Here is a 1,144,451-nt window from a genome sequence, read left to right on the forward strand (position 1 = left end):
AATAAGCCCTTTCCTCCCCCAAGAAGGCTTGCTAATTACTGCATGTTATCTTAAGCTGATTTAACAGTCATTTTGCCAACTCTTCGCAGCTGCTGCTACTGCTGAATTGATTCATTTTGCACTTGACATCTTGCAGGCAAATGTGAAGCAAAGTTTACTTGACCAATAATCCTCCCCCCAACTGAAGGAAGGATGTGATTTGAACAAGGACTTGTTCAAAATGTGGACAGAGGTTTTTGTTTTTTTTTTCCTAAACCTGCTTACTGTAGACACCAAGGTTATTTGCTTCTTATCTGTTAAATTCTTATCTAGAAAGTGAAAAATGTCTTAGCCCAAAATAGTAACCAAGGAATTAATTTTTTTCCTGGTGCAATAAGTCAATCTATGGAGGCTTTTTTTGATGGATTATGAGTTCCTAAGAGGTGTTGTGTCTGTCTTGGAGTGCTTCCAGAAACTGTTGCTCAGCCTATAAACTGATGATATTTCACAGACTCACAGAGCAGCCAAGGCTGGAAGATGCCTCTGGAGATCATCTACTCTAATTACCTGCTCAGAGCAGGGTCAGTGAGAGCAGGTTGCTCAGGGTAATGTCAACTTGGGTCTTAAATATCTCCAAGGATGGAGACTCCACAGCCTGTCCCAGCAACTGACTATGTTCACAAAAATCTATTTCTCTTCTTAAGTAGCTATGGAATTTCCTCTATTTCAGTTTATGCCTATTGTCTCTCGTTCTGCCAGTGAGCACTAAAGAGAAGAGTCTGACTCTGTCTGCTCTGCTCCCTCCCATCAAATATTTAGTTACTGATAAAATCCCTCAGCTCCCAGCTGAGCAGTCCCAGTTTGCTCAGCCTTTGCTCATCTGAAAGTTGGTCCAATCACTTCATCATTTCTTTGTGGCCTTTCGATGGACCCGCTCCATACTGGGGAGCCCAGCACTGGAGTCAGGGTTCCAGTTTTGTCTGATCAAGGTTCAGCAGAGAGGAAGGATCATCTCCCTTATCCTGCTGGAAACAGTCTGCCTGATGCAGCCCAGGATAACATTTGCCTTCCCTGCTGCAAGGGCACATTGCTGGCTCATGCCCAACTTTGTGTCCAGCAGAACCATTTTTGGAAAGCTGTTTTCCAGCTGTTAGGTCCCCAGTTTCTACTAGTTCATGCAGTGGTTCCTCCCTTTGTGCAGGACTTTGTACTTCCCCTTCCTGAGCTGCACAAGGCTCCTGTCAGATTCTTGGACAGACTTTTTACAACCAGCTCCAAAACTGAGCACAGCAGTTCAGCTAGTTTTCAATATACCCCACTGGCCACTTAGTCCACTACTAACCCCCAAACCAGGTTTTTTTAAATGAAAATGTTATAGGAGACAGTGATAAATTCTTACTGAAGTCAGGATAAACAGCATCAAGTGCTGTCCACCCCTCACTGAGCCAGTCATCTCTTCACTTTCCTTTGTAAAACCATGCTGTCTGCACTCCCACTCAGCTCCTTTTCTTTTCTTTCATATGTTAGGACACGACTTCAAGGATGATTTGCAGGATTTTCAGAGGATTTGCTTAGTTGCTTTCCCAGGTTCCCCAAATATTCTTTGCTTTATTTGGAAATTAATGCCATTTACTTTCTTCCCCTTCCTCCAGAGCCTCCCACAATCACAAAGGACTCTCTCAAATAATCAATAGTCACCTTGCAGTGACTCTGACTAGCTCTTTCAGTGCTTTTGTCTGCCAGCAGCCTGTCTGACTAGTGTGGAACAAGATTTGGGATCTCTCATGTTCCATTGATGCCAGGTTTTTGCAGGGTGTACACACAAGCATCAAAACTGTCCATATTTGCCTGTGTCCCCATATTATAAACTAGCTGCAAATCAGTTTAGTCTTTCAGGATGTATTCATCTGAATTCTAGCTTATCAGAACATCCCTTTACTGGAAAGCCCATATAGTTAAATTAATATGTAATATAGAATCTCCATTATTTTTTAAAGTTATTCAAGTTAAAAACTCCTTAAATATATGCAGCAAACACCTGCAGTAATATCAACATATTTTTGAAAGTTATTTAAAAATTAGAAGTTAGCAAAGTGTCTAAGATAGTACTTTAATTTGATTCTGTGAAAATTTTGGATTCTGTGAAAATAGGGTTATTATTTTGAAGACTTGTTGCAAATTTACTCTGAGTGCAAAAATTTTTTTAAAAGCCTGAGAGAGCTTTAGTTTATATGGATTTAAACATGTTGAGATTTTATTTTTTTATGTCTTTAATTCAAAATCAAAGGAATAAAAGTAAGCCCTTTAAAATATTTGTTGCCTTCTTAATGAATGCTGTTATTGAGTGTACAGTGTGTCTCTCATAAAAGTACTGTGGTTAACTTTGCCACTTTAATCCTTTAGGTGAATATAAATTCTGTTCCATCTTTCTCTGTATCTCTTATTTTAGGGTCATTTTTATTACAATTTTCTATTATTATAGCAATTTCAGTATGCTTCCTAATTATTTTCTAGTAACAAGAAACCATCAGTGTTTTTAATAACTAATAAGAGTTGCTAATTATTTTTCCAGGCTATATTCACTTATGTCACATGAGTTATAAGCCCTATTTTTAATGTTATTTTCATTTGTTAAAGTGCAGCAAAGAAACAATTAGCTGCTTTTTGAATTGTTAAGCATCATATCCTGTTCCATTCTAATGGGAAAGGCTCCCAGTTGGAAACCTATTAGAAACTGAGAACTCTTTTTGGAAACGTGTAAGATGTACTTTTATATAAGTTTTTCATTAAGACAGAATATTTTTGAGCCAGAAAGAAAATGTATTGTGCATGTCACAGTTTCCAGGATTCCTGAAATCAATATCACTTCTTTGAAAGTTATATTCGTTTTCAGTTTTACATCATAGAAATTTGCATCCTCTCTATTTTGTTTTCTTGTAATGCTTTGTATTTTAACTTGCATCCACTGAAGCCTGTTTTTTGGTCTACAGCTAAACCTACAGCTGTGACCAGACATAGGAAGTTACTTTTGGAAATCCACTATTTCTTTCTCACATAGAAGCAGCACACCTCTCTGCAATTGCCTGAGTCCTTTTCCAAAGAAATACCAGGCACTACATTTTATCTATGATGATTTAATTTTGTGTTTTCTACACAGTAAAAAAAAAAATGGATTTTTTTTCCAAGGATCTTTTTGTTTTAATTTTTTTTATTGTTGTGGAAGTTTTTTTTTGGTTTTATGGTGTTTTTTGGTTGTTTGTCTGGTTGTTTTGGTGAGAATGTGTTTCCTGGGGAGTTGTTGTACCTGAGTCTGGAATACTTTAATGTACTCCGTGTACCATATAGCCTGCAGTGTGCTGTGAAATATAAATGAATGTGTCAGCAGCCTGCTTTGTAGATATGTAATACAATCAGTGGGTCTACAAGCATTAATTGGATATTAATTGCCAATGTGCTGTGCAAAATTCTGAGGCCCAGATGGGATTATGAATTTGTAATCACTGTAAACAAAAACCTGGTTAGTTTTTAGTCAATGAATTTGAATACTGAAATTAGGTTGGCAGAAGAGAGAGCAAGAATGTATTTTCTGTATGAAAAGAGAAGTTGTCATGGTGTAGCCAGGGCTGCAATCATAGCTGAAAATGATCAAAGATGTTGCAGGAAAGAATCCTAGAGGTGAGTTTATGAAGCTTCAAGCACCTCATGTGATGGTAGTGACAGTTATTAGCTATTTCAGCTGTTGTTGAAAGATCTAGTTATTCTGAAGCATATCACACATGATCTGAGTGGAATGAATGTATAAATCATTCTAATTATTATTGATATGGTATAACAGCTGAAAGTAGTATTTGTGGGAAATCGTATGCACACTTCAATTAAGCTATAATATAAATGCAATTTAAAATGTAACTGCAGATTAAGTGTAACACTCAAGCCTGACTTCACGCAGAGTAACCCTCTTATGGGGCCCTGACTGTTAACAATATCATCATTTTTAACAGACAAAAATGTCAGTTCTGCAACCCAGTCAAAATTGCACCAGAAAATCAGTGAATCCCTTTGTTTCTGTGACTAATGTAGTCAGTACCCAAGGTTTCCTTATGCACAGAGCCTTCCTGCCTCAAGATTTCTTTATGGAGGCCAGGAGGACAGAGCTGGCTTTCAATGCAATTCAAACACTGGTGAGGCACCTTGCACCTCCAGTTCATATGGTTATTTATTCATGCATTCATGTCTTCTCATATTTGCAATAAAATAAATGCATTTATATATTTACAAAACATTTATGAGGTTTTCCTTTGATGATACAAATATTGTGGTAAGTGTAGCCTTCCTGAGGAGTAGGGAATGTTAGGGACAGTAGGAACTGATAAAAAAAGCAGAATCAAGAGGGCTGTTTGAAGCTGCACTAGGATGTGGGGCAAAGGGAGAGAAGAAGTCATCCAGAACACAGCCAGAGAGGTTTGGAGGAAAGATCTGAGATGCATGTCAGCCACAGAGGTCTGCCATGATAATGCATGCCAGTGAAGAGTTTGCATGAGAATGTAAGGTGAAGAAAGCCCTACAGAAATACAAGCAGGAGTAGCAGATCTGGGATTTTAACTCTCTTTACTTCTCATTTGCATCCTTGTGTCACCATGTCTTCTCAGGCTGGTTGGCAGGTAGATTTGCAAGACCATGCTGCTGGAATTACAGCTTTCACAAAAGGGAGTATGGTAACAAGGATGAGGAAGCACAGGTCTCTCACTCAGAGCCCTTTCTAGTTCTCCTCCCTTTCCCTCCCTCACAGGTCTGCTGTATGTTGCTTCACCACGTCCCTTATAATCTAAATCATCTTGTTCTTTGTGTACAATAAACCACATGCTTGCTTGATGCAGCATGGTATAAATTACAGATTATGCATAAATTGTGATGGGTTCGGTTAATCACAGACTAAGTTAATTTACACCTCACACTGGAATATCTGTATTATACATCTTCAACTTGAGCCTCATTTGTGGTCAGGAAGGACTTGCTATGGTCTCATTTGTTCTCACTGAAGCTCAGTCTCCAGCACTGGTGCTCTTCCAGGTGCTGCCTTTGGGTCTCTGTGGAGTTGGACACGTCCACCTTGAGCACCAAAGGCTGAAAACCACAGAGGGAAGGCTGCTGCTGAGGCTGGGGCTGGGGCCAAAGCCTGACAGGCCCACACACTTCTGAAACAGAGATCTATTCACTGGAGGCTTGAGGGAGGGAGAAGGAATGTCTCAGCTCTGTGGGGCCAGGGCTGCTGGAGGTGCTTCAGGACTGCTCCCATTATCCATTGTTTGAGCAGTCTTGCCCATAAACTGCTTTTCCAACTTCAGGGCACTGGCCCTCTTTTGCCAATTGTTTTGTCATGATTGTCCTTTTGCCCTCCTCCTCCCACTTCCCTGTAAAAAAATCAGATTCAATTTTTACATATTTTGAATAAAAATGTTACGGAGCCTGTTATGGCTTGGCACAAAAAATGGGCAAATTGAACTAGACTTGGTTTCCTTTGCCCACAGGTAGTGGGACTGCTGTTAAATGCCCTGCTAAGTGTCTTTCTTCTATCTTTATTGTCAGGAAGTGGAGCTTTAGAAGTAGTAACATGGTTTACTGTGACTACTGATATTGAATCCCTCCCTTCCTTTTTCAGACAGCCTCCTCATTACTGTTAAGAAATGTCCCAGCAGTTACAATGCCAGTTTTGATCCCGAATCACCAGCATGATACACTAGTCCCTTCACCCTGTCTGAAAAGATCTTATTCCCTTTCTGCTTTCAAAAAACTAATACCACAAGAGACCAAAACAGAAAAAGATCCTCTCTGATGGACTCTTAGTCATCAGGCAACAAACAGAAGTTACTGTTGATTTTATTTCCATAGTGTTGATAATATTGCCTCTTGATCTGCTAAAATGACTGTTGTCATCTATATTACTTTACCATTTATCTCATAAGAACACAAACCTCATGGTATGGCTCATTCTTTGAGCCAAGAAAAATACTCAAAGTGTTTCTCATAATGGGGTGGGAAAGTCTGATCGCTCCTCAGTATTGGCTTTGCAGACTTTCCAGTGTCTTCAACTGTGAGCCAATTTTGTTTTACCATAAATCTCTTCCCACAGAATAATTCCTTAACTGACCATATAGATTTAATCCCCTTTTGATCCTTGACAAAAACTCCTATCTCTTTTCCTTAGGGATCTTCAATTTCTTTTACTGTGTTTTCAGTGCTCCTTTTTGCTATTTACTTGGATACTGAAGAAACAGGTGAAAGAGAAAAATAGAAATTTCTCCTGTGTACCCAATGCACATTCTCAAGTGTGAGAAGATATTAGGGAAAAAGTGCTTGGATTTCCCAGAGTTTTGAAAGCATTATATGGTGTATTTTCCTAGAGAAAGTGGGAAATTCAGTATGGCTTTCATTTTTAATGTATACTACTTCTAGTGTTAAAATGCTATGAAGTATTTATAAGCTTACAAGCCTTTTCACTTGGCCATTTACTGTTAAACTTCATTGAGTGCAGCTTCTCTGGTTTATTCATGCCTAAGCTGAGTACAACAATCCTGTGTTCATAGACCTTTGATAACAACTTTGACTTAAATCATACTGTGGAGAGTGTCTGTGATGATTCTCTCTCCTTGTCTTGAAGCTTGTGGAGGAAGTGATCTCACTGCCTGTTCAAAATTGCTGTTATTTGCCTCCTGTTAGGTCCTTAAAACTGTACTGTAGTTCCTTTATACTCTTGAGAGCCCACAAGTCTGCTGGGAACAAGATGTTGTGGTAATTTACAAATTTATCCTTGGCTGATAATTTTTCCATTCAATATAGCTGCTAGAGCATGAGGCTTACTGGCCTTTCCAGCCCACTTCAGAGTTTGCCATGCTTTGAAGAGCTATCCACACTCAGGTCTTTAGACATGACTTCTGGAGGCATCTCAGCCAACAAAGTAATTATTTTTTGATTTCTCCTTGTTCTGTGCAATTTGACTCTGCAATATCCATGGTATATAATTTCTTTTGCCATTTTTCCTCTCACTAATCCATTTTCTATTATGTATTTTGATAATATAGAGCATTCTGAATCTAAGATAAAAACCCTTTTCCCTTCTTTCTAGCTGCTCTACAAACGACTCAAAAGGTATTTGCACGCTTAACAATCTTCCTGATTTAGAACATCAAACTTGCAGAAGATTTGCACTGAGGTTGTGTGTAGCTCAATCAGGAACTGATTCAAATATGCATTTGATAATCATGGATTCGCCCTTTTCCTGTTAACACAGACAGGCTTCATTCAAAATTTGAGGAATGGTTGCAAGAACTATGTCACAAATGTATTATTCTCAATATTGTATAAGCATGCTACTTAACTCAGTTTTTGTATAAGCATTCTATCTACTTAACTCAGCTTAACTTTGCCTCTCATGATTTCCCTGACCAGTACTGGAGTTTGTTTCAGGCAAATTGTGCTCAGAGCTCTGCATAGCTGTTTGTTTCAATCTATGGGCACTGCTCAGAACTTTTCAAAATAGTTTCCACTGCACAGAAGTAAAACAGCTTTGACCTGGATTAAGTGGAGCATAGACTCCTAATGAGCCAGATGGATCAACATTCCTGTTCTGCAGAAATGGTAGTTACAATGTTTTCTACAATAACCCAGCAGTTGCCGTGGTTTTATCCTCAATAAAAGAAACAATGTTAATCTTGGTCCATAATGGTTAAGCAGTGACTGCTGGGAGGCATTTCCTTTGTAAAAACCTTATCTTACATCATTACAAATTTCCCAGGGAGGGTCCAAAGCTGGAATGCTGAATGAGGTTTCTCCCTGTGACTCTGACTGAGGACAATATCTGCCAGCTAGCTCTAAACTGGGTAAAGCATCTAAAGAAGAACACTGCCACATCATCTTTTGATGTAGGGGGTATAGAAGGTTTTATTTTGTCCACATCCCTTGTGCAGAAAGCTGGCAAAGGTCAGAGAAACTGCTCTTGGGAGTACATCAGTTGTAGAGTTCAACACTGAAGATCCCAACAGTTCAGTGTCCAAGTTTAGGGAAACTTTCTTTGTGGACATATCTGATCTGCAGGCTCCTCTGGCTGGGCAGAAGGGAAGTGCAGAAGTCCCTGCCGAGCCAGCACAGTGAAACAGAATCTCAGTGATGTGCTTCAGACAAAATGTCCAAGCTTTGAGTGCAGCCTAAATTGATAACATTCCCAGTGCAGCCCTTTTGTCACCGCCCCTCCCACCATCTCATTCAGCCTCAGAGCTTTCCCAGGGACTGACAGCGATGTCGCAAAACACGAAAGGATTGGAACGGCCACTGCTCGCCAGCTGCCCTAACCCAACTCTTCTGTGAGCCTGCACTTGTGCCAGCTCCTGCCTTGCAAAAGGAGCAGGGAAGTGCTTATGAAATAGGCTTGTGTTCATTTTGAATAGGTACAGAAATGTTAAAGAGCAAGGAAATATGCTGGAAAGATTGTGTGTGTTGGGAGGGAGAGTTATACACCAAAGGGATTGGGTTCTCCTTCTTAAATGCTAAAAGGGAACAAGGCCTATCTCTGTTCTCCAACATAGAATTTCCTGTAATTTCACTGACAAACTGTGAACTATACATAAAGATCATGTAACTTAATAGCTGGTCTTCCATATTCTCTTTTGACCTTTCAGCTACAAAAGACAATTCCTTAGAGTTTCCAAAAGTACAGTTCATTGCTCTTTGGTTTAGTGTTACAGAGCAAGTATAGTAAGTAACAGACCTTATTACAGTGACTTTTTTAGTCTCTTTGCAAAACTATTATGCACCTCTTTGACCTTTAAAAGAAAAAGTGCAAATATGGTTCAGCAAATGTTTCCAGCATTAATTTCTGTTTTTCAGAATTACAAATATGTGGGTCTTAATCCATATGGACTGTATAAAGCCTGTTTTATTTCTTTTTGCTTTACTCATGTTTTGATAGTTTTACTCAGTCCCCTTCATCCAATATCCTCTTCTCTAAGTCCTTTTCTCAGATTGTCCTGTATTTGTGACTAGAGAGCAGAAAATCAGAAATTTTTTTTTTTTTTTTTTTTTTAATTGTAGAATATGGGATTATTTGTCAAGAAAACCCAACGCTGTAAATCACAATAAGATAACCATGTAAAATTGATAAGATATTTTCAGTTTTCTACTGCCCTGGGCAACATATTATCTTTTCCTTTCACTCACAAACTTAAAACCTGAAGGTTTTTTTTTTTTTTTTTGTTAAGCCTTTTTCCACTGTTTGATACTGTTTGTTTAGAAATGAACTTATTACTATGCAGCACATGTATATGAAGACCAAAGCATTGCCAAATTAATAATGGCAGCAGAAGGAATAATTTTTTTTTTTTTTTTTTTTTCATTTTTAAGGAAATTAAATAATTTTCTCCTCAGGGCTATGACCTTAGTAAAACATCACTTAGCTATTTTCCTGTTTTTAGCTTTAAAAAAAAAAAAACAAACCAAACCAATATTTTCCAAGATACTCAAATATCTTGTCCCAAACCCATAGAAATTGCTAACCACAAATGTTGCATATTACTGTACTCTCATGCACAGGTTTTTTGTTGCTTGTGGGGATAAATAGATTGATTTTAAAGGTGGGAGCAGGTTACACATGGCTGTCATTGTCTATTAATTGTGAAGTTTCATTTTTCTGAAGCCAAAAAGAGCATACATTTTATAAGCAAGTTAGATGACACATAAAATCAATGTCATGGGTTGTTTTTTAGTGTTTTGTTCAACTCAGTTCTTGAATTTGGACAAGAACAGTTAGAATTACAGTCACACCACTAGTGGTTTGTCATTTAACTCTTGCTCTGATACAAAGTTTTCTGCTCTCTGTAAAACATCCTCTGCTGGCATGCATGAATATAACTCATTTGACTTTAATTGAGGATCTGGCCCAAGCTTTGATCTCTATTTAGAACTTGTCCAACTTTTCCCTTTATGGCCAACAATGTAGTACCAGATTTCTGCTAGCTGAATACATGCACTATATATATATATAAAGTAACTAATGACCTTTAAATAGCTACCAGTGGACAATTTTTAACTTGTTATAATAGTTTGAAGCTATTTGGATGCCCTGTCCTCACTGCAGAATGCAGCATATTAACATTCCAGAGCCTACAAGAACATTTACTATGAATTGTGGCAGTGTTTTCCTCTGTGTCAGCTTTCAAGCCTTTCACGTAGTAGCTGAGTCCTGGTCTGAGGAACTCCAATGCACAGTGACAGTAAGGAACATTGGCAAAGTATTTCTGTGGGCCAGATACCACCAGAAATCACATTTCAGCCCCTCTCCACAGAAAAAAAGCCCAAAGCACCTTGGCATCTATGAATTCCCATTGTCAGCTGGTGAAATACTCTGTAAATGGCAACAGCTGCCTTAAATTTTGCCACTTATACATAAAAATACGAAATAAAGTCTACAGATAAATACAAAATAAAGGTTACAGACTAACATTTGGGAGAATGGGAGGGGGAAGCCCATTTCCTGGCATTAGAGTGTTGAAAACAGCATCATGCAGAATGGAAATTTTGTTCTACAAATACAAAGTTGTTAAACCATTGTGAGGAATGACAGGCTTGTTAAGTGGGAGTCTAAAAAAAAGCAGGGTAGAAATTGAGCATTGTGGTGTATAGGTTTTGTGTGTACACATTTTGCTGAGCCTGTGGAATGGCAGAGCGGTGAATATGTTTCTTCTTTCCAGTTTTAGTTATGTCTTTATTTTCTGCATACATTAGAGCACAAATGGAGCTATATTCTAGAATACAGCATAAAAAGAGGCATCTTGAATAAGGAATAAAGGAATAAATAGTTACTCCCCTCAAAATGACCAATATCTAACCTAAAATTTCCAGAGACAAAGTTGTTCTAAAACTTGCTTGAATTTATTGAGGAAATATATCAATAGGAGGCCATAATTCTAGAGTTTGATATTATTAAGAAAAAACAAGAAAAAACCAAGCCTCCCAAAACCCCATTCCTCCAAATCAACTAACTGCTAGTTAATTATTTTGTTAGTCTTTTAAGAAGATTTGTTAAGAAAGAGAAGGGTTTATTTTGTGAAAGGGATTCATTTTGTTTCATTTGTTGAACTGTACATTTTAAGTTTGGATTTCAAATACTTCTCAGCTCTGAAAAGCAGTGTTGGCTTTCACCAGCAAGTGACTGCATGTTGGGGGATGATAGAAAAAAATTTACTCGAAGTGATGGTGTAAGAACATCTGAACTTGAAATTGAAATAAATATTTCATATATCAGCTTCTCTAGCAGGATGAAATTTTAAAGATTTCAGGATTGATATTTCTGGTTGAACAAATGCTGTGGATACTTGTGAGCCTGTATGACATGGCCTGGATTGATCAGGGAGATGACCTTTTCCATGTGAGCTTTTGCAGGTATCAAGACTAAATTGCCCCTGATTCCTTCTGTCTAATATTTCTTTCTGTCTGGTTCTGGTACCTCAGAGATGCTTTTGACAGGTGCTGTGATGCTCAGTAAATGTGACAGAATTGAGAAGATTTCAATATGTCCCTTTAGACTTGAGACCAGACACTTGGTGATGACTGAAGACCGTGAGATCTCCTTTCCCTCGTCAGGGGCAATCTGGGAGTGGGTGCTGGCTCTGTGACAGTGTCATCTCTTCCTATGATATGCAGCACTGCAGCCACTCTATTTTTTTTGTTGAAAGTTGGGATTGTTTACAGAAAATGTGAAATGGCTGTAAGCTATAGTAGGGCTTTTAAAAAAATCTCTAAATCAGGAAGTGGCTTATTGTATTTCCTCCTGTGTGCTGACTGTGCAGTGTGCAGGTGAAACTGCTCTTAATGCTGCTTAGTGCATATGCCAGGCTCTTGTTCACAAGGAAAGGCAAACTTGTGTGAGCTCCTTTGCCAGGGATGGTTCATGTAACTCTTGTGGCCCTGGGAGACACAGATCAGCAGTAGCTGAAACTGCAGCAGAGAAACCTGCTCACAGACATTATCTGAACAAATGCATGACTATTTGAGGGTTAGTTTGGGCTTTAACATGTGCTTAAAACAGTGCTTCTCTAGAGAGTCCAAGCCAAAATTGAAGCTGATGACCAAGTCTAGTGAATTGTATTGCAGTGTTATTGCTGTTTTGCAATGTGTAAAAATAGACACAAGGATCAGAGAGCCTGGTTCCCTGTAGATGAAAGATTAGCCCACTGACAGAGTAATTTAGTTCATAGAATCACATGTGGCCCCTTTGTGTTGCTTTCATATTAGAGTGATTTCTCCCTTAAAAGCTTTCTGTGTAGCACTGAAAGAGAATGAAGTTGAGTAATTTTTTTGTATCCCTTTCTTGTCAAAAAGGGCGACTGGAGAAGTGACCTTTTAACAGGGCAGAATAGAAGAACTGTATTTTGTATGAATTTTTTTGTTGTTGCTAATAAAGCAGTCCTGTCCTGTAGGAGACACAATAAAGCAAATGCTGTTGAGAACACTGCAGCACAGAAGGAAATTTCACCAAAATGATGTTTTTATATACGCTTCTAGGAATACATTGATTTGGGTTTTTTAAGTACTAAAGGTAGATTGCTCCTCTTCAGATTATTACTTAATAGGCATGTTATGATGAGCTTGTGTATTTGACCTACTTGGGGGTTTATTAATGGAGTAGAGAACCACAGATTTGTGGAAATGTTTGTAATGTATGTTTTGGTGGAAACTATGCAAAACTGATATCAGGGAAAGCTTGACTGTTTCCATTTAGATCAGGTGAGTTTTTTTTCTCTTTTCACATAAGAACACTTACAAACACTCAAAGCCCACCTGGTTCAAAATCCAAATTTGATGCCAACTGCTCATGGAGTTAGGGACGAACAATGGACCAAGCTGAATTCATACAGTTCTCTCAAGTTTAATTTCCCAGTCTCTAAAAATTTAAGGAATCCCTCCTTTGGGGTTTTGTTTATTTGTTTTTTCTTGGAATAAACCTGCAAACCTTAATGAACCCTCTTATCAAATTGCTTACAGTAGAACTCAAGCTGTAAATGTGATTATGCTTTGGTATTATCTCATATGCCTAGTTTAATATACACAGAAGTGATGAAAAATCCATAAGACTATGTAATAATTGTATCACGTATAAAATTGGCTTGAGCAATGACATTGCACCAGTGGCAACATGACATTGAAACCTAATAATTTGGTCTATATTGCTATAACTTTAGTTTTTTTAGAGTTGAGATCAGTTTCTTAGTGGTTAATGATTTTTTTCATTAAAAAAAAAAAAGTTTTGCACAAAGCAGTGATTAGTTTGTTAGTAATACTGTCATTTACATTTCAATATTCATCTATTAGCTGTTTTAAGTAGTGCGTAAAAATTAAGCCATGTTATTTCCTCTGAAAATCTATTATTTACCTAATATTTGAACTTTACTAAGAAAAATAATTTTAAAAATCAAGCTGATCAATGTGGTCTTGGAAATCTGAAAAACCCACAAAGACAACAACAGTTCATAGTAAAATCTTGATCTTCATTGTTCTCACCTTTTTTGTCATATGCACAAAATTGACTAATTTGAATGTTTCTGAGCAGCATTGCTGTATAGCTTGAAAACTGTGTGAAGGATGAATAAAAAAGCTTAATGAAAAATTAGCTTCATAACAGTTTTTATTAGGATTATTGTTGCTTTCTGTGTTGAAGTCAGTAAGGATTTAAGTCACGTTAAAGCTTCAATTGAACAAAAAAATCTGGTTTAGAATAGAATACTAGGGAGGAAACTTAAATGAAATTGTAATCTTGAGTTATGATTGATAGCAAACTAGAGTTAGAATCTCTGCAGCTTTCAGGATGACAGTAGCTGACTTTCCTTTGAGTTAAGTCTGTTATGAAGGATTTCTGTTGACACTGCTCTGAGGCTTTCTTGTATCTGACATGTACCTAATAGATGATTTCTTTCCCTCCAAGAAATAACCTGCACCAGGGATAAAGTCCTAAGTAAACAGAACAACACAATGTTTTCCTGGTGTGAATTCTGTCCTATCTGTTCTTCACAACTGTCTTGTACAGGTGTGTGGAACACAGAGGTACAGGCTTCCAGATGTGAGCAAAAAATTAAAGCACCATTAGCTTGACATTAAAAAGAGATATAGAAAAGCATGAATAGAAAAGATCATCAATGAGCTTGTTTGACAAGTGCAAAGGTGTTGCTTTCCAGGATACAAAGATTGAATGTTCCAAACCTTACAGTTGTTCAGCGGGGGGGAGAAAATCTAGCACAACTGATAGATTTTAAAAATCTAACCAAAAAAGTACATACAAATAAAACCCCTGAATATATATAATCAAAAGCTATAGAGGGTTTTTCCCTCAAAATTAGCATTCAGTAATATTTCAATGTATGTGTGTGAGGTCTGGTTCGTGAACAATCAGTTAAGTTTAATTATAAAAATAATAGACTTGGGTGAGCTAATAAATATTTTTCACCTGTGTGGTTTGTCATTTACTTTTATCTGTTGCTGATAAGGAGAGCTTGGCCTAAGGACTTGGGAATTGACCGAGGTGGGAGGGTTCATGGGATGCTACATCATGTTGTCTGTTAGACAAGTGTAAATCCAGGACTTGAGGGTAAATGAGAACAGAACCTGTCTGCTCTCCCCATCTCTTTCTTTCTTTCTCCCTTATAATCAGTTTCTCTGACCTGTTTTAATTTATTCATTTTTACCATTTTTTTTTCTTTCTGGTCATTCCCTTTGCCTTTCTTTTGCTTTGGTTGGGAAGATAATTTATAGATAGCCTGCTTCGTTACCAGCTTCCACATTACACAGATCTGGATTGCTTTACTTCCTCCTGAATCCTGAAAGTTAAGCAGATACACAGGGAAGGCAGAATAATACCTTAGTCTGTCAAAACCCACTCTGTCATCTTTTGAGATCACCTCTGTGTACATGTGCTTTCATTGTTCATAGTAATTTTGGACAGTTGCTCCTGATTGACAGTAACCGCAAGGAAGAGGTGCCAGGATTTTATCACGATAGTCAGTTGAAGTCTGTCATGCTGTCTTGGAACTTTGACCTGTGGCAAGTGAGAGGAAGTGGGAGACAAAGATTGATCTCCTTCCCTGGGCATCCTGTGTTGTTGGGTTTTTCATAACATTCCTCGTTTGCTTTTTTCAGGTTTTCTGTTCTTAAGGTACCTGCTCTTCCATCTTTTCCTTTATGTGCACTACTTTAGGAAAAAAAATCCTGCTCTCACCGATCTCTTTTGCACTTTCTTTTCTTGTACTTGGTTTTCCTTAGGCTATGGTTTTCTCTGCCTCCACAGCTACATCTGAGAAAGGTGTTTTGGAAAGTCACATACTGTCCCTTTATGACCCTTAAGCAGAATAGCAGTGAAAACTTCTGTTTTGTCCTTCTTTCTTCTATGTCTGCACACCTGTTCTTGAATCGTCCCCGACATGCACACAGACAGGCTGTGGGGACCAGGACATGGGCAGGTGCTCCTGTCCAAGAGCCTGCCAGAGCCTGGTGGTCCCAGGTCAGTTGCCACAGTAGTCAAGCACCAAGGGAAAGCTGGCACCTCTGCCCTTGGTGAACTCAAGGTCCCAACTCTAGTGTCCCTTGAAGAGAGTGAATAAATGTTTTGCTCTAATCTAGGAACTTCATTTAATGGTTTAACTATTCTTTTAGCTTTTTGTAAATAGGGTAAGGAACGAAAATAAGACCTTCAGTGCAAGTGCCTTGCACACTAATGAGATCTGCAAGGTGACAGTACAGTAGTTCCTCAGTACTTTGTAAAATACCCAAAGGTTCTACCTAAGCAATAAATTAAATTTATCTGTTAAATCAAAGTCTTTTTTAAAAATTAAATGTAAAGAACATTTTTAGTATCTGTTTTATTATCACAGAGATATTTTTACAGTGCTCTGTGAATGATTTTTTTTCTTTTTCTTCAATGTCACTGAAACTTCATTTGATTCAAACTAGATTTGGTAAAATTTAGTTCTTTTTCAGATGGACATACTGTACACTGAGATCTAGCTTTAAGTTATTTCAAGCTAGATATTTTGTATGAGTACAGTAAGAACAATTTCACCCATCTTTGTCTACCAAAAAAAAAAAAAAAAAATTTGCATTTCTGCTGTAGTCAGAGGAAGAAGAATGGCAAGTCTGAAGGGTGATCCTCATCACCTATATCTTAAATTCCAAGGAAGACACAACTCCTCTAAAGACACCTTTCCTCTTTGCATTACAGGAGGCTTAAACAACTATTTTTAACATACAGTTATAATTTTGAGCTGGCTAATTTATCCCTAAGTGCTCATGTCTGGCACATTCTGTAAGGTGTGAGGAGAAGGGCAAGGTCTGTGGTAGACAGGGGAGCGGTGGAGAGACGCCCAAAGGGCAGGGTCACACCAAAGCCCAGGGTCAGACTCAGTAAACTCAGGTGTGCTGACTTTTCCTCATCTCTAAGACCATTCCTGTTGCACAATTTTAAGTGATTGCTAAGAACGGTATGTTACAAGATGGTGAAATTCACGTGATTGATTTTTGCCATTACTAAAGTTTTTTCAATGTCTTTATCTTGTTTGGCTTCCATAATGTGTGTGGGAAAAAATGCCAACTCATTTTTATTATTAATGCAGAGAGTGTAGGTAGAGTGTAGCTATATTTTTGTGAGAGGCAGTTAGTCTCTATTACACATAATTGACCAATTACTGTGTCAACACACAAAGTAAAAACATGACCCACGCTGATATTTCCTATTGGTATGACACACATTTATTACATGTGCTAAATGAATTACTTATTTTCCATCAGGGCAGTAGACTAGAGAGGATGAAAGATTCTCATTTAGCTTAGAAAATCTTGTGTGCATGTATATTTATAAAGGTGAAATACAGACACTTTAGTATATTTGTCTTTCCTATTTTTGGCAAATTTAAAATTTTATTTTCTTAGGGATGGATTTCTTAACCTTAGACAACTATGTTTTTGCCACTTGTTTTACATTATCCAGGACCATAAGTAGAAGGAGGGTTAATGAAGCATTTGTTTTTTTCATATTCCATGTAAAATCTAAGAGAAATGTCATCTCAACACATTTTTGCAGGCTGACATTCCACCTTATCTGAGAATCCCATGTTTCAAATGATAATTTTATTTTAATGGACAGTTTTGAACTAACACCACTTTAGGGTATTGTTTCTCTGTAATTAAAACATTTTCTCATCTTTTATTTTAAAGAATCAGTAGGTGAACAGAAACATGAATTCAGCCATAGGAGTGGCTTTGATTTTTTGATTGAACTTAAAAATGTAAGTTCTGACATCATTTGACATAGTGCCTCAATAACTACACTTGTATGAACATTTCTACTATTTTGGTTGGATGATTTTATTAGAATAAAACATAAGCAAATATATAAATAGAACCCTGAGTTAATAAATTACAAGATACCTTATTTCACAGACAGAATACAATGTGTAAAAGGAAATGTAATTACTTAGCATTGCAATAGATTATAGATGATTTTTCTTATATATGAGAATAAACTCTACACTTATCATCCAAGATCCATCCCTTTATGTGACAATTCAAGTCCAGTTATTTGTTATTTTTCTATGGATCCAAATATGTAAATTCAGGTTTTGCTCATGAGAATGACATATCTGGCCAACTGCAGTGACAAAGATCTTGTTTTGAGGTTGGATAGACTTATCCCTCTCTTGGGATGTTTGGCTTCAGGAAAATCCATTGCATATCAAAGTTTTGGCTGAATGATGCATTGGTTAGAGTTGGTGCTCAGTCTAGGGTGTACAAAACATATCAATTACATTTCTAAAAATCCTCAATATTAGTGGAAAGAAAATGTGTCAACTTTTTTTTCTCCTTTAAGTGCTGTTCATAAATATTCTTATTTTAAGATAAAACTGTGTTTTTTCCCGTTCTCCTGTATGAGGAACTAGTAACATTTTTTGCATATGGCAAGAAGGACAAAGAACTGTTCTGACTACATTTGCTCATAAATATTAATTTATTAATATTAAATTAATAAAATTTTTATTAAAAACAACATTTGTGATGTAAAATGTTGTAGAAATCTGTAGGACATACAGATAATGGGAATCATTGTACCTAGTCTACAATCAGACACAAATGAGGAATTTGACTTTGTTTTCACCCTGTTAACTCTAAAAGCCAGAGTGGAAAAACAAGTCCTCAGAGTCCTGCACTCAACTCTGGCATCTGAGAGCATCCATGACTGCCTCAGTTTCCTTCACATGGCAGTGTACGTAGCAGCATTCAGACACATTGTCCAGGAACATCACCAGTTCTCTGGGGGTTTTGGAAGAGATCCTCCCAGAAATGTTCTTTGTGCCATTATGGTGAGTGGACCATAAACAGCAGGTTTTGTGGTGACCTGAAGCAATGGACCACCACGCACTGCTTTCCACCTCCTATTCCAAGTCTCTCAATTTACCTGAAACACGTCACCTGGGTTTAACAAGGGCTTGTAAACTTTCTGCAAGAGTTTGTTGTTTGTGTCTTATTTTCTTACAAACATCTCTGATGTTGAGTGGCTGTGGTACTCAGATGGCCTCCCCTAATAGGAGCATGTGCATTTTGCAGGTGTTCCTCTTTCATTAAACTCCACAAAATATACCTGGCACAGTATGAACTTGTTATGCTTTCAATCTAAACTATTGCTTTTCTTGAACCGAGGTTTATATGTAGTAAAAATCTCCATTTTCCCAGTTTGTGTAACTAAACCTCTGTTTCCTACTGGCATTATCCAGGGTGCTTTCTGACAGTGAAGGGTAGCATGAGGATGGAGCCAGAGCTTTCCTTGTCCTTACAGGTGCCATGCTGAGCTCAGGCTTGGCAGAAATTGGACACCAGTGTAGGGGACTCACATGGCCTCTGTATTTGGTTGCTGTCATTGACCTGGTATTTCTTCTAAAGACAATTTTACCCAGACAAGACACTGGCTTCCTTTCAGATGATACTGCAAAATATTTGGTAACTATATTTGCATGAAGCTGATTTCGCACATGTCTTTTAAAATCTGGCTCAGGCTGCATGTGACTACAGTTTCCTGGATCAGAGAAAGGATTGCAGCACTGAATCTGTGAAGTACCAGCAAAAACTATCAAAAATAGCTCTCCCTGAAGTCAGTTTCAAATATTAGGAAGTTAGCAGAGAGGTAGTCACTATATTGCCAAGTTTGCATTATTTTTAATAAAATAAAACAGCCGGACAAGCCCTCTTTTAAATTCAAATTTTTTATTTTATTAATCTGATACCAATGCAATCTTTTAAGCATTTATCAAAATGAATCATTTGCCTAACTCCAAATGGGAAAAGAGAGTAAATACATGTACTGGAAGAATATTTTTTTACTTTAAAAAAGTTTCCTGAAGTGCCTATTACTTACAGTCACTTCCTGTAGTTTAGTTTCAGTTTCCACATTAACAACAAATGTGCAGGTCTAAAGAACTTCATTAGGAAAATATTTTAGAAATACTTAGTAAACAATTTAAATATATTTTTTAAAACAAAGCAGAACTCTCTACAATGTGTAAATGTCACATTAAGCTCATGTTTTATTGATATATAGGGAAGCATCATTTTCCATTGCTAGATAATGTGAAATACTTAGGTGCTAGCAATTGAAGCAGTATGATATAATAAACTCAATGATAAGTATTTCTTTTAAGTAGTAGGTTCTTTGAGTAAGATATTATTTTGATATTGCAACTCTCTTTGGATTATTTTGAATTTTAGGATGCAATTTAGGTAGCAGGAGGTCACAATAAGGACAAAGAAACCTTTAAGCATTGTGTTCATCTGACCTAGCATTGCCTTCTGCTCCCTGCAGTAATAATGACAAACAGATATTCTTTTTATTCTAAATAAAGCAAACCACGTCACTTAATAAATTTTTCATGCACAAACATTTAGGTCAAATGGGAACTCCCTCTTGAGAGAGAATTAGAGGAGCAGAATTGAACTTTTATGGAGTGTATTTTTAATAAAGTGGGATGAAAATAATTTGCTTTTTTATTACTTTTTTTATTACTTTTTGGATGATGATTGGGTATTTTTCTTTTTGCTTTTGTACTTTCGGACCATTAGCTTATTTGCCATAATTATTGTGTATAACTACTTTCTGTACACTTTGGGAACCAGAACACAAATTAAAGTAAATGGGAAGTGATTTTTTGGTAATGATCTCTTCTGTTGATGGCTTTTATATAATGGACACTGAGCCTGTATGTGATAGCTATCCTTGCTTGCTGTATAAGATTTCTTTGTACACAAAACCCTGTGCAGGATGAAGATGCCTGTGCAGGATTCAGTGTGGCACCTCCGGCGGTCTTGGTTGCAATTCTGTACGCGGGCGCTGCGGTCGATGAGGCTGATGGACAATAACTGCATGTGCAAGTGTTCCAGGGACTGCAGAATGTCTGCACAATTCACACTCCCGTGCTCTGTGTGGAAACTTGACTCTCAAATTACAGCTAATGAGCAGCAATGGGTGCATTTGTGGGAATGAATAAAGGGATCAGAGAGGAATTTACATCACCCAGCTTCAAACATTATTTGAATGCCAGGATCGGGATACTGGGCTCTGTGTGCAGTTAATGGAGGGACTTTTTATCCCAAGCTGGTATCTAGAAGTTGCAACACATTTGTGAGGTGGGTGACACAGTAGGAGATGATCTTTGGAGTCCCAACTGTGCAGGCCAGGGATCCAGTTGCCTTGTGTGCATGGTGGTCCCTACAAGGTCAGGTATCTTGGCTCTTTCCTCCTGCAAGGATGGAGGTGTTGCAGGGAAGAGAGAGGTAAAATGCTCTTGGGTCTTACAGCTAGAGTTGAGATACTGGAAATGCTCAGAAGGACTCCAGTCTTGGGAAATATTTCTTAATCCCCATGGCTGAGATATAGTTTCAATTATAGCCATTATACTCTATTTAGTATGGAGCTGAGTTCAGCTTCTAATCTATTTGTCCAGGCTGGACAACAGGATTATTCTCAGAAAAGTCATATGTGGCAATCATAAACTGCAACTGAATAAAAATATAATCTAGAGTAGTGTGATATATTCCTGAAAATTATTTTTGATACTTAGTTTTCTAAGCAGTGTGTATAAAAAAGGCTTGTCACTCAGCTTCTGTGTATCTTCAGAGAAGGAGATCCTTGTACCAGTGCTTGATTACCTTCACACTGAAAAGATAAGCTGGAATCCTATGGATTCCAATGTGTGCCTACTGGCTCTTAATTACAGATTTTTTGGTATGCAACTCCTTTCTCCTTTCTTCTTCTTTTGGCCAAGTAAAGCATGTTGATCAATGTCATACAGAGTAATTTTCAAACAGAACGGTTGCTAAAACTGAAGGGGAAGTGGGCAGCCAGGAAAGTAAAATCTATAGTTATAAAAATATAATTTATATTGTATTCATAATTTTGATGCACTTTTGGCAACAGATCTCCCAATATTCATACACCTCTAATACTCACACTGTTGTCTTTCAGGAAATTTTAACTGTCAATTTTGTATAATGGCATTATTTTAAATCACAGACATGCAAGTTTAACTTCCACAACACCCCATGACATTGTGTCAGTAGGCTTATGGAGGAGCTAAGGCAGCATGAGCCTGGTCATCCATCCCTGTTTTGCCATTCCTTAGGAAAAGGTTTGTCTGGGTGGGACAGACCCCAGTTTGGGGCCAGAGCTGACTGAGGCCATTGGGTTTCTGCTCAACAGAGTCCCCCAGCTGAGAGCAAATCATGCAGGCAACCACAGAACAAAGTGGAAAAGTGGTTTTGGCACATGCACAAATGCCTGTACAGTCTCTGCTTGATGGGGTGGTGATAAGAAAGAAGGTGTTCCAGCCAGGTAGCCCTACCCAGGTAGGTGGTGAGCAGGGTCACTGGGCACACAGCAGAGACAAAAGGTCATGTATTTTAGTTGTCTTCTGGCTTGGTGCAAGAAACAGGACTTGGGTTACAACACATAGCAATGTCTGATCAGACTTAATTGATAAATGGAGCAATGGAAATAGCTAATTTTTAATAAATCTGAGCATTCATCACTAGTTATAAAGATGTCTTTAGCTGTAAATCTGAAAAGACGATTGGTTCAGAGCAGATTTTATAGACATCTGTTCTTTCAAGTTTAATTAGGTCAAAATGGTCAAAAGGCCAGTTGACATAATATTGTTACTTAAATATTACTAAAAATTGACTAATTAAAATAATAGCAAAGAGTTTGGGGATTTTTAGTTTGTATATATATGTATGTCTGTTTATTTATGTGCTTGTGTATAAAGAATGTATGTCTGTAATATATCTAATCACATCAACCATATAAATCCATGAGTGAGCAATTTACTTGAATTAGTGCTTTTTTCCTGCTATTTCTTATGTGCCTTTTTGCAAGAGTTGGATTTTTTGTGTCTTCAAGTCTCCAGAAGCATCAAGTTTTGAGTGGAATCTAAAGCATGTCCATTTGTTTCAACTAGTTAGGCTGTAAAATACCTCATGCAATGCCGCGTCTCATCCCCACTTCGCAAGAGCAGATCCCTTGCTAGCCCCAGCTAGCTCTCCATGGGGCGATAGGGCAGCGAGAGGCACTCCCTGCTGAACCCAGCTGGGCTTTAGAGAGTGCCTGCGTGGGTCCGAGGACACTGCTGATCCCACCGGCAAGGAAGGAGGCGACACTCTTCTGGGGGTATGTCCAAGATTTACTGTGACTCCGAGGAGAGCCCCAGAGCCCAACAGCACTCAAAGAGGTCCCAGAAGAAAGTGAGCTCTGGGCCTCGAGCAGGCCCTGATATAGGGTGGGCGGGAAACCCGATCAGGCAATGGGAGAAGACATGGGAGTGGCCCCCCGAGGGAAGGACAGCCGGGGTATCCACTGAGCAGGGAGCAGGGGAGGGACCCCAGGCCATTGTCCGGTCACCCAGCGACCCCGGCAGGAGCTTCCAGACAGAGGGGAAGGATGGACAAGTCACCTGGGAGGGGTCAGGGGCCTGAGTCAGGGTTTTGGGATTGATGGACACACAGGTGCTGACGGGAAAACCCAGGATGACCCAAAAAGGCACAAGGGGGGGGTACAGAGGGATAAACCATCTTGAACATACATACAGTGGAACCTAAAAACACAACTCCACAATGCAGTGCTTGAAATTATACAGAAAATTATTAGACAAGAAACAGGCATTTATGTGTAGGAAAAAAAAAAAACCCTCCCAACCCCCCAAAAGTTGTATTGGAAATTCACAGTAATAATTACACATTCTCCTATCCTCAGACCTAATTTACAGACAGAATCTGCTTTCATACTAAAGTGTTAGTTTTGTTCATTTTAAGGGCTTGGCATATGCTGTACTAATGCTAGAATATTTCCAAGCATAAAAATGTCTTCAAAGAGATGAAAATGAGTCCTGTTACCTGTGAAGTTCAGCTTCTTCTCTGGCTAATGTGCTCGGGAGCTGGCAAAACCAGGAGCTATTGTAGAGAGGCAAGTAGGAGGGAAGGGGAAATCATCCAGGGTGGACGCCCTAACAGAGGCTGAACGCTGGGCAGGTTCAAGACTTCACATTTGACTCTGTTGTGTGACTGTTACCTCAGAACTGCAGAGTTGGGGTACAACCTGCAAGGCGCAGATCTATTTTGAGCTTTACACCTGGCTGTCAGATGTATCACCTGAAACATATTATGGCATGTTAATATTTTCTCATTAAAAGTGATCTTGGAATCTCTGTAAGATTCAGTTGCATTATTTTCAATAGGAACCAAATTTAGACTTAAACCCTGATGATGAGGAACAGAAACTAAGCAATGCAGCAAAGATGATTTTCCTGATAAAAGATTTACAACCACACTTTTGAACAATATGTCACTGAAGGTACATATCAGGGAGGGAAAGGGGGAGCACATGTAGTGAGATACACAAAATTGAAGAGGCAAGAGTGGTTATGATTTAGGATGTTTTTTTATTTCTAACCAACAAAGTCAATTCTAATATATGCTGGAGCCAGGGAGCATTTTCTATTCTGTGAATGTTTAAGGCATTTTATTAGCTAGTCCCCTTCTCTGGGCTTTTCATCCTTTCAATGTTAAAACAGGAACACATCTTTTGGAAGCCAGTTCACAGTGTGTCTTGGTGGGATGGAGATGAGCTGTGCTTCTCTCCAGCAGATTTACACTGTGCTCATGTCACTGCACTTGACAGGAGCACACCTGGATACCTCGTTTTCCTGGGATCATCTGTCTCTTGTGTGCTTCAGAAGCCATGAATTATTCATGTCCTCTTAGAATATTCCTCTGGATTTCCTGTGCTAGATCCTCAATATTGTGGCTTTTAAATTTGAAATGTAATTTTAGGGATTTTATCATGTCATGTCTACAAATATTTTTCTGTGGTATAGTTTAACCCTTTGAATGCATGAACTGATTTTTTGTTTTCCCAGGAATCTCTCCTTCATTTACTATCATTTCAGTTTAATTTATTTGAAGGATGTTGATTGAGAACAGTGGGATCATTTAGAATTTAGTCTACATAAAAACATCTGCTTATCATTTGTGCAACATCTGTGCTGTATGAGTGTGATGGGATTTTATGACGACTTTTGAAGAATTCTTACTTTTTATTTGTGCTTTGCTATTTTTCCACTATTCATACATTTCCCAGGAAGTCAATTTTTAGAGTTTCTGTGTGATAAGATCTGTAATATTACAAAATCTCTCTGAAAGATAGCCCTTAATCTCATGTCCCTTTATTCCAAAGCTATATGTATTACTGTAACTTAGCAGTAAGTACAATTCAGCTGACCTAGTGTCCAGCTACTGCTGTCAGTCTCAAATCCCCCTGCCTCACATGACACTAAGCTGTCATTTTAATCCCTGTTGTAATGAATCCCACACATACAGAGTGAATTGCATGATATTATAAAAGTGGTTTGAACAGTTTCAGCAGAACAGTTTTCTGCTGAAAATGGCTTGGGCCCCTTGAAAGTTTCACAGAAAGTTTTCAGTCTTTAATGGAGGACTTGCTTGTAACAATTTCTGTTATGAAGGAGTTTCTCTGGAGTATTTTGCTGGATATTGTATTAGACTGGAAACCTGTCTATCCAAGCAGTGCAAAAAGGCTGAGTTTCATCTGACCACACAAACTCAGGGGAAGTGGGGAAGCCAAAACTTCTGTATCCTGAAAAAAAATCCCATGAAACAAGAATATAGTCACTGACTGACTGTGCTGAAGGAATACATGTATCATACACATCATATTCTCACCCCTTGACTGAGTTGTGGGGACATGATCAGAATGTTCATTTAATGAAGTGTGAGTAATGGAGGTAATTTTTATAATTTAGCTGGGGAAATTCTGTCTGGTTTAGGCCATCTTTTATCCTATTTATTTCTATCTTTCACTTTTCATCCAATTTTATATGCTTTCAGGTGCTGCTGCCTTCAGGACATAGTGACTCAATACCACAAATTAGGTGTTTAACAAGAGAACCTAATTTACAGTGTAGAGCAGCATTTAATGGAGAATTCCCAAATTAAATTTCATTATCATTCTGCACAGAGACCTGATGAAGTATTCCTACCTCTGGGAATGGAAAGCAGCAGAGTGTGTGCACACAGAGAATGCTGGGAGAAGCCTTCCCTGCCTTTAGAGCACAAGGATTTGTGGAGTCTGCTTTTCCCATCGCACTAGAATGGCAAGACTCTTAAAAGCAATAATTGAGCAACAGGTTGAGAACAGTGGGAACTGAGTATTTGCTTTTTCATCTCCCTGTCTCTGCCCTACATGACTAAAGTGTGGGATTTATTGCTGTGGAAGGCTTCAGAAGAGAAATTATAGAAGATTTAAAAAGTATTAAAGAGAGGAGTCACATAGACAACACAAAGGTTATTGGTACACAGTGCTAAGGGCACAAGAAGTCCTTTCACTGCAGGCACTGGAAGCATTTGGATGGAAGAGGGAGGTTGCTTGAGCACACTCTGCTCTAAATCCTTTTGGTAATCTTTGCTGCTATCCAATACATGAGGTGGAATGGACTTTGCCTAACTGTAGATGTGTGTAATAAATATCCATATCTCCAAGGTAGATGCATTAGGCCCCCATTTATTGGAGAGAAATAAGCCTTTCAAAGACAGTTCCAGGAAATTATTCATTTTATGTCTGACCATTCACGTAAGAGATGGGCTGGATGATCCCTGTGGGTCCTTTCCAACTCAGAATGTGCTGCAATCCTGTGATATTCTGTGCTGCTTGGCTGAAATTATGAAGGCTTGTTTGTAAAGGCAACCCAGATGACCACGTCAAACACAGAGTTACAAAGTGTGATTAGTCCTGAGCTAGCTGTGCTTGTTCCTCTCCACTGGCTAAAAATGGAGCCTGGAGTGACTAGTCAGAAATAAAATGGATGCTGGCCTGCATCCATTTTGGTCACATCGCTCCCACTGTTTGTGTGGCTCTGTATTTGAAAGAGTTTGGATTGTGATTTATTTCCAACTAGACCTTGTTTTCCATTATTAAAAAAAAAAAAGCAAAACACAACAAAGTCTTTGGTCAAAAGAAATCGAAGAACAGGAAAAAAAAATCTGCTTATCATTTGCTCTCAAGAATGAAAGATGACATTTGAAGTTTAAAAGAAAGAAATTAAGTACACCAATCTCAGTATCCAAAGTTTGCAAATTCATTTCTTAGTGGTGTGGTTACCTAAATCCCAAGTTGTTACTGGGGAAAGCAGATTATGAGAGACTCCCTAAATCTGAAGTCAGATTAAGCCATTTATGATGGTGTGTGATGTTATGCTTATTTCAACTGTCAAAATTCAACATGCAAAAGGAAAAGGCTCAAGGACATACAGACTATGTGTGATACTCCTTGGAGGATATTGTGTTCATAAAGCAATAAATGGTTTGCATTCAGACTCACAAATGTATATAATCCAGGCTTTTTTGTCTCTTTATATGATGTATCTAAGCATTGAAGAGAGGCTACTGAACATAAACAGTTCTTCCAGTAGAAACTCTTACATACAGCACATTTCACTGCATCCAAAATAGGTGGAGGATCTTTAAAACATTGTTTGTGAGGGAAAGGACTGTAGCAAATAGGGATGATTCAGAGCATTCAGTTTCAGCAATGTTAGGAAGCCTAACATTCAACTTATAACAGCAGATTGATTAAGCAAGAAAGCAAGGATGGTAAAAGCAAACATTGTTAGCAGTTTATGTAGCAGTGAAGACAAACCTCATGAACTTCACTGTTAATGTCACCAGATTGCAGTAAGATAGGGAAAAAAGTATTTAAAGACTTCATAAAATGTGTTGACAAATTTTAAGCAATAAAGTAGTGATTCTGTCTTAGATTTAAAATAGTAACACTTGCCAAAAAGAGAGGGAAAAAATCAAAGTATTTATAGAACCAAAGAGCATATATGAAAACAGTAAAAATATTTTCAATTTATACTTAAATTAAACATACCACACAGAATAGCAAGTTAATGCACTCATTCCACAGAAATTGACATAAATGGCAAGCAACTTTAGAACTCACCCAAATCTAAAGGATATAAGGTGGCTATCATCCTCAGGCAAGGAAATTAATTCCTTTTTTCTGGTCTCATGTCAGTCCTCCCTAGTATGAACTTAGACCAGCAAAAAATACTGTCCTAGTCTCACAAAAACCCTAACTCCTAGAATTTCAGGCATAAATTTTAACCAAGCATAAGCAATTTTAAGGCAGCATCATTAATTTTTATTTTCCTTAAACCAAATTCCAAAGTTAGCTGAAACTAGCAGTTAATGTTTATGTATTTATGCTGAATGAAAAAAAAAAAAAAAAAAAAAAAAAAAAAAAAAAACAACAAAAAACCAGCCCAATATATAATGGGGAAAGAGACAGGCAGACAGGCATTGAATAGAAATCTAGCCATTTTCATAATACAATTAGTCTTGGAAGTAGTATATAATAAATCACAGGAGAAAATCAATGCAAGAGAGACAAATGGGCAAAAGCATACAGTATGCTTTGAAATAAATCCAGTTTTATGATATTTATTATCTGGGGAAATGCTGCATTCTGAAGTATCAAAAAATTAATTAGAAGTAATCCTTTCAGTCATGTGTAAACTACAATATGACCTTTAGCAATGGCTATAACTGATCCACACCTGAGTTTGCTTAAGCCAAAGAAAAGAGTTTTGCTGACTTGAATCAGCTCTGGGCCAGGCTCAGCTGCTTCTGAGAACAGCTCTGTGCCACAGGTGGAGGCAAACAGGGAAAAGTTAGCTCTTGATGGGACTTTCTGTGGCTGAAGCTCAGACTGAATCCCACGTTAAACTTCATTTACAGATTTTATTTTCTGAACCAGAGCTCAAGCTGCATAAATCAGTTTTTCATTCTGCAAATAGGAAACCTTGTTGCCAAAAATTAAGTTGACTACAGAGTATTAGGTTTTGCAACTGGATTGGACAACTGACCAAGCACAGAACTGGAAGAACTTCACAATTTATGAACTATTTTGTTCTTTCCAATTCCAGCTTTTTACATAATTGTATTCCTCCTGATTCAGAGCTCCAGGATGGCAGTGAAATGTGGGATTTCTTCATACTTTATTTTTAAACCAAATCTTTATTTTAAAAAGTGAATGCTGACTGTCCTAAGAAGAATGACTTCAACAGTGTGGAGACTGATTGCTTTACCAGCTTTTGTCAATTTTTATTTAATTTCATTCTTGCTACCATATGCAATCCTTAACTAATGTTAGTTTTTGATACTGTAACAAGGAAAATAATGGGTTTTACTTGAAGTGATAAATAAATATTAGGATATCAAAGGAAATGTAAGCTTTGTGGTTTTAAATTATAACTTAAGAAATTATTTCATATTTTATTTATTTTTCATAGTTGTAATAAATTGCTATATATTTTTTTAGCAGTAAGGACCAAATTAAAAGGAAATACTTATGTTGAATTTCAAGAAAAAGAATGAAAGTCTGAGGGAAAAAAAAGGAAAAACCCCTTATGATTAATTATTGGCTGTATAGTGGAAGAGAAAGCAGGTATAGCTTTATATATTTCAGTGGTATAGAACATGTTGTGACAGACTTTTTTTTGCATGGGTAAAGGTTTGACAGCACTCTGTAGACAGCCTTTCTTGTTTTTGCACTGCAAGAAGCTGATCATGCAGCCTTTGTAGAGTGTTTCCCATAACAGCAAGGGGAGTTGTGCCTGGATAAAAATGGAATGATCAGTTTTTGTGCTGGGAGATAAGAGGTATATTTTAAACTGAGTTATCCTCAACACTTTTTTAAGCACAAAGTTTTAAATCTTTTGTGCTCAAGAGGTGAAGTAACTGATGTAAGAAGTTGCTCTACGTAGCTGCCTTTCAAAGAGAGTCAATGTTACTTGTGAATGTTTTATGGAACCTTATTTCACTACTAATAAAAATGCCTTGTGGAGATTAATTTCCAGATGTATCTGAAAGGACTGGGTGAACTTAGCAGTTACCACCAAAAAAAAGTCTGATTATTGAAAGAGTCTTATAGGTTTGGCTGTTAGGTAATCACATTTGTGGTATAATACAGCTATCCCAGGTATGTTCTAGGAAGGAGGAACAAAGTGAAAAATTGAAAAAAAAATTAAAACTAAACTTTAAACTTTTGGTGATCTCCTTACTCTCTTTGTGTGTCTATTGGATTGCAATGAATATCTTTGTCACTCCTGTGTGTATCTCACCCTTGGAGGTGAAGGTTTTACTTAATGAAATTGACAACAGGGCAAAAAGTTCACTTTCCCAAAATTTTTAAAAACCAGTTGATTAAGTAAATAAAAAAAATAAAAAATCAAACCAGTTAAATGAAATTGAATCCAACTTTTTTACCAACTTTTTAATCTTTCATAAAATCAATTGAAGTAATTGGACTAAGCAATAATAACACATTTAATTTGAAATATTTTTAGATTGCCCATAATTGATTTCTAGACATTGACTGATTGCTTGTAAAAGCTTGGTTTTTAGCAGCTGACAAGCTGATGACAAGCATTAATGGATTTTGCAATAAAGAATTTGAATTGGGGTAGGAATTTTGTGAGAAGAAAATGCATGTTTCAGTTATAAAAATGCATGACAGAGAAAATGGATGCTACATCACTGAAAACACTCTGAAAACTAAGTTTGAAACTTTTTGGTAGAAAGTATAAGGGCCTATAAATGCAACCATTTTTTCTTGGCATATTTTTCTCAGGCCTGACTTCCATTAAATTTGCCTTTTCTGTAGCTGCCTTCAACCAGTGAATTCCAGGCAGATGGGGCTTAGGCACTTGAGGAACTGTCAAATGCTGACATTCAGAGAGACTAAATCCATTTCACTTCTTTGTCTAGAAGTTCAGTTATCCTCTCAGAGGTGGATAACAGGTTAATCTAGTGCAATCTTCTTTTCACATACTCATGATTCGTTTTGTTCCATTTTCCATTTACCTCTATATTTGAAAGCCTCTGACTGAGGCTATATAACAAAACAAATTCCATGAGAAAAATGAAGTGGAGAAATAACTTCAGGTAGTACTGGATCTGCAATGGATATATTATATAATCAGCTGTTGTAAATTCAGGCTTTTTTTAGATGTATGTCACATCTGATATGCACTTCAATGTAATAGTTTAAGATATAACTTTAATCTCACATGTGCTACAATTGCTGTGATACACAGAACAGGTAGACAAGCTGAGTTCACAGAATCACAGAATTGCTGGAGTTGTAAGGGATCTGGAGATCACCAGTCCAATCCCCCTGCAAAGGCAGGGTGAACTAGAACAGGTGGCACAGGAATGCATCCAGGTGGGTTTGGAATGTCTCTAGAGAGGGACACTCAAGGACCTTCCTGGGCAGCCTATTCCAGTGGCCTGCTACCATCAATACAAAGAGGTTCTTCCTCATGTTGAGGTAGAACTCCTTGTGTTTTGGTTTATGGCCATTGCTCCTTTTCAAGATGAGTCTGGCACATCCTCTTGGCATCTGCTTTTGAGATATATATATGTACTGATGAAGTCCACTCTCAGTCTTCTCCTCTCAAGACGGAACATGCCCAGCTCCCGCAGTCTTTCCTCACAAGAGAGATGCTCCAGAACCCTCTTCATCCTTGTGGCCTCTGCTGGGCCATCTCCAATAGCTCCTTGTCTCTCCTGTACTGAGGAGCCCAGACCTGCACACAGCATTCCAGGTGTGGCTTCTCCAGGGCTGAGCAGAGGGAAAGGATCCCCTCCCTGACCTGCTGCCCACACTCTTCCCAGTGCACCCCATAATCCCACTGGCTCTCCTGGCCACAAGGACACACTGGCAGCTTATGGGCAACTTGTCACTCACCAAGGCTTGCTGGTCCTTCTCTGCAGGGCTGCTTTCGAGCAGGTCAGCCCCCAACCTGTTCTGGTACTTGGGGCTGTTCCTCCCCAGGTGCAGGACCCTACACTTGTTGAATCTCATTAGGTTTCTGTCCTATGAAGATCCCACTGAACAGCAGCACAGTTAATGCTGTCCTCTTTCTCCTCTCAGTAGGTAGGATGTGAGGGGTGTTAAAGATTTTGCCTTAGTTTCTGTCTCAAGCAGGCAAATCTGCTATATAATGACTTGTCCATCTTTATTTTTTTCACTCACACAGTGCTGGTAAGAATTTTCTTATCAGTAAGTGTAGTCTTAGAATATTTGTCATACCACTGATCAGTAAGTCACTCCTAACTATCAAGTGGATATCAAGCAAATATAATGAAATATGAAATATTAAGAATGTTTAGAAAGATAAAAGTTAAGCAATCAAAAAATGCTTCACAGATTTTTAACAGTGATGCAAATCACAAAATCATTTAGGCTGGAAAACACCCTGTTCTGGCTTTGGCTGGGGTAAAGTCAATTTTCATCACAGTGGCTCATATGAGGATGTGGTTGGGATTAATACTGAAAATAGAGCTGATAATAGAGAGATGTTTTTATTATGGGCCTCTCACTTCAAGAAAGACATTGAGTTGCTGGATCATGTCCAGAGAATGGCAATGAAGCTGGTGAAAGGTCTAGACAGTAAGTCACCTGAGGAGCAGCTGAGGAAAGTGGGGGTTTTCAGCTAGAGGAGACCCAAGAGAGACCACGGGTGTCCGTCCATGACTCCGAGGTGACTCCATTCCTCGGTCCTTCCAGGACTGCCTCACCCTTCAGGACTGCCTCCCAAGGCACTCTGTCAACCAGCCTCCTAAACAACTGAAATCTGCTCTCTCTAAGGTATCAGTTCTGCTGACTAAACTTTCCTGTTTGCTGTTTCCAAAACAACCACCACACCGTCCCTCTCTGTTCCCAAATAACATGTCCAGTGGAACATCTTCCCTAGGAAGATGTTTCCCTGGCTGGAAATTCTCTTCCATGCAGCCCAAGAAGCTCCTGCACTGCTTCCTCTCTGCTGTATTTCTGTATTTTAATCAGATGGATAACATGAGAACAAAGGTTAGAGATTCTGAGACTTCTCTCAGCTGCTTATAGTATAGTTCATCTGCCTATTCATCCCATGTGGGTGGTCTATAACAGACTCACACCAGGATATCTGCCTTGGTGGCCTTCTAATTCTTACCCATAAACACTCAACCCTGTTGTCACCATCGTCAAGCAAAAGGCAGTGACAACACTGTCAGTTTTGTTTAAAAAATATTGATGCTGAGATCTGCTGATTAAAAAAAAAAAAAGACACTATGGCAACATTAGCCCAAGGAAAGTGATTTGTGGGGGGAAAAAACCCAAACAAAACAAAAACCAACACCAAAATTTGTCAATGTGCACCTGTTTCAACAAGACTTGAGAGATAGGACAGCTTCCAAGTTCTAAGGGGATCCCGCCTCTATCTGCAAGGAGAAAGCAAACTATGTTTGAACTAACTGAACCTTTTTGTTTCGTTATTTCTGCATATTGTTGTTTTGCAAAAATCAATTAGGAAGAGAATAGTTTAATTCCAAGGAAAATGTAAATGCTACCCCTCTGTTTTCTTCAGCACTAAGCAGTCAGGTTATACAGGGAAGAAGAGGAGGTTTTCCCCCTGCCTTGTTCTTTAAGGCAAGTTAGTGAAAGTCAGTTAATGCTCAGAGTCTGCAAAAGGTATCTAAGAAACCAGTGTGCCTTAGTTATGATGAAGAAAGTGAGCTGTAAGTGCTTTTTTTTTTTTTTTTTTTTTTTTCTTCTTTTGTCATTTTCTTCCCTGGTCAATACTTGATAGCTCTTGGGAAAAGAGAAGCTCTTAGATGCTAATGTTCTTTAATGCCTGGTGTATTTATTTCAGTAAGAGCTGTCTTGAAATGGGTGGGATTTTTGACAGTTACAGTACAGTAAGCATTGATCTACTTAAAAGGGCATCATTTGGTATTCTCAGAGATCTTTGAGGAAGTTTGTTTCTAGTTAAAATGACATTCTCCCTTCCATTTGCCATTCAGTATAAGGGTAGCGCAAAGCGCTGTGTACAGAGTACAAGTACATAACTTTTGTTTTAATGAGAGTGATAACCTGCAGTTCATGTACAAGTCAGAAGGCAAGGGATATACTGAAATAGGTAGGAGAGACCAAAAAAATCCTATTTCTTTAATGAGAGGAAGCTGTGCAATTATGCAAATCATTAGTTTGCCTGGGTGCTCTGATGCTGTTATAATTTAGGTAACAAAACAAGTGTGTGAGAGAATGTGAGTGCAGTAATGATCAGTTCCTGTCCCCACTGAATTGGAACATTTCCCCATTTCCCTGAAGTCACCAACATCTACACTGCCTGTGCCAGCAGAGCACAGGTATGAAATAGGGAAACATGGAATGGTTCACAGCTGGGAGGGCCATGGACTTACCCCCTGCTCCCAGGTCACTCCTCCTCTCCACAGCACCTGCCTGCTGAGTGGGCAGCCATGGGCAGCCAAATGCCATCCCTCCCCAGCAAGGGAAAAAAGAGCTGCTCAAGAATGGAATGGCGAAAAGGAAGAGAAGAGAAAGAACTCTATTTTATTAATTCTCAGTGCAGTTTTCAAGCAGAAAGTTCAACCTAAAGAGCTGGTTGAAGCATTCTGTCAGCATTGCAGCAGTTGTGATTGGAAACTTTCTTCACACCTTTTGACCTACTTACTAGTGAAGATTTATGTGTCCATTCACAGCTACAATCTCATCTTGCTTTTAAAAAATAAAATGCAAGATTGCCCTCTTTACTTTTAGACATTCTTGTTACTGTTGATCAATGAAAAAGCTAAAAAAAAAAGAAGTTCTGAAATATTTGTGTATGATTAACAATTTATCAAGTTGTCATATATCTACCTCTGTTTGTTTTCTACTTGCTTAAGTGTTTGAAGAACTGCCTGTAGGTCTGGAGAGGCAAGTATTAACAGTTCTTACCTTCAAAAAAACTCCACTAAAAAAAACCCAGCTGTAGGCATATCTTAAATCCCAATAGTATAATTATGTGCACATATATTCTAGTTTAAGCTCAAAATGGCTATGAAACTGAAGTTCCTTCTGTTTTTTGTTTATTTTGCTGTATCTTAATTGTACTGTATGTGCAGAAGTTATCTCAGAATTCACATTTGGTGAGACATTACCACATTTCATAGAGGATTAATAAAGATACTTCCAAGAGTAGATATATTTGACAATTACAGTATTGTCAGAAAACTTCCATAAGAAAAAGAATGTCTCATAACAATGTTTTAGGCTCATGATGTTTGGCTGTCTATTTTCAAATGTGCTTACTCCAGTTGATCAACTTCAAAATGCTACTTCTCAGTCTAGATCTGTGTCAAAAAAAGCGATACAGTTAATTAGAGTAAAATTCAACTTAGATTAAATGGAGATTAAATGGACCTCTATCTATCTTAGGCTATTTAGAAATTATATAACAACTATTCTGTTAATTCATTGAATATGCAGAGGAGTAAAGACAAGAACCAAGGTCAAGTGAAAACTGCAATGGAGCTGATTCCTCAGGGTTCAAAGGGACCATTAAGATTAGACTGACTTTTCTCTTAACACTTCCTGTAGCTCTGGTACCACACACATAGTTTTGAGTTACAACTTATCTTTCAGGAATCAGTTGGATCATGACTTAAAGATCTGGGGAGAACACCAGAAACAGAAATATTTCTTTGGAATTATTCACACTTAAAAATGTATAGTTGTTACTCTGAACAAGTCCCACTTCCTCTTGCTATCATGTACTTTCTTTTGCTGTATTGATAGCTGCCCATTATTACTAAGTTCTTTCCACATGGATCTTTTCAGAAAGTAATTTCCTGTTAACTCTGTCTTAGTCTGGATAAAATAGCAAGCAATCAGAAATGGTCAAAATAAGACATGTTTCCAACTTAGTCTTATGCTATTGAGGAGGTCCAGCTAAACCAGAGGAGTCACAGCATAGGATCAAAGTCTCAATGATTGTGAAAATGATAGAATTCATTACTATATGCATAATTCCATAGATTTAATTTATTTTTAAAGATAACTAGTATTCAACAAATTGGAAGTAATCATTCCTAGAATCATAGAATGGTTAAGGCTGGAAAAGATCTTCAAGATTACCAAGTCCAAACTCAATCCTCAAACTCAATCCTCAAACTAGGACCACCACCATGCTTACCATTAAACCATGTCCATAAGTGCCATATCCACACATTTTTTGAAGGTTCCATGGATGGTGACTCTATCACTCCCCTGGGCAGTCAAATCCAATGCTTTAAAAACCTTTCTGTGAAGAAATTTTTCCTAACATCCAATCTAAATCCTCCCTGGCATAGATTGAGGCTGTTTCTTCTTGTCCTGTCACTTGTTGCCTGAGAGAAAAGACCAGTCCCACCTCACTACTACCCCCGAACCTCCTTTCCTCCTTTCCTCCTGAGCAACCTCAGTTGCTCTTTATCAGACGTGTGCTTCAGATCTTTGCCCAGTTCCTTTGCCATTCTTTGGACAGGCTGCAGTGCCTCAATGTCTTCTTGTAGGGAGAGGCCCAAAATTGAGCACAGTATTGAAGTTGCAGCTTCTGCAGTATAAAAATAGCTGCTTCTATCCTTTGGACAGAAAAAAACCCCAAAAAAACCCAAAAAACCAAACCAAAACCACAAACAAAAGCAAAAGCAAGAAGAAAAAAATCCTTCATAATTCAGATGACCTTCTGGTTGTGTTCTTTCATGAACTCTTCTGAGCATGGATTCAGGTCCAGTGTCTGCATTACTTTTTATGTAATTGCAACTGAAGTGATGAATGTTTCGTGTATTTTTCAGTCCATGCCTTAGATGTTATGTCAGTTTGTGTTATCATTCTGAACATTTGCTACTTTCTTTCTGCATGCAGACTCAGGAATGTTTAATTAATTGAGATCAAAACAACAGATCTCTGACAAGTATTCTAGAGAAAATTATTGTGTAATTCCTGTGACATTTTGAAGGTTGAGAGTAAGGGAGGGGAGAAGTAAGTAGGGACAGTATTGAGCACCATAACTCATTCTGTTTGGAAACCCCATATTTATTGGTCTATCAAGCAATTACCAGCAAGTCCAAGAGAGCAATTCAATTTACACTGATCTTAATGGTCAGTTTAATTGAATTAGGCCTTATCAGTGAGATGTATGTTAAGAAGGTTTTGGTTTACTGCAGACTAGAGCTATTGCTGCAAATGTGACCATATAAGGTTTCACAAGACGAGCAATCCTCATACCTGAGAGAGACAAAAGGGGAAAAATGGTCAAGACAAACTGTGATTTAGTACCAAAAGAGTGCTCCAGAATAGGTCAGTAATGTGCTGCTGGAGACGTCCTACTCACTACTTTTTGTGTGTCTGTAATTTAGTTTTTGGGGATATTTTTTTGTTTTGGTTTGGTTTTTATGTTCTGGTTATGGTTTCATTTTTCTTTTTTACGCTTTTGGCACAGTTGTGGGACCAATCATGGCACTAGTCAAAGGAATCAGGAATATATACCGAAGCAAACATACATTTCCTGGATGCAAATCTTATTTTCTGTTACAGTAGTATCTTTTCCTTTCTTTAATAAGTAAGTTTGACCGAATAAGCCTTACTAAAAACAGAATATAAATGTTAGCTCTAATTGTCTTGTAGACATGATAGTTTTTATTAAGGTAAAAGCACACCATAGAATGAGAATATAAAATAAACAGGATGTTCAGGCAAATGAATACGGTCAGAAGACTAGGGGAAGAAAAAAAGTCCAAAAATCAGGAAGGAAATTAAGGGCTCTGTATTTCCAAAGATATACAGGGGAAAAAAAAGTTATATGCTGAATTTTAGGGGGTAAATAGTGTGCTTTTCTTGATTCAATTGTACTGGATTTACAGCTTGCTTCTCTTTCCTGAAAGATGTGGGGAGTTCTGGAAAAGGAGTCCCTGCCATCAAGGCTTCCCAAGGATGTGTGCAGCACAAGCCCATCTTCATCTGGCTTAACACTTACCTTGCCAAAGGCATTTAGTTGAAAACAAACCCTGACATAGTCTGAGAGTGCTCAAAAACCCTGTTCCTGATTGCTGCCACAAGACACTGGACACTGGAAAGCAGTGGAGGGGCAGCGTGTCAAGGATGGAGCGGTGCAGATCCCTTGAGGTGTGCAGAGACCAAGGTGTTGGCTTAGCTTGGAAGCTGCCCCAGGTGCTTCCCTACAGTGCTGAGAGGGAAAAATAATTGTAACTGGATCCAAAGTTAAGGAAGGAAATGAGATGCAGGAGAAGAGAGTGACAATAGGGACTGCCCTGCAGAAGTCTGGGGATCTCTGCCCGATGTGGGAACAGAAAAGCCTCACAAGAGAAAGCAAGGGCTGGAATACTTTGTGTAATTTTTACTGTATAGTTTGCCTAATTATGACATTATCCAAACTCCACAGAAACGTAATTTTCCAGAAAATTGTGATTACAAATCTCAGTGAAACTGCAGTTTATAAAATTATCAGAAATCATTACATCCAGCAAACAACATTTGGATCTCAAGATTTTCTGACAGTTTTCTGTAGATAAGGTTGACTTCTTTGGTAGTTCAGTACCCTGGGAAGTCTGATTGGTCTTTGAGAGAGGGTTTGCATGAAGATAAGGATTTAATAATGTTTCTTTTACTTTATCACAATGCTGGCTGAAAATTGGACAAGCTTCAGTACGTTATGCTATATCTGATAATATCTTCAGTGCCTATGTGTGCAGTTTAAATTCTGTATATATAGTCTTCCAGGGCAGAAACTGGTTTTTATCTCCATTCAAGCAAGTAGTCATCATACTGCTACAGTAACAGCAGTCCTTGAATAATTCTGAGAAACTGAGTCAGAATGCATATAATTATAATGGTGAAATAATTTTGGAAGGAATTAGCATCTAACACATCCTTATTGTACCTTAAATTTTAGGTGTATTACTTGAGGAAACATCCCTCATTCAGATGCATTTGTCATGTATCTATACATTACTTTTCAGACAGATTGCAGTGGGCAGCACAGTAATGGCTCACTGACACATAACACCTGCCATCATCCAACTCAGGACGGATAAAAACCTTTCTACCAGATAGGTTGTCATTTTATGCTTTATTAAAACTGTGTGGCAAAACTTACACCTTTGATTTCCTTACCTAATGAGGCAGTCCTTTACTATCTCAAACAAGACATTAGACTGAATAGACACATTTGAGTTAGTCTTACATAGAGTATCATCAGGTAGTCCAAGCTGTGAATGTATAAAGGAATTGAAAATGGAAAAATTACTGCCACTTGATGTAAGGAGATATATATTTTTGCCTCATTTGAGATGTTTTCAGGCCTGCAAGTATGACATAGCTGTAATGATCTTCTTCTTCTCCTCTCATACCTTCCTTTTTGGAAAAAAAAGTCAAAATATCATTATTAGCTTTTAAGAAAACACTTTAAAAATCTGCGTGATTGCTTGGTAGGCTGTTATGACTTGATAGCACAGGCAAGAAAAAGGGTGAGACAGAAGTACAAAAATGGGGGAGCAGGTTGATGAAAAATTTGTGGGTCAAAAATATATATACACCCATTCCAAACCTTGAAATATAAGAATACATTAAAATTCTGTATACTCACACACACAATCTATATATATATTTAAAGCATACAAAATTGTGAGAAAATATAGGATCATATCTGCATGATAGGTTTATGTGTCTACATTTATAAGAAAATAAAGGGACATGCTCTGAATGTTCACTAAGGCCTCTTGAGCCCAGCACAAATGAACAGCTATGTCCCTCCATAATGTGACACTAAATAGAGCAGATGCTGACTTTAGATATTGAAGCAAAATAAATTTCCAGTGAAGTTTTGCCTTTGACCTCAGCAAAATGAGGATTTTGTTTGTTGTTTTATGAAATTATTTTTTCTGAAAGCCTTTTTGGTTTTGTTTGAGGGTTTTTGGTATTTTTTTCTTGTTTGTTTGTTTTCCCCACTAGCTATTATTTTTCTAATCCCAGATTATCAAATATCATTCCAGTGAGGAAAATGTATCTCTCTGCATAAAGCTCATTCAGTAGTAACAGCTCTCAGCTGCAGAAGAGCATAGCAGGTTTCCTCAGAGAAGTCTCCTTCTCAACAAGCAGTTTGTAAGGACTACTTATACTCTGTGTATAAACTGGAGTTTTTTTGGTCTTTCAAAAACATGAAAGTATCTTTCTTGTGTTCTAAATTATTTAGGCAGACAAAGATAAACAAGGTCTCTGCTCTGATATCAAACCACCCAAATGGCATTTACTTTTCATTGGCTGAATTCCCAGCTTCTGGTTCCTCGGTGGATATATAGCACAGCTGCTCCATATAACACTCTCGTCCCCATGTCAACCCCTTTTGGTAGTGGTGGATATAGAAACTTCAGCAACGTGGGAAGAAGGAAGAGGCTGTGGTGGGCAAGGTGAGAAGCTGGTGAAGGCATTTGGATAGGGTCGGAGGGATGGTCCTTGAGAGCTCTGGGCAGTTCTTCCAGCCCCTGAGGTGGATGGATGTTGGAGAATGAGAGTTGGTGTCTTAAGCTATGACTCTCCATACTGACCTGTCACTAGTGGGTTCTGCAGGGCTCCATCCTCAGCCCTGTGCTCTTCAACATCTTCATAAATGACCTGGATGCAGGACTGGAAGGGATACTGAGCAAGTTTGCAGGAGATACACAACTGGGAGGAGCTGTTGACTCCCTCAGAGGCAGGGAGGCCCTGCAGAGAGACCTGGACAAATGAGAGGCCAGGGCAGTCACCAACCATGTGAAATTCAACAAGGGAAAGTGCTGGATTCTGCACCTGGGATGGGGCAACCCTGGATGTACAGACTGGGAAATGAGAGACTGGGAAATGAGAGCACCAGGGAAAGGGACCTGGAGGTCCTGGTTGATGGAAAGTTGGATGTGAGCCAGCAGGGCCCTGGCAGCCAGGAGGGACATCCCTGTCCTGGGGGCATCAGGCCCAGCATGGCCAGCTGGGCAGGGGAGGGGATTGTCCTGCTCTGCTCTGCCCTGGTGTGGTGTCACCTCGAGTGCTGAGGGTAGTTCTGGGTGCCATGATACAAAAAAGACATGAAGCTGTCAGAGAACATCCAAAGGAGGGCAGTGAAGATGGAGAAGGGCCTTGAGGGGAAGCCATCCAAGGAGGGGCTGGGGGCACTTGGTCTGTTCAGCCTGGAGGAAACTGAGGGGAGACCTCACTGCAGTCACAACTTCCTTGTGAGGGGAACAGGAGGAGCAGGCACTGATCTCTGCTCTGTGACCAGTGACAGGACCCGAGGGAATGGCCTGGAGTTGTATCAGGGGAGGTTTATGTTGGGTATCAGGAAAAAGTTCTTCCCCCAGAGGGTGGTTGGGCACTGGAACAGGCTCCCCATGGCAGTGGTCACAGCACCAAACCTGACAGAGCTCAAAGAGCATTTGAACAATGCTCTCAGGCACATGGTGTAATTCTTGGGGCTTACCCGTGCTGGGCCAGGATTTGGAATCAATGAATCTTGTGGGTCTCTTGTAACTCAGAACATTCTGTGATTCTAGGAGTCCTATATCAGGGAAGAGTCTGAATTGTGGGGTATGATTTTAGACTTGTCTCACCAGATGAGGAACATTTCACGTGTGACATGAAGGGTTGTGTGTGACTGAGTATTTTTATACTCTGTTTGGATGAGATTAAAAAGAAACTTGTGGACTTTCTTGCCATTAGTCCACGCAGAGTTACAATCTATAAGCAATCCTTAAAAATAAATTACCTCCTTTCACAGAAAGCACTTAAGTTTTGAATAGTAATAATTTTGTCTAGGTTTAAGGGTACCTAAGCAGTGGTGCTTGGACATTTAGAGGTATTTTTGCTCATATGACCTAATAATATCTCTCCTGTGGAGCTTAGGAAAAAAAGAACAGAAATTATTTTGATAGATGGCAAACAAACATAAAAGATGAAAAATAGCTGCTTCTATTGAACTGGTATTTTGACCAGGTCTTTGCTCCCTGAGGCCTGTCCTTATGTGGCTGTGGGGCAGACACACAGAGGAGAGTGGAGGCAGCTGCCCTTTGCACTGCACACCTGCCCTAATGCAGAAGGATGGAATACAATTAGGAAATAAAGCAATGTTTTCTGGCTCATGCTAAAGTCCTCTATGCTCTCTTACCATTATTTTGTTGTTACTTATTAATTTATGTAACTGAGTGTGTTTGCTGGTGTTTTACTATCTTTTATTTCTTGATTGCTTTTCATGCGTATGTCACATTTGTGACATACGCACATTTTTCACATTTTATATCACATTTATATCACATTTTTAAGGTCTTGGGAACAGACATTGTGGTCCTGTCTTTCTAGACTACCTGTTTCTCCAAAACATGGTTGCAACAGAGGTTTCCCTGTTATCAGAGGTACAATGAGTAAATAGCTATATTGTGGAGATGTTTCTAGCCACCCTAATTCCTTATTACCTTTACTGTGTCATCCTAGTGCTTGCTGTCATATACATGTTCAGTCATGCACAGTTTCTGCTGAATTTTGTTTGAATAACAGGAGAAAGAGAAAGAAAACACGTGACCTGTTTTGATCATAAAGGAGGCTTGAAATAGCATTTCTGAACCTTCCAGAAGTGTGGCAACTCCATATGCTGGTGTGAGGTGTGCTCAGCTCTGCTGTAGGCATTGAGGCATTCCCCATGCTGTAAATGTTCTAGGCTAGAACATGCCTAGATGCTCTATTATCTTGTGCATTCAATTAAAATGTTTTAGCTGTCCCATAACTGTTTTAGAGTCCTATAACTGACTCAGTAGTTCTAGAGGTTTAATCTAACAAGTTTAACTGAAAATTACTTTCAAGTAACCTTCTAGACTGTTGTCATAGAAGATGGTAAGTCTTGATTTAGTGTTCAACCCTGAATAGGATGGAAATGACCTTAAGTTTCAGTTGAATGGATTGTTACAGTGAATGAAGAGATGCTGTTTCTTTGGATGACAAATACAAAGCTTTAGCTTTTGTTAGGAGACTGCTGTATAGTTTGTGATAATTTGTTTTAAATTTGGTCTGATGTCAGAGGAATACTAATTCATATTATTTTTTTGAATACAGATTCCAAGGTGTGTCTATTTACACTGCCTACAAAAGACACTTTTGCTTAGCTATTAAATCACCAGACTTTAGAGATATTCACAATGTTTAAATATGTGCCACTGTCCTGAAATGGCATGGTCCTATGCATTTCCTGTCTTCACATCTCCTGCCTCTTTGCTGTCATGGTTTCACGTGGCTGTGTCTGACAGACCACAGCGTAACTGTGCTCTACAGCCTGCTTAAAATTCTGCTGTAAATTGTCCCTTGATCCATGTTTTGCCCGTTGCTTTCTCTCCACAAATGTTTTTAGACTATCCTGTTAACTACTAAAGGGAGTTTTTAATTAATTCTGATATAGTCTCTAAACTGGGATTAGAAGAGATTTACAGGAGAATAACAGTTAATAACACAATAATCAGGTTAACTGGAATAATCAGGACAAAAAGAAGAAGATTCTTTGTCTGTACCATCCTCCCTACTTATTAAAATAAGAAAAAAAAAAAAATCAACAAACAAACAAAGCCCAAAGGACCCTTACAGGCTTACAGCAAGCATGCTTGTTGAAAGACAGGTTATGTTGAAGTTGGTTGTGGTAATATGTGTTATCCTTCCTGTCTTTTAGTTTACAAAAGAAGAAACAGGAGGGGAAGGAAATTGTACCTTTTCTACTTTATTTGCTGACTGAAGCTAGAGAAGAATGTACTGCAGATGCATATATACTGTTACATTTGAAAGAGATACAAGCTGGTTTTAAGGAAAGGACACACACACACGGGAAAAAAAAAAAAAAAAAAAAAAAAAAAGACTGCATTGAAAAGTAGTTCCTGCTTGATGTAGTAGGTAGCCTTTTTTTCTTAGGGACTTTAAGCTTATTTGAGTAGGATTGTAAAGCAGGAAGCATAATCTCTCTCTCAGACAGGCAAACGCTGAACTCCAGTGTTCAAACAAAAAGCAGCCAGAAACACAAGTGCTTCCAAAATGTTGCTACCTTGCCCTGTGTCCCCGGAGTGCTGCTGCCCTGCTTCTGCAGCTCGCCCTCCAGAAATCCTGGGTGAACGAGGAGGGCCGCTACTGCTGGGGAAACTAAGATTACTGATTAGGAGAGAACATAATCAGGTAGATTGAGCCTGTGGAGGGAGAAACCATTTCAGCGAGGAGGGAGGGAGCGCAGCACACGCTGGCTGTGTACCTTGGGAGAGTACCTCGCTGCTGTTTAAGAAAACAAAATTGGCTGTAATTCTCCCGTCGACTTCTGCGAAGGGGGTGCTCTTTTTGTGCCTGTGAAACTGGAGGGTGATTGCAGGCGTGCCTTACCTGCACCTGGCAATGAGTCTCCCTCCAGGTTTCTCCTACTTTGGAGAATGTGTTAGAGAGAAGTACCCACGGGGAAATCCACTGACCGCTTCCCCACGAAGGTAGCAAGACACCGCAGTGCCGGCAATGCCTGGGGATGCCTCGGGTGAGTACCGGTTGTAAATGAATGCAAGGACTATTCAAAAGAGTGAAGAGCAGCAGGAACGCAACCCTAAGGACGGCATTTAGGTCAGTCGGCTGCCTCCCGGGATTCTGGGGCTGCTGCGCAGGGGGCTCGGGCAAGTTCCTCTGCCGGGGCTCCGCAGGGCAAATGGGGCTCGTGGGAGGCGACTGACCCCGACCCCGTCGGAGCATCCGCTCCCTTCTGCCAGGTAGCCGTGCCTTGCATAACTTTTATTTTTAAATCTGGTCCAAACCTGGGTGGAGAGTATCAACAGGGTGTTAATAAAGAAAGGGAAACAAACAAACTTTTGTATGTAGTAAGTCTCTGATTAGGTTAAACAGATTTATTTATTTTTTTTTCCCCCGCCGATGGGAGGATGACAATACAAGGGGGTTGGCACAGTTATGGATAATAGATGTTAGCTGATCGAAGAGGATTTGTTTTCCTAAATGACCATAACATTTTAAAGACAGTAGAAAGATGCAAAGCTTACTGCATACAAATTTGGACATGGTCAAATGAATTACTCAAATGATGATACAGAAATAGCTTGGAAACTGGGCCATCGGGCGAAAACAACCTTGCATACAGTCTAGGATAATTGCATGGACATGTCTACAGAGGATTGCTACTGAAAAGTAGATAAAGTAACTTCATAACTTTCAAGACTTTTGGAAATAGATCTTGAGAGAATATTTGGCTGTATATATGTAATATAATGCTCCACTTGAGTGAAAAAAATAATCGGGTTTTCTGTTATAAATAGGTACCTTGATGCATTGTAACAAGTTTTATTCTATTCTTCCTCCTAAAAATGAAGGGAAAATATGTATTTTCTCTGAAGCAAACAATATTCTATGTCTCATGCAGGAAAAACCAGATTTTTGCGATGGTTCAAAGTTGAACTATCTTCAGGGTATTTCAAAATTAGTTTTGTTTTCTATTTCTATGTTTTCTATCCTTTCCTAACTTGAAGGCACAAAATAATAGTTGCTCCATTATAAAAATGTGTAGCATTTACATAATGTCTGTTGTTATAAATCTGTCTTCATTGGGGTGATGAAAATACCACTTTCTGTTATTAAATAGCTTTAACTAATCTTGTCTCTTAAAGAAAAAAAAAGTTTTGTTTCTATGTCTATTTCAACATTTGTGCTTTATTCATAACACACATTTCTGTGGAAACTATAGAGGCCAGTTAATGGTTTATGAGTTCAAGCTGAGCTGAATATAGCTAAGCTCTGCCTTGCTTGACATTTCATCAAAAGCTTTGTTGATTTGCAATGTTTACAGACCTATTTATTGAACCTTCACAGCTTGAACTATGCCACTGAGCTTGTTGACATTGCTGAGTTTATCTCTTGGTACTTTCACAATCTCAGAAGAAAAGTTTAGAGTAAATGAGTTATAACAAACTTGTCACAGTTCATAAAATATGCAGTTAGGACAATTAAGTTGATCTTCTTGTTCATTGATCATGATACATTAGAGAAATCTGAGTAGGAAAACAATCTTATCTGGGTAGGTGAGTGTGTCCCTTTTTCCTTTATACTAAGATTTGACTGTAACCTCTTAAGAGCTTTAAAAAATAGCTCATAAAAGAACAAATATTTTCTGTCCATGAGAGTACTTGTATTTCAAAACGAAATCTGGCTGTTTTGCAGCATGAAATAACATGTTTATTGTTCTTCCATATAGCTTTTACTTTGTGAGGAGTGATGTATCAAATGAGCAAACAGCAAATTGAATCAGGGGCTCATAAATACCATAAAAATCATTCAGCTTTTAACAGTGAGAGCATCCCATGCTCTGTGCTACTCTTCAGAACATCTTGTCTGCACAACCTCTATTTTTAGCCAATAAGATATATCTTGCTATGTAATCTACTACTGTTCCTGGATCAACAGTGCACATTATCATTGTTTCAGACACTTCTCTATGTAACTTGAACAGAAATAGATCAAAGGTAATGCGGCTGCCTGGCATCTCAGCAAAAGCAACACAAAACTATGCACTATTTATTCAGCAACAGTGAAATAATGGCTTAAGAAGCTATGGATTGCTTTTTACTTTTCTTTTTTGGCTGCATGGGAAGTATTTTTCCCACGTGAATATTTCCATAGCTGCCATTAACTGGGTTGACAGTTCATTCTCCTTTTAGAACTCTGGGTATGCAACCAGTTATAAACATCCAAAAGGGAAACTGGGTATTAAAAAATAAGATAATTTTTCCATGTAGTTGGATGGACTTTGATTGGGCTCTTGGTTCCTTTTTAGCAATGAATGCATAAAGACTATGTTTTTAAAATAAAAAATAATTGCTTATTGATTTTTGAATGCAAATTGTATTCTAAGGTTTCAATAAGTAAAAAAAAAAGAAATACAGAAATATGCTTGGGAGAATATTTGCTTTGCTTAACTACTGCTGTGCTATATAGCCTGCTGATATTACCTGGGTAGACTTACTAGGCTCAAATATCTAGGCAATAGAGGGTAATAAGCTCTTTCAGCCAGCAAGCACAAACAAGAAATCAGCATCGATATCTTGTTTCCTGAACTGGAGGTGCATTAGTAGATTGCCTCCTAACTTAAGTAATTGAATTGTGAAGGTGAGAAAGGCCCCCATATATTTACTAGAATATTTGTATGAATAAATTTGAGGTGTTTCCATCTGATTGAAACACACTTATATAAGTAGTTGCAGAAAATACCAATCAGCAGTTATAGTCGCATACAACTCCTTAACTCTGTGGAAAATGAAACATACTTTGTAGAGAGCCTTTAAATTAGTGAGACTTCTCTAAGGTTGATTGTGTGCTCTGTGCATGGAAGGGTCAGTCAGGAGAATCTACAGAATCCCAGAACTGCATGAAATAGCTAGAAGTATTTGAATATATGTTGTAGGATTTTATCTTTTATAATGGTATTTCTTATTTACTTTCTATTTATCAGGCTGCTCTATTCTTATGCCATTTGTCAGCCTGACTTGTGGATTTTTTTTTTAGAGTAGCAGCATCTTTTGGGCTATTTTCCTTTCCATGTAAGAATTCACCAAGCAGAAAGTCAAGCACTTACTCTGTGTTGTCTGAGCTGACTCTTGTACACTACACTGGCCAATGTTGTCTATGTAAAAGGTTCCTAGTTTGGGACTTGTGTAGACTGTAGGACCAGTCTTTCCTACCTGAAGTTGTCTTGTGATCACACTGGAAAATATTGGGATTAAGGGCAATATCAGATTCCTAATAAAATATCCAACACTCTTCTGTAAAACTATACTGTTAAGCACTCATGTATATCATATGTGAAACATTGGACACAGTAAGTCTTAAATCTAGATAGCCTTGAGAGGTAATTTAAAAGGACAAAAAAAATCTACATTAGTTTTATTAAGCCAATCTTAAGCAATTAGTCTTTAAATTATCATGAATATATAATTCTCAAATGCACTGTTCAGATTTGCTCTCAACTGAGCCCTGAATTTTAAGGTACTTGATGTGTTCAACAGCCACTTATTTTGTGGCAGATGGAGAGTATCCCTTTGAATACTCATCACAGGAATAACTGTTCCTACCAAATGAAAGGGAATTTGCTCTAAGCATTCCAAGATGTGTTTTACTCTGGTTTAATAGTTAAATATAGCGATGTGAGATGCAAGCAGAGTTTCAGGAGAAAATACTGTGTGTTTTGAAGTTTAAACATCATGTAGAGAGTAGTATGTCCATTCCAAGAGGAAAATTTTAAAAGATGATATGGCATTGTTAGATCAGTTCAGATAATCATGTCATAAAGACAAGCACAGTCAGTGCAGAGCTTGGGTGAAAGGCTATTGTATCACCGCTGAACTATATTCTTCAAGATTGTGATGGAAAGGTCAAAATTTTATAATTGAAAAGTAAGAGAAAGTCAAGGATATACTTCAGCACTTGTTTTCTTTTCTTCCTCTTGAAATTTTTTATACACACAGAAACATATTTAAGAAATTCACTTCCATTTTAAAAAAAGAAGTGTCCTTTTATGGACATATTTAGGGGAATATCGAGTGATGCTGAGAATGGATAATGACTTTAGTCTTAGTCAAGGGAAATAAAGGCACTTTCTGCAATCTTTTATTTCTTGCAGATTAAAATTAACCAGCCTAACAGAGTCAGTGAAGTATTGTCTGCCTTTTTCAGAGGAAGTTATGGGATAAGGGGGAGTAAGCAAGATTCTTGAGGCAAATGTGCAATAAAATTATCAAAATAAATAACTGGAGTTTGATTTTATTCAATCTTCTCCATCTTACAGAAAGCAGAGAAAGGACAAGAAACCTCAAGACTAAATTAATAGTTTCTCTAACTTTTTTGACAGAGATAACTATATTCAGTCAATTTACCATGATGCCAGTTTTATACCGTTGTAGTAAATAAAGGTACAAGTTCTGGTTTGTGCAGTATTTAAAATATAAACACTTCAGGCAGAGGCTATTCTTTCTGCTTGTTTTGTGCTGTGTAGATCAGGAGACATCAAGCTCCCTAAGTGCTAGGAGGGAGTGAAAACATTATGAATAATACAATATACAATTTGAAAAAGAATAGGGTCTCAAAATCCTGCTTCAGGTAAGCTGACAAGGATACAATGGGCTATGAAAGCTTGACTATAATAGGTAAAATGAGTGTATCACTTACTAGGGTGGTAATAAGACAACTTGGTTGTGAATCTGCTGCTGACTAGTCCAAGCATTTATTTGCTATTAAGATTAATTTATTTGCTTAACGAGAATTTTTATGAAACTTTTTTTTTTGTTTTTTTAATCATTACCTTTTTCTAACCTTTGTCATGTATGCCCTTAAGTAAAGACTTTCTTCTCCTTAAAACATTCCGGTTGTAGACTTTACATAACTGTGCTATATTGGTGTCATAGGTTTGAGATTTTTTTTTTCAGTGCTAAGAGCCATGGCTGATGGAAGATTTCTTGTACTTCAAGCAGAGACTTTATTCCAAGATACAGCATAGAAGTATGCTATTAAATAAAAAAAAAAAAAAAAAAGTAGTATCTGTTTTTTTGGGGTTTTTTTTGGTGTTTTTTTTTTTGGGGGGGGGGGTTGCCAGGTCTGGCAAAACCTGTTGATTTTGCGTACACAAACATAAAACCTTTCTGTTCATTCAGGATTTTGTTCTGAGGTAGTACTAGGTCACAGGATACTATGTTTAGAGGCAGGCTTCAGGGTTAATCTCTACATTTATCATATCAGTTAGTTTTGTTTATCTTTTTTTATGCATGCTTCTGGACTGAACCAAACCCACAGGAAAAGATCTATACATCAGTGAAGAGATAGGATTTTTTTTTCCAATGTAGGGTTGTCCAAAGATATTAACAAATATGTAAAGTGCTCATAAATAAGTAAAATGCTCCTTGGTAGAATTGTGTTCTGACTAAGACTGAAGGTCCTCACATGTTTTAGGAAGAGGGTCTGTGTTTGCTTGATGAAGTGTTTGATTGATGAAGTGTTGCCTGTAGAGAGGAGTATCAGTAATTAGTGGAGGTAAAAATCAAGCCCCTTGGCCCTGATCACTGATGACTTGCATCCATGGTTAGAATTCCTGTCTTTTTGAATTATTCAAATAATTCAGATACTTTGATTTTACCATTTGCCTATGCACAACATATTGCATATTCACTGGCTCTTCTAGATTCAAAGTTTTAAGCAAAAATATTGATCTGCTGAATTCCTAGTTAAAATAGTCTGTGTGATGCCCCTAATCAGACTGTGATCTCCTCTGACATTTCTTCAGCCCAGGACTCAGGCAGACTTCAGCAGCTGCTCTGAACAGCTGTAAACTGGATCATCATGTCAGTGGCTGGTCCAGCTTTTTCCTCTCTTCCCTGTCCTCCCCCTGTCTCTTGCCTCAACAAGGGTTTGCACTGGGCAGTGATGTCTGAGGATGCTCCTCCATTGCTGGCCAGTTACAGCTGCCTGCATCCCTCCAGTCTATGGTTTGGGACAGGATTTTGCTGCCCGACATGATTGAACTGAAGTGGTGAGAGTGGCTGTTTGCCAGACTAAGAACTTCTCAGAAGTTCCTTGGAGTCATTTGAGTACTCCCAACTTTTTCACTGTTGGCCACAAAGCCTGATGATCCTCTCATATTCTCCAGGAGCAAAATTAAATTTTGTATAAGTATGGGGAGAAAATAATTTACTTTATCCTTCACCTTCTGAAAGGGGAAACTAAATCTTGGTTGTAATTCTGAGAATTGTTTCAGTCAGCTTGATCAGCTCTCAGAGCATTGAAGACTTTGAAGCCATATCTAGTTACTTTATTTCTTGTGGCTTTTCCTTTGCCTACAGGGTTGATTTTTCTGAGCAGTGAGTTCCCTAACTTAGTGGAGTCATATTTTATCATCTTGATGAAATTTCCACAATCTTTGAGAGCTTTACTGCATACTTAATTCAAACCTTGTTAGTGTGCTGCATTGCACTTAGATCTATGAGTGTCAGCAGAGGTCTGTGATGAAAGGAGATCCAAGGAACAGTGTTCTCAAAGATGTCATTGAGATTGCTGTGGGATATGTTTGCAGTACAGTGACAATACAGTCCTTTTACATTTTAATTCTTAACTATTTATGAAGTTCAGTTGGCAAAATTTTGTAACATTTTGTACTGGAGCAATGTAACTTGAAATATAATCCTGGGAAATTCTGAGCAAGCTCTTCAGGGTCAAACAACTGAAGTTGTCTAGATTTCCAGCTTGTTTTCTCTTTCAAATAGATTTACACAATTGATTCTCTTTTTTTGCCTCATAGCAAAAGGAAACAGGGAGAGAAATGCCATTTGTGGTAAACATCCATTTGAGATAATTGGAATTATTAATATACTTGTCAATACTAATCCTTCTTAAGTAGAAGGCTTCATCTCCCTTTAACAACACAGTAGATGTTCTGGTGATCTGAAGTGAGAGCTGTCAAGTCATCAGATGTATTTTACAGAAGCAGTTAGGAGTACTTTAAAAATGGTTAAATATTTTTTGGCTATAAGTGATATTTTTTCATCATTATTTGGAAATTAATAAAAAGAATTTGTTGACAGATTTAAGAAAAAAAAAATGGATAAAATTTCATTTGAGTAGTGTGGCAGAATTTTGTTATGAACCTGGATACACAGCACACCATCAGAAAGTGATGCCTCCTGTCAAATTAGCTCTCCTGAGAGCCCCCCAGGGATGCAGTCTCTACTTTTGGGTTTCCACTTGGACTCAGATGTACTGGAATAAGTGCAGGGCAGGTCTCCCTGAGGCTTGGGTGCTGCAGGACATGGCATGGAGGAGCTGGGTTTACTCACTCATCAGAATAAGGATGAGAGGGATTGCCATCTACAAGTATCTGGCCAGAGGTTTGTGGAGAAGAGAGGCTTCGCAGAGGTGCACAGCAATAGGACAAGAGGCAAAGGATGTGGGCTGGAAGGAGGGAAGTTCAGGTCTGGTATAATGAAAACTTGTCCTCAGTTGTTGGTCTTTGGAATGGATTGTACAGAGACGCTGTGGGATCTCCGTTGCTGGAGATGGTCAAAACTCAACTGAACACAGGATTAAAAAATCTGCCCTTGCCTGACCCTCCTGTGGTGGTGGAACTTGGACTTTAGGAGGTCCCTGCCAGATTCAGCTGTTCTATAGTTCTACCTACAGTGCTTATATTGAGACTTCAACATTGCACAGGACTCTTTAAATGACAGTTGGTTTGGGTTTTGCTTTTCTTCTTTTATGAATGCAGATTCTTAGAAAAAGAATTGTCTTTTTAGGAATCAGATCTATTCCTGGACTGAATAAAGAAAATTATGATAGAAAAATGACAGAAAATTAAATTTGAGTATTCCTGACTAAATCATCTTATGATAGTGTAATGATTGTTAATTGATTTGCTTGCTTGTTTATTTTTTAAAGAAGTCAATGACACTTACATTAATGATGAATTTTGAAGCAAAGCTTTTAGAGCTGTTGAAAAGTGGAGAAATAGTTATGAATTATTTTTCAAATTCCATGGTTGCCTACTATGGCCACTTTGCACAGGTAGCAAATCTAAATTTCATCAGAGTTTATGTAACAGAGGACTGAGCATGTGGAGGTGTGTAGTAAATCTTTATGTGCAGGGTCAGACATCGTTAATCTGTTTTATGTTGAACCTTGCAAGGGTGCTTAATCCAGGTCAGTATCCTGAGCAGAGCAAAATGCAAACATTTTTGTAAGAAACATGCTTTGAAAGAAATCTATTACTAAAATCTTAATCTTTTAGTTTCTTAGCAGCTGCTCCTTAGTCTACCTAATTGCAGTATAATGGCTTTATGCTGCGCCAGATGCGAAAGGGATAACATTTTGTCTTTCTTGGATAGCAATGCAGTCTCTACGTTTGGAATTCTGTTTTGTGGTTATGTTGGTATCAGTCTATGGCACAAGCAAACTTCAGGTACTGGTTTCTGATTTTGTATTAAATGAAACCAAATCAACTTAAACTTCCTCAAGACATAAAAAATAAAAGATGTCTCTCTAACTGACAGAATTTTGGAAGCCACTTAATATATAAGTATTTCAGTCTTTGTTCTAAGACCAGGAATAATGATTTATGTCCCATTATTACCAATTTTTACAAAAATGCATGAGCTTGTTTCCTTTCCTGTTTATTAGTTTTTATTACACTGTTCTTTCTATGTGCCTGGCTAGACCTGTGTAGTGGTATAATTTGTTATGTTGTGTGGAACAAGGGCTTTATGAAAAGGAAACAATTTGTCTTTATGCCTAATTGCAGGGGCAGTCATCACTTATGGAGGCTACAATCAAATTGTGAGTTTCTACAGTAATTTTTGCCAGGATCTTATTTAAAAGGAAAAAAAAAAAAAAAAGAAAAGAAAAAGAATTTAGAGAGCTGTTGTACTTTCAGGAAATGCAGATTTACTCTTGTTTAAGAAGGTTTCTTCCTTTCATATGCCATTGTTCTGAATGCCCTGTTTGGGAACAAAGTAACATCAAAGCAGCTCACTTGAAAAGATTGAAAGCAATCCTTAAATTTGAAAATGAAAAACTAATTTTTGCTGAATGGAATTCTTAGATTAATAACCACCTACTATTAAAATACTTTCAGTAGATAGCATCTCGGCCATCTAATTATTTTATAACTTATTACATAGATCATACAAAATCTAATTTATTATTATTGTATTGCTTTCTTTGGTGTATAAAGAGTGTATTAGAATAATTTCTAATTAAATATGTCTGTATTACATGGAAAAAAGAAACACATTACTACTGAAGTATTTTTGTCTGTTCCCTGATAGGCTAATTTTGCACTATCAGCCTCAATATTACATAGAATTTTAACTCATTCCTGTAATCCTAAAGTTTTGAAGGGCACCATGTATTTCTGTAAAATATTGTGGGGTTTTTTTTAATGTTTTCTTTTAAAATACTTGCTTACTAAAGTGAATATGGGTTTTTGGGGGGTATTTTTGAGACTAGTGGGTCCTAAAAGCATCTTGGACATTTATAGAATATACTTTCTGGCTGTGGAGAAGAAGAGGGTAGAAAAGGCAAGGAATGAACAAGTGAACAAGATAGATCAATGTGGTAATACAATTTTTTTTGGGAAAAAAAATCTCCCTGGAAAGATAGACTTTTCATAACCTGTAAAACAAAAATTTCAATATGCCTCATGGCTTACCTTTCTTGTGATCAGTAAAATGGTCATGGCTTACCTTTCTTGTGATCAGTAAAATGGTTTAATTATCATTTCTCCCCATGAAGTGACTAGCCTACAGTTAAATGCTGTGAATAGTCCTCATCCTTCATGACTGAGAATTCCCACCTGCTATTAGTAACTGTCAGCATGCATGATTGTTTCTGCTCTGAAAATCTGGGTAGAGTTCCTCATTAATTAGTTTGTGTACAAACATGACTACCTCTGCCAGTGGGAATAATGAGATGCCATTAAAGGTAAAGCCAGAGAAAATCTGACTAAAGTAGATGAATCTTCATTACAGTCTCACCATATGACCTTTATCAACATCTCAAGCTTCATTACACACACAAGGTTGTTGCATCAGCTTGGTGGTGATAGTTTCAAATGTTCATTTTTTAGTTTTATGGATATGCAGATCATTTTGTTCCTCTTGGATTTTGCTTTTCACCAGTATTTATTCTATGTGTTTTAAAGGTTCTTTGCATAAACAAGGAGTAAGAAGTAGCACTGATACATAAATGTGGGTGATAATGTGCACATAATCTTTCTAAATTCCAAGTGGACAAATAATGTAATAACCAATTTTTTTATAATCAGTTTTTAAATTTTAAACATACCGTACCTTTTCATTATATGGACTCTGAGAGACATTTTCCTTGGTGCAATATAAAAGAGAAAGAAAACTATTTCCTTCAGGAACTGTAAACAGTGTGACAGAGGCAAGTGTCAATGTAATGTCATGGTTGTTATGTTGGTTTTTACTTCAAGTAATGGGTGTCCATCATTGCTATTTAAAAGGTTACCCTGATAACCCCAAGGAGAAGTTGTCTGGTAGGTTTTGGCTGACCTGTATTAAGCTGTAAGGGTCACCAAGAAATTGGATTCCACTCAGACCTGAGAGTGTCTGTTCCTATGTGATTTTTCCAAAAGTCAATTTCTACCCAGATTGCAACATGGGTGACTTCTGTACCATGTCACCTGAAAAGTCTTGGCTTCTGGATGTTTTTAGCTTAGCAGCATAGCCCATGTTGTTTCACTGATGATAGACTTTGAGTAATTATTTTAACTGAGTTTTTCCTGTATCTGAGGTAACGACCTGAGTGTCAGTTCATTTGATCTTTCTTCGAACTGGAGCTATGACAGGACTGAACCTTTCTCTGTTTCCTGGTCCTATGAGATGCACTTTTGTTGACCACAGAGTTACCTCCCACTTCTCTTTCCTTGTGTTGTAGTTGTTGCAGCCTGATACCTACGGCTTCCAGTGACCTGCCCCATGCACATTCTGAGCTAATTCTTTTGTTGATCTCCATTGCAATAATACTTGTATTATTCTGGGGGTCACATAAGTGCTTGTCCTAATTAACTGCAGTTTTGGAATAAGGAAGTAGCTCAGAATAAATCCCAGATGGATTGAGGCAGAGGAACTATGTCTGGGAATTTCCAGGTTGGTTCAAATTCCTAAAGTCAGGCATCCTTAGATCCTGCTCAGTTAGGGACTGGGGGTGGCAATTTACACCAAAGGAAAGGATCTGTTAAAAAGAATGGATCATACTGGAGTGGGAAAGAGGTTCTTGGTTTGTTTTGTGTGTGTGGTTTCTGTTTGATCTTTTATAGGGGTGAAGTGTGTGTTCTTTAGTGTGGTAGGTTTTTTGTGTATGCAACTGGAAGGGAAAGAGGAATGCTGAAATGTATCACTTCTTGCAGGAGAACTCTGCTTCTTTCTTTTGTGGGAGGGTTGGCAGATTGCTGCTTCTGAGTGGCAATGAAATTCTGAGCATTGCTGAGCTGACATCCCTGGTTCCTTGAGGCTGAGGTTCAGACACCCCTGGACTGGTTAACTTCTGAAAGAAGCAACCAAAATGTGTGGGTAAGGAGGCTCCTGATAGTTCTGGAGAAGTAACTGTAACACAGTGGTCACAGAATGGGTCATACTGCCCTCTGTTAGGATTGCAGCAGTGTCATCCATGCTGTACAATGAGAACCAGCAGTTCAGTGACCCACAGCTGCAGGGATGCCACACTCTTCTCTGCTGAATTTGGCAATGCGAGTGTCAAGGCATGCAAAGAAGATTAGAGCCCCACAGGTTCTTGCCAGGATATTTGTGCTTGTGGTCAGGAAGAGCCCAGGGATCTGGGATCACAAACACTCTTCTTTCATTTTAGAGCAAGAGTTTGTAATCTACTAAATGGTCCTAGAAAAAGCTAATGGGCAATATTTAGTGGGAAACTCTTCTGTTAAACTGAATAGCTCTACACAATTCCTTTTGTTAGTCCCTTCAAGGGTTTCTCTTCATTCAAGTATTGGACAAGCTGAAAGGACTGGTCTTCAGTCAAATCTCCTTGTAAGAATCGTGTGTTTCAGAATACACAGACTTGTACAAAAGTGTTATGAGAAGCTCAGTAAAAGCATCCTGCTCTTCACAGTGGAGTTATGCCATCATGCTCTCACCATGCTTTGAGCATCAGTTCCTTACTGGGAGCAAATAATTCAACATAATTTAATTTTATCTTGTTGCTAGCTCTTTTTTGTTGTTGTTTTTTGTTGGTTTTGTTTTTTTGCTTATGGGGACACTGTAAAGGAGAGCTATGAAGAGTTGGTCTTTTGCTGGACTGGTTATTTCTTTGACTGAAGGCTTAGTTGCAATGTTTAAAAATTTATAATTCCATTAATAACCAGCCAGTTTATTTTAACACCTCAAATTATCATGACTTATCTATTGAAATGGATAAATTTACATTCAAATGCATTTCCATTCTACAGCTGTATTCATCTGCATTGTATTAGAAGCTTCACTCTGTTAAGGAACCCTTTTAGTGTTTGAAGAAATAACTATTAAAATGGGTTAGCAACTTTTCAGTGACATTTTCAGGAAGTGTTAACTCATTGATTCTTTTTCTCAAATTGTTATTTCATTAGGAAAAACTGTTAAGGTCTCTTATTTTTGTTATTTTCAAAATAGCAATATTTCCTGGGCTTTTCTCCCTTTGGATTTTGGAATCATCTTAGTAAATAGTGTCTTAAATTCGCAAATTAAAAAAAAAACAAAAAACAAAACAAAAAAAAAAAAAAAAAAAAAAAAAAAAAAAAAAAAAAAAAAAAAAAAAAACCAAAAACAAAAAAACCAAAAAACCACCAAACCAACATTGCAGCCCACATTTTACCCTAATTTGGAAAGAAAAAAGAGCACTTACAAATTCCATAATATGGGATACTAGGTTTTCTTTCCTAACTGATATCAATTTGTGTGTTCCTCTGTTTTTTCCAGTTATGCACACGAGTTTCCTTCATCTTACTTTTCTTATGTCTTACTGCAATAAACAGTTAACCTTATTGCTTTTTTTTTTTTTTAGAAATGCCCCTACTCTAATAGTTTGATCCCTCAAAGATGTTGTGAAATAATATTGAAAGATATGCTATGAAGGCCTTGTAAGAAGTTGTAGTTAGTGGTTGTTAATTAGATTCCTCAAGTGTTATCTAGTTAATATGCAGAAGTTGGTTCATGAGCAGTAGAGCTTCTGAGCTTGACCATAAGGAGTTTAGCATGTGAAGCACTTTTGTGCAGATTGCAAATTGGCTGTTGCTAATTCTCCTGTCTTCACCAGTTGATGTAGTATCAATTAGCAAATATAGGTTTTAATGCTGCTTTTAATATTCATGATTCTTAATTGTCTTTGTTAATTGAGAAGAAACACTCTGGTGCACAATACTTGACAGGTAAGAATTATGATCTGCTGCTTGTGTTGGCAGTTGTCCAGAGAAAAGTAGGTTATTGATACACAGGTATGTGCAAGCATCTTACCCACACATTTGTTCTTTTGACAGTGAATTTCCCTGCTTGTGATAGACCATCTGAGTAAGGGAACAGCTGATGGTCAGAGGTAGAACATGTGAATAACCTGTTTTGAGGAATCAGTTTGCAGGTTCATTTACAATAGAGAGCAGGCACAAAAGAGAGATGGTTTTAGGAACTGTTATCTGAAATAATTATAAGTGTTGAAGAAATCATTGAGACTGAAACATTGGAGTTTTATACATGGTGAAATTATCTGGTCAAATTTTATTATTTTTTCCCAAATATGTCAGGTTTGATTTGAATAAGTTTGTCTTTATATTTAATATACTTTCTTTATGGTATTATATGATTGGGTTTGTTTGGAATATTCTTACAACAAGTAAACTATATTAATTTATATTGTATATTAATTTATACATTTCCAAAGGCCATTTTTTTTTTTTACTTTCAAACACTTAGAACTAGATGACTCTAAAGGCTAGGAAAGAGATAAACTAACACAAAAATGCAATTGAAAAAAAAAAGGTAGAAACACTTGAAGTTCACCTAGAAAAGTAACTTAGAGGTGCTCACTAAAACTAATTTTATTTAAGGTTGTGTTTGCTTTTGAAAGAGACTTAAGAGCTTGGCTTATTTAAATGCTTTCCAAAATTTTGGCTCAGCTCAATAATGCTAAAAATTCAAGGAAACAAATCATATAGCAGGTCTGGTAAGGTATGACTGATGCTTTCTATAAGAAATGCTTCTAAATGAGGCTTTCAGTCATTTATATTCAAAGGATAGATTCTTAACTGGAAAAAGTGGTCATTCTCTGTTCCGTTAGGAACAGAAATTGCTTGATTTTTAAATGTTAATTAAAATTAAAACCTTAATTTTTCATGAGAGCTGTAAAATAAATTGAACTGGAAGCGGCTTACACAGAAAATGAGACTTATCAGTTAATTTTATTATCTAAGATTTGGCATCTTTGCTGACGCCAAAAGTGAGTCTCACTTACAATTTCACTTTTGCTTTTGTCAGGGTTAACCTGTAGAAATTACAACAGCATTGTGTGGTGTGAGCGGCTCTGTACCAGATGGACTTCTGAGAGATAATGGAAGCAATATTGCTCCGGGCTTGGCAAGTGCTGCGTGGTCTAAGCTGCCTAGCTGTACACCATGGGCTTCTGTGGAGGATATTGGAGTAGGAATCTCATGCTTTGGAGGGTTCAGGGATTGCTGCTGTGAGAGAGGGGGTAAGAGTTTTCTTCTCTTCCCCTGCACAGCAACTTTTCGTAAGGTACAGAGGACCCTGTTGCTGGCTGGGGCTGCTGCTTTAGCTGATGTTTTGTTGTTACGGCACTTTGCACTTTTGTAGTTGTGCAACAATTCTATTGTATTCTCAAATCAGAAGAGTTAAAAGCATCCAGAATGAAGGATTGTTTGAAAAATAAACTTAGAATAAGAGATGCTAGTTAATAAAGATGAATAGGAGCAGGAATGCTTCCCCACAGGCTCTCCAAATGTAACTGCGCTCAGATTTGCTGGTAGCAGTAGCCCAATTATTAAGGGGCTACCTGTCCACCAGTGTTAGAAGGACATTTGGAAAGGTTTGGGTTCATGGCTGCTCCTTCTGACATATCCGTGACTGCACAATAAAGCAGCCAATCTGGAGATCCTGTATAAGGAAAATGACTGGGGAGGGGAATGGAGGAGGGAGGTTGGTTTAAGGCATGGCATTATGAATTTAGTATGGACAAAATACAGGAAGGTTGGAGGGTTGAACAGTAGTTACAAGCCTGGAGTTATATCAAAGTGTTAGTTTCTTATGGTTATTTTTAATTTTTGTTGCAGGACTGTGTACATTTCTTTGTTGAAGCTCACCTGTTTTGTTAGTGTTCGTGCTGTGTGAAATGATATATCAGCCTAGGGAGATTATGGTTGTACTTCCAGTAGAAGATTGCCCTGTGTATGTAGAAATATCAGACTGCCAGCTCTACAGCATATGTATTCTCAGCTGGTTACAGTGTTTTAGATCATGAGTAATTGAAAATATGTGACTGCTACAGAAATGGGCTATCAAGGGCATCACAGTATCTGGCTTACATGGAAACACTTCAACCTTTGAGAACAGGCCTGGTCTTCACCATCTTGAGAATTTCTGTGTATCCTGAGTTTTTCCAAAATCAGTGTTGTTTTGTCCATTTCCAGTGCCAGAATATAATGAATACATATATAGCAAAATAGCCCCAACATCCCTCATGGAGTTGTTGTATGAAATCTGCTGAACTCTTCCTCCTTATTTAGGGAAGAGAGAAATTACTCTTGGGTTAATGTACTGAGAATTCAGATATTCTGGTTGGTATATATAATCTGATTGTGTCAGAAGGAGAGATTTTTCTTTTTTTTGTTGTTTTGGTTTTGTTTGATTGGGGGGGCTTGTTTGTTTGTTTGTTTTGTTTGTTTGATTTTTGTATTGGCAAAGGTTTTTATATTTATTAATACTGTTTTCTGGGAGATTACAAATCAGAGGCCATTTTTTTTTCCATTGCATCTTTGATGAGCTGAAAACTATCAAACCCAGCTGCACTTCAAAATTTCTATCAGTGAGCCGGATAGGCCATGACTGTTTCATCTAAACCTTTTCTTTAAGGTACAGGTTTTTAACAGTGCTTTGGCCATGCATTGATACACTATGTAACAATGTGTGGTACATTTGGAAACAGCTTATTAGAGATATTTCTTCACTTTATATTAATTGTAATTGAAAGGCAATGATTCCTGAAGGGGCATATTTTTTAATATGGTAGTAAGCATATAGCTAAATTGTGAGAGATAAGTTTTACAATACCATTTAAAAAATGTCCTTAGTTTCTCAAGGATTCTTTTAATCTCCTTAATACCTTCAATATGTTCAAATTTGTATATTAATCATATGATTAGGCTGAAATTATCGTGGTTCTTTTAACACTTGCTGCTTCTGTGAGCTTGAATTGATGTAAAAGAAATGTGAAGTCAGAAGTTACCTTAGCAGGAGCCCAGAGGTGACATTTCTCCTAAACTGTGAAAGTAAAGTCTTGTTAGTAATCTGCTATCACTTTAATCATTGCAACTTCGTGTCTTGGCGAGATGTGATGACTCAGGGTTATTATGGTTGTCAGTTCAGTACTAGAGCAGAACAGCTTCAAAAATGTCCTATTAACCTATCTCATAACCCAGTGCCAAAACACTTCCATCATCTAGTCTATTCCAACACGTTAATACAGCTAAAGATTTATTATTTTATTACTCAGTGCACAAAAGTCAAATAACTTCCTTGGTGTCAAAATAAATTTCCCAGAAATCATTACCCAAATCATCTCTTCCTGTTTCTGTGCATCTTACTAACTTGAGTTTCTAACCAGTCTGATTTTGGAAGGGTTCTGTGCCTTTTTATTGACATATGTACAATTTCCAGTAGCCTTTCTGTGGTCAATAATATTTTTTTTTTATTCTAATGACATATTGAAAGTTTAATGGTTTCCCATGGGCCTCTTCCGGGTAATTATTCTTACGTGTTTCTATAATTTCTGTAATACTATGATATTAAAAAGAAGTAGAGCTAATCTTTCTTCTTTTCCTATAGGTAAATTAATATAAATTTTAGAAAATTTAGTTTAATTCTCAGTTTTCACCAAATACATTAAAAAAAGCCACGTGGTGAGGCATAAAGATATTCCTGTTTATAACTTGTGGTTGCTATTTCACTTGGAAGTAAAGACAGACCAGCTTATACTAGAGCTACTAATCAAAAAACAGTCATGAATGTAGAACACAGATAAGTAATAAGATGTCACAGAAGGTGGTTAGATTTAAAGGTGACCTTAAATGGCCAGGTAAAATAGGCAGATTGCTTTATTTGGATGCCAATTGCTTTTGTCTTCTCACTCTGCCCCCAAACACTGGCTGATTAGGAGCATGCATATAGAAGAAATTTCAATAATGATTTAATAAATTTAGCATTACTTATATACTGTACCTCTAGTTTGAGATGGAATTGAATTACTAAAATAATGGAGCATGAACTGATACTACAACATCTGTTACTGCTGTTCACAACACATTTACAGTCAAAGTAAAAATTACTCTTTGTTTTCTAAAACCAGAAATAGTTAACTATGTATACTTTATAATGATTCATTGTCTTAAAAACATTCCATATGGAATGTTGGTATTTTTCTTATTTAAGCAATAATGCTTCTGAATACATGTATTATTTTTGCATTGAATCACATTGGGATGCATTAATTAGAATGAATGGGAATTCTTTTCTTTATAGTAACGACTATTTGATACATGTTTTATGAAATGGCATGAATTAAGAAATTCAGACTGGGGAAGTCCCCTAAATGAGAATGCATAAGAATTTGGATATAGCAATGGTCGGAATGTAATTCCTTTATCTCACAAAAAGTTATTAAAATTTGTATTTTGTTCATTTCTCATAAGGATCGAGCTAAGGATTTCTGGAACTTTATTTGATAACTGAGAGGGAGCTCTACTTTGTGCAGACTTCCTGGTAGTTCACCCAGCTTCACTTCCCAGCTTTGCCTCATCTGAACCATGGTGCCATGCCTCAACCTTGTCTGGCCAATTGGGAGCGTTATCTCCTAGGAAAAGAAACAAATATTTTCTCAGTCAGAGAGAGAGACAGACAGACTGTCTTGCCCAAAGCTGAAGAATCTCTTGAGAGACAAGGCTGGCTGAGGTTCAGGTGCCTGCCCAGAAGAACTTAGAGGACAGTCTTGATGGCCCTGTCCTCAAGCACAATTCAAGCAAGAATTACCTTCTTGCAAGAGAAATGCTGTCAAAACCATCTAGCCCTAGAGCATTTCTGTAAGTGAGTAAATGGTTATGGTCTGACATGCAAACATCAAAACTGTGGGCTTAGGTTTCTAATTGGCTTCAGACAGGGATCACAGTGAATCAGCAATTAAACACAAGCTGTCAGTGCAGTCCTGTAGGTTGAAAGCATAATCCCCGTTTGTACAGATGGGGAAATTGTCAGAAGAGGCTGGGAGATGGCTGCTGCTGTGAATAACAGGGATGAGGGAAATCACCCATCATCTGCTCTGCCAGTACAGCTCGTCCTGGTCCTCGGTGAGGCTGGCACGGAGCACACACTGCCTGTCAGGTTTCCAAGGGATGTTAAGGAAGGCAAGTGGCAAAATAACGAACTGAAGAAACTTCAGACGAGGTCCCTGGTTACTTTCATTTCAGTGGAGGAGAGGCTCTAGATAGTTCATACAACACAGAGGAACAATAATTGGATTTTTTCCTTCAAAAAGTTAAACGTAAAAGGAAGGACAGGAATTAATTTTAAACATTGGATATGTAAAAGATTTTTATTTCACTATGCATCAAAAAAGAGAATTAACCACTGAAAAAATTATGAAGAGTTGTTTTAAATTTTTTACCTTTATTAACTGTTAATTTTTTTAACGGCCCTTTTCTGAATGTTGTATTTTAGCTAAGCATGAATTATTTGGCTCATTTGGTGGATAAGTTGTTGAAACCTAACAACATGTGTGCAGGTTGCATTAAATGATCAAATGGTCACATCTGGCTTATATCTCTCAGTCCACTTAATGAATGAATGACATAGTTATACCAACAGTTGGATGTTGGTTCTTTTGAGAAGAGCTATTTATGTTTTGGATGGAAGGTGGCACCCCACCTTCTCATCTGTGTTTCTCCCCTCTTTAACATTATTTTAGTGTCATATATTAACTTTAATACTGCTCCTCGTGCCATTGGTTGGACAATTACCACATTTGTGTCAGATTCTAATTCCTTTTCTTATATTGATAAGTACACTTTCACCTTGGTTGGTTGTATTGATTTCTAATTTTTATGTTGATGTTTGCAAAACAGCGCCAGTCAAGGCAACAGTTTCTAGATTGTTTGACTGCTTCAGGCTGATTACTTTTGCTTGCTTATTTTCAAGTGTCTAAAGTTCTGCATCTAAAACATCTGAGCCATTTCACAGAATGTTGTGATGAAGAAACATTTATTTATATTTTTATGCCCTCCCTTTCCCTTAGTGACAAAAAGTCTTTCCAGTCAAGTTCCAGCACTCCCTTAGAAAAAGTACTGCTCTGGAGAATAGGTTTGGTGTTGAAAGTCTGTATCTGCTTGGTAAGGATTTGTTAGTATTCACCAATGATTTGTGTTGCAGGAGTCAGTCTATGCTTTCCTTGTCACTTTTTCATAGCAGCAGGCACTGCTGTGGGGTTGTCTCTAGGTAGAAAATTAGGGTTTCTTCCACAAATCCCTCAGCTGCAGTCCGTGTGATAGGAGGAGTGACAGATGTTTTGGTGGAAAACACATGAGGTGGGATGCAAGTGGGAGCTGGTGACTGCTGAGAAAGGAAAGGTTTATTGGGCGAAAGGGATCACCAAAGCACAGCCTTTCCTTTCCTGAAGAGCAGGATCCTACAGTGAAAATACAGACATAGGAATTGCTGTTCACTTTTGACACAGCTTAGCTTTTTCATGTCTTAATACTAAATCCTGCTTCAGTGTGACCTTTATAACACATATCTATCAGTGGTTTGAATTTCAATTAGCAGAAGAGAACTGCTGCTTTAAAGCAGCAAATCAGAACAAGACTGTTACAATAAACATCACTCACTCTCAGGGGTACCTGGAGTAGGTGCCTATATTTTATTAGCCATACAGGGAGTGGTTGAGGGCACTTGGTCTGTTCAGCCTGGAGGAGACTGAGGGGAGACCTCACTGCACTGATCTCTGCTCTGTGGTGACAGTGACAGGACCCAAGGGAATGGCTTGAAGCTGTGTCAGGGGAGATTTAGGCTGGATATTAGGAGAAAAGAGTCTTCATCTAAAGGGTGGTTGGGCACTGAACAGGCTCCCAGGACAGTGATCGCAGCACAAAACCTGACACAGTTCAAGAAGCGTTTAGACAATGCTCTCAGGCACAGGATGTGATTCTTGGGCTTGCGTTCAGGGTCGGGAGTTGAACTCAATGATCTTTGTGGGTCCCTTCCACTGCAGAATATTCCATGATCCTGATTTCCATGCAATGTCTGTTCTGCATGTTCTAGTGGTGGCGTGATATGGTAGCACCAGTGTGGGGAAGTGGTAGATTCTGTCAGTCCCCTAAAACAAGAAGGTGTTTGATACCTCTGACCCTGAGGCAGTAAGGGAAGAAAGGAAATGTAGGAGGAAATTATGTGAGACATGAGAAGACTTTATACATGTTGAAGTGGAGGAGGCTGGAGCATTTTTTCATGTTATCTACTTTATTTCTTTATCAGGAAAGCCAATGGGCAGTCAGAGGGGTGAGGTGTGTGTATTGCCTGGCTGTACATTATCTCTGATTGGGAAAATCACTTATGCACCAGAAAATGAACTTTAAACATAGATCAATTAGCTGTGTTTATTGGCTCTTTCAGAAGAATGGTTGACATTATTCAGCAGCATGTACTAGAAGAATAAGTTACTTTTGAATAAATACTTTCTTAAGTTACTTTTGAATAAATACTTTCTTTTATATTGGTTTAGGTCTTGTAATTAGCTGTAAAGGAGTCAGGCAGTGTGGCAAGGCCTAAGTCTTTAACATTTATTTGGTTTACACCTAGTGATAGATTTGACAGCTTTTGCTTCCAAGATACAAATTGCAAGCTATTTTATGGGAAGAAAACTTATCTCCTAGTTTTGTTGTGGGGTCTGCATGTGTCAGTTTTGGATTTTTTTGTTTGATCAAATTTATGAAGATGCTGCTAACTAGAGATTGAATTTATGCAGTTTCTGATCCCTTCACTATTGCCATATTTCTCTCTGAAAGTAAGAGTTTATGTAAAGTGGAATTTCTGCCTGACTTAGGAGTCTGAGGGTGAAAAATATGGAGGATCAATTAATAATGTGAGTATTTCAGGGTAGCATAAAAACATCATGCTTAAATCCACCTTGATTGTAAAAAGCATAAGGATGTGTGTTATATTTCAGTAGTTGCAGTAGTCTGTTCCCCTTTCCATCCTGATTTTCTGTCTTAAATTATAAGAGGAAAATGGTGTGACACCACTTTCCTTAATATTTTTTACCTACATTTCATATTAATTGAGGCAGGCTAGAAATTTGACTGTAAACATAATCCATCTACAATGTTCCTCAGCTTTATCTCTTTGTATTGCTGATAAAGCTGTAGTTGGGAATAAAAATCATTATTTTAGTGGCTTCTCAGTCATTTACATATGGCATTGCAACCAAATTCTAGTATTTATATTATTCAAATTATCTCTGCTCTTTTATCCTTGATGACTCTGAACAGATTAAATTAACTTTAAGGATTTATTTTCAAAATGGAAGCAGATGTAAAGTCACTGAACACACATGTACATGCAAATATTAATAATCTATATAGTCAGCAGTTTATACTTGTAAACATTAGATACATGCTGAATATCCAATGTTAAATTTTATTACATCATTTAGAATAAGAAATTGCTAGAATATAACCAAGATTGCTTCCTGCCTTCAAATGTTCTGTGGCTTTTTGGCAGGAGTTAGGGGCGTTAACCTCAATTGCCTGGCAAAAAAATCCTGCTGTGGTAACTGTACTGTCTGTTTAAATCTTCTCTACAGGATTTTACCCAAGTTTCTCAAATCTTTGTAGAATTATAACGTTATTGGCCCAGAATAAAGTTCAGTCCCAATGGGGTCTAAGTTGCAGTGGTGGGCGAGAGATCTCTTTATCAGATTACTTTGAAGAATTTGTGATTGAGAAGGCTGTATAAATACAAGCTGTTGGTACCAAAAATAAATCAGTAATTAGAACTGACAGGAGTGAGGCAAAGCCATGTGAAATTCAAAATTTAATTTGATACATGAATATTTTAAGGCAGATTTGAACATGTGCTTACTTTGGAAGGCATTAGCTCTGGGCAGCAATTTGTTGTTGTGGTAGAGGAAAAGAAGGGTTTATAAGGAGCTGTCAAGACCATTTTTGTTTAAAATATCCCTGCACTTTCCACTGTACACCACGGAAGAGTATGATATAGGTTGCTTTATACAAAGCTGTATATTGAAGTTGGCCCAATTATTTTCCTGGAACAAGATTAAGGAGAGTTCTGTTTTACTTTTTGTTTAAAAAGTGTATAACAACTTAATGGGAAATTTCTGTCCTTTGTGCTGGATATTTCAAGCTGACAAGGATGCAAGGGAAGAACTGAGATAGGCCCACTGTAGCTCCAAAGGAGGCTTTGTGGGCTGCTGTTGGCGCGACAGCTTCCTATTCCTTGCCCTAAATGCATCGACTGCTTCTGTGCCAGCCACACAGAATGCTACTTATTCATCTGATTTACTGTGGTGTGTTTTTCTTACATTATCTAAAAATGTATTTAGCATGTGCCAAAACTCCATTGATTACATTATAGTGTGTTTTGGGGTGGGGGAGTAATTTTAGCCACAAACTGAACCTATTTTTCTTTTTGCTTTAAATTCCATTGTCTGCCTAAATGGGGTATTTTGTTTTTATTTTTAGCAGGCAGATGTGAATGGCAGCGGTTTACTGTGAGAACATCAGGGTATTTCAGGAAATCTTTAAAGAAAGAAAATGAGCTGTTTAATCATAGATCCTTTTGTTTGCCAACAGTAACTATTAGCTTGAGGTGTAATTTTGTGTGGGGACAGGTAAGGAAGCAAAGTTGAGTAGTTTTGTGGGTTTTTTTTTTCTGGAAATGAGTCTATAGGAACATAAGTAGATGCATTTTGTATGTAACTGGCAAGCTGTTCACGTTGAGATTTTAGAATTATGATTTCCATTATGCTTGATTTCTTTAATGGCATGGTTTTGAGTAGGCAAAATCATGCCTGTTTAAAATGGAATTTTTATTTTTTTGTGGGTTACTTGATAAAAAACTACTTTGTGGTGGACTTCCCATCCGTAGAAAGAATCAAGGTCAGGTTGGATGTGGCTCTAAGCAACCTGATCTAGTTTGAACTGTCTTTTTTTATTGCCTGGGGATTGGATTAGATGGCCTTTAAGGGTCCCTTCAACCTAAACTGTGCTGTGATTCCAGCAATGATTCCTAGCCATATAAGGAGCAACGCTGCAGAGCTCTGTTGCAGATTAGATAACCTGTATTCTGCTTCATCCTTTGCAATGCATTAATAGTTTTTACAGAAATCTGGATTTGGGATCAGATTGATGTTCAAGATGGAAATATTCCTTTCCTATTTTTAATACAGGTGATGCTTCTGCCTTCAGGTGGGACAGTTAATGCTTTTGTGTCTCCATTCTTTTAACCAAACGTACATCTTTTCATTCTGCTTCTCATTTCTGCTTTACTACAAAAATTCAGGCTCAACACACACAATATAAACTGTATCCAACCCTGTGTGTGTGCAACCTGTCAAGGTGTTAATTGCAGCTGATCATTTTGATGCACATCCTTTCTAGAGTTAAGAGCTGGGGACACATTACAGGTGTTCTCAATACAGCATTTCTGTTAAAACATTCTGATCTAGAAATGCATTCTGCAGGTAGGAAATGCTCACTGAGAAGAGTGAGACAGCCATTCTTAGAATGAGAAGAACAAGGACAAGTACATAGCTTTGGCTCATTTATTATTGAAGTTTTTTGTTATGTGGAGCCATGGGCTGGAGACAGACAAACGACACAACACTGAGAGTCATCAGCAAACAGCTGCAAGTTTATTATGACTGCCCTTTTCATAGGGCCTTAGGATTTCCCAGGCTCAAATAGTTGATTGGAGGGGACCCCTCTGGCCAGCTCTCTGGCCAGCTCTCTGGTGTATCTGCATCTCAGCTAGAACAGGGTTGGCTGAGGTCTTTGTTTGGGTTTGAATCCAACCTATCCCTACCTTATCTGGGGACTCATTTTCTTCTAGGTTTGTTGAGTTTAGGGGGCAGCTTCAGATCAGCTGCAATGTGACAACTCACCCTTTTGGTTATATTAAAAAATGCAAAGTGTTCTCTTATATCCTACCTGCATGGCCTCTTTGCAGACGGGGTGATAAAAGAGGGCATGGGTCTAATTTGAATGAGGTTTTCTACCTAATTTGACAAACCCAGCTCTCCTCAGCTAGCAATGTGTCTCATGTACCACTGGAGTTCCAGCACTTGCTTCTTGGAGCTGTTAGGCAAGATCACAATCTTTTAGGCTAACATGCCACAGGTTAACTACTTATAGGTACAAGGTACAACTTAACTTTAAAAACAAGAAGCCATTTAACCCTTAAATCATTTAACCCTTAGAACTGTTACAGAAAACCCAACTACTAGAAAAACAATTTTAAACAGAGTTATAAGTTACATCTTAACTCTAAACTAAAATTATGAAAAGAAGCAGTGGATTGTACCAATTCTGTCACTTGTAGGAATGGTTATACAAGACATGTTAAAATACACGGTACAAAACTCTACATTCTGGAATTGTACAGATTTATGTATTGCAGACATCTAGAAAAAGGAATTCTTTTGTATGAAATAAGAAAGAATTAGAAATCAAAATGTCCTGAAATCTAGAGGCAGTAGTTAATAGTTGTTTCAGGGCCAAAGACTCTTGGCTTAGCCTTAACAGAGTTCTCTGGTGTCTGAAAAGCTGAAGTATTGTAGGGCTTGAAGAAATTTATCAAGAGAATGTACACGTGTTTAAAAAGCAGGTAAATGCCTCTATTTGGGATTTCAGGCAGGCAAGACTCCCACATTACCCAAGTCTTGAGATGGGTGGTTGCTTAGCTTCAGGTGAAAGTTTCAGCAGTGGGTCTTACTTCTATTGTATGACTTACACGGGATTTTGTTGTGCATACCAGACAGACGTCCTTCTCCTGCATATCCTGTGGATGTAGTATACAAGGCCACAGTACAAAATATTGATTACAAAGATTTGACAAGAAGTTCTTATTCTCAAGCTGATGCAAACCTGTTGCACAGCTGAGTGATGTTGGGATGTCTCGAGGTCTGTGGGAGCAGCCACAGGCAGTCTGATGTGGAGACCAGATCCCTGCTGTGTGCTGCCAAAAGGGAGTTGACACCTGTACCAGATTTGCTGGGAGACTAGTCTGACTTGCAGACCGTGTAGTGAGGAAATCAAGATGTTGTAGGAATAATCCATCTTGGAAGAAGCTGTCGCTGTCTCCCGTGAAATTGCTGTGCGTGCAGCTGCCCGTGATGTATTTTGCTGTGCAAGGGCTATCGGAGCCATCATTCACTATTGTGCTGACACATCTGTATTTGAAGTCTGCAATGTCTCAACTGACTTGGACTTAAAACATCATAGAATTGTCCAGCTCAAAATGATTTGGGTTTTTTTCACTTGCTTGTCTTTGCCCTTTCTCTTCCCTGTTTTTAGTGGAAATTCTTGTAAGGACAAGGATATTACACTTGAGCATAAGGCAAATGACCATTCTGAGCACTGGATTGGTGCTGTGCCCACCTATTTTAACCAGCTTTTAATTGCAGTCAAGGTAGTGTAAAGAAAATATGCAGATGTGGCACTTAGGTACATGGTTTAGTGGTGGACCTGTCAGTGTTAGGCGAGTGGTTGGGCTCAGTGATCTTAAAGATCTTTTCCAGCATGAATAGATTTGTAATTCTGTAACATTATTAAAATAGTTCTATCACTTTATGTGAGAAGCATTCTGGGTTAGACCTCTGTCAAGTTAACCTTTTGGAAATAAAGCTATAGATTAAATTAAACCCAAAAGAATATAAACATACAGACATATAATGGAAAAAATCCCAAATGTTTGAATCCAGCAAAAGAAATGGCAACATCCACAGTGACCTTTTCTTTTGAAAATAATCTGCTTGTTAGGAGGAGCAATTTGTAGTCTCCAAGAAGATAGTAAAATCCAAATTCTAATTCCAAAGAAAGCAAATGCAAGGCTTCAGACACTGCTGTTTATGCTTGAAAATAGGCTTGACTTTATATAGCTGGCTTTAAGGAACCTCTCTCAACAGGCACCCTATCATTGTGACTTAAGAGCTAAGCAAATATCTCACCTTTGCTGCTGCAGTCTTTCATTTGTCACAGAAACCAACAGTTAGTGTAATGCAAGATAAGTCACCATTTCTGAAATAGTTTACATGCCATGTATACTGTTTACAAAACTTTTTTTTTTTTTTTTTTTTTAAGGGTAACTGTATCATAAAGTATTGGCACAATTGCCTTGGTCCCCTGATACAGGCAAGGAGGTGTTTTGACCTGTCTTTCCATGAGCAGATTATAAATCGTGCTTTGCTTCTGGTGAAAATCAGCATTTTTGTTGCTGAAACCCTGATGGTGGAAAAAAAAATCGTTCAATGTTTACATTCATATTAAAAATATGGGATGTGAAACAATCCTGGAAATCAAGGAAAAACTATCTCCTGAAGCTATCATAATTTCAGTTCCTTTTGCACCAGAAGCCAAAGTAAAAGTACCTGTGAACTACCTGATCAATAATTCCTTTTTTATTTATTTTTTTTTTTTTTGGTTACAAAGTGAATTAAGCTGCTTTTCTCATCAGCATCTTTGCAGTTTACAGTGTTAATTAGCATTAAATCCACCCCATGTCACCAGAATATGATTGGCATTCTTAAAGGTAAACATTTAATGGTCTTTTTAAATCCAAATGATGTTGTTATATGCAGAAAGATGTTTCTCCTAGAGGGAATAATGGCTTGTATGAATGTCAGTTCAAGAAGAGAAGGCTACTACACAACAGAAGTGACTTCTCTAAGCAAAAATTCATTTACACAGAGCAATTAAAAGCTTTGACTTTCCGGAATAACATGGTAGTAATTTACTGTCAAACAGATTTATTTGGAGGGAAAATGTGTGGAAAATAATGGCCAGTGATTTTTATTTTTCAAATGAATAAAACCTGAACATCTACTAAATAAGTGCTTCTAAATCTTTGTCAATGTTCTTCCTTGAAATTCCCCAGATAAATCAACATCTGCTTATAAATCAAATACATTGTCTCCCAAAATTAATATGAATATTGAAAATCAAAGGGAATTATATTTCCAAGCTATAATGGATATTGTTGAAAACTCCAGATGGAGTTTTTAATATCATGACCTTATTTCCCACACATATTTGCAGCAGCATGAGTAAATTTTTGTGGAAGCATACTGCTGGGAAGTCTAGTAGAGTGTCTTGATCCATACCTGACCCTGTGAAATAAAACTGAGTGTTCAAAAATGCTTATTCATCATGTAAAATCTTTTAAAATTTGGCCTTTCCAACTAACAAGTCCATAATTCTATAGGACCTTTAATATGCCTAATTGCAAGACAGGTCAGTATAGGTACTACAGACAGTCAATTATTTAGGACACCTAAGTACTGCTTACGCTTTTAATGAGTTTCCTCAGGTGGACTTCTGTAGCCTTAAAAGACTATATTGACTATTAGCAAGGATTCTGCAATTTATTTTAAATATACCTTAATAGAAATATTTTCTTGGGGTTTTCGGTTGTATTTTAGCCTTTGTTCTTCCCCATCAATTTAAAAGAAATTAACTAAATTTTGAAAAATAAAAACGATTTTTCTTTGAAGATAACCAGTTCAAAGTGAAAGCTGTAGTTTGACACTGTCCTTTCTCTTTCCAGCTTGCCAGTGGCTTTTCACATTTGAGTCTTTCAGTGCATGATACTTGTTTAAATTGCATTGTTGGTTTTATAGATGGTCTTCAAATTTTTAGAGGCCTTATTTGTAGTCACTGGTAGAGCAATAAAAGTAGAAATTTATGCCATGTATTATGGAATAAGGTAATAATTGTTGCTCACTGTTGAACTTTTTTGGTGTTTTATTACAGCCATAGTGAGAATAGACAAGCGAGTTGATAAAATGGAGGTGTTCAGATGGCAGTCACTGCCCAAATCTGCTGCACATCCTGGCAATGCTTATTCTGGTTTCCTTGCTGATAGCAGCTTCTCCATGTCCTGTGTGTCTTCTCACTTTTCAAACTGTTGTTACATACAAGGTTTGAAACTGTGGTATGGCTTTTCTTTTATTTTAATTTTTTTTTTGGGTGTTTTTTTTTTTTTTTTTTTTTTTTTTGGTTTTTTTTTGTTTTTTGTTTTTTTTTGGTTTTTTTTGTTAAATGTTTGCCAAATTAAATTTTAAGCTGCTATATAAGATAGAGACTACACAGTCCCTTTTGAAGTATTTTCATATTCAACAATTTAAACCCATTTGGAGAAGAGGCACCAGGATTTATGTGGGAATGTCATAAGTGACAAGCTTTCCTTAATGAATTGCTTCAAAGGAAAAGTACCACCTGTCTGACATTATTCCAGACTTAATCACCCTGTATCACTTCTGACAACTGCAGAAAAAGCACACTGATATTTCTGACCTCTAATTTGAAGAGATCTTACCATCTTGATGTTGTTTTAATCAAATAGCACAAGGTCTCAGTATTGCCAAGCCACAGCTGCCAGTCAAGAGGATTGCATTCTGCATGACAGCTCCAGATTCTCTTAATCAGTATTTTGTTGCTTTCACTCCCATTAAGAAGTGCTGCAATATTAGTCTTTACTTTTATATTATCTCTTAAAAAGAAATTAGTATAATCATTCAGTAAGCATACATGTGAACCACCACAGGGTCTTGTTCCGTGTAGACATTCAAAGTAAATGACAAACAACTCCTTTTCTTCCAAAACCTTCTGCATCTGTGAGAGTGATAAGGACATAGCAATTTTTCTGGAAAGGAGCCCTAACTGCTTGATATTTTACCTAATTTTTGAACAGAATTATTTCTGTTCATGATTTTGACTTCTTTTTTTTCCTCAAGCCATTTACTACTATTTGAAGTTCTTTTTTAACAGACTTGAAAAATATCTCTCACCCTGGAATATTTCATATAAAAGTATAAATGTTCTATGGTGAACTGAATAATTAATTGTGTCTAACTATATTTGAGATGATTGGAAAGGAGTGTATGCATCTCTATGGCAACTTTATCTTCTGTAAAATCTCTTCTTAATGTGAAAATTCAAGAAAATCTGTACTTGAATAGTTGAGGTTAAATTAGGAAGATACTCCAAATGTAAAGTCTATTATGTATTGTGAGACATCTGGTATTTCTTGTAGAAATGAGCATGAAATTATCTCAAACTTGTGATGTCAACAACTAGGAAATGCTACATTTGATGATACTCATGCAACTGTTTCTTTTTCCCATTGCTGTTGTGCCTTTCTGTGTGGCTTTTAAGTGCACAGTGACATCCTGGTTCTCATTGCCATGTAATCTCAGAGTTTCACAAACGTAGGGCAGCCTGTTTTTCATGCTGCCTACAAGGCATTAACATCTCCATTTGACAAATAAGAAGCCAGAGCACAGAACTACCAAAGTTAGAAATGCATGTTAAATTTAAGTTCCATCTGAAAGGCAGCTGTAATCAGTTTTTCAGACCAATTACTGCTGTGACTTTGAATGTTTTTAGGGCATAATTTTGTGGTAGTTGTGGTGCGGGTGTGTGTCTTTGTGTGTTATCATTAGTGCATGTAATCTTAGCCAGTGGGGTTAAATTCATAGAAATTTGGCATTCTTCCAGTAGACTAATGGGCTCAAGATAGCCCCGAGGGTGATTTTTTTGCAGACATTTGACAATGCAGGAACAGTGAAGTTTGGGCCATAAGGAGATCTGTGATCTATGCCTGACCTTGCTTCTCTCTTTGATTTTGCTTTGCTTCCCCATTCCATCCTCAAGCCCCTCCTGGTGGTCTGTCTTCATGTCCAACAGCTCACCAGTCTGGGTTCTGCTCTTCAGGTTCTTGCTCTAGGATATCTAGTTTCTCCTCCATGGATTTTCACCAAATATAAATTAAATCAATTCTCATGAAAACTTCTGGGAAAGATTTTTGGGGCTTTTTGTTGGTGTTTTGGTTTTTTTTTTTTTTTTTTTTTTTTTTGTGTGTGTGTGTGGCAGGGAGGGTGGGCTGGGCTCTGTCATGAGCCATTTGTTCTTCAGTTCTTCACTGGTTTTCATGGTATCTTTATTTTTAGCTCACCTTTCAGTACCATTCTTACTTCTTATTCCACACTTACTGAAGGAAGTGCTGGGTAAGGGACATAGCACAAGAAAAGGGGCTTCACTTTTTGTGCTTACTGCAAAAGAAGCCAGTAAAAGTTCAGAAAAACGGAAAAGTTCTTTTCTGACCTCTCCCTGGTGCGCTGCCACATGCATAGTACTGAAATACAGTTGTCAGCTTCTTCTAATGACTGCAGCTTCTCCCATTACAGATATTTTCTTTCTCTCACTCCTCTCACAGGGACTAGAATGGATATGTTCCAAACCAGGAAAACTGAATTTGCCTGCAACTCCAAGGACACATTGAGATACCTCCCAGGAAAAGAGCTATACTATTAATATTTCTGATAGGAGAAAATCTTTTTTCTAGCCTAAGTCTCAAAGCTATTCTTACCTATAATTTTTAATAGTAGCTGTAAAAACACAATTATAGAAATTTTAGCCTGACTGGACTGTGTTTGATAAAAGGGTAGAATGGAAACCTCATGACAGTGTCACTGACTTCAAAATAGGTCTTATATAATCAACCCTGTTCAAATCAGTCATAATTTGGATGCCTTTATGGCTTTACAAAGGAGAATTTTAATCTCCTTCATAATGACTAATAAATCAAGACTAAAGCCATTGGCTTTGGGTTGGATACAGCAGCTAAAATGCAGAAATTAAATGGCTTAACTTGTACTCTATTGTGGCAGAAAGAATTCAGATGTTATGACCTCTTTTTCTCAGTTTTTATCATATAATAATATTCTATTACAGTTATTCTTAGTTTCACACCAGTTGGGAGGTTTTTTGTAAGCCATCCTTTAGGCTGCCTTTGGGTGCAAATTATTATAGCCATACTTTTGGTCTTTTTAGTCATTTGCATCACTCTTTATCGCCCCATGATAATTTCCAGCATGAGAAGTGCATTGAAGAGGGTGAGTGCAAAAAGATATTTGAACTGGAGACATCTGTTATATCTCATGCAGTGGGATGGGTAGATAGTATTTGTATCTTTGTAGTCAAGCTTGCTGATAGATGTTAAAACATGAGTTGTAAACAGCTGCTTTATCTGAAATATTGCAAGCACTTTCAGCCTCATCTTTCTTTATATTTTATGTATTCTTTGACAAAAATTACTTGTATGTGGTGAACCTACTTTATACAGCTAAGACATCTGGTGTTAGTAAGGCATCTTGCTGGTGACATAATCCTAGGCTTTCCAGTGTTGTGTGACTTTGCTCTGCATCCCTCCCTGTTCTTCAGTCTGTTGTTTTCAAGAAACCAACTTTGTTCAGACTGGTTTTATGGTTAGTGTTACTTTATCCTGAGCAAAACTTACTGGAAATAAAAGTTTATTAAATCAATAGCCTACAGAAAGACTCTGTGTTGGGTTTTGTCTTAGTTTCTTTCCAAGTGTGTCTATTAGCATACAGAGAATAAGAATTTTGAGAGAATCTTTAGGCTGGGCATATTCTGGATAACCAGAGGGAAGAGATGCTGGAACTGCTACTTGTAAAAACTACACAAAGTTGAATTTCAGGCATCTTTCCATAGATGGCAAAACGATCATTCCTATTTCCCTGACTTCTATGGCTGGCCCAGGAAAAGGCTTCCTGTGGGTTATCTGGCTTGGTGAAGTGGCTACTCAGCTATTCCTTATTTCTCAGAAAACATTAAAGTGGCTGTTCTTCAAATTAAGTATTAACGAGTTCCTCCTCCCAACAGCAGGTGTGGAGCTGTAATTGGCCATTAGGATGTCATGTTTTGGTTGGAGACTTTGAGTGGATAACAAAGCTAATTTCTATCGCTACAAGTTCTCTTTTATTACAAGGGAGAACTCCAAACCAGGTCAGGCTGGTCACAGAGGTAGTGGCTTATTTTCATCAGTGAAACCAATTAACTTTCTCAACTTCAGAGCTCATATTTCAGTGTAAAAGTCTCAGTTGTGTAAAGGTACTGGAAATTTGATTAGCACATAAATAAATTAAATTTGCCCTAACAATTAAAAAAAAAAAAGACAAGCCAAAAACTCTAAAGCTCTTTTTCTTTTTTCAATAATTTGAAAAAAATAAAGTCAAACCTATTAACTTTTTTTTTCCATTATAAGTAATTTGATGTTATCCTTGAAGTCTGACACATGCAGCTTTTTTATTTATTTACTTATATAGGAATATGTGACTTTACACAAATGAATGCCTTTATTGTGACCTCATATCTGCTGTTTTACTCTCTTGGAAAATTTGGATCTTACAGGCCTTTAACCTAGCTTTTTGGGGGCATTTTCCCCTTTTCCAATAGAAATAAATTAGATTGAATTTTATTCCACCTGGTTGTTTAATTTTATGGTATTTTAATTTTTAGAAATAGCTTTGAAAAACTTCAAATATGTTGTTGACATTTAACCATCAGTCAATTTTTTTCCCTGATATAAACTGATAAGAAGCTGTCGAACAACCTTTTTTTTATAGAAAATTTCTAAATTCAACTAATTACATTGAATATCAGAACTAATTAGGCCTGGAAAAGGAAGTACTTTGGAAATGGTGTAAAAAAAAGAGAGGATAATTATTTAGCATACTCTGATAGAGCCCTGCAAAAGAAAGCTGAAAACCAGAAAGAGGATGCTATGGCAATACACATGCTAAGCATGCATAATATTAGTGTGTATAGTCATGAATTGGTGGAAAAAAAGGTGACAGCAAAAGCAATCTGGTTTTCAATGCTTGTTTTCCTCTCCTTTTAAATAATTTCCATTTCTTGACCTATGAGATATGAGCATTCTAAGTTTTAGTGTAATGAGCAACAGAAGACATCTGTGAAATCTTCCTGCCTGGTTGCTCTTCATTTTCAGGGGTTCCCTTTGTGCTTATCTATTGGGGGATAACACAAAGTGGGCAATTGTGATATTGCAAATAACAGATTTATGAAATTATGTTAAATTGTGTGTGAAAATATAGCTACCCCTAATTTTGGTTAGTCCCAAGCCACGCTTTTGACAAATCGTGGTGTTGCCCTGGAGGAGATTTTAAGAAAGAATTTATGAGAATGTAGAAAAACATCCTTGCAGGAATATGGAGGGTGTACATGGGCTCATGTTCTGCCTGAGCAAACACACATTTTATTAGGAAGCAGTTCTTTAAAAACTGGCTTTGCTTTGAGGAGTCAGCTGACTCAGGGTCATCTTCTGTGTCTGGAGTGCGGTGCTTGTGGGCTGATCTGGAGGCACTTGTGTCCTGGCTGAGCTCCAGCTTTCCCTTTGGCCCCTCCAGCTTCCTTCTGTAGAGGAGCACTATTGATTTGAAGTGAACAGAGAGCATTCACTGGCTCCTATAATGATCATCAGATCTGAGTATCTCATGTGTATTTGTATAGTACAAGTAACACCAAGATGAAGCCACAGTAAACCTGGGCCCTTTTTGCTGTTGAGCTTTTTATTTTTCTGTGTTTGGATTCCTGCACACACCCGGAGCTTGAGGCCAGCTGAGAGCTCTCAGAATAGCTCTCCCTATGTATTTTCTAAGGAACTCCTAAAGTCCATACAATAAACTATTTCTACTGTAATTTTAAAACAGTGATAAGAAATACATGTCATCAAGACCTAGTCTAACAAGTTGTCTGAATTACAATCATTAAGTGGGAAAAAAAACTTCTGAGGAATTTAAATCTTCCTGGAAATATGTCCAGAAAAATATGATTTTCAAAGAGATGCCACTGACATTAAAAAATTTTCTATTTTATTTTTTTTAATACTCTAAATTATTAATTCAATTTTAACTGCAGATTTTTATTTGAAAAGTTATCTAAACCCTGACATTCTATCAGATAAACTGATTCATAAGTATTTATTGAAATTATATGAAGAAAGTTTAACCCTAATTCTTACCTTTTAATGCTAATAATAATAATAATCTCAGTTATGAAAAGAGACTAAATAGACACAGAAATTTAACTAGGTTCAAATTCTTGAAGTTGAAAGCCGAATATATGCTGATGGGGAATACAAGCCTGCTCAATAAATTAGAAGTTTCAAGAGATGCTCCAACTAAGATTCTGTTCCAAGCATTTCCCTTTCAGTGTTTATCTTATATGTAAACTTAGATTACTTTGGTAAAATGGTTTAATTTTGTATATGTAATTTAGTAGAATAGCTGCTTCTCATGCAACAACTTTAATAAAATAACATACTTTAGTCAAAGAAACCCCTCAAGCACCACTTCTCATTATATATAGGAATGTGTATTAACTAGCCTGTTTTAAATATTGCTGAAAGCCTGCAGTCCTAACAGCACAGATGGCTGAGTAACTTCATAATTTTCAGTCTATTTTTTTTTAATGTCATTTTGCTTATTGATGATGCAGTGTGTAAGTGATACTGGCAGATTATATCTGCATATTTGCATAGCAAATTAATCACCATAATAGCTCTTAATTTTTGAAGGTATTGTATGACAGGTTTTAACATGGAAAGCCAAATTCTGTTGTTTTTCTGTACAGGTATGAACTAAATTTCTTCTCTTAGGTTCACTGAGATGGTTTCAGATGTGTTGAAAACAAAGTTAGACAAAATAAGGCCACAGTAAAGTCTGTATCCACTTAAAAAATGAGGTTTATATAGGCTGAAGTAATGAGATTGCTTTATGTTTAGGAAAAGTAGCTACTTAGTAAGTGATTAGTTAAAAAGTTACTATTTCTGGCACTGTTAAATTGTATACATCTTTTTAAAATGCTGTACTTAGCTTTTGGAGGCCTTTGTTTATGAGCAGATTACAAAATTTTTCAACACAGTCATCATCCACAATTACTGAAATTTCAGTGAATAGTTATTAACTTATTGAGGATTTACAAATATTTGTAGTTCTCAATTCATATTTTGAAATTGTGAGTACTAGTTCTTCATCTCAAAGTAAATTTTGAGTTATTCAACATTAATATGTATTTCCAATTATGTTTTCAGGGCTACATTTTAAGCTGTAGAATTCAGTTGGAGCTTTACACACACAGAATAAACAAAACCAAAGAGGGGTTTACCTTATTCTTCATCAGGAGCATTTGCAACGGTAAAGCTTGAGTACCTAAATACTAACAGTACAAATATTTCATCAAATTGTAGTTTTGAAATGGAATGAATAATGACAGGACTTGTTTTCAAATGACAGATACCTTAGCAATTAGCATTCACATCTTGATTGATAAATTATCTAGTGGCATTTCAGAGTAGTATTAGGTCACTTAGGGATCTTGGGCAGGTTTCTGTTTGTTGATTGATTATGAAAGACTTACTTTTCTTTGCCACTGATTACAAGCAAAACAAACTGTTGTGAACCAAAGACAGAGTTATACCTAGTTGCTTAGGGAATGCTGTCTTTCTTCCACCCACCTCAAGGGAAAAAAAAAAAAAAAAAAATCCTTGGAGAGCAAAGCAAAAGCTAGGTCACGGCTTTTGTCCCCCTGCTCCCATTGCTTATGTCTTGGCTGTGCTGCAGGAAAATCCTCCCGTGAGCAGAGTTTTGTCTCACTGGCACCCTTAATGCATACAGGGATAAACTGGACTAAGCTGGACTGAAGTGAAGTCTGGCACACACAGCTTAGAGAGGGTCTAGTTGGTGATATTAATGGATTAAACCATGAGCTCTGCTTTCTATCTGTCCCGAAACATGCATACGCATAATACACACACACAAAAAAAAAGCTTTCTTGCACATCTCATCAGTGAGTAAATCAGTGCATTTTAAGTAGGTGAAGTTTTGATACGATTTCATCATGTAGAATTTGAGGAACGTGCCTTTCACAGTAGTAATATGTAATTTTTCATTTAGTAATAGGTAATACATATGTACATATTCTTAACATACATAAGTTATTTTTGTTCTGTTGGGTAGCGACTCTTGAGTCTTACCAGTTTGCACTTCTTGCAGAGAAAGAGTGCTCATATCTCATTAGAAAATCTTTTATGTGTTTATTAGTAGGGAGACTAGAACAGTGATATTGGAAGTTTAGTTGTGTCTGTTTTAATGGGATCAAGAAATAATAATTGTTGCCTTTGGTAACTATTAGTATATGAGGTAAATCAGAATTAAGTATGTTGCTTCTCTGCTAGTTAGGAAGGGAAATATTACAGAAAAATGAAGTTTTTAAAATAAATGAAAAAATGCTTTGTGATGTCAAGAAATGTCACTACTGCTCAGTTTTAGTTTAAAAATTTTTAAGGAGTTAAAGCACTTATTTAACTTCATTCTAACTGTATTAAACAACTAAGAGAATAGACTGGGAAATTTCATTGTATTAATTAATTGTAACAATTGTACTCTATCCAGTAGAGAGATAACATTTGAATCAATATATGGTTTTCTTACTTGTTATAAAAGAACAAATTGTATTTTCAGCAATTCTTCTCCTTGATAGCAATTCTATAGATGGATTTGCCCTTTGACTCAGGATGTTTCTATCTATTTAATTATTGAACAACCACAGCCTTAGTTTTTAAACAACTCTGTTAATAACTCTTCATGTAAATTAAGGATAAAATGTCCTTTGTTTGCCTATTATTATAAGTTATAAAAACCAAACCCAAAAGGACAGCAAAAAGGGGCCACAAATATAAAACTTAATTTATGTACGTCTCCCATCAATACAAAAGCACCTTTCATTTCTTCAGATGGGAATAAGTGGCCGTGATGAAGCTCTGGGGCTGATAGCCAGGCTGCTCCTTGCTTCATCTGCAGTAGTAAGGGGGAAGACTTTACTAATTTTAATTTAGGAGGAGGGGCATCATATCTAATCTGGAGTCTAGGCCTTCCTCAAGCATTTCAGTTAGTTCAACTTGCATGTAAATGCATTCTGAAGAGTGCTTAGCATATTTCTGTCCACATTAACTTCATTTAATTGCTTGCTTGTAAATCTCCATGCCAATTGGCGCAATTTTGGAGCCCTCTATATTCTATTGGCATCTTTTCTGGGTAGGTGTAGGGTTATGGGAGCTGGGCAGCAGAGAGATCAGCACGCCAGCTGACCTTGTAGAGGAAAAATCGGGTGGACTTGTTTTGGGTACTTGAGTATTAGCTGTGCTGCAGAATATATCTGGAACAACTTTTGGCTGGTGAGACTTTTTGAACCACTGTGTTTGCAGACAGAGGTAGCAGTGCTTACCTGGCTTCTTGCAGGAACAGTGGAATTTTAGTAACGTGCAAAATACAGCGCAAGAGGTACTGTCTTGAAGTGTTAAAGGTAGTGGAGTTTGAATACATAAAATGTGTATATATAACACAATATATGCTTAACATTCAGGCATTTTCTGTGTTCAGATAAATGGTCAGGTTTTTCAAAGAATTTCTACTGTAATTACATTTGCAAAGTAACCCAAACATTCCGATTGGTTGGATTTGTTACTTTAAATATTTGTTGGGAGATGACTGTTTTATTACAAGGTCTCCTATATCTTGTGTTTACATCTTGCAGAGAAATGTAGAGGCAATACTTAATGGTCGAGGATAGTAGTTTGCCAAAAAATAGTCAGGGATAGGAAGAACACACACAGTCTATGGTCTTTGTTACATACAGCAGCTCTCAGAAATGTAGTTAATGCATTTTAATCACCAGGCCTAATTGCAGTTTGTAAAGTGAAGATGACAGCTATTAATAGCATTGGAAAAAAAAACCTCCAAAACCCAGCTGCAGTCAAACACACATTACAGAAGTTAAAAAGAGCTGCTTACACATATAGGTTAAAGTTTATGTTCCTGGAATAAATAACAAATTAAGGAACAAGAACCAGATTTAATGCTCACTTTGGTGCCATTAGAACTGAAAATGATCTCCGGGATTACTTAAATGAGGTGAACACTTGCTTGAACAGTTTAATAAATGTCATCAAACATCACTGGATGTGTGTGCCATCTTTCAGAATATTTTGGAAAACTGTGTTAATGTACCAGTGCTGTAGAGGTATGGCTGCTTGAACACTTGCACAAGTGAACATCATGTGGGTGAATATTTTGCTTCTATCACAGCCAAGCAGTTTCAGACCTCTGATTTATTTGAAGGTCAGAACCCACTGTAAAATCTCCAGTACTTTAACCATGTGTACCCTTGCATATATATGCACACTCTTTAATTTCTGTAGTGTGTGCTTGAATTGGTGCTTTGGGTAGTCTTAAGATATATTTCACTTCAATACAAATACTGCAAAATTAGAATATGGATGCATTTGAAAAGTACCTCATGATGGTTTTTTTAATTGTTTAAAAGTTGCTACTGAATTACCCCATTGATGTCTTTGTTTTTATAGTCCTCTGTATGTGGAAAGTCTACTGATCAGATTTCTAGCTAAATTTCAATATTCTAGAATAAATATTAATTAATCTTGTTATAACTGTACATTGTAAGTGCGCAGAATTTTAATACCTTAAAATTTTTTGCAGCATTAATTAATTCTCTAAAGCAGCATTTAATATAAAAATAATTAATTCTGAAAAGTAATATCTAATCTCAACTCTTAAACTTGTAAAATGCTTACGTTTCTGACAAGGCCTGTAGGAAAAATCAAAGCCAACTTTTGAGGGTTTTAATCTGCTACTTTCACTGCAATCATAGTAACTGTGTGTTCCTTAGAATAGAAACATTTTCAAAGATGTGAAGTTCTATGGAAAATATAATTTAAAATAATAGCTTGGGAAAACTATTAAGCTTTACAGACTGATAAAGGACTATAATTCCATAATTTACTTATTTCTTAATGTTGGCATTATACTTGTTGCAGTTATTTCAATCTACATTGCTTAGACTGCCAAGGCTGTAATCCTCACTAATGAGAATAATCCAGTAACATGAATCATTTCAGGCAATGACACTAATGACACTGATTTTTCACCTCCTTCCAGCCAGATGGAGACTTATCTACCCAGTGTCTGTGAAATAGGAAAGTACTTTCTATTTTTCTCTTTTTTTTTTTTTTTCTGTATATGCAGTATTATTTTATTTATATTTTTCCAAGTTGAAATATAAAGTAGGTTCCTCTCTGTTCTAGCAGAGTCCTGAACTACAAGGATGCTGTGGGGAATGCCCTGACAGTACAGTAGATTGAAAAGTAGGTGTACATCTGTTCCATTTTAAAATAAAAACCAGCAGACCTTAAATGCTCACCTTAAATCAAGTGCATTTAAATAAATCAACAACCAAAAGGAAGATGACTTAATTGTTTTTGTTTCTCAGACTATAACCTTTTTCAGTTTTTTAAATATATAAGTCCTCTTGGCTGGTTGAATGTTACATATTTTGTGTGAGGTTTATCTTGTACAAGCCAAAGATGACAGAAGAAAATATCCAAAAAATAAAGCAAAGAGTGTGCTTTTCTCTGACTGGTATCCATCTAAAATAATTACAGCTCTCTTACAGTGTGAATGCAATTCTATAGAAAGAAGTGCATGTTGTCCTTCTATAATGTCCTATTTCCATTTATTAATGTAAGTTTTTTACTGTGTAAATACTTGATTCTTCTTGAAGATAACTTAGCCCACATTGTAGTTTTAAAACTTTGTCTTCATATTGCTTCTTTATCGTGCTTCTTTCCTGATGTCACTGAATAGTTCTTTCAAAATATTTGCGGTTAGCACTGAAAATTGTTTTCTCATGACCACACTTAGCTTCATGGTGAAATAGGAAATGTTAATTGAATTCTCTGTGTTTAAGTTTGTAGTCAGGCTAACTTTGTCTAGTCCAAAAAGCCAGTGTCCAATCTGTGTTTTGGGTAGTTTCTTACCATGCGTAAAACCTAGCAGGGGGAAAATATCTGCATGATATTCTATTAAATACTACCTGCATGCCTGATTATATAAACAGAGTTTAGAAGCTATCTTAAGCTTTCTTCATGTCCTTGAGTATCACATTTGACTACAGTTGGAACAAAAATAATTTAAAAATAATTACTTTTTTTAATGCATAGTGATCTCCTTAGCTGTTAAACAATTTAATATGGAGAATTGTGTATTAGCAACGTTATTTTCTATTCAAGACTTAATTGTCAATAGAGGAAACACGTCGAAGACCTGAAAATCATTCAATTTCTTTATTACTGGGACTGTAAAATAGAAGCATGGAAAATTTTAAGACTTCCATTGCTTGAAATATCACAGTCATGCGAATTTGACATTTGTAAGTTGTTTTGCCGTAATTGTAAATCATTTCCATGTTACTTTTATTAATGTAGCTGCCTGCTGCACGATTTTTAAGTTCTTTCATTGTAAGAATGGCAGTATTTTTAATTTCCAATACTGGTATTTGGTTGCAAACCCTCTGGGTCCTGCTGTGGTGTTAGGTGGAGCCTGAATGTCATAGAATCATTGTTTCTGACAGCTAATCAGATATCCAAATGATTTAACCTCTGTATGTCATTGTCATCAAGCTGATGACGCTGATGAAGAATGCCTGACAATTAACGATGTAGAAATACCAAAATAACATAGACACTATTTATGTGGTTGCTAAGTTAGTTGTGAGGTGTTGCAAATATTGGAGGAGTAGCCAACTCATTCCTTACTTCTCAGAATTCTTGGAAATAACTTTCTTTTTTGTTCTTTGTGTTGGCCAAAGAATATTTGTTTTGTGAGCTGAGTAAAAGGAGCAGAACACTGTGGTCATTCTAGTCATGCTCACTGAATTAGCCTAAAGATCCATTGCATGGCAGATAGTAGATGCCAACATGAGATTCATACAGTATTCTGAGTTGGAAGGGGCCCACAAGGATCACTGAGTCCATCTCTTAAGGAAATGCTCCACACAGAGACTGAACCCACAATGTTGGATATTATTAGCACCATGCTCTGACCAACTGAGCTCCTCTCAGCATCTGCATATCAGTAATTAGTCATTACTGAAGCTAAACACTGCCTCAGGATACTTGTGCTCAGATTCATCGGAATACCTTCTCACCATTAATCTTTATGAATCCCCTTTTATCTTTTACACATCTGTCCTAAGGATTTATATGTTCAGGAATTCTACAGTGTAACTGTGAACCAGAGAGTGAGGAGGTAACCAGATTAAAATTTTGGTGTGAAAACATTTAAGAAGCTAAAGAGTGTGCAAAGAAGATGGATTACTAATAAATTAAAGGAGATGTATGAAGAAAATAGGAATTATACCTGATTTAAGCAGGGAAAGAGGGTTCTCTATTGAGTTCACATTGAACTGTTTTGTAGAGTGCTATCTGAACTTCCCGAGAATTAATGGGTATAACATTTTCTGATTCATTCTAAACCATCATGCTCTAATTTCAGTGAATTTCCCTTGGTTCATGTGCAGGTTTTTAGTAGCTGTCAAAGCCACAGTGTAATAGTTTCAGCTTTGTTGGGTGAGATTTTATCAATAGTCTTTTTAGCTGAATCCTCATTTCTTCTCTTTCCCAGTAAGTTATCCATACATTTTAACATTCATTTTAACGTATTTTTCCTTCTTTCCCTTCCTCTGCTGGCTTATGAGTTTTCTACACGGCATATTTTCAATTGGTCTTTTGTACATCCTCCAAAAGAGAAGCCCAAACTGAAATTCCAATATCTATTCACTCTGTTTCTCTATTAGGATGAATGTGATCAAAATATCTGTGCAGATTGATTAAGGTGCCTCTAAAAAGCATTAGGCTACAAAGAAAATTACTCTTTACTGTTGCAAAAACATCGGAATAGAATGACAATATGTTTCTTCAATGTAGTTTATGATCTTGTGAAATGTCACACTTGCCTTGAGTTGTCTAGACTGGAAAGGAACAGCTGTAAAAAGAATGACAAATAGATGTTTTTCTTCTTTTTCTGTACTGAATCTATATTAAGGAAACACAGCTTCTCTCAGTAGAGCTGATGAGTTGGCACTGAGTTGAAATAAAAATCGATGTTTATAATAGGTAACTGTCCTAGCATCAATACTAATATTTCTTAATCTTCACTTAATGTTATAGATATGAAATCCTTCATTGCAAGCAGTTCTGAATTATGTAGGCAATGAAAAAAAAAAACCAAAAAACACCCACTGATCAATGCATAGAATACATACAGGCAGCAAATGTATTAGTTATCTAAAACGTTAATGTCTGGTACAGCCAGAAAATCCTGCTTTCAGTTGGGAGGGCATGAAATCTGCCAGGATTCAAATACAATTTGTTATGGCAAATATTCTTGTAACTTTCTCAGACAATGCACACTTAATGAGAAGATGAATAGTACTCATTAAAACAAATTTTAATAAATATTTCACTAGTGCTTCAAATATTCTGAAGTGGAGTAAGAATTTCAGAGACATGTTATAAAATGTAATGATGTTATCATTCTAAAAATTGCTCCTCCCTTTACTTTCCCCCTTACCCCAGAATGGAAAAAGTACCTCAAAATAAGGATAAGGGAATTATGTATATCCTCCTTCTTCCTTGCTATCCTAGTGTCCCTGTCTCTTTTATTTTTACCAATTCTTTTTACTCCACTCTCCCAAGATAAATTGGAGATATAAATGTTGAGCTTTGTCGCCATGTGTGGATGAAAAATGTGTTCAGCCCCAAACTGAATATTCAGTTTTAACAAATGCCAGTGCTCTAATGTCAGGCAGATGAATTTTGGACAGAATTTCTACCTAATTTCAGTTAGTTCTGTAAACAACTTAAAAATAATCTGAGAACCTTATGCAAAGTTGTAAACATATGTTTAACAACACATAGCAAAGTATGTTGTTTTAGTGTTACCAGAGATAATAAACCAATGTTCATAAGCAGGACCAATGCCTGAGTGCTTAAGAAGCACATCCTGCACTCTGTGTGTCTCAGGCTGCCCCCTCCCAGTGTGGTAGTGGAGAGACAGAGACTGCACCAGAAGCCACTGCTGTTGTCTGTATTTGTGTATGCTGTGTATGTTTATGTTCCTGTTGCTGTAATTTGACAGACAAGGGTGGTACCTCACCTTAAATGATTCTCTTGTCTTCAGCAATGTGATTTCTACAGCTTATAATGCCTGTTCTCTATAATGATAGTTTTTTTCCCCACTGGTTTCTGGGTAAAACATGGTTTTAACTATTGGTGGCTTTGGGCACATTGCTGAGTTCTAACTATAATACATTTTGTCTTAAAAATTCTTAAAAATGCATATTCTTTGTAACAGTTGTTGCCATCTCTGTGGTTAAGTGTAAAATTCATTTCTAGTGTGCTCTCATTTTTCACCATCTTAGAGGCAAATGAGACAAACACCTCCCCCATTCTTCCAACTTGAATGTTTTTGCTTTGTGTGAGAACTGAACAGTCACTTTCCAAATAAAGCTGTTAAATGAAAAATAGAAGAAAGATGCTGAAGGAAGAACAGTCTGCAATAAACATTGTGGTTGCTTGCAAGGTGTTGCTTATCAGCTGTCTAGAAATTAATTTTTTTTCTTTTTCTTTTCAGGAATGTTTGACATTATAGGGTATAAGGGATACACATTTAACATTCTTTGTAATCCAAATTTTATGTGAAGTGCTGGTATTTAGACTTGCATCTAATTTGTATTAGCCTTCACCTGTACAGTTGGAGTTTTTCCAAATATGGGGTAGTGCTGGACAATCGTGTTCAGTATGCCAAACACTCAGATCCTAACGTGTGTATTTCTCAAAATTTAAGATCCTTCAGTCACTTGTACAATTGAACCACTACAAACAGAACAGAGTAGCTGTAAAATGGGAAAGGGTATAAGAGAATTAAATCCTATTCTATTGGCTTCTCCCCCACAATTATCACTATCAACAAGGGCATTACTCTTTGACTGTCCTTTCTTTCCTACCCTTGGAAAGTGGAGGTTGCTTGGGAGTGGTGAAAGGATGCCAAGAGACTTGACAACATGAAATCTGCAACAGTTCTTTCTGAATTAAATAAATCACAGCTATAGTTTAAATACATTCATCATTACTTTATCTGCTTCAGGTGAGGTGAAACAGGAGTGGAAAACACAGTTCACTTACCTTTCATTTACACAGCTGTTCTTAGAGGCTTGTGTTCTTTTCTTTCAAAGTTTCTCAAATGTTGTATAATAAGATTAATTCTAACTGTGGACTAGTTGATGCTGTCAGCTTTATAATGACAGTATATTTACCCTAAGAACAGGGTGTGTGTATTGTAAACAATTGCATATTAACACCTTGGTCTCATTAATTGCTAACTTCTCTCATACTCCAGTGGCAGCTCCTCCTAATTAACTCAGACACTAACTGGGTCAGATGAAATAAAGTAGACAGCAGTCAGTCAAGCAGACTAGAACAGCCTGTTCTCTAACTGCTTTTGACAGAGGAACAAAAAAAGAACTTGAAATATTACAGAATAATGCTAGCTACTACTATGTACTTAGCATAGTTGTTTGCAATTAATATTTTAATACAAACTGTAACAAGTGCTGGTCCTTCACATGTGGTTAACCCATCCTCCTCTGTGTTCTGCATGTGTGTAACATTAATTTTGGGAGTCTGTAAAGCATTTACCTGATTTTTTTCCATAGGAGCAAATCAGAAAATCTGGGGCAATACACATAAAAATCAAAGTGGTTCAAAGCTTTGCAAGTATGCATCACTAGGTGGCATTTTCTGAAAACAGAACAGCAATTTCACTTTCACATCAGAAGGTTGTATGAAACACTAGACACTAATGTCACATTTTAGACTCTGATTACCTATTTTAAATCCTGATGGTTCTTTCAGCTTCATTTGTTATTAGCTGAAAATCTATAATTCAGAAAGCTTGTGGGCTCCTATTTCCTATTTTTGATGTGTTCTGCTCTGGCTGGCTCATGAGTTAATGTCCCTGTCCTTAGTCTCATGTCCTCTATTGCTCATATATGAACAAAAATAATAACCTAGGGGGTAAAAATCTCCACCTAAATAAGGACACAGTCTAACCATAAGCATTTATCTGTTTTTTTTCTGAACAAAATAATACCTCTGTAGTTTTCATAAACGTGATAAATATGAAATTTGGGTAATTTTATCTAGTTACATAATGTTGACTTTTTTATTTCTAGTAATTAATCTTTGTTCTAGTAATATTTCCCATGCAGTGCCTCTGTCACAGCTTCCTCTGAGATGGCATGCTGATCAGCTAAATGCTGACCTCTCTTCCAAGGTTTAAAAAACACAAATAAAAACCCCAAGAACCTAAACCCCTCTGTCCTGACAAGCCACCTTCAGTGTTGGCCACAGCTCCTTTATCACAGTTTTTCTCCTCCCAGTGCATGGAACTCTACTGGTGAAAATCATAAAGTCTAGAGCTGTTTAAATTTTTTTTTTCAGAGCACGTTTCTTATTATGGGGGATATATTTTTTTTTGTTGTTGGGTGTCTTTTGTTGTTTTTTTGGTTGTGGGATTTTTTGGGTTTTTTTTTTTTTGGTGACTGCTGAAATACAGGAGCTGCCAGTGCTGCTCATTTCTGGTCTGTAACTTTTCCCACAGTGGTGACAGGGACATTTGTAGTGCTGGGTTCTCTTTGAGCTGGCTGGTTAAACAGCAGCCGAGGTGGGAGCGCTGGCTTTCACTTTGAGTTAGTTTCAGCAGTTCTCAGGTCCTTGGTGCAGAGCAGTAACAATGCTTATTACAGGTTGTCACTGAGGGTGCAGTGCACACAAACCAATTTTATTAGTGTCTAACTGAGGAGGATTTTCTGCTGCTGGCTTTTCAATAGGGCTCACAGAGGGATGGCTGCTGCCAGGCCACAGCTGGGCCTGTCCATCTGTCCTAATGCCACTGTCCTTCCTGTGCAGAGTGTGAGAACACCCATCAGCTCAGAAGGGAGAAAAAGGGTTGATACTGATTCTCTCTGGCTTCAGTTAATAATTCCCATTTTCTCTGGGAAAGAACAAAAATAGGTTAAAAGTAAGAAACTTTGAAACCAGAGTAACTACAGTCAGATGTATTTAATCTGTTTACTAGGTCTATACTCTGAGCACATTGTAATTCCTGCTAATCAACCTTACAAGTTATTAGTTGTTTTTGTAAGATGAAAGGAGCAACATATCTCTCAGCAGCTGTGGTAACAATTGCAGGTTTGAACTGCGGAGTTGCGATAGATTTTATATATAGCAATAATAATAGCAGGAGCAAATCTATGTGGCAAAAAGTGTTTCTGTCGCTTTTATATAATATTACAGGTGTATTAGCAGTATTTAACTTGTGCTTCTCTAATCTGTAAACAAGAAAAAAATGTCCTGTTCAAATGAATCCATCGAGAAATATTAAGTATTTTCCCCATACTCATTTGACAAGGTGAAGTTAGTATTCACTAACTCCTACTTTTCTTTCACATTTTGGTTTTACCTGTATCCCATCCCATTAATTTAGTCCACTTTGTAGCACTAAGAAGACTTATCGTGCAAGTGAATTTTGTTGCTTTCAACAACAACAAACAAACAAAAACCACCCGAAAACACAAACCAACCAACCAACCAAAAAACCCAAATAACTCCAAAGCCAAACAAAAACTGACAAAACAAACAAACAAACCACAAAACCAAAAAGCTTTTAAATCATCATTGGTGTTTTTTCGAGGTACTTGGATGTACTGGCAACATGATTTCTTTGGTGTCTGACTGCAAAAAAATTGATAATGCAATTAAATCAAACAATATTCTGCAAGTTCCAGAAAGCGGCAGTGGTGCTAGCTGATACAGCCCTTCTAACTAGCATGGGACTTTAAGTAAAGACAAATCTATTACCTAATCTAAAGGTATAATATATGTTCTACAATATTCATAACAGTGGTATGATGCTAAAATAGCATGGGCTTCTATTGAAATGTTAACAAGGATTCTTTTCATTTCTCAATATACGTATATGACATTAAAATAGATAAAAGAGGGGACACTGCTTATATACATTTGAATATCCAAATGAGTAATTATATATTTCTAGGTAAAGATAAGGCATAAACTGAACTCCTTTTGAAGGACCAACCTCTCCGGTAGAGATAGGCTAGTTGTTTAAGTTTGAGCAGTTATTTATCTTGTGCAGAGAAATCTGATATACTGAAGCACTGGGGCTTTTTTACTGGTGATTTCCCTTTGGGAAAAATTTACTGGATCCAAACTAATTGCTGGCTAGAACATAATAAAAAGCCCCAATGGACAAAACCAGTTAAGCTTGTGTTTACAAAGCTGTTAATAGCTAGAACAGGGTATTTTTGGTAGAGTGTGGTTCAGAACTCTTACAAGTCCTTATCCTTGAAAGGCTAAGGCAGGGTTGAGTCACCAGCACTTGAGGCAGATGTCCTGACAGTCAAGTGTTTTGTTACAGGTTCTCAGGTCAAATCCATGGACATGGAAAAGTAGGATCAGTTCCCAAAGTGTATTTGTCTGTGGTGGACCAGAGGAGGACTAGGTCAACAGCTGGGAATACAATTACAAGTGTATGAACTAGAGCTGAACACCCCATGTTGTGTATACTTAAAATGTTCTGGAAATGTGAGCTGACATTCTGTTTCTTTTCTTTCTAAGTTTCATTGGAATTGTGATCTTGTTTTTGTCTTGAGAGTTGTATATGCTACAATTTATTTAGGGAAAAGGGTTGAGAAATGGTGGAGGGGAAGAAGGGCAGAGGGGCGGTTAACAAACATGAACAAATTACATGAATTTGTTCAAACATAGATCTATATGTACATTTCACAGCTGCCCATTATTGTTTTAGGAGTCATATGTAGCTTGTTTGCATTATTCTGGTGCTTCTGGATCCTAGTCAAATCTTTTTGACTAAGCTACACATGCTTCAGTAGTTCTTTTGTTCAAATTTACTGCATATGATCTTTTAGCTACCAGATATCCTTTTTTTCTTTCCAGAAAGGAGGTGTTTATCTTTGCTTTTCCCCATCCCTTTCCTTTTTTTCCATATGTCTTTTTCCTTTTTTTTCCCCCCAAGCCAGGGTAAATGTGTTTACTTCCCCTTCTGTCTTCTCCTCACGCCTTCCTCATTTTTCTCTCTTTTTTTTTTTCTTCTTGTTCTTTTTGTAGTCCTTGTTGTTTCTTTCCTTTTTTTGTCTTTCCTCTGTTCCACACTAGCAGGCTGTCATGTTCTCTATCCTTTGTGTTGCTCCTGCTCCTTTTTTACACATGATGTCCATACTGGTCCTCAAAAGCACTCAGTTTTTCTCTAAATAGCTAATTAGTTAAAGTAAGATTTGAAGTGTGAGACCTAATATAAACACTTGCACTGTCTTAAAGAATTAAAAAAATAGGAAAAGTCAGGAAGCAGTTTCCCTAAAACATTTATAATGAGAGAACATTTCCAACTAGCATTACAAAATGAGAAAAATAAAAGGTTTCATCAGCCTGACATGCAGTCTAGGCAAGGTAGTTCAGTAGTTCAATCTGCTACACCAATCTGTCAGTAGAAATCTTGTAGGTTGGGTCTTACAGATATCCTGTTTTTTGTCCTCTGATCAGTAAATAGCATCCCTCTTTCTGAGTTCCTCTATTTGAAGGAAACAGGGGGAGCAAAGTCCTTTTTGTTAGGAACACAAAATTTCCTAAATTTACCTTGACTCTTACCATATCTTTTTCAGAAAATTTTAGTATTCTATTTTTCGTGGAGTTTAGTTGTGCTTTTTTTTTTTTTTTCTAAATCTATATTAACTAGGACTTTCAGTGTTCCATTTCTGCTGAGCATTTGAATAGGTTCATCAGTGTTTTGAAAAGCCTGAGATGGTTTGATTATGGTGATTTGACTCTGGTTCCACAGTAAAGTCTCAAGAGCATAGCACAGGGAACAGGGAGTTTTAACAATATTCATATTAAGTCAACACACTGCTCATCAGTGTATTTATAGAAGACGGACAAAGAATTGCATGTTCTGTATTGCCTTACATGAGCAATAGACTTAAATTCCTTGTCTGTCTGTCAAAGCAGCCTATTGTATTTCCTGTCAGCTTGTGAATATCTTGGATGACCTCAATGACTAAAAATCAAAGCTAGTCCACTCAAATATCATTCAGGCATTGTATTGCATTGATTTCTTCTTCCCCCCTCAGATAAGCAAGAATGGGAAGGGAACATTTCTCAGCAGCTGTAGTTACTGGCAGAGTATTGTAACAATGTGCTGAAAACCTCTTAGAATAGTGAGTCAATGGAGCCAGAGTATCAATAATGTGACTATCTGTGGCCTCTTTTGTTCCTAGTACTCCCACCATTGCTGGTACTCACTCCCACTCACTGAAGAAAATTCTGACCTTTTCTCAATCTGCATTGTTTGGCTGCTAGAAAATCAAATAGCAATTTTGATGGTTTTATTCTCTAAAGTGCAGTGTTCCAATGAACCTGCAGCTGCCATGAATGAAGGAATTGACACTGCCTTAACACAATTGTTTCAAAGTTTTCACCACTATATGGGAATTCTTTTCTTTCTTTTCTTCCTTTTTCTTTGGTTTTCCTCCTTTCTTGTTTATAGGTTCTGGTTCTAGACAAAATATAACTATTCAATTATTGTTTACCTAACTCAGGGCAACACTGGGTAACAGAATAATATGTTGTTTTCTTCCCTGTGTGTGCTCCTGCACCTGTGATGGAATTGCTTGCTGAAAGCTGCATCAAATCTATCACACAACTGAGCTTCCTATCATTGCCTATCTCTGAGTGATTCAAACACTCTATAAATGTCACATCTTCATTGACATGATAATGACAATGTTTTTTTTTTTGCTTGTTTAAAATTGAAATTTATAATCCGACGACATGGTTCCATATTCCTTGTGTGTTGCTTTTCATTCTTTTCTCCTCTCTCCGACTTCCTTGTTTTCACCCGGTTACCGTTTCCCGGAGCGCTGGCCAGGCGCTTCCGGGAGCCGCCGGAGAGAGAGAAGCAACAAACACCTTTGTGGGTTCGTCTGATACGGACAGAGCTGTTTAGAGAGCGCGAGCAAGACCGGGATAAAGAGACTCAAGAGGTTGGACACTTGTTGTGCAGTCCAAAGTAGGTTGTATTTGCCTGATCACCGCACGTACAAGTGACCGCGATCAGGGGTCCAGACAAAGGTTTTATAGGGGAAAATAAGAGATAAGGTGAGACCAATAGAACAATGCCCAGTGTGAATACATTATAGGTAAAATCCAATGGGAATAACTCCAGGGGGAAGGATGAATACACGTAAAAATACAGAATAGAAACTCCAGCTTTAGGTTTAGGAAACAGAAACTCCCATCTCAAATTCACAAAGCCCTTTTGCTCCGTTTGCGTAGCTGCACACTGCAACACTTGTGTACCAGTACAATTTTGTTGAATGTCTTCTAATTTTAGAAATTGGGGTGTACTTACTCTAGAGAAGAATTTTCTAAGCCACTTGTGCTGGAAAACACAACCCAGATCTGTGGAAGGCCGAAGATGCAGTCTTCATGTGGTAATAGTAAGAGACACTGTGGGGTCTCCATCCTTGGCGACTCAATAAAAAACCACACTCAACAGGATCCTGTAAAATTTATTCTAGATGGCCCTACTTGACTGGGGTAGTTGAACCAGATGATGTCCAGAGGTGCCTTACAGCCTCAGCCATTCTGTGAGTTAGTGAAAGAAATATTTATTCAGTTGTGTCAAGAGTTGACAGGTTAAAGATCTTCTAGGAAAAAAGGCAAGGATGCAACAAAGTGCAAATTTCCTTCTCCCTAGTACATGTTTTCTGTGGGAAAGTGGCTTTTATTATATAAATGGAATGATGTAATGACATACATAGTGTATGCTTCTGAACCTTGGTTCATTTTGCAATCTTCTTGGTATTTGCCAACTCAAATTTTTTAAAAGTATTATTTTTTAGTGATTTGTTAACACTTCTGTATGCTTTCAGAATAGCATCTAGAGTACATTGGTATTTAATTTTTTTTTCCTGCTACTATTTTTTTATTTAATATGTTTGGTAGCATTTGAGGGAGTAGGGTGGTGTGGAAAAATAAGAGTAGTAAAAAGTGTAGTTTCCTAAGAGATGACAACATAGTATTGGAAGTTTTCAGAAGACAGATTGGAATTGCATTGGAGTGGTAGGTTGCAAACCTACCTGTGAGCTGTTAAGTATCTAGGAAAGTTGTATGGTGACCAATTGCCATTATTAATAACATCTTTATTCTGTTGAATCATGATTGTTCCTAAACATCTTTCAGTGTGCCACTTATCTCTATTAGCCTTGCTGCCTGATTGTCAGAACTGTCCTTTGTCAGATGATTAGCTTTATTACTACTGCACTTTCTCTCTGGGTCATAATTTATTATGAGGCCTAACCTGGACTAATACTTCAAAAGTCAAATGTGCAGTTAACTAATCTGAGAGGTTTGCATTCACAGTTTCAAAGCTGGGTGCTCATCAGAACAAATCTGTGAATGCATTTAGTTAAAACAAGATCTGTTCATGGTACTAGAGGCTCTAGGGCATGAAAATCAGGTGAATTTTACTGCTCAGTATCTCTGTTTTCTGGAAGGGTTTTTGTAGACCTCAGGGAGTTCATTTTCTGAGTTGATAACCTACAGAAAATGAGATTTAGCCTATTCCATTCAATGTCCATCAACTTGAGAAAAGCATTTTTGCTGTGGGAAGGCATCCCATTGTTATTGCAATAAAGGAATTCAGGATCCATGCAGCGTTTAAATCTAACCTGAAGACAGTACACTATTCTGCAATTCTTTCAGCTTGAAAGCAAAGAAATAAACATACCCATATTAGTCTTTGAACAGGTGAAGGAATTACCTGCCTGGCCATTTGATTATTCTTGTCTCGCAGTAAAAGCACCTCCTAGGACATTCACTGGCTCACTGCTGAAGGATCTCTTATAAACACAGCATTATGAAAGTGGCAGAGGAGTGTTCTTGGCACATTTCTGCAGCACCTAGATAAATGTCATTCAGCTTCCACATCTAGCATTCAATCCATAAATCTGGGCTAAGAGAACATATCTTTGTAAAAATCGTGTTTACTATGGGGAAATCATGCCATGCATAACCAAAAGATTGATTCATTTTTAGGTTAGGAGGCTGTCACTAACAAATTGTTGTGGTATAAACTTGTCAGAGCAAGCACCTAGAGATAAAAGTGCTGTCAATGATCTCTGTGTAAAGATAACAGCAGTGGAATAGATGTGTGTTTACAGAGTAGCAGAGCATTGCCTGGACTTGGAATAAGTTTCAAACATTCAAATTGTGGGGTTAACTCTAATTTTTCTCAGGAGACCCTGGTTTTTATTAGCACAGTGGACATGAATTAATTGGTGACTAGCAGTTAAACTTCCATATGTCTTTGTGGGGAAAAAAACAACCAACCAACCAACCAAAAAAAAAAAAAAAAAACAAAACCAAAACAAACAAAAAAACCAAACAAAAAAAAAAAAAAAACAAAAAAAAACAACAACAACAAAAAAAAAAAAAACAAAACAAAACAAAACAAAAAAAAAAAAAAAACAAAAAAAAACCAAAAAAAACCCACCAAAACCTAAACTAAACAACCTACTCTGTTACCAAATATGCTATTACAGCTGCCTGGGGTGGAAGAGAAGAATTTTGAACAGTTTAAAGAGGTGGTTTTGTCTCTTTCCTTTTCCCTGCTAAATATCACATAATACTGTTTGAACAGTTTGAAAAAGGTGATTTTGTCTCTTTTTCCTTTCCCTTGCTAAATGCCACATTATTCTTCACACACATTTGCATTTGGCAGTTTTAGCAGAGATGATTAAACAGAAGCAGCTATTTATATGTAATATTTTATGTGAAGTTGCTGAAGAAGTTTGTAATATAACATCAGATTTAATATTTATTTTCTACCAGCAAAATGTATCTTTCTTCTCTCATCTTCTGTGTACTGCACATGGCTGGAATTAAACAAAACTCATATGCTAAACAACTTACAGTCAACACAGACAGAAGTGTTGTGGGGAAAAATAAAATTTTTAATAGCTTTAGCATCATGTATTACCAAAATCAGCATCTCCTTTACACGCTGTTGCTTTTAGATGAGTCTCTTAACTATTCAAGTATTACTTTCAGCCATAGGATGAATCTGACAGTGTTATTTGGGATAGATAGCAATAGAATTCTAGAAAATTTATTGTAGCAAATACTCATATATATATATTAGTGACAGAGTGTTTAAAATACATGTCTTCTGTGAGAAGTTTCCAGTTGTACTATTGTGTTGTCATTTTTTTATTGCTCAAGATCATCTGAACTCAGAATATCCTTCTTCAAGTATACAGTACTTCTTTATAATGCTATAGTAACTTTGCAAACTAGTATTTTTTTATGAGTATATTTTATCTTTGAAACTGGAAAATATTCTGGTGGGAAAGGTATATTTAAAGCAATATTGAGGTTTTAAGAACAAAAGATACCTTTGTATCGAAAAGATTTGTCTTGTCTTGGGTCCTTGGACAGGTGGAGGGAGGGAAAGCAAAGTACATTATTAATGCCATGCACTTCTCTTCTAGCTTGTCTACACCTACCATTCAAATTTAGCTGAATCCATTAATGTTTTTAGTTGCTATACATTTCACAAGGGAATTTAATATCCCTTTATTTAAAGAACTGTAGAGAATTTTACTGCAAACGAAAAGGCTGCGTTGAGTGAACTTTATTTTAGTGTAAGCATTCTGCCCCCTTTTCCACATATGCCCTTCAGTTCTAGTTGAGGTTGATTTTATTTTGCCAAGCAAAGAAATTTGGTCTTTATATTTCAGGGATGATGCCTAATAGATCTTTTTGAGCAAATGCTTACAAAGTTCTAGTTTGAAATAATGTTTTTCTTTCAACCTATATAAAATACAGCAGAATTTTACCTTTGTTTGTCCAGTTCCATTCAGTATCAAGACTGTACTTATAACTTAGATACAGAAATCAAGGCCTAAGATAAATCACTTCCCTCTACAAAGATTTAATATTAAAGAATTGAAAAAGAATTTAATGTGTGGCTGAACAAATATGTGTGTGGGTTTGTTTTCTTTTCTTTTTCTGCTGGAGGAGAAATAGATAACAATTTGTGACAGGTAAATAGTTGCAAGTAAAAAAGGAATAAAGTGCATCAGAGGCTGCCAATGGAGAACTATTGTTGGGGTGCAGGAGGTTTCACTTCCTCAAGCAATTTGAGGAGGCCTGTATAATGTTATTTGAAGTACTTTTCTATTGTAGAAGAGTTTCCTGATGCCAAGACCATCAGATGACATGTTTGGTGTTTTTTATACCTATATGAAATTAAAAATTAGAATGGGGTATTTCAGATGCTGAAATCTGCAACATGTTCTTTTCCAGAAGAAAAGAAATCTCAGGATATGTCAGTTGAACTAGGGATATAGACCATGACTATGAAGGGGACCTATAGACCTTCAAAATGTGTTGATGCAATTTTCAGAGAAAATTTCCTGCCTGTGTTTGAAGTATCATTAGTAGTTTACAATAAACCAAAACTGGAACATTAATCAATAATATTGCATTATTTTGTTGAACAATTCTGATGAAGTGCTTTTCTTTTGTCTGGCAGATGAACGGGAAGATGTTCAAAAGAAAACTTTCACAAAATGGATAAATGCACAGTTTGCTAAGGTAATACATTTCTTTACTTATTGATGAAAATAGATTTTGTGTATATATATATATATATATATAAACATAAACAGAACAAAAAAAACCTAAAAAAAACAAAACCAAAACCTGATATTCTTACAGTGAAGCTTACTTTTCAAGATAACAGTTCCAAGTCTCAGATATTGCTGAAAGGAGTTGATGGATTTATTAGAAAAAGTGTTCTAGTTTTATTTCTTTGATTTCATCAGTTATTGAAAAGTAAGAAGCCATCCTTCTCTTAAGATGTTCTCTGCCTCAATTTGCTTCACCTTTTCTCAAACTAGTGATGCGCCTGTATTACTTTTTGTTGAATTTCTTTGTTATGTTTCTAATGTACAAAGGAGTTTCCTCTATTAGACTTGTCTTTTCTTGTTTCTAATTGCAATTGCATCTTTAATAAAACTGGATGAATTGGAGAAGAGCAAGGTCAGAGAAAAGAGGTGTGATCCAGTTAACAAATTATGAAAGTAAATTATAATATGTTTTGATATAGTTACTTTTGAGAATGGTAGATCATAAATGGAGTGGGGAAAAATAAGACCAAATAACGAATTTATTTAAACCATGCCCTTCTGGCAGTGCATAATGGTTTTATCTTTAATATTCAGGAAAAATTCTGCCTGAGCTATTAATTTGCTGAAACTTGTTTTTAATTCCTGGAGGATAATGACTCAAATTTATTTGCCAGTAATAATAAAACAAATCGGCCCTATCATTTTTCATTTTACCAGGCAATAGACAGCAATGAAATAGTAGCTGTTTAGTCTGGTTTTTGACTGTGTCCCATCTGATTCTACTCATTAAAAAATGTGAGTAAGATAATCTGAATACAACCATCATAATGTTAAAAAACCTGCTTAGCAGTGGTTTAGTCCATCAGGGGAGTCCCATAGGCTTTTTCCATTGTCTAGAGCATTTTCTAATACTGATTCAAGTGATTTAGACAGCACACATTTGTGCTCAGCATCTTTACAGCAGAGATGTCCAGCCATTTGAAGCACTGGATCAGGATGAAATATTGTCTTGAAGAATGATGAATTAGAAGACAATTGTGAAGTATTATGTTTAGGACATATGCATACAGAAGAGGGGAATAGCTGGACTGGCAATAATGAAGCAAAGGAAAGCTCTGAGTACTGTATTTAATCACAAACAAAATGAATCCACAACATGGTACTATTGCAGAAAAAAAGGGCAACTTTAATATCTTTGTAGTAATGGAAGTGTTTCACAGAGGGTGAAAGATGTAATTATTATATTTTTCTTGGCAATAGTGAGATTTTAGCTTGAATAATTTGTAATCTTGCTTTTCCATGTATGAATAAGTAGCCACAGCAACCATCATCTGATATAGCTAATTTGAAATATATTACCAGTTAGGCCTTTTCATGGTCACAGAAATAGTTGTGGAAAATGAAGAGTAACTGTTTTGCCTCTATATCTAAAGAAAATGTAATACTCCTAGAGCATTGTTTTCTCAGAAATGATTGTTTTATGGAATAGCAAAGCTGCAGTTACTGAGGAAACTTGGACTGAGTCTGCAGAAGAATAACAAGAATTATGAAAGGTTTAGAAAATACCTATCAGCACAGGCTTTTAATGTTAGGTTTGACTCATTCATCTGAATGATCTAGAGGCCTTTCCTCCAATTCTAGTTTTATTAAGTGTAGTTTAATGGTGTTTAGGTACTTTTTGCTTGAGTTTTATAGCATTGTTTTTAGTTGCATGTGAAAATGCATTTGCAAACATATATTTGTAAAAGTATTAATCTCCCTCTACTTCATTTGGGCTCTGAGAAAAACCTAAACATTGATTTAAGTTTTTATTTGCCTGAAGCATGACCTGGGTGTTTTGGACAGGGTGCTCTTATTTCAGCTATCAAAACACTACTGATCTTTAAACCTTGAAGAAATTACTTCTTTCTTGTGTTTCTAGGACAGAAATACTGGAGGTCTTGCTGTATAGACCCAGGACAGTGTTTCTCCCTCTTCTAACAGCTCAGAGAGGTGGTCTTCAAAACATGAAAGTGGATTTCCATGTGAAATCTACAATTTGTCCCTCTTCTCCTGACTTGTTTACAGTGCTTCAAATCCGTCTCTGTTTCTAGCTGTGGAATTGATTTCAGTTAGCAGGCTACTCCTTGTTAGTGATTTCTCATCATTGTCAGATTTGTGAAAGTGCTAAATGAATTACTTTCATTGGAGAATTGCTTTTTATTCAATCCTATGTAGTTCTAGGGGTTTTGTCTTGAGTAGATTAGCCTGCAGGGTTGGAATTAAGACAGAGAAATGTATGACATCATTCATTTCACTTCTTTGTGAAAAGTGAAATCCAGGTCACTAATTAACTGTGAAATATTTAGGGTTAAATGAAATTATGTTAGATAATTCTCTCCCATCCACTACCTTCCATATGCAAAACCCCCCATTTTTATAGTCAAAATAAAACCCACTTCTAAATATTCTAAATCATCTTTTGTGTTGGGTGTATAGTGCATTTCTTCCCAAAGAGTTGTATTACTTTCCTAAAAATTCAGTGTCAGTCTCAGTGCATTTATTCTTAGACTGAACTTTCAAAAACACTCAGATTTGCAAGTTGTCTCACATGACGTGTGATGTAAATACAAATAATGCTTTTAAATGTGAGAAACTGTAAAGAATTGAAAAAAAAATCTAATTTATGTGCCATCAGCATAACTTGAGAACCCACATATAATTTTTACCTGTGGGGGAGGAGAGTTGTCCTTACTCTGGCCATGCCCACAGTGACATTTCAGTTGGATCATGTGTAGCTGCTTCACTCAGATGCCTCAAGTTTAGCAGTGAAGTCTGATACCTCTTAGCTGTGGAGTCAAATCCCTTACATGAAATCCATAACAAACTTTCAGCCACACAATCTTGATGGTTTTCTGTCTGAGATGTGCAGAACCTAAAACCTCTGGAGTGTTACGAAGAAATCTGTGAAAGGGTATCTAGAAAAAGATAGCAGAAATGGCAACAATATTTCAATTGCTATGGGTGAGGCTTTGTCGACTTTTTTTAGCAAGTTGGGTAGGGTGCTGTAAATCAAAAAAGTGAGGAAATTAAATTTTGCAGATCCCTCTTACTGTTGCTCAAAAGGGCAGATTTCTCTCTAATTCTTACTTCTTTTGCTAGCCAGAAAATGGATTATGCAGAAAATCTAGGCCTTGAAAGTTATAGTATGTGATTTATCTATAAGAAAATCAAAATTTCAGTAGGAAGGGCCAAAAGTTAGCTTTCAGTGTTTCTGAGATAAAATAGTACATCTAAAGTATAAGAGAAATGGGAGAAGGTAATCCAAGAGATGTCTCTTTTGCCTGTTGCAATCATAGATATGAGGTGTGACTTTGAGTGATACCTTCTTGGTTCACCATCTAAATGGTATGCAATAAGTTAAAGCTTAAAGCATTTTTAAAATGTGGAACATAATAATTTAATATCATTTTATTCAGAAAGAACTTTTTTTTTTGACCTCAGATGAAGTTTATTTATAAAATAATGAAATTCTGCAGGGCCTACATAATGATATTAAAGGAAAGTATTATAATCTAGTTTTTAATAATAGAACTGTAATTAGAGCTCCCACTAGAGATATGTCTGGTCCTGGGTATAACAGTTTTTTTCTCAGATACCAGCTTTTAAAATTTGATATAACTGAAATGCTGGACTATGTGTTTTGGGAGAACGCAAATCTGTCACAGTCCTGCAAGTGTAGCAGCTCTCAGCGGGGACTTGGAAACAAACACAACAATTACCTTAACAGTGCCTGTACCCCCATTAAAATATGAATTTATACCCCATATAAATGATTTCATGTTGCTTCACTGGTTAAACATTCTGTCTCATTCACCGCATAATAGGCTTCAAAACAGAAAGTGCTACTGAAGATGGGAATACTCTCTACTTGCATACAGGAAAAAACTTGCATATGCCAATTCTATAAGGAAACATGAACATTCCAGAAAAAAAAAAAAAAAAAAAGGTGAAAAATAAAAAAGAAACTCCCAGCCCTAAAAAGGAAAGAGTAAATGTCTTTGACTAAAGAAATATGGACAAATTTTTGTTCCCTCATTATAGAGAGAGTATCTCCATATTCTGACAATTTTAATGCCAGCAGTAGAAATATCTATTGTTAGTACAGAGGAGAACATGAGCTAATAATTGTAAATTTTGGCAGCTTGAATTTTAGGGTATATCCTTATGGCTAGCTTGAAGTCAAAGCTTAACCTATAGGTGGGTTTCATAATAGTTTGTGAAGGAGCTTTCAGTGTTTTAATCTATGATAGCAAATAACAGATGTTGATAAAATCACTTGCAAATTTAGAGGTTTATGTAGGTTTTCCAAGTTTCTGCTGCAAAAGAATAGAAAGTTCCATTACAGAGTCAAGAAGACATAATATATGACAGTGGATTTTTTCATGTAAACATTGTAATGATTACTCTCTAACTGAGTAGGAACAAATCTCAGAAAATAAAGCACATTAGGTTTGAGGAGGGAAAAAAGTGGATAATTTTTTATGGTGACTTTACCTCATGCTTGGATTTTCTTCCTTTTGTTATTGAAGAATCAGCATATGAAAATATATGAATAGGATACCAAATGTTACATTACTTAGCTTTATGGAAAACAAAAATAATTTGATAGTTCTCCTCATTATGGAGAATTTAAGTTCTGAAAAATGGCACCTTTTTATGGGCAGAGGGAAACATTATGATGCAGTTCTTTGTGTGGTGACTGTGGAATTAAATTCCATTCTTGTGTGATCATGTGAAGAAACACAGTAATGATGCAACCTGTGCCAAAGAAAATAAGGTTGACAATTTCATTTAAAATATATGTAGCTAGTAAATAACAGTCAACAAAATTAAATACACCTCTTACTAATGAAATTGTTTGGAATAGCATCTAAATTGCTCAGTCAAGTGTTATATGCAGGGATAAAGGGAACACACAAGAGGGCATTGCTTACAGGTTTAATCAAACTGCACAGCAGTTAAAACAACTTAATTACTATGGGTTTGTATGTGGCTTATATCATGGCAGGGGTGGTGATGGTCTCAGTTCTTTTCACCTTCTTGAGCTCATACACTGTAATTATTCAAGACTCTTTAGTGTTCTCTTGTTATTGTAGATTAAGTGCCTTCTGCATAGCCAACGGGAATGACTGACACCCATGCACAGTTTACTGGTCTTTTGAGGAAGTGTGTCAAATAGTTGAGGTCCAGAGAGACAGCACTGCCATAAGTCTGACATCCAATAGAGAAATTTGCAGTGCTGCATTTGCTGACACACTTGCTCAGTTTTCCATGCTATCACTCACAATGACTTTGAATTAAAATAAATTTTAAAAGCGGCTCACAGAAAAGTGATTTCAGTGTGCTGACTCTGGGATGGGAGTAATTGGGTGAAGTTCTGTGGAGAAGACAAGAATAGTCTAATTTGTCAACTTTTATTTTAAGATTCTGCTTCCATTGAAATGTTTTTACACCTGTGAATAATCTGTCTTTAGCCATACTTCTGAACAACAGTTAATAACCAAGAAGAGGAGGGATGGAGTTTGGCAACAAATCACAAAAACATAGATTAAAATGTTCAATATTAGCTCTCTCCAAACTGCCTTCTTGACAGCTAACTTATATGTCAAATGAAGACAGCTGCTTAGATGAGTGGGTGACTGGTAGGAAAATTAGAATTAAAACCTATATTTTGAGATTCTGATCAGGGTGCTCAAGCTACACTGATGTCTGCTGGTATGTTGTATTTTCTGAAATCAGAACAGTAGTTGCATATGCATGTCTATGAGACCACAAAAGATTCCTGGTTGTTTCAGGTAATAAAAGCTATCAGTAAGTAAGTAAGTGCAGGTGTTATAGGATTTCAAGTTTAGAATTGAATTCCAGAGGGTACATCAGTGCTGGCTTTGCAGAACAAAACTTTAGTGTCATTGGAGACAAGTTCAGAGAAGTTTGTTTGGATAGCTGTGGTGCTTCAGCTATTTACGGAAAATTTAGTGCCTGCACAAAAGCCTGTTGGAGAAACAAGATAAATAAAAGTTTGCTGAGCTCCAGGTTGCCGTTAGATTATTAGAGTTCTGCTGAATTTCACCAGAAAGAAACCTGTGCTCTGTTCATCTAAGGAGCACTTACTTGGAGATACATATAAAGGAGGATCAGGGTATCACATGTAAGAACATTGATTTCAGAGCAAACAAAAGATGGACTCTTTGTAAAATTTTGAAATTGTGTCTGTGCTAAAACTTCGATCAGTTCTTTAAAGTCCACACATTAAAAATTAGTATGGTAGATGTTAGCTCAGTTCATTAATTAAACATGAAAAATACCTTGTGAGCAGCCTTGGATTTTTTTTTTTTTTCTTTTGAAAGAAAACTCTCAGAAAACCTGATAGACTCTAATAACTTGTGATAAATCTGAAAAAAAAAAAAAAGTTATTTGTTGGTATTATTTGTTGTTGGTTAGAGACCATGATTGATATTTATTCATCCTAACCACCTAATTACTCTGTTTGATGTCTGTTGCCAGCCTTTCTAAGTGCTACAGTAAAAGTGATGAGGAAGAACATCTTCCTAATGTGGGAGTCCAGTTATTTGCTGCAGCGTGGCAAATAACCAAAACTCTCATGGAAATTTAATAGTTCTTAATTTTGAGTTGCAGCTCTGTGTGATCAACACTACCCTTGGGATACATACTGTTTTAAAATCCCAGACTTTCTTGTGACAGTAACCTTTTTATAATGCATCTTGCAAGAACACACCAAAGGCCCATCATTTCCATTCTGTATCATTAAAGAAAAAGCTTTTGAAACCAAATGATGTTTAAACCTGGTGTAGAAAACACATTTGCATTGCTAAGTGTTAAGAAATTTTTATTTTTTGGATATCTCCAGAATACATAAGGAAGTATCAGGCAATACACATGATCAGAATTATTCACATTGATCTATATCTATAGCATAACCTATTAGTGTTCTATATTCTGCATATTTTGTTATGATGCAGTAAAACATCAAATTGCTATTTAAATATTTATTATACTTCAATTAAATTACCTTTGGAAAAAATTACTAAAAAATATTTTCACTGTACCCATTAAGATAATATCAATGGCAATATTGCTATTTATTTTACTTAGAATTTTATTCTGGAATTTGTACTATCTATTAATATATTTTTATAGCTTTTTTTATATGACCAAGTAATTTGTCATGAACAGAACATTACTAAGAACAGAAACAGGCACAGCTAAAAGACAGCAAAGATCCTCATGCATTGAATTTTGCACATAGCATCAACACTGCCTGCAAACTTTCAGCTTTACTAACCTGTTGACTTTTTATAATGTTTTTAAAAAAACATTTTTTAGCTTACTCATGGTAAATTGCCTAGAAAGTATCTCCCTAAATAATTTATTATTTATTTTTAATAAATAATTAATAATTAATTATTTTAAAAGAATAAATATTTTATTAGTATTTAATTTTGCCCAGTGTAGGGGCCTGAGCACTCGAGATGGAGATTTCCTGTTATCACTTCCTGTGAGAGCAAGGAGCAACAGAAGGTGTGTGGTGTCACAATGCAGCATGACAAAACGAAAGCAGTGTTTAAGAGGGAGGATTTATCTTTTTTTCTGGTTCTTGATAACATCAGAAGCCTGAGCCTCATGACCCACTGTGGCTGTCACACAGCTGGAGATTGTGACAAATTGTTAGTACAGAAAAGAATCCTTTCACCGAAAACCTAGAGAGGAGAAAAATTGTTTCTGGTTTGGTTCCAAGGTCAAAAAGATGGACGTTTGACATTAACAAAAAAGCAAATCAAAATGTCTCTATATTGGTTGTGGTTGCATTTTAGGGTTTTATTTAAATTAATGTTCAGGCAGTGAAGATTTTTTTCTGTGTGCCTGAAGGGAAGGGATTTTTCTAATATTTCTCCTCCAGAACATTCTCCGATTACCAGGAGACTTCACAATTTTGCCTGTTGCAGGCTTTTTTTTTCCCAAAAAAAAAAGTATCTAAATGATTGCAGTTTAACAAGACAGCTTTTGGAGAGCAGATTAATTTTCACTTTGATGATAAGTGAAACTTCTCCTTCCACCTCATTATCTACAAATCTTTTGGTGGAGCTGAGGCTGCTGGCTGTGTATCTCAAAAGACCTTTTTCTTGCAAGTGAGGCTGGCTTCTGTCTGCTCCCATGACTGTGTAAGCACTGACATGTTTCCTCTGCTTTGCCTTAGTGGGCATAAATTCAAAACTAGCTACAGTTCAGGAGTAGCTTCTCCATGGGGAAAATGGGTTCTTTCTCCAGCAGAACTATACCCATCTCCAAGCCTGATCCCATTCCCTAGCTCTGGTGCCACAGACATCCTGCCTGTGAGTGCAGCAGCCCTTGGGGGAAATCCCCATTAATCAGAGATAATTAAATCTGTCACTGCTGCAGTAGGGCCTCTGAATATTGTGAAGATAGTCTCTTTTGGTTTTTTGCATGTGCAATGGTTATGCTACTTCTCCAAATTAAATATTAAGGCTTAAATTGTTTTCCATGAAAATGACTCCCCTTCTAACACCTGTGCAAGTGTATTATCTGAAACAACGAGCATCTGCATGACAAAACACTTTCACCATTAGAAGTGTCTAAGTGAATACAGGCTACGTTTTAAAGACTTCTAAGATGATGCAGTATCGCATCATGAAATCTGGAATTTCTGAGTGAATTAGTAAAATTATGAGGACTAAAATACATGCATTTTTATTATGTTAAAATTATTTGGCTTTGTGTTCTTGTTTTTATGGACTCTTGTAGAATAACAAGAGCTTTCCTGAAATGTGTCAGACATGCCAAGTAAGCAAAGTAATCACTACTGCTGGCAATAGAGGGCAGTGGACTTTCATTTATAAGATGTTTTACTAAGCGAAAAAATAATCAAGTTATGTTTATTGAGACCTTTCACCTTTTCCTCCTCACATTTGGCCTTGTACCTCCTACATTTCTATTCAAACTGTCATCCTTCTTTGTTGCAGTTTAAGTAAAATACATTAATCTAAATAAAATTTTTCACTAGAAGTTATTCTTTTATATGTCTCTTGAGAGAGGAATAGGAACAAGCTAAATATAGCACTACAATATTGGTCTCAGTGGTGCATATGTCAGCTTGTGCATTTGTAAACATTTACAAATTTGCATGACTGTTGCTGGCAGTAGACATCATCATTTCCGTGCTCAGAATTCATTACTATAACATCTAATCATCTTCAGAATCTCCAAAGCAAAACTCTTCATGCAGACAAATAAGACTTTAGTGAATTCACATTATACTTTGAAAGTTCAAAAATAAAACCAGGAGAAATAAATTATTTTTGAGCTATTATCCACATTTGTCTGAATGTTATGGAAACTTAGTGATGCTTAAATAAACAATATTGACCATTCTCCCTATCTGAAAAGGATTAATCACATCTTTCAGGATCAATGAAGAGAGTAGAAGAGCAGGTGCAAGCTTGTACATTTAGGACTGGTGGATCTCTCTCCCCTGATCTTTCTATATCACTTAAACAGATCCAGCATCTGTCCTTGTGTAAGTGCCACATCCTGTTAGTCAGTGAAGCTGAAAACTAGGGAGAAACTTTTCACCAGCCCAGCTCCTCACCTGCACCTCCAGTGGGGTTCTGCCCTCACCTGCTGCATTGTACCATCCCTAAACCTCCTCTGCCTGAGACAGTGGGTGAAATTTGTGCCTCTCACACATATATCCTTTTTTATAGTCTGTCTTTGACATCAGGAGGTTTGGCAATTCCTCCCATGTGTTTAAATGCATAAAACATTTTTTAAAAGTATGCCTTAGGGGTAATGAAACTGCCAGGCAACACAAAACTAAGAAAACTCTTCAAACCACAAAGTATTTAGTTTTGGGCAGACCACATCATTGTTACAGATTGCATTTTTGGGTGTTGATGTATCAGTGTTGGTGATAATGAGATTACCCACCCCAGTCCAGTAAGCAGTTGTATTTTTGTGCATTACTTTTAAAATTATGCTTTGAGGTATCTGTATTGTGTACAAAGACTTTCGTTTCCTTCAAAGGGTCTGCTGATGGATGTGATATTACAACTGGATCAAATGCAACTTCTATTGATGTTAATTTCTTTAAACCATTACCTATATTTTAGGTCCTACTTGCCATGAAGAAGTAACATTATGAAAGATGATCTCGCTAGTAAACAATATTCTTATTTTTAAGTGGCTGCAAATAACTGTATTTGCACAGGACCTTTCATATCTGCCTTTTACATAGGAAGTGACTCCATCAGATTTTGGGAATGTTTCTGGACCAACACTTCAAGAATATCTATTATTCTTATTGCTGCTTTCCTCTGTTGTTTCTCTGATCTTTTGTTTGAGAGTTCTGAAGGGAAAAAAACTGTCATCCTGGACATGATAGCTGCAGTTATTTATCAACAGCAGTGGCAAAATTGACATAGACACCCTATTAGGTTTTTGCTTAGAGAATTATTAAAGCAGCTTTATTATGATTAAAGTTGTTTTAAAAAAATCCTTTCCCCCCCCGCTCTGGTACCTTTTTCCCCCCATGTTTTTATATCCAAGTCTTATTAAATATTGATGCTCATATCAATGACTTTGGTATACTTCCACTTTTTTCAGTGATGTACATGACAGGTGTTATTACATAGGATAGCCATTTTTCTCTTCTATTTGCTTTTCATAGTGTGTTTGATTGATTTGCCAGTTTAAGCCCATCACATTTAAATCCTGCCAATATTAGTGTGAGATCATATATTCCTGACTTAAAAACAGGACGCTTTTTGTGTACTTGGTGTTGGTTCTATTGAAACTGATTTTACGGGAAAAGAATGAAACAAGCAATTTCTTCTGTTCAGTCTGGTACAGTTTTAAATATATATAAAATAAGTTTATAGAAAATATACATATGTATATATATGTGTGTGTGTGTGTGTTTACTTTATATCCTAAACTATTGGTAACAATAAGAACCTTTACATTAAAAAAATATCCCAACAAGCAAACCCTGACATGACGCCCTGAGAATAATAATAATAATAATAATAAATTGTAATTAGTTTTAATTCCATTTGGAATTCTGTTGAAAGCTATAAGTATTGACATTATAGACACAGGTAAGCATTGTTCTAAAAAAATATATTAAATGAAATTGTTCTTTGTTGTTGTTGTTGTTTTTTTGGCCTATTCTTTGGCTGCAGGATGAAGCAATCTATGAGGCTGTGTCTGTGCATGAAACAAGCTATGGATGTTCTGTATATTCTATCTAATAACAGAGTTACTGAGTCCTGACTTGGAAAAAATATATTATAGCAATTTTCAAATGTGTTGTTTTTTTCTTTTTTTTCCTTTTCTCTGTAGTTAACAATCATATGAAAATTGGCATTTTAAGTCAAGAACTGGTTTTCTTTGGGGAAAAAAATAATCTAAAGGCCCATTTGGCATTTTGTACAAGGAACTCAGGCATGAAACACATAATGCAATCAGGTATAAGCAACACAGTTTATCACCACAGGTAGAAAGAGGGTTCCATTACAGGATTGTATTCCATTACTGCATGAAACATTAAAAATCCCTGCTTAAAAAGATGGAGTGTTATCTTGCCACCCTGATACCAATGACTCTAAAGTACTGAGAAAGTTCAGGCAAAATGTACTGAAAAATCTCAATCACTTTCTCACAGAATTTTTAAAGGCTGTATTTGCATAAGATACAAAACCTAAAGGGAGCAATTCTTAAGGCAAATGGTCAGAGTGCACAGAGGGAGGAAAGGCAAGTCTTGATTCAGTTATGGGCAATACACAGGGCTTGTAGACAGCAAGTTTTTCTATAATTCTGACAAATATGCATTCAAAAGTGGTGTCCTCTTAGAACAAATCAAGACAAATTGAATCCAAATTATAATATTTAAGGTCAGAAACAGGAGCTATGCTGAAAAGATGAGGAAGGAACTCAAAAGAAGTGAATACATTTATCAAGGTGAATCAAAATCTCCTTAAATAAGGTTATCACTTATGCTGTTTACCATCTCAACTCCTGCTTTTGAATAGTGAAGCAGCATCCAAACAGTTCCTTCTTGTATTTTTACCTATGGGAAAGAACCCAGTACGTATTTCTTTTGACATTTTTTTATCTTTTAATTTCTACTTAAATCAGCAAGGAATTGAGTTGGTCTATGCAGTCTGTACTGATTATTCAGTTATTCACTCAGGGTAAGTTAGTATTTGTATTCTTACCTGACTATTTCTGTAAGAAATCATAGAATCATTAAGGCTGAAAAAGCCCAACTTTTGGTCTTTTTGACACCACCATGTCAGCTAAACCATAGTACTTAGTGCCACATCCAGTCATTTCCTGAACACTTCCAGGGATGGTGACTCCACCACCTCCTCGGGCAGCTTGTTACAATGCTTGACAACTCATTCAATGAAAAAAAGTTGCAAAGAGAAATAAGGTCTTCCCTGAGTGTCCTTTTCTCTAGGATGAACACCCACAGCTCCCTCAGACCCTTCCTCATTTCTGTTACCCTTCTCTGGGCCCCAACACCTGAATGCCTTTCTTGTAGTGAGAAGCCCAGAACTGGACGTGGGACTTTAGAAGTGGCCTCAGCAGTGTCAAGTACAGAGGGGTCATCACTGTACTGGTTCTGCTGGCCACACTATTTTTGGTATATAAAATGTCAGATATTATTTTAGTATACTATACTAAGAGAGTGTACTGTATTATATCCTGTAGTATACCATATGTATATTTACTTCCATATTAAAAAAGTAGTATATCATATTAAAAGAGTAAAGTTTAAGTGATGCATCTCCTAGGAGCAGTTAGAACTGAAGAATATGCTCATAAAGTGAGAATTATATAAAAATATGGAAAACAGGAAAAACTGTCCCTATGAAGTTGCAATTAAAGCAATCAGTGAAGCATTTTTTTCCCTAGGTCACAAGCAGGAAATATGTTGGGGATCTAATGATAGCTGGCTGCTAGATGATCAGGTTGTAAAGGGTGTGTATTGTAGGGCAATAAAACCATGCACCTTTAACTACTGTTAGGAATGAGACGCTTGACTCAGCCAATATATCAAGCAGCAATTCAATTTATTAATTAATATGGTAACGTATGACCAAAGACAGCGCTGGGTACAGTGGTGGGGGTTTTCCCCTCCGACTGCACACCAGTGTTGGGCTTGCTGGTATTTATTGATCATATTCATACATATTCATAATCTTTTCCCAGTTTCTACGTGAGCTTTAGACAGTTTCCATTTCTACCTTTAACATCACAGTTCTATACTCCAGGATCATAAATCTATGATGGTGATGTTTGGTTCCTTTCCAATGTCTATACCCTATTGTGTATATCCCAGGATGTGTGTCCAGATGGTGGGGTCCAACTTCTATTTTCTGGGACCATTAATCTATGGTAGTGATGTCCAACTTCCCCTTTTGAAGTCACTAATCAGCAATCTTGATGTCCATCTTCCTTCTCCAGGAGCTTGAGATTGGGTCACTTCCCTTTCTGTTTAAATCCTTTGTACATTCTAAAGCTACAGTTTAAAATCCTTAGCACTAAGCAACTATAACATTATAACTAAGGTTATAATTCAAAAGTCATAAGTACAAACCAGCTTAACACTTATACATTCTAGAACTACAGTTTAATATCCTTAATACTAAGCAACATTCTAAAGTTATAATTCAAAAGTTCTTATTACAGAAGAACTTAAGACTTATAATTGCTATTTGCACATGAAAGATTGGTTCAAAAGCCTTCTTTCATGCTTTCCTTGGTTGTTTATTAGAACTCATCTTTATAGCTGTCCCATGGCTGTGTTCCACACATTTCATAATCACAACTACACAGGTTGCCTTTATTTACCTGACACAAAACACAACTTTGTATTTCACACTACTTTGCAGGGAAGCTGATGGATTAATTGCATAATAACTAATAAAAGCCATCTGGAGTTACACTATCCTTTATCACATTGAACAATATTCCAGTTTTTGTCATATATCTTACTACTAATGTCTTAATCATACAAAACATTCATCTTGCCTAATATGATGACTGCCTTCATTGTCATGGAAACACAAATCACACTGGCATATTCACGTGCTGACCTGCTACCACAGACCCACAGCATGTTCAGCCACCAGGGACAGTGAGCAGTCAGGGCTTTAGGGTCTCCCATGGGGCCCAAGAGAATGGGATGAGGGTGCTGATGTGAGTGGTGTTTGGAGAATTGCTGATCCCAAGGTCTTACCAAGCCAGACTGGGCTCTGTGTATGCAGCATTTCACTTTGGAGGCTGTCTCCACCTGTGATCTCCTCTCCAAATGATCTGCCACATCTAGTCCTCACTGTGATGATCTCTGGTCTAGGGATGGCAAGGATCTCTCAACCAAATGTTTCCTCTTTCATATTTTTTTTTCAAGTTGTCATTGGTTTTCACCAGACAGTGTGTTTCTGAAATAAACAGATCACCTCAAAAGCCAACAGCAGTTTTTGTTTTGTCTCTTGCCATCAAGCTCTGGTTTGCACAATTGTCTGGGGCAAAGTGGAAGTGGAAAGGGAAGGCTGTGCATGCTCTCCACAGCAGCATTCATGGAAATTTAGGCAATGGCTTACTAGCTAACCAATTTTTTCCTGGTTTGCTTTCTGCCAGGGAACTTAGGAAGCCTTCTGCATTAATACCTCTCTTCACACAGTGTGATTCTGAGCATCTCTCTTGATTTCAGTGGCACTAGAAATCACCTCTTATAATAGAAATAATTTTGCAGTAAGCAATGTTTCAGAAGAGACTTAACTATAAACTTTAAGCCATCAATTGTTTTGTACTCTGTGATTTCAACCTTGTATCCAGAGGAGGATGCTAATATTGGTAATACTTTAAACTACTTTGTCTATTTCTCTTTCTGCCAGAAATGGTTCAAATTACTAGACATGTGGATCCATCTGATATAACGGAGAAGAGTCAATATAGTTTTCAAAGACGACATGTCTCATAATTGCATTGCTTCTTCAAAAGAATCTGTATGAATACAAAAAAGTGTGTATCTGTAAATATTTTTTTTCTTTCAAACAGACAAAATGAAAAAGATCTTATGCTTCACAAAGCTGCTATAAGACAAGAAACAAAAGGACAGAAATGAAGTCATTTCACACAACAGAGGGGAGCTGGCAGTGGGGTTGCATGCAAATTTCTATTGAGCTGATGATTATCAGGTAAAGGGATGTGGCAACATTACTGATGGTTCAGAATCATTCAGGTCACATAGAAACAACCAAAAGCTTGAAGAGGAATTTCATTATACTGAATGGCAAGGTGATTGAATGACAGTTGATATTTAATATCTGTTTGTATGAAGAAAAAACACTTTAATAGATAAAGCTTATATTACTTCTTCTGAGACTTTACCACACAGATCTGTTTATAGTGACTCTCATATATGTCTCCATTGCTTTCTTTTGGATTCAGATCACATCAGTAAAAATCTAAGTCCAGCCTGAATTTTCTGAACATTAAGGAACAGAACCTTTCTTGGGAAATTTCTAACCATAATTTCATAGAAATTAGGGCATTATTCAGAAGCACCATGTGATTTTGCACTTGTGCTATGCTTATACTCTTTTCTTAAGGAGAACAGTCTACTATCTGAGTTGTATGAACGTAGAAGAGCCCTTGGTTTGCCCAGAATAGCAATTCTTATTTTACTCTCTTATAATAATTTCATGCTAATTATGCATTAGAATATTCAAGATTATTTTTTTCCAGGAAATGACAATCACTTCCCATAGTGAGATATTAATGGTGCCACATTTAGCATAACATAAAAATGGCCCTCATAGGCACAGAAATAGTAATCCAAAAGCTGGAGGCTGTGTTGAGACTCCATCTGTGACAGAGGAATGAACACACCCACCCAGCACATTTTTGGGCTGTCAGGGAATTCAGTGTGTTAGGAGGGAGGAGAGCCCAGAGGACAGATACATTTATCTCTACAAAATGTCCAGCTACCAAGTGGCTGGGCCAGCAACTGGTGTGTGGTGATTTATTTCCTACAACTGGCCCAGCCCCAAAGCCATTTGCACACCACCTCGTTTCTGGCAATCTCCCCACTCTTTGATATCCAACCCAAATATCTGTGAAACTCATTGTCTCCTTCAGAGAAATGGAAGATGGATAAACTGTATAAACTTTGACTAAATATGCCAAGGACTGATTGTAGGGAGTAAAGTTAAACCATAAAAGTAGAAATTATTTTCTGCATGAAATTGCACCAAACTGTTTTCCTTGAGAATCTGGGATGGTGAAGTTGTCTTTTTGAAATTAGTTTTCTCATAAAAATCCCATGTTGAATGTGATTTAAAATGAAAAAAAAAAGTTGACTGTGAGACACTGTGACTGTTACATTTTGTTTGTTGTTACAGTAGATGCTTTTTATTAATACCTCACAAAATAATGGAAATACACTTGAGAACCTCCACATTTCAGAGCCCTAAGCTATATTATGACCTTCTATACCACACAAAGCCACTCAGTTAGTTTTCCCCATTAGCAAAAGGGAGGAAACTAGTGTTAAAAAACTTTATTTTTAACATTATGTTCTTATAGTTAATTGAAGATATATAATCCAGTTTGTGGATTGGCAAGAAATGTGTAGAAGGTCAAGCAGATTACAAATATCTTTTAAATCTTATGTTTTCCAGTTCTATAAGATTATGAACAAAATTACTTAATAGAAGAAATGCATTCTCTTTATGCTATTCCTTTGCCTCTGAAAAAGAAAAACATTTAATAGCTCTCTACCCCCTTTCACTTAGCTGCAATATCCTTTTCAAATTATCTAGGTCACTTAGCCCCACTTATCATTTAGCTATTTTTAGCTTGCTAGTTGTCTCCTACTTCTGGAGAATTATCCTGTTGGCAATTAAATTTCCTGACACTTTTTTTTTTCCTTTCTCTCTGTAGACTGTGCATATTTGAGGTGTACCAGCATAAAGTAATGTTGGTCACTGAAAGAGCCATATTTACAGCAATCTGTAATTTTTCTAGAGAATTTTTCTTTAGTGAGGGTTTTTTTTTTTTTGCCTTTTTTTTTTTTTAATTTTTTTTTTTTTTTCTGGAAGAAGAATTTGAGAGCACAGCATCTGATAAGGAAAGTAAGCCTGTCTTGGTGTGAAATACAGGTACGCAGGTGTCCCCTGGTGAACATTTAGACAAATTATGACGAACCTGTGTGTATGTATTTTTCCTTTCTAACAACATGTTTGCTTTCTACATGAGTTGCAAAGACAACTCTGCTGTCTCCAAGTGTGGACTTTGATGAATTGATCAGTGGGGCACAATTAAAAAACCTCTGAGCTTGGGTTGGTCCTAGTAAAGATGGAAATCAAAGCTTTTTAGATTTTTCATGTGCAATCGAGTCCTGAGGCACCATATGGCTTAACACAACTGTGCCCAAATCTGCACTGCTGGAACGTGGCATTGCCTGGCTGTAATGCCATTTTCTAGTTTCACAGACAGAGCCAAACACAACCAGCACTGAGGTTGGTTATGATTTTGGATATGGCTTTCATGTCTGTGTGGAGCACATGCATAGCACCCAGCCCTGGGTGTGTGACATTGCCTAGGAAGGCAGAAATGAGCAAGCTGGTCTGCCTCATATTTCCATACAGACGAACAGAGGAGTTAGATGAATGTAATGTTTCAGAGGGAATTGGTTATTCTGAAAGTTTATGGTAATTACGGCAATATAAGGAAATTAAAGTAGGAATCTTCTCTTCTGCTACTAACTGCCAGTGAAGAATGCATTATTATGTAATTATCTAAATGTTTGGATTGCTGATGAACACACTGGTGGCAGAATATGATCTTGTGCATCCATGAATTTGCCTTTAATTATAAACAGACTGAATGTATGAGCAGTCTAATTTCACATTATTTTCTCTATAAAAATGTTCCATAAATGTTAATACTTTCACTGGCATCACCTGCCTCATCTAAATGCAAAACTGTCATTTGTTGTTACATCTCTTATCTACAAATGATAGTGGGACAATTTGTGAAAGTAATTGCAATTTTAACAATAAGCATATATGAAATTTTATGCCTTTTAAAAAGCTATACCATAATCTGAAATCCCACTTAGAAAATATAGGAAGAGAAAGGATGTATTGCATAAATGGTTTGCTCTGCAACTGATGCATGGGAGACCTATCTATCTATCTATAGATGTAGATACATATAACTATATATATATATATATATATATATATATATAAAACTATATATATATATATATATGAATTATATATAAACCTCTCAAAATAAGTGGAAATCTGTGAAAAGTAGCCTCTATATTTACTAGTTTCTCCCATAATAATGTTAAATAACTTTTTTTCCCCTCTGTAGTATCAATAAATTCTGATGATCATGGCAGAGTTCACATTTTGGGAAAAAAAAAAAAAAGAGGATGATTTAGTATTTTGTGATGCTACAATTTGCTTTTAGGTTGACATATTCTGTTCCAAACAATTTTAAAATGCTTGATATACTTCAAGGTACAAAGCAGCTCATGAATCTTAAAATACAGTGGGTCACTGTTTCAAACAGTTGTTGCATATAACCTTATTATGTGAGTTATAATATAGTAGAGATAAATTTATGGTGAAAAGTAATCCCAACATATAAATAGTCAGATTTTGTTATCTTATTTTAGGTTAAATATTCATAAATATATTAAATAACTTCAGCTACTGAAAGGAGAAAAAGGAAAATTTTTTTAGGAGAAAAAGGGAAAAGCCAAGAAGACTATAACCAGATATACCTTGATTTAATACTGATCCTGCAAGCATACTTGCTTTGTAAGAGGTCTTTGCAGGTAATAAAAGGCAGAACACATGTGGTTTAGAATTTTAAAGTGTATTACAATATTTATTTTTATTTTTCCCTTTAATTCCATTAATTAGGTCTCTCAGGTTATATTCTCTCTCACATGTGCAAATGCATCTCAGTTATATTGATAGTGATTTGCCTATCATGAGCCTGTACGTTGAGACCTGCAGTTCATTGTGAAACTTATTGATGAGGTATTCTGAACTTCCCTATAAAATAACAGTAGTTGCTGAACTTAATTTCTCTTCAGGCTATAAGAAAACAATTTAGATGCTCATCAGAAAGATGTGAAAAATTGTATTTGAAAGTGTTCAAGAATTGACACAAAAGAGGAAAGCTTAAGTGGTCTTGAATGCACAGAACTACCTTCTAATGCAAAAAAATGAAAAATCACAGAGTGAAAATTTCTTGGCATATACATTAAATATGGAAACATATGTGTGTCCCTAAACCCTGGTTGAAATACTGGAGAAGCTGAGAAGTCTTGGTGATAAATATAATCTAAAAATGTGGTTTAATATTGTGTCTGACTCTTTTGTATCCAGTTTATAAAACATCTCAAATGAACTTAACCCCTGTTTCCCTAGGACAGAACTTCAGTGGTGACTGAGGCACCACTAATGCCTCTAGACCCCTAGAGAGCCTTAACAGATGTGTTTTGTTCTGGCTTTTTTGGTTTTTTTCCTTTTTTTGAGGAACATGGGATTGGAATGTTAAATTAGCTGTCTCATGCTCAGAGGATGTGAGCAAAGTCAGGTGTATATTTCTGCCAGTTACAAAAGCAGTCAATATTTGGGTCCCAACAGCACTGCAGTTAGAACAAAACATGACATATGATCAGAATAAAAGAATGAAGTAATGAGAAATGATGTGAAGCAAAAAAGAATAAAAAATTGATGAACAGTCTAGTCTTGTGCAAAATTAGATGTTTCCTAATTATTTGAAGGCTCTGTGTACATTTTTAGCGATTCCTCTTCCTATCTGCATCAGATACAATATAAATGCAGGTCTTTGCTTGCAAGGTCCTTTTCACCTTCTCATTGCCCTTTCTCGACTCTAAATAATAAGACTGATATAGAGTGAACCTCTTATAAGGTGGTTTTACTAGCAATTTAGTAAATTTATGTTCTCTGTCTGTTATGCCTCTTACATCAGAAAAGCTCCACACACATTTTTTCAAATCAACTTGTCTGTCATACATTAAATTCTTTCTTAAGAACATCTTCCAGTGTTTGGGAATTTGATATTTGCTTTTTTTTCTTTAAGCATAATTCTTTTCAGGTATGCATTCCAAAGCTATGGGATATGTTGTTGCTCATCTTCTGCTCATCTTATTTTCACCTTTTGCTCTATTGCATCTTTGTGCACTGTTCTGTCTTTATTTGTACTCAGGTAGTGAGCTCTATAGGTCAGCAACCCCCTGGTGGATTTTTATGTTTATCCAGTGCCTATCCCAGTGGGCTTCTGGTTCAAGATTGATTCTTAAGTACTGTGGTAATGCAAATTATAATTTTTAATTGGGTATGAGTTGCTAATATTCATATAACTAAAGGGTATGAGTTATATGACTTGCAGTAGATGTTATAAATATTGACCTTAGTATCCTGCTCGAATTTGTCTCAACTAATATTCTTCTCACTAATCTATGAAAATATGGGTTAGGTGAAGCAAGAATAAGCCCAGCTGAGTGGTAGAGTTGGGCTGGAAAAGATGTACTGAATGAGAATTTTATGATTTTTTCCATTATTTTCATCAGCATTTTGAACAGTGGAAATAGAGAATACCAATATTAAATGACACCAAATACATGGAGATTGTGGCAACTAGCAATTTGGAATGGAGGATAAGATTTTGAAGGACATAGATTTTTGCCAGTTAAAGCAATGACCAAAAATAAAATAGATTGAATAGAAACTAATATAAAATACCACAATTAACTAGGAATAACTGAACACAGGGTGTGGAATGTATGACAATTTTGTTTGCAGCTGGTATCACAAAACAAACACAGGGCAACATTGCTCCACACATGCAAGTAAGGCTGTCACTGGAACCTGTATTGAGAGCTCTCTGTAAGAGCAGTCAGTGCAAACACATTATCCTGGTCTCTGACACCTTGGCAGCTGTGTTCTGTGCGAGGGAGGGACAGTGGGGTTCAAACAGTGGTTGCAGCTGCTCCCAGGACCTCTTGAGGAATGGCTGTGGGCCTGTGTCCCTGTCATAAGGTGGGAGAGGATGGTGGAAAATAAGCATCCTGGATTGTCTTGGAGGGCTGTACCAGTCCTTCCCAATGAGCTGTGGCATTCCTGGTGAGAGGGAAGCTGTGCCACAACGCACAGCAAGAGGATCTGCAAGGTCAGGTTGGGAATGGGGAGCTGTGTTTTGTGTAAGTATCAATGGTATCAGTGTTGATCCTCAACAGGGAGGATTATAGATACTGATAATTTATACATGTTTATAGACACTGTTCAGTCACTGTGAATAAAATTAGGCTGCAAATACATGGCTAGGCACTTCCCTCCTATTTTTTAATTTGTGGTAATAATTTCCTCCTTGTAATGCCCTTCCAGCCTTGAATGTGGTGTGAAAAATACTTTGTAAAGCTGTGTTTGTTCCAACATGCTGTATGTCTTGCTGTATATACCAGTGATAGGATTTCTGTGCTTTCCTGTACATATTTAGTTAAAAGGAGATGACAAAAGGTCCAAAATAATTTGCCAAACTTTCCTGGGACATGCATACAGGTGCAATATGGAAATCATACTTTCTGATGTGGACTGAAAGTGACAGATGAGATGCCACATTTCAGATAAAACACACATTTGTTAGGTTTTTTTGTGAGGCATAAGTAAGATTATTATCTCTGGAGAGCCAGTTACAAAGCTAGCATTGTTAAAGCAGCTCATGTACTGTAAGCAAAGCCCTGAAGTGGTCCTGGCAGCCAGGAGGGCCAAGTGTGTCCTGGGGGCAGCAGGCCCAGCATGGCCAGCCAGGCAAGGAGGGAATTGTCCTGCTCTGGTCTGCTCTGCTCTGCGGGGCAGTTTTGGGCATCACAATATAAAAAAGACATTCAGTTATTAGAGGGCATTGAAAAGAGGACAAAGATGGTGAAGGGTCTGGAGAGGAAGCCATGTGAAGAGGGGCTGAGGTCCCTTGGTCTGTTCAGCCTGGAGAAGAGGCGACTGAGGGGAGACCTCACTGCAGTCACAACTTCCTCGTGAGGGGAAGAGCAGGGGCAGGCACTGATCTCTGCTCTGTGGTGACAGTGACAGGACCCGAGGGAATGGCCTGGAGTTGTGTCAGGGGAGGTTTAGGTTGGGTATCTGGAAAAAGTTCTTCCCCCAGAGGGTGGCTGGGCACTGGAACAGGCTCCCCATGGCAGTGGTCACAGCACCAAACCTGACAGAGCTCAAGAAATATTGGGACAGTGCTCTCAGGCACATGCTGTGACACTTGGGGATGGTGCTGTGCAGGGCCAGGAACTGGACTTGGTGATCCTTGAAGGTCCCTTCCAACTCAGTTTATTCTGTGTGATTCTGTGGTTCTGTGTGTGCTTGAACACGGGGCTGGGCTGTACGTCTGTGTTTGGCCAGAGGGTGCTTCGCTGGCAGCTTTCCCATGTGACAGGAGTGTTCTGCCTGCTCAGCATGCAGCAGGGTGCCCCCAGCACAGAATTAGTGGGTGGTTTCCTCTTGGCCTTCTCTCACGAGCTCTTGGTACATGTGAAAAATGAAGTGTGTGCATGGTGAGTGATGCCCTTTTGGTTTTTTTTGTATCTTCAGAAATCTGTTGTCTTGGGAACCAAATTCTTTCATATTTTCTTCAGAGAATTGACCTAATTGAGGAAAGGACATCCTAAATAAGCCTTGTCCCAACCAACTGTTTTGGTTAGGTATTTGAAAGGGAAAGGACAGATATATAGAACAGCAGCATGGAATACTGCTGTGAAAAGTAAGTTACTTGTGTAAAAACTTAGCAACTTGATGCATCAAAAGTAAATAAAAACATGATTTATCAGTCTGTTTAAACTTCCTACAGGAGCACTCCAGTAAGAGAGGTTCATTTGAATTTTTTCAAGTTCTTTTAGCAAATTAGGTACTATACTTTTTGCAGCAGAGATTGTTTCATTATTCTACTGCAGAAACCTAAGTGTTTGGTATTTACTGTTTACCTATTCTGACAGGGATGTGTCAAAAATAGGTATATCTCTGTTCAAAATTATGATTATCTTTTAGACTGCATTTTTTTGTCAGTGATGAAAGGCTGGACCTGGGGCATCCAGTGCTTCAGTCATACTTACTGTGTATGTATTAAAGAGTAAATTTGTAGTTACTTTTAAAAGTTCCTGGTTTTCTTTCTATTGATTAATGTTGTCTTCATTTTCATTCTCCTGAATTGCAATTTTCCAGGAGTTTCCATGCTCCAGAGACCACCTTGATGCTTGCATTAGGAAAAAAAAAAACCAACAAAACAGGTGGGAGCCTAAAAAAGAGGCTTTGTATTCCAGTGTGCTTCTAAACCCTTTCTTCCACATTTTTCTGTCACAAGAAGGTGGTGGGGGGGAATGGAGGTGTAACACTGGTTTCTAATAGACACCAAAGAGACTAGAAAAGTGGCTATGAAGAAACTGTAGAAGTTGTATAATTACTTGAAATAAAAAAATCACATTATCTCCAGATGTGAAGGCTTAACTGTGTTACAGTTTTGACTAAAAATCAATGTCGTCACTCATAAACCTGATGACATCTACTTTGTTATGAATGGATGAAATATGTGGATAGAAGTAATGTTACATTTTACAGCTAATGGCTTCCAGTGACAAGTACAACTATTTTGCCTTTATCACAGCCATTTGTCTTGCAGGCTAATCTCTCTCATTTTTAAACAGTATTTCCCCATGGCATGTGCACCCTTCAGTCAGCCAGGTGTTCTCCTGCTGTGTCATCCAGCAGGACTCTGTGAAAGCTCTGACAGACATGTCTCCCTTTGTTTTAGTTCCATGGGGATGGGCAGCTTCCCAGTTTGTCACTGACCATTATTTCTGCTAACAGATCTCCTGTTTCAGCAATTTTGCTTCAGATTAATTTCTTGCCTAAGTTCAGTTCTATTGCCATGATCTCAGGATGACTTCTGTGAGTGAGTGTGTAGGGGAGTGTGTTTAGGAGGGGTCTCCAGGGGGAGATTTTGCTTGGGGTGAATTGTTTCTCTACAGAAGACAGTGTGCAGAGGCCACACTTTCTGTTTCATTCAAGCATCTTCTGCTGGGACTCTGCAAAACACAATATACACAGGTTTTAACACATTAAAAACTTGTGCATTGCTCAGCACACAAGATTCATTCAGCTAAGCAGAAGCATCACTGGAAAGGCCCCAAAGAGTCTGGCCTGGCCTGGCAGACACATTTAGGGGAGAAAGAGTCCTCCCCAGTGGCTCCCAGAGGTGGCTTCTTAAATTGGCTGAGTTTCTGTCTTTCCCTGAAGATGAGTGACAGTGACAGCTGGACTTGAGCAGTTCTGACCATCCCTGGCCACTGCCAGCCTGCCTCCAGCAGGCTGTGGGATTTTGTGCCTTTCTCTGACAGAGGTTTCGTTTCCCTTTTAAGTCCTTCAGCTACTAAATCCTCGATGAGCAGAGACTGTCCATCTGTGGTGGGGCTGTGCAGAGCCTTAAGGCAGAGGGGACACAGAATGGGGGTGTGAAAGGGATTAGTTCACTGCTCTTTGGTTTGGTTTTGAGTGATTTCCAGAATTTTCTGTATCATGACAAGATCCTTCTGAAGCACAAGTATGTCCAGAGACATTGCTGAATGTTGGTAAAAAAGGTCTGTGATGCTGTTCCTGAACAGTGTGCTTCCCTTTCTTATCCATAAGTTTCAGTCTTAAGGTAGACTTAAAGAACATCCTGTACACAAAAGATCTTTCTTCTTGGCTCTTACAATAAATTTTTTTTCTAAATATGCTGCATGAAATGCTCAGGTCAGAGCTTGTTCCTCATTCTGATGAAAAAATACTTGTGCAGCACAACTTGGTCTTGTCCCAAAGAGATCCTGAATCCCATTCTTTTATTTTCTTGCTTTCCTAATTTAAATCAGAACTCCAGGCAGAATTTGAAGGGTGTGAATTTCAGCAATATAAATATCTATCTATTATTTTTGTCTTTTTATTGTCTATAGCTTGCTGCTACTCAGAAAGTTGATGTTCGGGTATTTTAATTTTTAATGATTGTTTGGGGTATTTTTCTGTCTGAGAAATGCAAATGCACTGACATGAAAGAAATAATCTTTAATTTTTAATTGCATGAGAATCAAAATCATCATGAAATATATCCTACCATTTTCTCTCTTCTTGTAGGAGATACTGGAAAGAGAACCTAGGGTGGTTCTTTGTGATGGAAATGAGTCATATAATGTGAGAAAAAATTGTTTTGTAAAACCAGTACGGTTATGGGTTATTTTCATACAGCATTGCAACGTATAATTGTAAAGAAAGTACCGGCAAAATCTCCCAATTTGTTGGGTTTTGTCTTATGGTAATGTCATTTCATTCTGCAGAAATTCCAAGGTAAATGAGTAGGCAAAAGCTGCTTTATGAGATTGATTCCCACTCTGCCTTCGTAATAGCTGGTTTTAGTGAGTGTTGTTTTCATACTGGCTTAGAACACTTTCTCATTGAAATATTTGCATTAAAAGCGTTGCCTATTCATTTTTTCTTTAATCATAAGTATCTTTGAAATAACATTTAAACTGTGACTAACATTTTTTATTTACACCTAATGTTACTTTGGAATTGTTTAAATCAGTATTTTAAATTGAACAAGGCCCTTGAGCCACTCTGGAGGGCTGTGTCATTAACCTATAATTGTATATTGCATGAAGTACTTTGTTTTCATTACTTTGGAAAAAGAAGTAATGACCTTGCAATTGACTCTTCTATTTAACATTTTCATCTGAGCTTTAACACCATTAGAAGTAACTGCTTGCATTGACCAGAGAAGGAGCCAAAGAAGCAATGTTCTGCAGTCAACCTAATTCAGTTTCAGGCTAACAAAGTTAATATTAATTGGCAATTTACCAAGTCAAGGGCCTCAGTTAAATAAAAGTCAAGAATTCCAAACTGCTTTTTCTTTTTGTCGATTGCCAGCCCTGAGTTTTAAAATACACTGTGTGTTTTCCCATCAGGATACCTAACAATTGACTAGCCAGTAGATCTGTGCTGCCTGATACATTAACCTAAACTGTTTAAGGTGAGTAATGAGTACAGAAAGTTCTTGTTATGAGAAAGACCCATTTCATGCAGAAGTTACCTGGGAAATATGCTAAATATATCATTTAGTATATATAATATATATAGTAATATAATATATAATTAGTAATATACTAAAAATATCATTTTTGTCTGGAGCACATTTCTCTCCAGACCAAAACTGTCAGTACTAAATAATCATCAGGCCCTACAGTGTTTACTCACGTTGATAGGCAGCTCTAACAGCCAGGAGTGCCTCCCATTCATCTGTTCCCAGTATCATCAGACACAGGGAAGGCAGAGCAGACTGTCCAAACTGGCTGTCATTTCAAGAAGGCTGGGGCACATAAAAGCAATAAGTAATAATGACTTAGCTGGGGGACTGAGCGTTCTGAAACAAATGAAAAATGTGCTTTGTTTAAAACCATTAAACTTGGCAGGTAGGCGTAGGATTTGCTAAAGCACAGAACAAAAGCAAATATGGTGCTTTCTGATTGCCCACTATAGAAAACTGAGCTCTTCAGCAGAAACTTTTGTTTTCAATTTTCCACAGGTTCTTAAACGTGGTAGGAAGAAAGTTTTAGCAATGTTATACAGATGGCAAATGTCAGCATTTGTTTGGTTTTTTTCCCCTTCTTCTAAAAAGTAAAGCAGGATTTTTTTGTCCTAGTCTCAGTTTCTAGAAAATCAAATGGCTAGAATGGCTTTTTACATCTTATGGTCTTAGAAGGAAGAAAAAAGATAAAAAATTGTGGAGATGAAGGGGCAAAGGGGTAGAGGTGTTTTTGGTAGACCTTCAAGATTCAGCTTGAATAACTGTCCTACAGATATATCTTCCAGGAAGAACAGCACCTGAAAAATCTATAGACTTCTTAGTTATTTTTCTGTAGTATATACATGTATTTAATCAAAATGGTCAGGGGATTGGGTAGAAGTAAGTCTTAACGCTGATTGTTCGTGAAAAAATGAAAAAGACCAGTAACCACTCTGTCTTACAGTGAAAACCTTTGTAAACACTTGGTATTTGCTTGCATTAGTAAAGTGAAAGATAACTTTCAGATCTTGACTGGGGAAATCTAAGCCAAGTTGCTTTCCTTAGAGGTGGCTTATGGCACAGCTTGCTTCCCTAGTCTGGTCTAGCTTTTCTCAGTCATCTTGAGAAACTTCAGGAAGGGTTTCAGGGCTGTCAGCTGGGCTTAGGTGTGCTCAGGAGGGTAAGAGCAAGTACTGACTTCTGCCTTCTGAACTGGTTTAGAAGAGAAAGTACATGAAAATTTCTTTGTATCCTTTCAGTAATTTGAAATAGGCTTGTGCCTGTGCAGTGAGCTAGAGCAAATTTGGATCATCAATATTCCAGGTACAAGGAGAGGATACTTCCATTTTGCACATCTTTAGAAACAGCATGCTGCCTTGCTCCCTGTTGTTCATATTTTTAACTGTTAATTAAATTCACTGACATTGCAGCTGTTTAGATTATTAATAGTATCCCTTATATTTGAAAATAATTAGATTGCTAATATTTTTATGATCTCACTAAATACTTTTTAAAATGGACTAAAATATGTTCTGCTTAAATGGCAAGATGGCATAGTCAAGTCAAGAATGTTTACTGTAATTAAAACATGTCCATTACAGTTAAAATTTGAATTTTCAAATAATGTAAGGTGTAAAAGATTTCAGACTCGGTGATTTTTGTTGTTGATGCTCCACATAGTTCCAAGATGGCCAATTCATAGAGATCCCCAAATGTCATTAACAGCCCAAGGGCAGGAGCTTTGAAATCAGTGATCGTACACAAATACATCACCATGGAATTGAATAGAGGATATATTGAGGAAATGCTGGCCAGCTTGAACATAAGACAATCATACACTTAGAGAGTGTTTAGGAATCTCTGTCTTGATCTGACAGATGATGAAAGTGCTCTTTTGAAATGTCTTTTAAAAATATTTGTAGTGGTACTTGCAATTGCATAGTTTCTTTGAAGGGTAGGATTGTTTGTTTAATTTATTGCTTCTGACAAATATATTTTCTTTTTTTTTTTTTTTTTTTTGTAAGTAGCCTTCTTCTCCAGCACTGTCATTTCCTAATAAGCTGCTTCTGTGGTGCCTCAGCCTAATATTTAGGTTGTTCCATTTGAAAGGCAAAGAAAGCTAGTATTGTCATAAGCATTATGCAGTAAGCAAATGCATGAAATTGGCATAGCTGCTACATGTACACAATTTTCTTTCCTGTCTCTTCATGTCTTTCCTAATAACAAATGAATGTTAACAAATGAATGTTAGAAATGCTGTTACTAGTCTGCTAATCTAGCACAGAATGCTTATAAAAAGATTTAAAAATAACTTAATAATTTAATACATTTATTCAAGCTTGAAATGGAATCTTGCAGTTCTGAATGAATTCTAATATTTGGCAAAGGCCAGATTTTGGAATCAGTTAATATCAATATTATATCTCTATTTTTGGGAGAAGTAGTAGATAATTGTCATGTAATTAGAGAGATGAGAGCACTTATACCTGTTTCACTTCACAAGGCTTATTCTTGTGATTCTTGCAATACTTGAAACAAGGTTGTAACAGTCTGGCCAGCAAGATACCTTTAAAGCAAGACATCATCAGGATGTTGAGACTACTTTTAAGGAGAGTTCTGAGTCTTCCTCCAGCAATTACACTGAGGCAAACAAGTGCAGTACTCTCTGTTATTTGGGTATTGTGTTTCTTGTCTCTGAGAGTTTTACATAGTACTTTAAGAGGAACTCACCTAAGTGCAAGTTCCTATGCAGACTCTCAGTTCTAAAAACACAAGAGGAATTGTTTGTGCCAACAGCTGAACATGTGTAGATTGTGTGCTGGGAAACAATAGGGCTTTATCGTGATACTATATTTTTTATTGTTGTTTTGCACAGCACCTCACCTCTGCAATTCAAAAAACACTCCTAAGATTAAACTAAGAAAAGTTAGGCTGAAGCTAATAGAGGAATAAAACATTCAGCTTGGGAGGAAAAGCTTGGCATGTTATTCTAAGATGCTCATTTCTTTGAGTAACTTGATGTGAATAGCAATTAGCTTTGTGTTAGTATTCAAATACAGATGCTTTACTTGCAGTTACTATTGGAAAAGATCCAAAGGAGAAGCCATAATGCAGAAAAGAAAAAAGTTTCATGAGCTGACTATAATGACTGTAGATAACTTTATGTAATGAATTTTCAATATATAGAACTAACAGCATTATATAAATGAGCATCATCTGATGTAACGACCATAAACTCTGCAGAACAAGCTATAGAGTAACGTCTTAAATAATTTAATGAACCTTGTGTAAACAAGCTGCAGTGAGGAAGGCCCTAATGGCTCTACAAACATGAGGTTTTGAGTAAAATTCTACAGAACCTGAAACTGGTTTAATGTGTAGATTTAGAGAACTGACTCATCTTTAATCTGAAACTTTAGCTAACACTGTATTTCAGTTACTTTATATGAATGTTACTGTGTTTCTGTAATATGCTAAGATGCTACATAAAGGTAAATAAATATAAAAAATAAAGATAATTAGTCTTTTGATGTAAAGGAAAAACTCTCTAGTTTACCATATGTGTAGAATTATATGAATTACCTTTGTGATGAGAAGAACCAACTAATATTAAAATAACACGTCTCTCTTTAGCCTGTTTATATGAAAATATTTTTTTTATATACACTGATTTGGAAAGTCCTGAGAAAGACAAAAATCTTGATTCTGGAGAGTCACAGGCAGTCTTCTTTAAATAAATGCATTTTAATATTTTAAACAGACTGCTTTAATGGAGAAAGATATTCCTGTAATTTAATGTCCTTGCTCCTATGCATTTTTATTCTTGCAGATTCTAGTTCACTATAGAGAGTTACAGAATTTGCAGTGGTGAAAATCCAATTTACTGCTCTTTGCTTAGGAAGGTCAAACACCCCTACCACCAAAACACAAATAAGAAACTCATCTTTCTACATCTCCTACATTTAATTGCTATAATACCAGTTTATCACTTGTATTGTTTATAATAAAAAAGAATTTTCTTTTCTTAGATGTAACATGCAAACAAACTGTGTCACAGGATTAAACTGTTTTTTAATTTCTGATTTTATTATTGTCTGTTTTATTTTTGGGGCTGTTTTCATGTGTATGTTTCTAAATTACATCTGAAAAGCTTAAGAGTTCCGTTAAAGTAAAGAAATGAAGGGCTTAAAAGCTGTGGAATTTAAGAACCAGAGTTGTTTGTATATCTTAATTTTGTCTTCCCTAAGCTTGGGAAGATGTTATAACTGCGCACAATGGCACAGTTCTTAATTAGAAAGCCATTTACTGGATTTCCCCCCCCCCGCCTTGGAGTCAATCTTCATTCCATGCATGGGAGGGGTAATGATTACTTGATGATTTCTGCCTTCATCGTTTTCATACTCACTGTTCTGTGTGTAGCCATAGGCTTTATTTACTGCATCCTAATCAAAGCACACTCTGATGACAAAATTTTTGCATTTTTTAGTGGTTTTACCACTTTATATTTGAGTAGTTCCCAAATATTATTAGTCATCATCTTTACAGTCCCCAGTTTTCATTGTGGAAGTAGTATTTCTGGTGAGAAACTGAAGTACTAAAAAGCAAACACAAAATGTGTTTGCTGATTCTGGGTTCTGTAGCTGTCATGCATAGCTCAGAGGATTTTTTATGACACAGCACTTTATCTGTTCAGACAGAAATCCTCTTTGATTCTAATAGAAGCAATGAGTTTTCAACACTTTTTCAAATTCAGTACCCAGAAGATCAAGAGTACATAGTAGTAATCCTCAGGGGGCTGGTTTAAATGATATAATATGCAGAAGTGAAGAGACAGAAGCCAGACCCTCATGGCAGCACTATGTGTAGAATTATTGTTTCATTTCACATTTGCCACATGGTTTCCACTCTCAGCAATAATTCAGGCAAGGGTACTATGGAAAACAGCTTTGCTCTGTAACCCGAGTTCCGTGTTCAGCTAGATGCCAAGAGATCTATTCTGTTTACTGACTGGGGAAATGGCATGGGGTAAAAAATAAATTCAGTTTAGGGTTGTATCATGATGCATGACTGCTCTGACAGCTTGCAGCAGTAAACATTCTTCTCTGAGTGCAGAGTGGGAAAAAAATCACACAAGGGAGAGAGCTAAAGCCTGAAAAGCCTGACTAAAGTCTCATTTGAAAGTGGGAAGAAGAAGGTGGGACTTTGTGTGAGGGAAAGCAGACTTGCAGTATTTAAGCAGAAAAGTTACATGAGACTGAAGATACTGGAGTGATCTCTGATTGTCTGTACCTATCAGCAATCCCAAGAAGTCCCATCTTCCAAACACTCCCTGGTCTACTGACTCTTTTCTGTTCTCTCTGAAACAACAGTCAGTTCTTTCCACTTGTTCTAAATTTTGTGTTTCACCATGTCCCTCAACCACCTCTCACTTCCCTGCTGTCTTTGTCTACATGCCCAGTTGAAACAGAATGTCCTTCTCAGTTTGGCCTGGGTGTTGGAAGATGGGTGGGAAGCACACTTTCTGCTCACAGCTTTCCACCTAGTTCTAGTCTAGCTCAGAGCTGCCAGGAAGGACACAAAATGCTAAGAAAAGCCTTGTTAAGCTAATGGAGTTTTGGGGCAATAAGCATTTATTTTCTTTATGTTGCTGGATGGTAGGGTGTTAATGAGGTTTTGAGAAGTTTAGCTGTTTGTCTTTTCTTGTCTTGTCTTAAAAATGTGATAACCCTTTAAAATTTATAATTTTGAAACTCTGTTTTGGAAATTCAAACAATATTCATAGGTATGTGAAAAGCTACATCTGCTATACAAAGGTGTGCAACTCCCTCCTGCCTAATCTCCCTGCTCCAGATCATTGAAATAGCAGAGCAGTTTGCCAAACACTTTTTAACACATGCCAGATATTTCTCAAGACCAGCAAAGCTGTTTGGCAGAATAACCACCCTTTCATTTTGCCCTGTTCAAATGAAGTCCTATACTGTAAAAAACCCAAACAAATAAAATCATAAAACTCTACATATTTTCCACCTTGGATGTCAAAGATAGGGGAAAAAAAAAGATTAGCTGTAGTTAAAGGCAGTTAAAAATATGTTAAGATGTAAAATGTAAAAAAAATCTTTAAAAAATAACCATTTCTCTCTATATATAGTACTAATGTGGTTTTTATCTAAGATAATGTTAACCATATATGGTGTAATAACACATGAGATACTGAGGCATTACAAGATATATACTTTCCCCCTTGAAAAAAAAAAAACAAAACAACAAAAACATAGCTCCAGTGGGTACAGTAGTGTTTCCATGCAGCTTTATAGAAGTGCTTCTTCTTGCTGTAACTCATTCTTAAAATAAATTCACCATATCAGAGTGCCTGGAGTTGGCAGAGGCTGAAGGGGAAAGGGAAAGTGTGTCCTTATGCATCAAATCCAAGGAGTGCAGGAAATACAAATAGAAAATTTGTCACTGTTTTGTGTAATTGGTCTCTCTATATACTCTTAATATTGCAGTGAACATAGTACAGTGCAAATGATTTCAGGTTTGGGTATTGGTTTGAGTTGTTTTCTTTTTTTTGTTTGTTTGTTTTTTTTTTTTTTTGTAAAACATTTGAAACAAAATTGTAGAGTACACTTCAGAGGTCCTTGTCTGTCCCATTGCACATTGTAGTTACGGTGATGCACAACCATTTCAACAGGGTGGGAAAGCATATTGCTCTTTTTTTTTTCTGCTTCTGTTTAAGCTAAAGAACTGATGTAAATTGTTTTTCCTTAGTTTTCTTCCTTTGCTTTTAGTACCTGTAAAGCATTTCTTGTATTATTGAAATGCATTTAACTATACCTTGAAATGCTTTAGGATTTAAAAATTAGTTTTATATCAACCAAAGCACATTTGGATTAAGATTTACCAGGGATTCAGTAAAAACACATTTGCTTTGAATTTATCTAATTTTTAGGAGTTGACTGCCTGGGAATTAGAAGAAAAAGACAGAAGACCTGAACACAAACCCTAAGGGTTCAGCTGACCTAATGTCTGGGTTTCAATTTTATGACATCTTTATGTTTTGAAATTTGAACTTCAGCTGAGTTAGTTTAGCTTTTAACTGCAGCCCTTATCCCATAGCTATGGAATCCATTTCCAAATTATTGAAAGTCTATCTGTAAAGAGCTAATGTGTTCTCTAGTTAGGAAATTACGAAAAAAGGTGAAAACAGTTGAAAGATCCATAGCAGCAGATTTCCTCTTGCAGCTGGCCAAAACACAATCTAACTAATGATCTGAGAAAAACAGTTTTTCTCTTTTTTTTTTTCCCCTTTTTTTTTTTTTTTTTTTTTACATGTAGTTCATTGGCAAGCTTCCTGCAGTAGCTGCTTTGACAGATATAAAATTGCCTTTTTCTTTATTGCATGGTCTGGCCACTGCCAGATTTCCTGGCCTTTCTTGTTCCAGTGGACACCATGGTGCTTTACTGAGATGTGAGGATGTAAAATTCAGTGAAGTGGACATAGCTGAAACTAGGTATGAATGTTGCCAAATATTCACTAGGCAGTGAACAGTGAAGTTCTCAGATTATTTTCAATTTATTCCTTTTAAATAATTTGTATTTCTGTCTTATAATAATTATGGTTGCCAAGGAGCTATCTCTACATGTCCTTTGCACATCATGCTTTGCCATTGGAGTTCCAATAGGATGCAGGAAGCTACAAAGGTTTTGTTGATGTTCCCTATTGAAATGCAACTTATAGTGAGAATCCCATGAAAAATGAGCAGATTCCCAACTGAAAACTAAAACTGCTGAACTCTCTCTGGAATAGGGATAAGAGAGAGAAAGGCAGGTTGTGGTCTTTGTCAGGTGCACTGTGAAGGATGGGAATGCAGCTGGTTTCTACATGGGGTTCAGAATGAACGTAGGGCAGAGTTAGCAGCTCAGCTAATTAGGTGGCAACTCGACACCGCTTGCTGCTTGTAACCATCATTAAAATGCTTGCACACGCAGTCATCTGGCTGGACTGCCTCACTTATCTAACCAACAGCTTGTTTATGAGGACAGAAAATGATTAGGGGAATGGAAAATTGGCCAAAAAAAAAAAAAAAAAAAGTCAGGAAAGTTGTGTCTGTAGTGCAGTGTTGAAAAAATTTACAAAAGGACTCCATAGCCAGAAAAACGACATCACTTATTCTTATGGAATTGATAGTTATGGAAATCTATGAACAGAACATTCTTTGAGGTAGTTAAAGTGAGTGTTTTTATTGTTTTAGCACCTGAAATAATAGAGAATAGGTTTGCAAAAACTGTGGTGGCAAAAACATTTTTTTCCAGGTACAAAAGACATTTTCTTCTTTGTTTTGTTGTTGGTCTTTTTTTTTTTTTTTTTTCTCTTGTTGTTCATTTATTTTTTTTTCTTTTTCAGTAGCTGTTAGCTTGTGATAACAGCTCTCTACTGCTGCAAACTGTCAATGTGTGCATATATCTTTTCTGTGCTTACGTTGAATCCAACCATCATCTTAAAAAATAACTGTTTGTTTCTGTTAGTTAAAAAAAAATGGAGATGGACCAGAAGGTGCAGTAACAAAGGCAGTCGGAGGATTGGGATGCCAGCTGAAATACTGTTGAGGTAGACTGGGACTGGGATTTAGGGAGGAATTGTAAAGTGACTTCCTCAGTTGTAGGAAATCTGAGTTGATAGCTCAGCAGATTGTGGCACAGAGATGTGAAGTCATCTCTTACCAGCATGATGAAGAGACTGGGAAGATGGGTGGGGGAGAGGAGTTGAGGGAAGGTGTGTTGTGTGAGAAACTGATCCACAGAGAGGAAATTAACACTGTAAATCAGTGTCACAGCACCCAAGGTAGCCCCTGCCTAAGAGTGATGGGAATTCTGTGACAGTAAGCTTTGCTTTCAGAGTTAATGAAGATGGGGAAATGCTTTGGAGTGATCAGCTGGGATCTAGAGAATATACTGGAAGGTTGTTCCATGGTCAACAAAGTACCTAGAATTTATGTCCTCTGCTGGTGCATCTTCTATAGCAGCCTCTTCTTGTGACTCCCTCCACTTCTCTTCCAAATTGAAGTCAGCTTTTTAGGGATATGTTCTTTTGTTATCAGTGGCTTAATTCAGAGCCCATACTAGCTGGAGCATGAATTGATTTCCAGAAAACTTACATTTCTCTTAAGACTGGTTTTCAGTACTGACATACAAAATTGCTATATGTTCATACAAATTTTACTGTTTCTATTTGCTAAATTATTTGTTTCTATTTGCTAAATTATTTATTTATGTTTTTTTAAACATTTTAGTATCCATGAAACTGTTTTGTAAGATCTTTTTCTCTCCCTTCACCCTGCTGATGTGCCTTCCAGATGTGATTTCCATGTCCCTCTCAGCTGCAAGTTGACATCATCTCTTGAAGTTCCTTGTTTGATGCCCATTCAAACACATTCAGGTGAAATGGAAGTTACCAGCAACGGCAGTCGTATTTTGTTGCATTCTCATGCTGAATTCTGCTCATGATAAAGAATGGCCAATAAAGTGGGCCAATACAGCAGTTTCAGGCTAATTCACTAACAGCTCTACATGAAAGGACTAAACTTCCCATTTGAGAACTAGAGATGTCCACTGTAACCCACTGAAACAAAAAGACTACTCCAAAGAAATGCAAAGTTAGATGGATATAGAACACAATTTTTTAAAAAATTAAAGATTTTCGGGACATAATCACTCTTTAATGATATCTTTTATTATATCTTACGTAAAATTAAAAAGACTAGTACAATACAATCTAAATTATTCAATTCTAGTTAAAAGTTAAGATTCATTCACAGCATCATAATGGTTTGAGATACTGTAGTTGGAAGTCAGTTTTTATTTTTCTCTTTTAAGTGGGCTTAATGAAAAATTGACTCAATGTTTTAAGAGCTTGATTTCAAGAGAAGTACCAGCTTTCCAGCTTGTTGACTAATTAATTAATTAATGTTCAATATGCTCTGCTGAGTTGCCACTCTGTTCAAAATCGTACAAAGATACTAAAGCAGATAACATATGAATAAGTTGTGTTAAATAGTGATCAGCATGGATTCCTGTTTTCACTTCTGTGACCTTGATAAAGTCTGTATATTTTCTCTGGGTGCTTAGCACTTGTGGAGGGTTTAGCAGGTTTGTGGGTACAGTAAGATTTGTGGTCTTTCTGCCATTACCTCAGACATGACTTAGTGATTGTCACCAGATTTTTTTAAGACTAAAAAAATGTTAGCAATACTAATTCACAATTCTAAGAAAAATACAATACTCGGGATACTCACCATAATTCTGAATTGTGAGACCTCATAAAAATATCAGAGAGTGTAAGGCTATAATATATTTTAGAGAGTGTACTATAATCCTGAGATTGCAGAGCTGCTTTCTTCTGCAACCTTGATATCTACTGAGTATTTTCTGAAAACAATCCATTTAATTTAGCTTTTTACAAGGCACATTATTTCATTTTAATCTTGAATGTTATCATATTGATTTATTGTGTTCATTTTCCCTTAAACAATAATCAAACACAAATAAATTGAGCGTGTGCCCCCCCCAATCTTTTAACAATCAACTTTTTTTTTATTAGACTTTTTTTAAACTGTGGGATTTATAAATTTAGGTTTTTTGGAGTTTACAATATTAAACAGTGCAATAAACCTTTGAGCTGCACAGAGGGGTTTTGTGTGTGGAAATTAACTACTATGGAGTAGTTATGTGAAGTAATTATAGTTTCATAGTAACAAGTGTTCATAAATTACATATATAACATAAGTCATCTGCAAACTGAAGACTTAGGTGAGGTTTGAATGAAGAAGGGATGGTCAGCTTAGAATTAAATAAATGTGTTTTCTCCACTACAGTGATGTCATGTAGCAGAATGTGCAGTTGGTACATAATCTGAATATCAAGTTTATGAAGGTGTCAGACTGGTGTCACTGAGTGACCTGGAAACCAAATCATACCTGGCCTAACACAGTCATAGGTTTCTGAAAAACACCTGCCATGTTCTGCTTGTGAGCTCTTGCTCTTATGGAAAGAAGTAGCTCTGGGTCTTAGGAGTATTTTGATGTGCTGATTAAAGTGCTATGATAGTTGATAACAATAACATTAAAGTGATGTATCTGCAAGTGTAGTAGCTGAGATCTGAAAAACCCTCTGGCATCTCATGTTTGAAAAGTTTAAAACTGAACCCCTGCTATTCTTGATAATGCTTACAAGAACAACAGAAAGTTGATATGAGTTTAGGGATCATACTTCCCCAATATACTTTTTGTAGATTAACATATGAGATGTAAATACTCACCAGCATGACCTCCAGAAGAGAAATAAAATCCCTATACAGAACACAAACCCTCATATATGTTGTCAAAGTGACTGTGAGATTACTATGTTATGTTACTGTTTTGACCTATAATGAGTCCTGAGACTATGACAAACTCATGTCTCAAAATGTAATCACAATAGATGTGACAGATTATTAATTACAGAGCTTTTTCTCACTAACTCTCATGTAACCATTGAAGAGTATATGAACATGTCACTTTTAAGCACTGAGATGTAAGTACCCCAAGGAATACAAGCAGAAAATATTTGTGTATCAAAGCAATAACCTCTGCTTTTGAAGGTACACAAGGCCACAAGACAATATTTTATGTTTCATAGGTGTAACACCAATTTCTTAATCTTCTCCTACAAGCAGGGCTTGTATCTGAGCTCTGTTTCCACCAAAATATCCCCTGACAACAGCAACAGATGGGAGAGAGATTTTCACTTCATGAGCATCATTAAAGGAATGGTTTGTTACTAGTTTGAAATAACTATTAAGACTTCTGGATAGCCCTCTATGTCTTTAAGTGAGACAGAATTCAGTGTCTTTGATCAAATTTTCTTTTTATTCCAAGTGGCTATGCCAGTCCTACTAAATTAGGTTCCCATTAAAAATTTGTGGTTTGCAAATGAAACTCAGCAAGTGGCAAAATAATAGGAATCTTACTGAAAAAAATTCAGTCACTAAGGGGAGCAGCTCTGGTGCTGACAATCCATAGCAGAGCACCCTGGTGATTGCTCCACCTCCTGAGGTGCCCTGCCATAATCATCATGAGGCTCTGCAAATGGAGGTGAGTGATTGCCAGGACAATGCTTCATCTAGCTTGGAGGTGTCATTGAGGTTAAGTCAGTCTATCCTGTGTCCAAACTGCTTCCATAAAGGAAAAAGCAGGGGTACTTGTCATTGGAAACTCACTTCTGATGGGGAGGAGAGGATCCAAAATGCAGACATTGCCTACTTTGTAGGGGAATCTGTTGCCTTTCTAGGGCTGGGATGCACATGAGAAGAACAATCCTACCCTGGAACAGGCCTTAGATTACCATCCATTATTGATGGTTCAGGTAGGCAGTGATAAAACTGCAACAAAAAGTCCAAAGGCAATCAAAAGACACTTCAGGTCTTTGAGATTACTAAGTAGAGCATCAGGGGCACAAGAAATGTTTCCCTCTATCCTTTCAGGCACAGGGAATGAGGGAAGAAACAGCAGATCAATACCTGGCTCCAAGCCAGGTGTCACCAGCAGAATTTTGGATTTTTGATCATGTGTCAGTTTATACAACACTGAGCCTGCTGGTGACAGATGGGTACACCTGTCTCAAATGGGAAAAAGGATCTTTGTGCAGAAGTTGGCAGTACTCAATGAAAGAGCTTTAAATGGGTTTTGAATGGGGAAAAGGATAAACCAGGCTCACTAGAGAAAAGCCTGGGAGCAGCACAACAGTGTTTGTGGTGTACAGGTGAGGTGCTTTGATCTGCCTGCTCTGTGGAGGTAGGGGATAGAGAGTCATCCAGCAGCAGAGATGGAAGGGTTACTGATGTGTTAGAAACTGTGGAAAAGCCCAAAATGATCAAATGGGAATTAAGGCTTCTCCCCTAAAAAAGGGGCATATTTGCCAGAATCTGCTGTTCTAAGAGGAGGAACTAAGTTGGTTTAAATAATTTAAATTCAACCCAGCTGTAATACCTGAGATTATTCACTAAGGTTTTTGAGGATACAAGGAAAACAAAGCAGTGTGTTATCACTCAATAATGAGAGCTAAAACAGCAAAAAGGGCTCTTTCACCATGTATTATAGTCTGATGAACTGGAGTAGGAAGCATTGCCTTTGTAGTACTGACTTTGAATTATTATTATTAGGAACCTTGTCTGTATAAAGGACATCAGTTATAATCATTACAATGCTGACTAGCATTTTCATGAACAGGAGATCACTAATTTGAAAATAAACCATTCTTATCCCTACTAAGATGTTTCTGTGACTATTATGGAATAAAAGCAAAGTACTTCTATTATTTTACTAATGGTTGGGAAAAGCAGTAAGTTACGTGATTCATGTGCGCAGAACAAGCTACACATAAACCCTCTTTATAGAAAAGCTATGACAAAAGCACTCCACTATTTCAGGTTTTGGTGAATTTTTGCAACTCAAGTGTAGTTGTGTCATGCTTAAAGGCTTTTTGCAAACCATGCCTGAAGAGAACAAAAATTAAATGAATCAATATTATGACTCTTACAACACACAAGAATATCCTGAACATCCAGTCTTTATCCTGTGATAAACAACTTCCTCTACAATTGAAATGAGTATTTTCTATTGTAATCAGTAGAGACCTTTTTCATGTTGACTAAAGCAGTTGAATTCCAAAATTGAATTACTTAATTGTAAAAGTTTTCCAATGTAATAACATTAAGGATTTATCTACTTTATTCAACATTCTTGCAGGCTTTAAAATATTTTTACAGCATTTGGATAAATTTTTATAATGTAAACTTGCTGCAAGTTGTATTGTTTTAAAATATTCTTTTTTTTTTTTACTCTACATTTCAAGTTTTTATTGAATTTTTTTCTTGCATTTTAATTAAATCTACAGTAAGCAGCAGTGGTTAGATGTTTGAGCTCTCAGTTTGAGTTTTCTCCATTTTCATCATGTCAAAGTGATTTCCATTTCACAGGACTTTGCTTCCTCTCTGCATGTGTAAAAATTTTAAGTCAACCATTTTGACAGAAATACTCTAGCTGTAAGTAAAAATAAAAACATGACCCAGGCAAGGACTCATGACCCAGTGATCTTTATTCAGCCTGGACAGATTTTTATCAGTCATACATTACAGAAAAGAGCTTGACAATAGAATGTGATAAGCTTGATATTAAGAAATCTATATTGAATAGGAAATATTGTTGAAAATTAATTTCTAACATCAATCTCTTTAAGCCCATGGTATGTAAATTTCTTTCCTATTTCCCTGAAATTGATACAGATTTGTGTTATATTCTGGTAGAAAGCTTAAAGCTTAATAGGGCTATAGGGATACACTTGCTCTTCTAAATTAGTTCTACTTTTTTTTTTTCTCCTTCATTTTTTCCCTGTGTACTCTTATTGAAGTCTAGAATCAGAATAATTTAGGTTGGAAACTTCCTCTGGAGGTCAGCCTGGCCAACCTCCTGCTCACAGCAGGGCCTACCTCAAAGTTGGATCTAACTTCAAAGTTGGATCATGATGCTTGGGGTCATATCCATCAAAGTTTTGAATAGGATTTTTAGTGGAATTTTCTCCTTTACTTTCCAAGGATGAGTTTTGTTTTAGTTTAGAACAATACTTTTTATTGTATTTTATTTTTATTTTAGTTTATTTTATTTTTTGTGGAAATTTTTGTGAGTTTTTGGATAGATAATTTCTTAGGACAGCCAAGTCTGCAAGAAGGTATTTTTTTATTCTATAGTTTATAGTGAAATCACCCTAGGCAAAGGTTTGATTAGATTTATTTTGGTGACTGCAAGTGAAACAAAAAATATGGAAGCAATGAGCTCCAGTTACTGCAATTGTGGTCGTTTCTTCTATAAAAGCTAGAAGCGGAATCATCTCTGCTTCAACATGTTGGACAGTATAATTTTTGCAGTCAGCTAAAATAGCAGCAAAAGGCCTTAACTTGTAGTTAAAAGTTTCATAGAAAATGCATTTACTGATTTATTGTTTAATTCCATGAACAATTAATAAAATGCTGAGACTGAATAAAATTAATGAATCTGCTGAATATCAGCTGTGTTTTAAAGCAGAGGATGTACTAATTTATTATCAAAACCAGTAATGAAAAAAGTTTAGTTTTGCCTTCCTATTTTTCTAAACCACAGCAATTGAGCAGCAGGTAGTTTAATGACAATTATAGGTATTAATTTAGCTTAGTTATCATCATACACTATTTATTAATTTACTGAAGAGAAAAGATTTCAACACTTTAACTTAATTTCCCAATAAATATCACTGGCCTCTTAAAAGATGATCTATTTTTTGTCTAATTATCTTTTGAAATTTTTGTTTCTAATTCCAGGGATGTTGTCTCCTACACTTGGTTTTATCAGTTAAAAAATCTATGAGTAAAACACTTGATACTTAGCAAGAAGGACAAAGGATTTTTAAGTCTTCACTATGTCATGACTGGCTTTAATACTGGGATTTCTGAGACTCCAGCATGTTTTGCTGCCAAGATGTCTTTTATTCAAAATACAGATAGCTCATGACCTTGCACTTACACTGCAGTGTCTGAGCATGTATTTCCATTCACCACAAAACTATATGCTAAGCTCATGGATTTAAAATAAAGTCTAAAGATTACTTCTTGACATCTTCACAGTCTTGAATAGATTTATTCTATGTATGTGATACACTTCTCCTATTGTATTTTTATTGCTATTCATCTTAAAAGTCTGGGTAAAATTACATTGTCCAAAACATTAAATGCTCTCAAAATTGTTTTTAGGAATTCTTCTTCCTAGTGAGTTTTCATGTAATTTTTTATCTGCTTTTTTTTCACTCTGTGTGTTGAAGTCTAAGATTATTAAACTGGTTAATGAATCCATATTATAGTAACAAAAATTGGAGTGGTAAATAGAACTTATTTTAACTTTTAGCAAGATTTTTGGCATAGATTGCACTGTAAAAATAGACTGGTGATATAGGGGCTGGAAAAACTGACTAGAAGGTGAGTGGGAAACTAATATGGCTAGGCCTAAGTATTGAGATTAATGAAGATTAACAAAGAGTGTCTTTGAACCAAAGGCAAATGTTGAAAGAAAGTTTTATTTATTTTCTTCAGTTTTGAGCCTTAACATTTAATAATTTCTGATTAGAAGTATAAAAATAGTGTCTTGACCACTCTCATGCTGAATACTTCAGTTAGCATGTGCATCAATTACAGAAGTTTTGACAAAATTGTTTTGGAAGGAATATTTAGGCAGTCAGACAAACTACAATGCGAGTTTTAGATTGGTTTTCTTTGGGTTTTTTTATTTTCCTCACAAAAACCATAGTAAATTTGACTTGGCATACTGAATATATGTGGAGTCATGTAGAAGTTCTAATAGCGTTTAGTATGTTTTTCTTTTTGCAGTCTCTCTAGAGACGTAAAATTTTCATACTTCCTTTTAGCCCCTTTCCTCCTCCTGAATAACTTGAGAAGTTTCTTGATGAGTCAAGAACTTGAAAACCAAATTCTACTCTTTACTGAGGGAAAACTTCAGCAGTTGTTTTCATGCACTCATGTTTGAAAATTTTCTTGGGAGGCATAAGACCTACACTTGAAAATTCTAAATAATTACTTCTTTCTACTCCCTCCTTCATTGATTATTTATCCACAGTTTTCTGAAGAAATGTTTGAAAATCTGTGAGTGGCAGTGAATTAGAGCAAAATACCTGTCATTTCTGTTCTGTTGCAAAAATTAAAATAATTGAATATTTGAGGTGCTTATCCATGTAATAATCTTCTTTACCAAGGACAAAAGATTCAATTTTCAAAGTAGCCCTAAATTATTATTCAACAGTTTTTCATGTGAAAAGTCCAGCATTATTTGGAGTAGGATCATAGGAGACTGTAATATATTTCATAACAAAAGTAAAGGTTATTGTGATGATGTAGTTACGCACTGTTTGATTAAAGCTTTTATTCTGTGAAATTTGGTAAGCAACAGGTTGGGGTTTTTCTGAAGAGTTTCTTCAGCTTAACTGGAAATAAATAACCAGGTCATATAAAGCATAAATATTTTTTTGCCACATTTATGTCCTATGTCTGTTTTATCTCTGCACTGCAAAATGCGTCCTTTAATACTTTCTGATAAAATTCAGAAGACATTGTAAGTCAATGGTAAATTGGCTGCAGTGGTAAGTTTTGGCAAAATGGAAAAGAGTCATTTAAAGGTTTACAATGAGTCATTGTTAAAATTGGCAGTAATTTTACTGGCAACCCTTGCTAGGAAATGCTAAACAGTTGGGTAAAGACGTCAACATTTGAAACAAGTAGTGAGAGTAAAGCATAAGCAACTGACCTATGCTTGAAATAAAACATTTCTAACAGAAAAATATGCATGTTTGAGGTATGAATGTATAAGGTTATTTGATAATTTATGTGCAACCAAAAGTCTGGTCAGAAGTAACATCCAATTAGTGCTTTACAAAAGAAATACATCTCCAGTTACATTAGTAATAAGCAATACCTTAAAGTGTAGTCAGAGGAACAGATTTTATTATGCTGAATGCTGATACATCAAGGAGAATAGATGTAGGTCTCCTGGATATTTATATATATTTTTTTAAATTTCTAAATGAAAGTTTGTATTTTATGCCAAATGACTGTAAGTGCATAGATACACATAGTCGAGGATGAGGTGGGGAGGATGTGATAACCAGGCAATACACAGCATCTGGGCCAACAGAGAATATGGGGATCCAAAATAAAATAACTGGGTTTTAGCAGATATTGATTCCAGAGTAGCTGTATGTATATCTTACCTTTGATCCATTCATTACCTTTAGGGTGAAATAATTTCCATTGCATTCCCCTAAAACACGTTGTCAGTATCTGTGCAATGCTGACACAAATAAATATTTTTTTTATTAAAAATGTGCTATATGCAATAAGACTTTTCACTAAACAAGCAGACTAGGTTGATCTCTCTTGATTTTGTTTTCAAATTACTTTGAGATACAAACAAATTAGAGCAGTTTGAAATTCACTGTTCCCCAGTCGGCAGTAAAGAAAACAACACAAATTAAATTAACCTGATGATAGGTCTGAGTCTCGAGTTGAGATGGAATCTGTTTTTCAGTCAGTTTGGTCCCAGATAGCTTTCTTAGCATCCACAGTCACTTTTGAGGACTTTTAAAGGGTGTTTTTCAACAGGAATATCTGACTTGTATCTAATTACAAGTAATATGGAGTTCAAAGGAACACACTGTCAATTAGTGCTCAGTCTCAGCAAGTGAGACTTTATTATCAACATCATTGTACACCACCATTAAGGGCAGATGTTGCATGCAATTAATTGGCAACTTTCCAATTACTTTGGTTTTGTGTGTGGCATGGAAATGTTACATTCCACTCAAAAGAACTTCAGCTTCTCTAAAGCTGCTCTCAGAAGAAAATTTTTCATGTGTGAGGATGATAAAAGAATATTCTTTGACTCAGATGTGTGTCAGAGTATGTGTGATGACTTCTATGGTTCAGATTACTATTTAAATATTAATGACTTATAGGAAATCTATATGTTTTTTTAAAAAATATATAAAACCCATGGGTTTTGGTTTTGCATGCCTCTGCACTCCAGGGTGGAATGGCACAGTTTTCAGGTTAAGGATGTGAGCTCCTAGTGGCTATTGGCATAAATAAGGAACAACTCAACCCCTTACCCTCTATTTCATCTTACTTTTCTATTTGTAGCATGACTATTTCTTTTCATGTTTCTTTGCTTTCCAGGCATAGTTTCTAGGACCCTTTTTAAGCAGAATTCAGATAGCTAAATGCCAGGAATGTAGGAGGTAAACATTTCACAGGAAATTAACATAAAGTAATCCGTGATTACGCTGACAAAAATGGGGATTAATAGCACTGGAATTATTTTTAGATGTGGGGTTTTTTTTGTTTAGTTGGGTTTTGGTTTTTGGGTTTTTTTAAAATCGTTTACCTAAGTAGGATTAATAGTGAAGTGTCAGCTTAAAAAAAGTGATAATTTACTGGTATATATAAAGACCTAGGCAACCAATCTGCAGATGTCGATTTCAAAAAGAGTCAGAGGTGCATATTTGAGTATTATCTATATAATATTTTATGTTTAATTGAATAAGTGTGCAGAATACATTATTTCCATTTCATACTTCTGCTTTATCTGATTCTTTCAAGGTATGGTCATTGGTAACCTCTCCTGATTTAAGAAGATTGTAAAATTGCATTTTCTTTGCAAAAATACAGCATCAAGAAAAAGAAAAAAAAAAAAACTGCCTTAGGGTACTGAGTTTTACATAGAATCTCTAGTTTATTGTAGTTTATTAGAATAAAATATTACTTGCTGTGAATTTTTGTGGGAAGTCTCAGTAAAAATAAGATCTCTGATTTTTCTCTATTGAGGAAAAGTTGGAGTAAGATTTACTTCTTACACAAACTCTAGATAGGTCCTTCTAGAAGCAGTAACATTAAGTAATTATGGAACATGACCTTGTGATCTGAAGCAAAGACAGCTTTGTACTCTGTCTGCTCCCATAAATTTGTACAATTTATCTTATGAAGTAGGAAATAATTGAAAATAATGTGAATTGGAAATTGCACAGAGACTGTCAGAACAAAATCCATCAATTCTATCTAGCCACTTTTATCACCTCTCACTATGCTAAACATGGAAATTATAGCTTGCAACCTTTTACAGTCTCAAAATAGCAGTTTTCAGAAATGATGGTGCCTTCTGTAATCTGTAGGCAGATGTTACAGAGTCAATGTTTTTTCTGTTTCTCTGTGCAAGGACTGCACAGCTGATGTACTCTGCTTCATTGCAGAGGAGTGTCATTCCTAGAAAAAAAACATCAAAGGAGAACTTTTAGGGGATTTCAACATTCATCAGTTATAGTTTGACATGGCTATTCTGACTAATATATCTTTCAAAGAGTTTTTATGCTACTGTTCTGAAAAGCCAAAAGTAACAGTCTTTAAAACAGGTTTTCAGGCAGACAAGTTTTATTTTTATTTTTTTTTTTTCCTTTTTGGAAATTAGTCATAAAGATGAAGGTATGACACCATCAATGCTTCCATCCAGAGATGGATGTGGTATTACAACAGAAATCTCCCTGCTAGAGGACTGAGATAGACAGCAACAGAGGTGAAAAAAGTGTGAATGAATATCTGTAATACTATAAAGATATCACAAGTACAGTAAACTTTCAATAGCTTGATAACTCTTGTTAGAGTTTAATAAAATGGCTTACCAATTCATCTGTCAGGATCCATTACTGACCAAGAACTGGCTTCTTGGTGGGATTGCAGGAGTCCTTTATCTCTTTTTCTTTATTTTCTAGCAGACATTTATGCAGTCTGGGTGTCTTTGTCTATGGAGACTTTTTATGCTCCAGGGGTCTATAGGAAAGATTTTCTTTTGGATTTTTCCTCTTGGGGTTTTCAGTTTTCACAGCATTGGGTGTAACCTTGGTGCTTTTGAAGAGTCAAGGAAAGGCTATACATAAACCAGAGGTGTAGACATAAATTTGGATACACATAATAAAGTAGAATAAAATTTGCAGTAACACTGAAATACTTCCCTGAAGCAACGGAATTCTCTGCTTCCTCCTGAGCACTTCTCTCATTACATTATACCAATCTACACATGCATATACATATACTCACATATATTTATAGCAATTTCTGGCTCATTTGTATTGTTACTTCTGTGCTTAATATGTGTATAATCAGTGTGGATCTATTGAGTACTGGTTTAGTTCAGAGTAATGACCACAGCACTTGACATCAGAGGTCATAAATCAAACACTATCACCTTACACTTCTGGCAACCACTGTATTCTGAGTTAGTGCTGTGGTATGCATCACTATCCCATGTAGAGAAAAGGCTGGGACAGAAAACCCCCAGGTGTACACAGATCCGTGTTCTGAAAGTTTATTTCACTCACTGCAGTATATAAATTTTAATACTGTATCATGTGATTGCTGAGAAATCTTTTAGATTGCTTTTTTGATGGAAGTGTTCATTTAGCCTAAACCTTGGAATGTGGCTGTTTGCTCTGACGTCATTGTGCCACTGAGGTTGAGGTCAGGAGTTTCTCATGTGCAATGTGTTGCCAGGCTACAACCTCAGTTATTGCTCAAGTAGTTGCAGCATTTAATTTGTAATATTGTTGCTAAGGAAACTAGCTTATTACAAATTTCTGTTTGCATTTCTAGATGGAAGGAGCTGATAATTTGCATTTCTTAGTCTCTCAGCCCTGTTCCAGAACTGTCTTTAGGTTTGCTAGCTCTCTTTTAAATGCTAAGTTTAACTGACATCTATAAGATTTTTTCACTATACCTGAGCTCTCTTCTGACCTCTTCTGTGAGATCCTATCAAGCTTTTCTTTACATTCTTTTTTGATCATGCAGGAGGAATCTATACATTGTATTCTTTTGAAATTGTGGAAAAGCTTCAAGGTGTTTTGTGTGAACTTATTTTATCCAGTTATAAGTTTTCTGTCTCTGTCTTACAGTTCCAAACTTGAGTCATTTTTATTAGGAACCTTGTGCAGCCTGGCCTGTAACAAATTCACTAATGTTATATTTTGTGTGAACAATCTCCAGACATACACAGCAATGATTTTGATTGACTGTTCCTTACTGCAGTTTGTGATTACTTGCAGAGAGTCACCCTTGATAGAATTGGATACTTTATCTACTCATTCTTCCTCAGTTGTTCCCTGAGTTGCAATAACATCACAACTGACAGCAAAATTAATATCTTTCCTTGTCAACAGAGATGCCTCTTTCCTCATGCTTTGTCTTCCAGAGTTCACACAAGCTACTTTACATTTTATGTTGGTTTTTATTTGTGCAATTTGCTTTGTCATCACCCCAGAATTCTCAAGTTCTTCTTTCCTGGCACAAGGAAAGAAGGCACAGTTATTACTTTGCCTTTTAAGCATGAATTCTGTCCATTTGTTGTCAAATATTGTACTATTAGATTCTGGAAACCTGAGTAGTAATTAGCTCCACAGTTCCCTTCCACTTATATCAACATTAGACCAAATGGATAATAATATAATAAATATATAATGACCTAGGAAAGGAATTTTTTTTCATTAATTACTTTATATTGGAATTGCAAACAGATGTCTAGTAATAATAGAGAGTTGCCATGGCAGTCCTAAGATATCACAAATGTTTCCCACCTGTTCTTCAGTATTTGTTAAATTAGTTTTGCCTTTAAAGAACATTAGTATATACAGAGGAATAAGTGCAAGGCCTTTGCAGACTTGCTACTTCCCTACTTAATATGACTTTTGTGTATTCATGAACCAGATAATTTGATGGAGTGAACCAGCCTAAATGCTTCCTATTTTATGAAACTTTAAGACATTTAATGAAATTTCATTTTCATTAATACATGAAAATGACTAAATTTTATAAAAAGGATGGGAAAGTTAATTTGCGATTCTTCAGGCCTGTAACTGAATGAATTTACTACAAGTTCTGAAAACTAATGGAAGATACAGCAAAAGTTGTCAGATAAAGGTTGCAATAATGAATAATAAGATTTTTCAAATTATCTAGGAATCTTATTAATAAAACAGACTGTCATGAAGTATTTAGGAGGTTCCCCTTAGGGGGAAAATGAAATGGCAGTTTTCTCTGGAGAATGTTAAAAGAGGAATCAGCTTACTTTCAGTTTAAGACCTCTGCCAGTGTTTTAGGCAGGCTTAAAGACCTTTCTGGTAAAGCACAGAGTAAATGCACAGGATGCAACATCTCCTACAGTGTATTTGTCCATTATTCCTTAATATGACCTGGAGGAAGCAGTAGAAGGAATACATGACTCCACTTTTATTTTCTCTTTGACAGTATTTACTCATACATGTTACCAGTCTTTCAATTGTCCTTTGTGCACACAACAGTGTCTGTTTGTGCACACAACAGTGGAGACAGAATTGTTGTGGTTTAACCTCAGCCAGCAGCTAGATACCACATAGCCACTGGTTCATACCTGCTCTCCCTGGGTGAAATGGAGAGAAGAATCAGAAAACAAAAAAGGTAAAAGTAGAAGGTTGAGATAAGAACAGTTTAATATTTGAAAACAAATAAAATTTAATAGTAGTAGTTGTTTTAATAATAATGATTTTAATAAATTATTATTATCGCAAAAGGGGAGAGAGAGAGAGTGAGAGAGAGGAAGCTCAAGAAAGACAAGTGATGCACAATACCCATCTGTTCCAAGCAGTGATCTGCCTCTTCCTGTCAACTCCCCCCAGCTTATATATGGGGCATTGTATTCTGTGGTATGGAATATCCCTTTGGGCAGTCTGGGTCAGCTGTCCTGGCTAAGCTCCCTCCTACTTTATCTTCTTGTACACTTGCTCACTGGTAGAACATGGGAAAGTGAAAAGTCCTTGGCTTAACAGAAATGCTACTTAGCAACAACTAAAACATCAGTGTTATCAACATTATTCTCACCTTAAATTGAAAACATTCTTGGTCAGAGAGGAAGAACCATGTTGTACCATCTGTGCTTTGTGTTTACAGGAGTGTTAGCTGTGTGTGTGTGCTGGAAAAAGTTCTGCTCTTTGTCTTGTCAGATCTGGGTGCCAGACACATGAAAACTCATGGGCTTATGTATGTGTTCATCCCCATGCCCATCAAGAATGTGTATTCACACATTCTGAAACTGGGAATGGAAAACAACCACTCCTGGGATTTGGAGTCTTACCTCTTGCAGTCTTAGGTCTTTTTAGCCTCCCCAGGAGAAAGGGAAAAGTGACTTTGGATGGTATTGATAATAGGAGAGAAAAGAACTGGTATTGTTTTGAGTACATTTTTCTGGTAATGGATTGTTTCTTAAGGAAAGTTTATCTGTCTTTGAAGGCCATTACTTGGATGCAAAATGACATTGTAGTTGCTATGTCTTCATTTCTTGGCAGTGGATACTGCTTATCCCTTAAAACACCCTATTAAAAAAAGTCTTTATTTAATGATCTACAATTCTGAAAAACATCACAGAAGGAAATAAAGCTCCAGTGATTTTCTAGAAATACAAGACAGCTGATGTGTGTAGGCTGGCAAGAACAGAAATTTTGTCCAAGTTAATGAGATAAAATGGTCAAAACATTTTCTAAAACCATCCAATTAGTCTTTAGTACCTCCTGTCCACCCATTCATTTGTTCTTTCAATAGCAAGGGTTTTTTTTCACTATTTCTGAAACTCTGCAATAATATCAGAATAAAGACTTGACAAACTATAAGGAACATATGTTTTAGTTTTAGTTGACTTTTAGCCATAAAACACAAGTGGTAGAACTTAGAATAAGAAATTATTTAAAGTACATTTTTCCCTGGACCTTAAAAATTGGGAGTATGTCCTTCAAATTGTATATTATTATCATAAGTATCATAAGATGCCATTTAATTTTTTAGAATGTAGCTCTTCTTGATATTCCATGTGGAAAGCTGTAGTATTTGCTAAAAGAGAATTGGCTTTAGAAGATAAAGTAAATTAATTAGCAGTAGGACAGGTAACACATATCTGAAAATGCTTGTTAAATATTTATTTATATGTTTGAACTTTCTTAAAAATAACATCTGTATTTCTGGAAATATATTTCAGCAATTTGACATCAAAACAGTGGCTCAACATTGGCGAGTTCAGTTTGGTTTTTATTATTTCCAGTAATTATTCAGTTCCAGTAGTGCCTGTGGTTGACAAAATAAGGGCAAAATGAATTAATCACTCACATATGCTTTATTTTTTAATTTTTGCAACCCAGTTGAGGTGGAAGTGTGCCCTGGCAGCCAGGAGGGTCAAGCATGTCCTGGGGGGCATCAGGACCAGCATCTCCAGCCGGGCAGGGGAGGGGATTGTCCTGCTCTGCTCTGCCCTGGGGTGGCCTCACCTCCAGTGCTGGGGGCAGTTCTGGGTGGCACGATACAAAAAAGACATTAAGCTGTTAAAGAATGTCCAGAGGAGAGCAACAAAGATGGAGAAGGGCCTTGAAGGGAAGACATGTGAGGAGGGGCTCAGGGCACTTGGAGAAGAGGAGACTGAGAGGAGACCTCACTGCAGTTACAACTTCTGCATGGCAGGAAGAGAAGGGGCAAGTGGTCAGTGACAGGACTCGAGGTAATGGCATGAAAGGGAGATTTGGGTTGAATATCAGTAGAAGGCTCTTCCCCCAGAGGGTGGTTGGGCACTGGAACAGGCTCCCCAGGGCAGTGCTCAACAAGCTGGACAGAGCTCCAGAGGTGTTGGGACAACACTCTCAGACACATGTTGTGACTCTTGGGGTGTCCTATTCATGACCAGGAGTTTGAGTTGTTCATCCTGATGGGTCTGTTCCAACTCAGAATATTCTATGATTCTATAACAGCTAAACCACCAGGTCATAATTTTTAACAAGTTCAGTAGAGGTTGTTCTTTCAACTCTCTCAGCTGTGAAGAAATGACCAGAAATTATCTCCTTGCTATGGGCGATTCACTTAAGTAGTATCACAGTTGCTAGTGAAAATATACTGATGTAGAAAATGTAATGGAAGAAAAGTAGTAAGTAAATGTAATTACATTATTCTAACCTTCATGCTGTAAACTGATCACCTACACGAATCATCTTTTCAAATATTTAACCATTGGCTTAAAAACAATTTTATGCAAATGCATACCATACTCAGTTTAGACTAGAGCAATCTAAACATTGAGTACAAAATTATATTTCAAGTTTTCTATACTAATGATAAAACCAGACTGGAGTATGCTGCACTAAAAGAGACATAAGGCACTCTGGTATGCTGCTGACTAATGAATACCCAAAGGAGGTAAGAAAAAAACAAGACAAAAACCCCATCCTACTCTCATCACCCTCCCCCCACAATAAAAAAAAAAAAAAAAATTAAAAAAACCCAACTTTTAAAGTGCATAGTTTTAAGCCTCAGGCAAATAGGACTTATGAAGCTTTTCTTTTCCTGCTCTTTGGCTTTAGTCTTACAATGAAAACCACTTGCAAGTAAAATTACTTTAATTTTAGTGTTTTTTTTTTTTTTTTCATTTTCTCCCAGGAATTCTAGAACTGGATTTCTCACTTCCAGGGCACAACAGAGGGTTAACTTATCCAGGTCAAAGAGTGTATTATGACAAATTTATTTCTGTAAGAATATATAGGTTCCTATCCTGAGCAAAAAAAAATAAATTAAATATAAAATTTTTATTCTCTGTACTCATGTAGGGGGACAGACTCACGTTGTGGGGTATATACCTGGAAACTGCTGGCAAAATTTACAGAAAATTATTCCAGTGGAGCAGACAATTTTTTTTCCAGGGTGTTTTATTAATCCATCTGTTGTACCATGTTTTATTGATGAAAATGGTCATAGTAATACATATTTTGACATTTTATTTAGCAATTTAAGATAATCAGTATTTACCATAGAAAATAAGGGGTTTTTTCAACATATTTTGCACATAAATATATTTTTTTACTCTTATCTTTCTGTATTTCTCTAAGCAAATTGTTTTAAAAAATATTTCTATATTTCTTCTTTCACATCTTGCAGCTAGTGAATAATTTGAAAATTTTATTTTGTGTATTTTTCTTAAAAAATTGTGAAAATATTATGAATCTGGATATCAATATCAATATCAAATATCAAATCCCATATCAATGATATATTTCCTTGCTGAAACTCTAGCTGACATGGGAATTCTGATTACTCTCTCTTCTGCCTTGTGTTGCTCTTCATTTTATAGCTGCAACAGATCGCTCATATAAAATACATAAATCCAAAATATAATTATTCAATCCAGTGTCATCATCATTACCAAGAAATTCCTGTGATTAACTACTTTTCTAATGCATTTCCATTGTGTCGGCTTTGCCACTCCTGGTCACTAAGTTTTGACTTCACTGTGCATATACATTTCAGATTTGTGATTTGTTTCCTAGACTTTGCAAGGATTCAACAAATGTTTGTAAAAGTCTTGTTGCTTATCTATACATGCCCCTAATTGCACTAAGCAACCTTTCAAGTTTGTACCATTTTAGTTTCCCCAGTAAAGAGAGGAGAGCTGGTGGGAATTATGGCTCACCTGCACCCTTCAGTGTACTGCCCTCACTAGGGCTAATGTCTAACACCTGTAAGGTGTGATCCAGGGGAGTAAATAATATAAAAAGTGAGATAATAGAATGATGGCCACTCCATCTACTTCCCAAGTCTGGAATACTTATGTGCATATGGTGGGTTGGAATATGGAAGGGTATAAAAATCCAGTCATATTCAGGTTTTTTCTCAAGCCACATGACAGGAGATCTGAATGTTTTTCAGTTTTGCAGCGAGTTGTTCATTTCATGACCATGTTGATGACAGAAATGGGAATCCTACACTTCCATTGCTCTTGAAAAGAATTTTTGAAAGGGATGATAAGAATGCAAGAACAAAAGGACAAAGATCTCTTTTGTGTCCTACTGTACTTCTAGTCTGTGATTTGTACCAAAAGTTTGTTTAAAGTATTTACTATTGTTCTTTTTTTTAAGAGTAATTAAAATTTTGTAGATATTTGAGTGATGGTGAATACATAGCCACTTCTGATGAGCTGTTTAAATGTTTGCTTAAATATTTCACTTGTGACATACTTTGAAAAAATTGTGATAAGTGAAGCTACAAAACCAGGTATTTTCTCTTTATTTAGAAGGAGTAAATTTTATTCCTTCTTCTAAGGGATTTAAGTCCTTATGAATACATCTCTGTTTACTTGAAAGTGGAGCAAGAAGAGAAGTAAACTCTGTGAAAGGTAAAAGTGTGATTCAGACTGGATAGGCCAGTGTGGCTGAGGCTGGAAAGGACTCCAAAGGTCATCTTGGTGCATGTGCAATAGTATCTTTTCAGGGCTGTGTGTGCTTGTGGAGAACAATGACTGACTGGTTCATCTCACTAGGTACCAAACAAGATTTTTAGTGTTAAAAACTGTTTTGATTTTGACACATATTTCACTGATTGCAATAAGAGTAATTATGAGAAGTTGAAGTGCTTGAAATAGTCCTTTTAATGTTTTTACCTTTGCTTCACACATCAATTTGAAACGTCTTTCTGCAGTGTAATTTGATGAGAAAGGCAAAAAAAAGTAGACTCACACTCTTGGACTCCATGGGTTTCAGTTTTACTCTCAGTAGTTTATGCATTTGCTACTGCCATTGTCATTAAAAGTCATTATTGCCTTTGAACTGGTATATCTCAAAGGCCGAATTAATTGCAATTAACTGTAGATGTAAAGTGATTTTTTACTTGCTAAAAATAGTTATACTGTAACATTGAGTTTGAACTTGGAGGCTAATTGCATCATTTTAGAAATAACAAACCCCAGAACTTTAACACATTAACTATAATTTACTCCACTAACATGTACAAATTGAAATCTTTTAAGTGTATTTAAATTGACTTTTAATTTTTCTTATTTCATCTTGTATGCTTTATTAAAAAGCATTAAGGGATCTCGAGGCCAATATTGCTCTGAAGTATATCAACAGAAACACAAGGCTAATTTAAAAACATTTCATTATATTTCCTATAAGAGGATGAACTATTTATAAACTCAGTAATTCACTTGTAATGAGGATCATAAAGCTCTTTTCTATTTCTGTGAAACACCTCTTGCATTTTGTTACTACGCTTCCCTTTTTTTTCTTTTTTCTTTTTTTTCTTGTGGTTGATATCTGCTGATATAGGAAAAGTTGCTTTTCATTGCATGTTTATAGAAGTGAGAGAACTTTTCATCCTGACTGGAGGCTTTGAATATAATTGTACAGTAACTAAAAAAAAGAGAACTGAGCACCAACAGGAGGAGGAGAGGAAAGAGGGTGGGCAGATGTCAGCAAGCAGTGGTGTAGTGGCACAGAGACATGGGTTAAAGTAGTAAGAAAAAGATGAGGAAAAATAGAGAATGATCAAATGTGGATTTTTTATGAATGAGAGAAGGCATAAATTTCTTGTAATGCTGGAATTGATAGAATATCTTGTTTATTAGTGTGAATGACTTGCAGTAAAACAAGTAATTGTCTAAAGTGTGAACATATTCTGAGGCAGGAGAAATGTCAGAGCATATATTTTACTGGAGCTTAACCAGTTCCATTAACTCTACTGAGTAGGGTCCTCTGGATCAGACCTGGATGAAAAGATAGTTTTGAGATGAGAAAGGCAGAATTCCTGTGTCTCCTGCATTGTGCATGGGACGTGCCCACCTGGCCCTCAGTGAAAGGTCCTGTGCTTTGGAGTCACTGTCCATCAGGCACTACTGGGTGTCACCTCAGGGGTCCTGTGCATGAAGTCCTAGTGTGGAAGGGTGATGTGAGAGTTAAGTTTGTGCATCTCCCTGGGAGAGTACAAGAGAACATGAGAGAGGGTACACACTTTCCAACCCTGGTACTGTGACTCCCCTCCAACATATGATTGACAACACTATCAACCTCAAAAAGCACGACTGTTACATAATCACTTTGCATAAATAAGTGTATGAGTATTCTTATTAGTCAGCTGCCAGATTTTTCATGACTTTCTCTTCAACTACTGACTCACCAGCACTCATTGGTGTTGTCACTGACTAGAGTTGGCTTTTTTTCTGACACATTGTGAGTAACAACTGATGTTTTGTCAACAGAAATTATAAATTCCTCTGTTTTTTTCCTTGCTGATATTGCTAATCATAATACACGATTTTGTGGCTTTAATTTCTAAGAAAACCTTTAATCATCTCAATTCTTTGTAGATATAATCCACCTGCAAAAACAATAATGATCCTTTATATTTTGATAAATTAAGAACTCATGCATTTTTAAACCACTATGTAGTAAATTAAACATGATTTTGTATACCAGCAATATTTGGACCAGTTGTCTGCCAATCTTTAATAATAAAAGTAGAATCTCCATGCTTGCCTTTGTACTATTTAAAAGTTAGCTTGATGAAAATCTGCTTTTCATAAACTTTAATAAATGCATTAGAAAGCAGTGAAGGAAAGTCTGAGAGGAGAAGCTAAATGTACAGTGTTGGATTGAGAAAGTGATTTTGTCTGTTGTGTTTGAATCTCAAAAGTTGATTACATTTAATGAACCATTCTGCATTTTTTCCATGAAAAGCTTGATAGCACCTTTCTCAATAGGTTACACATGTGAGGATTTCTCTAATAAGAAACACCAGGATGTTTTAACATGGAATTGATAAAATTAGTAGTAATAAATCAGCAATGGTCCATCTAGTCTTCACAGTCCAGATCATTGGTATTCACCCCAAAATTCTCAAGGAACTCAATCCTGAAATTACTGACTGCTGGGTTTACTATAGAATGTTATAATGTACAACTTAAATTGACCATGGGGTGGTAAATGAGATGTTAAGTTGTTTTTTTGAAATGGCTCCTAGTGTGAATCAAAAATCAATATAAAACTTTTCAGACTGCTAAAAAACTATGAGAAACTGTATCAAAAGCTTGAGCTGGTAAATTAATGGAAATGTATGATTATAGAAGGGAATGCAGTTTTAGCAGAAGGAAGCCATACCTCATTACTCTGTTCAAATTCTTTGAAGGAATCATTAAGCATTTGAATAGCAGCATTCCAACCAGGTATGTCACTTCATTAGTGCTTTGCTTTGGAGAAGCAATATTATTTTAAAGATTTTCTCAGGGCTTTTTATTTATTGTTTCTTGGTTGAGCTCAAATAGCAGATTTGGGGAGTTTGAAGCAGATTTCTTTGTGGAACATTCTGGAAGCTCCCCTATAGGTGCCATCAGAGACACTTGCTTTCTACATTGTGAGAAGCCCTCTATGTCTAAATTCATGTCAGGTCTCTCAGACAGTTTTAAACCATATTGGTGAGCCTTTTCAGTCTGGGGGCACCAGTTTAATTTAATCTGGAATATGCTTGAGTTTCTGGCTCCATCCTTTTGCTTTTATGATCTCCCCAGATGCCAGGGCAAAGTTGTAACTTTATGGTGTTAAATACTGCACTGAACGTTTATCCCTCTGCTGATACAAGCAAATTGGTTCACACTACCTCCTTCAAAAATTGCAAGACTTGTAATCAGCAAGAGGCATTGGAATGAAAATTGGAAAGTTCTCCACCTCAGTACCTGTAACTGGAGATTTTGCAGGCATGTCTGCTTATGTTTAACATTACATGAATTCAGTGAAACTACCCGTATATGAAAATTTTAGCTTTATGTTGCAAACTGTAAGCTGGTAAGTAATATCTGGTGAGCCTGCATTATGAGGACTTAGGCACATGGGAACCACTGTCTTATAAAAGAAGATACTGAAATAAAAGCATTGGGAAAGCATTGGGTATAAACCTTTTTTTTTTTTTTTTTTTTTTTTATTTTTATTTTTTTACTTTATTACTCTGCATCATCAAATTTAAATACATTTTATATTTACAGATGTTCACAAACAAGTAAATAGTCACATTCTAATAAGTATTCTTTAATTGGTTATTTGTCTTGTGTTGTAGTTTCAGGAATTTTATTTATGTATTGTAAAAGATACTCTGTTGTGTTTGAGTTCCTTCTCTTACTGATTTTGATGCCAAAGTATTTTTCTATAAGACATTCGTTATTTTGAAATAATAATTCAGTTGACTGACTGCAAGGTGTGTGTTCAGAGAAAACAAACTTAATGAAGCAATCCAATCCACTTCAGTCCAGAATAGTAAATGCAAAAATTTAAATTTCCATGAAGGAGAAAGGGTATTTAAAAAAAAAAAAAAAAAAAAGATACTGTAACAATACTGAGGATACTGTAAACGATACTGGGGATACTGTAACAATAAAGAAACAAAAACAAAACAACAACCACAATGACATGGGTTGCTTTACTCAATTTTGTGGCTTTTCTTTGAGCTTTTATCAAGTTTGCATGCTTGAAATATTAAATCTTATGATGGTGAAATCTTTTTTGTGGAAGATTAGTTTCTTAAACTGTCAATGTAATCCTGTCCAGGAAATTGTTACTTCAAACCAATTCAGAGCAAGCACTTTTAATGATATTTAAAATACTTTTGAAGAAGGGAGGGATCCAGACTGTGCACTCACACTAAATGACCCCTCAGTTGCATCATTTATTCAGAATGAAATACAGTAGTTGAAATTTCAGAAAGCATAGCCAGAAAGCTAATGTTGGCATCTTTTTAGAGATTTACCCATTTTAATTGTATAAGAGGCTTTGCATCGTATGATGCTGCATATTACAGTTCTCCTGTGCAATTCAAGTCACTGTCTGTGCTTTAGATACCTCTGATATAGGAAGGTGATTTTCCTTCTCTGTTCTGCACTTGTGAGACCCACTTTGAGTACGGCGTCCAGCTCTGCGGCAGCACAAGGAAGATGCTGACCTGTTGGAATAAAGTCCTGAGGAGATGGAAGAAGGAAGATGATTACATGGCTGGAACACCTCCTTCTTTGTAGCCAGGCTGAGAGAGCTGGGGCTTCAGCCAGGAGAAGAGGAGGCTCCAGGGAGACCTTAGAGCTCCTTCTAGTGCCTAAAGGGGGCCTGCAAGAGAGCTGGAGAGGGAATTCTCACAAGGACATGTATTGGGAGGACATAGGAAATGGCCTGACAATGGAGCAGGATAGGTGTAGATTATGTATTAGGAAAAAATCCTCTACTGTGAGGGTGGTGAGGCACCAGAACTGGTTGATAGAGAGGTTGTGGATGCCCCATCCATGAAAGTATACAAAACCAGGCTGGATGGGGCTTTGAACATGGTCTGCTGGAAACTGTTCCTGTCCATGAAAGGGTTTTAAAACTAGATGATATTTAAGGTCCCTCTCAACCTAAAGCATGACAATGCTTCCATTATATCAGTGGCTGTGAATACATTGCTATCTGCAATCCCAAATAATGTGAAGCTGTTCATATAATAAAGGCACTGTATACAGTGGCTCCTTTGCATTTTCCATGCTCTTTTTTTGCAGAAAGAAGAAAAGTTGACAGAAATTGGTGTGTCACAGGATTCCATTACAATCCTCTACTGCTGAATGTATGACTTTTAGTCTTTCAGTTGCCTTTATTCCATTTTCACAACTACTAGATTTGTCCTTTTCCTAGAAAAATAAACTAGTTGATGTAAGGGGAAAAAAAGGTGTTAACAGGTTCTCCTAGCTGAAGTTCTTATATAAATTATTTACTTTCTCCTCCCTTTCCTTCCTCACACAAATAAATTGTAAGGAATGCAATGTGACAGCCCCCAAATTGATACATGGCATGATTTAATGGATAAGTTGGCTGCACTGGACACATCTGCCACTTTCTCATGAGATCTCATTTTCTCACTGATTCTTACTCTTTTCTATGTTCTACAGGGATCACTGAAATAGAATTCATTTTAAAACTTCCAAAATATGAAAGATATTGACATGTAGAATTTTGGGGTTTTTTTGCCTCTGATACATATATTTATCTCCTAACTGAGATTATCAGTGCTGATACAAGTCTCCTCCAGAACAGATATCTATATTCTGATCCCAAGAGCAGTGCTGATTCAAAATGTAGGGTGGGTAAAGAAAGATGGTGGGAGAGAATGAAACTAAGAGTACAAATTTTTAAATTCACAATATAAAGTATAACAGAAAAAAGGGGGATGGAACTCGAATCTCACATGTCCATGGTCGTTAATACCTGCAGAGTTACTAAATCACATGCTGTCTGTAACCAAGCATACATATATTTTGCCTTTGAGCTGCTGTTCTGAATGCAAGCAAAAGAAAATTAAAGGGTATTTATCATAAATGCTTTATTTTCAGAGCAGTAGAGATAATTCATGTATTGAAATACAGCTGTGCAACTATAGCGGAATATGTTTATTCTCTCTCAGAAAGCTTTTAAAAAAATCTCAAGTGCTTTTTACACTTGAGGACAGTTCTCTGCTGCTTTTTGATATTGGAGGCTTTGAATACAGAAAATATTACAAATAGCAGAATCAAGAATATCTGGGTTGTATTGAATAAACTAAATGGATTTATTATCTCAATCTTTCATTGTCGGATGATTTTTCAAGGTATATTGCTGTCATAAGAGTTCCTCAAGTCTTTTACAATTTGACAGTTAATTTTTTTTCCAAAAATGGAACTGAGTTTAGAACCTTAAAGATGGATGCAGCTGCAGTCCATATGTGATGTTTAAAAAGCCTCTTTTCATCTATACATCCAGGAGCGTGTAGCTGAAATAGAGAAAAGACAGTCGTGCCCTTAGCACTTCTGACAGATCTGTCTTTTTTTGTCCCGTAATAGTCTTAAGACTACCAAATGAAGATGTAATAGATTTCATTTATTCCTCAGCATTAACTCATGTACAAAGTCAGAGATCATATTTGATATCTTAGCCATGTGGGAACCACATATGTACTGTGAGTTATAAGAACTTTAAAAAGCCCGTGGATTTCTCAGTTCTCTCTTCCGTTTTCTAAGTTCAGGACCTTGCTGCCTGTGTTAAAATACACTTTTGTTAAATGAGTCCATGGTACTGGCAAACTAGACCTGGAGCCTAAAATGAAGACTAAAATTTAATGGATACTTTCAACTTTATTTTATGTTGGATTTTAACATTATATTTGAATTACCTCAGTGCTGGTTTTCACTAGATAAATAATTTGATTGATAGTGAATTTCATTTACAGTGATTTTATACTCTGCTTAAAGGCAAAATCTGTTGATATGTGAAACCATAAATAATGCTCCAAAGGGTCTTGTCTTTACAGGCATAGTACAATCAAATCACAGAATCACAGAATAATGAGGTTGGAAGAGACCTCTAAGATCATCAAGTCCAACCTATGCCTTAACACCTCAACTAGACTATAGCACCAAGTGCCATGTCCAGTCTTTTTTTAAACACATCCAGAGATGGTGACTCTACCACCTCCCTGGGAAGACAATTCCAGTGCTTTATTATTCTTTCAGTGAAAAATTTTTTCCTAATATCCAATCTCTACCTTCCCTGACGTAGCTTGAGACTGTGTCCCCTTGTTCTGTCAGTGCTGCCCGGTGGAAGAGACCAACCCCAACCTGTCTACAGCCTCCCTTCAGGAAGTTGTAGAGAGCAATAAGGTCACCTCTAAGCCTCCTCTTCTCCAGGCTAAACAACCCCAGTTCCTTCAAACGTTCCTCACAGGGCTTGTGTTCCCAGCCCCTCTCCAGCCTCGTTGCCCTCCTCTGGACATGCTCAAGCATCTCAATATCCTTCCTAAACCGAGGGGCCAGAACTGGACACAGCACTCAAGATGTGGTCTCACCAGCGCCGAGTACAGGGGAAGAATGACCTCCCTACTCCTGCTGGTCACACAATTCCTAATGCAGGCCAGGATGCCATTGGCCTTCTTGGCCACCAAGGCACATTGCTGGCTCATATCCAACCGGCTGTCGACCAGCACCCCCAGGTCCCTTTCCGCCTGAACACTGTCCAGCCAGTCTTCTCCAGCCAGCCAATAGTCTTGTTTTCCTTCCATTCTGAATTTACTAGAAGAAAATTTCTTGCAAAAAATCAAGGAGATTTGTATTTTGACTGTGCTTTACTTAAAGGTCTAGCACGTTGAGTAGAAATTGCTGTTCATGGTTCAACAAAGATTGTCTTGTTGCTGTTGTGGAATCTGGTCCCCTAAAAAACCCCTTGCTGGCTTTTCTGTGAGTAATACAGAAATTCAGCCCTGTGCATAGAGCTGCAAACATATTTAGAAGTTAGTAATTCACAGAGAGGCTATTGTCTCTTATGTGTTCAAGAACAAAAAAAAAAAAAGAAAAATTCTTCATTAGCAGGAATCTGATCAGACCATGAAAATTACTATTAAGGTTAATGTAATTAGTCTTCTATATTTGGATACTTATTCACAAACATATATTTAAATGGATGAATACATAGAAATATTTCATTATTTGAAGGTTGTTTGATGCTGTTTGTTTTATTGGTTTTTTTTTTTTTTTTTTTTAATTTACCTACTTTTGCCCCTGTGCAAAATAAAGGAAGATAATTTGCTGCAGATCTAAGAGTCAAAACTGCAGGACACACTGATGGTGTACTTGAGGATGTCACTGATGATGATATTTTTAGTGTACTTCTAAATGGACGATGGATAAAGCATTTGTGCTTACTTACACTATCTGAGTTGTATTGCAGTTATTATTACTTATCTTACAGTTGTACTGAGAAGTCATCTCAGAAAGCTCTGCAGTTTGTTGCTGAGCACTTACTTATTGGAAAATACACAAATAATGTATCATATCTCTATTTTGTTCATTAGACTCTGACAGAGGCACAAAGTTCTTTTGTGAAATAGTTTCACAATTAATTGCCTTTTCAGAGAATCTAAAATAGAAGCTTATTATTTTGTAATTTGACAAGACTAAATGTTGGCATTTTCTGGAATATGTTGTCACCTCTGCAACATTTTAGATCTCTTGCTTTGAAGTATTAAATATTAATAGCTTTGATTGTATTTCAAAGTGTTTTGTGTTTTCTGTACAGTGTTGTGCATTTTAAATGAAGGATATTAGGTAAGCGTATTATCCTGCATATATTACTGCTTGTCATACTCCAGTTAAATTCAAAATTCAATGTCTCTGTTTCCAAACACAGTCTGCTCTGTAGTGCTGCAATCAGGAAAAAATCGAAAGGCACAGTAGCTCCTAACCTGAAATAATTAACTTCCCGAAAGTTAGGCCTCTTTCAGCTTCACTGAATTCTGAGATAGAATGTTTGTCTCAAATGTCAAAGAATAAGGAAAAAAGAAGCTACATATTACATCCTGTCAGAATGTTGTGGGGGTATTTTTCACCTCGAAATTCAACTCAAACACTCAGGTCCATTCCATCTGTGTGATCTTATGTTTCCACAAATTTTGACCAGATTAAATTCAAAGACTTCTGTTTTCTAATTCCATATAATGGGTAAAAGAAATTGCTGAGGTCCCATGTAGGGTTTTAATATTCTTCAGATATTACTACCTCCCAGTGTTGGTGTAGAAAACAGTTCTTCCTGAGTTATCCTAGCAATATTTGGAAAAGTACAGTTTTGTTGGAACAACTGCTTTTGCTCTTGGTGCTTCTCTGGGCCTATCTATGAAATAAGGGTTTGTGGTCTGTGCTATGCACAGTTTATGCACCACAGAATATTATTTTCTTGCACCAATAACACATTCATGCTGAAGGCATACTGGGACTCTTGACTAGTCTCTCTGTGATGAATATGTATTCCGCGGTTGGCAGAATTTTCTGTTATCAGCAGCACGAAGTATTTGGGTGCCGACAGTAAAATTCATATTCGAGATACAGTACTATAAGTAAAGAAACCTTATAATAAATGTATATAAGAGTAATAAAATCATAAAAAACAATTAATGTAGTAATACTATAGAAATATTTTACAGACACGATTGTCTGCTTTGCATTATTTATTGCCAAGGCAGGACTCATCCCTAAGGAGCTTTTGGTATCATAGCATTTGCAAAAACTGGCACAATGACAGCCCTCCTACTATATGGTATTCTGTCACTTGCTATTTTTTTTTTCCATAGTGATTTAATTATAATCCAGAAATCTGAATTTCTGTGGGTGGAAACTTGGCAGGTGGAATATTATTGCAGGACTCTTCCAGTTTTTGAAAACCTTAGTTTACATACATTTGTTGAATTGTGGAAAGATTATCTTAGTGTGGGTTATTTTAATGAAATATTATTCAAGACATTTAATAATTAAGGGACAGTACTTAGAATGTGACCTATGTCACTGAAACCGGTGCAAAGCAGTGAGGGAGCAAAGTTTGTTGGTTCTACATGGAGTGGGATTGTCGATTAAGAGCTGACTTTACTGTAAGACTTCAGAAAAGATAATGCAAAGAATTGTTTCTATGTGTTGATCAAATCAATGATTAAGCCTAATCTGTAATTCTTACAATCTGGCACCTTCAGTGCTTTAAGGTAAGGAAGATTTTTTTTACCAGAAAAGTAATTTTTTTGTCTGGTTGTCTGGGCCAGAGGGTTCATTGCTGTAGTGAAATTACCAACAATGAAGACATGAAAGGTCTGTCCTTTTGCTGACAGATCTTCCATGGGCTTCCCAGAAGTCTTCACCAAAATATTTATGACCTGAACCCATATTCAGTATTACAGTGCCTTCAGTAAGGATTTTAGATTGAGACTCCAACATGTTTCCAGTACAGTTTTTTGAGACATACCATTGTTGCAATCCCTGGAAACAGTGACAGTGGTATGCTTGCTTGGTGATTATCTATGACCTCTACCAACACCAATGACGTGTTTTATTAAAAATAATCCTTTTGATTCCATTCTTTTGGAAGTGTTTCCATTGAGAGTTGCCCATTAAAATATGAAAGAACTTCAACATTTGAATTAATGAAACTAAGTCCTTGTATCCAAGCTGCATAGTTTTGCAAAAGCAGTTTCCAGAATCTTTGATTCATCAAGGACCTTTAAAATGTTACTTACTACCACAGTTCAATCTGAATGTCTCAGAGGCACATGAATTTCTATTAAGACTCAGCTTAAACACTTCAAACAGCTTTTCCTGCTTTCCTATGAAAAGAAATCCAACATAGATTTGAACTTAGGAAACAAAAAAATAGACAACTGAAGTTTTCAACTTTACCTCAGCTAATTCTTTGCACTCTAGGTTGAATTATGATTAGGGGATGATAATCTGCTGCTTTTCTATAGTGACTTAGTTTTTGGAAGATGTGATGTTTCCCTGATAGTGTCACAATGCATTTTGAGTGAGTGGATTTAATGTTCTATATGGCATAGAAACCCACTCAAAAACTGCCTCAAGTGTATGTGTATAAACCACACTGTTTTATTTTTAATGAAATATTAAAGGAGCCTTAAGTAAAAAAAAAAAAAAAAAAAAAAAAAAGCTGAGCATTGTGTTTTCTAAAACCTTCTCACATCTCTTGGGTTTGTTCACTAGGCTTCTGCACGCTGAGTAAAGGAGAACTGCTTCTCGTTCCATTCTCAAAAGATTTGTTGCTACTGAAACTTGTCTAGGGGGGAGAGGGAAAAAAAAGATCCTTCAGGCTGACACAAATACTCCATTCCTGCTGCAGACTTTGTACTGCTGACCAACACCACCACCACCTTGCACTTAGAAAGAACAGACTGTTGTGTTCTGTATCATTTCTGTGTCAACTGACTTTTATAATTCTATTGTCTCTCTAAAAACCTAAAAGCCTAAAAATTATCTTTGTAGATGTTTACTGTTCAGTTTACTTTTTAGGTTAAGATGTTACAAACAGGCCAATCTGACAGTAACTGCAGCATATAGGAGAAGGCTGAAAGATATCTTTATTTTTTTCTAAGAAACTTTATCATCATCACAAGCAGCATTTGATTCAGCTAGACAATAGGTAAAATGCCTTTCTCCTCACCTAGTCAAAAATATTCATAATTTCAGTTTGCTGAGTATTTTAAGGTCTGAATTTAAAGACCCAGTTACCTTCAGGTTTTGCACAGAAGGAATTTAAAGCATTTTGAATTTCTCAGAAGCAGAGTATTCATATAATGGATATTTGCTTCATAAAGTGTCATGGATGGGAACAGAGGAAGAAACACTATTCAGAGTATTAAAATATATTTATTGTCTCAGAAGTTTAAAGACATATTGGAAAAAAAACAGTCCAGAAACACTTTTAATTTTAAAAGCCCTTACAATACTCAATTTTCAATGATTTTAAAATGCAATTCTTCAGTTTATCTTTACATCATTCATTCCCTTCCCACTTTTCATGTTAACCCCTAAAATGTTTTCCTTTTATCTGCAGATCCACTGGTATTTTTTTAGTTCTTTAAAAATTATATATGATTTATATATATATATATATATATATATATATATATATATATACAAAATTTTTAGTTCTCTATTCTGCTGTGTAAAAAGAGGGTTGCCACATTAAGAGTCTGAGCTGCCCCCAACTGCTGAGGCAGCTCAATTCAAGGTCCAGGGACCAGGCTGTGTGAGGTATCTTGTGGAAGAAGACATTAGTGTGGGGCTTTTGAATCATTTGTATCCCCTGAAGGTGGGGTTTCTACAACTCAAATGCATTCCCATTTTATCAACATGGTCCTCTTCTGGAGATCCAAACACTTAGCTTTTAAACTCTTTTATGTGCATAAAAATTATATTAAGATACCCAGCCATATTAAGACTTTGCTATCTAATTTACAGATTCAGGTTATATGGACATAGTAATCTTGAAGTAAAGAAATCTGAGGGTGAAATTGGTCTTACCTTCAGAAGAGCACTCCATAGAGAATAGGGTAGGTTTCACTTGCCATTTATAAAATATATTAAATACCCTATATGAAATACATAGGGTAGGTTTCACTTTCCATTTATAACCTGAAAAGTTATTATGTTATTTTCAAGTGATATGGGAATTGACCTTAGTAAAAGAAGTGTAGTTTTGTGTGTGTTTAGTCTACTTTTCTTCTAAGTAGATATATTTTATTGCTATGAGGACTGCTTGGGATGTGTTTTAGTAGCCCTTTAATGCACACTGCAGATGTTGATGATCCAAGAAGGTTTTCTTTGCATTTGAGGAGTAGACATACATTCTTCCAAAATATACCCTGGTGGATCCTAATGCTGTTATATAAGGCATAAACAGATATTATGTGCATTTTAATGTCTTACGATAAAAATGTGAATTTAAGGTAAAGAAACATCTGTGAAATTGGGAATTCTGAATTTTTATTTAATCCATCATTGCTTTTTGAATCTGCTCTCAGTAAACTTAAGAATGGAACAAAGCTGCCTTCTTTTAGTAGCAATACTATGAAGTTGCCAAACATTTGGGAGGAAAAAAAAGACAAAAAATGTAGGCTTTATTTTCTATTTCTATTAATAATTTATATCCCATAAAAATAGTATGGACTTTTTTCAGTCAAAAAAGCAAGCAACGGACTGAAGAAAAAAAAAAAAAAAAAGCAGAATCAAGAAAGGAGGAAGGTGAATAATATTTATGTGCAGTGAATTCAATTTCTATTACATCGTTAAAGCACAATGAAGTATCTGTGGGAGAGAACTTCAGACAGAAGCAATGTACAGGCAAAACAGAAGGCTATGATTAGCCCTTACTATTGAAAATAGCATAAAACCTTGGCATTACTTCACCTACTAAGTAGAAAAATAATGTTTGTCGGGGTGTCTAGTTCTAAAGGCAGGTACAGCCTTTCCTCTACAGGAAATTATACAGTAAAACCAGTGTAGAACCTTTACAGGGTCACAACAGTTATAGGTTGTTAAGGTCTGGTTATTAAAATTATTAGGGAGATGCTTCTGGCCAAATTCAAGTGCAAAGGAGACCACATGCCAAAGCCAATAGTATGGATTGTATTTAGCAGTAAATGTGAGGTACATAGAGAGAGATAGATAGCAATAGAAGAAGAGGTAGTGAGGGGGAGAGAAAGAGAGTGACAGATTATTGTTCTGGGTATCCTGGCTTCAGCAAGGTCCAAAAGCAGAATATTAAGAAATTATTTTTCAGTAGAACTAGCATATAATTTAGTTTTTTTCCCCCATAATCACACAGGCTTTAGCAATCACACAGGCTTTGAGTGGCAACTCAAAGACTTTTTGGTCCACCACTTGTTTTTGGTGCTTAATAAGCTTCAGAGAATGTATCTTCTGTGAGCTTCTTAGTAACTCTTTGAATTCAAGTCAGTTTTAGCATCTGCAGCCTTCTGTTGGCAACAGGTTCCACAGTTTTGCTAACTCCTGGGTGAAGGAACACGTCCTTCTGCATGTGCATCTGCCACATGCTGGCTTTATCCCAGGCCTCTCCAGCTTCTTTTAGTGGATCAATGCTATTTAACATCTTCATTAATGGTACAGACAAAGGGATCGAGTGCACACTCAGCAGATTTGTGGATGACCTCAAGCTGAGTGGTGCAGTTGACACACCTGAAGATGAGGATGCCATCCAGGAAGACCTGGTCAGGCCTGAGAAATGGGACAACGGGAATCTCATGAAATTTAACAAGTCCAAGTGCAAGGTGCTGCAGCTGTGTTGGGGCAACCCCTCATGTCAATCCAGGTTGGGGAAAAAATCAAAAGCAGCCCTGCAGAGAAGGACTTGGGGGTGCTGGTGGTGAGAGGCTGGACATGAGCCAGCTGTGTGCACTTGAAGCCCAGAGAGCCAAATATGTCCTGGGCTACGCCCAAAGGGCTGTGGCCAGCAGGCCAAGAGAGGTGATGCTGCCCCTCTGCTGTGCTCAGGTGAGACCCCACTGCAGAGCTGCATCCAGCTCTGGGATCCCAGCACAGGAAGGACATCGATCTGTTGGAGGGAGTCCAGAGAAGGCCACCAAGATTATGAAAGGGCTGGAGCACTTCTCCCACAGTGAAAGGCTAAGAGAATTGTTCAGCCTGGAGAAGAGAAGGCTTTGGGATGACCTAATTGTGGCCTTCCAATATCTGAGGTGAGCCTGCAGGAAAGCTGGAGAGGGACTTTTTGCAGGAGCATGTAGTGATAGGACAAGGAGGGAATGGCCTTAAGCTGAAATAGGGAAGATTAACATTAGATAATAGGAAAAAAAAAACACTGTGAGGGTGGTGAGGCAGATCTGGAACAGATTTCCCAGAGAAGTTGTAGAGGGTCCATCCCTGCAAGTGTTCAGGGCCAAGTTGAATGGGATTCTAAGCAACGTGGTCTAGTGAAGGGTATCCTTGTCCACAGCAGGGGGATCAGAACTAGATGATCTTCAAGGTCCTTTTTTCTTGTTGGAGGAAGACTGACCAGTCCCTTGTTCTGCTGGTTTCTGGATTCTATGCTTTTACACTGCTAAGTTATCCACTCTTCTCTTTCCATGGAGTCTTACCATGTTTTCTGCATGGATGTGAAACCAGATGGACATTAAAGGCGATCTTAAGATTGTACTTGGCTGTGTAGAGAAATATCCCTTAGAGATGTAGAGTCTGAAGCACTATATAATCTCATAGCTGTCTAAATAGAAGTATACTCAGCATATTTTTTTTTTTAGCTGAGGCAGGATATATGGACCATTCAATTTTGAAAATTGTGAGCTTTGATTATAAATATTATAGTAATTTAAAGGATGACTTAATTAACAAAAGCTAGATTACTGCAAGAGATTTGGTTCCCATGCATTTAAATGTATGAGTTTTAAATTATTTACAGTCTACTCAAAATCAAGTTACTTTCCACTGGAACTTTTGTGATACAGTTTTCCTGAAATGTCAGTGAACCAAGAAATGTAGGAAGGAGAATACATATTTGAATGAATAGCAAGCTATTATTTAAAAAAAAAATTCAAAATGCATAGTTGATCTTCTCAATTTATTGTAGATTAATTTGAGCTAATTAAAAGCAAGTAAATGTGATTTTAAAATAGGAAACAATTGTGGTTCTGCTGTAGTGTTCTTTATATAATCTATTTATGCTCTTTTAATTATTGCACTTATGATCATTTTTATGCATTCTACAATTTTTTTTTCTGATTTGTTGCACAAATTTGTATTCTTTTGAGTGAAACTGAAAAGTAGTAAGTATGAAGTCTATTTTAAATATTTGTGTTCATGTTTCCACAAACTTTATTTAGAACTACAGCACATGAAACTCCAGTAAAGACCCCACCTTCCTAAAACTAGATCAACCACTCTTCTGGGTAACTCCCCCCGGTTTACCTACTGGGCATGATGGTCTGTGGTGTGGAATATCCCTTTGGTACTTCCCTTGACCTGCTGCCCACACTGCTGGGGATGCAACCCAGGACACAACTGGCTTTCTGGGTCACCTGTCCCAGCTGTGCTCCCTCCCAGTTTCTTTTGCTGACCTTTTCACTGGCGGAGCATGAGACAAAAAGTCTTTACTTAGGATAAACATGACTTAGCAAAAACCAAATCATCAGCATGTTATCAACACCATTCTCATTCCTAATCCAAAACACAGCACTGTAACAGCTACTGAGGAGAAATTAATGAACTCTGCCAGCTGAAACCAGGACACTGTCATAGCAGAACTCCCTCTAGGATGAGACTTACATTCAGGTTGTTCCAGTGCTGTAGACTCATAGAAGGATTTGGATTGGAAAGGATCTTTAAAGGTCGTCTAGTTCCCACCAGGGATATCTCCCATTAAACCATGTGTCTCAGAGCCCTGTCCAGTTTGACCTTGAATGTTTCCAGAAATGGGGCATCCATCACATAACCTGTTTTGGTGTTTTACCACTATAACTGTAATAGAAAATCTTCCTTAATAAGAATTAAATATCTAAATATTCTCTCTTTTAGTTTAAAATTATTACCCCTTATCCTATTGCTATAGACAGTATGAAAATATCTGTCCTCATACAAAAGAGATTTAAACAGAAAATACCACAATACTCAAGAAAATTAATAAAACTGCTGTAAATACTTCAGAATTTGCAAAAAATTGTTTCCATTCCAGGAAAAATGGAAATCTCAAGGTGACATTTGTCCCCAGATCATTATGTGTGTCTTTCTATGGGGCTTAAAGAATTTAATAGGAGTAAACCAGCAATGTTTCCTAGAACTTTCATGAAAAATTTCCTGACTTCTACAGTAATAGAAAATTTTGAAAGCAGTAATGAACTCCAGAAAACCAGTTATTTATTTTGTAAGTATCTTTGAATAAAGGCTCATTTAGTCCTCATTGATTTAATAGTGTGTGACACTAAACAAAGCTGGCATTACTCATAAATTTTTTGCATATTTTTGGTTTAAATTCCAACATTCAAGGGCTGATTAATGTCAGGCAGTTGCCTGAGCAAGCCTACACTCTACAGTAAATAACACTTTTTAATTAGTCCTGATGTGGATTCGAGACCGAATATCTGATTAACATTTATAGCAGCAGTTGAGTGAACATCATGAATTGTGTGAACCCATGCATTGTGTAACCCACAGTAACCTCCCAGTGTTACATACATCATGTCCACACGCTACCCATATATTGTGCTGATATTTGCATAGCTACTTCCCAAAGGCCCAGTAATTCTGAGAAGAGTGTGCTGAGTCAGACACGGTGTCCCCTTATGCATTAGTCCTGGCAGGAATGATGTGTGGGCCTGCAGGCTGTTCAGGACCAGCCACTGGAAGCTTGCCTAGGCAAATCAAAGAGGGTGCCCATGCTACAGGGGTTCCTCTTTGTGTACCCAGGGCACTTAAGGTGTGAGGATTTGCATGACTCAAAATATCGTCATTGATGCTGGGAATACTCTTCTATAGGCAGATGGCAGTGACAGGGTGGTGCCATCTGCAGTGGGGGTGTTGCCCAGAATTCTTCTAAAAAAGATGCAGGTCTAAGTCTTTTTTTAAGACTCCTTCACGTCAAAGTTTTCTTTTAAAAATTGTTGAATGAAATTTTTGAGTGGAAAAATAGATTTGTCTCATGTCTATTCTCTTTTGCTGCCTTGATTTATGCATTCAGGGATGTCCTTGGGGATACTCTTTTTTCAGTTTCAGAAAATGGTTCTGATTTGGGAAGATGGAAAGATCTGCAGTGCATATGTGGAACTCCACTGATCAAGCTTCTGGTGTATGACACAGGGAGTTCCAGGTCACACTCCAAGCCCTGATGGCTGCAGATTTGAGTCTCTGAGACTGAGCTGTGTGGGCTTCAATTCGGGAAGCCGAAACCATCTTCCCCAAACTCTGGTGTTACATATGGTTTTCTGTGGGCAGATGGGTGGTACCTCTTCAGTACTGGTTCATTCCACTGCCTTCAGGCTGCTGTTATGTATTTCCAGAATGGTGCGTAGTTTCAGGGTAAGGGCTGCTTTTTTCCACTGCACTACTTTTATAAGAGTGACATGCAAACAATTAAGATTAAATTAAACCCTACATTATCTGTTTTATGTGTGCATATATATATATATAGATAGATAGATAGATAGATAGATAGATAGATATAGATATATAGATATATAGTTAACTGATGGGCACATGTGATATAATCCAACAAAAAGATAAATAGATTTCTAAAGCCACTCATAAGTTATTAACACAGAAAATGCAACTAAAATGCAAGCTAAAATCTCATTATTTCTTCCTTATTCTCTCTGCTACAGTCAATTTTTAATGATTGCTTTTAAAGAGAAATTCATCTTATGTTGCTGTTTTTATTAATTATGAAAAGGGATCCAGATTCACAAATGCAAGTTGTTACATAATTTCCCTTGAGATTCTTTGTCATTTATTACCAGATATTCCAAAGGAAGCATATGCCAATCATTTTTGGTAGGCTACCATAATTAGTTGTGGTGATTTAAGGTGCATGTGCATGCTACCTGTTGGTAGCTTAAACACAGCAACTTACTATGTTAAACATAACAAATATGTTGAACCTGTTTACAGACAATAATGTGCAGAACTCATAGAAATATAAACTCAGAATCTAGTCAAGATGTCTTCTAATATTGTGACCAGTTATCATTTCATTTATTTTCCACATAAACAATTATTTGTGGTTTGATTAGCTGTGGAGAAACAAAAATGAAAAATTTATATTCTTTTCAATGTAAGAAAATTATGTAATATATATGTTACCTGCATACATTATTTACATTAGGAGCATTCCAAGAAAAAAAATGGAAAAAAAATATATGGAGAAGAAACAAAGATCCTTTTTCCTTTTTTTTCCCCCTTCTTACCAACATCCTGAGCATACAGATCACAGTATTGGTACCAACATGGGGGAGTTGAACCTGAGGTTTTAAAGAGTGCTAGAGTCATGGGTTTATATCATCAGATAATGTAAAACCCAACTATAACATGCTTTTGGTCATTTTTAAAATCTGAAAACAGACCTCATGACTTCTGTGAGGTTTGTAGTAGAATGGTTGTGAAATGAGAAGCAGACTGGTCTGGTGGCAGTAAGAGAATGGCTGTCACAGAGCTCAGGGTATTGCAGCCTTGAGCAATGGTGGTGTTACACTCACAGCTCATCCTGGGTGGCCTGTTGTCAGGCTAGCAGGCTGCTCTACATATAAATTTGAATTAGGAGTTTTCTACTTCTGTTCTTTTCCTGCTGTTTCACTGTGTCTTAAAATGTTCTGCTGTTCCCATGCAAATACCATCCTCTTGCTGCTTTTTCTTTCTAGGATTTCATTCTGAATTTCTTGAATTTTTACATATAGAAGATTGCTCTATAGTCGACTACTGATTTTTTTGTAGAAGTTCAAAAAATTGTTGGGTTTGTTTGGGTTTTTTTTTTTGTTTTTTCATAGGAACCAATTTCTCACATTTAGATAATGAATGATATGTGTTAATATATTAAAAAAGTTTAAGCCAAGGAATGAACTGTGTTGGAAAACTGTATCCTTTTAGCCATATAGTTTTATAGTCAGATTTCCAGTCTCTAAAGTTATGCTTGACTTCTCCACGTGGGAGAAAAAGTGGAGTAGTCTATTTTAAACTCCTGCCTGAGCTTAAGCAGAGGGGGTGAACTTGCTCTTTTAAGCATGTCATTTAAATGAATATCCCATTTACTGCAAACAAGCTTGTTGGGAATAAGAACAGTGGTTGTAGGGGAAGTGCCAGAACACCTCTTGGTTTAGTGCATGCAGTGAGTCCTCCTGCTCGGCTGGGCTTCAACACAGAACAGCAGTTAACAGAGTAACCTGCACTCTGAATAAATAAATATTGGCCTTTCTTTTTCACCAAGTGAAAATGATCACCAGCCAGCTCAGTTGTGGTGGCATAGATTTTATCATTGCTACAGATTTATCATGGTTTGACCCTGGTGCAATGCCAGTGCCCCCATGAAAATGCACCTTCCCCAAATGAGTGCTGTGAGATGCGATCAGGAACAGAGCAGAGCAGGCTCAAGCTTAAAAACAAAGGAAATAACTTTATTAAGCTACTACTATGATAAAAGACACACACACTGAATCCAGAATGAAAACCTTCCAAAACATTCCTCCTCCCCCCACCCAAACTCCAACAAACCACAGTGAGACGCAACTTGGACCCTCAATCAAGTCATCACCCTTCAGATAATCAATACTCAGTCCTTCAAGGGAGAAAGGAGTCTCTCTTGCACCACAGACCCCCAGGAAACACAGTTTCCACCTCTTGTGTTTCCATGTCACACATGTCACCACCCAGAGAAAATCTGCCAGTGTGACACTCTCCTTTCCGTGTCACAGTGCTCTCACCACTGTGCCTGGACCAAGACTGCTCATAGGGCTCCTTTAAGGATGCTTTGCCACGGACCAAAAGAAACAACAGTTCAGTTTCTCATTTTGGGACCACAGTCCCCCCATTTTGTCCTCCCCTGGGGCCAAGGGTCTCGAGATCGGAGATCTTTTCCCTGAAGACAGAGGGCACCACCACACCCTCCTCAACTTCTCTCTGTTCACTCCACTCCTGTCATTCTCAGTCGCTGACGCAGGTCACTCCCACTCCTGCACTCCCTTGGCCCAAGTCATTGCATCCCCCTAAAAATGCAGTCTCTGTGTTGCAGGAGAAATTGGTTCAGTCTATGGCTATACAAGAAAAGTCCAGCCAAAAGCCACTCCATCATCTTCTCCCACGTAGGATTCTTTCCCCATCTTCTTCTGACATCTCAGTCCCAGGCCATCTCTCTTCTCTTTCAGACCAGAGTGGGGAACATAATTATACTTGAAAAGAAAAACAGCTTCATTGCAGTCAATTATTAGGTTGCATGAAGCTGGCTGTCCTGTCAAAAGAAGAGCTCCTGTTCTTGACTGAATTGATAGCTCGCTCTTCAAACCTTGTAGGAACTTGCTGAGTGTATGTTCATTCCCACGTCCAGCGAGTTTCTTTTGATGCCATTGCTAGTCATCCATTCCTTAATGGCCTTGAATATCATATGCTTCAAAATAAGAAATGCTTCAATGACATTTTCTGGCTAGATTAAACTGGTGAATAAAGACAGCTGCCAGATTTGTTTGCTCAAAGAGAATGCAGTAGATGCCAACTTTGAACACCCACTGTTTGCCAAACAGAAATTTTGTTTCCTTTAGGATATTTAAAATTACACATTTATTACTTTTAATTTAGAGGTGAGTCTCTGGCAGCTAAGGAAACGCGGGTAGATATACTAACATAATTGTGTGTGTCAATGCATCTCTGTTTCTGTTCTGGGGATGTATGGCACTTAAAATGACATTTTCTGATTTATTTTAGAATGAAAATAAGACTGTATCCCTCAGAAACTTGGGTGTGTGCAAATGTCCTTGTCTGTAATGACACTAGAAAAATAGAATTACTGTGTTGAGGGGGAAATACACTTTTACAAGGAGGGCCTGGTATCATTCCCTAACTTGAGGGCCTGTATATGAAACCAGCTTCTACTGTGGGAGTGTGTGTCCTGTCCATGAACATGAGCTGCCTTCAGACAATTGGTAGGACCTGCCCCAGGTCCCTCTTTAAGTCAGTGTTGGGTGTTCTGGGCCTGCTGCAGGCATTGTGGTTGTTGCCCTGTTGAAAGGCACAGGAACATTTGGTTCTCTGACTGGGAGGATAAGGTGCTTCCTCTCAGTTGGTCAGTAGCAGTCATTTCTAAAATACTGTGCCCATCAGTTACTCCTCTATGTAACTCCCTGAAAAATTAGGTTAGAGAGCAAAAAAAAGAGATGTCTATCATAAAGCCTGGGAAAACGATTGGATCCCTGGCAGTAAGGAAGCAAAGTGCTTGTGCAGCGTTTGACCACCAGCTGACCAACAGAGAGTTTCAGCTGCAGCAGAAGGGGTGCATCCATGTTCTAACAGGGAAAAGAATGCCGAAGAGAGGAAGGATGGCATGGCTGGTAAGTTATTGTTTGCTGCTTCCCATGAGTCCATGAACCTAAGGCCTAATTAAGCAATGCCTGGTGCATCTTTCTTCCCTCTGGAGTGGGACAATATGCTTTTCTGCTGTGATAGTAATCCAGCTTCAATGAAAGAAAATGTCAGTCACTGATGAACTTCCCAGCAGAATTGAACAAAGCAGAAGCAAGGATGTTGGGGAGAGAAACTGAACTTTTAATATATTTAGCAGAGCAAGAACAAGTATTTATAGTCCTTCTTTTATTAAAACTGACTTAAAAGATCTGTTGAGAGTAGTTCAATATAATTTCTTTATTGTTTTGCAGTGTGAAACATCAAATATTTTGACTGCAAGAAAAGGTTGATTCTTTAAAGTCTTACTCAGGGTAACATCTGTGAGCCAACTAAGTTTTAATTTCTTTCATATTGACATCTATTCAACAAAATTTAAGAGATTTACAAACTGAACTTGAGACAATTACTTGAAAAAATTATATAAAGAATCATGGCTTATGTCCTTCTGCCATTCTGGATTGTACCTTGTCTTCAAAATTTTTAATTACCAGTCAGCTCTCTAAGGTCCTGTCCAAACTGCAGGGCACCTCTGCCTCTCTTTTCCATAGCCCTACATGCTGGGGGCACAGATGGAATGCACTGCAGCTCCCTTCCAGGCTCTGCAGTCCAGGTTTCCTGTCCCTTGTGGAGTCAGAGGTCTTGTCCCAGGGTCAAATCTCAGTTCTTTCCCCATCCTAAAAGTCTGAAAGTCTTCAGTGTCCATTGATTTTATTGTAAGCTGATCTTTCTTATGCACATCTAATATAACTTTAAACCTTTTGTCTAGTGCCATGATGAACCTTGAATTCTCTGTCTTTAGAGTGCCTTTTGTCTTTTAATTTATTCTCTGTTTCTCTCCATCTGCTGATAGTCGCTAGATTTCCAATCTAATCTTCCAATAATAAGCCAATAATGTTGTAAAATGTGTAAGAAAAACATCCAACTTGTCTTACTGTAATAATCTTCTCAGAGTCTAGTCTGCCTCAAATGAGAAGTGTAATCTAAATGCATATTTGTCTGCAAAAGAAAATGAAAAGTCAAAGATGTCTTCTTCAACCAAGTTTTTACCATTTGTAATTCCTCTTAAAAAAATGTGAAAATGTATCTGTTACATGACATTTTTAGGAAACAGTAAAAATATATGCTTATTAAAGAACTTCAAATAATAGTCGTGTTTCAATTTTCTGTTATCGTGTATTTTGCTGGAGCTGTTATTATGGACTCATTGCTTGAAATTTGGCGTGTCTATGAATCTTAGGAAATAGAAATAAATTTCTACCCTTCATGTTCGTGGGAGAAAATGTATGGCTTGTTGTGGTTTAAGCCTAGCTGGTTACAAGCACCATGCAGCTGCTTGCTCACTCCAAACTCCCTTCTCCCAGTGGAAGGGGGAAGATAATCAAAAGGAGAACTTTGTGGGTTGAGATAAAATTTAATAATTGACATTATTATTATATTAATATTAATAATAATAATAATAATAATAGTAATAATAGTAATAAATAGTATAGATTTGAAAAATAAAACCCAAAAACCCTACCAATAAATCCCAAGGAAAACAAGTGATGCACAATACAGTTGCTCACTACCCACTAACAGATGCCAAGCCCCATTCCCCTGGGCTGTGGGTGGCTGGGATGGGGGAAGTGAGTGAGCAGCTGTGTGGGGCTTAGTAGCAAACTGGCTTAAAACAGAACAGATCTTTCTGGTTCCCAGTGTGGGGCTGATGTGCCAGGCCCTCAGATCCACACAGTCCAGTAATCCTGGTTATCCCTCTCCTCCACCTGACTGGGGGCAGGGCCCTCTAATCTTCATCACAAGATTCCCCACTTCTTTCTCACAGAAGTGGACATGAACTTCTTTCCATAGAGTCAGTAATATAATCAGCCCTTCCATTCTGCCTGGGAAACTGTCCACTGAAGTTGCAGCAACAACTTTCCTTAAGAAACTCCCATTTATGATTGCTTTTCCCTGCCATTCCCACAGCCGTGCCTCTAGGGTTGAGATATGCTTTCAATCCCCTTCCTCATGTCCTCTCCATGTTCCCACTTCAACCTCAACATTTGTTCTTAGTCAACATTTGTTTCTTCCTTTCTTTTCCCCTCTCTTTCCAACTCTCCCCTTCCTGTTTCCCTTTGCTCCACTTTCCTTCAATGAAGAATTTGCCTCTGCTAATTTGTTCTAAAATATAAAACTGCTAACAGTTTTATGCTAATCAATTTTTTTTGAGCTTTAACTCCTTGGAGAGCCAATGTTCATGAACAGATATATTTCTGCCTTCTCTGGGCAAGTTGTTTTTTAATTATTTCATAATGTTCTCTGTATTTCTTTAATAATGACTGACTTGCATGTTTCTCTGAATAGAGAGCTTTTCACAGAATACCAGCTTTTCATGTAATACTTCCCACAACATTAACTTACTCCATAATGTGTCTGATGAATAAGCTGATGAAATAATTTGTTTGATAAAGTTTATTTGTAAAATTTACATAGAGACAATGAGGTCTATTACAGAGTCTTTGGAAAGAACACAGAAATAACAATGAAAGTAGACAGCAGTGAGATAAGTAGGAAGAAGCTTGATGTTTTGAGATACTTAAATGTATTCAAACCAAAAAATTTGCAACTGCAATTATATATTAACACTTGTTTCAGTCTATTTCCTGAGTTTCCTTTTTTTTTTTTTTTTTTCTTTTATCTTCTTCACCAGCTTTGTGGTTTTGAGGTAATATTCATTGGCATTACATTGTTTCATTTCCTGTTTGAGTTTGGAACACCCCAGAGATGTAATTTTAATCTTCTTAATACTGAAAGCATTCTAGAATATATATGCGCCTGGCTCTCGGCGGCCACGGGCTGGAGGTGGCCGGCTCGCTGTCCCGCTTGTGGCCGCAGGGCAGACACGCGAGCAGCCGCCCCCGGGTCTCTGCCGAGACTGCTGCGGGTGGCGGTGATCGCTGCGGCGTGGGCAGCACAGCAGAGGCACAGGGCACGAGGAAACTGAGGCAAAGGAATAATGGAGGGACACTCGTCTGAATCTCCAAACGTTTAATGTTGAAGTTGGGGCAGAGCAAGTAAACCCAATCTGAACTTGAAGGGGCTACTTTTATAGGGATGGGGGAACACGGGGAGGACACAACCTCTGACCAATAGGAGGGCATTAGGGGAGGGGTGCAGGGTAAGGGCTCCCCAGTAGAAGCCAACACGGGGAGGAAGGAAGCCCTACAACCCAATTCTGCCCTGAGGAAGGGATGAAAGACAGGGAACATTCCAGAACCAAAGCAGTGTGCTGTGTTTGAGAGACAGGGGTGAGACAAGGGAACAAGGTGGATTGACATGTGGATTGACGTACATTTTGGTGGGGAAAACTGTGGTAAACAACTCAGGACTGAACCATTAGGGAAGCCAAATGGGGTACAGAGACTGAGCCACTACAAACTTATAACAAGGAACATTAAAACATACTACAGAAGAACAAACTATAAAATAACAGACTACCACTTATATACATGCAGTTGAGTTACTACATGGAATATTCTAAGTATGCTTCACTCCCTTACAACACCTGGGGGAAGACTTTACTGCAAATTCCACATTTTCCTCACCTGTTACTTGTACAGTACCACATAGTTCTAAGACTACAGCTTATGTAGTTGACCATGGTGTGGTGTAAGGTAGTTTTGGGTAGTTTTGGGTTCTTTTCCATACCAGCTTAATTTGTGAATTCATTTCCTCAGTCATTATTTAAGTTGGAGGGTTAATTTAATCCACAATAAAATAGGAATCTTATCTTCCCATATGTATCATAGTTTTTTTTGTAATTGTCTTTTAAAATAGGCACCTTGGATTTCCTTCAGGTTCCCCTGTGTTGTGTAAAGATAAGCAGCTGCAACCAACAGCTCTATCAGTTAACCAAAAAAGTTTTGTTTTCATCTTTATTTCACTCAAAGACAGTAAATTAAAACTATATATAAAAGTGCCATATAATTAAATACCTAATCTTTCTAGTCATTCAGATTTTAACAAAGTCTTATCTTAGATTTTAATTTTGTTCTACTTCTAGAAAGGAATTTCTACTTCTGGTGAAAAGTCACCTTGTTCTACACATCAAATACATCTTGTACTCTCTCTTGTTTCCTCATCTCTCCCATCACTGTGGTGTTAAAGAAAGACAATTGAGTGAGAACCAACAATTCAGGTGGAAGCTATTCTGGTCATTCTTTAAATTTAAGTTTTTGATAAGTTTGTAATATAGGGTGAGTAATAAATCAACATGCATTACAAATGGTAGAGGAGAGTCTTCTGAACATTTTCATTTCTCTTAGGTAAAGGGCAGTAGTTCTAGGTCACAACCTAAAAAAGCTTTTAAAAAATCTTATTTTCAGCAAGAATATATAACAAATTAGGTATTTGTTTGGCAAGCCATGCTTGGTTTTTCACTGTTTTCAAAAGTTTGAGTTAACAGACACTTTCCAATGACACGATAAATTTACCTGATGCAGCTTTGAGCCCTTTGTATCTCAGGACTTACTGCAATGCTGATCCAGTTAAGACATTCAATCTGTTTGAGGAAGGAGACATAATTGCCCCATTGCCAGAAAACCAGCCTTCCTCAGGTTTAAAAATACATGTGTGGTGGTAGTGTAGGGTGCCTTAGTGTATTTTTAGTTGTGCTTAATGGAAGGTATACTTCCAAGACCCTAAAATATCAATGGAACTTTTGGTTTAAGGTTTACTTGGAATACATTTGTAATTAATATGTCCTGCTTGGGACACCAGAGTGCTGTGTCTTTATTTTCTTTCTAAAGAAAACACCCCAAAACAACATATTATTTGTTAAGCAGAATTTTTGACTGCCTAGATTGATTTCAACATAAACGTTATGAGTACCTTAAATGCTGCAAAAAGAAGGAAAGACAGATACACAGGCAGTTATGAAGGTTAGTTCTATTTTTCCTGTGTGATACAAACCAGTATAATTGTATTCTATTGTCAAAATGTCATTGTGCTCATATTCCCAGATAAATCCAGTAGCATTATGGGCACAACTCTTTCATAGTATCACAGAAGGGCCTGTTGATCACTTCAACTTTCTAAAGAATGTGAAAAAGCTCCCTTAAAGTGCATAGATCTTCTGTTCCCCCTCTGCAGAAATGACTTTTGTTCTGCAAGATTAGGGAACAAAATAAGGTCTCTGATTTAATTGCATGTTTTAATTTTAAATTTGTCCTACAGCTTAAGGAATTCTGTACATGACTTGACTCACATAATGACACATGATTGTTCATGCCATAAAGTAAAACATTTTTATAAAACCATTTCTCATACTAAATGTGAGGCAGGAAATAATAGCATTGCTGAGTATTGTTACTTAAATAGATAATTCAAGGTGTTGAGTAGTACAAGTAAATCATATGTGTATCTGTTCAGTACTGGTTTTCAGATATTTAATAAATTGGCATCGTGTGTTAAATAGAAATTAGCTTAGTTGGAATGGATTGTGCATGGTGTCAAAACTGTCTAGAAAACAAGGATTCCCACTGCTGTTGAAAATTTGTGATGTTGTGGATTTGTTTCTTCCATGAAACAGAAACAAGGCCTTACCAGAAAAAGGAGGGATTGAAAGGAGCTTTTGCTTCAGAAGAGCAATCAGAGAGAATATTGGCAGAATAGCTATTAACACTCAAGTCAGTGCTGTACCCATAACTATGTATTGATGAGAAAAAATTAATTTAGAACTGGATACTGTCCTTAATTCTGTCCTCTGTTCAAGTAACCTTCCAAAGGAATTGGTACTTCCTAATAAAATATTTTTTTTCATAAAATTCCCAGCTAGCTCTAATGAGGATTGCAGTGAATACCAGAACAACATTGCTGACAGGAAAGCAAATGTTTTCTCTATAATAGAGACTCCCAATTTTACATTGCTCTATGGTAAAAATGGAAGATGTGCAATGTAGATCATCATGGCATCAATTCTAGAAAATTAGAATACAGACACTTGCTCTCAAATCAATCAAAGCATCCATCAAACTTAGCAAATTAGAAAAAATGTGTGGTTTTTTTTTTTTTTTTTTTTTTTTTGTTTCTTTACTTGAGGTTTATTTTTCAAATTATTTTTCCTATTTTTTTTTTCTTATATTCACCTTGATTACCAAGTCTTTGTTTTCTAGATATATTAGTATTTAGTCCAGGCTTATTTGTTTGAAATAATGACATATGCCTGAAATAAAGTAAGCATCATTTTCTCTTAAACAAGAGAACCTGTTTAAGACAGACATACGTGTAGGAATCCTGTGAGCGTAAATATATTTTCCTCTTTTACTTTGTGTCCTACATTCCATATGTATTCTGACACTTGCTTTTTACAGCTTTCTGGTCTTTTTTTAATTATTATTTTTGGCATTTGAGCTAATCAGAATGATTGTTTCATTTCAGTTTGGAAAACGTTACATTGAAGACCTTTTTAATGATTTTCGAGATGGACGAAGACTTCTGGAGCTCCTGGAATGCCTTACAGGCCAAAAACTTGTATGTGCTTTGTAAGACATTTACTGTTTATTGAAGTCATAATGTTGTTATAATTGTAGTAGTTGATATTCACCAATTTCTGCCATCGATGAAGACTTGTGGAAGCTATTTTTAGGGGTCTGAATAGGTTTCAGTTTAATTTGAAATTGAGGTAACATTGTGACTGAGAGCTGTATTAGACAGTAACACTTTGCAAGGCCTGTAATTGAAATTAAAATATTCTGCTTTATTGGATACACTTACTATGTGTGGCACTAAGAAACAAGACTGAGACAGGGTTCATTTAGATATCTGGATTTTAGCTGGAATTGAATTTAATGTGTAGAATTAGAATGGTTTTCTAATGTCATACATATGGTCCATCTTGTCTGATTGTACTCGTCTGAAAAGAGAGAACTGCTAGCTCTTATTAACCTGGAAATTCAAAAGTGACACAGCCACAGGCATTTTTTAATGTCTTCTCTTGTGTTCCTGGTTGGAATTTGTAAGTACAGCATCTTCTCATAGGAAGGCTGGGAGATTGAGAATCAAAATCCAGAGATAATATACTTGTATATAAATATTAAACAAACTGATGCTTATCTGTTTAGTTGCCATAGCAATGTTCTTAAATTGTGCCATGCAGAAGACAACTAATCATTATAAAAAGAATCTGGAATGAGCTAATTTTATATGCATTTCAATGATTCCTTCACTGAAAATTACTTTCTAACTCTGGATCCAGTTTGTTTCACAATTGACTTCATTTCATGTTGGGAAGCTGCATAAGCACAGTGTATGTTAATATTCTATTCTCATAAAGCTATGAAATAGAAAACTACAGGAGTAATATAAGATTTGAGTTACATACAGTGCACTCTACATTCTGATCATGGACAGTCAAGTTGGTTTACTTTCTTTGTAGGCAAAAGAAAAGGGCTCCACAAGAGTTCATGCTCTGAACAATGTCAACAAAGCAATCCACGTTTTGCAGAGAAATAATGTAAGTATTCAGCAGACAGGCTCAGAACAACCCATAGACAGCACACAAAATGCTTTTTAGGTGTTGAATCAAACACCTTGGTCCACAGTATAAAAGTACTGGAGTCAAAGCAGCTTTATCAATGTGGATTGGATACTTTCCCATTCAGCATCAGGGTCAAATGTGTCTTAAGGAGTTTAAAATCCTCTTACAGCGAATTTTGGCTAATCTATCTATAATGGATGTTGTCTGAAGCCATATCAACCTGCATGATTTTATTCTAATGAATTGTATTTAAATTAAAATTTTAAAAGTTAAATACAAGAAGCCAAACATAGCTGGTTACAAGATGTTGCCTATCAAAATATTTACTCACAATCTCTGACAATTATGAACCCTGAAAACTCATGATTTTTCCTACAATATTTTTTATTAAGTTTCAAAGGCATCCGTCTTTCATGATTCAAAACACTAATCATATCAATATCACTTCCAATTCTACTTTGTAAAGATTGATTTTTCAAGCCAGTATCCTGTGAATCATTCTTGAGTAAATATTCTCGTATTATCTTCCTTATGCAGGCATTCTAATGGACCCATCATTTTAGCAGACATTGCCTCTGGCCAACTAATGTTATCATAACTCTTCTCAAGAATAAATTAAAAAAAAAAACAACTATAACATTTGCTTAAACTTCACTGTAAGAGGTGACAAAACAAAGATAATGTATTCTGTGCTGTATATTATATTGGATTTCTTGATAGCTGCAGGAGGTCACTAATGCTTGATTTCAAGTGCTGAATAAAGTTATTGATTTTGTAAATCTAAGGTAATCCACCTAAAGTTTTGTACATAAATGAAAGTGACCCTACAAGATTGACATAAAACCCTCCAGCTTGATTTTTCTTTTTATTGGTGGGCAATATTTGACATTATTGGGGAAAAATCATCAATACATTATTTCACACAATACAAGAAGGTTTTGATTGCATAACTTGTTACAAATAATCATAGAAAATACTTTTTGAAGTATTCAGTGCCTATCCGATAAACCCACTGGTGTGCTCTTCACTCATTTTCCAGAACACAAATCTGGAAAGTCCCTTTCAAATCTGTGAAGAAAACAGAGAGTATTCCAATTTCAGAAGATAGAAGAAATATTGTTTTGGAAAGTGAAGTGGTCATCCAGTGGCCATTATATTCATGCAATGAAAACCTTGTAAATGATATAAAAATTGGTACAGTATATATAAAGATATACTGTATCTTGTCTATATGAAGTCCAAAGACCTGCCTTTGGAATAGTTTCCTTAAGCTTCAATAATTTGACAAATGATATCTCTGGGACTTCAGGAATGCAAAATCAATGGTTCTAACATGAATTAAAGCCTGTGACTAGTCCAGATTTTTCTGCTGGTATGTTCCATCTTTGCTCTGTAGTCATCTGGGTGGTACTACTAAATAATGCTGCTGCTTCCAGTCAATCCATTTCACAGGTTTTTGGTTCCCAAAGAGAAGTGATAGTGTTGAAGAGGGAGCATGGGGGATGTGAGGGGTGGGGTGTTGCCCCAGCATAGGCTTAAACCTCCCTGTGGCAAACTGGGCAATGTTCCTCTACTTCAGTAAAACAGACGTGGGCTCCGTGCATTCAGGCTTTCACTTCCAAAAATGGATTTGGTCTGTAGAACATGCAGGCATTGCCCTAATAAACGTTGTAGGGTGTCATTGCAGCAAGGGACTCAATTTTAAATTCAACATGTAAAGTCTAAGTTCCATTTGGGAAATGTTCCAAGACATTGATGCTTAGAATAAATAGCCAGTCTCATGTGCTTTTAGTACAAAATGTGGAATTCTTAAAGAAAAGAGCTCTTTAAGCATTTTAGAGTTCTTGATAAAATATCAGATTTGTGGTTTGTAAAAATGACCTATACAAAGATGCATTGAAAAAAAACCCCAAAAATTAAAGTGAAGCAGCTTGTTTTGAGGGTGCAAAACTTTAATCAATTTGCAGATGTAACTTAATAACTTCAGAACTGCACTAGAGACTGCCGAATGTAGTTTGTGAAGGAATGGGGCAATTTGCAATCAAAAACATCAGTTCTGACCATGAAAAATTGCATCTATGAAACAGAAAAGATGCCAGTTTTAGAGTCATAATTCTATGCAAATGTGCAGGACAGCTTATAGTCTTCCATTTATAACCCTGAGTTTGGCTTCCTTATTCAAATAGTATAAAAAGCAGGGGAGGGTGAAGGATCATTTCCCATGTGGAGGAAGGAAAATTCCATGGTGGTAAATAATGATGCATTATTAAATTGCAAATGCATGATAAAATTATGGAAAACAACATTACTGGATGAGCTGTTGTGGAAAAGACTTGCTTAGATCACAATCACTGCTTTATCTGTATGCCAGAACACATCCTGTATATTTCTTTATACATTATGGAATTTAATTAAGGAAAATTAAGTTCTGTTTTGATTTAAGTATATAATGTCTTGGGTTTGTAGGTTCTTACAGTGTCTAGATGTGTGTGTGTTAACATTCAGAAAATTATATTATGTAAGGTAGTATAAAGTAGAGTATGGTAGTTTTTCTGTCTGTGTGATTTGTAATTGTAGAAGCTTAATATAGAAGATATTGAGTTATTATAACTATTGCTTTTCATTTTATGTTTCACAACATACTGTAACTGGAATAATAGGAACTCCAGATCACTGCTGTTTTTTTCCAGAACATTAATTATGCCATTTATAAAATGTGAGCTGTATGTTTATGGAATAACAGAAACCAAATGGGAGATTTATCTTAGCCTATTCCTTCATCTCCTTCCAACTTCTTATGTTTGTTATTAACATTTTACAATTATTTTCTGTTTCTATAATAGGTTGATTTGGTAAATATAGGGAGCTCAGATATTGTGGATGGAAATCATAAGCTGACCCTTGGTTTGATCTGGAATATAATCCTCCACTGGCAGGTGAGTAGCACTGCTCATTACTTCCTGTGAAATACCTTTGTTCCACTGATCTTTTTCCCATTTTTGTCCAGCAACAACCTACAAAATAAACATAAACATTGCAATGTACTATATCAGCAAATATTATGGCAGTCTGCTTTTATATCATCAAGGACAGTGACAATATTAAGAAGACAAAATAGTTTTTACAGGATTAGCAGAAACTTTTTTGACTGTTATATCACAGCCAGATATTACAGGATGATATATATGTTATCCTAACAAAAATGGATAGGCAAAGCCAGTGTGGATTTCTTTTCAGTACCTTAGAAAGAGTGACTTCCCTATTTTAATGAAATAATCACATCAGTTGCTTTTTGCTGCTGACCCGTCCTGCCAAGAATTATTTTTAGAACACTAAAAAGCTGCTAGACTGCCTATTTATTGAAGCAGATGTGGCTCATTTAGCTTCCTTTCTCTTTGGAGAGAAAGGGAGGGGGGGGGGTTGTGAAATGCATCTCATCTCATAAAAACCAGCATGGTAGATGAGGACACTTAACTAAAAAAAAATTCTGAGATGGCAGTAAAATCAAAATTCAAAAAGATTTAGCATATAGATGCTCTGAATCCATGTGTTTGTATGAATCTGGGCTAAGAGTCTGTCTGTTACTGTTGTCTATGTTCCCCAAGCAATAGTATACAAGCTTTTCATAGAATAACAAGAAAAGGTGGTGGGAAACAAAGCTTAAAAGACTTTAAGACTGAAACACACTTATCAAAAATCAGATGTGTATCATTCATCCAAGTAGGGAATGTTTTTATTCTCATTTTATGGATGTCAGCAACAGAGAAAAGCTGCAGATTGTTAACTCACTTATTCCTTTGTCTCTGTTTCAATATTCCTAGTTTAATTGAATAAAATTGTTCTAAATTGCTTATTAAGAGCAGATGGAATATGATACCTAGCTATGCAACTTTTACCAATAATCCTTGAATCACTATGTTTTAATTTGAATAAATTATGGTCTTAGATGATGAATCAAGTTCAAATTAATATTTTGTTTTCTTCATATTTTATCCTGAAACAAAACATTAAAGGTCTGCTTTAGTATTAGCTGTGTATTTACTAATTTCTTTTCAATCATTCCCACCATTCCTTTTAACATGTACTTGTACAGACACATAGAAGACACAGGTTCTGGTGTAGCCTGATGAGCTTTTTGACAGCAGCTGTGTCAAAACCAAAATCCTTTTGTTTGCAGAGTAAAAATTATTCATTTCAAGATTCATTTTGAGCCTGGTGATAACTGTGATGGCATCTGTGATGGTACCTATGGCTTCAGCTTCAACCACCAAGGTCCAAGGATCATATGGATGATCCTATCATACCAAGGTCCAAGGATGAAAGGTCCAAGGATCATATTTACAAAGCAGAGATTAAAAGTGTGACTCTTTGTCAGCATAGTCATAATTCAGTCCAAGTTTAGTCTATACTTGGAGTTCTGTGATGCCTTAAAGAAAATAAAACAGCACACTTTTGAGACAATATTAGTATAGGAGGTAATTCAAAAGCTGGTCTTTAACTGAAGCCCTCAGCTGCAAGTATGGAAAAATGCCCACCCCACATAGAGTGAATACAGTTTTATAAGTTTAGCAAATTAGCATACTTGACAAGCATTCCCAATTAGAAGCACAGGTAATGAGGTCACTCCCTCCCTTGGTTCCACCCTTTTCCAGAAGCCCCCCTTTAGATACTAACTATACTTGGTTTATGAGAAAGTATCTCAAGATGCTGTTTTAACCTTGGTTCCGAGATTAGGACTGGGGCCTTTCCCAAAATACTGGGATGTATTTTGTCTAACAGAGTAGGTGAAAAGCTAGCTACGAATCTATGTAGTTATTCAACAATAGGCTACAGAACTACAAATATATGAGAATATATAGAAGCAAAAAGGCAAAAATCAGTTTGGCATCACTGTGTTTCATTTTGTTTCTAGTCATGAAGTACTGAGTTACCTGCACCTTCTGGACTTCTCTTTTTATTTAAATTCTTGTAAATAAGATTCTAATTTGGCTAGAATTAAATTTTAGGGTTATTTTTCTAAAGAGTAGCTAAAACCTTGATTGGCAACAAGAAGCCATTATTAAATAATAACCCTGTTGCTGTTGTTTAATGATAAGCAGTTAAAAAAAAAAAAAAAAAAGAAAAAAAAGGCAGATTTATATTTTGGCTTTTCTCTTTAAAAAAACCAAACCATGCAGGAACTGTTACTTTGATACCTATTTCCCTCAAAGTATTGGAAGAGCTCAAAGTAAATTTGCTTATTTACAGCTTTGTGGAGCAAGTCTGTTCTTTTCCAGATTTTCTTTCAAATCTTGAAGTTAATTGCATGATCTTGAATATGTTTGTGATTGTTCTGTCCTGTTTATAGGTAGGTATAATCTTACATACTGACAGAACTTATGGTGAAACACAGCCGTAAGTTTCTTAATAAATTCTTCTTCCTGTTGGCTTGCCTATCACAGATTGTCCCTGGCAAGAAGCAGCTGGAAACACATTAAGTTGTTCATACAAAGTCAGGGCCACCAAACTTATCTGCCACTTGTCTCGGCTTGGTAAAATACCAAGACTAGTATATTTGTTTGTAGTCTGTGGAAGGCCTAAAGACAAATAAATAGGAGTACACAGGCTATTTGATTTAGTGCATGCTTGTACAGTTTGTGTTTGTTGGTGCAGTCTTGCTTTTGCAGACCCTGAGAACAGTCACTTAGAGGAAATTAATCTGTCTACATCTAAAACAAAAAAAACAACAAAAAAAGATCTGAGATTATTGTTTGTGTGAACATTTGTGTTGTTGTAGATGAACAGGCAAGAAGGCTTTCCAGTTTCATGTCCTGCAGCCAGGACCACATCAGGGCAAAACTGTACTTACATATGACAACATGATGGTCTCACAAAAATTTTAATCTCTTTGTATAAAAATTTTTAGAAAAGAGATGGTAGAAGAAAGGTACTTGAAAGGAATAATGCCAGTACCAATCCAAATGGATATCAGCAGTCCCATTGAGGAGAGGCAGTGGTAGAGGCAGGGCATCTGTGCAGGGGAAATGCTGTGGCTTTCTGTATTCCCTGTAGTGGTTGTGTTCTTATCTAGCCTATTTTTTCAGATTATTATTAAAAGTTTCCCTGAAATTGAACCATCATTCTGAGTTGAGCACTTCCTGCCAAAGCTCTTTATTGTACTGAATCCATCAGACTCTATTTCCTTGAAGCTGCTGCCCTCTTTCTCACAGCTCTGTGATCCCAGCCTCACTGCAGCATTAAGTAAAAACAGAGGAAAACTATTAATTTGTGAACTCTTACATTTGATGAACTCTCTTAAGAGTTGAAAAACATTCTATATGGCAGTGTTGAAATTGTTTTGTTATGTTTTTAGGAGTGAACTTATTTTCATGTAAAGCATGAAAGAAAACCCCTAGCAAAAAAATTTGGCCTAAATCTTGACTTTCTCTGGGAAAAATCATAAAATAATAGATCTATACATAAGGAAAATATTTCAGAGGGGAGCATTTCAACAGCCTGACAGCCTCATTTGGAGACTTCCTAAAAGCATCAGGGTTATTGTGCATATCAGTATTTTAATATGAATTTCAGTTTTAATTTTGATTTTTGATTATGGAAATGAAATGCTTCTGTCAATCCACCTTGAATCAATGAACAAAGAATATTCTTTACTTTGATAGGTGTCTTGAATATCTATGAAAATGTCTTTAAAAGTGTTGTATCAAATATACTTGGAAAGAGTTTAATGGTTCTAGCTATAAAAATGTAATGTATGCAGTCAGAATACCTGAAATCTAGCAAGTAAAAAATGCTAAGTAATTCTGTCAGGGAGATGTAAGGTTCCTATTTTATTAAGAAAAATGAAAAATCCTTGCTTTGAGATAGTTTTCTTTTTTAGATTATCTCTCCCCTCCCTCTTTTCTATGGTCTGGCATACTGAAGCCAAATGCCAGTCTTATAAAATGTTACATGCCAGAGTGTTGGTTTTAGGTGAATGAGATGTAGTGTGCACCTGAGATTGTGCTGTGTTCCTTTTCATCTTACACACACAGCAACACATGCCCAGATTCCAGGACATGGCCCTACAGTGGGAAGATCAAAGGTCCATTGCTGCTGTGAGCCAGGGGTGGCTGTGCTGCTTTTGGCCACTGTCTTCATGTGGTGACAAGAATAGCAGTGCTCTCAATCTGTCCACAGCTTTCCTTTTGGCAGCCTGGCATTTCAGAAGTCATCTTGCTGATGTCTGAATTGTCCTTTCCCCCGCCTTCTATCAAAATTTCATCTCTTCCTATTGCCATAGCATATGTCCATTCCCCAGGAAGAGCAAGTATATCTGTTCTCTGGAAGTCAGCGCTTCCTACATCTGAAAGCTTTGTGTCCTGCCAGGATAAACTGCATTAGAAAGGAGAGGTAAAAATGAAATGAGTACTAGAGGTCAGCTCATCACCTGACAGTATGAAGCAGAGGCACTTTGAAATAGCTGTGGTATTTGAGCCTGGATGCTGAGGGAGTTTGTCTGAAAGCTCTTCAGGCTGACATGGACACATCTCTATGTGCCACTTTTCCAGCAGTACATCTTAACTAAGAAGCCTTCAAAAAGCTTCCTTTTCACCAGAAAAGCACTTCATCAGCCAGCACTCTTGTGCTCAGGCACTGATCCTGCTTCAGGACCCAGTCATCCTGCAGAAAGTGTGGTGCTGTGCTGCAGGGCATGGCATAGTGCTGCCAAGGTGCCAGGGGGAGTGGGATGGCAGTGCCCCTCAGGACACTCAGGTGGACAAGGTGGCTCCAGCTGGAGAAGTGGAGTTATCCACCAATTATCACTGAAGAGGAAGGGGCCTCAGGATGAGGTCGACCCTTCTACTCCATTATTTTAAATGTCTGACTTATCCTAGGAGGCAACAAAAAATCATAAATTAAACAGTCTTCACTGTTGCAAAGAAATGCAGAAAAAAGAGAGCAAAACTCTATCTGTTGTAAGCATATTTAACTCAACAAGGTGAGATTGAAACTGGTTTGTATTCATTTACGGAAAAGTAAAAATAAATGCAGGGTTTGGACTTATTACCTGGATACTTCTGAAATATTGCCTTCCTGATGGCCCATTTTTTTACTATTTTTGTCTAATCATCTCTATTCATAGACATAGCTCCTTTCTCTTTGATATCACCTCAAACACATAATCAATTCTGTGTTATGAACTCTTCTGTTTCTAAATATGGTGTTCCTGCATTCATTCATTCTGCTGTCTTTTAATGCAAATGTGTGTTTTATTGTTCAAAAGTTAGAGTTTGCTTATAATATTCAGAAAATCTGCATTTGTAAATAAAAGCATATGATGAAAAACAAAATGAACAATGAACAATGAAATGTTAGCTTGGACAAGTCTCCTTAACTTTAGTATTTTATAGTCTTATTGTTTATGTTTGGTGCAGCAGATGCTAATTGCAAAAGTTTTCTTCTTTTTTAGCATCCAGATTAATGAAAAAAATGGGATTCTGTATTTTTATAGTAATGAAGATGCCTGGGAATAAAGAGGCCAAATCTCAGCTTCTTGCTACATTATGTAAATCAACTTTGGCATCTCTCAAAAATGACATTAAAAATGTCAAGAAATTCAAAACACCCACTCAGACATATGAAGCAAAAATAAAGAGTATATTTCCTAATTTTCTTACACTTTATTTTCTGTCTCCTGATGTAAAAATGGAGACAACTATAAAAACTTCTATTCTTATCTGTCAGAATTTATATTAATTTTCATTGGTGCAAATTGAAATCTAAGACTGAAGTCATGAACATATCTCATGAAATTTAGAGGATAAATTTCTCCTTCCATCTTAGAAATTAACAACATATAAAGTAAAGTTTACACCTAAGTCTCAAAAGGAAAATTAAGGGCACTGAATCTCTGGTCAATATGCATCTGAGATGTAAACCCAAAATGTTATTTCAGTAATTCATATCTTCAGAAAATCAAATTATTGAATTCATTACTGTGAAACTAGTGAGCAATTTACTGTACTCAACAATAAAAGGTTATCTCTGTTTTTTCTACAATGTCATGGTAATTAATTGTCATTGTTTTTGTTGACTGTTCTTTCAGATTACAGCTTCTGCATATTACCTTACAATTTTTACAGTTTCAAAGTGGTCCACACTTTATCATAAAGTAAATTCTGCCATAAATGTTGTTCTTTGACTGACTGATACTGGTAGCAGAGCAATTCAAGGGGAAAATGATAATGAAATGCAACATTCCCTAAGTGAATAAGCAGCAATAAGCAACTTTATAGTTAAATTGTATCTTAGGGAATAATTTAAAAGAACTGCTAGTCTAAAAGATAAATGAGGAAAGAAATTATTAAAAGGTGTTACTTTACAGGAAAATAATTCTTAATAGAAGTTTTATGTGCTCTTTTACTAGTAAGGATATTGATAGGAAATAAAAAATCTACTGCATTATGTCAAACTCCAGGATAATATTTATAAAAGCCTTTAGGCTTTTTGTAAAATAATAACTGTAGATTGGTAAACTCTCTCTATTGAAAAAGGAATATTAACTTTATTAAAATAATAAAATTGAAACATATGCAATACTCTTTTAATGCATGCAATGAAATTGCATTTTTATCCAAGTGCATGTATGCAACTATATTTTGCACCTTTAAGTCAAAAACATAATCCACTGTTTGTGCTATTCATCATGTTATCAACTTTTGCTGTAATGTATCATATTAAGGATGTATTTCCAGATCAAAGAAAACCACAAGGAGAAATACGTAGTTTGAAAGAACTCTGTTACCACACATGATGCTAACAAATGTGCCTTCTCTGTCCCTGCTTCACCTGTGGCACAGGGATGAGTGAATGTCAGTAGTTGTTGTCTTTAAGCATTCAGAATTGATTGCTGTCATTACATTGTGAAAACAAATATGTTATTTAATTACTTAGCAGTTTTTCTTTAAGGTTGAAATTTATTTAACTGAAGAAAAGAAACAGTCATCCTTTAATAAGTTCAATCATTTATCAAATTCTGTCTTTTATTGTAGGTCAAAGATGTAATGAAAAACATCATGGCTGGGCTGCAGCAGACAAACAGTGAGATGATTCTGCTGAGCTGGGTCCGTCAATCGACTCGCAGTTACCCACAGGTCAACGTCACCAATTTCACCACCAGCTGGTCTGATGGATTGGCTTTCAATGCACTCCTCCACAGCCACAGGTAGGAAAAGGATCTTTTCACTGTTTCAATAAGCTTGTGACAGTTGGCTGCACAGGGCTTGAGGATGGTCTGTCTATTATATGGGGTATAGCTGCTTCCTCTGTGGATGTTTCTGCATTCTTTTAAATGACTGACTGTTTGTTTTGACCTGGGTGCTGCGTTTTGTGTCATACTAAATCCTGTCATGGAGAGAGAGCTTTTCACAGCACAACCAAATATACACAGCTCAGATCCTTTTCTGGAATTCCAGTCTGTATACCAAGAAGATAGTCTCAAGGAGTACAGGCTTGGAAACTTTTGAGAAGAGAAAGAAGTAGATCCAAAACTCAGCCTTTGAGGTTGTCCCATAGGGAGAAGGAGATTTTCCTGTGGGTACTTAGAGGGGGAAAATGTGTTTTTTGTTGAAAGCCTCTCATAGCTGTTGAATTGAAAGTATGGATTTGCCTCACAAGGACACAGCTGGAGAAGGCAGCCTTTGCTTTCAAAACCTTTCATGTTATTCCACCAGCTGCTGTGAGTTTTTAGCCTCTCTCAGAAGTTGCCTTCTTCTAGTCTGTGCTGTATAAAACTCTACCTCTAGAGATTCAGAGTTCTCTGGGGGTTCAGTGTACATGGCTTAAGGAAGATGTGCAAGTCAATCTATCTAAAAGACCCAGTTCTTGCCATTGCTGCTTCTAAATCAGGATTGTTTTTTCCAATGTGATAAACCTCCCATTCCTTTCTCCTACTATTGATGCCTTAAGTATATACTTGTCCTTTAAAGGGGATTGTCCTGGAAGGTTGCTGATTGCTCAAGTTATTAGGGAGTTGAACTTTCTAACTGTGTAGTGGTTTAAACACCATCCAGAAATTAAACCCCAAATAAGCCACTCCCTTCCCTCTGCCCTCTCTGGTAAGGGAGGAACAAAAGCAGACTTTGGATCACAATTTATTGAAAGCAAACAGAAATGGAATAAGAAACGCACAGCAACAACAGCAATAATCATAACAAAAAGTATACAGAAAGAGAGGGTGTTTTTCTCACAAAGAGATGGTCACCCTCTTGACTTAGCTCCCCATGGCAGCTGGGACAAGAAAAAGATGACGTACGTGTGGCTTCCCCAGACAAAGACAAGATGGTGACTGTTTCCACATGCTGCTCCATGTGGCAGCTGGGAACAAAGGCAAGATGTTGAGGAGGGCTCTGAAATCCCAATACAATGGGAAACACTGACAAACAATCCCACCGTGTGAGGAATCATACTAGAACAGGTTTCAAACACATCAACCACATTCCATCCAGGGAGCCAAAACTGTATTTTTCCCTAAAAGTTTCATACCATTGTAACCTCTCTTAGGATGTGAATATAACTTCTCATTTTATTCTAATTTTACCCCTAGTCATCTTTCCACAACGTCTTTCCACCTAGAAACAATATCAGACTGTCTGTTCCATGATTAGGGTATCTAATACTCAGATATTCAGACTGCATGCTCTTCAGGACCATGTAATATCTGGTGTCTGAAATCAGTAATCAGAAATTCCTTTTTGTCCTTCTCTGTAGGAATAGCTTCAGAAATCTGAACAGAGGAATTTATTCAGGATCAGTCCCTGGCTGGGGAGTGCAGCTGCCAGTAAACCAGACTGGGATTGTCTAGACAAATTTCTGTGTCCTATGTCAGATTTTATGCACCGCTGTGTTCAGTTCAGTGCAAAGTTCACCAGATGAACATTAATTTCCTGCTTACTGGAATTTATGCACTTTATTCAGGTTTTGTAATTCAGGGCTGCAAAACTTAAGCCTGCTTTTACTCTTCTTCTGTCTGCTGCCATAAATCTTGCATAGCTTTCTGCACAGTGAGCCTATTCTCAATAGAAGTAAAGAATTACTCCACTGAAGTCTTGTGTCTTGCCCAATAGTTCCTGCATGTATCTGGGAAATGGCAAGTGTTCAGTCAGATTCCTGCAGGCAAGTCTCCAAGACTCACGAGTCATCTTCTGGACTTAAATCGCTAAGTTCTCTGCAAAAGTTCCATTTCCTCATTTCCTCCAATTCCCTGATGCAGTAATTTTTAAGATGAACCAATGATGTTTGATTTTTGTTGACTTTGCATTTCATGTTTAGTGTGTGGGAACACTGAAATGTCCTTCAAGATTCCAGATGGAATCAACTAAATAGGTACGCTAGGACATTCAGTGCTCGGGAGCTCCTAACTGTATCCTATAATAATAAAAAACCTTCTCTAAGGAGCCTAATTCAATCACTCCAAAATGCAGGTACATTAGAGACTTGGGTGTCAGACTTTCTTAGATTTAGTGCCTAAAAAAGACAGTTTTAATATACACTGAAGAAAAGTTGTCCAAGAGTGATTTACTTGAATTCTCAGGGAAACCTGGTGTCTCACACATCCTATGCTTTATAAATATTTTGTGATTTATTTACATAGGATGATAAGCACTCTGATGACAAACACCTCTGAATTTAGCTCCTCTGTTTCCCTGTTCAATTTTTCCAGTTTGTATTTTTTTCCAGGGTTCCCTATTTCTCCATAATAGGGAGAAATATTCTGCTTCTTTCTTGTCTATTTCCTTGTTCTTGATAAAGTTTTGTCCAGATGCTCTCTTCTTTTTTTCCTTTTCATCCTCTGACTTTATTCCTCTGCATTGGTAGGAATAGAAGCAGAGTCAGTCATAAGAAAGGATAGCTATAGTTTGGAAATCAGGTATGATATTTAACTCATACAGTGGACCTGGTGCCTGGTGTGTGCACTTTTTCCCAATTTTAGCTCTATTCCTGGACTTCTACAAAAACCAAACAACCTCCAAAACCCAACAGAAAACACCAAACACCAAAAATCTCTCCCAACACTGAAAGAGTGATGCTACTCAAAGTTTTTTTCCATAATATTTAGACTCTCTTAAAGTGAGGGTAGATTTTGTGGTAGCATTAAAGCTATTTATTTTTTAAACCAATCCCTTTCCTTTAGGGGTGGTGATATTTTAATTTCTCTTATATAATGTTTTCAGTGATGAACAGGTGGCTTTTTGGTTTGGTTTGTAGTTGTTTGGTCTTTTTTTAAAAGATATTCAGACAGTAATGTGAAATCTGCATCTGGATGAATTTTCTAAGTACATCTTTAAAGGGATTGAGATAAAGCAAGAGACTATCATGAAGCACTGAGCACATACTATGCTGGGAGAGAAGTGGGAAGCTTTATTTCTCATAGTCATCTAATCCACCAATCCCTAGCTTTCCGTTTACTATTTTGATTGCATCAGATTTTTCTAATGCTCTTTCTCTGTCATGTTATTAAGGGGTTACTTTAGATAGATTTTCCCATCTCTGTCATCACCATGTCTCCATGGACATTTAGGCTCTTTAGCAATTGCTTTCAATACTGAGTGCAAGAAGCAGTGGAACACAGGTCATCTGGCAGATCACCAAGGGGACATTAGTGAGCCCAGAGGGTGAATTTTCAAGATATAAGCTTGGCACATGATCCGTTGAATGGTATGTTCTGTGTTGAACTGAAAAAACAGGGCAGCAGCTGTGGAGTGGCATCATCACCCTAGGAATATACAGAAACTAAAATATTTTGCTGATGAAGAGAGGTCAGTCCTTCTACAGTTAACTCTCCCTTCTTCAGGCCCCAGATCACAAAGACCTTTCCCCATTTACTTCTTTTAATCTTTTTCCTCCAGGTGTATATCAGAAAGAGCTTTGCGATGGTTTGTTGTTTCCCCCGGCTCCGGGCAGCTCCGGCGCCTTTTGGCACCGCCTCCCTCTGGAGCTCGGTTTCCCTGCTTGTTCCTGTCAGGGCTTGCCGGGTTCTGTCACCCACGCGAGGGCCCGAGGCAAAGAGGGAAGGAATGTCCAAATCACCCTAGAGGGAAGCGGGAAGGTTTTATTGGCCATGGAGAGCTGCAGCGGAGAGGCCGCGACCCGCGCTTCCAGCGCCCGCGTGGGGGAAATGGCAACTGGGACCGGGGGAAAGCGGGATGATGATAAGGAATGATGTCCTGTGTGACAAGGAGGGCAGGCGTCGTGGCGATGACGTAAACCACAGCGACCAACGAGAACGCAGCAGGGGCGGACATGGGGCTTCGGGGCGAGTGGGATCGCGGGATCGGGGTGATAGACACAGAACTCCTGGGACTGGATGGGGGAGTGGTCACAGGAGTGGCAGGTGGATGCTCCAATAGCAGGCAGCCTGGAGCGAGCGACCGCAGGGGGGGAAACAGCGGGGTTACATGGGGGTACACAGGACTAAGCTAGCTAACACAGATTAGTACCCCTAATCTATACCCAAAATCTAACCCCTAATCTAAACCCAGGATGCAACAGAGCTTTACCTCTTTCCTCTAACTTTGTTGGGGCTCTTTTTTCTTTCCTCCCCTGGCCCTGTAATCAGGATTTTGAAGTGGGAGCAGGTGGCATTCATTATCTTCCTCCTTGCTTCTTTAAAATGCTTGAACTTAGGCCAGGTGACTGCTTTACAAATGAGCACTTCACTGCAGCTGTTTCTGCTTCAGGGTGCTAGAGTGAGAAGGGAAGGAAAATGACATCAGAAAGAGGTCCTGGATTGAAGTAAAAAAAAAATTTGTTCAGTAGTTTACACGAAAAGTAAAAGCAAAAACAATGCAATGAAGAAGTATGAAAAGAACAAATGTTTTAGCTAATCAATAGTTTATGTATCAGTTACTCTTTCCTGACCTTTCTCAATTGTGACAGTTCTGAAGACATATACAAGATTTTCTTGTATAAAGAGCTAAAGCAACAAACACTCAAGTTTTCTATTGAAATGGAGATGATAAATTTTATGGTCTAAATATGACTATTTTCTGTCTACAATAATGGAAAACTGTGGCTTGTCTTAGCCATGACTTTAATTTCTGCATAGAGGTCTGTAGGATTTGTTTGTCCATAGTATACTCCAGATTAAATTTTCTCACTCTGGTTGAACTAGTTCTGTTGTAAGTTATATAACTGGGGGTCAGAGGAGATGTAGAGAGTCTTTTTTTACTTTACTTTTCTTGGAAATATGTTTTGAAAAAATTCAGGCTTGTTTTTCCCTTTATATTTTTTATGATTTGCATTTCTGCTAGTGATAGGAAAGAACTGTTGGTATAAAAATTACCTTATGTTTAATAGAAGGTTTGATTTTTACAATGCAATCTTCTCCATTGAAGCCTTCAAACTTTTTAATTTTGGCTCTCCATGGTCTTGTCATAAACTAATACAAGACCAGTGTTGTTTGAGCTGATTGGTGAATGGCTAGATAAAGTTCAGCATGTTTTACTTAAGTGTAACATTGAAAATACATATGGTCATATTGTTCAGGAAGAGAAATGAGGAATGTTATTCATTTTTCTGTGGGATTGTGTGGCATTGTGTTGTTCTCCCCGGTCCCAGGCAGCTCTGGAGAGCCCGGATAGGGCGCTGCTTCTCGGTGGGACTGGGGCTGCCGCGTGGCCCGGGTGCTGTGGCGTTCAGCACACCAGGGTAGGGCTGGCCGTGCTCTGTGGCCTGTGCTGGGGCAAGACAAAGAGGCAAAGGAGGCATGCCCTGCCCTTGCGGTTGGCTGGAGAGCTTTTATTGTCACGTGGAGCTGCGACGGACAACAGCGACCGCTCCCTAGCGCCACGCGGACAAAATGGTGATGGGACCGAGGGCGCGTGGGGTTTTATAGGGGGCGGGCTGACAGGGGCAGAAGCCCCCCTTGCCCAATGGGGACAGACAACAGGGGAGTGACGCAGACTATGGTAACCGATGGGGACACGACAGGGGTGTGTACGGGGTTCTGGGAAGAATAGAGAATGCAGGGATGGGGTAACAGACACAGAACTCTCAGGAGTGGATGGGGGGTGGTTACAGGACTGGCATGGTGATGCTCCAATGGTAAGTGACCCGGAGCGGACCACCGCGGGGGCAACATGGGGGTACACAAAACTGGCTAACTAACATATATCAGAACCCCTAATCTGAACCCAAACCTGGGATGCAACAGGATTGCTCCATTCCAGGCAAGACCCAAGCTGCATATGTGAGACTAAATTCCAACTCCCTTGGTATTATTTGAACAACATGGAGAGGGCAAATGAAGGCAGAGAATCAGTATTCCATTTCGTATCTTTCCTTTACTGTGGCGGCTGCCTGCCACAACCTCAAGCAGTCGAGAAGCGCCGGCTGGCACTGCCTGTGTAAGGCCGCGTGGCCGACATGTGTGTGGGCACTCCAGGGTTATGGCGTCTGCCACCCTGGTAGTGCTGAGTGCAGCGTGGGTAACGCAGCCTTGGTAGCTTCACACGCTGAGAGGAGACAAAGGGACAAGAGAAGGACACTTTGTTTGTGAGCCCTAGGAACTTTTATTCCCCCATGCGTGGTCGGAACAAAATGCTCTCAGAGCAATGCAATACAAAATGCTGGAGAGCAAAGAATGACAACAGGTTAAGTAGGGGGTGGGTGGACAGGGGTGGAAACCTGGCTCGCCCAATGGGGGCAAATGATAGAGAAATGACATGAATCATAACAACCAATGGTAACATAACAGAGGTGGGTACAGAGTCCTGGGACGAATAGAAAGGCTAAGGTGGGGTGATTGATGCAGAACTTCCATGAAGAAGCTGGGGGTGGTTACAAATTGACACCCCGACAGGGAGTGACAACCGCTGACTGACAGAACCAAATGAGGAGAAAACAGGGAGAGGTGAGAAGATTGACAAGTACCTGTGGATCTGAGTAGCAGGAACTTGCGGGGTAAACAACTTGGAGCAAATCACTGTGAGGGAAAAATAGGGGAGTACAAGGAACAAACCTAACTAACATTAATAAAACTCCTGACTAAATCAACCCAACCTACAACACTTTACTATTTCATACCTTCTCACTCCTGTATTTAAAACTCCTTAGAAAGCTAATAAGAGTTGTAATTTGAAAATCAGTTTTACTGTTGTTTTGGGGATTTTCCAAAGCTATTTTCCATTTACCACAATTATTAATCTTCTAGGCTATAATATTTCCCACAATCACACTTGGCAGTATTGCCACATAAATATAGCCAGTGAAACATCCTGACACATAGCACTGAGAAGCTGCTGCTTCAAGCTGACATTATGGTGCTGTTATTCTAGTGATAGAGCTACTGAAATGTGTGTAGCAACATAATCTTTCAACAAAGTGAAAATATGGAAAGTTAAATTGTTGTTGGAGTAGAGAGAGCTTTTTGAATTTACTTTAATTTTAATTAAATTGGTGCTTATCAGAACTGAGTTGCAGTAGGTGGCCATATACTTCTAAGTTGTCTTAGAATCTGTGCTGTCTGCTTTATGTACAATACTAAAAGAATTGGTAAGAAATCTGACAGTGACATACTAAAGCTTACTAATTCTCTTCTGGCTGTGTCTCAGAGGGTTCAAATTTTTGCCGTCTGTAATGACAGAGAGATGCTGCATGTCCTCTACACAGGAAGCATGCAAATTCAACCCAGGTGTTAAGATGTGATGTTGTTTCAAACTCTTGTGAGTACTGGAGTGTTTGGTTTTTAAAAGAAAAAATAAACAAACACCACAAAAACAAACTAACATAAACTCTGTGTCTTATATTGAGAGTCCTACCTCTCCAGATGGTGTCATGATAATAATTTTAGACTATCTTGGGTAGGTTAATTTGAACATACCCTCCTGGATTGTACAACTGAAAAATTGGATGAAATGGACTATCTAAGATATTATTAATGATGGCAGAGATTTTCTCAGGAGGGGTAAGACAATATTGTGACATTCCTTAAGGAGCAATTGTAAATATTCATGTTTTTGCCCAGTGGAGTCCTGACTGATTAAAAGTATGTTTCCAGATATGAAATATTGTATCACCAAACAAGAAATGATTATGTGAAGATAATGTGCCGCTCTGAGCATTGCAGGTGTGCTTAGAATTTTAAGCCAAATTAAAAGAGAAAAACAAAAAGGAAAAAAGAAAAAACTGAGGCGGAGGTAGGCCCTTGGATACATTTCTTTCCTCTCCTTGTCCTAGCGGCTTTTCTTACCAAATAATCTTTTTACACTCTAGTCTGTGTAGTAGATACTTAACACATCCTTGCCAAGCTCTGTAAGACAGTCATAATAGACAACTTTGTGGTTACTACACTGTTCTCTTAACTAAATTTGCTGTATGAGCTTGTGCATCCTGTGCCTAGAGTTAAATTTGGAGAGAATAAGGATTTGAGTAATGTCTCTGTGCTTGCAGAATAAGGGTGTGGTGGCTTGACCCCAGCCAGCAGCTGAGCACCCAAGTCACTTGCTTGCTTCACCCCTTGTTCCCCCCAGGACAGCGAAAAGAATAGGAAAAATGAAAGCTAGAAAATTCTTGATTCAAAATAGAGACTCTTTTAATACATGGAATTAAGAAAAATAAAAAACCAAGTGATGCAAAGGCAGTAACTGATGCCCAGCCACTCTTCAAGTAGGAGACACCTTCCCAGACAAACACCCTCCAACCTCATTCCCTTTCTTTACCCAGGTATTTATGGCTAAGCAAGTTATGTGGCATGGGGCATCCCTTTTGATGGTTTGGGTCAGCTGTCCTGGCTATGTCCCCTCCCAGTTTCTTGCCCATCCATCCCCACTGGTTTGGGGAAGGTAGAGTGATGGGAAAAGAGAAGGTCTTGATTTTGTGTAATCACACTTCAGTAATACCTGGTTTTCTCTTAACACTATTTGTGTGTAAATTGAAAACACAGCATCATGTACACTGCTCTGAACAATGGTAACTCCATCCCCAGGTAAAGGACAATGGCCAAAAATATTTTTTTCTAGTTATGTACACATAGTGTGTGTTTTGCATTCCTGTGTACACAAAGCAGTCCATGGGATAATAGAATTAATCCATCCATGGGTAAGCCCGGAGATTACTACTTAAGTTTGCTCTCCCTTCTCTACCCTGTCCCCAGCCAGATTTAATATATAATTAAAATTAATTAGTATTTTGGAGTTATTCTGCATGTGGAAGGGAGAAAACTCTAATATTTAAGCATCTACGCAGAGAGGAGCAAAATAACTTGGAATAACTTAGTTGTAAATCAGTCCCCTCAGAAAAAATTAGACAGCAAAGGTGCATAACTAGAGAATACCTACTAGGTAAAGGAAGTATTTTTCTTCACTCTCTTGACATTCTTACAATATGATGTAGTGAACATTTTTCCATTTTTATAACTCAGGATACTATTTAAAATTAACTACTAAATTTAATAAAAATGTGAGTAAATCTGTCATTAATTGCAAAATTTAAATTGTGCAAATAATGTGCTTGATTTATTTGTAGTTGAAAAGATACATTTAAATATCCCCTAATTTAGAACACTGTATTGAAGTCACAAATATCATGGTTGTTTTTCTTCATATTACATGCACAGTAATCACAGGGTATTTGATTAAACTTTATTTCTCCAGAGTGCCTGATAACAAATTCTGATTTCCTAATGGATAACTCCTAGATGAAAAGCCAAAGTTTGTGCTGTACTAACATTATTTATACTGCAAATAGTGCAGCTGCTAATACAAGGTCCCAGACTGCATCTTAGATATAATTCAGCTTTGGTCATTTTGTCTTTTTTTCTGTAAGAGCATGTAAATTTTGACTTGGCAGTGTTAGGGTAAGAGTTAAAATCTATGTTCTTACAGGTGTTTCCCAACCTAAATTTTTCTATGAATTTTTTAACCTGCTGACTAATTTTAATCTGTTGTAACAGTGAGATGGTAATCTCAGAAGCAATTGCACTCTGAGGAATATTAATTGAAGTGAAAGATTGTTATCTGGGGAGAGGAGGAAGGCCCCCAGATGGCCTCAGCAGTTCTGTCCTGCTTGTCCTGCCACGTGCCAGTCCCACTTGCATGGCCAATGCACCTCATCTTTCCCACTCAAGCACTGTTTGGGACTGGAATGAAGGGACCAATGTGCTGTGGGCAGTGACAGGAATCCAGTGTTTTGGGGAGAGCAGCAGTGGTTCAGGGATGTGAGGTTATAGGTTGTTGGGACATAGTGGAGAAGAAGAAATATGGACAATGTGATTGTGGTGGACATGGATGAGAACAGATTGCAAACCCATTAGAAACTGAGCTTCATTAGTCCCAGGGCCAATTAACATGATCTTTCATTATGAGAATAAAAAATTTGATGTTGGTAGTTAGCTTTAGAAAGACATGAGTAAATATAAGACTAAAAAATAATAAACTTATTCTTGCTTTTATTTTTGCTTTAGACCAGACCTATTTGATTGGAATGCTGTTGCTTCTCAGCAGTCACCTGTACAGCGATTAGACCATGCCTTCACCATAGCCAGGCAACACCTGGGAATAGAGAAACTCCTTGATCCTGAAGGTTAGTGCAAATTATGTTCTTTGGTGTTCGGTTTTTTCTTTAAATGGAAAAACAGTTTTGCCATGCATTTGATCATAAATTAACTTGAATATTTTTTTGGCACAAGAATTTAATATTTTGTGAGATAATTTATAAATAAATTTATAATTATAATATATAAATTATTATCGAACTAAAATCCTTTACTTTTAGTCTTACCTTTGTGCTCCATTGAAATAGCGTGAAGCTGTCTATATGTACATGCTCTAAAGCAATTTTCTTTAGCTTTGGGACGAGATTTTTAATGTGCATGCACTGAATTGGATCTCAGAAAGCTGTTGATTTCTGTTTTGAAGATTTAGAGCATCTGCAGCTTTTATATCTTCTGGAAAGATCTTGATCAAATTATCTTTTAATGTATATCCAAAACATGTATTCAAACTCTAGATACTCATATTTTTAAAGATTATTTATATTTCTCTGTATATTGCAATTTTATTAGGATGACATGTCTCATATCACTGTCATTTAATCTTAGCTAGAGGATTACCTCTTTTACCTTGACTATCTTTTATACATCATTAAGTAGTCATGTTTGAAGGGTTCCTTGTTTCTCACATGTTCACTTGAATTTCGTACATTTCTATAAATTCTCTGACAGCTTCTGCTTTGCTGACAGACTAGCAATTTTCCCTCAGAGGATATTCCTAAAACATTCTTTACTCCAAGGCCATTGGAACAGCTATTGTGTTTTATTTTCATGAAATTTCCTATTAAGCCACTTATAAATGAACTTCTCTCTATGTTTATGCTGTTCTCAGTGACTCACTCATGGTGAGTTTTTCATGGGAAGAGCTAGTATTTAACAAATGCAAAAATTAATTTAAAGAGAGAATTGAGTCTCTTAATGTTTAAATATAGTTGGACGTGTCTCAGTCATTGACTAATAACCTTGTAACCCACGTATTTCCCTAGGAAAAATGTTGAAAATATATGTAGTTGAATGGCACAGCATTTCTTGTCTAGTACATGCTTTAATTTCTAAAACTCAGTTTTGGCAAACCACTGGAGGAAGAAGAGGTTTTCTACTTGCTAAAGCATGGGATTGAGCTTGTAAACTCTGAATGAGATTGGAATTGAAAACTGAGTTGTGCAACTGAATCAATGCAGTCGCAGTGTTTTCTATAATTGGTTAAACTTTCTTCTTAAAATAGATTGTGAATAAGTTATTTTCTCTATGCAAGAGTCACTTCTGATTAGACGTTTTATTCTGGCTTTGGCAAAGATACTTGCAGTTGTTTAGCCAACAACTGAAAAACTCTTAAACATTGGTGGTTTTCCAAATGTTTGCTGTAATTATTTGCTATTCAGTGTTGCAATTTACAGTGCTAGCCACCTATTTCTTTTTTCCCCTCTGTAAACATTTCCAAAGGAAAAGTACATTTTGTACCTATCAGAAAGCATGAATATGAGGAACTATAACTGTATTGTTTGTGATAGTAAATTTATTTCTAGATTGAAACCCAGAATTTCTGCTTTGCATTCAAGGGACAAATCTGATTTGAAGGTTCTAGAATACTCTTTCTATAATTTTACATTGTGTATTTATCAAGTCACCTAATTAGGTACTCAAGTATCTCCTAACACCATATTGTGTAGCAACACTCTCTTCCCTGGCTGCAAAGTGCTAATGTATTATAGTAAAAGGGAGTATGCAGTGATGAAACATTATTTTAATGTAATTTAATACCTGTCAAAACATCACCTGTGTAATTTGTGAACACTTTAAAATTTAGTTTTGTTAAATGTCTGCTGTCTCAATTTTGAAAATATTAAGTAGAAAGGAAACCACTATTCAGTAAAAGCCTACTTTTCTACAACCAGTGTAGTAGTCAGAAAAGTTTTGGGGTTATTTGTGTTTTGAAATTACTGATGATTGATACATGTTGAAGCAGATGTCTGGGGAGTCTATCTTAGCAATTTGATTTTGAAAAGTACTTATTTACACTCAGCCAAACAGGTTTTCTAGGTTATATATGAAGTTTGCTTGTTTCTGAGGTTGCTTATATTTAAAGTCTGTCCCACGAGAAATAGTCAGTTTCTTACTAAGGTTGTTGATATTTTAAGTCTATCTCATGAGCAGCTTTTAAAAAAGTTTTCAGAATTTGATCTCCATTTCAGTCATCAAAGTGGTGGAGATAATTTACGTCTAGGTATTTCTTGTAAAATCTATGTTGTGTAAGTTAAAGCTTTTGTATCTGTATTGTTTTTGGATTCATGCAGAGATGATCATTCCTGCTATTGCTCTTACTTTTACTACCTACTAGTAATTTTTTTTTTTTTTTAATCAGAGTTTAGTAAGTCCTGTAAGGAGCAGTTAATTGGGTTCAGTGATCTCTTTGAGTCCCTTCCAACTCAAAATATTTGCGGCCATTTTGATTGAATCCTGTCAGTGACTGAAATGCAAGTTTAAATATCTATCTGGTCTTCATTACTGTCATACTTTCATGCTGTAGAGTATGAAAGATGACAAGAGGAAAATACAAGATCAGGTAGAGGAAATTGGTAGATGTTAGAAGGTTTTATTTAGAAGAAATCTGTTAAAGACCTATATATTAGTGGGTAAGATTCAAAAGAAAAAAATGTGTTTGGAAATCAAATTTTTTAGGTCAAAATATCCCAATGTAGTTCCTAATGACCTCCTGTCATAAGGCATCTATGATTATGTAGGTAAGATATTTTAAATCTCAATAATGCTCTCTGTAATCCTTTCAAATAATAAATAATTATTTTGCTTTACTTGCTCAAAACTAATATTCATTGCCAAATATTATTTGCCCAAACCAGATTGTTTATACATTAATTTCTGGTCAGATTTGAATGACAAAACTAGTACTTGGCAAACTTCCACCACAGTTGTGTGCATTTTTTTAATGATATTTTCTTTTCTTTCCTTTTTTTTTTTTTTTTTTTTAATTAAAAATAAAACCACTAGTTTTGATACAACTAAAGAAAATTTCTGACTGATTTGTCACTCTTCCCTGATAACTATGGTTTTCTGGACGTAAATTTGACTTGCCCACTTTAGAAAAGATTTCGCATAATTGATTTCAGCATAAATAGTCCAGGTTGTTATTCTTTGTTCTTTTGAATTTTGAGTATTTTAGATATAAATAATATAACCTTTTAATACTTTTCCAAATTATTAACTCCCTATGTTTCACACTCATTATTTTAAGCTATTGTTATGTCTCAGCATCAATCATTGATGAAGATATTTGCCATCTTTGCTGGTATGAACTCACTTAAGACAATTTTGGCAAAATACATAAAATATCTTAAGCAAATTACCCAAATGATGAAGATATGTGTAACTTCAGCTTGTATGTGTTAAAGCTTAAATGATTGATCAAGCTGTTAAGATTAGTCTGCATCTTTTAAGAATATCTAACAACCTGGGCTTATATTTTTAAGTAGTTAAATGGTTCTTTGTAATTTTTTATCTGTACTGAATTTATGGAGGAGTATGCTTCCAGTCTTCATAAACTTTAGAAAATATACTAAAGGCTATTATGTTCCTTCTTGTATGTTCACTTTTTCTGGAACATCTTTAGAAATTTTAACCAAGCAAGGAATAGGACGAGCGAACAGCTACATGTGTTGTGGTTAAAAACACATAACAGTTACATATTACTGGCTGTATAATGGCATTTTTGCTTTACTTTGCAATAAAATACTCATGCCACATTGGAGCAGAAAGATCTTTTGGGGAAAAGTAGGGAGTGATCTCTCAGAAACTGCACCTGGGAACAGATGTGAGCTCCTCTTCCCCCTTGCAACAACTGAGTGCTGGTGTGGCAGCAGCGGAAGTTTTTGTGGGCTTCCTTCTAGCAATGAACATCTGATTCTTGGTTTAATGAACTTTTCCCTGCTGTCACTTTCCTGGGCCTTGTGCTTGCTTGTGCTAGCCTGATAATAAATAGGCTATGAAGTTATATAATTTCTGCTGTCCTTTTCAGGTAAAGTAATTATCCAGTTCCTTAGGCTTTGTGTAGCCTGATAAAAAAACCCTCATTTAATCCATCCCAGTCATGTTTTCCATACTTTTTCCTTAATTTGCACTGATGACATGAGTTTTTGGCACCATTATTAAGTGCTAATGAGACTCAGACAGTTTTTCATTTGATAATATTTCTGTTTGATCTTAACTTCCTATACTTCTTTATCTCAACAGTAATGGATTCTACCATATTGGACCACAAAGAAGAGGGGGAAAAAAACCTCTCAGCACTGTAGTTCATGATGTTGTTAACTGTGGCTTTGCTCAGTAGTTGTGTATAGTTGTAATACTGGTTTTCAGTTAATTTTAATATCCTTGCCAATGTCTTATTCCAAGGGATTATGAGAAGTTTGTTTTTTTTTTTTTTTTTTTTTCTATTGTGCCCTAAAATTTAGCAATGTCCAGTGTGAAGGTGGGGGGATATTTTTGGTTTTATAAATGCAGGAGACATACAAGTCACAAGAGATACAATTGATATCATGCTTTTGAGAATATTAAAAAAAACCCCAAGCTTTCTCAAGCCTAGAAATCATTATTTCAGTTGCACAAAAATCTTATAAAGGTTAGAAAATAAAATGAAAAAGTATTGGTTTCCTAAGACTTCTTTTGGTTATCAAAGCCAGGAAAGGTTTTGGTTAAATAAGGGGAAAGTCTACAGGATTCACAATTAGAAGTTCAGCATTGACATCACAGCCCTTTAATTACTGCTTTATTCTTTCTCAGCACAAATTTCAGCCCTGGTTCTGGACATCAGAAGTCACATCAGGAGCTTTGTCTTTAGTTTGTAGCACAGATATGAACTGCAGTATGAGAGCAGGTCTGTGGAAAAACTGACTTCAAAACTAACAGTGGAAAGGGTGAATTTTTCTATGAATGAACTTGTAATAAATACATTTTCCCAATTCTTGCTAGTTTGATCTATATTATTGTTGTAATATTTTGCTCTGCACTTTCTTTTGACAAATATTTGCCCTCAAGATTAAACTGCATTTCTTCTTTACCCACTGTTAAGGTGAAAGTTCTGCTGTTTCTTTAAGTAAATAGAAATAGTCAACAAAAGTAGTAAATTGACTATACACCACCTAACCCCACTTTATCTTCCATATTTGTGAGTAGATTTATTACTGTTTCTTTGACCTGTGAGCAACTGAGTTAACAAGAAATGACTCAACAATCAGTAACTTTTACAGATTTCAATGGAAATAAATGGCTTGAGGGGTACTGCATTAAGTGACTCAAGGACAAAATAGGCCCTTCCTCTTATTGGTGGAAAAATCTAAAATAGATGTGATTTACTTTGAAGTGGGACACATACGCTACAAAAGAAATTGTAAGACATTCTATTATGAAGGGTGTGCAGCTTATAATATAATTTGAAGTAATTTGAACTTGGAGTTATAAAGAGCTCTGTAGTAACCTTGCATTGCAGCTGGTATTGTATTAGTTCAGCAATGTTATGTATATTTATGTTATAAATGCATAGAAACGAGATCTGTGTAAAAATATGTGCAGAATCTAACAGTAGTGACACATACAAAGTGCTTCATGAATAAAAGTAGGGGTAGTATTAGTATAATGAACAGAGAATAGGTATCCTCATATTTCCAGATGATTGTCATTTTTATCTTGGATTTTTAGTGATGGTGTAATTCAGACATACTACTGCATGTTTCTGTAAAACTATGTCTGAGTTTGTAAAAATGTTATTTAAATTGATAAGCTGCACTGACTTAACTGTTGTTCTTCACATGATGCTGAGAGAATTTTGGATGAGCTACTGGAATGTCTTCTGTCATTTCTTAGCTAGAACTCCTGTCCAGCTTCTTCCAAGGTGAGAAGAAGCAGACGGGGTGTTGCAGATACTGTAAAGAATGCAGACGTCTGTGCTGTGAGACAATTTTTTGCATCTCAAAAGCTTTGGATTTAGCACACTACTACCTTGCACCCCCAAGCATAGAGAGACATCAAAAAAAGTAATATTCTAAAAACTTTTTACATCTAAATAATGCTTCTATAAGTAGCCCCCGGTCTTGCTTAAGCAGACCATTTCCCTCTTGCTGTATGGTCTTTCAGCCCTGGGAATTTACAACTCTCTTCTTTTTTAATGGGGTGGTTCTCTTTTTATTCTTTTGTTTTATAGTGGAGATTTGTTTGGTTTGTTGTTATAAAGAACTTAGTAAAATAAAATAATTTTCCTGTGTTAATATTCTACAATTACAGTGCCTCAGGATGCTGGCAAATTATAGTAGTTGGTCTACTCTGACAATCACATAGATTTCTTTACCATTACATCACAATGTGTGTAGTTTTCTGTCTGTCACTAATAATACTGTGATTTAGCTTTTCCTTTTTTTTTTCTTTGGCTAAATCTCTTATGTAAGAATGTTAAAATGTTAAAATATTGTGATTCAAATGTTAAAATATTAAGGTTCAAATACATCAAGGTTCAATCTAGTGTTTTTTCTTTGTCAAATTTCTCATGTGTGTTTTATGCTGGCACTTGATATGTCCACAATCCATGCTTTAGACTAGTATTAAGCATGCTATGCTTTTTTTAACTCTATAATTTAATGAATGAAGCCCTTGGTAGCTGTGTACGTAATAGCTCAAAATAATCAGTGATCGAAGACAACTGAGAAAAGATCAGTTATAACAGCTTTATTTTGTCTGATGCATCAACACAGAGAATGAAATTAATTTTGCCTGTCTTAAAACCACAAAGGAAGAGGAAAGATTATTTAGGTAAATGTTCAGCGTATAGTCTACTGGTGTATAGCAATGCATGTATCTTTATTGGATATTTTGTCTCATGATAATTTAAAAAGTATGTAAAAACTTTGTATTTGCCTAGGCAACAAAATTTCTGTATTAGATTTTAAATAAACTTGAGTTGAAGTGAGATTTATCTGTTAGAAGAAGTTTTAGTCTAGTTATTGTAAACAAGAGGTTCTTCAAACTAAGAAGTAGGCTCAGATCAAATTAGAATTCTTTGATCTTAAAATACCAGTTACTACAAAAATGTTCCATCATCAATACCTTCAGCTCTGTAATACATGTACAAATGTATCTATAATTAAAAAAAAAAAAAAAAAAAAAAAAAAGCTTTTTGAAAATAGAGGTGGTTTGTGTAAAGAGTTGTGGAATGTGGGAGATCGACACTTGGAGATTAATACTCTAAAAAATCCAGCGGAGAACTTTGGTTAAAATTAATAAACCATCTCCCATATTTTGTATTTTAATATAATTCAATTAATTTTTTTGTTTTTGTTAAAGAATTTCCTCTATTTAGAAATCCCATAGCCCATATTCCACTGTGAAGATACTGTTATTTGTCTGTTAGTGATTTGAAGAGCTACTAAAGGGATTACTAATTTAAGGGAAGAACTCCTACAAGTATCTTAAGACTTGTGTAGTTTTATTTGGGTCACAAATGGAAGGATGACTAAGACATTTACCTGCTAGAATTGAACCATGTTAATTGGGGACATTTGATTAAAATCTTGGATTTGAAATAGGTGATAGTAAGCATTAATGATTTATACTTGCTTTATTACTCCCACTGACCCCCTCTTATATGAAATGTTAGTCATTGTGCCCCAAGTGGAAGTGCTGGACTTTCTTCTTCCGGTTCTTGTTATCTGAAGATCATTTGAAACCTGTTTATCCAGCAGGTGGTGAATTGAAGCCCGTAGAAAATAAATGAAAGGAAGAAATTCCTATGACAATTTGGGATTTTGAAATAATGTGATTGAAATTTAATTTCTGGATCAGAATTTGATCTATGAGCTGGCTTCTTAGGACCTATAGTCACAGAAGATCCAAATTCTTGGATTTCTGAGGTTAATTTTTTTGGCTCTGACTCTGAGCACATCTAAACTAGTTTGTATGCATGCATCCAACTTTGTGAGATGTACCCTAACCTTTATCATGACTGTGCTTGAGATAAAAAAATTTATAAAGACTCTAAGAGAGATAATTTCCTCTGTAATGATTTTCATCTTCAGTTGACATTCTTCCATAACAAGGCAACATATCTAAAGCCTAAATTAATTTCCTTATCTCGGTGTGTCTGTGTTAATCCTGCAGACAAGACATTCTGGGCACTGTAATGGCTTTCCTGTACAGAAATCTGATTAGAAAAAAAATTGAGAGAAGAATTTTCTCTTTTCTGTAGAATGAGTATTATTTTCTTCTGGTTTCAAAGAGAACACAAAGTAATGCTTGAAATGATTGACTCTGGAAAGAGAAAAAAAGAATCACCTACCCTCAGGCAGTTCTTGCATTCTTAATATATTAAAATGAAAATGTATGGAGAGCAGGACTACAGAAACTTGAAGCAGATACTTGCTTACTTTTTCTCAGTTATTTAAAAAATATTCTTAGCCTTGACATTCACTGTTAAAAGATAAAAAAAGCTGTATTATCATAACCTTCATAGAGGATGTTGGGGTTATTCAGTTTTCAGTTTTTCTGGGAATTATTTGCTTTGCAAATAATGATAAAACTGTTTCTGGATTACTGTAAAACTCTAGTCTGTTGTTGTAGGTGATTTTCAGTGGCTTCATTGAAATAATATAGCTTGGATAACCTTGATTCAGCTGTAGATATTGAAGTTGAAACATGATTTATGGAAAGTTTGAATGGCAAATGGCAGTCACTGATGGGGCATTTACAAAAAGGAAAGTTAAAACTAAAAGAGCAAGGCAATAGGGAATGACACTTTTTCTGTTCTCCTCTATTTTTTTTTCCCCATTTCCATCTATTAGTTTTTAAACTACTGCCTTAATGAGCAGTGGGTTTCATGGCAGTTACTTTCTGGATGCTTGGTGTAAAGAAACAGGAAAATGAATGTCACAAGAGAATCTGGACATAAATATTATAATTTGTATTTCATTTTTGGTAGGTATAGGAAGTAACTGTTTTATAAACTGATTACAGGATAATTTCTGCCACAATTTATATCTGGAATCCAACCAAGGGGGTGACATGTTTTGTTAGAGTGAGTATGGAATTACTTTCAAAGAGCCTGCATTCCATTTTCCTTATAGTTTATTTGAATTTGTCAGGATAATTTTCTTTTGTATAGCATCTTGCAGGAAGCAGGTTGTAGATTATATTTTGCTAGTTCTGATTGCTCCCCTTATCATAAAATTTACTGATATATTATTTAGTGCAAGAGTATCAATATAGGGAAAAAACTGCTTTGAACTAATGAGGTTTGTATCTGTAAAGTGTATTTTTGAGATGTATTCCCCAGGGATTGCTCTGCTAAACAGTCTAAGTCGTTCCATAAAAAATCAGCCTAAAATAAGGGGAAGCTATGTGAGCCATAACTAAAGCAATCTTCTGAATGTGAATGGAAAGAGGGCTTAAAGAGCCAATTCAAGTGGCTTTTTAGTACCCCACAGTATGTTTTAAAGGCATACAGTGATAAGCAGAGAGAAAATAGTGTGAATCACTTGTACTGCTTGAAATAAAATTACTTTGGAGCAAAGGGACTGATGCTCTTGAAACTGCTTGTTAATCACCAAGCAGCAAGGGAATAAAGCTTGTGTGCATTGGTAGTGGGCAAGGATAATTGCTCTCTGCTATGTTTTCTGGCCATTTTTCCCCTTCATGAAAATAGTACTTGTTTGCACTCTGTAAATGTGCTTAACTGTGCTATGCTATGACTACATAGCTTTCTTTAAATAAATAGAAAACTTTCAAGAATTTTCAAAGAAGTTATAAATATTTAATATTTCTACTCTTAATATTTTGACATGATTAAGACTTCAGTATTGTAACCAAAGATGTCTCCTTTTGCAAAATCATTAAATATAATGGTGGATTTAATAAAAATAGTTGTATCAATGCCCAAAATGGAATATCATTAATCATGTTGAATTTGAGTATGTTAAGGCCATATGAAGTGGTTGTTGGTATTTTCTTTATGCAAAGCCTGCATGCAGCTCTGAACATGATGAAAAATCACTTTGGCTCTTGTGTATTTGCTGAATGCCTTCTCCAAGCATCACTGTCAAATGATGTCTAAAAATAATCAAACTTCTCCATTGCTTACTGTTATAATACTTACATAAAGTTGTTTTGCTGGGACAGCCTCCCTGACTTTTGCACAACCACAACTCCAGAGCTGCAATGGACAAAGAGCAATCTGTGATCTGCCTTCCTCCATGGCAGTATAGCATTGCTTGTGCTCATGGCAAGACAACTAAAACTACTGCAAACTGTAGTTTGCTGCCCTTTTTCCTAATTTTTCCAGTCAGAAATCACCATGGGTCCTTTGTGTTCTCCATGGTCAGATTTCACGTGTAAGTGCACACATACAGTGTTAGAGTGTGCCCAGAGTATATTCTTGGACCCAGATGCTCAAAAGCAGTCAGGATTAAAAATTTTGCAAGCAGCAATGACTCAGTTCTGGAAAATTGGAGGATTGAAAATTGCATTAAGTGCTGGAGAAGAAAAAAACAAAACACAAAACACAGGAAAATTGACCACCTTTCATCAATCAGCATGCGCAGGGACCAAACATAGACAAGACACACTCTGAGTACTTTAAATAATGCTGTTTAAAGCTATTGCTGAACAGGAATGTGTCCTAATTAGAAGAAATATCTCCGTGAAGGATAGTGTAGAAAATGACTGAAATAGTTCTTGGATTGTTTGCATGCAAATTACATTTTGTTTAAGTGATGAAACATACTAATTTTTTGGTAAAGTCTTAAGAGTGACAAAAAAGCTAGACTTCCAACTTCAACTACATAAATGAGTGTAGAAATAATATTTTTGGGCTAATATGCCTTTTGTAATAGAGTTTCTCTGTAATAGAGAAACCTAAACAAAATCTGCTGCCAGCTTAATTCTTATCAAAATTATTGTATTTGTTTGGCAGTTTCAGAACTCACACACAAAAAATCTGAAGTTTAAATTTACTTTTTTAAAAAGAACAGCTTCTAATAATTGTCAGTATTTAAATTCAGCTTTTGTTATTTGGCCAGAAATGAACTCAAGTGCCCTGAACTGAGTCTGTTTTTCCTGTAGCAGTAGCTGAGTAATTTCACTGTCTATTTTAACACATAAGTTTTCTCACTCTTGTATTTTCAGTTTTCTCTCATCCCATGGGGAGTGAATGTGCTTATGGATGAGGCTTGTTTGCCAGCCAGGTCAACCCACAACCCTCAAACACAGTAAATGTAACTAAATGCAAGTGTAATCCAAATCAAAATGGATGTTGGTTAGTGCTCTGTCATTGACTCTTCTTTTTTTAACTTTGAACTTTTGTTGTTCAGGTGATAATTCAGGATTTATTTGGCCTCTAAAAGACAAAACAATTTTGTGTTCCCCATCCCTGAAGGAAGTTGTCTTACAGGTGTGATGGCTGGCAGCACCTGGGCTATTTGTAATTGACAATGGCCTCCTAAGGTCAAGAAATATAAAATCAGCGTTGTTGCACCTGGGACCAAAGTCAGAAACACGTTTATACTTCAATTTTGTATAACTCTGAAGGTGTTTCCTTTTTCAGTGTCTGCATGACCTACAAGATCATAATAGTATAAGATCTATTTAAGTGAACTAAATTGAATATTATGAGGGAATGGTGTGTATGTGGCCTTTGTTTACCTCCTGATCTAACTTTTGTAAGTTCTTCATTCCTCTAGTTCTCCTGGGTGATTACAGACACCATTGGATTGCCTTCAGGAAGATAATTGTTCTTTAGAAAAACAAGTATCAAGATTAATATTTATAAACCGATGTATTAGATGTTCCTGCTTGTAAAGAGTGAAAGGTGATTGCTGACAGGAGCAAACTTTCAGTTGCCATATAAGCCATGGAATTCCATGAGTTGTAGTCTGAGGACACCTGAAAGACTTTTTAAAGCTCAGATGCATTGCTGATCTATGGACTCTACAGTAATTACATAGTCAATCTCCCAGTGTCACTGACTGATAGTGTTTTATTAATCAAGGGGGTTTTGCATGTTTAGTAAAAAAAAGGATTCTGCTGTGAAATGAAAAGTAGAATTTAAGAGATGTTTTTAAGGAGAAATAATGTGCAAAGGAAACACACAGCTTTAGAATATTAGCAATAATATGCATTAGTAATAATTCTACCCAGTCATAAATAGTTTTCATATGTAAAGTATATGGAATAGCACAGCAGAACTCCATCATACCTTTCCCAGCTTACACGTGCTACTTCTAGCACTGGTTTTTGTCTGTAGCTTATTCTATTATTATTTTTCATTGTATGCATAAATGCATGTTATACCTTTTCTATGCTTAATATTCTGTGGTTTTGGTTATTTTTTCTATAAATTATAGAACTGCACTTGTCTTAAAACAGTTTCTGTGAATTAAATGTTAGGAATGGAGAAATATAAGGAACATTTCTGGTATATCTATTGTGTGTTCTTAAGCACTTTGGCATTAATATTCAGAATTACTACATAAAAAGATAAAAATAAGTATTTGGTGTATTTGACCTCTGAAATCCAGATTGATCTCATCTCTTTTGACCTTCAGTGTTATGTGAACTGTATATTTGTATAGGTGAAGCCTTATTGAACAATGGCTTTAATTCAATGAGCTGAGACAAGTATTTCTTCTGCGTTAGGAATGCACAATTTACCTTTAACCTTAGAAAACAACAGTCTTTCAAATAGTGCAAGAATAACTGGGAGTGCTTGCATGAGTTACCTTTTATTTCTCTCTCTCTTGCATATGATGTGACCAAATGCAAAGAGGTACTGTTCTATTTTTAAAATTGATAGCTAGAAAATTCCTCTTTACTGACAGAACAAGAGGACACAGTCTCAAGCTATGTCAGGGAAGGTACAGGTTGGGTATTAGGAAAAAGTTTTTCACTGAAAGAATAATAAAGTACTGGAATTGTCTTCCCAGGAAGGTGGTAGAATCACCATCTCTGGATGTGTTTAAAAAAAGACTGGACATGGCACTTGGTGCTATAGTCTAGTTGAGGTGTTAGGGCATAGGTTGGACTTGATGATCTTAGAGGTCTCTTCCAACCTCATTATTCTACGATTCTTTCTAAACTGGAGCAGTCTTGGATGCTGAGTGGGTTACATGTGTGAAAAATATTTTCATCAGAGTTAATTAGCTGGTGTGAATGTTTTGTGGGGTTTTTTTATTCTTTGGCAGTGATCTTTTCCATTTAAAATTGGTAGGTTATATTAATTTTCTTTAAAAAGGAATGCTAGGAGGCTACAACTTTCATAAAATTGTGGATGGCTAATAAAAAGTTCTACTACTTGCCATAAAATAATATCCTGAAATTAAAAGCTCATGGAATTGCCTTCAGAAATATTTTGCTGGCAGAAAATCTTTTCTGAGCTGAATCTCTCCATGAATTTCATGCAACAGAAGGGTGTTCTTTTTCAAGGAGAATTCCTTTGGATCTACAAATACTTAGTATTAATCACATTTCCTTTCCGCTTCCAGCGCTTCCATTTAACAGCATTTAACTTAACTGATCACTTAAGTTAAACAATTCAGTGAAGGATTCATATAGGTTAAGTATTTACTATAGCACAGCAGGGACCTGCAAGCCTAATTTACAAGTCTGTAGTACATAAGAATCCAGGAGAGCAGCATTCCTGGTATGTTTGGTACAGCATATGCACACTTGCCTGCACATAGACAAAAAGAGTCTGTACGACGTACCTGTGAAAAGTTCTCCTCCAATTTAGTGAAATACCATCTTTGGTCTTTGCATCCTTTCAGTGGGTGTTGGGGGACATCAGCCCTGGATCCCTCACTGTTTGGTGGTTCTCCTTGGGTAGTCCTCTAGCTGTGAGAGGCGACACACTAAGAGGGTGATGCTGGTCACAATGGTCTTCAAGAATTCATGGTTGGGAAAAGCTCCTTATGACTGGAAAAATGTGAAATGTCACAGCTATCTTCAGAAAGGAGATGGAAGACGATCCAGGAATTTACAGTCTCGTCTGCCTCTATCTGTCATCAAGAAGTTTATGGAACCAGCTCTCCCAGAAGCTCTCCAGATGCATGGAGAATCAAAAAGTGATTAGGAGCACTATGCCTGGACGGTCTCCTCTGGTCAGATGGATAGTGCTGGAGATAAGAGGAAGTCAATGCATATTTTTTACTGTGATTCAAGATTTTTCAGAGTATTCTTAAAGCCAATGCAGTGAGATGTGGGTAGAAAACTGGTTAGATTCCTGGTTTAAAAAGGTTATGGTCAGTGGTGCAAAATCCAACAGGTGGCTGGTGTGGCTGTGATCTTCAGGGGTGGAGGTGAGGGGCTGATAATGTTTTTTAGTGTCTTAAGGTCATTACCTGGGTGATGGGAGGAACTGTATTGCAGCAAGTCTCAGATGATTCCTGTCTGAACGTGAGTCAGCAGGTCTCACTTGCAGCAGTGAAGTCCAATAGTATACTCACCTGTAGGACTGAGAATGTCACCTGCAGTTTGAGGGAAGTGATGGTTCACTTCTGCTCAGAGTTGGAGTCCCGTGTTCCTGTAGCTGGTCACGGTCACAGACTATTTCAATGTGGGAAACTGTACTGAATACAAATTCAATGTCACTGAGAGTCTCAGTAATTGCCTTGCTGTCTTTACATGTTCCTGCTCTGCTGATGCTTTCTTTCTGCAAAGCCTCTAGGAGGGATCTGTCTCTGGAGATGTTTAAGGGAAGATTTATTAGTAGTTTTCATATGTTTTGCTGGTTGTTCCTCCTGGGCCAGTCTTTCTTTGGTTTTTTTTTTTTTTTTTTTTTTTTTTTTTTTTACACTAAGCCTGCCAGAATTTATTATCCTTTTGGTTGTCTCCATTTGGACATGATATGAGCTTCTTGAATTATACTTTGGGTAACTGCTCTTCAGCCCTCTTGACTTGCTTTTATTTAAGTCGTCATTGCTCCCTTTCATCTGCACTTTCCAAGGTGATGCTGCTGGATCCTTTGTGATTAAAAGCTGATCTGCTCTTGGATTTTTTCTTTCAAATTTCAATCTGGCAAGTGATAAATAGACACTGTGCTGCCTGTGTGACAGGAGTTATGAGCTGGAAGGAAACTTTAAACTTCCTTTGTTTCTTTAGCATTTCTTTGTAGTCCAAATTACTGAGTCTTCTACAGTAATTTCTTTCTCTGAACTTTTGCCTCTCTGCTTGCTAGCCTAATGAGATTCATTAATTCATGTTTTACACCCTCTCAAATATTTTTAATCTGTCCCTTTTGGGGGGGAGGGGCAGGGCTGAAACATTTTTAAAGAAGTCTAATAGTAATTAGTTACCTCAAATACAGAAATTTTGTTTGTTTTTAAAATTTATGATTGAGTTTATAGATACATAAAGATGGACTGATTTTTGCTGCCTGTCTTTTCTCTTCACCTGTCTTACCTTTAACAGTCTCTGTAGAGTTAGGTTTTTTCTTTATCCCTGAGCCACTGAAAATATCAGTCATTCAAAATTGACGTAGTAGAACTAAACAGAATATCACCCGGATTAGAAAGAGCCCAAGCTCCAATTAATATGTTGGAAGATCTTCACCTTATGCTGAGAGTTAAGGAATTAAACCCATGGCAATGTCTTTACGCTTCATTGATACAAGATTTCATGCTGCCATGTGCTGATTAAGAATTTAGACAGGGGGAAATCCTCTGACTGTCATCCATTACAAGGCTGGAAGACTCAATGTCTCTCCCAGTGCTAATTCTAACATCAGTGAAAAGCTGAATCCAGCTCCAAGTAGCAGGATGCAGCATTTCAAATGACACTAACCTCATTCTTTCCTAGTGTACACCCTGCAGAGAACACAGCCATCCATCAATGTTTATCAAGGTGAAGTAGATCAGATGAGGTATTAGGTGGTGCAAGCAGATTGGAAGATCTTCCTCATGGCATGACAGTCTGATGTCAAGTGTCTCATACCAGCTTGGCAGGAAGAATTTCCCCATTTCCAAGAACTGTTGTTTCAAATCCAGTCTTCTCTTGAGGTTTATTCAGAAAAGAAGCCCTAATTTTTACCAGCCTCACTGAAGGTGATAGGTACTTTTCTGATATAGAAGGAATTGAGAGAGTGTCTTTGCTGTGAAGTCAAGAACACATTTTGTCAAGAATATGATTTTTTTATTTTGAGAAAAAAGTTTAGGATTCCAGGCTTTGGGAAAGATCCAGGACTAGGCCTTGTTATGAACAGTTTCCAGGTGTTCCCCAGAGACGCGGGCAGGGCCTTCCTAGTTCCCATGGCAACACTAAAAAAAAACTACTAACTCTAGCTAAGTACCGATATTGAAATGCTAATTAGCTAATTGTTCTGTTTGTTTTCTCTAAACTACCTGGAGATAACTGGCCTCCACCCCTCCACGCTGCCATTCTGGGACTAACACGCAAATAAAAACCCTTTAGGATCATGGGAGTATTTTTAGGAGATAAAGAGGAATATAAATCAAAAACTGAACACAACAGAGGAGTCTAGACAAATGCCCTAGCTGAGGAAGAGGGAAACACATCCCCTGATTGACTTTTAACCGTCGCCATCACCTAAGAAAGGCTCTGAGAAGCAGGGAGATAGAGACAGAGAGCCCTGGTGCTGCCACCACGGAAGGAGCGGGGACAGCTGTTGTTCTGGACTTCAATAACAGACTCTGCACACCACGCCTCCTCATCCTTGGGCCACTGGTGTGCCACAAAGAAAGAAGAAAGGACAGCTGCTGCTCTGGACTCCAGTGACAGACTCTGCACGCCTCCTTCATTTTGGTTGCCTGGGAAAGCTATGACTGCGGGGGCGAGCTCTGCGTCGAGCCCCCTGCCCAGCTGATCTTTTTAATAAAGAGCTGAACATTAATAAAGGCATTAGCCCTGTTCATTTCAGGCCTGACTACTAAATTATGCCTGAGAACTTAGGGAAAGGTGCTTTCAAACATCCAAAGTACCAAAAATGTGGAAAACAGTGGTATTTTCATTAAAATCTGCAATTTAACTATTACACAGGGTTTAAGTTTATAATTTTATAATTTTATTCCTTCTATGTAATGATATGGCAATTATTTTTTCTTGGTTTGTTTTAAGGAACTACTTTTCCTAAATTGAATGAATAGTTAGCTGTGCTCTTATTGGATGTTTAATCTACAAAACACATTAAAATATTAGTTAAACCTTGCAAAAATCCCTGTGAGGACTGTACCCAAGCATTATTATTCTTCCACAGATGGTAAATGCAGTTAATATTTCTCCAGTCGTGCTAGAGAACTTTGTATCCAGGAGTCTGTTCAGTTCTCTCAATTTCTTTTTCAGCTAAAGCCTATCATTACTGAGATAGCTGTGAAGTGGAAAAAAAAAATTCTGGATTATAATAGGCAGTTATATCTACATACCTTCAACTTTGTATCACATTTGCCTGATGTGTTGCTCTGAATTCAAGATGATTTATTTCAAACTTCAGAGGAGTTTTGTTTTCGTCATGGATGAGCTACTTGCAATCCAATTGCTAGTTTTCTGAACATGGGCTGTTGTTTAGCTGTGCAGAATCAAGCTGCTTGATACATGATTTAATAAAACAGTAGAGTGGTGGTTGATCCAGTCAGCCATCCTTTGAATTAAAATTTTAGCTTAGAATTGTTTAGAAGTAAGTATCAGAAGATGGACAACGTTTAACATTTAAAATGGAAAACATTATTTGATATGCATTCTTTAAATGTCTAAATGATTTGGAAATTAACTTTAAATTACAAAATATTTACATGAAAGTTGCCAAGAAATCTATGATCAAGCTATTTACTCTTTAATGTATTGCTTTAAATGAGGCTCTTCAGAATATTTCTTAAATGCGGACAGAAATTTAATTTGGAGATTGATTTACTTTGATTCTGATTCTATTTGCATATTATAGTAATGTGCAACTAAAGGTGCATCTTTATATGTTAATGATAAATATTGTAAAGCAGCAGTACATGAGCATATAGTTCTTGTCTGGGAATTCTAAGTTTTTAAAGGACCTAGTCCTTTAATCTGCTGCATGGCTTTCTGTGAGTGTTAAATATAGATAATAGTCATTAGTACCTGAGTTAAGTTGCTCTGTACCTATTGGGAAGAGGGAGGTATCTTATAACTAGAGCTTTGCACATTGTCTAAAGGTGCTCAGCATCACTGAAAAGCAAGCTGTTGTTTTATTTTAATTCCTACAGTTTGGGTCCTTTAGGTGTGTTTGAGTGGTGTGCAATAAGAGCTGCTCCAGGTGAGCTGCTGTTCACAGGTTGTGTCACATCTGCTCATCTCATGCTGTCCCTCTCCTGGCAGGCAGCACGAGGAGAAGGGTGGTCTCTGGCTCTGTTACCTCTGCTTAGACAGACACTTGTAGTCTCTCATCAGATCTTGTATTTCATTATCGTTGCTGCTGCAATGTGGAGCATGAGGAAACAAAGCACTCAGTCAATTGCATCCTGCTCTCAATGGGCAGATGCTCACTCAGTATCCTGAAAAGGTGTCCCTTTTTGGGAGAGACTCTAGGTTGCTCTGTAGTGTCAGGGGTAAGTGGAAAATCGATGGGTACAGGCTGCTCCCTGAAGGCACTCATCTCTCTCAGTTGTATGGGCTGTGAGCATGGCATGGAAGAACATCCATCCTGTTAAATACAGAGTGACAGTAGTAGCAAGGTTACTGTAGTTAATTTGCTACTAGATATATCAAGGTTCATGTACATTTGCTTGTGCTGTGCTTTTATATTGCAAGTATTCCACTGGGAAATGTTGGATAAAATTGGTATTGGATAGTTTGCTGTGATAAATTAAAACAAGGAACTGCAGAATTACTCTGCCATGAGCTACAGTGACTAGTGTGATTTTTAAATCTTTCCTTCACTGTGTGTTCATCACCTTTCTCCAGTACAATTTTACTGTATAATCAGCTATCACTCCCCTGACAAGTATTAGTCTGTTAGAAACTTATCACAGGCTGACAAGTGCCAGAACTCACCCTTACATTTCTGTTACTGAAACAACCAGACACTTGGCTTCAGTGGCCAACACATTTTTCTGACCTACAGCCTGGCATGAAAATTGTTTTTAATTGTTCAGTTTCAAATCAACATTTGATTGTAGTTGTAAATATGACTCTTGATGGTATTTCCTTGCATTGTTTTTTTTTGTTTAACAGTAATAGAATAATCAGATTCTGTGCTGCTAGATCCTAATTCTAAGGGAATGTACTCTGTCTGTTTTGTTTCATGCTAGAAAACACCCTGGACAAACTAAGTTAATTTAAAAAAAATGCTTAACCAGTTGTGTAAGTATGATTATAATAGGGTATGTTAATATTTTGAGAAAATGCCAACCATTAACTGTTTGAAGATTACTTTACTTAACCTATTGTGTATGTAAGACTTACATAAAAGACATACTTAAAGAAGGCTTTCGCAGATGACATTGTCAAAACATATAGGGATGGTTTCCAAATTCATTACCTATTATTTGTACCATCTGGGAGATTCTTCTACAATTTCCTTTCTAAGCCCTTTAGCTCATAGTAAAGCAAAGATGATAGCCTGGTTTAGTTTTGACTTAAGTAAAGAAAAAAATTAACATTTTTCTGCTATTTGTTAAAACTTAAGGTTTTTTAGAGTTGCTGTCAAACATTTTTTTTTTTTTTTATTTTAGATCTCTCTACTTATGTCCTAAACTGTGTTATTTAAAAAAAACGAAAGAATTTTAAGACTTAATTGTATTTTGATTTGTGCCCTTGTAATGTATGCAATGGCATGGTACTTCACAATAATGTTACTGCTTTTTTTAGTGATTAATGCAACAAACAAAAGTCTACATTCAAAATAGAAGAAAGAATTAAATTCTTAATTTTTTATTAACATTTTACACAGCTCCATGATGTGAGACTTGGACTAAAATTAGATTATAAAACTAAAAGAGAGATTAATTTCTTTAGAGTCATGGAGCAGTGTGTGCCTAGAGAGCCATAACACAGACATCTATAATGTCTTTTTGAGCAGAGCCTAATAAAGGAAGAAATTGCAGCAAGTCTCTTATGCCAGGAGCCTCCAGTTTGCTGAATATAAACAGGCATTTTACTCATTAAACTACAGCAGCAGAAATGCTCAAGTAGGAGTTTGCTTTTTTGTAAAAAAAGGCTTTTAGTCTGTGGAACCTATTCCATGTGTTGCATAGTGGCTTTGAAAGTTGGTGGGTTTCCATGTCTGAGGGCTGTTTATAAGTGCAGGATGCAACTTCTCTCTAAATAGCTGCCACCAACCTCTTTAGGACTATATTGGCTTTATTTATTTATCAAGAGACTTTCTTGTTGATTGAAAGGAAATGAAGAAAAATTAAGCTACTTGTTTCAACAGAGCAGTTAATGTACTGAATATTTTCCTCTTTTCCACAAGGCTCTTTGCCCTTCTGGTTTAGTTACCTTATTTTATTTTTCTGTATTGTAAAATTGAAAGAGAGCACTGCTTCAACAGTCAGTAGTATACTTATAGAATGCTTTATAAATCTGTAGGACGGTATAAGCTCAGAGCAATGCTGATTTTGTTGGCTATTTAACTCAGCAAATTAGCTTTAGTGCATAAATCCATAGGAGCATATACCCCTTATCAGAAGCTGGGTTTGAAGAAACAAGAACTTAGTATGGTGATTTATTTAACACAACTACTTTTCATAGAGCATGGGAAAGCTGCAGTGCTGAAATCCCTTTAGAGCAGTACTTCCACATTCCTGCTCATTATAAATAATTATGAAACAGGTCCATCAGGTGCCATTTTAAAATATCAGCATCTGCCATCATGAGTGTAATTTAACACTTCACAATGTTTAAATAATTGAATGTGCAGCAGAAAGAATTGCATTCATAGTCACTCACACACAATTGCAATAGAAATAGTGCACAATGAAAAATGGTGATGCGCTGAAGGAAGAAATAAAATCTTTGTCTGATACCCAAAAGATGAGATTATGCTCCTTTCTGGCAATTTCAGTCTGTTACAGCATTTCTATGCTATGTTTGGGGACCAGATGAACAAATAAAACTTCATTTGCATACCAGTAACTTTTATGAAATGCTTATTTTAGAGAAAATACACTTTTTTGAAAAGAAATTCGTTTGCTTTGATCAGTAGCTTAATGATAGCTGGTTTTAATTTGGTAAATTGGCATTAGACAAGTGGAATCACAAGTATAATTTTCTAGTTATAATTTGATTTGCTGTTACCCTTATTTCAGTCATTAACTGGGCAGTAGTGGTACAGCCATGGGGAAGGTTTTGCAGCATTTAAGCCAGTCAGCTCTGAAACAATCTCTTTCCTTCCTCCTGCACTGCTCCTCTCTATTATTCTACAGTGAAATGGTTCAGAGAGCTTAACTGGTTTATAAATATTTATTCTGCTTTTGGTCTGGGTTTTATTTTGCATTGGTTTTATTATGGCTTAACTTTAGAATCTCCTCTATATGAACTGAGATAAACATGCTAGTGCATTCTCAAAGCAAAGAGTTAGGATAGTGCAACATTTGAAAGGTAGGAATTGAAAAAAACTGTCCTGGCTTCCCTCCTTAAGGTAAAGATAAAGATAAAACTGTTGTGAAACTGCTTGCTAAGTTTAAAAATTCTCAACCTGTCAGTTTACTTCCCAAAAAAAGATGTACAGAATGTTTCTTACTCAGAATGAAAACTGTAGATTAAGTGAATATTTCCTTGACTTTTCCTGTTGCAGGAGGTGATATCTACTTTAAAGTCAATGCATGACTTGTTTACTCTTAATTCCTCGGATCATGGGGACAAACTGTCCACATCAGTATGCTTCATCAGTCTTTATTTTTCCTCTTAAATATATTTTAGCAAATACTTGTTAGAATATAATCAGTACTGTTAGCCACTATATCACTAAATAGTGCACAGAATAATAATATAAATGTTTTGCTATTGTCATTGATTTTAATGTTTTATGCATGTTGGCAATATGATGAAATTTTCATGTTTTATATTACTGCAGTTTTTTAGATTCACATGTTGTGTGGCCAAACTGAAATGTTATGTTAACGTGGTCTGACTCTGTGTATACTGTGGATAAAAGGACTTTATTTAGTGACTTACTAGTGAACCCATCTTTGACTGGACCTATTGCTTGGGTTTAAGGAGGCATGTACCTGTCACGTGCATAGGTATGGGCACCACTGAAACCTTACTAGAAAACTGAATGGCTAATTTTTTCTGTTAAAAACCTATGGATTAGACTGTTTCTTGGAGGCTACTGTGATTTTATGTAATGCTTCATTTTCTCAAAACATTATTCAGAATTAAACCAGATGCCATCTAACGTATGAATGAATTTTATTGTTTGTAAGGAGCATTATCAATGTACTCTTAGGTATACATTATCTGTTCAGAAAATGTTTCATAGTGTTCATCAGTATAAACTCTGCCCATGTAAGAGGGCAATTACCATTCCTTAATTATTTTTTTATTACTCTTAAAATCTTCTGAAGTTGTTTGGGTACTGCTGTGGTTCTTTTGGCTGCCTGTTTATTGTGCTCTTGCCCCCTGGTTATATCAATTCTTTCTAAGCAGTTAAGCTGGTGCTTGATGCTCCCTGATCAGCAGTTCTAGATAAGATGTTTAGGGGAAGCTGATAGCAATCAACCTCTGGCTGCTCTTTTGGATCTGACAGAACCACAAGCCTGCGGCAGAGGTTGGCACAAGCTAACCCACGCCAGCTCCCAGATGCTGTCTGGAAAAGTCATGCCCTGAAGAAGAGCCTGTGGAACAGGTGAGGAAGATAACTCTCTATCACAGGAAACATCAGAGGCAAGGAGACGTCAGCCAGGGTGAAGAAAAGGGGGGTGATATTTCCTGGAGATTGTCCTCGATGGAGGCATTCCTCTGCGAACGAACCTCTTGAGAGGTTTGTTGCTTGTCAGCCACTTGGATCCAAGAGGTTGCAGAGTCTCCCAATGTGTATCTGACCCTCTGGATGCCCCCCCCTTGTTCATTCATTTGGGCACTAATCAATGGGTAGTGCCTGGGTATCTAAAGAGTGACTGCAGACTTCTGGTGAGGATGAAGGGCATGGTGCCTGCAGGGTGCTCTCCTCTCTCCTGCTGGTAAAGAGAAAAAGCTCAAGGAGGACTGGGCATATTTTGAGATCAACTTTTGACTGTGGATCTAGTGTCACAGCTGGGGATTTTGGCTTTTTTCACTGTGGGGACCTGTTTGAGGAACAATGCCTGCTTAACAGGACTGTCAAAGTGGATAAAGAACATCTTTGGCAATGATCATTTAACCTTGTGATGAGGGCTGTAACTTAATTGTGTCAGGGAAGGGGTGCAGTAAGTTGAAGAGAAGGCCAGGAACATGGGACAATGAAGTTTTTAAAAACCACTTCTATGATGAGGTATCTCTCATCTTCCTTATGTAAAAACCAGTACAGAAATGCACATGAAATGGGAAAGATGGTCTTGTAGGTCCACCAGTTGCAAAGCTCTTATCTCACTGAGAGTCCAGCAACTGGGACTGCTTGCATGCCTGGGGTGCTGAAGGAAACACAGACCCAGAAGGTGAGGAAGAGAGGTTGTGTCCTATACAAAATAGGGACTGGAGAAAACTCTGGGGAGGGAGTTAGATCAGTCAATGTAGCATTACTGTATTTTCAACAACTGAAATAGAATATTATCATTGGGTGTGTTAATAAATTTAACTTGGTGAACTGTTCTGAAAGCCAAGACTGCCAGTTCATCTTTGGATTGTGTAGGCAACATAATTCCGGTATGTGACACTTGGGGAGGTTTTGACATTGGTGTTAATCACAGTCTCTTTTTTGTGCATGTTTTTCTGCTGAGATTCCCTCTATGAGTGATGGACTGAAACTTGAGAAGTTGTTTTTTTTTTTTATTTACTCCACTAGGAATTGAATTGATACTACAGACATACTGCATATTGGCTATTCAACAGACATGAGATGTTCAGATGATAGTGATTTTCCATTCTCATTGCTTGGGGTTTTTTAAAAGAAATGACCTAGAGGTGAAACATCTCACTGTATATCCCAGAGTTATCTGCTGTTTTCTGAAATACTTAGGATCTCCATTATGGATGCTTTTTTTGTTTGACTACTCTGGCCACATACAAGAAACAGAAAATTTACGAGCCTTTATGGATTTCTAATTCTCATTAAACTAATAACTTCCTAGTAGTCCATTCCTGACTTTCTTCTCAGTAATATGTGCTGCAATGACTTGTGCAACACTAAGAACAGAAACAATTAATACTTCAAAAAAATCAATCTCTGTCTTAAATCCATAACTCTGTCTTGGATTACTTGCTAAGGCTAGCACATTTTTATGAGGAAATATCACTGTCTATGGCATATTAACATTTTATAAAAGCAAGGCAATAAAAATACGTGTGTAAAAACTTTGTTTTAAGAGATTACCTGGAGATACTTACCTGCCTCTTCCCTGTTTTCTCTAGCAGGAGGTTCAGAAAGCTGTAACATTTGAGTTTATTTTAGGATTAATTGATAGAACACAAACATAACAAAAAGAGCCTGACTTGTAAGGTTTTTGAACATGTTTCAGTAATAATGTACTATCAATTTTTGCTATTTATTCCAAGACAGGAGCACAGATACACTATAGAAAATATGTTTTTGTAAGTATTTTATTTTGGTTCTACTGGTTTTATCCTCCTCTATTTATCCTGGTGTAGGATGTTTCATTTTTGTGTTACTTGTATACTTAGTACCTTTTTTGCAAGTTGCATTGTTAAATGGTATCCTTGTAGCCCCAAAGTTTAGATGCAAGTCGTAACAAACTACGCAGGGAACAAGGAGCTGTGCGTGCTAAGAGTTGCATCCCTTTGAACTGAAAATAATCATGTAGGTGAGGCTTAAGTTCTGGAACTTGGAACTGCTCACTATATATTCCTTACAATGTCATGAATATAGTGCATGAAGTTTAATTTAACTTACATGAGCAGTCTGATTGGAAAGAAGAATCTAATTACAGAAAGTTTTGGGAGGTTTAACTATGATGTTTGTCTTCTGGTATTCCTTGACTCAGACTTGTAGAAGAATGTGGTATGCTGTTGTAAGTACATCTGCTGTACAGCTTTGCTGGTTAGGTGGCATAAAGATTTCATACTATTATTCAAAGGTTTAAAATATAGTTCACTTCTTATCTTTGTGCTCCAGAACTGAGAAGATCCTAGCATGCTTTGTGCTCATGCTGAGGTCTCTGGTCAGGCGGAGCTCATAGTGTGGGGAAGGCACTTGGCTCCCATTGCTTCTTTATCTGTCCTTGGCAGACTGAGTGCTTCAGTCTGCATCAAATCTATTGCTCTCGATTTGGAAATGTGATATTTCTAAGTTATTAGAACTTTTCATGTTTATTAAAAATGTTTTGTGCAGACCCAGAATATATATTACTAAACCTTTGATGCTGTAAGTTAGTGAAACATGCCACTTTTCTGTCACAGGTGTCACTCACTTGTCCTATCTGAATCCTGCAGGCTCAGTTTTGATGTAATCACTATATTTTTGGTAAGATGGGCTAAATTATTAGAGTGCTGGGCCAGCTTGCACAACCTGCTTGGTGAAAACAGTTGCACAACCAGGCCCAAAGATTTTTCAGAAGTTACCCTATCAAATAAAGACCTAAAGCAAAAAGTAGCTAAGCAGAATGAGGTCCATTTTCTAATTATTTTGGGATATTAACTAATTATTTGTAGTTTAAAAAGCATTGTATATTGTTAATTTAAAGTTTGGCGAGCTGCTTAGTTTTTCCTTTAGTTTTGGAAGATTTCTCAGTTCTATGGTTTTGGTTTTTGTTGGCTTCTTTTGTTAATCTAGGGAAACAAGTCAATGAGAGGAGACACTGGCAACCTTTGTATTAAAATCTGTTTGTAGTTTTACTACAAGACTGTACACTGTTTAAATGTGAAATGAAAATTTCCCAGTGGGTTTGGACATGTATTTAATTTATTTAGGTGTTTATTAGATATTCCAGGCTCTGTTTCAAAGTCTAATCTCAGGTCTTCAGAACATTCTGAGTTCTTTGCGAAGGTGCATTTTTTTTAGATTATGTATGTTTTCTTAGCTAATAACCATTAAATTCACTCTTTATGTTTGGGCTAAAGTCAGTCCCTCTAGCACCGGGTAATTAAAGAAAGGCTTGAAGAAAATGTTGACCTCCACTGCTCTCATTTACAATCCTAAACTACTCCCATACTGTAGTCATGAATGTTAATCTCATCATGGCTCGGTTTGAGCCCTGTACCCTTTGTATTGCTTATTTGTTTAATTACTCAGCCTGGAAAAATCAATTCTAAAACCAAAAGTGGAACTTTTCAAGCACATCTTCTTATGATCCTTTTTTTTCCCTAAAAATACTAATAAAAGTTGGTATTTAAATTGTTTTGACCTTAAAAAAATATATTTTGTTTCGAAAAACATAGACTAAGGCCTGACATGACATAGCCTCTTTAGCAATTAATAATGCTAATTAATGGACAAATGTATATTCAGTTGGTGAATCTGAAGAGTATGTAATTTATTTAATTTTAAAAAGAGATAATTCAAGAAAATATAATTAGTACTTGCAAGTTAAATATCAAGGGATAATATGCTAATAGTGGAATTAGCAGTTCTATCTTTTTCCAGGAGCATATATTCTCTCAAACCTTTACATGTTTTTTATTTTTTTTTTTTTTTTTTTTTTTGTTTTTTTTTTTTTTTTTAATGTTACCCCTGCTTTGTATATACAAATCCTTCTGCTTATTAAAATATTCACCAACTAATATTTAGATTTAACCTGGTTATTTTTTGTGTTGCTTTACAGTCCTATCTAAACACATTTTTAGGGCTGTTTGCATTTTCTTCATTAGCATAATGCATGATAAATATGTAATAAAACTGGTTGTTGTTCTAATGCATTCCTAACTCCTATTTACATTATACTGACTGCACTGATTAATCTTCAACTTTCTTTCACATGCTCTGTTGATGCAGTATTAGTTGTTAAATATGTATCTGTATGCTATTAATGGAAAAGTTCTTTTGCATCTTTAGTCTAATGCTTTATCAGAGTTTCTAAGAATAGTCAGACATGACACATTATTTTTATTATAATTTTGGCCAGGTTATTGCATGGATATATTTCCCTATAATTGAACAATAATAATAAAAAAAAAAGGCAAGGGAGTGGAGTTCATAGAAAAGCATGAAACTATAGCCTGGATTAAAATAGCATTACTAAAAAAATAGTTAGCATTAACTAGAATGTAAAAAGGGGGGGAGGAACAGTACATTTAGGACCTGATTTTTCATTGAAGTCCTGTTACCTGCAATTTCAGGTAAACATCTCATTATAAAGGTTTTATAGAATAAAAGTTCTGCTGTAGTCCGTTGGATGTTTTGTTTCTGTTCCTTTGCCTTGCTCAGAACCTTGCTTTCTCAAGGCAATAAACTTTTCTGCATTTTAGGCTGTATTTCTTCAGGTTTGTTGTGTTGTCTTTTGTTCTTGTGCTAACATTGTCCTTGAGCTCGGTGGTTTTGCTCTGATTGCTTTCACCCCATGATATATTCATAAGGAGTACTCGTGTAGCTGCTTTAAGCCTTTCTTTGACCAGGCTCTCAATATGGTTTTGTTCTTCTCAACGCTGTCTACTTGTGACTAACAACTTGTTTCTGTTCCACTTTGTAGTTTATCATTCTTGGACATGTCAGACCAGAAAAGAGAATTCCAAATCAAATCTTGTTAATGCTTTGTGGAATAAAATCAATATTATGTTTCTTGAAGACAAATTTGGTTTATCTTTCAAAATTGATATTTGGATGAAAAAGGTAACAAGTCTTGCATTTCAAGGCTGTGATCTCTCTGCTCCTTGAATGCTTAGATGCATGAAGTATTTTCAGGAGGTGCTGTTGTACATAGCACTATACAAATTTTACATACTTGCGGCTATTCTGTAAAGTTTGACGAGTGTAATTTTGCAATTTTTGGTTAATGTGACAGGCTTTGGTTCTGATCTTGAATGCTTTGTCTGCATTTGCTGAACAATAGCTGGATATGCACTACTAGAGCATTAAAATGAGCTGTGCTTTGTTTAGACTGGGATTCCTATGTAATCTGAAGGGTTGTTACATTGAGAATGTCCCAAAATTTGTATCAGTTCTAAAAACTCTTGAAAAGATTAAATTACCATTTCTTAACCTTTCATCTTTGAGTCCAAGCTGACTGAAGAGGCCTGTACCGTAGCACTCATTCTTCAACTACTACAATGCTTATTCAGGTTCTAAGTGTACTGCAGTGGACTAGGGATTGGTGTATTTAAAGCATTAGAAACATAAATTTCTTTGAGTTATTTAATAAAGACATCCATGAAAATATTGTGCTCCTATACTGCATCATAAAACATTCCTGGAATTAACTGTCTAAGTACTGAAATTTTGCTATCTATTTGTTTCTATGAGTGAAGACCATGAAGACAATTCATAATTCTGAACTGAGAAAAATGTGAGAGAACCTTCTTATAGTGGAGTCAGAAACATGTCTAATAAACAAGGTGTTACTGTAATACTGATTTATGGGGTGTATCTGTCCTGTTTTAGGACAAATTTGGGGCCCATGCAGGCCCTTCTTTCACAATTTGCCCTCCTGATACAATAGTAAGAAGGATTTCCTTTTTCAGAGCACAAAGTAAAGCATTATAGCGCTACCATTATGCTGACCACTAGATGATAATTGTTGTAATGCTTTAATACTTATGGTTTTCCTTTTATGTATTAAATAAGTTTAATGTATTGTGTTTCACGTTTGAAATTTGCTATATTTATTTTAATATTGTTTGACATACACATAATATACCATTTGGCACCCCAGTCACACCTGGCTGCTATGGTTGCATATTTACAGCTCTTCCATCTTGCAGGGGACATTTGAAGTAAATATTCTAGATATGATGTCCTTAAATCCAGTCTGATTCCACCAAGCTGTAGCATTTTAACTTCTCTTTGGCCTCTCACATGCTGCTCCACACCCATCAGTGTCACACACACTTCTGTTTACTCAGTTAGGCTGAGGCTTGCATGGGATAGAAAAGGCAAAACACCTTCTTTCTGCTGCATGTTTAAATAGGATTCATTAAAATGTTGATTTCTAAATCCTTACATTATGAATTACCAGACATCCTTGCCCTTAACCTATTTCTCTGTTTCTCCACACTGGCCATATATAAAATTGTTGAAACGTAAATGGAAGCTTACATTTATGCAAAACATAAGCAGATGTTTCCAGCCTCAGAGTATGGGCTTAAGTTCTCACTGTCGAGCATGAGCAGTTCTCTTCCTCAGATAATCAGATTTAAGGGGTTTTTTTTCTTAAATTACATTACAGGTAGATTTTAAATAACTTCCTGGAAAATGGAAAGTGCATAGTAACCCTTCAGTAAAAGCTTGCATTTTTAAAAAGTATTGGCATAACACGTTTAAACTGCTTTTCCTCATGATCAGCTTAAGGAAAAAGATCAGCACGTTAATCTGTTTGCTGCATTAAAATTAGGTTTTCAGCTTTTTGAAGATGTGTATGTAATTTTTTTAAGATGTGCTTTTAAAGTGGAAATAGCCTTTTTTCATCTGCTGATATGGCTCATCAAGAAACCTCTTCTTTGAATTTAAAACTGATACATCAAATCAATTTGTACACATGAATTTCTGTCAGTGAGGGTTTTCTTTTGTTAAATATCTTATATGGAATTGAACCTTAATAGCTATGAATTGTCCCAAGCTCTCATAATGATATGGAAAATTTGTCTCCTTTTTTAGCTGAAATTAATCAAACTTGCATGCCTTGTGGAAGTATGGTCTATTGAATATAAAAAACATTGCATTATACCTGCAAATGGTACTCTGGCCTAAGTTAGTAGACAACAGGAGTTATTGTTGAAGATGCTATTATACACACTAAATTTTATATTTGTTTTAAGATATCTAGAATTAGTTTTACACCTGATCTTGACCTAAAATTTAGAAATTTTCTTGCATAGATCTTTAGCTTTGTGCCTTAAAACTTCTGCTGCATTTTTTTTTTTAATAAATCAGAACAAAGCCAAGAACAGCTTAGTTTCATTTTACAGCCAAATTAGTCCACCTTGGACACTTTCTTTTATAGGTTTCACTCTTTTTTCCATTTTGCTTTTCTCAAGTTTCATCTAAAATCAGTTGTCCATATGGTAAAAGTACCAAGAGGGGGAAAGTACAAGCTACCTGTAGTATAATTCAGCATTCTGTTTTGTTGGTTTGGGACAGAATTAACCTCATGTGATTTTAGCTTGCCTCAATGTCAGAAATAGCACTTTTCAGATTGGAATAGAAGGAAGGTACAGACACTCTAGCAGCAGAATCCCTGTTCTTGTCATCTTGTCTTTTTTTTTTTTAAATTGCACTTGTGGAAGTATTGCCTTCTCTTACTGAGTGTGCAATTACCCATCGAGCACACGGCTCTTTCCATTGTCTATTCAGAATTGGCTGTTTAGATTTCAATTGCCCTTTTCCATTTACCTTATATAATTTTACGTTTATGAAAGATTTTACAATGAAATAAAAGTAATGAATTTATCTCCATATGAAGTTATAAAATCTTTATTTACTGGATTTCAGTCTCTAATTTTCTTTTCTTTTTTTTTATAGTTACCTGTGCAGTTTCTCTAGACTAAATATTTATAAAAGCTAAGTGGAAAATGTACAATATTTTGAAATATTGTCCCATTTGCTCTCTCAAATATTAGCCTGTTTGAAAATATCTCAAATACTCTTAGCAAAATTACAGTTTCAGTGACTACTAATATTATCATTTTTGAACGCTATTCCTGATTCAGACACTGTAGCTCCCTTGATCTGTCTTCAGTTTCAGGATTCTTCATTAGGAACTAGGTGACAGGGTATATTTTAGGTTTTTTTTTCCTCTGACCCTTCCTGCCCCACCCCACCCCTCACTGCATTTCCAGGTTTTCAAAAATCAAACTGCAGCTTTCAGTAGTGTATGTCAGTTTTGTGAGTGTATTAACTGCTGACTATTATTTCTTATCTCAGCAAATTGATGAGAGCCATGCTCACTCCTACCTGATGACAAAAATATTAGAATAAAACATGATATGATGAAAAATGTATAATATCCCAAATTTTTAAAACCAGTGTTTTATTCCTTTGCTATTTTGACTTCACTTCTTGCTATCTCTATCTTTGCTGCTAAGACACATATTTTAGATATAGCATAAGGTGCAAAGGTTGTGGTGTTGCTAAATCAATGTTTAATACTATAAGGAACCTGTAAACGAATAAGCAGCACCTTTACTGTTCAGCAGAGATATTAAGTCTGATGTTGCAGGTTTAAAAATCAGACATAGCATCAAGTTCACTTAACCAGGATAGTGCTGGCATATTAGTCCAAGGCTCCTTCACACTCACACAGCAAATCAGAACAGACATTCAGACAGATTGAAGGTATGCTCTGCCACCAAATATTTTATTACCAGGTACACTTGAATTCTGCAGCACTTTAATTCCGCAAAACCTGACCAGTCTCTGTAATTTTAAAAGGCAAATACAAATGTGTTGGTCTTTTGAGGATATTTTCTTCATGCTGCTGTTATGACCTTATTTAATGCAACCTACAAAGGTCAGCATTTTGAATGTACTCTGTAGGTCTTAACCATCAGGTTTTAAATATTTATTAAGGAAATTTCTGTTTAAAAAGTAACATTTTTCTGTGGGAGTTTCATAGTGGTTTAGGTTTATGGATATTCATATCTACAGAAAAGAAGAAAAAATCAGTGCCACTATCTATGCAACTGGACTGTCTTCCAGGCTTCCACTCTCACTTAATTGTCTGTATGTAATTTGTGCCTTTCACTAGCAGTTAATTTTGTAAAATGTGAATTTTATTCAGCAATGAATAACTATGTGATCACTATGCTTATTCATGTAGGCCTTTGAATAGCCTTTGAAAAATTTTGACCTTTGCTTTAACTTTGTTTTTAAAATAAAGTTTTAAAATCATCCGTTTTAATTTCCACATTTCAATATTTACAGTTCTGCAGTATTTCATACATTGATTTTTGTTTATCTGCAAGTCCAGGGTTATTCCTTGAGATTACTTGCAAAGATTGCTTTCATTTTGAATTTAACATGCAATCTACTGGTGGAGTAAAAATCCAGGGTAGAAAATAATTACATGTTTAAAAAAGAAGCAAAACCAGTCAATAATTGTGAGTAGACACTGCAGTTACTGGCTGACCTTTCAGAGACTGTAGAGTTTATTGCTTCAAGGTCTTAGTGGCAGCCGTGAGTGTCAGTAGAGTAAACCATTTCTACTTCTGTGGTTCCTGCTGTTATCATACCATTAGTGTAAACATGGATTGCAGGAAAATGTCATTTTGAGAACTTGGGGAGACTGAGGGAGAGGTATGTATACATTTAAGCAAAACACTTTATAATCTTTGCCTGATAATCTTGCTTGTTTTTTGGTGTTTGAATAAGAATGAACTATATATAGGCTCATGTTTTCACAGGGAATTAAGTCACCAGTAAGAACAAATCTCAGACAGGACTCATGATTCTGGCATAGCTTAATGTCTGTACATGGACTTGTTAAATGACCAGAAGTATGCATTTGGAGTTGAAATTACCAAGTTTAAAAAATTTCCACTTTTTTTTTTTTTTTCCCCTTTAGTTATGGAGGCAACATTTTGGAGATACTTTGTATTCCTAAGTTTCTGATACATCCATTTGGGAATTAAATCTTACTTGTTTTTCTTGCTTTTTAAGAGTAAGCTGTTTCATTTTTACTAGTACTTTCTCATGCACTTTCAATTGCAAATTTTGGTTCATCCAAATAAAAAAAAAGATCAAAATATATACCTTGAGTTTTTTGAAAGCTCTTTCAAAATGTTTTGGTCAGCCTTGTCGGACAGATTACCACAGATTTTTGAACAGGCTTTGAAAAGTTCACCCTCATCCTTGAGGCTAAAAGGTAAAATACATAAAAGTTATGTCTGAGTTGTGGCTGCACTTTTATAAATGCTTTTCTGTACCTTCATCTTAGATCTTGTGGCTGCGGCTGGTGCACACTAGGCGTGGCCATATGAATGTGGAAATATCTCCTGTAATGAGTTTACATTGTAGAAATGTAAATTTTTAATCATTTATGTATCTGTTAGATTTCTGTTTTATCTCAGGAATGTGAGAGCTTCTGCTTTCTAAACAGATGCATTTGAAAATAACAGTAGAACCTGTAATAAGTATTAATACTGTATTCATATATTAAAAAGCCTTTAAAAAACCCCAAACTCCACTCAGATAGAAGAAATAACAACAGCCTATATTTATAGAGGAAAAAAAACAAAAAAAAAAACCACGTAATCTCTGAAAATTCAAATCAGTTTTGAAAATCTCTTTTTTTTTTTTTTTTTTTTTTTTTTTTTTTGTGGAAGGAAAGGCAATGCTTTTTTATTTACCACAGTTTTAAAAATCTCATTTGGGATAGCAGCAGGTAATATTAAAATACTGGACTTTTCTATTACTATTGTAGTAGAAGCAAATAACATTAGGTGGTGTATAGGATTTAGAAATTAGTTTTCTATGTTTTGTACTGTGTGATTCTGTGAAAATCCTAACTGCTTCTGTTGAGGACAAAGGATTTCTTGTATTTTTTTGGGTTCAAGTCTTATCTTACTTCTCAACACTATGTAAGGTAAAGTATGTTTCAGAATTTGTCTCTCAATCTAAGGAAACCAGATGAGCAATTTCTGTACAGAAATATAATCTTTCTGGCAGTGCAGCAGGCCTTTAAGCTCTCCTCTTTCAAAGTTATTTTGCCACAAATTTGATGCTAAGAGTAAACACAAATAGTAGAACCATTTAACACAAATAGTGTCAGAACTGTTAGTTGGTCAGACCTTGGCAAATGCAAAATATTATTAAAAAGGAAAAGTTATATTAGTAGCCGTGTATTTGAAAATTTTAAGAAACATTTCCATAAACATTTATAACGTACTCTGTGCACGGCTTTGTATGCATAATGTAACACTGTGTAGGAAAACGTTGGATTTTGTTTGCATTGATAGACCTGTAGTTTTTGGTATGCAACATATTTGTGTTTTATATCATCCTCATTTTCACTCATCGCTTAAAGTTAGCAGGGATTTGATCACTGACCAAACATATGGATGCAACAACCAAACCACTTGTGAACTACAAGGCTTATAAAAATCGGCTGCTGGATCACGTTTTGAAGACTTTGATGTATTTAGACAGCAATTAATTTGAGAACACTTTAGGTTTAGGTTTATTGTAGTCATCCTTAACAACCAGTCAAACTTGTAGTTATGTTCATCAGAAAACAAATAATATTTGCTAATAAAAATCCAGCTGCAGTGAACTTTTATCAGACAACTTACTTCCCAAATTAAACGTGTAATAACCCTTTTAAGGAAACTGCACTTAAACAGCAGTGAATTTGGGTTCTATTTCATTATTTTAATGTTCTAGCATGAACTCAGATTCTTTCTTCTCTTTTGGTACTTGTTACCAAATACGTGCTTTTCTAAATGAACAGAACCTTACTTTACATAAAAATTTGTGGTCAAAATTGAGCTCTTGTGTCTCCTCAGACTCAGACAGGCATTTTGCCTGTCTTATATCAAATTAAATGTTTTGTTTTGTTTTGTTTGTCTGTATTTTCTGAATTTGACTGGAGACCTTCCCTGGACAGACTAATCTCTCTAAATGGTCAGGGGTGAGTATGTTTTCAGGGGGAGCACATAAAGTTAGGGTCTTGCAAGGTAATTTTGTTTCTTTGATGATAAAGGATTCTTAAAGAAACCAAATGTCTTAATAAGTAATCCCGTGGATCGGAAAAGATGTCAAGAAGAATTGTCTGAACAATATGGTTCATGTGACATGTTTTAGTCACTGTTATTAATCTGTCAGCATAAAGCTTTGTACTGAAAGTTTCTTCAATAATTGGAACACTGATCTTGGAAACTTTTCCAGTACTTTTGTGTAACTGTATCTTATTGAAGAACTGGGATGGTTTCCAGAGCTTTCCAAAGTCTTTCAGATTCTTTATTGATAAACATGTTAATATAATTTCTGCTAACCTTATAATGCTTCTCATTTTAAACTCTTTTGACTTGTAGTCTATTTTTTTTTTTCATTTATTTTATTCTTTTCAATCCTGCTCTGGATAGTCTTTGTCAAGAAAACTGATGAAAATTTTCTGAAAGAATTGCCTCTGAGTTGAATTTGCAAAGGTAAATTAGTCTAGGAAAAAAAAATCTGGATAATATTCTCAAAACTAGTATTGGAAAAATGGCATAGTCTTAATATCTTGACTTAGTTTTATTAAAAATCTGTATTTTCCAAGAGTTTGAGATTAGTTTTTAAGAAGTATGTATTGATTTGACAGATATTTTTGTCCCACAAATGAAAATAGACATATTTACCAAGAAATAGTGAACTTCCTTGCAAGAGAATGCTTGAATTCCAGTTTATTTACTGTCTAGCTACTAAGATTTCAAATAGCTGTCAGACTCAGCAGGTGGTAAAGGTAGTACATCAGACTAGGATTCAAAAGAAGAAAATATGAAGGTAAAGTTTAGCAGAAGTCATTCCTGCTCTGATAATTCAGGAGCCCATAAAAAGACTTTTGAGAGATAGCCTGATATTCCAGGCTTTGCAACTATGGTTGTTTAGCTATTTGTTGTGATTAAATAATTAAATCCTTTCCTATTTGCCAGTGGATTTTGACAGCTGCGTATGTACTTTTTATTTGTCAGACAGAATGGGTAAACAATTTTTTGGCATGTATATTATTTTCTAGGTACTCATTTTATGTATTGTGTGAGATATTTTTATAGATAAATGGTAAGGTATTTGCCCATTTGGTTAACAGGACATTTTGAAAAGGAGATTAATGAGCAAAAAATAGAAACAATAGAAAAATCACAGCTGGTACTGACCATCCAGTGTGTACTCTTCCCTGTAGGAAGGCATGGATATTCATGTAAACATCAATTACTAGTGGACACTAAATATAACAAAATGGTGTTGGAATATTCAGAGAAGACAAGATGCTTGTAGTAAAATACATATATTATGGAAGTGGGAATGTTAGAGGGAATGTGCCATTTTTCCAGCTAATGCTAAGTAGAACTAAACCTTCAGCTGCCTCTCATAAAATACCAAGCAAAGATATGGAGATGGGTCAGAAAGCCAAACCAAAATTATTCATAGAATGTCTTTTCTTAATTTCCAGATATATATGAAGCTTTTAATGCAAGGTGCCTTCCCACATTCTGGGCAGGGAGAATGAGATGCCACGTTGTAGAATCATTGATTTATTTTATTTTTCCTGTGAGCTCAAATATCAGCTAAGACTGGATTGATCTAAGACAGTAAAAAATTCATAGTTCTTGGCTTTCTCCCAGTGCTCATGTTAAAACATTTATGGAATTAATGATAAATGTCTTGTACAAGTGTCCTTTTGCATCTTGATTCACTAGACTGAGTGTAGGAAGTAAGTGTTAATGGCAAATAACAAAGTAACTATTTCAAAGAGCTGCACATGCCTTACATTTTTACAAATCGTTATTGACTTGAATTGGTGAGTCAGGGAAAGTGCTTTTCCTGCTGCTATATAACATGGCTATGTGCAAAAGCTGAAATAGTCTTTGTGTTCATGCAAAGTTTCTTGTACTGACTGCTCAAGATTGCAGAGATTTTACAGGTTTTTTTCTTTTTTTAAGGGTTTTTCTATTATGTATTTTAATGTCTGTGAATACCATGTTCCTTTGATGTTCCACAGATTTCATGAAGAATGCAAGACTAAGTAGAATCTAAAAGCTATGTAGCTTTATTGTAGTTTGACTTCAATCATTGGTTTTTATGAACCCATTCACAAGAAAATCTGGTAATTATTTTTTCCCCCTACATCATTGTTGCTTTCAGTGGCTACATGATGTGGGGAGAATGTAAAAGGCATGACTTGGAAAATGAGGTTGTCCTTACTTTTTTATAATTGCAGTATTTATACAGCACAAGCAAATACACTTTTTCCTATGTCTAGTCCTGCTTAATGTGGATCACAGTGTTAAATTGCATTTTGACACAAGAAATATAGATGGAAAGTTCATGCTGAATGAAGTAACATTACCTGTGTAAACTTTGGCACCTTCTGATTGATATGCAAGTTTATTCTGCAATTTTGGAACTGATGGTAAGGTTCTAATTAGTCTCTAGAGTATTCATGCGGACAATAGATTGCTCATTAGCTTATCAACTTTCCATTAAGCTAATTGGCTATTTCTCATGTCAAATGTGGAAACTGAAATGACACATGTTAATTTGCCTTCCAGATGTTGCAACTGCCTATCCAGATAAAAAGTCCATCTTAATGTATGTGACTTCGCTCTTTCAAGCCCTGCCCCAGCAAGTCACCATGGAAGCCATCAGGGAGGTGGAGATGTTGCCACGGCACACAAGGATCACTAGAGAAGAGCACGTAGAAGTACACGAACAGCATTTTTCACAAGAAGTGAGTTTCACTTTTCTGCTTTCATCTTGCTGCTCTAAAGTAGTTGTTTCTCTGCCTACCCCATGAGTTTGATGTTAAATGGCCAGTGGAAGGCAAAAACCCCATGTTCATAATGGGCAAAGTCTCATCAACAAGCAAGTCAGATGTACTTCTCTGCATGTACTTTCACACTGGTTTTCATCTCACACCAGACTGTTTTAAAAATTACTATTTAGCAAGTGCTTTGTACTTCAGTTGTACAGCATTGTGCCTTTTGATGGTGGCAGGACACCTCAAGGAAAAACAAATTTGAGGAGGCTTACTTTTAAAAGGCAGAAACATCTATACCTTTTTAGAGAATAACTGTTGATGTTTCTCTATAGTCATGTACATTTTTAACTTTTTAGCATGTTATTTACAATGACTTGAATTTTAAAATAATCTCTTCTCAGTTTACTGTTGTCCTCTCAAAAAACTCATGTAATAATTGGAATTAATTTATGATTGCAATGTTGGTTTTGTTTTTACTGAAACCATCAGACAGCCTCTGCTAAAGTGTTTAGTGCATTTTAGGCCTAGTTTACGTGTCTGAATTTAATCTGTATGTTGAGTATAGGATGCACACTCTCTTTTAGAGTACTAAACAGATAAGTATTGGCTCTGTTTATTCAAGATATGACAAAAGATCACTTGCTTTTTTGAACCTCTGCTTGTAAATTATAAAGAAGCTCCACTTTAAATTGGTATTCTGCTGATGTTGAGTCCTGACAGTTTGTTGCTTTTCGAAAGGGTGTCAGATTAAATGAGAGGTTTCCTTAATACCATCCCTTTTTGCCTGCTGAATACCAACACTGACCTTGAAAAATGATCTTCCTGCTTCTCTTTCTTCAGTTGCTCTTAAAATCAATATTTGCTTCTACAATCCATGCTCCTACCCATATGTACATTCTAATTTATTCGTAGATCACAGTCAGTGTACCCCAGGGACCTTCGCCTTCTCCTAAACCGCGCTTCAAAAGTTACACATATGCACAAGCTGTGTATGTCACATCCCCTGACCAAAAAAGGAGGCAGGTTCCTCCACAGGTCTGTCACTACTGTAATTTTTTGAGAGAGTTGTTTTGTTATGCTTGTGCTTGGTGTGAAAGAGCTCATGCATTTTGCTTCTACCTCATCTTAATGACCTGCTTTTTCCAGGACTTTTTTCTATCAAATGTTTACTTTTTCCTGTGTATTTCTGCATGGCTGGCAATAGCTGTTGAGCTGATTGTAGGGGATGATTAACATTCAAGCACTGCTGTTTCAGAATCATAAATTTCTTTCTTTGTTCAGTCATTTTTTAAAATGGTACATACATTGCCTTAAAAAAGTACTAGAAGAACAAATCTAACATAAGCTAATTTGGCCTCTACTATATTACAGCCTCAGGTTTAGTTATAGAATAAAAGGAGCCATTGGCTTTCTTTTTCTAACCCTTCTTATTAAAGAAACAATAAGTGATGGCATTTCTCAGAAAGTTACTCTAGTTGGAAAAAAAGGTGAAACAAACATTAAATTTAACCCTGTATTATTAAAGTACAACAGTTGTAATTTTTATCACAAATGGCATCTTGCTGGTACTGAGCTTAAGGGGTTGTATTTGATTTTTTACTTATTTGTTTTATTTTTTGCCTTTAAATAGCTGGGGTGGTTTAATAAAACTTGTTTCAAGTAATCCTTATAATGAGAATTTCAGTAGTTGAATTTTTATAACTTTTGACAAGTATAAGACCCAAAGGTCACATTGTGTACTGCAATGTGATTTCCTTTCATTACTTCAGGGAGAAAAGATCTGTGTGTATATGGTGCTACAGTCTGAGTTTGCCTACAGGTACTTAATTCTGTCTAACATCTAAAAATCTATTGCAAAATTATACTTCTATTCAACACTGTATTCAGATCTACTGTTCAAGTGACATTATTATTGAATAATGACTTCCTTTAAATACTCCAGGACAGAAACCCTGTGCACACAAGCATGAGTCCTGCCTACATGATTCTAACATCAAATATGTTGCAGTGATGAGTCACACAGCTTTGAAACAAAATGTGTAAAGTGATCGTAATTGTTTTGTTCTTCTTAGAAACTATACAGATATTTTAGAGCAATGAAAAGTTATTATACAGGATAGATTTTTTTTTTCTTCAGGTACTTTTATTCTGATCACTTGCCGGTTTTGTCAGCACCGCCACCATCAAAAGTAACGTATAAACTGAAATAAATTAAATCATTTCTACACAAAGCATGGTTGCTGAAATTTACTAAGATATAATTTGGTTATTCAGTCCTCATCTTGCATTCCAGTTTTCAGATCTCTTCTTCTTGAATTTGGAAGCTTCATCTACTACACTTTCATGCAAGAATTAATATACAGTATAATTCTACCAATATGGCAGGAGCTGAAGACCTAACCAGAATCTGAGCCAAATTGTGATACAGCCACAACAGATATTAACAAATGGAAAGCATTCACTTAAGATTCCTTTAGGAAAACCACCAGGCAAATTCTCATTATAATCAAGATAAACTTGAATTACACATAATGGTAATTAATATCCCAAACTGATCCATGGAATTCTTAGTCAGTGTTTATGTTTTTGCCTTCAGCTATGTATTTCTCAAAGAAGAGCTGTTGTCTACCTATTAAAGCAAGTTTATAATTCTGGTTAAGTAGTGTTTCATGATTTTTTTTTCTCTGATACATGGGGCTGGTATCTATTTAAACGAAATAAAATAAATATTATTTCCTTTTAATTTCTTAGTAGCCTTTCAATTTTCTGCCAGCTATATTATGATTTTTGGATACCATTATAAATAATGCAACTGCCTTAAGCTTTTCAGTAAAATCTACTTCTTTAGGGAACTGCAATAAAGAAATTAGGAGGAATTCAACTTTATTTTTCTCTTGGATTTTGTAAAGTTTAAGAAGGTGACTCCAGTTTCCATCTACTTATCAAATAAAAGTTTATTAGATTTATTTGACTGTTGCCTGCCAATCTCCATGGTATTTTAGGTGCTGTCATAGAGAAGCAATTTTCACAAAGTATTTTCGTCTTCTGTTGAAATCATGGAAGCATTCTCTTTTTCTCAATCTCTGCAAAATTTCAGCTTATAGGACTTGAATATTATAATTTCCCTAAAGCAGTCATAATAAAATAATACCTTTTTCCAAAGATTTTGATCATGATCCTTCAAATTTGACCAAATAAGGCTTTTGATACATGGCATACATTTGCTTCATATGTCAGTTGTCAGAAATTGTAAGAGATATGAATTGTGATTCTCTGAGCTCCATATTGGCAAGAAGGAATAACATTTATTTTCGCACCATCATTTGTCAAAGTTCTTTCTCTTCTCTTGTCTACCCTTGTCTATTCTTTTATGTCACATTTCACTTCATTTCACTTTCCTCATCTTCACTCTTCCTAGTAGCTTCACAACTTGTGTGCCTTCAAATTCACCCTTTCTTTCTGAATTTTTACTCTGTCACTCAGGAGGGTACTAGCAAGACCTAGTATTTCCATTGTGCAAATTGTGGCCAGACCAATTTTGCTTTTTTTAACTGTGACATTTCTCAAATTCAAGGACAATCATTGCTCTGCAAACCTGTTTACTCAGTGCCTTCTTGTTCAGTCAGTGCTTCACCACTTCTGGTTGAACCCGTAAAACCTTTTCAAATGCCAGAGTAACATGAATAGAAAGTTTTCTGCTAAAATTCAAGAAAGGTTTTCCTCCTTTACCTTGTTTATTTAGACAGTGTTTATAAACTCATGAAGATCTTGGGACAATAATCTACTTCTCAAACCTGAATCCTTGAATTTCCTGAATGAACACTAAAAAAGCTCCAACAGAAAATATTTATGTTGACAGTTTTTAGATGGCAGTTACTGCTTGGCAATTACAGAATGCTTCCCTGAATTTGCAGGTCTGTATTTTGTCTTGTATGTGTTCTCTGTAATAAGGCTTCACTTAAAATATCCAGCTTAATGTACAGATAAAAGGATCCTCAAGTAATTTTCTAAGACGTTTCAAAATCTTCATTTAAAACTACTCATTGTCTTCTGTGTATATTTATGAAAGCACTGAAGTTTGTGTTATTGATTTATCTCATTGAACACCTGACCAAGAAGAATCCTGTGTTTACTTTCCATTTTGGTTTATCAGAGCAGTTCCTAGTATTGATCCCAGGCAAAACTCCTATCTCATTGCTTTCATTTTTACTTGCTCTACAGGTCTTTTAATTTCCTTGGGGGTGGTGACTCTACCACTTCACTAGGCAGACTGTTCCAGGGCTTGATAACCCTTACAGTGACAAATTTTTTCCCAATGTCCAATCTGAACCTCTCCTGCCACAACTTGAAGCCATTTCCTCCTCTTCTATCACTTGTTATGTGGGACAAGAGGCCAACCTCCACCTCACTACAACTTGAAATTGTTGTAGAAAGCAATAAGGTCCCCAAGTTTTTCCCCAAGCCTCCTTTTCTCCAGGCCAAATACCCCCAGTTCCCTCAGCTGCTCCTCATCAGACCTGTGTTCCAGACCCTTCCCCAGCTCTGCTGCCCTTCTCTGGACTAACTCCAGCCCCTCAACGCCTTTCTTGTAGTGAAAGGCTCAAAACTGGACACAGGATTTGAGGTGTGGCCTCATTAGTGCCGAGCACGGGGGGACAATCCCTGCCCTGGTCCTGCTGCCACATTATTGCTGATCCAGGCCAGGTGCCATTGGCCCCCCTGGCCCCCTGGGCACACCTGGCTCATGTCCAGCTGCTGTTGACCAGCACCCCCAGGTCCTTTTCTTCTGGGAAGATTGCCAGCCACTCTGTCCCAAGCCTCAAGACTTTTCCTGGGATTTTTGTGAACCAGATGCAGAACTTGGCACTTTGCCCTGTTAAACCTCATGCAATTGGCCCTATTCCTATTCCTCTATTCCTGTTGAAAAAAACAGTGCTGAAAAAATAAGCATTGAAAAAAATGGGGATGAACAAAATCTGTGAGTATTTTGAGACTGGTACTTCTGTGAATAAGCTTCTGACAAGTCCTGTCAGAAAGTTAAGTCTGTGAGATTGGCTGCCTTAAATTATCTATTCAATATCAAGCCCATTGATCTCTATGATTGTTGATTTTTGTTCTTTTGGCAGGAGTTATGTTTTCTTCATTCCACATTATGAAATACAATACAGTTTGTGTGCAGAATTACTGCTTAACCTTTAAACTGACAAGCTTCAGTATATTTGAATTGAAATAATTTGAGATGAAGCAGTGATAAATAGGGACAGTATTTGCTGGCACATAATGATGATTTGGGTCTTAAGAATTAGGGGCTTCACCTCAGGCTTCAACCTTGTCATTATTAGTTTGTGAGAAATTCCTAACCATCCAGTCATTACTTGTGTTTTACAAAAGTATTATAATGCAGTTTGCTTGTTTTCTGCATTTTTTAATCTGAATTTTACCCAGTTTCTGTATGGCACTTTGTCAGTAAGTTCATAACTATAATAATTAACCTGAAAAGTCACTAAAACCTTCTTATAAAATTAAGTTGAATTTATTCTCACAGCACAGAACCCTTCTGGCAGTCTTGGCCTTGAGAATGGTGGTTTTCTAGACCCTTAATTCGCCGCATTCTTGGTCTTCTGCCAACAATTTAACTTCTTTAAAACTGCTGTGAGACCTCCTTTTTGGGACTCTTCAGGGTTTGTCTGTGCCACAGAATTTAGTGGTACAGCATCACAGGACTGCTTTATTGCTCTCCTTTGTACTAAACCAGATACTTCTTTTACTTAGAAGCTGTGATCTAAATACTGTCCTGTTTACCTTATGGTAAAGTCCTTTTCTGGAGAGGCATCGGAAGACAGTTAAATACAGCCAAAAAGAAGTTTAGTTCCAACTTTCTGGTAGTATTTCTAATGTAAGATACTTACCTCAGAAAATATCCCATTGTGTCAGCACTGGGGGGATTTATAGCATAATTTAAAGCAGAATTTGGTAAACTTCAGAAATACTGAATTATCTGCACATTTAGTCGTTAGATCATGATGGATGTAATTTGGGCAACGAGTATAATGATAGTCCCAGGTGTTAGCCTAGGTATTCTCATTTAAATAGAAACTTTCAGAAAGCTAGGAACTGTTTCTCTAGAGCTAAGTAAAATCCCTAGTGTTTAGGCTTGGCATAACAAAATAGAAAAATTTGTCATCAGAGGTCAGAACAAGGAAAAGCAGAGATGGAAAAATCAAGCTAAATGCAAGTCTTCTGGATTTCTTAGGGAGCTCTCCTGGATGCCATTTGTTCAAGGAACAGTTTGAAAAATGATGAAGCAGACATTTTCAAGTGTGTTTTTATATGTTTTATATTTTCTATAACAATCTGGAAAATAGATGGCTTCTTGTCTGAGCCTGGAGGTCTGTCAAGATGACAGTTGTTTCCTGTCACTGCTTTGTGCATAGCCACCAGCAGCAGTTCTAACTCATTTTTTGTATGTGGTTTGTTTTTGTTTGGTTGTTTGTTGTTTTTGTGGGTTTTTTTTGTTTTGTTTTCTTTAAATGTTTACTGTAGATTCTTTTTCAAGAGTTTTTGTTGTCAAAAATGTTAGTATTCTTATGGGTAAAGTGATAACTTGTAGCAGATCTAGTTTCCAATATATCAGAGCTTTTAGTCTACTTTATTTCACACACTCATTCATTTGGTTTCCCCAGAGCTGAGATCATGAGGTCTCAACTTCCCTGCCAGGGCAGAGAGGTTGCTGCTGGTTCAGCTGTCAGGTTGAGCTCTGCCACTGCTTTGTATTTACAGCTGCTGGACATCACTGCCCAAAATTCTTAGGCATTACCTGCTTCTTGTCTCCACACATCTGTCTGTTGACCAGCAACAGCACAGGAGGAAAGGCTATGAAGTTGCATCAGGGGAAGTTCAGAGTGGACAGAGGAAAAGGCTCTTCACTGAGAGGATGGTCAGTGAGCGGAACAGGCTCCCCAGTGAAGTGGTCATAGCACCAAGCCTGTAAGAGTTTAAGCAGAGTCTGGGTGTTGCTCTTAGCCATATGATTTAAGTTTATGTAGTACTGTGAGGAGCAGGGAGATGGAACCATCCTGATTTGAGATATTCTATAATTCTCTGATCTACAGGACCTTTCTTGTAGTCAGCATCTTTTCCACCTTATTTCCAAATCCCATTCTCTTCCCTGACACAAATTCTTTTCAGGATGTTTCTCTTTGTCAGCAGGTGATCTTTGCATAGCCATGAGACCCCAGCTTTCCCAGTCTAAACAGTCTCTGGGTAAAAGCACAACTCATGGTGAGCCTCACCAGGAGTGCTTCTGTCTTCTGACTCTTCAATAATGGCAGGATTTAGAGCATGCTAAACCATGTTTAGACCATTTTTTAGCAAAACTTACAGTCAGTCCCAGCTGCTTGCAGCTGGTAAGTGGCGAGAATCAGCCCAGGAGCTCAGAAGTGCAATTTCAGGCATTCAGCTGCCTCTGCTCCAAACATCTTTGCACAGTTATCTAATCCCTGTACAAGTTCCCATTTGCATTTACTAGTGAAGTTGGGGCTTTTTCTACCTCTAATGGGTAATGACAATTCTTTAGTTTGTCATAAAAAACAATTACTTCCTGACTTTCCCATCCCTTTTTAACTTTCACTTTTAATTGACCTTAAAAAACATATGAGAGAAACCTTTATTTTTTTATGTAAGACTATATCAACTATAATTTTTTCCTTAAAATAGCTGTAAATCTAATTTAATAAGGGGCATTTGAAATGTAACATGGAATTTCCCATGTGGTCTGTTAGTGTATTCCTTACTGACTGATAAGAAAGGGAAACATGTTTTTCATGAAGTTAAAATTCCTAGATAAAATAGATCTACTGTATATTCAGATTGAATCTAGTAACTGAATAAATTGATAATTCATAATCATGAGTGTACCTATAACTGGTTGGAAATATTTAAGAAGAAAACAATTTTCTAGTAAGTAAACTTGATTTGCATTAAAGTGGAAGATTTCTGTATTTTTTTTTCCTATTAGAAACCTGGAAATGTTATATCAGTAATTTCCTGATTACATTATTGGTGAATGTATTTTTGAACAGATAACTGTACATATTTTCAAGAACACAGTTTAACCTTGACTGTTTTTTTCTTACAGGTTATTTTTAGGTGTTTTTAACAAGCTTCAGTGTTTTTTTGTTCCATTTATATTTTTTTGGAAAACACACTTAACAAGAGTTTCTTAATTTCAAATTTGAGTAGTGATACAACTGCTTCTTTTTCAGAAAAGTCTGTTTTAGAAGTTCTAACCTGTACTGAAAATCTGGTCTTGCCAAATTTAAAACCTTGTTAATATGAGTGAAAGGATTCACTTAATTTCACTGAACTTTGCAGTTTCAAGTATTTTTTGCCTCTTATTTTGGAAAGAAACCTCTTTTCTATGGTTGCTAAATAGCTTAATGTTTAAGGCCTACATTAAGATATATAAGATGTATAACATTTTAAAGTGTTCTTTTAAGTAATTTTGTGCCACTGAGTCTCTTGAACCTAAGGTATCTGTAAGATATGTTAAAGATGGATGTAGATACAGCAAATAAGGACACATATTCATTTACTGTGAACATTTTATCTTTTTTATATCCATAATATGTAAAATAGTAAATTAGTAAATTTGAATCCCCCTTCTGGCCTGTAGATTTTAGGTAACAGTGCAGAATTCCTTGTATCAGCAGTGGATTTGATGCAAAGGAAGGGCTAGATAAAACATAGGACATGATGTTAATGAAAATCCTTATTGGTAAACAGACTTCTGTTCATTTTTTCCTAACCTGAGGATTGAAATTGAAGTAATTTGAGGATTTGTACAATTTAAAGTACTTATGCATCCCCATTACAAACACTTAAGAAAGGCCTTTCACTTTATGCACACAAAAAAAGTGAATTTAGTCTGAGATTCAGAAAGCAAGCAATTAACTCTTTGCACTCTTTCATTACACCTATTAAAACCTCTGAAATGCAAAAAATAATTTATATAGAACTCATGTCTTTTGAAAAACTTCTCAAATCACCAGGACAGTTTAGCACACAAAAGAAATGTAAAGTATTTTTCTAGAGATAAAATTACAGCATCATTGCAAACAGCATTATCATTAAAATTTTGCTCATCTCTGTATAGCATGTGCGCTTCTCAACAGTATGATGAAGTCTTGCTCCATAATTTTAGATAATATTACTTTACATTTAGTTTATTAAGAATTTTAATTGCTCATTAATTTATCTAGATTTGACATTAGTAAAATCAAAAAGAAATCAAAGGTGAGACTGTCTAGTTAATCATTTATTTGTGTGTCCCATTGAGAATTATTACCAAGATGAGAAAAAACCTCAAACCCCTAATCCAAAGAAACCCTGCAATATTGATGTAGCAGCAGCAGCAGCACATTTTATTCCTGTGCTCAGGAATAGGAGAGAAAGTTTAGTTTAGAGCCTCCTCATTCTCAATGACTTTGCTGGCTCTCATCAATGAGAGAAGCTCCCTTGGCCTCAGCAGTTTCATCCTGTCTCTCTCTGACTTTCTGTGCAGTATGACAGGATACACTCACTTTAACACACAATGGCTTTCAGAGGATTACCTGCACTATGGATATGATGAAAATATTAAGGATTGTGTTTTCCACTTAAAAGTCACTGAGTTTTAATTACAATCCTTTTAAATTTCCTGTCCTTCTTACACTATCACTTGGTTGAATTCTATACAGCTAAAATAAAACTGGTGAGGATATTTAATTAATGTAGCTTTAAAAAATATGTGCAGGATATGCATTGTGCCCTTAAAATGCCTGTGGCCAAGTGTAGCTGTAACTTTGAGGAAATACCTTTGTGTTTTACTCCAGTAGAAAGTATTAAGACCTCTGTGGAGAAAACTTTTGTGCCCCCATGTGCATGTAATACTCTTCATTGTAAAATCTAAAATATTTTTGGTGTGTTGCAAATGGTTCTATTGATTTTGAGAAGTGAAGGAACATTCCCATGCAGACTCAATGAGACTTTCTGCTTCCAGATCATCCTTTTGCCCAAACCATTGCTCTGTGAGATAGTGGATAACCATTTTTCCTTTTGTCTGTTGTATTTAACAATACCATTAGAGTTGTCTGTTTTCAGGGCCTGTAGGAAGTGCTGTGATTGTTTGTTGGTTCACATTTGTATGGCAGGGAGGTCTGCATGTTTACCTGCAGCAGTGACCTTTGGAAAGGCCGGATTGCTGATCGCTACTGATCATGAAAATCCTGATACCTTTCTTCCCCTCAGTGATTTTGATGCAATAGAAGCTGTGTCTTGTAATGCTTATGTAGAAGACTCTCCCTCCAGAAAACTGCAAAGTGTATTTTTTAGTTTTGCTCTGCACGTACAGACTTTAGATCCAAGTATAGAAAAACAAAATATTCATAGATTTTACATGTTTATTTCCTACAGCAAAGGTATCTGTCTCTATTTGCAGTAGTATTAAAAAATTTTGCTTTATATTTTTCTAAGATTTATAATTATTTTAATCAGTATTATTAATACAGGTATGTTAGCCTGTGGTAATCAGTGAGCTAAGGGAAAAGGAGGAATAAATAATACCTTTTAAAAGAAAAATGCATTTGGGGTGGAGAGCAACAAGCAATTTTTTAGATGTTCAATATTTATTTTAAAATTCCACTCCTGGAAAAATGATAACACATAGCAAAAAAGATAAATATATTTTCAAAAATATAAAAATTGTATGGAACAACAATTGTACGGTGTTTGTACAGAAGGCATTTGTTTTGTTAGAACTTAATTACTTTGTGTAGCAAAGAAATAGATATATTTTGATGTAATAAATAATTCTTAAAAATTAAAAAGGAAATTTTAGTTGTTTGATAGTGATGGCATTAGAGCAGAAATAGTAGTTTATTTAAACTGAAGAGTAGTGAGGCATCAAACTTTAAAAAACAGATGTATGTTTTAAAAGAGTAACAAATGGGATTTTCCAAAAAAATCAAAGTTATTACTTGAAAACAGTAGCAATCTCTTATGGAAGTAATTATGAGAACTTTTTGCAAATAATTTGGAAAATATTTGAAAAAAAAAAATGTTTACCTCCTAAGCATGAATAAGGAAAGAATAAAGATCTGGTTTAAGTTAAAGCCTAACCCCCGTTAATATAGAAATATATGTGTTTAGAGGAAGTTGAAAACACAGAAAGAATAGACAGGTGAAAGTATGATATGCAAGTTCTATGTTTGATGTTTATGTAGGCAGTCTTCCAGGTTTATATTTTCCTACCTTCGTTATTTCTGCTGTAATCTCTCCAGATTTCTCTTTGATATTTGCATCCTATCTAATGTAACAGTATTTGCAGCTTTATATTGTTTGTATCAGCTTCTGAATTGCCAAGTCTTACATACTAAGGTTGATATTTCTTCACTCTATAAGTAAAACATTTTCCTAACTTTCCTTTTGAGAGATCTTCTGTCTGGTAGTTTGAAGCGGTTTTGGCGGACAACATATATCAATTTCAGTTCTGTATTTTTTTTTTTTTTTTTGCAAAAATAAAGCAAGTCCAATATTGATTTTTCTCTATCTTGTATTCTAATACATTGCTCCTGAAGTACCAGCAAAAGAATTTTTAAATATTTCTATTGTCTGTCAAAACAAACAAAAAACATAAACCAGGAAAGGGAGAAGGATGTGAGGAAGAAGGAGAGAGAGATAGGTTCTAAAGATTGCTTCATAAAATAAATAAAAAAAACCTCATCATAATTGTGTCAGGGGCATCATATACAGAGAGAGCAACTTCAGATCCAAGTCAAAGACTATCAGTGAGATGAGAGGACTTCCTGACTTTGAATTTAATAGTAGGATCAAATAATGAAGATTCTACAGCATTTTGTCCATTCTGAAAGGTATTGAGGTATGATAACAATAAATGTCTATATGTTTGCATAAGTTTTCTCACTTGAATTTCATTTGCCAAATGAATTACAAAGTACAATTGCACAGCACAGTATGTATTGTATGTTACTCCAGCTCCTCAATGTCATTTTGTTCAGTATGATTACCTTTATAAAAGTGTCTTCTAGTCTATTTATAATTGACTATTCCCTTCCAGAATACATTCACTTTCTGTCCAATATCTTTGGTCCTAAAAATTACCTTCAGTATTTCTCTGATCTCATTTACTTCTATTCACACTCTTAATCACAGTGCTCTTGTGTCTTCTCTATGTCACCAAGGAAATGCTTTCTCTGTTATGCCATGACATCTTTTGCTACTTCTTGTTTTTTCATGGTTCTCCTGTCCATTTTAAATTCAGTCTCAAAATCATTCTCTTCTGCAGTGAGGGCTTAAACCAAGTCTTAACTCGTTCATCTTCAGACTCCTAATTTTCTCAGTTTTAACTTCTCCTTTCATTCTTTAGCCACGATCCTGTTTTTCTCCCCTTTCTGTGAATATACATGATGGCAACTGCAATGAATACAGTATTTAATACCTACAGCTTAGAACCATGCGTTATATTTTAGTGAATATGAGTACATTTATATATTATATGGGGAAGGATAATATTGCTTGGAAAAAGTTAACCTGTAAGGCACCTATAATTCTTTTATGCCACATCAGCAATATCAGGAAAAAGTATTTGATAAAATATTTGGAGATTCTGTTTCAACATTCTGGTAATTATTTCAAGAGCAAAAATAGTTAATTTATTTCTAGAAGAATGTACTATGAGTAAATAAATAAATCTCAACAAGTGTGCAATTACAGAATTAAGAAATTGCTTTCTGCTAGATCTCAACTAGCAAACCAAAGAGGAAAAGGGGAAGATGAAAACAAGTATTGATAAAGAAAGAGTAAAGATAAGAATATTGTTTTGAAACAGCACATTTATAATGTATGTTTTAAACTGACAATTCCAGAATTTCTAATGTCTGTTAGGAGTTTTGCAGCTACAAAGCTACATATTAGTTGTACATTGTCTCTATAATGAGAATTTAGAAGCTTGTAACTCACTGGTTCATGCCCACCTTGTTATTAATTGGATCTGACTATATCTGAGTATTCTCACTCATTCTCCACTGATTTGTGGCTCAGAAATTTCTTGACTTGGAGATGGCATCTTTTTATTTAAAAGTCCTCAGTGGATTTTTATCCTGTTCTTCTATCCAGTTATTTCTCTCTGTAAGCATTTAAGAAAGTTTTATATATAGCTTTCAGTATTCCAGAGGGACTTCTTCATAGTTGCCATTTTTATATTTTGGAAATATTTAGTATTTTCTGTATTAATACCCAGTTTATAAACCTGAAGCTCTACATTCAGAAGATGAGAAAAACCCCATTGTGAGATGATTGGTTATCCTCTTGACTGATTCCCAGCTTTTTATTTATTATTCAGACCATGTAGCTACAAGGAAGGTAGTTACACTACAGAATTATAAAAAAAATAAAAAAAAAATAAAAAATCAAACATTAATCACTTGCTCCTTTTCTGTAACAGCCTTTTGGTTGGTTTTTAATTTTAAATTGAAAATATATTCATTGCAGTGGTTTCCATTGAAGAAGAAGAGCCTCTTTAATAGAAACTAAAATACATTTTGGGAGAGTTTAAATACAAAATGGATAAACTGCATAAGAGCCATGAATGGGATATTCAGCTTATTTAAGCAAATTTCACTACTGAGATATTAGATGACATTGCAAAACCACCTATTTTAATATTTTCTTCCAACTCTAATAGCACAATTCAACACATATTGTTGAATACTCTGAAATCTCCAGGACCTCAACCTCAGCTTCACAGAAACTGTGTAGTATATCCACTAATTGGCTTGTGCCTCAGAATCTTTATTTCTCAAAAGAAAATATTATCTTAGAGATGTATCTTGTTGAAGTTAATTGCTGTGGCTGTTAATGCTTTTGAAGGCATTTTGATATTGCACTATGTGAAAATATAAAAAGAGTTTTGAAGTTAAATATTTTTATTGAGAAGATGGGAGGGTCTTTTATTCTTTGGAATAACACAGATTTTGCTGACAGCAGTAGCAGAAGAGAGAGAGAATAGGGGGAAAGAAAAGGAAGAAATAACAACTGAACAAGATGCTGAAAAAACAAGGCTACTTTTTCTTCCAGAATGAAAGAACCACATTTATACATTTTTATAGTTTTTTGAACTGTAAGGCTGTAGAATTCACTATGAAGTATATGTGAAATTAGAAAAAAAAATCTATTTTTTTCCCCCTTTTTGCTTTTGGCCTGCATTTCTGTAATCTTAATCTTGAAGTCTCCATTTGTATTTTAGCAGGATACCTTTTGATGTTTGTTTCTTGATTTGTCTGTTGATAGAGAGAAATGGGGTGCAGTCTGTATGTCTATCTTCATCTCCTGTACGACATGTTAAAAAAATAATTCAGCACATTTTTGGACAATCCATTTGCATTTCTTTTGGCTAAGATAATTTACCTCTTTCCATTCAGGTTTTCTGATAATACATATAATAGTTTTTCTCCACATGGAGCTTTTGAGAATACAATTTAGAGCGCAGAACGTTTCATAGAATGGTTTAGGTTAGAAGAGGTGTTAAAGATCTTTAAAGACCTTCAAAATGTCTTTCTCAGAGCAGTCTCCTTCAAAGTGGATGTTCCTTTAGTCATTACTACACTTAGAATTTGCATTTTAAAAATTAAAATTAAATAAGCATGGCCATTGTCTATTCAATCTTGCATAGTTTTCATGCTATTGAATTATTCTGTGACCACAATTCAAATTTTAAGGTGGTCTAATCATCATTAGTGGATAAAATTACCTTTTCCTTTTTGTCTGTGTCTATGTGACAGTATGAAGCGCTCTGGGAATTTCTCAAATAAGCTGAAACTGCTGATCTGGAGTTACGTTGTTGGTAGCACCACTGCGAAAAGGCCCCAGGCTTCTTGACCTGTAATATACTTTCATCAGGACCCAGTTACCATTTACTGATGGAGAGTTCTGAAAAGAGTCATCAGTTAATACTGAAAACTTATCCTGGGGTGGAAATTTCACCTTTCTTCATGTAGAGTAGAGTCTTATTTATGTATTATGTAGAGGCCAAATGATCTCACAGTCTGCTGTGTGACATGACAGCGCCTGAAATATACTTCCCCTTAAAATGTGCCCAGGTCTTTCATTAGGAAAGGGAAAGTTTGAATAATGGTGGGTAGACTAGCTCTTTCAACAGGAAGAAATCATAATTTTATTGTAGGTTTATGGAGAAAGTAATTTCATTCAGTCACTGTCTGTCAGAGCCATGGTTCTTAATTGCTTGAATAGGAAGTGCCTTCCTTACAGAGGCAAATACTGGTGTCTTGTCATCAGCAATGCTACAAACAGCAATACATTTTATGAGCAACAAAACTCAACAAAATTAAAACCCTTAAATAAACAGAGGCTGAAAATTTTCCCTGGAGACTTTATAAATGCAGAATGTTTTGACACACTTTGAATCAAGTAGCTACTAAGCAAAACCTGATTTGATATTTTTCCAAATACAGGTGTGTTGAAGAAAGCAAGCTAAGGAGAAAATTTTTCTGCACAGCACTGACTCACTTGACCATGTATGCAAAATGAAAAAAAAAAGCTTTTAACTTTTTAGAATGTTTGATCATTCTGGGCAGCTGGCAGCCATGATTGCTGTGTCTGAAGTCTGAGCACCATCTTACCTGTCCTCACAGTTCCCAGTCTTAGTCTCTTCCCCAAGCCAGTTGATTGCAGTTTTTTTTTCACTGTCTTGAAGTTGTCTTAAGCCAACTTCTACACTTGAGTCCCCAAGGTGCAACATTTTTCTTTAATGCCAATAAGTTCTTTATCTCTTTCAGTCTTTATTTGTACCAGCTGTACCCATATAGAGTAGTTGAAGAAATTAATTTTCTTTTACCACTTTCTTGTCAATAGTTCCAACCTTCTCCTTCCTTTGTAATGAATGTACTTTCATCAATACTGCCTGGCTCTGCTTTTTCTCCTCAGCATATACATTGCCTAAGCTCCATTGATTTTTAATGACCTAATAATCTGCTGCATCTCAAAACTGCAGTTGCAAGGACAGGTCAATTCATCCAGGTGGAAACATATGCAGTAGAAATGGAGCCACAGAGAAAATCAAGTACTAAAAATGTAACTTGTCTCAATTGAGCAAGCAAAACCTGCAATTTTTCAGATTTATCATAAGGCCAAACCTGTGGGGCTTTTCAGACAAATAGAAAAAAAAAAAAAAAAGAACAAAACCAAAAAAACCCCACCACCTTTCTTACCCAAGATTCATTTACAATGATGTTTTTAAAATACTTAATAAAATGGAAGTGCTAGCCTCATTTAGAACAAGGAAATTATTAACATTATAATAACAAGTGGCCTGAAGCAATTTATCTTAGAAGTTTTATTACCAGAAATGACTGAACTATTCTGTCTGGACTCATCTGTTGAGAAAACATAATCTTGATTATTGAAGAGACCGTTTTATCATTTAACATTTTAACAGTCATAATTTTGAAATACAAAGACACATAAAATAGATTTCGTAATGAGAAAGTTGGAGGAACCAAAAGAATAAGCAGTGATTTCATTCTTAGATGACGGGAGGCATAGTTAGAGAGTGAATAATGTGAACTATTTTCTGAGGCTGTAATCCTGCAAAGGGGGTGTTCAAAATGAGAAATATACTCTGAACTGAAATTGGCCTTTAATAAAAAAATGTTTCTTTAAAATTTTATGTCTTTGAATTTAAGAGCTCTAAATGTCCAGAGCCACATTCTTTATCTTTTAGAGTGGGACAGGCAGTTTCTGAAGGAAGGAAATACATAATATAAATAAGAGTGCTGGAATGAACCCTAAAGATTTCCTGTAAAACTACTTTCTAAAGCTGTCCAACCAATTTCTAAAACTCAGAGTCAGTCTTTCTGTATTAATAGAAACAGTCTTGGAGAATTTGCTAACACACAACTAATCCTTCTCCTCCCTTTAGGATCATAATACAGTAACAGGTGAGGAACACTTTGTCCCCTCATTTTCTCACCTTGGAGGAGCTACAAGCTCATGGTTTATATTCTGTGAATTAATTCATACATTTGCCAGGAATAGCTAATTTTTCCAGGCTTCTGAAGGTCAGAGGATTTTTACTTTCACTTATTATACTTTAAATTAAATCTTCAGAGTCCCTGGGGTCTTTCAGCCCCCACACCTAAGCAGAGGATGGTGAAGTGTACAGAGATTAAACTCACATTGTTTTATCTAGGTATAATTCATCTATGTGCAACAGAAACCAAAGGAAAAAAAAATAGTCTAGAGGACAACATGGGTCCAAAGCAATTTTTTTTTTTTTCATCAGTCCATAAGAGCAACCAGGATTGTTAAATGCAAATGTGTCTGATAATTTTTCAGAACAGTTTGGGAGATGATTGCCTATCTGATTCCCAGCTACATGTGCTGCAGTGTTCATTAAACATTTTAATTTCTCATGTCATTTTCACTGGTGTTGGTCAGTGCTCTCCCAAGTATAGCAAACTTGAGAGTTCACTGGCTCTGAGAGGGCTTGCCTGCAGAGGGAGGTTGCTGTCCACATCCTGCTGTGGTCCTGGTGTGCTCAACAGGTCTCAATTTAGGACTGCTACTTCCAGGGTCGCAAAAGAATTGGCTTTAGTCATAGTAGCTTTCCATCTTGGCCACAATTTGGGTCAGTAAATTTCTTTTAAAGGTTGGATAACAAAACTGTTGTTCCGCTCAGGTTATTTCGTTAGTTTAGGCAAGAAAAATAAGTTTCCAAGACTGTTCATTAAGAAACAGTTGGCTTGTTAGCCAGTGTAAGTTCATGGGAGCAGACAATATTTGTGATGAGCTCAAGGCCAAGACTCACATGTATTTCTGAGATGATTGTACAGCCCAGGGAGGAGGGAGGGATGCACCACCACAATGAGATTTTGTTGAAGTTTTTATTCAGTAAATCACTACGTTTTGCTCCAACTCCAGATAATCAAGTTTATGTTGCATACTCATTACATACTTTATTAAGAATGGGTTTTTATTTAAGAATGATACTGTATTTATATTTAGGCAGCTTTTTTTTCCTAAGAATAGCCTTCCTAGCATTATATGGCTATAACAATTTGACTTCAGCCTGTGCTCATTGTTTTTCGTTCTCTTAAAAAAATATGGTTAGAAACAGCCATCACAACTTATATCAGATATGTATATTAATAACTGTCCTATCCATGTAGTATATGGAATACCTTAAAATTCTATGTTTCTTACTTTCTTAGGAATTTCAGAGAGATTTCATATAAATTCATAAACAAGAACACTCATAGGTTTTGCTGTTTGGTTGTCTACCAATATGATTTTTAAGAATCAGAGGTTTCCATTCTTGTTTGTCTTATGTGGATTATTTCATTTTGGGAATATTCTTAGTGCTGTCAGATCTGCACATTTAAATTGCGGGTTTATTAAGGGATGAATAATTGGTGTGATGATGTTTGATTTTGAACACTACTTTGGTTTTCGTTTTTAATACAAAGAGTGTGCCATAAATATTAGGTCAGTAGTTGTCCCCTTCTAAGTGTTTCATGTTCCATTTACAGCTAATTCCATCGATTTGATACCTGTTTTTCATTCAATATGCAGGATAAGCAAGTATGGCCAGTTATCTTTTGGAGAGAAAACAACACTGACAGTAGTAGAAATGAGATATAACAGTGTTTATATGTATTTTTTGACAAGTCAAAAAACCACAGTTGCCTCCAAGGGGTGTTTTTTATCCTTGAAGACATTTTACAGTGTTACAATTTTAGAAATTTTCTTCTAGTCTTTTTCTGTTTCCCTTATGTCAGAAAACAGGCTTTTTTTCCTTTTTTTCCCCCCTTTTTTTCTTTTGTGATTGAGAACACAATTTGAAATACCTGTCAACAAACTCTGTGTTTCTATTTTTATTAGAATCTTTTTGGGTTTTGTACTTTGAGAGTTGTTACAACAGATCTGAAATTCGTCTAGGCACCATTTTCTTTCATAGGTCATGATGACAAGATTTTTCAGTGCTCTTTTGTATTATATTTATGTTAAAATGAAAGAAAGCAAAGAAAGTGCTGATCATTAGGAAAAATTATACTTAGTAGCTGTTCCTCAGACAAAGTGTTACTGGGGGTCCTTACTTAAAGACTTGTCATACATGAGACAATTTGGTGTCTGATCTAGAGAAAGAAGGATTTTCAGATGAAGAATTTTCAAACAAATTCAGACAACATAGATTATCACAGATCTCTACAAACATGATATCCCTAGCCTCAGTCAACTGTTAAGCATTTTTTTTATGCTGCAACAGATATGGATATATACCATGAAGTATTGCTATGGAAAGAGAAAAAAAAAACCAAAAAACTATTACCTGTGAAAAGCATGGATCAAGTTATCCCTTTCCACAGTGGAAAAAAATATACCTTGGTGCAGAAACATGGTGTTGTTGGCTGCAATTTCTTATTGCATTGTATATTATTTTAAATCTAGAATTACACACAGGTCAAAAATTAATTTGTGCTGAAGGGATTTATGCTGACCATTTTCTGTGCTTCATTATTTATATTTCTATAAGATAGTACTTCCTTTTAACAAAAAATAAACAAAACAAAACAAAACAAAACAAAACAAAAAAAAAAAAAACCAACCACAACCCACACCATAAAGTTCATCAGATTTCCAAGCCTTCTTTTCCTCATGAGGATTCAGTTACTGATGTTGTGTTTCTCACACAAGTGGTGATAGTCATGACTATTACCTAGGCTAACACATATTTAGGGATCTGTATAAATTTCATGTGATTATTAGATCTATGTCATTCTGAATGAAGTTGTTGTGAAGATTTCATTTTTAATGATTACATTGCATTCATTGCACTTCCTGAAGTCAGCTCACTTGGTTGAGCTTTAATCCCATATGGGCCATTCATGTAAGAGTTGGGCTCGATGATCCTCTGTGTTCCTGCTTGTGGTTCTAGTGATAAACTTTAACTTTCAGTTTTAGACTGCAATGAAAGGCTTTATTAGTTGCTTTGAGCATTTTATTGGCACAAATTTGTCATTAGGAACAATTCTCGCCAACTATAAAATCATTAAGTGCCTTGATATATATTTTTTTTATGGAACCATAAGCATATTTATATGTATTGTTTGTTTTTAAATTAAATTCCTGACAAAGTAACTAAACATGTTCAGAACATTTTGAAAAACATATGAGATGGTATCTTATGTAGTAAGTGTATTTTTTGCTTCTCTTCTGTTCTTGTTTTCTACTGTTATACTAATCAATGAGTACTTGTTGATTTCTCTTGACTTTGAGTAGTAGATCAGAAATGGGATTTCTGTTCTCATAAGAAATTTGGCTTCTAAAAAATAAGGTTGGCCTTTGCAGAAAAGAGAAATCAACAGTAATACACTTTTGCTTGGTTTTAAAAAGTTATGATTTTGCATGAGTTTTGGAGCTTTTTCAGCTTCCTAGGACGGTTTTCACAAAATATGTGTCTGTGGATTGCTCAAGCTTAGCATTGCATGAACTGTAAAGGTTTGTTGGTTTGGGTTTTTTAAATGTCATGTTTTCCATAGATTCTTTGCAAAGTCAGAAAGTAACTTGCTACTTTTTTGCATATATCATTTTTATGAGCTTCTGTGATAAATACCTCTCTAAATATGTGTTAGATATTATTTTCATTATTCACTATTCCTAACACTTGATAAGGATTTTGAATACCAGTGTGAAATATCTAATTAAATATGAGATTTTTTTATTTCCCTCAATCTTAACTGATCTTGGTCAGTTTACTGATTTTGCATTGCAAAGTACGTCCATGTATTAGCAATCTGATTTTTTTTTTTTAATTTTCTTTTAGAATACAATGGTGTTTCATTTATTTTTTTGTAGAACTGTCTGAGCAGATGCCATTTTCATTGCTTTTACAATTTTGGTGTTGATCAGTTTTTAGAGAGTGTTGAAGAAAAGAAATTTAGCACCGTGCGGATGGGGACTGGAGATCTTGAAAACTACCAAACTGCTTTAGAAGAAGTACTCACATGGCTTCTCTCTGCTGAAGATGCATTACAAGCACAAGGAGATATATCCAATGATGTAGAAGTCGTTAAAGAACAGTTTCACACCCATGAGGTATATGTTTATACTAGTCTTTTGAAATGTATTTATTTTATTCTATTGTCTTTGATTTTTTGGGGCAATTTACTTTGTTTTTTATTAATTTTGATTCAGAGAATGTAAGCTGGAGACTTCGCCTTAGAGTCATAGAATTGTTTAGGTTGAAAAAGACCCTTAAGATCCTCAAGTCCAACCATTAACCTAGCACTGCCAAATCCACCACTAAACCATGTTCCTAAATGCTGCATCTACACATCTAAGGGTGGCAACTCAACTGCTTCCCTGGAAGTCCATTCCAAGGTTTGAGAACATTCAGTGACGATGTTTTTTTTCCCTAAAATCCAATCTAAACATCCTCTAGTACAACTTGAGGCAATTTACTCTCATCCTACCATTTGTTACTATACCCACCTCCTTGCAACCTTCTTTCAGGTAGTTGCAGAGATCATTAAGGCCACCCTGCAGCCTCTTCTTCTACAGACTAAACAACTTTTTGCCCTTTGAAGGAAATGAAAGTGTTTATTTCCAGTTTATGTTACAAGTTTTGGTGAGGGGTTGAAAAAATTAAAACCAAGTTTGAAAATCATGTTGGCAAAACAGTGCAATTCTGTTCTTTCATTCCAAATAATGCAACTGAAAACAGGAATTTTTTTTTTTTTTTAATTGTCAGGGGTTTATGATGGAGTTAACAGCTCACCAAGGACGTGTTGGTAATGTTTTGCAAGTTGGAAGTCAACTTCTATCAACTGGAAAACTTTCAGATGAGGAAGAGAATGAAATCCAAGAACAAATGAATCTACTTAATTCTCGTTGGGAAAGTCTCAGGGTAGCAAGTATGGAAAAACAAAGCAAGTAAGTAATACGTCAGGTGTAATAAAATATATTGATTTTGACTGAAACAATTCTGAACTTGACTAACAGTTGGGATTTTCCTTTACTTCACTGTGAGCAAAACTCCATCTTGTATATGTTTTAACCTGAAATTTGATGTGCAGTGTTTTTGAACCTTGCATGTTGTTTGGAGCCTGGAAGCCACCTAAAGCAACAGCTATGAACAACTTGGACAGAGACAGCACTTTAACCAAAATTTGCATAATCTACCTCACCTTTTTAACGTTGTTTCAACAAAGAACATATTGCACTATATTGAACTACAAAGGAGAGAACCTTTGCAAGTTTAAAAAGGAAAATGAAAACAAATCTTTTAAGGCCTGTAAAACTCAATTCCATTAAAAGAATAAATGAGAGCTTAGCTTTCCCGGAAATATTACCATGGTTTTATTGGAGTGCAAATTACACTATTTATAAAAGGGTAAGGCCTATAGTTTAAAGTTGAACTACAAGTAGAGACATAATCTATTACATATTCACAATAATATTTTGAGATTTTTAATATTACTGTATCTGATTTTGAAATTTTGATTTACATAGTACCATCTGGGATAAGAAATTCCATAAGTGTAAAAGCTTGTGATTGTGCCACAGGGGAGTAATTTGTTTTATGGGATACAGAGATGAAGTATATATTTTCTTACTTTCTTCATAAATACATATTCATCTTACTCCTCTTTTAAGCTTTTTCCAGTTCTACTTTACCTTTTAGAGTTGAGGGTTTGTCCATTGCATTAAAAAGTGAACTGTGATTTTCAACAATTGCATGACATAACTCTCTTTCTTCCAATATGTTCTTTGAAATTCCAAACATTTGTTTTCTTTTCATTTTGCTACTGAATACTGAGAATGTTTACTTTATTCTGTCTTCTGTTGACTGTAAAATTGTTGCTGAGTTTCAGATGTTTCAACTTAACTTCTTCCAATTCTTGTATTTCTTTTTGAGAGAAAAATCTAAGATGCTTTACTGTAGGGAATTTTTTATTTATCACACTTATTTTCATTTAAATCAACACATGCAAGTAGCTATGTCTCTGAGTGGTACTTTGTCTACTTAAAAAGTCCTTTAACACCAGTTGTTAAAGCCATCTCCCAGCTGCAGCTGTAGGTCATTGCTTGGGGAATTGAATGGCCTATTGTCTTCTAAAGCAGGTCATATTTGGGTAATATGAGTTCAGTAGGAGACATAAAATGATAAGGGCTTCACAGAGAGTGTTGTGCTACTATTTCATTTCCTATACAAAAAAATAAATGTGTCATAAATTCAATGAGATTTGGGATAGAGCAAGAGAAAATTTCTCAGGAGTGATATACTTAGATATAGTCGATTCTGGCCTTTTGGTAAAACCAGTGTGTTTCAAGAAACTGTCTGGATGATTATAAAAACCTTTCATGTCACAATATAATATATTTCTGGGTTATTATACATAACTTAAACTCTCAGGATCCATCTTCTATTTCAGCTTAAAGCAGAATCTTCTAAGCACATTGCTGTAATCTTATCCCTAAGGCAACAGTGACACGTTTAGGCAAACAGGGATGGTTTTTGTGAAGATGAGAACAGCAAAACTGTCTGACCTCTGTAATGGTAATAGGAAGTGTGAAAAAAGGTACCACACTTTGCAGCACAGGGAAAACAAAAGCAAGTAATAAACAAGAACAGGAGGAGGATACACTGATAAAGACACTATAAAAATGAAAGGGTCTTTGAAAAAGTGATTTAGGAGGTCAGAATGTCCGAGGAAATTTGGAACACAACAATGCCTTTGTGTAAAAGCAGCCCAGATTGGATTATCATGTATTCACTATGTATTGAAAGTATTTGACTCTTCTATGAAGCAGTGCAGTAGCATGCTGAAGGAAGACTGTCTCTTTTTTTTTTATTTCTTCCTCCTGGCCTTTCCCAAGCAGTATGCTCTATAGTAAAGCATCGCAGTGATAAATATGCCATTGTAGAGAAAAACAATGCAATTTACCACGTTATAGGGAGTTCTACAGCTTTTAAAACACATTCAATTAAATTAAAAGTTTTTTTTTAAACTTGAAACTTATGAGAGCCATACTATAAACAAAGGTTTTGATTATCTCCTGAGGTATATAAGTAAATACCAAACCCTCATATCGGATGTTTTAAAAGTATTTTGAAAACAAGGAAGTACCTGGTGAATGGTAAGAAAGAAGAAGCATTCTTTTGCTTAGGAATAAACTGTGGTTATGTTTTGTCAATATTTAATTTTTAAGTTTATGCTCCTTACTTCAGAATAATGTCAATATTATGTATAATACATGTTTCATCATTTTCTTAAATTCAGTTTACTGCAACAGGTTTTCTGTACGTTTATTTAATTTAATTCTAAGAGGAATATCTCCAGAATGAAGTACTGTACTTTATAATAGGTTAGTTTAGAACATCAAGACAATAAAAAAACACAATTGAAATTGAAGGACTGTGATCTGAGATCCCTAATCCCTTGTAAACCATGGGCTTTATTGAAATAGGATATCATCTTTCTGTACTCTACCTGTAATTAATAGCAAGATTAGGATGGAAACAATACGAGTCCTCTGGTGGTTTTAATAAATCTTTAAAATATGGTTTCCAGTTAAAAAAAAAAAAAAAAAAAAAAGAGAGAGAGAGAAAACCAAATCTGAAATCCTAGAATGCTGTTGATGAAGATTTTGTTTAGGAAAGTTTAGAGAATTTCTAAAGAGGCAAGTGTAAGTGGAAATCTGTAGTGGATTTTTGGGCAGATCATTTTGGATCTATCTATACATTTATAGATCCATATATCTATACTTTGATTAGGCAAAACTGAAGTATTTCCTGGTTAATTTTTCAGAGTATTTTCCATTGAATACCTGAAAATATAATATTTTTTCTATTTAATATCCTAAATTAGAGGAAACCTGGTAAGGTCAGCTGTTTGAACAGTTTTCAAAATACTTGTAGTGGATAAAACAAGCTTTAAAAACATAGAATGTAGAAATTTTGAACTCCAGCTCTAATAGAAATGTAACTGGAATACAAAGCTTTAGCAGACCAAATATTATATGATGTAGTCAGTTTCTAAAGAAAAAGCTTCAAAACAATTTGTCTAAATCAAAAGTATTTAAAAAAAATTTCAGTTACCTTCTCCATGGAACCATAGAATGGAAGGGAAGGGACCCATCGGGGTCACTGAGTCCAACTCCTGGCCCTGCACAGACACCCCAGCAGTCACCCCATGTGCCTGAGAGAATTCCCCAAACACTTCCTGAGCTCTGTCAGGCTGGTGCTGTAGCCACTGCCCTGGGGAGCCTGTTCCCCTTTCAAAGCATATATTTCTATTCTGCCTTCAAATGTAACCTTGTTAGTATACAGGGCAGATGTTTCTGACTGTTGTTTTCTTCACTTATAAATTCTAATTATTTTTTCTTTGTTTTACAGTTTACATAAAATCCTAATGGATCTGCAGAATCAGCAGCTAGCCCAGCTAGCTCATTGGCTGACAAAAACAGAGGAGAGGACAAAGAAAACTGATTTGGAGCCCTTAGGTCCAGATTTAGAGGACCTAAAGCGCCAAATAGAAGAGCATAAGGTATGCTATGATGTGCTTCCAAAGACATAAAACCCAAATTGGGTGTTTGACATTTAAAAATCTCTACTCCTGCCATTAGAGCATAGCAAAGTAATATGAAATCTTGGTTTAATATTTATTGTTCAGTACAGTTAACAAGCTTTTGTAGACTTGCTTTATCACAACTGTGAGTTTTATTCTGATATTAAAAAAAATTACTTTCTTTTTATATATAAGCAATATACTAGAATATGCAAGGCATCTGTAGCATCTTTTCAGTACATTACAATGAAAATATGTAGTTTATTTAATACCTGTGTAGTCATTTTTTTTTCATCTTGCCTTTTTCTCTTACGTGTTGTAACAGCAATGATGCAGTAGTCAGATCATATAATATTGCTAGGACTCCAGAGATCCTGAATATATATTTGCATTGAATATATATTATGCACTGTAAGATGCACTACTTTCTAACAGTAGAAAATACTTTTTGGTAATCTACTGAAACAACAACAACAACAACAACAACAAAAAACCAGCCAAACTCAGGAATAGAATATAAGATGGAATTTGGCCAATTTATTTCACATTACATAAGTGTAATTTTTGATTGGAAGAATTAGGATCTAAAAAGAGAGGATAGTTTGTGTAATAGATTGATTAAATGCAATGGATTAGATTGCCTTGCTTCATATTAATTTAGATTTTAAAATAAATTTATATGTGTGTCTGTAGCACATTATGATGATAAGGAAACACAGAAAAAAATAGAAAACAGAGGTGATTTGTGAGGTGGTGGAGATTTAATATGATGACCTGTTAATGTCTCTACATCAATGGCTCAGAGCAGTTCCTTGCCAAGGTATCTTGAGAGATTTTAACACCTGATGCTTCTTGGCTTGTGTCAGTGCTAATCCAGGTTTTAGAGGGTGGATCATCCTGAAAAACAATTCAAACTGAAATCAGCCTGTACAGTTCTTTTAAAAAGAGGTCAAAAGCTGCAAAAGACTTTTTGATGCACTTCTGTGCTAAAGATGATTTCTTTGCATTCTGATTAAGGAGTGCTACTGAAGAAGAATACAAATTCTGCAGCTCCTGCTGCTGTTAGTGCTGTCTGTGCTTGCCCTGTGAGGAGACAATGCATTTCAGTATGTGGCTTTGCTAGCTAAGGACATTTTCTGACTTTTTTTTTTTTTTTAAGACAGAAGGTAATTATGAAATGGTAATTAGAGAAAGAATCATGAAAGATTTTGAATACACCAGTACTAAGACTTGAATAACTTTACTCCTATTTCTATGCATTTTATGCTTGAATACTAACATAAAATGTAATACTTTTATTTATGCAATCTCTTTATGTGCTTCTTTCTAATACTGAGGAAAATGAGTACTTAGCTTGTATTTGAAGATTCTGAGTGAAGACATGCAGAAATCTCTTTTCCACATGCTTGTTCTTCATTGTGGTGTGTTGAGTTAGTGAACATTATTTATTTGTAATATGTCTATTACTTTTCAAATCTGTTTCATGTGCAAGAGGCAATTTAGCTAGAAATCCTGGAAATAAAATATTTTGTATTTAATTTTAATTACATTTGTATTCATTTATCCCTTGCCTTATTCAGAAGTCAAAGAACAGGGTTTTCCATTCTTTCAGTTATTGAGAGAAAGTGTCATATAATTTTATTGTATTTTACATACAACAAAGCTACCTCCTATAGCAAGGGTTAAAACAGTGGCATTTTAATAGGACATTTATTGCTTCATTACTAAACAAACAATAAAAAAAGAAAAACCCAATACCCTTCAAATTTTCTCTTAGTCTCACATGAATCTGATTGTATCAGAAAACAAAGTTTTGTAAATTCATAAGAGGAACCAAAAGTTTGAAGATATAAAAGTTAATCATCATTGCAAATGAAACAGACTTAAGCAAACATGTTAGGTTTGGGTTGTTGTCATCTTGCCTCCGTCTTCTCTTTACCATTATAATTTTGCCTTCCTCTCTTTACCTGTTCATTAGTAGGTACTTTTCACTCATTTATTTCATGTTATGTATCCCCCTTTGACTTATGATTTCCATACATCTGATTCCTTTATTCTATGTATTTTAAAATGATGTTGCAAAAATATTGATCTTGAGTTCTTGTGACTGGCACTTCAGTTTCTCTGCTAGGACATATTTAAAAAAAAAAAAAAAAAAAACAACCAAAAAACCCAAAAAAAAACCAAGCAAACAAAAAAACCCCACTAATGTGCATTGGACATGGCAACCGACAATCAGACCAGAGAAAGAGCACAACATTCTTCCCAGCATGCTGCTTACGTCCAAAATATATGAGGTTGATTTTCTGAGTGGACTGAAGTGGTGAACAAGACAATTTTGTCATTAGGAAGGTAGAGAGTTCTGATAAGAAATATGGCATAGTCAATATATTTTGGAAGAACAGTTAAACATTTCAGTATTTTTTTTTTTTTCAGTAGCGTTTTAAGTATTTTTTTCATCTGTTACAATTATCACTTCCTTATAATTTTGTAAAGGAAGCAAGCTACTTTTCAGTAAAAAACTAAGGACTATTGAGCTGTCCAAGCAGAATATTGTTTTGGAAATATTATAATTAATTTTAAAATTGTGCTTTTAATTGCACTGATTTTATCATTCCAGTTATTATACCATATGTATTATTATTATTTATTATTACTATACCATATATAGTTGATAGATTTTTATAGTTTCAATAAGTTGCTAAAAACATCTAAGCCTCTTTTAGTGCCAGGATTTTTAGTATTTCAAATTAATTTCAAAGGTAATATGAGACACTTCTTCAGTGTCCAAATATAAGGATGAATTTGTCTTTGGGTACTTGGATGACTTTGGTAGGCATTTTTTTCACTTTGATCTAGATTGTGTTTGAGTTGTGTAAGTTGTTATCTGATAGATAGGAATTAAAGGAATTGTAGAGTTTTATGAGTTTTCTCTTGGTGCTATATTTATTCATCAACATCTACATCCATTTTAAGTCCATGAAAATTTTCTATTTCTCTAATAAGCTCAGAGCAACTTGTTAGAAATTTCCATTTAAATTATTTGAGCAGAGTGTGCTCTTGCCATCATAACTGTCCATCATAAATTCCTGTTCCAACAAGATCCTGTAAACAAACAATTCTCACCAATGAATGTCATGGTAAAAATAGACACTTGGGTTATAAAGAACAGTCTTTTACTTCAAAGTAAATTGAATCTGCCAGAGGATTAGATAATGATTCAACTTTCTGGTTCATCTGTTCCATGACTTCTCAAATCTTCCACAATGTGTGAGAATCCCACCTCCAAACTGCTATCCACTCCTGCTAACTCTGGTTTTGTTCTGGGATGCCATCTGTCAGATTCCAGCTAATAAGGAAATAAAAGTCACCTTGTCCGTGGCTGTAGACTCAGGGAGCAATGAATTTGTTTTGTATGGCCTAAAGAGGGGGTTAAATGTGGGGGAAGTGAGCTGTATTATACACACTAATCCATGACCACGCTGCCTACTCTTCCCTCTTCAAGTGCTGGATCATAAAATGTTGAGAAGTCTAAATTCCAGGGATGACTCTAATAATTTAGTATACTTCACAGTCCTTGAGAATTGTTTTATAGTCTAGTTCTCTGAAGCAAATGGTACTCACAGGCATGAAAGTCAGAAAAAGGATTCTTATATTGTCTCAATATGCCCATGAAAGAAATTAACTCTGAAATGAGTGGTAAGATATTTATGCCCTAAAAACAAAGTAGTCTGTGGCTTTCCTATTGCTTATAACCACATCATGTTTTGGGTTTATTTTTTTTTTAATTTTAAATAAAAATAAGACATCTTAAATATAGTTTTAGAATGCATGAGCTTATGTTAAGGACTTAATACATGAGTGAATGACTCTACATGAAAAAACAGCAGAAAACCACAACATTGTGAAATTCAACATAGTTGGTAACACAGACAAGGTTTCTCTTGTGACAAGGCCATATTATTTTTCAGACTGTAACTATCCCACTATATATGCATTAATCCCTAGAATACACTCAGCGGAAGTATGGAGAACATAATCCAGGACTTTGGCTTCCCCAATTCTTTTGCTGGTTTGAAGCAAGTTAGAGAAACCTAAAAAGTACATCAGGCAAGATGGAGTCCTGGATACCTTGGGTTTTTTTTTCAGGGGCATGGTATGAGGTATTCTCTGTGGTTTTAATTTTCATTACCAACACCACTTTAGCTCCTTCCATTTTTGTTGTGTGTCCTCTTGCTGCACCAGAGCAAAGGAAGGAGAAAATAGGTCTAGCAGCTCAGTTCTCTGGTGCCAGAGCTGGACTGGTTTTGATTTTGTTAACTATAGCAAAGGAGAGGTTCTTTCATGAGAAGTGAGGGAAAAAAAAAAAAAAAAAAAAAAAAAAGGCAAGCAAATTTTTCATCAGACATGCAGAAAACACGAAATGCCTTTGTTTCTTGTTTAGTTTCCTGGTTTCTGCAGTGAGTGAAAGTAGGGTGCTGCATCAGTTTCCTAATGGTGGGTCACCTCCTGAGCAGTTTTCTCCTATGTGAGTAATGTTGTAGGGGTGCCTAACTGAAGTTAATAAGTGCTTGTTTAATGAAATCTATGTGATTTTTTTTGTATTATTACAATTTTGAAAAAAAAAAATATTTTCATATCTTAATATGAAGAACAAAATTGAATTCAGTGGCTATTTAAAATCTGCAGGCTATTGGTATGTATTATTGAATATCTGTATGTGAATATATATATTCACATATATTAATGTTATGTGAATATCTATAAATCAGCTACATAAACTCAATAAATTATTTATCAAGCAAAATTTTCAGTCTGGAATATTGTATAAGGTTTATGACTTAGTGAGTGAGCAACTAAGCTCTGGAGTTCTTGCAGTCAGTTATGCAAGTTAATCAGTCAATGGTTTTGGTTTGTTTGTTTTTTTTTTTTTTTCCCTTTGGAACATATTCTGTAACACATATGCTTTCATTATAGGCATTTCAAGAAGATCTGGAGCAGGAACAAGTCAAGGTGAATTCCCTAACCCATATGGTAGTGGTGGTAGATGAAAACAGCGGTGACAGAGCTACTGCTGCACTGGAAGAGCAGCTTCAGGTAATGACTAAATGGCAATGCCAGTCCCAAAAAATTGAAATGGGAAATTTTAATAAGCAAAACCAGGTAGTGAATGTGTTCGTGGTCTACAGGATCATAATTTGTAGGCAAATAATGGTGATTGAGAAATATTAGATTTTTCTGTATTTTTCTAAAGCACTTTTGAGGGAAAAGTCATAGTTTATTTCCCATTCTTTTCTCATGGCCATGTTTCTTAGGAAACAAAGGGAACTGTCACTTAATTGTATTTTCTAAATACAATCACTTGGGTATCTTCAAAAGAAGAACACATTGGAGATACATTTGTGATAGAGCTAGCAGCCAAGGTATTCTAAAATTTTTTCAAATATTAACTTGATCATAGTAAAAATACACTATTTCAATTGCATCTTTAAAATGTTGCTATTGCTGTATTATTTATATTCCAATGCTCTTACTGTAACTGCTGAATGAAATTGGATAAACTAAGGTTGATAATTAATGTTGAGATACATTGAAGGAGGGTTGTCTTGTGTTGGTGGTCAGCTCTCCAGGGACACTGCTCAAGAGGAATTGCAATATTACAGCCAAGATTCCTTCTATTTTTCTCTTTCAGAAGAGACAAACTGTTTTTCTTTAATTTTTCTTTATTACCTAAAAAAATAAGAGTTTGTGGGTTCTAAATCTTTAACATCCAAGGTTTCTCTAGAGAAGCTGTCTACATTCCAGCAGGTATAGCTGTAGCACAGACAGATACCTGTGTGCTGTCTTGAATGTAGCTAATTTGGGTACCAATATCAGTAAATCAGTAATTGGTTTGGAATTTAAAGTAGGTTTGGCTAAGATGCTGAGCCCTGCCACTTCAAATGTAATTCTGCATTTTCTCTATTGCAGCTACTTAGTCACTCAAGGAGCACAACCCAGCCAAGATAACAATACAAGCTCTACTAATCCGTAATTATTGATTCCTTTTGACTTCATCTTAAGGGTCAGAACTGTGGTGCACCTGCCCAAAATAGTCTTAACCTTCCAGAATATCTTGCCAGCCAGCTCCTTGGAATTGTTCAGTGGAATAAAGCAGATCCCTAACAAGAACATGGCTCCAAAAGCAAAACTAAACTTGTAAAATATCTTGAAGGGAAGAAGAGAGAAAATAATTAACAATACTTGATATTTACGGCACTTCATGAGTAAGAATATGTAGAAATGGAAGTTTTTAATAGTGTGAAAAACAAATGAAAGGTTGGTGGATTGTTAGACAATCTAATTTCACATCTTCAGAAAGAAGAATAAAAGAACATCAGATTACACAGCTTCATCCCATATTATTACAATGGTTGGAAAGGTACCATTAGTATCCTGTGCAACATCTGTGGCTGACCCATATTGGAATAAAGCATGAAATAGAACTCAGAAAATATAGCAATACCTTAAGGAGACATCATGAATAATTAATGTAAATTAAACACAGTGGAAATACACAATTTGTAACTGTACTAGTGCAGAACACACCAATTATTAATGTCTTGGAGAAAGTAAATTTCTTAGAAGATGCTAGATAAACAATTGCTGAGTCCCCTCACCCTGCAGCACAGGCTCTCTGAACAGAGCATGGGGTGCTGTGGAACAGAACATTTGCTCTTCTGTTATGTCCTTTAATCATAATTTCTTACAGAGGGATCTGAGAGAAAACATAATTCCATTGCTCTGAAGGTAAAAGTATGTGTAACAATATGACAGATGTTATTAAAACCCAAGTACATATATAAAGCTATAGGGTTTAGAATGTTAGGGAGCTGTGGAAACTTTTATCATTTAATGCCCAGGAGAATGGCGTTACCATAGTCCACCTGCTCTCCTAGTGAAATGTTACACCTCTTTTTTGTGTACAGGAACTGTTTGGAATTTTTTTGTTCCATATCACCTGCAGTCTGAATATAAGCACAGGAGATAAAATGTATTGACAGGCACAACCATTAGAGCATTTCACAAAAAGCACAATGGAGAAAAGTTCCAGGCTTGATTATGTATCTGTCAGTCTGACTTCTAAAAGTAGAACAAAACAAGAGCATGAACTGTCAGACAAAAGAACTTAATAAGACTGGCTCACTGAGGTGCTGGTCAGGATCAGATTAGGAAGAAAATGAACATTTATTTCCATGTAATAGTCAAATATGCATTTTCCAAGCAAGTGCAATTCAGTTTTGCCTTTCTTTTTGAGGTGGTGATTCCTGAACTATTTTGATATATATAAATATCTATGTATGTAATGTGTTTTTTTTTTTTTCAAATGTCTGTATAAGACAATTTTTTAAAGCCTAAAATTAACTTTTGGAAATTTTAGGTCTCAGGAAGGTCGACAAGAATCTATGCTGATTTTAAGTGAACAGTATAGAAATTCTTAAGTTTTATTACCTATGCAAAAACATATATATTTAAGAGGCAATTAATAGCATAGAAGCCAAAAGTGTCCCCTGAAACAAATTATTAATTGAAAATTTACTCTTGCTTGGAAAACTAAAACTAAACACAAATTCAGGCTTTTCTTAGAAACAGCTGTTCCACTAAGGTACTTTGAGAGGCTACAGCTAGACCGGGTGAGTGTGAATATTAAAACTACTTTTACATTACTTTGCTTACTTAACATATCAATGTGTGACATATTGAGAGCTCTGTTTATTCTGCTACTAAGAACCCACTATTTAGACTTAAAACTCTAAGAGCCCAATTAAGCTCAATCCACAGATTTACCAAGGCAGCTGTGGAATAAAGCTCAAATCTATATTTAGTGCTGCAAAATCAAACCACTTTAGTAGCAAAGCTGTTGCTGTACTCTGACTCGTTTTTATAGGAAAAAATGGGGGAAATTATCTTCAGCTCAGAGAAATGGCTGGATAGTATACAGAAGCCATGAATGCAGGGAGATTTTTCCCCATAATTATACCCAGCAGACAACAGGTCTCTTAAGGACTCTTGTGGGCTAGCTAAAATTAGAGGCTTCCCCAGGCTTCAAGGGTCAATGTCTGTGCTAGGAAGAAATCTGTATAAAGTGTATCAAATACTACTTGATAGCTTATTCCCCTGCTGGGGGAAAGGAGCTGAGTGTATTTTCCAGAATTATATGTTCACATTATTCAGGGTACTGTCTTTTGATTGAAGATGATATATGGGCTGTTCTTGTAAAAAAAAACCATCAAAATAAGTGGGGAATGTTAAAGAATGAATAGGCTATTTCAGTTGACTCACTGAGCACTTATGACAGAAAGTTACATCCTGCAGACTTCAGGGATTTCCAAGACCTGCTCATCATAACAATATGATATTCCTAGTTGATGCCTGGGAAGTTGAAATCTCCCATAAGGAAAAGGGTTACTGACTGAGAAATTTCTGCTAATTCTCTGTAGAATAGTTTACATCCTGAGCAGCCAGGAGTTCTCCATTGCAGATTTCCAGCCGTGGGACTCATTCCACCAAGTCTCATTAACATCACAGCTGTGGGACCTGACCAGTGCTTCCAGTTCCTCCTGTTTGTTTCTCCCACTCCATGTGTTGGTGCATAAAATGTTGAGCACTTGAGAACTGCACAGAAAACTTACTGTTGTTTGGTAGAAATTCTATGAATGGGCTAAATATCCAGTTGTAAAGAATTAATTTTGGATATAGGCAAAAACATTTTTCCACTTTTTCTCATTATTTTAAAGTGGATAGTAATACCTGATTAGAAAAACATTTCTCAAATAAGCTCTGTTAGTTGCAGGCTTGCAGTACATGATTTTAATCCAGTGTTCCCAAGAGTTATGTTTTACTCATTTTCTTCTGTTCTTGTGCTTCTTTACTTTGACCTTTTAGCAGACTAAAATATTTCACCTTCTTCTTTTGATAGTCATATAAAATATTCTTTCAGTGTCCTCTGAGTAGGGAAAAAAAATCTTTTGCATGCAGATTTCTCTAAAAATTCATGTTAGGGCTGTAAGAAAAGGCTTTTTTATTTTTTTTTTATTTTTTTAACAGGAGGGTATTTTACTTGTTGGTGAATTCAGTCAATTTCTCTGAAAATTTGTTTTCCCAGATGTTAGGAACACTTGAGCAATCTGAGTTTCTGGGCATCACACAGGCTACTGTTTGATGTGAATAAAGAGTTAAAGTTGAGCACCATATGATTTAGTATAATAACTGCTTTATAAATAATAGTCCTGACATGATATTTTGAACTTGAAATTTCATGTCTTAACTCAACCAAACAGTGTATGGTTGTTTTGGCTTCTCATGAGAAATAACGAGATTTAAGGTTGGTCACAGAATCAGCACTTTTATCACTGCAGTTAGTTGGTCATTTTGCCTACTTTATTAAAATAAAAGATCTTGTCAAATTACTGAGGAAAATAAAAGGTTTTGTGGCTCTGAAATCATATGCTGAAAATGGTGTTTTGTATTAATGTTTTGCTGGGCAAATCAATATATTTCTCAGAGTTAATGCAGAGCCAGATACTTAATCTTCTTCTCTTGAGGTTTTGGTGTTTTCTAGAGAACCAGGCAAAAAATACTTTTGATGGTGTACCACAGTGATAATAGATGGAGATGTTATTGCAGTTGTTGAGAGGAAATTATTTTTTCTCACAGTAATCATTAGGAAAAGTCAGCTGTTTGGATGTGAGATATTTAAAAGTTACTCAGGTATGAGGATTTTTATATAATAGCTATGAGGAAAGATATGCTTATGATTTTTGAACTAGTAATTAGCAAGATAAAAATATTCAATTGAATATTTTTATGGTTTTAGTGTCCACTGAATAGAAAACTGTATTTGCTGGTTTTTTACTATGTCATAAAATTGTTAAAAAAACAAATTCAGATGGCATTCTGAAATTCATCTTCCATATCCTAGGAAGTGAAACTTTTTTTTTTTTCTTCCTGGTAGAAAAGTCAGTTCTAATTTTAATCTTGGTTTTAAGAATCCAATATTTGGATGCTACATTTTCCCTAAAATTAATTTATAATCTCTATGAGGAATATGCAAATGCAAAATTTATAGCAATATAGTATCTCAAGTTATAAGGAATCCATAAGAGTAATGAAGTAAATAACTAAATAAGGAAAAAGGAATAAACTATTATCTTTTTGTCACAATATGCTTTTGAAGTGGATGAAAATAGATAGATAATAATATAGAGTATCTTTCAAACATTCATAAGAGAGTTTTGTTTTTTTTTTTTGGGAGCAGGTGAATAATTTGCATTTGATGCCCAGGGGTAGTTAAGTCACTATGAATCATTGCAATAAAAGTTTTCTATCTTCAGTTAAAAAAGGGAGAAGAGAACAGGATGGTTGGTGTTTTCTGTAATTTAAATACATACATAGCTGCATATGCTACAAACACCTGGGAAACCTCACTGGGATTTGTACTAGTGTGGTAGTTTATAAGGATGGATTTTTTTTCCAGTGCAAAATTTTAAAATTTTAAAAAGCAAGAGCTCTGACCAACTGTACTGATGATGCAACTTAAAAGCCAATTTTCTTTTTTTTTTTTTTTTTTTTGCTTTGTCCACATCTTTCGCCATCATGTTTATGTTTCAAGTAGTTCTGTTTTGGGCATCTTAAAGTTTTAAGATAGATTGGGTTTTTGAAAGTGAGACTTGCCAGAAAACTACCTGTACATTAGTATTAAAATATTCAATGTTTAGATGTATTGCTTTCCCTATTCTCTCCATTTTGATTTTATTTCAGATGGGCCTAAACTCCATTTCAGTGTGATATGCAGCATATTTTAAGGGCAAATGCCTGAGAAAAAAAGCGAATAAGGAAAATGTTCCCATAAAAATTTTGTAATGCCATAAGGAAAACAGCTTTCCTTAGTTTAGGAAGAAAAAAGTAAACAAATGCTAAACACACTTTTGTGTTTCTTTCTTTCCAGCACTTTGGAAAACGGTGGGCAGCCATCTGTAGATGGACAGAAGAACGATGGGTCCTTCTGCAAGATATTCTTCGTAAATGGCAACATTTTGCTGAAGAGCAGGTGAATAGCTTCTTTTTCTAAAGTTATAAAGTGGAATGTTCGTCAAAACATTATAAGAAATATAATAGTATATTTTATTTTATTTATATATATATATAGGAAAAGCCTGACTGAAGCTTTTTCCTTTCAATTTTATTTCAGTGCCTTTTTGACGCATGGCTTACTGAGAAAGAGGATGCTGTGAGCAAAATTCACACAACTGGCTTTGGAGATCAGAATGAAATGCTGACCAATCTGAGCAAATTGGCTGTATGTATTTTTCATTCTTCTATTTTTTTGTTCAGCTTCCTTAATCTGAGTCTGCATGCACATGGCTTTACCCTACTCTCAGACCACACAGTTTAACAGAATGTCTGTTTCATACTTTGGGAGTGGGCTTTGCCTCCTGTGGATGGAATAGGTAGGTCCATAGACTTGTTGACAAAGGAACCAATAGATAGAGATGATTTTCTTGGTTGTACCTTTGGTTAAAAGTTCATGAAATAAAATAACATTTGGATGTCTTAAAAATAAGTATACTTTAACAGTGAAAGTTTATTTGTTGATACTGTTGGTGTATATATTGCATGTGAGACTATATATATGTATGTGCAAAGGAATTTGCATATGAATGAGTTGTCTTATCCTTCAGCAAACTCTGCCATACATTCTTTGAACTTGAAAAAGCTGAAGACTCAGAAGTTATGAAAAGTTGAGATTAGTGTTACTTTACAACTGTACCTCAGCATCAAAAATAGTAGTTACATGCACAAAATGCATCCTTTTCACCGTATCCTCCACCTCACTCTTCAGCAAATTCTCCACTGTGCATGGTCTTTATGTAGGTAATGTAGGTCTGGCTGTGTCTGTAGAGGCGAAAAACTTGTGGAAGCCTAGACTTGCTAATGGCTTTACAGCAGTAGGACCTCTGTAAAAAAATGATCCACTATGTGCTATTTTTGTAATGATGACTGCCTAGCATTTAGGGGAAAGGAAACACTCATGCCCATGCTTTGGTTAAAATAGGTGAATTATTGCTTTATTAGGAAAAAAACCCTGCTAATCTTTTCAGACATGAAGATTTATTTATTAATAATTAGTTATTATTAATTATTAAGTAATAAATATGAAAGATCAATTAATTATATATTCTTCATTAAATATTTTTTACTGGATATACATAACTTGGTTATATATGTCTAAGGCTCAATCTTAAATTTTCAAGAATTAATTTAGGATTTATGTCCTTCTCATAATTATGTATTAAAAGTAGAAGCTCTGGGTCAATAAAAATACCATGATGTTTATGAGGTTTGAGTAACTGTGATGTTTTTAAAATTTACTCCATTTTATTCTCACGTATACAAACGTATAAAGCTTAAAAAAAATTAACTTACAGACTAATTGTTTAATTCCATTGTAGCTGGTCCAGAATTACTGGTAGATGTTCCTTTGATTCATAGAATGACTCAGTAGTTAATTTAAGAACCAAAAGTTTGGTTTTTAGCATAGTCTTGAGACACTAATTATTACACTGATACATATGGGTTTTTTCCTCTCTCTCCCTTCATTTTCTTTCTTTTTAGGGGTTAATAAAAATACACATTTAGAAGTACAGACTTGGATTTTGATTAAAGATTGCTTACAATTAAGTAAACTTCTTTGTAAAGGAAGTACAACATGTATTGCCTCAGTGTATATATTTCTTGGAAATTCTAGCAATCTAACGTGTGAGCAGTCTTGAAGGCAGGCTTTTAATGCAGGATGAATTAGAGACAACTTGGGATGCTTTTGAGTACCTTCATGGGGAAACATGTATTACAAGAAACTCAAAAAATGTATGCTTTTGGATTTTAGAAGGTTGCTAGAGGACATAGGCACAGAGGGTTGAAATGTTTGTCACAAATTGTGAAGTAATAGACTATTAAGGGTTTGCAAGTGTTAAGGCTATGGCTAGTTTGGGTACCTTTCAGAATTGCTTGAAAATATGATGTTAAGAAGGAAACAGTTTTGTAGTATTTTCATAAGTTTCAGTAATGAACTCTTATGAAGTTAAAATTATGTTAAAATTATACTGCCAGCTTAAATGATTAAGCATTATTGTCATGAAATAATTGTGGTCTTTCAGGAAACGGAGTGAACAACATAAAATAGTACATAAAATTATTTTTCCATAGCCCTGAACCTCGACAAGAATCATGTCATCCATCAAAGAACACGTGGAGTTTATTAATTGCAACTTACTCTCTTTTACACATGTATAACTTTGATCTTTTTAGAAACATGATTCATAACACAATAGTTTAGGCATTTAAATATTGGTGGTATGCTAGAAGAAAACTGCCTTTTTAGTGATTTGCAGCAGAACAGTAGCTTTTACTTCTGGAATTCCCTCTCTCAGGTTTTAGACCTAGTAGTAGTCAAAATTCCAGCGAGTATGTGTTTTTACACTCACACAATGCCAAATTGCTAGAAGTTTTGTGTATGACAATTTACTGTTTTAATCTTGTCTGAACCTTTGAGAATATATCAGCCACGTGATGGTTTTTTTTTGAAGGGAATATATTCTCCTCTTGGACTGGCTTTTAAAAATAGGGAAAAATGGGATCATACTGTCCTGACCCTGACAGGCACATTTTGCCTGTCTTGGCATATTTTATTTTGACATGTGTTTCAATGAAGTAGAGGAGAAGCTGTCACCAAGGATCACTCTTGTAATTAGGTCTGAATTGTAAAAGCAAGTCTGTGAGGGAATAAAAATGTATATTTTCACTTAGAATAAAGAAAAGATGTTTATATTCTTAACAATATGATATCTTGATTCCTCAGTTGTCCAGTCATTCCAGCAAGAAATTACAGATTAGTTGTTCCTGTTAGACCTTAAGAATTTTAGGTTAGATACTGTAATAAGGCATAAGAGCTTCCTGCCTCACTAATGTGCAGAACTTTTCTAGATTGTGGTTGTGTGCTTTAGCCAGTCTCTAACAGGAAGGACATTTCTGAAGGTAATTTATTAAACCATTTAGCATTGTGACTGTTGATTTGAAATTCTACAACACTCCTACAAGGCCCTCAGTATTCTAAAATAACTGATGTGAAACAGGTCTGCTGAGGTACTGTTCACAGTAGGAAAAAAACATTGGCTTTTAATTCATGGACATTTAACAGGGTCACAATTTCCTTCAGAGCACATCTGCCTGTTCTGGTATGGGGTCCTCCACAGACTGCAGTTTATTTCAAAGGATTTATTCAGTATTTTATGTGAAAATTTATCTTTGTCATCAGCTCTCTTCTGGGATCTTCCAAGTTTAAAGGTCAGGAAAACTGTTGAGCGGGTAGTCGCTCCAGTTCTTAAAATAATTCCTTAAAACAACTGGGCTTTTTGTGTTTTGTTTTCTTTTTTTTTTTTTTTTTTTTTTTTTTTTTAATTTTCCACCTACCATTTATTCACTGACTCTATAATTGACTCTTTAATTCTTACATAAGGTGTAGGGTGAAACAGAACATGGACTAGCTGGAAGATGTGATGACCTGAGAATGTAGAACTGAGGTGAAATTTTGGTGCCATGTATGGCCCAGGCTTACAGGCTTGATAGATTCTGTCCATGCCATGGATGTTATAGTCTGTAAGATGAAGTAGGCTTTTTTGTTTGTTTGTTTGTTTGTTTTTTTTTCCCCTTTGGTAACAAATACTGAGAGCTATTGGGCGTATAAGTATATAAGGTATACAAGTATATAAGTATACAAGTATATAAGATCTACCTCTGCATATTTATAGTATATATTCCATTAATACAGAGTTAAATATTTTCCTGCTTTGCTTAACATTTTTGGGGTTTTTTACATATAGAAAATAAGTTAGTATTACACTATTTTTGACTGTAATAAATTTATTTGCTGCTAAAAACTAACTTTACAGTGGTTATTGCTGGTTAGATTATTACAGTGAGCAAAGTAAGTTTTTGATCTTTAAGGAGAAGAAAACAGCAGGAATTAAAAATTTAAACCCCCAAAAATAGAACCACATTACCAAAAATAAGAAAATCACTTTATAATGTTCAAATATCAGGGTTTATAGTATGTACTTGACAGAAGTTATGACTGATTTATTTGCTAATTAATTTCATAAAGCAAACTACCATGTCTTGTCTTCCAAATGGAAAATTACATATTTTGAAGTTGCTATTATAATTTTAAATCTATTATTATACTGGAAAAAACCCAGAGCATATTTTTAGTTATTGTGGCACATTGATAGGTTTTTGATGAAGAAATGTGAAAACAGAATCTCCCAGTATAGTTTCCAAATTGACTGTAGCTGTCACAAAAGCATATTAATTTGCAGTGAGAAGTATCTTCAAAAGAAATTTTAGCATCCTTCTTTTTGTAGTGCTTCACTTCCTGCTTGTGCTCCAGGTATCTTGGATTGATGCTGAACTCACGGGTGTGTTATACAGCTGTTGTGGGCTGGGGTGACTGGAAATCAAACATTGCTCCTAAGAACTAACTAATGTTTCACAGGATATCATTTTTTATTATTCCAGTCGGTGTATGGTGGTTTCCACATGATCTTTTTCTGACGCTGTAGGCGTAAAAAAAGGTCAAATATAGCAGTGCTTGAAGCTTAACATGCTAAACTCGTTTGCATCTACTTTCCTCCATCTGTTAGGTCTCCTACTATTCTGAAAAGAGATTCTTCAATATAAAGTTAGCTTCTACTTCTCAGGGATAGATCAATTTAAATTTTGATATTAACTCTACCTACCATTAGTAATTATGATGTTTCAAATCAAATCTAATTAGAAAGAGTACTGATTACAAAGGCAATGAATCTGTCTTTTACTGAGTTGCATTTTTAATTACAATTTTGGATTATATAGATGTAGGAAAGTATATGTAGACTAAATTTTGTTGTCTAACCACTTGCTTGATTATCCTTTTCATGCCTTGGGGATTAGAATGCCATCCACAACTGCATAGAGACTTCAAAGTTTGGCCATGGTTACCAGGATTAGGGTGTAGAGAATAAATGTTTAAGGAATGGAAATCAGTGGAGTAAACCAGTTAAGGCTTTAAAAAGTAAGCTCAGGTAAGAACTGGAGCTATGGATGATCCTTGGATCTGTGAATAGCCTGTTTCATAGGCAGACTTGCATGTATATATCTCAAGAGTTTCAAAGTTCCTTGGCACAGTGTGTTTTGATTTTTTGTTCATTTGGGTTCTTTGATTGGGGGGGGCATTGTTTTTATTGTTTTTTGTTTGTTTGCTTGTTTGGTTGGTGTTTTTTTGTTTGCATGTTTTAATCCTGGTTTGGGATCAAATATTACGTTTCTAGGAAACTCTTCTTTCAATAAGCAATATATAACAACGTACATTGACACTTTAAAGAAAGATTATTTGTCATGTTGTATAGTTGTTAACATGAGTGCAATTTTAAGGTTACTCCTGTTACACAACTGTTAGCTTTTTGATTCATGTCATCACCCGAAGCCTGCTGTGAAGTTTGGAGTTGTTCCAGCTGCCATGTTATGTTGCTATGTAAGCTCTGCCAGCAGTTTTTATGGAAACAACATTGTGGAATTATAGGAGCCCTTAACCCATTTTCAGCTCTTTCTGATGCTCGCCTTGTGATTTTTCTTCTAAGTTTGTTGGTTTTCTTTTTTTGTGGGTGTTTTGGTTTGGATTGGTTTTTTGTGTATGAATGTGTGTTCTTCCTTCTGTTACTTTGTTTAACAGATCCTCAAAGGAGATCTAGAAATGAAAAGGCAAATGATGAGTAAGCTGAAGTTGCTCAGCCAAGATCTCCTTGTAGCTGTGAAAAATAAAGCAGTGGCTCAAAAGCTGGAAAGTCGTCTTGAAAATTTTGCCCAGCGCTGGGAAAGCCTTGTGCAGAAGGTGGAGAGCAATTCTAAACAGGTTTGTAAAAAACAGTTTTATCAGTTTATGACAATCAGATCCTTTGACAGTCAAGTGCTTGAAGTAGTTTTGATGCTGTTTGTCATCTTGTTTTAATTATTTCCCCTGCAGGATTTCTTAAAACATATTTTATTTTTAGGACAGTATAATACAATGATAATATAATTTTCTAGAATTTTATTAATCTCTTTAGTTTTTAATCTCTAGTTATAGTGTTGATTTCTTTCTTGGGTTGTTAACTATGTTTTCAGGGATGATACAAACCATAATGAAAATACCTTTCCAGTTAATTTATTTTTAACCTATAATAACACACTTTTTTATAGCTGTCTCTTTGAAATAGCACATAGTCTGAAATTAGTGCGAAAACTGTCTGCTAGTTTGAGTGAAATTGGTTTTTCTCCAACATGAAAAATTTATAATTGATTGCTATTTTACTTCTGTATATGATATGCTGATTTGGAGATTAAAAAGAGAGGCTACAAAAAAAGAGAAATTTATTGGAAAAATAAAGAAATCAATCTATACCTGTAACCAAAGTGCCAATGAAAAAATATAACCTGCTATTATTTTGACCTCTTTATGGTAACTGAAATATATTAAAAAAAAAAGAAATTGATTTTTTTAAACCAGGATTACAAAATTCAGTGCTCTGGTGTAGTACCCAAACCCATATGCAGTTATTTTGCCTAGACATCTTGTTAGCATCTCTTTCTTACTGGGTTTAAACCCAAACCAGTGCCCTTTTTTCCATTCTATTATCTCACTAATACTGGGTTATTTTTGAGCTATCATTGTATCACTGGTAAAATGTAAATGGATATTAAGGTTTTTTAATTAACCAGCACAGAGCAGAATGTTACAACAGGTACTTCTGTCCTGTCCATATAGGTCTCACAGTTCTGGTCAGTTTGATTCAATTCCCTAGAGCATGCTGCCCTTTTTTGTTGCTCTCTACTAATACTTCTACCAAATTATGTTTGGGTGATTAAAGAAAAGCTGCTATACTTCATGTAGTGATCTGAATCCCTCTTAAGTAACCTTGCTTTCAACTCATACCTTAATATTTTAACTTGCTCTGTAATAGTTAGAAAAAACAGTGAAGTTGGAAAAATCAGTTTGGGAGAATATAAGGGAAGAAAATGGTGGAAGGGCACAATTTCACTTGGAAAGGAAAACGATATTGTGTACACAGCATTTAGGAGGTGAAAATAAGATTTAATTACAGTATATTTGCTGTAGAAAACCTCCTGTTTCAAAGCAAAAGAAAATTCCAGAGATTAATTTTTAAATTTGGGATGTCTAGGGTCACATGATTTGAGGAAGTTAGTAAGTCACTCCAAATTGTTCAAGTCCTCTTCAGATTGGTGATGGCTCCTACATGCAGTTACTAGTTTTGAAAATGGAAATTAGATTACAGATAATAAAGTGATCAGTCCTGAGGCTGTAAACATAGATCAGCGCAGCTGGGAAATGCTTTGGATTCCCAGCACAGTGTAGCTGTCCTATCACAGCAGAATGTTTCAGCGGATAAGCTCTTGCTCCAAGGAGAAGCTACTCTGCTTGGGATAGAAGTGATGTGCTGTCATGGGAGTGTGGTATTCATATTCTCTGAACAGAGAGAGACATGATTCTCTCTCCCAGGATATTTCCTGGGAAGCTGTGAGATGCAGTGAGAAAGCTCAGAGGAAGAAGAAAACAATTCTTGTATCTGTTGGCTGCTCCTGTTTTTTGGAACATGTGGAATGTGTTATGGAGATTGTTTACTGAAGAATGATTTGTTAATTGGACACCAGTGAAGGTTGTTTGGATTGATTGGCCAATTGGGTCAAAGCTGTGTCGTGACTGTCTGGAGACAGTCATGGGTTTTTCTTTAGTATCTTTTTAGTATGATATAGTTCTAGTATAGCATAGTATTAATGTAATATAATTTAGCTTAATAAAAGCAATTTATTCAACCTTCTGCAACATGGAGTCAGAGAGCGTTATTCCCCACGCGGGGATAGCACTTCTTTGATATGGGAGTACTGCTTCATCCTCTGGAAATATTGCACAGTTAGAGCTGGCTGAAGGGCCTGTTCCTAAGGCACTGTTACACTGTTCAGACATATTTTCTGTGAAATGTTGATGGTCTACTTGTCACCATGGGTTTCTGTCTAAGCAGGGCAGGTAATTTCAGTGAGGTTTTTACATGTATTCATTACAGAGCTCATTTATGTGTTTACAGTGCAAGAAAAAATGCAAGATATCTTTATGTTGTCTAATCATGAGCTGAGGAGGAGGAGACTTTGAAGAGGGTGAAAAATAGAATATTTTCCACTAAAATCTATGAGAAAATGCACGTTTTATTCATTAAGCTTAGCTATTGCCTTCAAAATTAACTTTACATGGTTTAGTGGTGGACTTGGCAGAGCTAGGTCAATAGTTAAACTCAATGATCTTAAATGTCTTTTCCAACCTACAGGATTCTATGATTAATAATTTTCATAGGGCACTCATAATAGCATTTTTGTCCTTAGTTATTTCCCCTCTTAATAAAGTGTCACCAAATGATTAACTTGTTAACAAAATAAGAAATTAAATGGAAGAGACAACCTCAGGCTCAGTTCAAAGATGATTCTCCAACTAGACATATAAAGTAGTTATAAATCCCAAAGGAAAAGTGCAGAAAGTAGAATGTGAGTTCTCCCACATTTGGCTGAATTAATTGCTCTTGAATTCAAGCATCTAATCAGAACACATGGCTGAAGTTCCTGCTACAACTGACTGGATGGCAAGGGTGTGTGAGAGAGAGAAATATAAAAAGCAGTTTGTCCTCATCATGAAAATGTCAGCTTTCCTTCACTGACCACACAGTGGAATCAAGGACAAGGACAGCTTGTTTAGACTAGATGCAGAGCTTCCAGAAACTCTAAACCAGCTTTGCTGAGTTCATTGTGCTCCACTAAATTGTACTGAAAATCTTTCCAAACTAAAGAAAACACCATTCCTCATCCGAACTTCCCCACTCACAGAGATAAATTTCATCAAAGAACAGATGACAGCTCCAAAAGTGAGTGTAAAGGGAAATTATGAGTTTATCAGGACAGAGGGCACTTCCAAAGACAGTAATAAATGTTGGCATTAAAGGAAGGCTGCTGTATAAATGAGAAATAAAATGCCATAAAACTACTGAAGTGCTTTACACACATTGTACATATGTTTGCCTATAGATGATGAAAAAGATTTGAATTTGTCTGCTAGGAAAAGAGATGAGTTTTAACATGTTTCAAAGATGGGCTTGATGTGAAACTGCTGGCAAACATTGTGTTTTGAAACTCTTTTAATGTGCACCCTTGTGAGTCACCTTAGCCCTTTCTGTATGATTTTCTAGTGGGTTAAAGCCCTAGTGTATGTTACCCCTTCTCAGAATCACATTTGCTATTCAGGGACTGAGAGAGATGAAGAAAATATAGAGTTATTATTTGCACTGTCTTTGAATAATACATGAAACACACCACTTTTGTGATTCAAAGGGGTTTGGATTTTTTGGGGGGTGTTTTTTGGGTTTTTGGTGTTTGTATTTTGTTTTGGTTTTGTTTTTCTTTTTTCTTCTATTTTTTTACCAGGTAAGCCAATAAAAGTTAGTTTTCTTTTTTTTGTAATTCCTAATATTTTTAATGATTGTCCTTTGCACATTTGCAGTTTAAATGTGAACCAGCTTCATCTTGAACATAAGGTTGCAATCTACCTTTTAGTCTTACCCTGTCTCTAATTAGAATAATTATGGACTTCAAATTCACATATCCATTCTCCTTTTGAAACACATAGTATTTAACCTCCACTCCTGTTGATTAAGCCTGAAAAATACTTTTTTATTGTTTTTACATCCAAATCATTGCCCCCTGCAGCATCGTGCCTTGACTGCTCTGAGCAGTGATTGCACTGCCAGCTCTGGAAGTGCAGTTCCCCATCTCCAGCTGCAGCTGCTACTCCTGTAATTGGTATTGTGCTGCAGATGATTCCTACAGTGCCCTAGCTGTGGTTTATTCTGTGTTACACCTTCTTCACTAAAAACTCTGCCCTTGTATTGATTAGCAAATGAAAACATGGCAGGATATGACCCTGGGTGTCTGAAACATCATCCTAGCATTGATTTTTGGATAAAACAGAGTGTAATAAGAATTTTATGGGAAGAGGAAAGAGAGACAGAGAGACTGTACCCAAAATTAGATAATAGGCAAGAAACTCTTTCTGTTCTAGTGTATAGTCAGCTCAGGGAGAGATGACATCAGGTTCTATCCTCAAATATCATGGAACCCTAGACATCAGAAGCTTTAACTTGCTTTTCCTTCTGCCCTCTAATTAATTAAAATAAAATAGGAAAGGATGCTTTTTAGAGTTTCAATAAAAATGTATGGAAATGCTGACTTAATATTGTCATGATTTCTGTAGGAAAAGAGTATCAAAATCAATACGTCTTGTTGAGAGAGCTCAAGCAAGAATGTTACTACATAAAATTTTAGTGATTAAAAAGTCAACTGGGTGTTTTTCTCTTCCGAAGAATTTTGTAGTTCATATGTTACCTAAATCCCTGCAGGTCACAAGCAGCTTATTCAATTGTCATAATTAATCCATATATTTTTTAAAAATCTCCTCTAAATCTAAATTTTTTAGTCTTCTTAGTAGTCCAGAGTCCGTTCTAAAACAGCTGCCTGTTTCTAGAGATGGAAGCACAGCATTGGGTTAACTGGGCTATGTAAGAAATACTGCCAATTTATAGTGGTAAAGTTCTTCCCTACTCATCACTTCCACAGTCAACCTGGACAAAGAACAGGAAGACTTTTGCTTGGAAGACAATGGGAAGAATTCAGCAGTTGGCAAAAATTTGTTGGGGTATTTTTTCAGGTTTCTTGGCTTTACTGATATTGTCTGCTGGGAAAAGACTGCTTGCTAACAGTGTTTCCCTTTCCTTGTCATTACATTTTTCTTTTTCAATGCAGGGAAGCATTGTGGAAAAGGTGTTAGACCTGGTTGCTTCTTCATTGTTTATAGAATCACTTATGTCTCAATAACTAAGCTGACTCAATTCTCTTACTGAGTTTCTGATGCAAGAAGTAATAGATTATTTATGAATGGGTTTATAGTTTCCTGGACTTTTAGATACTGGCATGTCTGTTGTTGAATTGGACACTCTAATGACTGTATATTAGCAAAAGCAAAGAAGCAGGGCTTTTCAGGTGCACAACTTTTTCTTCTCCTGGTATAATTTTTTTTCTTTTATTTTCCATTTCACTGCCCTTAAACTGTGAGGTGGTCATTGGAGCTGTAACTAGAGCATTTTGACAAATGAGCCATCATCTGACAGAATCAAAAAAAAAAAGAAGTGGCCTTTTTCCCATGAGTTAAGGGATTTAAGAACAGCTGCCCATATTTGAGTTGGAAAATTTTGTGTTGAAAAAAGTACAGATGGGCAGTACAAGCTACTGCTTGTTGTACACAAACAACTATGAACAAAAATATTTCTCATCATTCTTTTTTTAATGTAGCTGAAGTATACAAAGGGGTTTTTTTAGTATTACCAGAGCAAAGCTAAATGCATTAGATAGGTAGTGTTTACAGTGTTACATACCATAGGAATTAGTATCTAGTGTGACCCCTAAATATTGTTTTTTAATTATGGAATAAAACTAATGCAAATTAACTTGCCTTCTAGTGCCTGTGTTCTAATTTAAGATTTAACTTTCCAGAAAGTTAACTGCCCTTTCATGCAAGTATGTTATGGTGGATTACATTCCATTTGAAAATTTTTATAAATGGTAGACTACTAATTGGTAATTTAGTGCCATTTTAATGCCTTTATCACCTCTCAAGGAGCAAATTTTCAGATGGGGAGCAGTCTGAAATGAATATTTAGTAATAGTAACATTTTATTTATTTGCTATCATTCAATTCCATTGCAAAATTCCACTCATTTCTTTTCTTCATTCAGCATGGATTACAGGGAGCTATAAGTTCATCAGAATCCTTTCTAGTTTTGATATTGGCTTTTGCAGATAACTTATTCACACAGCGTGAGTCAGATAAAACAATCTAGCTTGAGTTGCGTATAATGTTTTTTTCTGAAGGTCAGCCTATGATCAGATGAGAGCAGTTTCTCATTATTTTCTATTGCTCCTCCAAACAATCTTTACTGAAGTCTTTCAAATAATGTATGATCTCTGTTTTTGTACTTCTCACAGATTTCGCAGGCTGTCACTACCACTCAGACATCACTAACACAGACAACTGTAATGGAAACTGTAACTATGGTGACCACAAGAGAGCAAATCCTGGTTAAGCATGCTAAAGAGGAACTCCCACCACCTCCACCCCACAAAAAAAGGCAACTCCTTGTGGATTCAGAAATTAGGAAGAGGTGAGAATCATCAAGGGACAGAGAGAGAATACTGATAGAGTTTGGACAAAAATGCAAAAATTGTCATTTGACTGCAGTATTTTTCTGTATGCTATTTTGAACTTAAAATTATATTTCTGTTCTCTGCTAGGGAACCAGCCTGAGTTCTGGATTATGTTGTGCTTCTATTACACCTATTTAGCAGTATAGAATGTTAATGATTCCATCAATACTATTGCATAGTAATTACAGTCAATTAAAGTCCTCATGTATGGCATTGCGGGGATCCCACTTGGCTAGGGTCTTGAAACGTGATGAACAAGAAGCATTCCAAATTAACAGTAAGATTTTTGTATTCTTTAAGAAGAATTTTATAATAGTTAAAATACTAGTAATGGAGATACTGACTTTTTTCTAAAGTTCATTGTATTCTTCTGGGCTTATGGGTTAGGAGTAAAAATAGGAGTTCTCCAGAGGCAGTTATTATTTTGTGAAACATGCATTATTATTACTTTCAGATTTTTTTCATATGTAACTCAAGTACAAGTGACAAGGGATTTTTACAAGTGACTAGTGCTGAACACTAGTTAAAGTCAGGAGAAAAAATTCTGATGTGTTTAAGTAGAGTTGGCTCAAGCACTAAGATTCTAAATGAGGTGTTAAGAAGGCAGATTTCAATCATTCATTGTAATGCTTGTTTTGGAAATGTTTTTTGATATTCAGATAAACATGAATTCCAAGGTAATAGATTTGAGGACTGAAAAGGATGTGAAACTGCATTCAGTGTCTCATCTCTATGTACAATATCTTTGTTTAATTCCATGTGTTTACCAGGACAACTATTTTCTTGTGAAATAGTGTCTCACTTATTAAGAAGAAAGAAGTATAGAAAGAATAGGAGAAATCTGACTTCTTTTTAATTGAAGTTTTATGTTATTGGAAAAATAGGTACCTTTTATATGCAGGCCTCATACCTGTGTCTAACCATTCTAAAATTAAGGTTTCTAGTTAAGCACCATTATTTAGGAATGCTATATATGTGATGTAAAAAGAGTGATTTCCCCCCTTTTTGTTAAATTGGTCAATTATTTATATGGAAAGTGCTTGGTTTAAATAAGTTTGTGAGCTAAATTTCCATGATTTGATTCTATCTCCAAAGTCCTCATTTGGAATCTGTTTTTTCCCATATCCTAGGTTACCATTAGATTGTAAGTGAGAGTTGTATTTTGCTAACATATTCCCAAGCACTCAAAATGATGCAGGGCAATGACTGTCAACAGACTTGTAATTCCTGAATTTGTGGAAGGAATTTTTAGATGGCAGTATTGTTGCTTATCAGGAATTATAAGCTTTAACACCCCTGTTAATGTTTCAGTAGTAATGTGCAAAGATGTCAAAAAGAATCAAGGCCCTATTGGCTAATATATGACAGTAAACCTTTAGTGTAGCATGGTGCCTATCATGAAAATAGTGAACTGCTTTATTTAGAAATTTAAAAATTAAGAATGAAATTTTCCCTGCAATTTCAAAATATTTAAATAATTGGTATTTTAAAACTTCTTACTTTTTTTTTCTCCTGAACTGAAAGTTTTAGGAATGGTCTTACTTTATAAGGAAACAAAGTGCAGGACTACTCTTATAAAAGAAAGCATTATCTTAGTTAAAACTAAATGAAATAGGATTTTTTTTTTTAAGCCTGTTTTTTTAATTCTTCAAGAAAATTGTTGCTATATGCTCTATTATAAAACTGGAGACCAATTGGCATAGAAGTTCCTTTTTCAACTCCTACATATTTACTGTTAGCATATATTTTCCTTCTTCATATTCTTTTAATTTGCCTTAATACTGAAAATAAACTGGGTACAGCGGAACACAGACTTCATACTCATCATGTAAGGAGACTGCCTGAGGGCAGGAATTACCTGGATTATGGGAATTGTTTTTGTTCTAAACTACCTTGGTTTACAGAAACTGATAATTATGTGTTACTACAGTGCTTTAGCTGATGTCTGTTTAAAGCACTCCAAATTACAAGTTTATATAGAAACCTGATTGATCTTTGTACAGAAAATAGAATGTATTATCATTGAGACTACGATTGCTTCAAGATATATTACTGGTAGATCTGCTATCAAATTTACAGAGTGGTAATGATTTTTTACCATGTGTACTAGGTTTCAAGGGTTTTTGATTTGTTTTAATGGCATCTAAAGTACGTGCATTTACCATATAATTTCTGTTTAAGTTTTGGATAAGAGTCAAGATGGAACAATCTGTAGTTCTCAGTCTTGGCCTGGGATGATTTTTTGATAATTGAATAAGTGGTGGTTTCTTTTAGATATTTAAAATCAGAGTCCTTTTCATTTCTGTACAGGTTAGACTTTTATTTTGATCTGCTAGGAGAGAAATCTGGCTTTCACAAGGAAAAAGGGAGAGTTTTTTAATACACATGCATTTTTTAATATGCTTTAACTATTGTTTTGTGTGCCAGAATTACTAGATTTGTTTTAACAATGTAATTGCACCAGCACATAAGAACTAGTCCAGTGTGACTGTTATATCTGTGAGTGGACCTACATTTAGGGAATGTGCAAAGTAAATGTTGGAAATATCCAACATTCATCCTGTGCAGCAGGATGAATGATGGTTGTATTGTCTGAAGGCAGTGTTTCTCCATTCAGATAATATTTCTGGCATTTCTAACTGAACAGAGAAAACACCAAACCCCGCAATTTATGTACCTTTAGTCTCTAGAAAGTCCAAGTGGGTAATCTAGAGTGGGAGGAGAAGTCAATAAATAGCTTTGGAAAAACACTTTGAGAGTAAACTTTGGAGAAGACGTTTCAGCTTAGAATAACAGTTTTTCTGTTATTTTTTTTTCTGATTTTTTTTAATGAATAAGTAAAAATGCAGCCTTGGAAGCAAACATATTATATAGTATGATGTTGTCTTTCTCAAAGACAAGAAAATATAAATTTATTATAGAGATAAGCATAATAATAGAAGAAAGCTCATCTAAAAATTTTGGTGCTCAGTTAAAATATCTTTGTTCACTGGTGACTGGACACCTTTTTAATCAATGCTTTTATTTGATAGGAGAAAAAGCATTGTATTCTTAAACAGCCAGTCATTTATTTTCTGGGTTCATTGTTGGCCACAAGATCTCTCAGGGCTTTTTTTTTTTGTTTGTTTGTTTGGATAAACAAAGCCCATTGTGCTGCATGCCTTTTGATTTTTTAAAATAAGTTAAAAGAATGGTGCTCTCGACCTACCTCTCCTGCATCATTCTATATTGTGTGTGTTTACAATCAAAATTTTCCCTGAGCACTTAGTGACTAATACTGGTTGGTTATGTACTCTTTAGTTTTGGTTTGATAAAAAAGCCCTAGCAATTACTGAAGGCTTGTCAGAACCTTCCAAAGGTAAATAATCAGATTGTGTTGGCTGCTTTCTGCAGTCACAGTACAACACACTGCATGCTGTTGCTTGGTATTTTTGGGCCTGGGAGGGAAAGCCACGTTGGACCTTGAGGCTTTTTTGAGGTGGTGAATAACGCTCCCAGGTTTTGCCAGCTTCTTTCATCTGTTCTCAGACTTTAGTTGGTATTGTTTCTGTAAAAGGAGTATGCCTGAAATCAATTCATCAGGCCCCATTGCCAAAGGTTTGGAAATATTTCTGCTTCAGATTAGCTTCTCTGTGAATTAAGTATTTTAGAGATACTGGATACTATAGGAAGGAAGAGTAGTTTGGCTACTCAGTGAATATTGCATTAGTGTGCTGTGTAAGAGCACAGCCTCCAGTTACTAAGCCAAGGAGAAAAAAACAATGGATGGCTAAGATTGAAGCATCAAACTTTCTAGAATGACAGGTGTTTTATCAGGGTTGAAAGTAAAAAAAAATCTCAATTTAAACTGAAGAAATTAAGAAGAAGCAATTTTACTTGTAGACCAATATCATCCACAGGACTCAATGTCACATTTCCATTGCTCTTAGTTACTGTGGCACAAATGCATGGGAAGGAAGCTGTTGATTCTTTCGTGCTTCTTAAAGCAAGTTTTTGCCAGAAGTGGAGGAAAGAGAGATAAGAACCAGATCACTTTTTTTTTTTTTCCCCTTCCCCTTCCATTCTCCCCCCCCTCCCCTCCCCAAAATCTAAAACTGCTTCAGGACTAGTGCTTCAAAATGTCAGAATAACTTAGGTGAGCTAAGTTCTGTTACTAGTCAAAGAAAAGCTCTTTTTCCCACAGGAATCAATTTGAAACTGAGAAAGATAAAATACTTGGAGCTGTATAATACGATCTTGAAAATAATGTATTAGGCATTAGGGCTAGAGATAACTGTAACACAGCTGAGGTTACAGTATTTTAAAAACCTGTAAATGGGAGAAAGGGATGCAAGATATCATATTTATTTTCATGGTATTTACATATTCTGGGAAAAACAGGTCAGTTGCATGTCACAGAAAAATCTGAAAACTACTCTGTTCATGCTAAGTTTTTAAATAGCATACAAGTAAGAGCTAGTTAATATTTAATTTAAACATATTTATAATATTAATATGCTTCAACAACAACCAAAGATAACTTTCTTTGCAATTTAGTAAATACCTTTTTACATGCTTCCTAAGGTTTCCAAGGAAAGTCTACTTGTCATAAAATTATTATTATTAGTATAATGTTCATCTGAAGATTTGAAAGAGACTCGATGCCCTTTGAAGAGCAAGGTGTGTTAAAACAGGATAGTTGCTCCATCTAGTGTTTTTATCATTTAATAGCTGTTAAATGAACTATTTGAAAAGAGAGAAGTCCTTGCTTTTTTGAAAATTATTATATTTTGGATTTCAATCCTTCATTATTTACAAAAGTTTGGATTTTTTTTAGAAAAAAAATATCAAAGGAAAACTTATAGGGACTTTATAATGGTCTTTTTGATAGGTATTATTTCAGAGATCTCATTTCTGTGCAATGAATTATGCTAGTCAGGACTAAATGGTGATTGTTTAGTACTTTTACAGCCCCTCCATTGGGCTTTTTGACCTTTATTCTCTTACAGACATGCAGCTTGCACTCTGGTATTGTTATCTAATGATAGGTAACACATTCAAAAAGAAGAAAGTCATGTCTTTAATTTTCCTGGTGGTTTTTGATTTTGTTACATCTGTAGCTAATTCCAGAGGAAAGGAAAAGGTGACTGAGACACAAAAGAATAATTTTCTGTTGCTTAGAGGGGGACTGATTAATAAACGTTTTCATTTGGAGGGTAAGAAGTGTGGGTATGTTGAGGTTTGTATACATGGGTACTTCTTAATGCTTAGCAAGCATTTATCCTTCATAGTTTTTGTGAGGTGAGAAATGGATTAGTGACAAATAAAAAGAATTTATATTCTTTACATTTAGCACCTGAAATTACCTGCAGTATTAAGAGTATTGATTTGGTTTAAAAGTATTCTGTACTTGATGGTTCTTGTGAAGTTTCTGTTGGAGATACACACTTGGGATTGATTTGGTATTTCTTTTCGTGCCTTGGTTTGCATTACAGAAGTGCACTGGTCATAATGTTGATGAGGCTAAACTTAATAGTATCAAAAATGTAGAGGGAGGGTCAAAATGTCATTCCAAAAGGAAATAAAATCATTTGTCAACTAAACCTAAAAAATAGGAAGGTAACAATACTTGTTTGGATAAATTGTCTGTTGAATTAGAAGATAAGAACAACTCTGTTTATCAACTAATGGCTCATCAACTACAAATACAGAGGAGGAAGAAAGACAGCAGGGGATTAGATCAGAATAATTCTTCCAATGGGCACCATGTGCTATAAAGTTGTTCTTTGATATGTTCTAGGCAGTGAAGCTACAAGCTACAAGCTGAGAAACACCTCTGGTGAGCTGGGGATTTCAGTCCAGATATGGAAATGAAATAATTCAGTGAAGTAGTTCTTGGATCAAAGTTGTATCATTCCCTGCCAACTCAATATGTAGGCAAATAGTTTTATGTCTGCCCAAAATTCACAGTGGTGACAGGCCGAGTGTGATTTTTGTTTGGGGAGGGAAGGAAACAAATGAACAAAGGAAATTCTCAAGCAATTTCTGTCTGTTAAAAGAATAAAGTACTGAAACCACTGTCTCTCCATGGTAGCAGTAGCATTGTAATATAGTTTACAGATTAAATTCCTTCAGTTTAGAGATAAGATTATGTACCATGATGGCCACATGACAGGAAGATACTTCACGCCTCGTGTTCCTAAGTGAACTTGTTTAACATTGAATTTGTTTGTATATCTATTTACTCAAAGCATATTAAAAAACATTTTCACGTTTTTAATCTATGCCAGTCACATTTTCATGGAAAATTCACCACAAATTGATTTTCTGGATCATCCTAAGCCGTATGCCCATTTTATATTCCCATTCCAAACTTTCTTACTAGATCACCATGTATTTGTTCAAAATTGACTCCTTGATCTGGCTTTCCTTTTCTCTATTAAATACATGATAAGCCTCACCTTTGAGACATTTCACAACTGAATAGCATCATGTTTTTCTCTTTTTCTTAATGGAATTTCCAACCCAAATACCCACCAGAATAGGATTCTCTTTCCTACCAAAAGTCCCCTATCTAATAAAAAAACTTATGGAAATCACTAAGTAACAAGAGCTAATTTGTTTATATTTTACAATAAAAGCAAATCTCCATTTGAACTCAGTTGATGTGCTGGCATGTAAAGAGAGGGCTGTGGGACAAGTAAAAATAGTATTTCTTTTGTGGAACAGCAGAAGAAAAGACTAAGTGAAAAACAAAAGCATGACTGCTGCATGAAGAATAAATCCTCTGCTTCAAATGGAATTTCTAGATGGGGAGCATGCCAATGTACATGTTAAATTAAGGTAGTTAAGAGTAATTTCTCAAGTGATTTTTGGTTTAGTATCTTCCATTGATCTATTTTTACAAATTCTACCTGAACGGAAGTTTGTTGGGACAAAAAGGCAGTCTTGCATTATTTTATGTCTAAATTATTCTTATTCCTAGGAGATTTAAAGACTCCATTTATTCTTTGATATCAATCTAGAGCTAATATAATTTCTAACTGCAGCTGTGCTCAGAAAGGAAGTATCCAATCACTAAAGCAGAATGATTAAATGCCATTTCTACCAGTGTTTCCTCCTTTGGCATGAGATGAACATGACAGAGTGTTTTGTTTGTTTTTTGTTTTGTTTTTTTTTGTCTCACTAGGTATGATGTCTTTATCTTAAAGATATTTATGTACTGCAAAAAGCTACTTAGACTTAACCTTTATGTATTTTAATTCTTTTCTGCCTCCCACGCTATTGGCCTTTTCTGAACAGGAGGCTTTGTTTCTGAAATTCTATTTATCTCCAGAAGAAACTGCAAGTGACAAATCAATGTTATGTGAGATTAGCTTTGTCATATCACAGAATCATATCATATTATAGAATGCTTTCAGTTGGAAGGGACCTTAAAGATCTATGTCTAATACTTGCCACCATCTGTTGGCTCTCTGGGCCATGAGATGTGTTCCTAATTAGTTTCTTTTAATGTCAAAACTATCCCAAATGCTCCCATTCCTGTTCCAGGTGTTGCAAAGGCAAGGCTAAATCCTTTTTTTTGAAGAATTGATCACTGATAAACATTTTTCTGTCAATTTCTGTCTTGTACTAGGGTAAGACCAGGCTATTCTTCAGAGAGTTGGTCTCACTCATTCTACTTGCCTGCAGCTTCAGAATGGAGCAAATGCCAGAACTCATACAATTTTACCTGCATTCAAGGAACTTTAGTACTCAGGGATTGCTAAACTTAATTGCTATCAGATGTCTGGTGTTTTGTAATCATCAAATATGCAGTTGTTATTTGTAGAACAGAGGATCACATTTTATTTCAAGAATTGCCGTTGATTTAATGATCAGAAATAAAGATGAAGTAGGAAGCTCTCAACTGGCTGTGGAGTTCATGTTCAGGGATTAGAATAGCACAGACATTACTTGAACCATCTGGGAATTTTATTTTGTCTTTTGCCTTGGAATTTGTACTTCTTTTTAAAACTGAAGGTTTCTGCACCTTCCATTACTTCAACATCACATTTTTTCTCCTTGAATGAGTATTCAATTAGTATTATCAGGACATTTTTTATCAAAATTCTTCCTAAGAGTTTATAGTTTGAATGTAGAATATTGGACTGAGATTAAGGCAGTGTGCAATTATTTTTCTTTTGCTTTCATTATTTATGAATTCAAAAAATCGCAGTGGAGAAGGAAAAAAGGGAAGCATAAATATTAACTCAAGCGTGGAATTCTTCCTTGTATTCATTTTTCATTTCTGTATATGTAGATTTATGTAGCACCTGGTTTTGCCTTACATCCTTGTATTGTAGAAGTATAAATCCTTGTATAAATGAAGTGTATTTTTATAAAATAATTAATTCCTCCAGGTGTATAATTGTTGTTCAGATTACTGTTTTTAGTAGATTTTCAGTTGTATGCAAATGATACAACCTATAGTCACAAAGCAAACTGAAAGATAAAGCTTGTTATTTTTTCCCCAGGTCTTTCTGCTCTATTGTGTTCACCATATTGCTGCAGAAGGAAAGTCAGCTGCAAAAGGGATATAAATATTAGAACATACAGTGCAAAAAGGAAATGCAATCAAGCAGAGAGTGTGGTATAACTGAGAAAAAAAATTGTCTGAAGCTTCTTGCTTTAAAAACTACTGAATCACAAAGTGAAATTTCTAGACATTAGTAATTTAAATAACTGCATTTTGAGATGCTACCTGAATAGAGGTTAACACAAATTAAGATCCATTCTAAAGGAGTTGATTAAATAATCCAGAATGTAGTAAAGAGGGCTGTAGAATAAAAACTAGTTATAAATTAAGTGCAGAGAGCTGGGGATCTTAATTTTGGTTTTAAAGCTTTAACTGTGGAAAATTATACTTTACTTGTTGATTAGTGATGACATTCTACAAAAAAAAAAATTGACTTAATCAGAAAAAACTACTTTCATCAAATTTTCTGCTTGAATTTCCTTCAGAATATCATCATCACAAGGTGGGACAGTGATCTCACAGGTTTGAAGGCTGCATTTGGTCAGTCTGATAGACCTTACATTCTCAGCTCAGCCAATAGGACTTGTGGTACTCTTTCTTCACTGACAGACATTTGTTTCATATCTTCCAAAAACATTAGCTTGAAAAATTAGAATACTTACTGTGAAAATTATTGCATCTGTTCAGCTGTCAAATCAGGTCTTAAAAATGAAGTACTATTTCTACATTTCTAAATTTAAGAGTGAATAGTTTTATGAACTCTCTGATGAGATACGGGAGTTTCAAACTGTATTTTGCTGTAGAAATTGCTGTTTATTCACTTGCTTAAACAACCATGTTTGCTGCCAATCCTGTTTGCAGGAACTGTGGAAGTTGAAAATCCTGTTACACTTTTCTGTCTCTCAGGTTTGACTCAGATACCACAGAGCTCCACAGCTGGATGACCCGCTCCGAGGCACTGCTGCAGAGCCCTGAGTTTGCCATCTTCAGGAAAGAAGGGAACCTCTCAGACCTCAGAGAAAGAGTCAATGTAGGAGAAACTACTCGTGTACATGTCTGTTAGTCTGTATTTGCTTGTCAAAGTGCTTTCTGAGTCCAAGTTTAAACTATTTCAAATGTAGACTGACAAGCATTGATTGTCCAAGATAAATTTGGAAGTGTTCATTGTTTCTGTGAATTTCAGATTTTGGCACCAAAATTACTACACAGGCTGTCTGAACACATAGTTTTTTGTTGTTGTTTTTGTTCATATATATTCATATTTAATTAAGGTTTTGTAGACCCATTAAAGACTTAGGTAAAGTTATGCATATATATATATATATATATATATATATATATATATATGTAAAGTTATAAAGTTATCATTACTTAAATATGCAGTTCCATTCTATACTGGCAGCTTAATTTGATATTATCCATGCATAAACTGAAGAATCTGAAAAGTGTCACTGGAGTGGATGCAGAAGAAAATCTATATCTATTTCCTTTACAGAGCTGTAAAATATATATGACAATCACCACTTTCCACAGGGCTTTTTACTCTCTTTTAGTACCATATCAGAACCAAAATCTGTTATTTCCTGACAAAGTGAATGGTTCTGCACTGCTTAATGGTTCTGCACTGTGTCATAGACTGAATTACTGAATTTAGCCCTTGAAAACTAAACTCTTATAAATTTTCTTGTTTATTTAGTTTTTGTAGATCAATGAAAAAATGCCTATCTTTTCCAAGATGAGAAAGGGGTGTTTTTTATAATTACCTTGGATAGTAGCATAATAAGTTATGGAACATCATTAAAACTGTGTTGGTACATACTCCTAGAAGAGATGGAACAAGGTTACTGTACTGAATTTAGATTTGCTGATGGTTTTTCTCATTTTCTATTTTCCCATCATGAAACAGATATTATAAGATTGAGTAACATGGAATTTTGTGACTGTAAGTGTACATTTTTGAATTTCATGTTAAATTCCAATTTTCTTGCAATAATTTTAGTTATTTATATTGTCATGGGTGCTAGAAATTATGCATTCAAATGGAACATCATGAATTAATTCATGCCACAACTTCATGTTATGTGAAATACATATAAATATATGCAGACTGGATCAAATGCACAGAGTAGATTTGATGGGTTCACATACTTCCATACTGAGTTAATAGTATTCATCTAATACAATAATAGATATGCAATTAATTTTCCAAGCGCTCCAATCCAAATTTTAAAAGAAAGAAACAGAAAAAAAAGAAGCAAAATACCTATCTCCCCTTCATATATTCACATTTTGAGGAACATATTTATTTCAAGGATTAAAATTAGCTCATCTTGACCTACAGATTACTCAGCTATCTGCACTGTCAGGTTTCCCATTGGTTCTACCTCATATTGTCTAAGGCTTTATAAAAGCATTAAAGGATCCAGGAGCCATGGTTCACCTTCCTCCTTTTTTCCTTTCTTTGCTTTTGACGAGCTGGTGATTGCTTCAGGTGAAGGGGTGGAGGTGGGTGAACCACAGACCTCCTTTGGTCCCCACTGGAATTCCACTAGCTCTTGCCTTGCCTTTGCTGGAGCTGAGGAATAACATTGGGGCTGGGAGACCACTTCCAACCACATTTATCCAGGTCTCATTTCAGTTGCTGAAAACACACATAATACTGGAGAGGGGTGCTTGGAATTTGACCAGTGCATGAGCATTTAAAGTTTGAATTCAAGACACTAAAGATAGCAGGAGATATTCCAGATATTCCTTTGATCTTGGAAATTTAGTAAATGAATTGTTAACAAACAAATTTCCAGCTTTTTTTTTTTTCTTTTTTCAGTAAAGTAGTGCAGAAAAAGATTTGTATCAAGAGAGATCTGAGACAAACCAGTAATTCTAAATAGATATAAGAAAAATCAATACATATCCTTCCTTAGCATTGAAAATATTTTTAAGGACCAAGACCCATTTTAATTTCACAGTGTCACTGCTTTTAAAATGAACATTTTATAGAGGAAATCAAGTTACATTTAGAAGTTTCTAGTTGCTCTAAGGGAGAAAACATTCTATTGCATTTATTAATTTGAGAGTGAGAACTCTGAAAAGTGACACTTGACAAGTGCTACATGGATTGTGTGTTGAATCATTTTCAGTCAGCGTAAGTCTTTCAACACATTTTTTTAAAAAAGTAAAGAAAAATAACAAATTTTATAAATGCCAGGTCTTAAAACTTGTCCTGACCTGACTTTTCCTGGTCTTATCTCTGTCTCCATCCATTAAATGAGAGACAAAGCAGAAAGTACTGTTCAATTCATTGATTTGACCAGTTTCATTGCTGCTTGCTAACATTTTTAGTTCTTAGTTCTCTCAAAATGAACCTCAAATCAATGGAAAGCAAGATAGTATGTGTTTTATCATATTCTATAATTTCTATTAAAGTTGTAGAAAGCATATAAGAAAAAGAATGAAATGCTGAAAGGAAAACATATGTGAGAGATAATTGAAATAGATTTTGTTGTACTGTTGTGCTTTAAGCCCAGCTGGTAACTAAGCACCACACCTGCTCACATCCCCCCAACCAAGCCAGTGGAATGGGGAGAACCAAAAGTAAAACTTGTAGCTTGAGATAAGATTAGTTGAATGCAATAAAGTAGCATGTAATAATGATAGCAAATAATAATTCAGATAATAAAAATAAAACAGCAATCAACAAGCAAGTGAAGCACAATGCAATTGTTCACCATCTGCTGACCGACGCTCGACCCTCTCCCTGAACCCAAATCAACCCCTTCTGGGTAGCTCCCCCAGTTTATACACTGAGCATGTTGTTCTATGGTGTAACATATCCCCCTGGCCAGTTTGGGTCACCTGTCCTAGCTGTTCCCTCCCAGATTTTTTTTTTTTTTTTTTTTTTTTTTTTTTTTTTTTTTTTTTTTGTGTGTCACTGGCAGAGCATGAAACACATCGAAAAAAGAGTTCTTGACTTAGGAGAGACACAACTTAGAAAACCCAAAACATTAATGTTATCAATTTTATTCTCATAATAAATCCAAAACACAGCACTATCCCAGCTACTGAGAAGAAATTCACTGTATCCCAGCCAAAACCAGGACGTGCACTGACATCCACATTCATGCCCCGGTGTTGTACTCTTACGTGCATGCATGTCACCATCTACACAGGTGTGCAGGAGTCCCATCTTGCCCTTATCATTTAGGGGGTTTTGCCCATATGAAAACATAAATTGGTATAGCACAGAATGCCTGTGCTTGGCTGATGTCAAAACTGTTCTTTATTCCCTACTGTAGTCAGTGCTGAGTCTTTTTGTAGATGCCTTTTTGTGATGACTTTACTTTCTGCTGTTCTTTTGGGGACAATTTACTAGTTTCAGAGTTATTTTTTTCTTGTGGCAGCTTGCTCCTGCCCATCATTTTTCATGGATGAGGGGCCACTTCCATAAGATTTAGTGGAAGTGCATCTGCTGCATGATAGAGGGACAGAGACGTCGGCAATGAAATCCACAAGGAAATCTCTTTTGCCACCATTGGTGATTCATAAAGTGCAAAAGCTTGCTCCCTTCCCAGCTCAGAGGAGTCCTGGGGGAGACAGAGCCAAGAGCAGGCTGTATGAAATGCAGTGACTCTGTTTGCTAAGCCAGCTGCTCTTCAGATCCTGGCAGGAAATTAGCCTTTGGCAGATGTATTATGTAGCTTGAATATATTAGATATGGGCAAAAAGTCCATTCCTATGTCTGTGGAGAAGAAAAGTATTGATATCCCTTCCCTGATACAGAAGGAAATAGTTACCTTAGCTGGGCAAGGAGACTGCAAAGCCGTAAGAATTGAAGTTTCACTGTCGAACAGCCATACTCCTAAATAATGGAGACATCCAAACATTAATGTAGTAAATGTTGTTGTACTGCATTCCACCATAAATATTCTACAGTTAATGTGTGTATTTTACTAAAGTCAGACCTAAGAATGACTCCGGACTTCTATGTTTTTCTTAAGATATTATGGTGTTTCAGTATTGCAAGTTCAAATATATAAAGGTTCAGGTGCAAAAAACCTCCACAGTTTCAGGTCGTAAATGCTACTTAGCAAGTTGGATTTGAGACTGTCCAACAAGGAACTGGAAATAAAAATCCTTGAAAGAAGTTTTGGTTACCCAAGAAGAAGTACCTGGAAAATCAGAATCAAAGATAAACACAAGGAACAGATGCAAGGGAAAATGTCAGATATCCTAGACAATTAAATTTATTCTCTTGGCATTCTCAGAAACCCCATTCTCATGTGTTTGTTTTGTTTTAGTGACCTTTTCCAGGCACACTTTGTTAGGCTTGGGTATTTGAGAGCTGAATCACTGTCAGAGGTGGTGATGATAATGTTGCCCTCTCTGCCCTCAGGGGTGATGGGTCGCCATCACAGGAGGTCAGGGAGTACTGCTGCCCTGCATCCTTTCACACAGCTCTCAAAGAAAGATGTTGATTTGATATATGAATAATATCCAAATTTCTCCAGCTTTCAGTATTTTCTAGTTTATGAAGTCAATAACTGCTGACTAAAATCTCAAGGTCAGATAAAATGTTTAGATTTCTAAAAATAGCCCCTTCGCCTTTGGCTAGTATTTAGCTAAAGATGAATTTATAATTTTTTTCAATCAATTAAAACTGAGCTATAATGCATTTGCATTGCCTGTTGCAAAGTAGTCCAAAAGATAATTAATCTCTACTTGGACAAAAGCCTGTAAAGTTAACCCTCTAATATTGGTGTCTTTTTTTTTTTTTTCCCATGAAAAATCTTTTACAGAAAGCAAAAAGAGTTAAAAAATGGGGGAGGTTATATATTTGGAGATATTTTGAAGTGGCTTAGACACTATTGTCAAAAAGTGTCTATTACACAGAATAAGAATTATATTTTATTATGATTTTATTATATTATTCTGCATTATATTATTATACAGAATTTAAGTTTCAAAACTTCACAAATCCCTGAAAAATTATCCCATTCTACATAAATGAACTTGGTTCAAGAGTATGGTTCCCTTCACTAAAGAAAACAGAGCCAAAGTGATAAATGAGAGGAGTTTCCAGAACTCTTCCATTCATTTCTAGGCACTTGACACTGGGTTATGCAAATACTTCTTCTGAGGATCTTAAAAACCCAAGACACAATTTGTAGGTTTGGCAAACGATGGCAGAGTGTCCAGACTAATGGCAGGGACATGTGGTCAGTGGTTTGAGTAACTGGAGTGAATTTCCTCCTTTCCCCCAGGTCACATAATTTGTCTTTGTATGAGGAACCAAGAGTTCTGTCTCTCCTCCTTTGGTTATCACTGTGCTTCCTGTGTGTGCTTGTCCTCCTGTGGCCAGTGTCAGAGCTTCATTTGCATAATATATGCCAATTGCATAAAAATGAATGGAAAAAATAGTTGACAGAAAGTTTGATATGTTTATTTAAGGACTCTATACATAGTGCTTATATTTTCTACCATGACCTGGGAACTTGAATCTTTCAGGAGAGAGATGGACATTTCTCATGTTTTCCTGGACACAGCATATGCTGGGCAGGGAAGGGTTGACTTCCACAAGCTTTTATGTCATATCATTTTTATATTTTAAGAAGTTTTAGCATATTTTATGATGTGGTTTTGGGGTTTTTTAAATTATTTTTTTTCTGCTCACTACAGTTAAACACATGATAATTACACACCTGGTGTTACAGACGGAGCAGAATTATTTTCAGTATATTTTAATGTTTTAATGATTCCTTTGAGTTCTCAGTAGTTATTCTCATGTTAATTATACCTAGCATTATAGAAAGAGTAGTATTAATTAAGATTCTCTAAGAGATTTTGGAACTCTGCAGAGAGTTAATTTACTTTTTAAATTTGGAAAATATTTAAATTGTTCTGGGTAATCATGCAAGATGTTATTGACCTACAAAAATGAGAAATAACTCATACAGTCATCTGTAACTTATTTGGATTAAACTTCATAATATTTCAATGGTAATTTAGTTATATATTAAAATATGTTTCTAAAATACATACTATTTTATTATTCTCTAAATATATTTTCTTTGTAAATTTAATTTCTCCAAAATTGTTTTACTGACAGTGTTGAAAAGAATCTTTGAGATATTGTTAGAAAGCCTGCTGTTTAACCATTTCTGTATGCACAAATGAATAGCAGTTGTAGGTAGGCTGAGGAAATGCATGAATTTAATTAAAAAGTTCTCTTCCAAGTTTCTGTGTCTCCTCATTTATGAAGTCTTCCAGGAGCTGCTTCTTGTTAAACTGAAGATGTTTTTAAACATCACATTTTAAAAGTTATTTTAAGATAATTTCTTCAAAGGTGTTCATATTCATTTCATATGGGTGCAACAATCTATTTAAAAAATAGTATTTCCAAATTTATGTGTATAAGGTTCTTTTACTAAATGCACTCTTAGACACCTACTTGAGCTTTCTTTTCAGCTTAAGGAACCTTTTTTAACTCATGCAGCATCTACCTTTGCTGTGGAAATAAACAGGGTGATGGGGAAGCCCAGTGGGATCAGCCAGCCCGGGAAACTGCAACCAGGGCCAAGTGTTGTGTTTCCTTATGCATCATGTAGGATTTGGGGGAACATATCCTCTTGTATGTGTGCATCTGCTGCAGGAAAGCGAGGGATTTGATTTATGGGACCCTGTGTTGGTCAGGATCTCTAGGAGATACACAGTATGTTTTATTTTTGGTATCAAACTTGACTGTGGGCCCTCGTTGCATCTTTGAACTTCTAAATTACACCTAAATTATGCAACTAATTTAGTTTAAAATCAATGAAGGAACTTCATGGTGTTAATTACAAGACAGCATTAATAGGCTGTCAGATCTAAAATGAATTGACTTTCCACCAGTATTTCTACTGACCTAAAATTATATTTAAATTTAGACTCCTACTATATCTTGTAATTTTAGCAGCTGACCTTTACTAGGCCTTACTAGCTGGCCTGAACATTGGTGAGCAATTTTTGTGTACAGAAAGGTGAATCAAGAATATGAAGTTCAAAACATAATGAGAAGCCTGTATTAAATCTGCAGTTAACTCTTCTTCTTAATATCCATGTATGGGTGTCTGCTGCATGTGGCCTTACATATGCATTTTACAGTTATTTTGTTTTCAAATAAAACAGTAATATAAGCAATCAAATTTTATATGGGTTTGATACTGTAGAATGCTGTGAATCCCTGTGATTTGGTGGGAATGGTCAATTTTTTCTTTTACCATGAAAATAAGCAAATCTATTCTTCCACAAGAATAAATTAATATTAATGTTATTAATGTTATTAATGTTAAATTAATATTTTCTTTCTGAAATATTATGCTTCAAATAGCTCTTAATTTCTATGTCTTTTATGTGTCTATGAAATACTGATATATGTAATTTGTTAGCTCTGTTGTGTTCTGACTCTCAGTTTTTGTATTTGACTTTGATTCCCTTCCTGGTGGTTTATGGTACTTACCTCTTCCATTGCAAACTGGGGGGGAAGTCAGGGCAATAAAATAGGTTAAAAAATCTCAAGAAATCAGAAGACATCCCTGAGATTAATTACTGTCTTGTTTGAAATCCCTCTGTTGAAATACTCACCTTTCCTGTCATGCTGCAGGCCATCCAGCGAGAAAAGCCTGAGAAGTACAGAAAACTGCAAGATGCCAGCAGATCAGCTGAGGCCCTGGTGGAACAGATGGTGAATGGTAATTACATGGGAGTTGCTTTAGATAATCTTCTTAGGGATTTGATCAATGAACAGGTTCATATTTATCACAAGAATTATATTAGCACATATTGTCTAAATGGAATGGTAAAGTGATATTGCCTTATATATCTTTTATTATTTCTGAATGTTAAATCTGTTAATTAGAGAAGAGAAAAAAAGTATTACCACTTTAGTACCATGGAGAGAAATGTGTTAGAAACTCACTGTAATGAATTGTATATTAACAATCTGTTCTGTGCAGAGGCTTAAGTTGTAATGTTATTTTCTGAGTTTTCTAAGCTTTGAAGTACATTAACACATCTGAGTTAGACAGCTCCAGAGGCATTACTTTAACCAGTTGGGGAAAAAATGCTTCCTGACTTTTAATACACAATGTATGTTTTGTAATATACATATTTCTGTAATGTTCTGTATCACAGAAAATATAACATTTTATTGAGATTTGGAAGACATTTTCGGCACTTGGTTTTCTGAATATAATAATTGCCAATGTTTATACAAGTCTTGAACAAAGAAAAATAGGTGCAAGGGTTTTGTCTTTTTTTTTTTTTTTTAAAGAAATGATTACATTATGCCACTCTTTTGAACTTTTAAATAAGGGAAAAACAAAACCCAAGGAAAAGTTAATGAAAGTAAAACTGTAACTCATGCCATTGTTCTTAATATTAAGGAATATCTTGCCTTGCAATCAAATAATAAAAATGGGCCAACATCTGTCATACTGATATGATTACCAGAAATACAGATGCTGAATAAACTGATATTTGGAACATATATTTTCTCTTTAATTGTTACAACGAATAACCAATAATTAATTTGCTAAAAATAAAATGCTTTATGTCTGAGGTACTAATTGGCCAAGCTAAAGAAATTTGATGGAATCCTACGATTATTTTGCTTAAGTATGAAGGTGTAATATTTTAAAAAAGACCATATTTAATGTGTAGGACATATTTAATTATCATTACTGTAACAATGTCTACAATGAGTCCCTTCCCAGAGTCTGTGAATGTACTAGAAAGCAGTCTGGTAACATCTGGATCCTGTTTGGAATAATTTGGGCACTTTTCCATGGTTGATGATATTAAAACTTCAGACTTTTATTTTTTCTTCCTGGGAGAATTGACTGGACATGACTTTTAGGGGAGCATCTGAAATTTGCATGCTGACTCGTTGAGGTTCCTACTTTGGGCAGAATCTATCTAGGGCATATTTAGCCCTGCCCCACTCTTCCATTGGACAAATGCAGACCTGCACCTCAAGAATTCCAGTTTAGTTTCTTTTTATGATGACTTAATTTTGGTGTTAGTTGCCAAACTCTCTACTATCTTAAATAATGCTTACCCTGCTCTGTAGTGTCTACCATGTCATGTATCAAGTACACTAAATTCTGTCTTAATTATTCTCATAGAGTTTTAACTCAAGACTCTGTTTGTCTCTCCTTCAGTCCATGGATCCATCCTTATTCATAGTTTACATTTGGCTAGATGTGCATGTAAATATTTCCAGTATTGCTCAAATCACACCTCTTTTTTTAGGAAGCACATCCTCCAATTAGGTGGCAGGCACAGGGTAGACTAACTAAGCCAGCATGATTTTGTCAGCTTCTTCAACTTTGTCAGCTGCTCTGAGGTCTGTGTCATGCATTATATTCTGGTAGCCTTGATAGAAAAAACATCCTAGCGTGGCTGACAGATTAATTGGCTGTGAAAATGAAGATCTCTTATTGTCATGCTTTTAGGGAGGAATCAATCCCTTTGAAAAGAGAAAGAATTCCTCTGGACTTGAAACCTTGAGAATTTATCAGACTTTTAACTGCTCCTCTAATGCAAAGGCAAATTGAAGAATAGTCTTTGGAATGGTCAATTAATGCAGTAATTACCAGCAGTAGAGAGTAGAATAAATAATTAACATTAGTTTGTGAGAACTATGAGATAATTTTAACAAAGAATTGTCAAATGGAAAATATTGTGATATGCTCAAAATTACTCCTTGAGGGTAGGGGAAGTTAACTGTCATTGTAAAGTCATTGTACTTTTGTATACAATATACTCTCCATTTGACTTTTCTTCCAGTCATTATGATCTAATTGCAGTTAATGGTTGCAATTTAGTTCAACTGAAACTGAACTAAATGTTAAGTAAAAATATTAACTTTAAAAATTAATTTCAACCTATAGTAGAATTATGCAGCTTTATATTTTCCATAGTAATTCAACTAAGTTTCTATAGTGTTTGTGTCTTGTGTAAATTAATTTTATTTTTTTTTGTTGTTGTATTCACTAAGAACAAGAAGAAAAATTTGCTGAATCTCAAAAATAACATTTTTGGAGCAGCCTAACTGTTCCTTCATACCTTCCTGTTCCAGTGCTGGAACTCTTTTCCATAAAATGGGAAGGAACTGGAATTAATTCTTGTGCCTGTATGGATTTGTGGGAGACCTGCAGTTTAACATCTAGTGGAGGGAAGATGTACTATGCTATTTTAATGAGAAACCTTTCTAACTACCACAATTTACAGATTAAAAATAATGATGCTCGCATTGTTATTCTTTAGGGAAACGAGTCAGTGATTGAATTGATGATTGTCATGCATTTGAAGTATAATCTCTAATTAAAAGATCATACAAGGCAAGGAGATTTAAAGCATAGATCGGTTCACAAGTCAAGTGATGACAATTTTAATTGTATTGTTAATTTTTACTTATTGTAAGTCAATTAGATCTGGACTAATAATGATTAGATTCCTTAAGATTGCAATTATGCTGGCACTGAATATGCTGGCTTTACTTAATATTTAAAATATTCTTTCTGTTTGCTCATAAACAAGATTCTGAATGTAACAGATGAGCTTAAAAAGGTGAGACTTCTGGTGGATTATAAGAGCAAGTTTAGAATAGCTGTGAACTCCATTATTGAATCATTTATATTTATTTTCTTGCATTTTTTTTTCTGTGATAGGTAGGAGAGAGAATAAGTTAAAAAAAAAAAAAAAAAAAAAGCAGGATTCTGGAGAGAATTGGATTGCTTTATTTAGGGTTTAATTTATTTGTCCTTAGCAGAGGCAAATATTTTGAGGAAACATATTTACACAGGACGCTCTTCTAGCTTTATGTAAATGCTGTCAGAGGAAGATATTGCCCTGGCAAGATGTGCCCTCTCCCACAGCATAGCTGTTCCTGTGTTTGTAGGCAGGGTGTCTGAACATTATCATTTGAAGGGCTTTTCCCATCACAAGGGAAATCATTGATGCTTTTTGGTGGATGCTTCTTTACCCAACCACCCACATGGGCTGTGCTCTGCCTCTCCTTGCCCATGCATTCAAAGACTGATGATTGCAATCAGTGAAAACGTAGATATTCTATTTACCAGTGTTTCTAGGAAAAAAAAATCTGTATTGTTTTTCTTTAGTAAATTATATTATAAAATCAAATAAAAAATCTGTTGATGCATAAGTGAGGTAGTTTAGCAGTTGGAGCGGACACTTGGCTATTACAGGAGTTTAGAATAAAATAAATAGGATACCAAAATGAATAATCAGAGAATTTTGACAGGAAGCATTAAAGTGAATACAAATAAATTTGTTGCAATAAAACATGTAATTTTGAATTGCTACCATTCTGTGGAAGAAATACATTATCTTGTAAGTTACACAAGAGTCGAAAGCTACATAAACCAGATAATATTACATTATTCTATCACAGAACTGTGCAAATGACAGATGCACTTAACAAAATATATTTCATATTAAGTGGCAGTTCCAGAGCACTTGCATGTATGGTGCTGCACAATTAAAAATATTCAGGCACAATTTATTATGTGCATTATACAAGGTAATAAAATTAACGGATGCACTTCAGATAATGATCTGTTTCCTCTAGGTACAGTATATTTATACAATGATTATACCAGAAGCCTTTAGTATGTGAAACATTAAAAGATTATGAACCAACCACTAATCATAAAGTAATGTTTTTCCAGAAAATGGGTTTTATATTGTTTCTTTACCTGCTTGTACACTTTCGATATGTCTTGGTAAAGTTGCTTACGTTAGTCAAGAAATCAGTAGTTATCACAGAAGAAAGTTTCAAATAGGACAAGGAATAATGGAGTTTATTAAGGAGTAATAAATTAAAATGCAGGAAGTTCTACCTCAACTATAGGAAGAATTTTTTTTTTTTTAGGGGTAGCAGAGCACTGGAACCCTGTGTTGCCCAGGGAAGTCATGAAGGCTCCCTCCCTGGAGACATTCCAAACCCCACCTGGATATTTTTTGTGTGAACTGCTCTGGGTGACCCTGCCTTGTCATGGGGCTTGGTCTGAGTAATCTCCAGAAGTCCCTTCCAACCCTAGCAATTCCATTCCATGTGAAATTATTGATTTTCTCCAATTTGTCAGACTTGCCCAAATGATCTCAAGTGCAAGTAACCGTAATTTTATTACATCCTTCTGGAAATGACATGCTGACATCTGATGGACAATCTTGATTTACCTGAATGGACTGAAAAATAAGAGTTTTAAAAACACATGTTATGGAAATGTTATCTTCCTTACAGTAGGATATTCTGCCTAATGAAGGTGCATCTGTGCAATATTTTACCAAACATGACTGCATAACCCAGTTTTGTAATGTCCATTTCAGGAACATGAAGAGCAAAAGCATTTCTTTTATGTATTTATGGAATCACATTTAGACTTGAAGGTTAGATGTTAAATAAAAGAGTTAAAGAAAAATTGAATAGTGGCTATTTTCACATATTTAAATGTGTCATGCGAAGAGGGACCTATGAACAAAATAAGAAAGGAGGATCTAGTGAATCTAGATTTTCATCTGAAATACAGTCCTCTTTGAATCCTAGAAGAAAATATTGCAGTGAAAAGTATTATTATATGTGTAGAATCCATGACTGCACTTCTGGTAATCATAATCTTGCCAAAGGGTACTTGTGAGACAGTGGCAGCTGAAAAGAAGGGAAAGGAGGAATAAAGTGATCTTTTTATATCTAGTCTGCCAAACTCACAAGCAATGTCTTCCAGGTTCAGAGATAATAATGAACACAATGGCAAAGATAATCTGCTCTCTGTTATGAATTTACAACATTTTTATACCCAATTCACAACAGAAACAATTGTTAAAATACAGCATAATTAAAGTCTTATTGTCTATACGTATGTTTGTTCTTGCTGTTGTTAAGACTATCTGTGTGCCTGGTTGTCTGTGATTGCTGTTATTCAGATGTGCTGTGCCATTCAGGTTTATTCTGCCTCTTCACATGCTCATATGACATTACACTACTAGAAAATGTAGTTACGCCACTACATCTCTAGATGCGCACACACACACACTCACAGAAGACAAGATCACTTTTGAATTTTATTAAGATGTGTCAAAATCATTTTTTACCTCTTCATACTTCAAAGTTCATTTTATATCCTTGTTCAGTCCTTAAAACGTTCTCTTGAGTTTTCTGAGTATAATGTGGATGTGGAGCTGCTCCAACCACCACCATTACCATTATCTCTCAGTAGTGCTGGGCTTTTATTTGTTTTATTTTTCCAATAGTTTTGCTTTTTGAAATGCTGTACAATTTGTTTGGCTGGGGCGCCATCCCAAAAGCAAAAGCATATCCAGAGAACTGCTATCAGGTTACTGCACAGTCTGTTTCCAAGTAGGCTGTTTCCAAGCAACTCTGAATGAAATAGCCCTGAGCTGGATCCAGAACAGGATTTGCCAGAGCACTATGATGCTCCACAACAGACATGATCCCCGATTATCATTTAGTGTGGCTTACCATATAGCATGCATTATAGCAATTCCTTACAATATTTTATTATAAAAAAATTCTAGTACTTTTTATTACTTTTTATTACAGCATTTACCTCTAATCAGGACTCTATTTCCTGTGTTCTACCTTCCAAAATTGCCATGAACTTTACTAATTTTTAATCCTGATAAAGAAAATTTCCTGAAGATTTGGAGTGCAGATTGCAAACCAGAAAACCCATATTCAGTAGTGTATCAAAGATTGCAGAAGTGGAGCACAGAAGGCTTTTGTCTCATTTGCTTTTAAACTTGCTTTAACAAAAAGTACTCTTATTTTTATTTTTTTTTTTTTGATAAAAACATAGCTTCTGTTAAACTGGTTGGTTATTGTATGAGTCTATGATGATGTTATTAAAAGTATTCTTAAGCGTATAGCATTGGTTAATGATTTGAGAATTTTACTCATTTTGAAATCAATGTTGGCCCTGTTGCCATGTATATCATTACATGTCATTACAATTTAAAAAATGTTAGGAGCTACATTTAAACTTCCATTGAAAAATAAATGAGATGGTTAAGTTATTATTTTGAAGTCATCCTGAATTCAAATTACACATTGATTATGAATTATGTTAAGACAGATTTTCTTGTCTTTCGTATGTATTGCTTTACTTTCTTCACAGAAAGTGAAGAAAATTCCTTTTACCTTTTAATAATTTTAAATAATTATCTTATCCATAATAACTAAAGTCAGTTTTATTTTATGAACTTTATTATAAGCATGATTATTGAACAACAGACAGGAATAGGCAAACTACATAAGAGAAACCAATCACTTTGAAAATAACTATAGAGAAGCATCAGCTATGGTTTCTTGACTCTCTTCTTACTGTCTCCTTATGGTCATTGTTGGACATTCAGGACTGGTATAGATGGAGGTTTGATCTGGTACTTTGTTTATTCCGTAGTGTTTATGATATTTCTAAAATAATGTACAATGCAAAATATATGGGTTGGATTATCAGAAACCTCTAAATAACTGTGGCATATAGTTCCTATTAATTGTAATCAGTCTTTTTATAGAAGAAAAGCCAGCAGCAGTCTTGTACATTAAAATCTAATTACAGTTCAGGCATAGTTTTCAAAATCCAGCTGTCAGGCACTTTTTTATTTCCTACAGAAGTTTTAATTAACTTTATGTATTGTATCTCTACTTTCTGCTTTATTTCCATTCTTGTACTTTAATGTAGTTTATATTTCATTCCTATAGCAACAAAAGTACCCAGGCAGCAACTTTAAATATTTTTATATGCTTTCCCCACTAATGTGTAACATCTGTAGATTCATAACTGTTATTTGGTGATAAATCATTAACTGGATTTATGAGCTCACAAATAGAGAAACTGGATTGTTAAACTGTCCTACTTTTTTTTCCCTTTTCTTTGTAACTTGTTTATCTTTAAGCATCTTCTCTTGTTTTTCTAGAGGGTCTGAATCCTGACAACATTAGACAAGCCTCAGAGCAGCTGAAGAGCCGCTGGATTGAGTTCTGTCAGTTGCTGAGTGAAAGACTGGCATGGCTGGAGTACCAAAATAACATCATTGACTTCTACTCCCAGCTGCAGCAACTGGAGCAGACAGCAATTGCTGCAGAAAACTGGCTGAAAACACAACCCACACCAGCAACAGATCCTGCTACAGTAAAAACTCAGTTAGAAAGATGCAAGGTTAGAGTTAAAAAACTTGTTCAAGTTTTTTATTATATTGTGCTTCATAGGTGTTCCAACAGTGGGACAGATTATGACCTACAATATTTCACTATAAAAATAGTAAATAGACTCCTTGCATTTACAAAGTAATTATGGAAAATATTTGATCAAGAAAAGGAAAGACTAGTAAAGAAATAAAGAGGCAATAGAACCCAGGATATGGGTCTTTAAAAATCTGCCCCAAATATTTTGTTATTAGGATACTTAGACACTTAGTGGGATCTGTGGGCCTAAAGTCTTTTTCATATTTCTTTTCCATGTAAAAATCTGTGTCTTTGGTTCCTCTTTATGAAAATGTTGCTCATCACCTCTGTTAAGGATATGTGCCTGAACATTGTCTTCAAGTCCAAAATTATGTCATTGCAGAATATACCCCGTGTTCTGATTCAGTGTGGGTTATGTAGTCAAATGGGGAATATTCTTCTGTCACAATATGAGAGAATCACAGGAGTTTTACAAAAACTGTCACATCATTTCACTTATAATTCTGCCTAATTGTTTTTATTTGTGTGCTGCACCACCATAGAAATTTGCTTCTCTGTCTTACTGTAGACAGCTCTGCGGGTAGAGAGCTCACGGGCTAATATTGATTAACAGCAATATATTGAGGTGTTGTATTGCATTATAAATTGCATGACATACTTGTGGAAGTTTGACTTTAGGACATCTCTGACTCCAGAAGCTCTCAACCAGAAAATATTGAAACCCAAATTGAGATCTGTGCTATTACTTCAATTTTCAGGTATTTCCAAGCTGGCATTGTGCCTATTGAGGTCTCTGTTCTCGTGCAGAAAACTGCTGTTCATAGCAGAGAAATTCATGGTTTTAACTGTACATTCGGCTTACTTTGCTCATTTCTTTTATATTCTGTAGTTGCACATGTCACAACGTATACAAGGTATAATAGCACAACCCCATTGCCCTCTACAGCTTCCTGAGAAGGGCAGTGAAGAGAGAGATGCTGATCTCTTCTCCCTGGTTTCCATGCACAGGGTGCATGGGAGTGGTTGAAAGCTGTGCCAGGGGAGATTTAGACTGGAGCTGAGAGGGTGTTTGAAGAGTGTAACAAAAAGGCTGGAGAGGTGGTGACAGCCCCCAGCCTGTCAGTCTGTAGGAGTCATTTGGAAAATGTCCTTATCAATGTGCTTTAACTTGTCAGGCCATTGGGATAGATGTTCCCTGAAAGTCTCTTCCAGCTGCTCTGTTCTATCCTAATCTTAACCTCAGCCTCTAATGTGTTACTGTGAGGCTGCTAGAAATCACTGGGCATCTTCATCTCTCCTTTTCTACTTCATTTTATTTAGTCTGTACATAATCTAACAGACCTGGGTCCAGGATTATGGTACATGTGGTGTTTTTATCTTCCCGTCTTCACATGAGAAGGATGTTCCTTAGGATTGGAAATTTAATGTACAGTCGTTCTTATTTTCTTTGAGCAAAATGTCATGTGAAAGTGACTTTAAGGTGGCTTTAAGCAGCCATTTCAATCAACAATTTTATTGAGAGTAGAGGTATTGATTTGTGAGGAAAGGTTTAAAATATTGAATTAATTTGTATTGTAAATGATGTATTTGGAAGCAAAAAAGTTGTGTAATGTGTACTGAAACAGTAGTGATTTCATGGCACTAGTGGTTTCATTTCTTGTGTAGCTGTATGTTGATTTTTTTTTTGTTTTGTTTGAACTTGCAGGATGAAATCATTCGAATGTCAACCCTGCAGCCTCAGATTGAACGGCTAAAGGCTCAAAGTCAAGCACTCAAAGAGAAAGAACAAGCACCAGTGTTTCTGGATGCTGACCTTGCTGCTTTTACCGGCCATTTCAAACAAATATTTGCTGACATGCATGCCAGAGAAAAGCAGCTACAGACCAGTAAGTGTTCTTGACAAGAAGTCAATTTGCCTGACTAGCACACATAGAATAGGTGTTTATATTTTGCTTTCCCAGTTTTGTATTTGCTTTTGTGATACTTAACCAGTAGTGCAATTCAGGTGCTCTTTTTTGCAGTTGAATTAGTATTTCAAAAATTATCAGTTCATTCCATATTTTATCTTAAGAAATCAAGGGAAGGTATACTATTCAGAAGCAAAGCTTCCACTCAGTGTAGTTCTGCCATCAAAGTTCCTCTTGTTAGTATGTTTATGGACAGATTCAGTGATATTTTTTGGCACCATAAAACTGTCTTTGTTTATTTGGATTATAAGGCAAGGCAGTCCATCTCTGTCAGTCAGTAGAGAGGAAGGACAGCTTAATAACAGGAGTGAATCTACTCTAGATTTTTACAGAATAGAAATTTAACTCCATAAATCTCATCAAAGAGAGTAGCTACCTTAGCATATCTAGTTTTTCATAATGTGACCAACTCCTCCTTATTTGCAAGACAGAACACATAACTGCCAGTTGTGTGATATTGTGTGATATTTTTAGTAAAATGAATTTTTCAAAAGGGACAAAATGCTATACCAAAAGACAAAGTTAACTTTTCCTAATTAATGATATGTAGCATATCAGTAATTACTGTACACTTTCTGTATTAACTTACGAAATTAATAAAGTATCAGACAAAAATAAATACCAATTTAACTCTTCTTAACAACAAAGATATTATTTGCCCCTTAAACTACTGATATCTCTAAATTATTGTACTGATTTGAAATTTGACATAGTGCTAGCTCCTTCTAGTGGTTTTTTCTAATATTCCTCCTAAATTCTTTCGCAGAGAGTCTTGGATATTGTTTTTTCAATACTGCATTACTGCACTGCTGTAATTATTTTACATGTATTGTCCACAAATGCAAACTGAAGAGGTGATGATGCATGGGGGAACCGAAGAAATAAAATGCAAGTGTCCCATAGCAAGTGATGAAAGAATGAATTGTAGAAATTTAACATTAAGGAGTGTAAAGTTTCTTCATTATTCTAAATTCAAGATGAACAATGGGCAAGATGTAAAATTTTATATGCTGAAATCAGTTGCCATTCTTCCAACAAAAACATAGTATAAATATTGGCTTCTTTATGATTTCTTCTCTGTCTAAACTTCCATAATTATTTGGTTTGGCTCGTCAAATTTTACTGTAGTGAGAGGCCATGAATTAACCAGTTAATTGGTCCAGTAAGGTAAATACTGTTCAGTGCCTGACTTGTAATGCCATGGGCTTTAATAAAGTTCTTCCTGGGTATTCCTTCCCCAGCCTGGGCTTCAGTCAGCTCCTCCAGTGCCCTGGCCAGCTGCAGGAACAGCTGTCCTGAGGTGGAAGCATTGACAAGGCTGGGGAGATTCTCCTATAGTGCAAGAGAACAGAAGTCTTTTAATCAATATTGCATGGAGCCCTGGACAGTTGTTATTACTTTTCTTGTGTTGTATAGATGGGCCATATCTGCTGTCTTAATTCTGGCCTCACTTTAATAACATTGAAATTTTGTTAGAGTTAATTTATTTACATAAATTATTTGTAATTAATTATTTCCTACAGATGGAAAAGTCTCCTGAGGACTGAATGATGTATTGCAGATCAGTTATAATATTTGCAGTTATAATATTTGGTCTTTTTTTTTCTTTCCTGTACATAAACCCTACATGTTTTTAAAAAGATTTTTCTTTTTTGATTCATGATTAAGGTTTATTTTTGTGTTAAAAAGATATTTATTTTTGACCATCATAAAAGGTTTGTTTATCTTGTGAGCATTTTTTTGTTAATCTTCCATTGCTTCATTATCTTTTCTGATCGATAAGGATATTTAGCTGTTCTGTTTTTCAGGGAAATTTTCCCCTCATAAACAGTTTTCTCTAATTCTGGGGATTGTCTCCCTCAAGTATTTTTTGTTTGATTAGGTTTTGATTGTGGTTTTTTGAAAGTGATGGCAGCTTGGTTTTGTTGTTTTTTGGTTTTTTTTTAACATTCAGGAGTGCTTAATAGTTTCTCTCTGCTGAAGATTTGTCAATAAAATAATACTAAAGACTAACTCAGATTTTCTTACATTTTTTTCTCAATGACTTGATTAGCATTTCCAGTTATAAAACCTAATTTAAATTCTGAAACCTATTTGATTGGGTTTTTTTCATTATTTTGTGGGGTTGGTTATGAAAGAGATACAATCTCATAAAATATTGAGAAATACGACCCCATTTTTCTCACTTTATAGACTGTATGTTTATCCATATGTCATTTTGAATGTGATGTATCTAGCATTCCAGCTCTTCCTTCTCCCCAAACACATTTAGAGTAATGTCTAGAATATTGCGATATAAAAAAAAAAATAAAGGTCAGACTGAGCTTAAAACTGTTCAGTAATCTACACAAGGGAGTAAAACAGACAATCCTTTCAATGATTTGAGTATGAATAACCTGATTTTCCAAGGAGGTTCTTAGATTTTGTAATGCCCTGGTGAAAAATGAGGTTTTGTACTTTATATTTACTTGTCTTGAAATTAACTGCTGCTACATCAGAGAGATTTCTAGGCAGCAGCATGGTCAGCCTCCCATTCCCCCTGAGCCCAGGGAGAGCTGACAGTGTCAGGTAAGTGAATACTCCCTGGTTCAAACTTCCTCCTGGGTGGCAGCTCATTCATTCCAGCACTCCTCTAGTTCTGTGACTTAACTGAATTCCATTAAGGTGCTTCTGCTTTTCAGTCTTGCTGCATTGAGCTGTTATCCAGTCGTGGCCTTGATGGAGATACATGTTCTCACTGAGATACATGTTCTTCTGAGGGAAATTGGAAAATCTTTGGAGTTTTAGCAAGTAACTAAAAAAAGGCTTTTGTCACAGGTAAAATTAAAAGTAGCAAGATGGAGGTGGGAAAGAAAAAGTAATTTTAATTTCCATTTTTGTCTGCTTCATAAATTTATGCACTGTGCTTTTCTTTCAAGTTCTGATTCTACCTTTACAGAATTAGTAATTCCCAAAGGTGAAGTCATCATTGTCATCATTGCTGTTGTTATTATTAATGATAAATTATTCATCTGCATTCAAATGATGTTTCTCCTGTTTATTTCAGGAAGTTCTTTAGAAAGCCTTTGCCTTCTGCATCTTGTCAAGATTCTTTAGACTTTTTATTTACCCATGCCATGCTTAAAATTATTTTGCATGCACATTTTTATTCTCTCTAATCCATAAGTACAGTATCTTAGAGTGCTGGATTGCAGAGAGCTCATGCAATTCAAACTTGGCATAATTGTAAAAGATAATAAACTACAGTAACTGTAACAGTATGATGAACATTTAGAGTTTTAGTCTGTAATTCTTCTACTTTGGTTAAAACTTTGAACTGCTAACTTATTTTCATGCTTTAAGTGCATTGGAAATGGGTTTTAAGTGGCAGTGAAATTGTAATGATACATAAAATAATCTTTCACAAATCATTGTATACTTGAGGAAGGAAAAATTAAATCAAGTATCTTGAAAACTTCATAAGTTTTCTTTAAGACCTGAACTATGATTTAGTAGTAAAAATATTCATTGCTGTTTGATTTTGAGGGATGAAGTTTGCTTAACCTTCTTTAAATGTGTCTTTCGAGCTGAAGATACAGTTCAGATGTGTGTGAGAATTTATTGTTTTAATAAGTAGCATGCAAGCAATTTCTTTTCTTTTTTTCACCTCATCCATTTCCTCTGGTAATTATTTTTTATTTCAATCAAGATCAGAAGGACAAAGCAGCCTGTGAAATGAATGTGTATGAGATAATGTCCTCTACTCTGTAGGTGATTTTGTCCTTTTCCTCAGTGGTAAAAATGAATATTTTTAGGGATGAAAAACAAACCCACCTAAAAAATAATCATGTCTTTAAGATATACTTACTGTTACAAAAGATCCTATAGAACTGGAAAAGGGCTTCCCTGGAAGTGTTCAAAGCCAGGTTGGATGGGGCTTGAGCAACCTGATCTAGTGGAAGGTGTCCCTGCCAATGATGGGGTTTTGGGGTTTGGTGGGGATGATCTTCAAGGTTCCTTCCAACCCAAACCACATTGTGATTCTATTATTCACTTCTGTTTTTTTTCAAGAGCTTTATAACAAAGAGAATTGGAAGACTTAAATCATTTGCATAGCATTGATCAAGTATTACACAAGATTCCTTATGAGACTTTCTGGTTAAAAATTTAGAAGGGAATCTTTTATGAATAAAGACCTATTAATGAATTGGTTCAAGTATTTGTATTACAACATAAGTAAAACAAACTTGTGAAAACATCAACCTGGTTTTACTACTAAGGAGGTTTTTATTGGAAATTCATGAAGTTCAATCTTGTTAATTTATTTCAGGGAATAAGTCTTTATAAAATAGTCCCATAGATTGTATTTATTGCCTTTCACGATGGTGTGATGAACAGTGGGATTTGTAATGACTGCAGGAGCAACACATTGCAACATATCCAGTGTGATTTGATAGTTGTTGAGATAATTGTATTCTCATTTAATTTCTGATTTGGGAAACTATTTATGACTGAAAAACCTGGTCACAAAAAACATGGAAGCAGTGAGCAAAAACAAGCAAGTATTTTACTTACTTGAAAAGTTATTTTCACATGTTTACATAGTTCTATTTATTAGACATAAATCCTAACTATTTGAACATTCTGTTTCCACTTGTATGGACTTTCTCTAAAAGAAATATGCAAGTGCAAATGTATTTGCCTGTCAGTTCTCAGGGCTTACAATGTCAGTCACACCAAAATGCATTCCCTACAAGTGGAAGAGATTAATGCAAAAACATTTTTCCATTCTGGGATGGGAACTGCATTCTGATATTTCACAATAACGCATTTGTGATTTCCCTCTGTGATATTTTGTTACAGTTCTGCCATGGACCTAGTTTTGCTATATCTAAGATAGGCCCATATTGAGGACATACTAGATCTTTTTCTCTGCCAATTCTTTTTTTTTTTTTTCTTTTAGATAATACAACAGAATCCATTTTAATGAACTTTGCTTATTGTGGGGATGTACTTTAGTCCATAAATATTAGTATCACAAAGCAAATTTTAAGATAAAAAGAAACACGTCTTGAATGTGGATTTATGTTATTAGCATTGGGAATTTAGAGACTCATATTGCCCACAGAGAGGCCATAAATGATTTAGATTATTTAGACAGTTATAACTGGGTAATGTGAATCCCACTGTGGGAACGTCACTGAATTCTCACCATTTCCATCATGTGTTGCTAAAATAATAAAGGATCTTCAGTACCATCCTAATAGTTAACCTGCTTCCTTGTGGATGAAAATGGTGACACATTGTCTACCTTAAAGAATTAAACAGTGTTTCATTATTGATAATCTGTAGTAATCTGGAAAAGTTAAACAGGAAAACTAAGGTTACACTCTACTTAAAGATGCTTTCTAAAGTTAATATTTAATAACCAAATTGTAAAGACTCTAGTTTGATTAAATCAACGTTTGCCATCCCATTTGATGGGATTAGCCTTAGTAGATGGGCTAATCCAATTAGCCCATCCAATAGTAGAAAACATAACTCATTACAATTGAATGAAATATTTTGCAATGTGTGGATGGTTTTAAAATTTTTATTATTATTGGTGAAGTTGCAGGATTAGAGTTTGATGCAATTTAATGGCATTTGCTATAGCAGTCTTCATCTGTTCTGAGGTACTCTTCAGTACTACCAAAACCAGCAGTTCTTTTACTTAAGTGCATGAATTGATACATTAGTCATAAGATTTGCTTTTCATTTAAAGGGAAAAATGACTTAGAGAAGTCAAACATTACATCACAACACTAAACTCCATTTCATATTTCTAAATAAAACTGCAGTTAAGAGTTGTATAATTCTTTTACATATGTGAGCTGCTGAAATTATATCTCCATTCATTTGGAGTGAAGAGTTTAAATGTATGTTCTATTGTAAAGTAGGTATTGCTTGGATAAAATGAGTCAAAGACAATACAAATTTCATGAAGGAAAGAAAATATTTAAAATATTACTGAATGGGATGGAAAATGTTTGGGTTTGTATTTCCAAGAATATATTACTATTGATTTCTGTGTACAAAAATACCTCACAAGGGAAGAAATTCTTGTCTTTCCTGGTACCAAGTCCTATCTTTTGTAAATCCCCAGATATATGTGATAAATCACATCAGGCAAGTCTTTTATAAGGGAAGTATGCTATACAATGTGCATTCTTCACAAGAGAGATTGTCCTGATTTTGGGAAGTTGTTATAATATCTGACTGTAAATATAAGTTTTTTTCACATGACATTCTGTTGATCAACTAAAAAATTAGATTAAAATCTGAAGTACATTCTGCCAAGCGCTACTGTATGATACAAGCAAGCTTGCACTTAAAAATTTTAACTGTGTTATTTGTCAAAACTACTTTTTAGACAGCTTTATTATGTTTATGTACATTTCTTTGTGGAACACCAGAGAATATTGAGGAGGATACAGGAGATACAAATGGGTGTAACTTTTTTTTAGCTTTTATATTTTTCATTATTATGAACAAGTTGGAAATATTTAAGTTCCAACCAGCCGTGCTATTTGTCTACACAGTTTTTTGTGAGTGTAGAGGCAACTGTTGTTGATGGTAGAGGGATTGTATCTGCTAATGAGTTGCTTATGTGTGTGCCAGATGTTGTCTATTTGCTGTAATATTGATAGAATAAGCACAGTTCAATAAAATTCAACTTTATTGCAGAATTAAGATTAATTTTCTAAGCTTTTAACAGATGTCTTAAATGGAACATTTTACTTGAACAGAAACATTGAACACATAAACATAGTTCTCAAGACATTTCTGAAATATGATTGTAGGTTAAGTACAATGGTTTGTTGATCTCTGAACACACATAGTGTCTTGAAATAGTTGTCTTGACCATGTAAGTTGTCTTCTGACCTATAATAATGAGGTCAAATGGCACACATGGTAAAATGGTAGAGATATAGAAAACATTAGAAGGAATGTGTTCATTTTTCAAAATATTTTTGCTTCCAAAATTATTTTTATAGTTCTGATACACACAATCTGATACATACAATCTCTTGCAAAACAGCTGTAGACTTCAATAAGGCTTGGTCTTTTATCAAGTGTCTTCTGTCAGCAAACCAAATAGTGAAGCGAAAAATTGTTTTATTTCCTTCCTTCCTTCTTTTATTTCCCTCCCTTTTTTTTCCCCATTGAATGTAGTTTTTGACAGTTTGCCTCCTGCACACTACAAGGAGACAATGAACAATATACTTGTGTGGATGCAGCAGTCAGAAACTAAACTCTCCATGCCTCAGGTTGCAATTGCTGAATATGAAATCATGGAGCAGAGACTCAGGGAGTTCAAGGTGAGTGATCAAGCTGTGGCCAAAAATGTCTCAAATGAGAAGTTTAGAAGAACAGAACTCTTGTTTGGTACATGAAGCTGCTGAAGCCTGTGGAACTTGAGTAAATAATGCTCATTTTGATTTTAGGCCAGGGCTTCAGGAGACGTTGGTTGCTTGCTTATATTGATTCCTGAAGTTAAGGAATTTAAAATGGTGTTCACCATTGAAAGCAATTTTATAAGATATTGAAAATGTTAAGGAAAAGCCCTTGTTTGTCCCCATGGTATATAAAATATTCCTTTGATGATAATTCTGGTAATGAAACATAGGTTTAGGTAATTTCATTTTCCAGTGCTGACATGAAAACTATTCTGATTTGCAAAATGCAGCATAGTCTTTTGACAGGTTTCCTGTCAAATTTACAAGTATACAAATGTGGAACAAATTTTGCCAGTGGGTACAAACCTTCCCTGTATCTCAATGTCTGACAGAGTTTCTACTCTCGGATAGCTAATGAACATATTGTTTGATGCATATTCAGAAATAAAATGTAGAATATAGAAAAACAAAAACTAGATGAAGTAAATTTGGGCTGAGAATTCCAAAAGTTTTGAGAAGTTATAAAAAATGGTGTCTCACAGAATCAGTTCTCTAAGTTTATTCTTTTTTTCTATGTTCTGGTTCTTTTCTCTGGCTCTTTTGAAAGTGTCATTATCAGGGCCATAGCAAATTTCTATCTCAAATTAATGAAGTGTATGTAGATCACATCTATTAACAGGTATAAATACCTCTGGTTATATTCTCAGTTCAACAAAAAAAAAGTTATATTGTATGAGAAAAGCAATTTCAGATTGCTCAGTAAATTATGTCATTGCATGTTTTAGCAAAGATGACCTCTATGATTGTGAAATGAAGAGAATTGCCTAGTACATGAATTACACTTTCTTCTTATTCACAGGCTCTCCAAAGTTCTCTGCAAGAGCAGCAGAAAGGCCTGACCTATCTCAGCACAACTGTGGAAGACCTGTCCAGGAAAGCCCCTGCAGAGGTCAGCCAGAGTTACCGATCCGAGGTTGAGGTGGTCCTTGGCCGCTGGAAGAAGCTCTCGGCACAGCTGGCAGAGCATTGCCAGAAGCTGGAGGAGCGCATGACCAAACTCCAGCGATTCCAGGTTAATCACACTTTTTCAGCCTCTGCTAATACCTGATGGCTTGTTGCTGTGGGACTAAGGCAGAACACATTTAGGTTCTTCCAGGAATTAACACCAAAGTGAGATGTCAAAACATGACAAAAACTTTATTTAAATGTCTGCTTGATTTTTATGAGTACAAGATTTTACTTTGAATTCTGATTTTGTGGCTGTTTCTGACTATGTTGTTTATTTAGCAAAAAGTTCTAATTTCATTAAAAATTGCAAATACTGTTCCTCTGCTTCTTTTTCAATGTAGCTGAAGCACTTATTCATCCATCTGAAGTAGCTGTACCATATTGATTTTAATGAATTCACTTGCATAATTAAAGTCACCTTTAATATAGTAGTATCTTGTCGGCAGTTTCCAGAAAGCAGAAGTGTATTTCAGGTATTTAGAATGGCAGCATTGGAACCTCACCTGGGTGTCTGTGGGGCTGCTTCTCACTTTTTGCAGAGATGTTTATCACTTTTTTCCTTTTGTTCTCTGTCTGTCTGACATTTTTGCCCTTTCTTAACTATGTTGCCACTGAGCATCACTAGCTCATCACAGTATCAGCTGTGTCCTGTGGTGATTGTACAGGGGGAAGCTGGAACTGTCTGTGTCCAGCTCAGGACAGCACCTGTCCTCTCCTCACAGATGTCACCCTACTCCCAAAACAGTGTCACATAAAAAAAGCAGGGCACTTTGCTTAAGAAATTCAAACTTTTGTCTTTTCCCTCCCCTCTGCCTCCTAACTTCACTCTGACCCCGTCACCAAATGTAGAGCTTTTCCCACTGGTCTTAAAAAGGTCCTGAGCATCATGACCATGATGCAGTGTTCAAAGCAGCATGAGCTGTTGATGCACACAAATTTTACCCCTTATATTTATTGTTGAAAGCCCTCTGGTACACATCTAATATAAAAGTCATTCTCTTTTCAGCTCGTTGAATGACTTCTCATCCAGATTATTGTTTTAGCTGCTGTAATTTATGGAATGCGTCAGTATGGGATATGATGAAATCAGTGTTCATAAACAAAATGCATTTACAATCCGATTAAAAATGCGAGTCATACATTTGATCTTCATTGGTAGCAGGAGACTTATCTCTTTTTAAGTAAATCCCACCAGATAAATATTTTACCACATTAATGAACTAAAAGTATTCTTGTAAAGGTATTAAAGTTTCAGCATGAAATATGATTCTGAACTATTTTTGCTGTTGGATAATGGGATGCACAGTAGATATTTCAACAGTGTTTTGGTAATTGCCATTCTGGAGTATACTGATAATTTTTGTATGATTAATTTTATTAATTCAGTTCATTTTCCATAATAGCCTGTGTTTTTTTTAAGTATATCAGTCACATTAGGGAAATGTTTCCTTTGGTTACTTGTCTCATAATAGTTACTAAGGCATATTTGTATACATTTTAGGACACAGTCTCTATTCTAGCATCCTTTTTTGTGCTTTATTTCAGCTTTACATTCAGCATGTAATATTGATATGTATTTCATTAGTGATGAAAACAGTTTGATGAAAAAAATTTCTAGAGTTTTTTTCCGTATATGTATTTTATTTTAATATGTGCATCTGATTATCAAAGATGACATTTTGAGCTAATTTTAAGTGGTATTTTTTAAATTTCATTCTACTTTTCAAGTTATTAGATTACCTGTAATGTTGCCTGGACTGGTAGCATTTCCTCTTTTCAAGTATTTGATGTTCAGATTTTTTTGTTAACTGAAAGAGTTAAATAAAGGCTATGGAAATAATATTCCTATTCTAATGCTAGAAACAGTAAGTGAGAGACTCTGAAAGGACTCATTGAGTCATTTTATGATTTTAGTTTCTGAAGTGAATCTCTTTCAGTTACATTGGCTTTTTTCTTTCTGAATAGTAAAGATGTTTTTGTGTGTTGTGTTCTGGTAGAAAAATTGTCACTAAAGCATATAACTTCCAAAAGGAGTCTCAAGTTTGAATGAAAGCACAGAACATTTGATGGGTGAGCCTGAATTAAATGCCAAGTATGAGTAATCTGAAGCCATAGAAGGAACCAACGAACAAGCATGCAGTATCTAAACACAAATTATATCTAGAAGGCATAAATTTGAGAGCTATAAGGTTGTCTGCTCATAGACACATTAAACTTGGTCAGAAATGGTCAAAGTGCAGGTTAAAGTGTTGATGACGGACCCAGGTAAAATTGGTTTTACTTGTTTGCTGTGTTTGTATTTTCAGGCAGTTCAATAATGTTGAAATTACATTGCAATGAGTTTTAGTTGTAGTGTCAGGATGAATTACACTCTTGCCAGTCAGATTTTGTGTAATGCAATTAAATGTCTTTTTAATACACAGAATGACACTAGAACACTGAAGAAGTGGATGGCTGAAGTGGATGTTTTTCTGAAGGAAGAGTGGCCTGCCCTTGGAGACTCAGAAGCACTGGAAAAGCAACTTGAGCAATGTACAGTGAGTATTACCTGTCTGCTTGGCAGTTATTCACTTCTTCTCAATGAGCTGCATTTATACAGAAGTTACACAGATGATTACTCTTCCTAAAAATAAATTCATTTAGGCAGGGGATTGCCTTCTGCAGTGTATTTGAACCTTTTGCATGTCCTAGGTTTGAAGAAAAAATCAGTTAAAATAAGGAAACTTTAATACCAGAAGGAGATACACAGTGACAATTTTTTAAAAAATGTATTTATAGCAGGATTGCACCAAAAAATACAGAAAATAATATGTAACTAGCCTCTAAAGTCAACTGTTTATTTACTTTGTTGAGCTTATGAGTGTTGATTTTTTTAAAAATCTGCATAATCTGTGCCAAAAGATCTTTTTTCTGTATCTGTTACTCATGTGATTTACAAACTTTTCAAATTGTATGAAAAGAACTTGCAGGTATTGTGAGTTATATCCATTCTTTTTTCAATAAAATTACAAGTTCCAGGATGATATCCCAGCAGATTTTTAAAGCATCATGAAATATTGGTACTTCCATCACAGGGTTTACAAATTCTTCTTCCTGTCCCAACAGAGTGTGTAAGTGCAGTGAATCTTGTAATCCATAATGGCCCCTGTCTATATAACCAATGGAATTTACAAGTCCTGTAAATGTTCTGGCAGGATGTGTAAATACTATGAAGCACTGCATACACAGTGATCTTACAGAGCTGCAAGTTCTCTCATACTTTCTCTTAGCCATTATTTAAATAAGAATTATAGCTATTTTTCAGCATTATAATGGAATGTTCTTTCAGAAATGTGAATAAAAGATCTAGGTATTCCTCATATTTTCAACCAACAGCAGGGAAACATTTTAAGAGATATATGTACCATAACAATTTATATGTATATATTTATAGTTCATACATAAAATTTAAAAATTACATAAGTTTATTTGGTACACAACAGCTTGCCACATTACAGCTGCTCATTCCTTTTAAATTTCTTTTCATAGATAAGTCTGTTGATTGTGCTCATTTAACTGGAGATCTGGATCCCAGACAAGTCAGAATCTCATGCAGACATATTTTCATAGGGATACTATACCTGAAACTTTGTGTGAATTCTGCTTGCTAAACTACTGCTCTTCCTTTAGGCTTTAGTAAATGATATCCAGACAATCCAGCCCAGTTTGAACAGTGTTAATGAGACTGGGAAGAAAATGAAGAGTGAAGCAGAGCCAGAATTTGCTTCCAGAATAGAGTCAGAGCTAAAGGATCTCAATGCTCAGTGGGACCACATTTGCCAACAGGTACCAAGCCTCCTGCTGTGAATGCTTCTTTTTAAATTAATCATCAGGGTTTTCATTGGCAGAATTTGTCCTTCTATCATATGTAGTAAATATGAAACTGAATTTAGACATATTGATTCAACTAATATTATACAGAGTGTGATTTAGCCTGTAGCAGTATATGTAAAGTATATTTATTTATAGCACAATATCTTACTATTTTTATAACAAAGATATATACTAATAGAGCTAACAGCAGTATAATTTATGGCTCCTGAAAAACTAGATTTCTGAAGGTGTTGTTTAGGCATTTGCCAAAACAATCAAGTTCTGTACTTAGTTTTATGTTTTCTTGTACATTGTTCAAATTGCTTGTCATTACTCTGGATGAAAAATGACATTAAAGCAGTGAAGGGTTCATAATTGAATAACTCAGAATTAAGAGTACGTGCACATATGCATGTGTATAAATTAGTCTCCAGTAGTCACACAGATTTGAGAGAATGGGACATAACAGGGAAGGACAGTTCTTTTATTTTAGTTAAAGGCATTATTAATAAATAATTTTACAGAGTAAGGAAGCCAAAAATTACTCTTATTTCACTGATGGCATTTGGATTCTTGTTCTTTATGACAGTTCAAATAAATTTTTTTTATGTTGTATTACCTTTAAATTTTTTCTACTTTCTCTTGTCTACCTTTTTAATGTAAATTTTTGTAAAAGTGTTACCTTTTTATGAAGTATAATATTTTCTGAAATTTTTATTATTCACTTTACACGTGAAAAATATTCTCTCTATATTTTTTATAAACATAAAAAAAAGGTGATCTTTGAAATCTGTAAGACATTTCATTGATCCAGTTTTGTAGTCTTTCCCCTTTCACTACCATGGAGTATTTAATTCCTTTTTTTGTGATATTAATAAGCTGGATACCTTTGAATTTCTCTCACAGAAATTTCAAGTATTACCTTACAAGAAGTCTGTCACAGTTCTCTTCAGACTTCCCTGAAAATCTGTCTGTAATAATTTCATTCAATACGAGGCACTAATTATTCCATCCCAGTGGGCATTTCTAACACAACTTCTTCAGTAACAGCTATTAAAATACATGAATAGTAAATACACAAATCAGTTTGGTTTGTAGAGGTTTCTTAAAAGACTTGGAAAAGTCAGCTTGGGTTGATATACATGCAGTTAATATGACTGTGAGAGCTGGCAATTAGCAGTCGTCATTTGCAATTCAGATACTCTTTTCAGGTGATAGGAGATTACCTTCTCTTCTGGTGCTGGGACTGAGGAAGAGGCAATTTTGCAGAGCCACATACAATTCTGCTTTTATGCTTGCTGCTTGTTGCTCTATTTTGTTCTACAAATGTTAAACAACATTTATGTAGAACAGCATTTATGTTTAACAGCCAGTCCTCAAGGATGAGTAACAAACCAATAAATGTCAGAAATAAGACCAAATACTAAGAAAATTTCTCCTGATATTACTGAAAATAATGTTTACTGAAGCAGCACCACAGAGCAGAATATTAGAGCAATAAGCTCTGCAAGCCCAATTCTGAGAAATGGCACCAGTACAACTTACTGTTTTTGATGCAAACTTCTTAATACTGTTGAAAGATGGTAAATGCACAATTTGGAACAATTTTGAGAGGTTAATGCACAATGAATAGAATCAGAGAATGGTTTGGGATGGAGTTGATCTAAATTATTATCTAGTTCTACTTCTATACATGAGCTGGATAATACAATTATGTGACCCCCATTTAGTGATTGGCAGATGATTTAACAGTAGTATTTTCCCCTTTAAGATAAATAGTTTCTTCCACTAGGAGATTGGGCTTTTTTCCTTACCTATTTTTAAGGTATTCACCTTTCTGAGACATTCTTAAATGACGGAAGAAAGATATGCATATTGCTTTATTCTCTAGTGAGTTGCATGTGAACTAGTTAGAAGGTCATCTGACTTTATAGCTCAAGAGCCTTTTGTTTCATCCTTGAATGTGCTTTCAAAATCTCCTGTGGTTATTCTTTCTACATTTCACAGAAGATAATCCCTGGGAGACATTCTTTTCCACAGCTGTTTTCTGATGACCTCAGCATATGGTGTAGATTCTCATTCTAGTATCACAACAAACTCATTCTGCAGAGCCATGATTTGCTAAAAAAGGATGTATACAAATGTAGTACTTTTTTGATTGTTTGTTATTAATATCTACCTAATTACTAGTTAACATCTGCCTAATAACAACAATTTTATTATAGGATTTAATTTGATTCTTTTCAGGCTAAAACGTTTTCAAGTTTGTACAGTAGTTTTACTTCAAGTACTATTCAATCTTTTCTTTCCTAAAGGCCTATGCTAAGAAGGCTGCATTAAAAGGTGGTTTGGATAAGACTGTGAGTCTCAGAAAAGATTTGTCAGAGATGCACGAGTGGATAACACAAGCTGAGGAAGAATATCTGGAAAGAGATTTTGAGTATAAAACACCTGATGAGTTACAGAAAGCTGTTGAGGAACTGAAGGTAAAAGATAAACTAATTCCTTAAGCTGTGTTCAAACTTATTTTTAAAGCTCTCATTGCAAAGAAAGTCTACTCTTTCTTTTAGGAAAATGCCTTTTCAGATCTAGGTGGTTTAAAGCAATTTCTATTTGGAATATGCTAGAAGATACTTTATTTTCTTCAACACTGCATTGCTTTTTTTTCCTATTTGCTTTATTGGATATTGATTTGGATGTAGCTTCAACATTCTTTTAATTAAGGAATAATTCCTAAAATTTGGCTGTTAGCAGCAGTAGAGTGAAATCAGTTTTATGTCTTATATTTGCATTAGAATGAGCAGAAAAAAAATAGGACGTTAGGATGCATCTTGGTGTGTGCTATGTATGAATACTATATCTTAAATGTAGGAATATAGAAAAAGCATGTTTTGATCTCAATTAATAATGTTTCCTTCATGTGGAATGAACATGGCCTTTAGACAAAATGACTAATTTGTGATACATGCTTGAATACACTCTTGCTAAAGCCACTGGATGTGGGATTATTTCTTATTTCAAAGGTGAATTGTTTGGCTTGTGCTATTCTGGAAGCCAGATTATGACCTGATTGTCATCATATATATAGCTTTGACAACCTGTTGAACACTTTGTTTGCAAACTGTTCATTTTCCATGTTTTTTTCTAGTGTTTGAGAGTTTCAGACCATGCAACTGATGATCTCTTTATTTACTGACACAAATAATTTGCTGCCAGTCAGAGTACACATAATATAAGGAAATTTATGGAACAACTCAATTGTAAATGAGACAAATATCAAAATTAAATATCTGCTTTAGAGTTCTTTTTTAGTAACTAAATAGCAAAACTCAATTTTATACATTGCACTGCATATTAAAACAGGTAAAATGTATAGTTTTATATACAATCATCTTTATGGATTCCTAGTAGATATTCTGTACCCAGATGAAGTACAGCCATGTTCAGACTGTGGCACCTTGACCTAGGAAATTATCAGATCATTTGTCGTGAGGTCACAACAGAGAAAATCTGGACCAGAATTTTGTGTTCATTCTGCAGCTCATTTCTTCCCACAGCTTGAGAAGAGGAAAGTCAAGAGCAACCTTGTAAACTTCCTCTATCAATGGCAGCCTGATCACAGTTCTTCTGGTTCATGAACTTACAGACCCAGAGAGGGAAAAAATGTTGTCAGGAATATGGATTTGATTTGATGTTTTTTGGGCAGGGAGTTCTCATTGTAAATTCCTGTGAAGGCCCTTAGGCACTGATGACACTTTTTATAGCATCACTATGTTTCCAGTTGTGATATGATTCCAGTCATAGACACCAGAAAACACTCAGAGGAAACAGTACTAGGTATGAAAATCTTTTTCATGAGACCATATAACAAGGGAGGGAGGAGCAAAAGCATGGGATATACAATAGAGAAAAAATATTTTCTGTCTTTCTTTTTAAATGCAAGACAATGATAGTGACAAAAAGTATCTTTTTTTTTTTTTTGGCCATTCTTGTGATTTTACCATTAAATCTGGATAGATAAATTTGTAACACAACAGATTTTTTTTTCTTTTTTTGGTCATTTGTGGTTCATAACTTAGGATGCTAAATGTGCTTGGAGCACTTCTGGGAGGAAAAAATAAGTACTGAAAGGTTCCATTAGTCTGAGAGCTCCAGAATACTAGATTATTGTGAGATGTTAAATTGTATTGATTATTGTGTATTGGCAACAAAATTAAACCAAAGTTTTTTAGATGTATTCAAGATTATTTCAGAAAGTCTGGGAATTAAATGTCTCCTGTTGTGTTTTGTTTTGTTGTAGTGTTGTTTGTGTGTCTAGAATTCTGTCAGAGAATGCTTATACTTATTAGCAATAGCTTCCCTTCTTAAATCAGGACTACATCTTCTCTTTTCTTCCTTTCCAGAGAGCAAAGGAGGAAGCCCTGCAGAAAGAAGTGAAAGTGAAGCTTATTACAGATTCCGTGAATAACTTTATAGCAAAGGCTCCACCTGCAGCTCATGAGGCTTTGAAAAAGGAGCTTGATGTTCTAATTACCAGCTACCAGCAACTCTGCAGCAGGCTGAATGGAAAGTGGAAGACTTTAGAGGTTTGATATCTTGTCAGTCATGTATTTATAGCCCTTCTAGCTGCAGGAAGTAAGGTGGAGAGCACAGCTATATTATCAAATGGGATCGTGGGTAGCCCAGGGCTCTCCTCGCTTTATGAGCCATATACTAAATACCCCATGTTATGAGCTACACACAAAGTTATTTTGAGATATCTGCTGGAGAGCTGTATTGCAAGAGAAAACTGAGACATGGTTCTTAGGTCAGAGACAGCAATGGCTGCTCAAGGTTCTTATCCCTTCTGAGATCAAGCCAGGAATCTGGCTTTGTAGCAGCCCTGTCATGTTCCCTTCATCAGCTCCTCTAGAGTTTATTCCATGGCTAAGGTTTTTGACTGAGAGGCCCTGGAGCTGGTCAGGTGATATTATCTCAGCATGGGAATAGCACATGCTCTGCTGGCAAACTGAATATTTCTCATGCATTTTGAGTTGACCCTACCATTTTTGCCAACTCCATTGCAGATTCTTGCCATGGGACTATTTTAATTTTATACAGTACTATAGATGAATTAGGTATATTTTTTTTTTGTTAATGGTGCAAGTAATGTACCAGAGTAAAATTTATGTTGTCTAAATTTCACTGTGGAAAATTAGGTGTGTAGTCTAAACTGGTAATCTATATTTAGCCTGATCATCAGTGATGTGTTGTTGCATGTTAACATCCCTCTATAACCCTCATTTGGTGTGAGCAAAGTTGGCTGAGATTAATTGCGCTCTGGAAAGCTTGATCTGCCAAGAGTGTAATGCATTTCAATAACGTTATTTTAAATTGTACCAAAAAAAAAAAAAAAGGAACAAAAAAGATTATTTATGGATAATTTAAATGTTTTGTTTGTGTATAAAGTGCCATTTTTATCTGCTTATTTAAGTATCTTCAGGCATTGCATAAATAAAATATTAGACAATAATTTAATTTCAGGAGAATAAGAACATTTCACAACATTATGTTTAGTAGTCGAGCACTTAAAAGATCTATAAATTGCACTAAATCTGGTTTAGAATTAATTTCCATAGAGATTTCAGTCTGAATTCTTAAAAGCTGACATTTTATGGACTTGTGATTTCAGCAATTAATATATAGAATATATAAGGACTCTAAGTGCATTTTTATAATAAAGACATACATTTCTAACATGGGTCTTTAAAAATTCTGCTCACTTTTATATTTAAATAAGAAAACTTTTCAGAAAACATATAAAATGGATAATACATGAAAATGAAGATTCAAGTTGTGTTTTGCAGAAGAGTTCACTTTTTCATATTATTTTCTGTGGTTTTGCTGTGTTTAATCAAAATAATGTTTTTCTTCTATATTAATTTGGATCAGATGAGTGCTGGTAAATAAAATCAACTATACGGTCCCATAAGCTTCAGATATCAGCCATGCTGCTTTGGGGAAGAATGTTGCTTTGGGAATGAATGCTTTCAGTATTTTAATGACTAAAAATTTCCTGTGAAATTTTCAATCTAAATAAACCTTTTCTTCATCAGGAGGTATGGGCATGTTGGCGCGAATTATTGTCATATTTGGATGCAGAAAATAAATGGTTGAATGAGATTGAAATGAAACTCAAAGCAACTGAAAATGTCCAGGGAGGTGCAGAAGAGATTTCTGAGTGTTTAGATGTAAGTGCTGACTTCAATAAAAACTACATCATATGTGTTCATAAATTGTAAATTTCATGTCATTCTAAACAAACTATGAACTAACATCACCCATGAACAAGGTGCAGAATATTTAAAAACTCTTAAGTTCTTACTAGATTCAACAAATGAGGTTTTGAATTCAAATCCACCTAAATCAAACAATAATTAAATGTGTTGTGCTGGGTGTCATAGACAGTACTGGTAATGCTAAAATAAACATTCTTAAAAAAAAAAAATACTTCAGTCAGTCAAAAAGGTGTTAAATGCTTCAGAGAGGGCAAGTTTTCATCATAGCAGTGCAACTTTGTTTATTATTCTTAATTTTTATCATGGAGCTTTTAAAATTAGTAGAAATTAAATTAATGCTTGTAGTGCATCAAAATACAAAATACTGCATTGATAATCCATTTTTGCTATAGAATTTCATCCATTTAGATACTCAAGCAGGTTTTTAATATTAAGGTACAAGTTCTGTCACGGAACTCTTTAGGCATAGTCCACATCCTTGAAATTAAGCAGTAAATTTTTTGCTATATAAAAAAATCTTTGTGCTTTGTAATACATAGTACAAAACATTACTTGTCAAGGCATGGAACATAAATATTTCACATTTTTTTCTCTACTTTTATTGTATATGAAATGTGAAATTTTTGTCTTATATTTTTAAGGCAAATTGGGATTGCTTTGTAGAACCTTATTTACAAAAAGAGAAAATAAACTACTTTTTTTGACATTTTTCAGTCTTTGGAACGTTTAATGAGACATCCAGAAGATAATCGCAACCAGATTCGGGAACTGGCTCAGACTTTGACAGATGGTGGGATCTTGGATGAATTGATCAATGAGAAACTTGAGAAGTTCAATAGTCGGTGGGAAGAACTTCAGCAGGAGGTACAGTTAATGATCGTCTTGTTAAGTAAAGGACAGTCTAACACCATTTAAAAAATAAAAGAGTTATTTTGTTGGTTCTAAACAGTCACAAACACAATTTTACATTAGAAGTGGTTTCATGGGTGTGGTGGGCTAACTTCAGTAGGCAGCAAAGGACCACAAGACTTCACATCTCCTGGTACTTTGGTGAAGATTTTAGAAAAGGCAAAAGCGAGAAAACTCATGGATTGAGATTAGGATTATTTTATAAGGGAACGAAAAAAAAGGGGTAAAAGCAAGTGATGCAGAAGAAATTACCTCCAGGAGACTAATGTTCAACCAGCAGTCCCCATGCAATGACAATTTTGGAAGCGCTTTTCCCCACCTCTTTTTGTTGTTGATCATGGCCCTGTGTGGTGCTCAGGTCAGCTGTGTCCTTTCAAAGCCCAGCCTGCTTGCTGGAAAGGGGAGAGTGAGAAAGAGAAAACCTGGGTGCTGTGGAAGCCCTGCTCAGCAATGGCTGAAACATCCTTGCGTTATCAATGCTGTTTTGGCCAGCAATACAAACCACTGAACCGTACAGGCTGTTGTGGAGAAAATTAACTCAGTCCCAGCCAAAACCAGTAAAATGGGTAACCCCAAACTTTCCAAACTGGAGTGACCTTCTAGTGGATTTAATCTTTAATTGCATATTTAAGATGTTTTCTCTGACAAAACTCTTAGTGAGAAGCAAATTATTTTAAAACTAATTTTGAGTAATAGCTGTTACAGATAATTTTTTTATTAAACAATAAGTGTTTTTGTGTAAATGAAGGGGTTAAAAAGGCACTTCAGTAGAGAAATGTGTAACACAAGGAGAGCCAAATCTAGCAATATGCTATAACTATCAGCTCAGTACTTTGGTGAAGATCAGAAAGAATTATTAGGGAAAGACCTAGCAAAGGATGTAGACAGCCCCTTTATGACTGTAACCAGAACATGCTTGAAGATAAACTGTGAATACTGTCAAAAATTACTCAGTTACAATGATATAAATTATGAACAAGTTCACATTTTTGGAAAGCAGCTGTATTAGAAGGATGACAATCTACCATGAAAATGAAAAAAAAAAGGTGTTTTTTTTGTGGTGATAGAAATATACTTGCTTTTGAAATCAGTGGAAATAAAAACACCACAATAAAAATTATTGTGTGAATAACTTTATATTATTCTTTTTATATATTCTTGGCTGTTATGAGAATAAACTTGAAGGATGGGGAGGGAAAGAGCCTGGTGGTAGTTCTGGTGCAGAGCAGGCATTCACATAATTCTGTGTAGCTGGACAGTGTCTGAAAAGTCAATATAAATTTCTGTATACCTTCTCTTTTTGTAGCCCTTTATTTTTTTTAACATCTCACTTCTGTTTAAAAGCAGATGCACTCTCTGGAATTCTGCTTCTTGGTATTTGTTATGTTTTTACTGACTAGAAGACTAGGAATATACAGAAGGCTTCCAGCGTGTGAGAACAACATTTTCAAATAGTCTTTTTCAGTGGTAGTTGAATATTATTCAGTCATCACTCATAGATGTTAAATCAAAATTCATAAATCTTCAGAGATTTAGTGTCAAAAGCACATAATGAAGATGTTGTGTGAAATTCTGGAAATAATTTGGATGAGTATATAGGCAAAATATATTACAAATGTATTCAGTGATCTCCAATTTCTTTCAAAGAAAAAAATTGGGGTGGAAGTCTTCTTTAAAAGCTTCTTTGAAAGCTTGATCAGATATTGAGTAGTTAAATACTAACGGTGAGATCTGAATCTGAAGTGGAAAAACGTGGCGGTTTTTTTCATAGATTCCCGATACTGAATTTTCTGTGCTGTTTGTGTAGTCTCTTGAAATTCAGGCAGCATTCTCCTTGTATAAAAATATATTGCAAGCACATAACACAAATCAACTCATGTTCAAGGTCACTTCTTCAGACAGGCTAATTGGCAATCCTAAAGTGGTTGAGTTACTTGTTTTTATTTGAATAATTTTGCGGGTAATTACTGAGACAATAAGATCATGTGGGCAGAAACTGATATGTGAAATATTTATTCATTACTAATGGAGCAACCAAACCAACCCACTTCTATATGAATGATGCTGCAAGACAATGCAGCTTTGCTGCTGAGATAGAGATTCATTTTTAAAGGCAGATAATGGCTTCATGTCTGTGTGCCTTATCTTCTTTAGTTAACAAAGAGTGAGCATGTTTAGTTTGCTTTTGAACATTTGGGGCTGACTGATAGCAAGGTATACCGTATCCTTACTTTTCAAGGACTGATTCTCTTACAACTCTATATATGGGATTTAAGGAACACTGAAGAATTTGAAGCTAATATTGCAAGCAACTATCAATGCTTAAAGTGATTTACATCCTGTCCAGCAAGCTTTGGAAATGTCAATCAGATGTTCTTGAGACTGTTCTTGAAAAAAACTTTACAAAACATTATTGTTCACATGGGCTTTACACTAGACTGAATTGTTATTATTTGGTCCTGTCTCTTGAATTCATTTTAGGACTCCCCTGAAGATTATCTTTGGTTTCTTTCAAAGAGCACACATTCATCATTTGACATAATTTTTCTGTTTTGCTCTCCTCTCCAGAGGAGAAAGACTATTTCATGCCCCATGTCCATGTAATTACTTTGAAAGCTGCTAAGAGGGCTACTTTTACAAGTTCTGAGGCATTATCTGCTGGCAGTGATAACCTAAAGAGATAGAAAAGTCTTCTTTGGTATAGTTTGCTGTTTTGGAATTCAGTTGATCAAGGCTGAATATCACTTAATGGCTGGGAGGTGAAATATTTGTAGCCATTTACTCAATAAGCACACTGGGTAATACTCCTAGAACTTGCAGAAAATTTAGTTCTAGGTTGGAGGGCATTAAAAATTCATGGGTCGAAAAATAATATTTTGAATTTTTTTTAAAAATGTGTTTCGAATTAACCTCTAAGCACAAACATGAATCCACTCTGAGATTAAGTGGAGATTAACGTGTTTGGAATTTGATGCGAGCGGTACAGAGAAGTTCTGATATATCTCAGTCACAACCATTATATCACCAAGAGTCAGGCTAAATTTTAAAGTAATTTAAACAAGTTAGGAAGGAATTTTAAAGTTTCCTAACTTTTAAACTTTTCTTGTGGCAACAATAACAAGAGTATAACTGAGACAAAAAAAAAAAAAAAAAAAAACACCCAACAAGCTAAGATTTCTACCTTTCATAACAGACCCTTTTCCATGAGCTGTAACTCATAAGATAATTCATGAATTTATTTCTGCATTTTAAATAAATATACCCTGTAGTAAATGTGCTATAATTTTCAAAAGATTTTGTTCTGTTATTCTTCAGCAGCCCAAATACTGAGCACTGCCTCAACAACATTATTTGTTTTTAACCTTAAAACTCTAACCAACATCTTAGTAACTGCATGTGTGACTGATGTCATTAAATAGGTGAAATGTATTATTTAAGTAAAAAGTGTCAATATCTATAAATATAACATTATAACATTCAACATCAAAGAATTAACTATGGTCCTTTCCATTAAAACTGCATTTTATATGGAAAATATGCAATGTTGCTATTTCCTGCTTTTACCATTGACCTCTGGTAAATTGCAAATCTGTTTATGCAGGACATCATATCATAAAAAGTGTTATGTTTATCATCAAAACACTAAAAATCTATAAACACCCTGTAGAGACTTAAATAAAAATTTTATTCCATAGTTTTTTTTCATTTCTCTTTCATTCTGGTAGTGCCTAACAGCAGATTTTTTTCTTTGAATTAATTTTCCTTGACAGCTGTCAACATTTTGCTGGCTCAGAAATAATTAAACTGTTGTTTATTTTCCTGAGATTTTCTATTTAGCAATTAACTGTCAGCCACTTCTCTTTAGAGCCCAAAGCCTTCAGCTTTATTGAGTATGATCTGTTAGCTAAACTGGAGCTTCTTGTTATGTTCTCAGACCCATTTACACACTACATTGTTAAGCTATCTATTTTTTTTCCACAATGGAATAGAAAACCCATAATTTTTCAGGAAACAAATAAACAGATGAACCACTAATAGTGACACAGATGGATTGATAGAGAGTCTGTGTCCTGGCCAGGCTTCCAAATCAGCAGCAAGTAGTGCCAAGGTAAATGGAAGCCGTGATTTTTAAGCTCACTGCTTTGAATAGGCTGAGAAGGTTTTTATTTTAAAATCTCAAATCAGATGAAGATAAAAGTAATTTAAGTAGAAAGCCTTAATACTGCAGTAGGGTAATAATACCTTGGTGGTTTAGGTGCTCCCATTAACATTGACAGCATGAGTCTGATAGGCAAAGCTGCACAGTTCCAGAGAAGGTTCCTGGAACTTGCAGTGATACAAGATTATCTGATCAGTTGTTTTGAAATAGCACAAAGCAGCTTACAAAAACAAATATAGAAAATACTGCTTGGATTCCTATCCTTTAACTAAGTCAAACAGCTAGCAAGAATGTTCACAAGAAATCATCTTCTTCATTTGTCATAAGTGGAGCTCTGTGAGAATCTGAGCTCTGTGAAGAAGGTGCAGCTATATCAAATATTCTCACTGAATTGCTGAGAGATATTTTTGTTCAAGGCAAGAGTGTTGTAATGGGTATGAAATCAAATTAAAGTATAGCTGGATTATCAGAGAGAAAAAGTGTGATTTGACTTGAAAAATGGCAGGATACCTAGAAATGTTATTTAAAGGGTGCTTGCTTTCACCTTTGATTCATGTCAAATTAAGTTAGTCACCTTATTCTGTGGGAAGCAATATGGCTGGACTTGTACACAGAAAAACTGTGCTGCATTTGAAGTTGTTGGTAATTATTGTGTGCTTTGTATAAAGCAGAAACTCTGCTAGGCAGTAGCTGGGGTCCAAATAAAATATGAGTCTGTGGGTAGACACAATGACAGATGGAAGAATGTACCAGGTTGTTTGTTACCCATTAAATGCCTTATTAAAGTGTTGCAAATACTATTTAAAGTTGACTCATTTATGTGAAGAGTTTAATATATGTGTGTTCTAAGGACAACTTGGATGGAGAATTTATTGTCCTGATTTGTTAAACCATAAACTGAGCTCCTTTGAAAGGAAAACATCCTTCTCCAAAAAAGGATTGTGTAAAAAACCATGGTGGCACTGCTGGTAGAGTAGAAGCAAGATTCAACTTCTTAATTTTTTTTTCCCACAGGAGAAGAAAGTAGGCATTGCCTCTTCCAAACAGCTATTTATGGTTCATATAAGAGAAATCCAGCTCAACAAAGTCTTTATCCTTCTCACTTACTGAGGTGGATTGCTTTGGATAGGATTGTGATGACAGTAACCCTATTCTCAGTAAACAAAGTCTCTTGAATTATGTAACAAGATCAGGAGGACCTCTCTGCCTCAGAAAGAAAGGCAGCACTGTCAGGATGGTTTGCTTGTGCAGCTTTGCCATCTTGCACTCTGAATAGAAATCCTCAGTTTACACTTTTTTTTTTTTTTTTTTCTGGGATCCTTTGCTTTTTAGAACTTGTCTGTGCAATCTGAGTGTTGTTTGTTTCTTAAGGAGAAAACTGAATGGGTGGCAAAAAGATGCGCAATTTATCCTACAAAAAGGTGGATGGGCACAAGTCAGGAATCCCGTGTCTGATTCTTTGCCTGAACATTTTTTTGGGGGAAAAAAAAAAGTGCAGAAAAAAGTATATTATATGCTTTATTACTTTGAATGCTGATAACGTTGTCATTGTTCCTAGGCCGTGAGAAGACAGAAAAGTCTTGAGCAGAGTATTCAATCTGCACAGGAGACTGACAAAACCCTGCGCTTGATCCAAGAGTCTCTGGCTGTTATTGACAAACAGTTAACAGCCTACACTGCAGACAGAGTGGATGCAGCACAGGTCCCTCAGGAAGCACAGGTAAGTTCAACACAAGTTGAGCTTTCGTGTTTATTAGTTTTCTTAATTAACCAAAGAGTTTTTAGTTGTCCCTCAGCCTCTCATCAAAGGGGATTTGCAACATGATCAGATAGAAAGTGCAAGCAAATTTTGTATAGGATTACTTTGAGAAGTTTAAGCTACTCTCCTAGAAAAGTAATATTTTCCTTCTGATTTATATTATATAGCAGTCCAGAAGATGTAAAGGACCATAAATGTCATGGAAGACTATGCAGTAATTTTAAAAAGGCAAGGATAAACAACATGGTTCTTTAAAATCCAGTTCCCATCCTAGAAAAAGGAAACTCATCATTGTCACTACTCTTAGATGACTCTTTTGCAAAGTTGATAATGTGGCTTATTAATAAATTATTGAAACACAGACAACATTGTTAATTATTTCATAATGTGCACATCAATGTGTTTATATTTAAATTTTTACAGCTCACATAAGTTCAATAGAAAAAGATTTTCCCTATATTTACACATGGTTTATTTAGCCTTTGAAATAAAAATGTCCATCCAATTATAATTTTTGCCCTTCCTTCCTTCCTTCCTTCCTTCCTTCCTTCCTTCCTTCCTTCCTTCCTTCCTTCCTTCCTGCCTTCCTGCCTTCCTGCCTTCCTGCCTTCCTGCCTTCCTGCCTTCCGAACTGCCTTCCGAACTGCCTTCCGAACTGCCTTCCTTCCTTCCTTCCGAACTGCCTTCCTTCCTTCCTTCCGAACTGCCTTCCTTCCTTCCTTCCTTCCTTCCTTCCTTCCTTCCTTCCTTCCTTCCTTCCTTCCTTCCTTCCTTCCTTCCTTCCTTCCTTCCTTCCAAGGTCTGCTTTACTGAAGCATTAAGAGAGTAAAAATATGAATGAAATAAAACCAAACATCTCTGCTATAAAACTATCAACACTCTACAATGTTATATACATCAATTTCTCTGTTAATTCCATCTAAATTTAGGCAGTAAGATTATGAAAATAAACAGGGAAAAACAGCTACAGGGAAGTTGAAAAAGAGTGATTCTGTAATTATATTAGAAGAGATATTCAAAAATGGGTTTCTTGGCATGCCTGTAGAGTTCTAAATAATTCTAAACAATAATAATCTTGTATAGAGTACCTTAGATGATCTTAAATATATTCAGAGTTGAATATATGCACCCCTGAAAATAATTTTTAAATGTTAATATGTCTTTTGAATTAACATGTAGATGGATGTATCTTTCAGTTTCTTTTTGTGTGTGTGCTTGGAGGTACATGCAGATATTTTTATGTGTGTGTTGGGACTATAAATGCTATATTTGGAAAATAGGATCACATCTGGATTCAGTCTTATTTTGAAAATATTTTTTATCCTACTTTATTTTCTTCTAATTTATATCACTATAATATCAGACTTAGTACAAATTGTTTCAGTTTGAATCCTAAACAATATTAGCTATCTGTTGACCCTCTTGAATTACCTTTGTTCTTCCAAGAAATATGAATGATGTAAGCAATTTTTTAATGAGATAAAAAATAGCATTTTTAAAAGATCTATTACTTTAATTTCTCATCTTCTAATTATATGAAGTAAATATATAAGAAAAAAGAATATATGAAAATGTCCCTTTTTTTTTTTCTGTTGTGTTTGGACCCTTATATGTTTCACATGTCCCCTGGATCCATCTGATTTATGTGCATTGTAAGGTACCATATTGGAAATTACTACAGACCGTGTAAAAGGAAATGATTCAGAACTTCAAAAACTGAAGAAGCACAAAACCCAATCAACCTTAATTAGAACACTCTCATAAGAAGATTTCAGCTCAGTGCCTTTGTAGAACTTGTTATTTTTCTGGAGATTTTATTGTCCAATGTGTTGTTCACCTGATTGTATTATATCCACATTGGGAAAACCAGCATAGAGTCTGCTGAGTTTTTCCATTTCATGTTTTCATTTTATGGTGCCAATGAGACCTAATGAAAAAAAAATTAATTAACAACTGAACAGGTCTAAAGCAAATATTGAAGTTCTCTGAGGTTCAGTTGTGAATCTCTTTAAAATCCTTAGAGGGAAAAGGAATAAAAAATCATTTTTATGTGGGTACATAGACTGAGTCATTCCTCCAGCAAAGAGCCACCCCAGCCAGTGTCAGAATAGGCACATCCTGAATGGCCACGTCTCCTGTGGAGCTCTGCTTGCACCATTATTTTGTAGAGCTGAAAACAGTTCATTCATATAATGTACCTAGAATAGTGTCTGCACAGCTGGAATGGGAATCTTTCAGTCAGTGATGTTGCTTTCTGGGCAGGGATCAGTTTAGCCATGCTGAGGGATTTAGCAACCCATTCAGCAATATGTGCTGCATTTCTAAAAGAACATGTGGGGGAATTTATAATCAGAAAGATGCTGAGCTTGGGACCTCTGTGTGTTTGCCTTAAAAATTTCAAATCCATTTAGAGCATTGATAGGAGGAATAATCTTTGTTTCAACTGATCAGAAATTAAGCTGAGAAAACAAAATTATATTTAGCTCCTCTTTATTAAGTGAAATGATCAGTTTAGTTTATTCAGAAACTTGACAGAAGGAAAGGGGGAGTTCAGTGTGTGCTGTTCTTAGGATCACTTTTTTGATTGTAAATTCTGTGTGCTTCTTACTCCACCCTGTGGCGCTGAGACTTTAATGCTAGAAAACCAGTGTTACCTGAATTATTTGGAATACAACTAAAGATGATGTTTTCAGACAGAAAAACCTAACAGCATCTACACGGACAAATCAGTTTTGATTCCTTAAGGCCCAATTATGAATAAACCTTGAGTGAGGTAAAATTCTAGAGCAATATTGCGAAAGGAAAGATTATTTGTACAAAAATACAGAGAATGAAGTCATTATCACAATAATTTGCAGTTGGTGACTTTTTATTTAAAGTATTCTTTAACTGACAGGAGAAAAATTAATTTGTACTGAAAATATTACATTTGTATGACAAAATATTTTTCAAATAATTATTTGTAGCTTTATTATCAATGACTTTTGATGGAAGAGAGAATATCTACTTTGTATTTCTGCGTAGTCTCAGTGTCTACATGAATATTTTTACAGTATGGGAAAGAAAATCAACTTATTTCATTTCTCACCTGCTTATGACAAATCACTTTGTTGTTCTCCCCAGTCAAACTATATAAGTTATGGTGTGGAGAATAACTTAATACTGTGTTTTTGAAAAGTACAAAAATAATTTACCTTTGCAATAAAATCCTTGTATAATTTCAGTTCTGTAGAGGTAAGCATTACATGCCTGGGTATTTTCTAAGTGAAGGTGCCTAATATATTGTTTTTATAATATCTTTGTGATTTGCTCAAAACCAAAGTTAATGTTATGATTCAATGGCAGAATGGTTCAGTTGTTCAAGATGTTACTTGACAAGATGATGCCATGCTTCATTGCCTTCAGACTAATATTTTGGGACCAAGAACTCACAGTTGTCTACTTAGGAAAGTGTTAAAGTTATCTACACATACCTTTCCTCTGCTGGAAATTGTGTGGATTGTGGTTTTCAGCCATGTGTGGATCAGTGGTCAGAGGGAAGAGCTGATAAGTGTTATTCAAAAGCTTACATTTTGTTATATATTAAGTTTGAATATCTATGCAGTTTTCTGTACTGTACAGGTTGTCACCCTCCACACATCTCCATAGTATCTGAACACTGTGTTTTAACTGCATTTGTCATGTCCAGTTTGCTCAGTATTGCCTTGTCAGTCATGGTTCTACCCTATTCTACCTTTCTTTTATCATTTGGACTCTCCAGTTAATATTTCTTGAAAGTTAGTGTCCATAACAAAGCATGCAGTTTGAGTTAAGAATTACCTGTTTGTCATTTGTGCTGTATCATCTTCTATGTGTGTTACGTATGTTTATGAATAAAAGTTTTGCAAATTTCCTGAAAGATTGCCAGTGACAGCAAATGAGAATCCTTAACCTGGAAGACACAATAATTTATGCACAGTAGTATTGCTTGGTTATGTACAGTACGTTATATTCTGATGTTCCAGAAATTAAATGAAGGCAAGTTTTGCTCTTTATTAAGAAAAATAGAAAATAAATAGACAGGAACCACTGGAAAAAAATAAGAGATAGTACAAGATAATACAAGGAAAAATAGTGTTTTCTTATGGACGTTAAGAAGTTCATGCAATAAATTGGTGAGTCAGAAGGCACACAAAAGTCAAAGAGAGCATTTAAAAATTGAATTATAATGGACATTACAGGCAAGTGTTATAAATTCTTTTATATCTGTTCATGACTGATTTAATTTTTCTGCCAGTGAGCAGCAGTAGCAAATAAAAAGAAAAAGAAAAAAAAGCTTTCCTTGCTATAAGCCTTAGTAACTTTTCTTTTAATCTTTCCTCTAATGTGTTCTCTCCAATTCCACATTTTGATGTCAGAGAAGATGACACTTCATCTCTCTCCTGCAGATCAATTTAAAATAGTAAGATAGAGCAACCTCTATGCAATATCCCATAATACCTAATTACTTAAACAATACTCTTATCTGTCCAGTGTTGTTCTGACCTATTCAGATAAGAACTGTTCAATTATGTGCTTCCCAGAGTGACTCTGAGGTTGAACAAAGTAAATTGGAAAATGCAACCAAAAACCAGTTCGTTGATGAGGTGGGGAAGCAAACTGTTGAAATGCTTGGGTTTATATAGTATATTTTTTAGCATTCAGACTAGTTTCTTCCTTTCATATGCAATTCTAACATCCAAGACATTTAAAAATTATTTGGCTTCAGGTACTAACTAAATCACCACCTGTTGGGTTTGTGTGCAGCACAAAAATGGAAGATAATCCTGTTACAATTCAGGCACACTTCAGGGGGAAACTTTAAACTTAGACAAGGACAAAATAAATGCTCACCAATTAAATAAACCTTCTCCATGGAATCATTCTTTTAATTGACCATTTTTTTGTTTTCTCAAAAATTAAATATCATATTTTTAAAATTTATATTACTTTCTTCAGATGTTCCTGGCCATTCATTAAATAGCCCTGTGAAGGAGAAGTCAAAATATGAAAAATCAAAAATATATAATTATGATTATTTTAGAAGAAAAAAATCATCTACTTGGAACTTTCTACTAATTTGGAACTTTCTACTAATAATTTTTTCTTTTACAAATACTTTGCTTTAGAAAAATATTTTAATTCTCCAAATTTTACTGAATAATTTATTACTGAATAACTTAGTAAAGACTGAATGTTTTCATGTATCTTTCTTTTTATCTTAAAATTTACTTTAGTACATATTCAATATAACTTGTGAAAACCTGCTTGCAGTTAAGTGTTGAAATACATAGGACATTATAATGGTATACAAGTCATTATAACCACGTAATAGCTGTATAAAGTAGGCAGCATATGGTGTTCACAGCTTTGTACTTAATAACCTATGAAAATCTGGTTAAAAAACATGCATATTAATTTTTACTATTAAAGTTACTGTAGTGTAAGATAAATTTATGTACATATATTTCAAATTATAGCTGGTCTTCAGGGCATCTGAAAAATGCTATATGCTATTAAAAAAAGATTAAATTAAAAATCACTTTTTAATGCATGAGTAATGGCTTCAAATGCATCTCATGATGGGAACATAGCTTTATGTCCTTATTTCATAGGGTAATTCTTTTCAGTGGTGCTGTCTAGCAATTCTGCTAATAACAATTTCTTATTTTCTAACAATTTAAACATAATTATATGTGAATCTTCCTCAAGTATATTGCATCAATATATTTTCTGGGAATTCTTTTCCATTACATTGCACTAGCCAACACTGCTTAAGTTAATTTTGTCTTGTAAGGTTGATTAATGGTGAACCAAAAAAAGCTGATGTTTTTCCTTGGATCACACTGATTTTGCAGACAGACATAACAAGCAATATGTGTTAGAAAATACATGAAGTTAGTACAATAATGAATTGCTTGTCATTGTGCTTTGAGCTACAGATGACTGATATTGAACATAGATTATGGTCATTAGTACGCCAAAAATTGTGTACTGTTTTAGATATGCACAGCTCTCTAAGATTAAGGTGATGTTATACTTGCAGGATACTTTGATCTGTTTTCTCTCAACTTGCCTGGTGATAATATGGAAATTAGAAGAATTACGAATAGTGGAGCAAATAACTTTTCTATTTTTTTTTTCTATGATTAATTTTTAATATTCTTACCAAATGAAAACTGTTGTTTTCCTCCAGAAAAAAAATAAATCCACATTCAGTCCCTTAACCGTCTTTGCCACCTTCTGCTGGAGCTGCTCCAGGAGCTCTGTGTTTCTCTTGCACTGAGAAGGCCAGGGCTGGACGCAGCACTGCAGACACAGCACTGAGCAGAGGGGCAGGGTCACCTCCCTCGTGCTGCTGCCAGTGCTCTACACACTGGTCCTGCTCTTCAACGTGGTTCAAAGTCAACTGGCCCAAATAATTTGGATAGCATACCATTTTCCCTCAAACCTTGCTGATTGCTGTCTTGGTTTTCCAACAGAAAATACAATCTGAGTTAACAAGTCACGAGATTAGTTTGGAAGAAATGAAGAAAAGAAACCGGGGTAAAGATGCTGCCAAAAGAGTGCTTTCCCAAATTGATGTGGCACAGGTGGGCAAATTTTATTTCTACCATTTTTCCTTCTCATTCAAATTAGTGTGAGTGGTACTATTAGTCTACCTTGAAGTGTTCTTAAGGTATCTCTTCTGCTTTAGCTGTTTCTTTCTAGCCAGAAAATCAGAGTGGATGAAGCATACTTCTTCCTGCTCATTTTTTTATTCCAGCCTTCCTGTGTCATTGGCAGCAGTTCTAAGGTGTGCAGGACTGATGTAACCAACTGGTAGGGACACCATGTATTAGGGGGTGCTTTGAATGTGCTGAGGTTTCAAGAGGTAAAACTACAGTGGAACTTTTTTGATGCAAGTTTTGAGGTATTGGAAAATATTTACTGTCAAAAATAGGTTAAAATATTTGGAAATTCTTAGTAGAGCTACATTTGAAGTACAAATTATGCTGAGCTCTGCAAATCAGACATCAGTTTAAAATGTTAGGTAATGCATTATTTCATCTAGCTTAATGGATACAGACCTTCTTGAAAATAAAGAAGACTGAATAAACAGTGAAAAATATGCATTTTTACCCATTAATGATAGGTTCTTAACTATATTGCTGGATTGTTTTTTGTTGGTTTTTTGTTGGCTTTTTTTTGTAGGTGGCAAAATAAATTTTCATAATTCATTAGAAAGACAAATAATTTAATTATTGTCATTTTTTGATTCATCCCTGTCAAGTATTTCTAGGCACCTCAGTTTGGGTTTTAATTTTTATTATGGGTATGATTAATTGCTTTTTAGCAGTTAATTATTTGAAATTAACAAATTTACTTTTTTAATGTTTCATCTTATATACAGGACTAGATTTCTTTGCTTATTTATGAATATTTATGTTTCCTCATTTTTCAGCCTTTCTTCATACTAACTCACCTTCTGATGGTCTCCATGGCAGCTGTGAAGATGCCCATATTTCATCAGTGAAATGCAGGCATCAGATGGCTCTAAATAAATGTTTGTGAATTCAACAACATGCAAGAGAGCACAACCCTTTCTGGGTGCCTTTTTTATTAATCCACCTCTCTGCAGACATTTTTTTCTCTTTGTAAGGTTTCTCTAGCTGATTATGTGCACCAGTTTGAGTTTTGAAAAATTGATGGAGGTCATCACACTGCCTTGCCAACATTACATAAAATATAAACAAAATGTAGTCATTTACATTCATAATATAAATATCAACTACCAAAGCAGGTAGAAGCTGAACCCTTTGTTACACATATTTATAACTATATTTGATTTTAGGCCACTGAACTCTCTTGAATTCCTTTCCATCATTATATTACCTTTAGAGGTAAAATATATTTTATGAAATCAGTCTCCACTTCCTAGTGTCTGAATAGCATTCTTACTTACAAATAATTTCCTCTTTTTTATTTTTTTTTGCACTAAGTAATATTTCTAATTTGATATATTTATTCTATTATTAGTTCAATTACCTGGTCATAAAGTAAAAAAACTATGAAATTAAATAAATGCAATGAGATTTTGAAGGAACTGTGGCCAAATGTATCCTGGCTTTTTAAATTATTGTAGGCTGAGAGTTAAGTTCTGATTTTTAAACTTAAGGGGAAAACTATGAATAGGAAATAAAAATCTATTTCTGACATAGTGATATAGTACCTACTTAGTCCTAACAGACTGAGAATTGTTATATTAATGTAAAATCTTTTCTAATGAATGATTATTTTTTGAAATTCAGTACTGAATGCTTTTCTGGTCAACTTTTTGAATACATCCTCAATTGTCCCTTTTCTAGGGACAAATATGTTAAAGCATATTGAGACTTTCAGATATACATCTTTAATTTTCCTGCAATTCTTTATAAATTTTCTATTTTAAAAATGACTTTTTGGAACAAAGTAATCAGAAATTTTATTCAGGTACAAAATGGCTTTATTCAATAACTTTTATGCTGTGACAGGTACAAAACATTTTTGTTTTCTTTATGTTCCAAATTTTTTCAAATACCCACTTTGCTTATTTTGCTGCTTTTAAGTGTGGAGATAATATTATTTTAAAATGTTGGTGATAAATATAAGTATATAATATAGGTGTTACTGTTATCTGTGAGAACTTGAGTAAGAGTGCTAATAGATAATTTAGATGCCACTTGTATATCAAGTGTTTTTTTTTCCCTCCTACAGATCCTCAGTACTTTTCAATTCTTCAGTGATTCTTCACAGGTGGCTTTAGTTTTCTCTGCTATTAATATTGTCACTCTCTCTCTTTCTAACTAACTTTTAATGTATTGACCAATAGAAATGGTAACTGATATAGATGTGGCAATGCAAGATTCTCACAGGATTTGACCTTCATCAAATTGGAGAGAATTAAAAACTAATTACATACGAATTTAGTGTATGCAAACACACTGAAGAAAAATAAGGCCATTATTCCTACCCTTGTTCCCTACTTTTATTCAATTGTCCACTTATTCATAGTCAGAAAGTCTTCCTTTCTTATCTCATTGGATCTGAATTTCATAAAAAGTGTTTAAAGAGGAAAGTTGTTGGAAGGAGCTGCTGGATATTTACACACTTTTCTGTGGTACCCCAGGTTGTCTGCTGCTCATGATTTCTGCCTCCTTTTCAGAAATCTGAGAGATGTGGGAAGGGTTTTTACCAATGCCTATGCATAGACCAATTCTATGCCTTATTACAGTTTTTCCTCAAATCTATATGACACAGACCACACTGTAGTGGAATAAAGTATCCAGTTGGTGAAGATAAAAAAATCAGAAATATGTTTGCAGATGCTGAGTTCCTATTTAATTACTTAGCTATTTCTTAGTGAGATTTATTCTTGTTTTTTGTTCCCAAGACAGTTGAAAAACTTACTCAATAATACTTCACTCTGTACTTCTATAGAGAAATTAGTTCTTTTTCAAGTAGATAATTAAAATTTCTTTTCTTTATTTTTAATTATTTCCCCTTCCCCTGAGCTAGGGATCATGTAAGCAAGCAGTCTAATTAATGCACAAAGATAGAAAATTGTGAAAATGATGAAATTAGAAGCCAAGCTTGTCACAGGTTTTTTTTGTTTTTTTTTTTTTTTCCTGCCTTCAAATTGCCTTTCTTTTTACTCTAGGTTAGACTTTTTTTAAATTGAAATATAAATCAATTTTATACTCTAAATTTTGTGGTTTGTGCTAGACCTACTTACTGCCAAGCCACATTATTTAGGTTTCTTTGAAGGACTAAAAGATTCATTCCTCATACCAAGAAGCAGCAACTGATAGAGTTGAAGAGCATTCACTCTGCAATGTGAATGTGCTTATCTTCAAGTCATTAATTTTTTTTTTCCTCACACCCCCAAACATTTTGCATATTGAAAAATATAAAACTTCTCCCTTTCTTTATGTGTGTATTCAGGCTCTTTTTCCACAGGCTCTACTGCATCCAGTGCCCTGGATGATGGAAGAATTTTTATCCTCCAGTGCACACCCAAGATTCTCTGCCACTGGCATTTTCCCCAAAAGTTTTATATTCTTTTAATAAAAATTGCTGATTGACAGTGTATTCTAAATATTCTGTAACAGGACTAAGACTTGTCTTCAGCATTGATTTGATTTCACACTTTCTAGTTGTTCATGTTTCCTTTTCAGAAAAAGCTGCAGGATGTATCCGTGAAGTTTCGCTTGTTTCAGAAGCCAGCCAACTTTGAACAGCGCCTCCAAGAATGTAAAAGAATTCTAGATGAAGTGAAATTGCAGGTGCCCAAGCTGGAGATGAAGAGTGTTGAGCAGGAAGTAGTACAATCACAGCTGGATCATTGCATGGTGAATATTTAGGATGCTGTCTTTCTATTGGCTTTAGTTAGAGAAAGCTAAAAATTGGGGATTACTGTCCTTAATTCAGTTATACAAAAAAAAATCCAAAACCCAAACAAACAAACAAAACCCCCAGAAAAACAACAAAGCCCCCCTTCAGAACTCTAGGCATGCACTTTCACTATGTGAGGATACCAGTTAGGATCCCTTTCTAATTCCCAGATCCTATCCTGCAGTTGAATTTATCTCCCCATCTTGGCTCTATTTTCTATATTCTACAGTCATGGAACTCTGTGACATAACCAAAAGAGGTTTTACAGAGCACAAGTCTATTCTAGCCAGGAAACACAAAGCATAATGGAAAACCGTAGATTAAAACTTCCATGAGATGGCATGCTATGGGTTTCTCTCAGTTCAAGAACAAAAGATGACCTGAGTATGTCCTAAGGAATATGAAAAAAATCTGTACATATCTCTTTAATATCACTATAATCCTGCTCCCCTTAAATAAATAAAGCTAAACACCTCGTTCTTGATGATCATAAAAAGAAGAATGTAACAACAAAAGTAGCTGGTTTATATTTTTCCTTTTTTATTATTTTTTTTCTTTTCTTACTTTTTTTCTTTTTTTTTTTTTTTTTTTTTGGTTCGTCTTTATTCGATTTGTTTATTGGGGTTTTTTGTGTTTTTTTTTTCCCCCTGAGGCAATGGCATGCCTGAAGGTTTCCACCTCCCAACTTCTTTCAGATGTAAAAGTAGAAAGAATTTAAATTTTAAAAAAAGCATAGGACAAGTCAATGTTACTGCTTTACATCTTCCATTTTTCTTAAATGAGATTGCTCTTAAATTCAGGTTCATGTGAGAATGACATTATTATTAGAATTATGTGGTTCTTAGAAGCTCTGTACTGAATTAATATGTCTTCACTCAGCAGTGGCTTTTGCGGTCTTGATGTATTTTGTGGAAAACTTATAGTGGTTTTAGAGCATCTTTAACTACAAGGATTCTCATAATGTTCCTGTTTTTCAAAATCTAGTTATAGTATATATTCAGAATTTAGACAATGTGCATCATACAACAGCTTCCTAATTTCTTGGCTGGTTTTCAGGAATGAAGAATTTATTATCATATTAAGCACCTAGAAAGGAGCTGGACTATATACATACTACTCTAAGTAAATAAAGTAGTAATTGTAGGTCCACCTCATTTTGTTACTTTTATTAACTAAATTTTTTAGAGTATGGCACTTACTAAATGTAGGGATAATCCTCTATCCTTCCAGTCTCTAGATTCAGCAGTATGAAAAAATGACAGATTTTAAAAACTAATGGGTATTTGTAGTTCCAATACGTCCAACATTCTGCATGAGTTGACAGAAGATATCTGTTGTTGTTTTAAATACTGCATTATCTAAGCTTTAAAACAACCTCTGTCACAGCCTAAAACAATTAATAATGATGTGTACTTTCTCATGTATAACATTTCTAACACTGAAATTAGTTTAGTTATTGGTTTAGTTAATCAGGTTTTAGTGACATGTCATTGAGTTCACTGTTTGTAAATATGGACTGTTCTGAATTTGTTCATTTGGATTCTGAATACTTCCAATGGTCTTTTCTAGTTTTCATGTTGTAATGGTGGTGTTTCACTTTTTATATTTCTATTTGATTAGAAATTATATAAAAACCTGAGTGAGGTGAAGTCTGAAGTGGAAACAGTGATAAAAACTGGGAGGCAGATTGTTCAGAAGCAGCAGACAGAGAACCCAAAGGAACTGGATGAAAGGCTTACAGCTTTGAAGCTGCAGTATAATGAATTGGGTGCAAAGGTAAGTGTTTTTAATAGAAAGCCATGTACTGGCAAAGTGAAAAGTAACCTCCGTGTGGTAAGTAAATGGGATTTTCTACTGGTTCCTTTAAAGGTTCTTCCAGTGGGAGAGAAGGAGTGGAGGCAAAGGCAATCATCAGCATGGCTATTCAGTTGCTCTGAAAAAAAAAAACAACCACCTAGAAAAATAAAAATTTCCTTTATTGCAATTCAAAATTTTAGTTTCTTAATATTGTATTTGTTTTGTTTTTTTTTTTTTTTCTGCTAGTTCATTGGTTTTTAGAGTTCAGATGCGGGATGTTGTTTCTTTCTGATGCCTCAAAGAGTCACTTCAAATTAGGAAATTACTTAGATCAAGTTTTACTTCTAGGCCTGCTTCATAAAAGAGAAAAATCTACCTTTTAAATATACTGCTTCTGACTGTATAGATCTTAAAATATATAATTTGCATTTCTTGCTGTTCAAAAATATGTTGAACAAAAAAGCTCTTGCCACTGAAGCTTTCCTCGAGAGGCACTTGTGTAAAAGTCAACTATACAAAGTAGGATGCACAGGCTCCTAACCAATATTAAGTAGACTCAGAAGAGACATTGTGACATTGTCCTAAAGAAGACATCATTTAAATAATTCAGTTAACACATATCCTTCATTACTCTGTTTTGTTTCTCTTGCCCTCATTAGAACTATTCAAAGGACTTCTGGAAACTGTAAGATGAGAGTGAATTTGGTGCTGTGACTGGATGACTGAAAATTGTGAACAAGAGATAATACCTGTTTGTTTCTAAAATTTGTGCACTTGAAAAACACGAAACAGGACAGGAAGCAAATTCTTAATTTTTAGATTATAAATTATTCAAATCATAAATTATTAATAGCTAAGAAAATGAACCCATGTTAATACTGAGAGCCAGTATATGGTTTAAACAGATAATGAGAATCAAACCCTGGTGACTACAGTATGATAAAGCAGTAAGAGTTATGTTACTTTTGACAGAGATAGTACTCATTAGGGAATCTGAATTAAAACAGTTCTCTCTTGCTAGAAAGTAAAGGTATTAAGAGACATCAATCTTTTGCATGTCAGGAAAACTGGAATTTGCTTCAGTAGGTGTGGATAGCTGCCATTTGGGATTGGATAATATGTTTGAGCTCTCCATTATTTTAGAAAGAACTGTGGCATTTATTCCTGCATTATGTTTAACTTAACAGCAAACAGGTGCCATTATTGTAGGAAACCTCTCTTATCTAATGAAGGGATAAAAATGTACCATTAGGGACCCATTAGTGACTTGAAGTGAGCCATATTGCAAATTGATGTGTCTCAAAAATTTGCAGTGCTGAGCTTAGCTCTGCTGCCCTAGGTGGAATTTCTCACATTTAATTTTGTTCAGCACGGTAATTAACAGTTTGAGAGAAAGACACAGAAGCCCAGATATATAGAAATAAAGGAATTGAATAGCCATTATCAGCACTAATTGATTGCGCTGAGAAAAAGACTTTTTAAGAGAAGACTAACAATAGTTATAACTGATAGTGAGTCTCAGGACTGAAATTTATGGTCTGAGGGAAAAACACATCTTCCAGCATAGGTTCACTTGTGTGATTTTGTAGGTACTGTTTCAAGAGGCTTTTATAAATAAAGAGGGCCTTTTATAAATTATGAGGGCCTTCAAGAGGCCCTTAAAAATAAAGTAACTCACGATCACATTTTCTGACCCAGAAGGCCTTTAGAGGGCACTGTTTCCTATTTTTCTGTAGAAAATGCATCTTTACATTTGAGATACTAACAAACTAACAAAAATCAATATTCTGCAGTATGCAATGTATATGGAGATAATGTAATATTTATATAATAAACACATGTTAGAGATGTATATAGGAACGCAAATATTCTCTCTCTGTTTTGACGAGTATGAGTAACTTCATTTTATAATATACCAGGTGTTTAAAATTCTTAAACAGGCAATCAAGTTCAGGGTAGTGCATTTTGCATTGTATTGCTGCAAGGTAATGTTATTTACAATTGCTATTACACTCTTCAGAAGAAGAGGTAGAAAACCTGGCTCCATGTGTGAATAGAGCTCTAAAAAGCTGAGTTTTATGGTCCTTCCCAGGGATTTACCTCTTGGCCTGACTGTAAGTTCTGCGGTCTCATTTAATACATTTGGCATGCAAGAAAGCACATAAAGCATATTCAGTGAAAAATGTTATGAGATTTCAGTAGTAAGCCTTTACAGAGTGATAATAAATTATCAGGAGCACTTTATAGCTTATTCCATAGGCAAATCTCATCTCCTTACTCAGGGATAGCAAAAGCCATGTATATAACCTTGTAACATCCTGCTACATTTTAAAACCTCAAATTCTCCTTAGCAGTCAATCTATGAATCCATTTGATCATTGTGCCACTACTTGTTCTGAATGGCAAAGTAGAAAGGAGTTTTAGTAGGTGCAGTTTTCTACCACTGTAGAAAGTTTTTTTCTACTTAAAAATACTTAAATGCAAATCAGTGGCTACAGTGTTAAAGTGATTACTATTTGACATTCAAGCTAATTAGGATTTTCTTTTAAATATCAGTGATCTATGGGAAACTTTTAATCCTCCTTCTCTGATCGGATTTTTTTAAACTTCATCACAGCACAATTTATTAATTTTTATTTTCTGCTACCAGTTGCCTATTGTCTATTGTAGTGTAGTTTCCCATCTAAGATCTCTTAATTTACTTTTCTGCTTTCTCTACTAATTAAGTAAAACCTTTTCTTCCTCTCCCTGAAGAGTCTCAGGGTCTTGCAAGAAATGCTCTATTTGCCCTGTTCTTTCAAAATGCAGTGTGAGACAGTCAAAGCAACATAAATACTCAACCTTCCTTCCAGGTACCATATGCCAAGCTTAAAAGAACTTCAAAGCAGAGGTCATCTCTAGTACTTTACATCCAAAACATTCAGAAAATTAAAACCTTAAATGTGCTACTTTACTTCAACATTATTCAGTGACATTGTGTTTCAAGATCTGAGGCTTTCTTCGACTGATATTTCTTTTCTTCCATGTAGCTTAGCTACACAGAAAAAAAACCTTGAGGAATCCCAGTTCCTATATGGCCACCTATATTAAAATATGCCCTCTGAAGGGTTTTGGCATCTATTTTGTGTCTCAAGGAAAGCCTGTTAGTTCAGTCGCTCTAAATTAACTTGCTATGCACAACTTCAAAACAGAGGAGGTTTTTGGAGGTCTGTTAGTAGTTCAAACTCGATGCATCTTTATGCACATAATTTTCTTGTAGGCGTTTGCATTCTAGCAGCAGAATTACTGATACTGACAGAACAAATCAAGACATACCTATATTTCACCTGTGGAATCCCAAGTCTAGTTTTTATAGAAAAATGGCCTATGGAAAATGTTATATAAAAACCATCGGACCTGTTTCACTGATGGGTTAATAACCACAATTATTCTTTCTGCAGGTGACAGAAAAAAAGCAAGAGTTAGAGAAATGCTTGAAATTGTCCCGGAAACTGCGGAAAGAGATCAATGCTCTGACAGAGTGGCTCGCAGCGACAGACGCGGAACTGACAAAGAGATCGGCTGTGCAGGGGATGCCAAGCAATTTGGATGCTGAAATTGCCTGGGGCAAGGTAACAATGCAACACACACATGTGAATATTGCAGAAAGATAGATTTCTTTCATGATAAAGAAAAGTAATTAAAAATTCTGGTGTTTTAGTTAGTGGAACTTCGTGAATGTTTTGACATTATCTCACTTTAGCATTAACGCTCAGAAAAGTTTAAACCTTCTTGTCTCTGCAGAGATCAATAGCACAATTCACTTTTACGTTGCAATAATGTTGCAAAAATCTTCACTGAGATGAATTTAAAGTTAGAATTTAATTTTTTAGAGTACTATAAATCAACCACCCAGTATCCATGTAAGTAGAGATCTCTTACACCGTTCTACTCATGGTTAGAAAGGTATTAAATAGTAGATGAAAGATTAAAGATGCCAGAAGACTATATATTCTACGTGTTCAGATAGCAGCCAGGATATTTGTTTTCTTACTCTTAGATTTGTAGCTCATTCCTTTGCATTCTAGGGGCTTCCTACTTCCATGAGGCCTCACCCTGAACTCATCTTTCAGGTTAAAACTCAAAGCCTTAACCAAAGCTTTCCTCAAAATCACAGTTTAGATAAACATTTTACAGAAACTGAGGAATGCAAGACATCTGTATAAACCAGAGTTTTTCTGTGTGATGCTAAAACTTGGCATGTTATCACTCAACAGTAGCTAATCCATTTCATTTTCTGCACATGTAACAGGAATCCAATCTAGCTGAGGACATAAACAAACCAAGTCATCATTATTCACACATACCAAAATTTGCATTTTATAGCACACTATGGTCAACATTATCCAAAGTTTCACGATTTCAAATATCTGTGTGCAGCCAGCAGCATTTTGAACAAGTGTTTGTACAAAATTTCAGAAACAAACAAACAAACAAAAAAAATCTCCTTAAACGCTGTTTGGGGGTTTGTGCAAAAAAAAAACAAAACACTTCTGCTTTGTTTAATGGGAGAAATCCTCTAAACATTTTACTAGTTTTGCTATGCATTGCAGAAATAGTAATGATTTATATACAGGCAACCTTCCTAATTTTTTAATGGCAGTGAAGATTCAAGGCACTTGAGTAAAATTTGTTTTGTGGGTTGGGATTGTTTTTGTTGTTAACTAACCCTTTCAAGTTTCTGAGCTTGATAAAGTGTCTTTAGACTTAAAATGCATTGATGACTTGCAAACTAATAACAATACTAGAATAACAACAATAATGATTAAAAAACCCGCAGTCTACACATCTTTTGTTAGATTTGGAGTTCTTTTTTTTTTTTTGGAATTTAAAATAAGACAGTATTTTAAAAGTGATATCCAAAAGCATCAACTTTCTCTCTTACTAATTTACAATTACTGCTTTGACTACTGCAGTTTTCACTTTCAAATAAAAACCAAAATCCCTGCAACTGCTCCATTGTTCTTTCCTATTATTGCCTGATGTTTTCTCATTTTCACTTGCTGCTTTTCCTGCAGTAAATTTTGTGCAGTTCCTCTCATTTCTTTGGACTGATATTGTGATCTTAGAATCACAGAATCATGAAGGCTGGAAAAGACCAAGACCCTGGAGTTTTCCACCTTTGGCCAATCACCACCGTGACAATTAACCACAGCACTAAGTGCCATGTCCAGTTGTTTCTTCAAGACTTCCAGGGATGGTGACTCTGCCATTTCCCTGGACATCCCATTCCAGTGCTTAACTACCCAGTTTGAACACCCCAGCTCCCTCAGCTGATGCTACATGACTGACCCTCCAGACCCTCCCCCAGCTCTGTTGCCCTTCTCTGGACTCATTCCAGCCTCTCAATGCCTTTCCTGTAGTGAGAGGCCCAAAACTGGACACAGGATTTGAGGTGTGGCCTCACCAGTGCCGAGTACAGAGGGACAATCCCTGTCCTGGTCCTGCTGCCACACTATTGCTGATCCAGGCCAGGTGCCATTGGTCTTCTTGGCCCCCTGGGCACACCTGGCTCATGTTCATATCTGTCAAACAACACCCCCAATTTCTTTTCTGCTGTGTAGCTTTCCAGTGACTCTTTAACACCCATGACAAAGGATAAATGTCATATCTTTAAGAGACAAATTAGAAAATCTTAATGTTTTAACATCTCCAAACTAATCTGATAGGTAGTTAGGCCATTTTCCCAGTAAAATAAAAATAATCTTCAGTGGTGACTACACAGTACAGTTCTACTGAAATGGAAATAGGCACTTCATGTTCCTGTTGATCCAGATGTATGTAGTTTCTCAGAGGTTTAAAGAGAAAAAAATGTCCTTAATATCACTTTGTTGTTAGATATGAACTTTAATGATTCAGAAGTTGCATAATTAGGACCTAAAACCTGATGATTAGTGCACCTGCATAGTGGGAAGCCTTTGTTATGTCTTAAGCTTGCTACAACAAGTACAATGTCTTCTTTATCTAAAGACAATCAAAAAAGGTAACAAGAGCTAATTAAAATAAGAACAATTAACATGAAAAAAATATATCAAACAGGAACCATTCCACCTTCTAATCTTAAGTTGTGCTCTTGAGTATTGTGAATTCTCACAGGGAAATGATACATAAAGTTTTGAAGGAAAAACTGGTAAAAAGGATATTTTGGCTTCAAATATTCCCCAAAGCCTTCACTACAATCTAAATTCATGTAGTACCTCAGCTCTTCCCCTTCAGTCAGTTCATCACTGAAATAAGAACAAACAACTTTGGGTGAGAGCAGCTGCCTCTTGGCAAAATACATATGTACTGAGTGGCTTTCAAAATTCCATTTTAATATTGCCTTTTAGGAAATATAAACAAATATTCACAGATATGGAAGCAGACTTCTAATGTGGAACAATCCAACAGGTAGTATATGTGGCAAATCCTAGACTTACAAGTGTAAATATTTACAGAAATTACGTGGAATATGCTTTTTCCTAAAGAATCCCCTCCCACTAGGAGACAGTGCTACATTTTATCCTGGACAGTTTAAAGTTCTTGTGGGGACTTCATAAATAAGTACGATGCTGCTACTCCCATGTGAATTTTATTGAGGCATCACACAAAATTGTACATCAATAATTTAGTCCCCAGAACCAGAGCCTCACAGTATCTGATTAATGTCACAGCTTTGGGCTTTGGACTTCCTGGGTAAGTAGGCTGCCAAAGACAGTAACCAATCTAATGAAATGCACTGGGAGATGAATTAAGCACAGCAGATTCCCATTGTGACAAAAGTCTGCAGAAAAACAAAGATGGAAAATGGAGAGGGAGAGAGAAGAATTCAATAGTGCAAATGAACTGAAAATTGGATGTGTGCTGCTGTCGATATATCTAAGCAGAGAGCTAATAATCTTTTTTCTTTACAGGACAAGGAAGCAGTTATATTTATTAGTGCACTTATTTCTAATTCATTTTCAGCACCCAAGTCTTCTTAAAAGTGAAAATAACTCAGAGGGTTACAAAGATAATTACAGATTTGACAATAAAAGAAATCATACATCTGAATGTTGTCTTCAAGGTATAAACACCTCGAAGTAAAAAGGAATGTCCATCTTGAATAGGAAATGAAGCTAATGAAAGATACCATTAATCTGGACATCAAGGGAAATGTGTTATTTGTTCCTGTGTAGAATTTTTCAAGGAATGGAACAAAAACTTGGCTGAGTTATATGAAATGAGATGGGCAATATACTGAAGACTGTAAATCCTGCCTTTCTGCTCAGTAGAGACAAGTTAAATCTTTCCATTTGAATTCAGCTCTGTTTATAATAGATAAGAAAAATGATATGCGGGTGGAAAGATAGTCATTAAACATCGTATATTAGAAATCCATTTATAATTAGAATTCTGATTTAGTGAACATATTTATCACTGAAGACATTAACAACTGCAGGGTTTATTTGTCTTTTAATCAGGAACCAGACTGATAAGAATTATATTGCCAGGAAACCATGTTCTTAAAAAGGAAATGGCAGATGGTATTACCAGGAAAATTCTGTATCACTCCCTACTATCAGCAGTATGACTCTGCCAATGCTTTAATCTGATTTTTTAACACAGTGTGTAATACCAGTGAGCATAAAGTTGACTTGAAGTACTTAGAATTACATTTAGCAACATATTTCCTGTCAGTAATATCCATAAAAAAAGACAAACTGTAAATTGTGTCAACTGATTAATAATCACTGGCCAAAATGTAATAAAAAATAAAATATGTGCTGTAAATAAACAAATAAATATGTATAATCAACCACTGAGAAGACTATAACGTCCGCTTCTGATTAATTCTGCAATCCCACCTGTGAGAGCTGAGCCACCTAATTTCTTTTAGAAAGATTCTAATTGCAAAGAGTATTTTCAAGTAATCCACAGCTCACAGGCAGTGTAAAGGCACACAGAACTTTTCTTCACTCATTCATTGTTGTGTTTTTTAATCTATGTATGTTAATGACATGGCTAAATATAGTATCCCCTGCATTAACTTATAATTCTGGTTTGTTTGAAAAAACCTATCATTAGTTCATCTTGGTACATAGTAGTTTTCTCATTATAAAATATAACTCAGAAGCCCTTTTTGCCACATGTTCAGAAAAATGAAACAAACCAAACAAACAAAATAATGGAATAATAATAAAAAAACCAAACCAAAACAAAAAACACCAAAACACCAAAACCCTCATTTCTATGTAACTTCTGTTTTCAAACATAATTCCTAGTTGGTATTTTATGATAGGAGGGATGTACAAAAACCATCACAGTAAACCAAAACCATCAAGTAAAAAAAAAAAAAAAACAAAACAAAACAGTTGTAACTGTTCTGTAAAAATCCATGTAAGTATTTTTTAGTAAACTGAAAGATAAAGAGTATGTCACAGCACAGTGGGATCAGAGATAGGACTGTGAGCACCACTCTTAATGTAAATGTCTGCACAGGGAACTGCAATTATTTGTTCTAACATGATTCATCCTGTCATCCTATGGATCCATATGTAAAGTAGGTAAAATATTATTGTATGCAGCTACAAACCACTTATAAATTCTCAGCAAAGCTCATCCCTATGACTTTACATGCTGCAGCATGATTTCCCTTCTGCATGGATTTCAACCTACCCAAAGTTGTTTTTAAACAGAACTTTTCTTTTGTACTGCAGCTCCTTTCCTGAGATTTTGATGAATGAAACTGGCGCAAGGGAAGCTCAGATTCTCTCTTTCCCCCTTCTGATGTTTCTGGGAAGGGGATTAGAAACTAATCACCTGAGGCATGCTCTGCATGCAGAATTGAACCAGGGTCTGTGTGATTGCTTTAATTTCCTGGATGCCAGGAACCTAGATGCCATTTCTCTTGGAAATGTTCAAGTCCTGGGAGTTCCATGGTGGTGTAATCCCCCAGTTTTGATTAAAGCAGGCTACCAACATTTTTCTTATGACCAGGAGTAAGAATAACAATTCCTTAAAAAGCAAAGGAAAAATTTCAGTCAGTGAAACATGAATTAATTTTTTGGGTCAGAGAATTTCCACTGTGATATTTTGTACCAAATGACCATAACTGGTACTTCAGAAAAGGGGAAGTACAGGAGCTTCTTCCAAAGAGGCACTTCAGAATTTGGTCTAACTGAACAACTGAAATTTGAATGGGGAGAGATTCACATCATCTTAACTCTTGTATCTGCTAGTAGATGTGATCCTAAGTAGTGACATATGTAAAGAAGTGTTTATATATATATATATATATATATATATATATATATATATATATATATATCTCCTTAATATAATCTGTATAATTTGTATACATATTTTAATGGAGATATCTTTCCTGGAAGTATTTATGGAGCTTTTCTCTTCCAGTAGGTAATGCACACTTGAATAAGATTTTGTTTTATAAATAAATATACTAGTCTTAAGGGAAAAAAAAAAAAAGGGAATGTAATAACTATAATAATAAACAGCAGAATGAATATAATCTGTTTTGGAGTTGTTCAACATTACTGATAAATTTTCGCAGCTGTAAGTGAATGTTTGTTGTTAGGATGTTTAGTTCAATCTTTTGTTTACATGTTTTTGTTTCCCCAAGATGCCATGATTATATCAGAAAAATAGCTTCTTCACAACTCCTACATTTCTGTATTTTATTTATGTTACATGGTTTCACCCTGATAAGCACATAAAATCAAAATGTATAAATTGCCTAGTCCTTCTGGGAAGAGTTTCACCACTTTACTTGTTGATGTTTCATATTGTACAAATTGTGGTGGTGTTTGAGACTTGGGGGTTTGGGGTCTTTTTAAGGTACTAAGTGTTTTAAAAACCATTTTTAACTTGCAAAGCTAATTGTATTAATTGTGTAGTTTAATTCTGCAACTTTCTTATATATTTTCAAATAAACTGCACAGCTGGAATGCAATTTCACATTATGGCAACTAGAAAGGAGCTTAAATCCAGCAAGGCTGTGTGGAACTTGCTCTTTAAAAATTAGGAGAATTTAAAAGCCACACCCTGAATTTTACTGAAATTATCTTATTTAAATCCTGGCATCATGGCATATTCTTTTTTGTTTTATGTAATGTTGTTGAATTAATAGTAGTACTTTTGATTTTTTTTTCTTACAGAAAATTTACCAGTGCTGTCTGTTATATTGCAGTGAACAAAGTATGTGTAGAGTATCACTTTCTAGTAATACTGGAACGAAAAATGGGAAATTCTTAGGAATAAAATGTACAGATGCCAAATTAAAAACAAACCAAAAATATCTTATTGAAGTTGTGAAAGAAAGTTAGTTTACCTGGTGCACTTCATAACCTACAGAGGAAGTCATAGCTGATAATGCACCGTGGAATCCCACTGACTTTACAGACCCTGGTAGTTTTTCAATTGTATTCAGTGGGTCCTGTATAAGTCCTGCATAAGGACTTGTAATAATGGAGAGTTAAAGTATTGAGGAAGATGCTTTTGTCACTTCAATGTTGTGTTGAGGGCCACAATATTTTTTTAAGACAATAAGGGGATTTACTTGGTTCATGTCCCTTACTTGCAATTAAACGAGGGAGTTAAAATCCATGTTGCCCAGAGGTGCCTCTAGTGTTTAGTTTACAGTAATTCTTTACTTTGAAAGGAATAACTAGTTTCTTACACATAGGGAATGCAAATCTGGGTTTTGGGTACATTTTGTTTAATAGACATTTAATTGTTTGGCCATCTGTTTACTACTTGGGATTAACATTTATTTATGTAGCCCAAGATTGGCATTTTCATAAATGTAAAATACAAAAGAAGCCACAAGCCATGGTAAATACACTTCAGAGAGTCTTTTCCAAATGAAAGAAAATAGTTTAGAAAATGAAATAAAGCTGATCAAAATTTTCCATCCTCAGTTGAAGGGAAATTATATCCTTTGTGTTATTCTTTTTTCATGATGACACTTTGCACCTGCTGTGAAACAGATAAAACAGTACTAGAAGAGGGTGTGTTTTTCCTTTAATCTGACAGGGACCTGCTGAAATTTTAAGCTCTCCTTTTCAAATTCTATAATTATATAGTATATTGTTAATAACTTGCATCAATCATGCTTTGGATCTATTACATATCCTATGTATTTTAGAAAATTGATAGAATGGGGAAAATTTATCATACTTACATTAAATACAAGTTTAAGACCTTTTCTGTGAAAAAAACATTGCAAAATGAAATCCTGAATTCTGTTAAGCATAAGGAAGTGAGCTGCTGCTTTAAGCACGACACACTGAATAAGTTGAAGGTACTATTAAGGTTCTATTTTACAAAAAGAATAATTTTATACTGTCTTTATTGAAAAAAATGGACATTCCACTTTCACTATAAATACATTATCAACAAAATTATACTGATTTGTGACCATGAGAGATGTGATAGTGTGGAGGTCATAAAGGTGGGGCTCTACTGCATAACAGCATTCATCCTGAGATGGAAGTATTGTGTTTGCCATTTGTTTGAAGTTTTCGGGGTTTTGTTTTTTGTTTTTTTTTACTGTTTTCAAGTTTCTGTGAGACATCTGTGTCTCTGAAGACCAGTGCTTCTTCCTTTTCTACTAAGTTCTGTTTGTGTTCACTTGGAACACTTGGCTTCTGCTTGCAGTTTTGTTTTATAAGCAGAGATTTATATGCCTGGATCATTGCTATCAGGTGGCAAGGATCTCAGATAAATTTCTCTCATAAAACTGGTTATATGTGAAATTAGGTGTAAGGAGTTTCTGCCTTTCCTTGAGTATTCAGTAAGACTGCTGTAAGAGTGTTGACACATTTTTCCCTGTGTCATCTCACTGTTTCGTATTTAAACACCTGCTTTTTTTACATGTTGTCTATATATGTTGGGATTTATTCCTTTTGTTAGACTTCTTGCATGTTGCAATGAATAATAAGACATGAATGATGAGTAAATTATGTAACCTTTCATATCAGATCTGTTAAGGTAAGATAACAGTGGGAACAGGTGCTGGAAATCTGACTTTGTAACACTGCATTTGTGTAGTAGTCATTCAAGCTTAGAAATGCTATGGGCAATAGCTTATTTTTAGTATTTTGGTTTGCAGAATGATATTCCAACTGAATGTAATGAAAATATGCAGTTCTACAATTAGGAAACAAGTTTAATGGAAGAAAATAACATGATTTCTTCTGAAAAAGATTGCATTTATAAATATTAAAGTAATAAAATATTCACTAGACTATTTTTGATGGAGTTTTCTGTCTTGAGGTGTCATCATGATGGTACATTATTGTTCCATTTATTATGTAAGCTTTATGTGCTACTTGATAGCTCTCTAATTTTATTATATGAAAAGTAACTTTAAGCATCTCTATATAAATATTATAAAATGTAGATTAATTTCTAATAATTAGGTATTGAAATTATATTTTGAACACTGAAATGAAAGATAATTTTCACTTTTTTAAATTAAGCTATTGTGAGAAGATGAAGAATATATACAGTTTTATCAGAGCTCAAGAGAAACAATTTGCTTTGTATTTGCTGCACTTCACAGAATGCCTTCCCTTCCTATAGGAAGCAAGACTGTGTGTTCTAAACTTGCTGCCTGATGTAACATTTAATGTTCTTAGTGTGGATAATTTTTAATTCCCATAAATTGTATTGCTTGTCCTGCTCATGTAGGCAACACGGAAGGAGATTGAGAAACGCCAGGTCCAGCTTAAGAGTATCAGTGACTTAGGAGAGAATTTGAAGACAGTGATGAAAGGAAAGGAAAGTCTTGTGGATGATAAACTCAGCCTGCTGAACAGTAACTGGAAAGCAGTAACTTCACGTGCTGAGGAATGGTTCAATCTCTTACTGGTAAGGAAAATGCATTTCTTCACACAGAGGAAATGTTGGTTTCCAGTCGTACATGCCCGGCCTTATAGAAGTGTTTTTTCTGGTGCCTTGGATTGTGCTTATTGAATACACAGGTACACAGGCAATCAGATTGATTTTTGTGTAGTACATTGTGTATGTTTTGAAAATATTTATGACTACTGAGTGGAATTTTGATTGTTAGCAGTTTGCAATCCTGTCTGTCTCAACAGTTCTTGCATTGTTTTTGATTTGGGTTTTTTCCCCTAATAAATCAAGTGCAGTTTCAAGGACAGAGATTACTTCAGTAGTCAAGTGAAAAAATAGTCAAGTAAGCTGAGAAAGTCTTAGTATTGATACCAACAACATCAGCTGCTTTTGGCTGCTTAGCATTTCTGTTTGGAATAGTACAATTGGGAAATAAGTTCTCAGTTACAAGTTGGTTTGGCCCACAGGGTAGTTCTGGTGTGTATGGGTTTAATTCATTTCAGAGGCAACCAAATTGTAAGCTTTTCTCAGAGTGCACACATGATGTGCTGAAGGACTATGATTTGGTCTTTCAGAACTTTGTGATCCTCCTTTGCATAGTTTTAGGGCATGTTATGGTGGGGACTGGATTAAGTGTAGTAGACAGTAAAAACCCTAATACACATTTCATACAGATTCAGGAGCCTCATCCCCAGCTGCCAGAAACTATGGATAGTCACATAACTTTATTCTGCCTTCAGACTCGTTCTGTCATGAAGAGGTGACAGCTTGAACCCTTAACTACAGAAGAGTCTTAACAACTGGGCTGTCAGAATGCTTTGGGAAATCTTGCATGCTGTTTCTCTTCCTGAGAGCATGGGAATGCAGTTTTACCCCAGAGAAACAGAAGTTTTTAAAGGATGTATTGGCCTTTGTCATGACTTTTCAGGGCTTGATATGCTGGAACTCCACTATAGTCTGTATGGCTGCTTTACAAATAAATATAATATATAAATATACAATAATATACAATAAATATACAGCATCACTCAAGGGCTTCCTCAGCTGAGTAAAGTATCCAGGTGAAAGTATCTGGAAAACTTAAGAATTTCATTCAGAATCATGTAGGTACACAGATATATTGTGGAACTGATTATAAGAAGCATATAATGGACTTTACAGGTTAATATAGTGATGTATTCCTGTACATCCTCTCTTTCCCTGCTTTGGATTCTGTGGTTAATATTTGCTAAAACAGATGATAAAAAGGTCTAAGAGAGATAATTGAGAGGTTTTTACCAATTTCAGAACAGAGTAAAATAAAGGTAGGTGTATTTGGATGCCAAAAGAACTAGTAATAACTTTGATTTTGTGTGTGTGGTCTACATATGTATTGTGTGGGATATGCATAGGCCACATTCTAGTGAGCTCACCCAAAAAGGCAAAGAAGCAGAGAAATGAAGATTTATCAGAATATCAACTAGAATAGCTTTTAAAAAGAAAAAGTCTCAAAGCAGAGAAGTTAGATGAAATGTCCATAAGAGGTTTAGATACAAAGCTCCCAGTCTTAATTGTGATTTTGCAAGTGCATCCTTGTGGCCATCTGAGTTTCAGTCAATTTACTGGCTTTCCAAAATGAATTCTGTACCTGGTTCTTGGGAAGGTCCTTTGCAGCTCCTGTAGGTCTGGCTAACAGCTTCCTGTTCATCTCAGCACCTTGCTGAGCTGCCGACACCTGTGTCTTGCTGTGATTTTGTCATCCTGCTGCCTGTCACTTTGGAAGCTTCTCTCTCTCTCCTAGAATGTCTTTTTAAAGAAATCTAACATGCAAAGTGAAGGAAACAAACAGCAGATTCTATCCTTCACAAAACAAGAAGTTACTGTGTAAAATAAACAAGTTTTCATAATGTGTGCATGTTTGCCACACTTGGCATAACTACAGCTGTTATTTCAGTTCTGATTACATTTTTTGTATGCAGTATTTACCTTTTCCACATACAGGAATATCAAAAGCACATGGAGGCTTTTGATCAGAATGTAGCTAATGTCACGACTTGGATGTATCGTGCTGAAATACTGTTGGATGAATCTGACAAACAAAAACCCCAGCAAAAAGAGGAAATTCTTAAGGTAAAAAAAATCTGATTTACTGGAAAGCATGAATTTTATTCTAAAAAGTGTCAAAACTAGCATATTTCAAAAGGTATCACAAATGGATTAAAATTCTTTTTACTGTGCTAAAGCTACCCTCTAGCAACTTGTAGATTGCTTAATAAATTTGCTCTGTATTACCAAAATTAAATCCTTGCAGAAATAAAATCAGATTGTTATTATAATTCTTGGGAATTTCCTGGTTAGTAAAACAGCAGCTTATTAAACATATGTCTGCTGGAAAATACTCCTTTAACACAAGGTTTTGTTTTGTTTGAACAAAATACTTTTTTCTGTCCCCTTTATTTTTATTTGTGTTTCTGTTTTTCTGTGATACTTTTCTAATAAGTATGATATTTCTGTCATATGATTGTCTTAATTCTACAAACACTGCGGCCAGATCAGCAACACAGACAAGAATATTATATGATAAACTACTGTCGAATCAGGGGTTAGTGTATTGAGCTTGAGGTTTTAGTTGGCCAATTGCATCATTTGACCAACTGATGAAAAATTAGCTTGTAACATGGATGTGTATGTTAAAATATCTCATTTAAAATATCTTCCTTAAGAACAACATCAAATTATTATCTAAAGGGACTTCCCTTTTTCTTCTGAAGTCAATGTGAAATTTTACTTTGTAATGAACTCCATGGTCATTACATAATATTTGAGTAAGAGTTTGCAAATCAAAATCAGAATTGTATTGCTGACACTGACATAATGATGCCATTTACTGCAGCAAAATTTTACAAATTCCAGGGCAGAGCATAAATCAATCCCTCATTGATCTCAGCAGGATTATGAGACTGGCTTTTGTAGATGAATGAACAATTTTGCCACCATCAGATATAAAGTAAAATTATCAATAATTATATTTGTGTTTGCAATGCACAAAGGTAGTTCATGTAGACAGTAAAATGTAATTCTTAATGCTCAACTGTATTTCTGATTCCCAAATGCCTTGCTATCTATTTTTAGCCTCTGCCTGCAATGGGATCTACTGTTAAGATTAATATTGCAGAGGATAAAGCCTTTTTGGTTTTGTTTTTGGTTTTTTTTTTTTTTTTTTTTTAATTTGTGACAGATTTATAGAAAAATTAGGAATTAGGACTTCTTTTTTATTATTATTCTGGTCATTTTTACTTTCCTGAACTATGGCCCTGAGCAGTATTGAAAGCAACAATTGCACATCTAGTTCTATAATACATGAATTAACAGCTCTTCCTAGCTTTAGGAGCATAGAATAATTCAGTGCATCCTGAAATATGCTGCAATATTATTGCAGATAAGAATCTGCCTAGAAATAATGATCCCCATTAATTTCAGCCAGGAGATACTAAAACAGACATGTAGATACATTCCTGCTGTAAATTTGAGGGATATGAGTGGGAATGTTATCTAAGGTATTTCTACTGGATTTACACACTCATGCATAATTATCTGAATTTGCTTTGTGGTTTTGCTCCCTATTCCTTTGCACACTTTCTCTCTCTCTCTCTCTTTCTCTCTCTTTGCATTTATTACTAACTTCAAGCCCTGTCTCTTGCTCACGGACTGTAGCGCTTAAAGGCTGAGCTGAATGACATTCACCCCAAGGTGGACTCTGTGCGTGACCAGGCCAGAGACTTGATGGCAAACTGTGGGGACCACTGCAGGAAAGTGGTAGAGCCTAAACTCTCAGAGCTCAACCAGCGATTTGCAGCTATTTCACAGAGAATTAAGAGTGTAAAGGTAGGAGGACTTGCTTCTATATGGAGATGCATAAAAAATGGTGTTTGTGTAAGGTGCACAATTGCAACTACGTAGTGGGCTACAGTTCTTCAAAAAACTAAGCTTTTAGAGGAAAACAATGTAGAGCCCAAGGATTTATTGTTTTATTAAGTGTGAAAATTTGGGGTTTTTGCATTAAGGGAATGTCATGGTTTGACCCTGGTGCAATGCCAGTGTCCCCAAGAAAATACACCCTCCCCAAATGAGTGCTGTGAGATGCGATCAGGAACAGAGCAGAGCACTCATTGTTTTTTTCACTGTTTCACAATTAAAGTATTCACTGACTTTTTTTGAATGTAACAATGAATATGTCATTAACTTACAAAAAATGAACAACTGAGAATTAGTAAGTCTCTTAAATTTGCAAAGTATGAGTAGCCTTTTTTCATATAGATTTTGTTTTGAGAGCTAATTTTTCTTCAAGTACATTTAGTATTTTTCCTATGAGTCTGAGATTCACCAGTGCTGGAGATAGAAATAGATAGGTAGAGATTATATCAACTTTACTTCAGTTATTTATCTGTAGAATCAGCATGACTGCTAAATCTGAATTCATTGTGGATTCATCTGAATTCATTGTAATTTTTGGCCAAGTTGTGCCTTCTGAATTGGAATGAAGAAGGACATAAGCCACCTACTTTTTCCATTGTATTTTGCTGCCTTTATTCTGAAGAGCTATTCAGCAGATTAAATGAGGCAGCCATAAAGATTGGTATAGAGTATAATGGGAATGCACAGATCCTGATCTAAACTATTATTGCTGGTCACTGTACTAACACTGAAAATAAATGCACAGAGATCTATGGCAAAGAAGGAAATAAGCTTTGCAAAAAGCATGAGCCAAGAGACATGGTTGCCATGAGTTGTTGGGATCTGTGCAGAGCTCAGTATCCTGCCTAACCAGCATATCTCTGTGGATATTTGGGTTTATTTAGGTTTTATTTCCGAAGCAAAATAATGTATTCTGAATAAAGGTAACAATTTTTTTCCTAATGGCCATCAGTAGTATTTCAGCCATTCCGGCTTCTTACCTACTTCTTACACAAGCTGTAGACTGAGGACATCTTTGTAAGAACTGTGCTGTCTGATGTTTTTGCTCTGAACACCTGCTATCTGCACTCTAGATTTCCATCTCAGTTTTACTTTGCACTTCCATCTTATTGGAAACTTGCAGAGTTTGCAGCCTTTGGTGGGATCCTGGGAAATTGTTGCTTGTCCTAGGGAAAAATGGGACTACCTGTACATAGCTCATTAGGGGTTCAGTGTTTGCACTGCATGTTGTGGACTCAGTCAATGAAGGGACAAAAGATTCTTATCAAGATGAAGTGTCTTCAGAACACAGCCTGCAAATGTCTTCCACCTGCAGCCTTCTCTCTCAGGTTTTCTTCCATTTCTGAAGGCAAGGTGGGCGGAATTGGCAGAATCACACTAAGATTTAGAGAAGAAGTGCCCAGCAAGATGAGAGGAATTACTACAGCACACAAATTATAATGGTAAATTAGAATTTAGGGGACCTTTTCCAGGACCTTGGAAAATGCACAAGTAGAATATGATGCACAAAGGATACTTAGTATTGAATCAGATAGAGAGGTAAAAACTGGTCTGAATTATTGACTATTCTACTGACTTGCTGTATGCATTTTGATAAAGGATCAAATTACTGGGTACTTTATTTTGTCTACCTGTGTAATGTAGGCAATTGCACATTCCTTAAGATTTTGGTTTAATGAGCTGGAAAATTATTATTATTATGAGGTGATATGCTTCCTAAGTGTTTTTACTTTTTTTCCCCTGTATTTATGTAAAATTATTCACTCTGTAAAAGATTGAAACATAAATTCAAAATGATTGAAAGCTCTCATAACCTATTTTCAATAATTTCTCATCTGTCATCAAATTAGCTATATTTTTTCAAATACTAACAATAATCACTACAACAGTGAAGTACATAAGAAATTATCCATTAAGTCAGTGAATGGTAGTATATAATTGTCATGTCAAGAATTAACAAAATGTTCATAGTATACTGAAATGAGACTTACCATTTCAAGTAGTCTTTGAACATCATTCAATTGCTCGAATTCATTTGGTATTTTTCTTTCCACTTTCTTCTTTGTTATTGTTTTTAGCCTTTATCAGAGACTGTACATTTTATATTCCAATTTTATTACTTGGTTTGTCTTTTAATGACATTTAAGTACTTTAGAAAATATTCTTCAGAGCATTTGAGAAGAAATTACTGCATAGTGTTCTATTATTTCTAACTCAGCTGAAGTGTATGATGAGTGTAATTCTGAGCCTCTTAATGAAAATTTGTGAACATAGTATTATTCTCTATAAATATTGCACATTATTACATTTCCATTAATGTTTGTAAATGTGCAAAATCTTTGTTGTTAAAATAATCAACAAGAGACAATTAAGGCTTTTTTACCCAATGTCTTTCAGGTCATCTGATAACAGATTTCATTTGACATCCACTCTCATGTTTTTGCCTATTAATTTTTATTGTTGCTGTATTCATTACAAAATTTTGCACATAATAATAACTAGTTATACCAGAGGAAAGGGTAAAAGAGGACTAGGTAGAATATAATGTACTTATGTCTTTAGCAAGAAAGACAGATGCACATCCAAGAGTTCCTAGACCATCAAAAAGACCTTTAATTACCTTTAAATCTAAACTTTATGCGAGAACCACTGAGGTTTTTTTTCTTCTTCTTGTGTTTAAAGCTTTGAAGGAAGAAAAAATTTCTGTTGATCATTTGCAATGCAATTAATAAATAGACCATATATTGTACATAAAACTACTCACAGGCACTCATGTCAGACGGACAAAAGGCGGTGCATTGTTTTTAATAAGTAGCACCTGTTGGAGAGTTCAAAACTGAATACTAAAATAAAGCACCATAATTTTACTGTGATTTATTTTGGAGGAATTCAGTCTGTTTTGTTTGATTGACTTTTTATTCATCCTGAATTTTTGTTGGGGCTTTTTGAAACAAAAGCTGAACTTTTGTTGATTTTTTTCCCAAAATGTTACAAAATACTATTAGGGGAATATCTTATACAAAGATTTTCTGTCCTTTGTTTTGTAGCATTCACCTAACGCTTCTACTATTCTATATGAGAGAACAATAATTTCAAAACTGAACCAGATTAACATTACAATTTTCTCAATTATTAATAGTAGGGTTTTTTCCATCTGAATGGACTTCTTGATGCTGTATGAATAATTTTTGACAAACCAGATTTAACCAAGAAGTGTAAACATTTCTTTTTTTTAGAAAAATAGTATTTTTTGGACTTGTTCTTACACACAAATGTGAGAATGTATTTTATTTTTTCCTTTCTAATTTTCACTCACCTTAAAACTCTTTGGTTTACTTACATGGAAATTCTACATAAATTTGTATCTTTGGGTACTTTGAGTATAGTGTAGATATTTTTCAACATGATGGAAACTCTACTATTGTTTTATCAATAGGGGGTAACACAGATATCTCTTTTCATTTCTGTTTCTAATAAAACTATGAAATGTGTCCTTTAAATAAATAATCTTTGTATTTCTCCATTTTAGCCCTTCATTCCTTTGAAGGAATTGGAGCAATTTGACTTCGATATACAAAAAATGCTTGAACCACTGGAGGTTGAAATTCAGCAGGGAGTGAATCTGAAAGAGGAGGACTTCAATAAAGATATGGTAATTTGGTTGAAATGGAAGTCTGAGCAAAATAAGCAGGGAGATGAAAAAATCTGAGTGAAAATCAGAAACCCATATTTGCATAAGGATCTTCAGATATAACTTGGGCAAAATTTTTCTATGCTAATATATAATAAAATAAAAAGTCCCAAATTAGCACTAACTAAATTTTTTGTGCTAACTTAATTTTTAGTTTATCAGAGAAGTATTTCTTGTCCCTTATGAAAACGCTAAGCAGACCAGGAATGTTATCCATGGGTTCTGTACTACTACCAGCAGTATTACAGAACAAGGAATGAATATTTAAAATTTCTGTAGTAGTATAAAGACCAGGAAAAGTCAGAATGATGTAAAAAAATAGGCACTGTAGTGAAAGAATACATTCAGTAAAAATAAATGCTCATGAAAAGAAATGCCACTTGCCAATTCGTTCTTAACCAATCTTCTTATAGCATTAATGTAAATAGGTTTTGTGGCTGTGGTAGGCTTTATTACTTATGTTTTATCATTGCAAATCATAAAACCATTTATTCATATTTGCTGTGGGGAGAAAGGAAAAAGGGGAGTAAAATACTGCAGTGCTTTGCTGCTATTGCGATTGCGCTGTGTGTTCTCCAGAATGATTTTCAGAGAAATAACATTTTTTGGCTGGGCAAAAAGGGAGATTCATGTTTAGAACCCTCTCTTCTTGAGTCCTCAGCAAGATCAAATATATATTTGTTTACAACCAATATAAAGACTCAATATTATTTTACTTTTAAGGAATTCTTCAAAGGTGTCTGTTTCATATCAGTAGTGGAAGGAATCTTTACAGGATGTTTTTCCTTTTATTCAGGAAAAATAAAATTTTAGGCTCTATGTGCTGCATGCAGAATTTAGCATGTGTATGTAGACTTAAATTCAAAGTCAATCAAGTTTGACGGGGCAGTTTCCACTACCTGAGCATATTTATTTCACTTTCTTTGCATCAAATGCTTAGAGTGGTTCAAGACACTGCCAGAAGCTGTGACATAGATTCAGTTTCAAGGATTCGGAGGTTTGTAGGTGGCTTCTACATAAAAAATGCTTAGTGATAGCATGTCAGAATAGCTGATTTTCAATGTGATGATACACAGAATGGTCAGTAATTGCATGGTCTGCCAGCATACTGGCAATTTCAATCTCTACTGACAATGATTAATATTTTACATATATCTATTCTTTTTGTTTGAAAGTAAAATATATTTCAAGTTTTTGCCTCTGTTTTTATGCTGTTATCCTGGATGCTGCATAAGATCTAATACCAAAAATCTGTAGATTTGCAGATGCTGTCTTTCTTTTATCCCTCTACATATATTGTAGAAAGCAAATAAAAGTTACTTGATCATCAGTATACAACTGCAAGTAGCTTTACATGATTACTTTAACATAGTCTCTATCTACTCTCTATCTAGTACTTAAGTAATGTTTAGATTAAAATGCACATTATATTGGTTATTTTTTTAAATCAGAGTGAAGAGGATGAGAGCACAGTGAAAGAATTGCTGCAAAGGGGCGACAGGCTTCAAAAGGGAGTCACAGATGAGAAAAAACGTGAGGAAATAAAGACAAAACAACAGCTGTTGCGGACTAAACATAATGCCCTCAAGGTATAGGAGCTACAGTTATAAGCACATGCTATTAAACCCATTTTTTTCTTCATTTCAGGGCATCTTTTTTCTAAATGAATAGTTTTTATTTAGAGATGAGTAATTTGAAACTATTTGGCTACAGATGTATTTTCTTATACAGTTCTCTTGATGCCTTGCAAAAGGCATTTTACAATCTCCAGCTTGAGAAGTATTGTCTTATCCTCAGCATTACAACTGTGTGACTGCCAATTGGACAACAGTGATTTCTTTGATAATTCCTTTTTTAACATATTATGTGTGTTATATATTTCTTCAACAGCAGTCAAGACCTTAGTTATAACCAGGTCCCACAAATTTATATTCTCAGTTGAATAACACACTTCTGGCCATCAATAACTTGTTTCTCCTTCAGTAAAACTTACACACTACATTCATGTTAGAAGAGTGGCTCCTGCCTCTCTAGGATAGGATAGGTTGTAGAACCAATAGACATAGCAGCTGAGAGGCTGAAACCCGAAGTTACATATGAAAATTCTGAGTTGACACAATCCGGGAGGTAAAACTGTGATATTGTTCCTAGAAATACGCATGGTGTGTTTCCATGCCATGTGGACCAGCTAACAGATATAATTGGAAGTGTCATCTTTCTATGGCAAATAAAAGTGATGAAAGATAGAATCTTACCATTAGAGAGTCACCTTGGTCACCTACCTGGAGCTATAGGCTCTCGCTACTGCAAGAGATTTATGTTGTCAGCAAGCAGAATCTTTCTTTGGATAATTTTGACTAAGTTATCTTTGGTTTGGGGAACATGGCATGTCTACATTTTATTGTTACTTATTTTTATGCATGCTCTTTCCTTTCCTGTGGACTTCATTCTAATTCTTACAATTTTACAAGTCTGTGTGAATTCAGAAGGATAGCTATGATAAACTGTTGTTTTGTCCACGTTTAAAAGAAGCTCGAAATCTATTATGTGTATCTTTGACTGTTCCAGGCTAAATGGAAGCAATTCATAATTTTTATGTTGGAGAAACAAGAACAGTGTTTATTGCACTGTGCTATTGACCAGATCCTCCCTGGCTGTTTTTCATGGTATAGTGATAGATTTTCCTTTGGGTGACTCAGTTAAGGCATTCACTCTGGTGAAAAAAAATCAAGAATGGTTGAGGCAAATTAACTGAGTATTTTTATATAAAACATACCAGCATTTTTTTAATTTGCTTCCTAATAAGAAATTATAGTAATTAAAATATTTTCTGAATTCTGCATAAGTGAAATTAAGCAGTTAAAGCAAATGTATATTTAACAACATTTCTAAGGGAAAAAAGCAAACATTTTATACCTTCCTGATAAAGAGAAGTTTTAATTCTTTATAAAGCAGAGTTACAAACACAACACATTTGTTATGTATGTGGTATTTAATTTAGATAATGAAAACTTTTCTTGCAAACATTTCTGCATTGCAGTGATTTTCATTTGAATAGCTACAGAGTTTTCATGCAGGTTAGAAATTCACAGGAGTCCAGAAAATACAGAAGTCCCACTTTTGGATAGATCTAAGTGGGCTGTGTTTCCATCTGTCCAGTAAGTATTCTGAGCAGAAGTGTTTTATATAAAATATTGACATTTATGTAAGAGTCTTAACTTCTCTGAATATTGGCGACGGTCTCAGTGGTTTATTCACCATGTGAACAACACTGAAATAGGTAAACTCCTTTTAAACAAACAAAAATATTTGTTAAACTGATGCAAATATGTTCATTTACTCATATACTTGCTTTAAATATCAACATTTAGTTATAAAATCAGCAGCCTTGTACACTTTTTTTCCCTTCAGTTTGCACACATGCCAGTTCATATTTTATAAGCCTTTAATTCATATTCTAATAATGTCTGCACTGTGAACAGGACTTGAGAGCTCAAAGAAGAAAAAAGGCTTTAGAGATTTCTCATCAATGGTATCAGTACAAGAGGCAGGCTGATGACCTAATGACATGGCTGGATGACATTGAGAAAAAGTTAGCCGGTCTGCCAGACCACAAAGATGAGCAGAAGCTAAAGGTAATGTTGTTTTGGGTTGGCAATGATAGATCTTTTTGAGTGATAGTTAATCAGTAGAACAGACAGCAAATGCAACAAACAATCCTGTCTTACAGCTGCAGAAAATTTTATGTTCAGTTCTTTATTTCTATTTATAGTAAAGCAAACCCTAATTATCTGTGTTTAAAGTGACATTTCTTTGTTGTACTATATTTTGTATTTGTTTCCTATACAGAATGATATATAAATTATTTGAAACACACTAAATATAATGTTTTGTCAATAATACAGAAAGTGTGCAATGTATTAAGAAGCATCAAATGTTTTCTAGTAAAAATTGTAATTGATTTTATGTATCTTTGTTCCAGATGAACAAATGACTTACCAATATATGGATGACCTCTATCTCATGTTAGCACATTCATTTTCATCAGAACATATTCATATGTCACTGTCAAACTCTATAGATTTATTTACATACTGTCAAAGGTTTTCCTGGTTTATTTTACATCGTCTTTCTTTGCTTCATTCTCTGTTGAGTTTCCCACGTAGTAAAATAGGAGTTAGCTAGTACATTAAAGAGCCTAATAGTATATTTTTAAACTGTTCAAACAGTATTTGTTCTGAATATGCTGACCCTTACTGAGAAAGTAGTTTCTCCAATTGCCCATCCCAGTGTACTAGCAATAATCTGAACATGGGAACTGTTGGCCTCTGCTAACAGTTTCAGAGTGTAGTAGCTCTTAGGATCTCTACAGCCCATCTCCAAGAAGGTTCTTCAATTCCAGTTATTTTTGTTTTGTTTAAATGTAAAATAAGATATGAATAATATGAAAATAAGCTGTAAATTTTACTTGTGACAATAAAATGGAAATGGATTTTCTGACGGAAGTATTTTGCTAATTTTAAGTTGATTGATCTAGTTAGCTAACTGTCCTGGGCCCTGTATTGGTTTTGCTCACTAGGAGATTGGTGGAGAATTGGAGAAGAAGAAGGAAGATCTGAATGCGGTGCACAGGCAGGCTGAACGCCTGTCTAAGGATGGGGCTGCAAAAGCAGTGGAGCCAACCCTGATACAGCTCAGCAAGCGCTGGCAAGATTTTGAGAGCAAATTTGCTCAGTTTCGAAGACTCAACTATGCACAAATTGTGAGTTGTTACTGGCAAACCCATATGTTTGCAACTGCTACTACTAACAGCATCCTACTAACAATGAGAGCATCAGGGTCAGTGTCAACTCTTCAGATATTAATAAGAAAAGCCCTATTGTGTGCAACTGGGGGAAGCTTTATATGCTCTGATACAATAGTGATCTGCTTTGGTCTTAAAATTGCCCTCAAGTTAAATCAGTCGTTGACAAAAAACTCAGCAATGAAAAGTTTGTGTTTATTTCTGTTGCCTCATCATTTTTCCATAACATTTATCAGTTTAAAAATGTTAGTTTGCCATGCATTTTTTTTCACTGAACATGAAAAACACAAAAGTTGTCTTTTCCAAACTACCCATCCCATGCCAATTTTAATTGTTTTTTTTATTTGTCCATAATATGTTATACTCACTTTAGGAAGTGATTGGAAAAATTTTTATGACTCTATATATACATATTTTTTTCTTCAAAGTTCTGCTTGAACTCTCAAACAAGTTTTTGTAAGAAAATGTAACTTTAAATTTGACAGGATGAAAACATAAATTTACAAACCATCTTCATGTCTTCTGAATTTGAGTTGTTTAGTTGTATATAAAATACAATTATTCTTACTGGTTTATACATGCTGCAATAACTGGGTAAATAAAAGGGAAATAAACTGTCAGTATTCCAGCTTTACAAACAAGATATGTATTGAGTGTTACCCATTTAGAAGTTTACCAGAGGTTGCTTTTGCACTTAAATGAGCTTTTTCTTGCCATTCCTACTACTCTGCACATTGTCTTCTGGGTTTTTGATTTTATATGAAGAAAGATAAGATTTGCTTTTAAGGAAGTTGTTGCTTCATGTGCTCTCTGTAATCTTAAAGTGCTAGTGGTAAAAGGGTGTTTTATCAAAATGCAATTTTATTTCTTTATTTTTAAATGCACCTAGATTGCAGAGGGAACATACTGATCGGATAATGACAATTTAAATATGTGAAGTGTTATTTTTAATTGATATATGGTAAAGTATGTTTTATAAAGGAAAAAAATATCTAAAAACCAGCAATATGTATAAACTTTTGATAAATATAGTCCTCTATATAATGTACTATATTGTGTATTTTTGACTTTTCTAATACTAAGTTACATAATGTATATGTAAAACTAATACTTTGGATAGTTATGCAGTTAATGGAAGCAATCAGAGGAACATTAACTTTGGTTTGTATGTTATTAAATCTTGTTCCATCTGATTACACTATTCAGATTACTATGGTTTATATTAAACTTGATGGATGTAATCAGTCGCAAATTGTTTATATTGACATGGAGCTAGAGCGAGAGTCACTTTGTCTTGTAAATGAGTTGGCTTTTTTTAATGAATATATTTGTTCCTTTGATAATCAAGTAAGAAATCAGATTGTGCATGCAATTTATATGAAAACACTCTGCTGTTGCTGTGTTTATGTCATCCACCACCTACCATGACAGGGGATGAATATATCCATTATAAAATTTTACTAGCAGATCAATAAACTTTATTTTAGTATATTTTTCTTTCAAATATCTCAAGTGGATGTGCATCAGCATGTTTTTTGAATTGCTTATATGAATACACTCACCAGCTTTTTAAATTCATGTAACCATTACATATGTTTTTATTCCTAAAATATATAATTATATATTATATTTATAACCTTGAAAGGTTACATTTTAAATATTAAATATTTCATACATGAAGTCTACTTCTTACTATTTATCTAGGGATTAAAGTCATTCAATGAAATTTACATGTACACAGGACAATTAGTGTATCCTTCTCATCTCACATGAAAAATATCTTGCTCTGTTGACAATGACTAAGGTAATATTAATATGAAATATTTTAGAATTTATACAGAAGCTACTGAGACATGAGAGAGGCAGTACATCATCTTCATGACCCAAATCAGAGTGAGAAGTGCAACGGCCTTGTTATTGTTACTGTTTTGACTTTGCTGAATTAGTGAAACAGAGGGAATTTCTCAAGGTTTTTTTTTTCTTTTTCTTAAACAGCTTAAGTACCTACCTCACAGGGATGTTGTGAGGATGCATTAATTGTTTGTGAAAGACTTTAAAATACAAAAGAAAAATGAGAATTCTAACTATTCACTTAAACACATGCATATACCATCAAAATTAACGTCCACTGAGATTTTCTATGTTAACCAACAACTGAATAAAGCCATACAATAAAAATACAAAATTGATTTTTTCTTTAAAGCAAAAGAAATAGAAAAATGCTGCATTTACTTATAATTTATGATGCATTCCATACTAGTTATTTAACAACTGAAAGTTGTTATAAATCAATGAGAGTTTAGTTTTACTGTGTATATTGCAATTCATTACACTTCATTGAATAAACATAGCAAGACTGCACTGAAGAAAACCTTTAATTATGTTACTTAATGACAGATTTGCATTTTTTACATTTGTTGGAGCTAATATATTTTTGATATCAAAGTGTGAAATTAGATTATCATGCTCCCCTGGATTTTGCTTTTCCCCAGTATTTGTTGGGTAGACCTATCAGAAGGATATAGGAACCATGACCTTAAGAAAATTTATTCCTTCTAGAATGGTGGATCCTTGTTAAATCCTCAGTGTCTCACAAATACCTAGCAGTAAATATCCAAAAGCTAATTGACAAAAATATATTGGTGTATATTTAGAAAAAGGAATTTCCTGTCACCACTTTTGAGAATAGAGTATGTTTTACTTATATCACCTCAAACATGCATGTTCTGCTTAATAACATTTTTGAGATATTAATCAGTTTGGTATAGTGGTCCTCTATGTGAAAATTGTCAGCAAGTAATATATGATGTTCTATAAGGAAAAAGTTGGGTTTATTGCATTTACAGATTAAATATGATACACAAATACATAAATGCAACTGCACATCACCAAAAATCACATTGAGAGGAAAAAAATTGCAGAGTTCTTGTTGTCTTACAAGTTTTTTCTCTCACACATTGTTGTTTTTATTCATATGTGGCAGAATAAATAGTGGGCAAAAAATCAGTTGGTAGTAACACTAGTGGTGAAATCTAAATAACTTATAGAAAGGAGTGAAATATTTCTCTATAATATTTTAAAATTATGATTAACCACTAAATCTCACTGAAATCCATGATTAAGATACTCTTCGAAAAAACAAGCCTTTATAGTTTAATCCTAAAACAGTATGCAATTTTTGAATATTAAAATTACATGCATTAAAAAAAAAACAGTAAATAATAACATTAGTAAGGTTAAGGGACAATTATTTCTAAAGCACCTCTGCAGAACCAGATATCATTAAACCTTGGCATTCACACAGTATCTTCAGAAAAGTTGTCACATCCCCCTGCTACAGACTAAACTAAATGAATCTTCAGTTATACTGTTTTTCTGAAACAGCTTAGCCACTCTTCCAAGGTGGTGAAAATATTTATCCAGAGAAAAAGGTAGATTTCGATTGTTTCATTCAATTAACGATCAAAATCAGTTACCAATATGTTGATTAAGTTTAATTAAACTATCCTAATGTCTGTTTTCTAGAATTTTTTTCCCAATGTTATAATTTCAACAGTCTATGAGTGTATTTGTGTCATGGCTCAGCTTAGATTTTCCTGAGCTGATTGAAATTACTCCATGTGTAGAGTGCTGAAGGCCTTTATCTTTAGAAAACATCATCTAGATGAAGACAGGTATAGAGCCTACACGGTACATTCTTATTTCTTATATGTCCTATTACCATATTTTATCAAGATGCTCAACACGCTCTCTGCTATCATGGTGGTCTTTCAATTTTCCTCTCTTGGCTGAGCTATGCATGCTGGAAACCATAAAACAGAGGATCTTTAGGACAAGAGAACCTCTTGCCATCTTTCAAAATTATGTGTCTACTATTGTATATACAAGCAAAAAAAATAGGCGTACCAATTTCAGTAATTTTGTTGGTGACACCCACAAACAGTCTATTGAAATTTATGATCATTTTACTCCTGAAATAATTGGGCCTGGATTTTGGCCATACAGAATTGATCAAATGATAAACAACAGGAGAAACTGTCTTTTTCATACCAATTAGACTATGTTATGATCCAGAATGAATAAGGAATATAGTTATACAAAACTTGTATTTATTTTTATAAGGTAAGTGTTTTAGTCTGAAAAGTTTGGTTGTTACCTGCAACATGCATAATGTAACATGGATAAAAATATACCAGCACCCTTAGTACTTCATTTTCCAAATAAAAGTCATTATTCTCTTTAAGATCGTTTAAAGCATTCAGAAATTCAAAATACCTCTCCTAACTGGATAATCATTTCAGGTGAGAGCGTATGTGATCAACTCCTGGAACCAGATTAAGGACTGATCAAATTTACATTTGAAATTCAAGGCTTTGTTTATTTTCAGAATTTAGGAGCATATTGAAATCTTCAGTTAATATTTCCCCGTGGAGATCTATTTAGTTCATTTAATAAAATTTAATCATCTCTTTTTACCATTATAATTTTTTATATATAAAGATATGTTTTAAAATATAAATCAAACATTAATTTAAATAAGTATATCACCATTAGATAAACACAGGACTCGATGTCCTGATTATCTGTCTCCATCAAAATGACATGGACACTTCAATAGTGATGTGCTATCATTGTTTTCAGTTGTTGTTTTCCATTGTTTTCACAAACACTGGTGCTGGGATGAAGTGGTTTTCTTCTCTTATCCTTGCTTGAACATTCATTGGGTTAAATAAACAAGTAATGGTTGACAAGAAGAAGGGGCAAACTAATTCTTCATTATTTCTAGAATGAGTGGAGAGAGAGAGAGAAATAAAAGAGAGAAAAGACATTAGAAAAAACAGGAAAACACCTATTGGGCAGAAGAACTGTACAGTGATGGATTAGTATCCAATTCACCTGTGCACTTTGGGTCTGTTAAGAATGGGACAGAGGTGATACTGTGACACCATTTAACTTTTCTGACATTGGCAGTGGCTCCTTTTTTAAACAGGTAGCTTTACACAGCATAGCTAAAGACTGGAATTTTTTTACTGTGGTCTGAAAAAGCAGGATGAGGACAAATAAGGAGCTTTGGGAAGAGAATCACAGGTGAATGTCTACACCTATTTTCCAATATCCATCAGCCTGGAAATTCCTATTGGAAAATGTATTCCAAATAGTTTAAGTGTACTTAAAATCCTTTAATTTCTATCTTATTTAAGATAAGGGTATGGGAAATATGGGACAACATCGACTGAAGATGGATATTGTCTTTGATATAGCTCAAGAAGAGCTAACTTTATAGATGCATTTTACAATGCACTTTATCTTTCTGTCTAAAATGAATGCATGCAGTGTTGCAGTAATTTAATAGAAGATAATCCATAGCCTTTTTTGTGTAAGTGGACAAGTTTACTGTGTAATTTTGAGTTTTCCTAAAGCATAATTTTCTTCCCTCATGTTTTCATGTTAATTCTGTACAGTATTCACTCTGATCACTGCAAAGCTGTAGTATTTTAGCTGTACAATAAAGTTAAAAAATCCCATATTGTGAGTGAAAGAACTATACAGAAAAGATTTTTCTCGGCCACTTTTCATTATATATTATAAACTTTATTGAAGTGATCTAAATTGCATTCTCCTTTTCCTTGTCACATAGGAGTGAAGACTCTTGTTGCAACATGGAGTAAAGCAGGGTTAGAAATTTGTCTTTAAATTATATAGTTATACAAATATGGACTCAGCCATGCCACAGGCTTTTCTCACTGCTCACAGAATGGTTGAGATGGAAACAAGACCAAGGCTTTGATTAAAAAATCATGTACAACATAGGATCCAGTGGTCTCTGCTTTCAGACCAAACTGAGCATTATGCAACTATAATGTTGTCTTCTTTATAATTACCCAGTTATTTGGAAAACAGGGCAGCTAATTACCATCTTATTTTCTCTGCTATAGTATATTATAATTTATTAGTGTAATAAATTACATGCAGTGGATTTTGGTGTCAAAAATTACTTGGCACTATTATTGCATTAAATAATAAGGGAAAATACCTCCTGCAGAGTGATCGAGCCCTAAGTGACAGTATTTTTTTAAGAGATGTTGTTCATCTCTTGTCTACAATTCAGAATGTCAACATCAGTCATGGCTGGAGGGTTTGTTTTGGTTTGGTTAGGGTCTTTTTTTTATTTGTTTTTGTTGTTGTTGTTGCTGGGGTTTTGGGGTTTTTTTTTGTTGTTTTTTGTTGTTTTTTGTTGTTGTTTTTCATGGATGCATCTGAGTATACACACAAAGGTAGGGAAAGAAGCAAAGTTATAGATGTGCAGAGTGAGTGCTGAATTTTCTATTTGAATTTTCTATTTCTATATTTAATTAGCTTTCAGAACTGCTGGATGGACAACAATTTTGTTCACATCATTTAAAGAAACAAATTTTTGTCCTGAAGTAAAAAAATCAGCCTAAGTGACATAATTGATATTATGCATGATTGTATCTCTATAAATGTAGGTTACAGATGGAAAAATATTAGGTAACTCTTTTTAACATTTCTGGAAGGTGTAAAAGTTTAGGGTTTAGGACTTTGCTCTTTGAAGCTGCTTGCATTCATTACAGATGTGGTACTTCAATATTATTTTTACTTCATTTCCTAAATTGCATTGAAATTATCTAACAAATGTAGCTGGCATAAATATCTGGAATGTTAGCATCACAAATCAACAGTCAAATCCAAAATGGTGTAGTTAATTCAGATATCAGTAGTCTGTATTCTAACATGTCTGACCTTTATCATTAATTGGTTCTTGGTGATCACTCAGTAGTTACACACGCATACTCAAGACAGCCTTAAAGCTTCGTGCTCTTAGGCAGCATAAATGCTATCTAAGATTGTGGCATTTCTGTAGTCTTAATAAATCAGCCATTAAATAAGTTGGCATTGACCAAAATCTGTTCTTAAGTAGGCTGACTTCCAGCAAATTGTGTGATACCAGTTCTGCCACTATTATCACTGTTTCACCTCTATAGCTTATCACTGTCCAAGAAACATAATAGTGAAATTCTATTTTGAGGAAAAAATAATTTGAAATTTCTTTTATTCTTTTGGATATTTCCTTCTGTGTAGCTGAGTTTATGATACTGGTTTGACAAAGTCAATAGAGTGTGTCACAAGTGGACATTATAGCTACAGGACTGCGTACAAGAGTTTAATTTTCTGAAGTGTCAAGTAGATATTTACTGAAGTATGACATGTATAATGTCTGTGTGTCTTTTAGGTGTGAAAAATTACAAGATCAATCCAAGAAATGACTAACATCTCTAGATTTATGTATTCTATAGTTAGCATATAAAAACCTTCAAATACGTTTTGTCTACTGGAAGGTGCTGCATATAAATAAATTACAAAAGTATTTTCCAGTTAAGCCCTTATAAAATACTAGACAACATTTCAAAATGCATGTTGAAAATCAGTCTAGGATGTAGATTTTGCAGTGTTCTGGTTTTTCTCTTTCCGAAAAGCAGTGTAAGCTTTTGCTTATTTTGTGATTTCTAATACTGATAATGGCTGACTCTCATGGCTCAATGGTGCTATCTCCCCCCAGAATCCTACTGACTGTGCATGGTCTGAGCAGCGTTTGGTAAATACTTATGATATTGACTCTTTAATGGATTTAATAATTCCTTTTATAATGTTACAATTTTCTGTTTAAAGTTATGTGACAGACATGGATTTCTTTGTCAGTTTTGCTCTGCTGCATTTATTAATATTGAGATATGCCATCATTATCAGAAGCAATTAGGATTTATGCATAATTTATTTAGAACAAGAGACATTTTCTATATCCCAGTAGTTCCCATTAGTCAATAATGCCGTAATGTTACTCTATTTTGTTTTTCTTCTGGACATGGTAACATTGTAGATGTGGTATAAGACACATTACTCTATTTTTTCTTCCTTTATTTTTTGAAAAAAGTTACTTATATCACATACAGTGAATTGTATGAGAGTCTTCTGCCCCAGTCTCATCATAGTTGAAATTTATTTATTTTTCTCATTGCTTAGCAAGTAGGTGCCAGTGGAAGTTATCAGGTTAAAAATTACAGGCAGAACTGCTGGAATTTCTGAATCATCTTAGTCCCTTATTTCTTTGCAAGTTAGCAGGTCTTTAGTAAGGAGAGCTGGGTAAGTTTTCAAATAAGCTGCTTTTAGGTTCAATGTGTAGTTGTATCTCAGCTTGGGGAGAGTTCCTATCTAGAATCAATTATCTAAGCCAGAATAAAACAAAGGCATTGTTCAGCAAGTGAGAAAGGGATGTTCATTTTACTACTTGACCAAATGTATTTGGCATCTTGGAGGGCTCCAAGAGCTTGAGGGTGTGAGGAACACAAAGGGACAAAGGATTGGTTGCAGTATCAAAATGCTTTGACATAGTTTCTAAAGTATTCATTAAAAAAAAAAGGAAAAAAAAACCTAACAAAAAACAAAGAAAAAAAATCCCACAACAACTGTGAATACTGTGGATTTACTGTTTTAAATTCATTGCTACAGCTTTTGTCTGTATCTTTCTTCACCTCTTCCCCTGCTCCCACCACATCTAAATAGGAAAATAATGCACTTGTCAGACTGTAGCAGACATGTCTGAGATATTGGGAGATATTCCATAATTTAAGCCTATACATACAGGAAAGAGACATTTTCTAACAGAGAAAACTTTTACATTTCAATCAAATTATGAAGGGGACAAATAAGACAATATAAATGGAATTAAGTTCAGGCTGGTCGTTGCCTGTTGATAGGTAGTTTTCAAAATCAAAGCCTGCAATTTTCTATTGCTACTCCTAGAATTTAAAATTTACTGAAATGTTTTCTAATTAATGCCATTGTTAGGGATACCTTCATTTTGGCTGGCTTTATTTAATTTTATGTATAGATCAAGCAGAGTTGTTTTATCACAGAAGAAAAACTGTTAAAGCAGCATTTCTCGAGCAAGGTTTGCCTTAGCAGAAAAGTGTTGTGAAGGCATAAAGCACTCCCTGTCCAAGAACAGTGCTGAAAATAGTAATGTGTATTTTTAAAGCATCTTTTTTTTATATAAGTGACTGATTAAATCAGATACAAACATTAACCTATATGGTTTAAGTGTTGCAATATATAAGATTTTGTGAACTGCAACCACTCTGCAACACGAGTAGAAAAAAAAATCATATAAATGAGACAATATTTATTTTCTTACTTAAAAATATTATTTATTTTTTCTCAATATTTTAAAGATATTTAGTTGTTTCCAAGTGTCTTTTAAGGTCTTGTCTTCATAGAATTACAGAAGGAATGTATAAATTTGTAATCCTGCATCGAGGATTTAGGTCTCTCTGTACTTGAAAGAGATGCTTCTTTTTGTACTGATAACTTGTTTGTGATTGACTAAGGCCATCCAGCCTCATAGTGAAAATTCCATATAATCAGTGTAATTTTGACCTTTCTATTTCTATGCATATTAACAGGTAAGATATGCTAGGCACACTGAAGGCAGAATAAATTTCTCTGAATGTTAGCTCATCTCACCAAACACAATTGGCATAGGAATGGGTGAATAAAAGCTTTTTTATAAATATGTACTTTAAAGTGGATATTGACCTCTGATAGCATTTTATTATACTTTTGTGTGTCTAATTCTTTATTTGATATGTTGGTGGTGAGCATGGGCTAGCAGATACCACGTAATTCATAAGTTTTTCAGATTCTCTCAGGTATCACTGCCCTTGTCCAGAAGGTGTGTGTTATCTGCTCCATTTTTTTCATGTATGTAGCAAACCACATTTATTCTGCAGAGGTCACTGATTTTTTTTTTACACTCATATACATCTGCTTGCAAGGAATACTTTCTCAAGTGTTATTTCACTTTGGGAGTAGGCACATTTCTTTGTTTTCCTTGAACCTCTCATCAGGGTGCTGCCAGGAGCAGTGTTCAGGTATAACAATGCAGATGGAAGTGTTATGCAGCTTTACTCCTCCCATGTTTATGTGAAGTCATTAAATCAAAAGCACAGACACTAAGGATTGGAGCCCCATCATGAGAAAGGACCAAAAAATGAAATGGTTCTCAAGATGTGACACAAGAAATTTGGAGGCTTTCTGGGTGAAAACTCTTGAACAGCAAAAGTGATGTTGTGATTATTCCCTCTGCAAAAAGAGGAAAGGAAATGGATACACTGAGATTGGTGAAAGGTGCTTTAACAACAATTTTTCAACTGTTAAAGGAAAATTAGCAGCATTCTCCAAGACTAGTTAGCTCTGATGTCACCACCATGTTAGATATAGGCAGTAATCATCACAAGTATTTCTGTGGGGAAGGTATGTGAATTTCTTGGCAAAACCTGCATTATTCCATTACTTTTTTGTTGAGTTTTTGTTGTCATTTTGTTTGGTTGGTTTATTTTGGTTTTGCTTATTGGCCTTTTCTTTAAGGGAGAGGTCATGAATTTGTTTCTTACAGTTTTGTTGCACCTGGCACCAGTGAATGGTAATTCACCTGGTGGCATGGTAACTATCAATAAAATCAGTTTAAGTGGAGTCATGTGTATGGAAGGCTTGTTTTCCATAATTGAAATCATGTAACGACAGGGAAGAAAACTCAATTTACTATTTGAGACCTGATAATGCTTGATAACAAGCATTACATGAAATTTTGAATCTTACTCAAAATAAGTTGTTCTTTCAGAGACAAAAAATAATTTGCGCATCATTATATCACTGACAATCAAGGAAAAAAATTATCACTAAAATTGTATTCCACAGAAATAGTAATATAGGAAATGGCCAGTTACCCCAGCATTTCCCAATCACTTAAATTTACTTGTATTTTCTATATATGTTGTACTATATATTTTTAAAATACTAATTTAAGTATTTTTAAGTAACTGTAATGCATTCTGCCATTTGATCAGATTCTACTTATCCAAAGCCATTCTTAAATGGTTATCTATATCTTTAATTTCCACTTTCCTATTAATTTTTAATCCTTATAAAACCTTAACCTACCATGGTTCTCATGAGCCATTTTGGCATCATGAATTACATATATCTGTACTGAATTAATATTATTTTAATAGTAGTTGCCCTCAGCTGCTGTGTTCTCCTTTCATAAGTTTTTTTCTCACTACAGTTTTAGGATATGATTCAGTTTCAGCTTTGCATTTCTAGGAGAATGCTTGTCCAGAATATAAGGAAGGACTCTGCCTATTTTAATGTCTATTATAAGGCAATTCCAGGGAACACTGGGGCAAGCTAAAAATGCTTCTCTTTGCTGATTAACATTGTCAGTTCTGGACATGACTACCCTCCATTCCTTGGTGCAAGATGACAGCTTCTGCTGTGGGTTCTGTCATGATACTTTCAATGCGGGAAAGATAGAAGGAAATAAACACCTGTGACCTGTTGAAAACCCCAATAAAGATAAACATACCTAATCCTTGATTTCTAAAGTAGTATCAAATTTTCAACTCTTTAAAAAAAATAGCATTCAGAAATGAATTTATTTTGACTGAATTTTTTTTTTTTAAATAATGTACCAAAATATGAGGGCAGGTTCTGGTAGGTGTCTACTTTTTTATATGTCTATCGTTTTGTTTATTTATTAATTTCTCTGACTGTAGTGCTTTACAGTTTAACTAGCACTATAAACAGTAGAACTATACAAGTAATCATCCAGCTATGAGAAATATTTAAAGTTTCCTGTAAGGACAGTATGAATATATATTTGCATACATCCCATTTTTCTTCATAACAGTGATTGAAAGGTTCCTGATTTTGCCCCTATAAATAATCAAGTGTGATAACCATGAAGTGCTTACACATCCGATTTCTGCTTGACTTTTTCTTTTTTGTAGTTTCAGGAATAGTTTAGAGTGAGAAGACACAGATTTTATTTTATCTAAATACATGCATGTGCATATATATGTATATATTTGTTGGCCTAAATTTGGGTCAAAAAGAATAGGCTAATCTCATACAACTATAGAAACTAATTGTATTTTGTATGCTGCTTCACATATTCATGTGACCTCTTTTTGAGTGGAAACCCTTGCACACTGAGCATGCTCTTTTCATTACTGTGAGTAGAAATATTCTGTCTTCTGAGTCAAAAAGAAAAGTACAAATACAGTTAAAATATCCCTTATGTGGGTCTGAAGTTCATTGCTGCATGTAGAAGTGTCTCAGTGTAGTCTTGAGGAATTCAAATATGTATTACTTCATGCAGGTCTCAGTGGCCTGTTGAGATTCTCCCATTTTCTAATCAAATGGGACAGCTTTTTCTTTAGGTTTACCAGAGTAAACTGTTATTTTTCCAGGGCCTGTGATTCATGAAACATACGGGAGGCACGCACAATTTTTTTAAAACAACTTATTTTAAATAATAAAAATTATAGCACTGAGATGGTAATTAGAGAGGTTTCAGTGTTACCAGATGTACTGAGAAAGTCATTTAGTGAGAAAAGTGTAAAGCAAAGCAATTAAATTTGCATAAGAAATGCAACAGAATAACACAAGTCAACAGATAACTTTATGGGCTTTATATGTGATATGCATACATCTTCTAGAGTGTGTATATGCATATTTTAAGACTCTAAAGAAAATTGAAGAACCAGATGACTCAGCTCGGTAACTGAAGAGAGAAATATGTCCTGAGTTAAAATGAGACACCTTGCTGAGGTAGTGTGTGCTTATATTTGTTTTCTTTTGCATAATGAGTAGCTAAATAATGATATTGTTCTCTTCAGGACCATTGATCAATTGTCTTTCATATAAATGGCTCCAAATCTAAATAACAGGATTTTTGAACATTTATTAACAAATACTTGTACTCTTCTTTGAGGTCAACAATAATTTAAGTTTATATTTTTGAGATATCAAACACGAAGGATCTTGGTCCCACAGTAGGAATCCATTAACAAATTTACACTTGTGAAACCACAAATAATTGATATCTTCAACTATCCCTTTTTTAATGGGCATGCAGGTGATTTAGTACTTGAAGTTTAGTGAAAAGGAGCAATTGGAGGTCTCCCTGCTCCAAAGAACACTTTTGGTATTACATTTTTATCTGTGATTCATTAACAAATCAAATGAGAAATACAGAAAATTTATATAAACAGCCACTTTTTTGTTACCTTTTATGGCAGTTAGTTTTCAAATGCCATCAATCAACTCTTCGAACCAAAACATTCTGGGATGTCTTTACATTTGGTGTATGCATGTGCTTCCAGAATAGGGTGTCTATTTCATATTTTTCTATATTAAAAAACAAAAATTCCTAACTTCATGAAGATGTGTGTTGCTGAGTTTTCTTTTAGACTGAAGAATGCATTAAAGACCATTCAAATCAGAAAATTCCAAATTATACTTGCTAGATTAAGGAACAAATTTTTAGTCTAGTTGGAAGAATAGAGTTGGCATATTTGCTATATGTTGCATTTTATTTAAGGAATTCTGTCTATTATACAAGTCATTATTTTACTTGCTACCTTGAAATTATTTCTTATTTCAGACTTGGCATACATGAAATTTCTTAATGAAGGACAGGTTTTTAAGAGCTGTGGTGATTTAAAATGAAAGGGCAAGCACTAAAATCTCAGTAACACCATAATCTCAGCATACTCTTGCATTTCCTCTCTGCATTTCTTTGGAGAGTAGAAGAAAAGCTTGTACACTCTTGCATGGATTAATTTCAGTACCCACCATTTCAAACACACAAGGAACATGAGTGATCTGTGTCAAAAACCTCAGATATTTCCTGCATTTATCCTTGGAAGTTACTTTTGATTTTTTTGTTTCTGGGTTGTGAACTGGAAATGCATTGTTGTAATTTTGTCTGGTGTTAAGAAACTAAAGGAAGCATTCTGTTGTATATCTGTACTAGCAAACAGTTCGTGAAGATACAACTTTTGTGATGACTGAAACTAGGACTGTGGAAACCACTCATGTGCCTTCTACGTACCTGGCAGAGATCCTTCACCTTCTACAAGCCTTGTCTGAAGTGGAAGAGCGCCTTAATTCTCCTGTTCTGCAGGCTAAGGACTGTGAGGACCTCTTCAAACAAGAAGAGTGTCTCAAGGTAAGATGGAAAGATTTTCTTAGCAATGATTAGGTTGCATCATTTTGGGTCTTCTGTATGTTGTCAGCCTGTGCTAATTCCAACACATCTGTTTTACAAGTTCTAAGCCCATCTCTATGATGTGTACATATATGGATGTTTGTATTTGGGGGCACACTGGGGTAAAATATGGGAAACACTGACATGTTCATTTATTTTTACCTGTTTAGCCTGTGTTTGGAGGACAAGAGCGTTACGGTATCTGCATATTAAGTCCTTGAATGGGAGAGAAAGGATAGAGAGGCACAGTATATTTAAAGATAGACTTTGTGGTTAAAGGTTTTGTTTGTGTGTGTCTAATGGAAAAAAATTCTTCATTGAAATGTTTTTTTAGCACTTGAACAGACTGCCCAGAGAAGTGGCTGAGTTACCATTCCTAGAGGTATTTAGGAGATCCGCAGATGGAGCACATGGGGACATGGTTCACTGATGACTTGGAAGTGCTGGGTTAATGGCTGGACTCGATTTAGAGCTTTTCCAATCTAAATCACAGAATATTCTCAGTTGAAAGGGACCCACAAGGGTCATGAAGGCCAACTCTAAAGCAAATGGCCCATGCAGGGACTGAACCCACAATCTTGGTGTTATTAGCACCATGCTCTGACCAACTGAGCTCATCTCCTAGTGGTTAAGTGATTTTGTGATTCTGTGGTTGATAAGTATAAGGAATTACTAAGTAACCCTGTCAACACTCTATCTTGGCTCTTTTATTTTAGTTTATGATTTCTAAAATTGCTCCTATTGGCACAGGAACAAAACCAAGTAAAATTTAGCTGTTGCATGCCATGTCAGACCAAAAAACCTTGAGGCCTTATTGGGTCTGTACTCCATGTAGCTATTTCAATTTAGTTAGCAAAACAGAGAATATTAACCAATAAGTAGATAATGTAGTTAAGAAGAAGCAAATTCAGTATTGTTAGTATGACTAAATATTACTGTGTTGTTTCTTCAATGCATGAAATATTACTGCCTGGTTTGTTCAATTCTTGCAACACTGAAATCCTTTGAAACTGGTGGAATTTTTCCAACACAGAATTGACATAAGAAGAGAATAAGATTAAAGTTGTAAGCCTAAGTAGATGAATGAGTTACCAGCTTTTGCAGAATAATGTTTGTGTGAGGAAAGTCTTGTAAAAAATTGTGCTCAAGTGCTGTATATAATTATAGCAATTCCAAATTGTCATCCAGCATGAAGAGAAGACTATATTTCCATTTTCCTGTGATTATTTAGGAAAAGGATTTTTTTTAAGAAAAGATGTAAATATTAGCCTAAAGAGGCTGGAATTTGCCTACAGTCAGCTATAAGAAAGAAGCTTAGACGGTGAATCAGGGCAGTGGCTCTGGCTATATGCTCTGAGTTTTCCTCTGTGGGAGCTCATTCATCTCTTTCCACATCAGAGGATATGTAGCAAAACCACATCCATATGCTGCTATTTTCTTCTGTAAAATCACATCTGCTTATAATTCTTATACATTCATAGATACATATTTTAGGCATTTGTGTGCAGACACACATGTGCACATACACAAAAATTCTTATCGGCTTGTGAAAATTAGGATGTTTTCAGTTTTCTAGCGAGGCAGTAGAGTTGGGTAGTGAAGCATAACAGTGGAGTGTTGGATCAAAGGAAGCACAGAACTGGTAATAGGATGTCAATCAGTAGATGTCAAATGCCAGTAGGCTGTTTCTTTTACCACTTCTGATTTAGTACCAGTAAATTAAAGTCAGTCTGAGTACTGCAACACAAAACATGCCAATCTAATTGTCATTCTTCATTTTAAACAATCTCTTCTGCACAAAAACAAACAAACTACAAAAAAAAAAAAAAAAAAAACCAAAACAAAACACAAAACCAAAAAAAAACAAGAAAAAAACCAACAAAAACCGAGTCATATACTATGAAAATCATGGCTAATGAGCACCTACTTGATCCTTGCTGATGAACTTCTGTTCACTAATAGATTGGATGGAGAAACAGAGAATGGAGAAACCTCAGGAAGTTTACTGGGAAATCACTTCCTTTTAGTTCTTCTTAATGCTTTACATTTGGACTAGCTTCATCTGATTTATACCCTTAAGTAATCTGTTGTTCACCCACATACATTTGGTATTATTGGATTTGACACCAGCTTTAATAATATTGATCACTGAGGTTACAAGTAAGTACTACCATAGGTTTAATTTAACTGAACTATTAAATTGTTATGAGATGCATTTGTGGGCACAGTTCCATCTTCCTCCAAAATAAATCTCTTAGAAGAGGCAAATAGGTCTTGCACATTTGTGGGCTTTTGGAAGGGTATAGGTTTGATCTGAGCCTGCTTAATGAATATTTATTTCCAAGGAAAAGCATCCATCATTGTCATTATCCTGCAGTAAAATAGAAAAGTAGTGCATAAATTGTTCAGCAGCTGGTTGAGAAAGGTTTGAAATTAAATTGTTGTTGATTTTTTTTCTCTGACAGATTTGCATGAATCAAATTACAGAACTGTCATGAATAGCTCTTTGTTTTAAAACTGAGCTTTTGATTTTTTTTTTACTCCCATTCAGAAATAATCCATTTTAATTAATCCATGAAAGGAAAAATAAGTTTATTTGCAAGAATCAGTGGTAACAGCTTTGAACATTTTCTCCAGAGTAAATATGTTTAGTAAGACTTAAACATGATTGCTCATTATCAAATAGGATAAATATTGATACAAATAAAAAATTGTTAATATCAATTCTCATAGCACTGACTTTTTATATCAGCCATGTGAAATAGTAAAATATGAGGTTTTGCAGCAAAAATCTGGTAGCTTTTAACATTTACTAAGCTATACATAGTGCTTTAATGAACACATTTAGTGTATCTGCTGAAACCAGCTCATAGGAATGTTTTTTGTCTTCATTTCAACCTTTAGGGAGTGGAAAAGTCAGATAGAGAAACCAAGTCTTGTAACTTTATCTCATAAAGTGAGCATAGCAATGTTTTTATCATCCCATTACAAGTTCTTTCAAGTATTAGGGCACACAGTACCTCAGCTTTTCTTTATCACTGTGCTGACAGTACTCTACAAACATTTAAATATTACAGTTCTGTCAAAGGTGAAGCTTGAGTTGATTGTACAGAAAATTGTGGTTCATAGACTGATGGATTAGTAAAGTTGGCTGATATACTCTCAAAACAGGACAACTGTTATAAGCACTGACTTTATTTTTGTCTGCTACTGATAATGCTCATATTGATGGAGTTCAGAGTCTTTGAGCTACCTGTGTAGAATTGATTGTTATTACAATGGATTCAATTGCATGAAAAAATGTAGGGTTAAAATGCTTTCAGATTTTAGCAAATTATCCTTCTTTGCAACTGATGTTTCAAATGTTTCCTAAAAGTTAAATCACTGTAAAAGTTTGCATATATTTTACTTAATATGGTTATGTTGTTCATACTACAACAAAGTTTTCCTGTGTAATGATTATCTCATGCAAGCTACTTGACTTGTTCAAGGTCCAGATTATTTAGTGGGAAATGTATACACTGAAATAAATATACTGATTAACCAGAGAATAAAACTAACCCATATTTTTCTTTGCTAACACATAGGAGAAGTGTGTCAAAATGAAACAGTAAACCTGGAATTTAAGAAGTCTAATTTATAACTGTATGTGGAAAAGTTGTTAGTAGAATTTTTAAGGATCACTGTCATAGACATAGAATAGTTATGCCTATTCATTACTTAATTCTATTAACTTTGAATTCAAAACTTATTTCCTGAGGTTACTTGCATTATATAATTTTACAGGAGACCTGCACTAAGGCCTGCAGATTTTAGTGTCTCCTTTTATTTTTTTTTTTAATATTCCTAATTTTGGCAGGAAAATCTTATTGTAGAATATGATTATAAACTTAACTATAATATTTTTAATGATGTCATAGTTTTAACATGGAAAGCCATCTGGCTTTAAGGAAGAGATTTCTTAGATATGTAAGATAAATGTATATCTTGCATAATCACTCTAACAATTCTGCTTCTAGTTCATCTTCTGTATTTCTCATATGGATTTTATTTAGTTCATTGAAAATTTTGTTGGTTTCCCTGTTGTTTTTTAAATATAGATATATTAATGCTCTGATTCATCTTTTCTCCTTTTTTTTTCCCTTTGGTAATCCTTCATCTACTGACAGAGCAGGTTTTTTGCACTGTGTTCTACTGTGTCATATTTCAGAATATAGGAATTAATTGCACACATCACACATCCAGGATTTTGTCAGCAAGAATCCCCTTTCAAAATGGTTTATGAAGCCAGTCATACCCATACTAGATATTGTAACTCATAATTCTGTACAGATTTTAAAATTGTAATTAATTTGTAATTGTAATAAAAATTACAAAATCGTAATTAATTTTTCCAACCATCCATGATTACTAACAACTGTGCTGTTATGGTTTTCATGTTAGTACAAAAAGCATGAAATATTATAACAAACCTGCTATACATATAATTATAAATCATCATTCTACAAATTTTTGGAATATTAAAAAAAATATTTTTACTTTTACACATATTTTATTTACACAACTTTTACATATTGGAATATGTATTCAGTAGGTACAAAGTGATTCTTAACAAGAATAATCATGTAATGTGAAATTCAGAGTAATTTTCTGCTGCAGTTCAATTACCTAATTAACCATAACTTAGAACTGTGTGTGTTCACATGCACTCTCCAAATAGATCTGTCAGTAACACTGTGCTTGTGACAGATTTGTACACAAATAGCCAAGGAAGTGAATTTTTACAGGAAGTTGTCTTTCTCTGGCAGATAAAGACAAATTCCAGGTAGTGAAAATGAACTGGGACTTGAGTCTCTACCATTCGGATTTCTCTTTTAAAAGCAATGAGATGGATCAGTCCCTAAAGGCTACTGTAACTTCAGCTGCTAATGATTTTCTGTTATCCTTTTTTTCTAAAAAATTAGCTTTGTTTGCTTCTGTTAACCATGTTACAAAATCTCCCAAGGCATCCTTGATAACTGCTTGCAGATCATTCTCTTCAACATGAAAGATAGATGGGGAATATGTTTGAGATATATGAGTATATGTGTACACGTATATATATACATGGTTTCTCTTTTTTTTTTTTCCTCTTTTTCCTCATGGACATTCTTATACTCCTTTACAGCACATCAGCTGTATCATCTTGTTCTTTGTGTAGCAGCTCTGCTTTAAACAAAAGCAAAATTCTGACTTAAAAATTTAATACCTTTTTCATAGACCACTAATTTTAAATATTAAGAGATATGTCACTTACTATTTTTAATCTTTAGAAAATTGATCTACTTGGTTGAAGAAGCCTAAAATGTAAATATACATAGGCACATATATTAATCTTCATTTGGTTACTTAAACAGGTTGAACACAAGAAGTGCCTTCTTGTGTAGCTCAGATGAGCTGATATTCAAACCTACTGAAAAGAAAGCTACTTCACTTGGGTGCTTAAGTATGTCCTGGCAGCTTATAACATTTCAATTACATTTTCTCCTGTTCTTTAAATGTGCAATTTCTTAAAGTCAGGGATGAGGTTTTGTGAAGATGCTGCCTCCTTTATATTCATGGGATCTAATCTTGGAATATTTAGAGACATTTTATGGTTTTATCATCTGATATTTCTTATATTCAGATTAATAACATTGAATATCTGAATTGTCCATGCCCTGAGTGTGTAAAACAAAGATGTAAGTAGACCTGAGTAAGGAACATGGAGTGTGAGACATTTTGCTGAAAAGTCAAATGAGGTTTGTTGAATAATGACACAGACCCAGCCAGCTTTCCCTCCACATGATAGACTGCTGACAGGGAGGAAACACGTTCCTTATTGTGACTCATTCCAGAGACAAGACATCTACCATTCCCTTTTGATTTATAAATATTCATTTAGTCTGCTAAATGTAAGTCATGTTTCTCAAGACCTAAAAATTCAAATTATTATTCATATAGGGGATGCTATGGAATGTACTTTTTTTTTTCCCCCTCCCTCACCAAATAGCATATTATAGTGCAGAGCTCTAGGAACCCAGGGTATTTTTTCTTTGGTTTTACAGGGTGGTTTTGTATGCAATTATTTCAATGCATTGCTTCCACATTTATGTACGGACTTCAAGTCTTATATTTTACAAAATAGTAAATACAGCGTAATAACTTTAGTAAGTTAAAAAAATTACAAACAATTTTGTCAGGTCAGGAAATGTAAATACTGACATGCAGAACTTTTGAGTCAATAGCACTTTGTTTCCCCTCCAACCATCAACTTCCTCAGATCTACTTCATTCAGTCTTCAAAAAAAGGATGGACATTCAATTATTATACCAAGTTATTGTAAAATTACTCCTATTGTCAATGTTATTGTTTAATTAGCATTTTGTACCATTTTATTTTGCTTATGAACAATTACTTGTTATTTATAAAAACATTGTTATTTTTTAAAATCTTGATATTATAGAGCATTAAGGATAGCCTGGGGAGACTGCAAGGTCATGTAGAAATTATTAACAACAAGAAGACACCGGCTTTGCAAAATGTTACACCAAAGGAAGCAGCAAACATACAAGAAAAGCTGACTCAACTTAATTTTGAATGGGAGAAAGTTAACAAGATGTACAGGGACCGACAGGCGTAAGTAACTTTTAAAACTTGCTCTCTCTGATGGCTTTCTTTGATATTTGGCCTATTGTTGATGATTGGGGTTTTTGCTTCTTTTTGTCACAAACAATACTTTCTTCTAACTAAGAATAGAACATCTATATAGATTTGTAATTTAATTTGTGAAAGTTCTTGTAAAACTGAAAATATGAAAATACTTTGACCAGCTATCACTTGCATTGAACCATGGAACTGGTAATGATACATAAATTGCTATGATTTTTGGGATATACCATTTTTCCAGCATGACTACTTAAGAGTTAACAAATAACTTTGCCTTAGATTAAAAAGTCATAGTTTCAAGCACTTATTGCATTACCACAGAAAAGTCCTTGACAATTCATCTGAGAATGAATGACATTAATCTGATAATGAAAATCATTTTATATATATCAATAGTTCCATTCATTGAAACTTCCCATTCATAGGAATTCTACAAAATTGGCTCTTCAGTCAATGCTGAAAACTTGACATTAAAAGTTTAGTTTGATATGCCATCTCAAAAGACAATAGATTGATATTTGATAGAATATCACTTTTTGCACTGCACGTTTTGAAATATCATTTATCTAAGAAAATGTTGTTTAAAACTTTATCATTATTATACAAAAAGATAGCTTTGTGTGTAAATTATTGCATTAATTATAGAATGAGACATGATTCTAAATGTGTAGTCAGTTACTGGAAGAATAATGCTTCATCTGGGTTTAGCCTGCACCGACTTTGCTCTACAATCTATCCTTGGCAACTTTTATGTTTTCTTTGTTTAGAAATATTGGTAAACAGCTGTCATTTTGCAGATTCCTAGAGACCTTATTTCCACTGTCAGCCAGTCACTAGCTTTGATTTTAGATTGCTGGAGAGAGAAGATAGTAAAGCTTAAAAAAATAATAATCAGAGAGATAAATAGTAAAAATCCAAGTCAGTAATCTTTGTGTCATTTCTGCTTTGTCTCAACATTTAAAGTGTAAGAAACTGTGACAGATTTATAATCTGGTAAACTTTACAAATTCTTCTTTGCCTGTTATTTTGTTGGCTTTGTTTTTTTCAAATAGCAAGTCCTGTTCTGGTGCGGTAAGAAAATTCCTTGTAAGTCATGATGCCACTTACAAAAATGAAGGATAAGTTAGAAAAGAGGTTGAAGAAAATCTGCTCATACAGATAATAAGACCAGGAGATATTTGGTGTTGAGCTTTTCCCTAGAGACTGGCTTTGCCCTGCCTGTTACTGTTTTAGTAGACCAGTCTCTGAGAAACATTTGGAATTTCCTCATATGCATTTTCTGCCACTGGTGCGTAGAAAGGACAGCAGTTTATTTAGTTGAAAGCTTGCACTATGATCACTGACACTCAATTATTTGTTATTTTGGCTGTAGTGGTATTTAGCTAGCAGCAGAATTCTTGTGAGGTGAAACGAATTAGTGTTTGTCAAGTATTTTGAGGTCATCAGATAATGGCAGCAGAGAACTGTAAAGTGTGATTACTGTCCAGCTGGCCTTTGCCTGGGGCACTTACCCTCTCTCAGTGGGATGGACAGTAGCTCAAGGTGATGATAAGCATGACTGCTGATTCTTTTCACACACCTTTCTTTTTCTTTTTCATATTTTTTGTTTAGTGTCAGCCTTAAAGAGGTTTTCTTTGAACTCTAAAGGGTCACTATAGCTTCTGCTGTTCTTTGAAGTGCATTTGGATTGCACATGAATCCAAGGGATGAGGTGAAGGAAGACAATATGGCCTTTAGCATTTTACTTCTAGCAGTTTGTGTCTGTAAGGGGTGAAAGTATCAGTGTAACTCTGCCCTGGAGACATGGATGAAGCTGTGTTTAGGAGATATGCTACTGATGATGATGCTAAAGGACAGGTTTGGAATTATTATTGGAGCTGTCTTGCTTTCAAGGGAGCGTGTCTAAGTGAATGTGAGTATTCCATATTTGAAAGGTACCAGGAATAAATATACTGGAAATATGTTCATTTCTGAATATTGGTTTTATGAAATCAAAGTCTCGTAATAACATGGAAGTTATTATTTTAATAAATGAAAAGTCGACTATCACCACAACAGATGGAAGAACAAAGCAACTTTCCTTCCCTCTGTAGTTACTAGCAGAGAGCTAACTCTAAGTCTTATAGAAGTCATTAGAAACCTTCATGTTGCATTTTTTGTGTGAAATTGATTTCCTAGAAGTTCTGATTCATATCTAGATACTTTGTAATTAACTCTAGAGTGAGTTCCTTTTAATTAGAAATCAAAATAGATTTTCAGTTAGTTTTATAGCAGAGCCTGCACCAGTTTGACAGAAATACATTAGGAATGGTAAGCACTCAAATAGCTTTACAAATGCAGTTCTTCTACAGTTTTTGAAAACCTTATTTCACACTGTTACTTTAGCATGTTTCCTGTATTTAAATAAGAGTTCATATTGTACTTAGTGTAATATAACAGACAGTATTTCACTGGGAAAAAAAAACGGCAAAAATGCTGTGGTCATCCTAGAGTACCCTTCCAGTGGCTTTAGAAACCTAGGATGAATGCAAATTTTTATTCTTTCACTATCACAGTTAGCCACTAATCTTCACTTATTAATTTTTTAAGTCAAGCCTGTATCTAAGCATGGTTCTTTGATAGGAGTGACTTTCTTTTCTGTTCCAATTAATTTCAGAACATGGTAACTCATTGTGTTCCCAGCAGATAAATGGGAGTGATGTCATCTTACACCAAGTGGAATTTGTTTCCTTGGTTTTAGTTTTATGAGTGCAAAACAAACTCCAGAAAACAGCAGTGGCATGATTCGTTTTTTGTGAGCTAAAGACCAATTGATGATTTAATTTATAACTTCAACCTTTGCTTGATACTAAATTTTTATGTTATCTTTCCAACAGTTGTATTAAGATAATAGAAACTGAGTTTTGAAAGGTAACGTTTCAGTGCCAGTAAGAATAGCCACTCAGATGTCATAGTTTTTCCTGTCCTTGTACCAGAATTTCACAATGTCTTCCTTCTTTCCAGCAGTCTTAAATACTGTTTTTTTGCTGTATTAATCATGATTATTTAAGAACTGACACTAACACCAGGTCCCTATATACCAATTAAATGAAAACATATAGATTTTTAAATGAGAACATATAATTTTTGGGAAAAAAAAAACACAATAAAAATAGACTTTTAAATTACTGTCTTATATAACTTTTTATACTACAAGCATGCCACTTGAAAAAGATCTTGATTGTCTTTTCAGGATATTGTCTTCCCATGATATTTATGCCTAAGTCTTGCTTCTGTAAACAAATGCTCCCTAAAATTACAGGAGCACTGAAACTGTCAGAAATTCATTGAATCAGTGAAGTGCAACAAAGTTTTCCAGAATAGATGTTAATTTAAAATATTTCTTTAGGAATTGCAGGTGAGAATGTTAAAAAAAAAAAAAAAAAGAAAAAAGCGAAGACACACAAGGCAGAAAAAGTTAGAAAAAATACTCGAATATAATTCAAAAGCAAAATACTAAATTGCCAGGCAACTAATTTTTTCCTTTTTTATGTCTTATTTAAGAATTATCTTCCAGACTACATTACAGACTATATTAATGCCCATCTAATTTATCTCAAATCCACTAAAAATTAAATGTTGTGAGACAATGTGGAGAAATTGATACCAGATATTTTTAGAAAGTGCTTCTTGATAATTCTGAAAAGTAGAAAAAAGTGATATGACAACCTTTTATCAGAAAAGATAGCAAATCCATAATAATGATAATAAAAATACATTGAGGCTGTATAAAATTCACAGACAACTAGAAATTTTTATAGTAATGAGAGTAAGCCATAAAAAATAGTTAATAAGTTTATGCTAAGAATTAGTTTCATTTTTGGATAATAGTACAACTGTCAAATTTTTCTGAATAAAAAAGTTTTAATTAAGAGTTTTTATTAAATTAGCTGTTGAATAGCTTCGTAAGGGTGAAGGAAAAACATTTATTGTGCATAAAGAATTGATTTATTATCAGAGAAACAATATTTTGTGGTAATATTTCTATGATGACATAGTAGAAGATGTCATAATCCCTTGCTGATATAGTCTGTTGAGTTGAGACCTAATCCGATCCATGGATCAAGATATTAGAAAAAAGAAATAAAATACATTATTTTTTCAAATGTAAGTAACCTGCCTATGTTCTGAATTACTGCAGAACCAGCAAGCCTTGAGGACATTCCTGTCTATGGTATCTGAATCAGATCCAGCTTCTGTGCTCTCCTTGCTAAGTAGCAATTATAGAGATACAATATTAAGAGATCTGCATTCAGCCCAAGTGAGGTATTAAGAGTATAGTTACCTTTTAATAGTATGAGATATTTTCTTGAAGGAGTATCTGTAAGCAACTGACAAGTGCAAACCCAGATGTTAGAATACTGAGGAAATTATTTTATTGAATATAGATTTCCAGAAACATTTAGATATACCTCAAGTCTTCTTTCATAGCCTCAACCTATTACTTCAGACTGGTCCAACTCTCTCATTCATTCCATGCCAATCTTGCACAGATTTCTCCTTAACATTCCACTATAAAACCATGTTTAGTTCTGAATCCCTTTGTGACTGTTCATTATACAACTTTTTAGTCTTGCAAAAGTCTAAACTGAAACCAAAATACTAAAGGGACACATTTCGAGCTTTTAAGAAAATGGTTTTGTAGCCTTGAGTGCCATATCTATCTTAAGGAGCATCAAAATAGAATTAATGTAGGTGATTCTTTAATTTTAATTAGATATACTAGGGAGCCCTTTAGGCTATTTATGATTTCCTTCCCAGAGTTTCTCAGTTGTGGATTTCCAATCTCCATTTGAGGCACTGACAATGCTCTGTAAATGTGAAGTCATTGAAGACATGAGTCATGTGACCTACCCTTAGCTATCCAAGTTTTAATTGTTACTTATTTTACAGTACTTGCCTGTGTTCTTTCTCAATTCAATACTGCCAGGTAATCCTTTCACAGGTAACTGCTGCACTGTGTATAGTGAGTCTCTGACTCTTCAGGGAGACCAGACAAGATAAGACTAGAGACATTAGTTTTGGATAGATAAAATTAGGGGAGATTAATCTTAAACTAGAAAGTATAAAAAAACAATGCAGTTTAATTTATATCTAAATGTGTTGTTATATATCTCTTTCACTAAGCCCAGTCAGCATTTCTTTGTACTTGCTTTAACTCCGACAAAGTGAATGACAAAAATGAATGTTAGCTGGCTTTGTTTCAGTACTGGGAGAAAAGCAACTAGTGGAAGGCGTAGGTATTTTAAGAGAAAGTGAGAAATAGTGGCTGTTCTCTTCTGAAAAAATGTCTGCTCACATATTTCTGTTGAGGCTGTAAGTCTTGTTATTAGACTTATCCTTGGTTCAGGATTCAAGGTGAAAACCAGAACAGATTAATTCATCCCCAATAAGAGAAGAAAATTATTTCCTTTCTAATGTTAATCTCAAAATACTTACCATGCCTTAGTTACATGCAGGGTAGGGTTTTTTTTTCCTTGCTTTCTTTTGCAGTGACACAAATTGCTCATTTAGATTTTGAAAAGGGCAGCTTATAATGCTTGACTCTTACAGCCACCATTAGTTGTTAATTTATTTCCATACCCTGCTTACTGTACAAAAATGCTCTTCATAGCAGTTGCTATATAATCAAATTCTTGCCACAGATTTGCCACTTGATTTGCCCCCATAATATTGCACCATCAAGTTAATGTATTGGTAAGTTTCACTGGTTACTTAATTGCTAGCAAATAAACATAAAATAATGTATAACAAGCAGGTGTTATATAACATATAAATGTTTTATTATGGACAATCTAGATAGGGCTTTCTGTCAATATTTATAATGTAAAGAAACCCAAAATATATATAAATATTTGTATGGCCTAGTTTATAACTAAAAATATTAAATTTATAGCAAAGCTGGAAAATATTTTTACCTTATATATGGCCATTAAAATGTCTCTTTTCATGGGGCACTATATATAAGATAATCTTCTAAATGTAATTGCTATAACTGAAATCTAAAATTATTTGTTAAACTTAAATAGCAAATTTGCGGCAGGATAAGAAATAACACTGCAGCTTTTGGGAAAAGAGCTATGTTTATTAAATCACTGTCATAGTGTAATTAAAGAGTTTAAAACAGGAAAATGTTATGGGAATTGAAGGTGCCTGTATTGTAACATGAAGTGAAAATAACTAACTCAGAATTTCTTTTAATAAGTAGAGGAGATAATCTTGCATGTGTTTGTGCTGTGAAAGTGTTTCAGCTGAAAAAGAATCTTGTATGTTTTAAAATCACCAACCCTCAAGGCTGACAATTAGCATAATTTAGCATAACTTTACTGTAAAATGCTTAGTGACAAAACTGCACCACATTCATACAGGAATTATTGTAGAACCTTTTTCTGCTGTACAAACAAAGATTTTCACTGAAATGTCTGGGAAATGTTATGGCTTAGTCATGAATATGTGGGCTGTAGAACTATGGGAATGCAAATATGTATGAAGAGAAATGCAGGCAGAAGCAAATAGACTCTAAGCCATCTGGATATGAACTGTCTTGGGCCTTCATATCAGATACACAAAAAATATGACATTGTGGGCAGTGTCATAAGCTATGAGACACAGCTGGAATGAAGGGTATACTTGCTTTAGGGACAGTGCTGCGTTAGTGCATCTCTGTAGCTTCACTGATAGTCCTGATTTATAGCCAACCATCTCAGAGCACAGGCAGAGCTCATTCATGCTTAGCTGCATCCATCCATGTAGATGTAGCCTAAGAGAACTGCAGGATATCCTCAGGTCCAAATCCTTATTTCCAGTGACTTCTATTACCTTCTGTAAGTGTTGACAAATAAGGTATACTTTCAGTGTTGGTATTGAATCATTGCATTGTGCTGTGCCAGAATTTTTTAGGTGGATGAATATTTAGCTGGGTCATCTGTGCACTGGATGAAGGATGAGGTTGCTGGAATTGCCATTAGGTCCAATACATATTGGATGTACTAAGGTGAGCTCCTTTGCAGAATTCCCTTGAGGCTTTTTAAGGAATTGCCACTCTCTAGTTGCCATGGTGCAGTGTACACCTCCCTGCAAGTACCTACCGGGAAAGCATTTTTGACAGTAGAGGGAGTCTAGTTTTTTAACATCTGTAGCTAAAGTCAGAAGTTACAGTTTTCTGTTTTATACAGTTTTCATCACTGCTCTTTCTCAGCTCTCAGTACATGTTGTTGCTATCATCTAATAAATATCATTTTCTTTTGCTTCCTCCAAGGCAGTTTGAAAGGAAGTTTTTTCTTTTATTATATGTATTACATAAACCCCTGTGTGCCAAAGAGACAAAGATGACACACATTAAGTTTGGAGTAGAAAGCAGCAAGTTTCGTGTACTAGCATAGACCTTGGTACAAATAGATTTGAGATTACAAACTTCAGCCCGGTGACCTTCAGTAATTCACTGGGGGTGGTCAGCTTTGAAATTTTATTTTCTTTATGGGCAAGTCAGTGATTGAGGTGATTTTGGTGAAAGCTAGTCAATACTTCTGGTGTGATCCAAAATGTTGCAGCTATGGAACTGACAAAAACTGTTTACTTTGTCTAGTTCTTAAAGCACTAGATACGCTGCACGTTAATGAGTAGTTTCTGCTCCCTAAAATTTTGACACTTGAGATTAATTTAGCCTTTTATTTATATATTTTTATTTGTCTGTGGAACTGTGAGTATTGTTTTTCATAGGAAAATGGTTTCCTTCTTAGCTTGAAGCAGAGTATTGCAGGGATGTTTTGTAAAAGTAGGCAAAACACCTGATTCCTATTTTCTGTTATTTTGGGGGGGTACTGTGGCATCCCATCCTTAACAGGATGGGAGTACCCTAGATTTATAGATGCCATTTTCAAAAAGGAGCAACAGAAGTCAGATGAACCATAAACACTTACAAAGTTTTATTACTAAATTATGCACATTATGGAAATTATATATATTATATAATATATATTATATATACATAAAATATAAGTCTGTTATAGTATAAGTAAATGGTGGCAGATTTTGACTAAGGGGTCAGGTGAAAGAGAAGAGAGAGAGAGAAATTTAAGAGAGGGAGAGGGAGGAAAAAAGAGAAAGAGAGAGAAAGAGAGAGAAAGAGAGAGAAAGAGAGAGAGAAAGAGAGAGAAAGAGAGAGAAAGAGAGAGAAAGAGAGAGAGAGAAAGAGAGAGAAAGAGAGAGAAAGAGAGAGAAAGAGAGAAAGGTCTGCAGGGATCCAGCTGATGGGGCAAGCACCACCCAGGCTTTGCGGAGACCCCTGTTTAAAACTAAGTTTTCCCACCCTGGAGCTAAGTTTCTTGCTTTTATGCAAATTTGATATCATCTTCAGTTTGTTCTTCTAGACCTCTCTGAAAATAGGTCAGAGAGTTTGTGGGGATTTTAGGAGTCTTGATTGGCAAATAAAGGCTACTGGGCTGGCCTTTGGCAGCAGTCCATGCCTTCATTCCTGTACTTGCCCTGTACTGTGTTGTTCTTAGCTCCAGGAGACAGAACAAGGACAATTGTCCCATGAAAGTACTACTGCCCTACCTCTGCCTGGCCCCTTCTTCAGCCACATGCTGTTCTTTCTCACAGTGTGCTCTCACCAACAATCCTTGGTTGGCTCCACGGCCATCTGGGTATTGGTGTTTGAGAAATGCTTAAACCCTTATCTTCTGGGCTTCTGCAGGGGACTGTGCCTTAGATGCATTGCAAGTAGTTCTTTCCAGTGTTATATTATTTGTTTCTTCCTGGAATATATAGTTTCCTTCTAGCTCAGACTTTCATTATTTCATCTGATTGGTAATTTTAAGTGTCTACTTGTTTTTCTTGTAAAAGAGAGATTAATTCTTAGTGTAAGGTTGAAAATTTTCTTCCAGCAGTTACACTAAAATAAAATGAGTGACAATTATTTTGCTGTTCTCCTATATCATTAAGGCTGATATCACTCAGGAAAATTGGGTTTAGTAACAACTCCATTAAGACCTTGAGGCAATTCTCTATCTATTAGAGTTACATAAGGATAACACTGTAAGACTGTATAGCCTCAATTCTAGTCAGATTATCTGATGTACTCTTTCTGTCCACAAGTCTTGTATGGTTGCAAGAAAATTAAAAGGAGGTGGCTGCTAAGATCAAAAAACAATAAAGCAAAAAATTCACATAAAATTCACATAGAATGCGGAGCATACATATATTTTGCATCTGTGCATGCATTAGCTGGGTAGCTGGAATTGGCAACTGCCAAACAAAATGGAACTCAGGGATCCTCTGCTTGTCTTTTTGGAGTGTTAAAACAAGTAAAATGTTCTTTCTTCTCTCCAGCAACCAATTTTTCAAAATCCTATAACAGCATAATAACCTCTGAGACTTCCCTCCCAGATTTGGCTGATATTTGTTAAAAGGCTAGAAAATTTATTATTGGAAATGAATGATGGACAACATAATCATTGAAGTTTCATTTCCTTAGGTTTTATTTGCTTAGCCTGTTAGTCATAAAAAATTCACTAGAATCCTTCTTAGCAACTTATCTCTGTATGATTGCACCTTGCTGCCGTGTTTTCCCTTTGTCCTGAGCTGTGTAAGATCTAGCTATGGTGACTTAGAGAGTTTTCATTTCCTTAATTAGTGTCATAGAATCACAGAATTCCAGTTGGAAGGACTGTCAGCAACTCTCCCAGTCTAACATTCTGCACAAAACATGCTCAACACTAGTAGACCAGGTTACTTTAGCCAGACAGGTCTTAAAGGCCTTCAACAGCAGAGACTGACCAACCTCTTGGCAACCTGTTCCAGAGCTTGACTGTCCTCATGGTGCATTTTTTTTTTCCTGATATCTGGTCTAAACTTCTCATTTGCTTTTATGTCTTTTGTCTTTCATCCTCACACTATGCACCCCCCTGAAGAGCCTGACTGAAGCTCTTCAATGACCTCCTCACAGAGCAAGTGCCCCAGCCCCATGACTTTGTGGTGTTGTCCTGCTGAATTCACTCCAGTTCATTAAGGTCCTGTTTTGACCAGTGCAAAACTGGACTCAGTGATCTCAATGTGGCCCAATGAGACTTGAGTGAAGAAGGGTAGTCTTTTCTCTCCATCTGCTGGCTGTAGTGCTGCCAACGCAGCTCAGGATATACTTGGTTGTTTTGGCTAACAAGGCACACTGCTGGCTCATGTCCCACTTGCTGCCCACAGTACTCCAGATCCCTTTGTGCAAAGCCACTTCCCAGCCAATCAATTTCCAAACTATATTTTTGCAAGAAGTTCTTCCTTCACAGGTGCTGGACTTTGCATTTCTTGATTAATACAATGGGGCTTCTGTTGGCTCAGCCCTATCTAGCTCCCTCTGAATGGCAGCTCTGTGACTAAGCATGTTGACTTTTCCACCTCTGATTTAACCCTGATGGGGGATGGAGGGCTTTAGAACAACTCTCTTGGGGTTGTTAGCAGATGAAAAATTAGATATGAGCAGGCAGCATGCACTTGCAGCCCAGAAAGCCAATGGCATTTTGGGCTCTAAAGCCTTTGCTTTCTCAGTGTCCTGGGGTGCAGCCTGGCTGGGGAAAAGACTTGTAGGGTTTGAGTTTTGTGACATAATTCTCGACTTGCCCTTATCTACTTTTAGGACTTCACCTTCTTCAGTCGTCTGTAAGCACGAAGGGCAGGGGGATCCTGCTGGTCCTCTCCTTTTTTTTATGTTCCTTATATTTTTCAGATTTTCTTCAATTTTATTCTTTTAAAATTCTGATGTCATACTCATGAAGAAATAATGCTTATTTGAATGGTAGGGGGTACTTCATCTGGTGGGAAATCCTGCAAAGAAATCAGAACCTTCTCATATAAGTATTCTCCTTTTAAGATATCTAAAGTCTCCTGTATTCATCAGTAAGATTTCCTGCAGTCTCTCTCTAGAATATCCTTGATATAGGCCTCTGGAATATGTTAATAATCAGAGGTTATTGTTCTGTAGTCCTGCAGTGTCTGTCCATCTTATCTAGGAAAGGACTTGGATTTCTCAAACTTTTAAAGATTTGAAAAGTTTCAGAAAAGCAAGCATCTGCTTCTCAACAAACCAGAAACTGTGAATGTAATTTCTAACTATGCAGATTTTCAGAAGTGTCTTGTAAGTCTTACACTTCATCATTTTACTCACAGTGCTTCTTTCAAACATTCAAACTCTTTATTGTCAGTTCTAGTTAATAAAATTCTAAAAGTGATATGTTTGATTTTCCTTTATCATTACTAAACAAAGAGCTTCCTTCCACCATTTTTGTTAGCTATTATTGTAAAGTGCTATGTCTGCCTGCAAAACTGTTTTTCCTGGCCATAAATTTGCCTTCCTAAGTATAAAGTGTTGCTATAGGTTGAATCCTCTGTACATTTATCTTTGTGCGTGTAGTTGCATGCATGTATGAAAGTGCTTTTAGCTGCTCCATTCTAATTTTGCTCTCAGGTGTATTTGGAACCATTTTGAGAAAGGGTAAAGAAACTTAATCTTTATAAGGCTTTATGGTCCAGATTTTATTGACCGGTGCAGCACTTTATTCTGCAGAACTGGAAGTTAAGTGGTTTTAGGTAAAAACACCTATATGCATAGTTTTTGGCTGCCATAAAGCTTAGTTTTCGAAATGGTTTTGCCAAGTTATTCTCGAGGTAGAGGGCTTTAGAGCACTCATCTTCCTGGGCAAAAAGAGGCCTTTAACTGATGTATCAGGCACATTATTCCTTTAGTTCAGATCAGAACTTTTGACACTGATGTTTAATACCAACCTAAGAAAGGAGTTGGCTTGTGCTATTTCCTCGCCACGAGGGGGAGAATTTTCTTTTTCCCTGTTCCTTTTTATCTTCTGCAGTGATCATAACTACTAGAACAGAACTTTTGCCTTGTGTTCTCATAATATTATTATGGGTGTGATACTCAAACATGCACAGAAATTCACATGAGAGGTAAGATTCTATGAGTTAGTCGGTATGTATCTCATGATACTCATATCTTTTGAGAAGGAAATCATATGAACTAAGAAGTGATATGGTATGTGAAATTGAATTTTCTACAAAAAAATGAGAGAATACACTGAAGGAAAATAGGCTACCACTAGTTGTATGTTTTGTCTGTTAGCATAGTTAAGAAAAGCAAAATATAAGGAAAATGTAGCTGAGAATATTCTAAATATTCTTCAAATAGACATAAAACCAATAATTTTAGCATATATTCCCCATAGTAGAAATAAATGCCTCTGTTTCCATTCTCAGAGAAAAGAAGAAAAAAACCCAACAATGTAAATTCACTTTCAGTAGCTGTTTAGAAGCAAGCACATTTTAAAGAATTCTGATTCCTAGGATTCATATATTTAGTATTTATTCAGTAGCTTTCTCAGATTTCATCCATCATCTCAGAATTGTATGCCAAAATCTAGGTTCTTTTAATGTTTTGAACATAATAAAATTGTCACTTTGATTTTTAAAAGGAATCTCTGTAAATAGGATGCTGACAAAAATAGTAAATCTCAACTTCTAGAATCATCATTGTGTTCTAAAGCAGTAAAAGGTCAGAGCTCATTAAATCAGGAAAATTAATAGTTTAGGGATGTAGTCTGAAAAAAATGTTTAGCTATTATATTTTATTTAAAATGGTTAAAACATTTTGTTTAAATGTTTAATTTTTAATCTTTTGCAGAAATATCTATTAACACGATTCAGTGTTTAATATAGACTGCCTATGTTATTTTAGCATATAAAATGCAGTAATTGTGATTGCTTTCCCTGTAGAATTAAAAAACAGTCAAATTAATTTGCAAGTTTTACTACATAACAGAATTTTCTAAAAATCATCAAGACATTTGTTGAATATTTTTGTTTTTCAATGCCAGACTCTTCCCTTTTGTAATGTTGTGCATATTATATCTTCTTTAATGATAGACATTCTGCAATTAAAGCTTGAATTTGTGGTATTGTAGGGCCACTCAAGACACACTGCTTTCCCCAGATCCATGAGATTCTCTCCTGACTACTCTCTGGCAAAACCTTCGGAAGTGTTTTCTGGCTGTGCACAAGATACTTCTACTCAGATATCATATGGTTAATGATGACATGCAAAGAAATCATAAGCAATAATAGAAGCTGTCTTATGTATTAAATAGTTCCTATCCTATTAAATAGTTCCTTATCTTGTCCTATTTATTTTCCTCTTATTTACTTTCCTTAACAAATCTGGCTAAATCAACTCAAAACATCCTAAAAATTATATTATTGTCAGTTCATAAATAAGACAGGAAGATCTGTGATATTCAGCTGCTTTTTAAAGGTTAGATACAAATATTCTAATTTGCCAAGAAGTGAACCTTAAATTCCATCCTAACGCTCTACCCACAAGAACATTTCCCTCAAGTGCCATCTTTATGGACATAAGAAGGGACTGAAGTGAGAAGCTGTGACAGATGTTAGAAACAGCAAAGTGTTTGGAAAATATTTGCCCTTTTTTGTGTGATTTTTTTTTTTCTTGTTTTTTCTCCTTTTATTCCTTCCCTGCTCTCCCCTGAGCACTGCACCCGTGGGGCTGGAGTGGCCTGGTGGCTTTGCCATGTTCCCAGTGATGTGCAGGACTGGCTAACAGGAAAAGTGCTTTTTCCATCTTTCCAACATATTTTTTTCCTGCCTATCAGGACACAAAATGCCCTCTGACTAGCTGGAAACCAAGATGAAACGTAAATCTGGGGAATCTCTGAGTTGTTCTTTTCCACTCAGGTTCACAGGCCCTCATGTAACACAAAAATGTGGTACAGGCACCTACTGTTCCATGAATCTTTTTCTCTGGACTTTTTAAGGCTCTTCCATAATTAGTGACTTATTTCTATTAACCCCTCTGATTTCAGTGTGGAAATGGTGGGATTAAGATTTTACCGCTAAGGCTTTTATATAATAGAAAAATTATTTCTGGCTTTCCTAAACAGATGAAAGACTGGCTAGCTTCTTAAAATGAATATTAATTTTAAAAGCAACTATGCTAATAAAATCCAATCCAATCAATAATATAATCAAGGAAGAGAATGAAATTAAAAACCACAAGGGTCTAATACACCCCACATTCAAATACTTTAATTATGATTGCTTTAAGCATTTTTCTTTTTGTTTTCCCTTTTTCACTACACACAACTACGTACCTTGTCTGTGTGTATAGTATTTCACAATGTGGTAGATCAGTGAAAAATCAGAACGCATAGAACTTCTTAACAGAATAATGCTGCATTTTCATATTGTCAGGGTGATTAATGACAACCACTGTAGTTTGCCAGTAAAGGAAAAGGAGAAAATGTTGCTGCCTTTCTGAACTGATACTCTTTAGCAGACACTGTGGGAGTCTGCAAGCCCAGAAATAAATTCCTCTAATAACCATGAGTGTCTTTGTCCCTGCAGGGCACTAAACAGACCAACAATTCTCTTCGCTATCTTTCAATCCTCTGGCACAACAGCAATGACAGTTCAACTGCATTTGCTTTCTCCCATTTGGATGCACAATCCTTTGGTCAGTTCCCCAAGTCTTTCTGCGTCTTCCACACCCTGTAGCAGGACAGAGTTTATTTCCAAGGTGTCTGCATAGGAAACATGGTGATCCTAGCAAACACGGAGCTGTTCATGATTGTGGTTTTAGCATAATTTTTCCAATCAGTTCTGAAAGGGCAGCTACATTTGTAAACAATACCTGTGTACTCTGTCCCACTGTAAAAATGAGAGGGCAATTATCCACATGAGACAAAGAGAAGGGCATCTGTAGTTTGATGGCACGTAAGTACCAGGCTTCTGTAACAAGCTGTCTTCTGCTTCCTAAAGCTGACTCTCTTACGGCACTGTAAGTCAGAATAAGCTCCACTGCTTTCAATGGATTTGCACTACTATAGGAAAGGAAAAAGTAGAAAAAGACCACTAGAACTCATGACTCCTGAAAGAGATAGAAATAATTTTGCAACAAGGTTTTGTTTCAGCTCATGGTCCATGGAGCAATAGTGCACAAATATACAATCATATATGAAAACATTTATTGAAAGAGACTTAGCGGTCAGCTTTGAGTCTCCAAGTCAGTTCCCACCTGGATTTGCTGTTTTTATTAAACCTCTTTTTCAGACTTGTCATCTAATGCTATAGTTGATAGTAGCAGAAGTTACAGATGCTTAGTTTTTGAAATCAAGTCCATGACATTCAGTGCAGGCAAGATGTAGCATCTCTCCTGGTGAAAGAAAGTAGGACCAAATCACAGCTGTTATTTTTTTTCTTCACCACCTCAGTTTATTTCAGTAAGTGTTGCTGTTAACTCAATAGTCTAGTCATGATCCTCCAAAGTATCCTCTAAAGGATTAGTATTCCTCTAAAGCAGGGAAGATTGTGACATCGTAAAATAGTATGGAAGATCTGACAGCTGCAGAAGCTGAGCTGGGTAGCACCACAGACGTCCTGGCCCTGGTACAGTGGAAGCCATGGGAGAGATAAACTCAAGACAAGAACAAGAATTGAAGACACCACTCTGGCCACTCTGAGTGCTCTGATGAGAGAGGATGCAACAAGGACATCACTGGTGCAAGAGAATGTAACAGGGACTTGATAACTGAAAAGATTGTGTTGCTAAGCGAACAGGGGCAAAGGGGTCTGAGTGGAACATTTTGCATGGAAGTTAGAGAACTATAAATACTGGTGAGTAGTGTAATAAACTGGCTGTGCTTGCATAGCGTGGTCTGTGCAAATCACTGCAAATAGAAAGGCAGAACATATAGCGTTGAGAGGAGCTGCTAGAAATGTTGAAGCAGTAATGTAGAACATGCTTCCTATGATCTGAACATTGCAGAACATGTTAAAACAGAGCAGAAAAGATAAATCAGCATTTATAGTCATTCAGGGATACCTCAGTGAATTGCCTTTGAGCTCTCTGTGTACTTAGAAGGAAAGTAGGCAAGACTGAAGCTAAGAATGGAATTCTTGATTCAGTTTGCTTTTTGTGCTGGCATAACTGGGAGCTCTGGGAGTGTGCTATCTGTAGCCTCTACACTCTTGAAGATTCTGATAGAGACAGAGGAAAAGCACACTTTTTGTGGAGACTACCCCACAGTGGAATTCTAAGCTGTGTAAGCTACAGTCTTGAATATGATATGTCCATGAATAGAGCAGGAGAAGGTTGTATTAGAAAGAAAATAAAAAGTACTTATCATTATCTAAGGTTTTTATATTTTATAAATTTCCAACTTTGATTAACGTGCATAGAGTAGTTATTCTCTACCCTAACTCTGAATTGTCTGGTCATGAAACAGTGAATTACAGAGCAGAAGTTTAAAAAACCCCACATTAACTCTCTAAAATTTGCCCTCTCTCTTCTATTTGTAAATTCAAAACAACAGTACTGTCTTTTACAAGACAGCCAGACAGCTAAGCTCACTCTGTTTCTCCATTTTCATTTTCTTTTTCTTTTTTTTTTTTTTTTAATACTTCATTGTTATCACCTATGCAAATCCTGGGATGCAATCAGGGTTTCTCACCAGTTGGGCTAAATGACAGCAGGTTGCTTGCTTAGCACTTTCCAAGGGTGCCAAGCTAAGATGCTCCAGATTCCTTATCTGTTTACAGAGAAGGAATAGCAATAGGTAATGGGCATAACTTCTTTACAAGTTTTTTACATTTTACTAAAAATTTTACCAAATTTTACATATTTGGTATTTCTAAAACTGCCCAGCAGAATTCTTTCTGCTGCTGTCAGCAGTGTTTGTAAAGGAGACTTTCTGTTCAAATTCAGCAAATCATCTAGTGAGCTAAACCTCACCTCCAGGTTAATGACTGCTCAACCTAACCCTATGTTTGCTAAAGGAGAGAGGGACAAGGTGCAACTTCACATTCTTCAAACAAGTGGATGAGAATGAGGACCTAGTGATAGTTTTCAGACTCCTGAAATCACAGCCATGATATGGAGCAGAGTGGCCTAGCCAACCTTACACTTGGCACTCAGGAGCTCTTCATGCCCTGCAACAGAAATCTATTGATCTCTTGTTTTTTATTTGTGAAATTATTAGTGCCATGATTTGATAGTGATATCCTTTTGGGTTTATGGACTTACGACATAAGGGGTTGACTAATCCCCTAAGTAGTCATCAGGGGTTGACTAACACTGTACATTCCTGTGGACTACATGCTCAGTGGTGTTTATGATGACAGTAGTAGAATCATAGAATATTGATGCCACCTCCTGACCCTGTGCTAGATACACCAAGAATCACAAGAGCATTGTCCAAATGCTTCTTGAACCCTGTCAGTCTTGGTGCTGCGGCCAGTTTCCCTGGGGAGCCTGCTGCAATGGTCAGCCGCCCTCTGGGTGAAAAACCTTTTCCTGATATCCAACCTAAACAACTTTCCCAAATCTTCATCTGCTACCCAGTTGCAAACCTCTGGTCTAGATGACTTCCTGGTAAATGGTGGACGTTATGGCCATCAGCTACTGCAGATGGCTTATTTTTTGTGTAAGAAAAGGTGTAAGGCTGTGCAGTGCATGTACACCCTGGAAGGGACCCAGCACCCAGCCAGGTCAGCCTTGTCAGTGCTAAACAGGTTTAATCTTGCACTCCAGCAGCACAAATTTTTTACACTTAGGCTTGGCATAGTACTGTTTGAGTAAAGAAAGATAGATTTCTACCCCAGAGTGGCACACAGATTCTCAGTAGGAAGTCTGAATTTTAGTCCTGGCTTTTACTGCGTCACTGGTTTTCCCACTTAGCAGTAGAAAGCAGAAGAAATCTTGGCTACAGTGATGTGATAATCCTTGAATTTGAACATTTTCCTTAGTCAGCATTTTTGTATTTGAAGTATCCTTTCAAATGTAAATTATGCATTGAAGTCATCAGTGTGTACCAGGCAGAGTGAAAAGTTGAAATAAAGCCTTTATATACATATATATACAGACAAGTATAGATTTATGTGCATTGCACATACACAGTTAAACTTCTCTATGGATGTGGCTGTTAAATTGCTATTTAAAAAAAAAGCTTTTAAAGTTACATAGAAGATAAAAAGAAGATTTTACTTCTGACAATGAAGAATCTAACAATTAGGATTAAATATAATTTCAAGGGATTCTCATTTTAATGCCCTTGATATTACAAGTAATACAAATGGTGTGTTGTGTGTGATTTCCACTAATGTGCAGCTCCTGCTGTCATCCAGTTTTCTACTGAGACATATTTATAGTAAGTAGAATAAATTAATTACAGAACCTTGTAATACAAGGATGTAATTCCATGTAGTAAAAACCCCTGAAGTGGAACCTTCAGATGTTTGCTATGTAAGGGAAGCAAAGCATAGGTAAGTAGACTTTGCTGGTGTGTCAAAGCTTTTATATAGGGGTAATGTCCAAAAATAAGAAAGATTGTTTTATTCTTCAACAGCTTATTTTACTGGGCTTTTTTTTTTTTTTTTTTGCTAGCACAGAAAGGAGTAGGATTCCTTCTACCTTTCATCTCTGTTTTCTTTTGTGTGCATATGTCTCCAAATGAGCAACATGTTTTCTTCCACGCTAATTTCAAGAAATTTAAACACCTGCTTGGCTGTTTTTTCATGTAGGGTCCTAAGTTTTGAATTTTAAACACATTTTTAAAAAATCTCAGTCTACTTATTTGACCTTGTACTATTAAAGGAACAAAAGTAGCGTTTCTCTAAAAAATATAAGGAAGATCTTGGTGTGAGTGAAGTATTTTTATCTGTGTTTACAGAGCACAATGTGCTTAGTCAGCTATTTCTTTCTTCTACAGTTAAGTACCAATTTCATAATATTTTCAGTTCATTCTGTATTGCAGATCAGTATGGTTCTTAACCAGTGCTGGAATGTTCTTGTGATAGTCACCAGATTCACTTGGGACTGAACAAGACATAATCAGGGCCCAGAGAACGAAAAAAATACCTTACCACAGCTTGATCAAAAACAACTGCTCTTCCCTAGTTAAACAACTTAGCATGTCTTTTCCCACAGCAATTTGGGAGAAATTACTTGACTGAGAATGCTGTATTGATCCCCAGGAGCTGGCATAGAACTGAGAGCCTTTTTTAAACAACTCTAGGGGTTTTCTTTTTGGAAAAATCAAGCTGGCTGTCATTTTGTAAATGGAACTGTGTGGCCCTCCTGCTTTCAGAAAGGGGAAGTTGCTTAAGCTTAAAGAGCTTCTTTGCTGTCATTACTTTATCCTTCAGGGACTATTGCTTTGTGTTTCCTAGTTACAGGAGGAAGAGGATAAAGTGTCTGTGGAGAACCAATTGCAGAAGCATCCATTGCAGTTAGCTTGTTACCCTGGCAAGCAAGGAGGGATTTTCAAGGCTTTCTTTAGTGCTGGAGACAAAGCACTGGGAGTCTAAAAATCTTTTTGTTGAAATTTGAGTCAGTACTTTTTTCTACTGATAAAAAAAAAGAGTTTGTACCCTGGAACTGCAGTTCTGCAAATTATAAGCAAAATGTAATGATAATTTGAAATTATTGGTTTTTTGTCCAAGCAGTGTTAGAAACAGTAATGATTCTTTGCAGCCGTGGTAGGTCATGGGCCATGACTAGGATTGTAGTGTCAGGTTTGTCTTCCAGGGACACACTGCCATTTCTTTTTGGTTCCTGTCTAAACTGCCATTTCTCTCTAACTTGTGTATTTGGCAAGCAGATCTCTATTAGATCTGAAGAGTTGGAGAAAAAATGTGTTGCCAGGCTGGGAAACCCTGAGATGCCAGCCACGAGGTAAGGTGGGAAATGTGATTAATACAGGGAATTGAAGCCTCTTCAGTCCCTGTTGTAAATCTGCACTTCTTCATTGTACCTCATTTTGTCCCATGAAAGCTGACTTGTTCATTGTGCTAAATATTAATAGTCATAGAAAACACGCTTCCTTCTAACAAAGAGGATCAGTATTGAAAGAAAAAAAAAAAATCTTATTCCAGCACAAACCTTTCCCTGCCCCTTCTTCTCTTATGTCTTGTTCACAGTCTTCCTTCAGATTATTTCCTGCTTCAATGTTCTTTTTGTAAATTTAATGAAACAGTAAATGTTGCCACTGTCCAAACTGTATCTATTTATTTTGATTTGAGGAAAAGTGCAAACCTGCTTGAAAGATTTATTTCCAAATTCCAAACTCCTTGATTTTATGGGCAAACATCTGCATTAAATTCAACATAAGCCTGTGTTATGTTACAATTAAAATTCTTATTGTGTATTCTGAACAATTTTCCTAGAAAGAGTTCTCAGGGGGTTTTTATGACACAAAAAATTCTGTAGTTCCCAAAGGCTGCAGTTGCAGAAAGAAATAGGCCAAATGTACAAAATTAAAAAAAATTTTCCTGGACTTAATGTCTCATGGTGCCTGATTAATGTTTTTGTATGACACAATGGGGTGATAAAGACCCTGAAACTCTTATTGCTGTAAGCATGCCTATAAAGTCATGATGTGCCAGTTAACATGACTGTGTGCATGTTTAAAAGATGGGCAGCTCTATCATGCTGCCCAGCTCTTTATGCTAACAAAGCACCCAAGGCTCTCTTCTGTGATATAATACTGAAAAGATTTATAGTTGTGAATTTTCATACTGAAGTGGGTCTCTCTAAAATATCAAAATATGAATTACTTTGTGAAAAATTCACTTTGTGAAATACGCAACATGAATATTCTGCAGAGATTTGTGCATCACTTTTCTTTGGTTAGTTTATGTACAGAGAAGTAAAATATGCCTTATTAAATAGTTAGGTCGCAGTAGCAGTGGCAAAGTATGGACATTTTAATCAAGTCTGTTTTAATATACCTGACAGTTCAATTAACAGGTATTAACTAAAAATATCTTAGCTGGGACACTTAATAACTTAAAGTTAATTGTAACTGCTTTGAAATCTCATCTTTTTCTCTTCATAATTTCTTATGCCTGAAATCTCACTATAGTTCTTTAGGATCAAAATTGCACATTGTTCTTCAAGAAAGTAAAAGTTAATGTACTCGAATCAGAGGAGAATGGAGCATGTTAATTATATTATGAAACAGATCTCTAATATCTCAATATAGACTTTAAATGTGAGTAAACAAACTTACTGTAATTACTAATCTAAAGACTGAATATACATATGAACACACATATATTCTACTAATTACTTTCTTTACTGAGAGTGAATAAAGATTGTTATACTGAACATGTCAGTTTTAAATAAAGCTTATTTTTAAGTTCCATTTCAGAGCTTTTATTCTGTGAATAATTCTTACTGTCCAGTGGGACTGACATATATACTATATGAAAGATCAGAGCCTCATAATATGTGAGCTTCTTTTCTCTGATAAGCAGGCTATGTCTGTTCAGCTTCTATTGATTCTTGCTGTATTGCTGTATCCCCAAAGGCTAGGTTTCGAGTTGGCTTCTGTGTTCTAAAACAAAAGAAAAGGTGTTTGAGGTAGGAGATAACTGAAGACAGAAACTGCATTAAACTTACCTGTTACAGTCCTAATCTGATTAACCTTAGGATCTGTTTCAATTATATTCTGTTTTTTTCCTCCTGACTACTGAGGAATAGGATGTGCAATGCAGATTCTCCACTGCCCAGAAAGATTTCTGAAGGCCTTTGCAGTGGTAGCTGACCATCTAACATTGTACAAAGCTGGCCTTTAGCATCATCTCAGCAACAATTTCTTTGAATTTATAGCTTGCTTGCATATATATTTTACGTTGTGACTATTTCACATATATTTTACTTTTTGAAAAGACAGGATGATGTGGTTGGGATTCTTTACTGGACCCAGAATCACAGTCTTGAGTTGAAAAGGACCCACATTGAGTCCAGCTCCTGGCCCTGCACAGGGCAGTTCTGGAGTCACACCCTGTGCCTGGGAGTTGTGCAAACACTTCTTGAGCTCTGTCAGGCTGGTGCTGTGACCACCGCCCTGAGGAGCCTGTTCCACTGCCCAACCACCCTCAGGGTGAAAAACCTTTTCCTAATATCCACCCTAAACCTCCCCTGTACTGGACAGCCACAGTTTATGCTTCTGAGAGTTACCTCCAGGACTCCTAATTGTTTTCTGGAAGTTATTCCATCCAGTCATTAGAAACTTTCCTAACTGAGTTGGATCAAGTAGTAGAATATGATTTCTTCACTACTGCATATCTCTATTAGAGATAATAACCTTCTGAGTTATTATACCCTTGTAGGCATCTATACATTGTTTAAATTCTCGATATTACAATCATATGAATTTGCCAAAATGTCTTTTGCTATTTATTCATGAACTAAGAAATTCTATAATGATAAATTTTACTTTAAAGTGTTGAAGGTCTTTTGTTATTCACAAGACTAATATATGTATAATATCCTGAACATTTTTTTGTAAATTATTGTGTATAATTAGGATATATATATATATGGATAATATATATTTGTATATATACAGATTTATATATATAAAATCCCTCATAAACATGCCACTTACTTTTCTTTAGGTTTTAGGTGCTAGTAGTGCATTCAGCTCCTTTTCTAGAAAATGCATTGTCTTTCCTGTTTATCCTGGACATTGCAAATAGTTTTTTTCATTACAGTAAATCATCATTCACTTAAGTCAAAGGTAAAAAGCAAGCTTTCAAATGCCACTACTGTGAAAATACTTATTAATTCTAATGACACTGGAAAATATAATTTCTGAGTATAGTATAGATTTTTGTTTGTTTTTCTATTCTACTACAGTTGTCAGAATTATTTAAGATATTTTTGTTAAACACAGAAAAGTTACTGTAAGGTATTTAATCTAAACAGGTTCTTTATTACTTACAAATATTTTATCCTTGATAGCAGTGTGATGAACGCTCTCCTCTATCAATACAGTTTTCTCTGCTTTTCCATTCCTTTAAGTCCTGTAAGTCATCAACATTTTAGTTTCAGAAAAAAACAGAGCTGTTTACTATATGCCACTCTTACAATAAGATCTAGTGACTGTTATTTGGACTTAGGTTTCTTGTCTCAAATGAATTTTCCAAATTAAAGGTAAAAGGGGTTTTAAATGATATTTTATTGTAAACTTAAAAAAACCCAAACAAACAACAATCACTTATTAGAAATTTTTTAACTGACTGAAAAGCTGTAAGATATTAAAAAAAAAACTTAGTGCCAATACAGGCATCAGTACTTTAAGAAGATAATGCTAAGTACTCTGTTATTACTATGATTTTCGGTGAAATAAGGACATCTAATTTTCCAGTATATATATTTCTGTACACATCTACCACACCTTAAACAGGATAAATAACATCTTTCAGGCTCAGGGAGCCAACAGCCAGCATTAACTGGTATCATCAGTTTTCTGTTATTCTTCCTGCTCTAAAGCCACTATTGTAGGGGGATTTCAAGATAGGAAGTGGAACCATAAAATTGAACAGAGGAATTTTGGAGGATAAAACATGTTATTACAGGTTGAACTAAGAACTCTATTGTTGGAAAACATGGGATTTAAGCACTTCATAGTAATTACAGGGGACTACTGAGGGGACAGCCTGTAATATATACTTTGCATTACACATACTTATGCTCTATGCCACAAATTCACTGACATTATTTTTTTATTTATGAATTATGATGGTAATTTGAAGATTTTCTGAGAACTGATTTTCCCCAATTGGATATGATTTTCCAGCTCTCTATAAATCTGGGTCTTGTACCTGTCTCTGTGTCCAGCCTGTGGAAGCTATCATTGAGCCTGATCTGAACTGCAGCAGAACCTGGAAACCAGAATGGGCTGCTGTATTTCACTAGTCTTCACTTTGAATCTGTCCATGAGTATTTCATTTGGGTTGGGATCATCAGCTCTCTGTGCTCTTTGTCTCACACCAAAGAGTGCTCTGGATTTAGCTCAGATGAAACCCAGGTGGAAGAGGCTCTCTCCAGGAGCCTGTCCAGTGTGCTCCAGCAGTTAATGGACACTTGGTCAGTGGGATGGGTGTAGCTGGGCAGTCCAGGCAGTCTAACATCCCTTAGTAGGACATGTGTCCTCTGTGCTGGCTGCCCCATCTTCCAGCCACCACCCTGTAGTAGGACCTGGGACATTTGAGGACAGTGGAAATACTTGCTCAGTGTGTGGTGTAAACAGCAGCACACAGGCCATTTGAGGCTTCCAACTCTGGAGAGCTCCAGGAGGGATATCTGAGAGTGTCAAGACACAGCAAGGTTGGGGTAAGAGGCTGCAAGCAGGGACCTCTCCCAAAGTTCCCACAATACCTGAAAGAGGAGAGCAAAGCTGGCTCTGGCTGCAGTGAGAAAGGTGTGCTGTGGATAGACTTGCAGAGAAGCCCAGGTCAAGGTGTGAGTTTCAAACTGGCCCTGACGCCCTGAGCAGAAGCCCCAGGTGAGGTTTCTCACAGTCATTTCTCCCTAAAGGCCGATGACAGCTCATGCTGCTGTGCCACATCAGAGCTGGCCTTAAGCAGGTCAGAGCCCCTGGGCTGGGGAAAAGAGGAGAACATCACCCTGACAGGCAGAAGTTAATGTCATTTGTCACTCATATTTAATTTCATCAGCTGGATACAGCCATAGGGTGGGTAATACTACAGTTGCAGTATTCTGGCTGGAAGTGTGGTGTGCACTGTCACCTTTTGAGGATGAAATGTATATAATACCCTTCACATGCAGGCAGAAATGCTGGTTTGGATTTCCATAAAACTGAGTCACTGTTTGTTTCATGTAATTTTTTTTTGATTTGGGGTTTCCTTATCATGCTTTTGGTGGTTACACTTCAAAAAGTTATGAAATTTTCTGTTTTATTACCAATTGCATAGATACTTTTAACATTTAAGAGAGTTACAAAATATGCTACTCTTTCACCTAGGTTACATTGAATCAAGTTTTTTGTTTTTTTTTTTTCTCTAGGGAAAAGTTGTTACTTACACTTAGTACAAGTATTGAGGCAAAGTTCTTTAAAATACATGATTGTATCTCTGTTCTGATGAAGGAAAACTTTGTAGGAAATAAAGAATTGGAATTTTCAAGTTCATATGCCTAATAGTTTTAGTTAGTGTAGAAAAATAATGTATATTTTATAAATTTTATGGAGTGTTTCTATTTAAACTATTGATGCACAGCATCCATTAGAATCTAAAACATTTGCTGTATAATTATTCATTGTAAATGGTTATTAAGTTTATGGCTCTCTCATGTATAATAAAAATGGATTTGTATATGCCTAAAAACCAACAATTGGCATGACATTGGTTTTTCTTAGCCAATGTAGTTGTCATTTTCTTAAACAGAGATGGACACTGAATGGCATGGTATCTGTAACTAGAGCAAGAAGAATAATACAATCGATACAATTCAAGATACCAAAATATTTATAATGCAATTGTAATGTAGAGTTTTTTAAATTTATGCCATGCTGCAGAACCTAGTTTCTGTGAAGAAGAGAGAAATTAAATTTTGAATTGATGGTTGTCATTGTTATGGTTGTTTTGGTTGCAGTTTATTATTTATTTGGTAGTTTATGGGTGAAAGACAGGCTGCAAAGGTGCGAATAGACTATGTAGAACTAAGTGTTGTCCCAGACTGGACCCACAGCAAAACCTGAGATCCAGATCAAGATATAGCAGTGTCTAAAATGAGATAATCACTTTGAGTCAAAATGCAGAGAGGCTATAGGAATTAAATATAAATTAAGAACAGATGTGAATTCTCTGAAGTCAAATGAAAACATCAAAACCCCTGAAAATGGGTTAGCTCTTTCTTTAAGCAATTTAATTGTAGTAGTTGCTTGACAAAAACAAGTTTTCTCATTTTGTTGTCTGTAAGAATGGCCTTAAATAGTAAAGTTAATGCCCTTACATTTTAATACATAATTATTTATACTACTTTGATGTTTTGTGTACTTTTACAAGGTGCTAATTGTGCAGAATTAAGCTGACAAAACTGCAAAATTTGTGGGTTAATATTAGCATAATCCTACAGTACATTGTTTAGCAAGAGTATACAAATGATGTTTACGACATATTTTTCCCAATATGAAGAATAAAACACACATTTCTTACAATACCAATTTCCATTACATAAATCATGTGTTTTAGGAAATTGTATAAATAATAGCATTCTTTCTCTCGAGGGTCAGATGATTGTGAAGTTTTGCTAAACCAGAAACTATCCAAAAGGTGGGCTTCATAGTTTATTAAGGAATGTAATCAAAATAGCTAGGAATTAATTAAAACACAGATGCAAAATTAAGATTTGGTTAATCTTAACAAACCAATAGCCTTTTGTACTTCATCTTATGTCTTTCCTGTTTCCAAAGGTCTTTCATTTCACCTTTGCACAGCTTCTTAAAAACACCAGCCTTGTGACACAGATCATCAAGTGCAATCCCATTATACAGTTTAGAGTTCCACTGACAGTACATCTAAATTGGCATTCGTAAATCTCTGTGCAATATCATGTGCCATGCTACCAAAGAATATGAAATTTTATTTATAGAGGGTCAGGTCCAAGGGTTCAGAAGAGAGAAAGGAACGAAAGAACCAATACTTTTATGACTTAATGTAAATTGTGCTGTGTATTACCCCAGCAGTTGTCTTTGGTTGCTTTTTTTCTTTCTTGCTCTCCGGAGGCAAAATAAATCCATTATGTACTAATATGATAAAATTAAATTGCTCCCACAAGCCACTGCTTAACATGGTCCCTGCTGGAATGTCAGTACATATATGAAAAAATTGGGTCAGCGTGACAGTTGTTTTTTTGCTTATCAACCCAAACATGCCCAAGATAGAGGAATAAAGCTGCCTTATTTTGTCAGAGCTCATGTACAATGCTTAAGTGCTTTGTAATATGTGCAAGTCATACGTTCTCATCCAGAACCTCCTGCTTGGCTTCAGGGTGTCTGTTTGCACCTTGTCATTGAGCATGTGCTAAGAAAACCAGAGAGAAGGACACATCAGAAAGGAAACAGTGCCCAGATTTCAGACAATCACCCACTAGCCACTACTAGTGGCCACCCATAAGCCACTCCTTAGGCTTATGCTGGTCAGAGGGAAAGGGTTTGAGCAGAGGAAGACACAGATGAATGGCTACATGGGGGTATTTTAGCTCAATGACTTGTCTCTGGTGGCAAACAAGGGTGGATCCCTAGGTAAGGGGGCACAAGACCTTCCATTTTCCTCTGGTCCACATTGTGTGCTAGGGGTTTCCTGAGGCAGACATACTCTTTCTGAGTTTTCATAGTCCTCAGAGTACTGCTCTCTTATGAATTTGTTCTCCATTCTGCTGTGCCAAGGCTTCGGCAATTTAGCTGTTCAGCATTGGTAGTTAATTAGGCTTCTCCTTTTGTGGTAACAGGATTGTGCATGGTGAAACAGACAAACAAACAGAAATCTCTTTGTTTTTAAAGTTTAAAAAGCTGTTGGAAGTAGTATTGTTTGTAAGCAGATGTAACACAGAGATTCAGCAAGGGCAACTGTACTTAGGCGCATTCAGGAGAGGTGTCCCATGACTTCCCAGAGCAGGAAGCTGTTTGATGATGTTCAAATGCACCCACACCTGCCACTGAAGCAAAAATTACATTTTCTCTTATCTCTGTAACATTATTTAGGTATTTAATCACTGCAAGAGCCTTGAATTTTAGTCACTTGGCCTATTGATAAATTCTCCCTGTTTTTTACTAATATTTTATATTGGTTTATACTTATACTGAAAATAACAAGGTTTTTTAAGAAATGAGCAATAAGCACTGGTAACCTTTAAGCTTTAAATATGCATATCTTCTTGTTGCAACTTTTTGTTTTTCTTGTCCTTACAACTGTTATTTCCCAGAGCAAAAGATGGAGGAAGAATGTAGAGTGATGGGAGATTCAGTTTGCAAGTTCTGGAATGCAAGAACAATACTAATATAACTCCTACTGAATTTTTATAGATTTAAGCTTCTGATAAGCTTCCCATGCTGAGAAAAGTAATTTTGCTTTGTGAGGAACAGGAGGAAAGATATTTTAATATAATGTCCAAAATGAGAGATGATTCTAGACCAAAAGAAACAGAATTTTAATTTTATTCTCTACATGGTTTTTTTTAAGTAAAATTAATTTTTTCCTTGTAACTCTGAGTAAGGTAGTTATTAAAAAAACCCTGTTATAATGTGCCTTTAAATTATGGTTTGATAATTTTGAGCAATAAAATATGATAACCATGACAAATTATCACAGCCATTTTAATAAATAAGTTAGATGAGTGACTGCAATATTTAATCAGGTCAATAGTCTGCTTATACTTTCTTCTAAAAATGAAAAATTATCATTAAAATGGAAAAGATTATCTGTATTCCCTCATAGTAATATCATTTTGTTTGGTGAATTAAACTCCTTAATATTCAAATAATCGTATAGTTTGCCCATACAGAACCAGATTATCTCATAGAGAAATAATTGAGCATCTTTGTTTTTATCCTTTAAGTACACCCAAAAATCTATTATAATCCTGTAAAGGAGGATTATTAAACTAAACAACAGTAGCACATTTAATGATGATCTTCTAACAAAACATTCTGGCTAATCTCTGATTAGTAATTACATTTCCACACCAATCTAACACACAGGATAACTGAATTTCTTAAGATGTATGCTATCTGCGAACCCCCCTTATAATCTGTTTTGTAATCTGTCTTAATTTCATGTCTTTAGTATTTGGCAGTGGCCAAGTCAAACAGTTCTTGAAGCAGAAGATCAATCAGTCACTCTAGACAAAAACAGGTCAGATCTTCCCGAAGTGCTGGAAGCACTTATCTGGTCTTTTTGTAGTGAACTATAGACTTGCAGACATGGTAGTAATATTTTTCATCCTTGTTTATTGCTCAAAACCTTATTTTTTAAATCATCCTTTTATTTCAGGACTTTTTTTTCTCTTTTTCTTTTTTTGTGTAATTATCATTATAAAATACTCGAAGTGCAACATAGGAAGAAAAGGGTTTTATTAAAGAGTCCCTTTGCACAATGCAAGTGGAAATTCACTTGAAGACCATTGCATTTTCGTGAAAATTATTTTAAAATTGATAAAACACTGATTTGTGATGCATTTGCTTAGAGATAATTTCACTTCAGAGGTACTGCCATATTGCCATTTGATAAAACTGTTATAAATGTTAAGATATTATGCCATCAGTATTATACTGACTTTAACCTGAGACATCTAACATTATTCTCTTTATTTTTTTGTTCTCTAGTCAATAAATAAAGTATGTTATTTCATCTCCTTTTATACTTGCAGACGGTTTGACAAATCTTTGGAAAAGTGGCAGATTTTTCATTCTGACATGAAGACATTTAATCATTGGCTAAGTGAAACTGAAGAGAAGCTGTCAAGAGCACAGATAGAGGCTGGAGATGTGGGGCTTGTGAAAACCAAGCAGTTTATCCAGGTATGATTTGATTAGCCTATATTCTGTTTTTCTGTAGGGTTTAAGAATTTTTCAGGTCTGGGTAATCTGTATTGTTTTGCAGTTCATTTAAGGAGGATTTCTAGTGCTGAGTGGACAGTGACAATTTTTTTCAGATGTGTCTGTTGTTCTGGTTAACTAAAAATTTTCACTAGCTTGTTATAAGATACATTTTTAGATAAAATAAGATATGCAATGACATGGTATATTGTGGTACTTTCATAGTTACATGTTTCTTTGGTCTTTACTTAAAGTGCTTGTAAATTTCCATTTGTTATTTATGACCAGCAGGAGTATCAGGCTTAATTTTAAATCCTTGTGGAAGAAATGTGATTAGCCATTGAGCTGTACAAGAGATATTCTGTGAACAATGTCTTGCAAGTATTGCTTATTTTGTCTGTTTCATGTTTTAATCAAAGGACCTGGAGGATGCTTTTATTTGTGAAATGCAGTGTGACAGAATAGACACTTAGTTGCTATGTGTCCACTTCCAATTTGTATGCTTTTCATCTTGCAAGCTCTTTGAGCATCATAAGGAAAATAATAACTCTAGTTTCTTGGTAGTTTATTTCATTTCCCTCTTATGTGATTCAAATGGTAATGGGTATGAAGAATTAATATCAAACTGATGTTTTGGAAGTAGATAGTTTCAGCTGAATAACTTGACCAAACTCTGGATTCATGTTATAAACTACTATCTGTGCATAAGAAAAAGGTGCTGTTAAAGTAACTAGCACTTGTACATTTGAATTGCTGGATTGAATTACTTGATTTCAGGTTGAAAGAAGTTAGGTCTGTCTAACATTAAAGCCAGAGGTTTTTTTGAATGCAACACTAACCTACTTCTTGGCATACAGTTAAAAAAAATAATAATGTCATTTGAATTTTAGTATTTCAAGTCAGCTTTTTAAAGATTTACACTGTTATTTCTTGACTGTAAAACTGCTGAACTGAAAAGGAAACAAAATTGTGTGGTTCAAGTATATAAAATATATACAACTATTAAGTAACACACTAAGCTGAAGCAGTTAAAACAGCAGTTATTTTTTTTTTCCTGCACATTACTTTCAATGCTTTGAATACTGAAGAAAGATATCTGATTTACAAAAAAGAATGTCATCAAGGAATTAAAGATGTTTTTTGCTGCATATGTAAAAGATAGTAGATCTTATGTGTATGTTCTCTGAAAGTTCAACTCCCTATCTCTGTCCCACAATTTGAAAAACATATATATTACTAAAGTAAGATGTGTATCTAGGTAGACACAAAGGTATTACAAAGCCTTACCATTCTTCTTTCCTTTGCTTATGCACCATCACCTTTCTTGGCACTATTCTTGGATCCTTGAGCAGCTTCAAATGAGTTTTTTAAAAAAATATAGATCTGTGAAAAAAAAGTAAGTTTCATTTTTTCCTAACCTTTTGCTAAATCATCATTTTCCCTTGGAGGAGGTTGATTTTTGAGAGTGCCCAGACATAGGTAAGATGTATTACAGATGTTACCAAATGCACTGGGTGTATAGCACATTTCAAAGTCTCAGCATATCTGAAGAATTATTTTCTTATCATCATTAAAAAAGAGGTTCATCCCAAACTGAACATCACACTGAAAGACCCTGAGATAATATTTTGCTATGCAGAAACTTGCATTTTGGTGCAAAAGACTGCTTCTGATTTACATTTCCCTTTGACCTATCCTCCTTCTCATTTGTTATCCATTTATTATTTTCTTATGCAACATATGAGGACATTTTGAATATATGTTTGCAGAGTGTTCTTTTCTTTTTGCCATCCATCAAGCTTTTTCTTTCTGCCCGTCGCTCTTGTGTTAGAAATCCCATGAACTCATGAATCTGTCACTCAAAAATTTTGTTTAATTCAGTACAACAGACAAAAGTACCTTTCTAATGAAAATTCAAGTGGTGCAACTAACCTCAAGAATGCAGATCCAATGTTAGTTAACATTTATTTGTGACAGAATGCTAAGTCTGAAGTTGCACTGTTTCCATTCTTTTCATTGCTTCTTTATTTTGCTGGGTCTTGTTTCAAAAGCGTTTGGCTTCTGAGGCTTACTGAAGAAATCATTAGAATTTCCATTAGGGAAACAGTTAAAACAGCTGAGCGTTCTGATTTACTAGAGTAGCAACTTGTTTTATTAATGAGATCATGCTGCTTAGTGAACCATATTCAGAATTAACAGCATTTGTTTGAAAATGCTTTACAAGCAAGTGAATAGTCTGGTACTGGAGATGGAACTGTTTTAGAAAAAGAAGAATATACAAAACCTTCAGATTTGTAACGCTATTTCTGAGTAGAACTACTTTGGAAAAGTAAAGATTAATGCGTTCATTAATATTCAATAAATACATAGAGTCAAATGCTTATATAATATGAAATAGTCAACACTATGATTAGATGATTATGTTAATAGAGGTTAAAATGTAATTATATCTTTCAGGTGTATTTGGGGAGGGGAGGTGTGTTCCTTTTTGCTGCATAATGGCATGATATTAAACAACATTATGCATTATAAATAATGTGAATGAAATCTAATAATAGTTTCACTTCAGGTCATGAACTCTTAAATATTCTTATTGTGAATTTTTCACTAGACTTTCTGAGATCAGAACTTATGGTGCTGAGAAGAAATACAATATTTCAGCTTTTAAGAAATTGTAATTGACATATTTTATGATTAGGAGACATAAGATTAAACAGGACATTTCATGGATAGCACATCATGTAATCCCTTTGAAATGTATCAAACTCTGTCTTCAAAGTAATTAAGGATTTTTTTTTCCCCTTTCATTATTGTGACAGAGAGGTTCTATCTCTTTACTCCTGAGTGCTTGGTGACTGTAACTTCTTCAGCCACCTGCATTTGCACTTGGTTTATTTATTTTAATGTTGGGCCTGAGCTGTAGTTTAGTTTTATCTCCTCCTTAATGTTTATCCCCTTCTGTTCTTACAGGCAGCAGTCATTTTCCCTATCAGACCATGTTCACTACACTAAAGCCACAGTTTTCTAATCTGCTCTCACATGGTAGCCAGACAACTTGTCTCTTACTTCCTGTGCTTATTTCTCTCTCTGGAACATGAGTTGTCAAAATAGCACACTATTACCCAAACTGAAATACCATCAAGAGGTAGCTCAGGTGCTGTATTTTGTGGTTGTATCTTACCATGGATGAATGCTAGAATAGAATTTTCAGTCATCTATCTAAACTTTGTTCTTTCATTTTCTTATCTTGTGCTCTGCCTTGCAGCCCTGATCTACATTCCATCCCATAAGAGGAAAAAACATGAAAACAAACCAGCAAAAACACCATGTTATATGGGAAACTAGTACTAGGTTAACATACAGCAAATGAGCAAGCAAGGGTTAGAATTGGGGTTTGAGGGGGCTTGTTCATGTGTCATAGGTACATGCTAAAAAGCTGCAAAAGAAGGAATTCTAGAACAGTTTCAGAACGGTTACATACAGTTACATACCTGAACTGTTGCATACTGAAGTTACATACCTGAATCATTACTTCAAAATTTAAAAATAGTATTTTTATTTTAAAAATATACAGCATTCTGAATATTTCTTCTTTGCATTAGTTTTAAGAATTGCTCTATGGTCTATATTTAATATGAAATTGTGGGTTGCAAGTTTAATTTAATTTTATTAAGTGGTGCAATTTCAGTAGAAAAATTATGAAGTTCAGGGTCTGAATTTTGAAGAAATCTCATTGTATTCACGATATTCATTTATTGTGACTGATCAGTGATGAGTACTTTATTTTTCATCATTTAATTTATTAAAATATTCTTATTATGTTATTATTATTTTATCAAGTATTTATTTTCATTTACTGGCATAAATATCAAGAGTGTTTATTTTTTAAGGTCTCAGAAGACCTTAAATATTGAATGATGGGCCTTAATATTTATACTCAGACTTCTGAGGATACCATAGATGCAGAAATTGCTCTGTAAATTACAGATCTTAACTGTTCATACATTGAACTGTCCAGCATTTACATTTTAGGGTTCTTATCCCTGCCTGCAAAAAGCTTGTGAATGACTCATGCCTTCTCTAGACCTCCTTTCTGCTGCACCATACTGTCAGGAACATCATATTTTTGCCTTGTAGATGTTTAAAGTAAGAAGATATCAAGAATCCAGGCTTCAGTGCTGAAAGTCATGGTCATGCTAATAATTTCCCTTTTTTATATCTAAATTGGATTATATGGATTTTGATGATTTAATAACTACCAAATTTAAACAGTTCTTTCTGGAATAGAGCACAAATGCAGTCAGAGTAGAGAGGAGAAAAAAAGTGTTTCAGTGCTCAAGGCCACTTACTTTCTACCATGAAAGCACAGTGGTAAATGGGTGGATAGTTTGCTCTGTTTTCCCCTAAATATAAATATTATAAAAATACTTTTATATATATAATAATTTTTGCTTTCATATTTTAGATTTTGCATTTTTACATTTATTTCCTGCTTTACTAAGTGATAAAGGTTATTCCAATAATTTCTGTTTCTCTTTATTCTGGTTTGATTAAATTTTGATTCAATTTTGTTTTACCTCCTTCAGTTTTGACTTGTGTTTTTTGGTGATGAGAGGTATTGTCAGAAAACTTGCAGAACTGTAGCAAAATACTCTGGTCAAAGTGATTTTTATCATTGAGTAATGATTGTATAAGAGAGATGAAATACAGAATTTGGAATAAATGAGAAACCAATTTAGCATTGTTTTACAATAATATTAATTAGAACAATCAAGATACATATTAAAATGTCCTTCATATTGGAAGGACAAGTCTGGAAGGATATATAAAATGCTGCAAACATGATTGCCAGCATTCATGACTGCTGTCAGTTCTTGCTCACATATTGATTAGATCACTTATTCAAAGAACATCACTGGTTTTCTTTCTACTGAGTATCACCTTCTCATCAAACACCTCTGAGTGCAGAATGCTAGTGGCCCTAAGAAAGAAAAGTCTCAGAGAAATCCCAGAGATTTCAGTCTTTTGTCCATTCTCTAAGGTCTCAATAGAAATGTTTCAAGTAATATACATGAGCTCTGCATGTGACACCTGGGCCCTAACTGAGCAAAACCCATTCTTGTTTGAGCTCATGTTAAAAATACCTTGGGCCCTTCTTGACTGAAGTTCTACCAGCAATGGAAAGACTTAATTTTCACTTAATTCCTACTAAAATAGTTACTACTTCTTCTTACACTAAGCAAAATATTAAATAATACTGTGATCTTTCCAAGTTAATTTCTGTGTAGATATATGAACTCTTACCCTTTTTTTACTGTTGAAAGACTCCTCACCTTTGTTACTGCTACTAATGGAAGTGAAGTACCAAAGTAGCTCGTTCCAAATTTGTAGTAAATATATTTCCTTATTATTTCAAGCAGTAAGAAGTATTTCTTCCCAAATAAATCTGTTATTTAATTCTTCTTTACTGCACAGAATGCCTAATTTACAGTATCCTATTAAAAGTTTCTAATTAATGTATTGTCATTGGTAGTAGGACATTAAAATGTCTGAAGGCTATGGGAAATAATAAATTTAAAGTTGCTTATGTGATTTTGCCTACTTGCACCATTAGGTGACAATCTGTGGCTTCTATTTAAGTTTTATTATAAATCATGGCATTGTTTATTCTGAAAATGGAATTAAATCTTGTAAGTAATTAATTAGGATACATTTTTCAAACATTTTATTAGGAAAATTTTTGAAATAGCTACTAGCACACAGATGTAGAGTGGCATAATATTTATACATGAGTAGAATAAATAAATGCAGGGTTTTTTCCTCTGTCTTGGAGAAAACAATGTTCTTGGACTGGATCAGTCAAACTTTGTATAATAGTCAAGCTGACTATTATTGCCTCATTGCTTGGGGGAATTTATCCTCACCAGTTCCAGTTCAAGTGAGTGCTAGCACATGGGGATCTGGGAAAGTGATTTAGGTCTATACCTATTTCACAAGCATTTTTTTATCTGTATATAAATAATAAAGGAAATGGAGGAGACAAGTTTTTTCATGTTAAGAAATTTATCTTGGTGTCGGGGCTAACCTGGACATTTCTAATCAGTGACATGTATAGATAATACACTTCAGAGTCAAATTTATTAATGCTTTTGTCATGATATAAATAGAGTGCTTAATCTGACTATGTCTTGGAAGTTTGGGGAAATAAGTGACTGAATGAATGACTGCTTTGAAAGCAGATGATATTGGCCCTTTTGCCTCACAAAAAATTTATCTGGTTTGCTTCCATAAGTCTTCCAAAAGATAATCTTGTATTGCATCAGAGATCACTATGTCCTATGATTAAATCTGTGGGTGTTGATGCGTAGATGTGAAGATAACTTGTAAGACTTGAACCCTGTCATTTGATGACTGGCCAGCCTGGGAGTCTCTAGGCCTGGCCATAAAAATGCTTACATAAAATAATCAGGGAAGAGTAAGGCTCTTGGGGAATAGCTTTCTATACATATTAATTCTATAAATTAGTACAACTAGGTCACTTTTCAGATGGATAGTTTTAATAATCTTATTCAGAACCTTTCATCCCTACAGATTGTACAAATTCTGTCTATCACATACAGATTTTCATTGCCATCTAAAGCTACAGAGTAAAGCCCTGTAATAATCAGGTTGGACAAGACAGTAGGTTAATGTTATATTGCTTCAAAAAGTGAACTGTTTTAAAAGAAACACTCCGCATTATAAAAATCTGCATTATGAAAACCCTGGGGTTTATGCAGAGCAGTCAACAAAGGATCAGCATCTCCCTTACACTGTCAAAAAGATTACAAAAACTCAAAGAGCTCAATCATATGAAATTTAAAATCCAGAAAACTGGAGTAATTGTTTTCCAAAAATTACTTTATTTAAAACTATTTGACATGTTGTGTTAAAGAGTTATCAAATACTTCATTACCAACACCTACTTGTAAGAAACTATTTTAGAGAGAGGCTATTTATTTATTTTGTGCTATTTAAAGCTCCTGGAAGAAATTTGCTCTCACATTGTTGCTCACATCAAGTTGTGTATGCAATTAATTTTCCTTCTAAAATCAAAAACTGAAAAAAAAAAAAAAAGATATTATTTTAGTGGCAGAAGTTCAGGATAACATTAGATATTTATGAGATACATTTTTAAGCTCATTTTTTTTATACTTCAACAGGCAGCAAATACTGTATTTCTCAGTCTTCTAAAAATAAACGCAATATAGATATGCTGTAGCTTCTCATTCAAAATCTAGGCTTTTGATGGGTGAAATAAAAAACTATATCAACTACACAATTCTTAAAAATCTTTAAAATCTGTTTGACTTTTCACAATGGAATGAAGACCACTATAGAAAAAACCCAAACTTTTATTTTATAGGTCTAAGTATTTTGCATTGGCTGAACATCCTCTACATTCAAGCAATTATTCTACCCTGATTCTAATTAAAAGAATAAATAAATATTTTTTTTTGCCCCACATACTAAGACTTTACAAGCTTCAATTTTTATTGAATGATTGAAGGATATTTCATATATTGTGGAGTGTGGCAAATTCCAGTTTATGCATTGATCAGAACAAGAGTATAATAGACTGTTGTAGTCATGCTCTGACTATATTAAATTTTAGATGTATATATCTCAGAATTTTGCTAATTTCAAAATGGCTTCTTGAGTTTTGGTTTGGTTTGTTATTTTAATAAAGACAGCAAACCCTTGGTATGCATAAGGGACAGTCCTGTCAAAAATGCTAGAAGGGAAAGAAAAAAATGAAAGAGAGCATATTGTGAACAACTTTTTCAATATACAGTTACTATATTAGAATGGCAAATATTTCTCAGTTTCACAGCATTATGTGTGTCACCATATCCCCCCTAAAGGTGACAGTCAAAATCAATTATTTGTCATTTCTGTGGAAATGTAGTTTAAAAGAAGATTTATAAAGATGTACTGAAACTGACTAAGGTCCTGCTATTGGGTTGGTATTAGAAGTCAAATTAAAATATCCAGGAAATAATTTTGGTATATAAAAATATTTCTGAATTTCAGGGTCCTAAGATGAGCAGAGAGTTCTATGAATGTTAATTTTCCATTAGTGTGGTGGAAATGGGGACTATTATTCACCTGTGTTATGTAAGACAGTTCATACAAGTTTTATTCTACTGAAACCTGGAAATAGGAGCCAAGTATTTTATATAAATTAGGTGATCAGCTTTATTTATTTATTTTCCATTATATGGTAATGATGTTCTATTGCCTTCCATAGCAAGACAAAGTGGTTCTCTGCTCCCTCTTAGTGGGAAGAACATATTAAAGGCAACTACTGGATTTTTTTGTTTTTGTCTTGGTTTTTTTGGGTTTTGGGTTGTTTTTTTGTTTTTGTTTTTTTGGTTTTTTTTTTTTTTGGTTTGGTTTGGGTTTTTTGTTGTTTTTTTTGTTTGTTTGTTTTGTTTTTTGGGTTTTTTTTGTTACATCATCTGGCTATTTATCTCTCATAAAGCTCATCCTGTGTTCAATGATTGAGTCACTACACTTGTCTTAAATTAAAACTGAATATTGTTTCTGGAGACTGGAAGATGAACTAAAGGTTCTGATGACAGAAATTTTCTTCCTGTGCTTTTGCAAGAAGCCCTACACCAATCTGAAGTATAATGCACAAGACATTCTTCCTTTAACAGTTGTTTTTAACAGCTGAATTGGAAAAGATCTGTTCTGTACATTGTATGTAAATCACTGAGTTTAATGGGATGACTTGCTAATAGGTGTTTATATGATGGTTTTAATACTGGCATTTTAGAAAATTGTGTGCTTTAAGAAAAAAATCCCACAAATATTAATATCTTGTTATGAACATATTTAAGACATATTTTGTGTCTTCAATGGCAAAAAAAGCCAACCAAACCAAAAGCCAACAAACCAATAAACCTCCCAAAATAATCTGATTTTTTTTATTTAACTTTCCAGAGAGTGAGATTCTTCCTAAATTCACCTAAATTATTTGAGAGATTTTTGTCAAGAAATCTAACAGAATTCTTAGCACAAATTAACATCTGCTCTGAGTGAACGAGCATTTGGTAGATGTTGTTCAAGAGTAAAGTAGATCTCAGGAACTGCTCCAATAACACAAAGTACTGTAGTGTTTTCTATTAGATTTTAAAGTCTTCAAGGCAAGGATTGTTTGTTTGTAATTGCACAGTCTGGTGATGTAGGGCCTCAGTTTTAGCTGGGTTTTCTTTCAAGATCTCAAGGCCAAACTTTGCATTTGTGATCAATACAGAACAAAGATTAGGAACAGACTGAAAATACTTACTGTGATTAGCTTAAATGATTCTGCAATTTAAACTATATACTTCAGTTTGAGTGGGTACTCTAACATATTTGAACCCATAGGTTGTATTATATTTATGTACTGCTTTGATTTTTGGAAGAAACACCAATATCATTTATGATGACTGATGAGAATTTTTCTTTGGAGTCTTTTGCTAGTACTTATGTTACTTCTCAGTGTTATAGGATTTAGAGACTCAGAGGAACTCATGCTCCTGTGAATACTGCCTCAAATAAGGCTTGTTCTGGTATTTTCTAAATTTACTATCATTATCCTACTTCATTACCTCTTTTTTTGTTGTAATTCCTTCAGCAGTGGTTCCTGTTACAGAAGGCTGATGATTCTGCAATCTTGCCAGAAGCAAGGCAAAATAGAGAGTAAATGAAATTAGGCTGCTAAACTTATTATCTTTGTGTTTATTTGTTTGTTTGTTTTAGAAGGGAAAAAATATTATGACCACAACAGTACATGTTTTTAAAAGTACTAACAGAAAAAGCATCTAACAATTAATTCTGGTGACTTGAATTTTTTGCTGCAGTACATCATGCTTTTGGAACATAGGAAGTTTAACTATTTGAAAATCCTAAATTATTAATCAGCAAATATCAGATAGAGGGAATGACCTAATTACAACTAAATTAGGCAATGGCCTAATTACAGATTCACAATAACACTCATACCAAAATCAATTCACACGCCTGCACATCAAGAGAGGTGTACAACTATATCTATGTGCATAAAGGTAATTCCCCTCAATTTCAGTGAAATTCAGGTCAAATCCCTTACCATTTCTGAACAGGCATGGGTTGTAGATCGAGGGGTAGAGGTGCATGAGGGGGTGTCAGCCTTGGCCTCATCATCAGGAATGGTTTTGTGAGAGCTGCAAACATGAGGGTTCTGAAGCTCAAAGAAGCATCCCACTCCAAGCTGCTGCAGCCCACAGTGCTCAAGGACATCTCAAAAGGACTCACTCAGGACTACTGTTGACAGGGTCGAGATGATTGGCTCTAATCCTCTGCAGAATTTCCATCCTCAGATACGTTATTACTGGAATTTCCAAAACATTTGAAAATTTCTCCTAGAACTCCAGCAAAAATTGTACTATTCCACGTGGGCTGATTCAGGTAGGAAATATTTCGGGGCTGTCAGGGGATGACTGATGGTTCCCCACCTGGGTCAGGCAGCTGATGTTCCTGTTGCAGTCAGTGTTGTTCCCACCTGTATCATGTAAGAGCCCCAGATATTCATAGAATTCAGAGAAACAGAGTCACTGGGTTGGAAGAGACCTTTAAGATCATTGAGTCCAACCCATGCCCCAACACCTCAATTAAACCATTCAGCCATATCCAGTCTTTTTTTAAACATATCCAGGGGTGGTGACTCCACCATGTCCCTGGGCAGGCCATTCCAGAACTTAATCACTCTCTGTAAAAACTTTTCTCCTAATATCCAGCCTATATTTCCCTTGACTCAGCCTGAGACGGTGTCTTCTGGTTCTGTCAGATCTGTGTGGTCAGAGATGCTTCACCCTGCAAGCTGGTCTGGTCAAGCATTTCATCATTCAGCAGTTTTGGTGAAAGCCTCTCAGGTGCACCTGAAATGGTAGAGCAGGCCTGGGGATGGAGGAGAAAGGCACCCCCCGGGTATATTTTTTGTTTCTCTAGAATACCCAAGTCTAGTAGACAGTTCTATGACATATGTTGAATATTTCATTTTAATAGATAAATGTTTCTTATTAAAATGAAAAGTAATGGGTTTTCATGGATATTTGTCCTTCATTTATATTTGAAATGCTGCTGGTGCTATATCTTGGTGACTGCATTTTCCTGTTATAGAATTCCATTTTTTTAATGGTAAAGCTAAAACTGGAATTAAAGTTTACTGTGTTGGTTTTTATTGGTTGGTTGGTTTGTTGTTGGTTTTTTCACATATTCATAATCACTGTTTAATTACATTTACAAAGAAATGAACACATTTTTCAATATTGTTTAGTGTATGGCTAAACCTAATGATTTTGCAGATGATTTGATGTTCCTGACTTGTCCATCTTTTACAAAATCTTGTACTGTAGTTCCAAAATTTAGGTAACAGCTATATTTGAGAAAAATACAAAGGAATCATAAGCTTCCTATTTCTTTATATGCCTTCAAAGAATTTTACTATCTCTTTGTCTGTGTCACAATGAAAACTCCAAGCATAGCTGATTCTTTACCATTTTCTTCTGTCCACAATTCTCTCCCTTTCACTTCTTTTTCAGAATTGTTGTAGGGTGGTTTCTTGATGGTTTGCTGGGTTTGTTTGTTTGTTTGTTTTTTTGTTGTTGGTTTTTTTTGGTTTTTTTTGGTTTTTTTTATTATTAGTGTCCTCAAGGCTTTGAGCAGGGATTGCATTCTTTATTCCTAGAGACTGTACTTTCAGTTGTAATGGTGCGTTTGCTGCTTCATTATCTCCTTGCTTACTAACAGGCCTATAGTTCTCTATCACTAGAGACTATCTCTTAGTCTTCAAATTCTTTAAGAATGCAGGGCTGATTTACCCTTTTCCCTAAATACAACTTAAAATAAGACTGCTTAGAGATTTGTCTTACCTTGGGCTCCAGCAGATTTTCTGAAATCCCTTGGAGACCAGTCAACATGAAAACATTTTTATTTAAAACAAACAAACAAAACAAAACAAATTCCTGTCAATGTGAGCTTTGAGAAACAAGGAACAACATTAAGATTTTTAAATTAGTAAAGTTATTTTGATACTGAACTATCAGTCTGGTCTGAGGTGGAATTGTAAGCACGTTGCAACAATAAGGAACAAGTAGGAACATTGCTGGATCCTTATTTCTTCAGATAAGTTAATTTGAAGAGCAAGTATTTTCCTTTTATTTCATTCACATGAAATAATCTCGTTATACTACTTAATGCTTTGACTAGATTTATGTTTTATTATTTTCTAGTTGATTTATTTCTGCTGAGGTCTCAAAAGACTTCATGCATTTTAAAGACATGATGTTTTCAAACATAACCCTTGGGGTAACCTAAGTGCATTTTCAGAACACAATCTTTGAATACAACTTTTGTTCTTAATCCCATCTTCCTAATTAGGAAAAATTACATACATCTTGTACTTTGACAGAGAGACATTAAGAATTACAATATATTTTGTCCTGCCTATATTACTGGATTATTTGCAGTAATACTGAGAGTGATTGAGGGAAAGAATAACACATTTTAGAATAAAAATCACTTTAATGAAATGCAATTTTCTCATGAATGTATGGCCAATTTTCAAATTTTTAACAGCATCCTAGTCTACTTGACTCATATATTGGTATCTGAAAAAAGCATGCATTTTCTGGCACTAGAAATTATTATATTGAGCACATGGCAGCAGGAGAAAATAAAAGAAAAAGATAAACTTAGTAAAGTTAGTGTGAATGTATAAACTGAGTTTAAATTCTAAAATTAATTGAAAGACAGCAAGTGAAGTTATGTTTAGTATGATCCCATAAAAAAATACTTTGAACTGTGTTATAATACAAATGGGATGTGCACCATTTTCTGAAGTTCATTTATGACCAGAATATTTGTAAAAGGCATGTGTGCAAATAATAATATTCCCTATTTCTTACTTATCTTTTAAAATTGTTCACATTCCTCCAAAAACAGAATAACAGCATAGAAGCGTGAAATAATGTGGAGTGAAGCTTAGAATATAAATTCTTTCCAAAAGATCAGAATATGGTAAAATTTTTTTTGCCATGTCTTTGAAGGGTCCTTGTGAGTAATAAGTGATGCAGAAAATAAAACATTAGTTAAAATGTAACATATTAGGAAATTTCTATTTTCATATGGAAGTTTTTCAAAGTTGCATCTCAAATCAAAATGAGCTTTGTAGAAGAACTTACAGCAGCCTATCTTATTATGCACTGTAGACCTGACAGAATTGTTCACAATAACTAAAATGCAGACCATTTTACCATTTGGTCTTGGCAGTATTTTCTGTGGTAGCAAAAGAGAGTTATTCAAAATTGTTTGGAATTTTAGAATCTTAGTTAAGCTGGTTTATTACATTATCAGGTACATTGTCTTTTGCTTCATAATGCTGTCAACAGTACTTCAAGTGGGATGCAATTACTTTTAAAGTTAATATCAGCAGCTATTATACAATATTGATTTAAAATCTTTGAACATCCTTGACCTCAGAGACAGTTTATCATGAAGGCAGAAATTAATCATGTTAGCTGTGCTTGATCTCATGAAGATAGTACAAATTTAGAAACTGTATAAACAGGGCTAGGTAATTATTTTGAGTATTACTGGACTGTCATACCATAATAGCTTCATAATAATCAGGCACATTAAGCAACTGATGAAGTAATATAACAGTAGGCTAAGTAATTATTTTCCCATTCCTCCTTCAAATTGATAAAAATTTCTAAACACAACATGCCTCCAATTTTAAAGCATTAAAATATCAGTTTCAAGTGTAAGTATGAAAATTTTGACTATCCTCACTCTTGACTATTTTTACTTTTGTGTAGTTAACTCAATTTCTCATAAATCTCCTGTTGTTCCATTATTATATGGATTTATGGGGTTTATTTGCACGGCTAAGGTATAGTTCTTAAGATCTTTGGATTTACGTATCTACGTTTTTTAAGATTTTTCAAAGATTTCTAAAATTTTTCTATCTTTTTGTTTTCTGACTTCTGGTAAGTTTTCTTAGATATTTAAGTACTTTATACAGGAAAGAACCTAAAGAGAGTATAAGAAGTAGCAAACCAAAAAAAGCAAAATATTAGAAATTGAAATTCAAGTTCATTGCTTGCCGTTGATCTGTATAACACAGGTTTTATGTTTTTTTGCCAAGGCAAATGACCCTTGCATTCTAATGCATTCAGTCTTTCACAGCTTTCATTATAGCAGTGAGAAAATCAGATCTCAGCTGTCTGACATGAGGACATGGACCAGCGACTTCCACACATATTTCTGTATATATAAATCTAATATATCAATTTTTTAGAATGGCAAATCAGGAAAAGTGCCAATTAGCGTTTAGCAAGCAGTAACTAAAATGCATATTTCAGCATAAAATACTGTATTTGGATGAATATGAGGTTGTAACACAGCTCAAGAATATTCCTTTTCTGCATGGAATTATTTCCAAAGCACCTCTTCAGCAATAACCATGATTTAACCTAACATTATTCCTATTATACTGTCATTATCATATAAAGCCATTCAGAACAATGGCCATCAGTCAGAATGTCCTTCTGTCAGAAGAGGGAAACTCTTCCTCTCCATTTCTTATTTCCAGCCCTCCAATGCTCCAATGTCCTAGTGTGAGTCAGAAGTCAGCTGCCATATTCTATTAAGTATATAAAAATTGTCCAGATGTCATAATCACAAGAGAAACATTCAGGGAAAATCTAGAAATCTGTAGGATTTTCTCCCATCTTATGAACCTGTTGTCTATCATCAACAAAAGTCCTAATTTAATTATAATCTACCTCCAGAACTTTTTTTATTCAAGTCTTACCCAAATGTCAAAAAATCACACAGAGAGCTTAGAAGTTCTTTGCTGTGTTTTATAGCATCTCATTTTTTTTTTTCCCCTTGGTAAAATCTCAATGGCCTCTCTGATAAATGGAGTGACACTGTGAGTGGTGTTTTGTCAGATTTTTTACTCTTATTCTGTTTTAAAAAAATCAGTGATAAAGCATGAAGTTTCTAGTGGCTTCACTGTTTTTCTCTTGCATTAAGTGACTTACCCAGTGCAGATCTGAAGATGAAGGTACTAATGGAAAAGTATGACCAGATGGGAATTTATTTTACACATTTCCCTATGTCTGCAGACGACTGTGCAGAATATAATAATTCTTAGTTTTGTAAGGGTATTTCCTAACATTCTTAGGACACAGAAAAAAATTCTTAATAGTATCTATGGTTTTTGAAAATCTGATTTGAAAGCACTACACAAAAATGCACTTTTTTTTTTTTTTTTTTTTCTGGAATAAGGTCAAGTTTGATTGAAAGTTGGGCAACACCTCCGGTATCCTTTTTTTTTTTTTTCTCTTCTAAAAGTTCAAAATTAACTTCCATAAACAAACAGATTTTTGTTAGTCCAGTGGGACATGACAGAAAATGGATCTTCAATTCAGAGCCAGCATATTGTGAATAAAAGTCCCAGTGAGGTTCATAGCTCTTTTTCCATAGCACAAACTGGACTCTGATGTGTTTATGGCTCCTGGGAGAACAATACTGTAGTATAATTTTCATACATGTGAATGTAGCAATTTTTCTACCTTGCATAAATCATTCTTTGAGGAAATTTTAGGCTCTATTGGAAGCAAAAGCTGTGCAAGATATACACAATATGGGTAGGGAACATACTCAGATGTGACTCAAAATCACATGGCACCAAACCAAGCACAAAATATGGTGGAAGAGGCCAGAAATGAAGGTTATGGTAGTTTAGAAACACAATGATGATATGGAAATAATGTCCTAAAATATAACAATATGTTATATTCAAATTTTTAACATTTTCCTGTAATTTTTGTTGTTTCAGCATGCACATGATTGGATGATTCCTGAAAGTTGCTTTCAGGAAGCATCTAAGAATGCTTTTTTTTTTTTTTTTTTTCCTTCTAGCAATAAATTGGCATCCCTGGAACTATTAGTCCAGATCAAGAAAGAAATAAGTAAAATCTCCCACAACTGGGAAAATCTAAGCAAGAAAATCTTTATTTTGAATTAAATGCATTCCCTAACAAAACTCAAAGCAGCTGAGGTTGAAATAAATGTTAGTTCAGCTGAGATATTACAACCAGAAAAATCTCTGGACAATTGCAAAAGCCATCAAAATTGTTGGGCTGTCCTTTGCAGCTGCTGTAATGTGTCAACATGCCTGCTTTTTGTTTCCATGTTTGGCTGCTGGTTGCCATCTACTGTACCATTCCACTTCATAGAGTTCTACTTCATAGTGGATTTCTGAGTGAATATGATTGTATGTACAGGATATATATATATATATATGTATGTAGGCTCTTAGTAGTCTTATTTTGTATGTTCCTTCTACCCAAGCCTTCTTTTTAAGGTTTCTGCACATGCACTCATAAATGAGGTGTCAAGACATACTACTTCTATCTAGTAGAAAATTATCTAGTGATCTGATCTCCACAATCTATCCTACACTGGATGACTGGAGATTTGACAGACTTTGTCCTGTGTCCTACCACTGGACATCAAAGTATTTAAATTGTGTGAAGTGAGGCACCAAAAGTAAAATATGAACTGTCATCTGTCACTGCAACTCATCCATGTGTGTCCATAAATTGCTTTTATGGTCAGTTTATCAGGTATAGTCTCTTTCACTGTAAGAAACACATGGTCTATCAGGAAAAGCTCATAAGATAAAATACAGAACTACGATTTTTTTCTAAAAAAAAATAAGGAATTTGTCTATGGACATTGCATTTATTGTTTATCTTTTTGAAAAAACATTTTATAGTGATACAGTAATGCTGAGATGTAGTAAAACTAATTTTAAGCCATAGGCTTTTGCAAAAGTAAGACTAAATGGAAAGGCAAAGAGGTGATTTTGAAATGTGGTAGTGATGTGGTAAGAAAGCACATCTCTAAAATGAACTTTAAGTAACTCCATTGTAGGATTTGCTTTTTCATCTTGTCCTTCTTTATTCTCCTAGAAAATTCTCCTCTACCATTACTGATACTTTGCTGTCTTGGATCAAGGAGTTTACTTGTTTTGAAAAAAATAAGTCATGCATTTTTAGAAGGGTTTTTTGCAAAAGTTTCAGGAACTCTTTTGCAATATTCATAGCAGCCATCCATAAAGGAAATATTATTTTTGGCCAGTGTGTCTCCATGTCTTATGTTAGAGTTTCAAATAATCAGGGCTAAGCAAAGCAGGACTTTGACAAAAATACTGATGGTAGAAACTAGTCTTCATGTATTTCTATTCTATTCTTCAATCAATTCTAAAGTTTGACAGATAGATGATTATGGTTTTTTCTATCTCTTTTTCTCTTTGAACAGCCTTGGTTGTTATAATTTTGTCTTACAGACTCATAGGGCAGATCTTCAGTGATAGAGGTAGTAAACTATTGACCTCATTGGAAATAAAGAAGAAGAAAATCCCCTTATTCCCTTCAGATAATGTTTATCACTTGGTATCTATTTAGAGAGCCAAAAAAAAAAGTGTAAAGTGTAATACAGTTCCTGAAGCATCTTGGATTTAATGGAAGCACAGATGTTCAGTTGCCGGGAAGCTTGATAGTGCGAATGATGGCTACCACTTAAAAGGTCTCATTTTGAAAAGTATTTACAGAACCTGATTGTGACCATGATACACTGAATACAAGTATGAAATTCTCACTTTGCCAAATTTTATGGTTGTGAGAAGCAACATAGTCTAAGACATTTTCAACAATTATGTGTGCATATAAAATCTCAGAGATAAATTTGGACTTTATTTTTACTTCTCAGCCAAACTTACTCAGAATGACAAAGGTCTATTTGTACACTTCCCTCCTTTTCCAATTAAAATAGAAAATTGTTTTAAGAGTTTGTTTAGGGAATTGGTACTATTGAGGGAATTATTGCTTTTTGGTTTTTGTTTGTTTCTTTTTTTCAGTATCACTGCACTATAGGAATAGTATTATAGTATGAAATGTTTAGGTTTATATTTTTCCTTTCTTTATTTTCATATTTTTACAGTTTTATTTTATTTTATTTTATTATTTTGATATTTTATTTTATTTTATTTTATTTTAATAGTTGCATAGGCCATGGTCAACCTACTCCCAGTGATGGAGAGATTTTCTGTGCAAAACTGCATCCTTCAGTTGGTACTACCTGCAGAAGGGGTGTGGAATATAAGAACTTGAATGACATGGCAAAAATTGGATTACAAGTGGGCTTGTGCCCAGGATTTCTTCTTTCTTAAATTAATCCTGTCAGTTGGAAATTGCTGTTTTCCTATCTGAAGATTAGAAAGATCCTTCCACAGGATCATAGTTTTCCTGCATACCACCCATATGACATTGAACAATAAATATTTTGCCTAATTCACTCTAATTATTAGGTGCAGTTAATGGAACTTTGTCTCTTCAAATATCCCTAGTTTATAAAGGTCAATGCTTGTTGAAGCCAGCTTTAACTTGAATGGCTAAAGCTGGATTTTCTTTTTTTCCTCATAGAGCCCAGGCAGGAGGTCCGCAAACAAATTTTAGTATTTCTGGTTGTTGGGAGCTATCCATTTAAATGAATTATTCATAAGTTTTCTGCAGGAGATCCTTACTCCAGGTTGAATAGATTCAAGAAAAAGCTATAAAGACAGGCAAGAAGTATGAAGAAGCAAGGCAGAGTGCAAGTATTTTTCCTTCTAATTTTTTAAAATTCTATTGTTAAATGTGCTTTTAAAGTATTTATTTTTATAGTCTGCAACAGCGACTTACACTGAAACCTGTTTTATTTCATGCATACTATCCTTTTTTATAATACCTAGTTTTGAGAGGAAAAGGTCTCCCAACAATCATGTCTGGCTCAGTCCTAGTGAATGTTTCATCCAAACCAAACTTGAGAACAGAAACAGACTTTATCTTTCTTTGTTGTTATTTTGGAAGAAACACTCTATTTTTATAAACCTGGTTATATTTATATAATGTGCGATGCCCTGCTAAGGAATAAAAAAAAAAATCAATAAATAAATAGAGAAGATAATCAGGTTAAGAAATGCACTTTTTTACACATAATCAAATTTAAACAGCTATTTCCCTCCTGATTGGAGATCTGTTAAACTTCCTGTTTGACACCTTCTGAAAGTTTCAAATGTCTAAAAGATCTGCTCACTGCATGGACTAAGGTCAGAGATCTTTAAAGCTTCTGCTTTATGCTCAAGACATGACACTTTCATACTTACACAAAAGAAAGCTTGGCTATATGATACATACCTGACATGGACTTCAGATTGCTCATAGTTTCACTTCTAAAAGAGTATTAAATGATAGAACTACGTTCTAATAACTGTGTAGTGCAGTCATAAAAAATAGCTAACAAATTTTGAAAATATTAATTTAATAATGTAATTATAAAAAATACATTGTGAATATAAGTAATGTGTAATGTCATCCATTACTGCCTGGCAGTTTTTGGCTTGATAGTTTTGATAGTGTGGAACTAGTTCTGACCTAATTGGGGCAGAATTAATAAATGGTGGTTACATTGCATAAAAAGGATGTCTGCATCAGCTTTTCCATGCAATTGGGGAGGGTGTAAAAGGTTTTGGATTTTTCAAAATGGATCCAGTTTTCTCTTTTCCACCAATTTTTTTTACTTTCTTAAAAAAATCCTCTATTTTCACTATTGTATAGTTTAAAGCAGTTAGTAGATGACTATTGACTTCTGACTTTATAAGGTGTAGGACTATGGGAAAGTTTGGAGTAAAGTTGATCTGGATACCATATAACTAGCCCTACCCTACTGCTGAAATTGAGGCAGAATTGAAAAAATAAATGTGCCTTTAAAACTGGAGGAGATGGGGTGGGAAGATGATAACACCTCTAATATATCTTCTGAGATGTCTCTTGACCCTTATTGGATGAAATTCCTAACTAGCTATCATTAAAAAATGTCTGCCCAGGACATAAAGGTGGGAAACAGCAGTGTTTTAGTCTAAAACAGCAGAGATATTCAACTGAATCATAAGTCAATTTTAAGTTTAATTTTATGATCTTCATTGCTGTCTTTAATTCTACATGTAAAAGACTGTGAAGTTATTTTCAGTAATAGCAGATCCCAAGATATTTGGAATTTATATACCCATCCAGTTTCTTCTTTTGCTGTTTTGATCTAATTGAAATTTTTCATTGTATCTGTATGATCTGCATGTACTCAAGAAACATGGAAAATATTTAATCTAACTCACTTTTTATATAGTTGTTTTTCTATAAATGTGAATATAATTCCCTCCTTTTTATTGTTGTTCTGTGATGTGTTCTACCTTACAATCTTTCTAGGGTGTTTTGAGTATTTAGGAGTTAATGTTTCATATTGCTTTCAAAATGCAAATTGCACATAAGTTTTTTTCACACTAATACATTTATAACTGTGATGTATCATTTTCTGACATAGCAGTAGAAGCAATACAATGTCAAGTTTATATCTGACCTTGAAGACACTCAGTGATACTTCTGCAGCTTTCCTAAGATGGATAAAACTGTCTGCAGCTGTATTATCTAGCCAAACTGTGGCAGTATTCACTCCCTATTATGACTTCTGTTCAAGCCTCCAACAACTAATTTCTTAAATAAAGATGCTATCTATTTTTTTATTCAACTTCATAATATTAACACTATGCACTATGATTTTATTTAGTTTTTAGACATACACCTTATCAAGCCCAATTCTAAGCTTTGATAAATAATAAAGACAAACAACAATAAAAAATGATAATTTAAAAATTACTAATAAATTTCTAGAATATCCTGTATTTTTTATTTCCATTTTTGGGGGAAAAGAAAAATGTAGCTGATACTTATTTCATTAGAAGGAGACAGAAAAGATTCCATATACAGAATTCCATATACAGAAACTGATGGTCATGGTACTATGAGAAATCTGTATTGAATAACTGTAAACACATCATCAGAAGTCTTAGGGTTGTTTTTAATTGGTAGCTTTAACTATTTTGAGTCATTGATATTTCAATTGTTTAAAAAGTAGTTTGCATATGCTAAGCATTAAATTCTCTGTCATCAATATATAAGTTACTTAGACTGAGAACAGAAATAAGACTTACTAAGTAAGGGCTGTCTTTTTTATAACATTTTTTTTTTCTTTGTGAACTAAATACCACTTTTAAATGATGACCTATCCTTGTAATATTCCAGCCTGTCACACTGGCCACAGCTATGGCACAAATAGAACATGATAGTACTTTGTGCTCCTGAAAATGTGGAGATGCTGTAGCTGCTTTTACTGTCTTGTTGCTGATGCTGGTGACTGAGTCAGAAAAGAAACAGAAAAAAGAAAGGGTAAAAAAAAGATAAGAGAAGAAAGACAGGAATTTGTTTTTGACTTAAATGTCTGTAATTTGAATGACATTGTATTTGCTGTAAGCCTTGCACTGTCCTCCTTTTCCGCTAATAAAAAAGAAAGGTTTTTTTTAAATCACTCTTACCTCTGCTGAAGGCAGTTAAATTATCACTGCCTTATTGCTGAATCTAACCCCATGTTTCCCTTTGATCATATTCACATCACCATCATCTTTCAGCAATGTGTGCACATTTTTCATACTGGATACCCCAGATAAGTAAATTTTATGTTCTTTTCAATAGACAGATAATCAGGTAAAAGACGTAGGATTTTCAAAGACATCTGAGAAGCAAGGGGCTAAAGGATCATCAATTCCACTGAGATAAGAGAACTTGGCTCCTTCAGATTTTTTGAAAATCAAGGATAGAATAAATGATTCTGCACTAAGTCTCAGAAAAAAAAATCTTGTTGAGGAGAAAAAATTTGGAGGTCCCAAGTCCTTTTGTATTACACTGCCTTTGTAACTGAGACACCAAAATGAATACGTACAAACAGACTTCACAAAACATTAGATAGAAAAGCAGATATATCCCATTTTATCTTCTTATCAGCACTACTTTGGGTATTACATATTTGTCAGATGATGTGACCCGTGAGCTCTCTAGACACACTCTTGCTTCACTTTTGATGTATTAAATCAAACATGAATACTGTGTCGATTTTTCATTTGCTATGCTCATTTCTAATATTACTCACATGTCTTCATATAATTCATGGATTCATTTTCATAATTAAGTTGTATTTTTTTCAAGGAAAAAATATGCATTAGTGTGAGATTAAGAAAAATTTGATTTTCTTCCTTAATTAACTATTTTGATGGAGGAATTTGGTGTAGCACAAAAAGATAAAATGTATGTAACAGTTTAAATATATCCATTGAAGTTGATCACATTACTATAGGATTGAATTAATGAGGGAATAAATCAGTGAAATACTACATAATCAAAATGAATATTCAAGATCCAAACCCAGTGTGATAAAATACAAGTCTAAATAGAACATGCATTTCTTTGAAGTAGAATAAATCCATCTTTCTAACTGGTGTGCACACTTTGAGTGATGCTCTTTTTCATCACAGGACAATTTCTCATGCTAAATTTAATCTTGAATGAAACCATATGATGTGCAGAAGGAGCAAAATCAAATATTAGTTTTAAAATGTGCTTTTCAGTGGTAGGATGATATATGTAAATTTATATATTAGAGCTACTGAAACTATTCACAGTGTTTAATGTAGCTGACAACCTTTCTGTAATGCACCTCGTAATTTTTTTCAAGATATATGGCAATGGGTCTAAAAATACTAAGCTGCAAAACAATTATTGACATTTTTTCTCTCAACTGTAATAATAAGAATCATAATTTGAAGATAAAAATGAATTTTTTTGAACGATGAGAATAAAGTAATTATTGTCATGGAAAATTGCCATCTTTTAGGAAATCTTTTGCTAAAAATTAATTCATCTATAAATCTCATTTCAATGTCCTGTGTGGACAGGCCCAATCCAATTGACTGAGATGTGATGATGTGAATTGCAGTATGAGAATTCTGTGTGAACTCCTCCTCCCTTGTAACTGTCAGGTGAACAACCACTTTTTCAGCCAACAAGGCAGGTGATCAGGATTGGTGATACCAACAGAGAGAACACGTCTCGAGCCTCCCTGTGCCCTTCACACACAGGCTTCTGGCAAATTAATTAATCTGCCTGGAAGGAAAGAGCATTGCACGATATTGCAGTATCATTTTTCAGATGTGTTAGTCAAAGCAAATTTTAGAGATAAGCTCACTACTGAATCCAGAAGTAATCTGTGCATGTGCCAAGAGCTGAAGACAGGGCATGGCAGCCCCATCAGAAGAAACAGGCAGTATATTGGCAGAAAGATCTGCAGTGCTGATAGCACAGCAGGTGCCGTAGCAGTTACAGACAGTATTTTTTGTTACAGGTGAAAGAGCAGTTTCTACCCCTTTCTGTTCAACTTTGTGTTCGACTTTGATGTTGTCCGTGTTAAGGAATTTCTTGCATCCCCATCCCTTTAGAACTTTGCTAATAACTTTTTATGGGTATGTTATACTAATATACCTTACTAATATACCTCTTTTTAATCTAACTTTAAAAAAAAATGGTATCTGTAATCTAAGCTGTTTTCCCTGACTGTAACAAAACTCAGCTTACTTCAAACCTTTGTTATTTGAAAAGAAAAATGAAAGGTGAAATCAAAAAAAACAAATTGTACGTTTGAGTGAGTGACTCAACAAGTGTTCACCCATGAGAGTTTTTGAGTCTTTTGACTTATTTCAGCTTCATGAGCATCTGCAAAATACCTCATCTGATATGCAAGGACTTCCAACCTGGGGACACACAGCCATGGTACAGTTCTTCACAAATGGTACAAAGCAAAAATCCATACAATTTAAGCACATTTTTTAATGGTATCTAGCAAATCTGTTAGGTCGTCTGGATGATCTGATATAGCTGGTAGATATGGGTGTTGTTCTAAAGGGGGGTGTACAAAGCCTAAGGTTGATCTGTTGACTTTCCTCTTCACAAAAGTCACTTAAAATGATCAAGATGAAAATAGGAGTGGAGATGAGTAAATCAGGAGTTCATAGTAAATCCTGGTCCTCTACAGCACCTCCTGCACAAGGGTCAGAAAAACCTGCATTGTCAGGAAAGCTTATAATGGATTATAACTAGAGCTTTTCTTGTCTAATAGCTGGAAACTGGAAATATCTACTTCACAGTAGGTAACCAGTCTGTAAAAAAGCCAATAAAAAGGAGCTTGCCTCCTGAGTTTGTTTGGCACACATGGGAGGGAGGGATGGGGAATCACTACCTCCTGCAGATGTGTTACACAATGCTGAACAGGGACCAGTGCTGTGAGGGGGTGTTCACCTTTTCAGGGCTAACTGAAGGTTATCTTTTTCATTCTTTTGCTCTTAATTTAATTTTTTATTCTTAGTTGTGTCCTTGTAATACTTGCAGTACTTGATTGTGCACTGCAGCAGCAGGGCCTTTTTCCCTAACAATTTTAGCTCATGAATTCTCTCACAGTCATGGGAAGTAGAAAACACAAACTTAAGTTCTAAAAGCATAAAGAATAAAGAATACTATGAGCCCTGAAGGTTGTAGAATTCTTAATGGTAATATTACCATTATTCCACATGCTACAATAACCTATAAACTATGCCAACTTCAGGTGTGACTGCATCTTTAATGCAGTTTCTGTTTTCAATAATCTTTGGCCTAGGAATGATAGGAGTGCTTAAAGCCAAAATGGCAGCATTTTTAGCAGTAAGAATAGAGAATTGGTAATAGAAAGGAGCCCTTTTTAGATCCTCTGTGTTTCCTTTACCTGTGGATTCTTAATACCTCCTGGAAATAACCTAGATGAATAAAATACCAGTCTATAAGGTGCCCCTTTCTGTGCTGTTTTTACAAAAAAAATGAACACTGTCTTTGAGATACAGTCCTTTTAATGGTGCTGAAATTATTTTTTCTTCTGCATTCCTATTATGATACCTGTCTGACCAAAAGATGTCAGGCTCAGCAGGACAGTGAATCAAAAATTTGAAAGCTGAAAGATCTGGCAATCTCATTTAGTAACATTCACTGCTTTTAACTTAAGCCACTCTTTTTCCTGAGAGTATTCCTGACTTCTGGTTTTGGCTACCCAAATCACACTACAGACTTGTGTTTAATGTGCAGAATATAATCTCCAGTATGGTCAAAAACAAGTGTCAGTAATCACGGCAAGGTCATTTGTACATTCCTTACAGAGATGTTCTAGATGATGATCCAAGAGCAATGAGGAAGCTCTTCTGGGATTTGTCTTGCCACAAAACACTCTGAATATGGACCCTCTACACTGATGTGCTTCTTTTCACGTTCAGATTAAATGTTTTCCACATTATCTGGTATCTGCTGTGGATTATCTACATCTGTTTAAATATGCAGCCTTCTGACAGTTGTAGGAGAGTTCATGGCAAACACAGACACATCTCTCTGTTGAATTCCTATTCATTTGCTAAGTCAAAGTTTGTTCTCCACACACTCAACCTTAGATAACTTAGAAACCATTTTATCTCTATATAACTCCTTGATAGCTGCAATCAGTGGGGTCATTTTAGTGACTTTTGTTTTCCAGAGTCTAGTCCTCTGGTTTTCTGAAAGAACTGTGATTGGGGAGATGGGATGTATTAGCTCCGCTGAAAGGCTTCAAAATGTCAAGGGGAAAAGTAAAACTACTTTAGGGTGTAATGTAAATCAAAATTGGGATTAGCACTTGAATCTTTTTGCAAGGATATTTCTTTGTATTCGGTCCTTGTACACTACAGTCAAAAGGAACGACAAATGTTTATTTAATACGAGTGTGCAATATTTCTGCATAGGACACAAAAGGGACTGCTCAGTGCACATGAAATGTGTCATATGATTCCTGAAGTTGTGCTGTAGTACTGTAGCAGCTACATAATGAATTTTTTGCAGAGAGGTTATCTAGTTTCCTGCTTACTTAAACTGTCATCAAACATAAACAAACGAACCATTTAAAGTGTCTTTTGTAAAGGCCCTTTTGCTTTCAATCACTTTTATGCACAGGAAAGATGATGAACTGACTGCCTTTAAATGCTAAATACTTTAATCACTGAACTTGCAGCTTCTGTTCATAACCCTTTCAATGAATGTACCCTTCAATGAATGTATTTAAGTATTTAATACAGTAACTTATTTATTTATCTATTTATTTTGGTGATCTTAACTAGCTTTAACAAGTACTGACAAAAATCTTCTTTAAGATAAAATATTTTAGCAATATTGTAATCTTTACTTGTGATGGGTGTATAGCATTTTTTCCCTTGCAATTAATAGCTACATTTTGCATCTTGGCTCTTCCTCTGAGATGTTACTTTCATTAGGTGCACAGGTTTTACCTGGTTTTAAAATTTGCAATATAATTTTCAGTGCATTACAGATGTTTGCAGTATAAGACAATAAAACCAAAACAAGATTGAAAGAGAGCTAAGGTATTGCAGCATCCTAGGTAGTTTTCTAGAGCTGTTCACAGGAGTGTGCTTGAGTGCTGAGAAGGCACTAACTATATTAAAAAGACACGGGCAGAGTGTAAGTACTGTTTTTCCTTTTCAGTCACTAAAGGATGATTCCTCCACACATTAGCCAAAAATGCAAAATCAAGGAACATTTTGTACATATTAAAGTTTTCAAGATGTACATCTTAAGAGAGTTATTTTTTTCTTTAAAGATAAATTAAATACATCTGGTATTTTAACTTCTCTTTATTGTTTCTAAACTCATTAGAGACTGATTGCTTAGAAATCACAGCTGTTTGATGAGGTCAATAGGAGCTGAAAAACCTATACAGGCCAATTTAACGCCTCATAATTGGTAATGCAATTTGGAATGTAAACTCCTTCACATTTAGACGGATACAATGTTTGTAGAGAAAAAAACAAATCCACTGAATAGATATAGTTGTGAGCAGTGTCCTTTACCTTGGTGGTCCTTTTTCCTGCTTGACCTTTATTGTGTGTCTTATTTGTTTTAATGGGTCCTGTGACCTTGGAGGGGATTGAGGTGTTCCTCCTCACCCAACCTCACTAAAAAAAGGTACTACTTGAAATAAACTGAGCTGTTTAAACTATGTGCCAAAAATATTTTTCTTTTTACCAAATGAGGTCATCACCTCCATGGTACATCTGGCCTCTTATCTTCCTGGCACTTTTACTTCTAACCTCAAACTGCTGTGCCAATGCCAAAAGAGTAGAGCCACTAGAAAATGGTATTTTCATTGTCAGCAAGCGGAAATAAATTTGCACCCTACTATGGTCTGAGAAAGACTGTAAGGTAAAGCATATATTATATGTTATTCAATGTTATTCCTAAAATGGCAAAGGACAAATTTGCAAGGAAAGAACCCCAATCTTCCTAGATACACAAAGTTTAACTTTCATTGTATATACTATGTGCATCATTAGCTATAGCAGGTAAAAATATTTCATTTTCGACAGATTCATCAGAATAGTGTAAGCATTGTTCTGGTAAAGAATTTTTAAAGCATGTGTAATGTAGAAGCCTCTCTGCAAACTTTGATTCACTCTAGACTGACTAGCACATAAAGTGTAAAGGTGGGACTTAGTGTTATAGGTAGATTTTCTACAAGGACTGGACAAGTCATGCAGGTGGAACAGTCTACACTGATGGGCCCTTATACGGGCACTTCAATATCTACATATGACCGGGAAGAAAGAAAACATTTTTTTACAGTTAGTTGAATCTAAATGAGTACACAAATAATCTGCAGAAAATTAGGAAAATTGTAGTCTAACTATATCTAAAATTAGTTTTATTCACATATTGCACTTTCTTTTTATGATTTTAGCATGAAGGCTGTAATGCTTGTGTTATCCCCTAATATGTTAGTTAGGCAAATACTTAACACATTCTATATTGAAATATCAGCTGTTAGACTGATGGCATCCTTTGGTACACAGTGTAATGAAAACATTACAGAAGAGTAGTTTTGCAAGTATTTGTGGGACTCTGAAGAGCAGCTTGTCTTCACAGCCAAGACTTATCCAGTATCCAGGACAGGATTTTTCTTTTCTCTTTAGACGTGCCCCCCCTTCTCCCTGCCGCTTCTCCTTTTTCCCTTTTTAAATCCTTGCTACTGTGTGCTGTTGAATCCAATCCGCAGGCGAGGGGAATTTCAGTCCAGCTTTTTCAGGGAGCCGCGGATACACACAAAGTTGGCTGATGTGCCATTCAGCATCCCAGCAGCTCTTTCTCTTCACACTCGCAATGGCAAAGCTTTGTGCGGATGCACTGCTGGATGCTCTGAACTAAAACCGTCTGGGGGAACTTTGCAGGTTCTGGACAGCCTTTTAAAGGTAAGGATGCGAAAATAGGCGTGCTGGAGAAGGAATCTGCCGGGGGAGAGCGTGGCGTGTTAGTGCTGTGCAGGCTGCATCTTAAGTCTCCTGCTCTGATGCAGGAGTCTGCGAGCAGTAGGTGGGAGGGGATGCTTTTGTACTTGAAATAAGAAGCCCCAGATTAAGTGTTATCGCAGTGACTACTTGGAGCTTGTGACAAATGGTGCGGTGATCAAAGCTTTCTGAAAATACCTCTGTCAATTATTTATCTGCTCCCAAGTTAAACCTAACTGTATTAAAAACAGCAGTAGATGCCAGTAGCCCAAAGCTGCAAGGTGCTTTGAACATCTCTTCTCTTGCTGCTTTTTGAAGTCCCCTTATTGCAGTCAGTTTGGTTGAATACTCTTGAGAGAGCATTTCATGCACACTTATCTCTACTGGAACCTTTTCTTCTATAATCCACCAAGGAACAGTATGTTTTAACAATAAAAGGCCATTTTTAATGCTCAAATCTCATACTGTGCTTAAATATCTTTTAAAAGACTACTTTTAGAGCCATATAGATGTCTGTGTATTTAGGTTATAATTGGCTTTCATTCAAATGTTATAATAGCTAAGGACTTCACTAAGATGTATATTAAAATTTAATTTCACTTGTAAAGCAGTTGAGGCTTTCTGCTTAAAATAATCTGTATTAGTAAGGTTGTTTTTACTTTTGGGTGGTCTGCTTCATCCCTTCATGTATCTGGCTGTTTCAGGTTAATATTATATCAAATGTCAGAATAACATGAGAAAATTCGAATATTGATGCTCATAGACTTTTTGGGGGTTTACTACATTGATGATAAAGTGGCTTTTGTTTTGTAATATTTTCCAAGTTTTTCCAGTATTGTTTAATCTCAAAATAGAACACAAAGTGCTTAGTGTTTTTCAAGTTTATTCAGGAAGTGTTTTAACAAACAAACAGTACCCCAGCTTCTGTAGATTTCTAGTGCCATGTATATTGGACAAATGTTTGTGGCAGCATGCATTACTTCTTAAAAAGTTTCCACCTGACAATAACTCTGAAAACCTTCTTTAGGAAAAAAGTACAGAATGCTTGTTTTCCCCAATCTTTAAACATTTATTTTCAAATAAACTTTTTTTGAAATTTAGTGTGCAATTTTTGTCTTCTTAGAATTGCATGCATTACCCCAGACTGTTAGGTTTTTTTCCTGCTCTCTCTTGTGGAAGTATTTGACAGTTATTACCATGCATTTTCCAATCTGCGTCTAGAGTAAGTGAAACCCCAAGTTGATATCAGATGAATTTTTCATTTTAAATCAGGTGTTCCAGGTAATAACAGGAAGCAGAAAGTATGATTTTTTTGCATACCACTGTTAGTATAGTTCATAGAAAGTATGAAAAGAGATTATATATTTTAATTATTAAATGACTTATGGAATTGCAGATTGATATTTTCAATGGTTTTTCATTACAGTTTCTGCCATTGAGGCAATGTGAGGGCTTTGAGAAAGATGGAGTGCTGTAATTACCAGGTGCACATGTTCATTAATCCTTCCTAGCTAGAAAAAGCTTCAAGTTCTTTTCCAGTGGCATATTCGTAAAGCTATAAATATCTGAATTGTGTCAGCCAAGAAGTCACACAGAATGGAGGCTCTTTTTGAGTTCAATTTCATGCACTGTTGCTTTGGTCTTGTGAGGGAGTGCTTTGAATTCTTCATGATGAATATTTGTCTTCTTCTTTATAAAAGTTCAGAAAACAAACAGTTAGGTCATAGAATATTTAGTCTCAAGTATGTGTGAATATATTAAAACAAGTATTCCTGGGCATAAAATATGTAAAAAAATAGCTTTCTTATGTGAAGACAAAACAGAAGAGTTGCTAAGATAATTTTGAATTTTAAACATAACATTTTAGTAAACAAATTAGTAAAGCTAGAGTTTTGAGTTAGGAAAAAGGATGTTAGAGGAACACCTACAATACTCTGCATTGTTTTTTTTCCTTTATCTATATGCTGGCAGGTTAAATAGCATGATGATGGAATACTGCAGTTTTATTCTCTGACTTCCTTTTAAATGCTCTGATATAATTTTCAGTCTTTAAATTTATATGAACAGAAAGATGAGTAAATCCATTTGTATCTGTCTATTTCCTTGTGGATGTCTATACATAAGCATTTAGGTATTGTATTTAATTACAGAGCATTAAAGGTAATTTTCATCAGATGTTATTTTTAATAGATATTTGAAGCATGCAATGACAACTTTAAAATGTCTATATATAAATTCTCTATGAACATGCATATATGTGTGTGCACCTTCTGAAAATATTATTGTTATCATTTACTGGAACTGCACTGACATGTTGATTTTGCAGTCAACTCCCTGACTCCAGCCTGCCATTTGACATATAGGACTGTTTCAGGACTACACATCAATTTGTTTGAAAAGCACTAAACTATCTATTTCCTTCAGTCACAACTGTCAGTAATTTTAGACTCTCTTAGAAGTTCAGCATTAAGGTCTTTTTTGATTGCAAAGATATTTAGCTTTTTTTTTTTTTTCTTTTCTTACAATGAGCTCAGAAAGTCTCATATAACAGGGATTGAGAAGAGCTCATACCTTGCTTGCACGTGAAAATTGTAATTATAAAAAAAAAGCTTGAAAGAAGGTACAGATGTTGCCTGTAGATAGTGCACTTCATTCACATTACCAGCCTTCATGAATTGCTGAGATCCAGTGCTTCCCTCCTGTCCTACAAAAGTGGGTAAAGACCAAGTGTTTTGGATTTTTATTTTTCTCGAATAAATATAAAACTCCAGTACAGTGTCTCTGCATTAGTTAGAGTAGAATGCATACAAATAGTGAAATGGCAAGAGGCTGGGTGCCGTGGCCGGGCTCGCAGGTTGTGCGAGATGAGGCTCCCCTCCCCCGAGGGAGCTGTCCAGCAGCCGCCGCTCGCCAGCAGCAGACCAGAGCCCACTGCCCTCACCCCCTCGTCTCACAGCTTTGGGCAGACATGATATAATTACGTCTCAGGATGTTCCCTTCCAGGGAGCTGTGAGCTAGATAGGAAATATATTACCTGGTGTGGATCATGGGCAACTTCTTTAATGGTTTGTGGGATTTGGGGAATGAGTTCAGATCGCCCTGTCAGACAGTGTCTCAGTGCAGCTTCGTGACAGGTAGCATTTGGACACAGTAACAGTGACATGGTTTAGCCTAATATTCTTATGTTAAATAGCATAATTTTTGATAAAGATACTGTATTGGCTTTGCATGGCAAGGTTTTGTTAGCACAGGGGCACAGGAGTGACTCCTGTGAGAAGCTGCCCGAAGCTTGCCCCATGTCCAGCTGAGCCAATGCCAGCTGGCTCTGAGAAGGACCCACCACTGGCCAAGGCCAAACCCATCAGGGACAGTGGTTGCACCTCTGGGATAACATATTTAAGAAGTAGAGGGGAAAAATTCTGTGCAACAGCAGCTGTCAGAGAGAGGTGAGAATGTGAGAACAACAACTCTACAGACTCCAAGGTCAATGAAGAAGGAGGGGGGGGGGAGATGCTCCAGGCATCAGAGCAGGGATTTCCCTGCAACCCGTGGCAGAGACCATGGTGAGCTAGCTGTGCCCCTGCCCTGCCCTGCCCATGGCAAAAAAAATGAGCTAATTTCCCCAACTCGAGTTTGTTTTGCCCATGATGGTTAATTGGTGAGTGATCTCTCCATATACTTATCTCAGCCCAAGAGAGTTAAATTTACCTCATCTTCCTGGCTGAAGAGGTAAGAGATAGAGTGACTTTGGTGGGCACCTGGCATCCAGTCAGCAGCAACCCACCAGAGATATACATATATTTATCAATATACTTTTGTTTCTTGCATAGTAACTTTTTTTTCATTGTTGTACTGATTATACAAAGAATATGTCTTTTTCATACCAGCCGTCTTTTTGTCTACCTCATTTTGGTAGGGTTTTAAAATTATTTTTAGCTTAGTTACGATTTGATTATTTCTCCCTGGTAAAAACAACCTATGGCAAGGTTTAGGCAACCACATTTAGGCACAACTTCATTCAGGTTCATCAGTTCTAATGATTTGCATAGAAAATCCCCTTCCCTTCCCTTCCCTTCCCTTCCCTTCCCTTCCCTTCCCTTCCCTTCCCTTCCCTTCCCTTCCCTTCCCTTCCCTTCCCTTCCCTTCCCTTCCCTTCCCTTCCCTTCCCTTCCCTTCCCTTCCCTTCCCTTCCCTTCCCTTCCCTTCCCTTCCCTTCCCTTCCCTTCCCTTCCCTTCCCTTCCCTTCCCTTCCCTTCCCTTCCCTTCCCTTCCCTTCCCTTCCCTTCCCTTCCCTTCCCTTCCCTTCCCTTCCCTTCCCTTCCCTTCCCTTCCCTTCCCTTCCCTTCCCTTCCCTTCCCTTCCCTTCCCTTCCCTTCCCTTCCCTTCCCTTCCCTTCCCTTCCCTTCCCTTCCCTTCCCTTCCCTTCCCTTCCCTTCCCTTCCCTTCCCTTCCCTTCCCTTCCCTTCCCTTCCCTTCCCTTCCCTTCCCTTCCCTTCCCTTCCCTTCCCTGAATTCTGGGCTGCAAGTGCCCATTTCTGGCTCACGTCCAGCATCTCACCCACCAGCACACCCAAGACCTTCTTGGCCAGGGATGCTCTTGATCTGTTCATCCTCCACCCTGTGTTGTTACCAGGGCTTGCTGGTATCTTCATCTCATTCCATTCCTGCTTGATGTTATCTCTATTTTCTTCTCTGATTTGGTTTTGGCCACTAGTGGTTACTGGCTAGGTGTCTTCTTAGTCTTGGTTCATCAGAAAACAGCTAACACATTGCTTCTACATCCAGCATACAGTTAAGGAAGATTAATGATGTTTTACTGAAAATATATTCTGTCTTAGATGCATTTTACGGATTTATTTTATTTCTTTTTGTTTTCTTCTCTTTACCCATTAAAAAAAAGTTTGATAGAACAGATGAATACACACTTTTGCATTTTTTTACTTATGGACAGCATAACAACTGTAAAATTAGCTGAAATTATTTATGGGTGAATAGAGTCTTCCTGACGTTTTTTCATAGATTCTAATTTTCCAGCTTCATCTTCCAAAATGCTGACTATTTACTCAAAGCCCCATGTCAGGACAGAATGAGAAATTATACTGTGCAGAAAGCAGTAAAACACCTTCACATTATGTTAAGTACACTGGTTAGCATGCCGGTGCAATTTCATTGATGGACATTGAGTATGGGGTGAATTTGATCAAGTTAGAGTGGCTTAATAAATGGCCATGCCTTTTGCAAAATAATGTTTTTTTAGTCTAACTTCTGTGTAGCCAGTAATGTAAATTTGCATTGCCTCTAGCAAAAGAAGGAGCTCAGGCTCAGTCTCTTACTTTTTGGATGAATGTAACTTAATCTCTAGGCTATAACATAATAAGGGCGGGGCTGTTTTTAAGAGAAAAATGGGAGCCATAATTGCTTTTTGCAAGAAACCCAATTCTATCAGTTTGTGTTAGGCATATTCTGAGAAAACTTATGGGTTAAGCCCCCATTTTTGGCACTTAGTGCAGCTTGCATTTTATATGGCAGCAGCAGGATGCATGTGCAGGATTAGCCTGTCTGTACATCCAAATGGCAACCTTGAATATTTCTGGGTAGAATCTGAGATCTGGACTCTGCTTGTGCAGAGGCATGTGGTAGTCATCAGACTTTTTAGCTATGTTAAAATGGTAGTATGCATTATTGTCAATACATAACTATTTTCAAATGTATTTTTGCCTCATAAGGGTAGAAAGGAATAGAGATATTATGATTTTGGATGCCAGAAGAAGATTGTAATTGGAAATATCACATACATCTGCTTCTTTTCTCATAGATTTTGCTTCTGTTTTGAATAACTTACTGAAATTCTGCTATGGTACTTTTTGTTGTTTTTTTATGGTTTTTTTTAAGCTTTTGGTTTGATTTCATTACTTGTTTGCTTAGTGTTTCTTCTTTGTCATCATACCAACCCTTGAAGCTTTTTGTACAGCATTAACCACAAGAATTTTTCTTCCTTCTTGACAAAAAGATTAAGCTAAGAGGCCAAGGCCTTTTGCTACCTGTGTTGTGATAAAAGTTGTAGTTATAATGTAGTAAATGTGGTGACCTTGGTCTGACTAATGGTAGCAAAGTAACCACCATATGACACATCCCAGTATGGACTGTAAAGCAATCAATAAAGCTTCTACCAGTGGTTTGTACCAAGTGTTTTTTACCAACAGCTTTGATGTAGTGAGCAATATCTGGGCTCTGACTGTCTTTGTGGATGACCATGACCAGCCTGATGCATCTTTAGTTAATCCAATATCTGCACTTACCTCAATTTCACAGAAACAGCTGCCATCACCAGCTCTCTGACAGTCAGTGTTGTCAGGAAACCTCTGCTAAGTTTCTATGCCCAAGTCAGAATAGAACCAGAAGGGAAAAAACCCTCTTTTTCTGCTCTCCTTTAGAAAGTGAAAATATTGTGATGCTTTCATCATCTTGACCTGTCCCTTCTCATCACTTGTCTTAGTTAAAACATGGATACAGGTTGGAGGAACTGCCATGTCAAAGCCTCATGCCTCTCTATCCATCACTTATTAGCTTTTTTGTTGCTTCTGGGAATGAAGATGAGCACAAACATAAAAAAAAAGAAAATCTGTAGATGCTGAACCACTCATAAATATCATTAGAATTTCTTAAACATCTAAATTTGTGCTTTCAGTGTCCTTGACACTGCCTCCAGAAGTACAGATATTCTGTTTGGAGACCATATATTCTGGACTTTCGCTCCACTGGAATAGAGAAGATAAAATCTGTGCCAGAAATTCCATATGCAAAGTAATTTTATCTTATTTCATTCTGTTTAAACTTTGTATCATATGACAGCTCTTTTTTTTTTTTTTTTTTTTTTAACAGAAAGAGGCTACTCTTCAAACCTTAGCAGTAAGAGGAACAGATTACACTTTAAAAAAATTCTCTGTAATATTCATGAAGTAGCCAAGATGAGTGATATGTTAATACCTATAACTTATTATATTTGTTCATATAAATTGATGCTTATTTAAGTAAAAACTTTAGTTCATAAACACAGTATTAGCAATATGATGATAGCAGCAAGGTGAGAAAAGACAGGAAGCAGATGTGAGATCCACTGAGGGGTTTCTCTTGACCTGGAGCATTATTCTTGACAGAGTTACAGGACAGATGCAAAGCTGAAGTAGCAGGTACATGCTTTCTCTTGTGTTGTCTCCTTCTACAATATGTTGTCTGGTCAATTGTAGTCTGCCCTTTTGTGTTTATTTTATGGAGATTAAAAGGTGTTGGAGATTTTGTGAGTGAGTTAAGAATGGTGTAGGACTATAAATTTCACAAGAGTTAAGGAAATGTAAAGTCAGTGAGATTTATCAGACATCCTTATACCAAATTATATTTAGAGATAGAACTTTTATATGTTTAATTTACTTACAGCTTTCATATTAGTGAAACCTTAGCAATTTCTCCCTCTTCCACTTTTAAGCGATATGTTTATAATGAATGTAGTCCTTATGGATAACTAATCAATATATTTCTAAAATCTGTGAATATGTTTTTTTTTTTTTTAATTTAAGTAATAAATTAAGATACTTTATTCTAGATTTTTTTTTCTTATATATACTAAATGTTTTAAAATGTGAGAATCATGGAAAAATTGGTCATACAGACTCTTGACCATATTTTGAGATTATTTGTTCCCCCTAGAACCTTACAGGGAAACAGCAGAGCCACTGAATGTCAGCAGTAGCATGCTCTGCTGAACTTAAAACACCTCTGCTTTCTAGTTTCATGAGAACCAGTGGGTTTGATGCCAAGGAAGTTTAGCTGATACTAAATATAGCATCAGTTAGAGGGCATATCTAGTAACATTACAGTGAGCTTCAAATGTTACCGTCATTCATAAGATTTTCTTGTCTATTTTATGACTTGCACATTCTGGCAGAGTTGCTCTTATTGTTCATGACAAGAAAATCTAACATCAGCAATTTCTTGACAACGACCCAGTTTTAGTGTAAAGAGTATACTAGAATTTGTCTTAATGTCTATACTGCCTAACCCCTTTATTAGTGCAACATTTCATGCAGTGCTGCCTTAGGTTTTCCCTTGCCTCCTGCTCCCTGTGCATTCTGTATTTCTTATAGGACATAAGGGCTTTAATAGTGGCTGAATGACAGAAGTGAAAGTGGACTCATCCCAACACACATATTGTCTTAATGGTTTGACCAGTTTAGAAATGCAGTTGAATATGCTTCCACAGTGTGCAATGGATGGCCTACTGGCCATTTCAGTTTTTCCTTTTGGAAAGATGATGTTCAGTTTACTCTCCTGGTTCCTTGCTGTAATGTGGAAATAAGCTGCCACAGATGGCACATATGACACTGTAAGTAATCTTTTTAGAAACACAAAATGATATATTTCTTTAATATGATTTCATTTCTAGATGATAGTTTCTGATCTCTAAGCAGAAGAGTCTATAGGATTTTAATGAGGCTTTTCATTCCAGGCTTCAAATGAAACATATCAACCAATCTTGTTCATATGCTTTATGAATGTGTAGTTTGTAAAAAAAAAAATTAAAAAAATATATTTAAAAGTTTTCTAAGCATGTAATATTTTTTATTTTGTCAGGAAAAATGCCTAAAATGCTAATCTCATGGCTTGATTTTGTGTCTTAAGCATCTTCAAAGTTAGGAAACTGTACTTGTGTGTTATGTGCTTTGTTTTGCTCCATTTGTTGTTGTAAAATGGGAAAAAAAGAAATGCCCCAGTCAGCAAAATAAAGTCTAGAATTTCTTCTCATATTTAGACCATAAGAGGAGTCAAATCCCTTGTTTCTTGATCTCATGCTCAGTGTAATGTTTTTTCCACTGAATATCACAATTACTTAAAGCTATTGATCTTGTCAGTGTACTCAACCACTGTTTGCAGAGATGTTTCTCTTCAACAGCATTGAAAATTTTAGCTTCCAGATTTATTTTCTTACACATAGCATGAAAATTAATAATTAAGGAACCCTAGACACTGTAATTTTTATTTGATTGGAGTTTATAATGCTGCCTTAGTAAATCATGATTCTGTGATTTAAATGAAATGTGATTTTTCCCATGCAAGCATGCTAAATGTTCTTATGACTTCAGTTGAGCTTAAATATGTTTATTCAGGAGGGAATGAGCAATGTGACTGAAGAAGCAAAGGGTACTACATCTTAAAAATATACATAATTAAAGAATCAGAGCACAGCAAGTCAGTTTTAAGGAAGCCTGAGGATGGCAGAGTGGGACTAGAAGAAAATGCAAGATTTACTATAGTGCATATGGAAAATCTGTGACAAGAAAGAATCTTAAAAGAGCTGTCTAAAACTCTAGGAGGCTGAGGTCAGAATGGCATCACAGTGGAGGAAAAGAACTGGAGGGCTGCATAATGTTCTGCCTTCCAGGTAGTTGGCTGGTGATGAATCAAGGATTGATCTTCTGAGAGTGCTGACCCTGAGGATGACTTAGATGGAAGGGATCCCATATTTCATCTTGGAAAGACAGAGTCTTAACACTGTGGAGCTTAACAGATATTCAATAGATCACCAGGGCAAAATGTCCCTTTTCTGAGCTGTCTTGTGACATCTTGGTGATTCCTCTCAAAGGAACTCCATAGCTCCTGATTATGTAGTGTGGAATATACCAGGCAGACAGGAGCAGCTTCCTTAGCCCCTTGCCTTCAGGAGACCACTTTAGTGTTCTTGGAGCTGTCTGTGTAAATAACTGCTAAATAAAGCATGCTTAGTTTCATATTGACTTGGGGCACACTGATCTGCGAAACGGAACATTTGTATTTTATTTAAAATTGTTTACTACTTCTACACAAGAGAGCTATGTAGGCTGTGAAGGGATTGTTGATGAGGACATAGTGAGGCCTGTGTTACATTTTGAGAATATTGCTGAACTTTTTGACTGTAAACTCTACCCGTCAAGAATATAAACAGGATTGTGCTGCAGCTGCAGATTGCATCTGGCCTGCATAAGCATATTTAGACAAATTGTGCATGATTTGCATGTTTTTATTTGAAACCTCTATCACCCATTATACAGTATTTTCCTGTAATACTGGGCTGTAGCCAGGCAAAGAGAATGAGGAAGCTGTGGAGAGGCAATCAGATATTTAAAGGGCTGGGCCACAGGGATCCCCATCTAGATGATTTAAATAAGCTGGATAAAATTTTGTAACTCTAGAAAATTTAGAAAGTGATTCGTAAGGGTTACATGTCTGTGTGCAGTGTGGAATGAAGACTGTAACTGAATGCAAGTGTGCATTATTCGTCCCTGAGAGGTGCTTGCATGCCTGCTTTTTGCTTCCATTCTCCAGGATTATGTATCTGAAAAAAAGAACTGAGGTGGGAAATTAAGAGTAAGGAAGAACAGCTTGGTGCAGTGAGAAGTAGGTTAGAGTCCTGAATTTTTTAGTGTGGTGTAAGACAAGAAAGGATGGAAATTACATGTCAATGAAATAAAGATTTTAGTTTTTAAATAAAATTTCAGTGGTGTAAAATGGAGGCAGAAAGGAAAGAAATACATACTCCAAAACAAGAAGATGAAAATACTGTTTCTTGATGTCCACTGTTTCAGAGGGGTGAAGGAAGGAGACAACACAGAATATGAAGGGGAGGTAGATATCTACCTTTGAAGGCTGGGCAAAGTTATCTTTGTGTAAGGGGAAGGTGTTCCTGGAAAGAGGTAATATCAAAGTGTATCTTGAGTCAAAGACAGAAAGGAGAGATAGATGAGTGTTTTGGTAAAATGCTAAAGCCAGGCAGTGGTTACTTCACAATTGTTAACTCACAGGAGTGTTAGGGAATTGAGAAGATAGAATTTCTAAAGTCCTGCTCTGTCCATCAACTTAAAGAAAGTCAACTGCTGTGCAGCTAATATCTGTATTGCATAAATATATCAACACAATTTGCAGTATTTTGCTTATGCATTTCTTATCTAGAAGTTGTGTTTCACTATTTTTTTGATGACTCTGCCTAAGTTGCTTATGGCATCCATTTAAAAGTTGCAAGTAAATGACTGAACAGAAAAAAACCCTCTCTTTAATAGCTTGAATAAAACTGTTGTACCATTACTGTTACTTGGTCTCTCAAGTAGTTTTTATTCAGGCTACTACAGTATTTATGCTCCAATTTACAAGGGATGGAATTAGCTTTTCTTTTTTACTAATTTTTTGTTTGCCTTTCTCCAGCTGGAGGACTGAACCTCTTAGCTGTGGTGCATCAAAAATGCATCCAGTATTAACAGTCTCATCTTTTCACCCCGATGATAGATCCTTGAGTTTCCCAGAGCCTTGCAGTGGAACTACCCCCACCTTTCCCTTTGTAGTGAGTGTAGCAAAAGATATCAAATAATTCCCAGTCTTTAAAGTTAAATGTATTAGAGCACAAACTAATAAGCTAGAATAAGGTGGCATTTAAGAGATAGAAAAGTGAGATCTACTGAGACAGATGAAACAAAAGTATGTAAAAAAAAAACTTCTCTTTGGTTACTGTGTGATTGTGCGTTGGTCCTTTCCTGCATCCTTCCCTGTGGGTCTCATGACTTTCAGTGTCTTCTTAGTTGAATGAACTCTAAAATATCCCTCAGGGTTCTTAGGAAGCTTTCCTTTCCTCTGTTGTCTTTGGGCTGAAAAGAAACCTGCTCACTGCTGATATCACAACCCAACTCCACTCAGAGGCTTGCAGTTTACTCTCTTCTGGTTGCTTTCAGTGTTGGTTGTGTCTATTTGCCCTGCTCTGCGCCCTGAAGTTTCAGTTCAGGTCCTCTGGGGAACCAAGCTGTCTGCTTTTTTCCTGCAGAGTGAAAGCACAGTTCTGTAGCCAGCACCCTGCAGGAGGATTTCTTCCATACTGCCCAGCTTGTCTTGCATTTAAAGCAGTGTAGTACATAGTACATGCCCAGTAGGTTTTACAGCAGCAAACACTGCTACCATCTGTTACATACACCCTCATACAAGATAAGGCTGTTTATATATATATATTTTATATCATATACTTATAGACTATAGACACCAATGAAATTAAGGGTTTTGATAGTGTTTAATGTTAAGCTGGGCATTCTAGAGAAATTTGGAAGAGATCAGCAGGGTGCCTAAGGCATAGGGAAAGATAAAATACCTAGAATCATGGCATTGATCAGATTATGTGTCCATAGAATACACAGCAGTACAACACATGGGAGATACCGATCTATGGGAAAAGAGGGAAATGCAGGAAATAAAACAGAGTAAATAAATGTGCAAATGGAAATCTGGAAAGAAAAATATAGGAGGAGGAATAAGTGGAATAAAGGCCCCAGAGTGCAAGGAAATATTTCACAACAAGATTTGAGAAAAGGATTATTCTAGCCAGTGAGTTTTCCTAAGGTAATGTAAAAAATTACCTAGAGGGCAGAGAAAGATTCCTTTCTGCGTCGTGAGATTAAGAGAAGTAATTTAGGTAAGAATTTGGAATTTTCTAGTTTGAGGAAAAGATGGTATCCTGATAAAAGTAATTTAATAAATTATAATAAAAGCAACATGCAGTTTTGTCTCTTCAAAGTAGATCTATTTTTTAAAGAAAGACGTAGTCTGAGAAGAGAACTGTAGGGAAGTGTGAAGGGATTTAAGATGCTACCTATAACTATTTTAACAGATCATATGGATCTTGAAGTTTATTGGCATCTCAGTAGAGCCATTTGTAAGATTATTTGAGATTTTAACTGCAATTTAAACAACCAGGAGATAGGTTACACTACACTTATTTATAGCACCTAGAGCTTTTGAGACTCTAGTGACACTGGCAACTTTATAGCTGATCTCACCCTCAAGACGAGATTTTAACTGTGCTGATACTCTTTTTCCAAATGTGAAACAAACAAAAAGTCCTATGTCTTTCCTGAAGGCAGTTGATATTCTGCCTGCAAGAGAAAAAGCCTGAGAGAATACCTTTTCCCTTGCTGTCCCCCAGGAGGGACTCTATACCACTTATCTTCCTAATAACTTATGACATGTACAAATGTGTACCACTTTAGGTCCGTGTGGATGCTGCACCCTCTCAAGCAGTTAACTCTAATATAAAAATACCTGTCTGAATCCCATTGTGGACACTGCTGGTTCTTCATTTTCCTACTGGAAAAACTTCATACCTTATTCCATTGAGTAGAAATGCACTCCATAGGAAGCAGCAACCATAGAATATAACTTAATGCTAGCATTTGAAGTGGGGTAAGTCTGTACCCCTTAGGCTCTTCCATATAACAGCTAAATGCAAATTTACATTTATAACTGTATTAATTTAATTAATATTATGAATTTATCAAATTCATCAAGCAGTGGAAGAAAAAAACACCTTTTGCAGTGGGACTTCAACCTTCACAGAATCCATATGTGGAATAGCAACCATCCATATCCTTTTCAGAAATCTGTTCCTTATGCTATTGTTGAGAGAAAAGAGAGAACCCCACAACAAACCTATTCATGTGCTTCTTTTTTCATAGGCCCCAAATGGAGGCTGTGCCTTGCTGAGATTCCTCCTTGCCCAGGGCAGGCATCTTGCATGGGAATGTGACAAGCATTGAACCCTTTGATTTGTGCAGCCTCTCAGCTGAGATCAGCTCCAGCCATAGCACTCCTTTTCCAGCATGAAGTCAAACAGATTAGTTTAAACCTTCAAAATTACCTATTTGCTTTGCAACAGGCAGCAGAGAAGAGGAATGCTCGTTTAGTCAGGCACTGATCTCAGTGGGGGAACAGCAGTTTGTTGTTTCCTCTGAATGCAAAAGTGCATTTAATCTGCCTTGAGAGATGTGGAGTGCTGCAGCTCCACAGTTCCTTTAGACAGCCAGAAATGTGGGCTGCTACTGAAAGCAACAGCCCCACCCCTTTCTTTGTGCTGGAAGTACTCTGCTCACTGTTGTAGGATGAGTAGCATTAGCAAACTGGAATTAATTTCCCAGATAAAAATTAACCTTATATTAAATCTCTCTGAAAACTAACCAGGAGAAGAAGGGGTTTGATCCACGTGTCTGTAGGAGTACCAGTGCTGGCACAAGGAAGTGGGGTGAAGGGTGCCTTGCAATAGCTTGTGCTTGCCTTCCTGGGACAGGGTGTTCCCCAAGAGCTGTGGGCATTTTCAGAAGTCTGCAGGAGCAGCCTCAAATACCACGTGCACTGGTCCTATCAGGTCAGTTTAAGTAGCTGCTGTCTCAATCCAGTTATTCTCTGAAAGGGCAATGTGAGACTTACTGAGCATGACTCTTGTGTGTGAAAGGAGCAATTTACTCATTTAAAGTACCATCACTGTGAAGTGGTTCTCCCCTTCTGTTGTTTTATTAGCAACATCCATCACCATATTCTCTGCATAGGTAAGGTAATTTAATGTGTCCTTTGAAAAGGGTAGTAGAATAGAATATTACTTTAATAAACAATAAAACCCCTCTCATGATTTTTAAAATAAGAATTCTCTGTTTTCTTGAGCTAATATTAAACAATAGAATAGGTAATAATAAAACACATGCTTAGTAATATAATCCTTCATGCAGCAGGTTAGAGTAAACCAAAGTCCTGTTGTTATTTCTTTGAGTTGTCTAATTTCCCTTCTGGACTGTGTATCAACAAAAAGATCCCCAGAGATGCTGAAGGTAGGAAAAGTAATATACATAATCAGTCTTTTGATTTCAGGGCACAAAAGCATATATTCATTGCACTACTAAAACCTTGTATACGCTTTTGCTACTTTTAAAAACAAAACACCAAGATGTGGGTACAGGAGAGAAACAACTGAGTATATTAATTGCCAGTCATAAGAAAGAAGCATTGATAATAAAGAGATAATTCACATATTTTAACTTAAGGTGTTTGATGCATAAAAACTGTCCTTTGTGTTTTCTGTGGGTGGTTTGGGGGTTTTATTTTGATTTTTTTTTTTTTACCCTGATATGTCCAATGTCTGGAATGAAATTTTGGTAATTATAAAGTAGACCAGTGGAAACCAAAGTGAACCTAAGCATATGAAATAGTTTGCTTTGAATTCTGAATTCTGCACAGATTCACACAAAAAAACCCAAGCACCTTGCCTAATCCCTAGGTCCAGGTAATAAAGTTTATTCTCTTGTAAAACAGTGAAGCAGAAATTAGCCTCAGGTTTCAGAGTTGTGTTATCCAGCCTTAATTTCCAATTGAAGTTTAGTAGCCTAGGAAACAGAATGGCTTGTATAGTTCATAAAAATAAAAATCAGGTGTTTGAGGCCAATCATTCTACTGTATATTTGCTACATTGGGATTGGTTGCTGAATCTTCTATTGGTTGAAGAATCTTCTATGTCTTTGTTTTACCAAATCAGCTCTCCCATTTCACCTTTGTAGCCTTCCTTGTTATTTTCATTTATTTGCGTCTTCATGATGTTTGTCAGATGCTATTCTGTAAGGAATAAATGAAAACTATGTAGAAGAGGCAGAGGAAAGCAAGGACTTGTCTATCAAGACCTGCAGATTGATGGACATTTAAATAACAATGTATACAATTTTCCTTTTGGCAGTCATATCCCATGTTGAAAATACCTTCTGTTAATCCCATTTTTGTGCATGTCAGTAAATCTTGACTCAAACTAGGAGCAAAAATACTGAATAGAATTTCTTTGAAAGTTCACATGAGGATGTAACAGAAGGAGGGTTGACCTCACACTCATAACTGGTCCATTGTTGTAGCAGTAATGTAAGTATGAATCATTGTGTAACATTCGAAGTAATAAGATTTGCTGTTACCAAACTTAAAAAAAAATCCTGAAACCTGGATTTAGACCTCTAAAATGGTTAAAACATATATTTTGTGTTGTAAAAAGATTTGATTTATAGTAGCCAGTTAATATGGTATTGTTTAATTTTTTACAAAGATCAAAGCTTTAGCCTGTGGCATTACAAGAATATGTCAAAGGCTTTAAAAAAAAATAGAAAAGACCAGCAAATATTTTTATGGCACTGGCAACAATGGTGGTACTGTGAAATACATTTCAAGTTTCATAATTTTTTTAGTATGATATGCATCTTCTGCACAAAATACAAAGTTGTAACAATGCTTTTATTTTGCACAGTAAATTTTTATACTTGATACTATTAAAATATATGGTAGAAAAACCCACCCCACTAAACAAATCCAACCAACAAACTGATTCTCATCAGCCAGTGGTCCACAGGAATTAGTGAGCAGGTTTTTAGGCACCTTTCTGCAAATACTCAGAGTTCTACAAAAAATGCAGATTTGTTCTGATTGAAGGCAATCAGACCTTTCTCTATACCTGTGCTTCATATGCTTTAGTGATGGGTGATGTCTCTATCCAAGTATCTTTGAGAAAATAAAAGGAAAATATATTAATTTCCACACTATGGAATAATATGTTAAAACTGATAATTCTGCCTTACCCAACATCATATCAGCTGAATTCTTTAATGGTACCATTGCTGATTATATAATAATTCAGTAATTCACTTTACCCCTTCCTTGTACACCTTGAGAAATTAGGTTGCGGTTCTGAGGGAATGTGAAAGCAAGATTCGGAAGAAAAAAAACAAACAGAAAGAGTGAAAGAAGAGGATGTTTTGAAATTAAAATAAGTATGTGAAAATGGATTGTTGTTTTTAATTAGTCTTCTAACCTTAATTATATAAGGGCCTTGAATTTTCAGAAGTTCAAAGTAGTTTTGTTCACTTCAGTTGCATTTACAAACAGCAGAAATTAAAAAAAAAAAAGGAATGCAGGAAATCTGAGTTTTGGTGTTTTCTTTTGTTGCTGTTAACTGGTAAATGCATGGCAGCAATGTGACCAGGCACCAACAAAGGTTAGGAGCATCCTGGGCTGTACTGACATGATCAGAGGCAGTAGGTCATTTGAATTTATTATTCCCCTTTACTCATCACTGGTTGGACCATATCTCACATAAGGTATCCAGTTTGGGGATACACAGTGCAAGAATGATGTTGACAGACAACAGCATTCAGGAGTCACCAAGGTGGTGAGTGAGGTGTGGAGACCTTACTCTGTGAGGAGAGGCTGTGGGACTGGGGTTTGCAGAGTCTGGAGGAGGGACAGCTGTGGGCAACCCTAGGAGCACCTATCCTTACTTACAGGAAGAGAGAGACAGGCAGGGGAACAGAGGACCCTGATCGTGAATTGGGAAAGATTGGTATGACTGGATATAAGGAAAAAATACCCCACAAGAGTAATTAAGCCCTGTACTCGGAGAAATTGGGATGTTTGGTGTTGTAAGTGGAGTTTGATCTGCAATCAAACTAGGTAAGTAAATCACATGTCTAGGCATTTGAGATGAAGAAATATAACTTATGAGGTGTATTTGCCTGGAGTCAGAAATGGAAAACCAAACCTTTGCAGACCAGGTTGCTGTTTTTGTGGACTCTCATTTTCTTTAATAAGGGGAGGGAGAGAGAATGAGCTGAAAGGATAGCCTTGAGTTCTGACAATTGACTAAGAAAATTACAGCAAAGTTGATACCATGGTGTGTTTGTATTAAAATAAGGAATTAAAAATCCTCTTTGATTATGACTCTAGATTTTGCAGGGAGATACTATGATTATTATATTTTTAATCTTAATATCTGAAGTAATTTTGAGTTACTGAATTATGTTCTATAGTTCTAAATTCCAAGTGATATTTCAAGGTGAGTAGTTAGGCTATAAATGTGTATTTTTTTTCTCCAAATTACATTCTGGATGAAAAATTACTGACTGTCATGATACACAGCATATGAAATTTCCTTTTTCCTACTGAAGTGGAAAAAGTAGTAAACCCCACCTATGACCTCATGGTAACACTGTACATTCAGTTCAGGCTTCAGTTAATTCCTAGGAATCTTACCTTCAGGTCCAGTGCACACAGCAAGAGCTTTCCACTGGTAAAGAGTGACATGGTGTCATTCACTGGGGAACAAGAGGAAAGAGTAAGCTTTTTTATTTCATGTCTCATATTCTTAGTATACATACCTGAGCCAGAGTTTCAATGAAGTAAACTAGATTTCACAGAAGAAAAGCAAGCAAATCAAGTTTGAAACTGTAATCCTATTGTCTTGTGCAGTCTTTATTTCATGGAAGAACCACAGAACCTTAAATCCAAACAAAAAAAAAAATGAGCTTTGTCACCAAAGTGTCTCACCTCATAGGACCCTAAATGTATTCTTGCATCAGCATTGTTTTCTTGTAAGATTCATCTTTGTTTCCTGTTTCTTTTAGTGTCGGGTCAGTTCTTATTCAACTTTGCCATCTGGGTCAACCATAAGCAATACAATTTTTGTAAGATCAGAATTCTAAACCATTCTAGAGTTAAGAAAGGAAAACAAAAAAGTCAACAAATCCCCAGAACCTGGATCCTTAGCTGGGCAACTCTGCTGTAGTTCCACATTTGCTTTTCCTTTCTGATTTTTTTCTTAGTTTTGAACCATCATTTTGTAGCAGGTTACTTTTGATTTCATTTATGAATTAACATTCTCACAAGAAATTTTATAGCTAGCAATGGAATAATTCCAATGTAGAGGAATTTTTTTTGCTGTTGTTTAATCTACATTTAATCAAAACAGAACTGCAGGTCGGAGGTCAAAGCTGTGGTAAAAGATATTTGAGATGCATACCCAGAATTCAAAACCACACACATTGTCAGATCATAGTAAAAAATTTGAAACATTCATTTGAATTAAGATACCTCTGATGTGTATTTAAGAGAAATAATTAAAGTAAGTGAATTTTTAGAATTTTTCAGTTAACTTATGACAAAGATAACTTTGCATAATTGATGTTTAATGGTTATCTGAGGGAAAGTTTTATATCTTACTTATTTTTTTCCCTAGTATTTTTATTTGTCATGAGGAATACTTGTGTTTCAGTAAATTCAGACAAGTCTACCCAGGTTTACTTATGTGAAACTCCTTGCTTACTTTGCTCTGCCATTGTAGATGGTCATAAACTGGTCCAACATGTGTAATGACTGATTTAATAGTAAAAGACAATCAGCAGCATATCTGTTTTGTTGTATGTCGACATTGGTATTAGCAAGAACAGCATTATAAATATCCTAATGTTTTCTTGCCAATGATTTGATCAGAGATATTATACAGAGAATCAGATTCAATTATTTTAATGTAAATCTAGGGCTTTGGAATCTGCAGAGTCTTCACTTTCAGAATGTCTTTTTCAGTGAAGACATTCTTTGAAATCATTTACTCAGAACTGTTCAGGCAAAAATTTGGAACAATATATACTTTTGGTTTTTCTTTAGCTATAATTATAAAGAATTATACCAAACTGCATTAGGCAATATTGATTAGAATTCAAATATGAAAGAGCCAAATATATATTTAAAATTCCAAATTATCATAACATTGATATGCATCTAAATTAATTCATCCTGGAGCACTTAAAGACTTCTATCTTCCTTCTGTTATGTGTGTTTGTGCAGGAATAATGCATCTTTCTTGGAAGACATGGATCTATGTATCCCATATGTTCAGCATTTCCCTTGACTTTCAACTGACCTTGTAGGTTAGTTTTGATCTTGTACAGAAGTTTGACTTTAAAAAGCAGGTCATAACTCTAATGTTTTACCTCTACTGGAAGGACCTTGGAAAAAGTCTTGAGTGACAGTCTAATTAAATTCTCTAGATATGGTGGTCTATTAAATGTTCTTATTGTCTCCTAATTACTGCCAAAAATGGCAGTACCTACTCAGATGGCTTTAAAAGTTTGTTTTGGAAATAGAACATATGCACAACAGGAGCTGGGAAGACATCTTCAAAAGTGCAAAATATTCAGGTCTTTCATATGATAAAACATGAGTCTCCCTGAACCTCAAGATCAGACCTGTTCTCCTGTATAAATTATTGTTTCTGAATACCAGGGCATTTCCACATGCTAAAGATTAATTCACTCTTATAAGCAAAACCTTTAAAAATCCTAGACCTATCTTGTAGGAAGTTAGATGTTTATTTAAAGTGTATTTATGCATATACATATGTTCTATTTAAAGGAAATACTGACCACATTCTAAAACCAGTAAATATACACAGACATAATGAAATGGAATGTGCATGCCACTAACTACAGAATGTATGTTAGAAACTCATGTGCTTCAGGCGAGTTTTGAAAAACTAGAAATGACAGGGAATAATACATAGTTGCAATTTGCTCTTGTTGCTGTGCTGTTGATGCACTCAGTTACAGTATTAGCCTCATTTTATATGCATGGAAATGTGTTATATGCATGAACATCTCACTCATGTAGTCATCTTCAAACATCTACATCTCTCTTATGTGTTTTCCTTTGTATTTTTGGTTTAATTTGGTTTGGATTTTTTTTCAAAATAGCTAACTTTCTTCTGATAAAGAGTAGACTCTTAAAAATAGTCTTTGTGGTTTGTTTTAATGGCCCTTTGTATTGTTGTGACTGCTTTAAAATGCTTACAGAATTTTTTATCCAATTGAGCATCTTTATGCAAGAAGAAATTCTGAAAGTTTTTTTTCTTGGTTTTGATATGCAAACCATAGTTCTTTTCTGAGAAATCAACTTTTCAAGTCCTGATATAGAAAACACAGCAAGTTTAGGCAACACTCTTTAGCAGTATTGTTTATATGCTGTTTATCTTTGCAGTGTTTGTTCTGAGTTGATCCAGGACTCTTGTGGCACTTCTCTTTCAGGATTTAACCATTCTGTCTGTGAGCAGCTTACTTACCTGATGTGACTTACAACTGTAAATCCTTAGCAGAAAGAATGTTAGTAACTGACACTACTAGTTTTGACTGAAGAAATGTGGCTATCAAATGTATAATTATACTGCAACCATTACCCCATAAAATATGTTTCAAAATGTTTTCAAAACATATTCCTTCTTAGCAAAAAGGAACAAAAACATAATTTATATTGTTGTTTATATGCAGCTATACTTGTAATTATCTTAGTACAGCTAAAGTTCAATTTTGGTATAAAATTGGAGCACTAGGACACCTCAAATATAGATAAGGAAAGGCAAAGAGAATTGGGATTGTTCATCCTAGGAAAGAGAAGGCTTTGGGTTAACCTTCCAGTACCTGTATGGAGCCTACAAGAAAGAAGGAGAGACTATTTGCAGCAGTATGTAGTGACAGGACAAGGGAGAATGGCTTCAGACTGAGAGTAGGCTTAGATTAGATGTAAGGAATAAATTTTTTACTGTTTGGTGAGTCACTGAAGCAGGTTGCCCAGAGAAGCTGTGGATTCTCCATCCCTGGAAGTGTTCAAGGCCAGGCTAGAGGCAGCCTTGAGAAACCTGATCTAGTGAAAGGTATAGGAACTAGATGATCTTTAAGGTGCCTTCCAACCCAAGTCTTTCTACGATGCTTTAATAAGGGAAACCAAGGCATTTTGCATGACTGAAACATTTGATTTGTTCTCAACTTCCCACTTGGGTTTGTGTGAAAGAACACTAATACACAAACTGTATTGCCAAAGCTTTTGTATTTCTGTGTTCAAAAAAGTATATTTAGCTTTTCCAAACTCCTTAGTATTCTAACGAATTGCTTCTCACCAAAGAGAGACCATTATGGCAGCAAGCCCATGGAATGTGGCAAACATGCATGTAACCAAACAATGCAGTCACTTCAAACAGCAACCTCAATTGAAAGTCTTTCTTGTTCCTTTTTTGTAACCAAAAAATGTGCAGTCATGTCTAAGTGTTTAAAAGCATGTAGCCCTAAACTCACATCAGCTGCTGGCTACAAACATTAGACAAATAATTTTCCTCTTTTGTGAGAATTTGAGATGTAAAATTTTTGCTTTTGCTGAATAAGAACGAAAAAAATCCTTTATTTTGAAGTGTTGAGTAATTATGTTTCACTTCAAATGTTTGTATATTTTCCCTAATTAAAAAAACATGCATTTTAACTTATTTGAAAAACCATGCTTGGAATGAGCAAAGGCATATTTACTAATTAAAAAAGATGAAACAGGACATCATTTCAACATAAGGAAGAGACTATATTACAGTAAAATCAATCATTCACTGCAACAAACTCTTGGAGACATGGTACAGCCCCCATTTGTGGAGGTTTTCAAGCTGGGACAGGACAGGGTTCTTGATAATGTAATCAAGGCTCCCTTTCCCATGGAAGATTGGATTTCTTGAAGTCCCTTCTAATCTGTGCTGTTCTATGACTCTGTGACACAGGATAGTTTCAAAAGAAAATGTCAGGCTCTTCCAGCAAGAAATTAATTGAAATTACTCCTTAACCATAGGAAATGTCCAGTTTTGTTAAATTTACTGTTCTGATGATTTATTTTTCCCAATAACTCTAGCCAGCTGCTTTGAATTTAAAATCTAGCTCTACAGTTTGCTGTGTAGTCTAAAACAAATCAGTTTACCTCCCTATTCCCACTTTTCTTCATGATTAAAACAGAAATAGTATTTAATGCCTTTTCTGGAATTCTACAAAATCTTGAGAGTACTCAACAAACACAAGCACTTGACAGAAAAATGGATGATAACACAGGGAGATGGTAGTATTTTCTTTTTCACTTTAAAAAGAGAACTTTTTTATTTTCTTTAATGTCTTCATGTCTTTTATTGTAAATGTGCCTTGTACTTCAAAGGCGAGGTTAATCATGATTCAGACTTTGAACAGTAAAGGGAAAAATTTTGGAGAGCGTGTTTTGTAATGCTTCTTTGAAAGGTAGAAGCAACAACAAAACAGGCCTACAAGACACCAGAGAATGTTCAGCTTCTTTTGCATAAATACCTAACAAAAAGAGGAAGAGGATTTGAATGGGATTTAGGTCACTGATTTTTGTAATGGAAAGAGCCTTATCCTGCCAAGGAACACATGATATATAAGGAATTTCTCTACAGATCTCTATGGAGAAATGGACTAGAATGAGGATTTAGTGCTTTGCAAAATGAAGGTGGGCTTTATACATGAAAAAGAAAATCCACACATTTTTAATTATGAAAAGGATATTATAATTGGTAGCTGGAAATAATATGTGAATATTTATTATTTGGTTATATTGTTGCTCATTATTTTTTAACTGCCAATCAGTGGTTGCAGTATTTCTGTTTGGGAACTGATGCAGTTCTTAGTGAGTCTCTCAAATCCTAAATCACAATTGCCCAGATTAGGGGATTGACTGAGAAATAGAACCCATTCTGGTGAATGTTACATGCCTTATTTTGTGTAGAAACGAGGATATCAGAAGGAAGATATGGACTGAGGTTTTATATCAATGTTATGTTATTTCACAGCAGAGACAAAGAATTAGAGCTCAGGACAAGGAAATGTTTCATGTCCCAGGCTGAGAGCAGTGCCTATTGCTTTTTGCTGTGGGAAAGTTGAACAGTAAAATAATTATCTTTGAAAATGCATATCTAAAAATATCATCTTTCATGAGTGTGGAGAAGTAAAGTTATGCTTTTTAGAAGATGCAAAGTTGGATTTTTTTTTAGAAAAATTTATAAATTGATATTTTCTCTCTGACTCTGAAGTTAGACTTTTTAGTAAATGGATATAGCAAAGAAGGGATAGCTCAGCTGTTGTGATAGAGCTCACAACTTTTTCTTAGAATTTATAGTTAATGTAAATTATCTCTACAGCATTTAATGGCACAAAAGGCCCTTGAAGTCTGTCACGTCAAAGATGAAAATCATGAACAAACCCAAGTAGATTGTAACAAATGATGACTGTAATGAGGCTATTACAGCCTGTTTTTGTTTAAAAAAGGCCTAAATATTTAAATTAATGCTGATTTAGTGTAGAGCAAACTTATACATAATAAAATAAAATTAGAATTGATTCCCTATTTCTTTTTCATTAATGTAAAGGCATTGGGTTTGCATTAATAGACATATAAAAGTGGTTTAAAATGGCTAATTGTATTTTGAAGATTCTGTATGTATCCAAGATTTCAGTTATAGTGATGATTTCTTAATTTTTAAGTTCAATTAATTGTTTTTGGTATCTCTTAACTTGCCTAAAACATAAAAAAATCCCTGCAGCTGGATGGGATCCTAAAAGCTGATCCAATTGCTTTACTCCTTGCCCACAGCATCACTGAACTTTTCTCACAGGCTTTTATCTTTCTCTTTGAGCAGATCACAGCCTTTCCAATCACTTCTACAGCTTTGCTACCTCAGAGGTTAAACTTTTTTCCTAATACCTAACATGAAACTTTCTTGCCAAATTTAAAAGTCTGTTAATGTTTTATGCAGATTATTCCCATCCTTTTCCCAATGATCCTTTATGTACTTAAACCTATTTCTTCCTCTTTTCTTTTGTAGAACATGGATTATATTTTTTAGGTCTCTGATCTTTTCTTCTTTTCTGGTGCCTCTTCCCTAGGGTTACAGCACTTCATCTTTCTTGAAGCTCAGTGTTTGAAACTGGGTTCAGTATTTCAGCTGAATAAAGTGCAAAGATTGATCAATGTTTCAAACCCCTATAAATTCTAGCAGAGCATTTGAGCTCCAGTCTGCAGGTTAATCAAAATAAAAAGCTAAAGTGAATATTCATTTCATCTTTCTCCTGCTTATAATTTCCTCCTCTTTGCTTTTCCTTGTCTTTCTGTCTTTCAGTCAGAATGGAGAAGAGTATAAACTGAGAGTTTTACTGTTACTTGATGAAGAACTAATTTCAAGATTTTTAAAAATAATGAAGTTGTTATATAGAATTGAATGCTGTTGAACAGCATTTTTACTAAGCACTCCCAAGAAACACTAAAGAGAAAAAGTTTTAGTCAAGGCAGTGTTTTTTTCCTTCTTTAGCTATTTTTTAGCAATAACATGGACTAAGAATCCTCTAAAACCATTGCTGGTCAAGTCTCACCTTTTTCATCCATTTCTTGCTGCAATTTGACTTAAAATATCCACTCTATGCAAAATTCCTGTAGCGAGACAACCTCCTCCCCTCATCCAAACACGCACTTTTGTTATCCTCCTGTTTGGCCAGTTTTCATTCTAACTTTTTCAAGATTTTTATCTTCCTTTCAGTGTATTCTTTGCCTAATTAATTTTGTTGGCAGCCTACTGAAATGTTGACATTGGTCAGAAATCAATATTGTGAACATTAAAAAGCACTAACACTGTGGGTATATTTTTATTTTGCTGCCATGTGTTACTGCACTGAAAGATTTGTTGAATAACCTCAAAAATTCCTTGTCCCTGGGTGTAGTTCTATTCTTACCAAGGATTGCCCCATCAATATTACACATACATAAGTTAAATACCAAAAAGACAGCATGCTTGTTTGTGTCATGATTCCAGGAGATTGCATGCACAAACTGAAGGCAAGGGGAGGTGTGAACACTGTGGGTCTCTTGTCTTGGGCTGGGTTCTGACACCTTTATAGATGATGAGGTCCTGGAGTCTCCAGGAAAAATGTGTGTGCAGTCCCTGTGCTTAATGTGTCCTCCCTCATATTTCTATCCACACACGTTTTCTACATCACTGCTTTCAGTGGGCTCTAAGCACATACTTGTATTAGTGCCTTTTAAAATATTTCTAACTTGGAAATATTACCATAACTTTCTTGGGTACAAATATTGTAGTTTGTGTTTTTTGGGTTTTAAGCCTATTTTTCTTCAAAATAAAATAATAATCTAATAGTAATAATAAAACAATTTTTAAAAATCTGTCATTTCTAAGGGAAACAGGCAGCTTTATGGTGACCAGTCCTGAGTATTTTTATATGGATGGATGTTTGTGTGCATTAAAAAAAGATACCTAGAATGTTTAATATTCTGTTTGTGCTTTTTGCTAAAACCACCAAGAATGTCTTGCTGCTCACAGGAAGAAAAAAAAAACAAACCCAACTGCATATACAAACACAAAATTCAGTTGGTGATAAATTGTATATTATTAAAAATGTGAGTACAACCTAGTTTTCCACGACTTATGTTTAAGCTATGTTTAAATCTTTGAGCAGGGCAGGAAACCAGTGGCTTTTGATAAAACTGATTGCATCTGCTTATTCATTTAGAATAAACTATTGCTTTACTTCAAAATATACAAGCAGTAGCAATATAAGTTGCATTCAAGTTTATCTCAATGAATATGTTATCAGCACTACTATTAACTTTTCTCCCCTCAGAGCAAGAAAATGTTTTGTTTAATTCTTTTCCAGTATACTCAAGGCTGAGTGTGGTTTGTTTTCTATATGCAGCTATGCTTTGTTCTGCTTATTTTCTCTTCAGTTTTGTCATGATGACAGAAATTGCAGTATACTGTGAGTTCTATTTTTGTGACTCTAGTGATGTAGATTGGGCAGTTCCTTCAAGATTGGCGTTCTAACTCCTTCTTTCTGTTTCTAGCAACTTGGTGTCAAATATATTTCATCAGTATGCTCTTATTACTTGGGTAGTCACTAAGGGAAGTATCTAATCAGTACAATTTCAATTTTGATCTTGAAAAAAATCAGGAATAGTCCTGCTACATTTTTTCAATTTTTGTCAGTCCTAGTGCACTAATCAAAGTTTTCCCAATGTGCATACTGTTGGTTTCTGGTGGCATAGCACAATAATGTCTCTTGAACTCCAGGTAAGTGAAATCTACTGCCTTTCTTTTCTCCAAAATAGCATTATCTGATTGCACAAAGAGATTCTATGTCAGTATAATTGCTATAAACTGCCTTTATTAGCCCCATGCTGATTCTTGCATCATTTTCTACTTACTCCTATCCTTAGTATTCAGATTTTTCTGAAATCATGTATATTATTAGGATCAGAAGATAATTTCTTTTAGGAAAGTGTGCACAATGTGAAATGTAAATAGACAAAATACACACAATTGTATATCCTGTATAACACTGGTGTTTTGTATGGCTGCTATTAAAGAAGGCTCAACAATATATTCTTTCAGGGAATTGTCAGATATTACCCTTCCCTTGTTACACCTGTAGTACAAGACTATAAAAAGGCAAAAAAGGTGACAGCACTGGTCGAAACTTGAGCTTTATCCATTGTTTGCAAGCTGCAAATTATTTTTTTGGCCTACAGTATGAAAAATTAAGAATTGTAATGAGAATCATGAATTATTTACTAACAGGGGCTTTGTAAATCCCCAAGCTACAAAACCTGAATAAATAAGTGGTATTGAAATAAGTTCACTGTTACATCATTATTGCCTTCTGTTGCTCCTACATTTTAGAAGAATGCAGTTTTATCACAAAGGTAAATTGCTGTGTAGATGTGAATGTAAAATGTACACACATGCAAATATATTCAGAACTAAGAGCTAGAAAGTAGAAACTATCAGTACAATGAAAGATGGCATTTAAAACACATTTTGTTTTGTTGTTTGGTGGGTTTTATTCCAACTAAGGAATAAGTAGAATTTAACTATCAGGCATTTCTTTTCAATAAGGCTGTTACATTTTAATGCATTCATGTTTAAGAAGTTATCATTCACTTCTTCAGGGGAGGGGGGGAAATAAAGCCTCCTTACATTCTGGGTGACTCAGAATAAGTGCTATTTCTCTCTATTCAATCAACTCTGGAGAGAAAGAAAGTCTGTAGTCTAAGAAGAGCCAAAAGGGGGAACAGGCAGTACTTAAGGAAATGCAAAGTGTTACGAGGAGTCGACTTTTGCTATCAACATTTTGCCTGAAATGGTGTCAAATAGAATCACTGTTGACTTTCTGACTGACTTGTCAAAGTTTGTCCTTATAGATTTATCAGTAAACCTCCCGAGATCGAGGCATAAGCCATCACTCAGAAGTTATATCATTAGCTATTCTGTTAAAAGAATTTTTCCTTGCAGTAACTTCTGACCTTGTAGTCAGCTCTATCTAGAAATTCAGAATGGCACCTCAAACTGCCAGCTTTTTGAGTACTTGTGTAGCTTCCATGATGGTGTTTGTCTCAAGGGCACAAGATTGTTCAGAACATAACTCCTTAATTTTCTCAGTTTCAGACAAAAATGAGTAAGATGCAAACTTCAAATGTAGCATTTCAGTATATCAGTCGATCATGAAAAATTTGCCATCTGACAACACATAGTTCATTGGTGCCACAGAAATTTCCATGTAAAATATGTAAAAAAATATGTCACAGAACTGCAAGTTATATGTTAACTACAAATTATTTTACTTAACAAACTGGTGAGATTTCCATAGTACTGTCTTAAAAAGAAGAGAGCTGTAGGCCATAAAATATATTGAAAGATTGATTAACTTTAGTTTTTTTCACAAGCAATAAAGATGTAATTTCGTGCTATTGCACGGTGTAGAACATGTGTATTGAAGGTGATTTTAATACACATGATAAGGTGGTTTAACTTTTTCTTCATGGTTAATATAATATATCTGGAGGCATAGATTTGATAAAAGAAGATGTCCTCCTTGGAATGTCTAATATATATTAAATGCAAAGTACAGTACACTATGGTATAAAATATCTTTTTCTCTGTACACTTCTAAATTATTGTAAGAAATGCCTACTTTTTTTTATTATTTATTGTATTAATCTTTCTTTACAATCTTAATCTAATTCTTATATACATGAGAATGGGCATAGTACTGGTATAATACCTCCTTGACTATGGATTTAATTTATAGAGCACAGTACTATACATGAGTGTATAGTGTGAGGAATGAATCTTGAAAAAAATCTTCATTGTTGTTTAGTTTCTATTTTGATCCTGTTTCCAGTTATCAGTGATTTTACATTTGGAAAACTATTTGATTCTCAGATTTTTGCAACAGACTTATTCTTCTTGAAGTCCAATGTACAATTTTTTTTTTTTTTTTTTTTTTTTTTTTGGAACATGGCTCAACTAAAAGAAACTACGATTTCTTGAATTTCTTGTTAAGTGCTTCATTTGTAACAAAGTCAATGGTTGAAATAGTACTGTGTTCCTCATTAAAGATTACTGTTGTTAATTTACAGGATTTTAAAGAGCAACCTTTAGTGTGAGTGCCAGGGCATTTATTTAATAAAATAACTGTCCACATTCATTAAGAAAATGAATTTTTCTTTGCTATGAGGGCTAATTTACCCTCATAATTATGAGGGTATTTACCCTCATAATAATGTTGTGGAGAAGATACGGTGCTCAGTGAGCATGATGTATTGTTCCAGTCCAACTAACAGAGAAACACAAATATGGTACTGGTAACAATTTCTATGTGAATCTACAAGAATTTTGTTGCATGCCCTAAACAAATATGCTTCTGTGTCATTTATGCTAGTTCAAGGCCCCTTTATCTCTTGCTTACTCTGTCTAAGAATGTCACTGGGTCTCGTAGCATGAAGAAATGCCAAGGGGCAGAGGATTCAGCCTCAGCAGAAAAAGTCTGACCCAGCAATTGGTATGGACTCCCAATTATTCCTTTCTGTCCTGGAAGTGGCTGAGTCATTACCCCTGGAGGTATTTAAGACATGTATACACATTGCTTGGGGGGGCTTGGCAGTGTTGGGTTAATGGCTGGACATAATGATCTAAGAGGTCTTTTCAAATTTAAATGATTCTGTGATTTTATGATTAATGAGGAAGCATGTTTTCAAATAAAAGACTCAAACATTTTTTCTCTCCCTATAGTGTTGAAGATTTTTATAATATTTTTTAATAATTGTAGGAGAAGGATGTTCTTCCAATCAAAACCTTCACTATTTGGAACATTTGGGTTACATCAAAACAATGATTATTTAACTGACATGTTACTTAATTTCATTATCTCAAATTTTAGTGGCTATAGTTAATTATAGTGGGTGAGATTTAACTTCAGGTGCTCTAACTCAGTTATTTTTAGGGGCAAAATCATACTTATTGGATCTCATGGGATTACAGGGAAAGGTGAAATGTTTGTACTTTCTTCTTAGAATCCTAAGCTGCAAGTTGTCATTTTCATTTATGTGGTATCTTGCTGTCACTAGGTCCCTTGGGTTTTCCTCAGATATATTTAGGTCAGTGTGCCAATCTAGGGAAAATAAGGCTTCTCATACTATTTCAGGTTCAGAAAATAATGGAAGAAACTCCCTTTCTGATGGGTGTTTTCAAATTTGCATTTAGTTTGGTAAAAGAGTTTAAGCCATTTACTTGAACTTTTTGGCAATCCTCTTTTCCCAGATTTTTTTCTTTTCCCCCAGATAGTAATATTCTACTGCAGCATTGACTGTTTATAATTTACCTCTGAAGTTATTAATTTGGAAAGGTGACTTTAGATAGGAAGTTTCTTTATAAATATTGAAATTATCGTGTTTAAGGTTTTTTTTTTACCTGGTTTTCATTTGTAGCTAGTAAAGACATACTAAACAATAAAACAGTGAAACAGAGTAATTGCATTCTATTGAAGTCTTTGCATTTTAGTCCTTTGATATGGACTCTTGACTCCTTTCAAGTTCAAGTATATTTTTACAACACAGACATTCTGAAAATGACAGTTTTGAAGTCCGTCTTCCCAAAGGACCTGCAATTCAATTGAAACCTCATTTAAAATATCAAATTACATAAACAGTCATAAACTGGAATTAATTACACTCAAATTAGCTGACTTAAACCCCCAAAATATTCAGTGTATGTTTTTTATGACAGAAAATGCAGAACCTAGGTCAAATACATAAAATTCTAAAGCAACAACTGAAATAACAGCATAAAAGCTAAGTAACAGTTCAAAGAGAATGTGTCACTTGAAAAAGGATGCAACATTGTGTGATGGAACTAAATAATATCATCATAGTAATAAATTGTAATTTTTTTAAATAATTTTATGCTCAGTGGTTACTATGGTAAGTTTCTGTAGCAAAAGCATTTTGAGGGAGAAAAAAATAATAAAAGGTGTAATCATAGAAATTTAAACTTCTTTCATTTCAGTTATTTTCCTAAAGGAGTAAGATATTATTTTGTGTGATATTTAGAAAGCCAATACATGATAAAGAAAAGTAGCATATTTTGGTATTGAGGGGTGTGCTTTAGACAGTTTCAGAAACCTGCCCCAGACAAGCTCAGAAGTGTTCAGCTATCTCCTCAGCTTCTATATAAAACCTCATAAACCTACACAATGCTACTTTACTGCATTACTAAAGGATCTAGTAATTTATATTTTGTTTAAGGTAATTAGATTTTCATAACACTGAGCTTTTTCTAATAAAAAATCAGACTGTGGTATTTTAGTGAATGTCTAATGGTTAATTTGAGTAGAGAATCTTACTGCCTTGGAAGCTTCAGTGTTGACATTGTTGCTGCCCAAATCCTTCAAGGGACAAATAATTAATTATTCACTGGTCTGAACACTCTATTCATATAAATCATTTAGTGTCCTAACTGTAGTTGAGAACCAAGCATCTCCCCTAAAGCCTGTGGCACAGAGAAGTAAGGGATAACATCTTATTACTGAAAAAGCTCCAAGTAAGAATATATTGTCTGAATACACTGCCCTGTATATTAACCGTGTGTGTTATGTAGAGTAACTTTCATAATCCCTTTCTCTGCACGCTGGTAGCCTACAGGAGATTAACTTGTAACCCTGTTAAGAAAAGAAGAAAACTGAAGCTGAAAACAGAAAATTCTAGCTATTTCTTTGCTAGAATTACTACCAGGGGACCACACTGAATTTGCAAGGTTCTTAACTGCACAACTTTCAAGGACTTTCCATTATGATACTTTGTGTTTGTTTCTATCTTCTTTTCAACGTGTTAATTCTTATTGGCCCTTTGACACAGGACCATAACAATGGCCCTCCAAGGATTTGTCATTCAGAGAAATACCTTGGCAGATTTTCCTACTCTTCCATTTTCTCAATTTGGATGTTTCACCAAAGGTGAGCAGGATTTGATGTCTGTGGTACTTTTATAAAACCTGCACAAATGGTCTGGAAAAGTAAGGCATCCATTTCATGAAACCAAGGAAAGCCAAGAAATCTGGAATGTGTTCTGTGTATTCTTCCAGTGTATCTGTAACCAACATACACATTGTGGTGCAACACTTCCTATTTCACAAAAGTTTGTGTGTCTGTCTCACCTGAGCACATGGAAACACATTCACAGTATTACACACCTGGATGAAATGGAGGGAAAATCTTTTGATGTACTAGTAGTGAAGGCACCCTAAAATTCCCATGTATAAGGCTATTTAGAATGCTTCGTTGTTGTAACATGAGTTATAAAAAAATTACTCTCCATGAATCTTTTTCAGTTGACTTTCAAAAGACTCTTTGGCTCTCAAGGCTTCACTTATTCAACTTTTCAGAAAGCTCTCATCAAAGGGTAGCTTAATTTCTCCAAAATCTGGCACTTTTTGCCATTTCATACACTTTTGAGTGTTTAGGCAGCCATATAGGGCTGGTAGATGTATAGAGATTACAAGTGAGAGATTTTACAAGCAGCAGCTGGAGGCTAGCTGGGATTCCTTGGAGACAGTGTCTGAAAACTGGAACTCTGTATCTGGGATCTCACACATGATTCTCATGCTTTGTGACTGAAATTAAAAACAGGGGGAAAAGCAAATTGCCAAAACAAACAAACAAACAAAAACCCAAACAAACAACAGCATTAACAATATATAAAACTAGTCCAAAATGTTAGACTACTGTTAATGAGAGCATACATTTAAGCTCCCTATAAGATCTTTAAGTAATGTAGACAGGCCTGCTTTCCTTATTATATTTCTGAAAACTGAAGACAGACAAACGTTGTTAGATGTCTGTGTAGTATTTATAAAAAAATTGCTTGGACAGCCTGGGAAAACGTGGGGTACATCACATATTTAAAATGTGTATTGTGAGATATTTCATATACATTTCATACTTTTATACTGCAGGTTTTGTAGTCACTGAAAATATCAAACTGATTTGAGTGATATGTAGAGAAGGGGAAACAAACGGAGCTGAAGAACTGCAGGTTTGGGAAAAGAAGTTAGAGAGTAACAGATAAGGTTTCAGCCAGCACTAAGTGACATAAATGACCTCTCAAGTAGTCTCTGTTACATGGGGCTAAAGAACGCTCTTTATGGGCCACTAGTACTCAGCTGCTGAAGCCATGGACATATCACAGTAAAGGCTGTATATTTTTCAGGCCTGTGATGATCCTCATTTGACTCCAGATGCCAGAGTTGCAGGCAGGCATTTTGCAGATTTATTGCCTGATTGAAGTTCTAAAGCACTTCTATTAAAAGAATATTGTCAGCCAAGTGCCACTCAACGTGCCCTGACTAGTTGGGCAATGCAGGTTTCATTATAGAACTGTATATTTGCATCCTGTAGCATGCATTTGATGTGAACCATACTGGAGATTGTAAATACTGTGTGCTGAATAATATAGTAAGAGACTCCATTAGAAAAAAATCATAGGTTACTTCAAAGATCACAGGAAGAGACACACTTCTAATGTAGTATACAAGATATTTTCCATTTGGGAAAATGGGGAGATTCTGTGCTGTCATATTTTTAGCTGCAGATGGAATCCACAATCTGCAAAATGTTATCCAAGTGTTCAGGAACCACAAAATGCTTCCTGCCTGCTGGCAGTCTAGGGGAAGTGTCAAACACAAACACTGTTTTAAGAAAATATGGACAGGGAAGGCTTTTGGAAGCCTCGAAATGATAACAGAAAGAGACCTTTGTGGATAAATTTGTGAATCATAGAATCATTTAGGTTGGAAGAGACCTTTATAAACATCGAGTACAATTGTTAGCACACCACTGCCAAATCCACCACTAAACAGTGTCCCTAAGGGCCACATGTCTTTTAAATAACTTCAGGGATGGTGACTCAATCCCTGGGCAGCCTGTTCCAGAGCTTGACAAACTCCCTGGTGAATTTTTTTCCCCTAATATTGAGTCTAAAACTCCCCTGGCACAACCTGAGGCAGTTTCTCCTCTGCTATCACTTCTTACTTGAGAGAAGACACCAATTCCCATGTTGCTGCAACCTCCCTTCGAGTAGAGAGCAAAACAAATGAAACTGGTACAAAGCAGAAGAGTTTTTTCAAACAATAACTTTTCAAGAAGCAGGCAATGTCCAACCACAATGTCCAACCATATACAGAAATATTGACAGAGGATTTATAGAAAAGGATTTAACAATGTAGTTAAGTGATGATGCATAGAGATTTTCTCAAACTTTGGGTGTGGTAGTAACAACCTGAGCTTAACAGTTTGTAGGCTGCTAAGAAAAATGACAGCGGGGGCTGCCCTACTGAGTGAGGCGTAGCCTTACGTACTGGAGAACAAGAGAAATGAATGGGGGAAGAGAAGATATTGATTAATTTTAGATAATAGCACAATGTAAAGTATTCATAGCATCCAAATAGAAAACAGCTGCAAATGTTTACAAAAGGCAAATAAAAACTAGAAAGAAAAAACACCATGTTTGTTCTGCTAACAGTAAAAGTGAGATTTTGTTATAACACAGGATGCAACCAGAAGTAACAGTCCTTCTCTGCCATCCTCCTCTCCAGCAGTATGTTCCCAAGTGTTTCCTCCCATCTCTTCTGGTTCTTATAATTGCCTTTTTTAAGTACTTATAATCCTTTTTCACCTCTGTAATTTCAGTTGATTCAATGGGCAAGTGCAGCATTGCTGGAGTCAAGCTGAGACAGAGGGACAGTAATGCCAGGATGGCAGGAAAGAGTGGGACCATTCTTGTTACTAGAAGCCTGCAGTATGGTTTGCTTAATCTGTTCTCCCAAGTAATCAAAGATCTCTTTCTCCTCTTCTCTCAAATATATGTGCTTTCTAGATGGGGATCATATGTTTCTGCATACCTTGTACTTCAGGTTTTATCCATTGCTGAGATCCTGGGTTCTCCAACATTTAAATTTTTTTTTAGCCAGCTGTTTAGTTTTAGGTGCTCCAAATTTAAGTCCTTCTCCAGCTATGTTAAACACTTCTTCCAAACTTTTCTAGTGCAGCAGGAACTGCAAGACACAAAAACAGACACCTATAAACAGTAAAATTTGCATCTGTCTATGACTCTTGATTGGGACCATATATAACAGTAATCAAAGACTTTGGGCTGGCAATGGACTGGGGACAGATGATTCTAAAATGTGCTTGTTCTTGGTATAGCATATATCAATATCACCTTGGTTTTTAAAAATACAAATTCATTTTGTCCTGAAACACCCCCTCTGCTGGGGATAGATTGCAAGCATTCTGATTGTAGAACAAAACATTTCATTTGGAAGTACTACTGACTACATAATAGGATAGTTTTGTGGAGAAGAATTAAAAAAACTGTGCAAATAATTTTTATTAATTAAAAAATAAATATATTAAAGGTTTGTTAATTCTCATAGTTTTTTATATTCAAATGACCAGCCTCACCTCCTGAAGCTTCTTAAGTACAGTCTGATCTCATTGGAATATTTACATGCTCCATATCCATGAATTTAATGTAACAGCACTGCATAAACTGCTACAGAAAGATTACTGCAGTGAGTATTTAAATTAGTGAACTCCAAATCTAATTACTGAGTAAAATGGCTGAATAATATCCATTAACTCTTATCATCAAAAAGGACCAAAGTTAGAATGTGTCTACACTAGGTAATTTAACCTTAATATATGTGAAGTGAAAAAACAAACAAACAAACAAAACCAACCCAAAACAGTCAACAAACCTCTCAAATCCTTAAGAAATAAAGTTTTCTACTTCCTAAGAGAGGAAACCATTCTGTCTCCATTTCAGCTAGACTTCAATTTACAAGGCTGTTATCTACAGAGAATTTGATATATAAGGAAGCTGAAAAACCACCATTACAAGGAAAAAAAAAAAAAACAACTTTTTTTCCTTCTCTCAGAGAATGTTGGGAAGGAACAATTTTTATGTGACTTTAAAAAAATTTAGTGACAATGGAATTATTTGCACTCCATTCTTTTCACTACTTGCAGGATCAGATGGAAATGCTATCAGTAAAACTGTTCAACGTACATGAGCTATGCTCATAAAAAGTAGTGAAAGAAGAAAAATATCAGGGTGAATAACAGTGCCTATGTTTCTACATCCCTTCCTTTCCTCAAGTAAGTGAAAAAGTTGGCAATATGAAAAGAACTTTTTGTTAAAGAGTAAATAACCATCATATGCATAATCAAACACAGTAATGTCTTTTAATACAATTAAAAATTAGATTAATAGGCCAGTTTTATTATAGATGAAACTCAAATTGACTTCATTTTCATTTGAGGAAATTATAACTTCCCAATAATGAAGGTATACATCAATAAATGTCATAAACAAACATTCTCATATTAAAAGATGTATTTAAAAAGATAAACATCTGAGGAGCTTAATTTGCACCAGCTGACAGGCTTCCTCAAATTTAGTTTGCATGTATTTTTATGTTGTGTTTTTTTTCAGCTCAGAGCTAACTGTTAAGGTTGGACAGGCTCAGGTCTGAGTTTAAAACACAGGTTCAAATGCAGTGGTAATATCTATTTCATAACCCGTGGGAAATACGTGCACCTTTGCAAAGTTATATCACCCTCCTTCCCCTGCCTTGGATGTTGTCTGACACTGGCAAACAGAAAGTTAAGTTTGTTACCTTCATGCTTCATCACTGTTTTCCCCATTTCTTTGTCTTTCTTGCTTTACTGGTTGCTTTGTATTGCCCATGACCAGTATTCCACCCACGTTTCTTCTGCCTCCTCCTCCTCCTTCCTATATCTCATATAAATATTTTCCTTTTAGTTTCCAGTGGAAACTAATGCTTGTAAAGTGATGTACCAGAAGTTCAGCCACATGAGCTTGAAGGAAACCAAGCAGGCTTTCATCAGAAGCATTTGCAGTTGTCAAGGCTATGTCAAAACCAAGCAGCCTCTCTGAAACATTCCTATTATCAAGCATTACAAATTCATTGCATTTTGCCTGCGGATGTCTATATATAGATAGACATGTGGGATCTATGATGACATTTTGCAATAGAAGATAAAATAGAAGATGATAGAAAATATATTTGGTAAGCGGGACAAAGAAAATGAAAACAGAAAATCATTACACATAGATATATGGATTCTGCTAAGTGGGGATAGAAAAGTATAGTAGTGCTTCCATCACTGATGTAGTCTGAAACAGAAAAAAATGAAGATATATTCCTTGTAGTAAATAGAAAAGAATCTACTGAGAATGAGCTAAAAACCAGTTTGGGTTTTGGGTTTTTGTTTTGTTTTGGTTTGATGTTTTGTTTTGTTTTAATTTTTGCTTTGTGTAGATCTAGGCACATAATTTAGCTGGCACTTCTAACAACTGAAAAAAATATAACTGTTTTCTTGAATGGAATATTAAAGTTAGCTTCTGAATTAGCCTGTGATAAATTATGACTATTTATAATTAAGACTTTAATGTATTATCTTGACAATCACTAGGCTTGTGCATTCTTTTCATGTGCATGCCAGTGGAGGGCTCTATTATGAGAAGGCCAGGAAGAAGATTGAATTAGTAATTTCTCTTTGTCAGGCATTGATTTATAGATCCCTGTCTCTCTTTCTAATGTAGTAAGGATATCAAATATTAATCAACTGTACTTCAAAACTATATGCACAAATAAGTGAAATGCTTTAAAAATTCAATTATAAATAATTTTAGGGATTTAGCATTTGTGGGGTTTTTTTCCTGTTTTATTTTCCCCATGTGTATAAATTGACCCTCCGAATATGGCTGTATTTAATAGAGCAAACAGCACCAGTCTTGAGCCACTGGTATTTAAACAATATCATCATTCTTATTTCTTAGTGTAGGAATTTCTTTTTACACTTTATTCATTTACATAATCAATGTTTACATTTCCAAAGGTACATTTTTTATTCTTGTCACATCAAAACCTTAAAATCTCTCAATTTTTATTATAATAATAGTAATAATTATGATAATAATTAGAAATACTAAAGTTTCAGTGGAAAATTTCCATAATTTTCTGATACTTACAAGTTATTTTTCACATCAGCTGGCTCCTTGAGAACATACAGCCTTACTCATATCTTCTCACTGCATGTGACTATGCAAGATATTAGGCAGAAAAAATTAAGTAAAATTGAAATAATAAAGTATTGTCTGAGAACACCTGCACTAGCTGCTTATATTTATCATTATATAAATTGTGCTGAACTCACCAAATTCATTTGTTAGAACAGCAGTAGTTATTCTCACTCATGTAATGTAATTCATCTGCAGTCATGAGACATCGCTTTCATTAGCACATTTAAATTACAAAGCACAGCAGCTTCGCAAAACAAGAACTCTCAATTCATAACATGGTATAAAGCATCCTCAGTGGACAACAAACTGATCTTTCCCTGTTCTCTCTGAATAACTTGGCTATCGGTGTGTGAAAACGTTGAGTATGTTTAGCAAAATTCATTGTCGGTTGGCTACATTGGGTTCTTTTTGTTTAAGAGTGGTGGAGGCAAATACGTGGGGATAATTGTCAAAAATTGAATGGTTGGGTTTTGCTGGATTTTTACTGTTCACCCCCATTAGTGAAATAAAAGTGAACAATTTAAAATATGCAAAGCTTAACCTAAATATAGGATGCTGAAAGGGTTGGCCTGATTTTTTGTAGTGCTGAATACAGACCTCCTGCTAAATTTGTTCATTTCAGACTGTTTATTTAAATATAAGACAGTATTTTTAGAGGGGGAAATTTTCCTTTCTATATATATATATTACTAGTAAAATCTCTAGCACAGAAAGAAAAAGTTAATCATACCAGTAAATTGGACATCTGCTCATATGTTGCAGATGTAAGGAAAGTGGGAGAGGAAAGCTTTTTAGCAGCTCTGTTTAAACAATCCTTGACAATTCAGACTAATTTTGTCATTTTTACTCTGGTAATCAATATTGTAAAGTATCAGCTATTCTGATCTTAATTAATGCACAAAATTTTATTCATAAAGTATGTATCACTTTTAAAATTACAAATTGGGGAATATGAACAAAGACTGGTGAAATAGAAGGGAATTTTGTCAGAAGTACAGGTCACCTTCCATCAGTTCACAGGAGCATTTACTTTTGCAGTGAACGAGGTAACATTTCTACCTCTGCTTTGCTCTTACTCAGTCTAGTAGACATTTACAGTGTTGTAAACAGGATCTAAATTAGACCCTTAGTTTTTATTTTCATCCCACATTATTATACACCAATGAATAATCTCATCTCTGGGGTGACCTGAGCCAGACCATTGTGACAGAATTGCTGCAGCACCAGGTGGTTCTGCTTCTGGATCTTTATTGTTAGGGTTTGGATTGGTTTTTTTTGGAGGCCATCTGCACTAATCATGTACAGGCAGGTTGATTGTTTAATCAAATACCTAATTTCAAAATTGTCATGAGCTTGCCTCTTGGTACAGGAATATGAAGGGAGATGTAAGAACAGGGTTTTCTGGTTTAGACTGCTTTAGGACTATTTTCTTAAATATGAGGATTTTGACAAGTCATTGTCAAGCCTTCAAAATGGTTTTGAGCTATTCCTTAAAGTCAGGTAAAGAGTTTGTGTTACTTTACACTTCATACTAGTAAATTACATGTTGGCTTTTTTTTAAATCTGCTTTTTATTTTCCTAGTAATAGGGGTTGTATTATTGTTATGGCTAGAGAAAGCAGAATAATGCCTTCATATGAAGGAATAGACTATAAAAGGTAGATTTAGCATAAACTAGTAGTTTGTCTCCATAACAAAAAAGAATTGTATAGGTGTCTGTAGGAGCTTTGGAGTTATACCTACATTGCTGCAGTAATACCAGCATGGAGTATGAAATGTCAAACTTCGTCATTTGTGGTTTGGGTCCTGCCCCTAAACTGCAAAGTGTGGTTTCAAAGTTAGTCAAGTCCTTAGAATAGTCCATTAGAAGGAACAAACACTTCCAGCAATATTCAGTGTTGTGCTGCTCTTGAAATACTGGAAAAGTGGACCTGGTGTGGGGAACACCTTGGGTTATTTTGTCATTACTACAGTAAAAAAGAACTTAACTATGACTGGAATTAGAACAGGCTGATGAACTTATGCTTCATGGTTTGGAATGTTTGCCTCTGGGATTGTTTGCCATGGTCTTGGCTTTCACTGTGATGGTGGTAATCAAACTGTGATTTATTCAAGACCATTTGCCTTCATTTTCTATGAGGGTTGTGGTGTAGAGTTGTCTAAGATATGTTGTAGACTAATAGCAGTTTTTACTTGAAAATACTTGCAAAAAATTCAGCTTTGCAGGCTTTGTACTTAATTTAAGACTTTTTCAAATAGTTGATAATGCTGCTGTAACTCACAGTTTGTACTTAGCTGTGGGAATATTTGCTTTGAAAGTATGCTTATCTTTGTTTTATTACTTCTTTGCTGGCCAGCAAAATGCATAACTCCTGATTGCCTCAATATGCTTACAAATGAGATTAATTGCACATCTAGATATCTTTCCCATAAAACTTGTAAGAGCATTTACAAGTATTGATGATGCTTTTATAGGTAGGCTTTCTCTTGATGCTTTGAGTATATTAAACAAGCCAGTATTTTTTCTAATTAAGACATTAGTCCTCTAAGTTTGCAAATATCTAATCTCTTTAGCACATGCTACCCCATGTGACTTGGCTTCCTTGTGCTCAAATGTAATCAAGATAGCAATTGTCAATTCCTGTCTGTTCTATTTAATATATTTCATAATAACATCTATACCTGTGAGAACTTTGATTAGTGCACAGATTTACAGAGAGATTAGGGGCAAAGGATAAAGGACTAGGATCTGTCCTGCAGGGAGAAGGCAGATGAGTGTCATAATGGACTGGAAATGCAGGAAAAACAATGAAGGTTGCTTTGATAGAAGAAAGGTAGGACAGAGGAAAGAGAATCACATTAGGCAATGACAAGATAGGAATCCAGGAGTGCATTAGTGACAAGGTGTGGATGGAACAGGCCAGAGAAGGGACATCAGAAACTTAGAGTAAAAGGAGCTCACAAGGTAAAATGGTAGCTGGGCAGAGAAGTCTTGGCAATTTTGAATAATGAGAATAGGATGAGGTAAGAGGAAGAGCTAATCCTCATGGCTTTTAGCTCAGTCCTTGAGCCCTTTATCTAAATTTATTAATGAGAACTCTGATTTGGGAGTGGGAAGTGGTACACAATAGCAAATAATCACATCCTATCCATCCCAAATAGGTATCCAAAATTAGCAAACACTTTGACCTTATGCACTGTTTGTCTTAACTTTCTTTCTGTGTAATGGGGATAATAATAGAACCTTGTCTCAATGCAGGCCTGTGGAAAATAATTAGAATTTGTAAGCACTCTGACACTGCTGTGATGCATGCTCCAAACAGCTCATCCTGGGACCTGATAATTCTTTCCCAATTCACAGTTCAATAGTGTACAGCAAATAAGGCATGAGGTCACCCACTAAATGATTTGGGTAAAAATTAAATACTGAATAGTTTAATGTCAAATGAAGTGACCATGTATTTAAAATTTGTATCAAAATTGTATCTGCTCAAGAGGTATTATTACATTTGCAGAAGCAATGTTGATTCTTTTAACTCTTATCTTTTGGGTCTTCTAGTTGACAATGGTAACACTGTTTTCACTCACCTCTGGGGGAGATGTGGAGTGTGTATCAGAGAATGTGGTTTGTGACAGGTAACTTGAAAGGTGATTGTAAATCTACCAGGTGTCTTTCTTATATTTGGTATAATTTTGGGATTTTGTAACCTCTTATGTAAAACATGCCTTTCCCCATGGGCAGTAGTTGTGTGTAGATGCCATTTTACAGGTTTTTCTATGTACCCACAATGCCTTCTGAATTCTTCAGTATATACATATAAACATACAGCTAGATTCAAAAAGCAAAACAAGTTATCTCATGTCTCATGTTTAGTGTCTCATCTTCTCTTTTAAGTCCAGATAGTGCCAATTGTAGTGCCACAGTGGAGACACAAGAATAGAAATCTATGTAAAGTCTGGTTGCAAGTCTGAAACTTCTGACTCTGCTGCGAACAAAACAGAGCATCTGGTGCATGAGATGTAGCAAGGAAAAGAGATTTCTGCAAGGTTATTTTAATTGCCTGTATGACTTCAACAGTCAATAGGCCTTCAAAACACGTATGCCTTGAAAAAATTCATGCATTCTTTGGTTGTGTGGATTTGTGTGGTTTTATTCTGTGCTTTTGGGAAATGTGTGATTTCTGAGTTGGAGGATCATGTACATTCTAAATAGTCTCAAAACAGAAGGAAGGCAAATGAGTAGCTTGAGCTGCAGAGGGGAATAATATGTTCATTTTCTGTGTGTCTCTACTGAAACAATTAAGATTACAAGTCTCTTGAGAATTACACTTCTGAGTGGTGGGTTTTTAGTGACAGATTTATCAAATCTGTCATGTTATGTTGGGACTTTTTCCTCTGAAAAATGTGGCTCCTGGAAAATCAATAATTTCCTATAGAAAACTTCAGTGGTCCTGAAATTTTAGGTTGTCATCTACATTCCCCTCCCCTCTTTCCCCCTCCCACCCCCGCTCCCAATTTGGATGTGCAGATGGGCCCCTTACTCTTTGCTGGGAATGATTTCTTTGTTTTGGGGGATGAGGACCACTTAGCTTTTACATTTTCATGTTGTATTAGCTTTTTTTGCTGTAAGCTAGAGAGTACATTATATGAAATATAGTTTTTTTCATGGGAGAACAAAGGTAAGAATGTGATATGAAGTCCTCATGAGGAATCATGGCACTCTAAGGAAATATGATTTAATCCTCATGTGTCTTGAATTTCATTTTTCTTTTTCTTGTCTAAAACAAACAAACAAAAAAAAAACAACATAAAACCCTGCAGTAGTTTTAATTTCCAAGCAAGCAAAATCTTCCTAATTGCTAATATATTAAAAAAAAATCACATAGCTGGATTGAATTGTGAAAGTTAATTAATTGATTATGAATGTCAACATTTTTTCTTGGTCTAACATAAAAGTAGAATTTTAAATACCAAAGTTTTTTAAGAAGATATATTTCTACTTCTGCATAGTTTTACAGAATCATCAAATGGGTTGGAGGGACCCTAAAGATAATCTAGATCCAGCTCCCTGTCATGGACAGTGACATGTTCCACTAGACCAGGTTGCTCAGATCTCCATCCAGCCTGGCTTTGAACAATTCCAGGAATGGTGCATCCACTGCTTCTCTGGGCAACCTGTGCCAGTGCCTCACCAATCTCTCAGTAAAGAATTTATTTCCAATCTAACCCTGACCTCCTTCAGTTTAAAGCCATTACCCCTTGTTCCTATCACTATATGGCCTTATAAAAAGTTACTCTCCATCTCTCTTGCAGATCCCTTTATGTACTGGAGACTGCTGCAAGGTCTCCCCAGAGCCTTCTCTTCTCCAGATGTTTCCCTTAATTTCATTTGTTAAGTGGACAAAATCAGAAAACACAAAATCAGAAATCCCCCTCTCCCAACAATTGTTAACGTGAGTCCTTGTCCTACCTCTTTCTGTCATGCTCTTTTCAGGGCTTTGCTACCCTCAAAACTCAGGACTTCGAGGGTGTGGGCTCTGCGATTGGGTCTCTGCTAATCTGCTGGGACAGATGTTGTCCTCTGCAGAGATGCAGCTCCTGGCTCTTCCCAGGGAGTGGCTCAGTAAAGATGTGGATGTGGGAAGAGATCTGCTGACAGCCTGAAGGTCTGGTTCCCATGTGCCTGGACTTGTTGCTTAGGGGAGATCTGCTGCAAGGGATGATTATTAACAGATACAATCTTGCTTGTACCTGTGAAAAACAATAGCCAATATTAATTTCATCCAAGCTCTAATTGTAATGAATAGATAATTTAATATTTTCTGTAATAGGCCTCAGGACCCATTTTATACTCTCTGCTGCTCTGACTGCTCTGTTTATTATTCACCTAGCATGCAAGTACATTGACTGGCTGACTTCAGAAAGTAACTGTACTGACTTTTTTTAGTAAACTTCTGTAGTTACAGATTTTCTTTACACTGTTTCATTGATCAAAGAAAGAAGGAAAACCTCTGTGTACATTAACGATGTACAACAGCAATACTCTAAATTTCCTTTAAGGCATAATATAACAAGAGATATGTATAGATTGTGCTGAGAAAGGTTAAGGTTATTTGTAGTTTTTGACTCACAGGAATCACTGCAAACAAAACACTGAGTAAGCAGTGCAGTGTGGAGGGGGAATAGAAGAGGACTTCACACAATGGAGAGCTAAGAGTTCATTTGTATTCCAGCTGGATATTCAATGCTTATCTGTTTCATAACCTTTTATTTTGCTTGTATTCTCAGTAACAGGCTTACGAATAGTTTCTTTCTTTGCTTTTAATCTGTTTGTTCTTCCTTTCCCAATCTACCTGGTTAATTTTAAAAGGATTTCTTGGTCAAACCTATACATTCAAAATAATACTGAATACTTTGGAAAACTTAAAAGGTGTGCTACAATTATTCAAGTAACTAGACATGTCTGCTACTTCTGATGCGTTAATGCACATTTTCATCCATAGGATGTTACAAATATGTTTTATGTCTGTACAGCACTAATACAAGAAGCTTGTGAGCCAGGTCACTACTGGTCTGAGTGCTGACTGATACTGAAATACTCAAAATGGAGTTTTCAGTCTGAATATAGAACAGTAAGAAACAGGTCTATATCACAAAAATGAAATCAAAAATCACCATAGCAAAGTAAATGATACTTTCAGATTTTACTGAGCTACACAGTAGACCTAGGTCTCATCCTGCTTCCCATAGACTGATCCTAATACCAAGCAAAGGCATGACTTTTTTAGCTGGATCACTAATTTTAAGTAGTGAGAGGCTAATTTTTGAGACTCACAGTAGTACACCATTGAGTTATAAAGTCAGCCTGCACCTTTGGTGTAAAGTATGTTTTATTTCTCATATGAATTAAGCTCATTTAATACATGAGTTTAAAGGACAGACATTAGACCTCAGGTGGAAGAGCTCTCATGTAAGATCAAAAAAATAGGAGAAAGGGGATTTTAAATGCTTTTCTCCTGAAATAGTCATTAGAATAAATTATAGTCTCCAACAGGGATATGAGTGGAAGGATATATAATATGCATAATTTATATTTATGATATATATTAAAATATGCACATGCATGTACATCTGTCTTCACCCCCCCACTGGATTAATTTGGTCAGATTTCTGTGCATATTTGCATATGCTGTAAAGTTTATTTTTCTGTTTATTTTAGCCATACACTGGCACCTCAAACTCAATTGCAAATATAATAAATATAATGGCTACCTCCCAGACAAACACCCACTGCCCAGTTCTTCCCATAATGTATTTTGGAATACCTCTGTGGTCACTTGGGGTCAGCTGTTCCAGCTGTGTTCCCTCACAGTCAGAAGGATCTGAAATGCTGGTGTGTTCTCAGTGCTGCTTTAGTCACAAATCCAAACCACAGCCACACAGAGGCTGCTGCCCCTCCTAGGCAGAGCCAGCACAGGGGTGCTCAGGAGCAGTTTTCTTCTGGGTGCATAGCACAGGAAGGATGTGTTAGCCTCAGACACACACACTCCTCTATAGATAAAACAAGGCTCTTTAAAACATATTTAAAATTAAGAGAGGTAATCTCTGTATGATTCAATGTAGTTGAAGACTGGTGTAATGTTTACCAGGCAGACATTTGATGTCAGGAAGTACAAGAGATGCATACATTTTAATTTTTTTTTCCCAGTAACTTTGTAACCCAAAATTTTATATCTTCTTTTTCTTGCTGGTCTTAAAAAGTCAGCTTTCTACTTTCAGAATACTCAGTATGTTTACTAGATAGTCTTTTGCTGTGCAGGGTATTTGTAATTGGGTATTTAACCTAACAGTTCGATGAGGTTATGATATGTTAATCATCCTCTTACACTATAAGGTCAGGAAATTAAAAAGCAGTTTGCATTCTCAATGAATAAGAATTTCTTGAATTTAATGATTTGTGTTTTCATTATTGCTACAATATCTGGTTTAATTACTGTATAGACAGTAAAAAATATAAACAATCTTGTTTCTTTACTGGTGGTGATTCCCTGTCTTAATCTTTAGAAAACTCTTAGTGTTCAGATGGATCTGAAAAGATGTCAACCATCTGTACTACAACTGTGCTCTGTTCTGAGCTCATGTGAAAATCAGGTTACTCTTAATCTATACATTACACCTTCACACTTTAAATGTGGCAATAACACCTTTAAGGAGATGACAAGACTATATTTGTAGAATTTGTTGCATTTATTATGCAATCCTAAGCTTTACAAACATTTAATTAAATCGCTATTATAAATAGTTATTTTAATTCTCATATAAGTACTGATGGGGATAATGATAACACTTGGGCAAAAGTAATAAAATCTGGTTGTAAATGAGTTTAGTAGATGTTTACTGTGGATTTGTTGTTCTATTCTCTGGCTTGTTAGATTCCTTGCTTGAATGACTGGATAGGATGAACAGGGTATTTGCTTTCTGGTTACCTTTCAAAAACTAAAGTATGGGCTGTCCAGACTGAAGCTACTGTGTTTTAAAGACCAGGTTTGTATCAGAAGCACCAAAATCCTAGGAATCCTTCAGGTGTGAGAAATAAAAACTTCTGTGAAGTGACAAGAATGGATTTAAAAATAGATAGTAACTCAAGTGACACATACTACAGAAGGAAGATGCAATAATTCTGACAATTTTTATATTGTGTTTCAGTACATCTACAATATGATTTTCAGGAACTAATTATATTTTCTGATAATTGGCTGGGTGATGAACTGCTAAACAAAGCAGTTTTAATCAAAGTTAATAGCTAGATTCTAAATTATTGTTTGCTTGCCTGTTTGCATTTATATTCATTCCCATTAAATTTTGTTAAACCAGATAAGAAACAGATCCTTAATTATTTGATTTCAGTTCTACCAAGAATAGATCAAAACACAGTGATAAAAACTGTCTTTTAATCTACAGATACAAAATTATTGTTTTGGAAGTGTAATTTAGTGTCAGAATTTACCTGATGAACATCTCAACTTTGTTTTGAGAAATGTAGAAAAATGTAAGAGTTTTCTTTCAATGTTTTCAAAAGAAAAATATTTTTTTTTTTAGAAATGTCTTTAAATTTCTGTTTGGTTATATCCATGTGCATAAACACTTGATGGGAGAGGAAATGTAAACAACAGAGTCAGACACTGAGGCCCAGTAATAGAATGGTAGACACAATTCTACATAAAAGTAAGAGGGAACTTTTTTGGTGTCAAAGGAGTCAAAGTCTGGCACAGGTTGCTCTCAGGCTTTGTCAAGTCTCCACCTTTAGAGATATCCAACACCCGTGGCCCTGAGCAGTGTGCTTGAAGTAGGAGATTGGACTGGACAGTCTCTAGAGGTGCCTCCCAGGTCAGACATTCTGTGGTCCTGTGTCACAGGAGTGCTGTGCAGAGATAGAGATGTGAATGCACGCTGCTCTGTGCTCTCACCACGCTTACTCAGGTTGTACTCATTGTGCAAAGATTGGGAGAAGGAATAACTCCAGTACAAAACCAGTAGGAATGACACTTTGGAACATATCTGCATGTCACAATTATTTACATCTATAAACCACAGAAGTGACACTAATAAGAAATTCAGTGTCCCTGCTAGTGGTGAAGCAAAAAATCCCCACTCCAGAGCACATAAGTAAAGAAAAACTCAACTTTCAGGACTACTCTAGGCATCATAATGGCTTGAGAAATGCAGAGAGCAGAAATAGAAAACAGAAGCTTGCTTCACAAGCAAAGAAGTACAGGATTAGGAAAATGATTGTAATGAAAATAAGAACATGAAACCAAAGCACAAAATAAATACTGAGCAATGAAGCTGACTGGTGCTTGGAAATCTTGGCACTGGGGTGCTAAATTATGACATAAAGATGTGAAAGTCAGACAATCTATAAGCAGCCAGCTGAAATACTGTACAGCTCTGTGCTGTAACAAAACCTAACACAAAATCTGTACTTTAGGCAATGTTGTATGATTAAAGAAATGTTCTTGTTATGCTATCTGAAGCAGTATGCAGAATATAGTAAATAATACCTTAAGAAAATTGACATTTATAGCTGAAGTCTTTACAGCAGTAGAGCAGCAACCAAGCAAGCAGATAACCCATCAAAACCTATTATTGTAAATTAGTTGTAGTCATATAGCATCTTTCTGGAAAGAAAAAGCTGTTTTCCTACCTAATAAAAATTGAGAGTGCATCTATAAAATCATCAATGATATTTCTTTAGAAATTGCTCCCCCAGTTAAGATACTATGCCTTAAAATATGGATGGACACAAAATAAGTCAAACATCCTATTAAGGTATGTACTTCCAAGCACTCATAGTTACTGAGCTGTAAACCGCACCGTAAGTGACACACATCACAGAGCAATGCTCATTCTCGTGTTGGAGATGCCCAATGCTTCAATTTGGTTTTGTCTCATTTCATCTCTTTGTTTTACATTTCTTTGGATTTTACAGAATCCTGGCCTCCATCAGTTGTCCACTAGATAGTGATTTCATACAGGAATACAGAGGTTTTCCTAATAATTTGCACCTCTCAGACATATGTTAGTTATCTGAATTAAAGGAAGGTATATATAATAATATATATTAGCTGAATAAGGTAGCTGATAACTCAGCACTCCCTTAGTTTTCTATTGCAAGACAATCCTTAAATTAAAGCTTAGCCAATCAATCCAAAGGAAAAAGCTAATGTTTTAGATGTGCTAACTCTATCTTGCAATATCAAGTAGTAAGTATATATTTTGTTTTGTCTCCAGTGATGTGTTTCGAAGAAGGCTATGGCATTTTGCATGAGCCTTAAAGGGTTTTGTTTATAAGTTTAATAAGAAAGCAGAACCAAGTCTAAAATATAATTTAAAACAAAATAGCTAATTATGGAATTACTGAATGGCTAATAAAGTAGCTTGGCTTGTAAAAATATAAAGCCTAGTTGCTGTGAACACTGCTTATGAATGCAATAAATTGTAACCATTTAATTTGCTTACTTTTTGTTTATTCTACATAGCCTATTTTTATCTCATTAGAGCTCCTGCTTGTCTGCTCCTCTCTTCTATACTCTTGACCAAAGCTGAATCTTTGAGTAGAAATGACATAGCTGGTGACTCAGCATGTTTAAGGCAGAGGAAACCTCTGAAGTTCAGACTGAGAAAGCAGAGGAGAACAAGAGCCTTTGCAAGGGAAGCCTGTGTTAATATTTAAAACTAAAGAATAAATAGAAATCCACTTATATAGGTATTTTTTTCTGAAAATGAAGTAGGTTCTCCCTTCCCTGCCATTTGCTAACAAATCATAAAGCTGCTTATTTTCTCATTCAAGAAGTAAAAATATACTGTACTTTATATAAAACTTGGCCTGTAGATTGACATTATTACAACGTGTTATTCATCTTACAATTGGACAGGTTTGCAATTGCCAAAAAATACTTTGAAATAGAGAGGGAAGAAGAATAATAAAAATAATTTAGAGTCAATACGTAATTACAAAATGAAAACACTTGTTTGATTTGATAGTGCCATGGTTTGACTTTGGAGCAGGTTTCTTGGCTCACCATTGCATTGGTTCAGTCTGTGGCTAACAAGAAAAGTCCAGCCAAAAGCCATTCTATTATCTCCTCCCACCTAAAAATTTCTTTTTCTAACATCTCAGATTCCAGACTGTCTCTCTTCTACTTCAAATCGAGGAGGAGTAGTATTTTACAAAGCTTTCATTTCCCAGGAAAGGGTTAAAAGTTTCAGACTTCCTGGACAGCTGAAATCTCAGCCCAGAACTTAACTCCCAAGGCTGGGCACCTTCCCCTCCTTCTTCTCCTCTGCAAATCTCCAGGTGCCGTCACGTTCTCTGTCTCTTTCCCTCTGGGGGGTGGGGTGGGAACAAAGTCATCTCAGTTTCTCTCCACCCTTCCATCTGCAGGGGCCGGCCCGGTTCCAGTCCCTTCACCCCTGGCCTACCTCTCCCAGGCCACATGGCTTCCCCTCCCCCACCCAGCCCATGGCTGGGCAGGGGAGAGTCTGCACTCTGAGGACCAGAACCAAAGAGACAGTTCCCCTGGGAGTTATTGCTTTTAACCCACTGTGTTCTCAGAGGCGTGTCCGATGCCTTCAGTGGTCAGTCCAGGTGCCAATATCCAAACCTGACCACTGAGTGGTTTGACCCCAACTTCCTAAAAAAATTCACTTCCGTGTCAAACCACAACAGATACACAACTAGAAAAGATAACTAAGTAATTCTGCTGAAGTTTTAACTTGTTAGTGCAAGTAATAAAACGTCTCTAAAATTGCCTGTGGAGATGCAGAATTTGGGAAGAATGGAACATGTGAATCTTAGATACTAATTCACTTGATTTATGATTGTATAGGTACAGCACTCAGATGTGCTCCTTGCCTTTGTCATTTGAAACTAATTGAAAGAATTAAATTAGGCTAATATCTTATGGCACTCAATCTTATTGCCGTATAATCATAGCAAAAATGTTTAATCAAACTTTAGATTTTCAATTCTAGTTTGTGTTAAGTCTTTAAGGGAAGATTAATCTCACTTAAGTTTAAGCAAAATCTTATGATCACAAATACATATTTCAGAAAAATAATTTGTGATTTTGAAAAGTATTTAAAGTGACATTCCTTGCAGGATACCAAATGAATGTTGAAAACTACACTTTAACAAATGTAGTTAACATGTCTGACTTCTGTGTGGGGCATGTTATTTCCATAACTCTTTTAATATTTTTTGTTGCACTGTTATTCATAGAGAAATTAAAAAGTTCCTTGCAACCTGGTTTGGGAGATACAGCTATTAATTATGCACGTCACTGGATTGTATAAACCGTGTTTAATTTGTGAAAGTTAGTGTGGGTTATAACTTTCTATGAAGGGAAGCAGACTGAGCAGCTCAGAAAGACCTTTTCCTTGTGCAAGAGAGAAGTAAAAAGTGACATGAGCTGAGGCATTCAATCATTCTTTACCACATTCCCATCTGAGACCTAAGGAGTGAGCAATATAAATATGGGTTGAGGAGCAGGTAAAGTTATTTGTGGCTCATTTTTACAGTTGTGTACCTTCCACCCTGCAAGCACTAAGTCACAATTGTGGCTTATAACAAGAGAGTGGAAATCAACTTTTCTTGACTACCTTTTCACAAAGATGTTCCCCTTCTCCTCAAAAAAAAAATGATGGTTTTCATTGTTTTTCTAAGGACCTGTACCTTCCAAGGAAGGTACATGTTCATGTTTCAGAAGTTGCCTAGTGCATGTTGTGTCCACAGGAGACAGGAACAGTCTTCACAGATTTAAACTGTACACCACAATTATAGTATAAGTTGCATTTTGATACCTAGGGAAGATCAAAAAAGTCAGGAAAGTGAAGTATAGAGGGATGCCCTGGGCCAGAGTGATCTGTCTGTAGAGCTGTGTGTCCTGGTGATGTGTCAGTCTGGGAGCCCACAAGGCTGGGATATAGACAGGTCAGAGAGTCTCTCACACCTTTAGCAATGATGCAGATATTCATCACGGGTGCTATGCAGGTGTGATTTGACCCAGTTTTGGGTTCTGTGCTTTTATCCACTCAGAAGTGAAGTCAAATCATGCAGGCTGTTGAAATCAGTAAGAGCAGATGAAACCAGGTCTGCAACACATTATCCATACCAAGTGCTTTCCACTGCTGGCAATTGACCCTTAACTTGCCCTTTATGAGTAGATTAATATCACAGTTTCAGCAGTAATTAGATAAATGGTCATGCTGCAGATTACAGTGCCACAAACTGTTAAGCAGTGACCTGATGACCACAGTGGAAATAAATGCTCATATAAAAGGTCCATTTCCTTTGTAAAGGTAGTTTGGTAATGTTATCTGTCCTGAGTAGCTGGTATCACTTGTAGGAAAGACTGTTAAAACAGACATTTAAGCATAATTTCTTTTCTGAATAAAGAACTCTGTATGTAGATACCGTTATATAAATTCATGCAATAATTTATGTTGGTATTAAAAATTTAATATTGCTATTTATTTAGGTAAATAATTGTAATATTTGTATTTATGTATTAGAAATTTCTAGGAAGTGCTAGGATATAAATTGCTACATCTTTTGAATAAATAAATAAATAAATGCCTTTTGGTTTATTTTAAGAACCAGTGAACTCTCACAAAATTAGTGCAGTTGCATTGAAAGGAAAGGTTAAAATACAACATATGGTGTTCATGGAGAAGGAGAAATGCTCCCACTCAATATTGCAAAGAGTCCCTGCTAAGTTTTGGACACTGTTTGCAGAACTAGAAGACAGAATATCAGATTTACAGCTTAGATTTCATCTCATATTATTATTGGAAAGTGATACTTGTTAGTGCATAACTTCTGACTGGATTTTTTGATAGCAACCATGAAATAGAAAATAGATCAAGAAAATATTTCTCTTACTCCTTCCAAGAATGATCACAACAGTACTTCCTATCAACACAAGGATGGGGGCTGCTCTCGATTTCTCCAGCTGCCTTTGCCATATTGACTTTTTCTTGCATATATGAGAAACCATCCTAGAAGAAAGCACATTTTATGAAGGGTGGTTAGTATAGGCTCTTGCTGCTTCTCCTCTCTTCCTGCTTAGAAATGTGTATAAAAAGTAAAAAAGAGCATCTTCATTGACTTGTAGAGCTTGGACTCTGTGCTATTATCAGGGTTTGTGGCTCTGGGATCACATGCTGTCTGGAATGCTGTCATAGTAACTGAGGATATTATCTACATTCTACTATTTCTCAAATTAGGTGAGTCAGACTATTGGTCCTTGTATCCCACAGAGGCAGAAAAGAATTACAGGTCATGTCACTATAACTAGATGACTGAAAATAAGTTTAATGATCACTGACATTCATACTCATTGGTTTGACAACTGGTGCAGATGCCAGCAGTGATATGTCTGGCTGTTGACAGGCTCAAGCAGCCCTCGGTCTTCTGAGCATATGGTTTCATACAACTGCACCACTGAGTCACACTAACAGTGTGCTTGGAGAAAGCTGGGGGAGCGATGATGGGGAAAACAACAAACACCGTCTTGTTTTCATAGCTATTTGAGGATTTTACACTAGATAATTGTCTATTACTCTGAATTCCTCAATTTTTATGGAAATAAATTCATCTGAAGATGGAGTCAAATAAGGAAAGTTACAATTTGATTCATATTTAGTGCCAAGACTGATGGAAGACTGTGATAAAGTACATCAACAGCATATGAGATTTCAGCTTGGAGTATGGTACACATCTTCCCTCTTCCAGTTTTGTGGTTTGTTTGGGTGTCTTATCCCCCTACACCCTATTAGCATTGCTAAAGAGATTAACATGTCTTCTACATCTGGTACATTGTTCAGGAAAATTAAAATTCCCAAATGTTTTCTGTCCATTACATTTCTACTTCTTTACCAATTGCCTTTCTCATTCATCAAGCACCAAGTCCTTTATTAGCTTTCTCTGTTGGTGACTCTGAATATGTCACACCATTCTACTATTTCATTTATTAATTTGGCATTATTTGGCAGTTATATGATTAGTCCTGTTACTTGCTGTTATAACCTCAAAATGTATTGTTGTATATCAAAGTGACAGAATCCAGAAGTCTGCTTACATTCCCTCTCCTCTTCTAAGGTAATAGATTTGCAATTAAGCTACTGTTGTAAAATTCATGTAAAATTTAAACATAGGGCAGCTATCCTAAGTGAACAAGGGCTGGTTTCAATGAGCTCTAATGATGTTACTTTGTGATAGTTTTTTTCCCCAGTTATAGTAAACTATTCTGATAATAGTAGATCTTTAATTATTGGTGCTGTTAAGGAAAAGTATCATTTTATCAAAGAAATCACAGTGACATATAACCTAGGATGTATATCTCTCATTCTACTCCTTATGTTTTCTGTCTTCAGTACAATTTTTTTTACACTGATTTTTTCAGGTTTTATATTGCTATGAACATTTAATGGACTTTCACTGGAATTTTAATTTCCAATCCAAAGCAAAAAGAATTCTAATGGCTTCTGTGAATTGGGATAGAGAAGAATTAATCTGTTGTCTTTTTGTACATTTTCTTGTTTACCACTCATTGCCTTGTAGGTACTTAATTGAGGGTCCTCTGATTATCAGTATGGATTGATATCATTGCACTCCAGGAACTGTGAACAGTGGGACAGATGTTTTAGGAGTTACAGAGGTATTGATAGCATACTGGCATGAATAATAAAAAACTCAATATATCTACAAGGATGAAATGGAAAAAAAAAATCACATAGACTTCCTTTTCTTATTCTAAATGAAAAACGCGTACTGGGGCACATAATGTGTTTAAGATGCTGATCGACAGCAATAAACTTGTAAGCTCCTTCTCTTTTATTTGGCTCATCAGGTGGTAGGTTGTAGAAACTGTCACGCTATCCAGAATAAAATAGCTAAGGGTCCTTTGGAAATATTTGAATTCATTGTACAGGTTATTATTCTTCCAAGTCTTGCCTTAGCCAGAAGGAAAGTTCCATTTATAACCCTGCCTGTGACGCTGTTGTATATTCTGTTCAGGTGTGTGCAAGTGAAGATTGGGAATGAGTAATAGAAGGAAAAAATGGACATTTTCTTAACAAATCATAAAATCTCTCAGAATGCCAGGTCTATGTAAATCAGGATATGATCATGGACTAAATATTATGGTGTGTAGCGTGAGGCAGAGTTTAAAATTAGGTAAGGAAAGAGAGCTGAAGCAGAGTCATTCTTTTTTTCATAAACAGATCTATCTTTATGCTAAAGTAACCCACACATTCAAACATAGAGTACTACCAGTAATAAGAGGTAAAGTTAAACTCATTTTTAGGTAGGTTTTCTCATAAATTTGGCTTACAATATCTTCTTTGCAAACCCGACTTTAGGTGTAGAATAATTTTTGGACTGACCTTTCTGCTTTGAAGTTTTTACTAAGCCTGAATAATATTGAGATCATCAATTTATTTGATCCACATATTCTCAAGGTGAGATAAGATGTTTGTTTTCCAATGTGGGAATAAAGAAAGGAGACAAAATAATAAAAATAATGAAATTTGGAAATTGCTATCACCAATATGGAGAGCACAAGACACAGGTCTTCGAAAAAGCATGATCTCTACTGGTATATTTTTACAAGAGTTTATGAAACTCCCCATCTTGTCCAAACCATGAGCTCTTGAAAATCACATTTTACATGCTCTTAGTAAAGGCTTAGTTGAATTTTGCATGTACATGCCCTGAAGTTTCAAACCAAATGAGCTTATTCCAGTTCAAGACCATGCAAGATTTTCCTTAATAATTACACTTTGAATTTGCTTCAGACTGTGCTGGATCCAGTTCTGTGCTTCTGCCATGTCTCGTGTGCAGTAAGCTGAAGATGAGCTGAAGATGCACGTGAGCTGAAGATGCAATAGCAAACAAAAAAACAGTCAGCTTCAATAGTTTTAGGGAATGATTTGGGCCTAATATGAGTGGGAAAATGATCTTAGAACTTGATGGCAAGACACAGTGAAAGTCTGACCAGCAAAGGGATTAAATTTTAATGCTGGATTGTGTCTTGTACAGTGACAGGCAGGACGTTGGGATTGGAAATTAGGTGAGGATTGGAAGTGATGTCTCGGAGTCTGTTGGAAGTGCTAGATCTGCTTGATGCTGAGACCTGAGAGAGTAGAAAGCTGAGACTGAGACTTGAAGGGACATTAGGTAACAGAAGGAAACTAGGGTTTGCTTGAAAAGGATAAACAGAAAAGTCTGTCCCTCTTGAAGTGCTCAAGTCCCTCTCTGTTATCTGAATTAGAAAGAAAAACTCCTTGTCCTCACTGCTACTTTGCCATGAGAAGGTGTTGGACAGTATATGACTCCCTATACTACTAATAGAAACCCAGTGGGATTATTTGTCAGGCAAATCAGCATGTAGAACAATGCTTCTGCAGTATCTGGGATGAAATACGCTAAGGAAATGCACTTCATGGAGAGATTAGTTATAAAGTCCACTAGTGATCCAGTACAGTGTTTGTTCACGGCTTGACATGATGATCTTAAAGGTCTTTCTCAATCTAAATGATTCTGTGATTTTTTTCCTGTCTGTCATAGTAATCACACAGAATTTGTTTCCAAGAGACTTGCATGAAAATATGTTAAAATGGGTGGAACTTTTCATGTTTAAGTGAGGGGTTTCAGAAGGGGAAAGGACAAGACAAAAATAATTGGGTGCTGTTCTGAAGAAGTATCTATTCCAAAGAGATCATATGTGCAAATATTTCCTCAGTGCTTGACTTGATTTCATCAGGATCTGACTGGCAGCAGTCCCAAACTCCACAGCTGTACTTACACACAGTGGATTTTGACCTTACCAACTGATCTTTCATTACTGGATGCTCTGACAGTCATTTCAAACAAGGAAGAAGGAATTCCTGACTTGAGTTTCACTGTCTCTCAGTTCTTTGTTTTGAATCAGTACGTTACTGTCTCCTTTGTACATAAAGGGCAGCTTGGGATGTACAAGATGTGAAAGGAATGTGTTCCTAGAAAAGGCCATCTTCTACTGTGAAGGTGAAATGAAATAATCTGTAGGCTCTCCCAATGAGAAGAATTTCTGTCCTTCTCTTACCCATTGAAACAAAGGTTTTAAGTCCCAAAACATCTTGGGATACATATGGGAAAAGATTTTTGTAATAATGCATATCCAGGAAATGACTGAAATAAATCCTGGCAGAGCGTCTTCTATCACTTTCCTAAATCAGCATACTCAGCTTTGCCATCTTAGCCCTGTTTTTTTAAACTTGTGTGTTCTTCTAATAATGCCAACCCAATTTGCAATCGAGTTACTCTTGCAATAAACTGTTATAAATTTGTTAGCATGTTAAGTCACATTGCGTGGATGTGTGAAGTAGTACAGTGACAAATCAGTTTTTTATTAGGAACTTTTTAATCATAGAGTCTCTCAAGACTGTATATGGAAGACAAAATGTATTTTTCCTTTTTCACAAATATTTTGCTTATGATAAATAGTTATAGTCTCTAACCCCATGCTTGAAATACACACAGAAATTTGCTATGAATTTTCCACATTCTTCAAAGATTTACAATTCAGTAGAATGCTTTTTAACTTAACTTGTTGTTTTCCTGTAGACCTTGATTACATTTAAATAATCATTAAAGTGCTTATAACCTAGTCATATTATATTTACTGTTGGACTCAATAATCTTAAGGGTCTTTTTGAACCTAAATTATTCTTTGGTTCTGTTCAGGATGAAGGAAAACAAATTTCCCTTTCCCAGACAAAGAAAAAATATCTCAGATAGGTCTCTTTAGAAGTTTCTTAAACCACAGCCATAAATGCTCTTTGTGAAGAGGAATGATCAAAGTTATGCAACTATCATAATTGTTTTGTTATTTTGACAGGGGGAAAGGCTTGGGGGGGGATGGTGTAGGGAGGAGGGGCAATATAGGCAAAACCTAGTACTCTTGCCAGCTTTTGAGATTGTGTTTACACCAAACCTTCTTAAAAATCGATTGACATGATTAATATATGTCCTGCTTCGTATTTACTCTGTAGGAGCTCTTAATCTTAGCTGCCTTCTCTCAAAGAAGGTGATTAGATTATCAACAGGCTGGATGTGTGTTTTAGTTTTGATTTGGGTTTTTTTCTTAAATGTGTTAGTGTGATATTTTCTACAATTATTTCACATCTATGTGCTTTAGTCTTCGAGATGAGGTAGTACAGAGAATAGAGTCAGGAATGATTTTAAGAATAACATTTTTTTAATACCCAGTGGATGAATAGATGTCAAAAGCATGGAATGTGTGACAGCAGGGGAAAATAATGAGGTGATAAAGAGAAACTCCTTTAAGTTGAATTTAAGGGGAAAAAATGCCATCTTTCCTATTGACAAATTCTCACGCAGACTGTTAGAGAGGGTAGGGCAGCTTCTATACTTTCATGTAGTTCATAATACACAGCCTCAGACCAGAACATGCAGCATCCCTGATGCATTTATCTTACAAAGCACCTTCTTCCACTGCTCTTGGCTTTGATAGCTGTCTCTAGTGCAAGCACTTATCTATGTAGGCCCACATGGTACTACAATATGTAGATAAACAAGTCAGCCTATCAAACCTTCTCTATGTTTTGCATTAGGATAAAAGTCAAGTCATAGTCTCAGCTCCTTTGCTAAAGTCCCAGCTTCCTTCCCACAAGTGAATATGTGCATGTGTCTGTGACTCCAATACTTGTGCATGTATACCCAAGTATAAATGTATGAGTTCAGTGTAATTAGGAACTTTCTATCAGATTAATGAAGTCTTTACATGAGCAGGTATTTGTATTGCGGTGAAGTTACTGAACAATACCCTTAAAAAGCTGAATGCAACAAACATATGTGTCTCCAATAAGGCTCCTATGGCACTGGTAAAAGTGAGAACAGAGAAGGTAGGACCAAAGAAGAACATTCTTCCCATACCCAAAGCTCTGTAATCAGTAGTGTTTTCTTCCAGTGTTCCTGTCTGCAAGAATTGTGTGACAGCAAGCTTCAAAAAAATAGCAACAACAAAATCCCCACAGAAAACCTAAACCGTAAAATTAAAGCATATTTAACTTCAGGACATAGGAAAGACAATGCAATTTGAAATTAGACTTCAAGGCATTAGTCATTTGAGTTAGATGAGGTGACTGTACATAATGTAGGTGGACATCCAGTGATGATTTCTCAATTTAGTCCTCAGTGTAGCTCGAACAACAATATTTGTCTGACTACTGCTGGTAGTACATAAACTGGCACTGTGTTTGTTATGTTTTGAATGGATAAAGGAGTGTTGAAATTGTCAACTAAAGAAGCCAGAAGTCTTTTAATTTTATGTAAACTGAGAGATTTGATGACTTCATAAATTACTCAATTTCTAGAACTTGAGGATAAGGGAGTGGTTTCTACAAGGATTTCATGCATTAATCTGAAATACTGAAATATGTGAGAGACTTGGTGTAATTGCTGTCCCAAGCAAGTCTCTGGTAACCTTAACTCTTGCCACATCCATTTGTATTGGCAAGAACTTGAATTAATTCTTGTGTGATGTTAGTTAAAAGTTTTCAGCAAATAAGATATGTTGACCAAATGATCTGAATAGTTTTTTTCTGCCTCATATAATAAACATTCTTCACAGAAACTGGCATTATTGTTTAGTGCTGGAGTGAGATTGCAGCAGGGCATGAATCATTTAAAGTTTGCAGAGTACCACTGCTCTTTGTGTTAATCTTGGTGGTGATGGTGGCACTCACAGGAGAGCCTGATCCCTAGCTCATAAATAAAAAACTTAGCAGTGGAACCATTGAGAGTTTAGTCAAGGAGTTTCTTTATGGACCTGGTCTCTAGAGATATCCATGATGTAAAGTGCAGTTTGAAACAGTTTCAATCTTGTTTATGCTGATTTAATGAACTGGTCCCTTTCTCTCTTTTGGCAAAAAGTTACACTTTTGTTGTAGTTATATTGGCGTGGCAGGAGTTGCAGGCCTATGGAACCGAAGATAACAGTCACAGGCTTCTTAGAAGAAGTTTGAGTGGTTTCTTTGTAGTAAATAAATATATCAATGTGACTATTAATGCCCTTTAGGGAAAAAAAAAAATACAATCTGCAATTTTTTGGAAAGAGTTTTAATCAGGAGAAAATTGTTAAATAATGGGTTTAAAAATGTTGATTCTGTCAATATGGAATGGAAATGTGGTTGGCATGATTTATAACATTGCCTTTACAATGCAAACATTAGTTAAATTTTTATTTCTACATCTTTTTTTTTTTTTTCCTTGAAGTATTTAGATCCATTTATTAATACAATTTTGCTTCCCAGTATATGCTATTTTTGGAAAGCTCAGCAGGTTGTGGGTGTGCCAAAACCTCAGGACCAAAATGCTGTGAGTTTGGACCCAGAAAATTTAAAGTATGTTTCAGTCAGTAGATGAGTTAAGTAGAAGAGAGCAGACCAAACATAGCTATATAAATCCTGGCAGAATGCCAGGCATAGGCAATTGCCCTATAGACCAGTAGAGTGTGAATATTATAGGTAACATATGGAGACAACTGTCACATCTCACAAGTAGTTTTGTGCAGCAGATATTTCTGGAGCTTTCGAGGTTATGTCATCTTGTTTTAAAGCAATGAATGTGAAGATGATTTGCCTCCAATTTCTTAAGGCCAAGATAAGGTAGTAGTTGAAGACCGAAGAGGTCAAGAATGTTAAGTAGAGAGGAAGGTCATGGGCTGAGAACAGTTAGAGAAAAATAATGAAGATAAGGGGGTGGAGACTGAATTCTTTCAAATGTCTGAAGTCTGCAGTGTTCTTATCTTTCATGAAGTTTTACAAATCATTAGTCTCTTAACTGATGCTTATGCCTTTGGGTAGTTAGGGAAATATTCTTTCATTCAACAATGCAGATATTATTCGCATAGGATAGATACTTTATTTTAAAGTAAGGATTACTGACATATAAGCTTGGGGGTATATCAGCCTCTCACTGTGTATGCATAGCTTTCATTAATGCTAATTAACTAATAATGATGAAGGTGCTGGGGATTGTCTGGAGATTAAAGAGCAGCTGGAAGATGCTGATAACCTGTGATACTGCTGTAGGCCATTGGCCCTAGCAAGTCATTAATCTTGGAAGTACCTGGTACTGTTATAAAATGACAAAAGGCTTTGGAGATGGAGAGGAGGTAGAAACAGACAGGCAGGCAGGTTGTGAATGAATACAGGATAACAGGAGGACTCAGTCTCATAATGTGTACGTACAGCCCATAGGAACTGATCTTCCAGGTCCTATTGCAAAGGGAAGGCTTCTGGGTTCTTTGGGCATCCCACATATGATATTTCCTAGTTAAATCCCCAGAAAGGAGTGGGAAGATTGTGTGCTGTGCAGCGGCATTTCTTATTTGTATATTTCAACTCCTTTTGATGTGAATAATTTTGGTTAATGTGTGTTAAATATGGGCGAAGTAATTAATTCCAATATATGGGTTAAACATTTCACCATTACCTTTCATATATGATTCAAAACCTTGTAAGATTGCATAATGTTTGCTGTCATTATGTGCTTTTATAATGAGTTGCAAAGGAATGGGTTTTGGATGCATTGTTAGCTAGGCTTTGATTCTCTCTTCTTCTCTCAGTTATATCCCTTTGTTGGGAGATTTTGCTAGCTACAGTAAATTAAAGTCTTTAGATACATTAAATTCAACAAAAGCATAATGACTGTACTTCCACTAGAAGTTGGAAGTTGTGCTAGAACAATAGGAAGAGCAGTGGGGCCAGGTGATGGGGTCTAAAAGAGTTGTCAAACTAAAAGTGTGGTTTAGTCATTTGAATCCCCAATTCATTAGGCAAAGAAGTTATTTAAATAATATATTAGACAGTAATTTAGGTAATCATAAGTCAAACAAAGAAGTAATCAGTACATTTCATCTCCCAAAGGCATTCCTATTTTCTTCAAATTCTTAAAAAAATCAAAGTGTCTAAAAGTGGTAAATTATTAGCTGCACACTCAGAACTGTTCTGAAAAGTCTATAAGTAGATGATTTTATAGAAATGCTGTTTTGAAAAAATACCAAAGTTTAATTTTCATTATCAATTTGCAGAACTGTAATTATTTTGTAATCAATAATCAGGAAGTCTCAAAACTTTACTTAGACTTGCAGAGTGTCTCTTTGATTTCATAGTGGACTCCCTTATGAATAACCTAATTTATAGTGTTGAGGTGTCTTGGCACCTTTACATGTCCATACTCCAAAGCACAGGATTTTAGTTTTACTTTCGGTAGACTGAAATGACAATGGGCACTATACCAAAGTATGTCTGTGACAGACCAAGTACCTTTTTTTTCCTTATAATCTTGTCTTTTCCAGCCAATCTTAAAGAGTTCCACATCTGTTGTTAATGCAGTGACATTTGTTTAACTTGCAGTATTATTTGTGATAGTGCCATTGGAGTGGCACAAGACTGCTATCCTGGGACTATTTATTTACTTGGAGAAGCTGTATGTCCCATTCATGTTATTTATTTGTGTTACATTTAAACAGAAATCTTGAGATTTCTTTCACTTCTTTTCCTTTCTATTTGTAAAAGCTTGCTGTCTGGGTTTGGGGTTTTTTGGTTGAGTTTTTTTTGGAGGGGAAGGTGGGGGTGTTTGGGTTTTTAAAATTATTTTTATTTACTGAATCAGAGTGTAGGAGCTGTTATATAACTTCTGTAAGCATTGAGGTCAAAGAGTTTTTACATATGGGAAAAGCTAAAATGTGGTTCTTTTTGCTTGTTTACACAGCAGAATAGGAGTATATTTGTAAAAAAAAAGTATTTATGTAGATAATTCATAAGCAGAGAAAAAATGCTGAAAAACTATATACATTGTTTGCATTTTTTTCAGCTTTAGATTCAGTTCTTGTTCAAATAATTCTGTCCTAAAATTTTGGGTTACAGGACTGAGGGTCAAAACTTTAAAGATCCAGAACCGTTTAAAGGGTTCTTTGAACCAACAGGATGGAGCATTTTCCTTAAAAATATGGCATATTTGTATTTTCATGGCTATCTTTTAGGGGGTTGGAGTAACTTGTTTATCCAAGAAGAATAGCTATTGAGCACTTAAAAAATGTGATGAAAGATGTGGTGAAGAAAAGCAGTTTAACTGGGACTTTTGCAGTCCTGTGCTTATTTGTTTAGCAGTTTATCTTCCTGGAAATGGAGAAACTCTTAAACTGTGTGCCAAAGGCCTCAAAAAATTTTAAGACAGTTCTGATGTTGTCATGAAAACATGAGTTAATTTGGACATTAATAATGAGAGTCTTTTGATAATTTTAGTAGCAGTTCCAATGTAGCTATGTAAGTTTTGATATTATTAAACAAATACTATTTCCTATCTTGAATGAGTGCTCCTTTGCATTCCATATGCAAACTGGAATGCTTGTAAATCAATAGCCACTGTGCAAGTTTATTCAGCTGAAAGACTATATTACAAGACTTTAGTTCTGTTCCACATCATGGCTTTTGTGCTGCAGTATAGTTGTGTTTGAATTATTTTCTCTCCTGTTTTCAACTGTTTCATGAAAATCTTCTGTCTACAAGGCTCATCAAATGACTGACTGGCTCAAATTATAACTTTTCCTGTTTGAATGCAGTGGATATTGTTTATTTGACTCTAGAATAGAATAAAACTCAAAAACATTCCTTTGAGGGGAAAAAAAAACAAGAAAAACTGTGAAATGCACTGCAAGAGTGGAGTTCTGGTTTACAATAAAATATATTTAATTTCTGTTTGAAGAAAACTCCTATAGCCATATCACAGAAAATGTTTTATTTGGTCAACTGCTGTACCCACTAATTTTTTTCATGGCAGGAAAGGGCTGTTGGCTACTTAAAGACATAACTATAGAGAAATGTCATTATGGAACTACTGTTAGTGTTGTTTGAAGTATGACTCTAGATAAACATAGCTTGATCTAGAAGGTTCCAAGTACTGGGAATTCTTCATTTATTTAATCCTTTCATGCAGGAACTGACTTGCCTTGCACACTTTCCCAAAACAGTAAAAATCAACAAGGTACCTTAGAAAATTAGTATGAAATTTACAATATTCTTTGAATCTACCAATAATGCTGATTTAATTTCTTAGTATTTGTCAATTATGGAAACATGGAACATTGAATAGCTTAATATAGAGCTTTAATTAGGACCAGTGTGTATTGACCCTGAGATTAGGTCAGTTGGTTACAGCACGGTGCTAATAATGCCAGTGTTGCAAGCTTGACCAGGGTATGGGCCATTCTCATAAAAGTTGGACTTGATGGTCTTTGTGGGTCCCTTCCAACTCAGAATAGTCTGTGATTTTGTGGTATTATGTCAGCAGCTCTTTTTCTTGTTTTTCCTAAACCTTGAAAAATGCAGGTTGAATTCAATTCTGACTTGCACAGGAATAATTATTTTTTCCCTAAATTTTCTTTGCCCAAAGAAAGTCTCTTTGCCCAAATGTAGACTGGGAATGCTTAAAGGAGGCTTTTGTTGCCTATTCTTTTGAATAAAAAAAGCATTAAGTATATTTGTTTCTCATCTTAAATGGTCATTATTAATTAATTTAAGCCTGTATCTCACAAATGAACACAATCAATAAATTGAGTTTGTGTTGCAGTGGTGGATTTGAAGACTATTCAAGAGAGCAGTATATTAAATTAAAATTAGTTCTTATATTTAAATAGTTAAAGAGCTCAGAAATGCATTTGCTAAAGAAACATCTGTATCAAAGAGTGATGTTGAATTAGAACTGGAGAGTTTGCCTCAATCTCTGTTGGTGTAAAGCTCACAATTCAAACTGCCCCAGGCAGAGATTTGAGTGGAGCAGCCAGACCTTGCCCTGAGGTGGCTGAGAAGTGTTCACAAAGTCCTCCTGATAACAGCCCCAGTGAAACAGAGTGTCTGAGAGGGGCAAAGTACCAAAGGATGGGGCTGTGGTTATGGCTGAAACTGATGCTGATGCTCGATGAGGGAAAATGTGCCTAAACTTTCAATTTACTTTGAGTGGATTTTGCTGTACTTTCTGGTGGAACTGACAGTCTTTCCTCCTGATGTTTGATGTGTGGACTTATTTTTTCCTTAAACTTTAAGAAATGTTAATAATCTGTAGGCAGTTTTTTTGTTGAGGCTGGAGGGAGGAATTTCACACTCTTCACTCAGCAGTGCCTTTAAAAATATATATATATGTTTATAATATATGTACTCTATAATCAGTTGTGTAAATTCTTTGGGGTTTGTGTTTCTCAAAAGTGGATTTTACACTAAGGTAAAATGCTGACATGTTATTTAGATACAGCATTGTAAATGTAGGACCCCTTTTAGAAAGATGAGAATCTGTCAGCTTTCACTACTATAATATATAATAGGTCACAAAAAAGTTAAAATCCAGGAATCAATTCGGGGAGAAAAAGCATACTGATATGTTATAGACATACTTTAAAAGGGCTATTTGGTTTTAAGATGAAAAAAGTTGAAATCACTATAAATTCTTAGAACAATTCATTTCTGCTGAGTACATTTTGTATGGTCTGCCGAAGAAGGTTGTAAGATGCTTTTTCAATTCCCTGTATTACTATCTTGCCCTGGAGATTCACAAACTAAAATTACAGACTTGTAAAAAGATGAAGAAAAAATAAGTTTGCCATGTCCAGCAGGGATTGAAGAAAGAGAAAGGGAAAAAACCCACATTCACCCCACCTGAAAGAACCCAAAAAACAGCACAGAATAAATGAAAGGCATATAAACTCTTTCCCTCTAAAATATGCAGGTGTGGCTTTCACATTTATTGCTATACAATTGTAGATTTAGGGCATTTCAAATGAGTAAATTATTTATTATAAAAAGTAATTTTAGTCCCTGATTCTATAAACCAGGAACTAAAGTATTCTCTATTTGATATTACTCTGAATGCTCCTGTACTCTGTAAACAATAATCTTCTAAAGAACAACCAAAATCATTAGTTGCTCAGTTTTCATCCTTTTCAGCCTCTATAAATGCCTGAAAGATTAGATATTTAGGATTAGTATTACCAAAATTCGATAAAAACTTATCTCTTGCAAGGTTTTTTTAGCTTGGTTGCATAAAGCTTGGGAGCAGAGTAATGTCTACCTTATTAAAGCAATAAAAAAGTAGAAGATTTAGTAAAATTGGGGAATAGCTCAAAGTGAAAATGTGCATGTGTGGGACAACATAATTTGAGTTTTAGAATATGTAGGCAGTATTAATGATGGAGCAGAGAAACAATGGATTACACTGTCTTGGAAGAACTTAGAGGTTGCATCAGGCTGGCAAAGTTTTTATTAAAAAATAATTCTGAGATAAATCAAAAGTTTTGAGAATATTAAATTACTTTCTACATGAAAAATTCACTACTTTAATTAACACTTTTCCCTCACTAGAAAATATAATACCTTTCCTACCCTTCCAAATGTAGTTCAGTATTTTAAAAAGTTGGGGGATCTTTATTTAAAGGGTGATTTTTCAGATGCATTTGCCCACAGAGCATTAAGGTCTGTGAAACTAAAGATTAAACTTAATTATAATTAAGGATCCTTGTATTGCTTGGTCACAGAAACTGCTGCATATCTATGCTCCAAAGTAAATGTTTGTATTCTTTGATAGACAAATTAAGCTTGAGACCCTCAAATCAAGTGTAGACTTGTTACTGTTACCTGCCAACTGTTACCTGAAAATGCAAATCTAAAGAGCTCAAATGACACCTTCTTCTTCAGGGAAATCCCCCATGAGAAAAATATTTTTCTTCATCTGGTAAAAAGCTGACCTTTTTTCCTTAATATCATGTGAAGTTTTTGTGTGAGTCAACAACTGAAAACTTTGTCTTCTGGTACCTGATTTACTGCAAATCATCCCATTTTGGAAGTTTAGAATACAAATTAGCTGCTGCTTCTATGCTGACAGTAGCTTGAGTTGCTGACCTGATATGGTTGTCTATGTTTCCCAGAAAGACCAAGACTCCACACCATTTAATTATCTATTTATTATCATTTCTTATTCCATGATGACAAGACATCTTGTTTTAAGAAACTGAAACTATTCCATATGGGCAATTTTAACTTCATGTTAACAACCTGCCTCTGTGTTATTATACATGTGAAAATTTTAAGAATGGTGTTCTAATGTGTTTTGAGGTGGATTATGTGTAGGGGAATAGACTTCTGTGTGATCCACTTTGTTTCTTATGAATTAGCTTGCTCCTTAAGTAAGATTTACACTGGTTAATCTCTCAAATAAAGGCTCAGACCAGTTTAGCTGAAAGTAGTGATGACAAGGACAGATAGTTACATTCAGTAGAGATTAGGTGATATTAGATGTAACAATAGATCAAAAAGAAACCTAAGATCACTAGAGAACACTTAGGTGTATTTGACTTCTTAAAAAATACATTTTGCATTCACACCTTTAATTTGGAGGTAGTATTTTTGCTTCAATTCTTAATTTATTTCCTTATTAAATAAAATTTTATATTAACTTGCCTCACTTAATGGTTCTGTTCTTCATCTGTGTCCAATTATCATCATGTCATATGTGATACCCTTCTGTTATTGTTCATTTTTCAGTCTTTATGTGAACTAAGATATGCAAATGCTCAACTCCAAGACTGAGTAAATTTGCCACAAATTTGATGTACTGCCATAGTCTTCATAGAATTCTATATATCTCTTAAGTAATTATATATATATCTGTTATCTAACATGCAAATATCAACCTACAGAACTCAGTTTTTCAGTATGAGCCATTCTGTTGCTTTTCTGTTCTTCAAATCCAAATTGATATTAGGACTATTGAAAATTTATGTGAGAGAAGGCCTTAAGAGATAAGCAGTCCAAACCCTTCTTCAAAGCAGGGACAGCTCTGGGGTCAGATAAAGTTGCCCAGGTGTAGATCCAGTCTTATATTGAAGATGGTACTGTAGTAATTCACAATATACAGTAGGTGTCGATTTTCCATTCTGAGGCAATGTAAGTAACAGAAACACTGAATTTAAGACTAGTAAAAATGTGCTGTACCATCTAGGGCAAAACATGCATTCGTGTATCCTTTGTGGTGTTTATAAATCAGTGCAGTCAGCCAGGTGCACAGGTTGTCAAGGAGGATTTTCCTCCCCTTTCTCTCCTTCATTGCTCTGATTTGATTCTTAGTAATACCCCATAAACTGGTATTCACACACTCTTTTGTATAAAAGAAAAAAAAACCTCTTTGCTGTTGTGCCCAATACCAAACAAAACTATGGATGTTCAAAGGTGCAGGTCAAAAATCAGATAAAAATCATTCACCTCCTGATTAAATTCCATCCTCAAATGAGAGTAGAAGGAATTACAGGATGGTGGTGTGCAGAGTGTGTGCTAATGCTTTCAGGCTGTTTTGAAATGGTGTGTGTAAGCAGTTAGGAATTTAACAGTCCAGGTGTTTCTCAAGAAGTGGTTTTTCAGTGGTTTTCAAGATAATGTCTTGCAAGTGAGGTTCATAGTCTAGCTCTTGTTATTTCAGTGACGTGCTGTGCAGCTTCAACAAAATAGCTGTTCTTTCTCCTTTCCTTATGCTTAACTGCTGGAGGCATTTCCTAATAGAAATACTGGGGTTTATACCATATTATTGTTACTGGTCATTGGAAATTTCATTGGTATTATCAATGGAGAAGTAAAAAACTGACTTGGTATCAATACTTATCCCTCTTCTCATCTTTTTTAGGTTTTGATTTTCTTTTTCTGTTGTTGTTTGATAAGATAAATTAGTGAGTGTTTAATAGCAGTCACTTTTAATTTTTTAATATAATTTTCTTATGTATTTCAGTGAACACACAAATCAAGCAACAAAGCAGAACAAAAGAACTATGTGTAGCTATAAGAAAGTTAAAGCTATGAGTATCAGTACAACCTGGGTTAATGAAACAATTAATATAGATTCTAGATATATCTGATGTGTGCTGAGGCTCTAATACAAATGCCAAAAATAGAAGTAAAATAATACAATTTTAAGGAGCTTTTTATCAGTAATAGTCATTGACCTATAAGTTTTTAAAACTAGCAGGTGATCATTGTAGGTCCTGTCTAACTGAACTATTCTATTTTATTCTAAAAGTTTTAAGTATTTAGTGAACAACCAAGCCTTTATACTCCTAAAATTTCTCATAAGAATGGAGTAATGCTCTATTCTTTACAGCATTTTAAAGGATTCTTTCTGAGTAACCATATTTATAGTTCAATAATGTAGCTATTAGCTTCCACAGTATATTCTGTGTTATGCTATTTGAATTAATCTTACTATAATTTTCATTGTAACTGTTAAGAACTTGCACTAGGGCTATTGTTTTTTTCTGAAACAAAAAAATAAATTAACATGAACAAAGGATAATTTGTGCTAGTTTGCTTCTGTTTCTTCCCACCCCCTTGCCTTCCTTCTAGTTCTTCAGTCAGTCCTGATGGAAAAAATTATACAAGATGATGTGCAACTGTGTCTTTTCCCCAGGCAGCCTCTCACTGCCGCTAGTTATTCTTTGGCAGTCTGAATCTTTCATCTTGGCATTATGATACAGCCTGAATGAGAAAATTAACATTAATAGCAGTAGCAAGTGTGAAGGGAGCTAGTTTAGGCTGCTGAATTTCATTCCTGTCTAGTACTCTTGAGGGGAGTAGGACCACTGAGAGTTGATGTGCGTGGAAAAAGAGCCGAGGCAGTGTGTTTGGGCTTTATTTCCCCTTGTTCTTAGAAAAGCATTCTTCTTCACTGCTGCATATTTCCATCCTTTTTTATGTTCTTTTTTTCCTAAAACATCCCCATGTGAATAAATTTATCCAGAGAATAAATTTACCTGTGAGCAAACATATTTGGATGGATGAATAAGAATTTCAGCTTTTTCTTTTTATTTTTTAGGTTCTTCTTCCCCATGAATATCTATAAACAGTAGTAAATGTTCAGTTTCGATAGCTCAAAATTGAGGCAGAAGAAAACAAAACAGATGTTAAAACTCACAACTTTTAATAAACTATATTTTTCTGATTTTGGGGGTATTTTTTAGTGTCTTGGTCACAATTCTGAAGGCTGTTATTAGAAATTATATTCAGGTAAACTTTTGCCATGATGCCAGATGGTGTTGCCAACATCAGCAGTAGAAAGGAAATGCTAATTCTTATCAGTATCCATTTAAAGGCAAACAGGAGTGAAATTTCACGGGACAAAGTTAAGGCACTTTTAGCTTTTGGGCACTTTCTCTGACTTTTTCAGAGACTTTCTATAAACGATGAGACCCAAGAATATTGAGTTAAGATATGCATACAGATGATCAGGTTCAGGCCAGAATGTTGAGCTCATTGAACAAACAGTGAGAAACTTCAAGGCTTGACATGAGAAATCACTGGACCTATGGAGCAACAGGATGAGAAGGTGACAAGACTTAGGACATCTTGAGAAGTGGCTGGGCTTCACAGATTGTTAGGGGTCATGAGGAAGGTAGCCAGACTTCACCAGTACCTGGGGGAAGTGCTGGAAACCTTTTGGGAAGTGAGGCCTTGCCGGCCAAGTGGTGCCTTGGTAGTTGTATCATTGGTATCATGTTAGGCTGAGATGACCTGAATAGCAATTGTAACAAATCTAAGATTAGCAAGAAAAAGCTAATTAGGCACAAATGCTTGTTTTGGGAGCAAGCAAAAGTAGAGAGAAGGATGTCAAAATGGAGAAAAGGGAGTATATTAATGACAGGTCATGTTTAGGCAAGCCAATAGTCAATATGCTTGGCAGGCTGGACCTTGCACCTATTTACTGCAGTTTGCTCTGTCTGCATTCAAATTTTGATGCTGATTATGTTCTGTGTGAGTGTGCTTTCTTGTGTGTGTGACCACCAGTGACCTCAAAGCAGGACTGTGCAGTGGGTGGGATGAGAGATCAGAGTCCAGCTACTGGAGAAAGGCCGTGGGCCACAGGAGGTCTTAGGCAGTAGAGGTGGAGATGTCTGATGGGAGGACCAGCTGCTCCAGAGGCCAGGAGTCCAGGGCCAGCTAGCAGGGATCCATGTTTGACTGCTGGTGACCTCCTGTCATGATCCCTGAGGCTGGATGTTGGTGTTCATTGAGTGCTGCTTGTCTTTATGTGGATTTCAAAAAAGGCACGTTTCTTCGGTTACGCTGACCGGTGTGGCCAGGCATGTCAGCACCATGTGCATCCCGGAGCCTTTGGCATTCGTGTAGATCCATTCTGGGAGGGTAAACCCCACAGCAAGCAGCCTCTCTCACTCTGTGCAGGTGTGGAGGAACCACAGGTTGCAGAGCCCATCAAAGTCCTCTTTTGGTAAATTGCCACAGACTGTGAGCCATGAAGCATCCATGGGGGCACGGCAAACTGTGTAATGAGTGGGGAGTCCTTGGCTGTGTGGAGGCACAGATTGGTACAGAATGTCCCTCAGAAGCCTTGTCCCACCATGCCCAGAGGCAGGCAAATAGAGCCAAGATTGAGGCAGTGGCCCCAGGACTACCAGGCATGGCCATGGGGACAGGGAGTGCTCCATATGCACAGCAGGGATGGATATGCCCAGGTGCACTTCCAGCTATAACTTGGACACATACCTCATACTGTGTCTGCCTCTGCTGGGCCACCACATGGCTGTCACCTGAGAATGTATGGGGTATTTATTATTAGCCCTTGAAGCCACGTGCAGTAAGCAGACCTTTCATGCTGTGGTTATTACACATGAGATTTGTCATCTTGTCCCACCCTGAGTGGCTCCCAAGCCATGTGCTTGTGGGGAGTTTTCTTTGCTGCCCTGTCATCTCATGTCCTGGATGGGGCACAGTTGAGCTTCCCCTGCAAGTAATTTCCAGTCAGTCAAATCTAAATTTGTACCTTTCAAGTGTATGTGCAGACCTCTGCTTAGACTCTATCTATACTTACATACTTGTTTCCAAGAAACTCACAGGGGGCTGTATCTGTGAAGCAAGTCATGTAGCCTACTTTGTGTAGAATTTGAGTCAAGTGCTTTGATCCCTTTCTCATTAACAATTTCTCACGGTGTTGAATAAGTATTTACAGTTTATTTTCCAGCACACCTGAGGCGGCTTCCCTTCACACAATTGATTTTTAAAAACTTCCCTGTGATTAGTTAACATTTTAACACTTCAGTCGATTATTTGCAGAAATCTGTTCTCAGCTCACTATTGGAAGTGTTGTTTGTACAGCAATGCTAACTGTCATTTCTTCAGAACTGTCTGGGATTACTGTAATCTTCCTAAGGTGTGCAATCACTCTGGCATTTTCTGGGAAAGGCCTGGGATAAATGGACCCGTAAATTCTCATATCCCATGCCATAGGGCCTCTTTACAAGGCTTAATTTTCTCATCTAGTAGGTCTCACAGTGCTTCAAATGTGCTGAGAGGTGAGTCAGTGGCCACTGTGACAAAGTGACTTCAGCTATCTGTCTCATTCCTTTGTTTATTGCAGTGTGACAGGAGATGCTTATGACTTAATGATTAGAAGTGGTTATCCAAGTGACTGGTGCAAAATAAGTGAGACTCTTAATGTAAGTGTCAGCATTGTGGGCATAACTTTGCTCCTACCAAATCTATTGCACAGGGTTCAAAAGGTAGAGTGTATAACTTGAGAAAAAAAAAAAAAAAAAAAAAAGAGATCTGACACTGCAGCTCCTTCTGGCATCAGTGTATGTCCAGTGCAGTCACATAAGTCACATATGAGAGGAACCACTACTGTCAACATTCTGTAGCTAATAGCATAAGAGCATAGGTCTTAAAATAATAATTTTCAACATTCCTCAGCAAAGCATATTAAAAAAATGCAAATTATTTCATAAGTAATATACTGCAGGTTGGCTATTGGGAAACAGTCATTTAGAAAAATATACGTATATATATTGCTCATATTTCCAAACTTTGGCATAAACCCAAAATTTATGCCTGAAAATACAGGCTAGAGTTTACCTTAATGTTCTATTCATAAACAGCTTAGAAACTGGTACAGTTTATAAAATATGGAGTATTAATATTTTACTATTTATCTTAAATTTGTACTTCCACACTACCCTATTTATGTCTTGACATTTGCTATTCTGAATAAGCCTTCTGTTTAAAACATCAGTGGGTTAGTTTTAAAATCTTTATAACAAGAAAGAGTAGTGTAATAAACAGGAACAGCAAACTATTAAAAGGATGCAATATTAAAAAATAAATTAAATTAGAATGTGATAATTTGAAGATACCTACAGCATTATAGACTTGATGACATCATCACCCAATTTTGCAAATTCTTCTATGTTTGTTGGTACTTTAACTGGAAACACTGAATGAAGGTACCTTCTTGTGGGTACATAAGTTTTTCTTAATATTCAAAAGGAAAGAATTAACAGATTAACAGCCTAGGTTTCAGGGATTTGTCTGGTATTTCTTTTTTATGTGCTCAGTATATGTTCTTATTGAAGATAGAAGTGTCTTATTTATTTCATTCCATTTATGATGAATGTGTGAACTAAAATAGAGAGAATTATTTTTTAATTTAAAAAGTTTTTTTTTATAAAATATAAATGTTTAATATTAACATTAATATGTGTGTTAATATTAAGGTAATCTGTTTTCATCAAAATTGCTAAAATAATTTTCAAGAGAAAATATGAATTAGCTGAAAAATTAACTGAGATGCTGCATTTTTTCCCTGTCTTCTAGCACTTAGATACTAAAAATGTCACACTTAATTTGAAACTTATATTGACAGCTCTCTGTTGTTGATTCACATCTGAAAGAACAGAGTTATTAAAAGTGTGTGCTGTGTTCTCTCTCTATTTGCTGGACTTGTAAGAAAAGTAAAACCTGACCTGTGTCGGTTTCTTTGGTTGCATGGTTTGGGAATGTCTTTCAGTATCTTTTAATACTTGTAAAAAAACCCCAGCTAAAACTGTGATGAAAATTACAGTAGGCAGACACAAGGGAATAACTCCAAAGAAAGTGTAAATTTAATACAAAAGTAAAACATCTTTCAGAAGATGTTTCTTAGGGCTAATGCAGCCTATCATGTTGGATACTGAGTGGATGTGGGTGGGAATGGGAGTGGGGGCTGTCTATACCTCAGAAGAAATGCTACCTCTTTTCATCAACTAAATACTCTAAAAAGTTAGAAGAAGGAGAGTTTTACCTTATGAAAATTTTACTTTTTGTTTTTAACACTCTTCCTTTTGAAGTATGTGGCCAGAAATCTCTCTTATCTTGGCACATAGGTGGTGTGTGGGTGTGGGAAAGAAAAAAAGAGAAGGAAAATGTTTGTGAAGTAACGGAGAGAGCTGCATGCATTTCTGGACCATACACTGCACTATATGGAATTACAGTGACATAAAATGCTTGGAACAGGCAAAGGGAAGCTTGTTTTCATAGTATCCTCTGCTACTGCAAGGAAGCACTTGGTATCACAATGCTTAAAGAAAGTTCAAAATCATGAAGGTAATTTCCACGTCTAGATCACAAGAATTGAAATTATTTCTGATATTAAAAACTTAAACAGTGCAAAACTTGTGAATAATCATAGAGCCACCATAATCACCCCTAACTGAGATCCCCAAATGCCACATGTGGTCATCTCTTGAACTCATTCAGAGATAGCGATACCACCACCTCCCCAGGCAAGTTATTCCAGTTCCTAACCTCTCTTACAGTTACTTTATTGCTTCTATCTTTGTAATGTTTAAACTGAACCTCCCCTGATACAACGTAAGGCAGTTTTCTCTTGTCCTTTCACTGGAGACATGGCAGAAGAGATCCACTTCCTCTCCGCTAAACCTCCTTTCAATAAGTATGCTTCTTGTCTGCTCTAGGCTGTGAAATAGTTCATAGGCAAGCATGGCATCCCCTGGCATTTCCTCTAGTTTTGATAGGGCTGGTATCCTGCAGGCCTCTGCAATGGCACAGCTATCTCATTACTCTTCTCTCCTGGGCCTTCTCTCCTTCGTGCTGTTTCCTGAAAAGCAGAGCATTTAGCCCATGAGACTCTCTTTTAGTCATTTTGCTTATGTAACTATTGGTAGAACAGAGCCTGCAAGAGCATACAGCTTGGATAAATTGTAAACAAATGACACTTTAGTTGTTGTATTTCTCACTTTCATGCCTTTTGCTGTCTTAATCTCCACTGTCTGGAAAGCAAACTAATTTCTGGTTAGCTGCAATGTAGTCTAAAGTGCTTGAAGATCACACTGAGATTCACCAAATGGTGCACTTACTCTATGAAGTGTCTCTGCAGACAGATCTTCTTGTCTATATTTGTCACAGCTATTGGTGATTCCTTATTTTAGCAAAGAGTACAAAAATTAAGGTGCTAGGATTTTTAGCTTTTGATCAAGTTCAGAGAACATGACTTGTGCCTTAGGAGACATATTTGATTAAAGGGTCATACAAAGGGGAAGATTAGATGTGAGTTTTTTAAACATAGTCTAAACTCTTTGGACTGAAATACTGTGGAATAGTTTGAAGTATTGTGTTAATGGTTAATGTGTGAGCCATTTAAAAAAGAGAGGGGAAGAGTTGTATAGCAAATCTTGCAATGTAGAGCCACTCTTATAGTCAGAGAGCATTTTTCATTTAAAACAGCAGTCATGAGCCTTCAGAATTCCTTTATAAATGTAGAATGAAAATACCTGCATATTTTGGCTGCAAATTTATAGCTAAAACTAATCTCATGAATTTTTTGATAGGTTAAACTCAATTAATGCTTCTAAATGGCTGGTGCTTATGCACAGCTAGGTATTTTACAGTCCTTTTTGTGATACTAGCACAAATTTCAGCTGCTGAAGACCTTGCACTGGCTTTTCACAAATTTTAATATACTTAATATTCAGGTGAAATAATTACCTTAGCCACATCAAATATATTTAATCAAGTGGGAGGAAATGAAATTCTTTCAATTTACCTCAAAATTGACTTTCAATTTCTTATAAATACTTTTACTTAGTTATACCACTCTTTCAAAAAGTGATACTTGCAAGACAATATATCCTGTGGAGAAAAAGACTAGATATTTCTGTGGAACAAATGCTTAATATTATTTTACTCATTTAGTACAGTGAAAGGTAAAAGACCATAGATTTTAACATGATTATTATAATATAAAAGTTAAGACTATTGAATAAGCATATTGTGCATTCATTATAAGTCCTACCCAGTAGAGCAGATAATCAATTGGCTGTGTGAAGGGTCCAGTCTTTTTTGCCTTCATTCAAATTACAGGAATTTTTGCCTTATGTTTGGATGTATCCAGAACACTGTGATCTTTACTGGCATAGAGTTTGAATGTTTCTTTCGGAGAAGAATTTAGGGATTTAATTATTTTCCTCACAAGTAATTCAGTGGTCATGCATAAACAGAATGATTTGATGTTGCATGCCGTGAAAAAAAATATGAGGGAATAATGCTTGATTTTTTTTCCCAAGCTTCTGAGGAATATTTTATTTGATGCATAGCTCTTAAGTACTGTGAAAGACAGTCAGTAGCTCAAATACAAGCTCAGTAAATATTTGAACATTAAGACTTATGACTTTATGCTGATGCTATAGTTCCATGATGAAATGTGTTGCTAAGCCCTAGCTAATGAACTCCAGAGATATGCAGAATTTATGGGCTTAGATGTGGCCCTTTAATGGGATTGTATTTCTTTGGTAACCAAGCAAGTAAGAAGGCAGGGTCTTGCCCTGTCTCCTACAGGTGTGTTGGCATGTGCCATTCACAGCTCAAATGATCTTACAGGACTTAGTCTCACAACTTTTATATTAATAATAAATCAAGTTTTTTTCATCCTACTGACCCATCCAAGTCATGCTAGGAACACAGAAGAATTAGTGAAATGTCCTGAAAATCCACTGTATTGTTGATTATGTGCCATTCCTAAGCTGAAAACTAAAATAATGACTTCAAGTATTACAGTACCAAGTAGCTAAAGTTTTGTATTAATGGAATGAAATACATATAAAATACTGAAATAAGGCATTGGCCATCTGATAGAAATCAAAACTTCTCCAGAAGACTTTTAAGCAGCTTGCTTTATTCTGCACATGTGTAAGGATAATCAGTTTCCTAAAATGGTGACAAGTTTATCATTACCTTTTCAGCACATTTTGTTTTCTGGATGATATCATAATGATTAATTTATAGAACTAAATGGTTTTTCATGAACCTGTATCTCCATTTCATGGAGGCCTTATTCTCTGCAAGTCAGTAGAAAAAGTAGTGTTGTTTATTTCTTTCAGATCTAGTTTAAGCTTCCTGCCACTCACTCATCAATGATTTATGTGTCATCCTAGTTCTATCAATATGGCAAATGAATATTAGAAATCCACAGAAAACATCTGAGACTAAGAAAATTATTTTACTGTTATTCCACTTCTAAATTAGGAAATTAAAGTATGAATTAGTTACTTTTCTACAATCCTGACTCCAGAATTAGAGGACTATTTATGTATTTAAGCATCTTAAAACAATAATCTGTATCATATTCTGCAGAAGATCAATTTTGGAATAGCATTTCAAAATCTAAGGTACAAATTTTTGGTTTTGATATTTTTTTTTAATTATCAATTCTTTATTATTCACTCTCCACAAAAAGGAAGTCTAACATCTATAAAATACTGAAGTTAGTTATAATTGTCACAGGTATGTTTTCCTGTAGTATCATTTCATATAAAACATTTTTATTTCAGTGTAATTGCTAAACTTAGTCAAAACACTTCAATGTCTTTCAACAATAAATCACATTTACCTAGGCTTGGTATGTACTCATATATTAGCACTCATAAATATACATGCCTTACATTCATATACAGGTATAAAAACAAATATATAAGGAAATATGTTTTGGTATGAATTTCGAAGATATCTAATATATAAATAATATATAAAAATGTATTTTGCTACCTAGTAGATCTCACTTTCAAAGAATTTAAAATGCTAATTCTCCTTTTGTAAACTACTTAAATTATTATTTAAAAGTAATATTTATCTTCTTAGTCTAATTATTGTACAGTAAAGTCAATAAGAATCTGGTTTGGATTTTCTTTTCCTTGAGCATCTGGAATCCAGTATCTGTTAGCAAAAGTCACTGTTTACTGCATTGTATCAGAGAGCTGACAGTTGATGCTATGGCTTACAAGCACAAGAGTAAATGTATTAGGAAATATACTAACCTGTCATTTTTATCATCAATATCTTTCCTACAAAAATGAGAAAAAATGTCAAACTTACCTCTTTGTTTTCCTATATGTGAAATTGCTTTCTTCCCCTTTAGAAGGCAGTCTGCCACAAAAGAAAAGCAATAACATAATTGGTTGTACTGCCTCCCATCTTTCAAAGGATATTGCTGCATTCTTTTATTTATGTCCAGAGGCAGAGGCTGCTTTTAAAATATTTAAGTTGCTTAAATGAAAATGTGATTTAAAAATAAACGGTATTAATGAATCTGTGGAGGTTTGCATTCAATTCTGAAAGCTTATTTAAATCAAAGCAAAAAAGTTTTAGTGGTTGAATAGTTACAGACACTTATCTCTTTCATTCAGTTGTTTAAATTTTTTATTATTTGGGGTAGTTGCAATTATTGAGAAAGCCTATTACCTCAGAATTGCATCAATAGTTTGTGTACACAGGGGAAGAAAGTGGATTTTTTGGTTTTTTTTATTATTATGTTTTTAAAATAGAATAGTTACTTCTGATAAATATTTTTAAGCCTGAGTTAATGAAAACACTTAAGTAGCTATGCTTTACTGCACAGATGGCATAACATCTACTGCTCTTATTCTGTACATCAGCATTAGGTAAAATGCCTCATGATTCAGCATTCAATTGCCTACCACTGAGAAAACACTATAGTATGTGGGGGATGGGGGAGGATAAACAAATCAAAATGTGCTTCTTCCAATGGTTGCATTTTGTCTGTTAGAAAGGGGATGAGTTTCATTTTTTTGGTTTTCATTTCAGTGAACCGGTTTTTCATTTCAGGTAGCCAGTAGCCTGTGTTAGTAGCCAGAAAGAAGTAGCTTACTGTTCTGCTCTTGTAAAAGCTGCTCAGATTCCTTTTGCCAAGGGAAATGGTGTTGGCACACTGTGCTTCACTGTGGCTAAGGTGGGGAGAACCATGTACCCTGTGCCCCTTGGTGCTGCTCAGCATCACCACAATGCTCCTCCCAGCTCTTGTTTGAGTTCTTGAACCCCTCTCCATCTCCTCTGAGTGTCCTGAAGAGCAGCGCAGCAGAAAACTGAAGGTCCCCAGTGGCACAGCCCAGCTCGGTGCTTCTTGGGTGCCATGGGTAGGATAGGGGGTCTCTCAGACAAACCATCAGTCCCAGTCCCACTCTGGATGGGGCTTCCCATCCTCTCTGAGAGACAGTCAAGCACAATTGCACAGGGCAGAGTTGCAGGAGGATGAGGAGGGAAGCACTTACTTCTCATAAAATGTGTGGTAGGAATTCAGTGTTTTGAAGGACAGATCAGGCTTTTAGAATTAAAAGAAGAAATATATGTGCCGTGTAATTTCTACTTTGAAGTTCCACAGATTTAGCTCATCTGTGATATAATCTTCTTGATTTTGGGAAGCAAAACTGTGTTGTGTTTTGGACAAAAGTAAAATGAAAATCAGTGGTGAAAAACTTCAGTACCACACTTAATCTCATTGATTGAAATGTTTAATTGAAGTGTTTACAATCAAAGCCATGTTTAGACTAAAGCTCTTTTCCAATTAGATTCTCTGGAGTTCATTTTCAAATGAAGTATACAGGAACTTAGCCAATAGATCATTTACTTCATAAAATTTCAGCCTCCAGAAAAACTGCAGAAATGTTCTGCCATCTTCAAGCTTTTCTTTATCCTGTATTGCTGTATTAGTGACAGTTTATAAACTTGTTCTCAAAAAGAGCTATATTTTAATGGGAAGCAGCTAAAAAGCTTTTGCAAAAAGAGTGGGACTAAAAACATCATGAGTAATTGTCATCAGACTCAATGGTAAATAGGGATGCATTGTAATAGTTGCAGGGAATTCAGTATACAAGCTTTCGATAATGAAGACTTTAAAAAAGTCCTATCCTTAGCATTGTCATACTGTACTTTGCTTGTCCTTGGTTCCCTATACTTTATTAATTTTTTGCATAAACATAGGAATCTTATTTTTTAAAAGCATTACTAAACATTCACATTAAAACTGCAAATTGTGCAATTTCAAAGTACAATTTCAAAGTTCTTGTTTTCAAAGGACTGTATGTTGATTATGGGTCTTATCCATGGTCACTGGAAAGAGACCTGAATTTTCTTAACCACTTTTCTAGGATGCAAAAGTTATTATTTTTGTAGATATATAGGTAGTACTGTAGATAGAAAAATAGATTTTCTCCTATTTTAGCAATTTCCTAGAGGAAGGATTTAAGGAAATACAAATCTAATATTACCATAACCACCATCTTAAGCTTAAACCCCCATTTCATCTGTTCCCTTTAGGTTTTTTTCTTCTTTTTTTTTTCCTTTTTTTTTTTTTTTTAATCATCTGATCTATTTGGAGATAGGAAGAAGTCTTGCAGAATATGTTGTTAGGCTGTTACTTTCCAATAATAGAATAAGTTTGTCAAGTTTCAACTAGTCTTCTTTAAACAAAATAATGTGTTTAGGATAATGGTAGCTGAATTTCTACTCTTTAGAATCTTTTAGAAATTTGGCTTCTCCAGTTCAACATATGTATATTTTAAAATGTCTTAACTATACATTAAATAAAGATCACTTTAAACTGACCATTATGCCTGGATTACAGAAGAAGTTGTGTATAACAATGTATTATCTTGCTGTAGTGTTAGCCACTAGAATAATGTCATTCTAATTAGCTGCTCAATAACAATCCCATAACTAAAGAATGAAGCTCCATTGCTTGCTTGTCTTCTTGGAACAGTATTTTTCTTCTCTGCTTTTAACTGTAGTTGCTGGCAAATATTCTCTCTATTTCATTCTGAAAAAAAACTTTTATTTGTATTTTGAGGTATTAAAAAAAGGCAAAAAAAACATAAACACTAGAAATATAAGAGTTAAAACCAGTAGTCTCATAGGTCTGAATTTAGATGAGATAATTTTCATTCTTGGAATGATGCATGCAATTCTTGCCAGCAGGAATATCCGTACAATATTCCTGGTGTGGATGCTCCTGTGGCTGGACTGAGTCCATCTATTTTTCTTTCCAATATTTGGGTTTGGGGAGGAAAAGTCAGCCACTCTGGGTAGCTGCACCCTCAATGTAGACACCATCATTGTGTGGTGGTTGCTCCAATTAAACTAAGTAGTTTCCCTGATAACTTTCTTGTAATTTGATTACTGATCTTATTAGGAAGCTGTTTATACAAAAAGATTGATTCATGCATGTATAGTACCTGGCAGACATATTTTTAAGTTGATGCTATTATAGGAAGTTTAGAGACAAAAGATGTTTTGTCATTTTGTATTCAGATGTTATTTTCTTTGAAATGCTATATTACTTTTTGACTGAAAACATAAGTAAAATGGCTTGGGTTAAATTTCCATCAGGACAAATGCCTTAAATCTCAGAAACTAAATGGTGTTTATGATTAAGCCTATTAACACATGTAGACTGCTGGGATTTGATCCTCTGTGGTGCTCAGAACTGGAATTTTGGCTAAGATGTTCAAGTGTCTCAGCAGCATCTTGCATTTACCAGGAAGTTTGTTTGGAAAATTTCAGCAAAGTAAGAAGTGTCCAGAGTCTATTCCATCACATCTATGTTGTCCAGCTCCTCTGGAACAACCACCAGAGGTTCCCATTTTTAGGACAGAGATTTCTTGCAGAGTAAGAAACACTGACAGTGTAACTTGTTGCTGACACATCTCTAATGTCTTACTGTTGTTTCACTCTCTTATGTTGCTAAGGCTGATCCTGATACCTTATATATATAAAATGAGCCTCTAGCTAACTAAGCTCTTGCATTTAGTGTGAAATAAATGTAAATAAGATTACAATTTGGCCTAGTAGAGTTTTAATGAAAAAATTCCTAATAAGGTTTTATTTTATTGTAGGTGGTATAAATAATGATAACTCTGAAAATAGAAATATTTTTTTTCTGTTCAACCTGTTTTTCTGGGAAAGTTTTCCCAATAATTTAAAAATATAGACAACTTAAACTCAGACCTCTTTCCCAAGGATAAGATCTGATCTATAAGTTTGATTAGCATATATCTGTTGACATATTGAGCTGAATAGAATTTGAGTTACAGCTAAAGAAAGAAAAATATCTTTCTGTCTAGTGCAAAACCTGTTTATACCTTTGGTTCCTGTTCTCTTTGGGAAGTGACTTTTGAGGTGTGTGCCTAACCCCTGTTTAAATTTCAGTCTCATTAGCCCTCTTTGACAGGTTGCCTGTGGTAGCTCTAAGAGCATCATGTGTTTGAACAGAGTGAAGTGCCTAAATGAAGCTGAAATACTTGCTCACTGTGTAGTCAAGTGTGGTTTAGGAAGACTATTGTCTAAGGTTACCTTGCATTTGCATAGGCTGAAAAACAAATGGAGTGGAAATCTATCAGTCCCCCATTCTTCAAATGTTTTACCTTCTCAAGCTGTAAAGTTTTGTGATGCACAAAATGAGAAGGTTTTTGTCTTGGGAATTTGTGGACACTGAGACCACGTCAGTAACTATGATACATTTTTCATTTGAAAGAAGTTTCATGTCATTTTATTGATCATTTGACAAACAGGGCTTGAATTCAATTGAATCTTTTACCATTGTATTTGATATAGCATGAATGAGCAATTTGAGTATGGTTGTCACTGTATTAAGGATAATATTGACAGTATTAGACAGGTTGAAGTAGGTCCTGCATATTAAACCTGGAATAGTATTTTTTAGTTAATAAAAATGCAGAACTATGATAGTTAGATTAATAACCAGTTGCTGAGTATTACTTTAGTAATTGATGAGAGAAATAACTCTTCAAAATTCTGCAGGGGCAGGAGAAATAAAATGGAAGAATATATGAGTGTTAATTCTCCTTCCTTGATCCTACACATTCTCATGAAATTTGCAAGTTAGATGTCTCAGTCTTCAAAAAGAGATTGTAGCCTACTGAAGTTCACATTAGAGTAATATTGATTGCACAGAGTAAAAATACATTCTTTGATCTTTCTATTCTCCATCAGTAGTTTGAAACCATTGAGGATCACAAATCAAAAACTACTGAATCCACGCATAGCACTGTGTCTTGGTTTTAGTTGGGTTTTTTTGTTGGATTTGGGCTGATTGGTTGTGGGGGGGTTTGGTTTTGCATTTCTTTATTTAATCTTCAGCAGGAATTAAAATAATCACCCATCCAGTGATACTTTTCTTCCATGTCTGCCCAAGTTTGATAATGCTGTATCAGTTGGAGGTCTGTCCTGGTATATTCAACAACAAAAAATAATTTTAATAGCCTTAGGCAACTGCCTCAGCCATTCTGGTTTTCACTACAGCTTTAGTCTCATTTTCTGTTTGCAATTGCTTGTAGAGTTAAAATAAGGTTGTGAATAGCTACATCTGTTGACAATGAAAAAGAGTATGGTGGTTGTAGTGATTGTTAGTGCACTGAAAGGAAGTGAAGCACTGCAATTTACTGCTCATAACTTTAACAGGCACCTACTTGTCAGTACTAGCACGTGATGTTCTGTAGAACATGATGTAGTTGCAAATCCTGTTGGGCAAATGGATCCAGAGATCCAATGTAGGATATAATACAACAGGCAGATCAAGTTGTCTTGTAAGATGCTCATATCATCTTGTTTGTGATGAAGAGCATGTTCACGTTGGATGCAGCTCAGTTTAATATCTCTCACATTTCTAAAATTTCCAATTTGAACATTAGAATGATCACTTAGATCTGACCACTGGTAAGGCAAGTCTTAGCATCCAACAGGGGACAGTGATGAATGCTAAAATAGAAGTATTACAGTAAAGTAGGCATGAAATTATAATTCCTTTGAATTATTTTTCTCGCCTATCACAGTTTGCACTACGAGGCTTTCTGGGTCAGAGGTGGTACTTTGATAGTTTGTATATAAAGTTACTGAATCAAATATGGTAAAGAGAGGGCCTGTGTAATTTTTCCCCATTGTTCCAGATGATCAGTCTGGTATCATTTGGGTGTATGAACAATGCATGAAAATTATTACTGAAAAGTAAGTACTTATTGATTAATATACTTAGAGTTACATTAGATTGATTAATTGTTAAAGGGTGCCAGAATGCTTATAGATGTTTCTTGGAAAAATAGTTCCAACTCTTTAGATGTTTTTAAATGTTATGAAAAACCATAGCTTTTTAAAAAAATAGAACTTCACTTGTTGATTAAAGTTCTAAGGACATATAAGGAAAGCAATTTGAAATATACCTTTATTTTATTATCACACATGCATGATTGTGGGGAAACTTCAGAGTCAAATTTCATTAAAACAATCCCCTCTCATACATCCTCTCTCCTACTCATCCTTTTCACAGCAGTCAGAAATGGTACTTGTGCCACTCACTTGGCTGTTTGTACAGGCATAACCTCCTATTTCTCATGCTCGTTGCCAAGCAACTATTTTTGCATTTTATGCTTTGCACTGCAGGCATTAATTTCTGTCATGTTCCTGCGTTTGTTTATAATATGCTAGAGAAACCTGTGTACAGGAAAATGAGGACAATTTTTGTAAGGGAAACAAAAAATGTATTTGGTAATAATCTATTGTGTTCACTGGATACTGCAGGGAAAACTTTCACAGTCATTTCACAGAGGACCTAAAAGGTAGCCTCCAGCCTGTGCAAAATCAAACTGAGATTCACTGAGAGGGAATCTTTACGAAATATTTTAATATCTGCCCTCCAGAAGGTAAGCAAAGGAATAGCTAGCATTAGACTAGGTTTAGGGTTGTGTTCCCTAGTCCCTTCTTCTCTCCTCTTCTCTAGCTGTGTATTAGATGTTTTGTGCTGTTATGTGGCTACTGAACTCTTCATCCTCTCAAGTACAGATATGTCCTCATTGACCCTGAACCTGGCCTGCGTAATTCCTGGCCAGTTTAAGTTGAAAAAAACATTTTCAGTCCTGGATGATTTTTCTTTCTGACACTGAATTGGTTGCCTGCTCTGCAGAATAAGGAAAGAGAACAACACATTAGAAAGATTATTTATTTTTGAAGCTATTGTTTATTAATACTACTTTTTCAATCTGGCTATTAGCACAGAATCATAGAGTGTTAAGTGTTGGAGTGAAAATCTTCTCATTCCAACCCCAGTGCCATGGGCTGGGACACTTTTCACTAGACTAGATTGTTCAAGGCTTCATCCAACTCGGCTTCCAGGGCTGGTACACCCACAATTTCTCTGGGCAACCTGTTCCAGTGCCTCACCACTCTCACAGTAAAGAATTTCTTAATATCTACCCTAAATTTCTGCTTTTTCTGTTGTACCCACTACTCCTTGTCCTATCACTATAGCTCCTGATAAAAGGTCCCTCTCCAGCTTCAGTTACTAGAAGGTTGCTGTGAGGTCTCCACACAACCTTCTCTTCTATAGCCTGAACAGCCCCAACTTGCTGTGCCTGTCTTCAAAGGGGAGGTGCTACAGTCCTCTTATCAACTTTGTGACTCTCCTCTGGGCTTGCAACAACAGCTCATGTTGAGGACACCAGAACTAGACACAATATTGTGGGATCTCACAAGATCAGAGGAGAGGGGAAGAACCACCTCAACCTGCTGGCCACACTCCTCTGGATGCAGCACAGGAAACATTTGGCTTTCTGGGCTGTGAGCACACAGTGCTGTCTCATGTTGAGTTTTTTGTCAACCATCACTCCCAAGTCTTTCTCCTCAGGGCTTCCCTCAATCTCTTCTCTGCCCAACCTGTAGATGTGTTCTGGGGTTTCTGTGACCCAGATATAGGACCTTGCACTTTGTTTTATTGAACTTCACAAGGTTTGCGTTGGCCCACCTCCCAAGCCTGTCCGGGTCTCTCTGGATGATATCCCTTCCCTTTGGCATGTGTGACTGTCCCACACAGCTCGATGCTGTCAGCAAAGATGCTTAGGGTGTGCTTGATCCCTCTGTTTGATAGATGTTGAACAGTATTGGCTACAGTACCAGCCCCTGAGGGATGCCGCTCATCACTGGTCTCCATGTGGGCAATGAGCCATTGACCACAAGTCTTGGAGGCTGGCCTTCCAGTAACTGAGTGGTGCATTCACCAAATCCACCCATCTCCAATTTAGAGAGAAAGATGTTCATGGAGGACAGTGTCAAATTCTTTTACATATGTTGGGGTAGATGATGTCAGTTGCTCTGTCCCTATCTACCAAAGCTGTAGCCTCGTCATAGAAGGTCACCAAATTTGTTAGGTGTGACTTGCCCTTAGTAAAGCCATTTTGGCTGTTGCCAATCATTTCTTTGTTTTCCATATTCAGCCACAACCAATTTGATTGATGATCAAATCTCCAAGTCATTTGGGTATTTTTACAAGAGTGTAACTTCAAGGCAAATTGGATCAGCTGTATTTAGCAAAAATTATTTTGGTCATGTTCAGCAACAGATTTTTTCCTTTGTGTACAAGCAGTGTTGACTAGAGAATATACTTGCTGATCTGTTTTCTCTTTTCAATTTGTAGGAAGGAGGACTGGTAAATTGAGAAATATGTATTGGTAGAGGTTGCACTTGACAATAGAGAAATTATTTTTAATATACTCTGGTGGATTGGGAAGTAGAACATCAATAAAAATGCTTGCATCTTTTCCTTTTCAAAGACCTTTATGACAATACATTTATCCTCACAATACCACTGGGGAAAGTAGACAAGTATTAGCATTGCTGCTTCACAAAGAAACTGAAACCATATTTGTTTGATACAACAGAACTGTTAAATGTCAGAGGCAGGATTACTGACCTAGTCCTTTGAGCTTATCTTTCATGGGGATAATATTTACTGGTGAAATAGTGAACTTTATTTTTGCTGTTGCACAATTCTATACTACAGTTGAGGAAGAGTATCTTCTAAGGGATTTTTTTTCCTCATTCTTACTGTTGGTGGCTAAACATCAGGTTTTAAGGGATGGCTTCCATATCTACAATTGCTCTTCCTCTAATATAGCACAGTTCTTAGTGATAAAATTTAATAACAAATACATGCTTGCATGCCACTAAAGTTAAATAAACTATATAATATAGACCAAATTCAGACACAATTGCCAGACTCTGTTTCTGTAGAGCTTTCTTTAAATAAAAAGCCTTTGCACCTCTGCTGGTGATATACTAGTTGATGAGGATAAAGGATTCACTCATGCAAAAATGAGGTATAAGTATACGATCTGCTTCCAGTGCTAAGTGACTATGAAGAATTTAACCTTCACTGTACTGAAGTTTACAGTACTCAAATTTCTCCTCCAAGCCCATTATCAGGGTGTCCTCTATCAATGTAGCTCTCTTGGAAAATGAAAGAATGGAAGGGTGCAGAGATGCTCTGCCAGCCCTCCTCCTCTGCTACAGGAATCTCATTCCAGAGATGGCAGAAGAGAACTGTGTGTTATTAACAAAAGGTATAACATCATAATGTCTTCCCGTGGCCTTTCTTTTTTATCTTTAAGTGCAGAAGCCAGAAAATTGATTGAGCATGGAAGGACCTGTGACCAAGAGGAAGTGTGCTAGCAGTGCTGTGTGTAGGAAAAAAACACAAAGCCGGGCAAGTTACTTAGACATCTGAATCACCTACTTCTGGAATAGTTTTATTTTATATTCCACTATGGTAGCTCTGCACTTCATCTTTCTGAAATAAATATTAGCAACAAAACTTCAGAAACTCTATAGTGTGAAGGGTATGCTTCACTGCAGTTGCTGAAAGATTTTATTTTAAAAATGTATGCTGCAACAAAAAGGAAAATTTGAGCACTAGATGCCAGAAAGCATGTAATCTCAAAAGAAAGAATAATGTTGTTTCCAAAATGCTGTCTTAGAAACCTGTAAGAAAGTTCATCTTAGTTTTTTTTTTTTACAATAATATTCCAAGATCTGTCTTGCTGATGCCCTTGCACATAAATAAGTGAATGATGAAGATGTAGCTGCCAAGGTAAATGACTGAATACTCTGTCTCCAGTGGAGGCACATTCAAGTGGCTTTTGTTCCACTCCTCAGAGGTAACACACAAATATGTCATATAATCTAATCTACTTGAAAGATTCTGCCTCTTCTCCATTTAGCTACAATACAAAGGCTTCATCTTTTCAGATATTGAAACTCTGCTCTTTGCTTTGATTTCTGAGTTATCAACTGTATCAACAAATACCAATTAGCTAACAGCTTGCTGGGAAGAGATTTTTACTTTTTGTTGTCCTTGGTAAAAGAACCAAGAACATTTAGAAGAAAAATCAGATGCTTTTCCAGCATCCTTTTGGTTTTCATGCTTCTGTTTGACCTGCCTTCCACTTTCTTTGTCAGCATCTTCCACTTTCTACAGCTCACTAACAGCTTTCAGAGAGGACCAAGGACTGAGTCAAAGAACTAATTTCTCCATTGGAAGGGTGTTCGGGCATTGAAAAGGGCTGCCTGGGGAGGTGATGGAGTTGCCATCCCTGGAAGTGTTCAAGAAATCACTGATATGGCACTTTGTGCTATGATTTAGTTGAGAAGGAGGTATATGGTCAAAGGTTGGACTCGGTGGTCTTGGAGGACCAAATCAGTTTTCCAGCCGTAATGATTCTATGATTCCATGAAAACAAACTTGGAGTAGAGTTGCTATTGCGATGTGGCAAGTGCTGACACCCTTCTGTGTAAGCATAATCTGGTTCCACTTCTAATTCTGCATGATACTGACAAAAGCCTCCAAAACTCTATTAAAAGTAGAATAATGTGTTAAATAACTAGTTTGAAAGTAATCACTCTTTTAGAGACTGACATTCTTTTAGTGGATTTCCTCACATATCCAATAATTTACTGGAGAAAAATGTGATTTAGGAAACACTACAAGATGAAAACTACTATTTTACTGATATATTCAACAAATATTGCAGAAATTTAAATCCTGGTGAAAATGGATAATTGTAAAAAGTCTTAGCATATAATTTGTTTAGACTACTTGAGACAATATTTGAATAGAAGATAAACATAAAAGGGATTCAAGAGAAGATTAGCCCAATTCTCTATAATTAATTGATTATACATGTGTTCAGATATTACCACATCCTTGATTTAATAAAAAAATACTAAAATTCCAAGTAAAATTGAACTACAGAAAACTTATTCTTCCATTATAACTTTTCTGATTTCCAGCAGGTTATAACGCTGTTGCTTAACAAATGTCATTTATTTAGTGGTTGCAGTTTCAATTCTGTCTGCAAATACACTATTTACAGTTTTGCCTTGACTGTACTCTTACCTTCCTGGGGATTAATGCGCCTAAAAGAACCTCTGCCAAGATTTCTTTCTCTCAGAACCTTTCTGAGAGACAGTATTTTCTGTATTTTATACTCCTAAGTATGCAGTGCAGAAAAAAAAATCAAGCCCTGCCAGGGCAGCAAGTCTTCCTGTTTCTATGCAATCCCTCCCTTGACATTTTACACCACTCATGTTTACTGCACATCACTGGGGTATTTGCCTCCCCAGGATATCCAAGTACCAGCTATATTTCTTGTAATTGAAATGTCTTTACATTTAGAAGCATTTTAACATGACCTTTAATTTAAATGTGTCCATAGTTGTCTAGATATGAAATCATGGTTATTGCCAGCAAGGAGAATAATATTGACATTTAATTGCTAGTTTGTAGAGCACGCTCTTTTTCTTTAGTATTGCTCTTCCCTCATTACATTACCAGTGACAATGGAGTCCATTAAATCTGTGTATGCAAGAAAATTGAATGAACTTAGATAAATTTGATCAGCCCTCTTGTGTAGACAGTCTTAGTTTGGAGAAGAGTGTCTTATAACAATTTAGAAAAAGTAAACGTAAGCCATCGTTATCCACAGAGGAACTTGCATTGATTTAGCTAAATCACTTTCTAAAGCTATTTTTTTTCCTCCAGTGTTGCAATTCCCTTGTGTAGTGAAGAACTTAAGTAGATTGTCTTTTGCCTGCACAACATTAGGAAACTTTCCAGAAGGTCTCTGTCTTACCTATATAGAACCATGGTTGTGAGTATAGACTGGGAAATGAGAGGCTGGAGAGCAATACTCTCTCTCCAGGAAAGGGACCTGGAGGTCCTGGTTGATGGAAAGTTGGATGTGAGCCAGCAGGGCCCTGGCAGCCAGGAGGGACATCCCTGTCCTGGGGACATCAGGCCCAGCATGGCCAGCCAGGGAGGGGAGGGGATTGTCCTGCTCTGCTCTGCCCTGGGGCGGCATCACCTCCAGTGCTGGGGGCAGCTTTGGGCACTATGACTTAAAAAAGACATTAAACTATTAGAGAGCTTCCAGAGGAGGCTGTGAGGATGGAGAAAGGCCTTGAGGGGAAGGCATGTGAGGAGTTGAGGAGTAGCTGAGGGCACTTGGTCTGTTCAGCCTGGAGAAGAGGAGACTGAGGGGAGACCTCACTGCAGTTACAACTTCCTTGTGAGGGGAAGAGGAGGGGCAGGCACTGATCTCTGCTCTGTGGTGACAGTGACAGATCTTCAACATCCTCATGGTGGAAAGTGAAGGGGCAAGTATAGATCTCTTCACTGTCATGACCCTTGATGGGATTCAAAGCCATAGCATGAAACTGAGTGAGGGGAGATTTAAGCTGGATATCAGGAAAATGTTCTTCACCCATAGGGTGGCTGGGCATTGGAACAGGATCCCCAGGGGAATGGTCAGAGTACCAAGCCCGACAGACCTCAAGAAGGACAATGCTCTTGGGCACATGATATGATTGTTGGGGTATTCTGCTCAGGTCTGGCAGTCCAACTAAATGCTCTTGATAGATGCCTCCCAACTCAGCAAATTTTGGCATTCTGTGTATTTGAGGTGGGGGGACACAGCTGCCTAAGATGAATCAGTGTTTTTTACTATATATATGTAAAGTAGTAATTTTACATATATTTATATATCTATAGTTATTTAATTAGTAACATATGGTTTTTACAGTTATTTTAAAATATTTATTTTAGCTACACTACAGAAAATACAAGTCTCAGAATATATTGAAAGTAGGGTCAAACATCTGCAGGGAACTTCTTATGAGCAGGCAAATCCACCTACGTAAAGATCACTGAACTGAATGGAATCTTAGTTTTTTTGACCAAAGAGCTCTTTTTTTCAAGAATCATGAGATCAGACTTTTGGGGGAGAAAGCCTTAATACCATGCACTTTGGGTACCAAATGAATACTCTTCTAAGATGCGTAGGTCTGTTCCCCAAAAGTGTATATTTTTTTCATGGCCTTGATTCTCTAAAATAGTCTCTCTCATCAAAAGTATTTTGTTGGTTTTGGGTTTTGTTTTGTTTGTTTAATTTTAGATTATTTCCTCTGACTTGTTCAAGAATCCTACAAATAATTAGGCTTCAAACTATATGCCTTGCAAGTGCATATATAAACATATACTAATGTATATAGGCAGATTTCTATAGTATACCTTCATTATTTATACATTAGATGGTTATAAAACTAAAAGTACTTAGGAGTTGAGCATAAAAAATATAGAGTTGCAATCTTATAGAAATGGAAAAGGTCTTATTTAAATATTTATATATCTTTCAAGTTGCTAATTGGAATTTTGGCATCTTATTCTGGCCAATAATGCAATTTTGTACTGCCTTGAATCCTGCATATATCCTATATGAAAATAATATCTGAACTAATATCTGGATGACATTCATTTAAAGATGTTAACAAATGGATGTGCTTGAAAATCCTAAGAGAAGGCTACTGGTCTTCTTAAACTGCAATTTCCAAATCCATGGTATCTAACTCACAGGTTAATGGGCTGACATTTGTCTAATATATTTATAAAGCCATAATTTTGCTCTCTAAACACGTTTAGTCACTGCTGAGTTCAGAATAAAAGAAGCTTGACTGATGCTGGTATAATTAGTAGGAAATACATTGTCTCAGGAATTAATTGGTCTTGGAAGATGCACAGCTCTGCTGAAGAAAGCCAGGGGTGGGCCATTTCAATTTTTGACTCCAGGTACTTTAATGTGTTTTAAGTAGGAGGATCTGTCAATAAAATTGAAAATTTGCTACCATTGTGTTACTGTGTTTTCAAAACAATTTCTGAAATGTTTTGATTTGCTTTGTGATGCTCTAAGTTTATGGTTTCTAAGTGAGGTGGATTCCTGATTTGACAGTTACCAATAAGGCTGCTCATGGAATCAAGGAGAACAATTAGGTGCAAACTGCAGTGCTGCTGCTTACAGGCAGTGTCTTTTCCCATTCTAACCAAGCCAGTTTTTCACATACTGACACAACTGTTTGCTGGACCTTGACAACATATGTACTGTTTTTCCTTGCATTTGTTCTCATATTTTGTGCTTCATAGTTAAAAGCTTCCTCATCTTGTCCCTGTCCTTGGATCTTACTTTCTGTCTGTAAAGCACATATGCTACAGGCTGAGGAGAAGTGGCAAAGCTAAACTCAATTATTTAGCAAGCTGAGTAGCACAGCTGCTTGTGAAAATAGTTTTATTTTTGAGTAATAAAATTTCATAAAAAGTAAAATAAAAGACCATGTTAATTTAACACCATTTTGTTTCAGAGTGATGGAAAAGACTGGAGGACAATGTTAATGTTTTACTTATTAACCTTCTGTTGCATTAAAATTCAAAATTAAATATGTCATAAAATAAAATACTTAAATTCACTATTCTCCTGGAGTATTTCCCACTACAGATTATGCTTAAGGTATCTTTTTGTTTGGCAAATGTTGTAGACATACAGAGCAATTTTTCCTTATGGGAGAATAAAAGTAACTTAGCCTGGTAGTTATCCCTGTTGTTTTTACAGTAAGTTTAAGCTAAGAGGTCAAAGGAAATAGGTTTGCTTAAAACAAATTTAAAAAAAAGGTGAATAATAAAGTGGCATTTAAATAACTGAAATACCCTTTTCAAGTCTAATTTAGTTCAGCCAGATCAGAGGTCAAAAGGGTGGTTTAGTTCTTGATAACATGGGCAACATTACAATCTTTCCATAAATTCAGAGTCTTGTCATAACTGCTTGTTTGGCAACTTATGTTCTCCAGATTCCAGTTAAGTAGTTAATTTGTCACAAGATATTTTTTCGCCTGGTTATTAAAAACTGTCTCTAGCTACAGCTTTTGAAGTATACTTTGATTTAGACTAATAGAGTGTGGTGTTTTTTTAAGCACAGTAATTAATTAAGAAACGGTCTGCTGAAACAAGAAGGTGCTTCTTGGCCTTGCTTTTGTGATTCGAGTATGTTGTGTTTCTTCCCTGTCTTGTCATTCTCTGGCCAGCTCTGTTTTTATGCAGAGCTGTAGTGGCTGTAACTCTCGACCTGTGATCACTGTAAACTCTTAAAGTTCAAACAATTTCACCTTCTGTTCCAAATGCATTAATCTGATTTAGTAATTCAGTTCCATCCATTCCCTTTATTGATAAAGTTTCATGATCACACCTTTCTTGGGCACTGTAAAGGCTACAGCACTGTAAAGGCCACAGTCCTCTTGAACAGCTAATGTGGGAATTCATTAATTTCTATATTTCTTATCTAATTTTAAAACTACAATTTAAATTACATTCTGGTTTTGCCTATTTTACCACCAAGTCTGCACTTAGTTTTTCTTGAAAAACATTTTCTAGTCTGCTAGTTTGTAATAATTAAGCTATGTGCTGATACAAAATGATTTTAGAAAGAGCTAAAACTATTGTGTTATTTTTTGAAGTTATTGTTTATGACAACATGAGAATAAGCAATTGAGTTTGATTTACACTTCTTCAAAGTACTTATAAATTTATGATTCTAGGAGAATCCTCAAGTAGTTTCTAGTGGCATAAGAGAATAAATCATTTTACCAAGAGCATGAGTGAGGACTCCCTGGTATTGTGGCAGAAGAGTGGATATGCATGAAATCCCTTTTCAGATTCTACTGATTCATCCACATCAACTGCTTGATATCACAATTTTTGAGATATGTGAGATTTTACCACAGAAACTGTTTCAGACTGTTGCAGTCAACTGTTTTTCAAAGAATATTGAAATAATCATTAGTATTTCCTTCTGAATTGTCTCAGTGGACTCCTGGTCCCATAGCTTCTTGCTATTCTGAGTGTGAAATTTATGGCTTGTCAGTGTTAAGATAGCATGGCTGATGTAAGGGTTTGGGTTTGCTTGTTCCTTGTTTGCTTTCTATAGTGGAAAGGAATTGAGATTGTTGTCTGGTGGCCCAAGGAGAATCACTTTGTTTGCTTTCCCCTGCAGAAAACCCACAGTGTCCATTTGGCCTCAGCAAGGTTTAACCCTGGTTTGTTTGCTCTTTTCTGCTGAGAAGGGAGGCAGAAAGGAAATGGAATGGTTTATGTGACCTGAGCTGAAGAAGTTTCTAGTTTTCTACTGTTGTTGTTGGAAAATTATGTTGTCAGTTCTTCCTGTCAGCAAGGATGTGTTATTGTGTGCTATTATCCCCTTCTGCCAGAGAAGGAACATAAGTGGATGTCCTCCAGCTCTGAATCCAGGAACCCACACTTTCATTTCAGTAGACTTCTTTTCTGAAACTGCATCTAATGGAAGTCCTGAATCAAGGATTCAGGGCAACCACTGAAATGGAGCCATTTATTTCTAAAGTCAGATCACCAATGTAAACTCTCAGCAGCTGCCTAACAGTTCAGTGAAAGTAATAGGTCTGTACACAATAGGTCTTGTTGCTTGCAGTTTGCTTTGTTCCTTTTTCATTGATTTTGAATAATGTTGGGTGCCTACACTTGATAATAGACCTTGGGCTTAATTCTTTTGTGCTGGAACAATTTAAGGCATTAACTTCCTTGCTGTTTTATCATGTTATGTTTTATAAAAAGGCAAATCTGCCTTAATTGGTGAATTTTACTGCTTTTAGTCAAGATATATTTGGAGAAGAAAAGAAAAATTTGATAAGGTCACAGATGACCTCAAAACACATGATAAAGAAAGGACAAGTCTTTGGGCCATGGGAAATGAAACAGTTCTCTTCACCCAGTAAAAATAAATTTCTTAGTTACAAATAGCATAGTGTTATTCCTAAGTGGTTTTAGCCTATACTTATTGGCAATATTAAGAGGATGCCAAATAGAGAGAAAAGAAGTACAGAAGGCTTAAGACAAATACCCAGCATCCTATTTGTGTCTCACCAGGACTGGTCAGAGAGGAGATCACCTCCCTGCACCTGTTGGCACTGCTCTGTCTGACACAGCTCAGGGTGCAGGTATTAAAATGTTTCAAGTCCTTGCTATAGGCACTGTCTGCTGTAGCATCATCTGCATGTGCCTCTATTCATTCTGTAAGCATTCGAGATTCCATTGCACTGGCTTTTAAAAAAACAGACCAAATTGTGTACAATGCCTTAGCATCATAATTGAAATGGGGATTTAAGATTAAATAACTGAATACCCATAGACAAGATCATGTAAAAAATAAAAAGGGAATAAACTATTAAAATTGACACAGACACACAGATATACACTGTTGTATGTCATGGTGATTACTTTGGAAAGATATATTTTACAGTCTGAACTAATGTGTTTGTGGAAACAGTGATAAGAAAACAGGGATGGGTTCTCATTTTAAGGAGAAAGATTAGCTCAGGTGTTCTGGTGAGAGAACCATTAAGTTCATTGTAATTCCATCCACTAAGATCTAAATTCACTGCATTTTTTTTAAAGGTCTTTTTATTGTCTGTTAATGCAGACATTAAAGCAGCTGAATGAAGCTCACTTTCTCCATTCTCCTTCCCTTAGGGCTAGTTTATTCTTTTCCACTGTCTCAATTTCTTCCAAAAAGTACCAAAACATTTCCCTCTTAAATGAGTTCTAGCAGGGGACTAAAAAGAAGAAAATTAAAGGAAACAAACTCAATCAATAATTAATAATGGAGAAAGAAATATTTTCTTCAGTATTTGCTAGTACTTTAATCATCCATCATTCCCAAATCTTTAATATGGACTTAGCTTTTCCAGATGCTGTACTTTACTAAAAGAACTTGCTATTACTCAAGTTTTGACATTAGTGTAACATTAGGAAACACTAATTATTTTTTATTTGTTCAAAACCCTAGCAGTTCAAATTCAAACTTTCCTAAAAGATAGTTTGGTGGTTTATTTTAGTTTAATTTAGGGGCCTAATTCTTTATTTCTAATAAATGTCTTAAATATGAGCATTCTGCAAGAAGTTAAATGAAGGGATTATTCTTCATGAACTTCAGTGTCTGCAAAAGTCTCTGTTTACAAAGGTAAAGCTTTTCCATCTGTTGCTTTCAATGAAATATAGGGAACGATTTTTTAGTGCTCATCTAGAAAACTATGAATTATAGAACTGCCATCAAATTTAGAGGAAAAAATAAGGAAAAATATAGGCCAATCACCTAACTTTATTTTCAAACATGTTATAGTTATTTTGGACTTTCACTGTAGTCACTCTGGCCCTTGGATTAAATTAAATCAGCTTCAAAAATCTATTTCCAAATAACTTTTGTGTGATAGCCTCAAAGTGCCAATTTACACAAATTGTATTGTGCTCATTTTTGCTAAATTTACATCTTAAAAGTACAGTGATAGTTATTTGAGAATAAAGTTCAAATCTGGTGTTTAAAACTACTTTAGACATGTCAAATATCTGCCTGAATCAGGGTAATAGCTCATATAGACAAAAATAATTGGTAATTGTTAAGTAAAGCAAAAGCTCATATAGAATAAATTCTTGAAACTTTTGAAATCTTACATAAGGTTTTTATTATTTGTAAATTAAACCATAAGCATTTCTGTATCTGACTGTTACAGTGGAAGGGAAAATATCATCTTCTGATGGATAGATGTTTATTGTGCTATTGAGAAATGAATGAAGAGGATGGCAGTGCTGCCATGGACTTCACTGTCCCAAGTTTTGCTTACCTAGTGCCAAACTATTCTGGATGAGGTGCTTCAGCTGAGCTGATTAACACAGGGTTTGTGCTTGTCTCACTGAGCTCCCAAACACTGCTTCCTCTCACTAAATATCAGGGAAGAGCCACAGAGGAAGAGAAGTTTTGCAAAGATTTGCTTGTGGACTCTGTATCCCTCCTTGGGTTGGATGGATCTCAGATGTGCCAAGTCGGGCACATCACACTGGCACATTGCCTGCTGGGACAGCTGCTGCCCAGCAGTGGCCTCTTGCCAGTTAGACTTGTCACTGGTGGACTCCCTTTGCTGCTGTCCCACAGAAGATATTTTGACTTTAAAACCAGAGTGGTTTGTAAGACAGTTTAAGTTAAGGTGCACAGACTTTTGAGAATAAAAACACCTGTTTGTTCTGGGCCTAATTAAAAAACAAGGTCATGTGCTAGCATGTATTTTTGTAAACTATTCTTGATTCATCACCAAGGGGTCTTAAAAATGTTTTAGTGTTACACAGATGGGGCAAGAATGGAAGATTAGTTACTTAAAGGGAATTACTTCAGTTCACATAGTACTTTCTAGAAGTTTGAAAATTTGAGAAGACTACTTAATTTCTTTTTAATGAATTAACATTTAGATTTCACCAGGGATTAGCAGTGCCATGTGGAATTGTTAAAATGATTCCAATCCAATTAATTCTGGGTAATAACTGGAATAACTAGTAGCAACATCATGATGAGTCTATGGTTGCAAAAGAATGTTAAGTCTTCAATCTAAGAAATATTTAAATCTGTGCAAAGTACAAAACTGCCTACTGAGATTTTAAATCAAATTCAGCCACTTCTTTTCCCCTTTCAAGGGTCCTGAATGGGGCTATTTCAAAATGTACACCTCTTGGTGTATTGGGCTATTTCAAAATGTAGACCTCTCTAACTAGCTAAATAACAATAATATTTTGGTTTTTGTATAATATTAAACTGCATACATGAAAATCATGCTTGCTTCTCAGTAGATACTGGAAAACATATTTCAAGTCCCAAGTAGTTAAAATAAGCTGTACAACTATTCCAGAGAGGAGACATGCAGTGAAACAAGAACAGTTATTGATAGTAGTGTGAATAATTGTATTGATAATTTGTGTGAATTTAGAGTCTCTATTTGATTTTTAAGCATTGAAGTGCCATTTCATTAGGCTTGTAATGCTCCTGGCTGTTTAAATCTAACTATCATAAAGGCTTAAGTTTTCTTAGCAACAGCAATTGAGTTAATTCTCTTTCTTTCTTCTTACTTTTGTATTCATCCAGACATTCAAAATAGTACAGCCCTCTCCTGCTTTCATAGCATATCCAAGGTAGTCAACTGGACGTTTATCATAGTTCTGAAAAAGATGAATGGATATGTCAATTTTGTCAATTACTTGTATTGTTCTCCTAAAAATATATGTTTTGTTTATGTTACTTGATCTTCCAGATGTAGGATTCAGATGTAAAATTATGGCTAAATAAGGCATACAAAATGTAGTGTAAAAAAACATATGAAATTATTTTGGGACAGGACATTTATATGCAGTGAATCTGTTGTTCTTGGGTATAATTATACTGACTAAAACTAGTACTGTATCAGCCTGCAATATCAGAATAAATCAAATGACAAATGTCTTCTGGATGCTATTTAAAGATGATTTGTTTCTTTATGCCTCTTTTGGTTACATGACAGTATTTGTACTCACTAAATTTTTGCAACCAAGTATTTCTAGGCTTTTTAAACCCAAAACATTTTCTTTTGAGTATATGCCATCTTCCACCCATGCAGAAAGATCAGGGAATGGGGCTGAAATTTTAGTAACAGGGTTAGTCTCTCAATATAAAAATCAGTGTCCTTTTCGTCCTTCTCAGGGATAACTTTTGAAATCAGCTCCAAGAAAAAGCTTGATATTTGCGAGACTGATCTGTTGATTGCAGTTGAAACCATGCAAACATGCTGTAGTGCATTTCATTTTGCAAATTTGTTTACTTCACCTGTAACCTGTGTGCTCAAATATTAAGCCAATTATTATCTTGTTGCCATATGGATAATGGTTGACTCATACCTGCTTCATAAGGCATCTGTATTGTGGTACCAGTAGGGAATGACATGGTATGGGAAGCCTGATGAAAATTGGTGAGACCATCACCACCACCAGTTTTCTCCTGTTGTTCAAAGGAGAAAGCCATGCTGCAGGCACAGTCCTAGTAAAACTGGATTCATTTTGCCAGGATTCTGTCTGTGCTCTGTTTCAGTCATAAGAGAACTTAATTCTTTCTTTACCTGCATCAGAAAGTCAACATATTGTCCTGGAATCACATGTTGTCTAAACTCAATGACATTTCTTCTCTTTAAAAGCACTGTTAAAGCCTTAGTGTGAAAATATCTTGTTCTCTGTGATGTATTTTTTATGCAAGTCAATGAAAGTTTGGTTTGCAATTCATCATTTATTCATCACTTGCCTTCTGTCTTGCTTACGTCCAGCCTATAATCTATTGTGAAATGTCCAAATTAACACAAGCCTGCTGTTAGGATTGTCTGGCCACGTACAAATACAGTATGTCTAGATTAAGGACAGACATCGACTCTAATCAGTATTAGCTGTATTTTGAAGTTAGTACATGAAGTACAAATATCATCTCTTCCATTCATCTACCTTCTTGAGTACATAGCAGAGCTGACCATGACTTATTACTTCCTTTGTTAAACACTGTTGCAGTGTTTCTCCTTTTTGACCAAAGGAGACCAAAAAATTAAAATAAAATAAACTTGCTCTGCTGAATTATTTAAATTAGGAGTCATTATTGGATTATTTGGTCAATGCATACATTCATCCACTGCAAGAAACGGGCACCTAGCTGGAATATATTTTGTGTCATACAGCAACAAGAACATTGATGTGTTTGTGTAATCCTGGCACAAAAGCCTATTAGTACAAAAAGAGTTCAAGCTGCTTGTGTGGTACACCAGAAAAATTAATGTGTCAGTATCTACTGGACAGAATGCTGTGGCATCTACTGGGAGAGGTTGTGGCAACAAACACTTGAGAAAACCCCAATGACCAGAGCAGATCAGTCCAGCCAGCGATGTAGTTGGGTTTCCATAGATGCTGAGCTCTTTTGTAATAGTAGTTGCTAGTGGCAAATTCTTTCAGATGCATTTTGCTGCACAACTGTCTGATCCTGACTGCAGTTAGATGATCTGTATTCTTCTTTTGTCTGGACAGTCTCAAAGTTGTCTGCTGAGCCCCAGAGGTGACAGCCAACAGGCCAGTTCAACCAGTGCTACACAGAGCACTGCAGCCCACCTTCTATTCTGTACACAAGTACACATAGGATATCCATGGAATGCAAAATCAAATTATTGATCTCTGACTTCAATGCATGTAATGGGCTTAGCATACAAGAAAGGTCATCATGCTGTAGAATGAGGGGTGAAGATGAGAGTTATGTGAGACCTGTGATCCAGCAAAATAGCATGGGAAGATTGTGGTTCATGTGCAGTATTGCAGAATGTGTGCTCATACAGGTATAAAAAATTACATATATGAGTTCTCCCTGCAAAGTAGAAAAGGTACAGAAGGAGGAATGAGCACAGCTATCAAAACACTTTGGAAAGGTGTTAATGTACTTTGGGTATGAGAACTGTTTAAGAATCTGCTTGAAGAAGAGGGATTTAGAAACCAGAAGGTTAAACACATAGACAAGTTTAAATACCCTCAGGTACTTGTTATATGCTAAATTAGAATAATAATGCTTTAACCAGCAAATATTCAATAGCTGATGAGACAGATCCTTTCATTGTGACGTGAATGCAATAAAAATATTCTCTGAGAAGCTAATTGCCTACTGGTAAATTGCTGTTTAAGTAAGACTTGCCGTTGCATGAGAATTTATAACAACATTCTACACCACTCCAGGTGATTTTAAGATTCCCAGTGTACTGGATGTGATAAGGCATTATGCAGGTAGAATTCTCTTCCCTTCTGGATGGTGATGTGTATAACTGTATTGTCCTTTGAGACGAGTTCTCCTGCAGTTGCTGCTCTCACAGCCTGCTGCAGATAAGAATGAGTGATGATGCCCTAGATTTTAATGGAAATTTTAGAATGTGCACTGGTAGGGTGCAGTCTTCACCAGAGAAAAATGAGCTGACTTGCAGGCATGAGGGGTCATCAAGAAAGATAAAGAAATTGCACATACACTCCAGCCTAGGCAAGGCATTTTAAAGGCTATTATGGAAATGAGGAAGAAGTAATTTAATTTTTATAATGTCACTCTATTTAAGATACAAAGTCAAGGTACTGTGTTTTTTGAAATGATTAAAGATTTGGGGTGTTCTTTTTGTAGGAACTGGTGAATGTTTATGTGGTAAAGCCTGAATGTGATAAAGAATTGAATTTGGAAGCATCAGAATTATGTACTATCTCTTCCCAAAACCACATTACAGACAAATTGAAATTTAAAATAATTATCAAATTTTATCTTGACAGTCAAATTTTCTTAAGAAGCCTTTCTTTAAAGTTAGTTTGATCCCCAAACAGTAATATATCTTGTTTTTATGCAAAGTATATGATACTACATTAATCATGTAGCCTTTCAGCTACAGCTCCCTTTACAACAAAAACCCAAGGCTTCTGTTCTTATTGAAACCTCATTTGCCCATTGGATGTGAGACTTTACCATGCATCAGGTATGCAATACTGTCAAGTTTTTTAGAAATTATGATTAATTGGGTGAATTTTTACTCCAAAACCTCATGTAAACACTTTATTTTTAATGAAGAAATATGATGCTCTATGTCTCCTGCATAAGCACAGAAAAATAAAAACCCGGCTGAAAATTTTCCAGATGTGCTCATCTTACAAAGCAAGGATAGCACAGATATGGGAAAACAATTTAAGTTTTCTTTCTTCCTTTTTTATCTAAAAACAGAACAAATTCTTACCGAGTCTTAATGTAAAAAAGTCCACTTGCAGCTAAGTTGTCTGTGTCTACACTGTGCTGTGACTGATTTTACAGCTGCTTGGTAGACTCCTCTGGAGAGAAAGAACCAAGTTTTTGTTTTTGTTTAATATGGATTGCAGTTACTTCATGTAAGGAAGTCCTCCCAACCAAGTCTAATAAATAATGGTGTATCACCTTTTATTTTTTTAAAGTCAGGTGCCTTCTAAAACAGCCATGTTCCAAAGCCTAATCATAATAATAATAATAATAATTAATAATAATAATAATAATTTCTCCCCCTTCCTGCTATTTTCATGTGTTGTAACTGTCACCAGACCCCTCTAGCTCCTGGGAGTTCCAAACCATAACTACTCCATTACATAATTTGTTTTTTCATGATAAGCATAAGAGATCAGCAGGAGTGCAAAGGAGTGTGTCATGCTGCCTGCATGGGCCACTGCAGGTTCTCCCCACCACCCCTAGTTTGTCAAGGGACTCTGTTTTCACATAGGTGTTATTTCAGTTGTAAATAGGATGGATGTTTGACAGAAATTGATTTGACAGAAGCTTATTTTCATTCAATTCATCCTCTCTTCAATCTCAATATTAAGGTTGTGATATAGACTTCTTGTATAGTTAAAGGTATGTGGGGGGAGAAATTTTGTGTTGGGACAGGAGAGGAGAAAAAGAAAATAATTAGAACAGGCCTACTTGTCAGTCAGAATTATTGTGGGACAGAATATTGGGGTAATACACTACAACTCAAATCTTAGTTCTTATTTTTGAGACATTTCTGTCATATATGGTAGTCTTTGGGGCTGTTTCCTGCACTGAAAATGTTGGTGCAATCAAGGAGTAGAAGATTGCTTCTCTTAAAGCCCTGTCTCTCTTTAAACACCTGTGAGCAGATTTATAGGTGCCTACTAAGACACCATGCCTTTAGGAAAACTAATGCTAGCCAATGCTGTTTATTGAAATTATTTGTTATACTTAACACCTAGGCTGCTTTTCAGAAAACACCTTTATGCTGGCTATCTAGTGAGGACTAGGAAAATGAATGGGAATGGCTCAGAGACACCCTAGTCATAAAGAAAAAACAATCAGATGCATTCCCCAGAATGATAAAATAGGTCTTCAGGATAAAATAAAAAAGGTTTAAAAAATATGTACATTTTTTTTTTCTTAAGAAATGTGGCTAACAATATGTATCAAAACAGTTGAGTAATAGAGCAAGGGACATTTTCAGAGCAAATTTCAAAGGTTTAAACTGAGATAAAGGTAACCAGAAAATTCCAGTATTATAGTTTTTATAGTATAGTCTTTATAGTTTCAATTACCTCAATTCAAGAAGACAATTATGAGATGCCTTGGTTTTAGAGAAACATTCATTTTAAAACATCAGGAAAAATACATGAATAATGGTAGCACTTTACTATTCTTCTGTATCTAAATACAAACACATAGTTATGATATAAATGTCTTGTTACATCAGTATAAACTACCTTATGTACTGCTAGCATGAGTAGAATTTTTATTAAACTCATATAAATGTACTTTTAAGTCATTTTTATCAGTAGGGAAATTTGAAAAAGCAGTTAATGTTGGAAAAGACCTTTTGAAAACAGGTCAGAGAAAATAAAAACAAGCAAAAGAAAAGGCCCTAAATTTCCTGTTCTGTTTTCTTAAACATGTATGAACAAACATCTGAAAAGCTTTTCCTAGGTCTTCAGTGAAGAAATAACATCGCAGTGACTTTAAGGCAATTCTGTTGCCTGTTGTGTTTAGGCTTTTTTGTTTTGTTTTAAAGACAGTGCATGTGCTTCTAGATTATCACTGGTTAATTTCTGGAAAATGTAGTTTAAACTCCAGAACTATATACTATTCTTTCCAGCACATTGACACATTTGGTACAAACTAGTAATGCAAATGAGAGAGCAGCACAAATACTCTAACCATCTTTCCCAGAGAACCAAACAGGACAGTATGTGTTAACACAATGAGTCATGAGTCTGAAAGACGCTTGCTTTTTGCCTGTGTCCCAATTTTCTTGTTCCCTGCTATTTCTAGAATTTTCTCAGAGATCAATGGAAATAATGATTTGTCTTTGAAGCCTGATTTATTTACATGCTGGTTTTAGCTTAGCTGAAGTCCTGAACAAAAGAGATGTCTTAAATCTTTGCAAGGATAAGGATCAAGAAAGTAAGTGGAAAGGGTTTGACCATAGTAGAATTCTTTTATGTCTTGTGACTATATTGTTCTCACTTCCCCTGGCAAGATCGTTCTATGCTGCCTGACAGACAAAATAAAGGTATGACAGTGGAAATGAGGTGTAAAAGAGAGGATTATATTTGAAGACTGAACAGATAGGGGTACAATTTTATAATTTAATGTATGTTCTACACTTTCAGCTAGAGTAAAGATAACTCATCTTCTTCCACTAGCAAATAAGCTCTTAATGATTCAGAATTATCCAAATGCTTCAAAACCTGACGCTTATTTAAACAGGAAAATAGCTCATCCATTTTTGTTAGACTTAACTCTGAATTGCACTACAATTTACCGTGATTCAAGGAGAGGTTGAGCAGAATATTTTTTCACCCTCCCTTTCTGGGACCTGTAAGTAGAGAAGTTACAAGAGAATGTGCATTTCTGTGAGCAAAAGTTCCCTTTTGCTGCTAAAAAATTTGTTTAAGTGATTTATCATAGTTTTAAATAAGTCAGCAACACTGATCTTGTTTTGAGATAGCTTTCTGTTTTATATTTATAGATCTGTTTCTTATGCCCTCCTCTTAGGATTCAAACACTTGAAACCCTTTCTTTTTTTGTCTGACTTAAGTTTCTAATGGAAATCAGGAACACTGAAGAAAAAAATAGTATTTTGAGCACAGTCTCTGAAGGAAATGGTGTTGTCTAGTGTCTCTAGGGTGTCTTGAAGAGTGTACAGTATTTACAAAAGCTGTGTTCTTATTTAAAATCTCAATGCGTTATGCATGTTATCACTGACAACACTTCTGGGAAGTATCCTCCTGCCATCAGTCCTGTGTGGTTATTTATCCATACAAACAAATATCTTGATTCACCACTGAAAGAATGAATTATGTAACTTCAGTCATTGCAGATTTTCTAAGGACTAATGCATTATTTTTTACTAGTATCGGGAACTAGTATATTTCACACACACAAAAAAAAACTCTCCAAGCAAACAAAAAATCTCCACAAAAGAGCAAAACCCAAAAACAAACACCAAAAAATTTTGGGTTTCATCATGTTTTTGCTTCACATAATCCTCTTTACTTCTATACCCTTTAGAAAAACATTGAGCCTAGAATAACGAAAAGAGGGGCTCTCATTCATCTGAAAGGTGTTTCTAAATCATATTTTGCCTTATATTCTAGCTTGTGAATGTCCAGTTTCACATAAAAGAAACTGTGCAGAACCTCAGTGAGCTCAGACTCCTCTCACCTCCATTTCCAGGTAGCTATTTCTTTTCTTGGTAGAACTCACTGCAGCTTTCTTCCTGTCTGAAGGCTGATATTTTGTTGATAAGAAATATATAAAGAAAGTGGAGTTTGACAATTAAAAGTGTCCTTAATTGGGAAGTAATCAAGACTTAGAATATATCTATCATGCAAAGTGAAACACCTGGGATGCTTCAAGACTGGCTTTCAAAGAAACAAGTATGTGCTTGGGATATTCCCAAGTGTTTTGGCACGTGCAACAACAACAAAGAAAATCTTGGTGTAGGTTTTTTGCAATCACAACAGATTTAGTTTGCTTTTAATTATACTCTTTGTTTCCTTTTTTTTGTCTGGTCATCTGTCTGGGATGATGCATTTTAATAAATACATTAATTTGTACAAATTCATGAATACTTTTATGGACTGTTATTTATCCTGGCTTCCTCTCTGTCTTTATGCAAAGAAATAGTATTTACATCTCTTGGATATTATTTGTTCTTTTCTGATATAGTAATTAATTATAAGAAAACACTTTAATTTTGCTCAAGGATATGTATTTGAGAACTACAGATTTAATAATTATGATGTGTAAGCATTTTCAGATGGTATCTTCATAGCAATGTTTTATTTTGAGACTATAACTCCAGGCAGACTCAAAGTAGGTGATTACTGAAAAAGAAAAATCTTCTGTGGCTGTGAACCTTAGATGAACACGTTTTACCCTGTGGCTCCAATAATTTAAGCCTTGTGCATAAAGTGCCTCTGACTTCCCTGAGTACAGAGCAAGGGTCAGAGTTGTGCTGTAAGCCCTCCACTCCCTGTTTTTTTCTGCTACTTCTGGACTTGGAGGACTTGGAAGGACTTTTCAGCCTGTTTTCCCTGAGCTTATGGGATTTCAATGTCCATTTTCAGTCTGTGATTCAAACTGAATCCCATATTTGATTTTTGTCCCCATGCCCAGAAAAGTTGTTAATCGGGGTGAATCCTCTGAGGCATGCAAGCTCAATCCTGTGGCCTCTAGTGATTCTGCAGGAAAACAGAATAGTGAAGGAGATTTTATAGCCAAACAAATATTTTCTTCTTTTATATTAATGTTAGAATTTCATGGCCAGACTTCTACATAACCTATGTGATCTATAAGGTGTATTAGGCCTGCAGTATCACAGTGAATTGAAGAAAAATACTTTTTTGAATGTTAAAATTACCATAAAACAAAATTATGTGGAGTTAAAGAAATACCTTGGTCAGAATTATACAGAAAACTGTAAACACTTCATTCTGACCAAAATATTTGTAAAATATGCGAAGTACGGTTAAAGCTGTTAGCATTTTTAAGGGACATGAGGTTTGAAGGCTGCAAAAAACACCTGATTTATGTTGTTTCTCCTATTTCCTATGGATTTATTAAATTATTAGTAATATGTAGCTTTATCTAACTTCTTAAATGGAATTTTAGTGATTGGCTGAAAAATTCCATCAATCTTTTCTCTGCAGCAAAAAAATCAATATATTTATTTTGAACCACGATAATTTTTTCTATATGGTAACCATTTTTCCTGATGTGAGGGATGCTGCAATACAGAAAATAACTTTAATAGTTCTGTTTAAATATCGACTAGATATCTAGGGTGGTATAAATTCTGGTGACATTTACATCTGTTTATTCTTATTGTATTAATTTTAGTATAGCTACAAAATAAGCAGACAAAATCAATTATATATGTGGACTGGACATTTAAAAAAAAATTTAGGAGAGACTGATGTGCATTAGAAGAGTCCTTTTGTTTAGTAAAACTTACTTTTCACTAGGAGTTTTTTTAGGGGTGGAATTGAATGCTTTCACCTATGCCAGTTTTATTTCTTGGGATTTACCATTCTTTTGTAATTTTATTATAAAATACAAAAATTTAAGTTACCTAAGATGATATTATCATTAAAAATTAATTATTTGAAATCAGGTGTCTATTTAAAGCAAAATTTAATGCTGATTGAAACTATGTCCCAGCATAGAAATTCAATGTTAAATGTGAATGTAGAGATTTGTAAATAAAAACAAGGGAACACTACAAAATTCCCTAAATAAAACTAACTACTGGTTTTGTAAAATGTATTGGTTTTCCTATGTGAAGCACCTTGCAAAACAAAAATTAGAATGCAGTGATCAAGTTGTCTTTCTATTATTATAACACTTTTGCAAACTGTATTCATGCTTTATTAAAACACCAGAGTTAGCATTAATAGCATTGGTAGATAGTTCTCGTTCTCAGATGAGTGCATGGATTGTGATTGGATGTCATTCTGCAAGCTGTAAATGGCAGTGAGTTAATTCTGTTTTGTCTTCTCTAAATATGGGAAGCTTGGCTTAATTGCATACTGTCTACAATTAAATACTAAAGTTATAAAATCATAGAACATCCTTAGTTGGAAGTGGAAGGGATTCCCACTCTTGGCCCTGCACAGGGCAGCCCCAAGAATCACATCATGTGCTTGAGAAGTTTTTCTGAATGTTTCTTGAACTCTATCAGGTTTGGCACTGTGACCACTACCCTGGGGAGCCTGTTCCAGTTCCCAGCCACCTTCTGGGGGAAGAACCTTTTTCTAAAGTCCAGCCTAAACCTCTTCTGGCACAATTTCAGGCCATTCTCTGGGGTCCTGTCACTGTCACCACAGAGCAGAGATCAGTGCCTGCCCCTTCTGTTCCCCTCAGGAGCAAGTTGTGACTGCAGTGAGGTCTCCCCTCAGTCTCCTCCAGGCTGAACAGACCAAGTGCCCTCAGCTGCCCCTCACATGCCTTCCCCTCAAGGCCCTTCACCATTTTGGATGCTCTCTGATAGCTTAATATCTTTTATATGTTTTGGTGCCCAAAACTACCTCCAGGATGGGGGGAGGCTACACCAGTGCAGAGCAGGACAATCACCACTCTATTTGTAGAAACTTGGAAGTTTGCAGACATTATACATTATCCACAGAAAGCAAAAAGGATTGAAATTTTTACTGAAGTATGACTCTTCCGTGTGCAATGCTACTTGATAGAAGTACAAGGTATTTTTTTTCCCCAAAATCATTTTGCTGGAATCTAGTTCAGAGTAGTACCAAGTCCCCTCATTGTCTATCACTCAGGGAAGCTGAGCATGTTAAGAAATGTGCAACTTCACACTTGTGCTTCCTAAATTTCTATGGGTCAGTAAACCACCTATAACCCCTATTAAATATTTCAGTAAGGGAAAAAATCTCCAAGGTTTGAGGTTTTTTATTTCTGTTTGTAACAAGTCTATTAAATAGTGACATCATCAGAAAGAGAAGTAACATTTCCTGAATTGCTTGTTTCCTGGGTCCCCATTCTTAGCCTGGAATTCCCCTGTTTTCAACTCGTATTTCTCTCAGATTTGATACAGTTATTTCAATTTCAATATAACCTCTGGTTGAAGATGTGAGAAGAGATGAACTGAAGTCAATTGTTGTCCAGCAGAGAGCACCTAGTGCCTATAAAAGTTTATTTTTATTTCTAACAGTTGATGTTTTAAACAGTCTGTTTCTCTTCCTAAAAGATTAGGATGTAGGGGTGCATGTTTTTCGCTGAAAGAAAAGTTTATTAGAAAACATATTGATTTGTATTTTGAAACTGTGGTGCTGTTCTGAGAAAAATGTTGAATATGCAATGAGCATCAGTTCCTGAAAGTCTTACTATGTTTGTACTATGAACTACTTTGAAGCAAGCTGATGAATTTAGTAATCAGAAATGAAATTATGGGAATATGTAAATCAGATATCCCTTGAGTAGCAACACTGGCATGCTTAGGAAAGCATTTGAATTAATAAAAGATCAGACCCCAATGATATAATTATGCTCTGAAGAAGGAGCAAGATGGATTCATAGGCTAAGATACTGAAGAAAATGAAATGTAGCAGGGATAAAGAAACACCCCAGTGGTTGTTGTAGGGAGTAAAGCCAGTCTACTTAAATTAACATGACTCAGTTGGGACAGAAACCCTCTTCTCAGCACTAAAAGAACTAAAGCTGCATTTCTTAGGAGTCTAGAGTTGATGGAGATATGAGAGGCGAGGGAAGGTCCAGCAAGATCTAAACAGAGGAAGAATGAAGATGTTGTGGTAGCTGCTTACAGACAGCTGGTTTGTCATCTGTCCCTTGCCACTGAGATTCTCCCACAGGTTAGTCTTGCTCAGAGGCTTGAGACAAATGCTACCTTAATGGAGACAGGAGGAGGAGAAGAAGCAGGTAGACAATTAATTCTGGCTGTCAGAATCCTCTGGTAAATGATTTGCTAGGGATTTTTGGGTCTATCTTAAGTTCAGGACAGTTGATCTTATGCTGCATGATCCTTCCAGCACTGGGCAGAAAAATAACTTTGTTGCTGCAATTAGATTTCTTCCTTTTCTTCTTGAAAATTGAGTGTTTCTGCTGGCTTGGTTTATTTTATTCTGGTTTTAACCTAGCTGAAATCCAGGAAATATTTTAGTTTTGTCTCCCTTATCTCGTTGAACCAATACCCATGGTTTGTTCCTGTTGTATTGCAAGGCCATAATGCAGTGATTCATAACAGGTAAATTGTTAAGTGGAGCTGTCCGTGGTACCCAATACCATTTTACTTGCTTTGCACTTGATGTTCCTGTACAGAAGCAGTTGCAAGCTTAAACTGATTAATCCCCTTGCCTACAACAGTAATTTTCCACAACTGGGAAGTCACTTTTGTAGGCTTCACATTTCTTAGGATACATTTATTCCTTTATAACTTTCTACATTTGCAGCCAAGTCAGTGTACACTGACTACTAGTCCAAATCTTTTTGCCGTTATTTTCTTACAAACAGGCAGAATTATATTAGTAGTAGGTTTTTCTATTTTTGTCTGGTATGTGACTAATTTTTTAGTTTTCACAGAATAAAAAGTATCCAGAAAAGTTTCTTGTATCTGTCAAAAATATATATTTTAAATATTAATGAAGAAGAACAAACACATGAGGATTTTCTGATTGAAAAAATTTATGCACAATTTTAATTTGCTTTAAAATAAAGCAAAAAAATAAAGATATGGATGAGAATTTCAAGTGAAAGGGTTATACAAATATATTTTATACAAACATAAAAATATGTTTATATATTATTCAAATATGTGAAGGGGGAGATATCTGTGGTAGCTTATCTTAAAGGGAGGCTATAAATGACCAATACTAGAGAGTCAATATATATAGCTTGTTCAATATTTCCAATCTGCTACTTTAATGTAATGGGTTGGGTTTTTCCATATCTGGAAGCACTGACAAATAACAATCTGTAAATTTCAAAAGAAAGAAGTAATATGTACAGCTAAAATATAATGTTTGAAAACAAAACAGGATGCCGAGGCACATATATGTATTCCAGTGCTGTTAATGAATAGATATAACATTTTCCATGTATAGATTCCATAGGAAAGCAAATTGAAGTTTTCTAGGTTTTGATGCACAGAAGGTATATAGGAAATAACTTGGGTTATGCAGGGGTCTGGATAGTTCTGTAAAAATCAGGAAAATCTGTGAAATCATAAAGTTGTTCTAACTATCTGTTTTTAATTTAAAAGAAGAAAAATAAATTGGTTTAAATATGACAGAAAAAAAATTAAGAATGTCATTCATATTGAGTTGGATTAAAATCACTTATTTAGCTAAAAATATTGTGATATTAAGATAAATCCATCACTATTACTGATAAACATGGTATCAAATTAGGCCATATTCTATTCTGTGTAGAGGTAAATTAAAAAGTTTTTTGACTGAATATTGTCTTCACATTTTGATGCTACATCAGTATGGAAATTAATATATTACAGTGGCATTCAGTGGTGTATGCTGCAAAATAAGTGTGTAGTTTTTTGGACTCAGAGTTGAATTTTATGTGTTTAACCTGAAGCATTACAGTTAGCATGCAGTAGCAGTAGAGTTTTTGCAGGAAAAAAATGTCTCTTTTTCTCCCTGCAGTATTTCTAAATCAGTTCTAAAATTAAATTAATATACTAAAAAGAAGCAACTGTGTAATGTGGGCTAGAAACAGAAAATAGACCTCTGGTCGTGCGCTTTACATCCAATAGCAAAATTACTTTCATCACTATTTTGTGTCACATTAGAAAGAGACAAGAAGTATTAACTTAAAGGGATATGGCTCATTTTAACAGTTACATCTCACTGGAAAAAAGGGGAAAGTGATGTTCTTTTCTTTTTTTTTTTTGATTATTATTAATCTGGTGAATATCTTTGTTAAAAAAACAAGGATTTAGTACGATTGCAAACTATCAGCATTTGAAGACAACACTGTTTATCTAAATAGTTTTTAAGATTTTTAAATTGCCAAGGTCAGCTCTCACCTGAAGCAGTAATATATAATTTTTTTCAATGCTTCTAAGCCACAGAGTGTTTTTGTGGACACTAGTTGGCCAGCAAAGCTACTCTGTCACTCCCCTCCTCAGGTGGACAGGGGGAAGAAAATACAATGAAAGGCTCATGGGTCAAGATAAGTACAGGGAGAGATCACTCACCAGTTGCCATCATGGGCAAAACAGCCTCAGCTTCAGGAAATAATTGTATTACCAATTGAATCAGAGCAGGGCAATGAGAAGCAAACCCAAATCTTAAAACACCTTCTCCACCCCTCCCTCTTGCCTAGGCTTCTAAATCTCTAAATCTCCACCTCCAGTGATACAAGTGGATGGGGAATTGGGGCTCTGATTAGTGCATCACATGTTGTCTCTGCTGCTCCTTCCTCCGCAGATGGAGGACTTCTCACAGCCTTTCCCTGCCCAGGATGGGGACATTCCCACAGTGTGCAGCTCGGGAACAGATGGCTCCTGCATGGAGACACATGTGCTGCCAGCCAGCCTGCTCCAGCATGGGTTCCTGTCTCCATGGGCCACCGGTCCTGCCAGGACCCTGCTCCAGCACAGACTTCCCACCAGACCACAGCCTTTTTTGGGGCATCCCCCTGCTCTGGAGTGGGATCCTCCAAGGGCTGCAGGGGCACATCTGTTTCACCATGATCTGCACCATGGGCTGCAGGGAACCTCAGCTCTGGCACCTGGAGCAGCTCCTGCCCCTCCTTCTGCACTGACCTTGGCGTCTGCAGGGCTGTTTCCCTCACATATTCTCACTCCTCTTTCTCACTTCAATTACACAGGATTTCATTCCCCTTCTTAACCATATTAACCCAGAGGTTCTTCCAGTGATGGCTCAGCCTTGGCCAGCAGCAGGACCATCTTGGAGATGAACTCAAGATGAATTTGGAATTATATTTGACAACAGCACAGGCAGCAGTGGCAAGAATCTGGAATTACTGTAGCAACCTGAAGTGAGAAGTTACTAAGCCATAGTAGACTATTGATTTTTAAAGGCCAGCAGCATAGATTAAAGTATTTGTGTAGGTAAAATAATGAAATTTCCACTTTTATGGCTTGTCTTCTAAAGATGGTTTTCTCCCTTTCTAGAGACAAAAGGCACAGTCAAGGGATAAAGTCTGGAAGAGATTAAAACTTTCAAATACATCTGGAACTTCTGCTGATTTAGAAGCTTTTGGCAGAGTATAAGAAGTTGTATATCTCCATTTATTTTGTTAAAATATACAACTGTGGTGTAGCCAACTTTCTTTATCTCTACTATCAGTCATGGATAGTATAAAATACATCTGGGGAAATACTGGCCCACATGTCTTCCTAACTAAACAGCACCAAACTATAGTAAAAAAAAAAAAAAAAAAAAAAAAAAAAAAAAAAAAAAAAAGTAATACAGACAGCAGGATGGAATAGTAGTTTCCTAAGGCTCTCCAACAAAGCAATTTGCATACCAAATCAAGCAAAAATTTTATATGCTTTATAAGCTTTTCATATAAACTGTGGATTAAGCCACAAATAATTCTATTTATATTTTTTTTCAAAGTGAGAATGAAATCTTCTTTTTTATTTTACAGTATTTATTGTATATTCAGAAAACAGGTCTGCAGTAATTTTCCTTTGGTTTCTCATGTACAGCTGATAAACAAAACCAGAAATACAGACAACATAAACCCATGTCTGCTTTATAGGGAGAATCTGCCCAGAGCCTACTCTCACCTCTTTCAAATGCTGTTCTTGAGCAGAGTTGGTAGTAATATTCAAGCCATTATAATTCCTATAATTCATGCTAAGAAGAAAACACTTTTCTTTAAATTATTGCCAACTCCTTAGCAAACATTGACTTTTTCTCACTGTTTTTCACCTTTTCCATCTCCATCAGTTGTCCTGAATTTCCATCATTCATAATAATAATAACACAATAACCAAAATAATGCACACCAAGCAACAAACATTTCATAGGTGTTTGGAACAAAACAGTTAGGAAACATTGTATACTCTTTGTTGATTGTTTTAATCCCAATAAAGTGCCAGTAATGTGTCTCCGGATTAAATCACTGGGGTTTAACTGCCTAGAAAATTAATTTCTTCCTTATTTCTAATAGGGTATTGAACAGAGATACTTACTCTTAATGGGTAAATTCATTCTGGTAACCAAATACTAGCAAATTGTTTTGGGGATTGTTTTCCACCAGATGTTTCTACACTTCTCTGATTTATATTGTTGCATCTGAGTAGACACTGTTATGTCAACCTTATGCTTTTATGTGATCTAAAGCAGAAGATAAATTTATGTAAATGACTGAAGATTAGAACATAAATGTTGAATTTAGGACTAGTTTTCTTAAAGTGGTGCATAGTACCTTTGAGTGCTTTTGGATCTGTTCCTTACACTGCATGAAGGAGAGGCAATACATTTTTTTCTCTTAAATCATTTTGTGACCATTATTTTTTTCTGACAGAAATTAGCTTGTTTGTGGTATTTTTTCATGTTGCTGCAGGGCTTTTCCGTAACAATAAATTATTGTTAAGTACATTTGTCTACCACAAAGAAAAGAAAAGAGGAAAGTATTTCCAAGATTGTTCCTAGAATAGTTTCTGGTTAAGTTTATCAGTGAAATGCTATTTCTGACAAGTGGAAATGAGATTGCAGAAAGAGCCATGTGATATATGGTTTAATTAACTGAGAAATAACAAATAAAGCAAATTTATTGTGCCATTCAGGTACCCTCTTATGTACACTGGTAAGGCTTCTGATGAATCTTTAATTTGCATAATATGGGAAAAGAAATCAAACTTTAAAAGGATTTACTAAAAATCCTTATCTACTCAATTATTTTTCTTTTTTGTGTTTTAATTTCTATTAGGAATCTGTCTGAACAAAGAATTTATCTTTTTTTTCATATTGCTTAATCAGTTGTCATGAGCATTTTGAAAGCCATCAGGATAAAAAGGTGGCAATTAGAAATGTGATGATGTAATGTATTTGAAATTGCTTGGTGAATTCTTTAATCAATTCTATGAGTTACTTCTCTTTGTCTACAAAAAGTTTAATCCTGCTTTCTTGGGGAAAACCAGCATATACTGTAATTAACTCTTCATAATATTGGTGATGGTTGATTAAGCAAATGTGTATGATTACTATCACAATATAAATCTCGAATAGTTAACAAGCATCATTAAAAAAGATGAAAAAACTACAGATGCTTCAGTTAAAAAGGCTTGAAAACCCAAAGTGCCATAACTTTTTATATTAATATACTGCTTATCCAGTAGAGGCTGAAAACTAAGGGGAGGTAACTTACTTCTATGTCTCTGCCCCATTAAATTGTCTTAAACTAAGACACTTTTTATATTAACATATTTTTTATGCAGTAGATAAATGTGTATGTTATAGGGTAGGATTTAACAAATTATGAGTTTTGGTAGTTTTATTTGTTCATGGCAAGTTAAGGCTACGGAAAGCAGTTGAAACAAAAAAGGAAGCACAGTCAGAGCTTTAAGAAGAGAATCAAATACCAGTAAGAAAATATTTTGGTGAGCATATTGTTCACCTTCATTTTATTATTTAGGTAAAATACCCTGAATCAACAGGGATACCTTCCTGCTTTTGAAACGTGTGTGTTACAACATGGTTCACAAAGCATCAACCTGGTCCGAGTAAAGGTATCTTTAGATATTCTAAACTGTTCTTTACTGGACTTTGATACATGAAAGTATGTCCAAAGTCCTTATGCACAGTTGTGTAGAAATCCGTACAGTGTAACTCTTAGATGTCATTAATCTGAGCATCATTGTGGGTGCTGTTAATAACCTGACTTCAAAGCATATACTGCTTGTTCATATCCAGGAGAAAGTTCCTTTGGCTCCTTGAATGATGCAGTTTCTTAAAAATAAATGTATTGTGAAAAGAATATTAAAAGAAAAATAGTTGTATAACTTTGAAAGCAAACTTAAATGGGTAGAAGTCCAAAAGTGTAAGGATGGGAATTCCCAAAACACAAAGTATTTCTCTTTGCAGTGATTTGCAGGGATTTGCAGCAAGCTTGTGAATAGGACTAGCTCTAAGATCACCTGTAAATCATTTTTTGGTTAATATAAATCCACAGTCTTCAGATGTAGTTAGGAGAAGGCAATCCACGGGACTGATAAGCAGAGGGTTAAAAAAAAAAAAAAAAAAAAGAAGAAGTAAAATGACAATGCATAATAGAATCCCTTAAAAATTCAAGTGAAAATAATAAAAGGAAAAGCAGCATGGGAAGGAAATTAGATGAAAGGGAAGACAGATGTATTTTATTGTTAGGTATTCCCTCAGAAAGGCTGAGGGAATTGGGATTGTTCAGCCTGGAGAGCAGAAGGCTCCAGAATGCCCTTATTGTGGCCTTTCAGTACCTGAAGGGAACTTACAAAAGAGCTGGAGAGGGATTTTTTCCAACAGTATATAGTGACAGGACACGAGGGGATGGCTTCAAACTGAGAATAGGTTGAGACTGGGTATTAGAAAGAAATTCTATACTGTGAGGGTGGTGAGGCACTGGAACAGGTTACCCAGAGAAGCTGTGGGTGCTCCATCCCTGGAAGATTTCAGGGCCAGGTTGGATGGGGCTTTGAGCAACCTGGTCTAGGGCAGGGTGTCACTACCCATGGCAAGGGGTTGGAACTGAAATCTTTAAAGTCACTTCCAGTCACCAGGCACTTAATTATATCCTTGTTCTTGCTTCCTTTTGAGGGATTCTGACCTTATATTTAGGGTATAAACTGAAAGCTCTTGCCAAGTTGGTACTAGGAATATCTGTAGATTTAGGGTCTCTCAGACCTGTAATTTTCTTAGGAAAGCATCACACAGTATAGTTGGAAAGTATTTCCTAAAGGAAAATGGTGTTACAAACAATTTCGTCAACTCAGCCACAAGCAGCTGTGATTTGCTTAATAATTATCTTAAGATAATATCTTAAGGCTTTATTACAATATGATAATATTGATGCAGAAACCTGTGAGTGTTTGGAAGTACTAATGAAACATTGTTCTACCATACTCTTGGGGACATTAGATGTAATGCTGTAAGTGTCAAGTTAATTCCTTTGAGAATTTACCTTTCCACTTTTTCCTTTTTTTCATTTCCTTTTTTTCTTATGTTGGATTCAACATATATCATAAATCAGAAGTTCTTGTGTTGTCATTAGGCAGTTATTTCTAGAAAGTACAATTGAAAACTAAATTTAATACCAGTGGTGAACTAGGTCAGGGTTTTCAGGCTGATTGTGGGCAAGTCCCCTGCTATTGCAGAGACAGCTCATTTGACTTTGGTGAATATTTTGCCCTATGCTTATCCCATATTTTTTTTTTCTGTTCCACTTGGAAATTTTCTGAAGGAGTGTGTATAATTCTTCATTTTATTTAAATCTAGGAAAATAAAAAGAAAGTGTTTTAATCAAATATGCATCATATGAATGTTTTGTTATTATCCTAAATTAATTGAAATCATTATCAAAGTGTAAAATCCTCTGTAGGAGAAGTAGAAATCATTTAATAGACTGTTTCTGCAATTTCTAATTTGAGAGATTATTTAAACCTTAATTTAATGGTTGGCCGTTTCCTGCTTATACTTGGGAATCACAAGAAAGAAAAATTAAAGTGATCAGTATTTCTAATAGCTTCTGCTTCTCTTAGTAGCTTAAAATGCAACATGTTTTAAACAAATAATGCATAAAAGCATCTTACTCAAAATTGTGATTAGTTCTGTGTGTGGGAATGTAGAATCATGGAGCATTTTGGGTTGGAAGGGACCTTTAATGATCATTTAGCCCAGTGTCCCTGCAATGAGCAGGGACATCTTCCCCTAGAGCAGGTCGCTCAGAGCCTGTCCAACCTGACCTTTAATGTTTCCAGAGACACATAAAAATACAATTTTTAATTAAATTTGTTGGCTCACTATGTTTGTAAAATGACTAGAAACTGTATAACTGCAAGTGTTAAGTATCTCCAGTGGCCTTCTGAGCAAGGTGGGAATCCAAAGGGCAGTGTGCCCTTTTGCTTTGTCATTTCTATATGAAGAGGTGGAAGTTCAAGTGAAGGTGCCTGAAACATTCACAGTCAATATTCCTTCTGGAGAATCATAAACCATAAGGCCATGGGAAGCAAAGTTGTGCAGGCTCCAAGCACTTTGCTGTCAGGCAGATGGGTGGTAAGGATAGAGGGGGATGTTAATAGGAAACTATAGCTGCTGGCCAACTTTGGATACTAATGTAAGTTGTGAAAAGCAACTTTGTGGTAATAATTCTGGAATGAGCATGTAAAAATGTGGCTTTGAATAAAACAGTTAAAAAACTTTTGTACTCTTCATAAAAAATACTTTTTAAAAATGTTAATGCCTTCATGGGAGGCTGTGCTTTGTGAAGTATCTATTACCAACAAAAATCTTTTTTATGGCTGTGGAATCCAGCAGAACTTCATCAGCACATGTGTTTCTATTTAATAATGTGAAAAGTGTTAAATGCTTAGAATACTTGAAAAAAAGACATCTCAGATTGAGTTCTTTATGGTGATCTGAAATGCAGATGGCCAGAAGGCTTCTCTCATGTTCTGGTGGGAGTTCACACTTCTCCTTCCCACACATCCTGTTCCCATTCCAGCATTAGGGATCTTAAGTTCTAAGACCATCCCTGCCATTGAGCTAGCTATTTTCTTTTTTGCTTTGTAAGTGAGGCCTATTACATAATATGTCAGAGGATAAATGAGAAAATTCCTTTGTTGTACTTTGTGTCAATTGAAATGAGTTTGGAAATCATGTGCTAGTTGCTCTTTGGTGTTTGTGTATGCTGGGGGAGAGAGAAAACCTAATTTAACATGCTGTGAGTACAGGAAAAAGTCTCAGCATACTTGAATGAGCTTTCACTTAGCATTTCACTGTATAGTACTTTGCTGACTGGTTGTTGTTTCTGTCATTTAGAGAAGTGGATTCATAAATAACAAGTAATTTCTACAAATTTTGCTCCTAAAACCTCCTGAGTTCTAGAAGTAGAATTTCCCTTCTCTGTTCTTGCTTTGGATCTCCTATTCCAAATGAATGGGCCTCTGCATATAAGTAGAAGTTTTGTTCTGAGTTGTTTTTTCAGTAAGTGGTATGGATCTTAACTTCACACAAATGTGTGCAGTAGCACAAAGGTCTCAAGTGCCTTGCTGGAAATAAGCCACTTACTCTAATATTTTTTTTCCTCAAACTATACATTGTTATGATTTGCCTATGTAATGCTCCCTACTGTGCAATGCAAACGCTCAAGTGCTAAAATCAATGTGAAATACAGTGCATATGTGCAAAAACTAGGTACTTATTTTAAGCTGGGCATTACCAAAAGGGAAGTAGGTAGTGGATTTGCAAGAGCAGAAAATATCTGCATTTAGACAAACAGCCTAGCCATTGTTATTATTTTTTTCTAACAGTGAAATCATGTACCTGAAAATAATAGTCAAAAGTTGGGACAGGTATTATTGTATTAATGTGCATCACAGAAAGAAAAGAAGATCTTATATCTCAAAGTCAGAGGCTTTTATGTGTCTATTCTGGCTCTTAGAAAATCTTGTAATTTCTGCTACAAAGGTACCTTAAAAACCTCACACATTCCACAAGCAAAGCAAAGTGTGCTGGGACACTGTGGGGCAGCAGGGTGCTTGAGGCAATGTGACTGGACTGTCACGTAGCTTGTAAGGATCCTGCAGAAAAACATTTCTCATCCTATGAAAACATAATAAAACAGGGTGCAGATTACTGCCACGTTATGCTCATCACAGCTACTTATTCTGAAACTGTGAGGCTTCAAAATAGTTTGGAAATAAAACCCCAACACATCAGCAGAACAGTTTTTACTGAGAGGAATCTAAGGAATAATTTGGGGATGGGGTTTGTGTGTCCTGTGACAACCTAAAAGAATTTGTGATAAAATAAAACAGAAAGTATAGTAAAAATAAGCTCAATCTCAGCAGTATAAATCTCTGCTTCAGCTACAGCCCCTTGTCCAGTACTGTGGGCAAATACCACAGCAACCTGCTGACATTGACCCCTGTGCCCTAGGCTCTGCTGGTGTTGGTGTTCAAGCTGTCCCTGTAAAATTTGTGCAAAAGCTAAGACAGAGCATTCAACTGACTCAATGTAATTTAATGAATTAGTAGCTGGCAACTGAGTTTGATGATGTTAGGACAAGTAAACTTCCAGAGTGGCTCGGTTTGTGAACTTCAATTATAACCTCATGACCAAAGATATGTATTAAAAAAAGCATTAGTAGTAGTTATGTTCATCTTTTACACTCCTGGAAAGTTGTATCCTGCCAGTTTTTATTGTTTCATGGACAAATTTTATATAATGTTAATATGCAGGTTGTCTGACTTGCTCTGCAATTTATGCTATGCATTTAGAAAGCGAACATATAATTTTGTTCTGGAGTATGATATACTGAAGTATTTGATTTCCTCCAGAAAAACTAGATTCAGCATTTTACTTGAAAGCCTTTGTATGTAGATAGGATTCAGACACACTTCCTGGGGTTGTGAAAATCTGTCATAAGTATGAATATCACAGTGTAGACTGTTGATGTTATTTCAGTTCCTGCTTATTTTATCAGTAAACTGTTGAAATTTATTTTACACTTTGTTGTTTATATATTCTGAGGAATTCAAGGGAAAATACTCATGCTCTACTGATGACTAAAAATATGAAAATATTGATTATTTATAAATATGAACCTGATTCAACAGGCATACAGTGTTACAGTCTAAGCTACAGATTCCGAATTATGTTGGTTTTGAACATGAAGTAAGGTAGCTACAGGAATTCTGCAAGAAAAATTATTTTATTTTATCATAAAAGATGCAGAAAAATGTATCCCAATGCATTTAGTAAAACTTGAGAATGGCCCATATTGGTTATCTTTTAATAGTTTTTAATTCTGTGTGTAAGTAGAAACATTGCAATACTTTTTCTTAGAAGTATAATTCCCCCTAGTCCTGTTCAAAAAAAAAAGAAAAAAAAAAAGAACCTAACCAACCAACAAACACCAAACTCCAAACCAAACCTAAAAAACAGCAGCAACAGCAACTTAGCACATTTTGTAGTTTAAATCTTACAATGCTTTGTAGACTCTTAAATGTGATATATACCTTTGGGTGTGTAGAAGTACATTTGTTCACAACTGTTACTTATTAATTGATGTGCAGAGTATTACTGTAATGCTCTCTAGTAGACAGCAATACTGGAGGGGGTAAAAGGCTGCAGAGAAGTACTGAAAGGTACTTGCTGCAAAATAATAAGTTGTCCTTATGTCTATTCATCTTGGATTTTTTATTTGGAATTCAGAGAAGAGCAAAAACTTTCACCTCTTTCCATCTTTCCAGTATGTGATGAAGCGTTTTTTTCATACTTAACTTCCTTATGAAGATGTGAATGTGTTGGGTATTTTGCAGGAACTTCAGGATGGCATTGGGCAGCAGCAAACTGCTGTCAAAACATTGAATGCAACTGGTGAAGAGATTATTGAGCAGTCATCAAAAGCAGATGCCAAGGTGCTGAAGGAACAACTGGAAAGTTTGAATAACCGGTGGAAGGAGATCTGCAGACAGTTGGTAGAGAAAAAAAAGAGGTAGGTTAAAAGCGAGTAAAAATATTGTGGAATTATTTTTAGTTATTTTAGATTTGATTCTGGCTTGAAATTTCAAAGGACCTCCCAACATCTAGAGTTTTCAAGTATAAAAGGAATTATCAGCAATTAAATTTTATGTCCTATAAATTTTTCATACACTATAATTTGTTTAATTATTTTCTACCTATTCCTGTCAGTGACTACCACTCCCTTCTAGATCCCATATTTTTATCTTTTAACTCCTAATGTTTAAAAGAACCAAACAAGCATCCATAACTGCTCAATTTTAAGTAAAACAGTACAGAATTTACAACTGGTTTACAATCTTTCTTTTGATTGCTATCATTAAAATACATCTCTATAATACTAATAATACCTTGGTTGATTTAAAAAGGTTATCCTAATCTATTTCATCTATCAAAATCAATGCCAATAACATCTATATTTCATAGGCTGGATTTTAAAAAATGCATTTATCAATTTAATGTTATTTATGATAACTTTTAGATAATTTTGTTTTTCTCATGCAGGCACAGAAAGCAAGAGTGTTTGAGTCACAGATAATACAAAAATAGTTTTATACTTTTAAAAAGAGAATTTCCAATGTCAAAAAAAAAAAACTGTTGCTGTTAAGATAGGTTTTATTAAAGACCATGTCCTTAACCTAGATGCTAGGCCTAACTGGGTATGCCATTTAGCTTTAAAATAGAGTAGAAAATACAGGTAGACCTTTCTTCATGCATGTCTCTTTTTTAAATCCCAGAATATTCCGTATAGAGATATATTAATCAGTGCTGGTGATGTACAAGAAGAACTGGTAGTGTGCAACAAGTTTTTTTACTTCTGATGTGTCATGTATCATTTTTCTGTTCAGAGCCACTGGGGCAAAAAGCTGTGAAAATGTTTACTAGCATCAAAAAGGGAGTGTCCTGAAGGGTTATTACTGAGCCTAATCATGATTAAAGTTTCACTTGGAACATGTCAGTTGTTGGAACAGGCTGCCCAAGGAAGTGATTGAGTCACCATAGAATCACAGAATGGTTGAGGTTGAAAGGGAATTTAAAGTTCATTGAGCTCCAACCCCCTGGCATAGTCAGTGAAACCTCTACTACATCAGGTTTTTCAGAGCCTCATCCAGCTTGGCTTTGAAAACTTCCAGTGATTTGAACTCCATAATCTCTCTGGACAACCTGTATCAGTGCCTCACAACCCAGAAGCAAATAATTTCTTCTTAATATCTAATCTAAACACTCTTTTATCTTAAGGCAATTCTCCTTTGTCCTATCACTACATGCCCCTATGAAAAGTCCCTTTTCAGCCTTCCTGTAGTTCCCCTTCAGGTACTGAAAAGTGCTAGAAGGTTTCCCAGCGGTATTTAGAAGACATGTAGATGTGTCACTTAGGGATGTCACTTAGGGATGTGGAAACAATTTTTTCCAGGTTTTGATGATACTGTTATTTGTTACACAAGGTAGTCCTTGGCCTTTATTTATCACATAAAAAGCTGTTCTTTTGAACATTGGAAACCCATCTGTGTTTCCAAGCATTAACTTGTTATGTAAGTGCAAACACTTATAAAATAATAACACATCATTTTAGCCCTGTAGTCTACTTTGGCAACGCAGAAGAAAGAGATTGGTGGTTGAGCATTGTCTGAGGATATAAAATATATTCCTGTTCTGGTTAAGATTGTTATTGTTCGTCCCTTCATATATCGGTAGAAATGTCTAACTGAATGTTCTTTTGGCTCCGTGCAGTGTTAGAATATTACATGGAATTTTTTGGCACATTCTACATTTTAAGGAAGCCTAGGATTTGTTAAGTGGGAATAATCCAGTTATGTTCCCTAGATGAAGGTTCTTAAATAAACACTTACACATATATTCCTCCTTTTGTTCTGTTTAGTATGTTGACCAATTGGTTTGTTTTCCTCTAGAATGACAGCTTGTGTAACTTAGAGGAAAATGATTGCAGACACCTCAGTTAGTGAACTTTGCATGAATAATAGCATTGCACCAGGAGGAATAGAGGTAGTCTTGTGTTACCCTGATAGAAATGTTCCTGGTGTACCTTAATGAGACTCGTGCATCAGAATGCTTTTATTCACTTCCCAGTCTTCTTGGCTGTGTCAGAGCCAGGGAATACTTTTTGCTCCCAGGTCTTAGAAACACATCCTACCCTAACTTCTGCCACCACACATGTGGTGCTTTGTTTCGTTTTTTTCTTTTTACTCTTCTAGAGTGGATTTTCAAAGGAAAGAAACCTAGCTGACAGGAAAAAAATGGTGTGTTCTAAGTAGGTTGCAATAATTGATGAACCTGGGCATGAAAAGACCATAGGCTTATCAGCTGCACAGTCTTTATATAGCCATGGTGTCATGGGATTTGCATAACTCTTAGGCTTTAACATCTTTTAGTTTTTCATTATTTGTCCTAATTTGGCTTTGAGTAAAGTCAGATTGTCTCTTTTTAAGACTTGAAACCCATGTCACCCAAAATGTTTTAATTTATCCTTAAGATCAAGCATGAGGCAAACAAAAGTTGAAGGAAGTGGCCTCTACATACAGTCCATAGTCATGGCATTGCCCAATGCATGTGTTTTAGAACCATATTGAATGAAGGTGATGCTGAAGGGAGAGCAGACCTGGTATAATGCACTTTCATATAATAATTACAAAGAAAAATAAAATAGATATTAACATTTAGAACCTTCTGCAAATCAGAAAACGAACTCTAAACTTTTAATAGGTTTCAAGTTTTATTTTTTGTGGTTAATACATTATGCTCTGCTTTAAAGTTAATTCTCAGTAGCTCAAAGTAGTGATCAATTGAAATTTTGTTTCCTATTACACTATTTTTTTGCTCAGTAGATCTCAAGATAAAGTGGCAAGAAATTAGCAATTGAATGGATTCCAGAAATGAAATCTGTTCATGATTTCAGATTCAAGTGTAATGCTGCTAAGCATTATTTGGCAAGGAAACTTTATATACTGTAAGCTCTGTTTTGTGCTATTTGCTTACCCAAATGAAAGAAATTGATTTTGATAATCCTGCACAGTTTTACATGAAGCTTTGAACTTTTATGTAGAGCATTGGCAGTCCATTCTAGATGTATTCTTCAAGCTGATTTCAAAGATCAGATGGGGCTGAGGAGAGGAAGCAATTACAGGAGTAACAGAAAGTGATACAGATATTTTTAGAAGGTGCATGAATGTGAGAAATTTGTTGGAGACATGAGGTGTATGGTGACATTTCCAAGAATGCTGATGACATTATGCTTCAGGTAGTCAAAGGCTGAGTTGATAGTGGGAACTCCAAAACTGAGCAGATGGGCAACAAGTGGCAGATGATCTTGATCAGAGACAAATGTGAGGCAAGGAATATTTCAGACAAACAGGCTATCCCATACTTAAATGATGCTGAACTTGTGATAACTCCAGAAAGCAGTCCCAACCTCATTGCTGAAAGTGTTTACAGGCACAAGATGGGCTGGCAGAAAAAGAAAAAGCCATATTGTTTTAGGCTGCATCAGAAGGGCATTACAAACAAAAAAATATGCTGTTTGATGATATCAGACGTTGTCGTGTACTCATGTTGGTTACTGTGTGCAGATCTCTGTGCATGTCTAAGGATATAAAAGGCACACAGAAAGTATTCATGGGGGAGGCAGATGAAATGAGCCAAGGTTTGGAGTGGCTGCGCTTTGAGGGGTGACTAAGAAGGTAGGGATCTTCAGTCTGGAGAGAAATCTCAGGAGGGTGAAGTTTACAAAGTTGAACTGATGGGTAAATTGAAAGTGCAACAAAATGTTATTGACCTAATTCCTCAGTACCTAGAAGGGAAGATTGCTTGCTGGAAATGTAAGAGACAGTATAATGGATTTAAGATTTACATTATGGTTTCTGAATGTCTGAGATGTGCTGGCCACAGAAGGTTATGGAGGAAAATATCATGACTCAACCCTATAGAATTCTTAACCTAGTGTCTGTGGATCCTGGGAGAGTATGAGGTGAATGGAATAAAGAAAATGGACGGTCTTCTGTGTTCCCCTTAACTACCATCTCCTGTTCCCAATGCTGATGGCTCTCTGTTGGGCTTTTCTGAAACACTCAGGTATTTTTCATGTTCTGGTGCATTGATTATATTTTGGGGAGGAGAGGACAAATTCTCCAAAATGACTTTGTCAGTTTTCCTGAGGTTAAATGGTCTATGATTTATTTGTAATACTATCACTGCATTGATAAATACCCTGTAAATTCAAAATATTTCCTGTAACCACCATGAACCCCATGGTTTCAAGCTGACTTGAAAAGGGAAGATTAAACAGGATATAATTCAAAGAGTTTCACCATGATAATTCATTATATAATTAATTTAATAAAAAATTTGGAACAAATAATAAACTACCTGAATAATAAGAACTGTAAACCATGTCATAACCATATTCTGTAAATTGCTGAAACTGATCATAGGTTCACTAGATGCTAATATTAATCTCAGTGATAGACTGGCAGTTTTAATGAATAAGAATTATTTGGACTGCAAAAGGTCAACTTAATTAAAAACAGACAAGAAAACAAACTAAATCTCAAAACAATTTGAGGAACTTGTACTGCTCTTTAGTAAAAAGGAGCTGGTTTTCAGTTTTAAAAGGTCAAATGCTGATCCCAGGCAAAGCACAGACTTAAAATTGACTTTGAATCTCCTTTCTTTGGAACTGAAGATCAAGAGGTTATGCTTGAGTTATGTTTGTGTAGGATGTTATCTTCCACTTGCCTTTATCTAAGAGTTTCAAAGCTGTAGAAGTTTGAATTCAGTGTTTAAAGTTTCTGTATCTTGCAGTCTAATCCATCCCACTAAGAATTAGATGAGAATGTAATTTTAGCACATCTAGTCATTTTATCTTACTGAAAACTTTGAAACAGACCAGGCAGTTGAATGAAGTGGAACTTGATTGAAAGTCTGATACACTGGTAGTTAGCAAATTGGGAATTAAATTGAATTTTTATTAACATTTTGCTACAAAAGACATGTTTTTGAAAAGTTGGAGTTTTTACTCTAGTACAATGTGATTCTGAAATGGAAACTTTGGACACCACAGGAAGTCACAAAGGCCCTTTGAATAGATGCTACTAAGCCCAGACAAAAGAGGGAAAATACAAAGTGTCTGTGTCTCCCTCTTCATACTCCAGCAATCATTTTGAATACTGAATCTTCTAAACTGCACCAACAGAAGTTTCCTCTGCCTTTTCATCCCCTGAGACGCATCAGGCCACACCACACTGTGTCTGCTCTGAGACATGCCACTGGGAAATCTGAGTTTTGGATGATTTAGGGATGTGGTGGCTTGCCATTAGGGCAATAGGGTGCAGCAAGCCCCAGGGCTGTGGCTGCAGCTTGGTGCTGCTCTTTCTGGAACACGTAGGCCAGGCAGGAATAGCCAAGGAGGAGAAGCAGCATCTCACATAGGAGCTGGAGAAGGGGATGGCTCATAAATGAGGCTCTGAAAAGACTTATAACAGTAATGGTGGTTGGTCATTTATTTTTCACTTTTGCTAAAACTTTCTTGTGTAATTTTTGAAAACAGATGCCCAGGAAATAGATTCCTTCAATGTTTCAGAAGTAATCAGTTTGGGGTTTTTATTCATCACGATCTGACATTTGTTAAAATTGAGTTCAGTTGAATGGAAGAGCATTTTTCATTATTTTAGCTGCAAATACATTTACACTTTTAATGAGTTTGAACCTGCAGACTGCCTGTTCAGATCTCTACCCAAGCGAATTTGAAGTAATTATGGAAAGAATGACAGAATAAAGGCTGTTTACCAGAAGACATCCAAGTACTTTCCTGAAAGCAAAAACACAAGTTTTCTATTCTAAGTAAAAATTGTTATATAGTAAATATAATTTTTAATATTTTTATACAACATCTTGGCTAGGATATTCTTTTTCTTCCATAACACACTAGCTGGAAACGACTGTTTTCCTTTTCTTGAACACTCAGCATATTGAAGGCTGTGATTAGCTTCTAGTTGCAATTTAAAAACTGGTTTAGGATGAAGATATTTTATGACAGTCATGTCAATAAATATATTTATTCTTTCCAGCACGTAATTAGCTACATATTGAATTTTTCTGAATTTTCTTTTTTTGACTCTTCAGATTTTATATAGTGAATCACTAACAAAAGATTACTGGCATAAATTTGTATTGTGTTTACAGGACAGGTTAACTAAACTTCTTACTGTTTAGTATTTACATTTAAATACATTTTCTAAAGTTTATGTGCTATTTTAATTTCACTTATTTAAAGTTCCTTACCCTAATGAAGCATATTTATCCATTCTTTAGAGAAATAATGAAAATTAATTTTTTTCAGTAAATATTGTCTCTAAATTTTTGTTACCATTTTGGTGGTCTTTTATTCTCATTAGCAGCCACTAAACAGATTCATTCCTAATTTTAGAAACACAATAAATATAGAATTGACACCTGAATGTTAAAGCGCGAAAAGGTACCAAAATATTATTGTACTTACAGATGGGAATATGAGTCACAAGCGCAGATCTGCCCTACTCTTATGATTGTATATTTTATTTCTATAGCTGACACCTCCCAAATAAACCCAACATTACTCGTGTGCAGTTACAAACTCTAAACATCTGATGTTTAGAGTGTTTCTGTAACTATTTATGGGTTGCTATGGTATTGCTATCACATTGTTGACTATGGAGAAAATACTTGAGCTGCAATATGTATTTCACATGGTTTCTTTACACTGAACATGAAAATACAAGCTTACTAATATAGACCATGAATGTTTATGTAATAGTTAACAAATATAACTAAGGATTAATGATAGCTTGGAAAAAAAAAAATCTTTTGATAGTCTTTTGTGGACTAACATAAGAATTTGTTATTGATTCAGTTTGATAATGGTAGGAAAACTAATCCCTAAATCTATCAATTATCATATATACAAAATGCAATTAGGAAAAATAATTAATTTACTACTTAGTATTAAAAACTGAATATTGATAAATTTGCTTCCAGAAGTATAACATATGTAAGATTCCTATGAAAAGATGTGCATTCAGAGTAGTTGATGAAGGGACCCTATGAATTTAGAAATACAAACAGAAGCCTGCTGTTTTACTACGGAAAATACAAAGTAATGTGCCTAAAAATAGCAGTTGTGTAGAAGGTGAAAAGTTGTGTATGAAATTCTACTATAGTTTGAGAATTTTCCATCAGTCAAAATGGATTCTATTTCAGGGTTAATGAAATAAACATTTTGCCAACAGAGAAGGAGCTTAAAAGCTTTTTTGGGAACTTAGGTTGGTTTGTAAGAATACAGCAGTAGTATATAACAGCTTGAAGACCTGTGCTGGAGATGGATCTGCCTGGCTCCATAGGGCCAGCTGCTGGAATTATATCTTATTTCTCAGTCACCTGCTTCTCCAGCAAGTCATAGCCCAACTGCTTTCTCTTGCTCTGTCCTTGTCTGAGTCAACTGGTGGCTCATGTTCCTTACTCCAATTTGTTTAGGCTTGGATTTGAAAGCCCATACTCCCTAAGTAACAACTAAGTGTTAATTTTTCATTGCCACCATGAATTTAAACACCTAGAAATTACATGTGTCTGTTGTTCCAAAGGTAATTATGGTGATAGAAATCAGTTTGTTCAAAAGGTGTGAGCAGTCATTGAGTTAAAACTTTTAATTTGATTAACTGGTTCAGCTAACACAGAGCACTTTGTTTTAGTGTCTTGTATAATATGACACTTGTCTTGCAGGATGTTATTTATAATAGAAGTGACATTCTAGCAGGTCAAGAAGAGATGGTAAAGTAAATTATAAGGTACACCTGCATGTCCTATTAATTGCAGTGAACCTTTAAATTCCTTTACTGCATATTGTTCCTGATTAGAATAAAGAAGTAGACCTATGGATTTTTTTTTTCTGAACTCTGAAACCCTTCTGTGAATGCAAACACACAGAAAGACAAACACACACATATATATGAAATATATATATATATATATATATATATATAAAATATATTATACATGTATATATCTGCATAAAACATCTCTGAAAGAATTCCTGGAAAGTCAAAAACATCCTTATCCTACTGATCAGTATTTAAATTAGTCATCAAAGTAAAAAATTCTTTCCTTCACAACTAGGAAAACTTTTAATGTTTTAAGAGTTGCAGCTCAATTCATAAGGGTGATAAAACCGACAGTATACTTAAGATGAAAAAGGAATCTTGCCAATTGCTATCTCTTCTAGGAGACAAGAAATCTTTTTGATTTCTCATTCAAAATACTATGCAGCTCAATAATTTTGCTCTCGGGTGTATTGAGTTGAATGTTATGCCTTTTCTGTGCCAGAATTAACGTAGTTAAACTTGGATCTTTCTCAGGTTTATCCTCAGGGTACCATCACATAATGCCTCCACTGAACTATGCACTTCACAAATAAGTTGAAGTGAGAGGAAACCAGAAAAATGAAAGCTGTTGCTGAGAGCTTGGGTTCTGGAGTACCTGGTCAGGTTGAGAGACAGAGGTTTTGTTATGTGGTTTACAGTCTAACACTGGAAGCCTGATTCCCAGATTTCCATAACTGGAGCGGGGAGGAATACTGCCTCAGAAAGATTTTAAGTTGTGCTTCTTCTTTCAGGACTACAAGAAATTAGTTTTTATAGTTGCAGTGCTATGGATCTCAGCATAGATTAACATCTGACTCATTTTCACAGAAACAAATGTTTTGATTAGCTGGTTTTAGATGACCTATTTTGGCTTGAGAAGAGGATATGACCTCTCAGGTCAAGAACATGAACACTTCTCAGTGAAGAACAGTGCAATAGCTGTGATGCTGTAAAGTTGGTTCTTTTTTGCATGACCTGTGCAACCGAAAGGTAAATCTGTACGTATTGGAAGGGTCCAGAATTTCTGTCTGCATAACAGCACTCCATAAGAGATCCAGAGTTGTAATAAATAGATACATTAGTACAAGAAATACTCCTATATCTAGGAGCATCAGCATTTTCTGTTGATACCAGTCGGATTTGCAGAAATTCTGGGCAAATGGCAGTTCATGAAAATACTAATTCATGATTCTATTAGAAAATCTAAGACAAAACCAAGTAAATATGACTGTTAATTATTTTGCTGTTTATGGTGTTTATTTTCTCATGTATTTGTATAAATGTGTGTATATATGGGTATAACCATAATTTATACATAAGTGCAAATAGTTTTTGGAGAATTTTATTGTTCTCACAGTAAATAAAATCTCTTACTTTCTCCTCTAAAGAACAATTTGGCACCAGTGGCTTATGTTTGTTTAATCTGTAGGCAGATAATCCAGGGTAATTTGTTTCTGAGCTTAAAAAAAAAAAAAAAAAAAAACACCAGTGTTGGGCTCATATGTCTAGTAAATATTAAGATATACTGCTTTAAGAACAAAACCAAATAAATCTGCTGATTTAGAATCCATTCTAGATCTAAACCAGGAACTTCATCTAAAGCTATATTGAGATTTGTTCAGAGCAGCACAAATTTGCCAAACATTTCAATTTATATATAAATTACAACCAGCATTTTCATACTCTAAGCATAGTTATGAATACTGAATTTTATGTGTTGAAAATATACTTTGGTAAAGGAGGCTGAGGGGAGATCTTATCACTCTCTACAACTCCCTAAAATAGTGCTGCAGTGAGGTTAGGGCTGGTCCCTTTCCCCCAGAGACAAAGGATAGGACAACAGAGAATGACATCAAGTTGGGCCAAGGGAGGTTTAAGTCAGATATTGTTACAACCCATTCCTAAAAGCAGGGTAACTAAGGTTCTTCTTAGTAGTAGATCCCTTCAGGCAGACTGGAGAGAAACAACGACACTCTGACCAATTATCTGTGTGTACATGGCAGGTTTATTATAGAACAATTTGATTACAGTGGGAAGGAGGTTTGTAGCCATTTTGGTTATTATCTATAGAAATGAAACAGTATTGAAGTGTAAAGATGTCACTTAAGAAAATGTATAAGGCAAAGAAAGGAAAAGAAAGGATAAGAGTAGATAGTGAAGAGGAAAGAAAAAGATGCCCATTGGTGGATCAGGTGACAAGATTTGGTTGTTGCAATTTAGATGCTCATTGGTCAAAGTGATGATCTCAGTCTTGCTCCATTGGGGGTGAGGGAAGCCTGCATAACATAAAGTTCAATATTTTCATGTTCAGGTGGGAATGCCCAGGTACCTCCCCTGGGGAAGGGAGAGTTAAACAGTCTCTGCTGCAACACTGTGGATCATGCACTGTCCTCTGGTGGAAGGCTCCAGAAATGAGTCTGAGGGCATTTTGGGTATTTTTGGTTGTTTATGGCATCTTCTAAAACAGGACAGCTGCCTGTCATACCAGTGCAGTTGGGCCAGTTATGCCCCATCAGAAGGGATGAATATCTTCAGGCCTTTATGTGAGTGTGAATGTCCCGATACTACACGAACCAGTTGCGTATCAGGGGAAATTGGCATAATAAAAATATTATCCCACTTTGCAGGATCTGCTTTTCATTGTTTAATTTTGATAAGTATTTAATCTTTCATCTTTCCACAAGGTAATTCTCAGTGTGTCAATAAGTTTGGTGGAAAAATTGCAAGTATTTTTATATAAATAATTTTTCTCCTTTAGAAGGGCCCACTCTAAGAATTAATCCCAGCATTCACATTCTATCAATGCTCTTCTCTCCTGATCTTGCAATTTTTTTGCCTGCATCTCTTGATAACTTCAGAAGCTTTTGCGCAAAAGTTTACATCTCAGTATATTTATATAATAATAGTGAAAATGAGCAGATGAGTTGTAGATGGAGACAAATGAAGAGTAGGCATCTAAAGTTAGGTGTTGTGAATCCCATCTTATTCCTGCTTATTGACTGCAAACCTTACCTACTTTTTGTGAATCTTAACACCAAATTATATGGCACAGTTACTGAAATATGTTGTTTAATATGTCCAAATGAGTCTGTGTCAGGTTTTACAAGTTCAGTTTGGTAACACTTAATGCTAGAATTTTTTGTTGTTGACACTGGGTTTCCCTGCTGTTACTTCAAACAGAATTTTAGTCTGAATAATTAGCTGCTTTATTTCTGGTGTGCATGTTTGCTACCTGCCATATGTAATTTGGAAGCTGAATTTAGTGGTGTTGTAAATTACACGTTGATTTTTTCTTTTAGAATACATTTAATGCCATGTTAAAAGGGCATTGGTGTTTGTCTGATATTTTTGATATGAAGAAATCTGTGGCCCACTTATAAAAATAATTAGTATAAATTCTAAGAATTAGTTATCTGTCATCCTTCAGTATGGATACATGCTTCAATATAAAAATAAATTCATAGAAATATTAATTTCACATTTTTATTGCAGGATAGAGGAAGAAAAGACTATCTTATCAGAATTTCAAGAGGATTTGAACAAGTTGATTTTATGGTTAGAGGAAGCAGACAACGTTATTTGTATTCCCCTTGAACACGGGAATGAAGACCAGTTGAGAGACTGCCTGAGCAAAGTCAAGGTATTGTAAGCTCTATTCTTAATATTTTCTTACTTTATCAATTCTACATTGAAGAAAATTAAAAGCTATTTTCCAAAATGGATTCTGACATCAAACACAGCATCCATATAACTTTTTTAGACAAATAAAAGCTGGGAATTTCAAAACCCAGGTACAAATATATACTGATCATACTAAAACCAGAGGAGTAATGGAAAATCTACCAAAAGAAAAACATCCTGAAACTAGGAAATTAATTGTTATCTTTTTCATCCTCATTTTTTAATTCAGAACATGACTGGTTTATATGTATAGCATTTCTCTATAGGTGTCTTGTTAACATTTGATAGCTTCTCACTTATTAAATGGTATTCAGTATTTCACAAGAGGATCCAGAACTGCATGCATAATTATAAATGTCAACTCATTAAAATATCACTGCAACATTTTCTAGACTAAACATATAGGTGACTTATTTTTTAGAATACTTAAAAAAAACCCATCAGAATATTAAATATTTGTTTATATGGGATGGAATATTTTCACAAATATGTTAGAGTTTGATTCTGCTGATAAATATATTCAACAGAAGTTTCTCTGTTTAGTTTTTTGAAATGTGTTCAGTAGAATAACTATCTTTAATTACTTATATAATAATAATAAATTAAACTGTAATTGGAAAATGTGTATTACTTATAAAATATATGCCTAAAGGTTTTCCTTTCCTCCCTTGAGGAGAAGGACGTAGCAATCCTTTCTGTAAATCCAAGATGAACAAATTCAGCTAGTGATGAATAGAGCATTAAAGAATCTGAAGAAAACTTGTCAGTTTGTTCTATCCTTCTCATGACAATTTTTTTAAAAAAAAACAACCTAAAGGATTATTTAGTAAAAATCTGTCTTCAAGTTTCTTTTTAGGTAAAATTAAGATGAATATTATTTCAGGAAATGGAGACTCAACCATGTGGTGAGTTTGTCCTTCTGTTTAGGAGAAGATGCCATTAAGTCTGGCAATTTGTGAAGCTCTTGTGTTGAAGATATCAGATCCAAGGCAAATAAACGCTTTTAAAGGGTGTTAGATGCATCTTACAGTTTGCAGAAATTATTAAGGGTTCAAAGACTAAATAGATTGTTCAGAAGCAGGAAGGCTCCACTCTTCACATACACAAATATTTCCTATATAGTATTCCTAAGGGATACATAATACAAATATAAGGTGTTAGCATCTCTTATTTGTGTCTTGTTTTTACAGTCCACCTTTTTTTGGAGCTGCAAAAAAGGGAATATGTCCTAATGGAGCAAATAATAATGCATTACCTTGCAGCATGGCTCATTTGATACTTACCTGTTTTTATTAATAGTCAAGAACAAACAAGGAAAAACCCCAGAACAATTAAACCCTTGAAGTGACATTAACCTTACTTGATAAATTAAGTTACTTCGACAATATAAGTTTTCAGTAATAGCATATGTCTTTGAGAACTGGTACATTTTGATGCTGCCTTGCTTTTCCTCTTGGCTTTCCTCTTTTTTTTTTTTTTTTAATTAATTTCTTTTTTGGGGGGGGAACATACATGAACGTTCTTAATTAAGACATTCAACTGGAGTGGAGGGCTTTTCACCACATACCATCTGGGTGGCTGTTCACAGCCTGGAACATACTAAAACATTTCTCCAAAGGGCTTGCTCCATACCATATTACATTATTAAAATTGATATACATGAAGCACTGAGTATCCAGGATCCAGGTCTGGAATTTATAATGTAATAGTGATTAATATCCTGAGGAAACCCTGCATTATGTCATGTAGAATTCTCTTTAGACTTGATTGACCAATACAGTCTCTTTTGGGTTTTTTTTAGCCTTCTACATTCAGAAAGCAACAGTTATTTTGTCTTGAATTGAGTTTATACCTTTGGCTGATACTCAAATCAATAAGGGTCAAGATAAGAGAGCTGAAAATCCTACCACAGTTCATCTTAACTGCTGTATTTGTCTGTTCCAGTTAAGAGTTGGAGAGCTGCCGCCCCACAAGGGAATACTGAAACGATTAAATGAAACTGGAGGAATAGCACTTGGAAGTGCATCACTGAACCCAGACAAAAAACATAAGCTTGAGAGTACACTGAAGGAAGCTAACCATCGTTTGTTAAAGGTTAGACATATTACTGATATAACTGGGATATAAAATTTTAATCTGCAGTGAATATTTGCATTATATGTTTTCTGGTATGTATAATTTTTCTCTGTATGAAGAGATGTTTGTGTGCATAATGAACCTGAGGAAGAAAAATGGGTACAATACATTGCTGTGAGAAACAGTGATAGCAAACCAAGACCATTAATGACTGGAGTGATGATGTTGCACTCAAATATACTCTCAAAATTACAGTTCTTCTACTTCAGAGTGGAATGCACAGCATCATTTTTGTAGCCTGTTGCTTTTGCTGGAACAGCAAATATTCCAGGCTTTGTGACTCAGGTGTGTGAGAGGCAAATGTTTGATCTTCTTTATGGAAACACTTCCCCAATCTCTCCTGTTCCCAATCCCAAGGCGAACACTGCAACCACTGTTTCACCTTCCACCACACTTCTCCCAGCCTTGAGCATTCACTTCTGGTTTTTTGTGTAGCAAAGTACCAAATATTTTGCTTTCTGGGAAAGAAAGTGATACTGATAGAAAGAAGTAAAGAAGGACTTTGTTCTGTTTTGTTGTGGAAATAGCATGTTTTTGTGTTGAAAAGTGGTGAAGATGAGCAGCAAATCTGGTAAAGAGAGGTAGATAATTTGAGTGTTTTCATGGTAGAAAGCCTTGTCCAGAGGACCACCACCATAGGTATGGATTAGCCTGCTTGGAAGCAATCAAGATAGAATCAGTTGAAGGATTTCTGTTGAGACTGATTGCAAAGTCAGTCAGGGATATTAACCTGTGACGTCTGTTTGTTAAAGTTACCAGGATGCTGGGGCAAAAAGGAATAATTCACTGTATTTAGTTCTATGGGGGGAAAAAAAGTGAGAAAATAATCTTCTGAGTACCTTACTGAAAAGACATGGTAGAGTTTCTGGTCAAGAATAATACATCCTGGGTTTTCTGTTACCATGTCCATGAATACAGTTGAATTTCAAGCACAGGTCTGAGAAATAAAAAGGAGCTTGATGTGGCACTCTTACTAATTTCTTCCTAACAGGAGCAGTCTGGCAAAGTTCAGAATATTAGCTAATGACTCAGGCAAAAGTGGATAATAAATATTGATCACATTCACAAACTCCAGGTTGGACACATAAATCATTATTTCAGTGGTTGGACAGAAGTATCTTTTTCTCTATAAATGGGCTTCTGAAATCAATGTATATAGCAGAATTCAGAACACTTCAAGATCAAAACAATGGCTGAAGGAAGCATGTACATAGCTGAATTCAGGGTCTGTGTTAATACCTAAGCTGTGATTTTAAAAAGACAGGATTAGTTTTCAGGAAAAACTAATTAACTTTTAGTCAGATCACGTAAATATATTTTAAGAAAATCTGCAATTTGTCACTGAATGTAGCATTTTATTGATTATTCATATACCTAAAAACTTGGAATTTTCATTTTCTGCTGGCTGATGCAAAAATGTTTCAGGTCTCCTGTCACAGTCAGAGCAACCATGAATGTCATTGAAAGTACTTAAGTCTGGGTGAATTATATGAGACAAAAACTACTGTTTAGTGAATCATTACAATTTACTGAATTTTTATAATTTTATGTTTCCTAGATCTAATGTGTGTGGCAAGAAAATTATTCTTGGAAATTCTTACTTGAAAAATTTCATTTATTACTAAAAGAGTATAATTCAAGGAAAGTAATCTTCCATTTGAGATCATTACTTAACAACATAATTTTTATCTTTGTTATCTACCCATGGAGATGTATAAAACTGAGTTCTCATTGTCCCTTGGTCTCTGCACAGCTGTAAAGAATCTGCAAAATGAGTGGTTTGGTTTTTCTTCTGGGTTTTTGCCCATTTTTTAAAAAGAACAGAAATTGAATTTGAAAATTACAATACTCAAATCTCAAATACTCAACTACATCTTCTCTGAAGGTGCTCTCTTTCTCAGGTTTTCTGTTTTCTCTGTGATCTTGACAGATGTAGAAAACAAAACAAGACAAGAAGTTAGCTTATTTTGGGGTTCGGTAAGATTTTCCCAATGATACTGAAGGAAAAATAATTATTTTTTCATTTGCATATTTTTTGCTGTTATTCATGAATTGTGTAGGAAACCTCAATTATTTGTTTTGCATTCTGTCCTGAAAGTCTAGGATTTGAATTAAAACTAGAAGTCATGGAAAGAAACTCTGTGAGCCTGACAGAGGAACTTAATGCTCTCTTTGTTCAGCTGTAGATATACTGGAAAAGCCCCACAGATATTTACTCTGAGCCAAAGCTCACAGGATGGGCACTTTTATATCAGGCAAACTTCTTAGGTCACCTGAGGATGATTCTGTAGTCAGTGGTTTTGATGGGAATATATTTTTTGTTTTCCTCAAAGCACAGTAGACAAACATCATCACACAGAGATTTCTCTGGGGCTTTTCTGTCTCTCCATCCCCTCTTAAGAGTGTATCCTATACTTTAATCCTTTGTTTCAAATTGAAGGTTTTGTTTTCTTGCTAGAAATGAATATGTGACAATCTACTGTTTATGATTATCTCATTTTGCAGGATGATACTATTTCCAAGATATGAAACATACATGACAGTTACACAAATAATGTTAGATAGGTCTTTATCAGGCACTAGAGTAATTCTGCTTACTTCAGAGAAGTGGAAAAATTTATACCACCTGAGATGGAGCCAAATATCTCCTAAAGTTATCACAAATTTTTGTTTTGCCTTGATCTGCCAAGCAGGGAAATAGGGGACAACACCTGTGAGTCTTAACCTTCAAGGTGACATATTTGAAATAAGTCATGTTCAAACCTTCTTTACAGTCACAGAAACTGTTGCCCTACAGCAATAGAAATAACCTAGAAAAGAAATTTTGTACTAAGGGAATTGCAGTCACATAAAAGTATCTTTTCTAGCTTTACTTCAGAATTGTCTTTGCTTTTGGGTGTTTGTATCACATGCTGATGACCTTGAGAGTAGACATGCAAAGAGTTTTTCTTCCTTTGGACAGTAATAATTTTAACAACACATTTCTTTATACAACTTTATTAAATAGTGATTCTAATAGGCTGTTACCTAATATAGTATAGTTTTAGCAGAGAATGAAGATTAAATCTCACATTTGAAAGGCATAATTTTTAAATTCTATCCTGGTTTTACTTATTGTGCCCTCTCCAAAGCCAGTATTTCTTGTAAAAATGAAAATAGCACTATCTTTGTGAAGTCTTAATATTATGAAAAATGAAGTGTTTTATGACCATTTTTATGCTTTCACATCAAGAATTTTTCATTTATTTTCAAAGCTTAAAGTATCTTCTTTTGTGATAGCCAAGTAAGGTAACCACCTAGTGCTTCAAAGCACACAAAAGGGTACTCAGCACTGGAATTTGTGATGAATTCAGTTCTTGTCATATACCACCTGCCATGGCATGTAACAGATCTGTAATGGGTTTCTTACCTTTTACTGTGCAGTAAATGGATTGATAGATTAGGTCTGAGACCAGTGAACCATGGAATCAGAGGTTTGCTGGAAGGAGTTTATTACTCTTTAATATTATTCTTGGTCTGGTGTCAGCCAAGACCGATGAGCTAAATTATCTGAAAGTAAGCTGGATGCCAAAATCAGCATTCTCCTCATTTATCCACCTTAGTCTTCACAACATCTACTGTATGTATTATGAAGGTTATTATAAGTGCCTGATGGAGACATTTTGTTTTGCTGCCTTTTAATTTGTCTACTAGTATTAGTTCTAATTACTAGACACTGAAGAGACTATTTCACTGTTTATTGCCACAGCAAATCAATTTGTTGTGCTATGTGGACAAGATAAAAATTAGAGTGGAGTGACATGGCTATAATTTGTGAACATTTTCTGTACCACCAGAACAGGCGTAGGTTGTCTTAGCTTGGTTGATCAAGTGTAGAGAAAAACAGATGGGCCCAAAAGTGCAGAAACACAAAGTCGTAACAAGGTTAGAGTTCATGTATTATAACTTGCCTTGAGTAGAAATTATTCATAGATTACCTACAATGACATTAAATTTCTAGCATGTCAATGCAACTTAATTCGAGCTCACAGTTGGAACTACTGCAATTGCTACTGTTGTTATTTGTGTTATGGAGGGGAAAATATGTTGGAAAATGAATGCTACAGTTTGATTTCTGTACTTTCAATATGAAATAAGAATAGTATAACTGGCATTTTGGGGATCACAAGGTTAACATTTTCCTGAATTTACTTACATTTAATGTGTGACCTGATTCCATTAAATACAATAAAGTCTTTTGTTATGCTAAATTTCCTTTGACAGATTGTCATAGATGGCTAATTAAGTGTAGTCCACATTCATGTTATCATCAGCCATACTCAAAAATGGCCTCATGTATAGCTAAAAGAAATTTGATGTAAATGTTCATTGGACAAACATGGGAATGTCATAAGCTCTAAGAAAAAGTGTATATAGACTTTATTTTTTTTTTAATTTGCGTATTTCTAGCAGATAGTATTAATTAAAATTTTAAAAGCTAAGCAAAGAAAAATATCGTTCAGAAGCAGAAAGGCTCCACTCTTCACATACACAAATATTTCCTATATAGTATTCCTAAGGGATACATAATACAAATATAAGGTGCAGGGGTAAAAAGTCTGAATTAGCCATTGAAGTCATAAAAGCATGATTATATACGTGTGTGTGTGTATACACAATATATATCATACTATCTTACCAACCATCTTAAAATTCCTTATTATTGTTTGCCATACAAATCCAGAATACATTCATCGTATATTTAAGAAGTTATGCCAAGACTTTGAATGTAAGTAATACTGATTTTCAACACGTATGTGCTGACATATGAGTTACAGTTAGTTAATATTGATGCAGAATTACTAGATATCAAATACGTAACTTCAGGCAAATCCTTACACATGTTTTTTTACAACAAAGTTCTGGGTATCTGGGAGAGATTTCACTTGTAATGAACAATGCTCAGATACTACTGCACACCAATCAATTGCAATGGCTTGGGCTTTCTAAAACTTCAGTTCCAAGACAGACACTGACATTGTCTGTCAGGTTTTTCATCCACCTCTATTAAGGAAGACTATAGAGGCTTAAAATCAATGTTTTACTCTTTGCTGTTTACAAGATAAAGATTATACTTTAATTGTATAGACCTGTCTGTATAGTAACATGCCGATGTAATTAAAATTCCCACAAATGCAATAGTCTAAAATAAAGTTAAACTTTTCCTTGACCCTGGATGTACAGACATACTAAGGAATGGGATGCTGGAAAGCAGCACTGTGGGAATGGACCTGCAGGTCCTGGTTGATGGAAAGTTGGATGTGAGCCAGCAGGGCCCTGGCAGCCAGGAGGGACATCCCTGTCCTGGGGGCATCAGGCCCAGCATGGCCAGCCAGGCAAGGAGGGGATTGTCCTGCTCTGCTCTGCCCTGGGGCGGCCTCACCTCCAGTGCTGAGGGTAGTTCTGGGTGCCATGACACAAAAAAGACATGAAGTTGTTAGGGAACATCCAAAGGAGGGCAGTGAGGATGGTAAAGTGTCTGGAGGTGAAGCCCTGTGAGGAGCAGCTGAGGGCACTTGGTCTGTTCAGCATGGAGGAGACTGAGGGGAGACCTCACTGCAGTTACAACTTCCTCATGAATCTTGATGGTGTCCTTGATCCTTTTCTTCTGGTCTTCTCAGTGGTGAGGGTCCCACAAAAACACAGAGTTCAATGTATTAATATATGTTCAGGCCAGATAGGAATGCTCAGGTACCTCCCCCAGGGGAGAAGTTTGACACAGTCTCTTGCAACAGACTCTGGATCTGTTGCATCACTTTGCCTCGCGTGCAATCCTCTGGTGCAAGGCCTCAGGAATGAATATGGGGGACACTTTGAGGTCTTTGATGGTTTATGACACCTTCTCAACTGCCTCTCACATAAATGTCCCATGTATATGGCCTTCTTGGGGTCTATCTTTTCTTACAACTGAGCCAGTTTGTGTAAGAGAAGATGGGAGTCATGTCACACACCCAAAAACTCTCGTCCTCTCACCCCAAACCCATCCAGAGCTGATTCTCAGCACAACTGCTGAGTTTGGCTTTCTTTCTGGATATATTCTTCTCCCTCCAACCTTGTTTACTTCTCCCTAGACCTGAGATAATTGGACAATAGTATCGCCTTTATCTTACCTCAAGCTCCCATCAGGGGGCTTAGCTCACAGTCCAGTTCCCATCAGGAAGCACATTCATGTGGGGAGTGGGCTTTAGTGGTAGCAGTTTCTTTAAACAATTTTGCCATAATGGGCAAAATCCTAAGTTTAAGTCTTTAACCACTGCCATCCGTCACATAACTGTGTGTAGCCTGAGGAATATATATGGTATTTCCTGCTGTAAACCAGGGAAAGGACATTTAGGGCATATTACATTTATTTTTAAATAATTTTCCTGTTGGAATATACTTCATTAAGAATTACTGAAAGAACTAGACTCTAAAGCCTTTGTGGCTGCTTTTGGATTTCAGGAACTGAATAAGAAAAAAAGATAACATATATTCCTGGACTAGATTATTTAGCAGAGATTTAAGGTGGAGAGACTTGTGCTCAAAAATGTCCTTGACAAAGGAGAATTGCTGAGAGTGGAGAGCAGAATGAATGACAATTAGTTACAAGTATTACATATAAAAATACAGATATTCAGAAGACTGTGATATACATGATCATATACCCATGGAAGAAAAACAAAGCAAGTCTTTGGGGTAGGGGAATATGTTTGGTTGCTTTTTAAGAATCTAGACAACCAGATGAAGCAGAAAATTGTTTGGGGCATTGTTTCTTTGGACTGCTTTAGTTTTCTGCATTCATGGGAAAAAAAGGTTTTTTAATAAAAATGAAAGTAGAAAATATTACAAATATTCCATTGAGAAGTTTTTGAAAAAACAAGACCAAATAAACACCTGCTAAGGTCAGGTCCTGGGAGCCTTGCAAGGCAACATGAAATGGTAGATAAAAAGCAAATAAAACTCTTCTATATTTAGCAAATGAAATCTTCTATTCATATTTTTAGTAGCCTGCTTTAATCTTCCTCTAATAATAAAATCTTTACTCCAACTTTGTCAGAGACACTATGGCTCATAAATATTCATGAGTTTAAAGGAATTACATAGATTTTGTTTTAAAGTCAATATTGAGTCTGCTAATGCAAATAGCTCAGTTAATTAACTAAATGGCATCCTAAACTGAACTTACATGAAACTCTTTTGTACACTGATTGTTTTTAATGAAGAAATAATGCATATAAATCAACTTTTCCTTCTTCCATTTTAAATCATTCTTTGGTACATGCTCTAGGGATGGTGATTTTGAGCAGATCAAACTTTCTGAACTGTGGCTGTAAGAATTTCTGTTTCATGTAATCATCTTACAAGTGCTATGGAATTGTCAGTTATAATTTATCAATAAGTCTGGATTGAAGTTTGCATTTAATAGTTGCTATGACTTCAGTTATTTCGTTATTATCCAAGTCCTCTCTTGGATGATATCAAACCTGCTTTCAGTAGAGTTATGCTCTGGGCTGATTGCAGTGTAGTCAATCACTGTCACTTCTTTTCCTAATATATCCATTTTTTCCAGAATGGAATGGTAAAGAAGAAGCTGCTGCTTGATTTACTTTTAGTAAGCAAAGAAATTCATACAGAAAGCTTCCTCAATTCTTCATACAGAATACTTCATTTTTCTCATTGCTAGTAATACTGATTTTTTTTTTTAAACCTGACACTATCAGTTATCCTATATTTGAAGCCTATTTTCATGAAGTGCTTTGTATATCTAAGTGACCCTCCCAAGGGGGCCATACAAAAATAACATTTTTGAAAGTCTTCACAGATATCCCACAACATACTTTTGCTCATTTTTATTGCAGCTTATCTTGTTATGCATATCAGGATAGCTAAATTTTAATCCACACTCTGATTCCTCAAAATAAGGTCCATTTATAAGTGCTGTCCTCTTAGAGTTTGGTGAGGCAGATAGGAAGAAAAAGGGGTACTTTAGTATTGGAGGAAGAAACTGACATATTTTCATTGCTGTTCAAATGTTGGAATTTGGGATTTCTTTGCTCTCCACTTACCACTAAGAAAATTCTTCATATTCTTTTTTGAAAAATTACATGTTGGAGAGATGCATGTCCTCATCTATATTCTTAAATAGCTGGGTAATAACTGCATTGTTTTCTCTTTGGTCATTTCAGGTAAACAGGGAAAGAGGTTGATTTGTGAGACAGACATGATGTTTGAAATGAGTCACTCGAAATATAATATATACAAATCATTTCAGTGGCTTTCCTTACTTTTATTTATAATGAAGCCTTACTAGTAATATAACTCATTAAGTTAATTAATTTGCAATAACATTTCTGACTTCTGCAAAACTATTCCCCAATATTTGATATTTCTTACTTACTGTCTCTACCTAATTAGTTTCAACTTTTTCATTTTGAGCATTGTTCTTGAGTTAAAAGATTGAGCTGTAGCTCCACAACCATTATTTTAATTGATATTGCTTTAATTGAATCTGCTTTCTGGAAATTCATAAGAATTTAACAGAATGGGCAAACAGGATATAATTTTTCATCAAGTGACATACTTTATAAAAATCCTTCCTCCCTTTATACCTGTTATCATAAGAAAATCATTCCTTTCCATCTGCAGAGCTATAATTCTTCCCATAGTGTGTGCACACAGCTGTGTGCAGACTGAAAAAATAACTATCTAAAGCTCAAGTGAGAAATAGCAGTGGAAAATTGGAGCAAGGGAAACATTTCATGTTGCCAAGATGAGCATAGGTAAGGTTTTGCACCAAAGTAATCAGATTGGGGTAGAGATAGAATCAGCATAGTACTGTGTTGTTTAGGTGACTTGTGGGGGAAAATTATGCAAGACATCAGGTTAAGATGGAAGAGAAGCAAGCAGTGAAAGTAATTTTAGAATACATAAGGAGAAGAAATGAAAATACTTAGATGAAGACCTAGGTTTTGAAAGTATGCAATTATTCAAATTTCAGATATTCTCGTGTTTTAAGAGATGTTACCTTTATTGTGCTGGCAATTTTTTTTTTGTGGATTTTTTTGTGTGTGTGTTTTAATGAAAAGAGCAAAATTTAGAATAAGTAAAATTTAATATGAGGAAAATGGTCTGATAGTTTCAGGTTAGAATAAAATTTAATATTGTGAAGACCAGTGTCAGTTGGTAAAATTAAGCACTTCTGCTGTTTCACCATTTAGAGCTTAAATCTTTTGCATTATTCTGTCACTAAGCTTCCAGTTAATCTTACTTAATTAGCACTTGAACTAAAGTACAAAATTTTAGATTTATCACATGCTTTGAGATTAATGTTTTGACACGTAACATTGAAATTATATTGTCCTTTGATGTTGAACTCAGATTTGTTTTCTTTGAAAGTGTAATCCATACTTTTGGTGTTTCCATTTGCAAATTCATTTTGCGTCTTTGGTTCCATCCAAGGTGTATTGTCAATGTTGATCTGTTGTGAAATAAGGCAAAGTTGAAAATGTTTAATTTGTACTGAAAGGGATAATCCAGATTTTTAGAAAGATGTTCCAACTGAAGTAACTTTTATTCAATTCATGTTTTTGTTTGCACCCTGTCTCCCTTGCCAGTCTGTAGCACTGCTTCATCAGGCCTGTGTCAGTCCTAAGCAGATCCTGGGGAAAGCATTTAATGTTTGCCCTGTTTTTACTCTGCTGTTGGTGTTGCCTTATGGCCACTGTTCCTATCGGTTGTTTCTCTTAGAAAAGAATTCAGCCATCATCTGATAAAACTTCACAGTCTTCCTTAAATAGGAGGGAAAGACATAAGATACCAAAGGGAATGAAAGTAAGTAAACACTGGATAGTTACCCCAAGACAAGTGAATAAAAGGAGGATGGGGCCCAAAGCAAAAATGTAAAAGAGAGTATTGAAGTGGGACACTAGCTGCTGCTCATTCTTCCCTGGAGGCATCCAAGAACTTCTACCAACTCATTCAGAAAGCCCAGAAACAGTAGCTGTGGGACTGCTGTAGCTCCCACCAGCACTGGAATCCCACCTCAGGGGTGCATCTCCTGGAGTTGTGAAAAACAAGCTGGAAGGACTGTGAGTAAAACAGCAGGGAAGATTCTGGAGGGCCCCATCTCCACATGTACTCCTCTGCCACAGAAAGGCCATAAATCTGAACAGCCAGTCATCATGTCCATGCCCATTACTCCGTGGAGGTTTTCCAATTTATGCTTCTGGTGTGCTGCAGAATTAGCTCAGGAAACAAGCTGTCCCCCAGGAGACGGTCTGCAACAGTACCTTGGCTTGATAGGCAGACTTGTAATTACCTTAAACTCATCAGGCTCTAATTTGATTAGCCAGCTTGATGGCTTTATGCCAGAGCTTACAAAAAGCCCCAAACAAACCACAATGAGGTGGCAAATGAAATCCTTGATAACCAGAATTTAAGGCTCTGATTCTTACACAATGGTATGTGACAGATTACTTGGATTTTACAAGGAATTGCCTTGTTAAATGCTTACCTCTAGCCCTAACCTGAGGTGGGGAAAGTTTTTTATTTATTTGCTGCTGTTCTTTTTTATCTCTGTGGTAAAATTAGATGACACTACCATATATAATTAACTGATCATATATACATAGATTTATTTTTATATTAAAAATATTATAATCCTATATTTGTGCTATTATTTTAGACCAGGAGACAATTTGTAGGAAGAGGCTGCATTTATTTAGATTACAATTTACCTCTCATCATAGATGGGATAAATAAATATTTTAAAAACAGTGGCTGAAATACAGCCTGTCACCAAAACTTAATCATTCACCTTCTCCTGTTCTGGATGGACTATGCCTTAATATATAATTGGTTATTTCGCCCTTTCTCTTCCTCTCCCCAAAACCTCTACAAATTTTTTTTCTCTCTCCTGTATTACACCCAAAAATACTTGATTAATGTTGATTGGAAGCAGATTAATTTAAATTTCAGATCTTCAGAAGTCAGCTTGGATTTTTATCTGCCTATGACTGCCTATTTGCTTTCAGTTGTATTTCTGTGGAACTTATTTACATTAATATTAAAGCTAGTAAACATTAGAGATTAACATTCAAAAGTTGTAAGAAAGATGAAACCAATCTTGTATGAAATTAGGCCAAGGTCTGCATAAATTTTGAGTTAACACATAAGGGAAATGAATACATTTTTAATTGTTTTCTTTCTTTTCTGGCGCCATTCTGGAAAAGCATATTTTTAACTTATATTTTAAAAGATTAGGAAGATAATAAAAGTAATTTGCTTCATGGATCACTCTTTATTAAATAGGATGTTAAGAGGTGTCTATAATGAACAATGGAGGCAATGTAATATATGGCATATCAGCTTCTTGAATTACAAATACCCCTTGCATACAGTCTAAAAAATCACATGCAGGAATTATGTAGAGGGATTATTTTAGTACCTACAAATCAGTATTCTCACACCAAATTTTTAAAGAAACCTACATGTCATGAGACAGTTGTGTTCCTTGCATTCTCCCAGCAGCTGGTGGTTTGGTTTTAGTATCACTAGTTGCTTGCATGACTCTGAGTTTGGGTTTATTGTCTTCTGAAAAATTTCAGGGATTAGAAGTGCAGGGCACTAATACTTTTGTAGCCAGGCAATATGATAGTAGTGCTACCATTAAAGCTGCTTAATTTCACAGGGAATGTATTTTATATTGTGTGTCTCAGAAATCTCATGTTTTGCCACTTTTAAGAGGGCCATTTTGATAAAAAATATGCTTAAAAATGAACATTAGGAAACCTTACTTTTCATGATATGGAAAACTAACCATATTTCTTGCCTGATTACTGATGAACTACTGTAGTTCTGTACCTGCCCATGCCCTATATTTGCTGCTTTTTTTTTTTTTTTTTTTTTTTTTTTAAAGTACAGATGGTTTCTCCCCTAGTGTATGTTTGCAATGTTGCCCATGGTGTAGAGTTGTGACACCTCACCTCTCTAGCTGTAGAAGACAGTCTGAGAAGGACAGCATGGAGCTTTGTGTTGGCTTATTTTTTGCCAGCCTGTTCCTACATTTACTCCAAGTACTTCAGAGATGGATTTGAATTGTGCCATTCACTGATTCTTAATTTCTAATATTGTTGGCATAGAAGAATGTGCTTAGTTAAAAATCTGACTGCTTTGAATGTAAATCAGAGAACTAAGCTGCCTGATCTGAATTGATGATATATTTCTTCATTATTTTTCTTCACTGTGTGCATCTGCTTGTGCATCTATGGATCCAATTGGCAACTCAACTTACTCAACTTACCTTATAGGAAAACACATGCTTATAAATATCTACATTTAAGATGTCAAGAAAGGTTAGCTATAATTCCAGTGATCAATTTCATGTTTTCATTTTTTTTTCCTGATTAAAAATTGAGCATTAAAACAATTACTATATAGAGACAACATTTTTTTATATTAAAAATACTGGAAAGCCTGATGCTAAGGTTTGATAATTTTTTTTTTTATTTTATTTTAGGTTTTTGTATGTGCGTTTTGTTTTTTTTGCTGGGTTTTTTTAGGACAGACTGTTTTTCAACTGAATTTTAAGATACCTGCCATAGTAATTTGATTGTTGGGTCTACTCTCTCTTTCCCTTCTTCAAGTATATAAAATTTTTGTTTTAACATTTTATATAAATGTATCTATGTGTAGCATTCAATTATTTGGTAGTTTGTTTGTGTTTTTTTTCACTAAAACAATGGCTTCTGGTATTTTTTCAGGTGTCCAAAGATCTTCCAGAAAAACAAAAGGAAATAGAGATTCTGCTAACGGATTTTGTTGAACTTGATCAACAACTAAATCAGGTGATATTGTGGGTAACACCTGTCAAGAGCCAGCTAGAGCTTTACAACAAAGTGGGTCAGCCAGGAGCCTTTGATATTAAGGTAAATTTTCCTCCATTTTAAAAAAGCATTGGAGTACTTAGTGGTCAAAATTTCAGTTGCAGCATCAGCTGTATCGTGTTTATCAATGATGTAACTTTGAGGCAGAAGTCAGCAATAGTTCCCAGAAGTTCAAAGCTCTATGAATTAGGAAACCTTTTATTATTTTCTGCTGAATGGTTTCTAGCAAGAGGGCTAATTAGAACTAATGGTTTCAAGATGATATATAAGTACAACCTATTATATTTGCCATATTATATACATGAAAAAATAGCCCCAAAAGTCAATGCATCAAATTTTAATATAAAGTGAACTAAAATTCATTATATCAGTGTTGAACTGTTAAAGCTATTTCATTAAAGCTGTTATGACTATATGAAAATCAGAACATTTAGGACCATAATGCAGTTCTTATATTGCAAGGAAAGATATTTAACTGCACAGATAATACTCAAGAATCAATAAAGGAGATTATCTAATAACTGTGAGAAAAATATTTGTTATCTGATCTTTGATATATATTTAAGTATAAAAAAGATGCCTGTGTATGGGTTGACTGAGGCTAGAAGAATTAAGGCTGAAAAATATTGTCCAGAATCACTTGGCCTGCTGGGTGTACACTTAGATCTTCTGGCCTTGCTTTTTATCTGTGCATAAATGGTCTTCAAATAAACTGAGGAAATATTTAAAGTACAATAGATAATCAAAGTCTCTGAGGTTATAGTTTAAAGTAGCTCAGCATCTTGTTCTCATAGGAAGATTTAACTAAAGACACTGAGTTTTGTTTTGTATTAATTTGATGGTGCAATTTTTAGCAGATAATGAAAAAGAATGTAAATATTCAAAATTTTCTTGTCTTCCAAGAAAAGAAATCCTGAAGATGTATGGTTTTGCAGAGCATGTTATTAAGTTTACTTTAACTTAGTTTCTGCTAAGGAACTGGTTTAATGCCCAAACACTTTTTAAGCCATACAATGGCATTAGAAAACACTGAATCTCAAGTCCTGTTGCAGTCCTATAATTGACAGAATGAGTTCAGCAATAGCATTCGTTCCCTTTCAAAAGGATAAAATCAGTGTACTTTTTGCAAATGTCATTATACATACTAAATAACTGATGGAATTTTGGTTTCAAGAAAACTAACTCCTTATCTCCTGTAGTTTAAGAAAAAATTTTAGGTGTTTCAAATATTCTTCTATTTTGTTCCTGTATTTCTAGAATGATTCCACCACTGAATTTTATATAAAATGAAAATAGGGCTAAATTTCTACAAATTGTAGGACTATTTTTTTCCATACTTATTGTGAGTGAAATGTTCTGCTTGGCTCTTCCATCTTGTGGTGATGTGACTAGAATATTTCTGAAATTGGTTGAAAGAGCAAGAAGAAAAAAAAAAAAATCTGTAGTCCTGAAATGGAGGGAAGAAGTCATGTATGCCCTGAGAGGTGGGGGGACAATGAAGAGCTCCAAAGAAACTCAAATACCCTTTCTCTCTGTGAAAGACTCCACCATATTTCTTTCACAGATAAATTTCTATCACTTTCCTGTAAAGGCTGGCCCGTTTTGGTTGTAGATAACTTAGCTATGATTATAAGGACTTTAAGGATTATAAGGACTACTACCATTATAAGGACTGTAATCATATAAAGTGTATTTGCTTCTTATATGCATGCTATCTATGTGGATTGCTTTTAAAAGATATAGATTTAACTTCTTTAAGATGTTAAATTAGGTTTATCCAGACTGTAGGTTTCTTTTGACAGAGAGAAACATTTACATTTAAGACACTTTATTAATTATCTCTGAAGGCAGTTCCTCAGAACCTTTTTTAAAGATTTAGCAGAGTACGACCATTAATAACTACAAAACACATTAAGAATGAGTAGATATAATTTAGGAAAGCACTTCTTGACAGTGTTCAATTTTACACTCAACTTCAAACATTCAGACCCATGCTAACATGCTGTCTGTCCTACACTGGGTCAAGCCTGGACATAAATACCCTCTCAAATCATTGTTGAAATGTTTATATTTATGTGTATTTTAAAATTGCTATCCTAATTACAATTTCAATTAATTAAATTGCTATGGCTAATGTGTGCCTTTAAAAGAAGTAAGGATGTGTATCCTACCTATAGAAAGGATGTGTCTTTTGCTCTGGTATTCCCAGATGCTGTATAAATATTCAACATTTATTCTACAGCCATTTTAATGCCTTCACCGATATCCAAAGAACACTGAAATATCTTCTATAGGATTTCATAACTCCTTTTCTCAGAAACAAGAGTGACACGATCACCTAGTAGAATGAAAAACATAGTGATAATATTCTTAGAAAAGAGACTGGATACAAAATTTTACAAAAAATCTTTTTGGACATTCTAAAAGCTTGGAAGCTATGAAGCAGAAGTTTAAAACTGGCCATCACATTTGTAAATACAGTGCTGGAGCGAAAAAGACCAGGTTTATGTAAGTCCTCAGTAAAACCAGACTATTTTGATGACAGGATTTGATGTAATGGCTTGCAAATATTAATTTTAATTTCTTTTGAGACACTGTCTTTTATGAAATTTCTGTAAATGTTCTTCATACTCTTACTAAGCCTGCAAGGTAAAGTTTTCCTTTCTCTCCAGCCATTAAGTCCTCTCCTGACTCTTTTGTTTTCTAATTTGTTTTTGCAGAAAAAGAGTTCCAAAATTAACATGAGTAGGTATAAACTTTAACTATTGTACAGTTATTAATTTCTAAAAGCCACAAAATATTGAATGTTAGAAATTTTCTGATGTCAGAAGCAAGTTGAAATAAATTATAAGAACATGTGGGGTTGGATAGGTAGAAGAGAAAGAGGAAGTGGATATGTGTTTATTTTAAATGTATTGCTGAGGTGTCTTTTGCTTGCTAGCAATATGATTTTGAAGTAATATGTCTATTTTTAAGCAAGTTTCTTGCATTTTTACTTATATTTAGCAAATTTCAATTACAGAAATTTGTGGTAGCTGAAATTTAAAATTGATACAAAAAAGTAAAGTGCATCTAAAATACCAATTATCAATATTCTGAATGAATTTTCCAAAATACTGTGATTTTTTTCTCTCAAAACCATAGCAACCTTTGCTTCTGACATGCAGCTATAATCTGAGAACTATCATTGTTTTTTCTTCCACAAATCAAGGGATATAATAAATGCAGGTCCTTATCAGATAATCGGATTTAACCTTTTAAATAATATTGATCTATATAATACATGCATGATAAGTATATAAAGGAGAATATCTGGGAATTTCACTTTCACAGCTCACACTTACAACTTTCAATTTCTCTGAAATAATACCAGTTTAAAAGTTCATAACTTTTTTCCACCTGCAAAAATCATTTATTTAGAAGAGATGAGAAGTCCCTTCAATTTACTTAGAAGAATAATTAAATAAAATCTCCAGCAGTGTTAACCTTTAATGATGGCACAAAAGTAATTCAATGAGAGTAAAAAAGGTGCAACCAAAGGCAAAATTATTACAGTTGTTACAGAGAACTTGACAAAATAAGACTTTGAAGACACAATACATAATTGGGCTTGGCGACAGGTAGAGCAATTAAAATCCTTCCTACAGCTCTTAAATCTACATCTCTATTAGTAGTTATGAAGTGCCCAGGACCATTTCTTGGCCTAGAGGTTAACTGGTGAAGCACAGCTTGTATCCTTTCAGCAACAATCCCAACTCCCCCAAAAACATGATTGCATCCAAAGTGCCTGTTGCTGCATCTGTGGCTGGTGCTAATCCTCGACCATGCCTGGGCATTGCCTCAGACCTTGCAGTTTGTCCCATGTTGGAAGCAAAGCTCACAATTTAATGGTGTGGGTAGTTAGGCTGAATAACTTGAGCATATGCCCTCTCCCTTTTTAGTTCATTACTTCTGTCACCACATACAAAATCAGGGAAAGATGAAAATTAGTTATACAAAAATAAGAGTTGTTAAGATCCAATTATTGAGAGATGTCTCTACGCAAACTGAGGTGCAAACATGATCATATGCTGAAGTCAAAAATACAGATTTTATTTAACTGTAAAATGTGAGGTAGAGAGATAGAATGAAATAGAAAAGAGAGGGGAGGGAGAGAGAGAGTGAGAGGAAAAGAGAGACAGAGGTTAAGCAGAAGATAGACACCACCTATGCATCCAACAGTGTCCTGTTGGTCTTCCTTCACCATGGGCATTCAATGGTGGGGGCCCCAAGTAAATTTAAAACTTTTCACTATTTAAAGACTCTTGCAACCTAAGGAATTAATGATCATTGGCTAAACAGTTCATGGTTCCAGATGTTTAATACCTGGTGTTTCCTACACTTGAATCCTAAGTTTAGTAAAAAACATACATGGAGGGACAGGTTCTTTCCTCCTTCACAGTAATGCAGTTAGAAAACAGACAAATAGAAGATGCAGACATAAAGAGATTGGACAAGTCCAGCATGCTCCTTGGTCACCCATATGGAGTAAGACCTTGTGGTGACCAAGGTACATACCAGGTGACTTCATAGTCCTACAATCCCTGGAACGTTCTGTCATTTGAGGTTTTGGGCAACATCTTAGCTTCTAAAGTATGTACAAATGTCCGTTTAAAAAGCAGCAAAAAATGTTAAGAAAAATGTGAACATTATTAAATTGTACAAACAAATTTTTTTAGATATTCAGTTCCAGAAAGCATAATGTATTTTGCAACAGCATTTACTATAAAATACATTTCCTGCTGATTTTTTTTTTTTTCTTTCAGCTCATTCTGCTATCATAATTCTACACTTAGTTCAAAGAATTACAGTATGGCTCAATAAACCCTAATATATTTTATGCCATTATGATTTGTCTTCGTAATTTTCTTGGCCAGAATTTAGAGGCTGTAGTGCCACAATTAGGACCCTCATCCTCAGTCAAGCATGACAAATTTTTGCAATGGTGTCAAAAATCACACTCATTTCTCACTATATAAGAAATGTGTGTATTGAGTAAGAGTAGAGAAAGGATTCTTCATTCTCAGGATCTAGAAAGCCTCTGTACCAGTGTTTGCTTCACTCATTATTTTCATCCTTAATTACAGTTTTCTTCTATAAACTGTCAAATATATATATATATACATATATATATATATATATGTATATATATATATATATGTTTTAATTTAAGAAACTTATCCAAAGAAACTTATTAAAGAAATTTATCCAAATAAATCAACATTAAATTTTCAGGCTACAGATGTAAAGTATTAGGATAGATCTTTGTTCTTTGTGTTGAATATTTTTTTATGATGATCACATTGACGTGATCACTTTGACGTGATCATTTCCAATAATAGCATAATATGTAGTCTACACCTGTGAAATACTCATCTATATGCATGGGGAAGGCATGAAATCTACATATCTAAGAAAGTCTTGATTCCTCTGCTACTTGAGAGCACTGGAGCACTTCCAAGTTTGCAGTGTACCAGCTTCTCATGCATGTAGGATATATTTCATATTGTGTCTTTTACAACTCTGGTTTCCCAAGCTTGACAGTATGACTCTGTCTGGGTTTGTTCTTTGACCTGGGTTTACCCTCATTCTGATAGCTATTTTGCATGATTTAGTATTCATACTTCACCAACTTCAATGGTATCATCATGAATTTCCAATTTTACAAAATGGTGCCAAGGAAATAGTACAACAATTGTTTACATTACAGCATGGGAAAATGTTGGAGTATTTAACAGAACAGCTCTGTTTACGATACAGCTTCTGCCAGCATTGGTGTCTAAGCTGTGGGTGTTACAGCCACAGTCAGTGGATGCAGCCATGGCAGGAGAACCTTTCACAAATGACATCCTGAAGCTCAGCTCTTACTATGTGATTGTTTTTTACGTGCTGGTACTTTTTTTTCAATCGGTAACTTCTCTCAATACTATTGACTATGTAATGCCTTGATTTTCCTGGTCCTGCTTTCAATTTATGTTGATCAACTTTATTTTTCTTCCTCTCTCAGTAAAAAATCCACAGCTAAAGATGTGCATTTTCTAACTCCTGCACATTCAAATACCATGGTTTTGCTGGTTGTATTGCTACATCTTTATTCTAAGAGTCCTAGGAAGTGATGGCTGCTTTTTGACTTTTAATGCAACCATATCCCCTCAGTGTAAAGCTAAGGCCCTGCAGGATAACATGGGTGATATGAAATACAGTCTGTCAGTGAAGGAATTTTGACATGAGGAAGTTTTATTTAGCATTTTCAGATCTGCCTGATTCTTGACCCTAACAGCACTATCTCCAATTTTTCCTTGCTTCTTGGGCTCTAAAAGGATAACCTTGCTTCTTTCAAGTCTATGGCAATTTCATAGTATTTTGATATACATTTCCCAGGGTACTTCAGCAGTATTTTGGGCTAGAAATGTGTGGGATAGCCATCTAACAGCAGGAGATAGTAGATTTAACAGCAGAGAAAACTGTGTAGCAATTACTGAAATGTGGACATCCACGAACTTTTAATAGGATGGTCTCCACCTTCCCTTTTAAACTAGATATCACTGACAAATATTTTGCCAAGTATTCTTCTTTTTGTGAAAAATATTAATATTAAAAAGAGCCCCACAAATATTTCTGGGCTATTAAGATATTATATGAAACATTTATACAGAAACAGTTACAACTTTTGCATGCGGTATGGCAACGCTGCAGCTGACTTTGAACGGACCTACTTTATAAAGTCATCCTTTCCTTTTTCTGGCTTATTTTCTGCTTGAACTGTAATACACCTCTCTCAAAAATAATAATTAAAAAATCCCAGATGAAGCCAAACCAGCCAAGACTGGTTTCTAATTTCCACATATGAACAGTCATCCACATCTCCTGGTAAATTACTTCAATGGTTGAGTTAAAAACCTGCACATTTTTCTTCAGCTGAGTTTATTTAACTCCATCTTTCTGCCACTGCTTTGTTTGCCAAACTAGAGAGAGGTCCAATACTGTATTAATAGACAGTAATTAATTTCTTTCCTAAAACTTGTTTGTTTACCATCAGTACAGTTGTTCTAATTCAGACAAGAAAGCAAATTTGGAGTATCTAATTAGTATTAGTTCAAAAAACAATTATTGTAGTGGTCAAAGCAATTATTTTTTTGGTCCTGAAAATAATATGGTTATCTTTAATCACAAGCTTTTTTTTGCTAAGTCAGATAATCAGAGTCTAAGTAAGTGGCAAATGTTACTATAATGGAAGTTATAGTCGCTTCTTCATTGTCTCCTTAATGGAACATTTAAGGACATACATGAGCACTTTGAAATCTGTTTATTCTGATGCAGTCATCCAGATTTAATATAGTTAAACCTTTTAGGGATACATTATTCTGAACATGTGGATATAGACCTATACTTTACACTTTGAAACAGCTTTGCCTATGGCATCAACAATCTGTGGAGCTCCAAAGTTATGGCTCAAGGAAGTTGTGCAAGTACTGACCTTTATATCATCCTACTGACAGTTCTGTTGAGATTTGTTTACTTCAATTGCAAGAAAAAAAAAAGGGGACTCTTGGAAGTGATGCTGCTCTAGTTGATAGCATAAGAAAATACCTTCAGAAAATCTAACCAACTTTTTTTTCTTGATTTATCCCAGTTTTTTTTTTCCTCTAAATATTTATTTCCTGATAGTCCTGGTCAATCCCAATTCTGCGTATGACAGGACTCCAAGTCACTGAGAGTTTTGATTAGAGATTCCCAGATGTCTTGCTTACAGGAAGAACCCTAGAAAGCTTCAAAGCATGGTTAAATTCATGCTGTATTTCAAAGAACAGAGTGAGAATAATAGGGTTTTCTTAAGTATATAAAAATCAAAATGACTGAATAAGACATACCAGAAGTAAACCTACTGCAACTGTGACTAAGATAAAATTAACATTTTGCAATCTGTTACAGTCAGATTGCACTTTTTAAATGTAGTCCATGTAACATTTGTGGTGTGCTAAGGCTTTAGAAAAATACCTTAAGTGGGAGTTAAAAGCTTTTTTACAGCCTAAAAAAATCCAACTTCTTTGTAATATGTATATAGTAAAGTTGTTTTATTGTGTTGTGATGTAGTCAACAAGATACTATTAGCCAAAAATAATTTCAGAAACCCAAATATGTAAAGAATGAAAGGTATGTTGTCTAGTAAGCTAAGAAAAGCTCACAAATAGGCTAATGCTTATATGGTTTTAGTTGCTCATAAATTTCAGCTGTTACTGTGGAATGTTTACTTTGTTATTTAGTGTTTGAAATCCAAGGGTCAGTGTTTTTATAAAGTCAAACAGTCAAAGTCTTCTGAAAAATTTAAATTCACATATTTCTTCAGCCTTGCTCAATTAACATAATAAAACTTGTTGTTTTCTCTTGCTCTCCAGTCGTGAAGTCCAGAAACACCTTAGTTAACCTAGAAAAGAAGTATCTAGTACCTCTGATATCTTTTATTACTGATAGCAATCTTCATTTAATAACATTTTCAATTTTTTTTTCCATCTAAAACATTCTAAGTTTCTGAGGCAGTGAGATTTTATTTAGTGAATTCCTACTTCAAATACAAAATTTTGAAAGGAAAAAAGTGCTGTAGAAGAAATTGAACAGTAATTTTTTAGTGTTTAAAATAGTCCTCGAATGTACTCTAATCTTGCCAAGGATTGATGTACTTTAATTTTGAGGTTTGACTAGTGTAGTCCAGAAAACAAAGGATGAATTCCTTATTCTATATATTTTATATTTTAAATGTCATTTCACCTTCTTAGTTACCTATTATATTCTTAAAATCAATACTTTTTGATGGTAGAAATAATATTTATTTTTTTTCCTCTGACTTCTTTATTTTTCTTCTCTTTTTTCCTTTTTTTTTTTTTTTTTTTTTTTGGTCAGTGGCAGCAAGTGGGAAAAGTACACATGAAACTTCTTATGAGGAAATTAAAATACAGATATTTACCAAACCTTATTCCATATTCCTCTCTGTCTGTTTGAACAAGCTGCGCACTGTAGTAAAGGCAGACATCAAGTAAACAGTGTTTAGGCTTTTTTCTTGTGCATTTCTGGACTTTATTTTAATAATATGCATATTACTATTGTATGCATTTACATTTAATACTTTCACAAATTCTTTGCCACTGCAATGATTTACTCTTTCAAGGACCAAATGGCCTGAGATGCTTAGCTTAATTCCAGTTTCCCCGCAGTTAAAAGAGGAGCTGAAGCTACTCTATTCCAACCTGAAGAGACAACCTCATCCCTCATGTTCAAGGATATGGGGAGAGGAGGGAGGCAGTACTGCTTGCTCCTCCTCCTCCTACCTGTTGAAAGCCTTAGGAGTCATCATCCCTCCTTCTAACCATAGGAAAAGGTTAAAGCTGCACTTCTGGGAATTCTTTCTGGTCTTTACTTCAGCACTGCTATTTCCCCTGGAAAGCAGTTTTCCAGAGTGATTGTGATAGATTTATTATAGATGATGAGGACATGGAAAAGATGGACAGAAATGCAAGTCCTATTTAAGGAATGGATAGAGAAATGACACTTCTGGATAGGAAGTGAGTTGGCAGAATGCAGAAATTCATGTTTCTACTGCTAGCTCACTGAACACCCTGCTGACCCTTTCAAATCATCTTCTCCAGACAATATAACAAACCACTTTATATTTTCCAGCCACCTTTGACTCCAAATCCTCTTGCAACCTCAATGGTCCTTTCTCCCTGCTTATTCAGTTTCCCAATCTTTTCCCTTTACTCCTTCCTTACCTCTGGGTCATCACTCACTCCTCCTCTGCTCCTCTACAGTTGAGTCCTTTTCCAAGGCATATACAGCCTTGATTTCTGCTTGTACTGCTTCATACTTTCTGAGTGGATTTATATCTGTTTATTTTCTGTGGTGGTCACTTGTCATATATTTTAAATAGTATAATGAGTTTATTTTTCGCAGATAAAAACTGACCATCCTTAACAAAAAATTAATGACTCTTTATTTTTAAAAACTAACATGTATTTGAATTTTGTCCTTGATGACTTTGAGTGACAATAAGAAGGCTGTCAACTCTTGTCAATCACTTCATTATATACTTGACAAGCTTAAGTTAGAATAGAAGAGCAAGGCTGAGGAGTAGCAAACCTAATTCTAGATAAATAAAAGAAAATTACAGGAGAGAATGAAAATGCCAAATGGACATTGCTGTATTCTTCATCCATCAGTCATCATTTGTCAGTTTTTTCTTGACAATCTAGGCCCAGATAAGTCAGATTTTTACACTTCACTGATTCTTTTACCTTTTCATTTTGCTAACATACTTTTAAAGGAATAGTTTTGAATACAATAAGAGGTAGTGTAATTTGTCTATAAGAGCACATTAGAAATATGTACCTCAGAGATCTATCTCTGAGGCCTGATTTGGCAAAAGGCTGAACTGGGAAAACTTCTGATGATGGAATTTAAACTACCTATATCTTGATATTCTGTGCCTAAATCAGTTATGGCTCTTCCCTGAAATTTTCTTATGGGACTTTGAGGAGCAACCCAATCCGTGCTCTGCTTGTGAGCTTTGAGCATTTCAACAGTGTGTCCAAATATCTTCTGAAGAAATCTATTCAAATTGCAAGAATATTAAACAATATTAGCTGCAGGTGGCTTTTGAAAATATGGCAAAACTTTCCCAATGAGTAATGCTTTTAAATTTAATGTATAACAGACTTTGCAGCCATAAGGATGGATTGCAAACACTGTGTCCCGGCATCTCAGGAAGGGAAAGATTTCTGAAAGGTGATCAAGTATTTAATGCGTAGTAGTACTGTTTTTATTGGAAATAATGAAAGATAAATCAAGATGTGATTTCATTGTTAAAAGCATAAGCTTTTTAGAAGTGTAGGTGAGTTGGTTAGAAGTTAGTGAGCTAGTACCTCAGCTTTGGTTTTTGGCTTCCTCCTTGTACTACCGATAACAGCTCAGGTACTCTTCAAAGTGTTCTTAATATAAGCAAACAAATAAATACAAAAGCAAACTTAGAGAAATGACAGGGCAGTTTACCTAGGCTCTAGTGAAGTTAATACCAATACTGTAGCTTGCTTCAGTGTAATTATGTTTTCTAAGATAGGAAATTTCCTCTCCTATTCAACAAAACACAGCTTTTCTAACATTCTCACTATCTTTTTCATATATTCTATTCTTAACAGAAAACATTCTATCTCTTCAAAACACAGTTCTTGAAAAGCCTTGGATATATTCTTGATAATAGCATATTATTTATGAAACAGTAACTCTTATTTTGTAAGATTATTTTTTTTTTCTCTACTGATCACAAACAATTTAAAATACTGAAATCTGAAGAGGAGCTCATTCAAATGAACACTTACAGCTGCCCAGGTCCTATTATCTTTGGCTCCATTTGCTTTGAATTGATTGCTACGTAATAAATGTTAGAAATAGGCAATGTATGTCTTCATAGTTTTTTGTACATTGAAAACGATACAAAGTTTTCGTACCTGATAGATATTTGAATGTTTGATTTGGCTGATATTATTTTGGATGATATTTGAGCAAAAATTGGTTTATTTTTTACTTGCTGATTTAAGTTAAAATAAAAATTTATGCCTAAAGTGATCTTAGTTCTTTCTCACACTAAAGTCATAGTGTGAAAATCACTCAGTCCTGTTGCAGATTTTGTGCTAAACTTCCAAGAAAAGGCAGCTTTGACACTGGGTATAGTGGTGTAAATCTTAACTCTTGTGAGATGCTCTTGTTAAGAGAGTCAGTGCTTTTCACTGGAAAAAATTTGCATTTCAAGACTCTTGGCAGGTCAGGTGGGAATACTTTCTAAAACATTGTTGTGGGTTAATGATGGCAGGCAGCCCAGCCCCACACAGCTGCTTGCTCACCACCTGCCCCTCTCCCATCCCTACCTTCCCAGTGGGATGGGTAAAAGAACCATAAGAGCAAAGATGAGAAGACTGAGGGGGGGTTGAGATAAAAACAGTTTAACAGGTAAAATAAACCTGCCCATGCAAGCAAAGCAATGAAGGAAATCCTTCACCAGTTCCCAAGGGCAGGCAGGTGTTCAACTATTGCCAGGAAAGCTGGGCTCATTCACAAGAAACAGTTACTTGGAAAGACAAGTTCTTTTACTCCAGATGTCTCCCTTTCATCCTTCCCCACAGCATTTATTGCTAAGCTTTAGGTTATATGGTCTGGGATATCCCTTTGGTCAGTCAGGGTCAGCTGTAGCCACTGTGTCCCCTCCCAGTTTGTTGTGCACCTCCAGCCTGTTTGCTGGTAGAGCAGCATGAGAAACACAGAAGGCCTTGGGTTTGTGTCAGCGCTACTCAGCAACAGCTAAAAGATGCCTGTGTTATCAACACTGTTTTCATTGTAAATGCAAAACATAGTGCCATGCAGGCTGCTGTGAGGAAAGTTAGGTTCATCTCAGCTATGCCCAATACATCCATGTAAGCCTAGGCCCAGCTGAATAGCATTTGCTTACTAGTTCTTTGCATTCTTTCTAATAAGAATTTTCTTTTTTCCAGATGAAATCAATCGTTGTGATTCTAAAAAGATCAACTTCTGAGAACATACTTATTTATGGAAATTAAAACAAAAAGTGCTATCACTTGGAGTGTGGATATAACTTCTCCATTTTCATTTGCAAACCAGTCAGTTGAAAATGAACCAGCATTCTTTCCACACTATAATAATAAATATAATACTATAAATAATACTATAAATTCTCTTTACTGAAACTTACCTCCGCTTCTGCTGTTGAAGTAATGTACTGGAGCAGTCTCTGCCATTCCTTCCAGTGAAACTGTTGGAAGATAAATGGTAGAAATACATCCTCATGCACATTCTTTTCAAATGATTTATGAAAGACTAATACTAGAAGATGGGCATATCTAAAAACATGTTACAATCAACAAACCAGTGCTAGACCAGTAACAGATTTTGATTTTGATTTCTTTCCTAGTTCCTTTTTGTAGCCAGAAACTCCTCTGAAAATGATTATTTTACTAAACTTGAAAAGAGAATGAAAAGTTGCAGCTAAGCCCTGACTAAGAAAGAGAATAATAACCAACTAAGAATTTGATGGTAAAATAAATAAATATGTAAATTCTTCCCTCACAAGTTAAATTATTTTTAAATCATTTTATTGAATAAAACTTCATTATTTCTGAAATAAGAGAGAATAAATTCTGATTTCTCTTTTCTGTGTGCAAGAAGAAATTTCATGGCTCAATATTTTTATAATTATCACCAAATTTCACTTGCCAGTGCTTGTGGTGTACCCCATATCTGCTACTGTGTTCATCTAAATAATTTTTCTTCCTCCAAAGCTGCTATTTGTTAGCACCTAAGAACACAGAATACTAAGAGAGAGCTAGTAAAATTATTGTGACTTCCCTTATTTTCTTGCATGAATTTCTCATTTTGTTTTTCTGCGAAATTTCCTTTTTCTCTGTCAGTTCTCTTGGGTTTGTAATTATCTCTTTTTTAGTATGCACTGTAAATAAGAGAGGATCTGCAGAGGATCTGCAGGTGGAACAAGAGCAGCTATTTCATCCTGTCCTGTCCAGTCTCAAAAGAAAATATTCTGAATCACATCCAATCTCAAAGAATTCTGACTGCACCTTTTTGCAGTCCAACTGGATGATTAACTGTGCTTTATCGGTATATGACCACCATAGCTAAATTCTTTTCATATCCTGTATCTGCAGGTCATGTCTCTACAGCTAATAATTTCATCTATCTTCAGTAGCTCCAGGAAATTTCCTTTTCAGGATAGACAGCTGCAATGGATAGATAGTGATTTCTCTGTGTGAGGAAAAATTACTATATTTCATCTCCTCTAGAAGTACAGAAGAAGTTCACAAATTCCTGATAGCCAACAGGAAAACATGCTTTGGATAAAATGTTTCGCTCTGCAGAATGGTAGGGTTTGCAATTTCAGGCACTTTGCATGGCTTAAATTTTGGGACCTTCTTAGTTCCATTTCTTTGTGGAGGATTCCCTTGTTATTTTCTTTCCTTCCCTTCCCTTTTCCAGTACTAGGAATAAGGCACATTGGAGGGAACAGACATTATGTCGGCATATGTTATAAACTGCACAAAGGTTTCACTTGTAGGTTTGCAAAGTGGTTATGAACTCTAAAATTGCACTTTTAGAAGAAAGAGGTCCTTCATGTAGTGGTCTTTTCTGTGTAAGGATTGTTCTCTCCCCAAAATATTTCAAAACTTTTCCACATAGGTCAAGAATTATAGTTGTAACAATTTTCCAGAATCTCATTAAAACCAGGTGTCTTTTGTTTGCATACTTTACTCTAAAAAGCTGAATATATTTCACAATATTCTTTTCCACATTAAGATAGCTTCTAACATGGGCTTGGGATCAAATTTTATTCTCACACATTTAGAAGATCAGTCAGTTAATGTAATGGGGAAAAAAATATTATTTTATTTAATCATTAAAATGGCATTTTTAGAAGCAGGTGCATAAAACTTTGTCCACTAGTTACAGAATAATTTTAGTGATAATCTAATTTTACACTACTTTGACCTAGGCCACTAATGGAATGGTCTTTAAATTGAATTACTTCAGGGGGTTATTTTGTACTATTTCTCATAAATCCCTAAGACAGGAAGGCATATTTAAATTCTGTAATTCAGATGTTCACAGAGAATTTTATTTCTATATAGAGATAACTAAAATATTCAGAAAGTTATCAAACCTTTTCATCTGTTAACTAAAAAGAACAGTGGTAAGAGCTTACCTTTTGTTGAATTTTATCTAAATTGATTTAGATCTTTATTCAGGAAGTTTAAATACTGGCAACTGCATTTTCCCCCCAGTTGATTAAGTTCCAACTCAAGATGGCTACAGAACTGCTTATAGCACATCTTAGTTGTATTCTAATAATATTGTATAAATATCTAAAGTGACTCCCAAGAATGCTGTTGACTGTACTGTCTTACCTGCCATCAAGATCTGATGCTTATTGTGGTGTAGCTGAATTTTTATGTATTTTAATTAAGTCTTCTCTGACCATTCTTTGTCACGGTTTAGCTTGTTATCCTGTACCATGAATGGAAAAATGCAGAGCTGAGTCAAAGGAGGTCACTTTTTTAAAATCAGATTTCTTGAAAATGGGAATATAGTCATGTTATCTATCTACTGCCCTTTTTTTTTTTTCTTTTTTTTTTTTTTTTACCATGGGAGGAAAAAATTAGGCACTCTGAACCTCACCACTTATTTATAACTTTTCCCTTAATGTGTGGGAATAGTAACTTGAAAGATAGGTGTGAATGTTTGCTGGAATTTCACATTTACAGCTGTTAATAAAGAAGGATAGTGTTGTAGGTGACTCCTTCCAAGGGGAGTTGAGGGCCCTGTATACAAACTGGATCCATCCCACAGAGAAGTGTTTTGCCTCCCTGGGGTCCATATAAGAGACATGATTAAGACACTCCCTGGACCCTGATTATTACCCACTTCTGGTTGTCCAGGTCAGCAGTGACAAGAAGTTCTAGAGCAATCAAAAAGGACTTCAGGGCACTGGGATGACTGGTTGAAGGGACAAGAGCTGAGGTGGTTTTCCTCAATCCCTTTGGTAGCAGGGAAAAATTCTGAAAGCTCCAGGAGAGCGCACCTCTTCAATACATGTCTTAAAAATTGTTGTCATTGGCTTTTTTGAACATGGGGTGGTTTATACAGCACCAGCCCTATTGGAGAAAGATGGAATTCACTTGTCTAAAAGGGGGAAATGTTTGCAGTTTGCAGGAGTGTTGATCTTCTGGAGGGCAGGAAGGTTTAGCAGAGGGACCTGGACATGCTGGAGCAATGGGCTGAGGCCAGAGTCTCAACAAGGCCAAGTGCCAGGTCCTGCCCTTGGGTCACAACAACCCCAGGCACAGCTAAAGGCTGGGGGAAGAGGGGCTGGAAATGTGCCTGGAGGAAAAGGACCTGGGAGTGCTGGTCAACAGCAGCTGGACATGAGCCAGGTGTGCCCAGGGGGCCAAGAAGGCCAATGGCACCTGGCCTGGATCAGCAATAGTGTGGCAGCAGGACCAGGACAGCGATTGTCCCCCTGTGCTCGGCACTGATGAGACCACACCTCCAATCCTGTGTGCAGTTTTGGGCACCTCGCTATAAGAAAGGCATTGAGGGGCTGGAGTGAGTCCAGAGAAGGGCAGCAGAGCTGGGGAAGGGTCTGGAGCACAGGTCTGATGAGGAGCAGCTGAGGGAGCTGCAGTGGTTTAGCCTGGAGAAAAGGAGGCTCAGTTTGATCTCTCAAACTACCTGAAAGGAGGTTGCAGCCATGTGAGGGTCTGTCTCTTCTCCCAGCAACCAGCAACAGGACAAGAGAAAATGGTCTCAGGATGAACCAAAGGTGGTTCAGTTTGGACATCAGGAAGAATTTTTGCACCAAAAGGATGATCAGGGGTGAATATGCTGCCTGGGGAAGTGGTGGTGTCACCATTCCTGGAAGTGTTCAAGATGTTCAAGTTCCAAGCACTCCATGCTATGGTTTAGCTAAAGTGGTGGTGTTTGGTCCAAGTGCTGCCTGTAATCAGAAGAAAAGCTCTTCCAAACAATGTTAAAGTGCTAATATAAAAAGCAGTTCTTTACTGAAAGCTTTCAGGTGCACAAATACAGCTATTCAGGCAAGCAATATAGGATGTCTACAATTTTTTTAAGGTTAATTAATAAGTCTATCTATCAGGTATACCCAATAGGACAACAGTTTCCCTGGTGAACCACTCTTGGGCACCTTGGAGTGTCTCCAGTGGGTTCTTCTTTTGTCCCTCAAATGCTGGTGCAAAACAAGGTGTCCTGCTTATAAATTCTTTTCTTGACCTTAAGACTAAACAGAATTTCAAGAGTGTAACATAATGTGTTAGAAAGAGTTATCTATTCTTCTAAAGTATGAAAAATGGAAAAAAAGTTCTAGAAAATCTAAAACTATATATTAAAAATCTACAAAGCTACAAATAAATGAAAAAGCTAAAAATCTTTTGGCATCAAAAGGTTGGACTTGATCATAGAGGTCTTTTCTAACCTTAATGATTCTATGTGCATGAATAAGAAGATCCACCTCTAAGAATTCTCATTACAAGTTACGCTCTTCTACATCTAAATTGCATGAAAAACATATTTAAAATGTAGTTTTCTATTATCAAAATAATATATGTGAAGATTTTTATCTGGTTATTTCATAAAAGTTTGTTTGAAATTAAAAGCAAATAGTTTTAGATTTTAGATTTATTATATTTGCTTGCTACACATCACTGCCTTGTCTTTATAAGTAAAGGGAAATTGCTTAGTGCTTCTCTTTTCCTGGGAATAAATTCTCTTCTTTAATTTTCATTTAAAGTACTGTCTTGCTAAAAATGGTCATGAAACAACTTGAAACAATAAGAGGTTTTGAAACAACTCACTATACTCATTTCAAAGTTGTATTTTTTTATATGAAGGCTGTAATTAAGATTCCATTTTTGCATTGTGTTTCACTGTGAAGACACAGGTTTAATTACCCTGAACTTCTCCTTCTGTCCCAGCAGAATATGTCGAAAGGATGTAAGCTCATGGGGAAATTGATCCCAAAAATGTTACCAGTGTTACCAAAGAGGTGAATCAGTGCTTGTGATTCTTAATATAGACCAACGCCATAGTTGACTGGGCCTCCTAACATATGTGCAGCATATGTCAAACAGCCTGCCTGTGTCTGCTAGGATAGTTTCCATCATAACCATAACCATCATTCCATCCAAATAACATATGCCAAGCCATGAAATTTTATCTTCCATTGGCATACACACCAGAGGTTTAGTCAATATATTGGTTTCAGCTAGGCAATATGAATTTTTGGAGTTCTGAGCTATATCAATAGACTTTTCATAGTCCAGGTGGGGCTGTAGACAAGTCCTTGCCACTTTTTCAGCCTGTAACTTTGTTCAGCAGGTTGAATTGGCATGTTGTTGTAAATGCAGAAGCCAGTGAGGCCTATTCAGCAGCAGGCTTTCATCAGTTTGGATGCACTACTTTAACACCACTGAAAACTCATAGATAGTGCCTCATGGATAAAAGGTAGCCTCTGATTCTTGTTTATACATGTTTGAGAAACAGCAGTTTCCAGTGATGATGTATTTTAATTTGCCATATGTGTGAAAAGTTGAATTAGCATATTCATCACCCAGCCCAGAAGCAGCACTGTGATTGCTTTCCCAGGCAGTTCATAAATTGTGCAATTCCAGCAGTCAGTTCTGTCTCCCAGAGACAGCTCTGCATCCTCCCACAGCAAAGTGAGTGCGAGAACTTGATCAGGACTTTAAAACAAATATGTCTTTGGTATTCTCTAAAAACTGATGGAAATGAGCATCTACAATTCCTACTAGCTTTAGCAGTAGCCTGTCCTGTGTGATGAAGATTAGAGGTCAGGCTCTGCTCTGAGAATAGGGTCTTCTCCTGGATCCTGCACAGCCTAGATAATAACTGTGATCTTTTTTGTGTACAAACCATCAGAGGCTATATTGTGGTCATTACCATTTTCTTCTCTTAGGGGATTAAATGATGGAGCAGAATCCTGTAACTACTCTCTTGCCTGTCAACCCTATTAATAGGGTGTCACCTAGCAAATGGTTGTGAAACTGTTGGAAACTTGTTCACTGGGAAGGATTTGTCAAGGGGCTATCCCATCAAGCAAAGAACTGGGCAAAGAGTTACTACAGCAATTTCGTGTCAGATGTGCACTTATTTAAAGTAATTCTGTTATGTTTTAAATTGATGTTGGGATTAGTAGGCAACAATCAAAGTCTTTCCTGCTCTGACAGATAAGCTACCTGTTAAAGTATTTGCTGCTCTGACAGATAAGATATCTGTTAATTTCAGCAGTGTCCAAATGAATGCCAAGATACTGAGAACCTCTTTTTCCCCTGTACTCTTACCTCTATTCTTATTGCTACATATCATCTCAGAGGAAGCATCATGCTGTATTGGATAGGCTTGCACAATGCATTTTGGTTTAGGTAAAGGTCACTGAATTTGAACGATCAGACTACATAAGATTAGTTCATGTAACTCCAGGAAATTGTAGAGCAGAAGGAATCAGTGATTTAACAACTCACTACATTACTTACACCTTCCACACTGGTTACAGCCTGAAAGAAAATGGTGTCTGTGCTCCTAGACTAGTCCATGGTGAAAAACAAAGTCTAGTGAGGGTGGAGGATTGAGAAATCTACCTCAAAGGCACATTCATGCCACAGGTTAAACCCTCAGCATAGGCACATCCACAGTGTTCTTGGTATTCTGGGACTCCATAGGGAGTTGTAATGTGGTTTTCCTGCTGCAGAATTTGTTATGGTAACTGATGCTATCATAAAAGATGATGAGTATTTGAAACAGGTAGAATAATACAAGAGGAAATATTGGCCAAATACTGCAGATAGCTTAGTGTGAGGAAAAAAAACCAAAAAATCCCAAAACAAACAATGAAACAAAAACTAAATAACAATTATTAAAATGCCTAGCTTTCATTAAGATAGGGAGAAAATTACCTCTTCATTAACACTCCTTGATTATTTTTTTTCTTTACATGCTGAGTAGGGAAGTAAAAAGTTAGCATAGTATTGAAACAGAAAGAAAATAAGACTTTAATGAAGGTTTTATCAAAAGGTTAATAAACTCTCACCCACCTCAATATCCCAATTTTGCTGTGCATTGCTTTTCAGTGCTCATTCTCCATGAATCCTTGCAGTTATATTTCATTAACATTGAAATGCATAATTAAAAAAATGTAATTGAAACATGTTTCAAATATCATTGCAAGAAATCATTGCATTCGAATATAATTGCAAGGTTTGATTCACTTCATTTGTTGTTGACCAATAGTATTTGAAAAGGAAAATTAAAGATAACATTGAATTTACTAAGACTTTATTTTTAGTGGTTGTCCATAAAGTTTTGTAAGTAAAGTTTCAGGGAGCAGTGTAGACATACTTTATATGTTGAGTTTAAACATATGAGCAAAATGGCCCCTTTTTGGGACTTAAAAGAGCATAGATTTCAGCAGGTTTATTGCAGCAAAAAGAACAGCAGATTTTCACCAAAAAACGATGTGTTAGCTCAGATAGTGACATACCTGGCACAAAATCATGTCTGCTGTCACCTTTATGATAACAGAATGTGGACAGAAAGTTAACTTGGAGAGTCAGTGGGTAGTCAGCAATACTTATTAGGTCAAGGTAATCAACCTATGTAGTAGGTGGGTGAAGAGAGGAAAACAAAAAGACCCAAATAATTTTGATACACATTTCATTTTGATAACTCAGGTATTATTTCACTTATATTACTAGAAAAAAAAAATGAAATAAATCATGAATCTTGGAATTCCAGATGTAGTTTATATTTTCTTTTACAATTTTCAGTAGGTTTGGATTTTTGTTTGTTTTGGTTGGTTGGTTTGGTTTTTTTTTTTTTGTTTTTTTTTTTTTGTTTTGTTTTGTTTTTTTTGTTTGTTTTTGTTTGTTTTTTTTTGTTGTTGTTGTTTTGTTTTGTTTTGTTTGGTTGTTTTTTTTGGTTTTTTTTTTTTTTTTGTCTTAATTGTAGAGTTTTGCCCATTATTTGTCTGGTCAGTACTTGGCAAAATGAAGCTGCTATATATTGGGAGATGTTATCTGGAATTTCCTTATGTTAGCACATGGATGACATCTTTTCAGATTAATAAATAAATTGTTACAGAATATGTTGTTAATTCAGTCAGGTGTTGTTGTTAATGGAGGTGCCTCCCTAGACCTTTAGGAACTGTCACTAATACTGTGCTTTTCTTTTTAATTTCTGTAAGTGTTTTTACTACCTAAGTGGTAGTTTAGTACTCACAATTGCAGTCTTCTTTTAAAATTTTTAATCTTTCCTAACACAGTATTGTTGTTGCATGTCATTAGACAGTTTTAATGCCACGTACTGTATGAAGAAATGTTAATCAGTGCACTTTTCATCAGCTGGTAGTGTAAAACAGACAAAACAACAGAGCCTCTTAAATGAGATTTCTCATGCCTGTCTTTCTTACTGTGAATTTGTGCTAGCCTCTTATTCATTTTATTGAGACCTTCAAGGTGAAGTGACCTACCGCTGTTCATTTTGGTAACATTACTCTTTTCCATCACTCTTTAATTTTAATTTTTCTGGTGATCCTCTTTGTCCCTAGCTGTCACTATCCTTGTGTTTGCCCTCTCACCAATTCTGAATAGAAGCTTGTCTACTGGTGTTTTACAGCTTCCCATGGAGTTTTGGGACAATTCAGTCTTGCTGCTTATGCTGTGGTTAATCTAGACTGCCTGTGTTTTTATTTTTCAGGAAACTGAAGCAGCAGTGAAGGCTAAACAGCCGAATGTGGAAGAGGTTTTGTCTAAAGGGTGTCATTTATATAAAGAAAAACCAGCTACTCATCCAGTAAAGGTAATGAAGCAACCTTTAGCAATATCCATTGCTGTGTAATAGGTTATGCTTCCCCTGTTGTACACTTGTCCTTGATGTGCTCTGTTTAAAATCAATAAAAGAACCTGGCAAATGGCATTTGTTCTATTCTGTGATGGCATAGCCAGCGAAAATTTAATGCTCCCAGCTAAAAAACTTATGCATATTGTGATGGGAATATTGTTTATGACATTAAGGTTGTTTTACTCATTCAAGAGTATTTCACACTAAAAGACAATGTAATTTTTGTTGTGTAATTAATGGCAACATGTAACTTGTTTTTAAATTCTTTTATTTTAAATTTCACTGTCAGAAATTTTGTCAAATAAAAAAATGCGCAGATTTTCTAGAAAAGGTGAGTTAAGTTATAAACAGAGTACTGTGCTTTCTTTTTTTTTTTTCTTTTTCATTTTGAAGGAGAGAATACATGGCAACATAGAACTTTCTCACTCAATTTCTCTGCCAAATTTTATGTAGAATGACTGACTTGATTCTGTTTTGGATCAGAGGATACATTGTTTGGAAGGCTATGCCTCCCAGCACTTCTGTTTTAGAAAAATTTACTGTAGAATCCTTTTCCTCAGCTTACAAATCAGTTATAAGAGGATATTCTATATGCTTTTCCTAAAGACTGTGAGGACCTTCATTGAGTCTAGAGTGTCATTTTCTATCCTGTGGAATCCTGAGGTCATCAGCAAGCATCCTCCCATGTCTGGTTCAGCTGCTTTTCAAGCAGGAGACCAAACTAGTGAGGTCAATACCACACAGCCAGAGCTTGGTCTGGTTTCTAGTGTTATAACTGCTAATTAAGTATCTGTAAACATAATGATTAAGAGTTCCCAGAAACAGGAATAGTGACTTATTGATTACACTAAATATCTATTTCAATTGCTTTTGACTGGACTGAGATAGTAAACTTTGTATTTAGAGCTTTTCAAAATGTACAGCACTCCAAAGGCACAATTGGTAGAAAAAGGGTTTCTTCATAAAGATAAGATGTCTGTAGGTGATGTCCACAGTGAATTTCTTGTTCTTCTGTCTCTCTTTAGTCACTATAGTTGGAGTATTATTTTCCTACTTTTACAAAATTTCCTCTGAATTACTTGTAAATCCCACCAGCAGATCTCCATTCACAGGAACACATGAATGAACTGATATCCACTTTAGAAATTAATACATGTTAAAGAATGATTTGGTTTCTCATCTTCTTTCCTGAACAGAAAAGCTTAAGAGTTAATATCCCCTTTTGTATATGTGCATTTTTAATGATCAGTTCTCCTAAACATGATAAAATGCTAGAAGAGGTAAACTCAAGGTGACTTGAGTGGGCAGAAGCAAGAGTCTTTTGGGTGTTTTCCTTGGCTAATAAACCCCTATTTTTGTTGGGAACTGAAATGTCATCTACGCACTGAATGGATGATGGAACAAGAATCATTCCCCAATAAGTGCATTTACTCATTTTGTGTGATTTCAGCTGCAGTCTTTGGGGATCTTATTCCACATTTTAACAAGAAGAGTAGTTGAAACAACTGAAAGCTAGAAGTTTTGCCTTTCTAGATTTTTTAATTGCATATAAAGAATTGCAGAATGAATGCTGGTATATTCAAGAGGAAGAGCTAGTACTTGTTTTACGTAAGAATGACAGAAGTATAAATGATGTTGAAATTATTCTGTTTAGCCCAAAATTCTGACACAGAAGTGTATGTATTTTAAGTGTTCACATCAAAGACTGAAAGTTGACAATTTTTACCATATTTACTGGAAAAAAAATGACTCTTTAAAGATTATAATGTTCCTTATGTTGTAGTTTTGACAATGGTATTATGATATTATCTGTGAGGACATTAGTAACTTGTGGAGTAGTACATATTTAATTTTTAGTCCCTCTTTGATTGCATTTTACTTGTTTCTTTACATTCTGCAGTTCATTTAATTGTGCAACCTGTGAAGTTAATTTCTGGTTCAATGTCTGTCTAGTGTAATAAGTCATAAAGCAGTAGTTATATTCTGTCAGGACTGTTGAATTGCTTTGTTGATGTTGTACGTAGGTTTCCTTAAGTCATCATTCTTCCTGAGTTACTTTCAGCAAAGTCTGCTATTTACATGTTTCAACACAAACTTTTTGATTAATATCAAAATAATTTTCTACACAAAAGGTATTTTGTGGAATCAAAAATAATTTTTACACAGATTAAGATGGTTTTGGAAAGATATTAGCAAGTTTGCAAAGCTAAGAACTCAAAATTTTAGAAAATTTTTTAATTACAGCTGCTCTGCTACCCTTGGTTTACACTGAACCCTGATTAATTCAGTCCAGGATATGGACATCACTCACAGTGCAAGGAGCAATTCAATACTTAGACCCATAGTTCTTATTTAGTGTGTGGCACAGAAAAAAAAAAAGATTAAATTACGTGCCCTCTTTAAAAGTGTTAATTACTTGTCTAGCATTGCTTGACAATTTGTAGATTATTTAGTTCTCTGAGGCAGCTTTGATTTTTTCCATCCATTATTTCCTTAATTCACCACAAATCTTCCCATTCTTTTCAATAAATGAAGTAGAGATCCTATTGACTTACTCTCACCACAGTCTTTCCTGTGTTCAAAAGCAGTATGTGCCAGAAAATTAGAAATATCCTTGCAATTTATGTGCATTTTATCTGAAATATTGTTCATAGTTAAAATTATTCTGGCATTTTCTAATGCTTAGCTGCTTATCTTTGCAACCTTTATAATATGTTCTCATTATAGTATTTTGAATGTAAATTAAATCCCATGGATTTATATCGACACGTACTTAATCTTATCTCATAGTTATGTCACTGAAATAAGTATATTTTCACACCTTCACTAAGCATACTAAAATAGAATTTTGCAACACAAGTCTGTAAAAACATTTTTGTTGGCAAATCAAATCCTTGTATACGCTGATTCAAGAGTCAAGAATGGGATGAGATGTGTGATCCTTTAAGCACTAGCACTTTAATAATCAGACCTATTCACTTTTATAAAATGGATTTCATTCTTTTGAAATGCATTTCTGTAAAGCTTTTGAAGGTGAGGGAGAGTGAGGTTACTGCTGGTGTCAGTGGCAATAGAAAGGATGTAAGCCCCAGTCTCATGATTAACAGCATTTAATCAGAACAGTTTATTCAGGAAAGGATTTCTGCGCCAGTGGAAGAGCTGTGGTTCCCTTGCCACAGCACTCAATTTGTCTTTTCCTCTGGTGGGTGAGAAGTAGTAAGAAATTTATTTTCATTGTTCTCAGTCTTGCATTTAAAAGACCACATTTCTCTCTCTAAATATTCATATATAATTTTAGTGCTGTCAGTAAGATTAGTCCACATAAGGGTGTTAACATCACTTAAATTGCACCAGTGCTGACATTTAAAGAAAACTTTAAATTTTGTGCTAAGTGCAACATATTTGGATGTTCATGCTTGTCACCAGAGGTCTAGAGTTGCAATTACAGCAAAATTGTTGTGCCCAAAGAAGCTAACATTTTAATGCATGCACGTTAATTTATGCCAGATGCAAGATCAAACTGGAATTTTGATAGAAGGGTTTAGAACTGGTTGCTCTCTTATTAGTGGTGCAGCTGTTGCCCTGGACAACCACTCTAACGTGAGTGGTAGGCATGTTTTATATTTAGTTGCTGGCAAGAAATCTCTGGCTCCTATATGTAAGAATGATTAAGTAGCTACTCATGACAAGGATCAATATTAGAATGATGGAATAGAGCCCAGCTCCTGGGACAGCCCCAGAATCACCCCATGTGCCTGAGTGTTGTCCAAACACCACTTGAACTCAGACTGGCTTGGAGATGTGACCACTTCCCCGGGGAGCCTGGTCTAGTACCCAAGCACCCTCTGGGTGAAAAATCTTTTCCTGATATCTAAACCTTCCCCACTACCTCAGAGTCTGTGTGTGTGCTTGGGTACATACATATTTCAATTTAATGAGCATTGTTTTCCATCCCTCTCCTACTAACCTCTGTCAGCTCAGACTCTAGGTGATTAAAGTACCTTTCTTAATAGGCACCCTGTTTCTATCACTGCTGGATTGTGATTTCAACTATATGACTAATTGTGGATTGAAACCATAGATTGCTAAAAGCATTCTTGAGCTGCATCAGTACTCTGTCCATTTCAGTAGCAGAGATTCATAGAGCAGCTTAAAGAGAAATGCTGTCTTCATTTTAAGAGTTTAGAAATGTCAGCATAGAAATAGAAATGCTTCATCCTTCTTTACAATCCTTAAAGCAAGAAAAAAAAAGAGAGGTAAAAACAACATTTTCAAATCTAAATGCCTCTCAGGGTTATCTGAAGACTCCAGACTTTCATGCAGGTTTTGTTCACTGCACAGGACTGTGTGCTCCTACACTGAAGTTTATGGTACCCTGAAGACTCCAAAGATTTTTTTTTCTTTTCATTTAATGGGTGGAATAATAAATTCTGCATATGATGTTAGAAGTTGCAGAGGTTTTATTGAAAAGCTTTTTGAAATACATAACTCACCTCTCTAATTTAAAAAAAAAATATATCATCTCATGTTCACAGTGCTTAAAAGCCAAGCATCTCAGGCTGGGGGGCTGTCCCTGGCAGGGTCAAGATCAGGCCTTGTGAGGGCAATCAAACACAACCCTGGGTGGCTGGGCAGGGCCAAGGGAATGGGCTGAGTTGGTCCAGTAAGTCACTCTGTGGTCAAGGTCAGACACCTGTGCCGGTTCTAAGTTGGCTCAGAGGTTCAGCAGCCAAACTTTGAGGAGAAAAGATGCTTTTAGGGCTCTAACACCAGGAAACTCTTTTGTAGCACAGCTGGAAAGGATTTTACTTGTCCCTGTCCCTCATTTGTGAAAATTCATTGCTGTATCTTTCTGTTTCATATTTTTTTAAATTCAGCTTATCCACCAGATGAAAAAAAAAAAAAAAAAACCTACTTAATTTATTTTGCATTTATTTACATTGCATTTACATTTGTTTACATTACAAATCCCTGTTGGATGGGGCCCTGAGGAAACTTATCTATTGGGTGGCATCCCTTCCCATGGTGGGAGGGAAGTTGGAACTAGACAATCTTTAAGGTCCCTTCTAACACAAGCCATTCTGTGGTTCTGTGACACATTAATTAATGTATTATAAATTTAATATTTTGTTATTTTCTATTCTAGAAAAAATTAGAAGACTTGAATGCTGACTGGAAGGCAATACAACATTTAATTCAACAGCTAAAGGAAAAGCCAGCATTAGCAGCCTTTGGCCATCTATCTTCAGGTGTCTGTAAGTGCTTCAGTATATGTATTTTTTTAAATTAATTACAAATCATACAGTTAAAATGAAAATGGCTGGAGACTGTCTAAATTAATTCTGCATCCTTAAAGGTGCTACTATGGCATTCAAGTTGTTTTTTTATCATTGCCTTTCTATTTTATGCAATGTATCCCAGAAGACAAATTAGATTATGATTTGATGAAAAGGTTGCAGAATGCTTTTCAAATTATTACTGTTTCAAAGTAATTTTTCTTTCATTCCATGAAGAGGTGAGATTTTGACTTTCTGCATATACTAATGGAAGAAATACTGCAAAGGGAGACAAATTATTTAAATTAAAAGATAATAATGTTACAGGTCAAGTAGATTGGTCACAGAATGAAATTCTGAAATTATTACTACTGATGGGGCAATAAAGTCAGACTGTTTCAAAACAAAGCTTGTCTATTAACAGAGAAAGTCATATGACAACATGGTTGCAGTTAAATCCTAAGTCTGTGATTTATATTTCTTCGTGTCTTGCATTCATGAATACTCAATCTGATCTCTGTTTCATTTAAATTATTTTGACAATATTTATATTAAATTATTCTCATATCTCTTTGTGTCTTCCTGTTCCCTACAATGATTACAAACTCTTCTTTTTTTTTTTTTCCTTGATAAATGGATTTTATTTCCAGTGCTTTTCTTTAAAATGTAATGATTAAGCATGGGTGAAACAGAAAACCTTACTGGAAGCACTGCGCTCAATCTGAGTTTCTGAAGTCTCTAAGAGTCTTTACTTGATATTGGACCATTTAAATTGCTTGAATGAAGAATGTTACCTATACCATTTGGAAAACTGCTCATCATATGTGGGAGCAGAAAGAAATCTGCTCTGTCAGAAAGCCTCTGTCAGATTGCCTGGAACTCAGGCTCTGATACAGCTGCAGTAATCACTTGGAATTGGATTACATGTGGGTTGTTGGTCCCTCTTGTTTTTAACATGTTCTAGTGGGTAACATACAATAAAAGCTTAAACTGGAAAATTCTCTACCTTCTAATAGTGGTCCTCCAGGACAGCAAAGAAGAAAACCCTTTTTTTTCAGAGAAGTACATAATTGCTCCATAGAGAGAGAATTCAGATATCTCAGTACCAGAAGACAGTCCAGCTCCTGCCCAAATATCATGTATGAGTTGAAGAAAAGGAGTTGTCTTGCTCGTAACATGTTGAATTTTATTAAAAAGGAACTATTATTTGGGTTCAGTCCCTTAGAACTGCTGTGGTTCCAGTGGCAATTACTTCAACTTTCTAAAAAGTGCCAAATACCACTACTATATTTTTAAACAAGTAGTACAACAGCATTCTTGCTTTGCATGATTTTGTTCCAAGGCATTCTATAGGAATCCGTGTAGTGGCATGGGGGAATGAAGGAGATGTGTAATCATTTTTTGCTGTGCTAAACTTGCTGTGTCAGTTTTCTGTGTGAACAGATTATGTCAGGCTCCAGAGGGAAAGAGTGTTGGCAAGTTGTGAGTTTGCTGTTACAAAAGAAATTATAATAATGGAACAAGAGTGAGAACACAGAGTAGTAATGTGATATATTTTTATATTACCTCATCTCTAGCTGAAGAGTTGCAAAATTACTCACCTTAATGCAAGATGTAGTCTTTGACTACTAACGTTGCTGAGACTCAGCAGATGGAACTGTACATGCAGAAAATGAAAGCACTGGTGTTCTATAAAGGATTAAGCAGGAAGTAAGATTGATTTCCCTTCTATTGTAATGAGCACTTAAAATTTGAACCTGTGCTTACAACACTAATTCATAATTTTTCTTTATTCTAGTCAGTTTACTGTGATCGCCTCATTATAGGTGTATTGACATAGAACTGTAGAGTTCAAAAGGGATCCAGGGAGACATCTATTCCTTTTGCTCAAAGCACAGTTGATTATTGCAGGTTGCTCAAGGTCATGTCCAGTCAGGTTTTTAATATCTCCAAGGATTGAGACTCTACAACCTCTCTGGGCAACTTTTTCTGTATTGAGCAACTCTGACAGTAAAAAATGTTTCTTCTTCTATTCAGGTTGAATTTCTAGTATTTCAATTTTTACATAGTGCTTCTCATCCTGTCTCTGGGCTTCATTGAAGACAGTCTGGATCTGTCTTTATTCCTCCAATCAGATATATAAACACATAGATATGATCCTCCTGAGCCTTTTCTTCTCCAGGCCAAAAGAGCAGACTTCTACAAAGATAGGAAAAGATATCTGCTATTAAGGTATTTTTGTAATTCATTTAAAAGAATGGGAGGAGAGGAGGGAAGAAATTGAATGTCATGGGTCTAGTAATTCTGTGGTATAAGTTCTGCAGTTATTTTAACCACTCATGTTACAGATATGTTTATGGCCTTATTTGCTCTCTGCTGCAGACTCTTTTGAACCATAGGGACTCAAAATGGTTATGGGAGGCTTTAACCAAGCCTCCAAAAGCTAAACTATCTCATTAAAGGTCATTTGTAAAGAAAGATACACCAAATTGTTTTGGAAGGGTTTTGTGAAGCAATGTCAGTATTTCCTGTTGACAATTACTCACTTCCTGATCCTACAGGGATTTTTAGGGACATCAAGATTTAATAATGTTGACATGTGTATTTGAGACCAGGGAATGAAGATGTAACTGGCCCATCTCTACTGTCCTGTCAGGTATAATTTGGTCTGATTACAGGAACTGGTCTGGTTACAGGAACTCAGACAGAGAATCTTATAAATTCCATCTGGTGGCTGTTACACAGGTAAAGCACCCTGGTTATAATTGTTTCTAGGTCTGCATATTATAGTTTCTTTGGCAGTAGAAGCATTAAAAAATAGTTCTTCATATTCCACCAGTAGTCCAGTGCCCTCAGGCATAAGGAACAAGAATTGCTTCTCCAGCTCAAAAAATGTACTTAGCTGAAGGGTATGCCTAAAACCTTAGAGAAGATTGACTTCCAAGACAAGATGAATCAGGAAGAAAATCACACTTGCTATCTGTACTTGACAGGATAATGTGAAATGGTGTGAATGTCTCTATTCAAATACCTTGATGCATTGCTTAGATAGCAGTTTGAAAACATTTTAAACAGAAAAAAATGCAGCTCTGGAATGTGCTTTTCCAGGAGGGAATTTTTAATAGCATCATTAGCATTCATATGACTTATTTTTCTTTTTTTGTACTGAAGTGCTATAACTGTATTTATTACTAAGTTAGGTAAAGGTACACACTGCTTTGTAAACCCCTCTGAATGCATTGTGGGGTAGGAATGCTCCTGACTTGTCCTGGAGGAAGATATTTTCCATAATTTGTCTCATTTCAGTAAGATGCTAGGGGAAAATTTTGGCCACTTTTATTTAGAGCTACCTTGAAAATACAATTTCTTTAAATGGATGTGTATTTATTTTCAGTTATGATGTACTTGAAGTTAGTGAAATTTTAGCACTACAAATGAATCCACCTGAAAATCCTCTGTCAACTAATTTTACATTTTACATATTCATCTAATAAAACTGTGAGTGATCCATTATCTTAATACTCTTGCAGTTTAACTTGTTCAGTCAATAATTCTTTGTGTACAAGCAATTTTTTTTTCTCTTGATTGCTTACACAAGTTTTTGTCCCCTTTTGTGTCTTTTTTTGGTATGAAATGCCTAATCAAGTGAAACAGAACAACGTGTGACTGTGAAATGATGAGTGACAATTATAATCAACTGCAATGGTGAAATTTCTTCTGAAATTAGGTAGAATTTGCCCCTTTAAACTTTAAAAGTTATCAGTCTTATTTTGGAGCATTGTTTGTAGGAGATCCGAAAAAAGATAGATAAAAATAATTGGTTGTGTTTAACAGATTGCAGCAGGGTTGCATTTGACAGAAAGACTTTATATGCATTGTTAGGTGTTGTACACTTACTACAAATAATTAAAGAAAAGATAATTCTGCATCACCAGAGCTAACCATCAGCACTCGCCATCAGCTTTAGGTATCTTTAAATGCCTACAATCAATGCTCTTCTGTGCTTTCAGTATAGCTTGCTTTAGGAGTAGGAGTCAGATACTGCAGACACAGAGCCAAAGACTGGGCTTCTCTGTGCAGGGGAAGGCTTTTCAGGATTTAGAATGGGTGAGGAAGAATGGGAGAGGAATGAGATATCATGCTAAGTCAATTAGACTCAAGTTGTAATGTGAAGACTGAGCTGCAGTAAGTTCACCAGCAGCAGTGGTGGTGGAGAGAACTCATCACTTATTAACCCATATATTCAACTGGATACAGGGAAAATATTCACAGTAGTCACCTCCAGAGTCTATATTACCTTGAGTCTTGAGGTTTGAATTAAAACAGTGATATTTGGTGATGCGGTGATATTCCCCAGTGAATCTGGGGAAAGCAGTGATAACAGAATTTTATTTGCTTATTCTTTGGTATTTTACTTGCAGGAGTATAGTATGTCTCCTTCTGTTTAGGAAATACAGTTTAGTTTTTATTTCTTTGTGAAGCAAGCCCCCACCTGGACTAGGCATGCTGCTTTGTTCCAGGCTGGTAAGATCTTCTACAACAGTTCTTGAAAAATATCAGTTACTCTGGATATGCACCTCTGTGGTTTAAGCAGCTGGAATTTGTACTCACTGCTTGCAGTATATAACATAAGAAACAACTGCTGGTGCTGCTAAAAATATACTATTCATGAGCCTGTAGGTTTTTGAGGAAACTTGGCACTAAACAAAAGCATGTATGTGAAAATACATACTTTGATGAAATAACTGAAGGTTTAAAACTAAAATCCACTTACCTTGGAAGCTGAAAGTGCTTCTGTAGTGCTAGTGCATGTATTGTATGCATCTGGAGTTTTCTTTTGTTTTCAAAATGTATAGTTGAGTTTTATATTATTCCATACTGGTTATTTCTAAGATAGGGAGATGTACAGATGGACATAGCAGTATCCTGAGTTATGAAGTCTGCTCTGTTAAATCTCTGACATGATATTTGGTTTAATATTTTCAGTGGGAATGAAGGATTCTTTGTTTAGGAAACTATAACCATTGAATTTATTCATTTCCATGGACTTCAGAGTTGGATTGTATACTGTTCCACTGCCTCTTTAAAAACACACAAACCATTTGTATTTAAGAGGTAATCAGGAGACAATAACAAAACTGTAAGAAACAAAATGACAACAACTAGCTTCGGGCAAAAAAATGCACAAAAGGTACACTTTCTTTTTTGCCATATTTCAGAGCTAATGTGCTTTGAAGCAGTCATATATATTATAGTCAGTGTTTGAGTGAACACATATGCTGTAGTTCAGCACTGTTTCTCAGAATTTCCAAAAGCTAGTCTTAAAACTCCTTGTGCACCTGAGAATATTACAATATGTGTATTCAAAGGGCAAATGTAAAATCAGATATTTGAGTGTCTATATTGTTTATAGCAGCTGGCATAATATAATTGAGACCAAGAATACTCAAAATAATTCTTTGTGAAAGACTGAAAAAATCCATGGGTGTGTTTTAAATACTAATGGACATGTGTGTTGATATTGTGTTGATATTAGACTTCTGTTGCACATAGTCTTCACTATTTAAAAGAAGTTTGCTGTCACCTATTAAAAAGCTTTCATGGGGGATATGGTAGATAATTTTCTAGAACCGTTCTCCAGAGAGTTGAAGAGGTAAAAATACACAGCATGCAACTGTTGAGACAAGTAGTTCTTGTGAACCATTTTGGTTCACTTTGGTTATAGGACATCAGTAAAAAAGATCACTCTCATGAGCTGTAGTAGAGAGAAATATTTTTTCCAATAATGATTATGTGTCTAAAACCATATAGTTTCTGATACTTGTGCATGTTGACTCTAAAGTAAATGTCTACTTTTATTAGCTATAATTTGGTTTAACGCTATGAAAAGTTTCACAAAAATAAAATGCAAGAGGGAAATTGAATATATAAAAATGCAGTAGGGAAGTATCACAGAGAATACCTTGAGCTCTTAAAATTTTGGAGACCAGTAACAGTAGACTCCTCCTTTAGTCAGCTGGCCTAACAAAAGTTGCTCATGCTTGTATAAGTGGATTAATAAAGGAACAGATTACTCTCTTTACCTTTTCTTTTGGATGAAGGAATAAATAATGGTTTATATAAATAATTTTAGTAGATTTGGGTTTGAGTCATTTTACTTTATAGACTCATGTAATAAAGAGGTTCAGAGATGCCAGCCTGAGATGGCCCAATTATGGGTAAATTGCCATATATCTTTTTTCCCCTTTATATTCAAGAAAGAAGTGTCTAATCATTCCATCTGATTCCATTAAGATTTTCATTTTCATTTTTACTTCTCACATATGTGATACATACAGCAAATAACAATATGGCACAAAACTGAATCTGTTACCATTTGATTGGAGATTTTTCAAGGTCAGGACCCAGTTTCACAAGCAGTTCTATTTTTCAATACAGCTGACATCAGACACAAGCTGAAGACAAACTTGTCTAATAAAGCTTTCAGATTCAATTTTCTCTCTGCATATAGCTTCAGGAATCTCTGGAGGTCATTCACAGCATGTGCTGTAACACCAACAGGGAGAAGTAATGAAAAGCATCTATATAAAAAGCTGACACTCTGCCTTCCAAGCTGCATGAATAAAAACATAATAAGCAAGTTTAGAAACACAAATCTCTGTTATTCTCAGAATTTCTATTTTGATCTTTATAACATATCTTAATTTGAGGATTTGCTTCTGGTTTTTCTGACTGATGAAAAATGTATGCAAAATATACTTAAGCCACAAATGCCCAATTTGAATAAAACCAAAGGTTACACCTTTATATTTAATGTCCTGTTCTGGGGATCTGGCAGTAGGTTCCCCTTTGAAAGATCTGTAATAAACAGGTGTGACAATGCAGTTTACAAAAGGAATGTGGACTTCTATTTGTTTTTTTCAGGGCTCAGCTGATTAAATATAACTCACTCTGGGTTACAAAGAATTTTTATTGTATTCATACCTATGATGAAACATAAATCAGAAAGTCGAGAAAGGAGTTGGCTGCTTTGCTGTTATTAAAAACAATATGGAACCGGGATCTACTTGTCTATTCTGTAACTAATTATTGAAGCACAGCTGTCAAAATTTATTATGTAAATAAGATTAATGCTATCATTACTCTTTCAAAGCACCACATTCACCCATTCAATTTTTAAAATACAATTTGGTATTTTCTTCTGAGGAGTAAGGTTTGCAACTTGTTTTCTTTCATTTAATGTCTTGATCAATAGTTAGTAGCAGCAGGATATGCCAGACTTATTTTGGTTAAATCTCATGCAATGTAAATGATAGCATACTGTAGAATTATTCAGACTATAACCTAGATCCGGTGAGAGCACAGAACTAAGTTACAGTTATGGTTGGAGTTTTTTATATGTTTCCAATAATCTTGGTAACAGAATCCAGTGTTGGCAATTTTCAAAATATCTGGCAAGTATCATTTTTTAAAGCACAGATAGAATCAAAAATTTAGATTAGTTCATTCTGGAAGATATGGAAAAAGAGTTGGAACAAGATACGGAAATAGCATTCCTAGCAAAAGGGTATCCATAATAAAATGGTAGTTTATGCCCTTTTTTCAGTTTTTCTGCCTGTTTTTAGCTTTCCATCTTTAAATCACTTTTTTATAGTGTTTTCAACCTACTTTCTCTCTCTCTTTCTCACACTTCTTTTTGTTACAATAACCCAAATTACTGTGATATTTGACTGTCCAGATAGCATCAGCCTGCAAATAGCAGTAATCTCTCTATTCTGTTTCTTTTTGTATAGTAATTAGGCCTATTGACAATTACATTGTGTGAGAATCCTTTTAATTTGCTAGAATAGTAGAAAGGAACTGGTCATTCTGCACACAATCCTCTTGACCTGTCTGTTCTTTGTTGACTTGTCTCTTTAAAAGAGCAAAGCAAGCCATCTTTTCCTTGTGAAGGGAGCAGTGCTAAGGGACATCCTGGTCATGCCCTACCTGAGTCTTTGACAGCCTTCCTCACATTTCTGTCATGAGTGGGGCTGCCTCAGAGTTAGGTCTGCTCTACAGAGAAACAGCCAGCCAAAGAGTGGGAGCAGAGTGGAGGCTACAGGGAATGAGGAACGAAGCTCATAATTGCTTCTCAGGTTTCTGCCCTAGTCAGAGGACATGAGATGATGACAGAAGGACTTGCTCCTTGAACCATAGAAGGCTAAAAGGAGGAAAAGATGGCAAATGAAAACCTCTTCTATTCCAGCTGTAAAATTCTTTAGTCTGATACATATGAAGTTTATCACTGAAATATCAGACTGCTGTCTTTGTATCAGTTTGGAGCAGCAGGGGACATGCAGTGGTAGGGATAGGCAAGAAGAGATTTGCATTACTGATGTTTTTTGTTTTTTTAACAGTCAATTGGTGGGCAGACCACATTTAAGTTCTCAAAGACAGTTCTTCAAAGGGTGAAAGTAAAATAGAAGTTATTTTGACCTGAAAAGTAAGCATAATATGAGAAAACTTGACAAAGGTTTCACAAAGTAGGGCCTGGCAAGATATTTTTGCAATTATGATGAAAGAACAGAAGGTGCTTGTAGTGATTTCAGTAATTCCTTTGTCAAAACAAAGTGACAATGATGACATTGTCTTTGAACAGCTGATTTTAATCCTGCAAAATTTTCCACTTGAAGAATAAGGGTAGACTTGGACATTTTTGCATGAATTCTGTAATTCTGTTAAATTAGCTAATAACTGCACTCCAATTATTTCACAGCTTCTTTAAATCTGTTATTATGTTTATTTTTTTTTTTAACTACAAGGTACCTAGAATTCAACTGGCTTATTGTTGTTTTGTATCTGTGTACAATTTTTGCACCCTTTTTTCAGAGTTCCACATGGATAAGATAGCAATTTATGCTTGTTAAATCAATAAATAGATCTTACAAAAATTAGAAGAGGTTATTTTTATGAGACTGTAAAAGTTGGAGCTGCTTGCAGTATGTTTTTTTTCTTTATATCAAAGATTTAGCTGTGAAAATTCAGTTACATCCAATAGCAGTACACTGGAAATGTAAATTGTGTTCGTATAGATTGTCATCCAATTGAAGGCTTCATACTAAATCAAGGAACTTGTTACTTTTACTGACAAAAGGAATACTGAGAGGTGCTTGCATCATTTGTGACAGATGTTGTCACAACGTTTTTTAAAAGGCAGGTATGTGACAGAATTTGATTTTACAGCACCACAACTTCTGTAGTACAAAACATTCATTTTCATGAAACTCTTTTGTAACAACTGCTCACTGGAAAAGACTCTTATCCTTTGGAAAAAGATAAATGCCTCATGTAGTGGTATAAATAATACTGCTTTTTAAAAAAGTGTATGAAGGGTTCTTGGGCTACCTTTCTTTAGCTTCTCTTTGCTTAATTCTCACACTCACTAAAAGTGATCCGTTCATACCATAGCCTTTTGCTTTTCAATTTTTAGTGGCCCCATCAATCATGCTGAACTTTGCCTAAGGAAAGGTTCTTGGAGAATGCCATGACAATGCTATATTACTAAAAGGAGACTGAACTTTAGAGCAGTTTATCTTTCAGAAAGGATTGAATGGAACAATAGGTCCAACCAGATTAATGCTACCTCTGTTTACAGATACATATTACAATCTTCAGTTGGTCTTGTACTACTTGTCCCTGGTTGAGTCATAGTCTAATTAGAATCAAATGCTGCAGATTTAAAGTTATTTCAACCACATGTAGAGCAGTCAATTGAATTCTTTATGTACACTGTGCCAGGATTATTTCCATGTATTATCTTCTTTCTTAGCTGCTTCCTTCACAAAGAATTCTCAGTTATTACACCATTTCTAATTTGGTTTTTAGAGAGTGTTTGGGAACACAGCTGTACAGGACCACAGAAAGACTGGAAGGAATACCTGGAGGCAATCTGGTCCAACCCCCTACTCAGGCAGGATAAGCTAGAGAAGGCTACCCAGGGTGATGTTTCTGTGGCTTTTGAGTATTTCCAGGAGTGGAGATACTGCAAACTCTCTGGTTCAACCCATTGCAGGACTCATTCAAAGAGCATTTCCTGATATTCAGGGGGAACCTCCTATGTTTTAGTTGTGCCCATTTTGTTTTCACTGGTGAGCACTACTGGAAAGAGCCTGGCTCCACCTTCTGTACACCCTCCCTTCAGATATTTATATATGTTCATGAGGTCCCCCCAAGTCTTCTCTTTTCTAGGCTGAACAGTTCCTGCTCTCTCAAGCTTTTCCTCATACAAGAGAGGTCTCAGCCCCTTAATCATCATTGTGGCTGTTCACTGGTCTCTCTTCAGTAGCTCTATAGATCTCTTGTCCTAGGGATCCAAGAACTGGATACAGTTTTCCAGGTGCTAAGCAGAGGGGAAGTCTCAGCTCTGTCCACCTGGTGATGCCGACAGCTCCATCACTTTCCCAGGGTTTGAGGTGAAGCTGTTGTTCCCTGGGTCCTCCATATTATCCTTTCTGAAGACAGAAGTGACAGTTGTTTTCCTCCAGTCTTCAGACACTTCTTCCTTTTGCTGTGATCATCAAAGTTTGTAAAAAGAATCCTTGCAATAATTGCTGCCAGATCCCCCAGCACTCAACAGGTGCATCCCATCAGAGCCCATGGATTTCTTTATATGTGTCTGGTTTGCTGAAGTATTCCCCAACCTGATTCTCTTTTACAATGAGCAATTTTTTAAAACTCTGTCTTCTGTACATGGAAATTACCTTGAAGTGCCTCTTATGACCAAGGGAACTGTTATCATTCCACTTCTAGGTATCTTGCATACACAGAAAGTATTTGCAGAAGCTCTTTGCACCAACAGGTCACAATGTGAACTTTTTGCTATGTGGCACTAATTTAACTCCAGCCTAAGGTTTTACCTACATGATGATGCACACAAGCCAACTTATGTGGTTTATATCACCGAAATTCTTAGTGTTTAGTAGACTCTACCTATTTTCTCTGTTCTTCTTCCTGCTGTAGTTCAGTGGTGATAGAAGAGGTTTTCTTTACATTGAGTGAATGACATATCGAAACACACATCTTGCCGTTGTATTTGGAGCAACTTGGAAAAATGCATTGCACAATAAATGGCTTAGTCACACTCCCAGATATAAAAAGGAAGATGGTAAGAAAATTCTACCAGATCTATCCTATGACAAAGAAAGAAACGTCTGAGAAAGCTGACGCTTATCTTCCTACTATATTTAAAGTTCTGATGCTGGTTAAAAATCTAGTTATAGTAACAGTAATATTTTAGAAACAATAAGTTTTGTAATTATTTTTCAAATATAGCAGTACACATTCACTTGTAAATACTTTCCTTTTTTCTAAGCATTTTAACCTTGTCTTTTTGCTTTCTTTTGAACCTCTAAGGGTTCTTTATTTCAGCCTCTTCATCCCACTGCACAGACTATTTTAGATCTAAATTTTAATTAATAATCCCATAAACTATCAGCTTCTTTTCTTTTACCTTTAATAATTAAAATTATATATAATCCATAATGACTTGTTAAGAGTCATAAAGAACTTTTAGAATTAAAAGGTAGTCTAGGCACTTAACTTGTATATTAAACTGATAACAGTAACACATAATGTGAATGTTCTCTAAGTGTTAATGAAATTAGATATAAAACTTTTATCCATTTATAGTCTATAAAAATGGCTAGGTATGCAATATACCTGATAGAGTTACCAAGTCTTCTTTTTTCTAGGAATTTCATTTACAAAATATTCACAACTAAGAAAATCAAACATCGGTGTTTTATTAAAATAGAAAAGACTCACTTTGAAACATGATTTTTGTCCTTAAAAGCTGATTAAAATGTTAATAAAATGTTAATTTTGAGATACAATGCTCTAAGGATGCATATTTTCCACATATAGAGCTGTGGGTGGAATTTTGTTGGCAATAATTTTTGATCAACATAAAGACTTTGAGTTCAGATCACTAGAAAAAAAAAACATTCCTTGCTTTCAAACTTCAAAGTTGGTGATCCTTTTTTTGAGGTAATAAATTTATATTATTCATAATATTTAATCAGAGCTCTGTTGACCACTATTATTTTCCTTTCAGAACTCCTTTGTGACCTGGAACACCTGGCAGGTAGCTGTAGCTCCTCTGCAAGAAGTGTTACTGGCAATGAGCCACCTTGTAGGGAGGGGCTGTACTGAATGGGAGAACTTAATGTACTCTTAACTTTATTTCCTTAACACTGAAGGACATATAGAGATGATGAGTGATTCATTTATCACTGGAACAAGTCTAAATAAATCAGTCTCAGAGCTGTCTGTCCAGATCTCTCTCCAAGAAGTCTGCTTGGAGTTTAAGGATATGATCATGGATGTTCTAACTGTAGAAAACTGGTTGCAATGCCGCAGTGTAAGGGAAAAAAAAAAAAAAAAAGGCATAATTCATTTTAGTAGCTGACAGAATTTTACCTCTGTGGTGTTGTGGAGTTTAGTTTTCCAAGTCAAGCTCACAAGGATAAAGTGCTGGTAAAAAGACACAGAGATTTCCCATTAAATAAGCCAAACCTGCCTGGTGTGCAATGTGGCACCCAGTGAACTTTTTGTTTGCCTGCAGAGGGAATACTCGTTCTGCCACTAAAGAAGCCAGGATTGCCTGTGTTAAAATAGCAGATTTACTGACTGATGTTGTATAGAACAAGGTACAGATATTCTTTCTCTGCTTGCTCAGAGTGAGTGAAAGGCAGCTGAGTTTCCTTGACTAAAACAAGAACAAAGTTTAGTGGGTGCCTATTACTGCTATTCATTGCATGAAGGATTTAAGGCTAGAGTCTCCTTTAACTGGTGCTGCTAACAATGGAACTAAAAACCCAGGCTAGACCTGTAAATTGAATTAAAATGTACATCCAGTTTCTGTGTTATTTCTTCTTTGTCAAAAAGCTTTGACCTAGTAGATGTAGTTATCTTACATAGTTACAACTTAACCAGCACTAAAAGCATTTAGAAGGATGGTTAGGAACATTCCTGTGAACTAAGGCAGTTCTGATTAAAGACTGTGCCTTGAAAGAGGGTGTTTGATGGGCTTTGAAGCTTTTGAAAGCATTGTCGTTCTTCCTGTCTGTTTTGTTCCTGATCAGTCCCTAAATAAAGGGTTTTATTTGTTTTGACTTGTCAGTTTGACACTCTCTTGAAACACAACACTGAAATAAGCAGAGTAAAAGGGGGGGAAATTCTTTCCTTGCAATTGGCTTAATTCTGTTTTACTTGGGTTTGCATTCAATATTTGAATTTCAATTTCATGTCACATTCCAATTATTCTAACTCTTCAAGTTTAACATATACAGATTAATTTTAAGATACAAAAAATACCAATATACTCTCAATTTCATCAGTGCATTTTAAAGTTCAAGAACAAGTTGAAAATCACACCTATTCTGTGGTTTATTTTTCTTTTATTATTGTTCTGTGTTGTTTCCTTCTTTGTTAAGGAGCAGAACGTGCTAATGAGAAATCACCTTAAAAACTTTATATTTGTGTGATTTAATGTCTTAAATTCTACTTTTTCTTTTAGTTTTCATGCTTATCATATCACAGAAGTGAACTATTATAACCTTTCAATAAAATGAAAGATGAAGTCCTTTATTTTTTTATGACATGTCTCATTAGGGTAGAATTTATGACTCAGATATTTGAAAAAAAACCCTCAAGTTTTACATTTATAAATTAATTGTCCTGAGAAAAATCAAAAAACAAACCAAAAATAAAAAGACTCCACTAGAAGCAAAAAACTGTCCCCTTTGAGTCACAGAAACTGTCAGTGCAGTTCTGTATAAATTTTTTTCTGAAAGATCTTTTGCTACATATTGTGTTGATAATGTTGATTTATATTTGTCTATTCTTTTTATTCGCTCGTTTATACAGTTCTGTTAAATGAGCTGTGTCATATCTATGCAAGCATAAAGAAAGAGAAATATGGGATAGATACTGTTCTAAGTGGCATTTTTGTTCTGAGGGGAGATAAGTATCAGAAGTGAATCACTATAGAAACAATTTCTAAAGGTATTATTTATAAATAATTTGATAACTCAAATATTCTAATGGTCAGTCAAACTGGAACAGATTATTGCCATCCTTAGAAGATGACGGTAGATAGTGGTAGATCTTGAAGTTTTTAGAGACGATACTATACTGGATTGTTGCACTAGTACCTTATAATCTTTTTTGTAATATTTGAAGTTCCTTGATACAAAATAACTACATCAAGGAGAAAAAAAATAATAAAACAAAACCACACAAAAACCAACCCAATGGATTAAAAAAACCCAAAACCCATAAGCCAAATCCAGATCAGTAAACCCATAAATATTAGAGGATTAGAAGCACTCTTTTATGAAATGGCTGCCACTGGGGGAAAAAGAAATAAATAGATATTAATTGGTGAACTTGTGATTGTGTACTCAGGTCAAAATACGTGAGATGCAAAGAGGTGCCTAAGTCTACTGATGGATGTCCCAGTTTAGAAAATTGTTCTTCAATTTACCTGAATACTGATGAGGAGAAAATTTCCTCTGAGTTGAGAGAACTTCTGTTTAACCTATGTGAATGCCAAATTAGGCAACTGTTTTCCTGCTGTCTAAGAATGTCTGAGGTCACAAAGGATATATGAGGCCTTGGCTTTATGGACAAATTGTTAAACCCTGACCTACTACCTGGGTTTTCATGTTTCAAATAGACTTTTCTGCAAAGGCATGAATGTCAATGAAAATTCATTAAACTCTCAAAGGTGATAGCAATTTAAAAACAAAACAAAACAAAAAACTAAATGTACATGGGGTTACACTGTCCTGGTGTTTTGATTTGCTCTTGTTGAAGACAAGCTATCTCACAGGAAGAGGACAGGAAACTGATTTTCTCTACTCTCTAAGACGGCTGGGAAAAATGCAAAGAACCCCATTTCAGTCCTTTAAAAATTACTGTTTGGTGGTTCAATGCTAGAAAATGTAGAATACACTCCACAGAACTTTTATTTCAGCCTTCCTGGTTTAGTTATTGCTGTTTCAACAGCTGATTTAGATAGAGATTCTAAAGTGTAGGTAATTAGTTTCTTTTCTGTGGAAGCTCAGTGGAATACTGTGGAATACTGTGGAAGCTCAGTGAAGCAATGACCTGTGTTTTTCTGTTTTCTCTGTTTTAGTTTTTCTTCTTTGATTGATCTTTTTAAAAAATGAGAAATAAAAAACAAAATATAATTTAGTGTAGCCTCATCTGCAATAATATTGTGCATGAGGAATTGCTTTTGCTTCATTAACTGAAGGTCAAAAATAGCCCAACGGTTCATAGCCATCTCTTTGTAAATAGCAAAAATCAAAGAGAAAAATCAGTCTTGAACTTCTGTATGGCTTTATGTTCCAAACTTCTCTGTCCAATGGTGTGTGTCTGTGGCACCTCTCATCATTTTTACTGCAGAGACAGAAATGCTGCTTCGGTGTTGGGTTCTTTCCCATTCCAAGCAATGAATAATTTACAGATTATTTAAAAACCATAGCTAATAGATCTGGAAAAGACACTAAGAAGAAGATGTGTCTGTTTTCCCCTAAAAGAAAGAAAAATAATCCACAAATAACCAAATAATATTTTGAAGTTATGAGGTGGAAAAGCAAACAACTAGTCAAGGCTGAATTTCTTGTATAAGCTTCCATATTGGCCACAGAGCCTATGGGAAGCACTTGGTAATAACAGCAAGTGAGAAGATTTTTGATCAGACAATTTCACAGCTACACAGTGACTTGGACAGAGTGAATGAAACTTGTTTCTAAATACATGGTCAAGCTATGATATGTTCCATAGTCCAACTAACATTTTTCAATCTGTCTTCTGGCAGAGAGAGATTTGACCACTACTAGATTTTGGGGAAATTACTCATGCTTCAATGACCTTTAGCAAGGGGTTCTTATTAAGCTGTGAACACAGTTAGCTTTGTCCAGCTGGTCTTCTAAGGATGGAATTTGAATATGCTGAGAATGCTGGATTTTAAGCAGATATTATAATAGAAATATTGTGGAAAAAATTAATTAATATTTTCTTTTAGTTTTGATTTTCGTATTTTCAGTAGAGATAATATTAAGAAATAGGCTTATTTCTATCTTATCCTTTCTATGGCATAAATTCTGAAATACTGAAATAAACATTTATCATAGTTCATTTATTCAATAACTTAAGCTTTTTTTTTTTTTCTTTCAGTAACTCCTGGTGAAACTGTTGCTGTGGATACACAAACCAGGGTAACCAAGGAAACCACCACCTTCAAACCAGAAATGCCATCTTCTGTGCTTTTGGAGGTTCCAGCCTTGGCTGACTTCAATAAGGCATGGGCAGAACTCACTGACTGGCTGTCTCGACTGGATCGAGAGATAAAATCTCAGAGAGTGAAAGTAGGTGATCTTGATGACATCAACGACATGATCATCAAACAAAAGGTATGAGAAACACTGATTTTTCAAGTTGAAAGCCTCATGATCTTTGTTCTGTATTAAATCCTTTCAATGAGGAACACAGGAAAGATGATAGGCTGCAATACGTGTAGTTGTCACTTTAACTACTTTATCCCATGAACACAATTATTGGACAAAATGTTTAGATAATTAATTGAGGAGGAAAGAAAAAGCATTCACTATTTTCTCTGGTATTTGAAGCAGATCTCTCTATCTTTCTGTTTGTGTTGTAAGAGTATGCAAGCCAATGGTTGAAATATAAACTTTATGAGAATAAAGGAATTGCATAGTAAGCTCCAGGTTGCCAGGAAGAAGATGACCCTGTTTCACACCTTCTTCTTATGTTACTTCTTAATAACTTTTTGAGAGCTTTTCATGCTGCTGATCTTGGTTTATCAAAGGCTCCTCAGTTGTCTTAAGAAAAAGAGTAGCTCATTAATGCAATTGTTTTGTCAGCAAAACTGCATCACTGCATCACTTACCTTTGAAAACACAGAAAAATAGGGAAATACATGTTTTAGGAGAAAAAAGGCTAAATTTTAGCTACCCAGTAGTAATAAAAGTAATTTTGTGTTGTATAGCTCTAAAGTAATTACCTGCCTTCTAGATTTAGCATTGTTCAATATAAAAGATTTGCCTTGGCTGCACAAAACTTTTCAGTGCTAAATTTCCATTCAGTTCAGTTCTAAACTGAGTTTAGGATTCCCAATTATAAGATTCTGTTGTTTTTTCTCATCATCTTCCTCCTCATAAAAAAAAAATCTGATTTATTATAAGGAAGATATTGATATTCTTTCTCTTTGCTTGAACTAGAAATAGAAGGAGAAAAAATGTATACATGTTATTGAGACTCTGTACTGAGAGTACATTTTAAAGAAAATATACTGATGTCTCATGGGATTCATTTTGCTTATTTTCTTATACTTCCTTTTTTCCCCAGTGTTTTAAACTATTTTTGAAAAATTTGGCTTGCTTTACCATCTAGATGATGAACATGTTAGTTTCATCTTGATTAATAATGATTATATTTACTAAGCAGAATTACATACTGCTTCATTAATAAAAATACCTTAAAACAGAATGGATATAAGTGATAATTCCAGCGCCATCTGCACAGGGCATTGGGTTAAAATAGTTGTTATGTCATGTGAGAAGGTTGATGGGCAAAGAAGACTTGTTTACACATTATCTTCTAGTGTTTATCAGAATAATATTGGTTTTAAAATTTCATATTGTCAAATACTTGGTTCAGCATTATTCAGTTTTCTTACTTATACCTCACTTTAGCATATTATTCTGGCAGGCAAAATCCATAGTTTGTTTCCTTCTGCAGATGTGTTTTACTTAAATATGAGATCAAATTATTAACTCTTCAGAATTTCAGTTAATATTATATATGTTTTAAAATTAACTACTTTGTATTTGCATTTTTTCTTAGTTCAAGGCTAAAATATTTTAACACTGCTGCAGTCTGTTCTTGGCTGGGTAGCCCTGTCTCTTTTTTGATGCCATGCTGTGCTGGTAACAAAACCAGCAGGAAAACTCTTTTTTGTCATGCTTACCTCTCTAATTGGCTGTGCAACAGAATGTGACATTTAATATATTCTCTGATGAAATGGAAGAACCAATGTCTATATATAGACTGCAGTTCTGTTAGCTGTCTCCTTCTTCTCTAATGATCATCTTAATATCACTTAAAACATGGAAATGAATGCCATGAAATATTTCATTCTTCTTGTAAATCTATCACTGGATTATTAGGTGAGATTAGCACAGACAATTTTCACAACTGAGAAAGAATTTTTAGGTTTCTCAAAAAAAAAAAAAAAAAAAAACAAACCTGAAACAAACAACCTACCCTGCATTCTAATGTGGGGAGTGTCTGCAGCAGTCTGTGAGCTGATGAAGTTGGACGTGTGGGTACTTGACTAATCCAAAAAGTCACGCCAGATATGATCTAAGTTGGAAATCCAAAAGTAGTGCTTACCTCCCCTGATCTGTACATTCCCTAGAAGATTATAGGGATATATTTCCTGTGGTTGTAATTTAAAAGTCATTGAAAGTCACCACACTGAATCGTGGTTTATTTGGAGAATTTATTGCATCTTTACAGGTATCTCAGTAAGATTTAATGAAAGTTCCATCCTTGTAGATTGACCTGGGTATTTTTTTAAGTAATTTCTTAGACTTTAAGTGTAAAATACCATCTAAACACAGCCAAATACTTCCCTTATAAAAATGCATCATTACAGGGATAAATGCTTAAAGAAAACTGTTTCATTATAAAGCATCTCTAGTTGCTCACCCAGAATTTAGAATGCGTCAAACAGCTCATCCTGTTGTTGTGTTACCAAACCCTTACTGGTTTTGGGTTTTGTTTCCATTTCATGTTTCATTCAAAGCAGAGAGCCGCATTTCTAATAATAAATTGCGATGCGAGAGCAAACATTTTAAAAGAAAAGAAATCCCACATCCTAGCAGTGTATGTAACAGGTCAATTTTCCAAATTTTCAGGTAAAAATAAGTGACCTTAGGTTGTCCTTTCTTTCACAGGAGCATGTAATGTTGTTGAAGCTCCATTTCTGAGGGCATTTTGGTTAAGTTCCCTTCAATCTGATTGTGTAAAGGATCACAGACACTAACTTCACCATATTTTTCCTCCATAAACGTTTAAGACATCATTAGCCCTCACTTGAACTTTGCTTGGAGCTGATCTCAGTGAATTGGCACTCTTGTGTGAATAGCACATAGACTGGTTAATTATAGGACAATAAAACTCAAAAAAAGACAACTATTTTTAAAAAAGGTTTATTTTAGTGGCAGCTTCCCCTTAATGAAAGAAACAATACAAATTAAATTCTCCTAAGTGGTGCATATAATATATAGTAAAAGTAGTATACTAAAAGAGTAGCATAATGACTACTCATTTTTAATATATATAGTTAATCTTTCAGTCAAATTAGTGGTATACTTCAAGCAAATGCATTACATATTTTAGTCATCTACGATTGTGTATAACTTGTTAAACTCTGTATAATTAAACTAAAAGACACTAATAACGGTTTAGTAAAGATATCTAATACTAGCATTAGTGTCATCCGTGTTTTCATTAAAGGAGAATTATTATATTTTTCTCATCTGCTTGAAGAATGATGTTTTGTAGGATTTGATCCTTAAACAAAGAAATGTAGGGCAGGCTGATGAGAGACTCCTGTTGTTTCTTAATATGAGAAATAATGCAAATAAAGTTCATGGGAAAGTCCATGGCTGTATAATATGCCATGAAGTAGGGAGGTGAGGGACATGACAAACCATGGTTTACCCAGTTGCTTCAATTCACTGTCCTTACTACAAAACGATCAACATGCTTCATATTTGAAGGTCAGGTGGGGGTTCTTCATAAAAGAGAACATTGTGATGAACAGGATGATAAAATCAATTTTGCTACATTTTAGAAAAATGGAAACCTTACTTAAGATGCCAACAAGCCTTTGCTCAGAAACTCTCTGCTTTGGCATCCTATTTTGAGAAAGGTTTGCAGCAGGAATAGCTTTCTACTGAACATAGTGAATCATGGAGGCTGTGCAAAGCTTAAAGTTAATTAACAATGCTGTTCAAAGAGATCAGGTACTATAATCTCCTTAAATGTTGAATTCTGTCCATGGATTTTGCCAAGGTATGCTGTCCATCCAAATTTTTTTAACATACGTAGTTGAAAGCATGGCTTTTTATTGCACTGGATGAATATAGATTTTATTTAGTAAAAGGTATTATAATAAGTAACATTACTAATGAATGGGACTACAATTTTCAATGCCTGCTTTTATTCATTGATCTAAGGGTTGAATAGGTTGAATCTTCACTTTTAGGTGCAGTGGAGGGGATTGATCTGAAAAAAACAGTATTTATGTAGAATGAGACCAACCTAGTTACTGAGACTTTTAAGCAGAGAAGAGAAAAAGATACTTTCAGGTAATGATTTGTGTCATCCAAAAGTAGTCATCCAAAGAGATGTAGAGAACTTATTTCTGTCTAATTAATTTGTCACTATTCAAAAAAAGGTAAGTTTGATCATCTGTCAGTTAGAGAAGTAAACAAATCTTGAATGAGGAAATGCTTTCACTTTTAATTGTAAATGATTTTTCAATAGTTGAGAATATTTTCCAGAAAATGGATAGTAAAATGGCAGTTAAGGAAAAATATTTGTTTATAAACTGCAGAAAAAAAGAGTAGGCTTAACTTACATTCATTCCTCTTGTATGAGTATTTTTTCTTCTATGCTTTCCCATGGTTACATACCATGCATTTTGGTATACAACATAAATGAGCATTTTCATATGCAACCTTACAATTAATATTGAGATAGAGCAGAAGAAGGGGAAGTTTTCTGTCCAAACTGTGTTCCAACATCCATTTATGTGGAAATAAAAATATAGTTTTCCAAACTTATATCCTGTTATTACAGAAGCAACTGTAAGTTCCAAATTAAAATTTGCAGTTCTGCATTACTGGGTGTGAATCAGTGTACTCTAGATGTGCCTGTCTTGAATGAGAAGTTGCAGTTACAGACAAAGGCTTTTGCTCTGTCCATATAGCTTTTGTCAGAAGTGTGAGCTGTAGGCAAGGTGGAGTCTTCACCCTTTTGGCTAGTGTACTTTAAGGTCTACAGAGTTTTGCAGAAGTTTCATTTTAGTGACAAATGCATAAAAATATCCATGTAGTGCATCCTCAGATAATGTACTGTAAAAGACCATGACAGAAGATTTTACACTTGGATCTGAACATTTCCAGTTCCTGTGATGTGCTTAAAGGGAGGAGTTTGCTAGTACAGAATCCAAGTGTGGTGCCAGCTAGTTGGGAATTTGCATTCACACTTTCTGAATAAAACTTCAAGAGCATATTTGCCCCATCCCTTGCTCTGTGCTGTCATGATGCTTTGAGGGTTGTTTTCAAATCTTCTAGGATCTTCTTTTTCCATATGAATACACAACTGCAGACATTCCCTGTGTCACCGTTGGACCAGGATAAACTATCCTGATAAAGTAGGGCTGGAGCTGAAACTGATTCTGCAGCATGTTGGATGGTTCATTGGTATTTTTGTGCATCCTCTCTGATACCATAACCCTACAGATGACTTTATGATTTAAGTGGTGTGCAAAACCTCACTTACCTCTATGAAATTCACTCTAGGATATAGGTGCTCAGGAGACACTATCATTATTTTATGTGTATTTCAGAGTGTTATTGTTGTTGTATTTAATATGGGATATCTAGTGGAATTCTTTTATGTTGTCATGCTGTTGCACTTCTGAAATTACTTCTAATTTATGAAAGTACTGGAAATCTGGTTTCAGTTTTTGAAGTGAATAAAAAAACTAATAAATGAACAGATTTCTAAATAGATTAATGTGTTATTATGAATTTAAAATTACAAGATTTGTGGTCCTGAAAGGCTCTTGCTTTTTTGCAGAATAGAGGAAAATTAAAAGTGTCTATCAGCCTTCCAGTTTCTTTCTAAAGGTTAGAAAATGCAGTAGGATGCTCTAGAGGGCCTGGAAATCTGAGTCTTTAAAGGGAAAGGGAAGAAAAAAAGATCTATTAGTTGGAAAATTGGACCTCAAGGGATATAGAATATGTGTCAGGAGACTATTTTTTTAATACTTTGTTGAACAAAAAGACAGCTGATATTTTAAACTACCTTGGCCATCTCATTACTGTGTGTTACAGAGTAGATTTGTTTTCTGCAACAGTAAAAAAAATGTCTAAACACTGTCTTTCGGAGCATGATTAAAAGCTATTTCTTTATTTCTCTATTATGTTAATTATTAGGACATGCATAAAAGTTGTACCTCTCTAAGGATCTGATTCTAAACTCATTGAAGTAAAAGAGTTACTTTCATCATTTTTCAATTAGTTTTCAGTCAGGCTGTAGATCACCACCAAACAAAAAACAATATAACAGATGTGCCTATTCCTCTTTTTTCTTTTATTGGCTTATTGTGAAATATTTGAGGGGATTTTTTTACAATTCTGGAGAAAGATAAATTATCATGATGAAGACAACTGGCATCCTGTTCAGCAGGGAAAGGATAAGAGTGTAGCAACTCAATTTTGTTTGCATCAACATGCTGAGTATTAGAAGTATCAGCTTTTCATTAGGGCTGCATTTTTGCATTTTTTTCAGTAGCATTTTTTTTTATTTTTAATTTCTGAGTCTGACCTATGTTATAAGTATAAATCACCTATTCCAGCAACACTGGATCTTACATGCTCTACTTTTTTTGATTCAAATAATACTTTCATTTTGTGCTTTCATTCCACCAGTACATGCAGCTCAGAGACCCTGCTGCATGAGCTCCTCTACAAATCCACCATGGGTATGGAAAGGCTTTTACAGCTGTGTGCTGTCCACAGAGACATGGGAAAATCCTGCTGTGCTGGAAAGTGTAAAAACTCCCTAAACCCTCATGAGTTCTATGTGTGCCCAACCAGCATAAAAATGCCTAACTAGATTCTGGGCTGAATTTAATACAGCCCTCACCAATATGTTGATGGAACGGATCATTCCTCTTTAATCAACCTTTGGGAAGCATCTGGAGTTATGTGTCTGGTTTGGGCTGCACAGTGTGCAGGAAAGACATGCAGGGAGTCCAGTGAAGAGCCAGTAATGTGGTCAGGGGCAGGACTTGATAAATGAGGAGGGGCTGAACTGGGCTTGCTTAGCCTGGACAGAGCTCAGGAGGCACCTGCTTGCTCTCTGCAGCCATGAGATGGGAGCCTGTAGAGGAGACAGAGCCAGACTCTTCTTAAAGGTTCCCCGGAAGAAGGATGAGAGACAACAGACACATGCTGCAGCAAAAGGAATTCTGATGAAATACTACGAGAAAAAATGTGCATGATGAACATAATGAAACATTGGAACAAGCTGTCCAGAGATGTCAAGGATTCTCCATCCTTGGAGATATTCATAACAAAACTGCATAGGGCCTTGTGTGACCTCTTGATGTGACTGAATTTGGCCACATTTGAGCAGTAGCTGAGCAAGATGATCTGCAAAGGTGACTTCCAAGAAAAATTATTCTGTCATTATATAAATACTATTCTCAAATATGGATTCTGTGTTCTATACCTTGTCAGTGAAACATGCTTTAAATTAAGGAAATCATGGCTTTCTTTCCTGCTTTGTAACCCTCCCACATCAGCTGTGATTTGCTTTAAGGACTGGAGAAGTCCTGTTAAAATTTAGACAATTTATTTTTTAGTTCTAGATAGTTGTGAGGATCTGCTAAGACAGTTACACAAATTTTAGGGGGCTTTATTTTTGTACCAATATTGATATATGTTATTAGAAGTAGCAACAAGAAAATATAAGAGTGGCTTTGGTTTTATTCAGAAATTGTGGGAAATATAAAAGCAGCTTGTTTCTAATAATGATGCAATGTATAAAATTCTAATCTAGCTATAATCATAAAATGCAAATTAAAACTAGGGGGAACAATTGTATATTTGCTCATTTAATATGTGAGGAAATGGTATTCCTCTTCAAGAAATACGTTTTTTTCTGTAAGAAAATAAAAACATCTAATCCCAGCAGACCTCCCTAATGAAGCTGATCTTGAAACACAGTTCTTTTATGTGGAAAAGAAAATGACCCCAGAATTTAAACTAAAAAATCTGTGATCTTGAAATGTGCCCTACTGGTTTCTCAATGTGCCAAGAGTATTCTGATACTTCTATAAACACATCCAAATACTGATATAGATTCAGGGTTTTGCTAGCAGATGGACAATTCCCTCTTGAGGCTGAACAGCCAGCAGTGACATTATCATCCTTTTTCATGAAGGGATTGTTTAAAAAAACGTCACTAGATTTTAAAAAATGTAGTATAAGCTTTAAAATAAGTCGTTTCTAGTAACTTAGCTGTACTGCAGTAAGCACAATTCTTGGAATTCCGCTTTCTCTTTTCCCAGTAGAATTCTATAATAAATTTTTGCACTTAGAGAAGCTCTCATGGAGAGTTCTCAGTTGATTTACATGTAGATATTGTTTTATAACACTCATGTTAAGTAATAAAAACCACTCAAATAATACATTTCACTCAAATGCAAGGAGACAAACATCTTAACTCACTCCAGTGCAATATTTAAATTTTGTGCTATGTAGAGCTGCTTACAAGTGAAAGGGAGAATTTAAAAAAAACACTGTAAGAGAGGCTTAAAGGCATATTTCTATTCAGGAGCATCCATTACTTGAAAAATATTCTCTATTCCCTAACCATTATACACTTTTGTTTTTCATGTGACCCACCACGAGCTATGTGCTGTCACTAGATTTAAGGTATATGAACAGTAAGTTCCTTTGGTTCTGGGAAGGCAGTGAAATAGTGGGGGATAGAACTGCACCTTGCAAAGTTGGCACTATGGGGGGAATTCAGGAAAGAGGAACACTGTGCTTGGAATTTGTTTCCCTTGGCCCCACCTTCTTCACCTTTGTGGAACATGGCCTGTTTTCTGCTGTCTGGAGTCACCTTTGGCTCATCTCTTCTTCAACATATTCTCCTTTTGCGTCTACTAAATTGAATTTTATATGCAGAAGGTAAGGACAAAATGTCTGATTTTGCCTAGCCCATCAAACATTTGTTAATGATGAGCAACATGGTGAAGAAGCTTTAGATTTTAGCACTTCAAGACCCTCTTTTCCTTTCATTAGTTGGGGATGCTGGGAGATAGGGTTTTATGTTTATTTTTTCTTTTGTTTGATATAGATCAAATAGGAATAAAATTTGTTTTATTCAATATCCTTCATTACTGTAAAAATAAAATCAAAAAACTTCTTATTAGCAGGCAGAAAATTTACAGTGTAAATAAAATATTAATTTTTCAGGCTACTGCTGCAATGAAATCCTAGAAAATGGCTGAATGCACATGCAGCTTAAAATACAAAAGTACTTCCACTAAAAGCAATAGGACTGTTTTCCTCAAGAAAGAGACATTAAAGTATTTTTCCAAATTGAAAAAGAGAATTCAGCTCTTCATGTAATCAAGTGCTGAAGGAGTACTTAATTAAAAAAAACCTGGTTTTGTAGTAAGTGTTGACCATTTCACATACTCCAGGCTCTCATCTGTCTCTGTTGCCAGCTGATACAATAAGCAAGGTAACAAATCAATCTCAGAACTGTATTCTGCTGCTTTTGTGGACCATTTTTCTTAGTAAGCTAAAAGATCAATTTAACTGCTCACCAAGGCACTCCTAATGGTCAGATGCTTTCTGCCTACAGGAAGGATTTTCTCCAGCCAAATATGAGAGTCATACCTGAGATTTAGTCACTTCAGCCAGTTCCCAACTTCCTTTTTCATGCTTCTGGCTTTGTCAGATTTTCCAGATGAATTGTTAAATATGGAATTCACCCTGGGTTTCATGCAGTGAGGTGAGGGGAATTGTTTCCTGGAGTGGCTTCTTTCTCTCAATACACAAGCTCAGGTGTAAATACTTACCTCCATTTGGTCTCACTCATCTCCACCCCTGTGGAGGAGAAGTTTTCTGCTGGAAAACATGACAGGGCCAGAACGTTCCACTGGGAACGAAGCAACTCAATGACTGTCCCAAGGAGGATTCCTGACACAACCCTGCAAACCAAGCACTTTTCCTGGATTGTGAAACAGCCAGTCCCTACCATTTGTTAGCACAAATAAGCTTCTGGATATCCAGACCAAAGGCACTGATTTTACTCTATTGGGACACTGAAGAACTCCCTGATTTATCTCTCTTCCTCTATCCATTTCTTTTGTCACCCCTGAAGGCCACAGTTCCAAGTTTTAGTTTAATTTGATTTTAGTATTAAAAAAAAACCCAACTCAACCCCACAAAACAAAACTACAAAAAATAGTGTTCTAATATGAGCAATGGTAAAGTGAAAAGCTGTATTTTGATACTCAAAGTGGCTTCTTTTTGATGCTTTAACAGAACAGCTTGACACTTTCCTTCTGTGAGAAACAAAATTAGGATCAGCAGTTGTTTCTAATTAGAGGAGAAGCTGGTTTTGATATTTTGGAAAAAAATGGTTCTAAGGTAACACAAGTACTCTGTTTTATTTTTCCTTCATGTTCAGAGAAATATCTGATATGTTTTTTGACCAAAAAGCAGGGAAGTTAAAATGAAGAAATAATAAGAGAAGGTGAATTTCAGCATTTTCCTCTTTGTGGGAAGAATGATGTTTTTCTGGGCTATTGTGAGTTACCAGTTATGTCTCACTGCATATGTCATGGAATCTTTTATTCAAAGAGACAGTTTTGAAGGTGGCATGATGTATGATGATATCTCAGGGTAAATGTCCAACCTTTTGACATATGTTTGACCATTTTCCTTTCTGGTATTTAATCAGTGTGTCTTAAATTCCTGTTGTGCATTGGGATTAGCACTGATAACATTTTTAAATGTTATTATAAATCCTTCTACTCCTTCATATGTGGTCCATATGGCATAATATTTCTGATGAAAACCGGTATATGTGGCACACTCCTATAATGTCATTCAGATGTAGGATTCAACTCTGACAGAGTGGTTGTGTTTTGCAGAGAAATGATGGTGCATCAGAAAACATAAAAACTATTAGCTTTTTTGCTGGTAGTGTGGTTTGGGGTGGGGCTTCCCTCCCACCTGGACCTGTCACTGAGGCATGTGATAAAAAACAACTCTGATGCTAGGGAACCACATCGTATCTGTGCTCACTAGATGACAACTGTGAAAGCTTGGCATCAAAGTGCTGTGAGACAGTTGATAAAATCAACTCCCTCAGCCATTTGTATTTTGTATTCTTTGACTAATTTGGAGGAAAAAAAAAAAAAAAAAAAAAAAAGCAAATTCAGTATTTATTTACTAAAGAGGGTTTCCCATGCACTTTTTTACAAGTCACGGGGAAGTTCTTTGGAGGCAGCAGAATCTGAATTGGGACTGAGCACAGCCATGTGGCCCTTCTGGTCAGTGACTGTAATATGTATATCAGGCCTGATGTTGTGAGCCCAAAAATAACACTTCTGTGTTCCTGTACTAAATGTTCCAGAGCTACACAAACCTGCAATATAATCCACAACAGACATTGTTGATATGAGTGATTTAGAGACAGAAGGGTTCACAAAAAAGAATTAATGGTATTTTGTGCATTTAAATTATAGTACTGATAAGGTGCATGTGGATGAAAAAACTTGCATATTTATATGGAATTTCTACCAGGATTTAGATCATTGTTCTGAGCTAAGCAAAAAAGGTGAAATTGTCTCACTTGTCTTGTGATTATGGTTAAGAGAAGACAAGAATGATGGATTAAATGTAGGTGGAGAGGAAAGTTAAGGAAAACCAATGTAATTGTTGAATTGGAAAAGTTTGCAAGACTCTTAGTTTGTCTTCTCTAAGACAGTTGTATAAAGGTCTGTGTTGGTGAAGTGTAAAAATTCAGGGAAGGAGAAAAATTACATAGAAATAACATAGAAATGCTCTTGTTTTTTATCTAGATTAGTATATGCAAATTTAATATCACCATATTTCCCTCCCCCATCTCCTCCTCTTCCTGCTAGACTGCAGAAGTATTTAGGAAAAACATCACCTGCCATCTGAGAAGGATATCTTACAAGTATCTTTCTTTGACTCTTTCTAGCCACATATGCTGAGATTAAATAAGATCTTTCATATTGAAACTTCTATTCAGTGATGTTAGTTCATTTTGTTTATTAGTTTCTATGTTTTAATTAATTTTTTCCCAATTTTTCTTATCAAGGTGTGATTAATCTATTTTACTTAATTATGATAGTTTTTGTACGAATTTAATAATTTTGTATGACTCTAATAATTACAATGGTTTATACATAAGCCAGAATTGTAAGTGGAATCTAAGGGAGCTGTGCACATGACTTTTCATTTCCTTGGGTGCTCATTACCCAATTCCTTTGAAATTCTTTTATTAGCCAATCTTAAAATCACAAATCTTAATTAAAATAACAGGACAGCCTTTGGAGACCTCTCAGCATATAATACAAAGCATTTAGTTTTTATTATGAGAAAATTGGGACTTTTCCACTGCAGGGTTCACAGGAAATGTATGCTCTTGACTTCATGTTTCATTGTATGCCCATTTCTGAATTCCATGGGTTATATGATCATTGTTAGGCTTTGCTGTAGGGTTGACCTTCAGGGATGCTATTAAACAATATATAGGATAAATAATTCTTCATCCTGTTTTGAATGATGGGTAAATCACCATTTATATTATCATTTTGAACTATCTTTCCTTCTACTGCCATTGCATCATAAGACTTTTTCACTGTAATTATCGTTTTTAGCACAAAAACCATATAAATAGTAGATTATTTTTTTAGTACTATCTCAGAAAGAAAAGAATGAACAGCAGGACTCATTTCCAATTCCCCGTACTTCAAAATAATTGTAATGGATTATTAAAAATAGTGTGAAAACAAGCACTTTTTCACAATACTCAACAGAAAATGATGATCTTTTCCTTTTAGTGCTTTGCTACTGATGCTTCCCCTTGGAGACATTCTGACTTAATTTCAGTCTGCCTCTGTAGTTTTTTTCCCTTTCTTTTCCAAATTTATTTGAATTTTGCCTGTGAGGGATGCACTGTTATGAAGGTAACACAGCATAGAGGATGCCAGTCCCTGTAAGGGTTGACCATGACAAACTGTTCCTGGGCAGCAACCTGCTGCCAGTATTCTGTCTGCTGGTGTTCTTCCCGTCTGCTGGTTGTCTGGTGTTCTGGGGAGGGAAAGAAAAAGAAAAAGAAAATCAAATTGAGAAGAGGTTCATTGAAACAATTCAGAAATAACTGCTAAGCAGTATAGAGGTTAAATGTTAAAACTACTTTTTAGTTCTAATTTTATAGTCTGCACTGAAGTAAAGTTCAGGTAATGAAAGATGGAATTAACTGTACTATAATATGACTATATTTTCTCAGAACAATTTCTATTATATTTGATAATAACTTTCATTTTTAGAGGTTTTTAGATAAAGTGTCCACATCAATGTGGAAAGCTGCTTTTCGTGAGAAATTAATTGAGAAATGTAAGATTTCATTTTAACAGATTCAGCCACAATTCTGTCTGGCACATTACCAATGATCCAGGAAAATACTCTGTTACAATTCTGAAATACTCTGGTGTACCTTTTAGTATTTTTTAATATCCAGTTCTCTCAATTAAATTATTCCATCAGTCTTAAATATCTCTAAAAATTTAGACATCTATGTATGTCAGTCCATTTGTGTTTGATGAGGACATCCAGGAGAGTGATCTTTTTCTCTACACTAATTCTTAATGTTTAAACTTCACTTTTTTAATTTGGTATGTTTTAATGCAAACTACTCGATCACTTAAAAATAATGACACAAAAAAAAATCTGAAAACATTATTTAAAATTAAGATCTCCATAATAAAAATCTGGTTAAATTTATGCTCCTATGGGAGAGAAGAGAGCAATATTTTGAGGCATATTAACTGAATTTCAATTTACAATTCAGAAAAAACTCACTACTTTGGAATTGTCCATGATAATGTAGAAAGGTTTTTTTTCTTTTTTTTTTTTCTTTTTTTTTTTTTTTTTTGTTATTTTAATAAGTGAATGGAAGAGACAAGACTGTGTGTACAGGATTTTACAGGAAAAAGAGAATTTTTGTCCACTCTTACAGATTGTGTGTTGCTGACCATAATATGTACAAAAAGGAAAGAAGGTGTATTCCTCAGAACACACTTGAAATTTCTCTAGTTTGTACACCCACTGCCTCTGAAAAATTAGGTTTATAATGTGTAACAAATCATACATCAAATTACATCACCCAGATGTAGAGATTTTCATTATCCTTGCCATCCTTTCTGCCTTATTCTCATTTACCATTGATACCTGTCAATAAGCCATAATATTTGGACACTTTTAACGAGTTCTTAAGGTAGAAACCTGCAAACTGTGCAGGGCAGGGATCCCATCTTCATATCCCTTTAAATATTATTTAGACACTGTAGATTCTATCATAGAAAACCCAACAAACCTAACATGCATTAATTGTTTTGATCATATTTTAGCCACAATACAAATTCCTGGCATATCTCACTGAGTAATGATAAAATCATTTGTAATTCTTATTCATAGACACAAAATTGGGGCAGATCATAGCAAAAATGATTGTTTGTTTCCTGCTTCTGAAATGTTAGACGGGTTATCTCAGACTTCCAAACCATTTGGCCATCAGAGATCAGACTGTTATCTGCTCTGACATTAATCTACTTGCAACGGCTACTTTGGTGCACAGTTTCAAAATGACAACATGCACAATGCATCATAATTATGTCCCTTTCAGAAATAACATTTGCAGAAAGATTTCTTGAACATTATAATAATGTGTGTCTGAATGTAATAAAGTGTCTCTGCATCTGTGGGAACTAAAAATAGCCTTTTTAAAGATGTGGTTGTAAGGGATGTTTCCAAAGTATCGCATAGGGTTCACAATATGTTTTTAGGGGTGATAAAATGCAGAATCATATGTATGCATAATAGGCAGGCAACATTCAGTGTAAATTCAATCAAGAATCAAATGCTATTACATGCAAACACCTCCTGGGCTTGTGCAGAGGTAATGGAGCATATGAAATAGATAAAGTGACAGCCAAGAGAGGAAGAAGATATGTGACTTTCCCTACAACTTTGTTTAATAAAGCTTTCAACATACATTTTGGATATAATGTGTTGTTTTGTCTCCATCCAAATCACCTTAGTTTTTTTTCCATGCATTTTGTAAACTGTAATTTGGTGATAATGGCTTCTTTGCACAGCTCAGGAGTGATGAACAGGAATAACAAAGTCTATTAAAAAGAGAATGTGCATGTCCTTCCCAATACAAAGATTTTCATTTGAATGGGTCAGGACAGAAAGTCATATTTTGCTTGTAAGAAGCATCCCTAAGTATTCAGTATTGAATATTTAGGGAGAACATACATGAGAAGGCTGATTATAAGCCAGTCTGTGTGAGAACCAGGTGAAAAGAGTTACCTATTTTCAGCCTTTCCTTACTTGTTACATTCTTATTTCTTCTGTGAAACATTCTTTATGAAATCTGTAGTTCTTGAAGTTTGTCTTGTGCATTATCAGTGATTTTGATTCAGTGGGTTTGGTTTATGTAAACTTCCCAGCCACACTGCCTGAGTGAGGAGCAGATTTGGATTTGCTCTGCCTTAGAAGGGCTGCAACTGCAACATGATTCAAGGAGTCAGGATGTGATCTCCTTTCCCCCTCGCTGTAGTTGGGAGCAATCTCTTCAGACATGGGGAATTTATGCCCTTTTACTCCCTAAAGGGAGATGCAGTTGAATTCTCAGATGAACCGTTCATGCTGTCTCGATCTTGCCAACATTTTCAGACTTTCTCATTTCAGTGGAAATTTGTGATGACTAAATAATTGAAATATGTTACAGTCATGGAAAGCATTTTAATATGTATTGTGTTTACTATTTTTTTCTAATTCCTTGATTTATCTAAAAGTCAAGTGTTTGGAGACTCTTCTTAGCACCAGCTAGGAAATATGTATTAGTAATATAGATAATATATTATGCCAACATAGTAACAAATCAAACTCTTCCTGTTTGCTACTAAAAGAAGATTTATTTATAAAACTACAGATTTCCTATAATTTAGTAAAAAAAAAAAAAAAAAAAAGAAACATCTTGCATAGGATTTGGCATAAATTTGAATGAGGACAACATTGTTCTTAATAAATATTTGCGTCTCACCTAACTCTCTATTTACAATAGATCTTTCAGTATTTTAGGTTACAGAATTTGTATTTTATAGAGCTTTAAAAAATACAAGAACAAATAGGTTTTAAATGGGACTAAAAGAGGATTTTATCACACTTGAGAACATAATGCTTTACTGAATCAAACCATCATTCTTGTGTCTAACCCAGGAAAATGTCTCAGGTGGTGACATTAGGGCAGGTTGAACAGGAAGAATGTATCAGCCTGGCTGCCTTCTGCTGAATGTTACCCTTGTACTGCCCCATCTACAGCATGCATAGTTCTTGGATTTGGGACATCAGGAGTCCTTGTAGCATCTCTTTTTCAGCCTATTGTTGATGAGTTGACCAATCCTTTCTGAAACTGCTGATTCTTTTGGCCCTCATGATGTCCTGTGAGCAAGCTCTATATAGTCAATACCTGCTATGAAAATAAACACTTTTTTTTTCTGTTCTAAAACAGTTTCTACTACAATAATGCAGCATACTTCTGCCCACTGTCTTCTGCCTTTAAATAAAATATACATTCAGGGGTGAAATTTTCATTTTTTATAATGTCATCAGATTTCCTAAAATTCTTTCATGAAGGATTTTATAAAAAAAAACTTTATATATGTATGTTTCCTACCTGAACTAAATCATCATCCTCTGCATGCCTGTGGGCTTCTTTAAAGAAGCCCAGGAATTTCTCTAACAAAAAGCTATAGCAGCTGTGGGACACCAGTTTCAAATATTAGTGCTGGAGCTGTGGGATTGAAGCTGTGCACTATGGTCACATCTGCCCTTGCAGCCTCTGAGATTTCCCTCCTCACAGACAGGTTGTGTCACTCCTGATTACAGACCCATCTTATTCTTCAGACCTGGAATATAATTTCTGGCTTATTTTTTAGATTAGGTAATTAATCTTGTATTATTTTGAAGTACTTTTTAGTGTATAAGAGGATTCCAACACCAACACAGCCTTTCTTTCCTGTATTATTTGCATCTGTATGTTACAGTCCATACTTTACTATTATTCTGTCACCAAACTTCTGAGAAACAATATGTCAGCTAAAGTAAAACAAGCTCTTCATGTCTTAGCTAAGAAATTGAGGCCAGCATTTTTAACAGAATTAAAAATAGAGAAAATTAAGTGCTAACCTGCCATTTTGCACTGTCACTCCATAAAAAAAATATCACACTACAAAGAAACTACAATGAAAAAGATAAGCCAATTTTAATATCTGGGCTAACTTTGAGGAAGAAATAATTTAGTAATTGTTCTTATTATTGACAGTCTTATTTTAGACAGTCTGCAGGTATTGTTTCCCATCCTTCCCGTTCTGTCTTTCTTCATTGTTATCAAGTAATCAGAATAAAAGTTGAAAGAGTATTAGCGCTAAGAAATGCACGTGATCATGTTTTTATTCAAACCAACATTAAAGGTTCTATGGAAAATGATGCTATAAATTAGCACAGGGTTCTATTTATTCTCTGTGCTGGTTTTCATAGTTTTTTTTTTATTTTCACAAAGGAATGATTAGTATACTAAAAAGATCTTGAAGGAGATTTGAAATTCTTTGCAGTCCAGATTTTTGCATCAGGCAGGATCAACTAGATTGATAATTTCTGACCAGTTTCTGTCTAACCTGCTCCATAAGATTTTTTGTTCTCTGTATCTTTGCAGAATTTTTTTCTCACCACTTAGCAATCCTTGGCAGTCAAAATATGTTTGTCTCCAACCTTAATGTCCCCTGCTTCAACTTAAGCTAATTATGTGACCACAATGAAAATTGAGAACAGTTTACTCTCTCTCAGCAATAACCTCAAATACTTCAAGGGTGGTACTTCAGTTCAATTTTCTCTAGACTAAATAAATCCAGCTCCTTAAAATCTCTATCCTTTTTTCTAGATTGGTGACCATCTGTCCAGTCATTTGCAACCCATTCTGATGCTAGTCCAGTTTTCCAGCTAGTTATTTTAGTGCCTTGGACTTACTCATTTCTTAGGGTTTTTTGAGACTGCTTTTAATTGTATTCCTCTTCTCACATTCTTGCTGCTGGTTAGTTTTTCCAGCATTGTGAATATAAAAAAAATCTATGCTCTGTTCCATCAACCAATAATAGTAATTATTAGACACAGGACAAATCTGTGTGTAGCTTCATTTGATATTGCCTTCCTATATATTGTATTTAAATTATGGGTTCTTTTTCCCACCAGTTTCATTTCCTTTTACATCCAAATTTCCTGCTTGTGGTAACATCACATAGGCAGTATTAGAAGCCTTGCTGTGGGCATCAGGCACAACTTCCACCTGCGGTTCACTGTTGATAAATCTTACAGCTCTAAATGAAGAGAAATGCAGTTGCTCTCTTATTATTTACTTTTGATAATTGATTGGCTGGATTACTTGTTACTATTTTCCCTTCTCAAAGGTTGTTTAATCATACGTTCTAGAAATGAGCTAGGAATAATTCACCTAGAATTTCCTGGGTAGTTTTCTATGCCTCTTTCGAAAGTGAGGTGTATTCATCCATTGCAGGTCCTTAAATATGACTACTAATACCCACGAGGTTTCTTGAGCCAGCTCCTGAGTATTATAGCTGAAATTCATGAGCTGTCACATCAGAATTCATATTGAGCTAGATAAGAACGATGTCACACCAATAACAAAGTTAGCAGTGTTTGTTTATTGTCTTTCACACAGAGACCTTCTGCCCTGAAGCTGTTAACATAAGTATTAGTGCTAGAACAAACCTTTTTTCAGACTCACTTCAAAAGTTTTGGTGTCTGCTTTATTCTGTTTGGGTAAAAATATTGAAGCAAAAGAGGTTTACAGACTTTATGGCATCTGCAAAAATAGTCTCCATCTTGTACAACATTACAGAAGAGAAATGAGCTATAGATTTGAAATGCTTGCTTCCATAATGGGATAACAAACACTGTGGATAGTAGTAAAAAAATATGTTTAGATTCTCTGTGGTGGGTTGTAGTCCTTATCCAAATATTGGCTATTGTTTGATATTGCTTGTATGCATATAGGTGTGTGTGAGCATGTATGCATACAGATCTGCATTTTAGGTACATATCTTTCTTTCCTGGTAGAAGAGATAATGAAGACCACCATCAAAATAAATCAAAATCAAAATAAATCAAAATCAAAATCTAACTATCAGGTAGTTGGAAAGATTGGTAACAGTAAATTCTGAACAATAGCTGACTAAGCAGTGACTTTGAGGTTGAAATAGTGAACAAATATCTGGAAATATTCTTCCAACATGAATAGTAGGGAATACATGCAAGATTAAATTACGGTCAGTTAGTACAGGTGTCCTCAGGCTGCTCCATGAAGTTGTTCCAAACCCACTGTGCCTCTTCAAAGAAAATTACATGGAATATGCAACAATAGAGCCTTGACTCTGACCTCCTTCTCTCCCCTTTACACACATACACACACAGATGTTGTAGTACTGCAATATTGTGGGTGTGTCTCCATCACAGACAGTCTCACTGCAGCTGTTTTAAATGAAATAAAGCTGGGGAGCAGATGCAGGTAAGTGGTTCTGTATTCAGCCAGGTGAGACTCATCAGATCTCATTAACTCAGACTAGTCCTAAAAGGCTCTGTACTGCTGAGCTGGCCCCAGAAATCACACAGCTGTGCTCATACCATGCTCTGTGTGCATTAGTTAAGTCTATCTGGCCTAAGGTAGATCTTTACTGGATCCACTGTACAGCTTCTTTCCTGGGTTGCATGTAGTCCAGAATTGGGGTTGACTCATCCATAGGTGATTGAGGATTGACTGCATTTCTGGAGTGTGTGCCTCATACATCACTTAGCTCCTCTCTTTCATATCACTGCTTTTCCTATACCTCCAGCCCCTCCATGTCAGGCCTCTACCCTGATCTTCCCACTCCTTCCTCTTCCCCACCCTTCATACACCTGCCTTCACACACTGAGCTTGTGCTCAGTCTGAAGCATTCACCTTCCTAAGGTGACAGGTGAATGATTCAGGAAGCAGGGTGGGTACAGCTGTCCAGAAACTACTGTTCACTCTCCCAGGGAATGTATGATGTACATCCATTTTCAGTAGTACGCTGGAGTCTGGGCACCCAAAGTCTTGGGCTAATGATGCTGTGGAAGTTGCTGCATTTTTTGTTTGATTGTTTGTTTGGGTTTTTTTTGTTTGTTTGTTTGTTTTTTGAGTTTTTGGGGGTTTTTGGGGGATTTTTTGTTCAATATGAGTAATGAGTATGCTCATGCTTTGCGGCTTTTTGAGGTTTGAGGGATTGTTAATCTGTGGACAGAGATTCAATCTGGAGTTAATTCAATAAGCATGCTCTCAGACAGAAATTCTCTGCAATTGTGTGCAAGCACAGAAAACTCTCCTAATGTAGCTCTTACGTGGCTTTAGTTGTTTATGGTAGAGAACATTCCTCCACAATAGTAACTTGTATGATCTGATTTCCATATGCAATGTCTTACACTGTGGAAGACAGTGAAACATTTTCCTTTGAACTATGGTGACATTAGAAAATATAAACCAACAAGCCTCCAGAGAACAAAGTTGGCATACATGGTGAATCTGTTATAATTATTTGTTATCTCTTAATGCCTGCACATCTGCAGCAGTGAGTAATTAAAGTTTGAAAGGAAGGTAAAATTTTTAAAGTTATTACAGTCTTAGCAGTTTTTCAAAACTACATTTGAGTTTGGGTTATTTTTGTTTTGTTTTGAAGAAACATAAGGGTCATATTCAAAGTTAAAACATCCTTTTGTACACAGTAATCTACACCTAAGGCTACTGACTAAGAAAATATGATATCACAGCATCTATTCCACTGTCAGCAATCCATTTAGAAAAAAAAAGAAAAATTTCTGATCACACATCTTCTCTATTATTACATTCTTAATGTCCTGCACCGCTGCTATTGGTGCCACGTTTCTTTGGCATTCATTCTCAATATCACCTTAATTAAAATGACAATGTGTAACTTCAGATATCTCTACACCAGCTGCCATCCTCCCTTCCTCACCTGCCCATCTTCAGTAAGGCAGCCCAGCCCTTTTGCATTTCCATTGGCAACTTGCTTCTGTTCTTTTTTCTTAGAGTTGTCCCTGTTACACCTGTCCTCTGACCTTTCTTGGCACAAGGCAGAGGCTGAGAGCAAAAGGAATGTTATGGGGGGAAGTTGGCATGGTGGCATCAGTGCCACTAGAAGTGGCCAGCCAGTGGCATCTCCAGAGCCCTTGAGAACCTTCCTGAGAAAACAGCTGATACAGAGTACAAGGACATGCCAAGGCACATCCCCTAAACTTGTCGGGTTTGTTTTGTTTTTAACCAGAATATATCATGCCGTCATGGATAAATAAACTGATGTTGCTTTTAGCTGGTTCATCAGCACTACAGAATAATGGCATCTGTTCAATCTGATGGGCAATATTTCTCTTTAATTTCTTAGTGCAGTTGCTTATTCTTGTTTCAGCCCATGTTTCTAGAGAGTTCTGCAAATCTCTTGGATGTGGCTAAAATTTGCATCTTTGTATTTTCTAGTGCTCGCAATGAAGGTATTTAGAAGGATACTCTGGAGGGATAAAGTAGAAGCAAAAGAAATGGTTGATTCCTAAAATCAGTTTTCTTTTGTTAATAATTAATAGCTGACAAAAAAATTGCTTTCAAATGTAGCTCTCAAAAACAATAACTCTTACTTTTACTGTCTGGTGGAAAAAGCCTCTGGAAAGAAGTGTGTCTGCATATGTATATGTGATAATTTTCAAGAGAAAAGAAGGAATAAGGTCAAAAAGTTGAGTAAGAAAAAATTGCCAAGATAGATACATTTTTCAGTTCCATAGACTGTAAAATAGCTCCCAGTTTTGCAGGCTGCTATTTGCAAAAAACCAGTGACCTCAGTCTGGAGTCCTTCCAGGATTCAGCTCTTGAAAAACTGCTTGTCACAATCTAGCATTTCCATAGGGAGATACAAATCATTAATTTTTAAAAATATAACACATTTGAGAGCTCTTGTTTCCACCTCCCAATATGGCCTTTCAGTGACTGACTTTGTTATGGTAACAGGGCGGGGAAGAGCAGGAGACAGGGTCCAGATGCATCCTAACAGCCTCCCAGTTAATTTGGGTTCTCCACCCTGGAGAACTGCATCAATCCTCAGATAATCCTCTGTATGGGATGACATTTTCTTGCACCTTCGTAATTTAATGCGTAAAAAGTAAAAATATCACATATCAGATAAGGCCAAATTGTCAGGTAAGTTAAACTTGAAAATTATTATTCCAGGATTTTTTATGTTTCTCTGTACTGTACTTCATGTCAAATTGTGTGCCAGTGCTACTAATGTGAAAAACACCTTATTGGCATTACTGCTCAGTGTAAACATGAAAATCAAGTTGGAATAACTGATAAAGATGACCACTTTTTACCAATGAGTTGTTAGCAGCCAGTGCCATAAGCCCTGGGTTTAGGAATCGAGGTCTGTGAATAATAAAAAAAAAAACAAAAGAAACCAAACAAACAACAAAAAAAAAGCCTCTCCTGTTGAAAAGCAGCACTAGAAAAATGGATTGTCATTCCATCTTGTACATTCCATGTACAGTCATTCCATCTTCAGTTATTTTCCAGTCTGACTGACACCATTATGGAACTGAATATAGTGAATTTATGAATGTGGTCAGAATTTTTTACACAAAGCAGTGTGCAGTATAGTTTGTTGTTAAACTGAGGCTCATCTTTTATAGTACATGGGAGAGTAAGCACATGAGAACTGTCTAGCAAAAACCTGGTGACAAATTTATTTCTTTGTGGAACTGTGGAAATACCTTGTCTATAAAATGTTTATATTTTACAAACATAACAGGAACTCAGTGTAAATAAAAACACTCTGCAAGATACAGTTTTATACCTATTTTCATTTCAGTGTTCCAGGAAAAAGTTGAGTGGAAAAAAACAAGTTCTGTTCCTCCAAAGCAAGAGAATTTCAGACATAAAACAATAAAACAATAGTTTCCAATGCACAGATAATCTTGTTTGTGGAAAAAATGTCAGTGTTTCCAAACAAAGATAATAGAGAAGAATATTTTCATTTTGACCTTTCATATTGCCAGGAACATTTATTATATTTATAAGTGTGTTGTAATATTATCTCAAGAAATTATCTTCTGTTTTGACCAGATAGTGATACTCAAGCTTATTGCCCTTCTGGCCTCAGTTACTCCTCAGTTACAGAATAGAAATCAGAGGAAGGTCCTTAATTTTGGAATTTTATTCATTTGGTTCCATCTTTGTTATTACAAAGGCCCACTGTAAAATCCATATCTATCCCTACTCGTATATCACCATGTGTGTAAATATGAATCAACATTAAAAGCAAATTGTTTTGTCCTGCTTTTATCATTGTAGTGTCAATCTACTTTATCAGTGATTCTTTCTTTTCTGTTTATATCAGATTCATTCTTGAAATTGTCATTCAGATAATAAAACTGTATTTTCTGAAAAAGAAAAATGCTAATTTTTCTTCCACTGGAGTAGCATTGTGTGGCTCCTCTGCAAGCTCCTAATCAGTGTCTCTACCTTACGCCCCAAGCAATGTTTACAGATGAAATACATTAACTGTTTAGTAAGAGTTCTTCTTGTCTCAACAAGAAATAGCTCCAGTGTTTTGCTTCACTTTATGCTTAAACACTGCTCTCAGTCAGAAATTGATTGAATATATTTAAATTATATCTGTGTGAGGGCGGGGGACCAAGTAGGACTGATACTGATTTGAGGAAACTGGTGTTGAAAATTCATCTCAGAGAAAATGGCATTATAGGGGAGTTCATTTTTTTTTTTAATTTCCCACACAATCATTGATTTCAAGGTCAGAAAGGACAAGTATGTTCATATACTATATATGAAATCAGTCCATGGGATTTTACATAGAGATTCACCTTCCTACTTTCCAAACTGTATCTATTAAAAAAAATTGAATTAAAAAGTTATGTTAATAGTCTCTTATATTCTTTAGTGATTTGCTCTGTATTTAAACATATTGGCTACTAAGAATTTGCATCTTTTCTGTTTAAACTTTATTGTCTTCAATTTCCAGCCAATATACCTTTTCAATGCTATTGTTTCCATAGTTAATAATTATTGTATTATCAGGAAACTATCTTCAGTAGCTTTTAGCATGAGCAAATTTACCCTCTGCAGCAAGATGTATTAACAAGGGGCAGCCCCATAAAATGACAGAAAAGTCTAAAATGAAGCATAATTGCATAACATAGGTGAAGCACAGCCTTGACACTCCTGCCCAGCTGTGCTGCTGTAAAATCCACAATAGTGCTGTTTGCTGTGCTCCTCTGCTTTGGTTTTTGCCTGAGAATAGAAGCCCTTCCAACCTACTCTGCAGAAATTTAAAATTCAGTACCCATCTTTGCAGTAAGACCTCCTTCCCCTGCCTCTTGTGAATATGTGCTTTAATGTGGCAGATGTTCTCCACCAGCATTTCCAAAGGTATTCACTGGAAATGCAAGAGGGAGAGGTGCTGCCTATTCTTGTTCCTTATATATTTTCTGGAGGAGAAGGCATCAGTGACACACCTGCTTCCAGCGTGCACCCCTGTGGCCAGGAAGGCCAAGGGTAGCCTGGGGTGCATAAGGACCAGCATTGCCAGCAGGTCAGGGAGATGATCCTGCCCCTCCACTCAGCCCCAGTGAGATGAGTGTATCTGGAGTGCTGGCCCCAGTTCTGGGCTCCTCAGGACAAGAGAGACCTGGAGCTCCTGGAGTGGGTAAAGTGGGAGGCAAGAAAGCTGAATGGTCTGGAGCATCCCTCTGATGAGGAAAGGCTGAGGGACCTATATATACATTTCCTTTCTTCCCTTGCTATTAATGAAATATGCACATCAGAATTTTTCAGGTTTACACCTTTGCCTTCTATATTATTGTTGACTGCAATTAAGTACATAGCAACAGAAATGTGGAGAAATAAAAACTAGAAGTCAAACAAAGAAACAAGCACGACAAAAAAAAGCAATAAAAATGGAAAAAAAAATAAAGGAAAGTGTAGTTCTGAGAGTAAAACCTGTCAAAATATACCAGAAGAGTTTAAGTAACAAAACTAGACTTGTAACTTCATCTTTTGACATGACAATGAGATATGAATAAAGATCCACCTTACTAGAGTTAGGCTAAAATTATTCCAGCATTTCTTATCAGATAGGGTAAATAAGAAACACTTTTCCTTTCCCCTGCCCCTTACCTACACACACAGAGCTAAATAATATTATGTTCACTGTAAGAAAAAATTGTGTAACAGTTTTTTTCTTTTTCAAAAGCAAAGCCAAATAAACCAGAATAAATCCTCTTTCTTCATTTTATATTTTTCTTGAGAAAAATATCTAGTTTCCTGTGGTCCTAAAGGAAAGCTCACCTGTCAACTTTTGCTGTGCCAATCTATTTTATGCTCCTTAATCATTATTCACTTGCTATTACTGGAGAAACCTTCCAATAAAAATAATCAAAAATTTCCAGAAGATCCAGTAGAAACTGATTATGTCATTCTGTGAGGTTTTTTTTGAAGCATGAAATTGATTCAATCTTATAATTTCCCTATAAAATCGGAAAATTTGAGCATCTTTAGTCAAACTGTTAGCTTTCCTTCTCCATAAATGTTATTTTCTTAAATTAAAAAAACATCAACAAATATCTGTTTTCTTATATTCATAACACAAAAATATATTCATAACAAAAATATGTCTACTCAATACTATTTTACTTCTGTCTAAAAATGTGACAATGAACTGATAGGTATATCATCAAAAAAAAAAAAAAAAGCTAGTAAAGAAAAGACTAAAGCTGAAGCCTTGAAAAACAGAGCATCTGCCCTCAGTGTCCTTGGTAATACCCATTTTTAAGTGCATTGGAAAAGTCCTTAATTTGAAAAACCGTTAGTTATAAAAAAGAAAAAATAGTAAATTTTGCAAATTCACATTCCACAAATGGCAGCTGTACACTGAGAGATTTCAGTTCTGCTGACTGAAACAGAAACTGGGGAAGCTCTGTAGGTCCTAACACCAGTTCCCATCCATTAAGTTATTTAGTGGGATGAAAGGATATCAGATACCCTGGAATAGTTTTGCATGGTTGTTTAAATGCTCATACTTTACTGCAAGAAAAAGTAATATTGGATGGCCACAATGTTTGGGGTCAAGAGGCTGCAATTCCACACACAGTTCATGTATATCAGATTTACTGTTAGAGTTTTAATCCTGTTTCAGTCTTCAGTTCTTACATGCGATTTATCGTTGCGTTCTAGTGGAATGGATCTCATTATAGCCAAACACCCAAATCTTTAAATGTTGTTCTACTTGTTACAGATACATCTTTAGCTTTACTCCTTTTTTCTTCCTGGCAATAGCTATAATAGAGCAAATTCCTTTTATCGCAGAATGATTCATTCACAAGCCATGTTAAACTGTAATCTTTTTCTAGTCTCCTCTCCATCTTCTCCATCCTGGATGCTGGATGGACTCCAGTGCAGTCCATCATGGCATCTCAGTTATAATGAGCAAGCTGCTGATGACTTTGGAAGCACATCAAGAGGATCCTCTTGATGTGCTTCCAAAGTCCTTTCCTACAGAGAAATAACTGGGGAGCAGGGTGAGAGGGAGGATGAGAGTTATTCCAGCTCCCACCACCATGTTTCCATCATCACCTTACTTTTTTCCATCACCTTAGCTTACCATCACCATCCTTTTTGGTCAACACAAGGAGACTCAAATTAAGTACTCCCTGTTCTGTTTGTTTTGATTAGTGTGCATCAACAGCATGTTGCACACGTTGTTTCAAAACCTCCTGGCAGGAACCAGGCATCCTAAGTTATAAAGGAACATTCATAATACCACCAACATAACTGAATGAGTGATTGTCACAAAAAAACCACACAAAAAGTTCTGTGGTGCTTTTTCATGCATCTCATGCAGCAGCTGATAAGCTGTCACAGGTAGCTACCCCCCAGCATCACTGATGGAGCTGATATATTCCCTTAGACAGCAATGAGAGCTGCTGAGGCAGTTCTTGAGGTGGCCCTAAGTGGACATAAACATACATGCTTAGGAAAACTTGCACTGCATAAAGCACTCTGGAAAAATACAATTTATAGTGTCTAGTCTGTTAAAGTTCTTATTTCACTGTCAGGCACCAATCAGCTATCAATATTGCTAAATAGTTGCTCTTGATTCTCATATTTTCCTAAAACTGTGCGTGCTTTGGAGGGAAAACAGAGAACAGTTAATAGTCAAAAGAAAAGTTGTTTCAAAAGAGAAAACTCCTCTGCATTATATTGCTTTCATTGTTTCGTAATTTTATGTTTAAATATAGAGAGTATGTAAATGACCATTTTCACTTGTATTCTCTTCCTGCTTAGTGACAAGAAAACAAATTCAAATTGTGTTTGGGAGGAATATCTTAACAAAGCCAATTTTATTATGCAAATGAATTGTAGGTGTTGCATATCTTCATTTTCTGAAATAGTTAGCAAGTTTTTCCAAAGCTTTCTTTCTTTCTAGGTGAGTGTATATAACACATTTTATTTAGAGAACCAATCAGTCACAAGAAACTTAGTTGTTTTAAGTAAAAGTTGTCTTGACTATACATTTTGGAAGTTATCAGTTCATTTTTTGCTTAAATTTAATGTTTAGAGTCTAAAGTTTTCAAAAGTAATTTCCTCAACAACTAATTAATGGAATTATGCTTTTTTGAGGATATCATGGTGAGTTAGTTCAGAGGAGCAAATAGCTTCATAGAATAAGAAATATATCTTCCTTTTCCCTTATATTCTCATATTAATCATGTGCTCTTGTGGTTCACTGGTTTGTTTCATTAAACAAGGTCGGGAGTGGACCAAAACAAATCATCCCACAGTTGTGAAGTCTTAGTCTTCAGCCATGGGTTGTTAATGACCAAAAGTGCTTCTAGTTTGCTCTTAACATGGAAGCGCAAAAATGTAAATTGCTGTTTTGCCCAAAGTTTTTTTTTTTTGATAATTCACTATTAGCATTCTTATACATAGTATAAAATAGATAACAAGCTATATTTGACTGGGAGCATGTAAGCAGCAACCTTAACTCTTCTTGATATATTTGAGTTCAGCAAAGGGAGATGAAAGTCCTGGCTTTAGTGTGGGAAATGTTTCTTCAGATACTCAAGAGTGAGCACCCATAATCAGCACTAGTAAACAACTGGTCAAATGTGTAAGTCTTTGTACCATCCTTGAATTGAGCTACTCCACTTTGATAACACTTGCCACAAAGTCAAGAAAAAAAAGAAAAAAAAAAAAAGACTGGATAGATTTAAAGATCCTATTATATATAGAAACTAGCATGCCCAGAGTGTCAAATATGCAGGCTGTATATTATAAAGCTAGAAAATATTTTATTTCTCAGTCTCAAACCTTGAAGTCCCATCAAGAATTTGTCACTCTTCACCTGTTTCAGTTTTTCGGTTTATTTTTTAGCAATTTTTATGCAAGTTATTTCAATTGCTGACTTGAACAATTTGTTCCATACCTCAACACCCATTTTGTGTAAGAAAATCATAAAAGTTAGGAACCTGAAAATTGGATTTTTCTTTTGAGCAGCTGCAGTCCGCAAATGTGGAAAGATTGTTAAAAGTGAATAGCATCACTTTCTAACAAACTCTAGGTAGGTTGCATGACTGTATCTCATTACTCATTATCATGCATTACTGTGCTATCACCAAGCATCATTATGTTGGCAATCATAGATATATGGAAGAAAAAGAAAAGCTCTTTTGGGATTTAAAGATGTGTTTGTACAGCTATGCATGTCAGTGGTCGTTCACTGCTGACCTACTCATGTGAAGTTGCATTTATAATTAAACAACATTTCCTTATTAATGTTCTGGAGAATGTGTTTTTGTACCTTTACAGAGCACTAGAAAAGTGTTGGCAGAGACAAATCGTGTGCAAAAGAATTTGTTTATTAAAAACCCCACAACTTTTAGTTTAACTGACTCCCTAAGTCATTGTGCTTGTACTTTTGGTGACCTAATGGGAAATGGATAGACTTCTGTTTCATTTGTTTTGAAAGTAGTTTAATTATAACTTTCATTTCTGAATTCCCCATTTTTATATAGCACATTTGTTTCCGTATGCTGACATTCCAAATCAGAGGCATCTGGTCTGTTGCATCTGCTGTGTCTCCACCAGGGTGCCACTATTAATGAGTTTTTATTCCTATGGCTGTTATAACAGTAACTTCTAATAGTTTCCACTTAGTTTTCTGTTGAGGATCGTTTTACAATCTTAAATACTTGGCTGAATTAGTAAAAGTTTTTAAAACTATCTCCAGATATTAATTGCTGCTGATTTTGGTTTTTAGGGGGTTTTGCTGTTTGCTTTAGATCATCCAGCTAATACTTTAAAGCTATTCAATTTTAATTTTTCCCAAAAATCATACTTAGTGATCTTTTAGTTTGTATTCTTCAAAGCACTGCTCTTCCTAGCATAATTAACTGTATTTTTATTAACCCACAAAATCAGCTTGTATGATCAATTTATCCAGTCACAGAACATTTCTCTGAATATGATAACACTTGAAGTGGAGCTCAAGTTTTGTTGTTTATTTTCATGCTACAGGATCACAGGAAGAGTTAGAAATTATGTGTTTTCATAGCTACTTTTATCCAAGTTTCCATCGGGGTTTGGTACATACACTGTAGGTACCATGTGGAATATGTATTTATGAAATCTTTAAGATTGTACAAACTGGTAAAACTAGACCAATAAACATTGTAACAATTTTGTAATTGTTATTGGTAAAATTCTACTGAATAAAATAGGACATTGCTTGGGTAAAGTTCTCAGACACTTTGTAAAATCAAGGAAAAAATATATTTATTTGAGAAATCCTGATTTTTCTAAGAGTAAGAAAAGAAATCTGTTTTATAATTATGTATTATTGTCTTATGAAAGGTCTAAGAATCTTCAGATCTGTTTATAGTATTAAGAGTTTAAGAGTATCCTTCTTGAATTTTCAAAAATACACTCCTGTGCATCCAGAAGAAAATAATTTTATTCACATGAAATGGTAGAGGGAAGTCTGTCCACACAATCCATACAGGGATGAGATTTTTATATCCCCAAGGGAACAGCAGAACTAGTAAGAGTCACTTTAAAGAGGCATTTCTAGTTTTCCTGAATGTTCAGTTCAGGAATTTCAGATGAGTCCTGGGGGTAAATCCTTCTGTGAGCCCTTCAGCACAGATCAGCTCCATTTCGTCATTTTGGTACTGAGCAAATCCTTTCTGAGCTGTCCTTACCTAGTGCTTCATTTCTTAGTATATGAAACACGTAACAGCAGCTTTCTTTAGTAGTGGTAAAGCCACAGCATTTAATGTCTAGTTGGAGATTCAGGCTGGATCAGATAAATCACTCTGTTTGTGTAGTCCGGTATAAAATTATATTTAGGAAACTTTAGGGAAGAGAGTCACTCTTGGCAAAAGATCTTAGAATGTCTTATTTTGCTTTTCCTTCTCTAAACATTTCTAGGTAGGGAAGGAGAGAGAAAGGGAAGCCACAGAATTATCTGATCCTGTTGTATGTGTTTTAGTTTTCTTCTGCACCATCCATTTTGGCAGTATATGTAATACAGATGCTGTTCGACTGCACTGGGACTGCTTTTCCTATTGTAAAATTCACGTCACTCATTAACTTGTCTTCTTAGAAAATGGAGTTTAGAAGGCACATAGATATCTAGAGATAGTAATGGTATCAGTAGATTTTATTTCTCTTACTAAGGAGAGACTTCTAATGAGAAATTTCTTCTTTGCTTTATTATGCAAGCTGGTGTTTTAACTGAATGTCTCTGCAATTCAATCAGTATACAAGCTAAAAAATGCCATCCAAGCTTCTGGGTATGACTTTAGAAAGCCAGTTATGATAGATTTTCAAAGACCTGATACAGAAGTTAAAAGCAAGAATTTCACAGGGTGTAGCTAGATGTGTATCTTGAAAATTACCTTTTTTTTTCCTAAAGAGATTGTAACTGAACAAAATGAAACTCTGTGGAGCTTTTAGTTTGCTTTGTATAGTACATGCTTTAGTTGCTGAAAGCTATATTCTTATGCCCTTTTTTTAATCTTATTGAACAGAAAATGGTATTAGGTCTTTATTTCTAACCTTCAATTGTAGTATGAATTTGGAGGGTCAAATTTAAGATCAGACTCACAGGTCTTTTCTATCTAGAACGGTCAGTGAATAACAGCTTTTTAAAACCAACTATGATTATTTAGAACAAAAACATTTTAAGGAGAGGAGACTTTTAAGACAATAAAATACTCCAGACACTTTATCAACAGGCAGGTTAGAATGCTAACAGATTATCTAACCAGTGACTCTGTAAACAGCCTAAAAAACAGAAATCCTTCTCGGGCCTTTGTTGCCAACTTGATATCTGTTAAAGTCTACCTACTAACTGTCTGATGGCACACTGCTGTGTTCTGATGGCTAAAAGTTACGCGCAGAATAAAAGTAATTTATAGTTCATAGTTTTGTAATAGATATTGCTACTTCTAACGCCTAAGAGTGGGAAATCCAATGAGTATCTTTTCTGGAAACTCCACAATAGGTAGCTGAAGTGTCTGAATTTGGTCAGTCTTCTAAAGACACACTTGGATGCTTCTTATCTGAGAAATGGTGGTACTGATTCCTTGTTTGCTCTTCCTTAATCTTTTGAAACAAGTTAAATATGTACATAAATCTTATATGCCTTACTTTCCTTGAGTTTTCATTTTCATTTTATCTAAAACTATTGTATTTTAGTTTTTATTGCCTTTTAAATACCATGAAGTTCATCTTTTTCCCCATGAGAAACTCTAAATCCACTTCTTACTTTCTAGTCAGATTGTCTGGGCTTTATATATTGGTTTGAATAGCATATAAATTATTGTGAGTGTTAATTATTTTTCAGCTAGGTAAGGGCTGAGAACAGAAAAAAGTGACATTGACAGTCTTACAATGGCTTTTAACCAATAGACAATAATTAAACAGTCATGAAATATTAAAAAAACCCCACAATTTTTTAGAATTCATGAGCTAAAAGGAAAAGCCTGCCTAATCTGGCAAGAATATAAACACTTATATCTTTTTTTTTAAATACACAGTAAAATATCAGATAATATAGAAAAATAGTCCCCTTTTATATAGCTTTATAGAGGAGAATATCTTATCCTGCATAATTTGAGGTGTTAAAAATGTAGGACTATTGCTACTTTCTATTTAGTTTTACAGGTTCTTTAAAAATTATACTTGGTATTTTTAAATTAATAACAACAATATTTAGAAGGTCTAGAGCAAATTCTTTGTGTTATTTGAAACATCAAACAATCTTTTTGCTTTAAGTCAAGTTTGCACAAAAAAGTCCCTATATGTGGTCTTCTCAAAAGCTCTTTATGCTTTTTTCTTTATTTTATTTTTGAATTTGTGTTCAACTAGGCAATACTACAGGATCTGGAGCAAAGACGTCCCCAGCTGGATGAACTAATAACTGCAGCACAAAATCTAAAAAACAAGACAAGCAATCAAGAAGCCCGGACAATAATTACTGACCGCAGTAAGTAGTGATTCTGCTACCATATGGCATTTCAGCAAACATGGAAAATTTTGTCCTATCATATAAGCATAGTATTCTGCAGATACTTTATGCCTTTGCCAGGAGAAGAAGAGTTCCAACAGCTGACAGTTCTCACACAGCTTTTCCAAACTGCATGTAGAAGAAATGTCAGTGAAAATCAGTGATCCCATATTTCAGATTTTCACTGCAACTTCATATTGCTTGTCTTCATCGTGGAAGGACATTGTAAAAATGTAGAATGTGAGCACTGAAAACAAAGAACTACATTTATTTTTACACAAGGAGAAAAAAGAAAGAGTTCACAGAGTATAGCCACAGGCTTGTAAGAAGCTTTCAATTCCATCCCCTGTAGTACAGCTGCAGGCTCTTCTTTCATCTCCCCTCAGCTGACGCACAAGTCTGATGATGCTCTGCATTACACTGTATTATTTCTTCAGTTCTGTTTTCCCTTTCCAGATTTAACCAGCTAGCTGTGCCTAAGGTGGAAAAATTAGTAGACTAAATTTTAGAAGCAGCCTATAGAAGACAGAGTGTTGTCACCCTTGAAAGCTTGCATGTCCTATACCACTCACTATAGGATGAAACACAATCTCAAAGTTATTTTATAGAAGCAGCCCTTGTGGTGGACTGCTGTATATCTTCAGTTATTATCTCAAGTTCTCAGGACTAAAAACTAAGAAAAAATTTATTTTTTATGGTCCTCAAGGTCTGCTATGGAGCTTAGAGAAGATCCAGACCAAGTGCTTTGTCTGTGGACAGAGAAAATTTATTTTAGGTAGATGCAAACTGTTCTGTATATCCTGGCCTGGAGACCAGGGCTTGCTTCCTGAAACTGATGACTGTCAGGGTACAAATGTAGGCTAAATTTTTCTATCCCCATAATTACAAACCTAATATATCTATATACTTATTATCTCTTTCTTTTTATTCCATCAGGTACGTACATTCCATACTATGTTCAAATCAAAATGCATGTTTGTGCTACATTGTTGGTAGTCACACATATAAATGCTATTTAAAGTATATCCTATGTGCAATAACATTCTTAAACTGCTGTTGAAATATGCTACATAGAAAATGAGAAGCTTTATGTTTTAATTAAAATTTGAGCAGAAAGGGATAGTGCTTATTTATTACATAAGAACCTGCTCCTTTTGGACATGCAAATTAATTTTCGAATCACCTGCTCTTTTGAATTGTGTACATATACTTTAACTTTACATGTTATGTAACATAAATGCTTATTCAAAACCAACACATGCAGTACTCCCATCAGTATTTTATACTATGTTTTAATTTTTAATTGTGAAACAAGTCTTCTGAAGTTAAGAACTGTAGACTTCAAAACAATGCAAGCATAATTCCTATATGCTCTCATATGAATTGTATGCATGACTAAATTTTGTTCTGTTGGAAAACTGCACTTCACTTTAAGTGAATTTGCCGATTAAGAGAGATTAAATGCTTCTTTCTCATACAGCAAAGGAAAGCAGCTATCAGACTGTAAATCATGAAGGACTAGCTCAACTATATTACCGATTGTGTTTGTGGCTGGTAGTATGGCAAATACATTTTACATGATGATTTCTTAGTTTTTATCCATAAAAAATAAAAAAATATCCATTAGTTTTGAACTTTAAGTGCCAAAAATTAGTTTTACTGTGATTTAGGAAAAAGTTTTCTATGCTGAAATTGTCAATATCCTTGTCTATGAAAGTGCAACTTATGATGCAGTAGATACAGGTCATGTCCCCTTATATACTTTTAAGTACATCTTGGAATATGATTGGAGCCATTTTTGGTCCAGTTTTGAGAGGCAGCAGCCTAGATCCATGAAGATTTTTCATATTTATTTAGTTTCTATCTGGCCTATTCTATTAATACCAAACACTACTTAGGGGTATTTATTGCTTTTGGATATTAAGGAGATCATGATATTTCTGGAGGACACAAAGATGCTAGGACTGTACAATGTGACAAACAAGGTATTTCTGAATATTTGCCACATATGACTCTCATCTAAAGTATTTATTCTAAAGAACAACAGTAATTTTTATATTTTTAATTGCTTGATTTTTTTTTTCTCCTTGTGCATCATATGAAGAAGTTGGAGGTTGCTCTGTTTGGTTTGAGTTAGGCCTGCTGAATACCTGTATAGACAGGATCCACTTGTTCTGGCTGCAGCTGCCTCTGTAGTTCACCTTTCCCACCCCTTTACAGTGCTATCCTCTCCTGAAATAGGGAGCCTCCTTATTCCCAGCCCAGCTGGGTGGCTCTAGCTGTGTGCTCTCACCTACTGCACTCCTGTCCTGTACAGTGCTCTCATCTACTACAGGTGTTTTACCTTGTCCTTCAGCTCATACTGAGTTCAGCCCAGTGTGTTGTCCCCAAATCCATTCCTGGGAACCTTGTTCACAGCCAGAACTGAACCCTGTGTTGGAGAATCTACTCCACTTGCTGAGCTTTGTGTATTCCTTGAAGCTGTAGGGAGTGTCCACTCCCTCATACCTGTACCTTGCACCAGGGTCCTGCTGCAAGTCCTCCCTTACTACCTCATCCACAGACTTTTTCCTATTTCCCTCCCTCCTCATAAATACAGATAGGTTACCATGGTTATGTTTTAGCAGTTATGAGCACACATTTGATCTGTTCTGTTTCATGACCTGTTCATTGACACATTTGTGCTCCCCTGCAGCAGCTGTGTACCACCCTCACCAGCAGCCTTCTGTAATGTCACAGTGCCAGGGGCCAAAGCCATCAGATCCCATCACGAATGAAAGGGAGTGATGGGCTGCAATGGGTCTTCATGTGGGAGCTGATAGACTTGACTTTTTCTAGTGCAATCCCTGGGCTGAAGTACAGCATCTCACACTTTGGGATCAAAAAGATGAGATGAGCTAATTTGTATGAAGAGGTTGTTCAATCACCTGGCAAATATCACTGGAGAGATATATAATAAATAGTAAATGAGACTCAGGTACTCTACAGGAGTAGAGTTAGCTGCATTCTTCATCACAGGATGGGTCAGTGTGTCATCAACTGAAATTAAACCCTGAAGGTTCTGGCTTCTGTGCTAACATTGCTAACTCCTAAGTCACTCTTCTTGAAGAAATATCTATGTTATGTTTATTGAAGTTCAACTTTGAAATATATTTACAAACATTATTTACATTTTAAAGTATTTTTAAAAAAAAAGAACAAGGTAAACATGTTATACAAAACTTTAAAAAATCAAAAGACAGTTGTTAGAAAATGTCTATGATGAATTGCAAAAGAATTCTATAATCATGAGATCATTTTCAACAGAGTTGTCATAGTATTGCATAGATTCAGTCTGTCTTATGAAGTAAAAGCAGTAGTTAAAGATAAGCTCATACAATTGCATTATTTCCTGTGAACATTTTTCTGCACCCTTCATTACCTACATGAAACTGCTGGATCTATTCTACATGCAAAGACCTTGGCTCTATAAAGTAAAGCTTGTGTTATGTTTACATAATGTTATATTTAAATCTCTGTGTATTCTATTTAAATCATAGTTTGTTTACAACTTACACACTCAAGAATATGTAAGAATAATAATTACATTGAGGAAGAGTTGTGGGAAAAAGCAACATACCTCTCTGCTCTTTTAATGTAGAAGCATTCTGTTCTAAGAGAACCATATGCTGTGAAATAACATTTTTTCTCTCTATAATGCATCACAGCTCCAAAACACTTTGCTTTATTGCTGCTGAAAGTGTTGCTTCTTTAAAGTGAATGGGTTTATAAGTAATATTGAATTTTAAAAAGTAATTAAACTTTGAAAATTCCTTATTTTCTATCAGTCTTTATGTATGAATACACAAAGTCGGTAAGAAGTCAATATAGAAATACTGGGAGATAATAAATTTACAGTCTCACAATCAGAAATACTAAAGCAATTATAAAGACTGTGTTAGATCTTGCTAGATCCTGGAAATATAAGAAACTTTAAATAGCAGGCCTTCCTGCTGCTGTGTTCACACATGTGCAAGAGGTAACAGTGCATAAACCTTCTGTGGTTTTACTTTGTTAGTAATTTACATCCCAATTTTGTAATGTGTTTTCTGGTTGTGTAAGTGATCAAGGAGGTATGGAAATCCATATTTATAAAACAGTATGAAGAAATAATGTCTTAGTAACAAAGTAAACTTCCTTTTCAAACTATAAACCAAAGTAAAACATATTCCCTTAGCAATTTTGTGAAATTTATTGTACTCTCTTGAGAGGTTAGTTAATTCTTATTACATTAAATTCATAAATAATAGCAATAAGTACAAGCATTTCAAAGAAGACTATTTTGATAAAGAATTATACTTAGGGACAAAATTATTCCTTTTGAATTTTTTGGACAGTTTTAGAAAACAAATTCACAAATATATGAGTAATTTATAGATTATGTCTTTAGAAGAGGTATTTTGTTTTTGTGGTTTGTTGTTTGTCTGTTTTTTGTTGTTGGCTGGTTTTGATATTTTTGAAGAAAACCTATATGCTATAATTGGTTGTTAGCAGAACTGCATTTGAACTAAACTGGAGAGAGTCTGAAAGTCTCTGAGCCACAACATAAAAATGCCTGTATTTAGTAGTTTGCTGTATTTGACAGTTTTACAGCAAAATCATCAACTTGCCATCACTTTCACAACAAAATATATAGAAATTCCACAGTGAATTACAACTGCACTGCTGTTCTCGACATCTTAATAAAATAGCCATTTCCACTGTACTGCCATCCATGTGGTTTTCTCTTAGAGCTGTTCACTACAAATGATGAGTTTACCACTTGAAAAAACTAATTCATACATCCTGTAATTTGCCGTCCAGTAGTAAACCCCTAGCTGCCAAGACCAAAAAAGAAAAGTGTAACAGAAAACTGTATTTGTATGCAGTTTTGCAGTTATCTTCTTGATATTTTTAAGCTGAATTACTGAATAAATCCTAGTTGTCTATTCTCTGAATTCCACATATCTGAAGAACATTTCAAGAATTTGAATTTCCTATGTCATATATATGCAGTTTATTAATCATCCTGATGTACCAGTTTACAGCTGACAACTTGTTTTTCCCATGAGAACTTTACGCCCATAGAAGCAAAACGAGGGAGAAACAGTTGTTTTTTAACAAAATGTCAATAACAAGATAAAACTAGAACTCTGAAAGGAGTAGAATGGTACTGAGAAGAGTATAGAGTTTGAAACCTGTTCCTTGGTGCATGTTTGCTGCTGTAGGATCTGTAAGAAAGTCATGGGACATCTTAAGAAGGAGTAGGAAGTTATTTTGGAATACTGGGGAGAGTTGCCCTTTAAGAATGGGTGATAACATGCCCCAGAAATGTTTGAATGACTGGGGAATCCCGGTTATGAATAACTTCTCAGGCTACATATGATAGAATGTGGTTCAGTGCACAAAGGGGCAAGATCTCAGCTGCCTGCTTCAGGTGTTGTAGTCCTCCCAAAAAGGCTTTGAGACTAAGGATGACTATTCTTCGCTTCGGGTTATATTCTTCAGCAGGAATGGAACAGATTTTTTGGTAGCTCCAGAGGTCATAAGTGTATTAAGTGATGTCATTGTTGGTGGATTTCTTAAGAAAGATAATTACAAAACTTCATGTCGGTCGTAATTCATGTGGAACTGGCTAGTTCTGGGCCACATATTTCTAAATAGGTAAGAACACAGATAAGAACAGAACAGATAAGTTTTATGCTGCTAGAAATCAGTCTGTGTTGGAAGACAGGCACACTGGATTGCTGTGATGTATAGAGACACTTAATTGTGTCCAAAGTATGTCTTAGCAACAGTTTGTCTTCTGTCCTACAGAAGCAGAAGGGTTGATCAACTCTCTCTTGAGAAAACTATGATCACAAAGGGAGTTCTCACCCAACTGTGAACTCGTGAATAGTGAAGGCAAAGTCCAGTGAGGAGTGTAAGGCTGTGCAATGGGGGAAGACCTTTCAGTAAAAGTGATATTAAATACTTTTCTTAAAAGCCTTTAAATAATTTCAGCTAGGCCCAAAAGAGTGAAAACAAACAAACAAAAGCCATGAACAAACCACCCAGAATAAGGACAGTATGATTTGGTAGGGAGATGTTTCACATTAACAGTTTACACTTTGTGGTATGATGTGTATGATGGTTCTTCAGGAAAGCAATCACTGAGTTATTTTAGAGATTTCAACATATTTAACAGTATCTAATGTGAGGCTTCCTATTTACAGCATTACAGCAAAAAAAAACTGGTTTTGATTACGTTGCATTTCAAAATTGAATTCATTCTCATTTTTGCAAATGTTAATTAACATTTATTAAAATACTTTAAAAATTGAAAATAATAAATGCTAGAGAGGTTTTATTCCATCTTGTGGGAAAAAGTAGAATGTTCCATTGACTTGTGTAGTGGCCAGATAATCAGAAAGAAATGTTTTCTCTCTTTGATACTGGAAAGACTTGGTCAATTTGCAGTGTTAAAAGGAGTAATGTAAATCTTTGCCATCAGCAGTGAAGATGCTGTGTTCTAGTGGCTCCCCATAAATGGTGATTTTTGTGAGTGAAGTCACAGGTGGAAAGCTATGGAAGTCCTTCATCCTTGAAAGCAAAGTCAGGCAACAAGTATTCCTGCTCTCATGTAGCTGGAACAGAACCTGCCACCCAAGTGCAAATATGGACTAGGGAGTAATTTAGTTGTGTCTGTAATTTTAATCAGTAAAAAACCAGGCAAGGTAAGGATAAAAAAGTATTCCAGGATAACCTGAGAATCCATTATACACATGGTGAAAACGCAAGACCTTATTGGTAAAGTGGACAACAAAGCAGGAATTGTCAATTCTTTTCTTGCAATAGATGATTATATCCAAGGAACTCTTGCCATTCTTAATTTTTCTTCATAGAAGAAGTTCCCTGCCAAACACTAAGCACTGGCTTACCCCTAAGCCTCAGATCAGTTGTATGATAGTGTATGGATTTGTTTGTTTGTTTTTGCCTTTAGACATCAATGAAAATACAGTAAGAGCAAACTTCTTGCATCACTAGAAGTTAGAATGACCTCAATTTAATTTCCAGATCTGCTACAGACTTTATTTATAATTCCAGAAAAGTCTTTTAGTTTCATGTGTTCAGGTCTTTATCTAGTTAAGGTGGGCTAATATCTATTATCCCAGCCTTTCTCTGCCATATCTCTTCAGAAGACTAGATTTTTCCAACTGTTTTGTTTGAATCCAACAAACATAAGTGTTTGCTGTTTTGGTCCCTGATTTAAGGCAGCACTGTGTTAGAAATAGTAACTTGCACAGGACATTTTAAATTTAACTAGAAGCAGACATGTAAACAGTAAAAATATTCATTTTATTTTTACCTTATTCATGGTGATACAAACAGACAAGCTATGCTCATGCAACAACACATCAATCAAAATGAAAATAAATGGAAATAAAAATGAATTGTTCAGAAATGAAGTTTTGAGAATGTGATCAAGTTATTTATTCACTGACAGATGGATGGGCAATATTTAATGTCCACAGTTATTTTAAATACTGTGTCGAAACAGTATATATTCATTTATACCAAACCATAATTTTCTGTAGTAATTAGAGGTCAAACAGGAAACAGAGGTCCTGCTCAGCAGAGATTACAAGCTAAATTTAAATGCCACATAATCAGCCATATCAGGAAAATGCAGGTTGTGGTGTACACTGTGTCCCATCTCATTTCCTAAAATGGATGCAATCCACGAAGAACATCTATTGGAACATGCAGTTGTTCTCAGACAGTCTAGTTAAGCATCCTGAAGTATGTTTGGCCTAAGGATTTTACTTTGGCTATCCTCAATATAAATTTATCATTATTTTAGTTTTGCTTGAGTCAGGAATAAACTGAAAACAAAACCAGTGTTTTACACAGCCCCAAAGCTCCTTTGCAAGTCCAACCTGAGTAAATACTGGTTTCGTTTGTGTGAGAGAGGTCTTAAGACTTTGGTGAGTGGTTGCACCAGGTGGTGATTTGAGTCTGTTATGTATACAAACCATCACTATGGTTACTTATGAAATACTGTAGGTCATTCAAAGAATTTAAGTTTATTACTGGCTTCAGGACCAAATGGTCACTCTGAGACCTTTCAGTCTGTGTTTGGTCAATAACAGTGGATAGTTTCAGCCTTTATCATACCAAAAAGGGGTGAAGGAGAAAAACCAAAACAGTTCTGGAGGCTAGGTACTTCTATTTAATCTTTCTTATCAGCAAGTCTATTCCATAACAGGTGAGAGAATGACTCAACAGAGGACAATCCCTGCTTGAGTAACAGCAAAGGAGGGTGGATAATGAGTACTCTGATATGTGGTGAGAAAGTGGTGGCATTTGGGCCTGGTAAAACCTAGAGCTTAAAAGAGAATATTTAGGAAAAAGATCTATTTTGTTATATTTTAATTGGACGGGAACTTGTGTACAGTCGAGCAAACGCCTATGCTATGGAAATTTTTGCTGGAAGTGTCAGACTGTGTTTATGTCTGCTTCATCATCTTAAGTTTAGAAATGACTGTCGTATTTCAGAGCAAGGGATGTAATAATTTTGCAGAATATTCATTACAGTCTCTCTGCATTCCTGTACTTTTGACACTTGGCTTTCTTCACTGCAGCATAATATTAGGATGGCAAAAGTAATGGTTTCATCTGTTTTTTGGATAATTTTCTTTGCTTCATTTTAGGTAGTTTCCCGAAAGTATAGTAAAAGGCAGAATAGAACAGAACAGACTATTTCAGTTGGAATAGACCTACAGTGGCCATTTAGTCCTTCTGCTTGACCACTTCAGAGCTGATCAAATGTTAACGCACTTTTAAGGGGTATTTTCCAAATGCCTCTTAAATGCTCACAGACAAGGGGCATTCACCACCTCTTCAAGAAGCCTCTCTCACTATCCAGCCTCCCTTTCAGTAAAGAAATGCTCTCTAATGTCCAATCCAAACCTGTGTAGTGTGTTAGGTTCAAAATTTGCTGAGTTTAAGCCATATCAGAATAGTGGCTTTGAAGTGTTTGTCTAACAGACAAACAGAGTGCCCACACAGTGTCTCACCAATGTTTTGATCTGTGTTAGAGTACCATAGAGAACATGAACAAAGTGCTGATGTCTGATTAAAAACACCCAGAGCAAACACAACACCTCAGACAAAAGAAACTGAATAGTAAAAGGCAAGTTATCATTTCTTTATGTCTTTCCTTTTCTCAAAATTGGTGTAATTGATACTTTTTTTTTCCTTTATTAGCTAAAATATTGGATTAGGATGACAGATATGATACCTTGTTGCTTGGGGTTTTTATACTACTGTTTATGTATCTATTTAGTTATTAAGGAACAAATAAGTGTAGTTTCATACCAAGCTCCATAGATTAAGACCCAGTTTATGTGACCTTGAGAACTAGTCCTTTAAATTCAGAATACGAAAACAAAAAATGTTACTTGTTTTTTTTTCTGGTATACTCCTATGCTTGCAGAATTGTGCTCCTTTTAAGTTCAAATACCAGTATTTTTGTGCTGGGACCCTCATTTTCTAATCAAAAATTAATTTTAAAAATATGAGCATTGTAATTGACAGAGAAAGCTCAAAATATTTGAATGTTATGGAATTTTCAGAAGAAATATCTCTTTCTCTTGCTGTGTATATTACTTCCTTAGTTGACTCTTGGATATTTACTTTGAAGTGCATTAGCCATTTTAAGTGTGAAATTTAACTGCTTCTCTGCTTTATACTTCAACAAAATTGAAATTAAGAATTTCAAGTGTTAGGAAGCTGAGATTATCTTTCTTTGCATAAAAAAAGTATGGATTAACCACTATCAGACTGACAGCGCTTGTGGAGTACTTAAAAAATTGGTGCAAGTGTGGGAGGGAAGAGAGAATGGGACAGTTCCAAGAACTGTGGAAATGTCAATCTGAAAAAAAGCAGGGGCCCCAAGCAATCTTTGGAAATAGTTCAAAATTGATGCAATTTATCTAAAAGACTGTGATTGTAAATCCAAGGGAAAAAAAAAAGTAGATTTTTAAAATGTTCAGTCTTTTGATATCTAATGCTTTTCTTCTCAAGAAGATTATTGTAAGATAATTATTTTACCCAAATCACCAGGATAATTCATAATCTATTGTGTAAACTTGACTTTCTTTGGAGTCTATAAGCTTCTGTCTGTCAGAATTTACAGTCAGCTGTCCCTGAAAATAGATCATGGGTGAAGCTGTAGATCTGGTATTGCACTGCACTATTAAGTGCTGCATCCAACTGTGGGGTCCCCAGTACAAGACAGACATGGACTTGTTAAAGCAGGTGCAGAGGAGGCCGTGAGGGCTGGAGTACCCCTCTAGGAAAACAGTCTGAGAGCTGGGATTGGTTATCCTGGAGAAGAGAAGGCTCTTGGGACACCTCACTGCCACCTTTCGGTTCTTGAGATGGACTTTTTATAAGGGCAGTAGTGATAGAACGTTGAGAAGGGCTTTAAACTGACAGAGGGTTTAGATTGGATATTAGGAAGAAATTCTTTACTGTGAGGGTGGTGGGGCACTGGGACAGGTTGCCCAGAGAAATTACAGATGACCCATCCTTGGTAGTTTTCAAGGCCAGACTGGGTGGGGCTTTGAGCAACCTGGAAGGTTCCCTGTCCATAGCAGGGGGTTGGAACTAGGTGATCTTTAAAGGTCTCCTCCAACTCAAACCATTCTGAGTATGTGATTAAGAAATTGGTAATTTGTAAACAAAATAAATTTATACAGTTTTCAGTTTCTCTTGTGAAATGAAAAATTATTAACTCAGTTCGGATGTACTGTTAACTCAGTACAAAATACCTGAAATTTATGCTTGAAGCTGAATATAGAAATATTTTCAAAGAAGTACTATTATTTCTTTCCTTTCAATTAAGTTCTTGCTCATTTGAAAGTTTGCTTTGCTTTGAAAGGAAATATAAAAGTCAAAGCTGGTGTGGTTTTGATTTGCCACACTGGTCTTTTTCCTCCTGATGTATGCATGGCTTATTTTGGATACTGAGCTCAGTACCATTATCAGCACCCGATTTTCTGTCACTGTTGTGTAGTACAGGAGCTCTGGAGTTGTCTCCCAGCTGACCCTGGTAAGAGTTGTGTGCTGTGGAGGTGGAGTGATTTGGTAGTGTCAGAAGAGACATAGGAAAAGATCCATAATAGTCTGTGCTTGGTTTTTTTTTGGTTTTTTTTTTTTTGGGTTTTTTTGGTTGTTTTTTTGTTTTTTTGGTTTTTTTTTTGTGTTTTTTTTTTTTTTTGTGTTTTTTTTTTTTTGTGGAAGAAAATAGAAATATAAACAGTCTTCAAAACTTTGCTTCAGTAACTTGGAACCTGATAGCTGAATTATCAAGTCAATTTTATTTTGCTAGTTATTTTCATTCTCTTAACATCTCCCTAAGTCTTGCTCCTACACTAAGAGCAGGATCTATTAAATCAAAGCCAAAGCAAATCAGTCTACAGAATAACAAATGCAGATATATTTGGAAAGCAAGTCTCAGCCCAAACTCAGTAGGAGGTAGTAGGCTGATGACATTAGGAATATGCAGTGTAAATATGAATGTATGATAGCAACACAAAGTTATGTGGTACTAAGAATTCACAATTTCACTGCTTATACGCCTCATTAGGTAGGTAATGAATTTCACACATTTCAGGACTTAAACTACCCAACCTATCATTATGTTTTTGCATCAGTAAGTCTATGAAAGCACCAGTATATGAAAGCTGATGTACTTTAGTGATGCTAATAGCATTTTTGCTTATGTTCAGAGAAAGTAAAATACACTATCACTAATTTAATATCCCATTTTTAAATACAGGCACAGACATTTCTTTTGAAATAAATATTTTGTAGACAGGTTGATTATTACAAAAGTAATCATGCATGAACACAAATTAGATACATAACCATAAATTATTTTCCTTTTAATATCTTGAGTGACCAAAATCATAGAAAAAAAACCAAACATACATTTGGGCAAAGATAAATACTAAAGTATCTAGCTGCCTCTGATTACCCCTTGCAATGAAAAAAAAATACAGAAATTAATGCTTTTTTTTCCTTATTCAGTTCTTTGAAAACTTTTCTCTACATTTTAAACAGGAGCAATTGGATTACCTACATATTCACTCATCTAGTTAATCAGATTAGTGTTAATCCTTTGGCTTTAGTTCGGGTACTTCCCATCAGTCTAAATATCATTTCTAAATCTAATGAAAGTCTTCATAATTATATTATGAATATTTAAGAAAGCTAAATCCAATAATGCAGTAAATATTTTCTACATGCAACAAAGGAAAGATAATAAATCAAACATTTTGAAAGATGATTAAATCATTCCATCAAGGAAACTTGCTGGTTTTTTTCAGTTAGTACAATGTTACAGTGAAGTTATATTTTTATCTCATCCAAAGGAGAGAGTTTCTGTAGAAAAAGATAATTTAGTTAACTTCTAAGGGCATGTCCATATGCATCCTGGTTCTGGGGCTGTGGAAGAATCATTGTTGACTCTGCCAGAGTAGTGAGATTTTAATTTTGTCAATCCATTTCTCCATTAATGCCCTGTTCCTAAGGATCTGGTGGCAACAGAGAGGTATCAAAAGATCATTCTCTAATCTCTCCATCTCCCTTGTCAATAGTTTGTGTATATGTAAATACATATATTTTGTATGTATTTATATTTATATGTATACATATGTTTTCTAGGTTTCTAGCAAAACTACACTTAGATTTATTACCTGTTTAATACTAAATGCTAAAGAATCCTACATCTCTTTAGGGTAAGTGTTTCTATCTCACATCAGAATTTTACAGACTGTATGACATTTTAAAATGCAAAGCAAATGGTCTTCCACATTGTGCGTATCATGATCTGTTCCTTTTCTCATTTAGCAAAAAAATTATCATGAAAACTTCATTTGAGAGGTGATAAATGTTATATCCATGAATACTTCTGTAAAAAGTTGAGAAACTGGTGAATGCTTTCTGAGGGACTTGTTTTCCAAATAAAAAACTCTTGCACGCCCTTCTCAGTGCTCAGTCATGGAAGTTACTTTTTCTTTGGCGTAAGAAACTAATTTCTTTAGATGTGCTACCAGCTTAGTCTGGTCTCTAACTCCCACTCTCTATAGCAAGGTATAAAGCATGCTTAACAGTGTTGGGGAATTATTCACTTGGTGCTTAGCAGAAACCACTTGACAGTTTTTAGTTCAGTCTGTTTGATCTGACACTTCCAAAGGAACAGAGTGGCCTTCATTAGTTTGAACATGTGGAAGGGTTTTTTAGATAAAAGAAAATAAGCTCTGCCCTAGTGAAACAAAACAAAATTAAATCAGACTTGCAATAGTTGGAAATAATTACCCCCCAAAAGTATCAAACTACAAAATAAGATTATGACTCTGTGTGTTTAAAAGAACCCCAAGCACATAAAAATTTGTTGAAATCCCTTATTGCCTGTCCTTCTTAAGCTCTGAGAGGGCAGGGAAAGTAATGTTCTTCCCCTCTGGACTTTCTTGCCTTGGTGTGTCAGGTGCATTTTCATTGCTCTTCATGACCCCCAAAAGACAGGTAAAGGCTCTGAGTGCTTCTTCTTCCTGGTTTCCTTTGCAATACCTTTTATTTGTTCATTGAAACTGTAATATTGGGCGATAGTATAGATTGCAGGTTGTTCCTTTTTCCCAGGTATTATTTATTCACTTGTTTAAATGCAGCTTAGTTTGAGTATATACTTTCTGGTTTGCCTAATTTTCTGTAAGAATGGGCTTTTAAAAAAATACGTCATTATGTGTTAGGATACTTTATGATAAGGACTAATATTTTTATAAATACCTTAATATATTAATGGTGCATCAAAGCTACATCTGACACCTTACTGGCAAAAATGGCAAACTTCACATTAGGGTTGATATTCTATGCTGCCACCCCAATGTTTGGGGTTTATTGGCTAAATCCTCTCATCACTTTATTGTCCACTAATGCATAAAATATCCTAGATGACACATTATTAGTGTTTTTCCATATGTACATTAAACTTTTGCCATCAGTTCCTAAGGTCATTGTTTAAGAAGTATGACTTTTATAAGCCATTGGAAAAGGTCAAGAGAAATGCTTCTCTCCAAGGAAAGCTGAAGGACAGCTGAAGCAAAAATCACCACCTGAGCAGGCTGGCTCCAGCTGTTCTCTGCTGGGTTCTGTGTCCTGTCCAAATCCATAATGATACAGGCAGCAACTTAGGGAATAACTGTCCCTGTAACTCCTTAAGTACTTCAGCAATTAAAAAAGAAGCGTTTTAAACTTATCCTCACTTGACTGTATCTACCATCCAAAGATTCTCCCAAGGTTCTCCCTAGGTGCTCCCTAGGCCAGTCTCACAGATTCAGATTGTTCTTAAGAACAGAGACAGCATCCTTTTGTCAAAGGATGTTGTATGATAAGTTTTATCAAAGTGATTCCTCTTTGAAAAATAAGACTCAAGTCAGACACCTCCTGTTCTGGAAGTCAGGAGAAGAGAAAGGAGAGCACTTACAGCAAGACATAATTGACAAATGGAAAATTTAAAATAAATCCTTTCCTGATTTAAGAAAAAAAAAAGTGTTTCACCAATTTTCTTAGAACAATACAATAATATAAAGCAAGGAAACCACAAGATAAGACAAAGTTTAAGCGATATTTTAGCTGTGATTCCACTTGTGTTGTTTACAGAAAACTGAGCCAAAATTGAAAAAAAATCAGAAAGTCTTACATTTAGTCCATAATGCATTCTTTCAGAATGGTCTCGTAACCCTATAAAAACATCTCTTTTTTCCCTCACAATTTGTTTATCCCTATTATGTGGAAGATTATACTGATTAGTGGAAGAAAGAGAAAACTATAAAAAAGGTGCAGTAACCTAGAATATTTATGTTTAGATCCATATTTTCTAGTTTCTCCATCATGTCTCTCATAAAATCTGCTCGCTTAAAACTCTGAGGACTGAAAAAAACTGTAGTGTTGTACAGATGCAAAAGTGTAACAACTAAATTTAATATAGATAAGTAAAAAGCAAATGAAGTAAAATGAAATACATAACAATTAACTATCCAGAACATTCAAAAAAAAGTATAATATTGGGCTGCAATTCAAACAAAAATTAATCCAACCTGAAAATCAGTGCATCAGCACCTTTGATAACGTGGATTAATACTGGCTATAACTCTGCTGTTCTCCAGTTACATTCTGCAGCAGATCAGATTGTATTAGTCCCTTTAGTCTTCAAATCTATGAAAATACAGTGAAAAAACTGCTTTTCTAGGAAAATGTCAATATATTGACAATAATGCTTTTGAGAAGAAGTCTCCTACAGTGCAAAATTAGTGTAGTTTGTGTAATTTTTGGACAAGGAAAGTAGAGGGTTTCTACCACACAAATTCTTTTGCTATTCACAAAATTATTCACTTTTTTGGAGGAAAGGAAAGGAAAGATTTTCCTTTCCAAAGGAAAACAAATTAATTTTTGTTTGTTTCACTATAATGAGTAACATATAAAAAAACCTATAAAAATATTTGTTAATAAAACCAAATTTTAAGGATGCAGTCTCCTTCACTCTCCTTCACTAAGAGTGTTCTTTCCTTGTATATGAAATTAATTATAACCAGATTGAAGAATACCTGTCTTGTGTCTGATTACTTTAGATGCTGCTTTCTGCTTTGTTGTTGTTTATAGTAACTTGAGTTCAGCAGAATTTCTTTTGTGCATGTTAGTATATAATCACTATTGATCAGCAAGGAAATAGTAGAGATAGGAAAAAATGAAATTGAATAGCAACCTTGAAATTACATAATGGCAAAATCTCACCATGTCCTAAGTTAGTCATTTGAAGGAGTTCAGTGTTGAATTGGGAGTGGTTGGAACCATGCTGGGACACTTTGCAGTAAGCACAAAAGTTGTGTAGGTGAAGTACAGTGAGGACTTCTGCTGGAGCACTGTGATTGGGAAATGAATGGGAATGAGTTTTCACTACAGGAAATTACCTGTTGTATATACTTTTTCTTTCTGAGACTCAGTTTAGATTTGTCAATTATTTTTGTGGTTTTATAGTCACGTAAAACTAGTTACTAGTAATGCATGTGGACACATGCATTAATAAAATATTTCTTTCATTAAGGCTGTAAAGAAAATTCTGTCTTGATTTTTCCAGATTGCACCTTTGCAGTGAGTAAAAATCTTCTTGAGATAATTGTTAATACTGATTCTTACAATAAAGATATTGTACTATTGTCAAATTTAGGAAAAGGAAGGAAAGGAAGAAAATGGGATAGAGAAAGGACATGCCACACTAAGAAATAAGACACTGGGCTTTGAAATGTAGGAGGTACAGGACTTAGCTGTAATGAACAACGTAAACTGAGGTGCTTCAGAAACTATTCAATTATGGGGGAAAAAATGACTTTTGTCATTGACTGGGATTCCTCTCTGCTGTCTTATGAAACACTCTTAAATTTATCTTATTGATAAACCTATTCCCAGAGGTACCCAGTCAGAAAAAGCTTTTTATATGTTCCAGTACCCTTGCACAAACCATCTATGATGTTCACAATTTAAAAATTGTCTACTACTGTCCAGCATGATTTAATAACAATTCTCTGACCCTTCTCATCTGCAGTCAGTAACTCATTAGCTGCAGGTAAAGGGGTTCATGGGTTCTTGGGTCCTTGAAGTCAGTTCTAGCACAATATGTACTCAAATTACATTTTCTGAGCTTTTTTTGGCATAAATCTAAGTGGCATACATCTTTTGTTCTAAAAATGAACATGAACAAAATACATCCTTAAGAGATATGGATTTATGCTGTGGTTTTCATTTTGGAAGTGAACCTCATATTTTAAGTTTTAGAGCCTTGGGGTTTTTGTTATTTTATTCAAAAGTCGATCAAAGTCGATCAAATGGGAGCATAATTTAGAAATTCCAAATATAAAGTAATGAAGGTATTTTTATGTTGCATTAAATTAAATTATATTGTCATAGTTATAAAGGCCTCTCTAATAAATTATTTATATATCTTTTATCCTAAATAGTACTTCACTTTTTTGTATACTTTACTTTAGAAAAGCCAGATTAATTATGTAGATATCATGGCATGTTTAACCACAAGTGAAGTACTTTTTTAATTGGGTTTGGTCACATACTACTGCAAGAAAACAACATTTATTTTTGGTGTTTTTTGTTTGTGTGTTTGTTTGTTTGTTTTGTTTTGTTTTGCTTTGCTTTGTTTAGATTGCCTACTGACTTCCTGAACTCTTCAATTCCAGTCTGTAATAAAACAAAAGTAAATATATATATATATTCATATGTATATATTAAAAAAAAATTATTGAGGGAGCTAAGCCAAGTATTTTCACAGGGAAATGGGGAATGTTTTTCATCGATTTGGAGCTTGTGTATTCATAGTCACTTGTGCAAATGTGCTCCTGGAATTTCCTGAATGCAGTTTTCATTATTCATTGTCCTCCTGGGTGGGAGGTCATCATGGAATCCCAGGACTGTGGTATCTGATGAGAAACTCAGTCTTGCTGCAAAAAGCACAGTCCCTGGAGGAGTACTGCTAAATATCTTACTTACATACTAACCTTATGAGACATTATGGAAGCAATACATCTAGAAATATTTTGATTTTAGGTGATAAGAAAGATCAGCTTTTCTTATTAAAAGCAGCTCTTATGAAAAATTGATATAACTGTAGATCCAGCTTTCCTTTGAAGCAGAGGGTTTTCATTCATTTCTTAATTATCTCACCCCTGCCAAAAAGAAAACATCAAAAAGCCCCAAAAACTACCTCCACCAGCAAGGAACTTATAATAAAACAAAAATGGGTGGGATTTTTGTAGTTTGTATTTTCTTTTTCATGGGCAGCTGACACAAACAAGCTGTTATATTTCTGTCTGCAATGTACCAGAATCTCCAGTTTGCCCGGAATCAGAACATATTAATGTCTCAGAGTCAAAGGGGCAAAGTAAAGATTTGCAAGAAGTAGGTGGCAGCTGTTGCCAGTGACTGTGGAAGGTGTTTAGGCAGTCTTTGTCCCTAAGGCTCCAGCACAACCCTGGAGGCACATACTGTAGCAATAGCAGGGAGATTTTCTTCAAGCAGCTCACTTCTGTTATTCGCCCTTCCTGAAGTCTACGGCCTCTTTGTTGTTTCTAGTGTACTCTAAAGCTCACATCAGAAATCCTCACCCAGAGAGAGCACAGAAATGAGTTGTTTTGTGACATGAGTGTACAGCTTCCTAAAATGAGGGGTTAGATTTGCTTCAGATTAAATTTAAGCCTTTGTGCCTTAGGCTACACTTGCTGTGCTCTGATGGTGCTTTATGTGTTCCAGTTCCAGTTCAGTTCCTTTTGCTTTTCCTTTGACTTAAACATGCTGCTGTGTGAGCTTACCCAGTTCTTCTCCCTAGGCTTCAGCAGGGAATGCTGAAAGGTTTTCTTCTCTCTCTCTCTCTAAACCTCAGCTGAGTCCATGGAAAGATCTTTATCCTTTCTTCTGGAAGAAGGAAAAGCACTGATAGGTAGAAGTCTCTTTTCCCTGTTGGACCATTTCTCATCCATATCTTTAGGCTGCACCATCCTGGAAATAGCCTTGCAGTGAGAGATGCAGTGTTGGAACTACCAGTCAATGAATATTTCAACTGCTGTCTGATTACTTGAGGAATCTCAGTTCCCTTCCCTAGAAGGCCTCTGAATTTGCAATGTAGTGAATGAAAAGCTTCTTCCTTCATGCACTGCACAGATTTTATTGTTTGTGGAGTTTGGATTTTTTGCTTATATTGTCTCAAGCTCCAGCTGCTTGGACAACTCTGTCTATTGGTGTTTTTATGCTACTATGGACGAGCCTGGTGCTGGACACTAGCCAACACTTATCAGTGGTCTTAGTGATTATAAAGTTTCCAGAAATCACTTTTCTTTCAAACAGTGGATAAACCTCATTGTTATTTTATATTTACTGTGAGCATATGAGCAAGCTGTTTAGCCTTTGCAGTTTGCTAATATTTGCCTTAATGAAATAAGGAAGCACAGCCATTAATTATATCTTGCAACAACTCTCTTACTAATATTACTCTAGTCCCTAAAGGACTTTTTCTTCAGAAAATCTTAAACCTTGTGTTGGTTTCTTAAGAATGAAGGATTATTGCAGACACTTTTTCTCAAATATGGTCCATATTTCATAGGGGTTTTTGAAGCATGAACCTGTCATTCCTTGCTGCATATGCATTGAAATATGCTGTGTGTCACAATTCCTTACTATGTGACCCAGAACAGTTTATCTGTTTATTTTTTTTTAACTAAACTTCGAAGCAATTGCAGTTTAAAAGTACAGAAGTTTTCTGATATGGCCAGTTCTAGAAAGATTTTAATACAATTTTTTCCTTTCTTTAAAAAACAGAATTAAAAAAAAAAAAAAAAAGAAAGAAAAGAAAAAACCTTTTAATTCAGCTTCTGTTTTTCTTTTGTGTTTCACCAGTTGAAAAGATACAGAGCCAGTGGGATGAAGTGCATGGATACCTCCAAAGCCGGAGACAACAGCTTCAAGAGATGCTGAAGGATTCAACACAGTGGCTGGAAGCTAAGCGAGAAGCTGAGCAGGTTCTGGAACAAGCAAAAGCTAAGCTTGAGTCATGGAAAGAAATTTCCTACACTGTGGAAGCTTTGAAAAAGCAGAACACAGAACTTAAGGTCACTACTGAGTATTAAAATATTTCCATTTGAGTTAATGAAGTCATTAAACAAAATGTCCTCTAACTGTTGTCCTCTAACTGTGGACAGTGTGCATTGCAAAAAGTCTTCCACAGCAAATTACAAAGAAATTGACATGCAAAGTCTAAAATTAGTGTAGCATATTCCTTGAATATGAAATTGGTCTTAACAGTCATAACAAATAGCTGGTTGATCTCACAGGAGGAATACCTGCCTTCTTAGCACAAGTATTTCACATCTGTTCAGCAACCTCAGAGCACTGGTACTGCAGACTGGGAAATTCTGTAGTACTGATATGGCTGTCTATGGCTGTCTGCACTGCTAATGAAGCTGTACAGGTTTTCTGGAAGTAGTTGAGAAAGCAGGAAAAACACAGCTATAGCAAACTAAATGGGTATATTTTGGAAATCAAGCATTTTAGATTTGCCACAAGATAATCTCACCAGCTTCAACCTTGACAGGGTTATTAACTGGAAAAAAAAATCTGAAATGGCTGCTCTTGTTATTTTACCACACATTGCCACATTATGGTGCTTCAATGTGTTAACTTATGTAGCTGAGCTGTACCTCAGAAAATATTCTGTTGTGTCAGTTTTGAAGTTTCTTGTAATAGAAACAGTCATACTTTGGTGGGATTCTTCATGAATAAATTTTGAGAGTAGCTGTCTAAGATTAATAATATCTCATTTTCTAGCTGGGGAAAACGAAGGTTGAAATCAACCAATTGATCAGCCTTTTAAAGTGACTCCTGCCTCTATGGGAAAAGAGTTACACAAGTATTTTGTGGTATAGTCTCCTCTCCTGCCCACCAGATTTTTGTAGGTTTTTTTAACTCCTACCACTTAAATTTTAGTTAATGTTTGTGTACTTAGAGCAGTCCTATTTACACAGCTGAATGGTAATGAACTGCTGTGAAGAGTTTGTGGGTTAAGGTACTCATCAACTGGTTTTGCTGCCAGAGAAAATATATGTAAAATTTTATGATTGGTTCAGTTATCTCCATCAGCAGTTAGTTATTGCATTTAGAATTAAATGCAAAATCTGTTTGAGTTTTTGCTTCCTTTTTTTTTTTTTTTTTTTTGCTTGCCTGTAAGAAGCATAAAAATGTTCATCAGCCCATTGTTTTATGGCTGAGCTGAGGTTAAGTTATCTCATTTAAGATTGTACCAAAAGGTCATTGCTTGGGAAGGGTAGATTATGGTAAACAAGGGCAATCACTCACTAATGTATTGGAAAGAGTTATAGATCATGTGTAGTACTGTCATTCAGCATAGAGGATTCCCATTTGTCACTGTCTTCCTGCAGAGATACAGCCCTGGCTTCTGCCCAGTGTTTGTTTAAAAAAAAAAGGAAAAGCTTCAACATAGTCAATGTCTTAGCTCTGCAAAGACTCAATTAACAAAAAAACAGTTCTGTGCAAACACTGTCTTATGTCATAGTATTGGAGTGTCTTATGTTTCAAAAACAAATTACTTAACTAGGAAAATAATTGAAAAGATTGCTTTAGAAATTGATTATTTGTCTACTTTTCTTTTTTTTTTTTTTTTTTTTTTTGCCAGAGTATATGAAGTTGAGATGATGTCCATCTAAGAGTGTTTGCTTTATGAAAAAACTTTGGGGTTGTTTGGATCAACATTAACCATGGAGAGAAATAAGAACATGCCATTCTTCTCCTTCACCCCCAGAGTTCTAGAGAAAGAATAATAGTGTACTTATTCACAGAATGCATCTCTACCTATAAACAGAGATTGGGAATGGAGACCTGCAGATTCTTTTGCCTCTTATCTTACTTGGGCTCTCTGTATCCTCAGCCATTCCCACCAGTTTGGATCCAATGAGATGGATGCATTGTGTCAAGTTACAGACATTAACCTATGATTTTAATTTCAGTGTCTCAGCTAGTCCATCCTAATTTGTGCCCTCCTGATGATATGAACACCAACAATCTCTACTCTTCTGGTGTTGTTAACTTTCATTTCTTTGGTTTTGCCTAGCCTTTCTTCCTCAAGTCTAGAAGAAATTCATCCCTGTGTTAGAGAATGGGGAGTAGGAGGTGTGGGGGAATTTCTTTCCCCCCCCACCCTCCCCTTTCTGTGTTTCTATGCAAGCCTTCCTAGAGGAATTATCTTTGTCTGCCAGTAATTCCTATTGTGTCAAATCCTTCATCAAATTTTCTCAGATGTGACAGCATCAGCTGTTATGTTCATGCTTGAAATAAGGGGTCATGAAGTCTAAGGAAAATGGAATTTTTTTCTTGAGTTAGCAGCTTTATGTTTCTGCTGTACAGTATTATCTAAACTGAAGGACCTAGAAATACATCAAGTTCTCAAAATAAATGCTTTCCAGGCTTCTGTGCCAAACACATATATTTTGATTTTGTCCCCTGAAGATGTAGAGTAAGTGGGCTGTCTCTTGGCTTGCTGTTAGACTGATGAAGAGGAAGCAGTGATTTCTACTCATTTGCTTTGAAGGAAAGAGAGAGGTCAATGCAAGACTTAATAAATTCTTCAGACTTATTAATTTTGTCAGCTTTGTATCTCAACACAGCTTGGTGTGAGAAAGTAGTCACCAAGCATTCTTCTGAGTTGCTTGTTAAACATTGTAGGTCTGCCTAAAGAGAGCTGAATCAATGTGTAAGTTCCCTTCTGCTCTAGGGGAAATTTTAGTCAGTGCTTGTGTTGATGCATTTCTGTTAGGGCAACCTAATACATGAGTACATGGTAAACTCAGTAATACCAGTCTCTTGATTATTATTTTTTACAATGCCAGCATAAAACAAAAATCTATAACTTGCTTGTATTTGGCCATTAATGTTTTTAAAATAATTTTTAAATTTTGTTTCTGATATTTAAAAAATAAAAGTAATCAGGTGCTATAGCTAATAATTAAAAATATTAATAATTTGAATCAGAAATTAATTCAGATTAATTTGCCGACAATTACAGCATTTTTTTTCATTCTGATTTTTTAAATTTGGTATTGGGGTACTAAATTGGTGTTAGGTGTGGGGAACCAATGTATGGCAATCTGGCAATGAGAGTCTTTACCCATTAAGCCCTGTTTTTTATTGTTCATTAAGTGATGACTGCAGATGGTTAACTCAGCAGGCTGAAGGTTATAGGTGTATAAATAGTACACAATCACACCTCAACTCCTTGCATCAGCACGTCATCAGAACATAAGCTAATGTAAAACTAACCTTTTCTTAATAGAATACTGAGCTTCTGTTTGAAAGAGGAGAAGAAAAAATTTAAAAACCACCAAAACCCCAAACCAAACCAAACTGCTAGAATTGCCTGCTCACTCCGTGGCTCCTTGCTTTGGTAGGACCTAGTGAAGCATCTTTTCTCCCTCTGTGCAACTTCATCTGGGATAGTCAAAGTGAAGAGGAAGAAGACTCAAAAGGGACTCAAAAGGCTAGGCAGCCTTCCACTGGCAGAGCCCAGGGTGTGAACATGTCCTGAATTTGTGGATAAGGCTGAGGCTGCCTTTGCTTGCCTTTGACAGTTTCTTGCAGGGTAGTAACTTACTAGGGACTCTTTTACCATTCCCTGTGTTCCAAGATGAAGAACAAAATCAGCATTTTGTGGGTTTTTATTATTTCAGGGCTGACAGTGTACTGCTTTGATTTCAGTGAAACAATTAACAATGTAGTTCATGTTATTGGCTAAGTTGCAAACACTGAATTAGAATTCCTTGATTAAAAAAATAAATTCTTTAAATATATAAATAAAACATGCCACAGATATATAGAAAAGGGACAGAAAGACAGCCTGATTTTCCAGATTTGTGATATATACACAGAACTGGATGATGTTGTACATTCATATTGCTAAATTTGAACTACTGTGCATCATTGATTTTGTTCCACTGGGAAATCCTGAGATAAAATAAAGTGCAGCTCTGATTTCATTACTTGTTTTTAATCAAGGGCTCTTAATTGCACAGGCTTTATTCCTAATAACATCAACTAGTATTTTCTAATTAAAAATATAAATAAATTTATACCTAAGTAACATGATAAATGCACAGCCTTAATTCTTTAAGCCTTTTAATAAACTCAGCAAATTTCAGTGATAACACAGGCAAAACAAAAAGAATGTTATGAAAAAAAAAGTCAGAAAGAAATTAAGGTAATGTAGCAATTTCCTTTAGAGAAGCAAAAACCAAAATGTGGTCTTAAGTAGCTAAAAAGTAAATGAAGACTAAATACATAAAAGGGAAAAAAGGAAAGAAAAGAATGTAATTCTGACGTATACACTGCAGTCATGTAGGAGGGCATTCAATGGGCCTCTGTTGGGATAGACAGGTAAAACTTGTGCCCCAACACTTTGTTCTCAGTGTCTGCACACAGAGCAAAGTTGAAGCATGTACTCCTCAACGCTGTTGAATATCTTATCAATTTCCAGAAAACACAAATAGTTTCCATCACCAAAGCTCTCTATATTCATTTCTTTCCTGAGTGATGACTTTGTGTTATAGTGTCAGGAAGTTAATGGATTAATGTTGAAGTTAATGGTGAGAACAACATTTTTGGAAATAACCTTGTAATGGATCTCCCCATTTATTTTATTATAACACAGGGTTTCAAATCTTTTAGAAGGTCAGTTTTAGTCACATGGGTCTGGAGAAAAAGATCTTATTTTCAAAGTAAAGTTTACAGACCGTTAATTTACAATGTAGACAAAATGTTATGGTAACTTTTCTATATAAAGCAGTGAACAGTCAGTCTGCTGTGATTCTTTGCCTGAGAATAAAAATTACCTGCCTGCCTATGTAATTTTAAACAAAGAGAAAGGTAGAATAAAATAAAGATAGATAGGCCTAAATGTAGAACAGATACTTGCTATATAAGATCTACAAAACTGAAATTATAATTACTGTCAAATTTATTTCTTATTTAGTATTTTGTATATATATTACTATATTTATGTGAATATTAAAATTTATCTATTTATTGTATATCATTTTGGCAGGAAAATAGCTCAGCTGGCAAACTGTTCCAAAACCACCACCTGTCTGTATCTTCCTCAAAGAAATAGTAGTGTTTTCCACAAAATTATCACCTCTCCTGTCTAGATCTCCTTACTTAGCAAAGAGAATTTTCTTTAAAAAATTGTCTAGGCAGCTTCATTTTAGGATGGTTTTCAGGATTAGATGTTTGTAGGCTCCTCCTAATGTTTGATTGGTAGAAACAGGATCTTTTGTTCAAAGCAGATAGGCAAGGTGCTGTCTTAGTTCCTGAGGCTGTTTGGTGCTCAGTAACAGAGTGATCTGCCCTCTCATGAAGCAATAGCACAGGAAATGGAAGAAGTCCTGTTTTCAGCTTTAAATTATGGAGAGAACCCAGAGGTGCTGAAGTAGCCTTTTAACATATAAGAGTTTGAGGGAAAAAAATCGAAGCCCCCCAAACTCCTTTAGGACTCTATTCAAAGAGCAAGTGCATTTTAGTCTGAGTCTTAATCAAAATCAGTTTACAGACCTTCTGAGATTAAAACCTAAATACATGAATCATTTAACATTTATTTATTTTTACTTAGTATTTAGACTCTCTCACTAGAGATTGCATGTAAGTTCAGGTCTATGTGAAGAATTCCTTATCTGAGTCAAAACAAGATTTCAAAAGGAATACTTCTTTGGGAGAATGAAGGGAAAAAAAGCTATTTTTTTCTTCACAGGCATTTCCCGATTTGTATATTAAAGCACAACAATAAAGACAGTTGAGTCCTTCTGTTCGTTGTCAATAGTTTCAAATGTTTATATGCAACTTACTATTTCTATTTACAAATACAAACAGTTTTTCAACTTCTATTGTCCGTTTTATTGGCTAGTTGCAGTCTGTTTAGTACAAAAGTACAAGTAGGCAATCAATTAACTTTGCTTTTTCATTTTGTTGATACACACTATGGATTAAATATGCAGCTTCAGTGCATTTATATGGAAATTTGCTCTGAAAGAAAGACTAACAGAAAAGATGCATGGGAGCTGGTTGATGGCTGAGTAACTGCTCTGGATTTCCTGGCTTGCTTCTGCAGTGAGGCAGCTGGCCTAGGTGGAAAGAAGAAAGAAAGGAGACGAGAAAGTGGAAAGGGCGAAACAAAAAATGGCCAAAATTTAAAAATATTTTTAATATTAACCATAAATTAGCATTATAAAATATGAATAGGTTTACCAGTAGTATTTTACTGTATTGCAGATTTAGTGCTGTTCCAGTAGATGGCACTAATTACATAAACAATTTGCTAAAATGAACTAAATTAAAAAAAAAAAATCTGAAAGCACAGGTATTAATTGTCCAAATCAGTATAATTTCACACTATAAAAAGAAAACTAATCAGAATAAATTATTTCACTCTATTTTCTATCTCAGTATTCAATGTCACAAATAATAGTAGTTTCCATAAAGCATAATAATGCATCCATCTATTTGTATCTCGTAAAAGAATAATCCACATTCTAATCAGTGGTTATCAATTTGAGCTGTCATGTCTTTTCCAGCATTTAGAAGTTGGTTGCTTGGTCCTTCCCAGAGTCTAAAAGTAATCCTGTGATCTTTTGACTAAAAGAATGTAAAACATATAGAAAGACTGATTTTTATTTCCAGTAAATCTGTGGAAGTGTTTTTTTTTCTTTTTTCCCTTCTTTTTATACAGATGGCATAAGTTATTCAGCTCCTTTTCTAATAACCATACAATGTATGTGGTCATTTTATGTTGCTCTGAGAATTATCCTTTCTTTCTTTCTCTTTTTACTTCAGCAATTTTCAAAAGAAATACGACAATGGCAAATAAATGTAGATGTGGCAAATGACATGGCTCTTAAGCTGCTCCGTGATTATTCAGCAGATGACACCAGAAAGGTACAACTGATGACAGATAGCATCAATGCATCGTGGGCTGCCATTAATAAAAGGTAGGATATAAATTCTGCTGTTAGATTTGTTGTTACTCTCCATTAACATTCATTGTCCAGCTGTGGTTGGAGATTACAGAAGATGTAACTGTAGTGATCACGACTCTTCTGTAGAATTTTTTGGAAATGTGTCTTTAGAATAGCATTTAATGATAGCAAATAAAATTTAGCTTCCTGCCAATTTTCCTCTGCTCTGAACAGTTGCCAACTAACTTAAACTGATAGATTATATTCCAAGTATTTAACATTGTTTTATATATCTGTACTATCTCCACAACACAACCACAATAGTGGTTCTGACTCATGAACCAAATCTGAAAATGACAGACATAGCCTATTGAAGCAGGTTCAAAGTAGAAATGTTATCCTATATCTTTGAAGCAAATCTCTAGTCAAGAAAGTTTTTATTAAATCCTTGACCACATTCTTGATTACATTTCACAGCCTTTCAGTGTTTGTTTTAGATGCCAATTCCTTATTAAAAGCAATTTTTTTTGCAACTTGCCAATAATTGTGAATCATTCAATATGTAATCTACAAGATTATAACATATTACAGTAAAAATTGCTTTCTTTATAGTAGTGAAAAAGTTTTAAATCATTGCACCTAAGATTAGATATGTAAAAATTATATGAAAGTTTTAATCAGTATCTTGGTTTAAACTTTATAGTTTATAACTGAAACCATAAATGAATTAGATCTTAACATGTTTTTAATTAAAGTCTATGAACAAGGCCAGAGAAGTCAGTTTAGCTAAATATGCAGTAACTTCAGTAGATCTTCTTGCATAATGGTGATTACTTAAATCACTGATGACTACAGAAGTTTAATGTTACTTTTTGTATAATTTGTTGTTCATATGAATGAGTCACTTTAGCAGCATTTTTCTGAAGCAAACTTACAACTGATTTAAGACCCTGTTTAAATGAGAGAAGGGATACTCTTGATGTCCACTAAAAGAGAGGCACACAATAATTTGAAAGCTTTTTATTTTTCACTAAACTGAGATTTTTGTATAAACATTCTGTTTTTACCTGCTTGCATTTCTCCCATTACAGCAATAGCCATTTTAACTTTATTAGAAGTAGCTGTATTTTTACAAAATGGTGCTTTGCTCACTGTGGCCTGAGAAGGAGTTTGGGGAGTTTGGATTCTATTGCTGGATTTGGAGAAAGGCTGGGAGTCTAATGCTCAAACCCATCCCCCATAAGCAGATACAATCAGCAGCTCAAAAGGATTTGACACGAGAACCAAGGTGCTTTTGTCTGTATTTAGAACCACAACTCCCTCCTGGTGAGAAGTCCAGGAGATGTTTGTAGCTGCTGTGGCTGCTCTGTATTAATTGTAGCTAAGGGGGCATTTCTAAACCTGTTAATGCCTCAGGCACAAGCCCAGGTGTGTCTAATGTTGCCCAAACCTGAGAATTGCCATTCTTGCATGGGCTCTGCCAAGTACTAGGCTAAGAGAGAGTACAAATTTTTCTAAATACATTCCTTGCAAGCTTCTATAAAATGCATAGACATGTTAGATGAATTACTATAGTAAATATTTTATGTCTAAGAAGAGACTTGTTTAGGTGACTTGACATTTCCCTTTAAGATGTGCAAAAGTATAGGAACAAATATGAGCTGTGACATGAGTATCCTAGTGTTTGATTGCATGATGCTGTTACATTTCTAATATATTTTTAATTTAGTGTTTTGTATACAACTTTTGTAGTACTTCTCATGATTTTGCATTGCTGCAAACAGTAGTTGATAAGCTTCTCTAAGGCTTCTCTCTCTCATTTTTGTTGGTCTTTTGTGGACACTTTTTGTGTCCATTGATAAATATGGACATATGAAAGCATTGAGTCACCATAAGACTTTCACTTGGAAGATTTTCTGTGCATGTAGATTTTGTAGGTTTCTTTGAAGCACTAGTCAAGTATTTTGCTCATGCAGCAGCTCCTGAGTGGGGTCTTGAAAAACTGTCCTAAGTTTCTGGAGGGATTTAAAGCCATGTAGATGTGAGACTTAGGGACATGATTTAGAGGTGGGTTTGGAAGCATTGGGTTAAGGGTTTGACTTGATGATCTCAGAGGTCTTTTCCAACCTAAATCATTCTGTGATTCCTTTGTTAAAGAGCCCTGTGGAAAGAGATATAAAGTTCTTGGGCCTTTGGATGACTTAAATACCAATTTGTTCTGGGTTTTTGGGGAGGTTTCACTTTGGATTTTTGCCCCCCCCCCCCCCCCCCCATGCTTCAACTCTTCAGCTTTCAGGTTATTGCATAGAAAAATAAAAAAAGAGAAGGATGTTATGGTTTTGGGGATCTATTTAACTGTAAGAGAATATTTACTCAGTAGAAAGGAGACATGAATTGTTTTGTCATAGTCTTCAAGAAAGGCTAGTTTCCACTCAGATATGTATGCAATGATTTCAGATATATCCGTGTGAGTTATTTTCATCTAGACAATGAATAGTAGTATTCTGACAACTTGGTCACCTCACAGTGACAGTAGAAATAATTCCAAATTATATTCTTGACCATTTCTCCAGTATTTTACAAGAGGTTTTATCACTTTTTATGCGCATCTTAAGTTCCAAGAGGAAATATTCAGCTGAAGATTTTGCTTTCTCTCTCTATATTGCGAAGTTAAATGGCCTAAATATTTTATTAATATTTTCTTTTAAAAAATTAAGAGTTGCTTACATTGTTTCGAGCTGGTTTTCCTTAAACCTGTCATTATATCAGAATTGTGTGTCAGTGTAAAAAAAATGTAAAACCTGCTATTCCATGAACCAGTTTACTAAGACAACAGGCAGGCAAGCAGTGGTAAAATTCCACTTTGCCTTTTGGTAATAGTTGCCAAAGCAAGTACTTCGGTCATTAAGGCAACATCTGTTAGCTTGTATTTTGTTTTGCTTAAGTAGATTTGCAGTTGATTGTTGTGTGTTTACCCTTTGCCTTACTGTTGTGTTTTATAACATTGAGCTATAACCACTACCTCTCTTACCTTTAAGAGATAAGATGGTGAATGCTTGATGGTTGTTTCCCTTTTTTTCACTTGACACTTTTCAATTTTTACTTTTGTTGTTGATACTACAAAATACACTAAAAAGCACATGAACTGATCACTTGGGCAAAAGCCAGACTGACTTGTAAACAGGACTCTTCTTCTTTAGAAGCACTGACTTTCCAAGAAACAGCCATATTATTTAAGCTGAAGCAATTTAAAAGCAAGTTCTATTCTCTATTGCTTGCATTAACAAAAATAAATCTAACAGATGAACTGAAGCCTTCTCAAGAGGGGAAAAAGGGCAGTGATAGAAGTGACCATTAGAAATTTGCTATATACAAAAATGTTTGTTATGGTAGTGTTATGTTACTTCCTCCTTTGTGGGCACACACATTTTATGTGAATTACCATACAAAAATATCAATGACTGCCTATATTTTCCTTTCCTGTGAATCCACTAAATGTGCTAAATATCAAGCTAAAAACAGACTTAGGTCTTTCTTAAATGGAGTGTCTATTATGAAAATAATTGTATAACATACTCTGAGAATTGTTTAGGATTCCCAACCACCACTGTGTAATAGACATCTACAAATATTCACATCACCCACCAGTTCCTGTGGCCAAGCTCAATGGAGTTCAGGCCACACTACTGTGTGTGTGTATTGGGAGCTTTCACTGCTCAAGATGCTTTTTTGGCTCCTGAGACAATATAGAGGACATGCCACAACCCAAACATAAAAAGTAACTTTCTTTCCCCCAGTACAAGGTATGAACAGAGAAAAATCAGTGTAAGGAGAGGCAAGGAAATGTGTTTCTAAACCTGTTTGAAAGGTCTGAGGTACCAGCTCCCATGTTTTACTAGGAATGGTGTTAATTCTCTAATTTAGGCAGTTGTATAAGCACCTTGATTTTGCATGTCAGCTGGACAGTATAAAATGTAATTGGCCAAACAAACTAAAGTTATAATCAGTTCAAAAGTATGATGCATATACTTCATATGTAAATGCATAATAAAACAGTAATTCTAAGTGTGAAAAAGGGCATAATCTAGATCTGATCTTTCAGCAGCAAACTATTCCTAATCAGCTGCTGCTTGTTATAAAGACACAAATATTAGAATGTAACCTTTACCTGTACATGAATTTTGTAAGTATAATTTTGCTACCTGCACAGAAAGAGTTCAATCATTCTGCTGGAGACAGGTTTTCTTAATATACTGTACCCATCCTAACATTACTTTACTTTATGTTACTTGTGGAAGTAATCACATTTGTTTTCTAGTTCTATTGCATTCTGAGTGAGTAAAAACTGCATTTACACAGCAGCAGCAGCCAGAAGTGTGAATTTTGTTGAGTTATACTGAAGATTCATGGTTAGTTCCTAGTATCTAGGAGCCATCTCTGAAAAGCTTATCTGCTCATTTTGGCTTGGACTGCTCAAGTCAAGCAGCAAAAATTCACAGTCTCCAAGCAAACTCATCCTTTCCCTTTCCATTCTCCTGCTGTTTTGAAGCTTGGTTTGCTTTCCTAAAGTCTTTATAGTACCATGAGTGTGAGCAGCTCCAAAAATTCTCTATGCAGGCACGCTTTGTGGCCATGGGAAACTTGTTTACTTGAGAAGTCTGTTTACACGCCTGTACCTGCAGTTGTTGTCCTGGCTATAGAGCTGCAATCATGGAGGTGTGAGCAAGAAATCCTTGCAAATGTGACTTTAGATGAAGAAGAAAAATGTCATTTTCTGATGTAAACTTATTTTTTCCCAAAAAGAATACTATGATAATTTTCATTTTTATGCTGTGGTGATTTATTGATTGGTTTTAAATATAATTTTGCCAGGCTCAAAGAAAGTAGACATGAAGAAAGACTGCTTCTTTACAATGAACATGTCATGCTGAAGCTTGTTATTTACACCAGTTTAGCAATGGATTCTAATTTAAAATTGCAAAGTCTGGTGAAAATATTGTAATTGTAGGGTAATTCTTTTGTTTTGTGAGAGATGTTGATAATAAATTTATCTTTGTTTCCTGCACTATTTAAAGAAGAAGTTCTCAGTCTAGATCTTTGTCAGATGCTGCCTTTGGGAACTTCTCTTGGTATGAAATCTGTAAGCACTTAAGTACTTTTACTTCATCAGTAAAACTGGTCACACTAAACAAAAGTGAATCTCTGCAATCTGAGGTATCACAGTTGAGATTATGTCAAGGACCAAATAATTTTATACATCAACATGTTTATTCTGAAAAGCTAATGTATCTCTGTTGACTATTATTTTGAATAAAGCAGACAAAGATTTCAAAAAAACATTTAATCTGGCACTGTTCCGAAAAGTCTAATTTATATATGGGATCCTCATGCTTTTTTTATTAGAGGAGTGGGCATAAGAAGCCTTTCATTTTCATGAAACTAATTTGTCAATAAAGCACTCTAACTTCTCAAAAGGTACTCTCCAGCAAACTCTAAAGCAAAACTCTGTATTTGCTGCTTGTGATGCAAAAATGTTAAGCTTTTTATATTTAGAATATGGATGTCTTTAAAGTTACCTAAGACTTGTTTTCTGACAAGAGATTTAAGTATTTTTTGTTTTCTTTGTTCCGACCTGTTACCTTTATTTTAAATCCTCAGACAAGGACTATAAGAAGAGTGGGAATGGCAAGGTTTAGATGCTTTGATTTTAATTTATTACGTTTTTTGGTTTATTTTTTACTTATATCATTTCTTAATATATCCATTTTTAAAAGCACACCTAAAAAACCATTTGGTGCAGAGGGAGTATTTTATGATAATTGATAAAAGAGAGGTAACATATTTGAAAGACATTCTACTAACTGCTTACAATCTCAATCAAATATTTAGGTACAAAATATAAGATCAGTCTTACCAGCAATGACATCAGTTAACAATGCTTTGCTATTTTTTCTTCCTGACATCCCTCAGAATGATGACTTTTCATCACATATAAGAAAATATTGTAAAAAGAAGTAAATGAAGCTGCCAGACAAAGCTCATATAATAAGGAGATCTAGAAAGTCATCCTAACTGCTTATATTCCAATTTTATCTTAGTTCTCCACTCAGCTAACAGCACTTTTTTGTGCAATGCTGACCTCAGATCCAAGATGAGAATTCAATTGGTAGTAGTGAATGTTTTTGGTTTAATTTTTGAGACTTGGATATGCTTTCAAAATGCTGAATGGTAGGATGCACTGAAAAGGCAATGTGACCCAGAATAACGTGTCATTCATCATTTCCACCTTTGTGAACATATTCCTGTGATTTTTGAGAAACTCTTTATGATTATAAAAAGGAAAGAGTTCTTGAGTTATTTCAGGAGAGAGTAGCAGCAGTTATACAGTGTTTGACAAAAGGATCTATGGATCCTTGTGAGTTCAGGGATGAGTTTCTTCAAAGTTTTAGCATGAGTCTAAAGAAACTAAATTTTCCCACCACTTGAGTATATATATAGCCTAGTACTTTTATCTCTTCCAGAAAGGCAATAGATAATCTGTAGGTCTGCTAAGTCCTCCCACAGACAGAAAACAACCTCACAGCAAAAAGTGTTGCAGTTTTTGAATTAAATGGCTGGTTTTTGTCTGTTCCACAAAGGATTTGCTCAGATTTCTAGGCACCATGAATTCAGCTCATCGAAAGCTTAGTTGTTTTTGGTTTTAAATCAAAGAATCACGGAATATTCTGAGGTATGGTACCCACAAAGATCATCCAGTCCAGCTCTTAAGTGAATGGCCTATACAGGGATGGTACCTAGGATTTTGGTGTTACTAGAACCATGCTCCAACTGTAATGCAGTGTTAATGATTTAATTGTACACAATCAAAAGGAGAATAGGAGTTGGATCTTGCAGCTAGGCCATAGTGTGAGCAAGTTACCAACAGAAACTAAGCAGGAAATGCATTTAGAAGACCATTCCTTACTGCTCAGACATTTGCTATTTCACTTTTTTTTTCCTCATTCTTGGCTTTTATTTTGGTCTTGATTAAAACAAAATTCTGTTTATTTGTTCATAATTGCTGTTTGCTAAATGCTCTTTACTCCTTTCTGTTGAAAATGAGGATGGCTCTGGTGTTCAAGGGAAATTCAACTGGACAAAATCATTAAATAGTTTATGGAACGAGTTCTAAAGGGAGAGCAGTTTTGTGGCCAGACTTGAATAATAACTGAAGCTTAATGCGGGCAAATCAAAGAACTGCTCTATTTCAGAAATCTTCCTCTTTTGCACATGCAGGAGATGAAGAAGGAGCAAGGTACTAAAGGAAGAATAAGTTTGATTTATGAAAGAACAGAAATGTCAATTTTTGTTCCCATCCCATTAGAAAATTAAGACAAATGTGTTGCTCTTTCTCTTAAAGGTGAGATTTTTCTGCAGTAATTAGAAAATTTTAGTTTCTGTTTGAACAAGAACAGAAGCTAATGCTGTGTGCCCTGAAAGTCTAGCCTTAAATCTATTTCCTATTAGTCTGTAGATAAATTAACAAATTATAGCAAACTGATTATTGCTGTCATCCGAAGTTCATAGAAAAAATGAATGTCTTTTCAGTTCCCTCAATAGACTTCTTATCAGGCTTCATATCCTTTAAAACAAACTGATCAGAAATTAATAACACTGATGGACTAGTAGAGTGCCAGGAAAAGGAATTTGACCTCAGCTGTCATGTTTTGTTTGCATTGTTATTATTGTGATAGTTTGTTTGTTTTTTTTTCCCTGGTGTTTTCCCTGTATATTTGTATTTCTTCAGCTGCTGTGCAGGCAGTTCAAGATTTCCCCTCGCTGGCTTGCCACTCATGCTTGAAACCGAGGATAATTCAGTCTGCTATTAAATGCTTAGTCTCTCTTTGGAGGTTACCACCAAACATGTCAGGTTGACAACAGCAGTGCTTGCCTTTCTTGTGTGGCTGTTGTTTAGCTATGACTGAAATTTCAATCACATGTTTTTATATAAAGTCAGAAATAAATCAATAAATAACGAGTCCTCATTATTCCTGATAAGGATCAGTGGCACAAGAGGCTGATGGTTGTGACCCTGGCTGACCAAGGCAGACATCTGGGGAAGTGACAACACTGAGGGCAGGTTGGAAAGCAGTAGAATTAGCAATGTGGTTTTCTTGCACATCTCAAAATAGGCATGGTGAGAAATCACTGCAGAGAGGTGAGATTCCACTGGTAAATATTGAGGATAGAGCATTTATGGTGAATCTGATACAGGTGCATAAAATGGGAAACAGTAACTAAGCAAGGAATTTGTGAAAAGGAAAAGATTATGTTGTATGTTCATGTTGTTTGTCATCCAATATCAGTTACATTTTGACCAATACCCTAAATTTATATTCCCTGCCAAATTTAAGAAATCTGGAGCACTTCGTAACTACTAAGCATTACATCTCCTGCAAACTATAAAAAAAATATTATCTCCTGCAAATGATAAGGAATAATGGCTCTTGGAACTATCACTCTAGCTAATATTTCTTCCTGTGTGCAAGATACATAATCAGTTACATATCTGAGATACATCTGCTTAAGCACAGTAGTGCCCTGTGGCAATGCATTATGTGGGTCCACTTCATGGTTTTATTTTTATCTAAAATGTGTCATGTATTTCTGAGATTCCATTGGTTTAATTGACACAGTGTGTGGTAAAAGCAAAGTTTTGTGAAGGGCCTAAAGGGCCAAGCTTGCAATGCCCATGTCCTACTTTCTGCAATTTATCTTGGTAGTGTTATATGTTTGCTTTTGTCCTTATTTTCTTTTATTGTTTTTTTTTTCCTTTATCTTATTTTTTTTTTTTAATTCACATCAAGTCAGAGTCTAATTTAGTGTTGGGATTTTTTAAATCTAGCTTGGATGCATTTTCTGTACCCCACAACATGGCTTATATATTCTAGGCTCAGTTATTTTTTACCTTAAAATTTTCTTATCTGTAATGGTAAATAGTTCCAAAATTTCCATGAGTTCTTGGTGCTTGGAGCATGTCTGAGGTTGACGCTTCAGCTATGGTAATTAATTAGTAGCAGTGTCAGCTGATGAACCATATACCTTTACTGATTCCAATAAATTAGATCTATTTTTGAGGTAGTTTACGTGTAAGTTTCTCAGTGAGAATTTACTCCAAGGGATGAGAGACAGCTCTTCCAGTTCTTGTCTTCTCTTTTTTTTTTTTCTGTGGAAACAACAGCAGAATACACTTGTGAAATAAGGTGGCACTAAGAAATCATAGTTCAGATCTGCCTTTGGTGACACCCTTCCTTTTTATACTATGCTGACCCCTTAGAGCTGTGGACATTTGTCTCTGATATTTCTTTTAATGTTGGGGAAAATAAAATAGAAGTATGGAATGTATTTTTTGAATTTTGCTTTAGCTAAATTCATTTTCGCATCGTGTCACTGCTTTTATGTCTGCTGTTACTCTCCTTTCTGCTGGTTGGGACAAGGTACCCAGCCCAACTCAGGAAAGTGAGTTAAAGATGGACATAAATAGTTATTCCTTTCCTTTTTACTGTCTTTCAGATGCCACTGTGTATTGGAATCTTCATTAAGATGTGGGTCTTTATTTAAAATACTGAATTTCTTCAAGGCTACAGCTAGTTCAGAGCCTGTCAGACTATACTGCATTTAAATAGTCTTTGTAGTGTCTGTTGTTTTGAACACATCTATTGGATCTTTCTGCTAACACATTGCTGATGATTTTTTCCCATTTGGAATTATTCAAATTCTTCTGGGTTTGACTAATCTGAATAAATTTCCCGTTTTGCTCTTCATACATTTATCTCAGTGGTTCATTACTGCACTTAATACCACCTTTTACTACACCCTTGGAAGAGGCTCCTAATGCTCAGGGTTGAACATATTTACATTAACTACATTATGTACACTCAATCTCAGTTTTGTTTTATTCAAGAGGTTTCTGTAGTACAACTTTGCATCCTTGACTTGCTTCCCAAATAGCTGCTTGTAAAGAGGTTATGATGAACTTTATGGATTTCTTTGCATAAGCTGAAGTAAAGCTGAATCACCAGTTAAACTGATGAATGCATCAGTTATGTGTTCATTTCCATGACTAAAATTTGGAAAGTGGTTTGAGAACAGGTAGGCATATGTTAGGGAAAAGAAATTCATCTCCTCAGATGCTGGATAAATTACCTGTAATATATGGAGGATACTTGCAAGGCAGTGAGTACAAAATTATAGATCTCAAGCCGAATCAAGTATCTCTTTAAAATAAACACCTGATAACTATTTCAAAAATCATTAAGGAAGGAAACATTGCAAATCATGCACTATTTAAGAGAAAGATTTGGATGACTCTGCCAGAATTGCCTGTGAGCACACAAAGTTTTGGGTATATGCATTTTTGTCTTGTCTCTTCAAGCAGAATAGTCCAACTTCCTCATTCCCAGACTTAGAATTTTGGTGCATTTATGTCTCTCGCCACTCTGTTAAATGGTCCAGAATTGTTGTTTGAAGGGTTATGATTTCTCCTACTAAGAATTTTTGTCTTTGAAATTCATCCAAAAAAAGAATTGAGGTAGAACTATCAGAGAACATCCTGTTTCCTTTGAAGTCAGCTGAAGGTTAGCCATTCATTCTCAGTGGAGTTAGGATTTTCTCTGTAAGGCTTTTGTATCAAACACATGCTGAAGTTCTGTTGAACTGAGAGTGAGTTGAACACCATCTGAATTTGCTAAACTGGGCTCTGGAAATTCACTACTTAATTATTTATTTATATTTGCATGATCCTGAGGAACAGAACTAGAGCTGTAATTTCTTTCTATGTTTTTGAATCTTCATAATAATAAATTATTAGTATTTCCCTATATTATCATATACCTCTGGTTGTAGTTCCTGAAGTATTACCATCTTTCTGCAGCAGATCTATTTTAATCAGATTATTTCCTTATAGTGGAGAACTTATTCTATATTTCAGTTTTCTGTTGGAGTCTGAAACCTCCTGAAGAGTAAAAAATAAATGCATAAGGTATGGAGTGGTTCTTGCAACTAACATTTTTTATTGAACTGTATAAATATAAGAGGCAATAGGCAGGCTGCCTTCTTTCCTTCTTACTCAGATGCTAACCAGTTTTTTGTTACCAGCTGCTTCTGACCTGAATTTTACAGAGCTGTTTTTTTTTTTTTTTTCTAGTTAGCATTTTATGCTTCTTGAAATATGTTGACAGATACATGTTTTAAAATATTTTGAATCAGTCTGATCTGTCAGCATCTTTGTGTGATGTGAGTACTACTTGAGGCCCATGTTTTAGAGGGGAAAAAATTATGTGTGTGTTTATCGAAGTGTTTATTTAATGTTACTTAATATGATGCATGGTAAAATAAGAACTGTAAGTACTGCCAGACAAGTTTTCCAGCCTGAGAATTGAGGTTTCTCTCTCTTGCATGGTAGCAAATAATTTTTTTGCTAGGACATGGAGTTCAGCCCTCAGAGGCTGATGCTCCAAATGAAAACTACACTAACAGTTTAATAGTATCCTTTGTGAGCCCTAATTGATTTCATGTAATGCCATCAGTGCATTTCACAGTCTTATTAAATCTAGTTGTTTCTGCAGTAAGTAAGGCTAAGAAAACAAGTGCCTTTAGAATATAATTAATTCCATAATCATTTTAAATTATACTTCACTGTCTTAGAAAGCAAAGATTTTATCTCAGTAAATTACATCTGAGTAATTAATATGATGTTTATTAAGTGGTATTGTTGGCTGCCTTGGAATTTTGAAAGAATTATATGTTTTGGAATGCAAGAAAAAACTTAATTCTACGTATTATAAACCATGAAGTATGAAGAAGACAAACAGAACAATAATATTTTTGCTTATTTTGGTATAATAAGAGACTAGTTTTGTCTGTTTGGTTTAAGTTTTGATTTTAGGATTTCTTTTTCTGACTTCTCTCTTCAATAGGAGTAACAGAATTGTTAAATATTATCTTCCCATGTCTTATTGGGGCATTACTTGAATTATACAAGGATTAGACTGGGATCTGTTCTGTGGGTTCAGAGAACTGAGGGGAGAGGGTTGCTGGGTTGTTTGTTCTGTTGGATTTTGTTTTGTATTTTCTTTCCTTTGGATCTTTTTCTTTTTCTTTTTCTTTTCTTTTCTTTTCTTTTCTTTTCTTTTCTTTTCTTTTCTTTTCTTTTCTTTTCTTTTCTTTTCTTTTCTTTTCTTTTCTTTTCTTTTCCTAATTTAATGGTTTAAGATACTTCCTTAAAATCTGATTAAGGGCTATATAGAAAAGCCTCTGGAGTGAATTAATCAGAATATTATTCTGTGTCTATAAATAATTTTTAATGATACCTCATATGTCTGTGGTTGTTGAGTGTTGTTCAGATTCCCTTCTCTTTAACCTGGTAAGAATTATGATTTACTCTCTGGAAAACGATTGACTTTAATGAAAATTTATCAGGAGATTAAAAATCACAAGTAAACATAAACTGTTTTCAATAGCACAAAAAATAACCTGTAATTGATTGTAATTACAAAGGAATCTCCTTGGTTTCATTAATGGTTGTTCTGTAGCTCACCATGTAAGTATGATAATCTATGTTCTTATATATTCTTAACCTATGCCAAAGCAAGCTGAGGAAAGGAGACAAAAGTGATGGGGGCAAGAAAAGATAACATTCCCTCTAACTCTCTCTCTCTTTTATCCCTTTAAGGGGCATTTTGGGAATGTAGGATCCCATAAGTGAACAGAATATAAAAGGAGACAGAAATTGTTTTTGAAAAGGTTGATGAGAAGTTTTCCTACAGGATAACACAGATCCCTTTGTGCTGATGTTGTCAGGTGCTTAATTAAAAAGGGATTGTTTAAAGGTCCTATACAGAAGTCCATATATGTGATTTTGTTCACCAGGAGGTGATATTTCCTTTGTTTTTAGCAACTCTTATCAGTCTCATAAAAAAAATGATGTAGAATAAATGGGGGAAAATTATCCAAGGCTGATCTGAAACTTCATGGATAAATATAGGGTTTGGGGTAGATGGGTTTTTTTTTTCTCTTTTTGCTATTCAGTACCTATTGTGTTTTAAAAAGAAATTAATGGGACAAACCATCTAAATTCAAAAATACGTCTACAAATTGATTTAGTATCTTTAGTAACAAAGAAAGCAGTTCAAAGGAAAATGCTGGGAGAAGGATTGATGATTTTTGTTATTTTCATACAAGTCCTGTTCTTTTCAAGAAAGTCTGTGAGAGGTATAAGTAGAAACAAGCCAGCCACTGAATAGTAGCAAAAGAAATTGTTTCCTCTCTCTTGCTGTATCCATTTTACTAAGTACAGAAACACAAGAAACATATTTTCTTGTTTTGAAGAGATTTATAATACAAAAACTGTTCAGGAAAAACGACTTGCATGTTGATTAGTAGAGTGAGTAACTATTCATTGAAGCATTTTCCCCTTTGTCTCAATAGATTTTTAAGAAAAGACAAACTGTGGGCTTATCCCTATGATCAGGAGATGTTTTAGAATGTTCTAATTTTTGTATCTAAAGAAAGTGTTGTTATTTAGGAAACTGTGATTGCTAGGAAAAGAGCAGGATTTTGTCCCTGCGAAGACATTCTGAGTTCCAATCAGAGCATGGGGACATTGAGGGCTTTTGTTCTTCCTTCCTGCAGAAATAAAGAGAATCAGCAGAGAGCTGCCTTTGTGTGTCTATTTTGGACCAGCTTTTGCACTTAATCTCTCTGTATGCCAAATTACATCTGGAATTTAAAATTATATCACTGGAATATATCTGGAATATAAAATTATATTCGTTTGTTATAAATATGGATAGTGCAGCCAAGACAGATGCCCTTCAGCTTATCTGAAGAAGGCAAGTCAGCTCTCAGGCAGTAGATCAAATTGTTGAGAAATTAATCTAAGGCAGAGAGAAGCACTGCACTGCCAAGGTTTAACCCCAGCCAGCAACTCAGTACCATCAACCACTTGCTCACTTCCCTACAGTAGGAAGAAGAACTGGAAAGATCAGCTAAATCTCCTGGGTTTCTCCTCTAGAAAAGCTAAATAAGAACAATTTACTAATGGGGGGGGGGGGGGGGGGTGGTGGGAGGGAGGGTTGGAATGACACTGAATATGCTACCAATATTATTGTTAATATTAATTGTAGCTATGGGGAGAAGGAGAGAGAGTAACAAAACCCAAGAGAGCCAAGTGATGCACAGCACAATTGCTCACAATTGCTGACTGATACCCAGCTAATTCCCAACCAATTCCCAAGCCTGTCTTTAGAGTACAAAATTCTGTACCAGCACACCAAAGCTTTCCTGGCTCCTCACTCAAGATGAGAGCATAAGGGCCTGTGGCTATGTCAGCTACATGTGAATGCTGATCTCAAGTGGTTTGGATAATGATGTTGTATCTCTAAGTTAGGTTACAATTTGAGACTTTCTAGCCATTTGCAACAAAATTATTTCAGAGGTAGAGTTGCACACAGGTGAGCAATCTCCAGTACTGTTCTTAACTTGATTAAGAACATTTTCCAACAAAATAGTGATAGTAGGACATAAGTTTGCATATATAAAGATCACTCCAAAATTTAAAGCCAAATCCACATGCCAGTGACCTACAGCAGACAAAACCTCTGTTCAGAGGGTCAAACTAAAATACACATTTATGCAGAAGTGTTACTGCAAAAATCGTAAGTGCACCTTACGATTTAGTGTTAAGCTAGTTGTCATCCAGAAAAACATAGGAAAGCAGTACTTAAAATGCTGTCTCAATGTAGTTTTCTCCACTGAATGTTGTAACAGGCATCCAGAGTTAATCTGAACATTTATCACTTACTAGCATGTATTAATAACTTTAACTGGCACTGTAGAATATAGTACCTAGGTTCTGAAAGAAAACTCCTCTAACCAGCAATCCCAAAATTAATGAATATGATTTATTTTCAATTTGCATTTCAAAATTATATCAATAATAGTTATCTTAAGAATTTAATTTTCATATCTGTGACATCTCTTTGTGTTCCAACTTTATCTGAGGTTAAATTATTCTCCGTCTTTGATAGGTTTTTTATCAGTCCAGGTTAAAACAGCTGAAGAGTTACCAGTGAGAGCTTAAAATTATTTAGTAGTAAAAATTAAATATTCCAATTAAACTTTTCAATTGTTCCTTTTTCATATATAGAAGGGATATATAACTCATGAAAAAGGTGCCAACTTTTTCCAGCATCAACAGGAAGATGCATGTAGTTCAAAATCTCTGTGATAGTTGACAGAATATAGTAAATTCAGGTAACTTTTTAAATTTTATTTTATTTTATTTTTATTGTATAGAAGTGTACTATTAAAAAAGAGAAAATACAATTATAGAGAGAGAACCACATGAAATATAGAAGTAAAACCATTTCCTGATGCTTTGACAGGAAGTAGTCCAGGATATTTTATTTTATATCTCAGTGAGATAACTTTAGATCACTACAGTCTGCAGATGGAAGTGTGATTTAGTGATCTATTGAACACTGAATGATACAGAGTTGCTTTACTTTTATTGCTCTTAAAGAAATACCTGGAAAACAGCAATGTGTTTGTGCTCTGCACTTGCTGCATGTCCTCTTACCTGAGCATCTCAAAGCATTATTCACACACTGACCCTCACCATGTATCTCTTACTGTGACTAAGCATTGCAATTTGAAATACACAGACACTCATAAAATGTGAATAATTCATTCCAAATTATGTAGCAAACACTAAAGCTGAAGAAAAATCTGATATTCACACTTGCAGAGCCTCTACAAACACTGTGTTCCTTGTATTGTATGGGATTAGGTAGTGCTGAATGAAGCACTGCTGCAGTAATTTCAATCACAGAATCACAGAACATTCTGAGATGCTAACTTAATTTTACCCTCCTTTTCTTCATGAACATTTGTATACTGCTATGTTTAAAAAATATTATCTTTAAAAGTTCTCAGCACAACAGCAATGTCCTGAAACAGAGGCTGGTAACTTTCATTTTTTGTGGATCATTTAAAACCCCTAAAAACACCTTCCTGGCAGTATAAATGTTCACACATTGCTTGACTCACTTCCCCTTACATGCCACCATTATTCCCTCAGCTCAAAGCCTTCAGCTGACATATACTTAAAAGAGCATCATAACTTCTGTCCTGAAACAAAGCTCATACAACAACTAGAGTTGGTGAATTCACTGTCACTGATGCCATAGTTCCTAAAAATCAAATTTACAGGGATGTTTGGGGACCAGCTTGCCTATTTCTAGACATAAAAAAATGTAAAGCTTTAGTAAAATTAAAATTGTCTAAGTGATAGGTGATTTACTGTTGTAGTCAGGAGAAATAATTTACTCTGACCTTGACCTGGTATAACAGATGTGTATAGGCAAGGGAGGAGAAACTGAATTCCAGAAATGCTGTGTCCTCTATAAATGTTTTATAGAGGGAGTGTAGTTTGCCTGTCCTCTGGGTGTCTAGATGAAAATAAGATGAATCCCACCTTTAGTGTTTCTTCCTTGAATAAGAAGCTTTTGGTTATACACTCTGTGATTATTTTTATAGCATAGTATAACAGATTAAACCATGATTATCCCATTAAAATATTTTTATTATATTTTAGTATTTTAGGAGAGTGCTGTAGTGTTTGTTCTGTGCAGTTTTCCATTTACATTAAATATGGTTCTGGTTACTTCATGTTATTTTCTTACTGTTTGCACTGACTATGAAATCAAACATACCTGGATAATACAGACTAGAGAAAGGATCTTTATTTTAGTTTTATGCAATAATGTCTTGTTCAATATACATATTTATTTGACCCCTATGATTCTGTGCAATTTAGCATATGCTGGATTTGATGCTCAGTTTTATTCCTCACGTTTAGACATTTTTTCATTCTGTCTTCATACTTTTGTAGTGAGAAAGCCGAGTGAAGTTTATTGATGTGCTGCAGAACAGTCAGTGTAGCTGAATGTTTATTGCATGTTAGCTGAACAAAAATTTAAAATGCAAAGTACTACATATTTTCTGGTGGAATTATGGTATTAGCATGCTTATAAAGAAACACATTTCTGTAGACTGAAAGAATTATGTGCTATAAGATTTCTGTGCATCATAGAAATGCCAGAAGATTCTTCATGATAAAAACTTCATTCTTTGCCCAGATCAATAAAATGCTATATTTTTTTCTTGAAGTCTGAGAGTTTCTCTAAAGCACAAATTCTGACTTTGAGTAATTTTTCAAATTGCTCTCCTTTTGAGTATCTTTTTCATATCTGTGCTTGGTCTTGGGTTTGTTTTTAAATCTCACTGTGCATTTGCAGAATGTTGTTATTTTCAGAGTATTGCTATGTATTTATAGGAATGCAGGTGTACAGTAGTTAAAAATGTGCCTTTCAAGTTATGAAGGAACTGTATGAGAAAAAAATGTTTTATGTGATTCTGCAAAGGCTATTAACTACCATGCTGCACACTGTAAATTGAATTAGAATAATGCTATAAAGCATATCTTAGAATTGTTCTCTGAAGAGCTGGAAAAAATACATTTAGTTCATGCAATTGTATTCCATTTCCAAGTTGTGTTGAATAAATGTAATGCTGGTTTTGAGCTAAAAGTGGTAAATAGGTCAATACAGTCTTTTCTAGGTAAAAGATTTTCTTTGTCTTATTATCTTTTAATGTACATTGCTAGTATCTTTAGGTGTCATTTCTATATAATTAATCTTTAGTTTAAAAAAAGAACAACAAATTCTTTCATTGCAGTTATTTTAAATTAGAAGTAGCCTGACCACAAGCCATGTTTATGCCCATGTAGAATAAAGGTGGGGAAGAGATCATATTCACTATTCTGCAGCTGAGTGTTTCCCACTGACAGCCCCCTGGGGACGCATTCTAATGCAGCCTAAGCAGTGCCATGATGTGGAGAGTTCTTGTAGGTGGCAACAGGTGCAACTGAGGTGAACATCCAGTCCATTTTTAAGCTTTAAAAAAAACCTGATGGATGATTTTGTAGAGAGGCATTCAATAGCTTTCTCGGTTTTTGAATGAAAAATAAGTCCTTTCTTTTAACAAAATAGTTGGGAAAAGCAAATAAGATGTCAAAGGATTAAAAATAGAATAGAAATATGGCACTTCTTGTGACATTGGTCTCTCAGGAAGGATATTTTTTTTCCTGTAGTGGTTGTCCTTGCCTGTACTCTGACTGACTTTTTCTCTTTTTCTGTTCTTACTATCCTCTGCTGCAATTTAACTATATGCTTGTCAAAAAAAAAAAAAAAAAAAAAAACATATTAAGTCAGTGCCACTTGACAAAACTTGTTGTGGTAGGTTTGGTTTTGTTTTTTTTTTTCCTCACTTCCACTGATGAACTGGGGTTTATCATTACCTACCAAGGAGTACAACCACTTCACAATTGGAAATGGGATTAGCAAGAAAGATCAGCACTTGGAAATCTCATGACCTCTTCTGATTAATTACAACTTGAGAAGTTATGTTTGCTAGAATCTAGTATCCTAGTCTCCCTAAATAACTAGGCAGGAAATCTATTGAGATATGTGAAGACCACCACAGATGTGTAGACTTAGCATAGGTATGCATCAAAGTGCCTTCATTCCACTTGAAGTAATGCACATTACCAAATGACCTTACTAAGTCTTTTCAGAGCTTAAAAAATTATTTGGGTATCATGTTGATGTTCAACAAATATGCATGTAATACAATAGGTAAGTAACCTTGACAGATTTGTACTAATAACAATGTCATACTTAGCTGCTCATGTTTCTAAATCCATATTTTTCTCAAGTTCAAAGCAAAAATATCAGTGAATACATGACACCTACATTTCACATGAATGCTGATATAACACAGATCTGCTTTAATATTTTTTTCAGCACCAGAGTTGCTGAAATCTTTAGTGTTCTTTCCTAATCTGAGTTAGACCTTCTCCAAGGATAAGATAGCCTTTGTCTTTAAAAATTGTATTTTATCCTGTAACTGATAGAGATCATCCTTGTAATTTATCACATTCAAATTAAAATTAAAATAACAATGCATTAAAAAAAAAAAATAAAGCACAAAGCCGACACAAACTTTAGTGTTATAAGGGTTTAAGATGTTGAACACAATCTCCGAATGTTTCAATTAGTGAAAATTAATCACTGAATTTATCATATCATGCAGTGGTCAGGAACTATTTTGTGATTTCTAAAAATAAACAAGTATTTCCACTGTAGTGGAAAAAAAAATAATCTTTTATTAAAACAAAACCAGGGAATTACTTACGATTTTCAATTGTGCATATTTTAGGCATAGTACATTGAAAGAAATATTTTTGCTTAATTTTGTATCAGACTGATTCCACTTACTACTTCTCAGGTGAAAATATAAAAAAAGAGCCCTACCTGCTGAAGATACAGTAGAAGTTCTGTAGCTAATTTATCAGCCAACTTACCTTGACTGGAACATGAAAAATATTTTGTGTGTCTTTTTTACATTTTGATTTAATGATTAAGGTTTGTTCTCTTCCAAAGAACACTGTATTTGATTTTTTGTACTTGTGCAGGGTTTGTGAACGTGAAGCAGCTCTGGAATCAGCCCTAAGAATGCTGCAGCAATTCTACCTGGATCTCGAAAAGTTCCTTGCTTGGCTCACAGAAGCTGAAACAACTGCAAATGTCCTGCAGGATGCTACACACAAAGAAAAGACACTAGAGGATGCCAAAATGGTTCGGGACCTCATGAAACAGTGGCAGGTAAGCCAAGCACTTCAGTACAGAGGCATTTGACAAACATGAGAGTTTATCAAGCATATCTGATAATTATAGAAGTTATATAATTTGCATCAAGTTTATTCTTTGTAGCTTAACTGAATTAGTTTTTCTCCATTACTTTCAAATACATGAAGAAATGGTAATTTGGTAGTCTATTATCAACACGCTCCATTGCAGTAATAAAAAGAGATAACTATGCAAATGTTCATAATAAATGCCTGGACAGTTCTCATACACTTATTTTCCTCTGGGGGAAAAAAAAAATCTTAAAGAAAGACAAGATTGTATTTATTGTTCCAGAGAATCCTGAGGAGAAAGAAAATTAATTAGTTGAGATGGAGCTGTTGAACTATGTTGTTATACTTCCATTGCGTTTTCTTCGCTGCAGTTATTGAGAGGAATACAGATATGTCTGCTTGAGGTCTTAAATTTCTTAAATATGAGGTTGATTGGATGTTTGGAAGGCAGGGCCCTTTATTCCAGTATTGATAGAATCATATAATAGTTTAGGTTGGAAAAGGACTTTAAGATCATCAAGTCAACCACTAACCCAGAACTGCCATGGCCATCACTAAAACATGTCCTCAAGTGCCACATCTACACATCTTTTAGTAGCTCCAGGGATGCTGACTCAGCCCCTGCCCTGGGCAGCCTCTTCCAAAGCTTAGTGACCTTTTCAGAGAATAAATTTCTTGTATTCACTCATAATGCATGATTTTGATTTTGACAGGAAGTTTAAAACTAGAGATTTAAGGCCCTGGATACTCTATGCCTTAGTTTATTTATTGATGAAAAACATACTGTGAAAAATTTAGCTATAACTGATTAAAAAAAAAAGAGTAAATTTATATAGTAGTTCAAGAATTCTTAGCTGCAAAATAAATTCATTTATTATGATGGGTAATATTTGCAGTAGTCATAACCCAGTGCTCTGTATCAAGTCTTTATTGTGAAAGCTTTTTTGTTCAAACAGGTACATTTTCCTGATAGTGGTGCAAATATTGTCTATTTGCTAAAAATGGGTAATGGAGCACAATTTTATCAATATAACAATTTTATGATGTCAGATGAATAATCAGAAAACAGAGTATGGCTTTTCATTCTGTTTCTCAGGTATTGCTGAATTGATTCTTTCAGGCTTCACACCTTGCTTGTGGGAGTTCTCTCTCACAATTCACTTTGATGTATAAAGATGAAAAGCAAGAACATGACATAAATATGTAGTTTGCACACAGTTTATGCATATAAAAGATTTAGAGGAAAAGGAGCTTTACTACGTCACAGAAGTCTCTGAAGTATGTATTTATGTTCTTTGAGGAAAGGGGTTATTGCTCACTAATGCACACAATCAGCCACATAAAACATAAATAGTGATAAGCCTTTTTTTAACTGTATTGTGGGTCAGAAATATACTTACCCTACATAACACATCAGGCAGTGACTGAGAATCAGTATATTCCAAGAAACTCACTACGTAAATTGTACACATATCAAAACAGACATATTCAAATACAGTCCATGTCCTCAATATGGTTTGTTATCATCCAGTATGTATAGTAAAACTGCAAGCTCTGCTTCAGCATAGAAAAAATCCTAAATTCTTTCAGTCAGAATTAGAATTTTCCAACTTACTTTTTTTTCTACATGAAGTCTTTTTTTCTTTTTTTTTTCTCTCACCAACCAGGCTGAATTCAGATCCTAGGAGATAAAATAAAATGGTGCTTTCTAATTAAACACCAGTGTCTCATGAGTCTTTGGAAAGAAACTTTGACTCCCTGGGTTTATTAGAATGCATAAAAGTTATGGTCAAATATAACAAATGGATTTAGTCTCTGTCTTGCTCTTTGCACAGTTCCATATAATTGGATAATGTTAAAATAGTCACTAGGACTCTTGAAATGCTACAATTCTGTTTTAATCTGATATTTTTAACCACTAGGTATAAACCAGTATTTTGATAAATAATTTTCTACACAAATAATGAAAAACCTACGTTTCTGAGTTCAGTAGTAGCTTTGTATCCTTGTCACTACAGATGTTTATTTCACTTTTAGTGATCCATCAGCTTCCTGCTTTACACTCTCAAACTTTATCTTATTCCTTTAAACAATTAGGAAAATAATGACTTGCTGTACAGAAACTTTTTATATAGCAGCAGTTGCTTGTCTAGGAAAATACCACATTTTAGGCATTTGTTTTCCTTTTCATGTTCAGAAACCATTAACTCAATTGTCACTAATAAAGATTAATCTTTCCTTAGTAGTTAGCAGTTCATTCAGTAGCAGAAGGAGAAAAGTGAGACTTATATAACTGCACATTCTGATTACGCGATGATGTAATTATATTAAAATGTTGCATTATAAACACCCTGTTTGTTTGTACAAGCATGTATTTGCATGCATCATTTGTCTGAACTGACAGCAATGTAATAGTTGAGGTGATTCATAGTTAGAATACTTTCTGGAGAATTTTCAAGGATACAAACCCATTACTCCAAGGAGTTGTGTAATTATGTACTGCTTCATTTTTTTCTAGTTGAAATATATCATGTGTCCTCATGAGGCCTGGTTTGTTAAGTAACCATATGAAGGAGATGAAAATTAATTTCACTTTCTGCTTTCATACTTCTAGTGATACAAACTCTCAGCTGTGTTCATGATAATTGTGGGTCAGTTTACATGACACCAGGTCTGCTAGTGACAGATGGAGTACACCTGTCCCAAAGGGGGAAAAGGATCTTTGCACAAGTGTTATCAGGGTTTAGTGAAGAGTAAACTGAATTTGAAGGGAGAAAGATATAAAACCAGGCTCGCTGGAGATAAGCCTGGGGACAGCATGTTTGAGGGATGTTGTCCTAGTGAGGTCCTTTGGTCTGACAGCTCAGTGGAGGTAGGGGCTGGAGATCCTTGTGGCTGCAAAGATACAAGAGTTATTGATGAGTTAGACCCCGTGGAAGAACCTGAGAATGGTTGTACAGGAATTAGGGGTTCTCCCTGCAGAAAGCTGGGGGGATCTATAGCCCAACGTCCACCTGCACCAGAGCACACAGAAGGGACAACCAACAGAAGGAGCTGGAGCCCATTGGGCAGCTGGAAAACCATGGCACAGTTGCCATGACAGAGATATGGATGACTTGCATGCCTGGAATGTGCTGTGGATAGCTATAAATTCCTTAGAAGAGATAGGCAAAGAAGGAGAGGTGGTCTGACAGCCCTGTATGGAAAGGAGTGTTTTGACTGTCTAGAGCTTGATGCTGGTGCCAACAGGGTTGAGTGGTATTGGTTAAAAATCAGGAGAAGTTCAGCAAGGCATATATTCTGGTGGGAGTCTGTTATAGACCTCCCACCAGGATGAAGAGGAAGATGAAATATTCCATAAGCAAACGGGTGAAGTCTCATAGTCACTAGTCCTTTTTCTCTTGGGGAGCTTCAACTTACCAGATGTCCTCTGAAAATGCAGAAACACAGCAGAGAAGAAGCAGTCTAGGAGGTTCCTGGATTGTGTGGAAGAGACCTTCCACAGCATTCTCCTTGAGAAACCAGCTGCTCATGGCTTGGATGGGTGTGCTCTTAGCTGGGTAAAAACTGTCTGTGGGGCCAGGCCCAGGGAGTGGTGGGGATTGGAGTCACATCCAGCTGGGGACAGACATCAGGGATGTTCCCAGGGCTCAGCTTTGGGCCAGTCTTGTTTTATGAGGAGTCACTGAGGGAGCTGGGGGTGTTTAGCTTCAATAAAAGGGAGGCTCAGGCTTTTTCAGCTGATAGAGGTTGTAGCAAAATGGGAGTTGGGCTCTTCTCCTAAGAAGGAATGGCCTCAGCTGTGCCTGGGCATGTTTAGACTTGCTATTAGGAAAATTTTTCTCAAAGTAAAAGATGTCAAACATTGGAACAAACACTGGCTTCCCAGGGAAGTAGCTGAGTCACAATCCTCGGATCCCATGTCACTTAGGGATGTGGTTCAGTGGTGAAATTGGTGGTGTTAGGTTAATGGTTGGACTTGATTATTTTTGAGGTTTTCTCCAACCTTAAGAATTCTCTGATTGTATGAAGTACTTTTCTGTTCTGTCTTTTTAGCAATAATTGTATGTGACACTTTATGCAGCTCATGTGGTATTAGATAGAATGTGGATTTATCCTGTTACTTTATGAGTGCAATCAGTTAATATTAAGCATGTAGATGAATATAATCACAGACTTTTTTTACTGAACTCTGATGAAGAATACTGCATGTGGCACCTAGGTAAACAGTAACTGGAGAATGCTTTTGTACTTGATACACAGCTTTGAAAATGTTTCTGAAATAATCTATGATGACTGACAAATTATTGGTAGTATAGACCTGACTAAAAGTATGCCAGAATATGATAAATGAAGCAAAGTTAATACTTCAGCATGAAATACATAGCAGATTGATTTTTATTGCCACCTTCATGCTCACTTAGCCTATAACCTAAGTAGTTTTCCATTAGAGTCAGGAGTTTTGCTGCTCATAACATGAAAAATATGCAGTGCCTCAAGTTATACCTCAGAATATACAGTATGGGCAGTACCCTTATTTTCTCACAGTGAACTTTTTGTCTAAAAACATCATCTAAGGGGCATGAACAGCAAAGAAGGCACTCTTGTCTCTTCTATTCCTATCAGTTCTTCAAAGGTGCTCACTTGTTTTTAAGGTGTCCAGGCAGCTGGTTCTTTCCAGTAGTAAAAAGCTGAGATAGATACATATTCCTGACACTTCTCCATTATTTATCAGGATAGGTTATTTAAGAGATAAACATTGCTTGCAAATTTATTTCAAATATAATTTATATATTATTGTCCAACACATTTAATTTTGTGAATGATCTATGGATTAGATGATGAATCTCTGTAAAATAGAAAAGAGAATGTATCTGTAATATTCTTGCTCATTTAAATTGAACTTACTAAAAAATATTAATTAATTTTCAAGTACTTCCATTCTCTCTTCTGAAACACTTTGTCATTCTCCATTCTGAAACCCTTTTTCAGTCACTTGTGTTTATAATTGTTCCCTGAAAACTTTAAAAATAACATATAATGTTCTTTCCTTACCTGTATTTTTTAAAAAAAGTTTAATTCTCCATTTTTGCCTTTTATACTAACTTGTTGCCAATTCTAAAATAAAATCTGTTCTACAGCACCTGGAATAGAATAGCAGTGCCATCTTATTCCACTGAGTAATAGAAAAGAAATTCCAAAAACTTGAGTTTTAAAACAAGTATTCTTACAACCTAATCTGAGAAAGGGCTAGATAGCATCTCAGAGTGATTTTTTTCCTCAGAATGGATTTTTTTAAATATTAGTTAATATTATTTTGAAAACAAATGGTCACAAATTTTTCAGTATTGCAATTAGCAGTCACAAGGAAGGGGATTAATGTTCCTTTGATGTTAACAGCAAGTGTCAAATACTGAATACTTTCACAGGAGATTCAGGTGCTGATTCTCAGTGAGGATGATGATAATACAACTGTTCTTCTTAGCTGGAAAGAGAAGTGGTCAGAAATCAGCAATAAACCAGCTAGGTAGATGTCACTACTTTTTGTCAATTATTTTGTTTCGTTTTTTTTTTAGTCTGGATGGTCTTTATAATAAAAACAGAAATTTATTGCTGCTGCAGCTTGCCTATGAGTTGATGCATTAATGTGTATTCTGCTTCTGCCCTCCCTGTTTCTGAACTTAGAAGAAAAAACCCTTATCAGCACAAATTTTCTTTTGGGAGGTAAAAGGCTTGTTTTATCAAGATATCCAGTTCTCTGGTACTAGAATGAGATTTAAGTACTCTTAAAACTTATTCTCATGAAAATAAACAGCTCTCAATTGTCAGAAATCTCACATATAAAGTAGGTGTCTCCAAATAAGAACGTAAATTTATTTTAATTTCTCATTTGCATATGTTCTCATAATCATGGTAGAAGAAAATCCCATTTTTCAAATGTGCTAAATAACCTAGTATATTCTCCTTGGTTGATTTATGTATTTCCTCTGTAAAAGTCTATTGAGCACACCAGAGGGATGGTCCTAATTTTTCATTTGTAGGTCAGCATTCAAACCCTAACAGCTTTAAACACAGGTTTTCAAACACAGATTCGATGGGAAAAGCTTTTGTAGCATGAAGTCTGAGGTTCTGTTGTGTTGAGTAAGATTATTAGAGGAGGGCATGGAAAAATCCCAAGTAGAAATGGAACAGAAGGGATATGATGGTTTGCCATTTTTCTAAGTTCCAATTCCTGCATTTTCTTCTAACCTTATCATTTCTATAGGATGTCCCATCACTCCTCATGTAGGCTTTTCTAAAACAGGCTCTCCCACATCCAAAGAAGGGATGGATGGACTATCTCATAATCTTTGGAAGTGTATGTCTTATTTCACTGTAGCCCATCAATTTGAAGTGGCAGGAATTAGACTGAGTGGTTCCCAGAACTTTGAAGACTTCTGCCATTCCATCTTCCCATGACCATCAGTGCAGTCTAATCTGTCATTTAGTTCTTCTAGTCACTTTGTATTGCTTATAGCACATTTATTTAAAAATTGAATAATCAGTAAAAATTAGGCAAAAACCCAGTGGTAGCCTTAAATATATTCTGATGATGAGCTTAAAAGGGTATCTGTGCCTTATGCAATTAGGCCTCCTACCAGACTGTTCAATACACTTGGCTAAAGAGCACATAGTTTTTCATTTGTGAGACCAAAAATGTATTTTTCCAAGGCAGGTAAAAAGAAAAAATTATTGTATTGTGATTATTAACATGTTAATGTAAAAGGGATAAATTGTACAGTACATAACTGAGGAAAAGTATTAATTTTGGCTTAGGGCAGACATATTCCTGAATATGTAAGAAGTCAGTGACCTACAAAGAATACAAATAAGGAATAAAATAAAAGTACAAATCATTTCCATAGAAAAGTTATACTGGCTTTGTGAAAGGTTCTTAGATAGGACTGAGAAAAATAGTTGTCTTCTAAAAGAAGTGCCTCCAAATTTCCCTTTTTATGAGTATATAGCTGCAATGTCACAGGTTTTCTGGATGTGAATTTACACTTTTTCACAATACTAGCTGTTCTGTATATGCAGTGTGCAGCAGTTGTTTACTGTAGCAACTCCCACTATCTACTTTTGACAATGTTTGGCAAAAGTACCTTTTCTGTACCAAGTGTCCCATTTCATTTTCTGTCAGAAGTTTACACTTTCTTTCTTTCAACTGCTGACAAGAATTTGAATCTCTTCTGCCAGCACGAAGTTCCACATGTTCATTTCTCCTTGCATGCCACATTTTTCATTTGAATCATTTATTTTCATTGGATTCTATTTCATTTTTTAGGTTTTCTCTCTTGAGTGGATGATTTCATTTTATTGATTTTCACCACATAAGCTGCCATTTATCCCACTTATTAATCCAAAGACTATTTTTTTGGCTATTAGTACAGAATTATTATGTCAACCTGTTTTGCAGACTCAAATTAAAATTAAATAAAATTTTAAAAAAAATTGAGTCTGGACTCAATTTAGAATTAATATCTTCATCTCTGTACTCTCTGTGTAGTTGAAAAGATAATGCAAAACCAAAAGATGACATAGGCAGCAAGAAGCATGAATATTAATCAGTTCTAAAGATGAAGATTTTTTTTTTCTTTCTTTGTGTAATTTTTTTTCACATTAGAAGTCTTCATAGCTCATAGCAGCTTGATTGAAAAAAAAGTGTCAGTCAAAAAGGACTCATATCAGGTTACACTGATAATTTGTTGTGAAATAAATGAATTAACCTTAAAAAGAGACTGTGTGGCTGCTTTTATTAATGCCAGAACATTGATTTCTGGTATCTGAATCTGATATTACAGTTTTTAGGCAAACTTTGCCAGTGGAGGAAATGTGAGCACCAACTAGTAACTAAGCAGATTAAAGACACAAATAATATTCTCCCCAGAAATACCATACATTGTCTATCTACTATATTAAACTTACCTAATTTTAATTTCTATTTCAGTCTGCTAGATTGAACATAATTGTAGTGACTTTTTTTTTTTTTTTGGCAACTACTTCATAGCTCAACAAAAAAGAATAGCAAGACACACTTTCTAGAGGACTAAGTACAAAACCCAGAAGACTGAGTCACTTAATTTCATTGTTGAACTTCAAAGGTCTTTTGCTGGGAAAAGCTTACAGTTGTCCTGCTATTTTTTGTACTGGTTATATCAAAGTGTATTTCCCTGATCTATAAATGAAGTGGCAAATCCTTTCTTTCCAGAACTGGGAAACCTGCTGGAAGCTGTGAGATCAAAGCTATGAAATAAACCTGTTCTCACTTACGTTACACCTATTACAGTCACAACAGTGCATTAGCCTGAGTGGATCATTTATTTTTCTTTTTAACTGTGATATTGTAATTCTATGCCTCATGAGTAAGAGTTGCAGCACTGTTTAAATCCCAGCTTGTTGATTTGCTTAAAAAGAAAAAAAAAATGGTCATTTTATTTTAACCTTTCATTTTTGAGACATGGAATACTATGGAGGGTTAGCACCGCCTGAAAAATACCGCCAAAAAATGTGATTTCTACCACGGGAGCTGTAAGTGAGAGCTTGTTGTTTCGTTATCTTGTGTTTCCTGCTGGATGTTGAGCACGCAGTTTTACTCCCGGGTGCTGTGGGGCTCATACTGCCCCAGGTGAAGCCAGCATTGTTACCAGTTTTAACCCAGCTCTGGGATGAGGGTGCAGAAGCAGAAATTCCATGTGGCGTCCTTCGCGCAAACTTGCAGCTACATTTCCACAGCCAAGTCCTTACATTAAGCCTCATCCTGGGAGACTCAAGGGCTGTTGACAGCAAAAGGAATTTTACAGATTGTCAACACTTATTGTGACTGACTCAGGATAGAAACTCTTCACCCAGTTGTTTGGGTGAGATGGAGGAAAGGGAGAGGAAATTATGGGTACATTTAAATTATTTAATTAATTTTATTTTAATTTTGGGGCTACTTTATTATTTAAATATTTTATGGGTTTATTTCTAGGATATTTACAGCACAAGGCTGGAGGTTGATATTTCCACATATTATGGGGGCAGATATTTAGAATATATGCTAACATAAATTAGATTTGCTTAAAATATTTCTTCTTCCCAATTTCTATGTTCTTATGTAGTTTCTGCTTTTTCATTGTTGCGTAATTGAGACACAGCATGTCTCAATACTTGGGAACAAATAGAGACAAGCTGGACCTGACAGAAATAGAAAAAAATTATTTTATGATTTTAGTTAAGAAACTTTGTAGAAATCTGTCTTTATTAGCATGCTGTTTTGCTGATGATTTCTCTGTTTTCATTTTGGCTTATAGCACTGTAAATTAATTTAACATGAAAGGATGAAAATATTGCTTTTAAATTTTTCTCATTAAATTATGAAAAAATATTACAATAAATAATAGAAAAGAATGCCTCTGGTAGAAGCTTCTGTTTACTCAATCATTGCTGCAGCAAGAGTGAATTATTGCAGAGCTAACTCAGAGGCAATATTTTTGCAGCTACATTACATAAAACAGATGATCTCAAAACTTCAAAAAACAGCACAGAAAAGAAAGCACAGTCTGGATCCTTTGAAAGTTAAACATCTATTTATATTTCTATGAGGGGCTTGGGCAAGACAGTTGGCTGGAATTGAAGCCTCTCACATCTCAAGTGTTGTGGTAATGAAGTGAAAAGTGAATTTCATTGTTATCCTGCATGCATCAGCTCTAGGTGCTGAGTTTGAGGTCAGGATATTCCACATACATGGGTGATTATAAGATGTCTGGGAGGGTAAAAATTAATTCTGTAAGTTACAATAGGGATGCTGATATTATCATCCACATTACTAAAATATCTGTAAATTTGCATTACCTGGAAAAAGAATGTTTTGGTTTTTTTTGGTCTTGGCTTTGTATTTTGGTGTCCCTATGGACTGTACAGCATATTTTCTATACAGCTCTTTGTTGCCAGGGGTGCTAAAAACCTTCCTTCTGCTTAGGTCTTTTTTTTGCAAGGTATCTTACTGTTCCATCCCTTTGAAATAATCCAATTTAGCTTCTAGCCTGGATTGCTCCAGACTTACTCCTCTGCAGTCTTTCTGTTTCCTGCTTACATTCATTTGAAGAGATGTGCAGAAACCATGTTATACCATACATTACAGGCAGGAACTGGGCCTGAAATTATTGATGTGTTTTCTGTCTTATCCACTGGAAATAAAATGATGTAAGATATTTTAAGCCATTGACAGACAGATATCTTAGAAATTAACAGAAATACTCTTAATTGCTGTAATGGTAATGAGTCCTTTGATACTTAATGTTATGGAAGGGATAATCTATAACCCCTTTTATTTCCTTTAAGTAGTGATAAGCCACAGAAAAACAATACAGAATACCTCTAGTGATACCATAATGTATTTGGGTTTTTTCCTCTCCTTATCTGAGATTTCCGATTATGATTCTGAAAGACACTTGCGAATGCTAATTTAAAACTGGGAAGTAGAAAAGCCAAAAAATTATTATTTTCCAGGGCATTTCTTGGTGATTTAGTAACCTTGTGATTTTGTAATTTTCTTCTGCAAGACAGGTAGAAATGTTACCCTTTTTTATTGTTGTTGTTGTTGCTGGATACATTAAACAGGTTTTATTTATGAAGCATTTGTGAATGTCACCTAGAAAACATGTATTAAGTGTGTTGTTTTGTTAGGTTATGGACCTATTAATTTCATTATGGATCAATGAAATAAGAAACATTTTTGAGATAATTTAGAAACTTAGTGTGCTAGAGAAATATGGATAATAAACTTGCTATATATGTACATGTTCATACATATGATTTTCTGTGTATTTAGCTCTATTTCTGTGCATTTGGCTGTCAGTCTTCAGAATGTATTCTAGGTTACACTTCTAGCATTGTGTTTTTAATACAGTGCTGACACTGAGCAAGCTGATCTCAAGAATAGAGATATTAGAAGATAAAACATCATTTCTTCTGGAATGTTGTTGATGATATTTACAGTCATGAAGATAAAATGTTTGCAAGTTTTTAAAAGTGTTGGGCTCAGTTGTGCCTTCCTCCAGGCCTTCAGGAGTTACTGCTCTGCAGCAGGCAATGCTGAGAAAATAAACTGTGCCACAGATGCTACTGGGAAATCTTGAATGCTTTCCAGAATTTGCAGTCACAGCATTCCCATGCCACTTGCTTCCCACTGTTTTATAGAAGGTGATGGTATACAGTTGGTTTGGGTTATTCCCAGGCCTTTTAGGTTTGGGTGTTTTAGTAACTGGGGGAAGTAGAAGAGAGAAATTTGTATTTTCCCAAAAGATTGCTCTTCTCGCTGACTTACACCTGGATAACCAAACAAAAAATCTGTTTCCATTTGGCTGTCTTCAGGATCATATTTTCTGAAAACAAATGTATGAAATTGTGTTATACTTAGGAAATCTTACTTTAGGAGCTACACATCCACTTGGGTGAAAAAGTAGCAATGCTTTATGGCTTCTGTAACAAACTAAGTGATGCTGCTCTTGTTAGGGATAATAAATGGTGTTAATAAACAGTTTCAGCATGTTCGACAGAGCGAATTTATTTGCTAAAATTATTTTGTAATTTAAATAAATTATTTTGAGTCTATCATAATTGTCTCATGGAATATTAATGAATGGGGAGAGAATAAATTTAAACAATTCCCTATTCATCTCCCTTTTCAAGCACAGAGAAATACTGTTCTATTTTAAGTTATTTCATGCTACACTTCTGACACCTATTTTGAGTTAAAACAATTGTAAAAATCATATTCTTTTTCCTTTTTTTTTTTTTGTCTTTGTTCCTTAAATTGTGCCTTAGCATTTGTACCACTGGAAAAAAAAAATGTAGAAACAAATGTTCAAATCTTGTTTGGTTTTTTGCTGATGTTGGTGTAGATATTGTCAGAGTAAATTAGCCCTGCAAATGCAAAAAAAATGCATACATAGGGATATGTATGATTGTTATAAATTGATATGAGTAGCTGATATTACTCTTTATTTTCAGGATAGTTTTTTTAGCTGCTGTAAAAAACTTTCCCCTCTGGAGGTGGGTAGAGAGAATAGCAGTGATATTGATGTTTGCAGAGCAAACAGATGCAGCAGTGTTGGAGAAAGAAAGTAAAAAATATATGTAGATATGAGACTCTAAAGACATGAAAGTGTCCTTTCAATTTTTTTTTTTTTTTAAAGGTTGGTCTATTTGATGCTCCAGCCTGTGAGTTCATAATGCACCCAGGCCTGATTGGTACAACCACAGATACACTTGCTCATTAGCTGGGGTTGGCTTTACCCTCAGCTGTACTTTGGAAAATTCTGTTGTCATGAAATGCTTAGCACTTAATGCTCTGTAAAGAAGCCATACTTTTGTTTTGTTTTATATGTGCTTCAGTATTTTTGAAGAAAACCAGGAATGGGGTTCCCTGGGCTTAAGTTAAAACCATTGCTTGTACTAAATAAATTTGGCAGTTCTGAAATTGGATTTTTTAAAATTCCTTTTACATTACATTCCCAAACCATCATACTGATTCATTGTATTACAATTTTAAAGAATGCATGTGGTCTGCCAGGTGTGGAGGAGAAACAAAACAAATTGATGTTCCACAACCTCTAAACCAGTCTTCTGACATTATTGAGATGAAGTGGAGATTTCCATGGAACTCGTGCCCAAACTTGAACCAGATGTCAGCAGCTATTTTAATGTTAATGGGCTGGCAAAGTTGACAGAACCAAGGAAATCAGAAGTTACAAACTCCTTTTGCTATGCAGAAAGTATTTCAGTGTTTCATATTACAATGGTGTTGCTTTCCTGAATCTGTGAATTATGGAGGCAGTGAGAGCCTTAATTGTTTGAATCATTACTGGTTTTGTAGTCAAACAAGTCTTTACCATGATTGACTGTTTTCCTATGAATTTAGAGATGCAATTAGATTAAGGGCTGTTCTGTGCTGTTCTAGCTGAAGGTGAAGAGAGATAATTATGATGTATTTGTCATTAATATGGCAGGAAAATTGTTATTATAAGAGGGTAAAGAGCCAGCAAAGTAGCAATATCATAACTTCTTTTTTAAGCAGTGAGGAAATCTTTTGTAATGAGGATCATATTTGCATGAGATGGCTGCATGAGAGCTGTGTGAGCTGTTCAACATGATTCCTGAGGCTTTTTTGCTAGAATCTCCTAGTTATATCAGGATTAATTTTTTGAAAAGTACAATGAACATATGAGTGAGTGTCTTATGGTTTAAGCTAATCACATAAAATATCAGAAGATTATCTTCTAGAATATGTATTAAATTAGACAACTGAGAGTTATCTTAACTTTAGAAAATTGATTCTGAAAGCATGTAAAGCTCATTGGCTTTAATACTAGGGTCAGATGAGCATAAAGGTTCAGATTTTGGCCTGTCCAGACCAAATCAGGTTGCATTCAGTCCCCAAATGTATCACTTAGGGCTATTTTTAGAGCTGGTTGTCTTCCTTTTGATAGGAATAAATATTTTCAAAATTAAAGCTTTTCAGAGCAATAAATTAATTTCAAAGTAAATGTAATAGGAACATGTTGAATAATTTTCATTATGGTGATTTGGTTTTAGGAAATATATTAATTTTCATGTGCATGCTATAGCAAAATATCATTTTATGGCACGTATACAGTGAATTAATATTCTGTTTTATGATTTTGTGATTAATCAAAATAAAAGATGGCATAGTTCTGAGTCATAACTCCCACCCTAAATCAGGGTGATAGTGTATTTTCGAGATTTAAATAATTCAGTATTCATATACTCCACAGTCTTACTCACAGAGCAGGAGTCCTCTTGAAAGTCCTGAATGTGCTTAAATGAAAGGAAGAAGTCACAGCAGACCAAGAGTGGTGTTTAATATCTTATTATTTATGTGTTCTTCCAAAAGCTACAGAGAATTAGGGAGGACTGAAGCAGATGTATGAAGATAGAATAAATAAAAGTTAACTCAGGCCAGAAAAAAGCTGGTGAAAGGAGGAGGGTGGTTAGGGATGCTAATAAATAACAAAATTCTCCCCATCTCTCCCTAGCACTTAAATTTTGTGTAATAACTGGAAAGGCAATGTCTTTTATGTTGAACCTATCTTAGAAAAAGGACATGAAATCCAGCACATATCAGTTGTGCTTTTCTGAACTGAAAATTTCTTTATATGTATACTATAGAATTAACACATGAATTTTTATATAGTCCTTAACTTGTCTTTAACATAGAAAAGACATAACAGCTACCATTTTTGTCCCATTTCAATAAAATTACTTTTGCATACCAAAATACTGCACACAAGTAGAACTAAGACAAACATGAACCTGTGGTTTTATTGTTGTGTGATGTCTCTATAGTTACCAGTGTCTGAGTTATCTTCAACAAGGCCACAATTATTCTTTGGTCATAAAAACATCACTAGAACCAATCCTTGGTCTAGAATATAAATGCCAGTTTTTAAGTGCCCTGTAGTACAGTAAATAACTGAACCGTTCAGAATGTTGCATTTGAAAGTATAAAGAAACTCTTGCTACTTTTTTTCTGGATTCCCAGTACATTTTTTGGAGTTGGTAGCTGCATGCAATATCCCTCTATTCTTCTTTCGCTGACTTCTGAATTCCAAAGCTGAGATAGCAATAAATGGGGTTTTTCAAAGCGTATTTTAGCAATCTTTTATATGTTTACAGCCATGTGGGTCTAGACCTATCATGCTGCATTCTGAAACTTCTGCTTTATAAACCCTTGGGGAAATGCAACTGTTAAGAGTAATTTTATCAAACCTAAGAGAAAAAAAAAAAAAAAAAAAGCCCTGAAATTTAACAGTGATAAGTAGTAATTTTTCCCCTTGAACTGAATGTACAGAAGTTTCCTGAAGACTATAATCCTGCTCCAAGCTATTGGAACATGTGTTTTGGCCTCTATGGTTTGTCACTTATTGATAGAGGTTTTCTTAACTTTAGTTAGGCCCAAAAGAGCCTGCTTTTACAGTGTCAGATTTGAAACTGGTGCTATAAAATTGGTATTACAAGTTATAGTTTTTTCATATGTCTGATTACTTCTTCTTTGAATTGCTTGCTTGCTATACTTTTGCAGGAAAGGAAAGAAAATTTTGAGGCATTTTTATTTCCTTTCTAAAAGGGACACTGCCTGTCTTCAGCACTGGACAGAATGATGTGAGGTGGTTTGGGTATTCAGAAGTGTTGAGTTCCCTTGAAGTGTTGAGTTCCCATAGACCATGTTCAGCACCAGGGCTTTTTTCCCTTGCTGGTGGCACTGGAAATACAGAATATACCCACAGTAGAAGCATATGGCATTTTGTAATGCTATTATAATGAGTATCATTGAAATAAGAGAGATTTGACATTTCCTCCAAAGAATCACAGTTGCAGGGGCTATTGGAAACCTGTAACTCTGCAACAGGCACACATTAATTAATGCTGTGTCACAGTGAGATTCCCATGGAACTGTTTATTATACATACATTAGAGTGATGCAAAGTGCTTGGGTTGATGTAATTGCAGTCAATTATCAGCAAATTAATAATGATTTACCTACTTTTAAAATACCTTTATGGTGTGATATCTCCTCTGGGTTATTAAACTGTGAGGTCATCAGAGGAAAGATTTTAACATGCACATTCTTTGCCATTATGAGTTAACATGCTCACTTTTCTATCAAAATAACTTTAATGTGGTAGTGCTTCCATTTTACTAGGACAAATCTATTAGCTTCATTTATATTTACTCCCATAAGGGTTGACAGAATGTCTAAAAGCTGTCAAGGCAGTATCAACTGATTTCTAGGAGAAATAAAAATGGAACTTGATTTTGACACTCAGAGTCTTACAATATGAAGCCAAATATTAAGAAACATCTACTCAGAGAATTGACTAAAAGTTATAGAAGCAGAACTAAACCTTTCATATGCTGTTTCTGAAGTGTAATTGAGCATATAAATATGAAGGTGGATATAAATTCAGGCTCTTTCAATGAAGAGAGCTTTCCCATGAAAATACTAGATTTGAGAATTGCCATAGCAACAGTGCTGTTTCAGAAAGGGACTAACACTATACATTTTCACTGTTATATTTCCATTTCAATATATTTTCCTTAAAATTACCCATTTTCTGGACTTTGTAATGTTAAGGGAGTGTCATACCTGTGTGATAGCTCCAGGGTCTCTCTGAAGAAAAATATTTAACTAAAAGGAATTGATGTGCAAAGTCATAAAATGGCAACCCTAGCATTTCAGAGGCAGCATGTATTTGAATAAAAAGCAGTGATAATATAGCAGTGAAAAAGCAGTGTAAGATTTTTTAGTGTAAGTATTTATCTGATTTTTAAATATTTAATATAGTTTTCTGATTTGTTGGAGACACAGGGAAATCACTTTTGGCAATTAGCAAGAATTTTGAGTTTAAAGAGGATAAAAAAAGATTTTCCATTTAATAGTCTAATTTTTTTAGCAATTAAACCATAAACATTTGACATATTTGAGAATATTCTTTATATGATGAGCTAATTTGGGTTTTGTGCTTTTTATGATATAAATAAATGAATTTTCTTGTAATATTTGTGAAATGTGCACTTTACCTTTGTTCTTAAGAAATATATTTCAAATATATTCTCTCCAATTTTGCCCTCAGTAATGTACTTCTTTTCATTTCTTTTGAATTAACAAGGCTTCTGTTGCAAGGCTGTTCTTATGTCCACTCTGCCAGGAAGCTAAATTATCTGAAGACATAGCAAAGAATATATAATTAACTAGAGCATCCTAATTGCTCTAGTTACATTTTTAAGTTTAAAAGGGGCAGCAAAACTGATCTCTTTTGATGGCCCATAGAGTGGTTCAAGTGGTTCACAAAATGACACAAAAAAGAAAGTTACATCTGACTTTTTATCCACATTCTATATTTACAGTCTTCTTATCTGGAACTGGTATCACCTCCATTAAGTGTTTAATTCTTTATGTTTTTCACAGTCTTTACTTTAGTGGGTTTATTCCATCCCTTCTGTAGCTGTGGATATGGAAAAAGTCTTGTCCATTTCCTACTGCTCTGGTGCTAGAAAAAGTTATTTACTGTTACAAAAAAATCCAGTTTCTATAAGATATAAATAATATCTGAACTGAAGTTAAAGAGTTGCAGAATTATAAAATAACAACTTTAGTGTTCTTTTAGAGACACCACCAATATTGAAGTAGCAAGGATGGGATAATCTGAAAAGACAGCATAAAATTCTCTTTAGCTGAATTTTTACATTTTATTTAATAAAGTACAAAGGGAAATTCCACAATGGGAAACATTTTTATGTTTATCCTAAACAGCAACCAGAACCTCCTTTTCTCCACTGAGAATTCTCTTTTCTCAGCCACAAAATCAGGTTCCTTCTTTTGAAATCTGTTTTCTACAGATCTGACAGACCTCAGCTGTCTGCTAGTGCAGGATATTCATTCAGTATTAGATGTTCCTTTTGCTAAAGGCCATGACCTTCAGATTCCTGGATTTCTGACTTTGTATTCAACATAAACCTGACATACAGCATGTGTTGACTTCCTTGTCCTGAGGACAAGTTAGCTTGAGTTAGGTTTGCAGTTAAAAGACAACTAACTGTCTTTTAGAGAGGTGAAGAGTCATTTCTAATTTATATAAATTGACTGTTTCCCACAGCTGATACAATTATATTAAGGTAAGTTGAGAGGCAAAATGGAAAATATTTGTGTATTTGGTAGTGTATTTATATTTTCAATGAGTACAGCTTATGACCTCTAAGTAAAAGGGGCACACACAATGCCTTATCAAACCAGAAGCTGCTTAGGTATAACACCAGACTGAGCTAAATGCAATTCTGAATATTAAAAAGTGTCCTTTATCCTTTTAAAGGAACATTCACTGACTACATGAATGCACATGGTTGTGCATGTGCTTACACTAAGAATGTAATAAAAGCAAATTAAAAGAAATTAAGGAGGCTTGAATAATCATTTTAAAAGGTCTATCATAAAGCATGTTCATTCCTGCTGTGTCACATGAGACAGTGGAAGAAAGATTATTTTGTTATTTGTTTGCAGTACTCCTGGTTTCATTCTCCTCTTCCTCTGCAAAACACAGCACCACTGCAGCTGCTGTGGAGTTGCAGATATGCCTAATTAATAATAAAACAGAGCAGCAGCCTAAGAGCAGACTTTCTGTGCCACCAGTTAGAGCATCCTGGCCATGTCTGTGCTCTGGGCAGTTTTTACAGCTGGTGCCAAGTGTAAGGACACTGATAGCCCCTGGCTCTGATGGCATTCAGAAAGGGCTGACCCTTTATGTTTCACTTTTTGTCCATGAACCAAGACCTCTCACACCTGTCTGGGCTGGCCAGTTGCTGCTCTTTGGTAAGAAAAGGCTGCTGTCAAGTTGTGTTTGCTCAGTTGAGCCAAGGCTACCTGGGTCATTCCTATTTTTTGAGCAGCTTTAAAAGTTTTGTTTGGTTGTATCTGTAAGTGATACACCATATGCTTGGCCATCTGTTGTTTGCATGCCTTATTTTAAGGAGATAGGTAGACCACTTTGAATAAAGGCACTTCTATTTAAAGTAGCATTAATACTCATGTTGTCCAAGCACACCTTGGTAGGTAGAGCTGAGCCAAGTCTTAGTCCTCTTAAAATTGCTGTGATTACAGAAGTCTTGGTGGACAGAATAAAGCAAAGAGTAGTAGAGGGATTAGAAATCAGACTTTCATTTCAGTGGCTGTCAGTTTTAATGTCTTTGTCTGCAGTCAAAGCAGGTACAAGAACTCTAAAAATGGCTCTAAAAGATCTAAAAGATATCATAAGGTATCTTTTTTCTTTTTTCACTTTTCATCAAGAAGGACACATAATGAACTATAGAATGTGACTTTTTGGCATCAGCTTGAAGCTGAATTTTGTCATACAAAGATGTTAGCTTTGGAAAAGCATTTTAGAGACTTTCCATTTAAGTATGATCTTGGAAGTTTCTGAAGAGTGAATGGACAATAAGGAACCTTATATTACAATTAAAAAAAAAAAAAAAGTTTGGTTATCTTCTGTGCTTTCTCATATCTCAGAATACTCCGGTGAGCAAATGGGAGCAAGAGGAGAAGAAAAAAACAGCTTCCATCCTACCCCAGTTCTGAAAGGATCTTTTATATGGTTGAGCCTCAAGATTTCACCAAACCCCAGAATTTCCAATTCACAAAGAAAATTTTCAATTTGATATTAGGCCGAATCAGACCAGAATGAAAAGTTCTCTAAGTTACTCTGAAATTAGGCATGCTTTGGAGCTTATTTCTCTTCTCACTTTCAAAAACCTTTAGTAATCACAAGGAATTTCACCAGGACAAAAAATCAGAAATTCCAGAAATTTCAATTCCAGAAGAAACCCACCAACCTTCAATGGTATCATTTGTCCCCCTTACACTGAGGTGACCTGAAAGTAGCAGATGCTGAGGAAGGGATGTCCTGATGAAGCTGCAGTCCCCAGGAGAGGATTTGTGTTTGTGTGCACTTTGCCAGCAGCCAAGGCATTCATCACAACCCCGTCTTGAAGCTGTTTTGTTGAAAAGTTTTGTTGAGCCTGAGGCCTCTCTAGAAAGGCATTTCTGGCAGTGTGAGTGGCGAATGACTATGAGAACACCAGGCTACAGGAGATTTTGTGAACAGAACGTGTACTGTTTGATTTGCCAAGGAGGCTGCTTGGTTTTCTCTTTCATTTAAGTATGACAAGTAAAACAGGCTCCACTAATCAAGTTTCTTAATCAGATAATTGTATAAATTTTGGCACCTTGATTCAGTAAAAATGTTGGAGTGCTGGCAGACTGATGTAAAATAAAACAGATTTGAGCATTACATCAGTGCCACACTCACAGATTCAAGGCTGGACAAGATGCACAAGAACTGGGAATTTGGAGACCCTGGAGGCACTTTTTAAGAAATACCACTTCTGCCATCCATTTCCAGACAGCTGGATGCTCAGTTCTGGAGTTCATATCACTACTGTTGTTAGATTTTAAAAGGCTGTGGATACATGCCACCTTGTATCCTGACCTTTTAGAGATCACATAATGTAAAGCCAGAGACTCCATATTGCAGCATATTCCTTTTGTTCATTGTGAGTTGGGTTGTTTTCTCAGTCTTTGTTACAGGTGGTATCTAAGCTACATTTCTGCTCTTTGTTGCCCTTCTGCTTTTTGTTATTACTTTTGCAATAGCTGCACTACAATACTCCTCTACACAGAATAAGAATGTCATTATTAATTATTATTTACTTAGTTTTATTTTAGTAACAATCCCTTTCTTTTAAAGCAGAATAAAAATGCTTTTTTTCCTCCTCTTTTCCTGGTTTTTATGTGTTGAAAAATACTTAACAAATTTATCCTTAATTTTTTAACTTGAAATAATGGGAAAGAAGAAAAACCAGCATTGTAGAGTTTGCATAGCTGCTAACTTAATTCTACTAATTTCTTCTGTAGTTCAATTTGTAAGAAAAGCTTTTAAATGCAGTAAGTTGAAGTATGAAATATATGGGGTTTAGATGTATTTTTTATATATACATTAAACATTTGAGTTAAGTTTGTTTCAAAGCTTTTTCATTACATGCTGCATCATCAGAAGAAAGCTCTTAAAATGTATACTCTTGTGATCTGAAGTTGCCTGGCTTCCCTAAATATGCCAGCATTTGCAAGATATGCTTTGAAATTAATAATATTGAAAAACAACTCAGCAGTTGTATTTGCCTTATTTAATTCCTGCTGAGATGATTATGCTTCTATTAGCTGTGCAATTATATTGCACAGCTTACTTGAAGTATTTCAAGCTGTAGCTTTTTTGATTCTGACTATTTTAGCACTTCACAGAAAACTTCAAAGGTTCAACCACAGTGAATAGATCTTACCAAACTATTTATGTTTCTGACTTTGAATTACATTGGCTAACTTCTGTCTTATTTATTTTTAATAAGCATCATGTTTAATTGTGATATTTTTGCATGTGAAAAAATGTGTTTAGACAAATGTGTGTGTTAACTCTATCAAGGTTAGGTACATGGAAATAGCCATATGACAATTTAAGATTTCTATGGATTTCTATATGAAGCTCTACTTTGAACAAATATTCCAAGTTTACAAGTTTTCTCTCGGTTTATTAAAAATAATTTCAGGTAGAAGCGAAAGCCTAAAAAAAGTTGAAGTTTGGAGAATGAATGAACAGAAGTGGAGGTTGGAAGACTTCTTTAGGGGGTCTTGTTTAAAGCAGGGATTATTTGTGGAAATTCAGCTTTGAAATGTTGGTGCACCTTGTGATTGTACAACTAGATTCCATTGATTAAATGTCAAAGTACCAAACCACTTGGATATTGGTTTGGGATTTGTGTTAGTTTTAATTTAGGTGAGTACTCCACATGGAGGAAGAATGGTTTGGAGGATGGTAGCCAATTTAATCTTAGTCTTATATAGTAAACTCTGTTTGTAATATATAAACATTGCAATCTCTTAATGGAATTATATTGCATTTCTGAGGAGCTTTTGGTGGTGTTTGTTGGATTGGTCTTTTTCCACCAAGTTTCTGGTTTTTTGTTCATTTTATTCAATACTGGATAAAAATATGAGTCCAAACAAGAGAAAAAAGTATTTTAATCTCTGAGAGATATAATTTGTAGAAATTCTTTAGCAAAGATATCAAAAATAGCACTGAGAAACAAGAACTATAAAAAGTAGTCAGAATGACTTTTAAAAAGACAGTGTATAATATTCTACTGCTCCATGACACAAACAGCTAAATTTGCAGTTTCTGAACTTTCTACAGTGAGAAAAAAAGTTGATGAAGGCATTTGTTTACTCCATAATATGTATTGATGTGATCTTAGAATTAATACCCAAACAGAATCACCTTATAAATAAACTATGTGAAGGCATATTTTAATGTGCTGTCCAAAAAAGTCTGTTCCCATTGGATCTAACCATCTGAAGGGTATGCCCATTTTATTTTGTGAATTGTATGCACTTTTGAAAACACATACTGTACTCCAGCTTGCATTTTGAACGCATCTGTAAATTGTGAGTGATAAATTCTCAGAAGTTATGAGAAGTGGCTCTAATCAAATAGTGCCACAGCAATAAGACTATTATACATAACAGGGGATTTCTAGTTCACAGTTCACAAGAATTTTCAGAAATTCTGAGACCTTTCACACATGAACAGAGGAGGCACAGTAACTTACGCAGAGTAAATCCAACATTTCTGTGCTACATCAGATCTAATGTGCATATACTTTGAGACTACACAGCACGTGAGCAGAGGTCATTCAGGACTTTTGTCTGTGCTGCCCTTGATGAAAGCACTTAGACAAGCAAACTGCACTGCATAGTATATAAAAGATGTCACTGCATATTTAATCTAAACAGAAGTGATTTATCCCTGCAAATAGTGGAGAAGAAAAGTGGTATTGTCACATTCACAGGCACAGATTTCACAGTGGAAGTGGAGAATAGATTGAAGAAAAAAGCTGGACTTAACCAACATATTGACTCCCTTTGAACAGTATTTCCTTGAGACCAGAAAGTTTTTGGAAGCTTCAGGCTGGAAATTCTCAATTGACTCTTGTGGGCATAAAAAAGATCAGAGGCTTATTTAAAGAAAAAATACTTCAAATAGGAAGGTGGCTAAAATACAGTCAGGAGCAAAATGTGCAGAAATTTCTGCTGGGAGTGACAGCTTTGATGAGAACTTGAAGTCAACTGCATAGGTTTTATTTTTTGCAGGCCCAAAAGAATGCACTCATGAATTCATCCTCCCATGTCACACTACGACATGAAATAACTCACACACGGATGCTAGATGCAAAAGGGGAAAGAAAAGAACCCAAAGAGAGATTTTATTTTCTGACTCTGCTATATATAGAATATCAAAAGTGACAGTGGATTGGAGGGTGACATTGCCACCTCTCCAACCACACTGGTCAAACCAACAGTCCATCAATTCTCTCCGCCCACAAAGACGAATGCAAAACAATCATTGTTTATATGGACAGTGTGAGAAAATTCAGTAGAAATATGTAAACATCAGAAGGCATAGAAAACTTTTAGAAGAATTTTAAAACTCTCAAAAGAACAGGGCAACACTCCCCTGTTAGCTGGGACTGGGGGACCTTTGGGTTGTTTGGATTATTTTAAAGAGAGTCAAATGTGTGTGCTAGGAAAACTTGAGGGTTCTTGGCTTTACAGCCACTTAAAGGACATAAAGGAACTCCTACCATTGGAAGGGTTCTTGGGAGCACTGTGGTGGTTGAGAAGCTCTGCTGAACCATCCCAGAGATATGTGCCTGAATAGCAAAAGTCCTGGTGTGGGCTTTGAAACAGCTCAAATATCAGAGAGGGAGTTTCCATTTGAGAATACCTGAGAGAGGCTGGACTTTAGAATGACATCCATCTGTAGGCATATAAAGGTTAGCCTTTTAAAGATGTGTGGAAATCAAGGGATGAAGCACATCAAACTCAACTCTCTTGTGAGGCTGAAACTGCAGCAGGTTATGACTTGGTGTCCATTGCATCCAGGTGTAGGAAAATTTTGCTGCTCTATGACACAGGTGGCTACAGAAAATTTAAACATAAAAATTTGAAATGTGAGATTCATATAGATGATTTCTATATGATGGGGTTTTATGGATTAGGAAGCTTGGGAGAAAAAAAAATCTAAAAATTTGTCAAAGAATTGTCTACAATCCCATGGCAACAGGGTTGGAACTAGATTATCTTCAAGGTCCCCTTGCAGCACAGACCATTAAAGCATTAAAATAATAAAACTAGATATGAAAAAATATGGAAGGCAAAGCCCAGACTCATATGAGTAGCTGTCAGTGTTGAGTTTTTCAAAAGTGAGGACAACTAATGTGTGAGTAATATATCTTAACAATGGTCGGGAGCATGAACAATGGTAGAGTACTTTACACATTGCAGGTAGAAGACTCAAGTAAAATATATCAAATCATACTTTTTCAATGTGTGTCATTTTAAGTGAGTCAAATTATGAATTAGCTAGAGGAAGAAAGCAAGTAGAATATTTTATGATGCTATATGTGGGAGAATTTCTGAATAAATCTTATAGTAGTGTACCTACTTGCTTCCAACATGCAATTTTGAAGTTGCCAGAGTATAAATTACTGCTGATGGTGAACAGGAACCATAATTTAAAGAAGCATTTTTCAAATCAGTTAAAACAATCACCTGATCTACACTACACTACCACTACATTATTTAAGGAAGCAAATTTTATGCTCAGGATTAGGCCCAGGATAGTTGTCAGAGCTTTATTTTAAAATAATTAAAATATGTGAAAAAGTTTCATATTGTGAAAAAAGTTAAAATAGGAACATAAATAACCCAAATTAAGAAGAATTATCAAGATGAAGCTCTTTCATGCAAGGCAGGAACATATCACACTGGATATTTAAAAAGTAGAAAGCTTTCTTCTCCCATCTGTACAAGGCTTTCTTAAATTTATTTCCATACACATATATTTTAAAAACTGTACTTGCTACAAGTTAATGTTCTTGTTACTATTTTTTTCTACCTGTCAGCTATGGTGTCAGAAATTATACATATTTGTCTATTTTGTATAAGAAAATAAATATTCCAAATGGTCTTCAGGACAGATTGCTCAGATTCAACATTAACACTAAATGTTCTTTTGAACATTTTAATGAAGTTTAAAATAAATCTTGCATTTCCAATAAGTTGCCAAATACTGCAGGGAAGAAAAAGTCCAAAAGCGAGTGTAAGATTAAAATTGTTGCTGAAGCTAGTACATGTTAGTAATTAAAAAAGACAGTTGGTTGCCTTTTTCATTTCCCTTTTTTTAAGCTTAAGAACCCACTCCTGCTGTGCAGAGTTAGAAGTCCATCCTGCTACCTCTTTTGTCATCAGTACTTCTGAAGGTACATAAAGACACAGATTTAACTCTTTGAGGCTATTGGAAAAGCACACAAAGCTACAGGGCCCCAGATGTACAAATTTTCCTTGTAAGCAATAATTTCTTTATATCCTTGTCATATAAAGCTAAGCCTGCTTTAGACAATGAAGTAAGCTAAGTGATTTATGTGCTGACCTCCATTTATTATCTGCAACCTTACTGGGTTTTTTGGGGGAGTCAATAAGCATTTAGTTGTTTGTTTTTTTTTAATCTTGAATATAGATCCTCTCCATAGAGGACAAACCTCAAAGATTGATAACAAATGCAGTTTCTCATAACACCCTTCTCTCTTCAGCTATCCTGACTAAAATATGTTGAGTTAATTTTCTGCTTTCCTAATTATTTTTTTCAATTTCATCCCCAAAGAGATACAAAGACAAAGAAAAATTAATTTCTGCTGTGTTACTTAAGTGTGTAACTGCTATCGAGCAGTGGCAAACAAAGTGGTCTCAGCAAGTGTGTATAAAAAAGTAGGATTAATAGTGGTAGGCTTTTAAAAGATCAAAACTTGACAAGACAAAATTGGTTATTTGACAGTTACAGAATTGGCAATTAAAAAGAACACAGTAAGTATCCTATTTCTGAAGACAGGAACATGCACTGCTCTTTAATTGAAGCTGGCTTGTAGATTTAATACTTCATTCAGCCCTTGCCACTTTGTATAGAAAGGTCCACAAAAGAAATAGCTGTCCACTGAAATTTGAAGGGTCAAACAAGAAGATGGAAGAAAAATTGTTTACAGTGAAACAAGAGGTCAGTAGAAGCTAAGTGGTTCTGTTGTGAAACAAAAGAAGTTAAATATCAGGAACAAACTACCAGACAAGGTCTTACCAAGCTGTAAATAATTTTTCTTTCTATAAAGGTGGTAATTGTTTGCTTATAGCATAGAATTATGCTGGTTGTTTTATGCTGTGATAGCATGTCACAAGCTTTATCTAATTTGCTTTTTGCCTTTCTCTCTGGTGTGAATTTACTGGTATGCTGAGCTGTGGATTATATTGTCCAAAGCAGTTCATTTGGATGTTTCAGTGTTATGCTTTATTTCTTCATTAGTTCTAAGTTTTCTTCTTCTTCTTCTCCATTTCTGTAGTTACAATAGACATCCACTACAACATCTTTGTTTTCTAGCCACCTAATCCTGGCCCAGACACTGTGCACCACATCATCACGCACTGTAGGGGTGTGCAGTCAAACCTCTCCCTTATGTGACCTGAGGTCTGACACCTCCACCTGGCCTGCCCTGCCTGTCCCTCCTGAGCAGCCTGGAGTTCTCCACCCCAGAACTCCAATTCTGGGGCTTAAGCTTAGTGGAAAAAACCACAAGCCAGTGGTACCAAGAACAAAATATCTCTGCCTCTCACAGAACCTAGGCTTGAGAGCTTGTTAAGGTAGAAATTATTTTCTTTCTCAGTTATGTTTCCTTAAGAAATTGTTGGAAAATCACTGAGCAAAGAGACTTAAGGACATCTTCACTGCAACTTATCAGAAAAATACAAACAAACCAATAACCCCAACAATACCCATTCCTATTTGTGCTTGCATCTTTCTGAAAGGAATTTTCCTTTTTTTGGTGAGACAGGGATAGCCAAACTTCTCTTCATGAGCACTTGCAGGAAGGCATGCTGGTGAAATGGAAATGCTATTTTTCTGATGTAACATCCTCAGTGATCTTCATTTTCTATTTTTATAAATTCCAGAAAATTTTATTAATGATTAATGAATGCTGTGAACCCAACATGATGCTGGTCTTAATCATTAAATATTTCAAGTTCAGATCTTAATCATAGGGACATGTAGCTTCAGTGGCAATTTACATATTTGTAGTAATTATAACATTTTTTTTCAATCTCAGGTGCCAGAAATCTCACTAATGAAACAAATCAGTGTCTCTTATTTATTTGGTTTGTAGAAGATGAAAAGTTGGAAAAAAATAAACATTTCTAAAGCATTCTTCAGATTTTTTTCAGAGATTATTATTAAAGGAAATTTGAATTATGTTCCCTCTCCTGATGCCTTGAGAGGCTACCTAAAACAGAGGCTAGACAGTGTTAAAGGAATAAAGTAAATAAAATAAAAATAAATTTATTGAAAGGCCTTCAAAGAATACAGCTTGGGCAGTACAAGAACCTGACCGTGGCTTCACCCAAGATGGACTCCAGGTCACAAGTTTTCACACTTTTCTAAATTTTGGCCCATTTACATATTGGGGTTAATTGTCCAGTTACAGCTTCATGTTATGAAGTTCCATCCTCTCAGTTTGCTCTCCTCAATTCTCTGTTGTTTATACTTTTTGGGCCCAAAGGTACAATGGTGTCCTTGGTTCTCAGGCTGGAAAAGGATTGCTTAGTCTGACTAAACTGTGAAGAGAACTTGCTAACACTTTATATGAAGTTCAGAGTCACACACACTAAGGCAGTACAGAATCTGAAAAATGTGAAAGCAAAAACTTATCACTGCAAGTCAGTCATTCATAAAATGTTCCTATTTTATTCTGGATGGGATTTTCAAGTATAACTTCAAATGAAACTCAGAGAACAGTAGTTTCCAGTCTGAAGTAGCCCAAAAGAGTCAGTTCAAAAGAACTGAGTACTACACAGTACTCTAGTAATTTCCCTCTCTTCCTTTTGGTTTTTTGGTCTTTTTTTTTTTTTTTTATGTCCTAGCAATCAGTAATAACTTCAAATACCTTCATTTAAGTCTCAGCTTGTAAAAAAAAAAGTCGTAGTAATTTTAATTAACTTTTTAAAAGAAAGATCTGCATGAATCTTGGCTTTTTACATAGGGTACAACTGAGCCATTGACTTGCTAGCTGTCAGGGTGCTCCTTGTAATTTTCAGGAAGGAACTAAAAGTAAAACACCTCAGGTTAATTCCAAGTCTAAGGGAATTTCAAAAGTCTAGATTTCTCTTGAAACAAAGTTGCTGAGGTTTTACCACTAATTGCCAGAAATCATTCTAATACTGTAACTGCAGCATTCTGATTGCTATATATATTTCCCCATGACTTTTAGGGAATGCAGTCACATAAAAATGTTGACATTAAATAACTGAGAAATGGTATTTAGACTAATTATATACTCTTTAAATAAAGATAACATTGCAAAGTCAGATTATACAGAACAATAAATGTACAGGAGACTAAAGTGTTTATTGTCCCTGTTTTGAGAGGACCTGCAATGGAATTTATAGAAGTCTATTTTCTATTTTAAAGGAATTAGACCCAAGACTTTTCTGGGTTATCCAGGGATAAAAGAGATTGCCTTGGTTTAAGCTGGCATTGCCCTGCAGGAGACCTGAAGGATGACTTGCACAGGTCCTGATGGTGTTCTCCTCTGTAATAGGCAGCCTACAGCTGCACATCCAGGGAGAGCTCAAGTTTTGGAGTTACTACAAAGGCAGAATGAGACATAGTGCAATAGCAGGCAGACTACTGCCTCTCTTCTAAAGCAAGCCTTTTGTGTTGGGGGTAGTTTGTCAGATAGATTTAGTCCCTGCGGGACTGGTATGGACAGCAGGGAAAAGTTGTTCTATCCAGTTTCACAGTTCAAGGAACTCTCTTTTTGCTACAGAAGCTTGTCTTGACTGTTTAGTGCTCATCAAACATTTTCCTTCCTGCTCTTATATCCTTTTGAGCAGACCCTTAATCCTTCTGATTTTATAGTTTTCACAACAGAGATTAAAGCAGCACTGATTGACAGAAAGCTAATCCTGGGAAATGGTTACTTTTCTGTCCCTGAATTTGGGATGCTGTCTTTAGGTCGTAGGAATCACCTGCTGTTGGTAAATCAGTGCAGGCTGTGCTTCAAAGCTCACATCTCATCTGCATAGAGCTTGGTGTTGTGCTGAACAGACTGTGTGTCTGATTCTTGGAATTAAATGTGACAGCAAGATCATTTTGGCAGATGGTTGCAGTGGCATGTGTATAGGTATATTTGAAGGATGATGGTGTTATTATATTTCCTGATGTTCATACCTTTGCTTATGAAAAAGCCTTTCCTTTTGCCTGTTTTGGTTTGTTATTGTTTTTTGATTTTATTTTTTTTATATGCAAATATATGAATTGTAAAGTCATTCCTTGGTTGTTCTTTCTTTTTTCATTTCCTTTAATCTAAGATAACTTCTGCATACCAAGCATGTCCTTTGGCAAGTAAATGAATGTACAAAGAGGAAATGTAAAAGGTTTGCCATATTTCCTTTTTCATCAGCTCTTAAAATTTCCTCCTACAGACTATTTTATTTCATTTTGTTTGTTATAAGGCTGCATTCCCTTGAGATATTGTTTAAGCAGCAACTCATGTCTGTCCTTACTTGCATGTGCCCTGGGCAAACAGATGCAATTGCTGAATAACAGGCATCAGAACTCTGAGTGTCACTGTTTGGTTTTCAGGCTTTCAGCAAGATTGCAATGGGAACACAAAGCTCCAGTGGGAAACTGAGCATCAGTATTCCATTTAGTGGTACAGTTAGATTATGAAGCACTATGTGAACTGGTATTTTTTCAGAAAACTCACAGATGTGGAAAGGGAATTCTGAATTTTCTTTATTATCAAGTCCAATGTATAGAAGCTGTTTGAAGACTACAGACAAAATCTCAAATTTTAATTTCAGATCAAGCTCTTTTTTTTTTCCTTAATTTTATAAAAAGTACTTTGATAAAGGAGGTGAGATAAATGAGAAAGTTACCTTTTCCAAGGAGCTTCTCTCTTATGAGGTTGGTCAGTCATGTAGTTTTCTCATGCTTAAGAGAGGAAGGTAAGCTTTTCTGTACAGACAGAGGTTTTTTGACTAATGTTAATCAGCTAGATTTCAGTTTAACACAATAGGCATTTCAGATAAAAACAGTGTATCTGAAAGGAAGTTTTAATCTCAATGAGACCAACCACTGAATGAGTGCATGATGCAGGTGCATTATTATCCCTTTTTCAGTGAGTATTTACTGAATAGCGACATTACTGTCAGTTATGCCATGAGAATTCTTTCTACACAACATTGATTATATGTCAAATAGGTGTAGATAGAAGATGATAAGTGGCATTACACTGAATAGTGTAACAGTAACTATTGCTATGAGTGCCTTGAGGAATATTACATTCATCCTTTTCCAGCCATAGTTTGCCTAATTTCATTTTTTAAACCTCTGGGATTTCTTATACTCGTTCCACTTGGTATGAAATTTCATAAACTACTTCTGGGATATAAATTCTATTTTCACCTAGTCTCTCTCTCTGTCTCTTCCCTCACCTCGAGCCTGGAATTCCTGTTATTAGGAATTCACATGCAGATATCAGCATATAATTGTTATAGGAATTATTTTACATCACTTCCAATAAGATAGGAAATGTATCTTTTTTTTTCAAATATACAAAACATATCATGTGTCTCTTCTTTTGTGCTTAGCTTTCTGGGCTTAAAACCTATACATAGATCTTTTTAATTCTCTCATGAAAGCAATAATGATACTTCAAAGAGGATTCTAGGAAAAAAGATCTTATTTCCATAGGGAACATGTAACTTCTGGGTTTGTTTCTGCAAGCAAACTGTACTCCCTGACACAAAGGTGAAACTGTCCCTCTGTGATCACTCAAATATTACACAGTAACTCAGATACCCCTGTAATAATTTCCTCACATTCTTTTTCATTCACTTTTTTAGGTATGAAAGTATTTTGAATTAGTGGGTATTAAAATCTACAGAGTTTTCTAAAAGTCAGAACATGATATAGCGCAATTGACAACTTTGTGAGAACAGTAATTGCTGTGGATACAATATGAAGTTACAAAGTTGCTTTATAAGCAGAGTAGAAATAGTTGGTGTTAATCCCAAGGAGATGCAAAGTAGAGTTTTTTTCTAAAAGTGATGCTTCTTGCTCTGAGCTTGATACACACAGATGTGAGAACTAACGAGTGTGTGTATTGGGTTTTTGTGGCCAGATTTTGGTAGCAGGGGAATTATAAGGTGGCTTCCACAAGGGTCGATTGAGATTGGAGATAAGGAAGATTCTTTTAGAATGAGGGTGTTAAAACATTGGGAAAGGTTGCCCTGAGACGTATTGGAAGCCCCATGCCTGGAAACATTCAGGGTGAGGCTTATCAGGGCTCTGAGCATCCTCATGTAGTTGAAGATACCCCTGCTCATTGGGAAAGGTTGGACTAGATGGTCTCCAAATCTCTCTTCCAACCCAAGCCATTTTATGATTTTATGAAAGAGAGGAAGATGTTTTAAGAGCTGAATTTATGTCTTATTATCCTAATCTGATTTGACTCATAATCAATTAAACAAACTAATTTTCCCCAACCAAGTCTGTTTTACCCATGATGGTAACTGGTGAGTGATCTCTCCCTGTCCTTGCCTTCATCCATGACTCTTTTGTTTTATCTTCTCCCCCTCAGTCAGCAGAGGGCAACTGGCATCCAGAAAGGGTCAAAGCAACACAGTGTGAATAAATAAGATGGTTTGTTTTTCAGAATTAAATTAAATATGGGGCTTGTTTGTTTGCTTGCTTGTTTGTTATTAATGTGTCTCGTTTTTGTTCTGATTGAATCTGAAGAGAATCTGGGAGGACCATTTTCAGATGGCAGCAGTTCTGTTTAAACTGAACTATCCTGCTTCTCCTGCCTACTGTCAGCAGGGTTCATACAAAAGCAGGTGTTGTTGGTATCTTTGGGTGTGTCACATGAATGTCATTCAGAAGCCTCTTGAATATACAGTTGCTGCAAAAGTTACTACTGTGGGAGTAAAACAGTTATAGCAACCAAGGTTTCCACAATAAGTGTGATTTCCATTTAATTTTTGTTTTCATTAAAATACAAATTTGTCTCTTGAGAAGTAGTTAGCATTTATTATGAACAATAAACTGACAGTCAGTTCTTTTTTGTCTCAATCTGATATGTTGTTTTTGACAGTGTCATTTCCAAGATTGCCTGTGGTACTATGCAGTGTTCTTCAGCACATTTTTTAGCTTTGGGTGGTATAACTAATGTGGCTGGACTGCATGTTTGAGCAAAGTCTTCAGCTTTCTGGGCTACTTGAGTTCTGCACCCAAGCATATTCCTGAATTTTATGTATATGTGAGACCTTAGGTTACTTTATGAACTGTTTTCTGAAGAAGTATATCTCAGCCACGTGTTTGTGTCACATTTAGTGTATCGTTGAGATCAATGAAAAAAACATATTGAAAACTTCTGGATGTGAGAGTGACTTTGATGTGATCAGCAGAGAAGTACTTGCAGTGTCCTGTGTCAGCAATTTATAAAGTGTTTGATAAGTAATCTTGACCGAAGAGCCATAAAAGCAATCCCAAGGTGTAAACCTGGGACTGGATGGTATATTGTGGAGTGACGGTAGGTGAAGAGGCATATTTGATCTCCAAAGAAAACTAAGTAGGAGCATATGAATTTCCTGCAGTATTTAAGATCTGCCTGATATAGTGACTTACTGACAAGAATGAATTCTGTCTTCTGAGACCATATCTAAGCCCTGAGTTCTTAGTTAAGTTTAAAGAGAAAGAGTCTGATTCTAGATGGAAAGGATGTTTTTTGTTTGTCTGTTTGTTAGTTTAATTTCATATATATTTGCTCTATTGCCTCCTTTACTGTATGCTCACCTCTGTTCCTTCATTAGTAGCAAGTCTACTTTAAGTTTAAAAGCGTACATTTCACTTTTCTCACCTTCGTGCCTTTGGGTCTTGGAGCTGGTTTTCTTATCTAGATCTAGATGAAAACACTAACATGACTTGACCAGTATGACTTCAGAATTAAAATAATTCAATTTTTATAATGATAGTGGAATTATTTCTCTTTTACTGGAATGAAGGGAAGATAGAAAGAACAAGTGTATTTCTTTTCAATTGGTGGATTTGAGAAACTCAGTGATTCAAATTTGTTTTTTAGTGTCAAACTGAAAAACATGAACAGAAGTTAGTTTTCACCTCCAAGTAACTTGTCTCTTAAAAAATATGTTAAGATACAAGTTTTTCTCATGTCAGACTTTGCTGGTGATATCATTATTTTTTTCAGTGATATTTGCCATTTTAACCTGATACTGTATTTACTGTGGGAGTACATGCATCTTGCTAGTCAATCCAAGAAAATACCAAATCATTATTTTAGAATGTAAATCTTATTCAGAGACCCCTTCATACAGGGGTACTGTTCAATTTTGCTTTTGAATTCTGGCTGCAGCAAAACATGGTTAGACTGCCACAGAGAGACCAATCAATATGATAGTTAAAGTTGCTATTTTGAAGGATATTGTTAAAAATTAATTCCTTTTTCAGGTTCTGAACTTTTGCCAGTTATTTGCTTATTTCAAGACAGTCAACATACATTATTAAAGCACCTAAAATAAATCATGCTGAACATGATTCTGCATGTGGTTCAGCTTATTCAGAAAAACATAAAGCTATGGAACTTCTTAGAGCTGAAAACTAATGAGGATGGACCTTTCTCTCAAATTCCTCACCAGTGCAGCTCTCCAGTACAGCAGCAGTCAGAATGCTTGAACACCTCAGAGTGCAGGGTAGCAACAGCGAGTCAACATTTTAATTCATTTAATTAATTTTACCCATTTTAATTCAGCTGTTGAGTTTGGGGTATTGACACAATACAGGTTTAAAGGTGGAAGCCCTGGTGTTGTGGTCAGAGTTGGTGTGAGCAGGCTGAGGATTTGGGGTTTGAGAGTCAGAAGGGAAAGCCCACAGAGGGAGGTGGTGGCATCACCTTCCCCACAGGCCCCTGCAGTTGGTGGCAGCTACTTTGTGCAGGCACCCTGATCCTGAGCCTGCCACCTCCTCCTATTGCTGTGCCAACCCTCTTGGCTCTTCAGGGCTGCCTGAGCCTCTGTTGCATTTAGAGGGGAGTCCATTTACACAGGGAGAGGCCATAAGTGGTAGCTTTGGCATGTTGGCTTCTCACTGAGTGTTTAAGCACGTGGTGCCCCTCACACTGAGCAGGCTTGCAGTTAAAACATCAGCAGCAGGATAAAACCAACTTTCCTCATGGCAATTTAAACCAAGCTTGTGTCAATGAGTAAACTGACCAACCTTGGTGAATTCTGTTTTGTTGTGACAGTAACAGCCAGCATCAATTGTTACAGTGACTTTGATAACGCTTGACTGCAGCACAGCAGCTTTCTCTCAGTGGTAACTTTACTGGCATCTCTTGCTTAAAGCCTAGGAGAACAGAAGATCCTGAGGCCACACTAGCATGACCTGGATTTCCACTGAAAATCAGGATGAAGAGTACTTTTGGTCTTTATGCTGCCCAAGTGCCTGCCCTTCCTAGCCCTTCCTCAGGACACCTCCAGTAGGGAGGATTTGACACAAGAAGTGCAGAAGCACTGGAACTTTTCCCACATTGCCTGTTGCATAATGCCCACCAATTAACCTGTCCTTGATTAAGAACAGTTAATTGCAGTGGATCTTGCATGCTCATAGAGAACACCTGAAACAGTATAAATTCCTAACTGAAATCTAATTACCTATTGAAGAATAAAAACCTCCTTCTAAAAGGTGTTTTAAAACCATAATAGTTATTGTTCTGCTTGATCCAGTTTTAATGATATGCAACATATGAGGCCTCTAGTTTCTGCTTTTTGTTTTGGATTATTCTCTTTTAAAAAGATTTTATGTTTCTTTAATTAATTGAGAATCGTGTTATGAAACTGGTGTACCAATTATTTTTCTCCAGACATTAACAATGTTACCAACAAAAACTTTAAATGTCAGGATATTTTTTTTGAAAGAAAGGAAGACTGCAAAAATTATTTGTAATGGAAGAAATTAGGATAATGCTTTGAAGAGAAATAATTTCTTTTAAGTATAAAATGCCTTCAATTTTTGTTTTAAAAGGATCTGAAAGAGGATTATATATGTTCATGTATTTAGGGAAGGATGAATATATGTATGAGTATCATAGGTGCTGAAACATGAGATACCTTATTGTTACATGTTGGTGTACTGTGAAACAAATATTTCTTCATATACACATAATTTTTCTTCTAGAAAAGGTCATTTATAATTAACAGATATCAAATATTTTTCACTATTGGTTGGTAAAAGAAGAAAAAAAACCTGTCATTTTGTCTTTTGTAATTTTTTTTTCCTCCAGACATAGAGACAGTTGTGTATTTCAGCCTTTCCAGCTGTGTGTTGTAAAAGGAAATCAGTATTAATTTGAAGTACTGGAATGTCAGCAGAACTAAGAGAGGTAAATGCTCTGCAAATTATGCAACAGGACTTTAGGACTTTGCATGAGTAACTAAGTGGAAGTAAATGTTCCTGTAGAGGAAGATGCTCTTTGTGCTGTTACTGTTTGATCTCTGGAAAGCAAGGAGAAGAAAAATTAGACATACTGAAAGTAACAGCGTAATTATTTTGCCACAGAAGTGTTGCCAAAAGCTTGACAGGGTGAATGTGCTGACAGCATGTGCAGGTGGAGTGGGATCAGACATTCACTGAAGTACAGGGGTTGGGACGTGCATATTTGGTGGGAGCAGACCTCCTTCTAAAACCTAGAAAACTCTGCTGGTTTGTAATTGGCCTTACAGTTCTGCTTTCAGAAATTCGTGTGTATGATTCTATGCACATTTATGCTGTTTCCCTCCTACTCACTCTAATCTCAAATACAGATTTCAAAGGCAGATAGCTGAGCCCATTCTTAGACATCTCAGTAGAGGTGGCTGATTTTCTGACACATAGAACACTTGCAACTCCTACTCGAAAAATGTGCTTTGTTTGCCTTGTTGGATTGGCTTGTCTGAAAGAGAGTACAGGCTATGTTAGTAAAATACATATTTATATTTTACACCACACAGTAAAAGTTCTTCATTTCTGTGGCTACAAGGAATTTTTCTTCATTAGTGTAACCTCAGACTAACATGATGTTTCTTTCTATTTAGGGTTTCCATGCAAGATATAATGACTAGAAAAGTAGAAAATAAAAATAATAATTTCCATTGAAGTCACTATTATCAGAATAGGATATATTTCTTTAGACAAGGATCAAATCCTAAATGAAACTATAAATGAAGAAAGATTTGTTTCTTTAAACATTTGTTTCTTTATTTTATATATTTGTTCATATCTTCATTACATGTAAATGAAAGCAGGAATTTTTTCAGTCTTCAAAAAACATATCTAAGAAGTCCACAAATTCCTTCCAAACACATGAAATTAGCTAATAATTGAATACAAATAAATTGCTAGAGGTATCAAAAAATTTATTATTTTGCTATGATCAAGGGAGAAATATAAGACCTTATGCTATGGGCAAAAAGTCAGGCCTGTGAATAAATATCTGCATACTAGAGACAAGTATAAGTTCAAATGACTGGGTTAGTGCTCTTAAATTGTAACTATTTCAAAGCTGAGGCAGCCCAGTGTAAATGAAATCAAGAAGCCCACACTGCATTTGCAGTTACTGTCAGCAAGAGATTGCTGCATCCTTAGGTGCGCCATGAAGTCTCTTGCAATCTGAATATAACCTAAATTGAAGGCTCTTTTGCCTGTTTATAAAAATAATATTTTCTGAAAACAGGGCTCAACTTGCTAAAGAAAGTTTTTTTTTAATCTTCTGTTAGATTAAAGTAGCATTTGAATATGAAGTTTGGTCACATCTTTATTCTGGGACTTATAGAATTTTAAACCCTAACAATGATAGATGCAACTACACAGATTGCTTTCTGTAGAGCAAAGTTATACTTTTGGCTTCCATTCATCAGCACTTGATTCTCTTTTAGAGGACTAGCTCTTACCCTTTTTTATCTTGAAAAATGTGTTGGGAAACCAGAAATGCCTTAATTATATTCATAAGCTTATCTTCACAATGGAAAAGACCTTTTTATCGTTCTTTTTAATCAAGTCATTAGCATGAAACTCAGAGATGTAATCATACCAGACGGGAATTGGGGTCATGCCATAGGCTAGCTGAATAGGAGGCTTCTTGGCATGGTGATGTATAGCTATTTCACAACAATGCTTTTAACTCAGTAACTCTGCCCTTTAATTATATTTTAAATCTCATTTGAGAAGTTTTTATCATTATGTAAATTGTTCAGTGAATAGTCTCATTCTAAAGACTCAATAAAAGTTGTGCTTATGGACTGGGAGAGAAAATTACTTAAAAGCTTGATGGGGGAATGGGGAAGCATCAAAGATGGAAAAAAATACAAAAACCAAATCCAACAACTAGTTTTTAAAAGAACTATGACATTTAAAAGAGAGAACTTCCAAGGGACCAGAAATGCCTTGTAAATCAGCAGGAATGCTTCACTGGTATGTTCCATCATTAATCTAAATCATAGCATCTTCAGATACAAATGTTCTATTTCAAAAAGTATGCATTTCTTTCTGTTCCAATGGTAACAACCAGCTCACAAGGAGAGACTGCTGTAAAGCCTAATGCAAACTGCCTTCTATTGCCAATAACAAAAGAAGATCAAGTACACCTTGCACTGAATCTTTCACTCAGGTGTTTAAAATGCATTTGGCTTGCTGTGCCCTTAGTTCAACATCTCCAGAATCGTAACACTCACAAAACTATTTCTCTGTATAGCAGACAGGAGGATAAGCTGTGATCCTGAGTGGTGCCATGTGCATGGGTTTCTGTGCCTCCAAAGGCTATTGGGGTGTGCCAGGGCACTGAAGAAATGTCTCAAACTCTCTAAACCCTCACACAGAGTTTATACTTTAGGCAGAATCAGAAATTTAGGGGAATTTAGATGTAATTAAATGAAATCAAGTGGGATAATTAATTTGAAATCCAATTGCTGAACTGCTAAGATGTGCTTTACAGAGCTGCAAATAGTGGAGAACTAGGGTCCTTTAATTTCTTTAAATTATTACATAATGAATTTTTTCTACCTTGTATAGAAGATAAAAGTTTTGTCATCTGCACTGCATTGATTTCCATGTTTTCCGTGACTCACCTATAGTCCAAGAAATAAAACAAATTCCTTCTTTCTAGGGCTTCATTTTACTTCCAGACTATCAATCCCTCTCTGGTGTATTGCCAAAATAATGGCAGATTTTGACATGTGTCATGTCCTTCATATGTCATGTCTATATATTGCATGTGGGATATGAAGGATATTGACACTGATTAATTGTTTCTGCTAACGTATCTCAAACCACATTGAATTCTTGCAGGACAAGCTGTGCTGGGTGGAAGCTGACAGAGCTTTGAGTGCATGGGATTTCACAGCAACAGCTCAGCTGTGCTTAGCAGGGCTCTGTGTAAAATAAAACCTGTGGAGCCACAGGTGAATTTCTTCTGCCTATCAAAGGAATTAGGGCAGTGAGGATCCATGCTTCCATGGAGAATGGGAGCAGGAATTCCAAGGGGGAACAACTGAATTGGGCAAATGAGAAATACACCCATCCCCGAACTTTTTGGCAGCATTGGGTGTGCTCACTTACCACGTTAGTGTACTTCTCTGAAATCATGTGTGGTGGTTGCAAGAGCTCAGGACAAAAGTGAAACAGCCAGAGCAATTTTCCTCACCCTGTTTTGCCCAACAAGATTGTTTTCCTCAAGACAAAATGCATTTCATCTATCACCCTAGTTCTGTGTCTTACTTACACACAATCTATAGAATAAAATAATGTAAATACACATTTTTAAATGTGTAGACACCTCTAATACATGTTCAGTTAAGTTATTACAGTCAAAATATTATGATACCTTTTGTCATCTAACTGTATAGTTCATATTAATAAAGGAGGACTTCACTCAGCACCTAATGGAGTTGCAGTTCTTTCCAGGCAGTTCAGCTCACTCTAAGAAGCAACTTGTGATCAAAAAGATGCTTTTCATTTTGCTCTCTGCTCTTTTTAAGAGCAGGTAGCTAATCTTTTTTCAACACAGTCTCAGTAATAGCAACTACAGAAAAAATGCAGCATACACTCCAACTGTAACTCAGTAGAATTATACCAGGATTGATTTTTTTACCCTCTGTAGTCCTTTCATGTATTTGAACACATTGGAAAATATGAAAGTGAAATAAATAATATATGTTTAGTCTATATGCTATGCTTCTTGGTATGATATGTAATGGTAGCATATTTTTCAAATATTTTAGCATTTTTTTAGATTATATAGCTCGTCCTGCTTTATTGTTGTCAAGAAAAAGAATAATTCATATTGTGTTTTTACAAAGTCGATTTATTTATTTCAGAAAACAAATAAAAGGTACATAGATCTTTTTCTTATATGTTCTCTGCTTCTCTTGGGATCTGTAAGTGTCACAAAGAAAGGTTCTGAAATGCACCAACCTAAATGGAGAAAATATCGTTGATGTTGTTGTCTTGCTGCTTTGTTGGTGTAGACTTCCTTTACAGCTGCAGTAAACTACTTCTGGCAGCATTAGAAGAAGTGCATTATACACAAGTAATTTGGAATAAGGAAAAATCAGTCTTGGATATTAAGCTTTTGATAAGAATACTTCACTTTTCATGTTCATTGCCCACTTAACTGTCCAGATGTCTTGTGACACTACATAGTATTCTGAAATTAAAAAAAGGATGTGGTTTGCTTTTATTTTCAGAATTATGTATGCTCTGGATAAAGAAATAAAATGTGTAGACTATAAGACACATTTTCTAAACACAAGAAAAACGTGGAAAGGTTTTTTTCCTTCAATTTTGTCTTATATATTGCTATGAGTGTATGTGTGGTAAAACACCAAGAGGGCATAGATTTGACAGCTTCCTACTGTGAATAGTTATTCAACGTTTCATGGCACATGTTCCTGCTAAGGAAAAGGAACAAGTTTGTAAGTTTGGTGTTTCCATCACTACCCTGGAAACTAAGAACTTTGTGCAACAGGTAGTGCATGTAATTCTTTTGTCAATAATAGATTTATTGTTTATTAAATGTAGGAGGACCTAAGAACTATACAGACATTGACAGGTAACTTTTTTACTGTGAACTTTATCCTTTCTTACACATTGTTTCAGCTGTTTACGTCAATATTGTTATACTTTACCTTGTTTAAATAATATCTCCAAATACATACATGGAAGGAAAGAAATTTGGTAATAGAATATTCTTCATTCAACTAAACAAAAATGAAGTATCACAACTGGAAGTTGAAGCTAGCAACAACCAGACTTGAAATAAAATAGAAATTTTCAAATAAGGACATTCATACATGGAATATTATACATTTTTATGTACCTTAATAGTACCATTTTTAAAAATATAAATTATCTGAAAAACAATAAATTAATATAATATTTATAATACAATTGTATTCTGCAGAGTTAGCTCTGATGTACATCAAACTCATTCCTAAGTACTTTACTGCTTGAATGACAATAGATAAGTAAAACAGTTGGAGAAGGATTCTTACTCTGTACCAAAAATGTTGCTAGCCCACCTTAAAACTTCCCCAAATATTATTCTAGTCATTGCTGTGAAAGGTATCCCGTTAAGGACATTTGGAACGGCAGTAGGTGAACAAGGCCAATCTACTCATGATTCAGTGCAGCTAACATTGCTCTTAAAATATCAAATAAAACCAATTAAATTAAGAACACATCAAGTAGACAGATTGTGTACTCCCCTCTTTCAAACTCATTCTTCTGAAGAAAATTGCAACAAATTTCCATTGGGGACTATCTGCGATGCTCAGTTAGTGCTGGGTCTTGTTCTCTAATGCCATAAATCATTTCCTCTTCCCCACTTTATCTCTAGCACTCCCATTTCAGGCGGCAAGAAACCACCACGAGAAATCTTAGTGCTCCAGCATCCCAGGAGAAAATGTGGAGCTTTATTCACCATTCATTATTTCTTTGTGTCTTTGTGTGCTTCTTTGTTTGAAAGTAAAAGTACTTTTGTGCAAATGTGGCTGCATATAAAGTACATGTACGCTCATTCATGTATGTGTTGAAATTATTATTATCATTATTTTTATTCCATTTAATGACCTTGATTCAACCACTGTTCTCTGCAAATGAATCTGACCTTGTGGAGCTGCAGCATGCAAACGTCTTGGGGAAGGGCAGCCAGCACACAAAGGCTGCATTGAGTGTGTGGGCAGGCAGGAATGCTGGTACCAGGCAGCTCTCTAAAGAATGTTCTTTTGGCAGAAACAGCCGTGCTAAAAATGAGGGGGAAAAAATGAATTCAAAATTTAGAGCTGGCCTGCAGTTACGAGGCGATAAGAAAAGTTGGCTGTTCAACATGAGCTGCCAGTTGCATATTCTAGGTCCTTGCTATTCTCAGGCCCTCCTACAGCCGTGGCCCCAACCAGTGTTTTGATACAGCACAAAGTGGCTGTTTATTGCTATTGACTGCTGAGGCCTGTGCTCCAAAATGCGTTCTGTCAACAGAATGTAAGTGAACTTGGCATTTTAAAGCCTGGCTGCTGCAGACTCCTAGATTCTTTGGAATTGCCATGCAGCAGGACCAGTGTTGCAGTCCCCAGCTCAAACTGAAAATGTTGCATAGGAAGACATATCATGTGCAGGTCAGATTTACCTGAGATCCTGAGGGTTTTGTGTTTCTTTGCTTTTCCCGCATCAGCACAGTTAATATATCTTGTCCTTGCTTTGTTGCCTGTCAAAGGCTACATCTTTGGCTTTCTAAATTTTGTTCAGGATGCTCCGTGTGGGAAAAAAGGTCATATTCAATGCAAATGGCCTTCATGTGAAAGGGAAACACGGCTTTGTATACAGGACATGATATTGCTGTAAAAGGAGTAATCAAAACCTGTGCTCTGTGTTGCACTGAGGATTTTTCCACTCCTTTGAAAAATGATAGGTTCTGTGGATTTTTAAAGAAATCAGCTGTATTGTTTTCTATTGCTTCCGTAGGAACTACAGGCAGAAATTGATGCTCACACTGACATCTTTCACAACCTGGATGAAAATGGGCAGAAAATCCTGAGATCCCTGGAAGGCTCTGAGGATGCAACCCTGCTGCAGAGACGTCTGGATAACATGAACCTCAGATGGAGTGAACTTAGGAAGAAATCTCTAAACATTAGGTAGGACCTGAACCTAAGCAAAAGCCTACCATTGGTGTATTAAATGGGATGCTGTAATTTGCAAGTAAAAAGGTTTAATTTTGTTTCTGTTAGCACTGTTTTTGTCTATTTTGAAGTTATTTGTGCTGCTTTGGATGTTGGCTTAACTTTGTAAGAACAATTAGGCTTTTGGGTGTGAAAAGGATAGTAGAGGATTAGGGTTTTAGGCGTATTATGAAGTTCTGTAATTACAGAAATAAGCAGTAACTGTACCCCCTCTAAATGTGGGCTTTTTCTAGAATTGGGTATGACTTATCAGTGAGTCATGAAAGAAAGTGATTAAATAGCCAATATTTATGAAAAGCCTCATTTTAAAGACTGCTATTTCCAGTGCAAAACTAAAAATATCCTCACAAATGAGAAGAGAAATTATTTAAGATTTTAACTGTTGTCAGAAGAGTGGACAGAATTGCTAAATAAATTCTAGGGGTAAAGAAATCCATAGGTAGTATCATGAGAGGAAACACTTTTGTTTGCAAGAAGAAATATAATAAATGGTAACATTAGAAATTATCAAGTGGTCATTCAGGCTTCAATGGACTGAAGGTTTCATTTCAAAAGAAATTGTCCTGGAAACTTTTCTCCAGAAATATGGCTTTTTCAATAGGCAACCCAGCTCAGTTGCACTCGGTCTTGGGCATTTTTTCATTTTCTCACTTTCTGTATGTTGGTGGTAGTTCAGAGGGCAGCAAAAGACAGAAGTATTTTCCAAAGTAATGTATGAAATATTAGCTTTGTTCAGCTCAGGTCCTGAGGGAGGTCAGGCTGTGTAATGGCAAAAACCATCTTCGTATCATCAATCATTAAAAATAAATGAAGGCTGTGATGTTGAAAAGATATTCGTAACTAAAGAAAAAGATACATATTCCTTCTTTTTTTTTTCCTTCTGAGGTGCAAAAGAAGAGGAATAAAACCCCTCAAAGTGTCCGAGATTTTTTTGTTTGTATGCATTTTACCCATGAACATGCTCAAACACAGTGATTTTTGAGACAAAAATAGTCAGTTGTCCAAATATCAGGAATTAAATGCATAGGACTTTCTGTCTTTCATTTTTGCAGTTTAATGCACTGTTGTCATTAACTGAGTCAGAACCAGTAATATCACAGTGGCTTACTGCATTGCACATTCAAAGCAACAAACCTTCCCTCTAAAATCTGTCCTTCCAATAAAAGGCTTCAGGTCTTCAATAATTTATTTACTAGGATAAGAAACAATTCTTAAATGCTCAGACATTTGGTTTAAGTGTTGCTGGCCACCAGACTAATTGAAAAGGTTCTTCCCAGTCTGCCTGTTTGGAGCTCTTTCTATCCATAGCACAGAATGGAATAGATTTCCTCCTAACTAGCAATGCTTACACAAAAGAGGGATTAGAGAAGACATATGAAATGTTCTCCAGACATCAGTCCCAGTTTTTTCTTTATTTAGTGTAATTTTTAGTCTGCTGGAACAGAAGACCCATGCCATGGATCAGCTTGGGTGGGCATTCTTTTCTAAATGCATTAGATAAAATATATGGTAGATATTAAAGAGAAACCAAGCTCTTTCCATTCCTCCCTTTCTTTCATCCTGATATGTCAGCACAGTTTACCCTAATAAACACTTTCTTTCTTATAAATATTTTTGAAACTGTTTTATTATTATCTCTTTTGTCTGCACATCTTGGACACAGTCATAAATACATGAGTGTGTGCATATAATGTACATTGTTCTGTGCATGCATAAACCTGTATTCCTGAAGATGAAGGAAGAGCAGAACAAGATAGGTTCTGGGGAAAAAGAAAAAATCACCCAACTGATGAAGGTCAGAGCACAGCAGCAGTAACAAAGACCCTGCATTTTTCCCTGTAAAGCCAGGGGAAGCAGGGAAGAAGTGTTTGCTTCTATTTGCTGCCCTTCTCCAGAAGAGGTGGAAGCTTGCCTATGCCAAGATAAACATGAGACAAGGCAATTAGCCTGAATCAGAAACTTGGCTCCTTGGCTGATTCCTGTCCTAAAATCCTGTGGTCCTTGCTCTGGTTGTTGCCTCCTGCAACTCTCCATAAATATCCCAGCTTCTCTCCCCCTTGCTCCTTTCAGAGGTATCATAGAATGAAAGAATGGTTTGGGTTGGCAGGGACTGTTAAGATCATCCAGTGCCAAGCCCCTGCCATGGTCAAGGACACATTCAGGCTGCTCAAAGCTGCATCCAGCTTGTACCCTTCCAGGGATGGCGCATCCACAACTTCTTTGGGCAATTTTTTCTAGTGCCTCACCACCCTAACTGTAAATAATTTATAACATATAAATATAGGTATAATCTAAATTTTTTAGCTTGCAGGACCCTCTCAAGACTTCACTGCCTGCAGGACTGGCCTCTCCCTGCTGTGAAGCAGTTTTGCCCCAGCTCCCAGATGCCCTGTGAGACAATAGATCAAAAGGCCTGGCCTATGAGTATCTTTCACATGTAGGATCTATGTGTGACCTTCACATGTGTGTCCTTTTTTCATTTAAGTCTGAAAAAAGAGATTTTCCAGTAGCTCACATACTTTGAGAGCAGCTGAATTTTTTGTCAGCGTGTGGCTGATCTGCCCCTTTCCTTTCTCTTTCCTTGCCACTTTACCTGACGTAAGAGGTTGGAAAGAAGACAGGATTCACAGAGCATTTCAGAGAAATGCAACTGTCCCTACCTTCATCAACTCATCATTTCCATATCCAAACTAAGTAATAAGATTTGCAAAAATGCTGAGTCCATATTTTTCACATTTCTTTATATAACATTATGTATAAGGTATAGGAGTAGAATTCTTAGTGTCAGAAGAGAATGATTTTATGTGCAATCACTGTAGAAGAAGATAAATGTTATAGGAACAAAGCTAGAACTTAAACAGAAATGTATGAAATAAAAGAAAATTTGTCTTTATTTTCCAGCACATTTTTTACTGTTATGTAATACTCCTTTGGTTTGAGTTACTAAGAGGATTTCTTACGCTACTTGGAGGTGAATTAGGATTTTTTTTTCCAAACCAGAAAGTAAAAACCAGCATATTCATAAGTCCAGAAAGACAACATTTTAGTGGGGTTTATCTACAGTACAGAGAAAATATTTTATCAGTCCACCCACAGAAAACAGTTGCTGAAATTTAGAAGCTCAATACTTGATCCCAAAAAACCCACATTTATGCATATACAGAGGAAATTTTTAGAAAATGTCCTTATGATGGAGACTTTTTTTGCATTAAATTCTATTTTGTCTTTTAATTTTCCCAGTCTTTCAAATAGTTTCATTCACACCTCTGTTTAAATGGCATTGACATTTGGCTAGATAGTGTATGAGGATTCTATTGGCTTTAACAATTTCCTCATGACTTTTTTTAAAAGAATAACATTGGTTCTCTTATGTTAAAAAATTAAGAGAACAAATCCTGCGTAAGTTGAATGGTTTGTGTGGTGGTTTAGAGAAATGCTTGGTCTTCATTGAGTTGGGAAACTACGCTGTACGTTTCAAGTAAATAATGTCCTAGTAGTCCTAAGTGATGACTACATTTCTCATGCTAGTCCTGCATAATATTTGTGCATTTCTAGTGAGACTGACAATTCAGCACAGCCATTACTCACTGCTGAAGAGGGAAACTAAAAAGCCAAAAATCCCCAACCAATCAAAAGCAAAAATCAGGAGATGTGAAAAAAAGCCAAGACTGTGGAACCAAATTTAAATCAGTGTTGCCAGAATGTAATTCAAAGCTACTGAAGCTATTCAAAAATCATTAACTTAATGAAACACCGGGATCTTTCTCAGTAAATAAGCTTGTACATTTTGGTTTTTACTTCCACTGTGCCTGAATCTATCTTATATTTAACACATGCTTTCAGATCCCATTTGGAAGCCAGTACCGACCAGTGGAAGCGATTACATCTCTCTCTTCAGGAACTTTTGGCATGGCTGCAGTTGAAGGAGGATGAATTAAAACAGCAAGCACCCATTGGTGGAGATCTTCCCACTGTGCAGAAACAGAATGATATTCATCGGGTATGTTGGTGGTTTTTTTTTTTTAAATTATCCTTTGGTCATGTTTTTTTTTCCCTTGCAGGCATGACACAGTCCGTGTTGGAAAGAATTCCAGCTATAGCTTTCAAACACAGCAGAGAAAATCAGCCTTTTGGAGAAGGAAGTGTTAACAACCATGACCTTCAGAGACCTATCAGGCAGATTTCATAGCCAAACAATTACTAACCTAGTAATTTTTGAGGATTAAATAAGTAGTTCTGATTTTTTTTCTTAGATCAGGCATTCCAACTTCATGTATACTTTTTGAAACCCTGGTTTCAATTTTGGGAACATTTGTGACAAGAGTAGCTGGTATCAGCTCTATTGCACAACTCTGCACCATGAAACTGTTGTGGTAACTGTCTGTGGTTCATACTGGTTTCATCAGGGAATTCTTCTGGAAATTCTTATGGGGGACCATTCTAGACTGAGACTGGTATTAAAAGAGAACATAAATAGAGGACTTGTACGGGAAGTTGTTTGGTTTTTTTTTTAAAAGCCACAAAATGAACAAACCGCAGAATAATACTTCAGAATAATTCTTCATACAAAGATTCACACTGCTTTTTTCTTGTGGTGAGGGTATGCTTAAAGTATGTCTTCTGTGTTTAATCAATTCACACCATTCTGATGTTAACCCAATGTCTTCTTTCACCTAAACAGTCTTGAATTTCATATGCCATTGAGGTCTATTCAGGTCTGAATGAGAAATCAAAGTTCTAGTACCTCTGTTATTAAATATACATTCAAGCTCTCCTCTCCTTCATCTCCATGTGTCTTTAATTAAAATAATGACATTATAGGAAGTTTTTACTTCCTGTTTGAGGTCCAATTATGCTTGAGAGTGATATCTGAAAAGTTATTTCAAACAAATGTAATTTTTATTGAAAAATTTAAATTATCTGTCATTCAGCTTGATTTCATGAGAAAAGAATATTCCAAATCCAATGATCATCCTCTCAAAGCATTGTGCTGTATATATGTAACTTCTTTTGTGAAATTTGCCTCAAAAGTATTGTTTCTGAAGTTCCTAAATCTCTGATTTTATTGCTTAATGGAGAAATGTGAAATGGTGCTTTAAAACAAAATAAGATCAGTAGTTTTTCCGTTCATCAGGTAGCTGTATATAAATATTGCTCTAATATATTGTCCTTTCTCATGGGGAGGGACATATTTGAGAACAGATACTGAGACAAATTTGCAAAATGAACATGAAGTATCTTGTTGCTTTAAGACCCTGTGTTTGTGAAACGTCAGGAAGTACAAGTCAGACATGGCTTTTTCCGTAGGCACACAGGCATTCATCTGCTGAAACAAACTGATGAGAAGTAGTGTCAATATGGTTTGTCAAGGACATATCTTCACTGAATGATTGAGAAAGCAAAAGGGAAAGATGAACAAAAACATATCTGTGTCTCTCAGTGGCAAATTTTTCTAAGATAATATAATGCTTTTCTGCAAGGGGCATCTTCATCACATTTCCTAGGTCTTCCCTCTGGAGATGTGATGTGTAGGATGTGTCTTTCTCACAAAATTTTATGTGGGACTTAAAGCACCATCATAGAGACAGTAAGGTGAAAATATCCATGACTTTACAGGGCAGCACCATTCCTTTCTTCACCTTTCCCCTAAGAAAGTTAAGGCAAGTGTTATATATAACCATGAAAGTTAAGAGAAGCCTGAGGTCTGTTTTAGCCATAAAGTAGCAGCTTCCATAAAGTCATTTAAAGGCCATCCAGAATATCCGGATGAAAGAAGCAATAGAGATGTTGCTTTAACTCAATATGACATTAACCCCAACTCTTTCTCCAAAGTCAACTCTTGAGCCAAAACAAGAGTTAGAGATTTCTATAGAATTGTTACAAAAAAACTTTTTCCATCTAAATAATATTTAAGTATTTGAAAACATTTTCTCCTAGACAGAAGAAATATTGTTTTATCTAAAGAAATTACTTCTTATAATATTTTAATATTATTTATCGCTATATAAGCAGTTTAAGGGTTTCCAAGAATTCATCCTAAAGGTGGCAAGTCTTCAGTGGTGAACTAAGTGCTGTCTCTGTCACACATCAAACAAATGAAGTATTTAGAATGTTTAGGGATGAGAATTATTGTATAAAAGTAAGATACCATAGGGACAAAATTACTTCATAAAATAGATCTCAGTTCTCTTTTTAACTTCTTTGCTGCTCGTGGGTACGTAACACAGAGCTTTGGTCATCCTGTCTAGTAGCAAAGCTCGAATGTTTTTGTTCCTTTTAGAAATACTTTTTCCTTTTCCCATTCTGTAGCACTTCGGAAGTGTGAGTGTAGGTATGCTGATTCCCTGTGGAAAAAGGAAGAAAACAGAATACGTGAAATTAATTTTCCTTGTCTGATCTTGAAATATCTCTGACAGAAAAGGGAAAAACGGTCAACATGGAAGTTGACTTCGGGTTGCCGTTGACAAAGTCTATGTTTGCAACGTGTTGGTTGGTTGATCGGTTGATTGGTTGGTTGGTTAGTTGATTGGTTGGTTGGCTAGTTGATTGGTTGGTTGGTTGGTTAGTTGGTTGGTTAGTTGGTTGGTTAGTTGGTTGGTTGGTTGGCTAGTTGATTAGTTGGTTGGTTGGTTGGTTGGTTGGCTGGTTGGTTGGTTTGTTGGTTGGTTGGTTGGTTGGTTCGTTAGTTAGTTGGTTGGTTGGTTGGTTGGCTAGTTGATTAGTTGGTTGGCTAGTTGATTAGTTGGTTGGTTGGTTGGTTGGTTGGTTGGTTGGTTGGTTAGTTGGTTAGTTGGTTGGTTGGTTGGTTGGTTGGTTGGTTGGTTGGTTTGTTGGTTGGAGGTTTTTTTTCCGCCGGGCATCACAGACTTTGTCACTCTAAAAGTTTCCTTTAAAGAAGCAGATATACAATGGCTATATCTGAATGAACAGCTCAGCTGATTTCTGAACATAAGAAAAATGTTTTCAAATGTTTTTGCAAGTGTACAATTATCTAGCTTAAAACTGATGCCCAGTACTGAAAAGCTGGTTCTGAGAGGTTTGGGCCTTTGCTTAAGAGCAGAGCTTAGCTCTCAGGGTGTTGGATGTGAAACTAAACGGTAGTTGTATGTTGATCTTGAGAAAAAGTATCTGCTGATTCTTCATTTTGTTCTCCTCAATGTCACTTCTGAAAATTAGTCTTCAGTAAACTAGAGAAGCATCTATCAGATCTGACCAATCTTTTAAATGACTAAAACTTCCAGTTTTGGTCTTTCTTCATAAGTACAATCTTTGGTTTTCCTTCTGTGAAGGATAGTTTTTGTCAGGTAATGCCAGAACTGAACCTGGCTAAGTTCACTTGATAAGTGAATAAGCCTCATCAGGGGAACACTATTTAAATGCAGTTTAACTTACTCAATTGAGAAATATCATGATGAATGCAACATGATTTTATGCCTGAATCCTTTTTCTAAAGAAATGTTGCAAGCTGATTTTATTTTTTGCCCTTAAAGGTAAAATTTAAAGAGGAGCAAACCTATTTAACCTCTCTATCATTCAGAAGACCATCTGGAATACCACAGAGATTCATAAAAGAGATGAAAAGAAGTCAGTTCTTACCACTAGAGTGCTTCTAGTTGCCTAGATTGGCCTTAAAAATTTTAAGAGTAGGATTCAGATGAAAATTTCAAATGCTTGAATCTATGCCAGAGGAGAGCTTGAACTCAACTGAGAGCAGGGGTATCCATGCAGTTGAAATCATTGTTGTGTTATAACTGTGAGGTGCTTTTTAGACAAGGAAATTTGGAACGTATCCCAAATACACCCACATAACTGCTATTTGTTTGAACTTATATATATAGTAGGTCATTTTTTCAGTTTTTGGCATCTGAAGAAATTGCAAAGTCTCAGAATGTGTGGGAGGAGTGGTGGTGGTGTTAGTCAATGATAAAAAATACTCCTGTTCTTCAAAACATTATTTAATTACATTTTTCTTTGTTTTACTAAGTATCAAAATATTGCTTTAGTGAAATTGAATTAACTGTGTGCATGTTACTGTTAATCTAATTTAAGTAACTCAGGCATCATGCAGATAGCCTGCTATGTCTTTCATTCTTTTAAGAGTTGGCTCATTTGCTGTTAGTGATTTTATTAACAGCATAAATAGCATTTATGAACATAGAAAGTACTTATTAACAATTCCATGGAAACCCTTTCACATGAAACCTGTAGCATAACTGCCTAAGGAGGAGTACAGTTCCTGCTTCAACACATTAACCAGTTATGGGGCCATAGCTGAGATGTACTTTTAACGATTAGGACAAATCCCATATTTTGAAAAGCATTCTGTTTGGCAAATGTATTGAATTAATATAATTGTACTATTTCTCTTTAAAATACATTGAAAGCAAAAATTCCTAGTTTTTAAATAACAGAGATTAATGCTAGTTTTACTAATGCAACGCCTTTTCTCATTATATTTTCATTTTTCAATTTAAACAATCATTGTTTCTTCATTTAAAGAGATTTAAGGACACTCATGAGGTGGCAGAGGTCCGAGATAGGCTGATCAATATATGCATTATTAAAATGGTGGACAGAATGCCATTACTGCTGTAGTGTTGATGACAAATAGACATGCTTAAATAAAGTAGTTTACTTACTTTTTTGTCAGGTCATGTATTATGCGGATTCGATTTCCTCTACAGTCACCATGAAGTGTGGAAGAAGTTAAGGAATTCAATGAAATTAGCCTGCAATCATTATTTGTACATTAGACATTCATTTAGGCTAATTCTGCTTTCAGGGATGGCCTAGTTATTATAAAGATGTATTTGTCAGGGCTCTAGATAGATAAATTCCTTTTTTTTCCTTCCAAAAAAAGAGAAAATGTTGCTATTTATGATTTTTACTGGTACTGTATACATATCTCATAACAAAACTTTAATCCAAAAAGCAGCTTTATCTTCATACAGTAAGAACTTTTTTTTTTGAATGGGTTAGCATGAAATGAGCATTCATTATTTTTAATGCTCTTCTGTGCTACTGCTTCAGCCTCATGTTTTTTTCATCCTCTCCTTTTCAAATTTCTTTAATTGAAACATATTTTAACTTGGTAGAAATCCGCAGATCAAAACTAGGGAAGGAGATGAGAACTGTAAATACTGTGTATTATTCTATAACTCATGATTTTCAGACTATAATTGCCTCCGCCAGCTCAAACATTGACTGGAAAAGTTTGGGGAAAAAAAGTTTGACACATTGGCTCAGTTTTCCTTTATTAATAAAGAAGGCACCTTTTCTGTTTGTGACAAAATACAAAATGTGTAAAGTCAGAAGTTCCTGTTAGCATTTCTCTACTGTTTTGAGGAAGATACAATGATTCCTGCCCAAAGGCTTTATGGGATTCATTGCACATATGTTCTCCTGTTGCACAAGAGTTACAGGAGTACTGTGGCTTTAAACCTCTTCTGGAAAGATAATGCCACTTGGTGTATTTGATTGCTGTAGTTTTCTGCAAAAACACTCCAATCTGAAAGTAGGTATTTTTTTGTCCTTCTATTGGTGTGCACATGTACGTAGCCAGGGGTGACCTGTCTACAGCAGCAGCAGCAGTCCTTACAGAAGGACTACTCCTTCCCAAATGTTCAGAGATGTTTCTGGCTTTTTAACTGTTCTCCACATCAGTGTATTTCTGTGTTCCCCTGGAATATCAGTGGCTCCTTCCTCCTGTTGGTGTGTGTTTGCAGAACAGACCTTTGTGCAAGTGCTTCTTTTTTGACTGGTTTGGGGCACAGACATTTCTGAGAAATAATACATCTTTGGAAACATTTTTAAAGCATATTATATCTTTAAGCTGTTACACCATTTAATGTTTAAAAAACACTGGTTTAAGTGAGTTTGACTGTTGATGTTACTTTTAACTGTGAGAGCAAAGCACACATTCCAAAGAAGTAATTGTGCTGGATTTTAAGTTATGCTTCCTGCTGACTTACTTGAGCTGCAGAACTGCCACAGCATTCTAGTGGGACTGAATGATGTGAGATGAACACAAAGGCTAATTAAAGGAATAGATTTTCCTCATTTGGAAGCATGAAAAAGGCTTATTATATTTCCTCTTTCTATCGCACTTCATGCAAGAGTCAAGTATGAATTATAAGATTATAAACCTAAAAATGTCTTAAGTTTGACATTTTTCATTCAGCCCTGTAGTAACTCCACTCAGTTTTTATGCAAAAAGAAAAAGTCTATAGTAGTTTACTTGTTAATATACAGTGCACTTCTTTATTTGTGAAAATTGGTGTTGTTTTTAAAGGTTAACATGATAGTTTAAAACATTTAGCTCAGGTATTAATCAAATGACAGATACTTTTATTATAGCAGATAGACTCTGTGAAAAGATTCCAGTCCCATTATTGACCTTGCCACAAAATGAAGATTTTTTGCTTTGTTATTTCCTTCAACAAAGCAGACTTTGCTTAAGGGTTTTCCCAAGAATAGATAAAAACCTTATGGTCAGTTCTTGACCATTTAATAATAAGTGTATTTAAATATTTATATTAGAATAATGTAGTTTTTTCCTGAAGTTTACTTTCCTGAAATGTGTTAAGAACATTTTACCTTTGAGTTCTCATATAGTAAACTGTACATGCTCCCACTATTAGTTCTGGTAGGTATTTCCTGTACAGATTGTCACACATCAAATATAATTCAAAGTGTAATGAAGTTTTTAATACTGAATTTATAATCCTTCATCCTCATAGAAATACAAATTTTGTTTAATAATTAATTTAACTGAATTGGTGCATTTATTACCTTACAAACTTATATAATGCTGGTGTTGTAAAGAGAATTTTCTAATCCCCACAGTAAAATATCTGTTTCTTACCCATGGCATATGGCTCTCCTTTTTGTAGTATTGTGTTTTATGTTACACTTCACTATTAAATTACCTGTATATTTTATCTCTATGCTGCTTGAAACTGTATATATTCAACAATGTTTCATAAATACAGAAGAAAACATTGAAATAAAAGAGTGGTAAGGACTATTTAGATAAAATTCACTGCAACATGCAGAAGAACCAATGCATCATGCAGCCTACAAACTGGATTTCATCTACATTTCTGTGTGGTGTCCATTTGGAATCAGTCTAATAGACTCTCATATTCTCATTAACTAAAATAGAGAAATTAATAAATAAATTCTGAGATATGTGTACTTTCAGTGACCTACCAAAGCTAATAATACTAATCTTGAGTAACGTACTCATGGTCCTTTAAAAGCAGGGTGTAGAAGAGAGTAAAAGAGTAAAAGGAGCTGAAGAAAGAAAAATGCAGTATGCTGACAGCACATTTTCTCTTTGGAATACAATGTGATTTCAGGTTAAGCTAAAGCTGATTCTTTTCATTTGTGTGTGTGTGTGTTTTATTGCTTCTTGTCATACACACGTGGAAGCTGTTGCTGGAAATTTTGATCTGACATTGGTATTCTGACTTGGTATTTCCTTATAGACCCACTTACAATAATTTTGTTTCTTAGACTTTCAAGAGGGAACTAAAAACAAAAGAACCTGTTATCAGGAGTGCCCTTGAGACTGTGAGAATCTTCGTGGCTGAGCAGCCTGTGGAGGCAGTGGAGAAGGTCTGCCCAGAACCCAGAGGTAATTGATGCAAGAAGAGGGTAATAACACATTGCTGGGAAGATCAGTGATGATCAACGATGATTAAATAAATCCTGCCAGCCGCTCTGAAAGCGTTCCTTTTACACTCCGAGCTGAATGCCAGTACTCAGAAACTAAGCTAAAAATATAGATGAAAGCAAGCCTTAGCAATCCTTCTGAACACTGTGGTACTAAATAGACATGCATATTTATAAGCAGATTTTGAAACTGCCTTTAAACCTTCAGGACCTGTCTATAATTATAGCCTCATTTGAGGGCTCAAAGCTGCAATTTAAGCTAAAATTCACCTTGTAGTCTCAGTACTACAGGAGATCCCAAATCCACCTAATTGCAGCAAAAGCTTCACAGTGATTAATATTTATCTACGTGCAGAAAAATTGTGCTGAATCAGCTGATAAACTTCTAGCTACATCTTGCATGTTTCAAAATGTGTTTGTGTACTTAAATGCATATTTTGCTGATTTTTATGGTGGCAAGATTTAAGTTTTTTAAGATATTTTGAAACAAGAATACATTAATAAAACAAATTCCACAGGTGCCTTTGATTATGAAGAGTTTCTTACTGACATTTGAACCTATATGGATGGCAACTGTATTAGTTCTAAGACAGAATATGTCTTAAAAGCTTCTTCATTTTCACATTTAGAACTGTCACCTGAGGAAAGAGCCCACAATGTCACCAAACTTCTGCAAAGACAAGCAGATGAGGTCAGAACTGAGTGGGATAAGCTGAATCTACAGTCTGCTGATTGGCAAAAGAAGATCGACGATGCTCTTGAGAGACTGCAGGGCCTTCAGGAGGCAATGGATGAGCTGGACCTGAAGCTACGCCAGGCTGAGGCATTCAAAGGATCCTGGCAGCCAGTGGGGGATCTGCTCATTGACTCTCTGCAGGATCACTTGGAAAAAGTCAAGGTACCTGACATATATCAGTATTTCTGAGTATAAAATAGTTCATTGAATGAATCTCCATATAAGTAATTATCTTTTAAAGTGAGAAATTGATATCTTTGTACTATAGTGATTTATATTAAAAAGTGCATATAAATAGTTTTATGATTTCAGAAGTTAAAATGCAATGGGATCCTCATTGAGCATGTATATTGCTGACATGGGTAAAAGCACTGTAGAAATGTGTAAAAATCCTCAGCACACTCAATGTCAACTCAGGAGATGCAAAATTGGCAGTTAAAGAAAGTAAAATAAAATAGATGGGAGAAGATATGATAAAAGTCTATTGAATTAATTTTTTGCTATATTATATTTCTTAAGTATGATGAATACATAGTTGTTTCTATAATTGTAGAGTAAAATTTATACAATTTGAAATATATTTCATGATGGTGGGATTTGATTCTGTCTTTTTTGATAAATAGGCTTCATAACTAAAGATCGTCTTAAAAAAAAAGCAGCAATCCTGGAAAAATTGTCATTATTTTCTATAACTTAATGCTTATCTGCTTTTAAGGGTTGTTTCATAAAATCATTGCTTATCGAGAAACTTGGGCAGACTTGTCCTCTTTCAGCATGACTGCCATGGACAGACTTGATAAATAATACAGGATTCCTTCAGCCAGAGCACAATAGAGGCAGTTGCCATTTTGATAAGAACAAAGTGCCTCTGTTCCAGTCACATAAATGGGAATCATCAGTCATTTTGAAAGAGACCTGAGTTAACTGTTATTTTCTCTAGATGAACATTAGGAGCTAAGAAAGAGGAAGTAGAATGACTAATGGCAAGAAAAATATTCCTCTAAAAAATCTAATGTAGTTTATTAAAATGAAAGTCCTCAAGTTTTAATCACACAGAAAGTTTAATGAGAGCTCTGTGCAGATGCTGTACAAGAACAAATGAAATAGTAGCTGATGAACAGCTAGCTGCAAAGTTTGTTTATCTACATTTAAATTCATAAATGAACAGAAGAAATCTATTTATAAATTCTCAGAAAGTGTTATTACAACCGTGGTTTGGTTTTGTTTTTTTAATTTTGAAGAAGATATACTGAACAGAAACACTGAATCTCTGATATTACTGGAAAACAAAGCAAGTCATTTAATTCTAAAGCTATGAGCAAGAGTGTTGATTCTATAATTATAGTTCTGAGTCCTGTTATTGTTTAAAAAATAAATAAATATATTCTAGATAACATAATTAATGACTTAATAATTGATTCACTTAAGGGTTAAATACTTTTCTTTTGCAAATGTTTCAGTTAAAAGCTAAACTTGTTGAAGTTACATAGCCTTCAGTTAAAAGTTGTTAGTAAAAAGTAAGGTTTTTTCTTTATAAACTATATTATCAGCCAAACATTATCCAATTGATACATTATCTATGTCTCATCCCTGCTCTGGTTTTCATGATGAGTATCATGACTGGTATTACAGTATGAGGCAAAGTACCTAATTTCTCTCTATACATCTAAGAAACCCAAGCACCTTCTGATCAGATCTTCAAAACATTGGTCATATGTGACTGCATTTCTTACAAATCCTCTTAATTTCTATTACAGTAGTTTTCCCAAGCCTAACCTGATGAATAACTTCCTGGGGAATGTGTTTAACTTAAGTGTCATTTGTCACTGTCCTCTTTAGTTATAGTTGCTGGAGCTGCTAAGGTCATGGTTAAACTTTGAACTCACACTAAATAGTGGATCCTTATTTGATCAGTATCAATGCTGTATTTCTACTATTATTATTAGTAGTAGTATTATTACACATGCTTCATCTGCACTAATGTACAAATTGGTGTTCGTCTCTGACTGTGAGAACAAGCGATAGTTTCACCCATCTGCTCCAAAGGATCCAACCTAGACTAGAGGCTATTTAGAACCAAACTATTCTTCAGACTTCTCTGCTGTCATCTGTTATTATCCCTTTTTTCTTCTCTCATATGAGTGGTCTTATCTGCAGGCTGAAGTGTAACTTACTTTCTTAATAACATACATTATTTCTGTCTCCCTTCCAAGCATATCTTTCTGTCCAGAAACCATCATTTAACTGTCTTAAATTCATTTCAAGCCCAAATGAATCTACTATTAGTCCCTTAATATCCATTGCCTGATCAGTTTGAGTGTAGCTCACGTCATATTTTAGACACGGCCTATGACTTCTACTCCCCTCTGCAGCAAATTCAATGATGCTTTCTCCTTGCAATCACTAACAAAATGTTCTCTTCATCAGCATGCCCAGAACACTTAAGGTCTCATGAGACCACCACTCAGATTTTATATCAAGATTTTGCTGTTATGCAATTGATATGCAATCATGCCTACCTCATCCATTTGGTATCTTATTCAAAGACCCATTCCAGGAATTGATGGTAGAACCAATTTGTCTCTTTCTTCCCCAAAGATTCTCCTTTGCCATCCAAAACTATGATAATGATTATGCTAGCAGTATGCAACAATCATTACATGTTGTGCTGATACCTCCTCACTGTTTTGTTGTCTCTCTGCAGACATCTGCTGAGAAATACTAACAGAAATTAGTACCCACAGGAAGTTTCAGGGTTTTTTACTTTTCCATTCTGGAAAATTAGTTTTCTTAAATTAAAAGCCATTGTTTTGAGATGTTGTGCACAGAGTTTTGTGCCTGAGAAGCCAGTTTTAATGGTGTAGTTTATCTTTAGCTAAAGGTAGTTTGGCTGCTCTCAACATACTCAGGAGAGCACAATGCAAAGCACTTTTTTCTGCCAGCGATATTTTAACATATCATTAGCAGCAATATAACTGCTTCAGTTTTCTGTCATACACAGCACTGTAAGGGAACAGCACAGCCTCTAGACTCCATGAGTATAACTACATTCTAATTTTTTTTTTTTTGCAACCTCCGTAAAACAAAACAAAACAAAACAAAACAACCAAACAAAACCAAACCCAAAATAAACAAAAAACTCAACAACAAAAATAATGAAGAGTGGGCAGTAGTGTCTGTGGTTTCTTTAGGTCAAAATAGAAGTGCATATCTCTAGAACACCTTCCAAATAAAGGGCTATTCATCTAGAATCATGTAGATTTTTTTCAATTAACTCCAGTCTGCTATAGGATAATTAGTTCTCCCTCACTGTCACTAAAAGAGGGCACCTTGACTCAGTATAATGATTGATAACTGTGAAAAGCAGAACAGAATTTGGTGACATAAGTCTTGTATTTTTCTGTGAGGAATTTTCATGACAGTCTTAGTCTTGCTCCTAAGAACTGCTGGTTGTTCTTGCAGATTCACATTTGTAGTTATGAATAAAGCAGTTACGTGGACTTTGTGTATAGATTATGGACTTTATGTATTTAATGTAACAAGGATATTCATAAAGGCTGCAAGTATCCTTTTAAATTCTTTTGTCAAAGCCTATTTACAATTTTAATACAATTTCTAGTTGAATTATATGCTGTTTATTTCAGACCTTCTTCAGCTTAATTGACAGTTGAAGCCAATTGTATGTCACTGACAAATGTTCACTGGAAAGTGTCAGCCTGAAATTCATTTATTTGTAAAACAAATAGAGTTTGCACTAATTCATAAATCAGAAATGAACTGATCACTGATCTGCTCATCATCTACTCCAAAATTATTGTCTGTGTGCAGGGACTGGGGACAATCCTTTTGTCCCTAGTCAACTTTCGTCAAAACGAGACAAAAGTAAGACAACCCATTCAGATAATTAGCTGAGTTTCAGCTGTGTTCATATCCAGCCATAGAAAGAAAGCAAATGGATTTGCCAAGATTAAAATTCTATATTATTACAAGCATCTTAATACAAAATTAACAACCTCAATTTCAGGACACTGAATGAGGGTAGGTACTTCAATTTAGTAATAATAATAACAATAATAATAATAATAATAATAATCTTATATATTCTTCTGTGGACACACTTTGGTACTGTTCAGCTACTGCTGTGCTGCAAAGGGATATTTCAGCAAAGTGAACTCTTACAGTGGTGTTATGAGGGAACTATGCTGACAATTACCTAATATGGAGATTCTGACAGCAATGTGAGTTGTTGAATTTCTAATTTATGTTTTCATCCCAAAATTATTTTAAATGCTTGGGTAATTGATAATTTTCTATCCTTCCCCCCCAAAAAATAATGATTGTTATATAGAGCTATTGGGGTCACATAGAGGGAAATTAATGAATGACACCTAAAAGCAAGCCAATAGTCCCCATTCATCCCCTCCTAGCAATGGAGATGTGTACTGGAGATCAGTTTTAAATAGATCAATAGAATCTATGCAGGAAATAATTACCTGGAAGATGTACTGAATAATCAAAATTTCCAATCAGCTTGATATCAATAGCAGTGCCAGATTCTTGTTAAGCCAAATAGAGGTCAGATTCCAATGTGATGCCTATTCTCTTGTTAATTTCTGCTAACATAAAATTATGCTATGCACAAAATTAAGTTAGCAGAGTTCTTGCTGTCCAGTCTGTAATGTAAAATGACATTACACATATAGCAGCTTCTGAGATATTTTTTCATTCTCTTTCTTTACTGATAGACTTTCTACTATATCTACACTCCTTACTATTCTCAGTTTTAAAAACCACAAAAATGCTAAAGTATTTCATATGCAGAATGTTAGACTATGAACTATGATTTGATTAAGTATTTTCAAACTGTTTGTATAATTAGAAGATGACAGCATCCATTGGTTCATTGTTGAATGGGAAACTATTTGCCTGCAGTGCAGGAGATGGAAGTGTTAATGCTTTCTTCATGCTATAACTAAAGTAATTACTGTTACAAATGGCTCTCAAGCTTACCATTTCATACATGTCATTCTGTGATAGAATCATACAATAGTTATTTATGACATGTTCTTAAACTGCTTCAAAATGCATATACATTTTTTTCAGTTTAATTTGAAGCCAGCTATTTCCACCAAGGGCTATAATCAATCTGGGTTAAGATGTTCTATTTCCTTAAGTGAGTCTCCTAATAAGTTCTGTGCTGGACTCTGGGACTTCTAAAACTATTACATACAGAATAACCATTTCCTACTAATGAATCTTCCAGCTTTCCAAAACCCAAAAATCAGTTCCTAAGAAAATTAGAGATGTTCTTTCTAAACAGATTTTGTATTAGTAAAATATTTGTAATTTAGAGATTGTTCTAAGATGCTATAAAAGAAGGAGATGATCTAATGACATACTAGAGGACCTTTAGGTTTTAAAAATAAATATAGTCAATAAAACCAGAATTTACGAAATATCAAATCTTCATCAACCGTTATACTGCTAATATAAACAAAACCAACATTAGAGTACACAAAAGCATAATGAAATCTATTTTAAAATAAACCAAAACCATACTGAAATTTACTGGAACACTTTGACATCCTACAGATGTGCTTGTGATATATAATATTCTTGCGAATTTAAAACTTTGTGGAGTTTGCTATAATGAAAGAAATTCTTGAAATCTGTTCAATTTGTTAATGGGTCAACTTTTGAGATGTTGTCATACATCAAAGACACGTCAGCTAACCACATTACTGAATTGGTGACAGCCTGGTATGTTGTTTTTCCCTTTTTTTAAATGCATTTTTATACAAGACAGAATTTAGTAGGGTTGTTTGGCTGTCACTGTTGAGGTCAAATTTAATTTGCTAAGGTTTTTCTTAAATATGAAATTGAGTTCAAAAGTATGAACTGTTTTGTCATGCAGTTGTACCAGATTTTAGCTCTTGTATGCTTCTTAGCTTGAAGGAGATAAAAGTTACTCAGTTGTGTCCTGTGGTCTCTCAATCTCATTTAAGCAGCTTATGAATCAACTTATTTTCTTACACAAAAAGAAATATGTTCAAAAGTGGTTGTTTACTACATAATAATCAGATAGTTTTACTGATACAAATTTAATTTAAAAGTATAATCTGCCTTATGTTCTTTCTATATAATCAGTCAGATAAGATTGGAGAATTTGCTATGGCAATAGCCTAAATCTAAATCCATTTTAAATACCTGAAGCAAACAATCATTCCCTCTGCTTTTTTTGCAATAAGTTTTATATTTTTTATCTCAGGTTTCAATGCTACCACAGTATCTATAGTTTTTTACAGAGACTACATTACGTCGGTTTTTTGTCTATATCAAGCTACCTGTTTTAAGGAAGAATCCAAAATCTTGTTTTACATAGGAATAATAAGAATGATGATGAGCAGGCAGAGAAGTGAAATCCTCATCTTTTAAAATTACAACTGCCCTTCACCATACTACTATTGGGAAACAATAGCATAATTGTGATACAGAAAAAGTAGCGTTATTCTTCTAACAAAGAAACAAAAATGAATATTCTTTAATTAACTTTCTGAGGGATCACAGTTATTCTAAAGAGCAGCTACTTGTAGACTACTTTACAAAGAACAAGCACATGGAAAAGAACTGTACCAATTTAACCCAATTTCTATCAGATTTGTGTTAACTCTATTAACACAATTATTAATAGAGCATATTAACTATTTTCTCTTTGATTAAGGATGTTTGGGCTAAAAAATACTGATAGCTTTTCCCTGACCGCTAGTGCAGAAAAATTCTTGAGCTCTAAAAAGGGTGACCAGTCAAGGTGGAAATCTTTTCTACCTCCAACCCAGTTTGGTAGAAGATGCTATTATTAGATCAACATGTTTCATTTAGAGCCAAATTTTTCCTTATATGAATTCACCCTGCTGATTTCAGTGGGAGTTCAACATGCACATCTGCAGGCAGATTTTGACTTTTTAAGTATTGGCAATCTCTGATCTTGGTTTCTGATACCCTGCTGAGAGAACTGACTAATACTTGTATAAAGACTTGTCTGTCGTTTTATGCCTCTGAAGTTCAGAATTGAGGTCAGAACAGAACATTTTTAAGAGATTTCTCTTTATCAGTTTATCAGAGGGAAGAATGAAACTTGAGCTTTTAGAAGGAGAATTGAACATCAATTTTTAAGTACCTAAGTGGCATGGTTATAGCAGGGACTCTGACATTTAGCATTGCAAGTTTGCCATATAAATGCAGCACGCATAGATATTAGTCTAATGGTGAAGTATTAACATTCCAAGACATGACATTAAACCAAAGATGCTCTTGAACTGTTTTGGTTCTGTTCAAAAGCCTTCTTTTTCTTATGACCTGAAAATGTAAATATTTTGTCAAGAGGGAAAGAAGTACAATGCAAGCAACACATTTCTTACTATGGGACCATTTTATTCAGGCTTTGCTAAGTTAGTGTGGCACAGGGAGCTGTGTGGCTAAAGGGAGCAAAATTAAATCTAAGGAGTATTTATAACATAACTCTGATCTCCTATATATAGCCTGCTACTGGAACACTCCTGTGCGAGGAAAAAGGACATACCAGAAATTATTATATAACCAGACACACAGGTATTCACTGAGACAGGAGAGGAGGGAAAAGGGAAGAGTACCACAAATTAATTTTAATGTTGTTTGTTTCTGTGATGAGGCATTTTTTTTTCCATGAAAAAGATCTGTCAGCACTGTTTCTAATGAAATCTTTTCTTAAAACATTGACAAAATAAATTATTGGGAACAATCAAGTGTGTAGATTCTGTAATGATATTGTTTCTATGGCATGGGCAAGTCAATGAGCAAAGTAAAATCAATTTATCAAGCTCCTATGCTGGTACCCAGTAATTGTCTAGGGACTGTTTGATGTAGGGAGTGCAATGAATGTTAGATTGCCTGGAATGTTTATCAGGGACCCAGTGAGTTACACATTTCTCATTTTCATCTTTATAAACTTAAGGCATAATAGAGTTTAATTTCATTTTTTTGGCAAAGGTTAACCCATAATAAAACTCTATAATTGCTACTTAGCACTTCTATAGTGCTTCTCATGTTCCACATAGTATGAGTTAATTTTCTCAGCTTCTTTCTGAGACTGCAATAGAAGTATTATCCTCAGTTTACAAATAGAGTAATTGAATCAGTGAAACTAATTTGTCCAGACAGCAATGCCACTCAAATTATTGTTATTCTCTTTATATTTTACCTGAATTTTTTTATTATTTTAGTTGGGTTCAATTGTTCATTGGATTAAGAATGAGAGTTTCATCAGTTACAGCAGAAGCCACAGTTGCCCATTTCCCAGAGCCACAGCTTTCTCCCCCTAAAGATGTGGCAGGGCAGCCATCCAGAAGGATTTCAGCCTGAATGCTTGGAAAGGTGGGCACTGCTCATGACAGTTGCCCAGCCTGTGTCTGATGCAGTTTTAGAAATCTGAGATGTGTTTAATTTTTTAAGTTTTATTTAACTGTCTCCTTTACAACATTTCATTTTAATACTTTCTTCCTACATTAGCTTAAAAAGTAAATCACTGTCACTTGCAGTTGCTAAAATCTACTGTTAGAACTAAATTCCTTCTCTGGCACTCTTGAAAGATGTTCTTATTAGATGTAAGAAGTCTAAGAATTTACACCTCAAGTAGACCCATGTCGTTTAATGAGTGCAAGGTGCTGCACCCAGGTCAGGGCAAACCCTGGTATCCATCCAGGCTGGGGAGGAACACATCGAGTGCAGCCCTGCTGAGAAGGATTTGGGGTTGTTGGTGGGTGAGAGGCTGGACATGAGCTGGCCATGGGCACTCACAGCCCAGAAAGCCAAACATATCCTGGGCTGCAGCAAAAGCCCTGTAGACAGCAGGTGAGGGAGGGGATTCTGCCCCTCTGCCCTGCCCTGCTCTGGTGAGACCCCACCTGCAGAGCTGCATCCAGCTCTGGGGTCCCAGCACAGGAGGGACATAGAGCTGTTGGAGTCAATCCAGAGGCTGCCAAGATGAATAGAGGGACAGAGCAGCCCTCCAATCACCACCCTTAGCACAGAAGAAAGGCTGAGAGATTTGGGATTGTTCAGTCTGGAAAAGAGAAGTCTTCAGGATAACTTAATTGTGGCCTTCCAGTAAAGATGGAGACATGGAGAGAGACTATTTACAAGAGCATGTAGTGATGGGCCAAGAGATAATGGCTTCAAACTTAAAGAGAGTAAGTTTAGATTAGATGTTACGAAGAAATTCTTTACTGTGAAGGTGGTGAGACACTGGAACAGTTTGCCTGGATAAGTTGAGGATGCCCCATCCCTAGAAGTGTTCAAGGGCAGGCTGGATGGAGCTCTAAGCAACCAGGTCTAGGGAATGGTTCCCAGTCCATGGCAGAAGGGTTGGAAACAGATTATCTTAAAGGTCCCTTCTGCCCCAAGCCGTTCTGTGATTCTGTGTTGACCTGGTGTTTCACCCATGCCCACTCCACACACATAGTACAGTGGTGCTGAAAAGGTGGAGATGGGAATTTCAAAATTAATTCAAGAGTTGGAACACAGAGCTTTCAACAAAGCTGCAGGTCCATCTGACCCATATTCTTCTGAATATTAGAGACTGAGTGGACTATAACAATTTGTTTCAGCATTAAGCTCTATGAAAAACCTTATTCTCCCTCCTAGAGGTAGTAATTATCAACTTTATGAACATTATGAAACACCTACAGGGTAAACCTAAAGACATGAGAGAAGAAAGCAAAGATTTCTTTTAAGATCTCTATTAGTTTTTGTTAGAAAAAAATGAGGAATTTCTGAAGCTTGTCTGAATTGTTTAAACTTGCTTAAGTGTCAGAAAACAATCAGTGTTTTAGTAGTCTCTAAAGTAAGCTCTTGTATGTATCCATATTTTTCCTCCCAAGCTACAGGATCTGTCTGCTGATATCTGGAAGCTTGAGGTGTTTTGTAATGTTATGGTACAGGTGTTGCAATCTTTCTGTTTAAACTGCTTTCCTTTTATTTTTTTTGTCAGTGTGGTGGTTTCAAAACCCAGCTGGAAAATAAACCCCACTGAAAGTGTTCCCTTCCCCCTCACCCTCCTCTCCATAAGAGGGAGACAAAAACAGAGATTCTGAATTAAGGAGAATTTACTTGAAAAGCAGCAATGAAATAAGAAAAACTATCAGGAACAGCAACAATATTAATAGCAAAAGTATACAAAAGAGAGTGTGATTACAAAAAAGGATATTCACTGGCCAAGGCCATGTGTGGACACTGAGATAAAAGGCAAAAATGGCCCCTGACCCTCAATGGGGCCCTTTTTCCCCCACCCCAGACAACACCACAGTTTCTTCCAGAGTTGAGGATCCCTATTTCCACCCCTCAGCAATGACAAGGAAGGTCATGACAAGGAAGGAATACAGCCTAGGCTCACCCATGAGGCCAGCAGCTCCATCCCATGCACGACCCCCAGCCCAGCCCCTGCCTGACTCTTCCCTGCTCTCTCTCATGACTATGGTGAGAAAACCAGCTCTGTCCTGGCCTAAACTGGGAGAGTCAGTGAAATAGTGAATTTTCCCTTAAAATGCCATCCTCCTTTACAGCACAGTAGAGATTGGCTTTGTAGCAACTATTTTCTGAGGACAAGAAGTCTCTATAACCTGAAAGAGCTTTTGGTGATGAACACAGGCTATTATTCAACCTTTTCTGTTTGTATTTCTAACATACATTGTGTACAAATTAACTAATAGCAATAGATACTGTGTTATTAATTAATTAAAAACAATTTCACTGAGTCTACAACCTAAGCATATATATTTTGCAAATGCTTTTAGCTTTAATAGTGCTGACTGAAACCATACTAAAGGGAAACTTTCCTTTGCAAAATTTCTTGTATGTTTCTTGTGACCTTGCTGTAGTCATTGTTAGACCTTCAGATCACATTTTTAAATCCTTCTAGTTACTTACATTTCTGAGGTACTTCATCTCTTCTTGGTTGCAAAGTAACTGAGCAACTGACTTTGATTATATGGAAAAATTGGTGTGGAGCTGTTTATAACACTTCAGCAGTATTGGGTTGTCATGACATGGTTAGAGTGGTTCTTGTAGAGTGAATTACAATCTAAATTTGCTTATTTTCTGTTCCCCCTCCATGGAGGAGAACACAATTTCAGAATAAATGGCAAGGCAGTAGCATAGCTTGTATTTGTTCAGGAATCATAAAACTGTATATCAGCTGTTGATTTAAAATAAATAAATAAATAGATCAAAAATTATAGTCACCTAGTGATCTGTGTTTCAGGATAAGTGCATCTATTTATTAGTGTGCTTCTGTTCATTAAATTAGACATCCTAATAAATAAATATTTTCTACTAGATATAACATTGCTACAAATTAAAGCTTTTTCCCATGAGAGTTCAGAAAAGAAGAAGATTAATACCTGGCATTAGTTCATTTTTTCATCTATTCAAATTTTAATAATCTTATTTTTAAAGAAATACTGAGTTAGTCTTCCAAATTTCAGGAAATAACTTTTGAAAAATGTAATGTTTTACTGATTTAGAAATAGAGAATTCAAAATGAGAGAGAACTTAAAGTGAATTTGATTTTCTTCCTCCCCTGATGTTTTTTGTTTGAACTATTTTTATCCCAGAAGAGGTTTTATATTCTACTGTAGTGCACTCTTGCTTGGTCATTTCTGAGTTTATAAAAATATATAGGATGGAAAATTAAATCAGCTGAAATCCATTTTGTCTCAACACCGCCTGTCCCCAGGAGCACTAGAATCAAATAAAAATACAGGGTGAGTTTAAAAGCGAGCTAAGTGTAGCATATTGAACTAGAGGCTGACAAACCCAGGTTTCAATGAAATTTGAACCAGAGTACACTAACAAAAAGAAGAAACTAAATAATTTTGAACGAAAAAGATGGAGACTGTTAAACTTTCCTGGGACAGTTCAACATTGTGTGGTTTTAAATATAAAATGAGAAGTGCTCTGGCCCATGAATACTTCTCCACTTGGACACTAAGTGGGCTGAGGGGGAGAACCTGAGTGAGCTGGGAACCTGCTGTGGCAGGTTTAGGGCAACCACTCACCTTATTGTGCACATGGATCCTGCTCTGATTTAGCTGCAGCTGCTGCTTGTGCAAAACCTTCCCATAACAGAAATTCATCTGACACAGGAGAACTTTTCTCCCTAAGTCATCTCATATTTTCTTCACAGTGCCAGATGTTCTTTTCTGTCTCTTTCACCGGTTGTGAGAATTGAGGTTTAACATAAGCCAGTGATAGCGGGAAACTCTTCCATTTGAGGGAATTCTTCACAAAAATGTCAGGCTGGCGTGAGGCCACAGCTTTGTGTAAGTGCTGCTCACAGGGCAGGGAAACAGACTTTCTCTGTAGGCAGTGTTAGCCTTTTCTTGAAATCTGCTTCACACTAAGTGTGAGAAATACCCATGGTGGAACATGTAAGGGCATGGATCATGCTCATAATTCTGGTCATACCTGAGTCCTAACGGGATGCAGTCATGAGTGCAGAATGATTTGGCAAACGTTTTTGAGAGGCCATTAGCAATTGTCTTCAAGAGTCACAGCAACTGGGAAAAATTCTTGCATCCTGGAAGAGAGCAAGTGTCACTCTCACCTTCAAGTAGGACAGGAGGAAGGACACAGGGACTTACAGGTTATTCAGCCCCACCCAAATCCATGGGAATGTGATGGAACAGCTAATCTTTTAAACCATCTCCAGGCATATGAAGGACTAGAAAGTTGCACTGGAGGCAAGTCATAAGTGAGGTATCACAGCAGTTGATCCTGAATCAATATCATTTAACATCTGCATTAATGAAATGGTCCCTGGGACAGAGCTCACCTTCAGTAATTACCCACTTGATACAAAAGTGGGAGGAACAGCCATTACACCAGATGGTTGTGCTGTCATTCATACAGACCTTGACAGCATGAAGAATTACACTGAGCAGTATCTCGTGAAGTTCAACAAGGAGAAGTGCCAAGTCCTGTGTCCTGGGAGGAAGAACCCCAGGTAACAGCACACACTCAAGACCAATTGGCCAGAAAGCAAGCCTTGGGGTACTGGTAAACAAACAGCTGATGGGAACACACTCTTAAAATTCAGTTTTTACAATTACTAGGGAGATGCCTCTGCCTGAATTAAGGTGCAAACAAGACCATATGCCAAAGTCAATAGTATGGATTTTATTTAACAGTAAAATGTGAGGTAGAGAGATAGAAAGAAATAGAAAAGGATTGAGGGGGGAAGAGGGAGGGGAGAAAGACAGTGAGAGAAAGAGATCAGATGGAATGGTAGTCACCACCCGTGGATCCAGTGGTATCCCGTTGATCCTTCTCACCCTGGGCTTCTCAGTGGTGGGGGTTCCAAGGTTGCTCAAAACTTCTCACCATTTAAACACTTTAGCAAATAAAAGGAATCAATGCTCATTAGCTACACAGTTCTCTTATTTGGTTGGTTAAATGATTCCCTTACTTCCAGCATTAATTAGTCCCATGCTTGTTCTTTCTCTTCGTTTGAGTCAGTGGCCTTCTGTCTTGAGTCAGCAGGCTATGGTGTCCCCCCACTGACCCAGCCACAGCCAGCTACCAGCAGTTGCTGAGCTGGCCTTCCCACAGACTCCTTACAGTGAAACATCCTTCTCCCCAGCTTCACTTACCTTTCCTTAGACCTGAGATGATTGGACAATAGTACCACGTTTACCTTATCTCAAGTTCCTGTCAGGTGGGTTAACTCACAGTCCAAATTTCAGGAATTCAGAAGGCATATTTGGGACGAGGTGGGCTTTGATGGTTGCATTTGAGTAGTTGCTTCTTTGCATGGTTTGCTACAGTGGCAAAGTCCTTCAGTGATCTTAAGAGCATTTGAACAAATTGTGATCTTTAAGTCTCTTACACAGACCCTCATGGCAAAGAAGGCCGACAGCACCCTGGGGTGCATTAGGCAGGACATTGCCATCAGCTTCCTCTCTGCTCAGCCTTGGTCCACCTGGAGGGCTGGGCTCAGTTTTGGGCTCCGGGGTATGAGAAATGTATGGATTTCACTGGAACAGGTCCAGTGTTGGACAACAAATAAGGTCACAGGACTGAAGCACTTTCCTGTGAAGAGAGGCTGAGAGAACTGGGACAGCTCAGCCTTGAGACTCAAGGCATCTCAGTATTTTATCAATATGTACAAATTCCTGATGAGAGGGAATGAAGAGAAAGCTGGACTGTTCTTAGTACTGCCCACTGACAAGAGACAATAGGCACTAATTAAAACCCATCAAGTTCCACCTGAATATGAGAAGAGACACCTGTGACTGTTCAAACACTGGCACAGGTCGCCCAGAGAAATGGTAGAGTCTTGATCACTGGAGATATTTAAAACCTGACTGGACAAGGTCCTGGGCAACTGGCCCTGCTCTGAGCAGAGGGGCTCAGCTAGATGATCTCAAGAGTTGCCTTCCAGCTTCAGCCAGTCTGTGATGACTGACAGTTTAGAGTTTTGTGAGAATTAAAACATTTTTAGTGCATGCCTTTGCAATGATTTTCAGTAGACATACAAAATTATTTAGAAACCATTATGCATTTAAACATTAATAACAGTAAGAAATTTGTGTTCTTACCTTCAGTTTTTGTACATGTCCAAGCTTGTGCAGTCTTAAAAAGTTTATTAAGAAGTGCAAAACATTTGATTCCTAAATATAGTTGCTACAATATTTAGTCCTGTACAAGGACAAGATACAAACTGCCTAAATAGTAAATACCATTGGTGGAAAACTAGAGATGATTTTCAAATTATTTGATTTTTTTTTCCTTCCTTTATAAAAAGCTAATAAAAATGTTTTAAATTCCTCATGTTCAGGCTTGTAAAAATGAACATTTGTGAAAGAGGATACTATCTACTGAGGTCTTGCATTTACTGTCTCTGGAGGAAACTAACGTTGGGATCAATTTTAATTTCCAATATTGTGCTCTAAGCATAAACATAGTGTTCAAATCAAAGGCTGGTGTTGCTATAATTGCCAGTCCATAAAATTTGAGAAATAAAAATCTAGAGATTATGCCAAATTGCCCTTAACATCTTATACAGGCATCATGCCAGTTCCATCCATAACCAAATAGATAGAGACTCATTTCCAGAAGCTGGCACTGAACATTCAAATCATTTGATGCATTGGTGAAATAAACTTTAAAGTCTCTTTCAACTCCTGTTTGCAACAAGAGAAGGGTTCTGCAGTATATGCAGCGTGAGATTCATGGTCCCTCTGCCCATGAGTATGGGAAATACTAATGAGTCTTGATTTTTACCAGTGTGTTCAGGGTGACTCAGGACAATATAGCTGGGAAAAAATATCACACAATAATGCTGGAGTAATTGTCCATACATGGTCTCACATTGATTTTTTTAAACCTGTTTACAAGTCCAAGTGTTGTTAAGGAACACAAAGGACAGAATAACACCCAAAATGGGTCTGCTCCCTAGCTATTTTTCACACCAGAAATGTTGCAGGTAAGTAGGAGCTAATAGGAATACTGACTATTTTAAATCATAATTGTAAGGCTTAATAGCTTAAGTTTCTTATTGAACAATTGTATACCAATTGCAAACAAATAATTATTAGATATTGTCTGTTTATTAAATACAATTTTTAAGACAAATATAGCTAAACTCAATCTCAGTACTACTGAGGTGTGCATAAGGATATATGACTTTGTATGTGCATGCTGATATTTTCCTTTATTCAGTGTGGTGAATGCTAAGCAGCAATGATTTCATACTCAATACAGCTGCATAAATGCTGCTTGTTCTAACAAGGCACTGTTGTGGACTACATCTAAACATACATGGTAGGTGTTTGGATCAGTAGGTATAAGGACAGTAAATGTAAAAAAGCATTTTTAATGATCCATTGGCATTTTTCAATATCAGACAATAAAGAAAAAACAGTCCTCATTTCAGTTTTTCTCTGTGTACAAGGAATACTTGATGTTCTGGGAATAGACTTCCTTTTCAGGGTGTATTTTCCAAATGGCTTAATGGGCTTTAGTCACCCTATCCCGTTAACATCAGTGAGCTGGAAGTTACAGGCACTTGATTCAATTTTAATTGGACTCCTGAACCCTGTGTTTGGCTTGTCAGCCAGCACTAGAATATGTGGTTGACGGAGAAGGGGTTAAAAAATAGAAAATGGGCATTGTACAGTCAGTGTTCCTTTCTTTATCATGTGAACTTTATCATGAATTCGGCAACAAAAACTCCATGAAGCTAGAAAAACATTTAATATTGACTATATATATTATAAATATATACTGTATCTTTTATATATGTATGTTTATATACAAGTATATATAAATATATTATATACATATATATGTAAGTAGGTAAAATTAGTATAAAATATGTAATACTGATATTGCAATAAGCTTGTTTTCTTTGTTTTACTCTTCTACTTGAATGACTAGTGAATTTTCTTTCAGTTTTTATGGAACCCATTTATGAATCCTAAAAGAAAAAACAAACCTGTTCATGGCATTGACAAAACCCCTCCCCCTTTGGTGAATCTTTAAATAAAAATACATAGATTTTTTTTTTTTTCTCTCTTCTGAACATTGGGCAGCCTTCCAAAGCAAAATCAGTCTGTGTTAGGGTTCCTTAAATAAAAGATAGGATAAAACCACCCACATGGCATGTGAAATGTGGAAGAAAAGACATCTGAAAACATAAATAGAGTTGATATTCTAGAAAGACATGAGAGCTACCTGGTGGTTTTTACTACCTTGGAGCAGGATACCCAAAACACAAACAAATTTAATGGAAAATATGCAGAAAATGACTTGCAAATAATTCTGGGAGGCTTATCCTGCATCTTATGTTAGAAACTGATCTGTAATTACAGACACTAGCCTAAAATCCTTTTGGAATTGAAGTTCTAGCACTAAATAGAAAATACATAAGAAAATCCAAGGGAATAACCAGTAGAGAAAAGATTTGGCTTGGTGCTGAGCGCTGCAAGTTCAAAACATTGCTATCATAATAGGGATCATTATGAACTAAAGGTCAGCAACTCTGCAGGGACAAAAATAACCAAAAAATCCACGACAGCACGGTTCAGTTTTCAGAAAGAAAGCTGCACACAAATGAGGAAGCCTGCTGAAAAGGAACCAAAAGGACAAAGTGTGTGAAGGCAGCACAGAGGAACTGCATCCTGAGAACCAATCCATACCATCCAAATGGATTCAGAACGACCTGGAAAGATGGGGTGGCTAAAGAAAATAATAAAGAAACCTGTTTGAAGCAAAAATACAAAGAACAAATTGTCTTGATTAAAATCATTAAATCACCAAAACCAGATGGCTGTTTGGTCAAGTGTTCTAACGGAAGCGTAAAATAGCTGTATTTATTAACAGCATTTTCTTATTTAAAATCAGCGGGGTTTAATGAGGAGTGATGAGGGACACACATGGTGATAATTTTCACATTGTGAATGTAGTCAGACCTGTGGACCTAGAGACAAGGAAATCTGGGAAAGGATATTCTGTAGAAGAGAAAACAGTTTTGTAAAAGTAGGTGTGCCTTGCATCTCCAACTGGGCCTTTAAGGAAACACGAACATAATGTTGAAGGGGCTGTAGGCCATTTGCCATTCCCCAGGGGTTTTAAGGATGTCTTCCAGCAAAGAAACCAAGTTCCAGTGAGACAACAGAAAAGGTCTTCTGGTGGATAAATAACCAATTATTTGGTAATTTCCTGTAAAAGATGGAAAACAAAAAGCACAGATCAGTTTTCCCAAAGAGGAAGATGATGTGCTCCAGAAGGTCTAATCTGTCCAGCATGTACATAAATGAACTGGAAAGGAAAATTATTAATGAAGTGGCACATCTTGATGATACAAACCTATTGAAAGTGTTTAAGGTGAGGACAAACTGCAAGCTGTCCTCGCAGCTATGGAAAGCCTTCACAGTACTGACTGCCAGCAAAGTGATGGCAAACAAAACCAAAAACTGATAAAACTCAAGCAAAATGTAGAAAAAGCTATCACAACTTTCTGTGTACAGTAAACGATCTCTTTAGGCCTTTCAAACATTCCTTTAGCACCCATGAAAGAGGTCTTGGAATCATAACAGAAGTCTCTAAAAACATCACATCAGTGCTCAGGACTGTTCAGGAAGCCAATTAAATGTGAGGAATTACTCAAAATTACTGAAAAAACAGAAAATATCATGGTTCCATAGTGTAAGTCCCTGTTGTGTCTACAACATGTTTATAGTAGGAAGTGTTAGGGATCCCCAATCTAAAAACAATTATAACAGACTAGGTAAAAGGTATCCAAGGATAGAATAAGTGGTCTTGGAGTGGGGCTTGTCTTATTTTTTGTCTTTTTTTTTCAGATAGCTGTCTGTATGTGAGTTACTTGACTAGGCTCCCTCTATAGTCAATTAAAATCTGCTCATTTCTGTTGTTGCAATTCAGAATGTGATTCTTGTCATCCTATAGTAAAACCTTACATTATGTTCAACTCAAGATGGGTTTGATTAGCTGTAGATATAAAGACAGCTCACTCAGATGTACATACCTTATGGGTAAATGTAGGTATATTTAATCAAATATATCTCAATCTTTTCATTTTAAGCAAAAGGAAGGAAAAAACATGATGTAGGTCTTGTACATCCTTACACGGTGCAAAGGCCACTGGGAATGCTTGATCTCTGTCTCTTATGAGCTAAGATTTAGGTCACAAGTAGGTCTCCAGAAACAGGTTTAAAAAAACCCCAAAATTCTAATCTAAATGTTAAACTTACCATAGGATATTTTGGATCATAAAAGACTATGCTAGTTCAAAAATCAAGTATGTAATTCCTTGGAAAAGATTCCATCAAGATCTGTTTGACATAAAAATACAGCTTCTGGCTCCGTAATCTCTGAGACTCAAATTGCTGAGCTAGAAGAGTGCAAGGGACAGGGGAGCTGATGCTTTCCCTTACTTTCTTCCTTAAGGAATTGTGTTGGCTGCTATCAGACAAGGGACTGGGCAAGATGAGCTTTTTCTCTGACTGATTATGGCCACTCTGTGCTCTCCAGACTTTTAGTATTTGTCTGGTTAGGATGCCTGTGGCTTGTGTCTTCTAGAGTCCTTGCTCATTTTCCAAGGCATTTTGAAATATTTTCTAACAAGACTGTATGGATCATTTAAATCCAATCTACCACCTACAGTATCACAAACCATTGAAATTCTGTCTTGCATAAGGACAGTTATAATGAAGATAATTTGGGGCCGGTTGTCCTATCGCTGTTCATACTGTGAACTCATTTGCACTCTGAGCAATTTAATGGGTACATCTCCTTGTGACAGTAATACACTACTACTCACCATGTATTTTGGTTTTTAAATTACCAGCAATATAATTCTCTAATTTTTTTGATATAAGCTTGTTATATGTTTAGTACTCTCTATGCAGAAGGAAAAAAAATAGAAAAAAAATCAACCAGTCTTGTATTATACAAAATTATTGTTGGAAATACAAATATTTCTGTAATACATTTCCAGTAAAAATTCTAAATTTCTGTTTCTACAGATGCTTAGCTCTAGAATCACGTATGCTGACTGATGGACTGACTGTCTGTGATAAACTATTGCTTAAAGAAGGCTTACAGTTGCTGATTTCTTAATAACACAAAGTCATATTCCAAATCTTTCTGTGGTTATTTTTCTCTTTTCTCTTTACGGCTTTCTAATTGTAAGCTTATTGGCCTTAATTAGACAGCTGTTCACTGACTAGCATTCCTTTTTTTGTTCTTGCTGTTTATCATGTTTGGATTTGGCCAGCTAATAAAAACACTAGCAAAAATTCAGGCTTAGCAACAATAGAATACAGAATATTGAATTTGAAGGTAAAAGCTTTTGTGCATTGGAATACTATTATTCCAATTTTGTATTTTTGTGCATTGGAATATTATTATCACATTGCAAAAATCATTATCCTTGTGGCACAAAAAAATTAATTAGGACATCATTTAAAGAGAAGGCAGAAGATGAGTTTTCATCTTTATTTCCATGTCTATTTCATGTCTTTCGGTGTGGGTTGCTTCTGTGCCATAGCCTTTCTGGTCTGTAAAATAACTTACAGTCAAAAAACATGCTGAGTAATTATGAAACATTTTCTATTTCATTTTAATTTGGTTATAATGGCTGTATGATTTACCTAATAATTAATGTCGGTGTTCAAGTAAGACCAGTACTTTCAAGTCCAAAATGCAGATGCAAATAATTGGTCTGAAATCAGCCATATACTTTAATATATGTTTAAAAACAGTGCCTGATAAGGCCTGTGTGCTTTGATGTGCAGTGATGTTTTTTCAATTAGAAACTTGATCCTAATCCCATATAAATAATAGGATATTAATTTGATTTAGTACAGGAACTGCATTAAAGTCCATTGTAGTGTAGAAACTGATCTTCCCATCTATTGATCAGCATTTATTCTATCAGTGTTTTATATTTTATATATATATTTATTGTGCACATTTAATTTTTTTATATATTACCTTCATTATATATTTTCTGTTATATCTAAATATATACATATGTATATCTATATATTTTATGCAAAGTGGTCATTGGTGACACAAGATTAGGGATGTTCTCTCATCTGGGAAACAAAGCAACACAGAAGGAACTGAGTTGATCATCTCAATTGTAAGCCACAGAGTCATGACCAGGTACCTTGGGCCATGATAGCAGATCACAGAAAAAAAAGCAGTAAAACAACCATTTGTAAGTGAAGTGCTCAGACAGAGGTGTATATATTTCTTCAGCCTTTGAGGCCTTTACTTTACAACAACAAATGTCTACTTTTACAGCATGTTGTTTGTTCTCTGAACTCACTTGCTAACTAAAAAGTTCAGGGTAAGCACATATATAACTCTCTAGGGTAAAACCAAATGTGAGCTGTCTTCCTTTTCTTTGTATTTCAGACCTTGCTCAGCACTAAACCATAAATCAGCTCTCACCAATAACGTGAGTTCTACTCCAGTGGTATAAAACTGGTGAAATGGGGAAGTCAACTGTTATGTCATGAACTTGATGTATGTATCTTCTCTCACATCGTGGCATTTGCATATTTCTCTGCACTTCCTTTACAAAATACACATCCCTTCTGATGGTGTATTTTAAAGATTGATCATTAGAGTCATTCACTGTATGAGTACCACTTAAGCCAGTCTAACTCCTTATGTTGCAGGGTAATTTAACATAATTGATGGAACTCAAGTCTGGTTTTAAAAGACGTTTGAGTCGCAATTTTTCAATGATGTTTACCTTTAGTGCTCTTCATGGCATTCTGACGTCTATGAATGTCTACATATTATTTACTCTTAAGGTTCGCTGAGATACTGATGGGTTTTTTTTTTTACCTTATTTTGCATCATGTGTTGATGAAAAGATTACTAGGCAATAATTGCAGGTTATTTGATGAATTAAAATGAGATGCAGACCACATGTGGTTTATATTAAAAATGCTGAGAGAAAGGAGCTATAGAGCAGACTAATCTAACAAGTAAATTATTCTGCCTTTGTGCGCAGACATCATATGGCAATAAAACATGATCCTGAGAATGACAGAATTTGTCCCTTAAAATGACTCATTGATACATTTTGACATATTTTATCTCATTAAAAATTCATAAATGTCTCCTTAGAAAAGATAGATATGGAGCAGTGGAAGATCTACATAGAGATTCCTCTCTTTGATAAAGTCATGGTGCCCTGAATTTATCTGAATGTACCCTGATACATCATGGAGACATCCTCATCAGGTTGTTGATTTAAAAAAAAAGAAGTTTGTAACTGTCAGATTCTGGTTTTCACATACATTACTGAAATTACTAGCTAAACTGATATGCTTTTATGCATAGTTTTAAAGGTTATCTTAAAATAAACATTATTTTGTTTTTTCTTTTAAATATGAGTCATGTAAGCCAGTTTGGGATGCATAGCATTTTTATCTTTTTTCCTCTTTTTTTTTTTTAATGGACTTCCCATTATTAACCTTTCTATTAGTAACACACATGTTACTAATACCCATGGTAAAATCATAGCCTTTTTGGGGTCTGTAAAAGTTTCATCGTATTTCCATTTGTTGCATTTGGGAACAGCTGTCTTCCTCTGTTTTCCTGTGCTAAACTGTACTCATCATTCCCATCCATCCTGACTGAACATGTTAAACACATGTTTAACAAGTAAAGAATGAAACAGGAGAAAAGTGTGTTCTGCAGTGCACCTCCCAGTGGGTGTGCTGGTTAGAAATTTGGCTAAACTGGGCAGAAGTGGCTGTGAAGGTTCCAATTTCACAGCACCTTCTGAAACGCCAGGCCTTACACTTGAGACCAAAAGTCCATATGAAGTTAAATAAACAGACAGGTAATTGAATCATGGCCGTATTCTCTTTCCTTTCAGCTTTCCATGTAATATCTTTACATTACTAATCAGCTGGTAGCATGTGGGAACCCAGGACATCCCTCTGGCTGCCCTGGCTGTCTCAAGATCCTGGCAGGGGGCTTGGAGACCTTGGCACGAAGTCAAAAACACCTGTGGCTTCGATTTTAGCCTGTGGACAAACTGCCAACTTTGTATGAGGAATTACAAGCCAGAAGGGTTTGAGTAGTGTGGTAGTTGAATTAATACAGGGTGAAAAAGTAGAATTTTGGTGCTTTTTAGAATGGGGTTCAAGGGGACTCCCTCTTCTTGCCCTCCATGTCTTGCTGTGATGGTAACACTTTTCTATTGGTTTAAGGTAGAGACACACTGTCCAACATAAATGATAGATATCAGCACATTATGGTAAACACAGTACACGTAGTTTTTAGTATAAAATGTAAACACCGCCCTAGAGGGCAGACAGAATGCCATGGCCAACTTGCTAGACAGAGCTCAGCAGGTCAGAGAAAGAATGTTATAGATAAGAGAAAATAAACAACCTTGAGAAGCCAACCCTATGCATCCAGACTTCTTCTTTGGCTGTGTGAGCTGGGAAGCAAGGACTTTTACACTCTCGGGGTCACCTCGATCACCAGACCCTGAGAGTAGCAGAGCCCATAGTTTTTGAAGTTAGGGCTTATATTAATTTATATTTATATTTGATTCACACAGGTTTACCGAGCAGAACTTGTTCCCCTGAAGGAAAAGGTGCATCACGTCAATGAGCTCGCTCACCGCTTCACTCCCCCCGATATTCAACTCTCCCAGTACAATCTCAGCTGTGTGGAAGACCTAAACACAAGGTGGAAGGTGCTGCAGGTATATTTCGCATGACTTCTTTATTTATGCTGCATTTAAGTAAATATTTCTATTTCTCTGTGCTTTGTTCCCTGTGGGACAGCACCAAAGGCGTACTAAGGAATGAAAGATGAGAAAGCCCAAGAAAATGTTTTGTTGTTACTATTCATAAATGCATTAGACAGAGGCCCAACCTGATATTGATGGTTTAAAAATATAAAGGGCAAGCCACATGTTTTGCAGACATTTCAAAGATAATACGTTCTCTTCCACAGAGCTCGGGAAACATTGTGAACAATTCACTTTCACCGTAAATTATTGCTTTGATTTATCAAATCCAGATATTTGGAAAATAAATTTTTCATCTTCTCTGAAGATACATGGAAGACAGTATGTCAGGGTGAGATGTTATTGCTGATAGAACAGATAGTTAATTGAAATATTATGGTATACTGTCTTTTTTCATATTTACTTAAATGTCATCTGGAAGATACAGAGAGTAAGGTGAAAGCACTCCAGTAAATTTTTAAACACATCCTGAGGGGAAAAGACATAAGTAACTTTGAAAGGTTATGATATACTAAAGGCCAAGTTGTGACCCTTGGAAAGAGGAAAGACACATCTGTTCCTATAATATAATTTTTCTACTTAAAAGAGAGCAGAGTTTGAAATGTATTGAGAGGCAGAGCTCATTTTTTTAGAAGAGAATAAAATAGCATAGACTAGAATAGAATAGATTAATTGGAACAAATATACAATTATTTAGACCAACTGCTCTTCATGCAAGATCTGCAGGACACTCACACCCAATGGCGCTTTTTAGAATATTATGTATTTTTCCAACTTAGGGCTAGACTTTTTTATGTATGACTAGCACTAAAGTTAGATGTAATGCCCTTTATAGAAAACTGAAATTTTTACCACATAATAGGATAAGCAGAAATTAAAATAGTTTTTGTTTCATGCAAAACCATTCAAGGTATTTTTCTTAAGGTTTTTTAAGGTTTGTTTCTGGTTTTGCAGTTGTCCAGTATGTTTCTTTTTCATTCTGGTGGTTTTGTGGTTTTTTAAATTTATTTATTAATTGCCTTTCTTATGCTAACGTCACCTAAAATAGCGACTTTATACTTTAGTCTTTTCATCTTTTTTTTAATATATATTTCAGTTTATTTTCATGTGTCTTTCTTTTACACTGGTCTTGTTTTCTCTCAGGCTTCTCTTAATTCTTATTTTCAAAATTCTAATTTTCTGTGTTCCTACTCTTCTCTCTTTCCCCTTCTTCCTTCCCTTATTTCTCTTTGGGTTTTTTTTTTTTTTTTTTTTTTTTTTTCTGTACTCCCCTTGTTTCTTTTCTTAGTTTACTTCTCTTTTTCTCCCTCCTCAAAGGTTAGATCTCTCTCCCCTTGCCATATTCCTAATGGGGAAAATATTTCTTATCCATGTACCCCATTTCTTAGAAAATATCACTGTAGAAAAATCATAAAACAGAGAGTTCTGTGCTATCGCTTGCCAGAAATATACCCATCCTTGGTTATATGTAGGAAAAGTGCATAAAGACATAAAATGTATCACATCTGAAACATTTTGTAAAGGAGGTAATCATGCCTCACTTGTTTCTTTATTAACACTGGGAACTTACATAAGATTATAGGAGGAAATGTATCATCTTAAGCCAAATCTTACAGAGATTTTACATTATATTCATTTTATAATCATAAGAATAAGGCCAACCATAGTCTTTTGCAGTATTGCACAGTGGTTCTACAGTGAGATTAATGCTGTTAGTGAATAGAATCAAATATTCCTCCAGAATCTTCCCAGAGCTTCATCTGTATTTTTGCAATAAGGCATGTTTACCATTAATCTACCTGGTTTGTATTCAATTTTAGTGAATTTTAGTGAATCTGGAGTACTACTGGTACAAAAATATATAAAAAGCGCTCGACCACTCACAGACTCAACAAGTTCTGGTTTTGAAGTGTTGTGTGGAGTGCATTTCACTAATGAAAGCTGATGCACTCAGCTCAGTCACTAAAAACTGTGTCATCTTCTGTGGACTTTGAGTACCTTCATGCCTTTAATAGAATAGTTTTGAGGAAAATATGCTGTTTATTTTTTTATTTTTTTTAAACATTAAAGGAGATGAAATCTTTCCAAGGAGCTACTTGTTATGAACTTCACAAGGAGCTCTCATGTGTGCTTCAAACAGTGTATGTAATAAGCTCCTCCTGGGGTAGAATGTGTCTTGCAAACCTTTGCTAGCTTCCAGTTGACATTTAGGGAGCCAGGAATCCCCTAAAATTGGTGGGAGTTATATCCATTTCATTAAGTCAGAGATCTGGTTGGTGTAATGCTGGTCAAAGGGGAAAGCTCCTGACATGTAAAAGAATTTACAAATATCCCACAGACAAAATAGCCTTCAGTTATCAAGAAAGATTTTTTTTATCAAACTTTGTTTGCTTTCATTTAGAATAGTACCTTTAATAAGCTGAAAAATACAGTAAAAACTGTGTTTCATCAAAAAATGTATCTATTAAGATATTTTGCTATGGTATTTATACTCTAGTGCTTTCACTTTTGAAGGTTAGTAGTTTGTGAGTGGTTGTCTTTGAGCACATCAAAAACCTAAATCAGCCCAAGGTGTTTTCCAATCTAAAGTTTTCTATAATTCTATGATTTATATCCATATACATAATGATTGTCAAGAAGAATAAACCCTAATTTCAGTATAATTCCTAACTCCTCAGCTCATCTTGCACCAGTAGCAAAGATTCTGCAGGATGTGGGGATTTGAAAATTGTTGTGGTGCAAAAAAACATGCTGCCATTTGTTAGAAGGTCCAGCCACAGCTATTATTCTGTTCCCTTGAAGAGCACTCTCTGCTTGCAGAAGCTGTGAAGAGCCAGCAGGCTTTTAGTACCCTGCAGGCAGTTATCAAAAGTCATATCATCATTTTATTTGTATTCTGCTGAGGACAGGCTCTTTACTGAGCTGCATCATGCACACTAGTGTAATAAGTATTGCTGCAATGAATTATTTCATTCTTCTGTGTGCTTCACAAATATTAGCTGATCCTTTCAATCTGTGGTGAGAAAGATGAATTAATCTTACCATCTGTATTTCCAGAGGTACTAATATCAAGGATATAAAGGTCAAAAAGGAAATACCTCCTCCCCTGAAATCAGTGTAAAATTGTCACTATGGATCAAAGTCTTGCTGGCCAGTGAATCTCTAAAGAGCTGAGTCACAGGCATTCTGGGCAGCAGTCCTCAGCTCACACGTTGCTTTTTATAGGGGTTGGACACCAAGGCAAGGAAGTTGCAGCAAAATATAAGCTGAAATCAGCAGTGACCTATTGCAGCAGGTTTTAAGTTTGGACTTCTTTTAATTTTACTTCACCTTCTGTCTTTCATGCCTTCTCCAAGAAAAACATCCTGCAAAAAATGAAATAACAACAAAAATACCTATGTAAAAGAAATGTCTTCTTCAGGTCTCTAGCAGTTAAATTGAAACAAGTTTACTTTTTTAAATTGTATGTAGTAATGGTTCCAGGAAGTAAACTTCATGTCTAAACCATGGAATTAAAATCTGAAAGTGATGAAGGATATTCTCTCATATAATTTTTCTCAGAGAAAATGAAAAACCTCTCTTGCTATACAGTTCAGTTGTCCAATTGGTAATGCATTGTACACAAAAGCTCTAATCATATACTTACACAGAATATTTGCCTTATATTGTTCTATATCTTAAATTACAATTAGAGTTATTTAATATTAAACAGTGCCTGTAAACTGGGGTTAAAGTTGATAGATTTAGATGATGCAACAGTAGCAGAAAAGATGTTTCTTCCACTCTATGAGACAGAGAATGTCATGTCTAAATGAATGGATGATATAAAAGGCCGTTATATTTTTATATTTTTATATTTATATGTTATTATTTTTCTGTTCCCTTAACAGTTTCTCTTTCCATTGTGATTTTTCATTAATTTTAATAACTAATTTGATTCTATTTATTTGTTTTTTCCTCCTTTTTAAATTAGATTTTGACATATGCAATCTGTTAGTAGCTGAAAAAAAATGGGAGACAACTTTTCTAAATATATGGAGCCAAAATTCTATCTCAGTTAGAATTATAGTAGTTAAGTCACTACTAAAATCATGGTGCATTTCAACCTTGAAATTTGAAATTATTTTGCAGTTGCAGACTTCATCTTCCCAGCAGAGGGAGATTTTGATCCTTTTTGGAAGTTGAGTTTTCCCATCAGACTACTTAGTTAAAATGTTGGTTTGTATGTTCCATGAGAACAGGAACTTCTGCCAAAACGACAATTGTTACAGCTCTTTAATGGTCTCTTATTTGTTTAATTGGCTATGCCAGTTGGCTGCAGAAGTCATAGACCCAAGCATTTTTCTTCATTTCTGTTAGATTGAGTCTCAGATTTTCTCAGTGTTTGTCTGCAAAATTATCCATATAGAATTCATTTTGCAGTGATTTGTTCTTTAGAAATCCAATTTATTTATTTCTGTAAGTTAGTGAAGGAAGGCCAGCTGTCAGGATTGGGATTTAATTCTATTAATGCAATGTGTTAAAAATTGGAAATATTCCTTCCTAAATTAGGAGGACGCCTTCATTGTGACATCTTTAGGGCAGTCAGTGAAAGAAAGTGTGTAACTATAAACAGAAATGGTTATCATCCACAGACATGACAGCAGGAAAACTAATAAAACCTTAATAAATTTATGATATGTATGATGAATTTCACTTTGCTGGAAATTGCAAATGCTTTAATAATTTTTTTGTAAAGGAGGAACATTCATTTTGAGAGTTTTGTTATCCTCTTTTGTCTTCCTTTACTCTGAAATTTTGTCCTCTCTGAAGATGTTTTGAAGAACCATGCAAAAGAATAGCAATTTACCCTACTTTATATCCTCATTACTATATGCACCTGTAGCTTTCTTTCAATGTATTTTTTTGTTTCTCATAAATGTGTGTGAGTGCAGGAGATTATAAAAGCTGAGTTATGCTGTTTATATGTGAAAAGAAAAGCACCTAAAATTTATCAAAAGTAAGAAAATATGTTACATGTGCATCTTGAATTTAGCGCTCTCTTGTACAACCTTTGCATATACAATATATTCTGTAAGATCTCCCATTTATCTATTTGATGGAGAAATTATAGGAAAAGATGGGCATATTAGTTGAAATATGGAAGTCTCATTTCCTTATAAAGGAAGACTTGAACAATTTACTTCCACCTGTCAGCAGTTATAGATTATGTTTGGCAGCACACATCCATATGACTCATACAAGACTATATTTAGAATACTCAGGAAAACAGAGGTTATGATACTGTTGAGAATATATTCACTGGAAACCAACATCCACTAGTTCTGTTGGGTTTTAGTCAATTAGTTTTATCTAAACCATCCAGTTTGTAGCTCTTTAACTTATTTACCAACCACCACTGAAGCTGTATTCTTTAGTGTTTATGATCTATAATACCTGATCATCTCAAAACCATTATTTGAAATAATATCTGTGGAAGTCCCTTTGACAAGGAGTGTGGAAGTTACATTTGAAGAATTAAAGCTCTGAGTTTCAGTCCTATCTGTATAGGTGTAGACCACAGGAGTTAGAAGATTTTACCCTGGATTCCAAAATTGCACAGATAGCTTTGGGGTTTTTCTTGCAGAAATTGAAAGAATATGGCCTGATTTTTTTTCAACACCTTTTTAGGTGTATGACCTGATTCCAATCAGCTATGTTTAGGCTGCTCATTATGGAAAATTAGGGTTGTTTAAGGTAAGAATGTGTGAGGGGAAACAGCTGAGAAGTGCACAAAGTTAGCAGCAGTCATTAGTGAAAGCAAACAAGGACTAAACAAACATGAACTTTGCAATTACAAGTCAATCTCCAGTTCTAGCTTCCACTCCACAGGCCCTTTTCCTTCCCAAAATGTTATCAACTGTCAGAGCTCATAATTTGCAGGTTAGAATTTCCTAAAGCAATAGGAGAGGACAGGAGGGTGTAGGTCAGGCAGGTAGGATGCAGCTGTCTGCTGGCACCAGATGGATCTTTGACATTTGTGGTTCTGCTCTATCCTCTGGGGGAGACGTGCGCTGCTGACACTCATCCTCTGACACACATCCTCTGACACACATCCTCTGACACACATCCTCTGACACTCATCCTCTGACACACATCCTCTGAGACACATTCTCTCACACACATCCTATGACACACATCCTGCGGTGGTTACCTGCTACGACCTCAAGCAGTTGAGAAGCGCCGGCTAGCACTGCCTGTAAGAGGCCGAGTCCACCATGTGAGCGGGCACTCCAGGGTTATGGCGTCTTCCTCCCTGATAGTGCTAATCGCTGTGGCGTGGGTAATGCAGCTTTGGTAGTTTCACGCTGAGAGGAAGCGAAGGGACAAGAGAAGGACACTTGGCTTGCGAGCCTAAGAGCTTTTATTCCCCCATGCGTGGTCGGAGTGAATCGCCCTCAGCGCAATGCAGTGCAAAATGGCCATGGACAAAGGGTTGCAGCAGATTAAGTAGGGGGTGGGTGGACAGGGATGGAAACCTGGCTCGCCCTATGGGGACAAACGACAGGGAAGTGACATGGATTATAACAACCTATGGTAACACAGCAGAGGTGGGTACAGCGTTCTGGGACAAATAGAAGTGCTAAGGTGGGGTGATTAATGCAGAACTTTCATGAAGAAGCAGGGAGTGGTTACAAGATTGACACCCTGTCAGGGAGTGACAACCCCTGACTGACAGAACCATGTAAGGAGAAAACAGGGAGAGGTGAGAAGTTTGACAGGTCTGAGTGGCAGGAGCTCCCATGGTAAACAACTTGGAGCAAACCACTGCGAGGGAAAATAGGGGTGTACAAGGAACAAACTTAACTAAAATTAATAAAATCCCTGACTAAATCAACCCAACCTACAACAACATCCTATGACACACTTCCTATGTCACACATTCTCTGACACACTTCCTCTGCTCGTTTGTGCCCGCCCGGTTTGAAGCGAGCTTGGAGCAGATGTAAAAGTTTGCTTTGAATGTGGAACACGTTTGTGGCAGATAGAGCCTTCAGTGAATTTAAGAGCTGCCCAGTAAAGGGTCTCTAATGTGATTTTCAGAGGCTTGTAACTCAATGAAACCTTAATGAATACCCTTGGATTGAAAGAAATATAAAACCCCTTAGACTCCAAGTACCAGTGCCAAAGTATTGTTAAAGGTTTTTAGAGGGAGAATGTAAAACTGGCAAAACATATTTCTCTTTCTCCCCATTTTCACTAATCTCTTCTTCTGAAATGATGTGATTTTTTTACAAGAAACTTCATTTGAAGTGATTAAAAGCCCAAGGAAAAGAAATAATACGCACATTTCCAGTGCAGAAGGTTAATATTAGCCTTTTTTATTTCTTTGTTGAGTCATTTAGTCTCTTTCTGACATATCAATTATGTGTTAGTGCAGATAGTTTTATGTCAGGCTACTTTCAGGTTACAGAAAGCTTTTGCAGTCTTTAAGCTAGGTAGTCTTTTGTGCTCTGTTTTTTATATCTTTTTGCTTCAGTAATACTAAGTAGGATTTTTTTTTCTGTTTTAGAAGTACTGTTAATAATAGAGTTTAAAATACTAAAAACGTCAGTAGCATTAAGTTGTGGCACAGATTTGAAACGAGTCTTTATGGAAGATTATGTTTGTCATTTTAAAAATATTTTTACAAGGTACTCTCTAAAGTTGCCAATGCAGTTTTCAACATGGTTTGAGTAGAGCTGAATTTTGTACCCTTGTATAGAAAACTATGAGCAGTATGGAAGTGATGTAATGGTATGTTTGCTATAGAGGAGGGCATTTTATAATTAAAATTAATCAAACCCTCTTATATGTTGTGTGTGCAAAATCTTCTGTAAGGTCCTTCCTAATTTGGAACAACACAAGCAGAAGGTGTTATTTCAAGATGCTTATCCTGTGGCTCATCTAAGCTGTTCAGCTCTTGTGCTTGTTGTTAGTTTATAAAACACTGATACTGCAATAAACTTTAGAAATATACCCATTGGTTACAGAACAAACATAGTATGGATTACAATTATTGACCCAGAGCTTACAATTTTAGGTTTTATTAGTATTCATTTTTTGGTTGTTTGTACCTGGAAAGATCAACATCCAATTCTTGTTTGTGGAAATGAATTCTTTAGGGTATGACATTTTTGGGGGGAGCTTCAAGTAGAGAGGTTGAAGACTCAGTTAGTTTTTGTATTCCATTTTCTCAGGTGTTCAAAGCTGTTTCTATACCACAGTTCAGTTTTAAACCAAAATTAATTAGCATTAATCAATCCAGAAAAATAATCCTAAGGTTACATCTGTAGGTAGCATATTCATTTTGTTGGATGTTTTCACTTTCATTCCTCTGATTTCCCATAGCATCCTCAAGTGTTTTCTGTTCTTTCCTTTCAGTACCCTCATTTATGATTCTTTCATCTGCAAAAACAAACAGTTCTGTCCTAATTAATTAGCTGGCATATAGCTGATTATAGAGTGTTGTTTCAGTGTAGTGATTTATTCAGAAGAAATAGAAGATTGTGTCTTCCATAAAATGGCTTTGTGCTTTTTGTATATCCAAGTATTACAGTTCCTTATCTCAAAACATCACATTTCAAATCCTGAGTTGATTTTGTCTGTACTTTTGCCAGCCAGAAAACTAAGATAACTGAATTTGGGTTGCACATCAGTTGTCATAGCTACCTGCAATATATCCCTGAATCTGCCTAGGTTTACCTCTAATGAGAAAGGGGTTACATTTTTCTCATAAAGCCAGCTGTGAATGACCTGTGAAATATTGCCAGACTGGTATAGTCTGTTGCAGAAATTGAGCAAGCTTCCTCTTTTAAAAAGTCAGGTTCTAATCCTTTTTTCTTCACCAGTGAATAGGAGATCAGCTCCCATCAAATAAAGTTTCAGAAAGACAGAGGCAAATCCAATTTTATGATCACCACTTTTCTGTCTCAACACTGTGCCCCCACATCATTAGACTGTGCTCAGTAGTTCCCACAGCTGATGGGATAAGCCTGCAATGTTGAACAGTGCTAGGTCATGCTGATTATTTCAGCTTTGCCAATGACACTCTATGTAATTTTTTTTTCAAATTATTTTAACCGTCTTGTGCATGAATTTACGTGTTTTCAGGTGAGTATCCATTTATGGATCAGAACTACATTTATAAAATTTAGCTGAATTATAATGGCATTATGCTGAGTTAGTGTAAGTTTTACTGATAGTTTTTACTTTTAATTTCATGTAGTTCTGATAGTTACATAGTTCAAAGGTCAATCCCATTCCCTAGAAAAGGGGGCTAGAAAAACAACCTCTCTTTCATGTGCATTTGTGTTAATAAGTATTTATCCTTATATAAGCCAAGGCCCCTGAATCAGATAATAGTGTCTTTGTGATGTGAGCTACACTGCAGTGCTGGACACAAACTATGATCTTGTATTATTCAGCATGTTCATGGAAAGCATGGTTACCATTGATGTTGTAAAATCTGCTTCTTTTCGTCTGTGAACTGCAGAAAACAAATCACAGAGTGCTTAACATAACATTTATGTGCTGCTGTGAGTGCTCAGTGCTAGCACTGTGAAATGAGAGCTGCCACTGCACACTTTACACTGGTATGCTGGAACTTAAGCCCCCATGGACTGCTGGCTTTGTCTGCTCTGCCATCCCTCCCAGCTGGGCTGACTGCATCCCTGCTGAGCCTGCTCAGCTCAGATATCCCCAGGTGACCCAGGAGTAACATTTGTGCCTTCTTCTGCCAGAAAAACACCCACCACCTTTATTGTACAATTGATTGAAGAACACCTAGGAAAGTTGAAAGAAAAAAAAACCTGATTTGCTGTCTTTAGGAAGCTAATCAATTCTTAAATCTTTAGACAGGAGATCTCACTTGTTCCTGATCCTTCTAGCACTTTGGAGGGACAGTCCCAAAAAGACGTATTCACAGTTGTACACACAGTAGATTTCTTGAGCTCTTGTGTTGTTGTAATTACATGATCAGTATATTCACACAGCTTAGAGATACTGTATTTCACTGTCTTGCTCATATTCAGATAGGCTCTAACTTGCCAGAAATTTGTATTTTTTTTTTTTTTTCTGAATGAGACTATAACTAACAGATGTTTGTTTTTGGCTCCCTTTCTACATTCTTTGAAAGCTGGAGAGTTAAATTGCTGACATTCAGACAACACTAATTCACATATCCAGGGAGCCTAATTTGCCATCCCTGAGATTCTGATTCCTGGTGTTCATGGATTTAAAAACCATTTCAATGACACAATATAAGAATAGGCTGGGGAGTTTCAATAGTATGCTCCTGCTGAACATAATCACATTTTATAAACATCTGTGTCATTACTAGTGTGATTCATCTCTAGGCTGTATACAGCTGTGTTTGCAGTTTCAATTAACAATCCTCTAATTTCATATCCATCTCATGTTGCTAATTTAGTTAATTTATTCATAATTAAGAGTATTCTATTTTCTACGAAGGTTTGTTGAGCTTAATGCATTATAAAAAAATTAAAAAAACCCTAAGGCTGAGGCATTTTGATTCTTACAAAGTCATATCAGAACAAAAATGCCATTAATGTACCTAAAGGGGAAGACATGATATAAGGGACATTTTTTTCTTTTCACAGTGTGGAATGAGAAGCCTTTGGAAGATATTGGCTTTGTGTTTGAAAGCAAAGGACACTATGAATGTGCTCCTTTCTCCTTTTTTCCCTTCTCCCTTTTGCCCAAAATCTAATGTAATTCTATGATTTAAACTAATACAGTTGGTTTTAATACGTAAAAAAACCCAATACCTCCAAAAAGGGTGTTAACAAGAGGAGGTGTGGCAGACATGAATCATCCTACTTCATGCATTTTTGTTCTCTAACATTTATATTTTAGATTACAAGGTATTTAAAAGGACCTGTGAGATAACTTAAAAAAATGAAGCTTGAGACACACTCAGGTGGAAGATAAGGACTGTCTTAGTATTTATCAAAAGAAATGTTTGCATTCTTAGAAATGTTTTTTGGATATCAGTACAACAATATTGTCTGAAAAATGGGTTAGAAATCCTAGAAACAAATCTCCAGTTATCCACGGTCTAATGATGTTCTAAATTTTCTCCAGGATTGGTTACAACTCTCCAATACTGTGTAAATACAGAGATACTGCTCTGTTATCTTCACAAGCCCTACAGGGATACTTATTCCAGGAAGTGTCTACAATATTAAGGGAGTTGTATGTATTAATGGGTCTCATTAAAAAAAAAAAAAAATTAGAAAAGTAAAAAAGCCCTCCTCTTTGGCATGAAGGGTATTTTGATATTTGTATGTTATTGACAAGGTGAGCAGAGTACTCAAAGTTCAGCAGCCCTTTCTGGAAAAAGAAAAGAGGGAGAAATACAGGACAGTCTTCCTCCCTCAAAAAAAAGTAAATAGTTGTTTGAGATAAGTATTAGTGTGAGTATTGATAAAATTTGAAGTAAACAGAGGGAAGTTGTATGGAAAACATTGAAATAGTGTGATCAATATGTCTCAAGAAGAGCTGCAGGTTTTTAATGACAGCTGCTGAATCCTTTATAGCTGAAAATCACAGTTGTCTGCTGCATTTTCCTTTAATCTTCCCCTCCCTACAGTCTCCTTGATGCTCTTTTTAGTTTCTCTCATTGCTCTTTCTCTCCTTGAAGCTACCTTTCTTCCTCTTCATATAAGCTTCTCTTTGTCTGTCATACCATCTACAATCATACCACTATTTATTAAGAAAAGGCTAGGAAGGAAATCATTAAACAAATAAATAGAGAGCACAGCTAGGGATTTTATAATCTGAAATTAGAAGAAATTTAGAGGGATAGAGAGAGGAAAAGTGCAGTGTAAGGTGAGGTAGGCTTTTTGTCCTGGCAGTTGTATGAATCACAACCTTTTCCCAAGAAATCTCTTAATATCAGAGTTAGTGAGAGATGCAGCCATGGTCTAGGCAGACCTCTAAAGCCCTTCAAAGCAGACAGTCTCATAATTTTATTTTCTTCTACTTGTCAACTGTTAATGCTGAAACGCAATATTCTGAAGACAATAAAAGTTTGAACCATTTCAACCTTTTAGCTGCACACTCTGTGTGTTTAGCAAATAGAATGACAGTTGCTTGCTGTACAAATTCCAGGCCACCCCACCTTTTTCTGATTAAAATGGTGATTAGGGTTAAAGGAGATTATAGCAATTTGCCAGGGTCCTGTTCTGCTGCAAGCTCAAGGTAAGAGGGTGATTCAAGTGCCTGCAGAAAGATAGATTATCACTGGTTGTTCAATTTCCAAGCTGCTGTGGATTTTTACTCTCTTTGTTATTTGTGTAGATTCTCCATATTTTACTATGCAAGAAAGGAAACATATTCATTTTTGATGCACAAAAAAAAAGTTAATGATTTTTTTCCCTCTAAGGAGAGATGGGTCTTCAAAAAGGAGCGAGTAGGTCTTTTAAATTTTATTTTATTATTACCATATTCTGGACGTTTGTTGCTTTTTCATTTCCTTTTTCTTACTTTACATAAAATGATAGGGCAATTGTATCTTGTATTTCAGATGCTAAGTTTAAACCCTGTAGAAGTCTGTAAACCTATGTGAATTCATATTTTAAAGAGAATTGCATGTGATTTTCTTATTTATTTAGAGAGATGCCTCTTGTGCCACAAGTTGGAAACAAGTATTTGGACCTTGAACCGCCTTCCTGCTTAAATTAAGTTTTTCAGATAAAGGTTTGGGGGTTCAATTCTAAATCTTCAATTCCATGACATTAGATGTGGGATTCCCATCTGTGTTTTTCCCAAAAAAGGATTTTATGTATGCCATATTGTGAAAAATATGATCAATGTTTATCCTCTGCATATTTTTGCTGGCAGAGAGAAAACAAATACCTGTCAGGAAAGTGTTGGCATATTTTTATGTGTTTCACCTTTGTGCCTTTAACATTGGAGGATAATTTTATTTTTGCATGCTCTCAGAACTCCTGGGGGATATGCCCATGCAGGGGTAATGTGGCTACCATGGGTGTTGGATTCCTGTGCTCACACTTGCTGCCACACAGAGTGAGCTGTTGAAATGACCAGCTCCTAGTTTGAGTTCTGGCTGCCCGCATTGGTTTAGTCATCATTTGTTTTGCTATCATATATGCCTGTTTTAATAGAAAAATCACTGTTATTTGCAATAAATAATAGTCTTGAACTGTATTTCAGTTAGTATTCTCCCCCTCTCCAAAAGCAACTCTTCAAAGACTGCTCTCTGATCTTAAGTAATGCATTGAAAAACCTCTCATCTGTCTGAACATCTCTTTCTCTGGATCAGCCAACACCTAAAATGTTCATGTTTTATGTTTACTTGTTATCTAAAACAAGTGTAATGATTTTGAATCACTGTCATCTGGAAAATAGATCTTCATTTAACTGACCAAAAAAACAAACTAGCCTGGGTCTGAAAAAGAAAAAAACATCAGAAAGGAAAGGGGATCATTCAGGCTACCAGAAGACCAGAGATTTTCCAGTTATGAAAAAGCAATTTTTCCCTCTGAGAGGATGCCCACACCTGCTCCTGGATACAAGTGCAATATGTGCTGTGTGCTTTACCTGTGCTGGTCCTGCTCACTTCAATGGAAGGCACATAAAGTCAGCAGGATTTATCTCCATGGTTCCTGGTCATGTCACAATCTGTTACCCTCCACTTGTGGAAAATCTTCAAAGGTTCTTGGCCTGTTACACTTCACAAAAAACTCTGTGCAGATTTGAAAACCAAGATTTGTTTCTGAGGGAGTTTTATGTGCTATCTTCCCACTCTGAGGACTGTATAAATCCCATTAAAGCAGCAGCCTCTCAAACTACTTCAGCAAGTTTTGGTTGTGGATTTTCTTTCTTTCTTTTTTGAGTATTCAGATGCATAGGTGAACTTCTAGAATTTTAATTTTATCTGTATCTGATGAGCTGCAGCAATGTAAATGGAGTTTGGGTGAGATTTAATTTTAGATTGCAGCTTAATTAACTGTATTTGTAAAAACCAGTGCAGCTTTAATTAAATTTCTCTACATTAATTTAGTTATTTAATTGAAAATTTGTTGGGATAGTCCTTACAATTTATAACTCTTTCTGCATGGGAATCTTAAATAACAGATCATAGCAACTAAAAATAAAACTCAAACTGTATTTAAGTTTTTGCTAGATTTCTAGTGGCTTTTTGCAAATAGCAGAAAAGGGTTTTTTTTCCTCCTAAATATTTATTCTGGTTCATGTATTGGACATCTGGACATCTGATTGGACAACCTGTAAGTGGTGATTGAAGATATATTTTTCTCTTCTCGTATGTGTTGGGGTTGGTTTATTTTTATCCCATGTCAGCTGTTGTCCCTTTTTCAATGCCATATCAACGCTGGATTGTGCTACTACAAAGCTAGCCCCTGCAAGACTTTCCAGGTTTGGAGTGAGTTGTGATGCACAGGGAAAGCTGTCTGAGTTGTGGGACTGCAAAATTCTGTGCTGTCAGAGATGTAATAAGTAGGAGAGCAGGTCCAGAGGTGGGAGCAGGAGTCAAAGACACTTCAATCCTTGTGTAGCCTAACATGGGCACCTGCACATTTCCAGCACAGCCTGTGGCTGCTCTCCAGTTCCCCCCTCCTCTAGAAGAGATGTGGGGAGACAAAGAGAGGCTGGAACACTGCACATATCCTTGGAGGAGGCGCAGATATTTAAATAAAACCTTGTACTGTGCATCTTCTCTCATGAGATGAAGTCATGAGAAAAGGTTAACCATTTCTTTTCACAGTAAGGCTGCATTGACCTGAAGCTGAAATATATATGTTCCCATAAATATTACATGAAAATTAGAAGTAATTTCAACTTGTGTTCTATTTCTGAATGTACACCAATGATCACTGTCTTTCAATGACAGCACTCTGAATTTCAAATAGTATCTGCTTTCCTCAACTTGAAACTATTCCCATTGCCCTACATTTCCCTTAAAATTCAAATATTAATTTCACTGATACTTTGCCAGAGAGACTGTTCCTTCCCAACACTTATTGCATGCATCAGTTGCATAAATGGTAACTTTACATTCTTCTAGTGCAACTGGATATTTTCATTGATTTTTCTCATCTGATTCATTAGAGTCCTTTCATTTTTTTTTCTGTAATTCACTGTCTCTAATCTATACAAAAGAATAGAAGAGGACTTTGTGTCCTTCCTGTGTCATATCTGTCAGGTTACATATTTGAGACAGAATACAATCCTACTTGCTTCCTTTCTTTGAAGTGCCTTTCTTTCTGAGTTTATTTCATAATATGTTGTGGTACAATAGGTTGCTTGAAGTGAAATTCGATTTGTATGTTTTCTTTAATTATTCAGTGAAATGAGCAGTAAGAGTGTAAATTTCCATGAAGACATAGAGTAATACATAAATCAGGAAGTTGGGTAGGATGTTAGGCTTATGAATTCATGAGCCATTTTTCCCAATATTAGGAAGTGCTTCTAAATGAACCAAAATAACTTGTTCACAAGAAAGTCTGAAATCATGAACAAAATCTTTATGATCTCAGCCTACTTGACCAATTTATAAAATGGGTGGTGGTGCTTCTGGGACAATTGCTGTAGTTGTAGTGTCTTTGATAGCTGATGTAATGTCTGCAGACTGTTAGAGCCATAAAATTATAAATCCAGAAACTGGTGACAATTATTCTCCTTCCTAAAATTTAATGCACTTATTTTAAAGGCTGTTTGCTCTAACAAAGAGTTCACATTCTAATATTTTGTATTACCCAGTTGATATAGAACATGTGTAAACATGTGTATATATATATATATATATATATATATATATATATATATGTATAAAAAAAGAAATAGTGACTTCTACAGCCAGATTCCAGGGACTACATTTCTTCTATACCATTCCATCAAGAAGGTTTATCCAAACTAATTTCATAGTCATGCATTATTAATTATTCTAATAAAGTCCATCTTGCAGCTCCCTTGGCGGTGTTTTGTTTAATGGCCTCCACGGCCAGGTACATTTCAGCCACATCACCAGTTCTTGAGCACAGAAGGAGAAGCCCAGTTTAACATTTGTAAAATTTAAATGTCAATACACTGTCAAACTTCAGGAAGATCAGGATTCAAAAGAGTCACCAAGTGTGCAGTTTATTCTATAGCTCTGAAGCACAGCTGAAGTCAAAGCACTTTGCCTTTCTACCAAGTATGAAGCAGGTATTCAGTTACAATTTATTGTGATGTGTATTTTGCTTTGCCTTTAAAATAGTAAATAATATTCAAGTCTGAGTACTCAGTAATGTGCTTTGGGTTTACAAATGTGCACAGTCTCATGACAACTCATAATGTGGGAAATACAACTTCTAGAACATGACCTCCACCGTTCCTAATATTTTATATTTAATGTATGCTGGTAACAAAAGAAAACCTGTAAATGGCTCATTCATTTATGATTGTTTATGATATAAATCATAAATTTATATGCATTTATGCATATAATGCATTTATTATATAAATGGTAGAATTCCTAAAGACTGAGACTAGAACATTTTGAATGTAAATACTTTAGCATACTATAATATGAATCTATTAAGGAATAAATGTTAGCTGCCAGTATAGGAGTTGCTGAATAGTTTCCCAATTAATTAGAAAATCCCACTTCTGTTGTTAAACAATTTTAAGAGCTTGTAAAAGTGACAGAAAACTGGCAGGCAAAATGGTTTTGTTGATATAGGAGTCGAGATTAGTAATACATTTTCTCAAGGGAACAATGTTTGAACAAATCCAAGGTTTTATTTAAAACTTCTAAGACTAGGGAAAAAATAGGGCTATACTAAAATTGCATCTTTTGTCAGCCTAACTTATCTTTGAAGGCAATCCTCACATTTCCAGTGTTATTGATTCTGTTTTGAACCATAATGCAGTCACAAATGAATGATTATTGCTCTGGATATACCTCACTTCTGTAACTTCTGTAACTTAATGGGTAGTCATGACTGTACTGTAAAAGTGCATAGTCAATGCTGCTGAACCTGTACTGGGTCAGAGACAGGAAAAAATGCTGGTCCTGGAGTGAATTAATTCTCTAGAAGTGAATTTGTTTGTGCCTCCTTAACTCAGCATATTTAACCTTATGCAGTGAGATGCAAAAAACAAACACAAAAATAACTCCCTGCCTGTTTAAAAGTCTGGTATTCCATCCATTATATTCCAGGAGTCTTCCAGAGGTCTTCAGGAAGTTCAGTTTTTTGCTAATTAGAAAATGGCTTGACTAGAATGATGTGGAGTTTCTAATGGTCTTATTGAAGGAAAAACAGCTAAACTTTAATTCTGTACTTTTCAGATATTATTCTGTACTTAAGCAGACTGTAATTTTTTGTAAAGTTTTCTAAGTATAGTCAGAATTTAAGTTCTGGGATAGTTTTGGAAGGAAAAAGGCTGTTGTATCTGTATACTCCTTCCCATATGTTTATGCTCACACTTCAAAACAGACTTTCTGAAAAACAAGGGCAACAAAAATATGTTTGAGAGCTGACAAGCAGGTATATAATTTATTCTTGCAGTACTATAGGCTATCACAACAGACACACAGATGGTTGTCTGAGAAAAAAAAAACAAACCCTGTGAAATGAATTTAAATCCAGCAACTACCTCTGTATAGACTTTAAATGATTTACCAGTTTCATGAAAAGCATTTCAGATTAACACCAAAAAAAAAAAAAAAAAAAAAAAAAAAAAAGAAGAAAAAAAAATGACAAGTTGCCATGATATTTGTTTTGAAACAATACAGACACCAGGCCAATTTTTCTATTTGAAAAGTGAACTGGAGTAGAGAGAAAAGTAAATTTTTAAGAGGCCTAACCTGCAAATTGCTGTCATAATAGAGATTCTAAAAAACATTTTTTTTCAGCTTTACTTTTGGCCACACATTTTAAAGAATATGGACCTTGCTATGAGGCAGGGCAGGCAGTGCATTTTTGGAATCTGGAGGCTACATAACCATGGAATAGTTCGATTTGGAAGGATCCTTTGAAAATCATCTCCTCCAGACCCTGTGCAGTGAGCAGGGACATCTTCCACCAGACCCAGCTGCTCAGAGCCCTGACCAACCTGACCTTGAAGGTTTCCAGGGATGGGGGAATGACTGCTAGGTAAGAAAGGAAGAAAACGCAGAAAGCAGGACAAGAAAAAACAGGACCCTTACACTTTGAAGAATAACTTAAAACATGCAGCATGTGACAGCATAAAGGAAAAAACTGGAGCCCAAGCAGAACCTAATAGGAAATTGGCAGGGGTGAGAAAGAGAAGCAAAATGGAAGGTGGGGGAACTTCTTGTTGGTATTGGAAGTGAAAGTCACAGCAGAAAGGATTTACCTCTTTAAGTGTTATATGCATTGCTTTGCAAATTTGTCTTTTAAAATAACCTGAACTATAAAGAAATGAGTACATTTTGCTCATATGAGCCTATAAAGTTCTATTTTTCCTTTACCAAATTCTGCACTCTTAAGATAGATGATCCTGCCAGTTGTTCTCTCATATGATGAACATTAACAGTACAAGATCTGTACTCTTGGTTTCTCAGCTGTTGCTTTTTTCTCCTTTTTCCTCCCTGATTGTCATGATTGTTTTTTCTTGTACAAGACAGATGCCAAATAATAAGACAGTGTAATGGCATGGGCAGCTGAACTAGAAACACACTGATAGAGTTTATTTTCTTGGGGGAATGCCATGGAATGGTCTACAAGGACATACATTTCAGTGAAACCCCAGTTTCACTGTGGCTGTTTTTCTCTAAAATACTTGTAGGCTTGGAAAGTCAAGGTTTTTTCATTCTCACTGCACCCTGGTCAGTTCACCAGCTCTTCTACAGGTTTCTCAAATGTAGTTTGGAAAGTTACTTTGGGGTTTGTAGCTACCTTAGTCTGCCAGTAGCTACCAGTGTCATGTCGGCCACTGCTGGCAACTGTAGAGGGTAAAAATCAACCAGTCCAAAGCAATTCCAGATCATCAGAATGGAATCTGGCCTGAAAGCAGTTACAGACACAGGACTGTAGGCCAGCTATGCCATTCCAGCAGTATGTAATCAAAGCACTTGTTTGTTTGTTCAGAGGAATCTTACTGCACTGTGGAGTTACTGACTAAATAGACTGTCTAAATAATGTCTTCTGTCTTAGGTTTGGTTGGGTTTTGATTTTTTTTCCTGAGACTGTGGGGAAAGACTATGGAGGTTGTGCAAAGACTATCAGGATAGGAAAGACAGGACATAATAGGATCTGCAGAGAGTGAGTTCTAATGGTAGAAAGAGAAGGGAAAAGGAAAAATCTTCCTACAGAGAGGTTTTACCCTTGTTTTTAAAGAGACAAATTTAAATAAGCATAACAAAATTAATGTAATTCAATTATATTAACAGGCAAAGAGAATGAGTAAAACAAAAGGACTAACAGAATTTGTATGGCCATGTATATAACAGAAACAAAGTTTCATCTACATCATACTAAAAGTAAGGGCTGACATTATTGATTTAGAATGAACAGAGAACAGCTAACCTACTAGGATGGAAAGGTTTCAGAGTTAAATGGCTCAACATCCACAATTTTATTCCATGGGGTTTACATTAAGTTTAAAAAGTAAGTGTGAACACAAAAGCTCCCAGTCAAATCTTTGCATTTTCCATTTGTAAATTTCTGATTGTACATTATTCCATTCTAAACAAAGTTACACAAGACTCAGTGCAGCTTGAAATTCCACTGTATATCTCATTCAAATGTATAAATTCGTTGCTGTAAATAGAATATTGAACAAACATTATTTCATTTGCTTTTTACAGATGATCTAATTATTTTTATTTGACACAATTTGTCAAAAAGTTTACATAAATTTATTTCTGCCTTCACATTTCTTTAGAAATCCTGGCCATCCTGATGTATTCCTGTATGTTGACCTTAGCTGGATGCCAGGTGCCCCCCACCAAGCTGCTCTGTCAGTCCCCTCCTCAGCAGTGGAAAGTTCAGTGGGTATTATCATGGCTCATGGGTCAAAACAAGGAGAAATCAGTGACTCTGTCTTCTGTGAGAAGCTGCCAGAAGTTTTTCCCGTGTCTGACAGAGCCAACACCAGCCAGCTCCAGGAGGGACCTGCCACTGTCATACACTGATGGTGTTGCCTTGGGTGGGTTTCTTGCCTTCTATAACTCCCTGAGAATAAATTCCAATCTGGGAAGTATTAATGAATTTTTTAATAAAAATAGGTCCTCTGATCTTCTAGCACTCAGTTTTACTGAAGGAATCAAGTCCATCCTTCTTTCATAAACTGTACATATGGTTTTAAGGTGCTCTTTCACTGTTTTTTAAAGTGAAAGATTCTTAAGTTATGATTCCTGAGTTATGAGACTGTGTTGGTTCTATTTTTTTTAGTCTTGTGGAGTCCTTTCTTGAGCATGTCCTTCATAGTTAAGTCTTTCATAAACAGATTTTTTCAAGAAAATGCTAATTTGTTCCTTTATTTACCTAGCTTGAAGGCCATGTGTCAAAGTGCCACTGTGATAACAGCTTGTGAGTTAGACATTCAGAAAGGGTTTCTGACTTAGTAAATTAAAGTTTTGTAATTGCCAATTAAACTGCCTGTCAGTGGATTATATGGTGCTGCTATAAAGATACTGCAAGTTCAGGTTTTGAGTCTGGCTTCAGTCTGTGTGGGAAATCTTGTCTTTACTTCTCTCTTATCCTTACTCCTCATTTCATAAACTTGAATTGCTCTCCCCTTCAGTGGCACTTTGTCTCAGGATCTCCATCTTTCTTACTGTCTAAATTCTCCAAGATCTATTCTTAGAATTTCCCAATTCTCTTTAGAAACAGATGAGTAGTAAGGCAAGCCTAAACAGAAATAAATTATTTACTTGGGGAGTGGGGGAGTTATAAAAAACAGATAGCTGTGAAAAGAAGCTGGCAAACATAAGAGAGGTTTTTATGGCATTCAATAATAAACAATAAAAGCAATAAAATTTTTCAGAATGTGATGTGTTTTCTGGAGGTGAAATGTTATTTCTCATGCCTGAACCTGTGGAAGTGATAAATATATTTTAACAACTCTACTACGAAATGCACAAATTTGTTCCATTCATTATTTAACTGATATGCAAAAAAAGCATGTTTAATGTTTGCACAAATGTTTGAATTCTTTGAAATGGCAACAGTCAGTGCAGACCAGTCACATTTTTCCTGGAAATACAAAATATCTTAGCTTTAATTCCACCCCCTCCTGTGGGGTTGCACCTTGGAGCTTTGTTCCACTGGGAAGCAAGAGCCCTCCCTCTCTGCTCATGGGAGGACCTGAATCTGTGATGTGGATAGATCAGGGGGTTGAACAAAACCATTTTCAAAGATTTTAGCTTCATCTGAGATCTGTACAGATTGACAGTGGTAAATAGGGTATTCAGCTTTTCAAAGAGAGGGCTAATGAAAACAGATTTAAGATGAAAACAGCATGTAACATTACTGGAATTACTGGAACAAAATGTATGGCACTTACCAAGGGCAATATATGATAATGGGGTTTTTTGACACACATGAAGTGATGATTTTCTTGCGTACATGCATACACTGTGATCCTTCATGCCAGGATAGCTTTTAACCTTCACTGTGTACCATTCTACATCCTCAGTAAAGATGTTGCTTAGCATTATTTATTCATTTGTTCATTATCAGTACCTTTTCTTCTCAAATAGAAGAAACTGGAAATCAGAGACCATATCTTACAACTTAAATTAGGTTTTTAACATTTTGGTTTAGCAGTATGGTGTATATGTAACTCGGGTTTTGCTTTCATGTCAATTGAATTTAGTCACAGATAGGAAGCAAAAATACATGGATTTTGGCCAGCTGCAGAATGAAGGCAGCGCCTCTCACAAGTCATATCACACTATTATAAGAGTGTTGCTATTATCTTCAATCAGCACAATATCAATCCTATCAGCTATTGCTCCCATTTGAACAGTTATTTGCCTAAAGTAATTTTATTATCTTTCAGCGTGCCATATGCAGTATTCAAAGAAGTGCCAGATAACAGGGAGCATCAAGCACTGATTGTGTGGTTGCTCCCAAGCTTGAGCAGCTGCTGGGGTATGGAACATTCTGCAGAAGTCATTGAGACTGAAAGGCTGTTTTCAAAAGGTTCATGGGACAAGAACAATAAATAAAAGTTCGCGTAATCCATCCAGCCAGTAAGCTCATGAAATGAAGTTTTTCTTTTCATGCCATGCCAGCACTTGATTGACAAAGTAGTTTCAGTCATCTTGAAACAGTGTTATACTCTTGAGATTTCCAGATGTAAGAAAATGGATGAAACAAACAAATAATGTGAATAGATGGCATTGTTATAAAAGTGTCTCGACTGATATTGCCCTACTTGTTTCACCCTGCACAGCTAAAAAGGAAACCAAAGATGTGATGTGTTTAGGATATTTTTAGGAGTAAGGATTATTTAGAGTGATCAGATTTATCACTATTGGTGTAAGTCTCTAAGAGGAACAGAAGGAGAGTGGGTATTATCATGGCTCAAGTGGGTATTACCATGGCTGGAAGGAGAGAGCAGAAAATTCGAAAGAGAAGAGATAGAGGATTAATACAATGGCTGGTGCATGTAGAATCCTTTTTGTACATTATTACCCTAGAGTGTACCCCTGTAAAAAACATTTTTGTCTTGCCTTCCACCACCTCCTGAGCCTTCTGTATCCCTCTTCCTCCATGCTTCAGTCTTCCCAAGAGTCCTCCTCCTTGGCATGCAAACTCCCTTAGGAAAACTAAACTCTATAAAATTCAAATATATACATATTTTTACTAGATTATTCTGAGGTGTATGTCTTAGTATAAGCAGAATTGTCTCAGGAGATGCATATTTCTCTTCATTTCTGATTGAGGAAAAGGCTTTTTGGCTCTCTCACCTTACAACTCCTGAGTTAGAATGAATAAAATTCACACAGACTTCCCTGTATATGTTTTTCCATGGTATGACACATGTAATAGCACAGTCTAAGCAATTCTTCAGCTCTTATTTATAAACATTATTGGATAAAATTGAGAGGTTTACTACGTATTTATTAAAAATGTATTTTCACTACATTAAGGGTAGCAACATGGGTTTGGGAGTTTGAATTGAAATTATAAAAGTGAAAGAAGATGCTCAACAACAAATTAAGAAGACAAGAATGAGGAAATGGTGGAAAAGACAGGACTGAACATCAAAGTCTTTTGAATACTGATGGGATGATGGTTCCCAGAGGAATCAGAGGGCAAATAAGTGAAGGGAGCTGAAGGTGGTGAAAGAAAAATCTTTGAAATGGTAATCAGCTAAAAGTAGTGCTGAATAAAGACAATACTGACTGAAACCTCTGTTTCTTTTAGAAGTAACCTGCATTAAATACAGGTCCACACTATGAGAATTCTTACTTGCACTTACGAACAACTATTCCCAAAACTAATGCTACTAATGGCACAAGAAATTCACAAATGTGGGGGAAAGGAGCAATAAAACTAATATAAAGAAAGATCAATGAAAGTGAGGGAATGTAACTAGAACTATAAAAGAATAATCTTCACTGGTGATGCTCAACCGATACAGGATTATTGCACAGGCATTTGTTCTGGGGCAGATATAAAACATTCCTTGTGTGACATTCTGCTTACGGTTCCCTAAGTCACCAGAGAACCATTTCCCTTGGGACAAAAACAGTGTATGTTACCTGACCTTTCAGAAACAAATGGTATTTTCAGCGCAGCATGAATTTGTTATTTTTTATTAGTTTAATGAGAGGGGGAAAAAAAGAGAAATGGGGTAAAAGAAAATCAAAATAACCATAAAATCTTGTCAAGAAAGAGTATGATTTTACCTTAGGGATAAATTATGAAACATAAATAAAGAGCATTTTCAAATTAATTACAAAAAGGAACTTATTTTAAATCTTTTGGAAATACTTTTAAAGAGAATAGAAAGGAGTCAGTTCTATTTCAAAAGTATAAAAACTATAGTGATGAGAAATAACAGGTTTTCAGCAGAGAAGCAAAATAAATAAAAAAGGCCACAGGAAACCCTTTTTTATGTCTTTATAGTTGCATGTTAAGGAGATGTAACTGTGTTATACATAATGTTATTTTCTGTGTATGCCCCAAAAGTGAAGAGAAAATGCCTGAAAAACAACATCTATCAAACAACCTCCTTAGAGTAGGAACACTAGATAGTTAGCACCTAAAAGGAGTCACATTTCAGCAACAACAGAATCATAATTAATGGTTTAGCCTTTTCCTAAATCCTTATGATATTTAACATATGTAAGTAGGAAAACACATAGAAGTTTTTTCTTGTGAATAATGCTTATTATAATTTATAATCCAGAACCCTCCAAATGTCCTGTGTTTTAGCACAATTTAATAAGATTTAATATCACTGACACAGCAGAAATTTTGATATTTATAGTGCAAAAAGAGAGGACTCACTTCAGATCTGTCCCTCTTTCCTGATTCTGTAAGACTTCTGTTCCTCAGTTTTAATTGCAATTGTTCACTCCACCCTTTGCTGTAGGCCACCATCATTCTTGTTAATTCCTTCAGGCTCTCTGCAGCTGATCCATGTGTGTCTTGGTTGTGGGGCTCAGAGATGACCACAATATACCACCTAAAAGTCATATGGATGCTGAGTAATCCTGAGGGATAGACAGAATGTGGTTTAAAAAAGATAAAAAATTATGTGGAAACATTTCAAAGTGTATAGTATGAAGGCATGCAGGTGCCATGATCTCAGAAGTCAGATTTGATCTCATGAAGAATATATGCCATGCTGAGCTCCTCACTAGACAGTTTTACTTACCACAGTAGACATTCTGCAGGCACCCAGCTCCCACTGACTTTGAAAATGCCAAACTGCATCAAAGTTAGATTCATTTTAAGATCAATAACCTACCAGAGGTTCAGGGTAGCCTATGCATTTTAGTTTCTCTTTTCCCCAGCTTACAATACAGAATAAGAGTATCTATAGTTTCAGCTTTCTGCTGAAGGCAGAAGAGAAATCTCTGGACCTATAGGTCTGCACAGTCAGAGCTCTAAGGAGTTTGTTTTATGGGGACGTATAAAAGATACAGAAGAGCTTTAAACTAGGAATGATATGCTGGAAAAAGAGCTCTTAAGAGCTTGTGGCTGAGGGTTAAGGAGCAGACCAGTGTAGGTGACTGCTGCAGGCCACCTAACCCTGCAGAACAAATGATTAGGCCTTTTACAGGCAAGTAAAAACAGCATCCATGGGGGAGCAGCCTGATTATTTGCTGGAGAGACAACACAGCAGGTTGCAAGCAATGCAGTGAGTTCCTGGGAAACTCCCTGACATAACTGATGGAGGAGGCAGTGCAGACAGATGCTCTGCTGGACCTCATACTCACAAACAAGGAGAGGCTCACTGGGGAGGTGAAAGTCAAAGGCACTCCTGGCTGCAGTGACCATGAGAGCACAAGCTGGACTTCAGGAGAGCAGGCCTGGTCCTCTTCAGGGATCTGCTTGGAAGAATCCCATGGAATAAACCCCTGGAAGTAAGAGAGGTCCAAGAAAGTTCATTGATCAGGAAGGATCACTTTCCAAAAAGCTCAAAACTGGTCCATCCTGAACAGCAGGGAGTCCAGAAAGAATGCCAAGAGTCCTGTGTGCATGAACAAGGAGCTCCTTGCACAATTCAAACACAAAAAAGGGACTGCACAGAAAGAGGAAGGTTGGACAGGTAACCTGGGAGGAATATAGAAGCAGTGTCCAAGAGTATAGAGATGTGGTTAGGCAAGCCCACCTGGACTGGAATCTGCTCGGGGGTGTCAATGGATATTTTTTTATTTGAATTTGAAGCTAATGTAAATTGTAAATTGAAAGCTTTTTAATTGATGTAGTGCTATTTTTCTGAGAAAAATAGTTGCTAAATATCAATGTTTGTAAAATTAGTTTATTGGTATACTATAAAAGGAATACAGCAAGGAATCTGGCAGAAAAATAGTTGATATTTATTAAATTGCATACAAAAAGCAATATTAAAAAAGAATTGTGGCTGGACAGTGAGGAATTTGAAAGCTTTTTCAAGAAATACTCCAGAATGGAGGGCAGCAGTTTCTAGTACTTTTGAAAGGCTGAGCCCATTCTCAGCTTATACCAGTTTCATAAAATATTTTATATCCATGAAAGTTCATGGATAGAAATGAGGAACATTGAGTGATGTGAAAGGCCTTGCAGAACCTCCACCATCTTGTATGACAGCTTCAATGGGAGCAGTGGGGATATCAAATGAGAGGCCTCCAGAGAGCATATCTTTTATCCAAAACAAGTAACATTTTCTAAGAGAATTGTTTCCTAAAGATATTTGTTCTTAAGATTTCACATGGTTTACAACTGTTTTCTTTTCTCCAAATTTGGATGGTTTTGTTATTTAAACTTTAAGACCTAACTTTCTTTCCTTCGGCATAGAGATACACAAAAGCCAAAGTGCACAAATTTAGGATTATAAAACAAAAGCCTAAGAAGCGATAGCTGCTTATTCACAGTAGACATATTAATTCAAGGAGATCATGCTTTTATTTACTGTTTTCTAAGGCTCTGTGCCCCAAGCTTTAAGATGTTTCCTGAATTTATATTACATTTTATTCTCGTTTCATCTGAAAATATAAAAAAGCAGTGAAAGTACAATACATATGTTCTACTATTTCTTATGTTTTGGGTTTTTTTTTTACTGAAAGGGGAATTGCACGAAGTCACTCAGATTTCAATCTGCTGAAAGATACAGTCCCACCATGACCCAGAAATTTGAATTTAGTCTTTGTAACAGCTGTAAATGCATGCAAATAGCATTGTACTTATCTATTTTTTTCTTTAATGTGGAAAATAAGCACATTTTTATGCTCTCAAAATATTCCAGAACACTGAACTTTTCACCAGAAAACTAATTGTCCTTAGCTGTTTTTTCAACTCAGTAAATGTCAAGACTTAAACCTGAACTTCAGCTGCTGGGAACAATGGCTATCAGTTGCCTTTCCCCCCTGCTGTTCCTCATTAACAGCACAAAGTGTGCTTATTTAAATCCATCCTTATCGCCTAATGTCTGAGGAGGGGTGAGTGACTGAATTCCGTAGCTATCAGAAGCACGGCAGATCAGATCTTCCTGTTTATTGATTTGTGAAGAACAGCCTCGCACTGCTTTGACAGCTCTGGCTCAGTGAGAGCAAAGAAAGAAGCTTTTCAGCTCTTGGGAGGAGAATTGCTGGGCAACATTAAAGAGGGTCTTGTAGGAGCCGGTTTCCTTTGATATGCAGTCAAATTGGCTGTGCTTGGTTGGAGTCAAGGTCAGGAGGCTGTGGAAATGCTATGAATATGGTGGGGAAATTAAAGGAGTGTTATTTTAATAAGTATTGTGTGGATGCATGCTGATTGATACAGAAAATTGCCCTTTTTGTGAGAGCAGCTTTTGGTAAAGCAAATTTTGACAAAAAAAAAAAAAAAAGGGAGACTGTGTGTCCTTTTGCTGCTGCACTAAGTATAGCTGTTTCGATGAGAATCTTCTATTATTTCTCTCTTTTCCTGCCATTTTTCCTCAGAATCCCAGCCATTCAACAGTTGTCTTAACTCTTTACATTTAGCACTTTTTTAAACTAGTGATCTCATTTCTGCTGTTTCATGTTAATAAGTAGTAAAAATTGCTACTTGCACACCTTCATGTAACTTTTTAATAAATTCCTTGCCAAGTTCACTGAGTGTGAATTCTGTGATAGTGCTGAGCACAGAGAGGCACCCAAGCAGTGACTTTGGCTCATGGACCACTCATTGCAGGGTAGTTCAGCTGGCAGTCAGAGCTCAGATAAGCACCCCGGGAGAAATTTCCTCCACTGAACTTGTTCAGTTGAAAATCAAAGCTATGGACAAGGCTGTGGCAGGGTTATACCACAGCTAGACCAAGGCTCTTATGTCCCTGTAGTGTTGGTAGATCCAAGAGGACAAGATTGATGGATTGACAGAGAGACCATTCTTATAGCTCTTTGCTGAGGCCACTCCTTGTTTGCAGGCACAACTTCAATTACGTGATGGGTGTGCCTCCTTCCTCCGGCACATCTTGGAGTTCAGCAACTCCAGCACTCCTGGATAGTTGCTGTTGGGTACTTTTTGAGAACATGGAAAATACTGAGAAGTAAACAGCTCATATTTCCTTCTTGATCTAGGCCTGCTTTTCAGCGTGGACATAAACACAAAAGAACACTTTATATGTCATGAAAAATATTCTGAGTTAAACCTCAAAAAATGGAAAAAAAGACAAATTCCCCCTCCTACCAGAATGTAGTAGTAGACGCAAGTTAAATCCATCAAATCCTTATTCTGACTGCAGTGGAGCTGTTATAAAAATGTTGTCAAGGTTGAACCCCACATTAGGTAAAGCACTTAGAAACTATTCCTAACAAGTGCATGGCAGAGCTTTGCTTTTGTTGTCTTAATTTGTTTTTATGAATTTGATTATAGATTCAGTTCACAGAACTGCATCCAAATGATGGGAAACAGAACTTGTTTCATCAAATGTTTTCAAAGTCTTTAAAGGACAAGGACTTTAATTTTTTTTTCTTGCCAATTTTTTTTAGCAGGAGCTGTTTCTGTACCATGTCAATATCACTTAAAATCAGTATAGGATTTCTAATATTACCCTATTCAAACTCGAGTATATTTACTGCACTGCTGTGATTCTTTCATTTGTTATTATTGAAAGAAGATAAAAGTTATGTAAAACATTGCATTAAATAAATAATGAAAATGCATGTCTTTTCAAGCATGCATCCCCAGTGAAGAAAAGCAACGGTTCAAGTATCCCAATTACAGAAAGTTCTGATGTTTGTTTTTAAGTAAAAATTAGATATAAAAATATTTTGGTCTGTTTAAATCAAATTCTTATATCATGATAAAACAACAGCCGACTTTTTAGAAATTTATTTATTTATTACTAACAGTTCTTGTGCAGAAATACTGTAGAGTTTTACCTAAAAGGTACCCAGATGAAATCCACACTCCCATCCCATGGAGATTGGACCAGGTGACCACTGTGGTCCCTTCCAGCTTTACCCATTCTGTGATCCTGCATGTTACATTCTGGCGATAGTAACCTTTAAAGTAGCATTTTTTTCATGGCTAAGCCAACACTACTGAAATCAGAAGATAATGTTTTCCTTCATTAACACTACAATTTTTTTTCTTCCCTTTAAAGCAAGGAAAATGAATGCTTGAATGGGCTTGAAAATTTTGCAGTTTTCTTCCCACAAGGCTCCAGTTGTTCATATTTTGTTATAACTGCTCTTGGTTCAGAGCATAGCATACAAAAATACAAGAGACACTGTTTGTGCTCATTTGGGAGGAGCCTATTTCACTTGATTTGAATAAAAAACAAAACCAAGAAAAAACTTAAAATTTGGGAATTACCTATGGCTTGTTTATGAAAAATAAGAAACTCTTTTACAAGCCAGTGAGATTTTTTTTTAAGAATCATGAAATATTTATGAAGACTTATATGGATAGAATCTCTTTCTTCAGATTCTTGATGTATAAGTCACTAAGTTAAATCCAAATCTGATTTTATTGGATCAGACACACATTCTTCTGTAAGTTTAAGCAAGGATTGTTGCGATGGGTATTTTTTTGTACACCATTATCTGAGTTATTTTACCATTTATGTGTTAGTTTTGATAAAATTAATAGAAACTGACTGCAATAATCTTCCTTGCTCTATGACCAACAGTGAGTTCATCTTTTACTGACTTTTACCTAAAAGGTAGTATGCCAATACATCAGCAAGTGGTATTTCCTGGGAGCCAAGTGGAGTAAGGTTTTGTACTCTCAGGTGATATTTCCTGGAGAATTCTCAAGATTTCTCAGTGTTTTCTTCTTCTCTGTATTGACAAAATCTACCTCTAGAAAGAGGTATTTCCTGGCTCACATCCAAAGCTGTTCAGTTGGAAAGTTAACTCTGAAGTGTGTAAGGTATTTTATTTTGCTGATGTCCATATATGGCTAAAAATATTCAGGTTAATAATTTTGTGTAGTTTAAAGGTTACCTGGATATTTTGAAGGGATTGGGATTCTCAGTTTTAGCACACTTACAGAAGTTGTATAGGCTGTGTGCTGGCAGTGGTCATGTGTACTAAAGGGTTCCCATGCTCTTTGCTGACCACTATTTGGCTGTTGAAATTTTCCTACATGAAACACTGCTCCCCACTGTGTGTTTGTAAAGTTCTCGTTCTCTTTAGGGATTCTTCATGCCAGCAAAAACTTTTTCCATCCTGGTTGACTTAATGGAAATATGTACTAATATAAAGGAAGAGCCATATATTTCATTATTAACCAATATTTCCTAATGATAAAATAAGTATGTTATGAGGTAATTTTAAGACAATTCTAAAGAGTATATGCATTTTCATTACATTTTTACAGTGGTTTTTTTTTTTTTTTTATTTTCATGTGTTTAGGTATGTATAAGATTATCTTTCTAGTCTTCATTAAAAGATCACTTCTTGGTTAAAAATAATAGCACATCAGTTAATTATTCTGTACTTAAGCTAATTATACTGATGACCAGAAGCAGCCCTTTTGTGGTTTTCTGTGCACTTACAGACTTCCCCAGCTTGTATCTGTACAGTGAATTGGGTGTGAACTCAAGCTCAAAGTCAGTCCCCGGTATGAAGCACTGCTTAACAGAAACATCTGTCCCTGCAATTCAGTGGGAAGCCAGAAAAGATGACATAGAACTGAAGGGAGCTGCAGGAAAAGCATCTGAAAAATGGTCTGAGGAAAGAAAGCAAATGGGCATTTTTGCTTGTAGTGTTAGTTTTAAAATTGTAAGCAAATAAATCATGTCTTGGAAGTAAATTGCTGTTGCTTAGTTAAAGAAGATTTTGGGGTCTAGGAGTTATCTGGCAAACACACACAGTCATATCAAATAGCTCATTAATTCTATAATTTTAAATTTTTCCCTTCTCACTGTATCATGCCCAGTTACTATACAGTAGTTCCTCCCTACCACCAACCAAAAAATTCCTGAAAGTTTTAAAATGTGCTTTTTACTTGTGCAACCTATTTGTTTCCTTGTTACATATATCACAATTAGGCTAATTAAAATACACTTACCTTCTGCTTTGCCAGTGTTGATGGAATACTTTTTCTTACAGGCAATATTTAAGTGAACCTGCTTCCTGTCAGTTACTGTATTTATTGCATTTCAAAATTATTCTATCATTACCTTCAAGTATGTTTTCCTTTTTTTATCTAATCCTATTCTTAGGTCTAACTTAATGACATCCTTCTAGCATACAGGCTATAAAGAGACTGGTAGATGTCACTCATACACCAGGGAATCTTATTGTAACCACCCCCTTTTGGCCACTTGCTCAATACTCCACTTCACTGAGATTTTCCAGAGTAAAGATAAAACCAGTCTGTAGTGGTTTTGGTTTGTTAATTTGAGATTTTACTTAATTTTGAGATTTCCTAACTAATGTGTTTGTTTCCTGTTGTGAGGTAGGATTAGGAGAAAGGTAAAGTAGGTGCAAAACTTTGAAAGGGTATAAAGAAAATTTTATTACAAGTAACTAAAAGGAAAAAATGTAGTAAGAATCAAAAAAAAAAAACTTTTCAGAATACTTTTTCTCCCCCCACAATTTTTTTTTCATTGATAATGTAAAGAAACAAAACCTAAAATTTATAGTTAATTACCTCTAAAATAGTTTTTCTTTAGTCTACTTAGGGAGAGAAGTCCCTCTTGTTCAGGTTATGGAGATTTCTCCATAAGAGGAAAAAAACAAGTTTTTTGTGGGTCTCGATTTTGTCACGAATAACAGTTACCTGGGGAACTCTGTTATGAAGTGTCTTCTATCTTTTATAAGTTTTCTTATAGTTTGTTGGTGGGTTAACTTATGAGGTATTGTATTAACTTATGAGGTATCCCAGCAACAGCTCAAAGAGGCCAATATTTAGGGGAAAATCTGTAATACAGCAAAGCAAAAACTAGAAGGTAATCAAAGTCCATTTGGTTTGGTTTGGTGTTCTTGGAGCATGGAGGAGACAGGGGAATCCCTGGCCCCATGGTGGAGTGGAGGGCTCTGTCCTGTCAGTGCTGAGTGGAATGACATTGGGCTGATAAACTGAGATAACATTTAAATTTGAGTTGTTTAAAGGTAAAAGTTCTTATTATCTACCTATCACATGTGTCGTAGTTTAACATAAGAGTTCAAGGAAGTGAGACAAAAACTTTTTATGTAACTAACAGTCTATTAAACCACTGAAAAACTGGACCTAAACTAAGACCTAAACTATTGCAGTACACCAACCCAACAAAACCTTAGAAACACGTTCTTCAAAGGACTGTTCTGAGGAAAGGGCTGAGGGGCGAAGGTTTGAGTAATTGAAAGAACAGCAAAATGTTTGTACCAGCTGCTCTCTTTTGGTTAACCTCATTTCAGCACTTGGTTAAAATATGGTTATCCTGTCCACATTAAACGAGATTACTTTTCACGTGCTGATTTATAATACTGTACTTTCAAAAGTACTTTAGAAAAAGTATTAACAGATGGATATTCTGATTTCAATATTGACAAGTAGCAGTCATACTATTTTCAGGTACATAATGTCAGGCCAATTTGCTATACCTTTATTTATCAGCCTGTTCATTTTCAGCTTCTTCTAGCATCAGTTAAGATGGGGACAACAGAAAAAAAACCTCTTTTTTTTACCTTCTTTTTTTCCAGTGACACACTTAATCTTGTCTGAAGACTGAAGTATAACATTTGTTGCAGGAAACTGCTTAATTTTAAACTGAATGTTCACTAATAAAAAAATTATCTGATTATAATTGCTCTTTGTTTCTTGTTTAGAAAAGAGTCATTTTTTTTCTCCTCTCTTAACAGGTGGCCGTTGATGAGCGCATCAAGCAACTGCATGAAGCTCACAGGGATTTTGGCCCTACTTCCCAGCATTTTCTTACGAGTGAGTGATTTCTTACTTACCATTCTTCCTCTGCAGTTTGCATACACATTGAATTGATAATTTTGTAGCCATGTGCTAGTTGTTATGAGTTTCTATTTTAGACTGTATTGCAATTGTTTTCTTTTCTTTTTTTTTTTTTTTTTCCTCTGGGTGCAGAGGAGTGTTAAATAAGTTCATATTGTCCAGGTCCAGAGTAAAAGGAAAACATCTGCCATTATCAAGTCTCTGTCTCTTTGTCCTTCTAGTTCTGCAAGGCTCATCTTCATTGGTGGTTCCCTTTAGGACTAGCAAATTAAAAATATGTTAAAAAGAGTTTCTGATGGTTTTAACCCAGAAAGGATTAAAATCCCCAACAAACCCAAAAACAACACAAATTTTGTTTAAAGACATATTCATCTTCAAAAAGGGACAAAACAAAACATGCAAGAAAAAAAATTATAGGATTTGATCAGTTAGCAGAGCAGTGAGAGGATGAAAACCGGGGTGGGAAAGTTGGCAGAAGAATGGCAGCTAAGTAAACTTTTTACAACTCTGCATAAAATATAATTGCCAGCAAAATTCCCACTTCACCTCCACACGCATTCTTTTATCAAGGATGTTTTGAAGTACACTGAAAGACAACTTGAAACACCTTCAAAGCTCCAAGGCAGTGACTAAAATGAAGCTTCTTAAAGGCCATGTCTTTTCCATTGTACTTCAATTAAGGAGAGTAAACAGTAAAGCTTTATTTAAGAGATTATATCAGCAGAAAAGAACACAGTCACAGGATAATGGTCTCCTACATGCAGAGGGACAAGCTATCCAGACATCAGAAATAGATGTTACTATTATTGCGCAGCTACGTTCACAGTGGGATAGAGGACAAACTTTTCTTCAGGTGATACTGCCTTGTAATTTTAATAAGTTAACCATTTTTCCACTGAAGAACTTAATGGGAAACTGAAAATTCTCAGCAGGATGTCCTGCAAAATCAAAGCCAAGGTTGATGTTGTGCCATATAAGACTAGTGAAGGCTGATTCAACCCTGAACCTTCTTTTGACAAATGATTATCCTATGAAGAAATAAGCCCTATTTTCATTATTTCTGTTTCAAACCCACTTTTCTTTAATTCTTGATTAATGGGACTACTTTAATCAGCTCAATATACATAACTGCAAATCAGACTTGTCAAGACTGAACATGCAAGAGCTATGAATATGTGACATAAACACAATATTTACAGATACCTGTTTTTCCTTGTGACCCATGGTGTATTCTTGGTGAATGAATAAATTTGTAGGGTAAATGAAGCAAGCCTGGAAGAGACTAGAGTGACCTGCACTGCATTATAACACTGATCAAGGTGTGTTTGTGCTAGACCCATTCTGCCTTATTAATGCTAAACTAGATCAATCTAAAAGATGATCAGTGTTATGATAGTCACCTTTTAGCCCACCCACCACCAGTAAGACATTATTCCTCTTTGTAACTAATTAGAGCCAGAAAATTGTGCACATCATTCTCGACACTTCATTCCTCTTAAGGATCACCACAGGAAAAGGAGTCAGGTGAAAACATGTTGATTTTGGAAATAGTCCAACTCTCACTTAGAAAAATGGGCATTTGTATTTGCTTATTTGTTTTCTCTCTCTTAGATGTGTGTGCAAATACATAATGTTACCCTGGCATTCAAAAGTTAGGTATTTGAAGCTCTGAAAACACCTGCAGAATCCTTCCCAAGTCTAAAAGTTCAGTCACTGAAAACTGCCAGTACATATATCAGTCCCATCTTTCATAAGCATCAAATTCCAAAAACATCCACTAGCATGTACTATCACTATGCCTAGGGAAAATACCATGCTTTGACATGCTTTTTGTGCTTTTTTACTACCTCTGCTGCCTCCCTGCATGGATGGAAGCACATCTATAGGAGAGAGAGCGCTGCAGGAGAGGGTGACACAATCCTTGTCATCCAGCAGTAGTGGTTTTTCTGCAGCTGTACTTTTGACGGTGAACAAGTCAGACATAAAGGCTGCCCAACAGAATCAGGCAGGTCAAATGAAGGTGAATTTAATGGCTTGTAAATAAGGTTTCAGTACATGGTAGACAGAGTCCAAGCTGATCAGTCTGTGGCAGTAGCAGCAAAAATATTAATCATAGCAATTTTTATGGTTTTATTTTATAAGCTCAAAACTCATAAAGCATTTTTATCTAAGGAGCTGAGATACATACAAGATCAGTGCAAGCTATAATCAGTAAGAAAAATAAGCAATCTATTGCTTATTGAATATCTAGTTTATATGCCAGTAATAATCAGTTCATCCTCCCTACTGAGCATCAACTTTCCCTCTTCCATACATGCTTGCTCATCTTAAGGTGCAAGTAATAATATCTGTTTATATTATTATATGAAAAATTATTCTTTTATAGTTGATATACCTTTACATAGTTGTGCAAAGAGGCTGGTACTGCAGTCAAGGTTGCATAAAATCAGTGACTGAATTACATTTCTCTCCTGTCTGAAAGAAATAAATATGATCTGCTAATCATGGTAATTTTTTCATATGCTTATTATTTTATACATAGAAATGATAGCATCATCTGTGTTTTTCTGCTTGTTTGAAACTGAAGCTGCATGGGGCTGTTGAAAACCTAGCACAAAAGCAATGGGGGAGTGAGGCAGGGACCTCATATTTGTCATGCCCTGTGAGGCAAGAAATCAAGTGGTTGTCCCTGTTTCTAAGTACTTGCAGCCTGTTCTAAGGGCTGTTCATAGAGCTATTTCTGAAAGAGGTTGGAAAGAAGGTGTGAGCTAGAGAGATAAGAAGTGTAAAAGCAAAAAAAAAAAAGTTCTTATTTGTGGTATTTTTAAATTAGAGACGGTTTCTCTCCATTGTCTTTTCATGCAGTTCAACATTCTTTTTCCACTCTTTCATCTTTTAAATGACCAAGTGCCAGTGTTTATCAATGCAGTGGCATGGGATAATTCAGATGTTTCCTGGTTGTAAATTAAAGAGATAGTGGAAAAAGAATAGGATCCACTTGTGTCTCTCTCCTTTAAGGCTTCAGTCAAAATACAGTCAAAATTCAGTATAAAAGACTTATCAAAGCTGGCCCTTACTTTTCATATGAACTTGACTCTGTCCAGGCCTTTTACATTTTAATGGGTTCTCTCACCTCACTCCTTGAGCTTCTGACCTTCATGCTTCCCCAAACTCATTTTGCTCTGCCAGTGTCCACAGAGTCAGTCCCAGCCCCAGTTCAGTTCATTCCTTGCCAAGGACACACAGCATTCACAACAATAGTTAAGATACATCTGATAAATCTATTACATGGGCAAAACTTTATATCATGAATTCCTGGAGTGAGTTTGTTGGTTTTGAAGAACTTGCTGTTTAATAAGAATTCTCTAAATCAGGGTGTAAAAACACTGTAAAAATAAAATCTTTCTATTAAAAAGAAACTTGTAAATATTTAGCAAAGTAATTACAAGAAAAATATGTGATCCTTTCATGGATGGTGGTGCTTAATTTGGGAATTATATACAGTAACTGAGGTGTGAAAAAGAATATCTACAAATTTTATACATATGCCAGCTTTGGAGTCTTCAGTGACTCCTCTGGAATAATTTTACTGTTTTGACTTCACTTTTATTTTTCTCTGTGATTCTGCCTCTCACAAAAATTGGGATTCATTGTCTCTTGTTGGAAGACCCACCTGTGTATGTCACAATAGTTATTACTCTTTTTGATATGCAATAAATGAGAGGTAGCATTGATGTCAGATTGTTTCTAATATCATTTGCAGTGCTATTCAGCAATCACTCATACTTAATGTGCATTGCTGGTGATTGTTCATTCATGTGCATTGCTGGTGATTGCTGAAAAATAGGTGTTACATCTTTTAAAACCATGAGCAAACCTTGTAATTTACTGTGCAGCCCCAGTATGAGCCATCTTTTAGTAAGTATAGCATGTCAGTGAAGTGACTGCATGAAACAGTGCTCACAATATAACTGGCAATTACTTAAGATTATGACTGGAAGATTCCAGTGGTTTGCAAGCTCAGACAACAAGGACTTGCATCAACATGAACAACACTGGGAATACAAGGAACAGAAAGAATATTTAGGTTTGCAAGGCTAAAAAGTTGATATTCCCATAGCTAAAATTTAGTGAATCATATTTCCCAGGCTATGAGCTTTTGCTGCCTGCATATGTCAGTACCAGACTGTTAAATCCTCATAACAAAATTTGTGCTAGGACCTGGAGATACCTAACAGGATACCTCACTTTGCTTTTCAGTTTTGGACTTGTAAGTAAGAGCAGCAATTAATTCAACACAGGATGAGGCAGCCTTAGCAGCTTTCATTCAGAAACAGAAAGATGACAAATGCTGGAGCCACCAGTTTGTGTTGTAAGTGATCAGAGTGCATCTGCTGCAATTTATAGCAGATAATTGTTGCTTAAAAATAAAAAAATACGGTCACAGGTTTGGGCTGTGTATCCTAGGTCTCTCCTTCTCAGGATAAACTCAGAGCTATTCAGGTTCAGATCTGAGTCTTTTTTCTTCTTATTTCTGTGCCTTTGTGTTTTCCTTCAGTTATTTAGGCCACTCTCCTGAGAAACTGGAGATGTGGCTCTGAATTCCTTAGAATTAGGAGAGAAGTCAAGTACTCACTTCTCCCACCTTCTGTGAGTGTTCAGATTATTATACAAAGCAAAGACTAGGGAAACTGTTTCTTGCACAGGCAGATGTCTTTAAAAGGGTAAATCCTGCTAATTGAGACATCCAAGTCTAAAAATGAGAGGGCTCTATGACTCTTAGGACACTTTACACTTTACACTTTACATCTGGTGGATTATTTTCCAGTGCAAGCAACTGTATCTTTCTCTTTTATTTGTCACTGCATGCATCATATCATATTGTCTTTCAGAGATACTTTTGACAAGCAAACATTGAAGACCATGTCCATCCATCCATGTCCTTTGGAAAAGTGGTTTAATATTTTTAGATATCACAGGAAATGTTTTGAATAGAAAATATCGCCTGGGAGTAGAATAAAGACAGAGGATAAGTGGACACAAAGAAATCAGCCTAACTCTGAGAACTCTCTGAAAGCAAAGGGATTTTATTATTGTATTTAAATGTATCTAACAAAAAGTACTCAAATATTATAAACATTTAAATATGGTCATATTAGCTAGAGGAGCCTGATTGCTAGAAAACTTTTTTCTACTTCAGTATAAATGTAAAGGAAGTACACGTGCTTCTGAAAAAGGAAAAAGTAGCCAAGTACCAACAAAACCAAATACAGTTCACAGGTCTTGCCATTGTGATTATCATGGTGAATTTCTAGGAACACTGGGCACCAATTCCACCTCAATACTTGTGTGATGTATATATCAGGTTTAAAGTTAGGAGAAAATGCCTTCAGTCCATTTCTCCCTTGTTTAAAATACCATGGCCATAGCTACAGCTTTTGATAGTGCTTGCCTTGGCCTGACTGCTAAAGCTCTTTAAGAGTAGTAAAACATTGCCGTATTTTGAGATATTATCTTTACGGTTACTTTTGGAATAAAGTTAGTAGAATTAATTTTACAGTGAGCTTTCATTTTTTTCATTATGCATTATTCTCAGGAAAACCACAAAAATCTCTCTATAAATCTTAATAACATTTTTTATTTGCAATTAAATAGTATTTATTGAATTCAAGTTTTATATTTACATTTTTCTCTTTTCCACACTTTTATGCTAAGTGATCCTATCTATGCAGTACATTGGAATACAAATTTCTGAAAAAAATTGTAAACTCAATTTTCAAATGATGATGTTCTCCCCCTCCCTTCACTCAGAAGGAAGAAATTTTTCCTTGTAATTAATATTTTTTGTTTGGGGGAAAGGAAAGGTTCCAGTAAAAAATATTTTACAATGGAAATAATCCAAATAATAATTCTAACTCTCTTGTGCTCTTGGCTTTAATATGTCATCTCTTTAAAAATGCTGTATAATATTTATTTTAAAGAAGAGAGGGATTTTTTGAAGGCAGCGAGTAGGAGATATGCTATCTTATTTTTTTATAGCAGCCTAATTAATTTCTGTAATTTATCCTTGGGTGGCAGAATATCCTATATTCTGTAATGCTACATAATTTAAGTAAACAAATACTATTTTTTGCTCTTAATAAGATTCAAAAGATGCCTATTTATTGTCTATTATACTTTTGTCCATTCTCTGAATTAGTATGTTGCTAAGACTGATTCTTACCCCCCAAATTTTTTTCACCCTGCCAAGTTTAACTGAGATGAATTTAACAACATTCTCATGTTGTCATGAGTTGTATGTTGTGTTCAGTTTAGGACATCCTTTGTTGTAAAGCTCCAGGACTAGGATATGACAGGGATATTCTATATATGTATATCAGAATTTTTCTGTTCTGTTATGTGAGACATGGGAATATTTACCAAAGATTTATTTTTCTATTTATCTAATTTCATTTGCCAAAAATCACCACCAATTTGATTAGGTCATTTTATAACCTCATTTGATCAACCAGTTTTAGTGACTCCATTTTTAAGAGCATAAGAGTGCAACAGAAGTTAGCAAAGTGGAGTACCTGTATCTTGGGGTATGTGGGCCATTATAAACTCTATATTTCTTTGCTCTATTTCATTCAGTGTTCTGCTATTAAAGCAATATAGATTCTTGTATTTTTGCCATTTTACAGTCGTGTGACATTTAAGAAAATGAGCATTAGATGGATTTTATATTTCACAATACAAAGTGGCACTTGGAAACTTCTGGAAACACTGGTCATGATTAAAGGTGTGCATTATTTAGGTCTTACCATATAGTGTTGGCCCTAAGCTGCAGATGATAAATCTGAAGTTGGCCATAAATATTCCAGCAGGAAATGCAGGATGGAAAAGCCTCTTTTAACTCTTCTAAAATGACTGTCATAATTGACTCTGATCACATGTTGAACTTTTTAATGACTAAAAATCTCTTCTTAGAGATTTTTAATCATTGAAGATGACTCCTTCTCTGGTTACACATGTTCTAAATATGGTGCATTTGGTAAACATCTGCATGTGTGCTACAGCGACAGTCAGTGCTGACGATGTTCTAGGGTGGACTTAAGAAGGGCAGAATCCAAGCTAGGAGAGGGCTCTCTATTTCCAAAATGCCCATTAATCCATCCCCATGGGCAGCTGGGGCTTGGAGAAGAATAGACCTCAAGCTGTGTAGACCTTACAAAAGGCAGGTTTGGATTGATGTTTTTGCCTTGTAGCTTCTCAGCTGAGTGGTTGATGTATTCTGACATCGGTTTCTCAGCTACCTCATGCAATATTAGACCTCAGTGCTGCACAACTTGGTCTGCTTGTTCATCAGTCTTACCTAGAACAATAAAAAATTCACATAATTTAGAAATCAATCTAAATCTTTGCTGAATAAAAAACCGCTATCTTTTACAGGTGACATTAGTGACATTAGTTGCAAAGGATCTCAAAGAGCTTGCAGGTTATGCAAATGCTTCTATTGTGTCACTGCCATGCAGATACACATTTTGGAGGTGGCATCCTGCCAGCCTGCATCATGAACTGATTATGGTGGGGAAATATTGCTTTAGCATATTCTCTAAGGAGGAAAAGCATGACCTCCTTATAATCTCTGGAGAGCAGTATTTTCTCATTTGTAATGTGTTATCTGAAAATAATAAAAATGTAGTACTCAATGAATCTTCTTTCAAAAGTTAAGGTAGCTTATACAGATGGGAATTTATGATTCTTGGGGAATCAGAGTATTTTCTGATGTAAAGATCATCTCATCATTTTTTTTCTCCCTCCCTGCCTTTATCTGAAGTCACCAAATTCAGACTTTGCTGCAGTGAAAATAATTGGCATCAAAACAAACTTTGTGAATAAATAAACAGTTTGTTAACTCTATGTTTGTATTAAGGTATTAATGATGATAATGCTAGGTAAGAACAGTGTAAGTCACACAGGTCATGCAGATAGAATTTCCAGGCTGAATCAGAGAATTATTATCATTATATGTGAAATGTGAACATAATTCAGCACCTTGCTGAGTTACAGACCCTATGGCAACTAAACAAGATAATGGGAATGTAAAAATGAGCTCATCTTTAACTATCACGATGCTGAAATGAATATATAATAAATACAATAAATTTCTAACAAAGTGAGAAAAAAGTAGTTGACAGGATATATGTAACAGAGTATGAACACTACACAATGTTCCTTTGTGGTTTCTGTCCAAAACCCCTTAGTGAAAATTAAGTCAAAGGATTTTTTTTTTTTAATTTATAACTGAAAAAGTACACTGATATGGTGACTAAAAGTCTGTGCTGACTATTTAAATAAGGACCACTGAGAGTAACATTTAAATGTGGACATACCAAATTTACTCTTTGAAGGAGAAATAGTTTACCATTGGTGAACATACATGTATTTTTCATTATGTTTGCAGTGCTAAAGTGAAATATTTATGAGATTATTTTTTGTAGTATCAACTACTATCATCCTGTTTAATATTTCATTCAGATCCCTGCACAGATTAAAACAGTACTGAAGTTCAGAGAGCCAGCATGCCACCATTTCACTATACATTCTGCCAACAAGTAAGAATGTTGACTTACCATCAAGAACTGTGTTCACAGGCAAAACAAGTCTCAGCTCTTAGAACACCTACAGAAAGGAATAAAACTTAAAAATTAGGTAACCATTATAATGTATGTCAATGCAAATAAAGTGTAGGGAAATTTAAATTCACTCTTAAAATGCCCTGTATTTCATGGTGGTATTTAATTGCAGTCACAACATCATTGAAAGTAGCTGGGTGTCTGGTAATGGGTTCTTACACTGTGCAAGCTCAAGCAACAAAACACTTTGGAATTACTCTCAGCAAACAGGAAATATCTGCTTCTTGAGTGCTGTAGCACACAGGGATACTCCAGCATACATATTAAAAAAGTCTTTGCTAGCAAGACATTTAGGTGGACTTAACCATTTACCTGTACTAGTTTTGTAATGGACAGTAAACCTGTACTGATAACCAAAGATAAGAAACTGCTGGTCTCAGCTTCTGGGCTTCTGCCAAAAATGAAATGATTGTTCTCTGTGTATAGCTGTAAAAAGTACTGAACTTTTTGTCAACTCAAATTTATGCAAGGTTAGAATCATCCAGGAAACCAGAAGTGTATTATAGACAGCTTCACAGCAACCTCTTGAAGGAATACTAAATCCAATTATGCAGAATATCACAGAATTGTTTGTTATTCCTATAGCACTGAGCTCTCATGAAAGCAAAAGTATTTGTTCCTCTTCTAATGGATCAAGAACACTATCATATGTAAGATTCTGTGATAATAAGTTATGACTGCAAAGCTTTTACCCAGATTAATTCAGAAGCAACAGATGAAATACATCTTCTGAAAAATATGCAGCATTCTATTCTGTCCTTTAGCTATTGAATTAAAAACAAATCTTAAAGTGGAACAACTGTAACTTGATAGCATTCCCATTGGGAATATTAATGATTGCTCGGGAGAGAAATATGCAACAAGGTCAATTTTTAGTTAATACTGAAGGGTATTTTGTTTTCAAAAATGATAATTTAGTGTAATCTGATTTGAATTATTCCTCAGACAATGCCATTTGCCACGGGTAAGAACCCTACAGTTGTCACTGAGTAAGCATTTTAGAACTGGTTGATGAACCACATATTAGCACACATTAGGTTAGAATTACTGAATGAAAGCATGCAAAGAAATCACATAGTAACTGATAGTGTAAAATGAAATTGTGATCTCTCTCTCTTTACATCAGTTTTTCTTCTTACAAGTAGAAAGAATATTTAAGCATCATGGTTAAGAATTTTGTATGAACCTGAAAATGGGGTTAATAGTTATTTTGAAATTTTTAGCATCAAAACATTACATGATATTCTATTTTTTATACTTTTTACATTTCTACAAATCACACAACAGATTGTATCTTTACATCCTTTGAGGCTGTAGCAGAGAACAGAAACTGAGCAGCTGCAGCTTGTGCTACCAGGACAAGCAGCTCAATGGACAGCAGCCTTGGCCTCCACAGCTCTTCAGCCATGCGGTCTACAAACACAGAACCAAAGGGCAGTGCCTGGCCCAAGAGGGATTATTTGATCATATATAAATGACGTGTATATTTGAGTATTTGTATTTGAAAGTGCATATGGGTTTTTTTTTGGTTCTGTTTTCATGGGTCATGCTACAGACTTCAATGGCAGTGCACTGTGCTAGTTTTCCAAGAGATCTAACACTTGTAATTAAAATTCTGTTTCTTGCACATTTTGAGAATTACTGATTCTCATGGTTCATACCTTTGAAATTTACTTTTCTTCTTTTAAGAACATGAATCTGTGTAAATGTAAGTAATAGGAAAGCAATGACACTCAGCTCAGCTACAGATGGCTGGCTGGGGGTTGAAGGCAACAGCAGAATGTGCAGAGATGCTGAAGTAGAATTTTTGGAACTCCTTGGCCACCAGCAATCTGAAACAGGATTATCATATTTATAGAGACAGACTTTTCACAAGGGCATGTAGTGATGGGAAAAGGGGAAACAAACTTAAGATGAAGGAGGGTAGATTGAGATTGGGTGTTGGGAAGGAATTCTTTACTGCAAGAGTGGTGAGGCACTGGAAGGTTGTCCAGAGAGGATGTGGACTCCCCATTGTGGTTGAGGTTTTTATTAGTCTGGTCTAATAGGAGATTCCCTGCCCTTGGTGAGCAAATTGAAACTAGATGATCTTAAAGGTCCCTTCCAACTCTAAGCATTCTATGATTCTTCCAAACATATTCCTTCCTTTCCCTACTTCTTAGCATTGTCCAAAATTTATATGAAATTCATTCACCCTCTCCCCAGCCCATATCCTGGCTCCCACCAGCTCTTCCTTCTCCTCTCCAGAAGACCATCTATAATGGCACCAGTTTCTCCCATGGCTGATTTGTGTCTCCTTGGTGGAATCCCTAGTCTCCCTCCAACACTTCTTCACAATTCACGTGCAAAAGTAGTGAGATTTCCCTATACAGCCATTTGGAAAACACATTTCATCTCCTTTCTTAAACTCTTGTCCATACTCCAATATGTGGGCAAGAGAGAGAAACTATACTTCATTCAACAGACTGACTTCTGGTACAAAATAGACGAAATATGTATATTGGTAGTTGTTATTTGTATGGATTGTGATTTGTTGATTTTGATAAAGCAGGTTGAGAGTGGCATTTTTAAAGTATCTATTTTGAGTAACAGAGGGAAAAATAAATAGAGCCAAACAGTCAAGAAGCTAATTCCTAGTTGTCCTGGTAACAGTTGCTTTCCTTTGTGAACAGCAGGGGTCACTAAAAAGAAGGATTATACTGGGTGATGCAAACAGGCTTTTTTTCTCTCCATTAGATTACTTTTCATATGTTTTCTGTTCTAATAATTGTATTAAAGAAAGAAAATTCTTGGTTCTAATTTGTTTGACAGATAAGAAACGCCTAATAAAAAAATTATCTCCCTGATTATGGCCTAAACTATAAATTAGCTCTGCCTCTAATAAAAAATAATTTATAATTATTTTCTCAAATGAGTTTTATAAAAACTTCTTTTGCAAAATATTTTCATTGTCTCGTAAGCTGATGTTGATGTATAACACCATGATAGCCAAGAGTGAGCAAATTATTTCCTCTCTATTTGTTGTGATCATACTGTCATTTTCTCCATTATTTGCTGTTATTGGAAGACAGTAAGACACAATTATTAATGTGGAGAAATAAAAAAAAAAAAATCCACCATTTAGAACAAGTCAGCAAGAGAATAACAACAAACAAAATACTTAGATGGTCTCTCAGTGTAGTTTCACTCAATATAAAATGTAAACAAGTGCCTAATTCTGTTCTTAGAAGGATGGGAAGTGCTGACCACACAAGGAAAGAAATAGAAGAAAACCCAGTCAAGCACCTTAGCAGGACGAATCCTACAAGAGAGCACACCAGAAAGATATGTTGCTTGCTCTGCTTCGTATCTGTTTTGTGAGCTTAGCTTTCAAGGAGTTTTTGTATTTATCTTTGCAGCTGAATGAGTTCAATTTCTCTCAGATTAGGACAGAAGTTTCAGAACAGCAGGTTAATCCTTCCTGCCTTCACAGGCAACTGAGCAAACAGACCTGTATCAACGTGGCCGAGTGTAAAATTGTAATTCTAGAGATTAACGTTGTCTTTCCTGTTTGACCTCCACGTTTCTCTTCTAGGTATGTTTGTATGTATGTGTGCAGTTACTTATTTATTTATTTGTTTGTTTGTTGTTAACAGCTTCTGTCCAAGGCCCCTGGGAGAGGGCAATCTCACCAAACAAAGTGCCGTATTATATCAAGTGAGTATAAATAGTAATTCATTCCAGCTATTTTCATTTCTTATTTAAGAGGAGAGTTAGTAATTTTCTTAAATGATTGTGAACTGCTCCTATAGTATTTAAATGGAGAGGACAAAAAGGAACAAAACCTGCAATATATTTCACAGAAGTGTGCTAGTTATCTAAAAACACAGTAGGATGCCCTGATTTGTAAGTTGTTAGGGTTTATGCTGCTATAAATCACCTGCAAATGAACTAAAGCTTTGAGGTAGCTGGATAATAATTTAAATTGTGCCATTGCCCTCTGTGTGTATGTGTGACAGGCTTTGCAAAACCAAACAAACGCCCAACATTCTAAATTGCAGTTGTAAATGTGATACACTAGGGGCTTTTTAACCCTATAATTTTTAATGGTTCATAATAATGTAGTAATTAATTCATAATTTTAATAATTTATAATGGTTTTAAATGCACATACTCAGTACTATGAATTCCTTTAGGGACACTACTTGGTAAAGTCCATAGCTGAGGAATTACAAGGGGCAACTTGTAACTTTAGTTCCTAAAGCCTAATATTTTTGAGTTTAGCTCCTAAATTAAGCTCTATGCTTTAACAGTTGTGCCTGCACAACAAATGAGAAGGACATTTTCTAAAAAATCACAATTTGGAAATACCTGCTTCTCATGCAGGTAAACAAAACCACCACACAACAACAACAAAAAAAAGATGGTTTAATACACTCTTTTGAGTTCTTTACCTGTTACATGTGCTTTGAACTACTTATCCTACTTCTGAAGGAAAGAGGTGATGCAATGCCAGCTATAAACACTGTAGTGCAAGTAACAGACATGGATATTGTTTATTACACCTTTTCCCATGGTTCCTCTTTATACTCCCTAAACACTTTGCAAGCTCAACTAGTGTCACTGAAGCCATTTGGTTAGAGAAGGCTCTTGCAGTGGCACTTCAGTTGCAACTTTTACAACAGGGTGAACTTCCACAGGAGCCTTAGAACCAGTATTTGAGTTATGCATGAAGGAAACTCTGTGGTGCAGTTCAGAGGTTCAGTTATACCTGGCTAAGCTGGTTTACTCTTGCTTTAATCTTGTAAGTTTTCTGATGTTTGCATTTGGCTATGAATAATGGAATAGTCACAAAGAAACTGGAAAGCTCTATCAAGAAGGAGGGGCAGTCTACCAGAGACAGGCTGGAAAGCAAGTCAATTCTCTGGCATGTAAGACTCAGTTTATGGCACTAACATGAAGGTAAAGATCCTCCTTTTCTTTTTCATACGGCATGACTTGCCATTATGAGGAGGGGAGATTGGCAATTCTTAAAGTAGGCACAGAATGCACTTCATGCTGTGCTTGGCACTTCTGTCTGTGCCACTCCCACCCAGCAGCCAGGGGTAACTGGCTGAAATGGTCAATGATGGTTTTGCTTCCTACTTTTTAGTCTTCTGTTCTAGGCCATTTACAAATTCAATGGAATATATTTTGTTCACTTTGAAAACCATTTTAATAGCCATAAACAACTGTAGCATTATGCCATGGATCCTGATTTAGGATCCTGCCAACTACACTAGTTTGTCACAAATGAGTGATTCAGATCGCCTGAAGAATCACTGTCAGAGGTGTTAACAAGCGTGGGTTTAATATGAATTTATAAAAGTGTATCTCAGTAAAGTTCAAAGGCAAGGTTCACTCTATTAGTTACTACATTGCACAAAGGAAAATCAAGTTCAAATCTATTTCAAATGATTTACACATTGACCAAAGAGCCAAAGGGTAAGGTAGACCCTCCCAATGGGTCATGAGTTTCAGAGCAGACTCCTTTGCTTTCTAAAGTCCTGATGGAGCTTAGCTGTGGCTAGGTCCAGACTTAGCCTCAGACTTGGACTATGGCATATGTCTAAAGGAATTAACTACATGGATTTCATTAATGTTTATTCAGCATGCCACCAGCCACTTATCAAGGATCCATAAGTAAGGGGTCTCTCCACCTTGGGTAAGGAAGGATTTCTTAGTCTCAGGTAAAGAATCTCTGTCCTTGAGGGGAGTCTCATTTCCAGGGGAGAATCACTGCTGTGCAGTCCAGTTGCAGTTTAGAGAATTCAAATTGGACTCATCCAGATTGGTTGGTTGTAGAAAAGTCTCTGCCTCAAGAAATAACCATGAGAGTTGTCCCAGGGCAAGGGGAGGTCAGCCACACTGCCCAGCAGGGAGAGCTCCCTGAGGTGGCTCCCTGAGGCTGTCAAAACCATGAGATAAAGTGGTTGGCCTGAAGTCAACTTTAATACAGGAGGAAGGGTATGTGTGAACCTCCTTGTACCCACAGCCTTCTTTGTTCTTTGATAAAGACCCTTGGAAAAGCCACCTGCTATGCATGCATGACTCACACAGTCTGTGTTCCAAGCTCAAGTCCATTGAGGCTCTCTGGGTCACTCTGCCCCTTTGGGAGTTTCTAGAGAAGTTCTTGGCCTGGATACAGCTCAGGTCTTTACTTGCTTTGAAGCCTGTACCAAATTACTGATAGTTTGGTTAAGGGGTCAAGTACATCTGTCATACATTACTTGTTTAATTAAAGTTTTAATTTAGCCACATCTTTTATAGAAAACCTTGCTGTCCTTGAGATGTAAAACAAAGCGGTCCAGTTTTAATGCATCTTACTGAGCTGATATATCTACTGCCTTCTCCAGCTATCCTCAGTCATTTCTTTTTCATTCATTCTCATCACTCATATTTCATATTTACAAACAACAAAATTGTTTTCTGCGTCTTTTTGGCTTTTAAAATAAACACACTCATTTTTTTAGTCTTTGAGGCATTAATTTTCTATTAGTTGTTAATTCTTTAAAAGAACTTCTTGAAGGCTGAGAAAATACAGGTAGCATTGTCTTCATGTTTACACAATTTTCTTTCTGTCATCAATGTAGAATATTTGTCTTAGCCCTCTTCATTAATCAGATTTACTACACATATTACTGGTTTTCATTTTATCTGTTTTCCCCTTGATGCTTAAGTGTTTTATCTCATCACTTTCCCATTTGTGATTATATTGCACTCAATAATCCGTAAATCAGGGAGTACTTCATGCTAAGTCTTCAGCACCAATGTTTATTTACGGTTAGGTATCTTCAAGACCTGTGATTTTCCTGGTTAAAATTTCATTTGTATACACTTGATTAATCTGTAGCAACTAGTTGCCTCTAAAGTTTCACACCCGTTGGTTTTGGGGTTTTTTTGTTTCAAATTGTATTTGGATAGGCAACATTGCCATGGACAATATAATTATCAACAGTGTACAACCTGCTTCAGCTGTTCCTGGTGTTTGGCATTGGATGCTTTCTTGGTCTAGTGTCAGCCTCATGAAAATTGCCTTTCAATGGCCTTGCATCAGCTGCTGCATTTCCCTCCACCCTTTCATGTGCTTCCCTCCTTATGGAGGTCACAAGCTAGACCAGAATTCAGCCCCAGCTTTCTCTTCCCCAGCAACCTGAGGAAATCTAGTTTTTGTGTTCCAGGACAGCAGAAGTATCCCAAGCTGCAGGTGGACATGGCTGCCAGGGCACTGAGCACTTGCTCAGATCATGAGGTGCTACTGAGTTAAAAAACCCTCTGCTTTGCCTCTGGGGTAAAACATGTAAAATTGCATGGAAACACAGTCTATCTAACCCTTTTTGTTTTGATCTTTTTTTCTCCTTGATATATTCCTTGTGTCTAGTACAGAATGTAAAGGTTTCATTAGATTACAGAAGGAGAGGACTATAAAAATATAGTTTTCAGTTTAATCAGCCCTGTTCTTTGAAGACCTTGATCCTGCTCTTACTGCAGTGCAACCTAGAAAATGGAAAGGAAGAAGCAGGCACAGGCATGTCTGTACTCTTTATTAATGTTTTAGGGATTCATTAAAATTTCTAAATTTAAGTTTTTAGAAGACAAAACAGGCAATTACTCTACATTAGAAATCTGAAAAGCAAATGGAAGAAATGCACGCCTCAAAGACTACTGAATATGTGCCTAAAGATTTTAAAAAAGTCTCAAATTCTAAAAAAGGCAGAAAATAAAGGTAGGGAGGCTGCAAATTTTTACATTGTAATTCAGGTTAGATCACATTTTAGCAGAGCTCACCCCCTGATGAAAGGGATCTCACGTGTGCATGCATGCACATGCATATTCTTATCTTCCAATCAAACAGAGGAGCTGCTCCAAAGCAGTGACAGGTAACAAAATCAAGTGTCTCCTTTCCATTTTTCAGCACCAGAAGAAGTATTTGGTCATGCTGCAGGATCCAATCCCTCTGCAGTGTCTGTCCTCCCAGAGCACAAGGGGACATTAAGCAGCTCTGCTCTGTTTGCATCTCTCTTGTGTGTCTCTTATCCTCTGCTCTGCAAACTTGTCCATTACTCAGTGTTAGGAGATCTCTGTTGCCTCGGATTAAAGAGGAGGAGTGGGATTGAAGTCTGCAACATACTTTCTCTCTAAAAAAATATTCAGTAGTCCTGCCATCGTGAATGTGTTGAAATCTAGGAGGTGTGACTTCTATATTTGTACTAATCTTTGACATTTTTCTTCCTCCATGTTTCTAGCTTGCCAGTTAATAGTGTCTGTCTTCTTACCCTCTTGCTGTGCCCATTCTTTTGAAAGATTTAAAATGCTTCTGCAAAAATACAGTAGTCTTTCATCTCAGTGCTTCCCACAAAGGAAACCTTCCAAGTTATTTCCCAGCCAAGCTTATTTTCTTATACAGATTATAGCAGTTCACTGAACTTTGTCCTGCTGAGGACAAAGCTGGATTCTCAGGAGCACAGCTTTGAGTCCTTGAGAAGATCCGTGTGAGCCTCTATCTATAAATTAGCTATGCAGTGAGCTAGCTCCAAGGACAAGGCATCTCCACTTGCTCACGCTCTTCCACATTGTAGTTTCCTATGAGAATATTTGATTTGCATTTAATGTATCAGCTTGTGAACATACATTTTTGCTAGTTTTAGATCCTTCATTCTTTTCCTATGTTACACTGGAGATCTTGCAGGCCAGTTTCTATAAACATACTTCTTTGTTGTCTTATTTTTTAATCTCCCTTTCAGTTGTTGTTTAATCATGCAGAATTTCAACACAGTTTAGACCCCCGAGTTTTCATTGTAAAAGCAAACAGATTAACGCCATGATTCTTTTACTTTTGTTCAACTTAGAGACAGGATAAATTAATGTATCTGAATTAAATTCTGCTAAGATAAAAAGTGAAGAGATGCTGTTGTGAGAAAATCACTTGGGTTAATTGTTTCTTCTGCAGAATGTAGATAAGTACAAGGCACAAAAGGAAGTAGGAAATATCTGTCAGACAGAGCAGAGAGAGACATGGAGAACCATAAATAAATAATGTATGATTATGTATATGTAGTGAGTGAAGCTGTGAGCAAGCTATGAAAACCATGCATATGGCTGACAGTAAACCTATCTACCAAATACAAAAAAAAAAAAAAAGTATTTTTTTTGCATCTTAAAAGCATAGTTATTATGTTTTTTTTCCTGTCTTTCAATTCTGAACTCTACATAGCAAAATTGAAACTATTGTGAAGGAAAGAAAAAGTACAATACTTTTCAGTTTGCCTTTATGTGATGTAAATTCTCATGCTGTCTGGCATAAAAGCCTAAATGATATTTCTTAGAGGTTTGTCCAAGCGCAGAGATTTGTTTTATGATTTGTAGGGTTGTAAAGCCTTGGTTCCAAAACTTGTCACTAAAATTTAAACTCAGAGTGTAAATAAATGAGAAATCTTGAGCCTTTAACTACCTTTATAATGAAAGCAGAGGTTATAAACAGATGTGTTCCTGCTGACTGAGCGAGAGCACTCAAAGAAGATATCGTGGGTCTGCTCCTCATTACCATCTGTCAGCAGGGAGTTACTGCCCTCACATGAGGAGCAACTGAGGGGGATTTAATTTGTTTTTAAATGAATTATAAGTATTCAGCAGCAATTTTAGTGTATCCTAGCTGGTGTGGGAGCTGAGGGCAGGGCTGTAGCCTCTGATTTGGGGCAGTGAGTGAGGGAAACCACATTCTTTCCCTCCATAAACATAGTGCCTGTTGTGGAGGGTGAAGAGCAGCTTCTTTGGGTGCCTGCACAACACCTGGTCCTCTTGATGGGAGATTGCTCATGGTTAAGTGGAGAGTAAAGCTCCTTAGCTTTGTTTTCAAATTCATTCAGTGCAGATGCTCATGATGAGTATGTAGTGTTAAGCATTACACAGGGGTTAAACAATGCAAAGATAATTTTTGTGCAGGTTAAATCTTAAAATGTGTTATGCAGGTAATGAGCTGTGTAAGAATTTTGGATGGAATCTGACTTTCCTATCTTCTTAATTAAAGGTAACATATCAACATTTAAAATCTATTAAATCTAGCTAGTCATTGCTTTTCAGCTCTGGGACTAGGAGATTAATATATGAACTGTTTTTATAGGCAATGGTGTGAAAAAGTAAACTTTTGGTACTGTATGAGGAGTTCATGTATTTATAGTGTAGCAGAATATAATTACATAACCTTAAACATTTTACTTTTATTGTAGCTGAAGTTGTTACATTTACTGTAAGCTAAATGTGATTTTTGCTTGAATTTTACTTCATTTCTATTAGCTTCATTTTACTCCAGTTGTTAAATGTAGCCTGGCTACACTTAACAACTGAAGTAAATGAATGAAAAATTACATAGCCAATATAAGCTTTACAAAGTTGAGTGACATCTATACAATATGGTCCTATTTTATAGAGTATATGCCAAATCTTCCATTAAAAAGTAGATTTTACAGCTGCTCCTGATAGCTAAAATATATTGCTATCTACTTAAAGCCCATCTTTTAAACAGTGTGCTTAATAAGCAGGATTCTAAAATAGGAATTATGTTTGATTTCCACTGGAATGCTTTGAACTTGAAAAGATTAGACACATTAAGGAAAAAAATAGAAAGATTTGCCTGTCAGAATTTTCCTTTTTTTTAAAGATCAATTACGTACTTAATTTAGATGACAGACAAAGAGGAGACAACTTCTGACAACTGTCCAATGTAATTTTCAAGGAAATGGGGAACAATATCTCAGATTCCTTACATATTCGTGTTATATCAAGAAGTCTTCCTTTTTTTTCTCCAAAGACTGACAGCTTTTCCAAAGCAGCACATGTCACATCCATTGCCTGCATTGCCCTTGGTCCAATGTCCCTTCTATTGCAGCCAGCTCTACAAATAAGACAATTTCTCCATTTCACATAGGAAAATCTCCATCCATATAATAAGGGAGTCAGCATTAAATTGATCCCGTTTCATCTTTCTTTGTCTGTTTTGTGATCTCATCAGTCTAAAATATGGCAGGAATGTAATTTCTAATTGTGCTTTAGGAAAGGTCTCAATACCAGTGAGGAAGCAGTGGGTATGGCCAGATTTACATTTCCAGCTCTATTTGCTGTAGATGTACAGCTGTGGATGTACAGCTTTGGTCGACTGAGGAATGTTCTCATGTTGGCACCTGGGGCCATGCAACAACCCAGAGCACACTGAGAGTGTAATAATTGGCCACGCCAGCTGGGCTCTTTCTGTTTCCCTTAGTGGCCTGTCTGTCAGGGCAAGGTCAGGTGTTTTCCTGGATTCTTGTACAAAATTAATTCATGGATCCTGCTGAACTGCCTTTGAATCTATTCTTCCTCTGACTTTCTAAGATGCCAGCTCTCCTGCTGACTGTAATGAGTTCGTAATTTTCAGAATATTTTCCACCTGTCTTTACAAACACTTCTTGCCATGAGAGATTTGTTTAGTCTTTACTTACTGAATCATGATTATGGATTATTGGGCCCATTTTTCTCCTAATGGGATGCCTTTCAATGATTTTCTTTTCTTCTTGTCAAGTAATAGCTGAAATCAGTTCTGTGTTGCACATCAGTCCTGTGATATCCTTATCTTCAGACCTTAAATATTGAGAACTAGTTTGTGTATATACTACACTTAGGAGCTACATATTCTAAGGGACACATAAAATTATTTAATTGAAAACTGTATAAATGTCAGTAAGGTTGCAATTAGACTTAAGGAAATATTCTAATGAATAGGTTAAGAATGATGAAATCATTCATTTTGCTTATTTCTCATTATCTGTTTCAAAAGTTGAATTTTGATAGATTATAGTTTCAAATTTCATCTTTAGGTTTGGCAGCCTCCTGCATACTACTTATTTGTTTTGAATTTCAAATGTTCATCAGATAAACTTTTATATTAGGAAATCTCTGGCTAGATAATTTAAGAAAAACAAACCATAAAAAAATACATCTCATCTCTGAATGAATTGCTTTTCTTACAAGTAATTTTTGTAACACAAGCATTCATGACATTGCATTTTCCATGGCAGTTGAGCTCAGAAAATGAGATTATGGTACAACACAAGCAGCACCCTTTATATAACAAGCCTAGCAGGGTCACTGAGTTGTGTCTACAACCTACAGAGTAGAATAGTGAGTAGATATCAAACTTTGCTCCTTATCACCTACCCACTCTATGTGCCAAGGTGCTCCCTCCTCTTTTTCAGCAGGACCAAAATTTGTTAGCATAAATGCCATATGTAGGTGTTAGTTTGGGAGCTTGAAGGGGGCATAAACTCAATACAGCAATAAATTACTAAGAATTAAGGTTGCTGTAAATACAAAGTGCAAAGTTGTTGGTATGAGTTTTATTCTTCACTTATGTACTTCACACTTTATAATGTGAATTTATGCACTATTATGTTAATGAAATTTAATGGTCAATTGAGTTGTGGGGTTTAACATTAAAATTTTTATGCACTAGTTTTTTAAAGAAATCTAAATATTTTAAACCATGATAATAGAGGCTCATTCAGGTATTTTATATTTATCTAGATGTCTGCTAGAAAAGTTTCTATTATTTCAATGTTTAAGTATTAGATATCTGGGTAGTAAATAACCCAGATTGCCTTTTGAATTTTATTATGTACTTGTCTCTTTGTTTTCTTCATCAAAATATTTTTTCTGTTCAGCACTTCAGAGCTAATACAGGAATAGAGGGGTGAAGATACATTTTTCTGTGCTTCATTTTTCAACAAATTCAACTCAATTTTTTTCTTAAAAGGTGCATTAGTGGAGAAAATGTTGTAAAAACCTTGCATGCTTGAGGGTTACGACACCCCGCATGAAGCATACTAAGAAAAATTGTTAGAAAGAAATGTTACAGACATGGAATTAAAATGTAAAGAGTAGCTAGAAATTTAGATTTGCATGGGAATAGATAATTCATACAAGCACCTCAATTATATAAGCAACATGGAGCATCATGATAAGAATTTAATCAAAACCCAAAGCTTTTCTAGTTGAAACATGGGTGTTATATTTTGTTAATTATTAAGAGACACTTCTGCAGGAGGAGCTTGGTCATAGACATCCCAGGGAGATGTTTGCTAAAGGATATATGGTAATACAAGTGTATTGACCTAAAAATATGGAATAAAGAAATATGAGGAAGATAAATTTTAAAAAATTAAATTTCAATTGAATAAAAATAAACTGAAATACTAAAACTACTGAAATAGTAAAATAATTTTGTTTCCAAACACTATTTTCCAATCCACCATTTGCCATCCTGTAGCTTTCTATTAGCAAAGGGATACACAATTTGACATTGTAAAGAGTGTGACAAAAAGTGAACAGATCCTACTGCAAGCTGAAACACAGAAAAACTGCACCTTCATTAGAAAAATCAGAAGCTGCGTATGTCCTCCCAGATCAGAGATTTTTATCTACTGTTTCATCTTCAATTTAAGTCTGCTTAATTGCTTTTAACTTTAGGACTTCATCAAGGGCAATGCTCTTAGGTGATCTTACCTGTGCACCTTTTTTGAAAACATAGGAAAAAAGTGAAAGCAGCTGCAAATGTGACTTGATGCAACAAGAGCAGCTGCAGTAAACAGGATACAGCCATAAAGACTGGATATGTCCCTAAGGAAACCAGTGTGTAATTTAGTTTCAGATATAAACGCAGAGAGAATAACAATATGAAACAAACTGAATATTCCCTCAATTAAGGGTTCACTTGAAGGTCTAAAAATGCAAATTTGATAGGAATCCTAATGTTAAAAAATATGTTATGTGCACATATATACATTCGGTTACTCCTGGGACTCCCTCTGCTCAAACAGTTAAGGAACAATTTGAAAAGTGTTTAAAGCAAAATTCTCATCAGTGAGGGTTTTTTAAAACCTGTTTGCTGAGAATCCCTGGAATGTATAAATTATGTACTGCATTTGATAAATATGATTAAACAGCTAAACTCAGGAAGTTCTGAAGTAAAGAAGCCTACATTTATGGTAGTTTTTCTTACATCTTGATTACAGTGTTGCATGTCATTAATTTGCATTTACTTCTGTGCTTGAAAGCATCCTCTACTTCCATTTTATCACCAGTTCCAGTCATACTGCAGTTGCCAATTTTACTGAGCAGATTTTGTTAGTAAATGAGAAGTTCCAGTGTGAAATACTTTCGTGTACATTAATCAGCTTTTAGCTACTGCATGATGTTCAATTCCTTTTTTGCCGTGTTTTGCTGATCCTTGACTATAAAAACATAGTCATTGAATATTAAAGTTTGCTTTCATGGCACAGTGTTGATATTCAATGTCTTCTGTAAGACAATGCAAGTTCAAGTTCATTAAAAAACAATTCTGAAATTTTGCACAGTTTAAAACATAAAACTAAACTCAGTAGCTGAACTATCATTCAGAGATATTCACCAACCAAACCTATAGGCTTTGGGGTTTTCTTTTAATATAAACCCCACAGTGATGGTTTCAATCAGTATAGAGAACTTGCACTTACAATTCTGTACTTTTAGAGGTAACTGAAAAGCACATTAGACAGCTCTAAATTTTGTTTGGATTCAGATTATATAATTTTATTGAGGTAACCCTAAACTAAAATTATATCAGGCACAAATCTCAATAATCTTCAATTTCAATATGTTTGGATTTTGGCTTTCTGGGGGTTTTTGTTTCTTTGCTTGTTTATGTGGTTTTTTGTTTCTTTGTGGTTTTTGTTTCTGTTTTGGTTTGTGGTTTTTGGGAGGTTTTCATTTGGGTTTTTTGGGAAGGTTTTGCGTCTTTGTTTTTGTTGTTTGGGTTTTTTTTGTGAACACCATTTAGAAATTCACAAAAAAAAAAAAAAAAAAAAAAAAAAGAGAGAAGGACTGCTCAGCCAATGACAAACCATATGGTCTGTCCCCAACAAAGGAAAGCACATTCATCAAGCTGCTGCCATAGTACTGTGCAGCAGTAGGAATTCAGAGAAAAGGGCTTGTCACAGTGAGGGAAATAGAATTGGAAAGCACTATTTGGTTGAAGGAGAAAAGTCTTGTTTGCCAAAAGTTTCTTTGAAGTAATAGCAAGTTACAGATGGTATATTTCACAACAAGAAATTAGAAGAATGACACCTGGGACATCAAGTAGCTGGATATTAGAGAACAAGTCTATTTGCTTAACTTCTTCAGTCCCTTAGACATTTGGACCATATCAAAATGACTTGTTTAGGACTTTGGATTTCTACTGATGTATTTTCTTTGAAGCTTATCTGGTCCTTCTTTCCTTACATGGAAGTTTCTGTTCAGGACTGCCCTTGATATAACAAAACAAATCTTTTCTCTGACACTGCTCAATATGCAGAACATTGCCCTCCTTCTTCTTGGAATTTGTGTCTTTTTCCAGTCCATGTTTTTTTTCCTGCCCAGTCATTTCTAGCCTCTGTTCCATTTTCTCCTTAAAACAGCTCTTAATAAGGTCACTAACAGTTTCCTGCCGTCCAGTTCCAAGAATCTTTTCAGTGTTCACTTTCTTCTAGGTCATTCCACCACTTTCAACAAACCATCTCGCTGCTGTCCTTTCATGCCTTCTCTTGGCTTGCTGTCAGGCTTTCCCTTGTAATAATTTACTGTTTGCTTCTTCCGTATCTTTTTTCTTATGCTCCCTTTGCAGAGCCAGTCTTCCTACTGGAAACTCTGCCTCCAGCCCACCACCCTCTTTATTCTACATTCTTACCTCTCCTTTCAGAGTTTTGTTTAATTTAGTTATGCTGATGACTTCTAAACTTGTTAATTACAGTTTTCTTTCCTGTTTATAGCACTTGCCATTAGATGGTTATTAAATCCCAAGCTCAAAATAGATGTTTTCTGACAAACACCAGTGTTTCTCTGTTGGTGTTTCTATTATTTTACACAATGTTTTGCTGCCTCTGTTGGCTATCCCATGTACTTTATGCCTACTTACTCATTTAGTGTTGCCAGTCCTTAAGATAATTTATCTCTTTTTCCAACACCAAACAACTATATTTTTTTCTGATTCTCTTCTTTTGAGAGATTTTGACTTGGTACTCAGTCACTCTGATTAGCAGTAATCTAATTCAACCTCAGCCATTATTGCCTCATTAAAAAATACTGTGTTCACTGCATTAACAATAGTCATAAAATGAATTGCAAAAGCTCAAAAAATTTATTGCAAAGAATATGAAATATGTGAGAAAAACTTAGAAGTTTTTGGAAGCACTGTTACTCTTTGCATCACCTAATTCCAGATTACAGCTTGGAGCATCATTATTGCTCAGTTACGTACTATTACGGCTTGGTGTTCCCCGGGGGTCCGTCCAGCCCCCGGGGCAGCAGCCACTGTAGGTGTCCCGGATAGCGCTGTGCTGGTGAGGCGCAGCCTGCCTGGGCCCCCCGGCTAGCTCCCAGCCACAGGCAACTTTAGCGAGCACTTGTGGAGTGATTTCAGCTCTAGTGAGTTCAGCTCTCAGTGATTTCAGCTCTCTGCTCGCAAAGTGCCTCAGCAGACACAGGGAAGGAGAGAGGTGAAGGCTGTGTGGAGTTCTGCGGAGACGTCTTTATTGGCAGCTTCTGCAAAGGGTTCCAGTGACAGCTCTTCCACTGAACTGGGCAGAGGTGAGGGTTTAAGTAGGGTACTGGGGGATTGGAAATTGTCCAATGGCTGGGGTTGAGGAGCATACGACCTATAGCCTTACAGAGAGATAACAGGGGTCTGAGTGCAGAAGAGAGGCAGTTCTGGTCCACTCATCATGACTCTGCATTTCTTCTCTTAGGCGAGTGACCACCATGGAGGCCTTGCAGGGCCTCTGACTGCTACAACATACCACTGAATGTCTCACTGTACCTCTGCACAAAAGGCAAATAATTTTTACATTCTACTCATTCACGTGGATTAACAGAGAACTTTAAGGAACAAAAATATTCCTTTCTTATCCAGGTGTCCAATCTGTCTTGAATATTGAGGTGATCTTGATCCCTTAGAAGTCTCCATGCCAGCAGGCTCCATTAATTTAAACCCCTTGAATTCTTTGTCCATCAGTGTTGGCAGGTGCTGATATTGTCAGAAATACCACTTTCTTATCTGGGGAATGAGCTGCAAAAATCTAATTGTCTTGGTAATGGTGTTTGGTAACAATTTTCTGTAAGGCATTTCTCAGATTATTTCATCTATTTCAGATTAATTCCATAAATTCTAAACCTTTGTGTATTGGGAAGCTACCAAACTTTAATTTACAAGTGTCAGTTTGTTAACACACCTCAGTTCCATATTTGTAAATTACTGTTTGCTTGTGGCTCCCTCTGAATTCCAGCTAGCTGGTAAGGTTTTTCCCACTGAGTAGAAGAGAGCCTTGTCCCTTCTTGTTCTGAGAAGGGCAATATATAGGGCAAGGTCCTGCAGAATATATATATATATATATATATATATATATATATATATATATATATATAATAGGGCAAGGTCCTGCAGAAGTGGGGATTAGCCCTGAGCCCACTGGCTCTCAAGAGCAGCCGGCTGCCTCATGGCTGTGCATCCTACCAGGTACAGTTGCATTCAGCAGCTCAGAGCTTACAGGTGTTATCTAAAAAAATTAGAGTCAATGGCATTTTCAACATCAAGCCCTGCTCTGAGCAGCCCTATATGAAGAGTAGGTGCTCGCTGAAGAAGGTCTTTGATGACAGGGCTGTTCAGTGGTCACCCAGTTACCTCTGCACAAACCTAACAGCAAGAGGAAAAGTTCTGAGTTAATGAATCAAGAGCAGAAAAACTTACAATCAGACACAGCCATTCTCAGTCAAATCTATATTTTTTTCCTGTATTTCTCTTTAGTGCAATACCATGAAATTCCAGCCATCTTGAGTGCAGAGCTGTATTCAAGTACAGAGGCTTGCACAATAGCCAACAATTCTAGGGCAAAATTGGCCAGGCTGTTTTAAAACAGCACTGGAGTATACCAATAGAATCAGAGTGGATTTCATACTGGTCATGCTGGAAGAAAGTTCAGCTACTCATTAAACCACGCTTTATCATGAATGAGAATTTAGAAGAATATTTTAGCAGCTATTCATCCTCACATCAGTCACACTTCCAGCAATCTCATACTGAACCAGAAATGCAGCATAAAGACAAAGCAAGTTCTTCACCAGCTCAGCTCTTCACAAGAGAAGGCAAGTTTCCTTTCTGCTCATGCAGGATGCGACACAATGGATCTCAACTCTAAATTAGATTCTCTAAGCAGTGCTACAATGGAGATATTTAATAATAACAATTAGTCTGTATAATGTACTCTCAACAGCTGTCTGTGAAGCTTTTCAGTGCAGTATGCTTTCCTCATTGCAGTCAGTACTACTCACATGCTGTTAGCAGCATAGCACCTACTTTATATGCTCAGACAGTGCCCCAAAATTAGAAATGGTAGTTGCAACTTTTTTCCCTTCTCATGAGAGATGTATGCTCATGATTTGCAAGGGCTTCATGCATTAAAAAAGAGATTACTATTACTATCATGCTGGGTTTTTTTAAGCATCACCTACTTGTCTCAGCACTTCACAATTAACAAGTCACAGCAATACCCCTCTAACTTAAATCAGAACCATATCCCAGCACCCACTCAATTTATTTTCAAGTTTTTCAAAAATATCAGCTCTATTTTCCAAATCCTAACTGCTTTTCTGAGCTGGTATTTAGCTGAAAACTATTTTTTTTTTTCCTGGCAGCATTGGTACTTGCATTTCCTCTTTGCTGGAATTGGTGTTCCTTTAGCATGGCTCAGTCACAGTTCTAAGCTCCATTGTGCTTTTTACTAAACTGTCAGTCTCAGAAACCTCTTTATTCCACCTTGCTACTAAAAGGAGAGCCTGCTTTCAACTTCAAGTCAAGCTACAGTTGTATTATTCTAAAGCTTCCTTTGGAAAAAAAAAAAATTAGAACAAAGTTCCCATCAGCGGTAATTAATTTTGACAGTGTGGGCTTTGTAGCAATTCACAAACCTGTACTTTGTGCATCAGCATTCCTTATTATTCTAATTAAAGTGGAACATTGTGCCCTCACCAGTCATTAATGGGTTTTCATTTTGTAAATGACATTTGCAAAAGTTAAAACGGGCAGTTCATATGAAGTCCACAGGCAAGAGCGTTAAAATTAGCATCACCATAGCAACAGTCTTCCATCATTAGTATTCAGGGCAACAGCAAATGTTTTGTTGTGCTTTTGTTTCCGAAAAAAGATTTTTCTTCACTTGTCATTCATGAATAGAAAAAGCTCAAACCCATATATTACAGGTAAAATTATTATATTAATTTTGATGTCATTGTTCTAGAATTTCCCAATTTTTTCAAGGTATTTATTTTTCAGGCAGAGGTTGAATTTCACAATCTCTACAGCTGTGTATGTCTAACTTCCTGAACGACACTTATCCCTTGCCAGCCTCCTGCTCAATGGTACAGTTTCATGTAAAGTCAGTCACTTCTACTCAAGAATCTGTACCAAGTAACAGAATCTGCTGAGAATCTGTAAAAGATTCATGCACGACAAAACATGGTCAATCCTCCTGTTATGTGGAGAGTGCATCTCCTCTGTGCTGGGTTTGGTGGTTAAGTGATACTATTTATATATCATTATTCCCCCCTTCTCAGGAACTGAAATGTAAGTGCACACGTCATGTCTAGTGAAACAATATTCAAATATCATCTGGTCTTGCACCGTTTAGAATTATGGAGAGAAGAAATGGCATCTCCTGCTGAAGGAGACCAAGGCAGATTATAAGCATATTCCAAAGTCCTTTCCTGGAAGAGGTGGGGCTGGCTACCTTTTTTCCTCAAAGTTTAAAGAGGACTTGATTGTCTGGAAGCACATTGCAGCAATATTTTGCAGTTTGAGAACCAGTTTAGCACAGTATCTCCTAAATGTACCTAGAGGCATCCTGCTCACATAGGTCTGCTTCAATGAAAAGCATTGAAAAGTGTAAAAGTGAAATGAAAAGAAGTGAATGAAAAGCATTCAATGAAAAGTTCCCATCAATACTGGGAACACAGCAGTTTTCCTCTAGAAACAAATATTTTGTGTGCAGGCAAATTGGAGTTTAGAAAAGAAAAGCAAGAGGAAAAGATGTTAGTGGAAGTAGATGATGAGCAGGGTGAGGTCAGTAGGACTGCTGGTTTACTTTGCAGTATCCTGGATTTTCAGTAATGAGCACAGATGAGAAGTAACAAAATGTTCTCTAGCATTATGTCTCTGGGTTTTAATTTGGCACAGGAAGATTCTTTCTTTCCTCTTAATTTTCTTAAAGTACTTCATTTTGCATAATTTTGCAAAGAAGAGTCTTTAACGAGTAAATACACTCTAGTGCATTGTACAAGATGGGGGTATTATCAATTTCATGAAAGATATTATTGTATTTTAATAGATGGGGCACATTTCCATACAGTGATTGCCTCTTTAGTACCTGCCCTTGCAGTATTGATTAATTTTTCAGCTATTGAAACCTGCAGAACTGGAAAACCCTTAAAATGGTGAATACTTATATACCTGAGGAAAATCACTCTCAGATTAAATAAAAAATATCCATTTGGTTAATTGCAATTATGTAAATGGTAAATGGCAAAAGTTGCCATTTGGTGTTTGGCTCTTGGAGGGCTTTAACACAGAAGGGGATTGCAGTAACTCTAAGGTTCTGAAATATCTACATATATGTTTATGTGTTCAACCTCCTTCTTTTACAGAAGCACCTTTTTGTTAGCTCAAGTTTATTTTCCCTCTGCGCTGATTCACTCCACTTTTTTTTTTCATTTTTTTGGTGGCTTGTCAGATGCTTTCTGGGAGATACAGCAGGCTAAAGCAGTTAATTTTCTCTTTCTTAGACTGCCATATCCTACTGAAGTGAAGACACTTACTGAACTGTAATATTTTGCAGAAGTTTGCCATTTGATCTTCACAGATAAATTCAGTGGAAGAGAGTAGCATCATAAAAAAGGAGTAATTTTCACTTAATCCAGAATGTAGTCTTCATTTATATAAAAGGTTTTGTGCCTATCATTCTTTCTAATTTCTTTGTAAATCTAAGTTTAATACTAATTTCTTGCATTGCTGAATCTTATAATCATCAGTTAAGTAACTCACCTTTTTTAAAATCAGCTTTGGAGATCTTTTTAGATTATGAGCTCTTTGCAGTAATTGAACTATAACATCATTAGAAATATTTACCTAAATTGCAAGGGGTTGATAGCCTTGTTTATTGCAAAAGTGACAGGCAGAGAGGAAGGATCTGTGACAGACTTCTGTTTTCCATTCCAGACTTCATTCTCAGACAGACCCTTGAGCAGTGGTGTGGCAAATGAGAGGAAACTGCCAGTTTCTTATTTATCCAAAACAGTTAAATGCTGTGTTTCCCCAAATATATGTAGATTCTTTCTGCTTAGGCATATCCTTGAAAAAGCTACTGAAGCTGTTCTTCATTAAGGATGTTTCTGCATTTGGTCTGGAATTACAGAATGAGATGCACCTCTGTGAGCATGGATTTCATATTCACCATACTCGCTGCAGATTTCCCTAATAGAGAGTAAACTCTGGAGTAAAAGTAAGCAAATGAAATATCCTCAACTTTCTGTTCCATAAATTACTCTTCTTTAAAATCATACCCATCTTCAGCATATAGAAACCCCAGAGATTGGGAATAAGTGCCTTGCAGCTGTTTTCCTAAGTGTAACAGACTGCGTTTTGTAGCTGGAAATGTCAGTGATTACAGGAATAAAAAATAAAACCCAAGAGTTAGAACTACTAAGTTTATTTCTCATCTATAAACTTTTAGTGCAAGTAATTGGGAATATAGGCATCTTGAAATTTTACTTCAGTGTTTAGAAAGAAATTTCTTCCAGATTTCTGGCAGTGATATCTTTTTAGCCAGTAGGACACCATTGCTGAATATCATGTTTTAGCTCTATACTTCAGATTACTTTAAGTATCACCTGAAAATTAGAGGCTAGAAAACTGATTCCCAAAGATCTCATACAGATTAGTTCACCATCATTTCCAAATCCTGGTTTGAACTTCAGAATCTAAAGTCAGCTATTTTGATATAAACCACTATGAAATTATGTTTCTGGCTATAGTTGCACTTACCTTATTTGTTTCCTAATTACTTCTTGTTAATGGGAGTGCTTATGCTTTTAATACTGCTGTAATATTACCAAACAATTCAATTGCAGACAGTGTTCTAGATCTTTGTATTTGACAAATATTTATTCTTGCACATTCCTCATTCATCTGGTTTTCCACTATTTTAATTGTGCAATGGCACAAAATCAATTAAAACATTACTAATATGGTTATTACATGTTAAAACTTATTTCATATGCTATTATATCTTCTCCTGTTTCCAGTCTGAAGGAGGAATACATATTTCATTGAGAAGAATCAGAGGACTCACAGGTTATGGTGGTAGCAGTTTAGGCTCTCACCAGACTTGCTGCCAGAAGTTTGGAAATCAAATTTAAGTTCTTCATTTAAAGCAGTTTGCATGGATCGAGAGAAATGTTCATTGATTTCAGCAAAGTTACTTCTTGTTTTTAGTACTCTAAAAGGGATCAGAATTTTTCTGTCAGCATTCCCTCTCCTGTATCATGATTTTTCACATCAGTGCCCAAAGTATTGTAGAATAAACATTTGCCGCTAGCAAAACGCAAATCTGTATCTGTACGGTGCTCTCTTGAGAAAATTGAGTGCAAAACCCTCAGCACTGCTTTGCTCTGGGGCATTTGTTCACCATCCTAGAAATAAGGAGTGGAAAAGAGTCTGTCAGTGTGAATGCTTTATCAAACTCGCCTGTGAGGGAATGCCCACGTCATGTGGTCTCACAGTAGTCTTCTCTGCTTTGAATTGTGTCAGGCAAGGGGAATCATTTCTCATGTGTCAGTGACAGCTTGGTTTTGGTCAGTGGGTGTGTTTATAACAACCAGAGACCTCCGAAACAGTTCTTCTTTTGGAACACATGACTTTTAAAGTACTTAGAAACTTTTTCAGTTTTATCTATTCAAATTAAGTTTCCACTGACTTAAAGAGACCTTTCTTACTCTTACTGACTCTCCTTTTCTTGCTATTATGCATTATCTCCTACAAATAGTCATTTAAAGACCTGAGAGCCCAGTGGTGCTCTGACATCTCCAGTCTGGAGTTCTGCTCATCTTTTCAGCCAGTTCTGTGGCACACTTCAAGGACACTGACAAAGACGGTCGCTGCTTTGCCTTCCCTTGTTGCTTCTTGCAGATTTTCAGCTTTTCTCAACTTGCTCTTTAGTAGATCTTGACAACAACTGTTGGACATTTCCTTAAGTCACAACTGCTCTGTTCTCTGTGGAGAGGTTAGACAAAAAAGCAACCAACCCAAAAAAATTATCTAGAAAACTGACTCCTGCCTCGTTGTCCAGACTTTAGTTTTCCTGGACAATTTGCTTGCCATAATCGTCCTTCTCAGAGCTCAGGCTGCTACAAGGCTCAGTGTTCCCCTAAACAACAGCTCAAATATATTCTAATTTTATACTCTTCAGGTCTTTTAATACTCACCATATTAAAGTGATGTGTATCAAGTAAGAGCATTTGCCTGCAAGTAAGTTAGTTAGTTTGTTTCTGAAACCTTCCTTGAATTACATAGCATATCCTTCTTGTCTTAACTAAGAAAATAACATATGTGCTGATGAATAATGAGTAAATCTTTTCAGCAAAATAAGAATAATTTGGAGTTTTTTTATCAATGCAAGCCATTCATAAGCGTACCATGTGCTGACAACATTTAAGATATCTTCACCTCACAGATTTCCACAGCTAGTGAGACCAAACAGGTGGCAACTCCCAATCAGTGCCTTGTTATCTCTGAGGAGCTTTGATCTACCTAATGTATAATAAATAAGAAACTGCATTTTAATAATCTTGTTGCTTTCATATCACTTGTCTTGCAAGTTCTTATTTACAAAAACTCATCCTGACATTGCTGGGTTTTTTTTAATTAGATTTTTTTGATCATTTATTTATTTCACCATACCTACCAGTAGACAAATGATACAGCAGCTGGAAGTTATTATACTGTATATCCACTGCTTCCCTATCCACCTTTGTCCTCTTCTCCTGGCTGCAAAAGATGTAACCAATCTTTTTGCTTCATTAACTCTACACCATAGAAGAGGCTGAGCAGATGGTCCTTTTAGGTTAAGATATTGGCTGACAGAAAATGCAGTTAGGCCTGAAATTCTCCTTGTTTTCTACATGTACTTCTCACTATGAGGCCATATTATGCCATTATGCTCCAGTAAAGACCAATTTTTTTATTTTAACCATTAAATAAATCTGAAGAGCCTCCTTAAAAATAGAATTCTCAGGTCTGCTCTTACATATAAATATATAACAATCTAGGTTTGGTGTTGCAGTATTTTTAGCAATTTAGTACTCATACTACTACTCAAATTCCACATACTTACTTGTGGTCAGTCTGAAGGTTTGAAGGCAGGGAGGATCAGAGCTATCCATCTCTGTGTAAAAGGCACTACAAAGCCAATTATATTTACATAATATATAATAATATAGAATCATAGAATACTGCTGCATTGCTTATGATTAGGTATTGTTTTTATTCACTGAAATCCAGTGCTGAATTTCTCACCAAACTATGCAATGTCAAACTTAACATTTAATTAAATGTTAAGTTAGAAAAACAAAAACTATATAACAGACAATTTTACTCTAAAAGGTATTTTAAATTATCCTCATAATTGCAAATTATACAAAAAAAATATAGAGAAAATATTATTTTAGCATAATGACCTAAATTAAGAAAATAAGAACTGTCTTTTTCAATGTTGGAGTTGGTGGCTGATTATATAAACTATACCCATCTTGGAACAAGTTAAAAAAAAACCTAAAAATGCATCAAATTGTTTTGAGCGAGAGAATGGGATAGTCTGTCAAAGCAAGAACAATGTGTGCTCAGTAAGGAATGCAGCCAAAATTTTGTTTGGAAGTACAATTCAGCTCGGTGTGTAGTATGCAAGGCACTAAAAGGGTTAGAGCATTGTCACTACACACTGTGCTCTTGCATCTCACAAACTTGGCAAGATGCAGAAGTGTTGTGTGAATACACAGCCCAGGGGACAAGATGAATATTCTTCTATATTCTATCTTTTACCAGCTTCTTACAGAAATTTCTACCTAAACCATTGCTTTGTACATAAAGATAATCTAAGAAAGGAGTGCTGGTATGCATTGGGAGTGCTCTCTCAATTTGATAATTTTGTCAAAAATTCTTCCAGTTTACCAAAAAAAAAAAAAAAATAGTGGAAAAAATACTTGTTCTTCTTAGAAATTGTGACTGCTGCAAACTTTGGAAATTATATATAAAGTATTCAGCAAACTTCACTGTTAGTGATTTGGTTTTGTCAGATTAGTTGCTTTCTGGATAGCAAATTCCCTGCTTAAAAATTATTATTTTGATTACCAACTGATTTCTTTGTGAAGATCACCACAAAATCTTGAGGATCTAGTGCAGCAAAGAACTTGTGACTGTCCTGCATGCCAGGTAAATCCCAGGCATTTGAGCTGATCCAGAACTCATCTGGCTCTGCAGTGTAGGGAGAGGTTGTAGCCATTTCATATGATGGATTTATTCTGCAGGCCCAACTAGTTTCAAAAAGATACCGTTTCAGATACCATTTCCAGCAAATCTTTTCAAAGATATCATTTTCAGCAGCTCAGTGGCATCAACTCCTACATTAGGACAGATAATCTGAAATGAAAAAAATTACATTTTTAAAATCAAAACTTATAAATGTGAAGGAAATCATGCTTTGGGTCCACAGGAGCACTAAGTGGGAAGTAGAGGAATACCATGGCCTGCTGCAGGGCCATCCACCTCTCAGCAGTAAGAAAAGGGTCAGTGTGTGAAATTTGGACCAAGAAATGACAATTATTCTCAGGGCAGACACACATAACAGTGTAACTAAGATAATATGCCACTAGAAAGTTCAAACAGCCAAAATATTGCCACATTTGGAGAGTTGCTCCCTCTTGGCTATGTCATAGACTAAATTATTTAATTAAATGGCAATACAGACATAGCCCCACTGGCCTGGTTTTCTCCAAACTGAAAGAAAGTTTCATGTACAATGTTGACAAGGAAACAATTAGTAAAAACAGTCACTTTCTTCATCTCTTATCAAACATAGTGTACTGTTATCAACAAATAATTGTTTTCATTGCATAAATTCCCTTCTAATTATTTTTTAATTTTAAAGCTCAGTAAAGTATAATGTTTACAATGAAAGCTATAAAAAAGTTAAAATATGGCATAAAGTAAAAAAATATTTATTTGGGGAATGGAAGACTTTTAATGATGATACGTTACAAACAAGAAATACATTTCTTTGGTTTGTTTCCTAAAATGTAATTCTTAGAGCAAACCTTAATAATGAAATCTGCTAAAAATAAAACTCTCCAAAGGTTTTAGTTCATTATTAAATACCCAGGTTTGAAAAAAAAAACCAGTGGATTAGATGGGGTCTAATCCTCCACTCTCTGCTTGGGTTCTACTTGGCAGAATTCTTAGTCTGTCAGCTTCTGCAAATCTTTGCAAAATTATTTTTATCCTTAATAAATTATTTGCTCTGTTAGTTACCCTAAAAACAGAACAAATTGAGGGACATGGGTAGAAGGATAATAATTTGAAAAATAATTGTAGTAGAATTTTAAGAGTGAGAATGAAGAGCAACTGCAGCAACAAAACTATGGAAAAGTAACAAGAGATCCATTTCTCAACACTGAAAAACATTTAAATGTCCATAAGCAAAATAAATTTTATTGCTAAAGTACAAAAGTATTTAGAAATCACATCGTAACCCTGTGTAAGGTTGAAGGTCTCATTTTGTATTATTATTATTTTCTCTTGCCAGATGTATAAAGTATTAACTTTATATTTATATAATATATATAAATTTATATATATATTATATATATATATATAAATATACTTATAAATTTATATATATTAACTTTATAACATATATAATGCCTTAGTATAAAGGCATTAACTAAAGTGGTAATAATTATTTGCAAAATGACATTTTGTTCTGAAGTTGGCAACCACAGACCAGACCTGTTGACAGTAATTGAAGAAAAAGTATTTACTTGAAGGGAAGAATGATGATTTAAAACTGCAACTTTTTTTTTTTTTTTTTTTTGTAATATGACAAATGGATTTTGTTATTTTGGGATTAGAAATGAATGCTCAAACACTTCTAATGTTTTATGAGACAGAAGGTGTGACTTTAGAAGATCCTTCTTTCTGACTTTAATGACAAGTAGAAAATCTACCACACAGTAGACAATATGGTATCTATGTATTAAATTTATGCCAGTATGAAATGGCAAATTCTGGACACTATTAAATAAACAAATGGTTTGAGTGCTGTGTTCTGCATTTGTAGTGTACCATGTAGATATAGAGAAATCTTGGTTTAATTTAAAACCTTCTTTTTTCCCTGGAAGGAAGGTGACAAAAACTGTGTGATGTTTTTTAGGCCTGATAACAGGAAATAAGGTATTTTGAACTTTTAAAATAATCTGTCTTTCTGTGTCATGCAGTGAGGGAGATGATTAAGATGGGTAACTTCACTTAGTGCTAGCAATAGGAATTTTCTCTTTAAGTCTGGACTATTTTAGAAAAAGATGAAGATTTTGATATGGTAGATGTGTAGGCTGACATTTCTGATAATGTGTTCAAAGGAGTTAGATGTAGCAGCAGGAGTCTAAGAATGTTAATATGGACCATAACCAATATTTAAACCCTAAATATTTTAGGGCTGCATGGATTGTTCAGGATTTAGATTGCACCTTTGAAAGCAATTTCCTAAAGAAGCAGCAAATAGTTCCAAATACAAATGTTTGTTTAGTTCAATGTGCAAAAAATGCTCAGTACAGAAAGAAGTATTTTGGCTGATTTTGAGCTAAACACATTCACCATTGTTCTTGATTCGATACTGGATTTTGGAAGGTCCTTGTGTACCTTTGATCATAAATGTCAAGGCTCTTTGACTTGGGCAGACAAGGCATTTCTGATTTTCATTGCAAATTTTTCACAGTGAAATTTGGCTGTGTTGTGAGAAAAGAAATCATCATTTTGCATGTTTATTCTTTCCCTAAAAGATTCCATTTTCTGTTAAATAACTGAGATCAGAGAACTGTATGAAAGTATGCCAGTAGAATTGCAAGTTATTTGAGACCTTGCTGAGATGCACCGTGAGACATTTGGCTCAACTGTAACATACTGAAAGTGCACCTAGACATTGAGATCCACAAAATGCTGTTATTAGACTTTGATAAGCATGAAGTTTAAACTGTGCAATATAGTTTAGCAAAACTTTTTCCTGTCAGCTGGCACCCACAGGATTCTTCCCTGAATTAACTGCCAGCTACTCTGCTGGGGATAGGAGCTACACAAAGATATCTAAGTGTAAAAGCTGGGAGCACTACTTTGTAGGGAGAATCATAGTATAGTTAAGTAAATGGAAGGTGCAGAAGCTGGCTGGAATTATGTGGAGTATGTGCTAAAGCATAAATGCTTGGACTTGCCACAGGACACTTAAATGAAATCCTTTTCATCAATGAAATCCACTTACTAAGAAATAATTTTTATCTTACCTCAAAATTCCTTTATATCCCTCTTTGCTGAAGGGTTTAAGTGGTAACATACTTTTAGATTCAATTAGGATAAAATAATATCTGTGACCTAGGACATGGCTCCATTAGAGCTGACATTGGTTCCTCTGTCTCTGGAAGCCCCAGTTAATGTAGGCATCTGTGTGCCAGTAGTTGTTTCAAATGCCTGTATATAAACACTAATTTTCACTCTTTGGCATGGACAAGATGAGATTGTTGCCACTTGCCATTAAAGGGTGCTGCCAGAGCTGTACAAACAATTGTCTCATTTTCTAGCTAAAGTATATTTTTTCATAGAACATTGTTTAGAAATGAAATAAAAAGTTCAATTTCAGAAATGGCAGATGTTAAGCTTTTGCTTTGCAGATTTTTTTTCTTGCTGACCTCAGCTTGGGAGTAGTTGCACAACCCTGAAGCTGCATTTCTATGCAAATAAATTATGAGAAATGTCACCTGGATCAGATGCAAGAGTTAGCCTGGATGGAATTACTGGTGAGGCCAGTTACATGTAGCTGCCTCCTCTGCCATCAACTTCTCTAGGCTGGTTCCTTCCCCAAGTGCAGTGCTCTGCTTTCTGGATCCCCACGTAAGACATTGAGAAAGGGAGAGCAAAGCAGTCTTGCCATGCAGAAGGACTAAGCTTTGCCCATGTTACACCAGGCTATTGGGAGAAGCTAAAGTCTGTCTAGTTTGAAACTATATCAATGTGATTTACCAGGAAGGGAGAGCCATCCCTTTCTCACATTAAGGCTCTGTATGGCCCAATCAAGGGAAAAAGTTAGGAGGAGATCTCAAACTGATCTTTGCTAAGGTCAACAGCCTCAACATCTCTAGGAAAATGAAAAAGCCTAGTGTGTCCATAAAAATAGGCACGGCCTTTTCAGTTTGAATTATATATTATGTGTGGTATATTATAATAATTGATGCAACAATAAGGTTGCTAGAACAGGTTCAACATATATTGTAAAGTAAGAGAAACTACAAATTTCTGTGAGAACAGAGCAAAGCATCCATTGCTAAAATACAGGCAGAATACAGACAGCAAAACATGAATCCATTAATTCAAAGGTGCAAAGTCTGCCCAGCTAGTGGTCTAACTGGTAACTTGACTGTATATAGCTGTCATAAAATGCAATCGATTTCATTGTTCTCTTCTTTTACTACCTAACTGCAAACTTACCATTGGACTATCCTAGTAAATAATCTTCAAGCATGATCTCAGTGGCTTTTTCCCCAAAGGAGTATTTTCTCTTCAATATGATTTTGAAATAAAGTCCTCATGTAAGAAAAAAAAAATCTGTTTGTATTATATAAGTCACAAAAAATAAATTTAATAATGTCAAAAATATGTATATGATGTAATGCAACACAACCAAAAAATAAATTAGTACAAAAAAGAAGGCATTCTTCTCCTTTAATGTCTGCGGAAGCCTTTGGAAGAGGGGGCAGCTTGTTAGGGATTGGGAATGAAGAGTGTGAGCAGTAGCTAGGATCAGGTTTTCTGGTCCTGAGTGAAGCAGGACTGCAAGATACAGAGTTTCTTGATCTTGATCTATACATTGATAGGAAACAGTAGAGAAGGTAATGATTTTGTAAGCCAGCTTTTGTGTTTGCAACACATAATTTTATGCATAGAAAGAAAGATTTTGAGGTGAAAAGAGCACTAGTGAGTGAGAGAGTTTATGAAATCCTTCTTATTTTAATCCCTCCAGGAGGCAAAACAATCATTTATTTCCAACTGGGCATGCGAAGAAAAGAAAGAAATGGAGTTTGTCTTTGCTGCTTTGTTTAATTTATCCTTATTAGTCTGCATTTTTTTCTCAACCCTACTCCCTATAATGATAACCATTCATTTTGCCAACACAGATTCCTCAAACCAAGAATTTACTGTGGTCTAATTATAATTTTTCAAGTCTTATTTGTGCATTGTAAAGATCAGCAGGCAATTTTGTTTGACCTAAGTTTTCAGTTGGAAGATTTTAAGTCTTGTTTTTAATATATATATGTTTTTTTTTTCCTCCTCTTAGCTTTCCAAAAGAAGGGGTTTTACTACTTTTAGTTTTCTAGCATTATGTCAGCATTTTGCTTCTTGATCTCCGATTTTTGGGACTACTCACACTCCAGTTCATCTCCATCCCAGAAGAGTAAGGGTTACTCCTTCCTTAATTTTCTTTCTTTGCAGTGGTTTCTTATGGAAGGGAGCAAAGAGCTTTTGCTATTTACAGGAGCTTACCTGAAGAGCTCATGGTGCTGGTGGGATCAGGATGTGCTATCCACCCCTTCCAGCGATGTGTGCAATCGTACTCAACCTCAGTCCCACTCTGCTCCTCTTTTCAAGGTCATACATGTGGCAGTGGAAATTGAACACTCTGCCACTGTCACTATCACCTTAAAAAATAAATGTAGCCTCTCGAAATTTTCCTTTCCAAGATCTCATCAGGCTGGAATTCATACATATATTTAATATATTCAAAATGACAGGCACCCTCTCATTCACCTTTCAAAAACAGCATGCAGTATTGTGTAACATAAGGCACACACAGGCTGTTGCTGAGGCTCACTGTACCCATCTTGTAGGGTGACTAAGATTTCACTTTTAATCAGGTGTCCTTACTGTAGTAAAAGCAAGTACAGCCCAAAGCAATGTGAAAGCTGTGCCGCTGTGCATTCAGCAGGAACAGAAGTGTTCCTGTCACACGTGCCACGTACCAATACTTTCCATACTAGGCATTACATTGCTGCAAGCTCTGTAATATTTACTGCAGAATTAGCTTGAAAAAAAAAATTAAAAAGAGGATACATCTTCCTCTGTCTATTCCAAGAATATGTCAGTGAAAAAAAATTCTTGTGAGCTCCATTTGCCAGTTATCTGCCTTAGAGTGCAGAGAATAAGACCTGGGTAGGAAGAAGCACCAGCTTATCATCCTTCATGTGGGACAGAGGTTGGGTTTCCCTCTGGACAGGGAGTGGTAGGCTCCTTCCCCAGTATCTACGGTGCAAATGACTGATTTTAAGTATAGAGTTCTGAATGTTTTACTAGTTCTTTAATTTACAGCACAGTATTGGGGAAAATGAATGGAGCATTTCAAAACTATTTTCTTTTTACATTTACAATATTTTAATGTGTTTTCAGTGGTAATGTGCAAAAGGAAAAAAAAAACAACAAAACAAACTAGCGGCATCCAAACCAGTATTCTCTTCTTGGCTTTTCTGAGAGAGCTATAAACAATTGCCCAGACACCCTGGAGGTGTCCGCCCTTGAAGCATGTTTAAGACACGTGATCCAGGAAAGTGCCATTGTGCCATCCCAATTGATTTTTAGCATTTATTTATACCAAGAAAAAGAAAATAGACTCTAACAGTGTAAGGGATTAGCCAGCACAAGGCGGCTACAGACTTCAGAGAGCTCTGGAAGTAAGACTTAGCTAGTAGGAAAATGTTTTATCTTCACTTTCAATACAGTAAAATTAAAGAAATGTTACTTTAGTTTTCTAATTCATAAAATGCTAAAGTTACAAGCAAACTTGTACCTTTAATGTCTACCTAGTTTTAGGCAAGTCCCTACGATTCCTGCAACTGGGTTTGCACATCTGTCTGTAACATGGAGTGATGATGCTAATCTTGTACATAAAACTTACAAAGATTTATACTCAAGTGTTAATGCTTAGGAATCAATTATTTTATATTAATATAATTAGTTTTAATGTGTACATGACTCTGGCTCTTCCTCCGTTGAAAAGGGATAACATTCTGAGAAGAACTTATTAGAACAGAAAAAATTGTTTTCTTAAATGCAGAAATTCCAGTGACCCTTTGGACAGCGAGCAATGCAGTCAGACTGACTGCAAATCCAAGTCATCTTTCTATTTTTCTTTTTTTTCCCTGAAAGAGTTTTGGGGTAATAAGACCACTTCTAAATATCATCCCTCATTTTTTAGACAGCCATGATTTCCCTTTAAGCATCTGGTATTATTAAATGTTGAAAACATAGATACATTGATTAGATACAGTCCAGGACAAAAGAACAGTATAGGAGAAATAAACACTGCTCTTCTTCTGATTAAGGTCTCTATATAGGTGTACAAGTTGACTGAGTAGCCCTTGCATTAGAAAAGCACCACAGGGAATTAAAATTCTGCTTACTCTGTAATCCTGTTTTATTATTTATAGGGAGGTAACTATCCTTTATCAAATAAATGGCTTAAAATTAAGTATGGCATAAAAATTGGCTTCAGTTACAAATGCCAAAGACAGTAGCCATTTGCACTGCAAACAAAATATATTTATGTAATAAATTATGGGTAGTTTAAAAGTAATTTGGAGTAAGAGTGGCATTACTTGTGCACATTTTACAGCAAAAATATTATTTTCTGGTCAATCAAAATAGCTAAAAGCTTTGGTGAATTTGGAGACAACAATCAAAACTACATTAAATAGATTTTTTATAAAAATCAATTTATAAAGTCAATAGGCCTTAATCCCTTAATCCTTCAACATTCTTGTTTTGCCCTGGATGTTCTTGAGTGAGTAATAGTTTGAGTTGGGAGATCAAAGGGTTAATTTGCTTTTCAATTGGAGAATGACTCAGAGTTACCCTTTATTGTAAAAAAAAAAAAAAAAAAAAAGAAAAAAAAAGAGTCCTGTGTGGGTGTAAGGTAGGGAAAAAGAGCCAAGAAAATGGATTCACTAATTGGGGTTTTCACCTGCTGTGAGTCTAATTGAATACAATGCTTTAATTGTAACTCAAGGAGAAAGAAGATTATGCAAAGTATGAGAAATTCAGACTGGTTTTAAAATTCTTATTACTTGGCACTATTGTATGGGAAAGAAGACCAGCATGATAATAGCAGCATCAAGCTTCTGTTAAGGCAGGCCAGGAAGCTCCAGAAACAGTGAAAATTGAAGGAATGTGTATCAGGGAATCAGTGTTAGATACTTCTGAAGGAAAACAAACCACTTTTGCTGTGAAATGTCTGGCCTCTGGCTACCCGTCCCTTTGCATGACACGAGCAGCTGCTCTCTCCTTGTAGTGAACCCTGAGGTTCCTCCCAACTAGGATGATAATTATCCTCTTTTAAAGACTTAAGGAGAGTTTTGTCACTTCTTAAAACTTGGCTAAAAATATGAAAATGCGAGACTGCTGATATAACACAATTGACAACCTTCAGCCAGTTTATTCATGTCAAAACTAAGATATAGTTAGAGCAATTGACCTTATACCAGGTCCACTGATTTAAATGGAAAATTCACAGTCTAATGAGTTTTAACATGGCAATTTATGTTTATGCAGAAATTATTCCTCTATTTTCTTTCCATTTGGGGTAATATTACAGATACAAGGTTACTGAAAACTGTGAGTTAGATCTGTTAAAACAACCTAAATCATCTAGAAACTATGAGAATTTAGCATTTAATTCCAATAATGTTTATATTTACATTTGAGGGCCTGAGGGGTTGAACCTTGAGCACCTCTCACATTAATGCTTCTAGAAAAAAAACCTGTGGGCTTTCCCTGAACTGCTTGTTGAACTTTTCTTAAAATCAGATAATCCAGCTACCTGGAGCATTAAGGGGAGCCCTAAATTTCCTGGTGCTTAGGCTAACACCCTCCAACTTCAGTGCCTACTGACATCCATGTAACAGGAGTGGGATGAATTTTCCATGCTTCTAGGTATGCATCTTCCTAGTGTAAAAATAGGGAGATTCTTTTGTACATTTGAAAGGTAGAGAATAGATTTAGATTTGATATTCGGAAGAAATTCTTTACTGTGAGGGTGGTGAGGCACTGGAACAGATCGCCCAGAGAAGTTGGAGATGTCTCATCCCTGGAAGTGTTCCAGGCTGGATGGGACCTTAAACAACCTGGTGTAGGTGGCAGGGAAGGGGGAACTAGATACTCTTTAAGGTCCCTTCCAACCAAAACCACTCTATTAATCTGATTTGAAAGAAATTGGTTTTGGGGTGGCTTTACCAGGAAATCACAACATGTAAGACTTGAAAAACTACTTGGTTATGGGAAGGAAATGGAGCCTTCATTAGGGAAGACTGGCCACGCTGATTTGAAGTGCTTTTGACACCAAAAGGTGATTGTTGGCTTTTCTTTGTGTAATTCATATTGCGTAGGAATTAATGCAAAGAAACATTGCAATTAATGCAAAGAAACATTGCAACAGTAACTCGGCGTGAGCAGAACTATTTCTTCTGCATTGACAGATCCAGGGGAGAAGCTCACCCTTCTCCCCTGCGGGGCCAAGGCAAGCCCTTAGAAATTAAATTACCTGGTTCCACTCATGAATAAACCACTCAGCATTTTAAGCACTAAAATTAAACGCTGAGGAGGAAAAAAAAAAAAAAAAAAAAAAAGTGCAGGTTAAGGCCCATTTCAAATCTGTCTGGATTGGGTGCATATTTTAGCTAAGTTTTCTTCCCAAGCTCGCTGAAGGCGAACTGATTCGCCGTATCTCAGCACACCCGTCTCCGGCTGGCCAGCGCCAGGGCAAAGAACACCCAAAAAAAAATAAAAAGGAAGTCAAAGGAAGCCCCGAGGGCTTCCTCCAGAATAGCTGCACAGCCCGGGGGAGACCGGGGACGGGCGAGGTGCCCTCAGCCGCTCCGCAGCCGGGATGAGCGGGGGAGGCTCGGGGCTGAGGGCGGGCAGCGCCGGCACCGCCGCCGGGCGGGAGCGGGGCGGGGCGGGGCAGCGCCGCCTCCTCCTCCCTCCCTCTCCCTCTCCTTTTCCCTCCATCCCTCCCTCGCTGCCGCCGTCCCTCCCTGCCGGCGGGGCGGCCGCAGTGGCGCTGAGCGGCTGGGCTGTGCGGACGCGCTGTTTCTGCCTCCGCGGCGCCGCCGAGCAGCCGCCGCCATGAGGGAGCAGCTCCGGGGGTAAGGGCGATGCGGGGCGCGGGCGGCAGGTGCCGGCGGGGGCGGGCGGGGGCGCGGCCCGGGGCCATGCCGCGCTCCGCGGCAGGGGCGAGCGGCGTGGCCGGCCGCCGTCTGCGCCGGGCGGGCGGCCGTACCTGTCATCGCTTACACGGGAAATCGCAACTTGCCACCGGGTTTCTTCTGGGAACTTGGAAGGGCGTTTGGTTCGGCGCCTTTTCCCCGTTCCCGAGGCCGTAGTTGGGCGCTGGATGCGCCCCGTTGGCACACGTAGGAGATGGCGGTATGAGCGGCACGCACGCGTGGCACTACCTGTGCCGGTGCCTGTACCTGTGCCTATACCTGTGCCGGTGCCCGTGCGGGCTGGCGAGGGGAGAAGCCGCGCCAGGGAATCGCGGCTGTGCCGGAGGTGTGGGATGCGCGGGGCTCGCCTCGTTACTCCGCACGTTTTGGGGCTAGCGCGGTGGTGCACAGCGTCACCTGCGCGGAACATCGCCTGTGGGGCAACTCGGGTCGGGCGTGAACTTCAGTGGAATTCCTGAAAGCAAACGTGCTCGGGGGTGTACGGCTTCTTTCCTTTCCCCCCCGTAATTTCATGCTTAGAAGTAATCTTTCAAGTTAATAGGTAGAAGACGCTGGGAGGGGATTCCCTCCGGGCGGTAGCACTGCAAGTGCTGTATTTCTTGTTGCTATATGGCACCTTATATTGCCTTTTAATAGCTGCTGTAAAACATCTTGCAGCCTGGGACACCGGAGGTGTCTTGCACTGGAGTTGGGCAGAGAGGTGGTTTTTGCTGGCGAATGTGTGCAGAGCTGGGGAAACGAGGAACCTGGTTCTGTCGGGGATCTTTGACCTGTTTAACACTAAGGAATTGTTCAAGGCCATCGCTTCTCTAAGCCTGGATTTGACAAGACCCTGCAGTGAAATTGCTTTGGCAGAAGTGGAGAGGAGAGGCTTTGGAAAGCAAATAGATCAGCCGAGAGTGACAAGCCAGGGGGGCAAGGCTCACCAAACCAAGCCACTGAGCAGGAATCTTTTCCCCTGACAGAGCAGACAAAATAAATGTTTAACATCAAGGGGAGGAAAAAAGGGTTACTATTCAGTACTTGACAGCTGATATTTGGCCCTTCTCCTATTTTTCATTTCCAGTATCGGCAAGAAACTTTAATATGTATCGGTGCCTGCTTTCAGCAGTCTGATAAATCTTGCAAAAGCCAATAAAACAGGCTAAAGTCAAATTCCTGCTGAAGAGACGCTGATCCTTGGCTTAAACAGAAGTAATCTCTGCACAGATCAGTAGTCTCTAGATTTACAGATGAAAACAGTAGTTCATTGTAAAGCACAAAGGCGTGCCACCTTTTTACATTGCTAATACTTTCCATAGCACTAACTTGTTTTAGCTTAGGAATTAATGAAGCACTGTAAAAAGAGAAATATTAAGTCTTTCTTTGCAATCATTGTCATCTTCCGTTGGAAACATTTTTCTTTTAAATGAGAGGTAGTGTCTATTCATAAAAGATCTTTCAGTTGCATTTAGGTTAGTTTAGTAAAATCCATACAACTATCCTGTTTATTTTGGCTTTTTGACAACAGTCATAAGGTGGTTGGAGTAACATTTGATTCATCGTAAAGACAGAAGGTGAGAAGTATTGTAGATCATGTTGTTTGAAAAGAGATGAGTTCAGAGCTTTGTACAATACCACTATAATTTGGCACCTTTTTGTGAGTATATGTAACTATTTATTGCTATGCGATAGAATTTTTTATTCTGGGCACATCTATGCCTTTGCACATCTTGTTCACGTTGCATTTGCTAATGAAGGATGTGGGGAGATGTGCAGCAGAACTGGCTCTGGTATCACCAATGAAATGGGCTGTGAAAGTTTAAAAAGGACTCTGCAGTTGCAACCTAAAATTCTGCTCTGGAGCTGAGCAGTGAATACACAGGAGCTTTTTTTTTTTTTTTTAAAGGGGTGAGGGAGAAGAGATGCAACCAAAAACAGTTAAAAGATTTGTGAATGTTACGGCGTGGCTGGTGCAGGAATGTTGTGGGGGGATTTGTGCAAGAATTTGGGTGTGGGGGAGCATTGCTTTCAATTCCTCCTGCTGCTGGTGTTGCTCAGAAGTAATATAAAAAGAATGAAGAAAAAATTACTGTATTTTGTCCAAACTGATCAAGTCATAACAAGGGAACTGTAATTTAGCCAGTGTGTCTGTTAGGATATCATCTCTTGATTTCAGGTTTCCAATCCTGTGTGTTGTTGGCTCTGCTGACAGTGATGAGAGACAATTCTCTGCTGTTGGCAGGAACAGGGGAGTTCACACAGGCATAGTGTGACAGAATTCCCTACATAAAAATTATCCTTGCTAATATAATATAAATCATCCTTTAATGAAGTGGTCCTATGGTTCTCAAAGGATGTATCAAATGAAGACTATGCTTTCATCCCACTGAATTATCAGTGTGTTTAGTATGCCAGTCACACCCACACCAAGGTGTCACCACTGGCCATTGCTGCTTGTCTTCTTTTTAGGCCTGGTTTTAATTTCCTTTCCACTTCTGCAGCTCAGATCAGGTGAGAAAGAGGAAAATGAGCCAAGTGAGTGCACTTATATTATTATTTGTTTCAGAATGCCTGTGATTTAAAAGCTAGTGATCAATTTAGTTGACCTAAGTGTAGAGCCAAATTGAAAAATATATCCTCTGAGCATGTGCAATATTGCAAAACTGCTAGCTGTGTGTGCCAGTGTCTTTTTGTGTTGGTGGTTTGTTGGAAAAGCATTTTGAGTACTTATTTCTGCACATACTCTCACTCTGCTTCAGCTGCTGCTAGTCAAGAGGACTCAGACTACACTTTTGATGGGTTTCTGACTAGCAGGCTGTAAAGGGCCTTGTTCACCAGAGTTTGAAACTCTGGCAAACACTTTGCTGCAGATCTATTAGGGATGCTACAGCATTCCCAAGTGTGTTTGAGGCTGCCTGAAACTGCTGAGCTGGCATTTCACTTCAGACGGTGCTCACAATAAGAGCATACACACAAATCCTCCCCCACTGGTCCAACCCCAGAGCTCACAATTAAATGGCCTTTGAAAATGGCAAAGAGGCTTACGAAGAATAGCCTTGATGGAATCTAACCTTTCCTGGAGCTGCCCTTGTGTGCAGAATAGTTGATAATTTTCCGAGCTGAAGATCTTGAGAGGAGGAACACCTTTTAGCTAGAGCAAAATATCTGCAGCCTTCTTGTGTTCTGCATGTAAAGTACCAGCAAAGTCTGCCCTGGCTCCATACAGCCACTCAACCTCTACAGTTCCCTTCCAAGCCTTTGCTTTTTCCTGTAGGAGCACAGACAGGTGCTGAGGGCTGGCCAGCCCATCACTGGGGCTGGAACCAGATGGGAGCTGGGTGGGATCCCACCCTGCCAAGGGTGGGATCCAGCAGGTGCAGGGCACTCTGCCCCATGGGTGCTCACTGCTGGGGAGCTGGTGGGGCAAGAGTTAGGGGCTCTACTGGCTTGACTTTCATGGTCTTATGAAAGAAATATTTCCTCTAAGTTGCAACAAAGTTTCAAATTAAAGTAAAAGGGGAAATGTACCTGCCTTCAAATTCAGTCTTTGTTACTTGAACATGAAGCAAATTAAATCATTCTTTACAAAATGTGCATTTCCTGTGATAATTAACCTTATACTATGAAAGGAAACCATGCTGATAGAGGTTTGGGGTTACTGGTATTAAAAATATCTGAAACCAGTTGGAGTCCAGTGTTTCTTTGGCAAAGGAAATTTTATTTACAAGGTCTTACAAAAACAGTTGTGTATTTTCAGCACTAGTAAATGCCATAAGCTTAAACCGTACACACTAAATTCACTGATAAGTGGTTAGGCCTTATGATAAAAAATAAAAAATGCAGTAAATTACTCATTGGTATAACTTTGATTTTTGGTACTAGTTTTTCACACAGAAATGATGCTTTTGTTCTTCTATCCCACACCAGCATGGGATATGTCCATAATGCTATCTATATTCACCTTTACCAGATATCTAATGGCTTTTAAATGGTTTAATGTGGAATCAGTTTCTTTGAAGGCTGCCAGGTTGAAAGCCATGGAGTCTGGAATTCAGTTTTTCTATAGAACAATTTGGGGCTACCAAATTAATTTCATACAGAAAGGCAGTTTATTTTTGGAGGCTTCTTGTAACTGTTCACGTAAATTATTTTTCTCGTTTTTGCTATGTGATTCGGCATACAAACCATGGTACAGTTCCTGTTCAAATATACCCCACTTCTGAGGCTATCTGCCTGTGGGGAAGCAAGCCAGGGTGGCCAAGCTCGTGCCTAGGGAGCTATTGATCTGGGACCAACGTTGAGTGCAAACAAGCTGCAAGTCCAGGTCTGTGGGTGTGAATGTTTGTTTGGGTCTGCAGCTGTTCACCTGAATCGTGACATCTCTGGCTACAGGGTTTTCTGCCATGAATGCACTTCCATCTTGTTTTCCTTTGGAGTGCTGTTATATCAATAGAGGCTTCTCACAGTGAGTTTTTAGGAATGAAGCTGTTTTTGTTTTTCTTCAAAAATATGTTTTATACCTGGGTATGATAAAAGGTTCTGGTGTTACATTCTCCCTGCAGAACCTGCCTGCTCCAAGCAGGATAGGAAATGCAGGAGCTCAGATGCAGGTGGCCCAGATCCACAGGTTTTCACTTGAAGCTACCCAGTTTCTGGGAATGAAAACCCAACCAACCCAAAAAAAGCCCAGACCAGGCTGAGATTTCTGAATACAATTGCATTGCCTCCCTTTGCAGGGCTTGTTTTTAACAGAGCAAAGAACAAGACTGGTTTTGCTCCTGTGGCATCCTTCTCCCATTTTCACTGCTTTCAGCCACTGCAGGAATTGAGAAGGGGTGGGAATGCTGAGGTTATTGAGACAGGGCTTGTTTAAAAACCTGTGCTCAACTAGGGCAGCTCTATGGCAGAGTTCTTATGTTTAGTGCTTGTGATCCCTTTCATTCTTTCTTGTAGTTACAGAGCAAAATCTGGAAATATTATATATAGTAAGCTCCTGAACATATAGAGGTTACTGGGGCAGTAAGTATTCAAAGGAATCAAATAAATAGCCTGTTTTTCAAGGCCAAAATTAAATCATACTAAGAAAACCTGGCACAACTTTCTTTTTCCTTGAGTAGAGATGGTGTTGAAGTGATACATTGGAAGTTTTACCTCTTCTTAGTCTATAAAGGGTAAATGTGCACTTGGGAACACCACTGCCTCAAAATGAGAACTCAAGGACTGTTCTCTAAAACAACTTTGTTGTGTCAATGTTCCAGGGCACAGTGCAGGCCACAGGTGCTGCTGGGGGGGTGGTGTAGTCTCCTAGAGCTGGAGGGTGTGTGCTCCAGGAGCTCCACTGTGCTGTGGGTCAGGTCTTGCTCTTCTGCATATGTTCTCCAGAATGATGTGTGCGTGTTGAAGCCTGCATGTCTACTTTTAAGTACAGAAATGGCAAAGCTGTATTTGCTAGCAATAGTATGCTACCTGCGTGTTCCTTGTATTTATTTTTTCTAAAGGAGACTCGTGGTTGTCTCTTAATGCAGCTGAATTCTGTTTGAATTGAACAGGACTTTATTGGCTACAGGACAGATAAGGAGAATTTTCTTTCAAGCCTTCTATGTTAATGGAAACAGAATCATGTTAGCTATGCTGTCATTAAAAAACAAACTCAAAAAGTATAACCTTAGGAGACATGAGTTGCTACTACATCCACTAACACTTCATTCTGTTGACTTTCTCACACTGCCTGTCCTTCAGCAACACGTTGTGTTGCGAAGCTGGAGGCTGCTGACCTCAATGCAGAGACTCTCCAATTTACATTCTGGTGATACTGCAGCATTTCATAACCCCGCTTCCAGCTTTTCCCTGGCTTTGCTGCCTGACACTGCACAGGGACCTCCAGGGCCAGGGAAAGGGCCTGGGAGTCCCAGGAAACAAGCGGAGTAGCCAGGAGTCTTTGCTAGAAGAGATTGTCACTACGGGTGCAGCATTGGTCTAAGAAGTGGTGTAAGCTGTACGAGATGTTTGGTGGATCAGAAGGCTGTAGCTCAGGGATTTTAGCACAGGTGTCTGGATTGAAAGGAAGTGTTGGACCCACTGCATTGGGTGGTTCTTGCCTACTGCATGGGAAAGGGTTGAGAGAGTTTGCAGGGGAAAGGAAGTCAAATACGGATCTCGGTGTCTGGTCAGAGTTTCCAGAAATTCTTTAAGAATGAAGCCCTTTGAAATGTCTGTCCCCTAGTTTGGAGCAACTGGAGAATGGCTGGTACAAAGCAATGAGTTCTTAAGAATTGATGGCTTGCAAATTCCTCAGAACACTGAGATACTTGCTGTCTTTTTAATTAGCACTACTTTTAATTTTATTTCATGAGTCCTTGCCTGAATAAAGCGCTCCAGGTTAACGCCTCTCATTGAAAGAAGACATGCCTGGCACTGCTGAGCCCTCCGCTGGAGCAGCCCAGGCTGCGGGCACAGATCGAGCACCATGCTCTGATGTGCAGCCTGCACCACTGCTGTGAGATGGAGAAAGAAATTCTCTTTACTAACTTTCATGTTTTGTGTTGTAGCCATGAGACGCAAACGACCTGCTGGGATCATCCCAAGATGACTGAGCTTTACCAGTCATTAGGTAAGGCATCTCTACCAGATGTTTGGTGCTTTTATTTTTTTTTTTTTTTCTTTCAACTGAATGATTTGCAAAGGCAAAGATTTCCAAAGGAAGCAAATCAAAATTAAGTGAAAGAGAGAGGCAGAGCTTTCACCAAGGTTACAATTTTCTGCAAGGGAAATACATAAGGCACACATTTCAAACATGCAGTAGAAAAGAAATTTATTTCATTTAGCATGTTTGGAATGTACGCTGGGTTTATAAGGTAATTTGGGTGTATTGTTACAATCTCTTTACTGAAAGACTGGAACAGAAGTTAGAAAAAAATAATCCTGAATCTTTTCACTGTCTAATCTGCTTTACAAAAGGCACATGAAAAAATCAAACCAAGCTGCTGTTAATGTTGACTTTTGGATGGTGGGAAGCCAGTTGAAGCAATTTGCCAAACTGTGTTACCACTGCTTTATTTTTAAAGCACTTTCAATACTTAGAAGGCATAGCAGCTGTCATGATGTCATTTTGATTACCCAAATTGCATGCTTATTATGACTTCAGATGTGCCTCTCTGGTGGAGGGGTTTTTTTTCTCATTTTTTAGCAGCTTTTGAATTTATTAACAGAAGCACATCTACAAGATAAAATAGGTTAATCTATGCTCTAATGTAGGCTGCTTGGCAGGCCATTTAATAGCTAACTCTTTGATTTTAAGAGTTGTGTTAATAAATAATAGAGGGTATAATAAAAATTAAGCTATTTTGCTGAAAGAAATATCAGTAAATATGCTGCATTCATAAAGGAGGTTACGTCTGTACAGCACATGTACATAAATTAGCTTGAGCACTAGGTCTGTCAGATCTAGCATTCTGTGCAGGCTTATTTGCCATGGTGAAAAATAGCTTAAATTACCACCTGCTAAACTCTAGTTTAGCTGCTGAAAACAGTCTAATTATGCCAGTGTAATCTATTTCAGGGGAACTCAGGTATCTATGGTGCTCTGCAGTTCAAGGCATGCTAAAAATACTTTAGAAAAGTGATATAAAATGAAAAGACACACTGTGAAGATTTTTTTCCTTATAGTATTAGTAGTGTGTGAGCAGTTGGTTTAAAAATTAACCAGAATGCAGCTTTGTGTGCCAAAAAGGGATACAAAATGTGTAAGTTCAGGCTAACCAAATGCAAAAGCAGACAAGTAGGGACTTGCCATTTAATTACAACATATTGCCCCGTGTGTCTCCTTCATATTTCTGCTCTTAAAGTGAGTGGTTTAAAAGTTTCAGGTCAAATGGTAATTGCACTTGCAGACATCCCTTTAATACAGGTAGGTCTTCAAACAGTTGCCTATTAATTGAACTGCACTCTGACTCCACAGCTGCCTTTGATCCACAGATTGTGTGGTATTGCTGATACTGTTGTTGGTCAGACCTAAAGTCCTGTTGCAACTGCTTTTCTTCTGCTAGTCCCTGTTTCAGCCAGAATACTCTTAAATACCAAGAAGTGAAAAGGTAATAAGGGAGAAAAGTGTCCTGATAGATTCAGGTCAGCAGTTCAGAAGATGTGTGAGTGCTGAAGTCAGTTTGCATTTAGTTTAACTGAATTTTATCACTGTGAGTATCAGCCAAATGTCAGGAGTTTAAGACAGTCTTATTTTTTACTGCATAAAGAAGGAACATATTCAGGCAGATTTTGTTTCTTACTTACTTGTGAACTTTCTTTTTCTCATGCTGTTTTCCTTTTCAGAAGCATTGAATGTCCAAAAAAGCAGTCCTCTCTCTAGACTGTTCTATTTCCTTTAGAGTTGTGACCAAACGGTCATTAATGTGAAAGCAATACTGATTTTAGAAAAGTATGCATAAGTATTTTTATGAGTAAACTGAGGTGTTCATATATGTCTCCAAAAGATTCTAGACAAAGTGACTCTTTGTGTACTGTCACATGAGTGAAGCTTTGATGAAAGTGCTACTGAATAACCTACTGATTTTATTTTTGAACTGAGTGTAATCACCATTGCCTAACTCTCACACAAGCTGCATAATACAAGTATAACCCGTTTAGTCTTGAACAGAACCCTTGATGTATTTTCAGTGCTTTGCTTTGCCTCAGGTCAAAATGGTAATAATAGGATGTTTGAAGTCTTTTCAGGCTGTTCAGTAATATATTATCTGAGAAGATATTATTAAAGTCGATTTTGTATTGCATACTCATTATATCCTATTATTTTACCCTCCATTAGGATCCCAATTTTGTTTCTAATTCATATAAAGAAGCTAGTAAAGAGCTGAGTATGTATTCCTTTTTAAAAATCTGGTAGAAAGCATGAATTTAGCAAGCAGGTAAATGCAAAAAAGTGAGACCAAGTACATCAATGCTGTCAAGAGTTTTCATTTCCATTTTCCAACTTCTACACTTAACCAGTATGGAATAATTGTGCTATGTGATGTAGCTCGCTATACATGGCAGTATATCATAATTTTCTACAGGATGGTTAGGTCTAATTTAAATTCTTACAAATTACTGAAGGTTAATTTTTTTAAGTGAATGAGGAAGGTGCATCCTGTCACAAGGTAACATTTCTCACCTGCCTCTGAGGTGCAAGAGACACTTCTCCAAAAAAGAAGAGTAATATTAATCTTCACATATCCAATTCACACACCTACAAATTGTTGCATTACATTTTGCTAAAGTAGGTGAATTTCAAGTAAGTCTTATTGGTTCATTTTTCTTTCTTTGGAGGTCTGGCTATTAATAAAAGTGAAACTAAATTACTTAGGATCATTAGTTAGTACTAATAAAAGAAGGTAGCAACGTGCTGTGCACAGTCCTGTAACCTCTTCAATTGGGACTGCATCAGAAACAGGAGGAAGAATCTTCAGGAAGAAATTATACAATAGTCTGCCTATGAAGGAAGTATTCTCAAATTCTCTTGGAGCTCATTTGCTAAAACATAGCTGGTTATTAAGATACTTTTTAAATCAAGTGATTGAAATGATATGTGTATCAAAAAATTTCCAACTGGTGGTTCTTTCTAACAGAGACTTTCCTTTTAAGATGCAAAGGTGCTTGTTTCTGACTACTCATTATTTAAGCAATGTAGCATTTTATCAGTGTTAATGAAAAAATTACTCAAGTTCAGCAATTTTTACTCTTCTTTAAGTTATGGCTACTTAAAGGTACATAATAAGCTGCTTATATTGAATGATTTACTTGTTTAATGTTCAGCTGAAATGGCAGCAGGAAGAAAATGTTGGTAAGTATTGAATTTAAAAAGTATTATGTAAGTTAAGAACACACAGAAGAAATAAATGCTGAAATAGGAAAGGTAGTAAAAATCATTATATGTGAGCTTCAAAGGATCAGAAGCTGACAGACATCCCTGGTTTGTATTTACACCATTATGAACCACTCCTTTTTTCTTCTAACTTCCTTCTGAAAGTCTTCAAAGAATCAAGAACTGCTCCAGCTGCTTTTCTTTCCAAAATTAGTTCCTCTGCAGCAGATCTGCTCTTTTTACTCTGTTCTTTCACACCCTCTTACAAATTTTTTCATCCTTCATGATGACTCCAGGGCATCGCAGAAAAGGGAATTTGTGTTGTTTCACTGTCTTGGAGACCATGGACGTTTGCATGAGGGGAAAGACAGAAGGAACAGGAATCATAAAGTGGTCTGAGTTTGCTCAATTTTTTCAGATTATCTTCTGAGAGTCAGCATTTTATGTCAGACAGCTTAGCTCTGAATAGTAGTATTTTGCCTTTAATCTGAGAATGACTCCAACCTTTGCTATGATGGCCCAGGAGGACTTGGCTTGTCATGCCATACTGTTAGTGTCCCCTCCTCCAGCCTTCTTATGTCATGTCATGTCATGTCAGTACAAGTGTCCTCAAGGTGCATTAGTATCACCATGAACAGTAATTGCAGTAGCAGGATGCAGTCAGAAATATTGTTTATCATTCCTAATTCGCCAAGGCAAGACAAGAGGGTAAAAACCACCCTCATTCTTGCAGGCTGCAGTGCACTGGTGACAGCTCTCCATTTAATTTAGAGGATGAGGGGCAGTTCTCTATGGATTACATGAAAGAAATGTCAGAGTTGCTTAACACAAGGTGGGAGAATGCTGGAAGGCACCTCTGAGCTTTCAGCAGCAGCTGCTGTGTGGTCTTGTGGCTGGCTTCTCTTGTGAGCTTCTGAGTCCCAGTGACCAAGGCTGACCAGCTTCATCCTCTTTGGTTTGTGTATTTTGATTTGTCCTTCTGAAATGCTGCTTGGAGGGGCTGAACTGCCCCTGGCTGCCATTGCAGTTTGTATTAGCAGCTACTAAATCATGTATTTATTATGAAGTTTTATTCATATTCAGCTGTTTTCCATGTTTGCACCAGTAAGACCCATGCCTAGTCCACACATCAGCCGGTTGAGTTCTACTGCAATCCAGTGAGTTTATCCATATGGCCTCTCTTTAAAGGTTGCTTATTCACTCATTTTTCAAGCCCGTTTCAAAAAATAGGATTTCTTGGGTTCAGTCAGCCTTGGCCAGTAGTCTAAAGGAGGTCATCCTTCTGTGTGATTGAGTCCTGTGCAGCACACACCTAACAGACAGTAAACCTAACTGGCAGAGAGGTTGAACTTAGGGGCAGTAGTAAACCTGGCATACCTTGAAAATGAAAGCACAGGTGTATTAGCATGAAGGAGGCTCTTCTAGAGAGAATGAAGAGCTGTTCTGTTACAGAATATTACCAGTATGGGAACATTTTGCTTCAGATAACTGCACTCTTGGTTTCCAAATGGACACCTTTTATTATTTTTTTCTGAAGTTGTTTGTAATTTATTTATTTTAGGATTTTCCAGTATGATTGCTTCTCACCAGAGTACGTAAAAGGTTTCTAAACTTTCTGTCTGCAAACTCCACTCTTGTCTCAATCCCATAATGGGATGAACGAGGTGTACATCAGATGCTTTCGTACATTTTTGTGTTTGCAGGCTGAAGAAAAGACACTTCATTCTAAAACTCCCAAAGGTCATGTCAGTTGGTCTGATGACAGGGATGCTGGCACATGCTGGGTGTTCAGCCATTGGGTCTAGATGCAGTCAGTAGTATTGTGGTGCCCTGGGTACCTCCCACTTGTTAATTTGCAGAGACGCTGTTGGCTTTTCCACTCAGGTGCACAGGCCTAGTACAGCGTGTTGGATTGTTTCGTGAAGAGTGGTTAAGCTGTACATAGAATAACAGTTTACTGTTATTTATTACCAAAATAGTATAGATGATAGCATTAGTTACTGTTGTAATAAAAGTCAATGGCTGAGACTCAGCTGATATTAAGCAGTGTTACTTGATTAATTTCTTTCCTTTGTGCATTTGTGTCATTTGCATTTTAAAACTGCAATTCCAGAAGAGGCAATATATGTCACTGTAGGGCACCATTAAAAGATTAATTTATAGGTTTTGGGCAGCAGGAGGAAACCCAGCATTCTTACCAGCCAGACAGGGAATCTCAGCTGTATTGAAACAACGTGAGCTGAAGCTTCTTGAAAAGGCAAGAGTGCCGCTAATGTCTGATGAAATACGGAAAATTTAGTGTCTGTAGAAGAATTACTGTCTATTCAGGACTGTCCAGTATAGAGTTTTTGATATCTGTTAGGAAGGCATTGTAATTCCCAAAATAGGTTATCCCCAGGCAGGGTATTTATGAACACTCTTTGAGCATGTCACAAGCTGTGGCTGAGTAAGGCTTTCATGTTTCTTGGTATATCACTATAGGTTCACATTTTCTGTCCTTGCACCTGAGAGTAAAAAAAAAACCTTAGAACACTGTAAATCTTATAAAATGAAGATGAGGATTTGACCTGATGACATCTAATTTCTTTAAAAGAATTAACTTGTTAATTTCAGGTTAATACCACCTGAAGCATGTAAACTGCTCTTTTCAGTTAGATGATGTCCAGACAGTGAGATAATTGCTGTCTGTAGGATCAAGTGAAGGGTGTGTATTTTGCCCTCATTAACTAAAAAAGCAATTATAATAATATTCACAATAATATAAACAAGAAACCCTTTTTTAAAGTAAGGAGGAAAGGTAGTTTCCTAGTAGAAAGGAGTTTATGAGATGCCTTCAGATTACATTGGGAGAGAAAAATGGTATGAGTAGCCTTTGGTGGGAGGTAGCCTGGCCCATCCCAGTGCTTTCACACAGTGTCATACAGGATAGGACAATTTCAGATGGAGCCTCCCAGTCACTCAGCACTCTCAGCAGATGAAGCAGCTGTAGGGAAGGGGGGAGTCAGACTGTTTAAGAACCACTGTGAAAAGCAGTTCAGTTATAATACCTTATTTAAAACCTGGGTTATAGATGTGACATTATTATAGATAGATATTCTTAAGGAGTTAAGAATAAAAACAAACACCCCCCTTATGGTAAAAGCTAAACCTCTTCTTAAATAAGTTATTTTAGAAAACTTAGTGGTTTTATTTTTTTATTGCTTTTAGTTATTTTGCAAGCTATTTTATGCAGCAAAAGCTCAAGAATATGAGAATATGTTTTTTCTCTTAATATACTACTCATATCCCAATGTAAAATCCAGAATTTAGCAAGAGAGGATTTAAAAAAAACTCACCCCAAACTGCAAGATTTTATTTGATTCTGTGTCAGTAGTCAGTGAGACATTCCAGCAAGTGGTTTGAATCACTGACCAGTTCTCAAATGAATGGGTTTTTTTGCTTGATTATGCACTTGATTATGCTGCGTGTAATTGCAGGTATTTCTAGAATACTGTAGAAATAGAACATAGCCCTTATGTTTTGAGATTTCTCTCAACATCCAGACTTATGCAGAAAATGTTAGAATTTAATTATCTTAACGTCTTCCCACAGTATTTCTGATTTCCTATCAGCAGTCTAAACTGAAGTACCCTTCATTAAAGCTGCATTTGTAATAAAAGCACTCATTCTTGTTCACTGTTATCATGTTGTTAGAGAAAGATATAGGTTCACTTGAACAGAGGGATCATCTATGGCTGAATGGAGGGAAAGTCATGATTTCCCTTTGCTCTGGGATGTAAATATGTCAGCAAATACTCCCTTGTGATCCTTGCTTCTGTTGGTTCCTTCCAGGGGCCAGGTGACCTCTTCCACTGCATCGTTGTTTCAGACCATAAATAGATTATGCTGTTGGGCATTTACATTGTTTTGTTCACAGTTTGAAAGTTGCCTTTGGAGCAAGAAGGGGGAGTATTGTTAACAACTTGCAAAAGTTTCACAATACAGCAAGAGCTTTCCAGCCCTTTGACCACCCTGTTCAGAGAATGAGGTAGTACATACTTTATAGGAGTGGGAGGAAAGGGCTGGAGGAAAACTAGTGTGGTACACTGAGCTCCTCAACCTGCTCTGAAATGATAAAAGTTTTGGAAGCAGGGCTTAATGGGGCCTAACTCTTTCAGTGGGCTGTGTGGGGGTGGAGAAAGCAGCACTTTTTTTTTTTCCATTAGGATCCAGGAAGGAAAAAAGCAAAAACATTTTCACAACAGAGAGAGGTAAGAACTACTGGTGTTTCCATAGGCTTTTGGAAAGTTGCTGCTGGTTGAGCCCCCTTCCTCCCTCCTCTGCCTCTTCCTAGCAGGAGCAGCTGGGGTTTGAGCAGGCAGTGTATCTGTGCTCCTCACTCGAGGTCCCCTGACTCGATCTCAGGGGTGGCTTTTATGTCCAGCACTTCCCAGCCTGGCCAAGACTCGTTCCCTGGCAGTCTTGTGTTCTGTGGTTCATTTAAATGGGGTCTCATCCAGCAAGCCAAATGTTTTGAACCCAGTTAGGAGGAGCCTGGGCTCCTTCCGTTGCTACCCAGAGCAACACGTTTGTTCCAGCAGTAGCCCCAGGGGAGGAAAGACACCACTGACAGTTTCATAGGCATAGGGAGGGGAAAAGCAAAATCATTAAGATGCAGTGATCTTAAGTGACTGTCACCATCTGGTAAGACAGCTGTCCATCAGGAGCATGGAGGTGGTGGCATAAGGAAGACAGAGGTGAGCAGCTGGCACAGGGACAGTAACTGGGTGCAGGCTAATCCTGGTGACAGCAGCGAAGGTGGCAGTGCCGGTGTGCAACAGCTCAGCCTTGGCTTGCGGAGCCAGATGAGCAGTGGTACTGCTGCTTTTCCAAAACCTGAGATGAGGGCTCCAAAATGAGCACCTGGCATTGCTGCTTCATCATTTAGAGCAGATGCTTCTTGGCAGCAGTGTCGTTAAGGTTGATGATAAATTCAGTGTGTATTACATATACAGGAAAATAGATGTAAACAGTAGCACTTCCAGGATTAAATGTCTTCATGGATTGTATTTTCTGCCTTGATCGAGGCCTGAAATATGCATATATATTTACTCACATTTCTGAAAATGTAAATAATAAATAGATAAGCTTCTTTCAGAACACTCAGGGAGAATTTAAGAAAGGCTTCTTCATTTTGTCAAATGCTAGCCATAATATTCTTTTACAGAATACAAATTCAGATTTGCAGAAAGGGTACAAAATGTAATTGAATTCATGGTGTGTTTATGAGAGACTGCTTTATTAATTTCCATTTAATACAAATTAAAGTCTCTTTATTCAACTCACTGTGTTCTACACTGCATAAAGGACCTGTCAGGATGATGGTGAGAGACAGAGCTGGCAGGAGCAATACACAGAAGTGCCCATTAAAAAGGTGTATGCAACTGTGCAAAGAAAATAAATTATATACAAAGCTGAAACTTCCTTTTCTGCTCTAAGACATGTTTCAGAAACGTTCCACAGCTTTTATTAAGGTAACCAAAACTACTGAATTATCATACCTCATATTATTCATTCAGAACAGCTTAATTAAAATTAATGTAATTGAGACAATATTCCCTCTGCTACCTATACCTGTACAGCATTATAAATGATGTTGGGATAGTTATACCCAAGCTACCACATTTCAAACAGCTTTACAGCACCTTAGTTCGTATGCCAGCAAGGAAATGTTTTGTCTTTCCCTGTTTTTCATCATATTCTTTCTCTAAGAGTCTGTCAGGCTTAGAGGAAGCTTATTGAGCTAAAGGGACCTTTATTTTGAGCCACTATATTTTTTCCTCTAATGTTCTTTTTATATTTACATTGTAGTTTACATTTTCTAAACACTTTCCCATCAGTAATTCCTTAAGCTCCATGAGTTTCATCAGTAAATTAAATGCATTCAGCAGTGTTGTCAGGTGCTGAAACTGGCTGGCACAAGCAGTGTATTTCTGTTCTGGAAAACCCTTAAGTTGCAATATGCCAAGCAATCTTTTGGGAATGATCCTTAGGCTGCACAGGAGTATGTGTGCCCAGGAATTAGTTGGATAGGTGGCAGGGCCAAGAGCATGCATCTGTTTGTTCAGTGGTGGATGGCTGCCCTGTAGAGTATGAGTGTGTCCCCTGCCACTCCTCAGTTCCCAGTGCAGCTGCTGGCAGTGCCCCTTGGGAACCAGCTTCTGTGCTCTGGTCTGTGTGTCTTTGTCCCCACAGTGTCCAGGAGGTTTTGCAAGCCATGGTTAAACTATTCAGTGGGGACTTGTGCTGATGTCCTTATTTTGTTAATTGTATGAGGGCAGCTTAGCAAAAATTGAGCCAGACAATGTCTTCCCAACTGGGTGCCATTCCCTGTCACACTGCCAGAGCCACTGGCTCCCTGCCATTTTGCAGGTGGGGACCTGGAAACTCTCCTGGCTGGATGAGCTGGCATCTCTCCGGAAAGGCTCTACATCTCTGGGCATGTCTGGGGCCTGCTTAGGTGGAAAGCACAGAAGTTTAATTGGATGTTTTTAATAAGTTTTTTGTTTTAGCAGTAGCTGAGAGTCACCTGTCCTGGCATAGGCCTGGGCATAGGTTTTCCCTTGGGGCTGCCTGCACACTGCCTGGCTGGTGCATAAGGTGAGCGAGGAAGAGTTTCAGGGTCTTATCTCCCTCACAGTGCCTTTGTTGTGAAAAGCTCTGCAGTATTTTCAGACACACTACTGCAGTCACTGATGTTCTCCTTTCAAGTACTCTCTAGTTCAGTACCTTTGAACAAAAGGAAGTAACGCTTTAGGACTTAGTGGAGTTTTTTTGGATGGTTGATTATCAAGATTTGAGGTCTTTAACTCAGTGACATTTCTAACAAATTTTTTTTTCCACCTCTGCTCTTTTAACCAACAGATATAGTCTTGTAGTTCAACATAACAATGTATTAATGAGTCTGGTTATTTCTAGTGTGTAAAGCTGATCTTTTCTTCTAATATTGCCTCCCTACAGCTGACCTGAACAACGTCAGGTTCTCGGCGTACAGGACTGCCATGAAACTCCGCAGGCTGCAGAAAGCCCTTTGCTGTAAGTACCTGCCTGTGCCTCACCCTCTGCCAGGAAGGCTCCATCACCAATACACAAGTTTATTCACAGATTTCAGACACAGAAAAAAGCTCCCATACATATCCCCAGCTCTGCCTGGTACATGGAGACCTCTCACCTGAAAGGCCTCCTGCTGCCACCGGTTTGCATGATCATTACAAAACCAGAGTGCTGGGTGGTCTGCAGATCTGTGCCTTGTAAGGCAGAGCAGCAGTTCAGAAATAAAACTGAACATACCGTACATATGTGTTATTTTTACACGCTTTAGCCAGGTATTTTCACTGTGCCATGTCACTGTGCCATGTCCTGTGTCATCCAGAGCTTTGCAGCCGAAAGGAACACAGTTGTGGTGTGTTGGGAAGAGTGAGAGCTTGGGTGAAATAATTGTTTCGGAGCTGGAGTTGCTAATGGTTTGTTAAGTTGAATCTTGAACCCTGAAGGGTTATTGCCTTTAAATGAGATCATCACAATAAACATTTAGCTTCATTTTTTCCCCAGCTTTCAGTTATGTTGAAAAGTCTGTCATCAGCTGTTACATTAGTGATGTGCATGTTTGAACATTTTAATTCTCCCAACTGCTGTATGTTATTCTACTTTTCACTAGAATTACTTTTCCTTTTCAGCTTATTGTAACCTGATAGCTAAATAATTCACTGAGAGTTTTCTTGATAGGCCAGTCAGTTGCCAAAGCAAGCAGTTCATTAGGTAGTCCAATTGGGAAGATTATTAAAATATTTTAACATTCACTATTTGGCATTTAATTACAGGGTTAAATTTCTGACACAGTTGCAAATGTCTCAACTGTTGATTTATCTCAAGTTGGATTTGTGCTCACATGCTTTCTGGAACTGTGTCAAACCTCGGTATTTTTGAGCGTGTTTACTTTTAGGCTTATAAGCATGGGTGAGTTCTGCTAAAGTGTGCAGACTTAATGTCTGAATGTATAAAAAACAGGGAAAAAAAGGAAAAAATAAACAATAAGTGAGAAGTCTTGTAACATAATGAAAGATTTCAACATGAATGCAGTGACAAAGAAGGAATTACGATGATTAGAAATATAAACATCTTTCCATGGTACAGCACTTCTGCCACACTCACTGTGGAAATGTGGTACAAAGAAACTGGAGTGATATGCAGTGAGAAGTATTCGTAATCAGTGCAGCACTGAAGGAAACAGAATTTTTGGAATTAACTAGCTGGCAGTGCATAAGTATAACTTGTAACAGGTTTCTCTGACTGAAAGTGCAAAACTTTGCATCCCATTTTGTCTGTATTAGAATCATAGAATATTCTGAGTTGGAAGGAACTCACAAGTATGATCCAACTCCCAACTCCTGGCCCTGGGCAGGACACCCCAAGAGTCACACCATGTGCCTGAGAGCACTGTCCAGATGCTGGTGCTGTGACCACTTCCCTGGAGAGCCTGTTCCAGTGCCCAACCATCCTCTGGGTGTAGAACCTTTTTCCAATATCTGAACTAAACGTCCCCTGACACAGCTTCAGACCATTCCCTTGGGTCTGTCACTGGTCACAGAGAGAAAAGATCAGTGCCTGCCCTTTGTCTTCCCCTGACAAGGAAGTTGTAACTGTTGTGAGGCCTCCCCTCAGTCTCCTCCAGGCTGAACCCAGTGACTTCAGCCCCTCCTCAATTGGCTTCTCCATCCTCACTGCGCTCCTTTGGATGTTCTCTGACAGCTTCATGTCTTTTTTGTATCATGGCACCCAGAACTACCCTCAGCACTCGAGGTGACACCACACCAGGGCAGAGCAGAGCAGGACAATCCCCTCCCCTGCCCAGCTGGCCATGCTGGGCCTGATGCCCCCAGGACAGGGATGTCCCTCCTGGCTGCCAGGGCCCTGCTGGCTCACATCCAACTTTCCATCAACCAGGACCTCCAGGTCCCTTTCCCTGGTGCTGCTTTCCAGCCTCTCATTCCCCAGTCTGTACATCCAGGGTTGCCCCATCCCAGGTGCAGAATCCAGCACCTTCCCTTGTTGAATTTCACATGGTTGGTGACTGCCCTGGCCTCTCATTTGTCCAGGTCTCTCTGCAGGGCATCCCTGCCTTTGAGGGAGTCAACAGCTCCTCCCAGTTGTGTATCTCCTGCAAACTTGCTCAGTATCCCTTCCAGTTCTGTGTTGAGGTCCTTTATGAAGATGTTGGAAGAGCACAGGGCTGAGGATGGAGCCCTGTGGAGTCCCCTTAGTGACAGCTCACCACTCTGATGTCCCCCTGTTCACTGTAACCCTTTGTGCCCCATCTGTGAGTCAGCTGCTCACCCATCACACGGTGTGTTTTTCCAGCTGGGGGCTGGACATTTTGTCCAGAAAGATCCTGTGAGAAACAGTATTGAAAATTTTACTGAAATCCAAAAAGATTTCATGAACTGGCTTCCACTGGTCAATTATCTGGGTTACTATGTCATAAAGTACTGGAATGGTCTGCCCAGGGAGGTGGTGGAGTCACCATCCCTGGATGTGTTTAAAAAAAGACTGGATGTGTTTAAAAAAATACTCAGTGCCATGGTTTAGTTGAGGTGTTAGGGCATGGATTGGACTCAATGGTCTTGAAGGTCTCCTCCAACCTAATATTTTATGATTCTGTGTGATTATGTGAAAGGAAATTAAATTTGTTAAGCAGGACTTTCCCATCCCAAACCTGTGCTGGCTGTGACTCTGGTCCTTCAGGTGTTTTTCAATAACTGATTCCTTCCATTAAATAATTCTGGACTCATCTTGGACTTTTGCATTGAGGTTGTGTGGCCAGGTTTTGGTAGCGGGTATCTCCAGGGGTGGTTGCTCTAGGAAGCTGCTAGAAATGTACCCCATGTCTGACAGAGCCAATGCCAGCCACCTGCAGGACACACCTGCTGCTGGCCAAGGCCAAGCCCATCAGTGGCAGTGGTAGTGCCTGTGGGGTAATGTAGTTGAGAAGGGTGTGGGAAAAAATCTGCTGCACAACAGTGGCTGGGAAAGAGGAGGGGAAATATGTGAGAGAAACAATTCTGCAGACACCAAGGTCAGTGCAGAAGGAGGGGGAGGAGATGCTCCAGGCACCAGAGCTGAGATTCCTCTGCAGCATGTGGAAAAGACCATGGTGAGGCAGCTGTGCCCCTGCTGCCTGTAGAGCTCCCCAGTGGATCAAATACCCACCTGCAGCCTGTGGAGAGCCCCATGCCAGAGCAGGTGGGTGCCCGAAGGAGGCTGTGACCAATGTGAAATGCACGCTGGAGCAGGCTCATGGCAGGAATTGTGAACCCTTGGTGAGGAGCCCACGCTGGAGCAGGTTTGCTGGCAGCACTGTCTGTTCCCCAAGGACTGAATCCTGTGGGAGGGATCCACTCAGGAGCAGTTTGAGAAGAACTGCAGCCAGTGGGAAGAACTTGCGTTGGAGCAGTTTGTAGAGGACTGTCTCCCGTGGGAGACTGTGCAGTGGATCAGGGGAAGAGTGTGAGGAATCCTCCCACTGAGGAGAAAGCAGCAGCAGAAACAACGTGTGATGAATTGAATGCAGCCCCCATTCCCCTGCTGCTGCTGCAGGGGAGGAGGTAGAGAATATGGGAGTGAAGTTGGGAGGAGTTGGGAGATGTGTTTTAAGATTTAAGATCTATTAGTCATTATCCTCCTCTGATTTGATTGGTGATGAATTCAGTTGATTATCCCGAGTCGAGTCTATTTTGCCTGTGACAGTAACTCGTGAGTGATCCCTCCCTGTCCTTATTTCGACCCATGAGCCTTTCAGTGAATTTTCCCTCCCCTGTCCAGCTGAGCAAGCTGAAGTCAGTTCATCTCTTGAGGTTACATTTAGGTAAATTTTCAGAGAATTGATGCTCTCGGAGGCATGCAGTGGCGCTTACACTGATTACTCTAGCACATTCTTCCTACTTGTATCTAAGGAGAAGTATTTAAAGAATTTGGTTAGCAGGCTTTGTTCTTACAAATATTTTTGCCTGGAGACACCATCATTGTATTTGTGTATTCTATCATTTCAGTGTCGCTTGTGAACTCAGTTCAGTTAGGGTTTTTTTAAAACCTCAACTCATTACAAAATTATTTTTCTACATTTTGGCAATAGTAGAATTAAAGCAGAGTGCTGGGTTTCAGGGCTCCTACGCAAAGCCAAAATCCCATTTGCAGTGGGTGCTGCTTTCAGCTCTTACTTTTCATTTCTGTTTTAAAATTTCAGGAGTTTTTAGATATATATATATATATATCGGTATATGCCTATATATATCTATATATCTTCTTTTCTGCAAACTTCATAGAAAACAGCAATTTTGTCTACTGAGGAGTACTCTAAAAATGTGTTTTTTATAGAAGGCCTACAGAAGTAAAGGTACAGCCTGTTTCTCAGTGTCAAAAATAGAAACACTTGAGAAAGGGAGCTGTACTTCTTATTAGTTCATAAATCAGCTCAATGAATATTAAGACAAAAGGATGTTAAACCTAAAGAAGAATGTGGAAAATAGCAATCCTTAACAAGTAAATGCTTATATGTTATTTAGTGTGTGGCTTTATCATTTCAGACTTCAAAATTGTTGTGAGCATGCCAGGTGTAACAATTGCACCAGGTTTTTTAAATGTACTGATTCCTTTGATAATCACATCAAAGCATGATGACTTTCTTGTTTTGCTACTTCTAAAGATCCGATCTTCAAGTGCAAACCACATCAGGACATCGTGATATCAATAAAATGAGATGTATTCACAAATTTTTCTTGGAAATGCAGCTAAAGAAAATATTCAGGAACTTCTGCTAGGGGTCTTTTTTCCTTTAATTGTATGCAGACTAGATTAAATGTATTTTTTTAATGTGTCAGCCAGCAGCAGCAGGTTACAGAGAAGATGGTCTTGCATTCTGGGAGAACCATTTATACTTTTTATTACCAGCCATATGTTGATTTTCCCTAAGTTCAGTTTGTGACCTCTAGAGTGCACTTTCTCCTGCCTGTTAATTGTCATTTCTGTCCTTCAACTGGTTACTTATTCCATGTTGTCTTTTATACTTTTCCTGCAATCTGGCAGTGTCTAGTTAAAAACATCCTAACCTCTTCTCTACTGCCTTAGAGGCCAAAGAAATATTTATATAAATTATTTAGACTTCAAAGTAAGCTAGAAGCCACTGGTCACACAGATTTTGGAGGCAGTTTTGGAATTTTAAATAGAAAAGTGTAAAAGGGTGGCAGAGGACCTGTCCCAGAGAACCAGAAGTGCAAAGCATAAAATGGTGTGGTTTATTTCAAGTAAAGCTTTTCAAATCACTGCATGGTGCCAAATAATCAGCTCTCCAATACATATCTGACTGTGGAGCTTGTCTTGTGCAAGTTGGTCATTCACAGGACCTCCATATCTGCTTTTAGGAAGTAAATATGCAGTTCTGTGTTCTGGGAAAGGACCCCACACACACATTTCTTAAGTCTTGGTGGGAAAGATGAAGGAGGATCTTAATGTGATGAAGGCCAGAGCCTTCCTTTTCCCCACAAAAAGAGGTTCCCTAAAGCAGAACGTGTTGGCAAGTGCTTTTTGCTTGTTAGGAGATAATTGTGTATTACAAACTTCAGGATAGGACAGGAGGTTGATGAAGAGTGGGCTGAAAGGCTTTTCAGAATGTGCCTATTTATTAACGAGAAGAGCTTTCGCAAAGTGGAATGACCCATGTTTAGCAGTAGCTGCATATATAATTATGCTGCCACTCAGACGCCTTGAGGGGTTCATTTAATTACCGTTGATTCGTACTCTCAAAGGAACTGAGAGTTCAGCCTAAAGCTCAGTTATAGGTGTTGTGAGGGCTGTGCTCTATTTTCAATTTGACTAATGAATTCTTAGAAGAAAAACATCTTTCTGAGATGCTCAGGAACAGATCTGATGCTTTTGCAGAATATAACACTGACCTTAGCATAGCTATATTTTTTATGCTAGTAGATTAAACATAATATTCCAAATTACTTTACTTTAATAAATATCTATATGCTAAAGTGAAAAAAACCTAAAACTCCAATAAAACACTGCGCAAAAACATGGAGTCAAAGTTAAATTTCTTGGTATAATAATAAGGATAACGTTCCAAGGTTTCCTTATTCACTCTATCACTAGGTATGTTAGGCCCACTGGATGAAATTTTCAGAAGTGCTTAAGGGATTTAGTAGCAGAAGCAAGTCCCTATTGATTTCCAATGAAATGTATACTCTTGAAATTCTTTTGGCAATTACAAAATCCCAGCGTAGTGTCCAAGCAGCATTGCGAGCCAGCCCTGTGGGCAGCTAAAGTATTTCTCATCTCCCACTAGGACATCAAAGGGGCAGTTTCATCCTGGGTAAAATAGGATACTCAAGTGTAAATTTGCCAAATGGGCCCTTAAACAGGATCAAGTTCTAAAAAAATTCCTATATGGTGTTCTGCATTTAGCCTCTGCTCATTATGTAGGGTTGTTTTTTGGTTTTTTTATTGATGTTATTAAGAGATGCTGCTTACCAGAACTCAAGAAAGAACATTTTTTATTCCAGTGAGAGAAAAACTGGTCTTAAAGTTGAGTCAGTTCATTTTCCAGTTTTGTGAAGAATTTCCTGGATGATTTTGGGCAGTTCATTTTGGACCAGATGCTACTGCCTTGGGTCATATTATATCGTGCTGCGCTATGTGACTGCTCATGGTATAAGCAGGATTAACAGCATCTGGGTCTCAACATCCCCATTGCTCACACCCTGGAAGTTCACTGCTAGGAGTTAGGAAGTGTTTTCCTGTGGCTGCCGGAAGATTGTCATCAAGAATTTCATCTTTCTGATTTCCTTTGTTCTTGTTCCTGCCTTACTTTGTAAACCAACATCCCATGATTTTGTATGCTCTAAGTGTGTTGCTGCTTGGTGATGTTAGTTTGCAGAGGTTAAGAGCAGAGAAAGGGAAGTTCAGTTTTGCCCTGGGCATCCATATTTCAAAATTCAACTGACATAAACTGGAAAAAAAATCAAATTTTTAAATGTCTGTGACAAAAAACTCTGTTGCATGTTGACTAATAAGTTTGAACATGCGTTACTCTGTAATGCCATAGAGGTATTTATAATTATAAATGCTATTGAGAATTAAAAATTGCTATATTTAATTAATAAATATTGAAACAGGACATTTAGTGTTTCCAGAACCTTCTTTTCACTGTCCTCACTAGAAGAAGAGTAACAGAGAGGTTAATCACAGTTCAGCTCTGATTTGTTTGCATATTCCTTGTGGAGTTTGGTTTGGTTAAGATTGCTTGCCTTCTCTAAGAAATGGGCAGTGTATCTCAGGAAAGCTGATGACCTGTGCTATGGTGAGAGCACGTTTGGTGAATGCAGTAATCAAATATTAGCATGTCTATCTGTAGGAATATAAAGCACGAAATACATAGTTCTTACTTGCACAGTAATTTGTGTAATATTTCCATAGGACCCAAGAGTATAATAAGTACTTTACAGCTAAAAATTAAACTGATACACACTGGTCTCTAAGGCCACAGCTAAATAACAGTGCATCTGTAGGAGTCCTGAAACCAGTCTTGCATGTGACTTTCAGAGGACATTTTACATCCTCTGGCCAGTCACGTAAGTCAAGTACAGTGCTCTGTTTATTTTTTGGATGTGGGTAATACAACCACTGTTTCTCTTCTGTTTTAATGGTTGTGTATTTTTTTTTTATTCCCACAGTGGATCTCCTGAGTCTGTCTGCTGCCTGTGATGCCTTGGACCAGCACAACCTCAAACAGAACGACCAGCCAATGGATATTCTGCAGATCATTAACTGCCTGACCACCATTTACGATCGACTGGAGCAAGAGCACAATAACCTGGTCAATGTTCCCCTCTGTGTGGACATGTGCCTCAACTGGCTTCTGAATGTCTACGACACGTATGTATGGGGGACTCTGGACATGGGAAAGCTCCAGGAGCTTTCCCAGTAGCACAAGGGGAGGGGGAAGGTGTACTGGGCTGTTTGCCTCATTATAGCATGGGTGGCTTGGAGCTGAAAAAAAAGGGTAGTTGAAGTGAAAGTTTAATAAACCTAATGGTTTAATGGCTGCATTTAGCTGAATCAATACAGCCCTTGGTTAGGCTTACAATCCTGGATTTACTAACTATGTAATGAGAGAGCTGGAAAACAACATTTTAAGCAGATTTTTGTGTTCAGACCAATTCTGTGACTGCATGTCTGTCCACAGTAGGTCATGACTTTACATTGCATTTTAATTTATTTTGATAAAGAAAGTTAAGAGAATTATCAAGAAGTAACAGAATGAACACTGTATAAACTCTTGACTGTCTATACCTCTGGATGTTAAACCTTTTCAAATATGTCAATTTTCTATAGCTTTCAATCTGTCATTCTTTTTCAAAGGTGGAAGAGGGTCATCTCTTGTCTAATGTGCTTACAATCCTTCGCTGTAAGAAGATTTGAGAAACAATTCAAAATTTAATTTTAGAAAGTGTGCCCATCAGTACAAACACAACAGACTAAAATATACCTGAAGAAAATGTATGGGTATTCCTTTTAAGTGGGTTAATGATACTACGCACGATGCATAGGCAAATTCCAACATATGTTTGTAAGCTCATTTTAGAATAAGCCATTATATTTGTATTTGGTGAATTTCATTTTTAAAAAGTCAGTTGTGTGTTCATAAAGTTTTTATCGGCCACTTCCAACCAGACATGCTCATTTCTGTGTGAGAATAAACATGTACCTGTAGAATTGGAAGGTCATGGGACAATTACTGTATTTCCATTGACATTTTGAACCATACTGTTGTTATAGGGCCATAACATTGTTCTTCCATCCACCCTTTGTCACAGCAGTGAAGCTTCAGCGATCACCTGCAAAAAGAAGTACAGATTTGTACAAATCATGTCTTCCTGAAGGATCACCTCCATTAAGTCAGTTTTTTGTGACATCCCCTGCAGCACGTGCAGGTTCCTGTGGATTACCCAGATTACATTACATTTCTTTTAGTTTACCAGTACTAGGGAATATTCATTCAAGAGCCAGATTTTATTTGTTTAATCTGCTTTGGCTTTCACAGAACAGTGATCCAGTTCTTAGTTACCATGAACCATAAATAACATACAGATGAAGACTTCCAGTTAGTGAAAACAAAATGTGTGTTAGGGATATTATTCTGTATCAGTCACATAAGAGGCAGAGAGGGAACTAAAGGTCATTCCACAAGCTGCTCCTAAGCTGAACTGTCCAGTTTGGATGTGACGTGTACACTAGCCATGTCCAGTCTAGCTTTCTTTATGTTGCACTGTGCTGCAAGTACAACATTAGAAATTATAATTATCTGCCTCCAGGCAATTCCCTAGGTATGCTGGGGAGCTGCATATTGCAGAGCACAATGGAACACAGAGGTGTTTTATGTGTGAGGAAAGCTTGTAGCTATTTTACCAAAATTCAGGTTTGAATTACACTGGTAAGAGAGGTGACCTTGGGGTTACATGTGTTTAGTTTTCATTGTAAACTTAATAGGCAGAGATCATCCAAAGTGCACAGCACTACCAGAGACGTTTAATTAAATGTACTGCATCTTTACTTTTCTTATAATTGAAAACTGTCATTTGTAAAGATATTAATCAAATTCACAGTCAATGACTGATCTAATTATGGGTACAGCTCTGCAAATCCAGCACATTTCGGATTTGTTTTAATTGATCAGTCACTCATGCTCATTTGCAGTAGCTTGCTAAATTATTGGTTTGACTTGGGAGGAGAGGAGAGTGAACTGAACAACTCATGATTCGTACAAGTTCCAATTTAATTGCCTTGCAGAGCAATCATTATTCTATATTCTTCTCTTGTATAATTTGCATGAGTCTGGTATTCATCAGGAGGAGTTTCTTAGGGCACAGATGATAATTAATTTGGAAAAGATTTGAGGGAGAAGAGTGAGAGGACCAGAGTGTGGAAAGCATAGGTAAACTACAAATGCTTCTTATTCATGATGAAAAAAGCAAGATTCTTTAATAAAAAGCTTCAAATTCTAAATTTGGCTTTGTCCACAGGTTTCTGTCTGTACCTTTTATAGGGTTTGCAGGGGAGATGTGTGGGTAAATGAGCACCGCTGGCTCCTCAGCTCTTTCACAGGATTGAAAAGACCACATGCGTCTTTACCTGTGGTGCAGCCTGATGCATGACCATGGCCTGCCTCTACTTGATTTAGCTTCTTCCCAGTGGGGGCCTGACTGGTGACGCTTCAAAGCTGTTGATAAGTCTCTGCTTCAAAAATGCTGGGTTTAGGCATTAGCTTCCTCTTTTGTGTATGTCTTTGTTTGCAATAGATGTTACATATTTGAAAAGCTATCAGAAACAAAAGTCTGGGGGGGAAGCCAGCAACTGGAAGTAAGTTGAGTTAAAGCAGATGACTGAGAGAAGATGTGAAGGTTTGTCACTGCGTTGCCTGCAGCTCAGAGGAGGATGTTGTTCTCGCTGTCACATTAGAAAGCAGAAGTAGTAGCGTGGGCATGTTACAAGGCAGGAGTGAGTGTGGGGGGGGAGGTTGACAGGCAGCAGGGGCTGGTTGGAGTGTCTCAGCCCCTTGGCACTGCACAGGAGAGGTTTGAGCGCTGCCAGGAAGAGCTCAGGAGCCACACCAAGGTGTTAATGGCATAACTGTACAGCCTGCCTGCCTTGCCATGATTTCTAGGCAGGCTTTATCTTTCACCTGAACATATTACAAGTGTCTCTGTCACTGCATGCTTCTGGCAGAGGCTGCATTTTCGTGCTTGGCTTCCTGTTGCCTTTTCAGGCAAGTCAGGGCATGGCTGACAGACAGTAAGCAAAGGCTTTCTAAAAACAACTGCTACATCGGATTTCTGGTGGAAGTAAAGCTATATTGTCTATGGCAAAAGAACTAGTTTGCTGTTCTCTCAGGCACCTCGTCTCCTCTGAGAATCACTCAGCAGCAGTTCATAGAGAAGCTTGTTCAAGGAAGCATAGTGTAAAGACCCTTTACTCACTTTTTTATAAAAAAGGAGATGAGTAGTTATTTCCTATCAAGACCATTTCACGTAGAACTGATACAACAGCACACTGCAGTTCATGTGCCTGTGAAGCCACAGCAATGTTTTATTTTTCTAGCTTAATTAATAACCATCCAGCTTGAGTATTCTCTGTGAGATTTAATTTATGAAGTCTACAGTACTGCAGTGAACTTGGTTATAGGAAACAAATTATGACATTAATGGATTTTATTATCAGCCAATGTTTCTTTTCCATTAGGGGTCGAACAGGAAGGATCCGTGTCTTATCCTTCAAAACCGGTGTCGTATCCCTTTGTAAAGCACACCTGGAAGATAAATATAGATGTAAGTCGATGTAATTATTTTGGGTTTACCTTATGTTTGTGTTCCTGTTTTATTCCTCCTGTTTATTTATTGAATAAACATTTAAATAGCATACAGAAACATTATTTTAGATATTGCAGATGCAAAGTGTGTTGTTTCACCTTGTACTTTTAAGTTATTTGTTCTCTGTAGTTTTAGGTAATTTAGCACTGCAATTGCCAAACATTTTTGATTACACCCCTCCCAGCAGAAAAAATTTTGACCATGCACCTCCAATAGATGTAGATCTGTTTATAAATTATGTACATGTACTGCTGTACTAATTTATTATCTACATAAAGCACACCAAAAGAAGAAAGTTAAGAAGGATGTGATAAAGATTAAATAAACACTATTTTGAAACTTTCAATTGAATTTATTATCTGTACAAAAAGTATTTCTTTACTCCACCCTAATGGATTGTCTTGAACACTCCCTGAGGCACAAGAACCCCTTTGGACACCACTGGTTCAGCACACCTTTATACACAAAGATGCATGTCTACAGGACACTTGCATGACACTATTTTCAAATCTATTAACTTTTTTAAATTATTCCTACATTGTGGTTAGTCTTATCATGTACATTGTGTTTAAATATAGTTACCACCTTTAAATAAATAAATTATAATAAATAAATATTAAAGGTGGGCAAATTTTGTGTATTTTAAGAGAGGAAATACTTGGAAAAATTCCACTTGCAGACTAAGTTTTACCTGACTAATAAGTCAGTTCACTAGTGAGACTAGGATCCAGAAACGAACTACTGATAAATGTAGTTCTCAGAAGTAACTTTCTTGTTGAATTAACTGATAATTCATTCATGCACTTAAAAATACCACTGAAAATCCAACCTTATAGGGTTTGACCCAATACCATAGCAGTTCTTCATCAATTGTTATCATTTCACTCTCTACTGATGCAGGCTGAAGAACTCTAAAGAGAAAACAGACAGTACCAACAGCGGGGTCTATGCATGACAATGTGTAATTGGATCAGATTTTAGGGCAATCACAATGAATGTCACAGTTTAGATTTCTAGATGTTTCATGTGGGTGTTAAGAAAAAGAATTCAGAAAATCTTTTAAGAAAATTAGTACAAATATGTTTCAAAATGATACTTCATCTAAGATTATCAAAGTTATAAGGAAAACATTTATTCATATTTTAGATTCTCCTGCAATGCATGTGCACAGTAATGCATAACCTATTAAGTGTCCCATAACCTTGCTGAGGACAGTTAATGTTTTAATGACCGGGAAATTGAAAACTGAATAGCTGTGGGAGAGGAAGGAATTGTGTCTATCATGCTGTGGTCTGGCTTTGCCATCCATGCTGAAGTCATAGTGCATTTGCCATTAGTATTGCTGCAAGTATGCAATGACTTGCACCCCTTACAATTTTTTGTCTCATTTGTGCAGCAGGGCAGAGTTGGCTGTGCTAGAGCACAAGTCTTAAGGCTTGCAGAGGTGATGGAAGTATTCATCCCAGAATCACTCATTATAAAACTAGACTTTGCAAGAGTGAAATTCATGTAATTAAAAAATAATCCTTTCTTTATCTGTTCTTTTATTCCTTTGGAAGAAAACAGGTGTCTAAGTAATGCTAGGAAAGTTATCTCAAGCAGTGCTGAAGCACCTTTATAATTGTGTCCCTGGTGTTGGGTAAAATATTAAAGTGACTCCAAAAAAAAAAGCATTATTTTATTATAGTCTTATTTTGCTCTCTCTTTCTTTTTTTAACTGTTGAAAAGTAAGGAGAATTTATTCAGGTAATGTATTGTCAACAGATATGTTGCCAAATAAATATTTCATTTAATGATAACCTGTTTTTTCTTTTTATTATGAGTTTTATAACCTCCTCAATATATATGTAGTATAATTAATTCCCACCAAATTAAATTGAGCTTATGAAGGGATAATAATTCTGTCCTGTAAGGATTCTTTTCTAGAATGATCATGGCATCAAGGGATATCAAAAACATGGCATCAAGTGACATTTCACTTTAGAAGCGTAAAATTAATATGATATTAAAACTTCTGATGGATGGCAGGTTCTGCCATATTGTATTTTTTATTTTATTTTAGAAATTCTCTTAAATTAAAAGATCATTATATATCAAAGTTAGGGCGCTGTTGTTTATCATTTTAACTCATCTGGAAGAGAAATGGATTCTCTGAGTTGTATGTTGGTTGCTCAGACTTTAAAAAGTGCTCTATGTTGTATGAAATTATTTTACCATTAAACATTATTTTTTAGACATCTGTGTTGTGGCTTAAGGATCCTGCTGTTTAGTTAGCTGTGTTATCGAGTCTCTGCTTCTATTAGCAGTAATGACACAGGTGCTGTGTTAGAGTGACCTTTTTTCCCAGGTACAAGCCAGTAACAGTATTAAAAATTACCACAAGACTCACATTTCACAGAAAAACCCCAGTGTTTATGGGAACAGAAGCAGCCAGATGGAAGTCTTATTTGTGTTCATGTCCTCCAAGGCTGATGACCGCACCTGTGAGCCTTGGAAACGACGCAAATCTGGGCTGCTTGCCACATCCTGGTGGTGATGCTTGACCTCTGGTGTCCTTCTCCTTCCTCCAGACCTGTTCAAACAAGTGGCAAGTTCCACTGGCTTCTGTGACCAGCGCCGGCTGGGGCTGCTGCTGCACGACTCCATCCAGATCCCCCGGCAGCTGGGGGAGGTGGCCTCCTTCGGGGGCAGCAACATCGAGCCGAGTGTTAGGAGCTGCTTCCAGTTTGTAAGTTCATCTTTTGCTGCCTCTGAATTCTCCACTTGGTATTTTGTCTTGAGCTCACTTATACTTCCAAGGAGGATTGAATATCTGGGATGAGGATTAGGGTACTGTGGGTCATGTGATGGTATTGGCCATTGGCTTATTAAGCTGTTCCTTTGACAAGGTGTGTTTGAATTAGCTCAGACAGCAGATAATTGTCATTGGGGCTCCTGTTGGAACTGAACCCTGCAAATGGTGTAAGTCTTTGTTGCAGCAGCTCCTGGCTTTACAGTTTTCTATTGCCCAGCAGTAGGTAACTGCTTATTGCTGCTATGTAAGTGAACAGCAGTGGTTTATATGAATTTTGGGCATGTACATACCAGTGACAGCCAGGTGCCCTGGGGAGCGATAGGCGACCGCCTGCAGTGCTGTCTAGGGGCGAGGAGTACTCGATAAGCTCCTTCCACTCCTTGAATGGATAATACCAGTTTTCTTTTAAAGAGTACTGAAAGAATTCCTGTCCTGTCTGTTGAGGAATGCACAGCAAACTGGAGGCTCTTTTTCAAACTTGTAAATTATTTAATCTGGGGAGGAAGAGAGTTAAGAGAATTATTCATCCTTATCATAACTACCAGCAGAATGCACAAGATGAAGACAGCTGCTTAATGAAAAGGTAGAGGAGGGGAGGTAATGTATGGTCTGTGATTAACTCTAAATGCATCTTCTACATTACAATGGAATAAAGCTCTTTTCCCATCTCCTCACTGTCCCTGAGGGATTTTTTTGTTTGCTTGGGGAAGGGGGGGAGTTGTTTGCTTTTTTGCCTGCTGCTCAAGTTCCATTATGTAGTAGTTTCAGTTCTGTAGTAAGCAAAACACAGCAAGTGTTTCCAATGAATATTAATGCTTGGAAGTAGACTGCATACACACAATGACTTCGAAAAGAATCTAATTCTAAAATCACACAAACTTCAGTTCTGGTGGGACATTTACTTTCTGTATTTTTGACATTTCTTTTAACAGATTAATTCTACAGGATTTACATTTTACTGTTCCTGTCATTCATGTCATGACCTTTTATAAGTCTAATCAGTATTTGATGCCATTTCAAAATGAGTGTTTTACAGGGCTATGTCCTGGGTGAATAACCCATGCTCATAAACTGTGCTTAGTAATGTTGATAGCTGTGTTAGACCCTGCTGGTGCTTTCAAGCCTTGACTTCTATGTTGAGCTTTCAAGTAATACCAACACAAAATGATTAGGCAGCAAATCCATGGTATAAATTTTGTACAAATGGCCTTCCTCAGGAATTAGGACTCACTGGATTCTGTTTTTTTTCCAAGTGAATGTCAACAGCACTTTAGAACACTGAAAAACTGATAAGGAAAGTGACCTCAGAATCTGGCAAAACCATAGTTCTTTTTTAAAGAAGGCTGCCATTCTGTTTGTTTGCACTAGGAATAAAACAATATAAAATCACAGTGATGAAAAACACCAAACTTGTTTTTTTAAAGTAGAAAGAAGACTCTTTTGGAGATGGTCCTGTGCAGGTCTGGGAGTTGGACTCAGTGATTCTTGTGGGTTCCTTCCAACTCAGCTTGTTCTGCGATTCTGTGATTTTGTGATAACTGTTTATTTGAACAAAATTAGTCAGCAACATCGTCATTAGAAATGAAGACATGCCAGCAGGCTGAAAGTTGTACCACATCCAGCTGCTGGCATTTCTAGGAACAGCCCAAGCACAGCTGGACACAACCTTTGGCATGCTCAGAAATCAGAACATAAGAAAACCTGAAGTTTCCTTCTCTTACCTGCACTGAAAAATAGATTTTTTTTTTTTTTTACCTGCAATAGGAGGAATATCATCCTCTCTTTTTTTTCTCCAGATGAAGCTTCATTTTAACTCCCAGAGTGCAAGCTGGTTTCCAATCTGGGCTGCAGCAGAACAGATGAGCTTCTAGGAGGGACAGAAATGGAGAGGGAGACTGAGATGAGATGGGGAAATAGAGGAATAGGTGGGGTGGAGTCCTAGGCAGAGGAGCAAAAATCCAAACATAGGGAAAGCCTTAATGAAGGTGAGGGAGAAGGAATTAAGGAGTGGAAAGGATGACCCTTAGGGAATGACAGTAAGAACAGCAGTAAGAATAATAGTGGTGAAGGAAACAGTGTGGATAGAATGAGGCATGAAAGAAAGGAACAATCAGGAATGGAGATGGGGAAAGGATGATGAAGGGAGAAGGGGAACATTTGAGACATCCTTTTGGTGTAGGATGGTGGGCACCAGGATCTACAGGCTGGGGGACTAGCACAGAAGTGTTGGTGGGGGGAACACAGAGCAGCCCAGGAAATAGGGAGGCTGGACAGCCAGGCAGTACTGCTGCTCCCAGCAGCCTCCTGTTACTGGAGCCAGATAATACATTTTTGTAGAATATTGTGGGGGTTCATAGTTTACATTACTGCATGGAAACTAATTTAAGTCTTTCTTTGTACGCCCACGTTGAGGAATTCTGCTTCTTTAGTTTTGGTTTTTTCTTCCCTCTTTCTGGTGATGATAAGCCAGCAATATAATTGCAGTCATGTCAGAGTCGCAACAATTGTGTGTTTCAGAAATGGTTCTCCCAGCTCCCTTAGGTTAAGTGCCCTGGCAACGGCCTTGTCTGTCTGCGCAGCAGCAGAAAAAAAGGGGATGTTTACTGTTCCCAGAGATAACGGGGGAAATCTCTCCTGCTTTTTGAAGGGTGAGTCCTTGGGAATGAGGTTTGGGCAGGGTGGAGCCCAGCCCTGCTGTTGGCAGCAGCCTTGCCTGCTGCACACCTCTGCTCCTGAGAATTGGGTCCCCTTCTCCCAAGGCTGCTCCAATCCTCCTGCTACTTCTCCCTCCCCCAGCAGTGACTTGTGCTTTCTGTAGATTTCTTCATTTGCAGGAAGGTGCTGGTAGAAGTTCTTGGGAGGAGAAGGATATCATGGGACTCATCTTTCCTATTTGGTGCGGGGGTGTGTAATTTCTGCTTTGAGATTTTAAAGAAAAAAATACTTTTAAGTTTAGAGAGGAAAGAGCTTAATCCAGTGACCACTTGAAGACTGTATAGCTCTGCTTAAGCTCAGAATGCATCAAAGCAATCTACAGATCCATGAAAAATTGAGTGAATTCAGTGTTGCTGCAGTGTGAAAGGACTTTCCTTTTAGTTCTGTGATGAGTACATTTTTTAAGTAAACAGGATAGGGAAATGATATGGAGTGAAGGACACACGGTTTTAATCACAGTGGAAAATTATTAATATGCTTTCCTCATATAGTGTAAACAGGACCTAGGAATTCACATCACTGCCTTGGATGAGTTACTGTGACATTGGGACTTTGAAGAAATGTGATGAGAGAGCAGAGTGCAGCTCAGAAGAAAATGTCCCTTGCCATTTCTCAGTAAAATGTTGGATAGTTGGTTCTTGGTTATAAAATGCTTTAAGTATACTTTCTTTCAAGGATATGCTTGAATTAGAGTACTTGATGTTAAAAACTAGAACAGATGAAGCTAAGGAGTAGTAAAATATGTGCAGTTAACTCATACATGTATTTTAAACCTTGTTTTGCTTCATTTTGATGAAGCAAAGTATTTTAATTTTCTGAATTTTATAGTCTTCATTACTAGATTTGTACTTGATCAATGGTAAGGCAAGATCAGCCTGCTTTCTAAAACCATGGAAGTGTGTCCAAATCTGGTGTATTTACTCAGGCAAATAAAATCCAAAATAGAGCTGTTAGGCCTTTTAGGTAGCGTTTGGATGTTACAAATCCTGGGCCAGGACCCTGAAAGTGACTTTGGCCATAAATGCTGTGATTTGAATTGGTTGTACAGTTGGCTCTTGAAGCATTGTTTATTGCTTTTATTTTTGAGCAGTTAGGAAATACGAATACTGTGTACAAATAACTATACATATAGTTATATATACAAGTCTATATGAAAAAAATGTGTAGTGTTACTGTTGAGGGACTCGATCTCTTTTAACCGATTCAGGCAGCCCTTGTTTCTATTCATAGGATATTTCTTCTGCTCCTGGCTCTGACAAGAGAGAGCTGGCCAAAGGGAACTAGCAAATCCTTCCTCAAGCTGCTGTGCTGTAAAAGTCATAAAACAGCAATTCTGGTTTTATTTCAGCAGGATTTTGTGAACCTGTGCCTGACTTTGGAGGCAGTGTTGAAGAGTCCTACAAGTGAACTGCTTTCAAAAGCTATTTTAAAATGGTTAAAGGGGCAGGGATCAGGAAGATGCTGTTCAAATGTGGATGATATAAAACTACATGTAGATGATATAAAACTACACTAATTCACTTCTGGATTCATGTTATTTTATTTTATTATTCTTTGCCACAACACTAAAAACATTGACTGGCATAGTCAATGCAATCAAGTGTAATGCAGGAGGGGAAGACAAGGGTGAAGAGGGTTAGGTCTGACTCTGGGGAGACAGGGTTGCTGTTACTGGCTGCTCTGCATTTTTAGACTTGAACAAGTCATAAGAAGCCCATCCCTCAGTTTTGTTTGTCCAAAACAGTATTTGCTAATGTAAAGCTTTCCACCTGGGGTTGAAAAACACCATTCAATTAAAAATGTTAATTCATTTCCAGTCAATTTCCTACACTGCACATAAGCAGAATATAGCTAATCAGAAATGTTATCAGAAATTTCTGCTGTATTATCTGACTCAGTCTAAAAGCGTTCCACATTTTTTACGTAAAATCCCAACTGTATTTTGTAACATATTTCCTATTGTGGACAGACAAAGTTAATTTAGCATAGGATATTTTTTTTTCAGCTACTCGCTAGAGGAAGAAGGAGGGGAAAAAAATCTCATCTCCCGAGTATTGCATAAAAATGCTAGCACCACCCAACTTCTTATTTCCCCATTGTTTCTGCAGAATAAATACTGAAAAACAGATGTCTAGAACATAATGAATTTGAATGTCCTCCATAACAAATTGTTACTTGTAAGCTGGAAAGGCCTTAATGAATTTTACTTTATGATTCACTCTGTTATTACCATAAAAATTGTGAGTTGCACAGAAATGTGTTCAAGAGAAGAACCATTAATATTCTTTACAGCTTGATCTTGTTGCTTCAGATATGAACTATATGAATTCAGCCTTTTTCCTGTATGTAAAATCTTCAGCTGCTGCCTTACTGGATTTAGAGATTATTAAAAAAATTGTAATAGCAGCTCAGGAGACAGTCGAGAACTGTCTGTCCTACACTGTCTGACCCTGGCCAGCTTTTCTCCACGTGGCTTTAAATCTTCATGTAATATAATTCAGAACCAGTTCTGATACATTTTAATGCACCTAATCTCTGGGAGCACAGGTTTTGTACAGCCGCCATACGGAGCTCTGGCTAGGCAGCTATTGGGACTGCTGGCAATTGACAGTGACTGCAAAATTAAAATAGATCTAGGGTGTTACAGAAAGTCTTTCATTGCTGCAGCATTTTCCCTGCAAATTTAAAGTAGCTACAAGTGGAGAGCAGCGCTTTGAGAGGCTCATTCTTATTCTGACTGCAGCTTGCACTGCAGCATTTCTGTACACCTCATGTTTTTCTATTAGGAATGGTATATTAAAGAGATCCTCTTAATTTTTTTTTTTTTTTTTTTTTGAGGCTTAGAGGACCTCTGTATAGAAAGTGTAGTCTGCTAGGCAGGGTAATGATTTGCCAGTGTAGTTGCTGGCTGAAGCTGGATCCCTGAGTGAGTCACAGAAAGTCTCTCCCCTGCCCCTTTGTTGCCCTGCCTTCCAGCTGAAAATATAGATGGTCATATTTTAGAAGCATGCCTTTCACTTAGGAGTTCCAAAATTAATTTAATTTGACTGAGTTCACTGATGTACTAGGGCAGAAGGCAATATTCACTGTTCTGAACAAATCCCCTTGTCAGTGTTGACTGGATTTTATTGTGCTTTTGATTTTCTCTGTTTATTTTAGGGGGGGGGCCTTCCTAAATTCTGCAGCTACATGAAAAAACAGAGAACTAGGGTTTAATGCAGAAGACTTCAGAAGTGTTTCAATGTGTGTTCCATTTAATAGAATCCTTCCATGAATATCAAATTGTGAAGGACTTTATCTGAATAACTGTAGATATGTTCTGATTTGATGTTTTTACCCCAAACATCCAAAAAGGGATATTTTTGACTATACTAGAAGACCATGTATATGGATCCCAAGTGTAGTGATAGGAGTCATTGGATGGTTCCCAAACAAGCACCTTAAGAAGGAAGCTCTGACCAAGAATCTTTGTTTCTGATTAATTAAAGTATTGCAGCAGTATTTTAAGTCAATTTTAATGCAGTTCATTATTCAGGGCATATTACAGGGTTTGTATTTCACATCTTTTTTACAGGGTTCTATCTAGGAGACTGCATTTTTCTTAGCCTTCAAATATTGATCAGTTAATTTGTTTGTCAAGGTTATAAACAGTGTTAGATTTAAAAGAAAACAAAAAACAAAACTACAGCTAATTGGTTTTCCCTATAGCTCTCTCTTCTGCAGACCAGTTGGGATATTTTCTTCTCGAAATTCGTTGCTAGCATTTTTAGTGGAATAAGTTTTTAGCTAGGTTATACTAAACTCAAATTTCAGACTAATGAGAAACTGGACAAGTAACTGAGAGCAAGCATAAAAATCCTCAGCACTCAATCCCCTATTCATCTTGGTCCATGTACATGATACATTAATGCTTATTATTTATTTAAGTGCTTCAAATGGGTTTGGAACCACAAAGGAAGACAGTCAGCCTTGTGAAGTTTAAAATATAAAAGACTGGCTCACTGAGAGCTGTATTTGAAAGCATAGAGAGAAGGGAAAACAGAAGATTTAAATATATTCAGACCATAAATATGCTGTTGCTGTGGGTGGCATGGAAGGAAATGTCTTGAGGAACTGGAATTAGCATGTAGTGATGGTTTAGAGAAACAGAGCATGATGTTATCCCTCTTCATCACTTGGGCTGTTCCCTGTGTGGACACATCCTCCCTTCTCCCACCCTTCCCACTAGAGCCCCTTGAGGTTTCCACCTGATCTACCACCTCACTTTCAGCATTGCAACTATCTCCCAGGTTCTCAGGTAACAGTTTTGGGCAGGCTTCATGACACCCTGCATGATGGAGGGCTGTTTCCTGTAAACACTGACTCCATCATTCCACTGTTTTCCTTTAAATCCCTTTTGATGCTCCTTGCCTTTGTTCTGCACTGTTCTTTGCAGTATGCAGCCTGCTGGTACAGTGTGACCTCTACCCATGCACAGACATCACTACTGTACCCTGTTTCCTTGTGGGTTTTGTCTCTTTGTTTTCTTTTTCCATGCTGTGGGTGCTCTGGGTAGGGATGATATATCATTTTTTGGGAGGTGCATGGTGCCTGGCACAATGGGATTTGGCTCTGTGACTGAGCTGCCTTGAAGATACCATGGAATAGATACCTGAAATGTCACACTGGATGGGATGGGATGGGATGGGATGGGATGGGATGGCAGCAGAGGAATGGGTTTGCTGGGAAGCGTTCATTGGCTCTTCTGCTGTTGGCAAAGAGATGAGTGTGGGATGTAATGGAGTCTGAGAACGTTATTTTGTGGAACAGAACTGTATGGTGTTTGCAGTAAGTGATGGGAAATTTAAAGAAGAGGTGGTTTGAGGCATTTAAGGAGAAAGGGTTTACATGTTCAACAATAGTCTTGAGAGAGATTTGAATGATTTCCTTTTGTGTGCATTATGAAGAAAGGTCAGTGTGATAATGAAAGCTGTTAAGGAGAAAGGAATTCTGATCAAAAGACATGCAATTTTCAGGGCTTGGATAGCAGTTTTTAAAATAGGTGAGAAGCAGTGCTATATGGTCTCAGATAAGAGAGAGAGAATGTGAGATCAGGCATCAAAGGTGATCCTGTAAGTGAATAATTTTCTCTGTGACAAAGTACCTGGTAGTGCTGTCTATTGTAATAGAATAAGAGAAAGAGAGATTTGAAATATTAATAATGGCTTTCAGTTCCTGGCTTGAAGGCAGGATCCTGAGGAATTTTTATTTTTATTTTTATTTTTATTTTTATTTTTATTTTTATTTTTATTTTTATTTTTTTTATGAGTAGTTGGACTGAGGGAAGAGCTGGAGTATATTCCTGGAAGAGATATGGAGTTGACAAGAACAGCTTGAACTGTTAATTAGCTGGTGAGTAGACAGATCAGTTGTGCTCAGCCCCTGTCATTTTTCCTCTTGTGTTGCAGGCCAACAACAAACCAGAGATCGAAGCAGCCCTTTTCCTGGACTGGATGAGGCTGGAGCCCCAGTCCATGGTGTGGCTGCCTGTCCTGCACAGGGTAGCTGCTGCTGAGACCGCCAAGCACCAAGCCAAGTGCAACATCTGTAAGGAGTGCCCCATTATTGGATTCAGGTACAGACTCTCTCTCCCTTTCAGCCACGTGTGCATCTGCTTGGTGGATCAAGAGCTCTGCCTGATTCCAGGCAAATCAGGAGCTCCATTTTATAGGCATTTTCTTCTTGGAAAAAATAATTGTGATGGGGACATGAATGAGTCCCCATCTGGGACTGGGTACAGTGCTGTGAGACTTGAAGAGGGCAATAGTCATCTCTCAGTTAAAATATGGCACTTCCTCTGTGTCCCAGTGTTTCCATGCCTCAACAAAAGCATTGTTGGATTGCACAGTAACACAATTTGCCTTACATTCAGCGTGTCCTATGCAGTTGCATTTTCTGAATTGGATCCTAATGAATTGCCTTCTGTCATAGCATAAAGCAAGGAAGTGCCTTGAAAATTCTCAGGCATGTAAAAGCTACATGTGCATTTCTCTGCGAAAGAATGTTGGTGGAACATTAACCTGGAGTGGGGGAAATGTTGCTGGTCTATTTAAACATCTGGATTGACACTGTGGTTACTATGGCAATGAATAAGTCACTGTGTTGTAAAATGGCTGTGTGTTGGTGTGCCTGTTGAGAAGCCACTTAAGGGCTAAGTAAATACTCACTTTCAATTATGCCTAGACTTGTTTTATCACTTTGCTTCGCAATAGCTGCTTTGTATGGTTTCTGCCCTTTTTACACGCAGTCTTCTTTTACCATTGGCATTTCTCCTTCTGTGTTATCGTGTTGTTTACAAAGAGCTTTCTGTAATTTTGTTTCTAAAATCCAGACAGATAACAGCAGTAAGCAGTGCTACACAAAAAAGCCATCATTTTGCTCTAACCTGGGAGCAGATGAATGTAGCTTTTATGCATGTAGCACGGCAGTGCTTTCTGCTACAATTTCACAAGCAGTGGGAGATGGGGGAAATTCTGAAGGTATTTATTTCTTTGTTTTGAATCTGAGGCTGTTGCTCTAATAGTCTAAATACTATTCCCCATTAATATCTTAACTGGGAAGTGATAAATATTGCTGAGGAAGACCTATGGATTGGATGTGACTAAATCAGCACATCCACAAAGTCTAATTTTCCAATTCCCAGATGCAGTTTATGAACTACTGTATTACTTACACAGTTTTGTAAAAACCAGCCAGACAAGTAGGTGGAATTGAAAAGTGCAGCCCTTGGAAATATCAAAGAATGGCAACTGAATGGATAGTCTGTTGTAAGCACCGAGAACTCAGGGAGTGGACACTGGAGCTCTGTGTTTGTGTCTAATTTTACTTGACTGATCTCATCTGTCTCTTAAATTTATATAACAAATCTATTATCATGATAGTAGAATCTGTCTGTCACAGATTTTTTCTCTGTCTTTGCAAGTCATTGAAACCCTGTGTACACACTTGACAAAAAGATACTGTATTGGAAGGCTTTTAGAAAGCTAATACTGTGCACCCAGTTCATGTAAAACAATGTTCTTTTGAGGTCGTTGTGGCTGAGCTGCTTCGTGTATTTGGAACAAGACAACCCTTATGCCTCCGGCTCTTTCAACCACTTCAGCACAGCAGATACAACAGTTAGCTGCCTCATAGAGCTGATGAGGTTAAATAATGGCCCAAAAGTGCATTTGGAGTTTTGCATGGATGGAATGCTCTACAGGAAAATTGTTTTTATAGAGGTGCTAGGAAGGGCATGGGGGGGTTGCCAGAGTGACTTACTGAGAGGGCATTACTTTCTTGAATTTTCCTCCTGGAGGACATTCTATTTTAGGAATCATGATGAAGAGCAAAAGATCTGAAGTTAGTGTCATAGAAATAAAAAGTGTGGTAATGTCTTTCATATGTTAAAAGTGAGTGAATGTGTAGAAATCTTCATTGTTGCCCAATATTAGAAATATTTTTGAAGATTGAGATCTATGACAAACATCTGAGGCAGCCGTACCTGTCCCTCAGGGCAGAGGAGCATTGCTGGGCATTGCACATGGTGTGACATCTCAGGGAAGAGGATCTACTAACACAGCAAATTTGATGGGCTGATATGAAGCAGTCACATACAATGCTCTGAAGCCGTGATTTATTTTTTTTTTTAATCCTCTTTTAGGTACAGAAGTTTAAAGCACTTTAACTATGACATCTGCCAAAGTTGCTTCTTCTCTGGCCGTGTTGCTAAAGGTCACAAAATGCACTATCCCATGGTGGAATACTGCACACCAGTAAGTAGCTGTTTTACTGACCCTTACTGTCCCTTCTTATGTAGACAGTAAAAACTTCTTTTCCTATGTGCAAGGTAATGAAGTGTTAGGACTGCTTTTCTTCCCTCCTCCATAATTAAATCTCATTTTATATACTATACATGCCAGCAGTTTTGTTGCTTAGTCAAGGATGCTCCAGTGGTTTGAAGTAAACTGAAGTTCATTGTTTGCACAATTCTGTGTTGTAATGTATTGTTGTGTGCTAATGACTTGTTCCATGTTCAATGCCATAGCTCACTTTATGGATCCTCCTGGAAGCACATGATTTGTGCAAATACTCATTCATATCTTGAGTCCCAAGGTTTTCTTCATATCTTGGGTCCCAAGGTTTTCTCCAGACCAGTGTGTGATTTTTTTCCTCCTTTCCTCATCAAGTTGCCACTTCACTTGCTTTCTCCCACAACACTATGGTTGCATTTTTAAGTTCTTCACTATTTCACGGTACCTTTGTATTGTCTGATCACTTGATGATATAAAATGCCAGGGAAGTTCTCATGGTTGCAAGGTAGATTTGATTTCCAGGGCATTCAGTACAGGATGCTGCAGTGATGGTGTGGTGAGGGTCTTCACCCTTCTTTCATGGCTCCCAAAAGCACTGGTTTTGCATAAATGTTTCTTTCATACCTGACAGTTGTCAAGGGAAATTCTGCACTTCTCTTTCAGGGTGCTCCTTTTTTGGCCTCTCTGGACCAGTGCAAAGGGGCATCAATTAGAGGCACTCTCAAGTTAAACTTCCAGCATATAGCAAGATTGAGCTTTCAGCTGCATTTGCTATTGCTTGTATTTGTCTTGAAGCGGTGCACTCTCATCAGCATTTCCTGGTGAAATAGGATTAGTCCTAGTCTTTCATCTGCTGGTAGTCATAAATGGTGAAAAGAAAGCATCAAAATTATACTTGGGCTAGCCCCATAAAATTATATGAACAGTCTTTAAATCTTCATCCAAGCAAAAAGGCATGGCCAAAATGAAGCAAAGACTCTCAGCTTTTCTCAGAGACCTAAAAAAGGGAGAAAAAAAATTATATTTATGCCCTTAAAATATTACAGTAAAACAAGTCCAGAATTTTTGTTAGTTTTAACTTAGAGATAGTTGCATTATCTATCCACTTTTACCCTTCAATGGCAGTATTCCTGGGAATCTCTGCAATGGCAGCCAATGCACATTGCTGGCTCTTGGTCGGTGTTCGTTGGCTGTGGTTTTCTGCGCCGTCCCTCAGGGACTGAGGTTACTGAAAGGGCGATTTGCCTGAACTGCTGCACCAGTCAGAGGGACCTGCTGGCGCTGCCTGGGCAGGTCTGAACAGACTTCTCCATTGCAGGCATTCCTAGAGCAGAATCTCATGATCTGAGTCATAGGCAGGGTGAGTGAGAGAGTGAGTGAGTGAGTGAGTGAGTGAGTGAGTGAGTGAGTGAGTGAGAGACCAGCTCCCTGGGAGCCTTCTTTCCACCTGTGGCTGAACCCCTCCTTCCCAGATGGACTGCAGCTTTGCTTTGCACTTTGCTACTGTTATTCTTGCTAAGAAACAACTTGGGAGATTTGTGAGTGATACAAACCAGTATCTTCCAACCATTTTGTTACCCTTTTGATGTGTTTTGAGGAAAGAGAAATAAAAAGGGATTAGGAGGTGCACCCCCAGCCTGCAGCAGCTCATTGCAGTGCTGCATCCAGCAGGTTTGTGTTGTCCCTGAAAATACGGATTACAAAGAGGTGAACGTGGTGGTGAACAGAAAACCTGCCACCACATCCAGCCTGCTGGATCAGAATAAAGAGCCATTCACAGCCAGTGGATTTTTCCCTGAACTCCAGCAACCCGTGCTAATGTGCCGTGCCTGGCTGCACAAGCAGCCAGCTGAATTAGAGGAGGATTAGCTGGGGTGGAGGGGGAAGTGAATGTGACACACAGCAAGCCCCATGCTTTTTTGTGTTGCTGCTATTACAAAAAATTTACCCAAGTACTGGGGGACTGAACATCCACTGAAGCTATGTCTAGTTTGTAATTGTTTTGTAAATGAATGACAAAGAGTATGCAGGTGGCAGAGCATTTATCAGTCTTCCTCCACACTAATCTCTCACCTTAAAATGCATTTTGGCAGACACAAGACATGTGATGCCTTCTTTGATAATATCTTTGCAATAATTCAATGTGCACACCAAAGTGTTCTGATATTTTTACTTTCCCTCTCTCTTAGTATCAAGAAATTTTTGAGCACTGCAGTCTTTAATTCTGCTTAGGGGAATTTTGAGAACTCATGCTAAATACCTGAGGGATGTGATAATATTCTCTCTCTTGCAAAAGATTGAGTCAGAATAAGGGCAAGGCAGTTGCTTGGTTTTCATTTAGACAGAAAAATTGCTACAATTATTCCTGAAAGCAACACATCTCAATTTATTGTTGAAATAGATAGGACTTTTAAAGAGTTTTCAAACAAAGCATAGAAGACAACTTATAGACTGAGATGTAAATGCAGGATGATTTTTCTGTTAGGTTTTAATGAACAGTGACACACGAACATAAAAACACCTCATTGGAAGGAAGTGTGTCAAACTGTTAGACCTGTCTACATCTAGGGTTTCCAGTCGGGGCTGAGGTCTGGGGAGGGGGGGTTGGCATGGCATTTTCTTAAACCAAACAGGGAAAAGTCAGCTGGTGATAAAGCTATTCCTATTTGGTTTCCGAATAGTTTTGGAACATGCTCAACCCATCTGCCTATTATATGTTGCTTTGACTTAAGAGAGCTGGGATGCTGAAACTCCACTGTTTCTTCTTCATAAACCAGTTCTACTGGGAATTTAGGTCTGGCAGATTTTACTCTGAAAATCATATGTAATAAAACATCTGTGGAATAAATGAGAAAGTTTGGCTGAAAATTGCCTCAGTTTATCATCTTGTCCATGTAAAAATCACGTTTTCTTTGCCTTTCTTGTGCTCCTTGAACATTTTTTTAAATGGCAGTTGGATGGTATGAGAGGTACCTGATGCTTTTAGTTGTCACTAGAAGACATATTTTCTTCTCGGGATTCTTGTGGTACCAGCTAGACTGGGACATTTCTGTGCAAACACAGCATTTTGCTGTTCAGTTGTCATGGAAAAGGTTCAGGGGGGAGAGAGGGGAGAACAGTCCCAAGAAGGCTGCAGCAAAGAATGTTTCATTTCTAATACCTCAAAACACTTAATCCAAATTGCAGTCAAATGCAATAGAAAGTGTTCTTAACATCAAAAATAGACAGGGCATTAATAAATGGTTATAAATGTCACAGGTGAACAACTGGACAGAAAGCTGTGCTTAGCCTATTTATATCAAGATTAAATATTAGAAGTTTTTCTGTGTTTTCAGCAGATGTGCTCTGTGTGCTCTCTTGATGACAAGCTGGTTAAGCGCTCTCCTGGCAGGCATTGCAGATGAAGTTCAGCAGAGGGAATTCCCTCCTCCAGAGGCATGGGAAGGGAGCCACCTCAATAAATCTCCTTTCTGGAGTTCTCTGGGTGGTCTGGGCACACTTCATCCCTCCCTTCCCCAAATGTCTTTACTTCTGATGAATTAAGGAAGGGATACTTAATATTACCAAATATTATCTCAGTTTCTTGAAAATACAGATGCTGCTGTACTGGCTTATAGGTTCTGCTGTGTCACTTCTCTGCCAGCCATTGCTTACACTGAATTTTCCTGCCAGACCAGCCTGACCAGAAAGGGAGCCAAAATCTGTCCAGCTTTACATGAAGCTCATAGGTGTCATAAGTACAGGGTAATATTTGCCTTTTCTGTTAATACTTTTCAGACTTTTTGCAGATATTTTTTCAGGGCATCCTTAATTTTTTTACCTTTTAAAAATCTATGTATCTGTGTTTGAGCAGCTCTGTGAAGGTTGGCTTAACTTATGGGTTCCAGCACATCCATCCCCTCTATGCAGAAGGCACAGAACTCAATAAAAATGTCAGAAAGATTAACTTTTCCCTGATTTCTTTCCCTTGAATTAGATAGATTGGAGAAGCAATATTATTATGTGGGTCAGGAGGAACTTAATTTACTGTAAAAGATCAGTACTTCAGGGTCTAGTGTTTCTGCAAGGTTCAGAGAAGGGAGTGCAGCCTGACTGAAGTAATTGAAGTCTTACATTAAAATTCATCAGAAAATTGCCTGATTCTTCGTCAGGCTCTCAATAAGTCTTGCATCTTCACAGCAGACGTCCTTGAAGCTCTTCCTGACTCTTTCTGGTCTTTCTAAATCTACGTTGTGCTCCTCTGCTGGTCTCTACAACAGCAAGGGAAGCCTGCTGCAGGCAAGGGAGTAGAAAACTTCATGCAAATTGTTCTCTCCTCAGAGTATTGATCTTAAATGCTTGCTAGTTTCACATTGAACAGGTGCAGGAAGAAATAAGTGTTCTGAGAGCTTTAAGCAGCTCTCACCTGCTTTTTGTTTCCCTTTGAACAAAATATTAATGGCACAGAAGGCTCAGGAGGGAAACTGGAAAGAAAAGGTACCTAGAGGCTTTCATAGATTGACAAGTCCATGAGATGGAGATGCCAAGCATGTGGTAAGAGTTGGGATCCAGACAGTGAAGCGCCCAGCTGGACACACAGATTGTCTGTGTGTCCTCCACTACAGCCATTTTAGTGCTCAACCAAAAGTAGGCAGAGAGACCCCCCACAGCCAGGTGATGAAATGGCAAATTATTGTCTAATTATTGCTTGTCTTCTTGAGATCACCTGAGGTGAGGCATGAGCCTCTCAGGAGGTTTTGAAACTTCTCTTCTTTCCCTCCTTCCTCCCCACTAGCAGTGTCTGTGTAGTGCATTGTAAGGCAACAGTGATGAACAAATAAAATTTACTGTTCCAGGGCTCAGGCTGTTGGCAGCTCTGCTTGGTGTGATCACAGCTCTTCCAAGTGACCCAGCAAAGGAAGAGGCAATTGAAAAACAGTGACAACCTCATGAAAGATGATTTCATTGTGATTTGTGCCTTTCAGACAACTTCAGGAGAAGATGTCCGTGACTTTGCCAAGGTACTAAAAAACAAATTTCGAACAAAAAGATATTTTGCAAAGCACCCACGAATGGGCTACCTGCCTGTGCAGACTGTCTTGGAGGGAGACAACATGGAAACGTGAGTAGCTCTGAAGTATCTAAGTAGCAATTCATTTGGTACACTATTTGAGCTCCCCAGCTGGTGCCAACTCCTTTCACTTCCTAAATGCATAAAGCCTCTTTATGTCTTTCATTTCTGTTTACCTCGCCTGGCAGGAAAACACAAGCTGGGCTTCCAGTTGCCATTGCCTTTATCTGCTTTCACCTGTCCTTATACAGGAACTTCAGCTTCAGTTAGCAAAAAAAAAAAAAAAAAAAAAAAACAAAACAAAAACACTCACAGTCTTACTGGCAGTCTTACAGATGTCTAAGTTTGATTCACAATTTGGAGGCTAATGATACATTCATTAAATTTTTATTTTCTTCCAAGTGGGTATCTTTCCTTGGTTTTATTTTTTTTAATTAGGCTACGATGTTTGTAACCTTCCTAGATGATTTCTTCTTTTCTCAGCCTATAAATTTAGTCTTACTAAATGACTGATGTCTTCATGGAAAAAAAAAAGCGGTAATGATGCACATGGAGAAATCAATGACTTAACCCAGTTCCCTTTGGTTTTTTACACATTTAATCAGTTGTTTAATGGCAATTGCACACAGCTTGTTCTCGCTCCTTCTCTCTCTCTTTTTAAATTTTAGATTTCAAGGTTTTTTTCTCACTTTTTGGTTGGTTGCTCTTCACAGCCATTCATGTTGGTCTGTTGGATTTCTGCTTTTTTGTTATTGTGACTTTTTTTTTTAAACTTTCTGTAATTATTTTGCTGCTGAGTTTCTTCTGCCTTTCTCTTCACCTCCTCATTTTTTGTCTTGCAGTCCTGTTACTCTGATCAACTTCTGGCCAGTAGATTCTGCGTGAGTACTTTTGCTGAAGTGTGCTGCTGCTGCTGCTGCTGCTGCGCTCCCTCACTTTTTCTTTTTGTTTATTTCTTTGTTCAGTTTTACATGAGATCATTTCCTTCTTTCTTTATGGTTATTTCCTTTGATGCACTCTCTGAAGGAATGTTTTGATCCCAAATGAGTAGAATGAGATAAACCCTGGAATTTCCAGCAGTCATGGATTTTGCCCTGTGTACTCTTTCTGGAGTATGTATTTTTCATGGAATTAACAGGGGTTTCTTGCAGACCTACTAATGCTTATCAAAGTTTGTTCTTTAAAAGCCTGTGTTTCTGAATAAGTGTCGATCCCTCTGAATGTATACTAAATGCTTTTTGAAAGACAAGAGATTGAACTTGATATGGATTTAATTCAGTTTCAGGAATGACACAGTTTTGCAGATAAAGCTGTACTTTGGGTTTATGTGCAGCCGTGCACACTTGAGTGCCCCAGTAAATCCAGAGCTTACTGGGTATTTTATTACAGTCTTTTAGATACATTCAGATTTATGAAGGCAGGTTGAAATGGGGAAATGTTTACTGTATTTTTTCAGAAGTTAAAAAAGCAGTGGTTTTCAGCTGTCGAATAGATTTTCATTCTTGCACCACTCTAGCAGTTGCATTGTCTTACTGATGTAGTAATAGCCTCAGCATAAACTAAAGATAGATATATATTTACCATTGTGGCATTTGCTACTTCTAGCGTTACACAGATGCTTTTAGAATAATGTTAAATAAGGAACAATTTTAATTCACATATTGACAACTAACAAGAAAGATTTTTTTTATTTCTATATGGTAAAATGTATATGACTTGCACCTCCATTGAACTTTTTGTAGAATAAACAAGAGTGAAATGTATACACTGGAATATTGATTTATAATTTTCATTGGGAGCACAAACCCTTGGGAAGCTAAGGGAAGTGCTCTACCTCTAGGAAATTTAAGCAACCAAGAAGCATATCTAATACTGCAAACCTCATATGGCTGAGAATTCACGCACAGAGAATGCCAAAAGTCTGGAGGCAGACTGAAACAGAGGGGCTTTGATCTTGAGGATGCACTTTTATAGATGCAACTGTGGATCTAGATTCCTTATATTTTGGAACAGTTGCAAAGTTAAAAGTAACATTTGAAGAAAGCTTGGATCATGTGGAATGTCATTGCTGTGTATGACATGAAATTAAGCTGTCACAACATGGTCATTTCTAATTACTTACAGCAGTAGCATTGTGGTGTGCCTACATCAATAGCTTCACACAAAAGGTTTGCTTTTACATTCTACAGGGAGTTTAACTCACATGTAATACTTGAGAAAACTTGAGAAATACTGAGGAGCAGGATTTGTGCAGAGAGGTTGCACTTTTTGTCAGACTAACTCAGGTATCTTCCAGAGCATAATCATTCCATCTGGTCTGACAAGGAAGCAGAAAAATAGGAAATTAATAGTGGCTGGAAAGAATTGCCCTTAATTTTGTTCTGCTAACTTACTTTCTTTCCTTCATGCTATAGCACCTGACCTGCAATTGAAGTTACTGAGCTACCCAAGTTTAAAGCTGTTTCTCACTTACAGGGTGATTCCAGCTTCAGCAGACAAGCCAGTTATCATAAAACTTTCCCATGTTTTCTACACTCATGCCTTTTTCTGATGCTCTCATGCCAGTTTTCTGGTTATCCTTGAAGTGCCTCAGAAAAGCATCATCTGGCAGCACCTAGCAATGCTAGTGCTATTCTGACACCAACATGTGGTTTACATGGAACTGCTTGTAAACAGATATTTTTTTTTGTTGGAAATCAATGGTTCTTACTGCTTATTATCCAGTAATTTACCCAGATATGCCGCTTGCCAGGCATTAAAGGACAGTTCACAAGTTGTGAGAATGTGTATCTTTTTACTTGAACTTTGATGGTACAATGATACAAAGAAAATTTACTTGTTTCTACACTTTCAGGAAGCATCAACTAAAATGCTGAACAAAGAAAAGTACCCTCATCCTGCCAGCCAGGTCTCCAGGGGTGCAGGGAATTGCAGGAAGGTGGTATTTGCCACTTGGTCACCACTTGACTTGACTAGAATTCCCAGGCTGCTCCTGCAGACCCCAGCTTGAATGAGGCAGCTGTGGAGCCCTTGTAAAAGGGATGGTTATCTTGACTAAATATTGGCTGTGTCACTCAGCCTTCCTGTTGACTGCTTGAGCTGATTAGGTGTGCTGAGTATATGTGCTCAGAAAGGAAGGACTGTGAGCTCTAGCACAGGTGGTCGGTCACTAAGAGTATGTAAAATACAGCACAATCATTCTCAAGTTTACTCAGAGAATGGCAAAAGTACCTTTGAGCAGCTGAATTCAACACAAAGCAATGCTTCTCCAGCAGGTTTGTTTTCTTAAGCAAACTTCTAAAAAGCTGTTTAAGGTATATCTCCATTGCAGTATGTTCTAAAGTAGAGACAAACCTGGAATTGTAGTCTCACTCCCTGCTTGCAGCTGGCAGAATCAACTCCAACAATTTACACAACATCATGTTGTCTTTTAAAAATATATATCTTTTTATATATATTACACAACTTGGTCGCTTCTGAAGTTGCAGCTTGTCATGCAGTACTGCAAAAAGAGACATTTCATTGCTCAGTAGGTCCCAACCAAATGCTGTCCCTTGTTTCGTACTGGTACAAATACATGTGCAATGGCAGGGTGAGAGGCACTAAGAGAATGACCCAACTCAAAACTGAAACTACTTTTAACATGTATTTCCTAGTCTATGCACAGTCTTAGCATCAACATTTGTGTGTGTGTTGAAAGCAAGACTTCCTGCATTGATGGTACAAGTTAAGACCAGCTTAACATCTTCTGTATGACAAAAAAAAAATAGAAAAAATGGAGGTAGCTTCAATTTATCAGAAAACCATGGTTATCCTGCCTCATGATCCACTATTCTGAAGAAATTGCATCCTTTTCCCCTCCCTTCCCTGCATGTCTTTACATAGAATGGGATCGAGTCACAGAGAAGCAATTGCCCCATCCTCTGAATCTCTGCTGCACTAAGGAACTCTGTGAACTGAGTATTTGTCCTCTGGTGTGCTGTAGTAATGCTTGAATATGTGATGAGTAAAAGTAGAGGCTAAAGTTCATTTTGAAGACAAAATGAGATTTATTATACTTGGCCTATAATGTCTTAAAGAGGAAAAACTTTGCTGTTCTGTGAGAAGAGATATTAATGATGATGCTTGATTTGTATATGTATCGAGCATACAGCTCTATGGTTTCAGAAGGATCCTAATCTAGAGCCCTTTGGAGGCTGATTAGAAACCTGGAAGCTGAGAAGTCCAGTAGATCTACAGCAGGATTGTCAAACTCTAACATGGGAACAGAACATTACAAACCAGAAGATTATTTCAGTTTTGGTTTATAACCAGTAAATACAAAACCTGTCAGATTGTACAATGCAACACAATCACTTTTGGGCAGTCCCAGCCTGAACCACAGTATCCAACAATTCAAAATGGGGAGAAATTCCTTCCTCAGTTTGAAACTAATCAGGAGTTCCAGAAGGAGAGTCAGCAGAGATGGAATAAAGGGCAGTTGAAATTTAGCAAAAGTATAAAATTACCATTCAATTTGGGAAGCTGCATCACTTTTTGTTAATCTGGCACCTCTCAATTGGCTAAATCCCGTGTGGCAGCAAAGGGTGCTGTCTGAGCTGCATAGGCAGCATAATTTAGTGTTGATATTTTCCAGAGGTGAGGCTATAAGAAACAATACTCTAATTGACACAAAAAGACCTATGAATGGTTTTCATCAACAGACAACTGAAGAGGACCTCATACCGTCTGTCAGACTGAAAACCCAGCATAACTTAGTGTCCCCCTGTATAACACACTGAGCTACCTTTGAGATTGCAACTCTTGAAAGACATTAGGCAAAATCATCAGTGTCTGCAGTGTGTTATTAAAGGCTCATTTCAGACCTTATATGCTTCTTGTATTTATTTCTAGCTGCTCGTGGAATAATTCTTAAAGGCTCCTTTAAGTGGGATGTGCTGGAAGCAGGCACTGGAGCAGGGTGGGAGGCACAGGAGAGGTTCCCAGCAGGACATTGGCAGCCTGTGCAGGGCTTCATGTGAAGCAGAAATGCCAGTGAAGGAGGCAAGTGTACAGGGAAAACCAGGGTGAAAGCTCTTCTATAAATCCTTTGGGAGTTGCTGTGAAGAAGAGTCGTGGCAACAGATGGATTGCAAATGGTCAAAAATCCCCAGTGTGGCACCACAGAACATTGCACCGATGGCTTGAGGAGGCACACACAGCGCCTGGAATTCTAACTTACTTTTTATCAAACGTGGCATAAGGCATAGAGATGTGAGGGTATAGGCATAGCTAAGTGTCTTTTTACTTTTAAAGGGGTATTGTTTGTGATTAATCAGTGTTTTCTGCCTTATAGGCCTGCCTCGTCCCCTCAGCTCTCACACGATGATACTCATTCACGCATTGAACATTATGCTAGCAGGTATGAGACCAGCTGGACATTAGGCAGATCTTTCTCTAAAATTACTTGGAAAAAAAAAAAAAAAAAAAAAAAGAAGAGCTAGAGGCTACCTGAGCACTTCTCTAAAGAAGCATAAAATTTGGGGTTTTGCTTTCCAGGCTCCGGGATGCAAGAGCATCATGTGTGGTTGGTGTTAACCAGCCTGTCCTTGCATGCCAGAGCACCTGTGTGGTCAGAATTGGTTTTTAGGTCCCTTGGGGTCTTCATTAAGCACAGTGTGCTCAGTTACTGATACTTTAATAGGACCTGTGGCAACAGGACAAGAAGTACTGTTTTAAACTAGAAGAGGACAGATTCAGACTAGATGTAAGGAAGGAATTTTTGCAATGAGGATGATGAAGCACTGAGAGAAGGTTGTCCAGAGAGGTGGTAGATGCCCCATCCCTGAAAACATATAAGGTCAGACTGGACAGGGCTCTGAGCCACCTGTTTGAGTTGATGTCCCTGCTCAGTGCAGGGGGGTTGGACTGGAGACCTTTAAAAGCCCCTTCCACCCCAAACGCTTGTATTATTCTGCATAGAGTTTTGTTTTTTATATGGACCCTGATATAACAGTACAAATGAGAAGAGCAGAAGCCTCCAAACTCTCATATGAATCTCAGGTGTCATTATAATGTTAATTCACCTCATGAAATGCCACAAACAGGATTTTTCCGTGATTTGGAGGATTAAAATAGTGATATATCACTGCTTTAGTTCAATTCTCTGCTTTCATACTGCTCCTAAGAATCAAAAAGTGGATTAATTGCACAAATGTGAAAATATGTTTCCACCAAGCAAGTAAATTTTCAAGGGCTGAGGTAATGAAAAATAGTTATTCTGGCCTCTTTCTCTCCTCCAGTATCACTTGATCAGGAGAGGTGTTTCTGAATTATGCAGGACGTTTAGGAGGGACTGAGTGTGAAAACTAATGAGAAATGACTGTTTGGACAATGACATTGCCGGGTACAAAGCAATTTGTGTAATCCCCTGGCATCTTAAGGCTTTTCTTTGATTTTGGAATTAATTAATTGAGAGGAGTTGGAATATAACCTCAGAGAAAGGACTGAAAACTTAGAAGTGAGTTTAGCCAGGCCATTGTAGCAAACAATCTTTTGTGATAGCTTATTGCAAAACCTTTTGGTAATCAACAGCGAGTGTAAATTAATTTGAGTTTCAAATTCATCAAAAACATCACGCTCTTTAATTCTTTCCAGAATGTTAGATCAAACAAAGTTTTTTGAAAAACATAATTGGTTTTAATGAGTCTTGTTTATTTTTCCACAGGCTAGCAGAAATGGAGAACACCAATGGTTCTTACCTAAATGACAGTATTTCACCTAATGAGAGCATGTAAGTAGGCTGTTTTCATGGGTTTGAAATGTATTTTCTTGGGAAGGTTAATAACTTGAAATTTTGTAGTGCTGAATTTGCATGGCCATGTATCACATCTTTTTCAATTTAATGATGTGCTCATGTCCTTTCAATTTGTATCATAGTCTCTGGACAATGTCTTATAGCTTAATACCAAATTAATACAACAAATGATTGATCCCTTCAAAATTAAAACTACTACTTTGTTTCCAAAAATTATTGATGTGTTCAGCGAATAATTTCCATGTTCAAAATATGGTCATTGTCTGATGAGTTCTAAGGAAAAAGATACAAAAAACCCCTCCTGTCTTAGTTCAAGCTTAAGCATGGTTAAATTGCTGTAAGCTAGAAAATGTTGGTGTGGGAAAAGTGTCATACAAAATATAAGTGAGGCTAAACAGAAATACCTGAAATACATTGCAAGGGTAAGCCAGGAGGAACTGATCATCACTGTGAAATACTAGCAGTAGTAAACTGTAAGTTGGACAGACCACTGACAAGCATTCATTGTATTACTTTAAATGTAGCATTATAAATAAAAGTTTTGATTTTTAAGAAGTAGCTAAATCTGATATCTCACTGAAACCCTTTGTGGTTCTCCTGTGATAATATTCTTGGTCTTGTTTATTCTCTGAATAAGAGGACATAGAACTAACTGTGGGTAATGTTTCTGAAGACAGCACAGAAGCAGCTAGGTCATGGGTGTGTTTGAAAATTTGATCTTGGTTCATTAACTGTGTAGGAGGAGCCATAGAATGGATTCTAAATCAATCAGCTATGAAAACCCCAACTTCTCTAAAAACATTTTTATCTATTCTACATGATCTTATCACAGTTTAAGGGGTGGATTTTTTTGAAGATTCAGACAATTAAATTTGTAGCAGTCCTTTATAACACAGAATTCTGGCCAATTTTCATTCACTTAAATGGAGATTCCAAATGAATAGCATTTCATGAGGTTGACTCTGAGCCTGTGAGCTCAGAATGTTCTTGGATAGCACTAAAGATGTTTCTTTGTTTCAAAATAGTTTCACTTTTGACTTGGTAGGATTGTTGACTACCAGTTTTGAAAGAAAATATCCTGTACAACCAGGTACATTGTTTTAGGGTATTGGTAAAAGGGGAAAGTTAAAATGACACATCAAAATTAATATTGATGCAATGTCAGTAAGTTTTGTGCAATTGATGAAAACTTTGTTTCCAAGTCATATGTTAATTCTGTATTACTATGGATAGTAGTAATGCTCTAATAGAGAGAATTTTGTGTTGTCTCACTGAAATATTTCAGTGTCCTTGTCACAGAAATCATGCATACACTGTATCTCTTGTATTACAGTTTGGTCTTACTGTTCAGTTCATTTTTTTGATCAGTTGGAAGTTGTACTAGTATGATTCAATTAATAAGTTAACTATCCAGTTTGTTCCTCAGTTTGTACTATTAAAATGAGAATAGAACTGTGTACTTTGAATTTTGCTAGAAATATTATCCAGATAGATACAAATTGCAGCAAAATCAAAATTTACCGTAAATTCACAACTGTAATTACTTCGGTTTTGCTTGTCAGATTATGCCTAAGTATTATTTGTTATTCTTGCAGGGTTTGGATTATTTGGCTAATCAGTACAGGTAGAGTGATAGATGGAAACAAGGAAGGCAGGAAATAAAAACACAACATATTTATCACAAAACATTTCTTTGTGTAGTGTCTTTTCAATGATGTATAAAATATCTGTGCAGGCTGAAGATCACACAAAAAGAGTATGTTGTAAAATGTAAAGTTTTACTGCAATAGTTATGTCACTTGTTCACAGTTAATTCACTTAAGATCTGTAAGAATATTTATAAATGCAAAGCAGTGGTTTGAAGGAAATCACAGTTGAAGTGCTTCATGAAAAGTATAAATTTAGGAACTGGCAAGCCTCTCCTTTTATGAAAAATTAATACTTCTCTTTTATGAACTAATGTTAATGTGCTCTACGTTGCTTTGGCACTCCTACAGTCATAAAATTGCATCATTAACATTTTCAGGAACAAATGAAAACAAGGAAAATTATAATTTTTGAACAATAACAGCTGTTCAAAATGCCTGTTAAATTCTGGTATAGAAACATAACAGGAAAAAACCCTAGACTGACTAGACTGAATTATTTTGTTCTATGAGATCTCCAACAGCAGTTTCATTTTTATTGACCCTGTCCTATGGTGTCAAGGGAAATCTTTTATGGTTTCTCAGTGACTGCTGGTGTAAGTTGCATTGCTTAGGGCTTGGATGCATTTCCTCAGCACTAAACCACACCTAAAACAATCCATGTAGTTCTGGGAGGTGATTGAGGTCTTAACAATTGTATTTCCTTTTCTCTTCCAGTGATATTCCTGTTCTCAGATGCCAGACAGCTTCTGGGGCAATAGAAATAGAGAAGGAGATCCTATATATTAAGTATAATATATTTGTATACTGACAGTGTACATCACTTTTAAATTAAAAAAAAAAAAAAAAAGCCAAACATCTGAGTGGAAAATAACATACTTTTATTATATTAGTTAAGGGGTTTTTCTTTGTTTACCTAATTTAGAATTTTATAGAGAAAACAAGATAAATAAAGCACATACTTATTACATAAGAAGAGTTTGTAGTTATAAGTGCATTGCCCTTGCTTGAATGACCCTCCCACAATGCAGATCAGGCAGCAGAAGATTGCTTTTTTGTGCAAGCGAATTCCTAATTGAAGTTTGTCAAAAGAGGAGAGCTGAGGTTGTCAGCTGTTGCAAAACTTGGCTTTAGGTATCTAAGAAGCAGAGAAGGAGGGAGGGGGTCTCTGCAGAGAAGGAAAATTACCAGAGACTCAGTGAAACAGGTCAGCAGATTTTGCTTTAAGGTGCATTGCTCTGCTGTAGGTTGTAAAGAGTTCAGCAAATCTCTTTGTAAGAAATGAGAGACTGGGAGTGAATCGTCTCCTCAGATTCACTGTGAAGTTGAAAAGCAGGAAGAGAACAGCTTGTTTTCTCCTTCTCTGTTTTCCAGTGATGATGAACACCTGTTAATCCAGCACTACTGCCAAAGTCTGAACCAGGAGTCCCCCCTGAGCCAGCCCCGAAGCCCTGCCCAGATCCTGATTTCTCTGGAGAGTGAGGAAAGAGGGGAACTGGAGAGAATCCTCGCAGACCTGGAGGAGGAAAACAGGTGGGTTATACCACCAGCTGCTGAATTTGAAGTAAAAAGTGTGCAAAACAATTATATATTTTTAGGGATAAAATGAGTTACAAAACTGCGCTTTTTTCTGATAAATAAGTAATTTCATTGTGGGTAAAAGCTGAGTCCTTTTTCCTTTCACTTTGTTTGGTGTTGCTTGTTGCCATTTCTTTAGTCTTTCAAAACAATGTATCACTTATCACTTCTAACTTCAAATTTACTTGAAGTTATCTTCATTAATCACCATTAAAAAAACTCCAAATGGATACTTGAAGCATCACAGCACTGCAATTCTATTTATACAATACTCTGGAATCTTGGGCCATCAGCACAAAAACCAGGAGTTCTTCACCCTGGAAGATTGGTAATTACAACTGTGAATTACCAAAACCAGTCTGTAAGATATAAATAGTTTAGTTCTACCAAAAAAAACATGGATTTGTTTGTCTTCTACTACTTTCAGCTTTTATAGTACAATCTGTTGGCATTTTCATGCTCTTTTTTTCTTGCTTCTGTAAGAACTAGGTACTTCTGCTTACATTGAGGATTTTTGCTTCTGTAAGAACTAGGTACTTCTGCTTACATTGAGGATTTAATGCACTAATCATTTACCTTAGACTTGTCAAGGAAATAATGCAGGAGTTGGCAGTGTCATAGATCTTCTCTCCATGTATGTCTTCTTTGGATGGTGCTAATCAATTACAGTGGCTCCATCAGAGACTTTTTATCAGGAGAGTCTGGGAGAATGGAGAAGATGGTAGGCATCAAGAATGAGGACGATGTTTCACACAGAAACATCGTAGTAAGCAAAGCTCTTGCTCACTGAACAGCAAGGAGCTTTTGTTTGAAACAAACCACAAACTTCCTACTACATTGCACATAAAGCCCAAGTACTTTCTGAAGTGAAGAAAAATCAGTATTTTGAAAAAAGACCTCAAACTTTGCATGTTCAGGACTGTAGCTAAGAAGAATCTAGTAGCTAGTACAATACAGACAATAAGATAGCTTCGTTTCCAGGAGATGGGTATTATTTTTTTAAACAGCATTATGTAGTGAATCGTGGAAGAAGGAAAAAAATAGTAATGGTTTTCTCTCTGAATGCAAAATAAGCTGTCTAGCAGAAAGGAGAGTGACTTCTAAAGCAGACTAGTTTTTGATTAGAAAGGTAGTATATGAAAACTAGTATAACATGGAGCTAGATAGCTAAATAAGCAAAAAAAATATATATATTATATTATAGATAATATAAATATAATGTATCTATAAATACAGTTTAAAACAGCTGGTTTGAAGTTTGCCAGTCCTGGATTAAACTAGAGCTGTAGTCTGTAAGGTTGATTTTCTCATTTGTACTACTGGAGGCACAGTTATGGATGGGATGCCACCACAGGCAGCCATGCCTTTTGTGAGTGCTCAACACAGCAGGCACAGAGAGCTCTGGCTCTGTCTCACAGTGTAGTGGTCACACTGCTCTGATTTTCATTGATTGTGACAAAATCATGACTTTTGTCTCTGCAAACTGCTGTAAATAACTTGTATGTAAAATGTAAGGTAGCTGCTGAAAAGTGACCAAGTTCTTGTTGTCCTGGTTGCTTGTCACAGCCAGATAACCATGAGTTTATGGGTGAAACACTGATTCCTGTTTAGAAAAATAAGCTCTTCAGACAGGATCAGTCAGGAGGCATTCATGTAACTTACCTACTTTTAAAAACAGTCTTGTCCCTTTAGAGTTCTGTTTCCTAGTTGTTCTCCTCCGTCGAGTTTTGCAAACCTTTCTTGGCTGTTGCCAAAGGTAATCGGCAATCTGACACCTAATTCCTTGTGTCAACCTGGTTCCAGTGGGTGGACACATCTTCCTTCCCATGCATATCCTGAAACACCCTCCATGTAAACTTTCGTTACTGCCTCAGGATGAAGACATTCCTTTGTTCCCAGGGTGCATCTCTTGCTACTGCTGAGCTGGATGTGGTGCACGAGTCTCCCTTTCCTGCCTGTGTTGACATAACTCCTGTTGCATACACTTGTGATAACTTCTGCTAACTCAGGTTTAGCTCTCTCTGATGTGTCTTGTACACTTTTACTGTAAGAGTCAGGGCATGCAGTCACTTCTCAGCAGCTCCCAGGAAAGCAGCCACAAGTGATGCCTCAAGTACCAAGAGGAAGTTGTGCTGATACTGCTACCTCATTGTAATTTGTCTTTTTCTTCTGCTCTCCACAGCTTCCTGCTTTTTAAAAAAGCCCTTTTCTTTTTGCTTTGTCTCTTTTGAGCCATTGATTTAATTCTGACCTCCAATTGGGTTTCAGCTACAGTTTCTGGCCTCCCAAGTATTTCCATCTTGTCTTGTTACTTAAATGAAAAGGACTCATTGAAATTGTAATTCTGAGGTTTTGCTTTTGGACAGTTTAAAAGCTCTTTTGCCTATTTTGAATTCTTCTGAAATGCATTCTCTAACTTAGAAACTAACCTAGCTGTGATGTGGTTCTGACTTGGGTTCTGTCAGTTCCAAGGACCTTTTGTTAGATATTCATTATTTATCTGCTAGCATTTTAAGACCTTGGTGCTTCTGTAGCTTGTAAGTATGACTTCCTTAAATAATGTATGGCTAAGATTTGACTGCTAAATAATTTATATTTGTTAAAATGTGAGCATTTTAGAGAACATTTTCAATGGCAGAAAATCTTTTATTTGAGTTTTAGATCTTCAGGCTTGTGCTGAGTTTTGCATCACATGGAATATTGTGATAAGACCATTTCTGTATTCAGTAGACAAAAAGCAATCTTCCTATTGAAGGCATTATTACTGTATTGCAGTATAAAAGAAAAATTATAAAACCCTCTCTAAAACTATTTCCTCACAGTTGAATATTTTTCAGAGAGAGAGAAGACAAGTTTTTGTTGTCTAAATGTCTAAAGCAATGCATTACATAGGTTATACAGTAGGATAGGAAGTACAGGATGTACTGTAGTGGCATTAAATAGAAAGCATGTGGTTCTGCAGTGACAAAGTCAAAACTTTTTGCAAATAATTAAAATATCTTCCTGCTATTTTAATGAGTCAGGAAAGTGGATGTTTCCTAATATTTTAGTTGAACTGAGGTCTTGAATGTAAGAAGGAGACTTCTCTCATGTTCTCTCCTCTTCGTCCCAGCTCTGAGCTGTCCTGGAACAAGAACTAAGTAAATGAGATCTCCAGTCAGAGCTATTTGCTATTCCTTTGCTTTTCCTGACTTGCAGTGGGAGTGCAGTGGGCTGTGTGCCACCAGAGAAAGCAGTGACACCCTGAATCTCAAAGCTGCCCTGTGTCGGTGTTTCTCCAAATCTGAAGACTGATGAATGGCCTCCTCACATAAGTTCCTTCTGTATGGTTGCCAACAGCAAAAAAGTGATGTATTTCTAAACATGCTGTGGCTCCTCTTGGTATTTGTTTTGGCATTGAAGAAGGGGAACTAGATCTTCTGAGTGTGAAGCATCCTGAGTAAACACTGTCACTCTAGTGAGGGACAGGGTATATGTGGTTCAGCTACCATCTTTGTCTGTTTCTTCAGACCACTGATTTTCTGTAGGGAGATGACAAATAACATGAATTCACAAATTCTCAATTGCCTTTGAGAGGACTACTCAGCAAACAGAGTCCACTAGGATTTCTGTCACCAGGCAATTAATGCTGCCAGTGATAGATGTGATTCATAATTCATGCACTCTTTACTACTCAGCTCTGTACAGTTGCATAAATCAAGGTTACACTGCATGCTTCCTATGTTACTTTTCTTCACAAATGCCTCAAAGAGTTGCAAGCATTGTAAATGGAATATATGGGTTTTTTTGAATATTCTCTTACTGAAGAAGGGTTCCTTTTCCCAGTGATGAGTACATGCAGCAGCATTGTTTGTTTGTTTGTGACAGCCAGATGTCAAAGTCACCCAGCCTGAGCCGTGGTGGTGGGAGGTGAGATTTCCATGTACTGCCCATGCTTGCTCAGTTGCATTCATTTAGAGAGGAGCATGTTTGTATCTGCCCCTTTCTCTTATGTCCCATTTTGTGGTGAGTGTCAGAGAGTGCCTCTCCTCAGGACCCTCAGGGCTCTGGCCAGTGCCTTGGGTGCCTGGCTCACAGCAGCAGTCCTTTTCACCACACAGCTTAAAACTGTTCTAGAGGGAGGAATAAAGGCCATTTATTCTCTCAGGATATTCTTACAGCAGTTTTCAAATTCTTTCCTTCTTTTTTTAATTTTCAGCTTTTTTCCATTATGTTAATACACCTCTTCATTGCGGTATGTTTAGATCCCAGTTATGATATTATTGATTGTGTGCACTGCACATCACTCTTATGGCTCTGAAGCTACAATGAATGTCAGTTCTCTGGATGGAGGACTGTGTAACTTGACTGAAAAGGTGCAGCTGGAAAACTCAGTAATACAGGTGTGCACTGGGGAAACCCACATGCATCCTTCAAAATTACATTCCTTTGTGCCAACAGTATTATAGTATTTAATTACAGAATCCAGAACTCCCAAATCCAGACAAACCTCTGGTTGGAAAATGTGCAATATCTTTTACTTTTTTTTTTTTTTTTTTTTCCTGTAGGCTTTCAGAAAGATTTTTAAATAACTTTTTATCAGACATTGAAAGGATTTTTATCTGAATTACTCCCTTGTCCTTACTTGTGTTTCAATACCACAGTTACTGGAAGGACTTCTCTATAATGATACAGGCAATAATTGTAGATTTCTTTGAAGCAAGGTATCTGATTATGTTGTAAGTATGACCAAGTACATTTATTTAGCTTCCCTTAGGTTGATGTTTTATCTTTTGCTTTACAGCACGTCAAACTTTTGAGTGTGCTGTTCCTAGAGTATTGCCTGTATTGTGCATCTGGGAAATTCCTCATGGAGTAGTGATAGCCACTGTCTATGGACATGGTGAAAAGCAGGCTTAATGATCATTCCTGTATAAACTTTAGTCAGCAATAGCACCATGTGTAGTGAACATGTTGCCATGTTCATTCCTATTCCCTTTTGTATTTTTATTAATTATTCACCAGTTTGTTCAGCTAGAAGTATCAGAAGACATTAAGTCAGGCGGAAGACATAACTTACATGACAATATCTATTCCCAGTATAGATAGCCCTTTTTTTCTAGATAATTTTCATGAACTTGAAACTCTGTATTTTATTAAAACTAAAAACTTCATTGGAAAAAAAAAAAACCTCTCTATAGTTATCCCTCTCTGTGTGGGTTTTAAGGAAAGAAATCTTGAATTTTGGAACAGCCTGAAGTTAAAAATTATTAGCTCATTTTATAATAATTTAAAATTTCTGCACAGGAGAGATCATGTAGGTCAGACATCCCTTAGAAATTATCTTGTGGGCAGTGCCACAGTCCCATCATGAGGACATGTCCATCGTGCAGCAGCTGAAGAGCTCAGGGACCTTTGAAGAACAGTCAGTGGCTTGTCTTTGTCCTTGGCATTGCTTTCTCACCCATGTGAAATGATGAGTCCTGCTTTAGTTCTCCTTCTGGTCACAATAAAGTTCTTTTAGAAGTGTTTTTTTTGGGAGGTTTCTGAGGTGCTGTTACGCTTCCAGACCAAACTGTCAGAGTGTGTTGTGGTTTGCAGGCAGAACTGGAAAAAGGTGTCTCTTCTCACAACCTCAAATAAGAGCAAGTTGGAAAAAGTAAAATCTGGGTCACTGCTTGTGATGAGTAAGCAGTTACCAGAGCACTGAGCTGTTTTCCCCCCTCTGGGAAGCTGTAAAAGAACATCATAGCAACAAAATCCCAGTGCAGTTTGTTAGGCCTCCCTTGCCTATGAAGTTTCTGCTACAAGTTACTATTTTTGCAGCTTTGGACTGTTACCTTTAACAGCGTTTCAGTTTCTTACCTTCTGTGCTTTCCCTGCTTGGTAGACTTTTTTTTTTTTTTTCATGTGTAACACTATAGATCGTATTAATCTATGGAATGTTTTACTGAAGTAAAATTGGAGTTTTATGGAATAAAAGAACAAGTTTAGCAGTGCCATAAAGTTACAATAGACAGTAGCACTCTAGGCAGGACAAAGAAGATGAAAATTATAGCCCCAAAAGCCAGTGCAGTTCAGTTTAATAGACTGGGTCACTAATTCTCATCTTCAGTTGATAATTTTAAACCTAGGCTGGAAATGCATTTACAGATCTGAAGAGAGGAGAGTGATATGACCTGACTGACAGCCAAGTTCTGTGTTTTGCTCTGCCTTTTTGTGTGTCTGCCTCTCTGATGGTTCTCTTCTGTAAAATAGATCAGCCAGCCAAGTGGCACCCACTTTGATTTAGTGTTTGTGAGGTGCTGTGATAACTCTGAGTCCTCCTTTAGCACTAATAACCCGTCAGGTGCAGCCATGTGTGGAAGGGAACTGGCAGTCCCTCTTCTGCTGGGAAGAATAAAGGGCAGGAAGCTGAGGGAGGGCTGAGCCCAGGACAGACCAATCCTGGCTTCGGGAGGGTGTCCGGAGCCTCCTGCATGAGGTGCCCTGAGAGGGAATCAGCTGTGAGTCCTGCTGATGCCAAGAGCCTTTAGGCAACTTGAACCACAGATCCATCTAATACCAGCTCCATGCAGGTCCGCAAGGAATGTGGATCCCATGAGTGTGGATCCACAGGTGTGTGGATTCAGGAGAGGGAATTGATTTTTGCAGGTGAGCCCTGAAAAGTGAGACACATCACACCACACGAGAGGAAGCGCCTTGTCACTGCCCCGTGCAGGGGCCATAAAGCTTTTGCCCGTTTGTCACTTCCCAACAGGAACCTGCAGGCAGAGTACGACCGCTTGAAGCAGCAGCACGAGCACAAGGGTCTGTCTCCACTGCCATCCCCCCCGGAGATGATGCCGGTCTCTCCGCAGAGCCCCCGGGACGCTGAGCTCATTGCAGAAGCCAAGCTGCTTCGCCAGCACAAGGGCCGCCTGGAAGCCAGGATGCAGATCCTGGAGGATCACAACAAACAGCTGGAATCGCAGCTGCACAGGCTGAGGCAGCTGCTGGAGCAGGTGAGTCCTCAGGCATTTCTTCTGGGTCTCTGAAGAGTAAGTTTCCAAATAGGGTGTGAAGCGTTATCAATAACGAGAACATTCCAAGAAATCATGTCTGTAGAAGCAAGTCAGAGAAACGTACAAAATTGTTTTACAGGCTGCTGGCGTGAATAGGGAATCGGGGTTCGGTGTTCTTATTTAGTCCTCTTCCTTGTTTTATTCAGAATTAAAATGCATTGGCTGCATGGATGAATTTGCTTAAGAACAGGCTGAAAATTGTGTGTATTCATGGAATAAATAAAAATTACAGAGATGTAAAGTATTGAGCTCATATAGCAATGTCTTACTTTTTTTCCTTACTTTTTTTCCTTCCATTTCAGCCACAGGCAGATGCCAAGGTGAATGGTACAACACTGTCATCTCCTTCTACCTCTTTGCAGAGGTCAGGCAGCAGTCAGCCAATGCTTCTTCGTGTAGTTGGCAGCCAGACTTCAGAAACCATGGGTAAGATAATGAAGCTCAGGCTGTCACAAAAAAATAATAATGTCCCATTTTCCAGAAAAAAATCCTTAAAGACAGAAAACACTTTTCCGTTTAGTTCAAATGAAATGAAGTAGATATTTGCAATGATCTTCAATGTTGTTTGGCTGTTTACACTTTGTGTCTTCATTATGATTCAGGCTTTGCTTTTGATCATGATGCACCCAGTAGCTTGGATATTTTGATATTAAACACAAAGCTCAGCCAGGGCTTCAGTTCTGAAAACAAATGCCGCTGAAAAGCTAACTGTTCTATTCAAACTGACTTTCAGTTATGAAGCATGACATGGCTGATTTAAATGTACATAACATTAATTATGGCTAAGAGACTAAATGTATGATTAGTCATCCCCATGTTATTTTAAATATGTTGTGGCTCAATCAGTAGGATGGAGCTGTCACTCACAGGCAGTGCTCATCTAGTGGCTTTTCTAAGTATCACATCAGATGTGATAATGAATATCGTAAGAGTTGTGGAGTGAGGTTAAATAATAATATTCTGTAGCTGGAAGTTGGAATTATTATTTTGGTGCTTTTAGCAACTGCCATGTGGCACTTTACTAATTTCCTGTCTGTTACAAAATTAGTAAGTATTTATTACCAAGTGGCAAGGATTTTCTGCTAGTAAAAAAGCAATCAATCTTTTCAGCATCTTTAAGAAAATGTACTTATATTACTGTTTCAAGTCTGATGATAATATTCAGCCTCATACAGAGAAATTTATTTTATGTATATTAGTGAGAGCTTTTCATTGCTATTAGTGAAAGTGTCAATGGCAGTGAGAAATTTAATGGGAGGGCACATTCTGCTGTGTCTAAAGTGCTGTTGTGGTGGGAAATGTAGTTTTTGGGGAGGCTTTTTCTTCCATTCCAAGTGTGAGCAATAATTTCAGCGTATGACAGTGCAAACAAGATGGGTTCTGTACAATCTGCAATTAAAAATGTGAAATAAATAGTACCTTTAGGAATGCTGAAGTTGAAATCCTGGGGGTGAAAGTACAATCACAGGTAGCAGGAATTTATGAAAAAGGTAGAAATGGACCTTTCATTAATCATGTTACCAGTGGGGGAATATTTTGTTATGTATGGCATACACAGAGTACATAAAATATATTAGTAGTAGTGTAATTTGCATCAGCTTTCTGGAGAAATGTCATGAATTTCATCACATAAAATACATTAATTAAAACACAATTAAAAGAAAAGATAGGAAGACAGTGTTTCTCAGCCATCTTACTAGAAGTCTTGTAGTTTTACATTTCATCCTTTAGTGAGACAAAACACAAAAATACACTTCTTTTCATTTGACTCAATATAAAATCATTCCCATTTACCTCAGAAGAGTGGATTTAATTGATTAATAGAGTCATATAAGCTGCTAAAACTTTTTAAAGCAAATATTTAGACGTAAGCTGATTTTATTTGATTGGTTCGATGGAGCCAATATGTGGGAGGACAGTGAGATGTTATCAGTAGGATCATACTGAGACTCAGCAGAGCCACACTGCTGGCAGCAGGGAGTGGAGCTTATAAAAAGAATTACTAACCAGGCTAACAAACCACAACTAATTCAGTTTGTTAAGTGTCCTTTCACACCAGAAAGCTTTGCTTGCTAGGCTCAGAGTTTTCTGAAGCTCAGCTTAAAATACTCTTGAATTATGAAGGGAACCAGAGTGGTGGCATCAATAATGCTGCCATGCAGCAGCCATGTGCCCAGGAATGAGGGAGCCATAATTTTTGAGGAAATACTGAGGATCTCTAGGTGTCTCAGGCAATGAGGCAAGGTAGTGGTAGCTTTTGTATGTTTTTCTCTTTAAAGTTACACCTTAGTTGTTTTTTTCATTTGAAAACCCACTGCACTTTTGTCTTTCTGCTTTGCTGAGGAGAGATTGCTGTAGAAGTTGTTCCACCAGCAGTGTTTTGTTAAAAGCAGTGACCCACTCAAACCCTTATTTACAAACAGAACTTGTCAACTTGAAGTACACCTGGGCAAGTGGAAAGGTTCTGCTTTTCTCCTCATGGAGTCCCAGTGGGAAAGTCCTTATCCTTGGCCTTTCTGCCACAGCAGGGTAGCAGCAGGGGAGGTTCTCTGAAGTGTATGAGGCAAGAGGCTGTTCTGAACTTTAAATTTGTTGAGGTACCAACAGAATATTTGAGATTCAATAAGCTCTCTAAACCTTTTGTAGAAATACAAATGGGGAAGGCTCTTCTGGGTAAAGAGAGGAGACTGAGCTCTGAAGGTATCTTTACTTCTGTCAAGTTGCTTGGCTGATGTCTTATTTTGTCCTTTACAAGAAAATGCTCAGAAAATATCATCCAAATAAGGAAAAAATTTAAAATAATGCATCTTAAATAAAAAAACACAACATTTTTGAGGGTCGGTAGTGCAGCTTATATCAGCACTTATGAGGACATTTAGAAATTGGTACCTGTCTTCAGTTCTTGGCCAGGACAGCAGAACCACGGCCCTTTTATTGAGATCTTTAGGGTCAGGAGTCTTTCTTCAGGCTGATAAAATCCTCAGCCTGAGTAGAATCAGTGAGATCTCGCTCTGAGTTTTCACCTTGACATTCAGCAAAGGCTGCAAGGACATTGCTTTTTCTAAGACACCTCTGTCAGTGCAATGCCTGATGTGAAAGTAACTCATGGTGTGAGTTGATTTGTGAGTCCAGCACCACTCAAAAGCTGAACAAACTGCAAGCAGCCTCGGCAACTATTTTTAGACCATTAGTGGAATAAAAGAAGCTGATACAAAGAGCATCATTTATATGAATTAAGTGCTTCTTGCAGACACTCTATCTCACTTCTTGTGCTGGAGTGGGAGAAATCACTCTTGGTCAGAAATAATTCTTGTTAAACTCCCAGCTTAAATATAGGCAGCCCTGAAATGCTCCTTTCATATCCCTTTTCTAGGTTTTTCACTAGCATGGAGCACCTTATCGTTCAAAGAATGTAAATGTTAACAGAAAATCAGGCAGTTTCCTACTCAAATAGGGCACAACATGTTAAAATAAAAGGTCATTAAGTCATTTTCAAAAGAAGTATGTAACTCAGTTATTACAGCAGGCAAAATTGCTTTTATGTTTCAATAGAGATAAAAGACATTTAGTAAAAAAGGAGAATCTCACTCAAAGTATATACTTTAGGTTTGTTTTTTTTTTTTTTCCCAGATGCTTTATTTATATAGGAGGCCAGGATCTGCATTAAAAACAACATATGGATTTCAGTTATATGAAACCATGAGCAAAAAAAATCCAGTAAAAATAAAATGTATTGAATTTCCCATTAAGCTGCTGCCCTATAATCAGGTTATAGAAATTATTCAGTGGGAGAAATGCATTTCGCTTTATTAAACTGCTGCTAAACCCTTTTACAGTACAATTGAGTGTTCTTGGAGCGCCAATCTGAGGCAATTAAACTGTCAGAAATATTAATACTGATGCAGATGAGAATCTGGGTTTCTACTGATTTGCACAGCTAGGCAAAGCAGTGCCAACATGAACCCAGCACTATTAGAAAGCTGCTCAACAGCAGCACTCACAACAGCAATTTCTTTTTCCATTAATAGAATAAGAGAAGCTGAAATGACAAGTGTCATTTATGGAACTAGATGTTCCTAGCAGACATTTTACCCTACTTCTTTTACCAGAGTCGATTTCTTAAATCCCTTTTCATGAATTAAAATAGTGTTAATTGTCTCAAATTCCTCATTTAGTTTCCCTTAGATCCTTATAAAGAGAGAGAACAGTAACAGTCAACAAAATTCACCTTTGAAATTTTTATTGTACACTGAGCAGAAAATGTGTCTGAGTGAACAGCCTTAGCTTTGAGGGGGACTTGGCAATACAAACTGTTAGCACAGGCTCTCATCCAGTGGTGTGGATTTGCTTTGCAGGTGAGGATGAGCTGCTCAGCCCTCCCCAGGACACAAGCACAGGTTTGGAGGAAGTGATGGAGCAGCTCAACAACTCTTTCCCCAGCTCCAGAGGTGAGCACTGCTGCCTGTGGCAGATGAGAGGGAAGAACATAAAAGTGTTTTCTGTTCCTTGATGTTTTCAGGGGGTTGTGTTTTGGTATCAGGCTTTTTGCTGCTCTTTGTTTTCATTTCAACAATAGCTTTAGGGAAACCTGTCTTGCTAAGAGTGGAGGAGCAGCCTGTTCCTCCTTACCTTAAGCTGCCTCCACAGGTAGCCCTAGATATGTGGATGAAACAATGTCTTTGTGAGACTCTTTCTTCCCCAAGCATTTTCTTTGCTTCCCTCTTGCCATCTTCCTTTTTTCACAGCTTTCCTTCTTTTTAGTTGATCCCCTTGATGATTTATTTTTAATACATGTCTTAGCACATTTTCCTTCTGTCCGTATCCTTCTCCAAGACTGTGATTTGAGGTAATATTAGAGTTCTAAGTCTAAGTTCTCAACCATGTAGCCCTCAGATCCAGAGGCATGGAGGGAAAACAATTGAGGTGCTAGTTTGTGCAGCATAGGCTGCACTTGTTCATACAGCCACAGCCTTTCTTCCAGTGTTTCCATTTCTCTCATTCCTGTTGTTTACTAAATATAGGCATTTGTATTACCAGAATTTATTTCTCCAACCTTTTTTCATTTAAGCTCTTTTCTGAGCCCAGAAGAAAATACTCTGCTGCCAAGAAAAATGGCTGAGATTCCAAGCAGGAGATGGGAAGTTTGGGATGTTGGCTGTAGCTGTGAAAAGAGGCTCAGCCACTTGGCAAGAGAAAGCCTGTTGTAGATGTCGTGCTTACCACAAAAGCCCTGGTATTGCCAGCCTGATAAGTGGATTTCAAGGGGCATAGACTTCCTGCAGGGCCCTTGCACAAGAGTCACAAATCACCCAGGGGTTCTTCTTTAGGAGATAAATGCATAACCATTGTACTAAACCTTCAGTGGAGTCAGGTTTTCTCCATCCTTTGCTTTCAAAGCAAGTTCAGCTCTCACCGGAAACCATCTGTCAGCAGTGGGACAAAAGTCAATATAAACTGTGTAAGATCTCATGCTATAGATCAAAAGATGGAATCATTAGAAAGATATCATTGAATAAAGTCTAATACAATAAATTGACAACTGCATTGTCACCACCTCAACATTATGTAAAAAATCTTATGTCCAGCCCTCATTTTGCCTAGATGATTGCTATGAGAGACAACAGATGAAAAGTCTTCCTAATATTGCTATGTAGATTAAAATGGACTTATTTTTAAAGTTGCTGTGTACACAAGGTTACAACAGTGTTTTCTTATTAGTGGCCATCATTAGTGTAAATATGTTGTACATAGATCTTGCATAGTCACATGTGTGTAGATGTAGGTATCCCATGTGTGAAAATACTCACCAAATGTGATGTCTAATTTGTATTCATAGGTGATGACAGTGTTTCTTTTTAAAAACAAAACTTAGTTTTCAGTGAAATAGGAGCAATATATAAAACAAAATTTAATGAGATATTTGAAATAGAGTGCTTCATTTCCTGTCTAGAATAAATAGGTAGAGGTCAGTCTCTAGACATCACCTACTGGTCACTGAAAATAAAAAATGTTTCTTTTTCTTATTAGTGAAAAATACAAAGCTTCATGAAACAAATGGAGAGAATATAAAATCTAGTAGGAAAAAGAACTGAAATTGATAAGATTAGATAATATTTTAATTTTGTAAATTAAGCTGTAGATTCAGATTTTCATTCTCAGGATGCAAAATGTGGTCATTTAGCTGGAGAGAAAGAATGTGTTCCCTTATTTTGTTTCTTCATTCAGTAACTGTCTTGAAAACATAGTAGATGATCACAAGCATCCACAATAGGTATTGCAGCTTATGTACTTCCCTGTATGACTAGCAGCCATGGAGAACAAAAATACTCTCTAGCTGGATGGAGGGCTGTGAGCGAGGAGGGGGCACAGCCTTTGATGTGAGCCCCCCTCAGCCAAGCCACGAGAGGAGCTCCTGGTGCAGCAGCAGGAACAGGCACAGCCCAGCAGAGCCAGGCTTCCCTCAGGACTTTGCTTTTAGGTCTTGGCCAAGGCACTGCCAGGCTGAGCCAGAATCTGCCTCTTCCTTTCCCTTGGGCTACACAAAAAGATTAGTGCAGCTGGGAGAGAAACTTGTTCAGTTTTTTCGGAATTGTACCAGGTTTTGGCTAAAGAGATTAGGACTTCAATTATGTTTCTCTGTTCTGCATGTATCTTTTGATGTATTTGCATGAATGCCAGGTTAGTGTAATTCCTTTTGGCTGAGGTATAGGAATGGTCAGGCTCTCTGTAAGAAACAGTTTGTCCTAAAGCCAGTACAAGTGGATTTCCATTCATTAGCTGATAGAGGCTGCTGAGAGCTCATGTAAACTTCTGTTACTGTAGTTTTCTTCTATTCCCAATTTAATAATTCAGTTATATTCAACTGATACCTGCATACACAAAGGTTACATCTGACATCTGATGTGCTGCAGCTTCATGTAGACTTTCAGTATGACATGAAAGATGCTGTGGTCAGTCAGATTCCACAGGCATCAGGCATCTCTGATTTAAAATTTTCAAGACTGCAGGAAGAAGAAAAGGAAGCAGAGTTGATTGGTCTCAGCAAACTCCTGAATCAGGAACCTTTTTGCTGTTGAGAGGTGTAATCTGTATCTCAGATCTCTAATCCTTAACAAAAGATCAAAGTGCAGTTGCAGAAGAGTGAAAGCAGTTTGGCAAAGCAGCCTGAGAAGATGGCATAATGTTAAGGAATCAGGCGTGGTGCAAGTGAAATTTTATTTCTTTCCCGTACAAGTTGGATTGAATCTCAGGTTACGGGTGTGAATACCTATCTCACATAGATGTTCAGAAACAGAAGAAGCCCTAACAAGCAATAGCACATGTCTATAAAAAATACTTTTGGTTATATTGATTCTTATTAAGTAAAATAAAAAAAATTGTTAGATACCAGAAATGCAGTCGTCTCAGTCTGCCATTCAGAAATAGGTTGTGATAGAGGAGCTGAGGGAGCTGGGGTTGTTTACCCTGGAGAAAAGGAGTCTCAGAGAAGACCTTATCACTCTACAGGTGCCTACAAGGTGAAGATTGATCTGTTTTCCCAGGTGTCTCCCAAGTAGGACATGGTGAAACGGCCTTAAGTTGTGCCAGGAGAGGTTTGAATTGGATATTAGGGAGAATTTCTTCAGGAAAAGGGTTGTCAAGCATTGGAACAAGCTGCCCAGGGAAGTGCTGAATCAACAGCCATGGATGTATTTAAAAGACATGTAGATGTAGTACCTGAGGACTTGATTTGGTGGGGGCTCAGCAGTGCTGGGTTAACAGTTCAACTCAATGGTCTTAAAAGTTCTTTCCAACCTTAATGATTTTATGAAAAAATGTTTTCTTTGTGGCCTGTAAAAATAAGTGTGTTAAATTTCAAGCTAAATATCAGCATGTCACAGCATAGGGAGTGGGAGGCCTTTTGAATCAGGGACATAATTCTGGGTGTCCTATTGCCATTAGAATAACAACAACTTGGAGGAGTTCAGAACAATATGACAAAAGCGAACAGAATTTTGAAGGCTTTGATTGTCAGAAAAGTTCAGAGCTGAGCAAGCAGTGAAGAGAGAAAAGGACTGAATTTCTATGCTCGGGTGCACATATGTGTAGTTGAACATCACAGACATACTCAGCCTAAATATTGTCCAAAGCACCTGAAGAGTAAGACTTGCTCAGATTGGGAAATAGTTTACTAAAGTGAATAGTGGCTCTTATTTTGGAATTCTGAAACAAAGCAATAAAAAGCAAGAGTAATTGTCACTCACCTGGAAATTTCTTAAGATTATCTTTTTCAAGCTTTTGTTGCACAGAGTTGTTTTTAAAAGGGCATCAAGGCTTCATGACATCATTTTGAATGTGTTTTAGAGAAACAAGTGCAAAACAGATTGTATCATGGACCTGTACAAGCAGACCTCAGATGAAACAACCTATTTACCTTATACCTTTTATAGGGCTTTTCATTTGTTTGTTTCTTCAGTTTAACCTTTTGGCAGTCCTTGGCATTTCCTAAGGAGAACAGGACTTTCCTCCTCCTTGCCCAGCTGGCTGTTTGTGCCAAAAGCTGTTTCATTTCTGGAGAGAGAAATTCTGCTGAATACCTGATGATTGCTGTCCTTAAGGAATTTTTCTTTCCTTTTAATCTAAAAGGTTTCCCATCCACTCCTCTTTTACTTTGCTGCTCCCAGCAAATTCACAACTGCTGCAGCTGCTTCAAACAGATGCTGTGCTAACTCAAAACAGATGTCAAAGCCAGAGGTCTGACATTTAGTGGAAATCTACCATTAAATGCCACCTCAGTAGTTTATTTGACCCTGCTCAATAATGGGCCACAGAGGAAAACATTTTCACGCCGTGTTTGTGCCCAAACTACTAAATCTCCAGGGAATTGGTTCACAGTTAGAGAATAAGATTGGCAGGATTTTCAAAGCCAAATTCATCTATCCTGCAGCACTGAGGATGAACAAGTTGCACTGCTTCAGGTGGCTCTCATGGTGGACCAGGCTGAGTTTTGTAGTTATGGTTTCATGGCAAATGCATTCTGTGAAGGAAGCTCAGAGAGGTATTTAGGGGCAGAAGTTCTTGAATTAACTGAAGCTGATGAGAGAGCTTCACAGATTTGCAAGGCTGGGCCCCCTGCTGGGAGATAGTAAAGAAGTGGGAGCCAAAACTGGTTAGAAATGAGACCATCATGGCTTAAAAGAGCTAAGAGGCCATGACATAATGTGAGAACATTTGGACAGAGACTGGTCCTCACAATTTTGCATGGTATTGCTTAACACAGTTGTGGTGTGGTGCAGTAAAATGACAAGATCCCACAGCAATAAATGAATGGCACTAAAAATAGCACCCTTTTTTAGGAGTTTTATTTTTATCTCAGTCACATTAAAACACACCAGTCACATTTTCTCCTCTCACTTGTCCATCAGCCAGGCTCTATCATGAATGGGACTAATGTCCTAAGTGGAACTAACAACTTTCAGCACTGCAAATAATGCAGTTTCTCTTATTCTGACAGCAAAATGTCTCATGATGCAGACTTTTCTTTTCACACTTTACTGAGTCAGTGAAAGAGTACCCTGGAGTTACTGTACTGTGGAGTATTCTGGAAATACTCTTCATTTGAAATACCCTGGCCTCTCCTGGATTGTGTTACCTGTGGTCCTGCATCCCACCACAGTGAGCCCAGGTGACTAAGATCCCTTACTGCTCCCCTTTTGCTCAACAGAACTGATCTGGCTGAGCTTCTCTGCAGATGGGACAGTGGTGGGGTGGACTAGGTCTTCCCTGTCTTACAATGCCCAGTTCTGGTGTAAACTGAGAATATGGTAATGAATTTAATAAAACTTCAACAGATCTTTTTTTTTTTTTTTTTTTTTGAGAAAGAAGGCTCTTTGCAGACCTAGATCTCCCTTTTGTGCAGCCTGTCCCTTTCCTGAGCTCAGTGGCAGGGGCAGTGCAGTAGTTGCTTTCTTTGTGTTCTCTGTTTTCACCTGGATCTGCAGAGACTCCTGCATGAAGTTTTGGTGGTGCCTCTGCTTTCAGGTTTGACATGGTCACTTGCTGTGTACCTTTGCCTGTGATGCAATGCCATGTAGCTTTCCAAAAAAAAAAAAAAAAAAAAAAGAAAAACTCTTCTATTTTGTAAGGGCAGGAAATGTTGATTTGTGCAGAAATAATAGATAATTAGGCACCCACAGATTGCGTATCAGTATTTGGATGCCTTGCAGAACACACAGAACTGTGGCAATATAGACAATCTTCTTCCTCTGCAATTTATGCCAAACCATACTCCTTGCCTTAAAACTTAGAAACAGGCACTCATTCATATGCAAAGAAGAAAATAACGTAAAATCCATTAAACCCTTTTTAATCTTCCTCCAGAAGAAATTAGCTGTTGCTGTAGTAGTGTGGATCTTTGCTGCATTTAACAAATTCTAGGGCTGATTACTCACCACAGACTGTCCTCACCAGCTGTTTTTTGTGGTGCTGAGTTACCCCAGTTACCTTTAAATGCATTCATTTTCAAGCAGAATCCAGTCTGTCTCATGTAGATTTAAATTAAACACTGTGTAGCTTCAGTTGTAGGTGCTTGTGCAGACAGGAAGGGGTTTTTTAAGAACTCCAGTATTTTGCTTGTAGGCAGTTCCTTTTCTCTTCTTGACCCAAGCTAAACTGTGGACCCAAGCTAATCTCTTGCTGGGTCCCATTCCTGCCCCGGGACTCCTTCAAACCAAGCTGTACTATGCTGCAGTTTCTGGAGTCCTTAAGCTGACCTAAACCTTGGGGCTCTTCCTGAGAAAATGACCAAAGTGTGCAATAGATTTTGTATCTTCCTTTCCAAGGATTTTCTGTTACATGATTGATATTGGTGAGACATTCTCATCTCCCCTTTTGGAAATCTTTTTTTAGGGAATTCGTGATTCCTGATAAAAGTGCCAGAGGTCTCAGGCTGTGCAGACATGTAAGTCCCAGAAGGTTAGGCAGGCCTGTGAGGTGGAGTCCTTAGAACTGAAGTGACACCTCTCTGCACCAGCACGTGTGGCACCGGACATCACTGGAGTCGAGATTTCACTGAGGAGCAGAATAAAAACCCATGTGCAGAGCATGTTGTTATTGAACCTATTGCTATCATTTTTAATAGGAAGTGTGCTACTGGGGAGAGCGAGAGGGGCAGGAAGGGACTAAAAGTTCCTCTGTTCTGTAAATGGTAACCTCTGCTGTCCAGGCCTTCAGAGGCTGCCCCAGCCCTTTCCATTGCCTGGAGTTTGTCAGACCCATGCTGGTCAGTGATGCCATTCCTTCCTCTGCCCTCTCCTTCTCTCCTGTACTGCCTCTGCTCTGTCTTGCTCTGCTGTTGGCCCTTGTTCTGCAGCTTGTAAAATACCCATAAAGCTGTTTATTGCCTCTCTTCTCTTCTCCTGCAGTCTGCCAAAGAGCAAAACCCGACAGCAATTAGGTTACCATTATGCTGACTGGTGTGTACTCCCATATGTGTCTGTCTCTCTCCCCAGTGTCCCACACATCGTTTAAAATTGCATCATTTACAGCACTCTGGGGCAAAGATCATCCTGCATCATCTGCTGCAGTGACTTTCTCACTAGGACTGCAAGCGTGGCATGGCAGAGCTGCCAGCAGTGTGACAGTGACAGTGGGACACTGCTTCTGGAGACAGCGGGACTGTTACTGGCTGTCTGGTGGAAAGGTGGACAAAGGGGTGTTTCTGCTGTTGAGTAACACCTGGCTTCCCTTTTCTGAAAACAAATATGCTATGAGAAGTGTTTGAGAAGAATCAGCATGATCAAAGTATGGCTTCTGTGAAAGCTTGTTAGGAGCATCTTTGCAGCTAAACCCATTATTGACTCCATTTTGGTAGTACCTAAACATGATAAGATACTTTCTCTTTTTTCCTTTTTTTACTTGAACATTTTTTTCTATGCCCCCTCGGTTTTACCATGTTTGCAGGTCAGCATGTTGCAAACATATTTTGCAATATATTTATCCTGAATGTGAGCATGTTGCATTCCAGTGTACTTCTGTAGGTGTAAAATAAGTGTGTACACATAGGCATGTATATCAATGCATACCTTAGTGTATGTAGGCCACAATACAATGTAAAGTGTCTGGGTAAATTAATTTGACATGGGGGGAAAATGTTTTTACCACTTAGACTGAAGTACTAGAAGTACTTCAAATTTGGTAAGTACTCAAATTTGGTAATTAGGATGCTCAGAAAGTGAGTTCAGATCTTGTCTGCAGTCCTTATTCTCAACTGACAGGTAAAGTTGGTGTAAGTAGTTTTCTCAGGTGTTTTTGAGAGGTTAAACCAAGCCACAGGTTACAGAACTGTTGTTGAATAAATCAGCTCAGAATCATTCAGTGCACTTTTGGTCTCTGTTTAAGCACAAATGCATTTTTAAATGTTAAATTGATAAATGGAAATTGAAGTGTCTTTTACAGTATAAAATACATGTTCATGTGTGGTTTTTTTTTTTCCTTTCTTTCTGATAATTATTCCACTTCCTCTCTCTGTTCCTAAAGGAAGAAATGCCCCTGGAAAGCCAGTGAGAGAGGTTAGTGAGACGCAGGCTCACTGCCATGGCTTCTGTTTGTCACAGCTTGCTTTCTGTGCCCAGCATGTGTGTGACACAGCACGGGGTTGCTTGGGTTTGGTGAAGGGTGGGGGTGGTTTTATTTTGCTTTGGATTTTGTTTGGTTTTGCTGAGTGCATTCCCCATGTGTGCTGTAACAGTGGTGTACCTCTCAACTTTCAGTGGAGACAATGTCAGCTCAGGGGTCTGCATTTTCTTACCTGCTCTAGAGGTGGAAAATCAGGAATGGGGAGGAGAAAATAATACGTTGAAATTAAGCCTCTGAATGATAAATGTTGTCAGTAAGTATGCTGCTGTCATTGACTTATGTTCTGTTGCTCTTGTGTGTAAGCACAACAGGGAGACTGGGCTCTCTTGCTGTTCTGCTTACAAACTCACAGCTATATTTATATATATGTACCAGTATACCAACCATCATCTCCAGATTAAATAGTTTTTTTATATTTCTTTAGAAATATGAGAGTTGAGAGGTATAAGAGAGTCAGGTTTTTTAATTTCCTGATGTACTATTGCAGAAAGAAGAATGCTACTAACATTCACCAGCTTCACAGTGTTGCATTCAGCAATGCAAATGGGCTGTGGTTTTCACTGTGCACTTTGGACATGGTTGGTTTGATGCAAAATAGGTTTTGGAATTTGTGTGTCGCTGCTCATTAATGGAGGAAAGCGTTTTGCACTGTGTTGTCACAGCTCCTTTGAAAGCATTTCCAGAGAGCCTTGATTTTTCCTCTGTGAAGCTGCTCTTCACCTCCCAACCAGATACAGCGTTTGAAAGATGAATTTCTAGTGAAAATTATTATTAAAGATAAAATATTCAGAGACTGCCTGAGTGCAGTTGCAGCAGCTGTGAAATGACCTTTTCTGCACAGAAGACATTTGGTGTGTATGAGGCAGGAATTGAAGGGTAACTTGGTTTGCAAACTTCTGCTGGTACAAAGGGAGGGGCTCGTGGAAACTCTCTTAACAGAGCTGCTGTGAACCCCCAGTCTCTGACAGGGTGCCCTGGGAAAGCCAGGATTTGTCCTGATGTGGTGCCTTGATATACAGAGGTTCTCTGCTTCGGCTGTAGGTGCTGAGGCAGCTTCAGCTGCTTCAAGGTATAAGACCTTTGGTGCAGATTAAGTCTGTCCTTGAATGGCAAGTCCTCTCATATGGACCAAAAAAGGGTGCTTGAGATGGCATCAGCAGACTGTACAAATCCAGAAATGTAATGGAAAATACTTCACATTGAGCCCTGCTTGTTCTCAGCTCATACACTCTGAGAGCTGTTCTCCCATTTAGCAAAAACGGGTCATCGATTTCCACTATCCTCATTCATATTAATGCTTATTACTCAAAAAAAGCTTCTTCTGCAGAGGGCATACTTGATACAAGTAATTAACAAGAAAAAAAAAATTAAAATTGGCATGTTCTACCTGATCTGATTCCAGCAGTTTAACCCTAAAAAATTGACTTCGGTGAACTGCTCTGCACTCTCTGGCTGAGTTTGTGCTCACTAATGGTTCCAGAGGGACCTCAGTAACTTGGAGAGCTGAATATAAAATGCAATTGTCCACCTGCTTATGAAGGATATGAGCTATGGTATAGAACAGCTTCTGCTTTAGGTGTGAGTCTGTACGTGCAAAGGCAGATCCTGTGGTTTAAAACCCACCTGGCCAGGTTTTGATTCCATTACTCACATTTGGTTTTGTCTTTGTGTGTAATCCCATGGATTTTGTGGCATTACTCAATATGAATAAGGGTATCAAAACCCAAGTCACCAACAGGAAGGATTTTTCTTTTGTCAGGAAAGGGGTAGAAATCTCTTCTGCTAGAAAAGGCCCTGTATTGTGTTGGGATTTCTCAATTTACTTTCCGTCCACTCTTTCAAGTCTGAATCTTCCACATTTATTTTTCTGACAAGCTGTAGTATAAAATCAGTATTCTGTTACTGTGCCCACACCCGTGGGCCTTGATTCCATTAGAGTCTCTGAAGCAAATTCAGCAGATGTGAAACACATCATTCAGAAGTGACCAGAAGTGAGGTAGTTAGTGTCTGCAGAAATAGGTGTCTTCTGCTTCCCAAGCAAATGGCAGCTGTGGATTTTAGACTGTCCATGTCCATTTTGAGCTTTATTGCTGCATTTCAAAGTGTCTACTAGTTTTTTTCTTACATAGCAGCATTTTTCAACCTTTCAATGCCTCAAGCATGGCTAAGACTTTCTCAGTTTTAATGTTAAAAAAAAAGAAGAATGAAATTAATGCCTTCTTTGATAGCATTACTTTAGAAATATGAATAATAATGGAAAGTTCAGATTTTTATTTTTCTAAGTGCTTTTAAGACAGTATTTCTCTCATTTGCTTCTTAATTAAAAATGTCAATGTCCTACATTTCAGTAGTACATTTTCAGTACTAGAGAGGGCATGTGAGCAGCATTCAGTGGCAGCAGCAGAGCCCTGTGGAAGCAGTGAACTTAAACACTAATTTAGGTACAGACATGACAGAAGGGGGTGCACTCATTGCACATACAGTACCAGGAAATCATCATGTCCTTTGTTCTCAGCTCTTTGCAGTCTCAATTGACCTGGCTATTATTCCCATGTCCAGGAGAAGCAAAAATCCTGCTGGCAGTGCAGTGACACCCAGCTGAGGGTCTGCCAGTTGTGTGGCTGAAGCACAGCCACCACCTGCTCCTCTGGCCTGTCCTGCCATCCCAGGGCTGTCCTGGAGACCATGGTCCCCCTGCTGCTGCTGCATTTACAGTCCAGCTGTCAGCACAAACTGCAGTCAGCAGTGCTTTGTGGTCATATTCTGAGCTCTAACCTCAGATGGCTCTGGAGAAGACACAAGTGTTCAGTTTTAGCAGAGGAAATTAAGACCTGAGCTGGAGGGGGAGTGTGGATGTTGTAAGGGAGAGGGAGCTGTATCTCCTTAATCACTGCAGCATCCATCTGGGCAGCTTTTGAGGAGGGAAATCAGATTCAAAGCATGGTTATTTTAAAAATATTATATCAATTAACAGGCAAAGAAAAAAAGTGCTATTGGACATTTCTGTAATTTTTAAATATTAAAAAGTACCTAGGGATTCATGGATCCATAAGGACTTCTAATTGCCTGAACAATGTAACAGTTTATACCTACTGTGGCATGCGTCTGAAAGGTTTTGTGTGTGTGGTTTTGGTTGAAGTTACTCTTTCTAGACCTAGCTCTTTTTTAACAGAACAAAATAGTATTAATTTCTAAGGATACAGTTTAGCAGTCTGGGTTGTTCTAAGCCTACAAAAGGGTGATCAGTCTTCCTGGGAATGAGCAATATTGAAATCCTGAAGAGCCCTGGAGTTTTCTAGAAACAACAGATCACAGCAGATCTGAATGTGAGCCCATCACCCCACAGGCAGCCTCTCACAGCTGACTACCCAGTCACAGCATTGCTCTGGTTTTACCGGAGGGGAGTGTTCCCATAAAATCATGGAGTTCAGTCAGAGTTTCAGGTGAGTAGAGCAGCTCAGCAGCTCAGCTGGTTTGCACCAGCATCTCCCATATGTTCTTCATTTCATATGGCTTTGTCAGATTTTCATTTGTGATGGTATAAGTTGCTGGATTGATCTCAGTCTGTGTGATGCCAGTGACAGAGATTATCCCTTACAGCTAAAATAAATGTGGTAGGATACATTTACTTTAAAATAAACTATGTTTTGACCAAAACTTGGCAGGAATCTTTCATACGCAATTACTTGTCATGCTGATGAGGAAATTACAAGGTTTTGCTTCAGATGAATAGGATGGCTATACATTTATGATGTATGGATGAAACTGCTGATTGATGCATCTGTTTCTTTGCACATTAGTGCAGTTAGCAAACTGTCACCAGATACCAGATACCAGAACCAAGTATTTTTTTGTATTCCTGTCTGGCAAGCTGAGTCACAGCACAGCTTACTGTCTAATGGGCAGCTTCTTGAATAGTTCTTGTTTAGATTCAGCTTAGTTTTGTATCATCAATGCTAAATTAAAAAAAGAACTCTAACAATCTTAAAAAACCTAGTATTTGAATGTAGAGAGTGGTAGTAGTTCCCCAGAAGAAAAAAGCTCCTGAGGTTGCTCAGCATGGAGAAGAGGCTTTGGAGAGACATTTCAGTACCGTAAGGGGGTTTATAAAAGGGAGGGAGAGGGACTTCCATGTGGGCAGATAGTGATAGGAGAACAGGCAGTGTTTTTAAACTGGAAAAGAGCAGGTAGACCAGATGTTAGAAAGCAATTCTTAACTGAGGGTGGTGAGACACTGGCACAGGTTGCCCAGAGTTGTGGATGCCCCACCCCTGGAAGTGTTTGAGGCCAGGTTGGATGGGGTCCCGAGCAGTCAGGTCTTGTGAGTGGCATTCCTGCACAGGGCAGGGAGGTTAGAACTAGATGGTTGCTAAGATCCTTCCAACCCAAACCATTCTATGGTTCTCTGAATAGTTCTAAGGTAATTTTTTTCTATTCCATAAAAGCTGCTGAACTGAGATCACTCCAGGTTCTTACTTACTGTAGGAATGTCTACAGTGCATGACTACCACAATATACAAACACTGGGAGGAGGATGGTGAGTCTGATTTTCCCCACAGGGAAGGTTCATTCCTGCTCCAGTTGTGTCAGCAGGGGAAGCCACTGTGTAGGTGCGCAATGGTCAGTCAGGCTCCAGCATGTTACAGGTAGGGACTGAATGAAAGGTGTATCCTGGATGTCCTGGTCGTGTCCTTCCCTTATTTAGGTGTTCCTTCCTCAAGGACCATGGTGAGGACTCAGCATCCAGACTAATGCAAAGCATTTCTGAGAACCACAGTTGTGGGCAGATGGGATTGCACTTTGTGTGTTTTTCCAGATAAATATTCTATCACAAGTGCTCCCAGAGAGTAAATCAAACCCCCTCAGGCCAGGGTGACATGAAATTTTATTGAGTAATACTTCACTTATAAATGTTCAGTTGCTGGCACTCTGCAGCATGGAGACTTCTTGAGTTGGAGATCACATGCACTTTTTTGCTTCTAAATAAATCTTTCTTCAGCGATTATTTTCTAACTCCTCTTTTAACTCATTTATGTGTTTGGCCTCAACATCAGCCTGTGGCGATGAGTTCAGTAATACAGTTATGTGCTGTGTGGAGTATAATTTCCTTCTGCTTGGTTTAAGACCTTCTGTCTGCTTATTCCTTCTTGTCCTTGCAAGAAAATCTTGAACACTCAGTCCTTGGTTTGGATGCTTATTTTGTACGGTGGCTAGATCTCGGTCATGTTCCCTCTTCAGTCATATTTTTTCAGGAGGGAGAGTCAGGTAAGGTGAAGCTGTTTAAACCATGATGTCTCTGTCATTTGAGGTGCCAGAGGGCATTTGAGACAGTCATACAGGTCTGAAATCTCACACAGGACTTGCAGGAGAGAGACGCTTTCCTGAACAGCAGTGGGAGAGCAGACAAGGCATGCCAGGGGCTAAAATGGCAATTTTTGGCAATTCAGTCTCCCCATCCTTGAGTTTATTTGGTCTTTAATTGTGATGAAGCCCTTTCTTACCACCCATCACCATTTGCTGCACTGGTGACATGAGTGTGAGAAGTAGCAAGTTTCATTTCCAGAATGGTACTGTGTGTTTATTCATCACTTCTGTTTGGGAGGTTGTGGTTATACCATCTTAGGACTTCGGAATGGTTATGGGTGAAGGGAAATGCACAAGTGAACACCTGCATAGTAGTAAGCTGGTAATTGTGGCATCTTTGTTTGTGCTGGACTGCTCTCCAAAAAGGAAAGGATATTTTAAAAATGAATTAAATGAGTGGCTTTGTTTGGTCCTCATTATATCTATCTTTGCAGGTATTCTGCTGAGACCTCTTGGCTTTACAGATTTAGTTAATTACTGCTGATTTGTTTGTTTCTCTTTTTTTCCTTGATAGAACATTGGATGTTCAAACACTTTGCAGCATCAGTCAGAAACTCTTCTGTGATGTCAGTGGACTTAACTGTTGCTTTTGGTGAACATTGATAATGATGAAGCTCCATCACTGGGGGGGAGATGACTTATTTGCAGGCTGGTTTGCCATAGCTATTCAAGCCAGTGTTGCTGTTAAATGCTGTACAAACCTGGCAGCTTTTGCTAATGACAACCTGTTGGACTCATCCAGGAGATTTCTGGAAGTCTCCTCTGGGGATGGCGGCGAGCGGCACACGGAGAACGACGGATCTGTGACGTTTTCCTATCCACATGCTACCATGTCCTCTTTGTTTAATTTCCTCTTTGACTTTCTTTTTCAGGCCACAATGTAGGGAGCCTTTTCCACATGGCAGATGACCTGGGAAGAGCGATGGAAACCTTGGTGACCGTGATGACCGACGACAAGGTGTTAGAATAGCAAGATGTGTTTTACAACTTCAGGCGTTCCGCATGGTTTTTATAATATTCATACTACAAAGAGGATTAGACTGTAAGAGTTTACAAGAAAACAAATCTATATTTTTGTGAAGGGTAGTGGTACTATACTGTAGATTTCAGTAGTTTCCTAAGTCTGTTACTGTTTTGTTAACAATGGCAGGTTTTACACGTCTATGCAATTGTACAAAAATTATAAGAGAACTACATGTAAAATCTTGATAGCTAAATAACTTGCCATTTCTTTATATGGAACGCATTTCGGGTTGTTTAAAAAAAATTTATAACAGTTATAATGAAAGATTGTAAACTAAAGTGTGCTTTATAAAAATAATTGTTTATAGAAACCCCCTTAAAAAAAAACCACAAAAAAATCTACTGAGGCAGTGCATTTGTTTAGTATCATTTCAGCTCTGTAACAGTATCAGAGAGATTCATGTCCTGTGTTCTTTTCCTTGCCTATCCAAAAGAAAAAAAAATGAAAGTATTTCCTGCAATGATAACAGAATGGCCACCTTATATTTCTCATTGGTTTTGTCTGACTAGGGCTGGCTTAGAAAAAATAACCAAAAAACCTGAACTTCCAATGAAGGTAATTACCTTTTATCTTTCCAATAAAATTAAGAATTACATGACTTACTGTCCTGGTTTTGGACAGCAACTAGCAATTACACAGCTAGTTTGCAATAATTAAATGAAAGAGCACATTATATGACAGAGCCTGCAAAAAAAAATCAATTAAAAAAAAAACTCAGAAGAAAGAAGGAAAGGAAAGAAGTTAACGACCATCCTGTGTGCCTGTTTCCTCTGCTGACTAAATTCCTGGATACTTTTAGTAAAGGAACACAGACATTGCCCTTACTGGTTTGAACCCTGGGGCTCAGCAGGTGTGGGGACAGTTCTCCCCCCACTGTCATCTTTGCTGCAGAGGAGAGAAAAGAGGGAGATGCTCCCCCCAGCCCCCTGTGGGGTTGGCTTCTGACCCAAAGCACAAAGTAGGGTACCCAGAGAGCTCTGTCCAGCTCCCAGTGCTGGTAATGAGCACGGAGATCCTTGACCCTCTGGAAGAGGAACCCAGAGCTTCCCACTGTCCTGTCTCATCCTGCTGCAGCAGCCGGTCCCAAGGAGCTGTGGTGCTGCAAGCCGCCTTTGGGAAAGGCTGTGGAAGAGTTACTGCTGTTCTTGCCTCAAATGGTGATCAGGTGAAGGTAGTTACACTGCTCCATGAGTATTTATCACCAAAACAAAGACCCTGGTCCTTTCTCCTTCTCCATTTCTCTGTACAAGTAATCCCCTGCACAATTAACAATAACGTGAGAAAGAGAGGAGCTGATAGAGAAACAGATTAGCCAGCTTGACTGCAGCTCTGTGAGAGAGAGGTTTGGGTATGAGGTGCTCTCAGCAAAAGCTTTACCACTTCATTTTCTTAACCAGCTTTTAATTTTACCATAAAATACATAGAAACACAACCATCTGACTTTATATTGCAAGAGTAAAAAAATCTGTTACCTCTTCTTGTATGAAGTGTAATTAAACTTGGGAAAGATTTTATTTTGAATGCTAGTTAACATTGACCATGGCTAGTCATGCTATTTCTACCTCACTTTGGTTTTGTGGTGTTCCTGACAATTACATATGACAATGTTACATCATCACCACGTGCCCATTGTGTGACCAGGTCTCATTGTGTAAGTAATAGCAACGTTAATAATTTACAAAAAAAAGTACAACCCCCCCCCCCAAACCTCTGCTTTCCTAATAAGGAGCTTTTTAACACTTTATTACAATAGAAACCCTCACTATTTCTCATGTCCTTTTTTATCAGAAGGTTTAAATTGCAATTTGAGAAAGAGATTTTCTTTTTTCTCCCCCCTTATACATTAAACCTTCTCTTCAGAAAAATTATGGAGGAAAAACAGATTGCACGATTGTTTTCATCAGGGTTTTGTTTTGTTTGTTTTACTTTCTAGATCTTAGTTTTGGAGTGAGTCTGTCAAAAAGTATTTAAAAAGTTGAAAGCTTTATTGCTGCTTTTTTAAGCATAATTTGGGAATTATTTCATATTCCTTATAATGACAAAGTATTAAACTGTAAAACATAATCAGTGTAGTTGAATACATAAATACCATATGGCATGTTATTTCATTGTTACTCAGTATGGTTTATTACTTGGATATCATAATATATTGTGTTTTAACACCAACACTGTAACATTTACTAATTATTTTTATAAACTTCTGGTTTACTGCATTTTTTCACAACATACCAAATTTCACCAAATATATGCCTTACTATTGTATTATATACTGCTTTACTGTGTATATCAATAAAGCACGCAATTATGTTATATAAAAGCTGCAGGAGTTTTTGTGCCGGTTCAGCACTCACCCAGCACATCTCCCCAACAATCCCTGCCACACTGCACTGGCCAAACTCCCTGCTGGCATCACCCCATGCCTCCCCTGGTTTGGGGTTTTCTCCCCTGCTGAAGTTGTGAACCTCCTGTGCTCCCCAAGCTTTTGGGGATTTGTCAGGCAGGCTTCCTGCCTCATCCCTGACAGGACCTTCAGACCAGAATGATTCAGTCCAACACTTGATAGTCTCCTTGCCACCAGGCATAATGTTAGGAAAACCTTCTTTGGGGCTTTGGGAAGTGTGTGTTCCCATCAGAGAGGCTGATCACACATCTCCCTTATCTAGGAAATGAGTAGGCTTTGATGCCCAGACTCCACTCAGCTGTGTCAGGATGCTGCCTTTGAGCTACCTTTTGGTGGTAGAAATAATTGATGAAAAATAGTAAAATACAAAGGCAAAACCAGCATATGTTTGCCTATGACTTTGATAATACAGTGAAGGAGAAGGTGGGAATTTCCTCATTTCATTCACTTGAGGAAATAAGTACACATCCCACATCTACTCTCCCAGACTGGAGTTACTCTGGATTCACTCCTACACAAGTCAATCAGTGTGTGCTTTGCTGTACTGAAGTCTTCCCTGAAGACTGTACAATCCACAAAGCACAGCAGCCCCCCGTGATGGCTCTGTTGAATTCAATTAAGCAAGAAGGGAGGATAGCTCCACTCATTCCCCCACATCTGTGACCCCATGATTTACGACTCCTGACATGCCATCAATCAAACCTAGTGCTCCTGAGTGGCTCTTAGGAATGTTTTCCTTATGTATGTTCAGCAAAATATCCTCCTTCAGGACTGGTCAGTGTGTTTCCTTTGCTCTCTGGGCAGAGGGGAAAATTAGTTCTCTTTGATTTTGTCTGCCTTGTTAGTGTGCTGCCATTTACTCCTGGACTTCTCAGTCTTTGCTCTACCTTTTCAATAGATAGATAGATAGATAGATAGATAGATAGATAGATAGATAGATAGATAGAAATCCTGAGGCCCTGCTAGTCAGGTCAGCAGCACTGGGGGGGTTGGAGGTTCCCTTCTCAATGAGGCCACAGGTCTCCTCTGCTCCCCACTGCCCAGCACGGTATCACACAGCTCAGGGCAGCACACGCAGGTCACCTGCTGCACAGCCCCTGCTCGCCACCACTCAGCCAGGGAGTGCTGCCCAGCCCAGCCCTGGGCTTGCTGCTGCACTTCAGGAGCCCAGCACACCCTGCCAGCCCCATGGGGCTGTGTGGGCAGCTCTGCTCTGCTGCAGTGATGGGGCAGGAGAAACCAGGGAGGGGAACAGCTAAGCTGAGTGGAAAAAACACCAGTGTCCTTTCAGCTAGGATGGGGAAAAAGAGGGAAAGCAATTGTGTGCAGGATGCATGAAAGGTCTGCAGCTGCCAGGGTGTGTGATTCACTCCATGGTGGATCATGCAGCAGAGCATCCCCGGCCTTGCTGGGCTGGATACATGTAGCAGGCACAGTGCCTGGAGTGCTGCATGAAGCACAAATGCTTCCAAACCCACCCCATGCAGCCAGCAAGAGCTGCCTGCCCTCCTTGCCCAGTGGCAGCTGCCAAGCTACTGTGATGCTCCATACAGGCACTTTTGCACCAGGGTGCCCTGCACTGAAGGACAGCTACCAGCTTTGTGCGGGGTGGGACTGAAGTTCTGACACGCTGCATGGATGGGATCTTCACCCCCTGCAAAGGTGCAGGAGCAGCAGGACCCACCTGGGGCCCAGCCCCAGCCCAGGCAGCTTGGGCACTTCACTGGCTGTGACCCACCCTGGCGGCCTCTGGGCACATGTGTGCAGTCAGGCTGAAAAACAATAAATCTTCCTCTTCTTGACTCAGGCTCACCAGGAATTTGTTTCGGCTCTGAGCAAGCATATCAACTCACTAGAAAGTGCCATAAATCTGTGCAAGAAAAATGGGCCTGTTGAGACCAACCAAAGTATAACATTTCCATACATGAACCCCATAAGCTGATAATGCTGCTCGGCAGCTGAGGTATATGACTGCAGCAAATAAGTAGTAGCTCATAGTGCCAAAAACTTGGTATAAAATCACCTGTGGTTAAGGGAGGGATGAGAGTTAAGGAAATCTTGGAGCTGTAGAAGTGAACTGTGGGACTTCACAAATACAAGGGGCTATTTCAGCCTATTGCCTAAAGCCCTACTGCTTGCCAACCCAAGGCTCATATTAGTCAGTTTGGCAATTGTTCACCAGATGTAAAGTCTTCTTTTTTGTTGTTATTTTCTGAGCATTACAATGGATATGCCATTTATTTAATAGCTGGCACATGCTTGTAAAAAGCTGAGTCCAAGCAAGTTCTCCCTATTTGCTGACATAAGCAACCCACTCCTTGTAAGCCTTTCCTCTTCCACTCTCTCTAACGCCCCTCTATGCACACATGCACAGATACAGGAAAAGAAAAAAACAACAGTATTTTATTGTCTTTCTTGCTGAATGGAAGAGGTTTTTTTCTCAAAAAAAAATAATCTCCAGGAATAACAGCATCGTCACACCAACCTATTGGTATGTCTAAATTTGCAGCAAGTATTAGAAAAAAAGCGATAATTATATACATATATTTCTATAATAGGAAACCAAGAAATTATGTTAATTCACTCAGCATTCCTTTATTTGTTTCCTTCACACATGCCCTACTTGATGACCCAAACCAACAACATGGAGTGCCATTTTGGAGGTATAATCTCTTTCAGACCATTATCAACAATACTAAATAAGATGAGAGTCTTTAAGAACACATTATTACATAAAGTCAAGGACAAGTTTAGAAAATCCATCAGTTATAGGTCCATGAGGCTGTAGAAGATGGCTTGGTTCCCAGCACACGTATCTTCTCGCTTCTTCCTGCCTGTGTGCCGTGAAGCTGCCACCAGCATCTCCACATCTCCCAGCTGCTGCAGCTCACTGCCACCACTCTGCTGTGTGTAAGGGAGAGAGCCACGTCCCTGCTCACCCCCAGAGCTGTGCTCTTTCTCCTCAGACTTGGAGGCAGCCAGCCAACAGCTGAGCAGCTGACCCGTGGGGCAGCGTGGTCTGGCTGGGGAGCGCGGCAGTCAGGGACCACACCTGGACCACACCAGGTCAGGCCTTGCATGGTCATTCAGGGGACAAAAGAGGCAGAGTGGAACCCCAAAGTGTTTGGAGGAGCAGAAGTCAGGTGTTGTGCGTACAGGGAGATTTACACAAGGGAATTTTTATACACTGGTGGTGTTGCGACACAGTGTGAGGTTAGAGCTATATCAGACCAGGTACCATGCCCCAAAATAAGACAAAAATTGTTCAATTAAAACAGTTCTAACTCCTTGCTGTTTAGTTTGCACTAATGATGCCCTTCCTCATGGCCTCGCGTGGGCTAGTACATCATCAAAAGTATCATCATGAGAGGATTTTTGCTTCTGCATCAGGGTACTTTTTAGTTGTGCCTCATTCACCAGACAAATGGGTTTATTCTAACACTGATGTAGGAGATGCTTCTTTTTGCACAGAAGATTAATGGCAGTTGCCAATATAATTCCCTGCTGCATCCCACAGTGAATGTTTAGATAAAGGCTGCAACCAGCTGCAGATGATAAGACATGAAACTACTGGGGTTTTTCCTACCAACAACAAATATGTGATTAGAAATTGGAAAATATTAGGTATGCTAGAATAAATGCTAGATACATGAATACATAGCAGTATGCCCACAGACAGACAGAGGCATGAAACACAAGACTTCCTTGTGTGTGTGTGCACAATCATGAACACACACACATCCCCAGACATGCTCACACAAGCCCTTTGCTCTGCTGAGCCTGTGAACTACATTTAATTTAAAAAAAAATTAACTGGAATCATTTGTGTCAAAATAGATAAAGCTTGACAATGTGCATTAATTCAGCTTTATGTTAAATTATAACAGCCTGTGTTTTGCAGCAGCAGAGCAGTATTTTATGAAGCAGTTGCTGAAGTTCCTTCAGGAATTTTGATTCCTAAGGAAGTGGCTGTAAGCACATTGGCTCAATCTAATGTCTGCTTTTGTTATTCTTCTGAAACACCTGGCAGAGTTGGCATGGTCTTCCAGCCCTGGCAGAAGATAATAAAAGGTATCAAGCCTATAACTTAGCTTCTTTCATCTTTTCTTCCCCCCCGCTTTTTTTTTAACCTCACTGATAAGCTCAAAGCCTTTCTTCAGCAAGACCTTGCAGGCAGACACACCTTTCAATGACTTACCATGCATGTGTTTTTTTCTACCTGTTTTTGTCAGCTTCCTCTTCTACAATAAGAAAAAATTATAAGTCGAAACAGTACATGAAAGGAAAAGACCATTTGCATCTCTAGGTCTTTTAGCTGCAGGTACTCATATGATGCCCCAGAGTTTCTTATTTTCATACTGCAAAGCTGCAGTACTGTAGGCTTTTATCAGATGCTGTGAAAATGGAACATGCGGGTCTCCCCCACAAACACTTTTTTCAGTATATAAGGATTCCTTTAAAAGTTCTCTAATCCTTAGGATACTCTATGTCTCCCAACAAAAATATCTTGACTTTTACTTTGTAGTCACCCATTTTTTGCTTCTGATGTCCTGGCCTGGCTGCACACAGTCCCCTGCAGTGCTGGACAACTGAAGGCAGCCCTGGCTGTACCATCACCATCAGGCACTTCCCTCTCCCACCCTGGCTGCCTGTCCCTGTCCCCAACCTCACTTCCACCCTCATCCCACACTGTCCTCGTGGGCAGCAGAACAGTGTCCCAGGCCTCGCCTTAGCCCACAGCACCAACCCCACTCCCACCAACCTCCATCCCTCAGTGACAAGGATGTCCCATTCCCACCCCACTCTGGCACAGGCTCCTGCCAAAATTCCCCATGACTGAAGCCACCCAGAGCTCTCCATCACGTGGCCAACATTGCAGGGCTGTGCTCACCACAGCCTCATTACCCCCTCTCCCCTCATGTTTTTAACAAACCCCATGAACAGCATCTCACCACAAACCTGATCCAGGGATCCCTTCCAGTGCAATTCATTTGCTTAACACTCCGTGTTGCTTTTCCTCCTGCTGAGGTTTTTATTCCCCTCCACTAATTTCCCTACTGAGTCTCATTTTTTCGTGCTTCATTAACATTTTCCTTTGTGCCACTTCTAATACATAGCTTTACTTACAGAGCAGCTCTGCCCCTCCGGTGCCCATCTCCCATTCCTGCTGGGCTCTCCCCTTGCTCCCTGTACACTTTAGAACATGTAAGCCTGGGGTCCCATTCCTCCCTCATAACCTTGGGCTTGATTTTCTGTCTTATCTTACTCTCAAGGTCTCTAACACTGAAGACTTCCAGGGAGAAATTCCTTCTTTTTTTAATGTACTGTTGCAGGTGATTACAGTCTCTGTAGGAAGGTATGCTGGTTCTCCTTTGATTGTATAGGTGGATATTTTCGTTGTTTTGTGTCTTTGATGAGTTTGGGGGTTTTTTGGTTGGGTTGTTTGTTTGTTTTTAATAAGGCAGGGGTTGTCATCTTGCTTGCTGCTGGAATTTGTTTTGGCCCACATGACCAATGAGGCTGCATAACCCCCCTGTGAACCGTGACTGCCAAAGGCAGCCCAAAGGACTCTGCTTCCAAAGGTGGCTGCAAACTGCACGGCTCATGTCCTGTGCAGGCAATTCACTCAAGTGGCCATATTTTTATTTTTATTTTTATTTTTATTTTTATTTTTATTTTTATTTTTATTTTTAATTTTTCTTTTTAAAGAGATAAACCCACAAAGTCATTATCCACAGTACTTGTGGATACCTGCTAACTGCAGACCTAGCAGCCAAACCTGAAGTATGTTACTGAGGAATTCAGGCACTAAACACATTTTGCTGCTTACCTACACTCAGCACTGAGGGGCTTAGAGAGGTGTGATCCCCAGCAGGTAAAGCCCATGGTGACAAGCCCAGCTGGGTAAATGTCAGGCATCAGCAGCTCTCGTGTGCTCGGGGTACTGGGGATGGCACTGGCTGCTGCTACAGGCACAAGGGCAGGGAATGATAATGATGCCAAGGCAGACTGAGGGGGAAAGGGCAACGCAGGATATCTCCATTTCACTTTGAATATGGCTCCAAATTAACTGCAGTGAGTAATTACCTGTGAAAAAGTAATAGTGATGGTTTCATAGTTTAGAGGAAAACTCCTTTAGCAGCAGGCTGCGAGACACTTCTGATTTCTCCTGCCATAAAAGGATATTTTTTTGCTTTTGTATGAAAAAAGAAATCACAGCCATGAAGTAGCTCACATCAGGTATTGCTAAGGAAGCTGTTTCATTATTGCATGCACTACTGGGTATAGTATTTTCCAGACTGTTGACTGTTGTGCTCGGGTGGCCTTCCCACCCATTCCCCCCAACCCCAACGGAAGGATTCCATTTCCATGGAAAAGGTGACATTTTCTCAGCTCCTGTGCACAGAGTTTTTCTCCAACTAGGCTCTGTATATGATTCCAGAACTCTGATCCTTGCCTAGCACCTGCAAAATAACTTTCCTGACTTCCATTTATACAAATTATTTGACCTTTTTCCTTTTGCCTTCAGTCACAAAGCACTAAACTGCCAAGGAGAGCCAGCTGAGCGTGGCACAGCCTTCCAGCATCCCAGAGAAGGAGAAGAGCACTGGGATGCCTGTTGAGGCAGGGGTTTCATAAACAAAGACACTCATTGCCCCACAGCTTCCTGGCAGGCCAGGTGACAGCATTGCTGGTTGGGATCTTGCCTTTAGTTCTTACAGTTTCTTTTCTTCCTGGGAGTCACCTGGGTGACCTGGCTGCAGCTGTCTTTCCCAGAGAGGGCCATGCACATGCTTCACCCCTCAGGAATGTATACACCAGAGTAGCCTTTTGGTGGGGTCAGGGCTGGTCAGGAGCCACCTTCTTCTTCCTCACCCTCTTTGCACTGATTTGAGTTATTTAAGAAAAGAACAGCACAGAAGTGAGTCATCCCAAAAGATGCTGTGGACCAGGGAAGGCTCAGTGGAAAGGCCCTCACTTCCCTCATCTTTCCCATGCCACATTCCAGAGCCTCCATGTGCCTAGGGCTCTTCTGCCCTTCCCTATAACACTTTAAAGGATAGTCTGTGTGGAATGATGGGGGGGCCTCTAGTGTCTGTGCATTGTGAGGTTTCTGGCATTGAGAAACCTTGCCCCTTCCTTCTGGGGCAGGAGTTTTAACCTATATTAATGATGCCTCCTAAATTTGGCTTTTCCAAAGTCTGGGGACCTCATAGTCTCACCTATAAAAGGAAAGATGACGCCATTGAGCAGGACGGGAACAGAGAACTCCAGATCAGAAGGCTAAGAAAATGAACTCTTTATTTCAAATGCACCGCTCTATATATAAAGAACATCGAGAGGACTAATTTCATTGATCTTAGAGTAAAAACATCTCACACCATTGGTGTGCAGTGAATGACGCACAGAGGCAGAACATATCTATAAACAATGTGAATAACAAGATAGATTAGAGAATTATTTACATTCTATTCCAACTGCTTCCCAGGCTCTCGCCTGGTTAGAAAACCTTTCTCTTTCTCTCTGACTGAGCTGAGAATACCCACAGAAAGCAATTGAAATTAATGCTCCTGGTCTTACTCCTTTTCCTTTTTTCTTCACCCTCCCTGTTGCCTCCTCTGCCTTCACTCTGGAGCTGTGGGAACAGTGGTCCTGAGCTGGCAGCAGCAGCATCACCCACACCCCTGACCCCACACTGGCTTTCTTGGTGCTGTCACAACAAGTGTTGTGTGACACCGAATCGGCTCATCTCCATAAAATTTCTTCTGTGAGGCACAAAGTGGCACTGTGACCAAGCTGTGCCTCTGCCAGGTCACAAATGATGTCCCCAGAGCACCCAGGCAGACACAGCTCCGGTGCAGAGCACAGCAGTGGTGTCTGTCCATCTGTCCTGGTGTCCTGCAGCTCCCATTTGTTTCCAGGTGGCTCTGCTGAGCACTTTAATGGGCTGTTGGGGTATAACAAACACCAAAGGCAGCGCTCAGTGCTGTCAACTGGATGGTCACTTAAAGAGCCATAAGATCTAGAGAGGACAGAGAGCTGCATGCATTTTTTTTTGTGCCATTACTGCATAAGAGACTGGGAAATCCTGCAGGTTGGATCCATTATGTGCAGCACATTATCCTCTGACATGGAGAAGAGACACGGGATCATTCCCAAAATATCTTTCCCCACTGATAAATTGCAGCAAGCAGGTTGGAAGCTGAGCAGCGTGAAGGATAACCTACTTAGGAGGAACACGTGCATGATGCTATCAGAAATATTGATGCAGTTACAGCCCTCAGGACAGCTTTGAGGAAGGGGTTATATCAACTCACAATTTGCAGAAGTGCAAGGGGGACAGCAGCCTCGAAGCAAAGCCACCCCACATTTCCCCCAGGCTGGGCTTTTCCCTCAGCACCAGGATATTTGCTCACTGCAGTCTCTGTCCTCCCAAGTAGTGTGAATTTAAGGACAGGAAAGAGAAAAGAGGTGAATACCATTGTGTTCCAGTGGGTGCTGGAGGGGTGTGCCTGTGTGCCAGCACATCTTTAACTTTGGGAAGCCCCCTGCAGAGATACCTAAAAATTATCAGACACACCTCAGGGAGACGGCACAGAAGGGCTGGGGCCACTTCCTGAGAAAGATGAGAATTTGGGAATCCCTGGAGCCAGACCAGGCATTTGCACAGAGGAATCTAAATCCATTCTTCCTGATGGTGGAAGTGGGGGATAAGGAGGATGCACAGGGGAAGAAAAGTTGCAAGAGGGCAACTCATTGGTTGAGGTGTTTTGGTTTACACATGGCTCCAGATGTTTCAGAAGATAATTTCGAGGTAGCACAGGCTGTGGGGCACCTTGTTCAGCAGTATACTTGCAGCAGAGGCCTCTTTAAGGCAGAAATAGTTTAATTTACGAAAGGCTCATGTGGAGCTTTCCTGGCTGAGGCAGGAGCACAAGGCAACTGATGTTTTCCAAGGCAGTCATCCATTAACAGGCGATTTCCCCATCCTTCCCTGAACTCTACAGCCCTCTGCTAAGCTCTAGTGCACATCATTTCTGTAAGCACAAACCAGCATTTTAATTTTAAGCACTTGACAGTGTCACGGGTTTTGCTTCAGTTGTTCTTACATGCAGAAAGACCCCAGGTTTTATGCTGCACTCCAGTAAAGGCAGCAAATAGCAACACAAGGAGCAAATCACTTGGAGCTCGACATTTCTCCTGTAATCTAAAGGAAAGAAAGAGAGAGAGAAAGGGGGTGGGGGGTGGAGGGGGGAAGGGGGGGAGAGAGAGGGGGAAGAAGAGAAGCTCTGAAACTGTAGGAGCTAACAAAATAGCCATAAAATATTTCTGCTTCCCCCCGGTTAATATTTAATATGTGTAGGTATGCTGTATACCAGTCTGAAGTGTGAGTCCCTGACTGAGCACACAAAATGCAACTGTACATGACTAAATGCAGCCATACATGGGAATCAAACCTGCCTGCACACAGGGAATATTCTCTTCAGTCACAGCTAAGCAAACAACAAATCTTTCTCTTCTGCAGCCAGCCCAGTGCCTTTGCTACCCTTTGGTGATTGCACTGCAGTCTGCAAAGCAGCTGGGGGCACAGATGTGTCCGCAAGCAGCAGGGGTTATATAGAAATATATATATCTAATCAAACTTTTATTAACCCATGGCCTTCCAGCTCAAAAGAGACACGGTCAAAGCAGCCATGATTTGTAATGGCTTCAGCCTCCTGACTGAGTGGAAAATCATTTGCAAACTACTTCTGATTTTCTGTGAAGGGTTTCATTATGTGCCAGCATTTGCCAGGGGCCCTTGGGCAGCTCTGAGGGCTGCTCATGGTTTGCTGACCTGAGGGGTTGCCCAGGGGTGGCATGGGACCGGGTGTCCAGGGCTGTAGAGCACCTTCACTACCCATACAGGAGATTGTCTCTCACAGAGAGGTGACACGAGGATGCTTCAGCTGGAAAGTCCTCGATTTGGGTTGCTTGTGTGGCTTTTTGTTCCATTTCAGCTCAGTGAGGTGCCCAGCCAGGGGGAAGGGCAGCCCCTGACACCTTGCAGCCTGTGGTACCCTCACACCAGCTTGTAATGGCAGTCCTCTGGAGTCAGGGCTTATTGCTCCTGCTGCCTGGCTGGAGTGCTGGTTCCAACATCCCAGTGAGGAAAACAGATCTAGAAAAGCCTTTTCTTTCTTCAACAAGCAAGTAACAAGGAACTATTTGCCTCAAATATTAGCCAGCTGTGCAAAAAGCCTGATACTCTCCGATTTCCAAAAATTTTCTGTTCTTTATTCTTTAGTAGTTCCTATAGGCTCCCCTAAAGCTGCTCCAACTGCTCCAACTGATTTGCAAACTATCCTTCATTCACCCCATCCCAGCCCATTCCCACCTGCTCCAGGGACTGCTTCTTACTCACGCTCCAGCTCCCCCTCTGTCCTGGGAGCTCTGGGGGTGTCCTCACTCCAGAATTTCTTTCCCCTCTGCCAGCACCACAAGGTGCCATTGGGGTGCCACAGGGAGGGCAGGAGCCTTCTCAGCCTCTCCTGAGGGGCATGGCACAGCAACTCTGCTGCCAAAGGAACAGTGGCTTCCCTGGAGACAGCAGGGACAGGGGCAGACACAAGCCACCATGGCCATGACTGTAGGGGATGAAGGAGCTGAGGACCAAAAGGACCACAGAAAGGTTTATTCCAGTGGGGCAGAAGTGGAGAGAAGTGTCAGGCATCTGGAGGCAGGAAGACATTCTCAACCATCCTGCTCAAAGCAGCAACAAGAGTCTTGTCTGTGAGGCAGCAAAACCAGGATGAAGAGGAGAGAGAGAAAATGAGAGCTTAATTCAGTGTCAGCCCTGCATAGAGGTGAGCTTGTGGCAGCTTGTGGCACACCATTCCCTCAAAAGTGGTGGCTCACAGAGGAGCAGAAACCTTTCTGCTACAGTTTTCACTTCAGCTACAGCCTGGCACCCCCAGTCACTGCTGCTTGCTGCCATGCTCCTCCTGGCTGCCTGCCTTTTCCAGAAGGCTTTTACCCTGCTTTATCCCCTCTCCATTCTGTCAGCAAGTCTTTTGTTTCTTTGTCTCCCTAAAGGTTCTGGGGGCTCTGCCCCCTCCCCTGCTGCCTCCTGCTGTCCCCCCACGCCTTTGGCTGGCACACCCCAGGAGAGCAGGAATCTACCCAGCCAGCCCTGCCAGCTCTCAGCCCCTCTGTCCCCGACACCTACAGCTGTCAAGCCCATGGGGAAGCAGCTCCTGTTCTGCTTTCCACCCCAGAAACTCACCACGATGAGACCTGCCCTGCTGACCCAGTGGGCAGTGATGTGAGGCACCCCTGGCACAGCAGGAAGGGACGGTGGGAAGCAGGACTCTCTCTGCTGCTGGCATTGGCCTCGGGCTTTGAGGGCAGCGCAAGGTCCCACTGGCTCACAGGCCCTGGTGCAGCTCGTGCACCACCCAAATTTCCCAGCAAGTGGTGCCTCTGGATGCACACGGGGTTGGATGAGCTGGTTCCAGCCTCTGCAGCTCAAAAAAGGAAGGGGCAGAAATGCCAGCCAGCATTTGCCTTCTTCAGGCAGGCAGGCAGGCAGAGCACAGGTTGTTGGTGCTCAGCAGGGGGATGTATCAAACACAAACGTTGTTCTGTTACCGCTGGGGGAAGGCAAGCGCAAACAATCAGATGTCCTTTCCTATTTTCTGTGTCTCCCTCTGCGATGCTGATAGAGGGACTCCAAATGTTTCCAAGCAGGCAGTGCCTATCTGCAGCAGGCAGACAATTTCCAAATGTATTAGCGGCTCAGAGTCAATAGAGAAATAGCAGTCCAGCATATCATCCAATTTTCAAATGTAAATAACTAGACCACTGTTAATTTGAGGGACTACAGCAGGGAATAAAACGAGCCCTGGCACACACACACAGCAATGACCGCTGGTCGTAATCCATTACCTTCAGGCGTGCCTGTTTTTTTTCCCCGCTGGCTGCTGTGCTGCAGGGCAGAAGAAAACCAGTGGTCTTGCATGTGAAGAGTGGGATGAGCCCCAACAGCCCCACCAGGAGACAGGGAAGGCAGGCTGCTCCCAGGGGTGCCAGCCAGGCATGGAGCGCCCTGCACAGGATGCAGCCCTGCCTCCCCTCTCCTGCTCTGGCACAGCTGGCAGGGACAGGACACTGAAGAGGGGCACTGGCAGTGGGTCGCCAGCAGCAAGGCTTGGCTGCTCTCTGGAGACCCTGCTCCTCCCCTCCTCTGGCCCCAAGAGCAGCAGCAGTAGTGCCTCAATGCCCCGTCTCAAAACCAGCGCTGATAAGGCATTCTCTGGCAGAGTAAGGCATGAGATTAAGTATCTGCCTCCCTCCACAGCAACTGTGAGGAGAAGGGAAAGAGCGAGAAACCTTGAGGGGATCTTGGGAAGGAGGGAGAAGAGGGAGAGGAAGATGCTTTTAGCAAAAAGCCTCTTGGGGTTTGCCAGTGTAACTGAGAGTAAAACTGTCCCCTTGTCTACACCACTATTGCACGACTGTTGAAGGGAGGCCCCTTAAATCCCATCTCTGGGGGCACACGCCAGATTGCAGAGAGCCCCCAGAGGAAGGAATGTGCTGCAAGTGCAGCCAAGATGCAGCGGAGGAGAGGCTGGTGAAGCTGTCCTTGCCCTTGCTGGAATGCTGGGGGCCAAGAAAATGGCTCTGACACAAAGAGAGACAGAGACAAAATCGGTCTGTCCAAAGGAGGAGACCAATCAGGCAGCTGGTGTCTTGTGTAAATCTGCTGGTCTCCATTGAACACAGCAGGAATGGGCAGGTTTAGCTCAGTCCAGTGAGTTCAACCCAGGGCTCCCTGTCCTACTTTGTGCTTTCCTCACTCCTTTTCTGAACCACCAGTGGACATTTGTATGGTGCCCACAACGAGGGGGGTGCACTGGAGGTGCTAAACTTAAGATAGCCAGATTGGAAAGGTCACCATCTCACCTCTCCCCATTAATAGGAAAACACTCTGAAAATGAAAGATTAACATCTGCTTCAAATCCCAGCATGCCCCAAGGCTCAGTGGAGAGCAGAAGGGGTGGGATATTGCTGGGGAGGAGGTGCTGGTTTGGCAGGCCAGTGACAATGGCTGGCTGAGACCCTCCCAACATGAATGTCTGCAGCTGGGCTGTTGGAAGGGCTGGGTTTGCTTCTCTGCAAGAGCTGTGTCACAGCAGGTCGCACGGAGCAGGGCCCAGGGCTCACAGGGAAATGCAGAAACCTGCAGTGGTGAGACAACCTGTGCTGTGACAGGAGTGATGTAGCCAGGGTGATTCCAGCATGTGAGTAGATCAAGATTTGCAATCTCTCTCATTACAGCAGGTGATCTAGTTGGGAAAAAACCCAGAAGAATTCAGGCACACAGGACTTTTAGACTTGTTGGCCTAAAAGCGAGTCTGTGCCTGTTGCCACTGTTCATGTGAAAAATAAACAGGAGGCAAAAAGTGAAACATTAGACAGAAATAATGGCTACCCAGAGATTTCCCACTAGCCCAGTGCTCCTGTGGAAGGAAGGTCCCATGTGCTTATGGGGAGTTTGATGCTGAGCCCTCAGCTGCTGCTTCAGCCCCTCCAGGGCCCTTCAGTAGCGTCAGCTGCTGCAGGGGTGCAAAAGCATCATGAAGATGCAGACCTGGCACAGAATGTCAGGAAAGCTGGGGATGGGGATGGACCCCAGCCTGTGTTCACTCACAGAACAGATCTTTCTTAATGGAAAAAAAATTAAAACAAAGCAGAACAACACAATACAAAACAAAAAGAAGACCTGTGCCCAGAACTGGGAACTGTAAAGGGACTGCTTTTTCCCCAGATTTTAATCTCCAGTCTAGATCAGCCGGCGTTTGGCCCCGTGCGGCTCGACGTGAGTCACGATGCTCTTTGCTGAGGGCCAGCCAGGACTGGCTGCTCTGCACAGTGCTGCACTACCTTGCAGCTACTGATTCACTGCAGTAGAAATGATAGATTGTTTTACAGGAGGAAGAGAAAGGAGAAAAAGCATTATGAAACCCACCGGTACTTAAAACAGTGGATGTGCTCCACCTACTGTCCATTGGCAACGGAGCGAGCCGGGATAAAAGGCGGCTTCCTCACCGAGAGCTTCATGCTGCCGTCCTCTCGATTTTTACATTTGGAAGGGAGCCAGGGGAAAGAAGAAAGGAAAAATGGACGTGAAGAAGAAAGGAGAGTGAGAGAAGATCAGGGCTGCATGGCAGGAGAAAAAGAAATAAAAGAAGACGGTGCTCTTACAATTTAAAAAAGAGATGCTTCAAGCATATGTAGGCTTGCAGCAAGCTTGGCCATGTAAAGTCATTTTGATTTATTTCAAAGCTCCCAAAAGAGGACAATTCTGTGAATGCTACATGCTATTTCTGATTGATGACAATGGGGTTTATACCTGAGACAACCAAGGTCAGATTCCCTTTGGCTGCTGACCCCTTCATCTTCAAGGTTTTGGGGTTGGGCAGGGCAGAGGGACAAACTTCCCAGGGATCCCACCTCCCCCTGTGTCCCCTGCACCCCCTTTCCCGATAACCAGACCTGCTCCTACTGCCACTGCAATGTGGAATGGACAGACATGTGCCTCTTGCTCCTGGGCTTTTATAGACAACTAAACCTTGCTTCTATTAATCTCCTTCCCCAGCCTAGGACTCTTTTTCCATTCAGATCAGTGAAGTCCATGAGCAGCTGTTGTCACACAGGATGTATCTCACCTCATGGGCTCTTCAGTCCCGCCAATGTCTCCTGTGAAAGAGAGGAGGCAGGGACACAAAGCAAACTGAAGGTAACACGTTCAAGAGTACTCAATGTCAGAGTCACCATGACAGCTTAAAAGTAGATATGTAGACATTTAAGTCTCATTAAGCTGATTGAAAATCCAATTCTCAGTATGATCTTCTGGGTTTTTTTTTTCAATGTGAGAGCCAGGTCTGGTGTTTTGTCATATCCAGGGTGGAACTGCTGCTCAGAGAGGGACAGGGAGGAAAGACTCTGCTTGTGCCTCCATCAGCCAAAGGGTTTGTGCACAGGATATAGCCAAGGGAGGAGAGAAAAGGTAAACGGCAAGCATCTCTCAAAATCCAAAAGGAGAAACACTATTAGGAAAATAGGACTTACGCAATGCTCTACGGTGTGAAAGGGATCATTTACTCAGTGCTTGTTTTCTCATAAGAAAAAAACCAAAACACACTGAACCTTTAGAAGATCTGACCTGAAGAAGAATATTTTTGTCTGTGTTGAAATTTCTATATCTTTACATATATATAGTACATATATACATGCATACACTCGTATATATGTACACACATAAATATACTGATGCCCTCACACAGGGGTCAGGGAGATCACTTCTGCCCAGATCTATTTTTTAAGGTGTTTAAGTACACAGCTGTGATGCACATAGTCATGTATCCCTGTCCTTACACTGTCCAGTTGCACATTCCCTCTGCTATAGTGTCATGCTAATGAGAATATATGGCCCTGGGCTTTCTCTTTCTCTGCCCAAACAACTTTGAGCATGGCTGGAGTGAGCACAGGTCCATCTATATCCAGCCATACAGACCTGTCTGAAGCTGTGCAGATCCCTGCTGTCCTTGAAAGCCTTGTGCAAAGCAATTGCCCAAGACAGTGCAGTGTGTTTGTGAGAGAGCAGTAACTAACCATAGGTTAATGCAATAACACTATCATTTAATATCTCACAGGACATCATCTGAGTATATTTCAGACCTGTCCTGAATACAGATATTACCACTGGGTTGTAATTTGTCTGTGCCTTTGTCTGCAGCTGCTTCTCTCTATTATTCTGGAAAAAATTGCAGAAATTCATAAAAGCCATGGAAGAGTGGTAGGCTTATGAAGTGCGGTCCTGTTACCATTTCCTTGTCCTCATTATTAATCCACTCTGCTTTTTCATCATTCTGTATCAGGTCTGTCTCCTACTGAAAGGAAGATGCTTCCTTTTTCACTTTGCAGTGATATGAGCCTTTAATTCAACCCTGTCTGCTGGCTTTGACAGAGATGCACTAATTTGTAATCAGATTGAGGCTATGACACTGCTCAAGTGCACACAAAATATGAAGGATACAGAAGAAAGAAGGAGAAGGGCAAGAGGGGAAGAGAGAGAGAAAGGGAAAGGCTGTATGTGCAAAGTTGCTATTTCTGATGTGACATTCAGCTCCGCACACAAAGGAACCCAGAGGGGCCCAGGGAAAGAGACTTACTTGGGAAGACACCAAACTTCCAGCCAAAAAACTGCTCTGCTATACCTCAACCTGTTACCAAAAAAAAGGAGGTAGGGAGGATAAAGAGATGACAAGGTCAGCCAGGGAATGACAGGAGAGGTACCAGGGACCAAGGGCACAGCTGAGGGCAGAGAGATGATGGAAAGGCAAGTGACGACGCAAGGGAGGGATGTAAAACAATGAGGAGGGGAAAAGAATGAAAACTTCAAGGCAAAGAAAAGGTACGGGAAGAAAAGAGCAAGAAAAGCACAGAAGAAGAGAAGGTGTCCTGACACCTTGTGGCACACCTGTGACAAGCAGGCAGAGGCAGACAGGAGCAAGTGCAGGAGTGACTCACTGTGACTGACTGAGCGTGTGTGGGGTCAGGAGCTACTGAAAATGAAGCTGCCACAGTCCAAATTCATCTTTCCTCCTGTAATCCGAGTAAAATTAGATACAGTTTCTGCTTTTCCTCCAGCACACTGTTCAGTTATAACCTTCCTATCCTTCTAACCCATTCCCTGCCCTCCCCCAGGAGTCAGGCAGCTAGGCAGCCTAATAAAAGGTGGCTATCCCAACCATTTCCAACATGCCTTTTGCTTCAGAGGGATTATTCCAAGTGCATTTAGCTTTATTTTCTCCTCACTTTATTGAAGGTGCACACTCTGGTAGCCTTTCTGTGTGACCAGTCTTCAGGACCCCAGGATATCTGTTTTCTTTCAACTCCTTTGAGGAGAAATTCCTCCCTCTTCTGCCATACATGTGGAATGGCTCGTTACATGTGAGTTACTACACCCAGCAACCACACATGCTGTATTAAAATTGTAATCCAATGGCACAGACATTGATTATTATGAATTATTCATGAGTCTTTCTCAAGGTTTTGGTCCAAAATTGTGATCTTAGTTATTTGTCAAAAAAAAAAAAAGACCTGGGCAGAAATAGAATTAAAACCTATTGATTGCAAACACTTTTATCTACAAAGTCAATGCAAAACACTGAGAAACAGCGGCCTGACTTGTTTCTTCTCTTTTCATTCCTTTCTGAAGAGGCTTCCCTAGGGATTACACCTTTATGGTGGAGAACTATGTTTTCCATGTGAGCTGAAGCAGGAGGGATTTGAGGTTTGACAGTCTGTATCAAAGTCTTCCTCCAGTTTAGACAGCATGAGCAGAGCTTTGAAGGCTGTCTGCAGCAGCCCAGCTCTGCTCCCATCCCACCAGCAGATGGTCAGAGGGGACAGAGTCACGGCACTGCTCAGGGTCTGTGCAGCCCAGACCCATGAGGGGCTGCTGAGTGCCCTGGATCCAGCTGAGTGCTGCTGGCAGGCACATGTGGGCATGCATGTACAGACACGTACATGAGACCTCAGGGGACCTCCAGGCCCTGCACTCTGCCCAGTCCTTGGCTTGAGTCTCGTGCTGTCTCCATGAGGCAGATCCCCTGGTCTCTCCTTTGTTCCCAGAACACTCGATTTACTCTCTGGGCAGCCCAGCCTGATGCTGGTGGCACAGGCTGACACACACACCAACACACACCCCTCTGGGTCCCACTCCAGCTGCTGCCACTGAGAACCACCCACACACATGAACCAAAGTAGGAGAAATGGTTTTTAATGAGAAAACAAAGGCTGGCCAGGTGCAGAGCAGGGCCAGATAAGCACAGTGAGCAGCAACTTATGTACACAACCACCTTCTTTTAACCTTTATTCCTTATGTTTTCCATGCTTGTTCCTCCCAAAAATGTCTTGATCCTTCCTCTTTCCCATTTTGGGTTCCTTCCCCACCCTGAAACATCCTGTAAGTCACACACCATCCCAGGATGCTCTACCCTGCACCCCATAACATCCCATCCCCATGTGATGGGGGGCAAGTCAAAGGCATCCAAGTGCCTTTTGCTGACCCCATTACAAATAAAGTCCTCCATGGCCATGAGGCTGGTCACCTCCAGTGTCAGCCCTGGGAGGGGCAGGAGCAGGGTCATGTCCCCCTCCCCCAGCCTTGTGTCCCTGCTCCCCCTCCATGCATGAGAACACCAGTCCTTCAGCACTACCACAGTGCTGTGCTTCTTCCTGCACAACTCAACATGCCCAGTTGCTCTACAGTTCATACGAGATTTTGGAAATGGCATCAGCAATTGCCATAATGGTGCTCTAATGGAAGGGGGGTGATATGTTGAGGGGAAGTGTCATCACCTTCAGTAGCTGCCATCACCTGCCACCTGCATGTCCCACAGGCTGGCACACACATACCTGGGGTGAGGGCAAGCACAGATTTCTAAAGCACAAGGGAAGGGATAAAAGGGGTGTGAGGAGAGAGAATATAAGGCAGAGACAAGCTGGGAGGTAGGCTGGCCTCGCTCTGCTGCTTGCAGAAAGGAGGCAGAGGATGAGGACAGGGCAAGGAAAGCATCGTGAAACACTACAGGAGCAGAACAAATCTTCTGACAAGGAGAACAACGTGGTCCGCAAGGCTAATTTTTCATCTGCAAATACATGGATGCACGCAGTGAAGGAGAATGTGGAAAATAAGAAAATGGAAAAAGAAATACATTTTAAATGAGCCGGTGCATTCAAATGTGAAAATGAGCCAGTGCAGAACTGAGAGGACCTGTGTCAAATAATCTGATTACACCAAAGTACAGCTAGAAATGTATCTAAAGAGGCATAACTTATGAAATCCTCAGTGTGACTCTGCTTTGCTGAGTGTGAAGTGAAAAGTAACTTTTTTCTGTAAATCATTGTCTTGGTTTCAGCCAGGACAGGGTGATATTTGCAGTAGGCAGGAGGGAAATGGCTGGGACCCGGAGGTTATTCTATGCCACCTGATGTAATTGTAGGGAGCAGGGGAAGGGAATGTCTTCTGGGAAGGAGGGGCTCCTTCTGCTAGAGTAAATGTGGTGGAGGCAGCTGTCAGGTAACGCCAGTTCTGAGCAATCACATGTGAATCATTTCTCTATCCGTGCACTTTGTTATTAATATGACTCCTGTAAGTGTTCTCTTGCTTAACCCATTGCTATTTCATTAAATTGCTCTTACCTCAACCTGCTATTTTCACCATTTGTGCCTCCAGTTTTCTCCAGCCTGCCATAAAAGGAGGAGGGGAACTGAGGGAGCAGCACACGGCTTGGAGAGTCTCAGTGGAAACACTAAACTGGGGAGTACCATTCCTAAACCACAACAGTCATGTAGGCAGAAAATTTTCTGCAAGAGGTTCAATATTATATCCACACTGTAGGGTTTGGTAGAAATAGCTGTAGAAATGCTTAAGGTTGTGCAGCCAGGAGCTCTGCCACCAATGAGCAGGGCAGGTTACCCTCCCCTGGCTCTGCTCCTCTTTCAAAACAGTGACTGGTCCAGGAAGGGAGGCAGATGACTGGGAGGCCCCATGAGCCAGCCTGTGCCCTGCCTACCTCTCTGCCACAGCACCATCACTGAGGCACTGAGATAATTTTATTTACCAGCATAAAATACTTGCACAAGAATCCTGTAATCGTGGAGTCACAGGATGTTTGAGTCAGAAAGGACATTCAAATACCAGCTAGTTCCTACCCCCTGCCAGGAATAGGGATCTCTTCAACCACATGAGGTTGCTCAAAGCTCCCTCCAACCAGGCCTCGAACACTTCCAGGGATGAAGCATTGCTCTTTGTGCTCTGAAACTTCACTTGGTTACCCACTTTAATCTTTGGCAGCTATTAAAATGAAGAGCTGGTAATTAACCATTCTCTGCACTTCATAGCCTGGGTTCTAGCATTTAGGCTTTAAATCAGTAACAGGAATTTTTTAGCTCTTGCTTTTATTTTCATTCTTCCAGCTGTACTCTTGAAAATAATTCTCTCTCATCTTATCCTTCAGAGCTCACTAAAAAAAGGAGAGAAGCTCAACTTATGACTGAGTAATTTTCATAACAGACTTTGAGAGGTAAAAAGAAAAGCATGATGGACTAGGACATGATACTCCTGCTGAGAGAGAATTTAAGAGACCTATTAGAGAAATACTAAGAGTTTTGTTACAAGAATACTACATTTTTAGGATAGACATTAAGAAGAGAAGTAGATACTAAAGGATCTGTGTTAGAAATTTAGAGAAGTGAGTGCAGAAGAGCTTACATTCGTAGAGAGATATCATTAATCACAAGACTGATTTGTGTTAATTTCACCCCTGGAAGTGCAGAAAAAAAAGTAAAAATTAGATGCTAGTGTTTATAGGCTGCAAAAAGTGTCTGTGACTAGGTAAAACCATTTAAAGTCACTAAGATTACACTGAAAGCTAATGGAAGGATAACATTTTTTTTTTTTTTAAGTAAGCAAAGAACCACAGTGCAATTCATCCTTAAAAACACTTCAGGAAATGCTATCATAATGGTTTCAATTCCCAAACTTCATTTCTCCTGGTGAGCTGTTTGGACCCACAGCCTCACTCAGCATGATTTAAAGCCCCTCTCTGCACCATATGTACACAGCTCTGCCTGTGCCTGGCTCTTGGCACCACGATTCCTCCACAAGCCTGCCCCCAGCTGGAGCTGAGCTCGCTATTTCTCTAATCCATACATTTACCTGCTTTTCTGGCACCTTTGGAAATTTCCCAGTGGCTTTAGGTCTTTTTCTTTTACTGGCTTTGTCGTGAAATCTGTTGTTAGGGCTTGCCTTCGCATCAGCCCATCAGTTCATCTGCAGTCTGAAATAAGCATTGTCTTTTTGTCTTTGGCAATTGCCACCTCAATGGCCTGACACAACTGACTCCTTTGGGTGCTTCTGGGAGCTCTAGAAATCACCTATGTATTTTGCCTCAATAATATCCCAGAAGTAAGTCCAGAGCTCTTGAAAATGAATGAAAGGTTTTGAGAAGGATCATGGTCACCTCCTTCATAGTTCCACAGATGCAGATACAGACATGCCTTCAGTAATAGACTGAAAATAAGAGAGGCAGATGGGGCACTGGAAGGATATTAAGAGGGGTAGAGGGATAAAGCAGTTTATGGAAGATGTGAGGTTCAGAATTAAACTGGAAAGGCTTTTGAAATAAAAAGGGTGCTTGAGGAGAGGTTAGGACTTACTGGAGAAGATTTCTGAGGTAAGCATATAGCAGAATAATTAGGATCAAGTGAAGGGGAACATAATGAGACTGGATGGTGAGAAGTGCTGTTTCATTGCTGTGACTGAAGGAGATAGTGCTACAGGAGGCTTTTGGCTATGGAAAAACCAGTCTCATAGATAAATTATGGCCCCCCTCCTCAGCACAGGGACGTGCTAATATGATTTTGTGTTTTAACAGTGTTCTCATATTGGCTGTAAAGCAACTGGTTCATAAATTAAGAAAAATCACAAATTAAGAAAATGCAATTCACAAACACTTTTCAACATCCTCTGAAGACAGGTGTCACTGGTTTGGCTGGTTTGAACTGTGTGCCCTCGAGCATCTCGAGCAGCCACCACCTCCACTGCCCCAACAGCACTTTTTTCTCCCATCCAAAAATGCTAAAAAGGCTTCTTGGGGCAGTCATTGAGGATTTCAGGGCATCTGAGACTCACCTGGGGCAGTGGCTCTGCCCTGACACCCCACAGATCCCGAGCCAGAGTTGGCATGCAGTGCAGTGAAGGTGCACTGACTCCTGTGTGCCAAGCATCAGGCTGGGCTCTGTGTGCTGAGCAGCATTTCAGGAAGCTCAACAAAGCCCTGGGTGTCCAGAACACACTAGATTTTACTGTGCATGCACTGCATAAGTATGTACATAGAAGTTCCCTGTGGAAAAGATGGAAATCCTCCTGCTGAAAGTAATTTTTCTTGCACAAGCTGTTCAGGTCTGGTTTTCTGTACATTAATTACATTTTAAGTGCATTTGTTGAAGCCTTGTTTCACTAGGCATACTAAGTTATTGCCAGGAAGATGCTGGTTACAGGCAATGGAAGTAAAAATCACTGGAGTCCAGAATATGGTTTTGTTCATTTTTAGCCTATGTATTGGCTAGATAATACAAAACCCAAGGGTTTAAGCAATTGCAGAGCTATTGTTTCTCAGAAAGAGCACAATCTCTTTGTGAAACTGCTGCAGAGGTGGAACTGTGCCATTTGCCTTTGCCACTTGTACCTTCAGAACACAGACACAATTTTCTGATTTCCCTGATGTGCTTAGCTGATCCCCACCTGGGATGGAGCTCACATGGTGGCTAGGAGCAGATCCTTAGTCCCTGCCAGGGCTGCAATGACACGAGTGCTGTGGTCCAGGCCACCCCCTGCCATCTGCTCTGCATTCTCTCTGGTTAACACCCAGCCATAAGAAAACGGTACTGCTGGAGAAGGTTGGAGGTACAGAGCTGCTTTTCAGACCTTGCCCACATCAGCTCATGAAACACAGACAGAAATAAGTAGAGCCTTCTTACTGGGAGCTGTCATGGTAAAGACTAACAGTGGCTAATTGCATTTTCTAGTACTTTCTTGATATATGTCAGATGGAGAGACAGAGATTGGTATCATGCATTTGCTTGGAGAAAAATAATACATGTCACTAAAACAACATCAGAATCAGTGCATTTGCACCTCCCAGTTCCCACTACTCAAGCTCACTGTTTCCTTCCACCATCACAACATAAGAGACACATGGTGTCTGCAGTACTGATTTGCTACACACCCCTTCCAGAGAACACGGGGAACAGCAGGTGTTTCCAGGTTCCCAGGCATGTAGGTTTAAGATGCAGCAAGCTGAACTCAGAAAGGAAAAATAATGTTTATTCTGCCACACATTTCTACTTGTCTTTGTATGTACCTGTTACTCATGTACATATATATTTTGGTGATGCCTGGTAGCTCTCAGTGTTTCCTAAGCAAGAACAGACAGTGCCATTTGCTACTGGCAAATAATACTGCAATTAAGACCTAATGCTAATATGGCAAGTAATTCTGGAACAGGATTTTACTGCAGACTGCTCACTGGAAACTTTTGCTCAAGAGAGGAAAAAACTTATCACAGGTTCAGACACACAAGAGGCAAACATTTACTCTGTAATGATACCAGTTTGGCTTTTTCCTTAAGCCTTTGCTTTCTGTTGGCATATCTGATTGGGACCAAATGCCACTTACTCAAATTTGCAGAATGCTGCTCTACTGACCTGTTATGTATGTTGTAATGTCACCACCTGTCCATTTGCATTGCCCTTGTTAAACTTCTAAAATGATAATTTAATAGAAGAAGGTGATATGAATCATCAAGGAATAATTTGAATTATCATCTGTAGATAATTCATTATGCACACATTTCTTGTGAGATCCTTAAATCAGCAGGGTTTCTTAATCAGACTTAAAAATTTTGTCTGTAACAGCTAGAGACTTGACCCATAAATCAGCAGCCAGGCCAACAGGTCCAATTCGTGCTTCACATATTTTTCCCTGTGAGAAAGAGACACTTAATTACCACCAAGGTCACAGAAAAGGGGGAAAACCCTGTAACACAGAGTTGGTTTTGACAGATCCAGTGTTGGCAGCATTTTCTGAAAGCAGAGTGATTTGCAAGCAGAAGAAAGCATGGCCAGCAACACTGCTGCAGTACTGATGTCCTGACAGGGTGCTCCAAACGAGTGCTGGCGCCAGTAGAGTTAGCACAATTCATCTTCCTCTGTCAGTGGGAGATAATATTTGCTCAAGAGAGACAGTCACACTCTATGTTTGATTTTATTAGCAAAAATAATTAGTGATTCTGATACAGCCTCCTTTTCTATTCTTCAGTGAAGAAAGCACATGGTTTGCATCCTTCCCTTTGTGGGAGAGAAAGTGTTTATGCAGTGTTGTTCTTCTCACCCCGGCCTCGGGCAGCTGGGGCGCCTGGCTAGGCTCTGCCTTTTGGTGAGACTGGGGCTGCTGCGTGCACGGAGGCTTTAGGACAAAGCGCTCCGGTGTGGGTTTACCGCTTTCGTAGCCGAACGCTGAGAGGACACAAAGGGATGAAGTAGGCACACCTTGCCTGTGTGGCTGGAGAACGTTTATTTCCCATGCAGCCGCTACGATGGCTGAAGTGGCTGTCCCCAAGCGCGTGTGTGGACAAAATGGCAATTGAACAAAGGAGGCACGGGGTTAAATAGGGGGTGGGCAGACAGGAGCGGAAGCCCCCCTCGCCCAATGGGGACAGACAACAGGGGAGTGATGTGGGTCATGGCAACCTACGGGAACACAACAGAGGTGGGTACTGTTGCATTCTGGGCTTTAGGTTCAGATTTGGGGTTGTGGTCTTTGTTAGCTTACCGGTTCCATGTATCCTGGTGTATCCCCCATGTTTCCCCCCCCCCACAGAACTTAGCCCCAGGCTGCCTGCCATTGGGTTTTCCCCCTGCCACTCCTGTGCCCACTCCCCCGCCCGGCCCCAGGAGTTCCCATTGGCCATTGTGGCACACGTCAACGCCACAGCGTCTGCGTTCATTGGCCAGAGGGTTCCTGTCCTCCCCTGTCCCACCCCTATATCCCTCTGTGGCACCCCAGCCTCGGGGCCAGATCTGTCCACGTGGGGTTGGGAGCGGCCGCGGCTTCTCCATCGCGGCTTCCGCAACCAATAAAGCATCCAGCCGCCACGAGGATGGATTTAGGCAATTCCCTGCCTCTTTATTTCCTTCCCTCGCGCTGACGACAATGCGTAGCCAGCCCACCCCAGGGTGCAGCTGCAGAAGCGCCCGGAAGTAGTGGCAGCACCGACCCTGACAAGAGAAGTCGAGGCGCCAAGCCGTGCTCTTGGGAGCTGACCAGGGCGGGAAACGTAACGCACAGCCGCAAGTGCCGCCCAATGTGGGATGCCGCTTGCGGCGTCGCGCTCATTCTCCCGGGTCCGGAGCGGCTCCAGCGCCCTTCGGCGCCACCTCCCCCGGGACGCCCGGGTCCATCACTTCTCTCCCACCTTCCTCGTGGGTGATTTGGACATTCCTTCCCTCTTTGCCTTGGATCCTTGCACGGGCGACAGAACCTGGCAGACCCCGACTGGAGTGCCAGCGGCAGCGGCACACGGGAGAGAAGCGGCGGACTCGGGCGTCCGGGGGGAGGCGCCGGAGCTGCTACGGACCTGGGAGAAAGAGCGCGACGCCGCAGGTACAGTGTTCTGGGACAAATAGGATTGCAAGGATGGGATGACTGACACAGAACTTTCAGGAATAAACAGGGGGTGGCTATAAGATGGACATGTAAGAGCTCCAATGGTGACTCGGAGTGAACCATTGTGAGGGGAAAATGGGGGTACATAGAACCGACTAACTAACATTTATTAAAACCCCTAACTGAACCAGCCCGGCATACAACAAGGCAGTTTGTGGAGAGATCAGGTCATGGCTTGACCATGGCACCCAGCTGTGGTGCAGAGTGCCCTGGGGCTGGGGAGGAGGTCTGCAGGGACCTACTGCACCCAGCCAGCACTGCTGCTGAGGAGGGAGAGGAGGGAGGGCCTCAGCAAGACCCACAACCCTTCCTAATATTAATTCACAAAGGAGTGAAGCCGTCACAAGCAGGTCCATACATCTCTGTCAGTGATGTCTTCTTCTGCCCCACTGAGATAGATGGGCCATGTAAAGGGGAACCGGGACTGGTAGAACCAGGAGAAAAAGTCTTGAGCACAGCCCTCAAAAGTACATTAGCCTATCTTATTATTTCATTCTCTTATTTTCATGAAATGGCATTGATTTAGCAAGCATATAAACCCCTGCAAATTTGAACAGGAAGTCTAGGTTTATAAATCCACACTTACCGAGCCAAGTAAACGCCCCTAATCTCAGAAGTGCCAAGTAGCTGCCAGATTTGCCTGAGGTGAACAGCACTGAATATTTGGTACCTCTGAAAGCCAGGTGATAAATTTCAGAGTTTTGCAAACTCTGGGCCAAGGGTTTTGCTAATCAATAGCCATTGTTCACATATAATGACCTGTCTAAGAGCAGCTGGTCTGGATGATGGATGCTTGTCTGATCCTGAAACATTTTTACTGGATGGGATTCAGCAAATCAAAACTAACTAATTAGTTCTATTAATACTTATTTGAACTAGATTTAGGGGTTTGGGCATGGTTGCTTTTCACTTGCTTTTCTGTTTTTTCATTCTAGCAGTGCAGGTCATAAAGTTCATTAGGGTTGAGAAGTGCCTGAATTCTGGTCCAACTTTTGTTAACCAGTGCCTGAGCAAAGCAGACCCTCAAGGAGAGAGATGGGAATCAGCTCTGCACACACAGGAAAAGGGGATTTCTGTCAAGAATGATCCCCCTGAGATATTTTGGCAGCCACTCTATGCACTACCTCTGTGTCCAAAATTTTCAAGAGTTCAGCAGATTTGAGTGCTTTTGAACTGGAGGAAACGCTATCTCCTTTTATGTTTTATACAATAAAGAAAATACTTTTGTTTTTCCATGAGTAACAATTATTATTTCATGTATTTATAAGAATCATAAAATAAGCTCAGCTTGAAAATATGACTGGCTTTTAAGTGTGATCAGTTAAATACATTTTCACTGGTGGCAAAACTTTAAATGTCTTTAAAATGTCTTTAAAACATTTGGGATGTAGCATGCATGTAAAATCAGCCTTTCCATGTAATTGATTCCTCTTTTCTACAGCTTGGGAGTCTGTTACAGGTAGTTTTTCAAGGTACCCTTGGATAACAGAATTTTTATCACAGAAAGGGTGCAGCAGAGAAAAGGAGACTGCAAATGGGCTGTGCTCCAGCACCAGAATGAAACAGCATCATGTTGCTATTTTAGCTTTTTCTTGGTTGCTATATGGTAATTTGATTGTGTTATTCTACTCCATCATGTGATTCTGTCTATTCTTCCCAAACTCCAACACGGGAGACATAAAGAGGTGAGAGATTTATTTCAAGACTCAGTTTTGAACGTGATAAATTCAGCAAATGAGCATATTCTTGGCCAGAAAGAAGCAATCACGTCAGCAGGTAAGATTCACCTCACTGTCAGATGATGGAGAGAAGATGTTTGATGTTTTGTAACACAGGGACAAGTGGCTCCAGCATTCAGAGTGACAGAAGAAGGCATAAAGTTGTCAAGTTATCTTCCTTGCTGCTCTGGCTGTGGTCAGCAAGAAGCTGCCTGTCCAAAAGCAAGGGTTTGAAAGATTACATGCAGCACTGCAAACTGATGATGCCTGAATCTGAGCTCTTCCACCTGAAGTAGCTACTTTGTACTAGCAAAGATGCATTTCTTGAAAAGACACTGCTGTATTTACTTTCCGTAGCTGGGAGACCATGTCAGATGCACCATGGAGTATCTTGCATTAGGTAAAACAGCAAAACATTTTTCTCCTCAAGTATTGTCACAGAACCATACTTGGTTGGGTGGGAAGGGCCCCTAAAGATCATCTAATTCCAACCTGGTTGCTCAAAGCCCCATCCAACCTGGCCCTGAACACTCCCAGGGATGGGTCATCCACATTAAGTTGACTAAAGCAGTGATTTCTAGGTATGTTTGAAAGGTAAAATCATCTTGGCTTTGCTTGTTTGTTTGTTTGTTTGTGATATTAGCACGGATATGTGTTTCCCTTCAGGCAAAATGCTGGAAGTAAGGACAGCACTCCCTTACCTGGAAACTGCTGTACAACAGCAGCATTGAAGCCCACAAAGCCCCGGTGTGAGACTGTTAAAAATAGGTTAGAAACTGTTGTGAAATAGTTGATAATTGTTAAGCATGTACTGTTTGGTTATGGTAAAAGGTGTTTAAAGGAGTAGTTATAAGAAATATGGTACTCAACATACCATAATACACGTAAGTAAATTGCACCACCCCGCAGCGAACCGAGTCGGCCTGAACAGAACTATAACAGGCCAATCAAGCACCTTAAACCTTCATGCAAATGAAGGATCCAAAAAGAAACCAATCCAAAGGGACAAAAACAGGATAAAAAGGGGCATCTGACCCACTGACTCCATGCCACTCCACCTGGAACGTCGGGGACATTGCTGCTCAGAGGACCCAGCGCTGGCGCTGCAGCATCCTCGACGGGAACGCTGCTGCCCGGCCTGCAAGCCCCCTTGCTTTAGGCCTTTCTTTTTGTTACAATAAATGCTGAAATCTCTTTTCATACCGGGAGTGTGGTCCCGTTTTTAACAAGACGGGCTTTGCCTGAAGCACTGGCTCCCTCACTCACCCCTTGGGGGAGGGTGCTAATCGGCTACAGGGAACATTTTCCGTGCTCCTCCTTCCATGGCCTTTTGCAGTAAATCTGTACATTTTCCAGTCCTGGCATCTGTGAACACTTCTCCTAAATGCCCCAGGGGCATCTTCAAGCCCTGGGTACCCCGGCCCAGAAGGAGACAAACTCCAGTGGCGTTGCTTATTTCGACTCGTTTCAGTCCCAATGAGGTGTAATGATAAGCAGACCACAAAGTCAGCTATTTTTTTAAGGCAACTTTTCAAACTAACATTTGAAGAAAAAGCAACACGAAATGCAATTTTAAGGGTAGAAATCAGATGCTTTTCTGATTGCTTAACTTATCTGAACCAGAGGACTGTGAAATTAACAGCCTCGGGCACGTTTGATCAAGAGGGCTCGGGAGCAGGAATGGGACTGTGTGACTGATTCCAGGAGAGAGGGACTCCTTCTCCCTTGCTGCCTTGTGTAAACTTGGAATTACTCCTTCTGCTTGCTAAAGAACTGCATTTCTGGAGCAAATAGCATTTGTCATTACCAGGAAGGGATGCTGACAATCCTTTTTCTTAAGGCTGGCGTCATTCATGTATGTGCAGTCGGGCTATCAGACCGAGCAGGCAGGCTAGCTTACAAAAGTAGAATCAGCACATTTGACTCAATAACATTTTTTATCATTAAATAAATAAGTCTGCTAAAAAGTCCCACTTCAGCCATCAGCAAAATATTTTACCTACTAACAAACAATCGCATCCCACTGCTGTGCAGCATTCAGAAAGCATTAAGTCGAGCTATTAGAATTCATTAAATTGACTCAAAAAGCACAATGGGCATATTATCACACAGGCACACGCACTTACACACGCACATTGTTCTCTGTCCAGGGAACACTCCCTGTCACCTTTCTCAGCAGTCACGCACACCAGGAGCTCCTTTGATTTTAATGAACTCAAGATTTTCCCGTAGCTACTGTCTCCAGGGCTCTGAGAAAACAAACACTCAGGAACGTGGCTCATTTGGCTGCGTTGTCACAACTTGTATCGGCTATTTCAGTCTCCCACAATACGCACTCAACAGCGTTGGAGAGCCTCGCTGCTGTGTTGTGCACAGATCAAAAGAAGTTCAAAAGCCTTCCACAAGTTTCGAGGCTTAGTCTTGCTGGTAGAAACATCAATGATGAAATTGCAATTGTATTTGATGTGAGCAACAGCAGGCACCTTAGGTCTCATCCTGGGAAGTACTGAGCTGCTGCAGCCCTCAGTAAATCCAAGGAGAATAGTTCAACAAAAGCACATCTTATTTACTATCAATATATTTACCAGGTAGTCCAATTAAACCTGACAGCCTGTTTATAGAGGCTTTCTACCCAGTAGCAGCTGTACAGGTATAGGCCAACCAACTGTAACACAGCAGCAAACTGAGCAAAAGATGCTGGTGCTGGTCTCTTCATCATTTGAGCTGTACATCGTTCACAAACATTGATATGAGTCAAATGAAAGTCATAGCACATCTATATCTAGCTTTAGGTGAAAGAACACCAGAGCCTTTTAATGCTGACAATGCTTTCCAAAATTTATTGTGACCTTCAAGAAACTGGAAATATTCTGTACCGTTATCACGTCAGGGTCAGCATACATTCATTATTCATTAGAAAAAGGAACTGCTGGGGTGACAGAAATCTGGTGGTATAGATTAGCTGCTGAGATTTTTGATTTCCCAAATCATCTAACAGGAAAGCAGCCAGGGGAGAGGAGAGGAGGGAGCAGAGGGCTTTGGTAATTATTTTGTCTGAGTTAGTTATGCCTCAGCTTGCAGTACACACGTGGCCATGGGTGCTTCAATAACCAGTTAGGTCTCATTTGATCTATTCCCTCCTCCCCAGCACCTTGTCTTTGAGATCATGACCTGATCAGACAAGCTTCTCTGTCTCATCTCCTTGGATCATTCATTACTTCACTTAAATCTCAAATTCTGATGCCTCTTTGATACCAGAAAGTCCCCTGATGGGGTTTGTACCTGGCAAGGTGCAAGGTTCCCCATGTAGAAGGTACTCCACAGCTTGCAGAGATGTGACCCAAAGGGCGACAGTTTCAAACTGTTCCTTTCCAGTCCATTTTCTTGTACCTTCACTCAGTAAACAGTACTATGTTCCTCTTTCCATCACTTTCCTTCCTGTCATTTCCCCAGCAGGTTTTATGTCTAGCCATTTGATTTTTAAAGTCAGTAAGTCCCCAATTACAGTGTCTGCTCAGTAAGACACAGATCTTGCCTACTTCATTATTTCACCAAAGCTGGGGTCCTGGCAATGAATATTAACTATACCACAGGCAGTTGTTCATATTAACCTACAATGTCCTCAGCTGCTTGACTGGGAGGTGGGGCTGTTTATACTGTGCATTTAGAAAACATGCTTATGCTGAGACTATTTAAATCAAGCAGATCCTGAGGCGAGACAAATATAGAAGTTTCTGGGCTGAACCAGAGTGATCAGGGATTGTACTGCTTCTGGAATGGCACAAAAACACACCTGGAATGTCCAGTGTATTCTTTGTGCAATTTTTATTGTATTACTCTAAGTTCTTTTTAGTTTGTGCCTTTGTACTGGAGAATTACTTAAATGCATCTCTTACTAGAGCTTTTTGATTGCAAGCCCAATAAAGCCTATCTGCTTGTTTGTTTATACAAATCACATTGTGGATAATAAACATAACAAGGGTGTACAGTGGGTATAAACACTTAAATCACATTGCTGGAAAGGTACACTGAAACATACAGAAAAGAGAGGAGTGAGAAAAGTGTAGCAGCATATTTTAAGGGATATAGCATGTAGCTAGGAAATTAATGAACTCCAATTATATTCCATTTTCTTTACTTTCTGTGCTATATATTTTCTTGTTTAGGTCATTGCATGGTTCATTCTGCACCACTGTTTTTTAATTATTTGAGTGCCTCTTCAAAACACTTTTTCAGTAGATTTGCTTTCTGTAGTAATTACTTAGCTGTCATTGTTCATGAATTCTGATGTTATTTTGTCTTGGAATCAGTAAAATACAAAAAGAATTTACACTGCTAGAATAAGCAGGTTAAGGGAAAAAAAAGTAGCCTTTGGATGTATTTTATTACAATGTAGAAATGAGTTCTTGAATATAAAACTGAATTTAACTCATAAAAACTGCAGAATGAAGTTTCATTAGAACTGAGTTCATTGTAAACATAGTTTTAAGAGCATTCTCCCATTCCAGACTCAGTTTCCAGAAGTCTCAGGAAGCAATTTATACAGCTCAGCCCTGTAACCAATCCCTCAATAGAAACCAGGAACTCAGGTGAAAGCCTTAAGATGTTGCATGGGGCCTAATTGAAGCACCCTGGAAGCAGAGTGAAGGATGGACTCACCAGGTCTCAAACACACAGCGGCCTCTCCTGCCTTCCCCAAGGAAAGCCTGGATCTCCTCTTGCTGCCTCTGGCCTGATCTCCACTCAGGTTCCTGGCCACAGGTGGCAGGTGACAGGCACTGTCATTGCCTCCTGTGCCAGGAGCACAGGACTGCTGGGTGAAATGGAGCCTGGTAAAAGTGAATTCCGCATCCTCTGCATCACCATTTGCTTGCAGCTGGATTTTCAAATATGCGGAGGAAAGGCCAGTAAGCAAAAGCAAATGCCTAACTAACTGAATGATGCCTAACAAATAAATGACCTGCTTGCACGTGTTTTAATAGAAGGGACTAATGAATCAGGTATCTGAAGTCCATGACAGGGCTGACAAACAGGAGCACTCTGGTGTTGTGTGGTGCAGACACAGCCTGGGACCTTCCAAAAGGGGAATTCCAGGCAGAGCAGCTGTCCCCAGCCAACAGCACACCCTGCACAGGGCTGACATACACAGAAAGCCTCAGCTTGTCCAACAGGACAGCAGGCTGCTGGATCCCAAATGTGCCACCACCTCCTGTGTCCTGATTATGAAGAGGTGTCTCCAGAAGAAAGCCAAGCTCTGTGCCCAAGGCTAAGCAAAATGGACTTGGGCTGTAAAGTGCTAGGATGAGACAAACCAGATTTGTTGGGTGCAGCCAGCGGTGAGCAACCTCAGCCTGCAGTGCCAGTACTGGGCCGGGGTCTCTTGAGTACCCGGAATGGTTACTGCTGTCACTGCCATGCCAGCACCCAGTGATGTGAGTGCAGCCATTGGGAGAGGCAAGTCCTGGAACAGGACACCAAGATGACCTGCCCTTGGAAAAATGGAATTTAAATGGAATTTTGGCTCAAAAGTGCAGATCAAACTTACCTGGGCCAATGACCAGCTTTTTTTAGTGGTCCTTTGAAGATTTATGAATTCAAAACAACAAGCAAAGCAGCCAATGAACATTCTGGACATGGTTTTGACTTTACCCACACTATTTTCTATCCCAGCATATTTCTAACTCATATTAAAACTGTTTAGTGTTACGTTCATTATAGCGTCTTTCATTAGAATGTCTCTCTTGGGTATGAAGACATAATCCACATGAATATTTTTTCCCATTATGTGCCACATTATTAAGTCCATTATTGTATTTTAATTGATGTTATTATAGCACATTAAGTACTTTGACATGGGTTAGAGATAGTTTGTTAATAACACTATTACTAAAATACTAAAAGCTATGTTTCTATTCTGGATGATGTCGAAGCTTTCAAAATTGTACTCATTCTGTCACGTAACTTGGGAACAAAAATCTGGCATGATCCTGTCTTTTATAGTGCTTCTAACTTCCCTAATAATCTGCTGTTTCAACAATGCCCCTGTATTGTCACTGAACCAGTGGTGACACAGAGCCATATATCATGTCAGGTTACAGCCATTGGCTGTAACAAAGTTTTATCCTATCTAAAACGTCTGAATTACTTCAGCTTTGCTATTTACATGAATAATGATAGAATAACTGTCAGGATACTTTTAGAAATTACTCTTGGAAAATTTTGGGGCTTACTTGCAGTCTGTTGTGTTTTTCCCAGTATTTGTTTCAGATGCCTTTGTGTCTCCTACATCCTCAGCACAACTGCAAACACTTTTATCATAACCAAATCCTTTCCAGCAACACCCTGCATGACTTAACAGACTGAATTTGTCAGCAACACTCTCTGGTCTATTCATCATGGACAAATTTGCAGTTTTCTGTGCCATGTTTCAGGTTAAACAGAATTAAAGAATAGCAAAAAGCGCAGGCACCTTCCTTTAAAAAAAACCACAACTAAGGAAGCTGGTTTACAGTGAAACACAGTAAATGGGAAGCTCCTGATTAACATGTGGGCTGAGCTTTCTTTCAGGATAAGACCTTACTTCAAAAGACTATGAAGAAACATCTAGTAAGAATTTCCACTGGTATGAAGCAAAAAAAGGTAACCAATTAAGCCTGTATTCAATATTTATGCTTGGGTCTCAAGCAGAGATTATATCTTTACTATTTGACACCATAAGACATTCCCAGGCATTGCACTTGAGCAGGTAGGCTTTTAAAATATGACAGTGGCCTCTGGGACAATTTTGGCCTTGGGTAACTCATACTCTCCACACTCCAACTCCTCATGGCACATCTTGCATGTGACTACCCTGTTTGGGAGGCCAAGAAAGTCCAACAGTGTGGGTGTAGACTCTTCTGTCAAAGGGCATTGGTTCTCAGCACACTTAATTTATTAACAGAGATGTAGTCCACTAGTCCCATTGAAATAATGGTTGTTTTTGCCCATCACTCCTCTAATGTTTTCTGCAGAAGCTCAGAGACAGCCTATTTTCCAGCCAGGATGTGGAAAGACCATTCCCATCAGCTTCAGTGAGAGATGAATCAGGTCTTCCGGGCAGAAAGCTATGGACAAGTAAAGCAATGAGGAAAACCAATATTTTTTCTCTATGAGACTACCAATCCAAGAGTTCTATTAATGATCACATAAGCTTCCAAAAGTTTGGAGAGGGCTGTCTGAATTGGATTACACCCCTCACCCAAAATGCTGCAAACCAGAGTGATGCAGCTCGTTCCCACCTCTGGAGTCACAGCCAAGCCAAAGGCAGCCCCTACACCCAGGGACTGTTTTGTGACCTCTGGTGGGGCAGGGTGAACACTGGGACTGCCCTTGCCTTGGGAGAAAGCAAGCCAGTGGTGAAGGTTCATTTCAGCATATTTTCCTGGGATTCTGCTAAAAGCTTAACCCTTCCCCAGAAAGAGGAAAGTCTAATTCACACTGTGCTGGGAGCTTTCCCTCACTTCTTAAGGCACAAAGTGTATTTTCACAGCTCCTTGCCACATGGCAAGCTTGATATGCGATGACTATAGTGTATGTAAGCCCTTAACTATGTGAAATAGATTAATTAAATGTGACATTTGTAGACAAAGCACATCAACAGCTACTTGGTTGTACAGTTTCATGAACTCTCTGTCACACACTTTTTCTAAGCATAAGTGTTTAATCTAAATCTGTAAGGGAAGAATTACTTTCTCAGGCTTTTATTTTTTTTCAGATGAATGTTTCTCCTGTTTTCCTGTGAGATTTTTTCCCCTTTTTCTCAGATGATTTACTCCTCCCAGGGAAGACTGAAGGGTATGAGGGCAGCAGTCACTGTGAGTACCGATGCCAGTGCTGTCTGGGTTGGTTTGATTGCTTGGTTGTTTTTTTTAATTAAAAAAACACCAAACTGACTGAAAACAGCTCCCAAAAATCTTTTCTTGGCAATGTGGTGTAGAGTAGTCTACAGACTACAACTGCATCGATGAGACCCACAGGCATTTATGGCAAAAAAGAAGCAGTCTTCCCTTCTTTACCCAGGTTTCATAATTTTATGTGTGGAGGACATCTCCTTTTGACTTCTGGATAAACTCTGCATTTTGTATGCAAATATTTTGCTAATCCAGCTGCTTTCACTTCCCTGCAGAGAAATTTTTTTTTGGATCATCATGATGACCTTCCCAACACCTTCAGAGCTCTTTTTTCCTGTATTGTACTGCTGGACTCCAAAAACTTTTCAGTTTTAATTCTTGTTCTGCTAGAGGGGTCTTCTTTACTATCAGGAGGTCAATTAATACTCCAATGCTCCATTTCCCCACAAACATCAAGGGATATTGTATTAATAATTGGAAGTTTTTGACAGAGCTCTCATTAGCAGCAGCTTCATTAAAATGTTATTAAAAAAAAAAAAAAAAAGACTCTGCAGCTGATATTAGCAAAAAGTATTTTATGCAGAGGAGACAACAATCCTGAAAGAAAAGAGTCCAAAAGTGCTAGGTGCTATTTCCACTCTCCTCTAGACATAAAAGGCTCTTTTCTCTGTTTCAGTGCTCTGCTGACTTCCAAAAACCTTTTGTGCGACCCCAGAAAGCACCTCCTACATTGGTGTGTAACAAAGTCATTGGGTTCTCTTTTTTTGTGTGAAAGATATTTACATATAAAAAATCCCCAGCGCCTGTTGCAATATGCATCCCTCCTCTGCTCCCTTCCTTTAGCCACAGAGAGTGAGAAATTATTACACACTCCCTCCAGGACCTATGGGATGGCTGCTGTGCTGGGAGAGACACAAGTGAAACACAGGGATCTCTGCTTCTGGAGCAACAGCCCAACACCAAACTCTCCATGGATCTAACACGGGACACAGGAGCTAGAGGGACAGATTGCTAATGTCCCCAACAGCATGCACTGACTGCAAAACAGATTCAGCAGTTGCAGAAAGCTGAAAGGAACTCAGGAAGGAAGGAATTGAAATTAGAAGAACTGTGCTTTTCCCAGTCTTTTCCATGTACTTGAGTAGTGCTATGTATAACAATAGCACATAGCAAATCCCTGAGCCGAAATTAAAATGGCTGATGGAATCCTTGTCACGTCCATGATGGTCTTTAATACCCAAATTAATAGCTGGGAAGCATATCTTGGTAGACAGATACTTAAAAACTGTCTCTCCCCAAAGAGGCATCCTGCCTCCTCTATGAGCTAATCCATTCCTGCTAATGGATTTGGTAAATGAGCCTTTATTTGCACCCCAAAAGGGCACTTTCATGGTCCTTCTAAAGACCCTGAAACTTGGTGCAGCTTGTACATACTCATTTACATTCCAAGTTTTTGGGACTAAGATCTCCACATCAGACACACAGTGTGAAAAGAGGCTGGCTTCAGGCAACAGGGCCAAGGAAAATGTTAACAACTGCTTGTGTTGCTTTTGTTTGTGTTTCCTAAGGATCACAGATGGGGTTTTTTTTGTTTGTTAATAATGCTCCTGATTGTGGAGCTCTGGTGCATTTATACATCTAATGTGATTTGTTGGGGTTCCATCCCAGTATGCCTGAAGCTACAGTGCAATATCCTCTCACTTTCACCGTTCAAGGACTGCAACATTGGTTTATGACCTCATCAGCTTCAGGTTCATCATCCTCTTGAGAAAAGCAAAGGGCAATTCTATCACAAAGAATCGCTGCAAGAAACAAGGGGAGCAGCGTGGGACTGACTGCACCCCGAGCATACAGTGAGAGCTTTAGGAGATAGCTGGGAGCTGGACAGGAGAAGGCTCCAGACAGACCTCATAGCAGCCTTCCAGTACTTGAAAGGGCTTGTAAAAAAGATGGAGAGTGACTTTTTACATGGGTGGATAGTGATAGGACAAGGGGGAATGGTTTTAAACTAAATGAGGAGAGATTTAGATGTTAGGAAGAAATTCTTTACTCATAAGGTGGTGAAAGACTGGAACTTTTAAGGTTGCCTAGAAAAGCCGTGGCTGCTCTATCCCTGGAAGTGCTTAAGGCCAAGCTGGATGGGGCTCTGAGAATCCTGGTCAGTGGAAGGTGCCCTTGCCCATGGGAGGCAGTTTGGAACTGGATGATCTTTCAGGTCCCTTCCAACTCAAACCATCTGATTATTCTGTAATTCACTGATTTGCTTTTCTCTCCCCCACCCACTTACTTGTTATTCTCCCTCTTTCTGTGTTAGTGGGTCAGACAGCCCTTCCAAGCAGCATCAAGCTGGCCCATGAGTGTGACTGAGTGCAGGAGGACCAAGGAGCTGCACCAAAGGCAGCCGCACCATTGCCCCCTTTTCACACTCAGTACAGTGCTCTTTTAATTGAAAAAGGAGACCTGAATGGGTCTGGTAACCTGCTCAGAACCTGCTTTTGAAAGTTATTGAGTGCTGATTCAAGACCCCCAAATATTGTCTCGTTCCCTGGCTTTTGACTGAGGCAGCTCTGTGCTCCTCAGGAGCTGCTTGGGTTTTACCACCTCAGACTTTTAGGTACAGTGCCCTGACAGAAGTCAGTGTAGCAGGCAAGTAACAAGAGGCATAAATATTATTTTCAGGCTTTGCAATCAGTTACTAGATTTTGCTTCTGATAACCAGTTAACAGGGGTATTGCTTTGAGCATTTTGAAGTGTTAACCATAGCCCTTGCTGCCCAGCTTCTTGTTCTTCAGCACTGGAAATGCATTGGGACATCTAGAGAAAATCTCTGCTTTTTCTACACAGCAGGAGAATATATTGGACTATGAGATGGTAGAATTTGATGAATGCAAAAAGAAGAAGGCATCTTAGATATTATATTTTAATGTGTTTAAAAGTTGTCTTTACCTGACAGTGTACACAGAAGCAGCAGGAATAAACGCTAACATTTCTGATTTCTGTGCTTGTCAGTTTTTGTGTGCATCAGCAGACAAGCTTCCCAGGCATCTGATCATCTGGTCAGGATGGGTCTTTACTAACCCTCCTGTGTATAAAGGGATCCTCCTTTCTTGACTTTCTGCTCTCTCCCCATGCAAAAATTCATTTAGAAGGTAAAATGGCCAGAATGTCCTTTTACTGTAACTGAATATGGACTTTATTCAGGCCACTTCCTTCAAAACTTCCTTAAAATTCTCTTATTCAGAAGAACCAATTTCTGAGGTCTTATTGCCCTGACTTGTTTTGATGTCCTGACCCAGCCAAAGGGAGGACAAAATGAATTCCAGTATATTTATGGCATCTGTAGCAAATCCTGCAGAACAACAACAAAAAATTTCTGATAAATATACATGCCATTCTAGCTTCTTGCTATATTCAAATATATAATGACAGCTGAAAGATACTCTCTGACTGAGAATATTCTAACTGTACTGAGCCTCTTGGCAGCCAGGGGTGAGAAGCACCAATAAGAATCAGCACCCGATCACATGCACCAGGACAGACTCAGCTCCCCATCACATGTGCCACCCTAACAGAGCAGTAAAAGACAGAAGCTCTAATCAGCTGGATTGGTATGTCTAGGCAGTCTTTTGAGAGATGCCAGAGGCTGATGGTGAGATCAGACATCACCAATATCTTCACAGATGCCTGCAATTTATGACAATATAGGCTCTGAAGGCATTGCTTTGGGACATCAGCATGAATGAATCTTGTGGTTAAGCAGGAAAATATAACAAGATGTTTAAGGGCCTCTTTTCCTGCAGATATGCAGCAGCCTGCCTCAGAGTAATCGCTTCTCAAAATCAACTGGTGATAGGAATTATTACATTTAGCTTTTCCTTTGTTTAAACCTCACCCTGGGAGAGAGTAAGAGGATTTTTATGAAAACCTAAACCTAATTAATCTTTTAGGTTTTATGTTTCCTTAATTTGACTTTATTTTTAGTGTATTTTACAAATGAGATTCTTTTATCTAGGGAAGCCAAGTTTACATTATTTTGGTATCCCAGTTTGCATGAATTGCCAAGGTTGGATGAGGCAGTCCCCAGGTCGGTAATACCATTCAGTTGTAGCAGGTTTTACAGTATTCACCCTGAAGCACATACTACTCATGGCATTTGACTACTCTAAAGTATCACCCTTGGAATTGCCCAAAAGAGAGCACTTTTGACTTTAAAAAGGGTCTCTATAACTATTCTCTCTGCCTCGGCTGTTTGCTGGATGGGTTCTTTTCTTTCTCATATGGTGAAGACAATGTTTAGCAGTTGAAGTAACTCACCATGCACCACGTTTGGATGTAATATTCACTAAATCCTGAGGTGAACAAATTCCCAGGTAAGGAATAGAACATTTCTTAAACACCTACATACACAAGGGAACTGATACTTTTCCAAAGATCTAAAACCAAGCAGGATACAACAGGAGGGCACCAAAACCATGGCAAAATTATTAAAATACAGCAGCAAGAGCACATGGCCCCTGCTGATACCCATGTCTGTGCTTGTGACTGGTAATGCCTGTGGACACGTGGCTGCCTCACCTCCAGCATGTTCATTAGCATATGCACATTCACATGTCTCGTATAATTTTATCCTATTCAGTACAAATTGTCCTTCTGTTCCCTTGTACCCTTGTGTGCATGGAAGCATCATCACAGAGCTGACAAGAGGCAGGTCCAGAGCCTGCATCAGCCGTTTTTCTGCTGCTTGTGGGCAATGTGCAGAAAAAAATTGTAATATACTGAAGGAAAGGAATAACAATGGGCAAATGCACCATCACGCTTTCTAATAGCAAGAAGCTATTTGTTTTTCAGTTTGTTTTCTAGTTGTTTACAGCAAACACAGCATCACATGCACCCTTTTCTCCTCTGCTGCTATTTGCAGCAAAGGAAGCCTTCAGGTGCTCTGCAGCACCTTGCACTCATCTTGGCTGTGGTGTGGTTGTTGCTTTAAGTTTGTGTTTGCTCACTATTCTCCTCCCTAATCTCCACCCCTCCCAAGTTACCAATCTCCCCAAGCCCTTCCCTAACTTCCTCCCTCCCAAGTTGTCAATCCTCCCTATCCCTACCCCATTTTCCAGAGTGTTCCTTGTCTATCCTGTAGTATTCAATACCCCATTTGTTATTTTGTATTATCCCCCTCCCCTACTCTCCCTGATAGGTTTATGGAATGTTAGTCCTGCCCTTATTCCTCCCCTGCCATGCCCTCGTTGGTTGGTTGCCCTATACCACTCCCCCTATAAAAACCTCTGCAGACCCCTGGGCTTTGTCTTAGGGTCCCAGGTCGTGGACCCAATAAATCCATCCAGTTTTACCCTAAGTCCCGTGTCGTCGTTATCTGTTCCTGCACCGGACCAAGCGATAACTGGGAATAGCAGAGCTCTCGAGGGGAAGGTCGCGCCCCTACTGTCGCTGCCCAGCACGATACGACACATCTTGATTAAGGGTTTGCTCTCTCCGTAGAGGGCCCATCACTAGCTCATTCAACACAAGTTGTCTCAGACTTTAATTAATTTAATTAAATACATTTTATTTTAGCTTACTGCTTCCTGTGATTCTTAATCAAAAGACAGCTTCTCTGCTTTCTGAGGTGGTGCATACCTTCAAAACTAGCATTTAAGAAAAAACCCACAACACTTTCAAGTGGTTGCATTGTGTTTTAGTGAAAATCATAGAGACATGTTTCAGTCCTTCTAAACTGGCCTGCTGCTGAACCAGCTCTGTATTCCTGTGCATACACTGTCACAAGAATACCAGCCATCAGCTGACACTGTTTTCATTAAGAAGTTTGAAAAGCTGCTGGTTTTTTTCTTTGGTTCAAAGGGAACTCGGATGAGCACAAGCAGTAAATCTCAAAAAAGGGCTTTGTCTTAAGTATCACAGTAAGCCCTGTACTAACAGTGAATTCCTGATGGAGGTAGTTAATTCCCAGATGAGCCCAAATCAATAAGTCAAGGATGAGACTTGTGAGCATCAACAGCCTCCTTCCACCAGTGGCTGCAGAACAGGAGGGGGCAGGAGGAGGGCTCCGAGCAGGGCTGGTCTGGAATACGCTTCCTAAATTTCATCCTTATCTATGCCTCTCACTGCAGGAGGAACATTCATGGCACCAACCAGCTGAAACAGAAAGCACAGAGAAAACAGAATCTTTCCCAAAGCAATGGGTCTGCTTCCTCCCTCACCAGCCTGTGGCTATGGAAATTGTGGGAACTGTAACAATGCTTTTTCAGAAATGTTTTTCTACAGAGCCAGCACTGAAAAAAACTGATACTCAGTTTCCCACAAAACTTCCATTGATTTCAATGGTCCAGATTCAACACAGTGCCTACACATGCCCTTAATTTTGGCCTATTCTGTACCCTAGTAAAACAAACGGGGGGGGGGGGGGGGGGGGGGAATATCTCTGCCTCACAGAAATCAAACCTTTCCCAACTTGCTCTGCAGATGACTGTGTTTGTGGGCAGTTTGATTGGCCAGAGTCTGAGCACAAGGAAAGCACAGAGCATTTTCAGCTGGAGCCAGTAGCTGAACAACACAGGGATAGATGATGGGGTGCTGAATAATGTATGCTGAAAGAAGAATGGAAGTGAAATATTGGATGCTCAGCACTTATTTGATTTTTTTTTTAAATCATATTAAAAAGCAGGCAAAGAATGTGGAAAAGATATAGAAAAAATATGAGTCCACATTTTTATGTCCACATCAATGGCAACATTTCTTAAGCTATTTATACTGATGTTTAAGACTAAAACTCCTTGACATTACTTAAAACAAGCAGGCAGGCTAATCAAACTGACAACAGGAGCTATAGCAGCAGTTTGCTAGGAAAAAACACACTCATTATATGTCTTTGTACAAACACAATCCAGTTATATGAACTTAATACAGGGAGAAAACCTTTAGAAAAAAAAACCATTTTAATCTGAAAAGCAACTGTGTCACATCAGTCCCACTTCCAAATGACTGTAAGTGCCCTTTTGTCAAGATTTATAATTTTCAAGGATTTTTAGTACTATTAGATTTGTTCCTCATACAGACAAGTGATCCGCTTCATGAGAGGGCACAAGCAGAAATCAGCCAAAGATCTTGCTGGTTTAAAAGGACAGCAGTTTTGATAAGGTTCAGCACAATTTCAATTAATTTTCAACTGATTTTCTGAAAAGGGTCCTGTATGTGAGCGCTGTGAGCAGAACAAGTGGCCCAGCACCAGGCATTTAAATGTTGCCATCCACCTGACACTCACGCACCAATCTCAGCATTACTTTGCTGGCTCCCCTTCTGCACCTATATGATGACACACTGATTGGGGGAGGTGTAACATCAAGATATGTGGGCTGCACATCAAATCTTGATGCTTAAAGCACCAAATAATGGTCTCCTTTTTGAAGAGAGATACCGAAGTCCTGCTGAACCACTGCAGTATTGGAGGAGGTAAGAGCATGGCAGAGCTTCCATCCTTTTCCACACGGCAGCCCTGCAGTTGGTCTACTCAGATGCTTTGAGATTAAGAAGGAACTTGTGGAAGAAGATTTGGGGGGTTGGCTGCAGTCACTTAGATTTAATCTGACTTTTAGTATGAATGTTAAGATAATAGACTTTGTGCTTTTCTTTCTCTCTAAAATTCAGGTAAGTTGCCTTGGTTTCACATTTTTTCTTCTTCAGCCAGGCTGTGAGGTAAGAAGTTGACTTGGCTCTGTGAATTGAAAGGCTAGAATTTCTTTCTCTGTGTAAGTGCATATCTCACCAGCTGCAAAACCACGTGAAGCCCATGGCAGCCCCCCGAGGGCACGGCAGGACTGACAGCAGCCCTCCCAGCAGTGCAGGGAGGTGCAGCACTGAACTCACAGGTGACTCTGCTGTGACACACACAGCTGTCCAAGCACTGAACTATTGACATTGATGGGGGATCCTGTGAATAAAAATACTTGGCAATTATGAATTTTGTGAATTTAGGCCCTATTTACTCAACTTGTCCCTAGATCAAGTTTCAGATTGGAAAAATGTGCCAAATACTGTTACTTTTGTAATTTAACACATTGTGACTTAAGAACATTGAAAAATCCCCAAGGCACACGTCATGCCAATTAGGTGCTTTCAACAGTTGAATACATCTGAATAATAAAGTCATTTACAACCTCCATGTGTATTTTGGAAATAGGATGACATGAGGCCATACTGATGTTTATTTATACACTTAATGAGAGAAAAAAACCCAACTTTTCCCACAGTGAAGTCCAACTATACCCATTTCTTGCACACGCTTGAAGGAACTGAAAGTCTCTTAGAGAGATTAACTGGTTTGTGATAAGCTTTTGTTCAAAACTCTAAGGTAGAAAAGACAGACATGTTGTGCATTATAACACATCCTCTTTCTAATTTGAATTAACCTGTGTTCCTTTATTTTTTTTACTTTCTGCTTTTTTTTTTTGCTTTCACTGAAAAGCCATAGGAAAAGACCAGTCTTTAATAAAACTTGTGACGGTTTGTTATTTATACTATATAAATATATTAATGTTTGTTGAAATTGCTTTCTCTGCAGATAAATGAGTCCAACAACTGTATTCTTGGCTCAGGACAGAACACAAATTCTTTGCACATGTATACACAGTGAAAAGATGAAAATTTTCCTACTTTGTTTCCCCAATATTTGACAATTCTGAAGGCATGAAAATAAAACTTTGAGCACTGGACTCATTGACTAAGTAAATAAAGCATAGGGGAAATCTTGACTTCCTTACAGTTGTGTTATAACCCCTCCTGACTGACCTGATCACTCTTTGTCATAACTTTATATTTAATTACGAGCCAAATAATTACTTTGCACTAAACATTGCATAAACTTCATATTAATCAATTTAGGGCATTAGAAGCAATTCCTGTTGAATCCCTGTTTATCAAAGTTACCATAAATAAAAAGCATCTTAAAACTGGCTGAAATTAAGGAAGCCTGGAGGCAGTGCTGCTCTGCAGCTGTCCACGCAGCCTTGCTGGTTTATGCCAGCTCTGAGGTGTCCCCTGGTGGTTATAACAGTAGCAGGACCAGGCACTCACTGGCCAAATCTTTCCTGAGAGATCAGATCGAATGCCCCAAAATGAAGAAAATTTATCAGTTTAGATGTAGGTAAAACATAAGAGATTTCAATTAAACAACAAAACAACAACCACAAAACTGAAAAAGCTTTTATATGATGAATTTTTTTTCTTTGTTGCATGGGGAGTTGCCCACCCCTGTGGGTTTTCTGTGTCATCTAACACATCCCTTGCCATGTCAGTGTGATAACCTCCTCTTTTTCTGAGCCACATTACACCTGTTTTGGTTATACTTTGCTTCAGTATAGGAAGTACTGGCAAATACTCTGTGCCCTGCAACATTTTGGTGTTTGCAGTATGCAAACCCCATTCATACTACACAATGAGCACTCCCTGGTATAGTTTGCAAGGGTTATGGTGCTCCCTTCTGAACCTGCGTTCCTCAAAATATTTCCTTGCAGAAGCTGAACTTTATGATCTTGCCTTTTGGCACAACCTGTGCAAAGCTATGCTTATTCAAACACAAACTTTTTACTGCACTATTGATGCTCAAAACAGTAATAACAAATATAATATAACCCTTAGTGCAGCAGAGGAATTGCAGGTCAGAGATGTGAAGCCCAGTCTCACTGATAGTTATTACAGAGAAAATCTCTGTAGGGTAAACATTGTCTGGGTTAAAAGCAGAGATGGAATATGAACAAAAAGACAGAATAAATCAGCATCTTAGGAATACTTGACAATGTGATCCTTGCTCTGTTTATTCTGTTGACACTTGGTTCCTCACCTCTAACTGCAAACATGCATCTGAGGCTTGAGGGAATAATAGGGTATAAAGTTTTGGTTTGAGCTCACATGGCATGCCAATACAGCACTCAGGTAATCCATCTCAAATTAGTGCCAATAAAACTTTTATCTACTTTCTCTGAGGCTTATATGATGCTCTCATATCAGTGCTAGTGGAGAACCATGTTGCATCAAGTGCCTATATCACACTGTCATGATTCTGTCTCTGTTTCAGAAGTTTTGGGTACTACTGCCCTGGAAGCCACAAAAAGGATGCACCAAATCAAAATGCATGGAACTATGAATATTTTTAAGCTATTATTGAAGCCAGGCTATGTTGTCCCAATCATGCAAAACACTGAAGAGGATCTCCAATGAAAGAAATCTCTATTTTCCAGTGGTGGAAAGCAAAACATGCAGTGGGGCTTTACTACATTGTTGTGAGTGGCACTGGGACAGACTGACGTTGGGGTGCAGCCTCACCTCAGACCACCTGCAAACCCATGGCATCAGTTCTGCCCTTCTGCTGTTCAGAGATGCCTGACCAGGAGCAGAGAGTCTGGGGAGGCCACAGGCAGCAGTGTCCCTCTGACACTGGATGTTCAGGCATAATCCTAACAACCCTTTACTAGCCTTAAAGGGATGGAAACAGATGTTTTTGAGCATGAGAACATACTGACTTTAACAGCTACACAGACATTTTTAGAATTAAAAATAAATGCTATATATTGCATAGAGAAACTGAAAATATCTCTGGTGCTTATACTTGAAACCTTGTGCATGTTTGAACTTTTTTTTTAATAGTGACAAACTGAATATTGCTTTTTTAAATGTGGGGAAAGAAAGTGATATGAGAGAAAGAGAAAAAATGTAAAATCAGTAATGAAAAGAGGCTGTTTCAATGTGCTGAGTCCTTGAAATTAGAGTTAATTCCAGAGAAAAGGAGTCACAGGTAAAGGGCAGGTGCATAAATCATTAGCACATTAATCTATGCAATAACTTCATATTTACTGTAGCTGTCTTAGGAAGCTTAATTTATTCTTCTTTTGCTCATAGAATAATAACAGTTTTGGCCAGAGGTCTTTTCTAATCTGCATTTGATTTAACTTACTTATCCAGGAATATGCTCCCTGATACAAAATGGCCAACCCCATTTCTCCTCCATTTTTAATACTTTTTTTTTCAAAGGAAACTTGTCTCTGTGAAAAGATCACCCAGCAGGGATCCAAAACAACAACAAATACTACTGAGCTGTCAGGTTTAACACCCTCCTTTGGTCTTTCCCATTTCATCCTCCCCCAGCTGTTTTCCCTAGTGGTGTAATGAATAGGCCAATTGATTTTGGCTTTAGTAGAAGCTCCTTGCAACTGCTGTTTTTAAGTATGAATTGGTCACTGAAACCCAAGGTCATCATTGTGCCTAGCAGTCCTTCATCTAGCTAATGTTGCCAGACTGAAATGTCTTTTTCAGATGCATTTAGTAAGCTTTAGCATTTGCACCAAAAATTTCAAGACTTGAGGCTTGCTTTGACTTGTCATTATTGTTCATTTTAAGCTTAAGTCACTGTGATGCAACTGTTTCAGGGAATTAAGGGAAAGTGTTGGTTGTAAAAAAAAAAATGAAGTATGACAGAAAGGGTCATGCTGGTGTCAGCAGCATATCCTGATCACTGTCAGGAAAATCTACCCACCCAAATGTTGTAAGTGGTGAGCATTAAAACAGCAGAGTTTGTTTATAGCTGATAAAGACTCATTAGGGGGTTGACAGTGAATTTTCCAAACATGATTTAAACATTTCTGAACAGTCCATGGCAGCAACTATTAAACTTCTAAGAAGTGGAAGAAAGGAAGAAGGAAAGATAGAAAAACAGAGGTAGAGAAGAAAGATCTGGGTCACCACCAGGGTTACAGGGTTCCACCACCACGTCTGATCCAGTTCCTCTGGATGGTGGGTACACACACAGCCCCCTCAGTTCTGCTATTTGTAGCATATGCACATTTTGTTGTTCTTGAACCTGGAAGGGAGTTGGGAGCTGTTGTGGTTTAAATCCCCTCCTCCCTGTCAGAGAGGCAAATGCAATGCTATCTCAAACTTGTTTTTAGAGATAGTTACCAAGGAAGTTGGTCCTCAAAAAATGCTATCCTACCTCCACAAGACCTTTTTTCCTAACCCCACTTTATCTCATTGGCTTGGTAACATTCCCTTACTCTTCTATGAAGTGTTTGAGACATTAATTCCTTCAAGTTTACATTAACTCTTTCAGGTTTTCAGTCTCTCACAAGTATCACACCCATGGTGACCCAGTATGCCCAGTTTCACTTGACACCATGCAGCTGAGAACTTCTGAGTCTCAGTCTACCATCAGATCTTCTTTTATTGAAGAGAATCTATTTTTCACAAGGAGTCATAAACATCAAGTAAACCTGAAAGAAAAATAAAACACAGAAGAGAGTTGGGGAACATACAGACTGCATAAATGCTTTGTCTTGCCTCGTATTCCACTTCAGCTCATGGGAAACCGTGCTACAGCCTCAAGGTGTCAGGGAAAAGGGAACAAACTCTGCAACTACATGTATGATTCCTCATAAAAGGAAGAATTCTTGCTTCAGAAGCTGATCCAGCATACTGATGTGATCCAGCAGGACAAGTCAGCCAGAAAGCACTGGCAGCTTACAAAGCTTTTCAGAGTTTGGCACTCTGGTTTCCATAAGGAGACTGCTTAAATTAGGGGTGAGCACACATGAAGCTCTTCAGAGGTGCACAGCACAAAAAGCATTGCCAGCACCTTTTCACAGACAGCACATTAGGACTGGGGAATGATCCTCTTGTCTGGCTCAGGAAATGCAGACTGTACTCTCACTTACTGCTCTCTGCCCTCAGTGGCTTCTCAGCAGTGAAACTGAGGCAATGCTACCTTTTGGCAATGTGCTTTCCACATGAAACTGCTGTCAAAGTGCAGGTGATTATTATTTGTTGCTACTCACAGTTGATACACCTAAATTGGGGAACCTGAGAAATGAGCACATGGATGTGTGGCCAAGGAGAAAGCTAAACTGCACTGTTTGGACCTCCACTCCTGATATGGGGCTTGGGAGATGTAGCCAAATCCTACAGTTTTGGAAGAGTCTGTGTAGCAACTGGCCTCGGCCTTCCTCCCTGATAATTGAGACATTTTTCAGAACTGAATTTCTATAAATGAGTGGAACTTCTCCAAGAGTACCAATCCGTCTCCAAATGCTCAGAATTGGATACATGCTAGAAATGTAAGTTGTGTTTACTTTCCACTGCTAACATAGATAAATCAGAAGCTCAAAGTAAAAATGCGTTCCCATGTTAGGCTTTTTCCTTAATCTTGTTCTGAAAGAACAGATATATCAATGATTTTACACACCTCTATTGAAAGTGTCTGAAAAATGTCATTGCATGCCACCATTTCTGTCAGAAGCACCCCGGTAGCAGAGGATGGATAATTTATCTGATGCTGCACTGTACTGACACAGATTGCAGAGTACATAGCACAAACATCAGTTTAACAAAGGATGTTAAAACTAACTTCTAATATAGTTTTCAGGTGAGACCATGTATAAGACAAATAAATAGAAAAAAATTTTTAAAAGGTAAAGTGAAGGCAGGTAACAGGTAAAATTAATTTTTTACTTAATGTCTTTTCATTTAGTAATTCAAGACCCATGTGCTTCTTAAAACACAGGATAAAATCTATAAAAGCAGCTAAAGCAGTCATCCAAACTCTGTTTTCCTGTCTGCAGCACACAGCTAGTGCTGAAGATCACTGCAGGCTTACAGCCACTGCGACTGAGAGGGAGATTTGGTTAATGAGACCAACTACTGAACTATCTGTTGATTCTAATGATTTTCAGTTCATGACTCCTTTCACTAAAATGAATTTTCTGAAGATAGGGTGAGGATATTCTTTTTCAAGATCTGACATTTACTTTTCTCCTCTTCCAATATACTGCAGTAATCTCTCAGTGGAGATCACAACAATACATGACTGGATAACCCAGCACTTCCTGCTGCCTTCTTCATTTTCTAATTTGTTTTTGCAGACACCCAACTCAAAAGGTCATCTCGTGAACACTGCATACTCCTTTTGCTCTTCAGAGCTAGGCAGGTTTGGAGCACTGAGGACAGGTTGAAAATGGGCAAAAGTGAGCTGCATTGCAGCTGCATGGGACAGCTAGGCACCTGTCCCCTCTGATGACAGCTCGTGCAGTCAGCTGGGGCTCTGGATGGAATTCAGGTGAAACTCACATAGAACCAGAGAGTTTATAACCTTTGGAAGAAGGGACAGCTACTTGGGAAGACTACACAACCTTTGTGGCGTTGGGCAGAGAGGAAATCAGAAGGGCCAATGCCTGACTGGAAGTTAATTTGCCAGTGCCCTAAAAAGACATAAAAAACTGTTTCCATAACTACATTAGCAACAAAAGCAGAGCTCAGGAGAACCTTCAGCCTTTACTGGATGGGGGAAAAGTGATAGTGACAAAGGAGGAGGAAGGCAGTGAGGTACTTAATGTAAGCCCTGCTACAGTACCCTGATCTCCTCCCAGGACAAGACGACCCACTCAGCAGATGAGAGAAAGGCTGAGAGTCTCGATTCCCTGGAGTTTAGTCAAGTCTTTAACACTGTTTTTAATGGCAACCTCCTGGAGACACTGACTGCTCATGGTGTGCTCTTTGCTGGATGAAACACTGGCTGTGGGGCTGGGCCCAGAGCGTGGTGGGGAATGGAGCCACATCCAGCTGGGGACAGACCCCAGCAGTGTTCCCCAGGGCCCAGTGTTGGGGCTGTTTTATGAGGAGTGACTGAGGGAGTGTGAGGGGTTCAATCTGGAGAACAAGCTCAGGGGTGATCTCACTGTTCTTTACATCTTGCTGAGGAGGGGAGAGGGAGGTGCTGATCTCTTTTCCCTGGGACCCAGGATGCACGGGAGCACTCCACCTGTTCCTCTCTGCTGCTCCATCCTCATCATACTTGTCCCCTGCTCTGGCATGGGGCCCCTTCCAAGGGCTGTAGTGCTTCAGGATCAACCTGCTGCTGCAGGGGCACTGCACAGGTTCTTTAGGAAATGTCCATGTGCTCCAGCATGGGAACTCTGTGACAGGTGCACAGATCCCTACTGTGGTGCCGGGAGCACCTCAACCTCCTCCTCCTGCTTCTCCTCCTCATCGTGCTCTCGGGTTGCTGTTGGCAGGGATGTTCCTCACACTTCTGTCCTCCCTCCCCCCTCCCCCTTGCAGCATTTTCCCTCTTCTCCCAGGCCTCTCCTGCAGCTCCACCGCTGCCAGGCTTGGACACCAGGGCCAAAGACAGCTCTGCCTGTGCCAAGAGTGACTCTCAGCGGCCTGGGGGACACAGGCAGTGCTCCCACTTTGGAAGGGGAGTGCAGGGAGAAAAGCAGGAGGTCTGTGTGCACAGGGCTGTCACCCAGCACCCATCAAACTGTGTCCAGAGGTGGCTGAGGCTTCAGCTGTGGGTCAAGATCTGATGATCAGATATAGGTGACACAATGGCCTCTGCAGGCCTTTGGGTGTTCCAGTTGATGGGACCACTCTCCTAAAAGGAGCAGCCTGAAGGGAAATAGGGGATCCCCATGTTGGAACTGCTGATTTCAGCAGCACCTGCTGGAGCATATACAGAGAATGGCAACAAGGCTGGTGAAGGGTCTAGAACACAAGTCCTATAAGGACCAGCTGAGGGAGCTGGGGGTCTTCAGCCTGGAGAAAAGGAGGCTTGGGGGAGACCTTATCATACTCTACAACTCCCTGAAAGGAGAGTGCAGCCAGATAGGGGTCAGTCTCTTCTCCCAGGTAACAGTGACAGGACAAGAGGACATATTCCTAAGCTGTACCAGGGGTGGTTTAGGCTGGACATTAGGAAAAAGTTCTTAACAGAAAGAGTCATTGGGCATTGGGGTGGGCTGCCTAGGGAGTCTGCCAGGGTAGGGGAGTCACCATCCCTGGAGGTGTTTAAGAAAAGACTGGATGTGACACTTAGTGCCATGGGCTAGTCAAGAAGGTGGTGTTAGGTTAAGCAGTCTTTGACTTTGACTTCTACTCTGTCAACAAGGAGTTAATTCTCTGCTGAGTCTCAAGGACGAATAACAAATTGACAAATTAGAACAAAATGTGGCTGGAGAGGAGGGGTGTGCAGAGACAGGGCAGCATTTTTCTCTGAGGCCAGAAAAGGAAGGAAAGCAGCTGAATTATTACTGTTGTTGAGACAGGTGCAGAAACAGTTACAGGAAGAAAACGAGAAAAAACAAAAATTGGAAAAAAAGGTAGAGATGATGCTGAAGCAGGCTGCTAATCTCCCAGCACTGTCTGGATTAGAAAACTAATTACATCTCCTGAAGGAAATGGAAATGGAAATACAGGGAGTGATGCCTGTGATAAGGAACTAGGGGAAAATGATCCTTTATCTCTTTCAAATCCCCCCTGCCACATGCATGAAGCCAGATCCACTTCAAAACCTTGGGGTGGATGGGGACACCAGAAAATTGCCCAATTCAACCCAATTCAGGTGGCTGATTTGCAAGAGCCCTAAGTCAGGCAGGATTGAAATCCAGCAAATGGAATTCTATCAATGCAGACATAATAATGGCCCATACATTCAGATTCCAGTCGGTTCCTGTCAACAATAAAATTTCTAATAACAGATGCAGGAGAACAACACTCAATATTAATGTGGCAGGATGCTGAGAAGTTTGGTGTATGACCCAGATGGCAAAGAGTTAAAATCACTGGAGTAAATGGAGCAGGTGTTACCTGCTGAACTGCAAACTTAGGGCTCCTGGGTGAGAGCAGATGTCAGCCACCCACTTTGCAATTCAATATCACAATGAAAACACTTTGGGTTTCAATGTTCTGAACTATGGAACCTGGCATCTGCTGGACAGATGTGTGGTCCTTCAGTTTGATGTTAACCCTGACACTAAAAGAAATCCAGAGGCTGTGGTGCACTTGCTCCATGGGGTGCTTGTACTCCCTGGTTCAAGGATTGCTGGAGTATCACAGCACTGGATTTTGCTGTGGTGCAAGACAGAATTCCTAAATCTGACTTGGCCCCACTACCAGTTGCAGTACCAACACTGCAAACCTAACAGGCACAATAAAAGCAGCCGAGTGCTGGGGCATTGATGGGGTGGTACCAGACTGCAAGACAAACTAAAAAAATGCCTCGACTCTGAGAATTCCATGTTAAACCTGAGATGAGAGACAGAAGCAGTCACTAGAGGGAGACAGTGCAATTTCATAGAACAACTCCAGAAAACTTTTCAGTTGGAAAATTAATAAAAAGCCAGAAAATCTGTGCCTGTGGGTCTCATGGGTTAATTCACTGGTATTACCTTGCCTAGTGAACTCAGAACTACAGGATCAACAGCAATATTTCCCCATGCTGGAAGAAGATAATAAATATTATGGAAAAAAAAAAAAAAAAGAAAAAAACTAGCCTGTCCATTTTTCTGTCAAAAATAATATTCACTTTTAAAATGTTTTTTCTGAGAGGCTAAGAAAAAAGATTGTCATAATCTTTGTACCTGTGTATCTATTGCATGACTAAAATCTGTTCCACCTCAAGTGATAATTTCTTTTATTTTGCTTTTTTAGTCTCTGAATTCATTACTGTTCATTTAACCATGAAGAAATTAAAGGCCCTGGTATACATTTTCCTAACCCCTACTGACTTCCGATCTGTGAAGTACTTAGTGATGTACAAATTTATTTGAAAGTGAGAGACAAGCTTCTTCAGGAGCAAAACTTTGTGATCTACTAGGAATTAAGGAAACATGATGAGGCAGTGATAGAAATATATTTGTTATGTATTGGATTTAAAATACATTCAATGTTAAGTTTTAAGGTTGAGGCAGGAAAGTTTACAAATTCACAAACTGCAGGCATTCCTCTTCTTCAGTCTCAATTCTTCCCTGTAGCTCTGTTTCATCCCTTTGCCCACTCTTCTTTGCCTTATGTTGCCTGTGTCAGCATCATCAATGACCTAAGGTTTAGCCTTGTGCATATGTCCAGTTACAGACTGATCAGATAAGTCTAATCAAAGATGCTAAGAGAGGGGCAGCACAAATGATGACCATTTAACAAACAGCTTCATTAAGACAAAGATCTGGATAAAGCAAATTGCTTGCTGGATTCTTTGCCAAGAGTTTCTGGGTCAGTGAAGTCGCCAGGTTTAACAGTAATGAGGAAATGCTGACAAAACACTGAGTGAAGATTGGCAGTAAAATACAGTCCCTGATAGGGACTTTAAAAAGATTGAAGATACATTTGCCTCCAGGACCACCTCACACTTCTCCAAAGTTTTTCCAATACAGAAAATTCCTATTAGTTTACCTGTGCTGAATTAACAATATCCTTCCATGAGAGAATTGTTTATGCTAATCTAATCACCATTATTCATTTACAGCAGTATTTACACCAGGGGCTACCTAGCATGGCTATTCCAGTTTTTATGAAAATAATAATTAAAATGACACATGGACCTAGATGGACCTAGAAGTATGCAAAATCAGCACTGGATGCACAAGGTGCTAGTCCAATATAAGACATTTGTAAGATGCTTTACCAATATCTATGATGAGTGTCATCTATGGAGCAAATGCTGCTGCCCAAGGCCTGCTTTCTATTTGTCTTTCAAATCCTTTTGAGAAAAAAACTAAAGAATAATCAGCTTTAAACTATTTTACCTTCTGAGTCTTCAGGGGAAATAATAATTCTACATGCTTCTCCTTCTGCCACTCATGACAGCACTGAAAACATCATCCTTGCTAGTTCTGCTTGCAGCCTCCAAGGGCTGCCCTTGAGTGTGACAGAGAATGTCTGTTGTTTTCCTTTACTAAAATCACAGGTTTACTTTTATTGTTAAAACTTTAAGAAAAAAAACCCTTATCCTCTTTTCAATCTTTTCATCTGCTTAAATCTTATCCAAATGACAAAGGTAATTGCATAAATTACAGACAGTGAAAACTGGTGTATTCATTTACTCAGAGCTGAAAATGAAGGGAATGAATATTCAGAGCAGTGTGATGTACCACTGTGTGAGGAAAAAAAACACAGCAGCAAACTGAATTAACTGTTTATTGGCAGCATCTTTGAACTGCATCTGGCTTTTATGAGAAATAATGTCACTTGCCACCTAGTTCTCACTCATGTCAGCCAGCAGATGGAAGAGTGAACTGCCAGCTCCTGCCTTTCACCAGAAGCAAGATCCCTCACAGAGGAGTCTACCTCCTAAATTCACAGGATCTGGACAAATTCTGTAAGAATGAACAACATTTCTTGTGGAAACAGTTTCTGGTAAATTTGGTTTAGATGCACTTCTGCCTCAATCCCACACATTACGCATTCTCAATATATTTTTAAAAATTCAAAGAAAAAGCGCAATTCAGAAACCCTACAGTTGGCATGCCTTAGTGTTTTTTTTCATCAAATCCTTGCCCCTTGTCACAATATTCTGCATTTTTTCTAGTTTGGGAAATCATTGTGGTGCTGCCTTGGATGGAGAGGTGAATTCACCTGCCTGATCCAACACAAAGAGCATGAAGGCTCTATGATGATGGATGTGATTTTTAAAAGAAATAAGGTCAGCTAAGCCACGAGTGAGTGGTACACTCCTGAAGCAGTGAGGATTGGAAACCCTCTGCAAAACAGACCTTTCTTGTCTCCTAGGAAGGATCTCTTGCTGTTTTTCTCCTTGTGCTCTGATTTGTGGTTTTGCTTGAGGGAAGAATTGAAGAGAGGCTGCTTGAATCATTTCAACTAACTGGTTTCCATGCCTTTAGAGCTGCCAGAACAGGCTTCTGTGCATTTCCAGGACTCTGCCTGTACATACTATACACCAAAAATTCTTCAGATAGGAAAGCAGATCAGATTTGGGTGAGAATTTGCATGAAGTTCCTAAAGCAGATGAACTAGCTATCCAGATTAGTGTGCAATCCACAGATTATTACAGACAGTGAGCTCTGCTCCTGTTTCCATCCTTTTAAAGCCCTCTCCTTATGGGTGCTTCTTTGGCACAGTAATAAAATTTTACTCACATAAATACTTTCAATGTTTATTTCAGAGTAACTTTACTGGATTTACTTGCTTTCTGACAATTACTTCAGGCACTTCAAAATACTGTTAATAACTCAGATAAGTAGCAAGAAAAATGCATCATTTATGTATATTCACTTGCTACTCCCAACTTAATTCAAGGTGTCATCTACAGATAAAATCTATTGCCACTAATTTCATACCTTCTGCATGGCACAGTAGATATTTGGAGAGATCATTAGCCTGACAGTCTCTGTATCTCATGTTAATTCTAGTTTTTTATTGTTTCTAATGCCATTAATTTATTACTGTGGATGCAATTTCTGAAAATGCATTAGTGTTGGAAAACCCTAGACTGTTGTAAATTAGGGAATAATCATTTTATTTTCCAACAGGTGTTATTTGAATGTCACTACAGACCTCTATATCCCTGTTGCAAACTGCAACATATTTTTCTCCTTGTTATTTGAAGGTATTCATCCAAAATTCCATGCTACCAAACATTAATTTGTTAAAAGAAACAGTGTGGTTTTCTTCTACCACAATGTTTTGTTTAGTCATTGCAATGATTATTCATATCCTTGCCCTAATTGCCATTATACTAACATGGCCTCATATCCTCACTGCTAATTCTCCAACTACCACATGCAGAATAGCTGCTGTCACCAACAGGTAGTTACACTGCTTCGTTGGAAATTGTTGTGCTCAGAATTGCACTAGACCACTTCAAAGCTATTAAAACGAAGCATCAATCTAGCTTTTACCAGAAATGCTTCTGAAGTGTTTCTTTTTCTAAATTGTTTCTTTTCTCTTCTGGGTCTTCCTGAGTGTGATAATTAAAAGCAACAAAGCAGTATCTGTGGCCCGTTCTGCAGTTTCTGCTGCCCTCTGATGGGTGTAGTGATAGAGCAGCTTTGGAAACTCACTGATTTTACTGTGTTGAGCTTGTTCAACGTGAGGGATTTAAGCCCCTTTTTCTGCCCCTCAAGTGAATACTAAGCAAATACAAGCAAACACATAAGTTGCTGTTTATGCTCTCTCTTTCTCAAGTGGTCATTTGTATTTGTGTAAAGGACAGGAAAAGAAAATATAGCTACTCATTTCTTTAAGAGAAAGAAAAGAAAAAATAAGGGATTTTAGGTTTCACTTTTGGCATGGTTCTTACTCATACTTCAGCTTAAGTGTGTGGCCTCTCTGAAATCAGTCTAAACATGGTGCACCATGAGATTAAACACTATATGCCTGCTCTCCATCACAGAGTAATTTAGCAGTTTCAAGCTGTCCTTATTAGGTTTCAAGCCTCCCAAAGACACTTTTTTCCACACCTTGTCAGATGGATTTTGCTCCTGCTTTAAAGTCCTTGCTCCTCCTAATTGCATGTGTGGTAAGAGCCAAACTCCTGTCTGCAACACGAGCCTTGCAGCAAGTGTTGATCCACTGAAGGCTCCCACTCCTGCCCAAACATTCTCTCCCTGAAAGGGCTGAAAACTCCACTCATGCCCCGTCCTGCACCATATTGGTAGTTACTGCTGGTAAAATCCCACATTTTTTTTCAAAAGCTACAGACACTATGCTGAATCCTTGACCAAGTCATGTACGTAAACTCTTTCATGGAGAGACGGGGTGCCAAAACAAACAAAAAAAAAAAGCTGCAACACTAGTGGCAAATTTCATAAGCATCAGCAAAGACAACAGTACATTAAACATGATCTTAATTTGTGACATGCCTTTGAAGCTATGCTACATGCTGAGAATGCTGACACCATATACATGGCATGTTCTATGCCCTCATCTGCACTGCTCTGCATACAACATCAACGGGCAATCTTGCTCAGAACTGAGAGAATCCAAATCAAAACCAAGTCAAATATATATATTTACTCATATCGCTGACGGAAGTTATCAGGGTAAGAAAGTTTAAAACAGCAAGATGTTTTCCTTCAAAATAAATAAAGCAAATTTCCATGGTTTATTTTAAACGTATTTTCATTCTCTTGAAGGACTTCTAATAAGGATTTCCAGTGAAATCTCCTGTTTACTCTCATGTCACACATACACTTGACAAAACGAAGTCAAGACTTCTCTCTGTAACTCATTACAATAGCCAAGCCTTGGTTCTAATTATGACAGGTACAGCACTTGCTGCTGATAGCTCTTTTAGGATTTGGATTTCTGTCGAAGCCATTGGCAATGATGCTATTTATTTAATTAACTTTCTGGACATTACTTTCAGTAACTCAACTGTAATTACTCCAATCTGGACAAAGACTTTACCTACAGAATATACTAAAATATTATTTCTGTCTGATAACTTTTCCTCATCTCAATCAGCTTTAGCCTGTAATCTGTATATAGTTCTTTACTGTGCTGCAATTTTTCTTTCTTTTTGCTTTTTAAATTCCATTGCTATGCTTGGGATGTGTTGAAGGTTTCAAAGTGAAATGATCTGGCCTCTAATGAACTTCTTTCAAACTTGATAGATACATAAAGAGAAGACAGGATACAATGAGAGACAGACAGTTATTAATACAAGTTTGTTTTTTTTTTTTATTTTATTTCCACCCTTGAAAAAAAAATCTAATTAAGGATACTTGTATATCCCAGGCAATCCTGTATGTTGCCTACACTTTGACCATAAAAAGAATCACCATGTTCACAGAAGTGGAAAAAAAAAAAGAAAAGGATGAGGGCTTTTTGATTTGCAGTTAGAAACCTTACACTACAAAGAGGTAAATGAAAACTGAAGTGAGCTACTTTCTATGTAGAAAGAAGAGATGGTGCCAAATGTGGAAAGATTCTAGCAGCTAGGAGTCCAGGCTTAACACCAAAAGGGCCAACTAAAGCAACTAAAAGGAACATTTTCAGAACTTCTAGAAAACTTTAGAAATCAAAACCATACAAAACAGGTAAAAGATTCTTAGTAGCCTTCTGAAAATGAAGCAGCTACTGAAGGACACTGTAACATAAACACAACCCTCTTTAAAAAGGCCTGGGGTGGAGCTAGGAAATTATAGACCAGTTTGACCTTGGTGGTAGACAAGATCCTAAAGATATTAATAAGAGATGAGATCACAAGGAACACAGACTGGGCAAAGTGATTAATGGACATAATCTACTTGGATTTCAAAAAAGTATTTGACATAAAACTGCAAAGTAGATTAACGTAAAATGGTAGCAAGCACAACATAGAAGGTGTCATCCTTGAGCGACTAACGAGAAGCACAGGTACACCCTATACCTACCCATGCTATCTGCACTCTTGGAGGAAGTATGATAAAAAGTCATTCATTTAACTACAGACTGAAGACTGAGGCTAATTTGTTGTTCCAAGGCTGTTGGTCTCTTAAAGATACAGGGGACACATTTTGCTCTCAGTGCCACAAGTGTAGTCAGTAGAGATTTCCCACAGTGGGTGCTAGAGGCTATACATATTCTGTGTTAGGTATCCTAGCTTCCTGGTCAAACTAAATTATTTTGATTTGTTGGTATGAGTTTGGGTTTACAGCAGTGGAGATAAGTATTTAGCCCTTCTTCCACAGCATTGAGCTCTTTGATGGCCACTTTTAGGAACCTGATTTGGTATCCTTTATTTATACCAATATTAATCCTGGCAAACCCAAGGAAGCTGTTCCATTAAAATGAATTTAAAAACTCAGCACTGAAAGCATTAAATGTGTACTTTGGGCCTGGTTGTCTGAAAAGTCAATTGCATCAAATACAAGAGAGAAATTGGCCTCTTTACTGCTGATCCCTTGTAATGCCAAAAGGAAGTTCCAACCATTTACAAGCTGACGTACATAAAATGTGAATCCACTGGGATGCTGTAAGTCTCCTTTGGAAGCCCTGTCACTATCAACAGCTCAGGCTAATATCAGAAACTGCTGTGATAGTTGTTCAGAACAGTCATTCCTTTTCCAAAGTGTAAAGTTGAAATGGCAAGATAAAGTTGCTGCTTACCCTCGTGTTGTTGCTTCAGCCGGTTATATTTATCCCATTACTACTGGAGAGCTTGGCAGGTCGCTGAAGCATCGTGATGAACTGAAGTTAATGATAGCAGGGAAGCCAGCTCTGTTCCAGATTTGTCATGTGGATGTGATGCTATGTGCAGTGGAGTGCAGTATCAATGAAAGGATCAGAAAGGAGTCAGCTGATCACTACAGATTCAGTCCCTGAAAACCACGCCACATCCACATCCTGAGTGTCCCTAGGGCAAGAGGCAATCCCAATGTGTACTTCTGGAACTAGGAGGAACAGCCAGCAGGAACCGGCCCAGAAGGGTGTGTGTCCAAGTGGTGATGGATCTCTAAGTTCAGCTGGGTAACTGAGAACAAAGTTGGACTCAAATCTGCCGACAGCCATTTGTGTGCAAGTCACAGTGCCACTCAGATCCTCTTGGAAGTCTGGGTTATTTTGGTGGTGGTGATGTTGTATTAGAACGTGTTCTGAATTTGGTCTTAGACTGTATCAGAAGTATATTTATCAGAAGTATTATCAGCACTTGAAAGAAAAAAATTTCTAATAACTCTCTCTACATCATAGATCTCACACAAACTCAGTCCTCTGACTTAGCAAAGTTGCACAACACGGGTTGGGAAATGAAGGCTTTAGCTATTTACATCTACGTTTTTGCTAACGATGCTCACCTCTTGGATCTCTACCAAGTGAGAATTTCACACATCCCTTGCCAAAAGGAAGAGAAAGCCACAGAAACAATGCATTTAATTTGCTTCTTGTCTATGCCACAGATTTAATATACAACTCATAGGGTGCCCTAGGGTGTACAATCCATGGCACCCTTTCTTGTGAACAAAACACACTGTAAAAAGGAACCTTATATTTTTTTCTTTATTACATCTTCAGTCTTTGTCAGAATAGTCATGAACTGTTATAAATTAAAAGAAGGGAATCTCGTTGCCAAGACACTTTTGGAAATGACAAATACCCCAATCTTGGCTCCCTGCAAACAGTAAAAATGTCCAAGAGAAGTGTCTCTCTCTACTGAAGGCTGGTATTTCAGTCTCTTCACCGGAAGCCTGGCTAGTATCTTGGCAACTGTTCCTCTCAATCCTCCTCAGCATCTCCTTCATTGATACTTGGAGCTTTGGTCATTCTGGTGGGGTGCATTAGAAATAACATGGAAAGAAACATGTATGTGTAGCAACTAATGTGACAAAGGAACTTTTAGAAAATGTAATTATGATGCTTAAGAAAAATCCAAATGCTTCACTATATGATCTAATGGAAGAGGAAAACCAAATTCACTGATTTTTTAAAGCAGAGAGAAAATTACCACTGGACAAAGAAATGGCACAACATTTATCCACTATGATACATCCCAATACAGAAAAATCAAATAAAGTCAGAAGGAGTAAGGTTTACTGAAATGATTCATGAGTATCAAAGGCCTGGGGAATGCAGGAGTTGGCACAGAATATAAGACATTTCTGAAGAGTCATGGCTGGAACAATTCATTTTCCCATGCAGAAATAGACTTTTCTTCTCTTTGGGCAACACAGTTCATCACAAAGAGTTATCAAAAATATAATCAAAAGTGACTTTAGACCCCATGACAAAAGCATTGTACATTAGTGCCAAGCTCTGCTAAGTTTTATTTTTCTTACATGGATTCTGAATTTGATACAGTTATGACTTTAGACCCTTGAGCTTTGTGGCTTAGAGCAAGGAGACCCAATCTAGCCCAGAATTCAGACAGCACAGTGACAACATGAAAATACTTTTGTCCACCTTATTCTCTGCTGGAGCCTCGTGCCAAGCTAAATAAAGAACATGGTCCATTGTTCTAAATGATTTGAATTACAATTGTTACCAAATTGATAGTCACTTAAGAAATATGTTCTTATTAAGAGTATTTCTGTTAAAACATTTAGATAGCAACAATGCAGATAGGTTAGCAAATGAAATACTTCTCATCTGCATTCACCTAGCAATTTTATCAGAAAAAGGGTGCTAATCTCTAAACAGCTTACACATAAAACATTTTATTAAATGAAAATTATCAAACCGCATCTTTTCATGTAACACATCAGAATACAGCTGTTACTTAGAAGTCAGCTCTGCTGAGCCAAACCTGTAGTTTCAGATTCATGCAGCACCGTGGCCATAAAATTACCATGGTTTACCAGGCGTAGTGAGGGGCTGGGCTTTTCCAGAGAACACACAGAAGCTTGTGATGGGGAGAACAGGGATGTCAATATCCTTAGCCTTCTGTAAAGCCGTGGAAAAAGATACACATGGCTAACAGATACCTCCTCCATCTCCACGGATGCTTGCCTCCTTTTGCTGGAAAGTAACGACCATGGAATTGCTCCCTTTTGGTGTTCCATCTATAAATTGAGGGCTGTGTTGCTGCACTGGAGGTTTAGCCCTAAGGATTCTGTGCTTTCCAAGTCCTATAAAGAATTTCGGTGAGCAAGGGGTACGCCAAACTGTAAGTCTGCTTGAATCTGTCTGTTCAGACTTGTGACTAATTGAGCATCTCACAAAATGAAGGAAACTGAGGGAAGGCAGTACCAACCAGGCATGCAAATTAAATTGTTCCAAAGACATGTGTTGAACAACTTCAGATAAAATGAATCACATTACTATGAAAAACTACAGGCTGTACAATTACAGAGACTGAAGACACTTTTAATTACCCAGTGTTAATTATCTACTTAAAATACTTTGGGAAGTATGAATAGGAGATCTGTTAGGAAGTACATTTCTGCTGTTTATTGTTTAGGAAGCAATCATTGCATATAAGCTAAACTGTCTACTTTAAATGAACACTTGGAAAGCAAAAAAAAAGTTGTTTTGTATTTTGGAAAGTAAATGTCTCAATAAAACTACTTAACTGTACTGGCAAAATCACAAGCCAGAAAAAAATTAAACTTCCTCACAATTTCTAAGCCAGTTTCAGGGTTTGGTGACATGTATTACAAACACTGTGGTGGAACTGATGGAGGTACTTTTCACCCTATTTAAGGAAAAAACATCCTGTGTATTCTTTTTTGCCAGCATTAAATGGCCATGAAATTTTTCTATCCCAGCCCCAAATACACTTTGACCCTGCTCTTCCCTCTTTACTTGGTAGTAAAATCTAGATAAGATTCTCAGCTCACAAGGACAACTGAGAGGGCTGAAATGGAAATACAGATTGACAGTACAAGTTTCTCTGAAGTCTTTGGCTTCTGTCATTAACAATCAAAACTTACACAGCAAGGAAAAGCTGCACATGTTCATAAATCACAGAGAAGAAAGACCAGAAAAAAATACCTTTAAGAAGAAAGATTTTGCATGCTTAATTCTCTTTCAACTGAGTCTATCTCTTCTTGATTCTCTTCTCAGATATTAAGGGTCTGAGTCTGTGCACATCAAATCAGTGGAAAATCTAGCTGTGTCAGGCTTAAATGTACTCCTTAAAAAATCTAAAGATAAAACCAGCTCTGATGGGTTTAAGAGTTAATTTCTGTATACAATGTAATTTTTTTACAGTTAATTGAAAAATAATTAATGCTGGTCCCATTTGAATAAAACTTGCTTCATCCTCACACAAAACCAAACCAAACAGCAAATCACACAGCTTTTGCAAGTCCTTGCAAGCTTATTGTCTTTGGTAACATTTTTATCTGAGTGAAGCTGCAGTGCTGACAGAATTCAATAGCACAAACTCACTCCTGGAACTATACCAGCTCCCTCTATGTACACCTTGGCAGACACATCTTCTGGCTGAAAGACTGCAATGAGATAGGAAATAGAAGCAGTTAAGCTCAGCCTCCCCTATGCTGATGGCTTCCAGAAGATTTATGGTGTTGCTAAGAAAGGCGCAGGGCCAGGCGTCCTGCAAACCCTCGCTCCGGGGATACTCGCGGAGTTTTGTCTGCGCTTCGGGCCTGGCTGCCTGCCCATGCAAACGATGCATGAGGATTAGCTTCTGTGCCAAAGGAAGCACAGATAATTTCGCCTTGACTTGAATGTTAGCAAGTAGTAGACCCTGTGTGAGTGAGGTTTGAAAAGCCATTTTTAAAAGCAGCTGTTTCTTTAAACTTCACTGTACTTTCCAATTAGTGGAAAACTGAATGGCTTTCACTTGAAACCACATGCAATATAGCCTGGTAACTTTGGGTAACAGTTTTGGAGTGGAATCCTTGAACCCAAGGATGAATAACACCATTCCAGCTCTTATATTGCTGAAGATACATGTTCAAAGGCATATGAATACTCTGAAACAAAATATTTCCTTGGAAACAAGACAGACAAAAAAGTAAGTTTTTAAACCTACAATAGCAGTGGCTGTCAGCTGCTGTGTGATGTGAAAAAAGTCAAGAACGTGCTTTGTGTTTTACTGCAATAAAGGATTGTGTGACAACATAAATTAAAAATGCATAGTTATCTGGCTTTGGAAATGAGCAGCTGCCTTGTTTCACATATAATTGGAAGTGTTTGTTAAGAAAACAATTTTCACAGATGTTGAAAAATATGATTTTTAAAGTCATACTATTATTAGTGAAAAGTGAAATACTTATCCTTATTCGTTTACTGGTTCACTTTGTTCCCTGATATTATTTGACTGAAATATGAAGTACTTACTTTCTCTTCTCCATTAATTTCATTGTAATAATGAAGATTTTCATTCTTTTTAAATTGCATTCACTGTGTTTACTATTGTGTTGGCACAGATTCAACACAAAAGAAAATACATTGCTTGGAAAAGATGTTCAGTTTCTGTGGTGGAAAGCTGCATGACCAGTTAAAGACTTATTTAAAAGGTGTTCGTTTCCTGAGGTATTTCTGTCTGAAAGTCAGCATTCATATTTGTTTTCTTTATTTTTTTTTCTGGTTGATTTTTTTTCCTCTGCCCCCTGTGAACTTTGCCTATCTTTCCAAACTACTGGCTTGAAGAAACCCCACCCATCCAGATTTTGTCTGGTCATATAACTCAGGAGAATTGCTGGAATTTTCTGTCCTTTTTTTGCTTGTTCTTATTCTTGCAGTACCTGACAGAAGGTTAATCAGAATTCATTTTCATGCTCTGATAACCTGTGTAGAAAAAAAAATACAGAAGGCTGGACTATGAGTGCCTTGATTAGTACAGAACAAATGTATGTTAAGTTATGCATGTTAGAATAGTTGCCCAATTTTATAAAATGTAAGTATTCCATACAAAACCAGCAGCAGGAAATTCTTCCTTGTCTTCAGAAAATTTACTTCTATTCATTATGGAGAAAAATGGTGGAATGAATTTCTGGAGTGTGTATTTTCAAAGAGAGCAGAAGGTGTTGAATCTTTATTATTCGTTTCTCCAGGAAAACCTTTCTGTAGACCATCTGAAATTTCCTAAAAAGGAAACATTAATCTAATTTCACCTGATGACAGCAGTATTTGTTTTTTGCTTTCATATGCTTTATATTAGGTCCTGTAACTGGAAAAAGCCAGTGGTCTGTGGATCAAAAGATAATCATAGTATTTGATACTGTGTGGCTTAATACTTTAATGGATTTAAAGTTACTACCAAGAAATCCATGGAAGCTAGCAAAAGGGCCTCAGCAAAAAGACAGATGTAAGAAGATTTTTTTTCATCAGTTGACTTCCCATTCCACTTCAATTGCGGTTCACCACACCAGAAGTGTTGGAATCATCTGCTACTATTGACCCCAGCACCACACAGGAAGAAGGGCCAGTGCTTTTCAGCTGGCTGGAGACAAGAGAAGTCCCTTGCTTATAAACTAGTGCCCTCAGCAAGCAAATTAATTAACAGCAAAAAACCCACATATGACCTGGTGTCACTTTGGAAATAGAAGCTGCTTGTCCCCAGCTCTGCCATGAGAAATGTCTGCGAGTGACTCTGCAAACTCTCTTTGCTGCGCACCCCAGTCCATGGTGTCCCAGCTGCAAAATCACTGAGGTCATGTTGTGCACAGTCCTTGTGCACCACCAACACTGTCCTGTGCTCTGCCCGGGCCTTACATTATCCTTATACCTGTAAAATACTCACATATGGCCCAGGCTGCTGGGAGTTCAGTATTCTTCTGATTATTGCCCGGGGATGGGAGTTTGGAACAGGAGTCACAGATACCTTCAGAATTAAGTGTTAGTTTCTCAAGAATTGAGGGGACCTCTTTCAATAACTGTTGCAGCACAAGCTGTGTTTTAAAAAACTTCTAGGCCTCAACTCCCCCTGAAGTACCAGTGTTCTTCAACCACCCCAGTCTTCCTCCAAAAGTGGTGCTGCCAAGTTATAGAACTGCTGCAGGCTGTTCTGCACTACTTCAAGATGTCATAAACTGCAAATCGACAGCCAAGACACTTTTAAATATTTCATTATAGGGCTCTACCTTAAAGCTTCCTTTCCAAGAAGTTACATGCTTTGCCCAGTGATTTGAGACAAAATTCTCCATTACTATTTAGGAACACATGTAGGTCATAAATTACATTAATCTCTGGCTACTAACCCAGTCTGTACTATGACACCACTGCAGCCTCTTTGCAGATGCCCCTGACAAAAGAGCTGGTTCTGGTGTGGTGGGCACATTCACATTAACTTTCATCTAGCTAGAAACAGGAGCAATACAGACTCAACAGCACACACTTCATCATTGACTCTACAAACCTGCAGAAAACTCTACATATATGTAGATATTATATATATATATATATATATATATATATATATATATATATGAAGTTTGTGAGCTCTCACTAGAACCTACAGTGCTATATTTGTATGACTGTAAAACTGCATGCTAACTGGATTAAATTTGGTGTGGTTATGCCCCATCATTTACTGAGTAAAGATACTGCAAGTGCTGACTCAATAGACTGATGCTGAAAGTGTTTCCCACACAACTTACACTCTTACTGCTGGCCCAAAATATTTCAGCATGAACTTTCCATAGCAGGCTATAAAATACAATCAAAACAATCACAGAATGAAATCTGTTGTGTTTTATATAATAAATAGGAACCTTGCCCAAACCTCATGTAAGTAGTTGGTTTTCACTCATATCCCGCAGCAGGGTTGCACCTTTGTGTGGTGTTACAGAATGTGGTTTGAAAACATTTTCTATTACACTTGTGCATCTTTCCAGGAATATAACAACAGAGAATAAAAGGAAGTATTCACTTCACAGTCAAAACACACTGTTCCTTCCCTCTGGGACAACTCACAGGGCTGTAACACCCCTTGTATCTCTCTTACCCAACAAATGAGTAGGAAAGCAAGAGTGATCCTTTGGCAGTAATGCTTTCTATCAGAATTCTCTTGCATTCCCATGAGTATTTTGTTTCTACAGACTGGTTTTTTCTGCCCTGATCATTCTGACTGCTTTCACTAGCAGCTACATCTGATGTGATGTGGTGATCTGCTATCTGCCCTTTCTCCTGTTCACAGGATCAGCCAGCACTGAGCAATGGTTGGGCCACTGACAGTATGTGATGATGACTTTAGACAAGCAGTCAGTACAACTCAAAAGCACTATCTCCTTTTCAAATGTCACGCTTCAGTGAAAAATCTGGGAACTGGAAAAAACACCCTGATACTATTAGATCTGATTACAAGAATTGAGGCAAAAATGTTACTCTCATCCTGAGGGAACTGCAAACCACCAAATCATCCTGAGTTAAGGAACTCACACAGAGTCTTCTATTATGGTAATTTGCAAATGTGTTTCTTTTATTCTCAAGAATTCAAAAATCCTTAAAAGCAATTTTACAAATCAGACTCCCCATTCTAGGTGCATCTATGTAAGACATAAATGGCACAATGGACTCAAACCAGAGGCATTGTGTACACTGCGGAAGGACAGCCACGCCTAAGATAAAAACGGAAGCTCATTTTATAGAATACAGAGGTCCCACACAATAGCACTGGCACAGAAGGAGTAAATGATGTCATTCATTTAAATTTCTGCTACCACGGGGGAACTCTAGGTATTCAGAAACTACATCTGACCAGAGCACCAAAATTAACAGCGATGAAAAACACCCCCAAGGGAATCAATTATATTTATATATATAATCCAAAAGAGAAACACAGTCTTCATCTCACTTCAGGAAAAAAAAATCACAAATTCTGTTTATTACTAAAGCCTTTGAACCCTAACAACAAAAATGCATACTCATAAAAGGCATACACACAAGGATGTCTTTTCACTTTCCTCACACTGCATATCCTATTCAAACACTGAGAAAACACTTATGCCCCAATCCCTTATATGAGTGATTTAATTCATCAGTCTTTCAGCACCAACTTAACAGCTCTAGTGACAACTATGCCAGAACTGCAGTTGTTAAGGAGATTCTCCAAAGGAACATTTGAAATTTTCTTAAGTTTTTAAGCATGCTTTTGAAGAATCTGTTCTTCAAAAAGTCTAGTTCTTCCAAATCACAGACTAATCTGTAAAGCAGAAAACCTAATTATGGAAATGGCAAAATAAAAGTGATGACTGCAAGCCAATGAAGAGGTGGGGGCTGGCACCCTGGGGGAGTAGCTCTAGGGCTCTTCCTATGTGTCTGCCTTGTTCTCCAGGTCAGAAGACCATTCCCAAAGAGCAGCAGAGTTCTGTCCCTGCCTGCTGGAGGCACTCACAGAACTTCAGAGTGAAAAGGCATACCTTGAAAATGTTCTGGTACAAAAAGAGATGGGACCACAACGTTTTATGTCTCAAGTGGAGAATAAGGGGAAAAGGGAATAGTAGGGGGGGTAATGCCTTGCCTTTGAGGGGTAATGCCTTATCCTTTCCTGGACACACATGCACACTTAAACATACACCAACTGGTCCCCCAGACTGTGTCAGGTGACCCTTCTGAGGGTCTAAATATATGCAATTATTTCAATCTGCACTTCATAAGGCAGCAAAAGATTCCATCTTAAGATAAAGCAATGACATTTTGGACTGCTCTTGGGAATATTTTCCATTTTCTCAGAGGTTTATTTTGACTTCTGTTTCACTACTGCAGTGTTTACTAGTAAGTTCCAAGATATCTTCTTTGAGCTCAACTTTTTGATCCATGAACCCTGTTAAAACAAACATTTTCTACTGCTACCTCAGTGACATGGCTGACACTAATTTGAAATGAAAAAATAACCAGGGTATATAGCAGTCAAAACAGCTTTATAACAGCTTTGCAAACAGCTTTAGCAGAAGGAAAAGTACAAAGGATTACGTGTAATTCCGAAAAGATTTGATTAAATTTGGAATCTAGTAGATGAATTGTGCTCTAAAAATTGTTTTTAGGGCATGGAATTCACCTTAAGGTGAGGAAAGGCCAAGGATACACTCTTTAAATGTAATGAAACACAGAGAAGTGAGGCAGACTTACAAACCAATGGCACAGGACTTGTTAAAGAATATGCAGGCAGAATTAAAATTATCATAGAAAGGATATCCTTGACTGTGAGCTCCAGTTCCATAGGCTTCCACCTAAATAATACTGCTTAGACCCCGAATTCTGCAATTTCTTGAATACAAACTACCACAGGGCTCAGCAGGACCTGACACTAACACAAAGTACTACCACAGACCTATATATGACTGCTTAGATTTTATCCCAAGGTAATTTCTTTCAATAATGAAAATAATATGAGAAAAAAGGTACCTTCTTACTCTAGGCACACATTCCTGTTTTGGTTTTTTTTTTTTTCATGATAGTGTTAAATACCTAAAGCACTTTAGGACTAAAAAATATAACTTTTTTTTTGACAAAAACTCTGACAAATGGATGCACTCCATTCCCACACAGTGGGACTGCATTCCCCTTTAGGCATCACCAAATAAATTTATTTGGTGCATTTCAGTGACAAAACACCAACCATGGTGTAACAGGGGGCTTCAAGACTCAGTTTACAGGGCTTAAGTTGAAAATTATGCTTTTGATTTGTAAATGAAACAAAGTGAGTATAGGAACTATTCAGACAGGAAACCTATGGAAGGGCCATTTTACCAAGATATTTTTCTGACTGCAATTCCTAGGCACAAACATGCATAAAATCGCTTTCTTCCGAAATAGGAAAATGGGTCTCTTGGATTGTTGCTCATAAAGAGAAAAGGGGAGCAGAAATAACTACATTTTTGTTCTGCTTAAAAATTAATGTAGCATGGAATTTAAATCTAAACCTGAGGCCTTTCAAAGATGGGCAGTAGTAACTGCCATAAGCATTAAATAAAAAAAAAAAAATCACACAGAACCCAGGGGCATTTTCATCTAGAAGTTATTACAGAACTGGATTTAACAATGAATTCCATTTGACTTCAAGTTAACTGTCTGAGCTGCAAGTATTGAGGGCTAGCTTTCAAATTCTTCATTGCATATATTGCATTTTTTAAAATACAGGAAAAAAAAATGGTGATTTATTTCTGAGTCCTGATACTCTGGTTCCCACACAGCTGTCTAAGAACAGCCCTGATTACTCAGTGCCAGCTCTCCTTGTTTCCAGCTGCTAAATCCCATTAGAAGCAGCTAAAAATGCATTAAGCGCTTTCCTAACATTACTTTTCCGTATAATCAATTTTTGTAGTTGTCATATGGCTAAGAGACAGAAAAGCTGGATCAGCAATAAAATTAACTGCTTTCAGAGATGTGTTCAGCAAAGTTAGAACATACACAATCTTTGATTTCTGGGGTAATCAAGCACCTAATACCCATAAGGATTTTTTTTTTTTATTCTTGAGCACAGCCCTGGCTGTTCTATGATTAATTGTGAAGTTTCAAGACCGATTAATTTCCCAGTCTCACAATCCTGCTCTCAAGCCTACAACAAGCTAAGGGTAGATGAAAAATTCTGAGTGTCTGCAATTTCTGTTGGAACACTCCTGCTTTGAAAGTGGGATAAATCAGGCAATTGCTGGAGTCCTCCGTTAGTCCATTGCAGAGAATTGCAGAGGAAAAGCATCATTTCCAAACAAAAACAAAACACTGTTTGCTTCTGAAGTGAAAAGGAGCTATGGAGCCCACTTGTATGAAGCTGCAGTGGTTTGCCAGGACTCATTGGAGCTATAGTACAAGGACTTTACAGAAGGGCAGTGACAAAGTGACTCAGGTGTTGATTTGAAAAATCTGGAACCAACAATGACAGGATGAATTAAGACAGTAGCTGAAAAACTCAAAAAATCTGAAGAAGCCAGGGCCAGAACGTGTAAGCCAGGGCACAGAGACTGTCATGTGCACAACATCAACAGCTGTACCAATGGCTGTTTCTTGCATTTTAAGTGGGTCCACATATAGCTATGGGAGCTGTTCATTGGCCTTAACAGCACACACTTATATTTGGAAATTATGAATTTTTGCTGAGGAATATGCACTTTAGCATCTTGATAATAGTTCCAATCAGAGGACAAGAATCAAACTCTTTTAGATAAAGGTATTGTTGCACCGAGATCCTGTTTACTTCCAGCTTTGCATCTTGCCTCTCCAGAAATGTTAGTCAGGCTTGGCATGTTTCCAATGTGGGGATTAGAATACAGGAATTCCTTAATTAACTTCACACAACCTCTGACACAGAGCTGAGGCCTCTGCACACGGAAGGTGACGTGGAGAGTCAGTAATGGCAATACAAGACACATGCCCCCCTGCACTTCCAATTCTCTACCAGAGAGAGACAGAAGGTGGTTACAGGGCTCTGCATCTGCTCCCATCAGTATCAGTGCAATGGCATTTTTGTGGCTCTGAAACGAAAAAAGAAAAAAAAGTGAAAAAGACAAAAAAAATCTACACAAGACAGATGATGTTTAAACAAAGAAAAATATCTAAACACACACACAAATCCTGTAAAACACAAATAATAGTCTTTATGATGTGGGGAAAGATGTTTTAGACCAGTTTATGCTAGCATACAAACCAAATGTAATCTCAAGGCCCAGTGTGTGGATGAAAAATAAGTGTACACCCACTAAACCATCTGCAAGGCTCTGCCTCAACAGGAAGATTTCAGCCTCCATAGATGTCAATTAAAAGTTCACACTGGATCAATCCATATTAATCATAACAGCCCCGAGTCCATCCTGCAAGCAGAGGGACTAAAAATATTACTTGGACTGGCACAGGACCATGAGACATTTGGGTAGGAGCACAGCACACCAGCGTTTTTCTGCTCGTAGCTATCCTATGCTATGTAAGAACACGCACTGGAACAGATCGTCCAGAGTGAGCATGGAGTCCCCCTCACTGGAGATGTTCCAGCACCATCTGGACACAGTCCCGTGCCATGTGCTCTGGGATGGCCCTGCATGAGCCGAGAGGCTGGGCCAGATGACCCACTGTGGTCCAACCTGACACATTCTGTGATTCTGTCAACTGTGCCCACAGCATACTCCTGGAGAAGCTGGCAGCCCACGGCTTGGACAGGAGCACTCTTCGCTGGGTCGCTTAGGAACTGGCTGGATGGCCGGGCCCAGAGAGTGGTGGTGAACGGTGCTGCATCCAGCTGGCAGCCAGGCACCACTGGTGTCCCTCAGGGGACCTGCGACCAGTTCTATTTAATATTTTTATAGACGACATGGATGAGGGCATCAAGTCCTTCATTAGTAAATTTGCAGATGACACTAAGCTGGGAGCTTGTGTTGATCTATTGGAAGGAAGGAGGGCTCAGCAGAGAGGCTTATATCAGCTGGATGAATGGGCAGAGTCCAACAGCATGAAGTTTAATAAGTCTAAGTGCCGAGTTCCACATTTTAGCCACAAAAATCCCCTACAACGTTACAAGCTGGGGACAGTGTGGCTGGACAGCGTTCAGGCGGAAAGGGACCTGGGGGTGCTGGTCGACAGCCAGTTGGATATGAGCCAGCAACGTGACTTGGTGGCCAAGAAGGCCAATGGCATCCTGGCCTGCATTAGGAATTGTGTGACCAGCAGGAGTAGGGAGGTCATTCTTCCCCTGTACTCAGTGCTGGTGAGGCTACACCTTGAGTGCTGTGCCCAGTTCTGGCCCCTCGGTTTAGGAAGGATATTGAGACCCTTGAGCGCGTCCAGAGGAGGCAATGAGGCTGGAGAGGGACTGGGAACACAAACCCTGTGAGGAACGTTTGAAGGAACTGGGGTTGTTTAGCCTGGAGGAGACTTAGAGGTGACCTTATTGCTCTCTACAACCTCCTGAAGGGAGGCTGTAGACAGGTTGGGGTTGGTCTGTTCCACCAGGCAGCAACTGACAGAACCAGAGGACACAGTCTCAAGCTACGTCAGGGAAGGTACAGGTTGGATATTAGGAAGAAACTTTTCACCAAAAGAATAAAAAAAGTACTGGAATTGTCTTCCCAGGGATGTGGTAGAATCACCATCTCTGGATGTGTTTAAAAAAAGACTGGACGTGGTACTTGGTGCTATAGTCTAGTTGAGGTCTTAGGGCATAGGTTGGACTCGATGATCTTAGAGGTCTCTTCCAACCTCATTATTCTGTGATTCTGTGCCGCAACCACTGTGTCCAAGCACCTTATCGCTGCTGTCAATACTCAGAAAATAACACCTTAGTTCCTGCACGACCACGCTCAGGCTTCTCTAGAGGGGGATGCCCAGGACGAGGGTCCCCAGCCACCTCTAGCACGCAGCACTGTGTCCTGCCCCGGCTACGGGGAAGCTTCGTTTAAAGGCGCTGAGTACGCCCGCGGTACCGAGCCGGGGGAGGGACAGGAGCCGAGCGGAGCCCCCTCACGCCGCCCTGGCCCCGCCCCCCAGCCCCGGCCCCGCCCCTGTCACGCCCGCTCGTTGCCGCGCGCCTTCGCTCCCCCGCTCCCCCACCCCGCCGCCAAGTCTCGCGAGAGCCGTGCGGTCCGGCGCGCGCGGGCCGCGCCATGTCGGATGCCGTTGGGCGCAGCCGGGGCCCCGCCCCGCCCGGCGGCCCCAGCGCCCCGCACTGAGCCCGGAAGCGCTTCCCGGCCGCGCTCTGCCCCGGGACCCCGGTCCCTGCTCCAGCCTCCGCTCCCCGCGCCCGCGCCCGCCGGGGCACGCGCCTCTTCCTCTCCCCTTCCTCAGGAGGAGCGGGGGCGCCCCCGCAGCGGGGCCCGGGGCAGAGCCGGGGGGCGGGAATGCAGCCGCCGGAGCCGCAGCCGCAGCCGGAGCCGAGCCCCCAGCGCAGCACGGTGAGGGAGGGCGGTGGTGAGGGAGAGTTGTGGGGGGTGGATTTAGGGGCGGGCAGGGCTGCCCCACTGCCGGGGGGCAGTGAGGGAGGCTCGGGTGACACCCCCCGCTGCCCCCATCCCGCCGGGCTGTGGGTGTCCCCCCCTCCCGTGTGGGAGCGGGCTGCAGCCGTCCTGGGGGACACAGACGGGCTGCCCCAGGGAGCAGGGGGTGTTGTGCCCTGCGTGGGCCCGGGTGTGGTGACGGGAGGCGGCTCGTGTTGATCCTGGCTCCTGTTTTGCTGCCGCACTCCCACGCACCGAGCAGGGAAAACTTTGGTCTTTGTTTTTCGAGCCCTTTGCGGAGCGAGGCGGGCGGACTGCCCGGGGATCCCATGCGGGTGTCCCCTGGGCAGGGGCTGTGCTGTCTGCTGGGCCACTGCTGCTGCTCTTGCTGCGTAAAAATAAATTAATTAATAAAAAGCAAATGGATTCACAGGTAAACGCTGCCACTGCCCCTTGGACGTGACTGCAGCACGATGCTGCTGCTGCTGCTGTGCCTTGGCTCTAGGAATAGAAGGCCCCCAAAGCTAGCAAGGCCTTGGCTATGCTCTGTCCAGAGTCTTGGCTTCAGGTCGGGTTTGAGATCTTATCGAGTACTTGTATTGGCTCTGACGAAGATTAACTCGAGTTTCATTTTACTTAGTTTTTTTAATGTAAGTGGGTATGGTGGATGGATGCAGCTCTTATTTATGCTGTTCAGTGTTGGTGTAGGACTGTGCAGTCGCTGTGCTTTTCCCCTTGTTCAAACATAACTTGTAACATGATATTGGCCGTTGTTTCCCTGGCTTTGGCAAGGAGAAAACAAGGAGAGGAAAGAAAATTGCTTAGATGGTTTGGTAGTATCTGTACTTCATGTTTTGGTAGAGATTCCCTGTGTCCAAAAAAATGGAATGGCTCAGATACACTACACTTGGAAAGTAATGGAAAAACTTAAAGTGAGACACTGTGTTCAGGTAAACATGCATAAAATTGTTATGGAAGGTCTCAATGTTAACAGGTTTGAAGATGCTGTTCTTCAATTCTAAATAAGTCTTGAGAGTGGTCAGGTCAACCTATCCAGCTGATGTGTCAGTATATGTTTGTTATTTTTAGTGCTGGTGTTTACTGTGACAAAATTGAGTAGTATTTCTTTAGGGCTTATGTTCTCTAGCAGGTCCACCTCATCACTAATATTTCCAGAGGACTTAGTATAACAGAACTCTTAAAATTTACAGGTAAAGCTTGCATAGTCAAAGGCCAGTCACTGTCCTGGTAACTTTAATTCTGTTTTCTAGCTCTGCAAAACAAGCAGTACTTTCTTCTGCTCCTCCTTAAGTATATTTGCAGTTAACATATTTCATGTAAAAAGAAGAAATGTTAAATTCATTTCCTCTTTGTAGAGAGAGAGGAACAGGATTCTTAAAAATAAAGTATTTCACAACAATTTTTAAAGCTTGCACTTTGTCCTGCCTTGTGAATGGTGTCTGTTGACAGCAGCAATCTGAAGATTGCCATAACAACCTGTATTAATGTATATATAGACTGTCTCTGTCCATAAAATTACTAACATACCAAATTTTGCATACATTAGTAAAGAATAAAAAAAATCAGCATTTAGGCCGCCTTTAATCTTGAGTCTTTTTAAACACAGGTAGCCAGATAAGTATGATGTATTCTTAATATGAAATTTTACTTTTGTGATGTATTTTTTTCATCTTGCATCATAACCTTTACATAATGATTACAGGTAAATGTAATGAGGGTATTGTGAGATCTGTGTCCATTCTTGTTTCCTGAATCTCATTGAGGCTCCTTTTTCTTTCCATGACTTTTCATCTTGAGAATAGATATTGTGAAAACATATCTGACTTTCAGCCAGCTTTGGTGATGTCTGTGCTGGTGTCTCTCTGTTAAGGTACTCCTAATGGAAAAAGACTCCTTTGAAGTCATCCAGGAGAGTACATTGATGTGATTCTTTGGGTTATCCAATAGTAACTCTCCTCTGTCCCCTCTCAAGAGTTATGTAGGGCTTAAATGAAGTTTTTGGTTGCACTGGTCTGTAGAGGCTTTCTCCTGATTTCGAACCTGTGATGATTCATTTTATATGTATTTGTAAACAGCATAAGTAGCCTCAAAGTATGACCTGCAAAAGTATTCTTAGTTAGGTCAAAGAGTTACATGGGTATGTACTGCAGTTCATAATCAATAGGAACCTAAGATATTTTATTGAATTATTTTCCAAAGCGCTTTGTCTTCAACAGGGATGATTTTCAAATCCTTACTTTCATAGTCTTCAGTGTTTTAACAAAATCACCAACACAAGCAAAAGCCTTTGAATTCCTTTTTTGACACCAAAGGTATTTTAGTGATGATTGAGTCATTGAGTAAATGATCAAATCTCGTAAATTTTGGGTAACGTCAAGTCTAAGTGTGTGCTTAGTCATCCAACTCAACTACGCTATGACACATTCTGCTCTGGGAGCATCTATGATGCTGCTGTTCCCTCTGCTGTGAGCTGAAGTAGGAGCAGTGCCTGTGTGCTCACACATAAGTGCAAGTAAAGTGTAACTAAAGGTGTTTGCAGTGGAAGTTATTTTTGTTACGTGGTATGGTTAAAAGGCAGGTGAAAAACGGTGTGAAACTGAGAGGCTTCATACAGACCCTGAAACCATAAGCACCTTTTGGGCTACTTTTGACTGCAAGATACGTGGTAGAAATATCTGTGACTTGTGGCTTTGCAATATCTTTTCCTGTCCCATCTTTACTCTAAGAGAAAAATAAAGCTGAAATGAAAAATGTTGGTGCTACCTAGTGCATTAAACTGATATTAGGGATTTGCTTTCAAATCTCTGGCAAAGTTTTCTATTATTGTCTTTCTTTTTTCCAGGTTGGAACTCTTGGTTTTCTATATAGTACAAATTTTCTCTAGGCTTATTTCTGTATGGGCATAGTAGACTAAAATACTGCCCAAAAGGCAATATTGACTGTCTTGTTTTTGTGAGAGATTGAGAACCATTTTGCAGAAGTTGAATGTGTGGTGATGTCATGGTGCCAGTTCTCACGTGTGAAGCTCTCTCCGTAAATGGGAAGATGAGTTTTGAAATACTTGTTTAGACTCGCGTGTGCGACTGTTGAATGTGTTGATTGAAAACACTGCTAGAATAGGTTCCTGTAGTCTGCCAAACCTTCAAGTGTCAAGGTTGTCCTTTGAAAGGCTTTCAGACTGGGAATGTGTTCATAATACTTTAAGCAAAATGCTCTCTCCAGCTCCAGGCAAACGATGATAGTGTAGGTGGTTCTGTGGTACTGAATATCCATGTTGGGTGTCTCCTGTTCTGTGTGAGGAGGGTGGTTGGTCAGCAACTTCTGTGCTCTAACAGTCGGTGTTTAAGAAGTGGCACTGTGGTATTGATATCCAGGAGAATCACATGCACGACTTCCAGAAGAAACATCACTGGAGTATTTTCATTGACTTGAGAAGCTGCAGTACGTGTCACAAAATTCATGTGATATGTAATGTATGTAATAATGGTGAGACAATGCCACAGTATTGCTGGTACGATTCAAGTTGTGCAGCGAGTTCTTATTGTTTGGCATTTTTTCGTGTTCTTTTCTTCTTTTTGAAGATTAATTATGCCAGATAGATCACAATGTCTGTCAGCTTAACATCACAGTGGAAGTAACATTTCAATATTCTTACACCCCATTGATTGCCATGTTGAATGTTACTCCCTTTTCAAGTATTGTTTTAAGATAGCCAGCTTAGCACTACAGAGTAAAAATGCAAAATGCCATCTCTGTTGATGTCATATACAATTTTGTGTTTTTAAGGAGAATTAGTTCTTCAGTTCCTGGTGGGCTTTATTTTATTAAGGGCCTGAATTCGAAGTAGTGGTATTTTCAAAGTATTGAATTACCAGTTTTTGTCCTAATCTGGCTCTTTTGTAAGGAAAATTACTGCTCTTTTCAGAGGGTTGTTTAAAGCAGGGAGCTTTGTAAGCAAATAGCAAAGTCACAAAGAGCAAGACAGAGAGAGAGGAGAGAGGTCATTCTGCTATGGTAGTGTTGAGCAGCCTGGCTGTCACAGCTCAAGTACAGATGTTTTCCTACCTGCATGTGGGCTTCCTGGTGGATCATTAAGAGTTTTTTCTGGAAAACACCTTTCAGCGGATTCTGTTCAATCAGTCTTGTTCCACACTCCAAATGAAATACTTTCTTTCAAATGAAATTGCATATCCACTAAAGTGTACATTAATTTGAAAAGTGGGTCAATTTCCGTGAAATCATGCTTGATCTAGGGACAAATGGAGAGTTTTTAGAAAAAAAAAAAAACAAACCTATTAATATTTGTCTTGGATGTTGTGGCAGGAAAAAAACGCGTATGATTTAATAGACTGCATTCAGTATTGACTGTTTCTTACCAGATTTGGTAAAAAGAACCACAGAAGTGCTGGTATTTTAATCTTGTTGCAGCTTTAAGCTTAAGAATTATTCTATTCCATGTTTATATTTTGTGGTGATTTGCCCCCAAGTCTCAATCTGTTTGAACAACTCTTCCTGATTTAGTGTCACAGCTGCATTAGAAATTGGCTGGCAAAAGGCTTTGTTCTATGTATGTTATTTGTCATCTTGGTATAAATCCTCAAGTTTAATTCTTTGTCTTCAGTGGGGAGTTTGTATGCTTTGGCTTGACTCAGGATGTGGGTATTTTTTCCTAGCACTTGAAAGAGTTACAGATTTGTTTTTTCTTTCGCGTTGGGCATTGGATCAATAAAACTTGATGAATAGGAGACGGTTGGTTTTGGTTTTTTTTTTTTAGCTAGATGTTGTGCAAGTTATGAAAGAAATATAGAACTTGGCTTTCATGTGGATGTCCTTGAAGATCAGCTTGCAGAAATAGTAAGCCAGGTACTAGGCTGTTGCAGAACATTGCATTAAAGTGTATCTGCTTTTTTTCTTGAAATTGTTATGTTTATCTTGAAGGAATAGTAATTTTTGCTGTAATCCTGCTAATGTTGGATCAGATAAGACAAAGTGTTCATTTGGTACAATTTCTCTGTTACTTCATATTTGCTCAAAAAAATCCAAATAGGTTAAATTTCTACTAGCAAGCATTACATCAAATACCATCTTTTCACTGCTGATTTGAATGTGTTAAAAACTTCTAAGTTACTTTCTGGATATTCGGATGAAAAGTCACTTTATGTTCTTTCCTGGTAAAAATCAAGTTTTAGCTGCTGGGTGATCTGGATATTTGCAAATGAGACTTCAGTAATTGCTGGGTAAGTGTTGTAGCTGAATTCAGAACACTTACACAAAATTATATTTTAAAGCTTTTGTCAGTGCTTTTGTAACATTAGCATGGATTTTTTGAACTCATTTGTCAGTTTCAAATGGACAGCACAGGGGAACAGGTATTTTAGTCCTTTATGCTGTGTTTCCTGCTGTTTGGGCAGCATCATGAAAGTGTGGTTATAAATATTTGCGTGCTGTTCCAACTTCATGAGCATCAATGTTTTATACAGGTGTTTCACAACAAATCTCATTGTTGGACTGAATGCTTCATGCATTGTAAGAACTTCTTGAATTGCTCGGGGATATGTTTGCAGTTTTGTACTTTCTCCTGCTCTTACACTGAAGCTGTTACTCTTCATTGTGTACTGGTTTCAGTAGCAAGCAGTGAAACTGAGAATTATCCCTGTTCACATCCAGCTTCCTTCTGTGTTGGTTTGAGTTCACTGGCGCTTTCTGGAACAAACATTTTTTAATTATTATTTTCTTGGAATATCCAATTTAAAGGAAGAGAGGTCAGACAGGGAAGAGAGTTTGTACCACATCTGTTAAAGCTGAATTAAGTTCATAAATGGCAGAATGTAGGTTCTCTTAAATGAAATGTGCCTCTTTGCTTTTGAAACCCAGCCTCTAGATGCTGTAAATGCTTCTTTTGCTTTAAAGAAAGTTCCAAGTCAAGTAAATGTTCTACCTGCCAATCCCTTTCAAGATTTGGGAGTTGGGGGAAATGAGGCTGAAGGTAGCCTTAGGCCTAAGAGAGACCTGAGTAAGATAAGCTATTTTGGTCTGTCTTTAGAAATCCTGATCTATTGCAAAAAAAAAAAAAAAAAAAAGGAGAAAGAGTCAAAAATCACTTAAGTGTTGAAATAAAGTTCTTTGATCTAGGAGTAAGGGGTCTGTATGAGGGAACTGGCTTCTGTAGAAGACAACTTGAAGATTTCCAAAGAGAAGAAAGAATCCTCTCAGCAACTCTGTACAGCAGGTCTTGATGGTCTTAGTTCCATCAGGTGAGTGACATCTCTCTATAGCAATGTGGACACTGAGGCATCTTTAGTGATCTCTGTTGTTGTTACTCATGGAGGCACTAGTACCAACAACACAGACGTTTCTGGTACTGTGATAAACAGTATTTCTATTTCTGTAGGAACACTCAGTCACTTGAAAGCTGCTTTGCCTTAACTGAGACATGTTTTCTATAAAAGTTGTAGCAAAAATTTATGACACTTCTAAGAGCATATGTTACCCAAGATGTGATCAAGGCATGGAGCTTGTGCTGCTTGGTTTTTACCTGTACCATTCAGTTCTTGGGTTTTGATTTCAGAAATCCCAGTGCACTTTGTTTCATGTCCATCTGTTATGGGGAGGTTGAAACACAGCAGTGGTGGACTGGTGTCTCCAGTCTGATGGAGGATTCCTGTCCTGGAAACACAGAGGAGATGGAAGAAGAGTTCCTACTTCTCTTACCTTTTGAGAAATCCATATCTTCTGAAAGAGAGATTCAGCGCACTCTCCTGGTGGTTGGATGAGGTGGAGAAAACATCTTGTTGCCAGTCCTGGGCTCAGTGAAGCCATGGTACCTTTGGGGTGCCAGTTCATGGACTTGATGGCTCAGAGAGCTAGATGAAGGGGGATTGGTGTTGGGGAACTGACAGGAAAGGATCAAAAGAAGTTTGACTCTCTTCTGTGAATTGAGTTTTAGAAAGATCCCCCAAAACCAAGCTGTCCTTATGTGCTTTCCCCTCCACCACTGAATCCTGTTAAAATCTATACTGTAGATCATTGTTTTGTCCTGCTTCCTGCAAAGAAGTTTAAAGAACAAGATTCTAAATGTCTCTTGTTTTTTCAAAGTTTTGAAAGGTAAGGCTCTTGTGAGCTCTAGAAGAAGAGGAAAAGAAAGAAATAGGTTTGTGTTAGAATTTCTGTGATTCAGGTGAGAGGAAAGTAGTTATGACATTGACATTTTGATATGCTTCTTCTCATGTTTTGATTATGTGCTAGAACACATTCCAGAAAGAACAGATGTGTCATATGTGAAAAGTTGTGTCCTTGTGACAGCAGCAAATTTCTGCTTTGGGATTACTCTGAATAATTTGTCTTGAGCATAATCCTTGGATTACTCTATCCACTTGACAATTCATGGAGTATTTGAGTTTAAGCTTTGCCAGTAGCCTTACTTAGTCAGCCTTGGAGTAGGGACTGTGGGTATTTTGAATTAGTTCTAAGTGCTGCTTTCTGAACTTTTTTTCCACTGTTGGTTGTAGTGCCATGAGTAAAAATGGTTGACTGCCACAGGCTTATATAAGCTGCATTCATTTTTTAAGTTAAACTACTTATGGCACAGGCTTGTTAGTCTGTTCAGAAAATGAACACTCTACATACTTAAGGGGAATGCATTTAGATTTGCTTAGGGCTTTCTTTTGTCTGCTTTTCTGAGTTTGGTTTTGTTTTGTTTTTCTCACTGTAGTTGGTTTTATGGGGGTTGATGATGGTGTTTTTGTTCTCCCAGCAAGTGTATGGTATACTTAGACTTGTAGGGCAAGTTATTTCTGTGTATAGTAGAATTTGTGAATTATGTAAGCATGTTACATAATCATAAATAATCTTAATTTTTATGAAACTATAATAAAAGTCAAGGAAGGAGAAAAACTTGATGTTTGGAGTTATTTGTTCAGTACTGCTAATGATCCCGTATTCTGTACTATGAACATCTTAGTTCTTTGGTTACCTGATAGCATGTACATTGTGGCAGAATGCCACTGGAAGACTATCCAGTACACAAATAAGAAAAAACTGGATTTTTTCTTTAATATTCAGAAAGTATTTTGGTGATCATTTGAATAATGCATTCTTAAAAAGCAGTTCAATAGCTGTATTGCACTTGTACTAAGCAGTATTTAATTTGGGTTCCTTTAATGGTTAATGATTTCACTAGCTATGAGAAAAGACTGCTTTAACATTAAATGAATTTACTAAGGTGCAAATCTCAAAGTTGAATTATAATAGGTTTTTATTACACATATATTCAATTACATCAAATTTGTGTTAGTTTTATTAAATACTCAAAGATGAGTAACTTCTGATTATATTACTGTGATAAGTCTTTCTGCAGAATAACTTTTCAGGAGAGATCTGTGAGGATTGCAAACTTGTCTTTAGATGTCTGTTTTAATTCTTGCATCATATTGGATTAAACTCATATTGGTTCTATGTATCTCAAAATGCTAACATTTTTCAGTAACAATATTTGCATTTTGTATCATTTGCCCTGGCTTTTGGATTATTTTCTCTGTTCTGTGCTTCGTATTTGCCAATCCCTGAAATTCATAACTAATATGGTTTGATAGCTTTGGTTTTCCTGTGATCAAGGCAAAGAACTTTTCCCAGTTCTTCCAAACAAAAAAGAAAATGAAGATTCAGGAAGGCAGATTTTCAGGAAATTGAGAACAATCAACACAAATCCAAAGTTTCATTTTCTGGCTTGCTTGAATATAGATCATCTGGATTTCAAGAAGATGCTCGTTTTTCTATCATTTAACATGGAAAATAAGACTTCTACAAATCTTATATGTTTTCAGTGTCTAAATCTCTGGGTTAAGTGTGACCAACCAGATATATTGATTGCAATCAGAACTGTTGGTTACATAGTTCCTTGAAACTATGAGGTTCCTGTGAGTAACAGGAAAACTGCTAAATGGAATCAAAGAGTTCAGCCTCGAACTGGGACTTGGACTGCTTTCTTAATGAGCAAGTCTAATTCCTAGTAAGTTTTTGTGCCTTACCTGAAGGAGGAGTCTTCTCTGAGGTGTTCGTGGTCACATCTCATCCTGACACTTTGATCTAACACTCCTTTCTCTCCCACACTGGCTGCCTGCTTCTCTCTCAGAGTTTTGTGTCTGTCTATGACACAAGATATATTGGAGGTTTTTGAGGGGAATCAGGGAGCTGATCCAGTTTGGTTGAGTATTTAGTGTTTGTAAATCAAAGTTTAGCTTTAGTGATGCCCATGTCACCATTTGGTCTCTAAATTTGTGGTGGTGTGTTGGGAAGAGCAAGTATTGAAAGGAAAGGAGAAGCAAATTCTTCTGAATTATTGTGTTTTTACAGGTTTAAAGTGATTATGAAATAGCCAGATGAGACTTCCTTTGTGACAATTTCTCTTGAGGCAGCACTCAGAGTGAGTGTTATTGGAGAGTATCTTATGATGATAAATATTTCCCTAGACAAAGATTCCCCCCTCCACCACTACCCCAGCTTATTTCCTGAAGTTAAAGGGTTTCTGTGCTAATGCACGCTCGTTTACATTTTTAAATGTTTTTTCAGAGTTCAACAGCAGTATCAAAACCACCTCTCTTTTGCTGGGATTGCCGTTTCCTTGGTGCTTTGAGTTGTGACTCTGTATGCTGGACAAAAACAATGATGAATTTGGATATTCAGTATTGCTTTTCCCTTGTAACTGTATATTTCTGTGTCTCTGCATAGAAGGGAATTAGATTACAGCCCCCATGTTCCCAGTTAGTTTGTAAGAAGCTTGAGTATGGTATTTGAGTGTCGTATGTTTGTAATTTTTGGTGTGTTTTTTTTCCCTTCTGTTAATTATTTTGCATTTTTGATGCTTTAGAATTTTTTTTTTTCTTCTCTGGAAGTAACATTCAATAGCATCTTAGTAGTTCTAATATTCCACAATTCACTGCAAAGTTGTCTTTCTACTGACTTCCAGACCAGTCTACGATATGTTTATTCCATAGTTTTTGTTAGAGATACATTTGTTTTATGCTATTAATTTAAAAACTGCTTTTAAAATGTAAAATGCATTCGGAAATTCCGTTTTATTTAGGTAAAATCAGTTGTATGAAAAAATTCGTAAATTAAGAACCCATATTTTTGATTTCTAGTAATAAGATTTCCTTCAAATATTTGGTTCTTATTTGAAAATAATAATTTGAATTTTAGAAGTTACTTTTTGTAATAAATAATGCAGATTGAAAATTTTTAATAGAATTGTATCATGCTTATATGATTTTTTCATGATGTCATTGAAAGTTTCTATAAAATTAATAATAAATAGAAGGTCAATACTACAGTGTTTGAACCTCTAGCTTAATTGTGTGCCTGTTTGGGGGTTTTTATGTGTTTGTATTTATTCTGGACTTGATTCAGTTGAATTGAGCATGTATAAATACATGAAGGAATGTCTTCCTACAGAAGGAATGTCTTTACTCTTACACATACTTGAAAATGTGTTATTATAAAGGCTGTTTCTCATTAGGCTGTTTTGTCTGTGGGCTGTGCGCAGTTCATTAACGTCTAAAATACATAGAAAGTTGCTTTTCTCATCAAAGTGAATGGTTGGGTGTGGAAATCTGACAAATAATCAAAGTAATAGAGATTGTGTATTTGAGGAAATATGTACGGAGTTGAATGTGCACTGTCTTCTGCAGATGTTTAAATTTGTGTGAAATTTACTTTTAATCCATTTGAAAATTAGATAAAATAATAAGATATTTGAATTAAGAGTAACTCTATAGCCTAAACTGTTCAGACAGTAGTGGAGAATTAGTAGGTGTTGAGTATCCAAAGTCTTGTGTATTCCCTGCCTGGAGCCCAGTAGCCTTTCTTGGAAGGTGGCTGAGATGGTAAGGTTGGATGAGATGGTATTATAATGTAAATCTGGCAACTGGAGGTTCTTTTGATTCTGGTTCTCAGGTAAATATTATTAAAAAAAAAAAAAAAAATTCATCATTTTTTCAGCCAATAAAACTCCCAAACTTTAAATTGTACTGAGTTTGGTTCACCATAATGGAAGACTGGTGTTGTGCAATAGTCGTGAAAATAAGCATCAATTATTGTATTGTCTGGGATTTTTTAAAGCATGAATTACCTTTGTTTTTTTAAAGCTGCTGCTGAATCAAAGAACATACTTCTCTGAGGTACCTAATTACTTAATTTGCATATTTCTCCAGCAGTAAGAAGGAACAGAAAATCTGCATATGATTTATAGTCAGACTTTACAGGTCTGTTATGGTATTGCTCAGCTCATCTGGCCAGTCACATACTGAACGTGTAGCATTGTTTTCCATCCTGTGGGGGAGGAATGACTCAGAACAAAATCAAATAAGGCTTGTGCTTAAACAGCACTAAAAATGTCAAAGGTTTTCATCTCCCTACTTCTCCTCTCTCCCCTTTCAAAGCAGAGAGAACCCAAAGCTTACATTTGAGTCTGGGTTGTGTAAATGTTTAGAGCCGAGTTTGTTTGCAGTAATGTGAGAATTCTGAAGGACTCATTGGGCTGCTTGGTGAATCAGAGGGTGTGACTACTTGTGCTATGATTTTGGAATCAAAGCATCAGATTACAATGTTATTTTAATATATTTTTGCTTTCAGCTGTTAGGGGTCTTTTTATTCAGAAATGTACAAATCTCTCACTTTGTGCTTCTTTGTCCAGGTCAGGCATTATGTGTCACTTACTGGCCTCAGGGGAATGCTGTGGTGGCAGTTGTGCTTGGCTGGCCAGGGGGAGACAGCAAGTTATTTTAAACTTTAGATTTTTCTACTGTCTAACCTCGTGTTGTATATAAGACTGCATTGTATTTGTGGGAAGATACGACCTGGATTTTTTTCTTATTTTTCTCCCTTTGTGTTTTCTGTGCATGATTCCCCTCTGAAACTCAAGAGAGTTAAACAAGAAGACTGATTTGAAAAGGTTGAAATTCTTAGTTACTAATTGAAGAGCTGGGCATGTGCCACGTTGTTGCTTTCTACAAACCATATGGACGCTGGGAGATTGGTTAATACCATATCTCTTCCTTTGCTGCAGTATCTAATCAAAGGAAACCACTGTGACATATCAGGTGAAAGACAGGATTTTGTGTTCCTGTAGTGCATCTGAGACACACAGATTGTTGGGTGGGTGTCAGTTCCAATCTTCGTTTCTGATGGAGGTGAAGAGCCCTGAGCACAGCACAAATACCACAGGAAGCTCAGTGTAGTGTAGAGAATGTTTCAACAGTTCTTTAGCTATTGCTTTACTGGGTTACCCGCAAAACTCCATAAATCCTGAAATTGGTCTTTTATGCTCAGCTGTATGTAAAAAGTTACACATGCTACAGCCAGGAATTGTGTTAATCTCATCACTTGGATTTGAAATTTTCTGGCCTGGTGTCAGGCCAACAAAAATAAACAAATGTTATGACTGATGACCTGAATACTGCCAACCTGCCTTTGCAGGCAGTGTCATTGAATTGAGTAACTAAGGTGTCCAGACTGCAAACACAGCTTTGGTTAACTTACCAAAGTCATGACTTAAAGCCTTGGAGAGAGAGCTAATGTATGGGTTTTAGGAGGAGTGTGTGCTTTTATGTAACTATAGCTGACCTACATGTGATTGTAATTCATTAATCTTCCAATTTAATTTTGGAAAAATAAGGAAATTAGAATAAATGCTAGAAAAAAGTCAGTTTAAAATTGTGCTCAGAATGCACAGAAGAGCATGAAAGTTATTTGACAATATGAAGACTGCTCCATTATTAGAATAGAATATTCTAGCTATAAGTATTGATTTTTTTTTTCAAATGTGTAGACTTTGGATACTACATTGAATTGGGAACAGAAGAATTTACTGAATAGCTATTAGGTTTTTAATTTGGGAGAAGCAATAAATACAAGAAATATTAATAATAAAAATATATTAACAAACGTCTACATACGCACGCACACACACATGTATAAATATAGTGAAAAGATGTCACTACCCATGGCATTGGGTCTGGATTTAGGTAATCTTTAAAATCCCTTCTGACCCAACCCATTCTGTGACTCTAGGCAGAAATTAATTTTGTTCATGAAAAGGTTTCATGTAGGTGGCTATAATTTTCCTGCTGTTATCTGTAGTTTCTCAGGTGTTAAACCCACCTGGTTTGGAGCTCTCTGTAAGAAGAAGATATTCTAAAGCTTTCATTAGGTAAAGATACTGAATACTCTTCAAGGTCTGAAGCTGTACAAGAATTTTGGCAGGAATGCATCAGTGCATTTTAGGATGAACAACTGTATTCACATTCTAGTCTTTCCATTATCTCTTTTGGCTTATCCCATTTCTGGCCCAAGATGATGGAACAAGTGAATCTGAAATAATATTGAGACTTCCTTACAGAGATTTACTATTCAAGCAATTCCATAGACAGGACAGCTACAGCTTTATCTGAGTGGTGATTGTTTAGACACTAGCGTACATGCCAGTGCTTCTTCCTGCAACAGATGTAGCTTATGGAAAGAGGGGAAACAGCTTTCCTTTCACCAGACATCTTTTTTTTTTTTTTTTTTTTTTTTTTTTTTTTTTTTTTTTTTGTATCCCATTAGTATTTTTTGATAGAGAATGCTGAAGTCAATGTAGAAAGAAACATTCCAAATGTCTGCATCGTGTAGTATCTAAGGCACATCTCCCCAGAAAGTCCATCTGGGGCTAAAATGAGATAAAATAATGTTAATAGAAGATGATTGTAGTCTGATGTTGCAGAGACTTTCTGTTGTAGAAACAACAATCTAATTTTAAGGCATTCTTCCCTCTCTGCCCCCAAAAGAAAAAAAAAAAAAACAAAAAAAACAACAAAAAAAAAAAAAAAAAAAACAAAAAAAAAAAAAAAACAAAAAAAAAAACCACCATAATCTAGGGTGTATATGACACCTGTATATATACATATATAGCTCATTCGCATACATGTCTGTATGTATTTATGTATTATGTATTTATGATAATTTTTATTTTACAGTACCTCCTGCTTTGCCCAAGGATATTGGGCACAGCAGTTCCTGACTATGGCACATGGTTGGGCACCTCTACATGTACAGGTGTGATCACAGATAACCTCAATGTGTCAATATGTTATATTGCAATAAACATAAATAACATTGATATAACGTGGTGTGGAACCTCGTTACGTGACTGTCTTGCAACACTCCCATGAGCAGGTGTTCATGCAAAGACTTGTCAGAAGATACCACAGAATCAGCAAGGTTCCTGTTAGATTTCCTTATGTTAACAAATTCTTCTGGAATGATAGAAAAGACAGGCATGCTGCATAACTTGTTAATCATATTTTATAGTAATTATTAATGTCAAAGAAATTTACATAGGCCACCAAAGTTTAATTCTAAACTTTAAAAATTGAAGTTGTTTTCTGCTGTAGTGAGTATGGTTCATATTTTTCTGTACTGTTGTTCTGTATTGACTTCTGTCTGTTCATTGTTTTTTCTCTGTCAGCTTTCTCCCGTTTTGTTTCTTACTTTTTGTTCCTGTTTATATGTGCTTGTCTGCTTCCCTCCTCAGTTTCATGTATGAAGGGTCATGTCTTCCATCAGTTTGTGTTTGCTGGGGGTCCTCAAAGATGGTTCCGTCATCGCTTCACTCCACTTCATTCCAGTCTAGGGTTTTTCTTCTAGTTTCAATGGTCAAAGTGGGGAGAGGCTGGTGGTCATCAGGCCAGAGAGTGTTGAATGTTGTGCTTCCCAATATCATTATCTCCTTTCTGACCATATTGGATGTAGAAATGTAGGGAATAAAGTGTGCAGGCAGTCTGCAATTGATGTTGCTTTTTGCAGAGTTGTCACTTATATGGGCTGCTAATAAACTTACACAGGTCACTTAACCTGAAATTAGTGGTAATTACAGTCTCTCCTGTCTTTGCAGGAAAAGGAATACTTCTACTTTATGGTGTAAATATACTTTGTTATCATTTTCTCAATGATGCAGAAAAATGTAAATGTTTAAGACAAGGTGTGTTACAGAAATTGCCTGCATCCTGTAAAGCTTTTCCATATATTCAGATATCAACAAAGTAGAAAGCTTTGATTCAGTGTATTGAATATAGAGTATTTTCAAGATTTGTCATAAGAAAACTCATCAGAGACTTAACAGAGAAATTGTTCTGGTCTGTTTATTTTAAACTGTTGTTTGCAACACTACTACGGCAAGCCATCACAAAAGTCTTATGGGCATTTAGAAGCAGGAGACCTGGTATTTAAACATAAATATAATATAGAACTTATAAAAAACAAAATATATGATATAAAACTTTTGTCCTTTCTGCCTTGATAGTTGTTTAATTCTAATACCTCAAGTTTTAATTCAAATAGATGAAATTTTCTGTGGCAGCATAAATGATTAGATTTTATTTTTCAAATTTTATGTTATTATAACTCATCCTATTGCTGGATCACAGCACGTTTGACTAAGTGAATTTATATTTTGTAGTTATTGCACAGCTTCAGCTCACTCTGAGAGGGATGGCCAAGCTTTTTTCATAAAATTGTTTTCTGAGCTACCCGAGTATAAAACTGGTTAAAAGTTCAAAAAGTATAGCCCTGAATGTGTGAAGTGCAGTGCTGTGCCTTTTATAGAAGTATCTGCAGGCTTAGACAATCAGCGTGATTGTGTTGCTTTTACTCTGCAAGTGGAGCCTCTTTCAGATTTATTGATAACAATTAATTTGTTTAGAGCAGTCATTTTTAATAGGGAGAGCCCAAGTCAAAGTGAAAAAATTAAAGAAAAGTAAGGGGCAAATTTAGGCTAATTTTGTGACTAGCCATTGAAAGGTGTAACAGCTGATTTATGAGTGTAGGTAACACCAAAATTTTACAAGTTCAGTGTGAGTAATCCAAATTTGTTGGGTTTGTTGTTGGGGCTTTTTTAAGTTATTACTTCTCTATTGAGACTTTTTGCAACTTCCAGCTTTAGTGAATTCTTACTGATCTGAAGTCCTGCAAAAGTACTTGCAGTGCTTCATTTTGTAGAAGTGTCTTGTGGAGAGACTCGTGTTTTGACTTGTAAATATATCTTAGGAACAAAGCCTGTACCGAATGTGTTACAACTGAATTCAGTACGTAGCAATGAATTTGTCACGTAGGAGTAGGAGTTAATGCTGAGAATCACCTTGTGTAGGAGCTACTAAACATCTCAGGCAGGAACAATATTGAATTCCTGTTGTGGTGGTCAGGATTCAGACTGGTGCTCTGCAGATAACTCAGTGTCCATAGCAATATTTGGAGACATTGCTTCTTTGAGATGTGTTAATATCAAACTTCTGAGAAAGAAGCTCACTTTCTCAAACAGATGGTGTATGAAACAATAGTCCAGTACTTTTGCACTCTGTTAGCTCCGTTTCTCTCCTTATAAACCTCAGCTTCTAGTAGTTGCTAAACTTGGAAATATGAATAGCAGACTGTACTTGAAAATGAAGAAAAAGCTGAAGTTTATGATCAATGGATTTACAGTAGACCTTCTTCAGTGCTTTGTAGTATATACTAAGTTTCACATTTTCTTGTATTCTTTCTGGCTCATTTTGATTCCCAGAATAGGATATCACTACCAAAAACTTTTTTCATCATCATAAAACTGTTTTTATCAGGGCCAACACAGAAGTCGATGAATTAAGAAATCTGACAGTGTACTGTTTCACGCAGGATTTTTCCCAGTCACAGCCTCATTTCACAAGTGTTCAGTCACAAATCCTAGATCATATGTCCTCGGAAGAAAGGCAGTTCGTTGTTCTCACAGCTTTGGGTGCAGTTGTGATACTTGTGCTAACCTCAGGATTGTCTGTGAGCTGTACAAACTCACTTGCATTTGCAGTTTGTAGTTGTGCCTCGTGTTCTGCAGAGCCCTTCTGGAAGCTGGTATTTGTGGCATAGTAGCATCTTTCCTGAGCTATCCCCCTGCCTTGGAAACTTACTCTTTTGTAACTTTGCTCTGTAGTGAGAGCTGCTTCTACTTGCTCACTGGAGTGAGAGAGCCATCAGTTCCTTTGAGGTATTTACTACTGTGATGCAGCTTCTCAGTGTACAAGAGGCTTAGAGGAAAGATTAGGGGAGAATTCTTACCAAGGTCTGTCATGACAGGATGAGGGGCAATGATTTTACATGGAAAGACAGTAGGTTTAGATTAGACATAAGGAAGAAATTTCTGATGAGGGTGGTGAGGCACTGGAACAGTCTGCCCAGACAAGTGATGCTCCATTGTTAGCAGTGTTCCGGGTCATGCTGGACAGTGCTTTGAGCCACCTGGTCTAGTGCTCCCTCAGCAGGGCTTTGTAACTGGGCTGACCTTTGAGAGTCTCATCCCAACCAGATGATGCTGTAACTTACTTAGTAGAGGAATTACTGGCCAAGAACCTCTTAGCTACTTGCTAAAAGGAGCGTCATTGTTCCAGTTAAATGGTCTTCTCATTAGCATTCAGTTTTTACTATTTACCGGTGTAATATAATTATTAAAAGTAAATTCTTCTTTGTTGAGGTTTGACTTGTACATAGGATAGGGATGAGCTTCACCCCTTTTGCTTCCAAAGAAATGGAATAAATAATGTCTCTATATAAATATTTAGTTTGAAAAGACAAGTTTTGGATCCCTCTTTGCAAAGACTTTGATGTGCTGGAGCATGTCCAGAGAATGGCAAGGCTGGGTGGGGGTCTGTCTCTACTCCCAGATAAGTAGAGGTAGAACAAAGGGAACTGGCCTAAAGTTGGGCCACGGGAGGTTCAGGCTGGATATCAGGAAAAATTTCTTTGCTGAAAGAGTGGTTAAACATGGGGGTACACTGCCCAGGGAACGGTGGAGTCACTGTCCCTGGAAGTGTTCAGAAAATGGGTAGACATGGCACTCAGTGATATGGTTTAGTGGGCATGGTGGTATTCAGTCAGAGGTTACACTTGATGATTTTGGAAGTCTTTTCCAACCTTAATGATTCTGTGATGTAGCTGGAAGAGAGAAAACAATACATGAGTAACACTAAACACTAGTTCATTTCAATGTTGATGGCCCATAAGGATGGCAGAGTGTAATTAAAGGGAGAAAAACAAAGCAAATACTAAAGCACACAAAACAACATAAAACACATGCCTAAGAGGGAACAGTGATTGCTAATGATTTTTTGAATTTTTGTAACAACCTGTGTAATTAACACGTTTGTGCACAGGTTAGAGATGAAACCTTTTTATGCTTGAGTTGTGTTTCTAGGCAGTGTCACTGTTTGGCCAGAATTAGTTTTCCGCTGTCCAGGTTTCTGTTACCTCAGAGTTATATATTGTTTTTGTGTGATGACACACCACACTGTATTGCAGTATTACTCATTTATGTAAATGAGTCTGTGAAAAGAGTTTAAAACATGGATAAAACTGATCACTGCTTAAGTTTAAGCTACTGGAAAAAAAAAAAAAAAAAAAAAAAAAAAAAAAAAAAAAAAAAAAAAAGAAAAAAACCCAAACAAGTGAAGGAATGATTTTGTTGATCTATGCTCCTTTTTCATCCAAGATGATAGTTTTCTAATCATGCTGATTTTAATGATTAATGTTCCACTTCAGTACTCTGAGCTGTTCTAGGCCATCACATGACACATCTGGATAACTGTTGAATGGATAAATGGGCAGGGATATGGAATTGTCAGGAGAGCTTGTATAACTTTACCATAAGAGATCGATTGGTCAACAGTCAGCTTTATTTTTAGTTTCATTCTGCTGTATACTTCTTTTTTGTGCTTCACATTGCCTTCCTGCCATGCAGGGGTTTTATGATCTTTTACACAAGTGAATGACTGTTCATCAGAAGACAGCTTGCCAAACCATGAAGCTGTGGTTTTACTGACATAGCCAGTCATTCAGAACAGTGTCAGCAGCATGCTGAGCTCAGCTTTAAAAGCTAAGCTTGACTGCTTGGATTCTGCTTTGTTGAACTTTACAAGTCTGTATGAACTGACAGAATGTCTATAAGTTGTGTCTTTCCTACTGTGTGAAGCAGTACAGTCCCAAAGCTGTGGGATGTATTACCCTGTAAATAAAGAAAACTTCTCTTAACAAATAGGCATTCTAATTTCTGAGGTGAACAAGTTGTGCCTAGCTATATATAATCCTAAAAATTATTTTAGCTGGACGGTAGCAAGGAAAAATAATCTTTGGTGTTTCTCTTATATCATGTTTATACAGTGAGTGTGTGACTGAAGATGGTTGTGAGGAAAAATTGCTCTTGGCACTGTTAAAACACTTTAGTTTCTTATATTTCTGAGATTTTAAGGTCTTCGAGCTAGCAAGTCTTTGTGAAGGTGTCACATTACCATAAAATCATTTGCCTGCCTTTGCTGCAAGAGCAATCCAATGTTTTAGCTGGGTTGATGTAAGTGTTGTGATACTTGTGGGATTAATTGTTTTTGCTTATTTGAATGGTTAAATAAATGCAAACTTAATGTACAAATCTGTTGTCTTCCTTTTCCGCATTGGAATTAATAGGTTGTGATGATTTTTAACAATTACAGCCAATGTAATTTTCTATTGCAGGCAGGCACCTTTGAATTTAAGGTAACAGTGGTTCTAGAGGCTGCTCAAGGATTAGAGGTAGGATTACATTATTGCATCTGCAGCCAGGTCATATGCTGGGCATGTTTATAGGACTGTAATTGATGCCTATTAAATAATAGGTATGTGTGGGATGGGATGTTAAAAACCACGTTTTTGCATACTTAATCCTTTGTGTGAAGCAACTCAGTTTGAATTTTTATCTTAAATGTCATGGTTCTAAACAAGCTGATTTACAAAAACGTTGCTCTTCAACAGCTTTTCTGCTCTGTGTTTGCAGTCACTGTAGGAAGTACCACAATAATTATACACCTTAACATCTACTTGAGTACTGAAATACAGAAGTGGAATTGGGATGTGATGATGCAGTAATGGCTGAAATGATATTTATTTGTTAAAATGACAGTAGTAGCTAAAACCCCAATCTAGTAATAGTAGCTAAAACTCAATCTAATAAAGTGCTTTCTAAATATGTTGTCTGAGCTAATTAGTCTCTTGTCTTCTCATGTGTTACTGTTGGCAAGCAGTATATGGACAGTATCCTGGCCTTTGGAAACACTTAACCAGTGTGTCAGCAGAGATGCGGGGAGTGGAATCATTCCAGTGGTAAAGAGCTGCTGCCTATAATCAATTGATCTGCCACAGTTTTCAGAAAGAGTTTTGTCGAGGCTAGTGTTAGTATTGCTTGGATGGTGAGCAAGTGATGGGGAGTTTGATGTGTGGTTTCAGTTCTGTCCTGGTATCTGGTGGTAACTTTATGGCTCAGCTGACAGGCAGCTTTCTTGCAGTGCCACAGCATGGTCTCTGCTAACTCCAGTATTGACAGCATTTGGTAAAATCCCCATCCTTATTTAGTGCTGTTTATACAAGAACAGCTTTTGGTTTTATTACAAATCTGCTTCAGGTGAAGGTGTCCTCTTGTTATGACTTTAACTGATGAGATGACTGACGTGTGCTGAAAAGTGGGAGGTGGTGTGGTGTTCTTGGTCCTGTATCCCTTTCCCCTTTTTACATTTTCATCTTCCTTTATGCAGTGGTATGATGTTCAGTGGATGTGCTTTATGCAGAGAAAGCTTGTTCAGCTACTAAAAAGTGTTTGGTTTGGTTTTTAAATTGTTTTAACAGGTCATGTTAGTACAGTTGAGTTGACTGAGGGTGAGAAGAAAGGTGGAGAAAGCTGTTCAGTTTTATGTGAGTTGTAATTAACCAAGGAGTCTGTGAGGGTGGTGAAGGGTCTGGAGGAGCAACTGAGAGCACTGGGCTTGCTTAGCCTGGAGGAGACTGAGGGGAGACCTCACTGCAGTCACAACTTCCTCATGAGGGGAAGAGCAGGGGCAGGCACTGATCTCTGCTCTGTGACCAGTGACAGGACCCGAGGGAATGGCCTGAAGCTGAGTCAGGGGAGGTTTAGGTTGGGTATCAGGAAAGGGTTCCTCACCCAGAGGGGTGGCTGGGCGCTGGAAAAGGGAAGTGGTCCCAGCACCAAGCCTGACAGAGTTCAAGAAGTGTTTGGACAGTGCTCTCAGGCACAGTATGATTCTTGGAGCTGTCGTGTGCAGGGCAAGGAGCTGGACTTGATATTCCTTGTGCATAGCTTCTGACCCCAGTATATTTATGATTCTGTAAGCTGATTTTTTTATTTTTGTATTCTGTTTCTTGATTTTTTCTTCTTACACTTCGATGCTCAACTATTGTTATAAAACTCTTAACAATTAAATTTAAATTATTAAGGCCTAAGAAACGGTCTTCCAGGTAGCTTGTTTTCTGGAAATTCACTCAGGAATTACTTAATTGTTCCATACATAGTAATTGTATAAGTGCACATCAGTACATAATTTATACATTTTCAGATAGTATTGATTCACGTAATTAGTATTTATTGACATAATTTAGTTTCAATTGGATCTTATTCCTGGCAATTTAGGTGTCTTTATTTAAATTGATTCAGTGCTTCAAAAATGACGGTAGCAGAAAAGATTCATTCTCTAGATATTTGAACAGATCTTGGGGAGGATCAAGACTGTAGTCGTTCTGCTTTTTTTATTTACTCTTTCAGAAAAGAGGCATCAGTTGATTGATGGAACTGTTGTTTGTTTTCTTAACTCCTAATCGACACAAGTTGGTTAAGGAAGAGTTGAATGTAAATATACTGTTTTCATGTACGTATCATTTGGGCATGTAAAAGGTGTGAAAAGGCAAATTATTGTATTTCTTTAGGATTTGAGTTATGGTTTGCTTAATCCCTGAGGTTCACTGAGTGGCTCCCGAGGTCAGCTCTGTGTGTTAACACAGCGGGACCAATTCTGTGACAATATGCTGTGGTTTTGCCATTAGAACTGCCATGTATTTAGCACTGTTAATTTATTCCATCCTTATGGGATACTTCTAATCTAGACTTTGGGTATTCTCAACTCCTTCCTGAAAGCTACAGATGAAACATCTTGTTTTCATTTTGACTTTGGGTTGGTGTTTGATGCATTGAACTTTCAGTAATTACAAGGCTGGTCATGTAAGGCACCTCAGTGTGTCCCTTAGCCTGTGAATGCTGTGGAAGAAAGTCTTTGAAGGATTGCTTTCCTAGCGTGTTGTGGCTCAGCAGGAGTTCTTGTCTAAGCATCTCAGCTGTGTAGCCTTTGCTGTAAGCCCTTGGCTCTCTGAATAACTTGGTTCTCTGCCTGCCATGTGCTGTGGAGCAACATGGGAAGTGGGTATTGTATTCCAGCCAGTTCGTGCCTGCTTAGAGTGGAAAATGTGCAGTCACTTGTAGTCAGGTCAAGTAGAATAAGCTGAACAAAATGCTGGACAATAGGTAGGACAAAAGGCTGGGCTTGTACATAATGACAATAGTAAATTTTGTGGTGTTGGCTGGCGGAAAAAGACCCCAACAAATTTCCACAGTAGCTTAGCTATGTAATCCAAGGACTTCAGAATGATTTGTGTGTTAGTTCATGCTTCCCAGTAATTATTTTGGGTTTCTTGTAGGCTTTTTAAGGCTGTCTATGTAACTGTAAAGGCTGGAAGCTTCAACTCCTCAAAATAAAAATGGAACTTTGTTACCCATTGTGTTTAGAAGTTTGATAAAATTCATACTTGGCCAGTAACTGCCAATTACTTTGTGTTACACCTCTGCTCACCACACATATTTGGGAAATGTTAGAAAACAAAAAGTTAGCTTCTGTTATTTTAAAACTGTAGTAGAAAAACATTGAATGTGTTGATGATGAATCTTGAGTCCACGTGTTACATTACAGTCACCCAAGTTATATTTAAACTTTTATTTTAAGAGAGAAATGATGCAAAGGCTCTTGCCCATGCAAATGAAATTTTTATAATTATTAATTTCTGTTTCAGATGCCATCATTTGTTATTCCAGAAGTTTTAACTGCAATTTAATTATTATTAAATGCAATTAAAACAGAAGTTTAACTGCAATTTATTCTGGTAGGGTACTCCTTCATTACTGCATTTTAGCCTTTGCCTCCTGGGATAATGAGAGTTGTCCAGAAACACAGGGAGCTTGATTGCTGTCAGGTTTTCTTTGAGTATTCTTGTGATGCTCTGCCTTTAAGAGTATAATGTTTGTTCATCATTTACAAAAAAAAATAGTTTTCTGAAAAACCCCTTATTGTGAGTGTAGACAGGAATTTTCTTCTGGAAGCTTCATTTCCTTTTAAAAAAAGCAATACAGCAGTGGACAGAAATGAATTGTGATGTACAATATATGTTTATTGCAGTATTTCTTAAGTCACAGCAAGATAATTCACTTACCTCACTGTTCTTTAGACTTGTCTCATTTATCTTGAAAAAGTGTGTGACGTGGCAGATGTCATACTGGGTACTGGAATGTATGAGATGGGCCAGAGAGGGACCCTTTCTGTGAGCACAGGTGTTGTTCAGTGAGTGCTGATGCCACCTGAGGGCTGTCCACATGCAAAGCCACACATCATGGACTGGACTTGACTCCTGCATTTTATACCCCTAAAACTTTAACCAAAGGTTTTTTTTATACCCTAAACCTGACACTTTCCTTTGGAGATACATACTCTGTTTTCTTGCCTATAAATCAAACTTCCAGAGGAAACTGTTGGAATTTTAGTGGCTAGAGGTATGTGTGCATTTGCTGGTCTGTTGTGCTGCTGGAGGCTGCTGCTGAAAGTTGAACTAACAAATGAAAAGCTGACTGAATACCTGTGCCATGTGCCACCCACAGTTGCACTGAGGTCAAGATAAGCATGATTTAAACTTGGGACTTTGGGTAGCTAATATATTATTAAACACCAGCTCTGCTGGTATCTGATTCTCATTTCCTTTTTGAATACAGCAGTGCATTCTCTACAGTTAAAAATTCCACTGAGCAGTACTGTTGGAAAGGCTTTTGAAGCTTAGCAGTGATAGATGTGTAACAGAGACTGTGTCATGCAGCACCTCATGCAAAGTTTTTGTGAATCTTTACTTAGATATCAGCTGCCTTTTGGTTACTGCTGTGATCATGAGCCACAAGTGCAAAAAGCGTTTGTTGACTCAGACTATATTTGCCCTCCAGTAGTCCTTGGATATTGAAGTTAAGAATATTTTAGTTGTTGAATACAAGAATTTTGAAATGGAAGGAGGTGTAGGGGATTTTTTTTTTGTTTGGTTTTTGTCACTCATTATGTTAGTATGAATGTAACAAGTGCTTTACAAAAATCTTACGTAGATGCTTTCCTAATCCTTCAAAGGTCTCTTTAAACTCTATTTAATTCTTGTTTAGTTTCCCAAAAATTGCTTCTGACTTCTTGGATTTGTAGTGATGTAAAGACAGAAGAGTTTGAATCCTGTTAATAGAACAGCTACTTCATTTTCCAGCCTATTATTTCTAGCATGTTGTAAATAAGACATGTGTACTTGATGATAACTTCATTCTTTTCTGCAGACTGTTCAGAATTTCACTGGGAGTAAATATATAATAGTTCCATTTTATGCGGGTCACAATTATTAAAGTTACACATGGTGCCACAGTGGGACTAAGTAAAGACCTGAACTAGCACATTCCAGTGCAAAGCCATATAGACATACCTGTGGTATGTTAAGTGTTTTAATATTACTATTTGAGACATGATTATTCCCACACTTACGTTTAAGCTATTGTCTCTCTTGGTAGTTAAAATGCATTATGGTTAGTTTTTCTACGCAAGCAGTTTGGGAAGGACAAAAAGTTGTGATGGCTTAAAAGATTGTGTTTTCTTTCTTACAGAAAATGCCAGAAGCCTCAGAAGACCACAATCACTGGAAGGTCTGTTGACTTCCGTTCTCTGGTAATCTGGAACATCATCCATCTGGCATGGCGCAGGGCAGCCAACAGCTTGACGTGCAGGTACTCCATGATCTCCGGCAGCGTTTCCCTGAGATACCTGAAGGGGTGGTATCTCAGTGCATGCTTCAGGTATGGTGACAAGTCTGTGTATTTTATTTTGGCATAAACTACGAGTTCAGTATGAAAACCCTTTTTAGTAGTACATGTGGAGCATAGGGTTTCATTTTCCTGGTTGTATTTTAAAAGGTTGGAAGACTCCATTACTTGCATTTCCGTCTTGTCTTTTAGATACAAAAATTCTGTCATTCCTCACTTAGGTTTGTGGAGGTTATTTTGCTCTGATGTTTTTCATTGTCTGTGTGACCTGTGACTGTATGCATATGGATAATAAAGTGACTAACAGGATGTTAATTGATGATGGCTACATAAATAACATACATATACTGGAGGAGGTTTTAGTAAGCAGTCACTCATCCTTCCAAGATAAGGAGCTGGACTTAGCTAGCAATCTGACACTTTTCCCTCTTCAGGGTATGCTCTCCAGGGGTTTAGTTATACTTCTCTCTTTCTAGTTCAGGTGGTGGTTCTTCTCTCTGCACTCCTTTTCCTTTCCATTTCATCCTTCTGCCTTCATCTAAAATCAGAAATTGGAAGTGATAATAAATTACCACATGTAATAAGTAGTGGTCATTTGGGAATACCTTCAGTTAATGAGAGGAATCAGGAATGGAGAAGAAACATGCAAGATCTGGTTTGGCCTTGTGTGGCCATGGCTGAGGTTGGAAAGCTGTACTTGATTCCTGCCTGTCCCTGGCAGATGAGTAGGTTTACTGAGAACAGGGGTTGCAATTTTTGCATTTTGTTTTCTAAATCATACAAATAAAAATTAATTCCTTTCAGACAAATGTAAAGCAGGGGAAGTCCTTCAATTTAAAGCTTTACTTATCCTGACAGTCTTATCTTCTGTACTGTTTAGTACACGATCCTTTTGATGAACTGTGTTTGTCATAGACATTTTTAAACTGATAAAATTAAAGAACCCATAATGCTGCAGAAGCATATGGTGTTCTGTATCTATTATATGGCATTCTGGATAGCTAGTTAACTTTGCTTAGCAAATACTTGTTATGTTTTAAAGTATAGATTTTTTTTTTCCAAACCCACTTTATAGTTTAAAGATGGTAGCTGATTTCCAATAACCATTTGCAATAAATGCTCTAGATTTAAATCAGTTTGGAGTTTCAGACCTGTCAAAAATTGAGGGTCCTTTGGAATAACAAATATATTCCATACCCTGATAAAATCAGATCAGAGCCTGTCCTGTATATGTTCTCTTTACCTGCACCCTGACCAAGTGACCTAAGGAAACTGAAGGCTCTCTTCAAGAAGTTCTGTTTAGATGGCAAGTGGCTGATCGTAGAGGTTCACTTTTTGGAGACTGCTGTCTTGGCATTGTGGTGCTGGTTGTTATTACAAGGTCTGTTTCCCACATATTCTGGTCTTAATTTTTAGTGATATGTCTGGATATTCCCAGTGATCACTGATGTCTAGAAGGAGAGCTCAGCATGAAGGGAGGTTGTCAGGGAGAAGTGTCTGTAGAGTGATAGCTCTTCCTATTCAAGTGCTGGACTCTTCTGTCATGTTTAGTAGTAACTCTTCATAGAAGATACAGAATATATGAGCTCATCTGATAGTGAAATTATATTAAATTATATTAAATTTTGGGAAAATTATCTTCACTCTGGTATTAAGACTGACTAGGTATAGTCCATGAGAAAAGAAATGTAACATGACTTTTCAGCCAGTGGCTGTTGAAAATTGTATTGCAAGGCAATATGTGTATATATGTAATACACGCATAAAATTTATATAGTGATAGTGCTTAAAATAGAAGTGCAGCCATTATTAATGTCCATTCCTTAGAATGGTAATTTTAGCACACTGAGGAAGGCAGGGGTGTGTGTGCATATATAAATATGTACACACTTGCCATGGAAGGAGGTGCTCACCTCTGTCACAGAAGGTACCGGTCTTGGGTCATGTTTAACAAAGGGTGCTAAGGGCCAGATTTAGTTGAATTTAAAGTGAAATTTGTTTTCTTTAGCTACTATTTAAATTAAAATCTGAACCACAGCTGATGGAGGCTGTTACATGATAAAGTGGGGAGAAAAATAAATCCACCATCTGGAATACTTTCTAGTGATTTTACTCATTTGGAAAAGCTATAATTTATGTTGTTCTTTCAACAGACTACATTAAGCTAAAATTAGTGTAGAGGGCAAGAAGGGAAAAGGAATTCCCCATTATATTTCTCATTTGATTCATAATTTATTGTCTGTATAGTTTCAACTGCCACCACCACAGAACAAATCAAACATTTAAAAGGGTTATTTGGTTTCTCACTGATGTATGAATAAACCTTTTTTAGCCTTAAGCCTTGAATTCTTAAAGGCAGTTCAAATTTGCTTGGAATTGTAACGTTCTTTATGGAATCCCCAGGACTTCTTCAAGCAATACTTTGACTTCATTGTTAAGGTATTAAATACTGTTCTACTAGTAAAAGCTGGTTTAAAATGTTGGGTTTTTAAACTTCTGGGTGAAGAGAAATAGTCAGGTAAACAGTAAACTGAAAGTGAAAGCAGTAAACACTCAGATAAACATTGAAATGTTATCTGCATTTTTGTTTTGCTTTTTCAGAGTTTGCAATTTTGATCTAGTTTGATTTGTGTTGTTACTAGAAGTAGTTAATTGTACAGACTTGTTCCTTGAAGAACCTGCAGAGAGTTGTAACCATTGCTTTTCTGAAACTGGACTTGTTTTTTTTGATATGTCCTAGTGTAACTAGTGTTACCAGAGCATTTTGCCAGATGCAATATGAGCTATGTATTACTTGCATACCATATAGCAAGTATCATCTTTATTTCACAATACCTGTGTATGAAATGCTACCCCTAGTTGTGTCCAGGCTAGGCCTGGTTGTGGCCTCAGCTGAATGTTGAACACAGAGTGCTGGCTCTTTCCTGTGCTCTGTGGCAGTAATAGGTGTCTGTTCTTGCTCCTAGAACAACAACAACCTCGATGCTTGTTGTCGAGCCCTCGCACAGGAGAGCAGCAAGTATTTGTATATGGAGTACCACAGCCCTGATGACACCAGAATGAACAGAAATAGCCTTTTGCACATTAATCTGGGTATTCATCCTCATACCAGCTATCACGCGGGGGATGGAGCTCAACTTAATGGTGGTCGTACACTGGTACACAGCTCAAGCGATGGACACATTGACCCGCAGCGCACGGCAGGTAAACAGCTGATTTGCTTAGTTCAAGAACCACATTCTGCTCCCGCCGTTGTGGCAGCTTCTCCTAGTTACAATCCATTTTTTGTGAATGACCAGAATAGAAATGCAGCTACTCCTCCTCCACAGCCACCTCCACAGCCATCTTCCATACAACCAGGAATGAACACGTCTGCTATGCAAGGCCCTCCCACGTATATGCACATACCTCGGTACAGTACAAATCCCATTACTGTTACAGTATCACAAAACCTCCCCTCTGGACAGAGTGTACCCAGAGCTCTTCAAATTCTTCCACAGATTCCAAGCAATCTTTATGGGACTCCTGGCTCTATTTATATTAGACAAACATCTCAAAGTTCTTCAGGACGACAGACTCCTCAGAATACACAGTGGCATTCATCGCCACAGGGCCCAGTTCCACATTATCCTCGTCCTCTACCTGTATATCCACATCAACAGAACTACCAACCTTCTCAGTATTCTCCAAAACAACCCCAGATCCCTCAGTCGGCTTTTCGATCACCACCGGCATCCCAGTGTCCCTCTCCCTTTGGCTCTCCTCAACACCAAGTTCAACCTCCTCAGTTGAGTCACCAGAGTTCACATGTTTTCATGCCTCCTAGTCCTTCCACTGTCCCACCCCATCCGTATCAGCAAGCATCCCAGACTTTTCAAAAGCAAGGTGGTCACTCTGTATCGTACCTTCCTCCTTTTGCTGGACCTAGTTTATCCAAAGGTTCCATGAATAAAATAGAAATTACAGTTGAGCCGCCGCAAAGACCTGGGACTGCAATGAACAGAAGCCCTTCACCTATAAGCAATCAACCATCTCAACGAAACCAGCACCCGCTGTATGCAGCCACTACTCCTCCTTCAAGCTCTCCATCCAGAGGTATGTCGGGACAACCCAAACCTCCATTTAGTGTTAATCCAGTATATATTACCTACACTCAACCAGCTGGACCTGCAGGTGCACCAACACAGTCTCCTCGGGTAATGGTATCTCAGCCAAACCCAACCATTTTTAAAATCACAGTAGGTCGAGCACCGACTGAGAATCTTTTAAATTTAGTGGACCAAGAAGAGCGTTCTGCAGCACCAGAACCTATTCAGCCTATTTCTGTAATCCCAGGATCTGGAGGAGAAAAAGGAAGCCATAAGTATCAGAGAAGTTCTAGTTCTGGATCAGACGACTATGCTTACACTCAAGGTAAATGTTTCACCCTGCAAATTGTAGTGTTGTAAAATACATTTTCAGCTTGATTTTGCTACTTAGTGAGAATTTTTAAACCTGTACAGAAAAAAATAGAAACTGTGTCAAAAATCAGACCATTTTTTCTGATTTTTTTTTTAATATTGCCAAATTTCAGTCTAATACATAAAGAATTTCTAAGGGTCTTAACATGGCTGTATTTCTCATGTTAGAGGACTTTCTTAAAACACTGCAGTTAACAATGATAAGTAGTTTGTTCATGTACTGTGTGTCAGTTTTGTCAATTCTGCATTGAAGAACTGGGTCATAAATTTACATGTGGATTTTTATAATGTTATGTATTTGTTCCATATTCAAGTGTTTTAGAACACCTGAAGCACTGGCTTCTGCATTTGGTTTAGATTGAAGAATATTAAGTGAAAGAGAAGAGAGAGATAAGAATGCAGCTAAAAAAACTTTGTCAATACAAATATTTTTTTAAAGGTAATAAAATAATTATTTTCAAGAACTTCAAAGTTCATTTCTTCCACTTCGAGTTTTCAGAGAGGAAGAGGAGATTGGCTGACAAATTTTAGGATGTGTGTTCTGCTGCACAGGGAAAACATAGTTTTAATGCCATATATAAATGAAGAATTTGGCAATTCAGTAAAGAAAAAAAAAGTCAAGTTAACCCTAAATTGAAAACTACTTTTTTTGGAGTAATCGGCTGTATAGATTTGAAACATTTAAAATTGAGCAAGTGAATCAGTCTGCAAGCATTCAAACCAGTCATTTGGGCAATGACAGAATGATAACCTGAAACAGGTATTTTCTGGATTTGTGTTTGGAAAGAAGAGTCTATTCCTCTGTTGTTCCTTCTAGCCTTTGTTTTACTTTAGAGAGCTGAAGTGAGAGCTTATAGTGCTGCTCTGTAGTTCTTGATTTCTTATTTCACTTACTGTCTTTTGAGCTCTTCTAACTCATCAACAAAGCTGTTCTGTACCTCCTAGACTCAATTAGAAATTCTGTAGACCCAATTCTTCAGTAAAAATGAAGGCCAGTAGGTCAAAGCACTGAGGCCTTGTGTTTTGTTTGGTAGTGTTACTATTACAGCTTCAGTAGAGGTTGTCATTTATGTGAGAAAAATACAAGTAGCTTCACATAGCTGTGAAGAACATGTTCTGAAATGTAAAACCTGGTTTTGCCTTTGTGCCTTCCACTAGATTTGTGTCTCTGAAAAGCAAACCAAATAAAACTAATTAGTATGTGCTTTTTTGGGGTGTTTGCATTTGTGGCAATACCTACCAGAGCTTTTTTTTTATTGCTACACTCTGAACTCTTGATAGAAATAAATTGTAGAAGAATAAACATTTTATTCTTTACTACCACAAAGGAGTCCTAGAAAAGAGTATATTTAACAGCTTAATTTAGGGAACAAGTTTGTTTAATTTTCGCTGGAATGTGAGCCATTGTAAAAAGTGTAACCAGAAATTCATTCTGGTTTCTGTACTTTACTTCTTTGTAATATGAGTCATATTTGATGAGTTGTACTAGAGTATAATGTGAAGCTCTGAAATGTAGTCACACCATGTTAAGTTGAAGGAATCACACAGAGACAGGGTTTGGTAACAATAGTGGAAAATCATTCAGTCTGATATCTGTACTTTTTTTCTTAATTCTGTTTGCATGACTTATGCTACTTGAAAAAGTAGAGAACAGTTCTGTTCAATAATTCTGGTGCCTGTAGTGTAGAAACACCTGGTCTTATTCTTGGCTAGGCTCTTTGGTGTTTATTCGTTGGCCATGAACTGGTGAATCCATACAAAATCCAAATTACAGTGCTACATTTTTGTGTGGAATGCTGATAACTGCTTCTAACAGGTTGAGGTGTTCTTCTTTTGCAGTAAGTTGTTATGTTGTTACTTATTTTTCTAATTCTTTTTAGCTCATACGTTAATATTCTTGGATATTACATGCTTTTCCTTTGCCTTTGTTGGATGAGGTGAAGAAAAGGGCAAGTTCTGGCTGGGACTTTTCATGAAGTAGCATTTTGCAGGTTCTACAGCGTCCTTACTTTGAACAGTTTGCTGGAACATTGTTATATGAGCAGCATGTTTGTCTGAATACCCACATCAAATGTCTTATTTTTTTCTCTGTCCTAGCAGACTTCAATCAGGTAAAACCAGCCTGATGAGAAAGGATTAAGCATCACACTGACTTGGCCAGCTTTGCATCATGATGAAATACTGAGAAATGCTCTTCTTTAGGAAAGTGACTATTATCTTTTAGCTAGTCCAAATTCTTTTCTTTGGTTCTCTGGGACCCCAACATCAGTTTGTGACTGAGAGTCATAAATTTCAGTACCGTAATGAAAATAAGGGAGTGACTTAACAGCAGAGAGAGGTTGGAGAAATTGATCTGTCATAAAATTAAGATCTGAAGCACCTGAGCTGACTCAACTTTTTATATTCTGGATACTCTAGTTTATTTTATTGAAGCTCTGTAGTTTTACCTTTGAACCCTAGGGAATTTACAGTATTGAGGATTACAATATTCCCTGAAAAGCTAAGACTACTTAAAAGTTATACCACAGTTTGTAATAGCAGTGAAAAAAACAATTTGGGATTGACATTTGCCTAATGTCTCAGGGCTGGTGTGTCAGCTGTTACTGAGCAGCAGGTATGAAGTGTGTGTTACCTTCTGATCTTACCTTCGTTTTTTTTTTTTTTTGTCAGTAGAGTATTAGTATAACTAGGTTGCTTTTTCATCCTGAGAAGCTGTCTTCTTATACAGGTGCCTTTGTATTTTTGAGACAAGAAAGACCAAATGCAAAAAAAGAAGCTTTGACCAAAATGGTAATAACAACTTCAAGTTACTGTATAAAACATGTTTTTATTCTGGAAGAACTTTGTTCTAAATTGTAGTTCATTTGGCATGAAAGCATCTTCACACTGATATTTGGCTGCATGTCTACGATCACCTTTTTTTTTCCAGAAGGGTCACTCATGAATCTTACGCATAAGTTAAGAATTCAGTGTTCAGGTTTTTCTGTGCTAGTAACTGTTTCTTCTGTGTAAAACATCAGCCTTGCTGTTACATCAACGAGCAAGGATGGAGAGGTTAGCAAAGGAACTGAAGCTTGAGAAAGAAGAGCTTGAACGCCTGAAGACTGAAGTCAATGGCATGGAGCATGATCTGATGCAGAGGCGGCTTCGGAGAGTCAGCTGTACAACTGCAATTCCCACAGTAAGCAATTTGTTAGTATTTAATTCAACATACACATTTTTTGATGAAAATAAAGTACTGTTCAAAAAATACTTCTTTGTTTTATATCTTCAGTCTTTGGGGACACTTTATTTTAAATACTTGACTTGTCATAAGCTAATTTGTGTAGTTGATGAAATGGATACGTGTGCAGTTTTCTTGGTGTTCCCAGCAAAACTTCAGAAAGTTGTATGCATGTGCTTTTGTGGACCACAGAGCTGAATATGATGCTTGGTTTCTTAACAACCAATAAAAGTACGTCCAAGTCTTCAATAAGCCTTAGCCATATAGAGCTTGGTGTTCATGCAGGAAGGTTTAACTTCTGTTTTTAAAAAGTTATTTTATTGTTTGAGTAGTTGCTTCTCATAGACAGTATTTCTCTTTTGGTATGTGCAGGATATGCCAAATAACTTGTCAGTGTTGCCTGAAATAGTTGGAACTCTTCTGTTTTCCTTGTTGATTCTTCTTATCTGTGTGACTTCCACCTGCAAGTGACTCCAGCCCATACATGTGTGTGGCTCTGATAAGGGAATTCATCTGGCTGAAAAATAGCTTCCACTGTATGTAGTTGTTAAGCAAATCAGCTCAGACTTACTGGCTGTATTGACACAAACAATGCACACAGCTGTAGGCTGGAAGGCACAGGAGGACTGTTGGCTGATTTGCTACTATGGCTGTTCTGTGTCTCACCTGTTTCAGGGTAGCATTTGGCAAAGATGTACCTGGGAGAAGTACAGAGGCACTGAGTGTGCCAGGATGAGGTTAGGAAAGCCAGAGACCAACTGGAGGTGAATCTGGCACAGGATTTCAAAGACCAAAAGAAGGGCTTCTGTTACTACCTAGGTGACAGCAGGAAGACTATTGAAAATGTGGACTCAGCAAGTTGGGGGGCATGGTTATGTAGGACTTGGAAACGGTTTGAGATACTGAATTAACTTCTTGGTTCAGTCTTTACAGTCCATCAGGAATCCCAGGTCCCAGAGACTCTGGGAAAAGTGTGAAGTAAGGAAGGTACACACTTAATGGAAGAGAATCAGGTCAGGGAATGCTTAGGCAAAGCAGTCATACACGAGGTCATAATCCTGGATGAGATGCACCTATGAGTGCTGAGGGAGCTGCCAGGTTTCATTGCAAGGCCACTCCAGGTAGTCTTTGGTTGATTAATGGTATTTGGGAAAGTTCCCAAAGGCTAGAGGAGAGCAAATATCACTGGTGTCTGTCTGCAAGAAGGGGGGGACTCAGGGAACTACTGGCTGGAACTCACTTTGATCATTGGGAAAGTGATTGAGCAGCTAAAGCTGCTGACCATTTCCAGGCACATGAAGGACAAGAAAGTGGTCAGCAGTAGTTCAAGCTTGGCCAATTTGGTAAACTTATAGGATGCAAAGTCCTAGATGACCTCCAGAGGTTCCTTGTGGCTTTGAATAAATTCTGTTATTTTGTGACTGGGATGCTGAATTGTATCCTAGGATTAAAAGTGTTAGTGATTGATGCTGCTGGCATTAAGAAAGCTTTGCATTCCAGTAACTTAGGGTTTCTTAATGATATGCAAATATATGGACTTAAATGACTGATTATGCTGTTAAGAATAATTGCAATTTTTCATCACTGAATGATTTAAATATACTGGGCTAAAAGGTTTGGAGCTCCTTGCAAATGAGTAAACTTTTGACCTCATTCAGTTATAAGCAAGTAATAGTTAAGGTGGGCTGCAGTTTGTATTCTGTTTTTGATTATCTTGATGCAAACTCGGGTGGTAAGTCATCCATTTATACAGAATTTAGTAATGTGTGGTTTTATAAACTTGAGCTCAGCTATGTCATCTTACTCTAATGAATTTTAATATTAAGTAACTTGTCTGTTTTCCTCCTCACATGCCAATAGAAGAATGTTTTTTGAGGGCAAGTGAGTTAGGGGTAGTAGGCCAGACAGTTGGACTTCTTTCACTGCCTTATCTATACTCAGTTTTTAGTAAAGCTGTTAACAAAGACATAGCAATGTTATTTCTATTTCAAATAAGGTGCTGACTTTCCCACAATTACTATTTTGGAATGTTTCTTTCTAGCCTGAGGAAATGACCAGATTGAGAAGCCTCAACAGACAACTCCAGATAAATGTTGACTGTACACTGAAAGAAGTTGATCTCCTTCAATCTAGAGGTATTGAATTGATATTTTTTTAAAAAACATCATTTGGATACGGTCACGAATGTTAGTCTGCTGGAGGTTAGGAAGGCTCTGCAGAGGGCTCTGGACAGGTTGGATCAATGGGGTGAGGTCAATTTTATGAGGTTCAACAAGCGTCATAACAACCCCAGGCAGAGCTACAGGCTGAGGGAAGAGTGGCTGGAAAGGTACCTGGGGGGAAGGGACCTGGGGGTGCTGGTCAACAGCAGCTGGACATGAGCCAGGTGTGCCCAGGGGGGCCAATGGCACATGGCCTGGATCAGCAATAGTGTGGCAGCAGGACCAGGGCAGGAATTGTCCCCCTGTGCTCAGCACTGGTGAGGCCACACCTCAAATCCTGTGTCCAGTTTTGGGCCTTTCACTACAAGAAAGGCATTGAGGGGCTGGAGTGAGTCCAGAGAAGGACAGCAGAGCTGGGGAAGGGTCTGGAGAGTCAGTCATAGGAGAAATGGCTGAGGCAGCTGAGAGTGTTTAGCCTGGAGAAAAGGAGGCTCAGGGGGACCTTATTGCCCTTTAGAATAATGTGAAAGGAGGCTCCAGCGAGGTGGAGTCTCTTCTCCCAGGTAACAAGTGACAGATGAGAGGAAACAGCCTCAGGTTTAACCTCAGAGCAGGTTTAGACTGGATATTAGGGAAGATGTCTTCAGGACAAGAGTTGTCAAGCATTGGAACAGGCTGCCTAGGGAAGTGGTAGAGTTGCTATCCCTGGAGGTATTTTAAAAAACCTATAGATGCAGCACCTGAGGACAAGGGTTAGTGATTGACTTGGCAGTGCTGAGGTAGCAGTTGGACTCAATGATCTTCGAAGTCTTTTCCAACCTAAGTCTTTTCCATCGAACCTATGGTTCTAATATAGCATGTCCTTAAATGTGAATATTTGGAGGTTTTAGAGTTCAATTTATATTAGCAGTGACAACTTACCTCTAAAAGGTGGGTATTTCTTCAGTTGCAACCTAATAAACTTGACTTGCTAGTTCTTCTCTTGGCCAAGTTAAATTCCATTAGCAAGAAAGTGGTGACATAAAATTATTTTGTCAAGAGCATATTAAAAAAACTCTTCTGTGAAGATGCTTTACTTAAAATTTTAACTAATTGCTGACAAAGGCTGTGGCCAAGTAATACAGAACTGAACAACGAGTTGCAGCCAAGAGCCTGGCAAACAGAAATTTATTAGGGTTTTTAAAAGTCTTTTTTTGCAACAGAAACTTGTCTTAAATAGAATCAAACAGATTAGGATATGCACAGTCCTGTCTTATCAAGGAAGTATCCTGTAGGAAGACATACATTTCACATGTTTTCACAGCAAAACAAAATGTTTACCTGGAGTTGATTTTTCAGTATGGGATTGCCCTGCTAAAAATTACTATATTGACAGAAAACTAAAAATACGTGACAAAACTTGTGAAAAAGCTAAGATATAATGTCATAATAAGAAGAAGTGTAAAATAAGAAGCCTTTGGATGTTCATGTCACTGACATAGGCATTTAAATAATTCTGAAATTACACTTTCTTTTTCTTTTCTAACAGGAAACTTTGATCCAAAAGCCACATGTAACTTCTATGATAACATAGAGCCTGGTCCTGTTGTGCCACCAAAGCCATATAAAAAAGGTAGGTCAACAAACAGGCATCATCACCAAATCTGCATTGAGTGAGGTATTTTTTCTTTTTTAAACAATCCCTGTGGTGACAGGAAGCAGCTCTACTTATTTAACTTTTCTGTCTGTAATTCAAACGAGAACATTTTTCTATAAGTGCAGTAATCCTGGCTACAACTTGTTTTCCTCAGACAGATTGTTGTGAATGAATGTTCTGTTAATACCACCTTGATTATAAATAGTTATTCCCTGCTAGAAAAAAAGAGCTGAAATACCAAAGTGGGATCCTATGCTCTGATATAGAAAAAACAGCTATCTTTTCCCTGAAAATGCTATGTGAGATAAGATTTATAATACTGTGTCTCCTCTTGCTGTAACTAGAATGTACTGCACTTGTTAGTGGAAAGGAAGCAGCTCTTCTGAATCAGTAATCGTACAGTCTCCCTGACACTCCAAAGTTTGTAAATGAGTTCTGGTTGCTGATAACACTCCACAAAGGTTTCCATAGGTGAATTTTGAATTCATATTAGGAAATATTCCCCCTGTTTTGAAGCAAATGTTTTACCCCTCAATGTAATAAAATTATTACTGTGTGGAAATCTGAAAGAAAGAGAAGGCCTAGAACTGCTGCTTGTGGCTCAAAGAAAAGAACATACTGGGAGGAGTTCCCTGCATTAGGTGGTAGTGTCCAGGAAGGCAGTAGCGTCAGGTGAGCCATGGTGTGCCTGGCTGGAGTCACCTTAAATTGCAGTGATCATGCAGTTGGTTAAGGAATTATTAACTTTGTGGTGCTTGAAGTCATCCTCTTAATTACACTACCATATTTAAGGTATTATTTCAAAGCAAAATAATGTGCAAAACTCACATGAAATAGGTTACTTTATTTGGCAGTTAGGAAGATAGTGCCTTGTAAGGATTTGTACAATAAGCTTCCAGGTTCTGTCTGTCAGCTTATTAGAGATCAGTTGTAGGGCTGCTGTACTGTATTCAGAGCTTGGATTGTTACATGGAGGCATCAAATTTTTTTCTTAAATAATAAATATTGTTTAATATTGAGCTGTTGAAAGTGTGGGCAGACAGACGGGTGTGGGCAGACAAGGGTGTGCTCTGTGCTGCCATCTGGCCAGTCAGTGGAACGCAGTCGAGTGCCCACACGGCCTGACTTACCAGGAATTTGTTGAGGTCAAGCACTGCTGATGTGACTGTGCAGCTTTTGGCCTGGAGACTGCATCTAGGCAAAGAGGTTACTTTTATTTCCTTTGTTTGTCTCTGAAGACTTAAGTACTATCTCCACTAAGGTTGTTGTCAGGGTATGTTGCATTTCATAGCAGGTGGGGCAACTGCAAATTACTTTGTGTGCAGTTACAAATTGCAGGCCTTTGTTAGACATGAGTTCACAGATGTTTAGTAGTTGGTATCCTAGCCATACCTTCTAGGTATGTGTTAATGTTAATAAATATTAACATTTTCTAAGGTGATTTGTTTCCACATCCTGGGAGTATTCCTTACTTATAGTAGGTAAGTAAGGTTATAGTAAATAACCTGAGGTGTTGAGGTGGTGTCAGGAGACATGGAAAACTGAGTGTTTCTGTGGGTTAAGGCCTATTGTGTGATTTGCATACATACTGATTTTATGAGTGAAAATCGACTTAAATGCTGATTCACATACATATATCCCTGCTTCAAAGGCATGAGGAAGAATTGTCTTGTTTTGGAATAGGCCCATCATTTTATTTTTAGATTGTATTCTTTTGCAGCCTGAATTAATGCTAGAAATAATATGTCTGATGTCAGACTGCTTGAAGCAGCTAAGTTCGCAGTAGTTTTCCCCTTCAGGTAAAGCAGGGTTATTGTAGTTAAATATTTGGAAATGGACTGCTGTGTGTAAACCTTAACAGGATGGTGCTGTGGTGCCAGTAAGAAACTTGTATGCTTTAAGCTATTAAACCTTTAGGAGTATCAGTGACCTAACAGGGATGAGTTCTCTGTTGGTTTTAAGATGTTACAGTTAAGTGTCTCTTTACAGAAGTGAAATACTTCAAATATTCAGATTTCACAAACTGAATTATTAGTGCTTTAGGAAAAGGCTTCTGTGTTCATTTTAAGATAGTCTGTTTAAATAGGTGACCTTCCAGTAGTGTGGTCTTGAGTATTAATCGTTCTCTTCTGAAATAAAATGTTTTCTTTTGGCTTTTCTTTAGAGCATCAAAACAGCTCGAAACAGACTCCACGGACTCAGCCAAGAGATGAAGACTTTGAAGGGGCCCCATGGAATTGTGGTAGCTGCACCTTTCTAAATCACCCAGCACTAAATCGCTGTGAACAGTGTGAAATGCCACGATACACCTGAAATTCAGGAAGGGGCTGCACTGGGTTGAACACAGGCTCTCAAGCCAACAGCTGTAAGAGAAGGAAACATGGGGAACCTTTCAGTCCACCTGCCCGGCCTTTGCCAGTCAACAGTCTTCATACTGCAAGGGGTGGGAGTAATGTGTTAGGATGTTTCTGCTTCTGCTACACTAGAAAATAAATGAATTAAGGGTTAAATTCCTTCCCATTGTTGTGAGCAAAGCAGAAAATGAAACCTGAAAATGTAAAAGGATTAATTTTGAGAAGAATGTATGCAGGAAAGCAAGTAACTACTGGTGTTTATTCCTGTGGTTCTAGTTACTGCTTAGTGGCTCTAAAAACAACCATCCCAAAACTACTGTTTTTTAAAAGAAAATTATAGGACTCTTAGTAATGGTGTGAAGTGTTACACTTAACCAGAAAAACTGAAGAGCCAGAGCTGACTTAACCTGGCCACAGCTAGCTGGAAAACAAAGGCTCCCTGTGCTTCTAGATTGTAAGCTACTGAAAAAGAAGACAGGTAAATGCAATGATAAATTTTGCAATGTATAAAAAAAACAAGGAGAAGGGTATTTGTAATTGCTGCTTTTTTTCAGGGTAACTTATGTCTACAAAAAATTGCTGTTTGAAATAGTGACCTGAGGTGACTAAATGAGGAACCGTGTGAGTGTTACAGAGAGTGTAATCAGAGGTAATTTTTTACAATCCTGTTTGCTTGTACAGTGCCCACCTGGCTGTGTCAACACTGGTAATAAACCGAGAATGAATTCTACCACGTTGCAGATGAAAATCCTGCTGCATGCTTTCATTGGGCCGTCGTGTTTCCAAGCGCAAAGGATGCTTTTCTGTACAACCTTCTGAGTCTGCGCTGTGCAGCAGCACAGTGAGATATGCCAAACACAGGCTACTCCAAATTCCATTTGGAAGACTTGGGCTCAGCCATGGTTGTGTTTGAGAAGAGTTTGTACCCAGTTCCTTAGGCCTTTTCAGCTTCCAATTTGTGAAGAATTCATGGTGTTTACAGCACAGAAGGTACTTTGTGCCCCAGATCAAAGTTAGCTGAAAAATAATTAATCAGCTCTTCAGTAAAGGTTTATTTGCACATTATTAATAAACCAGCCTGTACAAAATAGCAGATGCCAGATCCTGAAGAATTACACACTGCATTCTTTCTATATTGGTCAGGAAATATTTGTCATAGGTTAAAGAACACAAGACTTGCAATTAAAAGTGCGACTGGTACTTAATCTGCCTATGATACACTGTATTCTAAAGGTGATGTTCAATTTGTCTGAATGCTTCAGGCTGCTGGAATAAAGCACTCGATACTTTGAGATCGAACTTGGGTTTGGGCAGCTGAATGATTCTGTGACACAACTGTGTGACTGTGTAGGGTGTTCTGTGTACTGATCAGAGGCTGGTACAGTGCATTTGAGTTTTTATGGTATAACTTCATCACAATTCAGAGATGTAGCCAAGCACTTCAGCAGAATTATGGTAATTGACTTGGTAAAGCAAAATTTGCTATTAACTTTACCATGAGAGTTTGAAACTACTTCATTTTAAGTTGTTCTTAGCTCATGGCAGCCACATCCATATTGTCAATTACCACAGTTCACTCAATGTGTGATAACATGCTAAGCTGTGGCAGAACAATCATATGTCTGAATCCTTATTTAAAATAAAGCAGCATTTGCAAGGGGTGGGTGGAGAAAAACTCATCTTGACTGCATTGCTCAATCTGGTGTCTTCTTTCCCCACAGTTTGTAAAGACAACAGTAAGAACCAAACTGTTGAACTTAGACGATGAACCAATATTTTATCTGGCATTTTTCAATATGTTCTTGCACTAAATCTTCAGGATAATTTAAAATAAGCTAAGGGATTTCCAGCAATCAGTGTGTACCACTAATGAGCAAAACTAAGTCAAAGGCATCAGAGACAGTTTTCCTTCCTTCCTAGTGATTTACACTGCTGTGAGGAGAGCTCATCACATGTGGAAGGAGGTAGGAAAGTTACTGTCAGTTACTGTCAGCTGAAATTAAAAGCCAGGTATTAATTTTGTGCATGTCAGTGGAAGATTTGACAAAACTGAGAACTAGAAAACAGATGAGCAGAAGCATTGTTGTTATCAGCTGTATAACAAATGACTCCAAGCAATGCCAGTAACTTCATGGCTTTTCTATCCCGATGCCTTTGCCATTGTATTATTTCAAATTTTCTGTTCCTTTGTACTTCTGGTGAAGTTCTAGAAGCGTTTGTTTTTGCTGGAATTACAAAAAAGATAGCAGCTGAAGTGACAGACAGCAAATGAGAGTAGGGGTGTCATGCGAAAATACAGTTGTACCATTTTCAGACAGGATAGATGCTACTTTCAAAGGAGGAGGTGCAAATATGCATTCAGTCCAAAAATGTCCTGAACTGCAATAACCTTACATGGAGACTTGCAAATCTTAGTCCCAGCTTCACCAGAGGAAGAGAAGGAGGGCTGCCACCACAGCAAGATACTCATTGGAAGAGTGAGTGAGCACCATTAAATTGAAAAATAAGTCCTTTGTACCAATGACTTTACTAGGTTTTTTCAATTACTCTCATTTGTTGCTTGTACAAACAAAGAAAACCACCACACCCTTCTTTTGTATTCTTTTACTTGTAAATGCCCCTGCTCAAACGTTAATAGTAAAGACTTGACATGGTGCTTGAATATTTCTAGTTTGTTAGTATATAATTGTATTTCAAATATTGGAAGATCCATTTTGCTTCTGAAAGCAGGTGATGCCATTCAAACCCCAACTGAATTGTAGATTATACCAAAAAGATTGGTTTATGGAATATTTATTGAATGCACATAAAACCCTAATGTCAGCTGTCAACAAAATGCACTGTATTGTATAAAACTTGTGTGTGTGTGTGTGAGAGAGAATGTTGGGATGCTGGTGCTGTTGTGTTGAGTTAATGCACTACTTGTGTTTTCTTTTTTCCTTAAGGACTGTGCTTTCCCTCAACCATGCTACTAGATTGTAACTGACTTGGACATTCAGTTATTCAAAATTATCTCACTGTTCATTGAATATAAAGCCTATTTTATATTTACTGTGCTATTAAGATGAATTCCCTTTAATTATAGGATACTACTGTAGTTCTTTAAGAGTTTATTTAGAGTGGGGCTTGTGGAAAATTATTCAGAACATAGTAAACCAAAAGAAATCCTGAACTTTGGATCTACTTTTAATTTGATGTAATTATTAGTCCTGTTTGGGTGAAGAGGAAGGGGGTGGGAAAGGAAAAGGAAAGGAAGTACTTTGTAAAATGTAGTCTTAGATCAGATTGAATTGTGTATCTGTGTGTCTGTGGTATGTGTGTGTTTCCCTTGAAAAATGGGAGGTGTGGTGAAAAGGTGTAATAATTCTTAAAAGAGCTGGTCTCAGTACTTTCTGATTATGATATGCTACTGAATCACGTTTGTTTTTTTTTTTTTTTAAACCCAGCTTTTCTCTCAGTTACTTTATCTCTCCCAGCTATACATCTCTCACTTCAATTTCTAAATACTTTTTCAATTTCTAAATACTTCTACATTTAATATTGATTGTAAAATCCCTTGAAACTGAAATAGAAATACTTGAGTTGAAATGGGGACAAAATAAAAACAATAAAGAATGTTTTTAAAAAGAATGTGAGAATATTAAATATGTTAAAAACAAACTTTTTATCAGGATAATAGTTCTTTTAAAATCCAGTGGTGTACCCTAGAATGTGAACATAACTATCCTGATGATAAGTGGATGGTTGGACATAAACAATTCAACAGCCAATTTGGTACCACAGAATTGATGTGCTCTGTACTGCAGTGACTCCAAATCCCACAAGGAAGGAAGACATGCACAGATATCACATCTCACAGTCAGTACTGTCTCTGTGTGCAGCTGCATTTGTTTTCATTTCAAAAAGTCAATCTTACATGAACCCAGACATGACTGAGTTTGCCACATTTCTTCAGTTGGGGTTTTCATTGCTGTATATGTCCATAAATGCAAATATTTTTTCTTGGAATAATCAGAAATCAATGGAGTTAATGCAATATTATAACCCTGGATTTCCAGTATCTTTGAAACCAATTTTAAAAGACTGTATTCTTGAAACTTATTTATTTATGGTGGCACCAGTGTATCTAATCCATACTTCCTGCTGTGTGAAACCCTGTTAAATTTTTTCATTAAAAAAGAAGACACGATCTTGTTTAATCCTGTATATATGGTGTCTACATTCTAGATTTGTGTATGCTGTGAATGAACTTATTACTAAGAGATGAAATTGTATAAAAGCATTCAGAGGCTATGCATGCATGGTACCTCCAGAAAGTGCATACTCCAAGTTGCAGATTCCTGCAAAAATAAATTAATAAAACTAAGCAAACATCACATCCTGCATTTGTTCTTGTATGTAGTAGGAAACATTTTTAAAGTACAGCCTTTTTGGCCTTCATAGCCTGATTGTTTCTGGTCTCCCACTTGGACCTGTAGCTATAGCAAGTTTGTTTCAGGGCTTTTGGAGTTTCTGTTTTGGTGATCATTAGGCATTTGCTGAATATTGAACTGGGTCCAAATCCTGTTCCCATGAATGTGAATGAGCAGGAATCCCATTTAGATGATGGATATTCTGTGCAGCTTCTGGTGTGGAAATGGGACATAGCATGTTCAGAGTGTGAGGTTGGTCTCAGCACTTCTCCCTAACTTTGGACAGAAGGTTGTTACCAAGGGCAGCTTTACCTGCTGTAGCACCACAGGAGTCCCTCTGCTGCTCTGACCTGTTGGAAAAGCACTGCTCTGGGAGAGGGTGGAGAGGTAGAAGTGCACAAATGCGAGTGCAGGCACTTTCTAGGGCTGTGTTCTCCATGGCATCAGCTCCCCACCGCTCAGGAGCTCCAGAGCTGTGCCCCTGCCGGGTTCTGGTCACACACACTGAAGGTCCTTCAGCACCTTCCTGCTCACAAATTGCTGTGCTTCAGTCAGGAAACATGGGTAAGAATTTCATTCTGCATTCCTTTTGCCTTTGTTTACTTTATCACAGTCTCAGGAGATATTTGTATTTTAATTAAGCATTTGATTTTTTTCACTTCAGAAATCATTGCAGTCGAAACTGATAAAAAAAAAAAAAACATACAAAAGTTGAGATGCCTGTAAAGTGTATTGTGCTAATGGAGACCATGCAGAGCCAAAAGACACCAGTCTAACAAGTGCTCACCATTTTTTATTGTTTCCCTGCAGTCATGAGGAGGCAGATCTGCCTGAATTGCATAAAACTGGTTGATTAATTCCTCAGAATAACTTGGTTTTGGCCGCAGTGAACTGGGTCTTAAACGTGTGGCTCTTTTGAGAGATAGTTTGTCCTGTGGTCTGGTAAATATTCCTGGAACGTAGTGTAGTCCATGCTGTGATGGGTAGGTGCTGTGTATTCTTTATTGCACTGTCTCTGGTTGGAAATGCACTTTTTTGAAGGAGGTGGTTGATACCTGATTTTGTCTGAATGGCTGGACTCAAAGTGTTACATACTCAGTGGGCTGCCTGAATTTTTATGGAAACCTTGTGAAGTTGTTAAAGAAGGGGCTTTATTAATTTTTAGCTGGAGGGTCTGTGATTATGACATGTTCTAGTTTGACAGTAGAGCCAGGCCAGACCTGCCAAAGCCTTTTTCGGGGGCAACACTGCTTCAGAAAATATTCTGTTTCCCTAGAAAACAGTAATGTATTGAGTTAAACAAAACAAAACAAACAAACAAACAAAAAAAAATAAACCACCACCTCTGCAGGTAATTTTCCAGATACACAAGACTTGGAACCTTGCACATATTCACTGCTTTTGCAAGCTCCATTTTGAAGCTACAAATTCATTGTCCCTTCTTCCTTCTTGAAGTTAACAAAATATCTCCTGCCAGGTTTACTTAAAAATGAAGTCAATATGATTCCATTACTGCTTTAGAAACTAAGCCACAAAGCCTGGGAATGAAAGATGTGCAATGCAGGTGCTGCTTTGCTTTTGACTAAAGGCTTCTTAATTTTTTGGAAGAGTTTTAGGAAAAGAAGTTTAGGGAAAATACGGAATACTTCAGGAAAAAAAGGTGGGGAAATTTTCCATAGGTTTGAATGTGATATTCTGATTCCAGACTGGTACAGCCCAACAGTGTGTTCTGTAATTGGTGCCAAGTTCTGGCATTGGTTGCAGTGATAGAATAGTCACAGCTCAAATATTCATCCCAAATTCTCAGTGGCTCTCTGCTGGATTGTTCTAAAGCATCCTGGCCCAGTCTTGCACATTTCAGGCTTGGGGGATTATGTTTTATTTCACCTGAAATTATTACTCTACTTTTGAGCCATTCAGTGAAATCTAATGATTTTGCAAGACAGAAGTGGCTTTTGGCAATACCCTGTGTGCTGGAGAGTGCCTGGTGTGACTGCCCACAGTTGGATCCACGTGGAGGAGCCCCCTGACCACAAGGGACAGGGAGAGTGACACAAACACACTTTCCAGGTGGGTGATGGGAGTCAGCAGGGTCTGAGAAAATGTGGAGAACTTGTGCTTTATGAGAGCTTGTGAATCCTTCCCTCCAATTAAGTTTCTGTATGTGTCTTGCTTTGCTTCATGGTGAGATTTGTGATGGTGGAGAGCCTTGGGTGACTTTCATCACCACAGATCTTGAAGCCTCATGGCTTGGTTGCTGTTCCAGGTAGCTGATTTTACATTTCCCCCAACCTCCATTTGTCTCAAAACTGATTGTTCATAAACCAGATATCTTTTATCTTTTTTGATGCCAGGGCATCCTCGCTGGCTGTGTTTGTGTGCTCCCACCTGTGTAGGATCTGCTGTGAGCATCATCCCATGGGAGCACAGCAGTAGCAGCGGGTTACACTAAATATGGCTACACTATTTAAGTATCCTGGGTGAGACTGGAATCATCTCTGCACCAAGGAGGGAAATACAGATGTTTTCATGAGCTATGAAAACCACCAAGTGTGTGGAATTCCCACATGGTGGTGCTTGGCTTTAAAAATGAAAGCGAGTTTATTGCAGCAATAAATGCAGAGTATGTAAAGGTTTCCCAGTAGTTTTCAAAGCTGTTCCTTAAAACTGGAAGTGAAAGATAACCACTTTGCTCTTTTTCCAGCTCACAAATTCTGGCATTAAATTTGTTCTAGAAAGGAAACTTTTTTGAAAGAAATTCTCTGCCCTGACAAATGAGGGACCTCTTCCATATCCAGAGGAATAACTTACTGTCTCCCAGATACCAGTTCTGTCTTGTCTGGGTTTTTTTAGCTTCTGCAGAAGTTCAGATCATTATAAGGGCATGTTCTTTTTCAACTGTCAAATGTTTCTACCTGCCTTTGCCAGTTGCAGGCAGAGGCCTCTCCAGGCTCCTGTGGGTCACTGCCCTGTGACAGACACACATGTGTGTGACCTAGATGTGTGTGATACACCTGTCATGCCACTTTCTTACAGGAAGAGGTCAACACTTGTGCTGTGCCATTAGGATTCAGAAATCCCAGCACCCTCAAACATGGGCTCCTCTCATGGTCCTGGTCACTTCTCAGAGCATCTGCTTCTCTGTCTCTGATTTTGGGGCAAGTCTGAACTGCTCCTTTTGAAACTGTGGAGATTTAAGAGTTTAGTGACAGGATTTGTGAAGAACTACACCCAGTTGCTATTTTTATTAATAATATTCAGTATTCAGGTGTGAGAAAAGTAAGGTGATAGTGAGGAACATCAAGAGAAAGATGTGTTGGTACTTTGGTGTAGTTATTTACATTAAATACTGACATTGGGATTAACTTCTGCTGGTAGTGGTTATCTTTACAGGTGGGTCTTATGAAAGCGGAGTAGAGGGAAGCAATCAGTTCCCTGGACTTGCTGGCCACTCCTCTTTGACAGCACAGGACACCATTTGTTTTCTGGGCTACAAGTGCCCCTGGCCAGCTGAAGGCCAGCCTCTGATCCAGCAGCTCTCCCAAGTCCTTTTCTCAGCACTGCTCTCAGTGAGCTCTTCCCCCAGTCTGTACTGCTGCCTGGGATTGCCCAGGCAGGTGCTGCACCAGCCCTTGGTCTTGTTAAACTGCATGAGATTCCCATGGTCCCATTTCTCAAGCTTGTCCAGGTCCCTCTGGATGCTCTCATATCTTTCATGTGCATCACTCCTGCATCACTGTTTGGTGTCATCTGCAAACATGCTGGGGGGGGCACTTGATCACCAAGTTTGCCATTATTGTCACTATGCCCTTATTGTCCTCTTCCCAAAAGTCATGAAAAAGGGTCAGATAAAATATAAATGATGCTTTCAATATTATTTTGTAATAAATAAATAGCTTCTAAACAGCCTAATTTTCTCTCTGATTTCCTCTTTTCTACTTGAGGGGATGCACAGCACAATGCAGTTCATTAGCTCAGGGATGAGTCTCAGGAATGTACCAACATAAACATTCTACCAAGTGGTATGTTCAGTTTGCCACCATTTCAAATATCAATAATGAAAAGGCTGCAGCAGATTAGGCCCCTTCATGTGCTGTACAGAGAGATGTAATCTAGATTAAGGCCCTAAATGTCACACCTTCACTGAAAACCCTATTGCTTTTTTTCTTTTTCCTTATTTTTTGATTTTTTTTTTTTTTAAGGTAAGGCTGCCAGATGTGCTGCACTAATTCTGAAAGGTGCACTAGTAGCATTAAATCTATATGATTTGGTTTTGCTCATCAGCTTTGACAGGAGAAGATGTTGGTAAAATCTAAAACTCCTTCAAGACAAACTTCTTAGTCTTCAAGTCACATTTATTCCCACACTGCAGTAGTGCAGGATTTCTGACAGGTTAATCCCAAAGCCCTTTTCTAAGATTTCAGACATTCCCTACAAAGAAGAACGGCATTACTTGAGCACTGAAACAGTGCCCTGTTCCTCCCAGGAGGAGAAACGGGAGGAGTAGGAGGTAAGATCTCCAGCTCTGTGGCCATGGGAGCAGTTAAAACCTGATCTGCATCCATCAGTTTTATCATGCCTGACAGATTTTGAAAGCAAAACCAATATGAATTAGTCTCAATTTACATTGTGTGATGCACAGGCCTCTCCAAGGTAATTTTTTCTTTTGTTTCTCACTTTCCAATATACAGAGTTTTGCAATTGCTGTGGTGCTGTTCCACTGGGGTTGAATCACTGGCTTTAACAAAGAAAGAAAAGTTCTGTACAAAGGGAGTATCCATGACATGAGCAATAAGATGGGTACTCATATATGTTTTGGGTTTCTTTTCATCTGATAAAAATATACTGATAGTTTTACCTGATCTTTACCTGCCCTGCTAGCAGGATGTTTGGGAGTTCAGATATGTGTACACAAATAGAAAATAATCCCCTTTAGTGGTATCTTGGAGCTGATCCCAGAGGGGCTGATCACTTGCATACGCTGAATTGACCACCTCAGAGCTGAGCAGGATAAAGCACATTGTTTTGAGCATTGTCCAAAGTGTGAAACACCGACAGCCCTGGGGCATCCACCACCTCTCCAGGAAGCCCGGTCCAGGTTTTGACCACCTTTTCAGTAAAGAAATGCTTCTTAATGTCCAGTCTAAATCTCCCCTAGTGCAGTTTTGAACCATTTCTACTGACATGTCAGTGTCCACAGTGAGCTGCAGGACCTAAGAACTGTCAGTAAGACTTCTTGAACTGGGAAGGGCTTGCAGGTGTCCAGAGATTTACCTGGAAAAAGTAATTTAAAGGAATTGAAGCCCCAGAGATGAACTCATACAATCTGCTCTGCAGCATCCCCCGGCTTCTGAAGGTGTCTAAAAGCAATCAGCACTTCTACTTGCACCCAAACACTTGATCCTGCATCCAAATAAGCCAAAATGGCCTGGAAAAATTGGTAAAGGGTAAAATTGGTAAAGAAATCTGATCATTGCAATGTTTGTGTAAGAGCCTGAAAGTCAGGGAAAGGAGGATACAGCAACTGAGCTTCTTAACTTCTTGTTCAGTTCTAACTGCAGAGAAACTAACATTTTGCCTTCTGGGAATTGACTTCTGGTGCTTATAATGTGTATATTGTTTGTGTTCTCAGGCTCTGAGACTGCAGTGGGCATTAATCTGTGAGCCAGGCCCAGCCACTGCTAAGGCAGTTACCAATATTTGCTTGTAACACCAAGGCTGCCACTCAGCCAAAGCTTTCCATTCCAAATCCTGGCAAAACCACATAATACAAGGGTAAATTTCTGGAATATGACAAAGTGCACGTTGATCATGTCATGGAATAAATTTAGATTCAGGAACAGGCTGTAGGTATGGGGCTCTCAGGGGGGTGTCTTTCAGGGGCTTAGTGGTCAGTTTTACTGAGTTTCATGAAGATCCACATGCACAGCCCCTGTGCTGAGCAAACCTGCTGATATCATCAGTCCTTTGCTAGAGGCAGGAAAATTACCAAGTACAAACACGCTGAGCACCCTTCTCTGGAGGTCAGCGCCTGCTGCTGTGTCACTTGTTAAAGCTGAGATAAGCCATAAGCCAAAGGAATGCCTGGAAAGCTTTTCTTTCCCTCTCTACCAAGCAGACTCATCAAAGAGCTCCATTAATCCTGAGCTGGGATAATGAAGTACTTTCCTGACAAAACAAGGGAAGGAAGCTATTTTTGAGCAGCTCAGCAGCTGATTTCAAGAGGACAGCATTGAATCCAGTGCATTCCCACAACATCCTCTGTCAGCAGCAGAGTGTTGCTGCTGCCCCCCTGGAAGGGGAGAACCACAGGAACAAACACTGCACTGGCCCAGTGTCACTCACCAGGAGCTGAGCCCAAACCTGTCACACCCCGGTGTGACCCCAGCCATGGCATTGGGCACCCTGCCAGAAAACACCATCACTGCTTTCCTGATCAGTCCTGTGCACCAAAATTAATACTGTACAATCTTCATCTCAGTACAAGCTCTTGGGCAGCTGCTGGAGGAAATAATTGGGGACAAGTCATAGTTCATGGTTAAAAACACCTACATCAACTTCTAGGTGCTATTAGAAAAATCCACTTTAGAAAGTGCCAATATAATGTGAATTAACTACTTTATAGAATTACAGAATCATAGAATATCCTGAGTTGGAAGGGACCCACAAGGGTCATCCAAGTCCAGTTCCTTATGATTTACGTATGTTAACTGGTTAAAGAAAAGGTTCATTATACTACAAGCCTTGAGAATAAAGGAAACCATCCTTTCCTACATCAAAACTAGAAACAAACAAATTGCCAATATTAATATACTGAGGAAGAAGAAAACATGACCCCCTCTGTGGACAGATAAAATATGCCTAGCTGGTCATTAGCATTTTTCATTACCATTTTCTATAAAATAGGTAGATGGAAAGTCTTAAGAAATACAGAAGAGCAAGGTAAAAGATGTTTGCCTTCAGTCCATTCAAACTGAGTTATCCCCCACACTGGATATGCATCAACTCAGCCAAAACCAGCTGTGAAGTTGCTGGGACTGAGCCTGTGTAGAGCAGCCCCAGTTTGAACTATTACTTTATTAGTGCATGAGTTTATGCTCACAAGAAATCATGTCTTCAGTACCAAACCTGCAATGGCATTTTTCACATTGAAACAGAGCCTCCTGCACAAAATTGATTTCATTAAAATTCTTAGGGTAAGGTACAAGGAGAATGTTTCAAAACCAAGCTACAAAGGGAAATAAAAAAATCTGCCTCCCTCCAAAACTTCTGCAGGAATCCAGTTTGTCACAGGCATGCCCCCCATATTAGTGCCCTAAATTAGAGCCTTGGGGTAAATAAAACAACAGTCTCACAGGTTTTAATAGTATTTTGTCTCATGTTAGCTGAAGATATCTGAATTTAGGATATTCATGTAGTTCTGCCTGAAAAACCTTAGAACACAAGCAAAACATTTACTGAGAGCTGCCTAGTGCTGATTTGGATGTGTGACAACTCCTAAGGTTCTTTACAGGAATATTTATGAGAATGCAAGGAGCACAGTGACCAGCAGTCAATGTTCTGTGTGCATTCCTGGAATATCTGAACTGCACCATTTACAGAGATTACAACACAGAGTAAAAGGGCATTAGCCTGAACACACAGGTCTATTTATTTATAGAAGCCAATTTTATTTTGCAGGAAAATATGGAATAAATCAGCTCTAATATTAATGCAAGTTCTGATTTTCAGCACTAAAGCACCTTTTCAATAATGGAAATTCAGGGAAGAGCATTAATGGAAAAAGTCTCTTTGGTTCATGTGCTCAGTTCTCTTTTCAATAAGAAAAAGAGTTTTTTTGTCTACGTCTTCTACAGATTTCAGTGCTTCCTTTTCATTCTATTTGTTACTGTTTTGACAGCTTGGACTGAGTACATTAAGAAAGGCAGCAAAATTTGGTGCCAAAACACAGAGGTTACTTTGTCTTGTAAACACAATGACAAGACATTTAGAACAAGGCTGAATGTCATCAATGCAAATAGCAAATACCTACAGGTCCATTTATTCCCCCTTTCATGCTGACAGGAATAATTACTGTTTAAAGCTCTCTACCTGAAGACCTATAATCTTTAGAAAAATATCAACAGAAATAATCACATCTTTCAAAATTGAGAAGAAATGAAACTGTGCAACCCAAATTTTCCCCACTTCGTCTGGCAAAACCTGTCAATAATACAAGAGGAAGCAATTGTCTGATTAAAAGAGCAAAAGAAGCATTTTTTTCACAAAGAGAAAGAAAAATCTTCAGAGCAGATTCTATCTAAATTACAGACATTAGACACTGGAAGAATATAAAAAATGCTGGGATTGAGTTTCAGGTTCACTGTAACTCTCTTTTACTGCAGCTTACAGAATTATTAAGGCAGACTCTCAGCACAAAGCCCTTGTCAAATAATCCCTATCTGCAGGGAAAGTTTGAAATTATTTTTTCAAAGAAAGCCTGAATACCATATCTATTAACTGGGGCACCAAAACCTGAAATAAAAACAACTGAATAAATTATAGACACCATGCTATTTTTAACATCCATCATCTTTTACCTGCAAAAAAGAACCAATGGGGGGCAGGGGTTTTGGGGCATTGGGGTTTTATTTCTTTTCTTTTTTTCTGATCTTCACAACTTCCCAAAATAACACAGAATTAATTTAACCAGTTTAGTCTTGCTTTACTCACAGGATCCAGGTGCAGCTGTTTGCTGGTGCCTCACCAGGTGCAGCCAAGAAGAGTTGGGGTCTGACCCACTGTGGTGCTGCTCAGCCCTTCACAGCACATTCCCCTTAATCTCATTCACAGAGTCAGCTTTTCCAGGAAATTTATTATGAACTGTCGTGGTGCTAATTTATCATTCCCTAAACAATTCTCCTTTTTTACCCCAACACAATCATTTAATCTCTGTTGAGGAAAAAGGGTTACCTGGAGCAGTTTATCATGACCTTGGTAGGCTACTAGAGGAAAAACTGAAATGAAGTTGTAAAAGCATAATGAGATCCATAACTTGGAGATTTCCTTGTTCTTTACTGTATGTTTAATATTCAAAGAAAATATTGTCTTCCTTATGAAGCAATAGAAAAAAAAAAAGGGCTAAGAAAACGTACTGATAAAGCAGAGAGGGCACTGAAATGAGATACTGAAAAAGGAATAGAGTTGTTTGGTTTTTTTCAAGCACTTAAGTTTAAACTGTAATTAAACAGAAGACTGGCTGGCGAGCTAATAAAGAGAAGTTGTAAAATAAACATTGCACAACGGGCATTTTGGCTACTGCTGCTACAACAGGGCTGCACATTGTCCTTTGGCAGGAGGATCCATGTGGGAAACCAGGAGTGAACAGTCCAAGCCCTGAAAATCCTCACACAAATGCAGAGCCTGTCAAGTTTCCTCAGGGGAGGGGGAAATCTTTAACCATCGGGACAGTATTTGTTTTCTTTTACAGAGCCTCTGGTTAGTCCAGAGTTTATTTATAAAAAGTCCAACATGTAAATGCCATGGGTTTTACATAAAATTGTAATAAAGAGGGTCACAAATCTGCTAATGGTGCAATGCTGGGTAATGATTAACTGAAAAGCCAAAGTAAATTAATAAATTATTTGTTAGGCTAGAAAAATAATCTTCTTTTCAAACAGAAAGGATGATGTATGAGCCCTCACAGACAGCAACAGAAACATCAGGCTTCCTATCTGACAGCCAGGACTGTTCTCCCTTACATACTACGAGGAACTAATGGTTTTCCAAAAATAAATGTTCACTGTGATCTTGAGTGGCAAATATGTAGCTTTTGAGGGTGATAGAAGTCCTCAGCTTTTCAAGACTCTTCTATCTGATTCAGTAGTGACCTTCTTGTGCCTTTCAAAGGATAAATATAGCATAAAAATCAATACTGAGATACAGAAATTTTTGGTACCTTTCCCATTATTGATTAAACTCTTTTCAGAATTTAAGGTAATGAAACATTTATTACTTTTTCAAACTTCAAACTTTTCTTTTTTTTTTCCCCTGAAAATTCTTACTCCAGTTTTGCCATCCTGTCCTTACATTTACTGGTTTCACTTTGCTTCAGGGCCTCTGTATTTCAAAGAGCCAGTGATGTGAGATACACACTGAGATTTCCCCTGCTTCTATTTGATCTGTCTATTTTTACCTGGTCTCCTGAAAGGACTTAAGAGGCTGCTGCACTGGATCTGCATATTCATTGTTCTCATTCATCAAGGAACTGAGACCTCCTGTCCCTCCTGGGGAGAAGGACTAAGCATTGTTCAAAGCTGATTTTTTATTCTGGAAACACACACCTACTTCTTTCTCACTGAAGATGATGATAATGTTAAAATACAGTTAAAATCCTTTTCTGAATGAAGACATTTCCCTGGATCAGAGCTATTACATCCAGCACTTTGTCCTGGGTATTATTATTTTTTTTTTCATTTATATGTTATTAAAGAAAAAATGCACTGTCAGGGAAAACTAAAATCCTTTCCTGTCCTTCAGCTAAAAGATGGGAAAAGCACAATGTGAAATACAATGAAAGTAATGAACTAGACATCTTTTGATTTACAGATATTTATTTATCTTAAAGCATGATTAAATTGTAAATAATGATAAACTAGTCCTTTATAGGCTTTTTAATGAGGTTCTTAAGCTATCAAATGGCATCAATAGTTTTGTTTAGTTGCAAAATCAAATTTCAGATAGAGATGCAGTAGCAGATACCAACAAACAGATGACTTTGCTTTAAACTCCAGCTTCATTCCATAGAAAAGATGCATCAATGCTTCAGAGCTGGAGGAAAGGAGTTTATAAATTGTCAGGAAATCTTTGATGTATCTTGTAGAATTTACAGTCATAGAATCATAGAATGGTTTAGGTTGGAAGGGGCCTTACAGGTCATCCACTTCCAGCTCCCCTGCCCTGGGCAGAGATGCCACTCACTATCTCGGGTTGCTCAGGGCCCCATCCAGCCTGGCCTTGGACACTTCCAGGGATGTGGCACCCACAGTTCCTCTCTGCAACCTGTGCCAGTGCCTCACCACCCTCACAGTGAACAATTTCTTCCTAACATCTGCTCTAAACCTGCCTTTTTTCACTTTAAAACTATTGTCCTTTGTCCTGTTGCTCTGTCCCCATATAAAAAGTTCCTCCCTCTCCTTTTCATAAGCCCACTTAAGCCACTGGGATGCCACACTGAAGTCTCCCTGATCCTTTTCTTATCCAGGCTGAAAAGCTAATAACTTTCTTCCTCTTAAAATCAAAGTAAGACTCTTCCTGAGTTGTATTTACTAAGAACACAACAAGAAAAAAAAATTCCCTGAGCAAATTAATATAAGACTAGAACTGTTGTCCAGTAAATGCAGAATTTGTAGCATTGTTTGAGGCTCATGCTTGGGCAGGAGCAGGGTAAATCCTGTGTGCACCACTGTTGTGGGAGGTCCATGCCAGGCAGAAAGGGTGACTGCGGTGAGGGATTGACAGCTTCTTCTTCATTTCAGGCACCAGACCATCATCATCCTCCCGCCAGCAACCCTCAGCTCTGCTTTGCCAAGACACCTGAAGCAGAGGTGGAATGGGATGTGCACACACCCCCACCAGGGACACTCCCCAGCCTGCTGAAGCCTGTAGGATGAGTGGGCACTGGTGCCAGGCAGTGGGAAGTGCCACCAGGGTCAGCCCTGCTCAGCAGCTCCGCAGTCTTGGCAGCCAGGGGTGACCCCAGGGCTGCACAAAAGCCACACAGCAAGTCTTGTGCCCGTGGCCACTGCACGGGATTTCCTGGGAACAGAGCTCCTAAAACCTCCAGTGGATTATTCTTATCACTTCCACTTCCACTCTCCGCACTTTATCTATTGTTCCGTGTGCTGGGTTACAGCTGGGGTGTAACCAAACTACGGCTCTACCATTATGGCTGCATTATCCCTGATGAACTCCCAGTGGTCGCTCTCAGCAGCTGCCCGGGGCACAGCCGGCCCCCCGGGCTGCGAGCAGGGTGTCAGAAAAGGGAAAGGGGCAAACCCTGCGGCAGGGCAGCGTTTCTTTGTCTTCACAAACTGATTCAGCTGCCCAGCCCAAGGGGCTTATCTCTGCCAATGGCCCGGAATGGCTCAAGGGTCCCACTGGGCAGCTGTAACCACCGAGGCCATCAGGGAGTCCCCAGAATATCCTGTGACTCACAGGATTACATCATTCCACTGTGAAATTCCCTGCCCTGGGGGAGACACTGAACCTTCCTGCCTGAAATTGACCATATATAATCTGGGCACTTTGGGGATTTGGAGCAGCCACCACTGGACAGATCCAGAGGAGGACCAGACCTTCCACAAGAGCACCACTGCTTTTGACAAGACTGCAGCCATTGCAGCCACCACCCTGACCACCATTTCTCCTGCTGGCTTACTTTCAAACCAGCCAAGCCAGAGGGAAAAGGAAAAAAAAAAAAAAAAAACCAGCAGGTACCACATCCACACAATCCATCACTGAGCCAGGACAGCCTAACCCAGTAGCAGTTGCCCCTGTTCTGAGGAGGAAAGCCAAGGTCTGCACAGGGACTGAGGAGGAGGAGGAGGAAGGCAGGCAGCCCCTCAAGGAAGGGGAGCAGAGTTGGAGCTGCTGTGAGCGGGGCTGTCCCAGCACCCACCATGGCCAACCCCACAGTGAAGGACACACACAACATCCATGGCACCAGCCTGCAGGACCTGGTGGAGAAGATCATCTGCAGCCACATCTACAAGCCCAAGTACTGGAAGGAGGAGTGTTTTGGCCTCAAGGCTGAGCTGGTGCTGGACAAGGCCATGGAGCTCAAGTACATGGGGGGTGTCTACAGAGGGAGCATTAAACCCATGCCCTTCTTATGCCTGATGCTGAAGATGCTGCAGATCTGGCCCGAGAAGGGCATCATCGTGGAGTTCGTAAAGAACGAGGGCTTCAAGTACGTCCGAATGCTTGGAGAGCTGTACATGAGGCTGACAGGCACTGCCATCGATGGCTGCAGGTACCTGGAACCACGGAACAATGACTGTTGGAGAATAAAATGCCAGAACAGAAAAGGGGGATGTGAGCAGATGCACATGGATGAATTTATTGATGAGCTGCTCCATGAAGAACGTGCATGTGATATCATCCTGCCTCGACTGCAGAAATGGTACGTTCTGGAAAGGGCTGAGCAACTCCAGCCTCGTGCTAGTGCTCTGGAAGAAGACATGGATGATGCAGAATCTAGTGAGGAAGAGGAAGAAACAGATGAAAAGCTGGAATGAATCCCATCTCCAGATCACTGCAGGAGAAGGTAGAAAGACCTGGACAAACGCAGTAGATCTGGGTGGGGCAGTGCAGATGGAGCTGGAGCAGGTCTGCAGGAAGGCACAGCTGCTCTCCAAAGAGAAGAACCCCTCACTGTGCCGGGAGAGGCATCGCAGCAAAAGCCTGAGATGGCACCAGAGCAGATCCTGGAGAGGCAGCACAGATCAAGATCCAAATCTCCAGCACATCGTCGCAGTCACAGACACGTTCCATTGTGACATTCCCTGACCAGGTACTGAACCTTCCTGCCTGAATCTGACCATGTATAATCTGGGTGCTTTGGGGACTTGGAACAGCCACCACTGGACAGATCCAAATGAGGACCCAAACCTCCACAGGAGAACCAGTCCTTCTACAGGACGACTGCTTTCACCAAGACTGCTTAATTGGACTGTGACCACCACTCTCACCCTGCTCAACAGGGTGCCAGGCTGTACTCTGACTTTGTGGGTTTAAGCCAGCTTTTCTGTATCAATTGCATTTATTGTAACTCTATTGTATTGTAACGCTGACCTGAAATCTCTCTCAAGGTATTTGTGTGGGGTCCATTTCTCCCCTGGTTTACTTTCGAACCAGCACATTTATAGGAAGGAGAAAAAAGATGTTCTTGGGCACTGCCAAAGTGCTCTTACTGCTGAGGAAAATAAGGAGAAAACATCCTGTCTTGATCCCAATTCCTAGTGTTGGTAACTACCGGGGTAAACATTTCATTAGATCTACTCATGGCCCAGTCAAAACCTAGGCACGCGCCCACATCCCCAAAACCTCCTTACTTATTCCCACTTGCTCTAATGAAGTTCCAGTGCTTGAAAACGAGCAAATAAGTTATTCACACATAAATTTGGTTGCTCATGAGCAAAGAAGACCTGAGCAATCCCCAAAGACATTTAGAGATTCAATCAACAGCCCACTTTAAAATATTTATCCCAAAGGAGCTATGTAAACATCACTCGTGTGATTCTAAATGACTATTCAGGGCTTGGAATAGAAATGTTCTCAGCAAAAGTTTTTTTCTAACCAGCAATTAAATTCTGGGGTTTTAACTGCATTTGGGGTATTTTAGACAAGCTTTGCTCATTAGCCCCATCAGGAGCAGCAGGAAGAGAATGAAGGCTATTTTGAAACCAAGTGATCACACAAGGAAAAGCACACTGGCTCAAAAGTTAATCTGCAGCTGATGGCTCATCACAGTTAGTAGGTAATAGATCTGTGACAGAATATAAATAATACAAGTCCCACCATGCAGTCTGGAAAGCACAATAATTGCCAGGAGTTTATGTATTCATCCACCTACTCACATTTTGATTTTAGAATAATTTGTGAACTTCTTACATTCTAATAAGGAACTGCTGTATTCACTTTCCTGTGCCCCCACCAGAAAAAAAAAAATCAAACTATAATTTTTCAATGATTCATCGTTACAGATCAAATCCTAAAAAGCAAAAAATACAATTTAATTTTAAAAGGGAATCAAAAATAAAAATCACCTATTTGACATATTACAACTGCATGAAGTACTATAACTGTAAGATTTTCTTTCAACACTTCACAAAGGGAGGCAATGGAAAAATAATAAACTTCAAGTAGAATAATCCTGACATACTCACACTACATCACAGAGAAAAAGAAATGTTACATAAAGAGAAGATAATCCCTTGATACCCAACAGACCTTCTATCTGAGAGCTGTCTTCCAAAGTCCAATTAGAGGACATAAACATGCTGCCAAGTCCAACAACACAAACACTACATGATTTGAAAAATATATTTATCTTCTCCTTGAAGCTTGAAAAGAGGTGAAAAGGAGAAACTATAAAATACATACATGTACACATAACTATACCTGCAACTGATACCTTTAATCCAGAACTCTAAGCACTGAGAAACTAGTATTAAAATAATTAAAGTTAACAAGGGTAATCCTCTTAAGTGGAAAAGTGATCCTTAGGGAAGGAGAAAGTAGAAAATCAAAACCTCAGTGGCTGAGAAACCAGTTGTAGTTCCCTGGAGGAAAGGAATAAACCCTTTATCCTGCCTGTGCTCCTTGGGATATGCACCTACCTCGTTTGGTAAATGCTCCATCCCTGGGGCAGTGCTGAGACCTCATGACTTTCCTCACCAATTAAAGGCTGGCAGTAACAGAGGAGCTGGTGGCAGTGAAGAACATCCACCCCCACACAGTTGTATCACTGAAACCTGTTTGGGGCACAGCTGCAAAAAAATTAAATGCCACAGGCTGTGACTCATTTATTGATCATTCAGGAGTGCCACCAGGGCTTTTCCTCACACATGAAACAAAGGGCAGCAGGGTCTCCAATTGCCAAAGGAATGAGCAGTAATCAGGAGAAAAGCATGTATCAGGTGGAGGAGTATAGGAGAACAGGGAAGTTCATCTTTAATATAAGACTGTACAGCAATATCCAGATAACACTGGATCCTGGCCATAGGAGGGAACAAATAGACACAGGCTGACAATTCTTCTGTTTTGTGACCTTTTTCAGACATATCCTTAGTGATGGCATTCTGTCTCTGACTGGAGCTAACCCTGCAAAATCTGGTCTTCAGCTATTGAACTGCTCCAAATAAATTCCTCTTTGCTTGACAACAACTCCTTCCTGGGGATAGCAACAAGCAGCAGCAGCTGCTGCAAAATGCAGAACCTTTCCCTTTCTTATTTCTCAGAAACCATCAAAATTTCTTTATCTGCAAAGACAAGCAAAAAAAAGTAGTAGAGGTAGAGACTAGGCCACATAAAAAACCATTTCTATTTGTCCTTCCTCCTGCCAATGCATTACAAAAAGGAAGATGAACAGATTTGGCATAAGAGGTTGAAAATGTCCCCTTGGATGTGCAGCACACAGCCTACCTTGTGCTCCAGCTGTGGCTTTGGGGCAGGTCAAGGAGAGAACAAGGACTCTCCAGAGCAGAATGCACAGGGGGCTGCAGCCACCACTATGGAGGCAAGAGTCATTGATGGAAAAAGAGGGAACATAATAAAAATCTGTCCTTTGGATATCAAAGTTACAGCTCCACTTGTGCAGGAGTCAGGAGTGAGGGGATTTGAGCACATGTGACATAGGAAAGCTTCTCTCACATTTTTTGTGAGGTGGTTCAGACAACAAAAGAAACAACCCAGAGGAAAAGCAAATCTGTTGAATATTACGCACCCGTGCCTTGCTTCACAAGATATAGAAGGAAACCTCCAAAAATCCAGCTTCATTTTGCCAGAAAGCTGTAACTGGGAGTCAGTTAAGTGAGAACAGGGAAAATAAAGCTATGGCTCTGAAAAGGAGGCAGAAGGGAGGAGGAAGTGAAATGGAAGTGCTGAAAGCACCACCTCCACTTTCAAGCCATTAATGATACCCAGCTGTTTTTCACCACTGAGAATATTACTTTTCTCCCTCTGAAAGTTAAGCTAATGCCTTCAGTTAAACAGGAAAGAATTTGAAGTGACTAATATCCACTCCTGTGCAGAGAGGTTTTGGCTTGGTGTTTTCATCCTTCTTTCCTACTCTATCAGCAAAGCAGCAGAGAAAGCCATATTGAATAGCTTTACACAATTAATGCACTGGTATTTGCATTAAAATCCTTTTGCCAAGATTGAATTATAAAAGTTGGTGGTTTCTTTTTACGCACTGAAATAAATTTTAATTAAAACTTTTGTAGTGCTTTAAGTCTATTCCTTTATGTAATTTATTTGGTAAATTTGATAAACCTGAGCAATTGCAGTACTCTGGATTTTTAAATGGGCTCTATTTTTGTCAAAGACCCTGGCAGGTTTCTAAATGTCATCTGGACAAAGCTGACGTGATGAGAATGGCTGAGTGGGACCTGCCTGTGGCTGCCATCCTGGCCAAGGACTTGGTCTTTGATCAGACTACACCTGTCTGTTTAGGTCCTTTAGGTCCTTTTGTTAGAGGATGACAGGCCTGAGCAAAAGAATCCTGGTGTGGCCTAGAGCCTTGCTGCCTTTGAAGGTCCAAAATAATTCCTCAGAGATGCTGAAGTCCTCCCAAAGTACCAGCTTGTGGTGCACATTGGGCACGAGTTTAGGGCAAGCTGCTGGTCCCACTGCTCTTAGTCTTGAGTCATTTAAACAGGGTGTGCCTATACCAGAACAGTCAGTGAATGAAGAGAAGAGAAATGAATGGAGGAAGGTGAGTGGATGGGATCCAAGATGATGCCAGGCTGTTGCCTGAGAGATCCAGCCACGGGGTACTGACACAAAGCCAGAGGTGTTTGCCCACCCACTGACGATGGTGTTAAACACTCTTCTGTATCCATCCAAAAGGACCTACACAGGGACAAACTGTAATCCCACCACACATCCTCTGCCCAAAACGATGGCCCAGATTTAATTGGCAGCAAGAATCTGCTTGGGTATGTGATGCACGAGAGTAAGAGAGCAAGACTTAGTGTGCTGCCTGCACATGGCTGGCTTTGTGAATAAACAAAGGACTTCTGTTCGCCAAACTGCCAAGTGAGCACCCTTAATTATAAGTGAATTAAGCTTTCTTGAGAAATTAACACAGTCAACAAGTGTCTTTTCTTAAATTATAAACAGATGGTACTGTTCAGCAAAAGCAAAATGTGATTAAGAAAGCTCCTCTGTTCAGAAAATACAATTTGTGCTTTAAAATTTTAATCAATCAAAAGCTTCAGATTCAAAGCAGAACTTTCCATTACCATGTGGACATATTTTGTTCTGTTTAGTTTTGTTTATATTTCAGTTTATAAATTGCACAACTATTTACTATTTCAAGTCACTTGTGTCATTAGCTGAATGTTAACCCAGGTGGCACTAGCAAATGATGAAAATGTCAAAGAAGCTAACCAAATATTGGCTTGTTGAAAATGAACATAATAACATAATAAATATCTATGCTAATGACTTCTGTGTAGGAAATATGCATTGCTAAATGGTAAGTCCCACACATGGGGCCAGGAATGTAGTTATCTGACTGATCAAACAGTATTTTCATATTTAAGTCAGGACCGCATTTCCTTAACATCTGCTCTGGTAAGAAAATGACAGTGGTGACAAATCTATTTTTTGTTCTTTGGAAAACTTCCACCATGTGGGATGCTACTTAAGCTGAATGTAAGGACAAAGGGGACTGAGGAATTGATTGATCTTACCTGTGCACACACCCAAAATGAAGGGACTCTGTCACTGGGGGTTTTTGTAAAGTCTCACCATTCATTATTTTCTTGCACGATTTGTAAGTTTGTCTTCACTGAAGAAAGATTAGTTTTGAATAGACTCTATTTGTCCTTATTTGTTTAAATTAGAAGCACTATGTGACTTGCCCTGAAAAATCAGCTGTTGAAATTGCTCTGATAACAGCCTGGTTTAGTTAAGGCCCAAGATGCCAAGGGCAGCTCTACAAAAGCCTTTCTAAATGCAGAGAAACTAGGCAGCAGTAGAGCAATTTTGTGGTGCTGATACAGAGGTTTTAGATCAGTCTTCACCCCAGTGCCCACAAAGCCAGTGAGAGCACAGCAGTGCCATCCTGTGTGGGGTCAGCAACCCAGCAGAGCATCCTTCTGGCCATGGGCAGCACAGCTCTGCTGGCCAGGGGCTACTGTGTGACCCTGGCTTCAGCACTGAGCCTGGGAAAGAGAGGGAGTGTTTGAATTTATACAAATGCAGTGCATCAAACACTTATTTTTTTTGCTCCCCAATGCTGTTTTCCAGAAGCAGTATTCTGTTCTTGGCATGATGTAAGCCAGACCTGTCAAAAAATCCATAAGATACTACCCTGAACCCCAGCAAACACTCAATGTGTGGACTCTGGCAGAACGCTTGTTTAGCTCATCCCTTTCTATTGGGCTGGAGCTACATGGATACAAGCAAGAGAAGGGATACATGATAAAGGTGGAAAAAGGAGTACATGGTCTGAAAATGTGCTTTGGAAGTAGGATGTAACCTGGCATCTGTGTGTGATTCCATATGCCCTAAGATTGCCACATATTATGTTAATATAGCAGCAGGGTGAGGGGACAGATGGAGAAACCCCAGTTCCTGCTCTGAAACAGGAATGCTTTTACTGACATCACGTCCAGACAGAGTGGTGGAGTAGATAAGCAAACCCAAAATAACAAACCAACAACTGTTAGCAGCCTTCTGAACATGTCTGTGTTGTTTACAGTGCCAAAAGAGAATGAGAGAGGTGTGTACCTTGGAGGTGTGTCTGCAAAGGTTGTGGCTCAGTGTCATTTCAGTCCCATGTCTTATGCTCTACAAAACCTCTAACTTCAAAATGTAAGAGAAGCAAGAGATCCATGGATATTACTTACATCCATTTTCTTCATTATGGAACATCAGTAATTTCAAAGTCTAGGCAGTGTCCAAAATGAAATATCCATTGAGAGAAAGAAATTACTAATTATACTTCAGTGGATGTGGACTAATAGGTCTGTGTAACCTTGGTGCTGGAACTTCCTGACTTTTAGGTGGAAATTCATAATGTGAACAATCTTAAGGGAATATCTGTAAACAAGAATTACCACACCTTTTTTTTTTTAAATTTTATTATGAAACACCTCACTGTTTCCTCATAAGTGTTTAGTACCACATGTTTAGTGCAAACTAGTTTGGCACTGCTGATCTACAGTGTGTAAGTGAGTTGCCCGCATGCTGATGTTATCTTTGTTTCTATTGTAAGGTAGTACAGCTGTGACTCATGTTTCTGCATAAATATTTAAATGATGATTTCAACATTTTCATTTTGACAATACTATGACAAATGCTGCTGTTATAATTTCAACAGATTTTGAAAAGCAAGTGGTAATAACTGATTTGCTTTCTTTAACAAAGCTATAATGAACTCTTCCAACAATTTCAGATATATCAAGGACATTCTGTAAACCAGTGTCATCCTACTGTAATGACCTTTAACCATCCTGTTGCCTGTTATATTGATCTATTATTGTGTTACACTGTGTTCTGAATTGCTAAAATTCAGGTATGTTTTCTTCTACCTTTCCTAAGTGCTTACTCACACATTGAATAATAAAACCCTACCTGCATATTCCAATATACAGCCTAGCTCATCTGCACATCAATTGTGACTCAGTATTTCACATCCTCATGAATAAGCAAATAACCTATTTCAAGATTAGCAAATAAAATCTTTCAGCACGATTATATTTCATTTAATGTAATCATTAATTATATTAACATGAATTGTGCTTAGCATTGCTGAACATTACTTAACATTTTGAAGTTTGACAAACCCTTCCTTGTGTGCACTTCACACTTTGTTGGTGTGATATCAGAAGTCAAACAAAAAGTCTGGTAAGAGTCAAGGTAATGATGGCATGGTACAAAATGTGTCACTGGGTATGGCAGCCCCTGACTTGAGCTGCAAATTCATCAGTGATCTGAAATCCAAAGCAAGACAAGGATCAATTTGTTTTCTTTAAGGTTTATGTATTAGAGTCACATGATAGAGGCATCATGTTGCACTTGAAGTGGTCTACACCTTTTAGAGTACTACAGTCCACATAAAAATAGCTTGTGTTGGTGATACATACCTATTTCCTGGTGGAGATAGTTTAAAATACATGTCTTGAAGTTTAGCTGAGAACAGTATTATAGTTATCATCTTGTATTTTGCTGCACAGTGACATGATTCTTGCACATTACGGATTCCCCCCTTTTCTTCTTTTTCCTTAAAATAAAAAACCCAAAATTGAAAATATCTGATGCCTCCAGTATCTCTACTGTGAAATCTCTAAAAGCATTTTGTTTTGTTAAAACACTTCCTTCTGCTGAAGAGTCAGTTCAGAATTGTACAACTGAAGAATCAATTGCCCTTGAGAAATCAAGGTTGGCGAGCTGCAATGGTACATTCATTTCCCGAAAATGTTGTCCACAGAAGACTTGGAGTTAGATTCTAGTTATAAGCTGATAGAGATTGAAGCAGTTTACATAGTTTTTCAAGTAATCTTCCTTCATATTGAAGCAGTATCTGACTTCAGTGTTTGTGGAAGAAAGTGATTTTAATACTGAAACATTATGTAGGGAAGGCCATTAATATTTGTGTTATGTATCCTCTCAGCTGACTCCTGGTGTTGCAGAGTGAGTAGTAATAACAAAGGGATTTCTGTGCTCATAAAAGCTAAAGGCAAAGAGTTCATGAATCTGTATTAAACAATAAGCTCTGTGGCAATTTTTTTTAGCAATGGCTCTACCTGCAAGACAATCTATGCAGAAGGGGGGGATAGGACTGAAAGCTTAGCAAAAACAAGTAGCTGAAGTCATATACCCCCCATTCCTGAAGCTGTTTATGACGTAGGAAAGGAACTGTGGGTGCTGTTGAGCATGCTAACTCATCCTATTGCCAAAACAAACAGAATACAACTGCAACTGGCTGTAGTGGTGGGAGGGAAAATGCTTGTTCTAGACAGTGACAACTGATGGCCAGTGCCATCCTGTCTGTTTTCTAGTTGCTCAAGACCTAGGGAGTGTGTCAGGAGATCGGGAAGCTAGAGCTGCTGCAGTCTCAGTTCTCAGCGTGCTCCTGAAGACCTGAAAAGGAACAGTGGGAGATACCTCCAGCTGAAGTGGATGTACTTTGAAGGATAGTCAGAGAAGGAACTCCTAGACCAGCAGCCCATAGATCTGAGGAAAAAAACACTACAGAAAAAAAATTAATTACTCCCATACTGATGTCTTCCCGTTACAAAAGCTTAAGGAACCCATACTTTTAGGTTTTGCTAACTGTAATTTAATGTGATGTCTTTGGAAACACATTATCCCATGCTTGCCTTCTAGGCTCCTTTGAACCACCTGGTGGTGTAATTCCCTATGAAAAATAGGGTGTTACAGCAATCAGAAATCTGAAAAAGATTAATTTTACTTAAACTCCCACTGCAACTGCTTAAGAGAATGTCTCAGGACTAAACCAAGCAAGATAACCAGCCCACACAGTCAGGCTGACTCTTCCAAAGCAAATACCTACACAGAGTAACACAGTAAGACTGCCAGATGAAGAATGTTGAAATACAGCAGTGGGTGACAGCTGGTTCATACAAACTGAACTGGTTTTGTCCAAATAAACCAGCATGGACTTTCCCCTAGCCTTTGTTCTGAGCTGGCTCAAGGCTTCAGCCTGTGCAGGGGTTGGGCTGTGGCTGACCTAACCAGCCCCACAGATGGACCAAGGCAGGAGGGCACCTCTGTCTGGGCCAACCCTCTGCTCAGAGCAGGGTCAGTGAGATCAGGGCTGTGTCCCATGAGATTTTGAGAATCTTGGATGGAGATCCCACCCTTCTGAGCAACCTGCTCCCTTATGTGAACACCCTCAGAGTAAAACATTGCTTTCTTTTGTTTGAATGAGATTTTGTTTGAATGTTCTGTGCTCACTTGCGTCCTTTGTCTCTTGTTCTATCACTGGGCACCACTGAGAAGGGTCTGGCTTTCAGTCCTTGTGTCAGGAATTTATATCTGAGCTCTCTCCAAGTTGAATATGCCCAGATGTCTCAACTTCTCACCCATGACAAATGCTCTAACACCTCATCCATCTTTGTGGCCTGTCACAAGTCTCCCTCTGTTATGGCTGTGTCTCTCTCATCCTGGCAATCCCAGAGCAGGATTGCAGCACTCAGGTATCACAGAATTATAGAATGCTTTGGGCTAGAAGAGATCTTAAAGATGATGTAGTTCCAGCTGCTCTGCCATGGGTAGGACCATTTTCCACTAGACCAGGTTGCTCAAAGCACCATCCAACCTGGCATTGAACATTTCCAGGGGTGGGGCATCCACAGCTTCTGTGGGCAACAGGTGTGTCTGAGCAGGGTTGAGTGAAGGATCACTCTCCTGAGCTGCTGCTGATGCTCTGCCTGACCCAGCCTGAGGTGCTGTTTGCCTTCTTTGTCCAGTTGCTGGAAACAAGGGTTCAACTTGGTGTCCACCAGGAGCCCCCTGGACCTGTCCTGCAGAGCTGCTTCCCAGCGGGTTGGTCCCTGGCCTGTCCCAGTGCAGGGGTTTGCCCCTCCTGGGGTGGGACTTGGCACTTCCCCTTGCAGAGCTCTGTCAGGTCAGCCCACTTCTCCAGCCTGTAGGGATCCCTCAGGACAAATCATTCCAGCAATGCTCCTGCGCCACTTCCCAGCTTTAAAGGGCTGCCACTCATTTGCCCATCTTTAGCTCCATGATTGAAGTACTATGTCCATAAATTCCAGTAATTGATCTATAATATATATAGTAATTAGAAAAACATACATGTACATGTAGCTATCATACTGGGCCCAGCTACAGCTGATAATGGGACAGCATTCCAATAGCTGATAGAGATCTAGGACTGTTTAGATGCAAAGATTAAAGCTGGATGCTGATGTGGATATTAAAAAGCTTGATTATACTGCACAGAGTTCCAGAGTAACAGACATTGTACTAGCTTTTGCTGAAAAAAAATATTTATAAGCTTCTGAAACTAATTAAATTAATAAAATTCCAATATCATAATATTCAAGCTTGATGAATCATGGAATTTGAGTACAGTCTTGTGCAGGGCAGCTAAGGGCAAGGTTGCAATTCTGCTGTGTGAAAGGAAGACACTGGAGTCTCATGGGCAGAGAGAGAAGCCTGATATTGAGTGATAAGTGTTTGTGTGCTGATGCGAAATTTAAATGTATTTTTGTTTCCAGGGTGTGTGTTGGTGAGTGAGTTTTGTTTCTGACACACACAACTGATTTCCACATAGGAGACTAAGGATTTGTAAAGACTAAAGATTTGTAAAGGCTATGGATGAAGGCCATATCCTTGGATAATCATGGAGCACTGGGTGTGTAGAAGGCACCTGGAAGCCACAAAGAGACAGAATAAGAATCCAGAAGGTGCACTCCTTAAATGTACCCGTCAGATACACCCCATGCTCATTTCTTAAAATAACAGAAGTACCTTCTGCTCCCAGCTACCATCCCCAGCAATGTTTGCTATTTCATGATCATTTCTCCTCACAGCTTACAAGGGCTTTTGAATCTGTAGCAATTGCCAGAGTATGGTATAAGGCCAAAACCTGTTTGGTGTATTGGCCCCACCCCACCTTTGCACAAAACCTGTACTACGACCATGTTCCTTCCTGTTGTTTTACTTGTGTTTTCCTGCTTTTTCCTGAACATGCAGGGACTTGAGGAAATGCGATTTCTAATCCAGTCCTTGAGTCCTTGCATCACTGAAGCAGAAAACAGAACTGCATGTATTTCACCTGTACATCTGAGCAACTTAAAGCATGTCTCGGAGAGGCTGCTTTACTGCTTTATATATATCAGTGTATACTCGTGCCTCATGTAAAAATATTAGTGATAATGTGTCTGAAAAATGATGTACAAGAATAAATGGACACCTTCCACCAATTCATTTATGGTACTTTAATACCAAGTAAATGCATTTCTCAATTAAGAATTTATAAACTGGTAATTCATAAAAAAAAAAAATAAATCACAGCTTCACAAAAAGCTAACTTTAACAGTTTGTCCCCTCCCCGCCAACAAGCAGTTTACAATATATTTCAACTATGTTGGTAGAAAGTTAACAGTGATGTGAAACTCTTAAAAAACATTTGCAACAGCAATTGAAAATAAAATAATGATTCTTACTCAGTGAAAAATTAATAGGAATTGTGTTTCCCAGTAAAAGATAAGTCAGAAAAGCAGCAAAAATTCCCTCTCCTACTTGTTAGGTACAAGCTTTCCCCCTGCCACATTTATCATGAGCAAAGGCAACACTTCAGCATTATTCGTTCCCAGGTCCAGCACTTCAGTGGTTTTGGCAAGACTCAGAGGTCATATTCAGAAGTCCAGAGTTTGAGGTGTGTGCTGCCCCTGCTCCCTGTGCTCCATTCCTCTTCCTTGGGGTACAGTGGGGTCAGAAACAGCTCAGAGTAAAGGTAAGGAGTATGAAATTTTTTCTATGGGATCATATTATTTTTCACTCTTCACCTCTCCAATACAAACTGGAAACACCAGAAATTTTGGCTGTCACACTTCACATGTGAGTATTTACAGGAGAGACAGGATTTGAATGATGCTGTTATATTTACTTGTGTACAAAATCCCTTCTCTTTGCTGAAGTTATACATGCAACCACAGGACAAAAAATGTTCCTTCTCTATCTTCTAAGTTAAAAGTCACATTTTCAAAAGTCATTGCACTTGACAATAAAAAGGCAATTAATATGCATTTGATATTAAATATATTGTACAGACCTGAACTTCTGTGCAATTCATTGCTTCACACATATAACATCCTTTTAAAAACTAAGCCTCTAATCAAAGAAAAACTTTGTTAAAGACAATCTTTAAGAACAAATGCACACAAAAAACCTCTCCCTTTAACTCCTAGTGCGTTTTAACACATCTTTGAAATTCTCTGTGTTGTTCCCACATTCAACCTTGCTGCCATTCCATACTGGTCTAACATCACTACACAAAAACACCTTTTCCTTGACCTAACCAATAAGGCTGGCATTTGGGATGCTGTTGGTACGAACAGGAAAGCTGAAGATAAGATTATTACCTCACTCCTTTCATGTGGAAAACAAAAGATTTCAAAGTGGATGCGAATCAGCTGTCACCATTGTCTGTAAATTCCAGTGGCCCATTTCAGGTGCCAGTACTTATTCTACTGAGCCAGGGTTTTGGATTGTCCCAGCATATTTTGCAACATCTTGCAGTTAAAAACTACAGACATGGAAACTGAAAGGGAGATTTTGGTCCCTGAGATATACTAAATGAAATTAAGAACTAAAGCACTGATATTTAGTTTGGCGTGGACCCTCTTTAATGAAAATGAAGTTAGCTTCAACTTTCTAAAGTTTAACAAATAGTCACTTAAGCAGGATGACAGGATATATGCAGTACTGGTCAAGAAAAGTGCACTGTACAGAGTAGTTTGAAAAGTTATCAGTTGCTGAGGACCAAGCAGCTGTCCTGTCAATTGCATGCTGCATCAAACTTGTCTTTCCAAGCTAGCAGAAAACCACAGGATGAAACATGGCCTTAAGCAAAACACTATTTTCTCTCATCTCTTTAAAGGTACAACTACAGTACTTGGTGTCGTAAATACTTAAGATGGGCCAAGTGACTATATGGGCCAGAGTTAAACCCAACTTTTTAACCTTGCAACTGAAAGTTTCAGCAATAATCTGTGGACCATAGCAGCAAACTCTTCATTGCCAAATCAGAGGCAATGTGCACTATGGTAATCCATCTTGGGCTAGTGTTTTAAAGGTTTGTACCATGGAAGGTGTTTCACACCAGTGGCAACTACAATAAAACATCTTTGGCAACCATTTGGCAATTCACAGCAGCTGGAAGAATTGTAAGATGTTTATAAAGTTCCATAGTGCATCATTAACTTTCTGAAGTGTGTTGCATGAAGTACCAAACCCCTGAAAAGGACAGCTAAACATCTGCCATCATTACCTCAGAGACTGCAGGTTTTTTCCATACCACTTTCTCAGACAAAGCTAGGGCTTGTGAAATTTTAGAGGATGATGTGAGATTGTCCACACAAAGGCTTCCAATGCATTTGGAGTTGATTTGGGTAAGGAACAGAGTAATGAAGGGCTGAAGACTGAATTTTCAGTGCACCACTGGGAAGTTACACAGGGACTGGTGACAGATGGATTCGTGAATAGATTGAACCACAAAAGTAGCATAATCACGTTGGTGGTGGAATCTTCAGACAACAGAACAAACCGAAACAAAAAAATCAGCTGCATCCAGTGAGTCCACTAAGTAGCCTCATTTACCTTAAATAAAAAATGTGTGCATTAGGAATACAGAACTTATTCTAAAACATTAGTAACACACTATAACACAGCTGAGCTATAAGAGGAATTCAGTAAAACCAACTTTAGTTTTCAACTACTGCAATTATAAATTAGCTATGTCTTGTGACACTAGATAAGCCAGCTCTTAAGTGTGTGGGATGTGCACAGTAGGGGGAGCACACCACTAAGATGGGTAAATTTTTAACAAGTAGGAGTGTAAGAAGGTAATTTAAGCTTATTTTCTTCTAAATATGAGCTCAACTTTCAGAAATTTGGAAAATATTATAGCAACTATCTTGCAGAACTGCACAGTGATCCCTATATATAAATTACTATGCAATTTGGCAGTAACAAGCACAACAAAAGAAACTAAAAAGGAAAACCAGGCTCTTAAAAAAGAAAACAAACCCACAGGGTATTTAAGCAGGGACAATATAATTTTGCTGATCAGCACTGATGTCTCATTCTGTGAGAATAAAGTCAAATAACTTTATACCCCAGATGCCACATAAGACCCCATATATAGCCAATCCCCACTATACCTCACTTGAGAGTTGCCAATTTAAGCCCACAAAGGCATTTATTTAAATTTGAGTCTAATAAAATAGAGAATCATTTTCAGTTAACTCCTACCCACCCTCTGCAAAAAACAAAACAAAACAAAAACCCAAACTACAGCTATGGAATATATTGAAATCTCTCTGATGTCCACTTCCAAAACAAGGGTGAAAAGCTTAAAAAAAATCTTAGCATAAGGACTCCAGTTGTTATATGCACCTTGCTTCAATAGTGAAAAATACGATCCATTTCTCTCCAGGAGAGAATGAAGATCATAAAATAAGGTACAATTGGCCTGATTTTGATGAAATTATGAAATGATATATTTAATAGAGCATTGTTCAGTCATCAGGTGCCACATAAAAAGGCAGCTTAGCACTTCTGTAAATGGGGTTTTGCTATGCTAGTGTTCTCTATTCTGGCACAGCAGATTTTTCCTTCACATTTCAGTAGCTGTAAAATCATGGCCCTGCCCTAGAGAGACATGTTCAACATCAGCACTGTTGCTCTGCGAGACTTACTGCTGTTTCAGCACATGAAGGATGAATTCAATCCTCCCTAAATTCAATCCTCAAACCTACTACTCTGATGACTGTGTTGGAGTTACAGTGTTTCACTAAAATATAAAATGTAACAAATTAATTAAATGGGGTTTCTATACTGAATTAGAAGGAAAACCCGGTCAACAAGTTCTAGCTTTTAAAAACAAAAGGATATTTACCAGAGCAAGTGTCTAATGGGGAAGCAGCCCTGCTCCAACTGACAAAGCAAATTCTGTATCTCATGTTCTACACTAATGCACAGCTGGGCAAAACTACAACCTGCATGTAACATCACTGTTGCTGTTCCTTTTGAGACCTCATAATTTTTAAAACAAAGAAAAGGAAATTTCTCACAACTTCTTCTCTTCCCAAGCTTACCATGTAAATAGTAAAGCAATATATTAATATATAAAGTAATTATACTGGTATGTATAACAACTATATACACATAGTAACAGTAACCATATCAATAGTTACTGTTACCTGAAAACAAGGTCAAAAATGAGCTCTAAAGGCTGCAGTGAGTTGAGATGAGTATGTTTCCCAGTTGTGGGTCAGAAAGGCACTGACAAGCTTAAAGAAGGGAGAAAAAGAAATCTTTTCTTATGAGTTCCAGCAGTGCAAGTTTAATATGCAGGTTACTGATTAGTTGTTTTTAAAAAGCAATTCCAGAATTTACGTTGCTTATTAGCTCTTTTATCATTGATTTTCCCTATTATTTTAGGTACCCTTTATATTCATGTTACTTTGTTCAGCCTGTTAAAAATTTACCCACTTATTCACAGCTGGTTTTATTTTATTCTTCATAAAGAAGATCTTTCTCACTCACAGATACATTCCAGAGTTAGTAAATCACTGAAAATCCATTTGTTCATTTTGATTTTTGCCTAGCACTTGTTTAGTTTGATTTTAGTTCTCCTACAAGCTGCAACCATCTCTTCCATGCAAGGAAAATTACAATTAAATAGTTAATTCAGGCTGAATGAGTAGAAACAAAATACAAACACATCACCACAAAAGCATGCTAGAGTCCTCAACTGTCTGTTTAGTTAATACCTCCTTGCCTATCCCTCCAAAACCAAAACAAAAAAAGAAAACTAAACAATCTCCAAACAGCTTACTAAGCAGCAACAATGCCTATACTGTAAAATACTTTCTCTGGAATTAAATTCTGTGACAAGGAATAAATGACATCATCAAATAAACTTCCTTTTCTTACTGTAAGAATATCTTAATGAAATGTCTTACTTCTGGCATAAGTAACTGTCATATACATTAAGAGTTTTCTTTTAAAATAAATTGTATATTAACAGGTTGAAGATGCATCTTCATTGCATATGCACACAGTCCCTTCCCAGTTTTGCAGTTAAGCCTTTTAGGGTCTCTTCTTTTTAGATTAAATTAATTCACCTATCCATCAAGAGCAAAGTACAAGAAGAATGTTTTATAGATTTAGTAGATGAAGATTTCTAACAATACAATAGTTTCAAGGTGGTCCAGAAAAATCAAATGGGTGCATGAAGCCTTTTGCGGACAGAAGAAATAGTTTTCACTTAATTTAAACAAGATGCACAAAATAATTAAAAACAGTGCAAGAAGAAATACAGGATAAAGGATGGAACCTTATTCTATCTGCCATGCACACTTTAAAGCAGGCAATGCATAAATCTGCTAGGCTGCTCCAACCTGTATCCCTTTTATAAACTGTGTGCCATCTGCACAGACAGACAAAGGGGAGTCCAAGGTTCCATGTGCATCCAACAACTACAAACGTGCCATTGCACATGAGGATGGATTTGAGATGGCATTCCCTTGGTTCTCTTAGGCACATTATGCCTGATTCACACCCTCAAACGTTTGTGTGCATGAACAACAAAAAGCATCAGTCATTTTTGCGAGAAACAGACAGATGGAATACAAAAAACCCAAAAATTAAAATAGTGCAGATAGTTTTTAAAGTGATCTAGTTCAAATAATAACTAACCTGAGAGGTACTTTGCTCCGATTAACATTAGCATGCTACCCATAATAAAAATACTGAAAGGCAGACTAGAGAAGATACTACTGTCACCTGATGGCATCCAGGGGATGGTGTTTCCAGTCAAGCAAATCAAAAGAGAAATATATATATAAATTGCAATATATGTGTTAAATATATATGAAAAGCAAAAAGTAACAAATGTAGTGATATTTGCAGAAGAACTAAAAAAATATTATGCATAAACCCCATAATAATTCAAAAAAGGTTCTTTCCGTAAGAATTCAAGTCCTAATTCCACTGTCAGCACTATCTAGGTTGAGCCCATTTCTAGTATTCTCCAATCCCAACCTACCCCTAAAGTATCAAAGCACTAAGGAAAATAACATTTTCCCCCCAGGTGTTAGACCAGAAAATCACTAAAGGTTTGATAAACATATCTCTTCACATAAACTGGAAAAAAAGCATCTAGATTTATTGACTGCAAGGCAGATTTTTTTATCCTAGTAAGATATGCATTAGGTTAGATGTAAGGGTACTAAATCATAAAGGTCAATACTGAAGGGAATAATATTGCTCATGTTAATTCACCTGTTTCCCTTCCCAATAGCCTTGGCAAAATTGTTTGTAAACCACAGTGTTAAATAAAATATTTAAACCAACACAAAGGATGGCAAAAGGAAAATTTTAGCTTTCAAGAAGAAAGTGGCTACATGCAGCTTGAGGGCTGCAACTGTGGATTTTGGATTGTGAGGGGAGTTTAAATTTTGAGGATTCTTTACTTAATACTTTCCATTTTAATAGTTTTTCCAATAAAAGGGAAATTAAATGAAGTAAAAGCCCATAAATTATGTGTTATATTATTACTCAGGACTAAAAACTTATTCCAAAATAGTACTAAAATAAAAATTCAAATTATAGATCACAGGAAGACTGCAGGTTTAATTTAATTCAAACATGACAGGTGAAAAGCCCTCTACTTCAGAAGAAAGATCTTCTTCAGTCCCTCAAAAGTTTTTTCATATTTTCTGTGTGTAAACAATAGGTCTGTGTAATTCTTTATTTTATGATAACTCCTTGCTCTTACACCCTATGGGTCAAATAGATTTTAATATGGATATCAATCCCTCCTTCCTACACAATAAATAATGAAGGCAGATACAGCAAACAAAACCACAGGATGGAACTTTACTCCTTCACAGCATGAGGTTATGTTATAAGAAAGTTTACAAAGTCCCTGTGCTCTAAGTATTGTGCTGTATCTTGTCTTGCAGGTGAGATTTTTTTCTTTTGCAAACCAGTGCCATTCTGCAAAGCCTGCAGCTATTCAGGAGGAATACCCAGCTGTCTATTTTTCTGCTTTGTTTCCACAGTGGATTTAAGTAATGACCTTTAAATCACTATAATAGTCCAGAGATGGCATGAAAGAAAAGGTCAGCAAAAGCAAGATGAGTTCCCTAGGTTAACTGGCTAATTAATAATACTTGACCTGCATTAATTTTTGGTTTACCATTTGAAGGACCGCCAGATGTCTCCCATCCCATAGACTTCATTACAGCTTTCTTCCACCTGGCATAGCGATATTCACTTTCTGAAATTAAGAAATCAGAAAACAGAAAAGCCTCTCAATGCATAGGTGTGCACCCACAAATATTTAAGAACCAGACACGGCAATATGAGTTTTTCACTCTTTTGCACAGTATCATTTGTTTGCACAGAGAAAGTAATATAAAATCCTTTTTTGAATACAAAAAAACTCTACTCCAAACCCCACAGTTATGCACAGTAAGAAGAAATAAAAGAAATTTTCTCCATGTTCACCAATAAAAGATTTACAAGCAGGGGAAAATTACACAATTGATATTTATGCAGAAACCCTTCAAATACTGTCTTGAAGTAGGGATTTTAGAAGTAATTATAATCAAAATGGTAAGACAAAATTACGTACCAAAAATTAAGAAATAATTGAAAAGACAAAAAAACATTTATCTTGCACAGGGATTAATTATGTCAAGTGCATACTTTCCATCACTACAAGGACTTAAGAACTGATGAGATAGATAGATAGATAGCTAAAAAGCAATAATTAATGTAGGCTTTTTAAAGCCAAAAGAAGAGTACCCAAAACCAGTCGTGTCAACATCTGTGAAAAAAATAAGTTTGCAACTCAGATAACACAAAAAGGTTTTACCCTCTGGGTTTATCTGTGGTTCAAATCGTTCACATGTCACTGCTGTCAAATCTCCAGGATTCAGACTCCAAACTTCAATACCTTCTGCAGCTCCTGCTGCCATAGCAGCTCCTAAAGCTGTTGTTTCAGTCATTGATGGTTTTACTGCAGCAAAACACAGAGAAGACCATAATGATTTTTAATGGAAGTCACCTTAATGACATCAGAACTAAAGACTGATATATCTAGCAAGATACAACAACAAAGCAATCTACCCAGTTTGTTCTCAACAGCCATTACAAACTAATGTTTTCAGCATTATAAAGAAAGCAGGAGCTGTAAATTCATCTTACCTACTGGAATACAGAGAATGTCTGATTGGAGTTGCATGAGGATTTTGTTATTGGTCATTCCTCCATCTACTTGTAACTGACTTAGTGGAATCCCACAGTCCTTGTTCATGGCATCTAGAATCTTAAATAAGAGTAGTACATGTTACAATATTTAATTGCACAGAAATGCTCTGATATCCTCAAGTGTAAAACACTGATACTACAGCATTTGCTGAAGAGGGTTAAGTAGATCATTCTTCTCTCCTATATACTAAAAGGGAAAACAGATGCAATGACAACACAGTTTTGTTTAATACACAGCACATGCATTCTCTTCATTACAGAAATCCTAGTGTAGGACACCTTTCTTCTCAGGTGCTCTAGAAGTATCCTATGTGCTGCTTATGTGGCCTGAGAGGAATTTTAAGAAAAGTTGATGAGAACATTTATCAAAGCTAACAAAGGAAGCAGCAATAATAAATGGAGTCCTTCAGTTGATCATACTTTTTCTAGACACTTTCTCTAATTCAATGGATTAAAGAATTGAAGAATTAAAACATTTGGCAATCTAGAAGACTCTTCAATAAGAACTGAGGAATGCTGAAATGTTTTGAAAGAGCAGCCTCTTCAAGTATTTTCAATTAGTTGTTGAAAACGGAGAATTTTATATCAAACAAGACAGAGCAAAAATAAATTGTTAGTGTAATTTTTTGGTAAAATTATGTTTCCTTCTTTTGGGCACAGTCTCTAGCTGAAAAGTATTGAAGTGTTTGCAAGGGATAATTAACTAAGATGGAGTATTTAATTTACTGATACCTCTCAATATGCTTTTTAGAGGCTTTCCTAAAACATAAGACTTGCCTCAAACCTTAGTTACTGGTAACACCATGGCATTACCCCATAAGCACCAATAAATACAGAATAGTGTTTTTTGTAGGGTCTTGTAAAAGCAGTCAGTTAAATGTCTCATTTACATTTTATAAGGCTAGTGCACAAGTTAGGCATTAACAAGTACAGTATGATTTTCTCTTTGTAATTTTTCAGTGTATTTAAATAAAAAAGAGGTGTGTCTCTCTCAGCTTTAAATGACAAAACAACACAGACCACAAAAAAAGACCAAAACTACAGTGCATTGTGCCCTGTTCTGTAGCTCACAAAGTACCCAGTAATACAATATTTACCAGGAACAGTCAACATGCTGCTTAAAAAAGAACAAAAAAATTGTAGGCTTGCAAGATAGTGAAAACTACATGGAGATTCACTATCCAGGAGATTCTTCCAGTTTCCAGAAAGTAAGACAGCAAGGTCCCTTACCAGAAAAATCTTTAAAGAAACTAAAGGAACTGCCCAGGATCAATAAAGGTTAAAAATTACAAGGTAAGAAGAGTAAGGCAAATTTTCATGGTGGCAGCATTTGCCTATGGGCCCGCACTGTTCAATGCACTAGAAATAAATTGGAAACCAGGATTCTTGCACACAGTTTGCTGGGAGTACTATACTAGCACTTATTTCTTTCACATACATAATTTCACACTTGTCTAAGGTGATATTATCTGCCTTTTTTACCATTCAGAACTTCAGCACCATTGGAGGTTCTGGGTTTGTTTACCACTACGTAAGAGCATGTTGAATCAGCGTGTACTCAGCAAAGATTAAAATAATAAAAAGAATGCTAGAAGCCAGGAAGGGGTGAAGGAACAAAACAAATCATGGTCATGCTGTTGCTATCTCTAGTGTACGCAGGTGGGATGAAGAGCAAGGATCCAAGTATGCAGATTTTGCCTCATGACAGCATTGTACAGCTCTTACAAAAAACTGTAAAATTGCTTATTTTTCCACAATTCCTTCTTCTTCCCTGGAAGAAAAAATGTAACAAGTGTCATCTCTCTGCATAAGGAAGGAACTTTTTGGATAAAAAAGTACTCAGAAAGAGTGAATGTCACAGACAGGCAAAAATTCCAGTGAAGGTGACCTCCAATGAAGGGTTTTCCTGAAGACTTCCATTTTCATTGGAACTGAAAGAACTTTGTTTCTGACAAGGCAGAATTAATGATGTATCTTTAGAAAAACAAACATATTTTACCTGTGTTGCTAGGATTTAATATGTTCATTTAAGAGCGCCCAGCACGCCTGTCATTGTGATAAAATCAGAGTGAGTAAAGTATGGGGAAGTGTTAGATCTGTTCAAACAGCGAACTTCACCCTCACTCAGTCTGACAGCTTTATTCCTCTCTCTCCTATTCCCAGCCACATGCCCTGCCTTGCATTCTGACATTTGCTGAATGCCTCTGTGAGGCAGCTGAGGTTATTAATCCAGCAGAAAAATAGCCCAGCAAAAAAAGGGATAATTTTCTGCTGGAAAGTTCACTGAGCTGTCACATGAGAGGGAATGGATGGCAGGGTGGACAAGGAAAGAGGAGCAGACAACAAATCAGTTCAGTTGCCTGTAACTTTACCCTGACTTCTAGTACAAGAATTAGAAAATTAGAATGCTACTTCCAATTTCCTTCACAACCTTCTGAGAACTCAGAGGCTGTCAGCACAGCTTCAAAAGCAGAAGCCTGGGTGAAATTTCTGTCAGTCTTTTTCAATGAGTACTGCACACTGCTTCCCTCATCTTACATGGTTTGAGCAGGATGCTATTTTAAAAATCAGTATGTTTAAATAACAGCAGTTTAATTCATGTAATCAAATTAAGGCTTGACTATTATCCTGAAAGGTTTAGGGATTTCATTTCCTCCTCTGTTTGCACAGAACCCAGGGATTGCAAACACAGGGAGGAGCAGACTGTGATATAAAGATTCAATGCTCACACTGGTATCAACATCTTTGAGTTGGCTAGGGGATTAATTTCCTCTGTGAGAATTTTGGTTGGCTGTTATTGAATGCCAGCTGAGGCAGTGAAGGATGGAACAAGCAGGAAGTGAAACCAGCTTTCCCTTGGTATGTTTGCTGCTGTCCTGCCTTAACTCCTTTTTGTTCTTGTGTACCAAAAGTGACATAAGCCATCATAAGCCACAGCAGACCATAAAGTGTAGTTTCCTACACCAATGAAACTTTGTAGTTATGTCACTGGCCCCGCCATTCTAAACATTCTATGTTCTGCCCCTCAAAATATTCACAAAATATGTTCACCTTATTTTACATGCTGGTAAAAAGAAGCATTACTACTCAAAAAAAATGTACCACTCAATTTTATCTAAGTCTACAGGAGCAATTTTTCAACATTAGCAACAAGTAAAGACAAGAATAGCATCCAGGTACAAAATAAAGCATATGATTAAATTTGCTTTAAATATTAAATAAAGCAATCTTCATTAAATCTTTTATATCTCCTCTTTTCCTGAAGAGCTACAGTTCCTGTTATCACACTTATTTGCAACGAATTTAGGACCCAATTTGCCTTTACCTCTCGTGTTTGAAAGCAGACTGCTTCTAGTGCAGCAAAGGCGATGTGGTTTTTATTTGTAAACTGAGTAAGGCCACAGATGATACTGTTGAAGAGAGAAAAAACCCTATTAGGACACTCTTCTTTATCAGACATAAACCTATACTTCACACCTAGATCCTCTTCAAATCTCATTCAGTTCTATTGCATGAAGACTACTTTTTTAATATTAAAAACTTGTTTTTCTTTAATCTAAACTCTCTAATTTTCCTGACAAAGTGCTTTCAAGGGTCCAATCAATACAGTTACCATAAATCATCCATACACACGCACAAACACCCCCACAAATTCTAGTCTGTCTTTAAGAAAAAAAAAAGGCTTGATTGAGGTTGATTTATCTTTAAAAAATAATAGAAATTATCACTAATATCTTAATGAATTCTCTAATGTTTTCAGTTCTTAAGGAAAAGCCCATATGGGTCTTTGTTGCATTCAAAATGTTTGAAATTGTTTTCAGATCTAGTCTGATAATTCGTTGCTTCTGAATCTTCAAAGAGATTTTTGGGTATGGGAATTATGTTACATCTAACCATGAGTAAGCTGAATTGTGCCAATATGCTCTGCTCTGAATGGCAGAGCAAATAACCATCTTTTATTCAATTTCAACAGCTGAGGAACAGCACGGTACTACACAGAAACACTGCTGGATACATGCAAGTTCAGAGATTTTAAAGGACATTTTTCATTGTTACCATTCCAAAGATCAGTTTTTAAGCATTAAAAGTTAAGTATTCTGATATGAAAAACTGTAAAAACATCTAATTCAGAGATTTTTCTTTCACATACAAGAAGCATCTGAATTCCAAAGATGCAACTACTTGAAACCTTGGGAACAAGCTAGCCTTTAAGACTTCTTTTACCACTCTGGGAAAGTTATTTTATAATTATATTTGTTATGCTTCCATGACTGCTGTGGCATGTTGTGATTCCAACAACACAAGGCAACATCACAACAGAAAAAAAGACAAATGAAAATCTATTGCTTGAACTATTACCAGGTGGTTGAGTCTGAACTACTGGGAAAGGGGCTGTAAAAAAAAAGGAGTAGAAAAGAATTTTCAATAGACTGGAAAGAAAGTGGTATACAAGGGGAAGTAGGCAAAGTGGGAAGGAATTATATGGCCTGAAACTAAACTCAAAAACACAAATAAATAAGCACAGAATTCTTCCTTTACTACTTTTGTTGCCTGACAGTTCACAAGAATGCATTCCTCTTCTTTTACTTTAGTGAGATAAAAACCCTTTCAAAACCAGAAATTGTTTTCCTTGCCCTGCTGCCCCACACTGGTTTTTTTTTTTTTTTTTGAGGAGGGGGACAAGGAGAGGAGAGGAGGATCAATAGCTGGGCTAGCTAATCCTTCCTTTCCTCCCAGTAGCAGCTGCTGTTCTGAGCAGGTTAAATACAAAACAGAAACACAGTAGCTCATGAAAATACCCCAGAGAATGATGTATCCGGATATATCAAGGCAACAAAAAGGAAAATTTCACATACCTGGAAGGAGTATTTGTAAAATTTGTAAAATTAAATCCCCATGCAAGTGCAGTGTTCAGTCAGATCCTTACCCCCTTGCACTGGGTTCCCAGTATGGTGCATACAGTCCTGAAAATGCTGGCACAAAGTAGCAGCCATAGGAAGTTCCCACATCTTCAGCCAATTTTTCTATATGCACACACAAAACACTTACTTAGCTTTTCACAACTATACCAACACTTAAATACAACACTTAGAAGTGTTATTATTTAATTAAGAAAAATATTCAGGGTATCTTGGGTAGCTACAAATTTAATCCAGCCATGTATACAACTACAAAATACAACGAATGCTGGCACTCTGCTCCTTCTTAACCAGTTTTCCTTTTGCAACAATATGAACAGAAGATGGAGCATAAGGAGTTGTGGGAAATGCAAAATGAAAAATCAAAACTGAAATCCAAAAACAGTGTACTCAATATTCTGACCTAGATTTTGTGAGATTTTCAAATGTTATCTATCATGTGGATAAAGAATGCAACCTTCAAAGCAGTCCAAAAGGTCACACTTTACTTGCATTTAAGTCAAGGCAAGATCAAGATCAAGACCAAAGGGAGTTAAGAACTAAATTCCCATTAATTTCAAATGGATTTAGAGCTCCAAACTGTCAGCTTATGTATTTAATCATAAGGCCAGCCAGAAGGAAATCTGAAGTTTCTTAATATGAGAATAATAACTGTGGATATATGAACTCCTCAATACCAAAATATTTTTAATTAAAAAAAATATATTAAGACATTTAGAATGACAAAAGACATAACTGCTAATGAACAACTCTTTCCTATAACAAGAATGAAGCATTTTCTTTCTGCTTTTGCATTGATCAGAGAAACATAGCAGTATAGGAAAGAGGTAGTAAAACATCTTCAAGAAGTCTTTCTAAAATGATTCTTTCATACAGACTCTGCTTAAAAACAGGAGTGAAGGCAGAAGGAAAGACAAGTTCAGTGAAACAGGAAGAGATGATGAATCCCTATGTGACTTTAACAACACTGACAAAGTTAAAGGCCCTGAAACTCAAACCTCCCAAAGGTCTTGACAAACTTGTGAAGAGGTACTGTAGGCTCAACAAATGGCTAATTTGTGTGATAGCAGTTTATATTCTTCTGTATGATCTTCAAAGCTTGCTTTCAGAAAAACAGACTCTAAGTTTTTGCTGAATCTTTGAAGTTTTATATTACATTTTAATTCTAAATTTTCCCATCTTTGAATAAGATATCAGTTTATTAAAAATATGTAATAAATTTATTTTCAATCCTAAATCTCATTAAATCAGTCACTTTCAAATTTTTGCCTTTGCATGCTTCTGGCATTTTTTATTTTCCAAATTTTGATATGTTCCTAGTTTTTATGTTACATTCCAGTTTGTTTCAGTTCATCTGAATTAGAAAAAAACAGCTACACAAATGCTAAAGGATTACTGCATTCTCAGCCAAAACAGATTGCCCTCCTCCACATCTCCTTTGCAAAGTTGCAAAGAAGCAACTCTGCAAACTGAGATCCCTAACTCAAGGGATATGAAGCCTATACATAAATATTACATACACTTGCAGGGCCTCAGGTTCTCATGTTTATAACAAGAGTATGTAGGTTTAGGATCAAATTTATGCTGGTTTCTGTAATACAGACTTAAATACTCTTGACTCTGGAAACTTCAACACTGTATAACACCAGGAGATATTTTGTAAGTATAGTATCTTCCTGAATATCTGCTTACCAGGGAAACTACTAAAAAGTACAGATTGCAACAGAGCAAAGCTGACAAAGCCTTTCCAAGTCTGTGTTGATAGGCTCTAGGAAATACAAGTATCAACAACAGTGAGCTCATGGATGCAAAGTAAGTTTTTGTTGTGTTTAAACACAACAAAATATATGCACCTTCCAGCTTTTCTTACATATTTTGAGCTTTCATTCACCAATAGAGACATTGGAAAACTTAAACTGAACAGCTCCATACTCACCAACTTCCTCTGAACTCTTAGCAATGCCCAGATTGTCCCTCAGCCAGCGAACAACAGCCCCAGCTATTGCAACAGATCCCTGAAGGAAACAAAGTCACTCCCTTAGGAGACCACAACTGGTAGCTTTGTGCTGTTTTTAATAAGCCTGGGGAGGAGAGGTCGCTGTGGCCTCCACTTGCAGGCTTACAGTCACAGCTCACAACCAAGCCACAAAATTTCTTAGCATCTGGAGACTGCCATGTAAAAAGGGCAGCCTGTTACACAGACTCCAGGAAGAAAAGGCGCATATTGTATGCTTTTTTCCATAAGGGGAAATTACAGTGACATTTCCCAAGTAGTCTTCTTGTCTTTCTAATTTATGTCTTCTGAATATATAGTTATGAGGTTCAGTAGCCTCAGACTTCTTTTTGTGACAGATGAATATTTTTATATTTTGATTTAAAACAAAACAAGACTAATTATGTCTAGTTTAAATACAAACATCTATGAAGACAGAAAATTTAGGCCCTTGTGCATTTGCCAGCAAAATTGCTCTGTTGCCTCAGCAAATGGCCCTGAACAGCTTCATCACATCATAGATAGATGGCATGGCTCCCATCTAACCCCAAAGCCAAGTCCAGTAAACTAAGTTTCAAGTAAAACAGTAGTAGCATTTTATTTTCATTCAAAGCCACTGCTAGAAGGGGTAGGGGTGTTTTCTAAGCAGCTGGCTATTACAAGATACCAGTTTGATTAAAGGAAAAGGCTGAATCCACATTTTCTGACTCTCTGCAGTGTCTCAACATCTACAGCAGACTGTAGACGATTCTAGAATGGATATAGGACAAAGCACACTTAATAGCTTCTGTTGAAGCCATGTTTTCAGAGAATATCATTAAAGACTTGGAGGTGAAGAAGAAGCAAAGTGCAGGTGTTTCAGCATGCAAGAATTCAAATCACTCTCAAGACAGTTTCAGTTCTTGCTTAAGAACATGGGTTAAAAATAAAACAAACCTCTCACACACCCACACAAAATAAAAATCCCAGACTTTGCCAGGTCATGGCAAATGCAAGATTCACTTTCTTCAGGGAAGGAAAAAGAAATAAATGTAGCCTCCCACAGCCTAATAAAGTACCATAAGCCACACACTATTCTTGCAGTGAAGAAAATCCTGTGTTGTCTTTCACGTGGAAAACACAGTCTGTCTACAAAAGCTCAATATCAGCAGTCATTGTATGGCTTTTGAGAATAATTATTATATTACAATACTTAGCACATTAATCAGCACAGATGGAAGAATAATCATTTTGTTGTTCTAAACAAAACTTTGGTGCCAAGTAGGCGCTCAGTTTATCTGTGTTTCAGAAGCAGAGCTTTAGAACAATGAACCCTAAAGTGTAAGCATAAATACAATTTTCTATATAATTTGGATGCCCTTAGTCTTGTTTGGAGAACTGAGAAACTAAATTCTGTAAGTAGGCATCTAAATGAAAGAGGTAAAAAAGCTAAATTATTAGAGGATTTTTTTTCCCAGAAATTTGATTCACACTTTTAGAAATTAGAAGTAAAATCCACTAGAAAAAAATAAAAAAAATTAACTATTACTTTATTATGAGGTAATAACTGAAACATTAGTACTTTCTCTCCCTTTTTTAAACCAAATTTAGTATTACAAAATTTATGGATTTTTATTTATAGTATTTATTAAAGATTTGAGAGTAACGGAAAAAATGTTTCAGCCATCTAGATCTGAAAGTATGAATGATGCAATGAAGAAATATTTTTTATTGGATTTCATGATATAGATTGGAGACAAGAATAACCAAAACCACACAGAAGCCTTCAGGTACACAAGCATAACACAGAGCTAGTTTCATTTCTGCACAGCTGAAGACACCATAAAAATACCAGATAACAGAAGTAAATAAGAACATGTATCATTACAAAAAGGAAGAAAGTACTGAACTTACCTCTAGTGCATAAAAAGCAGGTTTGTCTCTGCCCATTTTGTAAGCTATTGTGGTTATAAGACCATGCTCAGAAAACACAGACTAAATGGGGAAAGGGGAAAGAAAAGGTAAAGCATGAACAGAGCCAGAAAATACTTACATAAAAACATTCAAATTATAATAAACAAGGGACCAAACTTTCAAAGGAATTACACGAAGTTTAAACAAAGTAAATTATCAGTAACTCCAAATAAACACCTAAGATAGAACACTCAGATTGCTGGTGCTAATTCTTGTTTCCACAAGCTGCTGCAGATCTTTCCATCTTCCTTATAGAAAAGAATTGGGGGTCTTTAGGGGAAGATGTAGATGAGAAGGAAGCCACATTTTTGTGCTATTTATTCAACTCCAACTACAAAGAAATGATGACAGATAATGGAGAGAAGAAATAAAACAGCCAAAACAAGGAAAAAGGCACATGGTTAAATAATCCTGTCTGGGTGACAACAAGAAACATATACAAGGGAAGTGCAAGAAACTTGTTAAGAAAAGCTCTCTTTGGAAACTTAAGGAGATAGGAAATGGAATCTTACAGAATCACCTTGAAAAAATTACTATTTTTATTCTTTCAGATTTCAGTACGTGCTTTTCCCTTTGTCTGGCAATATAATTGTTCTTAATAAGTCTAAGAATGGCTAACTTACTGTTGTGTTTCAGAAATTAAATGGATTGTGAAAAATAAAAATGCAAACAACTCAAAAATGCAACTGACCTTCTGACCTGTGTTGCACAGCAAGAAACAACCTGTTCCGTACCTAGCATGAAAGCAAAGCAAAGTTAAAACCAGAATGTTTAAAGAATAACCTGCTACTGCAATCCATGAGTCCCCTGTAAAGAGTCAGGACACCACTCTTTTTGACCCTTGAAGGTTTTGCTACCATTAACTGATGATAAAATTATCCTCAAAAAGTTGATTTGAATGCAGCCTGAAGCCGAAAAATCTAGTCACATGTCTCCCTCTCTCTATTTTTTGTCTAACACTTGATCAAGGAGAGAGATATGGCTGAAAACTAAGTGTAAATTCCTCTTTGGCAGTGTTTACCTACTTCAGTTTAAGCTGATTGTGCGAGCAACTTTATAAAAGAAATATTTCACAATATTAAATGGGAAATTTTAAGAAACTTTGTTCCTGTCACAAAGAGGGTTTTCTTTAGATATAAACCATTCAAAAATTTCTAAAAATGACATGTTTCCCATTTGAAGACCAAATCATATATGTGTGTGCATACACACTCATACAAGAACACAGTTTAATATAAGGAGTACAGAATATTACAAACCACTCCAACATACTCTAAGAAATTATTCTCAAGAAAAATATTCCTTACCTTTTTAAACTCCTCAAAACTACTAATACCTTAAACCAGTCCTGAGATAGCCTTCAGTTATATTTGGAAAAAGAAATAGTAAAGCAATAACAGAAATTAATTAAAACAAGATAGACTAATATGTAATCATACCTGTGAAACTCCCATACTTGTGTATGTCCCTACAAGCTTAGTTAAGCACCTGGTTGTAAATGGAACAGTAAGTCATTTCAGCAGACAGCTTCTACTCCAATGATTTTTTGATTATACCAGTTACCTGATTTAACTGATCAGCTATTTTAAACAAAGGACACTAAGAGGCTGAGAAACAGGAAAATGCAAATGTAAAATTCTCCACTCTGAGCTAGACAAAAAAGCAAAACTAAGCACTGCAATTGAAACGGACCTTTCCCATCTAGCAAAGCTGTGTCATTCAAGTCAATGCAATCTAACTCGCTGTACTGTATTTGCTTAACCTTATGTCACCATTTAAATGACACTACAACTTTTTTAATCTGTGTTTTGAAGAATGTTAAAATGAAAACCCGACTGTCACATAGAGATTTTCCTCACAGTGACTGTGTTCCAAAATATACCTCACAAGCCATGTAACTTCAATATCTTCATTACTTAAGAGTCAAGACATGGTTTTACTTTGTGGGTCAACACACTCAAAAGGTAGATCTGTAATTACACGTTAACTACAAAAGAATTTGGCAGTTGCTTGAAAGAGAACATAATACTAAATTCAAAACAGAGCAGGGTGTTTATCTTATTACTTTCCTAATAACTTACGTGTTTTTTGCTTGTCCATCTTGAAAACACATTTGTCCAACAAGAGCAGCATGCTGGTCACCCAAGCACTGAAAGTGCAAGATTTTTTCCTTTAGCAAATATCCTCACCTGAATTACATATTTGTCTATAACTCTAATCTACTAGTAGCACATAGATAATTGAAAGCGAGAAAAAAACCTACAGAGAAAAGCTATGATTTTTATTATTCTTCCCTCTGTAAGAATTGCAAACAAAACGTGTTGTGCTACTTATTCTGAGCAATTTAAATAAATAGAAACTAAAATTTACTATCTTTACACATGTTATTGGAAAAAGCTGAGAATTTGCCCAGCATTTCTGGATTATGTATATACTTTTTTTATATATATGAAGCGGAGCTTGCTTCCATTTTGTAATGTTAGTCATTTACTTAGAGATACCAAGTTTCCAACTAAATCTCTCATTTGTATTTCCACAGCCAGACCTTAATAATAATGGATCAAGCCAAATAGTGATTCATTTTCAAAAGTCTACTTCCTGTTTAACTTGAAGTAAAAAACCAAAAACTTAATTTATAGCAGGATTCACTCATCCTTAAAGCTTTTTCCTGTGAAGCTATGCTCATGCAGTTCCAGGTTGTCATGCCAAAATCTAAGTTGAAATAGGACTTACCCCAGAAATTGGTACACCTGTCAAAGCTCCAGAGTCCTGTTTTGCAAAAAGCGAAAGAAAATGTCCAAGTTAGCTTTCCATGACTAAAATTGAAGGCAATGAGAAGTAAGCTAAACTTCTAATGCTCAAAGGGAAACAAAGAAGGGTCATGAAAGCAGCATGGCTCAGTTCAGGCATACACTTTGTTTCAGCTTAATGCAGCTCATGTCTAAACCACTAAGAAATGGAGAGCAGGACATTTTACAAATATAGTTTATGTGACCTCAAAAGTTTCTAGCATAAATTTTCTTGAAATAATACTGTACAGAAAATCCAGTTCAGTGTAATCTGTGCAATAAATGCCAAGTGTAAAATGCAAAAGTGCAAAATGGTAAAGTGATCAGGAAAAAAACATGGCTGTGGTGACATATTAAGCAAAGGCAGATGCCTAATTTTAAGATACAGCATTTTAAGTCTCAAGTAGTCTTTCTTCCAAACACTACCAGAGTTTTTCAGTTGCATTCCTGGTACAGAATCATAAAATCCTTTAAACTGGAAAAGATGTCTTAGATTACCACATCCAACTGTTAACCCAGCACTGCCAAATCCATCACTAATCCATGTCTATGCCACATCTATACACCTTTTAAGTACCTCCAGGGATGGTGACTCCACCACTTGCCTTGGCAGCCTGTTCCAATATTTGACAAGCAGTGAAGGGTCTTGTTTTATCACTTGTTCCCTGGGAGAAGAGACTGACCTCCACCTGGCTACAACCTCCTTTCAGGCAGTTATAGAGTGGTAAGGTCCCCTTCTGAGCCTCTTTTTCTCCAGGCCAAACATCCCCAGCTCCCTCAGCTGCTCCTCATCAGACCTGTGCTCCAGACCCTTCCGCAGCTCCATTCCCCTTCTCTGGACTCATTCCAGCCCCTCAATGCCTTTCTTGTAGTGAGAGGCTCAAAACTGCACACAGGATTTGGTGACCTCACCAGTGCCAAGCACAGGGGGACAATCCCTGCCCTGGTCCTGCTGCCACACTATTGCTGATCCAGGCCAGGTGCCATTGGCCTCCCTTGCCCCTGGGCACACCTGGCTCATGTCCAGCTGCTGTTGCCCACACCCCCAGCTCCTTTTCCTCCAGGCACCTTTCCAGCCACTCTTCCCACAGCCTGTAGCTCTGCCTGGGGTTGTTGCGACCCAAGGGCAGGACCTGGAACTTGGCCTTGTTGAACCTCACAAAATTGGTCTCAGCCCATCACTCCAGCCTGTCCAGATCCCTCCACAGACCCTTCCTGCCCTCCAGCAGATCAACATTTCTGCCCAACTCAGTGTCATGTGCAAACTTAGTGAGGGTATCCTGAAAATTTTATTTAATTATTTAACTATTTCCTGACAATGCTACTTGTTTCTTTAAATTTGTTTTCTTGTGCAATTGTGAAAATGAATTTTCAGTAAAGCCATGCAAGTGTATTTCCAATCTGAATTAATTCACATTTTAATTAACTGTGTTTAAGATAACTGTGTTTATAAATGCAGTAAAAAGCTCTACATGAATCTGATGTTTAGCTACCATAGAATTAATATTTTTGAAAAAATGGACAGTTCTTCTCATTTATAAAATGCTATAGCTAACATTTATTAACAGTAGCTGTATTTTTTAGCTCACTATAAAAATAAATATTCAACAGTGTGGAAATTAGGACAAACAGATACATTGAGATCACATTTTAGAAATAATTTTAGCATGAACGCTAATTGTATTATCTCAGATTTGGAAACACACAGCAAATTTATTGGCCTAGGAAGTGCACTTCTTCTAATCCTTAAACCAATGAAAATGCACAGCATCTGAGCAGAATGAGTAAGATATATAGGCAGTGTTCAGCCTAATGGAAACCTCTACTCACCCGGCTAGGACAGATTTTCTACAGCCAGCAAAAGGAAGAAAAAGAAAAAAAAATGGAAAGGGGAAGAGAAACAGAAGTTCACATTTAAAGTGATGAGCAATTCTGTTCTGGTGGTCAGGCACTATCTTTTTCCATTTACCTTGCTCATTCAGTTTAATACAATTCACTCTTCTCCAGCCTTCATATAAATAAACATCAGCAATGACTTCTAGTGGCACTTCCATTAAAAGACTAGCAAAAATATTTCAGGGAAGTTAGAGTTCTATTTAAAAAAATCCATCTTGTAACTTGCCTTCACTACAAAATACACATATTCTTATTTACAATAGCTCAAATTACCAGGAAAAAGAATGCAAAATCCCAGTATCCAGTTTCTCCAGTCTTGAAGTTCATTAATTAGATGCCACTGTGTCAGAAGAATTAAAGTGATCAAATACTCAACTTCATATAATATTATATAACAGCAGGTAACAGCTTACTAATCAGAAACCAAACAATACTGGTCTAGAAAAAGCCATTAATCCTAATCTGTGAAATCTGTCAAATCCAAATGGATATAGTTATAGTTTTACAGGATGAATTTCACACAAATATTGGAACACATACCATCACGCCATAAATCTCAGAGGAGCTTCGTACAGTTGGAAGTATTTCCATAGGAATATCAAAGAATCTGAACACAACAAAGAATAATGTATATTATATAGTCAGTGCTAAATTAGAAAGCATTTTGCACTTATTTTCTTAAATAAGTTTAAGCTATAAAGAAAAAAAAAACTATACAAGAAACTTTTGTTTCTAAGTTTTAGTCTATATGTTTTTCCTCTTGTTACAGTGGACACTGAATTTTGGAGGAAAACAGCATGTATTTCAATCTTTGAGGACATATCCAACTCTTCTACGTAGAAATTCATGCCTCTTCCAACAATATCTTAATAATACACTTGTTAGTAAATTCAAATCTCAAATAGAGACACTATCATTCCAGCTGCCGTGCAAATCTGATTAAGTAATAAAGAAACTATTAAATCACAATATTCTGAGTTGGAAGGAACCCAAGGATCTGAAGTGATTGGCCCATACAGGGATTGAACCCACAACCCAGGCATTATTAGCATCATGCTCTAATCAATGGAGCTAAATTGTTTCCACAAGCCAGGCCTCCACCTACAGAAAGATTCTGCTACTTTTAGTCAATCCAGACTGTTGTAAATTTGACATCTGGAGAACAATGAATCTTAGTTATTAATGTCAACAGCAAATAGAATAGTACCTGCTGATCTTAGTTTAGATAAGAGATGCTTACCTTTAAATGAGTTAGAGACTATTTAAATGATAGTATTACTGAAAAACTGAGCTTACTTGCAGAGGTCAGGATCCCATTCCAAGGAATGAATGTTGAACAACATCGTTCTACTGGCATTGGTGACATCTGTACAGTGAATGCCTCCATTCTTTCCACCTGTCAAACTCTGAACAAAAAATCACGGCATTTGTCAAGGAGAAGTATAGGCTTATTTCAACAAATTGCAAAAAAAATCAAAATCAAAATGTTTCCACCTTGGGATTAGGAATTCTGGTATTTCTACAACAACTAAACAGGCAGACCTAATACACCTTTCTAAAGTCCAAGATTTTTCTGAAAGTGTAAGCAAAGTTTTACAGGAAACTATAACGGTAAACTACACATAAGAATCTAGAAAAATATAGTGGTACAGGGACAGAAAAAGTTCATCTTGCAAGGAACTTCATTGGAATTTCTTTAGTAGCTTCTATTGACACCATTGTGTCATCAGTGGGCATCGTGTATCACGTGCATGGAGATTTATATGATATGGAAATTCATTGTAAGAAGAGTGATAATAAACTCACAAATACATACCCATATAAGCCATGAATCAATAGTCCCAAACAAAGCTCTTCCATCCTCAACTGCTTTCTTAATCTCTTCCACATTATCCAAAAGCCACCGAAGTTTCACTGCACTGAAATAAGTGCTAAGTGGAAGACCAGTCTTAAACTGTAAAATTCAAAAAAATAATATAAACACCATGCAAGTATCTTTTCCATAAATACTGTAGTTATATGTAAAAATGGTGATAGTGAGGGAAAAAGAAAAGATACAAAAATCAAAGAAATTCCATGAACTTTTATAATTATTTAAGTAAATACTAAGCATACAACACACAAGTCTGAAATCATCAAAATCAAATGACCAGTGCGATAATAGATAAAGATCAAAGCTGATCTAGATGCAGTTCAAAGATCATCTACGTGGATAAAGTTGTTTGCAGAAGGCCTGTCTTATCTAGGATATCTCCATATGACTAGAGTAACTATAAGTAACAACAACAAAAATGGGCAGGACAACACAGGAAAGATGAAAATTGCATTCTACTAGAACCTGAAAATCAAGTAATTTTATACACTTTTGGATATCCATTCCCTGCCTGTAGGAAAACATATAATATAAAAAAATACATAATATTTATTCTATCAGTAAAGGACAACATTAATCAAACAATTGTGACACCTTTTTACAAGCATTTAGTTTCCAAAAATCGTTATATATATGCAAAAAAAGAATGAACTTTCTCTTTATGAATAATCTTCCTTGTTCTCAGATTGGATGCAATTAATTCCAATATTAAGGCACGAGAATGGATAATACATTTTGTACCAGTAAATTATTTCCTATTTTTTTTCCACTTGATCTTAATTTTTGTGTGCAATGTTTATTTTATATTGGCTAGATAGCACAGGATTAGGTCTCATTTCTGTAGTGAGACATTAAATAAGTGTTAAACATTTATTTTAAGGAAATAAAAAATTTTCTAGTCTCAGATTGGAGTCTTATGCTCATTTTTTATTATTTGACAAGCTAAGAAGGGACTAGAAATTACAATTTACTTTGTTTAGGGGAAATTTAAACACATATATTCAAAATATATATCCATATATATATCCATATATATATCCATATATATTGCAGTAGTTACCATTTAAATGTTCTAGAATACCTCCTACCTTAGAAAAAGTTTTGTTTTTTCCTGGAATTCTTTTAAGAAGACATTCAACTGTTGACTGGGTTCTCAGGTCAAGCCACACTAAAACCATGAATAAAATTAATTGATCATGTGATTTAATACACAAAAAGTTACATGTTCAGCCTGCTTCTATGAAACCACAGCTCTTGCCAGTGAATTCCTGTCTATTTTTATCTTTTCATGTAGTTGAAAGAATATTGTAATGCCACTGTATTTTAAAGGCACTGTTGTAAAAATTAAAATAGTTAGATAAATTAATTTGATTTAGAAGAACATATTATTTGAGAAAAAAGTAGAATTTTCCATAAGTCAGATATTTACTTTATCAGAATATAAGAAAGTGACTAATGCTACTTTGCAGCAGATGATTGTGACTAAACGAAGAGGCTAAAACAAATAGCAGGTTGATTATTTACTATTATTTACTACTATAAACTTTCAAATAAAAGACTATGTTGTAGTTATCAAGGTATAGCTGGTTTTAAGATAAAGCTGTTAAGTACATATATTTGACTATAGAAGAGTCCTGGTTTTACAGTCATACTATGTCAAACTATATCTGGCACTTGACCTAAAAAACCAATTCTAGACAATTACCATTTTTCAGCTGACAATATCTGAAAAGCTAAGGTAAGTTAAAAATAAAACTCTGAATATTAATAACTATTCATTAAATCATCAATAATTAAACATACTTAACATGATTTTCCTTTAAAGTTAAATCACCAGCATCCTGAAAATTTCAAAAGAAGTGATTGGGTGCAAGTCAGAGAATTTTGTGCCAGGAACCCCTCAGGAACATTGTGGGGTATTTTGAAAACCAATAAAGTGATTTATTAAGTAACAATTTTTATGGACTAGGCTTTTTTAAACTGCACTGGTATATATACAAACATACATCTTACAACACAGATATCAAAAAAATCCAAGAAATTACTAGGCTAAACCCACAACCAGATTTGCACAGGAAACTACAAAAGCATTTTTTCCACAACATGATCATATTATGATATTACATATTCAGAAAGCATAGTTACCAATAGCATTATAAAGAGGTTCTCCAGTTGTCTTGTCCCAAACTACTGTTGTTTCTCTCTGATTGGTGACTCCAATGGCTTCAGGACAAAACAGAAAGTATCCTTTTCAGAAGGTTTGTTTTCCCCTTTTGAGGGGGTGAGGAAGGGAACGGAGAGGTGGAGAGGAGGGAGGAACAGGTAAGGAGAAGTGGAAAGTAAATGGGAAATAAAAAGCTTCCAACTTTTTCAAGGTATAATCTAGAAATATTACTTCTAAGAACTCATCTTTGCTGATTAACCTATATGCTCTAAACCTCTCTCTTTTTCAGCCACAAACTGAGACAGCAACAACACTAACAGGGGAAAACAGCTTTCCTAAATTAAAGTCCTAAACTTAATTTCAGAATTTCTTCATCACTTGTCTCTGTGATTTTACAAGATTAGGTTAAGTCTACTTTGTAGATTCTGCATTGCTAATACACACAAGGGACTTATTTTCTCATTATTCCTCCCCAAAAAACTGCTTTCAAATACAATTTAAAATTTTGAGGCTGGCACATGCTGCCACCTTTCTATTTATTAAGTTAAAAACTATCTGAATTGCTCAACCATAGCATGTTAAAGCCCTCTGGCCAAAAGTACCTCTTATGTTAGCGATGTTTATGTTCAGTTCATTCATTTTCTCACAGGTCTTTTCCACACATTCATATACAGAGTTTAATATTTCCTTTGGATCTTGTTCCACCCATCTTTAACAAACAGTAAACACCAGTTAAGAAAAACATACATAAAAAGAAAAAATAATACTAGTCTGAAAAACAAGCTGAGCATTTTAATACAAATATAGCTTCAAAACATGTTTTACATATCTACAGACTACAAAAAGAATTTTGTTTTGTTTTGTTCTATACAGAGGGCATTGGCAGCAAATGCTAGGTCAGTTAGGAACAAACAAACAAACAAAACCTCAGAGAAGAAAGGAAGATATTTCTATGGACCAAGCTGAAGACTGTGATTCAAATATAAAAATTACCAGCTTTATTACCTTAAATGAGATGTTAAGTCTTATTTAAATTTTAGTTTTAAACTTTAACATTCAGATGTTATCTATGTAAATGAGTGATCAGAGCCAAACACCAAGTACGTTTAGTTTCCGAAACTCAGGCACATTCCAGACACCCAGTGGGAGATATTTTATTTATCCATTTTTTCTGCCCAGTCTTTTATAGCAGTTACTGTGCTACTAAGAATTATTAATCAGCTTCAGTTTTGATGACTCACAGATAAAAATTCATTAGCTCTACCAAACTCTACACAAATTAAAAAAAAAAAAAAATCATACCCTTCTCTAGGGAATTCTTGCTTTATTTCCACTTGATGGTGACTCAAGAGCTCTGCTGTTTCTGCATTAAAAACCTGCAAATAAATTTAAAAACCTGCAAACAATTGAATTTTCTACGAACACAAAAGTTTAAACAACAATAATTAACATTTATTCTTTTCAACAAATCCAGTGTTGTGACAAGAGATAGTAATTTTCTATCATCAACCCCAATATCTATATAACAAGGATTCAGATACATACACTTTTAAAATTAAAGTAGGCAAAGATTATTTTGGCAAACTTTGCTGTCACTGTCAATTTTAATGGCTTTCTTATTTTTCTTGATGGGTTGGAAAAGAATCAGATTTTTTTCTGGGGTGGTTATAGAAGTTAAACTATTAGAATATCACTCAATAAAATACCCACTGTGGTTGATAATAGCATTTCTTTAGCTCTTGCTGTGTCACTCTATTGCCAGAGTTATCTGTGTGTTTTCTTGGGTTAGCTCACTTTTAGGAAGAGTGAAAATCTGTGACAAAACATAGAAGGGATCAAACTAAAGAACAAGAAAGTACCTAAACAAAATGCATTTTGTTTCAAAACAAACTACAAGTACAGAGCTCATTAACAGTCTGACAAGAATGCCACTGCAGCAACACAACCCATCAAAAAAGAACATGCAGAAAAGTAACTTAAATTTGGGTACTCTACAATAAAAACCAGCAGAGTAGAGAATCACAAGGACTCTCTTCAATGGGTGTTCTTAAGGAATCCCAAGTTAGAGGTTCTGCCTTGCAGCAGAAGCTCATGGAGAATGCACAACAACCCTCATTAACCAGCAGTGGCCCGTTCCCAAAAGGAATCTCTGCCGAGGCCAAGCTGAGGGACACCCGGTTAAACATTCAGCTGAAGTGCACAGTGAGTGAGCCAGAGTGCCTGGCTGGGCAGTGGTGGCAATCCTGGGAGAACACCTCTTTCTCCCCAGCACCATGCAGAATCTTTGTGGTGAAAAATGTTCTGGGACCTAGAAAGCAAAATCTAGCAGCAGGTTCAGGTGAACTGCAAAACATGTCAGCAGGGCACCATCCTACCTTTTCATGGCAAGCAGAGCTAAGCCAGATTTAGAAACCACTTGCATGCTAAAGAAACAAAATTCAGTTATATCCATCCACCCTCTAGGATACAACTGAATCTATTCTATACTTGTTAATGCTCTCTTCTCATTCCACAAATTTTAGAAATTTCTCTTAAAGTTTTTAATCCATAAACATCTACACAGTACACTTTACTCTGAAACTATTAGAACAACTCTGACAAAAAGGAGATGAAGTTCTGATTCTCCAACCTTAAAGAGTCTCTTTAGAGTGAAACTTTGAAGTTTAGAAACATTCTACTTATATACTAGAATTGCAGAATAATTCAGGCTGAAAGGGACCTTGAGAGATCTCTAGTACAACCTCCTGCTCAAAGTAGGATCAGCAATGAGATTAGATCAAGTTGCTCAAGAACTTTTCTAAGCAAGTCTTGAAAACATCCAAGGATGAAAACAGCACAAACTCTGGAAAACACTGAAAGCTCCACTGCCCAGAAAAGAAGTCTTAAAAAGGTACACGGTCATTCTTTTCTGCCATCAGCTCAAAAGATTATATAGAAAGAGCACCACTGAATTATTTTTACTTTATTTACTTATCTGTTTCATCTACCAGCTCAGGCTTGACAGGAATCTATCCTATTAAAAGAGAAAGCTCTGTCAGTCCTACACATTTGGAAGCAACTTGCATAATGGGATATGGATCTCAAAATGCTACACCACATACTTAATGGAGAGACTGTTTTGCATGTATGCAGTAAGATTTCTTTATTTGAAATTGCCTTTCTGCCAAAAGCATATTCAAATTTACTAGGTTTTTAGAATAAAGACAGAAAGATAGTAGACTTTTTATTTAACCTGTATGTTAATATGTTATGTATCTGACATACTAGCAATGTTAAATATAATGTGGTAATCATTCACCACTAATCACTCTATTTCTTGAAAGAGAAGGTAATGAAAAGGATTCCTACTGGTAGCAGGAAGCACAGATTCAATTAGACAAAGTCGTCAAGTGAATTTGGAGTGTGTGACTTGCAGATACAGCAATAAACTGTGACAGGAATACATTTTCAATGGAAGTAATAGCACTATAAATGCATAGATTTTTTCATATCCATAGAGAAGAACTAGGCAAACACTTTGCTAATCCATCACAAACAAACCTGCAAGCTTCTGACATTCTCAACAAAAGCAACAGACACTCCCTGTTATTCAGGGCAAAGGATTAAAAAGTTTCACTGGGAGCAGTCCCTGTTTGAGGCCAGGTTGGACAGGGCCCTGTGCACCCTGGTCTAGTGGAAGCTGTTCCTGCCCATGGTTGAGGGGTGGAACCAGGTAAGATCCCTTCTGACCCAAGTCATTCTATGATTCTATGACTTCTACACTGATAAACAGAATTCTGATATGTGGAAAGATGAATGAGTCACTAAATTTAAACCTATAAAATTATATATAACATAGGGAATAAACATATGGGACCTCAAAGCCTTCCTTTCCCCACTCCCTCCAAAAAAATACTACTGTTATCAAAAAAAAAAAAAAAAAAATTCCTATACAGTCCCTGTTTGACAGTCGAGAGATAGAAAAATAAGTGAGAGTAAGTACGAATAATTCAGATAAGGTCAATACATCCCTGTTGAAACAGGTTTGAAGTGTATTTCTGTAATTTGTTGGGACTAGAGGCTTTCAATCCTTTCATATTAATTAAAAACTGATTCCAGTTTATGCTACTGATCTCTCAGTTGCGTGTGTGGGGGAAAGCCAAAGTCAGTTTTGCCCTAATTTTATCAGCAGTAGTAATGAAGAATTGTCTAGGCTATTTGGACTTGTACAGCTGTCTTGAACAGAGATGAAAGTGAAAGCCACCAGATATGTACTGAATTCCCTAGTGAGAGATTAAAGAAAAGGAATAAATAACATTGTCCCTGTACTTCCCAACAGAGAATTAGAGCTTGAGCCTTGAGTCTCAGGACTGCAGAGAAGAAAGGCCTACATAGGTGTTCCTGTATGAGAGGCACAGGGGTTGATCACTTAATTCAAGCTTTTTATAGGGTCTTTAATATAATACATCACATCACATAAGGGGGTACAGTTACATACTATTATATATTATTGTGTATTATATTTATGTTTTGTTATCTTAGTGGAAAATAATTCATATCAATGAGTTGTAACAGTTTTCAAGGAATGAACAGAAATATAAGGTTCATGGAAGTGATGAAAGAAGCTGCACAGCTGAAAAGACAATAATGAAAACAGATTTTAAAAGGAACTTTTCATATCTCTCAAACTTTGTCATGTAACTCTGCCTGCAGAAAAGCCATTTCTGTTATTCTATGCGGTATCTTCATGAGTTTCTGTCAAGCTGGAACAGCCATGGCTTTGCAGGCAAACAAGCTCAGAGCTGGAGTTCTGAAATTGCATTGAAATCCACCCAGCTGGGGCAAGGATGAGAGACAAACAATCATTTCCCTCTCCAGTATTTAACTAGGAGTAGCATAGCCAGAATTTATGAATAAGTACAAGTTTAACAAGTCTCCTAGAAATTACCTTTCTTGGAAGGCTCATGATGAACAGATCTTCCTCACCATCTAGGAAATGCTTACAATTATGGGATTTAAAAGTAAAACTATACTGTATTTTAAGTGGTAAGAGGTAGGGGGAAAACTGTATTGACAATATTTTTAACCCTTCTTGCTAGTTATACAATCAAGTTTTTCCCAAATGGTCATGTTACTTCAATAGAGGGGTAAAATGAATTACCCTCTGAAGAGAAAGCTCAATGGTTATGAATGTCTTCCTTACTTAAAATCAGGTTTTGTTTATTGAAAAGAATGCTTGCAGTGTGATATAGCTTTATTTGATTGTTTCTTATAGAGACAAAGTAAGGGAAAAAAAATATTTCACAGAAGTGGGAAAAAAGGTTCTGTGTCTGACTGACAAACTTATAACTTAAAGTACTGTGTGGGTACTTCACTGTGTCTTTCAATTCTTGCTGTTCCTGGATAAAATGACAGAAACACTATCCAAGAGATCAAACAATGGTTCAATTGGCCATTAGCTCCATAGATCCTGAGACTTTTCACAAAATAAGTTACAGCATATTTTTATGATTCTTGAATAATATGAAATGGAACATCAGAGACTTTTCACAAAATAAGTTACAGCATATTTTTATGATTCTTGAGTAATATGAAATGGAACATCAGAGAATAAATTATTTGATAAAAATAAGTTTGAATCTGTTACCCAGGTTCAACCTAACTTAACAGAAAAGTTACAATCTTAAAAATAATTGCAGTTCATTTTGTAAAAGTAGCTATTAAAGGTAAAGATCCAAAATAGGGTTTGTGAAGGATAAAGCTGCAGCATAAAACTATCACTGTATGTGTGTTGTGTGAGAGGCAAGGCTAAAGGAGTGACAGTAACAGAAATGCACCTGAGTTCTGTTGCTTCTTTAGCCTCTGTGCTCATACAGCCTCCTCATTCAAAAGCAGGAGAAACAAAACTTGTGTTTCCACACAGGATAATTTACTCTGAATCTCAGGAGGTCACCTAGCCTAACTCGCTGCTCAGGGAAGCCTGAATTTAAAATCAGGCTGTTCAGGGCCTCTTTTAATCAGGCACTGAGTAGCTGCAAAGATAGAAATTCCACACACCTTCTCATCCCTGATCCAGAGCCCTCATAGTGAAATATTGTTTCTTTACATCTATTGGATATTTCACTTGCTGCAGCTTGTGTTCACTGCCCACTTTCTTTTCCTGTGCATGTCTGAGAAAAGGCTGGTTCTGTGTTCTCCACAAACTGTGGACTGAGGACACCCCTTAAGTCTCTCTTGTGAAGAAAGAACCCTTGGTCTCCCAACCCTCCTTCCATGGCCTTGTGTTGCAGCACAGGGATTCCTTTGGCTGGATGAAATCCATTCTTCCAGCTCTCATTCTCTGCAGGGTCCAACATCAGACACAGCGCTCCAGATGCTGCTTCCTAAGTGCTACACAGATGGCAACAATTACTTTCTGAACTTTTCTTAATGTGCACCACCACAAGGATGCATTGCTCACTTATATCCAACTTGATGTCCAGCAGGAGTGTGAATTTTTTCACTAAGCAGCTTCATAGCATTCTGTCTTGAGTGCAAAGCTTTGTCTGACTTTATGAATATTCTGGCAGGCCCCTTCTCCGACTGGAATTTCAGTCAACTGGTCACCTCCATCTAAGAGAACATCCCAACCCATCCCTGTAGTTGTCAATGAAAATACTGTGGGGTATCAGTCCTTGCTACTGACTGTTATGGACACCACTGGTAAATCTGCCACCTTTAATTGTAAATTTACACTCTGAACTGATGACACTACTCTTTGGCCCCATTGAACCAGACAGTTTTTCACCCATGAGAACTCTTTAACCAGCTCAAAATCTTATGTCTTCTGCTTAAAAAATTAGATAACAGTTGCACTGAACTACTGAATACACAAGTGCAACGTAAGCAGCAAGTTGATTTTGACTTGTGACTTGGTGATGACAAAAACTGTTGGAAACATTACATTTAAAAAAATGTAGAGAGATCACTGAGAAATGTAACAAAAACAACTAAAAGCAAAAGACCAGCAGAGCCAAGGAAATAATTTAGGCACAGACAACAATACATTACATTCTGGCTTAAAATATTTCAAGGCAAAATCTCTCTTCCAACTGCAGCAATCCCTTTCCAGGACAGAATTCTCCAGATACACATGTTGTTATCGGAATGACTGAGGTGAGTTGCAGCTGATCTCTGCACATTTTGCCCACTTCTTTCCCTCTTCCCTGTGTTCTGATTTAACTCAGTGATCATGTATCTTATTTGCTCAAGCTCATGTAATTTTATTATCATAATGATATGATCACACTGACAAGTTTAAGACAATGCTGTATGTTGACATGAGTTGAGACACTGAGATGGATACAAGAATTTAAAAGTGGCAGACACGATATACTTCTTGAAAAAATTAGGAAGCATCTGAATCCTCTTGTAGGCAGGCAAAATCTCCCCAGCTGCATAAAAGCCATTGATGAATGTGTGTAGTGTAAGAAATTCCTCCTAAGAGGAACTTGCAAAAACACTTGTAAAAAGAACTTAAGTTTTACTTCTACTAGTGTTATCCTTTTAGGATAAGAAAAAAGTTTACTTGGCATATACATAAAAGCAGACAGAATTTAACTTAATGCATTACAGGGACCTTCTTCAAGTTCGTTCCCAAAAAGGACTTCTGACTGGCATCCAAGACAGCCCACTGGTGTCATTTGTCAGTTTGGAGTTTCTCTCCACCCCCAGAGCTGTGTTTTCTCATTTGACAATCGCATGAAGGTCGTGATATTGAGTAATAATGGTAACATAGGTCAAGAAGATATTCTAGTCTGCTGGTTCGTGAAGGAACATTTCACATGGGGGAAGCATTAAAAAAAAAAAAAAATCAAGGGCAAACCAAAACATTCATCTTCCCAATTCATTCTTTGCACATTTGACAATGTTTTATATCTAGTAAATATTTCTATTCCACTTCCATGGAGGAAATTGTCATAGGGCCTTAATTAAGTCAAACTACCATGACTTAACTGACTAGGGAACAGTATATTTGCAGAGATTTGCAAGCCAGAAGTATCTATAGTAAGTTTCATACATAACATTAGTTACAGCCTATTGCATAATACAGAAATAATCCTTCAACTTCAATAGATCCTTCAACTAAAGGGTCAAATATATGATTAATATATTAATTCTCCTATCCTTAAACTTATCTTCCTCTAGTGTTTAAACAAATCAGTGTTTCACAAGGTGTGCAGGTTCAGCCACCTGGATACCTACAGTGCACAAGACGCACTGACATTAGGGCTGGAACTGCAGCAGTCACTCCAGCAGGCCCCGGGCAGGTTTCAGCCGGGAACACAGCGGACTTACCGCATTGCTCGAACACCAGCTAATCACAGTCACCGAACTCGCACGGATCTATTTCCCCAGTGCCTGAGGACCTTGTCCATTTGATTCCGTTCGGGACGAGATACCCGACAGATTGAAAGCCTGACAGATTGCAAATTGCTCGGGGCAGCGGGATCTCGCAGTCCCCCGGAGCGGCAGCAAGGGACGCTGGTCTCGGGCTCGCCCCGGGACCGCTCCCCGCGGGACGGGCGCTGCCCCCCGCGCAGCGGCGGGAACGCGACGGAGGGACAGCGGCGGGTCCGGCATCCCCGGGCCGAGCGGCGCCGCTTCTCCGGGAGACAGGAGGCTGCAGCCGGGACGGCGCAGCGCGGCCCTGCGGGCCCGTTCCCCTGCCCTTCCCCAATGGCAGGGCAGAGGCCCCCGCCGGGATGGAGGGGAGTGAAGGCGTGGAAGCCGCGGCTCCCCTCAGGCCGCGGGGGCGCCGCCTGCCCCCGGTGCCGCCCCGATCGCCGCGCTGTGCTCACCAGGAAGCGGGTGGAGCTGGTGCCCTGATCGATGGCTCCCACCAGCGGCCCCAGCGACGCGGCCATGGGGCCCCCTCAGCGCCGGCTCCGCTCCCGTAACGGCCGCGCCGGCAGCTCGCGGCCGGCGGCGCGTGGCTGCCGGGGTGAAGCCGGCGGGGGGGGGGCGGGGCGGGGGGCGCTGCCTCGCGCATTGTCAGGCCGCAGCCAATCAGAGCCCGGGGCGCGGCGGGGGCGGAGCGCCGGGGGCGGGGCCCGGATCGCGGAGGGGCGCGAGAGGGGCGTGTCACGTGACGAGCGGCGCGCGGCACGCCCCCTTCCTCGCCGCGGCCCAGAGCCCCTGAGGCGGGGGCGCGCGGGCGGCCCGCGGCGGGCGGGCGGGAGCGCGCAGGGCGCCCTGAGGGCGGCCCCGGTCGCTCCGGGAGAGCGGCGGGATCCCTTCGCGGGTCGCTTGTGCCTGGAGGCGGCGTTCCACGGAGCGAAACGTGTCTCGCTCGTTATCGGGGAGAGGGGAAAGAAACCCCACGCTCTCTGAGGCGGGACCCCGCTGGGGAGGTGCCAAGCCTGGGTATCCCTGGAAGCAGAGCGAATGCTGCCGAGGAACA

General features: G+C 36.8%; 3 protein-coding genes, 2 long non-coding RNA genes and 1 pseudogene across 23 annotated transcripts; 3 read left to right on the plus strand and 3 right to left on the minus strand.

The window, feature by feature from the left end:
• Window positions 1-400,382: 400,382 nt before the first annotated feature.
• On the plus strand, window positions 400,383-966,679 carry DMD (dystrophin). 8 transcript variants are annotated; one of them, XM_054003155.1, is made up of 35 exons: window positions 400,387-400,484; window positions 429,799-429,949; window positions 579,143-579,318; window positions 590,741-590,888; window positions 592,874-593,023; window positions 605,845-606,009; window positions 627,358-627,459; window positions 632,648-632,756; window positions 649,005-649,240; window positions 681,534-681,651; window positions 701,194-701,405; window positions 708,184-708,338; window positions 727,882-728,071; window positions 769,917-770,089; window positions 773,978-774,134; window positions 781,652-781,772; window positions 782,440-782,708; window positions 805,699-805,845; window positions 838,847-838,925; window positions 851,263-851,323; window positions 889,846-889,907; window positions 900,150-900,224; window positions 907,916-908,117; window positions 911,481-911,566; window positions 914,179-914,336; window positions 922,565-922,731; window positions 924,799-924,910; window positions 929,914-930,050; window positions 935,335-935,400; window positions 936,706-936,771; window positions 939,816-939,974; window positions 946,759-947,002; window positions 947,365-947,488; window positions 951,418-951,510; window positions 965,914-966,679. In XM_054003155.1, exons 1-35 carry the CDS (start codon window positions 400,465-400,467, stop codon window positions 966,009-966,011), a joined length of 4,788 nt encoding a protein of 1,595 aa, XP_053859130.1. In that variant the 5' UTR covers window positions 400,387-400,464; the 3' UTR covers window positions 966,012-966,679. The 8 variants fall into 8 exon arrangements, with proteins under 8 accessions (XP_053859145.1, XP_053859130.1, XP_053859139.1 ...); XM_054003164.1 differs by lacking the exons at window positions 400,387-400,484; window positions 429,799-429,949; window positions 579,143-579,318 and adding exons at window positions 588,171-588,238; window positions 930,842-930,880; XM_054003170.1 differs by lacking the exons at window positions 935,335-935,400; window positions 936,706-936,771; window positions 939,816-939,974; ... (2 more) ...; window positions 951,418-951,510; window positions 965,914-966,679 and adding an exon at window positions 930,842-931,719 and having other exon boundaries at window positions 400,383-400,484.
• Window positions 421,755-424,553, minus strand: LOC128821856 (uncharacterized). The gene is made up of 3 exons (XR_008441255.1): window positions 424,233-424,553; window positions 423,350-423,431; window positions 421,755-421,957 (listed from the first exon to the last, which is right to left on the minus strand). It is a non-coding gene; the product is annotated as an uncharacterized LOC128821856 (long non-coding RNA).
• Window positions 966,680-995,486: 28,807 nt separating the features above from the next.
• LOC128804336 (uncharacterized) lies at window positions 995,487-997,719 on the minus strand. The gene is made up of 4 exons (XR_008436020.1): window positions 997,653-997,719; window positions 997,334-997,417; window positions 996,228-996,281; window positions 995,487-995,738 (listed from the first exon to the last, which is right to left on the minus strand). It is a non-coding gene; the product is annotated as an uncharacterized LOC128804336 (long non-coding RNA).
• Window positions 997,720-1,041,152: 43,433 nt separating this feature from the next.
• TAB3 (TGF-beta activated kinase 1 (MAP3K7) binding protein 3) lies at window positions 1,041,153-1,084,641 on the plus strand. 6 transcript variants are annotated; one of them, XM_053971931.1, is made up of 8 exons: window positions 1,041,153-1,041,403; window positions 1,066,275-1,066,463; window positions 1,069,397-1,070,525; window positions 1,070,670-1,070,843; window positions 1,073,911-1,074,071; window positions 1,076,155-1,076,248; window positions 1,077,804-1,077,887; window positions 1,080,076-1,084,641. In XM_053971931.1, exons 2-8 carry the CDS (start codon window positions 1,066,362-1,066,364, stop codon window positions 1,080,222-1,080,224), a joined length of 1,893 nt encoding a protein of 630 aa, XP_053827906.1. In that variant the 5' UTR covers window positions 1,041,153-1,041,403; window positions 1,066,275-1,066,361; the 3' UTR covers window positions 1,080,225-1,084,641. The 6 variants fall into 6 exon arrangements, with proteins under 6 accessions (XP_053827906.1, XP_053827907.1, XP_053827903.1 ...); XM_053971932.1 differs by having other exon boundaries at window positions 1,070,766-1,070,843; XM_053971928.1 differs by having other exon boundaries at window positions 1,069,397-1,070,843.
• GK (glycerol kinase) lies at window positions 1,081,202-1,143,993 on the minus strand. 7 transcript variants are annotated; one of them, XM_053971936.1, is made up of 20 exons: window positions 1,143,850-1,143,993; window positions 1,136,333-1,136,406; window positions 1,135,633-1,135,739; window positions 1,135,012-1,135,089; window positions 1,133,955-1,134,034; window positions 1,132,810-1,132,947; window positions 1,132,290-1,132,399; window positions 1,131,534-1,131,600; window positions 1,129,042-1,129,077; window positions 1,128,390-1,128,457; window positions 1,127,000-1,127,042; window positions 1,126,249-1,126,329; window positions 1,124,299-1,124,377; window positions 1,122,371-1,122,467; window positions 1,120,769-1,120,853; window positions 1,117,381-1,117,501; window positions 1,117,049-1,117,192; window positions 1,116,368-1,116,448; window positions 1,114,864-1,114,950; window positions 1,109,361-1,111,758 (listed from the first exon to the last, which is right to left on the minus strand). In XM_053971936.1, the coding sequence occupies exons 1-20, from the start codon at window positions 1,143,913-1,143,915 to the stop codon at window positions 1,111,751-1,111,753; spliced, it is 1,650 nt and encodes a 549-aa protein (XP_053827911.1). In that variant the 5' UTR covers window positions 1,143,916-1,143,993; the 3' UTR covers window positions 1,109,361-1,111,750. The 7 variants fall into 7 exon arrangements, with proteins under 7 accessions (XP_053827912.1, XP_053827913.1, XP_053827914.1 ...); XM_053971942.1 differs by lacking the exon at window positions 1,143,850-1,143,993 and adding an exon at window positions 1,137,992-1,138,043; XM_053971937.1 differs by lacking the exons at window positions 1,109,361-1,111,758; window positions 1,114,864-1,114,950 and adding an exon at window positions 1,081,202-1,081,282.
• On the plus strand, window positions 1,097,337-1,098,274 carry LOC128804296 (pre-mRNA-splicing factor 38A-like; annotated as a pseudogene).
• Window positions 1,143,994-1,144,451: the final 458 nt, after the last annotated feature.

Source organism: Vidua macroura, chromosome 2 (assembly GCF_024509145.1).
Source record: "Vidua macroura isolate BioBank_ID:100142 chromosome 2, ASM2450914v1, whole genome shotgun sequence".
NCBI classification, from domain to species: domain Eukaryota; kingdom Metazoa; phylum Chordata; class Aves; order Passeriformes; family Viduidae; genus Vidua; species Vidua macroura.

Excerpts from the sequence above, each read along its gene's own strand:
- DMD (XM_054003155.1), top strand. The coding sequence starts at position 400,465 with ATGTACAGGGACCGACAGGC. Across the intron at positions 606,010-627,357 it reads CAGGAGCCTTTGATATTAAG|GAAACTGAAGCAGCAGTGAA; the intron begins GTAAATTTTCCT and ends TTTATTTTTCAG. Across the intron at positions 770,090-773,977 it reads AAGAAATCTCTAAACATTAG|ATCCCATTTGGAAGCCAGTA; the intron begins GTAGGACCTGAA and ends ACATGCTTTCAG.
- TAB3 (XM_053971928.1), top strand. The coding sequence starts at position 1,066,362 with ATGGCGCAGGGCAGCCAACAGCTTGACGTGCAGGTACTCCATGATCTC. Across the intron at positions 1,070,844-1,073,910 it reads CGACTATGCTTACACTCAAG|CCTTGCTGTTACATCAACGA; the intron begins GTAAATGTTTCA and ends GTAAAACATCAG. Across the intron at positions 1,077,888-1,080,075 it reads ACCAAAGCCATATAAAAAAG|AGCATCAAAACAGCTCGAAA; the intron begins GTAGGTCAACAA and ends GCTTTTCTTTAG.
- GK (XM_053971936.1), bottom strand. The coding sequence starts at position 1,143,915 with ATGGCCGCGTCGCTGGGGCCGCTGGTGGGAGCCATCGATCAGGGCACC. Across the intron at positions 1,122,468-1,124,298 it reads TAAGAGTTCAGAGGAAGTTG|AAAAATTGGCTGAAGATGTG; the intron begins GTGAGTATGGAG and ends GTGTGCATATAG. Across the intron at positions 1,117,193-1,117,380 it reads CATTCTCTGTATTCCAGTAG|TAAAACCATCAATGACTGAA; the intron begins GTAAGATGAATT and ends GTTTTGCTGCAG.